At 49.1% G+C, this 1,077,651-nt stretch overlaps 14 protein-coding genes, 4 long non-coding RNA genes and 3 other non-coding genes across 94 annotated transcripts; 12 read left to right on the forward strand and 9 right to left on the reverse strand.

The window, feature by feature from the left end:
• Positions 1-19,387: 19,387 nt before the first annotated feature.
• On the reverse strand, positions 19,388-75,954 carry CTNNBIP1 (catenin beta interacting protein 1). Of its 5 annotated transcripts, XM_084958473.1 has the most exons (6): positions 75,751-75,939; positions 46,591-46,802; positions 43,045-43,208; positions 42,302-42,420; positions 41,434-41,524; positions 19,388-21,801 (listed from the first exon to the last, which is right to left on the reverse strand). In XM_084958473.1, the coding sequence occupies exons 4-6, from the start codon at positions 42,395-42,397 to the stop codon at positions 21,743-21,745; spliced, it is 246 nt and encodes an 81-aa protein (XP_084814599.1). In that variant the 5' UTR covers positions 42,398-42,420; positions 43,045-43,208; positions 46,591-46,802; positions 75,751-75,939; the 3' UTR covers positions 19,388-21,742.
• Positions 75,955-95,919: 19,965 nt separating this feature from the next.
• On the reverse strand, positions 95,920-106,415 carry LZIC (leucine zipper and CTNNBIP1 domain containing). The gene is made up of 8 exons (XM_084962737.1): positions 106,378-106,415; positions 105,608-105,765; positions 102,729-102,837; positions 101,450-101,585; positions 101,026-101,124; positions 98,847-98,942; positions 98,599-98,680; positions 95,920-97,253 (listed from the first exon to the last, which is right to left on the reverse strand). The coding sequence occupies exons 3-8, from the start codon at positions 102,827-102,829 to the stop codon at positions 97,195-97,197; spliced, it is 573 nt and encodes a 190-aa protein (XP_084818863.1). The 5' UTR covers positions 102,830-102,837; positions 105,608-105,765; positions 106,378-106,415; the 3' UTR covers positions 95,920-97,194.
• Positions 106,416-106,506: 91 nt separating this feature from the next.
• On the forward strand, positions 106,507-146,907 carry NMNAT1 (nicotinamide nucleotide adenylyltransferase 1). Of its 12 annotated transcripts, none has more exons than XR_014807020.1 (9): positions 106,507-106,536; positions 107,325-107,452; positions 132,654-132,824; positions 134,733-134,916; positions 138,342-138,487; positions 139,577-139,981; positions 140,217-141,239; positions 143,712-143,966; positions 146,768-146,907. XR_014807020.1 is itself a non-coding variant. In XM_084962736.1 (9 exons), the coding sequence occupies exons 5-8, from the start codon at positions 132,710-132,712 to the stop codon at positions 139,975-139,977; spliced, it is 846 nt and encodes a 281-aa protein (XP_084818862.1). In that variant the 5' UTR covers positions 106,507-106,773; positions 106,864-107,056; positions 107,325-107,452; positions 127,423-127,551; positions 132,654-132,709; the 3' UTR covers positions 139,978-139,981; positions 140,217-141,920. The 12 variants fall into 12 exon arrangements, 9 of the variants coding, with proteins under 9 accessions (XP_084818862.1, XP_084818860.1, XP_084818856.1 ...); XM_084962736.1 differs by lacking the exons at positions 143,712-143,966; positions 146,768-146,907 and adding exons at positions 106,864-107,056; positions 127,423-127,551 and having other exon boundaries at positions 106,507-106,773; positions 140,217-141,920; XR_014807019.1 differs by lacking the exon at positions 146,768-146,907 and having other exon boundaries at positions 139,577-139,993; positions 143,712-145,152.
• Positions 146,908-147,697: 790 nt separating this feature from the next.
• On the forward strand, positions 147,698-160,982 carry RBP7 (retinol binding protein 7). 2 transcript variants are annotated; one of them, NM_001145222.2, is given in 4 exon segments: positions 147,698-147,825; positions 156,042-156,220; positions 157,285-157,386; positions 160,663-160,810. In NM_001145222.2, coding segments are annotated over 4 exon segments (405 nt in total). In that variant the 5' UTR covers positions 147,698-147,752; the 3' UTR covers positions 160,714-160,810.
• Positions 160,983-180,232: 19,250 nt separating this feature from the next.
• On the forward strand, positions 180,233-295,552 carry UBE4B (ubiquitination factor E4B). Of its 8 annotated transcripts, XM_021095311.2 has the most exons (30): positions 180,233-180,967; positions 216,819-217,005; positions 219,128-219,223; positions 231,203-231,338; positions 236,914-237,001; positions 238,189-238,333; positions 240,858-241,086; positions 241,550-241,945; positions 242,779-242,928; positions 250,510-250,651; positions 251,667-251,767; positions 252,734-252,848; positions 256,471-256,554; positions 259,533-259,589; positions 261,172-261,288; positions 261,387-261,485; positions 262,326-262,439; positions 263,769-263,967; positions 265,631-265,769; positions 266,771-266,870; positions 268,093-268,220; positions 269,485-269,583; positions 270,575-270,810; positions 277,010-277,136; positions 279,740-279,884; positions 283,409-283,543; positions 286,797-286,988; positions 292,949-293,123; positions 293,703-293,849; positions 294,171-295,552. In XM_021095311.2, the coding sequence occupies exons 3-30, from the start codon at positions 219,187-219,189 to the stop codon at positions 294,230-294,232; spliced, it is 3,894 nt and encodes a 1,297-aa protein (XP_020950970.1). In that variant the 5' UTR covers positions 180,233-180,967; positions 216,819-217,005; positions 219,128-219,186; the 3' UTR covers positions 294,233-295,552. The 8 variants fall into 8 exon arrangements, 7 of the variants coding, with proteins under 7 accessions (XP_020950970.1, XP_020950969.1, XP_084818889.1 ...); XM_021095310.2 differs by lacking the exon at positions 219,128-219,223; XM_084962763.1 differs by lacking the exon at positions 219,128-219,223 and having other exon boundaries at positions 242,830-242,928.
• LOC146402553 (uncharacterized) lies at positions 185,838-192,566 on the reverse strand. Its single transcript, XR_014807047.1, has 2 exons — positions 187,745-192,566; positions 185,838-187,698 (listed from the first exon to the last, which is right to left on the reverse strand). It is a non-coding gene; the product is annotated as an uncharacterized LOC146402553 (long non-coding RNA).
• Positions 295,553-328,281: 32,729 nt separating the features above from the next.
• KIF1B (kinesin family member 1B) lies at positions 328,282-496,304 on the forward strand. 28 transcript variants are annotated; one of them, XM_021095313.2, is made up of 49 exons: positions 328,282-328,620; positions 344,189-344,358; positions 368,397-368,473; positions 369,215-369,394; positions 372,630-372,695; positions 378,076-378,254; positions 378,821-378,932; positions 382,764-382,841; positions 383,828-383,893; positions 384,601-384,618; positions 390,053-390,128; positions 394,132-394,210; positions 395,511-395,653; positions 396,591-396,632; positions 400,119-400,330; positions 410,978-411,057; positions 412,666-412,741; positions 416,980-417,059; positions 417,577-417,683; positions 418,472-418,555; positions 419,300-419,480; positions 419,604-419,676; positions 441,943-442,036; positions 443,486-443,634; positions 444,980-445,158; positions 446,578-446,715; positions 447,918-448,166; positions 455,863-455,981; positions 457,354-457,439; positions 457,948-458,077; positions 458,252-458,414; positions 461,181-461,271; positions 463,401-463,519; positions 464,218-464,273; positions 467,141-467,249; positions 469,151-469,217; positions 470,395-470,479; positions 473,179-473,284; positions 480,719-480,833; positions 482,016-482,149; positions 482,931-482,992; positions 485,284-485,429; positions 485,609-485,848; positions 487,484-487,555; positions 488,544-488,665; positions 490,602-490,751; positions 491,074-491,266; positions 491,470-491,588; positions 492,072-496,304. In XM_021095313.2, the coding sequence occupies exons 2-49, from the start codon at positions 344,253-344,255 to the stop codon at positions 492,112-492,114; spliced, it is 5,451 nt and encodes a 1,816-aa protein (XP_020950972.1). In that variant the 5' UTR covers positions 328,282-328,620; positions 344,189-344,252; the 3' UTR covers positions 492,115-496,304. The 28 variants fall into 28 exon arrangements, 27 of the variants coding, with proteins under 27 accessions (XP_020950972.1, XP_020950976.1, XP_020950980.1 ...); XM_021095317.2 differs by having other exon boundaries at positions 400,197-400,330; XM_021095321.2 differs by lacking the exon at positions 447,918-448,166.
• On the forward strand, positions 445,387-445,489 carry LOC146402554 (U6 spliceosomal RNA). The gene has a single exon (XR_014808795.1). It is a non-coding gene; the product is annotated as a U6 spliceosomal RNA (small nuclear RNA).
• A 2,072-nt stretch (positions 496,305-498,376) lies between the features above and the next one.
• LOC146402555 (uncharacterized) lies at positions 498,377-505,295 on the forward strand. The gene is made up of 3 exons (XR_014807048.1): positions 498,377-498,507; positions 504,329-504,425; positions 505,158-505,295. It is a non-coding gene; the product is annotated as an uncharacterized LOC146402555 (long non-coding RNA).
• Positions 505,296-508,647: 3,352 nt separating this feature from the next.
• PGD (phosphogluconate dehydrogenase) lies at positions 508,648-525,541 on the forward strand. The gene is given in 13 exon segments (NM_001444732.1): positions 508,648-508,725; positions 509,340-509,415; positions 510,081-510,260; positions 513,382-513,447; positions 514,296-514,414; positions 515,982-516,051; positions 518,676-518,810; positions 520,259-520,448; positions 523,773-523,903; positions 524,083-524,216; positions 524,560-524,659; positions 524,782-524,904; positions 524,994-525,541. Coding segments are annotated over 13 exon segments (1,452 nt in total). The 5' UTR covers positions 508,648-508,717; the 3' UTR covers positions 525,114-525,541.
• Positions 525,542-534,502: 8,961 nt separating this feature from the next.
• Positions 534,503-544,072, forward strand: CENPS (centromere protein S). 2 transcript variants are annotated; one of them, NM_001204935.2, is given in 5 exon segments: positions 534,503-534,641; positions 536,927-537,050; positions 538,223-538,256; positions 541,585-541,651; positions 543,641-544,072. In NM_001204935.2, coding segments are annotated over 5 exon segments (420 nt in total). In that variant the 5' UTR covers positions 534,503-534,587; the 3' UTR covers positions 543,782-544,072.
• A 4,908-nt stretch (positions 544,073-548,980) lies between these two features.
• On the forward strand, positions 548,981-550,331 carry CORT (cortistatin). The gene is given in 2 exon segments (NM_001204936.1): positions 548,981-549,088; positions 550,113-550,331. Coding segments are annotated over 2 exon segments (327 nt in total).
• A 7,545-nt stretch (positions 550,332-557,876) lies between these two features.
• DFFA (DNA fragmentation factor subunit alpha) lies at positions 557,877-568,561 on the reverse strand. 3 transcript variants are annotated; one of them, XM_003127563.5, is made up of 6 exons: positions 568,397-568,561; positions 566,219-566,380; positions 564,539-564,681; positions 560,025-560,214; positions 559,673-559,821; positions 557,877-558,778 (listed from the first exon to the last, which is right to left on the reverse strand). In XM_003127563.5, exons 1-6 carry the CDS (start codon positions 568,530-568,532, stop codon positions 558,566-558,568), a joined length of 993 nt encoding a protein of 330 aa, XP_003127611.1. In that variant the 5' UTR covers positions 568,533-568,561; the 3' UTR covers positions 557,877-558,565. The 3 variants fall into 3 exon arrangements, with proteins under 3 accessions (XP_003127611.1, XP_084818901.1, XP_084818900.1); XM_084962775.1 differs by having other exon boundaries at positions 564,539-565,253; XM_084962774.1 differs by lacking the exon at positions 559,673-559,821.
• Positions 558,182-558,252, forward strand: LOC146402556 (small nucleolar RNA SNORD77). Its single transcript, XR_014808668.1, has one exon. It is a non-coding gene; the product is annotated as a small nucleolar RNA SNORD77 (small nucleolar RNA).
• Positions 568,562-570,263: 1,702 nt separating the features above from the next.
• PEX14 (peroxisomal biogenesis factor 14) lies at positions 570,264-704,657 on the forward strand. 6 transcript variants are annotated; one of them, XM_003127561.4, is made up of 9 exons: positions 570,264-570,320; positions 588,268-588,315; positions 623,394-623,478; positions 677,822-677,950; positions 693,402-693,487; positions 697,144-697,246; positions 698,428-698,525; positions 701,613-701,704; positions 703,513-704,657. In XM_003127561.4, exons 1-9 carry the CDS (start codon positions 570,285-570,287, stop codon positions 703,958-703,960), a joined length of 1,125 nt encoding a protein of 374 aa, XP_003127609.1. In that variant the 5' UTR covers positions 570,264-570,284; the 3' UTR covers positions 703,961-704,657. The 6 variants fall into 6 exon arrangements, with proteins under 6 accessions (XP_003127609.1, XP_084818896.1, XP_084818897.1 ...); XM_084962770.1 differs by lacking the exon at positions 623,394-623,478 and adding an exon at positions 698,075-698,122; XM_084962771.1 differs by lacking the exon at positions 693,402-693,487.
• Positions 672,912-678,044, reverse strand: LOC146402557 (uncharacterized). The gene is made up of 3 exons (XR_014807049.1): positions 677,795-678,044; positions 676,964-677,117; positions 672,912-676,329 (listed from the first exon to the last, which is right to left on the reverse strand). It is a non-coding gene; the product is annotated as an uncharacterized LOC146402557 (long non-coding RNA).
• Positions 704,658-712,406: 7,749 nt separating the features above from the next.
• Positions 712,407-861,854, reverse strand: CASZ1 (castor zinc finger 1). 5 transcript variants are annotated; one of them, XM_084962742.1, is made up of 22 exons: positions 861,824-861,854; positions 828,515-828,670; positions 778,471-778,522; positions 765,956-765,994; positions 737,092-737,580; positions 733,326-734,160; positions 731,734-731,802; positions 730,215-730,305; positions 729,378-729,542; positions 728,296-728,468; positions 727,182-728,044; positions 724,693-724,828; positions 724,371-724,434; positions 722,961-723,115; positions 722,697-722,819; positions 721,419-721,757; positions 719,736-719,934; positions 718,811-718,982; positions 716,648-716,799; positions 716,328-716,469; positions 715,439-715,738; positions 712,407-713,655 (listed from the first exon to the last, which is right to left on the reverse strand). In XM_084962742.1, the coding sequence occupies exons 4-22, from the start codon at positions 765,969-765,971 to the stop codon at positions 712,553-712,555; spliced, it is 5,586 nt and encodes a 1,861-aa protein (XP_084818868.1). In that variant the 5' UTR covers positions 765,972-765,994; positions 778,471-778,522; positions 828,515-828,670; positions 861,824-861,854; the 3' UTR covers positions 712,407-712,552. The 5 variants fall into 5 exon arrangements, with proteins under 5 accessions (XP_084818868.1, XP_084818867.1, XP_084818866.1 ...); XM_084962741.1 differs by lacking the exons at positions 778,471-778,522; positions 828,515-828,670; positions 861,824-861,854 and adding an exon at positions 766,472-766,625; XM_084962740.1 differs by lacking the exons at positions 765,956-765,994; positions 778,471-778,522; positions 828,515-828,670; positions 861,824-861,854 and adding an exon at positions 746,274-746,494.
• A 34,229-nt stretch (positions 861,855-896,083) lies between these two features.
• On the reverse strand, positions 896,084-896,172 carry MIR9861 (microRNA mir-9861). Its single transcript, NR_128557.1, has one exon. It is a non-coding gene; the product is annotated as a microRNA mir-9861 (primary transcript).
• Positions 896,173-999,499: 103,327 nt separating this feature from the next.
• Positions 999,500-1,007,345, reverse strand: LOC110261095 (uncharacterized). 3 transcript variants are annotated; one of them, XR_014805100.1, is made up of 3 exons: positions 1,007,195-1,007,345; positions 1,001,054-1,001,266; positions 999,500-1,000,581 (listed from the first exon to the last, which is right to left on the reverse strand). It is a non-coding gene; the product is annotated as an uncharacterized LOC110261095 (long non-coding RNA). The 3 variants fall into 3 exon arrangements; XR_014805101.1 differs by having other exon boundaries at positions 1,001,047-1,001,266; XR_002344889.2 differs by having other exon boundaries at positions 1,000,923-1,001,266.
• A 39,087-nt stretch (positions 1,007,346-1,046,432) lies between these two features.
• Positions 1,046,433-1,060,260, forward strand: TARDBP (TAR DNA binding protein). 10 transcript variants are annotated; one of them, XR_014807054.1, is made up of 9 exons: positions 1,046,433-1,046,522; positions 1,047,514-1,047,765; positions 1,050,415-1,050,578; positions 1,050,800-1,050,940; positions 1,052,658-1,052,828; positions 1,053,209-1,054,418; positions 1,055,154-1,055,439; positions 1,056,212-1,056,309; positions 1,059,860-1,060,260. XR_014807054.1 is itself a non-coding variant. In XM_021095332.2 (6 exons), exons 2-6 carry the CDS (start codon positions 1,047,528-1,047,530, stop codon positions 1,053,737-1,053,739), a joined length of 1,245 nt encoding a protein of 414 aa, XP_020950991.1. In that variant the 5' UTR covers positions 1,046,433-1,046,522; positions 1,047,514-1,047,527; the 3' UTR covers positions 1,053,740-1,056,594. The 10 variants fall into 10 exon arrangements, 1 of the variants encoding a protein (XP_020950991.1); XR_002344896.2 differs by having other exon boundaries at positions 1,059,911-1,060,260; XR_014807053.1 differs by having other exon boundaries at positions 1,055,154-1,056,309; positions 1,059,911-1,060,260.
• Positions 1,057,190-1,075,582, reverse strand: MASP2 (MBL associated serine protease 2; the record flags this gene model as incomplete). Its single annotated transcript, NM_001163648.1, is given in 10 exon segments — positions 1,057,190-1,058,711; positions 1,059,908-1,059,982; positions 1,060,482-1,060,613; positions 1,063,459-1,063,537; positions 1,065,770-1,065,888; positions 1,071,032-1,071,179; positions 1,071,258-1,071,454; positions 1,073,699-1,073,830; positions 1,075,036-1,075,213; positions 1,075,353-1,075,582. Coding segments are annotated over 10 exon segments (2,054 nt in total), but the record flags the coding sequence as incomplete, so codon positions are not given.
• Between the last annotated feature and the right edge of the window lie 2,069 nt (positions 1,075,583-1,077,651).

Consider the following 1,077,651-nt stretch of genomic DNA (forward strand, 5'->3'; position numbering starts at 1 on the left):
CCCCTTCTCCCCTTCCCACCCCCGCCCCCAAGGAGTGCAGACCCCGACGGACCGTGCAGCCCAGAGCCCCTGAGTGCCAACACCCTGTGCCACTTCAGACGAGTCACGTCGCCTCCCAGAACCTCGGTGTCCTCTTCTACCACGTAGAGGTGATGAGAGGGAGCTTGCGGGGTTGTGAAAGGTGTTTAGGGAGACGCGGTCAGCGCTTTGTAAACAGTCAAGGGCTGCGCAGCACGTGCTGCAGTGGTTCTGGCCCAGGGAGGGGGCTTGCTTGTCCCCACCAGTGTCCTGAATTTGTAACTCAAGATCCCAGCATTTACTGAAGAAATCTATTCGTGGCTTTTTAAAGGCGGGTGGGTGCAGGTGCCCTTTCTAGATCTTACTGTGATGCTAACGCAGAAATCCAAACGATTGGAGAAGGATCCCTTCAGGGCTCTTGGGTCTCTGCTTTTCCTCCTGTCCAGCCCCACCCCCGCCCCGCCCCGCCCCGCCCCGCCCCGCCAACCCCTAGGGCCACCTTATGCCAGAGAACAGTTAGGGATGGTCTCCTAGGCACCAGGCACTGTGCGGGTGAGCCGACCTCACTAGCTCCATTGTGCAGACAAGAAAACTAAGGCCAAATGACGTCCCCAATTCAGCCTTCAAGGACCAGGATGGCATTAGGGAGACACCCATGGCAAAAGTTAAACAACAATAAAGTGTGAATTATTCAGGACTCGGCTGGAAGAGCTATCAAAGGTGATTCACTGCACAATGATTGTCCTTCTGATGTTTACTGAGAGGGCCCTGCTGGCTGGTGGGAATTGTGGAGACCAGCTTGGGGTGGGGTGAAGGGGGGTGGGCAGCCTCTGAGGCTGGGAGGAAAATGAGTCACTCTGTGGGGAGCAGAGGACTTATTTAGAAGAGTAGTGGGTGAGAAGCCCAAAAAGGTAGGTTGAGGACATTGTGAGATGCCTGAAATGTCAGGATGAGGGATTTGGACCTAATCCCGCAGGCCACAAGAGGACCTTGAGCAGCAGTGAACAGAGGCACAACGTGACCTTGGAGAGGGTTTCGAAGCAATCAGTGATGAATATGCTTTTCCCTGTCCTTTGTTCCTCAAAGACATTCTCCACCAAAGCCCGAAAGTTTCACCTCCAGTCCCCCTGCCCATCCCTCCCCTTGGTCCAAGAGGTCTAGAAGCCTTTGGGTGGACCCCTCCCAAGGCACCTGCCTGGCCCTTGCCATCTCCAGGCCACACACACCCTCCCTCCTTCCAGGCAGCACTGCAGAGTCATCCTCTCCAGGCACTGCTGTTGCTTCCGGCCCTCCCAGGTTCCCAATGGCTCCCTGCTGCCACCTCGTCTGGTCTAGACAGCCCTGCTAGGCTTCCCACCCTTCATGCCTGGGCACCACCCAGCTGACCTCAGAGCCCATTATCTCACCACTCTCTGAGCTCAAGTTCATTCCTTCCCATGGTCCAGCATCCCATGGTCCAGCATCCCCAGCCTCTGCCCTGAGCCTCAGGTCCTACCAGTGCATTTCTGGGGATGCCTCCTCCAGGAAGTCCTCCAGATTATCAGGTCCTCTCTCCCCAAACATACACGCTCTTAACTCAACCATCCAGCCTTCATAATCTGCTACTTGGTGCTGTCGATTGACTACTCCATGCATGTCCTTTTCTCTTCCACACTATTCTAGTGGAAAGGACCCAGATGGTACAGACAGACAGCACTGGATGGGAATTCTGGCTCCTGCTATTACAAATAACCTTGGACAAGTTACAGAACCTTCTGACTCTCTTTCCTCACCTGTGAAATGGATAATGACACCTATTTCCTAGCGTTGTGAGAATTCAATGAGATGATGCAATTGAAGTGCCTGCTCATGTACAGTAGATCTAAATGTACGATCGCTTCTCCTTTCCCTCAGGAGGCTTCTGAGCTCCTAGTGGGTGCTGCTGAATGCACAGTAGGGACTCAATACACACTCGGTGATGAACTAAATGAATTGCTGTATTAGTTGTTTCTTTTTTTTTTTTTTTTCATTATGGAGATCACATCTCAATAACATACCCTGTAGGTTTCCAGGAACTTTGGAGATTTATAAAAACACAAAATCAGAAAGGTATAATCTCAGAACTGTTGTTTTGAAGGAACAGGCTGATGCCAAGAGGAAAAATGTAATGTATTCATTTCTGTGAGAAACACAAACAAAAGCTCTTTGGTGTCTGGGAGTTTCCCGTCGTGGCGCAGTGGTTAACGAATCCGACTAGGAACCATGAGGTTGCGGGTTCGATCCCTGGCCTTACTCAGTGGGTTAAGGATCCAGCATTGCTGTGAGCTGTGGTGTAGGTTGCAGACGTGGCTTGGATCCCATGTTGCTGTGGCTCTGGCGTAGGCTTGGCAGCTACAGCTCTGATTAGACCCCTAGCCTGGGAACCTCCATATGCCGCGGGAGCAGCACTAGAAAAGGCAAAAAGACCAAAAAAAAAAAAAGCCTCCTAGGCCCTATTGATGACTTTTCAAAGGTCTCCACGTGATGGATTAGATCATCCTCAAAATGACCCTGAAATGGGGATCGAGCCGGACTTTGGCTCTGGGTGGCAGAGAAGGCTCCTAGCCTGAGCCTAACCAACTGCTGACTGAGAGGCATCTTCCAGAGCTCCCCTTGCACGGGAAAGGGGGTGGAGGGGAGAGGCTCCACCCAGGCCCATCCCTAGGGGGCCGCTGAGAGAATAAAGAGGTGGCTTTATCAGCCACGCAAGGAAGATTTCAACTTTTTGAACTTTTTTTGGCCATGCCCATGGCATGCAGAAGTTCTCGGGCCAGGGATTGAACCTGAGCCACAGCAATGACAACACCAGATCCTTAACCACTGGGCCACCAGGGGATTCCAGTACTGCATCTTTTGAAATGACTTTAGCTAATAACAGCAGCCTCTGTACTAAGCTCTTTACCTGAAAGTGACATAGCATTTATACCTCCAGTAACCGTTTCCGGAAGGTACTTTATGGTTCCAGGTGAGAAAAATGTAAAATTTGCTCAAGAACTCATTGCTAGGAAGGACACCTGAGATTCAATTTCACATCTGAACCCACACAATTGCCTTTGCCCCATGTGAAATTACACCCCAGCTACCAAACAAAAAAAAAAAAAATGCCCTGCACAGGATCCCACAGCTTGGAGCCACCTGCTCCACCACATCAGACCCTGAGGCTATATGAAGCCATGGGAGGCAGTCCACAACCAGGCTGGGGTTTCTCAATGATTGTTCCTTCCCAGATCAAGAGTTGCTATGAGGATGCTCTTTGCCTGGGAACCGATCCCTTGGTTGGTGAGCAAGCTATCGCTGTTCACACAGTGTGTGCTGCTGGGCCAGTGTTTGCAGACCCCAGCTGGAGGCAGGTAAGCCATGGTTGTGGCTGCTCTCCTCATGATGTGTTGGGGGGCAAACCCACTTCAGGGCTGTGGGGCAGAAGGTTGTGACACTCTTGGAGCCACTGATAACAAATTCCAAAAAGTACTAAAACCACAGTCCCCAGCACCACCGCCAGAGTCCCCTGGAGCCCCTGGGGTCTGGCCCCATCTCTGCCTTCTCTGGCCAGGTCACTCCATTGCTATTAAAATGGATGCTTGGAGTTCCCATCGTGGCTCAGCAGTTAACAAACCCGACTAGCATCCATGAGGACACCGGTTCAATCCTTGGCCTCACTCAGTAGGTTAAGGATCTGGCGTTGCCATGAGCTGTGGTGTAGGTTGCAGATGAGGGTCCGATCCCGCATTGCTGTGGCTGTGGTGTAGGCTGGCAGCTGCAGCTCCGATTGGTCCCCTGGCCTGGGAATCTCCATATGCCACGGGTGCGGCCCTAAAAAGACAAAAAGAGAGAAAAAAAAGAAGGGATGCTTAATGAGGGGTGGGATGATGTGTGCTTGCAGCAAAAACTCTGGTTCGACAGACCTGAGTGAAACCCATATCTATCCACTTCCTTCCCTTTTATAACTTTTTTAAAAAACTGTGATTGAAGTATAGTTGATTCACAACGCTGTGTTAATTTCTGCTGTGCGGCAAAGTGACTCAGTTGTACATGTATATATATTCTTTCTCAGACTCTTCCATTATGGTTTATTACACACAGGATATTGAATATAGTCCCGTGTGCTGTACAGTAGGACCTTGTTGTTTATCCATTTCTATATATAATAGTTGGCATCTGCGGATCCCAAACGCCCAGTCCTTCCCTCCCTCATCCTCCTCCCCCTTGGCAACCAAAAGTCTGTTCTCTGTGTCTGAGTTTGTTTCTGTTTCGTAGATATGTTCATTCGTGTCCTATTTTAGATTTCACATATAAGTGATATCATATGGTATTTGTCTTTCTCTGACTGACATACTTTGCTTAGTAGGAGAATCTCTAGGTCCGTCCATGTTGCTACAAATGGCATTTCATTCTTATCAGGGCTACGTAGTATTCCACTGCATATGTTTACCACATTTTTTTTTTTTTTTTTTGGCCACGCGCTTGGCATGCGGAAGTTCCCAGGCCAGGGACTGGACCTGCACTGTCATGGCAACCTGCGCCACAGCTGCAGCAACCCCAGACCCTTAACCTGTTGCACCACATGGGAACTTCTAGGGTCTGAACAATATTAGGCTACATTAATGATACTGACACAGCAGCAACTTGAGCCACAGCAGTGACAATGCTAGATCTTGAACCCACTGAGCCACGAGGGAACTCCTAAAGCACATCTTCTTTATCCATTCACCTGTTGATGGACAGTTAAGTTGTTCTCATGTCTTGACTATTGTAAATAGTGCTGCAATGAACATAGGGGTGCATGTGCATCTTTTCAAATTACAGTTGCGTTTTGGTGTATGCCCAGGAGTGCTTCCCTTTTGTAAAATTTCCATGTAATCTTTTTTTTTTTTTTTTGGCCGCACTTGCAGCAGGCTAGGGGTCACATCAGAGCTGCCGCTGCCAACCTATGCCACAGCCACAGCCATGCCAGGTCCTTAACCCACTGAATGAGCCCAGGAATCAAACCTGCATCCTCGTGAATACTAGTTGGTTTTGTAACCCGCTAAGCCACAAGAGGAACTCCATTTTTTTTTTCAGTAGTGCCACACCTGTGGCATATGGAAGTTCCCAGGCTGCAGCAGCCAGCTTACACCGCAGCCACAGCAACACAGGATCTGAGCCACATCATGGCAATGCTTGATCCCTAACCCACTGAGCGAGGCCAGGAATTGAACCCCTATCCTCATGGATACTAGTCAGGTTCATAACCCACTGAGTCACAACAGGAACTCCTTCCATTTAATCTTGTTGTATGGTAATATTAAATATTTACATGGGTCCAAAGGCAAGTCTAGAAAGCAAGATGCTCATGGAAGTCTAGTTCCATTCCTATCTCTTCCTTTCTGTCCTTTCTGCTCCTTTAAGATTGCCATTTGTCTGGAATCCCTCCGTGGCTCAGCGAGTTAAGGATCCAGTGTTGTCTCTGCAGCAGCTCAGGTCACTGCTGTGGTGCAGTTTTGATCCCTGGCCCAGGGAATGTCCACATACTATGGACGTGGCCAAAAAAAAAACCCACAAAAGTTTAGTTCAATCTAAGACCCATCGCAGATGCTCAGTTAGTGGAAAGTGCTCCCAGGAAGAGGGTAATGCTGGCGACGGTGATGATACACATGAATGCACTCGAGATGGCCAAGGAGTCGAAGGTGGTTACAATAACGACCGAAGGCAGCCCTCTAGACCTCACCTTTGTTTAGCCTACGTCCTTTCTCAAGGACATCTGACGCATTTGGGACTTGCAACAACCTCCCTCTTTTTTTTTTTTTCTTTTTAGGGCAGGTGTGGCCATACGGAAGTGCCCAGGCTAGGGGTCGAATTGGAGCTGTAGCCAACGGCCTACACCACAGCCACAGAAACACAGGATCCAAGCTGCCTCTGCAACCTACACCACAGCTCACGGCAACGCCAGATCCTAACCCACTGAGTGAACCCAGGGATCAAACCCACGACCTCATGGTCCCTAGTTGGGTTTGTTTCTGCTACACCACAACAGGAACTCCCCCTTCATAGGTTTTTTTGGGGGCGGGGACAGGAGGGTTCACGCCCTCGGCATACAGAAGTTCCTGGGTTAGGGATCAAATCCAAGCCAAAGCTGTGACCTGTGCCACAGCTGCATCGATGTTGGATGCTTAACCTACCATGCCACAGCTTCCTTGACCCTGAAGCTCCCCAGGCCAACAAACACCAATAAAAATCAAGAGCCAGATTTCAGAATTTCTCACTTGCTCAAGCCTCCAGCTCATTTAATTGCTTTCAGGGCTACATTTTTTCTTCCTTCCTCATCTGTGTAGCAGGGATTAATCACCCCCCAGAGATCAAGAACTAACAAGCCCAACTTACATAGTGAGTGTTTGCAGAGCAGGAAGCCTTTCTGTGCATTGTCTGATTTCACGGCCAGCAGCAGTCACAGGCGTTGAGCACAGCGATTGTCCCCTTTTGACAGAAGATGATGCTGGGGATGAGAGAGGTTCAGTGACTTGCCCAAGGTCGCAAAGCTCAGTGGTAGAGTCAGGATTTGAACTTAGATCTGTCTGGCCTGCAGCTGAAGCTCTGACCCACCACATTACTATCGCCTAGAAATGGCTCCGATGGTTAATTCTGCCAGGAAAAGTCGGAGGGGTATTAAGATGGGAGAACAGGGAGTTCCCGCCGTGGCTCAGAGGAAACGAACCCAACTAGTATCCATGAGGATGCAGGGTTGATCCCTGGACGCCCTCAGTGGGTTAAGGATGTGGTGGTGTTGTGAACTGATCCTGCGTTGCCATGGCTGTGGCATAGGCTGGCGGCTGCAGCTCCGATTTAACCCCTTTTGATTTAACCCCTAGCCTGGGAACTTCCATGTGCCACAGGTGCAGCCCTAAAAGACACACACACACAGACACACACACACACAGACACACACACACACAGACACACACACACACACACACACACACGATGGGAGAACGGCTTGGCTCATCTCCGTCCTGTCTGATACCTCTTCCAGCTCTTGGAGCGCCTGGGAGATGATCAGGATTGGTCCTGGGTCAGGGCTTAGGCGTCTTTAGGGCCTGGAGCATCTCAGCAAGCCTTACGGCAACAGGCCTGGCACTGCCCCTTTCCCAGCCAGCAGGCAGGAAGAACACTTACCTAGGAAGGGAGTTGTGCTCCTGTCCCTTCGTAGACTCCCAAGGGCCTCTTGTTCCACTTCCTCCAGAGCCCCAAGGAGAAGCAGGAAGCCCTTTCTCCTCTCCCCGCTGCAGCCCCATTGAAGCCGCAGCGCTGGGCTTCCATCATTCAAGGGCCTTGATGCACATGAGGAGGCTGCCAGACAGAGGAAGACAGTCTCTTGCCACCAGCCCGTGGACCAACCGCAGAGAGGACCCAAGAATTCTCAGCGAGCCCTGCCGGCTGGCTTAGCAGGAGCCAGACAGGAGGCCCTGGGAAGGGCAGGCAGGCCAACTTCAGGAAGGCACTGGATTAGAAGGGCCTCCCTCCCCCTCTGCCCAGGCCCTGGGAGGCAGGGCACCCTAGTGGCGTGGAGGGGAGGGAAGGGGACCCAGCTGAGGAGTCTGCTTTTTTGTTTTGGGTTTGTTTTTTTTTTCCTTCTTCTTCTTAGGGCCTCACCCTCAGCTTATGGAGGTTCCTAGGCTAGGGATTGAATCAGAGCTGCAGCTGCCGACCTCTGCCACAGCCACAGCAATGCCAGATCCGAGCCGTGTCTGTGTTCTACACCATAGCTCATGGCAGCACCGGATCTTTAACCCACTGAGCAAGACCAGGGATCAAACCGGCATCCTCATGGCTACCAGTCGGGTTTGTTACTGCTGAGCAACAATGGAACTCCATGGGGTCTGTTAATCCCACTCCCACCCCTGGGGACCCCCCTTCTGCACAGGCCCAGCTAGGAGCCCTGACAGGTGGGCCAGGGAAGACCACCTGAACCACAGGCTCCGTCCACCCCTGTGTGTCTGAGGAAAGACCTGGGAGCTGGAGGAGGAAGGAGGAGGCAGATGAGGTTGCTGAGGATGGATGGGGAGCCCCAGTCACACAGTGGGGGTGGGGAGGCTCTGGCTGGCACCAGCCGGGCAGGGGCTGAAGCTCAAGCCAGGTGCCTCCAGGCCTGAGTAGGGCGCCCTGCAGCTAGAGGAGGCAAGCATGGGTGGCAGGCCCCAGACCGCTGTCCCCAGGGCCGTGGACACACAGGGCAGTCAGGCCTGCATACTGAGAGGGCAGAAGAAGCTTTTATGTGCTCTTCTGAGGGGGCTGCGATCTGCCCTGGACTTGACCTCCACCACCTGGAAGAGGTGAGGTCCCAGCACTTTCTAAATCCCAACCAGTCCTGCCCTGGGCCCCAAATAGTTGCCACCTGCGCATGAATCATACACACGCCCCAGTCACCAGAAGCCCTGCCGCCCTAAGGGGCGGGATCTACCAAGGCCCCAGTGTCAGGACTTGTGGAAAGGTCTGGATTCCTCACTCCTTCAATGCCTCCTCTTACCCACAGCTCCAAAGACCAGCCTGGGGGCCCGGCTCCAGATAGGTTCCCGCCAGCACCCCCCATCCCCGAGGCTCCCCCACAGCTCCCCTCTGAGTGGGGTGAGGGGGAAACGGATGTTAATTTGCTTGTCTTTGCTAATTTGAAAAGGAGCATAAACAGTGGAGCTCAGTTGCACAGCCCTGCCGAGGGTGTAGTTTAGGTCCAATTATATGCTATTAGTGCATTTGCTCTTTGTTCCTATGGCACATTAATTGTAGATCTGGTACTGTGGCAATTAACACAATCACGGCCTCGCTCTCTCTTCCAAGAGGCCATGGTCCACATGCTGTTGGCCAAGGACTTGGGCTGGAGAGTCCCACTCGGGAGAATGCCCACTGTTAGGGGTTGAATGTGTCTCCCCAAAACGTGTATGTTGAAATCGTAACCCCCAGGACCTCAGAATGAGACCTTGCGTGGAGATGGAGTCGCGACAGAAGTAATCAAGTTAAAATGAGGTCATGGGCTTGGCCCTGATCCAGTATGTCTGCTGTCCTCATAAAAAGGGGAAATTTAGGAGTTCTTGTCGTGGCTCAGTGGTTAACAAATCCGACTAGGAAAACGATGAGGTCACGGGTTCGATCCCTGGCCTCGCTCAGTGGGTCAAGGATCTGGCGTGGCGTGAGCTGTGGTGTAGGTTGCAGAGGCAGCTCGGATCCCATGTTGCTGTGGCTGTGGCGTAGGCCGGTGGCTACAGCTCCAATTAGACCCCTAGCCTGGGAACCTCCATATGCCATGGGAGCGGCCCTAGAAAAGGCAAAAAGACAAAAAATAAAGGGGGGGGGGATTTAGCCACAGAGCAGGAAAAGGATGCGGAAGAGACCCGGGAGAAGACGGCTGCCTCCAAGCAAAGGAAAGAGACCTGGGACGAATTTCTCCTTCACCGTCCTCAGAAGGAACAACCCTGCCAGAACCTTGACTTTGGACTTCTAGCCTCCAGAACTGTGAGAAAGTGAATTTCTGGTAATTCACTTATGGTGTTTGTTAAGGCAGCCCAAGCAAACCCATAGACCCCCTCCCTCTGGTCCCAGGCAGAGTTTCCTTGGATGGACAAGGAAGGCCTGGGGAGGGGACACCAGTGACTGCTCATCACTGTGGCCTCTGTTCTTCCGGCCCTGGGCCTTTGTTCTCCACAGCACTGCTGCTGGAACTCCTCCTTCCCTCTGCACCCACCTCTAATTAGTCATCTGGCTGGCCAATCCTGGATGTGTCACTTCCTTTCCCTTTGTCACCCCCTAATCTTGATGACAGGGGGTTACTTACCTTGCAAGGTGAGCAGGGTATGTATTATTTCCTGGGTTAAACCAGGAAATGGTAGGGTATCTGCATAGTGTTTTCAGGCTCACAAGCTACTTAGGAGAGTATCCACACTTAAAAGAACCCTCTGGGGGTTTCCATTCCACACTTAGGACAACCCAGTGGGGGTTGGTATTGTCACTCATTTTACAGGTGGGGGAAACTGAGGCTTGGAGAAGTCACACACCACCCACAAGCAGTAGGGCTCAGAACTTAAGAGCTCTAGGTTCAGGTAGACAAGGGAAAAGATAAATGAAAAGATAAAATGAAATGCATGTTTTTATTGCAGGCCTTCTCAGAAACTTAGTCTACTGTGACCCTCCAAAAGAATGCCTATAGCATGCAGCATTTTCCAGCCTTCTCTTACTTTTGTGGGACAACTGCCATTCTAGGCAGGGCTGCATGACAGCATAGTGCTTCCCTAGGATGGCAAAACCAGGTGCCCATGGGGAAGAAGAAAACTCCGCCTTCAAGGGGCAGCTCCCCTTCCCACCCCCGTGATGGGTGAGCTGAGTACCCAGGGTTGATGTCACCATGGGATTTCTTACCTCCTGGGGTTCAGCCAACACCAGAGCCCAGTGGTGGACAGCTTGTCCCCAATCACATAGCATCATTCCCCTTAGGCTTCTCTGATACTTGCGGCCCTGGTGGTGATGACACTCTCAATAGCCTGTTCCACCCCAGTCATAGGAAGGGGGTGTGGCTAAGGCTCCAGCCACTGTGATTGGTCCAGGAGGTGGCATAATACCCAAGCAGGGCCAATCAGAGATGTCCCAGGGAATGTTTGGGGCACTGAGGCAGCTGTAAGAGGACAAGGTCAGTCTGAAAATAATGAGACCCAAAGACAAGATCCAGTGGAAACAAGCAGAGGCGGATCTAGGAGAAGAGGGTCCTCTCAGAAGCACTGAGCCTCCAGTTCCGGTCCTTGAGGCCCTCGTTCCTGCAGCCACTGCCTTCATCCTGGGTGCTGCCCCAAGAGCCTCCCCAGTGACAGGAGCCAGTTGGAGATGGGGTTTGGCTGCCTGCAGGTCAGAAGGTCCTGACCATGGCAAGTCCTGAGCCCCTTGCATAGCCTGGAATCGCTTTACCAAGCAAGATGGGTCCAACAGGCCCATGTGTGGGGGGTGCCACACAGGTGCCATGGCCCAGCCCCTCCCCCAAACATGCCCCAAGGCTTCAGCCAGAGAAACAGACAATACCCTCTACTCCATAGACCCTAGGTTTCCTTGTTTTTAGTGCAGAAACAGGGTCACTGTACCCATGGGTCACAGAGGGCTCAGCAGAGCAGTCATTTCAAGGTCAAGGTTATTCATCCATTTAACAAAACTTTACTGAGAGCCTACAATATATCAGGTCCTGGGGACACGGCAGTGCAGAGGCCATAAGTCGTTCCTGTTCCTATGAGTTTACCTTCTCATGGGAGGAATGAGAGATAAACAAGCAAAGATATGCATAAGTAAGATTATTTCGGATGAAAAAAATAAACAGAACAATGGAGTAGAGCATGTCAGAGAGTGGAAAGCAAAATAGGGTGGTCGTTGGAGGCCCTCTGAGGGGGTCCTATAGCCTGAAAGTTTGGGCCTGCCCCCTCCCCCAAAGTTCAGGTGCTGCGATCCTAACACCCAATGCGATGGTGGAGGTGATCAGGTCAGGAGGATGGAGACTCGTGAATGGGGTTAGAGCTCCTGAAAAAGAGACCCTGCAGTGCTCTCCCCCCCCCCCCCGTCCACCTCATGGGCACAGTGAGAAGCTGGCCGTCTTCATCCCAGAAAGGGCCCCTCCCCCCAGAACCTGACCATGCTGGCACCCTGATCTTGGACATCCAGCCTCCAGAACTTTGAGAAATAAATAGCTGTTGTTTATAAGCCACCCGGTCTGTGGTATTTTGTTATAGCAGCCTGAACAGACTAAGACAGGGGGTGACATTTGAGCTGACATCTGAAAACTGAGGATTCAACCGTGTGGAAGAGAACTGCAGGCAGAAGGAAGAGCTTGCACCCGAGCCCTCGGTGGGGGCAGGCTCAGGGTGTCTGAGGGATGAAAGGAGGGCAGGGGAGGGTGGCAGAAGTTAGTGGGAGCCGGGTCCCCAGGGCCTTGGGCTGCCTAGGAAAGGGAGGGGGGATGTGATCCTGTGTGCAAAGGGTAGCCGCTGCCTGGCAGGGTCCAGAATGGAAATGTGGGCAGCTTTATGTGTGTTTTCTCAGGTCCCAGAAAAGCAGGTGGGGCACCCAGACATAAGCCTTCAGGGAAGCTCTTGGGCAGAGAGCAGAACGGAACATTCCTTGATACAGCAAAAGTCAGGATGCCACACGGCTTCAAAGGCTTGAGATCACAGGTGCAACACACACACACACACACACACACACACACACACACACACACACACACACACACACACACACACACACAGCCCCTGGTGGTGGTCCTGGGTTCTCTCTGCAATCCCCCCCACTCCCCCGCGCCCCCAGCCTCTCTCTTCTGCCCAATGACCTTTAAGAGATTAACCTTGGAAGCGGCGCTCTCCACCCACAAGCTCAAGCTCCTCCTCCCAATGTCTCAGAGGAGGGATGGGGTTCAAGGACCCATCATCTCCCCCAGGACAAATGCCTGGGCCCTGAGTGGGATCCTGCTGCCTGGAGAAGGGGTGGCCAGAGCAGGCCCCAGCTAGTGCTGGCAGCTGCCCAGCCAGCAGTGGCGGCAGGAATCTGCCAGGCTGGGCAGGTCACGGTGCGCCCGTGGCTCTCCTGCAACTGCCAGGCTTGCCCTGATGCATCCCCCCAAACGTTTCCTCCTCCGGAAGCACTTCCCTGGGCTCCTCCGCTGCCCTCTCTGGGTCTAGCTGCTGGAGAGGAGCCAGGGACCAGCGGCCCCTGTGGACCCTCAGGCTTCTGCCACCATCCTGGCCCCCATGACCCAAGGAAGACATCCCTACGGGCAGGTGCAGGGGCCGGAGCTCCCAGCGTCCCTCCTGACCCCTGGGCTCCCGGCCACAGGCCTGAGTCCGCCAGCTCCGGATCCGGCTCCTCCATCAGGGCTTTTGCGCTCCCCCAGGACACTGCACTGTGGCCTGCTTCCAAATCGGTCTGTCCCAGCGGCCCCGGCCACCGCAGGGCGGGGCTGGGTCTCTGTCGTATTACCTTCCAGCTCGTGCACCGTGGCTTCTCAGCCCCTGTTTCCTGACAGGGGCCCAACTGGGGCAGCTAGGCTGGGTTAACTCTTCAGAAGTCTGAAGACATCCTGGGGGCGAGCCCACGACTCAGGGCTCCCCATTGGAAGGGCCACCTGAGCTGGGAGGACCTGTGAGGGCCACCAAAGAAGGTTCTGGATAGAAACTGGGTGGGCCAGAGTCCAGGCTGCTTCTCCCAGGGTCTGGCCTCCCTGCAGCCCCCGCAGTTTCAGATGGGGTGTTGGGAGGGGGTGATTTAACTAGAAAAAAGCCCTCAGAGCACCTTGCTCTGAGATGCTGGACTGTCCCCAGGACGAATTCCCAAAGGGGCAAGCGGCAGGAGCAGTCTGGCAGAGAAGGGGGCAGCCAGGCCCTGCCAGCCACCCGAGGCCTCCCCTGGGCTTGAGTCTGGGGGACAGTGGTTTGCACAACAGGCCTGGCGGGGAGTGGCCAACCCAGGCCGGGGAGGCCCGGTGGAGGCTGTGTGGGGCTTTGGGGGGGGGGGAGGGGGCCCTGGGAGGGTCTAGGCAACGATCGGAGGGTAAGTCTGGCCCCCCTGGGACCTGGCTGGCCTCCCCCTCATGAGGGCCCCTTCCCCACTCACGGCCTGGCTCCCTCCCACCCCAGGCCTGTGCTTCCGGCTCCGGCTCCCCTAGGGTGGTCTGTGCTTTGCTTTTGAACAAGGACACAGGAGGATGTGCAGCTGATGGTAAACAAAAGGCTATTTTTACCCCCTCATTGTTTCTCCTCTCCACGTCCAAGCTCCCTGCGCGGGTGCACCTCGGCCCCCCTCCTCGCACTCGCTGCCAGGTGCCAGCAGCTTGGCCACCGTGTCTCCCGCGGGGCAAGCGCCTCGGAACAGGCCAGGCCGAGGGCTGAGGACAGGCACGGCTGTTGCTGGGCTGCAAATGGTGGCTGTGAGGCTGGGGAAAGTGCACTGAGGGCGCCAGAGCCAGGCCTGGGAGGCCCATCGCCTGGATGGGCATCTCGGCTGAGTCTCCCCCTCAGACCCATGGCCTGCTTAGCAGAGGCCCCAGAGCAGAGGCAGCAGCCCGACTCCCACCTGGAGCGGGGTGGTCAAAGGTTGGAGGCAGACCCCCCTCAGCCCCAGGGTTTGAGATGATGGTGCGTGGAGACAAAGAAAAAAAACAAAAAAGAATTCCCCTTGAGGCTCAGTGGTAACAGGCCACTAGCATCCTTGAGGTTCAATCCCCGGCCCCGCCCAGTGGGCTAAGGATCCGCGTTGCTGTGAGCCGCAGTGTAGGTGGCAGATGGGCTCGACTGGGATCTGGTGTGGCTGTGGCTCTGGCACAGGCCAGCAGTTACAGCTCCGATTGGACCCCCAGCCTGGGAATTTCCATATGCGGCAGGTGTGGCCCTAAAAAACAAACAAAAAAATGCAGACCAGACCTTTAGCCAGTTTTACTGTTTTGAAATCCTCTCTGGCCAACCAGACCCCAGGCAGGCTGCTCCCTGGGACGCCCCACCCTGGGCACGTCACTGCTGGTGTCACACACTGCATGCAGACCGCAGCCACCAGGCAGGTGCCTTCACTCTCCCCATGTTCCAGATTAGGAAACAGAGGCTTGGAAACCTTGGGATGTGCCTGCGTCACACAACTCGTGACTGGTGGAGTCTGGTTTGGAACCCGGATCTGTGCAGCTCCTCAGGCCAGAGTCCAGGAGGGCCTCCCCTGCCAGTTGCCACCCTGGAGGCCTAGACAGGGGCTTTGTTCCACTCCATGGCTCTGGGGGATGGACAGACCCTCAGGCCCTGGGGGGCTGGGATCTGTGACGAGGGAGGGAGCAGGAGGGGGAGGGAGGGAGGGAGGGGGCTGGGCGCTTAGAGCTGGCAGCTCGATCCTCCGCCTCCTCCTCCTGTTTGCTCAGAGGCAGAACGGCTGCAGCGGGAAGGAGCCTCTGGCTGTGATGGGTTTTTTTTAACCACTTGATCATGATCAAGGCTTTAATTTTATCCCCTTCCCTGGCTGGCTCTGATTCTATTTGGAGTTGAAGCACCAGCTCGTGAGCTGGGGGTCCTTGGAACACTGGCGGAGCTCCCCTCACTCCCGGGCTCTGTGAGGCCCCTCCTTGTCTGTCCAGCCATGGCAAGGTCCATCTGGGGGACCCCCTCAGCTCTGCAGGTACCAGAAGGCCAAGGGACGCCGCTCTAATGATCGCTCTTCTCCGAGCAAAGCTGCTTAGCAGAGAGGGAGGCCCGGGGTGGGGGGAGCAGGAGGCAGCTCTGGCCCCAACGAGGGAGCCTCTCGGCTCTTTCATCCTCATCAAAAGAGCGTTTAACAATCACCTGATTGGACTCGAAGCTTGTTCCCCCCACGCACACCAGGAGCTGCAGCCCCAGCCATGCTCGGCATGATTTAGAAGCAGGGAGGATAGTGGGGGGTGGGGGGGGCAGTTTCATGGTGACCATATGTGCTGACCACCCCCTGTGGGCAGGTCACTCAGCTAAGCTTGTCATAGGCCTTATCTCATTAATTCTTAGCAACAGCCTTATAGGATAGATGCTCTTTCCACACCCCCCCCTGTTTTTCCAATGGTGGATAATTTGCCCCAAGCCATACAGCTGCCAAGTGGCAGATCCAGATTCCAACCCCACCAAGCAGCCTCCAGAGGTCTTGTTCTGAACCGAGATGTCTCCCCAGCCCCCCAAATACACGAAGACATAAAGGTTTATACGGTGGGAGTAAACAGCATAACGAGGTCGGGAGAGAACGATGTCTGTCCAGGGCTTTGCTGGGTTCAAAGCATTTCCGTGCAGAGTTTGTCAAAGGTACAAGGCTTTCTATTACTAGTATTTGTCTTTTTAGGGCAGCACCCATCGAAGTTCCCAGGCTAGGGGTCGAATCGGAGCTGTAGCTGCCGGCCTACACCCCAGCCACAGCAATGCCAGATCCGAGCCGTGTCGGTGATCTACACCATAGCTCATAGCAACACCGGATTCTTAACCCAGTGATCCAGGCCAGGGATGGAACCCGTGTCCTCATGGCTACTAGTGGGGTTCATTGCCACTGAGCCATGACAGGAACTGCAAGTATTTCTATTATTATTCCCATTTTATAGATGAGAACGTTCAGGTTGAGACCTGCCCACTTATACAGAGGTCACAGTTGGGGAGGCAGAGTTCCAAACCTGGTCGCCTGTCCCCAAACTCGAGAGCTCTTTCTCTCGCTGACCTCACTTGGGCTCAGGTGTGCTTCAAGGTTGGACCGCCAGATGCTGGCTGGGGGCCATGAGGAGGAAGAGGTAGGGCAAAGTGGAAGAGGAACTTATTCTAGAAAAACCTGCTTAGCCTGGAGAATGGCCAGGTCCGCAGGAGGAGGCAGCAGAGTGAGTGAAAGGCGAGGCGCAGGAGTCAGGATGCTGCTGGGGCACCAGCTTCCCGTGCAGGCTAGGAGGACAGCAGCTTCCTTCTGGGGACAGGGCTGGACCGAGGACCCAGCAACAGGCTACCCTGCCTGACAAATCTGTGTTAACAACTGGCTGTAGTCAGACACAAAGTCTTGGGGAACAGAGGCAAACACCAGGCTGGCCCTGAGGCCCCAGAGCTGGCCTGGGAGAAGGTACAGGGTGACCCAGTCGGGCAAGGTTGACTGACTCTCCATCCCCACCAACCCCTCCCGCCAAAGCCAGAGATAGAGGCTCTATGCATGCATCTGGGGTCAGACAACCTGGGTCCAATGTTTGGCTGTACCACGCTGACCTTCGACAAACCATGCAACCCCCACTTCCTCATCTGTAAAATGGGAATAATAACACAGCTCACATGTGACTGAAGACAGCGAAGATGACATGCGAGGCACCAGCACACACGTAGCACCCAATACACGTTCAGTGTTACTAAGACTGGGACATGGTGACGCCTGCAGAAAACCCACCTCCTTCCACTGCCAAGGCCAAGGGCCCAGAGGCGGAACTCTCGGAGGCTCTGGGGCTGTGCAGGGGCTGGGGTGGGGGCTCCCACAGGTGTGCCCTTAGGGAGGCCACCTGCTGCACCCTCTCCTTCCCTGGGGACCCAGAAAGAAGGCCAGGCAGGGCGGGGCTCCACGGCGCCCCACTTTCCTGGCTCTAGGAGATCACCCCCGAGGGGCAGTTCCAAGGAAGGAAAGGCGCTGGCTGATTTTCCAAAGGCATTTTACTGCCCTTGTCCTTCGAGGAGGCCTCTCTTTCAGTCGGGAGCAGCTGCCACGGTGCCTCAGGCCCCCGGATCTTCTGAACAGCAATCGTTACCCCAGAAGAGTAAGTTGTTTGGTTGGATGAGAAATGTTTTCTTTTTTCTTTCTTTCTCACTTTTTTTTTTTTTTTTTTTTTTTTGTATTTCTAGGGCCACACCCACGGCACATGGAGGTTCTCAGGCCAGGAGTCGAATCGGAGCTACAGCCGCCAGCCTACACCACAGCCATAGCAACTCGGGATCCAAGCCGAGTCTGCAACCTACACCACAGCTCACGGCAACGCCGGATCCTTAACCCACTGAGCGAGGCCAGGGATCGAACCTGTGTCCTCATGGATGCTAGTCAGATTCGTTTCCACTGAGCCACCACAGGAACTCTGAGAAGTGTTTTCTAAACATGGCCTCATGTTAGTCAGGGCCTAGTTCATTCTCCAGGAAAGGAGTGAACATCCATGAGAGAGAGGGAGGGAGAGGGGGAGGGGAGAGGGCAGGTGGATGATGGTGCCGTCCCCGGGGACTCACAGAGCTCCCTCTCCGGAACTGCCACCACTAAGCCAGGTGTCACAGTGGGATTGTTTTTCCTGCTTACAAGGGCCCTGTTCAAAGGCTGGAGGCAGCCTGGCTTCTCACAGGTGTTATTCACCTGCGCTGCCGCCGGCCAGGGAGGGAGCCAGGGACACAAACCTCCATTCAGTCTCAGCCACCCTACCCCCAGGCCTGGGAAATGTCAAGGAAAGGCAGGGTGCCCAGCCTCCCTCCTCAGCCCATCCCGGGCTCCCCCAGGCTCAGCCCAGCCCCCAGCTGTCCCAATCCTGCTGTTGGGGTCTTTAGTGGCCCTGTGCCCCTTTACCCAGAAGATGGCCTGCTGTGGGGGCTGAGGGACCCTGAAAGACCTGGTCCTGCCCTCAGTGTTTCCCCTCACCTGCTGAAGTGCCCGACTCATCCTCCTCCTGGACACTAATTCCCATTAGACTTGGGGCTCCGGGGCAGGCTCTCTGCTGGGGGCTGGGCAGGTGGGACCCGGGCCAGCCAACCCCTCCCTCTGCACAACGCCCAGCTTAGAAGAGCCGACTAAGTCCAAGGTTAACAAACCGACTGCCACTGGGAACACAGGCTGGGGGCGGGGAGATTCTATACATAATTTCCTTAACTTGAGCCCCTTGATACGTGTCTCTATGTCATCTGGATAACCTGTTGTTTTTTTGTGGGGTTTTATTTTTTATTTTTTTTTTACTTTTTGCCTTTCTTTTCCTTCCTGGAAAAGGAAGCTACAGAGAAGGGCAGGCCGACGTAAGGCTGAGCATAAATTACCTGAAGGGAGAATGGGCTATTGCATGAGGTGGTGAGACCCCAGTCCTGGAGGGTATTCAAGCAAAGGCTGCACAAGCCCTTTCAGAGATGTTTCAGAGGGGACTCACGCATCTGGCTCCTCCATGGACTGCTAGACAACCTCCAGCACCTCTTCCAGCCCTAGGATTTAATGATGCCAGTGGTGCCATCAGGCCCCAGATTCTACAAACCTCATAGCACTTGGCACTCAGTGAAACATCTTTGAAAAGGAAAGAGAAGCAATGAGTTCATGGAAGCAGGAAAAAAAAAAAAAAAAAAAAAAAAAAAAGAAGGCCTAAAATAGGACAGGGAAGGGTAGAAATGGAAAATTCTAGAAAACGCTTCCAAAGCAAAAATTCCTAAAGCAGAAGTGATTTCAGCTTCCAGACTTGAATATACAGCTGAATGCCAATAAATCTTGTTTCTGGGAGGATGGAAGGGAAGGATACTCTGGACCACTGGCCTCACACATCATGCTGGAGTACGTAGGACAGACGGGGCACTCAATATGTGCTCAGGAGTTTGGCGAGGCAGGGGTGGGGGGTGGAAAGTCATATCTGACCATTACTGACCTCAGCCCGATCTAGGATGGTACCTGGAACCTCAGGTCAGAAGGGGGGCTCAGCCTTCCTGCACATGTCAGCTCCGGTGGGTCGATCTGAGACATTCTTCCAGGCCCAAAGTTCCACTCCAGATCACAGACAATTCAACCAGCAAACACGTTGCTTTTGCCCCTTCTTGGGGAGGGGGGGGGCCCAGCGGCAGAGACCAGGTGATGTCAGGCAATCAGTGAACACACCCAACGCTGCATGAGAAGAAATTCAGCTCACGCGCCAAACTATTAAAAATCTTTATTGTTAATTTTTTTTCCTCCAACAGATATATTTTTAGTTGAAATATGAAGCCACAGCAACATTTTTACTTTTCTCCTTCAGAAGATGAGACAGATCAGGGCCATCACAGTTACAAGAGGAAGGCCCATGACCTTGACAAGGACAGGCTGGGGCAGGGATAGACTGCAGGCTAGGACATGGGCCCTTTATAGGACCTACAGGTACCAGGAGAGGGGGCAGCTGGCAACACCAGTACGGCCGCCTGACAACAGATGTTACAGCCTGGTGGGGGGCGGGGGGGAGACTGAAAAACTCACCTTTCCCCAGGGGCTCTGCTGGAGTTGCAGGCCGCTGAGCTAGAAGTGAGTGTGTGTGTGTGCCCGCACTGCCCCTCCTAGAGGAAGATGCTCTCAGGCCCCTGCTCAGTCCTCATCCCCTGGGGATCAATGGCCTTTTCATGTTAACACTTAGCTACCCAGCACCAGGGGCCCGGGGGTTCAGGAGGACCTGGGTGTCTAGGTTGTGACACTCAGCTCTTTTTGGGGCAGGGCTCGGGGAAGCTCAGAGCACAGGTTGAATGGCCCACTGGCCACAGGTTCTCCAGGGCTCAGGCCCAGGACACGCTGGCATTCAGCTACCATGCTCTACGACAGCCCCAAGCACTGAGAAGGGACAGATTTGGCTCTGAGAGGCTTCCCCTGGCTGTGGGTACCAGGGCAAGAAGGAGGCCTTGGCCCTCCGCCCCCTGAGGGGCAGGCTGGAAGCATCCTCTGCCCGGGCCTGCATCTTCCTCCCACTCAGCACTCAGATCCCAGTCCATGAGGGCTGCAGGGAGCAGAGGAGGCCGCCTCTGGGGGAAGGAGGAGGGCAGGTGGGGAGACCCCGGGTTCCGGAAGCCCGTTAAAGACCACTGCTCTGCAATGCGCCTCCGTGGGCCAGGGCCGAGGGCCATCCTGGTGGGACTTGCCCAGTGAAGGCCCTGCCAGAGGTCCCAGTGGGCACCTCACAGGTACACAACGACAGTGTCCCTTCCAGGTGGCCATGGAGAGAGACCCTTCCGAAGGCAGGGCAATGAAGGGCCCGGGCCTCGGATGGCAGAGCTCCGAGTGCTGGTCAAGCCCACGGCCCCAGCGGCAGTCACCTCCGGAAGAGGCTGGGGGAGGTGGAGGTGCATTTGGAGCCAAAGGCCTCCTGGACGTTGTGAGCCAAGCTGGGGCGGCTGGGTGGATTCTGGGCTCCCAAGCAGAGACCTCTGCTACATTTTGGGGTCTCAGAGCTGGGAGCAGCCCCTCACCCTTATAGGAGGAGCTCCCAGATGAGGCCTCAGGAATTAGGATATGGATGGAATGGCAGAAAGGACAGGGCTGCCCAGACCGCGCTCTCTGCTCGGCAAGGGCGGGCTGGAGAGGTCCGGTCGGGCAGCGTGTGAGCGATTCCATTCTCACCAAGGGAAGCTGGCGGGCTGCTAACCCATGGAAGCGATGCACATAAATCCTGGCTAATGGTCACCTCTAAGCTCTGGGCTGCTCCTTCAGGACCACACAAACCTCCTTGGGGACCCTGCTTTCCAGCTGTGGACCCTGCTTGGGGGTCCTCGGGGTCCCCTTGCTGGCAGAGCCAGGTATGGTCATCAAGCTGGCAGAGAGGGGTCCGCCCATGGCAATGGGAGCCATAGGTCAGCCAATGGGACACCAAACACACAGACATGGAAAGCCAATCAAATGCAAACACAAAACGCAGGGAAAGCAGCTGCAAGCTTTTTGTGTAATAAATATTGCAAAGCGCACTTGGTTTCTTTCTTTCTTTTTTTCAAGTCAAATGTAACAACCAACGTCCCAAACCCTGTTTTCAGCATTCAAAAGAGAGAAGCTGGTGCGATCCGCAGAACACCTGCAGCCAATCAAAGAAAAAAAAAAAAAAAAACAAAACAAAACCCTTTCCCATTAGCCAGCCAATCAAAATCCTCTTCCAGTTTAAGCAGCCAATCGGACCTCTTCACATTCCTAAAAAGTGACCTAAATAAAGCACCAGAGCTCGGCAAGCTTCCTGGGAAGCCATACACCGAGGCGCAATTTTTGTTTAAAAAATAAAGAGTCAGAAATAAAAATAAAAAGGTTTCTGTTGGTCAAGATTTAAAAAATAAAAACATTTCTTCCCGCAGCCAATCTGAGTCCGTCCCTTTAAGCCAATCATAACTGCACCACTGGTGTCCCCCTCGATGACCCCGAGTGGCAGGACAGGAAGGGGTGGGGTGGGGGACAGGGGCTAGAGAAGGTGACCCTCCGCCACTCAGCTGGTGAGGTCCACACAGATCTCCTGGGCCTTGCCAGCTTCCAGGGTGTTCCAAGGGGTTCGCAGCTACTGCCTCCGGTCCTCCGTCTCCGACCTGGAAAACGCCATCACCACATCCTCTGCACCTGCAGACCAGGGTAAAGAAGTGCTGCTGGAAGGGCCCTGGCACCGGGCTGTGATCGGTCAGTGCGGTGTCACCCACCCTAGCGCCGGGGCTTTCAGAGAACAAAGCGCTTCTGGGGGGAGTTCCTGTCGTGGCTCAGCCGGCTAAGAATCTTCGGATGTGGGTTTGATCCCTGGCCTCGATGGGTGGGTTAAGGATCCAGCATTGCCACGAGCTGTGGTGAAGGTCACAGATGAGGCTTGGATCTGGGTGAGGCTGGGATCTGGTGTTGCTGTGGCTGGGGTGTGGGCTGCAGCTCCGAATCAACTCCCAGCCTGAGAAACTCCACATGCCACAGGTGCAGCCTTAAAAAGACAAAAAAAAAAAAAAAAAAAAAAAAAAGGTGCTTCTGGGGAAGCCCACCTCCCCTACTGCTCGGCCAGGGTATGGCCGCAACCCTGCTGGAGGGGTGAGGCTCAGGGGCCTGCTCAAGGCTACACAGCGAAGAGGTGAGCATGACAGAATGCAGGCTGCTGTGATGGAACAGGGCTCTGCTCATGTCCCTTGTTCCAAAGTCACCAAAGCTGGGGGTCCTCAGAACCTTCCTCTTTCTAACATCCCTTTGAAGGATCTTGCGTGTTATAATTTTGGGGGTGGCACACTCGAGGTGTATGGAAGTTTCCAGGCTAGGGGTCTAATTGGAGCTGCAGCTGCCAGCCTACACCACAGCCACAGCAACATAGGATCCGAACCATGTCTGCAACCTACACCACAGCTCACGGCAACAGCAGACTCTTAACTCACTGAGCGGGGCCAGGGATCGAACCTGTGTCCTCATGGATACTAGTTGGCTTCAGTACCACTCAGCCATAACAGGAGCTTGTTTTTTTTTTGTTTGTTTGTTTTTTGGCCCATTGTGTGCAGTGGCTTGATGTGAGACCTCTGTTCCCAGACCAGGGATTGCACCTGGGCTGCAGCAGTGAAAGCATCTAGTCCTAACCACTAGACCACCAGGGAACTCCCTTGCTCGTTATGATTTTTCTTTTTGGCATGTGGAAGCGGCATATGGTAGTTCCTGGGACAGGGATCGAACCCACGCCAAAGCAGTGACACCACCAGATCCTTTAACCACTAGGGCACTGGGGAGCTCCACGTTACCCCGTTATGCTTTTTAATAGCCATTCCTCTTTGCCCAAATCCAGCATCTGCTCAAAGGAGCATGGCCAGGCTTGTTTCCAGTCTGTGCCTGGCCCGGCTTCTGTAGATAACGGCCATAATCTTTTTATTGTCATTTTTAATGGTGGATTGGAGGATTCTAGTCCAGGCACTCATGAAATCACTTCCTTTGTCTTGTTTTCTGTAAGACTGGCTCCAACAGGCAGCCAGGAAAGGCAGGAAAGAGCCTGCAGTGCTGACCTGCTCCCCCACCCGAAGCTGCTGGGGAAGAAGGACTGAGCAGGGCAGGTGAGGGGACCGGCAGGTCCCACCCAGACTCAGGGACCTGGGCCCTGCCACTGCTTGCCCTTCTGCTAAAGCACGATCCTGGATGGAGCCCTAACTAACGCCCGCGGCCTTTCAGAGGTAATTCTTTTCTGCTGTGCTGGAGGAATTCTCCCCAGGGGGCTTGGGGGGGAGGTTGGGACAGCAGACACAGGAAAGGCCACTGCGGGGTGGGTGGTGGGTGGGTGGGGCTGGCACGTGACATGGAGTCGGGGAGGGGGACAGGATTCCCCCCCACACTCCACATGGCCATTTCCATCCACCCCATAGGCAGTCACCCCTTCCCACTGCCAGCCTCCTGCCAACCTCCTTCCTAACTGCCCTGCCACGCGGAGGAGTGGAGGAGGTGCCCAGCTGTGGGTGCTGCAGAAGGAGGGCCTGACCAGAGTGCCAAGGTGCTGCCAAAGGGAGTTACCCAGCCAAGGGCGCCCCACCTGCCTGGATGCGGTTCTGCTGTTCCCAGCACGACCTCTATTCCTGCAAAGGGGAACACGCTTTTAGAAAGCTCAAATCGTGAGTTCTTGGGACGGGGCTCCTTCACTTGGGAAGCCCTACACATCCTTCCCTGGTCTTCTCGGGAACATTCTGTTCTCGCCTCAGTCCTCGGACCACGCAATATCCCTGCAGGCAGAATTTTCCTAGCAACCACGGAATCCAAGATTACATCATACCCTGCATGGCAGCTGAGCTAGTTACCTAACAGATGCTGGCTTTTCCTGAGTGCCGCCTCTCCAGTTCGCTGATCAGGAGGGGGCTGGAGGGAGACGTGAGAGGGGACTTGTCAGCAAGAGAGGCAACGAGCAGTTGCAGCCTACTCACGTCCTGCCTTGCCTGTCTCGTGGGCTTTCTCGCAGGGACCTTGGGCCTCTGTACTGAGCTGCAGGCACCAAAATAGCACTGGCTGCCCCAGGAGGGAACAGGGAGTCTGCAGAGGGAATGGCCACTGGCTCCCTGGAGGAGCCCAGACACAGGGGCTGCCAGGTGTGTGTACCTGGCCTACACTCTGAGAGGTGGAGGAAGAAGTGACCTCCTCAAGGTCATGCAGGGACGCCAATAACTGTCCAACAAGACACCTGAGGCAGCGTCACATTGGCCAGCCGGTCGCCCGATCCCTGGCTGGGGAGGCAGGAAGGCCGGGAGTCTGCGACTCGCATTTACAGAGCCTCCCACTCTGCTGCTGGAGCCAGGTGCGGGAAGGGCCCACAGAGCTGCTGCTCATCCACCCTCTGCTCTGTTTTCCAGGCCTCACCATCAGGGATCTGCTTTCCTTTAGGGCCTGAGAGTGGGCAGGCTCTTCCAGAGCATTCTCTGACCTGTCCTTATCACTGGTCGCCATTCAACAGGGGCCTGATCATGAGCCCGCAGGCCTTGAGTTGAGGATGCGGCCCTTCCCTTTCCTCTTCTCTGTGGAATTTGGACTAGGTACCTAATACGGAGGGCGAGCCGCTCCATTAGTCATTATGATTCAAGCTCCTGGAGTTCCCATTGTGGCACAGTGGAAACAAATCCGACTAGGAACCATGAGGTTGCCAGTTCGATCCCCGGCCTCGCTCAGTGGGGTAAGGATCTGGCGTTGCCATGAGCTGTGGTGTAGGATGCAGATGTGGCTTGGATCTGGCGTTGCTGTGGCTGTGGCGTAGGCAGCTGGAGCTCCAATTAGACCCCTAGCCTGGGAACCTCCAAATGCCTCCACTGCAGCCCTAAAAAGCTAAAAAATTCAAGCTCTTAGAGCTTTGGAGCCAGGATGGATCCCCGAGGTTGACCCTCATGGTCCCTTCTTCTCCTCTAAAGGCCAGTATGTGGTGGCTCCTTTGGATGGTCTCACCATCCTGGAAACGTGGGCTCACAATAGGGAGATGTTACAGAGAAGCCGCAGGCCCAGCTCACTGTCCCCAGGCTGTCAGCCGGGTTGACTCCCCCATTTTACAGAAGAGGCCGGCCCACCCCATGGGTACCTCTGTGGACACTGTCTGGACCTGGCTCAGTTCCTCCGTTCCCCTCAGATGGGGCTGAGCACAGGAGGGGAGGGGCTGTGTCGCCTGTTCCGCGCTTTCTGACCCATTGAAAGAGGAAGAAAGCCGAAACCTCACAAGAAAAGAAAAGTACAGACCAGGATCTCTTATGGATACAGATATTCATAACACGTATGATATGCAAAAATACACACAAAACACGAGCAGGCTGAACACAGCAACTTATAAAAAGGATGACAGGACCAAAAAGCACCTGACCAAATGATACATATCCCAGGAATGCAAGGTTGGTTTACATTCCAATAATCAATTAATGTAACATATCCTATCAGTAGAAAAAAAGGACAAAAACATACCATCATCTGAAGAGACACAGAACAGATGTCTGACAAAATTCAATATCCTTTCATGATAAAAACACCCAATGCACTAAAATAATAAAAAGGATAAAAGGGAACTTCCTTGGTCTCATAAAGGGCATTTACTAAAAACTCACAGCTATTATCAGACTTCAGGATGAAAGATTGAAAAGTTCCCTCCCTTCAAGATCAGGAAGAGAAAAACAGGGTCTACTCTCACCATTTCTGTTCAATATTGTGTTGAAGGTTCTATCCAGGGCAATTTGGTAAGAAAAAGAAATAAAAGCCATCCAAATTGGAAAGAAAGACGTCAAATTCTATTCATCGATGACATGGGTCTTAGAGAAAATCCTAAGGAATCCACTAAAAAACTATTAGAACTAATAAATAAGTTAAAGTTGCAGGGTATAAGTTCACTAGACAAAAATCCTTTGTATTTCTATACACTAGAAATGAATAACTTGGAAAAGAAATTAGGAATACTTTCATTGGTGTTCCCGTCGTGGCTCAGTGGTTAACAAATCCGACTAGGAACCATGAGGTTGCGGGTTTGATCCCTGGCCGTGCTCAGTGGGTTAAGGATCCGGTGTTGCCATGAGCTGTGGCGTAAGTCACAGACTCGGCTCTGATCCTGTGTTGCTCTGGCTGTGGTGTAAGCCGGCATCTACAGCTCCAATTCGACCCCTAGCCTGGGAACCTCCATATGCCGCAGGAGCGGCCCAAGAAATGGCAAAAAGACAAAAAAAAAAAAAAAAAAAAAAAAAGCCTTCATTTACAACGACATCAAAAATAATAGTACTTAGGAACAAATATAACAACGTTCAAAATTTGTACTCGGGAAAGTGCAAGACATCAGTGTTCAAAACATCACTGAACGAAATTCAACACAATTTCTACCAAAATCCCAGCTGCCTTTCTTGCAGAAATCGATAAACTGCTTCTAAAATGCACATGGAAAGGACCCAGAATAGCCAAAATCATCTTGAGAAAAAAGAACAAAGTTGGACTCATACTTGTGAATTTCAAAACTTACTACAAAGCTACAGTCGACACATTTGGGTGGAATAAGGCGTCGAGCAATGGACGAGAATTGAGAATCCGGAAATAAGCCCTCCCATCAATTAAGCTTTGACAAAGGTGCTGAGGGTCCGTCCAGTGGGAAGAACGGTACCAAGGGTGCTGGGAAAACGAAACAGTCACATGTGAAGGATGAGGTTGACCTTCGCCGCCACCACGTGCAAAAATTAACTCGAAAGGGAGCAATGACCTAAATATAAGAGCTGACATGATAAAACTCCTGTAAGAAAAAAAGAACTCTTCTTAGAAGAAAACACAGGAGTAAATCTTCATAGTCTTGGGTTAGGAAATGGTTTCTTAGATATGACACCCGAAGCACAAGCAAAAAAAAAAGAAAAGAATAGATAACTTGGGCTTTATCGAAGTTAAAAATACGACCAGCGAAGTGAAAAGACAACCCATAAAATGAGAGAAAATAGCTGCAAATGATCTATCTGGTAAGGGACTTGTACCTAGGATACATAAACAAGACAACGCAATAATAAAATGTCAAGCAATCCAATCTTTTAAACCGGCAAAGGGAATTCCTGCCATGGAGCAGTGGGTTAAGAATCTGATGCAGTGGCTCAGGTCGCTGTGGAGGTGTGAGTTCAATCCCTGGCTTGGTGCAGTGGGTTCAAAGGATCCCACCTCGCCACAGGTGCAGCATAGGTCGAAGTTGTGGCCTGTATTCAACCCCTGGCCTGGGAACTTCCATATGCCGTGGGTGTGCCCACAAAATAAAAATAAAATAAAACAGGCAAAGAACTTGAGTAGATATTTCTCCAGGGAAGATATATGAATGGTCAAAAAGCACATGAAGAGACACTCATCTGCATTAGTCATCATGGAAATGCAAGTCAAAACCACAATGAGATACCACTTCACACCCACAAGACAGCTGGAATCAAAAAGACAGACATCAGGGTTATAGCAAGGACGTGGAGAGAGCAGGACTCTCAGACCCTGCTGGCGGGATGGCAAACGGGGCAGCCTCTCAGCCCGCTCCACCTGCTGCCTTTCCCCATCTGAGCCAGAGGCACCTCTGCCCCTTATCGCTCAGGTCAAAATCACTGGGATCTTCTGAGTGCCCCCTCACACACATGCCACATACAGCATAGCAAATCCTGCCGACTCTACTTTTATTTTTTTTTTTTGCTTTTTAGGGCCGCACCTGTGGCATATGGAGATTTCCAGGCTAGGGGTCGAATTGGAGCTACAGCTGCTGGCCCACACCACAGCCACAGCAACACAGGATTGGAGCGACCTACACCACAGCTCATGACAACACAGGATCCTTAAGCCACTGAGCGAGGCCAGGGATCGAACCCGCAACCTCATGGTTCCTGGTCAGATTAGTTTCTGCTATATCACAACAGGAATTCCCCAACTCTACTTTTAAAATGTGTCCTGAGGAATTCCTACTGAGGTGTGATGGGATCGATTGTATCTCTGGAGCACAGGGACGCAGATTTAAACCCTGGCCTGCCACAGTGGGGTTAAAGGACCTGGTGTTGCCGCAGCTGCAGCGTAGGTTGACACTGTGGCTCAGATCTGACCCTTGGCCTGAGGAACTCCATGTGGCAAGGGGCAGCCAAAAAAAGAAAAAAAAATAATTAATAAATAAAAGTAAAAACTGTCCCTGTTTAAAAAATAAAATGTATCCTGATATGATACCACTTTTCCTACCAGAACCTTCGTCCAGGCCACCACTACCCCTCACTAGCCTCCTGTACCCCATTTTCTGGATCTCTCCACTCTGGCCCCTAACGCTCCATTCTCCACACAGCAGTCAGAAGGATGTTCTTAAGAACATAAGTCAGGGAGTTCCCATTGTGGCTCAGTGGTAACGAACCCAGCTAGGATCCATGAAGACGCAGGTTCAATCCTTGGCCTCGCTCAGTGGGTTAAGGAATCCATGTTGCCGTGGCTGTGGTGTAGGCCAGCAGGTGCAGCTCTGATCTGACCCCTAGCCTGGGAACTTCCACATGCTGCACGTGCAGCCCTTAAAAGCAAAAAAAAAAAGAAGTCAGATCCTACCATTCCTTTGCTCAAAACTCCAAAGGCAGTTTATTATTTCTCATCATACTCAAAGTAAACTCCAAACTCCACACTGTGCCTGCAAGACCCAAACATGATCTAGTCTCTGGCTGCCTCTCCACCTCCTTTTCTGTGCCTCCTCCCACCTCTCACTCTGCCTCAGCCGCAGAGGCCTCCTGGCTGGCTTTCAGGCAAAGGGACTTGCACCTCAGGACCTTTGCACCTGCTATTTCCTTTGTCTCAATGTTTTCCCCAAGGCCAGCTCACAGCTCTCACACATCATGACAGTCTCTGTGCAAAATCACATCCCCAGGCCCTTCCTGACCACACACACGCAGCTTCTAAAATAGTGATCCAGGGAGTTCCCTGGTGGCCTAGTCGTTAAAGATGGCATTGTCACTGCTGTGGCTTGGGTTCGATCCCTGGCCTGGAAATTTGCATATCCATGGGCATGCCCCCCAAAGAAAAAAAAAAGTGATTCAGGATGAACTGTTATAGGGGAGGAATCTGAAGCTCCAAGAAACAAAGTAACTTGGTGAATCAGAGGCAGAGGGAGGACCCAACACAGACTCCGAGGACCACACTGCACCACTCGCTTTGCTTTTTCCTGTTAGAAGCAGGAAATATTGGTCCTGCCCCCATCACCCTGAGCACTGAGGCTGCTCAGATCTGTTGGCAGAGACCGCACCAAGCCATCCACCCCCATTAGAAAGGAGCCAAGACCTGGGATTTATAAAACAGCACAGCAACCCTGGGATGCCATGGAGAAAATTCAGCATGAAACCCAGAGGGCTGACCTGGGAGGAGCACAGCCCTGGCCCCTGCCTTCGCCCACTGCTCTGCCAGGTGCCCCCCCAGTCCCGTGGCTCACCTGCTACAGACAGCAGGGCCAAGGCACTGCTGAGGGCACAGCTCTCAACTAGGGCAGGGCACCCAGCGGGTCATTTCACACCCCATGCCAGCTCTGCCACTTTAACGGAGTCTGGTCAAATGACTGGGCAGAGAAAAATGACAAACATTCAGGAGCTTAGAAAAGGGAACTGGCCCCTAGCCGGGGGCGGGAGATAGACAATGGGGTTGCTAGTCTGTTTGCAAGCTCAGGATGAATTCACACCAGCAGAATCAAAAGCCCAGCACAGGCTCCACACACCAGCAGCACCCTCGGCCCACGTCCTGGCTCACAGAGGGCATCGGCCTGTTGCCATCAGGAAGCCCGCTCACCAAAGGGTGCTGGGTGATTTGGAAAAAGGTCCCAGAAATGAAAAAGAACAGGGAAGAGGAACAGGGAGATGGCTGCAGGCCTGAGGCCAATGGGTGGAAGAAGGGTACACACGGCCTGTTTCTCAGATCTGGCCCCTTACCCTTTTCCAGGAAAGGCACAGACCCTGGAGCTCCACGGAGCTGGGCCCGCTTCCAGGGCGGACACGGCCGGCTCCAGACACCCGCCTCCCTCCCTCACCCGCCATCTCCCTGTTCCTCTTCCCTGTTCTTTTTCATTTCTGGGACCTTTTTCCAAATCACCCAGCACCCTTTGGTGAGCGGGCTTCCTGATGGCCAGGAGGGGCCAGGCCCCCTCGCCTGGGATGTGTGGACCCTGAGGCTCCTGCATCCATGCCAGCAAAGGGCCTGGCAGCGGGGAACAAGCCAGAGCTCTTCCAGCGCCTGCAAGGTCCAGCTTGGAGGAGCCGGCGCTCAAAGGTGGCGGGAGAGAACACAGCCCTGGGGGTCAGCCCTCCCCAAGAAACTGACACCAGGTCCAAATAGCTGGGCCGCTTCCAAAGGCTGCCAGCCCCACGGCCCCTCAGTTCAGGACCCAGCCCTGGACTGATGTCACCAGAGAAAAGGCGGGACCTCGGGCACCAGCATCAGCCACGGTGGAGACACCCCATCACCCGATTCAGAGTCACGGGCTCCTCCAAGGTCAACCCCCCTCCCCCCAGCCTCTGAAACCCTTGCGCCCCTCGCTGGCCAGAGCTCCCCAGGATCACTCCGTGTGGGCTCAGGGATCACATGACCTCCTGACCTCCTGACCTCCTTCCTAAAGAGGGCAAATGACGGGGGCCTGAAAAACTTAGAAATTCACTCCTGCTACCCGGAGTCTCCGAATTCCTGCTGGAGGTTAACGTTAGGAGTGACCTTTGGCAGAAGTTCTCCAAAACCGTCCAGGGAATTCGACCTGCCAGGTCCCCGTGGACGCTCCATGCACACGGCCGACCAGCGGGAGAGGAGACACAGCCACATGCTCCAGAGCATCCAAGTGGCTCCATTCCGGGTCTGCCCCTTCCCGACCATGAGATTTTTGGATTTGGTTCTTCCTCCTCGCCCCAAGGACTCATTATTGTGCTGCCCATAAGAACTCACTCCTGCTACCTGGCTCCCCAGCTCCCTGAAACCACACGGCTCCGGTATCAGCTCTGGGGAGATGAGCCAGGAGGCAAGGCTCCCAGGTAAACAGGTCCCAGACACTCCTCCAAGGGCAGCAGTTTCCACGGGGAAGAGCTTCAGCACCCGCCTGGACCAGGCCTCCCCCTGGACACACCCAGGCCCGCTGGGTGGCATGCGCTATTTTTTGCAGCTGCAGCCTAGAAGCCTGAGGTTCTGTACACCTCAGCTCTGATGCCCAAAGTTCCCGGAGGATGGCTTGTGCCCAGAGACAGCACGACACTGGTTGCCATGGGGACAGCATCTCGGATCCACCAAGGTCTCAGCAGCCAAAATAGGCTCCAGGCTTGGTGGCGCTGACAGGGCTCCAGGCTGACAACCACATCGCCAGGCACTGGCTGCCAGAAGGTGGAGCACATGGCCTGAGGTGCGGAGGCAGCTCCCAATAGAGGCCCTGGGCCTTCCGACAGACCAGCCAGGGCCTCCCCAGGCTTGGGCTCCTTTGGTGGACTCTGGTACCTGGGCCTGGGTCTGACCCTGCCTACCTGGGCCTCCATTTCCTCGTCAGCAGAACACACCAACCCCGCCCATGGGACTGCCCAGGAGCATCAAGCATCACACCTGCGCTGCTCCATCCCACCCTCCCCGGGTCACCTCACCCCTGACACCCACTGAGGCAACATGCACATCCTACCCCCGGGGGGGGGGGGTTTCCCAGGTGAGGTACCCGTTATCCTCACTCAGGTTTCCTGCCTCCACCCCCCTCCTGGACCACAGAGCTCGCCTGAGCAGAGAAGGGACGGAATCCGGGGACAGGTGGGTCCCTCCAGGGGTCTTTGCCTAGTCCTGGCATAGTCGCAAATTCTGGTGGGTGTCACAACCACCCTGGGGGCTCATTTCTTTCTTTCTTCCTTTCTTTTCTTTTCTTTTTATGGCTGCAACTGCAGCATATAGAACCTATGGGGTTATGGGGCTAGGGGCTACATTGGAGCTGCAGCTGAGGCCTATGCCACAGCCACAGCGACATGGGATCTGAGCCGCGTCTATGACCTACACTGCAGCTCATGGCAATGCCAGATCCTTAACCCAATGAGCAGGACCAGGGATTGAAGCTGCATTCTCATGAAAACTAGTTGGATTCTTAACCGACTGAGCCACAGCGGGAACTCCTCCAGGGACTTCTTTCAAATGCAGGTTCCCAGGCTCTCCCGGCAGCCTCTCTAATCATCAGGGGTGGGATGGATGATGTGCCCAGGTGCCTGCATTTTGGCACGTGCTCTCTGTGATTTAGGTGTGGTCTGTGGCCTGCACTCCAAGAACTCGATGATACACATGGTCCCCACCCCTGAGCTGCTGTCCCTTCTCAGCCAGCATTCTGAAAGCAGCATCATTCCTGCCCCTGAGTCCTCACCGCCCATTTAATCCCTGGCCCCCAGCTATCTGCCTCCAGCCAGGATCCACAGACACCGACAGGGAAAAGTCACCACTGACTTTATTATTATTATTATTTGTCTTTTTTAGGGCCACACCCATGGCACATGGAAGTTCCTAGGCTAGGGGCTGAATCGGCCTACCCCACAGCCATGGCAACGCAGCATCGAAGCTGCATCTGTGACCTACACCACAGCTCACACCAACTCCAGATCCTTAACCCACTGAGCGAGGCCAGGGATAGAACCTGCGTCCTCATGGATACTAGTTGGGTTTGTTACCACTGAGCCACGACGCACCTAAAGTTCTTTACGTGTCTGTTCCCGTGTCCGTCCTGCTGGGCCAGCAGCTCGAGGTTGGGGGCTGTCAGATCAACGGCCTGGTGTGAGCAGGACTGTGCCATCGCTGGCCTGAGCGGCCCCTGATGCTCTTCTCTGGGAGAGTGGTCTGCCTCTGCCGGGGTGTTGGGAGGTGGGCGCAGAGGTGCGCAAGGGCTTGGAGGCCCCTGCTCTCAGCTCAACAGGACAGGACCCATCACGCCAAGGCGGGTGAAGGCAGCCAGGCGCAGGCCAGAACCAGATGCTGTAAGGAGCAGCCAGCTCTGCTCTTCAGCCCCACCCTCACCTTTTCTTGGGGTTGTTTTTTGTTTGCTTGTTTGTTTCTTTTTTGGCCATGCCCTAGGGATGCGGAGGTTCCCAGGCTAGGGACTAAAACTACACCACAGCACTGAACCGAACTACAGCCGCGACAACACCAGGTCCTTAACCCACTGAACCACTGGGGGAGCTCCTGGATGCTTTTTTCTTTTTCTGTGATGCAGGTTCTCACATACCAAGTCCTTCTGGTTGAGTTTTCAGTTGGATTCAACGTATATGAGATTTTTTTTGGTCCAATGTTACTATCACTAGGTTCCAGGGAATTCTCATGGAAGTGTTGATTAACGTTAAAAATGATTAGCTTCCCATCCCACCGGGTGAATTCTCCCGGGGCCTGACTGTAATTTCAGTCCAGAGCTGGTGATCACCTGGCACCTCTGAGAGAAGCCTCGGAGCCGCACGTGGGCAGAGGGGCTCTCGGAACCCCTGGCAGCCGGTCCCCACACAGAGGGAGCCTCGGAGGTCTCCAAAGGACCCGACAGACCCCTGCTCTGTGCCACAGCTGGACCATGGCCAAATGCGAGACGGCGCGCACAGCAGAGCCCAGCCCAGCGGGGCTCCTGACATGATGTGGACAGATCCGCAGGCAGTTCTAGAACGAGAAGAGGAAGCCGGGCCGACCCGGGTGGGCACAGAGGGTGGCATGGAGGCAGTGAAAGGGCAGGGGCCAGAGGCATGGGCGAGCATTCCAGGAAGAAGGCCAGCTCGTGCCAGCACCCCGACCCACAGGCCGCTGAGAGGGTCAAGCAGGGTGATGAGCAGAGGGGGGAGCCTGCTGGGTCTCTGGAAGTGCCTGCAACGAGTGGCCTTCCCCTTGGCCGCTGGCTCCATGCTGGGTTGCCCAAGACCACAGCTATTTTAACAAGGTCTGTGGTGCAACCCTGAGACCAAATGACCTATTTTAGGCTCTCTGGCAGCAGCAGAGCCTGAGCAGGCAGCCTTGGCTTCCGAGGGGGAAAGCCGGCAGAGCCCTGGGACCGCCCAGCTGGCTCAGGCCGGGGACCTTCCCTGGAAAGTCTCGCCAAGCAAGAGTGTGATCAGAGGCTGGAACAGGCCTGAGGAGCCCCCGTGCCAGCACCGCCGCTCCAGGGCCAAGAAGCGGGGAAGAGAAAGGACGAGGGCTTCCTTAATGAAATGGGCCACGTCTAGACGGGGTCCCTTGCGCCCCGGGATGGCTGGCCCAGGGTCTATACCAGTCACAGCATGAGGGTGGCATTTCCACGGGAGACCGGCCACACAGAGGCCTTTGCCAAGGGCACTGGGGACCTGGAACTGGCCCTTGCAGGGCGTCTGTCCTCTGTGCGGAGCTGGGGCAGGGAGAGACCGGAGCTCAAAGGCGACTAGCACGTTCAAAGGCGCCTGGAGGTGAAGACCCAGAATAACAAGGCAGCAGAAAACCCTTCCAGTGTTTCGTGCCCTCCTGGCACGCTGTGCCGATTGCCTATGTGACGCCTGCTCCTCAGCTAGAACGCTGTTCTGCTTAGAAACGCACATGGCCCGTAAGCCTCTCCTGGACGTTCTCTGCTGGCCACACCCTGGACCTGCATGACCTGTTCCATGGCCTTGAACCTGTCACTGCCCGGGCCAGTTTTCTACTCTTGAAAGTGGGCCTGGGACAGCTCCTGCCTGATTCCCTGGGCTAATGTTATGTGCCACTTGACATGGAACCTGGAAGAAACTCAGTCAATGTTTGCTGTTATAATTAACAGCAAACATGAGAAACCAATGTCCAACAGTAAAAAGCGGATAAAAAAAAAAAAAATGAGGGCACACTGGAGTTCTCTTGTGGCACAGAGGGCTGGGGACTTGGCATTGGCACTGCAGCGGCTCAGGCCCAGATTCAATCTCTGCCCTCATATGTCACAGGAGCAGCCATAGCATTTTTTTTTTAAAGGATATTAAAATGTTACACTGTATGGTCTCAACTTTATAATAGAAATACGTAAGTATTCAAGGGCTGCTGGGAAATTAACAGAAGATAGGAGTTTCTGTCGTGGCTCATTGGTTAACGAAACTGACTACCATCCATGAGGATGCAGGTTTGATCCCTGGCCTCGCTCAGTGGCTTAAGGATCCGGCATTGCCACGAGCTGTGTGAGGTGTAGGTTGCAGACGCAGCTCAGATCCCGTGTTGCTGTGACTGTGGTGTAGGCCAGTGGCTACAGCTCCGATTGGACCCCTAGCCTGGGAACCTTCATATACTGTGGGTGTGGTCCTAAAAAGACAAAAAAAAAAAAAAAGAAAAAAAGAAAGAAAGAAAAGCAATTAACACAAGGTAACAGTTACTCCAACTATGAGATAGGAATCTCTAAGCTCTTCTGCTGTTTCTAATCTTTCCCAATGACTTTCTTCTTCTTCTTCTTTTTTTTTCTTTTTCTTGTTTTTTGGCTGCATCCACAGCATATGGAATTCCTGGGCCAGGGATTGAATCTGAGCCTCGGCTGAGGCCTGCACCACAGCTGCAGCAACACTGGATCCTTTAACCCACTGCGCCACAGCAGGAACAGCTAATCCTCCCCAGCGACTTTCCACAATGACTATGCATCCTTTTGTAGCCAGGAAAAATGATCGATATATGTCATGGACAGAAGAGCACTGAGGACAAGAAAGGGATGAGCTCAGCATTCTGTTCAGCCTGCTCTCCTCCCTGGAGCCTACAGCTGGGCCTTCTCAGCGAGGCGACCTTTCCAGAGAAGTATTGACTTCCTCTGGTTCAAAGTCAGTCCTGCCAGGCTGTCAGGTCGGCTTGGCCACCCTGGGGACCAGGAGACAGCACTCAGAGAACTGGCTCCACGTTCCTGCCTTTCCGGAGGACTGTGGGCTCCGAGACCCAGAGCCCCGTCCATTCATTTACCCAAGGCCACGGCAGGGCGGGGGGCCCAGCCCCACAAATACAGAGAGGGAAGCCACAGTCTTAAGCTCAAGGAGCTCAGGGTGGGTCAGGAGATGGGCCAGGAGATGGTGTGAGGAGTAGCACAGCCGAGGCACACGCGTGTGGAAGAGATCACAGGAGGGTCTGGCCATGCCTGTGGGAGGGGTGTGTGTGTGGGGGGGGGGCAGTCAGGGCTGGGCAGCCGAGAGGCAAATGCAGGGGCAGACAGGCATGGTCACACACCGCCTGCAATAGGAGCTGAAAGCCACTCACTGTGGCTATTTATGGAGCATGAGGTCACAGTGTGGGGGAAGGCAGGGGGTCCTGCTCTTCATTCTAAGGGGGCTGGATTATTATTATTTTTTTTTTTGCTTTTTTGCTTTTTAGGGCCGCCCCGGTTCCCAGGTTAGGGGCTGAATCAGAACTACAGCTGCCGGCCTCCACCACAGCCACAGCAACACCAGATCCAAGCTGAGTCTGTGACCTACACCACAGCTCACAGCCACACCGGATCCTTAACTCACTGAGCAAGGCCAGAGATAGAACCTGCAGTCTTATGGTTCCTAGTCGAATTCATTTCCTTCATTTCCACTGCGCCATGATGGGAACTCTCAGAGGAGGCTGGGTTTTATCCTTAAGACAGTAGGGAGCCACTGAAAGATTTTTTTGTCCTTTTTTTTTTTTTAGGGCCGCACTTGCAGCATATGTTAGTTCCCAAGCTAGGAGTTGAATCAGAGCTACATACAACTGCCAGCCCATGTGACATCCACAGAAACACAAGATCTGAGCTGTGTCTGTGCCCTGCACCACAGCTCACAGCAATGCCAGATCCTTAACCCACTGAGTGAGGCCAGGGATCAAATCCGCATCCTCATGGATCCTAGTCTGGTTCGTTACCGCTGAGCCATGATGGGAACTCCCTGAAAGATCTTAAGTTGGGAAGAAGCCCATGGTACAGTCTTGGAAAGCCACTCTGGCTATAGGCAGAAAGTGCACTGGGGGTGTCGGAGGAGAAATTGAGACGCCAGGAAGGAGCCGCTCACGGTGAAGAATTAACGTGGGCTCAGACCAAAATGGGGGTTCAAACCAGGACGGCGAAGACAAGGCAGATGTGAGGAGCATCTAGGCAGGAGAATCAAGGGCCTTGGTAACCTCCGAGATGCCTGGGGAAGAGTCTGCGATGGTCCCCGGACACTGGGTCCGAGGGGGGTGCTTCCTCAGGACAGAGAATACAGGCAGAAGCACAGATCCAGGGCTGGTAGAGGTCATGACCCTGGATCTGTTGAGTGTGGGGGTGTGGCAGAGCGGGCACTTCGAGGTCTGGAGTCAGGGGAGGGGTCGGGCGGAGGGTGTGTGTCTGGAAGACATGCCCAGAGCTCTGCGGGCGTCCCGGGCACGTGTGTGATCCCAGGAGGAGCACGTGAGGCCAACAGGACAGGACAGAGTATGGGGACACCAGCATGAGAGGAAGGGGGTGCTCCTGGGGGTGAGCAAGAGAGGCAGAAAGTGGGGGAGGCACGGAGGGGGGAGGTGGAGAGGGAGGAAGACAAAGCCAGGAAAGGAAGGCTTCTAGAAGGAGGCTCTCGAGGGTGGTCTCGGAGCAGCAGAGGCCAGGCGGGTCCGTCCACAGTTCGGGGGGCACTGGCCCCTCTGCTGGGAGCATCCAGTGAGTCCCTAAGGTGCAGGCCTGTGCCCCAGGGGTTCCAGCACCTGCATGGACCCAGCAGATACTGAAGACATGGCCATGTGGGAAGAATGGGATGGGAGGAGGCCAGGAGGCCTGGGCGTGAGGCAGGACCACAGTGGGCGAGAGCTGTCCAGCCTGTTCTCTTGCCCAGGCCTGGGGAGGGCAAGCAGTGCTTCTGGTATTGGACCCTCCCAGCCCCAGAGGGGAAGCGTGTGCAGGTCTAAGATGATGGGCAAGGACCCCAGGACGGATGCCACACACTGATCCATTGGTGGGGCAGCCTCAGGCCCCTTTCTGAGGGCAGCTAGACCAGCCTAGGTAGGGGTTGCTGGCCTATAGGAGGTGAGCGCAGGCATTTGCTGAGGGACAGTGCCACCTAGTGGCAGGAGGCACTCACACCAGGCTTCTGCTGGACCTTCTAGCCCATCACTTGACCTCTCCTAGGTCTTTCTGGGCCTTTCAAGCTGGGGTCAAGCGCACTGGAAGCAATGATCCAGGGCTTTAGCCAGCTGGGCAGCACTGGAGCCCCTGATGACACCACACCCTGTGGCATCAGCTGAGGTCGGCTCTGCCAACAGAGAAGGTGGGTGGACTAGAATTTTAGCTGAGAGCCATGTGGCCCCACAGCGTGGGCAGAAACGTGGGCTCCTGCTCTCAGGCTCGAACCTCCACAGTGGGAGAGGCCAGACTGACTGCTGTTTCACTGGCACAAAGAAAATACAGTATTCCCGGGAAGCTTGTCCAGGCACCGCCCCCTCCCCCTCTGACTGCTCCAGGGGAATTCTCCCTCAGGCCTTTCTGCAGCCCTTGTCCTCCTGCGTGGTTCCGGCAGAAGGGACCCTGGGGCCAGGGCAGACTGAAGGGCACCCCAGCAGCAGAGACCACCCCCCCAGAGAGCCCTCCTCAGGTCCAGGTTCAGTTCCAGGAACCTGCTCCCCTAGGGGAGAGGTACCTGGCCAGCCTGGCTGTCTGGATGCCCCACGCCCATGAGGGCCCGATTCCAGGGCCCAGAAACCACACCCACACATCCATGACTCGCTGCTGACTGCTCAGCAGTTTCGAGCCAGGTGAAGTCACTGTGACAGCCTTAACTCGATTGAGCTCATTTTTATTTTCAATTGTTGGTTTAGATAAACAAGATAGAGTTCTCTTAAAAATATTTATAAAAATTTCCCCTTATGGAGTTCCCGGCGTGGCTCAGTGGTTAACGAATCCAACTAGGGAACCGTGAGGTTGCAGGTTCGATCCCTGGCCTTGCTTAGTGGGTTAAGGATCTGGTGTTGCCGTGAGCGGTGGTGTAGGTTGCAGACGTGGCTCGGATCCCACGTTGCTGTGGCTCTGGGGTAGGCTGGTGGCTACAGCTCCCATTAGACCCCTAACCTGGGAACCTCCATATGCCGCAGGAGCGGCCCTAGAAAAGGCAAAAAGACCCCCCCCCAAAATCTCCTCTTATTATAAAAGAAATGTGTGTGCAATGTTTAAAAATTGGTTTTTACAAAAAGGTGTGATTTGGAGTTCTCTTGTGGCACAGCGGGTTAGGGATCTGGCGTTTTCACTGCAGTGGTTTGGGTTGCTGCTGTGGCACAGGTTCGGTCCCTGGCTGGGGAATGTCCACAAGCCCCAGGTGTGGCCAAAAAAAAAAAAAAAAAAAAGTGTGACTTGGGTGGCTTGGAAAGTAAAAGTCCCGTATACAGTTCTACTCTCTATGGAAATTTCCTATAGGAATTCCCATCATGGCTCCGTGGTTAATGAACCCGATTAGTATCCATGAGGATGCAGGTTCAATCCCTGGCTTCGCTCAGTGAGTTAAGGATCTGGTGTTGCCTTGAACTGTGGATCCTGCATTGCTGTGGGCTGTGGCATAGGCTGGCCGCTGTAGCTCTGATTGGACCCCTAGCCTGGGAACCTTCATATGCTGCAGGTGCAGCCCGAAGAAGACAAAAAAAAAATGAAGAAAAAATTTCCTATGGACAACCTGGTACACATTCTTTGGGGATTTTTGGTTCTATACACGTACATGCACGAATTTGTGTGTGAGGGGGCGTATGCGGTGACGTCTTCTATACCAGCATATAGTTCTATGGTTTATTTGGATTTTTTCCATTAAGAGCATACTACTAGGGACCTTCTTTTCAGTTTTTTAAAAATTTTTACTTATTTATATATTTATTTATTGGCCATGCCCAGGGTATGTGGAAGTTTCCAGGCCAGGGACTGAACCCACACCACAGCAGTGACCCAAGCCAAAGCAGTAACCCACTAAGCCACCGGGGAACTCCTACTAGAGGCATTCTTACCACCTCAAGTTCAGGTTAACTCAGTGACCCTAGACCAGGATGGGAGGAAAGGTGATGCCCCAGGGACGCCAAGGCCGGAGGATTTCAGGCGGCTGTGGTTCAGGAGCAGGGGAGAGGCACCCATGCTAAAACCCAGGTCAGCCCTGGAAGAGAGAAGACTTCTCCCAGAAGAAACATCCCAGGAGGCGGGCCAACTCCATACTCCTGTCTCCTGCCCGGTGGGAGCTGACAGTGCAGTTGGGGCAGAACAGGCCGTGGCAGGAGTGTGGCCCAGGCAGGCGCTGTCCCCGAGAGCTGCGGGAGCCACCGGAACACCCTGTACATTTCTGCTGAGTTGGGTGCACAGGCCGGGTCACACCCAGCGTCAGAGCTCGGGACCCGGGCCCTGTGCCAGGGCCGAGCCCTGAGATATCCAGGAGACTAAAAGCAGCTTCAAGAAAAGCAGCCCCTGTGCCAGATCTGCTCTCCTCCTCAGCACACACACCCACCTGCACGCTGCTCCTGAGAGCCCGCTCCCACCGGACAGCCCACTTGGCTGCACCATTCAAAGGCCAATAATTCCAACCAAGTGTGATAAGAACCCAAGGAAAGGACGAGATGAAGCTGGTGGTCAGGATCCCGGGCTATAGCGTCAGGCTCAGCCTTCCAAAAGCGGAGAGCCCATTACGTGCCCTGTGGCTCCAGGACAGACAGTGACAAACCCAGTTCTGGAGTCAGGCTGTAGCTTTGCATCCTGGGCCCTCTAACAATTGGCGGCATGAACTGGCTGCCGAGACTTACTGCTTCTTACCCGTTTTCTCCCCTGCTCGGTAGAAGCGATAGAGCTGGGAGCGCTCTATGGTTAAAGGAAACGACGTGTGTCAAGCCCAAGCCTGCTACATGATGAATCCTCAGTGTTACCCACCACCAGCTACGGCTGGCTGAGGGCGCTCAAAAAAGAAAGAACTTCTGCAGGTGCACACAGACCTCCAGGGCTACTGGGGACACCTCCCTGGGTGCAGCCAGGAATACAACAGCCACCGTGTAGCCTGCACTCAGGCCGGACCCCAGCACACAAGGGCGGTTTCCTTGCTCCTGAACTGGGCACCGGGCAGGCCGGGGTCCCGCCAAAGGCTAAAGCAATGCAAGAACCAGAGTCCCTGTAACCGCCACCATTATCCGACTGGGGCCTGGGCTCCCACCTGGGGTTAGGAGAAGGGACCAGCCTGGAGGCTCCAGAGGTTTCCTGGGCTCCACATCTCAATGCTGCCGTTGCCGGGGTGGGGGCTCAGCTCTGCCTTGTCTGCCCCAAATCTCTCCCTCGTGGGTCACCCAGGCAGAAGGGCTCGAGCTATGACCTGAAGGACCCACAGCTTGCTATCCCCGAGAAGCGTGGGGCTGGCGCTGTGGCCCTCGACTCACCCTGGTCGATGGAGTGCTGGGGCAGCTGGCTGAGCTGGCTGTTCACTACCCCCGCGTAGGTGCGCAGGAACTCCTCCTCGCTGGCCGTCAGCTGCAAGGGCGAGAGCCGGGTGAGGGGCTCCAGGCAGCCACTCCCTGAAGGCACCTGCCCGGCCAGGCTTGATCCCCGAGGGCGCCTCCTCCTTTGCTCCTTGGGCCTCTGTTCTTTTTTGGCCACCCCATGGCATCCCAGGCCAAGAGTCAGATCTGAGCTGCAGTCTCGACCTACACTGCAGCTGCAGCGCCAGACCCTGGACCCACTGTGCTGGGCTGGGGATTGAACCTGTATCCTGGAGCTGCAGAGATGCTGCCAATCCTGTTGTGCCACATCGGGAACTCCAGGCCTCTGTTCCTGAGATGTGGCCTTTCAGTTCCAGGGCGAGCACCCCTCCTCCCACCCCTGAAACTTGCTTCCCAGGGCCACGAGGGCCTGCCACCGGGATCAGCTCTGAGACGGGATTCCGAGGCAGACCCTCCCTCTCCTTGTGAGAAGGGTCCCCACACACCTGCTGCCCCCTTGGTGCCTGTCCTGCCCTTGAACACCCCTGGGAGAGAAGATTCTCAGGGCTGAGAGGGAGGGAGGAAGGTGGGGGCTTTAGAACGCACGCCCACCTGGGCCAGACCTGGCACGGGGCTGGGAAGACGGCCCCAGCGGTGCCTGCAGACCTGGACATGCTCATCTCTGGGCCGGGAGACTGAATGAGCCTCAAAGCCAAACCAGAGGTCCCGGCACACCCCTCCCCGGAACCACGGCTGCTGCGGAAGGGGGCCTCAGCCCCTCTGCCCTGCCCGCCTGGGTGCCCACTGTTCCCACCCCGCAGGCACTCACATTGGAGCCCATCTTCCTCAGCATGAGCAGCACTCGGACCTTCTGCTGAATGTACATCTCCTCCGGACTCTTCCCGGGGGCCCCCTCGCGGTTCATCCCCTGGCCAGCTCTGGGGACTCCTGTGGAGGGAGGAGAATCATGGGGGGGGGGCAGTGTGAGGACGAGACCCAGCCCCCCACAGGCAGGAGTCATCAGGCAGCCCACGATGCTGCGGGGGCTGGTTTCCGAGAGCCCAGAAAGGGTGGCGGGTTGCTGGTTCCTCCTGAGCCCCCACTGGCCCCAGACAGCAGGATTGAGCAGCTACCCCTGGAGCAGGCGCAGCCCTGGTGGCCAGGCCCCTTCTGTGCCTACGATGTCGGGCCGGGGGCCGGGGTGACCCGGACTTCTGGCCAGCTCCACCTTCCAGCCACCCCCTCAGCAAGGCTCCTGCCACGAGCCCAGGAGAGGTGGTACAGAAAGCCCAAAGCGTCCCTGGCTTTCAAAGCGAGTAGCTCCTACAAGGAGCAAAGGGACGTGATCGGAGGCCGCCAGCCTGGGCCTGTAGCGGGAGAGACCTTGGGATCAGTACCCAGCCCCCAAACACCAAGACAGCTCCCTCTGCAGAAGTCCCTGCCGAGTTCAAGAGGCCAACTCCTGGGCTGGGCTCCAAGGAGTCCCTCGATGGGGACAGCGAGCCCGGGCCATGGGCGCAGACACCCGCCCAGGCTCGCCACCGCCCCCACCGCCCCCAGAGGTCCACCCACCTGTCACAGGGTGGCTCCTGCAGGCAGCAGCCGTGTCCAGGTGCTGCAGGGACCCGACCTGCAGAAAGGTCCCGGGAGAGCAGTCCCAGGGTTTCCTCCCTCCAGGAGGAGCCGGTGGGGAGGAAGCCGGGCGTGGAGGGGTTAGGGTTACACACTTGTAACTCCTGGATGAGTCAGAAATAACACAGCAGCTGGTGGGGGTGGAGCCTCCGCAGCCTGGGTGCCAAGGAGCTGCGCTTGGAGGAGCAAGGGAGCCGGGCTTGCGGGCCAAGGACACTCCTCACACCGTCCATCCCTCGGGGGCTGGCCAGCCCTGGACCAGCAGGCTCTCCCGGGCAAAGGGCCGACTCAGAAATACACCAGAGCCCCGGGCAGCAGCTTCCCGGGCAGCAGGAGCTGACGGGGCCCTGGCCCCCAAAGCCCACACTATAGGGCGAAAGGCTCACAGAGCAGCTGTGTGGGGCTGTCTCCTTATAGGGCTTTCCTTTCCGCCACCAACGCCAGGCTCCCTCTTGGTCTGCTCTCCTGCCACTTCCCCGGCTCAGAAGGGGGCCTCATTAACAACTGCTAACTGGGAAGGAGGGCAGAGCCGCCTCCAGAACAACCTCTGATGAGAGGCAGCCAGCCACCCCCCAGGGCCAGGTGCATGGCGGGCTCAGCCACAGCCCCAGCTTCTGAGCACAGCTGAGCGGGAGGCTGGCTTCTGCGCTCTCACTTCTCCTGCTGACCCCTTCCCACCTCTTCCTCTCCACCACCCCAACGAGTAGCCAGAAGAGATGACATCTCTCCCAATGCAGCCCATCCCAGCACGGTTCCCTCCCCTCTGCCTTGCTGCCCCAGAACCTGCTGGGAAGCTCCTCCCCCAGCAGCCTCTGCCCTGGGTGGCCCCGAATCTGGAATAGCCTTCCCTTCCCTGACTGCCTGACTGGAGTGGCTTCTGCGCCCCTGCCCAGGGCTCCCCCACCCCCTGGGCATGCAGCCGCCCCTCTGGGCTGGCTGAATGGAGAGTCCAGGCCCTGTGGCGTCTAGGATTCCCTCACAATAGCCACATCTCTTAGGGTCCAATGCAAACCCCTAATCCAGTTGCCATAGCCAAATTTAGCTTTTCCGAAGACTCTCATTTCTGAGTGATTTGTGTGCCTTGGGCTGTCATGTTCTCAAAGGACATCTGAAGCCTCCATGAAGCCCTCAAACTGGGAGTTAGGGCTTCCAAGGGTAAAATCTGTCCTGCGTCCAAGGACCAGCTCTCTCCTTGTGGAAGACAAGGGACTGGCCACTAGGTGTCGCCACAAACACACAAGAACCAGAGCTCCAGTGCTGCCCCCCACCCCCCCCCAGCCCCCCAGCCTTTCTGGTTCAAGCCTTCACTGTGATCCTGTCGCAAACCACACCCCAGTCCCAGGTCCCAGAGCAAGTTCTCGTCCCCCACTTAGGGGCCAGCCCTACCCAGGCAAGGATCATGTCTGGTTTTGCTGTGCATCGCGGGACCTGGGATCTTGGCCTCAGAGGACAGAGCCCCTTCCTCTCTGCCCTTTCCGGATCAGCCAAGCTTCCTCCAACAGAGACATGGGGGCTCAGGACCAGGAGGAGAGAGAGTGTGCGTGTGCGTGTGTGCACGAGTGTGCGTGTACATGTGTGAATCATTTTACACAGGGTCTGTTCACAGAATTTCACCCTTCCCACTAATCCTGCCCTCGGCGCCCCGTACAGATCAGTGCTGTTCCAGTGACACATGCCCCCACCCTCCACACTCCAGTCCTGCTGGACGAGGCTCTGGTCGTGCCTGGTCCACGTAATTCTGTCCTAAGCAGAACCTGCATCCAGGGTGCCGATGTGAAGCAAACAGCTGAAGAGAATCAATCATAAGCGACCCAAACAAGGCAGACTTTTCAGTGGCGGGGATTCTGTGAGTATATTACAGTGTGTTTGGGTTTGGTGTCTAACCGAGCAAACATGCTATTAAGTTGTCATCACAATTTTGACCCACATCGGATTAACTTCACTGGAGAATCCTTATTCTCCCCTGTAGGGATCAGGAATGGTCTCCATTAAAATGTCATTCATTTAGACACGCTAATTACCCATTCGGTCCTCAGCCCTAAGAGCCAACGTAATGATGCTTCTCCATTATGCTCTCCCAGCGACCCCAGAAACACCCCACCGCCTTGGCTGGTGGCGCTTCCATTCTAAACCCTAAGAAAACCCCTCCGTGTCAGCTGCCCACGTCAGAGACAGACCTGCTCCCTCTCTGAAGACAAAACGTTCTGGAAGCAAACCAGGGAACGGCATAAAAGAGCCAAAATATGGAAAATGGGAAGAAACAGGCAACTATCAACTCTCCTGGCAACGGCAAGGCTTGTGGCCACGCGGATGTTATGCCACAGACCTCCACGTGTGATATGAACAGGGCGCATGAGTCCAGAAAATGACATGTGACTGGGACAAACGCAGTGCTGAGACGCTGCGGGACATATGTTCGCTGCGGGCACAGAGACATCCACGCGCCGCCATCCACACACCCTTATGAGGCCGCAGCTCTGTTGAAGGAAGATTGGCCGGTAAAGGACAAAGAGGAGGGGGTTCCCAACCACTGGGAGGGATCCATCCGAAGTGACAAATGTGGCCCGTGGCCTGCGAAGTCACACTGCAGTCTCTGGGAGGCATCCAGGTCGTCCCTGAGAGACCACGCTCCTGCCCAGAGGTAGAGGGACCTGATCTGCAGGCACATGAGCTCCAGCCTGGAAGCAGCTGATCTCACGTGGAAGGATGGGGAGCTGGGGCAGAGGGACCCGGGAGCAGGATGTGCTGCTGTCACACCCGTTCTGATCCACAGCTTTGAAAGCCAGCCTCCCTTCACAGGCACCAGGGGCCCCAAATGCAAACACAGCCACCCGCACTCATCTTTATTTATAAACTTGAAGCTAGCCTGTGGAAAACCCACATTTATGCAAATTGGAATATAAGTTTATAGCCATGGTGGTCTAGCACCTGCCTGGAAAAGGCTGAGTAACCTCTGCTGGGCCGGGCAGCAGGCGGCCTTTGGACACACAAGCCACCTGTCCCAAGGGTCCCAGCACTTGCCTTCTGTTTTGTCCATTAAAAAAACAAACAAACAGATGGTGATATATATATTTAACTGCTCATGTTTTTAAATGTGCATTTACCCTGGTGCAGTGTTTAGGCTGCATGGAAATACAATGCCGTATAACTGTGTGATTCACAGAGTTTATATAAAACATATACACATATATTTTTTGTCTTTTTAAAGCCATGCCCTTGGCCTATGGAATTTCCCAGGCTAGGGGTCAAATAGGAGCTGCCGCTACCGGCCTACACCACAGCCACAGCAACGCTGGATCCTTAACCCACTGAGAGAGGCCAGGGATCGAACTGACATCCTCATGGGTCCTAGTCAGGTTCACTACCACTGAGCCACAACGGGAACTCCATAAAATATTAATTCAGCCTGCACACATCTTAGCCCAAAAGACCTCAGCAGTAGCACAACGTTCTCCCTAAAGACCCAGCTAAAGCAATGAGGCTTACCAGGGACAGTGGAGAAAGGACAGGAGGTGAGCTAACTTCACGGTCAGCCCTTGAGCGGGTACCCGAGGCCCCCTCCTGATGCAGTTCTGTGGCCGCGCTCCGGATGCCCGAACCCTGGGGTCCTTACCTGCTTCTGGAAATCACCTTCAGGCAAACAGGCGCTCAACTGTGACGGGAGGGTTGTGGCCGGGGAGGAATAGAAGGGTGCAGCCCTGTGGAAACACAGAACATGGGTCATGGGAGGAGGCGGGAGGAGCACACGCCCAGCGCTGAGGGATGCGGGCCGGCTGGCGGGAAGCTCCCGGCGACAGGCTCTGTGCGGTCCAGAAATACCTGTGTGTCTGGCCGGCCCAGGAACTTGCACCAACACCTCGGGGATAAGGTGCTGACTGCAGCTATGCTCGCCTTCATTTCCAGCCAAAGCAGGTCACCATACACCCTCCTCCCCTCGGGTGAGTCACCAAGGGCGATGGAGAGCTGTGCCGGGAGACGTCCAGGACCAGAGTGAGTCACGGCCGGGCTGCTGATGGGCACGTCCTGTACCCACACGAGAAGGCCCCCCGCCCACCAAGCATCACGACGAGCCAGGCGCGGGCACCTGGGCGCTCCAGCCACTTTGTGCAGATGTGGGAACATCTGTGGTTGCAGACGGAAGCACACGCACACCTGCCAACTGCAGGTGATTTACAACCTACGAGCCTGGCCACGTGTCTGCGGGCCCCACATGCACCTCTTGCAGGCATCAGGGAACAGTCTCGTCTTCTGTCTCCCACACATAGCCTCATTTTGGACCCTCTGCAGGGTAACCGGGAGAGGCGGGCTGCTGACGCTGGGCAGAGGCATAGGGAGAACAGGTGGCGGCCCGGCCACCCCTCCACGGCGGCACGGGGACCGCGGAGCATCTGGTTTAGACGTGCACCTCTGGCTCTCAGCCCCGCAGTGAGGACAGACGCCTTGGGATAAATGGGAAACTTACTGTGAGGGACCAAGAGGCCCCTCGGTCCTCAGCAATTTCTGCCAAGGAAGCTACTCACTCACCCGAGGGGCCCAGAAAGTGAGATTTCTTTTTTTCTCTCGGTCTTTTTAGGACCATAAAAAGCATATGGAAGAAGTCCCTGGCCTAGGGGTTGAATCAGAGCTATAGCTGCTAGCCTACACCACAGCCACAGAAACACCAGATCCAAGCGGCGTCTGCAACCTACACCACAGCTCATGGCAACGCTGGATCCTTAACCCATTGAGCGGGGCCAGAGATCAAACCTGCATCCTCATGGATACTAGTCGGATTCGTGTCTGCTGAGCCAGGACGGGAACTCCCAGACAGTGAGATTTCAAAAGGCCCCCCTCCAGGCAAATGCTGCTCCAGCCCCTGGGTCTCTGGTCTGCCTGGCCCTTCAACCTGCGACGGCCCTGGGATGGAGAAGCGGTCACCACCACTGCCATCCCCTCCACCCGCAGAGTACCCTATGGGAAAGACATTTATAGCAATTAATTGCTCTTTTATTCCTCTAGACATCAAAGCGCCGAAATACCAAGGATCCCTGGGGAACTTTGCACCCAAGTCCCCACATTCCTTCAAAAAGAGATGAAAAGAGACAAGCTTCTCCACTTCTGAGGGCTTTCATTTCTCCAATGATCACAACAGCCAATTAGCCTCCTACCATCTACAGGGCTCGGACGTCCAAGAAGCAGAGAGAACCTTGGACTCAGGACTTGAAGGAGAGGACACCTGAGGGACATGGTGGCCACTGATGGGGCCGTCCTGAGACTCACACCAGCTCTTCCATTTGCACCTTATGATCGGGTCAGTGTTCCCAGTTTTTGTTTGTTTGTGTGTTTGGGCCGTGACCACAGCATGCAGAAGTTCCAGGACAGGGGATCCAACCCGAGCCACGGCAATAACCAGAGCCGTAACAGTGACAATGCTGAGTCCTTAACCTGCTAGGCGACCAGGGAACTCTTGTCTTAAAGTTTTTAATTTTTCGTTTTCTTTTAATGGCTATACCTGCGGCCTATGGAAGTTCCTGGGCACAGGGTCAAATCGGAGCTGCGGCTGGGGTCTGTGTCACAGCCACAACAACACTGGATCTGAGCCACATCTGTAACCTACGCCGCAGCTAATGGCATTGCCAGATCCTTAACCCACTAAGCGAGGCCAGGGTTCAAACCGCCATCCTCACAGGGACAACATCAGGTCTTTGGCCTGCTGAGCCACAATGGGAACCCCAGTTCTTAATAACTTTTGAACAAGGGGCCCTGCAGGGGCCCCCACAAACTATCTAGCTGGTCCAGAATGAGGGAAAGGATGCCAACGGATCTCAAACTGCCAAGGGCCCAGTAACCTTAAGCAGAGGTGACATGGCCTCCAGAAGGATCTACTAAAATAAAACCTTCCGAGGTGTCCAGAGCCCTGTACCAGGCTCAGGGAGCAGGAGATACAACAGTGGGGCATGACACTGAGCCTGCCTTCCAGGAGGTAACTGAATGGCTGAGGAAAGCACACTGCACAAGGCAAATGGAAAACAAGACAATAATTCATAACAACGACCCAGAAAGATATGCCAGGTTAAGACACAAACACTTCCAAGGGTGCCAAGCACATGAAACATGCTGTGCCCAGCACCTCCCCCTGAGCAGCTCAGAGGCAGGAGAAAAAGACCCAGAGCCTCCACCCAGTACAGTAAGTGGCAGAGTAAGCGGATGTGCAAAGCTCTGTGGCAACACAGAAGAAGAGGGACCAGCTCACAGCAGAAGCCACTGGAGCTGGGTTTTGAAGGATGAATAGGAGTTTGCTAGTAGGGAAGGGGGGGAGGGCACTGCAGGCACAGGGAACAGACATTCTCTGAACAAACAGTTACTGAGCATGTGTTTAGTATATGCTAGGCCCTGGGCTGGGCATTGAGGATACACAGTGAGCGTGTGATGGTCCGTGACGAGGGCTCCCAGTGAGCAGGGGAGACAAGACACAAATCAAGTCATAACCCGGTAAATGTGGCCTCAGACACTGCGATAAAAAACAATGGGCTGGGGGGGCCCTGATGACACACAGCTGGGAATCTGACCTTGCCCAGGGGCAGGAGGTGACTTCTGAGCCATTACCTGAGGGTGAGGAGGAGCTGGGCTGGGGCCACACCCATAAAAATCCTGAAGCAGGAAGAGACCGGGCCTTTGGGAAAACTGGAGGAAGAAGGCGGGCGAGGGGCTCAAGGTGCCGGACCACGTGGGTCTCCAAGCGGGGTGAGGAGAGGTTCAAGCAGGGGGAGTTGAGAAAAATCTGAGCTTTCCGAGACCCCTGCGGGCGGACCTGCTGGGCCGGGGGAGCCGGGCTCGGGCTGGGAGGGTGGGAGAAGGGATGGTGAGGGCGTGAGGGCTTGGGACACTTTGGCAGGTGGAACTTCGGGATGGGAGCAGTGTCACAGCCCGGGCTGCCGGCGAAGGCCCTGAGGACAGGCAGAACAGCCAGGATGGGACCCCACGGGCCACGGAGACGCCCATGGCTGGAAACAGAGCAGGTTCGTCCTTCAGATGAAATCGACACCACTGTGAATATCCAACATGTGCTTGGAGTCAGAAGGCGGTGAGGGACCAGATCCGAGAAATACCTGGGGCACTTCCAGGAGATGCTGTGCCAGAGGGGGCGGTGGGGCAAGGGAGCCACTTTGGGAAAAAGGAGCCATGGTAAATCACTGACAGCCTGGCAATGCCACTTACCAGCTGTGTGGACTTGAGGAATGTGTTCACTCATTCAATCAACAAACATATTGAGGACTCACTGGCTACTGGGATATGTGGTGCAAAAAGAGTCAAAAGTTCCTACATGCATTATAGGGAGAGATAAAACAAAATCCACAAAAAGTAATCCATGGGCAGATAACCCAGCGGGAGGAAGGGGACAGGCGCTATGCACATACCCAAGAGGGGTGAGCAGACAGCAGTGTGGCGTGCTCAGGTGAGGGGAGAGCAGGGGAAGCTCAGGGGAGCTCAGGGGAGATGGACAGGGGCCCTGGACATAGCGGGAGGGAACTGAGTGAGGGGAGGGGATCACCAGGCTGGGGAGGCCTCTGAGAGGCTGGAGTTGCAAGGTGACCTGGTCTGACCTGGTTTTTAGCAGGGCCACCCCCACTCGGAAACAAGAAGAGGCTGGGGGGCCAAGGAGAGCGGAAGCGGGGAGAGCAGTGAGGAAGCCAGGCAGAGGGCTCCACCTGCCAAGAGCACTTTCCCCTTGGTTGTGACAACCAGGAATGTCTCCAGGTGCTCCCTGGGGGACAAAATCCCCTCCAGGTGAGAACACGGCTTTGAAGAACCAGCTGACACACGTTCTGGCTTGCTGTTGGCCGGGCACTGTTCGAGTATATGAACCATTCAGTCTTTGCAACAAACACGCCTATAAGGTTTTACAAACGGGAATGCAGAGCCCCGGAGTCTGTGCTCATCCAGCTACTCTGTCCTAGTCTTTCTGGGCAGGATGAGAGCCCAGACCATTCGGGCTCTTACTCCTGGGCTACACTGCTCTCAAGTAAACAAGAAAAGTGGATAGAAAGGCGCTCGGAGCCTGGGAGAGGGAGGCAGCCCTGGGCCTGATCTGCAGGCTTGGCTGTAGGTCCCACTCAGGGAGGCACCTTAGGTCCAGCAGCCACACCAAAACTAGGGCACCAGAGAGACTTCCACAAGCTCCGTGCTCAGTAATTAAACTGCAGCCTCCCAGAATCTAGGGCCTCGTGAGCCACCGCCTTAATTAAAAAATTCAGCCTCCTCAGCCCAGAGCCAGGCCCAGCATTCTCGAACCACACTCCATCAGCAGGAGCAAAACAGGTGGGATGGCAGCTCTGCAAGTCAGGGGGTCTGCAGGACGCGGCCCCGAGCTTAAGTGATGAGCCTGGATGAGACATTTGTCTCAGGGTCGCCAACCCAAATTCCACCCTGTGCCAAAGCTCCCTTCCTGCTCGGTGAAGCCAGGAGAAGGTGCAGAACAACAGCGATAATTATTGTGGTTGCTGGAGCAGACCTCAGGGCCAGGCCTGATATCAGGCAAGTTGAGCAGGCGGAGTCCTCAGGACAAGCCTGCAAGGTGGGAATTATTCCCATTTTATAGATGAGATGACCTAAGGCTCGGAGAAGGTAAGTGACCTGCTCAAGGCCACGGAGCTAAGACGCGACAAGCCTGGTTTTGAAAATCCATGCTTTCCCTCCATCCTGTCTGCGTCTTCGAGTTCAGAAGCTGCGGAAAGCATTAGCCATTTGAGCTGAACTTAAAATGAAGAGCCACTTTACAGGGAAAAGTCAAGCCCGGGCCCCAACCTGCTGCCAATCAGAAAATGAAGCAAGGCAGTATGAGAACTAAATACGGTGAATGGCTCCTGCTGGGATTCAGGGAAGAGAGGGGGCAGGGAGTCATAAAGGCCGTTATTGGGCAACGGGAGAAAATTTAATAGGAGTATATATTAGACATTAGTATTATAGCAAGGTCATATGTGTTGAGTGTGATGAATATATTGTGGTTACGTTGGAAAACATCCCGGTTCTTGGGAGTTCCCTTCGTGGCTCAGCAGTTAACAAACTTGACTAGGATCCATGAGGATGCGGGTTTGATCCCTGGCCTTGCTCAGTGGGCTAAGGATCTGGTGTTGCCGTGAGCTGTGGTGTAGGTTGCGGACAGCTCAGATCCCGTGCTGCTGCAGCTGAGGTGTAGGCCGGCAGTTGTAGCCCCAATTCGATCCCTAGCCTAGGAACTCCCATATGCCTCGGGTGCAGCCCTAAAAAAAAAGAAAAAATATCCTGGTTCTTAAGTGATCCGGGCTGAAGTATATAAAGATGAAATGTCTCAATGCTTGCAACTTACTCTCAAATGGTTCTGTAAAAAAGGTATGTGCAAGTGTGTGAGTGTGTGTCTATGTGTGTGAGAGTGTCTGTGTGTATGTGTCTATATGTGAGTGTATATATGTGTGTGAGTGTGTCTGTGTATGCGTGAGTGTATGTGTATGTTGTGAGTGTGTCTATGTGTGTGAATGTGTATCTGTGTGTGTCTGTGTGAGTGTATCTATGTGTGAGTGTGCCTGTGTGTGTGTGTCCATGCATGAGTGTCTGTGTGTGTGTCTATGTGAGTGTCTATGTGTGTGTTTCTATGTGAGTGTATGTATATGTGTGAGTGTCTGTGTGCATCTATGTATAAGTGTGTCTGTGTATGGGAGTGTGTCTATGTGTGTGTTATATGTTGTGTGTCTATGTGTAAGTGTGTCTATGTATGTGAGCATGTCTATGTGTGAATTCGTCTAATGTGTGTGTGTATATGTTGTGTGTCTGTCTGTGAGTGTGTCTACGTGTGAGTGAATGTGTCTATGTCTGCATGTTTACACGTGTGTGTTCGTGCGTGTTTATATGTGAGCGTGTACATGTTGGTGTACGTGTAAGTGTGTGGGTGTGCGTGTGTGAGCGTGTGTCTGAATGCATGCACAGAGACAAAGATGCAGGAGCAAACACAGCGAGTGTCCTGGGTGAATCCAGGGAAAGGGCGTGGAGCTGGTCACTGCACTCCGGTGACTTTTCTGTTGATGCGAGATCAAAATGAAAAGTCAAGAAAACACGGGAGTTCCCGCTGTGGTGCAGTAGGTTAAGAATCCGACTACAGCAGCTCAGGTCACTGGGGAGGCACTGGGTTGACCCTGGCCAGGGAACTTCCATGTGATGTGGGTGTGGATAGAAAAAAAAAAGTCAGCACAACATTAAAAAGCCCAGGGAAGTAGGGGGTGCAGCACAAGAGGCTCCAGTTGTTCTGGAGGCCCCAGGGCAGCCCTCATCTGGAGGGAACAGATGTGAAGCCCAGGCACCAACGGGCCCCCCTACCCGGCCTCAGGCCTGCCGCACACGAGAGATTCTGGAACTCACCCTCCAAACACTTCCTACCTCAGAGCTGCCCCCTGCCCAGCCAATTTCTCCTGCAGGGGTGAGCTGCTCTGAGGAAGGCCCTTCCGGGACAGGACGCTTCTTGAAAGGTTAAGTCATTCAACACAGCCCAACGGTGTCCCATATCCGGAGCGTGGCCGCCCTGCCCAGTCATCCAGGCGACAGCGGGAAAGGCATCAGAAATCCACAGGGGAAGGGGGCTTCAGGGCCACGCCCCCCCTTTCCTTTCTGTGACCTGACTCCCCCTGACAGAGATGAGCAGCATAGTTACACAGGCGGTTGTAGAAGTCCCAGTCGGGGACCACAGATAGAGAGGGACCCCTAGGGGACTTCGGGAGACCACTGTAAGTTAATGAGCGCTCAACAAAGCCACCCGAACTTCATGGAACGAGTAGGCTTTGCTTAATGATGAAACCACACAAAAAAAGCAGGATACAGGCCTCAGGTCTTTAAGAGAAAGATAAAACGAGGGCTGCATTCAAGTTCAGCCAGACAAGGATCCTTGGGACCCAGGACAGGAATTTAAGGGAAAGAGGACCTTCCACACTGGGGGACCCTGATTAAAGCTGAGATGAGTCAACATATTTAGCAGATGTCACCGCCCTTCTGCTGATTTGAATGAGCACAGGACAGACCTAGTTTGACCTCATAGAGTCAAATACTCTCTTACCCGATACAAAGGGGGAGCTAGTGATGTGAGCGTGACATTGAGTCGAAGAACAAGGAAGAAGTGGGCCTCTCCCCCTCCCCACTTCCTGGCTGATAAAACTGCAGCCCACCTGATCCTGGGGCAGCGCCTCCTCACCCGCCCGCCTGCCCGCATCTCTCTCAAGCGTCCTATCCTAATAAATCTATTTATTACCCATCACTTAGTCTTTCGCTGAATTCCTTCTGCAATGAGACACAAAACCTGAGCCTCCGTAAGTCCAGACACCAGGTGCGTGATCTGGGTTTAGGCTCAGTTCCAGTCCCGGTACATGGGTTCAGGTCCCCATCTGGGTTTAGGCTGGGTTCGCATCACACATGTATCGGTTTTACCTTCACAGACCGGGCAGGCTACTTTTTTTTTTTTTTTTTCTCCTTTTTAGGGCCGCACCTGAGGCCTGTGGCAATTCCCAGGCTAGAGGTCAAATAGGAGCTATAGCCGCCGGCCTACACCACAGCCACAACCACGCCAGATCTGCGACCTACGCCACAGCTCATGGCAATGCCAGATCCTTAACCCACTGAGTGAGGCCAGGGAATCGAACTGGCATCCTTATGGATGCGAGTTGGGTTTGTTACTGCTGAGCCACGGCGGGAACTCTCCCTGCAGGCCACTCTTGAAGAGGGCTCCCCGACAGGCACAAACCAGCCAGGAGCCTGGACGTGCACGCTGGGCTGGCAGACCCCGGTCATCCACTACACTCCCTGCTTTGGCGCTGGTTCTCCGTGGGGGGCCTTCAGCAAATGTCTAGAAAAAGGAGGATTTCCAATGGTCTACGGATGGACAGATGCTGGGCAGGGGCCACGGATGCTGCTAAACAACCTACGAAGCACAGAATGGGCACCCCAGCAGTGACAATGCCGGACCCTAACCTGCTGAGCCACCAGGGAACTCTAATCGTTAGCTGTCTGAAGCCTGTTTTTGCACACGCACCCACATCTCCAGCACTCCCAGCACTGCCCTGACACCTGGTGTCTGCGTCTCTGTTCCCACCTCCAAACTGGAAACTCTCTGAAGGCAGGCTGCACGGGGATTTTCCAGCCTTCATAGGCCCCAGGCAGCCTTACTCTCAGAGACATGTTAAAATGGACCCACTCTTTTTTTTTTTTTTTTTTGTCTTTTTGCCATTTCTTGGGCCGCTGCCGCGGCATATGGAGGTTCCCAGGCTAGGGGTCGAATTGGAGCTGTAGCCACCGGCCTACGCCAGAGCCACAGCAACGCGGGATCCAAGCCGCGTCTGCAACCTACACCACAGCTCACGGCAACGCTGGATCATTAACCCACTGAGCAAGGGCAGGGACCGAACCCGCAACCTCATGGTTCCTAGTCGGATTCGTTAACCACTGCGCCACGATGGGAACTCCAAAACGGACCCACTCTTCTCATTAAGTAGAATTCTCGGAGTTCCTGTCATGGCTCAGTGGTTAAGAAATCTGACTAGCATCCATGAGGATGTAGGTTCAAGCCCTGGCTTTGCTCCTTGGGTTAAGGATCCAGCATTGCCCTGAGCTGTGGTGTAGGTCACAGACGAGGCTCAGATCTGGCGCTGCTGTGGCTGTGGTGTAGGCTGGCAGCTAGAGCTCTGATTTGACCCCTAGCTTGGGAACCTCCATATACTGCAGGTGTGGCCCTAAAAAGCAAATAAATAAATAAATAGAATTCTTGTAAGACTCTGAAGAGGAGAGGGAGCTGATGCTTTTTTTTTTCAGGTCTCCAATATTTTTGTGGACACTTGAAAAGCCTGGAGACCGCAGGCTCTGTGCTGCGGATCCTGGCTGCTGCCAGTTACGTCTGGGGCTGCACGTGAGGTGCAGCAAATGAACAGATTTCTGACTCACTTGGGAGCCCCAGCCTCAGAACCCCAGAGAATCTATGCCATCTAGGAACAGAAGCTGCCTACATGTACAGTTTATGTAATATTGATGCAACTGGCCTGGTAAAAGGCATCTGTTTAAAACTTCTGGTTTGGGGGGGGGAGAACTGGTGGTTTCGGATGGAAATATTCTAAAATTAGGTTGTGATGATGGTAGTACAACTATAAGTATGATAAAATTCAGAGTTCCCAATGTGGCTCAGCAGTAAGGAACCTGACTAGCACCCATGAAGACGTGGGTCTCGCTTAGGGGGTTAAGGACCCGCAGTTGCTGTGGCTGTGGTGGAGGCCAGCAGCTGTGGCTCAGATTCGACCCCTAGCCTGGGAACTTCCATATGCCATGGGTGGGGCCCTAAAAAGACAAAAAATAAAAAAAATAAAATAAAATTCATTGAAAGGGGGAAAAAAAAAATTTCCTGTTAAAAAAATAACAAAAGTTTGTCTGGTGATTTGGGCCTGAATGGTAGAAAAAGTTACCCAGATCTCACTGTCTCTCTTCAAGTCCTGAATCAGGTAAACCACCTTTCGCAGCTAAGCAGCAGTACCTGGCAGGCCTGCTCAGAGCTGTTGTGTTTCAGCCAGAACAACACAAACAGGAAGGACCGGGAGCTGAGCTGGAGGAAGTTTCCCGGCTGCACCAGGACACTTGGCGTCCCCGCCAAGTCGTCAGACTCTGCCGTTCTGACCCAGGGACACGCAGGTGGGGGTTTTATTCCTGCACAGCAGCGGGACAAGGACAGAAGGAAAGAGGGACATCTTCTGACCTAATTTCAAGAGGCTCTTTCTTCCTTCTCAGAGAACAGCTGGAGCCCTGGGACCCGGCCAGGCCAGAGCCTGAGACCTCAAGTCAGGAACCAGCTCGCCTACAAAATCCGGCTCCGGATCTTCCTCTGATTCAGTCTGACCTTCGGCCTCCGGCAGGTTCCCAGCGGGCGGGGAATGTGGACTGCGAGTCCTGGCCTCTGAGTAGAAGTCAGGGCTTGAACCCTCAGCTCTCAGCCCTCTGCCACTCCTGGCCAGGAGCTCTCAGGCCTGACCCCCTTCACCTTGGCCTGAGCACCTGGCAGAGTTGAAAGCCCACCTGCACAAGCTGGTGGCAGAAGGACCTTCTCTCCTGTGACCCAGACCAACATCTGAGATGCCCCCAGGGGGCTGATAGCCCCCACCCCACCCCCACGCCCATAGGGAACATTAAATTTGTGTTGCTGGTCAGTCTTCTCAGGGATCCAGCTGAAGTCAGCTTTGGGCTGGAAGGACCACTTCCAAGCCTGACAATCCCAGGGAAGGAAGGAGCCTGGCCAGGTTTCACAGACCTTGGGTCACCTCCAGAGAAAGACGCCAGAATGGACATTTTAATCCACAGACACTCCATCAACCCCACTGCCCATAGCTATGTCCCCATTTAATTTTTTTTTTTTGGCCACACCCTCGGCATGTGGAAATTCGCAGGCCAGGGATCGAACCCGACCCACAGCAGTGACAATGCCAGACCCTTAACCCACTGAGCCACCAGGGAACTCTATGATTTAAAAAAAATTTTTTTTAAGGGTCACCATTTAAAATGTTAATTACAGGAGTTCCCATCGTGGCGCAGTGGTTAATGAATCCGACTAGGAACCATGAGGTTGCGGGTTCGATCCCTGGCCTTGCTCAGTGGGTTAAGGATCTGGCGTTGCCGTGAGCTGTGGTGTAGGTTGCAGACGCAGCTCGGATCCAGCGTTACTGTGGCTCTGGCATAGGCTGGTGTCTACAGCTCCGATTCAACCCCTAGCCTGGGAACCTCCATATGCCGCGAGAGCAGCCCAAGATAATGGCAAAAAAAAAGACAAAAAAAAAAAAAGTTAATTAATTACATTGGGAAATTTTTTAAAAAATTTAAGAGGGGAAACACTGACACAGCGCTATTTATTTATCAGGAGCTGCATAAGACTCCTTCACTCGGGGCCACATGGGCTTGTTCACACCACCCTCCTGCGGGAGGGGACCAGCCTTGCTCTCAGCGGCAGGCCCATGCCAGCCCAGCCTTCCCAGTGCCTGACTTGCTCAAGGACCTCCGCCCTCTCCGGCTCTTCTGCCTTTGGCCTCCTCTCCCTCCATCCCTCCCCCCACTGAAGGCTCCTATAATTGGTTCAAATAAGTAAGCTTCCTGGACCAGGTTCACGGCATCCCTTGAGAATGCGGCCAGGAAGGCCTCCAGCTTCCTGTTGTGAGAATTAGGTCATTAAACGAATTGGGTTGCTTGGAGGGTGAGGGCTCAGTCCCCGAATCGTGCCTCCGGAGCCAGCTTCCTCCGAGCTGCCCGGTTCTGGGGATGGCTGTCCTGGGGACCCAGCTGAGAGGCTCCAGGCCTGACCTTCTGGGTGCAACTTCTTCCCATAAACTCTTTTTTTTTTTTTCCTTTTCTTTTTAGGGTCATACCTGCAGCATATGGAAGTTCCCAGGCTAGGGGCCAAATCGGAGCTACAGCTGCCAACCTACACCACAGCCACAGCAAAGCAGGATCTGAGCCACATCTTCGACCTACACCACAGCTCATGGCAACACCAGATCCTTAACCCACTGAGCAAGGTCAGGGACTGAATCCACATCCTCATGGATGCTAGTCGGGTTCTTAACTCCCTGAGCCACAACAGGAACTCTCCTATAAACTCTTAAGAGGATGTGTTTTAGGGTTCCTCTTTTTCATAGGCTTTCAGCATACAGGTATGTGCTAATTTGCATAAAAAATCTAGCTATGTTTGTTTACCCTGAAAACACAGCCAAAGTACTGCAATAAGTTGCAGGCATTCATTACACGGGCCCATCACATAGGCCACACTGTCTGTGTTTGGAGAGCTGCCTCTGCTCTATTACACAGGCTGTGACCCCTCTCCTTTCCCTCCAGCTACCTTAGAAGAAAAAATAACCCGAGGAGGAGGAAACCTCCCGAGAGGCCGCTGAAGCCTCAGTGGCCTTCCTCCCTAAATGTTTAACAAGCTGATAATCAAAATAAAAAACATTTTAAACAAAGGCTAGTCCTGGAGCTCCCTGGTGGCCTAGGGGTTAAGAACACGGTGTTATCACTGCTGTGGGTGAAGGTTTGATCCCTGGCCCAGGAACTTCTGTAAGCTGCAGGGGCAGCCAAAAAACATTTTTTTAAACAAAGGGAACTCCAGAACCTATATGCGTTTATTCCATTAACTCCCTGGGGAAGGAGCATGAAGATGAGAATTTCTGATGGGTCACAAGGCTCCAGTCCGGAGGCAAAAGATGCTGGAGGCGGGGCAGGGGGGACGATCAGGGGAAACCTGCAGGCTCTGAGGAGGTGGGAAAACTCCATGCCCCACATGGCAGGAAGCCACCCATAGTCACCTGCTCAGGGCCAGGGTCACCTGAGTGGACAGGAGAGTGGACAGAAATGGACTGGAGACCTTTGCGGTCCTTGTGAAGAAAGAAGCTGCCCCCGTTCCCGAGGGGTTATAGGCACAAGCACCCAGACCAGTGTAGGGGAGGAAAACGTCTCCCTTCTTCGCTTCCAGGGTCTTTGGCTGGTCTAATAATTCAACTGACATAAGACACTAACAGGAGAAAAACCAACTTCATACGGTCAGGAGTTCCGAAGATAGGAGGCTGGAAGACGTGACCAAAGCAGGCAGCTTTTGTACGTTTTAGACAAAGGAACAATATATTTGTGAAGAACTGACAAGACAAAGGATTTGGGGCTCAGGGCCGTAAAGCAGCGAGGCAGTAACAAGGGTTTTTGTTGTGTTTTGTTTTGCTACTTTTTAGGGCTGCACCCGTGGCATATGGAAGTTTCCAGGCTAGGGGTTGAATCGCAGCTACAGTTACCAGCCACAGCCACAGCAACAGAGGATCTGAGCCGCATCTGCAGCCTACACCACAGCTCATGGCAATGCTGGATCCATAACCTACTGAGGAAGGCTAGAGATTGAACCCACATCCTCATGGATACTAACTGTATTCGTTTCTATGATGGGAATGCCAAGGTTAGATTATACAGCCTTTCCAGCCTTGGGTGCCCTGTCTCTGATGACAAGGATGCTTTCTAACCTGCTGGTACAGGGAAGGTACCTTTCCCAAGGGAGATTTCTTTCTTGCTTTCAGGGGACAGAGGAGGATCAGAGTGTCCCTCTCACACTGGCTATTTCTCAAGTCACTTTAATTCAACATAATCAATATGCCAAAGTCGTAGATTTGGGGACAGCATACTCCGCTCCCCCTCACGAGGCACGCCCAGATAAACCCGTTCAGAAGCCAGAGCCCCATCATCCACATGTAATCACATCCTCCCTTCCCAGAGCCACGAAACCATTAGTCACCAAGTCACAGAGAGGGAACAGGAGCTCCCAGCAAAGCTGGCCTGGAGCACTCCCCTGGCAAAGGGACTCATGGTTTCCCAGGCCAGCTACTCACCCAGGACTGTCACAGTTCATCCAGTGAAACCCAGCCGTCTTTTACAAGCCCATATCCACAGGCTGCACGCAGAACCCGAGCTCTTGCAAAAACTCTCAGCCGAGAGGAAAAAGTTTCAATTGAGATTCCCTGAGAAAGTGCTTAAACCACACACTAGTTTGGGAGTGTTCCTGAGGATTAAGACTTTACATCTCAGAGCGTTAAACTGCCTTGAAAATGTACCTGGAGCACACAGCACCATGTTAAAACAAAAAGCAACAAAAAATACAGGCACCGATGCACACCAGTTCTTACCTGCTTCTAGAAAAGTCATACACGTCTGTCCTGGAAGTCATAAAACTTCCAAGTCCAAAAAAGAATAATGCCACATGGATGGACCTAGAAATGATCATGCTAAGTGAGGTCAGACAAGTATCGCATGACGTCACCAACATGTGGAATCTAATAACAGAGGATCCCAAAGAACTTACTCGCAAAACGGAAACAGACTCAAATTTCGAAACCAAGCTTGGTTACCAAAGGGGAAATGTCGGGGGGAGGAATAAATAGGGGGTCGGGATGAACACATACACACGACTATACATAAAACAGACAAGGAAGAGAGTTCCCGTCATGGCGCAGTGGTTAATGAATCCGACTAGGAACCAAGAGGTTGTGGGTTCGATCCCTGGCCTTGCTCAGTGGGTTGAGGATCCGGTGTTGCCGTAAGCTGTGGTGTAGGTTGCAGAGGAGGCTCGGATCCCATGTTGCTGTGGCTCTGGCATAGGCCGGTGGCTACAGCTCCGATTCGACCCCTAGCCTGGGAACCTCCATATGCTGCGGTTGTAGCCCTAAAAAGACAAAAAGAAAAGAAAAAGAAAGAAAAGGAATAGATATACGTATACGCAGAACTGATTCACTTCGCTGTACACCTGGAACCAACCCAGCCTTGTCAGTCAACTATACGCCAATAAAGTTTAAAAAATAAAGTTGTTGTATACACATTCTTAAGGGAAAAAAAAAAAAAAAAAAAAAAAAAAACCTCACCCAAAACAGAAGTTCCTACGAGAAAGGGAAACGCAGGACTCTGCATATGCTGTCAGAGAAGGGGAAGGAAAGCAGAAATTCAAGACAATAACCCATAAGTAGGCAAAGCCAAGGGGACGGCAATGCAAATAAATTCCAGATGGAACAAAGTTATTGCTGCTTTTTTTCTCCTCACCTTTTTATTTTGAAAAATTTCAAAGCCACAGAAAAACTGAACAAATAGTGCAAGGAACATCCCTGTACCCTGGCTCTTGTGTTCCAACTGTCACCATTTTGCCACATTTGTCTCATGCTTCCCCGCACTGTGAGCAGAGGGAGGTATGTGTGCTTCTCTCCCTGAGCTGTTTGGAAGCAGAGCTGCAGATATCGGATGCTTCGCTCTCATCACGGATCTCCTAAGGTCACGCTCGTGTGTTATCACAGTACTACCTTCACCCCCAAAGAATTTTCTATTGGCCTAGCAGCGCTCTCTCATGTAAGGCCCATCTCCAACTTTCCCCACCCATGCCCCTCACTTTGCCCTGTACCAGTGTTTTATTGCAAGCGCCCAGGGCCTGCAGAAGTTCCCAGGCCCCAGCAGTGACAATGCAGGATCCTTAACCCACTAGGCCACCAGGGAACTCCATAGCCTGTACCGGTTTTAATCCAAGATCCAACGAAGGGTCTAACTTCATTTGGTTCCCACACTCTTTCCTCCCCTTTAGCCTGGAACGTTCACCAGCATTTCTTTGTCTCTCGCTACATTAGCATTGTTTTTAGAGTCTAGGACTATTGCCTATGTGTCCTGTTTTCCTTAGAACTGCAGAAAGGGCAGGAAGTTCCTGCTGTGGCTCGGCAGTAATGAGCCCAACTAGTATCTATGAGGAGACATGGGCTCAAACCCTGGTCTCGCTCATTGGGTTAAGGATCAGGCATTGTGGCTGTGGTGTATAGACTGGCAGCTGGAGCTCTGATTCAACTCCTAGCCTGGGAACTTCCATATGCCACAGGTGCAGCCCTAAAAAAAACAAAACAAACAAAAACAAACAAAAAAAAGAGAACTGGAGTAAGGGTAAACATTTGGGCAAGAAACTACCACAGGTGACACCGTCCACATCCCACTGGAGGCGCCCAATGCCAGCCTTCCCTGCTTCTGGTAATGCCGGACTTTGGAACCACTCGGTTATGTATGGAGCCAAGTTTCAAATGAACAAAATAGAGAGTAAGTTTATTAAACGAAAATGGGGGGAGTGGATAATAATACAAAACAAAACCTGGAAATTAGAAATCAAAAGATTTAAAAATCTGATTACATAAAAATCAAAATCCTCAGGGAGTTCCCATTGTGGTACAGTGGGTTAAGGCCCTGACTGTAGAGGCTCAGGTGGCCACAGAGGCACAGGTTTGATCCCCGGCAGTGGCTTAAAGGGTCCAGCATTGCCGCTGTTGCAGTGTAGTTTGCATTGCTGCTTTGCACTGGAAAAATAATACAATCAAAAGAACAATTACAAATTGTGGAAATAGTCATAGGACATAGTCATGGTCATAAGACAAGCTTCCTTAATATATAAAGAACACCTTATAGCTCAATAAAAGACTGCCAACCCAAGAAAGAAATGGGCAAACACCTAACAGATTGCCCTTAAAGATATGAGATGATGCTGTATTTCCTCATAAGGAAATGCAAATTAAAATTATAATGATATACCACTTCTCACCTATCAGATTAGCAACAAATCAAAAAGTTGGACAACCCCTGCCATGATATGGAGGAAATAGGCATTCTTGTACAATTTTTTTTTTTTTGGTCTCTTTGCCATTTCTTGGGCCAATCCTTCGGCACATGGAGGTTCCCAGGTTGGGGTCGAATCAGAGCTGTAGCCGCCGGCCTACACCACAGCCACAGTCACGCGGGATCCGAGCTGCATCTGCAACCTACACCACAGCTCACGGTAACACCAGATTCTTAACCCACTGAGCAAGGCCAGGGATTGAACCCAAAACCGCATGGTCCCAAGTCAGATTTGTTAACCACTGAGCCACGACAGGAACTCCTCTTGTACAATTTTTAATGGGCATATAAAAAGTTACTATCTCGAATGGATTAAGAAGATGTGGTGCATATACACAATGGAATACTACGCAGCCATAAAAAGAACAAAATAATGCCATTTGCAGCAGCACAGATGAAACTAGAGATTCTTATACTAAGTGAAATCAAAAAGAGAAAGACAAATACCATATGATATCACGTAAATGTGGAATCTAATATATGGCACAAATGAACCTATCTACAGAAAAGAAACAAACTCGTGGACTTGGAGAACAGACGTGTGGTTGCCAAGGGGGATGGGGAGGGGAGTGGGATGGCCAGGGAGTTTGGGGTCAATAGATGCAAACTATTGCATTTGGGGTGGATAAACAATGAGGTCCTGCTGTACAGAACAGGGAACTATATCTAATCACTTGTGATGGAACATGGTGGAAGATAATGAGAAAAAGAATATATATATGTATGTATATATGTGTGAATATATTATATATATATATATATATATATATATAAACTGAGTCGCTTTTCCGTAGAGCAGAAACTGACAGAATATTGTAAATCAACTATAATTTAAAAAAAAATTTTAAATAAAAATAAAAATGATTTACTAAAAAAAAAGTTACCATCTCCATGGAAGGCAATTTGGCACAACTAAAAATTTAAAGAGATGTCCCCTTTGCTCTAGCAATTTATTTATTTATTTAGTCTTTTTTTTTTTTTTTTTTGCTATTTCTTGGGCCGCTCCCGAGGCATATGGAGGTTCCCAGGCTAGGGGTCCAATCGGAGCTGTAGCCACCAGCCTACACCAGAGCCACAGCAACGCGGGATCCGAGCCACGTCTGCAACCTACACCGCAGCTCACGGCAATGCCGGATCGTTAACCCACTGAGCAAGGGCAGGGACCGAACCCGCAACCTCATGGTTCCTAGTCGGATTCGTTAACCACTGCGCCATGACGGGAACTCCTGCTCTAGCAATTTAAACTGTAGGAATTTATCCTATAGATATACTTACACAAATGCCCAAAGATATATGTAGAATATTTCTCGTTAATAGTAATAAAAGACAGAAAATTTAAATGCTCAGCAACAGGGGACTGGTTTAAAAAAAAAAATTAAATATAACCAATCAAAAGCATGCTTCGGAGGAGCTCCTGTCATGGTGCAGCAGGAACGAATCTGACGAGGAACCATGAGGTTGTGGGTTTGATCCCTGGCCTCGCTCAGGGGGTTAAGGATCTGGCATTGCCTTGAGCTGTGGGGTAGGTCGCAGACGTGGCTCAGATCCCACGTTGCTGTGGCTGTGGCGTTGGCCAGTGGCTACAGCTCCGTTTGGACCCCCAGCCTGGGAACCTCCATATGCCTCGGGTGCAGCCCTAAAAAGAGAAAAGGCGCGCGCGCACACACACACACACACAGCATGCCACAGAACCATTAAATGAACGATGTAGTTCTAAACGACCTTAGACAGTAACTTGACCTCTCCGCGCCTCGGTTTACTCATCTGCAACCTGTGGACAAAACCAATACTTAGTTCGTGGGTCGGGGTGAGGGGTAACTGCGTTAACAGAAGCAAAGCACTTTTAACGATACCCAGCACACAGGAAGTGCTCAAGAAGATGATGGTGGTGGTGGAATGGAATGAAGTTCCCAGGCCAGAAATGAAACCCACGCCTCGGCAGCGACCTGAGCCACAGCAGTGACAATACCAGATCCTTCACCCCCTGAGCCAGCAGGGAACTCACAAACGGAATTTTTTTTTTTTTTTTTTTTTTTAAGGAAGTGAAATGGGGCCAGAGGAAGAGAATGAAAGGAAGATTTTCCTCTGGGTGGTCCAGCCAGTCCAGTGCCATGCCAAGCTCTGCCACCATTGCTCACAGGCCTACGAGAGCTCTTCTCTTCCTGGGAGACAGGAGGTGAGGGTGGACAGACAGCACCTTGAGAAGATGTGAACTGATGGGCATAGGCCACCTCACAGGTGGTGGCAGCAGCAGCGTCCCCCAGAGGAGGGAAGACTCTGCACTGTGCTGGCCATCTCTGTTCCACTATGACCCATAAAATAAGCTCCACAGGCTGTCGGTCAGGAAAGCAGAGCCAGGGCCCTGGAGGGATATACCCAGACCAGCTCACCAGCCTGTAAGTCCCACCATGTTCTAAAAATCACCAGCACCCCGTCTTCCTGCAATGCCAGAGATCGGCCGTGGAGCAGGTGGTCAGGAATGGCCCTCACCCAGGACTGCGATCACAGCCCAGGGGACCTGACCATGGCGGTTTCTCTACCACCCCTTCTGCTCTGTCCTTCACCCCCCAAGCCCCCGCAGGTGCCAGAGACAGAGCCTGCACCACAGCAGCAACCGGGGCCACAGCAGTGACAATGTCAGATTCTTAACCCACTGAGCCACCAGGGAACTCTAACTGCTCCATCCTTTGTTAGTAAAACGGGATCATCCAGGGGCTCAGAGGATCACCTCACCATTTGAAATCTCCAAATCATCTTTTATTTTAATTGATTAATTTATTTATTTTGCTTTTTGCTTTAAAGGGCTGCACCTGCGGCACATGGAAGTTCCCAGGCTAGGGCTCGAATTGGAGCTACAGCTGCCAGCCTACACCACAGCCACCAATTAGGGATCTGAGCCTCGACTGTGACCAACACCACAGCTTACGGCAATGCCAGATCCTTGACCCACTGAGGGAGGCCAGGGATTGAACCCGTCTCCTCATGGATACTAGTCGGATTCATTTCTGCTGTGCTGTGCCACAACAGGAACGCCTCCGAATCATCTTTGCAGCACTCACAGCGTCATGTATTTAAAACACTGTCTATGGAGTTCCCATCGTGGCGCAGTGGTTAACGAATCCGACTAGGAACCATGAGGTTGCGGGTTCGATCCCTGGCCTTGCTCAGTGGGTTAAGGATCCGGCGTTGCCGTGAGCTGTGGTGTAGGTTGCAGACGTGGCTCGGATCCCGTGTTGCCGTGGCTCTGGCGTAGGCCGGTGGCTACGGCTCCGATTAGATCCCTAGCCTGGGAACATCCATATGCCGTGGGAGCGGCCTAAGAAATAGCAAAAAGACAAAAAACAAACAAACAAACAAAAAAAAACACTGTCTAGGAGATCCCCTGGTGGCTCAGCGGAAATGAATCCGACTTGTACCATGAGGTTGCAGGTTCGATCCCTGGCCTCGCTCAGCAGGTTAAGGATCCAGCGTTGCCGTGAGCTGTGGTGTAGGTCGCAGACGCATCTCAGATCCTGCGTTGCTGTGGCTCTGGTGTAGGCTGGCAGCTGCAGCTCCGATTCGACCTCCAGCCTGAGAACCTCCATATGCTGTGAGTGCGACCCTAAATGAAAGTCATTCAAAGGCCCTCTACCTGGAGAGAATGGAAGAAACTTAGAGGGTTCAGAGCACATCTTAGATCCCATCCCTGAGGCAGCAGAACATCCTGTGAGAAGGAGGGTCAGGAAGGACCTCTTGGAAGCCAGGGCTGCCTGGGGCAGGAGGCTCTGAGGCCTCTGGGCAGGGAGGTCCAAGCTAACCCCTGTCCTTGGAAAATGGGCCTCTGCTTTGCAGGTGATTCAGCAGGAAGAACAAGGGCGGGGCCCACGCTGCGAAAGGTGTCTGACCCTGAAGGCAGCCCCGCCTGCGGAAGCCGGGACGCAGAGGGCAAGGCGCTAACTTCATCTGTGGGGAGGCCTGATCCTCAGTTCAGGGACACGGCCCTGCAGGATTCCAGCAGCAGGAAGCGTGTGGGCTGGATGCTCAGGAGATACTCAGGCCTGAAAAAACCTTCGTCGGAATTGGTCTCCAAAAGCCTCCCACCCGCAACCCACGTGGGAGCCAGCTGGAAGTGGGTCACGTTCTCCCAGCGGAACCGGCGTCACCCTGGGCCCCCACCGCACTTGAGGAAGGCCAGGGGCACCGAGTGACCTGGTCTTCTCGCCTGGCTGGCCATCTCCTCCTGATAGAGGCTGGGTGATTCTGAGGCCCTCCAGACCGAAGGGCCAGTGAGGAGCCCCAGGAAGGCAAGGGCTGCTGAAAGTGGCATTGCCCTGGAGCACAGCACCGTCCTGTCACTTGACAAGGGCAGGCGCTGCTGCCAGGCCTGTGCCCATTCCAGCCCAGCCCCGTCTGGAGGGAAAACGGAAGAGGGCTGTGTGCTTTTGCGGGAACTGCTGGGCCTCCCCGATAGTGATTTTTTTTTTTTTTTTCCCAAATGTCTGGCTGCCCCACAGCACATGGAGCTCCCAGGCCAGGAATTACATCTGAGGTACAGTCTCGACCCAAGTGCATCTGTGGCAATGCCAGGTCCTTAACCCACTGTGCCTGGCCGGGGATCAAAGCCCCATCCCAGCACTCCCAAGACGCTGCCAATCCAGTTGTGCCACAGCGGGAGCTCCCTGGCGGTATTCTTTGAAGGGATCTGGAGGCCTGGAGCTGGCAGATCTGGGGAAGAAAGAACATCCCTCCTCTCCAGGCTGCATATACTGACCCCAAATGGGGCTTAGAGTCACAGGTGTCCCTGGCATCATGCCAGAAAGCATGGACACAGCACAGCCCTCCTGCCACCAGAGGCCTGCTTTCCAAAGCTGGGAGAGGGAACCTGCCAGGCAGGGAGATAATTCTGGAGAGACAAGGTCTGAGGGTCATTTCATACGAAAGGCACCAGACTGATGGCACAGCTTCAAAAAACTTTGGGGGAGTTCCCATCATGGCTCAGAGGAAAAGAATCTGCCTGGTATCCATGAGGACGCAAGTTCGATCCCCAGCCTTGCTCAGTGGGTTAAGGATCTGGTGTTGCCGTGAGCTGTGGTGTAGTTCCCCAACACGGCTTGGATCCCACGTTGCTGTGGCCAGCGGCTAAAGCTCCGATCTGACCCTTAGCCTGGGAACCTCCATATGCTGCAGGTGCAGACCCAAACAAAAAACAACTTTGGAAAGAGCTCGCCGCCATGACCATTCCTCCCAGACTTGAACTCAAGTGACAAAGGAACAAGGCTTTAAGTGGAACTGTAGTTTGGACTAACCACGACTGCCAAGGTGCTAACTGCTTCTGCAGGTGCCCACACCGAGTGCGGCTGCTGTTAAGGGGATACACAAGGGCTCTAGTCTACTAATTCTTGCCTTGCTCTTCTGAGACACCAAACACAGCCGCCACCTTAACGCCCACCCAGGGCAGGTACCCCAGGGGCCAATGTGTGCATCTGGAAATTATATCCTGACTCTCCCCCAAGAGTTCAAAACACTCTCCAACATGTTCTTTCTGTATTCACACCACTCCAACCGGATGATAAGCCTCTTGGCCCTAGACTGTAAGTTTGGTATGGGGAAGAACTTTTTTTGGCTGTGCCTAAGGCATGCAGACATTCCTGGACCAGGGATCCAACCTACACCATAGTAGTACCCTGAGCTGCTGCGGTGGCAATGCTGGATCCTTAACCCACGGAGCCACCAGGGAACTCCTGAGGAAGAACTATGTTTACCCTGCTTACCACAGTATTCCCAGTACCTACCATGGGGCCCAGATGGTAATAAACACTCAGTAAATATTTATTAACTGGATCGAGGAACCATTAGAAGGAAGGACGAAGAGAAGAGAGCCATCACTTCTTAGTATCTCTCTGTTCCTGGTTTATGTTGCAAAGACATCACAGCCAGGATCGGACACCAAGCCCCACGACCCCTCCTCTGCCCTGCTCTCAGTGGTCCTCCAACCTGTTATTTTTTTCCCCTCCAACCTGTTATGATGCCGTTTACATGCCTGCTCACAGAAGCTTCTAGAGCACAACAGCAACATGAAAAATGGAGAAACGTTAATGACCCTCAAGCCTCAAGGATGCTCAGAAGGAGGAAAATGATGTTTGGGGCCAGCTATGCCCCCCACGGAAGGACACCTTTCCCTCTGGGGACTGTGTCTTCCCCTTGAACAAGGCTTTGTAGCGCATCAGGGAATAATAGGTCTGTAATAACTGAGGATAACGGCAGTGGGGGTTTGGTGCCCTTTTATAAACCAAGTTCAAAAGCACTTTGGCTCAAACATCGCAATGCCCCTGGGAGCCACGAAGCCCAAGTATCATTACCCCCATTTCCAATTGGGGAAAGTAAGGCAAAGGGGAGTTGATTCGCCTGCCCAAGGTCAGATGAGACGGGGAAAAGGTACAGAATTCAAAATCTCTGCAGCAGCCAGTGAGCCAGCTCTGGCCAGCCACCATCACAATGTCATGCACGCTGGGCTTGAGGGAGATGTTTTTTCCTTTGCTACTGTTTCTCCTAAAAAAGCAGCATCTACTAAGGTGCCCAGAGCTGGCACACAGGAGCCACACTGCCTGGGTTTGAATCTTATCTCTGTTCCCAACCAGCCTGACCTCAAACAAGTTCCTGAACCATCCCAGGCCTCTGCTTCTGAATATGGAAAACAGTAAGAATGCTACTTATCTCAGAAACTACCAGGACGATTAAGTGAGAAAATGTACATGAAATGTCATTCTCAGTCATTTTCTCATTTTCCAAATGAGTACATTAGCACTCTCGTAATTAAAAAAAAAAAAAAAAAAAAAAAAAAAAAAAAAAAAACAGCTACACGAAAAAAAGGTTGCACCCACTCCGGGTTTAGTTTTTACAAGGCTACAGATGGGAAGTTCCCTAGTGGCCTAGCAATTAAGGATCTGGCCTTGTCACTGCTGTGGCTTGGGTTCCATCCCTGGCCCTGGAAGTGCTGTGTGCCGCAGGTACAGCCAAAAAAAAAAAAAAGGCTACAGATGATGTATGACTCACAGGCATTTCAAATTCTGCCACTGACATGCGCCAGGACCCCGAGAGTGACCTGAAAGACAAAAATCCTATTTGATTCACACTGACTGGCCTTGGCCTCTCAAGGTCAGCAGAGCAGGTGGCATCATGGGCACTGACAGACAAGGGAATGCTGAGTGAGAAGCTGAAAGGCTGGCCAACTTTGCCTAGTCTCAAGGGGCTGACTGTGGATTCCTGGTGAGCTGAACTCCTGCGTCTGAAACGCTCGGGGCTCTGCTGAGCTTCCCAACTCTGCTCAGCCCAGACTGAGACAGCCAGCGCTTTCTAGGTACCACTGGGCCTAGATCAAGTGATGTACAGGAGTGCAGATCAAATAATCAGACAGGAGGTGTTCAGAGGTGACCATGTGGCCCAGGTAATACTCAGCAGGGGGCTGGGAGAGAATCGGGGATGGGGGTGGGGGCCAGCTGCCCGGTCAATCTTGATACCCCTCCAACAAAGACCCCGAGACATACACCTGGGGTGGGGGGGTGGGGTGCTGGTCCTTGATGCACATAAGAAGAATAGCAAAATCCCAAGGTTATGCCAGGGTCACTCCCATGATAGGAAGATTTACTTTATGCAGAGAGAAGCAGAGCACACAGGTGACACCACTGTACAGGGCAAGATGCTAAGGGCTGGCAATGCTCCTTTATTCCATTCAAGACACACTGGCCCATGACCTACACACTTGGGGGGGGCGGGGGTGTGGGGGCGGGGGGGGGGGCTTGATGGAACCCGCAGGACACAGACACACACACCTGGACCTCTGTTAACCTAGCCAATTGTTTCCACACCTGCTGGGTACCTAGGCCAGAGATAGGGTAAACGCAACCCTGCTGGCCTCCAAAAGCCTTCCCAGGACACAGGGAGCCCTCTCACTGCTCTTTCTCCTAGGATGGCCCCCTCCCCCAGGAAAAGTTCCCAGGCAGTGACTTCCCACTGTTGAGAATTAAACCCAAACTCCTCACTGTGGCCCCAGATCCAGCTCTTGCCAACGCCTCACCCACCATGCTCCAGCCCTAAAGGGCTTGTTGCCCCCGCTGTCCTCTCTGCCCAGCATCCCAGTCTCCATTCCAACCCCCTTGCTCGGTGCTCGCTAAAGGTCTGCCCCGGACCCTCCTCCCAGGCGCTCTCCATCTCACTGCCCCACTTACTCTCGCCACCTCTTCTCACCATCAGATGTCGTTTCGCTCACTTGCGTATCTGTTCACTGTCTGCCTCTCCCACTAGAATATAAACCTCATTAGATCACGCGTCTGGATGATCTTGTTCTCAGCTATATCCCAGCACCCACGACAGTGCCTGGCACAGAGTAGGTCCTCAATAAGCCATTCAATTTAACAAATATTTATTGAGTGCCTACAAAGGTTAGCTGTAGACCAAAAAGATAAAATTTTTAAAAAGACATCTGTGCTCTAAAAGAGCTTAAATTCTAATGGGAGGGAAGATGCAGATAAATAAATCAGCGTGAAAAAATAGCTACAACTTCAACCAAGCCCGCAGCAAGGGGCTCAGTGCTGTTCCAAGCATCTAATGGCTATTACTTAATTTAATCCTCCCAACAACTCCAATGATGTAAGTATTAATATTTTATAGATGGGGAAACAGGCAGAGAGAGGTTAAGTTACTTGCTGAAGGTCACGCAGCTCATGAGGGCAGAACCATCTATGCAAACCCAGACAGTCTTGGTAGGAAGTCCATGCTCTGATTAAGAGCTACAGTTCAAGAGTTCCCTGGTAGCTCAGTGGGTTAGGGATCTGGCACTGTCATTGCTGGAGCTTTCACTACTGCTGTGGCGCAGGTTTGATCCCTGGCCCAGGAACCTCCACATGCCTTGGGCACTGCCAAAAAAAAAAAAAAAAAAAAAAGCTACACTTCATATTTTTTGAGTGCCAAATAACTACTTGGTCAGCACCCGCAGAAGCTATTCCTCGCAGGCAGGGCCAGAGAGAGAACGGGCCAGAGAGAGAACAGATCCATGAAGGAAAGGCTGCCCCATTCTGCGAGCCCAGTGACACGGGACTGCTGGGCTGACCCCTGTGTTGTGTGCTGGATGAGGACGAATCTGATGAAAAGACATGATTGGGCCAGGGTTCCTGGGCCCTAGTTTTAGCTGGGGTGAGACACCCAAGCAGGTCAACTGCTATCTTGATAAATCTGCTTTTTGTGCAGGATGCAAGGGGTGGGAAGCTGCATCTGATAGAGGCCTGGCCTCAGGAAGCTCAGGGTCACGCAGATGCACAAAGCTGAGGGGGAGGTGGAAAGTGACGGACGCCATAAGAAAATGTACAAGCTCCCACGGGATTTCAAAAGAATGACTCAGTCTCTAGCAACCACACGTGCCCAACCGTGAGAGGGGGCTGACGCACCTCACCCCGAGGTCCTCCAGGGCCGACGTGTCCTGACAGCACAGATTTGGAGAGGCACAGGGATGGTTTTATTCTGATTAACGGCTCAAGTCCATGACCACAGAGCTGTTCTCCCACTCACCATGAGAACCGTCCCAATTTCTTTTTTTTTTTTTTTTCTTTTTAGGGCCACACCTGTGGCATACGGACGTTCCCAGGCCAGGGATGGAAGTGGAGCTACAGCTGCGGGCCTGCGCCACAGCCGCAGCCATGTGGGATTCCAGCCACGTCTACAACCTTCACCACAACTTGCAGCAATGCTGGATCCTGAACCCACGGAGGGAGGCCAAGGATGAAACTTGCATCCTCGTGGGTACTAGTCACTTTCTTAACCCGGTGAGCCATAACAGGAACTCCTGTCCCAACATCTCTGGGCAACATATTCACAGCAGAAGCAGGGCAATGATGTTCTCATTTCAGTAATGGGGCCGGAGGTGGGAATGAAGGCCAGTGTGTTCTGCCCTCCTCCACCTCTAACTGGTTTTGAAGCCCACAAACCCTCTTCCCTGGAGGAGGGGATGACTTTTCCAGGAGCACCTTGTGAGAACGTGGCGCCAGCTCCCCATACACCCTGTTCACATCAGTGTCCCCAGGGTCCGGCACAGTACCTAGCTCACAGCAAGTGCTGGGTAGGGTGTGCTCAGCTAAACCCGAGGGTGGTCAGGTCTAGAATTCTCCGCTGGATAGGACATCCAGATGTCAGTTGGTGCTCACTGATGTCTTGCTTTCCAGCTCTCAGACTCCCCCCGGGGGAGCAGACGGGTTCCATGTCTTCACTTCCGCGGCTACAAGCCTGGGCCAAGCCACCACCATGTCTTGCCCGGCAGTTGCAAGAGTCTGCCCTCCAACTAGGAACCCTGGTTCTGCCCCTGCTCCTCATGCACCCATCTCCACACCGCAGCCAGAGGTGATCTGTGCAAACTGAGAGCTTACCACCTCTCTGCTGGTTTTAACTGCACTCAGAAAACCTGACCTGGCTCTTCCCATCTTCATAGCACTGACTACTATGAGAAGTATTTTGTCTGATTATTTGTTTACTCCCTTCTCTTTATTTTTTGTTTGGTTTGGTTTGGGGGGTTTTGGCCCCACCCAAGGCATGTTCCTGGGCCAGGGATCGAACCTGCGCCACAGCAGTGACCACACTGGATGCCCAACTGCTAGGCCACCAGGGACCTCCCTCCTCTTTAGAATGTCAGCTGCAGGAGGGCTGGGCCTGTGTCTTCACCGGCCCCAGTGCTACGAAGCTGCCTGCCTCGCCTCGGAGTAAGCACTCATTATTGAATGGGTGAGTCTCTGCGACTTGTATTTACAAGGACCACTCACTCCACCAGGAAACCATGAATGACACGTTGGCATTTAACAGCTGGTGCCTTTATTTATAATTCAAAGTCCTGCTTTATTTATTTATTTTTATTTATTTTTGCCGTAGCTACAGCAGCTTGATGTGGCATCTTAGTTCCCAGAGCAGGGATGGAGCCCAGGCCACAGCAGTGAAAGCACCAAGTCCTAACCCCTAGACCACCAGGGAACTCCACAAGGTCCTGCTTTAAATCAGAGGAACCTGATATCTCTAGACACTTTAACAGCTCAAGAGATATCTCTAGACACTTTAACAGCTCAAGAGATCAGTAATCACTTACGAGTCTAAAGCCAGGAGTTCCCGTCGTGGCGCAGTGGTTAACGAATCCGACTAGGAACCAAGAGGTTGTGGGTTCGGTCCCTGCCCTTGCTCAGTGGGTTAATGGTCCGGCATTGCTGTGAGCTGTGGTGTGGGTTGCAGATGCAGCTCGGATCCCGCGTTGCTGTGGCCCTGGCATAGGCCGGTGGCTACAGCTCCGATTGGACTCCTAGCCTGGGAACCTCCATATGTCGTGGCAGTGGCCCAAGAAATAGCAAAAAAGACAAAAAAAAAAAAAAAAAAAAAAAAAAAAGAGTCTAAAGCCAGGAACTAGAGCCCAGGAGTCACAGCAGGGAACGAAGAGCCAAGACACTAGGGAGCAAACGCTGACCTGTCTCCAGGTCCTTTACCCATACATCCTGTGCCTCTATTTACCCAGCAGTCGGCCGGGCACACTTCCCTGGGTTTGATGAGTGACAGGAGACAAAACAATTAACAGTGAGAGCACACTTAGACCCTCGGACAGGAGGTGCTGCAAGCCACACATCTCACTGTTCACAAAACTCTTGATTTGCTGCCAACACAGGCCTCCTGGGCCTTCCCAGGGGCTACCCTGAAAGCAGGTACTGCTCAGACAAGTTCAGCACGCAAGGGAGAGGAAGGCATGTGGGGCCCCACAGAGGTGGGGCATCCAGACCTATGTGTCCAGGTTCAAGGAAGAAGAAGGTGGCTGGGGTGGGGGTGATGAAAAGGAGGCTAGAAGTGCAATTTGGGGCTCTGGGTGGGTAGTTTTGCAGGCTCTCATATACACGCCGGCCATACCGGTGAGACATGTGCCGAGATGCGTACCTTCCAGGAACACCCACTAGGAGAGGTGGGATGGAGACGGCAGTTCAATCCCAGACCAGAGAGAGGAAGGGCGGCCCAATGGCCAGACCTTGGCAGCACTTAGTTTGGGGAAATATGGGGGCCTCTATACGGAGGGTCAGGATGCTGCGAGCGGGGCGCAGGTGAGGGGGAAGAGACAAGAGGGTAGGGGACCCGGAGTGCTGTTAGACATGACAACCGCGCCGATGCAGTGGGGTGAGCAACAGAGTGGATGGCTCGGACACCTGTGGAGGCGACCCCCGAGCGGGGGTGAGGACGGCTGGATGGCGTTCTGCCCCAGGGTCGGGGGTAGGGACGGCGATCTGGAGGAGGAAGCGGCGTCCAGGCAGGGCAGGAGGCCAGGCCCAGACCAGGGCGCAGTACCGGGGGCCCGACCAGTGGGTCAGAGCAGGGTTGGGGGCGCCCTCCGCGGCCCCTCCCCGGGAGACAAAGGGCCGGCAGCTCCCCCCGAGCCCCGGCGCGGCGCGGGCCCGGGTGCTCCGGGTGCGAGCGGGCCTCGGAGCTTACCTGGGCCGCCCGACCCGGCAGGGCGGGCGGGGGCTGCGGGTCCGAGAGCGGCGCGCGGCGGCCTGTTCCTGGGCGCTCACAGCCCGAGCAGCCGCGGCGGCAGCGGCAGAGCAGCAGCAGCACCAGCAGCACAGCAGCAGCAGCAGCAGCAGCAGCAGCAGCAGCAGCGGGAGCGGCCGCCTCAGCCTCCGCCTCCCGCTCCGTGAGTCACCGCGGCGGGGAGGGAGGGAGGCGCCAGGCGGCCGAGGGAGGGACCGGCGGAGGGGGCGGCATCTGGCTCCGCGCGGGCGGCGGAGGCGCGGCCACAGCAACGCCCGGGAGGTGGAGGGCGGCGGGGGGCCGGACCCAGGGGCGTGGCTAGATGTGGGCGTGCCCTGTGCGCTCGTTGGTTAAATCGGCTAGCAGGGCGGAGCTTCCATCTGAGGGGCGGATGCTGCTGGCCGCTTGGGCACCCTCATTGGGCTCCTCGGGAGGGGCGGGCCGGTGCCTCTGGGGTGGAGCCACGAGATGAGAGGGTGGAACCCGGTCGCGGGTAGTGGCCGAGGGGCTCTCAGAGCAAAGGGCCAGAGCAGGTCGAGGGTTGGCGGGGCAGGAGGGGCGGTGGCTCTGAGGAGGAGGCGGCCTGGGGGCGGAGCCCCAGCTAAGGATGGAGCTGGCGCTGCGGTAAAACTCTGCCTGTCCCTAGCTGCTCCAGAAGCACAGTGATCCCGTAAAAATAATGGCCTCTCCCACACACGAGTCTGTGTTTAAAAATGGGAGCGGCTAGACGGGACGAAATCCTTGGGGACACCGGTTTACCCAGGACCGCCGAAAAATCTGAAATGGACGAGGTTGCAAAACATTTAGAAGCGTGGTCTTCCTGCGTCGTGGAGCTGGGAATATTGACGCTACCTTTGAAGCAGGCCCACTCTCCAACCGGGGGGGGGGGGGGGCCGGGCACGGGACGCGGGGAGGTGCTGTCTGACCTGGAATCCACCGAGCCCAGAGAGCCCAGGGATGGGCCTCTGTGGGTTCGTTAAACTTAGAATATCGTGTGTATGGTAGCGAGTGCATTTTTCTGGGGAGAAGGGGGTCCTTGATTAAAATGTTTGTTTCTGTAGAAAGTCTGACTTTATCTAATCTGGTCCTGGAGAAAGTAAATGAGAAGCCGCCCCTTTTTAGGCAAAATGCAAATTATTCTGAACACCCACTTTCCCTTTTAAAGGGACGCGTATCTTTAAGTGTAGCCTCACTTTCGACATTTAACTTAAGGATTGCATAGGGTGACAATATCCACAGTTTAGAGGCCTTACTGCCCGATTTTCCCCAGCCTTTTCACTCTTTTTCTGTTCATCCTCTTCCACTCTTCGGACTTTCCTTCCCCTCCCCTATGCAATGAGAATAAGAGATACTTTTTTTTTTTTTTTTTTTTTTTACTGTATTTATATTCTCTAACGTCCATGTTGTTATTATTATTATTTTTTTTTTTAAGGACCGCACTCGGGGCATATGGAAGTTCCCAGACTAGGGGTCCAATCTGAGCTACAGCTGCTGACCTATACCACAGCCTTAGCAGCACATGATCAGAGTCAAGTCTGCAACCTATAGTGACAGCTCATGGCAATGCAGGATCCTTAACCCACTGAGCGAGGCCTGGCATCAAACACGCTTTGTCATGGCTGCTAGTCAGGTTCCTTACTGCTGAGCAGCAGTGTAACTCCCACTCACATTTTTTATTTAATCGAAATCATATTTTTAACCCAAAACATCCAAAATATTATCATCTTAGCCATGTAAGCAGTGTAAAAATTACATTCTTTTCATCCAGTCTGGAAATATGTATACTTCACACTTATTGTACATCTCAATTCAGACCAGCCATCTTTCACTTGCTCAAGAGCCACATGTGGCTGTGTTATTGGATAAAGAAGCTCTAGTCCCTTGACCAAATTACATTTTAATCCAGCCTCATCTCACACTTAATAGGTCCCTACATTGCCTTTTCTCTGTCACCATGCCACCCAATTACTTGCACCAGAAACTTAAAGGTATCTTGGGAGTTCCCGTTGTGGCTCAGCAGAAATGAATCTGACGTGTATCCATGAAGAGGCAGGTTCGATCCCTGGCCTCGCTCAGTGGGTAAAGGATCCAGAGTTGCTGTGAATTGTGGTGTAGGTCACAGATGAGACTCAGATCTGGCATTGCTGTGGCTGTGGTGTAGGCCAGCGGCTGTAGCTCTGATTCAACTCCTAGCCTGGGAACCTCCATATGCCACAGTACAGCCCTAAAAAGACAAAACAAACCAAAAAACAAACAAAAACTTAAGGGTATCTTTGACACCACTCTCTCTGTTATCCCTTCAGTCCAGTCCATGTTTTTTTCCACTCCCAGACCAAATCTTGACTCTCCTGACATCTTACCATCTCCACTTCTCCACTCCTAATTTTAACCCATCATCAGCTCTCACCTTGGCTCCAGCAATAACTAACTTGCAAGTGTGTTTTCATTCAGGCTCTCCCTAAAACCCTCAATCCTTTGCCCACACAGCAACTAAAGGGGTCTTAAAAATGTCCTGATCTTCTCACATCTCTGCTGTTCAGTGAGATTCCTGATGCGGTTCGGAATATTTAGCGTGGCAACAAGGCCTTGCATGATCTGCCTCCAGCTCCATCTTGAAGAGCCTTTGCCGACTGGGCTTTGGCCCTTCTTCTCCCTAGTCCTTGATCGTGGGGTACTTCTTTGTGCTTTGGTCCGTCTCAGTGTACAGTTCCCTTTGCCTCAGTGGCTCTTAAGCGCTTCTCTCTCCTTCACCTGACTGAATATTTGGTCTTCTTCAAGGAGGTTTTTCTTTTCTTTTTATTGAGGGATAGTTGATTTACCATATTCTATTAGTTTCTGATGCACAGCAAGGTGATTCGGCTGACATGTAATATCCATTCTTGCTCATATTCTTTTCTTTTTTTTTTTTTTTTTTTGTCTTTTTGCTATTTCTTGGGCCGCTCCCGTGGCATATGGAGGTTCCCAGGCTAGGGGGTCCAATCAAAGCTGTAGCCACAGGCCTACGCCAGAGCCACAGCAACGCGGGATCCGAGCCGTGTCTGCGACCTACACCACAGCTCACAGCAACGCCGGATCGTTAACCCACCGAGCAAGGGCAGGGACCGAACCCGCAACCTCATGGTTCCTAGTCGGATTCGTTAACCACTGCGCCACGACAGGAACTCCTCATATTCTTTTCCATTATGGTTTATTACAAGATGTTGACTACAGCTCCCTGTGCTGTACAGTAGAACCTTGTTGTTTATCTATGTTCTATACAGTTGTTTGTATCTGCTAATCCCAAACTCAAGGAGACTTTCATTGGCCTCTGCTTGGCCGGGCCTCATCCCAATATGGGCCTAAACTCCAAGAGGTCAAGGAGGTCACTGTGTACCACTCTTGCCTAGCACAGTCGTAGCTGGCATGTGTAAATGCTCAACAAATACCATTGCATAAGTAAATAAATGTGTAAATACTGTGCCCAGGCCTTCCCCTCCCATTGATAGCCACTCCTAGTTCCCCATCTTCACCAGCAACTCCAATGCTTACCAACCCTCTTCTCACTCTTCACTCAATAAATTTATGATTCTATATTTTATCCTCTCAGCTTTAGGGAGGGCCTCTCTGTGCTCCCAGATTTATATGTATCTTTAAATAGTTGCTTTCTGGAAGAGGAAAAAAAAATTTCTATCCTCTATACCAAAGGAATAACTCTAACAGTAAAATTTTCAGGCCAAGTGTGAAACAACAGTGGAGCCACAGCAGGCTGCAGGAAAGGAGAGCTATTTTGAGGTAGTTATGGCAACAGTGGTCCTTAAATTTTACCCCATAAGAGAGCCTCCTGGAGTTCCCATTGTGGCTCAGCAGGTTAAGAATCTGACTAGTATCCATGAGGATGCAGGTTCCATACTCGGCCTCATTCAGTGGGTTAAAGGTTCCAGTGTTGCTGTGGCTGTGGTGTAGGCCAGCAGCTGTAGTTCTGATTCAACCCTTAGCCTGGGAACCTCCATATGCCACAGGTGTGGCTGTTAAAAAAAAAAAAAAAAAAAGAGAGAGAGAGAGAGAGAGAGAGAAAGAGCCTCCTGGTACAAGTTGAGCAAGTACAAGGTGAGAATTGGAGAGGCAAAAAAAGACTTTGTGCCAAATAAAGAAGAGGTGGTTTTTTTTTTGGTAGTAAAGAAAAAATAAGAACCAATGCTTTTGTGTTTTGAAAAACAAACTTTAAAATTAATAATTTCCAATAATATAAAAAGTTAAAAAAAAATGCCTTTTGCATTGGTCCCTATTGTCTGTCATCCTATTTAATGGGATACGACTCTAACTCTCTGAGGATAGACGGTGATGGGGAGGTGAAATCCACATCAGACAATGTGGGCCACGGTCAAGGGCCATTCTCCTGTTTCACCTCGGCAAATAGCTTGTCACCTAACTTTACTTTGGAAATAATAAGGAATTATTAAACGCGATGAGGAAAGCATTTTGTAGATTAGTGAATATACACATTTTGTGTCATGAGTAGGGTATGTGCAGCTGTGAGCATCTGGCTTGCTGCCAACCTGTCCCCAGAGTGTTGGTGCCGGCATCATCGGATACGTACTCGCTCCCTACATCGCAGACTCTTGCTTGTATTGGGCTTGGGGACAATTTAAAGAAATAATTATTTATTTCTATGGCTGAGTGTTTTGACAGACCAACCTGTCTTATGAGTGCATTTTAGCTATGCAGCCTCAAACCTTCTAATCACCTAGGAAAAACAAGCCAACATAAGGCTTCACTTTGGACCCAGATATTCAGCCTCTTAGCCTTTAGGCACAGGAGTCTGTTTATCATCTTTTTTTTTTTTTTCCCTTCTGGTTATTGTCCAATTAAATATAAAAAATTACCATCCCTAAAAGCAAAGAGCTTCTACTCTCTGGGAGTAAATGATAAAAGAGCTGTCTTCCCCAACACCCCAGCGCAAATCAGTGCATTTCACATCTGTAGATGTTGCAGTGTTATCAGTGTAGTCAGGTGACTGAAAAGACCACTCCCAACAAGCGATTCCTTCCCCATCCTACGAGGGATGGCAGCCCACTAGTTCACTGCTGCTAACAAGTTGTGGGCCTTTTTATTCTTCAACGTTTGGGAGTTCCCGTTGTGGCTCAGCGGAAATGAATCTGACTAGGATCCACGAGGATGCAGGTTCCATCCCCTGGCCTTGCTCACTGGGTGAAGGATCTGGCATTGCTGCAAGCTGTGGTGTCAGTCGCAGATGAGGCTCGGATCTGGTGTTGCTGTGGCTGTGGCATAAGCTGGCTGCAGCTACAGCTCGGATTCAACCCCTAGCCTGGGAACCTCCATATGCTGTGGGTGAGGCCCTAAAAAGACTGAATAAATAAGTAAATAAATGGTTGCAGCTTTGCTCCTGCCCTTTACGGTTCCAAGCGTAGAAATGTTCGAACCTACTTGAGCGTCTAAACTCTCCTGTTCCACATTCATATGTTTACCTACAGGGTTTCTTAAATCCTTTGCAATTTGTAAGACTGAGGTCAGGCTTTGCAGTGAGGTGACAGATGCTTAGGTTTTGCCTTCTGGCCCAGCAGAGACGGGCTGATATAAACGAACTTCGTGGCTTTGTTTTCTTCACACACAGCTCCCCTCACTTTCTTCATTACTGTTCTTCCGGGAAATTACTTCCCATCAGCAGTATTTGTCCCCAGCTGACAAATCAGATGGGGCTCTTTTTTTCATAGTTAATAAACGCTAAAGGCTGAGGGCAGCAAATCTACACCCTGGTGCCAGCTAATGAGGAGCCTCACATGAAAGCTTATGCTACGGGGACAGGCATAGAGAGTGCAAGTGTCCTGGGATCCAAGATTATCCACTCTTCCCCCACACACTGCCTAACAGATAGTAAGGATTATTAATTATTTAAGCAAGAATATGAGAGCCAACACAGGCGGCAAAAGGGGAAAAAAAGGAAGCTGCACTCTAGGATCCTCTGTTGAAATCATTTTAATTAGCACAGGCTACGAGCCAAGGGAAATAGAGCAAGATATTGAATAGCTAAAGAATTTTTTAAATCCCCTACATTTTTTCTCTTCTTTGGCCACCCCACAGCATATGGAGCTCCCGGGCCAGGGATCAGATCCCAGCCGCAGCCTCAACCTGAGCCAAAACTGTTGCCGTACTGGATCCTTAACCCACTGTGCCGGGCTAGGGATCGAACCCATGTCCCAGCTCTCCCAAGATGCTGCCCATCCCGTTGTACCATAGCCAGAGCATGGTATCCTGACTGACTATTTTTTTCTGTTAAAAAAAAGAAAGAAAAAAGAATGGAGTTCCCGTTGTGGCTCAGCAGTAATGAACCCGACTCATATCCAAGAGGATGTGGGTTCCATCCCTTCCTTGCTCAGTGGATTAAGGAACTGGCATTGCTGTGAGCTGCGGTGGTCACAGACACAGCTCAAATCCCACATTGCTGTGGCTGTGGCAAAGGCCAATAGCTGCAGCTCCGATTAGACCCCTGGCCCCTAGCCTGGAAACTTCCATATACTGTAGGTATGGCCCTAAAAAGCCAAAAAAAACAAAAAAAAACCCAACTTGGATTATACCTGTATAAATTGCTGAAATATGAAAACTAAATGGCTTCCCCAGACTGCCCTCTGTGATGATATGTGGGGGTCAGGAGTGACATCAGGGGGCTCAGTCAGGTCTTCATAGGTTCCTGGGAATCTGGAGGCTCTACGTCTCAAGGTTCCCCTCCAGACGCATCTTTTTTTTTTTTTTTTTTTTGGCCATGCCCTCAGCATGCAGAAGTTCTGGAGTCCGGGATCAAAACCACGCTACAGCAGTAACCAAAGCCACAGCCATAACAACCCTGGAACCTTAACCTGCTGAGCCACCAGGGAACCCCCAGATGTATCTTTCCTGCTTGTACACACTAAAGACACTGAAAGTCTAAAGCTGAAGCTCCGTCCACCTTGATTTTCCTTTCTTTGTTCTTTGTACTGAAAACTTCATGAGATTTTTCACTGCAAATTTCAAACGTGGTGTCATTTCTGGTAGGTTTTTTTTCTTTGTATATATCATGGTACCTAGAATGGTTCCTTCCTATTACATAAGCTGTGACACTATTTTAAAAAGAGCCCAAAAAGGCACCATTTGATCTTATTTTTAAATTCTTGGACAATCTCTACTTGTTTGAAACTCAGTAGTTCCACAGCGCAAGCTTTCCAAATTGTCAATTCCCTGGCAGCTAAGGACATGTCCTCTTATACTTTTCATTTCTAATTCAGTAACATTTAGAGATCTAACTCCTATTATTACTATAACTAACCTGGCTCTGTGACTAACTAAAGATTGCATTTTCTTTGCAGGTGTCATTTTCTGACTTGTTCCAATATTCACACTACCTTACACTAAGTTCTTGAAGGACCTTTCATTTGAGCTGATTCAGAAATTCGTCATTGTCACATGTGAGATATTATGTATTCTCCTGAGCTTTTTTTTTTTTTTCCTTTTTAGGGCTGCACCCATGGCATATGGAGGTTCCCAGGGTAGGGGTCGAGTTGGAGCTGTAGCTGCCAGCCTACACCACAGCCACAGCCACAGCCACAGCCACACCAGATCTGAGCCACATCCGCAACTGACACCCCAGCTTGCAGCAATGCTAGATCCTTAACCTACTGAGCGAGGCCAGGGATTGAACCCGTATCCTCATGGACACTGTATCTATCAGGTTCTAAACCCACGGAGCCACAACTAGAACTCCCTAGTGTCCTGACTTTTATTCAAGCATAGTGACTTCAGTCAATCATTTGTTCAAGGACTATGTATTGAGTACTTGCCAGGTGCATGTCACCGTGCTGGTCTGGGCAGGGGTTAAAGCAGCAAATCAGACACTTGGTCCTTGCCCTCATGATGGGTGAGATATACACCAATGACTTACCCAACGGAATAATTTATTGCAATTATACATAAGTACTAAAAGCTGAAATACAATGGGCTCTGAGACCATATAACTGGGAACCCAACCTTGCATTAGAGTTACAGAGAGTTTCCTTGGGGAAAGTAATATTTAGCCTTACGCTTGAGGTATAAGGAGGAGTTAACTAGTCAAAGAGATGGGAGAAGAAGTTAGCACATAGTGGGAAGAAAGAGAGCCTGGTGAGATCAAGGAACTGGGAGAGAGAAGGCTGTGGGGCCAGAGTGCCGAGTGATGGCGAAGGAGGCCAGGCCCCATCACACAGGACTCGACGGTTCACAGTCAACATTCAGTATTTTTCCCAAAGTGATGAGAACTTTTAAGAGGTTTAAATAAAGATGTGACATGGCTGGACTTGTATTTAAATAGATGGCTATGGCTTTTGCAAGGAAAATGGACTGAAATGGAATAAGAAGGGCATATTAGTAAGTGCCACATAAAAAAACCACCTCAAAACTCAGTGGCTTGGTGTTCCCATCATGGCTCAGCAGTAACAAACCCAGCTAGGATCCATGAGGACTCGGGTTCGATCCCTGGCCTTGCTCAGTGGGTTAAGGATCTGGCATTGCCATAAGCTGTGGTGTGAGTCGCAGACATGGCTCGGATCTGGAGTTGCTGTGGCTCTGGTGAAGGTTGGCCGATGTAGCTCCGATTGGACCCCTAGCCTGGAAACTTCCATGTGAGTCCATAAAAAACGATAACAACAACAAACTCAGAGGTTTAATAAGCATTTGTTTTTTGTAGTTGTTCAGAGGTCTGCACACTGCCTGGTGTGGGTTCAGGCCGGGGATTGGCTGTGACTCTGCTGGGTTAGGCTGGGATCAACAGGGTTTAGCTACAGATTGGGATTAAGTCTCTTCCTATGTCTCCTCATTCTCCTTGGACCTGAGGCCACACAGGGCATGTGCCTCTTATGATGGGTGGCAGACGAGCAGAAGCACTAAGCCTAAGTACGGAAGCACACTGAAGATCTCTCCAGAAGCTATATCCACACACACCCCAACTGCCAAATTCAGTCTAAAAACAATTTTTTTTTTTTTTTTTTTTGGCTAGGCCCAGAACAGTGGGATAGGGAAGTACATTCTATCTCAGGGGAGGAATGTATGAGTAAATACTTGATGAGTAATAATACTCCAGTATAGCAAAGCAGCTGTGATCAAGGGATTTTCCATGTCGATGGAACATAAACCAAAGTTAGAGGCTATGGCTTTCCTCATCCTGATTCGCCTTGCCTTAGCCTGCAAACAATTGCTTTAATTTTCCCAAAGCCTTTAGAATATTTGATCATTTACAGAATGGTTTAGGGTCTTTGATCCCCATTTTTTCAGTGAGTCTATGGATGCAGCGTAGATATGATTTGCACGTGGTTGGAAGACCATGCTGTAACAATAAATGACCTAACGAGGTTTCAGAAACAAATTGATCCCTTTTGGCGCTCACTGCTATGATGAGATGAGCTTCTTCCTGTCAGAGCTGGCTCTAACTTGCCCAGGAATTCTGATTCTTTTGCCAGTTGTGCCAAGGCTACTAATTTTACAATGGGTTTCAAACGGAAAGGCAACGGGTATAGTAGGTACTCAATTTACGATGAACGAGTCTGCCACAGTACTATGTATGCTCATCAGTTTTTAGATATCACTTATTATTTGGGGATAGGTGGGATATTTTTTAACATTTTTTTCTTTCTTAAAAATTATTTATTATTCAAGGGGAAAATAAATCTGTCCCTCCTGCCAAAGTCCTGATTTATCTCACATTCTTGGGCTCAGTTTTAACTGGGATTCATTCTTTTCTTCCATTCTTGCAGCTTGGCATGCATTCACAGCGATAGTTTTGGGTCTTTAATAAGAAGCTAGTCTTGCTGTGGACATCAATATTTGGGGTGGGGTGTGAGGTTGAGGGGAGAGTTTATGTAACTTGGAAGCAGCCCCGGGGAGTGAAAGTGAACTATTTTTAGTTGAATTCAAGTGGAGGCAATTCACTTAAACAATTTAAAGGCTTTAGCAATATCTTAGATTGACTTTAATGAGTAGTTAGACTGAAATAGCTACAGGCTCCAGGGGGCAGACCAAACCCATGGAGAATCTCTCCTGGGAGATAAAAATGCGTTGGTATAGGCTGCATCATGAAAGAGTGTCAGCTTCTTCCATGCCCCTAGCACAGTGCTCAGCATGGAGCATTTCTGCTCATCTTACTAACTGGTGGCTAAGTACAGACAGAATAGAAAGGGACACTTATTTTTCTAATAAGTAGAAAACCTATCTTAGGAAAGAGTAGAAGATGTGCTCACAGAAAAAAGGAGGCAGGCAGTCCTCAAGCAAGCATACAAGTGACACTTGGGACTTTTTAAAATAACTTTGAACAGACAATTTACATTTAATTTCCTTTTGAAGAAGACATACAGAAAGAACATACTAAAGGGGCTGCAGTGTCTGGAAAAGATAAAGGGACTAGTTTTAATTTGTCTTCCATTTCTGGTGTCAATGGCACCCTGCTGAGACCCACTAAAATATTAATACATGAATTCCAAAAAACCCAATAACATTCTTTCACCAGGATGTCTTGGGTCATATATAAGATCTATTCAGCACAAATTGTCCTTAAAGGAAATTTAACAAAAAAAAATAATTTATCTCAAACTCAGGAAAAGACAGGAATAACAGAATTGTAGGCTTTTCCTTAGATTAGATACTCCTAATTTTTTTTTTTTTTTTTTGGTCTTCTTTCAGGGGGTGGGGTGCTGCACCTGTAGCATATGAAATTTCCCTGGCCAGGGGTCAAATTGGAACTGTGGCTGCTGGCTTACGCCACAGCCACAGCCACGCCAGATCCAAGCTGCATCTGTGAACTACACCGCAGCTCACGGCAATGCTGGATCCCTTAACCCACTGGTCAAGGCCAGGGATCAAACCCACATCCTCATGGATACTAGTTGGGTTGTTAACCCACTGAGCCACAATAGGAACTCCTACTCCTAGATAATTTTATGATCTTAGTTTCCCATTTCTTCAAATATCTAGATATGAACACAAGATTCCTTTAATCAAACCAGACACAATGCCTCCATCTTATTTAGTATTCTTTAAATGTATATTTTAAGGTTTTAAATATTTTATTTTAATGAAAGTGATATTATTTGTATACAGTTCCTTATACTATAGATTTAAATCAATTTAAACATTTAATAACCATTGTTCACAAAGTATCTACATGAATATTTAGAAGGTGACTTGATAAATTGGGATAAAAACTAAGTATAAAAAGAATGGGAAAAAAAAAAAAGACCAAAAAAAAAAAAAAAATAGGAGTTCCCGTCGTGGCGCAGTGGTTAACGAATCCGACTAGGAACCATGAGGTTGCAGGTTCGGTCCCTGCCCTTGCTCAGTGGGTTAACGATCCAGCGTTGCCCTGAGCTGTGGTGTAGGTTGCAGACGCAGCTCGGATCCTGCGTTGCTGTGGCTCTGGCGTAGGCCGGCGGCTCCAGCTCCGATTGGACCCCTAGCCTGGGAACCTCCATGTGCCGCGGAAGCGGCCCAAAGAAATAGCAAAAAAAAAAAAAAAAAAGACAAAAAAATAAAATAAAATAAATAAATAAATAAAAAAAAGAATGGGGAGAGTTCCCCTAGCGGCGCAGCGGAAACGAATCCAACTAGGAACCATGAGGTTGGGGGTTCGATCCCTGGCCTTGCTCAGTGGGTTAAGGAACCGGCATTGCTATGAGCTGTGGTGTAGGTCTTAGACACAGTTCTGATCCCCTGTTGCTGTGACTGTGGCGTAGGCCGGCGGCTACAGTTCCGATTTGACCTCTAGCCTGGGAAACTTCATGTGCCGCGGGTGTGGCCATAAAAGACCAAAAAAAAAAAAAAAAAAAGATCCTGACACAGCATCTAGGAGGATGTGGGTTTGATCCCTGGCCTCGTTCAGTGGGTTAAGGATCCGGCATTGCTGCAAGCTGCAATGTGGGTTGCAGGTATAGCTTGGATCCTGCATTGCTGTGGCTGTGGCATGGGCTGGCTGGTACAGCTCTGATTTGACTCCAAGCCTAGGAACTTCCATATGCCACAGGTGCAGCTGTAAAAAGAAAAAAAAAAAAGTGTTAGAGGACTTCCCAGGTGGTGCACTGCATTAAGGACTTGGCGTTGTCACTGCTATGGCTCAGGTGTGATTCCTGGGCCCTGGAACTTCCTTCCTTGTGCTTCAGGCATGGCCTCCCAAAAAAGAAAGAATGGTAGAATCAGGACTTGAAATGGAGTGACAGAGTCCAGGGGACCCACCACCCCACAATATGGCACTTGGCACTCTGGATATTCTAAGCTGAAGGAATTTGAGAAATGACATGTGTGGCAAGGACTTTAATGACATGTATGGCAAGCAGGTCACAAAACCCTTATGTGAGAGGTGCCCTCGCCAACTCCTGGAGGAAAGGAGCATCGTTACCCCTGAAGACAAGAGACAAAGGAGTCAGAACAAACACATCTGGCTTAGTTTCCCTCAGTTTATTACATTGAGCTCTCACCTTTGCTCTATCGCATTTTCCCGAGTTTCCACTTTTCATTAAACCTAGCAGAAAAGCACTCAGGTTTAATGGTTTCTCTGAGTCCTCATTTCCTTATGAAGGCTCCCATGTCACATAAAACTTACAGTAAATAAATCTGTATGCTTTTCTCTTGTTAATCTGCCTTTTGTAGTAGGAGTCTTAATCAAGAATATAAAAGGTAGGGGAAGTGGAGTTCCCGTCGTGACTCAGTGGTTAATGAATCCAACTAGGAACCATGAGGTTGCGGGTTCAATCCCTGGCCTTGCTCAGGGGGTTAAGGATCCGGCGTTGCTGTGATCTGTGGCGTAGGTCGAAGACATGGCTTGGATCCCACGTTGCTGTGGCTGTGGTGTAGGCCGGCAGCTACAGCTCTGATTAGACCCCTAGCCTCCATATGCCACAGAAGTGGCCCAAGAAATGGCAAAATGACCAAAAAAAAAAAAAAAAAAAAGGTAGGGGGAGGAAATTTCTCCTCCCCTACGGGACTATTCCAACTTCCCCTCCATTTAATATTTTCCAAAGCAACTTAATAACGTGAAGACAGATGATCTTTGAACATGAGTCAACATATACCCAGATTTCTTTCACTGAATACTTATTGTGGTAGGTTGGAGCCACGGGTGTGGAACATTGGACACCAAGGGCAGACTGTCAAATTATACATGGAGCTTCAACCATGCAGAGGACGGCCACCTCTAACTCCTGTGCTGTTCAAGGGTCGAGTGTATTTTAGGGAGGTACGCATTTTACAATTCTGATTATTTTTTTCTTTTTTGTCTTTTTAGGGCTGCACCTGTGGCATATGGAAGTTCCCAGGCTAGGGGTCGAAACAGAGCTGCAGCTGCCAGCCTATGCCACAGCTACAGCAACTCGGGATCTGAGCCGCATCTGCAACCTATACCTCAGCTCACGGCAATGCCAGGTCCTTAACCCACTGACCGAGGCCAGGGATCGAACCTATGTCTTCATGGATACTAGTTGGGTACATTACTGCTGAGCCATGACGGGAACTCCTAAAACTGATTTTTATTTTTTTTTTAGGGCCACACCTGGTGGCACATAGTGGTTCCCAAGCTAGGGGTTGAATTGGAGCTGCAGCTGCCAGCCTACACCACAGCCATAGCAACACCAGATCCAAGCTGCATCTGCGACCAATGCTACAGCTCACAGCAACACTGGATCCTCAACCCACTGAGTGAGGCAGGGATCGAACCTGCGTCCTTATGGTTACTAGTCAGATCGGTTTCCACTGAGCCACGATGGGAACTCCCAAGACTGATTTTATTTATTTATTTATTTATTTATTTATTTATTCTTTGTAGGGCTGCATCGGGAGCGTATGGAGGTTCCCAGGCTAAGGGTCTAATCAGAGCTGCAGCTGCTGGCCTACACCACAGCCACAGCAACTTGGGATCCCAGCCACATCTGCGGCCTACACCACAGCTCATGGCAATACCAGATCCTTAACCCACTGAGAGAGGCCAGGGATCAAACCCACGACCTCATGATTCCTAGTCGGATTCGTTTCTGCTACATCATGATGGGAACTCCCCAAGACTAGTTTTTTTTTTTTTTTTTTTGGTCTTTTTAGGGCTGTACCCACAACATATAGAGGTTCCCAGGCTAGGGGTCAAATCAGAGCTACAGCTGTTGGCCTACACCAGAGCCACAGTGACACAGGATCCAAGCCACATCTGCAGCCCACACTACACCACAGCTCACCACAATGCCAGATCCTTAACCCACTGATTGAAGCCAGGAATTGAACCTGAAACCTCAGGGTTCCTAGTCGCATTCGCTTCCTCTGTGCCACAATAGGAACTCCCTAAAACACAATTTTATCACTGTAAAATAAACTTGGTGATGCAGCCAGATATCTAAACATCTATTAATCATATAAACACTTAAAAGTCTCTTTTTTTTTTTTAAAAGGTCTCTATCCAGAAGTTCCCATTGTGGCTCTGTGGAAACAATCTGACTGGTATGCATGAGGATGCAGGTTCAATCCCTGGCCTTGCTCAGTGGGTTGAGGATCTGGCATTGCCATGAACTGTGGTGTAGGTTGCAGATGTGGCTCGGATCCTGTATTGCTGTGGCTCCGATTCGACCCCTAGCCTGGGAACTTCCACATGCATGGGTGCAGTCCCCTCCCCCCAAAAAAAGACTATCCAATATCCATTTTAGAAAAGCTAACAAAAAGAGCCAAATCATGTGTCTGGTATGTATCAGCACTCAATAAAAGTGTCTGATGAAAGAATAAGACATCATAATCAGAAGAGGTCGTAGATACAAACTTTCCGAACTTTTTCAAACCAAAAGCGCCCAGGGCTCACAATCTGTCCAGTGCCTGGATTGAAACAAAACTAACTGGGCACAATCAGCCTCCCACTCTGGCAAGAACATCACTGTGGGAGGTCATGAGGCCCCGTGGGAGCAGTCAGGCTCTCCAGTGAGAGGCACACACATGAGTGAGCACAACCTCCCTGCCCTCATTTCTCCTCCCAGCTCACGAGTTAAAGGCAGAACCCCCATTTTCTTTTCTGAGAATGGAAGGGAGACTGAGTATGGGTACAGGTGCTCCTTTATATGGAGTCTTGGTCGTGGCATTTTCCTGCAGAGGAACAAACCACTCATACTTCTGGAATTCAGGATGAAAAACAAATGCCACAACACTGAGGCTAAGCGACTGAGATTTTGCCTGTTTGCTCCAAAATTTCAAATGCTCCTTTCTTGAATAAAGTATGTAAATAAATGAGTATAAGCCCAGTGCTTTATAAACCAAATCTAAAGTACAATTTACCAAGACCTCATATATACTTGATGTAATTTTTTTGTTTTTGGTGTAGGGCCGCACATGTGGCATATGGAAGTTCTCAGGCTAGGGGTTGAATTGGAGCTGCAGCCACCAGCCTATGGCACAGCCACAGCAACGTGGGATCCGAGCCACATCTGTGACCTACACCACAGCTCACAGCAATGCCAGATCCTTAACCCCCTGAGCGAGGCCAGAGATCGAACCTGCATCCTCATGGTTCCTAGTTGGGTTCATTACCACTGAGCCATGATGGAAACTCCTTGATGTAAAATTTGAGATGCTAACACAGGAAAAAAAAAATGTTTAAAGATGAAGTAATAAAAAGTACCACATTGTCTAAGATCATGTTCGACCATAGGATTAAGGCAATCAGTTATAATTTAATCCAGGCCAAATATTTGTTTTTACCTAAATTACCTCTCTTTGAGTATATCATCAAGGATCACTACCTTGGGAGTTCCCGTCATGGCTCAGTGGTTAACAAATCCGACTAGGAACCATGAGGTTGCAGGTTTGATCCCTGGCCTTGCTCAGTGGGTTAAGGATCTGGCATTGCTGTGAGCTATGGTGTGGGTCACAGATGCGGCTCGGATCCCGCATTGCTGTGGTTCTGGCGTAGGCCGATGGCTACAGCTCTGATTCGACCCCTAGCCTGGGAACCTTCACATGCCACAGGAGCGGCCCTAGAAAAGGCAAAAAGACAAAAAAAAAAAAAAAAAAAAAAAAAAAAGGGATCACTATCTCACTTTTCAACTTGGCCTAGTTTATGAATATTAGGAGAATAAGGCTGGGCCTAAAGGAACCAAGGTTTCACACGAGGCCTCCTCACCCGTCCCACCCCCCCCAATCAGTGTACTCCTCTTATAGGAAAGAAAAGCCCCACGTGTATATATGACAACTTAGCAGTAAGAAAAAGATAGTTCATGACCAACTAGTATATTTTAGAATGAACAGACATAATTAAAATAACTTAAACTCTTGAGCCACGTATTGAAACTATGACTGAAACACAAAATCAAAGATTTTTTTGTGGGAAGGCCTCAGAAGTTCACAGTCACAGATGCCAGAAGGTGGGGGCAGACCTGAGACTGATGCATCATCTTAGAAAGAACTCTTACTAGCATAATCCTGTTTTCTAACTCAGAAAATTGGTGGCTCTCTTGATCTCCATTAAAGAAAATATTTTTCTACTTATTTTTAATTGTAGTTCATTGTCCGAGGCTGTAAGCAATGGGATCTTAAAGGAAACCCACCAAGCACACTACCAGCTGACAGACTCAAACCTCTCAACTTTCCTGGTCCTCCGCTTGGAAAAGCATGGGCTTGGCCATTGTGAACTCTCAAAAACACTGCTGACCCCTTGTGTTACAGCATATGCTCTGAGTGTGAGGATGGGAGGGCTTTCAAAAAGAGACTGAGGATGTGAGAAGGCCATATTCTAGGGAAGTATCTAGTAGAGCCATATTTCTAACCTGCTTTTTGCAACTTAATGAAAATATTAAATACTAGTTTCCTCAGTTGCTAAATCTTTGTAATTCCAGGGCCACAGAGACTGGAAGCAATTACAGCTTGGGGGTCTGTGGGAAGGCTGACAGTTTTAATTTACATATTAATGCTGGAAACCATTTTGAGAGGCAAAAAAGAGGGTTCTTTGGTCTTAGTATGAATAAGAAAAAAAAATGGACAGGAAAGTGGTTGAAAAACTTTGGGCAAAACAGGGTTTACTTTTCCTGTAATAATTTCAAACTATCCATCATTCGCTGTAATAAGATACTATTCCAACGGCGGATTTGCACAGTCTTTTATTTTGCCTAAGATGACCATTCCTTGGCTGAGTATCTTCAGAAAAGGCCTAAGAACCAAAGTTAACAATCCATCTGTTCCAACTCTAACTCATTCCTGGGAACAGCCGGTGCTTGATTTCTTCCTCTACCACCCACCTAGAATACCTAACCACTCACAGGAAAAAAGCAAAATACTGAAACATATAAGTTGCCTTAAATTGTTAGACTTCATTAAGCAGACAGGTGGGACACTTGAGCATTGGGATTTTCTTCAGCTGCAACCCCAGCGCTTTGAAAAAGGCAGGAAATTCTTTTTTTTTTTTTGTCTTTTGTCTTTTGTCTTTTTGTTGTTGTTGTTGTTGCTATTTCTTGGGCCGCTCCTGCGGCATATGGAGGTTCCCAGGCTAGGGGTTGAATCGGAGCTGTAGCCACCGGCCTACGCCAGAGGCACAGCAACGCATGATCCGAGCCGCGTCTGCGACCTACACCACAGCTCACGGCAACGCCGGATCGTTAACCCACTGAGCAAGGGCAGGGACCGAACCCGCAACCTCATGGTTCCTAGTCGGATTCGTTAACCACTGCGCCACGACGGGAACTCCAGGAAATTCTTTTCATTAAAATATTAGCTTGACCCAAGGATGTCAAAAAGTTAGCTGCCTTAGCATTTGTTCCTGCAGTCTGAGACCTCCCAAGAGGTCTAAAGAACCAGAAGGTTAAATATAGCAAAATATGAACGGAAACGTAGTTTAAGTCACTTAACAATTTATTTGTATAGATGTTTTCAGTTATTCACTTTCACATTAATCTTTCTGAATTAAATACCAAATTTGTGGGGGTGGGGGAAGACATCGTGTGGCCTTTGAAAGAACTGTTGAAAAATGGTGGATGAGCTCTGATGCAAAACCTCTTCCTACATTAAGGAAGAAAGGGAGATGCACAGGCGTCCTACCTAATAGGTAGCTCTTATTATCCCCATTGAACAGAAGAGGAAAATGAGGCTCAAAAGCTCAAACAACCTGCCAAAGGTCACATGATTGACAGTGTCCTGCGAGGCCCTGCAAACTTGGCCGCTTTGAATGGAACGTGAATTTTTTCATTTTTTAAAGTTTTATTGAAGTACAGTTGCTTTACAAGGAAGATTAATTAATTACTTTTTTTGCTTTTCAGGGCCACACCTGCAGCACATGGAAGTTCCCAGGCTAGGGGTCGAATTGGAGCTGCAGCTGCTGGCTTACACCACAGCTCACAGCAATGCTGGATGTTTAACCCACCATTTTATTTTTATTTATTTATTTTTTGCTTTTTAGGGTCACACCCGTGGCATATGGAGGTCCCCAGGCTAGGGGTCAAATCGGAGCTGTAGCCGCTGGCCTACAACACAGCTACAGCAACGCAGGATCCAAGCAGCATCTTTGACCTACACCGCAGCTCATGGCAATGCCGGATCCTTAGCCCACTGAGCGAGGCCAGGGATCAAACCCGCATCCTCATGGATACTAGTTGAGTTCGTAATCCGCTGAGCTGAGCCAAGATGCGAACTCTAGGAGGATTAATTTTATTATTTATTTATTTATTTATTTATTTTTGTCTTTTTGCCATTTCTTGGGCCGCTTCCTGCGGCATATGGAGGTTCCCAGGCTAGGGGTCGAATCGGAGCTATAGCCACTGGCCTACACCAGAGCCACGGCAACGCCGGATCGTTAACCCACTGAGCAAGGGCAGGGACCGAACCCGCAACCTCATGGTTCCTAGTCGGATTTGTTAACCGCTGCGCCATGACGGGAACTCCTAGGAGGATTAATTTTAAATTGAGTACTAGTCGTTACTCACAAAATGAATACATTAATGTGATTAATCACAAAATATTTCACTGAGGTTGGCTTTAGAAAATTTAAGGGAAACCAAAATTGACTACAGATTTATCTAGGCTCTTTTCAAATACACAAAATATTCCTAATTTTTCCTGTCCTGATACTACTGGAAAGGAAAAGGGAATCTTGGAATGGATTTAAAAAAAAACCCAGCAATTCCATTTCTAGGTATAGGTATACACTCCAGGAAATGAAAACAGGTATTTAAACAAATACTTATGCACAAATGTTCATAATAGCAGCACTATTCACAATAGCCAAAAAGTGAGAAAAGCCTAAATGCTCATCAAGAGATAAATGGATAAACACAATGTGGTACCCACGAAAGGCAATGTTTTCAGCCATTAAAACGAATGAAGTACTATACATGCTACAGTGTGGATTAACCTCACAAATATTATGCTAAGTGAAATGAGACAGACACAAAAGGTCATAAACTATATGATTCCATTTACAGCAAATGCCCAGGATAGCTAAGTCAATACAGAAAGAAAGTAGATTCGTGGTTGCTGGAGGGCTGGGAGGAGAAAGAATGGCTGCTTAATAAATACGGGGTGTCCTTTGGCTGTGATGAAAATGTCTTGGAACTAGATAATGGTGATCATTGCACGGCAAGGTGAAGGTACTGAAGGGCACACTTTAAAAGGGTGAATGTGGGAGTTCCCGTCGTGGGGCAGCGGAAACGAATCCGACTGGGAACCATGAGGTTGCAGGTTTGATCCCTGGCCTTGCTCAGTGGGTGAAGGATCCGGTGTTGCCGTGAGCCATGGTGTAAGTTGCAGATTCGGCTTTGGATCTGGCGTTGCTGTGGTTGTGGTATAGGCTGGCGGCTACAGCTCTGATTAGACCCCTAGCCTGGGAACCTCCATATGCCGTGGGTGAGGCCCTAAAAAGACAAAAAAAAAAAAAAAAAAAAAAAAAAGGTGAATTTTACGAGTTCCCTTGTGGTGCATTAAGTTAAGGATGTGGTGTCACTGCGGTGGCTTGGGCTGCAGCTGTGATAGGGGTTCAATCCCTAGTAGGGAACTTCCCCATGCCGTGGGCACAGCCAAAAAAAAAAAGAAAAAGGTGAATTTTGTATCATGTGAATTTCACTTTGATTTTTAAAAACACACAGAATAATGCAATAATGATGATTTGACCACAAAGCCCTAGCTGAATAACAGGCAATTTGCTTTTTCTTAGTTTGTCACAATTTAATGAGCTTTCGACCATCACAAACCAATGTATAAAAAAATTACCTGTTACAAGTTCCGAATAAGGCATTGATGTAGCTGAGGTCCCCTAATCTGTCCAGTTTGCAGAGCACCTAGTAGATTTTACAGTATATAAGAAGCTTTAAAAATGTTTTTAATTTGTATAAAACGCAAAGAAAAGGAATACTGAGAAAAACATGAACGAATACAAAGTGGCCAAAGTCTAGGAGGTAAGCCAACATACACGCACACAGGGAAATCTATATATTTGAACATGCAAAGAGCCGTAAACACTCAGGAGAGAAACTAGCTTTTCTTTACAACTTTCTCTGGGTTTTTCAGAAAACTGAAGTGAAAATAGTAGTTAACAGTCACCACCCTCTGGTTTTTAGCAAAGAGGTCACATACACGGGGGCCTCGGCTGCCATTTCCAATTGCTCCCCTGGTGAAACAACGCAGGAGGCTGAGTTACTTCAGGGGACTCTCAACAGGGCTCCCATTGTTCCAAGCTCAAAACTCGAGATACAATGGGCACCATTCATACAGAGGCTGGGGAATGGTCCCTCGGTGACAACTTTCTGTTGGGACACGGACATTTCGGAAACACGGACTTGCACAAATATGTGTTAATTATGTTTTAAAAGCAGTACAAGATAAAGACCTAAAACTCAGCGGACACTAAACTGAGAGGACAGCCGGGTCTTATCCCCGGCTCTGTCTCTAATGTGACTCAAAACAAGTCCCTGGCTCTTTCTGAGCCTCACTTTCCTCATTTGTAAAATGACAACGATTTCTAAGATCACTTAGAACTCTAAGATGCTACAAACGCCTACGAGGTCTGCAGATGTTGCCACACTACTTACTCCAAGGAGTGGGGATAAATCACCAGCAGAAAAGCATGGCCGGGTCACATCTTCTCATTTACCACCAGCGCTTCAAACAAGGAACCCTAACAAAAAGCAGGCAGGGCAAGTGTCCCGTCTTCTCTCTCTTGAACAGACAAACCATAACGAACACGGTCCAATGAGTCCATCTCATCTCAACAGGTCGAGGATCACTGAGGCAGGTAACTCTGCACAAAGCACGATGATGAAGGGCAGGAACAGAAGCTACAAGTATTTTTTCTGACGCCTTTGTTTAGGTGATTAATACATTTCATGAATCTCTTGACTTCTTTGCAATGACTCAAAATCCCCAGAAGAAAAATGCATTTACAACGAGAACAAGATCAACGTCCCCAGCTTTCACACCATGTCATTTTTTTGTTTTTTCAACCTCAAAACTTGCCAAAGCAAGAACTTTGTCTCCAGAGCCTAAGGAGAGAGACACATAATAAACAAAAATGTCATTCCAAATGCATTTACAGTTCCGGGTAAAGAGAGGACAATCTATCACATAGACGTTAAAACAGAAAATAAAACGAGCTTCCATTATCAGTGCACTTTCCTTAACCTTGCCCCTGCCATCCCAATTTCCTTCCCTGCATGAACAATTCAGCCACACAGGGTGATTTACTGATTACAAACACTTACTCCACTAGGTGTGAAAGAGAACACGTAAAGTTTTAGTGTACTTTTTTTTCGTCTTTTTTCTCTTTTTTTGTCTTTTTTCTTTTTAGGGCCATACCTGCTGCACATGGAGGTTCCCAGGCTAGGGGTCCAATCGGAGCAGCAGCCACTGGCCTACACCATAACCACGGAAATGCCCGATCCGAGCTGCGTCTGCGACCTACACCACAGCTCTTGGCAACACCGGATCCTTAACCCACTGAGAGAGGCCAGGGACCAAATCCACCACCTCATTGTTCCCAGCTGAATCTGTTTTTGCTGCGCCATGATGGGAACTCCTTTTTTTTTTTTTTTTTTTTTTTGTCTTTTTAGGGCTGCACTCGAGGAATATGGAGATTCCCAGGCTAGAGGTCTAATCAGAGCTGTAGCTGCTAACCTATGCCAAAGCCACAGCAAAGCCATATCCACGCCGCATCTTTGACCTACACCACAGCTCATGGCAACACCGGATCCTTAACCCACTGTTCAAGCCCAGGGATCGAACCCACTACCTCAAGGTTCCTAGCTGGATTTGGGCCACAACAGGGACTTCACAATTTGATCATTTTTTTTTTTGTCTTTTTTTTGTCTTTTTGTTGTTGTTGTTGTTGTTGTTGTTGTTGTTGCTATTTCTTGGGCCGCTCCCGCGGCATATGGAGGTTCCCAGGCTAGGGGTTGAATTGGAGGTGTAGCCACCGGCCTACGCCAGAGCCACAGCAACGCGGGATCCGAGCCGCGTCTGCAACCTACACCACAGATCACGGCAACGCCGGATCCTTAACCCACTGAGCAAGGGCAGGGACCGAACCCGCAACCTCATGGTTCCTAGTCGGATTCGTTAACCACTGCGCCATGACGAGAACTCCAATTTGATCATTTTTAATTAAAAAGTATTGGGAAATAAACCTATTAAAAGAGGTTTATAAAGAAAACAATTCTTGCTGTACAGTGGGAAAATAAAAAAATAAATAAATTAAAAAAAAATAAAGAAAACAATTCTTGACTTCACTCCTAAACTTAAGGAAGAGGCCATCCTTTCCTGTCACCTGTGCCACCTGTCACTCTGGAGCAGTAATTCAGGTCTGGCCTTCAGAACTACGAGGGTACTCACCAAGGTCTGTAGAGACCTTCTCAAACTGGCTGAGTATAGCACCTGCGTTTGCTGCCAAGAAGGCCTCATCGTCTGCAGTCAGCTAGACAAACAGAACAAAGCCCGGCGGTCAAAGGTTAACAAACGGTTCTATCGACCACTGTTAAGAATGTCTTGAGACCACAAACTAGAGCACAGATCAAGAAGTTTTATACCAAATACTTCACACTTTTTCTTTGTACCTAATACATTAAATGAAATACAGGTACCTTCTCTCCGAGTTTCCTGAGAGCTGTTAGTATCTCCACTTTCTGTTGCGTATACAGGTCTCTTTCCAGCTTCCCAACCATGAGATCTCTATCCATCTATAATAGATGAATGAAAAGCATATGGAATTTAAATGAAAAACATTCCTTGCATAAAATCCAGCTTTTCAGGTCTACTTCTTTGGAAAAAAAAAAAAAAAAAAAGAAGGTTCTCTAGCTGATTATTACAAAGAATTATGGAAACAATTCAAGGCATAGAGTTCCTGCTGTGGCTCAGCGGAAATGAACCCAGCTAGTATCCTTGAGGATGTGGGTTTGATCCCTGGCCTCAATCAGTGGGTTAAGGATCACAGTGTTGCTGTGAGCTATAGTGGAGGTCACAGACACAGCTCCGTTCTGGCATTGCTGTGGCTGTGGTGTAGACTGATAGCTACAGCTCCGATTCACCCTTAGCCTGGGAACCTCCATATGCTGCGGGTATGGCCCTAAAAAGAAAGAAGAAGAAAAAAAAGAAGAAATAAAAAAAGAACAATTTGGAGTTCCGTTCCTGGCTCAGCGGAAAGGTATCTGACTAGCATCCATGAGGACGCAGGTTCGATCCCTGGCCTCACTCAGTGGGTTAAGGATCCAGGGTTGCTGAGAGCTGCAGTGTAGGTCGAAGATGTGGCTCAGACCTGGCATTGCTATGGCTGCGGCGTAGGCCAGCAGCTACAGCTCTGATTCCACCCCTCACCTGGCTGGGATCCTCCGTATACCACTGGTTGGCTCTAAAAAGACAAAAAAAAAAAAAAGGAACAATTCAGGGCAAACATGAGGGAAATGCTACTACAAAGTTCTAATAAATCTTGATGCTGATCAAACCACTGTCTTAGTTATAAATTCTACCGAGAAATTAGTAGGTCAAGACCGTCCTTTAAATAGGAACTAGCCTCTAAGAACTCTATTTCATTAAACTGAAGTGTGGTCTATAGGCTTGAATAAATGGTAGCAGATATTCTGGAACTCTGATTAAATGTCACCTCTACCACCAGAAACACTGATGGTGTGTCCTATGCCTTAATACTATTCCATGAGCTTTACACATATTACTCTGTTAAAACCTCATAACCACCATAAGAAGCAGGGACTATCACTACTGCCTTTTTATAGATATGTAAAAAGGCACAAAGAGGCTGAAGAAAATAACTCTCCCCATGTCACATATATATCCATAATACAGCAGTGGTACAAATCCAGCCAGTTTGACCCAAGTCCATGCTCTTAACCGCTGTGCTACTAAGTTATGAGTGGCTGCCAACAACTTACTAATGTCTTAATTATATTCATGTCTATACACAGACTTTCTGAAATACCAGGTTTATGAAGATGTTTGAAATTCTTTGATGGGAAAGCCCACACATGCATATAAAGCATTGCTGCTAGTGACAACTAGATGGGATTTCAATTCAGGGCTCCATTAGAAAAGAGTAAAACCTTAAATGCAGCATCCTAGCGGAAGGGGGACTAGCATGGGTCCAGCTATATGCTGTTTAAACCACTACATTTACTACCACCAATAACTGTTCAAAGAACTAATTCTGTCAGAAAACTGTGGGTTGTGGCTCTAAAATCGACTGACCAATTTTTTTTTTTAATAGACTATTTTTGAAGCAGTTTTAGGTTCAAGGTAAATTGAGTGAAAGGGATGGAGATTTCCCATATGCCCTCTGCCCCAACTTGTGCATAGTCTCCCCATTATAAATATCATTTATTCCAGTGGATGAACCTGCACTGACACATCATCATCACCCAAAGCCCATGCTTTACATTAAGGTTCACTCTTCGGATTTTTTTTTCTTTTTTTTGTCTTTTTAGGGCCACACCCATGGCATATGTAGGTTCCCAGGCTAGGGGCCGAATTGGAGCTGCAGCTGCTGGCCTATACCACAGCCAGATCTGAGCTACATCCATGACCTACACTGCAGCTTGCAGCAACACTGGATCCTTAACCCACTGAGCGAGGCCAGGGACTGAACCCGCATCCTCCTATATATTAGTCAGGTTCTTTACTGCTGAGCCACAATGAGAACTCTTGTGCATTTTCAACTGATCAATTTTTAAACTTCAGAATAACATAATGAGAAAATTCTCGGGCTGAGAAAATAAATACACACAGTGATTGGATCAATTTAAAGAACTTTACCTCTGCTAACCTTGTCCGAAGCTGACCTGGTTGTTTCTTTGCAAACAATCTGATGACCTCTGGAGTTTTAAAGGCCTGGCTGATAGCTGCCTGGATAGCCTAGAAATCAAAAAAGGTGAAAACTAACAGAAATATTCCAACAAGTTAGATATTAGAATATATGACTGATGGGTCTTGAATTGTTAATACATCTTCTTTGTTCATCAAACACCGTTACAACTTTAGTTTCCATGTGCTACTTCTATGCTTGTCACTGGAGCCAAATACATAACTAGATGAAGATACGAAAGCAGATGATGTTTTATCCGTAAGCAGACATTCCTCTAGAAGTTAAACCCCCAAAAGGGTACACTTTCTGTCCTAAATACACTTACGGGGTGGCGGGGGGGGGGCTGTGTCACTGATTTAAGTACATTATTCTTACCAGCTGCATTCCACTTAGTTCATCTACCAAAGTCATATTTCCAGACATAATTTTCTTCAGTGAATCATTAAATTCACTTAGTTGCTCCAAAGTTTCCTTTTTGGTTTCTTCGTATTCATCTGTATCAAGTTCTTCTCTGAAGTACAATGAACATAATATAGAAAAATAAAGAGTTCCAAGTGACAAAAAGGCAATCTTAGTATGTGTACACTAATACTAGATACACACACACACACACACACACATGCTGGGGAAAAAAGACTGAAAGGAAATATCAAAATACTCTTTTTTGAATTTTGTTAATTTATAGTTGTAAAACGATCATCACAACCCTATTTTAAGGAAATATCAAAATACTAATGATGGATGTGTTTTGATATCAGTTTGAGTGTTTTCTTGAAATGTGGTTACTTTAACAATTAAATTTTTTTTAACCAAAATAAGGTATTTAACAAACCACATAATAACTTCCTTTTAAGTAGTTCTGAAACAATGGTATAACCTTGGGCAAGATATTTAAAATAGCCAAGTCTCAGTTTTTTAATCTATAAGCTGCATATAATGATAGCACCCACCTTATAGGGTTGCCACGAGCATTAAATTAAATAGGGAATGTACGTGGCGTGTAATAGGTACTTAAAAAATAGCTGTTATTATTATCATCATTATCATTAATGGTAGGTAAAGCGTTATACACCATGAAATACAACAGCAATTCAGTACTTGCCATCTGAGTAAGACGCTATTTTTATTCACCAAACAAGCCATTTATTAAACATTTACTATAAAAACAGCTAACATTTATCCAGTGCCTCCTTTGGCCAAGCATTGTGTTGGTCCCTTTGTCTGTAATATTTACAACAATCTTTCAAGGTTATTAAAAAGGCAAAAGCAGTCTCAGTTCTCTGAGCAGTTAAGGCTGAAAACGCATAGCAGAAGTTCAAGCAGTACCTTCTCAGCTTGAGGCCAGGCAGGGCCACTTCTAACACTGAAGACCAGGTAGGTGTTGTTATTTCCACTTCACATTTGAGGAAATGGAAACTTAAGGTGGTTAAGCATTTTGCCCAAGTCCAACCTTACTTTGTAATTAATCTGAAGGCTTTCATATTCTAGCCTTTATACCTCCAAAGCCTGCACTGAATTTAGTTCTCCAGTAGACAAAGCATGTGAACACTACAGAGGAGCCAAAATCACACATGGGCCTGCACACATGGAGCTTATAACCTAGATGTAGAAAAAAGCCATTTTACAGCACAGCAGCATACAATTATACCATTACCTGCATTCCTCCAGGTCTTGTAACTGCTGCATTAGTCTATCCAACTGCTCTTCTAAATTCTGCTTTAATTTGCTTGTCTCTGTCTTTCCTCTGGAAGCCATTTTAAGCTCTATATAGAACAATAAACCCACATATAGTATATATTGGTTTTTATTTATTTTTTGCTTTTTAGGGCTGCACACACTGCATATGGAGGTTCCCAAGCTAGGGGTCGAATTTGTGCTGTAGCTGCTGGCCCATACCACAACCACAGCAATGCCAGATCCAAGCTGTGTCTGCAACCTACATCACAGCTCATGGCAACTTCAGATCCTTAACCACTGAGAGAGGCCAGGGATTGAACTTGCATCCTCATGGATGATAGTCAGATTTGTTTCCACTGTGCCACGATGGGAACTCCCTATTGGTTATTTAAAATGACCCAATATAGCAGTGCAAGTTAAAGTAGGCTATACTCTTTCTGAGCTATAGGTGTGGGGAGGATAATTGCACAAATAAAATCTCAATTTAGATATGAAAGTTCTCATCTAGTGAAAACACCCTAAAAGAATGCCTGTCAGGTTTCTTAAACTTGATAAATTAATTAGAAGTCTTTACTATTGGTCTATCTTAAACATATTTGACAGATGGGAGCTCCCTTATGATTCAGCAGGTTAAGGATCCAGCATTGCTGCAGCTGTGGTGCAAGCTGCAGCTGAGGCATGGGTTTCTACCCTGGCTCAGGAACTTCCACATGTCTCAGGCACAGGCCAAAAAAAAAAAAAAAAAAAAAAAACCCAAAACATCAAGAGATCAAAATACAGGTTTAAAAGGAAATAGGTTGGGTGTGACTTAAGATGCATTTTTATTCCCTTTTTTCTTTGGTCTTTTCTGGGCTGTACCCAAAGTATGTGGAAATTCCCAGGCTAGGGGTCAAATCAGAGCAGTAGTTGCCGGCCTAAGCCAGAGACACAGCAATAACAGATCTGATCCGTGTCTGCAACCTATACCACAGCTCAGGGCAACGCCGGATCCTTAACCCACTGAGCTGGGCCAGGGATTGAACTTGCATCCTCATGGATGCTAGTCTGATTTGTTACTGCTGAGCCACAACGGGAACTCCTCTTTTTCATTAATAAGTACACATACTCCAGGACTCAGAATACTTAGTATTACCTTGTTGACCCTTCCTTTTTGCTTTTTAGGGCCATACTTGAGGCATATGGAAGTTTCCAGGCTAGGGGTCAAATTGGAGCTACAGCTGTGACCTACAGCACAATGCTAGATCCCCAACCCACTGAGCAATGCCAGGGATCAAACCCACATCCTCATGGATACTGGTTGGATTCATTTCCGCTGCACCACAATGGGAACTCCTCTTGTTGGCCTTTACATCCATTTACCTACTGACTTGTGGTCATGAACAACCTTTTTTTTTTTTTTTTTGGCTTTTTTAGGGCCACAACCATGCATTTGGAAGTTTCCAAGCTGGGGTCAAACTGGAACTGCAGCTCTGGGCCTAAATCACAGCCACAGCCACACTAGATCCGAGCTACATCATGGAAACATACACTGAAGCTCAGGGGAACGCCGGATGCTTAACCCACTGAGTGAGGCCAGGGATAGAACCTTCATCCTCATGGATCCTTCATCACATTCATTACCACTGAACTACAATGGGAACTCCCATGAACCTTTTTTTTTTTTTTTTTCTGCTTTTTAGGGCCACATCCTCCGCATATGGAGGTTCCCAGGCTAGGGGTTGAATCAGAGCTGTAGCTGCCGGCCTACACCACAGTCTCAGCAATGCCAGGCCACATCCTCCGCATATGGAGGTTCCAGGCCACATCCTCCGCATATGGAGGTTCCCAGGCTAGGGGTTGAATCAGAGCTGTAGCTGCCAGCCTATACCACAGTCTCAGCAATGCCAGATCCAAGCTGCATCTGCAGCCTACACCACAGCTCATGGCAATGCCAGATCCTTAACCTACTGAGCAAGGCTGCATATTGCTTGCTTCTTCCACTGCATCCTACATCTTTTTTTTTTTTTTTTTTTTGTCTTTTTGTTTTTTCCAGGGCTGCACCTGTGGCATATGGAGGTTCCCAGGCTAGGGGTCTAACGGGAGCAGTAGCTGCTGGCCTACACCACGGGAGCAGCAATGTGGGATCTGAACCGCACCTGTGACCTACACCACAGCCCACGGCAATGCTGGATCCCCAGCCCACCGAGCAAGGCCAGGGATTGAACCTGAAACCTAATGGTTCCTAGTCAGATTCGTTAACCACTGAGCCACAGTGGGAACTCCTGCATCCTACATCTTATTCTCTATTTAGCACTATGTCTGCCTTGAATTATATGTGATTCATTATAGCTTATTGTTTGTCTGTTTTCCTCTCCAGACTGTAAAATGAGAGCAGAAAATGAGTCTCATTCCTTTCTTAGCCTAATCAGCATTTAGTTCAGACTAGGTATTTGATATGTATAAAGGTACAACATATTTTAAGATTAACCTTGTCTAAACGAACTTCAGGGAAGAAAGAGACACTTTGGTTTTGTATTGGGGGTTTTTTGGTCGCACCCACACCAGAAGGAAGTTCCAGGGGCCAGGGATGGAACCCGCTGCCACAGCAGTGACCTGAGCCACAGCAGTGATAATGCCAGATCCTTAACTCACTGAGCGACTAGGGAACTCCTTAAAAAAAAAAAAAAAAAAAAAACAACAACAACAAAACCCTTTTAAGAATCTTAACCTAGTGCTACATTAGTTGAGATTCGTCCTATAAAGATTAACTCGCGGGCACCACCTAGTATTCAACAAAGGTGGTGCACCTTTTACGCAAACAGCCAAATTACTCCCCCAAACTGTACTCTGGAGTGGAAGGTACTCATTCACGCTCACCTTTCTCTTAGCACTCCGAACTCTGCTTAGTGCTGACTGGTCTCAAACTGCATAAAACCGCCAGTTCTTGTAGTTTCAAGTGTTATAAACTTGAGGAACGCGAAACTGTTCATCAGGGCAAGAAGTTCAAAGTTCAAACCACCTGAGGGTGGAGCTGGCTGGAAAAGGGAACAATTGACAAGCAGTTTTATTCACTATATATAAACGTGGCCTAAAGCAGTTCGGAAAACTTCCACTTGGGCGGCCTGCGACTGCACCCTCTCTTTCCGGCTCCTAGGGAGACATCGTAGGAGCAGGGGGCAGGTGTGGAGGAGAGGGTGAAATCCGCTTTCCTTCTGACTGTGCGGGCAGTCTTTGAGGCTTTTCCTGGTGAGACCGAGTGCGTTACTGAGGAAAACGCCGCACCCTAAACTGCCTTGAGGGAAGCTGTCAAACCCAGAAGCACGAAAAAGATAAAGGTGGAGCGCACACGTTTTCCTGGCTGGAAGTGAGCGGCTTCTGAACCTCGACCTTCCGGACGGGGTCAGGCAGCAGCTCCGGCCACCGCCCCAAATTCCATCTCCCACCAGGGAACCTGAAGCTCCCGCACTTGGGACTGGCGGCGGCCGGGTCGACTAGGCCTGGTTGCTCCCAGGCGTCGCCGGGATCCCGGCGCCCCCAAAGCTCTTCGGTCTTCCCAGACCAGAACCCGAACCACCCCCTCGGGGTCCCCTCTCCGCCTCCGCCCACCACGCCTGGTCCGAGAGTTCACAGCCAGGGGCCCCGCCTACCTGAGGGTCCGGGCCCCGCGGACGCGTGCAGGTGAAGCACTTCCGCCAAACGCACGCACTTCCGACCGCCTGGAGCCAATGAGGGCGCGGCTACGAGTGTTACCGTCACTGGTATCCGGGTTGCGGACTGTCTCCCGGAGGACTCGGGCCAGTAGCGTGGTAAGCCCCTACCCGGAGACCCTGACAAACCGGGCTCTGGGGGAGTCAGCCAAGGACTCCTTTTTAAAATCGCAAGTGCAAGGGAGTCCAAGATGGTGGGGTTTTTGAGGGTCAAATGCAGCCGTCCCCGAAGCAAGGTCTCAATCAAGTTTGAGGCTGGGAGTCTTGTCCCTTCCTTTAGAATTTTCTCTGTAGAACCAAAAATCTCGGTAAAGTTGCCTCTGGCCTTTGGAACAGGTGAATTCACCCTGGGGGAAAAACTCCTTCTTGGGCAGAAGTGAGGGGGGCGAGGCACTTCCCCTTTTTCCCGCAAATCCTTTTTTCCAGGTCTGTGAAAGACTGGATTACGAAGCAGTTTGACACCAATTCGTCTTGGAAAGGAGACTGCGAGCCGTTGGGCAACATTCTAAAAGTTACTCAGAAGTTAGGTGGAAATTGTTTTCACATGTTCCCAGCCCAGCTCCTTGAAGTCATTAGTCCACAAGACAACCTCAGGGTTTACAGCGAAATTGTTAAACAGGTGTTGTCTTTAAAGTTAATTCTAGGAATTCCCTGGTGGCTCAGTGGGTTAAAGATCTGGCATAGTCACTGCTGTGGCAGGGGTTGATTCCTGGCCCAGGAACTTCCACAGGCCCAGGAGCCTGGCCAGAAATAAAAATAAAGTTAATTTTAACTCAGCCACCCAGGACACACTTCCTAGATCACCACAGAACTCCACCAGAATGAATTATTTGTCATTTCTGTCCAATCATAGAAATTCTTATTTATCACCATAAATTGTTTTTCAGAGTTACAATTTGGTTGTGAAATCGCAGTTCTAAGTCCAACACAGAAGAGAAGTTGACACACAAGTTGGAATGGTTCCAATGGCCTACTGTGCAAAACTATTCAGATTCATAGAATTTCCTTTGTAAAAGTAAGTGGCTGTTACGTATTTTTTTGTTATTGTTAACAAGTGGTAAATATATTGTGTATCAAGCAAGCCTCTTAAGTTTAGATAATTTTTATCGAAGTATAGTTGATTTACAATGTGTTAATTTCTGCTGGACAGCAAGGTCATTCCGTTTTATATGTACATAATGTATGTATGCATTGTTTTTTATATTCTTTTCCATTCTGGTTTGTTTCAGATATTGAGTATAGTTCCCTGTGCTATGCAGTAGGACTTTGCTGTTTATCCGTTCTGTGTAATAATAGTTTGCATCTGCTAACCCCAGACTCCCAGTCCGTTCCTCTCCCATTCCCCTCCCTGTTGGCAACCGCAAGTCTGTTCTCTAAGTCTGTTTCTAATTCGTAGATAGGTTCATTTGTGTCGTATGTTAGATTCCACGTGTAAGTGGTATATGGTATGTGTCTTTTCTTTCTGATTTCACTTCGTATGATAATCTCTAGTTCCATCCATGTTGCTGCAGATGACATTATTTTGTTCTTTTTTATAGCTAAGTAGCATTCCAGTGTGTGCATATGTGTATATATATATATATACATATATGCACAATGGATTTACATACAAAGTATATAATGTATATACAGTGGAGTATATAAATATGCAGTGATAATGTGACTATGTGTGGAAATGTTTTTGTAGAATATCAAAATCTCAATGACAAATAGGGTCAGTGCCACATACAACAAAGCTGGAAAATATCCTTCTTTCACCATTTGAAGTACTTGCTGAATAAACATTTTCTCACTGGGTTCTTCCCCTAATTTTTATGGTGATAATACAGAGTTCTACTTAGGCATTTGTGTTGGTTTTAGAGGGTGCGTGCAATCTTAGAAGCTGTGGAGGAAAGGCCTCACTGTACAAGCATCGTGCTTACCTGCTCTTCATTCTTGGTAACTTAATCTGATTCCGCAGTTCAGATTCCGAGAGTATTCTTACATACCTTTGGGTTCTTGTTTAAAGCTAATGGATAGTGAAAAAGCATTCCTAGTGCATAGGCAAGAGAAATTGGTTTTGGTTCAAGTTCTCAAACAAAGATAGAATCTAAGCCTAAAAAGAGGATGGGGAGGGAAGAGAAGAAATTGGGAAAAGAGGAATGAATGTTAGGTAGGTAGACACAGAGAGAGCGTTGGGGAAAGTAACCTCAGAACTGGGAGTCATAGGTGGAAAATCAGATCACTACTGCTGGGTAGCTGGAGGAATTTAGAAAACTTTAACTTGGACTTGGGTAGGAGTCCAGAGGGAACAAATTGCCCCAGCTAGATAGGGAAAATACAGGGGCAGATGAAACTGGAGTAGCTGACTAGAAGTATCAGGAGCCAAAGGCTCTCTGCACCTGTGGACCTCTTGTAAATGTCTATAGTAGGTAACTTGTACTGTTGTAAGTCTTTTGTGATGGTTAATCGTATGAGCTTTTTGGAGTTCCCGTCTTGGCCCAGTGGGTTAGGAATCCAACTGGAAAGAATCCAGTATTGCTGCAGCTCGGATCACTCAGATTCAATCCCTGGCCCAGGAACTTCCATATGGCACGGGTGTGGCAATAAAGAGAAGAAAAAAAGAGCATGAGCTTTTAGGAATTCCTTTGTGGCGCAGTGGGTTAAGGATCCAGCATTGTCACTGAAGCAGCTCTGGTCTCTACTGTGGTGCAAGTTAGTTCGATCCCTGACCTGGGAACTTCTACCTGCCTTGGACATAGCAAAAACAAAAAAACAAATTGAAAAACATGAGTTTATTTATTTATTTTTAGGGCCGTACCCTCGGCATATGGAGGTTCCCAGGCTAGGCGTCCAGTTGGAGCTGTAGCTGCCGGCCTACGCAACAGCCACAGCAGTGCTGGATCCGAGTTGTGTCTGTGACCTACAGCACAGCTCATGGCAACGCTGGATCCTTAACCCACTGAGCCAGGCCAGAGGTCGAAACCACATCCTCATGGATCCTAGTCGGGTTTGTTAACTGCCGAGCCACGACAGGCACTCCAAAAAAACCATGAGTTTAGAGTCAGGCGTGTTACATGAGCTGTGAAGTCTCAAGCAAGTTAATCAACCTCTTTTAGCTTCAGTTTCCTCATCTGTTAAAAAAAAAAAGATATATTAATAGTACCTGCTTCATTGGCGTGTGGTAAGGATCACATGAGTGCTTAGTATATTGCTTGGCAAACAGGAAGAACTCAGTCAGTGTTACTGTTGCTAAAGTTATCATCACCATTATGGTTAAATCAGCACAATCAGATATTTATAAATAACAGGACCATCCAAAGAGAATGAGTGAGTATATTGCCATTCAGTGAGGAACACACACACACACACACACACACACACACACACACACACACACACACACACACACACACACACACACACACACACACACACACACACACACACACGATTCCATAGCAGGAGCCCTGAAGCTTTCTGCTCTTCTGCTGTCAACTTCCCAGCCTCAGGTGACCACCGATCTGCCTTCTGTTAGTTAGTTAATTAGTTAGTTAGTTAGTTATTTTGTCTTTTTAGGGCTGTACCCACGGCATATGGAGGTTCCCAGGCTAGGGGTCGAATCAGAGTTGTAGCCGCCAGCCTACGCCACAGCCACAGCAACGCCAGATCCTAGCCGTGTCTGCAAACTACACCACTGCTCACGGCAACACCGGATCCTTAACCCACTGAGCGAGGCCAGGGATCAAACCCGCAACCTCATGGTTCCTCGTCAGATTCGTTTCGGCTGGGCCATGATGGGAACTCCTCTGCCTTCTGTTATTATAGATTAAACTGTCTGTTCTAGAATTTCACATAACTGAAATCGTACAGTGTGTACTTTTTTGTATTGACTTTTTTCACTCAAAATAGTGTTTCTGAAACTCATCCATGTTGTTTAGATCAGTAGTTTGTTCCTTTTTATTGCTCAGTAGTGCCCCATTATATGAGTATACCAACTTCATTCATTCATTTGTTATTCATTCACCTCTTGATTAACCTTTGAGCTGTTTCCAGTTTTTGGCAAGTAGATATGAAGCCAAACTGTACAGTTCTTTGTGTGGACATATGTTTTCATGTCTCCACATTATTATTATTATTTTTTTAACTTTATTTTTAGGGCCACACCTGTGGCATATGGAGGTTCCCAGGCTAGGGATCGAATCGGAGCTGTAGTCGCTGGCCTGTGCCACAGCCACAGCAACGTGGGATCTAAGCCATGTCTGACCTACACCACAGCTCATTAGCCCACTGAGTGAGGCCAGGGATTGAACCTTCGTCATCATGGTTGCTAGTCAGGTTCGTTAACTGCTGAGCTACGATGGGAACTCCCCTCTCCTCATTATTATTTTTTTTTAATTAATTAATTAATTTTTTTGTCTTTGCTATTTCTTTGGGCCGCTCCCATGGCATATGGAGGTTCCCAGGCTAGGGGTCAAATCGGAGCTGTAGCCTCCGGCCTATGCCAGAGCCACAGCAACGCGGGATCCGAGCCGCGTCTGCAACCTACACCACAGCTCACAGCAACGCCGGATCCTTAACCCACTGAGCAAGGGCAGGGACCGAACCCGCAACCTCATGGTTCCTAGTCGGATTCGTTAACCACTGCGCCACAACGGGAACTCCTCTCCTCATTATTTTTAAGCTGTCCTCTTAATTGGTATCTAAAATCCTTTTTTTATGGCCTCCTTAAGGAGCTTTCTCCATCAGTTATTTGCTTTCCTGCAGGTTTTGTGACTTCCTAATAGTGCTTTTCCTGCAACCTCCCAACATTTTAATTCTGTTCTTCAAAAGAAATAGAATTAGGTTAAAAAGCAAAAACAAAAAACTGAAGTTCCCATCGTGGCTAAGTGGAAACAAATCTGACTAGGAACCATGAGGTTGTGGGTTCGATCCCTGTCCTCACTCAGTGGGTTAAGGATCCAGCGTTGCCATGAGCTGTAGGGTAGGTCGAAGATTCGACTTGGATCTGGTATTGCTGTGGCTGTGGTGTAGGCCAGTGGCTACAGCTCCTATTTGACCCCTAACCTGGGAACCTCCATATGCTGCAGGTGCGACCCTAAAAAGGAAAAAGGAAAAAAAAAAAAAAACCAAAAAGCAACTTTTGGAGTTGTCATTATGGCTCAGCGGATTATGAACCCAACTGGTATCCATGAGGATGTGGGTTTGATCCCTGGCCTTGCGCGGTGGGTTAAGGATCCAGCGTTGCTATAAGCTGTGGTGTAGGTCACAGTTGGGGCTCGGATCCTGCATTGCTGTGGCTGCAGCTCCAATTTGACTCCTAGCCTGGGAACTTCCATATGCTTCGAGTGTGGCCCTAAAAAAAACAAAAAAACACCTTTCAACCACAATAGCCCATTGAAGGTAGTCTTTAGTGTCTCTGGGTTTTTCTTCCAGGTTCTAGTCTATTTCCCTTGCCTGCTGGATATCTGACCTGGATGTTACGTGTATGCCTCAAATCCAGCATCCATGAAACAGTAGTCCATCTGTGTCTTCCTTCCACACCTCCCAACCTGTGCTTCCTCCAGGACTCTCTTTGTTGACTTGTGGCACACCATCTATCCTGTCACTTACATCAGATGTCTCCTCCCTTGGAGCTCCCCGTTGGCCTAGTGGTTAAGATCCAGCATTGTCACTGCTGTGGCTCAGGTTCGATTCTAGCCCAGGAATTTTTGCATACAGTGGGCACAGCCAAAAAAATAGATAAATACATAAAGAAAAACAAAAAAGTGAGAGAAAGAATTGTCTTCCCTTCGCCTCTTTCCCTCCTCCATTCAGTCAACAGATCTGCTTGTAAACCTCGACACTGTCACTCCTGTCATTACCCTTCATCATCTCTCTCCTGGACCAGTGAGATGCTCCAAAGCAGTGCTTTGCAGACTTTAAGATGCATACACATCACCCAGGGATCTTGTTAAGATGCAAGTTTTGATTCCATAGACTTGGGGTAGGGCCTGTGCTTCATTTCTGGCCAAGTGATGCCCATGCTGCTGGTCCTTTCTGTGTCATTCACTTTTTCAGAAATGTCACCCAGTCTCACACCTTTAACTACCATCTCTGTGTAGATGACCCCAAATCTAGTAGATCTCTAGCCTGGACCTTTCTTTTGAACTTGGTTCTGTTTGCCGTTGCCTACATGACAACACTAAGAGACATCCCAAATTTAACTTCCTTGTAAACTCAACTACTGATCTTCCCTAAATCTCCTGCATGGCCACCTTCTTTTCTTTTTCTTTCTTTCTTTCTTTTCTTTCTTTTCTTTTTTTTTTGGCCACACCCACAGCATGCAGAAGTGTGGAAGTTCCCCAGCCAGGATCAAACCTGCATCACAGCAGTGACAACACTGGATCCTTAACACACTGAGTCACCAGGGAACTCCCCTCTTTCTTTTCTTAATTAAAGATAACTAGTCTTTTAGATGATCAGGCCCACAACTTTTGGAATCATGCTTGACCTCTCTTTTTCCTCACAGCCACATTCCATCCATCAGCAGATCCCACTGGCCCAACCTTTATAATGCATCTAGAATCCAATGACTTCTCATCACTTCCACTGCTACCACCCTGGTTCAAGTCAGCATCAGCTCTCACCTGGGTTACAGGAGTAGCTTTCTATCTGGCTTCCTTGCTTCCTTGCTATTTCCCCCTACATTCTGTTCTCAACTTCAGCAGCCAGAGAGATCCTTTGAAGATAGAAATTAGGTCATGCTACCCCTTCCCTCCATTATTAACTCGGGCTCAGCCCTTCTGATCTCTTAGGAGATTCTGGAACCCGACAGGCATGCTCTGCCTCAGGGCTTTTGCGTTGTTCACCTTTGCTTAGAACACTGCTCCTTCAGATGTCTGCCTGCCTCCCTCATCTGCATTAATTCTTTGCTCAAATGGAACACAGCAAGGCCTTTCCTGATCACCCTGTTTAAAGTGCCAACACTTCCTATCCTCTTGCCTTGCTTTCTTTTACTCATGGCCCCATTATTTAATATGACACACATATTATGTATTTTGATTATTGTTTGTCTCCCAACCCTAGAATGTAAGCTTTATGTGGATAGGGAATTTTTTGACTGTTTTATGTACTGGTTTATTCCCAGCATCTCCAGCTAGTAATTGCTCAAGAAATATTTGCTTAACCATGATGAACAAATGAGAATTATTTCTAAAGTGCAATAGTACATTCCTCCCTAAACTCCCTAAAACATCCCCATTCCCTATAGGATAAAATCCAGACTCCCTAATATTGCGCCTGAAGGTGGGAACACCCTGAAACAGTCTTCTAATCATTCTATATTAACTTTTAAAAAAAATTCTAATAACATGGGAAAAGAAAAAGAAAACTTCTTTATGGAATTTTTAGACCTTTCCCTAGTGAAATGTTTAACTATGACTTGTGACTAATTAGGAATTCCAGGGACTTCCCTGGTGGTGCAGCAGATTAAGGATTCGGCATTGTCACTGCTGTGGCTTGGACTGCAACTGTGGCGTGGGTTTGGTCCCTGGCCCAGGAACTTCCACATGTCATAGGTGAAGCCAAAAATAAAATTTTAGAAATTCTGTTTTTACTACATATCTTTTTGTTTGTTCGTTTGTTTTTAAGCTTTATTGAAGTATAGTTGATTTACAGTGTTGTAATGATTTGTGCTGTGCAACAAAGTGATTCTGTTATACATGTATACATATCCATTACATATCTTTATTTTATTTATTTATTTTTTATGGCTGCACTCATGGCATATGGAAGTTCCCAGGCAAGAGACTGAATCTGAGCCACAGCTGTGTCAACACTGGATCCTTTAAATCACTGCACTGGACCAGGAATCAGACTCTTGCCTCCATAGCCCCCTGAGCCACTGCAATAGGATCCTCAACTCACTGCACCACAGCAGAAACTCCTACATATCTTTATTTTTAATATGAGTAGAACATATATGCAGCAGACTTAGGGTATACTGTATATAGCCAAGCTTTCAGATTAAGACGAGCACTTAGAAATTCAATACTCAATTCAGTTAGTAATTAGAAGTTTTTCACTTCTAGAGTTTAGCAACTGTGGAGAAAGTAGTGTGAAGATTAATTTTAAATTTTTAAAAATTTTAGTTGTCGTTGTTTTTGTTATGCCTACAATATCTGGAAGTTCCCGGGCCAGGGATCAAACCTGTGCCACAGCAGTAACCAGAGCCACAACAGCGACAATGCCAGATCCTTAACTGCCGAGCCACCTTGGAACTCTTTAAAATTTTAATGCAAAGTAATGGGTGGCAAATTTCAAGTGTCTTTTTTCTTATGGTAAAGTTGATGTGTGTAATGCTTAGTGTTTTTGATTTTCCCAGACTTCCCTGCATCCTCCTAGGAGGTTGCTCATAGGTACACACAGCTGACATTTTGCTTCTGTCTTCAGACATTTATCCTTCTGACGGTCCTAGATTAAGAACCCACAAATCAAAGCATCCCCCACAAAATAGTTGCTTAACAAAAGCTTTCCCCTCTGAGCAAACATGGGCTGTAACAGGGAATTTTGTCAGTCTGTGAGAGAGTATTGCTGACTGTGGCCATCTAAATTGTGAGGAGACTTGGAGTTCTGGTTGTGGCTCAGCAGGCGAAGAACCTGACTCGTATTCATGAGGATGCAGGTTTGACCCCTGATCTCGCTCAGTAGGTTAGGGATCCGGCGTGTGGTGTAGATTGCAGATGTGGCTTGGATCCCACATTGCTGTGGCTGTGGTGTAGCCCGATAGCTGCAGCTCTGATTTGACCCTTAGCCTGGGAACTTCCATGTGCTGCTGGTGCAGCCCTAAAGATAAATAGTAAGTAAATGATGAGGGAGCTAAAGAAATAGCAGTTTTGGAATTTGATAATTTTCACTTGAATCAGAAAGGGTATAATTTACATCTCATAAGATATTGGTAGCATCGACGTTCCCATTGTAGCGCAGCGGAAACGAATCCAACTAGTAACCATGAGTTTGCGGGTTTGATCCCCGGCCTTGCTCAGTGGGTTAAGGATCCAGCGTTGCCATGAGCTGTGGTGTAGGTCATGACTTGGATCTGGTGTTGCTGTGGCTGTGGCATAGGCTGGCAGCTGTAGCTCCAATTAGATCCCTATCCTGGGAACCTCCATAGGCCTCAGGGGTGGCCCTAAAAAGCCAAAAAAAAAAAAAAAAGATATTGGTAGGATTAAATAAATGTTTTTTAATGAAATTAACTCTGGTGAAACCAGATTTGGTTTTGGAGGAAATGATAAAACTATAAACACGAGTGAAAATTCAGTTTTATGGGTAATGGATTAAAGTGCTTGTTAAATTATGCTGTTATGCCTATCAATTGAGACACATAATTTCATTTTCTGGAGTTATGTTAAGAATGTTACATAATTTCAAAACGTCAAAGTATCAAGCAGCCTTGGTCTTAAGAAACAGCTTCTTGGATTTAGAAAGAGTCAGTTAAAAAATTCCAGCTTGTTAAAAGTAGTTGGATTCTGGATGAATTTTGAAAGTGAAGCCATTAGGATATCCTCGTGAGGTATAGGGGAAGAAAAGAAATGCATTAAGGATTATTTGAGGTACTTTTTTTTCTTCTTCTTCTTCTTTTTAGGGCCACCCCTGCAGCATATGGAAGTTCCCAGGCTAGGGTTCTAATCAGCGCTGTAACTGTGGGCCTTCACCACAGCCACAACCACGCCAGAGCTGAGCCACACCTGCCACCTACACCATAGCTCATGGCAACGCTGGATCCTTAACCCACTGAGCAAAGCCAGGGATGGAACCCCCAACCTCATGGTTCCTAGTTGGATTTGTTTCTGCTGTGTCATGACAGGAACTCCCTATTTGAGGTACTTGGCTTTAGCAACTGGAAGGACGGAGTTGTCATCAGCTGAGATCTTCAGATAGATGAGGTTTAGGGCTGAGAAGTAGGATACAAAGTTTAGGAAAAAAAAGAAACTTCTGATAGAAATCCGATCTTGAGACTAGTTGGCATTTACCTGACATGTTAATATTTGGTTAATGAGGTTTAGAGAATGTAAAAGGCTGTGTTATTTTTAAATAGTTTCTGTTAGTCATAGTAATGGAATTACTTCAGGGGATTTCGCTGTTAACAACATGTGAGTTACTCGGGTTTCTAATTCCTAAGTCGTAGAGCTCAGTCTGGGATGTGGAAGGTGTTCAGAAGATGTCGGTGTGGTGGATGCAGAGTGTGTTTGTTAGGTAACGTCCTCCGCTGCAGGTACCACCTGGACAGAGAAGCAGATGGAAACAGCCATTCCCACTTGGGAAGCCCTGTGCCTGTCATGGATGTGTCGGGAGATGTCTGTTGAACTTGTCTAGAGAAGATGTCTATCCTCCTGCCAAGGGATACTGTTCTTTAACTCAAGAAATGGAGTTGTGGGCGTTCCCCTCATGGCTCAGCGGTTAAAGAACCTGAGTGGTATCCATGAGGACGTGGGTTCGATCCCTGACCTCACTCTGTGGGTTAAGCATCTGGTGTTGTCACTGCTGTGGCGCAGGTTTGACTCTGACCCGGGAACTTTCCCCCGCCGTAGGCATGAGCAAAAAAGAAAGAGTGAAAGAGAGAAAGGAAAGGAAGGAAGAAGGAAAGGAAAGAAATGGAGTCATCGGTTGCTCTTGCCGCCCTCGCCGTCTAGGGAGTGTGTGTCTCCCTGAGTAAATCTGCTTTTTCTCTTAAAAAAAAGAAATGGTATTGTCTCTGCTTCCTAAAAACGTTGCGAGTATCTGTAACTAGCTCCTACGTAAAATCCCTCAGAGTCTGTGATACACACAGAGAAAGTCAGAAGACAAAGCATCGTGGCGGGTCAGTTGGCTATTTTCCCTAGACAGCAGTTGACTGTCATGCAAAAAAATTGGTGTAACCCAGATGGGAGAAATGGTGATGATTTTTACTCTGAAGTTTCCCACTGCACTTCTAAAGAAGTGAAAAATTGACCTTGCTCAAATACACACTCTGGGTCACTGTGTGCTTTTGAAACTAGACCTTTTTTCATTACTAAGGCTTATAATTTTTTCTTCCTTCTCAGTACTTATTTTTATAGCAGCCATCTAGCCAATGCTGCTACTAACTTCCTTGAAAGAGAAAGGGAGGTTTGGAAAGTCAAGAGAGGTTCCTGAAGTGTGTAATAGGAGATCTTTATTGGGGATGAATTTGGTTGTGATGTCAAACCAGCGATTTTGGTTGAACTATTCCCTCTTATCCGCTGTCAGTGCTCATTCATACTTAACGGCTTTCTTCCCAGCGACCGGGTTTGCTGTGCTTCCTGTCATCGTAGCTCTGATGTCCAGCTGACCACTTCATCTAGGAGTAGCAGGTTGGAGATGGTCACGTGCTTGCTGGGGTGCTCAGGTGACAGGGCTGCTGGGAAAGGCTCAACCGGCCAGAGACGTAGATCTGAGGCAGAAGATCAGTAGGGCTCATGTGCCAGCTTCAGACTGTTGCTTTAGCATCTGGCCTTGGACAGGTCAACCTGGCCAGCCAAGTCAGCCCCAGGCTTGAGAAAAGCACTGTAGGGTAAAGAATGGGATCTAGGAGTTCCCTGTCGTGGTGCAGTGATTAATGAATCCGACTAAGAACCATGAGGTTGCAGGTTCCATCCCTTTCCTTGCTCAGTGGGTTAAGGATCCGGTGTTGCCGTGAGCTGTGGCATAGGTTGCAGACGAGGCTCACATCCCGCGTGGCTGTGGCTCTGGCGTAGGCTGGCAGCCACAGCTCCAATTCAGCCCCTAGCCTGGGAACCTCCATATGCCGCGGGAGCAGCCCAAGAAATGGCAAAAAGACAAAAACAAACAAACAAAAAGAAAAGAAAAGAATGGGATCTAACCTTAGAAATCTATACATAGAACTTCCATATGACCCCGCAATCCCACTCTTGGGCATCTATCCGGACAAAACTCTACTTAAAAGAGACACATGCACCTGCATGTTCATTGCAGCACTATTCACAATAGCCAGGACATGGAAACAACCCAAATGTCCATCAGCAGATGATTGGATTAGGAAGATGTGGTATATATACACAATGGAATACTACTCAGCCATGAAAAAGAATGACATAATGCCATTTGCAGCAACATGGATGGAACTAGAGAATCTCATACTGATTGAAATGAGCCAGAAAGACAAAGACAAATATCATATGACATCACTTATAACTGGAATCTAATATCCAGCACAAATGAACATCTCCTCAGAAAAGAAAATCATGGACTTGGAGAAAAGACTTGTGGCTGCCTGATGGGAGGGGGAGGGAGTGGGAGGGATCGGGAGTTTGGGCTTATCAGACACAATTTAGAATAGATTTACAAGGAGATCCTGCTGAGTAGCATTGAGAACTTTGTCTAGATACTCATGTTGCAACAGAACAAAGGGTGGGGGAAAAAAATGTAATTGTATACATGTAAGGATAACTTGATCCCCTTGCTGTACAGTGGGAAAAAAAAAAAAAAAAGAATGGGATCTAATTACATGGAGTGGAAATGTGAGAAGAATGGCTTTTTATATCCCATTCTAACCCTTTCAGCTTTTCCTTTACTCTTCAAACTCTATAGCTTCTTGGAGCTCCTGATTTACGAGGCACCAGGGCTTCCCCTTGCAACCCTAGCTGAGCATATACTACTACCCTTGACGGACTGGTGAGCCTTTGACGGGCATAGGTTCCTTGGCACGTGTTTTTGGTTACCTGTGGAAACCAAGCTGCTCACTGCCAGCAGCACAGACAAGTAGTAAAGTTCTGGAGTCGTTTTTTCCTGTATTTGGGAGGGAAAAAAGCACTGTGAGGAATACGAGTCTTTTCATTGGAATACATTTTTAGAATGTTCTTGCCAAAAGGATTTAAACAAAGGCACCAACTTAGCAAGAGATGGAAGGCCTGCTGCTCAGCTGCCCAATCCAGTGTTTCCCCTGTTGATAAGTTTCTTAACTTTTTTTTTTTTTTAATTCTAATAATGTGGAATTCACCCCACAACAAGAAAAATCTCTCATGGAATTTTTTTTTTTGTCTTTTCCAAGGCCATACCCGAGGCATATGGACGTTCCCAGGCTAGGGGTCTAATCAGAGCTGTAGCCTCCAGCCTACGCCAGAGCCACAGCAACACGGGATCTGAGTCAAGTCTGCAACCTATACTACAGTGCACGGCAATGCTGGATCCTTAACCCACTGAGCGAGGCCAGGGATCGAACCTGCAACCTCATGGTTCCTAGTCAGATTTGTTAACCACTGAGCCATGATAGGAACTCCTCTCATGGATTTTTAAATTTTCCCTGGTGAAATGTTTTAACTGTCACGTGTGTCTAATTAGGGATTCTATCTTTTATCTCTAATTTTAGTGTAAGTAGGAAAGAAATATCAAAGACTAATGGTGCACTGTATTTAGCCAAGCTTTCAGATCAAGATGAGCCTTTAGAAGTTTAGAGTTTAAGCGTTCCTGTCATGGCTCAGCAGAAATGAGCCTGACTAGCATCCATGAGAACGCAGGTTCAGTCCCTGGCCTTGCTCAGCAGGTTAATGGTTCGGCGTTGCCATGGTCTGTGGTTTAGGTTGCTGATGTGGCTTGGGTCTGGCGTGGCTGTGGCTGTGGCTGGCAGAGGCTCTGATTTGATCCCTAGCCTGGGAACTTCCATATGCCATGGGTGTGGCCCTAGAAGGACCAAAAAAAAAAAAAAAAAGTGTGTATGCGTTGGGTCATTTTGATGTACAGCAGAAATTGACAGAACATTATAGATCAACTGTAATTTTTTAAAAAATCTAAAAAAGCCCATACACAGTCGGTTGCCAAAAATGTTAGCACTATGGTTAACACTCCTTCGCAAAAGGATCCCACACCGAATACAGAAAACATCCTCCTTAGTGCCTTTGGGACCAGTTCCATCTGAGTAAGCAGCACAGTGAAACCTAGAAGGACAGATGGAAGGACAGCATCAGTTTGCTGGGTTGAATCATCTCAGAGATGTTTTCGCGAATGCAAACCTAAATAGGTGTTTCCTCGAGTTCCTCCCATGAAACAAACAGGCTCATCATCTAGCCAGGCTGAGGTCTTCCTGCGCCAGAGGTGATGTTCTTCCTATTGGCAATAATCTTTCTTTTTTGGGGGGTGGCAGCACCACCTGCAGCATATGGAGGTTCCTAGGCTAAGGGTCGAATCGGAGCTCCAGCCTCCAGCCACAGCCACCGCAACGCTGGATCCTTAACCCACTGAACAAGGCCAAGGATCGAACCTACATCCTCATGGATACCCGTTGGGTTTGTTACCGCTGAGCCACAACAGGAACTATGGCAATACTGTTTCTTGAATAAAGATCCCCCGTTATCTCCTTGAACCCTGGCAGCAGAACTGTGAGGCAGGTGTTTTTATCCCCACTGAGAACTGGGGAGAGGGAGCTGAGGGAGCCCCTGCTGTTGTGGTGAACGTTGGAACCAGCCCCCCTCTCTCTCCAGAGCCCGTGCTCTTCTCCGCAGCACATGTTGCCTCTTGGGACTTAGCGAGGCTCCTTCTCAAACCACGCCTAAGACACCCAGGCACTGTTTTCATTTCCTGCAAATGTAGACATGTCTTTATTTACACCATACCTCACTCTTCTAAGTACATACGAAGGAAAATATAATGAAAATATTTTAGTTAAGGTGTTCCTAAAACTTCACGTTTCAGAGTCCAACTCTTCTATGTCATTTTTTGACCTCAATTAGTTGAGGCTCCTATTTTTATACCCATATCATCTTCTCAGAAACTGTTTATTGAATGGGTGGCTAAATCTGGTATTTTTTTAGTTGATTTTTTAAAATTAAAGTATAGTAGGGAGTTCCCATCGTGGCTCAGTGTTTGACGAATCCGACTAGGAACCATGAGGTTGCAAGTTCGATCCCTGGCCTTACTCAGTGAGTTAAGGATCCCACGCTGCCGTGAGCTGTGGTGTAGGTCGCAGACCTGGCTCAGGTCCAGCGCTGCTGTGGCTCTGGCGTAAAACTGGCAGCTACAGCTCTGATTCGACCCCCAACCTGGGATCCTCCATATGCCACGGGTGCAGCCCCGGAAAAGACAAATAAATAAATAAATAAATAAATAAAGGATAGTTGATTTATAGTGCTGTGCCAGTTTCTGCTGAACAGCAGAGTGACCTAGTCGCACAAGTATATCATTCCCTTTCTCATGTTATCTTCCATCATGGTCTGTCCCAAGAGACTGGATAGAGTTCCCTGTGCTGTGCAGCAGGACCTCACTGCTTACCCATATGCTCAATGTCAGCGTTTGCATCTACTAAACCTGAACTCCCTGTCCACCCCACTCCCTGTCAGCTGTGGTGTAGGTCGGAGATGCAACTTGGATCCTGTGTAGCTGTGACTGCGGCATAGGCTGGCGGCTACAGCTCTGATTTGACCCCTAGCCTGGGAACCTCCATATGACACGGGTGCAGCTCTTAAAAAAAAAAAAAAAAAAAAAAAAAAAAGATACTGGAATTCCAGTGATAAGAGTGGGTTAAGGATCCTGCATTGTCACTGCAACAGCACAGGTCGCTGCTGTGGCTTGGGTTCAGTCCCTGGCCTGGGAACTTCCACATGCCTCAGGCACAGATGAAAAAAAAAAATCCTGGAGTTTCCGTTGTGGTGCAGTGGCAATGAATCTGACTAGGAACCATGAGGTTGCGGGTTCGATCCCTGTCCTCGCTCAGTGGCTTCAGGATCTGGCATTGCCATGAGCTGTGGTGTAGGTCACAGACGCAGCTCCTATCTCGTGTTGCTGTGGCTGTGGTGTAGGCTGGCAGCTACAGCTCCGATTTGACCCCTAGCCTGGGAACTTCCATATGCCACGGGTGTGGGCCCTAAAAAAGCAAAAAAAAAAAAAAAAAAGATCCTGAGGAGTAGGAGGTCCTGTCTCACTTGTGTTTGTTCTAGCAGCTGTGTCTGGCAAACAGTAAACATTGAAGTGCTTGACAGAATGACTGCACACTTACCAATTGCGAAGAAAGTAAAGATGATATTACCAACCAGGTTGGTAAGAAGAGGTTGACTGCAGTATTGAGAAGATCTGGGCCTAAAAACCAATACACCGGGTCATACATTAATTTATTACTTATTAGAGGAAACAAACCCATGCTGTAAGTGTAGCACCAGAAGCCTACACTTGAGGGTTCATTTGGCTCTAGGCAACTCCTTTATCTTGAAAACCTTGATTCCTTTACCATGGCTACAAATTAATACTGGCATTAATAATACTATTGCGTTCTTAATATTCTTAATATTAAAGGTCTTTAATGTGAAGAGTTCTTAGTAGTTTTTCTTTGGCCACGCCCATGTGTGAATTCCAATGCCAGATCCTTAACATGCTGTATCACAAGAGAACTTGTTCTTAATACTCTTTTTTTTTTTTTTTTTTTTTTTTTTTTTTTTTGCTTTTTGCTTCTTAGGGCCATATCTGCAGTATATGGAAGTTCCCAGGCTAGGGGTCAAATCAGAGGTACAGCTGCTAGCCTACACACAGCCTCAGCAATGCAGAATCCAAGTCGTGTCTGCAACCTACACCACAGCTCATGGCAATGCTGGATCCTTAACCCACCGAGTGAGGCCAGAGATCAAACTTGCATCCTCACGCTTACTAGTTGGATTCGTTTCCACTGCACCACAACAGGAACTCCCACGTTCTGATATTCTTAAATGATGGACATTTTAAAAAATTTATGTTAATTTGATATTTTGGTGAAAAAAAAAATTTTATGGAACGTCTAACCTTCTGGAGTAAGGAAGTATGCCACACAGCCTCTTAGAGTTGACGCTGGCCAGTTTGAATCAGGCTGATTACAAAGTGTCACCATTTCCGTTCCTTCCCCATCACTCAAGTGGATTCTCAGTTTTCAGATTTTTTTTAGAATTTTCACGTTTTGAGAACTACCTTTTATTTTGAAAGTATCAAAGTTACATTTGCTTCATTTGCCCATTGCAAAGGGTATTAACTGTCTTTCCCGGCCAAGACTCATTTCTGACATAGAATCTAAAATACCAGATCAGGAGTTCCCGTCGTGGCGCAGTGGTTAACGAATCCGACTAGGAACCGTGAGGTTGCGGGTTCGGTCCCTGCCCCTGCTCAGTGGGTTAAGGATCCGGCGTTGCCGTGAGCTGTGGTGTAGGTTGCAGATGCGGCTCGGATCCCGCGTTGCTGTGGCTCTGGCGTAGGCCAGTGGCTACAGCTCCGATTTGACCCCTAGCCTGGGAACCTCCATATGCCGCGGGAGCGGCCCAAAGAAATAGCAAAAAGACAAAAAATAAATAAATAAAATAAAATACCAGATCAAGCCATAATCTGGTCATGTGTGCCTTTTCTGCCCTCAGCCTTGCAGACATTAGCTGATGCCAGGCTGTTGGGACTGGTCTCTAGGGAATTTATAAATTGCGCCATTGGTGCCTTCATTGTCTCCCATTTAACGATTTCTTCTACTGGAAGAAACAACCGCTGGTGAAGACGTACACTCAGTCTGCCCAAATCCCAGCTATCCTCTTGCCGTACTGAGATTTCTGGCTTTCACAGTGGTGGAGCAGGTGACTACCATTGATAAGAGGGGCAAAACAATGGGGCAGGCTGCAATTAAACACATCACAGGAATGGCAGAGAGCACCGGACCCATCTCCGCAGGTAAGCAGGCATGCCAGGCCGCCAGGTGAGAGCACTCACCACTCACCTTAGCAGAACGTAGAACTGGAGCATCAGAATGGTGATCCCAGACAGGAACACAGTCACTTGGCTGCATGGGACAGAGTGAGTTTCATTTTATATTGCTTTTTCAGTGATAAAATGGCTTTAAGAAACCAAATTCAAGATTTCCCTGGGGGCTCAGTGGGTAAGGATCCCGTGGTTGTCACTGCTGTGGCTCTGGTTGCTGCCATGGTGTAGGTTTCATCCCCGGCCGGGAACTTCCATGTGCCGTGGGTGAGGCCAAAAAAGGAAAGAAGGAAACCAAATTCAGGTTCTGTTTCATGATAATGATACATCAAACCACAGAAATAAAGGTTTAAACGTGGCAAAGAGGAATTGAGATCCACTGCATTAGAGCAAAATTATGTCTCATAGTACCTCACTGAAATAATAGTTACCATTTCTTGAGCTCCCCATATGTAGCAGGCACTGTTGATGTTGGTCCCTGAGGAACCCTGAGGACCTTGACTTCTTTACCATGGCTGTAGATTAATGCCGTAAGACAACCCACAAGTAACAGTAAGTTATTCATGTCCGTAAATAGCAGACGAATGTGCCACACATTGTTTCACTTTCTCACTGAATATGCACCCAGTCCCGTGAGGTGGGACTGTGGTTTCCCATTTTATGAATCGGGAAGCGGGGGTTCTGAAAGGTTAAATGTCCGAGGATAAACACCTGGAAGTAGAAAGTGGTAGAGCTACAGTCTGAACCAGATCTGAGGGCTCACCACGCCCCTGTGTTCTGCTGGCTCTGCCTCAGCCAGAGGGTTCCTGCTGAGTAAGTAATAAGCCGAGAATTAGCCTACCTGCCACAACTTACACAGCTAGAGGAAGGCTGCCGTTATCACTCAGACGTTTTTGAAATTCTTTTGCAATTACACGTACATGGTTTCCAGGCATACAGGATAATCTTCCTCCTTAACTAACAGTTCCTTTCACTGTAAACTGTTACTCACCTTCATTATTTGTTTCATCAATTGGATTTAGCACAGAGTGATTCTAGGGTATTCATAGAAATCAAATCACCCCTCCAAAGACAAAGATTTATCCCCAGGGAAGGTACTCAGAAAAACAAGCAATTTCAGGAGTTCCTTTCGTGACTCAGTGGGTAACAAACCCGACTAGGATCCATAAGGATGTGGGTTCGATCCCTGGCCTCACTCAGTGGGTTAAGAACCGGGCATTGCCATGAGCTGTGGTATAGGTCACAGATAGGGCTCAGATTCCGTGTTGTGGCTGTGGCTGTGGTGTAGGCCAGTGGCTACAGCTCTGATTCAACCCCTGGCCTGGGAACCTTCATATGCTGCAGGTGCGGCCCTAAAAAAAGGCAACTTCAAGATATACCCCCAGACTATTTAAAGCAATGACAAATTGTTAGAACAGAGTTAAATATTTAAGGTTACTATTTTTAAAGGAATAGCATCCATTTAGAGGTTAAATCTGAGGGGTTGTAAAGTCAGTCACGTTAACAGTTGGCCAGCATATTTAATTATGTTGAGCATTCTGAAGTGTGACAAGAAAACCCTTACTTTTTTTTCCTAACTTAATGTTTGTGGGTTTTTTTCTTTTCTTTTCTTTTCTTTTTTTTTTTTTTTTTTTTTTTTTTTTTTTGCTTTTCAGGGCCATACCTGCGGCATATGGAGGTTCTCAGGCTAGGGGTTGAATCGGAGCTACAACTGCCGACCTGTGTCACAGCCCCAGCAATGCAGGATTCAAGCCACATCTGTGACATCAGCTCATGGCAATGCCAGATCCTTAACTCACCGAGTGAGGCCAGGGACTGAACCCACAACCTGATGGTTCCTAGTCGGATTCATTTCTGCTGTGCCATGATGGGAACTCCAAAACTTCAGTGATTTTAAAATGGGAAGTAAATTTTACTTCAAGACAGCCTCAGGAAGAAATGAACGTTTTGGTCCCAGGGGGCTGCGGGGGGACACTTACAGCCGGAGCTGATGCGATCTTGGCAGCCAGCAGTGCAGGCGATATGCCGAGTGAGCCAGACAGAAGTGAATCATGCTGAGCCTGATCCTGGAGCACCTGGCGCGAGGCAAGGAGGACCCGCAACGGTCGTGTTAGCGCCGAGGCCTTGGCCTGCCCAGGCCCCCTTCCTACACAGGAAGCCTGCAGGGGCACAGAGCAAGTACTCTCCCCCAAGAGGGACAGATCCTTGTTCTTTCAAAGCCACTCCAGGCTATGATAGGAGCTCATGGTAACTTAATTCTTCTAGGGCTTTCAGGGTCTAAAGTTGGCTGTGTTAACATTGAGTCAATAGAACGGAGCTGGATACCCGAGACAGGTCATGAATGTGGAAAGCGAGAAAGCTTCCTTTAAGCTAAGCGATCAGCTTCCTCCAGCCCCTTCCTCAGCCCTTCCCCGGGGAAACCTGAGCTTATCCCCAAGGTCAGGGAAGGGCTTCAGGCTCTTTGTTCCATCTTTCTGCACAGCTTCCTTGGGGACCTGTACCTCCCCCTTGCAGCCTTACCGTTTTCTTCCAGCTCACAGTTTAATCTCCCTTGGGGAAGGGTACCAGGAACTTGAGATGGGTGGGGCTGGAACAGACTCGAGACTCCAGCTGAACCCAGCCCCTCCACCAAAGTTCAGTAGCCCCAGATATCCTGATTTCCCAGGGGGCCTAGGGTACATCACCCCGTAATAACCACAGGTACTTTGCATGGGCGTTAGGGGATGGCAAACGCAACATCCCACTGTACCCTGGCCCCACTGGGAATCCTGGTATCCCCTTGGGATGATCTTTGAAAGGTAGGACACTTAAGTCATTCTCACCCATGAACTCTTTTTTTTTTTGTTGTTGTTGTTGTTGTTGTCTTTTGTCTTTTTGTTGTTGTTGCTATTTCTTGGGCCGCTCCCGCGGCATATGGAGGTTCCCAGGCTAGGGGTTGAATCGGAGCTGTAGCCACCGGCCTACGCCAGAGCCACAACAACGCGGGATCCGAGCCGCGTCTGCAACCTACACCACAGCTCACGGCAACACCGGATCGTTAACCCACTGAGCAAGGGCAGGGACCGAACCCACCGCCTCATGGTTCCTAGTTGGATTCATTAACCACTGCGCCACGACAGGAACTCCCCATGAACTCGTTTTTAAAAAACAAGTGGAACCTTGGGGAACATTATTGACCCTTCTCTTCCGTGTTAACGGTTACCAGTGACCTTGTGACCCCTGCCACTGAAGTAGGCCTCAAATATTTACTGAGTAACTGTCTCCTGATTTCTAGTCCGACTGACTTATACATAAATCAAAGCTCTCTTTACTTTGCAACAGGCCCTCCTGTCTTGTTTTGCCCCTTCCAGTCCATCCAGCAGCATCACCGTCATCACCATTCCTTTGAGCCCTGTGCCAGGCAATGGGATACACTCTTTGCTGTATCCTGTCATTGCCTCCGTTTCAGAGGTGAGGAAACTTAAGACACAGAGTTAAGTGACCAGGTCAAGGTCGTACAACCATATAAGAGCTTTTAAACACTCATGTGACCTTTTTCTTTTTTGAACATTGTTTCTCTAGAACCCTCTTGTCCCTCAGTTGCTCAGAAACCTTCAAAGTTGCCTTCTGTTTAAGGGATTAAAGCTCACATTCCTCAGCTCCTCACCCGGGAGGACCTGTTTCCAGTCTACCCAGCTCCAGCCAATCTCCCCTTTGTCTTGTTGGTGAGAGCCTAGAGGTCAGGACACCTAATGTTGCAAGAAGGGGACCCTTTCCAGGCCCTGAGCATGAGCACTTGTAAAACACTTGGAGAGGAGACACACATGCTGACAAAGCAAAAGACTTTATCGGGAGGGGCGCCAGGGCAGAGAGCAGCAGGGCGAGGGAACCCAGGCGAGCTGCTCCGCCCCACGGCTCGTGGCCTCTGGTCTTATGGGAATGGGGCCAGATTGTTTCTGGCCCATCAGTCATCTTGCCTGGCCCATAGTTGGTCTGGTTCAGGGTCTTTCCTGGAGGGGCACACCCCTCTCAGCCCAGACAGACTCCAACACCAAGGATTCGGGGGGGGGGGTCACCTCCTCCTCCTGTTGGCCCCTCCCACGTCCTCCCAGTTAGTCTTCAGGGCAGCCCCACGTTCCTTTTCAGGGTCTCCTGCTGTGGGACAGCTCAGGCAAGCAGCTGTTAGACTGCCTGGCCAAGGTGGGCGGTTTCCATCAACGCTCCCTAACACTAATTCTAAGCCCTGGTTCTGCTGTTCACTAACTTTGTCCATGAGAGAGTAAAATTTGAGCAAAAGTAGGTTCATCAACCTAGCAGGTTGGGTCTGAGCACCATTGGGTTATAGATTAATGGCCTGACACAGGTCTTTCGAGTGTTGGCAAGTCTTAGGAGTACTCAGTGAGGTGTTTTATAACTAATTTCCAGTTCATTCTCATTATTTCTTCTTTGGAATATTTGTAATAGTGAAAAATTAGATAAACCTAAATGACCAATGATCGATGATTAACTAGAAAAACTAAATATCTAACAGTAGCTTATTACTTGGAACAGACTAAGTGCCTTTGGCCATTTTTTTTCCTTTTATGGTGAGAATTAAATGATAATGTGTATTCAAGTGTGTAAGTTGGAAGGTGTACAAATGTTAGTTGTTTATTACCACTCATTACATTTCTACATTAATTGTAAAAATATTTCAGTCTCTACAAGTAATTGTGCAAAAGTTCCCCGAATGCTTTGAGCAGTTTGGCATCATTGGAATTATGTTTGTTTTGTTTTATTGGCTACCCCTGCGGCATGTGGAAATTCTTGGGCCAGGGATCATACTTGTGCCACAGCAGCGACTCAAGCCACTGTGGTGACAACACCGTATGTCCTTAACCCACTATGCCACAAGGGAACTCCTTGAATTATAAGTACTCCCAGTTATTAATTTGGATATATAAGAATACTTTTAAAAACTTAACAATAGCAAAAGTATTTTATTTATTGATAGTTAATGGAGGGTTCTTATTAAAGAAATAATTAGGACTGAGTGATCTGAGTTGGAGATAGAAAGGTTCACCGAGTCCCAGCACAAGGAATGAAAAAGACCCCCACCGGGAGTTCGCATTGCTGCACAGTGGAAATGGATCCGACTGTCATCCATGAGGATGCAGGTTCAATCCCTGGTCTCACTTAGTGGGTCAGGGATCCCGCCTTGCCATGAGCTGTGGTATAGGCCACAGACACAGCTCGGATCCCCAAATTGCTGTGGCTGTGGTATAGGCTGGCAGCTGTAGCTCAGATTTGACCCCTGGCCTGAGAACTTCGAGATGCCAAGGGTGCAGCCCTAAAAAGGAAAACAGCAACAACAAAAACCACACTGTGATACATTGTTACGGCATTTCAGAGCCATAGGGATGAAGAGATTCTGTGCTTTAAATCTTCCAAAAAGAAAAAGCAGGCTAGGGAGTTCCCTAGGGCCTAGCAGTTAAGGATCTAGTGTTGTCACTGCTGTGGCTCAGGGCACTGCTGTGGCATGTGTTCAGTCCTTGGCCAGGGAACTTGTGCATGCTGCAGATGTGGCCAAAAAAAAAAAAAAAAAGAAGAAGAAAGCAGATTACATGAAAACAAGAATCAGAACGGCATTAGACTGAACAGCAGGATTAGATGCTAGAAAACAATGAAGAATACATTCATAATTTTAAAAGAAAATAATTCCAGCCTAGAATTCTCTCAGTTAAGGAAGAACAAATTTATTTTCTGTGTGCCCTTTTTTATGAAGCTACTAGAAAAATGAGGAAGTAGAACAAGAGAGACAGTGACATGGTTCTAAGAAAGAGGGGATCAGGAGAGAGATGAAAAAGATTTCAGAATGACAGATGCCCAAAGGATTAGAGATTTTTAGTCCAGGTAGAGAAAAAGATTTCCAGAAGAAAAAGCCTCCAGGAAAAAAAATAGATTCAATAGAGTAATAATGGTAATAACCATTTGAAATAGTGATAACCATTTGAAATTGATTTTTCGAAGATCAAGAAGAGTTGAATTATAGCAGCACGATATGCAGCATTAATATCAGCTCTATTCATAGTGGGTTCATCACTTGCCTTAAGCCGTTTTACGTGGAATACGTGTTTTCTGCCTCATTTAATCCTCATAGTAATCATGAGGTAGGTGCTATTATTTTTCTCTGTTTTAAGATTGAGAAAAACCAGAACTAAAGGAAGGTTAGGCTGGGGTTAAATTGCCCAAGGTCATCTAGCCCCTGTTAGTACCGGAGCTGTGATCTGAACACGGACAGCCTGATTTCAGAGCAGAGGTTTGTAACTGCTGTGCTCTACAGGCCAGAGGTTGGAGGATGCTTTTTTGTGGACTCTGACCAGTCCCAGGGGAAAAGCCTGAGCTACTAACAGCCAGATTACCGTACGTACGGAAGCCCTACCTGTCCACTTTGAACTTTCTGTCAGCTCTTTGAAGGAAATTGAAAGTATATCATTAATATTGGTAGAGAAATGAGAGGCTAATGCATTGGTGAAACAGCAGAATGCCATAAAAAAAGGCACGTTCAGAGGACAGAGGTCTTAAAAATTGGTTATGAGAGCAGAATTGCAAAGCTCGGTGGGTTAGAGGATGAATTTTTTTTTTTTTAATTGTCTTTTTAGGTCTGCACCCACCGCATATGGAGATTCCCAGGCTAAGGGTCGAATAGAAGCTGTAGCTGCCGGCCACAGCCACAGCCACAGCAACGCGGGATCCGAGCCATGTCTGCGACCTGCACCCCAGTTCACGGCAATGTCGGATCCTTACCCACTGAGCGCGGCCAAGGATACTAGTCAGGTTCGTTAACTGCTGAGCCACACAGGAACTTCTAGAGGATGAATTTGAGCCTATTTAGAAATTAGAGCATGAAGACAAGAGGTGGGAAATAGAAGAGAAAGTGCACGAAAATTAGAAGACTGGTCCTGGTGCTTCTGAATCACAGGCATTTCCAAAGCGAACAGAGAAGATGGAAGGTAGAAGATTGTCTGTGAAATACTTCAAGGACCTTTTACAGAACTGAAGGTTACGAGTTCTGAGGCTGAAAGGGCCTGCTCAGGGCCCAGCACAGGGAGTGGAAATAGAGCCACACTGGAGGACATCACTGCACAATTTCAGAGTCCTGGGGACAAAGAGAAGATCTCATCAGCTTCAAGGGAGAAAAAATACAGGCCACCTTAAGAGGATTCCAGAATTACTGGAAATGAGTTTGGGTTTCTCACTATGAGCACTGCAGTCTAGAAGCAGTGCTTTCAAAACCCTAAGAGAAGGAATTCCCGTTGTCGCTCAGCAGTTACGAACCTGACTAGTATCCATGAGGATGCAGGTTCGATCCCTGGCTCTGCTCAGTGGGTCAGTGGGTTAAGGACCTAGCGTTGCTACACCTGTGGTTTGGGTCTCAACTGCAGCTCAGATCTGAGGATTAGCTTTCATACACCGTCGCTATTCTCTCCAACATCCCAGATACGTAGCCGGAGGGTAGTGCGGGTGTATGAGCTAATCTTCATAGATCATAACATTGAATAAATTAAGAAATAGCATTATAAGCACATAGGACAGAATTATGGTCGAGTCGACCAGCAGAAATAGCTGTGAAAGTTTAAAAGGGGTCGCCTCTTAGGGATTTGAATGGATGGATTGGTGATGAGGTATGATCAGTCACTGTTGGTTCCCCTGTGGGCCTTTGGTCACACTTTGATTTCTAAATCTATATATGTGAATGCATTTAATAAAAATTTATAGTAATTTTTTTTTCTTTTTTTTCGCCATACCCGTGGCATGTGGAAATTCCAGGACGAGGAATCGAACCTGTGCCGCAGCAGTGACAATGCCGGATCCTTCACCCAACGAGCGACCGGGAACTCCTAAAATTTTTTAATTAATTGCCTTGCATTACTTCATTAGGGTTATGGAAAAATTAAATGGAATAATTGATGTGAAAAGTCTGTAAACTGTTAGTACTCAGTTGAAAGTGATAATATGATCATGCTGACTAAGAGGCAAAATACTACTTTTTGGGGAGTTCCTTTTGGCAGATGACAGTGTCACTGTATCTGTTAGCCAGGGCCACAACAGCGCATTCACAAAACGATGAACATTCACTTTTGCTTTCGAGTCTAGGCTGTGGGTTTGCTGATCTCATCCAGGCTCAACCGACCTCACCTGGACTTGCTCGCTCATCTGCGCAGGTTGTCTGGTTTGGCCAGTCTAGGTTGGCTTCAGCCACGTAGCTGACACCAGCTCCCTCTTGCTCGTCCTGTCATCCTCCAGCAGGCTGGCCTGGGCTTGTTTTCCTGGCAGGGGCAGGAGTCCAAAAGAGAGCCTCGAAGGCCTGGGCTCGGAACTGGCGCATTTTCCCGCCTGCCATGTTGTTGTGGCCAAAGCAAGTCACAGAGTGTGGGAAGGAGACTCCAATCCTTTATGGTGAGAGCTGCAACTTCACATTGAAAAGGAAGGGAAGAGCAGCGGGCCAGCTTTTTTTCCATCTAATTTGGAATGAGACCATGGAAGGACATCAAAAGACCTGTAACTGAGCATGCTTTCTTTTTCCTTTGCAGACACTAAGAGAGGGGTCGGAGGTTTCCATTTAGATCAGCAACTTCAAATTCTCAGCATGGAAAACTCAGAGAGGACGGAAGTGGTTCTCCTTGCTTGTGGCTCCTTTAATCCTATCACTAATATGCACCTCCGGCTGTTTGAGCTGGCCAAGGACTACCTGAATGGAACAGGTAGGAAGAGTAACCAAAAGCAATGGTGGGGTTCAGGATACATGGCCCCTGGGCATATTGGATTTTGTTTGTGTGTTTCATTTTTGGCCACCTCACAGCATATGCAGCTCCCGGGCCAAGGGTCAGATCCAGGCCACAGTCGAGACCCAAGCCACAGCCTCAGTGCTAGGCCGGGGATCCAACCACATCCCAGTGCTCCCAAAACCCTTCGGATCCTGTTCTGCCACAGCAGGAGCTCCACATATGGGATATTTTAAGCTGAAGGTTTTTGATAAAACAGCAGAAGCAGGATGGTCACTGTGACTCCTCCTCTCTGCACCCACCTTCCCTGAAGTGGGTCGTGAAACATGCCTGTGAGAGGCACCCTCCTGAAGCCCAAGGAAAAGGAGCATCCTTCTCCCTGAAGATGAAGGGCTGCCCAGTGCCCAGGCCTTGCCGAATTCCCCTGAGTTTGCTGTGCTTGCTTCATACCCTGTCATGTTTCCCCACGACTGTCACTGGTCATCCAAGCCAGCACAAAAATATTTAGGTCTGACTGTTTCTTGGGGTCATTTCTTTATGAAGGCTCCTGTGTCACAGAAATTTTGTTTGTTTTGTTACAGAAATCTTATATTGAGTAAATATGCATGCTTTTCTCCTATTTATTTGTCTTTGTCAGTTTCACACCCAGCCAGGGCCCCTAAGAGGGTGGAGGGAAACTTTTTCTCCCTGACACAAACACAGATCTGTTTTGTTTCGTTCCATAAAGGATCATGCTGTATGCCAATACGTAGGTGGAGGGGTGCTCAGATGCAGTAATAAGCAGGGACCTAAAGCAAAAAATGAATATATTTTGCCCATCGCATTTGACACAAGTTTTAAAACTTGATAATGTCAGCTATCAGACGTTGAGGAAGGAGTGGGCTCTTGTATATACACATGGATCAAGGCTTATTACAAGGCAGTGTGCTGATATCAAGCACAATGTAAACTGCGGAGGAGCGGAGAGTCGGTGTTTGGCGGGTATTGAGATGTCATTGGGGGACGTCGAGAGTTCCGGGGGTGGGAGGTGGTAACGGTGGTCAGCGTATCGTACCACAGACTGGTTGCTGTGGTAAATTTTATGGAGTTCCCTGGTGGCCTAGCAGTTGAGGATCAGATGTTGTCACCATGCGGCACAGGTCACTACCGTGGTACGGGTTCAATCCCTGGCCTGGGAACTTATGTCTGCCGCAGGTGCAGCCAAAATAAATAAATAAATCTAAATTTTATGTTATGTATATGTTGCCACAATTAAAAACAAATAGACCAGAGTTCCCGTTGTGGCGCAGCAGAAACAAATCCGACCAGGAGCCATGAGGTTTCGGGTTCGATCCCTGGCCTTGCTCACTGGGTTAAGGATCTAGCATTGCTGTGGCTGTGGCGTGGGCTGGTGGCTACAGCTCCAATTGGACCCCTAGCCTGGGAATCTCCATATGCCACGAGCACGACCCTGAAAATCGCAAAACAAACAAACGAACCTGGAAGTTCCCATTGTGGCTCAGTGGGTTAAATACCCAACATAGTGTCCATGAGGCCCGGGAACATCCATTTGCTGCGAAAAAAATTTGGGGTGAAAAACAAATAAGTAAATGAATCCGAATCCCTTTTAAAAAAGGAGGGGGTGGGAGTTCCCACTGTGGCACAGTGGAAATGAATCTGACTAGTAACCATGAGGTTGTGGGTTCGATCCCTGGCCTTGCTCAGTGGGTTAAGGATCTGGTGTTGCCGTGAGCTGGGAACCTCCATATGCTACTGGTACGGCCCTAAAAAGAAACAAACAAACAAAAAACAGGGGTATCTGTGATGATAAAACCATACTGATGGTAATATTTCCTGTGCATAAAACCTAATTGTTATACCTCATATCAAATCCAATTCTTTACCCAGGAAAATATAAAGTTATCAGAGGCATAATTTCGCCCGTCGGGGATGCATATAAGAAGAAAGGACTCGTCTCTGCCCATCACCGAGTTATCATGGCCAAACTCGCCACCAAGAACTCAAAATGGGTGGAAGTTGATACATGGGAAAGTCTTCAGGAGGACTGGGTGGAGACTGCCAAGGTGCTGAGGTATTGATGCTCAAGCTTTGTCGGTTCTGAGGAAAGGGGTTGGGGGCTTTGGTGGTTTTCACCACATCTCAGTCCTTCCTGTGTCCGTGAGGACACACGTCTGCAAGACTTTTTGGGGAAGGCTTAGGCCGTGCCCTCCCTATGGGAGGCTATGACATCACTGCAACACAGAGATGGGGCGTGGGGGTTGCTTAGCCCTTAGGTCTTTCACTGTGTTTTGAGATGTTTGCCTGCTTGGTAACTGTGTGGGTCCCTGTTCAAGAGTAGAGAAAGCATGTCTGGCCCGCCTCTGCCCCAAGGGAGAAAGGCGAGTTTGTACCCATGTTATTGTTGATCTTAAGTATAAACGATAAACAGATCATTTAAGGAAGAGAAGCCTTAACCATGAGGTTGTGGGTTCGATCCCTGGCCTCACTCTGTGGGTTAAGGATCCACTGTTGGCGTTGATGATAGAGAGACCTGGGATTGTGTGCTGCTTCCATGACAGCCTATGGGGTGGTCACAAATCTGCTGTGCTCAGAACTCTCTGAAGCAGTTCCGGGTTAAGGACTCAGAAACCAGAATGGGAGTTCCTGTCGTGGTGCAGTGGTTAACAAATCTGACTAGGAACCATGAGGTTGAGGGTTCAATCCCTGGCCTTGCTCAGTGGGTTAAGGATCCGGCGTTGCTGTGAGCTGTGGTGTAAGTTGCAGACGCGGCTCGGATCCTGTGTTGCTGTGGCTCTGGCATAGGCTGGTGGCTACAGCTCTGATTCGACCCCTAGCCTGGGAACCTCCATATGCCACGGTAAGCGGCCCTAGAAAAGGCAAAAAGACAAAAAAAAAAAAGTAAAAAAAAAGAAACCAGAATGGGTAACATTTAATTGTTACTTAATGTTGTCTTGAGTATAAAACACCAGGACCTTCCAAAAAAGACCTTTCTCTCTAATGTCTAAGAGTTCTTAACCTTCTGGTTCTAGCCGTATCCATCAGGGTTCAGATAGGAAGCAGAAACCATTATGAGTATTCTAAGCAGAAAGGGATTTTCGGTGCTCATCCGAAAATGTTGAAAGGGCTGGAAGAGTGGAAGTAGTGGTTTGTGTCAAGGTCACGTCTCCTTGGCCACAGCGGGAGTGAAGAAAACTGTTCCTGCTTTTGCTTCCACTGATGCTGTTACACTGTCCCAGTCTTCCTGTGTTGGTGCCTGGACAATGGAGTAGAGTCTGGCCGCCAGGCTTACACAGAAGGGACGACTTGTCAGGTCCCCAGCCTTCCTTCCGGCTCTCACAAGTCAATCTCATCAGCAGAATCTCAGTGACCCCAGGAACCTGCCTCTGAGGACCTCTGGGAAATGTGTTCAGGGTAGGATTGAACACAGCCAGCAGCCAACACCTAGCACGGCGACTCGGGAGAAGACAGTGTCCTCTGTTTGTCGCCCAGAAGTTCTCCCATCAGAGACCAGACTCCAGGGTCCCCCACCTTGCCCCGCCTTCTCTGGCTCCATAGCAGCCTTACTGTCCATTATGTGTTCAACTCAGCGATTCAAGAGAGGGTGTGGCTCATCAGGTTAAGGATCTGGCATTGTCACTGCTGTAGCTCAGGTCACTGCAGTGGTGCAGGTTCAAATTCCCAGCCCAGGAACTTCACATGCCTCGGGATTTGGCCAAAAAAAAGGGGGGGGGGCAAGGGATTATAAGCACTAAGGACCCAGAGTTGGCGTCTACAGGTGTGGCTCATGTTCCGTGGGGACCTGCATAGTTGTAAAGCCATGGACATCTTGCTGCCCGCCCAGAGGACACTGTACAAACCCTGCCTGTGGTCCCTGTGGTCTCTTCCTTTTAGGCTTTGGGCACTTGTCACCCTCTAGGACCTAATCCTTGGCATTGGGGTCTTCATTACTAGGCCAGGCCACACTCTTTAGTGGTCAAGGGAATGGGCGCTGGAACCAGACTGATGTGGTTCACATCCTGGTTTGGCCACTTACAAGCTAAATGACCTTGGGCGGATTGGTCAGTGTCCTCCTCTCTCAATAGGGATGGCAATTCTGATGTAATGCTGGCAGTAGTATAGTTGCTTCATAGTAACCAAAACATTCACTCAGCCACTTTGTTACTGAATGCCTCCTGTGTCCCAGAGACTCTGCCAGGAGCTGGAGTTGCCAACTCTAAGCCTTCACTTCCTCTCCATTGTGGGGATGATAATAATATGACTACGGCATGTCGACAATATTTAATTAAATCATCCATGCAGAGGGTTTAGTGTAGTGGTTAACACACAATAAATAATCAAGGTTGGGAGTTCCCGACGTGGCGCAGCATAAACGAATCCAACTAGGAACCAAGAGGTTGAGGGTTTGATCCCTGGCCTCGCCCAGTGGGTTAAGGATCTGGCATTTCCGTGAGCTGCTGTGTAGGTCGCAGACATGGCTTGAATCTGGTGTTGTTGTGGCTATGGTGTAGGCTGGCAGCTGTAGCTCTGATTAGACCCCTAGCCTGGGAACCTCCATATGCCGCAGGTACAGCCCTAGAAAAGACAAAAAAGAAAAAAATTTCAAGGTTGGTGTTTTCTTGTGGTGCAGCGGGTTTAGGATCTGACGTTGTCATAGCATTGGCTCAGTGGCATGGTTCTATCCCTTCCCAGGAACTTCCACCTGCCTTGGGTGCAGCCAAAAAAAAAAAAAAAAAATCGTGTTAACTCTTGTTATTTTGACACAGGCACATACAGCTTAGAATAAGAATAGCTACCATTTGCTGTGCTCCCAGGATTTTCTTTGCTTTCCATTCTTTTTTTTTTTTTTTTTTGGCCATGCCTGCAACACATGGAAATTCCCAGGCTGGGAATCGAATTCAAGCCATAGCGGTGGCCCAAGCTGCTGCAGTGACAATGCTGGATCCTTAACCCACTGCATCGCAAGGGAACTCCAACCTCGCTTTCCATTCCTGGCAGCCATAGCCAGCGCCCAGGGCTGCAGTGTACTGGCTAGCACCCATCCTGACTCAGCAGTACTGAGTACAGGAAGACATCATTCTGACTCGACAGGCATTGTGTGGACCTGTGGTTAAATGTGTTTAATTCAGAGTTCCTGTTGTAGCTCAGTGGTAACGAACCCAGCTAGTATCCATGGGGATGCAGGTTCGATCCTTGGCCTTGCTCAGTGGGTTAAGGATCCAGCATTGCCCTGAGCTGTGGTGTAGGTCACAGATGTGCTCAGATCCCACGTGGCTGTGGCTGTGGTGTAGGCCAGCAGCTATCGCTCAGATTCAACCCCTAGCCTGGGAACTTCCACGCCAGGAGTGCGGCCCCCTGCCCCCCAAAAAAGGTGGGGGGGTTAATTTATCTCCCAACCTTTAACATTGTATGAGAGGCTCTTAGGTGTCTCCAGAGGGATGACATCTCAGTGGAGCACTGGGAGAAAGAGAAACGTTCTATTCCTTTGTTATTTTATAGGCACCATCAAGAGAAGCTAGAGGCCAGTAGCTGTGATCACCAGCAGGATTCACCTGTACTGAACAGGCCAGGACGGAAGAGGAAGTGGACTGAACAAAGACAAGATTTTAGTCAGAAGAAATCCGAAGAGCAAACAAAAACAAAAGGTCTGTGTATTTTACCAGGACCTACCAACGAGAGCTGATAAGACTCTAGGGCTGGAGTTCCCCTTGTGGCTCAGTGGGTTATGAACCCAACTAGTATCCATGAGGATGTGGGTTTGATCCCTGGCCTCCCTAAGGATCTGGTGTTGCTGTGGCTGTGGTGTAGGCTGGCAGCTGCAGCCCCGATTGGACCCCTAGTCTGGGGACTTCTATATGCTGCAGGTATGGCCCTAAAAAGACTCTGGGGCTGAGCAAACCCACTTTGTTTTTTCTTTTCATATTGAGTGGGGGGCTGCCTGGAACATGCCCCCTCTTAGTTTCATGATGAGAGGAAGGGAGAGTCGGAGGCACCCTGGCTTGATGTGGGATCTCAATTCCAAGATCAGAGAGAGAACTCAGGCTGCAGCGGGGAAAGCACTGACTCCTAACCATAGACCATCAGGGAACTCCTCTGGCTCACTTCTGAGAATCTAAATCTGATAAAAACTATGAACCCGATAGCCAGAAAAACACATACACATTCATTTTGATGCAAGGAGTTATTAAAAAGGCAAAGCCTGGGTGTTCCCGCTGTGGCTCAGTGGATTAAAGACTTGACATTGTCTCATGAAGATGCAAGTTTGATCCCCACCCTCGCTCAGTGAGTTAAGGATCTGGCATTACCACAAGCTGCGGCTCACAGGTGCAACTTGGATCCAGTGCTGCAATGTGTAGGGTGTAGGCCACAAATGTAGCTCCAATTCAGCCCCTAGCTTGGGGGCCCCTGTGTGCCACAGGTTCAGCCCTAAAAAGAAAAAAAGCGAGAGAGAAAAAAGTTTTTTTAGGGCCGCATCTGCAGCATATGAAAGTTCCTAGGCTAGGGGTCGAGTTGGAGCTACAGCTACAGGCTTATAGGATCCAAGCCACGTCTGAGACCTACACCACCCAGCTCACGGCTGGGTCCTTAACCCACTGAGTGAGGTCAGGGATCAAACCCACATCGTCATGGATACTAGCCAGGTTCTTAACCCACTGAGCCACAATGGGAACTCTGAGAAAAAAAATTTTAATGAAAAGGCAGGGCCCCATGCTCTGTTTTCCTCTTCGTCCCAGGTGCGCCAAAGGTGAAGTTGCTGTGTGGAGCAGATCTGTTGGAGTCCTTCGGGGTCCCCAATCTGTGGAAGAGCGAGGACATCACCAAAATCGTGGGAGACTATGGGCTCATATGTATCACCCGGGCTGGAAATGACACTCAGAAGTTCATCTATGAATCCGACGTGCTGTGGAAACACCAGAACAACATCCACCTGGTGAACGAATGGATCACCAACGACATCTCATCCACGAAGATCCGGCGAGCCCTCCGCAGGGGCCAGAGCATCCGCTACTTGGTCCCGGATCTTGTCCAGGAGTACATTGAAGAGCACGGTCTCTACAGCTCCGAGAGCGAAGAGAGGAATGCTGGCATCATCCTGGCTCCTTTGCAGAGGAACACCGCGGGCACTGACGCATGAGCAGGTCTCCAGCAGGGTAGTTTGGACTTGCCTTTTGGGAATGGAAGCAATCCGGGTGTTAGCAACTGGGAGAAGGAATTGGATCCTCTAATAAAGTAAAGCTTCAGAGTAGTTTGTTACTAAATTAAAATCAGGTTTATCTTTTCATCAGAAGTTGCCAAGATGACTGTTTTCATTGTTTTATTTGTCTGTTTATTTGTTTAGAATATAAAAATCCCCCCTTTTTTTTCCTTTTTCAGCCACACCGGTATGGACGTTCCTAGGACAGGGATTGAATTCAAGCTGAAGCTTCGGGAACTCCCAGATCCCTTCATCTTTAAAACAAGAGATTAGCAGCACTAAAATCCGAAGAGAATCAAACTAACTGCAAAAAGAATTCAAAAAGGACATTCTAGGAGTTCCCTTGTGGCACAGTGGGTTAAAAATCTGGCATTGTCCTTGCCTTGGCTCAGGTAGCGTCTGCAGTACGGGCCATCCCTGGCCCCAGGAACTTCCATTTGCTGTGGGCGTAGCCAGAAAGAAACAAACCAAAAAGGACCTCCTGGCTTGACCACATAGCGAAGTCAAGTGCGAAAAGCGTCCATTTAAGATCCTACCTTTAGTTATGAAAGGAACGAGCATTTTATGCATACCTATTGCCAGGCCAAAGAATTCTTAAAATAGCTTGTAAAATGCCTAGCCGACCCATCGTCTCCAGCTGTGTGCAGTGCAGGCTGCGAATGGCCTGGCAGAAACTTTACACCAACGGTTCCTGGTGTCTGGCACACCTCAGAAGGTCAGCGAAGCTTGGCTGAGGCACACTGGCCTGCAGCCCCAGCTTTGGAGGGAGGGGAGGGTCCAGGCCCTGAATGTTTAGAAAGGTGCCCAGGTGTTTCAGAGCCCACGAGAGGTAGAGGGCCTTCTGCATGTTGTGCACATTCTCTTAGCACAGCCCCGACATGGCTCACGTGCCAGTCCTGCCCTCCACCATCTTCCTGTATCTTCAGGAACAGCTTCAGAGGGGACCTTGTGCTCCCCGAAACAGGCGGCAGAGAATGAGACCTCATTCAGGGCTTGTATGAAATGTGAATGCTTTTAGCCTTTCCTGAGAACTTGAATTGAAAGCTGAATGGACTTGAGCAATGCCACCCTGGGTCAGCCCGGGAGCTCCTTTAGCCCAAGATTTGGGGCCCTGATGAGTGGCTTGTGGTCGAGAAAGCTCCATGATGTCAATCCAAACTCTCAAGCTTCTGAAGAGTCCTGCTGTTTCTCTTCCAGCTGCTGTGAGTCTGCCGTTGGTGAATTTCATCAGAACTGTTTGCTTTTTCTCTTCTTGTCCTTTTGCATGAACTTTAACCAAAATAGACCACTCAGATAATAACCCAAAGCATCGCTTTATGTGAAAAGCACAAACTTATTCTATGGTTTGCTACTGATTAAAACGTTGTGGAAGTTTTACCAATTAGTAAAGCAAGATGACCAGAAGGAGCCTTTTCTAGAATAGTTTTATGGTTCCCAAGCATCATTTTGAGATTGAAACAGGGCTAAAGTTACATTTCTTTTTTTTTTTTTTTTTTCTTGCGGCATATGGACGTTCCCAGGCTAGGGGTCAAATCAGAGCTACAGCTGCTGGCCTACACCACAGCTCACAGCAATGCCAGATCCTTAACCCACTGAGCGAGGCCAGGGATCGAACCCATATCCTCATGGACACTTGTCAGGCTCATTACTGCCGAGCCACAATGGGAACTTCCTAAAGTTTAATTTCTAAAGAAAATTAAATAATTACCTTTACATACCTACACCTAATACTTCACATTTCTAACTATACCCTTCTAGATGAAGGATTTCTACCTCTGCAGAAGGGAAAAAAAAAAAAAAAAAACACTTACACCAGTGCAATCAGATAGTTAGATCTGAAACCACAGTTTTAAAAAGTGTTAAATAAAGTTGACAAATGTAAATTCTACAGCTCCTGACTTACTCTTCCTCAAGCCAATGGGCCCCCTTCTCGGAGACAGGGAGGCGCCAAGCCTGGTACCCAGTGTTCTCAGTCGCTTATCTGCTGAACGAGTTGTAACCTCAGATCATAGAGATGAGGTTTGTCCTTCTGCTTCTCAGCTGTTGGAGTTTAGGAGTTGGAGCCGTACTGAAAAATAACAATCTAGAAGCAGGTGAGGCTATCACATTTTTTTTTTTTCTTTTTTGGTCCCCCCTCGGCCTATGGAGTTCCCCGGCCAGGGCTCAGATCCCCGAGCCACAGTTGGCGGCTTTCACCACAGCTGTGGCAAAGCCAGATCCTTTATTTAAGCCACTGTGCCAAGCAGGGGATTGAACCTGTGTCTGACACTGCAGAGACACTGCCAATCCCATTGCATCACAGCGGGAACTCCGAGGTTATCAAAATTTAACTTTGATTTCTTCTGGAAAAGTACAGTAGGTTTATCCGAGGTGTACGTGAGCTTCAGGAAGTTTCCAGTGCTAGAAACTTGTTATACTGTGATGACTTGCTGCCTAGATGTGCCTATTCCCTGCTCAGCTGTGAATATACTGACCTCAGGACCCACTGGGCAAGGCATGTGGCGACCCTCCCAGGAGACCTGGTGGCAATGAAACGACCCTGTTGTGCTATTTATGGATCAACAACACTTGGCTTTTGGTCCCAGAGCCACAGATGCTGCTAATGCCGCCGCGTAATAGCATAGTTCAGGGATTTCCTGGAGGATGGAACTTCCTCTCTGGATAATAGAAATTAGGACAATGAATTTCACAAGGGAGTGAATATCAGTAATTGTTGTATCTTCCGTCGAGGAAGAACACAAAAATGCCATTGTTTATTCCCTACCATGCCTTTTCCACACTTGGCTCTTGGAATGTGAATTTAGAGTTTCAGAAATGTGTCCTGTTTGATGCTAGTGTTCTTTTTAATGTGTTGCACTCCTTTACCCCTTACATTGTTTGTGTAATTTAAAGCTGCAAATGAACTTTCAGGAGTTAGTTCCCGCTGCAGTGCAATGAGTTAATGATCCAGCTTGTCTCTGTGGCATCGCTGGTTTGATCCCCAGCCTGGTGCAGTGGGTTAAGAAATATTCACCCCAGGGAGTTCCCTGGTGGTCTAGTGGTTAGGATTTGGCGTTTTTCCCACTGCAGCCTGGCTTCGATCCCTAATCTGGTTTATGAGCCCCAGCTCACTCTTAACCAGCCAGGTGCCCATGCTGGTACCATAGCACCGCCCTGCAGCACTCTTGCCTCTGAGACAGAGCGGAAGAAGCATCTGCCTGGGAGGCAGGTGTCTAGCCCCAGGCATGTCAGTCAGGTCAGCTGACTGGGGGCTTATGTCTCCTCGTCTCTTTCTGTAAAAGAAAGTGACGATCTCTGAGGCCCTTTCTGGCCCTGAAATGCTGTGGACCTGATGGAGAGTTGCCACTCATACTGGCTTCTCACCACTGAGCTGCCATCGGTCCCTTCCCTTCTGCATGACCGGGAAGCAGTGTCTCCCTCATTATGGGAGACAGCAGAGGAAGCACCCGCGTCACAGGCAGCCTCTGTGTTCAGGCCGCTCGAATTTGGGGGTGGGGTTGCTGCCTTTGGAGCATTGACAGGGAACTCTCCAGAGCCCCTCCCAAGGGCTTCCTAAAGATGAGTGCACTCAGGTCCCACAGGAGAGGAAACCAGGACAGAGGGTGCTCCAGGTGGAGCTTCTTAGACTACAAATTATTTGTCACTTAGCTGGATTTTTTTTTTTTTCTTTTTAGGGCTGAACCCATGTCCCATAGAGGTTCCCAGGCTAGGGGTCAAATCGGAGCTTCAGCTGCCAGCCTACGCCAGAGCCACAGCAACGCCAGATCCAAGCCAGAGTCTGTGACCTACACCACATCTTACGGAAACGCCAGATCCTTAACCCACCGGGCAAGGCCAGGAATTGAACCTGAGTCCTCATGGATGCTAGTCAGATTCATTAACCACTGAGCCATGATGGGAACTCCATCCACAAAATTATTGATAAAAGTGTAATGAACCCCTATGTATCCAGGTCTCACCCCTGCAACTAGGTCAAGCTCCCTAATGGCATTGCTTCCTTTCATTAGGGAGGAGAGGTATGGGTGGGGTGAAGTTTACCCTAATGTCCACGCCACTCGTTGCTGGACCAGAGTCAGACCTTCATGTGCCAGGAGAGTGCTTCCACTACAGGTGCACCCGTCATTCCCATCCATGACTTTTAGGAGAAGCAGGGCTTTTAGGACCTTATTTTGGTCCTGATTTTATGATTTTCTTTACCAGTGTCAGGTAGAAGGGGACAAAAAGGGCCCAGATGGGGCCAAATAACTTTCTCTCGTCTTTCCAGAGATAACTTTGGTCCTAGTCTAGAAGAAAGACCTCGGAACTGTAGAGGAGAAAATTACTCCTTCTCCCACGGGCAAGTTCAGTCTCTGTCCACTTCAACTGAAATGCAGCTCTATTCCTAATAGATGACCCTTGCTCCAACTGGCCAAAAGCCATACCAACCAGTACAATAGCTAAAATTATTATTAGTTACTTCTGTGACTTTCATTTTCAGGCCAACATCTGGGACAGTAAGATTTTAAGGATAGGAAGGAAATATAATTTCTCCATGTCCTGTTCCCTTAGTCATCTGGAGTTCAAACAGATTTCCAGGCTCCAGAAACCTGGGCAGAGGTCAAATTTAGGGCCCTTTAAATGGGAATGTATGTCTAATCACAGGATTTGATATCCCCCTGTCATATTCCACCAAAGAAATCAATGCTTCCTAGTTAAGAGAATCAATAGCCTCATTCTGGGCAAGGCAGTGCCACTATGGTTTCTCCATTAAAATGGCATTTCTCCTTTGGAAAGGTCAGAGCCATTCATTCAACCAACACTTATTAAGCACTTTCCAGGCACTGTGCTAGGCCCTGGGGCTGCTACAGAGGTGAATGGGATGAATGTGGTCTCTCCCCTTGAAATGTTAATTAAAAAGGTGGTAAGCAAAGCAAAAAAGGTAATTATGATAATTATGAAGGAGGTAAGCAGAGATGTGATGCAGTGTAAATGTTTATCAGAAGCCTGTTCTGGGGAGTGTTCCCATGGTGCAGTAGGCCAAGGATCAGCGACTTGGGTCACTGCTGTGGTAAGGATTTGATCCCTGGCTTGGGGACTTCCACATGCCTTGGGTATGGCAGAAAGAAAGGAAGGAAAGAAGGAAGGAAGAAAGAAAGGAAAGAAGGAAGGAAAAAAGAAAAAGGAAGGAAGGAAAGAAGGAAGAGGAAAGAAAGAAAAAAAGGAAGGAAAGAAAGGGAAAGAAAGGAAGAAAGAAGTTTCCATTGTGGTGTAGAGGAAATGAATCCAACGAGTAACCATGAGGTTGCAGGTTTGATCCCTGACCTTGCTCAGTGGGTTAAAGATCTGGCATTGCCGTGAGCTGTGGTGTAGATCGCAGACATGGCTTGGATCCTGCACTGCTGTAGCTGTGGTGTAGGCCGGCAGCTGTAGCTCTGATTCGACCCCTAGCCTGGGAACCTCCGTATGCAGCAGGTGCAGCCCTAAAAAAAGCAAAAAGAAAAGAAAGCTAGAAAGAAGGTGTGCTGTTCTGAAAAGGTGACTCAAGTTTTTGAAAGAGACCCAAATATTTCTCTGTCCAATTTCTCAACTAATGGAAAAATAAGAGAAACAAGCAGAGCACCAAAATAGCACATTTATTACTAATAAAATCCAGGCTAGAAGTTGTAGCTATAGGTGTGAGGGTCAAAAAGGGACTGGTAACTGCGACAGATGGTGTTTTCCAAGACGGCTATTATGAAATCTCCCATCTCACATGTGACATCAGGAGACGAAGTCCCTGTTCCCTCTTTTTGCATCTGGGTGGACTTTTGACTCTGGTGGAAGTGGATGTGGATAAGCAGAGAAGGGAGAAACCCACAGTGTCTACTGGGTTTGGGGCTTGAACAACCAGGTGGCTAGTGGTACAATGGATGGAGATGAGGAAATCTGAGGAATAACTTTGTTTTATGCCATCTTGATATGTTACATTTGGATGCACTAAGACATCCGAGTGGAGACATCAGGTAGGCAGTGAGCTCAGGGCTCAGGACTCAGGCTGCCTGAGTTTGCTAGTTTGCTTGTTTTGCTTTTTAGGGCCACACGCATGGCATACGGAGGTTCCCAGGCTAAGGGTCGGATCAGAGCTGCAGATGCTGGCCTACACCACAGCCACAGCAACATCAGATCCAAGCTGCGTCTGTGACCTACACCATAGCTCACGGCAAGGCCAGATCCTTAACCCACTGAGTGAAGCCAGGGGACAAACCCGCAACCTCATGTTTCCTAGTCGGGTTCGTTAACCGCTGAGCTACAAAGGGAACTTCAGGCTGGCTGAGTTTGAATCCAGACTCTTCCGCCAACTGTGTGATCTTGGGCAAGTTGCTTAACCTCTCTTCATCTCGGGCTTTGCCTCTGTCAAACGGAGATGGTAAAGGAACTACTGGAGAGGTAGCATTTTGTGATTAATGGTCATACACAGAGTAATCGCTCAATAAATGCTAGCTGTTAATATATTTGAGTCTGGAGCCAAACTCAGAAATGGCCAGAAAAGTCTTGGAGCCAGCCTGGCTAATGTTATACGTTAGCCCACACCCCTGACCACCCACTCTTTTGCCTTTCTCTACTGTCAAGGTTAAGGCTAGAGGCTAGATTCCCCCCGGCTCCCTCATGGTTAGATGGAGCGTATGACACAGTTTTGGCCAATGAGTGTAAACAGAAATGGGACGGAAAGATAGTGGCAGGTGGTGCCGTACACCGTCCTTCTCACCTCCAGTGTGGAAACCCGGCAGCCAGCCCCTGACAGAGAGGTCACTGGCAGGAATGGAAGGCCAGGAGAAGGCAGAGATGCCACCCTCGTCATAAGGAGTTGCCAAATCAGGTCCAGCAACCGCTTATCTCAGGACTGCTTGATAGGTAAGGAGAAGAGGAAAATAAGCCCCTATTTATTGTGACCACTAGAGTTGGATTTATTTATTTATTTGTTTTTTCTAGGGCTGCACCTGTGGCATATGGAGGTTTCCAGGCTAGGGGTCTAATTGCAGCTGTAGCCAGCGGCCTACACCACAGCCACAGCAACAAGGCATCCCAGCCGCGTCTGCAACCCACACCCCAACTCATGGCAACGCCAGATCCTTAACCCACTGAGCGAGGCCAGGGATCGAACCCATTACCTCATGGTTCCTAGTCAGATTCGTTAACCACTGAGCCACGATGGGAACTCCTAGAGTTGGATTTTTTAAATGTATTTATGTATGTATTTATTTCTATATGGCCTGCCCCTATGCAGCATGCAGAAGTTCCCGGCCAGAATCAAACCTGCATCACTGTGCTCACGGGAGTCACAGCAATGACAAACCCGGATTCTTAACCAGCTGAGCCACCAAGGAACATGTAGAGTTGGATTTATTGGCCTATTATTTTGCAGCTGACACCGTAATGAAGGCCATGCCTTTGAAAGCGATCCCTTGGTCACTAACACGTAGGCAGAGAAAATGTGCGCTCTGGGGAATGTCCCCTTCGGAGTTCAAGCAGAGGTGGGGGAGCCCGGAGGAAGAAGGAGGTGTTTCCAGGGGAGGGGCGCAGAGGGCCAGGAGCGCGAGGCGAAGGAGGCTGGGCGAGGAGGGGCTTTCTAGGAGCTCCTGGGCCCCGGGATCCCCGCTAAGCTCCTGCGCGCGCGGTCCCCTCGCGGCCCCGCCCCGGCCCAGCACTTGCCACCAAGTCCCCGCCGCCCACGCGCCGGTGCAGCCGCCAGCCCCGCCATGCCCGCCGACCTCAGCGGCACCTGGAACCTGGTCAGCAGCGACAACTTCGAGGGCTACATGCTGGCCCTAGGTAGGGCGGGAGGGGCCGTGCAGGGACCTCGGGCTCCCATCGCGTCGCGGTGTCAGGGCGGCGGCGGCGGGCGGTGCTGCGTCTCCGTCTCCTCGTCTCCCCCTCGCCCCGTCCATCGGTCCCCCGAGTCGGCCTGCCGGTCTGCCCGTGCTCCCGACCCCCAGCCCCCGTCCGTCCGTCTATCGTCTGCCGGTCGCTCTCCCGGGCAGTTTACCAGTCCTCTAGTCCATCCGCCTGTTCCCCCATCCTCCGCTCTCCCCCACCCTCCTGCCTGGCCATCTCCGGGTCCCTCCTGCCCTGTCTGCCATCCGCCCTCCCTGTCCTTCCTTCTCCCCGTCTGCCGGTCTCTCTGCCTGTCCTGCCGTCTGTCCGCCAGTGTCCCCGTCTGTCTCTACCCCGCGGCCGAGGTTCATTCTCCACCGCGGACACGGTAGGGGTCCGCCAGGGTGAGGGGGTCCCCCCCTCACCGGCCCGAAGACCTTTCCCGGAGACCCTCGCCCGGCAACCACTTTATCGCGGGGCTCTGGGCGACTGGCTGTGGGTTTCCGAGTCCAGTGGCCGCCCCAGGGAGGTGCCGCCCCAGGGAGGTCCCGCCCGGCAGCATCAGCATCGCCTGGAGCTGGGCCATCCTGAGTCAGGTCTCCAGGTGACTCTGTGCCCGCTAGAGTTCAGAAGCCACCTAGGACATCTTGAGCTTTCTGGTTTCCTCTTCCCTCGAGCGCTTGACGGGGATAAGAAACTCAGATGCTTTAGAGGCCATTACCCCTGCCTCCTCCAGGGGCCAATTCAGCCTGGAGGGCCGTGGGTCCGCGCCTGGAGGGGTCGCTTCCACCTCCCCCTGCCCAGCAGGGCTCCCCCCAGGTGAGGAAGGAGGGAGAGGCGGAGGGTCTCCAGGGTGTGTTGGGGGGCGGGGTGGTGGGCAACGGAGGCTCTGACCAATGCCCCTGATTCCCAGAGGGTACTTCTTGCGGTGCTGCCCTCAATCTAATTCTTCTGACTTGGTGGTTCTGAGCACCTACTCTGTGCCGAGCGCTTTTGCCTAAACGTCACCCATCAGGTGCACTTCTGACAGCTGGGCCAGACCTGCTGTTCCTCTTTGGGCACAGGCAAATCTGCTCTGAATTCTTCCCTTGGTACCTGAAGTCATACCTGCACAAGGTGTTTCTGGGTGGGTTAATAATAAGTGCTGAAGTTATATTTTCTAGCGGGGGTGGTGGGACCACCTAGACCTGTGCCCATTCTGGCATGTGCCCCTCAATACCAGGTGTATCTGGTATTTGATAGCAGACAGGACTCAAGCACAGAAAAGAGAGCATTTGATCCAGATGTGTGGAGAGCTTCCTTTAGCTGAGACTAAAAGGGGCTCCTCTAGCTTCTTCTTTCTTGCCAGATAATAGCATTGAGAGATGCTTTCCATTTTTCTTTAAGAAAACTTTACTTGGCTTGACACTTTTAATTTCCCTGGTATTTTTATCATCGTTAATATTTCTAAACCTGTACTTTATGGAACACTAAATCCATGCAAATATCCCTGTGCTTAATTAAGCTTGAAAAATGCTGGTGGAATACATTCCAAGCTTTCTTTACTGCAGGACTTCTCAGAGCCTTTAATATACCAAGGTGCCCTGTGAATTTTCAAAGGATTGGAAAGAGAAGTTAACACTGAATTTCCTAAAATATAACTTCAACACTCATTAACCCACCCAGAAACACCTTGTGCAGGTGTGACTGCAGGTACCAAGGGAAGAATTCATAGCAGATTTGCCTGTGCCCAAAGAGAAATAGCAAAGCTCTAGTTTATTCCCAACATCAAATCCATCAAGAAATTGTCCAAAAGATAAATTGGAGCTAAACTGACTTTTGTTAATAACATAACAATTTTGAAAGTGCAGCTTTAATCCAGGAGAATATTTTCCAGAATTTGACAACCTTTTCAATGCCCTTTGGTTTAAGCTCCATTTATCTTTTTCGAAACTGTCTGATACTGTTCCTTTGGATGGTATTTAATAGCAAGCGGTCTGTAATGCAGCGTGGTCTCTTTATGTGATGTTTAGATACAAGACTGATATCAGCGGTCACCCCAGAGTTCTGAAAGTAGGATGATTGGATTCTGTGGCTTTCTCAGATGTCAAAGATCTTTAAACAGTGTCTTGCCAAGTTGCTTCATCCGCCTGTCTGTGAGCCACTTATGAACTCATCATAAGAGTTCTCTTGCGCTGCAGCAGGAAGAGGATCTGGCATTGTCACTGGTGTGGTGCAGGCTTAATCCCTGGCCCAGGAACTTCCACAAGCTGCAGGTGCAGCCCCCCCCCCAAAAAAAAGCCAGCAATCTGGGGAGAAGGCGGACTCATGTCCCAAAAGCAACTCCAAAGTTTCTCCTCAGCCATGAAAGTTTTTACAAGGAAAAAAGGGAAACAGTATCAGTTAATCATGTGGGTAGAAGGTCAGATTCTTCATCATGTCTCCATTTTCTGCAGACCTGCTGACTTCTCCTGATCTTCCGCTGGATGCTATTCCTTTGCCCACGTGGTCTGCCTATACATTTGCCAAGGTGGCAGCTGGGGGTAGAGGTCTAGTCATTTTTTAACTACTTAATTCTTCATTCCGACGTCTTTTAATTTAGGGATAGGGTCAACAGCTTAGGCAAGGTATTGCATGCATGTAATAGAGCAAGTGAAGAGTGCGGTTAAATGTTACCCAGTGATCTCGCTTTGATAATTAAGGTTTAAGGGGAACAGAAAGAGGCAAACAGGAAAGGGGCAAAAGAGCTGCTTACAGGACTGGACTCTGTTTTGTTGCTGAACTATTGTTTCTTCCCTTAGGATCATTGATTACTAAGACCTGTTCAAGGGCAGGCATCATGGCCAGGCTGAGGTCACCAAAGGGCTTAGGACAAAAATGGCTTCTCTTATGTCAAGAAAGCCATGCCTGGTTCTCTTTCTCTGGGGACCCCCCAACTTATCCACTTACATTAGCATTTTCTACAATAGCTGAAATCAGCCTCAAACCTATTGCCAGTTGCCAACAAGCTGGGAAGAAAATGATTTGCACCCATTGCTGTTATGTGGCAAACGCTCTCTTCTGCCTTCTGTGGGTAAGGAACATAGACTCCAGGGTCAGTGCATTTTTCTCTGGGCACGATAGGGGCTCAGGTCCAGATGAGTGCAGTCTTGTTACTCACAGACCAGCAGCATTTCCTTAGAATGCAGACCCCTGGGCCTCATTCCAGATCCCAGATCTATGGAGTCCCATTCTGCATTCAACCAGATTCTTAGATGATTCTGAAGCTGAATAGAGCCCCACAGGGTCCTGGGTACCATCCTTTCTGCATCCCTCCCTGCCGCCCCCTCCCTTTTTTTGCCATGTTTGAGGCATGCAGAAGTTCCAAAGCCAGGGATCAAACTCATGCCACAGCAATGACAACACTAGATCTTTTTTTCTTTTTTCTTTTTGTCTCTTTAGGGCCGCACCTGCAGCATATAGAAGTTCCCAGGCTAGGGGTCAAATCAGAGCTGCAGCTGCCAGCCTATACCACAGCCACAGCAACATAGGGATCTGAGCCTTGTCTGCGACCTACACCACAGCTCACAGCAACGCCAGATCCTTAACCCACTGAGCGAGGCCAGGGATCCAACCTGAATCTTCATGGTTGCTAGTCAGATTCGTTTCTGCTGAGCCACGCAATGGGAACTCCCAATGCTGAACCTTAACCTGCTGCACCACCAGGAAACTCTGATATCCCTCCTTTCTTGTTTGTAGGAAATAGGCCACATTCACCCTCCTTGACCTTCCCAGAGTTTCAAAGAGCAGATTTCAATTGCTTATCAGGGAAGGGAGGGAATGAAGAAACAAAGGAGCATCAGGAAACTGAAGTGCAGGAGTTCATATTTGGTTTTTCATATTGGGAGAAACAATAGTATATCATGCATGTAGATGGGAATTATTGGTTAAGAGGGAAAATTTTGAATATATAGGGAAAAGTAGATTCTGTATACTATTTTCTTTTTTTTTTTTTTAAGGGCTGTACTTGAGGCATATGGAAGTTCCCAGGCTAGGGGTCAAATAGAAGCTGCAACTGCCAGCCTACACCAAAGCCACAGCAACGTGGGATCCAAGCTACGTCTGTGCCTATACCACAGCTCATGGCAACGCCAGATTCCTAACCCACTGAGCAAGGCCAGGGATCGAACCCGAATCCTCATGGGTCTCAGCTGGGATTGTTAACTGCTGAGCCACCAAGGGAACTCTGATTCTCCCTTTAAAACTGTTCATGGTCCAGCAGACTCGAGTTAATTTTTGGACACCTGTCCACCATCTCCCCGGGGGTTGCCGGCCTCCTGAATAAAACAACCTTGGCTTTTTTTTTTTTTTTTTTCTTTTTGTCTTTTCTAGGGCTGCACCTGAGGCATATGGAGGTTCCCAGGCTAGGGGTCTAATTGGAGCTGTAGCTGCCAGCCTATGCTAGAGCCACAGCAAGGCGGGATCCAAGCTGTGTCTGTGACCTACACCACGGCTCATGGCAATGCCAGATCCTTAACCCACTGAGCAAGGCCAGGGATCGAACCCGCAACCTCATGGTTCCTAGTCGGACTCGTTAACCACTGTGCCACAACAGGAACTCCAACTTTGTTATTCTTACCATCACTTAGCTCTCGAATACTGGCTTTCGAGCAGTGTCGACCTGCCACGGGCACAGACTCCTAGGCTGGCTTGCCAAAATTGTTACTGAACGCACAGTGAGGCCTTATAAACTGAAACATCAGAGTTTGGAACAGAGAAAAGTTTATTGCAGTGCCAAGTGACTTGTGCTCAAAAACCCCTAACTTGCTGATGATTTGGGGGGAGAAGTTCTTAAAAGGCAACATTTGGGGTGAGGACGGCAGGGTGTTTGACTTTCTTCAGATTGGCTGGTGGGAGGGAAACAGAGCAGGGCTCCCAGCATCTTGTGTTCGGCTTAAAGTTACCCTTGGGGGGGCCTTGGTTCCTCCGGAAGAACTCAAAGATAATGCTCTGTCTATTCCTTTTTTATTTTTAGGACCGCACCCACAGCATATGGACGTTCCCAGGCCAGCGACTGAATCTGAGCCACAGCTGCAACCTACACAGCAGCCGCAATGCCAGATCCTTTAACCCACTGTGCCAGGCCGGGGATGGAACTGCGCCTCCAAAGTGACCTGAGCCGCTGTAGTCCAATTCTTAATCCACTGCACCACAGGGGGAACTCCTTCCCTCTTGTTTCTTGATTGTTCCTCTTTTGTTTCTTCAGTCCCTCCTTTCCCTGATAAGCAACCAGAATCTGCTCTTTGGAACCCAGGGAAAGTCCAAGAGGCCATGAAGCCTATTTCCTGCCAACAAGAAACAGGGGTCAGGAGTTCCTGCTATGGCGCAGTGGGGATTGGCGGTGTCTCTGGAGCACTGGGACACAGGCTCCATCCCTAGCCCAGCACAGTGGGTTAAGGATCTGGCGTAGGTCGCAACAGCGGCTCAGATCTGATCCCTGGCCCGGGAACTGCGTATGCCACAGAGTAGCCAAAAAATAAAAAAATAAAAATAAACAAAACAGGGGATGCAGAAAGGATTTGTGCCAGGCTGGGCCCCATGGGGCACTACTCCATTTCAGCATGCCCTGCAGCATCTCTTTTGAGGGGGAATCACTCCTTTGTGACTCAAGCTGATCTTGCGGCTGCCCAGCATGGATCTGATTGATAACTGCTCTTTTCTAGCTTCTGCCAAACTGCACGGAGAAGAAAGGTACCTCATCCTCTGGGCACTGAAGAACTTTGCTTGTGTTCTCAAGTCGGGAGGAGCTAGCCTGGGGGGTGGGAGTTCTTGGTAGACCACTTAGAGGCCAAGGAAGACCCCCCAGGTGTGAAGCTCTAGGTGGGGAGGAAGCCTCTGCTGATGCCTGCAGGGCTTGACCATCTGGTCCAGGACGCTTTAATCTCATTATGAACTTCAGAAAGTAGGGATGTTACCAACTTGTCCAAGGTCACCACGTAAGCTGGGATTTAAAGCCTGTGTCTCTTGGGTCCAAAACCCACATTGCCTCAAGATTAGAAGTGGCTTTGGGATGAAGGGTTAATGTGAACAGTTTTATTTTATTTTTTTGTCCCTTTAGGACAGAACCAGCAGCATGTGGAGGTTCCCAGGCTAGGGATCCAGTCGGAGCTGTAGCTGCCAGCCTACATTACAACTCACGGCAACACCAGATCCTTAACCTACTGAGCAAGGCCGGGGATCAAATCCACATCCTCAAGGATACTGGTCGGGTTTGTTAACCACTGATCCAGGACAGAAACTCCCAGTTGAAGATTAGAAAAGTATGTTTGTGTTGGCCTCTTTGAAATCCTGCCCTAAAATATATATTTTCAAACACAACACTTGTAAGTAACAGTGTGTGCATTATTCAGATCTTTTATTTATTTATTTATTGTCTTTCCCACACCGGAGGCATATGGAGGTTCCCAGGCTAGGGGTCCAATTGGAGCTGTAGCTGCCGACTTATGCCACAGCCATGGCAGTGCCAGATCCGAGCCGCATCTGCGACCTACACAGGTCACAGCAACGCCAGATCCTTGACCCACTCTTGACCCACTGAGCGAGGCCAGGGATCGAACCCGCAACCTCATGGTTCCTAGTCGGATTCATTTCCGCTGCGCCATGATGGGAACTCCCAGATCTTCTTTTCCTCTTGCTGGAATGTCTTATTTCCTACTTAAAAAGCTGATGGTATGGGAGTTCTCTTGCGGGTTAAGGATCCGGCGTTGTCACTGCAGACATGTTATGTGGCACCAGTTTCATCCCTGGCCTGGGAACGTCTGCGTGCTGTGGGCACAGCCAGAAAAACAAAAACAAAAACAAAAGACACCAGCCTTGCAACCAGAAATCTGTTAAGTGACAATCATACTATGTGGTAGTATAAATTGTAAATTTACTAGCAACAAATTATCACAGATTGTAAAGGCATAACTGACATAAAGTAATAATCTAAAGTTTGGTTTCTTGTTTGTTTTTTGGTTTTGTTCCACATCCAGAATTGAGTGTAAAAAAAGTCAGTGAAAACCTTTTTTTTTGTTGTTTTTTGGGGGTTTTTTTTTGTCTTTTTAGGGCCACACCCATGGCATATGGAGGCTCCCAGGCTAGGGGTCAAATTGGAGCTACAGCTGCCAGCCTACGCCATGGCCACAGCAATTCAGGATCGGAGCCATGTCTGCAACTTACAGCACAGCTCATGGCAATGCCGCATCCTTAACCCACTGAGCTAGGTCAGGGATTGAACCTGAGTCCTCATGGATCCTAGTAGGGTTCATTAACCACTGAGCCATGACGGGAACTCCAGTGATAACTATTTTAAACTTGACTTGGCCCTATTAATAACAGAATAAATATTTTAAGGGTTTAGCCTCAGGGCTTAAATATTGCTGAAAACAAGACTGGATCATTTGCATCTCACGCTAAAAACTTGAGTTGTATGTTAAAAAACTTTTTCTTGGAGTTCCTGTTGTGGCTCAATGGGTTAAGGACCCTGCATTGTCTCTGTGAGAATGCGGGTTCAAAGCCTGGCTGATCCTAGGCCATGATTTAATGGGTTAAGGATCTGGTGTTGCTGGGAGCTATGGCATAAGTGGCAGATGTGGCTCAGATCTGGTGTTGCTGTGACTGTGGTGTAGGCTGGCAGCTGCAGCTCTGATTCGACTCCTAGCCTGGGAACCTCCATATGCCTCAGCTACAGCCCTAAAAAACAAACAAACAAACAAAAAAAACCATTATTTTGTTGTTTTTCTTTTTTGTTAATGGTTTTTTTTTTTGTCATTGTTCAGAAACTGTTTAAATGCTGCCTTCATTTGAAGTGTAACTGCATAAAGGAGAAAGAGGAAGCATTGTTGATACTGAAGCTGATTTGGGACTTGAGTCCCGTCCCCTTGTCTTCCTTGTCCTCTTGTCAACCTTTGAGGGGAGGAGGGGGCTTCCCAGAAGTGCTTCTGCCGTGCCTGGCTTCAAGTCCATTACCTAAGGCACAGCCAGCTAAATGAATCTTCCCTGAAAGCCATTCAAGCTTTTTAATCAGGCTCTGGACCGCAGTTTGCCAGGATAGGTGTCGGTGTAGGTCCAATTTTGGCTGGAAATGACACTGAGGTGGTAAGAGAAACACTAGCCATCAAAAGCAGTGATTTTGAGGGCAGCCACCAAATTCTTTCTAAAAAATTATTTTTAAGGTATTGACTTTGCCACTCGTAAGATAGCCAAGCTGCTGAAGCCACAGAAAGTGATTGAGCAAAATGGGGATTCTTTTACCATCCACACCAACAGCAACCTAAGGAACTACCTCGTTAAATTTAAAGTTGGAGAAGAATTCGATGAGGATAACAAAGGCCTGGATAACAGAAAATGCAAGGTAAAAAGTCTGGAAAGATTCTTTTTTGTCTTTAAACCTTATTTTTTAAATTGATGTCTAATTGACTCACATCATTGTTAGTTTCAGGTGTATAGCACAGTGATTTTTTGTTTTATTTTGTTTTGTTTTTTGTCTTTTTAGGACCACACCTGTGACATATGGAGGTTCCCAGGCTAGGGGTCTAATTGGAGCTGTAGCTGCTGGCCTACACCACTGCCACAGCAACGCCAGATGTTAGCCATGTCTGCGACCCACCCCACAGCTCACGGCAACGCCACATCCTTAACCCACTGAGCAAGGCCAGGGATTGAACCTGCAACCTCATGGACAGGAACTCCCACACAGTGATGTTTTATATATATATATATATATATATTCTTTTTCAGAGTCTTTTTTCCCCTCATAGGTTACTACAAAATATTGAGTATAGTTCCCTGTGCTGCACAGAGACAAAAATTAAAGCAGACTTTGAGGCTTTCAGGAGCCCCCATTGTGGCTCAGCAGTAACGAACCCAGCTAGCATCCATGAGGACGCTGGTTTGATCCCTGACTTCACTCAATGGGTTAAAGATCTGGCGTTGTTGTGAGCTGTGGTGTAGGTTGCAGAGGTGACTGAGATCCCACCTTGCTGTGGCTGTGGCGCAGGTCATTGGCTGCTGCTCCAAGTCTACCCCTAGCCTCGCAACTTCCATATGGCACCGGTGCAGCCCTAAAAAGACGAATAATAATGACAATAACAACACAGGTGTTTAGTTTTTGCAAGGTTAACCTGGCACTCTCCCTGGTAATACCAGAGGATGCTAAGAGTTCCCACTGTGCTGTGACGGGATCAGCTGCTTCTTGGGACTGCTGGGACGCAGGTTTGATCCCTGGCCCAGCACAGTGGGTGAAGGACCTGGCATTACTGCAGCTGTGGCTTAGGTCAAACCTGCAGCTTGGATCTGATCCCTGGCCTGGGAACTCCATATGGCACAGGGCGGCCAAAAAGAAAACAAACAAAAAAAACCAAAAAACCTGAGGATGCTGCCAGAGCAAATCAATATTTTCTCCCCTCGTTCTCACAGAGCTTGGTCACCTGGGACAATGACAGACTCACCTGTGTGCAGAAGGGGGAAAAGAAGAACAGAGGCTGGACCCACTGGATTGAAGGGGATGAACTCCACCTGGTACTTGCCCCATTTTGTCCTTTTTTGTATGAGATTACTAAAGAAAATGTTAACCAGGAGACGGTGACCAGCAAGCCTACCATCCCAACACTTTTTTTTGGGGGGGTGGGGGGCTGCACCGAGGCATATGGAAGTTCCCAGGCTAGGGGTCAAGTCGGAGCAATGCAGGATCCAAGCAGCATCTTCGACATACATCATAGCTCATGGCAATGCTGGATCCTTAACCCATAGATTGAGGCCAGGGATGGAACCTACAACCTCACGGTTACTAGTCAGATTGCTTCTGCTGTGCCACGTTGGGAACTCCCAGACTTTTCATTAATAGAAAAATATATTCCAGGAGTTCCCATTGTGGCTCAGTGGGTTAAGAACCCAGTGTAGGTTTGGGTGAGGATGTGGGTTTGACTCCTGGCCTCAGTCAGTGGGTTAAGGATCTGGCGTTGCTGAAAGCTGCAGTGGAGGAAGATGTGGCTTGGATCACGTGTTCCCATGGCTGTAGTGTAGACTGGCAGCTGCAGCTCCGATTTGACCCCTAGCCTGGGAATTTCCATATGCTACAGGTATGGCCTTAAAAAAACCAAAAAACACACAAAAAAAACCCCACAATATATATATATTTTCGAAGTTTCTAAATAATTTTCCTGTTGAATACATCATGTGTTTGTTGAATACGTATATAATAAAGGAGCCAACCAGCTGCGTAATATTCCATAAGGTCATGGACTCTCCTTTTAGCAAAACACTTTCTTTCATTTTTTTTTTTGTCTTTTTGCTATTTCTTGGGCCGCTCCCGCGGCATATGGAGATTCCCAGGCTAGGGGTCTAATCGGAGCCGTAGCCACCAGCCTATACCAGAGCCACAGCAACGCGTGATCGGAACCGCATCTGCAACCTGCACCACAGCTCACTGCAACGCCAGATCGTCAACCCACTGAGCAAGGGCAGGGACTGAATCCGCAACCTCATGGTTCCTAGTCGGATTCGTTAACCACTGCACCACGATGGGAACTCCGTAAAACACTTTCTTAGTCTCAGTGTCCAGGAATATTGTTTCAGGATACCCTCTGCTATTTTTTTTTTTCTTTTCTTTTTCCCATCTTGACCATACCCTTGGCTGGCATATGGAAGTTCTCAGGGTCAGGGCCAGGGATGGAATTCAAGCTGGAGTTGCAACCTAGGCCACAGCTGCAGTATGCCAGATCCTTAACCCACTGCACCAGGATAGGGATCGAATCTGAGCCACCACAGAGATAGGCCAGCTCATTAACCCACTGCCACAGCGGGAGCTCTGGCTATTTCTTAAATTCACAAAAATAGAGCTTTTTGCATGCATGGATTTATGCCCTTAGGAAGGATTCACAGACGAAATCAGTGTTGTCAGTGCTGAGACTTCACTGCCTCTTCTTACTTTGTTGCCTTACTCACTTCCAAAAGCATGTGTCAGCATATGCCTCCAGCACTTCCAACCTACACAAGTTCCAGCTCAATCAACCTCATCGATAATTTCCTTTTTTTTTTTTTTTTTTGAGTTCCCTTCATGGCTCAGCAGTTAAGGAACCCAACTAGGATCCATGAGGATGTGGGTTTGACCCCTGGCCTCAATCAGTGGCATTGCCCTGAGCTGTGACATAGGTCACAGATGAGGCTCCGATCTCCCGTGGCTGTGGCTATGGTGTATGCCAGCAGCTGTAGCTCTGATTTGACCCCTAGCCTGGGAACTTCCATATGCCGCAAAGCAAAAATATGCTGAAAGAAAAAAAAAAAATTGAATTCATCCTTCCTCAGCATATCCTAAAATTCAGACGATAGAAGGACCTTTGCTTTTTGTTATTGTATTTATTTATTATTTACGTATTTATTATTATTATTATTATTTTTTTTTTTTTTTGCCTGCACCTGTATCATGTGGAAGTTCCTGGGCCAGGGATGGAACCAGAGCTACAGCAGGTGACTTAGTCCTTAACTACTAGGCCGCAAGGGAACTCCAGAAGAACCTTTGCTCTAAGGATGCACTTGGAATGATTCTTACATGACATGGCACAATAAAACATTTGGTCTTTGTAAACCCCCGAAATCTCTAGAATAATAAGAGTGCCTTCTGGGAGTTCCCACTGTGGTGCAAAGGGATAGGTGGTGTCTCTGGAGCACTGGGACATAGGTTCAATCCCTGGCCTAAAGACTTAAGGGTTAAAGAATCTGTCTTTGCCACAGCTGCCGTGTAGGTTGAAACCACGGCTCAGATCTGATCCCTGGCCTGGGAACTCCATATATGCCACGGGATGGCCGAAAAAGAAGTGTCTTCTGTATGCTAATAAGATGACTGGTGGCTGGGGCCCCTAGATAGATTCAGGATGGGGGCTGTCCCCAAGAAAGATCAAGACATGATTGGGAAATAGGGGAGACTCCGTTGTGGCGCAGTGGAAATGAATCCAACTAGGAACCATGAGGTTGCAGGTTCGATCCCTGGTCTCGCTCAGTGGCTTTGCGTTGCCGCGAGCTGTGGTGTAGGTTGAAGACACAGCTCAGGTCTGGTGTGGCTGTGGCGTAGGCCATCAGCTACAGCTCTGATTGAACCCCAGCCTGGGACCCTCCACATGCCGCAGGTGCGGCCCTAAAAGGACAAAAGACAAAAATAAAAAAAAAAAAGAAAGAAAATTGGAACTTTCAGCCCAGTCCCTGACCTGTGAGAGGAGAGGGGCTGGAGATTGAGCTAATCACCAGTGGCCAGTGATTTAAGCAATCATGCCTATGTAATGAAACCTCCATAAAAACCCCTACATAAGGGGGTTCCGAGAGCTTCCTGGCTCATGAAAATATTGAAGTTCTGGGAGGGTAGCCCCCGTGGAGGGTCCTGGAAGCTCTGCTCCCCCACCCCATACCTTCTCCTATGCATCTCTGCTGTTTGGCTGTTCCCATTGTATCCTTTATGATAAACCTACACCTGTGAGTACAGACTGTTTCTGTGAGCCATTCTAGCCGATTATTGAACCCAAAGAGGGGATTGTGGGAACCCCCAATTTACAGTGGGTGGGTCAGAAGCATAGGTGGTGTGGGACTTGCGATGGGTGTCTGGAGACACTAAGCCTTTAGCCTGGGGAAAGTCTGCTTTAGCTTTGGGTCCTTAGTGTCAGAACTGAATTAAATTCTTGGCCATCCAGCTTGGCATCGGAGAGTTGGGGACCTGGGCTTCCAGTGTCAGAAGAGTTGTGAGTAATAATGATAATAAACCACATGCCAACTGGTCTTCTTTCTTCTTTCCTTCCTCCCTGTCTCTAGGAGATGTTCTGTGAAGGCCAAGTGTGCAAACAGACATTCCAGAGAGCTTGATCTGTAGCCAACCACAGGGTCCACGTGTGGCTACAGTTTAATTTGGAGTTATATTCCAAATGAACAGATGCGGATTCGTCCTGGTTTGCTGATGGGGCTTTGTGGTCAGAGAGATGTCACACAGGCTGCACTGGAAGCCATTTGAATTGTGAGAAAGCTTAGCTTCAATAAACCTGTCCAGGGAGTTCCCGGGTGGCCTAGTGGTTAGGATTTGGCACTTTCAGTGCTGTGGCCCAGGTTCGAATAAATAAATAAACAAATCAGTCCAATGAGTGACTTTTTCTTTCTAAATTTAGTGTATCGTCTCCTTATTTTCAGAAATATTTGAAAGCTTTCTAGGTGTATCACTGACACACCAAGGGGCAAGTTGCAATTCCTGCCTTCAAGGTCTGGTGAGGAAAATGGATGAAGCACGTGGTCTGAACCACGGTGAGAAGAATAGGCATCTACGTGAGCTCAGGAGAGACAAGCCTTACATCTGGGGATGGGCAGGTGATCTTTATTTTTATATGTATTGATTTATTTTTCTTTTTAGGGCCGCAGGTGTGACATATGAAGTTTCCAGGCTGGAGGTCGAATAGGAGCTGCAGCTGCCAGCCACAGCCACAGTAATGCCAGATCCAAACTGCATCTGTGACCGACACCACAGCTCATGGCAACGCTGGATCCTTAACCCACTGAGCGAGGCCAGGGGTCGAACCTGTGTCCTCATGGATACTAGTCAGGTTCATTACCACTGAGCCACAACTGGAATTCCTGGAGGTGATCTTTAAGCTGAGACCTGAAGCACAGGTAAGCAGGAAGCATCCCGAAGCATTTGAGACAAAATGATAGGAGCAAGTTGGAGGGATCTTTGAGGAACTGAAAAGATTGCTTTAGTTGCAGCAGTCGGTGGGCTGGGTGGGGTCGGTGCGGAGACACGGCAGGGCAAACTGGCATGACAGTCAGGGGCCCTGCCAGGAAGAAAAGACTAGTGCACAACTTCTTACGGTGCTTATTTTGGCCCTAGTTACAAAGGGCTCAGAAACTAGCCTCCAGGACGGGGGATTTTGTTTCGGTCAAGAGAGGTCCACCAGGGAGGGCTGCGCGGATTTTTCGGATCCGCTCTTGGAGCGGGGGCTGCCCCGCCCCAGGAGGGAGGGGCCGATGTCCGGGTCCACGCAGAGCGCCCAGCACGCTTCGCAGGAGCCTGACGTGTGGGAGGGGATCTGCGCTGAGGCTGCTCATTCCCCTCCGTGGCTGCTGGTCCTCGTGTGCCCGGCTCCTCGAGGAACTGGCCCTCTGGGGGAGCAGCAGTGAAACAGATGAAATAGAGGAATAGAGGGGATTCCTGCCGACGCGAGCTCCGCCAGCCTGGGAAGCAGAGGAAGGCTTCTGGAGGGACCGGAGTTTTCTAGGGAATGGTGTGCGCTGCAGAGCCCGCGCCGTCCGAGATGCCCAAGCACGGGGAAGGGGCCGGAGAACCAGGGAGGAGAGGAACCCCGCCCCACCCCGGGGATGAGCAGTTGCGGGGGGTAGGGGCTTGACCGCTTAAGAGGGGGGACAGCCCGGGATGCTGCAGACGCTGCCGAGCAGCAGGGGAACCCCCTGCGCCCCCTTCTGGACGAGCCTCACATCCTTTTTTCCCCCAACCTCTGGGGAAGGAGGGGGCCCTTGATGTCTTGTCTTTTCCTTGTTTTTTTCTTTCTTCTTTCCTTCTCTTTCTTTCCTTTTCTTTTTTTTTTTTTTTAAGGGCTGCACCGAAGGCATATGGAGGTTCCCAAGCTAGGGATTGAATCAGAGCTGCAGTCGCGGGTCTACACCGCAGCCACAGCAACACCAGATCCAAGCCGCGTCTTCTACTTACACCACAGCTCAGGGCAACTCAGGATCCTTAACCCACTGAGCGAGGCCAGGGATCGAACCCTCATCTTCATGGATGCTAGTCGGGTTTGTTAACCGCTGAGCCATGATGGGAACTCCATCTCCCTTTTTGTTTTTAATGGGTTTAAAAAATTATGGTATACTATACATAACATAAAATTACCATTTTAACTATTTTCCGGTTCAGTAGCATTGAGTACAGTCATATTTTTTTTGTGTGCAGCTGCCACCACCGTCCATCTCCAGAACTTTTTCATCTTCCCAGATTGAAACTCTGTCCCAATTAAACAGCTCCCCATTCCTCCTCCCGCCAGCCTGTGGCAACCTCCATCCTACTTTCTGTTTCTGTGAAGAATTTGATGACGCATATGTGCGGGATCATATATTTGTCCTTTTGTGTCAGGCAAATTTTATGCAGCATGAATCAAGGTTCATTCATGCTGTAGCCTGTGATAAAAGTCCTTCCTTTTGGGAGTTCCCTCTGTGGCTCAGTGGTTAACGAATCCGACTAGGATCTATGAGGATGCAGGTTCGATCCCTGGCCTCGCTCAGCGAGTTAAGGATCCAGTGTTGCCATGAGCTGTGGTGTAGGTCACAGAGGAGACTTGGATCCTGAGTTGCTGTGGCTGTGGTATAGGTTGGCAGCTATAGCTCTGATTCAACCCCTAGCCTGGGAATTTCCGTGTGCGGTGGGTGTGGCCCTAAAAAGCAAAAAAAAAAAAAAAAGAGAGAGAGAAGTTCCTTCCCTTTAAAGGCTGAATAATATTCCATTGCATTATGCGGATAGACCACACTTTCTGTATCCATTCATCTCTCAATGGACATTTGGGTTGTGTCCACCTTTTGGCAGTTGTGAATAATGCTGCTGTGAACACAGGTGTACAAATATTTGTTCGAGTCCCTGCTTTCTACTCTTTCCAGTACATACAGAAATGGAATTTCTGAGTCATATGGTAATTCTATGTTTACCTTTTTCTTTTCTTTTTTTTTTTTTTTAGGGCCTCACCACAGCATATGGAAGTTCCCAGGCTGGGGTCAAATGAGAGCTGTAGCTGCCAACCTATGCCACAGCCACAGCAACGCAGGATCCAAGCCGAATCTGTGATCTACACCACAGCTCATGGCAACGCCAGATCTTTAACCCACTGAGCAAGGCCAGGGGTCGAACCTGTGTCCTCATGGATGCCAGTCAGATTTGTTTCCACTGAGCCACAACAGGAACTTCTGCGTTTAGCTTTTTGAGGAACTACCAAGTGTGAACCACAACAGCTTTGGCATTTGACATTCTCACCAAAGGTGCACAAGAGTTCCAATTTCTCCGCACTGTTACCAACACCTGTTTTCTGTTTTGTTTTGTTTTGTTTTGATACTAACCATGCTAATGGGTACATTTAAAACATTGTGGTAGAGTTCCTGTTGTGGCTCAGTGGGTTAAGAACCAGACTAGTATCCATGAGGATTCGGGTTTGATCCCTGGCCTTGCTCAGTGGGTAATGAATTCGGTATTGCCTCAAGCTGCAGCTTAGGTCACAGATGTGGCTCAGATCTGGCATTGCTGTGGCTGTGGTGTAGGCCGGCAGCTACACTTCCAATTCAACCTCTAGCCAGGGAACTTATATATGCTGGGAGTGCAGCCCTAAAAAGACCAAAAAACAACAAAAAAAAACCCAAAACCAAAAAAAAAACCAAAACAAAACAACATTGTGGGAGTTCCCATCATGGCTCAGTGGTAACAAATCTGACTAGTATCCATGAGGACTCGGGTTCGATCTCTGGCCTTGCTCAGTGGGCTAAGGATCCGGCGTTGCCATGAGCTGTGTAGGTTGCAGACATGGCTCAGATTTGGTGTTGCTGTGGCTGTGGTATAGCCCAGAGGATTCAACCCCTAGCCTGGGAATCTCCATATGCAGCAGGTGCAGCCATAAAAGAAAAGGAAAAAAAGTGAATGTCTCAGCTCAGGACATATGTCTTCAGTAGTGAAGATTAAATCTTAGTGGGGAAGGGTACAGAGAGAGATGGAAAAAAATGCTAGTTTACTGAAAGGGAAATTGAAAAAAAAAAGTGATAATAAGAATAAAACATTTATGGAGTTCCTGTTGTGGCTCAGTGGTTAACAAATCCGACTAGGAACCATGAGGTTACGGGTTTAGTCCTTGCCTTGCTCAGGGGGTTAAGGATCTGGCGTTGCCATGAGCTGTGGTATAGGTCGCAGACCTGGCTCAGATCTTGTGTTGCTGTGGCTGTGGCGTAGGCCGGCGGTTACAGCTCTGATTAGACCCCTAGCCTGGGAACCTCCATATGCTACAGGAGCGGCCCTAGAAAAGGCAAAAAAAAAAAAAGAGCAAAACATTATAATATTTACTATGGATCTAGCCATGTTCTAAGTACTTTGCATAGATCACGTCATTATCACAATATCACAACATTTGAAACAGGTACTATTCTTATTGCCATTTTATTTTACTTACTCATTTAAAACATTTTTATGGCCACACCCACGGCATATGGAAGTTGCCGGGCCAAGGGTCAAATCAAGGCTGCAACTGAGGCCACAGCCATAGCAACAATGGATCCGAGCCACATCTGTGACCTATGCTGCAGCTTGCCAGATCCTTAACCCCTGAGTGAGGTCAGGGATTGAACTCACATCTTCACAGAGACAACTGTAGGGTCTTTAACCTGCCGAGCCACAATGGGAACTCCCTTATTGCCATTTTATAGATGAGGCGACATAGACAAAAATTGTCTTATATTAAGTACCTTGCCCAAGGTCACAGAGTTTGTAAAATAGGGGAGTCAGAATTCGAAACTGGGGAGTCTGGCTCCAGGGTCTGTACTAGTAAACCCTAGACTCTGCTGCAAATCAGACTTAATGTGGGCCACATAGTGCATCATTTTTTTTTTTTTTTCCACTTCTTGGGCCACTCCCTCGGCACATGGAGGTTCCCAGGCAAGGGGTCGAATCAGAGCTGTGGCCACCGGCCTATGCCAGAGCCACAGCAACGCGGGATCCGAGCCAGGTCTGCAACCTACACCACAGCTCACGGCAACATTGGATCCTTAACCCACTGAGCAAGGTCAGGGATCGAACCCACCACCTCATGGTTCCTAGTCGGATTCGTTAACCACTGTGCCACAACGGGAACTCCCATAGTGCATCATTTCAGCTTGGCTCAAACTTGCTGCTTTCTAAAACATTGCTCCTTTGGAGTTCCCATTGTGGCTCAGCAGTCATGAAGGCCAGCTAATATCCATGACTCGGGTTCAACCCCTGGTCTTGCTCAGTGGGTTAAGGATCTGGCATTGCCGTGAGCTGTGGTATAGGTCAAAGACGTGCCTTGGATCCTGCCTGGCTGTGGTGTAGGCCGGCAGCTGCAGCTCCCATTGGACCCCTGGCCTGGGAACTTCTGCTGCAGATGTGGCGCTTAAAAGAAACAAGTCAAATGTTGCGCCTTTGTTCCTTTGCTCCCCATGCATGTTTCTGCCCTTACTTCTGCTATCTTGGCCACTACAGCATGAGGAGACTATTTCCATGAAGAAAACATTCAATTACTCATTTCCTTTTTTTCTTTTTTGTCTTTTTAGGGCCGCACCGTGGCATGTGGTAGTTGCCAGGCTAGGGGTTGAATGGGCGCTGCAGCTGCCGGCCTACACCACAGCCACAGCAAAGCTGGATCCTTAACCCACTGAGCAAGGCCAGGGATCGAACCTGCATCCTCATGGATACTAGTCAGGTTCGTTAACCACTGAGCCACGACAGGAATTCCCAATTACTCATTTCTTCATCCCTTCGATACACACTGTGTGCTTACTATGCCCTTGTATGTGCTGTCTGTTTAGAATCCAGGGACATTTAAGTTGCTATTCAGTTAAACTCTGCATATGCCAAGCCTCCATACAAACAGCAGTTTTGTCCCCAATTCCAAGGCACTTGTCCCAAATTCAGATATGTTGGCTTCTAAGTATAGAAGCAAGGTGAGGAAAGAACTTGAGAAAAAGGAAGCCGGAAACACAACTCTCCACCTTTGGAGTTACCTTCTTTCTCAATGCACACCTGGCAGCTTCACTGTGTCATCTCCCAGGATTAGGTGTGACCTAATTAGTTCATAGATTGGGTCGTAAATTAGGTCATAGATCAGGTCAAGATGTGCCAACCAGCTAGGGTCAAATCAATAACTTGATTAAGGCCACTATTATATGTCAATTATACCTCAATAAATCTGAAAACTATCTGTTTATTTTGGCCAGGGACTGAACCTATGCCACAGCATTGACCCGAACCCCAACAGTGACAATACCAGACCCTTAACCTACTGTGCCACCAGGTAACTACTTTTTTTTTTTTTTTGAAATTAAAACAAACAAACAAGCTCAGTGTTTCTGTGTTGATAAAGAAGCTTCACAAATTTTGACTCTGTCGGGGTTCTCAAGCTCTGTTTCTAAGAAGCACTGAGCAAAGGCGTTCATGTTGTGGCTCAGCAGAAACGAATCCGATTAGTATCCATGAAGACACAGGTTTGATCCCTGACTTTGCCCATTGGGTTAAGAGTCTGGAGTTGCTGTGAGCTGTAGTGTAGGTGGCAGACTTGGCTCGGATCTGGTGTTGCTGTGGCTGTGGTGTAGGCCAGCAGTGACAGTTCTGATTCCACCCCTAGCCTGGGAACCTCCATATGCCTTGGGTTCAGCCCTAAAAAGCAAAAAAAAAAAAAAAAAAAAAAAGAGGCACTGAGCAAAGATCTTTCCATGAAATCACTACCAGATATTGCATTGGTCCTTCACACAAACCAGCTGGAAAGGGTCATCCTTACAAAGGAATACTTCTGTTATCTACACATTCTGGATGCACTTAAAGAAAAAGAAAAAAAGAAGGAAGAATGAGAGCATGGGGAGGAAGAGAACTATCATTGCAATTTGGCTTGTACTAAAAATGTGATTTCTTAGACTACAATTCCTGTTAGTGTTTTGTTTTGTTTTGTTTTTTCTTTTTTGGCCTGTGGAGCCTCCAGGCCAGGGATCAGATCCAAGCCACAGTCGTAACCAATGCCGCAGCTGCAGCAACACCAGATCCTTGACTCGATTTGCCGGGCTGGGGATTGAACCTGAGTCCCAGTGTTCCCAAGATGCCACTGGTCATGTTGTGCCACAGCAACAGCTCCTTTCTTAATTTTAATAGCTTTATTAAATAGCTAATTTTCAATAGTTTGATTGAATTACCGTAAAATTCACCTTTTTTTTTTTTTTCTTTTTCTAGGGCCGGTGCGGCATATGGAGGTTCCCGGGCTAGGGGTCTAATCACAGCTATAGCTGCCAGCCTACACCACAGCCACTGCAACATGGGATCCAAGCTGCCTCTGCAACCTACACCACAGCTCACCACAACACCAGATCCTTAACTCACTGAGTGAGGCCAGGGATCGAACCCGCAACCTCATGGTTCCTAGTCGGATTCATTAACCACTGAACCACAACGGGAACTCCAAAATTCACCTATTACATACCATAAAGTTCACCTATTGTAACTGTAGAGTTTGATAATTTTTAGTACATTTATAGTTGTATAACCATCCTTAAAATCCAGTTTCAGAGCACATCCATCATTCCAGAAAGTTCCCTCCACCCTGTTGGCTGACTATTGCTATTTTGTAACCTCTTTGGCATCTCAGGCAGTGAACTCAGTAGATATTTATTTATTTAGGCTGTGCCTGTGGCATGTGTAAGTTCCCAGGCCAGGGATCAAACTCACCCCATAGCAGTAGCCACAGCCACAGCAGTGACAATGCTGGATCCTTAACCTGATGAGCCACCAGGGAACTCATCTGTAGATATACATATAATAAACACTTTTTATATTCATTTTTGTTTCTGCCCAGGGCAAGAAACTCTACCTTATTTCCCAAGATCTTTTGTTAGGATACAATTTTCCCTAACTGTCCCCATTTCCTTTCTTTTGAAAGGTCTCGGGTTCCCCACAGATAGGTTTGCTTTTGATACAAACAATGCTTTTATTAGTGTTTAATTATATCTTCTGGGTGCAATATTTTGGGCCTTTTGTAGAAGAGTCTTCTTTTTTTTTTTTTTTTGTCTTTTGTCTTTCTTTTTGTTGTTGTTGTTGTTGTTGCTATTTCTTGGGCCGCTCCTGCGGCATATGGAGGTTCCCAGGCTAGGGGTTGAATCGGAGCTGTAGCCACCGGCCTACACCAGAGCCACAGCAACGCGGGATCCGAGCCGCGCCTGCAACCTACACCACAGCTCACGGCAACATCGGATCGTTAACCCACTGAGCAAGGGCAGGGACCGAACCCGCGACCTCATGGTTCCTAGTCGGATTCATTAACCACTGCGCCACGACGGGAACTCCTGTAGAAGAGTCTTCTAATCAGTAAGTGTAAGCAAACATTGGCTTAGGGTGAAAATACCAGGTATATTCCTAACCTATTTCCCTCCATGAAAATATTTTCTGCGAATACAAAAATCACCAGCTAGAAGTTTACTGGTGGCCTAGGGTCAAAGGATTTGGCATTGTCGTTGCTGTGGCTCAAGTTCAATCCCTGGCCCGGGAACTTCCACATGCCTAGGACACAGCCAAATAAAAAATAAATAAAATAAAATATCACCAGCCATAAAAATGACAGGATAATTCTTTTTCTTTTTTTTGCTAGGGGTCGAATCAGAGCTACAGCTGCCAGCCTATGCCACGGCTCTTGGCAACGTTAGGTCTTTAACCCACTAAGTGAGGAGAGGGATTGAACCTGTGTCCTCATGGATACCAGTCTGGTTTGGTTCCACTGTGCCACAATGGGAACTCCCATAAATCTTTTTTTTTTTCTTTTTCTTTTAATGGGGAGTTGTAGATTTACCTCCTGGCTTTGAAAAGGGCTTATCTCAGCCCTGAGAATGATAGACCTGACAGATTATGGCACTGGCAGCCCTGGATCAGTGTCAGTGCCAAGGGACTGTGCCCTGTGCTCATTATTCTTGGAGCTCTTGTAGAGTGAACACTGCAGCTGCCTCCCTCATATCCATTTTATCCTTTTCTCATTTTTTTTCCCTTTTCAGTGGCCCCTGTGGCATGTGGAAATGCCCTGGCCACAGATTGAAGCCAAGCTGCAGCCGCGACCTATGCTGCAGTTGCAGCAATGCCAGATCTTTTTAACCCACTGCACAGGGCCAAAGAGCAATCTGACACCTGTAAAGGGACAAGCCTGCTCATTAACCCTCTGCAGCGGGAACTCCCTACTCTTTTCCAATTTTTTTTCTTTGTCTTTTTAGGGCCGTACCCACAGCATATGGAGGTTCCCAAGCTAGGGGTCCAATCGGAGCTGCAGCTGCCGGCTGATGCCAGAGCCACAGCAACGTGGGATCTGAGCAGAGTTTGTGACCGACACCACAGTTCACAGCAACGTGCTGCATCCTTAACCCATTGCTTGAGGCCAGGGCTCGAACCCACATCCTCATGGATACTAGTTGGGTTCGTTATTGCTGAGCCATGATGGGAACCTTTTCTTAAGATTCCACATGTATGTGATATCATGTGATATTTATCTTTGTCTGGCTTGCTTAGTATGACCATCTCTAGGTCCATTCATGTTGCTGCAAATGGCATTATTTCATTCTTTTTATGGCTGAGTCATATTCCATTGTGTATATATACATATATACCATATCTTTTTTTTTTTTTTTTGATCAAATCAGAGCTATAGCTGCTGACCTATACCACAGCCACAGCAACTCGAGATCTGAGCTGAGTCTGTGACCTACACCACAGCTCACGGCAACACCGGATCCTTAATCCACTGAGCGAGGCCAGGGATTGAACTTGTGTCCTCATGGATGCTAGTCAGATTCATGTCCGCTGAGCCACGACAGGAACTCCTCCACCACATCTTCTTTATCTACTCTTCTGTCGATGGACATTTAAGTTCTTTCCATGTCTTGGCTGTTGTAAATAGTGATGGGATGAACATTGGGGTGCATGTATCTTTTTGAAGTATAGATTTTTCTGGATAGTTGCCTGGGAGAGTTGTGTTTGTATTTTCTCTCTCCTTGGCTATAAGTAGCTTATGGGTAGGAGAATAATAGCATGTCTCCCCCACCCCCCCCCACCAACTTTTTAGGGCCGTACCTGTGGCACTTAAAAGTTCCAGGGCTAGGGATTGAATTGGAACCATAGCTGCAGGCCTACGCCACAGCCACAGCAACGCCAGATCAAGCCACATCCTCAAACCACGCCCTAGTTTGTGGCAATGTGGGATCCTGAACCCACTGAGTTAGGCCAGGGATCAAGTCCACATATCACCATGGGTACTAGTCAGGTTCTTAACCTGCTGAGCCACAATGGGAACCCCAGATTTTTTGTTTGTTTGTTTGTTTGTATGTTTTTGGCTGTCCTGTGGCACATGGAGTTCCCAGGCCAGGGATCAGATCCCAGCTGCAGTTTTGACCTGTGCTGCAGCTGTGACACTGCTGGATCCTTAACCCACTGTGCCAGGCCAGGGATCGAACTTGCATACTGGCTCTCCAGAGAAACTGCTGATCCCATTATGCCACAAGGAGAACTCCCCTAGCACATCTTACTCATCAGCTCATCTTTACATCTTGGATAGCACTTTGCCCATCACAGGCTTTCAATAAGTGCTTACCAAATGCATGAACAAATGACAGCCTTAGCAGCACTGGTTTTCTTTCCTGGTTTTGGCAACCACATCTGCTGACTGTGTCAAACAACCCCAGACATTAGGCATAACCATGTAATCCTGTGAAAATAAAATCCTACTCTAAACAAGAGGAATTCTGAGTCCTAAGCCCAAGAGTCGAATAGACAAATTTCAAACAGTTAACTTTTAGAGTCATTACGTCAATCACTGACATTACCTGTGATTAGAGCTGGAAATGACATCTCATGCTCAATAGGGCCTCATAATGCAGTAGGCATTCTTTGGCAGGTCTGCTGTATCACTGTAGGCAAGAAGAAACTTAAAAATGTAAAAAACTGCTATATCAAATCAACAGCAGTAGCAAACAAGATCTAGCTTTTAGAAGGTTTTTTTGTTTGTTTGTTTTGCTTTCTAGGGCCACATATGTGGCACATGGAAATTCCCAGGCTGGGGGTTGAATCGGAGTCATAGCTGCCAGCCTAGACCACAGTCACAGCAATGCAGGATCTGAGCTGCGTCTACGACCTACACCCCAGCTCACTGGGAATGCCAGATCCTTAACCCACTGAGTGAGGCCAGGGATTGAACCTGCAACCTCATGGATACTAATCAGATTCATTACTGATGAGCCACAACAGGAACTCCTTTAGAGGCTTTATGTAAGGAAAAATTGCTATTATTTTCCTTTCAAGAGGAAATAACCCTTTTCCAATTTAAAAGATAAGAATATACTTCTTGGGAGTTCCTGTCGTGGCTCAGTGGTAACAAACCCAACTAGCATCCATGAGGACGAGGGTTCAATCCCTGGCCTCATTCAGTGGGTTAAGGATCTGGCATTACTGTGAGCTGCAGTGTAGGTCACAGGCTCAGCTCGGATCTGGCACTGCTGTGATTGCGGCGTAGGCCGGCAGTTACAGCTCCATTTCATCCCCTATCTGGGAACCTCCACATGCAGTGGGCGTGGCCCTAAAGAAAAAAAAGCATATACTTCTTTGGGAGTTCCCTGGTGGTCTAGTGGTTAGGATTCAGCACTTTGACCACTGCAATTCTGGGTTCAATTTCTAGTCTGGGAACCAAGATCTCATATTAAGCCACTGCACAACATGGCCAAACAAACAAACAAACAAACAAAAACAACCCAAAAAATTTCTTAGAGAGTAAAGGATTCAAAGAAGACATCAGTAGTATAAAGAATCATTGTGGCTCAGTGGTAACACACCTGACTAGTATCCATGAGGACTCAGGTTCAACCCTTGGCCTTGATAAGTGTGGTTAAGGATCCAGCATTGCGTTGCTGTGAGCCATGGTGTGAACCAAAGACTCGGCTTGGATCTGAGGTTGCTGTGGCTGTGGTGTAGGCTGGCAGCTTCGGCTCTGATTTTTTTTTTTTTTTGTCTTTTGTCTTTTTAGGGCCACATGTGCAGCATATGGAAGTTTCCAGGCTAGGGGTCGGATCGGAGCTACAGCTGCCAGCCTACACCACAGCCACAGCAATGCCGGATCCTTAACCCACTGAGTGAGGCCAGGGATTGAACCCGAAACCTCATGGTTCCTAGTCAAATTTGTTTCCACTGTGCCACGACGGGAACTCCGCTTCGGCTCTGATTTGACTCTTAGCATAGGAACTTCCATATGCCTCAGGTACAGCCCTTTAAAAAAAAAAAAAAAGTATGCAGAATCTGCTTTTCCCTAAATATTCAAAAATTTCCCCCTTAACCAATAATTCCCATCAACATACAAAATATACTATTATTTCTCCCAATATGAAAAATCAAACGCTCTACCCACTTCTCCCTCCAGTTACTGTCCCTTCCCTGCTCTCTTTTGTCACAAAATGTCTGGAGAGAGTTATCTGTCATTGCATTTTTTTCTTATACACACCCTGATCATGTTCCTGTCCCATTAATCCACCAAAACTGCCTTGAAGGTGACTAAAGAGGTGCTGATTGCGAAATTCAATGGACAATCCCTGTGTCCCTTGACTCTCTGTGTCTGACGGTGCGCTTACGTCATCTATCAGCAGCATGAGAAACAGGAGATCATCATCTCTTTCTTTAAATATTTCGTCCACTCGACTTAACAGATACCACCATCTCCTGGTTTTCTTCCAACTCCAGGCCATTCACTGTCCACTTCTGTCACTGATCCCTTTCCCACTCATGGCTTCTTTTTTTGCCCCCCACCCCCCACCCCGCACCCATGACGTGAAATTCTCAGGCCAGGCATTGAACTCACACCCCAGTAGCAACCTGAGCCCCTGTAGTGACAATGCTGGATCCTTAACCTGCTTCACCACAAGGGATCTCTGCATCTCATGACTTTATTTTTTTCTTTTTCAGGGCCACACCCACGACATATGAAAGTTCCCAGGCTAGGGGTTGAATCAGAGCCACAGCTGCCAGCCTATGCCATAGGCATAGCAACCCCAGATTCCAGCCATGTCTGGGACCTACACTGCAGCTCATGGTAATATCGGATTCTTAACCCACTGAGTGAGGCTAGGGATTGAATCCACGTCGTCATGGATACTAGTCAGGTTCCTTACCACTGAGCCACAATGGGAACTCCGAATCTCATGGCTTAAAATGTCATCAATGCACCAAAGATGTTCAACTGAGGTTTTAAGTCTCGACCTCTCTTCTAAACTCCAGCGCTAGGAGTTCCTGTCGTGGTGCAGTGGAAACGCATCCGACTAGGAACCATGAGGCTGCAGGTTCGATCCCTCAGTGGGTTAATGATCTGGCGTTGCTGTGGCTGTGGCATAGGCCGGCTGCTATAGCTCCGATTCGACCCCTAGCCTGGGAACAACCTCCATATGCTGCAGGTGCAGCCAAAAAAAGACAAAAAGACAAAAAAAAAAAAAAAAAAAAAAAAGAGCAAACCCAGGAGAATGTGTCCTCATGAATGGCAACACAGAGTAGAGAGTTTCAAAAGTACTCACTGTACTGAATGTTTCTGGGAAGGCCGACAAATACTGGACACAGAAATGGAACTGGTTTTGGAGTCCCCATTGTGGCTCAGCGGTAACGAACCTGACTAGTATCCACGAGGACTCAGGTTCAATCCCTGGCCTCTCTCAGTGGGTTAAGGATCTGGCCTTGCTATGTTCCTGTTGTGGCTCAGTGGGTTAAGAACCTGACTAATATCCATGAGGTTGTGGGTTTTATCCCTGGCATTGCTCAGCTGGTTAAGTCTCAGCGATGCATCAGCTGTGGCACAGGTTGTAAATGGGGCTCAGATCTGATCCCTGGCCTGAGAAATCCACATGCTGTGGGGCAGCCAAAAAAAATAAAAAAAGTGAATTCTATGTTAAAAAATCCAAATTTCATAAAACATAAAAGATGAAAGCTAGATAGGACACGGAATTTATCATGGGTGAACAAATACTCTGGTATAATTTTCAAAATACCACTACTCAGCAAACAAACAACCAATCTTAACTTTTTTTTTTTTTTAAATCTTTTGGCCTTTTCTAGGGCTGCTCCTGCAGCATATGGAGGTTCCCAGGCTAGGGGTCCAGTCGGAGCTATAGCCACTGGCCTACGCCAGACCCACAGCAACATGGGATCCGAGCTGCGTCTTCGACCTACACCACAGTTCACGGTAACGCTGGATCCTTAACCCACTGAGCAAGGCCAGGGATCGAACCCACAACCTCATGATTCCTAGTTGGATTCGTTAACCACTGCGCCACGATGGGAACTCCCAATCTTACATTTCTTGCATACCTATTTTGTGCTATATATTGTGTCCTTGTGATACACAGACAGAGATATTTGTGTGATAGGGAAGAATTCAAGGGAGGCAAGATTCTTAACCATTTTCCCATTTGACTTGGGGAGGCCATTTAATATTAACATTTTCACTGTCCTGAACCACAAAATGGGAAGGATATTTCTTATAATATTTGAATATTCTTTTTTTTTTTTTTTTTTTTTGGCTTTTTAGGGCCACATCGACAGCATATGAAAGTTCCCAGGCTAGGGGTCGAATCGGAGCTACAGCTGCCAGCCTACACCACAGCCTCAGCAACACAGGATCTGAGCTGTGTCTGTGACCTACACCGCAGCTCACAGCAATGCCAGATCCTTACCCCACTGAGTGAGGCCAGGGATGGAACCTACATCCTCATGGACACTAGTTGAATTCCTTTCCTACTGAACCAAGGTGGAAACTCCTATTTGAATATTCTTATGGAGGGGATTTTTGTGTGTCTCCCCTGGAGGTCATATGTTGAAACACCCTCCCTAACTGATGGTATTTCATCCGGGAGGTAATTAGGATTAGATGAGGTAATAAGGGTGGGGACACTTGCGAATGAGATTAGTGCCATTATAAGAGTTTATAGAGAGCATGCTTGTCCTCTCTGTTCACAGTCATATGAGAATACAAGAAATGGTAGTGTGCACTCTGAAGAGGGCGTTCACCATGCTGGCAACCTGAGCTCAGACTTTTTTTTTTTTTTTTTTTTTTTGCTTTTGAGGGCATATGGAGGTTCCCAGGCTAGGGATCCAATCAGAGCTACAGCTGCCGGCCACAACCACAGCCACAGCCTCTCAGGATCTGAGCCATGTCTGTGACCTACATCACAGCTCACGGCAACACCAGATCCTTACCCCACTGAGGGAGGCCAGGGATTGAACCTGAAACCTCATGGTTCCTAGTCAGATTCGTTTCTGCTGTGCCATGACGGGAATGCCTGATCTCGGACTTTGAGTCTCCAGAACTGAGAAATTTCTATTGTTTATCAATCACTCCGTCTATGGTGTTCTATTATTGCAGCCCAAACTGACTCAAGACAAATAATAAGTGATTTACTATGCCTTGTGAAAGTGAATGTATTACATCAAAAGCACAAGTGACAAAAGACAAAAAATGGATAAACTGGACCATATTAAAATAAAGAATTTTGCGCTGCAAATGATACTATGAAGAAAGTGAAATACAACCCACAGAATGGGATATTTGTAAATTAAATATTTGATAAGGGGCTAGTATAAGAGCATATAAAGGATTCTTACAACTCAATAATAAAAAGACTCATAAAACTAAATATAGAACTACCATATGACCCAGCAATTCCACTCTTGGTCATATATTCAGACAAAACTTTCCTTGAAAAAGACACATGCACCTCTGTGTTTACTGCAGCACTATTCAAAAGAGCCAAGACATGGAAACAACCTAAATGTCCATTGACAGATGACTGGATTAAGAAGATATGGTATATATACACAATGGAATACTACTCAGCCATAAAAAAGAACAAAATAATGCCATTTGCAGCAACATGCATGAAACTAGAGACTCTCATACTAAGTGAGGTAAGTCAGAAAAAGACAAATCCCATATGATATCACATATCTGGAATCTAATATATAGCACAAATAAACCTTTCCACAGAAAAGAAACTCATGGACTTGGAGAATAGACTTGTGGTTGTCAAGGGGAAGGGTGAGGGAGTGGGGTGGCCTGGGAATCTGGGGTTAATAGGTGCAAACTATTGCATTTAGAATGGATAAGCAATGAGATCCTGCTGTTTAGCACTGGGAACTATATCTAGTCAGTTGTGCTGGAGCATGATGGAACATAATGTGAGAAAAAGGAATGTCTACATGTATGTGTGACTGGGTCACCTTGCTGTACAGTATAAAATTGACAGAACACTATAAACCAGCTGTAATGGAAAAAAAATCATTTAAAAAAACTAAAGGAATTCCTGTCATGGCACAGTGGAAACAAATCTGACTAGGAGCCATGAGGTTGCAGGTTTGATCCCAGCCTTGCTCAGTGGGTTAAGGGTCTGGCATCGCCGTGAGCTGTGGTGTAGGTCGCAGAAGCAGCTCGGATCCCTAGTTGCTGTGGCTCTGGCGTAGGCCAGCAGCCATAGCTCTGATTAGACCCCTAGCCTGGGAACCTCCATATGCCCGTGGGCGTGGCCCTAAAAGGACAAAAGACCAAAATAAACAAACAATAAAAAGACAACCCCATTAAAAAAATGACCAAAGGATCTGAATAGATTTTTGTCCAAAGAGGGTATATAAATGGCTAATGAGCACATGGAAAGATGCTGAACATCGTTAGCTCTCAGAGAAACAAAACTACAAACCTAAAATGAGATATCACTTCACATCTACGCGACCGTGGCTATGTTAAAAAAAAACACTAACAAGTGCTGGTAAGGACTCTGGAGAAACTGGAGCCCTCATACTTTGCTGGTGGAATGTACAATTGTGAAGCTGCTTTGGGAAAGAGTGCCAGTTACTTGAAAAGTGAAACATATAACCCAGAAATTCTCCTCCTAGGTATGTACCCAAAAGAAATTAAAACACGTGTCCACACAGAAAGTTACACAGTAATGTTTACAGCAGCATTCTTCCTAATAGTCAAACGACAGAAACCACCAAAATGTCTCTGCACAACGCATGGTATGTCCATACAATGGAATATTACTTGGCATTAGAGAAACGATGTACTGATATTTTACTATAATGTGGATAAATCTTGAACACATAAGCTGAGTCAAAGCAGCTAGAGACAAAAAAAAAAAAAAAAAAAATCACATAGGGGAGGATTCCAGTGACGTGACATGTCCAGAGTAGGTAAATCCATAGAAACAGGAAGAAGATCAGGGGTTGCCCCCAGGGAGAGGAGGGGAGGAAGGGGAGTGACTGTTAATAGGCTTAGGCTTTCATTGTGGGGTAAGAAATGTTCTTGAATTTAGTGGTGATGGTTGAATAACTGTGAATATCTTAAGACCATTGTACACTTTAAACGTGTAAATTGTATGGTACGTGAATAATACAGCAATGATCACATTTTTTTTTTGTCTTTTTTTTTTTTTTTTTTTTTGTCTTTTGTTGTTGTTGCTATTTCTTGGGCCACTCCTGCGGCATATGGAGGTTCCCAGGCTAGGGGTTGATTCGGAGCTGTAGCCACCGGCCTACGCCAGAGCCACAGCAACGCGCCAGAGCCACAGCAACGCGGGATCCCAGCCGCGTCTGCAACCTACACCACAGCTCACGGCAACGCCGGATGGTTAACCCACTGAGCAAGGGCAGGGACCGAACCCGCAACCTCATGGTTCCTAGTTGGATTCGTTAACCACTGCGCCACGACGGGAACTCCTGATCACATTTTTAAAAAGAAGTAAATGTATTAACATCAGTGTTACCAGGAGTCTAAAGTCTGGCTCACACAGGAGTTCCCTTTGTGGCTCAGTGGTTAACGAATCCAACTAGGAACCATGAGGTTGTGGTTCGATCCCTGGCCTCGGTCAGTGGGTTAAGGATCTGGCATTGCCATGAGCTGACACGGCTCAGATCTGGCATTGCTATGGCTCTGGCATAGGCCATCAATCTACAGCTCCGATTCGACCCCTAGCCTGGGAACCTCTAAATGTTGCAGGAGCAGCCCTAGAAAAGGCAAAACGACAAAAAAAAAAAAAAAAAAAAAAAAAAAAAAGTCTGGCTTACACAGAATTCCCTTCCTGGAGAGCGGAAAGCCAGCAGTGCTTTAATTTTACTTACAAATCCCTTACATATCTAGCTGTCATGTTACTATTTGAAGTAAGGAGAAAAAAATTGTGACTTTTAATTCTGGAATGCAATCTTTACGATTATGGGTAAGTCAATGAGCCCATTCAGTATGTTCTTCTTCATATGTGGCAAAATCTGGAATTTCATGATATTGTTATGTTGATCGCTCTATTTAGATCTGTATGTTTTAAACGTGATTGCGTTCTTCAGAGAACAGATTGGTGGCTGCCAGAGAGGGGTAGTGGGTGGGCAAAAGGTACAAGCTTCCATTTGTCAGTCCTGGGGATGTAATCTACAGCACCGGGACCACAGTTAACAATACTGTATTGTACATTCGAAGGTTGCTAATAGAATAATTCTTGGTGATGTCGAATTTTTTTTATCTTCTTTTTTTTTTTCTTTAAGGCCCCATCCGTGGCATATGGAGGGTCCCAGGCCAGGGGTCAGACCGGAGCTGTAGCCTTCGGCCTACACCACAGCCAGAGCAAGGCAGGATCCGAGGTATGTCTCTAACCTACGCCACAGCTCAGGGCATCGCGCTCGGATCCTTAATTCACTGAGTGAGACCGGGGATCGAACTTGTGTCCTCATGGATACTAGTCAGATTCAGTTCCACTAGGCCATGACGGGGAACTCCCAAATTTTGCCAGCATTTTGGGACGCACTTGAAAAAAAAAATCAGAAACTATCTCTGATAGGACAATAATAAGTTGCCCCTGTGGCACAACAGGATCTGCGGTGTCTGGAGAGCACTGGGACGCAGGTTCGATCCCTAACCTGCACCTCAACCATGGGTGAGCTCTGACCCTGGCCCAGGAACTCCACATGCCAGCGGGGCGGTCGAAAAAATAAAATATAAAGAAACAAAAGGACAATTATGAAAGAAAGTTCTACTTGGGTCAGAGTTTTCTTCTAAATGGGCTTTGTTTGTGGAGGTAGAAGAGTGTACGTAGAAAGGTTTTTCAGAATGTGAGCGGTCTGGCAGAGTACGCTCCTCCGAGAAAGGAGGCGTTTTCTGTTTTATTTCATTTCGCCTGCATCGTGGAGGGAAGTGGCCTTTTTGAGTCGCTAGAAAGGAGCGTCTGGGAACAACGGAGGCGCTGTAGGACCTAGTCGCGGGCGGGCGTCCCCTCCTGGCCACCCCTCCCGGCGTGGGTGCGTGTGCTCGCTCCCCGCGGCCGCCAGCCCGCGCGGTCCTCCAGGGGACCTACCAGGGCCCTGCCGGCCTCGCCCGCCGCCCGCGCCGTCGCCATGGCAGCGCGCCGCCCCGCCCCCCGCGCTCCGCCCGCCCCCAGCCCGCGGCCCCGCTCGCCCCTCCCCCGCCCCGCGCGGCGGCGGGGAAGAGGGTGGGGCGGGGGCGGGAGGAGATGCAGGCGAGAGGAAATCGGCGGCGCGCCGCCCGCGGCCCATTGGCTGCCTCGTCTTGGGGCCAGAAGCCCCGCCTCCCTAGCGGGATCACGTGATCCCTTTCAAAGATGGCCGCCCTGTTGTTTTGATGAATAATACTTGGTGGGGCGAGGGGGTAAGAGTAGGGGTGGAGGGGTAGGAGGTTTTACTCTTCTAGCCCGAGCATCGCGAGTCCAGTCCACCCCTCCCCCCTGCCCGGGCTCTGGCGTGGAGGCGGGGCGTGGCCGGCCTGCTTTGGGAGGGGAGGAGCTTCCCTCGTCAGTGCTGGGCTCTGCCTGGGCGGCTCTGGGGTCGCCTTACCTCGGGGCACCCACTCTGCAGTTGAACTGTTCCCGCCAGGGGCAAAGGGTGGGTAGGAGAGCAAGATCTGCGGTGGGAAGATCCGCTGCCGCGCCACCACCCCGAAGACACAGCAGGCTTCGAGCGCGAGGCGAGCTGGAGACCGAGCTCGCTAGTCTGGGTAACCTGGGAAGCAGAGGGTAATAAGTGGCGCCTTAAGATAACCCTGTAGCAGCAGCAGTGGCAGTCAGAGGAGGCTGCTCGGGGATAAGCAGCTGTAGGAGTCTCTGGGGCGATTGGAGTGACTGACGCCAAGGCATTTCAGTGCCTCTCGTGTTCTTATTTTTTAACCTCTGACTATGCAATTCTGAAACCTCCCCCATTCGGGGGACCAGACAGCCCGAAAGACACCTTCCACTCTCCTCCCGCCCTGGTCTCAAAGAACAGAAGGATCTCTCCGTAACGCCTTTCACCATTAAGAGGAAAGCGATGGAGGAGCTGAGCGCTGATGAGGTGAGGAGGTTGGGGGACACATTGGGAGATGAGTTGGCCAACTCTCTGGCGTTTCGGATAGGGAGGAGATTGCGCCAGTGGTGCCTGGCCTTTGGGCAGGAATGGAGATGACATTTTCCAAGAATAAAATGAGTCCCTGAGAGGATCTCTGGTTGTATTCGCTTGTATTCCTTTGCCTTCTTTTTTCATCCTGAACTCCTTTTGCTTGTTTTCGAGTCTTTTAGGGTCTAAAGAAGGGGAGAGCATATTGAGCCTTTCATTCCTCTCTCAGGGTGTTCAAGCAGGAAAGGCTAGATTTACATCAAGTTGTGCGTGTGTCTGTGCGCGCTCGCGCTGGCCCTGGCCCTCGCGCGCGCGCGCGCGCGCGCCGTACTGCAGAGATTTAAAGAATAATTTTGGATGGAATCAATGCATGGGTGTATGTTTTTGAAAGATTTGAAATCCCGAGTTTTTATGGCCATTTCATCGTAGAAGTTAATTAAACATTACATTTGTGTTTGGGGGTGACCTACAGATTTCTTTGATGTTGAACGCAATACATTTCTTCTCAATAGCTTAGTCAATTACAGTTAAATTCTAGCATTTTAACAGACCGCTGACTTCTGGCTTACTTCTCTTTCATTCTGCTTTCTTCTAGTTTTTGTCCCTTTCAAACTTGTGTTTTGCTGTTGCAGACACCAAACAGGAAGCACATGACTTTGTGGACCCCCTCATTATTATTTCAGAAAGGAGTCTTTGCATCCCCTTCTTGATGTGTTCAAGATAAGTTAATAATAATCATTAAAAACAGTGGCATTTAGGCTACAAGGAATTTCCTGTGCCTCTGTTGACTTTTCCCTTCATTTTTACACATTGGGATCTTGCCTTTCAGGACCCTGCTGGCCTTACTCTCTTCAGCCTACCATTTCTTCCTCTGGTTCATGTACAATTTCCCTACAGTATCATGAAGGTAGTCATCCATTAGGTTGGTTGTGCTATAAAACTTCCATGCTTCAGTTTTAGCTACAGAGTAATTGATGTGTTTACCTGGGAACAAATTCTCCAGGGATGAGTCAGGCAAGTGGTGGGTTAGGGGTCACATAGGAAGGGTAGCAAATCATTTTTTTGGTTTTGATACCTGGTTGTGTTTGGAAAGTCAGGATCGCCCGTTTGGTGTTACTGACTTTGTTTTCTAAATACATCAAAAATGTAATCTTAAACTAGGAAATATCGTACGGTTTCTTTCATTCAGTGAGGACCTATCAGGAGATTCCCCTTAGAGGCACTTTGTTTTATGTGGTGCTTTTAAAAAGTTCTTTTATGTAGTACTTTTAAAAACTACACCTCCATTTTTCCTTTAATATTAATCCTAACAGTTCTTGTCTCTTCAGGCAAAGAGTTTTTTAGTAGTCCATTATGTGCAGAGATAACTTTTTTTTGTTTATGTTCTCTAAATTGTTTCTGGTTTAGAAATTTTTTCACACGAGTTTTCACCAAGAAATTATTTTCAAACCATTAAAGCATACAGACCAGTTAAAGATGCGTGTAATCTGAACTGCCTGTTTCCTTTACCCAGTCCATGAGGAAGGTCTTGACTCTTTTTTGGACCATATATGGAACATATGTAATCATTGTGGCGGAGACAGACATTTTTCAAGGTCAACAGAATAGTAAAATAAATGTGAAGAATTAATTTCACTAATATAAGATCAATATAAAATTATATTCCACAAATTAGTCTGAACACAAAGAGACAGTTCAATAACTGGTGATTTTACTCTCAGCAGAATCTACAACTCATCTTTTTAGGGAAAGTTTTCCTTAAGCTTTTTTTTTTTTTTTAAATCCATTTTCTTAATTCTGGGATAAGATGAGTAGTTCTCCACAGATATTTCCAAAACTTTTTTGGCTTTCGTACTGTTCCTCTTTTGGTGGAAATGTGGCACAGATGTGGTAGGTGGTTCCACTTTTGGTGGAAATGTGGCACAGATGTGGTAGGTGGTATTCATATGCGGTTAGAACAATAATCCATTTATATTATTAAAAATTCAGACATACCTTTCAAGGTGAAAACAGTCAAGACAGTGACTTTCAGTCTAAATTAGGAAATTAGATAAGGCAGAGCTTCAGATTTTAGCAAAATGGAAATGTACGAGAATAGAGCCTATGAAAAGAAGAGGCCCCTATAACCAGGCTTGTCGCTTTAGAAGATTTAACGTAATGGGTACTTTTTGGTCCCTCTCACCGATCACCTTGAATTCTTAAACTTTTCTTCTCTTGTGCTTTTTGAGAATTTCTTTCACTTCACTGTTGTTTACATAGCACATCACAGGGGTTCCTTTGCTCCGAGACTAAGTTTATTCTCTCCCGAAACCTGTGTTCCAAGGCATCATTATTTATGTAACATTCACAACCCTGCTCTTGTGTTATTTTTTATATGCCAAAATGATGTGTGGGCTGGGCAGGTATTTCAAACTGATTTTCCACTTCGGTGGTAAGGTGTTTGCATTAAAATGATCTTTTTTCTCTTCTCTCTTTTTTTCTTTTCTTTTTTCTTTTTTTCCCAAAGTCTTTGTGACCTAGTTCATCTTTAAGACAGCTGGCTGGGATTCAGGGTGTGGTCAAGGTTTTAGAAGAATGTTGTCTTCTTTCCTAAAGGCAGAATATGTGACCTTGGACTTCTTATTAGTGTTCTTTCAATGGAAAGAGGCCGATATTTCTTCACAGCACTCGAAGCCTGCTCTGTGCCAGGCACTTTACAGTGTTATCTCATTTGATAGGACAGGGCAGTCTAGGAAGTCCTTAAATTTTCCTTGTTTTATAGGTGAATCAGCTGAGATTTCGGTTAAGTAACTTATTCACAGTGACCTGGCTTAAAAGGGGCAGAATTGGAATTCACACCCAGGGTTTCTGACCTAAAAGCTCTTTTTAGTGCATTTTACTGCTTAACAACTGGCAATAAACTCACCACAGCTTCTGTATAAATATCCTACTAACACGCTTAATCTGCATAGTTATTTTGTAGAAGTGCTGTTTTTCATGAATGTATTCATGGTGTGATTATAGTCTTTGGTACTGACTCTCATCCATCCCTCCAAAATCATTCACTCAACAATCATTTTTATTTTTTTAATTTTTAAATTTTGTTTATTTTTAATTTTTATTTATTTATTTATTTTTGGTCTCTTGTCCTTTTTAGGGCTGCACCCGAGGCATATGGAGGTTCTCAGCTCAGGGGTCTAGTCGAAGCTGTAGCCACCCGCCTGCTCCAGAGCCACGGCAATGCCAGATCTGAGCCGTGTCTGTGACCTACACCACAGCTCAGGGCAACGTCAGATCCTTAACCCCCTGAGTGAGGCCAGGGATCGAACCCGAGACCTCATGGTTCCTAGTCGGATTTGTTTCCACTGTGCCACAACAGGAACTCCTTGTTTATTTTTTATTACTATTTTTTTTTTAGGTCTGTACCGCGGCATAGGCAAGTTCCCGGGCTAGGGGTCAAATCAGAGTTACAGCTGCTGGCCTGTGCCACAACCACAGCCACGCCAGATCCAAGCCACATCTGCAACCTGTACCTCAGCTCATGGCAGTGCTGGATCCTTAAGCTCCTGAGCAAGGCCAGGGATGGAACCCAAGTCCTCATGGATCCTAGTTGGGTTTGTTATCCCTGAGCCATGACAGGAACTCCCAACAAACATTTTTTAAAAAGATGCTGTGTGTGGAGTTTCTTGATAGCTCAGTGGGTTAAGGATCAGGCATTGTCATTACTGTGGCTTGGGTTGCTGCTGTGGCACAGGTTCCATGCCTGGCCTGGGAAAAAGCAAGATGCTGTGTATCCCCAGCAGTGTGTTAGGTTCGGAGAAACACCGTCTTTTTTCCTAAGGAAATTAATTAACTGGAGTTGGGGGAGGGTAGAGATGGAGGTGGCTGGGAGTCCAGCGCTTCCAGTACTGGGTGCTAAGAGCATTGTGGCCGTGTGCACAAGACAGCAAGAGAAACAAGAAGGGACCCTGGTGGGGTAGTGTCTTACTGAAGACTTTCCAGAAAAAGTGATGCTTATGCTAAGCAGTACTTGTCAGGTGAGGGGCTCTTGGGAACTAGGGAGCTCAGGAAACCTCGAGAAATAGCGAGGCTGGAGACAGGATTTGCCTGGGCGGGGGGCTACAGGTAGGCAGTCATCAGATCTCAGAGGGTTTTCAGAAATGCTTAGGAGCTTGAACTTCCTCACTAAAACTGAGAAGACTGAGGGATTAGGCATCAGAAAGATGACCGGCAGGGGTGTAGGAAGACGGTGGATTGGAAGAAGGTGGCTGCAGGCCAGCAGGTTAGGGGGATGCTGTTGCTGTCGAGGAGCCAGGCGGTGGTGACTGCACTAAGGCGCTGGCCGTGGGAGTGTAGGAGGGCAGACACCAGAAATATTGAGGATTTAAATCTAAGTTAACCCACTGCACATGATCAGTTTAATGTGAGGGAGGTGGAGGCAAGGGAGGAGGAGAGAAAAAGCTGCCTCCTTGATTCCTAGTTTGGGAGAAGGATGGATTGGAGGAGAGGAAGGGAATTCCAGAAAGGAGCTGATTTTGGAGAAAGCAGATGAGTTTGGGCCACTGAAAGATGTGCCAACATAGAGATGCCCCGGCCTTTTATTCTAACATCTTTTCTGACCTTGTCTTCCTTTGCATCAGGCCTCAAGACCCAAGCTCACCACCCTCATAGATTGTTGCTACTGCTCACTTGATTGATTGATTGATTGATTGCCCACAAGGAAGTTCCTGGGCCAGGGGTCAGACCTGCGCCACAGCAGTGATAATGCTGGATCCTTAACCTGCTAGGCCATCAGGGAACTTCCAGGCTACCACTCAATTTATTTTTCAGCTTTTTAGGGCTACACCATGGCACATGGAGGTTCCCGGGCTAGGGGTTGAATCGGACCTACAGCTGCTGGCCTGTGCCACAGCCTCAGCAGTGCCACATCAGAGCCATGTTTTCGACCTACACCACAGCTCAGGGCAACATCAAATCCTTAACCTTCTGAGCAGGGCCAGGGATTGAACCGGCAACCTCATGGTTCCTAGTCAGATTCGTTTCTGCTGCACCACAACGGGAACTCCCTGCCACTCAATTTATAATCAGAATCCTTCTTCCTCGAGCATGGTAGGAAAGTTGGACATTGCCTCCCAGGCCCCTTCTCCACTCCTTTTTGTTTATTTTAGCCGAGAGAGAGAAGGGTAATGATATTAGCTGGTATTTGTGAAGCTCTCAATATGTGCTAAGGAAGCACTTCAATTTGCTTAGCAAGGTTGGTATCAATATCCGACCTTTTCTTTACAGATAAGAAAATGGGGGCTAATAGAAAGTAGGTAGCTTGCCAAAAGGTGCACAAGTAGGAAGTGGTAGGACCTGGAATTGAATCCAGAGTTTAATTTCAGAGTTCTTAATTCCTTTACTATAGATTATTCCAGACTGAGCAAGGTGTAATGGTTACGGCGTTTCTGTTGTCCTTTTTGAGACGCGGACTAGGTGTTGCTGGGGGGGCTCATCAGATAGCCCTGTGCTCTTTCAGGGGAGGAGGATAGACTTCGGACAAGGGGCCCTTGGGTCTTCAGGCCTTTGCTCAGTGCAGAGTCTTTTCCCACAAAGTGCTTGTGGTGTGTCTAGGTAGATACAGCTTCCTATCGCAGCTCCTTCTGTGATAGTTACTGTTTATTTGCTGTCGCTGGAGCCTTGCTTGCATGAGCTCCATTCTCGTAGGAGAAAACATGATAAATACGTAAACCTGAGATATCATGTAGTGATAAGTACCACGAAGAAAAATACCAACATGGGCTATAAAGGGATAGAGAGCCATGAAGGTGCAAGGAGTATGTATAATTTTTTTCTTTTTTGGTCTTTATAGGGCTGCACCGGTGACATATGGAGGTTCCCAGGCTAGGGGTCTGATCAGAGCTGCAGCTGCTGGCCTACACCACAGCCACAGCAATGTGGGATCCGAGCTGAGTCTGCAGCCTACACCAGAGCTCATGGCAGTGCCAGATCATTAACCCACTGAGTGAGGCCAGGGATCGAACCCACGTTCTCACGGATACTAGTTAGGTTCTTAACCTGCTGAGCCACAATGGGAGCTCTTGGAAAGGAATTTAAAGGATGCCAGGAGCCATCTGGGGGGCAGAGTGTTCCCAGGAATAGGGAATCACAGGGACCAGGGGCAGATCCCAGAGCTTCTCTAGGAACAGCAAAGAGGCCAGATGGTTGGAGTCTGGTGAGCAGGGGCACAGTGGCAGGAGATGGAGTCATTCATTTACTCAGCAAGAATTCACTGAGTCCTCATAACTGGGTTTCAGTCAGTTCTGAGATGCCTGCCCTTTTTTCCTTCACTTTTTTCCCCGCCTTGGCTGAGCCTGTGCCATGTGGAAGTTCTGGGCTAGGGATTGAACTGGAGCCACAGCAGTGACAATGCCAGGTCCTTAGCCCACTGAGCCACCAGGTAACTCCTTTTTGCTTCACATTTTAACATCTTTGAAATTGAGATGCTTCTTGGTATAATCATAGTTGGCCAGATGACGGATGTGACACTATTGTCATTTCCTGTTTATGTGCAAACCTGTTTATACCTGTTCATATTGTCGTATCTTTGGTTGAGTTCTTTTTTCTTTCTTCTTTTCTTTCTCCTTTCTTCTTTCTTCTTTTTTTAGGGCCACACCAGTGGCATGTGCAGGTTCCCAGGCTAGGGTTAAATTGGAGCTACAGGTGCTGGCCTACACCACAGCCACAGCAACACAAGATCCAAGCTGCGTCTGTGACCTACACCACAGCCACAGCAACACAAGATCCAAGCTGCGTCTGTGACCTACACAACAGCTCACAGCAACTCTGGATCCTTAACCCACTGAGTGAGGCCAGGGATCGAGCCTTTGTCCTCGTGGTTGCTAGTTGGATTCATTTCTGCTGCGCCACGACAGGAACTCCCAGTTGAGTTTTGTGCATGTTAAATTTAGTTGTTTTGGGGTTTTTTTTTTTTTTGGCCCACTTTGAGCCAGGTATTGAACCCCAGCCACAGCAGTGACAGTGGTGAATTCTTAACTGTGAGGCCACAAAGGAACTCCTTGGTTGCCATTTCGTTTTATTATTATTTATTTATTTTGGTGGTGCCTGTGGCATGTGGAAATTCCCAGGCCAGGGACCAAACCTGTGACACAGCAGTGACCCAAGCTGCTGTAGTAACAACATCCTTAACCCAATCCTGGCTGTAGCACAAGAGAACTCCAGTTGCCATTTTAAATGCTTTCCAGAAACTATGCTTGGATCAGCAGTGAATCAAATGTTACTTTGTACGAAGAGGGGAATGGAAGCAGCAGTGGGGGCTCAAGTTGATATTCCTAAGAAAATGTTTGCTGAAGGAATGACCACAGTTTCATTTTTCATTGTAAAGCAACCAAGTGCATTGGGCAGCTGGAGAAAGGAAGACAGCCACGGTCTGTAAAGCTGTGTCACGTTTTGAAATTGAACTTTCAGTTAGAAGGATTGCCTTTTATACCCAGGCAATGCAATTGAAGGTCAGAGACACTCCACATCCTCAGGAAGAAATTTCAAAGCAATGAGAAGCTGGTAGAATTGATTCCTACTCTGTCCTGGTCTGTTGTTGTTAAGGAGTTTGGTTGGGGTTTAAATGAGCAGTCTTTCTTTTTCCCCTTGGTGTGCAAAAACTAATGGTGTAGCGTATACACCAAGTCAAATCCAAGTCAGTGGCGCCTTGTATCTGACAACATGTGATGCGCGCCCAGCACTGTTCTAGACCCTGAGGATATACTGATGAATAAGGCAGAAATACCTGCCTTCAGGGGGGCTTACATTCTGACTTATGTTTTAAAAGAGTCGTTGTGAGGGAGCTCCTTGATGGTGCAGCAGGTTAAGGACCCAGAGTTGTCAGTGCCGTGGCTCGGGTTGCTGCTCTGGCATGAGTTGGATCCCTGGACCGGGAAATTCTGCATGTTGCAGGTGAGGCCAAAAGGGAAAAATGAATGAATAAGTAGATAAATAAAAGGATCATTGTGGCTTCTGTAAAGAGGATAGATGAAGGGGGAGAGAGAAAGGTTAGGAGGCCAGTACAGGATCCCAGGACCCAGGTTAGTGGTAGAGAAGGTGAGACAAGGCCAGGCGTTTCGTCAGCAGAGCCAGTAAGAATTGGGTGGTGGGATGGACATAGGGTGTGAAAGATTGGAGTCACGAATGGCCATCTGAGTTGGGATGTCATCGAGCGGACTCTTGTAGCAGAGCGCCATGCAATACCAGTTAGATGTTTATTTCTCTCTAAAGAGAAGGCAGGTAGGAGGCTGGGGCTGCTGTGGCTGCTCTGTGCTCATCAGGGGCTCAGGCACCTTCTGTCCCATCGTGTATCAACTCTTCTAACACAAGGCTTCCATCTTTTGGTCCATGTATGTCTCTTATAGCCCGGGGGGGAGGGGGGACGGACGGAGTCATGCTCTCCTCTTTCTTTTTTCTTTAAAACAGAAGTTCCTGGGCCAGGGATTGAATCCAAGCTGCAGCTGCGACCTATGCTGGATCCTTAACCTGCTGAGCCACAGTGGGAACTCCCAGGCTCCTTTTTAATGGTACAGTTTGGAAATTGCACAGGTCACTTCTGCTCCTTTCACGTGGCCACAGCTCCTTGCTGGGAAGCTAAGAACTGCGGTTCTTACTGAGTAGCTGTTTGCTAAGCTGCAGGTTCTCTCATGTTTGAAGAGGAGAACAAGTCAAGGAAGGCCTTTCTTTCCTTTTTTTTTTTTTTTGTCTTTTTGCTATTTCTTGGGCCACTCCCGCGGCATATGGAAGTTTCCAGGCTAGGGGTCCAATCGGAGCTGTAGTCTCCAGCCTATGCCAGAGCCACAGCAACTCGGGATCCGAGCCACGTCTGCGACCTACACCACAGCTCACGGCAACACCGGATCGTTAACCCACTGAGCAAGGCCAGGGATCAGAACCCGCAACCTCATGGTTCCTAGTCGGATTTGTTAACCACTGTGCCACGACGGGAACTCCAAGGAAGGCCTTTCTGTCTGGAGTTCCCTAGTGGCCTAGCCATTAACATTTAGGCATTGTCACTACTGTGGCTTGGGTTCAGTCCCTGTTCTGGGAACTTCTGCACACAAATAAGGCCTTTCTGTCTGAACCCTTCTGAAATCTAAAACACACTCTGTGCCTTCCTAAGGAGTCCCCTTCAGAGTCCAGAATCTCTGGGTGACATACTATCCAGGAACCTTTAGATTAAAATCAAGTTAGGGGTTCCCTGGGTGGCTCAATGGGTTAAGATCTGATGTTGTCATTGCTGAGGCTCGGGTCACTGCTGTGGCACAGGTTCCATCCCTAGCTTGGGAACTTCCACATGCCACAGTAAAATAAAATAATCTGCTCCCTCCCGCCCCCCACCCCCCCAGCCAGGGGCAGTGGTGGAGGAAGATAGAATCATGCAAATGAAAACTCATTTGGCGAAGGGAACAACGGGGAGTACAGCTCCCTCCTGGTCTGTGGCCACTGCCCGCTCCCTGCAGGCCTCGGCCCTGGGGGCTCCCTGCCTTGGCAGTGGTGGGAGTTCGTGCCACTGTCTGTTTAGCAGCCTTTGGCTGCTTTCTTGGAGGACCTCCCCTTGTCCCTTGCCCTCTGTGGGAGTTTTTTAGTGTCTCTTTTCTTTTGGGGCCAGGTCATTGGAGAATAATCTGCTTCCTAGGGCCAAATGGTGTCTCCAGCTTGTTTCCTTGAGGAGCCTGAAGGCGTTGGCTTTTTCAGCGGCTCTTGGTTCCCAAATGACCAGACTCTGAGTATCCTTAGACTAGACTGTGCACGTGCCTCAGGCTGACCTGTCTTCCCTTTTATCTTCGCATGCAGGTCGGCAAGCTGTAGCTTGAGTCTGTCTCATTCTTGTGGAACTTCTTGCTGCAAGTGGCAAGAAGCCAGGAAGCACCCAAATTCTGAATTGTTCTACCAGTTACCCTAGAATTACAGGCAGTGTAGGCATGCAGGCTATTTTTCTAAGGTGTCACAGATTTTCTCAAACAGTTTACTGTGGCCCAACAAGAGTCACCGGCCCTCCATCCTGCAATATTTCTGCCCATGCTGACCCCTAAGTCATTGCCACATATTTGTATTCTATTTGGGTGGATCACTTCCAGGTTCCAAAATCTCTGTATAGTTAGGATATTGGTTTGGCTGCTGCAGCAAAGACACCCAAAATCATAATGGCTTAAGAAAGACAGACGCTTACTTTTCTTTTAAGTAAAAATCTGGGCAGGTGGTTGAGAGCTGGTTTAGTAATCCTGTGATTGCCGGGGAGCCAGATGCATGCTGTTGAGTGCTCTGTCATCCTCAGTGTGGGCTGTCGAGCTTGTGGTCCAGGATGGCTGCTGCAGTGCCTGCGCTCAGCATCTGCATTCCATTCCTCAGGGAGGGCATGTTCCTGTTGGTCAAGGGCCTGATCAAGGGCTGTCACGCACCATTGTTTACATCTCTTTGGTCGGCACTTGATCACATGGCCACAATCAAATGCAGGGGTAGCTGAAGGCATATTGGGAGGCAATTAGCTGTCTCCTCCACCGAGATACCAAGCATTTTAGCCTAGGCAGCTTGAAAAATGGCGTTGTTACATGCCGAGGTGGAGAAAATGGAGAGAGAAGGTGAGAGGGAGAAATGTGTATCTGTCTTGATCCCATTCTGATTATATTGCTTAGTATGAGCCCGCTTAGAGATGTTAAGTAGGTTGGGCATGAATTGGACTTCCAGGTCGGGAAGGAGCTTGGGGTTGAGGAGACCAATCCGGAAATTGTCAGTATATTTGAAAATCACAAGAACGGACAGGTGACTTAGGGAGTGATCCTAAAGAAGAGAGGAGTTTTCACTGTGACCAAGCGGTTAATGATCCATCTTATCTCTGTGGAGGCGTGGTTTGATCCCTGGCCCGGCACAGTGGGTTAAGGATCCGGTGTTGCTGCAGTTGTGGCATAGGTTGCAGCTGAGGCTCGGATTCCATCCCAGGCCTGGGAACCCCTATATGCTGTGTGTGCAGCCGAAAAAAAAGAGAATAGAGTTCAGAGGACTGAGCCTTGAGTCCCTCCAGCTTTCAGAGATGGGGAGATAGAGAGGGCCCAGAAAAGAGCTGACAGGGGACAGCCACTGAGGCGGAAGGAGAGGCAGGTGCGCATGATGCCCTTGCGTCCAGGAGAAGTGTTTCACCATGGAGGGGAGTGTTCAACTCTGTTGAATGTCAGTCATGTCAATTAAAGGAGACTTGAACTTGATGATGGGATTTGGCCATGTGGAGGTCATTACTGACCCCGGCAAGACCAGTTTCCTTGATGACTGGAATTGGTTCAGGACAGAATGGGAGGAGACGACACAGGCTCGGGACGGAGGCGTCGGCTCCAGGGATGGACTGTGGAGCCTCCCATAGACTGGAAGCCACGGGTTTAGGAAGCAGGAAGCAGAGTTCCCCTGTGGCTCAGCGGGTTAAGGATCTGGGTTTGTCACTGCTGAGGCTTAGGTCGCTGCTGTGGCTCGGGTTAGATCCCTGGTGGCTTGGGAACTTCCACATGCCTTGGGTGCAGCCAAAAAAAAAAAAAAGAAAAAGAAAAAGAAATGGGTAGAACAATATTTGGTGACTATATCCTTTTAAATTTCATCTTTTACCATTATGGTTACTAATTCCTTTATTCATTCAGTAAATATTTATTCACTGTGTTCCTTTCCTTCCCCAAGATAGGAAATAAAGGTGTGGAGGTAGGTTTGTGGATCGTTCCTAGTTGGGTGTTTTGGGCCTGAAGAGCTGCATCTATAAATTTTGAACCATATTACAGTTAATTTTTACTTTTAATTTGTTTTAACTTTATTTTATTTATTTATTTTTGGCCGTACCTATGGCATGCAGAAATTCTCAGGCCAGGGATCAGTCCCACACCAGAGCAGTGACAATGCTGGATCCTTAACCCACTGAGCCACCAGGGAACTCCTACAGTTAATTTTTAAACCATTTAAGAGAGAATGGCAGGAGTTCCCGTTGTGGCTCAGCGGGTTACAAACCCAACTAATACCCATGAGGATGCAGGTTCGATCCCTGGCCTTGCTCATTGGGTTAAGAATCCAGTGTTGCCATGAGCTGTGGTGTAGGTCACTTATGTTGCTCGGATCTGGCTTTGCTGTGGCTGTGGTATAGGCTGGCAGCTGCAGCTCTGATTTGACTCCTAACCTGGGAACTTCCATATGCTGTGGGTGTGGCCCTAAAAAGCCAAAAAAAAAAAAGGAGTGGCAAATAGGCATCTCATAAAATATTTCTTGTTTAGTCTCAACAAATATATGTGTAATGTTTACTCTCTGTTAGGCGTTGAGGGGTACACGTGGAAATAATGCCTCAAATATGAGTAAGGTCTGGTCTTTACCTTCCATGAGTTCGCATTGCAGTGGGGAGACAGGCGCATAGCCAGACAGAGTTCCGGGGCTAAAATAGATATTTAGGTTGATGGAGCTGTTAATTCTGACTGGGGAAATCTGGGAAGGGCTCTGGGAGGGTTTGAGTTCGTCCTTAAAGATGATCAGCATTTTTGACATTTAGAAAAATCTGTGGCGAGGATATATGTTTCAGTTATTTCTCACTCTGGGCAAACGCTCATACATTCAGTCTTTTGAAATTGACTGTAAAAATACTAGAACCATTGAAGAAAAATTAGAGGTGGTGAAAAAAATGTCTGATATTGGTGGGTATGTATCTGAAAAGTTTTGTGATGCAGTTGTCAGACAGCCAGCTGGGTAATCCCAAACACCCCTAAACCATGAAGAGTCAGCAGAAGCCGAAGGAGAAGGAGTTGAGAAAGAGGAAGAACAGGAGTTCCCGTCGTGGCGCAGTGGTTAATGAATCCGACTAGGAACCATGAGGTTGCAGGTTTGGTCCCTGCCCTTGCTCAGTGGGTTAAAGATCCGGTTCGGATCCCACGTTGCTGTGGCTCTGGCGAAGGCCGGTGGCTACAGCTCCGATTCAACCCCTGGCCTGGGAACCTCCATATGCCGCGGGATCGGCCCAAGAAATAGCAACAACAACAACAACAAAAAGACAAAAAAAAAAAAAAAAAAAAAGAAATAGGAAGAACAGAAAAGGTGTTTCATTACAATTATTACTCCTGGTGTTCCTGTTGTGACTCACTGGGTTAAAAACCTGACATGGTATCTGTGAGGATGCAGGTTTAATTCCTGGTGTTGCTGCAAGCTGCTGTGTGGTTCTCAGATGCACCTTGGATCCATTGTTCCTGTGGCTGTGGCATAGGCTGGCAGCTGCAGCTCAGATTCAGCTGCTAGTCTGGCAACTTCTGTATGCTGCAGGTGCAGCCCTATAAAGACAAAGAAAATTGGAGTCCCCTTTGTGGCTCAGTGGTTAACAAACCTGAGTAGGCTCCATGAGGATGTGGGTTCGGTCCCTGGCCTCCCTCAGTGGGTCAGGGATCCAGCCATTGCCGTGAGCTGTGGTGTAGGTCATAGTTGAGGCTCGGATCCCAAGTTGCTCTGGCTGTGGTGTAGGCTGGTAGCTGTAGTTCCCGATTTGACCCTTAGCCTGTGAACTTCCATGAACTTTTTTCCTAAAAAGGGAAAAAGGAAAATCACTTCTCCTATCCAGTTATTAACCCCTCTATCTTGGAATTGTTGGAATTGTATGTTGAATCTCCTACTGTAACTGGAAGCTCCTGACTCGTGTTTTGTTCACTGTTTTTTTATCCATCTCTTAGCACCTTGGCGCAGAAGTGACTCACAATAAATGTTTTTGGAGTCCAGATATTGAATACATGGTGTCTTTCCTGACTCCTAGTTCTTATGTTGCAATCGCTTCATTTGTGTATTTTTTGCTGTTGCTACATTACATGGCCTTAATTAGGTTAAGATAGGCATTTGGAAGGAACTCCAGTGTCAGGGTTGTAATTCAAAGTCAGACCCACCTGGGTTTTAGGTGGACCAGCCAGTTGGATGACTTGGGGCAAAGTACTTTCTGAGCCTGTTCCCTTCCTTGCCGATGGGTCTGCATACCTGTCTGCGTGTCAGTTGCAGTGATCTATAAAGTGCCAGTGCAGGGCTCTGGCGGGGTTTGTAGATTCCTGGTGGGACATCTTAGCTCTCCTTTCCAGAGTAAGGCTGAATTGTACATAATTAGAATTTTAGTTGGTGCTCCTATGACCTCTGATGAGCCCTTTGCATGTAATAATACCAAGAGCGTAAATGAAGGTCTCTTAATGGGTAAGGTAGCAAATGGGCTGAGGCTTGTGTGAAAGATTGCGTTGGGATCCTCTTCCCCCAACCCCTTATTTATTTATTTATTTATTTATTTATTTATTTGGCTGTGTCCACAGCATGCTGTAGTTCCCAGGCTAGGGATCGAACCTGAACTACTGCTGTAACCAGAGCCATGACAGTGACAATGCTGGATCCTTAACCCACTGAGCCACCAGAGAACTCTGTCTCCCAACCCCTTAAACTTCCAGACCTCTCTTCTCACCCAGGGGGCATCTTTTGTATGAAGCCACCCCATTATCACCTTTCAGCCTTCCTCCTCCCTTTTTCTAAGATCCAGAGTTATCGGGTGGCTTGAATGTATACTAAGAAGGTGAAGGAGGAAGGAGTGAGGGGGTTTGAATGGAAGTCAGGTGCACAGACCGGAGACCTGAGGGGTCGCAGGAGAAACACACTGTGTATCAGGACCAAAACCCAAAACCACAAGGTGACTCATGCTGCTCAAATCGGATGATTCGATTTGTCTTTGGAAAGGGCTGTCCCCTCCCACCGGGCTGGGGAAGGGGCATCTGAATGGGATGTGGCTGTGTGGACTGCTTGCCAGCTGCCATCTGTATCCTTAGCATCATTTGAAGATGGTCGTCAGGCCAAGCAAAGAGGTATCTTTGGGTTCTGGCACTGGGAATGTCCAGCTTGGACCTAATTAGCTTTCTAATTAATCATGATGAAATGTGTCCAGTGTACATAGTTTCTTTGTTCCCTGGCAGCCGTTTGGTATAGATGCTCTATGTATGTGTAACAGTGTCATGGCAACAGTTAAATTTTCTGCCTGGATGAGGCAGCGCTTTGCTCTTATAGGTCTTTTTGGGAGCTGATCACCTAGGATTTCTAAACAAATCCTCATTGAGCACCTGTCACTGGCCGGGCACTCTTCTAGGATTGTGTCGGGTCAGGGTCTTTGGTCAGACATCTCTCTATACTTGTCACCAGAGCTGGCTCCATGACATGTGACCTGCAGTCAGAAGTGCCCCACACTTGGTTGAAAGCTCTGCTGTTGCTGTCTGTTTTTTTTTGTTTGTTTGTTTGTTTGTTTGTTTTGCCTTTTAGGGCCTCACCCACAGCATATGGAGGTTCCCAGGCTAGGGGTCGGATTGGAGCTGTAGCCGCCGGCCTCCGCCAGAGCCACAGCAACACGGGGCCTGAGCCGCGTCTGCAACCTACACCACAGCTCACGGCAACGCTGGATCCTTAACCCACTGATGGAGGCCTGGGATCAAACCCGCGTCCTCGTGAATGCTAGTTGTTAACCACTGAGCCACGATGGGAACGCCCTTGAAATTTTTTATTTTATTTTATTTTATTTTATTTTATTTTATTTTATTTTATTTTATTTTATTTTATTTTATTTTATTTTATTTTTGTCTTTTTGCCATTTCTTGGGCCGCTCCCACAGCATATGGAGGTTCCCAGGCTAGGGGTCTAATTGGAGCCGTAGCTGCCAGCCTATGCCAGAGCCACAGCAACACAGGATCCGAGCCGCGTCTGCGACCTATGCCACAGCTCATGGCAACACCAGATCGTCAACCCACTGAGCAAGGGCAGGAATTGAACCCGCAACCTCATGGTTCCTAGTTGGATTTGTTAACCACTGCACCACAACGGGAACTCAAGCCCTTGAAATTTTTAATGCATTTGAGCAAGAGGCCCTGCAAAATATTTCCATTTGGTACCAGGCCCCCACAACTTCTGCAGCTGGTCCCGCTTTGTCACTGACTCTCTCTCTATGGGTGGGTATATGTCTGAGGAGAGTTTGGCTGGATCCCAAGTTTATAGAAAACCACATGAAAGCTCGCTAAAGAGAGATGTTAGTGCCATGACATTAATAGAATTTCTTGAAATTTTTAACAAGTTTCTGCTTCTACGCAGTATTGAGTATTTGGATAACTCATTTAACTTCATCAAATAGATTAACTTTTTTTAAAAACCAAGATTTTTGACATAGAGGCATTTACTTCCATATTATCTTTTTCATGTTGTATATCTTACTCCTTCAATCTCAATAACTTATTTTGTATTTTATCAAATATTTTAGTTATATTTTTATGGTATGAACACTTGTTTTCATGAATTTATGAATTGTATTTAAAACTGTAACTTTTTTTTTTTTTTAATCTTTTTACATCTTTTTAGGGCCACGCCAGTGGCATCTGGAGGTTCCCAGGCTAGGGGTTGAATTGGAGCCGTAGCTGCCAGCCTATGCCAGAGCCACAGCCGCAGCAATGCGGGATCCAAGCTGCCTCTGTTACCTGCACCACAGCTCACAGCAATGCCGGATCCTTAACCTACTGAGCTAAGCCAGGGCTCGATCCCTTGTCCTCATGGATGCTAGTGAGGTTGTTTCTGCTGAGCTGGGACAGGAGCTCTCTTAGTAGAACTTTTTATGTGTGATTTGATTTACTCATAAAATTGTCATCTTTAGGGTATTGAGCGGTATGAACATCTAGGAAAAAACCAAGCAAGATTTTTTTGAGGCAAGATGAAGGAAAAATTTAAAGTGCTAAAAACCAAAGACGAGGGTGTTCCCGTTGTAATTCAGCGGCATGAACCTGACTAGTATCCATGAGGACACGGGTTTGATCCCTGGCCTAGCTCCGGGGTTGCCAGGAGCTGCGGTGTAGGTCCCAGATGTGGCTTATTGGATCCGGTGTTGTTGTGGCTATGGCTGTGGCGTAGACCTCAGCTATAGCTCTGATTCAACCCCTAGCTTGGGAACTTCCATATGCCAAGGGTGTGGCCCTAAAACAAACAAACAAACAAAACAATGAAATCCTTTTTCTTTTCTAATTACAGCTCTTTGAGAGGAGTTTACACTTTTGGTTTCAGCAATAATTGTTTTGTGGGCTACTTAAAAAGTGTTAACACTCAAATCTAGGCAGAGAAAAAAACTGTAGCCTCTTTGAGCTTAGAACGTTGGTTATACAGAGTAGATGTTTATAGAGTGTTGTTTTCGGCATTTTTGTTTTAGATGCCACCATACGCGTATACATGTTTCTCTTTGGTGACTGTTCCTTAGCCTTTCTCTTCTATGTTAATCTTGCAGTTATGATAAATACAGACCAGGCATCAGTCCCATGGAATTTCATCAAAAAGTACCCCAGTTTTTTGGGGGGAGATGGGTTGGTCATCTGCAAGGTTTTCTTTCTTTCTTTTTTTTTTTTTTTTTCTACTTTCTTTTTCCTCTTTGGCTATGGGATGCAGCAGATTGATGTGGAATCTCAGTTCCCAGGCCAGGATTGAACCTGGGCTGCCGCAGTAAAAGTGCCAAATCCTAACCACTAGACCACCAGGGAACTCTCTGCAAGGGCTTTTGTTGGTTTGTTCCTTTTGCCGTTGTACACATGTCCTCAAATAGTTTTGTGTTTTCTGGTCTAGGGAAATGTGCATAAAACCAGTCTTTTGCCTTGAGATGTTATAATTAGGATGGCTTGTGGGTGGGAGACTTTGAGTGAATGCCGAGTAGAAAAAATGCTTGTGAAAGTGTCCCATCGGGCACCTCTTCATCTTTTTTGACGTTCGAGTGGACAGATAGCAGAGCAATCCCCCCTTACTGGAACCGATGCCTATGCGAAAACATTGCCGTTTCTGCCTTTAAAAAGGGCTGAGCTGCATCTGAGATGATGCATGACCTGTAGGAGGACTTATACAGTACAGATGCATGTTAGGAGGGAGACCTTTATTCATGCCAAGGATTGGATGCACAGGAAGTGACCGGAAGTCCGTATCTGCTCCCTCCGAAAGAGCCCACTCTCTCTAACCCTGTTGTATGGACTTGCTAGAACATTGGCTTTGGAGTATTCGGAGGTGCTGTGCATGTGGACTTTTGGTAGCAATTAGAGAAAAGGAGCCCTGCCCTAGAAGAATTTACACTTTTGTTTCAGCAATAATTATTTGGCGAGTCAGTTAAAAAACTCTCTCCATATAGGTAGATGGGGCTTCAAAAATTTCTGTAAAATGTTTAATATTGTTGGTTTCATTTTTAAGTGACCAGAATCTGGTTCTGTGGAATAGCATCAAGCAGTAGCTGCCCCTTGGTCTCTAAGTTGACCTTGTCTGTTTCACCAGGTGGGATCAAAGATGAGAATGGGACCACAGCATTCTCTATGACTTGGGATGTTTTTGGTGAGGACATAGAATTGCAGCTGCAGGAATATTTTTTTTAAAAAATCAGATTCAATTAAAATGATCCTACCTTCAGGATGTTTCTCTGCTGTAGAACGTTAAGATCTTGATTCTAGTGGTGAATTCCTGCAAATTTCAAAATCAACTAGCAGATCTGATGTCTTTTTTTTTTTTAGGGCTGCACCCTCGGCATATGGAGGTTCCCAGGCTAGGGGTCCAATCAGAGCTGCAACTGCCGGCCTACACCACAGCCACAGCAACACAGGACCCAAGCCACATCTGCAACCTACACCATGGCTCATGGCAATGCTGGATCTTTAACCCACTGAGCGAGGCCAGGGATCGAACCCACAACCTCATGGTTCCTAGTCGGATTCGTTTCTGCTTCGCCACGACAGGAACTCCACCGATCTGGTGCTTTTAACAGGCCTCATGTAAGCTGCATTATTTATTTACGTTGTTTGGGTAAAACAGAGCCTTCAGCCAAAGGAGAACAGGGTTTGAGCCTAAAAGGAAGATGGATAGAGTAAGAGGATGGCTAACGTTTAAAAAAAAAAATAATAATGACCCTTGACTGTGTGTCAGGTGGGCACTTCACTTGTTAAGCAAATATTTACTGAGTGCTCTCTGCCATGGGCACTGTTAGAGTAGCTGGCACGATGGCCGTGTGTATAGTAGGACTAGTCCCTGCTCTTTGTGTTGTGCTGGGGGAGGCAGACCTAAGGCCTTTGAGACGGTACCCGGTCAGGTTAAGTATGTTACTTTCCCATTATTTGTGATGACTGTCTTGCAAGGTAAGTGATAGTTATCCCATCCACATGGAGAAACGAAGACCCAGAGAGAAATGGGTAAAGCTGGCATTTTGACCCGGCGTTGGCCGCATGAGAGCTGAGGGAGAGGACTGCAGAGGTAGGCCCTGGCTTAGCAGTGCCCTCACTCACGACCCCTGGTCCCTTGTTTCACTTTCAAGTAGGATGCTTTTTTGGAAAAAAATTGCTCTAATAGCAAGTGTCGACAAAGAGTCTAGAGTACACCTTTGTTATTATAAGCTATTTATTATTTTAATTTGAAATAATAATATTTTCAGTGTAACAGGGTGACTTGAGAAAGTGGTTTTGATAGTTTGGCAGGCTATGCCTTTGGTTCTTAGTCCTTGGCAGCTGGCAGAACTGGGTATGAGTTCGGCATACCCTGTGTTCTCCATGCTGTTATTGATCAGATGCAGGCAGTATTGATGTTAATTTTTGTTGCACTTTATTTAAAATTTTTTTAAATTTATTTTTATCATTATTATTATTTTTGACCTCACCTGTGGCATATGGCCAATCTTCCCTGGCCAGAGATTGAATCTGAGCCATGTCTGTGGTTTACGGCATAGGTGTGGCAACGCTGGATCCTTAACCCACTGCACCAGGCTGGGGATCAGACCCACACCGCCACAGGGACAATGCTGGATACTTAACCTGCCGCGCCACAGCGGGAACTCCCTTGTTGCACTTTTTTTTTTTTTTTTTTTAATAAATCTTGTGATGAAAAAACATGCAATCACTGCCTGGCGTTGGAGAATTCCTAAGAGTCAAACCTTTTTTTCTCCCTGAGAAAAAAAACAGTTTACTCTAAGATAACTTGCCTTGTCTGCATTCCTTTCGCGGGGAAGGGAAGAGAAGCCCTGCAGGCAACTGAGAGGATGTAGTGAAGAAAGGTGCTAGAGTAGGGAGCCTCCTGCACACAGGCCTGACTGCCACACAGGCAGAGAGTGGCCAGGAAATGGTTTGGTCGTGTCCAAACCAGAACTCTTCTGGGGTTGAAAGGGGCTCTGTTAGAACTAGGAGCACGCGGAGTACGTGGCCGGGGCTGGGGTGGATGGTCCCCCTGCTGTGTGTGACACCTTTGGGCTGGGGGGGAGCGTCTGGGTAAAAGCACTGAAGCTTTGAGGTTTTCATTTGGGAGTCAGTTCTGAACATGACCACAAAATCTTTTGGAAGAGAAACGTGATGGGGAAAGCGGCTTCTTATTCTTTTTAGGGCCACACCTGCGGCATATGGAGGTTCCCAGGCTAGGGGTCGAATCAGAGCTGCAGCTGTTGGCCTGCACCACAGCCACAGCAATGTGGGATCTGAGCTTCGTCTGCGACCACAGCTCACGGCAATGCCAGATCCTCAACCCACTGAACAAGGTCAGGGACCGAACCCGCAACCTCGTGGTTCCTAGTCAGATTCCCTTCCGCTGCGCCACAGCAGGAACTCCGAAAGCCAGCTCTTGAAACTTGGCGTAAACAGTTTTTTGAGTTGGGTGGGTAATCTGGGAAGTGACGCAGAGTGTGATTAGCAAACAGATGGCAGAGGTGACTGCTGTTCTCTCATCTCTTCCACTTGTGCTCTGTGTGTCCTGTGGCAGTTTTCAGCTGCTTGGAGGGCTTGGTCCTCTCATTGTAGTGTGGGGATCTGGGTTCATCAATCTGTCAAATTCCCATTAGACTAACAGCGAAGACTTATCAAACAACTCAGAACTGCCCCAACACCGTGTTTCTCACCAAAGCTCCCCAGCTTTGCTGGTGCTCCTGTGTCCCTTTGCCTGCTGAGTCCTGCCTGTCCTGAGGAAGAAACTCCTGAGGCAGCATCGCAGCACGAGAATTTGTATGTTGCTCGATTTTCAGAGTTACTCTCTGGGATGATTCAGAGATGACATTACTGTAGTTAGTGAAAGTGAACTTGAGTTCTGAAAACCTAACAGTGAAAAAAGGCTGGCTGATGCTCTGCACAGACCAGTGACCATGTCTCCGGGGAACTGAGTATTTATAAACTTGCACACGATGAGTGCTAGAACAGCTTATCCAGCTTAGGCAAACCGGGGGATTGATTTGAAGGATATAGGATTCTCCTTCTGAACCCAGGGACAGAAAGGTAGCTGAGTCACAGGAAGGGACGAGAACCCAGAATCCGGATGCCACCAGGGCTTCCTCTGGCTTGGGTTTCTGCTTCGTTAGTCTCTCCAGTACACACTGTGCAGTACTTTGCCCCTCTCTCGCTTCCTCCTACTTGTGGGCCACCCTTCACACCTCCTGTGTGCAGCAGGACACAGCTAGCGAAGACCCAAGCCGGGCTTGTAGGTCTCATTCTTCTCCCAACATTTTATTCTGAAAATATTCAAATCTGGGAGCTCCCTGGTGGTCTAGCAGTTAAGGATCCAGTGTTGTCACTGCTGTGGCATGGGTCCATTCCCTGGCCAAGGAACTTCTGCATGCTGCAGCCAAAAAAAAAAAAAAAAAAAAAAAGGAAAATGCTCAAATCTGCTGAAAGGTTGATGGAGTCACCTGGATTCATCATTTGTTGGCGTTGCTTTTTTCTGTATTCACAGTGTGTGTACATATAAACATACATACATACTTACATGTTGGGTTTTCTTTTTCGTTTTTGTCTTTTTAGGGCCACATCCATGGTATATGGAGGTTCCCAGGCAAGGGGTTGAATCAGAGCTGCAGCTGCCGGCCTACACCACAGCCACAGCCGCACCAGATCTGAGCCATGTCTGTGACCCACACCACAGCTCACGACAAGGCTGTAACCTTTTTTTTTTTTTTGGGGGGGGGGGTCTTTTTGCCTTTTCTAGGGCCACTCCTGTGGCATATGGAGGTTTCCAGGCTAGGGGTGTCGAATCGGAGCTGTAGTCACCGGCCTATGCCAGAGCCACAGCAATGCGGGATTTGAGCCGCATCAGAGACCCACACCACAGCTCACAGCAACGCCGGATCCTTAACCCACTGATTCACTGATTGAGGCCAGGGATCGAACCTGAGTCCTCATAGATCCTAGTTGGGTTCGTTACCACTGAGCCACACCAGGAGCTCCACATACACATTGGTTATGACTAAACTATTTGATGTATGGGAACCATAAAGTGGGGATGGGACACTGGAGCTGGTAAAGGAAGCCTTGCTGAGAGGGTCACACATGTCACTGGGCGGTCGGCTTGGAGAGCAGGGTGTCGAGGAGAAAGAGTCAGCGAGCAGTACAGTAAGTGACCCCTGTTTGTGCTGGAGAAAGAGCCTCTACTGCCCAGACCATGCTGTGCTCCAAACAGCCACCGCTGCTTCCGGGCAGGAGGTTATGTTCTCAGCCCCTGTGGCTGCAGGTGTGGCCGAGTGACTTGCTCTGGTCAGTGCGGTGTGAGCAGAAACAGCTGGTCCCGCCCTCTCCCTTGGCCCCGATGTGGCAAGTCCCTGCAGAGGCTACTTTGTCATCCTGGGTCTTTGGAGTGAGGTTGTTTTGAGCAGAGCCGCACTTTCATCGGAATGTTTTCAGCTTTTACAGAAATAGTAGGAAAAAATGATAGTTTCATGCTCTATTTTTTTCTTTTTTTAGAAGTAGAATTAATATGACAGGACCCTTGTGAGAGGTGCGAGTGGGCAGCGCAGAAGCTCTGTGGACAGTTTCATTCTCTTCGCTAAAAATTATAGAAAGGAAGAGTTGCCACTGTGGTGCAGTGGGGTTGGTGGTGTCTGTGTAGCTCCAGGACTCAGGCTCGATCGCCAGTCTGGCACAGAAGATTAAGGATCCAGTGTTGCCGCAGCTGTGGCTAGGATCTGATCCCATCCCTGGCCCAGGAACCCCATATGCCTCAGGGCAGCCAAGAAAATGAAAAGAGAAGATAAGAAAAAAATGGAAATTTATTGTGTAACATTGCCATTTTCACTTACATATAATTTGTACTAGTATCTTTTGTAAGTATACCCAAATAGAACCACAGTGTGTACCCTTTAGCACCTGCTTTTTCAACTCGACTTTTAAAAAAATATTGTGGGAGTTCCCGTCAAGGTGCAGCAGAAATGAATCCGACTAGGAACCATGAGGTTGTGGGTTTGATCCCTGGCCTTGCTCAGTGAGTTAAGGATCTGGCGTTGCCATGAGCTGTGGTGTAGGTCGCAGACGTGGCTTGGATCCAGCATTACTGTGGCTGTGGTGTAGGCCAGCAGCAACAGCTCTGATTAGACCTCTATCCTGGACAACTCCATATGCCGCAGGTGTGGCCCTAAAAAAAACAAAAGACAAATATAAAGTATATAAATATATATAAAATATATATAACATAAAAATATACCTTCTTTTAGGAGCAGGAGATAGAAGTGACTAGAAAACACCTTGTTTCCTTTTATTTATTTTTATTTATTTATTTATTTATTTTGTCTTTTGTCTTTTTGCTATTTCTTTGGGCCGCTCCTGCGGCATATGGAGGTTCCCAGGCTAGGGGTCTAATCAGAGCTACAGCTGCCGGCCTACGCCACAGCCACAGCAATGTAGGACCTAAGCCACATTAGCAACTACACCACAGCTCACGGCAAGGCCAGATCCTTAACCCACTGAGCAAGACCAGGGATTGAACCTGCAACCTCATGGTTCCTAGTCGGATTCATTTCTGCTGCACCATGATGGGAACTCTGGAAATATTCTTTATTTCAAAATACACATTCATCAAAGAGGAAGTTTACTAATATTCTGATGTTAGACTATAAACATAGTATCTGAAATACCAACAGCCTATATACATGAATTCATTTATTCATAATAATGGACAAGCACTGTGTCATCAGGGGAGTAAGGCTGCCTCCATCCACAGGTCACTGCAACTTCAGAACGGATTTTCTTCTGTAAAGATCAAGGGAGCACGGGTAAGATTGGGTCCTCCAGAGCTAGACTATCTTCTCTTTTGCTTTCCAGCTGTGTGACCTTGAGCAAGTCACTTAACCTCTCTGAGTTCAGTTTTCTCATCTGTAAAATGGGAAAATAAAGGTACCGCCCTCTTTGGATTATTAACCAAAGTTGTGTATCTGAAGCCCGTAGAACCAGCATCTGGCACTTGATAAGCATTTGGTAATTGTTAATCCTATTAGTGTTAATTATTTTTTGTCTCAGAGTCTGCAGCAGCCTTTTGAAGCAATCGTCAGTGACTAACCTAGAAACTTTATTCTCTGAGCGCTGTATTCACTTCCTCTTTGCAAGAGGAGATGGCGGAGTTGTTTTGAGAAGTAAGGAGACATTTTTACCTGTGTTCCGTTGAAATCTTCGAAGGAGAATTTAAGTCACGATTTCCTATAATCTTAAGATTTAGGGGAAAAGTGCTTTTTTTTTTTTCAAATTTTTGGCCTCATATATATATAAGCTGACAGTGGTAGATTGAGTTTATTTTATTTCGGGCCACAGGGTGAGGCTTGACTTGGGATCTCAGTTTCCAGGCCAGGAGTTGAAGCCAGCCACAGCAAAGGGGTCAAATCGCAGCTACTAGACCGCCAGGGAACTCCCTAGACTGAGTTTAATATAGTCTTTAAGGATTTAAGTGACAAGACTCTTGGCGCTTTTAAGTGAAAATTAATTTAAAATTGTGACTTTTGGAAAGGAAACTCTGTGGACTTTAGACCCCAGAGCTCTGGTGTTTAGATTCCAACGTATTTTTTTTTTTTTTTTAAGATATATTGTTGGGCTTCGATATGGGCATATTGTGAAACTGTCACAGCATTTTGGTAAGTTTTAGATATGACCATCTATTAAAAAAGAAAATAAATCCTACAAAAATAAAAGAGATTTCTCTAGAAGGACACCAGCCCAAAGAGTAAATATTTGCAAGTGTTTCTCTTTATGTTGGAATTTAATATTTTTGAGTAGAAAAGTAAGATGCTTTTATAGAATGACTAGTAAATTTAAAGCAATGCTTTTTGAAGTTCCCGTCCTGGTGCAGCGGAAACAAATCTGACCAGGGACCATGGTTGAGGGTTCAATCCCTGGCCTCGCTCAGTGGTTTAAGGATCCAGTGTTGCTGTGAGCTCTGGTGTAGGTCGCAGACTCGGCTCAGATTTGGCGTTGCTGTGGCTGGCAGCTATAGCTCCGATTTGGTCCCTAGCCTGGGAACCTCCATATGCCAAGGGTGTGGCCCTAAGAAACAAAACAAAGCCAATGCTCTTTGGATTTATTTCGCCCCCCACACACATACAAACTGCTAAAAATAGGAGGGACAGTTCGGCCCATCCTGTGTTAGCTTTTGCCTTATGTCACCACAGCAGCCCTTGCTGTTTTGGACAGAAGCTGTTTGGAATCTACTTTTAGTTAATCAGAAACATGAGGGTAGGAAGCACTGCATCAGGATAGAACAGTTCCACGGAAACCCCTATTTTAACGTCATTTGTGAAATAAGAACTGAAACAGGAAAGACAAGAAAAACTCTAGGAATGAAATTTCATGATCAGTATGTTTGGGTTTGAGTTGTGGTTTAGGACATAAGCTGAGGAATTGGGAGTTCCCTTTTTATGCTTTTGATGTTTTCTCTCTATGACATCTGAGGAAACAGAGTTCTTTTAAAAAGACTTGGGAGTTCCCTTGTGACACAGTGGGTTAAGGATCTGTCATTGTCACTGCTGTGGCACAGGTTTGACCCCTGCCCAGTAATTTCCACATGTCAGGGGTGTGGCCAAAAATTGTTTATTTAAAAAATCGTTGGGAGTTCCCGTCGGGGTTCAGTGGTTAACGAATCTGACTAGGAACCATGAGGTCGTGGGTTCAATTCCTGGCCTTGCTCAGTGGGTCAAGGATCCAGCGTTGCTGTGAGCTGTGGTGTAAGTCGCAGACGCAGCTCGGATCCCGTGTTGCTGTGGCTGTGGTGTAGGCCAGCGCCTACAGCTCCGATTGGACCCCTAGCTTGGGAACCTCCATATGCCGCGGGAGTGACCCTAGAAAAGGCAAAAAGACCAATAAATAAATAAATAAATAAATAAATAAAACATTGTTTAGGAGTTCTCGTTGTGGCTCAGTGGTTAACAAGTCCGACTAGGAACCATGAGGTTGTGGGTTTGATCCCTGGCCTTGCTCAGTGGGTTAAGGATCTGGCGTTGCCGAGAACTGTGGGGTAGGTCGGTAGGTTGCAGATGCGGCTCGGATCCCGCGTTGCAGTGGTTCTGGTGTAGGCTGGCAGCTACAGCTCCGATTAAGTCCCTGGTCTGGGAACCTCCATATGCCGAGGGAGCGGCCCTAGAAATGGCAAAAAGACAAAAAAAAAAAAAAAATTGTTTGAAGAAAAAAGACTTTTGCTTAACTTAAAGGATATTATACCAGTCTTATGTGCTGAGTGTATAAAGTAGAGGGAGCAAAGAGAAAAAAAGTGTAATAATATTTTGGTGTGTTGCGGTTATTTTTAGTTTGTGTCTCATATGTTCTGCTTGTGATAAAAGTGAGGTCATATCTCTTAATAGTCAAATTAATTAGGCCTTCATACCTGCGATTGCTCGAAGCCATTCTCTTGGGCGACTCCAGTGCAGATATTCCCAGGTTTCTCAAGGTTGCTAAACCAGTTTAAAGCCACCACCATGGAAGTTCCCATCGTGGCTCAAGGGAAACAAATCCGACTAGGAACCATGAGGTTTCCGGTTTGATCCCTGGCCTTGCTAAGTGGGGTAAGGATCCAGCATGGCTGTGAGCTTTAGCATATGTCGCAGATGTGGCTTGTATCCTGCGTTGCTGTGGCTGTGGTGTAGGCCGGCAGCTGTAGCTCCGATTGGACCCCTAGCCTGGGAACTTCCATATGCTGCAGGTGCAGCTGTAAAAAGCAAAAAAAAAAAAAAAAAAAAAAAAAATCAGAGCCACCACCATGGTAGAATGTGGTCAGTCCACCAAAAGGCCTTGTCTTCTGCTGAGAGTTGCTGTGGCTGCTTAGAGCAGCGCCCCGTTTAAGGCGTCCCTTCCCAGGAAGTCTTTAAGATGGGGGGAGGGGGTGTCAGACCAGGTTCTGCTCATCACCTCCGGCTCAGGTCCTGTGTAGGCCTGCCCTGTCCCTTACTGCACTCCTCCAGCTCTGTTAGTAGGCCACAGTAGAGCGCACAAAGTCTCTATTCTTTTTTTTTAAACCTGTGTTTGTGGAGAGGTTTGGGAGGGGGGTGGGAAACGCCAGCACAGTGGAAATCTTTCTTCTTGGAAAACTTCCTTCAAGCACGTATTGCAGTGAGTCAGGACATTTATTCTGGGTTTGTATCACTGAGGAGAATATCTGAATTTAACATCTCAGGCTGAACTTGGCACCCAGCTTTAAAGTGGCTTCGTGTTTTTTTCCAAGAGCAGTGTGTGTGCTTTCTCAAAGGTCATAATATTATTCCATGAACAGTAAATTTTATGTGTAGTGCATTTTCTAGTATTTTTCACTTATTTGGCAAATAATTAAAGAGCACCTACTCTGTGCCAGGCGTTCTTCCAGGCATCGTGAGACATGAGAGGAAAAAAACTGAGAAAAGCCCTTGCCTAAAGCTCTTAGAGGAGTTCTCATTTTGGCACAGCAGGAACAAACCCGATTAGTATCCACGAGGACACAAGTTCAATCAATCCCTGGCCTCGCTCAGTGGGTTAAGGATCTGGCGTTGCCTTGAGCTATGGTATAGGGCGAAGACGAGGCTCGGATCTGGTGTTGCTCTGGCTGTGGTGTAGGCCGGCGGCTGCAGCTCCTATTTTTTGACCCCTAGCCTGGGAAACCGCCAGTATGCTGTGATATGGCCCTAAACAAACAAACAAACAAACACATCGCGTAGCGTAGGGGGATAGTGGGCATGCGGTACCCAAAGAAATACCACACATGTTGGTAGGTCAGGGAAGAGCCATAGAGATAAAATGACATCGGGAACAGGACAGAGTGGTTTTCGCACACCTCTCTGAGGAAGGTACTGTTTAACCCCATGTGAAGATGGAAATGCAGGGAACTTTCCGGAGCCACCGAGGTTAAATTTCAGGTTCAGGTCAAGCGTGGGCTCTTAAAGTTCAGCTGCCTCTGACGTAGCAAAACTTGTAGCAAATCCCCAGATGCTGGTTTCCATGAAAATTTAAAGTCTCTTCACCAGGTGTTCTGTTGTATTGGGGTGTATACACAAACACATGTAAACATTGGAATACTGCCTTAATTTCAGTATCAGTTAAGTACAGCGTTTATATCAGGTATTGTAATTTACACCAAATTTTAGAAATTGTAGAGTCCTCATAAAGAATGGAGCATTTCCAGCGGGTCTTGAAGGATTCAATAGGGTTTATTTTTTAAAATTCTATCTGAAAGATGAAAAAGAATGTTCATAACTTAAAGTTATGAAGACTAATAGGCGTAACTCACTACCCATAGTTGTAAGTATACAACCCAGTGAATTTTCTAAGTGGAGACACCTGTGAAACTAGCGTTTTTTTTTTCTTTTTAAAGCATTACTGGCACCCCAAAAGCTCACTCCCACGTCGTCTCCCCTGTACCCCCAGACCTCCCATCAATAGTAACCACTATCCGACTAATGCTGTAGTTTACTCTTTTTGTTTTTGAAACTTTAAGTGGAGTCATGCAATCTTTGCTTTTTCACATCTGGCTTTTTTTGGTCAGCATTGTTGGTGAAAGTCATCCAGGTGGTTGCAGAGAGCACAGGTTCGTTCATTTGGTTGCTCCGTTTACTCCAGGGCAGGAATGGAACACCAGTCGCGACCTTCACCTGTGGTTGTTAAAGCATTTTTATGGAGGCTCTTGCACTTAACTGTAACAACTCCCTAGCAAAGCAATTAGGGGCTGCGTTGATTAGCTCTGTTTTCTAGCTGAGGAAGTGAGTTAAGTGTGCTGTGGCATGGGTTCAGTCTGGGAGCTTCTGTGTGTGGTGGGCGCAGCCAGGGAAAATAAAAGAAAATATCTATATAAAAGAAAAGAGAAAAAAGTTGTGCGACCCATCACAACCATTACAGCCAGTGCGTGGGGCACCAGCATGCGGGCTTCCTGATGGATCCTGGGTTCATTTCACTCCGCTAGACCACATTTCTTCCTGTGTCTTAAAGGCAGCCCCCCCCCCCCCGCCCCCCGATAGTAGAGTCTGTCCATGTGCACGCTCACTCCTCTTCACCGGGGTGGGCAGTGGACCTTTGTGGTCGTCACTCATTTGCACATTCCCTCCGTGCCCTGTTCCTCTCCCTCTTACTTGCTCAGCTGCCTGCCCACACTGCACCTGCGAAGCTCTCTGTGGCTGAAGACAGATATTCCACTGTATTGACTGATCTCATTGGGTTTGTTTTGAATTCATGATCCCCTGCCTCACGAGCTTGCTTAGTGGTGCCCAGCCAGTCTTATTTCCTTAGTACGTTCTTTCCCTTTTTTTTTTTTTTTTTGCTCTTTTAGGCTCGCAGCTGTGGCATATGGATGTTCCCAGGCCAGAGGTCGAATCAGAGCTGAAGCTGCCAGCCTACACCACAGCAACGCAGAATCCGAGCCGCATCTGCGACCTACACCACAGCTCACAGCAATGCCAGATCCTTAACCCACTGAGCGAGGCCAGGCATTGAACCTGTGTCCTTTTTTTTTTTTTTTAATGGCCATACCTGTGGTATATGGAAGTCCCCCGGCTAGGGGTCAAATCATGCCAGCCTACATCACAGCAACGCAGGGTCTAAGCCTTGTCTTCGACCTACACCACAGCTCACGGCAACGCCAGATCCTTAACCCACTGAGCGAGGCCAGGGATCGAACCCACAACCTCCTGGTTCCTGGTCGGATTCGTTTGCGTTGGGCCATGACGGGAACTCCGTCCTTTGTACTTTGGTTCTCTCTCTTCTAGACGACTGCTTTATATCTGCTCTTCTCTCTTGAAAGCCCTGCCTCCGCTTCCGCACTCCTCTCGGATCTTTCATCCTGTCTCCCCTTGCACTGAGAGGATGCAGGCTGTCGTGGGCGAGTAGGGTCTTCGAACACAAACAGGCAGAAGCCTCTCTCCACCCTACTTTCCCTCCCTTGTGTCCCTCCCCTGCCCCGGGTTAGCTACTCTCCTTTTCATAGTAAAATTCTCAGAAGTCTCTGCTTCCTGTCTCCGCTTCTTTCCTTCCCATCCTTTCTTGGACCCACTCCAGTCACGTTTTCACCTGCCACGTTTGATCGATCCACACAGCCCTTGACCAGGTCCTCAACCACACCTCGGGGCCAGAGCAGCCATCCCTCTTCCTTGAAGTGCTGATTGGTTTCTAGGAAGCCAGTCTCGAGAGCTCGCCCTGGAGGCCTCTCGCCACCACTTCCTCAGTCTCCTTTATTGGTCTGAGCTCCTGTCCCCAACCTCGCTGGGTGCCGTGTTGCCGGGCTTCATCCCAGGGGTCTGATCTCGTCGGCTGTGCCTGCTCTGCCTCGTGGCTTCCTGTGCCCTCCAGAAGCCGGCAGCTCTCACACTGTCGTCCTCACCAGCCCGCTGTCCCACGCCACCTGCGTATTTAGTAATCCTGTGTCTCCAAGAATGTTTTCTCTCTGCTCACCTCCTTCTTACTGTCTTCACCTCTGACACCCATCCGATAAACTGCTTGGGCCCAGGGCTTTGGCATCCTCCTTGCCCCTTCTGGGTTTATCCTGCCCGTCACCCAGATTTCAAATAGGTTCATATTTTTTCCAGAAATGGTGTGTGCGCTCTTTAATAATACTCTGTGAACAGTGCGTACCTCGCCGCTTCTCCCATCCTTCCGTGTGTATAATAATCTGTCAGCACATCCTGTGAGCTTGAACTCTCTTCTCAAAATGTAGCCCAAACTGACCACTGGCCACCCCCCAGCCTCGTCCTGGTTACCCCCCACCTTCCTGTAGGTGGTGGCAGTAGCATCCGGAGTCGTCTCGCTGCCTCCTTTCTTTCTCCTCTACCGTTGATTCTCCACAGCAGCCAAAATAATGATTTACAGTGTAGGTCAAATCCGGTTACTGTTCTGATCCAAACCCCTTGGTGGTTTCCCAGTCCTTTGACAGTGGCCCTCAAAGCCCCTTGTTATCTCTGACCTCGCTCCTGCCGTTTCCCCCTTGCGCGCTCTGCTCCGGCCACACTGTCCTCACTGACCTTGAGCCGGCAGGCCGGTCCCGCCCCACTCCCCTGAGACCCGAGGAGCTTGCTGTCTTTTTTGCCTCAGGAGTTTTCAGATGCCCCCTTGACCAGAGGGCTTTTCAACCCACCTCAAGTAAACACGGCAGTGCCCTCTCCCCCGCGTGCCCTCCCTCCCCTCCCCTACTTTATTGTCCTTGCTCCCGGCCCCCTGGCGTCACGTTTGTTCACGTGGCCTCATCCTCTCGGCCACTGTGAGGATCGGAGCCCCAGGAGCGCAGGCCGTGTGTCCTTAACGGTGGCCCTTGATGACTGCTGCTGATGAATGAAGAGGAGTCCCTATCAGAAGTCAGACCTGCCGCCTGGGCTCCAAATGTTCTGTTAAACTTGCTCATCGTGGCCTCAGCGCTCCCTCAGCTCTGTCTGTGAACTGCACCCTCGTTCTGTAGGTACTGGGCAGTTATGTGGCAAGTGCTGAGCCCGATGCTGGGGATACCAGGTTAGGGGCTTCTGTTCCGCTAGGGAAACAGTGTGAAGACAGCGAGTCAGTAGATCAGCTATTTATAGACTGTGATGCACGCTGCAAGGCTGTGGCTGGAGCTCTCATGTCAAGCACGTGGGCTATGCAGGGCCCTGTAGATCCGACGGTCAAGGGAGTCCTTCAGGAAGTGATATTCCAGCTGAGAATGGAAGGATGAGCAAGAACCAGCCGTGCCAAGAATGAGGGCAAGGGCTCCAAGGCCAAAGGAATGGTAAGAGACCAGAGGCAAGACAGAGCTAAGACGTTCTAGGAACTGTCAGAGGGCTGGAGTGGCTGCTGCCTGGCGTGGGACCCCTCGACCCGGGAGAGGCGGGCGTGGCTCTGTACAACCTGGCAAGGGTTCCGTTTTTTTCCCAGGTGTAGTAGGTAGCCACTGATGGGTTTATGGAAGCCCGGGACAGTGATTTATGTTTTTAGAGAATTACTGTGATTGCTGTTTTGAGAACGGGTCGTAGAGGGAGCTGTGATGATGCTGTATTTATTTATTTGAGTTTATTGAAGTATCGTTGATGGGAGTTCTTCTGTGCCTCAGCAGGTTAAGAATCCGGTGTCACTGTAGTGGCTCAGGTCCGTGCTGTGTCACATGTTTGATCCTTGGTCTAGAAACTTCCACATGCCATGGGCACAGCCAAAAAAAAAGTATAGTTGATTTACAGCGTTGTGTTAATTTCTGCTGTACGGCCACGTGACTCGTGTGTGAGTTGTGTGTGTATTCTTTTTCATGTTCTTTTCCGTTGCGGTTTGTCACAGGACATGGAATGCAGTCCCCTGTGCTGTACGGTAGGACCTTGTTGTTTGTCCACTGTGTATCTCATAGTTTACCTCTGCTAACCCTTAACCCACTGAGCGAGGCCGGGGATTGAACCCAGGTCCTCATGGTTCCTAGTTGGGTTTGTTAACTGCTGAGCCATGAAGGGAACTCCCAGGACCATTTTATTTATACATTTATCTATTGATAGACCTTTTGGCTCTTGGAAATAATGCTCCTGTGAACATGGGTAAAAAAAATAGCTGTTCGCGTCCCCGCTTTGAGTTCTTTTGGGTATAATGTACTTAGGAGTCGAATGACCGGATCATGTGATAATCTATTTTTAGTTTTTTGAGGAACTGCCACTCCGTTTTCCATAGTGGCTACACCATTTGACATTCCCACTACCAGTCTGCAGTTTCTCCACACCCTTGCTAAAAGGTGTAATTTGGGAGGATTTTCTTTTTCTTCAATGGTAGCCATCTTTGTGGGTGTGAGGTGTTACCTCATTGTGGTTTTGATGTGCATTTCAGAAATCTAAAGCTTTGAAAATGTTTAAAGAAAGGCATAGGGGCCCCTGCCCTCACTGGGCCCGCGTGGACCCAGGGAGATCCACTTGGAAGCTTTTGCGGAGGTCCTGGTGAGAGGATGGTGGCCCAGGAGGGTGGGGGCAGAGGAGTTGGGAAGGTGGCTGCGGGTGGAAGGAACAGGGCTTGGTGGTGAATTGCCTGTGTTTGAGGAGACGAAGCAGGAAAGCTGTGACACAGAGCCCGGGTCCCTGCCCTGCTCATGGGGCTGGGGACCCACTGGGCGTGGGAGCTTCCAGTCCGCCTCACCCACTCTCCACCCACCCCAGCGAAGTGTAGTTGAGAGAACTGCTTCGGTAGCTTCTCTGAGGGAGTTTTCATCCCAGGACCAATCTCCTGGGAGGGTTGGCGACGGCGGTCACTTGTCCCTTCCCTGTTGGGGTGGCTCAGCGAGCCCCGCGCCCCTGTGCAGACCAGGCCCTGAGCTGGACTTCAGGGAGTCGAAGGCGAGGGAGGGAGACGCAGCGTGGGGCCGTGGTTCTCAAAGGTGTGGGTCCCAGGCCTCCGTTGCACACGCAGCAAACGCTGTGACTCCCGGAGAGCTTTGGTTTTTAGGTGGGTGCCGTCCGTTGATAGTTACCGTGATAGGAACGCTGGGAAGCTTAGGAAGATAGTTATTCTTTAAAAAATAATAAAAGCCATTGTATGTTAATATTGACGTGTTTTTAATGAAAACAACTACATTTTCCAGCACAAACAAATTTAGGGAGTGACATGGTTCTCGCTTTTGTAAATCTTCTCAGTGTCTAACGTAATAGAAGACAGCTGGATTCTCGTAGTAACTTCTGTATTTAATTTGCTGCAATACCGCTTATCACGGAGCCTCAGAAAAACTCCACTGAACATCTGTGAGAGAATGAGCAGGACGAAGGCAGATGTCCTTGTGTTGTTATAAACATAGTTTGGGCCTCACAGCCCCTCTGAGGGGGTCTTGGAAACCCTCAGATATGCCTGGACGGTGGTTTATGGTAAGAGCACAGACACCAGAGCCAGGCTGCCTGAGTTCACCTTCCAGCTCTGCCACTTACCCGGTAGGCGAGATACGAGCATCTGTGCCTCAGTTAGTGCATATGTAAAACGGATGTCGTGTAAGTGCCTGCCTCGATGGGTGATGATGAGGATCAACTAAGGTAGACAATAGTGTTAAGCGCTCAGAACGGTGCTGGGCAAAGTGCTAGAAGAAGCGCTTCGTCGACATCTATTTATCTTGGGGGCCGTGCCATGGCACGTGGAAGTTCCGGGGCCAGAGATCAAACCTGAACCACAGCAGCAACCTGAGCCTCTGCAGTGGCAACACCGGGTCCTTCACCCAACGACCCACCAGAGAATTCCTGCATCCTGTTAAATAAATTCGGAGTTCCTACTGTGTTGCAACGGGATTGGCAGCGTCTCTGCAGCACCAGAACGCAGGTTCCGTCCCCAGCCTGGCACAGGGGCTTAAAGGATCCAGCATTACCACAGCTGCTGCGTAGGTCACAGTGGTGGCTTGGATTTAATCCTCGGCCCAGGAATTCCATATGTTGCAGGTTGGCCAAAAAAGAGAATGAGTGAATGAATGAATGAATGGTTAAGACCTAATTCTTTCCTTCAAGGAATTTAATCTGGTTAAGGAGATGGATGAACAACCAAACAACTTCAGGATTTTGTATAAATTCATTGGTAGATGTATTTATAACAGGGGCAGCAGAAGGGCCTCTGAACTTTGGGGTAAAGAATCAGGATGTTCTTGTCTGAACAACAGAAGGAGCTGATTTCCAACAATGGTGGAATGACAGACAGATTCTTAGTTCAGACAAGGTCCAGCCCAGTTAGCATCTTCCTCTGCCTTATTCATCATGGAAAGAGTGTTCGCAGCTTCCCATGAGTTGGTTTGCTTCTTTGATGCCTACTTAATAGCCAAAGGCCTTATGCTTGTTGTTACCCCACTGCCTGGGTGGACAGGTGCTCAGTGAGAGTTTATTGCCTGCCAGTCAATTAGTCACTATCAAAACGCGGGGAAAGCATTTCTGAGGTCCCCTGGGATTTTGTGATCACTTGACAACTCTGGGATGTAATTATAAAGAAGTTACAGATTATATTTTTATTGAAATTAAGAAAAACCTATTAATTTTGTTCTTGAAAGTGACCGTAACATTTTGTGTCTTGGTATACTTTTATTTTCTCTAATTGTTTTAGTGATTTATCTTGAATATTTATTTTCAGTCCCACCTGGGTAAAAGGACCAAGTTTATGTAGATTTAGTACAATAACAACATTCTTTAGCGTGTTTAAAAAGTGTAGCATGCTGATTGTAGATTCACAGTGTCATTCAAGAAGTTTTGATAAGCAGAGGTGGTAAAGTGATTAAGATGCAGTTTTTAAAAAGTGAGGTGGTAACTTATAAAAACACTGGTCCATACAAGTTCCCCTGGTGGCACAGCTGATTAAGGATCCAGCGTTGTCACTACAGTGACTTGGGTCACTGCTGTGGCCTGGGTTTGGTCCCTGGCCCCAGAACTTCTGCATGCTGTGGGTGTGCCCCCCCCCACAAAATACTGGCACACAGAATTAGTACTTGGCACGAATGAGTACTTTTACCCTGGTGATCTAGTGGTTGGGATTCGGTGCTCTTGAATGCCTGCTTTTTCCCCAGGCCCATTAGTTGTGAAGCCCTCGAGTGGTTATTGATCATGTGGTTATTTGTGGGTGGACTTGTGGGTGGACTTGTGTTTCTGCTGTTGAATGCCCTTTGCCCCCTCCTCTTGTAGATCCGCCGGAGGCGCCTTGCACGACTCGCTGGTGGACAGACCTCCCAGCCCACCACCCCGCTCACCTCGCCCCAGAGGGAGAACCCTCCTGGGCCTCCTATAGCAGCATCCGCCCCAGGCCCCTCCCAGAGCCTCGGTCTCAACGTGCACAGCATGACCCCAGCTACCTCCCCCATAGGTGCATCAGGTAAGCCTTACCTTTGGACCTGGGACACAGTTCCAGTGCCAGTCCCCCCTCTTGATTAACCTTGTAGATGTGACCTTTCCACAACAGGATAAAATGAACAACAGCTTTCAAAAATCCTGCAAGCAGTAGTTTAAAGATTTAAGATCGTGGCTTTCTCTCATGGCACAGCAGGTTAAAGATCTGGCATTGTTGGCTCTCGGCAATCCCTGGCCTGGGAACTTGCACATGCTGTGGTGTGGCCAAAAAAAAAAAAGCCTAAGATCATTGTAGTATGTTTTGTTAATGTCTATTCATTTCAGTAGTGATCTGTTAAAACTAACTTCTCCTTTCTATAACGTCCATCCTTTTTTTTTCAAACAGGATCGGGTCTTATCTCTGATGGCAAGGAGATGGAGACCAGATTTGGTTCTGCTGATTTTATGCGTTTGGTTGATGCTCCTCTTTTAAGGGAAACTAATCTGAAAATGCAGGATTGAAATTACCATCAGAATAAGAAGCCTCTGATGACAGATTTCCTTGTCTTCACTCTGTTTCTATGGAACAAACGCTTTCTCTGAATTTTCATGGTGTAAAAAGTTCACCTGATGTTGTGTTTGCTCATTATCTCCTTTACCTGTTGTTTAACTCTTGTAAAGGTTTATCTCCTTATAATTAATGAGCTTGTGGTTGATATCCAGGACTGTGTGTGTCGGAAACACTGATGCTGACTCGAACAGTGTTTTTGAAAATAGCTGTCTTTTCTCGTAGTGAACGTTTGTATCCAACATAATCATTACCATTCTAATTATTACAATAATTAAGATTCTAATCAGGAAAACGCCGGTGCTAAGCGCCCCGCGTGGACCGTCACGTTATCTAATAATGAAACACATGATTGTCAGTTCCGAAGTCACCTAGCACACTCTCCCTCGGTCCCCTCCAAGGCATCTCTCTTCTTGATCCAGGATAACTTGTCGATGTAAAGTATTTGCAGAGTTTCTGTGACCGTAACTCTCATTAGGCATCACTGCGGGCTCCTCTCCAAGTAAATATAAATGCTTCAGCATAAATGTGTTGATGATAAAAGTGAGCGAGGTTCAGGCATCAGCCAGTCGTAAACAACGCCTGTGCCTGGAGTTCTTCCCGGTACCCCTGCTTGGAGAGGCGGCGGAGAGGGGAGGGCTCAGGATTCCAGTTGCGTTTCCTCCTTTCCTTGGAAACTGCTGCCAGCCATGCTGCTGGTCTCGCTGTGACCAGACCCCACCTGCTATGCTGGAAATTGTCCCGGGAAGAGCTTGTGGGACAGGAGGAGACTAAAATCTCACTGTAAATGCAGAGCTTGGGCAGGAGAAGCTGGAACTCTCTGCCTGCTGCTGGCAAGCTCCTCACTACTCGGAGCCACAGCACATTGTCTGGGGCCACCAGGAGCATCTCAGCATCCCCCACCCCACTTAGGTCAGCCACCAAGTCTCCTATGTCCTCGTCCCTCATCTCCGGCGGCGTTACATGGCTTGTACACCCACCTTCCCGCCTCCCCCTCAACCTTCCCCCTCCCCCGCCCCCGTTCTGAAATCCTCGTGCTCCGGCAAAATCCTGCTCTGGGAATCTGTGCTTTTCCTCTGTTGCTTTCTCATTTCTTCTTCTAGATCATGCTTCCTCCACCCTAAAACCACCTCGGTTTGAACCTGGTGTCCTCCGACCGTGTCCCCCTCCCTCCCTTGTTGTGGCGGTCCTCTGACCTGCTCAGCGACCTGCTCAGCCACAGCACGCGCTCGTCCACCATCTCCCCCCAGCACCATTTCTGTCCTAATTCGTGATGATTTCCATAGCCACGTCAGGGACCCTCTAGTGCTCTGACCTCCCCATGTCCTGACCTCCTCTTTCTAACCTCAGCCGGCAGCTTTCTGGCTCACCCCTCTGGGCCCAAATCCTGCGGGTTCCCTGAGGGCTGCCAGCCACTGGCCCATCACCTGTTCGCTTTCCTCGCTTTTCCTTCCCCTCGCGCCCTCGCCTCCCTCCTCGCCCTGTCGAAATTCCAGAATCGGTCCCTGTCGCCCCTCTCTCTTGCCTCACCCTCACCGAGTCTTGCTCCCTTGGTTAAACTGTGACCCTCGTTTTAAATCCCATTCCCCGCCTGTTCTAGGTCTCTTGCTGTGGAATAAGGCTAGAGAAAAACCATCCTAGCTGTCTCATTTCAGACTCATGATCACAAACTCAAGTGGACCCTTCCTGCCGGCAGGTAATGGTACCATGTTTCCCGGTTGGCTCTCCCTCCGTCTGTGTCTGTCTGTCTCATGCCATCTCCTCCAGCCTGTGACACTCGTTCTCCCCGTGCGCTCTCAGCTGGGGGCCTGCCTTTCCACGTCATGGAGGGAACAGATACAGGTAGAAGTCCACTCACCTCCCAAGGCTCCTGTCCTGCGTCCACCTGCCTCCCTGTGTGTGTGGCACTGCCCCTCCTGAAGTCTGTTCCCTGGGTCCCGTCTCCTGTCCCCGACCCAGAGCCATCGCTCCGGCCCTTCCCGTTTCTCTCCAGCTTCATCTGGTTCTCCTCCGTCTCAGGTGGAACTCTTTTCTTTTTTGGAACAGCCATCGAATCTGCTGTCCTTCTCCCATCCCAGGAGTAAATAGAAAGGAACCCTCTCGATCCCGTTTCCCCTGCCGGCTCCCGCCCCACATCTCTGCACCCCTTCTGGTGTCAGTCTCCTCCTTCTGGCCTTGGACCCTCTGCCGAGTTGAACCCTGTCAGGGGAGGCCTCCCTTGGGCGGCTCTGAGTCACCGTCTGATCTGACCCGTCAGCCCCGTTGGCCGTGGCTCCGGCCTTCTTCTCGAAGCACTTTCTCCTGTGGCTCCAGCGCAGCACGCTCTGGTTTCCGCCCCGGCTGCATCTGTTCCTTCCTAGTTCTTTGGATGAGTCTTTTTCATTTCCCTGGCTTCTCAATGTCGGGGTCCCAGAGCTCAGTATTTAACCTCTTGTCCTCTCCGTCTGTGTTTATTCTCTGATTGGTTTTATCCGGCTTCCTGGGTTTCATTACCGTCTCTAATCCGACGATTGCTAAGTTTGTCTCCAGCTCAGGTCTCTTCCTTGAACACCAGGCTCACACACCGTGTATGACACAACTGACAGCTGAGCTCCTCGTATTTCCTTACATCGTATCTTTTCCCAGGACCCATCTCAGTACATGATAACTTTTTTTTCTGCTTACTTCGTCTTTGTACCTCATTTTCTAGATTGGGGGTCAGTAAACTCTTTCTATAAAGGGCCAGCTAATAAGTATTTTTGGCTCTGCAGTCTGTACCGGGTCTGTGATAAAAATTCTTTTCTGCCCCTGTGTCACGAAAGCAGCCATAAACAACATGTGAGCTGTGTTCTGGTAAAACTTTATTTACTTATTTACAAGAGTAGGTAAATGTGGCCTGTGGACTGTAGCTGGCTGACCCTTCCTTGAGGTCCACCAGCCAGATTCTCACTCCTTCTCATCTCACCACCTCTGCTGCTGCGGCCCGGGCCTGGGGCGCTGGCATGTCAGGCCTGGATTACTGGGGTGGGCTCCACCCTCGTCTCTTCACGCCTGCCCTTCTTTTCCTCAGCCTGTTCTCAGCGTAGAGCCAGCCTGGCTCCCTCTGAAGCATGAGTCCAGCCTTGTCTAACAGCAGCGATATTTCATCCAGCAAGGCAGCAGCGGTCACAAACTAACAGAACACTTGGACAGCTCTGAATGGTTAGTTCTTGGAGCTCCCCAGGGGCCTCGTGCTGAAGGATCTGGTGGTGTCACCGCTGTGGCACAGGTTTGATCCCTGGCCTGGGAACTCCCGCATGCCGTGGGTGTGGCCTAAAAAAAGGGAAAAAAAATCGGTGTTTCGGTCTTGGCAGTGCAGCGCTATGCTGTTCCGTTGTGACTGTGTTTCTCGTGGAGTCATCGTTCTTCAAACCACAGAGAGGTCGATATTATTAGCCGGGCTCTTGGCAGGTGGGCTAAATAGATTTTCATGAATTTTATTAAATAAGTAGGTTTAAACGAAACGAAAGACAGGTCACATCATTTGCTGTTGGCTCCCTGCGTCACTCAGCACAGAGGCCTGTCTTGACCTGGGACTGCCCGTGACTTGGCCCTGCCCTCCTCTCGCGGCTTTTCTTCCTCCCTCTGCTCCAGCCGTACTGGCTTCCCTGTTATTTCTGGAACATTCCAGGCATGATACCTGTTGGGAGCCTTTATATTTGTTGTTTCTTGGCCCGGAATGCTTGTACCCTAAAATCCACATGGCTTTTTCATTCAACTCTTGAGATGTTTGTCTTTTCTCAATAAGACCTTCTTTGGGCACTTTGTCTAAAGGGCAGCTCTGTCAGAGGCAGCTAACTCTCCTTCCAGCTCTTAGCCTTAGCTGACGTAGGCTGTATATTACTGTGTTTCCTGCGTTCTCTGCTTCCTCTGCTAGAGTGTAAGTGCCACGGGGCAGGGACTGTGTCTGTTTTGTTCCTTGACAGTGCCTGGCACGTGGTAGGCACCACATAAAAGGCCCGTTGAATTAATAAATGAATCATAAGAGCAAATGACCAGAACAGTGGAGGCATGTATCGTTTAAACAAAAGAAATCTCAGGAGGAGGTGATAGCTTTCCATTAAAAAGGTGCAAAAAGTTGTCATGAGGCAGGTGATGGCTTGTGCCTGCTCCCTGTGGTCCTAGACGCTAAACAGAGGCCCAGTGAGAAGATTTACGATCTACTGAATTTCAGTGAATGGGGCTTCTGTTCAAGAATGAAGTCTTTCTAACAGAGACAGACACTGGTTGGGCTGCCACGGGTAAGGAGCTGCTTATCCGGGGGTCGCCCATCACCAACCCTGCAGCCTTCTGGTTGAGGTGCTCAGTTGCCAGGAACTAAAGCAAGGGTGGGGACACTGCAGTGAGCCTCCAAGCTGCTTCTCTCACCTCGTCCCAGCTTCTTGCAGTGCCATCTGCCTCTGTATTACTTTCCCAGGGCTACTGTACAAAGGATCATTCTGCTTTTTGTTTTTTGTTTTTTAGCTTTTTAGGGCTGAATCCTCAGCATATGGAAGCTCCCAGGCTAGGGGTCCAAGTGGAGCTACACCACAGCCACAGCAACGCCAGATCTGAGCCACGTCTGTGAACTACAACACAGCTCATGGCAACACCGGATCCGTAACCCACTGAGCGAGGCCGGGGATCGAACCTGCGACCTCATGGTTCCTAGTTGGATTCATTTCCGCTTTGCCACAACAGGAACTCCGAAGCTTCCCTCTTTTTATAAGGATACCAGTTACTGGATTTGGGACCACCCTAATCCAGGATGACCTCGTCTTAATTTGATTAAATCTGCAAGGATCCTACTCCCCAGGAGGAATCTCATTTATGTAGGACAGGAACTCCTGCATGTCTTAAAACTTTATAAATATGGCTAATATTTTTCCTACAGGTGATTGCCGTTTTTGCAGTCATCCTTATCACGTTGCTTTTGCCTTTCCGTTCAGCCAGCGTTTACTTAGGGCTGCTGCAGGTCAGACGCAGTGCTGGGTCATGGAGGCACAAAGGGGAGTGAGGCTCTTTCTCTCCTGGAAAAGCTTGTAGTCCAGCAGCAGAGAAAGTGTTCTTTTGCTTCCTTTTAAAAGTCTGTGCTTATTAAACTCCTGGGACCACAGACTGGCTTTTCTTCGTTCTTTCCCTCATCTTTAGATCATTTCGTGATGGCTCAGTCCTGAGAAATTCTTGCCCTTCTTGGATGGTTTTTGTTTTACGGTCTTGTTTTGGACTCTTGCTTATCTTCCCTCTCTTCCTTTTGATGTCTGCCCGTTGGACATCTTGAACGTATCCAGTAAAGCCTTACCCTTCCTGTAAGGCTGTCTCGACCTCTCCGAAGATGGGGTCATTCTTGCTCAAGAGCGCCCCGGTGAATCCTTTATCAGCCAGTTTCATCTGGACAGAATTATTAGGTCTCTAGTGCAACACGTTCTCTCGCCGCCTTTTCTGCCTCTAGAACTGGCTTCTTCACTGCTGTCATTCCATTTCCTTTGGCAATCTAGGGACGCCTTTGAGTGGCTTCTCAAATATTTTTAAACGCCTAGCATTAAAACATAAAGCATTACAAAGGAAACCAATTATATTAAAATATAGTTATCAAAATATTTTGAAAGCTTGTGGTAGAGTAGTTTATGTGCTTTTTTATTAAACACTTTGAAAGATCTAGCAGCTAGCCAAATAGCTACTGTGATTTTAACCCCCTGAGTTCTGTGGTAAAGAACCTCTCTTGGAGTTCCCGATGTGGCTCAGTGGGTTTAACACCCAACTTGGTAGGGAGTTGCTGTTGTGGCAAAATGGAAACATTCCAACTAGTATACATGAGGGTGCGGGTTCGATCCCTGGCCTCGCTCAGTGGGTTCAGGATTCGGCATTGCCGTGAGCTGTGGTGTAGGTCACAAACTTGGCTTGGATCCTGCCTTGCTGTGGCTGTGGCATAGGCCGGCAGCTGCAGCTCCGATTCTACCCCTAGCCTTGGAATTTCCATACGATGCAGCCCTAAAAAGCCAAAAAAAAAAAAAAAAAGGGGGGGGGGGGACCCAACACGAGGGTGTGAGCTCCATCCCTGGCCTTGCTCAGTGGGTTAAGGATCTGGCATTGCCATGAGCTGCAGTGTAGGTTACAGGAGTGACTTAGAATTGCTGTGGCTATGATGTAGGCTGTATCTATCTGTAGCTCCGATTTGACCCTTAGCCTGGGAACTTCCATATGCCACAGGTTAGGCTGTAAAAAGAGAAAGAAAACAAAAAAAGGGAACTTATGCTCTGGAAGCAGAAATGAACAGCACAGTCTGTTTGGAACAAGTTAGGAGCCAAGTGACATATTTGGCTTCTGGGCTAGTTCTGGGGTCTGGGTTCAAAGCACAGATTCCTGGAGTTCCTGTCGTGGCTCAGCGGTTAACGAACCCAACTCACATCCATGAGGACACGGGTTTGATCCCTGGCCTCGCTCAGTGGGTTAAGGATCCGGCGTTGCCGTGAACTGTGGTGTAGGTCTCAGACACAGCTCAGATCCTGCTTTGCTGTGGCTCCAGCACAGGCCGGCGGCTGTAGCTCCTATTGGACCCCTACCTAGTCTGGGAACTTCCATATGCCCATATCCTTTGGGTGTGGCCCTAAAAAAAAAAGAAAGAACAGTTGCCCAGATAGTATAGCCAATTACCTTATATCCTGTACCCATTTTCCCCTAATGTTAACATCTGGTACATTTATCAAAACAATCCTTGGGGCAGTACCGCTGACCAAACTAAACAGGTCTCCCTAATCTCCTTTGGTCTGTGACAGTTTTTCAGTTTTTTTCTGTGCTTTTCGTGATCTTAACAGTTTTGATGAGTACTTTGTGGCATGTCCCTTAACCTGGCTTTATCCGGTGTTTTTCTCGTAGTTAGACTGGGGTTTTGGGTTTCAGGGCAAGACTGTCACACAGGTGGCCTGCCCTTCACAGAATATTCCTGGTCATGGTAACTCTTACCCTGTGGTCGAGCCGGTGTTCACTGGGTCTCTCCACTGTAAAGTTAGGATGTTTCCCTTTTCCAGGCTCACTTCTTTGGAATTGAGTTCCAAGTCCAGCCCACTCAAGCAGTGGGAATTCAGCTATACCTCCTGGAGGGACCAGTAAGCACATATATTTTGAATTCTTTTATGAGGGGCATTCATCCAGTTTTTTTTCCTTAATCCTTTCTGACGTCAGTATGAACTCATGTATATTTATTTTATACTTTGAGTTATAATCCATATTACTGTATCATTTATTTATACAGTTTTTTTTAAGTATAGGAATTCTCTTGTGGCTCAGTAGGTTAAGGATCCAGCATTGTCACCAGAGTGGCTCGGGTCACTGCTGTGACTCGGGCTCAATCCCTGGCCTATAACTTCCACATGCAATAGGCATGGCCAAAAAAAAAACCCCAAAATAAATGAATAAAAATTTAAAGAGTACATGGAGTTCCCGCTGTGGCACAGCAGAAACGAATCCAACTAGTCTTCATGAGGATTCAGGATCAATCCCTGGCCTTGCTCAGTGGGTTAAGGATCTGGCATTGCCATGAGCGGTGGTGTAGTTCACAGATGCAGCTTGGATCCTGCATTGTTGTGGCTGTGGTGTAGGCCAGCGGCCACAGCTCCAGTTCTACTCCTAGCTTTTGAACCTCCATATGCCTCGGGTGCAGCCCTAAAAGGCAAAATAAATAAATGAATGAATGAATGAACGAATAAATAAAACAAACCAACTGTCATGACCACCGGTGGGAGCTCTTTCAGGTCGACCCCTCTGTTGACATATGCCCATCCTTTCACTTTTTCCAGCACTGTCTTTCCGGCACTTGTAAAATGCTCCAGGGTCATCTTGTATTTTCTCAGCTCCAATCATACAATCAGCTATTTCTCCTATGAGCTGTCATGGTCTTTTGATGCCAGTATATGATTCTTTGCATGAATCACCCTTTTGGTACTAAAGAAAGGAATATTTTAGCTCATAAATATGAAGACCAGAGCAATTTTAAAATTTGAGTTTTATTGGGTTTTTTTTGTCCCAATGTTTTATTTGATTTTTATTTTATTTATTTTTGGCCACACCCATCACATGCGGAGTTTGCTGGGCCAGAGATCAAACCCGCACCACAGCTATAAACAGAGCCACAGTAGTAACACTGCCGATCCTTAACCCACTAGATGGCAGGGAACTCCCAATATTTTAGATAGTACTGTTTTTCTTACAGGTTTGAAATTTCTCTTGTTTATTCACAACAACAAACAGTTTCAGCAGGAAACTAGTTGCTGACCAAGTATGTCATTCTGCTTTATTGAGTAGAATGTATTCATATAATTAGTGATGGGAGGAGTTTGTATTGGCCAGATAAAATGTATGTGTACTTTGTATTTTTCATGAATGTTAACCCTTTAGCTAAGCTTATTGTCAAGGTCTATGTAAAACACTTTAAAATTTTGATTGGTGGGAGAATCAATGATTCCTTTTATAGCACTTATGTCTTTTACTTATTTGTTTATTTATTAATTTTCCTGCTCCTGTGGCATGTGTAAGCGCTCAGGCCAGGGTTCAAACCTTAGCTACAGTTTTGGCTTGCACTACAGCTGCAGCAGCTATGGTGGATCCTTAACTCTGTGCGCCACAAGGGAACTTCCACTAATACATTTTCTTTTTGTGGAGTTCCCATTGTGGCACAGCGGAAACGAATCTGACTAGTATCCATGAGGTTGCAGGTTCGATCCCTGGCCTTGCTCAGTGGGTTTAGGATCCAGTGTTGCCGTGAGCTGCGATGAAGGTCACAGACGCGGCTCGGATCTGCCATTGCTGTGGCTGTGGTGTAGGCCGGTAGCTGTAGCTCCAGTTCGACCCCTAGCCTGGAAACCTCCATGTGCCGTGGAGGTGGCCCTAAAAAGCAAAATAAATAAGGTTTTCATTTTTGTAATTTTAGAATGTGTAAAACATTTAGCTTTGGTCTGAAATAGCTGTGATTGAAGAACCATTCAGCATTTTGGGGTAGAGGAAATCGCAGCATTTTCTTTGTAGTCAAAAGACGTGTGTTTTAATCTTTGTTCTGTTTATAACTTGCTGAAGGACCTAGGGAAGTTCTTGACTTCATAGATCTCAATATTATTTATCTGCAAAAGAAGAAGACTGAGTGAGATTTAAAGGCACCTTGCCCCCCAGCTTTACTGAGAATTTGAGGCCCATGTTGGCAGTCATTTGGTTTAGTTTATACCCAAAAGTGAGTATCATTCAGGAAATACTACGGTGTTAGGAGGAAGATCTTACAGAAATAAAATCCTTCTCATTTACTTTTTGTAAAAAGATATTCATAATTTACCTTTAACAAACATTAGAGATAAAAGTTTAGAAAACTGCTATCTTGAAAGTTTATAATTCATATTTTATTAAGCACACATGGTTTTCTCCATTCTTTGTTACATACACCCTCTTATTTTTATTTATTGTTTTCATTTTATTTAATGTAATTTTTGTTTTGTTTTGTTTTGTTTTTTTCCTTTTTAGGGCCTCACCTGCAGTATATAGAAGTTCCCAGGCTAGGGGTCAAATCAGAGCCATAGCCACACCAGATCTGAGCCACATCTGTGACGTACACCTCAGCTCACGTCAATGCCAGATCCTTAACCCACTGAGCGAGGCCAGGGATGGAACCCGCAACCTCATGGTTCCTAGTCAGATTCATTTCCACTGGGCCATGACGGGAACTCCTAAAAATTTTTTGAAGTACAGTTGATTTACAATGTTGTGTTGCTTTCTGCTGTACAGCAAAGTGACCCAGTCATACACACACACACACACACACACACACACACACGCATTCTTTTTCTCATATTATCTTCCATCATGTTTCATCACAAGAGATTGGATGTAGTTCCCTTTGTTGTACAGTAGGATGAAGATTTGTTTTTAAATGGATTTGTAGAGATTTACTCATCTTTAAAAAAGGATCAGAGCCCTCACTCATGTCTATGTTTTAATCCTTTAATCTCTAGCAGTCTTCGCTGGCCCCCCGGGGCTGATGGCCAACCTGGTGTCAAAGGCAATGCTGGTCCCCCTGGCCCATGGGTACCAGCGGTGCTCCTGGACCCAAAGGTGCTCATAGAAGTGCTGGTCCTCCTGGTGCTCCTGGTTTCACCACACGCTGTTTAATCTCTGAGGTGGCTGGGAAAATGACGTTAACCAGAGAGGCATTGGCTTACAGCCCTCCCAACGGAAAAGGGACAGCTAGCAGGTGTTTCACTCCATCCCTAGGCAGACCTTCGCCCTGTCTCAGCAGGAAGTAGTTCCTGAACGGTCCTCGCCCAGTGTCCCCTTTAAGCACGAAGGAGTAAAACACCTGGAGGGGGAATGATAGGGGTGGAGGAGGCACAGGTAGTTTTAGAAGTCCCAAGAGAGGACCACGGATAACGAGGGACACTTAGGGGACATTGGGAGATCACTTTAAGTTAATAAATTGCTCACAGGGAGTTCCCGTCGTGGCGCAGTGGTTAACAAATCCGACTAGGAACCATGAGGTTGCGGGTTCGGTCCCTGCCCTTGCTCAGTGGGTTAACGATCCGGCGTTGCCGTGAGCTGTGGTGTAGGTTGCAGACGCGGCTCGGATCCCGCGTTGCTGTGGCTCTGGCGTAGGCCGGTGGCTACAGCTCCAATTGGACCCCTACCTAGCCTGGGAACCTCCATATGCCACGGGAGCGGCCCAAGAAATAGCAAAAGGACAAAAAAAAAAATAAAATAAAAAGTAAATAAATAAATAAATAGCTCACAAAAGCCATCAGAACAAGGCAGGCTTGCCTCACTGGTGCAAGTGCGAGAATTACCTGCGGTTGTTGGGCGGGGGGGGGGGGGTGGGTGGGATGAGGCCTGCATTCGGATTCAGACCAAGGGCAGGAGTTTGAGGACCGCCCTTCTGCCGACTTACCGGAGACTAAGGAGGAGCTGTTACTCGCAGAAAGGAAGAGGCGGGCTTTTCTGACCCCCACGCCCCTTGGAGGATCAAACTGTAGCCCACCGGATCCTGGGGCAGAGCTTCCTTGCCTGCTCGCTCACATCTCTCACAAGTGTCCTATCCTAATAAGTCTATTTCTTGCCTATCAAAAAAAATTTTTTAATCTCTAGCTTTATGGAGATGAAGACAATCCATCGATCAATCTGTATTCCTTGAAACTGGTCTCCCTGACGGTGATTTCTCAAGTCAGGAGTGGGAGAGGGTGAAGGTAACGAAAGACTCCCCTGTGATGTGTGGAACAAAGTGATACTTTGTGCTGTTGTTTTGATTGGAGTTTACTTAATTTATATTGACTCGAAATGAAGTCAAAGTGACCATCAGTCTTTTAAACTCTAAGAAAGCTGTAGGGTCCCTTCCAGGTTCTAAATGGTCACACCATCTATATGGAGATTGAGGAACTCTGGTAACACAGTAAATTCTGGGGAGACCCGCCCCACTTCATCCGTGTGAAGATCCTATGGAGGATTTAGGGAAAAAACACTGTATTTTGTTTTTTGTCTACCCTTGCGGCATGCAGAAGTTCCCAGGCCAGGGGCCGAACCTGAGCCACAGCAGCAACAATGCCAGATCCTTAACCACTAGGCCACCAGGGAACTCCAGGAAAAAAATAATTCAGGTGATATCCTTGATGTCTTATAAGAATATTGCAGATATAGTATATTGTACTGTATGCTGTCTTCTGGCACTCTATTACTATAGAATTATTATACATGTAGTATTCTATAGAGCATAGTACACTATGCTCTAAGTATAGTTATTTTTGTTTATTATAATTGATTTACAATGTTCTGTCAATTTTTGCTGTACAGCAAAATGAGCTGGTTATACATATATATGTGTGCGTGTGTGTGTGTGTGTGTGTGTATACATATACAATACGCATTGTTTTTCTCACATTATCCTCCTCATATGCCATCACAGGTAACTATATATAGCGTCCTGTGCTCTGCAGCAGGATCTCATTGCTTATCCACTCCAAATGAAGTATGGTTTTTTAAACAGCTTTATTGTAGCTATCAGTAGAACTGATTTTTATAAGGTAGAGATTTAAAGCTGCCTAATTGATACCCCTTATTATTTTATTAAAAAAACAGTCAGATCTTTCAGTGTAATAGCTAAAATACTGTTCTCCTAAAGACAATGTTGATGCTGTTATTTATTCCTTCAATAAATACTTACCGAGAACTTATTTTGAATTACCCTTGAATTAGTGGCTGGAAGTTTTACTGTCCTCTACAGGCTTGTTTCAGAATTTCAGAATTGTGACTTCGGCTTTCAGTGTAACCTTCTGATATCAGCTGCTTTTGGTATTTTACTTGAATCTACTTATGAGTACTGAAAAAACTGAGTTTTTCTTGGCCTTCTTGAGTCCTGCGAAAGTTTTAATAAACGTGTACATGTTAAAACCTGCCGTCAGGAAGGCGTAAATGTTTTTCGTGGTCTTCAGTGAAGAGGGACCTGAAAGGGGGCAGCGCTGGGAGGGCTCAAGTTCCAGCCACGAGGGACTCGTTTCAGCCATAAGTGATAATGCAGGTGTTTTGTTGAAACATGTGAGTCCTTTTCCTTTCAGCAGCATATATATATATATATATATATATATATATATATATATATATATATTTAGGTTCTTTAAAATGCCTGGATAGCCCTTTGTGTGTGTGAAGGAAGATATAAAGTAATTTTTAAAATTCGGTGAGAACCAAGGTTTGGAAGATAGTGCTATGCGCCTGGCTGTGGTTCACTGCACTGTAAGCGCTGTCACAACAAAGATGATATCAAGGGGTTTCTTTGGCCCTTTTTTAGGACCATACCTGTGACATATGAAAGCTACCGGGCTAGGGGCTCATTCAGGGCTACAGCTGCTGGCCTACGCCACAGCCACAGCAACACGGGATCCGAGCTGCGTCTGCGACCTACACCACAGCTCACGGCAACGCCAGATCCCTAACCCACCGAGCAAAGCCAGGGATTAAATCCGCATCCTCATGGATACTAGTTGGGTTTGTTATGGCTGAGCCACAGTGGGAACTCCCAAAGATTTTTTTTTTTCTTGATCTTTTTCAGGTTTTTTATTTTCCCCAAACGATCACAAGATAAGATGTTCACTCAATAAATGGATTGATCTGTATTTAAGGACATGGTTTAGACGGATCTATTTGCACGTGTTCAACATTTTATTATGAAGCTACAGCAAAGTAGGAATTTTGTAGGAAACACTTATACACCCATCCCCTAAAGTCTGCCATTAACATTTTACTATACTTCTTTATCACGCCTCTCTCCATCTCCGTGTCTCTCTGCCCATTCATTAATGTATCTTATTTTTGATACATCTCAAAAACCATCCCAAAGATTTCCAGACTGTCATGGAAACCAACTTGGACTCAGGGACCACAGTTTGAATTCGTGCACGAGAAGGAGACGAGGCAGTTTCAGGTGTCAGGTGTCTCTCTGTTCCCGACTCACATGATGTACGTTGATAAATGATGACCTCTTGCTAACGTTCCAGTGATTTTAATGTGACTTCGGCTTTCAGTGTAACCTTCTGATAGGACTGCCTCAGCTGCCAGCTGTCACGATGGTGTGAATGCCGGTTGTGTGTGTCGACTGTGGCCATTGCCAGCAGCGTCCGTGTGACCTCGCGTGAGACTCACTCCGTGTCTCTTTGGTTAGGCGTAGCCCATCGAAGCCAGAGCAGTGAAGGAGTCAGTTCTCTCAGCAGCTCGCCCTCCAATAGCCTCGAAACGCAATCTCAGTCTCTCTCACGTTCCCAGAGCATGGATATCGATGGTGTCTCTTGTGAGAAAAGGTAAAGTAAGCCACTTTTCTAGTAAGCTGCTTTGCTGATTTGATGGAAGGGGCAAGTTCCGTCCCCTTTAGCATCTAGTCCAATAGTCTCGAATGTCAGTCCTTTGCAAATGAGAGCTCACTTGATTAAAACGGAAAGGTCTTTGTGTTATTCTGAAATGTTCTTTGTACCTTTTTATGTTTTCGGTGTGGGAATGTCTTTTATGAAATAATGGTACGGGTGATTAAAAAAATGGTCTTTAAAAATGTCTGTATGAAGTTGCCACGTATATGTCCGCCCCTAAAAAATTTCCTCAATGATCACTGATGGGTGAAATTTTAAAAGTTTGGAAAGGCATACAGGCAGCAAGCCAGATAATTCAGGCTGATTGGGGTGTCCCAGAGCAGGGCGTGCCTGTGTAGCAGGTGTGCCTTGAGAACTTCTGTGTGCCTCGGGTATGGCTAAAAAGGAGGGAAGAAGAGCAGGGGTGAAATAAAGACATCTATAGATTTAAAAAAACAAATAATGACCTTCCCGTTGTGGCTCAGTGGAAACGAATCCAACTGGTATCCATGAGGATTCGGGTTCGATCCCTGGTCTCGCTCAGGGGGTTAAGGATCCAGCGTTGCCGTGAGCTGTGGTGTAGGTTCGCAGATGTGGCTTGGATCCCGTGTTGGTATGGTGTAGGCTTGGCAACTGCAGCCCCGATTTGACCCCTAGCCTGGGAACCTCCGTATGTCATGGGAGGCAGCCCTGAAAAGCACAAACAAACGAACAAAAGCTCCCTGATGGTCTGCCACCCGAAGATCCCAACTTTTAACAGATGCAGTTTGAGAAGAAGGAAAATGATCTCAAGACTCATGTCTGAGATGCAGGGAGGACAGATGAGTCAAGAAAATAAGTATGTGGTAAATCTAAGCACTGATGATAGAAGGCAGTAAGAGCAGTGTGTAAGCTCCCAAAGGGGAGAGAAGTCGGTGATCAGGGCGCTCTCACACGCTGAACTGCAGCAGCAAGTAGGCCGGATGGGAGGTGCTGAGAGCGAGCTCTCAGGTCCCTTGAGTCCTTGGGAGCGGGGAGAAGACACTGGCCAACTTTAGCTTTTGAGTTAAGACTACTTGGTAAGGGACTTCCCTGGTGGCTCAGCAAGTTAAGGAGCCAGCATGGTTGATGCTGTGGTGCAGGTTCTATCCCCGGCCCCGGAACTTGCAAACACTGAGGGCACAGACAAAAAAATAATAATAAATAAAATTAAATAAAAAAATGTAAAAATGTTTGATAAAACTTCTAGGGTTACCACTGAAAGACCAGCAGGAGTGTATTTTCAAACCATTAAAGGGAAAAAAATACACTTTTTTTTTTTTTTTTTTTTTGTCTTTTTAGGGCCACACCCGCAGCATATGGCGATTCCCAGGCTAGGGGTCAAATTGGAGCTGTAGCTGCCGGCCTACACCACAGCCACAGCAATGCAGGATCCGACCCACCTCTGCACCCTACACCACACACAGCTCACGGCAAGGCCGGATCCTTAACCCACTGAACAAGGCCAGGGATCGAACCTGTGTCCTCATGGTTACTAGTCAGATTCTGCTGAGCCAGGATGGGAACTCCAGGAAAAAAATAAAGAATGAAGTTGGGGAGGTGATGGGATTGAAGTCAATTCAAAGAAAGGGAAGAAAGAAACACAAACTTTAACAAAGGGACAAATAGTACAAAATAAGATGGTTACAAGAAATGATAATATGTCCATAATCACAGTAAATCACGGGGAGAAGGCATAGGTTGGATTAAAAACAAAACAGAACCCAATGTATTCCTGATTATAGAAGGCATACCTGAAACATTAGGTTAGAGAGAGATTGAAAAAAAAGAAAAGGGAGTTTCCATCGTGACATGGCAGAAATGAATCTGACTAGGAACCATGAGGTTTCGGGTTCGATCCCTGGCCTCACTCAGTGGGTTAAGGATCCAGTGTTGCTGAGCTGTGGTGTAGGTAGCAGTCAAGGCTCAGATCTGGCGTTGCTGTGGCTGTGGTGTAGGCCGGCAGCTACAGCTCTGATTTGACCCCTAGTCTGGGAACCTCCATATGCTGTGGATCTAGCCCTAAAGAGACAAAAAATAAAATAAAAAAAATTTAAAACCCAATCAAAATTTGGGTATTTTAGAAACAGCATGCCTCAAATAATAGGTCAAAGAATTCATGATCGGAATTTGGAAGTATCTAGAACTAAACAATAACATGTATTTCATATCATCACGTGTGTGTTGGCACTTAAGTGGTCCTTAGAGAATATAGTGTTATATAGAATATATTAAAAGTGAAAAAAGTACAAATGGAATGTAAAGAGTTATTGGAAATAAAACCCCTTTTCTTAGAATACCTTTCACCTCATGTGTACGTGGCTACCTTCGCATTTCTGCCCAGATAGCATTTCAGAGAGGGTCTCACCCCATTCAAAAGAGAGAGCCTTGCCCTCTCAATTGCCTTTTTTCTGCTCTTTTTTCCTTCTTTTTCCATAGCATTTATCATTATACCGTATACTTTGCTTATGTATTATGTTTTTTTTTTTCCTTTTTAGGGCCACACCTGCAGCATATGGAGGTTCCCAAGTTAGGGGTCCAAACAGCTATAGCTGCGGGGCCTACACCACAGCCACAGCAACGCCAGATCCGAGCCGCATTTGCAACCTACACCCAGCTCATGGCAATGCCAGATCCTTAACCCCCTGGCAAGGCCAGGGATCGAACCTACAACCTCATGGTTCCTAGTCGGATTTGTTTCCTCTGTGCCCCAGAAACAAATGTTTTTGTGTTATGTTTATGGTTTATTATCTTTCTTCCTCTAACTGGAACAGAAGTTTCACAACTCAGATTTTTTTTCTTTTTTTTTTTTTTTTTGGTCTCTCTTGTTTGGTGGCTTCTCAGACACCTGGAGTGATGCCTGCAGAGAACAGGCACTCAGTAGTACTTGTTAATGAAAAAGAGGATTCTGTGAAAAATATAAATATGCAGAATGCAAATGCATTTGAAAATTTGGGTGAAAATCAGATTCCTAGAAAAACATAATTCTTCCAAAATTTACTCAAGAAGAGAGAACCTGAATAATCAAAAAAAAATGCAAAATAGGAGTTTCCGTCGTGGCTCAGTGGTTAATGAGTCTGACCAGGAACCACTAGGTTGCTGGTTCAATCCCTGGCCTCGCTCAGTGGGTCGAGGATTGGGCGTTGCCGTGAGCTGTGGTGTAGGTTGCAGACGCGGCTCAGATCTAGCATTGCTGTGGCTCTGGTGTAGGCCAGTAGCAACAGCTCCAATTAGACCCCTAGCCTGGGAACCTGCATATGTCGTGGGTGCGGCCCTATAAAGACAGAGAGACAAAACAGATAAACAAAAAAGTAAAATAAATGGAACCAGTATTTTGAAATTTTCCAAAGGAAGCACTTTACTCATGATTTTATTGTTAATTCCACCATTCCATCTTTACACACATTTTTCCAGATAATTTTTAAACTTACCAACTCAATTTTTGTATACAATATGACCTTGATATACGAAAGCAGACAATAATGTAAACGAAGAAAATTAAGGACACAGTCATCACACCTGTCAACATATTTGCAAAAACCTTAAGATATTGACAGATCAAATACTGCAGCACATGAAAAGCAGACCAAACATCAGTGGGTGCCAGGATAGGGCTTCCCATGGGCCAGCACAATAGTGATTCAAAGTGTCGTTAAGGGAGGACCTTTGGGCCGCTAGTAATGTCCTTTCTTAATCCTGGTACTGATCACATTACTGTGTTTCCACTGTGACACTTTATTTAGCCAAACCCATATCATCTATGCACATTTCCGTATGTTTCCATTAAAAGTTTAGTTAAAAAAATAATGTAACTTGACCATGTTGGGTTTATCTTAGGAACACAGGGATGCATTAACATAAAAAAACCTAGAAATAGTATTCTCCACCTTATCTATTAAAAATAGAAAAGCCATATGATCCTGGCGGCTGCCAAACTTTGGTAAAATTCAATGTCGATTCATGATAACAACCTGAGCAAGCAGGAGACAGAAAGGTGCATCCTCAAACCGACAGTAGGGCAGAGACAGAGCGCCCCAAATATTGCATATGCTCCCCTGCATTTCCAGTGTCCTTTGCAGTTAGATTGGGGCCACGTAACTAGTTCTGTCCAGTAGCCCTGTGAGTGGAAGTGACATGTGGCACTTGTAGGTGAAGGCCGTCGAGCCGATGTTCCTCCTCCATCCCTCTCTTCTCTCGCTCCAGTGACCTTGGAGGCTGTGTATTGCAGATGGCATAGATTAAAGATGGAGTAAGGATGCTTCACGCTCATCAGACTTGGCGTAAGCGAGAAATAAACCCTCATAGTGTTAAGCCTCTGAGATCGCAGGCTGTATGTGTTTCCGCAGCATATAGCCTCTTATTCTGACTGATAGAGGACACCTGCCAAAAAAACTGCAGCCCCTCTCGTACTCAGTGGTGAGAAATTAGAAACGTTCTCTTGAAAATCGGGAGTAAGAACACAGTTGACCGCTGTTTCTGCTTCTATTCAACGTGGGATCCTGCCCAGTGCAGGGAAACAAGTTAGGGTTGGAGTGGAAGAAACAGAGCAGTTATTATTTGGAGACGAAGTGGTTATCTACCTAGTAAGCCCCGTATGTACACAAACAAGGTACTTGTCAGAGGCCTGTATCGGAAATCAGTTCCAGGACTATGTACTAGCAACAAAAAATTCAAAAACTTAATTCTTACAAAGGTGCCTTTCAGACTTTTATTTAAAGATACATGGTACCTAGGGATGCATTTAGCAAATGAGGTAGACGATTTACAGCAAAAAATTATAAAAGTTCACTATAACTTCTTAATTACTTGGAGAGAGGTGCGTGGTCCATGGATGGGTCAAGACTGTAATGATGTCATTTCTCCCCGATTTGATCTCCGAGTCAGTAAAATTCTAGTCACAATCCCAGCAGGATTTTTAAGGAACTTGTCAAGCTGATTCTTAAGTGAGTCAGGGGTGGGATGGGGGAAATGACCCACAAATGGGCACCATTCTTCTGAGCTAGAGGAACAAGGTAGCGGCATTGACCTAGCAGATCCCAAGGCTTATTGTCAAGTTTTCCTAAGTATGATAAGAGGGTATTGGCACCGGGCCAGGCAGGTTATCTAATGGGACAGAAATTAGTATCCAGAGAGACCCGGACATATGTGACAATAGGACATATGACATAGGTGATTTTATATTGGTGGAAAAAGGCTGATCTTTTCAATACATGGTGCTGGAAGAATTGCTTATTTAATGTGGGGGAAATAATACATGTACTCAACCAGAGTTTGTAATCAGGCTCTGACTGATCATATCTCATTTAAAAAATAGTATGCATAGCCACATCTCCTAATTTTTGTTTTTGCAAGTGAGCCTTAGAACACAACGGGGGAAAAAAATTTTCAACGAGTGTGGTAGAATTTTGCTTTTCCTGATTTTGATCGAGATTTTAAAACTCTTGCTCAGCCAGCAGCTGTGGCATGGGGTGGATATGGAAAAGGTCAAAGATTGATGTTTCTTTTATAATTAAAGCCTGTCCCAGGTGGATGTGGATTCAGGAATTGAAAACATGGAGGTGGATGAAAATGATCGAAGAGAAAAGAGGAGCCTCAGCGATAAGGTTGGTAAGAGATGAAGCCCTTGCTTCCGTCTGTCGCTACAGGTAATGTACGTGAGCACTGCCCCATGTCCTTCGTCTCTGAGCCTGTTCAGAAAGGGCTGGCTCACACCAGCAGGTCCTATTGAGGTGATGGGGTGTTTTTTCTTTTGAGGGAAAGCCTTGATTGCCCTTATTAAGGAAAGGATAACGCAGTCCTTACTTTTTTTTTTTTTTTCATTTTTTAAAGTGTTATTAAAGTATAGTTGATTTATCATATGTTAATTTCTGCTGTGCAACAGAGTGATTCCATTATACATGTACATACGTCCATTCACTTTAAGATTCTTTTCCCATAAAGGTTAGCACAGGATATTGAGTAGCAGGACCTCTCTCAACTCAGTCCTTTTATCTGGTAAAAGTCCTTCAGTTCTCATTCTTTCAGGTCCATGTTTTATCAGTAAATGATAGTACTTAATTTAGAGCTAACTGAGTTTTTTCTGTGGGTCTTTGATTGCTTAAGTAAGTAGGTCACCACATCTTTGGCAGTGTTCTGAGGTTAATTAATGACCGGGGATTGAAGCAAGGAGAGGTGGGGTCCTGCAGCAAGTAGAAGCCCTTTGAAAACAAGAGGTTTTTATATTTTGTTGCCATCTGAACTTTAGTTCCCTATATTAAGAAAAAGGGTTTTATGTGTGTGTCGAACTGGTACAGGGAGAGTAATTGCATCACTGTGTATTCAGTAGGTTGTTAGCGTTCAGCAGCATATGTGCCTCCTGGTGGTGCCGTGCTTTATTTTGTATAGTCTCTGAATGTTTATGCGGTTCTTTCATTCGTGGTATTGTATCTGTGAAGGAAAAGCAGTGAGGAACACTACAGTCTGGAAAATTTTCTTGAAAAAAAGTGCTTGTATATCTAGACTGCCAGCCTGGTCTTCTAGCGTTCAGAAACGTAAACCCGTGAAGTATATGCACATCCTTTACCACGTGTCTACCGTGGCACCTCCTGATAGTGACCCTGCAGCTCTGTACACCCGCCCAGTAGAAGGGAAAGAAGTGACTGTTCACCCCAAATGAATGAGTGAATAGTTTTATGGATTTCTAAAATATCCGCATTAGTAAATGAATTAAACCAGAATTAGGTATTTCTGTGAAAGTCTACTCAGACCTCCCACTACGTGGAATTAACCCCCAAATCTTCTTCTTCACAAGGAGCCTTCATCGGGTTCTGAAGTATCTGAAGAACAGGCCTTACAGCTGGTCTGTAAGATCTTGCGTGTCTCCTGGAAGGACCGGGACAGAGATGTCATCTTCCTTTCCTCTCTTTCGGCACAGTTTAAGCAGAACCCAAAAGAAGGTAGGCGGCAGGCCCAGCTCACTGATTTCAGAGTTCCTAATGGAAAGCCAGAGTGGGAACTCCTTTGTCTTTCTCCTCTGTCCACATTTATTCTATCTTGCTTTGGGGGTTTTTTGTTGTTGTTGTTGTGCTTTGTTTGGTTTGGGTTTCTGTTTTTTTTTTTTGGCCACCCTCTTAGCATCTGGAAGTTTCTGGGCCAGGAATCAAACCTGAGCCATAGCAGTGACAACGTTGGATCCTTAAGCACTAGGCCACCAGGGAACTAATTTTTTGTTTTTTTCACAGCTGCACCTGCAGCATATAGAAGTTCCCAGGCTAGGGGTCCAATCAGAGCTGCTGATGCCAGCCTGCACCACAGCCACAGCAACGCAGGATTAGAGCCATGTCTGCAACCTCTGCCACACCTCACGGCAATGCCAGATCCTTAACCCACTGAGTGAAGCCAGGGATCAAACCTGCATCCTCATGGATCCTAGTCGGATTCTTAACCTGTTGAGCCACAATGGAAACTCCTACAGGATTCAGTTTTAAGAAGCTACACCAAACCATACTTGTAACAAAGTAATAAAACTCTTAGCAGGAGGCCAGCATTATGGAACCCTCACTTTTCTCTCCAGCAGATGTGGTAGAATACAGCAGAGGTAGGAGGGGTGCCCCCCGGGGTGTTCTCTTGCCTATCAATAGGGTCTAACCTCCCTGATGGCAGCAGTTTTTCTCTGGGTTGCTCATGGACATATTCCCCTCCTGCCCCCCCCACCTTAACAATCCCCCAGTAGATGTATTTTATTTATTTTATTTTATTTTGTCTTTTTAGGGCCGCACCTGAGGCGTATGGAGGTTCCCAGGCTAGTGGTCCAATTGAAGCTGTAGCTGCCAGCCTACACCACAGCCACAGCAATGTGGGATCCAAGCCGTATCTGTGACCTACACCACAGTTCGTGGCAATGCTGGATCCTTACCCACTGAGCAAGGCCAGAGATTCGAACCTGCATCCTCATGGACGCTAGTCAGATTTGTTAACCGCTGAGCCACAACGGGAACTTTGTAAATCTTAAGATTCTCAAATCTATCTGGTACATATATACGTGGTAATTTTTTTTTTTTTTTTTTTTTTTAAAGGCACCTGTGGCATATGGAGGTTCCCAGGCTAGGGGTCTAATTGGAGCTATAGCTGCCGGCCTCTGCTACAGCCATAGCAACGCCAGATCTGAGCCACGTCTGCAGCCTACACCACAGCTCATGGCAACGCTAGATCCTTAACCCACTGAGCGAGGGGACTTAACCTCATGGTTCGAAGTCAGATTTGTTTCTGCTCTGCCACAACGGGAACTCCAAGTGGTAATTTTTTTTTTTTGGCTATGCCTATGGCATGTGGAAGTTCCAGGCCAGGAATCAAAATGCCACATGTAAGTGATAATTTTTTAAAAAACAAACCAGGTGAGATAGTTACATGGGTTAGACATTTTATTTATTTAATAATAGTTAAAATCTATCTCAGAATTCCCTGGTGGCTCAGCAGGTTAAAGATCTGGTGTTGTCACTGCTATGGCATGGGAGCTGCGGCACGGTTTCCATCCCTGGCCCAGGAACTTCTGCTGCATGCCACTGGTGCAGCCAAGAAAAAATATATATATTTTGTAGGTCGAAGCTGTGGCTCAACCACAGATCTGTGGCTCAGGAACTCCATATGCTACAGGGCAGCCAAAAAAGGAAAAAAAAAAAAAAAAGAGAAAAAGTATATAGATACACAGACATACACACACACATAAAGACCTATAGTAAAATACGTGGGAGCTACAAAGAATAAGAAGGAAGCTAGAAAACAGAATCTGCTCCAGTAAGTCAGGTGGTGACTAAATAGTAGACCCTTCGTAAAATACTCTGAACTTTGCACTCAGTAGTTGTACTGTATATATTTAAAATATATATATATATATGTATATGTGAAGAAACACTAGCCCAGTTGCATTTTATTGTGAAAAACTATTGTCTGTGGTTGATAGTACAGTTAATATCTATCCGCAGTGACTCATCAACAACTGGGCTGCATTTTTTTTTGAATAAGCTTTCTACTTTGCAATAATTTTAGATTTACAGAAAAGTCCTAAAGATAGTGCAGGGAGTTCCTTTATATGCTTCACTCGGTTTCCCCTCATGTTACCATCTTACACATAACCATAGTGTATTTGTCAGAACTAAGATATTTTGGGGGTGGGTAGGGGAGCAACACCCACAACATGGGTAAGTTCCCAGGCCAGGGATCAAACCCATGCCACAGAGGTGACAACGCCAGATCCTTAATCCACTGAGCCACATGGGAACTCCCAGACCTAAGATATAATAATTAACTCAACTCCGGACCTTATTGGGATTTCACTAGGTTTTCTACCAGCATCTTTCTCCGGTTCCAGAATCCCATCCAAGATATCGTCCTGAACTTCCCTGGTCCACATTGGCTTATTTAAGGCCCGTGTGTACTCGGAGAACCATGTGTAACCTCTCGCTCGTTCTGTGTTTCCAACAGTGTTCTCAGATTTTAAGGACCTGATTGGCCAGATTTTAATGGAAGTACTAATGATGTCCACTCAGACGAGAGATGAGAACCCGTTTGCCAGTCTGACAGCCACATCCCAGCCAATCGCAGCGGCAGCTCGGTCACCAGACAGAAATCTCCTGCTCAATGCCGGCTCCAATCCAGGAACGAGCCCCATGTTCTGCAGCGCGGGCTCCTTCGGCGCCAGCTCCTTGTCAAGGTCCGTGTGGCTCGCGCACACCCGAGTGGTGGGAAAATAGCCGTGGAGCATGTGACAGCCAGGAATGTTCATTCCGGGCCCGAGTCCTAGAGACCGTGGCGTGTGTGGTCTTTTCGGGGATGGGTCGACTCTTTGCAGGAGGTGTTGTCTTTTCTAGATTGGTCTCTTTCGCTTTCCTTGGTTAGGCTGTTGGTAAATCAAATTTAGAGATAAATGGCTGTACATAGAATATTATTCCCAGGAAAGAAAGCTCTCTCATATTTTACGTGTAGGTTCTAGATCCGCCCTGCAGTTAGAGCACAGTTATTTAGACAGGTAACTAGAAGATTTGTTTACCTGAATGCTTAGGGATAAGAGGTATAATTATACTATCCTTTAAAAACACAGTATATTCTATTTTAGTTATTTTTCTCAAGTTTTTCTCCGATTTTCTCTTCTTTCCTCCCTCTCTCAACTCATGTAGCCTCTATGAAACTAGTCCAGCCCCCCGCACGAGTTTCTGGAGCTCTGGGCCCATGACGAGTCCGCCTTTGGCCTCCCCTTCCCGGGCAGCCAGCCAGGCAGCCCCAGGTCCTCATGGCGCGGGTGCCGGGGCTCCGGCAGGAAGCCAGTCCCCGTCTCCGCGGTATCGTCCCTACACGGTCACCCACCCCTGGGGGTCTTCTCCCTCTCCTGCCCCGCGCGCCTCGAGCCTCTGCCTTCTGTCCGGCTCCCCAGGCCTCCCCACCCTGGCTAGTAGCCCTCAAGCAGTGCCCGCCGGCTCCTCCGGACCGAGATCCTCCAGTGCGGGGCCGCCTTTGCTGTCCGCCTCCCCCGGTGCTGTGAGCAGACGGCCCGCCTCCTTCAGGAGCTCCCCTAGGTATCTATGCAGCAGGAGAGCCGGGTGTGTGTGTGCACTGCAGGGAAAGGAGGTTAACACGGTTTGGAAGAACTGTCGTGTGACACTGACCTCAGTTCTGTGTGTTTTCTGCTGTGTGTCTAACTTAGTGTGGGAGGCTTGCGCCCCCAGTCCGTGCTCCTGCCAGGCTTTGATAACATCAGGAAGTATGAGTTGTGCTTTTTGGGGGGGAGGGGGCTGTGCCCACAGCATGTGGAAGTTCTGGGCCAGGGATCGAACTCTCACCCCCAGCAGTGACCCCAGCAAGGTCCTTAACCCCTAGGCCACTGGGGAGCTTCTTGGGTTGCTCCATTCTGCACCCCTTCCCTTCATTCCCTCACTCTTCCTGCTTCCTGTGCAAAATAAAAGAAGTAACTTAGTTGTGAAATCTAGGTCACACGTCACTCCTCGTAACACATGCGTCTCAGAGACCGTGGCAGTTTGTGTTTGAGAGTTTGGGGCTCACAGGCCCACGTTTCTGTTTTTGTATTCTTGCCCATCATAGTTGAAATACAGTCAGACCAAGGGCTTGTGGGACCAAATCCCTCACCTCTGGTCACTGGGGCTGGGCCAGTGCTTATGCCTCCACACTTTGTTTTCAGCCCCTTAGAAAGAAGCAGCACGGGAATTCCATTACTCCACCCCCTCCCCCGCCACGTTCCTGTGCGTGTATGTCGTGGAGGTGAATTCGTTTTCTGCATGTCCGTAGGCAAAGCTTTCGCATAAGGTTTAATGAATAGGCCAGCGATTGCAAAGCTTTCCTTCTCTTATTCTGCCTTTGTTCCCTGATGACCTTTTTCCTTTTGTTACGGTAGTATGTACGACACCCCTTTCTCCTTCCTCTTCCTCGCACTTTCTGGGGACAGTAGTGACGAAGATGGAGAAGAAGATGGTGATGGTGCCGATGGTGCTGATGAAGGTGGTGGTGGTGGTGATGAGTTTTCTTGTGTCCCGTTTGGGTCCAGGTATCAGAGGAGTGGAGTCTTACCCTGCATGTGCGTAGGTGCTTAGGAACTAACTTTCATAAGCCCTCATTAGATGTGTGCCTTGCATCCAAACAGGATAGGGTCCAACGAGGTGGCCTGGACCGCTGAGATGTGCCAAACGTGCATGTGTCTAAAACCTCAGGACCTTTTCATGGGGTGAGGTGGTGCACAGGAAAATTTTCGTCGTTGTTTGTTGCCTGGCAAGTTTGGAGGAAAACGTACATCAGATCATTTGTCAAAAACACGAACAACCGTTGAAAGGGCCCTATTAAGTTCGTTCACCGTCAGATCTAAAATGAGAGACCCTTCCTTTATCTGTTGCAGGAGAGTTCTTGCACACTGCCAGATATGGGCAATAGGTAACTCTGGGAGGCATGTTTTCTTATGTTTGGTGGCATGGATGGCTCCTGTTTAGGAATGGCAGAGGGGCTGGGATGTGTGTGTGTGTGTGTATTCTCAAATGTCTGTCTGTCCATCCCTCTCTGGCTCAGTCTGGACAGTCCATCAAAGAGCACATGGGGTCACTCATACTGTCTGGTGTAACTGTGTTTCTATTTTCACTTTTTTTTCTTTTTAGGGCCGCACCTGTGGCCCATGGAAGTTCCCAGGCTCGGTGTCAAATTGGAGCTGTGGCTGCTGGCCTGCACCACAGCCACAGCAGCATAGGCTCTGAGCCTCGTTGGTGACCACAGCTCGTGGCAACACTGGATCCTTAACCCACTGAGCGAGGCCAGGGATCAAACCTGAATCCTCATGGATACTAGTCGGGTTCATTACCACTGAGCCACAGTGGGAACTCCATCTGCTTTTACTTCTGATATTAAGTTTTGCTAGTCACCTCCTTGGCCTTGGTGAAGCCACACACTTTTTGTCTGGACAGCATGTGAAATAGCAGCAGAGGCCAAGACATAGTTCATGATGTTGCTGAAAGTTCACCCCTGAAAACAGAGTTAAAAAGACAGCTTGGGATTTCTAGGTGACTTTGAGCAAGAAAATATAATAGCACCTTCTTGCTAACCCTCTGACTCATTGTCTTAAAATTTCGCTCTTAAATCAAAGTTTCTTCTGGACCAGTTGGTGTTTGTGCCCAGCGCTATTCAAAAATAACTCCAGGCTATAAATAGACAGCAGTAGGAGTTAGGTACCCTTCATTAAATTTGACAGTGTTCTGAAGAATCATTAGAGAGTACATAAAGCCAGAGGGGAATGTGGGTGCAAGGGTGACTGTTGACTCCGTAAGGTTGATATTTGTATTAGGTTGAAAGTTGTATCACTCTTTCTCAGGTGAATTTCCCAAAGGTTGAAGTGTTTTTTCATGTAGATAAAATCCTGTTCCATGATCATAGAAATGGAGCAGGCATTCGTGTTAGCAGTCGACTTCTATGTATATGATAAAAGTCCTCTGTCGTCTGTTTTACTGTAAATTATCTGTAGGATAAATGCTCTTTCTCCCAGGCCTGTTTAATTCCAATGTTCTCTGACAAAGATATCAGATGGCCTGCTGCTTATTTTTTTTTTTTTTTTTTTTTTTGGCCATGGCCTGTGGTGGCTTGATTTTGTTTTTGTTTTTGTTTTTTGTCTTTTTGCCATTTTCTTGGGCCACTCCTGCAGCATATGGAGGTTCCCAGGCTAGGGGTTGAATCAGAGCTGTAGCTGCCAGCCTACGCCAGAGCCCCAGCAGCTCGGGACCCGAGTCGTGTCGTGTCTGCGACCTACACCACAGCTCACGGCAATGCTGGATCCTTAACCCTCTGAGCAAGGCCAGGCATCAAACCCACAACCTCATGGTTCCTAGTCGGATTTGTTAACCACTGAGCCACAACGGGAACTCCTATGGTGGCTTGATGTTGAATCTCAGTTCCCAGACTAGGGATTGAGTCCCGGCCGCAGCAGTGAACGTGCTGAATCCTAACCACTAGACCACCAGGGAGCTCTCCCCCCACCTTTTTTTGCGTGCTTCTCTTACTAACTCCTTTCTAGACTTCTAACATTCCAGCCTTGCCTCAGATCTAGGTTCCATACCTACAAGGAGAAACAAAACTTACTGATTATGTACTCATAACTGCAAATACTGAGGATCACGTGCTAGGCCTGCTGTCTGATTTCAGCACACATTCTCCGCACCCCCCATCCTCACAGCCCCACCCCTCGTAACTGCCGGGGAGGGGGGTCAGAGGGGGGTTTGGCTCGTGACTAGAACAAGGCAGAGCCCAGAGCTCCCCTGCCTCCCACCACACCGTGCTGCCTCTGCCTTCTCCATTTCTGTCCAGTAGGATTTTGCTGCTGTCATTTGTCACCGGTGATTTCACTGCCCAGAGTCCATGCCTCTACTCTGGTCCTTAGCAAGAAAGTGCCAGCGTTTTAGTCCTTCTTTACAAAATTCCATTCCAGTCAATCGACAGGACCTTTGTGGGCTGTTGAAATGAAACCTGATCTTTCCAGAGTTTAGAAATGATCAATTCTGAGTAGAGGTCAAAAAGAATCTCAAAGGTTAGGGATACACGCAGACCGCGGATGAAGCAAATAGAGAGGAACCTGAGAATGCACGTAGCGGCGACCAGGAAGGAGTCGCAAAAAACATCCTTCTTAATTTGAGTGATCAACAAATGAGTTCTTTCTTTTCCCCTTTCTAATTGATCGTCTCAGGGTTTTATTCACGTTGAAGGAAGGCATTTTAACACCCATTTCTTGTCTGGTAAGATGCGTATCATAGAAGAAGCAAGCAGCAGGGCTTGTCTCAGCCTCTCCTTCTCCTGGCCCAGTGCAGTTGCTGGGGTTGTACATCTTCTGGGCAGTAGCTGGGACACACTCTTCTTATGTCATTTATAGTGGTGATGACAAGGACTAATTTAGGAAAGGTAAAAATATTCTTTCCATAGTGTTTTATAGTCCCCTATGACGAAAAGCTGTATGAATTATAAGGCACTGCTTTCTGTAGGGATGAAAATGAGTGAAGTGAGAGTTATCTTGTAATAAAGATAACAAAGGAATTATTCTGAGGAACCTTTTTCTGGTTGATGACTGGAAAGAAGTTTTTCTGGGATTCCCGCCTTGGTTCGGTGGGTTAAGAATCCAGCCGCTGGAATTCCTGTCGTGGCTCAGCCGTTAACGAATCCCAGTAGTATCCATGAAGGACGCAGGTTCGATTCCTGGCCTCACTCAGTGGGTTAAGGATCCGGGTGCTGCCATAAAATTAAAAAAGAAAGAAATTTTTTTCTTTTGTTTATTGGGTTGTGGGGTTTTTTTCATTTGTGATCTTTTTTGGGGGGTGCAGGGTACATACCCATGGCATGCGGAAGTTCCCAGGCCAAGGATCTGTGACAACGCCAGATCCTAAATTCCGTTGCACTGCAAGGGAGCTTCCTAGATGTTTCAGTGAAGGAGATCACATCTGGAAAGTCATGAGCCTGTGTGACTTGTGAGAGGGAACTAGCAATCAGTGAGGCGCGTTGCCATCTACTCTTATTTCTGCTGGTCATCGCTCATTAGGGAGGAAACAGTGGAAAAAGTGGAAAAGAAACCTTTCCGCCTGTCTATCCCCAGACCCACCAGTGATTACCCTTTTCCCACAGAGTAAGACCCAAAGCCCTCACCCCGGCCCCAAAGTCCCTGCATCTCATCTGTATACACACACACACACACACACACTCACTCTGTCACACACTCACTTCCCGCCCCTCTGTGTTACCCATACTCAGCTTTGCTTTTTCTTCAGAGCACTTCTGTTTTGTTTTATTGTCTCCCCTCTGTGATATAGTTGCTGTATGAACACGGCCTTGTTCTTTTCACTTCGCTGCGCCGCCCCCAGAACCTTCAGCAGTGCCTGGAGTCCAGAAAGCCCACTGGGGACATTTATTTGTTCAGGGAATTTGCATTGCTTAGCCCTGCCCAGTGTGCCTTGGCCTTGCACTGAGAAACTACACCATTCCAATGTCTGCACCTAAAATAATAAGAAAATAGGAGGGTTATTATTCCCATTGTAGAAGAAAAGAAACTGCAATGAAATCCTTTTGAGAAACAGGTTTTCTTGATGCATTTAAAATGGAACTCATTTTTCACAGATCTCATGCATGTATAAATCCCCAGCGATATTTTCATGGTATTTTCAGAAGGATTCAGCTCTGTTTCCATTATGTGAAGTAATTACATTATTCAGTTGGAGTGTTGCTGTAGTTATCAGAAGATGGCTCACATAGTCTCCCACAGGGAGGTATCATTTTTTAGAAACTATTTAAAAGGACTGAAATGTGACATATTTCCAGGGTCATATTCCAAATGTCATAGTTGTAAAGGCATCATGGATTTTGTAACAGCATCTTAAGGAAAAAAATGAAATACTGTTTTAAAACATTTAAAAATGTCTATTGAGGAGTTCCCGTCGTGGTGCAGTGGTTAACGAATCCGACTAGGAACCATGAGGTTGCGGGTTCGGTCCCTGCCCTTGCTCAGTGGGTTAACGATCCGGCGTTGCCGTGAGCTGTGGTGTAGGCCACAGATGCGGCTCGGATCCCACGTTGCTGTGGCTCTGGCGTAGGCCGGTGGCTACAGCTCCGATTCGACCCCTAGCCTGGGAACCTCCATATGCTGCGGGAGCGGCCCAAAGAAGTAGCAAAAAGACAAAAAATAAATAAATAAAAAATAAAAAAATAAAAAATAAAAATGTCTATTGATAGGAGTTCCTGTCATGGCGCAATGGTTAACGAATCCGACTAGGAACCATGAGGTTGCGGGTTCGATCCCTGGCCTTGCTCAGTGGGTTAAGGATCTGGTGTTGCCGTGAGCTGTGGTGTAGGTCACAGACACGGCTCGGATCTGGCGTTGCTGTGGCTCTGGCGTAGGCCGGCAGCTGTAGCTCCCATTAGACCCCTAGCCAGGGAACCTCCATATGCCGAGGAAGCGGCCCTAGATAAAGCAAAAAGACCAAAAAAAAAAAAAAAAAAGTCTATTGATAGCATAGAGGTGATGTATATAAACCACACACCCCTTCCCCCTCGGTGTCACATTCAAAAATTGAGTTCAAGAGTTCCTGTCGTGGCTCAGTGGTTAACGAATCCAACTAGGGACCATGAGGTTGCACGTTCAATCCCTGGCCTTGCTCAGTGGGTTAAGGATCCGGCGTTGCTGTGAGCTATCGTGTAGGTAGCAGATGCAGCTCGGATCCCACGTTGCTATGGCTATGGTGTAGGCTGGTGGCTATGGCTCCAATTGGACCCCTAGCCTGGGAACCTCCATGTGCCTCAGGTGCAGCCCTAGAAAAGACAAAACAAAACAAAACAAAAAAAAGAACTCTAGAGGTCCTTTTTTTTTTTTTTTTTTTTTTTTTTTTCTCATCTTTTTGCTATTTCTTGGGCCGCTCCCTCGGCATATGGAGGTTCCCAGGCTAGGGGTCGAATCGGAACTGTAGCTGCCAGCCTACGCCGGAGCCACAGCAACTCGGGATCCGAGCCGCATCTGCAACCTACACCACAGCTCAGGGCAACACCGATTGTTAACCCACTGAGCAAGGGCAGGGACCGAACCCGCAACCTCATGGTTCCTAGTTGGATTCGTTAACCACTGCGCCATGACGGGAACTCCTAGAGGTCCTTTTTTGATCACTGACACTGATGCACAGCGTTGGTGAGACTGGCTGCTTTTTGTCCTTGTGTTCCCAATCTGCTTCATCACCCTTAGGACCGATCTTACTTTTTTTTGGGAATCTATTAACGAATACTGGGATTTAGTCTACATTTTCCATTCCAGTTAAACTTTTGTCTTTTTTTTCCTTCTTCTTTCTCATCTCTTGGAAGTCCCTTGGAAGTGCCCTTTGGCGCCTTACAGCTCATCACCAGCATACATCCACCTCTTTAAATTTTGAACATTCTCTAGTGTATTCTCAGTGTCTTTCATTGCCCAGCCTGGCATTCTTTACACACATTGTCACTTTCCACATCTTTGCGCAATGTTTGTAAAGGTATTTCTGTTGACTTTGAGGTGTTCCACTCTAAGTCGAAACGGAATGGGGCATGTTGGCTAAGAATGAAACCCACCTTCAGTGGATCAGTGGCCACCCTCCAAGCACCCCGACTCCCCACAATTACTCCCACGCTGCTGAGGGTGCCTCGTCAGACTGGCTCCTTGCAGCTGGTGAGGGCTGGTTGATATCGAATACAATTTCTGTTTCAGAAATATAAAAATGGGAGAAGGGAGTTCCCATTGTGGTGCAGTGCAAACAAATCCGACTAGTATCCGTGAGGACGTGGGTTCAGTCCCTGGCCTTGATCCGTGGGTCAGGGAGGGTCAGGGAACTAGCGTTGCTGTGGCCATGGCGTAGGCCTCCAGCTGCAACTCCAATTCGATCCCTAGCCTGGGAACCTTCCATGTGCCACAGGTATGGCCATTAAAAAAAAAAAGGAAAATTCTAAGGCCAGTTCAGTGTACATTCCAAAGCCACTTCTGCACCCCACATATCTGTGCATGACATGCCACAGACATCTCAGTTCCTTGACTTTCCAGCCTCCGTCTGCCCCAGGCTGAAGGAGAGAAAGGTCTCGCTCAAGCTCCTGATTTTCTTCCCATTTGTCATCCTTCACATGTAATTTTTTTTTTGGAGGGGGGGGCCAAGTTTATGTTTTTTTCATTCCTCTTCATTTCAAAGATCCTGGCCTCTTCCTATGCCATGGTTAATCTTTTTCTATCTTTTATGTAAAGTGAGTCAATTCGTGAGTTAAACATCAGATTTGGTACAGGACCTCTTCTTGATGGTTGATCTAAACTTTAATTTCTTCCACACTAACCCTTGCGGTAAGGTTTGGCTTTGGTCTCAGAGAGTAGTTTTCACTAATAATAACAGAGCTCGTGTTGTTTCCTGCTTATCTCTTACAAAGCCTCGCCACATGACCTCGTCTTACCCTCACTGCAGATAAGATGAAATTCTGGGTTCAGGTAACAAGTAAGTGATAGGGCTGGGAATGGAACACGAGTCGGGATGCTTCTGAGGGCAACGATTTTGTCTGGTTTTTACTGTACTACTTCGTCCTGTGCGGCAAACATTTTGGAACATTTGTGTTGATAATACTTTCATGTCTCCTAACTGGACAGTTTTTTAAGCTCTGGACCTTTTGTCAAAGGCAGGGGAAGGTCTTTGAGATCTATACGAGACGTTAGGAAGCGGGGCAGTTTTTTCGTCCCTTATACTTTACTCCCAAAGGAGCTGATTATAGCCCTAGTGCAGGCAGGTATTCACCTCCAAGCCTGCCTGAGTACAGCTGGCCAGCATGTTTGAGTTTCCTTCAAATGCTTGGCATTCAGTGGCCGTTCTTAGCCTTCCTGGTTGTAAGGTGCTCTTCCAAGGAGAGAAGATGTTGGGTGACCTTCTTCTTGGGTCGTTTACTAAAGCTTCTTACTGTTGGACTGGGAGCAGGTGAAACAAGCAGTCAGTTCCAGGCTTGGCTGCATGGGTGTCTGTGCTTTGTTTTGGGTGCGGGGACCCTCACGGGCTTTCTGCTGCAGAAACGTGAGCTCTGCCCAACCTAGTTTATTGAGAAGAGCTCAACATCGTCACTTTTCTTTTCTCCAAAGTTTGGGAGCCTCTGGTGGGGCAAGCACTTGGGATTCCTACAGTGACCATTTCACCATCGAGACGTGCAAGGAGACAGATATGTTGAACTACCTCATCGAGTGTTTTGACCGCGTTGGAATAGAGGAAAAAAAAGCACCAAAGGTAAAATGAAACAGATGCATTTCTAAAGAACCACAAAAAAAACCATTTATTTATTTATTTGATAAGTAATTGTTTTTTAACTCCATAAGGACATTTGTTCATTAACTTAACCAGTAAAGTGGTTATTGAGGATTTCTGATGAGCCATGTGCTTTACTAGAAGCTCGGGGGTATATCAGCGAACAAAACAGATGAAGATCCCAGCCCTCATGGAACTCACATCCTAGTGGAGGGAAGTGACAGGGCCAAGTGCCATTGCCACAGGGCCACTCACATTGGCCCTGAGCGTTTATCATAGTCTGTCATAATCACAGTAACCAACGTTGATGGAGTACCTGTAGACTAAACACGGTGCTAGGTCCACATTGGCTCAAATTCTCATAGTCGTTCATTAGTCCAGTGTGATCTGGTGTGATGTAAGTATTTTTTTTCCCATTATATTAATAAGCAAATGAACCTCAGAGAGATTAAGTTACCTACTATAATGTAGGTCTTTCCTAAAAACCAAGTCCGCAAACAACCTTCAAAAAGCAGGGGATGCCTGTAATTGTCCAGAATCACATAAAATTGCAAGGCTGGGTTTAAATCAGGAAGCTGCATATTTTCTGGGATTTCATGCTGTGTTTCTTCGTGATTATCTCATCTCATTCCTGGTTCATTTTCTTGATCTGGTTTTCCCTTAGAAACTATTCCGATTGCTCCCTGTTAGTTTTGTATTTGTGAAGGGCCTCTTAGGGTTTATTGCCCTGAGTCTTAGCAAAAGCAAAGACAGTGGGCATATCTCTGAAATCCCCAAGTGGTCACTTCAAGCTTCTGCTTCATTCTTTCTAACTGTAGATTTTAGCGGAGGCTGTATGCTTGGATGATAGAGTTATTCTAGTTTTTTTATTATCAATAAAGGAAGAGAAAAGGATGCCATTTCCCAGAGCTCTATCTCTTCTGACTCTTGTCAGTTTTCAACTCTGTGGGATTATTTTCTTTGTCTTTGTAGTCCTAACTTCCATCTTTCTTTTCAGATGTGCAGCCAGCCAGCAGTCAGCCAGCTTCTGAGCAACATCCGTTCCCAATGCATTTCCCATACTGCATTAGTACTGCAAGGTTCCCTCACACAACCAAGGTATGAAAAACCAACACCTGCTTGCTGTTAGCAGGGAGGGGACCCTCTCCATCAGTGGACACAGGCTGCCCACCCTCTTTGCACCGCATTGCATAACGAACTCGCTTCCTCACCTTTGAATTGAGGGGCTGGTCGGTGAAGGTGGTCTCTGAAGCTCCTTTCTTTCTCTGAAATGCTATGAAAATAAAATACCCGCTGTGTGCTTTATTGAGGTAGGCTGTTGTTGAAATAGGTTGACATCAGGGCAAGAAATTAGGAACGTCATTTAAAAGCAGCCGCTTGAAATCAGTGGAGATACTTGACAAGCTGTGCTGACCATCACTTTCCATGCATCACATAATTTCTGTTACTCGGTAATACAGAATAGCAGGAGAGTAGGTTACGAAGGCATCACCCAGCGTACTGCCCCCCTGAAGCTTTCAAGTTGAAGCAAAGCATATTTCTGTATTTCATTTCTGCTCTGATAAATATCTGAAGGAAAAATGACTAAGTTATAATATTCATTCTGGATGATTTTATATTCTTTTCTGTTCTGTAACCACTTGTAAAACTTGTCAGAAGAAAAAAGAAAAGGATGCACCTGCACTAAAATTTTAAAATTTCCTTGTTTAATGAGTTTTTTAAAAGCCCTCATCCCCTGCTAATCACCCCCCCTTGAATGAGACATAAATAAATGAGACATAGAATACTTCAGCTTTTCTAATGCTTTATTTTTAAAGGGCTGGATAGAGAAAAAGATGGATTTTTTGAAACTTTCTATAGTTGCCCATTAAAAAGCCTAAAAAGTGATTGTCTTAACAACAAGAAGGGTGATCTTTTGCCTAAAACTGTTGACTATCGTGTCGACTGGGAGATTTGAAGCTCGACCTATGAGTGTCACCTGCTGCTGACACGATGTTCTGTATGTTCTGGTTTCCACGGGGATGAGTGGATTCATCACAGCCCTTGACTTTCGTGGGTCTGCAGGTCCATGCAGCAGCCGTCCTTCCTGGTACCCTACATGCTGTGTAGGAACCTCCCATATGGCTTCATTCAAGAACTGGTGAGAACCACTCACCAGGATGAAGAAGTGTTCAAGCAGGTAAGGTTTTGTGAGTTTGCTACTGAGCCTCTACAAGGCAGATTTCTAAAGCCACCATCTATCACAAACTTTGGGGAGTTCCCTGGTGGCTCAGTGGGTTATGGATCCAGTGTTGTTACTGCTGTGGCTCAGGTTCGATCCCTGCTCCAGGAACTTCCATATGCTGTGGGCACAGCAGCCCCCCCCCCCAAAAAAAAAGAAAAGGAAAACTGAATTTGACATCATGTGTTATTTGCTCAGAGAGATACCTGCAGTTCCAGCCTTAAGGAAATCAGGTTGACAGCTGCATTGTTCAAATCATGTGTCCATTTCACCTCATCAGTCAAGCATCAAGTGTTTTAACGTGTGCTAAGTGCTTTGGAAGATTAGAAATACAAGGCCCTGTCTCTGATTTCAAGAAGCTGTTGACCAAGAGACAACGTAAGACAGATGTATGTAGGCCTGATAAGGAGTGTGGAAAATTAGTTCTCTGAGTTTACAAAAAGGGGATTAATAAATCAAAGACCCAAGTTAGCTCATAGCTCAGCAGCAGTCTGCACATCATGCAGAAGCGTTGTCTTCTTAGCTCTAGCCTGGGAGTGTCTCCTGTCTTAGCTGCTACTTCGTTCATTAAATATTCATACATTTTTGATAGCCCAGTGTGTCAAGTCAAGTGCAGATGCAGCTATGCAACATTTGAAGATAAAGCTTAATAATAGTAAAAATAACTAATAAACATAGTCCTGAGGGTTCTTCCAAGGTGAGACTTTGGCATTAATTTTGATTACTGTTTCGTGGCCCATGTTGTAAAGTAAGCACGACGCCACAGCAGCTCTCACGCAGCTGTTTCCCGTGATGAAAGGGTTTTTATGACGTTTTCTTACGACTTGCCGTATGACGCTTTTCTTTTTCTGCTTCTAGAAAGCATTAACAGAGGCAGTGGCTATAAATAATATGATCCCTTTTAATCTGTTTTTATACTTGATATTATTTGTAACTATTCATATTAAGGCCTTTGAATTCTCAGGAAGTATGTTTTCAAGATACTAGTAAAAGAAGAATGCAGGAGTAAAAACCCCAGTTAGTTTCTTCGTGTATCCCGTATAAACCACTCATATTAGATAATGGTCTTATTGACTTAGAGGAGTACTCCAGGTATTATAGTGAGCTTTGCTTCTCTAGAAAGTTAAGTGAGCACTGATGAAAATAAATAACTGTCTCGGAAGTTTTAAGCGATACACTCTATTATATGTGTAGTATGCATAACTTAGAATATTTCTATTCAGAAAGACCTCACGTAAGGATGGGTAGCTTTAACTGTATAAAAGCCCAGTGATGAGCTGAGAGAGAGGTGTGTCATGCCTATATTATTCATAAACTAATATAATAGAGACTATGAAATGACCTCTTTGTTTTAAATTGAGATGAAATTCACATAATATAGAATTAACCATTTTAAAGTATCCGGTTCAGTGGTATTTCGTACATTCACCATGTTGGGTAACCCCCACAGTCCTGTGTATTGTTAATCACAGAATCCAGGTGCCTTCTCTGCCTTGCCTTCTTGAGCTGTCCTTGTCTTTTTTTACGTATCACTACATGTTTTTCCGAGAGAGAAACGATGTGTACAGTAGAGTTGCTGAACTGAAAAACAGGGTTTTACCCTTTTGTCTGAAGTGTGGCCAATGTGAATTATTGCATCTTTTGATTGAAATTTCAGTCTCCCTTTACTGTTTGAAATGTTCACAGATAAACAGAAATAAATAGCAGCTAGAATTTAGGCTTGGCTTTGAACACGTGGAGCATCTTTTGTCAGTGCTGGGAGGCATTTATTTGAAAACAAAAGTATTGAGATCCCGTTGTGGCTCATTGGGTTAAGGACCCGAACTTGTCTCTATAAGGATGCAGCTTGGATCCCTGGCCTCGCTCAGTGGGTTAAGGATGCACCGTTGCCATGGGCTGTGGTGTAGGTTGCAGCCGTGGCTCGGATCCCGCATGGCTGTGGCTGTGGCGCAGGCTGGCCGGCAGCTGCAGCTCCAACTGGACCCCTAGCCCGGGAACTTGCATGTGCTGCAGGTGCGGCCATAACAAGAAAAAAGAAAACAAAATTATTTAAAATATGTAAGTCACACAAATAATGTTTGATGTTTGAAAAGTATTATGCTTAGTAATACTTTGTCTGCTTAATTATAACTTAAGCCCTGCTTAGAAAAGAGGATAACTCTAATAGAAAGAATAAAGAAATTTAACTTAATAGCATTCCTGAAAAAAAGAAATGTTTAGAGGTTTTTCTAGATGATCGGTTGTGAAATTTAGTTTTGATGATTCTGGAACTACTGTTTGTTTTTTTCCTTGACTGCAGTTTTGGCGTGGCCACCCCCACTCCTAAGCATCACCTCTCTCCATTTTTAGCCAGCTTACGAAAGCACATTACTTCCACCCTGATTGTCTGAGTTGCGAGATCTAGAATGATCTCCTCCAGAGCTGGGTAGACAAGACATGTGATGCAGGACATTCCTCCTTTTTAAAATTGTTGTCGAAGCACGGTGGATATATGATATCGTGCTAGTTTCTGCTGTACATCACTGTGATTCAATTACACGTGTGTCCACATTCCTCATATCCTTTTCCATTATGGTTCATCACAGGGCATTCAGTAGGGTTCCCCGGGCTTATCCGTCCTGTACATAATAGTTTAAACAGGGCACCTCTTTTGATGCTGTGCAGTGGCAAAGGTACTCCATACAATGGGGCGAAACGACCAAGAAAGAGCCTTTTTCAGGTTTTCTGGTGGCTTTTATAGAACACTCCCTTTCTCAGCTTGTTGGCATTCAGACCGTCAGCTATTGTTTACAACATCTTCAGCTTGATGTTATTGGTCTTGAATCCCAACCAACTCTGTAAATGTGTTGCTCGGTGAGTGCGCTGTGCAGTTTAAAGATGAGCTGTGCTGAGCCAACTTTGCAGGGTGTTTCTGTGCCCTGATATTAACGGCAGACTTGTAAACGTAAATTTGAGTGCCCCTATAGCCAGTTATTGTATTAATCACACCATCTGTGGAGGTAAAGGCATTCAAACAACGTTTTCTCTTTCCATTTCAACATTTCGCAGCTATCTCCTTGTTTTATGTCATTCACGTTAAGGTCATAATAACAATAATATCCATTACTGGTTTTTGTTTTCTTGGAGGTGTGGGGTTGGCACCAGAAAATGTCTTCAGCTGTTAATGGAGTTGAGGAAGAATGGGGATATTGAGTCTGATTTCCTTACAGATTGTAGATGCTTGGTAATCAGACATATTGGTTGCTGAGAGGTGCGGAATTGGGAATAGCACAAGGAGCCCTGGAGAGGCTCCAGATCTGTGAGTTTCTGTTGGATCCCGGGGAGTCCTGTCAGCGTTAGAGTTCACCAAGCCCTGTGAACTTCCGGAGAACTTCTGGAGGATTCAGCTGCATTGCCTCACCGTTAGCCTTCTGAAGGGGCAGAGCAACCCTGGGGCTGGACTCTGGGCTCCGTTGTAGGCACAACAGCTTCTCCTTGAGGAAGGAGTGGAAATGCTTGCAGATGCCGCACTTTATTTGACATGCCTCCCGTTCTGAAATTTCCTGAAACTTATATTTCTGATTTTTTTTTTTTCTTGCAGATCTTTATCCCCATTTTACAAGGCCTGGCTCTTGCCGCCAAAGAGTGCTCCCTCGATAGCGACTACTTTAAATACCCCCTCATGGTAAAACTTTGTTCTTTTTCTTGTAACCCATTCAGTAGATGTTTTTCTAACAGACGGTTTGAACATCCACGTTTCTTTCAGGTCCATGATCAGCCTTGTTTTCATATTTAGAGCAAGAATCACCGTGCTGGCCGGGCCCGGTGTTCAGTGCGCAGTGAGACACATCAGCGAAGACAGTTAGCAGCCCGGGGCTTCCTCCACCATCCGGGTCCTGGACAGGAGTCAGTGATGCAGGCACTGAGATGCCCTTTGCCTTACTCTGCAGCTTATGAAAGTGATAATTATTGGTGATAGCCTCCTGATTCTCCTAGCAACAAGCATATCATATTTGGGATGAAATTTTGCGATTTAAAAAAAAAAAACAAAACAAAACTATTGGCGTTCCTGCATTGGCTCAGCGGTAACAAGCCCAACTAGTATCCATGAGGACTCGGGTTCGATCCCTGGCCGTGCTCAGTGGGTTAAGGATCCGGCCTTGCCGTGAGCTGTGGTGTAGGTTGCAGGCGCAGCTCTGATCTGCTGTGGCTGTGGCCTAGGCCAGCACCTGCAGCTCCAATTGGACCCCTAGCCTGGGAACCCTCACATGCTGTAGGTGCTGCCCTAAAAACAAAAAACAAATGAAACTATTACAAATGCAAATAAAAAGGCAGGGGTATGGTAAGAAGAGGAATGCAGTTTTATCTTAACATAGTGACTTTCTTCAGAAAATCACAGAGCGGCTGTCTTGTGCCTCTTCCCAGTTTCCTGAGACTCACACTTCAGCCTTTACTCAGGAAACGCAAGTCTCCTTAGCAACTTCCTGCACATAGAGCCAGCGGAAACTGTGGGCAGAATTTGCTTCTTTAAACTTTTGGGAGATATGGAGTTCCCATCATGGCACAGCGGAAACAAATCCGACTAGGAACCATGAGGTTGTGGGTTCCATCCCTGGCCTTGCTCAGTGGGTTAAGGATCTGGCACTGCTGTGAGCTGTGGTGTAGGTCACAGACACAGCTCAGAGCCCACGTTGCTGTGGCTGTGGCACAGGCTGGCAGCCACAGCTCTGATTTGACTCCTAGCCTGAGAACTTCCATATGCCACATGTGTGGCCCTAAAAAGCAAAATAAATAAATAAAATTCTGGGAGACCTATGAAGGGGACAGTATCAAAACATGAACTCAGTTTTAACTGTGTCTGAATACACCCATGAGTCAATGGGGGAGGCCTTGGTGAAATTGATACGTTTTGCTGCCCTTGTTTCTTTTACCCTTTGTACCACCTCAACTTAATGGTACCATTAACTCACTGCCTTCTGAGGGCCTCCATGCAGGGCGGTGGCGGGGGGGGAGCTCATGAGAAGGTGCCTTTCTGCAAGGCACTGATAAACTGCTGCAAGAATCAAGACCACGGTGCCACAATCAGATCATTACACCAGGATGGATACCAACACAGACGTGTATTTATCCATTTCAGAAAAATCAAAAGCCAGCTAAAAGGCTAAAGGTTAAAGACAGTGCTGAGAAACTAGAAGGTGAAGCGGGAAGTCTTATTTTTAAAAATAGGTTGGGATGGATGTATATCAGGGCTTTTCCCAGGGCAAGTGTTATTTAGAACTAATGAAGTTCTGTTCGTCCTTCTGCATTGTTCTGTCTGCGCATAAAAGGCAGTGGAATAATCTGATGGTTTGAGTTCAGCGATGAAATCTTTCCATGCGCATTAATTATCTCTGTATCGTATAAATATTCCCTCATGGAATCGTTGGTGTTTCTCCTGTGGTTGGAGTCAGCTTGATGTTTCAGTAAGGAGCTTTTAGTGTCACATATCAACAAAATGTTCCTCTCGTCAGAAGACAAAGAGCTGCCTTGTCATAGACAATGGTTTTTGCACCACTGTTGATGCTTGTGCTGCAGCGAGAGTGCACTGAGGGAAAGGACAATAGAAATTTGAGGCAGGAAGAGGAACACCACTGGAGCTAAAATCAGAGCTGTGATTTAAATTTAAATTTGGAGTTGTAGCTACATCAGAGGATCCCAACTCTCCTGTACCTCGGGATCCCCTGGGGATCTTTAATAAATACCTATAGGGGCTCTGAGATGTCAGGATTTCTTTCTTTGGGGGTGTGGGGAGGGCGTGGCCTGGCCTTGGGCTTCTCCTAGGCTTCCCAGGTGTTCCCAGTGTGCAGCCAGGTTTGGGATCCCCAGCACCAGAGGGGAGCTTCAGTCCCAGTGGTTCTCTGAGGCTCAGCAGCTTTTCACAGGTGTGTCAGTGTCTAACAGCATTGACTCAAAAGCTTCCTTCAGCTGGTTGAGCCACTTTTCATAGCTCTTACTGAATCACAGAGAACATGAAATTCGCTGCTAAAATAATGTTTGATTGCATTACCCCGTCCGTGTTGAACTGTGTTTATGTGCCTAAAACTGTTTTTCCTGATCCTCTAATGTGAGAACTGCTTTTTTCCTGATCCTCCAGTGGAGCTCCAGGGAAAATGTGGGAGTTCTCAAAAAAGCCAGGGTTTATACTTTTAAATATATTCTGCATTTGGTAGCTTATGAAATTTTAATTATAGGTAGTGTTGCTTAATACCGGCCAAACTAGCCATCTAAAGTTTATGAAGCGTGTCTGTTTGATATAGAAGAATGTTCATTGAAGAAAGTCAATCATTGTAAAAGTGCACACACTCATTTACCGCTGTGTGAATATGCGCAAAAAACATGCCTAGAAAGCCGTTAACCAAAATACCAGCAGCGGTAATCTCTGAGGGTAAAGGTTAGGTGATTTTCTGTGATTTTTTAGTTTCATTTCCTATTTCTGTTCCATCTGAAGTTTTTTACAGCGCGCATGTGTTGGTTTACTCATCAGAAAAGCAGTGAAGCCATTCGCGTCTTGCTGGGGATGGATACATGTTTAGAGCAGCGGGAAAGCCATGTCTTGATGCTCTGAGTGGCGGTCAGGTTAGGATGCAGCACACTGACCCCGTCTCTTTCTGGTCTCGTCTGTAGGCTTTAGGTGAGCTCTGTGAAACCAAGTTTGGAAAGACACACCCTGTGTGCAACTTGGTAAGTGACGTCCTGATGGGTTTGCACGTTTTCCATGAACTCAAAGTGCAGAAGGTGTTCCTTAAGTAACGTTCTCTCAGAAGTACCTCTGGGAGGACATCGAGATACAGGTGTCATCCATGTGAGGGGCTCTCATTGTATGTTGTTGTCACATATGTTGTTTCCTGGGATGACGTTATTATTCACGTTCTTCTGGGACTCTGGACAGGTGGCCAGCCCAAGGGGGACTGGAGACAGTGTCTCTGATGGGCTCGGCTCTAGAGAGAAAGAGAAGGACAGAGAATGAGAGCCGGGTACAGCCCAGGCCCTGACTGGGGCACCTCCCCCAGCTCACTCTCCCCACCACCCCAGCCATGGGGAGGGCCAGCTGCCTATATAGCCTTTCTGGAAGGCGGAGCCTCAAACACATGCAGACCCTTTGAGCCAGGCACCTCACCTCTAGGAATGAGCCCAAGGAGATAGGGGGGCTTGTGGGCAGAGACTGAGTGATAAGAAATGGAAATGACTGAAGTGTCCACCTGGGGGGGATTGATTGCATATGTATGCACGTCCAAAGCAGAGAATGCTATGCAGCCTGCATTAAGAATTAAGGCAGACTTATATGCACTGATGAGGACAGGTGTCATGATGTTCTGTATGAGTAGGGAGAAAAAGCAGCTCATAAAATAATGTATATAGCGTGATAGTGTTTTTGTACTGTGCGGCTAGAATAACAGGTCCTCCACGCAACATTTCCTTGAGTCCTTTGGTGGCACAGGGATAGTTCATTTGAATTCTGTCAAAGTGTGTCTGAAAACTAAACATTAAAAGGCTCTCTTGTGGAATTCCCTGGTGACACAGCGGGTTTAGGATCTGACATTGTCCCTGCCGCGGTGCGGGTTTGATCCCTGGCCCAGGAACTTGTGCATGCCACAGCACTGCCAATAAAACAAGGGTATCTTGGAGTTCCCGTTGTGGCGCAGTGGAAATGAATCCGACTAGGAACCATGAGGTTGCAGGTTCGATCCCTGGCCTCACTCAGTGGGTTAAGGATCTGGTGTTGCTGTGAGCTTGGTGTAGGTCGCAGACATGGCTCGGATCTGGCGTTGCTATGGCTCTACAGCTCCAATCAGACCCATACCCTGGGAACCTCCATATGCCGCTGGTGCAGCTCTCAAAGGACAAAAAAAAGAAATGAGGAAAAAAATGGGAGTTTCCACTGAAGCTTAGTGGGTTAAGAACCCAACACATATCCATGAGGATATGAGCTCGATCCCTGGCCCTGCTCAGTGGCTTAAGGATCCAGCATTGCCATGAGCTGTGGTGTAGGTCGCAGGCGCAGCTCAGATCCCACGTTGCTGTGGCTGTGTTGTAGGCTCCAGGTGTAGCTCTGATTCTACCCCTAGCCTGGGAATTTCCATATGCCACACAGATGCGGCCCTAAAAAGATTCAAAAGAAAGAAAGAAAGAAATGGACAGGGATCCTAATATGTTTAGATCCCTCCTGCTTTGCATGTCAACTGTCAGCCATTGTGCTGGCCACTGAGGGCTCTTCTCATCTTTACCTCGCTTGCTGATTTGCCTCTTGTGTCTTTTTGCCCAGGTTGCTTCCCTCCCCCTGTGGTTGCCTAAATCCTTGAGCCCTGGCTCTGGGCGGGAGCTGCAGAGACTCTCCTATTTGGGGGCTTTCTTTAGCTTCTCCGTCTTTGCCGAAGATGACGTAAGTACAGAGGCCCTTTTCGCCTGGTTGCTCTTAGGTTCAGATTCCTTCCCCAGTGTGCCTTCTGTGTTGATTGAATTTTTGATTTCTCTTTCTAGGCTAAAGTGGTTGAAAAATATTTCTCAGGGCCTGCCATTACCCTGGAAAACACGCGTGTGGTGAGCCAGTCGCTGCAGCATTACTTGGAGCTGGGAAGGGTAGGTGTTGAGAAAACGGATGCAAGGGATGGATCTGTCTGCAGTTCGGAAAGTTAAAAGCAGCCCAGGCTAATTAGAGGGCAGTGAGGGTCATTTGGTCCTATCCTGACAATATTGTTGAAACTAAGACTATTTACCTCCTCATGCTAATTATCTTGACGCAGTTGAATATGGACTTCTCTTCTTATAGGCAGGTTCTTCTAAAGTGAGTGGACGTGGGAAGGGAGAGGAAGGGGGAAGGAGTTTAGCTTTTCTTGAAGCAAAAAGGAACCATTTCTTTTTATTGTTTCAACTGTTTATTTAAAAAAAATTTTTTTTTTTAATTGGAGTTCCCATTGTAGCTCAGTGGAAACGAACCTGGCTAGTGTCCACGAGGACACGGGTTCAGTCCATGGCCTCGCTCAGTGGGTTAAGGATCTGGCATGACCGTGAGCTGCCGTGTATGTAGGTTGCAGTTGTGGTTGTGGCTGTGGCATAGCTGTAGCTCCGATGATTTGACCCCAGCCTGGGAACTTCCATGTGCTGCACCTGCGGCCCTAAAAATAAATAAATAAATAAATAAATAAATGTTTAAAATTAAAGTCTAGTTGATTCACAGTGTTGTGCCAGTTTCAGCTGTACAGCAAAGTAACTCAGTCATACAGGCACACACTTTGTTTTTTTATATTCTTTTCCATCATGGTCTGTCCCAGGAGACTGGACGGTCTAGGACCTTGCAGTTTCTCCATTCTGAGTGTAATAGTTTGCATCTGCTAACCCCAAACTCCCAGTCCATCCCAAAAGAAATAATATTTTAAACACAGTTTCACATTTTTTCTTCCCTTACAAAATCAATTTCAGCAAGAGCTTTTCAAGATTCTGCATAGTATTTTGTTAAATGGTGAAACCCGCGAGGCTGCTCTTGGTTACATGGCGGCTGTCGTCAACGCCAATATGAAGAAAGCACAGATGCAGGTAGGATTCCTACAGACTGCTTTTAGTTATTCGTTCAGTGTTCTCATCTGACTCCTGTTTATTCAGTCCCTGCCAGGCATCGTTCTAGGAAAGAGATACAGTCAAGCCTCCTCCTGCTTTTGTGGCGCTTATGTTCTATAGGGCAGATGAGTAGAGAGGTAAATATATTATTGCAGTCATAGACTCTCTGAAGCCAATAAGGGAAAGGAGAGGGCCGGAGAGTAACCGCGAAGGCCCCAGAGGGACGGCAAGGGGCTGCCCAAGGAAGAGACTTTGCATCAGAGTCCTGACTTGATAGGAAGGAGCCAGCCACGGCAAGCCTGAGGAAAAAGCTTTCCAGATCCATGTAAGGCACGGAGGTGGGGCTAAACTGGCTTTGGGACAAGCCCCACGTGCAGGCTTCTCTGGCTGGAGCTATGACCGTGAACAGCAAAGAAACTGGCGTGTCACGGGCGGGACAGAAGCTCCATCAGGTTGGCCCGAGGTGGTCAGAAGGGTAGCCGGGCATCACTGCAGAGTTTTCAGGAAGGAAATCACCGAATCTGCCGTTCAGAGGATGGGCCGAAATGGGAAGGGGTGCGGGAATCCACCCAAGGGGACCAGTTACAAGGTTCCTGATGAGGGAGGCGGCAGGCTTGGACCACTTTGCCAGAGTGAAAAAGCTAACAGGGCACCCCACCCACGAGGTAACGAGGGATGTGACAGTGCTGCTCAGGAGAAACCTCACCAAAGACGGTGGACCTGGGATTAGGCTGCCTAGGTTTCCAGCCGTGGTCCCACTGTTCACCAGTGGTGGGGGCTTAGCCCCTTGCTTCTCTGTGCCTCCATCTCCTCGTTGCTAAGTCGGGGTGATGCTGGTACCCAGCTGTGGCCTGGCCGTATAGGAAGCTGCTGGAACAGGGCCCACGTCGTAGTGAACTCAGCCCACATTAATGTCTTCACTGTTGTTGGTATATTCTCACGGCATACTGTCGGCTGGAGAAGCTGTTGGAAAACAGCTGAAACTAGTTGTTCTGATGCTTTTCAGGGGAAATAGAGAGACAGGAATCAACGTGTTTCTCCTTCTGTTTTTTGAGGATCTTAGGCCCATCCCTTGAATTCCCTGAGCCTTAGTTTCCTCTGTATAATGTGCCTAACAGTATCCCTGCCCTCTCAGGGCTCTTGCGAAGATAGAGGGAGGGAAATGCTTCGCCCGCGGCTAGCACCCAACACATCTCACCTGCTAATAGAGTGGTGGCAGTGACTGACTTCAGCGTGCTGTCCTTTCTTGTAAAGTTGTACCAAAATGTCTTGTCAAATCATAATTTTAACAACTTTTATGTTTCACAGACAGATGATAGACTGGTATCTACAGATGGATTTATGCTGAATTTCCTTTGGGTGCTGCAGCAGCTAAGTACCAAGATCAAGCTAGAGACAGTCGACCCCACTTATATATTCCACCCAAGGTGTCGGATTACTCTTCCCAACGATGAGACGAGAGTAAATGCGACGATGGAGGATGTGAATGACTGGCTGACTGAACTTTGTGAGTGATGTGGGGTTTTTGCTGGGTTTGTGTGTGTGTGTCTTTTTAGGGCCATACCTGAGGCATACGGAAATTCCCAGGTTAGGGGTGAAATCGGAGCTACAGCTGCCAGCCCACATCACAGCAATGCCAGATCCAAGCTGCATCTGCAACCTACAGCACAGCTCACAGCAATGCCAGATCCTTAACCCACTGAGCAAGTAGCAAGTACCTGTATCGAACCTGTGTCCTCGTGGATACTGGTCAGATTCTTTACTGCTGAGCCACAGTGGGAACTCCCAAATGACATTTTATTAGAACATTAAACTGCTGCCTTTCTATTTTATTTTAATTTTTAAATTTTAGGGGGGCCACACCCATGGCATATGGAAGTTCCCTGACTAGGGATCAAACTCTATCCGCAGTAGTGACAATACTGCACTCGTAACCCACTGTACCACCAGGGTACTCCATTTTTAATTTAAAAAGAAGTACAGGCAGACGTCCTACATCAGAAGGATCCAGCTGGACTCAGAGCATCACCCACAGTTTGGAGTTGGCACCAGCTGCAGTATCCCTGTCCAGCACCCCCAGGCCCCCTGCCCCCTTGCTCTTGTTCTCTGTCATCAGCACCAGTGTTCCCTGACTCCTCTCCGCCTCAAGCTGCCACGTCAGACTCAGGTTTCTTTAATCACGAAGAGCCCCTGCAAGGGGTGTGGTGGTGGAGGGCGTGTGTCTAAGGACATGATTGCTTGTCTTGCTCAGGAAGTCAGCATTACTTCCAGTTACAAGTCATAACATTTTTACGGCTAGATTTTACTTCCCAGTGCACAAAGCTGTTTCTGAGTCATGGTACATTTTAAACAAAACATACGCAGCAACATAACCTAAAGATTTTATTGTGGCTGGATCCTTAACCCACTGAGCAAGGCCAGGGATCTAACCCACATCCTCATGGTTACTAGTCAGGTTCGTTACCACTGAGCCAAATGGGAACTCCCCTCTCAGCAATATTTCTTTTTTCTTTTTTCTTTTTTTTTTTCTTTTTGTCAGCAATATTTCTAATAGAGAAAATTAGGAACAACAAATAACATCCAACAGCAGGAAAGTGGCTATGGAACCTCTATCTTATTTACAGAACCTAATACCATTTTTGAGGTTTAACAATGATGTTTGAATAATAGAAATTTTTCTGTAAACTATATTGGGAAGACGCATCACACAAGATTGATGGTTACATCTATGTAAACATTTAATTAAGCAGAATACCTGGTCATTAAATGGAGCGCATAGGAATTTTGTTTTTCTTTTGTCTTTTGTGTGTGTGTGTCTTTTTAGGACCACACCCACAGCATATGGAGGTTCCCAGGCTGGGGGTCTAATTGAAGCTGTAGCTGCTGGCCTACACCACAGCTCATGGCAATGCCAGATCCTTAACCCACTGAGGGATGCCAGGGATCGAACCCACAACCTCATGGTTCCTAGTCAGATTCGTTTCCACTGTGCCAGGACGGGAACTCCGGAATTTTGTTTTTCTTAATAACATTACGTAAATCTAGTTTTTTTTCTAAAGTGTCATGTAACTTCTTGAAAATTCAAGTGTAATTTTGTCTTCTTAATTGCGCTTTTTCTCTGATTTTGTCATGTAATAGATGTTCGTTAGGGGTTTTGTTCTTTTTCCTAGATGGAGATCAGCCTCCATATTCTGAGCCGAAATTCCCTACAGAATGCTTCTTTCTCACCCTGCACGCCCACCACCTCTCTATTCTGCCGAGCTGCCGTCGCTATATCCGCAGACTCCGGGCCATCCGGGAGCTCAATAGGTACGTGCAGGATGCTGTGTTCTGCGATTTCCTGAGTCTGTGCTTGTTCTCACAAGCAAGCAGTTCACTGTGACCGGTAGATTCAAATGGAGCTGGGTAGGGGGGAGGCTTGTATGTTACACCATCTGCCTCTGCTGCCACATCCATGTTCCTTGGTTGGTCAGAGTTCTTCACGTGTGGAAGTGGCCCACACTTTGCTCTCCTGGAGTTCTCAGTCCTTGGCATGGGCTTCTCATAAACTTCCCATTAACTTTTGCCACGGTGCACCACATTATCAGGAGGCACTGTTTTTTTTTTGTTTGTTTGTTTGTTTTGGGTTTTTTGGTATTTCTGCCTTTCCTAGGGCCGCTCCTGTGGCACATGGAGGTTCCCAGGCTAGGAGTCGAATCAGAGCTGTAGCCACCGGCCTATGCCAGAGCCACAGCAACACGGGGTCCGAGCCACGTCTGTGACCTACACCACAGCCCATGGCAACGCCGGATCATTAACCCACTGAGCAAGGCCAGGGATCAAACCCGCAACCTCATGGTTCCTAGTCAGATTCGTTAACCACTGAGCCATGACGGGAACTCCCAGGAGGCACTTTTTTTTTAAGCAAATATTTTATTGAGGCATAATTCACATCCCATACAATTTACCACTTAAAGGGTACAATTCAGTGACTTTTTTTTGGAAATGATTTCTATTTTTTCCATTATAGTTGGTTTACAGTGTTCTGTCAATTTTCTACTGTACAGCAAAGTGACAGTCACACATACATATATACATTCTTTTTCTCACAAAAATCTAAGAGACCATCCAGTTTAAGGTAGCATTATGTCCGGAAGCCATAGGAAAGGAAACAGGTGCCAGTTTAACCATAACTTCCCATTGGTTTGTGGGATGCCACCATGGAGGGGGAGGAAAATGTGTGTCTGAGAGTCAATGAAATGGTGAAAATAAATAAAATGAATGATGGATCGTGTGTCTTTTTTCATTTGACGGCTCGCATCTAATTTCAGAACTGTGGAAGATTTGAAAAATAATGAAAGCCAGTGGAAAGATTCCCCACTGGCAACTAGACACCGTGAAATGCTGAAGCGCTGCAAGACTCAGCTTAAGGTGTGTATAGTGAATTGAGATCATTACAGACCAGCCTCATAATAGTAATTTGCCCACCAAAATATTGCACCTTGAGTGAGCAGATTAATGTCCTTATTTTTCCTTCATTATTGTTCCCCCCTCAAAGATAACACGGTACATTTAAAAAAATGTCGACGCTTTCTATGTCTCTATATAATATTTAAATCTCAGAACAGAAAATGCACATGCTGTGCCAATGACACTATGAATTGTCGCTGGATTTTATCATCCTCAGTCGAGTGTCACCTCCCCTTCCTTGCAGTGTGCGAGGGCCTCCCCATCTGCTAACCCCGGACCCCGCATCCCCAAACACGCCCACTCTGCTGTGTCCTGCCACGCGTTTCCATGATGTTTGGCAGAGCGGAAGTGGGGTGCTAGAAACATCGCTTTCCTTTGCTCCTCGTTCCTTATGTGATTGAGAATGATCCTTCACAGAGAACCTAACTGCAGATGGGAAGATGTCTGCTTATGAGACAGAGCTAAAAACGCACACTAACCAGAGTTGTCAGATGCTAACAAATGCCTGCATCTTTCTTATGTTTATGTTCAAAATTTTAAAGCCAAATGGTAGCTGGTCATGTTTTCTGTTGAGTAGGATGATAGGTGGAAATTTTAGAGACTTAGACTTCCACTCTGAATCCCAGCGTTCAGTTCTATTTACTAATAAATAGAGCTCTTTGAGATGCAGATGCAACCAGGGGCTCTTTTCTGGGGACCGTGGACCCCTTCAGCACTCCAGTGATACGTTTCAGGAAGTTTACAGACTGTTCGCATGCGTCTGTCGGTGTGTGCACACGCGCGTGTTTAAGCTCGCAGCCATCGTCTGAGAGGGGTGTTACACTTGGGCACAGGCATTTTGCCCAAGGGCAGCTCTTTCGTGCTGACGTTTAGATGCCCATGCATCCCGTTCCTGCCCAGTCACCATCCCTTGCCTTCCCAAGGGCCACCCCATCAAGGGATTTCACTATGTCAGCACGAAGTGGGTGCTGGGCTCTGTGCCCCCTGGTTCGCAGGGCACCCCTGTTCTCTTTGTTAGAACAGAGAAACCTCTTAAGACACGACCGGCGTCTTATCACCACTGAGCGATGAAGCGCTCAAAGCCTAGATTTCCCACCTCCTGGCCGCTCCCCTGCTGCCCCATCACACTGCAGGTTCGGAGCCACCACCTAACCTCTGGGCGGGGATGCCCCTGCCTCCACAGAAACTGGTACGATGCAAGGCCTGTGCCGACGCTGGCTTACTTGACGAGAGCTTCCTGAGAAGATGTCTGAATTTTTACGGGCTTCTCATTCAGCTGCTGCTCCGCATCCTGGACCCCGCCTACCCCGAGTGAGTGTGGCTCCCTCCTTCCCGCTGTCTCCAGCCCAGCCGTCCCGGCCGTGTTGTCTGTATTGTTCTTCGAAGCCAGTACCTAGAACCAAACATTATCAAGAGTCCCTTACTAGATTGTACTTCTGTAGACTGTGGAAGTGGGAAGTGGGAATGATAATAACTATTTCTCTTGTAATTAGTGACAGTAATAAGGACCATCCACACCTCATGTGTTAGTTTGTTTGTTTTTTGTCTTTTTGCCATTTCTGGGGCTGCTCCCGAGCATGTGGAGGTTCCCAGGCTAGGGGTCGAATCGGAGCTGTAGCCATCGGCCTACACCACAGCCAGAGCCACACAGGATCTGAGCCACGTCTGTGACTTACACCACAGCTCACGGCAACACTGGGTCTTTAACCCACTGAGCAAGGCCAGGGATCGGACCCGCAACCTTATGGTTCCTGGTCGGATTCATTAACCACTGTGCCATGGTAGGAACTCCCTAATGTATTAGTTTGGACAATGCTTTTTCAAAATTGTCTATAAAGTCTTTTTTTTTTTTTTGCTTTTTTGGCTACGCCTGCGGCACTCGAACGTTCCCAGGCCTGGGACTGCTAAACCCACACTACAGCAGCAACTTAAGCAGTTGCAGTGACAACAGAGCCGGCCCCTTTAACACCGCGCCGCAAGGGGACCCCAGGCTATAAAAGCTTTGATTGATAGAAAAAGGAAGTCTGTACATTGGAAGCTAAAAGCTGGTGTTAACGGGATATTAGGTCCCTCTAAGCACTGGGTCTAGGCAGATCCCTGGACAGTTGAGAGAATGCACTGTGAACGGTGTTGATGTCTTTATCATCCCCTGGACAGCGCCTCCAGGCAGCCGTTTTTATTTTATTTATGATTATTTTATGGTTATGGTAAAGTTTTGGATCACTGATGTTGGTGACGTTGACCCAAGCCCTCTGCTAGAACACCTGTACGGCCCCGTGTCTCAAACAGATTGAGTTGCGTAGAATGACCAAACAGGAACCTTTTAGTTTCTTCGTATTTTATTTATCACATTAACCTTAACAGGAAATCAAGAAAAGAAAGCATACTTCACCCACCACCCCCCCCGCATATCCCCATCTTCATTATCCCCTGTTTATTTCTGCTTGTTGGTTTCTTTGCCTGTATACTCACCTTTGTTCCAGAGGAAACACTGGATTGTAATGATAGTATAATATCCTTTGTCGTTTGATGTGTTGTTTCATTTTGTAACCTGTGCTTTTCTTCTCTTCGACAGTGTAACACTGCCTTTAAATTCCGATGTCCCCAAGGTATTTGCAGCATTGCCTGAGTTTTATGTAGAAGATGTTGCTGAATTTTTATTTTTTATTGTACAGTAAGTCCCGTTCATTTATTACATGGTTCTAATATGTTTTTCTATTTCTCACATACATTGTATCGTGAGCCATATTGAGAACCTCCATTTTATGCCAGTGTTTTAACTGAACGCTGCCTGGAGACTGAAAAAGTAAATTCAGCTATGGCACCACGCCAGTTCCAATAATATCTCAAAACAGAAGCGGATTAACAATGCTGGTAATAACGTACTCTGTGAAGACTGCGTTGAATTTTTAATAATTGAGCATGTGTTTCTGAGAAACGGAGAAAGTTTATAAATACCCGAGTGAACGTACAAAAGCCAAAAATAGCCACATCTCTATTTTGTACCAAGAGATTTCTCAGTTGTAAAATTTGAGGAAGCTCACAGAAGAAACGGGTTGAGTTTCTAACCAGTAGTTTGAGATTTTTAAAAATGAAAAACAGTTCCCTCAAAACATGTTTTTATGTCTTTTCAGTCGTGAACATCTTTTGTGAAATTCACAGCTTATGATTTAATCATAGCTTTGGTTTATTTTCTAAAACATAATCAGTTAATAGATCATGCAATGGCCAGTAGATACAGTGGGGTTTATTCATTTATTTATTTATTTATTTTATTTTATTTTTTTGAGGGCCGCACCCACGGCATATGGAGGTTCCCAGGCTAGAGGTCCAATCAGAGCTGTAGCTGCCTGTCTACGCCACAGCCACAGCCACACCAGATCCAAGCCGTGTCTGTGACCTACACCACAGCTCAGGGCAACGTCGGATCCTTACCCCACTGAGCGAGGCCGGGGATCGAACCTGTGACCTCATGGAGGCTAGTCAGATTCATTTCCACTGAGCCATGACAGGGGCTCCTGCAGTGGGTTTTAAATGTATCTCATCGTCGCGTAAATCGTCACTCTCACCTCAGCCCGTGGAAGGGAATTCCGCACCCTGGCTCCTGGCGGCCCCCTTTGTCACCTGCCTTGCGCCTCACCCCGGCTCTTCCCACCTGTCCTCAGATACTCTCCCCAGGTGCTCTACGAGCCCTGCACTCAGGACATTGTGATGTTCCTCGTCGTGATGCTGTGCAACCAGAACTACATCCGGAACCCGTATCTCGTGGCCAAACTCGTGGAAGTCATGTTTATGACCAACCCGGCTGTTCAGCCCCGAACCCAGAAGTTTTTTGAAATGATTGAGAACCATCCTCTCTCCACCAAGTTGTTGGTCCCCTCACTGATGAAGTTCTACACAGGTGGGTTCCTGCTCGCTGCAGGTGGGCGAGGTCCTCTAATGCCGGTGGATGGCGTCACTCTAAACCTGTTGCCCGATGTCCTGACCCCCACTTAGGAGTCTAACCTACTGATCCACTGCCAGTGGCGCATACACTGTTGGTCTTTTTCCTTTGAGTTGTGGGAATACTGCACTGACTGCTTATATACTACTCCCTCATGATCCATGGGAAGTCAGATGGGGAACCCTGAGATAAGTTTTTAACCTGAGATTTCCTGGTTCATTTTCACTTTTAACTTCCAGCATTAGCTTTGTAATACTGTCCTATAACCTAGAGTTTCAAAGCTGCTCTAACCACAGAATTTGGCCCATTCTGTTAAGAATGCTTATTCCTGAAACCCGGGCCTTGTGGAAACATGAAAATAGTCATGGAAAATCGTCTCCCAGCTGGTATCATGCATGTTATACAGACATAATGTTGCTGTTTCCCATGGGATCAGAACTAGGAGACCCTGAGGCTGAGTCATTGTGCCAACTCCCCTCCTTTCATTTGTCCTATAAGCAATAAATAGTATTACTTATTTGTAAGGGGGAAAAAGAGCCTTTTGCCCCCCCCAACCTGATGGAATCAGGATCTCTGAGAGTCTTCCCTTGTTCACTAATTCCACATATTTGTCAAATGCCTGCTATTTGCCAGACATTGTTCTAGGTGCCGGGTGACACTGTGAACAAGACTGAACACGAGACACTCTGGAAAGAGGTCCCCCTCTTCTAGTCGAGTCGTATTCCCAATTTTCATTTTTAATTTGGCTTTTGAACTGCGTATCTGTTTTCATAAAGCCAACGACCTATGAGACCTGTTCACCTGTCCTCTGCCAAAGGCACAAGGTTGTACCAGTGGAATATTTTTCCTCTGTCCAGTTTGTCTATTTCTCAGGAAGTGTGTCACCTGTCTTCTCTTCCGTCTAACCTAGCACCTTCTGGGCACGCAGGGTCTTTGGCATTTAGCTAGTGGAATGAGCTCGCCAGGCTCTTGGAAGAAACACTGGCCTCCCGAGCACAGTCCCCTGCTGTTCACAGCTGCTGCTGTGAACATACTCAACCTGGGCAGCAGCAGTGAACACTGCTGGGTAAAAAGGCCCTGCGTGGCTCTCCATCCTCCTCTTACCTCCTTGCCCTGGTGGGAGGGGACCACAGGCCACTCAGGTGTAAGTGGTAGATCACCCATGTACGGGACAGGACCTTGTGTGGTGCCATGTACCTGTCAGGCTTAGCTGAATGGGAGGCAGTTCTGTAGTTCTTAAAATAACAGTGAGGTACCTCTTTCCACTCACCTATCAGATTTATCTTTAAGATGGGAATACCTAGTGCTGATGGTTCCAGGGAAATAAAGTAACCTTCAAAAGCCTATTTCACCTCCTCCGTGGTTAGTATGCAGAGTTAGAGCTATCAGACTCTGAGAATGGAAGCTGGTGAAGCCTTTCTGGAAAGCCCACCCAGAAACCTTAAATATGTTTATCTCTTGCATACCAGTCAAGGTCCAGTCAGGAAAACAGAAACATACCAGTTATTTTATTTTATTTTTTTGTCTTTTTGCCATTTCTTGGGCCACTCGCCACGGCATGTGGAGATTCCCGGGCCAGGGGTTGAATCGGAGCTGTAACCGCCGGCCTACGCCAGAGCCACAGCAATGCAGGATCCAAGCCGCATCTGCGACCTACACCACAGCTCACGGCAATGCCAGATCCTTAACCCACCGAGCAAGGCAGGGATCAAACCCGCAACCTCATGGTTCCTCGTCGGATTCGTTAACCACTGCGCCACGACAGGAACTCCCAGAAACATACCAGTTATTTAAAAAGAGAGTTTTGGGGGGCGTTTTGTTTGTTTGTTTTTCTTTTTAGGGTCGCACCCGAGGCACATGGACGCTCCCAGACTAGGGGTCGAATCACAGCTATAGCTGCTGGCCTACACCACAGAAAGGTGGGATCCAAGCTGCGTCTGCAACCTGCAGCACAGCTCACGGCAATGCCGGATCCCTAGCTCATCCTCATGGATTCTAGCCACATTTGTTCCTGCAGCACCACAGCGGGTGAAAAGGCAATTAAGGAACATTGGGTAACCCAGATGGTCGGTGCAGGAAGCAGCCTTCATCTGTCCCAAGGGCTCGGGGAACCAAAGGAAAAAGCTGGGGTTACTGGAATCTGGTAGCGCAAATGAGGGTTCGGACAGAACTTGGACCCAGGCCTGAGGGAGGACACTTGTGCTGCTGGTGTCTCTCGGGGCGACCAAGGTTGCGGGTCCTGCGAGTGTGGAACGAGGCTGGAAGCTGGAGCCAACTGCTCCTTCGGTTTTCCTGTTCCCCTGCAGCGCCCCCTGTCGGCAGTCCCAGCAGAGGCCCGCCGGCAAAGGGACGCCCAAGAGTGGGTCCCAGCCCCACACACAGAGCGGAGTGTAAGGGGTGGATTGGGACTGACGGCCAGCAACTAAGTAACCAGCACACACTCTTACATGTAAACGTCATTTCCAGGACTCTGTCCTGTGGAAATAATTATAACTGTGTGTAAATGTTTATAACAGCGTTCACTGTGTTTGCATTTAGCATGTGGTGGAGTGACGATATTTTAAAAGCCCTAAATTCATGCCAGTTGTGGATCATTTAAGTGAATTATAGTTTATCCATTCAGTGGATCTGTATGAGCCATGAGAAACAGTTCAGCGTTTCAGCGGTTAAGTAATAGAAAGTGGAGAAAATGCCATGTAATGAAATAGCACGTAACGTGTGACCACAGTTTGGTACAGACACACGTGAGTGTGTAAAACTATGGGAGAACATACACCGAAATATTAACAGCGAGTTGGTTATTTTTGAGTTGGTAGAATTGTGGGTGGTTTTTTCTTTTCTAAAAATGATCTGGGAGTTCTGATCGTGGTGCAGGGGAAACAAATCCTATGAGGAACCATGAGGGGGGCCAGCTCGATCCCTGGCCTTGCTCAGTGGGTTAAGGATCCGGCATCGTCGTGAGCTGTGGTATATTTAGGTCGCAGACGCAGCTCAGATCTGGCGCTGGTGTGGCTCTGGTGCAGGCCAGCAGCAACAGTTCCAATTCGACCCCTAGCCTGGGAACTTCCATCTGCTGCGGGTGCGGCCCTAAAAAGACAAAAGACAAAAAAAAAAAAAAAAAAAAAAAAAAAGATCGCAACATCTTCCTTGTACAGTAAACATGTATGGTTAGTGTTAAGCACAGAAAATTCAGTTAAGTGCATTCTGAGGAATTCCCTGGTGGCCTGGTGGTGAAGGGATCCAGCGTTGTTGCCATTGTGACATGGGTTTAATCCCTGGCCTGAAAACTTCCTCATGCTGTGGACCTGGCAAAGAAAGAAAAAAAAAAGCAAAGCATTTTGAACTCAGTGCCCGGGGCCTATCACTGTGCTTCAGAATAAAGGACGGGGCTGGGCCTCTTGCCTGTGAGACCAGTGCTGGGCCTGGGGGGCGCTGCCAGGAAGATACCAGGAGCTTGTGGGTGAGGGTGTTTCTCCTCTCCCGCCCCCCTCTTGCCACGAAGCCGTGTGCCCTCTGGCCCTGCACCACCTCTCCCCACAAATGATACCCTGCTAATAATAGCCACTGCGTATTGAATATTTACTAATCCTCCACTTAATCCTCACAGCAGTCCTCAAGAGGGGCGCTATAAATATCTCCTTGGTACAAATGAGGAAACTGCAGCTTAGAAAGGTCAAGAAGCTTGCTGAAGGTCGGCAGCCAGCAGCTGGGCTTTGGCACAGGTGCTCCTGACTGCTGCGCTGTCCCTCCTGTGTCATTGCGGGCTGGCGCCAGCAGAGCCCTGCAGTAGGCATCCCAGACACTGCCCCACGTGTCTGTCAAGTCCATGCTAAGTCCTGCTGACCTAGGTCTGCTGACCTAGGTCCTGGCTCCCGAGCGGGTCGTACTCTCAGACATGACCCAGAGGTTGCTCTCTGTGACAGGCTCCTCCTTGACACCCCAGAGAGAGTATTCTAGTTTGGACAATGCTTCGGGTCAAATTGTTGCTCCAAAAATAACACTGAGTTTCAAAATACGAGTATTTTATTTGTACCACAGCGGTGAGTGCTGTAAGGGCCAGCTCTCAAAACTTGGCCTCTCGGAACCTGGAAGAACACTGATAACCAAGACTTACTTCCAGACTGTTCCCTTCCCCAAGCTGACCCGAGTCAGCAAGCCAGCATAGCTTCGATCACTAATTCAGCAAATACGGACGGAGCACCTCCGGGGTGTCCGCGCTGGTGCCCCTGCAGGGCCGTGGTTCGGCCGTCAGACTCCCTGCTGTCGTCGGTTGAGGCCTCCTAGCTGGGAGGCAGACACTGAACTGGTGAATAAGATAGTTCCAGACAGTGAGTCTGGGAGGGGGCACCGTGTGCGTTTCAGAAGCCTGGCCAGGGAAGTCTCTGAGGAGCTGGCCTTGGAGAAAGGCCTGAAGCCGAGACCATAGGAAGGAACCATAAGATCCTGGCCCCAGAGCAGCAGGCAGCGAGGACAGCGAGTTTAAAGGCCCTGCGGTCCGCATGGCTTATCAGGCCTTGTGCCAGAGAAGCAAAGAGCAAGCGACCAGCGGGAATCTAGTTCACGGCCGGCCCCTTAGAACTCAGTCTTGGGGGTCAGGACTTGGGCAATTTTGAGGGAACTTGAAGAACGGATTTTTTATTTTATGTAGTGTTGGGATGCGTCATAGCGGTCATTACTCGGCCTCTGCCTCGTTCAGGATCCAGGACAGGTTTTATGCGCAGTTGAGAGCACGGACGAGGCTCCGTGTCAGCCCCCGTGCCTCCTGCAGACTCTGCTAAGCCAGCTCCACGCGTGTATACAGCTGGTAAAGTGACGCGCAGCTCAGCGTAGAGAAAGGTTGGCCTAATGGATAGACGTAAGTGCTTTCGCCTCTTCGTACCATAAGTCTTAGCTCATTCCTTTTATCTTTAAATAACGATTTTCTTTTTCGCCCCAAAAAAGCGTTCGTTGGGAAATATAGAAAAATACCAAGAAGAAAAGAAAAATCATTGATAATCTCTGCACTCAGAGAGACTCTCTGTTGACATTTTGCTCCGTGTCTTTCCAGTCAACTTGTAAATCACCTGTGTATATGTGTGCGTTGTATTTTTTTTTTTTTTTTGTCTTTTTGCCTTTTCTTGGGCCACTCCCGTGGCATATGGAGGTTCCCAGGCTAGGGGTCTAATCAGAGCTGTAGCCGCTGGCCTACGCCAGAGCCACAGCAACGCAGGATCCGAGCCGCGTCTACTCCACAGCTCATGGCAACGCCGGATCGTTAACCCACCGAGCAAGGCCAGGGATGGAACCCGCAACCTCATGGTTCCTAGTTGGATTCGTTAACCACTGCACCATGACGGGAATTCCTATGTGTGCGTATTTTTAAAAAAATTTTTAAAAACATGGTTAGACCCAAACTATATGTTTTGTTTGCTAGCCTGTGGTTTTCACTTAACATATCACACATTTTTTGTGTGTTCTCTGTTGGGTATTTGGATGATTTATATTTTTCTTCAACATAAATAGTACTTTAATGAGTATCCCTGGGACGCGTGTTTTCTGGAGTTGGTAGTTCCGAGGGATGGGCTTATTGATGGCTTGTGATGCCTTTTGTCAGGTTGCCTTACAGGGGTTGCCTCGTTGTTGATTCCTGCCGGCATTTCCAGTGTGCCGGATCCCCCGGTCCTACACTCGGTGGTGTCATTGTTATGACGTCTGCAACATCGACAGATGAAAGGATGGCACCGTACTTTAGTTGACCCTTTTATCTCTGCCCGTGTCTTCCTGCCTTTACCTGACAGTTTCCCCGCTTCTTGTGAATCCAGGCATCTCTCATGCCTCCGCTGTTTGTCTTTTGGATAACCACGTGTGGTCCTTGTCCCGTTTCCCTAGATACCTGGGTACTGGTACTTGGTAAATGAGTGACAGATACATGGAGATTTACTGTCCTTTTCTCTACTTGGGTATGTGTTTGAAAAAGCCAGTTATACAAAAGTAGCTAAAATAATAGTCATGCTTAATGGGTATGTGGTCCCTAATAAACTTTAACCCACTTTTTTCCCTGCCCAGAGACACTCACCTTTGATTTTGCAGATTTGTCTCTTTCATGCAGTAACACCGTCGCGCAGTTACTGCTCTTAGAAAGATCCGAAAAGTACAGTCTCTTGTCCTTCTTCCTCAGATGTGGAGCATACGGGAGCCACCAGCGAGTTCTATGACAAGTTCACCATTCGCTATCATATTAGCACCATTTTTAAAAGCCTTTGGCAAAACCTAGCTCATCATGGCACCTTTATGGACGAGTTCAAGTGAGTATTGGGCCCCTGTGTCCCAGCTTGCTCTCTTGCAAGTCGCAGGTAGAGTGGCTGCTGAAAAGTTTGCACAGCTGGGTTCTTGTTGAGTGTTTGCTCTGTCCGGGCCTCCCTTTAAGTTTCCCACACGGTGCTGCTAGACGTGAACAGCGTTATCGCAATCTCTGTGCTTGCCAGATCCTGCTGAACTTTATATTTATCAAGGTAGGTTGGGCACGGTATATACATAAAGAAAGAATCTAGGAGTTCCCATTGTGGTGCAGCGGGAAACGCATCTGACTAGTATCCATGAGGACACGGGTTCCATCCCTGGCCTCACTCAGTGGCTTAAGGGCCTGGCGTTCCCAAGAGCTGTGGTGTAGGTGGCAAACGAGGCTCACATCCTGCTTTGCTGTGGCCGCGGCTGGCAGCTGTGGCCGAGGCTGGCAGCTGTATCTCCGATTCCACCACTAGCCTGGGAACTGACATATGCCAAGGGTGCAGCCCCCATCCCCCCCAAAAAGGATAGAATCTGTAGGAGTTCTCCTGTGGCTCAGTGGGTTAAGGATCCAGTGTTGTCACTGCAGTACTGCAGTGGCATGGATTTGATCCCTGGCCCAAGAACTTCCACATGGCCCAAAAAGCCAGAATCTGTAAATATTCTGAGATGCTATGTTGTGTTTTTTAGTGTTTCTTGATTACGGTATTGTATAAATTTGCAGAATGACTGAAATCCTATCTTATAAGTGCTCTTGAATATGACAGCAAGCTTTGGAGTTAGAAATGTAAGGAGGACTTCAGATTCAGAAGCAGTTAGGGGAAAGCTGTCGTTTGAAGTGACAGTCTTTGTAGTGAGGCCCTAGACCTTGATCAAGGGCTTTTCAGTACCAACCGGAAATTTCAGTGACTATTTAAACCTGGGCATTAGTAGTTCCATCCAAGTTACTTTATTTTTTTTTGTCTTTTATTTTTAGGGCCACACTCTCGGCATATGGAGATTCCCAGGCTACAGGTCTCATCGGAGCTCCAGCTGCCGGCCTACACCACAGCCACAGCAACGCCAGGTCTGAGCCACATCTGTGACCTACACCACAGCTCACGGCAATGCCAGATCCTTAATCCACTGAGCAAGGCCAGGGATCAAACCCACAACCTCATGGTTCCTAGTCGGATTCATTTCCCCTGCACCATGACAGGTAGTCCCCATCTGTTACTTTAAAGAGAAGAGTGCTTAAGAAAGAAAGGTAAACCAACAAGGACCCGCTGTATGACATAAGGAACTCTTCAATATTCTGCGATAACCTATATGGGGAAAGAATCTGGAAAAGAATAGATAACATGTATATGTATAACTGAATCACTTTGCTCTACCCCCGAAACTAACACAGCATTGTCCATCCACTAAAATCCAACGAAAGTTGAAAAGAAAAGGCAGATGAAAAATGTAGAACTCTTGAAGAAAGAGTTCTTTCTGAAGACACCTTATCCCATCTACGTAGATCTCTCGCAGCCTGGATTCAGTCTTTGACCAAGCCTAGTTGTCACTTGTTAACTGAGTTACTAGTCAGCAGTGTACGTATTAACCAGTGGCATAGCCATTTGCTAGATAGCTTTCTGCAAAGTAAACTCTTTAATTCTTTGTTTCCACGAACTGCTCTTGTCCTCAGAATTACATTCCGACAAAAGCTCGGCTTGAGTTGAGGACACCCAACAGACCCACAGCTCGATCTGCATGGTGCTGATGAGGAATCCTCATCCTGAACTTTCCATGTGCCTGAAGTCCAGGCCTCCTCCGTGTCCAGAGGACAAGGCCTGTGCTCACTGCCCCTTCTCTTCCCCAGGCCAGGGCTCACTGCCCTCGGATGACCCAGTAGCAGATCCTGAAAGCAGCTTCTCTTTTCTCTAATAATCTGGCAGGTCCAGAGTAACAGGTGGGCCATTGCATCTCAGCTCACCAGCAGTTCCCTTAGAGACTAGGATATGCAGGACAGTCCTCGAGATTGGAAGATTCTGTTTCTATAAATTATGTTAATATCCTGCTTTATCAGTATTACAGCTTCCAATTTTTCCTCAGTGTGTCTTTCTTTACAATAAGGGATAATAACCGTATCGGTAGTTCTCTTATCTCTGGTCTCTGGGTGTTTGTGCTTCCCTTTTATCTTGGCGAGTTAAAGCAGGTTTTCTTTTCTGTTCTGGAAGAATGTTTTCTCTACTTAAAATCATGGAGGGAGCAAGCCAAGGGCGTGCTGGTAAACCCACTCTAGAGAAAAAAAAAAAATCAGCATTTGCTGGTTTTCCAGGGTATAAATACTTCCCACTGTTGCCAGATTTAAGCTGCCAAGGGAGTCTGCTCACAAAATTCTAGAATGTGAGCAGTTGGCTCTCCTGAGCCGTGCAGGGTGGCTCCAGCACAGTGTAAGCTGGACCGTGCCTACAGTGAATAGAATAACCCCGAATCTAAGGAGAGACGCGAGGGTCGCAGTGCTTGATGGCGCCAAGGCAGGCGGTCCTGAAGGGCCAGGCGGGAGGCGCTTGGGGTGGCAGCCCTTCGGCTCTGGGATCTGCCGCCGCATTGGCCTCGGGGAAATGTGTGACCACGTACCGTGTAATTGCCTTTTTAGTTCTGGGAAGCAGTTCGTCCGCTATATAAACATGCTGATAAATGACACGACGTTTTTGCTGGATGAAAGTCTGGAGTCTCTGAAGCGGATCCACGAAGTGCAAGAGGAGATGAAGAACAAAGAACAATGGGACCAGCTGCCCCGGGTGAGGACATGGCCCGGGGCGGGGACGGCTTCGTGGGGCTGCACCTGTGGGTCTGTAGCTCCGACGGACCTGTCAGTGCCCGAGACCCCCCACCTGTGGGCTTCCCTGAAGTTAGAGGGCAGGTTTGGGGCAGGAGGAGCCTTACACACTTGACTTGAAGCTGAGAGGCGGGTTGAGACGTCTTTGAGAATCTGTCCTGAAAACGTGCCCTGCCTTTTTAATTTTAAAGGGCTGTTTTAGTGAAGAGCTTTTTTTGTTTGAGTATGTTGGTTAAGATTTAGGAAGGTAGCTAAGAGATACGTATCTACAATTCTGTCTGCTAGACAAGAATTTGATTTGTTCTGTGATCTTCTTTAGACAACTGTGTGAATAACTCAGGAGGACGCTGATGGCGTTTTTTTTTTTCCTTTCAGTCGAACATGGCTTTCATATTCAGTTATTAATAGAAAGGAGGCCTGCTGTGCCAGGTTCCATGAGAAATTCAGTCTGGGCCAGGGACAGCGTACCGCCCTCTCCTGAGCTTATTGCAGCCGCGTAGATGGTTCCGCGGTTGGTTTCTAGGCCTCTGAGAGCCCCTGGCCAGTTCTGCTCCTGGTTTTGTTAGAATCAGAGCTGCTTTTGTGTGCACCCCTGACACGGCTTCGCTGCTGCGCCTCCAGCACCCTCTCCTCCCGCAGCTTTCCGTTTGCCCTGAGGCTCCACACCGCCCCAGGGTCGCTATCAGGCATCCTTCCAAGCTTACCCCTTGTCTCAGGCTGTCGGCTCCAGTCTGGACCAGTCCCCAGGCTCTGCAGAATGTGCTGGAAAAATAGATAAGCTCTGGTTGAAAGAGCCCCAGCTATGGGGTCCAGCGGCCCCGACTTTGAGAACTGGCACTGCCACACATGCAAAGTTCCTTCATCGCTGTTTGCTCACCCACAACTCAGAGATAACCCCTGCCTTGGGGGAAAGCCATGAGGAGAGATGGTGAATGGCACGGAGGTAGTTGAGGACTGGGCCGGGAAGGTTTCGGGATGTGGGGCTACTATTTCATCGGCCTTGAGACAGTCCTGTCTGGGACACTCTGCTCTCCACTCTCACATATTAAAATCTTACCCACGTTTTGCGTAAGGTCCTGTCCAAACATCTCCCACGGTTGACCTTCCCCCATCGGTGTGGCCGCAAGGTCTGGCCTTTCTCTCCACTGCTGTGACACCCACTCAGTGTCGTGACATTGATGTTGGACCAGCTCAGATTGTCAATGTTGGGGGCCAGGGTCCGAGTCTGTAGCGCGTTCCCTCGCCCAGAGTCCGTGCTCATGAGAGCATTTGTTTATGAGGAGACTGAGCAGATGCCATTGATTTTTCTGTGCTAATGGATTCAAAGGGCAGAACTAAGCCCTAACGGATGCTGTTTCAGAAATCAGCTCTACCTGACTTTGAAGCAGTCCCTGGCTGCTGCCTCCCACCCCCTGCCTGCTCCTCCCGGGCGCTCAGCCCCCAGCATCTCTCCTCGTCCCACACTTGCTCCCTAGGTCGTTTGTTTCTCAGTGACCGTGCTGTTTGGAGTTTTGATATAAGAATAATTCTGTATTACAAGAGACGGTCCTGGGCACTGCAGGACCCTCAGCATCTCTGGCTCAGGCCCATTTAATGCCAGTGAGGTTTTCTTGCTACCCCCAAGTCCTCAGGCAGCCGGAGATGCTCGCACATGGGGGCCTGATGCCCCCAGTGGAAAATCATTGCCAGCTGGTCTCGCTTCTGCCAAAGCCTTAACTATCCACGTGCTCAAGTCTCAGGATCCCACCCCATGTGCCTCCCCAGCTCAGCCCTCTCCCAATTCCAGATGAATGTAACCAGCTGTTGACCTGCCTCTGCCGGGCGGTCTGATGGGATCTCAGACTGAACCTGTCCGGCCCGGGAGCCTTGATGCTGTCCTCCACGTTTCCTCTCCGAGTCTGCCTGTCTCAGAAGAAGACAGCTGCATTCTGCCCCTTGCGCTGGCTCCACGCTGTGTGGGGTCTTCCCGTGATTCCTCCCTCTCAGCAAGTGCCCCTAGGCTCTATCCTAAGATATCGACCGCCTCTTACCTGGATCACGGCAGTAGCCCCCTCTTTGCTTCCTCAGCCTCCACCCTTGCTCCTGACCATTCTAGAAGGATAGTGTTAAAAAACCCCTCGTCCAGCAGCACCACTCTGCTCAGACCCGTGCAGGCTCCGAGTTCTCACTCGAGTCAGAGAGTGACCTGGAGGGCGGCACGGCAGGCCCCGGCCTCCCCGCACTCCCTGCCCAGCCTTGCTCTTCCACTGGCCTGCAGGGCTTCGCCCCCTGCTGTTCCCTCTCCCTGCAGCACCTCCCCCGCCCCAAGTTTTTGCTGACATGCTTCCTTCCCTGCCTCGGTGTCCACCCCGCTCCTCCGAGAGGCCTTCCCTGACAGCCTCTCCACTTAGCGCCTGACCCCAGCACTCCCCGCCCCCAGCTTGTTCCTTCCTCGCCCTCATCAGGCTGTCTTGTCTCTGTCTGGGTGGATGTGTGTTTATTGATCGCCTCCCTAGCTGGTCTCTAAGCTCTGTGAGGTAGGGAACCTTCTCAGTCATGCTCTGGGCTCCATCTCCAGGACCTAAGGGAGGCCTGGCCCATGGAAGGAGCCGGATCAGCTTTATGGATGAATAAACTGACACCCAGACACACACGGAGGTGGTTCTCATCCTGCATCTTCCATCTTCCCTGGTTCAGTCTTTTGTTCCCGACTGAAGGGTGGTAGGCAGGTTGCCAGCACTGGTGCAGGCTCCCCCACCCCCCACCCCCCGGGCACCCACCCGGGGGGCACTGGCAGAACGCCCGCTCTTCCAGCACTTTCCCTCCCCCGCGTGAAGTAAACTGGCGTCTGAGCAGAGGTGAGAAGTGAGGCCCTTGCTCATACTCCTGTGATTTATCATCTCAGAGCCTGCAGGGCGCCGCCTTATGTTCCCCCTGAGTCCGATTCACCGTCTGATCCTGTGTCTCAGCCTTGGGCAGAGCTGAGGGAGGAAGATGGTGCCCGAGGCGCGGGTTGACCACCTAACTGGTGTGGAAAGACAAAACCTCACCTTCTGCGGGCACCGGGTGTTGCGGCAGCACCTGTAGACCTCAGGGTGATTGCGTGACACGTGACGTGTTTTAAAACGATGGTGACTCTGTGCACGGTGTCGTTCAGGACGACAAGTATGCCCTGTGTTGGCACCAGGCACAACGTAACATGCACTGTATTTCATCCCGCGTAGAAGTCGATGGCAGTGTCCCATCATTGGAGACTTACAAGTCTCCTGTAAGTTCAATCCTGTGCCAAGGTCACCTTATCCAAACCTAAGCCATCTGATGCCAGAAGGCCTAAGCCTTGGTCACCGGGAACGTGGGCCGACTCCGTGTCCTCTCGCTCCCTAAGTGTGCTGGCTGTGTTGTATGCCCTTTCCCAGTGAGGCGCTGACTGTGTTTTTCCTTCACACTTGGCTTGGGTGAGCTGCTGACTGGTACTGAGACATGTCTGGCGTCTGTTCCCTTTCCCAGGATCAGCAGCAGGCCCGCCAGTCCCAGCTTGCTCAGGATGAGCGCGTCTCGCGCTCCTATCTCGCCCTGGCGACGGAAACGGTGGACATGTTCCATATCCTCACCAAGCAGGTCCAGAAGCCGTTCCTCAGACCCGTGAGTAGGGGTTTGTTTTGCCCATTGGATTCCGCATTCAGATCCTATCACTCGGAACCAAATATAGTTGTTGAAATCCTAGGTGTTTCAGCATCACAGTCACTGATGAATTTCTGTTACTGATTTTGTTCCCAGTTCTCATTGATTCACACAACACTCTGTTGATAGAGCAAAGCCTGCAAAAGGTCACTTCCAAGATAACTTCATGCACGTTCTGCTGAGACAGCACATTAATATTGAAACTGTAACATATTTTTATCATTCCTAACTCCTGTGTTTTATTTATAGGGAAAGTATAAGGTAATATCGATTGGAAATTAGAGTATGCTGAGTAGAAATAATTGATCGAGCATAAGATCTTTGATTCTCTCCAGGGTAGCTTTTTTTTTTTTTTTTTTTGGTCTTTTTGCCGTTTCTTGGGCCGCTCCTGTGGCATATGGAGGTTCCCAGGCTAGGGGTCGAATCAGAGCTGTAGCTGCCAGCCTACGCCAGAGCCATAGCAACGCGGGATCCAAGCTGCATCTGCAACCTACACCACAGCTCACGGCAACGCTGGATCATTAACCCACTGAGCAAGGGCAGGGACCGAACCTGCAACCTCATGGTTCCTAGTCAGATTCATTAACCACTGCGCCACGACAGGAACTCTCCAGGGTAGCTTATACAGAACCTTTGGCTTCTTGAGTATAACAGCACTACCCTGGATCCTAATTAGGGTTTCTGATAGATCAGCGGTAGTCAGGTATTTGGCCTCGACTTGATGAAACCTGGATTCTGTTTCTGAAATGGAAACTGACTAGCGTAAATGAAGATCTCTGCTCTGCTTCAACACCCGCCCCCCAAAACACACACCCAGTTTAGAAGCCTGATGGTGTGGCCAGGACAAGGGTAGGGAGGAGGGCAAGAAGGGGCCTGAGATTTGGTTGATAATTGCCTATGTAGAGACAGGTTTACAGTGGAATATAATTTTACTACACACTTGCTCCAATTTCCCTGCTTATTCTTACCTCCAACGTTGTCACCACACCCTGGCCTATGTGCAGCTCAAGAAATGAGTCCCATTCTCTGTCCCTTTGCCATTTCATGTCTCCTCACTGATGGATTTCAGGGCCAGAGCAGCAAAACACAAAACAAAACAGTGCTTCACTGAAAGCAGAAGGACTCTGCAGCTGGAGTTCCCTGGTGGCTGAGCAGGTTATAAAGATCCAGCATTGTCACTGCTGTGGCTTGGGTCGCTGCCGTGGCGAGGGTTCAGTCCCTGGCCTGGGAACTCCCACATGCCGCAGCCGTGGCTAAAAAAAAAAAGCAAAAAACACCGCAACTGATTTAGAGATGGCATTTCAAACACTTGCTTCCCTTAAAGGTTCACCAGAGGAATTTTTTGACACTCTCTGTAAAGGCCAGACAGTAGGTCAGGGAACAGTTGAGGCGCTGTGGGCCCCACAGTCTCTGCTGCAGCTGCTAATTTTGCCGTTGCTGTGTTCTACTAAGACTCCATGAAGTGAGGCATCAGGCCGGATTTGTTTTGCAGCTAGTCATTTGCCAATCCCTGCCCCAAGTTGCATTTTATTTCATGTTCAGCTACTCCCGGGGCAGTGCTCTTTGGTTTTTTAGTTTTAGGAAACTATAAAAACTATTCAAGACTGAATTCTCATAAAGCCTATTTTTAGTTCTAAATTCTTCGTTTGTTTTTTTTTTCAAGGAGATTATTGAAAGCTAAGTCTCATATTTTCATATCGATTAATTTTTCTGGGGTTCCCTGGTGGCTTAACAGTTAGGATTCAGGGTTATCACTCTGGGCTCAAGTTTGATCCCGGGCCCAGGAACTTCTGCATGCCTTGGGCGTAGCCAAAAAAATGAATCTTTTTCCAGACCTACTCCCTGATCTGAGTCCTCGGGACACCTTGTGCATAGTCTTCAGCCCCCAGGCTTGGCCTGTGTCCACTCTGATCCCGCCTTTTCCTTTGCTGCACGGTTTTACCCCCTTTGCCAGTTAACACAAAACTCTCCCACTGCAAAAAAAAAAAAAAAAGAAGAAGAAGAAAGAACGACGACTAATTTTTTTTTCTCAAACCTGAGCCACAGCGACAACACTGATCCTTAAGCTGCTATGTCACCAGGGAACTAAATTCTGTCTTATTCTTGTGACTCTTTCATTTCACAGTTTTCTAACAATTAAACATCAGAATATTAATTGCAAAAGCAGGGTCTTGAAAAGCTGAGTTTGAGTTGAATTTGTATAAATCCAATCATTAAATTTCACGAAGACCTTGTTACTTAAAGAGGAGCTGTCATACATCCCATGAAATGGCCAGTGTTACTCTAATATTCTCTAATCTAAGCCAGATTTTCCTATTTCAGGTTTTGCTTAGAGCTGTGTCGGTACACCTGTAGTAGGTGCTATGGCATCTTGTTGGGTTTTGCTATATTCTTGCATAATTTTCTAGGTGTGTCATTTGTTTTGTCTCACTAGCTAGATTTAAGACTATTCAAGACATAAATTTTATTCTCTACCTCTTTTGTGTTTCTCCATTCTTTGTGGATGATAAATAAGAATGGTGCATATTGCCCGAACTGTCAGGGACTTTTGAAATTTATAGAACAATAGTGCATCAAATGATGGCTAATGCTCAAAAACTTTTGTGACTTGTGTTCTTTTTTTGCTTTTTGGGTCACACCCGTGGCATATGGAGGTTCCCAGGCCTAGGGGTCTAATCAGAGCTATTGCTGCCGGCCTACGCCACAGCCACAGCAATGCCAAATCCAAGCTGCGTCCACAATCTATACCACAGCTCACAGTGATGCCGGATCCTCAACCGACTGAGTGAGGCCAGGGATGGAACCCGCAACCTCATGGTTCCTAGTCGGATTCATTGCTGCTGCGCCACGACGGGAACTCCATACCTTGTATTCTAATGATGTGATTATGAATAATTTCCCTCTTCGACTTGTTTCTCAACAAATGCGAAGTGATCCTTATGTTTATAATGAAACACATGAATTTAAAGCAAAGGCTGCCTGTTGGCATTTGTTAACATTCCATCAGCCTGCAGCAGTCGAGGACGTATTAGAAATGAGAGAGTAAAAAGAATGTGGAAGGGAATGTCCTTCTTCAGCTTTCGGTGCAACGCACATGAGGGAGTCTCTGAAGCTCCATCCTGCCCACTCCTTTTCCTCCACTGATATGGGAGTTTGGGGTCCTTCTCGTGTGTCTCAATGGCATGAATTGTCCTCTTCCCTTGTGATTTTATAGGAACTTGGACCCCGATTGGCTGCGATGCTGAACTTCAATCTTCAACAACTCTGTGGCCCTAAGTGCCGTGACCTGAAAGTTGAAAACCCTGAGAAATACGGCTTTGAACCAAAGAAGCTGTTGGACCAACTGACAGATATTTACTTGCAGCTGGACTGTGCCCGGTTCGCTAAGGCCATTGCCGATGACCAGGTCAGTCCAGGGAGCTTGCTGCTCAGTGGGAATTGGGGTCCAGGCTCTGCCACTGGGCAACCTGAGTTTGCTTCTCTGTGGATTTCCTGGCAGACCCTATGCAATCGCACAGCCATCTGTTCCTGGGTTTTCACACTTGAAATCAAGGAAGGTGACACTTTTTGAAATGTGGTTTGAGGACTTCCCTGGTGGCCTGGTGGGTTAAGGGTCCAGTGTTGTCACTGCTGTGGCTCGGATTGATCCCTGGCCTGGGAACCAAGGCATGCCGTGGGTGATTTGAGAAGTTTTCAGTGTGTAAATAGAAATAACAGCCTGGTGGCAAGGAGAGCTTGTCTGGCATAAATGAAGATGAATTGGGTGTTGTCCTTGGGCTTAAGGAGACCATTTTGGCTCTTAGATCCAGCTCCGGGGGAGTTCTTCACCCATTTACATTCCTGGAGAGAGCCCGGTTTTCTCAGAGAAGCCAAATCTTCTTTCCATGGCTTCAGTGCTGCCGTGTTTTCTGCGGGTCCAGGAATCAAACCTTGGATGTTATCTGTACTTGCTTCTTCATTTAGTCCTTGCGTGCCCTGTGATCCTATCCATTTTGTGGTTTTCATTTCCACAACTACCCACTTAGTCCAAGCTACTCGGACCCAGCCTCGACTTTATATTTTCCAGTGTCTCATAAAGGGCTTCCCCTCCCTCCACATTCCTCTGTCCTGCATCATCTTCAGCATCCTAACAGCTCGTGTTTAATTAACTGCATATCAAGTTTTAATCACTTGCCATGTTTTCACCCACAGTCCCCACAAAATCCCATGATTTGAGTTCGGTTAGACTCCTCACTTCACAATGCATGAGGCACGCAGAGGTTAAACAGCTCACAGAGTTAGCGTGGGGAAGAGGCAGGATTCCTGTCTGGACAGTCTGGCCCTGAGCCCTTATTCTCACTCTCTGTTTTTCAGGCTGCGCTGTGGTGCATGGGCGCCCGGGCCAGGGATCAGATCTGAGCCACAGTTTAGGCAAGGCCAGATCCTTACCCCACTGTGCTGGGCCGGGGATGCAACTCCAGAGACAGGAGTTGCGCCACAACAGGCTCCAACATAACTCCAAGTTTTGTTTTATTTTATTTTTAAAATGTTACTGGCATGTCGTTGGCGTATAGGGCTGTATTCGTTTCAAGTGTGCCGTGCAGTGAGGCCGTTGCACGTATCCATACATCCATTCTTTTTCCCCATATAGGTTATTATAAATACTGAGTAGATTCCCCTGTGTGGTACAGTAGGTTCTTGTTAATTATCTATTTTATACAGTAGGATGTGTGTGTTACCATGTTCTCAGCTTCTCTCCTCTCCACCTCAAATGCCCCCAGAGTTCCGTGTTCACTTCAGTATCTCCACCGTCTTCATTCACACTGTTTATCCAAATATTACTCATATCTCAGGTTAACCATCAGTAGACATTCCAGAAAGTTCTTTACTTATAACTCATCCAAAGCTCAAAGTTGTGTGTACTTTATTTTTTTCAGTAAAAGCTTATTGACACATAATTTGCATTCGGAGGTAGCCTTGGCTGTAAGCAAGAGATGTAGCCTTGACACATTGCCCGCAGTGGAAAAAAAACACGTCTAAAGCAAGTTTTTCCATAAAAAGTAGTGGTGAGGAGTTCCCATTGGGGCTCAATAGGTTAGGAACCCAACATAGTGTCCACAAGGATGTGAGTTTGATCCCTGGCCTCACTCAGTGGATTATGCATCCGGTGTTGCCACAAGCTGTGGTGTAGGTCACCAATGCATATGTGGCTCAGCTCCAGTGTTGCTGTGCTGTAGGCCGCAGCTGCAGCTCCAATTCGACCCATAGCCCAGGAATGTCCATATGCCGCAGGTGCAGCCATAAAAAGAAAAAAAAAAGTCATGGTAAAAGAGCAGGTTAGGTGTTTGCAGTTATTTTGAGGAGATGCTAAGATGTCTTTCTCGCCTACGACTGTGTAATACTGCACATATTGAGAAATGGGAGATGGGTGGTCGTCTTAGGAGGGGCAGGGTCTGGTCACTTGCCTGGAGTTGCAGGCCCAGCCCAGCCATAGGTCAGGTGTGAAAATTCCCCAGGGAGTCCTCCATTTGACTGTCAGAGACTTGGAGGAGTCGCTTAGCGCCCCCGCTTCTCCTGGTGGGTCTTGCTGTGGCTGCCACGTCAGACACAGTTAACATAGCATGAGGTTTGCAGCCTGAGTGAGCGCAGCACCCCAAGTGGGTGACAAAAGAGTGCCTCCAGTGCTCCTAGCTGCCTTTTTCCTTGGTGACCAACAAAACATCCACATTGCCTGTGCTCAGCACTGTGACACCTGGGTCTTCTCGAATGGCTCAAGAGCCCTGTCCTTCCAGACTCTTGAAGCAGACACACAAGTACCAGAGACACAGTGGAGGGAGAAACACTTTTGAAGTGATTTTTTTGCTTCCTTTTACAGCGTGGTTGTCTTGATTGCTGTACATTTTCCATTTATATGGGCTGTAAGCTGCTGGGAGGCTGCTGGGGGCAGAAGGAAGGGTGGGAGACTAGAAAGCGCCAGAGGAGCGGTAGTAGAATTTCACTGTCACGGAGTTCCCATTGTGAATCTGCAGTAACAAACCCGACTGGGATCCATGAGGACATGGGTTTGATCCCTGGACTCGCTCAGGGGGTTAAGGATCCGGCGTTGCCATGAGCTGTGGTGTAGGTCTCAGACGTGGCTCAGATCCCTAATTGTTGTGGCTGTGGTGTAGGCTGGCAGCTGCAGCTCCAGTTCGACTCCTGGCCTGGGAACGTGCATATGCTGCAGGTGCAGCCCTAAAACAAGCAAAAAAGGATTTCACTGTCTCCTTTGGGAGCAGTGCACTTGGTCAGCTTTGATCTGGTGTGTGTGGGTTTCCTGGGAAGACAGAGGAGGAAGAAGCTGAGAGCCTTCTCTTCCTGGGCACCGAGAGTGAGCCGAAGACTGGTACCCAGTACCTGGGGGGACAACAGAGGCCCCGGCACGGAGAGCCCTGAGCTTTACACTGAGGAGGGAGCCCCCCATCGGAGAAGGGCTGGAACAGAATAGTTGTCCCTGGGGCTGAGGTCCCAGGAGGGAGGTCTTAGCGTGACCTAGTGACCCAGTTGATGGCCAAGTCTGTGCTTTCACAGAGAGGGCAGGCTCCAGCTCTGCTGATGGACGGCAGACCTGATGTGTGTGGAGCACTAAAAAACAATAATAATCTGAGTTCCCTTGTGCATTGGGTTAAGTATCTGGTTTTGTCACGGTAGTGGCTCAGGTTGCTGCTGTGACTCAGGTTTGATCCCTGGCCCAGGAACTTCCATCTGCCACAGGCACAGCCAAAAATAAATAAATACATAGCCCAACGGAAACTACTTCTCCCATGCAGTCTTCCTTTATTTTTTTAGTTGAGGTGAATTCACATAGCACAAAATTGACCACGTTGACTGAATGCCATTCGGTGGCATCTCGTCCATTCACAGTGCTGTACGATCATTGCCTCTGGTTCCAAAACATTGTATTATCACCCCTGAAAGGGAATCCCGCCCCCGTTCAGCTGTCACTGTCCTGCCCCCTCACCCCAGCCCCGGCAACCACGGAGCTGCTTTCCGTCTTTATTTGACCTATTCTTACCTTTATCTGTTTGCCTCTTCCGGGTATTTCATATCAATGGAATCGTACAATGTAGATAACCTTTTGTGTCTGGCTTCGTTCCGTAGCATGTTTTCGAGGTGCATCCGTGTTACAACACGTATCGGTACCTAATTCCTTCTTATGGCTGGATATTTCACTCCATGGATAGACCATGAGATGTTTCTTCATCCACTGATGGACATCTGGAGTGTTTCCAGCCTTTGGCTGTTGTGAACAGTACCCTGTAAACGGTCACGTGAAAGCGTTTGTTTGAATACCCGTTTTCAGTTCTTCAGGATGTACTTGGAGTAGAGTTTCTGAGTCAGATGGTAATTCCGTGTTTAACATTCCCCCCAGCACTGTATGAGGGTTCTCATTTCCCCACATGCTCGCCAACACGTCCGATTTTCTGTTCTTTTTTTCAATTTTTAAATAGCCACACCAGTGGGAGTGAAGTGGTATTTCACTGTAGTTTTGATTTGCGTTTCCCTGATGACAAATGTGTGCTTATTGGCCCTTTGTGTATCTTTTTTGAAGAAATGTCTATTCAAGTCCTTCATGCCTTTTTAAAAATTGGATTCTTTCTCTTTTGTCTGAGTTCTTTGTATTCTGGATGCTAGACTTTTATCAGACATAAGATTTGCTGGTATTTTTTTGTTTAATTTTGTAACCATTCTGTACGATCTTTAGGTCAAGAACAATATCTTTGCTTCCTTTCTGACCCCATGTACACGAAACTTGAAGCAGCAGCCCAGGAATCTATTTGGGTGATTCCCTGATGCCACTGCTCTTTGAAACTGAAGGCCATGTCCCCTTATCATAAGTACCTTCGATTTCTGAAAGCGCTCCCTCCACTGCTCTGTCTTAGAGGTTGACTTAACAGTAGGCACAAGTCAGTTGGTTAAAAACTTAATCATCTTTTGAAAAATAGAGTGGGTGATGTTTTCAAGAAAAGCCAGTGGGCTAAGGACGATCACTTGTGACCAAGAGAAGTTCAAGGGGAATCATCTCAGAGGGTGACTGGCTCCACCCACCCCAAGCTTTCAGTAATTCCTTGTGCATTTTTGCCCTTCCAACATCCTCCTGTCATCTTCCGGCCAGTGGTCCCCGCGCCTCTTCCCAAAGGGACAGGGACTGCGGCTTACCTGGCTCATAATAAGTAGACACCAAAGAAAGCATTTTGTTGAGCTAATGTAGTACTTTAGTTGCAGACAACTGTAACCAAGGCTCTGGACATTTCAGATTATTTTCAAGAGTCATTGCCGGGCCCAGGCGCCCTGCTGGCACTTTGTCCTTTCCTCTCTTCCCCCTGAGTTGCATGGATGGAATAAGGGGCACAGGTGTGTGGAGAGAAGGGGGGAGCAGGTGAGCTTATTTAGTAACCAAAGTTATAAAGGGACAGAAGAAAGGCAGGATTTTCAATCCCGTGTCCTAAGAGAACCGTGAGAGAGGAAATCAGCCCGTGGGTGTTGGTGTGACTCCTCGATTAGAGATAACAGGTCACACAGAGTGTGGTCCTCTCATGAGTTGAGGTTTAATCATTCCCCTCATCTGTTTGCATCATTGTCATTAAATCGCCATATGGCAGGGTTTCTGCCCTAAATGCACAATGCAATACACTTTGATATTTTGAAATGGCAGTGGTTTCTATGAGATAGGCACCGGTGGGGTAGGTGTTCCTACCCCATTTTACACTCCAGGAAACCAGGGCTCAGGAGGGTTAGAGATTTGCCTGAGACCACCCCGCAGGTGGATGGTAAAGCCAGAATTAAAGTCCCAGTTCTTAAGAGAAATGCATGTTTGCTGCGTAATTCAAAAATTAAAAATGTCCCTCATTTGCCTCAGTCCTGAAGCCCTTCCCAGAGGGAATAACATTGTACAGATTGGTGTGTCTTTTCCCACTCTTCACAGATTTATAACAGTGTCAAAAATTATATATATACATGTAGGTGTCCCCATTGTGGCTCAACAGTAACAATTCCACTATTATCCATGAGAATACGGGTATGATCCCTGGCCCCACTCAGTGGGTTATGGATCCGATGTTGCCGTGAGCTGTGGTATAGGTCACAGACATGGCTCGGATCTGGTGTTGCTATGGCTGTGGTGCAGGCCGGCAGCTGTAGCTCCAGTGTGACCCCTAGCCTGGGAACGTCCACGTGCCGCAGATGTGACCCTGACAGCAACAACAACAACAACAGTTACACGTGTGTATATGTATAATGCTTTCAGGGCCTTTTTAGAAAACAGATCATACTTTGGGTGTTTTCGGCAGCTTAGTTTTTTCCATTTAAAATACATTTACATCTCACATTGTCTTTCCTCTTTTGCAGAGATCCTACAGCAAAGAATTGTTCGAAGAAGTTATTTCAAAGATGCGGAAGGCAGGGATCAAATCCACGATAGCGATAGAGAAGTTTAAACTTCTGGCCGAGAAGGTAGAAGAGATAGTGGCCAAGAACGCACGCGCAGAGATCGACTACAGTGACGCCCCAGATGAGTTCAGAGGTGAGTGGGCCCACTTTTTTCAGGCTGAATTCTTTGTTTTTAGTTAACTTAAAACATGTAACATTAGAAGTTGTCTTTTGAAACACTTGGTCTGAAATTGAAATTACATTTGCCTACTTTTAGTTCATACTATCAATTACAGGGGGAAAAAGGCTTTAGCCCAATTTCAAACTAGATAATAACCCTGAAGATTCTAAGGTCAGCCCTGCCTTTACAGGTAGGGATTTGTGTTTTTAAAGAATTCTCGAAGAGGAAGGATTGATGCTAGCCTGCCATTTTCACTGCACAGCCAGGCAGGGGCAGGGAGGGCCTGCCACTGTGTCTGCCCCACTGTCTTTTTTTGACTATTCTTTCCTCCCAGCAATAACTGACAAAAGGGTACTTTCCCCTCTACAAAAGGCAAAGTATAGGCCTCTATCTAATGCTGATTTCCTTCTAAACTTGGGGGCCCGGTAGGGCCGTTTGGTTACGATTCCCATGGTTATATTTTTCACTGATAGGAGGGGCTTTGTTTTATTTTATTTTTCAGTTTTAGGCTCTATTACTGGAATTAGAGTTTGCTTTGTTTTGTCTCTTTAGACCCTCTGATGGACACCCTAATGACCGACCCTGTGCGGCTGCCTTCTGGCACTATCATGGACCGATCCATCATTTTGCGGCACTTGCTGAACTCCCCCACAGACCCCTTCAACCGACAGACACTGACAGAGAGCATGCTGGAACCAGGTAGAGGAGGGCATAGCTCAAACTGCAGTGTCTACACCAGGCAATGGAGCCAAAATCACATATCGGGGGTGATCAAAAGGGGGAAATGTGTCAAATCCAGACACTGCATAGTTTATGACATGTAATGGAAAAGACACAAAACATTCTTTGTTCTTTTTCACTAAGAATTCTAGTCCTTACTTTTCATGTCCTATTTCTTCTTCAATCTTCAGCTCAATGAGGGAATGAATGGCCTTTTCTTTACATTTATACAGAACTGCATCATCTCTCAGGAAGAGCCCTCTCATCTGGGGCATTAATCCTTTCCTTTTCTTTTCTCAGTGCCAGAACTGAAAGAACAGATTCACGCCTGGATGAGAGAGAAACAGAACAGTGATCATTAAACCATCCCCTTTGCCCACCCTCTGCTAGAAACAGCCAAGACCGGCAGGGCAGCAGAAGCAGCATCGGTGCTGCAAATGCTGTTCAAATGTTGGAGGCCACAAGTGGTCAAATACATCAAGAGCCCACCCAGAGTGACCAAACAGTGGAGACCCGAGAGGACATGAATGAGAAGAGGAGCCCAATTCCTGTACATATATTTAAGTGAAAAACGTGGTCAAAAGCTTGAGGGACACAATTTATGATTGCTTGTGTAATAGAGCACGTCCTTCGTATGTCACAGTTTGGGGCTTTTGCAACGGAAGTATCTTAGTGATCGATGACAAATGGGTCTGGGCAGCATCCCCTTCATTTTTTTTTTTTTTCCCTAAATCCAGTATCCGTTGATTTTGATTGTGATTAGAAAACTTGGACATTTTGCTGCTAAAGAATCTCCCCCCCGCCGGCCCCCCGCCCCCTTCCTGGTCCTACTTGCACTGCTGTGGATTTTTTTAAGAGAAGCAAAAACAAAAATAAATTCCTTTCCCTGGCCCTCCAAACATATATTCTGTGAGATAACTGTGCCTGCAACAAAGTGTTAATCCTGGGATCGTATTTTTATATCATATTCACATATTTGTTTTTTTAATTGGTGTTAGATGACATGATTAATAAAAAAGGCAAGATATTTTCAGAATTTGAATTTCAGTTATTTTTTTTTCTTTTGCAATGTCCCTTAAAATTTTTTTATTCTAAACAAAATGAAGAGAATCCTGTTGCTCTGGTCCTTGTAATAAGCCCACTCTTAGGAATCTAAGGAACAGCTGCAGCAAGGGAAGGGTTTAAGTACATCAGCATTTCATGACTTACAGTTTCGGGGGGGTGGGTTTTTTGTTTTGTTTTGTTTTGTTTTGTTTGTTAATGCTATGTGACAGTTTGAAACCTTTACAGTTATCCTATGAGGGTGAATAAATTCCTCAACTCTTGAGTCTGTGAGTTTGAGGCAGGGGTCATTCGTATGCTGTGTCCTTTGGGGCGTGGCCTTACCAAAGCAAAAACAGGGTGCAAGAAATGTGGAAGCACGTCTGCTTGTAAAGACACACAGACACCCACGCACACGCACATCAACACAAGACTTTTTGTATTACTGCTCCCTACTTAACATACTTGAATTCTTGAATTCCCTTTGGGGTAAAAAAGGATTTGAAACCATGAAGTGTTTTGAAGAGAATAAGTCAACAAAAATATACTTTCCTTTTCTTTTCCTTTTTTCCCCCCCTCCACAGACAATGTCCTCTGTTCAATTCCTAACGCAAACTACAATAAATGGTGATACACATTCAGAAGGAATCTTCTTTGAGTCTCTTCTTTTTGTGGCAAGCCGGGGAGTGGGCGAAGAGCAGGAGCCAAATGCATTTGCATGCAGTACTTTATCTTTTCTGGAGCCACTTAGGAGTGGCTCTTTTTAACACGCACCTTTCCTATTTGTGTCAGTCTTGATGCTCTGTTTGGTTCTCATGTCACCATTTGCTTGTTGGAGGGGGTTGAGCTTTGTCCTGTTCAGTCTCTGCTTCTCAAGTTGTTACCCTATCACAAATATCTTTTCCCTGACCTTTAACATTTTTACTCAAGTTCACCTCGTCTCGTTAACACTCTCTTAGGCACCACAGTTGACGGAACCTTACCTACCAGCTCTGGTAATACCAGCGAGCGCTTGTACGGCGTTTGCCGTGTGCCGGGCTATGCAGAGACTTTTGCAGGTATGGTTTCATTCTCTAAAAAGTCAATACTACCATCTTTGGGTTTTTTTCAACAGGTCAGGGTGTGGGATGTGACAACGTCAGGTAACTTGCCCAAGGTCATCTGGCCAGCTGTTGGAAGAGCAGGTGTCTAAACTCCAGAGTCCATGCCCTTGGCTGCTATTTCCCTTGAACACATTTGGACTAAATCACCCCCCCCCCAAATATAATGTATTCCTGTTGACCAAAATGTTAGACAATATACATAAAAGAAAACCCAAATCACCTGTAATCCCAGATAATTGCTGTTAATTTACTCTTTACCAGGTTGATACACATTTATGCATGTACAATTCTCATGTTTATTTGCTTCTGTGCCTGATTTTGCTCATCTGTCTCATGAATGTGTGTTGTTGGTCTCCTCTCCATCCACAGTATAAACTCTTCAGAGGAGCAGGTTCTGTCATTATTTACATGCCCTATTCATTCCCCATGAATATAATAGGATGCTGCTTTATCCCTTTAGATGTAGTCATTGGGGGGTTTTTTTTTTTTTTTGGTTTTGGTTTTGGGGTTTTTTTGCCTTGTAGGACCGTACCCGCGGCATATGGAGATTCCCAGGCTAGGGGTTGAATCGGAGCTGCAGCTGCTGGCCTACACCACAGCCACAGCAACACTAAATCCAAGCCACATCTTCAACCTACACCATAGCTCATGGCAATGCCAGAGCCTTAAGCCACTGAGCGAGGCCAGGTATGGAACCCACAACCTCATGGTTCCTAGTCAGATTTGTTTCCACTGCAGCCACGACAGGAACTCCTGTAGTCATTGTTTTGAAAATTCAGAATTCTTTTTGCCGGTTAGGGCATGTCGCCTGCCTCTACTCCCTCTAGGGGGGATATGTTTGGGATTTCTATTGATTGATTGATTGATTGATTGATTGCCTTTTTGGGGCCGCACTTGTGCCATATAGAAGTTCCCAGGCTAGGGATCAAATTGTAGCTACGGCTGCTGGTCTACACCACAGCTACAACAACCCCAGATCCGAGTCCCATCTGAGACTTATACCACAGCTCATGGCAACACCAGATCCTTAACCCACTGAGTGAGTCCAGGGATGGAAGCCACATCCTCGTAGATACTAGTTGAGTTCATAGCCACTGAGCCGTGACAGGAACTCCTATGGATTTCTGTTTTTAGAGGCTAAGGTTTGTTGTTTTAGAGAAACTTATATTTGCTTTCATTCGGTTAACTGTGGATCCTAAAATAAATTCCAAAATATTTTAAAATCAGGTCTTGGATACAAGGAAGATGGTCATATAGGGAGGAGGGTTTGAGGATCAGATCAGCAGAAGAGAAATGGTCCTGAAGAGAATGGTGTTAAAATAGCTTCTCATCTGTGACTCACTCTTCTGTGCTTTTTTTTTTTTTTTGGCTTTTTAGGGCTGCACCCACAGCATATGGAAGTTCCCAGGCCAGGGGTCAAATCAGAGCTGCAGCTGCTGGGCTATACCACAGCCATGGCACCTCGGGATCAAGCTGCATCTGTGACCTACACCACAGCTCACAGCAATGCCAGATCCATAATGCACTGAGCAAGGCCAGGGATTGAACCTGGGTTCTCATGGATACTGATCAGGTTCATTACCACTGAGCCACAATGGGAACTCTTCTGTGAGTTTTCAAAGGAGTTGATAGACTCTCTTTTGAGAAAATAGCTGAGCACATCATTTTGTTCACATTCCGTAACCACAGTGTTTTGATGGAGTGCTGAGGGGATGTTAATAGGCCCTATCTGACTAGGTAAGTTTTTGTTTTTGTTTTTTGTCTCTTTGGGTCCACACCATCGGCATATGGAGGTTCCCAGGCTAGGGGTCTAATCAGAGCTGCAGCCCCCAGCCTACACCACAGGCACAGCAACGTGGGATCCAAGACACGTCTGCAACCTACACCACAGATCCCGGCAATGCCAGATCCTTAACTCACTGAGCAAGGCTAGGGATCGAACCTGTGTCCTCACGGATACTAGTCAGGTTCGTAACCCCCTGAACCACAGCAGGATCTCCCTAGGTACGTTTTTGATTGAAGGGAACATCCAGGGTATGAACTTGTTGTTTGACTCAGCTGGTCTGGGGCTGAAGGAGGCCACCCTCGGCTGAGGAATAAAGTGCATTTCATGAGCATGTCCTGTGTACCAGCCACTCTTTCATGTATTCATTCCTTTAATCCTCAACAGCTGTGGGACGGGGATAGGACACTGGCATGTGAATCCAGGCCATCTGGGCTTCAGGGCCCGAGGCCTTCACCACCCCTGCTGCCTGGCAGTGCAGTGGCCCCTCAGTATCTGCAGGGGGTTGGTTCCAGGACCCCCGCAGCTACCAGAATCTGCAGATGCTCAAGTCCCTTATACAAAATGGCGTGGCATTTGCATACAACCTTCCCATGTATTTTATTTTATGTTTATGAGAGTTGCAGGTTTCAGGTTCTCTCTTGTTTCTTTGGGGTTTTTTTTGTTTTTTTGCCACACAGGCAGTATGTGGGAATTCCTGGGCCAGGGATTGAATCTACACCACACAGCAGCAACCAGAGCCACAGCAGTGAGAACGCAGGAACCTCAACCTGCTAGGCCATCAGAGAACTCCCATCCCCATGTATTTTAAAGCATCTCTAGATTACAGTACCTAATATGATATAGATGTGATTACAGTGTAAATAGTTGATGGCATGCCCCAGATTCAAGTCTTGATTTTTGGTTTTTAATATTTTCAAGTCACAGTTGATTGAATATGGATGTGGGATCATGTGTACAGAGGGACAACTGGATGCCATTGGTCCACGTTCACAATGGCCAAGGAGCTCTGGAGAAGCAGCAGAATCTTCCAGAAAGGGTTTTGACCTTGGGGGTCAGCTCTAGACTCAACTCTCATTTTATTTTATTTTATTCTTTTTTTTTTTGACCACACCAAGTCATGCGGAAGTTCCCGGGCCAGGGATCAAACCCATGCCACAGCAGCTACCTGACCCAACAGCAGTGACAACATTGGATCCTTAACCTGCTGAGCCACAGAGGAACTCCCTCAACCCTCATTTTATTTTGCATTGCTTTTTTCTATTTTGGCGGCCCCATGGCATGGGGAGTTCCAAGCCAACCTTGCAACTTATGCCACACTCCCCTAAGAGCCTTAAGTCTTTACTCAAAATTCAACTTTGTGGGAGTTCCCGTCGTGGCTCAGCGGTTAACGAATCTGACTAGGAACCATGAGGTTGTGGGTTCAGTTCCTGGCCTTGCTCAGTGGGTTAAGGATCCAGTGTTGCTATGAGCTGTGGTGTAGGTTGCAGACGCGGCTCGGATCATGCGTTGCTGTGGCTGTGGTGTAGGCCTGTGGCTACAGCTCCAATTAGACCCCTAGCTTGGGAACCTCCATATGCCGCAGGTGTGGCCCTAGAAAAGGCAAAAAGACAAAAAAAAAGAGTCACCTTTATGACTCCTTCTTTGTTGACCCTTTTTACTCCTTTTTTTTTTTTTTTTTTTTTTTTTTGGCTGGGTGTGCAGCAGCTTGATATGGGATCTCAGTTCCCAGACCAGGGATTGAACCAGGGCTGCAGTGGTGAACGCACTGAATCCTAACCCCTAGAGCACCAAGGAACAACCCCCCTTTTCATTTTTATCTATTTATTTTTTTATTTTATTTTGCTTTTGGGGGCCACACCTTTGGCATATGGAAGTTCCCAGGCTAGGGGTTGAATCAGAGCTGCAGCTGCTGGCCACAGCCACAGCAACGCAGGATCTGAGCCTCGTCTGTGACCTACACCACAGCTCACAGCAACACCAGATCCTTAACCCACTGAGCAAGGGCAGGGATTGAACCTGTGTCTTCATGGATGCTAGTCAGGCTCATTAACTACTGAGCCTCAAAGGGAACTCCCCTCCCCACCCTTTTAAAAATTGCAACTAATTCAACCACCTTTGCTGTCCTTTGCTAGTCCCTTTCTTTGGATTTTCTCCTTAGCATTTATCATTAACATACTGTATCTATTATTTTCTTGACTTCTGTCTGATTCTCCCACTAGAATGTACGCTCCATGAGAGCAGAGGTTTTAATCTGTTCTGTCTCCCCAGTACCTAGAAGAGTGCTTAGTACAGAGTAAATGCTCCATATATGTGTTGAATGAATGATCTGTTTATATATTTGTCATTCCAGTTGCATCGGTTATCTATTGCTGCATAACAAAATACCCCCAAATTTAGTGGCTTGATACGATAACAGTGATTTCTCCTCCCACGATTCTAAAAATCCCAAGAGCAAGCATGTGCAAAGACCAGACAGAAGCTGTGTTGCCTTTTATAACCTAGATTTGAAAGTAGCACAGTGGCACTTCTGCCTTAGTCAAAAGCCCACCGGGATTTAATGGGAAAAACTTACCCCGTGAAGGAAAGACGTTAACATCCTACTGTTAGAAGAGATATTATTCCGGGCATTTTGCAAAGTAAGATCTGCCGTAGTCCCCCTCTGGCCATAATTTACATGCTTCCTACATGTAAAATACATTCATCCCTTCCGCTAGGATTCCCAAATTTCATACCATTAGGGCATCAGTGTCCTGCCATTCAAATCAAGCCTAGATATAGATGAGCCTCCTCAGGTCTGATTCTTTGGGTACCATTGAATGCCATTCCTCTGAACCTAAAGATATGGGAACCAAAGATACATATTGTCTCTCTGCACACAGAGTATATAAAGAATGGGACAGGCGTAGAAAAACCATTAGAGATGCTCCTGTTCAAACAGTGGGGGACTGGGAACACACAGGGGTCACCGGTCCATGGCAATTCTGAAATCCAGTTAGGCGTATGTTGCCAGTTCCTTGTTCAGGGATCAATCCTACAGCCTGTGAATTGTTCACCAAGGCTCTCAGTTCCCCCTTCTGGACGCTTGTTTTTTGCCTCTGAATCTTTTCTTCCTTTTCCTTAAGAAAACGGAATTGCAACTAAATACCCATTCTGGTATCCTTTCTGTTTCGTAAAAAGAGATTGGGTTCCAAAGTCTTTCTTCATGTGCTTTTTCTGGCCCTTTTCGTTTAAGCTGGAAGTACTTTCCTCCAAACAATTCTCTTAAAATGTGGTGAATGTTCGATGAATCATCTTGGGGTTTACTCTAATAGATAAAATCTGGAATCATAAATATCTTCATGATAAATTCACTTCTTAATTATTTGGCTGTGCCCACAGCATACAAAATTCCTGAGCTATGGATCGAAACTGCACCACAGCAGTGATCCAAGCCACAGCAGTGACAACACTGGATCCTTAACCCCCTGAGCCAGTAGGAAATTCCAGTCTTCCTAAGATCTTAACAAACGGTTTTGCAGATGAGTTCTTGACCTCGTCTTTAGATATTCACCTGACAATGATCTGTGTTCGACTTTGTCCAGAAGCCATCCTTCCACAGGCAGTGAGAAGAAGCCAAGTGACACTGTCATTATTCCTTCCTGGAAATCTCTTTCCCGAGGCCATGGAGTCCACCAGGAACACGTGCCCTCTTCCTTATCACCGCAGATGAGAGAGTTGCCGGAATTTCCACCTCTGCGGAACAAGCCTTCCCTTCTCTCCATCTTCCAATAATGTTTACTCGCTTTCCTTTAAAGTCTCTTAGGGAGTTCCCACCATGGCTCAGCAGAAACAAATCTGACTAGCATCCATGAGGACGCAGGTTCAATTCCTGGCCTTTCTCAGTGAGTTAAGGATCCGGCGTTGCCATGAGCTGTGGTGTAGGTCAAAGATGTGGCTCGGATCTGGCATTGCTGTGGCTGTGGCGTAGGCTGGCAGCTGCAGCTCCGATTCGACCCCTAGCCTGGGAACCTCCATGTGCTGTGGGTGCAGCCCTAAAAACAAATATTAATAATGATAATAAAGCCTCTTAAATGCCCTGTAGGCCTCACTAATAGTCTCCTTAATGTCCTCTGCCTGCCATTCAGTCCCAAGGCCAATGCCACATGGTTTAGGCTTTGTAACAATTATGCCCACTTCCAGGACCTAACTCTTGCTGCTAAATAGATTTAATGGTTTAAAATAGTAGTTGTTACTTTATTATTTTTAAAATATCTGTACTATATTTTATTTTTTACTTTATTTTTTATCTTATGATTTTGATTTTTTCCATTATAGTTGATTTACAGTGTTCTGTCCATTCTACTAGACAACAAAGTGACCCAGTCCTCTCTATTTATATATATGTGCTTTTTCTCACATTATCCTCCAGTCATCTATTGTGGTTCTGGGGCAGGCTGAGCTCAGCAAGGCAGTTCTCACTCAGGGACTCTCAGGCCATTGCAATCCTGGTGGCTAAGGCTGGAATCATCTTTAAAGGCTTCCTCATTCACATCCACTGTTAGTTGAGACCCCCTGGGACTCTTGGCTGGGACACCTACACACGGACTCTCTGGGGCTTTTGGCTTCACATACCAGGTCCTAAGAGCTAGCATCCCAAGAGGATCAGGCAGAATTTGGTCTTTTACAGCCTAGCACTTTCAGAAGTCATATACTGTCACTTCTGCTGCAGTCACAGGCCTGCCCAGCTTGAGGGAAGGGAACACAGAACCCGCCTCTCAATGGGGAAAATGTCAATGTCACATTTTAAGAATAGTGTGTGGATGGAGAGTTCCCGTCATGGCACAGCGGAAACGAATTCCACTAGGAACCATGAGGTTGAGGGTTTGATCCCTGGCCTTGCTCAGTGGGTTAAGGATCTGGAGTTGCTATGAGTTGTGGTGTAGGTTGCAGATGCGGCTCAGATCTGACATTACTGTGGCTGTGGTGTAGGCCAGCAGCTACAGCTCCGATTGAACCCCTAGCCTGGAAACCTCCATACGCCACAGGTGCGGCCCTCAAAAGACAAAAAAAAAGAAGCGCATGTGGACAGGAGATGTCAGTAGCCATCTTAGAAATTACAATCATCCACACAAATTTCTGTCTTCTGTAAAGTGACGCTCCTATGTGTTTTCCTGCCCCCTTTTCTTTCTGGCTGTAGGCATTTTATTTATTTATTTTTATTTTTATTTATTTATTTTTTCTAGGGCTGCACCGCAGCATATGGAGTGAATACGGATTGAAAGGGGATGCACACGAGTAAAAATGCAGAAATGAGGCGGCCAAGCGGAGGGCTCTTGCAGCAATTCAGGAAAGAGTGATGGAAGCTTAGACCAGGGTGGTGGCAGCAGAGGTGTGAAGTGGGGAGATTCTAGAAAGAGTTTGGAGGTAGAGTCAAAAGGATCTGTCAATTGCCTGGATGTGAGAATGAGAGAAGAAAGGGGATGAAATTTGGCCCTAAATATTTGGCTTGAACAGCTTGAGAGATGGAGTTGCCATTTACTTACAAGGGGAAGCCTAAATAAAGGAAGAGTAATTTGGGGTTAGGAAAATTCAGTTGCTTCATTTTGTTCATTTAATTTTATTGTATTTTTTTGGCCATGTCCATGGCTTGTAGAAATTACCAGGCCAGGGATTGAACCTGCATCACAGCAGTGACCAAAGCCACAGTGGTGACAACACTGGATCCTTAATCCACTAGGCCACCAGGGAACTCTGGTTTTGTTCATTTTATTTTATTTTGTTTTGCTTTTTTAAGGCCACACCCCTGGCATTTGGAGGTTCCCAGGCTAGGGGTCTAATCGGAGCTGTAGCCACCAGCCTACACCACAGCCACAGCAACACCAGATCCAAGCCACGTCTGCGACCTACACCACAGCTCATGGCAACACCGGATCCTTAACCCCCTGAGCGAGGCCAGGGATGGAACCCACAGCCTCATGGTTCCTAGTCGGATTCGTTAACCACTGAGCCACGACGGGAGCTCCTAAATTGGGAATCATTTCTGTACTTTACAAATGCTAAATTGTATGTGAGCTTAGCCAATATCCTTAATTTTGTTTTTATTTGTCCACTATAAAGATTAAAATTTTTCTCTGTAATGGTTTTGTGCATAAATTAGGTTTTTCCTAATTACTTTAGTGTTTACATAGACTTATAATGGAAAAAATTCTTTTTTATTGTATTTTCTAGTTGGATATTATTGGTGTGAAGATGTGCTTTTGTTGAACTTTATTTTTTATCCAGCAATCTTCTTATTTCTATTTATTGTGGGATTCCGATGAGATTTCCTACATAGATAAATATATCATTTGCAAATAAAAGACAGTTTTGCCTCTTCCTTTCCAATTTTTATACCACTTGTTTTTCTTATTCCACTGGCAAGGGCTTTCAGTACTGTGTTAAACAAAACGTCATACTAGGCATCTTTGCTTTGTTCCAGAGCTAAATGGGAATATATATAAAGATTTTTTAAGGCACGTGATTTTTTTTTTTTTTTTGTCTGTTTTTGGCCCCAAGGCATGTGGAATTCATGGGCCAGGGATCAGATCCCTATCATAGTTGCAAGCTATGCCCCAAGTACGGCCATGTTGGATCCTTTAACCCACTGTGCCGGGCTAAGTATTGAACCTGCATCCTGGGGCTGCAGAGATGCCACTGATCCCGTTGCACCACAGTGGGAACTCTGGCATGTGATTTTTTTTTTTTAAGGTAGGTTTTGGGGAGATTAATCTGTATCAAGTGGTGCTATTTCCTTGTATTTTTTTTATTTTAAGGAAATTTCTATCTTAAGTGGATACTGAAAATTACCAAGGGCTTTTGTTTTTGTTTTGTTTTTTTTTCCAACTCATGTGCTTAGATTTTTTGTTTTTGTTTTTGTTTTCTTTTTTGGCCACACTCATGACATTCAGAAGTTCCCAGGCCAAGGATGGAACCCTCACCACGCAGCAACCTGAGCCACTGCAGTAAGAATTCGGGACTCTTCACCTGCTGAACCACAAGAGAACTCCATCACCCGTAGACTATTATTGCTGAGACTTACACTCTTTTTAAGTATTTTTATCTTATACCATTCTTGCATGCCTAGTTTCAGCTAATTAATATTTCATTTAGGGTTTTTGCTCTCATTAGCAAAGATGAAGTGAATGCAGCTTTCCTCTTCTATATTTCATTCTCATTCAGTTTTGGAAGTAATGAGTGTACTAGTTTCAAAAACTTAGTTGAGGATATTGTATTTATTGAGTAGTTCAAAGGTATTTACTGAGAATCATTATATGACAGCTACAGTTCCAGATACTGCAAAACAAAAACCTTGTCATCATGGAATTTATGTTCTAGTGAGAGGAAACAGACAATAAACAAGTTAAATAAGTAAAACACACCGTATGATAGATGGTGGTAAACGCAGAGAAGAAAGATAAACTAAGGAAGAGTGAGCTGAGTGGGTCTCAGTTTTGTGTAGGCTGGATAGGCAGGACCCCCGAGAAGACAACATTGGATCTTTCCGCTTTCTTGGTTTTCTGGAACAAACTTAGATGACAGGGATCCTGTATACTTTGAAAGATTGAACCTTCTTAAAATATTTATTTTACCTTCCTCAAATAATTATTTTGGAAACTTCCTAAAGTAATCTTTTTTTGTTGTTGGCTAGTTAGGGCCATAGGGAAATCTAAAGAACCTATCAGTTTATTTTCTTTTATTTTGGGGGCCATGCCTGCAACATGCATAAGTTCCCGGGCCAGGGATAAAATCCAAGCCACAGCTAGCAGTGACACAAGCCACGAGCGACCACGCTGGATCTTAACCCACCGCACCCCAAGGGTACGCCTGCGTTCTTTTTCCTTAACCTTTGCTTTCCCTCTCTTTCTGTTCTTTGGGTTTACTTTTGTTCTTTTTCTAGCCGCTTGAGTTGAACACATGTATTTTCTGTCTTATTTTCTGATAAATGGATTTAAATATAAATTTCCTTATAGTGCTTTTTTTTTTAATTGAAGTATAGTTGATTTACAGTATCGGGTTAGTTGCAAGGGTATAGCACAGCAATTCCATTTATATTTTTTCTTCTTCAGATTCTTTTCCCTTGTAGGTATTATAAAACACCGAGTAGAGTTCCCTGTGCTATACATGTACGCATTACATTCTGTGGGTCAGCAGTACCGTTTGTTTTATCTGTATTCCACCAATTTGGACGTGCAGTGTTTACACTGTTATTCATCTTTCTTTTATGATCCCTTTTGTGATTTTATTTATTTATTTATTTTTTGGTCTTTTTGTCTTTTCGTTAACCACTCAGCCATGGAGGGAACTCCCCTTTTATGATTTTATTTACAAGTAGTATTTTTAAAATTTGTAGACACACATCTGTAGTTACATTTAAATCAATTTAAAATTTATTTCTTAGAATTCCCATTGTGGCTCAACGGAAATGAACCCAACTAGTATCCATGAGGAGGCAGGTTCGATCCCTGGCCTCGCTCTATGGGTTAAGGATCTGGTGTTGCCGTGAGCTGTGGTGTAGGTCACAGAGGTGGCTCAGATCTGGCGTGACTGTGGTGTAGGCCGGCAGCTATAGCTCTGATTTGACTCCTAGCCTAGGATCTTCCATATGCTGCAGGTGCAGCCCTAAAAAGCAAAAGAAGAAAAAAGGAAAGAAGGAAGGAAAGAAAGAGGGAGAAGAAAGAAAGAAGGGGAGTTCCCGTCGTGGCGCAGTGGTTAACGAATCCGACTAGGAACCATGAGGTTGCGGGTTCGGTCCCTGCCCTTGCTCAGTGGGTTAACGATCCGGCATTGCGTGAGCTGTGGTGTAGGTTGCAGACGCGGCTCGGATCCCACATTGCTGTGGCTCTGGCATAGGCCAGCAACTACAGCTCCAATTCGACCCCTAGCCTGGGAACCTCCATATGCCGTGAGAGCGGCCCAAAGAAATAGCAAAAAGACAAAAAAAAAAAGAAGGGAAAGAAAGAGAAAAAATTTATTTCTCATTTTATTGCATTGTGCCCTGAGAACAATTTTCAGAATGATGTCGATTCTTGGGAATCTATCAAGGCTCCCCTGGGCCCTTGTATATGGCTAAGTTTTAGAACTATTCCATCTACTTCAGTGTGTATTCTCTGTTTATCAGCTGTGAAATTCTGTATGTATTTGTTAACTATGCTTATTAATTGTGTTATTTAAATTTTCTCTATTTTTGGAGTTCCTGTCGTGGCTGAGCGGTTAACAAATCTGACTACCTTCCATGAGGACACAGGTTCGATCCCTGGCCTAGCTCAGTGGGTTGAGAACCCGGCATTGCCATGAGCCATAGTGTAGGTCCCAGACGCAGCTCAGATCTGGTGTTGCTATGGCTATGGTGTAGGCCACAGGCTACAGCTCTGATTTGACTCCAAGCGAGTGGGGCCCTAAAAAGACAAAAGACAAAAAAAAAAAAAAAAAATCCTCTGTTCCAATTGTTGACCTATTTCTCTCTATGGTTTTATTAGTAATTGATTTATATCTTTTTTTCTTTTATTTATTTATTTTTTTTAATTTTGGGGGGTTTATATCTTTTGAGCTTATAAGGAGATATACTCATTAGAATTTCTTTTTTTTAAGATTTTAATTTTTGTCTTAGTTGATTTACAATGTTCTGTCAATTTCTGCTGTACAGCAAAGTGACCCAGTTTTATACATATATATATATAAACATTCTTTTTCTCCCATTATCCTCCATCCTGTTCCATCACAAGTGACTGGATATAGTTCCCTGTGCTATACAGCAGGATCTCATTGCTGATCCACCCCAAAGGCAATAGTTTGCTGGAATTTCTTGATTATCTTTCCTTTTACCACCTTTTTGTCTTCTAAAGTTTTTCCTATTAATTTCTATCTTATCTAATATTAAAATGGGTACTATCATTTTTATGTTTCATAAGTTTGCCTAGTATGTCTTTCTTTTTCCAAGTTTTTCTCCCTGCCTTTTTATTATGAAATAGTATCCTATTCAATAACATGCACAAAACATACGTATAAAACTTAATGAATTACTATAAAATTTATGCTTGTGTAAGTATCACTCGGGCAAAGAAACAACATTTCCGAGGTCCCAGAAGCCTACTCAGTGCGAGTGACAACACTCCCAACCCACAGGGAAGCGTTACCCTGATTGCTAGGATAATCACTTCCTTACTTTTCTTTATGGTTTTGTCACCTAGGTATACATCCCTAAATTCTACAGTTGAATTTTACCTGTTTTGAAATTTTATATTAATATATTTACTATATTTAAATCTGACTTTTTTTGGGGGGCTGGACCCACAGCCCAAGGAACTTCCCAGGCCAGGGATTGAACCTGCACCAAAGCAATGACAATGTCAAATCCTTAGTTTCGAAGCCACCAGGGAACTCCAAATTTGACTTTGGGGATTTTTTTCTCAGTGAATTTTTTTCTCACCTCACAGCAACGTTGGATCCTTGACCCACCAATCGAGGCCAGGGATCGAACACACATCCTCGTGGATACTAGTTGGGTTTGTTTCCAGTGCCCCACAATGGGAACTCCTTCAATTTGCTAAAATTGAAGAATTTTTACATCTGTCTAGATCTAATATTCGTATTGGTTCATAGTTTTTTCTTGTAATATCATTTTCTAGTTTTAGAAACTTCCTCACTTATTTTTTCTCTGCATTTGAGATGCCAATTTTGAAAGTCATCATGTTGCATAATTCAGTGACTCAGCATATGACCTATGATGCCAGATGCCATTTCTCCCTTTCTCTCTCCAAACAGATATATGTCTATATGCGTGTGTGTATATATATACGTGTGTGTGTGTGTGTGTGTGTGTGTGTGCGTGTATGTTTCCCCTCTTAGGCCTTTCTCGAAGGCGTCCAGTGGAGTTTCTCAATCTGACCTGCTAACTCACTGATTCCTTCTTTGCATGCATTTTCCTGTTGAACCCTGTATCTCTAATTAGTTTTTTCCAATACCTGCTTATTCCATTCCTTGTTACCAATAGCCTATCTCTTTGAAGATATTTATGATGCTTATTTGAAATTTTTCTTTCGTCTAGTCCTTTGATTCTGCTTCCTCTGATCTGAGTTGTCCAGTTTATGGTCTCTGATTTATTTTATAGCTGTTTTGCTCCTTTGATGTGTAGTTATTTTCTCATGACCTCATGTTCCTCTGGGCACTGTAAGTACCTGGGTGGTAATGATAACGTGCAGTGAGCAGGACTAAAGCTCAGGTGCAAGTTTGTGCTGTGCTGGTGTGTGCACATGTGTGTGCCTGTGCGTGTGAGTGTGTGTGCACAAGTTTGTGCTGTCCTGATGTGTGTGCATGTGCATGTGTATGTTGGGGGGTGCCTCTCAGAGGGCACAGTTGGTGGCATTATGTTATAGGTCTTGTGAGTCCCCATTTGTCATCCCAACAGGTCACAGTGCCCTTCAAGAAACCTCCTTGTACCTCTCCCCCAGCACTGCTCTTTTCCAAGAGCCTTTTACCGTGGCTCTAATCACCTGGTCCTTAAGGAATGGACGAGAAGGAAACAGTGGGGTCAGGCTGCCTTCACCTCCTATTCCAGAGCCCAGTGACCTTGTGTCCATTCACAGATTTCTCAGTTTTCATATAGTTTCTCAGTCTCTGCTTCACTCTCTATTCTGGCCTCTCCATGGCTGGGTGCAGGGTGCAGTTACAGCCTCAACTAATTCAGCCAAGCACCCTTATGGTAGATATGACACTTGTCCCTTGGTATCTTTGGGGGATTGGTTCCAGGACCCCCTTGGATACCAAAATCCTGAGATGCTCAAGTCCCTTATATAAAATGATGCAGAACAGCTGGTCCTCCATATCCATGGGTTCCACATCTGCAGATACAGAGGGCCAATGGGATTATCTGATTCATTCTACAGATGCAGAAACTGACATCCAGAGGGGTTATGTTACTTGCCTGCAACCACACAGCTGCTAGCTGCAAACACCGAGAACTCATCTATCTCTCGCTGCCCACAAAGGCTATAAGGTGGTCTTTGGAGTATTTTGTCTCAAAAAACAAAGGAGTTCCTGTTGTGGCTCAGCAATAACAAAACTGACTAGCAACCATGAGATTGCAGGTTCGATCCCTGGCCTTGCTTAGTGGGTTAAGGATCTGGCGTTACCGTGAACTGTGGTGTAGATCGCAGATGTGGCTCAGATCCTGCATTGAGGTGGCTTAGCTTTCATTCGACCCCTGTCCTGGGAACCTCCATATGCCACAGGCAAAAAAAGCAAAAATAAAATAAAGTAAAGAAATGTGGAGTTCTCTTGCCACATAGTGGTTAAGGATCCACCGTTGTCACTGTAGTGGTTCGAGTCACTGCTGTAGCAAAAACTTCTGCTTGCTGTGGTATGGCCAAAAACCAAGGGAAAACAAACAAACAAATCAAGAAAGAATTAAGAAACATGGAGTTCCCATCGTGGCACAGTAGAAACGAAACTGACTAGGAACCAGGAGGTTGTAGGTTCAATCCCTGGCCTCGCTCAGTGGGTTAAGGATCAGTGTTGCTGTGAGTTGTGGTTTAGGTCACAGATGCGGCTTGGATCCTGCGTTACTGTGGCTGTGGTGTAGGCTGGCAGCTTTAGACCTGATTTGACCCCTAGCCTGGGAACCTCTATATGCCACGGGTGTGGCCCTAAAAAGCAGAAAGAAAGAAAGAAGGGAAGGAAGGAAGGAAGGAAGGAAGGAAGGAAGGAAGGAAGACAGGCAGGCAAGAGTTTTGCTTCACTCCTTTCCAAACCCTGTGGGATCCTCGGATGAATAAAGAAACACTGGTGTGCTGATTTCCAGGAGACCGTCTCCTATAAATCTTCCATCCTTTTGTATCGTGTATCACTTTTTATGGTGGTTTAAATTATTTATGCTCTTTTGTTGAAAGCTAAGCACATTGGATAAACTGCCACTAAGTGAAAGATAGAAAGTGGACAGGCGGACTGGAATGTGATTAAAAAAATAAAAACAGGAGTTCCCCCTGTGGTGCAACAAGATTCGTGATATCTCTGCCGCTATGGGACGCAGGTTTGATCCCCGGCCCCACACAGTGGGTTAAGGATCCGGCATTGCCGAAGCTGCTGGCATAGGGGCATAGGTCACAACTGCAGCTCAGATCTGATCCTTGGCCCAGGAACTCCATATGCTGTGGGGCAGCCATAAAAGAAAAATAAACAAACAAATAAATAAAATTTTAAAAGAACCCCAAACACGGTATTTACAAAGCTAGAGTAATCAAGGCAGTGTGGTACTGGTACAAAAACAGACCTGTGGACCAATGGAACAGAATAGAGAGCCCAGAAATAAACCCAGACACCTACAGTCAATTAATCTTCAACAAAGGAGGCAAGAATATAAAACGGGAAAAAGAATCTCTTCAGCAAGTGGTGCCAGGAAAACTGGACAGCTGCACGTAAATCAGTAAAACTAGAACACACCCTCACACCATGCAGAGAAATAAACTCAAAATGGATTAAAGACTTAAACATAAGACAAGACACCATAAAACTCCTAGAAGAGAACATAAGCAGAACATTCTCTGACATCAACCGTACAAATGTTTTCTTAGGTCAGTCTCCCAAGGCAACAGAAATAAAAACAAAAATAAACCAATGGGACCTAATCAAACTTAGAAGCTTTTGCACAGCAAAGGAAACTGTAAAAAAATCAAAGACAAACTCCGGAATGGGAGAAAATTGTTGCAAAGGATACAACTGACAAGGGCTTCATCTCCAAAATGAAACAACTCATACAACTCAATGACCAAAAACAAACACAAACAACCCAATCATCCAATCAAAAAATGGGCAGAATACCTAAACAGACATTTCTCCAAAGAAGACATGTGGATGGCTAGCGGGTACATGAAAAAAAATTCAACGTCACTGATTATTAGAGAAATGCAAATCAAAACTACAATGAGACACTACCTCACATTGGTCAGAATGGTAATTATTAATAAGTCTACAAATAACACATGCTGGAGAGGGTGTGGAGAAAGAGAACCCTCCTACATTCTTGGTGGGAATGTAAATTGGTACAACTGCTGGAGAGTACAGTATGGAGGTTCCTCAGAAAATATAGAACTACCATGTGATCCAGCAATCTCACTCCTGGGCACATATCTGGACAAAACTATAATTCAAAAATACACATGCACCTGTATGTTCATAGCAGCACTATTCACAATAGCCAAGACATAGAAACAACCTAAATGTCTGTCCACAGATGAATGGATTAAGAAGATGTGGTACACAGACACAATGGAAGACTACTCAGTCATAAAAAAGAACAAAATCATGCCATTTGCAGCAATGTGGATGTAGCTAGAGATTCTCATACTAAGTGACATAAGTCAGAAAGGGAAAGACAAACACCGTATGATAACACTTATATGTGGAATCTAAAACATGGCAGAGGAGTTCCCCTCTGGGCACAGTGGAAACGAATCCAACTCGCATCCATGAGGTTGCGGGTTCGATCCCTGGCCTTGCTCAGTGGGTTGAGGACCTGGCGTTGCCGTGAGCTGTGGTGTAGGTCGCAGACGCAGCTCAGATCTGGCGTTGCTGTGGCTCTGGTGTAGGCCAGCAGGCTACAGCTCCGATTGGACTCCTAGCTTGGGAACTTCCATCAGCTGAGGGTGCAGCCCTAAAAAGATAAAAGACAAAAAAAAAATAGATAGATAGATAGATAGGTAAAATAAAATATGGTACAAATGAATCTATCTACAGAACAGAAGCAGACTCACAGACATGGAGAACAGACATGGAGAACTAGGAGGAGGGGGAGGGAGTGGGATGGACGGGGAGTTTGGGGTTCCTAAATGCAAACTATTACATTTAGAACAGGTAAGCTATGAGGTCCTGCTGTACAGCACCAGGTACTCTATCTAATCACTTGTAATAGAACATGATGGAAGATAATATGAGAAAAAGAACGTGTATATATGTGTATGATTGGGTCACTTTGCTGTACAGCAGAAATGGACAGAACGTTGTAAATCAACTAACTTTAACATGAAATTAAAAAAAAAAAAACCCAAAACGTGGTATCTCCAGTGTTGTGACACTTTGAAGCTCTTTTGGTGCAAGGTGTGTGTGTTTGTGTGTGTGCAAGAGAAAGAGAGACAGAGACAGACAGACAGAGAAGGCTGTTGTCAGAGCTTGTCTGGTCACCAGGCCTCTCTGCTCACTTCACTTGTCAGTTGATAGCCTTTGTTGATGATTTTTGTAGCTTTCGGTGTCCTTGTAAAAAGAGCATGTTACCTGTCAACATTTCATGGATGGGAAGAAATTGCTGATGTAATGGCTTTAAAAAAAGCTTGGAACTCGTATCAAGAAAAGCACATTATGGGAGTTCCCATTGTGGTTCAGTGGTTAACGAACCCGACTAGTATCCATGAGGATACGGGTTCAATCCCTGGCCTCTCTCGGCTAAGGATCCGGCATTGCTGTGAGCTGTGGTGTAGGTCACAGACGTGGCTGGGATTCCGCGTTGCTGTGGCTGTGGTGTGGGCTGGCAGTTGCAGCTCCAATTCCACCCCTAGTCTGAGAACCTCCATATGCCACGGATGCGGCCCTAAAAACCCAAAAGACGAAAAAAGAAAAAATAAACAAAGAAAGCACATTATGAATAAATAGAGTTAATTTTTAGCTCTAAATAGAGTCAGCTCTTTATATAAATATTGTAGAGCAAAATGCTTAGCTTCTTCCTCAGAGACGCCTTGCCTTAAAGGCTATGCTTCATCATCCTTGCAAATCACACTGAGGCTGTCACCAGTGCGAAAAGCCTTTTCTGTTCTGGCTGATTTCTTTAGAGTGACTGAGAGATACTATGGCAGCCAAGGAGACCTCATCCTCCGGTCTCTCCATAGGGACTGCTCTGTGCCCATCAATCTGGGTTGAGACCATTTAACTGAGAGCATCTCCAACCGTTCTGCTGTTACGATCACTCATCTCAAAACTTTGTGAATATCCATTTAAATGGCAAAAAAAAGAGGGGAGGGAAGGTAGGATGAATAAATTCGGTGGATGGAGGGACATGCCCTTTGGATAACAAGAGGCTCAGAGTATAAACTACACGGTTTATCTGGAACAAGGAAGAATGTCCGCTCTCACCAATTTTATTCAACATAGTGTCACAAGTCCTAGCCACAGCAATCAGACAAACAAAGGCAATAAAAGGTATCCAAAGTGGAAGAGAAGAAGTAAAATTGTCACTCTATGCAGATGACGTGATACTATATATGGAAAACCCTAAGGACGCCACACAAAAACTACTTGAGCTGGTCAACGAATTCTGCAAAGTAGCAGGATGCAAGAATAACCTTCAGAAAACGGTTGCATTTCGCTACAGTAACAATGAAATAATAAACCAGATGGTTTCATGAACATTAAAAGATGAAGGTCCCATTCCTACAGAAAAAGAGGTGGGCTCCTTTATAGACTGGCATTAAATTCGAACCTCAAATCCCCTTCACTGCTTTGCCCGGGAACTCTAACAGTCAGAAAGGTAGCAAATGAGGGGAATACAAATCTAGTTCTTAATCCTTAATCATTTTCCTTTTGAGAAAATTGAAGTCAGAGTCCCAAATGAAGGAGAAAAAAATGGAAACAAACCTTTTAAAGAGATAAGCAGCTTCTGTTTCTCTGATTGCCACGAGTCGACTAAGAGGCTGAAATTGCTGCCAAGTAACCTCTTTAGCTATAAACTAAATATATCATCGTTTCTCTCTGCAAATTGTATCGTCTCGTTGAAGTGCACACGTTCTTGGCTGTGATGCAGGTATGACCTTATATCCATGTAAAATGTGTGGGAGAATGAACTTTGAAAGGATGCTTCTAAAGCTGAGATGTTTGCAGGAGAGAAAATGGATTTGGTTGAATCACCAGAAGGCCACCCTGCTTTTGATGGCGTTCCAGTTTTTCCTCCCTTCCTCCGTCCTTCCTTCCTACACCCCAGCATGTGGAAGCTGCCAAGCCAGGGATCGAACCTGCACCACAGCAGCCACCCGAGCTGCTGCAGTGACAATGCCAGATCCCGCTGCACCACAAGGGAACTTCCTCTTCTTCCTCTTTTGATGGCTAATCTTTAGTCAATGTCTGTCTGTTTTCTGTATTAGAAGGAGCTGACGGTGCCATGCAGAAGGGCGTGAGGTTTAGAACCAGATGTTCATGGACTTGAATCTGGCCTCTACCACTGCTTATTAACTGTGACCATGAGTAAATTACTTAATCTCCATGTGCGTTTTCTGTGGCCACCGTAACAAATTACCACAACCTGGGTGACTTAGAACAACAGAATTTTATTATCTCACATTTCTGGAGGCCAGATGTCTAATACCTGTAGCATTGGGTTGAAAAATTAAAGTATTGGCCAGGCCCTGCTCCTTCTGGGGGCCCTGGGAAGAACTGGTTCCTGGTCTCTTCTGTCTTTGGGGGGCTGCTCCCTTGTCTTCTGGCTGCCTCACCCCAGTCTCTGCCTCCCAGGTCATACCGCCTTCCCAATTATTGCATGTGTAGTCAAATGGCCCTCTGTGTCCCTCTTCTAAGGATACACAGGATTGCATTTAGGGCCCACTATGATAATCCAGGATAACCTCCCCATCTTTTTTTTTTTTTTTTTTTTTTTTGTCTTTTTGCCTTTTTCTAGGGCTGCTCCCACAGCATATGGAGGTTCCCAGGCTAGGGGTCTAATCGGAGCCATGGCCACTGGCCTATGCCAGAGCCACAGCAATATGGGATCCAAGCCGCGTCTGTAACCTACACCACAGCTCACGGCAACGCTGGATCCTTAACCCACTGAGCAAGGCCAGGGATCAAACCCGCAGCCTCATGGTTTTGTTAACCACTGTGCCACGAAGGGAACTCCACCTCCCCATCTTAAAATCCTGAATTTACATCCACAAAGACCCTGTTTTCATGTAAAGTAATACAGTTTCCGGGGATTGGGACCTGGAATGGTTTGGGAAGCCATCCTCCAGTCTCTACAATCTCTCTGAGTTTCCTTATATATGAATTTGCAACAAGAAGAGTACTTTTTTCTTTTTTTTTAAATAGCGATGTTCCTGGGCTAGGGGTTGAAACAGAGCTGAGACTGCGGTCTACGCCACTGTGACAGCAACACAGGATCCAAGTCACATCTGCAACCTATACTGCAGCTTTTGAAAACGCCAGATCCTTAACCTACTGAGCCAGGCCAGGGATAGAACCTGCATCCTCACAGAGACAACATTGGGCCCCTAACTTGCTGAGCCACATTGGGAACTCCTAAGAGCACCTATTTTACAGACTGTTGTGAAGATCAAAGGAAATAATAATAATTATTTGGCTTTTTAAAAGGGCCACACCCGCAGTGTAATGAAATTCCCAGGCTAGGAGTCAAATAAGAGCTACAGTCACCAGCCTATGCCACAGCCACAGCAACATGGGATCCGAGCGGCATCTGGGACCTACAGCACAGTTCACAGCAACGCTGGATCCTTAACCCACTGGGATAAAACCCGCATCCTCATGGATACTAGTTGGATTTGTTTCCATTGTGCCACAGTAGGAACTCACTTTTTTTCTTTTTTTTTATTAATTTTTTTATTGGAGTGTAGTTGATTTATAATTTTGTTTTAGTTTCAGATGTATAGCAAAGTGAATCAGTTTTATATGTTTCAGATTCTTTTCCCATAGAGGTTATTATAGACTATTGAGTAGAGTTCCCTGTCCTGTACAGTAGGTCCTTGTTAGTTATCTATTTATTTTATATATAATAATGTAAATACTTTCATCCCAAACTCCTAATTTATCTCTCGCCTCCACGTTTCCCATTGGTAATCATAAATTGATCAAATGAAATAACCTTTTCTTTTTTGGCCACACCCATGGCATATGGATGTTCCCAGGCTAAGGGTCAGTTTGGAGCCAGGGCTGCAACCTATGCCATAGCTGCAGTAATGCTGGATCCTTAACCCACTGCACCACAGCGGGAACCCCCAAATGAGATAATTACTGTGGATTGCTTAACATAGTTCTTGGTTTAGGGTAAATGTTCAATAAACACCAACTACTATTACCACTATCAGCATCATTATCATCCTCTATTTAAATTCTTCATCTTGCTTGAGAGGAAGAAAAAAATCCAGTAAGTACAGAAGGCCAAGATGTTAGAACCCGGAGTTCTCTTGTGGCTCATTGGGTTAAGGATCCAGTTTTGTCACTGCAGTGGCTCGGGTCACTGCTGTGGCACAGGTTCAGTCCCTGTCCCAGGAACTTCCACATGTTGTGAGTGCAGCCAAAAAAAAGATTAGAACTTGAATATTCTTCAGAACTCATCTACCGTAATTGCCTTAATGCTCAAAAACTGAGGTCTAGAGCTATTGGCTTGCTCATGATCCCACAGCTGGGGTGAAGGAGATGTAATTCATGACAACATCATACAGACTCTGCAATCTGAGAAACAAGGGACAGGAGGACTCAGGTCACTTAGAGAGAGGGAGAGAGAGGAAAGATTCCATGAGCTCATTTTTGAATTCCTGGGCTCATGGATTTTTGGAATCAACATGGCAGCAACCAGACACTGTGCATTTGATTCTCACCCTGAGAGGAGCATCATCAAGTATTATCTTTACTCCCATTTCAGAGATGAGGACACCGAGGGTTATGTGCTCAGAATTAGAATGGAAACAGTTCGCTGGTCAAGACTGGGGGCTCTCAACCCCTCTCTCCTTCCTCTTTGCAGTGAGTGAAGCTCCTTTATTTTTTATTTTTGTATTTTGTTAATTCCTCAGTGAATTTTATTACATTTATAGGTGTGCAATAATCATCACAACCAATTTTTACAGCGTTTCCTTCCCGAACCCTCAGTGCATCCCCCACCCCTCAACCTGTCTCATTTGGATACCGTAAGTTTTTCAGTCTGTGAGTCTGTGTCTGTTCTGCAAAGAAGTTCATTGTGTCCTTTTTTAGATTCCACATGTCAGTGATAGCATTTAATGTTGGTGTCTCATTGTCTGACTGATTACACTTAGCATGATAATTTGTAGGTCCATCCATGTTGCTGCAAATGCCGTTATTTATTTCCTTTTAATGGCTGAGTAATGTTCCATTGTGTAGATGTACCGCATCTTCTTTATCCACTCTTCTGTTGTTGGACATTTAGGTTGTTTCCATGTCTTGGCTCTTGTATATCATGCTGCAATGAACGTTGGAGTACATGCGTCTTTTCATGTGATGGTTTTCTCCAGATAGATGCACAGGAGTGGGTGCAATGAATGAATTTCTGAACGTGAATTATACATTCACGTCAAGCAGTTGCGCTCTCAGCAGGAGTAACGAAGTGCGCCCCGTGAGGCAGTCTCAGAAAGCTGGAGCTTTGGGGCGAGAGCTGTGTCTTCAAGCTCTACTCCTTGGACTGAGGATTTGGGAATGATGGAAATGATGGGGTCATCTGACATCTCATGACCCAAGTGAGCCCTGGTCACTGAGGCATTGTGCCCCAGCTCTCCACTGGAGAGTGTCCCCATTCTCGTGTCCCAGAGGTCCCTCCTGGCAGCTGGACTCTTTCTGGAGCCGCAGGAAGCCCATGTCAGGTGCCACCTTCTTCCCATGTGTTCCGGGGCCATCTGTCACTGGCACAGCGATTGCCAGCAACGACAATTTGGTCTCTTTAATCATGGCTTTAAGACCAAAGTTAATTGATACAAGGTTGTTCCTAGTTAGTGAAAATGCTTGTTACAGAAAAATGATGTGTAAACTACAATTCAGAAGAGGGGAATCTATGCAGAGGATTCTTCTCCGGTTGAAATGATGGATCCCCAGTCATGATCCAGGAAAAAGCCAGACGCACTGATTACAGCTGACTGATTTTGCAAAGAGCTGACAGTTGATTAAAACCTAATCTTGCACTAACCATTGGGAACTTAGAAATCACACCAAATTAAGATGCCCAATTCTTTTAGTCTTTAGGAAAAAAGTATCATTGTTTGGAAAGTTCTTGTGTGTCAGAGCAGGTTAAGGATCCCCATGGCTACAGCTTGGCTCAGGTGTGGCCAAGAAAATATTTATATATATTGCTGTTTGGTTCTTGATTCATTACTTCTGCATGGATTTTTGTGGTATTTACTATGTGGTCCTCAGAGCCATGGCGATTGCGGCAGCCCTGGCTTGCATTGTTTTGTATGTATCACTTGATAAACTGATATTCATTTTATATGTAAATGAATTGAGTATTGAAGGAAAAGGGAAAAAATGACACCAATTGATTTTGCTCCTGCCTTTAAGGACTCTAGAAAATGGGGTCTGGGAGTTCCCGTCGTGGCGCAGTGGTTAACGAATCCGACTAGGAACCATGAGGTTGCGGGTTCGGTCCCTGCCCTTGTTCAGTGGGTTAACGATCTGGCGTTGCCGTGAGCTGTGGTGTAGGTTGCAGACACGGCTCAGATCCTGCGTTGCTGTGGCCCTGGCGTAGGCCGGTGGCTACAGCTCCAATTGGACCCCTAGCCTGGGAACCTCCATATGCCACAGGAGTGGCCCAAGAAATAGCAAAAAGACAAAAAAAAAAAAAAAGAAAATGGGGTCTGGGCACAGGTTTTTTCTTTTCAGGGCTGTCTAGAAAACTAGAAACTTATTTTCAACCACGCCACTTTTGCTCTACTTGACATGTTTGTGAAACTCTTTCTAGACTTGTGTTTATATCCTGCGGCATGATTTTGACAATTCTACATAATAACAGAATTCAGTTTTCATGATCACTTTGGTTTCTGGAAATAGCAACAAGTTATTTGGATCCAAATATCGTCAGAGAGCTACGTTTTTTGAGATCTTACATACGCTTTTTAAAGTTTTTAAATTTTAACCTTTGATGTAATAAGCATGGCTTCTTCTAGCATTGCCAGCCCCAGTTCCAATTTTTTTTTCCAATCTTATTAGTGAAAAATTCAAGCAGTCGGAGTCCCCATCATGGCTCAGTGGTTAACGAACCTGACTAGCATCCATGAGGACTCAGGTTCCACCCCTGGCCTCGTTCAGCCGGTTAAGGATCTGGCGTTGCTGCGAGTTGTGGTGTAGGTCGCAGACGTGGCTCAGATCCCACGTTGCTGTGGCGTCGGCCGGTGGCTACAGCTCCAACTCGACCCCTAGCCTGGGAACCTCCATATGTCGCCAGTGTGGCCCTAAAAGACGAAAAGCCAAAAAAAAAAAAAAAAATCAACAAGTCGAGCTTGTTAGAATTAGTGGTGAAACGGGAGAAAAGAAACATTAAATGCAGGCTTGAGGAACTTTACAATGAGTTAGATGTTCAAATTTTATAACACCTATTATTGGTTGATTTTCTTTTCCTTCCTTCTGGATTCTAGGCAGTTGAAGCCATCAGAAAAAAAAAAAAAATCAGTCCTCAGCAAACTAGACATCCTGCTGTGCTCATCAGTTTCTGATGGACTAACCAGTTCTAAGATAACTTCCAGTTCTGGTTCTCTGACTCCAAATAACCTCAGCATAGTGGTGTCACCGTATATTAATACTAATGAGTTAAACCAAATGGCATTCCATTGAAGTATTCACTAAAAAAATCCCAGAGCAATTATTGACTTATCTTGAGCTCCATATTGCTATTTAATACAGTATTCAATACAATCTGTAGATATATACTTATTTCACACAGATTTAACTGGGTAATATTTACAAGGACTTTGTTATTTAAAAAATATAGTTCCTGGAGTTCCCATCGTGGTGCGTTGGAAACGAACCCAACTAGGAACCATGAGGTTGCAGGTTCAATCCCTGGCCTCGCTCAGTGGGTTAAGGATCTGGTGTTGCTGTGGCTGTGGTGTCGGCTGGTGGCTACATCTCGGATTGGACCCCTAGCCCAAGAACCTCCATATGCCACAGGTGTGGCCCTAAAAAGCAAAAAAAAAAAAAAAAAGTTTTTTTCTACTTCAACATGGTAAACTCCAAGGTCTACAAATGTAAGGTTTTTTTTTTGTTTTTTTTTTTGCTTTTTAGGGCCACACCTGTGGCATATGGAGGTTTCTGGGCTAGGGGTCCAATCTGAGCTGTAGCCGCCAGCCGACACCACAGCCACAGCAACTCGGGATCTGAGCCTAGTTTGTGACCCACACCACAGCTTAGGGCAAAGCCTGATCCTTAACCCACTGAGCGAGGCCAGGGATGGAACCCGAAACCTCATGGTTCCTAGTCGGATTTGTTTCCGCTGTGCCACGACGGGAACTCCAGCAGTTCCTATTTTTAAATGTGCCACATGACCCAAGACTTAAGTACATGTGTTACCTGATCTTGGTAAAATAACTGGAAAATAATTCTCTTTATGGCATGGATAGTTCTGCAGAAGACTGCCGTCTTAATTCTTTCGAAAATGAAAATGGACTTTTCCTACATTTTTGTCAGTGCAAGTGGTGGCATGTGGCAGTTTTGAGTGAATACGATTCTGAGTCAGGAAGCCCAACTGTCTGGCCAAGAGATGGTGGCCTTTCCACATTGCAGGATGTGAGACCAGTGCATCTTAAAACCCCGTCAGAGAGAGGATTATGGCTTATGTTCGCCTGCCCACTCAGTCCCTCATGCTCCGGTCAGCTGCCATCAGTCAGTCCCTCTGCTCCAGCTGCTGACCCAGCCTGCAGAGGATTACTGGTGGCACCACAGCTGGGATGCCTTCAGACAAATAGCACTTTTCACTGATGAAATATTTTGTAATGGTAGTAAAGGCTGCAGACTCTCATGGTACCCACCCATGTCACCACCCAACGCTGTCAACATTTCCAACCTCCCGTCATTTTTTTTCCCAAGAAATGAAGTATTGCAGATAGAGTTGTATCCTGTGTGTTGCTTCCTGATTTTTTTGTTTTGTTTTGTTTTTAGCTGCCCCTGTGGCATGTGGAAGTTCCTGGGCTAGGGGCTGAATTGGAGCTGCAGTTGCAGGCCTACACCGCAACAGATCCTTAACCCACTGATCGAGGCCAGGGAACAAACCCGCAACCTCGTGGATACTATGTAAGGTTCTTAACCCGATGAGCCATAATGGGAACTCCCTGATTTCTGATTCTTTTCTCTCTCCTGGAATAACCTGTCATTTGGTGAACTATCATTTCCATGCATGTTTTTGACTATATGTGAATATAGTCCCAAAAGTAGTGTGTTCTTCTGCATATTTCCAAACCTTGTGTATAAATGATTTCTACTTTTTTAAAATTTTTGTTTTTGTTTTGTTTTTTTCGCTCGGCTTTATATTTTTGAGATTTAGCCATTGGGCTGGCTATTTGCTTATTGTTTCTCAGCCCTGTACTTACATTTCTTCCTTTTTTTATGTGTGTGTGTGGCCATGCCCATAGCATGTGGAAGTTCCAGGGCCAGGGAATGCACCTGTGCCATAGCAGCCATCTCAGCTGCTGCCATAACAATGCTGGATCCTTAACCTGCTGTACCACAAAGGAACTCCTGGACCCAACCTTCTATAGTCTATTTCTCAAGATCCATTGCTAGTTGGTTTCCCTTTGGGTTCTGCCAAAAGAGGTTTTGTGGTTTTTTTTGGTTTTTTGTTTTTGTCTTTTTGCCATTTCTTGGGCCCCTCCTGCGGCATATGGAGGTTCCCAGGCTAGGGGTCGAATCGGAGCTGTAGCCGCTGGCCTACACCACAGCCACAGCAACACCAGATCTGAGCCGCATCTGTAACCTACACCACAGCTCATGGCGACACCGGATCCTTAACCCACTGAGCAAGGCCAGGGATCAGATCCGCAACTTCATGGTTCCTAGTCAGATTCATTAACCACTGAGCCACAACGGGAACTCCCCAAGAGAGGTACTGAGATGAGAAGTCAAAGTTTTTCTTTCATCTTTGTCTTTCCTTTTTCCTGAACCAGCAGCCTCTCCTCTTCACCCTCAGCTCCAGTCCTGGCCCCTCCTGGGGTTTCCTATCTTTGGTAACACCCCCCTCCTCAGTTTTTCCTCCCACTGCTGTGGATGAAGCACCTTCCTGGAGTTTCTAGTCTCTGCGTTACCACCCCTTCTACTTTTTTCCTCTTTGAGCCTGGGTGCATCCGAATAACCAGTTCCTCTATTCGATCTCCTATGTTTGTAATTACTATCACAATTTCTGTTTCCAGATGGGGCCCTGACTGCTGTAGGCGTGTTGTTAAATATAGCTCTGGATCACTCATTTTTATTGCCACGTGGTATTCCATTATATGACCACCACATCATGATTTTTTTTTTTTGCCATACCCTTGGCATGTGGAAGTTCCAGGGCCAGGGATCGAACCAGCGCTACAGCAGCGGCCTGAGCCACAGCAGTGACAACTCCAGATCCTAGATGCGCTGAGCCACCAGGGAACTCCGACATCACAATTTATTCGTCCATTCTGTTGATGGACATTTCCATTTTTCCCTGTTACAAACAATATTGCAATCAACATTCTCGTACCTGTTTCCTTATCTACCTACGCAAGAGTTTCTCTAGGGTATATACTGGAAGAAAAATTGCTGGGCTAGAGGGCTATGCTCAACTTCCGTTTGCCTAGTTTTTTGTTTGTTTTTTGCTTGTAGGGCATATAGAAGTAGGAAATATGAAATATTTTTATGACCTTGAGATAAAAAGAGAAAATAAGTACTAACCATGAAAGACTGATGAATTTGACTACAATTAAAAAAACAAAAAACAAAAAACAGAGTTCCTGTTGTGGCACAACAGAAATAAATCCAACTAGGAACCATGAGGTTGTCGGTTCAATCCCTGGCCTCGCTTAGTGGGTTAAGGATCCGGCATTGCTGCGAGCTGTGGTGTAGATCGCAGACGTGGCTCGGATCCCACATTGCTGTGGCTGTGGTGTAGGCCGGCAGCTGTAGCTCCGATTCATCCCCTAGCCTGGGAACCTCCGCATGCCGCTGCTGCGGCCCTGAAAAGCAAAAAAAATAATAAAATAAAATAAAATAAAATTTAAAAAACACTTTTACATAATCAAAGATATCATAAAACAAAACCAAAAAAACAAACCATAGATAGGAAAAATATATTCGCAACACATATCACCGAGGACGTGTTCAGAATATCTAAAGAAATCCAATCAATTTACAATAATACAAATCAGCATGAAAATATAAACAAACTATCAGGAAAAAATGTGCAAAAGAATACGAGTAGAAAATTCATAGACACCTTACTCACTGGAAATGAGCTACCATAACCACATCCATGTTAACTGCCAGAAATGATAAGTTTAACGATACCAAGTGATGCCAGGGAGTGAACTGGTACAACTTTGTTGACAACTAGGTAAATGGGGAGTTCTCCTTGTGGCTCGGTGGTAACAACCCCGACTAGTAACTAATAAGGATCATATTTTTTATCGTATGTTAAGCAATTATTCCATATCATTTATTATCACTTATAGCTTATCATTTCTCCAGGGATTTGTAGTGCCAAGACTGTCATATGTTATATTCCCATATACATGTGGTCTGTTCTGGACTCTATTCTGTTCCGTTTCTGTATTTGTGTATTCTTGTGCCAATGCAACAGAATTCTAATTAGTACGATGTTATAGAAAATCTTGCTAACTTATGGGCAAATTCCCACATCTCGTTCTTCAAAATTGCTGTGGATATTCTTAGATTTGTTCTAGCATATGACAATTTTTTTAAATGGACATGGAATAGATTTACCATTTGAATTTTACCATCACCTTGTCAAGTTCCTTGAAAAATCCTGTCGAAATAGTCATCAAAATGACATGGAATTTAGTGATTGGGAAGAACTGCCATTTTCATAATATTTTCTTCCTGCCCCCAAATAAAGAATACCTCTCCATCTATTTAGGTCTTGTTTAATGTGTTTCATCAACACGGCTGTATAACTTTTCCCCGTAAGGGTCTTGCTCATCTTTTGTCAACTTATCCTTAAATAATTAATAGTTTCATTGCTATTTTTAATGAGATCTCTTTAAATCACGTTTTCTAGTTGGCTATTCTAACAAAAAGGAATTCTTTGGATTTTTGCACATTGATCTTGTATCCAGAAACCTTACGAGTTGTGGTAGCCTGGCTGCGTACATCCCATTAATACATATTTTGATGTTTTCCCCTGTATTCTAGGGATAACTCTGGGCCATGGTTGAATTCAATTTCCTAGTACTTTACAATTTTTGAGAGGTGTCTTTGTACAAAATCTGTAATCTGATGGAGTTCCCATCATGGCTCAGTGGTTAACGTATCCATGAGGTTATGGGTTCGATCCCTGGCTTCACTCAGTGGGTTAAGGATCTGGCGTTGCCGTGAGCTGTGGTGTAGGTCGCAGCCTTGGCTTGGATTTTGTGTTGCTGTGGCTCTGGTGTAGGCCTGCGGCTACAGCTCTGATTAGACTCCTAGCCTGGGAACCTCCATATGCCATGAGTGTGGCCCTAGAAAAATACAAAAAGACCAAAAAACAAAAACAAAAACAAAAACAAAAAAACAACTGTAATCTGAGAAACTGAAGGGCTCTGCAGAGTGACTTCATCTGTCAGAGGGGTGAATGGCTTAGGTAGAGCCGGCTAGTTTAGTCTTGAAACCAAGACCAGCCTTATTGGCCTCTATTGACCCTTCTCTGTGTGCTTTTGCTTAATTTGTCTAGGGTTGATTACAGCCACATTCCCTTCACTGTTTTATTTATTTATTTTTTATTGAAGTCAGTTGATTTAAAAGATTGGTTTTGTTTGTTTTTTGTCGTTCTTTCTTTTTAGGGCCACACCCTCGGCATGTGGAGGTTCTCAGGCTAGGGGTCCAATCGGAGCTACAGCTGCTGGCCTACTCTAGAGCCACAGCAACGCCAGATCTGAGCTGTGTCTTCGACCTACACCACAGCTCGTGGCAACACTGGATCCTTAACCCACTGAGCAAGGCCAGGGATCGAACCCGCAACCTCATGGTTCCTAGTCAGATTCATTAACCACTGAGCCATGAAGGGAACTCCTAAAAGGTTGTGTTAATTTCTGCTGCACAGCAAAGTGATTCAGTTATACATATACATACACACACATATATATATATATTCCTTTTTAAGAAAATATTCTTTTCCATTAGTTTATCATAGAATATTGGATACAGTTCCCTGTGCTATACAGGAGGACCCTGTGTTTACTTATTCTATGTATAATAGCTTATATTTGCTAACCCCAACCTCCTCCATCCCTCTCCCAACCCCCTCCCCTGTGGCAACCACAAGTCTGATCTCTTTGTCCCTTCTTTCACTGTTTTAGATTCTTTTTAATTTGAGCTCTACTGCGAGCTCAAATAATATTAACTACCATCCAGGTTTTTGTAACTCTCCATGGTGCTTATCAGAGTACTTAATGCAAAGGGATCTTTTTTTAAGGAAAAAGTTGGTGTCCACTGATGAATCGATGAGCTTCTGTTTATTAACATATTATAATTACATTTTTTTCCCCACACCAGTGGTATATGGAAGTTTCCGGGCCAGGGAATGAACCCCAGCCACAGCAGTGACAATATGGAATCCTTAACCACTAGGTCACCAGGGAACTACACTGTAATTCATTTTTGTCTTGTCCTTCAGGAAACTAGGAGCTGAGCTTTGTGCATAGTGGGGGCACCTTGCCTTGACTCTGTTTTGGTTTTTGTGTTTTTTTTTTTGTCTTTTTACCCTTTCTAGGGCCACTTCTGAGGCATATGGAGGTTCCCAGCCTAGGGGTCCAATTGGAGCTGCAGCCTCCGGCCTACACCAGAGCCACAGCAACACGGGATCCAAGCCGCATCTGCAACCTACACCACAGCTCACGGCAACGCCGGATCCTTAACCCACTGAGCAAGGGCAGGGATCGAACCCGCAACCTCATGGTTCCTAGTCGGCTTCGTTAACCACTGCGCCACGACGGGAACTCCCAACTCTGTTTTTTAATATTACTTTTCTTTCTATGCATTCCCCTTATTCATACAGTCCCCCATATAGCCTTTTATTACTTAAAAATTATTATTAACTTTACTCCTACTTTAATGCTATACAGTTTTATTGCTTGTATGCTTCATTGTAAGCTATGTCAAATCCATCTATGAATAGGTGAAGTTCTTAAATTCTAAATAAGGAGTTCCCAGTGTGGCAAACCGGAAACAAATCTGACTAGGAACCACAAGGTTTCAGGTTTGATCCCTGGCCTCGCTCAGTGAGTTAAGGATCCGGTGTTGCTGTGAACTGTGGTGTAGGTTGCAGACTCAGCTCCTGATCGGCAGTTGCTTTGACTGTGGCATAGGTCGGCAGCTGTAGCTCCGATCCACCCCTAGCCTGGGAACCTCCATATGCCCTGGATGCGGCCCTAAAAAAGCAAAACAAACCAACACCACCAATAAAAAACCCCCCAAAATTCTAAACGAAACGAGAAATATTCAATAGACGTCGACTGGATGGAAAGTATAAGGACTTAAGCAGGAGTGGAAATTTTCCAAAATCATTAGTGTAAAAAATTAACTTTGATGCTTTAGCGTTTGTACTTATAAACAAGGCTTTTAACATCCAATACTGTATTGAATTCAGGAGGAAAAAATTAAATTTTACTTTCAATTTCTGCTAGTAAATCAAAAAGCATTTCGCCTTATAAACAGTGGTGCTTGGCATGAAAATTGCACAAATTACTGTTGAATTAATATTTTGTTAAGTACTGAATTGGACCTCTCATGAACAGTTGTGGGCTTTTCTTTTGAGCAGAATCTAAATCTGATTTTAAAAAATTGCTACCAGGGTGCTTCTGTTCTTTGGGTTTCTGAATTCCAAAAACCCTCCTTCAAGGGCATCTCCCAGAAGGGAGCTCGGTTGGTTAATTCCGGGGCGATACAAAGCATTTTGTTCCTTTACTCACGGCGCTTACTCGGTCTCCCAAGGAGACAAGTTGAATGCCCACTAAGTCATGCTTTTCCATTACTCATTCTGCCTTTTTTCCCAAGGTGGCGTGTGGGAGGTGTTTGCGGGCTGGATAAGAATAGGCCGGGGAGCTTTCTGCGGGATAATACACTCATCCCTTTGCGTGTTTCACTGCGCAGTGTTCCACGGCTTCAACGGGTGAGATGTTTTCCAAATGGACAATGACTCCAGACTCGGCCGCCTCCCACATTCATCTCTGCTCCCCCGCAGGCGTCTGGCCCCCACAGTCCCGCTCCGCCTCCCTTAGCCTTGCTTTGTCCCCTTACAAGGCGGATCATCGGGTTAGCAGGGCGCGGCTCCCGCCGACTGACGCCCTTCGGGGGTCACCTGGGAGGGGACTGTGGGCGCCGCCTTTGCCCACCCCGCATCCTCGCACCCCCGCACCCGCTCCTGCTTCCGAGCCACTAGGGGGCGTCCTGCGGTCTCCGCCTCTCCCACCGCCTCGCATCTCCGGCTCTCCCTGCGATTGGTCGACGCCCACGTCAGTCGCAGGCGCCGGGGCGGGCCGAGGTGACGCGCGGCGGCCGGGCTCGGGGCGGTGTCCCGCGCCGGCGACTGCGGGCGGAGCTTCGCGAGGACAGACGCGGGGCAGTCGGACGGCGGCGGACCAGGGAGGCGCCAGCGCGAGTCAGAGCCTCTCTCCGCCCGCCGCCGCCGCCGCCGTCGCCACCGCCACCGCCGGCCCGTCTTCGTGTCCCGGTCTCTGCGCTCCCGCCTTCCGGCCGCCGCGGCCCTCGATGCGGGGCTGGTCCGTTGCGTGATGGGGTTGCCGAGCGGCGCCCTGCTGCTCGCGGCGGCCGCTGCTCGCGCTGAGGAGCGTCGGTGCCGGGCTGCCCAAGCCCCCGCGCGCCGCGGCGCCTGCTGACCCGGCCCGTCTGCCCGTCGGTCCGCAGCGCGGCTGAGGTAAGGCGGGCGGCGGTTGACGCTGCGCAGCCGGCCTGAGGAGGGGACCGCCCGGGGGGGAGGGGCGGCCGGGCGGGGGGCGGGTGGGGTCCGAGCGGGGGAAGCTCCGGGCCGGAGCGGCCGGTAGTGAGGGCGCTGCCCCAGCGGGGCGCCGGGCGGGGCGGGGCGGGGCGGGGGAGCCTCGCCCTCGGGGATAGAGGGCCGTCCGGGGCCGGCGGCGAGCCCCGGGCTTGGGGCCAGCGGCCTGCTGGGTCCCCCGCAGTGCCCCGCACTAGCCCTCAGCTCCCCCTGAGCCGCGAGGCTCCGGCGGTGCGGAGCGGTCGGGCAGCTGAGCCGCCGCGGGCCGTGCGTTCCCTGGGCCCTCTGCGCACATTGCGGCTCTGCTTGGCTTTGAAGCCCCCCCTGCCTGATTTCCCCCATCCCCGCTTCCCCGTTATGATCGGCATCGGGGCTTCGGCTAGGAATGTGGTTGCGCCCTTTTGCCAGATGAAGGCGGGAGCGGGCGTCGCGTGGGAGGGGGGAGCCGATGGCGCGGGGACCAGAGAGCTGCGCGATGGAAAGGGAGGGGGCTCGCTGGATGCTGGATGCTGGCCAGCGGCGGGCAGGCCGGGGTGGTCTCGGCGTTCGGCGGCCCGGGATTACTCCGGCAGCCATATTGGGAGGATGATCTGACAAATCCTTTAGGAGCCAAGTCCGGTTGCTGGAAGGCACCGAGTGACAGCCCTGGCAGCTTTCAGGGTGACTGGCCGCACCAGAGCCAAGTTGTGGGGGTTGGGAGGCTGCTCCAGCAAGCTAGTCATTGTTCATGCAACACAAAACATCCCAGGCCCTAAAACCCGAATGGTACTCCCAAAACACTTCAACTCCTCGATCAGTTGCTAATTGAACTTCCAAGGTAAAGTGCCTTTAAGATTCCATTCTTGTTGGGGATGAAATGCCGTGTTTTCGTTCATCGTCTGTAGCCAGTGCTATGGGTGCAGAGGGCCGAGGATGCCAAATACAGAGGCAGGTCTCAGGATCGCTAAGGCCAGTTTACCAGAATGGAGGCCTTGAATTAGTATATTGCATCGGATGGATAGATTTTTCAGAGTAGCTCAGCATGCAGAGATGAAGTAAACGGGAATATTCGGATGATGAGAGTGGCCTGCAGCAGTATTTCTGAGGACGCAGGTTGTCATCTTTGTGGCATCTCGAGGTAGCTGAAATTAGATTGTCAACAGATCTCTTGCTCACGTATCTTTTACTGTTCTAGGCAGCTGTTCTGCTGATACTGAACATGTTGCTTTGTGTCTCAGATGGATCTCTTTGAGCCCCCATGAAAGTATAGTGATTGGATTTGAATAGCTCTTAAGAGGTGATATCATGGTGGATATTTTATTTAAAGGCTGGCATTATGTCAGCTTAGCATAGTCATAATAAAATCTTAGTTTGTGTTCTCTAAAAAGCAAGGTGATGCTTTCTAATTAACTTGGTATGACTCTTGGATTATGAGGCAAGTGAAACTGGTAATGTACCATTTAAGAATGGAATATGAAGGTGGCACACGTGTTTGCGTTGTGAGAAAGATCTGGATATGATCAATAATTGAATTCAGTGGGAGCCTATAAATCTGTCTTTTCCTACATCCTAGACATGGACAGGCCCTAGCGGGTGGCATGCCCACCTTCTTTGCGCCCTTTGCTTTCATTCAAACTCCATTTCTTAATGGATAAATTCCCATAACTTAAGTTGAACTACTTAAACATTTTCAGAGAAGGGTTTCTAAGAAAAGTCTTAACACTTTATTTTTTATTTTTATCATTAAGCTTTTCTTTTAAAACTTGGTTGAATCAAAAATGGTTTCAAGGGAGTTCCTGTAAGGACTCAGTGGTTAACGAATCTGACTAGGAACCATGAGGTTTCAGGTTCCATCCCTGGCTTCGCTCAGTGGGTTAAGGATCCGGCGTTGCCATGGGCTGTGGTGTAGGTCGCAGACGCGGCTCGGATCTGGCATTGCTGTGGCTCTGGCGTAGGCTGGCGGCTACAGCTCCGATTGGACCCCTAGCCTGGGAACCTCCATATGCCGTGGGTGCAGCCCTAGAAAAAACAAGAAAAGACCAAAAAAAAAAAAATGGTTTCAAAATAAACTAGTGTTTTTTGCATTATATTAATGTGAGAGAAATACAGAATGTCTTTTAAATTCCATGTTCTAATTAAGGAATATTTCTAAGACTTAAAATTTTAGCATTATTAGTGAAAAGAGATGTGAAGAATTGTGGTTAAATATAATTTCAGCATTTGGTAAAATCAGACCTGATTGTGAGTCTGATTTAGAGGCAAAATTTTGTGAGTCTGTAGCTCTGCTCTGATGAATGTTTTTCCAGAGTTTATCCAATTAAGTACAGTTTCTAAGCAGACTTTCCTTTTCAAGACCAGATAAGAATACAGTTTTCCTTTTTTCTCTCTTTCCTCTTTCCCACTCTGAATTTGTGGAGGGAATAAACTGCCAAGAGGAGTGCCAACAGAGTTTCTCCAAGGCCAAAGCTTTCTAGCCCATTTCCCGCTTGGATCTCGTCTGGGTACAAAGTAAAAGACAACAAAGGGCCCCTGCCTTGTTTGTAAAGCCCTTCCCAGACTACTAATCACAGCAGGTCTTTTCCAGGAAAAAGCATATCCATTTGGTCTTGTAAACGGATATAATTTCACAAGGCTCTGAAGTGAAAGGTGTAAGCGTATCTACTTCATGTAGTTCTTTTTCAAAGATGGCCTTGTTGGAACAGGTACTGGTAAATTTCCAGAGTTCACAAAACAGTGTGGATAAATACACATTTAGAACTTTTTTCATGCAGCTCATCAGTAGAAGAAACAGATGAGACTATGATGGGAAAAAAACTGCAAAGAATGCTTTGGACTTCTAACTTGGACTTTGGTTAATGGCCCAGTAATTCGTTTGTGCTCACTTTTACGACATTCATTACCACTTAATTGAGAGTGCCCGAGAAGATTTAGTTCTTTGCTCTCAAGGAACTTAAACTTTACCTTATGTCTGTAGTTATGGTAAGATAGGGTTAACTCCAACTCTTTTCTGTTTTAGTGCAATTTAGTTAGTGTATTGCTGCCCAGGCCATGGTGGTTTCCATGATTTTTTGGAAATCTTGACCATTTTAGTCAGGCTTGCCCACTGCCTCATGCTTGGCGTAAACCTTACCTATGGCCTCATAGGAAAGAAAAGGCGGGAACTCCCCGCACTTCCCCTTCCTCTGCTTAGAACATCTCTGTCTCTTTCTTATCCTCTTTCCTCTGGTCTCAGGGGAAAGGTTACTCTCCCTGACTTCGGCTGACCCCTGGGCTTGTGTGTGAAATATCGCTTACTGCCTTCTAATCTTTGGGGACTTGCTGTGTCAGCCCCACAGTTCCTTGGACACAGCAGCACACTCTTTCTTCCACTTGGAACCCTCTTCCCCTGAAATCTGCTTGGCTGATTCCTTCACTTGCTTCAGGTCTTTGCTTGAACCTCACTACCATAACAGGCCTACACTGACCTCATGGATGTCCCTGCATGGCACCCCCTCCCTGCCGAGCTCCTGATCCCCCTGACTTGGCTGACTTTTCTTCTCTCATAACGCCTTTTATCACTTTACATTCAGTATAACTTATTTATTATTTTAATGTCCCCTCTCCCCCACCAGAATATAAAATCCTCCATGACAAGCATGTTCATCTGTTTTGTTCACTGATTTATCCTGGACTCCTGGAACTGCCTGTCAGCATTGTAGGTGTCAAATAAATAGCTGTTGAATAAATGATAGAAACATACAAATTTTTATATTAAAGGGGGGGGAGTGGAGAGGAGAAAAATTCCTCCTTCATTCCTCTTCCTTCTTAGCTGCCTCTCTTGCCCTCACAGCCAGGTTCTGGAAGCCGTGAGGAGAGCTGCATTTCCAGTTCCTTGCCTCCTCGTTGTTCCCCGGGCCACCACAGACTAGCGTCAGTGACCCCTCCTTTACCGACACAGCTCATGCTCTTGTTTCCAGCCCTTTATTAGGGACACTAGGGGACTAGCATCACGCCTGTGCAGTACGGAAAGTCTTGCTCACTCCACTCCCTCCTTTGTCTGCTCGCTTTGGTGTTGCTGGCTTCAGTCTCCTGGGCCTCCTGCTTTTCTAGCCACTCACATGCCTATCATTCATACAACACAAATTTTTGTTTAACTTTTAAAGACTTTATTTGTTTTTAAGAATTGGAATTTTTTTGTTTTTAATTTTTCAAGTTTTTTTTTAAGGCTGCACCCATGGGGTGTGGGCGTTCACAGGCTAGGGGTCAGAGGAACTAGAATTTTGACTATAACATTTTCAATATTAAAATAAGTAACAGATTCGTCTATTAGAGCAAAGTTTTATTTAGTTATAATTTATATCACTGCTTCTGAAAAGGATCTGAGCAGCTTATCGCAATTCTAAATATACAGTGAAGTTGTTAAAACATGGAGAAGAAACAAAAATCTTTGTGATAGGAAAAAGTAAATATGCAAACTATAGTAATTTGTACATGTATATATTTGTATAATGTGGTTTTTGTAATTTAGTTTTGAAACTTTTGAAATTCAAGGTGAAAAGGGAAAGAGAAATTATACGGTTTTCATCCTGGTAAAAGAAAGCTAATGATTTGTCAAGAGAAACTTTTTTCCAGGTAATAAAGTCTAAAGAAATTCTAAGAGGGAATTCTCTTGTGGTTCAGTGAGTTAAGGATCCACTTAAGGATCCACACTGGCTTAGGTTTGATCCCTGGCCCTGGAACTTCCACATGCTTTGGCTGGGGCCTGAATAAATAAATAAAAAGATTCTATGAGAACAGTGTTATAGACATCCTGATACAAGGATGTATAGCAGGTGTTTTCAGCAGGTCTTTAAGTAAAAGGAAAAATGTTCTTCAGAGACCTACTTAGGAAAAGTAATCCATGTGTTCTCACACTGAGAATACAACATTGAAATATAACTAAAGTCTTTTCTGTGAAGGATATGATTAATGTGGTTCAGGTATGTCTTTATATCAAAATAAGTCTGAGTATTCCAGAAGAAAATTCATTATTTAAAACCCTGGCGAGGAGTTCTGTTGTGGCTTAGCAGGTTAAGAACCCAACATCCTGTCTTTGAGGATGGAAGTTCAATCCCTGGCCTTGCTCAGTGGGTTAAGGATCTGGTGTTGCCAAAAGCTACTAGGCTTGGATCCTGAGTTGCTGTGTCTGTGGCATAAGGCCAGCAGCTGCAGCTCCCATTTGACCCCTAGCCCAGGAACTTCCATATGCTGCAGGTGCGGTCATAAAAAAAAAAAATAACAAAAAAACCCTAGTGAGAACCTGGAATACTTGTATGTTGTCATCTCAATGAAAACATACCTATTAAACTTTGGGTGCTGGTTTATCATGTGACACAATTGACACATTATTGACACATGGAAAAGTCTGACCTGCATTCTTGCCCAGCTAGTGAGCTACCTCCCAGACAGGTAGCTGCAAAGGTGTGGTCACTCAGATTTCAGAAAGAAAGAACTTTGACTCATATCAAATTTGAATTAACCTCTGATTGAAACTCTATTTCTGCATCATAGCCAAACCGAGTTCATTTAACCTGGACACTTCCAGGAGTAGCTGTTGTCATCCATTTTGACAGAAGAACTTCAGTGGAAAATTGGGTTTTGAATGGCAGAGTTCCTGGTGATTCTGCTAAAATAAAATTATATGATGTAGCTTTAGATACTAGAGGGCATTGGCCTACTAGATAGAGTTTAATATTAACCATCCAAAGAGTGAAATAAGAAAATAAAATGGAAAAAAAAACACCTACTTTCATTTAGAATAGTTTATTTTAAGCCATGGGCCACTGAAGCTGTTGTTTCTTTCTTTTCTTTTTTTTTTTTTTTTAAGGACGCACCTGCACCATGTGGAAGTTCCTGGGTTAGGGGTCGAGTGGGAGCTGCAGCTGCTGGCTGTACCACAGCCACAGCAACTTAGGATCTGAGCTGTGTTTGCAGGCTACACCACAGCTTGCATCAAGACCAGATCCCTAACCCACTGAGTGAGGCCAAGGATTTAGCCCTCATCCTCATGAGTACTAGTTGGGTTCTTAGCTCACAAAACCACAACAGAAACTCCTGAAGCTGTTGTTTCTTGATGCACCTCTTGGTTTATGAGAATAAAATCATGTCACCAGTGAAAGGAAGGTCCTTTATTTCTTAAAGTGACAGGAGGGCATGTGTCTAATAAAAAGTGTTTCAGGTTATTTTTGATAGTGGTTAAAAGAAAACAGATGGGGAGCCTGACTGAGCTGGTTTAATCTCATTTGAGATTGAAAATCTGATCTGTCAGGAAACTTCCTATGCAGTAGATTCTTGGGTTAGAATGCAGAAAGAAACTTTTCTAACATCTGATCCATACTTAGTTTTCACACTTTGGCTTATGGCTGATTTTTATCCATGGAGTCAAAGACCAAGAGTAGACACTTATACACACAGAATTCATATACAACCCAAAATAAAATTTTACATTTTGGGGGCCATTTTGTCAGTATGGCCATGGTTGGTGACACAGAGTATTGGATCCTAAAGCCTGCTTGATCCTCGTGGAAAGCATTAGATTAAGAGATGCAAAACTTATAATAGGGAAATTTTCACAGCCTCTCAAAATAGGTGGATTAGCTACATATATTTATTTTGGGGTTTCCATGAATTCATTATTATAATTCATCCTTTAAAGTGTAATTCAATAGAAGACATTATTGCTCTCTTTTTTTTTTTGGTCTTTTTGCCATTTCTTGGGCTGCTCCTGTGGCATATGGAGGTTCCCAGGCTAGGGGGCGAATCAGGGCTGTAGCTGCCGGCCTACTCTACAGCCACAGCAACTTGGGGATCCAAGCCGCATCTGCAACCTACACCACAGATCACGGCAACGCCGGATCCTTTACCCACTGAGCAAGGCCAGGGCTCGAACTTGCAACCTCATGGTTCCTAGTCGGATTCGTTAACCACTGAACCACAATAGGAACTCCATAGAAGACATTATCTTTTAAATAGAATGTTTGTTGATACTATGAATTTGCAGGGATGTAGCAAATTGTGTGAATGTTGTATTTAAAAGATTGCATTTCTTGGTTAAATTCCATTTTCAGGTGTGACAGATGTGCTGAGTAAAGTATCAGTGTATGAGAATTGTACTCACTGCAAGACAGGGCAGAATGAAGTTAAGTAGAAAATGAGGAATAACATTTTTAGGGAGCAAAGAGAAAGAAGGTGTGATGTTTAGCTTAGAGAGGGAGATGTTGACGAACTTAATGCTTGCTTCCTGCTTCATGGTGGTACTTAACCATGTCCTCAAAAGGTAGGGACTTGTAATGGGCTAGAAGGGAGATGGAGCTTCCAGGAATCACAGGTTTGGTGTAGTAAAAGGTGCTTGGTGGAGCGGGCTTAAAATTGGGCAGTGAAAAGTGAGACCGGGAGAGGGAGATTGGATTGTGGAGGCACATGAGTTTTTAGGTTGTGTTCTGAGGCCATGGAAAACAAAGGTTTTTAAGGAGAGGGGATAACATGAATTGACCTCTGTTTTAGGAATATAGTCCTGGCTGTTTTCTATAAAAAGGAATATTGTAAAAATAAACCAACCAAATAACTAAGATTATTTCATTCTTGTTTATTCACTTTGCTGAAAGGTCAGTTTGAGTATAGTCTTCTCCTTAGACTCCTAATAAATAATCCAGAGTACCTCTGATGACAAGTGAGAATGGCAAGATCAAAGTTAAACAGGGGAAAATTTAGAAAAATTCAAATGAATTAGATCTTAATGTTTTATTATCCCTTTACTGTTAGCGACCTTCTGGAATTTTTGCTCCATTCCACTTACTAATGCTTCTAATCATATGTCATAAAGAAGGAAAACTGATCAGAGGAACAGTCTAGAACCGAGGCTGTGTAAGTGATTTAGGGTATGCGTGGTTGCCTCTCCTACCTGCCTTTCTTTGGCTCTTTAAAACTTGGAAAATGTATTTTAATTTTTGTTGTTTTCCTATAGCAGCTGCTGCTTCTTTTTTTTTTTTCTGTCTTTTTTTTTTGTCTTTTTAGGGCCGTACCTGCGGCATATGGAGGTTCCCAGGCTAGGGGTCTAATCGGATCTGTAGCTGCTGGCCTACATCATAGCCATAGCAATGCCAGATCCAAGCCGCATCTGCGACCTACACCACAGCTCAGGGCAACACCGGATCCCTAACCCACGGAGCCAGGGGCGGAACCCACAACCTCATGGTTCCTAGTGGGATTCGTTTCCTCTGCGCCACAATGGGAACTTCTCCCATAGCTTCTTTCTTTCTTTCTTTTTTTTTTTTTTGTCTTTTTTTGCTATTTCTTGGGCCGCTCCCGTGGCATACGGAGGTTCCCAGGCTAGGGGTCAAATCGGAGCTGTAGCCACTGGCCTACGCCAGAGCCACAGCAACGCGGGATCCGAGCCGCGTCTGTGACCTACACCACAGCTCATGGCAACGCCGGATCGTTAACCCACTGAGCAAGGGCAGGGACCGAACCCGCAACCTCATGGTTCTTAGTCGGATTCGTTAACCACTGCGCCACGACGGGAACTCCCCCAAGTATATATATTTAGGTTCAGGTTGTTTGGGGAAAATGATTTTAAAATGTACTCATCACTTCCAAAGAAGAATGACTGTTAGCTTTTTTATTTAGGAAGGAATTTGAAATTTTATCCTTTTTCTTTTTGATCAGTTAATCTTTCTCTATTTTGGAACAGCTTATGTTTTTTATTAATACTATTCCAACATCGTCTGTTGATACACAGTAAATTCAACCAAAATATTTTGACTATGATATTTAAGACCATGTGATGTAGAGAATTAGAAATATGACTAAAATTTTGTTCTTGTCCTCAAGGAACTTAAAATTTACAGTAGAGATAAGAAAAGCAAATAACTTCTCCTGCCCTAGGTAAGGTGAGAAGTATTAAATGGAGAAGTATTTGCATTTGGTTTGCGGGGTGGGAAGAATCTATGAAGGCTTTAGAAATAGGTAGCGTATGAGAAGGTCCTAGAAGAAAAATGGGATTTTGAGAAGGAAGGGTATAATGGGTTGAAGGAACTTTGGAGCAAATGTGCAGAGACAGAAAAACATGAGATGTTTTCAGGAAACCCTCTGGTGGGTGGTTGTTAAGGAATGTGGATGGAAGGCAGTGTTTTGTGGGCTTGTAAAAATGGGTGGTTTATGTTACAGAACACATTGAATGCCAATGTGGGGAGTGCAGTCCTTGCTTGGTAGATTGTAGCGGAAGTTGGAGGATTTTTAAGTGGACAGTGATATGAAGAGACCTGTGCTTCAGGAGGATGAAAATGGCAGTATTGTATAGTACGGTTGGAATAGGTGAAAGAAAAAGTGGTTAAGATGGTTAACAGTCTCAGCGAGATATATTGAAGGCATAAAAGGTATGGTATAGTGGTGGTAGAACTGGAAAGAGAGATTTTAAAGGTTGAAGCCATGTAATTTTGGCAGTTGATTAGATGAATAGAGGAAGCAAGGTTTTTGGCCACTGTGGGAACAGGAGACTGGTGAGAACATTAAAAGAAATAGAAAAGAGGCAGAAGAGCCGGGGAAGGTGGAGAGAGAGTTTGGCTTTGAGTGTGTTGGGTTGAATGAAATGCCGGGAGGGCAGCTCGGTAGAGGAGTCAGCTATTGAGAAGTGTGTGTGGGGGGGGGACATCAAATATTCGATTTGTTAGTATTTTGGTTTCCAGTATATATATTTTTTTAATTGACAAAGGGCTTTATTTTTATTTATTTATTTATTTTGTCTTTTTGCTATTTCTTGGGCCGCTCCCTCGGCATATGGAGATTCCCAGCCTAGGGGTCTAATCGGAGCTGTAGCCACTAGCCTACACCAGAGCCACAGCAACGCATGATCCGAGCAGCGTCTGCAACCTGCATCAATGCCGGATCGTCAAGCCACTTAGCAAGGGCAGGGACCGAACCCGAAATCTCATGGTTCCTAGTCGGATTCATTAACCACTGCACCACGACGGGAACTCCGGTTTCCAGTATTTTATATCTAAAACTCAGCAAGGAGGTTTCAGCTTTTGTTGTCGGTTTGTAAGTTACTTAGCAGCATTTAGTAACACTTTGTAGGCCCTGGCTAGAACACAGCAGAAGAAAGTGGCTTTTTTTTTCCTCTTAATTTATATATCTACAATATTTAGTAACTGTCAACATTGAAATCTCTTTTATCACCCCTCCCCCAGTCATACTGTTTAATTGAAGAAACTGGGTGACCCAACCTATAGATTTTTTCCGTAATCTGGGTTTGGATGATTGTATCTTCTAGGTATCATTTAAGTTGTTTCTTTGCTCCCTAGATGTCCTGTAGATGGAGGCTTGATTCTGTTGAGGTTTTTTTAAGGAGGTGGGCTAAGAATATTTACTGATGTTGCATTTCCTGTTGTAGCACCTCAGGAGGCGTAGGCCACCTAGGTGTCCCACTTTGAGCGACGTTAAGATCGATGATCATTTGGTTCAGATGTTGTCAGCCTTAGGGCCGCTTTTGTGGAACACGGAAGTTCCTAGACTAGGGATCAAATCAGAGCTGCAGCTGCTGGCATTTGCCACAGCCACAGCAACGTGGGACCTGAGCCATGACTGCGACCTACACCACAGGTTGTGGCAACCCAGATCCTTAACCCACTGAGTGAGGTCAGGGGTTGAACCTGCATCCTCATGGAGGCTAGTCGGTTTCATAACCTGCTGAGCCACAAAAGGGCACCTGTTTAAGGCTTTTTTAGTAGTGATGATGCAGAGAACCTTTATATTAGTAGGGTTGGAATTCTGTCATTTTTTCTGCATTTATTAGCTGGCATTTTTTCTGTAAAGAACTTTCCCTCATTGACTATTTGGCTGTCGTGGATTATAGTACAGGATATATAGACTGGGTGTATGCAACATTCCTTTGTTTTATTTGCCAGTTTTCAGAATAATGAAGTTTTTGAAAGTATCGTTATGGAGTTCCCACTGTGGTGCAGTGGGTTAAGAATATGACTGCAGTGGCTTGGGTGGCTGTGGTTCGATCCCCAGCCTGGTGCAGTGGGCTAAAAAGGTCCAGCATTGACAAAGCTTTAGCATAGGTCACAGCTCTGGCTTGGATTTGGTCCCTGGCCCGGGAACTTCCAAATGCCATGGGTGCAGCCATAAAATTTAAAAAAAAAAGAAAGAAAAGAAAAAAGTATCTTTTGAACCCATGGATTTATATATTTAACGTTTTTCAATCCATTTGCAGTATGTTTGTATGTATGTATGTATATTTTTGCTCCAGTGGGAGCGCTTGTAAGTTGGCACCTGGATCCTTTTGCCATGATTCCCTTTATTTTTGATTTCTTGCTTGTTGTTATGCTAAAATGTCCCAGGATTCCTGAAATTTCTTACCCAGACTTGGAATTAGCTATTTTTTCAAGGAACTCAGGTTCAAAGAGATTTTTTGAAGGAATAGGATTTTTCACTTTGGGAGGCTGTTAAAAAACAGAACGAGATAGAATGCAGTCATGTAAAATGATGGCAGTGTTCTCACAATGTGTTTGGGACTGTCAGAGCAGTAGGAAATGCCAGTGATTCCTAGAATGTTTGGGTAGTCATTTGGAAGAGGTAAGACTGGAGCTGGGCCATCAAGTAGAGGAGAAAATGAAGATCCATAGGCTCATTGTAGGGGAGAGATTGTTAGGAGGTGTGAAACCATGTGTGTGGGATCGTAAAGGAGCTTGACAAGAGAGTACCTTGACTGACTGATCTTTAAGCACTGGGGAGTAAGAGAAAGTTCTTGGGTTTGAAAGTGAAATGGGAAGTCATACTTTAGAAAGCTTAGTATTGCAGTAGAGTTAAACAGTTGCAGAAAGTGGGGTTCTCAGCTGGAGATTTACAACGTAATCTTCAGGAAAAAAAAAAAAAGGCAACTTATATCTGGGGCCTGTCTCAAAACTAGGAGCGTCTAGGCTCATTTGCTCTTCAGAAGACCCCTGTGTTATTGTTTTATGCATGCCCTTCCCACCTCCTTTAAGGACTATTGGTTGGATTAAAAATAAAGGCTCAAAGATTAGTTCCACTCTTGTATGGATGCTAGGCATGAGGTGATAATGACATGGATTAGGATCAGGGCACTGGAATGAGAGGAAGGAAGGGATAGAAAAATGGAAGTTTGTGTTTTAAAAGTTTTCATATGGTATTTCATTAATAATGTTAACACTAATAAAATAATTCGAAGAGAAGGAAACAAAGATGAGTCTAAGATTTATGATATGGGGCCAGATAGAAATGGGAAGATTGGCAGAGATAGCTAGTTTGGGGACACATTGAGTGTTGAGATGATGGCTGTATATTAAAGTGAACTCTAGGGAGTTGAAATGTGTTCTGTGTCTTGCTTTTTGTGAGTGCTTCGTTTACTCTTTTGGCACAATCCTGTAACAAGTGGCTGTAGATCATGCTGCATTGGTTGGAAGGGTTAATAATACTAAGCTTTCATTTGATAAATGTGATCACAGTAAATATTTGATGTATTAAAACCCATTTGTTTAATGTAAAATGTGAAACAGACTGGAAGAAACATTGCAGCCAGATAAAAGCATTATTGTGGATAAATATTTTATGGAGACCTAAGTAGATATTTCTCCAAAGGAGACAGACATCCTGGTGGCCAGTAGGCACATGAAAAAATACTCAGTATCACTAATTATTAGAGAAATGCAAATCAAAACTATAACGTGGTACCACCTCACACCAGTCAGAATGGCCATCATTAATAAATCTATAAATAACAAATACTAGAAAGGGTATGGAGAATAGGAACCCATCTACACTGTTGGTGGGCATGTAAATTAGTACAACCACTATGGAAAACAGTATGGAGATTCCTCAGGAAACTAAATAAAGAACTAAGATATGATCCAGCAATCTCACTCCTGGGCATATATCTGGGCAAAACTGTAATTCAAAAAGAAAAAAAAAAAAGATACATGCACCCTACCTGTATGTTCATAGCAGCACTATTCACAATAGCCAAGACATGGAAATATCCTAAATGTACATCCGCAGATGAATGGATTAAGAAGATGTAGGAGTTCCCATCGTGGCGCAGTGGTTAACGAATCCGACTAGGAACCATGAGGTTGCGGGTTCGGTCCCTGCACTTGCTCAGTGGGTTAACGATCCGGCGTTGCCGTGAGCTGTGGTATAGGTTGCAGACGCGGCTCGGATCCCGCGTTGCTGTGGCTCTGGCGTAGGCCGGTGGCTACAGCTCCGATTAGACCCCTAGCCTGGGAACCTCCATATGCCGCGGGAGCGGCCCAAGAAATAGCAACAACAGCAGCAACAACAACAAAAGACAAAAAAAAAAAAAAAAAAAAAAAAAAAGAAGATGTGGCACATAAACACAATGGAATACTATTCAGCCATAAAAAGAATGAAATGATGCCATTTGCAGCAACATAGATATAACTAGAGATTATCATACTAAGTGAAGTCAGAAAGAGAAAGACAAATATCATATGATATCATTCATATGTGGAATCTAAAATATGGCACAAATGATCTAGTCACTTATGGAGCATGATAATGTGAGAAAAAAGAGTGTATACATATGTGTGACTGGGTCACCTTGCTGTACAGTAGAAAATTGACACAACACTGTGAACCAGCTGTAATGGAAAAAATAAAAATCATTATAAAATTTAAAAATAAAATAAAATAAAAAATAATCCATGGTAAAAAAAAATAGCTGTAATGGAAATAAAAATGATTAAAAAAATAAAAAGTAAAATAAAATATGGCACAAATGAAACTATCTACAGAACAGGGATGTAAACAGACTCACAGACATAGAGAACAGACTTGTGGTTCCAAGGGGGAGGAGGGAGGAGGGAGTGGGATGGACTAGGAGTTTTAGGTTAGTAGATGTGAACTATTACATTCAAATAGATAAATAGTGAGGTTCTACTATATAGCCCAGGGAACTATATCCAGTCTTTTGGGATGGGCCATGATGGAAGATAATATAAGAATTTATATATATGTACGATTGGGTCACTTTGCCGTGCAGAAGAAATTAGCACAGAACTGAAACTCAACTATAATAAACATTTTTTTAAAAAATTAAAAAAAATACTTTAATCATTTGAAATACAAAAGAAGTCAGTAAACCAGGTAAAGAACTTGAACCAGATAATTCTGGTTGAACAACTGGGAAATATAATTCATTAATTCATTCCTTCAGCAAGATGTAGTGAGCTCTTTCATCAGACGCTGTTTTAAGTGCTAGCAAACAAGGTCTCTGGGGGTGTGTGAGAGACAGACAATAGACGTGTTCCAAAAAACAAGACTTCCAAATAATGTTAAGAAAGTAAGATAGGGTATTTATTTTTGCCTTTTCCTGTGGAAAACATAGTTGTACAGCTGGAGGTTAGCATTCCTAACCTTTACTTAATTATGTGGAAAAAAGTTGGTCAGATTTTAAGTTCTGTTGGAGTTCCCTGGTAATTGGACCCATAAGTAATTTTCTTTCTTAGTTTTTTCTTTTGTTCAGTTCTTCTCACAGATGTTTTATATAGTGGATAGAGTACAGATTGAGATCTGTTGTTTTTTGTGGAAATTACTTACGTGGGTTCTTTTCACAGAATAGTGTTCGTTTTGCTCTGTTAGGAGGGAAACTGTTGCTCTAAAAAAATGTTCACATTTTTTCCTGTGGTTTTATTCAGTAGTGAAATGTAGTGATTTGATTCTGCCATGAGTCAGAGGATAGAACTTGGGTCTCTTGGAACTCTACTTACTGTACAGGATAGTCACGAGGGTCAGATGAGGTACATATGAAAGGATTCGTGTTAAGTTAAAGGAATCCCAGGGTAGCTAGAAGTTAAAGAAGCTAGCTAGAGCTTTTGTCCTTTGCTGTTTAAATATACATTGTGTAATTGGATGTTTCAAGCTGAAATTAAAATATAAAAATTCAGTACATTTCTTTATAAAGACAAGTAATAAGTTGTTTTACAGATAGGAAGTTACTTGTACAAAGAATCCTCTTTTTTTTTTTTTTTTTTGCTTTTTAGTGCCTCAGCTGAGGCATATGGAGGTTCCCAGGCTAGAGGTCCAATTGAAGCTACAGCTGCCAGCCACAGCCACAGCCTCAACTACTCAGGATTGGAGCTGCGTCTGCCATCTGCACCACAGCTCACAGCAATGCCAGATCCTTAACCCACTGAGCAAGGCCAGGGATCGAATCTGCCACCTCCTGGTTCCTAGTTGGATTAGTTTCCCCTGCACCTCGACGGGAACTCCTACATTTTTTATTACTAAGTTTTGGGGACTTTTTAGTTATAGTAAAGAGATAATAGAACAGGAAAACAAATTGCAGTCTTCAGTTTTCTACCTGATAATTTACTTTTGAGAATGTAAGATTAATAGGGAAGAAGAGGTTTTAAGAAATGAAAATATAGTACTAGTATATAATAGCTCTTATGCTCAAGTTAGCCCATGCTTTCTTTAATTCTGACTATCTTGTAAGAAATCTTTTTCTTTTTTAAAGGAAATTTGGACATAACTTCGTAAGAAGATTTGAATCTTTATTCCTGAACTGCAAGACCATCAGCATGTCGGGAGCCTCAGTGAAGGTGGCGGTCCGTGTGCGGCCCTTCAATTCTCGAGAGACCAGCAAAGAGTCCAAGTGCATCATTCAGATGCAAGGCAACTCAACCAGTGAGTTCATGTTGTTATCTATCAACTCTATCTTATTTTCCTATTCTTTCCCCTTTTCCTCCTTGCTGTGATCAGAATAAATGAACATTTGGGCATCAAGACTTGGAACTTTGCTATTCTGAATGATCCATTGACTGCTTTCCCCCTGTGATATTAGCAGTAGCATATTTAAATATGGACCCTTTATTTTGTTTTTTACAGTTGAGGAGTCCCTGGAGAACTGGGCTAATTTAGCTAGTGTTATTAAGTTGAAATCTTAACAATAGTAAAGGTGTAAGCAGTGATTTTTGGTAAATGATGATGTGAAATATACCTGTTAAGTCTCCAAGATTACTTTTCTTTGTTGATTTAAACAGCACTTGAGGAGTTCCCATGGTGGATCAGCAGTACCGAACCCAGCTAGTATCCATGAGGATGTGGGTTTGATCCCTGGCCTTGCTCAGTCGGTTAAGAATCTGGCATTGCCCTGAGCTATGGTGTAGGTTGCAGAGGCTGCTTGGATCCTGAGTTGCTGTGGCTGTGGTGTAGGCCGGCAACTACAGCTCTAGATTTGACCCCTAGCCTGGGAGCTTCCGTATGCTACAGGTGCGGCCCTAAAAAAATGATAGATACATAAATAAATAGCACTTGAACCAAGATGGTCTTAACACTTCTTTGAGTTTTAAGTGCTTAGAGTTGAACAACAGATTGAGCTCTAACAGATAGTAAACTTGTGAATTATTACTAAAATTACCAGTCATTTCTTCTTAGCTTGTTTCCCTATGTAATTGCTTAGGTGAAAAATGGCTGAAGCAGAGTTTTTTGGTATTTGGATTAATTACTTGATACGGATCTGTAGGCCAATTATTACGTACAATATTGGTAGGTTCTACTATCTTGAAACCTATAACTTTGTGAGAAAGCAAAATTATTGTTCTTTTCAGACACAAGTTAATGCTGAATTGTTGGGAAAACTGTTTTGATCTTATCTGTTTGTAAAGGAATCTCCCAGTGGGAAATAAAACTATGCATATTTAAGGTGTACAGTATGTATGGTGCTTTGATATGTTTATACCTTGTGAAATGATTAGCACAGTCTAATTAACATATTCATCACATCTCATAGTTACCTTTTATTTTGTGGTCAGAACACATGAGAGCTACTGTCTCAGCAGAGTTTACATATACCATGTGCAGTCATCAAGCTGCACGTTAGTGTCCAAAACTTTATGTTCAAGTTTATAATCCTTTGATCAATATCTCCTTTTTTCCTCCAACCCCCAGCCTCTTAAAACCACTATTCTCTGTTACTGTGAGTTTGAGTTTGCCTTTGTTTTAAATATACATTTCTTATATAAAACTTTGAACTTTCTTTTGCTTATACACTTTTCTAAACTTGCTACATAGGACTTGCAACATTCTGTTTTTTCAAAAAAGATTCAAAAGTAAAAGTCTATAAACTGCTGTACCGTTGTTTGTATTTTACATTTCTTTTGTCAGTTGTGCCAGTGATTCTATGAATTATGTATTCTATGAATAATTGTAAAGGAAAAAGAGATACAAAATTCAGTATTGAATTGTACACTTTTTTATGATTGAACTCAGGACCGTGCTAGCTTCCTCTGTATGGTTCCAGTTTTAGTATAGGTGCTACTGAGGTGCACACACTGAATCCCGATTATTGAGCCTATGATTCCTTTTTGAAAAATACATTTATTTATAACAGAGGATGGAGGCATTTTTGGCTGTTGGTGTTGCCTCTAAATATGCTGGTGTATATCACAATTTCTTTTTTTTTTTTTGACTGCATCTGCAGCATGTGGAAGTTCCCTGGACCAGGGTTTGAACCTTCACCACAGCAGCAACCCGAGCCGAGCCACAGCAGTGACGACACCTGATCCTTAACCCACTGCACCACAATAGAACTCCTAAAGGGTGGAAAATCCTGGATCGGAAGCCAGAATTGATTCCAAAAATAACTACTTTTCTCTGATATGTTTTGCATATTAAACTCTCCAGCCCCCAGTGTCATGGAGTTGGATATTCATCCATGATCGGAGTCTATTGCTACTTTTCTTATAGGGTTGGAAATCTTAACTAAAAACATTTAAGTAGAATGTGAGTATTAAAAGGCCATATGCATGAAATGCAAGTCAGTTTATCATATAATAAAAGAAATGGGAATTTTTATTAGTGCAAGTAATAATACTAATGCTTTTTTTTTTTTCCTCCTGCTTTTTAGGGCTGCACCTGAAGCATATGGAGGTTCCCAGGCTAGGGGTCGAAATGGAGTTAGAGCTGCTGGCCTGTGCCATAGCCACAGCAACATGGGATCCAAGCTGTGTCTTCAACCTACACCACAGCTCACAGCAACTTCAGATCCTTAACCCACTGATCGGGGCCTGAGATCGAACCCACATCCTCATAGATACTAGTCGGGTTCTTAACCCACTGTGCCACAACAGGAACTCCTAATGTTTTTTTCTTGAGAAATCATTTTGGAATGCCCACATCTTAAATGGGTTATACGTTTAGATTCTTTGTCAAGGTCAAATATCATTACCTTAATTTCTCCCAGTTTTGATTTGTGTTTGTGAATAGGTAAGACTTTCACAAGGTATAAAATTCAAAAGGTACAAAGATTGTATATGTTACAAATCTTCTTCTCACTCCATCACATGGTCAACCAGCTCCTCTCCCCAGAAGTAACTTGTGTTAGATTTCCTTCCAGAGATCATTTAAGCAGCAGTATCTTTTTCTAAGGTACATTTCCCCTTTAATTAGTGATAAGGTATAATGGTAGCTTATTTTTCACTGCATTGTGTATTTTAAACACTTGACCAAAACTATTCATTTTTATATCTTGGCAAGAGTTGTGGTTTTTTTTTTTTTTTGAGATTTCAGCATGAAAGACTATCTATATAAGTTTAATAGGACTTTATTTATTAGCACATATCTACTATGTTGTGTAATGGTATGCTAAGTACTAAATGGATATAAAAAAAGGTAATATATTGACTATCCAGTAGAATAAAACTGTTAGAATGTATAACAAAATTAGAAGATTTTCTCTCGTTCTGGATAGTTAAGTGAAATGGATCTGAGTCTGCTTGATTTTCTGACTTTTTTTCACTAAGATTATTGATGGCTAATAGAAAAGGTGTTAGACCTCATTATGTCTAAGATATGTGGCTTTCTTTTTGATCTTATTATTTTGATTGTACAGAAAATAATGTCAGTTTAGTGGGAAAAATAAAATTATCCAAATATAATATCACTCTGGATGAAGGATTACAAATGTTTTCACTTATAGTAGATAGCAAACTGAAGAAGAAAGTAAGATTCCTAGTTGATCATCTTCTGAGGATAGAGCCATACATTTTGGAGTCTGTGAGGATATAAGTTCTATTTACTCTTTCTTGTTTGTTTCCAGCAAAAATCTGTCCAAAATTAATGAAAATATGTATATGTCTTTTTTTTGGCCTTGCCTGTGGCATGTGAAAGTTTCCAGGCCAGGGATCGAACCCTTGCCATAGCAGCAACCCTAGCTGTTTCAGTGACAGCGCTGCAGTGACAATGCCAGAACCATAACCTACTGTGCAATAAGAGAACTCCAAAATTATGCATATGTCTTTTGATGAAGTATTAAAGAAGAAACGCCTTGTTTTTATTACAAAGTAATTAATATGGTCAGAATAGGTCTGGGGGTATTGTACTGGTCCCCTGAAAACCAGTCTGTGGATCATCTTAAGCATGGTGCTGAACTTTCAATGGTCTTTCCATCATATTATTGTCCAGAACCTGTCTAGACCACAGGGTGAGTGGCTCTGTTCTGCCTTGCACTTCCTTTCCTTTTCTCCTTTGAGAGTCAGCTGTGATGAGCATGGAGTTGCACGCACTGTAGGTCTCTCCCCATAAAGAGTTGTTGAAGTTTGTGGTGGGAGAGACAAGGTATACCAAAATATAAAGTGATCCAACTGATAATTGCCGTAAAAAAGGGTTTTTAAAAAGTACAGATGTGAGTTTTACAAAGGGCACATGTTAAATTCATAGATGATAGGGCATTTCAGCTGAGCCTTGAGGAGTAAGATTTATATGAAACATTCAGTATGTTTGGGGAAAATTTGAGAATTGTAGCTTATCAGGATTTACTAGTGTTATATCCGGATACTGATACTCGTCATCCCCATCTGGCTCTAACACATTGCCTCTTTGCATTTAAACGTTCAGCAGGAGAAATTTGTGACTTTTAAAATAATACTAGTCTGGAGTGCCCTTCGTGGCTCAGTGGTTAATGAACCTGACTAGGAACCATGAGGATGTGGGTTCGATCCTTTGCCTCACCTGGTTAAGGATCCAGCGTTGTTGTGAGCTGTGGTACACCACAGACGCAGCTCAGATCCTGAGTTGGTGTGGCTGTGGCCCGCAGCTGTAGCTCCGATTCAACCCCTAACCTGGGAATTTCCACATGCCAAGGGTGTGGCTCTAAAAAAAACCAAAAACTAGTCTCCTGAAACAGAAATCCTCATTAGATGAATGAGCCTTAGAAAAAATAGTGTTCGTTTTCTAGCTGAATACTTACTTTGTCATGGTTCAGAAGGTTAATTTTGCTTCCTTTGAAAGATGTTTATTCTTGGAAAGCTAATTAGCTAATCCTATCAGAGACTTCTTCCTCTAGAATTTTTTGTGTTTTCAATCTTCTATTTCTATTTACAATTTTATATGGCAGTTTCTTAGTAATTTGACTAATATGTTAGTCAAGTAACTTTCAAGTGAGAGATTTTTAAGTGAGCCAATTTGTTGTGTTTAGAAAGTAGTGATGGCTTGTTTTGTTGTTGTTTTTTAAATGAGCTTAAGTTTGGGAGAGATAAATAATTTTAGACCTAGAGTTGTTGAAAAAATGAAATGAATTTGCTATAGCCACATGTGTTAGCTGCATTAAAAGACTGCTCTGCTGGCAAGCTGGCCTGGACTGCTGCTCATGGGGATTATAGCTGATTGCAGATGGAATGCAATGGAATGTTCCTGCCATAAGGTCTCTTAGGAAAAAATAGAAAGTGGTGAAGAGTACTTTAGGGAGTGTGCCAGATTTGAAAACCGAGTAGTGGCAGTTTTTATTCAAGTACTTTCTGGTCTCAGAAGAAGTATTTTCCATGGCACAGATAAATGTTACTGCCTTGACATTTTGGAGACCAGAGTGCATACAAATAGATTTGTTTAATAATATCCCATTATATACCCTAGATTTGTTTAATAATATCCCATTATATTCCAAGTTTCTCCCGTTTTGGAAACATTTTTTATTGTCTAATTACTTTAAAAAAGGAAAATGGGGCAAAATGAATGCTCTGACTTCTCACATTTATGGTTAGGGTACTTGTAAATCTGGAGGCTTTGAAACTTCGTAAATTTCCCTGTGGAAAAACAGGAGATAGTTAAAGTTGGTTTTCACTCCTTCAGTGATCTTTGCTTTGTCTTTAACCACAGAAATCTGTCTGTAACCTCCTGGTAAGTCTCCTTCATATTTTTATTGATCTTCCTTAGGCCAGGATCTTTTTTTTTTTTTTTTTTCCTCTAGGCCCAAGTATTAAGTGGGATAAAAGAAACACTGTGTGTTTGTTTTTTCCTGTTAATTGCTTACATGGCTTCGCACGTGTGCATTTCTAAACCAAATGCTGCACGTCACAACTGGTCCTGAGAATGACTTCATGTCCATTAATGAAAATTTGGGATGGGGAAATAATAGCGGAGGTTTGGAAAGGAAGACTTTTGAAAGGAATTCGTATACATCTGTATGGTTTTTTAGCATGGATTAACATAACTATGTGAAAATAAAGGTAAATGCATATAAATTATCTTCATGAACATTGCGGATAATAAAGAAGAGGGAAAGAGAAGTTCCCTCTACTCTTCTTTACCATAGCCTGCTGGTGCACGTTGATGGATTTTTGTTGTTGTTCCAATTAGGTTAAATGGTTAGCAACTGTAATTTTGTATTCTGGTCTTTTCTTGTTAGTTTTTAGTTTTCTTATCTTCTAAGAATTACCCAGAGAATTCCTTTCCCTGGGGTCTGTGCTTAGACTTCTGAGTATCTATCAAGGTGGGAACATTTTAAAATTATATGCAAAATGTGTTATGCATTTTTTAGGGAGGGGGTAATCACTTTCAATACATTCTTAAAAATTTATATATGTACATTTTATTGAAGTATAGTTGATTTACAGTGTAGTGTTTCTGGTGCACAGCAAAGTGATTCAGTTGTGTACATATATATACACACAAACATAAAATGTTCTTTTTCATGTATTTATATATTTTTAATGGCTGCACCCACAGCATATGGACATCTTGGGCTAGAGGTTGAGTTGGAGCTGTAGCTGCTGGCCTATGCCACAGCTGGATCCAATACCAGATCCAAGTTGCATCTGTGACCTACACCAAAGCTCTTGGCAATGCCAGATCCTTTTAACCCACTGAGTGAGACCAGAGATCGAACCCACCTCCTCATGGATGCTAGTTGGGTTCCTAACCCGTTGCACCACAACGGGAACTCCCGTTTTCACATTCTTTATCCATTCATCTGTCAGTGGACTTTTAGGTTGCTTCCTGTCTTGGTTTCAGTACTTTTTTTTTTTTTTCTGGTTGCACCTTGCAGCATGTGGAAGTTCCTGGGCCAGGGATTGAATCCATGCCATAGCAGCGACCTTAGCCACTACAGTGACAACACTGGATCCTTAACTCTCTTTGCCACAAGAGAACTCCCTTCAGTACATTTTTAAAAAGACCTCTGTTCCCAAAAAGGGTTAAGAAGACTAGCCTAGTATCAAACCTTCTTTTCCAGGATAATCCAGGACGGGATTAAGTCAGACTAAGGTGTGAACTCCAATGTAACATCCAAAGTGCTTCATGGTGCCCCTAGAGAAATAGGGTGAGGCCAGCTCTTGAGCTGGTTCCCATTTCACTCAGAAAAAAAGCTGAAGTCTGTGCCGTGACCTCCCTTCTCCTTTTGCAAACCTATAGCCTCCTTGGTCTTTGACCTAGTAGTATATTAGGTAAATTCTCCCAGTCTAAAGTATTCTTCAGGAATACAATTTTTGTGGCTCTATTGTATTTATGAATCTTACATTATGTAGCTCATCCTCTGTTACCAGACGCTTGAGCCTTAGGTTTCTCATTTATTAAATGGAAATGTTGCCAGTGCCACTCAGCCTGCTCCAGAGGTTGTTGTGAGGATCAATTGAATCAGGTACACTACATAGGACGGTATTTGAAAATTATTTGTTAAATTGTTTTTTGTGGTTAGTCTTGGCACCTGAATTGTTATTTTAAATGGGAATATAAATTTAAATGCAGGAACAGTCCAACCTGTCACTCAGTTGGAGGAGGCTTTGGTATTCTGTATTTGGAACTGCTTTTTATTACGGTGTATAATTTAAACTTCTTCAGTTACTTTAATAAGTTGTTTTCACATCTAGATTCCAAAACAGCAAAGAGAGAATACTGAAAAAAACCTTGTAGGAAACCTATTGCTTTGCATCTTATTGTTCTAGTCTTGATTTTGCCTTTATTAAATCCAAACTGTACATCATGCAGCCTTTGTATGTACATTTTTTGCTTTTTTCAAAGAGGAAGGCAACCATGCCCAATTTTTTTTTTTTCAATGCCTTCTTTGCAATTCTCAAAAGATGTTTTGGAGTTCATCTTTGAGTCTGTGCCAACAGCAGAATGCTAATTGCTTTTGGTAGTTGCCCAGTGAAGTGTGAAGTGCTGCAATGGCAGCTAGCAAAGTGCATTTAGTGGTGTGCAGTTAGTGGGACTGCCAAGGGGACTCCAAGTACCGGTCATATAGTAGGCAAAGTTGGTATTCATAGATTTAATTTTAGGTAATGTATTGACAATGTGCTTATTTTATGAAAAAACATTTCTAGTGGTCTATAAAAGTCTTGCTTTGTACCTATAGGCGGTAAGAGTAAGATGTATGAAATTAGGTTTTTGAGAGCATCTGTGGGAAATAGATTTTTGTAATTTAGCAAGCATAAATTTAGCAAGCATAGGCTAGGAGGTTATCTTATCTTAGAGATAAGTAATCAAAGCAGTGATAAGACCATTATGAAGGCATTAGGAGAGATGTCTAAATAATTGAGAGTCAGGGCCAGGCTTGGTAGGGAATGTCTGGGAGGCCTCTTTTGGGCAGAACAGAAAATTGTATAGCCGAAATTAGCAGAAACCATGTAAATGAGGAAATGATTTAACTACATTTACTGTTTCTCTGTGACATTGTTCTGGTCTGATACCAGAGTCCCTTTTGTTACTGTGAATAAAATTGAGAAGGCAAAATGGGTAAAAGGAAAAACAGAAGCAGCTTTTATTCCTTAACTTGCCTTTTATGGGAGGGGGAGGGAACCACCATGATTAGTAATTAACAGTAATAAACATTTAAGCTGTGCCAGCAACAATTAGGCGTTTAGAGACTTTAATGTATTTTATTCTCACAAGAATCCTGTGGCAGATACTCTTATTTTCCCCATTCCACAGATGAGGGCATAGGTGCTGGCTGGCTAACTTGCCTGGGGTCATACAACTAGGACTGAGAGAACTAGAAAATGAAGGGGTGCCATCTGGCTCAGGGCCCTCACTTTTTTTTAAAATTATAGTTGATTTACAATGTTGTCTTAGTTTCTGGTGTATAGCAAAGTGATTCAGTTATATGTGTGTGTGTGTGTGTATATTTTTTCAAGTTTATACTTGATAATCTCAAACTCCTAATTTCTCCCTCTCCCACCCCCTTTTCCCTTTGGTAACCATAAATTTGTTTTCTATGTCTGGAAGTGTTTCTGTTTTTTAAATAAGTTCATTTGCATCATATTTTTGATTCCACATAGAAGTGATATCATATGGTATTTGTCTTTCTCTTTCTGAGTTCAGATAGAATGGTAATCTCTAGATCCATCCGTGTGGCCTAGCAGTATTCCATTGTGTGTACTCTCCACATCTTCTTTATCCATTCATCTGTTGAAGGACATTTGGGTTGCTTCCATACCTTGGCTATTATAAATAGTGCTGCTGTGAACATCAGGGTACATGGCGGTTTTTTTTTTGGTCTTTTTTAGGGCCGCACCATGGCCTGTGGAAATTCCCAGGCTATGGTTGAATCGGAGCTGCAGCAGCCGGCCACAGCCACAACCACAGCCACTGCAACACCAGATCCAAGTGCAGCTCACGGCAGCGCTAGACCCTTAACTCACCGAGCGAAGCCAGGGATCGAACCTGTGTCCTCATAGGTACTAGTCCGTTTTGTTTTGTTTCCACTGAGCCACAATGGGAACTCCCCATATGTCTTTTTGAATTAGAGTTTTCTTCATGTATATGCCCAGGAGTGGGATTGCTGGATCACATGACAACTCTATTTTTAGGTTTCTGAGGAACCTCCATACTGTTTCTATAGTGGCTGCACCAATTTACCTTCCCAGCAACAATGTAAGAGGGTTCCTTTTCTCTACATCTTCTTCAGCACTTATTATTTGTAGACTTTTTTTTTTCCTTTTTAGGGCCACACCTGTGGCATGTGGAAGTTCCCAGGGTAGGGGTCAAATTGGAGCTACAGCCACAGCCACAGTCACGCCAAATCCAAGCTGCATCCTTGACCTTTGTTGCAGTTTGCAGCAATGTTGGATCCTTAATCAACTGAGTGAGGCCAGGGATCGAACCCGAATCCTCATGGATACCTGTCAGGTTCTTAACCCACTGAGCCACAGCGGAAACTCCTATAGGCTTTTTAATGATGGCCATTCTGACTGTGTGAAGTGATACATCATTGTAATTGTGATTTGCGTTTCTTTAATAATTTTTGATGTTGAGCATCTTTTCATGTACCTATTGGATAACAGTATGTCTTCTTTGGAGAGATGTCTGTTTAGGTCTTTTGCTCATTTTTTGATTTGGTTGTTTGTTTTTTTGTTACTGAGTTTATGAGCTGTTTGTATTTGGAAATTAATAGACCAACCTTTGTTGGTCGCATCATTTGCAACTGTTTTCTCCCATATTCTGTAGGCTGTCCTTTTGTTTATGGTTTCCACTACTGTGCAAAAGCTTATATGTTTGATTAGGTCCCATTTGTTTATTTTTGCTTTTATTTCTATTGCCTTGGGAGACTGATCTAAGAAAACATTGCTATGATTTATGTCTGTGAATGTTTTGCCTATGTTCTCTTCTAGCAGTTTTAGGGTGCCATGTCTTTAAGCCATTTTGAGTTTATTTTTGTATATGGTGTGAGGATGTGTTCTGACTTCATTGATTTACATGTGGCTGTCCAGCTTTCCCAACAGCACTTGCTGAAGAGACTGTCTTTTCTCCGTTGGATATTCTTGCCTTCTCAGTCAAAGATTAACTGACTGTAGGTGTATGGGTTTATTTCTGGACTCTACTCTGTTCCATTGATCCATATGTCTGGTTTTGTCAGTCATCACTCTTTTTTAAAATTTTATTTTATTGAAGTAAGTTAGTGTTAATTTTTGCTCTACAGTGAAATGTACAGTGTATGTATACGTACGTATACATTCTTTTTCATATTTTTCCATTTATGGTTTGTCACAAGGCATTGAATATAGTTGCCTATGCTATATATTTGGATCTTTTGTTTATCCATACTATATATAATGGTTTTTCTCTGCTAATCCCAAACTCCCAATTCATCCCTTCTTCACCCTCCACCCCTTCAGCAACTACAAGTCTATTTCTGTGTCTATGAATCTGTTTTTGTTTCATAGGTAAGTTCATTTGTGTCATATTTTAAATTCCACATATAAGTGATATATGCTATTTGTCTTTCTCTTTCTGACTGACTTCACTTAGCATGATAATCTCTAGTTACGTCCACGTTGCTGCAAATGTCATTATTTCGTTCTTTTTTATGGCTGAGTAGTATCCCACTGTATATATGTACCACATCTTCTTTATTTTTCATAGCAGCACTTCACGATAGCCAAAACATGGAAGTGACCTAAATGCCCCTCAGCAGATAAATGAGTTAAGGGTGAGAACTTAATGTTTTATTACAGCTAGTTTTTTTTTCCTTTTTTTGGCCACTCCATGGCATATGGAATTCCCGGGCCAGATCTGAGCCACAGTTCTAACCTACACTGCAACTGTGGCAGTGCCGGCTCCTTTAACCTGCTGTGCCCAGTGGGGATCAAACCTGCATCCTGGTGCTGCTGATCCCCTTGAGCCATAGCGGGAACTCCAGCTAGCATATTTATTGTATATCTGGTTGATGACATTGTGACACTACAGAGTTGGTAGTTTTTTCCCTTCTTTTTTCTGTTTTCTGTTTACTACTCTGGTGTTGAGTATATAGTTGACCCTTGAACATTGATGTGGGGTTGGAGATGCTGAGTCTCTGCACAGTTGAAAATCTGCATATAATCTGTAATCGACCCTTTTTTTGCCTTTTTTTCTAGGGCTACACCTGAGTCGTATTGAAGTTCCCAGGTTAGGGATGTAATCGGAGCTGCAGCTGCCGGCCTACGCCAAAGCCACAGCAACATGGGATCCAAGCCACGTCTGCAGCCTACACCATAGCTCATGGCAATGCTGGGTCCCTGACCCATTGATCAAGGCCAGGGATCAAACCTGCATCCTCATGGGTACTAGTTAGATTCGTTTCTGCTGCAACACAATGGGAACTCCTTGACCCTTTTTTTTTCCCCCTCGACCTTTTACTATTGAAAAAAATTTGCACACAAGTAGACCCATGCAGTTCAAACCCAAGGGTCATCTGTATAGTGAAAACATATAATACATTTATCCTGTTTTTATAGGATTTGGAATCTAAATTTGTTATTTTAAGTTTGCTCTTTTAAGAAACTTGGGGAGTTCCCTGGTGGCAGAGCTGGGTAAGGATCTGGCATTGTCACTGCCGTGGTTGGGTGCTCCCTGGCCCCGGAACTTCTGCATGCCATAGGCGTGGCCAAAAAAATGAGAAACTTTATGATTATAGGTCTTTTACCCAAATCTATTTTATAGCAGCATGCTTTTTATCATTTTAATATACTTTCAGAAATATTATTCTGAGTAGGGCAGGGGGCTGCTTTGGGGTTTTTTTATGGTTTTGAAATATAAATGGTATGCAAACTACTTTGATCATGTGCCATTTTTCTTAAATTTGGGTACTTAGAATGCTCTTGGAAGAGGGAGTTTTTGCTGAAGATATCACTGGGTTTTTTTAACAGGTTCAAAACATGCCATGTTTGAACAGTTAATATAAAGTTACATTGTTGCCACAATGATATGTTAATTGTAGTTGCAAGACAAAATCTTTAATAGTTTGCCAACAACAGTATAATTGCTACATAGTGACTTTGAGATATTAGATAAACAAATTTATTCTGGAGAATAAAAGAGCTTTTAAGTACAAATCTTGTTTTGACTGCCTCGTTTTCTAGGGCTTAGTAATTAAAACATTATTTCTGCATCTTGATGCTGAAGTACAAAATTGGAAAAAAGGCATGGAAAAAAAGGGGGTAAAGTTTGGGGACTTAGCGGACTTTGTGAGACTAATTTTGACTTAAAGGGCCTCCAAGAAAGAGAAGATAGTCTAGTGGTTCATCAGTAAACTAAGCCTATGGAGCATTTTATGATAATCATTTTAAAGGCATTTCCATTTATCTTGTAAAAGGGTCTTCAAGCCTTAACATGAAAGATGTCCTATTCTTCTCTCTTCTCCAGTTCTCCTAAAGTAAGGAATGCCACCTATAGCATGAAGAATGAAAAGTTTGAAGAGAAAAAGGGGAAAGGTGTAAAATGCGTAGGGAGAGGATAAACACAAGGTCTTCTCCCTGTGGGCTTGGGGAAAGTTACTGTCAGAACTTCTGTTCTGAGGCTGCCTTTATGATTTATGAAGGTATACTTAAGAAGACAGCTTTAGGGAGTTCCCGTTGTGGCTCAGTGGTAATGATCCCAACTAGTATGCATGAGGACACGGGTTCAGTCCCTGGCCTCGCCCAGTGGGTCTTTAAGGATCTGGTGTTGCCGTGACCTGTGGTGTAGGTTACAGATGTGGCTCGGATCTGGCGTTGCTGTGGCTATGGTGTAGGCCAGCAGCTGTAGCTCCAATTTCACCCCTAGCCTGGGAACCTCCATATGCCACTTCTGTTGTGGCCCTAAAAAGCAGAGAAAAACAAGGAGGGAAGGAAGAGGGAGGGAGGGAGGAAGGAAGGAAGGAAACAGCGAAACAGCCTTGGAACCAGATGAGGTCTGGATGGTGATGAGAATCAAGGCCCAGAGGTGAGGATGAGCAGAGAGGGTTATGGGGAAGGCCGGAAATAATGGTCTAAGGAGTGCAGAAGGGGGTTATGATAGTAGCGTACATGGCTTGGCTTCATCGTCTCTTGGCTCTTGGGACCCCATGGTCTCTTGATTGCTTTCCCTCCTCACAGGCCGTTCTCTGTTCTTCCCTTACCTCCTGTGTTAAAAGTGCACCAGGACTTTGTCGCTTCCCTTCTATCTCGTCTCTGTCTCCAGTGATTTCATCTAGGCTCAAGGCTTTAGATGTCATTGAGCTGGCAGTGACTGCCAAATTCATTTTTCCAGTTTGGACCTATTTGTCGAATTCTAGACTCGTCTACCCAGTTGCTGATTTAACTCTGCTTAAAGGCCTAAGAAATGTTTCAAACTCCGAGTGTCTTCAACAGAACTCTCTTCCCTTCCCTGCCCAGCTAAAGTGGCTCTTCCTTCATTCTTACCCATTCTTTTCACTCTTGCCTCCTCTCTTTTCCTTACAGGCTACCTATAAGTCATCAGCGAATCAGTCCTGTTGTCTCTGCTTTCACAATCTATCCAAATCCAGTTAGTTTTTACCATTTTTTACTCTAGTCTGAGTCAATACTCCAGTTGCTTCCTGTCTTTCTGTTTCTGCTTTTGTCCTATGCAGTAGCCAGACTCATATTTTAGAAATGTAAGTCAGATTATATCACCCCTGTGCTTCAAGTCCTTTACTGGCTTCCTATCTCTTTTAGAGTATAACTAAAAATCCTCACCTTTGCTATAGGATTCCACATAATTTGGCCTCTGGCGAAGTTATGATTCCACTTGTAATTTACTGTTTACTCCTCTGGCTGCAGCGGTGGTCTTGCAGTTCCCTAAATGTCATTCAGGTTCCCGCTCAAACATCACCTTTTCAGATGTAGCAGCCTGCCTACTCTTACCTCTTACCTGAAATAGTTGCTGTCACCTCTACTGTCACTTTATATCTCCTGACTTTTCTTCTTCACCAGGTTATACTATCTCTGTTAGTCAATTATCTGACTTCCTCCCCCTGCCCCCCACTTTTTTTTGGCCACATTCACAGCATGTGGAAGTCACCAGGTCAGGAATCGAACCCTCACTGCACTTGTGGCCTGTACCACAGCTGTAGCCCTGCCAGGTCCTTAACCTCCTGCGCCGCAAGGGAACTTCCAGCTGACCTCTTGTCTAGAATATAAAATTCTTCAAGGCAGGGAATGGTTTTTCAGTAGATACTTTCAGGCCTGGGGCATGGTAGACACATATTTGTTAAATGAAAGAATATTTTGGGAGTTCTTGCTATGGCACAGTGAGTTAAGAATCTGACTGCAGTGGTTTGGTTCTCTGTGGAGGCACGAGTTTGATTCCCAGCCCAGAGCAGTGGGTTGAAGGATGGAGGATTGAATATTTGTGCTAGGCCCTGAGCTAAAATTCTGGACATGGATTAGTCATTAATCTTTTCAACAATTCTGTAAAGTTATACACTGTTATTATTGTACCCATTTTACAGATATGAAAGTTGAGGCTTTTCAAATTGTTATGTGCCCAAGTTACAGATATTTAATAATGTCTTCCAGAAATATTATCTCTGTCAATTCAGGTTTGTTTGGTGTTTGCTTTTGGCTGCACCTGTGGCATATGGAAGTTCCCACGGCAGGGACTGAATCCAAATGTGACCTATGCCACAGCCAGAATACTGGATCCTTAACCCACTGCATCACAGCAGGAGCTCCTCAGTCAACTTCTTGAATATTGGGTCATATTTTAAGACAAAATTCAGTTTTAGATCAAGAAACAGTGCTTTTCACATAGCCACAAACTAGAAGTCATGGATTTCTGATGCCAGATTCAATTCTTACAAGAATCACTATGTAAATGACAGGCCGATGTTTCTAGATGTTTGACGGTGGTGGTTGTGTTCTGTTTAATTGGTCTCCAAACTTTCCTCCAATCCAGTCTCCACACTATAGCCTGTCACTGTAATCAAGTCACCTCAGTGGCTTCTCATTGCTCAGGGTTCACCAGTTTCTTGGGGCCTGTCCGTGACCCTGAGACTTTTGTGCTTTCCTGCCCTTTGCTGCTTACTGCACTTGAACCATACCTGCCATACTAGTACCTGGGTTCCACATGCTTGTTCTTCTTAAAAAAAATCATATATATATATATGGTGTGTGTGTATTAATTGAAGTGTAGTTAATTTACAATGTTGTCTTAGTTTCAGGTGTACAGCAGAGTAATTCAGTTATACACACATATACACACACATTCTTTTTCAGATTCTCTTATATATGACGCAATAGTTCTGTGTGCTATACAGTGGGTCCTGTTGGTTTTCCATTTTATATGTAGTAGTATGTAAATGTTAATCCCACCTCCTCATTTATCCTTCCCCCACCCCTTTCTCCTTTGGTAATCAAAAGTTTGTTTTCTGTGTCTGTGGGCCTATTTCTATTTCGTAAATAAGTTCATTTGTATCTTTTTTAGATTCCCCATATAAGTGATATCATATGATATTTGTCTTTGGCTTACTGCACTTAATATAATCATCTCTAGGTCCATGTATCTTGCTGCAAATGATGTTATTTTGTTCTTTTTTATAGCTAAATAGTATTCTATTCATGTACTTCTTTTTGCCCCAGTGTTTCCTAATCAAGTCACTGACCTGGGTTGTATATTGCCTGGGGGTTCAGAGCTCTGAAGCCAGATGGTCCAAATTTCAATCCAGTCTCTGGCCTTGGGCAAGTTCAGTCGTCTCTGTGTCTCAGATGTTCCACATGTAAAAATGGGGTGATAATAACAAGGTTATTGTGTGGATTAAATGAGTGTGTACATGTACTGCATTAGCACAGTGTTTGGAATTGTGCTAAATGGTGAGCATTTGCTAAGTGTTAGCTGTTACTACCACTCCACTTTCCTTAGCTATCTCCTATTTATCCTTCAGCTCAGCTTTCTTTTTCATCAAATCAGAGTTTACAGACTAAAAGATTGATATATGTTTCCTTTTGTATGCTCCCATTTATATGTTTTTATAGGACCCTGTGCTTATCTAGCATGGATTTTATCATAATTTGAAAGCATGTATTTATTTTGTGTGATTTAATGTCTGTCTCCTTAATTGTCTCTAAGCTTTAAAATAGATTCTTGCTTGCTATTTTATTCTCAGCAACAGTGCCTGATACGTAGTTTGCGCTTAATAAGTGTGCTCATTACGCATGATCAGTGAATGAAAGATCTGTTTAACTTTTCCTTTCTAAAGTAGGATGTTGGGAGTTCCCGTCGTGGCACAGTGGAAAGGAATCAGACTAGGAACCATGAGGTTGAGGGTTCGATCCCTGGCCTCGCTCAGTGGGCTAAGGATCTGGCGTTGCCATGAGCTGTGGTGCAGGTCTCAGATGCAGCTTGGATCTGGTGTTGCTATGGCTGTGGCATAGGCCGGCAGCTACAGCTCTGATTCGACCCCTAGCCTGGGAAACTCCATATGCCACAGGTGCGACCCTCAAAAGACGAAAAAAAAAGAATGTTGGGATCTTTTGTGATAACCCTTCCTTTTGGGAAGGAGTCATGTTAGGGTGGAAACTAGCATTATTTCAGATGTGGGAGTGAATTGACTACAAGTACATGTGGCAAAGAGGCAGAGACTACTGGAAGACAGGCAGAAGGGTCAGGGGAATGGACTTACCTGGATGGATGCTGTTGTAACAGTGTTTTTGTTGAAGGTGTTTGAGTGATGCTCCATCCTGGATGTAACAGCCAGTGTCTGTCAAATCCCTGCTCTGTGCTGGGCCTTGAGCACCTCACCCTTCTAATTGAATGTATATTTGAGGGAATCTACTTGGAAAGATGAATGCTGAGAATGTTAGTGTTTATTTACATCTTTTGGTATTGATCATATGTCAGTGCCTCTTAGGTATGTGTTTTGTGTGTGAGGTTGAGAATTAGTTTCACATTTGCACAAAAATCCTAATACAAGGCAAGCTTGTCTTATCTGGCAACTGAAGAAATTTTTGTAGCAATAGATTTTAACAGTAAGATACCTCTCCCTGCCCTGAGATTTGGAATTTCCTGTGAAATACAAACTGTAAGAGATAATTGTAAAGACCTGGGGAAGAAGAGCAATTTCCAGTACCTGTTCCACTCTTCTGCCTCTAATATACTTTCCCTTATCTTGTAGACCTCCATCAGCACGTCTTCCTCTGCCTGTACTGTTGAACACCTGGTCATCTTTCCTCCTGTTTTCTGTTTACCCGTTATGACTCTTTCCTAAAAGTTGTATTTCTGTTCTCTAGATTGGCATTTAGAGGCCTCCTTTCCCGGAGATTAATGATTATTGCCAGGAGTGAGTAAGTTGGCTGCTCAGGGAGAAAAGTCTCAAGAAGCAAGTAGTGTTAAGTTACTTTCCAGTTCACAAAAAAGCATCACCTACTCATGAAGTAGCACTGCGAGTGATAGAGGAAGAGGAGGCATGGTTTCCAGCCACAAAGAAGTGACAGGCTACAAGGAAGGATAAAACTAACATATTCATTGTTCTTTGGGTATATAGTGAGTATCTGCCATGTGTCACACACTGTCCTGGGAGCTCAAGGATATAACAGTGAATGAAACAGAAGTTCTGGTCTCATGGAACTTACATCATAGTGAGTCATATAATAAGTCATGAGAGCAATGAAGAAAAATAAGACAATCTTCAATGAAGATTGAAGTGAATGATGATTTAAATAGGATGGTCATAAAAGGGCCATCTGATAAGATGATGTTCGAAATTAGGGAGTGAGCTAGTCAGATACCTGAAAAAGCATTCCTAGTGGGGCAGGAAGAACAAAGGTCCTGAAATGAGACTGTCTTTAGTAAGGCGGCCAGTGGGACTGGAGTAAGGGGTGAATCTTGGAGAGGAGGTCACCGAGGGAGTGGAGGTGTGTTCAGTGTATGATTGGAAACCATGAGAAGGGTCACTGGAGCATGACGTGGAGGTGATTTGGTTAGGTCTGAGAAGGATCATTACCTGCAGTGTAGAGATGAGACATTTCAGGGGCCCAGGGGAGAAGTGGGGAGCCCAGTTCGGAGGTATTACAGCCACCCAGGTGAGAGGGATGGTGGCTTGGACCAGGGTGGTAATGAGGCTGGTGGTGAAAAGTCATGGGATTCTGGATTCATTTTGAAAGTAGAGCTGACAACATAGATCAGACGTGGAAGATAAGAGAAGAAAGTCAATAGTGACTACACAATCGTCTGTGGAAAATTACTAGTAGAGGTGGGTCCAGATCCAAGTACACCATTGTATCCTGAGAAATCTGGATAGAGGAAGTCTCAGGTGCAGGAGGAATCTTGAAAAATGGCATGAAATGGTGATTTTTATAGAAGATAAAGTAATATGAAGTATACAGCACTTAAAGTAGAGTTATGTTCTGACTCTAGTTCTCAAAAATATACCTGAGTTCATTCCATGAAGAAAAAGTGTTGATTTGTCTTAGATGAAGCCTGTTTACTGATGACACGTGACTCTGGGAGACTTAACTACATTTGTAATAGCTTTTACTTTGGTGAAGGTATGGTTTATATCTTTTTTTTTTTTTTTTTTTTTTGCCTTTTCTAGGGCCGCTCCTGCGGCATATGGAGGTTCCCAGGCTAGGGGTCTAATTGGAGCTGTAGCCGCCGGCCCATGCCAGAGCCACAGCAACTCAGGATCCAAGCCACATCTGCAGCCTACACCACAGCTCACCACAGCTCATGGCAACGCCGGATCCTTAACCCACTGAGCAAGGCCAGGGATTGAACCCACCGCCTCATGGTTCCTAGTCGAATTCGTTAACCACTGCGCCATGACGGGAATTCCCATACGATTTATATCTTGAACATATTCTGTAATTCCTATAATTCCATCCATATGTGCATGCTTTCTGAGAGACAATTAGAAGTCCTGCACAATGTATTTTAGCTCTGTTGACTTTTTTTTGGCCGTGCCTCCATCTTTGGAAGTTCCTGGGCCAGGGATCAAACTCACGCCACAGCAGAGACCCAAGCTTCTGCAGTGACAATCCTGGCTCCCCAAACAGTGCCACCAGAGAACTCCTAGCTCAGTTGACGTTGAATCACTGTGTTAAATATTGCCAATCTTTCAGTGATAGAATTCTGTCTGTATTCTTATTGTGAAAGTTGATAAAAATTTACTGGTATTTTATGTGTATATTGTATAGTTATATGGGTTTTTTTTTTGTTTTTTTGTTTTTTTGTCTTTTTGCCATTTCTTGGGCCGTTCCCGCGGCATATGGAGGTTCCCAGGCTAGGGGTCTAATCGGAGCTGTAGCTGCCAGCCTACACCAGAGCCACAGCAACGTGGGATCCGAGCCGCATCTGCGACCTACACCACAGTTCATGGCAACGCCAGATCGTCAACCCACTGAGCAAGGGCAGGGATCGAACCCGCAACCTCATGGTTCCTAGTCGGATTCATTAACCACTGCGCCACGACGGAAACTCCTAATTTTTTTTTTTTTAATGTTCCTGAAAACAGTACAGGATTTAGTGAAATTAAAATTACACATGAGAGAGTTCCCGTTGTGGCTCATTGGGCTGCAAACCCCACTAGTATCCGTGAAGGATGTAGGTTCGATCCCTGGCCTTGCTCAATGGGTTAAGGATCCCTGTGGTGTAGTCACAGACATGGCTTGGATCCCGCGTTGCTGTGGCTGTGGCATAGGCCAGCAGCTGCAGCTCCAATTGGACCCTTAGCCTGGAACTTCCATATGCTGCAGGTGTGGCCCTAAAAAGCAAAAAAATTGTACATGAGCTATGGAAGACATTCATTTGAGTGCTGGTTTGGTGTAGGGCAGTGTAGAGCATCCATAAGACACGGTCCACATCCTGAAAGGGTTTTTAATGTGGAGCACCTGAGATTCTATTGGCATGTCTAAAGGACTCCAATGTGGTACTAACATTCATGCCAATAAATTGTACTCTTATATTATGCTTTAGCCTATTTTATCAGTTAGTGAACTTTTTTTGCTTTGGTTTAAAAACCATGAAATATTGTTACCATACCCGCCAAACATGAATAGAATTTAAAACAAAATAAAATACTTGTTTTTGAAAATTAACATTTATATGTACTTAATCATTTAATTCTGCGAACTTGGTATTATCTCAGTTTTAGAGAAGATGCAGAGGTGTAACAAACAATACCCAAGGTCACAAAAAAATCTAAATATGCTTCTTAATTGTTCTTGCTGATGCTGGTCCTTTGGTTCCAAATCCTATATCCTTTCTATTGCATGTACACTCTCCCCCCTCCTCTCTTTTATTAATGGTTGGAAACATCCTGTTTCTTAGTTGGGTTAAAGGAAGTGAGTTAGATCTCAGTTGTTATTTAGAAAGAAAAATCCTTTGGCACATTTGAGAATGTTAATTCATTGTCGTTGGAAATAATAGTGGAGTTCATGGGCTTCTAATGAGCTCAAGTGCTGAGCTCAACAATTTTTTTTTCCTTTGCAGAGTTCTGGAATTTTAATTTTTTTTTTTTTTACTAGGAAGTATTTCATATATTCAAGATAATGCAATGTATATATAAATATTAACAGTAATATAAAACAGGAGTTCCCTCTGTCGAGCAATGGGATTGGGGGCATCTTGAGAGGGCTGGGATGTAAGTTCGATCCCTGGCCTGGCACAGTGGATTAAAGGATCCGATGTTGCCACAACTGTGGCTTAGGTTGAACTGTGATGTGATCCCTGGTTCAGGGTGCCAAAAAAAAGAAAGAAAGAAAGAAAGAAAATATATATATATAAAACAAATGATCCTGTAACTATTACCCATCCTAACATAGAAATTACCCATAGATTCTGAGTCTTTGTACTTTCCCCCAAGGCAAGTAATAAGAATATTGAATTTTGCATTTTTCCAAGGTGTCTTAAAGAAATATCTTTCATTTAGGAATTAAAATCTTTTAAATAGTGTGGATAAATTTCATCTTGTTTGACATAGCATATAAAATAGCTTTTAAAAATTATATTCTGATTTACTTATATTAAAATAGAAAGGAGGGAGTTCCCATCGTGGCGCAGTGGTTAATGAACCCGACTAGGAACCATGAGGTTGCGGGTTCAATCCCTGGCCTTGCTCAGTGGGTTAACGATCCGGCGATGCCGTGAGCTGTGGTGTAGATTGCAGACGCGGTTCGGATCCCGCGTTGCTGTGGCTCTGGCGTAGGCTGGTGGCTATAGCTCCAATTAGACCCCTAGCCTGGGAACCTCCATATGCCATGAAAGCAGCCCAAGAAAATGGCAAAAAGACAAAAAAAAAAAAAAAAAAAAAAAAAAGAAAGGATTTTGTTGTCTGGAGGCAGTTATTTGGTGTAGTAATATGCAAAAGTACAAATATAATGTTGTAAACATGAAACTTGTGTTACAAATCTGTGTTACTTCAATAAAAAATAAATTTCAAAAACTCAAATTTGAAGGAAAAACAAAGGATGTATCTTTCTTTTTTTTTTAATTTTTTTTTTTTTAATTTTCCCACTGTACAGCAAGGGGGTCAGGTTATCCTTACATGTATACATTACAATTACATTTTTTCCCCCACCCTTTCTTCTGTTGCAACGTGAGTATCTAGACAAAGTTCTCAATGCTATTCAGCAGGAGGATGTATCTTTCTGATCTTTCTTTGTGTACCTAACAATACACAGCAAATGTGCCAGAAGAAAGTTTGTTAAATGAATTCATACATCCAGGTGCTGAATGAAATAAATAATAGCAGGAAGGAAAAAATAGATAAAAATTAAAGGCAGCTTGGTTTTGAAGCTGGAAGTTAGGAAAATTTATTAGTTTCAGAAGTCTCAACAATCTGGGATAGAAGAGTACATTAAGGAAGTGGAAAAGGATTTCATGTGAATCTAGGAAATTACTCACTGGTGTAGTTTTTCTTTACCAGGTAAAAGAGAACAGAAGGGTAGGATCTAAAAACTAGCTCTTTCTTAAGTCGTCTTGGCGGAATCGGTGTTGGCAGTGAGTAGTTAAAAGAACGAATGAGGTATGGCTTAAAAGTTTGATGACAGCATATTTCCTAGAGGTTAGAAAGTGTTTATTTTAACCCTGTTTTTGAGTGGTGAAGACTACTTTAGGGGTCATATTATACATCTTGTTATTGTCCTTATTGCTGAGCCACTGAAACCTGGAATCTGGCTCACAAAGTATGATATCAGTTTCCTTTTCTTGGTGGAGTTGGTGTGTGTGGTCTTTCATCTTTTAGGAACTATATAATTCTAATAATTCCTAGTTTCAGATGGGTAAGGAGAGTTCTAAACAATGCCTGCGGTACAGTTTCGGGGGTTCATAAACATGTGCCTACACATAGAAGTGCCTTCTTGTGTCTGCCTTGGTGATCACCGCATATAGGGAGTATTTACATGGTGGGTGACTGGGCTCAGAAGCCAGCCTCTCCCAGTTCACATCCTGAATTGCCACTAGCTAGCTCCACAGCCTTGGGTAAGTTTCTTAACCTCTTTGTGATGGTTTCTTTGTAAAATGGGGACAGTGAAACATCTGCCATTGAGTGGTTGGGAGGATTAAATGGGTTAATGCTCGGAAAGTACTTAGAGCTCAGAGTAAGTGCTCCATGAATGCTGACTGTTCTTTAAATCTCCATAGGTAGCGCCTTTTGTTTAGAAGCCTACTTCTTTCTTTGCTTAGGTTACCATTTGTGTGGGGGGAGATGTTCTTTCTGGAACTATGTCTTCTTGTCACATGATTATGTGCAGTGTGCGCCTTATTAATACTCTGTCAGCATTTGAGGTTGGAACATAAGTGTGGCCATACCCTGTGGAATCCAGCCAGAGAGAACTAAGCACCGTAGCAACTGTTGCTATTTGTGTCCTGAGCAGCAGCTGCCCGGGACAGATTTATTTTTTAATCCTGATCTCACTGATAGCCTGGGACGTGGTCTTGGCCTTAGAGAAGTGGATTGGTTGAGATGCATGGTCTTTGAGAAGATTTCATGACCACATGTTTTAAAGATCCTATTCCATGTGAAATATGAAGTGCTAAAGCTTCATGTGGGTGAGGGAGGAAGGGAAGCCAGGCCCCAGCTTTCAGTCAGTCCCTGAAGTATGTGACTGGATTAATCACACCACAGATCACTTCTAATATGGGCGACGAGACTTCGTACTTTTCAGTCAAAAGCAATTTTACTGTTTATGAGCTTCTGCAGATGATTTAGAGGTCTGTGATTCTAGTGTGTACACACATCCATGTATGTACACATGTGTGTATATATATATATATGTAATAACTTATCTATTAGTTATTATCAGCTGTGGACTTCAGAAATAAAAATAAAACTTTCCAATGAAGCATTCTTAAGTAGGTAAAAGGAGTTTGTTTCACATAGTGTTTGGATAAATTGAATAATTTTCTGATTTTTATTTCTGGTGTCTTGAAATATTTCTGGCCTTATGAAGTATCTTGAAATAGTAACATGGCCCATTTCTAAATTTGGTCTGCTAACTTACCTAAGATTCAGTCTCAAAGTATTTCCTGAGCACCTACTATGTACCAGGCTCTGTTGTAAATCCTGACAACATCTAGTGAATGTTGTTGGTCTCATTCTTTTCAAGTTCAATATATAGGTCCTACCTATTAAAAATGTGATTGTTCTGGGGTTTTGGTTGCCCTGTTCAGATTCAGTGGTACAAAATTACTGATTTGGATGTTTTGAGCTTCCAACATAACATCATGTTGAATTAAAGAACATTTAACTGAGTGACTTATGAAATCAAAACATTTTCATCCTTTAGGTATTATTAACCCAAAGAACCCAAAGGAAGCTCCAAAGTCCTTCAGCTTTGACTACTCCTACTGGTCTCACACCTCGGTGAGTGTTCTCACAGAACTGTGTAGTAGAACAGTGTGGGGTTTAAACATTTTGAAAGAGTCTGCGGGTCCACAAGGAAGGCGAAGATCACCAACATCTAGGGAAATGAAGAGTAGGACCCTTCACAGTATACCCTCACCCCAAAGGACCCCAAAATCTTGCTGGCTTCTAGGGATTGTTCCTAGAGTTTGCTTCTGCATCTCTTTGTTATGCTTTTTGTTTTTGTTCTTTTTTTCCCCCTGTTTTGTGTTAGGAGATGTTTTAAACTATTGCAAAGCCTGATTGCCAAGGGAAAGGCCTGTGAAAGGGATTGGAAAACATTCATCACTGAAGACTGTGTTTATTGCGAAAAATAGCCACACCTCGTAGAGCAAATTCAAAGAAATATTTTTATTGGTGGACTTGATCTTTGATCTTCCAGTCCTGTTTTCCACTTAGGAAAATTTTCTTGGAGCTCCCTATGAGTATAAGAGTGATACTTTCAAGGCCATAGAAATGTAATGAAACTACATTAATCACATCAGATAATTTCATGTAGATATTTTTATGTATAGATGACCTGGATGTCTCTAATAGTGCATGTGTGTGTGTGTGTGTGTTTAATGAGAAAAATATATGTGGGGGGACTTAAATATTTAGTTGATTCTTCTGATTCTAAACACTTTTATTATAGAAGTTTTGAATAAGCATAGGAAGGAGTATGAATAAAACACCACTTCTTTTTCCTCTTGATCTTTATAGCCGGAAGATCCCTGTTTTGCGTCTCAAAATCGGGTCTACAATGACATTGGAAAGGAGATGCTGTTACATGCCTTCGAGGGATATAATGTCTGTATTTTTGCCTATGGGCAGACTGGCGCTGGAAAGTCTTATACAATGATGGGTAAACAAGAAGAAAGCCAGGCTGGCATCATTCCACAGGTAAAAACAAAAAAGAAAACAATGAAAAACATTTGTTCTTACGCTTAGTCCTCGGTTTCTTTCTCAGTTTTTTTTATTTAGCAAACATTTATTCAGGGACTACTGTATGTGAGGCACAAAGATAAAGTACCTATTCCTTTCACATAAAGATAAAGTACCTGTTCCTTTCCGTCAGAGGAGCTATCAGTGTGGTAGACAAGATTGATATGTACTCATGTTTGTCTTTAAAGGTGGGAAAATTGACCTTCTGTAACAGTTCTGCTATATATCCAATGTCATGTTATTTTACCTTCTGAACAATGTTACCAGCATCTTTAAAAAATGAGAGTATGTACCAGTCTCTGTTCTGTATCCTGGGGACACCTAGGGATGTTGTTGATCTGATTTTTTTTCCCACAAGTTCATATATAGATCACCTTTTAACAATGTGATTATTTTGGTTTTTTTTTTTTTTTTTTTTTTTTGGTCTTTTTGCTATTTCTTGGGCTACTCCCACAGCATATGGAGGTTCCCAGGCTAGGGGTCCAATCGGAGCTGTAGCCCCCGGCCTACGCCAGAGCCACAGCAACATGGGATCCGAGCCGCGTCTGCAACCTACACCACAGCTCATGGCAACGCCATATCGTCAACCCACTGAGCAAGGGCAGGGATCGAACCCGCAACCTCATGGTTCCTAGTCGGATTTGTTAACCACTGAGCCACGATGGGAACTCCTATTTTTGTTTTTTGAATGCCTTTCCTTTTATCTTATTAAGTGAACACTACCACTTTAAGCTTGAACAACCTGAGTTTTTGTTTTGTTTTGTTTTGTTTTGTTTTGTTTTTTTTAGGGCCTCCCTTGTGGCATATGGAAATGTCCGGGCTAGGAATTGAATTGGAGCTGCAGCTGCCGGCCTACACCACAGCCACAGCAACAGGGATTTGAGCCACAGCAGCTCACGGCAACACTGGATCCTTAACCCACTGAGTGAGGCCAGGGATCAAACCCACCATCCTCATGGATGCTAGTCAGGTTCTTTACCACTGAACCATGATGGGAACTCCCAACCTGAGATTTTTTTTAAAAGAGCGGTTAGTCTTTGTTTTGTTTGAGAATGGAGAAGAGTTGTGACTTAGTCACCTTTAGAAAGAGTGCCCTTTTTTTTTTTTTTTGCTTTTTAGGGCTGCATCCTCAGCATATGAAGGTTCCCAGGGTAGGGTTTGAATCGGAGCTACAGCTGCTGGCCTACACCACAGCCACAGCAATGCAGGATCTGAGCTGTAGTTGAGCTACACCATAACTCACAGCAGTGCCAGATCCTTAACCCATTGGGTGATGCCAGGGATCGAACCCGCATCCTCATGGATCCTAGTCAGGTTCATTACCCACTGAGTCATGAGGGGAACTCCTCGAAGGAGTGTCTTTTGCCAATAATAGGAACACAGTTTGCTTTTATTAATGGATATTTGGGATTAATTTTAAAGTGTTCTTTTACTTTAGGCCTGATGTGTGGCCATCGTTATATTCTGAAAATAAAATACCTAAGGTGGTAGTAGCTGCTATTTCAAATGGATTATTGGCTTATAATTTTTAATTCAGCTGTATAATTAAAATGCTTAATTATTAATAAGGATTAGGATATTTTCAGAAAAAAATTAAATGTACTAGCATATTTTTTTTCCTCTAAAAAGTACATGTCTGTATCAAGACATATTTGGAAGAGCTCCCACTGTGGCACAGCAGGATCAGTGGTGTCTTGGGAGCCACTGGGGCACAGGTTCAATCTCTGACCTGGCACAGTGGATTGGCGATACAGTGTTGCTGCAGCTACATCTTAGGTTGCCACTCTGGCTCTGATCTGTTTCCTGGCCAGGGAGCTCCATATGCCACGGGGTGGCCAAAAATGACCAAAAAAAAAAAAAAAAGATTTGGAAATTGTCCTTTGTTGTAGTAATGGTAATAATTGTAATACTAATAAAAGAAAATATTATGTAATGCTCACCATGTGCCAGGACAGGTCTACATGCTTTACAAATATTAGCTCATCTGTTCTTCCTCATGTGCCCCTGAGAGGTAGGTGCTCTTCTAACTCTCATTTATACATGATGGGACTGAGGCACAGAGAGATCTTGTCACTTGCCCGAGTGAGTGGAAGAGCCGGAATCCAAAAGTAGGCAAGGTAGTTCTGGAGTCTTTGCTTTTACTGCTGTGTAGTCATTTCTTTGGCAGTAAAATAGCTGTTTATAGATTATAGCAAGTAGTAGTATTCATTTTATCCCATTAACCCCACTTAGTCTCTCCTTCTCTTTGCTTTAATTTGTTTGCTATTGTAAGTCTTGTATAGTTACATACCTCTTTTCTGGTAGGATTTTGGGATATTATATTTTAATGCCAACGTATGAATTTTTTAAAAGACTGGGATTATTTAGAAACTGCCACTTAAAATACATTCTAAATTCTATTTAGACTTCTAGAGAATCATGAAATATAGTTCATTTTTCGAATGCATGTTCATTGCGTTAATACTAGACATAGAGCAAATGAAAATTCAGTGGGTTTTTTATTATTCTTATTAAAACAGCCCATATTTTAAAATAAACTCAAAGGATAGGGAGAGTGGAATTTTATAATTTTCCTGATTCAGAAAAATTAATGTTACTGTGTAATAGAGTGGAATTTTACTGTGTAATAGGGTTGGAATTTTAAGACAAAGGTAAAGGGAAAATTTTTATAGAATCAAAATTATTCTTGAAAGTGCCTTCATTTACTTCCTTAAATGCTGTGTTATCTCTCTATACATGTGTGTATGTATTTATTTATAATGTCTATACTAACTGACAGCATGTAATAAAACATATGTATGAGTAATAAATGTACAAGGTATGGTTTAATAGTAGTTTTACTCCTACAGTTAGTCTTACTCCTCTAGTACTGATACTAGAGTCACAGCTAATTCTGTAATAGTATGAAGAGTTGAAATTAGTGACATAAGTAATTCTTCCTCTTCCCCTAAATGTGGTTTCTTTCTAAGGAAACATTATTGAGATGATATTGGTGAGGGAGAGTTGAGATTAGATGAGAAGAATGTATTTAAAACTTTGTTTTATTTCATTCAAAGTATTTCCCTTTGATGTCGATAACATTAATACTTAAAGAAAGAGAAAAGGGATCTCATGAATTCCTTTAGCACTCGTGGGTACCTTAGTACTGCTCTGGTTTATGCTCTTCATGCCTCTTTCTGTCTGTTTTCTACAGTTGTGTGAAGAACTATTTGAGAAAATCAATGACAACTGTAATGAAGAAATGTCTTATTCTGTAGAGGTAAGTATAATTGTGGGTTAAGAACAGAGTCCTCTTTACTCCATTCCCAAATGCTATTTTCATTTTGTTCTTGCTGCATGTGAAAGTTCTTGGGCCAGGGATTGAACTTACATCATAACAGCAACCTGAACCACACTGACAGTGCCAGGTCTTTAACCTGCTGAACCACCAGGGAACTCCTCAAATACTAGTTTTAAATGGTTCCAAGTTATGACTGAGCTATAGATCACTACTAGTTCCCCAATTCTGTACTTTTTGGCTAGTTCTAAGTTTTGGCGCTCATGAATAATGTTGCAATTAAGTCCTTATTCATAAGTCTATGGATTTATTTTCTGTTATTTCCTTTGTATGTATTTTGGTTGTCAGAAAATACATTTGAATTGCCAAATGGCCTTTTAGAAAGAAACACTGACAAGTGCAGTGGGTTAAGGAGCTATTGTGGCTTGGTTTGCTGCTGTAGCACAGGTTTTGTTTTTTGGGTTTTTTGGGGGTTTTTGTCTTTTTAGGGCTGCACCCACGGGATATGGAGGTTCCCAGGCTAGGGGTCCAATCAGAGCTACAGCAGCTGGCCTACACCACAGCCATGGGAACATGGGATCTGATCCTTGCCTGCAACCTACACCACAGCTCACAGCAATGCCAGATCCTTAACCCACTGAATGAGGCCAGGGATTGAACCCGCAACGTCATGGATCCTAGTCAGATTCCTTTCTGCTGCGCCACAACAGGAACTTCCTATAGCACAGGTTTAATCCCTGGCCCAAGAACTTCTGCATGTCATTGCATGAAAGAAAGGCTGTACCAATTTTCAATTCCATCAGGAGGGTGTAAGCCTTTGTTGACTTTTTTTTTTTTTGCTTTTTAGGGCTGCACTTGGAGACATAATGGAAGTTCACAGGCTAGGGGTCGAATCAGAGCTGCATCTGCCAGCCTACACCACAGCCACAGCAACATAAGATCCAAGCCATCGATGTATTCTGCCGTTCATGGCAACGCTGGATCCTCAACCCACTGAGCAAGGCCAGGGATCAAACCTATGTCTTCATGGATATTAGTCGGGTTCCTTACTGCTGAGCCACAACGGGAACTCCTATCAACCTTTAGCTTGTTTTTTAATTTTTGCAAATTCAGTAAGGGAAAATTCCTCACTCTTATTTAAATTAGAATTTCTTTGATTATTAGCATGGTTAAACAGCTTGTTAATTATACATATGCTTATTTATATTTGGGGATTGTAATGTTTTTCTTACAGATTTGTGTGAACACTTCCCCCTTTAATATTATTAATAATGATTTTTGACAGGCATAGGTTTTTAAAATATTACATAGTTAAATCTCTTCTCCCCTTTCTGGTTGTTTCTAATCTTGGAAAGTTATTCTCTATTCTAGTACATATACCCTAGCTCTTTTGAGAAGAGTTCTCTGGAATTATATGTGTTCATTTCATAAACATTTCCTATTTTCTGTACAAATGCTTTATGAAGCTTTTGTTTTATATTTCCCCATTTTTGGTATTCAGTTTCATAGTAACAAATTATTAAGCATTCTGTTAATAATAACCTGTTGTTTAGAGAAATTAGTCGATTTTTTAAGCGAATTCTAGATTTAAAAAAATGTATATTTTGTGGTTTTCTATAGGACTTAAATGATTGCTAGTTGACCCGTTTAGCTGCTTTTTTTTCTTTATGTCATAATGGGTTCTATAAATTTTAAAGATTTCTGCCTTGTGACTGTCATGCACCAAAAGGAGAATGTGCTGCTCAAAAAATATTTTGTTAAAATGAATTCTCTAAATAGCCTGTTTCATCCTGTAACTATTTTTTTTTTCCCCATCAGGGAAATCCTTAACTGTTCTTCTCTGAATATTAAATGTATAGCAGATGAAACTCAGTATATCTTTATTAATCATTCATATTAAAATATCACTTTTTTTTTAATCATCTTTTCTAGGGTTGCACCTGTGGCCTATGGCGGTTCCCAGGCTAGGGGTCTAATAGGAGCTGTAGCTGCAGGTCTTTGCCAGAGCCACAGCAATGCAGGATCCAAGCCACATCTGCAACCTACATCCTTAAGCCACTGAGCAAGGGCAGGGACCGAACCCGCAACCTCATGGTTCCTAGTCGGATTCGTTAACCACTGAGCCACGACAGGAACTCCTATCACACATTTTAAATAAATTTAAAGGATAGGGAGAGTGACAATGTGATTGAAGTTTTTGAACTTGTAAGTAATAAAAGAAGATGCCATTTTCTTTCCTATTGGATTTTACAGGTTTATTTGGAGTGCAGGGTGGAACCTAGCTGATACTTTGTTGTTCCTACATTTATGGGCCCTCTGTCTTCTCTCGGGGATTTATTCCATGCCAGTCATACTGGCTTTTTTTTTTTTTTTTTCCTGTTTCTTGAACACACCAGGAACATTCCTACCTCAGGGCCTTTACGTTTTACTTTTCCTTTGGCCCGACATTTTCTTTCCGTAAATATCTTTGTGACTAAGTTTTCACCTCTAAGTCTTTTACTGAAATCATACCCTCTCATGAGACCTGCCATGACCACTTTGTTTAATTCTGATTCTGCAGCTTGACCGTTTCCCCAGCTCTCCTGATCTCTCTTTCCCTGTTCTTCCCCTCCCCATAGTACTTATCATTTCTAACCTACTTATAATACTTTAATTATTTTTATGTTTGCTGTTTATTTTCGGTATCCTTTGTTAGAATCATAAGCTTCTCTAGGGCAGGGATCTTTATATACTGATGTATGCCACGTGCCTAGAAATTGGCTTGGAAGATAATGGTGCTCAGTGAATTGAATTTGACAGATGAGGTCTCTGATGATGATTGGTTCTGAAATACTGATGGCTCCAGATGAATTTGCCTGTTAGAGAATAAGTAACAGAGCATATCAACCTTTACTCAGGTTATTTGGGTTCCCCTAGTGTCATACCTGTGTGAAAAGGGACAGCAAGTTTCCCAAGAAGATATAATATCTTCCTGGAATTCAGGATTGTATGTGTAAGTTTTAAGTACATGAGAATGATTAAAGGTACCGTTTCAGATTCTCATGTAGGATGACCTGCTTTTTAAGAAAGAATGGGAGTTCCTATTGTGCCTCAGAGGGCTGAGGACCCAGTACTGTCTCTCTGAGGATGCAGGTTTGATCCCTGGCCTTGCTCAGTGAGTTGAGGATCTGGTGTTGCCACAAACTGCGGCATAGCTCGCAGATGGGGCTCAGATCTGGTGTTGCCATGGCTGTGGTGTAGGCCTCAGCTGCAGCTCCAGTTTGACCCCTGGCTGGGGAATTTCCATATGCCACAGGTACAGCCATAAAAAGAAAAAAAATTTTTTAAAGAAAAGAAAGAATGTTGTCCTTTTGTTTTAGTCTCATAATGGATCAATTACTTTACTTTTTGAGGGTTCTCAGTATTTTAAAAACTGATTTTAAAATACAGTATAAATATAGTCACATCAAAGACTGAGTGGGGGAAAAAAAGGCAGTAGAAATGGAGATACGGTTCTATTTCAGATACTTCAAAAATGTTTCTATAGAAATTTAAAGTGGAAAAATGCTGAAGTTATATTGTATGCTTGAATATCTTGGTGACAGAGAAGTGTTTTATTCCTAGGGGAGCATTGTAGTGAGGCTTACTTTGGTGAATTTTTCCCACTTCAGAGCTTTGGTTGCCTAGAAGTCCTTCAAAGTCAGACTCTTGTGTGAAGCACATTTGACTGATGTTGGGAAAACTGCATGTTGTTTGTTGCTTTCCCATGAGGAAGAAATATTGCTCTGACCAGGGTAATATCGGCAAGACTGGGGTATGGCCTTCCTGTGGGCAGACCTCTCTTGGAACCCTTTTGGTTTTTTGGTGAGCATGGGATTGGAAAGGAGTTGATTAGACAAATGTTCATTTGCTTCAGAAGGAGAAATTACAACCTAACACCTCCATGTCCATGATAGGAATGGTCCTGCTGATGGGACAAGTGCCTGAGGTTTCCCCTTTCCCCATGAGACTTGGATAGGTCCTGCCACCAAGTCAGCTCCCATGCAGCCCAACCCTTCCCCTCCTGATAGATATATTTTTGGTCTCAGCAGGGCCAAAGTGTGAGAGTTGCTGGTCTCTTGTCTTTCCTGCTTTGGAATATTGATGCTGTTGCTTGCTTTTAACACTAATAGAAATCTTTGGGTTTTTTTTTTTTTTTGTCTTTTTTGGGCCACACCCACAGCCAATGGAGGTTCACAGGCTAGGGATCCAATCAGAGCTGTAGCTGCTGGCCTATGCCAGAGCCATGGCAACGCTGGATCTGAGCCACGTCTATGATCTACACCACAGCTCACGGCAACACCAGATCCTTAACCTACTGAGTGAGGCCAGGGATCAAACCCGAGTCCTTGTGGATGCTTATCGGGTTCGCTAACTGCTGAGCCACAACGGCAACGCCAACTAATAGAAATCTTGTTTCCAAGCTTTTGGAGTAATCTTTTTTTTTTTTTGCTATTTTTTGGGCCACTCCCGCGGCATATGGAGGTTCCCAGGCTAGGGGTCCAATCGGAGCCGTAGCCACCAGCCTACGCCAGAGCCACAGCAACGCGAGATCTGAGCCATGTCTGCAGCCTACACCACAGCTCACGGCAATGCCAGATCGTTAACCCACCGAGCAAGGGCAGGGACCGAACCTGCAACCTCATGGTTCCTAGTCAGATTCTTTAACCACTGCGCCACGACGGGAACTCCCTTTTGGAGTAATCTTACTTGCAATCCCTAATTATGGACAACAGCATTCATTAAAAAAAAAAAAAACAAAACAAACAACTAATAACCGATAAGTGGCTACTAAAAATATCTTTCTGCCTAAGTAGCAACTATGGTATGCTGAGAGAGCCTGTTTGTCCCCTTGTCCTTCTTGAGAAAGTCAGAAGGCTGGTTCTGACCTACCCAGGGTATCTGTGCTACTGGTAATAGAATGGAAGGGTCTGAAACTACCGCCTTTCACCTTGTAAAGGTTGCTGATCTCTACTTGCCTTTTTTTTTTTCTTTTTAAGGCTGCACCTATGGCCTATGGAATTTCGCAGGCCAGTCGTCAAATTGGAGCTGTAGCTGCGGGTCTGTACCACAGCCACAGTTAACACCAGATTCGAGCCGCATCTGCAAACCAGGCTGGAGCTGGTGGCAACACTGGATCCTTAACCCACCAAGCAAGGCCAGGGATCAATCCTGCATCCTCACAGACACTATTTCGGATTCTTAACCTGCTGAACCACAACAAGAACTCCTAATTGTAGAGCTTTTAATAAAAAAAATTAAAAGATGAAAAGATTTCAAAATCTTTTTAATGTTTAAGATTTCTTTTTCTAAGTCCTAAATTACTTTAAAAATATGTTCCTAGGTGAGCTACATGGAAATTTACTGTGAAAGAGTACGAGACTTGCTAAATCCCAAAAACAAGGGCAACTTGCGTGTGCGTGAACATCCACTTCTTGGCCCATATGTGGAGGATCTGTCAAAGTTGGCAGTCACTTCCTACACAGACATTGCTGACCTCATGGATGCTGGGAACAAAGCCAGGTATGGTGGGAAACAGAGGAATGGCTGAAATCTTTGGTACATTTTGAGGCCCTTTGCTCCTGCTTAAGGATTTGAGACCACATTTATAGCTATGAAAGTTAACTGTGGAGTCCTGACCCTTTGGCTATGCTGGAGAAGCAGGGGCTTTAGCATATTTGGTATTCTTCTCATCCAAACATTGAATTGCTGAAACATTTTAGAAGTTTGGTTAAGTTTTACTACTAGGTTTTGATCAAGTTGTGCTGAAATGTTGGTTATCCCATGCCTGTGGTAGTAACTGATTCTGGAATAAATGAACACCTAATGAAAAATAAAAATTAAATGCCTCAGTGATTACTAAAGGTATAGCTGGAGTAGGAAAAATGATTCTGATGGGGTGCCTTTGGAGTTGGAGGGTAAAACAAATAAGGTATATTGAGAGCATTTTTGTGAAAGTGACAATCTTTTCATCTGAATAAGTTTAAAGCTGTCGCTTATGATTGTTATGCTTATGATTTGGAGGCTACTGTCCTTTTAATGTTCATCTAAGAACTCCATTGTCACATGGTCACCTTTGTTTTTTTTAGGACAGTGGCAGCCACCAACATGAATGAAACAAGCAGCCGTTCCCATGCTGTGTTTACCATTGTTTTTACCCAGAAGAAACTTGATAATGAGACCAACCTTTCCACTGAGAAGGTAGGAAAATTTCAGTGTCTGGGCTGGAGTTGTGTGGAACGAGGATCTTCAAAAGTCTCTTTTGCTACCTTTTGCATTTTGTGGAAGGGAAGAATGTTGCCCTTTTACTTTATGGAAAGTATTTTATACTTTCTGCTTGTTGTTTTTTGGGTTTTTTTGTTTGTTTGTTTTTGCTTTTTAGGGCCGAACCTGAGGCATATGGAGGCTCCCAGGATAGGGGTCTAATTGGAACTGCAGCTGCCGGCCTACACCACAGCCACAGCCACAGCCACACCAGATCCGTGCTGCACCTGCGACCTATACCACAGCTCACTGCAACGCCTGATCCTTAACCCACTGAGCAAGGCCAGGGATCGAACCCACAACTTCATGGTTCCTAGTCGGGTTGTCTCTGCTGTGCCATGATGGGAACTCCTCTGCTTGTTTTTATTCCACTCTAAACCAGTTTTGAATCTGGGTTCTTAAGTGAAATTGCAAGACAGAAAATAGGGTTAAGGAGTTCCCTGGTAGCTAGTGAGTAAAGGATCCATTGTTGTCATTGCTGTGGCTCTGGTTCTAGCTATAGCATGAGTTCCATCCCTGGCCCCAAAAGTTCCACATGCCATGGGCGAACCTAAAAAGAAGAAAAGAAAGTAGGGTTAAGAAAAAGCAATACAAGACTTTTTTGAGTCTCAAATACTCTGTGCAAGAGAGTTAAGCACAGAGAAAATCCTTTTCTTCTTGACTGGAACCTCTTAATTATTTCATTAATTTCTCTGCTATGTATGTTTTACTTTTTTGAGCTCTGATAATGTTAATGTGGAATTAAACTGAGCAAGCAAGTGGACAAGATGTTTTATTCTTGGGGGAAAAAAACTGCACAGCATTTCTGATGTTCTTCAAATACCTGGGTTTGTTAATTTTTCCTTTTCTACAGTGGTTGGCTAAATATATTAGACTTTGGAGTTCCCCTTGTGGTGCAGTGGGAACGAATCCAACTAGGAATCATGAGGTTGAGGGTTCAGTCCCTGGCCTCGCTCAGTGGGTTGAGGATCCGGCGTTGCCATGAGCTGTGGTATAGGTCACAGACGAGGCTCAGATCCTGTGTTGCTGTGGCTGTGGCATAGGCCAACAGCTGTAGCTCCAATTAGATCCCTAGCCTGGGAACCTCCATATGCCTTGAGTGCAGTCCTAAAAACCAAAAAAAAAAAAAAAAGTGTGTGTGTGTGTGTGTGTGTGTGTGTGTGTAGTAGACTTTGAAATTGAACCACTTGCTTTAGATCTTGGCTCTGCCATTTTTCAACTAATATTGGGCAAGTTACTTAAACTTGTGTGCCTCAGTTTCTCTAACCTCATATAACTGGTAAAGAGGAACAAGTATTAATATAAGTTAAGTAGATATATTAGTGCCTGACATAGAATAAATTTATGTTACTACTATTAATAATAAGTTTATATTGATTTCTATTCTGTCTGTATTCCTGAGTAGCAGCAGCTAGATTTCTAAATCTGAAGTTAGATTTATTGTGTTGGCTATTACAAAGATCTTTAGGGCTGCACTCATGGTGTCTGGATGTTCCCAGGCTAGGTGTCAAATTGGAGCTGTAGCCCCTGGCCTACGCCACAGCCACAGCAACACAGGATCTGAGCTGCATCTGCATCCTACCCCATAGCTCACGGCAACGTCAGATCCTTAACTCACTGAGCGAGGCCAGGGATCAAACCTGCATCCTCATGGATCCTAGTCAGGTTCATTAACCACTGAGCTATGAAGGGAACTCCCGCCTTTTCCATCTTAACTAAAAATAAGCAGTTATCACGCATGGTGACCATAATTTTTGCCACCTGAAGTGCAAGAGAAAAACTAGCATGTATTTCTTCTCCCTTCACAATTTCATGAGTAGAAAATTCGTTGTTACCGTAGACATTAGCAACCTTAGAATACGATTTTTTTTCTTCCCTTAAGTCAAAAGCTTTCATCTTTTCACTTAAAGGAAATAATTTATCTAAGGTGTCTCTGGCATATCTGAATTACCAGCATTACTGTTCTAGTACTTTGGGGCCATTATTAAGTAAAATAATGTGATACCACAGCAGTTTACCTGGTAACTGAGATGGCTACCAAGTGACTAATGCATGGGATAGGCTGGACACAGGGATGATCACGTTCTGGGCATGACGGGACCGGGCGGGGTGAGATTTCATCATGCTACTAGAATGACGCACTTTAAACTTACGAATTATTTCTTGAATTTTCTCTCTATTGTTTTCTGACTGTGGTTGACCGTAGGTAGCAGAAGCTGTGGAAAGTGAAACTGTGGCTAAGGGAGGACTGCTGTGTACTTGTAAAACCAATACCACGATTCGGATAATGTGAATTTCCATTACTCCCAAAGTTGCTTTATGCCCTTTTGTACTCTCCTGTACCCTCAGGCAGTCCCCGGTTTGCTTTCTGTCACTATAGATCAGTTTAGACTTTCCAGGATTTTGTTTAAATAGAATCGTGTAGTGTATACTATTTTCTGCCTGGCTTCTTTCACTTAGCATAATGATTTTGAGATTCATCTATGTTGTGTGTATCATTAGTTCATTCATTTTTATTGCTGATTAGTATTCATTGTGTAGATATGTCACAGTTCACACATTAATTCATCTGTTGATACGCATTTAAATTGTTCCCAGTTTCTGATCGTCACAAATGAAGATGCCATGAACATTTGTGTACAGGTCTTTGTGTGGATACTTGTGTTTGGTTTTGCTGGTAAATACCTAGGAGTAGGATGGTTTAGTCTTAAAGTAGGTGTAGGTTTAGCTTCTTAAGGATTAGTAGTGTATGAGAGTTCTAGTTGCTAGAAGCTTCATTTTTTTTCTTTCTTTATAAGGCCACATCTGTGGCACATGGAAGTTCCTACACTAGGGGTCAAATCAGATCTGTAGCTGCTGGCCTGCACCACAGTCATAGCAGTGGGGATCCAAGCTGTCTGTGAACTATACCACAGCTCACTGTGACACCTGATCCTTAACCCACTAAGTGAGGCCAGGGATCAAACCTACATCCTCATGGATACTAGTTGAGTTCTTAAACCACTGAGCCACAAAAGAACTAGAAGCTTCATTTTTAACATGTCATTTAATAGGTTAATGAGTTTTATGTCTTTTTATGACATTTTAAAATATGTTTATCTTTAAATTAATTATCTATTTTATTAATTATATTTATTTTTTTTGCCACACTTGTGGCATGTGCAAGTTCTCAGGCCAGGGGTCAGACCTGTGCCAAAGCAGCAACCCAGGCTGCTGCAGTGACAATCCTAGATCCTTAACCCACTATACCACAAGGGAGCTCCTAAAATAACTTGGTTTTTTGTTTTTGGTTTTGTTTTTTTGTTTTTTTTGCCTTTTTTAGGGCCGCTCCCGAGGCATATGGAGGTTCCCAGTCAGAGAGTCTAATAGCAGCTGTAGCTGCTGGCCTACGCCAGAGCCGTAACAACGCCAGATCCGAGCCCCATCTACAACCTATACCACAGCTCATGGCATCGTTGGATCTTTAACCCACTGAGCAAGGTCAGGGATAGAACCCTCAACCTCATGGTTCTTAGTCGGATTCACTAACCACTGAGCCATGACAGGAATTCCTAAAATAACTTCTTTTAAAGCAAGATAATTGCTGTAAACTTTTTTTGCTTGCTCTTTAAATTGACTACAGTCTGTCTTCTTAAGCCACATACAAGGGGCTTAATTAATATTTTTAGTGTTCTCAATGCCTTAATCTTTGAATTTCTTGCCTCTAAGTATTTTCTACTTTTACCTTGCTTATTTGTTAATTTCCCCAATGTTACTGCTCTTTACCAGGTCAGTAAAATCAGCTTGGTGGATCTTGCTGGAAGTGAACGGGCTGATTCAACTGGCGCCAAAGGGACTCGATTAAAGGTATTTATTTTACCAAATAAATAGCCTAGTCAGTAAATGTTCTATAACACAGGTCAGCAGACTATGGCCTATTGGCCAAATCCGATCCACTGCCCATTTTTGTAAATACAACTTACTGGGACACAGCTGCCTCTGTTTGTGCATTGTCTGTGGCCATGTTCATGCTATAGTGATAGAGTTAAGAAGTTATAGCAGGGACCACATGACCCACAAAACCTTTCACCAAAAAGTTGTGCTAACTTCTGATCTGTAACTTCAATGAAAAGATATGTGATAATAGTTAAGGAGGACTTCTGCTCAAGGTGAAAATAGAATTGTATTTTGAGAAACAGTCAGAATTTGGTTAGATATAAGTTCAGGGACAGTAATGGGAAAAGGATACACAAGATCCAGATGTGGGAAAGAACTTGGACTTCTCTAGAGACATGCTTAACTGGAGGAGAAACTTCATGTCAGTGAGTTGTGGGGGAAAGGCTGCATCTGTAAGTTTTTGGAGGACAGACATCTTGATGATACTTTAGGACTGTGAGTTAGGCAGGTGGTCCTGGTATGTCAAGAAGTGGAGAGAAGGAAAGATTGAGAGTTACGGAGTTCCCATCGTGGCTCAGCGGAAATGAATCTGACTAGCATCCATGAGTACACAGGTTTGATCTGGGGCCTTGATTAGTGAGTTAAGGATCTGGCATTGCCATGAGCTGTGGTATGGGTCACAGATGCAGCTCGGATCTGATGTTGCTGTTGTGTAGGCCAGAGGCTGTAGCTCCATTTGGACCCCTAGCCTGGGAACCTCCGTATGCCATGGGTGTGGCCCTAAAAAGCAAAAAAAAGAAATACATAAATAGAATTAAAGGAGGTTTTTAGTGTTTGTGATTATAAAAAAACAAATAATGCTAGCATATGGCTAATTGTATTTTATGTAGTATATGTGATGTGATAATAGTAGAAATTCTTTGTCGTAATCCTTTTATGTTTGGTATTGATTTCAGGAAGGAGCAAATATTAATAAGTCCCTTACGACTCTGGGTAAAGTCATTTCAGCCCTGGCAGAGGTGGTAAGTATTATTCTTCAGTGTAAGGGAAAAATTTGTCAGTTCAGAAAATGTACTAGATGATATTTTATGATTGTTTAATGAAGGCTCTCCTTTTCTGGTCCTTTTATATAATCTTGCTTGTGCCCTTTTAGAGGTTTCCAGATAAGATACTAGGTATATCACACTTTGTACTGAAAGTAAAAGTGATTAAGGAAAATAAAAGTAAATGTAGGCCTGTAAAAGCTAGAATTAGAACTAGGTCTTTGCAGAAACCTGAAGTTTTGACCATTTGAGCCTTATTTTGTATCTCTCATAAAAACCAAGGATATTTATTGCATATTCTTTTTTATGTGATTTTTTTTCTACATAGGATACTGTACCTTTTAGAATATTTTGTACAGTTTGCCTTGGTGAATGCAGTTGATTTTGTGGGTCAATAATATATTTTTTAAATAGTTTTATTTTTTTTTATACCTTAGCAATGGGACACTAAAGCTGAAACCATTTTTATATAAGGGGCTTCATTACTTAGGTTAGAAGCTAAGGGACTACTGTTGTCTGTTCTAATTTAATTTATTCCTGCTTTGAATCCCTACAAAGAATTGAATGTTTTCTTGCTTGTCTCTAAGAAGTCATATTTAATTTATGACTTAAAATTTAAACAAAATATTTTCTATTTGGAGGCTTATCCTGTGTTTTCATTCTCTTAAATGCTTTCACATCTGTAGGATAACTGCACCAGCAAGGTATGGTGAAGTTTGGCAGAAATGAAGTAGCTATAGAATCAATTGTAATGATTTTAAATCCTCAGCTGGATGTATGGAGGCATAAGTAGGAATGGAACCTTCCAAAAACTTCCTGCTATTTGTTTTCTAGCTCTGGAATTTAGAATTGCTTTTTAGGGTGACCTATGAATCGTGAGACTGCACACCAGAGTGATTTAAGGAACATGGTGTGTGCTTTGGAGAATGAATAAGGGAGCAAGAAACAAACTTGAGGAAGCTTGCACATTGTGTTATCATATGCTGCTTCTCCTAGTGATCTGTAGGATTGCTGCTTGAAGAAGTCTCCTGTGAACCTCTTGAAGAGCAGTAAAAGATACTTCTTTTCTTTTTTTTTTTTTTTCAGGGCTGCACCCACAGCATTTGGAGGTTCCCAGGCTAGGGGTTAAATTGGGGCTACAGCTGCCCACCCACACTACAGCCACAGCAGTTATCAGATCCAAGCCATGTCTGTGACCTACACCACAGCTCACGGCAACACTGGATCCTTAACCCACTGAGTGAGGCCAGGGATTGAACCCACAAGCTCATGGTTCATAGTCGGATTCGTTTTTGCTGCGCCATGACTGGAATTCCTAAAAGATATTTCTTAAGGGTACCATTCTAAAACATAGCTGGTTTCTTCAAATTATTGGTATATTTTTCTTAAACCTCTTGTATTATCTTGTTTCCCCCCATGAAGTCATGGATTATTTAAATCATCGAAAATTTTTTTCTACTCTTTGGTTATACATAAAGTACAGGCTCTGAAATTAAGTTAAGCTGCATCTAGAAAACATTATTTGCTTCCTTATTAATCCAGAGACAATAGATTTTTCTTTTATACTTCTAAAGAGAGATTCCAGAATGTATGGTGTTCCCATTGTGCATAGGAGGTTAAGAACCTGACTGATATCCATGACGATGTGGGTTCGATCCCTGGCCTTGCTCATTGGGTTAAGGATCTGGTGTTGCCATGAGTTGTGGTATAGGTTGCAGACACAGTTTGGATCCTGTATTGCTGTGGCTGTGGCTTAGGCTGACAGCTGCAGCTCTGATTTGACCCCTTGCCTAGGAACTTCCATATGCCACGGGTGTGGCCCTAAAAAGCAAAAAAAAGTATTACTGCTCTTTTGTATAAATAATAGAGCACTTAATAGATTGTTCTGAATCACAAGAGTAACATTGGCGATAGAGGTAGTATCTGCATTGAAAAAAAATTTTTTTAGGGCCACACCCGCAGCATATGGAAGTTCCCAGGTTAGGGGTCCGATTGGAGCTGTAACTTCTGGCCTACACCACAGCCACAGCAATGTAGGATCCGAGCCTTGTCTGTGACCTACACTGCAGCTCACGGCAACGCCGTATCTAACCCACTGAGCAAGGCCAGGGATTGATCCCAGGTCCTAATGGATACTAGTTGGAGTCATTTCCACTGCCCCACAATGGGAACTCCGGAATTTTTTTTTTTCTTTTTTTCTTTTTTTTTTTTTGTCTTTTTTGTCCTTTTAGGGCCACTCCCGAGGCATATGGAGCTTCCCAGGATAGGGGTCTAATCGGAGTTGTTGCTGCTGGCCTACACCAGAGCCACAGCAACTCCAGATCCAAGCTGTGTCAGCAACCTGCACCACAGCTCACGGTAACACTGGATCATTAACCCACCGAGTGAGGCCAGGGATCAAACCTGCAACCTCATGGTTCCTAGTCGGATTCATTTCTGCTGCACCACGACGAGAACTCATGAAATGTTTTTAAATATATGAATTTGTTAAATAAAATAGAAGTTCCTGTCGTGGCTCAGCAGTTGACAAACCTGACTAGTATCCATGAGGACACAGGTTTGATCTCTGGCCTCACTCAGTGGGTTTAGGATCCGGTGTTGCTGTGGCTGTGCTATAGGCCAGCAGCTGTAGCTCCAATTGAACCCCTAGCCTGGGAACTTCCATATGCCACAAGTGCAGCCCTAAAAATAAAATAAATAAATAAAATAAAAAGTAATGTAAAGCAAAACGAATCATAGAATAAAAAAATGGATGTTGGGAGTTCCCGTTGTGGCGCAGTGGTTAACGAATCCGACTAGGAACCATGAGGTTGCGGGTTCGGTCCCTGCCCTTGCTCAGTGGGTTAGCGATCCGGCGTTGCCGTGAGCTGTGGTGTAGGTTGCAGACGCGGCTCGGATCCCGCGTTGCTGTGGCTCTGGTATAGGCCGGTGGCTACAGCTCCGATTCGACCCCTAGCCTGGGAACCTCCATATGCTGCGGGAGCGGCCCAAGAAATAGCAACAACAACAACAACAACAAAAAATATGGATGTTCTGTACTTCTACAGAAACATTAATAAAACATAGTGCTCTTTTTGTTATTGTTGTTCTGTTCACTGGAAGAAGCCACCTTAGATTAAAACATCTCTTCTATTTGACATTTTATAAGTATGGACATTCTTCAAATATCTAATCTTGATCCAAGAACTATGAAGATTTAAAATTTAGTGATAATTCTAATTTACCCTGTCCATCTGCTCATCTATTAATATCCATATCAACCATAAGAAAAGTATACAAAGTATTTATGTATTTCCCACATTACTCTGTGCAACAAAATTTTGCAAATGATTTCTTTTTTTTTGTCCGCCCCTCAGCATATAGAGTTCCTGGGCCAGGGACTAGATCTAAGCCGCAGTTGTGACCTACTCCACAGCTTGCAGCAACGTTGGATCCTTAACCCACTGTGCTGGGCCAGGGATCGACTTCGTTTCCTAGTGCTGCAGAGATGCTGCCGATCCCCTTGCACCACAGTGGGAACTGCTGCAAATGATTATTATTATTATTATTATTTTTTGTCTTTTTGCAATTTCTTGGGTCGCTGCTGCCGCATATGGAGATTCCCAGGCTAGGGGTCCAGTCGGAGCTGTAGCCACCGGCCTACACCAGAGCCACAGCAACATGGGATCCAAGCTGCATCTGCGACCTACCCCACAGCTCACGGCAACACCAGACCCTTAACCCACTGAGCAAGGGCAGGGACCGAACCCGCAACCTCATGGTTCGTAGTCAGATTTGTTAACCACTGCACCACGACGGGAACTCCCACAAATGATTTTTTTAATAATCATTCTTATAAAACCCTGTTTAAAACTTTGTGTCATAAACTATAACAGATCAGAAATAAATTTTAGTTTTTATGTAATAAGCATGAATTTTTGATGACTTAAGATGTATTGTTATTTCCACTTGTAGAAATAGGATTATTACTATCTATTAATAATGTTTCTTTTTAGAGAGGTTAATAATCTAAGTAAAGCTTCTTAGGTAACTATTGAAACACATATTTTAAAAAAATGTGAATATGAGGACAGTTGAGATTATTCGTATGAAAGCAAATATAGAAGAAATGGCTAAAATTTTGGAGTATTTTCAAATGAAAGAGATTGAAGTTCTGTTTATGCTTCTTCATTTAGTTACTCCTTAATTGAGCCTAATTGACAGAACTGAAAATAGCAAATTTTATAAATTGACACTGCTTATTTTTACAGTACTGTTGGAGGTCACTCTAACTGGCACACTTTAAACCTTGCAGTGTTTTGAGTGCTAATCATAGACACAGCTGCGTGTTTAGGTACATCGGGGAACTGGAAAAGGATAAGCTGCGGTTTCTGGCCTCAGGAATTTTATGGTGGCATGAAAGTCCCACTCAGCTGTGAATGATGAGAGGGTTAATTGTGGCTAGAAGTCTATGTAATTAAAAATAGAACCTGTTGTGGGAAATGACTTTCTAATTGGTGGAACGTGGTCTGTGGGTGGAGTGGGATGAGATGTAGGGAACATTTTTGATGGGATGGAATTCAAGTGCCAATTAGCCTATTTCCTTTCCTCTTTAACAAACCAGAGGTCAGCTCCTTAGTACTCTTTTCTGAATACCTATGCTTTAGCAAGAAGTAAATCATCCTTCGTTTAACTTAATCATAGATATTATCAAAAATGGATTACAAAACTGCCTATTACTGAGAAGATGTTTATCACTGAACCCTGGCTTTGCCCTTAGTAGCTTCTTAAATTATCATGACACAGTAGTCAGCAGATATTGGAGTAGCTATTTACATTAAGTCTTTGTATTGTTTCTCACTTTCAGAGGATATAATTTTCTCCATTTCAGTACTGGTTTTGCTTTGGTGCTTTTTGCTTTATCCTGTGATAATGAAAGGGCCACAGAGGGAGTAGTAGGAATAAACTCTTGATAAATATAGAAAATTTACCTTGCAGTCTTTATGAAATTCCCGATTAGCAGATTATATCACTTTCTTAGACCTTTTCACTTTGAGTCCTAATTCTAATGATTGGATTCATTTTGGACATAATTTCCTTTTAAAGAAACTAAATGTGTATTACTATTAAAGAGTTACTAGATATGCAGTAAGCCACTTGATGACTTGGCGGTTGGCCAAGTAAATTCATCAACTCAATAAATTACTCCTACATATCCAGTCTGGAGTGCACAGGATTTACTTTGCCCTTCTGTAAAAGTAAAAATTATTGTTTGAGGATTGGGTATTAGATGATATTAAGGAATTGTTTGTTTGTTTGTTTTTAGGGCCGCATCTGTGGCATATGGAGGTTCCCAGGCTAGGGGTCTAATCAGAGCTGTGGCCCAACCCACTGAGCAAGGCCAGGGATTGAACCTCTAACCTCATGGTTCCTAGTTAGATTCGCTTCCACTGCACCTCGACCGGAACTCCAGGAATGATTGTTAAGTTTTAAGTCTGAGAATGATCTTATAGTTAGGTTTTTTTTAAAAAACAAAACACAATAGTGTCCTTCTCTGTTAGAGATATGTTCCTGAAGTGTTTATAGGTGAAATGTTGGATTTGCCCCACATAAGCTATAAAAGACAGAATATTGGATAATAGTATTGTGTTAAATTTTCTGGGTTTGATTATTGAACTGTGACTGTGTAAGATAATGTCCCTATCTGCTGAAGTGTTCAGGGATAAAAGGGGATGGAGTTTGTAGTTTCCTCCAAAAGGGTTCAGGGAAAAAGTGTAGTAAAGTGTTTGAGGGATCATTGAGACATTGTACAATATTGATACAGGTGGAGCTGCATGATGGATTCGTGGTAGCTTGTTATACTACTCTCTAAACTGCTGTATATGTTGTAAATTTTTTGAAATAAAGTATAAAAGTAAAGAGTAAACAGTATAAAAAAGTAAAAGTAAACAAAATAAAATATAAAAGTAAATAAAATATAAAAGTAAACATCGTAGGTATTGTGAAGAACTGAAGCTGCTGAGTGTTAAATTTCAACAGTGATGAGGTCTTACTGTAATTTAATTTACTTGGGGATTTTAGAGTGGCTTGCCTTTCATGTGAATTATTCTTCTCTAACAACAATAAGGGAGGCTCAGACCATTTCTTTCTGTTTAACAGAGTAAGAAGAAGAAGAAAACTGATTTTATTCCCTACAGAGATTCTGTACTTACTTGGCTCCTTCGAGAAAATCTAGGTAAGTTCATCACTCGGGTGTAATCATCATTTTAAAGCTGTGTACTGATTATCTTCTGTGGTTAATTGTCCTGTATGTCTATTTTCGAGAGGAATAATCTCTAGATGTCCATGTTACTAACTTGAGTGCTCTTTCCCTTTTTTCATTTTTATTCTTTATTTAAGCTGGTTGGCTTTGCTCACCTTTATTTTATTTTTGTTTTTTTCTACCAGCTTTGTTGGGATATAGTTGACATGCAGCACTGTGTAAATTTAAGGTGTATAGCATAATGATTTGACTTACATACACCATGACATTATTATCACAAGTTTAGTAAATAGTCATCCTCTCATATAGATAAAAAAAATTAAAGAGAAGGAAAACATTTTTTTCTTATGACGAGAACTCTTGGGATTTTTTCTCTTAACAACTTTCATAGATAACATACTGCAGTGCTAAATAATTATATTCTGTTGTGTATTACATGCCTAGTACTTATAACTGGACGTTTGTACCTTTGGACCACCTTTATCTAATCTCCCCTCTGCCCCACCCCCCCATCTCTGATAACCACAAATCTGATCTATTTTGCTATGAATTTTTTTGTTTATGAAGTATAGTTGACCTACAATACTGTGTTAGTTCCTCTTAAACAACATGGTGACTTGGTATTTCTGTACATTTCAAACTGATCACCATGATAAGTCTAATCACAGTATATTACCATACAAAGATATTATGTCATTATTGACTGTATTTCCCACACTGTATGTAACAATTTATATCTATGGGTTTATATTCCCTGCAGTGTGCAACAGCTTGATGTGAGATCTCAGTTCCCAGACCAGGGATTAAATCTGGGCTGCAGCAGTGAAAGCACCAATCCTAGCCACTAGGCCACCAGGGAACTCCCTATATGGATTATTTTAAGTTACTAATCTCTTAAATTCAAATGCATTTTTAACAACCTAACTTTTTTATTCTCCCCATTCATGTTTAATATTTTTGATGTCATATTTTACATTTTTTGTTTTGTGTTATCTCAACTATTTATTGAGAATATAGGTGATATTTCTACTTTTGTCTGTTAATCTTCCTACTTTATACATGGTTGATTTACTACCTTTACTGTATATATATAGACTTTACCAATGAGATTTTTCCTTTTGTAGTTTTCATGTTTTTAGTTGTGGCCTTTTCTTTTTTAGTTAAAGTCCCATTAACATTTATTTTAAAGCTGGTTTAGTGATGCTGAACTCTTTTAGCCTTTGCTTATCTGTAAATCTCCATCAAATCTGAATGAAAGCCTTGCCAGGTAGAGTATTCTTGGCTATAGGCCTCTTCCTTTCATCATTTAAAATATATCGTGCCACTTCTTTCTGGAGAGTTTCTGCTGAAATGTCAGCTATCTGATAGCCTTCTGGGAGTTCCCTTGTAGTAACTTGTTGCTTTGCTGTTCCGTTGCTGCTTTTAATATTCTTTCTTTTTTCTTTTTTTTTTTTCCTTAAAGTGCTGCAGTTGCAGCATATGGAAGTTCCCAGGCTAGGGGCTGAATCAGAGGTGCAGCTGCCAGCCTGGCCACAGCCACAGCAATGCCAGATCCAAGTCGCATCAGCAGCTTGCACCACAGCTCATGGCAATGTTAGATCCTTAACCCACTGAGTGAGGCCAGGGATCGAACCCACATCCTCATGGATACTAGTTGGGTTCATTACTACTGAGCCACAATGGGAAATCCAAACATTCTTTATTTAAAGTATCTTTGCCATTTTATTTATTTTTTATTTTTATTTATTTGGTTTTTAGTGCGGCACCCATGGCGTTTGGAGGTTCCCAGGCTAGGGGTTGAATTGGAGCTACAGCTGCCCACCTATGCTACAGCCCCAGCAACATCAGATCCGAGCCACAGCTGTGACCTACATCACAGCTCATTGCAATGCTGGATCCTTAGCCTACTGATCGAGGCCAAGGATCGAACCCGCATTCTTATGGATCCTGGTTGGGTTTGTTAACCATTGAGCCACAAAGGGAACTCCTATTTTTGCCATTTTAATTACGGTGTGTCTTGGTGTTGTCTTCTTTGGGTTGATCCTGTTTTAGACTCTCTCTGATGCCTCCATTTCTGTTTCCTTTCCCAGGTTCGGGAAGTTTCCATCTATTATATCTTCAAATACGTTCTCTCCCTCTTCTCCTTGTGCATCCCCTAGAATTCTCATATTAGTACACTTGATGTTGTACCAGAGGTCTCTTAAACTGTCCTCATTTCTTTTTATTCTTTTTTCTTTTCAGCTTTAGTAATTTCCACTACTCCATCTTTTAGCTCGATGGTCTTATTCCTCAGTATTATCCAATATACTCTTGATTCCTTCTAGTGTATTTTTCATTTCAGTTATTGTACTCTTTATCTCTTTTTGGTTCTTTATATTTTCTAACTCTTGTGAAAAACTTATAAATACTTACTCTGTTCTGGGGTTCTTAAGGCAGCAGATCCACTGGTGGGCAGAGCCTATTCCAGCACTAATAAGCTAGAGGGAGGACCCCAGAATGGAACTTGCCTGCACCAGTGTCCCCCAAGAACAAGCTCCCCCAAGTGGCTGCTGCCAGTGTTTGTGTCCCCAGGGTGTTCTGCCTCTCCAGGAGACTTTACAAGATGAGCATGTGTGTCTGACCCAGGCTTATTTCAGATTACTGCTTCTGCCGTGGATCTCAGAGTATGTGAGGTTTTATGTGCACCCTCAAAGAGTGGAATCTCTATCGTCCACAGCCCTCTGACTGTCCCAAAGTTAAGCCCCACTGGGCTTCAAAGCCAATTTTTCTGGGAGCTTGTCCTAGTGCAGGAGCCTGATGTGGGGCTCAGACCCTTAGCTCTTTCATGAGAACTTCTGCAATTGTAATTATTCTCCTTTGTGGGTTGCCCACCCAGGGATGTTGGTCGTGACTGTGCAGCCTCTCCACCACTCCTACCTATCTCATTGTGATTCTTTATGGATGTAGTTGTAGAAGATCTTTTCTGCTAGTACTCCAGTTTTTCTTAATCAATAGTTCTGTAATAACTGTAATTTTAGTGTTCCTGTGTGAAGAGGTGAGCTCAGGGTCTTCCCATTCTGTCTGGGCTACCTCCCTAGACTTCCTCACCTTTAAATCAGTTTGCTCCCATATCTCGTTGAGTTCAGGACATGAACTGTAGGGTGGTTGTTTATCTGACCACACACCAGCTTCAAACTGTTACTCCATCTTCCTTTTTGAAAAGAAATGTTTCTTTGAGGTGCACATAATTAAATGTTACCAACCGATGCTCCTTTTTGCTGATGTTTTCGGACCTTCAGGTCAGGGCCTTTATTCACTCTTCATTAAGTCCCTTTCCTTCCTTCTTTTTTTTTTTTTTTTTTTTGTCTTTTTGTCTTTTGTTGTTGTTGTTGTTGTTGTTGCTATTTCTTGGGCCGCTCCCGCGGCATATGGAGGTTCCCAGGCTAGGGGTCGAATCGGAGCTGTAGCCACCAGCCCACGCCAGAGCCACAGCAACGCGGGATCCGAGCCGCGTCTGCAACCTACACCACAGCTCACGGCAACGCCGGATCTCTAACCCACTGAGCAAGGGCAGGGACCGAACCCACAACCTCATGGTTCCTAGTCGGATTCGTTAACCACTGCGCCACGACGGGAACTCCCCTTTCCTTCCTTCTTGATGAGGAGGAGAGAGTGATTAGTTGTGTCACACATTACTGATAGAAGGAAGTGGCTGAGAATGACCTGTTGGACTGTCATGTGTCACCATTGATTTTCACGTCACTAGGGGTGTCTTTGGTGGAGTGCTTGAGATTCCAGGAGCGGGAAGAGGGAAACTGGACACAGTACATCCAGACACTGAGATTTAGGTATAACAGTACCTGGCATGGGATCATTAAAAAATATCTATTGATTAAATCTTGGAATCTGAGATTGTGCTATCTGATTTGACACATTCAATGAAATTCTTCTTTCTAAAATGAGTATGATTTGAGATAATCACCATTCATCTTTTTAGGTGGTAATTCTCGGACCGCAATGGTTGCTGCCCTGAGCCCAGCAGATATCAACTATGATGAAACTTTGAGCACTCTCAGGTACTCCAGTGTGATGTCAGTAGCTAAAAAGAACACAGTGCCACTATTAGTCATTGTGCCATGGATTTTCTTATGCTGTGCAGGTGGTCGCTTGAGTGAATAATCATCTGTTCCTCTCTCTCATAACAGAGAAAACATAGGAGAAAAGTTATTTTTATTATAATAGAAATCACTTGTTTATAGTTTTCAGTTTCGTTGAGAAAGCCAGGAACTTTTTCATAGGAAAGATAATTAAATCTGCTCAAGTGAGACTTTGGGGTAGCTTTTAGATAATAGTAAAAATTGCTGGAATTCCCTCGTGGCTCAGCATGTTAAGAATCAGGCATTGTCACTGCTATGGCTTGGGTAGCAGCTGTGGTGTGGGTTTGATCCCTGGCCCAGGAATTTCTACATGCCATGGGCACAGCCAAAAAAAAAAAATTCTTAACAATACTCATTTCTATTAAAGCATCCCTTTCTTGTGTTTGTCATTATAGAAATGTTCCACATCATAAAAAATAATACAGTTATGGGAGTTCCCATGTGGCTCAGGAGTGATGAACTCGACTAGTATCCATGAGGACATGGGTTCAATCCTCAGCTTTGCTCAGTGGGTTAAGGACCCTGTGTTGCTGTGAGCTGTGGTGTAGGTTGCAGACATGGCTCGAATCTGGCATTGCTGTGGCTGTGGCTGTGGTGTAGGCCAGCAGCTTCAGCTCCAGCTTGACCCCTAGCCTGGGAACTTCCGCATGCCAAAGGTGTGCCCCAAAAAGACAAAAAAAAAAAAAGTAATAGAAATAAAAGTAATACAGTTATGAGTACATGTGATATTTTAAAAATTACTAACAAAATGTTCACTATAGGACAGTTTTATATGTGAATAGGTTGTATTGCTTAGCTCACAGCAATGCCGGATCCTTTAACCCACTGAACAAGGCCAGGGATCAAACCTGTGTCCTCTTGGATACTAGTTGGATTCATTTCTGTTGTGCCACAGTGGGAACTAGGTTGTATTACTTTAATCTGGAACTTTCAACTCTTCTCCCATTAAAGAGATTTTTGATATAGTGGAAGGAGCACTGTATGGTCTGATGAATTAGTTTTGAGTCCTCTCTCTGATATTTATTTCCTTTGTGATCTTGAGTAAATCATTTATTGGAGTCTTCATTTTTATAAAGTACTGTAAAGCTGCTACAAATGTATTATTAAAGCTCACAAAAATGTGTAAATACTCAAGTTTGATTTAGAAATAATGGTATGTTACTTATGAGAAATAGAGCATTTGAGGAATGGCAAAATCGTGTTTTCTTTTTGGATCTAGATATGCAGATCGTGCAAAACAAATTAAATGCAATGCTGTTATCAATGAGGACCCCAACGCCAAACTGGTTCGTGAATTAAAGGAGGAGGTGACACGGCTGAAGGACCTTCTTCGTGCTCAGGGCCTGGGAGATATTATTGATAGTAAGTAAATTAAGGATCAACACAAAATCTATTCCTTTCCTCTCCAGGGTTCTTAAACTTCAGTTTAAGGAAGTTGATGAAGCTAGGTGGTAGAGAAAGAGTTTTCTTTTCTCCCTTAACTTCTTAAAAAGCCCATTGAAAACGATATCAGAATTCCTTTATGTAATGTTCTATGTACCAGGTTATCCATTTGAACTCTTCAAATTAGTTTTTAAAAATAATATATCACTACTTGCATTTTTATTAGATTTCTATTTTTGATCAGCAATGAAGTTTATTTAGAATGTTGTTTGGAATAATTCTCAGTGAGAAAAATATCTCAGTAAAAATATTACTTGAAATTTTTGTTTCTGAGTTGTGAATGTCTCTGGATTAATGTAGTGGCTGTATATGTGTCAGAAACTCCCCATTCCAGTCTCTTTTAAGGTAGGATTTACCTTCGAGTGGTCACCCTCCTACAGAATGATTGAATGCCCCTGAATTGCTCCTTACTTAAGAAGGGGAAAAGAATCTATTCCATTCAAGTTCAAGAATTAGACTTCCAGAGAGTCTTACAATGTTGTCTTAAAATGGATCTTTTGTAACCTCAGTGTTCTGTCTGCATAATGTCTAATCAGAAGTTCTCTTGAATTAACTAGATTATTCAGGTAGAATAGTATATGGGCTTATTTAATAAAGCATGCTTTTATTTTTTGAGTGTAAGATTAATGTATTATTTGGAATTCTGAAGAGATTTTCAAGGCCTCTTTTCATATAGTTCTTACTGATTAGCTCCTGATTTTACATGAATACGTACGATTTGTAGAATGATAATATATTATTCTTAGTGTTAACGTTTTCACCTTCCCAAATGCCAAATACCGCTCTGCTCCCTTTCGCTGTGTCACTGCTGACCCTGAACTTTGACCCTTGTATTTTCCCTCTTGCTTACCTTCAGTTGATCCATTGATCGATGATTACTCTGGAAGTGGAGGCAAATGTGTGTATTTCATGTATTGGTTATTTCCAGTACTCTGACTTGCTAATCTGCCTTTGCTGGATCAGCCTTAAAATGAGCTTTGCATGCCAGCAATCCTAACGGGGAAATCCCAGACAGAGCACACTGTAGGTTCAGAAGTGATCCTATTTTTGCCCTTTTCCATTAGCAAAGCAGTCTTTTGCTGAACTTCAGTTTGTGGCTTGAGTAAAGTTCAGAGGCTTAAAAACCTTTTGCTGTTTTTAATCTTTAGCTTTTCCTCTTAAATGTGATTAAATTGAATCCAAAGTCATAGATGATGAAGATAGTGATGCAGTAGCTCACAGTTACTGAGTGTTTATAATGTAGCAGGACCTATTCTAAGTATCTTGAAAACAGTATTTCATTTAATCCTGTCAGTGACTCTGATAAAGTTCCATTTTGCCCATTTTACCAATGAGGACACTGCTGCCTGGAGTAGTTATTAGTTTGCCGCTGAGTAAGATCCCATGGTTTGTATGTGATTAGACTGGGTAGGGTTAACTCAGAGCCCTAGTTTTTAATCATTATTACACTTTTTTGGCCTCCTGATCCTTCAGGGTCTGATTATTTAATTGAAAAATGCTTTTAAATTACCTATACAATTACGAGCTTTAATGTATATATAATTGAAAACAGTCACTTCTAGGAGTTCCCATCCTGGCTCAGTGATTAGCGAATCCAACTAGGAACCATGAGGTTGTGGGTTCGATACCCGGCCTTGCTCAGTGGGTTAAGGATCTGGCGTTGTCATGAGCTGTGGTGTAGGTTGCAGACGCAGCTCAGATCCTGCGTTGCTGTGGCTGTAGTGTAGGCCAGCGGCTATAGCTCCGATTTGACCCCTAGCCTGGGAATCTCCATATGCCGCAGGAGCGGCCCTAGAAAAGGCAAAAAAAAAAAAAAAAAAAGACAAAAAAAAAAGAAAGAAAAAGAAAACAAGCGCTTCTAGTTGGCCAAATCTCCGTGATTGAGTAGATTACAAATTAAATTAAAAAAAACTTGGGTGTCTAAAATGTGTGCTTGAGGAGTTCCCGTTGTGATATAGTGGAAACAAACCTGACCTAGTAACCATGAGGACGCAGGTTCGATCCCTGACCTTGCTAGGTGAGTTAAGGATCTGGCATTGCCATGAGCTGTGGTGTAGGTTGCAGACGCAGCTCAGATCCCAAGTTGCTGTGGCTGTGGTGTAGGCCAATGGCTACAGCTCCAGTTCGACCCCTAGCCTGGGAACTTCCATATGCCGTGACTGCGGCCCTAAAATGCAATAAAATAAAATAAAATAAAATGTGTGCTTGAAATGAGGCTATTTTATAAAGGATTACGTGCCATTACTCTCTCCATATCTATCATCATGTTGGTGAGAAAGTAATTTTTTACCCTTTTAAGATAATTCATCAAGGGATTACTATCTTAGGGTAATTTAAGAATCCTGATTTTGAAGGGGTTAAGTTTTAGATTTTTATTGATTCATTCATTCATTTCTATAGTAGGGCATGTATAACAGGCTTGGCAGACAGTGAGCAAATACCTGGGAGAAACCAAATATAGCCCTGGTGCTGTGGTGAGGCTGGGCCTTGAAGATGCTATAACGTCCTCATTACAGAGTGACTCTTGGACTGGAATGGCTCTGTCTGAGATTTCCAAAGCCAACTGATACTGGTGTGGGAACGATACCTCTTGTTCTTGCTTTTGTGCTCAAGGTGGTGCTGCTGCCAGCTTGCTGCCTCACTCTTCTCTGAGCAGTTGTGGCATCTTCCTGAAAAGCTATGCATGACTAAGTTTTAATTCTGTGTCGTGCAGAAAAGCAGCCCTGACTACTTCTGTTTCGACCACTGCTCTTAATTCCTTTAGGGCTTGCATGTGTCAGTTGGACCTTTTAAACTCCATCCGTCCTCTTCTTTCCCACCTTGCTGCCATCACTTGATGGCTAATTTTTTGCTCCAGTTCTATCCCCCTTTTACAACTTGCCTGTTTTCCTATGTTCTATATTTGCAGATGGTGGTTTTCAAACTGTCTTGAAGCAACCACTGGTTTTAAGAGGCTTCAAGAACTCGATTTGATTAAGTTGAGATGGATAGACCCAGAGAGAGCTAACAGTAATTTTTCTGACTCTTTGTATTGATCCATATTATATCCTTTAAGGAAAATGTGGTTAGTTTTGCTATGAATTTTAAGCAGTGTAGATTTTCTTACATTTAAAAATGGGCTAATTTGAAAATAGGAATGCACCAGTACCTATGGATTTCCTCTGATGCCTATTTGGGAAGAATGACTAATGGAGGAAAGCACCAACAGCAAATTAATGAATTTCTTGTTTGTGGCTCTTTTTACCAAAACTAAGTTTAAAAGCAAAATCTACGGCTTTATTAGTAAATGAGAGTATGCCCCTAAAAACTTGTATTCCGTACTAGGAACTAGGCTTCCCGGTGACTCATGGTCATACTCTTAGGCAGAGTAAGAGCCGTACTTATTATAATCAGGCTTAATTTTTGTTGTTCATTTTGATGAATGTAAGCTACACCCAATTCAATATAATTTCCTTATTGTTCTTCCATGTCGAGGTAATCAGTTTTGAGTTCTTAACCAGGACTTATACAAAACTCCTGTGAGTTCTACAATTATCTCTCCTTTTTTTTTAGAAGGCGTATTTTCAAAATCCTTTTTAGGAGTTCCCATCATGGCTCAGCAGAAACGAATCTGACTAGTATCCATGAGGATACAGGTTCAATTCCTGGCCTCACTTGGTAGGTTAAGGATCCAGCGTGGCCGTGAGCTGTGGTGTTAAGTTGCAGACATGGCTGGGATCCTGAGTTTCTGTGGCTGTGGTGTAGGCCAATGGCTATCGCTGTGATTCGACCCCCTAGCCTGGGAACCTCCATATGGTGCAAGTGCAGCCCTTAAAAAAAAAAAAAAAAAAAAAAATCCTTTTAACACACAGAGAATGCTACTATGTGCTGAAATTTTTGTTTTAATGTAATATTTTCTTTGGAATTTGTCCTGAATGCCGTAAAGTACTGGGTAGGCTGATGTGCACTGATATTGATGAATACATGATCATCTTTTTCCCCCTACTATTACAGACTGCTGGGATTTACTAGTGTAATCCTAAACCTTATAGATTTGGAGCCGTAGAAGAAATAGACGGAATGTAGCACAGCTGTTTGTGCCTGAGCATTACCCTTTCTTTGAAGCTCTGGTTGCTCCTGCCCGATACAGTGTTAACCCGCACTGGAACTTTTCAGTTTCTAAATTCAGAAGTGGTTCTTCTCCTCTACAAGACCAGTATTAAAGACAGACACGTTTTAGAACTGCCATCTAGAACAATCATACCTTGTCTTTGTATCATAACTTGTCTTTGTCTTGGCGCTTTGATGCTGTCCTTTCTTACACTGGTGTTCCTTCCTGTCTTTTTTCTTCTGCTCCTTTCCCTCTTTTCTACTTTTTCTTCCTTCCCTTCTTTCTATCTCCCAGATCTGAAAGATTTTCAGAACAATAAGCATAGGTACTTGCTAGCCTCTGAGAATCAACGTCCTGGCAATTTTTCCACAGCATCCATGGGGTCCCTTACTTCATCTCCATCTTCCTGCTCACTCAATAGTCAGGTGGGCTTAACATCTGTGACTAGTATTCAGGAGAGGATCATGTCTACACCTGGAGGAGAGGAAGCCATCGAACGTCTAAAGGTAAGTAGTAACTCAGAATCAATCAAAGTTATTCTGTATAGTTCCACGAGGCAGAGTTAGGACTAAAAATCACTGAGATACTGGTTCAGCGTATGGAAGTACTTTCTAACTCTCTGAGGTGCCCTGAAAATGAAATTGCTGCTTTGTAAGATAATTTCTCTTCATCAGAATGCTTGAATCTGACATGGCCGGGCAGAGATGGGAGGGAGAGCCGAGTGGGCAGGTTGTAGGTTGGCCAGGCAAAGTAACTGATAAGTAGATTTGTCCATTAATTCTGAGGCAGTTTACAAGTCACAGTGCAATCTTTAATTAGAAATTTCATTGGAAGCTGAGTAATTAAACATTTGGTTTCTTTTGAAGGTAGAATTCTATATAGAGCCATGTTTCTGTTAGTAAAGCTGTATAATCAAAAGAAAGTTTGAACATTTGAATAGGTAGACCGGATTTATTCAGAGACGCGTGAAGTAATATTTTCTGGAAGTTCATAGAAAGCCCTGTGAGCACTTCTGTGGAAGGGCTGACCCCCTCCCCCGAGGTGCTGGTGCATCCGGGGTCGTGGATCTTCCTGCTGGTGCTGTGTTCCTGAGTCCCGTGTGTGCAGGTCACCTGCATGGCAGACCGCTCGGCTTTCCCAGCCTGTTGTTGCCTCTGTGGTACTTTCTTGTCTCCTCCCATGAGCGTGAACGTTAGGAGCAGCAAATGTTCTGACTCATAGGTTCTTCCTTCCCCCTTGGTGACTACAGTGAGAGCAGACAGTCGTCACCTATGGGGCCATCCATCAAATCACTGTGACAGCAATACAAATGCCTTTTCTTTCCCTGCTTGTCACCTCCAGGATGATAGTTTGATCTGTACCTTGTGGCCTTTGAATTCAAGAGTACCAAGGTAGGAAAAACAAGGAGGGCTTTGCTCAGGTTGTTGCCGTGGTGCGGGTTTGCTCCCTGGCCTGGGAACTTCCGCGTGCTGCAGACATGGCCAAAAGCTGAAATAAAACAAAGCAAGGAAGGCAAAGAAACTTTTCTTTTCTTTTCTTTTCTTTGGTCTTAGGGCCATACCCACAGCATGTGGAAATTCCCCAGCTAGTGGTCTAATCAGAGCTGTGACTGCCAGTCTACACCACAGCCACAGCAGCACTGGATCTGAGCCAAATCTGCCACCTGCACCACAGCTCACAGCCAACTCTGGATCCCCAACCCACTGTGCAAGGCCAGGGATCGAACCTGCATCCTCATGGATACCAGTCGGGTTGGCTAACTGCTGAGCCACGACGGGAACTCTGGCAAAGAAACTTTAAGGAACTGGGAAGTTGCAGTCCTGCCGCCCGTATGCATTCACTCAGTATGGGATTCACCACCACAATTGCTCTTTTAGGGACTTCTGAGAACAGTGACACACTTTGACTGATGGACCAGTGAAAAGGTTTGCTGAGTCCTTTCACTAAAAGGGAATTAAGCCTGATAATTGCAGATGGTAGACACTTTCATTTTGGTTTGCAGTTGAGGCTGAAAGAGATTTTACGTGAAGAATGGGTTTTGCTTCTTAATCAGCCTGCTTTTTTTGTCATGGATTTTACTCACTTCTAACATGAAGTGCTCTGGAACAAAAGTAATGATCTTGTTTCTTCCTTCAGAACATGTTAGTGGAAAGCGGGTGAAAATTCTCTCTTTTTTTTCCTATCTTCTTTGCTTTGTAGGGCTGCCCCCACAGCATATGGAGGTTCCCAGGCTAAGGGTCCAATCTGAGCTACAGCTGCTGCCCTACGCCACAGCAACGCCGGATCTGAGTCACGCCTGCAGCCTACACCACAGCTCACGGCAATGCAGGATCCTTAACCCACTGAGTGAGGCCAGGGATCAAACCCTCAACCTCATGGTTCCTAGTCGAATTTGTTTCCCCTGTGCCATAATGGGAATTCCTGAAAGTGGGTGAAATTCTGAAGTGCTTGACAAAGGGAGAGGGAGAGAGAAATCTTTTTATTAAATGTTGCAAAGAAAAAGATAATTTCTGCTATTGTAAAATTGACTTTGAAATTGTATTGGATATTAGTGAAGCCCTATGCAAGAAGGCTCTTTATTTCTGTATTTTATCATGATAGACGTCAGTGACAAAGTTGCCATGCTCGGTTCTTCTATTCAAGCCGTTGGGGACATGCAGAGGTTCTGTGGAAAGGAAAAGTGAAATAATTTTCTATTTGATGTAAAAATGTTATTTTTCTTTGGGGATTTTGGGTTTTTTTTTTTTTTTTTTTTTTTTTTTTGTCTTTTGTCTTTTTGTTGTTGTTGTTGTTGCTACTTCTTGGGCCGCTCCCGCGGCACATGGAGGTTCCCAGGCTAGGGGTTGAATCGGAGCTGCAGCCACCGGCCTACACCAGAGGCACAGCAACGCGGGATCCGAGCCGCGTCTGCAACCTCCACCACAGCTCACGGCAACGCCGGATCGTCAACCCACTGAGCAAGGGCAGGGACCGAACCCGAGACCTCATGGTTCCCAGTCGGATTCGCTAACCACTGCGCCACGACGGGAACTCCTGGTTTTTTTTTTTTTTTTTTTTTTTTTGTTGTTGTTGTTTTTTTTGTCTTTTTGTCTTTTTGTGTTTTTCTTGAGCCACTCCCACGGCATATGGAGGTTCCCAGGCTAGGGGTCGCATCAGAGCCGTAGCTGCCAGCCTACGCCAGAGCCACAGCAACTCGAGATCTGAGCCGCGTCTGCAACCTACACCACAGCTCATGGCAACGCCGGATCCTTTAACCCACTGAGCAAGGGCAGGTTTAGAACCTGCAACCTCATGGTTCCTAGTCGGATTCGTTAACCACTGCGCCACAACGGGAACTCCCTCTTTGGGGATTTTGAATCTTACTATTTGAATCTTACCTTAGTATATGAATGAGATTTAACATAACATATGTCTTTAACACATATCTTGATGTAGGAAAAAAATTCTTTCCAACTGCCAGGTAGAACCAACTGAAAATAATGCTGGATATTAGGAGTCAAGATGTCAAGCAGACTCTTTAAGCATTAGGTTGCCCGGTATCTTCCACATCATTCCTAGGGAATAGCACTGCCATTGAATTTCCAGGAACCCTCCCCACAACCTCCCTACTTCCCACCCAAAACAAAACAAAACTTTATTACTTTTATCAAAAATTAAATTTGTTTTAATTCTCCTTTAAGCCAATATTAAAGACATCTTCCATTTTCCCTACCTGTACAAAATAGCTTCTTTATGCTTTTGCATTCAGTCTTGAGTTTTTAATGCAGCATGGTAGTTTACTGAAGCCTAAGCACCTTAGGTCTGCTTCTGTTTTGTGAATGGGGAGAATTCCATTCCAGCAGGCCTACGTTTTAAGACTGTGGGCAGATAACATCTTGTGCTCACAGGGCAAGGCAGCAGTTATGCGATAGAAATGCTTGAGAATTTCTCATCTGGGGACTCTTTCATTGCTGAGGGTGAAGGAGTGGCATTCCTGACATGACACTGGAGGAGAAAAATACTGTAGTGGAAAACAGTAACAGAGGAGGCGAATTCATCTTCCTACCGTTTTATGTCCCGTTGCCTCTCTTTATTTTTGACTTCTAAAAAATGGATAAGTTGGTAGTGTTTTATACAGGGCATTGCTATCGCTTCATTCATTGAGCAGTCTGTTTCCATATGGAAAAGACCCATGTTACCCTCTCATAAATATTTGAGCCCTCCACAAACCTCTGGCAAAAGAGAATGAGGTGTAATTGTTTTTAGTTTTTAGTCGAAATTCAAGCTGTGTGGAAATGTATCCTTGATTTGGATTCCTACTTAATAAGGTTTTAAATATGTAGCTATAGCTACTGTGTGGTGCCTCTGATGTTTATTATTCTAGCATCAAAGTCAGTACTGTGAGTGCCATTGCTTTGGCTTAGACTATAAATATCCACAAATACCCATTATAGAAGCGTGCAAGGGTAAATTCGATGCTAGGCAGCCTGAGGGCATCACGCTTGAAACTCACTTAGGAAGCACACTCTGTTCAGTATAGTAAAAACCTATCAATGTTCCATGTAGTAAGTGCTTTTAACTTTTAACACGTCATAATTAAAAATAAATAAACAAATTTTTAAAAATCACTGTTTAAATTGTTTGATTTTGTTTTGTTTTTGTCTTTTTGCCTTTTTTCTAGGGCCGCTTCCGCAGCATATGGAGGTTCCCAGACTAGGGGGTCTAATCGGAGCTGTAGCCACCGGCCTACGCCACAGCCACAGCAACACGGGATCCGAGCTGTGTCTGCAACCTACACCACAGCTCACAGCAACACCAGATCCTTAACCCACTGAGCAAGCCAGGGACCGAACCCTCAACCTCATGGTTCCTAGTCAGATTCGTTAACCACTGAGCTACGACGGGAACTCCTAAGTTGTATTTTTTTTTTTTTTTTGGGAGAAACATTTCTGACTTGTTTTGTGGACTTCTCTGCCACTTTAACTGAATCATGTTGAAGGAATTACATCATGTTTAGCAATGTGAACATAATTACAGCCAATGCTGTACAGATAGCTGGGCATACATGATGTGAGATCAAAGGTGAAAGACGCCTCAGCCCAGCATTCTTTGGAACTTAAAAAAAATGTTTTCTGATGTCATTCTGTTTTTTCAGTTATTTTAATGTACAGCACCTGCGGGAAGGAAGGACCCCTTAAAGAGTGTCTCCTTGACCAATCATTTCTAAAGCATGAATCCCAGTTTCAGTTTAATCTTCAGTTAGGCTTCTAGAATGAGTTATGGGTAGCACTGGGCGCCATGTGCCAGGCCTGCCTGCAGAGTGCGTTGATGACTCAGACTGAAAGCTATCTTCTTGTTGGCATCTCTGTTTTATTTACACTAAGTTTGTTATTCAGGCTTGAGGGAAGAATATTCCGCATTCTTCCTTAACTTACGGTGAGCTGTTTTGTAGAATATTTTCTTTAGGGCCTGTAGATTATGCCTTCGTTGGAGCAGAGAACACCAAGAGTCAAGAAACCCAGCTCTAGACCCAGCTCAGGGAAAAGTGTGACCTCAGGGTCATCAATTTCTCTGGTCCTCGGTCTCTACATTTCTAGAATGTTTCTGGAGTAAAATGGCTTTTTGCAGCACCAACATTTTGCTTAAATGACACTACCAATACCGTTTTCTCTAACCTTTTTTCAAAGTTTTAAAAAATAACTTTCTAGGAGTTCCCGTCGTGGCGCAGTGGTTAACGAATCCGACTAGGAACCATGAGGTTGCGGGTTCGGTCCCTGCCCTTGCTCAGTGGGTTAACGATCCGGTGTTGCCGTGAGCTGTGGTGTAGGTTGCAGACGCGGCTCGGATCCCGCATTGCTGTGGCTCTGGCGTAGGCCGGTGGCTACAGCTCCGATTAGACCCCTAGCCTGGGAACCTCCATATGCCGCGGGAGCGGCCCAAGAAATAGCAACAATAACAACAACAACAAAAAAGACAAAAGACAAAAAAAAAAAAAAAAAAAAAACTTTCTAGACAGCATAGAAGTTGGAACTTGAAGCTATAATGAAAAATGAAAGTAATACCTTACTCAGCTCACTCACCAACTCTCCCTCCAAGGGGATCATACTCTGATTTACCCTCCAGGTGGTAAATAAACTTAGATGCATTAGAGTCGGCAGCCAAATGGTAAGAGGATTCCTAGACAGTGACTTTGCTTCCTTGCGTGAGTTTACAGTTGCCCCCAAGTAGAATAGTTTTTTGTTTTGTTTTGTTTTTTGCTTTTTTTTTAGGGCTGCACCCGCAGCATATGGAGGTTCCCAGGCTAGGGGTCGAATTGGAACTACAGCTGCCAGTCACAGCCACACAGGATCCAAGCCTAGTCTGTGACCTACACCACAGCTCACGGCAACAGCAGATCCCTAATCCACTGAGTGAGGCCAGGGATCAGACCTACAACCTCATGATTCCTAGTCGGATATGTTTCTGCTGTTCTATGATGGGAACTCCTGGAATAGTTTTGATACAGCCAGATAAGCCTCTGAGCTGACATATTCTTTTTCTAAACATAACCAACCAGGAGAAAAGGATATTTTAACTAACTTATTGGTCAATTTGTATTTTATATCCCATAGCAGTGCCTTGGGGACCACAGTATATGTAATAAGCCCTAGTCTAGGTGCTGTGGTTTGGGCATCCTGTTATCCTGTTCCTTTGTTTTTGAAGTTGTCACTTTGAGAGTGTAAAGATTTCTGCCCAGTTGTCTTTATTAACCCATAATATCTTAAAGGTCGTGGTGCCAGCTTGTCTTGTACTTGCCCTTTTACAGCCATTTGCAGAAGCATTTAATGCTACCCTATCAGAGTTGTTGTTGAATAACTTCTGTGGGGCGTAGTGGGTGGGCTCTCGACCTTGAGGTACCAGGTACACTTCCTTTCCTGGCTGTCTCACGCCTTGCTGGAAGTGTATGGGGTTTTGTTGGTTGCTGGCCCTCTAGCATGGCTTGCTGGTCCCTCACTTAGCTGTGGAGTGGCATACGCACTGCGTATTATTTCTTCCTAGTAGGGGACGATGTAGAGATGCCACTCAGGTAGCTGCTTAGGTAGCCCGTGTCTGTGCTAGGGGAGTGGCTGTCTGCCTTCAGATGAGATTAATACTATACCTTTCTGTATTGGTTGTTGAATTGTGTTCAGAGGGTGATGGTTTAATGACAGCCAATCTAGGTGGTTTTGGACTTCCACTGCAGACTTATTCCAGCTTCTCCCACTTTGTAACTGAGTACCCCCTCTCTGGTCCCCTTTATATCCACTTTACTGATGCCCAGGCCTTTCCTCACTTTCCCCAGTTTTGCTCTTTGCCTAGCTTAGCCAGTGGTGGTGGGGGTAGTGGTAGTTCTTTATCATCATCATCGTCATGCTCTCGTGTTGGTTTCTTCTGACCCCTGTACTCCTTTGCTTTTGCAGCCCTGCTGCCTTGAGTCTTTACTCTTGGCTTTTTAACATGGTCCCAAGTCTCATTCCAGAAAACCAAATGCCAGATGCCTTAAAATTTATTGTATTATAAATTCACAATTTCCCTCTCTCTTTCTCTCTTTCTTTCTCTCTCTTCCTTCCTTTCTTTCCCTTTCTTTCTCTCTTTCTCTTTCTTTCTCTGTTTCTTTGTTTCTTTCTCTTGCTCTCTTTCCTTCTTACTGTCTTTCTTTCTCTTTCTTTTTCTTGTTTCCTGAGGTGGGCTTCTTTCCTCTCTTTCTTTCTTGCTCTCTTTCTCTCTTTCTTTCTCACTTTCTTGCTCTCTTTCTCCCTTTCTCTCTCTCTTTCTTTCTTCCTTTCCTTTCCTTTCCTTTTCCTTTTCCTTTCCTTTTCCTTTCCTTTCCTCCCCTCCCCTCCCCTCACTTGCCACACTCGCAGCATATGGAGGTTCCCAGACTAGGGGTCAAATCGGACCTGTAGCTGCCGGCCTACATCACAGCCACAGCATTGCAGGATCTGAGCTGTGTCTGTGACCTGCACCACAGCTCATGGCAATGCCAGATCCTTAACCACTGAGCAAGGCCAGGGAATGAACCCGCAACCTCATGGTTCCTAGTCGGATTCGTTTCTACTGTTCCACAGCGGGAACTCCCACAATTTCTTTCTATGTACATAGTTATGTTTCGGGATCCCAGAGGCTCCATAGAGTAGCCTGTTAAATGAATTATACAGTGACATGTCTTTTAAACTTTTCATCCTGAATCACTACCACTGCTTTCATCTCATCACTGTCATCATCATCTGACTCTTGATTTCTTTTCTGTGACTAGCATTTTCTCCTGCTATTTGCATATGCTCATCTGCCTTTTTGGGACCCCCCATTTCCATTTTCACCTGATCAGTTCCTGCTTGTACTTCATTCACGGTATGAGTATCACTCAGCTGACTCATCCATCTGCCACCAGATCTGTGAATACTTCACTTCTAGCATTTAGCACACTATTCTGTTGTGTTTTCCTACCATTCCCATTCAGAATCCTTGAACATGCTGCTCTCGCTACGCTGTTCCTGGAAAATGCCAGGCATGTCCTACCTATTCCCTCGCATACCTATATGGCCATTCCTGCTCTTCTTTTGCTTCTGCTCACATAGAACCTTGTCGTTGAGCCCTGTTCAGAAAACCACTCTAGATTGCCCCCTCCTCTGCCCCTCCTTCCTCCTCTCTTTTTTCCTTCCTTTAATTTTCTACAAAGCGCTTATTACTGTCTGACTTACTATATATTTGACTTACTGAATAAAATCGATTGATTATCTCAGTTTCTTTCATAGAACATAAGTCTCATGAAGAGCAGCAATTTCATTCCCTGTCATATCTCTGGTTGCCTAGAACAGGGCTTGGCATGTGATGGGGATATGTATAATCATTGAATGACTACGTGAGCAGTTCCATGAACATAAGGGTGCATGTATCTTTTTGCTTTATAGTTTTCTCCAGATACGTGTCCAGGAGTGGGATCGCTGGATCATACGGCCACGTTAGTGTTTTGAAGAACTTCTGTTGTTTTCCCGTAGTGGCTGCACCAGTTTATATGCCCACCAACAGCGTGGGAGTGTTCCGTTTTCGCCACACCTTTCCAGCATTTATTGTTTGTATTATACAGCATTTGCATTATTTGACGATGGCCATTCTGACTGGTGTGAGGTGATACCTCATTGCAGTTTTGATTTTCATTTCTCTAATAATGAGTCATGTTTTAGTTCTTGCGTTTCTGGCATATAATAACATTCAACAAGAGACTGAAAAATTTTCACTCTGGTGGCTGCATGCCTTCAGATGAGATTAATACTACAACTTTCTGTATTGGTTGTCGGGTTGTGTTCAGAGGGACATTGTGTCAGAGGGGAGGAAACACATCTTTTCTTCTAGGTTCTTGGCTGGGGCCCCTATAACAAAAGGCAGATTAACAAGAGAAAAACATACAAATTTATTTACTGCAAGTTTTTCATGACATGGGAGATTTCATAAGGAAATGAAGACCCAAAGGAGTGTTAAACATGAACATTTTTATGCTGGGTTGGTGAAGAGTGAAAGGTCATGGGAAAATGTAACAGGTCATGGGAAAGTGGGACGAGCTGAGAGTGCAGGTACACCGTGAAGATATTGCAAGTTCAGTGCCGGACCAGCACAACAAGGTTAATATCGCAGTAAAGTGAGTCACAGATTTTTGTGGTTTCCAGTGCATATCAGAGTGAGGTTTACACTATACTACTAAGTGTGCAATAGCATTATGTCTCAAAAAACAATGCACACATTTTAATTTTTAAAAATTTGCTGAAAAATGCTATCATCTGAGCTTTCAGTGAGTTAACATTAAAAATCACTGATCAGGGAGTTCCCGTTATGGCTCGGTGGTGACAAACCTGACCAGTATCCATTAGAATGTGGGTTCGATCCCTGACCTCGCTCAGTGGGTTAACAATCCAGCATTGCTGTGAGCTGTGGTGTAGGTTGCAACCGCGGCTTGGATCCAGCATGGCTGTGGCTATGGCGTAGGCCAGCAGTTGTAGATTCTATTCAACCCCTAACCTGTGAACCTCCATATACTGCAAGCACAGCCCTGAAAAGCAAAAGCAAAAGCAAAAAAAAAAAAAAAAAGGAGTTCCCACCATGGCTCAGCAGTTAACAAACCCGACTAGGGACCATGAGGTTGTAGGTTTGATCCCTGGCCTCACTCAGTAGGTTAAGCATCCGGTGTTGCCATGAGCTGTGGTGTAGGTCGAAGACACGGCTCTGATCCCGCATTGCTGTGACTCTGGCATAGGCCAGAGGCTGTAGCTCCGATTAGACCCCTAGTCTGGGAACCTCCATATGCTGCGGGTGCGGCCCTAAAAAGCAAAAAAAAAAAAAAAAAAAAAAAAAGTCACTGATCACATATCACCATAACAAATATAATGATAATGAAAAGTTTTGAAATACTGCAAGAATTACCAAAATGTGTCACAGACATGAAGTGAGCAAATGCTGTTGGAAAAATAGTACCAACAGACTTGCCCAATGCAGGGTTGTCACCAACTTTCAATTTGTAAAAAATGCAATATCTGCTAAGTAAAATAAAGCACAATAAAACAAGGTCTGCCTATAGGAAACTGGGGAAGCTTATCAAGACCTGCCTGTTCAGATTCTTCTTGGGGTGCCTCATCTTTAGAAATAATGCTCGTTTTCTCCGGGTGCAGGAAGGTTGTACCCCATGAGGGTCTTATGGCTTCGTTCAGGAGGAGATCAGAGAGTACTTCCTACTTGTACCAGTTCTTAAAGCACTGCAGCTTAAAATATTTAAATCGTGAAGACAACCACATTTTGAGGGAGCGTGTTCCAAATCCTGTCAGTGTTGCGGTAAAATTACAGAGAAACAATAAACAGTGAATACCTTTGAGGGCTTCATCTTCGGTAGAAGTGGCTGTCGGTAATAGTGCCGTGCAGTTTGGAATGTTACCTTTCCTCCTACACATACACACTCACGCTATTAAGGTATTTTTATTAGGACTTAAGAGAATTAATACACTTGGGACTGATTTCTTTACATATTAAAAAAGGGGGAAAAATCTCATCATATTAGATTCTGCCTCATATCCTCAAAGGGCATCATCTGCGTCTTGCTGTCGTTCCTAGGCATGGTGTGTTAAATTATAAGACTCTTTGCCACTTTAACTGTGGACTTCCTTCCTTAGGAATCAGAGAAGATTATTGCTGAGTTGAATGAAACCTGGGAAGAGAAGCTGCGTAAAACAGAGGCCATCAGAATGGAGAGGTCAGGAAGTGAAACTCTGAGAATGTTTATACATTGTCTGTCGAGTTTGGATTGCTTTTCTATAAGAAAAGATAAAATAGAAGTTAAAAACAAAGAACCTTCTATCCCCAAACACAAAACAAACGAATGAAACTTGGCTGGAACATACAGCCAAATGTATATTCTGAAGTGAATTCACATATTTTGTGTTCTCTAGGGAAGTTGTGTTTCAGTTAGTGTGCTGCATGTTGCTTGGGATCTATACAAAAATGAAAGATATTGAGGGATAGGGTTTTTCATTTGCAAAAAGACTACCTTTGATAAAGACCCAAATGAAAAAGGCTCTCTTGATTATTATCTTTCAGAGTTATGTTTTCTAGAACCTCTTTTTTTTTTTTTTTTGTCTTTTTAGGGCTGCACTGGCAGCATATGGAGGTTTCCAGGCTAGGGATCGAATTGGAGCTGTAGCCGCTGGCCTACAACACAGCTCACGGCAACGCTGGATCCTTACCGCACTGAGCGAGACCAGGGATCAAACCCACGTCCTCAAGGATGCTAGTTGGATTCATTAACCACTGAGCTGCAACAGGAACTCTGATTATAGAGATTTTAAGCTAAAATTGTTGAATAAGTGTGATTGTGGGTATGGGAAAATGACATTTGAGAAAATCACATTTATAAATAATCCCCCCTGTATCGAAGTTACTTTCTGATTGCTTTCTTGGATTTTTAAGAAATGGTGGAGTTCCCGTCGTGGCGCAGTGGTTAACGAATCCGACTAGGAACCATGAGGTTGCGGGTTCGGTCCCTGCCCTTGCTCAGTGGGTTAACGATCCGGCGTTGCCGTGAGCTGTGGTGTAGGTCGCAGACGCGGCTCGGATCCCGCGTTGCTGTGGCTCTGGCGTAGGCCGGTGGCTACAGCTCCGATTCAACCCCTAGCCTGGGAACCTCCATATGCCGCGGGAGCGGCCCAAGAAATAGCAACAACAGCAACAACAACAACAACAGACAAAAAGACAAAAAAGACCAAAAAAAAAAAAAAAAAAAAAAAAAAAAAGAAATGGTTCTTTGCCAACTAGGAATCATGAGGTTGCAGGTTCGATCCCTGGCCTCACTCAGTGGGTCAAGGATCTGGTGTTGCCATGAGCTGTGGTGTAGTTGCAGATGCAGCTCAGATCTGGCGTTGCTGTGGAGTGTTGTAGGCCAAAGGCTACAGCTCCGATTAGACCCCTAGCCTGGGAATCTCCATATGCCGTGGATACAGCTCTAAAAAAAGACAGAAAAAAAAAAAAAGAAATGGTTCTTTGAATTGTATGAAGTGCCTTACGGGAATATTTTTTCTTCTTTATGTATTTATAATCATATTATTTATAAATTATTGTCTACCTCAAAAGTCAGATGTGAGTTTTTATTTGAGTGAATAAAGCTTTACCTAAGATAGGAACATTATTTTTTTCTATTAAAAATGATTTCTCATGAATGATGGGATAGGCAGATTTCTTTCATATTTGTATTAGTGACTTTGACCGTGGTTGATTTGGCTTTGCATGTTTTATTTTCCAGCTACTGTTAGATTGATTTACTTGACGTTTTGGTATTTTGTTCTGATATGCCTGTTGTTTTTTCTAGAGAGGCCTTGTTGGCTGAGATGGGAGTTGCCATTCGAGAAGATGGAGGAACCCTGGGGGTTTTCTCACCCAAAAAGGTGGGAAATAGTGTTGTGAAACTTAACCAAACAGAAACACTTTCTGTTTGTCTTAGTCCCTGAGGGACTTCACATCTTTCACGGCTGGCTCCTCTTCTTCCTTTTCTTTAAAATCTTGAGACGTGGCTGAATTTCAGATATTTCTGATTTCACCTTATGATATAAGGCCAGGCTGTTTCTAAAATACTTTTAGAAATGTTTACTGTTTATAAAATAAAATCCAAGGCAGTAAACCGTAACTTTTGGTCATGATTCATTATGTTTACTCATCTTCATTGTTGCTTTCTCTTAAATTCCAAGCCTTGGAATACCTTGTTTCAGTTTGGCTACTCTTTCTGTATAGATTTCCCCACAGATGCCAGCAACCCTGAATCGTAACTCTTTGGAAGCAATTTCAGCTGTTCAGGTTTGTGTAGAAAAATACCACTTCAGTTTGCTTCTGCAGTTTTTGTGATAGACAGCCGCTGTACTCAGTAAAGCAATTCCGGTCCTTATCCTTCTAGCCTCCTCTGCTCCCTTCTCAGTTTGATTTTTTTTTTAATGACTCTAGTAATTACTGTCCTCCTTATATAATCATAGCTGCGAAGTAGTAGTTACCTTTTAACTAATTAGAATAGCAAGGTCTTTCTTTTTTTTCCCCCTAAGTTGCTTCTTAGTTATTGTTAGACACTAGAAAACTATGAAAAGATTATTTTGTTTGCTTATTTATATGACAATAATAAAACATACATTAATAAACAAGTGTATACTGAATACTAGTAATAAATGGTCCTTCGTTTCAAATGACTTCAAATTGGCTATTAGAGACTTAAACATCTTTGTGCAAAGGCCTGATAATGGTCTCTAGGTTAGCATAGAGTGAGTAGGAGGTTTTCATTTGGTACTTTTGTTTTATGTGATATGAAATATTCCTGTGGTTTTTGTTAGAATTCTTTTGGTGAGATTTTTCTTTTGTATAAATTGTGATGTGTTACTTTCAACAAAGATTGATTTAAAGATATTTTAGATATGTATTGTAGACCTGGAACAATAATAACATTTTATCTGTTTATATTGGCAAAGGTCATTGAGTTTCACAGTTGAAGAATTTTTCTTTCAGTAAGACATTATTTATTCCAATATATTATTTATTATTGTAGAAATTTTATCAGCTATTGCCTTGATAGAATTTAGATTGTGCCTTTACATATATCTAAAAGTACTTTATAAGTTGTTACAGAAGTTAAAAGCTATTGTAAAATCTTTCAGTGTTAAGAACTGTGGGGAAGGGAGTTCCCGTCGTGGCGCAGTGGTTAGCAAACCCGACTAGGAACCATGAGGTTACGGGTTCAATCCCTGGCCTTGCTCAGTGGGTTAACGATCCGGTGTTGCCGTGAGCTGTGGTGTAGGTTGCAGACGCAGCTCAGGTCCTGCGTTGCTGTGGCTCGCGTAGGCCGGCGGCTACAGCTCTGATTCGACCCCTAGCCTGGAAACCTCCATATGCCGTGAGAGCGGCCCAAGAAAATGACAAAAAAACAAACAAAAAAAAGAACTGTGGGGAAAAATTTTACAACAACTTGTAAAATTTGGGCATTTAACACACATCTTAAAAAACTTGAGAGGTCTTGTTGTGACTCAGCAGTAATGAGCCAGACTAGTATCCATGAGGATGCGGGTTCTATCTGCTCAGGGAGTTAAGGATCCAGTGTCGCATACAACGGCTTAGAGCTGGTGTTGCTGTGGCTCTGGTGTAGGCCAGCAGCCACAGCTCCAATTAGACCCCTATCATGGAAACTTCCATATGCCACAGGTGCAGGCCTAAAAAAGGAAAAAAACAAAAACAATTAAAACTTGAATAAGTGTTGTGTTATAAACAGCATAAAATTTCAAACTGAGATCTGTTTCCAAAGCTTTTTCTCACTTTACTCATCTTGCTTTGACTTGCTAGACTTCTTCAGGAAAAGAGGAGGTGCACTACTGACCACATCCAAATTCAGTTTTAGAACCTGTTTCTGATGTTTCTTGATCGTGGTAATCATTGCACAATGCGTACATATATCAAATCGACACATTGTACACCTTTATTTATTTATTTATTTATTTTTTGTCTTTTTGCCTTTTCTAGGGCCGCTCCCGCGGCATATGGAGGTTCCCAGGCTAGGGGTCTAATCCGAGCTGTAGCCTCCAGCCTACACCACAACCGTAGCAACACGGGATCTGAGCCGCGTCTGTGACCTACACCACAGCTTACGGCAACACCGGATCCTTAACGCACTGAGCAAGGCCAGGGATCGAACCAGCAACCTCATGGTTCCTAGTCAGATTCGTTAACCACTGCACCACGACAGGAACTCCTGTACACCTTTAAAAATCACATTGTACAGCCTAAATATATACAGATTTTGTCATTTATATCTCAACAAAACTAGGGGAAAACACTGTTAAGGCAAGAGGGAAAAAAAAAGAAAGAATCTGTTCCTGAGGTAGCCTTTATCTTAGGCCAGTGTCATGTTGGGTTTTAAAGAATACTGCCTACTGAGGGCTTTGACTTTCTCAAACCAGCAAAGCTCTTAACTTACAGAGACAAAGGTTAGCTGTGGAGATGTAGAGTTTTTCCTCATTTCTTTTTAATTATCTTTTGCAGTCCCCTTTCTTAACTCTCTCATCTGACTGTTCTCTCATTCTTCCACATTTGCTGGCACTATCTTGAGTAGATTTTGACCCCAAGACCATGTGACTTATTTTTGGATTCCAGTGGGGTATTTTCGCCAAAGAAGGTTGGTTTTTAAAAAATTTTAGAAATATTAGAGTTAGATGAAGAAAATTTTTGCAGGATGTATTATTGAATGTTAGTAATTTTAATTTCTTCTCCAAGATAAAGACTAAAAACAACTGGGAACATGAAGAACCGATAAAAATTATAGAGGGGAATTACAGAGGATGTGGGAACATTTTTACAAAGTAAATGACAAATTAAATATTTCCTGAGGTTGTAGGAACTCTACCCTTTTGAGTTCTTTTTTTTTTTTTTTTTTTTTGTCTTTTTGCCTTTTTGCCTTTTCTAGGTCCGCTCCTGTGGCATGTGGAGGTTCCCAGGCTAGGGGTCTAATCGGAGCTGTAGCCACTGGCCTATGCCACAGCCACAGCAACGCAGGATCTGAGCCGAGTCTGCAGCCTACACCACAGCTCACAGCAACGCCTGGTCCCCAGCCCACTGAGCAAGGCCAGGGATCGAACCTGCAACCTCATGGTTCCTAGTCGGATTTGTTAACCACTGCGCCACAACGGGAACTCCCCTTCTGAGTTCTTAACTGAAACCTCTGTAATAAAAGAGAGACTGATGTGAGAAAAACAAAGAGGTTCATTAACATGTATACCTTAGGTATACATGGGAGATACCAGGGGGAAAAATGGCTAACTCCCTAAGATGGCCTAGAATTCTGCCTTAAATACCATCTTAATAGGTAAAGGGATAGAGAGGTAGTCCGCAAGGGAGAGTCACTGACTTTTAGGACAATTGGGGGTAGGGGGAGGGATGGTAGTTTGGGACAGAGTTTGTCTGGGTGTGGTGTCAACTTCTAGTTTTTTCTCCTGGTTAGTAAAACTTCTGGGAGGGGATTTATGACAACTGAGTTCTTTTTGAACAGTCTGTCTTTAGGCAGATAAGGGAAGTTCAGAGAAAGCTTCACCCTCCCTGTGCTGTTTTTCTTGTGCCCAACAGCTCAAAATAATATGTCCTGTGGCCTTTTTTGGTTGATTTGGCCACAGCGTGTAGCACCTGATATGGGATCTCAGTAACCAGACCAGGCATTGAACTCGAGCTGCATTGGTGAAAGTGCAGAGTCCTGATCACTAGACCTCCAGGGAACTTCTCAAATTGACATTTCTAGGAGTGGCAAATTCTTCAGCCCTTCAAGATTTTTGACCAAGTGTTTATAAAAATTATGGTTGCTCCATTCAGAGAATCAGCCTGCCCTAATTTTTCTTTTATGTTCTCCATGCTTTGTCCTTGTCAAGAATTGGATCTTGCTCTTTATCCCAGAATTTATGTTTTTAAATAGAATGCATTAGTGCAGTTTGGGGAGGCCCGAAAAGAGAGCTTTCCGTTTATTGTGGAATTGCAGCTAGGAATGAAGGAAGTTCCTCTTCCAGGCACTCTGGGTAATCCAGGAAGCCATCAGCCTCCTGTACGTCCCTGTCCTTCTCACAGCCTCCTCAGTGGTGCTTGCTCCTAATTGATTGTCTGTGACCTTTTTCAGACCCCACATCTCGTTAACCTCAATGAGGACCCGCTAATGTCCGAATGCCTGCTTTATTACATCAAAGATGGAATTACTAGGTACGTTTGTTTCTCCTTTTGGTCACGATTTTGAACACGATGTTTTTCTAGATTATTGAAAAACCAAAGGGAAGTTGTTTGTTGAAAAATTTCTTATAACAGTTTCCTGTTTTTCCCATTTGAAGTAGTTACAAATTATCCTCTCTATGCTTTTCTCAAATTATTTAGTTGTTTTAACCGCCAAACCACTGAACATGTGTCTTTTTTTCCTCACTGTCTCTAAGTAAAATTTTTCCTTCTAGCATCACATGTGAATTCATTAAGGAGATTAGTTCACCCTTATCTTTTTGTGATGCTGTGTGAGTTATTTGGTGTATCATTGCCCATTGTTTCTTATTCTAATGTAGGGGTGTTGATCATATACGAACATAGAATTGGCAGTTCAAAGCCTCTGATTAAAGAAAGGCAATACCTTTTTTGTACGTACCAGAGAATGTTCTTCAGGAGAAAGAGGCTCATTGTTTGTAGTGCTTTTTGTGTCTGAATTTCCCTGGGAAACACTTTGCCTTGTGTTCAGGGTTGGCCAAGCAGATGCTGAGCGGCGCCAGGACATCGTGCTGAGCGGGGCTCACATTAAAGAAGAGCATTGTATCTTCCGGAGCGAGAGAAACAACAGTGGGGATGGTGAGAGTTCTCAGCTTCGCTTTTCCAACAACTCTTCATTCTATATTCTGAGAAATCCCCAAGACTTGGTATTCCCTGTCTCTTTCAGTAATACTTTCTTGTACACTCTAATATTTGAAAATGGAAGAAACCTGGGCTGCTTATAAATGCAGGAATGGACGTAGCTACTTTACATGAAAAAGCCCAGACAAAAGGAGCCCTTTTGTTACTGCCAAGAATTGAGCAGGACTAGGCAGTTAGGCTTGGTCTTGAATTTTAATTATTTAATAGACAAGTGAGGGAACAAATATCCTGGGTAGTGGGAGATTTGAAGGACCTTTAGTCTTAAGCCAGTAGAATTTATTTTTATCTAAAGGGAAGAAAAAGTCTGTCTTGATTTTTGCCCAGATTATTAACACAACAATAACAGTCTAATAGTATTTTTGTGTATATAATTTATTCTTCCCTAATCAGAATATTAGCTTTTGATATTAAGTTTCTGGTTATTACCTATATTTCATACTTAAGATTTTGGAAGCCTTTCATTTTTATGCACTGAATTGTCAGGTATCACTGAAACTAACATTTTCTGTCTTCCTCTGAGGTTTGTCCAGTTTATTTAGATGTCTCCATCCAAGCCACAGTGCTGGTTCTAGTACCCTTCAATGAACTGTTACGTAGCTGCTAAGCCACTTGGTTGTTGCAGGAATTTGTTCTAGTTGTCTTGAGTACACTTAGTCATCTGATCTGCTTTCCATTATTTCCTTCCAGTGGGTTGTGGTGCTAACATTAGTTTGTGTTCCTCTTAGTTATCGTGACCCTGGAGCCCTGTGAACGTTCAGAAACCTATGTCAATGGCAAGAGGGTGGCGCAGCCTGTTCAGCTCCGCTCAGGTGAGACTGGGAGAGGCATGAAGTCTTCAGTTGCTTGTGGGAGCAACTCTTTAATTTCTAACTCTTTGTTAAAAGGTTGAGGTGGTGGTCAACATTAGGATTTATGGGAGTTCCCATCACAGCTAGTAGTTAATGAATCCGACTAGAAACCATGAGGTTGCGGGTTCGATCCCTGGCCTTGCTCAGTGGGTTAAGGATCCGGCGTTGCCGTGAGCTGTGGTGTAGGTTGCAGACGCAGCTCAGGTCCTGCGTTGCTGTGGCTCTGGCGTAGGCCGACGGCTACAGCTCCAATTTGACCCCTAGCCTGGGAACCTCCATATGCCATGGGAGCAGCCCAAGAAATGGCAAAAAAAAAAAAAAAATTATGATTTATGTTCTTGTAAAACTCCAAAAGTTTTTTTTTGCATTGTGGAGAGTAAAGTTATTAACTTAGATACTATACATTTGTAAAAATATTTCTTGGTATCTCCCATTGCGGCTTAGTAGGTTAAGGACCTGACTTTGTGTCTATGAGGATGCAGGTTTGATCTCTGGCCTCACTCAGTAGTTTAAGGATCTGGCATTGCCACAAGCTGCAGTGTGGGTCACAGAGGCAGCTGGGATTTCGTGTTGCCATGGTTGTGGTGTAGGCTGCAGGTGCAGCTACACTTTGACCCCTAACCCAGGAACTTCCATATGCTGCAGTTACGGCTATAAAAAGGAAAAAAGAAAAGATTTCTTAACCTCGTTTCTCTTTTATGCCAGGAAACCGCATCATCATGGGTAAAAACCATGTGTTTCGTTTTAACCACCCGGAGCAAGCACGGGCCGAACGGGAGAAGACACCTTCTGCTGAGACCCCCTCTGAGCCTGTGGACTGGACGTTTGCCCAGAGAGAGCTTCTGGAAAAACAAGGAATTGATATGAAACAGGAGATGGAAAAAAGGTAACATACACATGTGATGTGGCCCACATGACTCTCCCTTCTTTTAAACATGGTAGAATTCAAGAAACCGGTCATGGATGTCACAATTTGTTCTTCCCTCTCTGACTTTTCTTTTCCTTCTAGATTACAGGAAATGGAGATCCTATACAAAAAGGAGAAAGAGGAAGCAGATCTTCTCCTGGAGCAACAGAGACTGGTAGGAGCCCACCCCAAATCCTCAGTTAGGAGAGGGCACTTGCTCTCGTATCATACCTTCCCTGTCCCACAGATGAGCACTTGCCCTCAATGCTTATCCAGCTCTCATTGATACCGTGCACTGTTCTCTCATTTCCTTAACAGAAAAGGAACTTACACCTCCTGGGAGTCTTAGCCTGAAAAACTGTCCTTAAAGTTACTCTTTTTGTGCCTCTTACGTCCTAAAGCAAATCTTGTATCAAAACCAAGTGCTTTTGGAGGAAATAGTGGGAGCTTTTCCAATAGCCTTTGCCTATGGATAGTGGCTTTTGAGTATATGGGAGTGGCAGTTCTTTTAATAGTAATTTCTCTCAGTATTGAATTTGGTGGGTGTTTGCCTTGGTTTTGTTTCTGATCACCTGATAGTACTAATTCTCTGCTCTTGGGCTGACCTGGGAATTGTTCTTGTGCTGGGCAGACTTTTTTTTTTTTTTTTTTAAGTTAAACTGTGTCTAAAAGTGTTGCTGCACAGTTGCATGTGTTAATCCTTTTCTGTTCCCCTGCATGGAGTCTGAATTCTCAGTAAGGGTCTCCGTGGCATATGGGGTGTCAGTGGAAGTAAGGACTGTACAACTGAGATAGGGAAAAGGGGAAGCCTGGTTTCTGCGGGTTGAGAAAGTGTTTGGGTTAGCAGCTGAAAAGCCAGTTTAAGACTGCAGCTTATAAGCTGATGCCTGTAGTATTTTATGATATTAATTGATTTTATAGATTTTGTAAAAATTGAATCTTATGAATAAATAAATTTATCCATTAGCTATATTTTCATTTTTAAAGCCATTCAGTTTTTGTTAACCAAGCCCTGGTTAACAGAATCTTCTTGGCATTCATTTGATATGTAAGAAAAAGGTATAATAGGAATTCCCTCACGGCGCAGCAGATTAAGGATCTGGCATAGTCACTGTAGTGGCTTGGGTCACTGCTGTGGCGCAGGTTTAATCCCTGGCCTGGGAAGTTCCGCATGGTCATGGCCAAAAAAAAAGAAAAAGGCACAACAGTCTTGGGGTACAGTGGATTCAGATTAGGAATTTCTCTCTTTTTTTTTTTTTTAAGATTCATGAGGAATTCCCACTGTGATTCAGCAGTAACGAACCCAACTAGTATCCATGATTATTGGAGTTCAGTCCCTGGCCTTGCTCAGTGGATTAAGGATCTGGTGTTGCTGTGGCTGTGGCGTAGGCTGGCAGCTACAGCTCTGATGCGACCCCTAGCCTTGGAACCTCCATGTGCCGCAGGTGTGGCCCTAAAAAGTCAAAATAAAAAAGATTCATGGACTTCTTTTAAGATAAGGGGGTATTAGGCAGAAAGTTGGGGTACTGGTTTCTTTCCTTAGCATAAAATACAGAATGCAGAATACCGAGTATAAACCGCAGCATGTAAACTACAGCCTTATGGCTGTGCTCGGCTTTGGAGATGAGAGACTATTGCTCAGTGGCCAGAAAAGCCAAGGACTTGTGCAAAAGCAGCCTCTTCCAGAGCAGCTCAGTTCTCAGGCTTGGCAGTAGGTTAAACCAGTTAGTTTGTTATCTTGGAAATTATAGTAAAGCCCAAAAAAGAATAGATGGCAAGAATAAATCGAATTTTGGGGCAAGATAATAGCAGTGTTATATAGATGGAGCCTCTTTAGGAGGCCTAGTTGGCATTTAGTTTGTAATGAAAACAGAAAGGTTTAGCTACAGTGTGATTAGAGGCTTGAAAACTTTGTGACACATGAAGGAGCCTTTTATCTTCATAATGTGCTATAATCTAATAACATGCCTCTCATGGTCTGTGAGAGATCAAACGAGGACAGGTATAATTAAGCTGTATTTATTATTAACAATAGTGCCTTGTATTTTTGTGTAGTGAATTATAATTTACAAGGAGCTTTAACATCTATCAATTTTTTGATTCCCCAAATGACCTTCTTTGGTGGTGTCTATGTAATTAAAATGGCAAATACTACCTCTAGTTTATAGTTGAGGAAACCAAGTCTAAAAAATGCTGTCTCGCCCACTCTGAAATTCCTATTAAGACATGGGGCTGATGCTTAAACCTAAACTTGGGTCTTCTGACTTGCTTCAGTGTTCTGTCCAGTAGAACAGTGCCTCTCAACCACTTGGAAGTCTTGTTAAGATGCTGATGCTGAAGTTACCATTGTTGCTTAGTGGTTAATGAACCCGTCTAGTATCCATGAGGAATCAGGTTCAATCCCTGGCCTCACTCAGTGGGTTAAGGATCTGGTGTTGCCATAAGCTGTGGTGTAGATCGAAGACACAGCTCAGATCCCATGTTGCTGTGGCTGTGGTGTAGGCCAGCAGCTATAGCTCCAATTTGACCCCTAACCTGGGAACTTCCATACTCCATGGGTGCGGCCCTAAAAAGACCAGTTAAAAAAAAAAATGCTGGTGCTGATCAGTATGTCTGGGGTGGGACCTGAGATTCTGCAGTTTGTAACAGGATCCCAGGTGATGCCAAAACTCCCGGACCAACCTTTGAGTAACTAGGTGTAAAAGAATAATGATGCTTGATGCTCTCTGCATCCAAGAGTTGATGATCATTCTGTGCTCTGAAGTAAAAACAGTGACCACTGAATAAAGAGAAACTAAATGTCTCTAGGACGTATTTAGTTTCCAGGGAACATACTTAGTCTGCGAGTGATCAGGTTCTGATCGTCATTTGCTCTGTGTATCTCAAAGCAATCTAGAACTTCAAGAGCAGCTCCTTAAAGCAGGGAGATTGCTTTCCTGCCGTTAAGTCCAGCTGTCTGTCCCACTTCGATTTCTTGTCCTCCAGAGTTGATTTCTAACTCTTTAGCCTGAAGAATATCTAGCAGTAACAATACTGAACAAAGATGTATTTTTGGAGTTTCCCATGGTGGCGCACTGGTAACAAACCCAACAAACCTCATGGGTACTCCCATGAGGACACGGGTTCGATCCCTGGCCTTGTTCAGTGGGTTATAGATCTGGCATTGTCATGAGCTGTGGTGTGGGTCGCAGGTACAGCTCGGATACTGAGTCACTGTGGCTGTGGTGTAGGCCGGCAGCTACAGTTCTGGTTCAGCCTCTAGCTCAGGAACTTCCATATGCTGCAGGTACAGCCATAAAAAAAAACAGAAAAAAGAAAAGTATTTTTATGACCCTATATTGGTCAACCCACAGATATGTTTTGAATGCACACTATGGATAAACTTTGAGAGGATGCAATGGAATAATTATTAAGTAAATATTTGATATTTACTATATGTGATCATTTTTGCACAGTGACAACCTTAAAAGTAGAATTCAGGCTCATGAGTTTTCTATTATGATACTTCCCTAAATGCGTCACATGGTTACATTGCTAAACATTCTCTTATAGTTAGTGCTGCATAGTCTGTCCTGTGCTTGCTTTTTTACACATGTTTTGGAGAACTTCTCTCTTTTATTTGCATAATCTTCCTGTCCAGTCTCTTCAGGAGGCCCACTTTGTATTTGGTGTATAATGAAAACAGCGATCATTTAGTGTCATGTGATTTTGCCAGATCTGAGTAGTTTTCCAACCCTATAACAAATGAATCTAAATATCTTAAAGTATTCCCCCCATCTCCTTTTTTGGACATGAGATAAGATTTGCATCTCGGCACACAAGCTTTGCATACAGTTTTCAGTGTCATGATCAGTACGTGAAAGGATATGCTGGGGCTATAAGAAGGACATATTCTACAGAGTCAGTATAACAGTATTTTAAAAAGAAAAAAGCTATGACCACTTGATTTTGAGTTCTTTTGGATTTATGTAAACTCATTTATGTTTTATTTCAGAGTTTAAAGGCATAATATATGTCTCTTAAGTATGATATTAAAGCAATGATTAGAATATTTTCTGCATTAAATAGTATTCATTTCATCATTAAGCAGATTTTAAAGGAAAAGAAAAGAAGCCAGGGAAAAAAACCCTATAGTTAATTATGTAGGAAGAAACGAAAATTTGTGTTCTGTAAAACCCAGTTTATACATATTTGCAAGAAAACCTTTTTAGAAGTCAGACATACTTTTTCTCTAATGTTTATTAATATCATGTTTTATCACTTTAGATTTTATCATTTATGATTTTTTAAACTAAAAAATGACAAGGAGGACTTCCCTGGTGGCTCATTGGGTTAAGGATCTAGCATTGTCACTGCTGTGGCATGGATTGGGATCTCTGGCCTGGGAACCTCCACATGCCACAGGTGTGGCCAGAAAGGAAAAATAGTATAGAGTCTGTAAATTTAGCTTTATCTGCTTTTGTTGTTGTTACTAAATTTTCATGTAGTAGGGGTTATAAATGGTTTAGAAGCCATTTATAGACCAGTAGAAATAATACAGAATCAGTAGTAATATCTCCAAATTCAGGGGCCAAATTATCGTTATTATTGTTAGAGGTTATTTTTTCTAGGATGCAAGATACTATTTTTTTTTTTAACCCTTCCCTGGAAATAATTTTGGTAATCATAGCCAAGTAAAAGAGATAATTAAATAAGAATATTTTCATTTACTAGACTATCTTGAACACTTCTTATGAGTAGTTTATTTTCCCAGGAACTTCTATTTCCTGAATAGAAATTCTTCCCTAATCCTACCTGTCATAGGGGGTCTAAATCTAACACCGCTTTAATTTAGACCCATGTTATCAAGATTTGATTGTGTTAAAGAACAATTGGTTATTATCCAAATAGCCATTGAAGTTACTTATTTGTGAGGTCAGGCTCTGCTGTTTTTGGGCTTAAGTAAAATTTTTGGAAAGAGAAGTTATGGTACAGAGATAGCTGGAGAGACAAGGAGTTAGAGATAACATTTTAAATTGGATCTGTTTTACATAAGCAGAGTGTGATCTTTGTGTTTTATGTATTGATAGTAATCATTGTCAACTTAAAGTAATAATCCTCAGATATGTCCTCAAATAGCTAGAAATATCACGGATTTTTATATAACACATTTCTAAGTTGTATTTATTAAAATATTTGGGGCGAGTTCCCATTATGGCTCAGTGGTAACAAACCCGACTAGTATCCATGAGGATGTGGGTTCGATCCCTAGGCCCACTCAGTGGGTTAAGGATCCCTCGTTGCCATGAGTTGCAGTGTAGGTCGCAGACACAGCTTGGATCTGGTGTTGCTGTGGCTGTGGTGTAGGCTGGCAACCGTAGCTGCGATTCGACCCGTAGCCTAGGAATTGCCAATATGCCATGACTTCGGCCCTAAAAAGCAATATATATATTGTTAATGTCTTAATTTACCTTCTGGAGATTTGTTTCCTAGAATTTTGGATGAGGTATTTGTTGGGTTAAATGTGTGGAAAACAAAATAGCAGAATCACTATAAAGATTCTTTTTGATGCTTCCTTTGTTCTCTGGATAGCAAGTTTTAATTGTACGAATGAAATTGATCAATTTGGCATGAAACAAGTAAATAGCAAATTCAATATATGCTCATGGAAAGAATAGTTTCAAAGCCCTCTTCAACGAAAAAACAAAACAATTTGGTTGATAGGACCCTCACTCTCATGTTCTGCTAATAGGGAGTCTTAGCGTTTTTAACGTAATCCCTCTTTGACTGCTTCTTTTTCTACTTTCTCATCTTCTAACTTTTTTCTAGGGCTGCTCTTTTTAGTAAACCTAAAAAAAACGTGGCATTCTACAGCATTACTAACCTCTGTTAATCCGCCTGCTCGTCACATCTTGTATGGCATCTGTGCTCACTCATGGGGGAGAGAGTTTCTGGAAGAAGCAACAGCAATAACCAAGGCAAATGTTGGGAAGTGGCTGCATGGGTGTTAGCATGTATGGGGCATAGGTGTTACCCATTTTCTTGAGATAGTGGAGTTGTTGTTTCATACCTTTTGTTATTACTTCATGTGACCTTACAGTTTCTCACTGTTTCAATCCTAAGAGCAGATTTCATCACTTAAGCCAGAAAGTGGGAATTTGGATTAATGTTATTTTTTTTGAAAGGCCAATCTTTATATTAATAATAATCTATATAAGCATATGTCTTAATAGATGTGCACGTCATTTAGGGGGTTTTATTTTTTTGGGGGGTTTTTTGTTTTTTTAAGTTTTGTTTTTTTTTTTTAAATTTGGTTAGGGCTTTTTCGCTTGCTTTTTCTTCAGTTTGATTTTCCTTTTTTACATTTTAATTTTGGTTATTTTGGGGCCATTTTTTTGATTTTGTTTTTCCAAAGGACGCGGATTCTGATAGCGGGGACGATTCTGACAAGAGGTCCTGTGAAGAGAGCTGGAAACTGATTACTTCTCTGAGAGAAAAGCTACCTCCCAGCAAGTTGCAAACCATTGTTAAAAAATGTGGCCTCCCTAGCAGTGGGAAGAAACGAGAACCAATTAAAATGTATCAGATCCCCCAAAGAAGGCGCCTGAGTAAAGATTCCAAGTGGGTCACCATCTCAGATCTTAAGATTCAGGCCGTAAAAGAGATATGCTATGAGGTCGCTCTCAATGACTTCAGGCACAGTCGGCAGGAGATTGAAGCCTTGGCCATTGTGAAGATGAAAGAGCTTTGTGCCATGTACGGGAAGAAAGATCCCAATGAGCGGGACTCCTGGAGGGCAGTGGCCAGGGATGTCTGGGACACTGTTGGTGTAGGGGATGAGAAGATTGAAGACATGATGGCCAGTAATAAAGGTGGCACTGATGTAGATGACCTCAAGGTTCATATCGACAAGCTGGAGGATATTTTGCAAGAAGTCAAAAAGCAAAATAACATGAAAGACGAGGAGATAAAAGTCTTAAGAAATAAAATGCTCAAAATGGAGAAAGTCTTACCACTGATTGGGTCTCAGGAACAGAAGGCCCAGGGAAACCACAAAGCAAAGGAACCTGTTGGTGCTGGTGCCAGTAGCAAGTCTGAGAATGATGCAAGTAAAAGAGACAGTGGAGAACTTGGCAAAGAAGAGCGTGTTTCCCAGCTGATGAATGGGGATCCAGCGTTTCGACGTGGACGTCTGCGTTGGATGAGACAGGAACAAATTCGGTTCAAGAACCTGCAGCAGCAGGAGATAACAAAGCAGCTTCGTCGGCAGAACGTACCTCATAGATTCATCCCTCCTGAGAACCGGAAGCCTCGGTTCCCCTTTAAGAGCAACCCTAAACACAGAAACTCTTGGAGTCCCGGAACACATATCATCATAACAGAAGATGAGGTTATAGAGCTTAGAATTCCAAAAGATGAAGATGGAAGGAAAGGAAATAAAGATGAGAGCCAAGAAAAGGGGAGTAGAGCAGCTTCTAAGGATCCCCCACCACCGTGGGGCTCTCAGGGCACCCGAAATCAAGACCACATTCAAGTTAGCAAGCAGCATATTAATAACCCACAACAACCACCTCAGTTACGCTGGAGAAGCAATTCTCTCAATAATGGCCAACCGAAAAGTACGCGCTGCCAGGCGTCTGCTTCCTCAGAATCACTAACCTCCCACAGTGTTCACCCCACTCCTGACCTGCAGACTTTACAGGCAAAACGCCACATTCATCAGCATCGTCAGTCTTACTGTAATTATAACACTGGAGGTCAGGTAGAGGGTGGTGCAGCCAGTCCCTGTCAGAAGCAGACTGACAAACCCAACCAATGTAGTCAGTTCGTGACCCCTCCAAGAATGAGGCGACAGTTCTCAGCACCCAATCTCAAAACTGGTCGAGAAACCACAGTATAAATTACTGGACAAACTTGAATCTTGGTGGAGGAAACAGGAGATGGTAGCTCGTGATTTGGGTTGGTTTTAGCCTTGAGTTTCTAGTATTTACGTTATGATTTTAATGTTGCGTTCCTAGAAATACTAACTGATTTTAATATTGTTAAAACTTAAAACACTGGTAAACGTTTCAACACCTCCCTTTTATTTGTATACCATAAGTGGGCAGTTTCTGGAATTTTGGACGAAACACTGAGACCTCCCTTATTTTTCTGAAACTTCCCTCCTTTCTTGGTGCCTAGATAATATACTTACTTACCCAGACTGGTCTTGTTTTGGTGTAAGTTATGTTTTTATAATGCCTGTAATTTGATTTGATATCCAGAAAGACCTGCCTCTTGGTTTATGCAGAGATTCAGAAGGGGAATTTGATATGTAGAAATAAATGTCTATTATTTCCCCATGAATGTAAGACATTAGTTGAGAAATAACAACATGCAACTCTTAGGATTTCTTATCCATGTCTATTTCTTTCTTTAAATATAATCGGAATTTTCGTAAGCCAGAACTAAACGTCTTTGGACCTATTTTATAGTACACAGCTTCACATCTTCCGTGGAACTTGCATATCCTTTTACTCTTCTATATTTTACATAGAACTGATTCATTCAGGAGGGTTTTTTTTTTTTTAATGCATCAGTATATGTGTGAATTTTGTCATAATACTAAAATCTTTAAATTGGCACCAGTCTAGGTTTCTGTTCGTGGTTTGCATTTTGAAGTTTAACATATCATTTCTCACACAAACATTCAGAGAGTCACTGAACTATTCACCAAAATCATGCCAACAGAAATACCAGCAAAATACTTCTATGATGCTTTGAGCAGTATATCTAAGTTTATAGGGAGAGTTACTTGGTGGAGAGAGGGAAAAGGTGGGACACGGGGAGACGGCTACAGCATTTGGCTGTGTGCTGCTTATTTTCAGTAGATGAAGTAATGAAATGAGTAAACTTTGGTCTGGCTTAGAATAAAGGAAATGCTGGATAACATTCTATTCTTTGGTCAACAGTAGTAATGCTCACAGATACTCAAGCAAGGAAAGAAAAGTCCTGATGAACATTTACTGTATCAATACCTCATTTTACTGTGTTGTGGTCTTGATTTGCCTCACTGGACAATCCGCTAAAAAAAGATGCATTTCAATGGAAAGAAAAAAATAGTTTTCTACATCCTTCCTTATTGCTTGAACTTGTCAGAAACTCTTTTAAGAGGCGGTGTGAAGAGCCAGAGATGTCTGTGAGATTGCCTGACATACATTTTTGAAGATTCCTAAGTCACACTAAGACATCCATCAAACACGTCTTCCAGATGGTGTGAAAAATTACAGCCAAAATACAGTTAACATTCAAGGAAGCCTTAAAGATTATGATTATATGTTGGTTTTTTTCTTTGTGTGTGGGCACTATGCTTTATTAGAACTATTTTTAATCATAGATGTTTTCTTTGCTTCTAAGAGAATGCTTCCATAATGCGCAGAAAGTTGCTTCCAGTTAACTTCGGGGGCTGTTTTTGCTTTCATAGCTAGTGTAGTCCTCATCGTCAGCTGAGGTTTTATGGCAGATTAGACATGGGTGATGTCTGGAATGGATTGCCAGAATGATGTTTGTATTGAGTTGACTTATTTGAGATGACAATTTCCTATACCATGTAGTTTGAATACGCTGGGTAGGCTACTTCAGATCAGTCACTTCAATGCATCTTGTGTAAACTCTGTTTGTCCTTTATTCTTTAGTCGTGTTAATTCTTTTCTTACAAAAAATTCATTTATTCTGATACTACTACTACTACTAGTAATAATTCAGTTTTCACCTCTGCAGCAGAAGAGGGCTCTCATTTCCCCACCTTGACATAACGTGGGCTAGGCCTATCTAGTTTCATTTTTATGGTGGCCTTTTACCTGCATTATGGGCAGATACCTCCCTTTCACAATGAACAATGGGAGTGAGTTTCTGCTGGTGATCAGGAGATGCTGTAGAATGAAAAGGAATACAGCATTTTCGTTCATAGATGTGGGCCGTGGTAAGCACTGTACCCACACTTATATTCCAAAGAATTAGTTTGTGTTTGTGCTTCATCTGCTAATCCAGGCACCCTCAGACTGCTGAAATGTTTAGTTATCTAAAATAGCCCTTAGGTTCAGGTGACCAGAAAGAAATGAACCAAGGTTTGATTGATTGCCATACATGTCCCCTCATGCATTTCAGAGCGGATGCTTGTCTTAGAAAATAACTGTATGAATGAAATTACTTCATTGATTCTCATTAAAGAAATAACGAGGAGTTCCCGTCATGGCACGGTAGAAACGAATCCGACTAGGAACCATGAGGTTGTGCGTTTGATCCCTGGCCTCGCTCAGTGGGTTAAGGATCTGGCGTTGCCGTGAGCTGTGGTGTAGATCAAGGACTCAGCTCAGATCTGTCATTGCTGTGGCTCAGGCATAGGCCGGTGGCAACAGCTCCAATTAGATCCCTAGCCTGAGAACCTCCATGTGCTTCGTGTGTGGCCCCAAAAGCTCAAAAGAAATAACGAGTACCATGCTTTCATGGTTGGTATAGCCTATATTGCTTTACTTTTTTAATTTGACAGTATCTGCCCCTAAGCTTAAATACTACAAGATCAAAGGAAAACGGTCACCTTTAAGCCATTATTGTATTATTGAAGTATTTCTGGCTATTATCATGGTGAAATTTTAAGTTTGTGCTATTGAAATTATATAATGATCTCACAGTAATGGAGTGGAGTCCTAATTAATTGGTACAGTTTTACAAACCGAAGCATCCACCATGGTATACCTTAGAGAGTTAAAGACAGTCTGTTTATCTAATAAGTCTAAACCAAAGGGCTTTTCCTTTGTTTTTGCTTCTGATTCTTTCTGACGCTTCAGATTGTTTCTCTTTTCACTGGTAATGCAATGAATGGGAAATTTTTATTCCATTGAAGTGACTTGAAGTGACCTCTTGTGCTTTAGGTGCAAGTTGATGCTGGGGAAAAAAAAAAGACTAAATAGGATAGAACAAAACACAGTTTGCCACACCAATGTCTGCAGTAAAGGCTCTCAGACCCCAGGAATTTAGTCGGTTTCCTCTGGTCAACTGCTAAACCTCTGCGCCTTACCGGTCCTTTGTAGACTTGCCTTAATGACTCATACGGAAGGCTGGGAGCAGGGGAAGCCGCTGTGTCCTGGCATACCGTAATGAAGATGGCTTTTTAGGCACAGTGCACAGCAAGCATTTGTTCTGTGCTGTTAGAGCCAGACTCTGTATTATGAACAGTTTTCATAATTGTCCACTTTATGTCATCTTCCTGAGATTGAAACATCTTTTCTAGATAATTAGTTTGAACCACTCTAGGTTGTGAAGTGTATTGGTTTCCTCCCATCATTACTGTAAAAAGAAGTTGTGAATCTTCTTGTTAATGAACTATGGATTTCTCCACCAGTTTCTTTTTTTAAAAAATGCTTGAAGATTGTCTTTCAGTGTAAGATCTACCTTTTCATAAAGGGAGAGATAGTTTGTAATGTTAAAAAATAAAGTCCTCATTCATTAAAAATGAAATTTTCTTTTAAGAGTGTGATTTCTCTCTGATGTGGGAGGAGGGGAAAGTGGAACAGAGTGATGCTAATTAAACCTGGTCATGAATTTTATTTATTGCTTTTTTTATCTGAAGATTGTTACAAACCAAATTTTCTTTGAAAAAATTTCTACGTGAACTTGACTTGTGTGGAGCGTTTGCTTTTTGTTATTTACCCTTTTCTATTTATCAGAATTCTATCTTAAATGACGTCTTTAACCTCTATTTTATGCTGCACTTTACTTAAATAAAAACTCTTCTAGTGTAAGATAAATGGGTTTATCGAATATCCCTTTCTGATTTGAGTTTACCTTAAGGTGTAGTTTCTTTTTTTTTTTTTTTAATTATTTCGATCTGAAGTTTTCTTTAAATGAAATGATACACTTCCCTTTGAATGAATAGAAATGAGATTTCTGAAAAGCTTTGAGTAACTCCATTGAGCTTTTCTTTTTTCCTTTAATGCCTTTCCCCACCTGGAGTATTGGTGATAAGCTAGGGTGAGACAGGACAAAGCAGAAGATTTTTCTGGAGTGGACCATCAGTCATACTGAACATTTGGACATGACATTTTTTATGATGAAAAACAACATAATCGTACATAATGAAATAGAATACAAAATCTACATGAGTGTTTTTTTTTCCCACTGTGAGTTTTTAATAGAAAATTTGGAACTTGAGGTTGGTTTGGGTTGGTTTGCTTCATATCCTTTCTCTTCAGGTACTTTGTTTTTCTCTGACATTGGAGAAACTGGTGGAAAAGTTGCCAAGACCTGACCATTTCTAGAACAACATAGATGATAAAAGAAAAAAAAAAAAACATAGACGATAGCAGTGCCCTCTAATAATGTGCAGTGATAGTTGTGTGCATAGAGTGAGAGTGGACAGAGTGGGAAAAGGGTTTGAAAGAGGAGGGCTTAAGCCAAGAGCAGAGTCCCAAAGTACACCTGCCGATTGATCCAAGTGAAGGATGCTGGAGGGGAGCGGGGGTCCAGTCCAGGTTGCCACGAGTAACTTGGGGGTGGTCAGAACACCAGCTGTGTGTCGGGGAGCACTAAGAGATGAGGGGACCATGGGGACAAGGGCCAGATCATGGCATGCTGAGGAGTGAAGGTTTTATCTTGAGTGTGATGGAAAGCTACCATATTATTATACAAGGAGATTGTGTTATTAGATTCACCTCTTAGAAACGGCCAAAGTTTGGGTTGGAGGATGGATTAGAAGGAGGCAAATTCAGAGCCCAGTGCTCCGCTTGAGAAATTGCTATGAGAAGTAAGTGAGAAACGATGCTTCCCAAACTGAGACAGGGAGAAAAGAGAGAGGGAATAACTCTGATAGATTATTTGGGGGTAGAATCAACGGATCAGTTTGTATGTAAGCCATGTGTATATAACCCACAGGCAACGAAGGTTCTTGTTTGGATCATGTTTGGAAAGTAAGGGAAATGAGACCAGGACAGGACTGAAGGATGGGGAGAAAATAGGAGCTGTGCAGGTCTCAGAACAGGTGCTGTGGGACCCTTGGAAGCATAGGTCTGAGACCATGTCCACACAGTGCTGCTGGTGGTGAGTAAATTAAGGTGTTGACAAGAACTGGGAGATGGACATCTCCCTTCCGGCTATTGCTTGCTAATTATAATCTGCCATTAAAAGAGGAAGGCAGTATTAGCAGAAGGAGCCAAGCCTCTAATGTCAAAAACAGCCTAACCAGAAAACCCAGAATTGTGACATTGATTTTACCTCTGATGCCACCTCCTCAGAAATGCCCTGGTGGTGACTGCCTCATCTCTCACCTGGAGTACCACCATAGCCTCCTAACCTCTCTCTTCACGTCTGTTCTTGACCCCTGTGCTCCATTGTCTACATACCAGCCAGCATCATCTTTTGAAAGCAAAAATCAGATAGCGTTAGTGCCTCCAGTGGGTTTCCATTGCACTTTAAAATTCGAACCTCTTATCGTAGCCTCCAAGGCTTTTTCCAAGTTTTGGCTTCTTCCTGGCCTCTGACGTCATCGCTTCGCATTCTCTCACTGCAAGCTTTGGAGTTTTGTACTTTGGACTTTTTTCCTTTGAACTTGCCAAGTTTGTTCCCTTCCCTAGGCTTTTGCATTTCCTCAAGACTGGAATCCTTTTTCCTTATGCTTATCTCCTCTTCCAGATCGGGGGCTCACACGCCCCTTTGCCTGCCCCAGGACACTCTCCCTGTCTAACAGTGATAATCTGTGCTTATTTGGTCCTTCCATGAGAAGGTCAAGTCATCTAGAATTCTTAGTTTCTTCACTGTTCATCTGTACACATCACCCAGAAGAGTGGTTCTCTACCCGTATATGCCTCCGAATCGCCTAAGGGGCTGAGAACATGGAGTGCTGGGCCCACCCCCATGGTTTCTGATTCGGGAGGTCTGTGGTGGGGGTCTTTCTGATAAGTTCCCCAGTGGGGCTGATGCTGCTGGATCAGCATCTACCTTTGAGAACCACTGTCTAGAACAGGGATTGGCAAACTTTTTCTGTAAAGTGCCAGATGGTAAATATTTCAGGCTTCATGGGCCTCAGTCCTCTGTCAAAACTACTCAGCTCTGGGAGTTCACTGATGGCCTGGCATTGTCACTGCTGTGGCTCGGGTTGCTACTGTGGCTCCGGTTCAACCCCTGGCCCAGGAACTTCTGCATGCTGTGGGTGTGGCTAAAAAAAGAAAAAGAAACTACTCAGCTCCACTGTTGTAGCAGAAAAGCAGCCATAGACAGTATGCAAAGGGATGCACATGGCTGGGTTTCGACAGAACTACTGGATTTAATAAGACAGGCTTTTGGCTAGATTTGTCCTGCAGATTTGCCAACCTCTGTTCTAAAAGGTGGTCACTTTCGAGAACTGTTAGCTGGAAGATCAGTACATGACTGTGTGTCTGATCTAGGAGACAGATAAGTGCCAGATGCTGGAGATTGAGCGGTGAGTGACAGTTCCCAGAGTTGTGGAAGAGACAGTCATTAGACAGCCCCACCACTGGTTACCCAGCACACCGGTGACAGATGCTGTGAGGGAAAAACATAGGGGCTCTGAAAGTTTGCAGCCAGGAGCCTTGGAATGAAAGGTGGACTTCATCCCCCAGGTGCCCTCATGCATTTCTGCGGCCTTACCTTCCATGTTCACACAGATGAAGGGGAAGTCAACACCTTGTGTGGCTCTGAACTGCATGGCTGCACTTACACATGACTTTTTTTTTTTTTTTTTGTCTTTTGTTGTTGTTGTTGTTGTTGTTGTTGTTGCTATTTCTTGGGCCGCTCCCGTGGCATATGGAGGTTCCCAGGCTAGGGGTGGAATTGGAGCTGCAGCCACCAGCCTACGCCAGAGCCACAGCAACTCGGGATCCGAGCCGCGTCTGCAACCTACACCACAGCTCACGACAACGCCGGATCATTAACCCACTGAGCAAGGGCAGGGACCGAACCCGCAACCTCATGGTTCCTAGTCGGATTCGTTAACCACTGCGCCACGACGGGAACTCTGCACATGACTTTTTTTTTTTTAAATGAACACGCCTGGCAGCACTACACAATCCGAGCTTGGTTGACTCTGTGGATGTGTAACCTCCCACACCGAGGGCCAACTGTAAAGTTAACATGCAGGTTTTTGACTGCATGGAGGGTCGGTGCCTTTAACCCCTGTGGTGTTCAAGGGTTAGCTGTACTTGGACCAAGAAGCATTTTATTAGCTCACTGAATCCTCACAGTACCCCTCTTCTGTGAAGAAGGTACTCTTAATCCCGTTTTACAGATGTTCCCATCGCTACGCAGCTGCTGAGGATCCACGTCCAGTCTGTCTGCAGACCACTGCCTGCCTCTGGCTCTGCTGACTCTCAGATGTACTCTCACCAGCCTGGGCCTCTAGACGCAGACACAAAACTCTGACCTGGCATCCAGATAGCTAACCAGCATCTCACACATAAACTGTCTAAACCAGGAGTTCCCGCTGTGGTATGGTGGGTTAAGAATCCCACTGCAGTGGCTCTGGTCTCTGTGGAGGTGCAGGTTCTATCCCAGGCCCAGTGTACAGTGGGTTCAAGGATCTGGTGTTGCAGCACAGCTCAGATTCAGTCCTTGACCTGGGAACTTCCATATGCCACAGATGGGGCCATAAACAATAAGTAAATAAACTATACCAGAATAACTAGCTCAGGTCAAAAATCCAAGAGTGATCCCCAGTTTCCCTTTTTCTCATACCCCAAGATCATGTCTTTAGGTCATGTTTCTTCTGCCTGTAAACATATCCCAGCGCCTCTCTCTTTTCATCACCTTTGTTGCTGATACCCTGGACCAGGCCACTGTCATCTCCCTCGAAACTGCTGCGACAGCTTCATGACTGCTGGCCTTGCTTCCAAGCCCCCAGGCTACTCTCCATGGAAAGTGGTGTTTTAAAAACATATACAGAGGGAGTTCCCATCGTGGCACAGTGTTTAATGAATCTGACTAGGAACTATGAGGTTGCGGGTTCAATCCCTGGCCTTGCTCAGTGGGTTAGGGATCTGGCGTGGCCGTGAGCTGTGGTGTAGGTCGCAGATGTGGCTTGGATCCCGTGTTGCTATGGCTGTGGCGTAGGCCAGGGCTACAGGTCCGATTAGACCCCTAGCCTAGGAACCTCCATGTGCCATAGGAGCGGCCCTGGAAAAGGCAAAAAAAAAAAAAATTAATAAATAAAAAAATAAAATAAAAACATATACAGAGCCCAGAGTACTTGCCAGCTCTAAACTTCCCAATGGCTGCCCTTGGAGTAAAATTCACAGTCCTTCCCATGGACTATAAAGCCATCAATAAACCAGTTCCTATCTGACTCCTTCTAAACTTCATCTCCAACCTGTCTCCCTCCTCTGGTCTGCCCACACAGGTTTCCTTGCTTTTCTTTAAACACACCAAGCTCCTTTCCATCCCAGAACCTGTGCACCTGCTGTGAGCTGTATTTGCCTGGAACAAACAACCTCCACCAAAGATCTCTGCATGCTTGCTTAGATCTCTGATTAAATGTTATCTCTACAGAGAGACCTTCCCTGACCCTCTCATCTAAAAGTCTTCCTCCGCTCCTCTCTCTCAGCCCTGATCACTACCTTTCTTGATCTTTCTTCATAGTACCTCTCTCTGCTGAAATCGTAGTGTGTACTGTGTCTTTCTCCTGTTTTATCATGGCTCCCTCACCAGTGAGACTTTGGTTTTATAGACCATTGTATTCCTAGCATCTGGCACATAGTAGGAATGAATGAAAAAGTTTCTCATTTAATGAATGGATGGATAGTGGTTTAAAAAAAAAAAAAAAAAGCATGCCCTTGTGTCTAATTGCCTGAGTGCAAATCTTATTTCTACCAGTGGTTATTTCTGATCTTTGGAAAGGTATATGCTTTTTTTTTTTTTTTTCCTTTTTGAACATGAGGATAACAGTAGTAGCATTTTCACAGTTCATATTCATAGCACAAAGTAAGCTTAAAACACAAGGATGGTCAGGTGGGAGAGAACATTCTAGAAGCGGAAACAGCCAATGCAGTGCCTTTATAAATATGGAGTGCTATATATTAAATTAGTTGGGACTTTTTATAAACACAAAAGGTCAATGTTTTTTAATGTGTTTCCCATAATTATCCCAGTTTTCACCATGAAATCAACAGAACAGTAGTATCTGAATCTCTTTATCCATTTGTTGTAGGAAAATCCAGGGCTTAGCATTTTTCTGGTAACATACAAAGTGTCCTTGTTGGAAGCTCATATGCAGCCTGGTTTGGGGAAGAGGAGGCCAGTCCAACAATTGGTGTTGATATTTGGATATTTGGACTACCAACTGCTAATAGAAATTTTCCCTGATAAGAATGTGGTTTAAATTTTAGGTGTATAGCATTATGGGACACCTTTTTATGTCAACTTTACTGCTGCTAAAACACAACCACAGTCTTTACGGAAAGTCGCCTTCATACCGTAACTGTCAGAAACTAAGGATTATAGTTTTCATTGGTATTTTGACCAGCTTTATAAGCCTGTTCTTGAGGAAATCCTCAAAAAAAGAAAAAAAAAGAAAAAAAAAAAGCCAGTCACAAAAAGACCACAACTGTATGATTCCATTTTAAAGAGCTGTGTAGAGTAGTCAGAAGCATAGACAGAAGGTAGAAAGGTGATTGCAGGGAGATTTGGCAAGAGCTGGGGTTAGGGGAGCTACTGTTTGGTGGACAAAGCATTTCAGTTTTACAGAGTGAGTTCTGAAGAATGGAGAGTGGTGGGGCACAGCGTTGTGAATGTTTTTCATACCACTGAACTTCAAAATGGTTAAGATATTCAGCAGAAATTGACAGACATTGTAAATCAATGATAATAAAATGTTAATTTTAAAAATAAAATAAAATCCAAAAAAGCTCTGAAAAAAAATGGTTAAGATGGTACATTTTATGTTGTAACTATATTACTAGAATTAAAAATTGGGGAAACAAATGAAAAAAAGAATTCTCAAGATAAAATATTAACCTTTTTTGCACCTATGCTTTTTAGATGAGCCAACACTTACTCTTTTTGCTGAAAGAATCCTATGTAATACATAGGTTTTTTTAGAGGACCCCCCCCAAAAAAACTATTTTTTTTTTTTTAGAGCCGTACCTGTGGCATATGGAAGTTCCCAGGCTAGGGGTTGAATCGGAGCTGCAGCTGTCAGCCTACACTACAGCCACAGCAATGTGGTATCCAAGCCGAGGCTGCGACCTACACCACAGCTCATGGCAACGCCAGATCCCTGACCCACTGATCAAGGCCAGGGATTGAGTCCTCATCCTCATGGTTATGCGTCAGGTTTGTTACTGCTGAGCCACAGCAGGAACTCACCCCAACCTCTCATTTTGGAAAAAATACTACCATTAGCCTTTGTATACCCATGTTTATATATTTTTTTCTGAGGCATTTGAAAGTAAGTTTATATCCTGTCAGTTTATCCCTAAAGATGTGTATCTCCTAAAATTAAAGATATCTCTTAATACCATCACCCCATCCAAAAACTTAATACTGATTCAATATCATGTAATATGCAGTCCAATTTCAAATTTCTCTAATTGTCTAAAATATGTAAATGTTAGCAATGTATGTGTGTCTGTTTTAATCCAAGATCCAGTCAAGGTTTATTTATTGCATTTGGTTCTGATGTTTCCTTTATCTTTGGTTACGCTGGTGTTTTTGAAGAGTCTAGGCCATATTCTAACGTGTCTGATTATTTCCTCAAGATTAAAGTTAGGGAGTTCCCCCTGTGGTGCAAAGGGATCATCGGCATCTCTGTAGCACCAAGGACATAGGTTCGATTCCTGGCCTGGCACAGTGAGTTAAAGAATCCGTTTGTTGCTGTAACTGCAGCATAGGTCTCAACTCGGATCTGATTCCTGGCCTGAGAACTCCATGTGCCATGAGGAGGCCAAAATGAAAAATTAATTATTTTTTGTTAAAAATGCTATAAAGGGGAGTTCTCGTCGTGGCGCAGTGGTTAACGAATCCGACTAAGAACCATGAGGTTGCGGGTTCGGTCCCTGCCCTTGCTCAGTGGGTTAACGATCCGGCGTTGCCGCGAGCTGTGGTGTAGGTTGCAGACGCGGCTCGGATCCCGAGTTGCTGTGGCTCTGGCGTAGGCCGGTGGCTACAGCTCCGATTGGACCCCTAGCCTGGGAACCTCCATATGCCGCGGGAGCGGCCCAAGAAATAGCAACAATAACAATAACAACAAAAAGACAAAAGACAAAAAAAAAAAAAGAAAAAAAAATGCTATAAAGGGAGTTCCCTTTGTGGCTCAGTGGAAACAAACCCCACTAGTATCCGTGAGGATGTGGGTTCGATCCCTGGCCTCACTCAGTGGGTTCAGGATCCCGTGTTACCAAGAACTACGTATAAGTTGCAGACTCGACTCATCTGCTGTGGCTGTGGCTATGGCTGTGTCTCCATTTCAGCCCTAGCCTGGGAACTTCCACATGCTGCTGGTGTGGCCCTGTATCCTGTACTCCCCTTTCTTTACATCGGTGGATATAAAGTGTCGATTTGTCCTAGTAGCAGTAAGGTTAACCTTTAATAAGTTTCTTTAAGGTGACGTTTCCCAACTGGTTCTCCTGTTAGTAAGCACTTGAGATTGTGTGAATATTCTGTTTTTCATCCACCTTTCACTCAATTATTTTAGCTTTTATTAACGATCCTTACCTGATTGGGTTACTACAGTTCTGGCGCTGCAATGTAGTTATTTTCTAACTGTCATTCCCTCTGCATTTATTCACTGCCTTTTTTGTTTTGTTTGTTTGTTTGCTTTGGTGAAGAAGAGCTTCCCTGTTTTCTCGCCTTCTTTCAGTATCACTGGACTCATAGATTCTTTTTTACTCAGTGTTCTATGTGTTCTTCTCCTGTTATTATTATTTGTTGGCCAGTGGAGTCTTTGTCCTTTTGAAATGGTCCCCTCAGTTATTGAATACTCTGTGCTTTCTGGCACATGATATTCTGGGGTCACCTTGTATTTTCCTTGCTCCAAATCTGGAATTTTCCCAGGGAGCCCTGGTTCCTTTTGGTAGAAAATGGCATTTAGAAACCAAGATTGGGAGCTGGGTATACTTAGAAAAATAGATTTTAAAACACTGCCTATCATTTTGACAGTGTGTTACTATTTAAGAGGACCTCCACGTGTATTTTTTAAACAGTTCGTCATTTGCTCCTTCCTGCAGTCCTGTTTGGTAAGCATTTCAGATACCAAAATCTTCATTCTAAACATGACAAAAATGAGGTGTGGAAAGGATTAATGTTTTCAGAATTGTACCACTAGTTAGGGCAGGTGTCAGGAGCAAAATCTGTGTCTTTTACCTGCTAGCTTTTTATTTTTTTATTTTTAATTTTTTAATTTTTTATTTTTTTCTTTTTCTTTTTCTTTTTTCCCCACTGTATGTAGTCTCCTAAAAACTGTGTTTAGGTATCTTTAAAAAGCTGTTTCACTAGTCACAGCCAGTTCCATTAAGAAAGCTTACTTTGTGAGATGAAATGATAAATGACTGGAGCCTGGAGAATATTGCATCCTTCTTATTGCTGTCGGGAGCGCTTTTTGTAATGGTTTGCTAGTTTTCAGTGGTCCTCTGTAATGCATGGAATATTCAATTTGTGACTTGGAGAGCTCTGTTTGAAAACAGCATATGGCCATACCTAAACTCTCCGTCTCCTGACAGCCTCCCAGAGAAACAGGAAACCCAATAATATATTTTGAAATGCTATCCTTATGCTGTGATTTGGTATTTTATTATGTGAAACTCTCTTTTCTTGGAGTTCCCCTTGTGGCTCATCAGTAATGAACCCCATTAGTATTCATGAGGATGCAGTTTCCATCCCTAGCTCTGCTCAGTGGGTTGAGGATCTAGTGTTGCCATGAGCTGTAGGTCGGCTGCAGCTCTGATTGGACCCCTGCCTGGGAACTTCCATGTGCCGTGGGCTCAGCCCTAAAAGAAAGAAAGTTTCTTTTCTTAACTTATTTTATTTTCAAAAAATGCAAGGTTTTTTTCATTGACACCTCAAGGAAACTTTTTTGGATATTTTTTTTCCCTTAATCTCTCCCTACCTGGAAATTTTAGTACCTCGAATATACAGTATACTGGTTTACATATTGTTTGTATATTTGTGCTTTATATATAAAAAGAATGTTTTATTTTTTTTTATCCCCCAGGGACTTTTTTTTGTTGTTGTTGTTCTCCTAGAAGTGATATCACCTTCATTGAGACTGCATGGAGTAGATGGAAAAGGAAGGATAAATATGATTTATATTATAATAATACATTTTGTATTATAATAGTGTATATATATGTATATATTTTTCTCTTTTATGGCCTCACCCGTGGCATATGGAAGTTCCTAGGCTAGGGGTCAAATTGGACCTGTAGTTGCTGGCCTACACCACAGCCACACGAGATCCAAGCCACATCTGCAACCTACACCGCAGCTGTCCACAACACCACATACCTAACCCACTGAGCGAGGCCGGGGATCAAACCCGCATCCTCATGGACACTAGTCAGGTTTGTTACTGCTGAGCCACCACAGGAACTCCCATATATTAGCATATTTTAAAATAAAGTTTCTTTATTGAATGACTAAATGCAATATATAAGTTATTTCAATTCTAAGAGCACTTTATTACCTGAAGGCTAACTTCATCCTCCACTTGTAAAGATAGTAATATTTCATCCATAGGGAGCTTCAGAGTCATGAGTCTTAATTGTTCTTCCATCGAAATAGATAATTAGAATTGTTGGCGATAATGGTGAATTTAACCTTTTCCAGTGTTGCTTTTCTCTGAAATTCTTGGATGTGTAAAGATACTATTTAATGTATGTTAACATTTCAGGGATACATGTGGTTTTTTTCCCCTTCAAAATTCCCTCTGTACCACAATCCCAAATAACTCCTGAGTCTCGGAATAGAAAGAGACTAGGGAGTTCCCGTTGTGGCTCAGCAATAACTCACCCTGCTAATCCTTAAGGATTCGGGATCTATCACTGGCCTCGATCAGTGGGTTAAGGATCCAGCATTGCCGTAGGCTGTGTTGTGTAGGCCACAGACAAGACTCGGATCTGGCATTCCTGTGACTGTGGCATAGGCTGGCAGCTGTAGCTTTTGATTCGACCCCTAGCCTGAGAACTTCATATGCTGCAGGTGTGGCCCTAAAAAAAAGAAAAAGAAAAAAAGAGAGACTGCATTTAAATTCCTTAGAACACAAAGATTTTTTAAAGTATTTACCCATTACAGACTTTCTTGCCTGCTTTTTGGTTTTTTTCGAAGCATGTCTCTGTACGTCTTTCTTTTTGTTGTTGTTTCCTGCCTCTATCTGCTGTTTTCTTTGTGTTTCGCTTTCTCTCCTTTGCCCAATATTCCTTTCATTTGTTTTCCTTCCCTCTTTCTTGTCTCTCTCCTACATGTTATCTCCTTTCTTTTCGTTCAGGACTATGAGAGTAAATTGCAGGCCTTGCAGAAGCAGGTGGAAACTCGATCCTTGGCTGCAGAAACAACTGAAGAGGAAGAAGAGGAAGAAGAAGGTGAAACCTAGAGACTGAAACTTTCCTCTGTATATATTTTAGATCTGTATTGTCAAATGAATCTTTTTTACCTTGTGACCAAAGCTGGATTTGATCATACTTGATCAGTCCTACCATTTATGAACACTTTACTGAGCCAGTTTAAAGATAATTTAAAAGATGCTCAGTGCTGAGAGTCCAGGCTGTTTTCTGTGAGGTGGGGTGGGGCTAGTAGTGTCCTTTAGAACACAAGCTTTCTGAGCACTATCTTCATAGAAATTTCTTGGGCAATTTGTATAAATTGTCTCATATTACGATACCTATGAAGTTCATTTTTTTTTCCTCTGTACAGCATGGGGACCAAGTTATACATACATGTATACATACTTTTTCCTCCCATTGTTGTGTTGAGATGTGAAGTTCATTTTTATGTTGCAAATAAATAACAGGGCTTAATCTTTGTTAAGATACTCTGTTTTAGAGCTCCCTGGTGGCTCAGCAGGTTAAGGATCAGGCATTGTCACTGCTGTGGCTCTGGTTACCACTGTGGTACAGGTTCGATCCCTGGCCCCAGGAATGTCTGCCTGCTGTGGGTGTAACAAAAAAAAAAATATATATATATATATATATATGTATGTATTTCGCTTTATTTGCTGGTTTATGGTTTATGTCAGGGATTTCTCAGTGAGGGCTTTGAAATATATCAGTGTACATTAAACTATTTCTGGCAGATTGCAAATCACACTGCTTGGTTATGGAGACCTGTCTGAAGTTTTACAGAATTTCTTAGTTGAATTAGGACTTTAGGGAGTTCCTGTCAGGCACAGTGGTTAACGAATCTGACCAGGAACCGTGAGGTTGTGGGTTCAATCCCTGATCTTGTTCAGTGGGTTAAGGATCCGGCATTGCCATGAGCTGTGGTGAAGATTGCAGACATGGCTCGGATCTGCCGTTGCTGTGGCTCTGGCGTAGGCCAACAACTACAGCTCCGATTAGACCCCTAGCCTGGGAACCTCCATGTGCGAAGGGTGCGGCCCTAGAAAAGACAAAAAGAGGAAAAAAAAAAAGAATTAGGGCTTTAATTGTTAGTTATTTCCTTACCATGAAGTACGAACGTTCAGTATGCATTATTTCTCCACGTAACCTGTTAGTAATCTCAAGCCTTCAAATTAACTTTGAAGGAACTCTTCTTAGTTTATATAGTAAATTCTTTATTTTTAAACATCTAAGTGAAATATGACCTTCTTTTCCCTGTACTAGAAAGAAAAATAGATATATCTGGAGTTGTACAACATACCAAGATTTTTTTTAATTATTATAAGCCACATATTAGAGATGTATCTTGAAAAAAAATGGAGAACAACTGGAAATCCCCTTAACTTGGTAGAAGAGGTGAGGTAGAGGAAGGATGTAATCTCTGCAGAGCCATGAGGTCATCATTAAATAAATACCCTTTGTTTGCTGTTTCAGTTCCTTGGACACAACATGAATTTGAGCTGGCCCAGTGGGCCTTCCGGAAATGGAAGTCTCACCAGTTTACCTCGTTAAGGGACTTACTCTGGGGCAATGCTGTTTACCTGAAGGAGGCCAATGCCATCAGTGTGGAGTTGAAGAAGAAGGTATGGAGGGTGTGGGAACGTGGACCCTCGGAGCCAGAGCTGGGCCTGAGGGGCTTCCTGGTCCTCACCTTGAGCTAACCCTTCCCTTGGATGAATTCAGCAGCTTTTTGCTATGAAGTAGGTTTATATGTGCCTCCATTTAATATATGTGCCTGGAACAGAGTAGGTACTAATTAAACATGTGTTAAATGAAGTTTTTAAAATAACCTGTTTTCTGTTTACTTTACAAATGAGGAGGCTGTACTCCTGACAAGAGCTAGAGAAATGTATTAGTAGAAAAAGACTTCTGTCGAGTTCCTAAAACTCTCCATTTTCTTCTAGTTTCTACCATTAAGTTTGCACCTCTGAGTCCTGTGTGCCCTCTCCTCTTCCAGGGTCTAAGAGGCAGTTTTGCTTAATGGACAAGCACATACACTCTGCACCTAGACAGCCAGGTTCCAGTCCCAGTTCTCAGAGTCGTTTGACCCTAATAGCCCGTGCCTCCATCCCCTCATCTCCAAAGTGGGCTTGGCAGCAGGCCTGCCACCCCGGGCTTTTGTGGCGAATGAGAGGGTAGATGTGCGTGAAGTGGTGCCCAGCCTCGGTGATGACTTCCCCAGATTCGTTCTTTTGTATGTCGCCCTGCTTCCCAGTCTCCTGACTGCTATAGTCACGGAGGGCCGGGGGGAGGGCGATACGCAGTGTAGGTGAGAGCACAGGCCGCCTGGCTTTGGGAAAATCATTACCTTCTCCCGGGGCTGTAATGTCGTTCTGTAAAATGGGGGTAAGATGTCTTCTTCATTCACATCCTTGTCTCATTTCATAGTTAGTTATTAACTCTTCCCCTCTTCAAATAGGCTAAATGCTGGCAGGGCCTATGTCTTTCTCTTACAGCTGGGCCTAGCCTTTCATTAATAGTTGGTAAAAACATGGGGTGGTATCAAGAGATAAATGACATGACGAACGCAAAGCGCTTACCTAGTAGATGCGTCTAGGAGTAATAGTTGTAATCCTCTGAATGGAAAATGGAAAATTTTAGCATGTCTCCAGCCTCTCTCATTAGTCTCTCACTAGGATGCACTCCTGGGCCCACCTTTTGGTCTCTGTGAAAGTCTTTGTTCAGTCATCCAAAATATATTTGTCGAGATTTTAGTTTGTGCAGAAACACTGGGCCAGGCTAGGAAAATAGAACCTGTAAATAGCTTAATGATGCATATGTCCAGTGGCCATTTCTTTCAGTCTATCACAAGGTGTTGAGCACAGACTCCTGTGTGACCTCTTTCCCATTGGGCATGATCGTTTTGCCGAAAGCTTGCTTGTTAAAGACACAAATGCCATTTGTCAATGGTTTCTTCTTTCCATTTAGGTGCAGTTTCAGTTTGTTCTGCTGACTGATACCTTGTACTCCCCTTTGCCTCCTGAATTACTTCCCACTGAGATGGAAAAAACTCATGAAGACAGACCTTTCCCTCGTACAGTGGTGGCCGTAGAAGTCCAGGATCTGAAGAATGGAGCAACACATTATTGGTCTTTGGAGAAACTTAAGTATGAAAACATTATACACAAAGCCAGTTGTTGTATTTAGGAATTGGTAGTGGTTGCTCAGGTGGGCTTTCTCGCTGTGATATCACTGCTGCTTCCTTTTCTGTGCTTCTGAATATTGTTGCTGGCCCGTGATACATACTGTCCTTGTGTCTTCTTCCAGTGAATGAAGCCCACTCAGAAACACCTTTGTCATTTGTCAACATGATTTGAATTTACCCTCCTTCATTCTTGCTTTGGCAGCATGTATATTGAAATTGGAAAGATGCAGAGAAGATTAGCACGGCTCCTGTGCAAGGATGACATGCAAATTTGTGGAGAAAAAAATTTAATTAATTAATTAATCCTCCATAGACCCTCTTACCTTTTTTTTTTGCTTTTTTTTTTTTTTTTGCTTTTTTTAGGGCCATACCATAACATATTGAAGTTTCCAGGCTAGGGGTCAAATCAGAGCTGCAGCTGCCCGCCTACGCCTACGCCACAGCAACTCAGGATCCGAGTCAGATCTGCAACCTACTCAGCAGTTTGCGGCCAGATCCTTAACCCACTGAGCAAGGCCAGGGATCGAACACACATCCTCCCAGAGACAACATGGGGTCCCCAGTCCACTGAGCCACAACAGGAACTCCTATTCTTTACGTTTGGTGGCTTGTCTCTAGACTCAGACACTTTAGATACTGAGTGTTTTGGTTTTTGCACTTTGGCCTTCTTTTAGGGGTCTTGCAGAAGTTCCCAGGCCAGGGATCCACCCTGTACCACAGCAGTGACAATGCTGAATCCTTAACCACCAGGCCACCAGAGAACGCCTTTCATTCTTTCTTAATATCAGTAAGTGGTGGGAGCAGCTTTTTCAAAATCTTTCGTGGAAGATACTTCCAAAATTAAATTTTTAAAAAAATTTGTTTTATTGAAGTATAATTGATTTACAAAGTTGTGTTCATTTCTCCTATACAGCAAATTAATTCAGTAATACATAAATATTATTTTTCATATTCTCTTCTGTAATGGTTTATTACATAATAGAACCATTGAATATAGTTCCCTGTGCTATACAATAGGAACTTGTTTATCCATTCTATATATAATTGTTTGCACCTGCTAATCCCAAACTCCCAGTCAATCCCTCCTAACCTGACCTCCCCCTTGGCAACCACGAGTCTGTTCTCCATGTCTGTGAGTCTTTTTCTTTTTGTAGATAAGTTCATTTGTGTCCTGTTTTAGATTCCACGTATAAATGATATCACATGGTATTTGTCTTTCCCTTTCTGGCTTATTTCACTTAGTATGAGAGTTTCTATTTGCATCCATCTTGCTGGCATGGCATTACTTCATTCTCTTTATAAATGAGTAGTATTCCACCAGCATGGAATTTTGATGTGACCTTGTGGTGTCAACCCAGTACACTTTATGTTTACTGTACAGGCAAAGGCTGGATTTGATGCGAGAAATGTATGACAGGGCAGGGGAGATGGCCTCCAGCGCCCAAGAGGAAGGTGAAACCACCATGACTGGCAGTGATCCATTTTATGATCGGTTCCATTGGTTCAAGCTCGTAGGAAGGTATGTGATGATTTTATTGATATCTTCTTTTTAAGTAATGAATGGTTTTATTGTAATTGTTTAGTACCTCAGCAGATATCACGGAAAGTTAAAAGAAAAAGAGTATTTAAAAGCCCCATTTATAGTCTTATCTGCTCATACACAGCCACTGTGTAATTTGGTACATTTCCCTTCAGTTTTACCCAACATGCACATTTTTTTAAGTCTCAGACTTTCAATCAAAGTAACTGACAGTCTTCCCTGCCTCTCAGCTCATTTACGTGATGTCTTACAGTCGACCAAGATAGATTTAAAAGAAAAAGGAAGTCAGTGTCTGTATCCTGCATAGTTTAAAATCACCATGTGACATAGAGCTTATCAGACTGAAACATCTCTATGGCCTGATATGTCCTTGCTTTATTTTTCAAAGCAGTTCATCTCACTTAAGTCTTTGCCAAGAGTGAATTAACTGCACTGCTTGGTAGTCCACCAGAGCCTCTTTTGTGTAAACTTTACTTTCAACATTTAATGAAAACAAGTAGTGCCTCTGTGAGTTCATATTGAGTTAAGTTTTTAAAGGGTTAGAATTTTAAAAGCAGGGAAATGCAAGTTCTGACCTTAATGAATCAAAATTTGAATTGTATTTTAATTGTAAAAACTTTCTGGCAGCTTTAAAGGAACTGGGTTAAAAGGAGGAGCTGAAGTCTTAGCATTTTGTAGAAATGAAGTTAAGTCTTTTCCACTCTACTCTGATAATAGAGTGTTTTTAAAGAGATGAATTGGCCAAATACCTGTTACCCAAGCAAGTCTTGTTCCTACTTTGCCATATACATTCCATCCATTTTGTTTTCTGCTCCGAGATGGCATGGGAATTGGGATAAAGATTTAAATCTTATTATTTCACCCAATATTGAGTGGCTCCTTTGAGACCTGCCTGCTGATCTTTTGTGTGAACTGGAGAAAATACATGTTTTACTGCACATTATTTACGTGGGATATTCTACTTATGTATTTCCTCTGCTTTTCTTCTTCTAAGGATCAGTCCTTGTTCCCTTTCACCTGAACGAGATGATTTATGCTTGTTTTATCCTTTTGCTTTTTCACTTGCTTATATTGTTTTGATTCCCCAGTGGGTTCTGTCCTGTTGGCACCTATAGCTTCCTGTTTAACCAACTATTCCTCTCTCCTTGGCTGTGTCAATCGGCGTCTTACCTGGTGTCTAGCTCCCCCATTTTCCACGGCTGTGTGAATGAGCGCCTTGCCGACCGCACACCCTCCCCCACTTTTTCCACGGCCGATTCCGACATCACTGAGCTGGCTGACGAGCAGCAAGATGAGATGGAGGATTTTGATGATGAGGCATTCGTGGATGACACCGGCTCTGACGCAGGGACGGAGGAGGGATCAGATCTCTTCAGTGACGGGCATGACCCGTTTTACGACCGATCCCCATGGTTCATTTTAGTGGGAAGGTTGGTGAGGTTAAAGCGAGAAAGGCAAAAAGGGACCAGCTCTTGCTCTATAGAGGCTCCTTGTGAAATTGTGGACAATTTCGCCTTAGCCACTTCAAGTCATGACGCGCTCATCTGGCTCAAGGGCCCTGAGCAGCACTTGTGAGGTGTTGGCCCTCTCGGTACAGCATACAGCAGGGTGTGAAGACACTCCACGGAGGATCCCTTATCTTAAACTACCCAGTCATTTTTTCTGAAGGAGGAAACCCCAGAGGAGAAAGTAATTAAAGCTAAGAGTCACCTGTCACGGAGCTGAAGAATGTTGCTGTGGTCTGATGTTTCCTCTGTGCAGCAATAGGAGGGAAGCAGGATAGGGGGATAACATGAGACAGAGAGCAGAGCAGGTCCAAGGTTAGACAGAAGGATTCGTGGCATCAGCAGGAATCAAGAAGACATAAGCGGAATCAGAAGTAGTATTAGGTTCATTTCTTGCTTAGTCTCTGGGTCCAAAAAATAATCAGGAATGTGAAGGGTCCTCTTTGTCCAACTAAACTGGATGCTTTTCTTTGGCCGGTTTCATGGATCTTTGGCTTCCGCAAAGATTTTACCTATAAGCATTATAATGATGAATCTAATAAAATTATCTGCTGAAACCATCCACAATGGCTATTTGTCCAGTGCTCCATGAAACTGCTTTGTGTAAAGTTTAGTTGACCAAACTGAGGCATTGTCTCTGGCCCCATCTGTCAGTGATGCAGAGCTCTCATGCACATGTTCCTAATACTGGGGTCTTTGTCTACATCCAGTCTTCATGCTGAAGTAATTTTAAATTACAGATTCAACAGTGCAGCACTCACTGAATTAACAAAAAGTATGTCTGTGTTTTAAGGTATTAAATTTAATTTCAGTGGTGCATTAAAACCGCACGTTGTTGAACCCTTTAAAAATAAGAGCAGTTACATCAGGGTGACTGACGTTAAAGGGTAAGCACGAGTTAACTAAGACTCAAAGTGCAGCAAGTCTCTGGACTCAGCAGAGACAAAAGCCTCTAAAACTTAGCTCATAGTGTGGTGTTGGTTACCTGGTGAGAACCAAAATAAATAAAGAAGAAGATGAGCATTTGCATGGAGAGGGAGAAAAGAACAGCTTTTTGATAGGACTGTGCGTTGTGGTAGTAGACAGTCTCAGGGTTTGACAATGGTAAAGGCACATTCATCCAGTTTTTTCATGAATAAACATAAAGGTATTATACAACCATGAATATTATCTAGTATATTGCCAGGAATAAATGCTTAGGATTTCAGAGAAGCTGATTTATATTAAAATCGAAGAAGGTGGTTCTCTGTACAGACGGTGGGACCATAGTCCTTTTCCTTATTTTATGGCAGCGTGTCCTGCAGCCATTTCCACCCTCCAAGAGGGTTAGAAGTTGAAAGCAAGTTTCTGTCCTTAAACTGTTTCATTCTCATGCCAGTTGTGCAGCTTCTAACGCTCTTACTTTTGTTCCACACTATCACACACGAGGAATAGGTAGCTTCGTCCTGCGTGTGTGATGGGAAGAGCACTGACCCGACTTAGGACCAGCAGCTTAAACCGTGGCCTGCTGGGTTATCAGTCTAAAATGAAGAGTTAGGTTGGGGAAAGGAAAAAAAAAAAAAAAAAAGAGCCTAGAGATCTCATCTCTCAGATTCTGTCATCCCCAAAATGAATATCCGGGTTCAGAGGCATTTGTGTTTTTAGTCAGTTGTATGAGAAACTTAAGTCAGAATCGCACTTAATTTGGAAATTGACCAACTTAAGATACATGTATTATTTTCTCTTATTTTAATTGTATCAGATTTCAGTGTAGATATAAGGCAATCAAGTCTATTTTGATTTTCAGATATTTGTGGAGCTGTGGTTCAGGAATTGACCCTTCCTTTTCTTTGGGTCCCAGGATCTTAAACTGACTTTTCTCTGCAAGAAAAGTATTAGGGGAGGAGGTGAAATCCTAGCCATCAGTAGAGGGAGGGATCGCTCTTTATTTTCACCCTTGACTGCATTTCTTATCTACAAACAATTTATAATAAAGTCACATCACCCAGTTATGTACTGGTCATTCTCTGTGTAAGAGGAATAACTTGTATTGACACATGATTGCAAATATAATTCACTTACAAAATTGTCCATTTTTTTGTGAAATTCCATTTGTAGATTTTGATTCATGGCCTTGTCTGCCTCTGGTGATTTTTTTTTTATATGACAATTAAAAGAGCTTGTCCCTTTAGCTGTTCTCTTATGGCATGCTGGGATGTTATAAATCATCCATCATAATTTGGGATGAAATGTACAGTATTTAAGCTAGTCTTCTGGGTTAAAAGTGTCCTGGTTATTCTGTGACCTATGTACCTGAACTGACATTTTCTGTAACTACACTCATCATCCTGCTGATTTTTATTATCCTTATGTTGACAGAATTTGTTTCCCTTTCTATGTAACTTCACAGAACTTTATGCTAATATATCCTCTACATCTTCCCCTCTCTCATCCCTGTTCTCCTTCAGTCTGCTAGGTCAAGGTACAAGAACTCTCAAGGATGAAGAGTGATTATCAAAATTCCAGTTTAATGAACTTCAGAAGGGAACATTGTCACAGCCCAAAGCATTGATTTGGGGCTAAAGTCTGTGTTCTGATAGTAGGACAGGGAGCTTCTAGTGACTGTGCATTGTGTAGTCACAGTGCTGGTGCCCACACCACCGCCATTGAATTATAGAAGGAGGTTTACAGGAATACTTGCTGTTCTTCCACTTTTGGAGTAGCCATTGCCATAGACAGAAAGGAAAAAACTCATCTTCAGCTTGTGTGCAAACGTTTTGTTTTAATTAAAAACAGGGCTTCTTTTTTTTGAATAGCTATTTTTAAGTGTAAGAATAAATTTACAATTTAAATATAATTAGAAATCTAAACATGTTCTATATAGTTAATATCCACCATGAGTATGGCTTTGAAAAATCAACGTAATATAAGGTTGAATGGCTTTGCTTCTCTACCTCTGGTTTAACCCATTTTTTTCCTGGAAAATCTTCCACTTAAATTAGAGGACAAATCATTTCCCATTCACTTATGTACCTAGATGTTCAGTCACTCACCAGATATTTATTGAGTGTATTTATTCAATAAATGTGCCAGGCCCACTACAGACAATGGGAAGCAAAACCAGATATGGTTCCTACCCTCATGGGTTTGCAGTCTGGTAGGTGAGACAAAAAAGTCACTATTTTATTTTATTTTTATTTTTATTTTTTTTTTGCTATTTTTTAGGGCCCCACCCATGGCACATGGAAGTTCCCAGGCTAGAGGTCGAATCAGAGCTGTAGCTGCCAGCCTATACCACAGCCACAGCAACACAGGATCCAAGTCGCATCTGCACCCTACACCACAGCTCACAGCAACGCTGTATCCTTAACCCACTGAGCAAGGCCAGGGATCGAACCTGCATCCTCATGGATCCTAGTCGGGTTCATTAACCACTGAGCCACAAAGGAAACTCCAACAGTCGCATAAGTAAATGTAAATCATAGCAGTGATGGAATTGTGTGTTAGTGAGATCATGAAACACTGGGGGGGGGAACCTGTCATGAGAGAGTGGTGTTTGAAATAAGAGCTGAGGGCATGAAAGCAAAGGCATGAGGTGGGTAGTAGAGTTCAGGGAGGACAGCAGATGGGACGAGCACGTGCGGTGGCTCTTTAAGGTCCTTGGCATTGAAAGTGGGCACATCTGGCTGAAATGCCAATAAGAAATGAAGTGGTCGTGTGTGCTGCTGACTTTGGAAGTGAAAGTATCCATTTGGTTCCTCATGCCAAATTCATAGTCTTTAAACTCTCTCGCAGTATTTGATGTTTGAGAGTCCTGTTTGTAATCCTTTGTAGGCTTTTCATTTTTAAATTTTTGTACAGCATAGCTTTACCCTCTTTTTTGGCATTGCTCTCCCCCACCTTTGGAGCAGACTGAAAGGGAAGTAGACATCACTTGATCTAATTCAGTGTTCACTTGCAATTATTCCTTATCATGCTTTCATTCGTTTTTCATTTAAGCTTCTAAAGTTTTATTAACATTTGTTTTTCTGTGGTGTATTTTGTTTGTTTTGAGAATTGTTTTCATTCCTTTGAGTTGAAATCCCAAGAATCCACTCCATCTTCCTTTTCTTTGTTTTAAAGTAGATTCAGAGCAGGAAAGGTGCAGACATGCATACAGGCATACCTCGGAGATATTGCTCATTTGTTTCCAGACCACCATTAATAAAAGCAGATATCACCTGAAAGCCAGTCACACACTTTTTTTGTTTGCCAGTGCATGTAAAAGTTACGTTTACATTACATTATGGTGTATTAACTGTGCAGAGTATTATGTCTAAAAAAAACAATGTACAGAATTTTAAAATACTTTATTCTAGAAGAAATGTTAGCCATCATCTGAGCCTTTTCCTGGTAGATAGTGCTATTTCATAGCATTTTACCCACAATAGAACTTTCACAGCTGGAGTCAGCCCTCTTAAATCCTGCCACTGCTTTATCCACTACATTTATGTAATATTCTAAATGTTCCATTGTCATTTCAACAGTTTGCCAGTATCTTCACTGGGAGTAGATTCTGTCTCAAGAAACCACTTTCTTATTAGCCCATCCATAAGAAGCAACTCTTCACCATTAAAGTTTTATAAGAAGATTACAGCAATTCAGTTAACATCTTTAGGCTCCACTTCTAAGTCTTGTTCTCTTGTATGGCATCTAGAATGGTGAATCCTTTCCAGATCTGTCAGAGGGGTCACTATCTATGGCAGCTGTAGCCTTACAAAATGTATTTCCTCAATAATAAGACTTGAAAGTCAGAATTACTCCTTGACCCATGGGCTGCAGAATGAGTGTTGTGTTACCAGGCATGAAAACATTAATCTCCATTTTTTTTATTATGGTATATTTGATTTTAAAAAGAAACAAGCCCAGAACATTAATCTCCATCAGAGCTCTTGTTGACCAGCAGCAATATTTTGGAAGGCTTTTTTTTTTTTTTTTTTCTCCTGAGCAGTAGGTCTCAACAGTGGGCTTAAAGTAATTCCGTAAACCATGTTGTAAATAGATGTGGGGCCCTTTAGGCTTTGTTGTTTCACTGATAGAGCTGAGGCAGGCAGAATATATTTGTCTCATTCTTAAAGGCCCTAGGATTTTCAGAATGGTAAATGAGCATTGGCTTCAAGTCACCAGTTACATTAGCCCCTAAAAAGAGAGTCAGCCTGTCCTTTGTAGCTATAGGCATTGGCTTCTCTCTGGCTATGCATGTCTTGGGTGGCATCTTCCAACAGAAGGCTGTTTTGTTTTCCTTGAAAATCCGTTGTTTGGTGTAGCCACCTTCATCCATTATCTTAGCTGGGTCTTCTGGGTGCCTGGGTGCAACTCCTTTATCAGCACTTACTGTTTCCCCTTGCACTTTGATGTTATGGAGATGACTTCTTTCCTTAAACCTCATGGACTCAACCTCTGACAGCTCCACGCTTGTCCCCTCTAGTTTCCTCACCTCTCTTGGGCTTCCTAGAGTTGGCCAGAGTTAGGACCTTGCTCTGGATTAGGCTTTGGCTTAAGGAAATTTGATGGCTGGTTTGATCTTCTGTCCAGACCGCTAAAACTTTCTCTACATCAGCAGCAAGGCTTTTATGCTTTCTTATATCATTTGTGTGTTCACTGGAGCAGCGCTTTTTATTTCCGTCAAGAACTTTTCCTTTGCATTCACAACTTGGCTGACTATTTGGCACAAGAGGCCCAGCTTTTGGCCTGGCTCAGCTTTCAGCATGCCTTCCTCACTAAGCTTCATCATTTCTAGCTTTTGATTTCAGGTGAGAGACATAAGACTCTTCCTTTCATTTAAGCACTTAGGGGCTATTGTAGGGTTATTGACTGTCCTGATTTCAATATTGTTGTGTCTCAGGGAATAGGGAGGCCCAAGGAGAGGGAGCGGAATGGGAATGGCCTATTGGTGGAGCAGTCAGAACACGAAACATTTATCAATTAAGTTCACCGCCTTGTATGGGTGTGGTTTGTGGCACCTCACAGCAGTTACAACAGTAACATCAAGATCACAGATCACCATAAAAATATAAAAATAATGAAAAAGTTTGAATTATGAAAATTATCAAAATGTGACATAGAGACATAAAGTAAGCAAATGTTGGGGAAATGGCTCCCTACTAGAGATAAGGCTTCCACAAACTTCAACATGTTACAAATGCAGTGTCTGCAAAATGTGGGAAAGTAGATCACAATGAGACGAGGTCTGCCTGCCTGTATGTGTCGCGTTTAGTTATGTTTGGTTTCTTGATGCAAATGTTTACTCTTTGTCTTGTCTTGTGTTCAGAGATCAGCATATACCAAGTTGGAAGACAGGAGTAACAGTAGGAACTAGATTTTATTTCCCATCCACTAATTGGAATGAATACCCAAGCTTTGTGATCATTAGTTTAAAAAAAAAAATAGCTTATACAATAATGAAAGAAGAAAAAGAGAAATGTGATACAACTTTGCCAGTTCATTTGAAGTAGAACATATTAGGTCTTACTTTGTGTATATGCATTTCTGAATTAGGTCTAGGAGCAAAAGCAACCCTTTAAGGATCAGCTGTCTCCTTCTCCCTTAGCGTTTACCTTGATGCCCATCCAGAGTCTCCTGTAAGATCACTGACAAAGAAACTTCTGGCTCCATAGCCTTTCTACCCTTATGTGTCTGTCACCTTGCCAGAAGATTGTAGCTGTTTCTTAGGGTAAAAATAAAGACCCCCAATGTTGTGACTTGAAATCTGTTTTAGAGTTATTGTATTTCAGTCACATTTCTCTTTGTCACCTGATTTGTTTTATCTATTGGGAAAAGTGAAACAAAACCTTTATAATTAGTCCATTGAAAAATTAAACTCTTGGAGTTCTTATCGTGGCACAGAGGTTAATGAACCCAGCTAGTATCCATGAGGACATGGGTTCGGTCCCTGGCCTCATTCAGTGGGTTGAGGATCCAGCGTTGCTGTGAGCTATGGTGTAGGTCGCAGACGTGGCTCAGATCCTGGGTTGCTGTGGCTGTGGCGTAGGCCGGCAGCTGTAGGTGCAATTCAACCCCTAGCCTGGGAACTTCCATATGTTGTGGGTGCAGCCCTTAAAAAAAAAAAAAAAAAAAAAAAAGACTAAATAAATAAATAAATAAAATAAAACTCTTCAGGGAGTTTTTAATGGTCTAGTGGTTAGGAGCAAGATCTTTCACTGCTATGGCCCAGGTTCAATCCCTGGTCTGGGAACTGAGATCCCGCATCAAGTAGCTTACAGGCTGCAGTCTAAACAAATAAATAAACTCTTAAATGGGCTCCCTTTTCACCATCCTTAGCAGTATTCTTAAAGGAGTATATTGAAAGTCTACTTCCAATTGTTACTCTTCTACCTACCATGGTCATTTTTATAGGGAGTAATTTGGTGTAAGTTGGTCTTTTCAACTGCTTTGCTAAGCATTTGCATTTGCTTTTATATTATCTGTGCTGAAGAAGCTTCTGGAGGAAGTCTGAGAGTACAGACCTGAGAGGCAACTTTAGGACAGGGAGGGCCCAGAAGCCAGCTCACAGTTTCATGGAGATGTTCTTGGTAAATCTGAAAGCCACCTTCTCTGTCTGTGGGATGCTCACAGATGCGTGTCTCCTGGTTTCTCTCTCTAGGGCATTTGTGTACCTGAGCAACCTGCTGTACCCCGTGCCCCTGATTCACAGGGTGGCCATTGTCAGTGAGAAGGGCGAAGTGCGGGGATTTCTCCGTGTGGCTGTACAGGCCATTGCAGGTAGGTGACCCTCTTCGGAAATGAAAGCTGCAGATTCTTTGCCTAGAGATGAAGCAGGCCAATTCTGTGTGGGCCCTGTTTCAGTTACATGCTTCAAACTGCATTTGTCTGTCTTGAAGAAAGACTTTATTGCTTCCTTTCTAGCTGTTGTTCCCAAGTATCGTAAATGGATTGTTTGGTTCAGGCTACTGCTATTTTGGAATAATGGGGTAAAGAGGTTTCTTTTAACATGAAGAACACCTCTTGGATTAACTTTATAAAAGTCATTTGCATTTTAAATAATGTATCTTAGTTGTTTCTTGAGTAACAGGATTTTCAGACCTTTTCTTGCCTAATTTTCTGCTGGACATTTCTGTCCTTTCGCTGCTATTTTGTGATGTGTGGATCAAGGTGTTGATACTTTACACATTTCCACAATCCAGTCTACACTCTGAAGAAAGAATGCGAACATTCCCTGTAACTTTTCTAAATGCTATGCTATATTTAGTGACCTTTCAGCTTTTCCCCTGGAAATGTAGACGTAGTCACCAAAGTTGAGTTTAGAGAGTCCAGTCTAATATTTTCAAATATTTATTGAGCATTATTAAATATAATCTTTTTTTTTTTTTTTGTCTTTTTGTCTTTTTGTTGTTGTTGTTGTTGTTGTTGCTATTTCTTGGGCCGCTCCCGCGGCATATGGAGGTTCCCAGGCTAGGGGTTGAATCGGAGCTGTAGCCACCGGCCTACACCAGAGCCACAGCAACGCGGGATCCGAGCCGCATCTGCGACCTACACCACAATTCATGGCAACGCCAGATCGTCAACCCACTGAGCAAGGGCAGGGATCGAACCCGCAACCTCATGGTTCCTAGTCGGCTTCGTTAACCACTGCGCCACAACGGGAACTCCCTATTAAATATAATCTTGACAAGTTAAAGGGGTCAGTCTTTCTAAGTATGGCATTTGGACAATAACAAGAATAAAAACTGGAGTTCCCGTTGTGGCTCAGCAGAAACGAATCTAACATCCATAAGGATGTGGGTTCAATCCCTGGCCCTGCTCAGTGGGTTAAGGATCCTGCGTTGCTGTGACTGTTGTGTAGGCCAGCAGCTGTAGCTCCGACTCAACCCCATTAACTAGTCTCATTTGAGCTAAAGAGATGGTAAGTTTACCTGAGTAGAGTTTGGAGTAGCCTATTTGATTTGGCTACTTTGGTCTCCTTTCTTCTCATGCAGAAGACTTGTCCTTTAGTGTCTCTTCCTGTATTAAAGTTGGGAAACCTAAGGCTCCAACACTTTCCTATTTATTTTGTAACCCAGTAAGAGTCATTCCCCCTCTGTTCTGTATATTGTCTCATTCCATTCTTGCTTTTTTTTTTTTTTTTTCTACTTAGCGGATGAAGAAGCTCCTGATTATGGCTCTGGAATTCGACAGTCAGGAACAGCTAAAATATCTTTTGATAACGAGTACTTTAATCAGGTGAGAAACCTTCCAGGAAGAGGAAAACCGTATGGGAGGAGAGAGACGTAGACAGGTTTATAAGGAGGATGTTCAGCACTGGAGTGATTTTACCCAGAACTGAGAAGTCTAGGTTGTTTATAGACTGTGGGGCCTGCCTGGCAATTACAGAGGCAGGCGCAAAGGCCCAGCATCTGTATCGTATTCAACTGCCTTTTCTGAGGCAGCTCATAGTCCACATATTTTTTCAAGTCTCTATTTAATGGGCAAATTAACATAAGAAAACAGGAGGAATTCCCATGGTGGCTCAGCAGGTTATGAACCTGACATAGTATCTGTGAGGTTTTGGGTTCAGTCCCTGGCCTCACTCAGTGGGTTAAGGATCCAGCATTGCTGTGAGCTGCAGTGTAGATTGCAGATGTGGCTTGCCACAGGTATGGTCCTAAAAAGCAAAAAAAGAAAAGGTAAACTGGGGAAGACTATGTTGACGTACTCCTTTGTCATCTCCTTATCCCTGCCTTCTTTTCAGAGTGACTCTTCTTCGGTTGTAATGACTCGCTCTGGTCTATCCTTGGAGGAGCTGAGGATTGTGGAAGGACAGGGTCAGAGTTCTGAGATCATCACTCCTCCGGAAGAAATCAATCCCATGAGTGACTTGGGTGTGTCATCAGTTTACTGTGATTGGCAGTGTTTTCAAAGACGGGGAAAATGCTGACCATTGTCAAGGGAGGTCGTTGCTTTCATTGACTAGGAACGGAAAGATACTCTCTCCTCTTTGAAAGTTCTTTTGTGCTTTACTTAACCCATGTGTGTGTTCGTTTGACTCTCTTTAGATTTGAAATCAGGCACTTTGCTGGATGGTAAAATGGTCATGGAAGGATTTTCTGAAGAGATTGGCAACCACCTAAAACTGGGCAATGCCTTCACTTTCCGTGTAACAGTGCTACAGGCCAGTGGCATCCTCCCAGAGTATGCAGACATCTTCTGTCAGTTCAAGTAAGCCGTCCCTTGGCTCTGCCTCCCCGGCTGTCACCCCTTGTGCGCTTCAGAGTGCTTTTCCATTTGTGAGATAGAACCCTATCGAAAGATAAGCGACTACCAGTTGCTGCAGTGAAATGCCCTCTTCACTCAAGATGAGAGTAAAAACTGGAAACCTGCAGTGGAATAAATGAGTCCATTGTGGGGAAGGCTGTCCTGCTAGGAGGTTCTGTTGTGGACTTCCTCCTCTGCCAGGAGTATAGGATCTGATCCAGATAAGCCCATTATTAGTTTTTTAAATGCTCCTCATGCTGAAATGTCTTAGTAATGAACAAATCTGAAAGGCGTGAATTATCCAACCATCAGTTATGTCTATATAATACTTGGGAGAGGGTAAATCTAAGTCATTTAAAGAACAGCAAAATTCTGCAGCAACTGAAAAAAAGCTATTAACTGTATAGAGAAGATGTGATGGGTTTCATTTCTCATCTGCTTCTAAGCATTTTCTATCCTATAACCCTCTGGAATTCTTTGTTCTAGGTACTTTCCTACCAAGACCTCCAAAAACATTTTTTGGAAAATCTTAAGTTTTAATACCTCCAAACATCAATGTATCTTTTCAGTACTTGGAAAGGACCGCAGTACAAGAGAAGGGAGTCTAAGCCACCACATTCCAAGCCTACAGTTTGCCACTAGTGCCCCCAAAAGGCTGCTGTAGATTTCTGGATTCCTTTCCCTTCAGTATATGCCTTCGCCTTCCTAGGGGTCCTAATGCAGTTGATAAAGCATTAATTTTTATATAGATTTTAGGCAAGTCCTGAATTAAATATGATTATTACATAGTAAGCCACTAATATCATTTGCTTTAACTCATGATTGATGAAATATTATCCATCCAGTGTAAATTTTTCCCCATCTGTAACTGATGTATTTCATAGGAAAGACCTACCTGATTAACTGATATCTGAAATGGGAACAGTGATATGTTGACTTTTGTCCTAAAACCTCCTAAAGAGAGAGCAGTATCTCCACCTGTCATTAGCTCTGGGAGAAAGAGCATGTTGATTCATGTTGAAAGAAGACTCAGATTGTTCTGGGTTTTTTATAAACGTATCTGGCCTGCATCAGGAAAGCACAGCCATCGAGAATGTGAATGATCTCGTGTGTCACCAGTGTGGAAACCAGGATATGTGCCCCTATTCCAGGCAGAGCCGTGGGGGAATGTAGGTCAGCGAGCAGTTGATGCTCACAGGACCGACCTCCGGCAGATACACTGTATGCTCTGGAGAGGAGGAAATTGAAAGGGAAAAGGAATAAGAAGTAAGAGAAGGAGAAGGAGAGAGGTAAGGAGCAAATGAGAAGGAAGAAAATAGACAAGCAAACCCATAGTATGGCTGCTCCAGTGCCGCAGCCCCTTAGCACACTGGTGACTTACAGCTGACTCTTAAACAACTAGGAGTTAGGGCACTGACCCTCTGCACAGTAGCAACTCCGAGCACGTCTCCCAGGTTCCTCCATACGCAGTTCCTCATCTAAGGAGTCAACCAGCTGCAGATCGCGCAGTGCTCTAGTATTTACCATTGAAAAAAATCCTCATGTGGAAGTTCCCATTGTGGCTCAGCAGGTCACAAACCGGACTAGTATCCATGAGGTTGCGGTTCAATCCCTGGCCTGGCTCAGTGGATTAAGGATCCCGCATTGCCACAAGCTGTGGTATAGGTCACAGATGTGGCTCAGATCTTGCATGGTGTGGTGTTGGCTGGTAGCTGTAGCTCCAGTTTGACCCCTAGCCTGGGAACCTCCATATGCTGCTGGTGGGGGCCCTAAAAAGAAAAAGAAAAAAAATAGAGGGAGAGAGGGAAGAAGGAAGGAGAAAAGAAAAAGTAAAGTCCTCATGTAAGTGGATACACACTCTTCAAAGCTGTTTGTCCAAAGGTCAGCTGTAATTTGCAAGCCCAGGAGTTCATCATCCTGGCCTCTCTCTCTCTCTTATTGAGTACTCTCTTTTTTCCCTTCTTTCTTGTGGGAGTGTGGGATGTCCCTCTGGTGGGTATTTCTTTCTGTTGGTAAACTTTGACCTGAGTATTCTGTAACTCCCCACTTCTTTCTATTTCAGACTAATATTAGGATGGGAGAGAGAACAATAAAATTTCACTATTTGTGGAAAATAAATAAATGTAGCCCACTGACTCAATGAATATTTCAGGAGTAATTTCTATATTTCAAGCCCTATAGGAGACAGTCACTATCTTTTGAAGGCAGGCGTATAAATACATTATTACGAACAGTGATATCATTGCTATTTTGAAGAAAAATAGGTCCCTCATGCTGTGGGAACACAAAACTGTTTGGATGAGTCAGGGAAGGCTTCCTGGAAGAGGTGACTTTTGAGTCTGTTCTTAGCTGGTCTTAAACTCCCAGGCAGGCTTGCCATCCACAGAGATTAGAACTGCCTTACAGAAGCCTGACTCTTTCAGATCTCTTCCGTACAAAATGGTTTCACAATTTTTATTCTCAGTAAAAAACTTCTACAAAGGAACAGGAGTTCACTGAATTCATTCTTCATCCATTCACCTAACTAAGCGATAGAGTCTATTGATTTTTCAGTCATTTTTAAAATAAAATCTAAAATGCTGAGTGATATGGAAAATGGTCTCTACAAGGATAAATGACTTGGCTCAGTTAGAGACTCGCTGTAAGGAAGGTGCTTCTTCCCACAAGACCCAAGTCCATTCTGATGAAACCATTCAATGCAAAATCATTTGGGTTTTTGTTTCTGTTAAGCTTTCTGCATCGCCACGATGAAGCGTTCTCCACCGAACCCCTCAAAAACAACGGCAGAGGGAGTCCTCTCGGCTTTTACCACGTGCAGAATGTAAGTGACCTGGATGTTTTTGCCGCATGTAGTGTGTGTTTGTGGTACTTTGAAGCAGCTGCTGTGAGGCAGTCGTGTGTGGGCTCCCCTTGGCCTTCTCAGCCAAAGAAGGATGATAGTTTGGGCTGCCATGGAGGGGAGCTCGGTGAGGAGAGCAGACAACGAGGGAGCAGCCAGCATCCTCTGAGTTACAGGGGGGGCCCTGTGAGTGGTGTGGGGCCTGGTCTGCCAGTAAATTCTTTTGTCAGTTTGAGTGTAGTGAGTTGTTTTTAGTGTTTACTTCCTAGAAAAATAAGCATGTTTAATGAGTCTTGTTAAAACGAACATGCTGTTCTCTAAACCATAACATACATAGCATTGTTCAGTTGCAAATAATGTACAAACTATGAAATACCTTTAGTAGCTAAATTAAGATTCTGGGTCTGTTTTCCTTGCCGCAGATACCGTTGTTAATTCTTTAATGCCCTCACAACTCTCTCACGTGGAGTAAGAAAACAGGCCTCCTGTCTCTTCTAGAAAGGTTTACTCCATCTCTATTCAAAAGGCGTCATCCTCATCACAGTGACTGATGTCCACAGAGAGCTGATTGTGCTGTAGTCATTGTTATAGGTGCTTTTTTGTGTCCTAATTCCTTTAATCCTCACTTTTATGCCATTTGCTATCATAATCCCCATGTTAAGTTGGGGTAACTGAGGCACAGAGCAGTTAAAATCACTGACCAAGGTGCCAAAGCCAGAAGAAGCGGAGATGGGGTTTGAACCCAGGGAAGTATGGCCCAACATCCAGGAGCTTCACTGCTACAGGAGGCAGTCTCATTCTCTTACTAACCATAATCCACTCTCTAAAATTCGAGAAAAAGGGACAACTCCAGAAATGGAAAAAGCAAACACAAAACACACTCTTTTCTTTTTTATGTTTAAATGTATAAGCATGTACGTGTATGATAAATATTGATTAGCTACTGTGCACAAGGGCTTGTGCCTGATGCCACTAGGAATACACAGGTGAGTCACAGGGGATTTTGCTTCCGAAGGGCTTAGAGTTATGATAGGGGAAATGGAAAATGCATAAACATACAACAAATAAACAATAGTAGTACAAGGTATAGAGACATTAGAAAGGTATTCATTAGAGGCAGTGGAAGTAGAGAGAAGGGAAAGTTATTTCCATCAATGGAAAGGAACTTTAAGTTACTTTTCTTTGTTGCAGAGTGGACGGTTGGGTGGAGAAAGGAGGTAGGAGAACTTCCTGAAGGATATAGTGTAAATAAGAAAAGGTTTATGCTGTAGCACAGTGAGATCAGTGGTGTCTCTCAATTCCTGGCCCGACACAGTGGGTTAAAGGGTCCAGCATTGCCACACCTGCAGTGTAGGTTGCCACCACGGCTCAGATCTGATCCCTGGCCTGGGAACTATGTATGCCACATGATCAACAGTCACATTTTTCTTTCTTTCTTTCTTTTTTTCTTTTTTATAGGGCCACACCCGTGGCATATGAAGTTCCCAGGCCAGGGGTCTAATCAGAGCTACAGCTACTGACCTCCGCCACGTCCACAACAATGCCAGATCCGAGCCGCATCTGACCTCTGTGGCCGCTCACAGCAATGCCAAATGCTTAACCCACTGAGTGGGGCCACCCGAATATTCATGGATGCTAGTGAGGTTCGTTACTGCTGAGCCACAAGGGGAACTCCCAGTCATGTTTTTCTGAGTGTTCCTACTGTTTGAGCTGGGTCTTGAAGTACAGGGATGCCAGAGGTCTGGAGATATGTATGGGAAGGTGTCCTGGGCAGGGCTGCCCCCTGGGCCAGCCCTCAGGCCCAGCAGAGGAGCGAGCAGGCCAGGGGGCAGCAGGTGTGTCTGGTTGAGTCCACACATAAGCAGGCGAAGGGCAGTTAAGGGGCCAGAGGTCCGGTGGGGCAGGTGATGAAGGGTCTTGAATGCTTGGTAAAGTTACTATAGGATGAAAACTGGAGCAGAGCCTTTGTCTTCTGGTGTGAGAAGCCTGTGCAGTAAAACACGCAGCACATACTGGGTACTCAAAAGTGCTAAAGTGGTATTTGCAACAAAAATGTGTATTTTTCTATAATAAATCTTTCCCTAATGTAGCCTGGCTTTATTCCTTATTAGATTGCAGTGGAGGTTACAGAATCATTTGTGGAATATATCAAAACCAAGCCTATCGTGTTTGAAGTCTTTGGACATTATCAGCAGCACCCACTTCACCTGCAGGGACAAGAGCTTAACAGGTTTGGACCAAATGAACAAAGATTTTTTGTTGGTATTATTTCCGGTGTTGTTGTAAGTTGGCAGAAAGGAAGGACTCTTTTGAGGGATTAGAATAGCTAAATAACAGTTTTCCGTAGTACCCTAGGTCTCCTTTTTAGAAACATTACCATCTTTTTTCTAAGCCACTAGTCAGAAATTGTTGGCAAGCAAATTGAATTTGGCGACCTTGAATACCATCTTTTTGTAGGAAGAATATCCTATTCTATCCTGAATAGGATAGAAAGTTGAGGATATGGGGTTATAACCTGCAGACTGTGTATAATTGTTCCTAACTACCCAAAACCTGATGAATCATGAAGTCCCTGAGAAGCATGTGTCTCTAAGTGGAGACAACAGAGTTGGTGAGGAGAGCAATGTGGCAGCTTCGGGATGATGGCACAGTGTCAGTGTTAATGGAACTTTTTTCTTATTTATTAGCTATGACTCACAAGGGGACGACTTTTTTTTTCTCTTCTTACGGCCGCACCTGTGGCAACAAGGGGACATTTATTAGAATGAATGTCTTAGCCTCAGTTTTACTGTATGGGGTTATGTCTGCTATCTGATAATGTTCCAGATTGAAACTACAAGTGATCTGTTTCTAAAGGGCATTTAAACCTGCCATTAATCTCAGCACAGGACGCTTTTTCGTCTTGAGAACCTTTGTCTTCCTTTGCAGTCCACCCCAGCCGTCTCGACGATTCTTCCCTCCGCCCATGCCGCTGTCCAAGCCAGGTGAGTGCTAGCATGTTCTTTTTATGATGTCCATCTACTCAGTGGCATCTCAGATTAGAAACCATAATCAAATTCCTACTCCACTTCTACGTGTCCCTGCTCGTTCCTGGATCTAGCAGGAACTAGAATTCTTAGTTCCTGATGTAAAATAGTTCAGAACAGGGAATTCACTTATGGTGCAGTGGGTTAAGGCTCCTGCATAGTCACTGCAGAGGCTCGGGTCACTCTGGTATGTGTTTGATCCTTGGCCTGGCACCTTCCACATGCTGTGGGTACAGCCCCCTGCCCCCGCCCCCCAAAAAAAGAAGAAAGATCCCTGCCAATACTTTGGTCTTACTGCGAATTTTGACAAGCTCCCTGTTTTTTTGTTTTGTTTTGTTTTGTTTGTCTTTTTTTGCCATTTCTTGGGCCGCTCCCGCAGCATATGGAAGTTCCCAGGCTAGGGGTCTAATTGGAGCTGAAGCCGCTGGCCTACACCAGGGCCACAGCAATGCTGGATCCGAGCCATGTCTGCAACCTACACCACAGCTCACGGCAACGCTGGATCATTAACCCACTGAGCAAGGCCAGGGATCGAACCTGCAACCTCGTGGTTCCTAGTCAGATTCGTTAACCACTGGGCCACGACGGGAACTCCATGCTCCCTGTTTTTAAATCTCTGCTCTGTGGGTAACTCCCTGTAACTATCGGGTGACTGGGCATTTCTTTGCATATTGCATTTATTCTTCATGTTCATGTATCTTGTTTTGATGTTTCTTTGTTTATTTTCACCCTTTTTCCTCATTGCCCACTTGCCACATGCCCACCCTGCCCCGTGCTCATTCTCCACCTCTGTGCTCTTCCCTCCCTCCTGCCTTCAGACCATGAGAGAAAGATTGAACTGATTCGATTTCTCGTATCTGACTATGTGAATGTGCGTGTGTTGGACACGTTTTCTGAGCATGCCACTGTGCTCGCGTCCTCCGCCATTGCCACCTTCCAGGATGGGGCTGACCCATCGCCGCCTTTTCTCTTTCTGCCAGTTCCCAGCTGCCAGATGGAGAGGGTACCTAAACGAGATGGTTAGTAGCTAAATTAGCTCTGCCTTAGCTGTAGCGCCGTCCTCAGGGGCTTGTGCTCAAGCTTGGCTCTCTAGGAAGCGCAGGCATTTCTGTTGGCTACTTGACCTGAATGTAGAGTTCGGCACATTGTCAAGGTAATGTCACACTTCCTTCAGAGACGTTTTTAGGAATCACCTTCTCCACTTAGGCCCCTTTCCCATCACTAGGTAGGGCGGGGGGTGTTGGCTCCTTATGTTTGTTTGGATTTTTTGCAATGGCATTTTTGAAGATTTTTTACTAGTAAATGGCTTTTTAAAAATGCTTCTGGTTTTGGAGGTCCTGCTGTGGCACAACAGGATCCGTGGCATCTTGGGAGGGCTAGGATGCAAGTTTGGTCCCCGGCCCAGCACAGTGGGTTCAGGATCCAGCATTGCTGCAGCTGTGGCATAGGTCTCGACTTCAGCTAGGATCTGATCCCTGGCCCAGGAACTGCATATGTCTTGGGGCAGCCAAAAAAAAAATGCTTCTGGTTCTGCTTTCTGACCCTCTGATGCCCACCAGAACCAGTAACGCCCTATTATTTTCTTGACTAGCATCATCACCAGCTCACCTGGTGCATTTAGCTAGGGGCATGACGCTGATAGTCCAGGAGTCTGAATAGTGCTGTGTGAGTCATAAAGCCCCTTAGATGCATTGTGTTAGGGGAGCCTCACAATAAGCTTTTTGTTGTTGTTCATTTGTTTGTTTTTTAATTTTTTATTATAATTGATTTACAATGTTCTGTCAATTTCTGCTGTACAGCAAAATGATTCAGTCATATGCATTCTTTTTCTCACATTATCCTACATCATGTTCCATCGCAAGTGACTAGATATATAGTTCCCCCACAATAGCTTTTTGAGTCAGCAGGCTAAATATTAGGATCTCCATCATACAGATGAGGAGACAGACTTTCAGAGGTTAACTCAATCAGTTTCATAGTGAGTGGAGGGTTGAGCAATAATTAGACCCCAAGTCCCTGCACTCTCACTCCCCTGCTCCCAGATTCGGAGCAGAAAACACTCTATTCTCAGGATTTCAGAATTTCTGTATAGTGTTTCCAAATGCCCACCATGTCGAATCTGAAATTCTTGGAAATATAACTGGGGTTTTGGCTAATGTATTTATTTCATCAGTACCGATAATATGGAATTTACATCTGAAGAAAATGGGTAACACGACATCATTTACAGAATCCTGTGTTTACGAATTAGACTGGTGGTTCCCAAACTTGACCACACATTGGAATCACCTGGGGGCCTTCACACTTCTCAGAGGACTAAGTCCCACCCCTGGAACTGAATTGGCCTGCAGTGTGGCCTAGGCTCTGCCATCTGTAAGGTCCCCAGGCGACCCCTGTGCGCAGGGCAGTTCAGGAACCACAGGCTTGGAGGACAGGTCTTTCTCCCCCACACTGGCTGCGATGAGGCTCTCCCCATGTGGTCTCTTGTGCATCATTACTGAGCTCTGCCTGCTGCAAATGTGAGAGACTAAGGGAGGGTTTTTAACGGTTTCGTGAGCACATTTTCTCTACATAGAACCCATTTTCTCATCATTGGATAGTTTTTTGAGAGGGAGAAAGACACTGGCTCTCTGTTTTCCTTGCTCGCTGAAGTTAGAGGTGCTAATGTTGTTGACAGTGAAGTTACTCAGGGTCTTCTGCCCTGAAATCTGCCCCCATTACCCCTACTCTTGCTGCCTTTCCCTAGTGTGTCCTTGTAGTGAAGCTTATACCTTTGCTGGGTACACTTGGACCAAATTTTAACATTTTCAAAAAACTTTTAAAAGTTCCAGCCACCAAGTTGAATACCATGAGCAAAACCAGCCTCGGCCAGAGCATGAGCAAGTATGATCTTCTGGTTTGGTTTGAGATCAGTGAACTGGAGCCTACAGGAGAGTAAGTCCAACTTTCTCAACTTTTAAATACAGAGGTTTTTCGAAATTAGAAAGTGTAATTTTGGGTCCCTCTGGTCTTCAGGTTCACGAATCATTGTCACATTCCAGTTTTGATTTGAACTTGAGAGTCCTTATATTATTGTTTGAATCACATGTTTGTCAGACAGCTGACTATCTGGTGTAATAATTTATCTTCTTCTTAGCAACATCAGGATCCTGGAGACTGGAACTTTGTTATAAGGGAAGACGACCTACACAGTGGGTTTTATCAGCAGCAAAACAAAGGGAGTCAGAAGCATATTGCACATAATAGGGCCAAAGACTTATGTTAATGTCTCAGTGAGGGGTTAGGGAACAGCATGTTGCCATAGGCCAGAGTTTCTCAACCTCTGCACTAATTGGGCCTGATGATTCTCTGTTGTTGGGAGTTTTCCTTGTATTGTAGGATCTTTAGCTGCATCTCTGGCCTCTAACTTAAGATGTCAGTAGCACCTCTTTGCTGTGACAGCCACAGATGTCTGCAGACATTGCCAGATGTCCCCTCAGGGGCAAAATCATCCCCACTTAAGGACCATCAGCTCAGATCAAAATGGTCAACATCAGCTTACTCTCTCAGTATGAGTCATTAGACTAAGTGGCAAATGTCATTACTGTTTATAGTTGTCTCTAAAATGTTGTGTTTTTTGGGGTTTTTGTTTTTGTTTTTGTTTTGGCTTTTTGCCTTTTCTTGGGCCGCTCCCGCAGCATATGAAGGTTCCCAGGCCAGGGGTCTAATCAGAGCTGTAGCCACCGGCCTACACCACAGCCACAGCAACGCAGGATCCAAGCCGCATCTTCGACCTACATCACAGCTCAGGCAACGCCGGATCCTTAACCCACTGAGCAAGGCCAGAGATCAAACCCGAAACCTCATGGTTCCTGGTCAGATTCGTTAACCACTGCGCCACGATGGGAATTCCCTAAAATGTTTTTTTTAAAAAACTGAGGTATAGTTGATTTATAGTGTGTTAATTTCTGCTGTACATATACACTGTCTCTATACACACATTCTTTTTATATTCTTAACTATTATGGTTTAATCAAAGTATACTAAATAGAGTTCCGTGTGCTGTATAATAGGACCTTGTTGTTTATCCATTCTGTATATAATTTTTTGCATCCCCTAACCCCAAACTCCCGATCCATCCCTCCTCCATCCCCCTAAAATGCTTTTGAATACCCCAAACAAGGGAGATCCCTCTCCTGAAGCAGGCAAAGAGCTGTATCAGTTAATGTAAAAGGTAGGGGATAAATGTTACCTTAATGATCCTCTGTTTATGATGCTGAGTCCACCGTCATGATCCCCTCCATGAAACATTTATTGGGTTCCTGCTGTGAAGTGAGTATGAGAGTTGGCTCTATTGGTCTCTAGTCATCAGTAGTGACATTGCTTTAAGGAACTAGACTTTTCCACAGAGATCTGTAATGTGATTATAACTTGCATTATGAGGGAGAAGTAGTTACAGTAATGGTTTCTACTGAGTTAATTGCTTTCTGGTTCTTAAAAAATGATCTAGAATCTGAAATTATCTCTTTCTTACCTCCTGACACTTCTCATTGCGGTAATACACGATTTATGGAATATCAGTTAGACAAGGAGCAGGGATGGAGCCAAAAGATGTTACTGCCCTTTGGACACTTCAGTCTAGTTGAGATGATGAGACAGATATATGGAAAGGTTTGCTAAATGTGAGTGACTGTCTAATTAGAAGCCCAAATGGTCAGAAAGACAGGGGATCCAAGTTTTGAAAAACAAAGACAAAGAAGGCAAGAGCGACCAGGGAGGACCTTGCACACGAAGTCATACTTAGTTAGCAAAAGCATTCTTTCTGACTTCTTTCCTTTGCATTTCTGTTTTTATAGGTATATCCCAGCTGTGGTTGACCATACAGCAGGCTTGCCCTGCCAGGGGACATTTTTGCTTCACCAGGTACTAATGAAGGAGCAAGAGAGGGTTTAAAGGGGAACACCAAAAAAAAGAATAAGAAACAACTCTCTGAGTCTCTGCTTTTATCTCCATTTCAAGGGGATTTGGAGGTTGGGGGGACATTGCCCTGTCTTTTTTTTTCCCCCTCCTTAATGTTTCTCAAATCTTAGCTTATATATGCCTTTGCTTTTATGTATAAATGTATTTTAAAAGAGCTATTTTGAAAGAGTTTGTTTTATTCGATTACTATAAGTTATGCAACTCCCATGTTATTTTATGCAATTCTAACTTCATGATGTTTGCAAAATACTTTCACAGCCAGAACTTCGTAGTGGAGATAGAGGGTGTAGGTTTCAGTGGACTAAAAATCTGACCATGCAATGTAGGGCCCCCCCCCCTTGGCAAATCAGAAGTAGACTCAGTCAGTGCTCAGAAGTGCTTATGGGGGAGTTCCCGTTGTGGTTCAGTGGTTAACGAATCCAACTAGGAACCATGAGGTTTCGGGTTCGATCCCTGGCCTTGCTCAGTGGGTTAAGGATCCGGCATTGCCGTGAGCTGTGGTGTAGGTTGCAGACGCAGCTCGGATCCTGCGTTGCTGTGGCTCTGGTGTAGGCCGGTGGCTACAGCTCCGATCAGACCCCAGCCTGGGAACCTCCATATGCCGCAGGAGCAGCCCTAGAAAAGGCAAAAAGACCAAAAAAAAAAAAAAAAAGAAGAAGAAGAAGAAGTGCTTATGACCCCCAGGTGGACATACTCTGGGACATAACAATCTGGGCATCTGTTCTTTTTTTTTTTTTTTTTTTTTTTTGTCTTTTTGGGGCCAAACTCACAGCATATGGAGGTTCCAAGGTTAGGGGTCAAATCAGAGCTGAAGCTGCTGGCCCACACCACAGCCACAGCAACACTGGATCCTTAACCCACTGAATGAGGCCAGGGATCAAACCTGCAACCTCATGGATGCTAGTCAGATTCGTTTCTGCTAAGCCACAACAGGAACTCCTGGGCATCTGTTCTTGAAGCCATATCAGAGCCTGGCTCTTCCTTAGTCCCTGACCCATGTCCCTTGTCAAGAATAACAGTGTGGCCAGCATTTCCCCCGTCTCTCCATGCCCTTCCTTCCTGTCCACCCCACACTACACAACCCAGAAAGAACAAACAAGGACTCTGCTCCGTTTCCTAGGGCATCCAGCGAAGGATCACGGTGACCCTTATCCATGAGAAGGGAAGTGAACTCCACTGGAAAGATGTTCGCGAGCTGGTGGTAGGTGAGTACGTTTCCCCAGCTGAGAATGGAGCCCGGCTTTCTCGGAGAAGTGATCACTCCCTGGTTGGTGCACAGGGAGTGCGTGGAAGACGGCACTGGAGAACGTGACTGCAGAGTAGAGGGGCCTTGAGTCTCATTTCCCAGTGCCTGTTCTTTTTCCCGATACTGTGGGGGTGGTTCTGTGCAGAGCTGAGCGGGGCCAGGAGAAGAGCCTCTGCTCCTGGGAGCTTGTGGTCTGGGTGAAGAGGTAGCGTGTGTGTGTGTCCGCAGTACCAAAGGAGAATAGCTGCAAAAGACCTGTGTTAAGAGACAGCAACAACAACGACCTAGGAGGACTGGTTGAGCTTTGTAGGAGAGGATCTGAGTAGATTTGGGAGAAAACAGAGGGTTTGTTTTTCAGAAGCATTTGAAGTTAGAGCCAGGAATGTCTAACATGCAAATGGCTAGAAACCTATGGCTGGAGTGGAGAAATTAAACTAAGGCACAGTGTTGGAGTTCCCATTGTGGCTTAGCGGTAATGAACCTGACTAGGATCCATGAGGACGCAGGTTCGATCCCTGGCCCTGCTCAGTGGGTTAAGGATCCAGAATTGCCATGAGCTGCGGTGTAGGTCACAGATGCTGCTCAGATCAGGCGTTGCTGTGGCTGTGGTGTAGGCCGGCAGCTGTAGCTCTGATTTGACCCCTAGCCTGGGAACCTCCAAATGCCACGGTGGGGCCCTCAAAAGACCAAAAAAAAAAAAAAGAAAGAAAAAAAAAAAAAAAAAAACTAAGGCATAGCGAGAGGAAAAGACTGGCCAAGCAGCATAAGCTTTGGGAACCGTAGGCTAAAGCAGGGAGGAGGTCTGAACCTATTTTAGCCATGGACCCTTTGGCAGTGGTTCACTTCAGCCGCAGAATGATGTTTTTGAATAAAGTACTTAGGATTGTAAAGGGAACTGATAATATTGAAATACATTTGGAAAAATAAGAAATATGTGACAAACTCTTTATTGATGTGTTAAATAAGCAGCAGGTCTAATTTCTGTCATTTCAAAATGGTAATGAATGTCAAGGTATTTTACATGAGTGTGATCTGGAAACATCTGTGATTTCTGCTGGGGGCAGAGTCACGGTTATTGCGGATTCTCCTGTGATTTGTGCCCTCTCCTCATAATTGAAGGAAAAGCCAGATTTCAGTTAGGGGTTCCCGAAAATAAACTTGTAATCTTTTTTCCCATCTAATTAAGATCTCCTGGAATCTTTTTTTTTTTTTTTTCTTTTTCGGACCATATCCTTGGCATGTGGAAGTTCCCTGGCTAGGGGTCGAATTAGAGCTACAGCTGCCAGCCTCTGCCACAGCCACAGCAACACCAAATCTGAGCCACTCTTTGACCTACACCACAGTTCATGACAAGGCCGGATCCTTAACCCATTGAGGAAAGGCCAGGGATCAAACTTGCATCCTCATGGATACTAGTGGGGTTTGTTACCTCCAAGCCACAGCGGGAACTCCATCTTTTTTGTTTGTTTGTTTGTTTGTTTTTTTAATGCCTACACCTGTGGCACATGGATATTCCTGGGCCAGGGATTGAATCTGAGCCACAGCTGCCATCTACACCACAACTGTAGCAACACTGGATCTTGTAACCCATTTTGCCAGGCTGGAGATCAGACCCATGCCTCTGCAGCAACCTGAACTGCTACAGTCCAATTCTTAATTCATTGCACTCCAGCAAGGACTCCCAGACATCCTCAGTTCTATCCGTGAACCCTTGAGTGCCTATGAACCAGACAGAGAACCCCTGGAAGGAAAATTTAACTCTGTCCTGTCTGGGGCAGTGGCTTCCAAGATTTTCAAAATTGAATTTTAGACAAAACAGAAGAGATGCTTTCTGACCAGAAAGGGAGGGGTAGGGTGCAGAGGAAGTAGTCACTAAGGATTCTCTACAACCCTATGATTTATTATTTAACAAGCATGCAGTGTAGCAGGTGCTTCTCTGAATACTCCATAAATATTAGATTAATATAACAGACATACATGATCTTAATGATCTTATAAGGGAAGAATTGTTATTCCCACTTGACAGATGAGGCTCAGAGAGGTTGAACATACGCCTGGCCCACACCGACAGTGTTGGAGCTGAGATTTGAACCCAGAACAGTCCAGCTTCATTCCCTGGTGTTAACTTGAAAACAGAATTATAAGACTTTTTGAACAAGAAAGTGGTATAATGAAGGCAGTGGCTTCAGAAGTTTACATGAGCTGAGTGTAGGGTGGACCGGAAAGAGGGAGCTGGGAGTTAAGTGGCCGTTGCAGTGTTTCCAGTTGGAAGGGGAGGACCTTCCTGAGCAGGGCAGTGATATTGGAAATCAAAGTTGAGGTAAGGAGTTCCCAGTGAGGCCCAGTGGGTTAAGGATCCAGTGTTGTCTCTGTGGCGGTGTGCGTTTGATCCCCAGCCTGGGAATTTCCACATGCCACGGGTGCAGCCAAATAAGAGAAAAAAAAAGTTGAGATGAATATGAGAAGCTCTTTGAACAACCAATAAGCTTTCACAGTTGACTGAATGTGGGGTGCAAAGGAGAGACAGACTCCGGAGAACAGAAGGCCGAGCATTCTCCAGCTGGCCAGATGTCCTTCTGGCACCTGAAATTATGCAAAGGTTGAGAGGATTACTGGTGGGCCTTTAAATGTACCCATGCTCTGCTTTCTTTCTTCTAGGCCGGATTAGGAGTAAGCCTGAGGTGGACGAAGCCGCAGTTGATGCCATCCTCTCCCTAAATATCATCTCTGCCAAGTACCTGAAGTCTTCCCACAACTCTAGCAGGTGCGGCACTGGGGAAGGGCCGAGTCAGCCGTAGAGGCAGTGTACCATAGTGATAGAGAAAAAGCAGGAAAAGAACACTCAGCATGTTACCTAAAGGCTTAAAAGCAGAAATTAATTGTGTCTCAGATGAAATGTTTTCCTGGGAAGTGGTTGCTCCGGAGAAAGACCTGTCAGTCTCGGGTGTCATGGAGACATGCTCTCCAAAGTAGAGTGAACCCCCTGTGTTCATCCTGTTGCTGCCAGTGTCAGCTCAAGGCGTCTCAGCACTTTTCATTTTCATTTCTGCATGAAGGCAGTAAGTTATTATAAACTCTCCTGACCAGGATTGGCTGCTATAAATAATGAATTGCACTTTTAAGTTTAATTTCCCTTAATATTCCGTCTTATAATCAAGTGATGACAAAATGCAAGAAGTACGTAGCTGGTCTGCTTTCCTGTGTCTGACAGGAAACTAAATCTGCTGAGGTGTTTTTACCTTCCTGGGAAAGGAGTCCCATCATCCTGCACAGAGTCTCCATTTTTTTTTTTTTTTTTACGTATTGAGGGCTGGGCAGTGGGAGTGTCTGTGTGCTCCAATGTGTGCGCAGAACACAGGCTTCGTATTACAGGATTTCTCTGTGGTCTCTCTGCTCCTGAAAAACTTGCTCACATAGGTTGGCAAGAAGGAGAGAAAAAATAAGACAGTAAGCAGAAGCAGAATTACAAGTTTGGGCTGGGGAGTTGCTTTGTGGCTCAGTGGGTTAAGGATCCAAAAAAAAAAAAAAAAAAATAGAGGGAGTTCACATCGTGGCTCAGTGGTTAACAAGCTCGACTAGTAACCATGAGATTGTGGGTTCGATCCCTGGCCTCACTCAGTGGATTAAGGATCCAGCGTTGCTATGAGCTGTGGTATAGGTCACAGACGAGGCTTAGATCTGGCATTGCTGTGGCTGTGGTATAGACCAGCAGCTGCAGCTCAGATTGGACCCCTAGCCGGGGAACCTCCATATGCCAAGGGTACGGCCCTGAGAAGACAAAAGACAAAAAAGAAAAAGTGTGGGCCAGAATGAATTTCTTTACATTGTTTCCTTGTGTTATAGTTTTGTAGAGGAATGAGGAAAAAAACAAATGTCTTTTTGCTGTTTGTATGTAAGAGGAGCTGACAGGACTGTGTATGGTCGAGAGGAGAGAAGGGTGTGTATGTATGTGGGGTGGGGGGGAGTGCAGAGATAAAGAAGGGTGCTTTGATACCCCCGTGGCTTCTTCCTGAGCAAAATCTTGGACAGTTTCATTTCTCTGAAGTTAGCATTAACCCTGCATTCTCTCTTCTACCAGACTCTTACAGCAATTGTTCAGCTGGCATTCAACACAGTTTCTTTGCAGCTCTGAGAAATAGATCTTAAATCTCCCTGTGGTGCTTAGCAAAATGCACAGGGAAAGATGCTGTTTGTTTGAAGTGCTGGTTATGCTGAACTTTCCTACTTAGAGTAATCTTCATAAGTCCTTTGATTCCTGCCTGGCAGTAGGTCAGACGGTATAAAAGATGAATTTGGCTTTGTCAGTCAAGAATAAAAAGCTACACACTTTGAACACTTGCTTTAATTTTTTTTTTTTTTTTTTTTTTTTTTGTCTTTTTAGGGCTGCGCCTGTGGCATATGGAGGTTCCCAGGTTAGGGGTCGAATGGGAGCTGCAGTTTCCGGCCTATACCACAGCCACAGCAACACCAGATCCAAGCCGTGTCTGTAACCTACCCCACAGCTCATGGCAACGCTGGATCCTTAACCCACAGATTGAAGCCAGGGATTGAACCTGCGTCCTCATGGATACTGGTCATGTTCATTTCTGCTGAGCCACGATGGGAACTCCCTTAATTTTTTTTTTTTAACGTTTCTAGGCCGAGGATTGAACCTGTACCAAAGCAGTGACCTGAGCCACTGCTGTGGCAGCAGCAGATCTCCAACCTGCTGCACCACAGGGGAACTCCCTAACAGCTGTTTTCCCTAACAACTCAACATTATCAAATTTTTTTAGGAGTTCCCGTCATGGCTCAGTGGAAACAAATCTGACTAGCATCCATGAGGACGCATGTTCGATCCCTGGCCTCGATCAGTAGGTTAAGGATCCGGTGTTGCCATGAGCTGTGGCATAGGTCACAGATGCAGCTCACATCCTGAGTTGCTGTGGCTGTAGGGTAGGTTGGCAGCTATAGCTCCAATTCGACCTCCAGCCTGGAAACCTCCACATGCCGCGGGTGTGGCCTTAAAAAAAGACCAAAAAAAAAAAAAATCTTTTAAATGTTCAACTTAGGGAGTTCTCGTCATGGCCCAGTGGTTAACAAATCTGACTAGGAACCATGAGGTTGCGGGTTCGGTCCCTGGCCTTGCTCAGTGGGTTAAGGATCGGGTGTTGCTGTGAGCTATGGTATAGGTCACAGACGCAGCTCAGATCCTGCGTTGCTGTGGCTGTGGCGTAGGCTGGCGGCTACAGCTCCAATTAGACTCCTAGCCTAGGAACCTCCATATGCCAAGGGAAGCAGCCCTAGAAAAGGCAAAAAGACAAAAAATAAATAAATAAATAAATAAATGTTCAACTTTGTTTTCACACTAGGTTTTCACAGTTACTCTTGTTTCACACTAAACAAAAATTCTTTTTGCTCTCATGTTTCATTGATTTATCTAATATTTAGTTGAATTAGGAGTTCCCATCATGGCGCAGTGGTTAACGAATCCGACTAGGAACCATGAGGTTGCGGGTTCGGTCCCTGCCCTTGCTCAGTGGGTTAACGATCCGGCGTTGCCGTGAGCTGTGGTGTAGGTCGAAGATGCGGCTTGGATCCTGCGTTGCTGTGGCTGTGGTGTAGGCCGGTGGCTACAGCTCCGATTCAACCCCTAGCCTGGGAACCTCCATAGCTGCAGGAGCGGCCCAAGAAATAGCAACAACAACAACAACAAAAAAAAAAAAAAAAAAAAGAGAGCTTTTGTTCTTTTTGCTTAAGGTTTAATGTTTAAAGTTGAACTTAGAGAACACACGCAGTATGTGAGTATTCAAGGGCTCTTCTGATGTGCGATAGTGGAGTGCACGTGACAAGGGCCATTCCTCGTGCTTGTCTTCCCAGTCCTGCATCTCTGTTACCTAATACACTTGATTTTCCCTTAACTCCACAGCAGCTTCCTGCCACTTCCAGTCCCAAGTCACCTCCTCAAAGGATGTTAACAGAGCTAGTCCTCACATCCCCTTCTGTGCCCAGCGTTTTCCTGAGCAGAACATCTCAGGAGAGGGACCCCTGTCATTGTGAGCCCTCTCTCAACCCGCCCCTGGAGTCCTCTGTTAATTGTCTGTCCATTTCAGTTTACTTTGCCTATCAGCACATTTGTTTTATATATGTTTGTTTTTTCTTCTCCCCTCTTTTTCTCTCTCTCTCTGTTTTCCTTTTTCTTTTGCTACACTAACCAAAAGCTTTTTCTGTGTTTTTGCAGGCTCTTTCTTGATAAGGATCTTCCTAGGTATTTTCTGTTTGCTTTTTTGTGCGTAAAGATTCTAGTTTACCAGAATGCTTTATGTCTTATGTTGCTTCGATGGCTGTTTTGATTCCGTAGTTTTCCCCTATGCAAACCTGTGCCTGCCTAGGATAGAGCAAGACCTTATTCTGCAACCTCGTGCCCTGGGTTTTTCTGATATGTGTATAGTTTCACATATAGGAGCTCAAGTAATTTGTAGCGTTCTTAATTATTTTCTTATTCCATTTAGCCAACTTGCCCATTTTATTCTTACACCCCTTCAGGTCTTCCTCTTCATTGCAAAGTAGAATGTTACTCCCCTCATTACATATAGAATCTCAGAACAATTTGCATAATTGTTCAGTTTTTTCTTTGTCTTGTCCTGTGCAGTAGTAGAGACCAATTTAGTTATTTGGATAGCTGAGTCTGTGAGAAATGTTCTATTTATTTTTCAACATTTCTCTTTCTCCTGTTAGGCCTGTTTGTCTCGTCTATTTATTTTCTTCTTTTGGAATAGAAAAATTCCTGGTTCAGTAGTGAAGGAAATTTTCCCTCCTTTCTCTTTGTCTGATTTAGGGAAGAAAATTGAAGACTACATGACAGTATAGCCTAATGTAGCTGAAATGTGCTTTAAAGACACAGACACACACACACAGACACACACACACATACACACCCTGCCATGGTCCAGAACACCTTGAGAAAATCCATTTGGCATTATTTCCTGACCACCTTGGAGCCATACAGGACAACCTGTCTCAGGATTCAGCCGTGTTTCTAACTCTGAATTCTCTTGCTAGCTGGATTGAGTTGACATTGCTCACCAGTCTTATTGTATTTCTTACAACCACCTCTCAAGAACTGCAGCCCTTGGTGGCTGTTTCAAAAGGATGTGCTACGGTAATTCCCAGGCACCAAACAAAACAGCAAAAACAACAACAAACCCCCACTCCCACCCCCCACAGCACATCCCAGTGCTACAAGATTTTAGTGAAGTCAATTTTCTTTGGTTTTGTTTGTTTGTTTGTTTTGTCTTTTTAGGGCTGCACCCAAGGTATGTGGAAGTTCCCAGGCTAGGGGTCGAATTGGAGCTGTAGTCACCGGCCTACACCACAGCCACAGCAATGCCAGATCCAAGCTGCATCTGCTACCTACACCACAGCTGCCTGGATCCTTAACCCACTGAGCTAGGCCAGGGATCGAACCTGCGTCCTCATAGATCACAGTCAGATTTGTTTCCACTGAGCCACGACGGGAACTCCCTGAAGTCAGTTTTTTTATGTTAGCCAAGTTTCTACCAGTGAAATTTCCTCTTTAGGTTAAGTGAAAACCAGAAAGCAGAAATGTGAAGGAGCTTTCTTTCACAAATTTAAAGCATTTGTCTCATTGAAAGGGAAGCATGAAACCTAAATACTGGCCCTGAGAGGTGCTTAAATTCTGCTTTGGAACGTAATGGATCATGGAATAGAGGCAGCGGTGATAAGGATCTCTGTCAGGTGTCTCCAAAGTCACACATGCCCTCATGCTAAGAAGGGCTTCATTTCCCTTCAGCACGAGTGTATCCAGACCTCACAGGGCAGCAGTTCACTCCCAGTCCACGTGCCTCAGCAAACACTGAGACGCAGTAAGAGAGCGGTCTCAGGGGCAGAACCCCCAGGCGGCTTCTGCTGAAGTAGTGGATTTCACTACCCGATATTGGAATTTGTCTTAAACCAAATTAAAATGAAAATTGGAACTAGGGCCTCATGGATGCAGAGAGTTTTCTCTGATGAACCCAGGAAGTGGGGGAAAGATATTCTGCCTTCCTTATGTGTGGTTGCTCTGTGGGTCCCTTGGGTGCTTTGTCCATCTTTGTCTTGTTAGTTCTGTGTCTATTCCTTTGGTGTCTTTGTAGAGAATTTTCTTGACCCACACTCAGTGCCTCAAAAGCTAGATATTTGAGAGCGTATCACATACAGCTGACCCTTGAACAACACAGGTTTGAACCGTGCTGGTCCACCTGCATGTGCATTTTTTTCAGTAGGAAGTACCACAGCACTCTATGATCTGCGGTTGGTTGAATCTGTGGGTAAGGAATCTCAGATACTGAGGGCTGACTGTAAGTTGTATATCTATGTTTGACTGTGTGGAGTGTCGGCCCCCCAACTCCTTGTTGTTTGAGAGTCAACTGTACTTCAGAAAGACTTGGATCTCAGGGCAGGTACAAAAGGATGTAATCAGGCTTCAAACTCCAGCACCCAAAGGATGAGATGTGGTTAAGAAATTCATTTAGAAGAATTGTTTTCTCTCTGTTTCTGGAGAAAGAAGCTTGGAGATGTGTTTCCAGAGAAGACATGCCAGCTATTTGTCATGGGATACCCAGAAAAGGTAGCAGCAGTGGCGTTCCCGTTGTGGCTCAGCAGGTTTAGGACCTGATAGTAACGCTATGAGGATGTGGGTTCGATCCCTGGCCTCGCTCAGTGGGTTAAGGATCTGGCATTGCCGCAGGCTACAGCATAGGTCACAGATGTGGCTCGGATCTATTGCTGCTGTAGCTGTGGCATAGGCCGGCAGCTATAGCTCTGATTTGACCCCTAGCCTGGTAACTGCCATATGCCGCAGGTGCGGCCCTGAAAAGAAAAGAAAAGAAAGAAAAAGAAGAAAGGAAAAAAAAAAAGATAGCAGCAGTGAGGTTACCATTTGGGAAGGAATGCAGAGGAGTGTATCAGGCAGGGAGCAGGGTATGCCGAAGCCGTATCACACGTGCAGAGGCTGCTGGAGAGGGGAAACCCACTCTGCAGGGCCTCGTGACGTGTCTTCCCGGGCGGGTCTCACCCGGGCTGAGGAGGGAGGGCTGAGGGTAGAGTTGGGGGCTGATCTGTGACACTGCATTTGAACTCACAATGGTGCTTCAGCTGAGACGTGCTGAACTGGAAGGTTTAATGTTAATTAGGGCCTACAATGTTTTACTAGTTGGAGAGAAAAGAGATACTAAAACAACTCAGTTTTAGTATTTATTAAATAATAAAGCTTATAAAGCTTCTAGTTAGTTATTTGAAAACTGATAAATAATAATTGGCTGACTCTGGTATTAAAAGTCATTGTCTTTTACTGAAATGTCAGCTACAAATAACCTCTTCATTCTTTTATTTTTTTTATTTTATTTTATTTTTTTTTTTTTTGTCTTTTGTCTTTTTTGTTGTTGTTGTTGTTGCTATTTCTTGGGCCGCTCCCACGGCATATGGAGGTTCCCAGGCTAGGGGTTGAATTGGAGCTGTAGCCACCGGCCTACGCCAGAGCCACAGCAACGCGGGATCCTAGCCGCGTCTGCAACCTACACCACAGCTCACGGCAACGCCGGATCGTTAACCCACTGAGCAAGGGCAGGGACCGAACCCGCAACCTCATGGTTCCTAGTCGGATTCGTTAACCACTGCGCCACGACGGGAACTCCCATTCTTTTATTTTAAATAAGACTCTCTATGCGGTTTCTTTCATGAATCTTCCAGATGTGTCTGTGACATTTCTGAAGCTCAGCAGAACGGGATTGAGATGCGCAGGCTGCAGCCCACAAATGACTGACTCTTTGCTTCCTGCCCTCCTCACTGACTGACACAGGAGCTTGCTTAGTCTGTCTTCTTTTAGTCTCTGTCCACATTCACGTATCCCTTTCATCTTTATCCACTTGATTGATCTCACTATTCTGTGTTTATAGGCAGTAGGAAAACAGACTTGTCCAAAATTTATATTATATGCGTATATAACAAGAGCTTAAGTATTCCTTGATGATGGTCAGGGCAAGAGGAGGGGGCCCACCTTTCCCTCCCAGGAGCTGAAGGTTCTGCTCTGCTGGTAGAGCTCAGTACATTGGAAGCGTTGGTTGGTGTAGGATTCTGCAGTATTCCTGACAGTGACAGGACCTGGACCAAGATGACATCAGCTGCTTTTGGGTGACTCCCTCTGCCTTTTTGACCTTAGGACCTTCTATCGTTTCGAGGCCGTGTGGGATAGCTCCCTCCACAACTCCCTCCTTCTGAACCGGGTGACACCCTATGGGGAAAAGATCTACATGACCTTGTCAGCCTACCTGGAGGTGAGAAGACCCAGAACCTGAGTGGCCATGAACGGCCAGCCCTGAACAGTGGGCACATTACACCAGGAAGTGGGGAGGAAAGATGTGACTGATTTTTGTCTTCCTTGCTCCCTCTATATCGTTAAGCTACTTATTTTAGTATACTTTGCTTACTCTTCTGATTATATTAGATTCTGTTCTCATCTCTAGTTAATCAAAAAGCCACATAGGAGTTCCCATCGTGGAGCAGTGGTTAACGAATCCGACTAGGAACCATGAGGTTGCGGGTTCGGTCCCTGCCCTTGCTCAGTGGGTTAAGGATCCAGTGTTGCCATGAGCTGTGGTGTAGGTCGCAGACGTGGCTCGGATCCCGAGTTGCTGTGGCTCCGGCGTAGGCCGGTGGCTACAGCTCCAATTAGACCCCTAGCCTGGGAACCTCCGTATGCCGCGGGAGCAGCCCAAGAAAATGGCAAAAAGACAAAAAAAAAAAAAAAAAAAAAGCCACATAACTTATATTGTAGCTTCAGCTTTACTAGCCTAATATCTATTCTTCAAAGAATGTATGATTTTAAGAAAACTACCTCTTGGGGTTCCCATGTGGCACAGTGGGTTAAGGATCTGGTCTTGTCCCTGCAGTGGTTCAGGTCACTGCTGTGGCATGGGTTCGATCCCTGGCCTGGGAGCTTCTGCATGCCACAGGCTTGGCAAAAAAAACCCACCTGTTGTTTTTGTAGTTGTGGACCAGGGCTAGTAGTGGTGAGCAGCACAGACTCTGGAGAAGTAGCCTCTCTGAGCTCGAGTTCCTGTACTGCCACTTACTGCTCTCATGTCCTTGGACAAGTGACTTCATCTCTCTGTGCCTCAGTTTCCCCATCTCCTAAACAGGGGTGACAGTAAATAACATTTACCTCAAAAGCTGTTGAGAGGCTGTAGACAAGGATTTAGAACAGTGCTTGGCATGTTAGCCATTATCACAGGAAAAACTTTGAACATTTTTTGAGAAAAATAAATGCATCTGCAAGGAATACCACCTGACCTTAAAGATGCTGTGTATTGGTTTGCTGTTGAAATAATTGGTAGAGCTGAAGTCTTCCACCCCAACATGTGGGACCAGCTTTCTAAATATGATAGCGCCCCGTCTGTGATCACAGGTCACAGGTGCTCAGTGTGCGTTTAACCCGCGCCCGCCCTGTCTGCTTTCAGCTGGATCACTGCATCCAGCCCGCCGTCATCACCAAGGATGTGTGCATGGTCTTCTACTCCCGGGACGCCAAGATCTCACCGCCTCGCTCCCTGCGCAGCCTCTTCGGCAGCGGCTATTCAAAGTCACCAGACTCGTGAGTTTTTGAGACAAGTTTAGCTTCTGGTTGGATTGCCCTGCACAGAATCAGCTAGTCTTCTGGGTATCTGTAGCTGCTGTTCTCAGGGTTCGTTCACAACCTGTAAGCTGTTTTGGTAACTGATGCCTAGAGTGCAGTGACTTAAATGCTGGCATCTCATCGTGTGCTGACAGATAGATGAGGTAGTGCAGAAAGGAACATGACATGTCAACACTTCTCAAACAGTTCGGCAGGGACTGAGTGTTCTTTTAAATGTCATTCTTATTTCTAAGTTTACCATTGGGATTTTCTTTTTTTTAAGATTTATGTTTAAGATCTGTAAACATACGTTGAAAACAACACCCTGAATACCTGTGCATCAAGAACCAGCTTAAAAATCAGGTGTAACTGAGAGAGTTAGTACCTTGCTCATCACACTTCTCAGAAGTTGATGTTTATCATTTCATTCTAGTCAGACTTTTACCTCCCTCATCTCTTCCTTCTTCTGGTAAAAAAGGGTAAATGTTTAATTTTTACATTTGTATTATAAATTATCTAGTTTATGATTCCGTTTTATTTATCCATTGAAATAAGAATGTTCAAAAGTTTTTCCTCCTAGAAAAAAATATACAGAAGTTCTGAATAGGAAAGGAAGAGTAACTGATGAGAAGTGTCTGTAATTGTATTTGAGGGTGGGTTGTAGTCCCAGCAGAGGAGACAGTGCTTTAAGTCGAGAGAATTGAGATTTTTCGTGTTTTTGTGCTATAATTAAGCAGTTTATTTGTTTTAATTCAAACAGCAATCGAGTCACTGGAATTTATGAACTCAGTTTATGCAAAATGGCAGACACAGGTAGTCCAGGTAAGCTCTAGATCGGGGGTGGTAGTGATCTCTGCATAATTAGAGCATATTATATCAAAAACCTACCCAACCCATGAAGGATAGATAAACATTTTTTAGAAACCAGTTTTATTTTACAAGCCACTTTGGTGGCATGGTAGGAGTTAGCTTTTTCTGAGTTACAGCACTCTTTGGTTTCTGACATGCAATGCAGTTGTAAAAACTAGATGAAACAGAATGTTACTGGGCTCTGGATACTTTAGAACATCCGAGTGTGTCAGAATGAATTTGGCTTGGAAAACTTCAGAACCATCTCCCTCCCCACCTTAGCCCCAAAGATAACTTGACAGTATAACTTTACAGGTGCTATCAAACTAGAATTTGAACTTCCTATGCTCTAGAAGGACAAATTATTACCTTGAACTTGTTCTGTGTCCTCATGTCTCCCTGGACTGCTGTTTTTCCTCCAGCCTGATGGCCTTAAGTAGCAACGTACATTTCTGTGTTGGTAAAGTGGAACATGGACAAAAATCAGGGTTTTTAAAAAACATTTAATGTAAATTTGAGAGAAAGTATTGGAATCAAGGCCCAAGGTAAGATTGAGATTAGAAAAGAAGACTTTGGAGCTCCCGTCGTGGCTCAGTGGTTAACGAACCCGACTAGGAACCATGAGGTTGCGGGTTCGATCCCTGGCCTCACTCAGCGGGTTAAGGATCCAGTGTTGCCATGAGCTGTGGTGTAGGTTGCAGACTCGGCTCCAATCCTGAGTTGCTGTGGCTGTGGCATAGGCCGGCAGCTATAGCTCCTATTTGACCCCTAGCCTGGGAACCTCCATATGCCGAGGGTGCGGCCCTAAAAAGACAAAAGACAAAAAAAAAAAAAAAAAAAAAAAGAAGACTTTGAGTATAAATCCAGGTCCCAATAGAAGCTAATTATACTGTCTAGATAGTTCCTTCAGGAGTTTTGTTTGTTTGTTTGTTTTTGTCTTTTTGCTATTTCTTTGGGCCGCTCCGCGGCATATGGAGGTTCCCAGGCTAGGGGTCTAATTGGAGCTGTAGCCACCGGCCTACGCCAGAGCCACAGCAACTCGGGATCCGAGCCACGTCTGCAACCTACACCACAGCTCATGGCAACGCTGGATCCTTAACCCACTGAGCAAGGGCAGGGACCGAACCCGCAACCTCATGGTTCCTAGTCGGATTCGTTAACCACTGCGCCACGACGGGAACTCCCAGGAGTTTTTTAATTAACAGAAATTCATGTCTTTTAAATGTGAAACCAGTATAACATTTTTGTTTTATTTATTTATTTATTTTAGGGCTGCACCTGTGGCATATGGAAGTTTCCAGGCTAGGGGTCAAATTGGAACTGGAGCTACAGCTGCCGGCCTATGCCACAGCCATAGCAACGCAGGATCTGAGCCAAGTCTTGACCTACAACACAGCTAACGGCAACGCTGGCTCTTTAACCCACTGAGCCACAATGGGAACTCCCCGTATAATTTTTTTGTGTGTGTCTTTTTAGGGCCACACTCACAGCATATGGAGGTTCCCGGGCTAGAGGTCAAATAAGAGCTGGAGCTACAGCTGCTGGCCTATGCCACAGCCACAGCAACACTGGATCCCAGCCGTGTCTGCAATCTACACCATACCTCATGGCAGCGCCAGATCCTTAACCCACTGAGTGAGGCCAGGGATCAAACCTGCATCCTCATGGATTCTAGTCAGGTTTGTTAACCACTGACCCCTGGTAGGAACTCCTCATATAATATTTTTAAAAATTAATGATAAATAATGGTAACTGAACCAGTGTGTCATCTGCCATCTTAACTGAGGCACCAGATATGAGGCGTGTGTGAGTGTGTGATCCTTGCCCACTTTTCCTTATGAGTGTGTTTTTGTATATTTGAAACAGTAGTGTATAGACTGTTTAATCTTTCTAGCATTTTCTCAAGTTCCATTACCAGCTTAATAATTATCAAAGAGTATAAAACTCAGTTTTAAAAGAAGTTCAGGGAGAGAGTTCCCTGGTAGCCTAGTGGTTAAGTGTCTGGCATTGTCACTGCTACAGATTGCTGTTGTGGCACGAGTTTGATCCTGGCCCAGGAACATCCACATGATGTGGGTGGGGCCAAAAAAGAAGTTCAGAGAGTTGCTTTAGGGCAGAAGGGATAGATGTTTATTAGTAATCAAAATCCCATGTATCTTGAGACTAAACCCAATTTGCCATGTATATGAACTATTAATTTACGCTGAGCTAAAATTGGACTTGAGTTTTTCTCTGAAAAAAAAAAAAGAGTTTTTTCCTCTTAGGCATGCAGAGGAGGAGAAGGAAAATCTTGGATACGTCTGTGGCATATGTGCGGGGAGAAGAGAACCTAGCAGGCTGGCGGCCCCGTGGAGACAGCCTCATCCTTGAGCACCAGTGGGAGCTAGAGAAGCTGGAGCTCCTGCACGAGGTACCCAGGGCAGGGGGTGCTCACGTGAAGTCTCTGCCAGGATTCCCAAAGCATCAGTCTTGCTGTCTGTGATCCTGGCTTTTCAGTTTTCCATCATGGTAGAGGCATCACATTTTGCTAATTAATTAAGATCTTGATGCGCTTTATGTTTGCTGAGGCAGCTGTGTCGATCTTCCTAGGTGGAGAAAACCCGCCACTTCCTGCTACTCCGTGAAAGACTTGGTGACAGCATCCCCAAATCCCTGAGCGACTCGTTGTCCCCCAGCCTGAGCAGTGGGACCCTCAGCACTTCCACCAGCATCTCCTCTCAGATCTCAACCACCACCTTTGAAAGTGCCATCACACCCAGCGAGAGCAGTGGCTACGATTCAGCAGACATTGAAAGCCTGGTGGACCGAGAGAAGGAGCTGGCCACCAAGGTATGAGTCCTTCCTCTGCCTCTGCTGACACCCCCTCCCTGGAGGCTCTGGGCGCTAGTGTTTCTGTTCTGTCATTTGCATCTTCATCTTTCTTTGAGGGCCTCTGTTTCAAGGCCTGTGCTAACGCTGTGAATATAGAAATAAATAAGACAGTTTCTACTCTTAATAAGTTTACAGGTGAGTGGGTGACGAGCTTATAATAGAGGTGTGATCTCAAATGTCGTGAGGGCCAGAGGAGAGGCCTCTCCCCAGGGGGTGCTTGTAAACTGGCCTTGGAAGGATGCGCCACGGGAGAGCCAAGATCGGTGTTAAGGAGTCCATGCAGGAGAGGGGGTTGGAATCGCTCAGAGTATCCGCAGGTATTTGTGTTTTAGAGAGATTCCTCTGGCAGCAATAAAGAGGATGGGTTTAGGGTGAAGAGACAGGAGAGAGTCAGAAATAATCCTTTGTTTCAGTAATCCAGATGAGAAATGATAGTCTGTTAACTGTCGCGGGGTGGGGTGAAGAGGGCACGACCGAGACATTCAGAAGGCAGGGTCGGCACTCCTTGTTGCCTGGATGCAGCAGGGCGGGGCAGAGGGGATGCTGACGATGACCTCTAGGCACATGTGTCTGGGCAACTAACTGGCTAACAATAGAATATAGAAATAAGTGGAATTTTACGTGTGTTTAGTTTCATTAATAGAGTGTCTTCTAGTTGATTTTGGACATATGTCCATCCAGAAATCCAGAAATCTTCATGCCTTTTAGTACCAGAGCAGACCAAGGATGAGAGAGATGCTGTTGCATTCTTAAGCACTTCTAAGCTATGCTGTTTGCAGTAGTTCACTTTTGTAGTTTTTTGTTTGTTTGTTTTGTTTAGTTTCGTTTTTTTCTCTTTTTGCCTTTTCTAGGGCCTCTCCCACTGCATATGGAGGTTCCCAGGCTAGGGGTCTGATCGGACCTGTAGCTGCCAGCCTATGCCATAGCCACAGCAATGCGGGATCCGAGCCACATCTGTGACTTACACCACAGCTCACGGCAATGCTGGATACTTAATCCACTGAGCAAGGCCAGGGATCGAACCCGAAACCTCCTGGTTCCTAGTCTGGTTCGTTAACCACTGAGCCACAACGGGAACTCCTTTTTTTTCTTTCTAGGGCTGTGCCCATGGCATATGGAAGCTCTCAGGCTAGGGGAACTCCTTTTTTTTTCTTTCTAGGGCTGTGCCCGTGGCATATGGAAGCTCCCAGGCTAGGGGTCTAATCGGAGCTGTAGCCATCGACCTACGCCAGAGCACATCAGTGTGGGATTTGAACCTTGTCTATGACCTACAGCTCACGGCAATGCCGGATCCTTAACCCACTGAGCGAGGCCAGGGATCCAACCTGCAGCCTCATGATTCCTAGTCAATTCATTTTTGCTGCGCTGCAACGGGAACGCCTACTTTTGTCGTCTTGAGAATGACTTTATCCATTCAGTTTATCGTCTTTATTAGGCGTGTACCAGGCTTCCCTTGCTCTCCCTTAGTTAATCCTAGAGCTACTTGAGTAGCACCTGAGCTCCATTGTGGATCTTCAGCATGTTATTTCCTTTCCTGCTTTAATCCAGGGCTTTGTTTAACCATTAAAACACTCTTCCCTTTGTTTTCCCTAGTGCCTGCAGCTTCTCACCCACACTTTCAACCGAGAATTTAGCCAGGTGCACGGCAGCATCAGTGACTGTAAGGTGAGCAGCTCACATTTCTTGTCCTCAAGCTGCGCTGCTTCTAGGTGGCTGGAGATGGGCATTGTTATGTTTGAGAATGTATGACATACCTGCTCTTGTATTTATTTAACTTTTCAGTCAGATCACTGACTTCTGAAGATAAGAGTGTTTTTCTGTGAGAGAAATTACCAGATGGGAAACATTTTGGCTTTTCCCTGAATCCCTTGGAGAAGAATATTCTGTAGGGGGTGATGTATTATTATTATATGGCAGAACACAAGAAGTCTGAGGTTCTTGGTGGCATGAAATTTTGTTTCCTTCGACAGTGAGGTGAACCCTGTAAAGAACTTCCATGTCATTCCCTCTGCTCTGTTCTTCCTGACCTTTTTCCTGCTCCCTAGACCCTCCAAGCTTTCTGCCTTGAGGCTGTGTACACTGGCTGCTCCTTGGCCCAAAATAATCTTCTGGATATTCCCATGACTGACTTCCTTATCTGTTTCATTTTTTGCTCAAATTTTGCCTCTTTGGAGCAAACTTCCTTAACCACCCTGTGTACAGCCAGCAGCTCTCTGAAACGTTTTCGCCTCCTTCCCTGCTTTGTTTTTCGCTGCAGCACTGCTCCTTGCCTGGCACTTCTCACAGTGTTTGCGGTACGCCTCTTCACTTAGAACTGGAGCTCCAGGAGGGCAGGGCCTCTGCCATATTCTTAAAACAGTGCCTGTTGTTCTAAGTGCTCAGGACATATACATAGGGTCATTTAATTCAGCAGGAGACAGTAGCCATATAAAATATAAGTGTATTTTATAAACATAAAAAGCATCTTGCCTCTTTTGTAAATGTCTTGATTCCCACTGTGACACTTAGGCTGCAGAATATTTGTAAGCGTTGTTTTCTTGAATGCCCTAAAACAGAAGATGTGTAAATGTGAGGTCACTGGCTGTCACAGTGTCTTCCTGTGGGGGCAGCCTTGTTCATCTGAACCTCACTTGTTGTGTTCTGTTTATTCTAGTTATCCGACATCTCTCCAATCAGACGGGAATCCTCCGTGTCCAGTTTCAGCAGTGCTACTCTCACTCCCTCCTCCACCTGCCCGTCTCTCGTGGACACTAGGGCCAACTCTTCGGATCAGAAGTAAGTCCCCAGCCTTCACTGAGAGAAGCTAATGCAAGAACCCAGGGAAGTGCCACCTTGCCACGAGCTCCGTGATTCTCAGCTGAGGGCAGCACCGTCCCCCTGGGCAGCACGGGAAACATGGAGCTTCTTCTGGGTTTCACAGCGGCTGTGAGATGCTGCTGACATCTCTTAACATCATACCTTCCTAACTTTATGCATCAAATTATTGGCTCCTCTTCTTCATTTCTGTGCTTGCTTTGCTCTTCCATTCACACCCCTGATCCTCTCCCCAGTTATATCAGGCAGAAGAAGCCCCATCCTGGCGAAAATATTTTTTTTTTTTTTTGTCTTTGTTGTTGTTGTTGTTGTTGTTGTTGTTGTTGTTGCTGTTGTTGTTGCTGTTTCCTGGGCCGCTCCCGCGGCATATGGAGGTTCCCAGGCTAGGGGTCTAATCGGAGCTGTAGCCACCAGCCTACACCAGAGCCACAGCAACGCGGGATCCGAGCCGCGTCTGCAACCTATACCACAGCTCACGGCAACGCCGGATCGTTAACCCACTGAGCAAGGGCAGGGACCGAACCCGCAACCTCATGGTTCCTAGTCAGATTCGTTAACCACTGCGCCACAACAGGAACTCCATATTTTGAAATTACTTTGGAAAAAGTGTTTTAATGACACAAGGAAGTACATAGATAAGAACAATAGAGACAAGTCTAGATTCCATGAATTCATCATTATAATCCCTGTTCTGCAATGCACCATCCATCTCCTCTGTCCTGTCTCCATCCATTATGCTCGCCTGTCAGAAGCCACCTGGTTATCACCCAGCTGTCTGTCTTCCTGTACCAAAACTGACACAGTGGGCTGGGGAAAATAACACAGCCAGGTAATTTAATTAAATCAGGGATGCTGTCAACTGCAAGACATTATTTTTATATGCTACTAAGAAAGAAAAAGCACCGTCAACTAAAATGTAACATGCCATCAATTATAAGATGCATCCCAATTCAAGAAACGGTAAAGTATGAGAAAAGGGGGCTTTTTATTTTTATTTATTTTTTAGTGTTTTCCTCATTCCTGCTACTTTTATTAATTGGAATTCTTTTTTTTTTTGGCTGCCCTGTGGCATATGAAGTTCCAAGGCCAGGGATCAGATATGAGCCACAACTGTGACCTAGGCCACAGCTATACAACGCTGGATCCTTAACCCACTGTGCCGGGCTAGGGATCAAACCTGCATCCCAGCACTCCCAAGATGCCACCGATCCTGTTGCACTACAGCAGGAACTCCAGAAATAGGCTTTTGAAAATCAGTGAAATACAAATAATTAGGCTAAGCCGCTCTCCAAAGATAACAGTACAGAGCATGTTTCTCACACAGCAGTTTGAGGCTGGTCCGAGCAGTGGTGCCACTCTGCTCCACACCGTCACTTAGGAACCTGGGTTTTTCCCATTTGTTCACTTGCTCTGCTAGTCCCTCAGTCAGTGGCCCTCAGACTTCCATGGGAGGCTCGTTAAAGCCCAGACGCCTGAACTCCATCCAGAGTTTCCAGTTCCATAGATCTGGGTTAGAATCTGAGTATTTGAAGTTCTAACACGTTTTCAGGTGAAATTGAAGCTACCCATCGGAGCCTACACTCTGAGAACCACTGCCCTAGGTAAATAGAAACATACAAGGGAGTGAAGTTCTTATTCCAGACAGCTCTGTTAGTGGGCTTCAGAATGGGAAGAGAAACTGAGTGACTCAGTGTTCCTCCGTGATCAGTGCCCTCTGTAGCTGCTGAAGGATGACACCAGTTGAATTTGGCATTACCCTTTTGATGCCAGCTTTATCTTAGCTAAGCTCTCTGAACGGATGCTGCCAAGGTTCCTGGCTTCTCCAGGTGAGGTGGTTGTGCGGTGATCTCACTGAAGCTCTTGTTACCCCTTTCTTCCTAACCTCTCTTTTTTCAAGGACCCCAGAAGCCAATTCCCGGGCCTCAAGTCCCTGCCCAGAATTTGAACAGTTTCAGATTATTCCACCTGTGGAAACGCCCTATTTAGCCCGAGCAGGAAAAAATGAATTTCTCAATCTTGTTCCAGATATTGAAGAAATTAGACCAGGGTAAGTACCTTATTGACTAGGGATGACAGGTATGAAGAGACAAATGAGCAAGAACTTAATTGCAGCTCTGCTGCAGATCTGCATGGAAGTCTGATGCCGGTGGAATCCGAGGTGAAAGAGCTGGGTTGGGTTCCTGCCCCGGGAGTGTCATCACCCCTGGCACAGCTTGCAGTGGTGATGCTGTGTGCTCTTGCACTGCTTTCTTCAACAGAGGGATTCTAGGCCAGATCGATCATTTGGCCTGGGAACATTTGGATGGTCCCCAGCTAATGTTCACTTTATTTTTGTGGGAAACTAATCTCTCTTGTACTGTCCTTTTTAGCTCCGTGGTCTCTAAGAAAGGATATCTGCACTTCAAGGAACCACTCTCCAGCAACTGGGCTAAACATTTTGTCGTGGTCCGTCGCCCCTATGTCTTCATCTATAACAGTGACAAAGACCCAGTGGAGCGGGGCATCATCAACCTGTCCACAGCGCAGGTGGAGTACAGCGAGGACCAGCAGGCCATGGTGAAGGTCAGTGCCGCCCCTCTTGCTTCTCTCTGCCATGCACAGCCTTCCCTTGAGAGTTCTGAGCTCTGTCGTGTGGTGCAGAATCTCTCTTTTGTGTCTGGTCTCTGAGCCTTCAGTGTGAAGTGCTGTGTTCCCTCTGTGACGGCGGGGGGTCCCCACTGTTCAGCAGCCACAGCAACTTTCTCATCTTCCTGTGTCTCTTTCAGACACCCAACACCTTTGCTGTCTGCACAAAGCACCGCGGGGTCCTTTTGCAGGCTCTCAATGACAAAGACATGAATGACTGGTTATATGCCTTTAACCCACTCCTTGCTGGCACAATACGGTAAGAAGTTGTTCCTGTTTCCTCCTCCCCTTGGTTCTTAGTTCCCAGGACATCAGCATAAAAGGCGAAGGAGTCTTATTCCAGACAGTTTCAGGCAGAGGAGGGACAGGAGTGCGCATGTGGTTATAAGGTGGCCATGAGACCGCAGCTTCTCCTAAGGGGTCATCTGGTGTTCCGAACGGTCCCATTTGCACCCATTGCATCTCCTGCTTGGACTTTTTGTTCTGAAGGCGTCTGCAGCCGGGGCCCATGGGGTGGTCTATGGGAACCTTCATGATCTCCCAGGATCCAGCTGTATGGTCCAGCCTTGGGTCCTGGGAGGGCCTGTGGGCCCGGGTTCCCACGTGAGGAGAACCCCAGGCTGGCCTGTTTGTTCAGGGGCCCAGAGACCTGGGCCTGCGGGGCAGGATGGGACGGACGACATCTGGATCCAGTTCTCCAGTCCTGCTGTCTCTGATTCTCCAATCGCTTTGTCGCCCACAGGTCAAAACTCTCCCGCAGATGCCCAAGCCAACCCAAGTACTGAGTGACTGCCGAGCACCCTCGCTCGCCTTCGAGAGATAAAGAAAGTGTTTTCTCTCATTTCTTTCTGTGATTCTTAACAGTTACACTTGTGTGTGACCCTGCGGCTGAGCGGCTTGTCTCTCCTCGTCCAGCCCTCTGTCCAGCGCTCCCGTCCCCACCCCATCGCTCTGTACTCTTTTCCTTTCTCCCGTGCTGAGAATCTTGTTAGAAGCATGTGGCCTAACAAAAGGGGGAAAAAAAAACACGAAAAAACAAAACCCAGCGGGGATCCAGTGACTCTCCACATTATTTCGTGGCGTATTTTGGCTTCCTTTTGTGTGCCTGGTCCCCATTATGACCACCTCTTCTATCGGTACTGCTGTCTATGGATATCTCTGTTTTTCAAGGCAAAATAATACTTTTTTCTTTTCTCTATTTGTGATGTTTGTCTTGGGTGGTTTAGAGACTAAAGGAGGAGACATCTGCTCTTTTTAGAACCTGAGAGGAAAAAACTTACCTTTGTTCCTGCTGTCTCTTTTTGCCATTGCTAATCCCTGCATTTTCTATCCAGGGAAACGGTTGTCATGAGCTTAGAAATGGGACAGGTATAATTCGCTGAAATTGGGGCTTATATAGAACGTAGTTATGTAATTTTCGTTTAGCAGGTTTGGGACAGTGGCTGCTGTTGACCTTGTGAGAAGAGAAGAGCCGGTGATATTGCCGGCAGATTTGAAAGGACCGTGGGCCTGGGCGGCGGGCCGTGCCAGCGGGTGGTCCGTAGGATGCTTGCCCTTCCTCCGGCAGGGCTCCCCTGAGCCTTTGGTCTCCACTGGGAGGAACCTCTTCTCTGTTGCTCAGTTCTGTTCTTGGCATCAGCGACGACAGGGGTACAGTTGTAATTAGTGCCGGGATGTCCTACACAAACATCCCACAGGGAGGGGGTGTTTCACGTCCTGGTGATGAGCGTGATGGTCCTTGTCATCAGGATAATGATGATAATGCTGGGGAGTGACCTTGGGAGGATTGTAGCACCCTTTGATCAAAGAAAAATAGCTCTTAAGTATAAACCTGGAGTCTCCCTCTGAATCCAGTGGTCATTTTCAGTGATGCTTGTCTTCCCTATGCTCGTAAATAAGCAAACATGGCAGGCTTTCTTTCTGGATCCCAGGACCGTAACGGACTTCCTTCCACCACTAAAAGCAGAAGGACACCTGGGGCAGAGAAGAGGGTCCACCTGAACCCGGGCCCCACGTGTAGTTCTCCGCATCTGCCTGGCCTCCACGCCTTGGTTGTCTCCACCAAGTGTGGAAATACAGCCGGAGGAGAAAGGAAGACGCTCACAACCCATAGTCACCTTCTCTGACCACAGGGTCACCTGCCCGCAGAGGCCATGATGGAAGATGCCGCTTTTCTCAGCTGCAGGAAGTTGTGCAGGAATGGCCCAGGAAGAAGGCGTCCACTTCCTCCAGTCATTTTGCTCCTGACTCGGGGGTGTTCTTTGCCCTCCTTCACCCCCTCGCGCACACCTCTGTTGGACCGTCCCTCGGGCATCCAGGAAAGTTTCTGCTCACTCCACTTTGTGGGGACTGAGGGTCCTCGGCCTCGAGGTTGCTAACTCTCTGGCAGCGAGGGGAAGGGCTCTGCAGAATGGTTGCTGAGCAGGCTCGTCCTCACCCAGACCCTGCTTCTGGCTTCCTGGCTGGGCTCACCTGGCTCCGTTCATCAGCGAGGAGGAAGAGTGAGTCTCGGAGAGCCTCACAAAGACAGACTGGAAATCAGAGGTTGTGACCGGATCTGAAAAATGATCAATAACAACTCTATAGTCGATTTTTTTTAACCTTCTTTCTCTCCTTAAAACATAGGTCACTAGCTCTAATGTTGTTGGTTTTCTAAGTGGTAGATGAGACTTTGATGTAGTTAGAGGTTTCCTGTCTAATGGACATGGCATATGCCCTCCTGGTGTCTACTCAGATCCAGGATCTGTGTCTAGAGACAGCTTCCTGGGCCAAAATTAAATCTCATGTCAGGGAGATGAAGGTTACTTTTAGAATTAAACCACGGATGCTGCTGCTGTTGCAAAGTCTGGTAGGAGGCTCCGTGTCTGTGACAAAAGGGTGGGGGGGAGCTGACAGAGAGTAAAATCATGTAATACACTGAAAGGACTTTTTTCTTCTAACTTAAACAGACCTGGCTTGGAAAGTCTTTGCTTTGGAGGTGTCAGGTACGAGAACAGGCCGACTGGATGTCTGTAACATCTCCGGGAGAGGACCCTGCAAGGAAGCAGGGCCTCTGCGGGGCTCACAGCACAGGCAGCCCCATGGGGCCCCTTTCTCAAAGGGCCCGTTTTCAGGTTGGAGCTGGGACAGTTTCAAGATTGATGTTCCCTTTTCAGACTCCGAAGCTCTCAGAGGAAATTTATGACAGGAATAATTGATGAGGTTTTTGCTGAAGCCATAGTGGCAGGAAAGTTGAAAGAACTCAAACCTTTAAGGAAAGCACCTTTTGAGGGATTGTTTGTTTTCTTTTTTTTCCCCCTAAAGCACTCCTTTAAACAAAAAGAAAACTAAAAATAAAGCAAGAAGGAACATTGTTACATAAATGAAGGAGAAAGGAGTGCTAGTTAAAAGTACCCCCCCACCCCCGCTGTCCTCCTCTTTCCTGCCAAAGCAGAACATGGCCTCACGACTGCCACCGACCAGTGCTCATGCCCTCCTGTCTCTGCGCCAGCCTGGGGGTCAGCCAGCTCTCAGGCTAGGCTCTGCAGGGCCGGTCAGCCCGTGCACACAGCCACAGGCGCAGGTAAGGGCTGCCTCTGGCAGCTGGGCAGGCACTTGAATTCCAGTGCATTTTTATAAGGTGATGTAGGTGAGGGAAATGATTTTTCCCAAGAAACCACTACTTTTTCTTCCCTTCAGGCCTGCCTAGAACTTACACAACAATTCATATTTTCAGTGGGGTTTTCCAGCTCTTCTCAGATAAGGAATCAATTAAATCATTGATTAATTGGGGAAGATCTGTTGGTACCTAAAATAAAATGATTTCTCCTGGCACATGTATCAAAGCAAAGACTTTGTCGCCTGCTGCTTCTTATCTAATTTACAAGGATATTTAATTTTGTAAGGTATTTGTATATTTATGCAGCTGTAATTAATTGCACATTGAACTGGAAAAGCAAGGGTGACCTAGCGTGTGGCCCCTGTTGGTACTCGGCCTTCCCTCGTCCGGGCTCCACTCCGGTTCTCCTGGACAGTATCAGGGCTTGTTCGTTTCTCGTTTGACTCGGTCCTCCATTTTTCCTTTTGATTCCCTTTTTAAAATGTGATTGTTAACCTGCTCTTTAAAGAGACTAATTTTGCTGCTGCTCTCAGAAGGTTTGCTGAATGTATTTTAACCAGGACTCTAACTTGATGCACCGCCATGTCCCCCCAGCCAGTGATGATTCGCCCAGACCCTGACTGCGCAGCGGGAATGTATAGATTTGTGCTTCCTTACTAAGTGCAAGTGTCAGCTGAGAGATTATCTGCTGCTGTTGTTCAAAAGGCCATTTATGAAACTTGTATTGGAGCCCCATAAAATCTTAGGAAAGCCTCTAATCATTTGAAGGAAGAAATTAGAGTTGATTCAAATTTCATGTTAAAAACTCACAGCCAGACTGGCCTGTGTTCAGGTGGAAAGCTGGAGCTGAGGTTGGTCTCTTGCCAAACCCTAGCTGTCATGTGTTTTTTTCATGTCTTCGAGTTCGTTGTTTTCATGCAGCATATACCCTGGCATCATTCACCTGAGGAGTCCATCTGCCTTCTCACGAGTCGTCCTAGACCTTGTGGCTCTAAAGTATTTGTCCGTTGAGATTTCGAGTCTCTCGTCACCACCCTCGTGCACTACAACAAAACCATGAAGCATAAGTGGCCTTTTTGAACCAAGACTTTGCAAACTGATCTCTCCCCAGTGACGGAGTTGAGCACATTTAGCAACGATGTACATTATTAATTTCAGGTTTTCATTTTCATGTTTTATTATGTAAATACTCTCTGATGTTTGGAGCTTGAGTATACAGTATGTAAATATAGTTCTCGTATTTGTACTAATTCTGGTTCTTTTGCTGTATAGCCTTAGATGTGCAATGCGGACATTATCTACCTGTGTGTGGTAACCTTGCATCGCGGAACTCTTAGTGAACGAGCTAAACATAATAAAGGTACAGCCAGTGCATCAGAGCGCTCTTGACGTGCATTTATTCTTGCATACTCCTTTTCTGGGGCAAATGTCACGATGCTATGACCTACACGTTCCTTTCTGATAATTCAAAACCACAGTTACTATATAACTAATGTGCTGCTGTTTCTTTGTAAGTACTCTCCTCCCAAGTCTGGAACGGGCTATTTCAGCTGGGAGATCTGTCTTTTTTCCTCCAGAGGCCGCTCTTTATGTCCCTACCAATGATTCTGTAGTGTGGTGGTAGGTGGGTGGAGGAGGGGTTGCAACCTCATTGTGTCAGTTTAACAGGTTCCTGTGGCGAGCAGAGGAGGAGCAGGGACACTGCGCTGGGTATTTGGGGAGAAATGGAAGCAGGGAGGGAGAAGCAACAAAAAGCAGCGATTGGGTCAACACCTGCCCAGCACCTCCTTCTCCCAGTGTGTGTTTGGATGCTGACAGTTGAGCAGCAGACGGAACCAGCCAGTTGCCCATGTGGGCCTCCCGTTCCAGGGAGGGAAGATCTTCGTTCCGCAAATTCATCATGTCACAGCAAAATAAAACTGAGTAAAAGAGGAGAAGGCATGGGAAGAAAGCGTCTCTTTAGATTGTGTGGTCAGGGAAGGCCTCTTTGGGGAGGTGACATTTGTGTGGACTCCTGAGTGAAGAACGGGTAAGCCGTGCAAATCCCTGGGCGTAGCGGTCTCCGGGCAGAGAAAGTAAGTACCTAAGGCAGCATTGTCCTCGGCAGGCCCCCAGATAGCAAGGAGGCCGCTGTGGAGCAAGAAAGCAGCCAGGGAGCAGGTGGACTTCAGGGCTTAGGGAACTCATTTCATTAGAGTGAAATAGGAACCAAGGGGGGATTTTGAGAAGATAAGTCCCGTGATCTCATTTGTGTTTTTAAAAGACCATTCTGACTGCAGGGTGGAAAACAGCCTGTGAGTGTGTGGGTGAGGACAAGCAGAAGAAGGGAGGCAAAATAGGAGATTGTTGTTCCCGGTGTTGCAGGCAAAGGATAGCGGCTTGGCCTGAGGTAAGGGCAGTCAAGCTGGGGAGAGATGATCAGATTCAGGACACTTTTTCTTTTCTTTTCTTTTTAGGGCCACTCCCACGGCATATGGAGGTTCCCAGGCTAGGGGTCCAATCAGAGCTGTAGTCGCCGGCCTACACCACAGCCACAGCCATTCCAGATCCAAGCCGCATCTGCAACCTACACCACAGCTCACAGCAACGCTGGATCCTCAACCCACTAAGTGAGGCCAGGGATCGAACTTGCAACCTCACGGTCCCTACTCAGATTCGTTTCCGCTACACCAGGACGGGAACTCCAACACTTTTTTTTTTTTTTTAACGGGTAATTGATTTACAATATTGTGCCAATTTCTGCTGAAGAGCAAAGTGACCCAGACATACAAATGTACACCTTCTTTTTCTCACCTCGTCCCCCATCATGGTTTCTCCCAAGAGACTGGACATAGTTTCCTCTGCCACACACTTAGGACCCCATTGCCCATTCATTTTGAAGGTAATAATTTGCATCGACCAACCCCCAACTCCCAGTCCATCCGCTCCCCCTCCCCCTCCCACATGTCTGTTCCCCACATCTGTGAATCTGTTTCTGTTCTGTAAATAGGTTCATTTGTGCCATATTTTAGATTCCACATGTAAGTGACAGCATATGATATTTGTCTTTATCTTTGACTCACTTCACTTAGTATGAGAATCTCTAGTTGTATCCACGTTGCTGCAAATAGCATTACTTCGTTCTTTTTATGGCTGAGTAATAGTCCATTCTGTAGATGCACCACATCTTTTTCATAGATTCAGGGCATGTTTGTTGGAACTAACAGTTTGCTGAGGGACTGCATGTAAAGAAAAAGAAAAGGTAGGAGTTCCTGTTGTGGCTCAGTGGGTTAAGAACTCAACTAGTATCTAGGAGGACACGGGTTCAATCCCTGGCCCCACTCAGTGGGTTAAGGATCCAGGGTTGCTGTGGCTGTGATGTAGGCCGGTGGCTTCAGCTCCGATTTGACCCCTAGCCTGGGAATTTCCCTATGCTGCAGGTGCAGCCTGAAAAAAAAAAAGAGGGAAAGGTAACTCTGAGGCTATGTGCCAGCGCCAAAAGGACACTTGTGGTTCCCTCAGAGGAAGAAGACGGGGAGAGCAGGCACAGGAGCTCCTGACCGAAGAGCCCGGTTTTGGCCACGTTCCCTGAGAGACCGAGGTAGGGGATGCACTCGCTGGGTTCAGGGGCAAAGACTGGGACTAGAGGCCCACTGGGGAGCTGTCTCAGGAAGGGAACAATGAAGGCGAGAGGTGAGGAGAGCGGGGAGGGAGCGGCCAGTGAGAACCAAGGGCTGTGGGCCTGGGCAGTCAGGAGACAGGACGGCCCGCAGAGACCGGGAGAGGGGCCTGAACACAGGGTGGCCTTTGCAGACTTCAGGAGGTGTTTGGGGACAAGGAAGTGATGGCCAAGTCCATGCAGCTGACCGGTTAAAATAAGAACTGAGCTGCAACCACAGGCTTTGGCAACAGAGAGGCCTGGGGAGCTTGCAGGAGCCAGCGCGCGCCCTCACTGAGAATACGGCAGGCGGGAGATCCAGGTTTCACTTGCAAGACTTTGAAGGCTGTGGCTCCGTCTGCAGATGAGCAGAATTCCTGAGAGCAAACCTCAGAATCGGAGCATCAGGAGCAGTGCTTCTTGAAGTTTAATGTGCAGCCAACTCCCCTGCAGATCTTACTAGGTGCAAATATGGCTGAGGAGGCCTGGAATGGAGCCGGAGACCCCGCATTTCTTTTGCTTTTTAGGGCCACACCCGTGGCATGTGAAGGGTTCCCAGGCTAGGGGTCCAATTGGTGCTATAGCTGCCGGCCTACACCACAGCTGACTGCAATGCAGGATCTGAGCCGCATCTGCGACCGACACCACAGCTCGCGGCAACACCGGATCCTTAACCTGCTGAGCAAGGCCAGGAATCGAACCCACCACGTCCTCATGGATCCTAGTCGGGTACCTTACCCCTGAGCCACAACAAGAACTCCAGAGAGAGCATTCCTGAGTGGTGGTGCTGAAGAAAGCCTAACCAGAGCAGGTGCCAGGGCAAGTGGGAGGAGAAGAAGTTGAAAGAATAGTACAGGGAGTTCTGTCAAATTTCTAGGGGAGGAGGAGGAGGCCCATGGGGTCAGGGCAAGGTTTTTATGTTTGTTTTTGCCACACCCTTGGCATGTGGAAGTCCCTGGGCCAGGGATCGAACTCACGCTGCCACCTCAACCTTCGCCACAGCTTCGGCAACACCAGATCCTTAACCCGCTGCACCACAGGGGACCTTCCCCAAGGGTTTTATTTTAGAGGAAGCAGAGAGCCCAGCATGTGTGTCTATGGATGAGCAGGAATGAACCAGAAGAGAAAAGCCGATGACGGGATGAGACCAGTACAGAGAGGTGGCTGGAGAGCTGCCTTTGGTGGCTGGTGGGGGTGGACCCGGCACAAGAAGGGAGGTGGATCCCGGGTCCCAGGAGCAGTTCATCTGCAAACTAGGAGGCCGTGCAGAGCTTGTGGGCAGCCCCCCAGACCATGCCCAGGCCCTCCTGGGACTGGGCAGTCAACTCTAGGCCCTGTCTTCCTGAGTTCTACTGGACTTTTCCTTTAAACCGCCCTAGGGTTTGCAAAGTGGACTGTCCCCTACACGTAAGCCTCATCTGAGTCGCACAGTCACCACGGCTCTCACAAAGCCGATGCTATGGAGCATCCGGAGGTCCCGTGGAACTGGACCCCTTTATTTAATGCATTACTTTTACACCTGCCTACTGGTCATTCCACTTTTCATCAGGTGCGATTTTTCTATTCTCCCTTAGAAACTTCTGGTCTCTGCACAGTCCTAAATCTTCAGTGTTTCTGAACACCTCACAGGCTCACACTCTGGCTTTAGAGCACATATCCTCTGGGATTTTTCAAAAGTGCTCGTTCTTTCTCCCTCGCGTGGGCCATTAGCCGTTTGCGTTCAGCTGCAGGAATTATACAGCAAGTGAGCGGCTGAGCTGGGATTTTCAAAACTGCCCCAACTCGTACTTTCCTTACACATCCGCTTATGTAAGTCAAACAAAGCATTTGACCTTGGGAGGTTTGCAGAGAAGGGTTGTTTTTGTAGAATTCCTGCCCAGGCTTTGATCTGGGATTTGGGGAATTAGGGCAAGGCAAAAAGTGGTTAAGGTAACTACTAAAGGGAGTTGATTTAAGCATTATGAGCCAAACATTTGAGGATTTTCTAAAAACTAAATGTCAGCATGAAGCCCTGGCCCCAGCCAGCCCTGGCTGTACCCTGCTCTTCTCTGAGGGACCTACCTTTGTTCCAGTCCTGCTCTCCTTAAGCCTATTTGCTGTAGTTTTCCAACCCTGCTGGGAAGCAGTGGTTTTTGCTAGTTGTTAGCAGCTTAACAAAGCAGTGGGAAGGCTGTGTAGATGTATCATTAGTAATAGAAGAAAAAATTATTAATAGTTTGATGAGATAAACATGTTTGCCTAAAATGATGCTATGCAGTAGTAACTCGGGTGTGTCCAGATGTTTAGTCACATTGACTCAGCATAATTTCTCCCTTGCCAAATCTCAGACTAGAGCAATCAATTCGTTCCTGCAACAGAATCTGATAGTAGGCTTTCCTTGTAAGGAAGGCTTGCAGAAAAAGGAAATAGTTGCAAAAAAGTTGCTAGTTATGAAAAAGGACCAAGGCTGTCTTGAGGAAAGCAATTGTGTGTGTAAAGTTCTACCTGTAAAATCTTTACAAGTGCTGCTTGTTCTCCACAAGTCATTGAAAGTTAATTTCAATTTAGCTTTCCACTTAAAGTCAACCAGACATCTCTGACCTACAGATACACCTGGTTTCTGACTTTGCATGATGATGGCCCGCTAATCTGATGGGGAAAGGGTGCTGGGATCGGCCCTAGTAGACTTGAATTAAAGTTCAGTTCTGCTACTAATTAGCTGAGAAAGTCAGCTTCCCTGAGCTGAGATCCTTGTTTCACATAAGATAATACCAACCATGGTGGAAGTGCCCATTGTGGATCAGCAGTATCCAAGAGGATGAGGGTTCAGTCCCTGGCCTCACTCAATGGGTTAAGGATTCGGCGTTGCTGAGAGCTGTGGTTTAGGTCGCAGATGCGGCTCGGATCCCGAGTTGCTGTGGCTGTGGCGTAGGCCAGTGGCTGTAGGTCCAATTTGACCCCTAGCCTGGGAACTTCCATAAGCCATGGGTGCAGCCCTAAAAAGAAAGAAAGAAAGAGAGAGAGAGAGAGAGAGAGAAAGAAAGAAAAAAAGAAAGAAAAAGAGAAAGGAAAAAACTTAAAATGGTATCTTAAATTGTACAGCACTTGAAGTTTGCAAGGAACTTTCCTAGACATTAGCTTATTTTGATACGGGGAAGGAAGCAGGACACACAGGAGGTGTCCTTGCCGTCTTGGAGCGTGCAGACTGTGTCCCTGGAGGACGCCAGCAGTGTGGGCAGGCTCCCGACTGTTTGCCCTTTTTTTTTTTTCCCCCTTGTCTTTTCTGTCCTTTTAGGGCCGCACCCACAGCATATGGAGGTTCCCAGGCTAGGAGCCAAATCAGAGCTGCAGCTGCTGGCCTACACCACAGCCACAGCAACGCCAGATCTGAGCCGCGTCTGCTGCTACACCACAGCTCACAACAACACCGGATCCTTAACCCACTGAGCGAGGCCAGGGATCAAACCTGCAACCTCATGGTTCCTAGTCGGATTCATTTCTGCTGCACCCTAACAGGAAATCCTAAGTATTATTTTCCATCATGGTCTATCCCAGGAGATTGGATATAGTTCCCTGTGCTATACAGCAGGACCTTGTTTAATCTTAATTTAAAAAAAAAAAAAAAAAAAAGGAAATTTGGAGTTCCCAGCGTGGCTCAGCAGTAACGAATCTGACTAGCATCCATGAGGACACACGCACGCTTGATACCTGGCCTCAGTGGGTTAAGGATCCGACATTGCCGTGAGCTATGGTGTAGGTCACAAACACAGCTCAGATCTGGCATTGCTGTGGCTGTGTCGTAGGCCAGTGGCTACAGTTCCAATTTGACTCCTAGCCTGGGAACCTCCATATGTCACGGATGCAGCCCTAAAATTAAAAAAAAAAAAAAAAAGGACAAAAAAATCTAAGATTGTTCAGGGGTTCCCTGGTGGTCTAGTGGTTAGGATTCAGTGCTTTCATTGCTGCAGCCCAGGTTCAATCCCTGGCCCGGGAACTGAGATTCCACATCGAGCCACTGCATGCCACGTTTGAACTAGTAATTATTACATGTGCTATTGCGTTTCCGATACAGATTTTAAAAAATACATGACAGTAGTAGAAAAAAGGAAGAGCAACAAGATGGAGCTATAGGAGTTCCCATCATGGCTTAGCAGATAGCAAACACGACTAGAACATAGGTTCGATCCCTGGCCTCACTCAGTGGGTTAAGGATCTGGCATTGCCGTGAGCTGTGGTGTAGACCACAAATGCAGCTCAGATCCCACATTGTTGTGGCTGTGGTGTAGGCCAGCAGTTGTAGCTCCAATTTGACCCCTAGCCTGGGAACCTCCATGCCACTAGTGCAGCCCTAAAAAGCAAAAAGAAAAAAAAAGAGGCAATTGCTATTAGAACAACTATGCAAGAAGACAGGTGTAAACAAGGACCATCCTAGACTCACTGGCTTGAATGGCGCCCCTCTTCTAAAACTGTCATTCAGTAGCAGGAGTTCTCGGCCATTGGTTATGTGTAAGGCCTAGGAAGGTGACAGCAATATACTTAGTAACAAGATAGACAAAGACCTTGTCCCCCGGGACTGATGGGACAATGAAGGAGATGGAAAGGAGATCAGGCAGTCACAAGCACCGTGTCTTGAGCCTGGGAGCCAGGTCTGCAAGGCAGTAGGAGGCAACAAGATCAAGAGCAGGCAAAATAGCAACGGGGGCCTTGTTCTGGGATCAGAAAGTAATTCGGTGTCTGGAACATAGCCTAGGGGAAGAGGACAGAGGTAGGTAAGCCCTGTCTCACACTGTTGTGTGCTGTGAAAAAAAGACTGCAGTGGAGTTCCTGTTGCGGCTCAGTGGGTTAAGGACCCCACATTGTCTCTGTGAGGATGTGGGTTCGATCCCCGGCCTCGCTCAGTGTGTTAAGGATCCCGGTATTGCCGCAAGCTGCAGTGTAAGTCACAGATGTGGCTCAGATCCAGTGTTGCTGTGGCTGAGGTGTAGGCCTCAGCTGCAGCTCCAATTCAAACCCCAGCCTGGGAATTTCCATAAGCTGCAAGTGTGATGGTAAAAAAAAAAAAAAAAAAAAAAAAAAAAAGGCCGTAGTGCTTGTATTTAAAAGTAAAGTAACACCTGGGCTGGAGATCTAGCAGAGAAAGGGCCATTTCATCATCCAGCTAAGTTAGTCACATTGGTTAGCCCTCTGGACCGAGCTCAGACTGAGCCCATGTTCCCAGACATTGTGTTGAGATGCTCTAGGGAGAAAGAAGCATTTTTCATAGCATATGCTGTTAACTTAAAGGGGTGTAGAATAAAGGTAATAACTATGGGGAAGGGGGGGAGTTCCCTGGTGGCACAGTGGGTCAGGGACCTGGCATTGTCACTGTAGCCCCTAGGGATGCTGCCGTGGCTCAGGTTTAATCCCTGACCTGGGAACTTCCCCAAGCTGTGGGTGCAGCCAAAAATTTAAAAAAAAGAGAAGACTCCTGGATGATGTGTTTGGATCAGGACGATAGATAGTGTGAGATGCATGGGCGTGTCACTGTCAGGTGGGAATTTTTTCTTCAACAGACAATTCAAGTAATGGACCATTTTCTGACCTCCTGACCTTGAGCTATAGGAACGCTTTTAGGAGCTTTGCAAGAAGCTGAAAAGGTGTTTTCCCCAGAATTACAAAGAAGCTGGGAGAAATTTTTTGATTCAGTCCTATTTTCCAGGTCTCTCCGTTCTAAGTCCTTTTCATAGAAAAGGTAGATGAATACTAACTACCAGACACAAGTCCTGTTTGTTTTGTTTAACGCTAGAGCTGCCTGTGAGATGTTACACATGAGGAAGCTCTGAGGTTTGATGACTTGCCCCAATTGCACAACCAGGAAAAAAAAGGAACCAGAGCCAACAAAGGTCAGTGTGATACCAAAACCCATTGCTTTCCCTCTCCAGCAAGTAGCTTCCAAGAAAGACATTCCAGATCTTTTGAGAAGACATTTGCTCCAACTTCTGGGACCATGTGCTATCTGACCACTGAGGCTGTCTCCCAATCCCAGGTTTTATTGAGGGGGCCTTGGGGAGTGTCCAGTCCATCCTGCAGGGTAGTCCTAGTGTCTGTCTCTACGTGACTCAGCAAGTCTCAGCTCTCGGAGCCCATCTCCTCATCCCTAAAATGGGAGTCAGGGAGTTCCCTGGTGGCTCAGTGGGTTAAGGATCCAGGATTGTCACTGCAGTGGCTCTGATAACTGCTGTGGCGTGGGTTCCATCTCTGGTCCGGGATCTTTGGCATGCTGTGGGCATGGCCAAATAAAATAAAAAGTGAGTTGGGCCAGAACGGGGCTTTTGGTTTTGTTTTTGGTTTTTTTTCCTTTTTTGACTGCCCCGCAGCATATGGAGTTGCTGGGCCAGAGATCAGATCAAAGCTGCAGTTACAACTGAAGCCAAAGCGGCAGCAATGACAGATCCTTAAACCACTGTGCCAGGCTGGGGATTGACCCTGCACCCAGGGCTCCCAAGACACGATGGGCCCGTTGTACCACAAAGGGAATTCCAGGACCCCTTTCCACTCTTAAAAATTATTGAGAACCCAAAGGGCTTTTGTTTATGTGAGTTATGCCTATTTATCATTTTATTTCATTTGCCCAGGGATCAAAACTGCACCTGAGGAGGAATCAGAGCCAGAGAAGTGGCCCCTTAAGCAGAGGATCCTTAACTGGCTGCATCACCAAAGAACTCAGATTAATATTCATCATTTTAAAAATTAAAACTGGGAGTTCCTGTCGTGGCTCAGTGGTAACGAACCCATGAGGGTTCGATCCCTGGCCTCACTCAGTAGGTTAAGGATCCGGCGTTGCTGTGAGCTGTGGTGTAAGTGGCAGATGAAGCTTGGATCTGGTGCTCCTGTGATTGGTGTAGGCTGGCAGTAGTAGCTCCGATTCAACCCATAGTCTGGGAACTTCCATATGCCACAGATGCCGCCCTAAAAAAGACCAAAAAATTTTAAAAATAAAATGAGAATTAAAATTAAACCTGGGAATTTCTGTTGTGGGTCAGTGGAAAAGAATCCTACTAGTGTCCATGAAGATTCAGGTTCGATCCCTGGGCTTGCTCAGTGGCTTGGGGATTCAGTGTTGTGGTGAGCTGTGGTATAGATCGCAGACACGGCTTGGATCCTGAGATGCTGTGGCTGTGGTGTAGGCCAGTGGCTACAGCTCTTATTCAGCCCCTAGCCTGGGAATCTCTATATGCCATGGGTGTGGCCCTAAAAAGACAAATAATAAATAAATAAATAAAACGGAGAAACTTCCAAATAACAATTTCCCGAAATGAAAGGAAATACAGTGAGAGGAGTGGTAGGTATTGTTTGTGGATCTCTCTAATGTCCTGCTTCTACAGCTTAAGAGGCCCCGGATTCTTACATCTGCCTCTAAATTTCACCTGTTCTGTGTCACCTGTGATGTAGCCTCTGGAAACAACCCACTGTACACTTAAAAAAGAATGAGAAGAAGGCAGCAAATCATGTCTTACTGGACCATGGACATAGCTCTGTCCCCACTTGCCCTTGAGGTGTCTGAGGGGCTTCCAGAGTCCTGACTACCCTTTGAGAGTTGTTTTCACCAGCACTCAATCATCCGGGGGTCCTGGTAAAATGCACATCTCCTGGCCTGTCTCAGACCTGTGGTATCAGAAATCACATTTAACACGCCTCCCTGCACACTGGCTTGTGAGACATTGGGTTGGGAGAACTCCAAGGTTCCTGCCGGCCTGGTTCATCCAAAGCTACTGAGTCACCTGTTTTAGGCCCAGGTCTCGGTGCAGGGCTAGCGTGGCTGTGGCCATGGCCATCAGCTCGCACTCTCTTGTCTGCCTGGCTTATGGGTTCACGTCTCCTATTCACGTCTTTACCCTTCAGGGAAGCACCGAGGGCGGCCAGGGCACCTTGATTATAGCTTTAAATAAATGTCAGTCTTGCTTACAACTTTAATTTTTGCAACCAGTAGAAGCGAGAAGAAATGACTGCCCTCAAGAGGAAATTCTGTGCTCAGCTTGGCCCCAACCTGGACATCTATACAGTGAGTCAACCATGGTCCATTAACATGTACCAGGCAATGGGAGAGTGAAAAAGAAGAGAAACATTGTACCTCCAGGGGTGAAGGTCCAGCTGGTGCAAAACAGGCAAATACGGAAGTAACTCAAGGAAAAGATCAAATTGATAAAAAGGAGTTCCCGTCGTGGCGCAGTGGTTAACGAATCCGACTAGGAACCATGAGGTTGCGGGTTCGGTCCCTGCCCTTGCTCAGTGGGTTAACGATCCGGCGTTGCCGTGAGCTGTGGTGCAGGTCGAAGACGCGGCTCGGATCCCGCGTTGCTGTGGCTCTGGCGTAGGCCGGTGGCTACAGCTCCAATTCAACCCCTAGCCTGGGAACCTCCATATGCCGCGGGAGCGGCCCAAGAAATAGCAACAACAACAGACAAAAAGACAAAAGACAAAAAAAAAAAAAAATTGATAAAAAGAATGTCTCTAGTGGAGAAACCATAATATAGAAAAAATACAAGATAAAGTGGACTATGGTATCATTTTTAACTTTCAGCGTAAGATGCCACTATTGCATTTAAAAAAAAATAGTTACTGTGATTTAATTAACATACAACTTTCATTAGGAAAAAACCACTAGGAGGACGCTACTGGCTCAGCAGATTAAGGATCTGGCATTGTCACTGCTGTGGCTCTGGTTACAGCTGGGACAGGAGTTCCATCCTTAGCCTGTCAACTTCCACATGCCTGGGGGGGGGGGGCGCGAAACCAGCTATTGTGGGACATTGCTAACATGGAAGTTATAACAGTATCTGTTAAAACCTACATTACAAAGTAACCTGTGCAACTGGTGTGATGGAAATAGCCTTGGCCTTGAAATAGGCACAAGAGGCCGCTAACTAGCTGCTAACTAGCTGTGTGATACTAGTAATTAAACATCTGTTGAACATTTACTAAGGGCAAGGCTCTGTTCGGTGAATCATTCACAGAAATCAAAAACCCTTAAAAAGTGCTGGAGGAGCTGGGCGAGTCCACAAGGATCTGCGCTGGAGGCGGCAGGGTCCCCTGCGGAGGATCAAGATGCCTTGTGCACCCAGGACTCCTGCCGGTGGGAGATATATTTAATGTCCTAGACCGATCTTTCACCATCGCGTCGCTTCTAGTTCCTTAGCTGGGAAGGGGTTCAGTGACACGACCTCCAAGCCCGGCCCCATCCCACCCCAGCAAGTACATTCCCAGCCTGCCCTCTCTGCGCCAGTTTCTTCATCTGCAAAAAGGGGCTACACGTCTCCCACTCAAGGTCGTGGTGAGGAGCAACATTTCCTGGCACCCATCACACGTGTCCACAGACAAGAATACACCCCCCGGCCCTGCCCAGAGGTCCAGAGATTTCAAGCTTAAACTCAGGTGTGCACTGGAGTTCCCTGTCGTGGCTCAGTGGTTAATGAATCTGACTAGGAACCATGAGGTGTGGGTTCAATCCCTGGCCTCGCTCAGTGGGTTGAGGATCCTGTGTTGCCATCAGCTGTGGTGTAGGGCGCAGACTCGCTTGGATCTCGCATTGCTGTGGCTCTGGCTAGGCCAGCGGCTACAGCTCCGATTAGGACCCCCCCTAGCCTGGGAACCGCCATATGCCACTGGTGCGGTCCTAAAAGGACAAAGGACAAAAAAAAAAAAAAAAAACCAAAAACCAAAAAAACACCTCAGGTGTGCACCACAGCAATGGGAATGGACACTTGGACCACAGGCGTTCAAGGCCCTCTGTCCTGGAAAGCGCTGCGGGACGTGAGCCATCATCACCCTACCGCACCTTGCAGCGGAGCAGAATCCGGGCCCCGCTTGTCCTCTGCCCCCGCCCTCCGCCAGTCCCGGCGCGGGTGACCAGCGCCACGCCCCCGCGAGCGCCGGAGCGATGTCATCGATGTGCTCGGCGCTCTCCTGAGCCAGCCCTAGGAGTGGGCAAGCCCATTTTCCTCAGGTGGTCTAACAGGCGCTGGAGCGGACCAATGGCTGAGCTCCATAGCTCCACCCCTCCCTTCTGACTGGCCGGCGCTGGGAAGCCTCGGCCGCGGCCAGGGGAAGCGAGCCGGGACGGGGTTCAGTCCCGGTTGTCCGCGCCGTGCGTTTCCTGCCTTCCGCTCTGCTCGCTCCAGCCCGCTCTGCCGCCGCCATGGCCCAGTGAGTGACCACCTGCGGGCGGCCGGGAAACTTTCCGAGGCCCGAGCTGCCCCCGACGTCGCCTCGGTGCCGGGGGTCGCCGGAGCCCGGCCTCGTGGCGCCCGGAGCCCTGGACCTCCATGGTCTCAGCCCCCTCGGGCCCAGGCTCCGGAACCGCTGGACCCCGAGGGAGCCCGCGACCTCGCTTTTCCTCGGACCCAGCTCCTCTGCCCCCCGCGGTGGCGCCGGCGGATCCGGTTCCTAGGAAGCGCAGGAGGGAGGGGAGGGGACGGGCGTGGCCGAGGGGAGCCAGGGCCCGGGGACGGCGGGCGGGACGCCTGGAACGGGGTCGTTACCAGCTCGGCCGGAGCACAGAAGAGGTTACCCCGAGACCACCCTTCTGCGTGCATGTTTGCTAGGTCTTGAGAACTCGCGAATCCGTGAAGTAGCAGAGTGGGTGGCCCGTCTGTAGTTTCCAGGAAGGCTGCAAGCCTGGGTTCTGAAGTGCAAAAGGAGGGAGGGGGATGGAGGAGCGTTAAGGCGGGTTATTCAACAAAGAGCAAAAGCTCCAAAATGCTGGGTCCTTGAGGTGTAATGAACCAAGTGCAGCTCACGCAGTTTCCTTTGGCTTTCAGGGCTGATATTGCACTGATTGGACTGGCCGTCATGGGCCAGAACTTAATTCTGAACATGAACGACCACGGCTTTGTGGTAAGTCAGGGGGGACACACACTCTTAGGGGTTCTTGCTGCTTTGGCCTGAATGCTGGTGATCGTTCTGGTTTCAAAGATCCCATATAACCTGTAAGATAGTTCTCTTTATATATACTCTGTGGCTGCTTATCACATTTTTGCAAGAGAGAGAGAAGCAACACTTTACTTCTGGGATTTGGAGGGCCAGCCCCACGACTGTCTCAAGAAGAAGAGTCCTGCTCAGTGAGCCTGTGGGTTCTGAAAGGTTTGCAGCCTTGAGTAAGCCCGTCTGGAGCCTAAGGAGGCGAAACCCTGCTGGATGTGGATAGCTCTAACTTTATTGCCTAATGGCATCTGGAGGCAAGTTCGGTGTGAATACTAAACTAGTTTAGATACAAGGATCACCAGAAACAAAAGATAACAGTCTGGAACCTTCTGTTCCTAGATTTGAGTCCTAACCAAATAATGAGACTAGCTAGCCCCATGTATCTCTGGCAGTTGACCTTTGCCTTTTCATCCTGTTAAAATTAGCTTTATGGTGATCAGTCACCACTGGGTGGGGAAAAGATAAAACAGGGTCTGGCCTCCAAACCTTGGGCTGCACAGAAATCCTGCTGTTACTCAGCCTACGGTGTGAAGGTCTCGTGTGTCCTAGGTCTCCTGATCAGGCCTTTGCCCTTCCAGGTCTGTGCTTTTAATCGGACAGTCTCCAAAGTGGATGATTTCTTGGCCAATGAGGCAAAGGGAACCAGGGTGGTTGGTGCTCGCTCCTTGGAGGAGATGGTCTCCATGCTGAAGAAGCCGCGGCGGATCATCCTACTGGTGAAGGCTGGTCAGGCTGTGGATGATTTCATTGAAAAACTGGTGAGGCCCGCGCCCTCCCAGCTGCGGCCCTGTGGGCAGCACTTCTCTCGTTCCCTTCCTTTAGCTGTTTCGTTTCTTTTTGCTTAAGAGATCTTTTTCCCCTTTCAGTTTCTGGATCTGATCCGTTCAAAACTGTTGCTTAAACGTCTCAGCGTTTGTTAACCTGATTGGCACCAGTTAAGTCACAACATATCCTCGGGTGGTAATAACTCCTTCTGTATAAAATTCTGACAACACGACACCAAGAGACATTTCAGTAAGAATTCACCGTCGGCGTTCCCATCGTGGCGCAGTGGTTAACGAATCTGACTAGGAACCATGAGGTTGCAGGTTCAATCCCTGGCCTCGCTCAGTAGGTTAAGGATCTGGTATTGCTGTGAGCTGTGGTGTAGGTCGCAGACACAGCTCGAAACCTCCATATGCCACGGGAAGCGGCCCTAGAAAAGGAAAAAAAAAAAAGTTTATCGTCAACCGGGATGGAGACAGTAGTTGTCTCGGTGACATTCAGAAAACCTTAGTTCAGATTATGTAAGATGAATGTTGAGTGCTATTCACCGATAAACCTGCCTGTCCACATTTAGAAATAGATTTCATTTTTCTCAGTATTCCTATAAGGTAGCAGTTCTCAAATTGTTAAATAATTTAAGTGATGGAAGGTCCTCTTAAGGAATGCCGGCAAGTAGATCTCTCTTGGGAAGGAAAACCGGGCACGTGGGCCGTGCTGCGGCAGGTGCTGACAACTCCGTGCCGTCCTGGTCCCCGATCATCAGTGGAGAGGGCCCTTGTGTCACACGGTGCTGCTCTTGGTTCTTGGACACCTTGTCGTCTGACCTCTCGTTGAGGCTTTCGGCCGCCCCAGGCCTAGGGGATAGCGGACCCTTTGTTCTGTGGGCACCTCCAGTCTGCAGTCTCCCTGACTTGTCCTTCCGGGAGGACTGAGGGCCACTCCCACTCTGCCTTCTCCCAGGGAGTGCCCAGCAGCTCCTGGTCCAAGGAGCCAGGGGAGGGATGACCCTACTGACCAGGAGGATCTCCCTTGCCGGCTGCAGTAAATGGAGAGAGACATCATTGCTGGTGCTGTGCAGCCTGGGGTGCTGCTCCCTCAGGAAAAGAAGTACACATGGGTTAAGGGGAACCAGTGGAAATAATTTATTTAGATACTTAAAAAGAGTTCTACAGCCTCAACTCTGAAAAACCCAAGGAGGATGTGTTTTGTTTTGAGATGCGCTGTGATGGTAAACGGAGGATGGGCCTGCCTTTTCTAAGGAGCGTGAACAGTGGGGCTCTTTCTCCAGGGAGAGGCGTTTGTAACCAGTATATATGTTCTCATAAAAATTGTCCTAGGGGAGTTCCCGACGTGGCTCAGCGGTTAACGAACCCGGCTAGGAACCATGAGGACTCAGGTTCAATCCCCAGCCTTGCTCAGTGGGTTAAGGATCCGGTGTTGCCATGAGCTGTGGGGTAGGTCACAGACGTGGCTTGGATCCTGCGTGGCTGTGGCTGTGGTATAGACCGGTGGCTACAGCTCCCGATTCGACCCCCAGCCTGGGAACCCCCACCTGCTGCGGTTGTGGCCCTAAAAAGACAAAAAAAGGAAAAAACATCCTAGAAAGGAAGAACATGGTGGTAAAGGACACAGCAGACCTTGTGTGTGGTGAGGTGTCCAGCTGCCCGAGATCAGCTGCAGATGGAATGGACTGGAAGATGATAGCGCTCAGCACGGGAGAACGGGAGGGAGTGTTAATGGGAGCCCTGTGGGGGAGGTGGAATTCCAGAGTCGGCCGATTAGTCCTGCCATGGGAGATGCTTTTGTTCAAGGCCTGGCCTCTTCCTGCCATTCTAGATAAATGAGCAAATCATTTATTCATACGTCACACCCCTTGATATCTACGGCCCCCTTCACTGTTCTAGGCAGATTTTATAGGCTTTTTATTAATTTTATTTTTTTTGGTCTTTTTGTCTTTTTAGGGCCACACCCACAGCACATGGAGGTTCCCAGGCTAGGGGTCCAATTGGAATGCAGCTGCGGGCAGACACCACAGCCACAGCAACATCAGATCCGAGCCACATCTGTGACCTGTACACCACAGCTCAGGGCAGTGCCAGATCCTTAACCCACTGAGCAAGGCCAGGGATCAATCCTACGTCCTTGTGGATGCTATTTGGGTTCGCTAACCGCTGAGCCATGATGGGAACTCCTAGGCTTTTTTAGAACTAATCCTTTATGGGAATTTAAATCAGGCAGGTGGTACGTTTTGGAAATACAAAATTTTCCAAGTAGGTTTTGTTTGTTCAAAAATCATTATTTCAGAGTTCTGACTGGGTTTCCTAAGCTTTTAAACAGGGTCTAGCCCCAGATAAGATTGTTTTCTTTTCTTTTTTAGGGCCACACCAGCAGCATATGGAAATTCCCAGGCTAGGGGTTTAACCGGAGCTATAGCTACCAGCCTACACCATAGCCACAGCAACGCCAGATCCAAGCCACATCTTGGACCTACACCACAGCTCACCTGATCCTTAATCCACTGAGGATCCTGTTTGTGGGGAGTGGGTTCATTCTCCACAGGGAGAATTCCGAGGAGATTGTCGAAGATTAAATTACTTGTTACACACACACACACACACACACACACTTTCAGGCTGGGATTTTTTTTTTTTTTTTTTTTTTTTTTTTTTGGCCATAGTATACAGTGGCTTGATGTGGGATCTCAGTTCCTAACCCAGGGATTGAACCTGGGCTGCAGTGGTGAAAGGGCTGAACCCTGACCACTAGACTCTCAGGGTATTTCCCTCAGACCAGGTTTATTTGGGATAACTTCTTTTTGTTTTTGGCCACATCTGCGGCATATGGACGTTTCTAGGCCAGGGACTGAATCCGAGCCTCAGCTGTGACCTAGACTGTGCTGCAGCAGTGCAGGATTCTTAACCCACTGCATGGGGCCTGGGATGGAACCCGAGCCTCAGGAGCAACCCTCGCCACCGCAGAAACAATGCCAGATCCAGATCCTTACCCTGCTGTGCCACAGTGGGAACGCCACCAGTTGTTGTTTTAGTTGGTCAGCATATGTTGAGTTTTGTCTTCCATTTCATGGTCCACCCTAACGCTGGTATCTGGTTACAGGTCCCGTTGTTGGACACTGGTGACATCATCATCGACGGAGGGAACTCTGAATACAGGGATACCACCGTGAGTGTGCCTCCGTCCTTGTTCTGCCAGCTTCTGAGGACGAGCTAGGAAAAAGTCATTGCCCACATGACCGAAGAGTAGCCGTGTTGCTGTGGGTCTGGTGTAGGCCGGTAGCTACAGCTCTTGGGGATTGGCCATCAAGACATACTTGAACCTCAGGAGAACGACCGCTGCTTGGGTAGCAAGCTGGGTGTTTACCCCTAACCCTCCCTCCCTCTCCCTGATCAGTGAGCCCTCAGCGTGCAGCTCGGCTGAGAACCGCCGCTCTGATGGGCTCGTGGGCTGGGAGAAGTCCCCGTACCATCCAGGCGCCCCGTGGCCATAAGTCGTGCTTGCATTTAACCAACTCTTCACTGAGTCTTACTGTACAGTCTTTTCCAGTGAGATGAGATTGTATGTTTGCCTTTGTATTCCCCTTTGGGGACAGGGTAGCTGTCTTAAACTTGCGTGGATTTTTAACTCCTGAACTGAGGGGCTTAAATTTCTTGAGTGACAATGTTATTCCTGGGTCCTTGGGTCATTTAGGTCGAATGTGGACTCTCCACACCTATCCTTTTTTTTTTTTCTTTTTTTTTTAAGGGCCGCACCTGTGGCATATGGAGGTTCCCAGGCTAGGGGTCAAATTGGAGCTGCAGCTGCCAGCCTGCACCACAGCCACAGCAACGCAGGATCCTTAACCCACTGAGCGAGGCCAGGGATCGAACCTGCATTCTCATGGATTCTGGTCGGGTTGGTTACTGCTGAGCCACAGCTCGGACCCCTCTCCACATCCGTCTCATATCTCCTCTCATTGGATGGGAGAACCTTTCTTTGGTGGAGGCATCATGACATCCTTGTTTTCTCCGTAGAGACGGTGTCGAGACCTCAAGGCCAAGGGCATCCTGTTTGTGGGGAGCGGAGTTAGCGGGGGAGAGGAGGGGGCCCGGTACGGCCCGTCGCTCATGCCGGGAGGGAACAGAGAAGCGTGGTGAGTACCAGCGCCCTCCCCGGGTCCGCTCGAGGGAGCTCGAGCCTTGAGAACAGGGCGCTGGGAGCGGTTCTGCCACCCCGTCTGCTCTGCGCCGTCTGGGGGCTGCAAGTGGTCCTCTTATCTGCACATCCTGTTGCTCTGACATACTGCATGTACGTGGTTCTCTTTTGCCTTTTTTCTTCTGTCGCTTCCTCAGTCCTGACAACGAGCGTTCCAGATAGGCCTAAAGCTTTCAGAGACCCCAGAAGGCAGCTCAGATGATGTCCTGGGCACTGCCTGGACTCGGGGCAGGTCTGCCTCCTTAAATACATGGTGGAGTTACAGCAAAATCAGACGGGGCCTCTTCTGTCCCCAGGGATGAGGTGGAAGATTTCTGAGGAGGGGAACCGCTCGTTTCGTGGAAGAGGGAGGGGAGGGGAGAGGCTTCGCTGATGACGCGGGGGGGCGTGTAAGACCCGGGGCTGCGGCTGGTGAGCAGGAGGGAGGAGTCACACGAAAGCTGCGAGGAATGACAGTACCTGACATAGACTGAGGGAGACAGTGCTGCCGATGCTGCAGAGAGAGAAAGCCAGGAAGAGGACGCTAGAGAGATGGAGCAGGAGGGAAAGCTCTAGAGAAGGAAGGATGCTTTTGAGGGAGCCATGGAAAGGTAATGTGCTTTTCTGCTGAGTTTGATTTCCAGATATTCTAGAATTATGGTAGAAGTTAAAGTTAGGAGTGATCAAACTTAACCCCCAAAGGTGAAGGGTTTATTGGGAAGATTATTCTTTAAATGACCTCCCTAATGATTAAGTCTGGGGATTCTCTTCAGTATGTTAAAATCTAGAAGTAACAGCCTTCCAGCTTCTGAGAGCTTAAAAATATTTGTCTTGGGATATCACCCAATGGGCTATTAGAAATGCAGACAGAAAGTTCTAGATGTAGCTGTCTTAGCCCTTGGCCTCCACCCCCTGACCCCAGTTCCTGAGGGTTACCTTTTGCAGTCCTGTCAGATTTTGTGTCTTTACCAAAACCTTTGGTGAAAAGAAGTTAACGAAAGGTTTACTGTTAACAGTGAGGACAGTGGTAGGAAGAGGCCTCAGGATTTGATACATGGGGGGGGACAGGAGGAATGAAGAACAGCTGCTGCCCTTCCTCGGCGCTGCCAGGGCGAGGGTGGCATCCCCGGCCTGGGAGCGTTGCATGCTCGGCGCCAGAAAAATACAGTGGCGCTCTAGGAAATACCGCATGTTCTACTGGTCCAGAGTCTTGCTGCCCTTGACACACATCCAAACTTAGGAAAAGAGAGTCTCTGCGAGAACTTTCTGGAGTCTCGGCTTTTGAGAGTGCAGTAGTTTCCTCTGGGGCTTTGCTGACCCCTCTGCCCAGCCTTGTCTCCTGTCTCACGTCTGATAGTCCGCAGCCTCTGACTGTTTCCCTTGAGGACTTAAGCCTGTTCCTTACCTTTTGGGGGCACTTCCACCTCCCATGAGAAAGGAAAACACTGGGGGGGGGGGCCTTGAGCATTTAATGGTAATCTCAGCCCCTCATCTCAGCAGCTAAACCACACAGTTCCTTCCCGCAGGCCCCACCTCAAGGAAATCTTCCAAAGCATCGCTGCGAAAGTGGGAACCGGAGAGCCCTGCTGTGACTGGGTACGTTCTGTCCCCCCCCCCCAGTTGGCACCACGGGCACAGACGTGACCAAGTGTGGACGTGGGATCACCGAGGTCCCAGCCGTTTACTTTGTGATGTAAGCGTCTTAATCTTTAAGTTGCTAGCACAGCTGATGCTAAAATGGCTCAGCTGTACCTGTCCTTGTAGCTTTTTTTTTTTTTTTTTTTTTTTTTTTAGGGCTGTACCTGCAGCACATGGAGGTTCCTAGACTAGGGGTCGAATCAGAGCTGCAGCTGCCTGCCTACACCACAGCCACAGCAACTCAGGATGCAAGCCGCATCTGTGATCTACACCACGCCAGATCCTCAACGCACTGAGCAAGGCCATGGATCAAACCCAAGTCCCCTCGGATTCTAGAGAGATGTGTTAACTGCTGAGCCATGACGGGAACTCTGTGTCCTTGCATCTCAATTGAATGTTCATAATTGGAGGTTGACGTTAAAAAACAGCCCTTCTTAATTCATCTACAATATAGATTCTTTGAAAAAGCAACAGGAAGGATGAGGTGAAGTAAGATTATTTGGCCACGTTGCTTCGTGGCTAAGGAATGTCTAGATGGAGCGGGCTTGCTCGGCGGTGTCAGCGTCCTGTGCTACAACAGGAGCTGCAGCTCTTCGCCCTCAGGGAAGGTGAAGGAGGCCTCGGCGAATTCTCCCTCTTCCTGTGTCGTGTGTTGCTAGTAAGATAAATGGTATCGCCTGGTACAGCCTCCGTCCATCCTATGGATGAAACAACACTAGGCTGGGGAGAACTAGTTACCATTCTGGCTCTCTGTTGACCAGCGGTGTGACACAGGGAAGTCACTTTCTTTTTTTCTCTTTTCTTTGGGCAGCACTTGATGTGGGATCTTAGTTCCCAGACCAGGGATTGAACCCCAGGCTGCAATGGTGAAAGCACCAAATCCTAACCATTAGACCACCAGGGAACTCTCACAAGTCTCTCTCTCATATGGGCTTCAGTTTTCTTACCTGTCAAATAAGGAAGTTGGACTGGATCTCCAGGGTATCTCTAGCGCCTGATCCCCTTTTATTCTGTGTGCCATTTTTATGATGGTAGTTTTGTTTTCTATCAGATAAAAGGTAGAGATGAAAAAAGGACTCAGGTGCACAGGAAATGAGTGGCCGACAGTGCCCGGTAACTAAACTGCTCCTTACCTTTAACCGGTAGTCCCCGAGTTCAGTCAGAACCTGCCGAGTGTAGAGACACTGGTGCTGGGATTTAGAGGACTGAGTGGTTTTCTCATTAGTATGAAGGGTTGGACAGGAGCTTTCATTCCTTGACAATAGATTATTGCAGTTAAAAAACAAACAGTGACAGTAATTTCTTTCTTAGGACACACTCATGAAAAAGAAAGGCAGTACTTTGCCTGTATATCTTTTTTTTTTTTTTATGGCTGCACTCATGGCACATGGCAGTTCCCAGGCCAAGGACTGAATCCAAGGTACAGCTGTGGCAACGCTGAATCCTTTAACCCACTGCTCTGGGCAGGGGATTGGACCTGTGCCTCTGCAGCAACCCTGGCCACTGCTCGGGATTCTTAACCCACTGTGCTGCAGTGGGAACTTCTTGCCTATGTATTTTGAGCAACACCAGTTGACTCCCTAGCCCAGGCCTACCCTTCGGTTATTGAAAAACACCAGTCTAGGCACCGCTTTGTTCACCTCTGAAGTTACAGAAAGGACGGGGTGAAGCAAGATGTTACATGCCCAAGTGGCAGAATCAGAAGGGGTAGGTCAGCACTGGGCACACAGTGGAGGACGTCTCTGGGTTCAGGGTGAGCAGGGCAGCTGGAGAGGTGTCGCCCAGGCCAGCTGAGCACCCAGTCCACGGACAGGCGTGTCCCCATCGTGGAGACGGATGCCCAGGACCACAGAACCTGGTGCTTCATCATGTTTTGTGCTGACTCCTCACCCTCCAGCCAGTTTTCCCATAATTTGGCTTCCCAGGTAGCTTGTCCATAGGAACAGAATGTATTGATGAGACCAACACTTATAACCACCAAGATATAGTTCAGTTTCTCATCATACATTCACACACTGGTCTATTCTGGTTTCTACATCTTGCTACGTTATTACAAATCATCATCTGTCAGCAAAGGGACCTGGACTAGATGCAGTTCCAGGCTGAGGAGACTGAGGTCATGTTACCCCCCAGTGGCCATTAGCAACAACTATAATATGTTTCTATGTGTTTTTATAAAGTACAAGTGATTGAATTGGCCAGCTTATTTTCACCTGCCATTGCTAGAAAAATGGTAACTTTAGGAAAAAGACTTTTACTTGTGGGTGAGGGCTGAGGAATTACCTTTAAGGACAAGGAGAAAGATGGGAAATGTAGGGTAAAGAGTGAAGGGTACCTGCAGTGAATTTGGGGCTTTTGGAAAATCATTAGAGAAATGCACCTGGAGTCAGTGTGAAACAGCGTGGACTGAACTGAAGCTTATGTTGAGTTGTTATATGGTGATGCTTCTTTTGAAAATACCATAAGTATTTCTCTGTATGTGTTACGTTTTGTGTGGGGAGAGAGCCTGGCCAGAGAATTGGATGTGGGCTGGGGTGTTTCCGGGCTCTCTGATGACCTCGCGGCGCCTGTGGCTCTAACAGGTGGGAGACGAGGGCGCAGGACACTTTGTGAAGATGGTGCACAATGGGATAGAGTACGGGGACATGCAGCTCATCTGCGAGGCCTACCACCTGATGAAGGACGTCCTGGGCATGGAGCAGCACGAGATGGCCAAGGTGAGTCCCGGGCCCGGGCCGCCACGCTGCTCAGGTGAGAAGGTGGCAGTCCACCCTTTCTCATGCTTTCTCCCTTGGTCCTTCTGGTGGCCTGGACGGACTCAGCCTCACTGGAGGGAGGCTCTCAGTTATAGGACAGTAAAATCTGATGGCCAGTCCCTGAGCCAGAATTCCCAGACTCCTGCTGGGCCTCATCACTGCCACCCTGGGACCCTGACGGTGTCAGGCCTGTGTCGCTTAACTACACCATTTCTGTTGACCTCCTGCTGTCTCTGTGGGCGGTGGTGCAGCAGAAGCTTGCTTTTCTGAGCGGGGCGGGCAGGCCGTGTGACAGCAAGTCAGAAAGGTCAGGCCAGGCTGGGAAACGAGCCTTTCCCCCAATGTTTTATCACGAAAATGTTCAAACATACAACCGAGTGGAAAGAATTTGACAGTGAACACTTGCATGCCTACGACCTAGATCCTGCCATTAACACTTCTCCAGACTTGCTTTATCAAGTATCTGTCCACCCTTCTATCAGTTTTATCTTTTTGAAAAATACATTGTGGAGTTCCCACTCACTTATGTTGGGGATGGAATCATGGGAAAAACAAGCCCTGCCTTCGTGGGAAGACAGACCATGATAAATACATAAAACTAGTTTGTGATTACTGTGTTATTTTTTTAGGGGCGACACCCATGACACAGGGAGGTTCCCAGGCTAGGGGTTTAACGGGAGCTGCAGCTGCCCTCCTACAGCACAGCCACAGCAACGCGGGATCTGAGCCACATCTGTGACTTACACCACAGCTCATGGCGGTGCCGGATGCTTTAACCCCCTGAATGAAGCCAGGCATCCTCATGGATACTAGTTGGGTACTTAACCTACTGAGCCACAATGGAAACTCCCGTGATTACTATTTTTGTCTTTTTAGGGCTGCACCCGCAGCATATGGAGGTTCCCAGGCTAGGAGTCAAATCAGAGCTGCAGCTGCCAGCCCACACCACAGCCACAGCAATGCCAGATCTGAGCCGTGTCTGCAACCTACACCACAGCTTACGGCAATGCTGGATCCTTAACCCACTGAGGGAGGCCAGGGATCGAACCTGCGTCCTCCTGGATGCTAGTCAGATTCATTTCCGCTGAGCCAGGATGGGAACTCCATGGTTACTACATACAGTAAGGTACACGGGTGTGAGAGGCAGATCTAGTCTGGGTGATGGAGGAAGGTGACCCAGGTGAGGGGTGGACGCATCTGGCTCTGAGACAGCCCAGGGCTGCTCATCAGAAAATCAGCATGAATGGGCTGAAAGCAGACACTGCTGAGGGGAGAGTGTTCGCGCTGGGGAGATGCGTGTCAGCCCGCTGTGAGCCCGGGTCCTCATTCCCACAGGAGGGAGGCATCGGCCACGGAGGCCTCGGCAGAGCCTCACCTCTCATGCTGTTTGGCCCCCGTCCTGCACACAGGCCTTTGAGGAGTGGAACAAGACCGAGCTGGACTCCTTCCTGATTGAGATCACGGCCAACATCCTCAAGTTCCAGGATGCCGACGGCAAGCACCTGCTGCCCAAGATCAGGGACAGCGCGGGACAGAAGGGCACCGGGAAGTGGACGGCCATCTCGGCCCTGGAGTACGGCGTCCCCGTCACCCTCATTGGTAACACGCTGCTTCACTCTGAACCCTTTCGTCTCCCTGTTTTGACCCTGACGTCCTTCTGGAATATCGCCGTAGACTGGCAGCCAAGTCACGGTTGTCCAGAGAATCTGTTCAGCCCTAGTCGGCTTTCTGAGCCCCTTCTGCTCTTGCAGCTGAATGAACTTAGCGTGAGAGGCTGAAGCTGCTTTTGAAGCCCTTCTTGGAAGTCCTCCTGTCGTATGAGCTCTGAGATAAATCCAAAAGTTACTGTCTTAACCAGTTTGACTTTTGGATAGGGTTTTTTGGGGGGGAAGCCACGCCCACGGTACATGGAAGTTCACAGGCCATGGGTTGAACCCGCACCACAGCAGTGACTAGAGCTGCTGCAATAACAATGCCAGTCCTTAACCCATTGCCACAGGGGAACTCTGTGGGATAGGTTTTTGTTTCTTGTCTTTTTATGGCCGCACCTGTGGCATATGGAGGTTCCCAGGCTAGGGGTCGAATTGGAGCTGTAGCCAACTGGCCTCCACCACAGCCACAGCAATGCCAGATCCGAGCACAATCTGCAACCTACACCACAGCTCAAGGCAACACCAGATCCTTAACCCACTGATCAAGGCCAGGGATGGAACCTGCATCCTCATGGATGCTAGTCAGATTCATTTCTGCTGAACCACGACAGGAACTCCATGTGTGGGATAGTTTTAACATTAGTGATTTAATTAAGTCAGTGACGTAAAATAGAATTTAATAGGGAAGGTAACTGTAATGGGCTTTTTCATATGAAAGTTCACAGAATTTTTAAAGCTTTGGTACTCAACATTTATTTTGCAGTATTTTTTCTCAGGTATTTGGGAAGTAAAATATTACCTGTGCATTGCAAGTCCTTTAATATTCTCTTCCTAAGCTCCTTCCCCTTCTTTAGAAGAAAAGTACCCTGAAGTTGCTGTATATCTTTCCATCCATGTTTTTCATCCTGTCTTAATGAGCTAAGCACCAAACTCAAAGAAATGTAGAGATAAGGAAATAATACAAAGCTGAAATAAACAAAGGCCATAAAGGCATTAACAAAACTACACATTGGTTCTTCAAGAATAAAACAGAAGTTCCTATTGTATCTCAGAGGGTTAAGAACCTGACTAGTATCCATGAGGACGTGGGTTCGATCCCTGGCCTTGCTCAGTGAGTCAAGGATCCAGTGTTGCCATGAGTTGTGGTGTAGGTTGCAGACGTGGCTCAGATCTGGCATTGCTGTGGTGCAGGCCATTAGCTACAGCTCTGATTCAACCCCTAGCCTGGGAACCTCCATATGCTGCATGTGTGGCCCAAAAAAAGAAAAAAGAAAAAATAGAGGAGTTCCCTTGTGGGTTAAGGATCTGGCGTTGTGACTGCAGTGACGGGTCACTGCTGTGGTGTGGGTATGGTCCTTGGCCTGGGAACTTCCATATGCTGTGGGCATAGCCAAAACGCAAAACCAGAACCCTTCAATTCTGGCAAGATTGAAAAAGAAGGCAGGCTCATCTTGGTCCCGGCGGAAGGGTCCCCCCGCAGTCTCATGACAAGCTCTCCTGCTGCTCCCTGTCCCTCCCTAGCGGGCTCCTTCCTTGGGTTTCTGCACTGATGAAGCCTCACTGTCTGCAGCGAGCTGCAGGGCTGAGGGCACAGCGAGGAGGGAAGTAGTTGCTTCGTCCAGCTCTGCCGAGAAGGAAGTTGGTGCTTTTTAGCTGCTCCAAGTACTGCCTTGGGTGGAGGGGACAGTAACTCGAGCAGCTTATTCATGACTGACTCAAACGTAAGAGCATCACACCCTCAAAAAGATTCCTGCTCTCTTGATTTAGAGACTTTGTACCCTCCCTCCCAGCTGATGGCAGGCGGCTGCCTCCCTGGCCGGGCGCCTTCCTGTTTGCCAAGCTGATGGGGAAGTAAGTCTCCAGCTAATCTTAGGTAACACTGAGGTTTCGCCACCCTTGCCTCCTGTGCCTTTTGTCCTGGTGAGCTTCCGCCCAAGAGTGCCAAGTCATCGTGTGTGTGCAGCACAGGAGCCCCAGAGCGCGGGACGAGGACAGCAGGATGCCCCTTTGCAAGCCGAGGCCAGAATCCGTTCCTCAAAATAAAGGCCTCCATTACGTCCCAGAGATCTCACCTCATTGGGGGGAAAAGTGGTTATTCTAATTATATAAGTTGTCAATTAGGCAAGTTCTTAGAAGTGATCACTTTTAAGATTCTAAATTTCTTAATAGTAAAATACTGTGTTGAAATGTTTTCTGTTCAAATGAAGTAAAACTGGAACTGTAGTGGTCATCATGGACACACCGAAGCTGTAAACGGTAATAATTAGAAAGTGGGGTTCTTTGAAGGGTGACGTCTGTGTTACTTGTCCGTGTACTAGTTGTTTCAAAGTGATGGCTGTTCGTGTGTCAAAAGAAAATAGTGTTTGGTGAGCATCTAAAATTTTAAGTCTTCCCAGTTGAATTTTTTACTGGTAGACCAACACTAATACTATATATAATTTAAAAAAATTTTTTATGGCTTTTTTAGGGCCACACCCGAGGCATATGGAGGTTCCCAGGCTAGGAGTTGAATCAGAGCTATAGCTGCCACCTTACACCATAGCCACACAGGATCCAAACCTCGTCTGTGACCTACACCACAGCTCACAGCAATGCTGGATCCTTAACCAAGCAGGGCTCTGACCTGCATCTTCACGGATCCTAGTTGGGGTCGTTCACTGCTGAGCCACGATGGGGACTCCAAGTAATTCTAAATAACAGTGGTTTTCCCATTTCCTTTTTTCCCCTTAAAACTGTCCTCTGAATTTCATGGTGATCTTGGTGATTAAATACCTGTGTTCTTGGAGTTCCTGTCGTGGTGCAGTTGGTTAACGAATCCACTAGGAACCATGAGGTTGCGGGTTCGGTCCCTGCCCTTGCTCAGTGGGTTAACAATCGGTGTTGCCGTGAGCTGTGGTGTAGGTTGCAGATGCGACTCGGATCCCGCGTTGCTGTGGCTCTGGTGTAGGCTGGTGGCTACAGCTCCGATTCGACCCCTAGCCTGGGAGCCTCCATGTGCTGCAGGAGCAGCCCAAGAAATGGCAAAAAGACAAAAAAAAAAAAACCTGTGTTCACATTGGAAGACTGACTTGAGTTTCAGTTTTCAAATTAACTGTTTGGAGCTTTTTATAAAAGCTCTTTCTGATCCAGGTTAACTTCTGTGGCCTAAGGTTGAGACGTGGGCTCTTTGTAAACTGGGAATCTTGCTCTGTTCCTGTTTTCCCTCGTGCCCTGGCTCGTGTGTGCTGCCCCTCGGGTCCCGTGGACTTTGGTGACACATCTCCCCCCACAGGAGAAGCAGTCTTTGCTCGATGCTTATCATCCCTGAAGGACGAGAGGGTTCAAGCGAGCAAAAAGCTCAAAGGGCCTCAAAAGATCCAGTTTTCAGGAGACAAGAAATCCTTCCTGGAGGACATTCGAAAGGTGGGCTCAGTCCCGCAGTGGCAGTGGGGCTGGGGCTGCTGTGGGGAGCGGCCTGGGGCTGGAGGGGGCGGTGGTCTGGCCTCGGCCTTGCATCCAGCGTGCGGCCTCTTCTGCGGTGTGGTCCTGGATGCGCACTGCAGGGGTTACCGCGCGCGCTGCAGCCTGTGTGTCCTCCCCAGGCCCTCTACGCCTCCAAGATCATCTCCTACACTCAGGGCTTCATGCTGCTGAGACAGGCAGCCGCGGAATTTGGCTGGAGCCTCAACTACGGAGGCATCGCCCTGATGTGGCGGGGGGGCTGCATCATCAGGAGGTGAGGGGGTCCTCGGGAGCGGTTTCCCTGGACCTGGCACAGGGCGTCCTCTCGCGGGCTCCCTGGTGACCAGGCTGCTGTTTCCCTTTCTTCCTGGACGGCAGCTATTCTAACCCGTGTGTGCACACCACCCCTTTTAAAGTAGCTGTGAGCACTGTCAGGCGCTGCCCTCACCCCTGGGGACCATGGCTTGCGTGTGTGTGTGGCACGTGCAGTGAGCTTCGGGGGTGGGATGGGGACTTCGGACGGCGCCAGGGTAGCTGCCGGCCTCCAGCTCGCCCCCCTGCTTCCCGCCAGGCGTGAGGCCAGTGAGGATTGATTTCCTCCCTCTCGATTCTTTCAGTGTGTTCCTGGGCAAGATAAAAGACGCGTTTGACCGCAACCCCGGGCTGCAGAACCTGCTCCTGGATGACTTCTTTAAGTCGGCAGTGGAGGACTGCCAGGTGCGTGCTGCGCGCTCGCTGGCCTTTGCCGTGGGGGCACCTGCTTTTTCACTTACGTGTGAAAACCTGTCCCCTTTCCCGAGTGCTAAGCACTAGCCTGCGGCTTTGCCTCCCTTGCTCAGGACTCCTGGCGGCGGGCAGTCAGCACCGGCGTCCAGACAGGCATCCCCATGCCCTGCTTCACCACTGCCCTCTCCTTCTACGACGGGTACAGACACGAGATGCTGCCGGCCAACCTGATCCAGGTGAGCTCTGGCTGCGGGTGGTGACCATGAACAGGGGTGGCCCAGGCTCGGGGCCGCATGTCCCCTAACCTACCTCGTGGGTTTTCTAGGCGCAGCGGGATTACTTCGGGGCTCACACCTATGAACTCTTGGCCAAGCCTGGACACTTCGTCCACACTAACTGGACAGGCCACGGTGGCAGCGTGTCCTCCTCTTCGTACAACGCCTAACCGGAGTCCATCGCCCCCGCCCCGCCACAGCCCAGGACATTCCATCTTCACCGCACTGTCCACACGGCCCCTGCCCTGCCTTCTGCGCACATCTTTTAAAACAGTGTCAGAAGAGACTCCTCTGCAACATCAACCCAAGTTTACTTGCAAAGCAGTTCCAGGAGAACCAGCACGCCTCTGCGGGCCGAGCAGGATCCCAGTGTGTGTGGGACAGTTCTCGCCAGCTCCGGAAGGCAGCGTCCCCGCGTCCCCGGGGGATTAGGGAGGCAGGGGGAGTCTGCCCTGACAGAGGCAGCGGCTCTCACCACATGGGTAGGAAAGGTTTTTATGGAATTTGATCAAACTGGAACCTTTGTATCATGCAGCTGAATTCCCTTTCCCTTTACTTAATAAAAGTAAAAAAAAAAAAAAAAAAGGAAAATCATATTGAAAATGCTTTTTTCCAGATTCTTAGCTGTTCTCACCTCACCCACACCAACCATGGCCTCACTGGCAGAAAGATGTGGAGCCAGTTTCGTTATATTTGAATGAGTTTATTTCCTTCTGGCCTTGTTAAATATTTCCCTCTTTGTTTTCTTTAAAAAAAAAGAAAGACCCCAACCATGACACCGGAAACGCGGAAGCTGGGTAATAAACTCGGGCGGGAAGGATGAGATGGTCACACGTGAGGGGATTGGCTTATGACTTAACAGCTGTATGACTTTGGGCAAATTATTTAGTATCCGTGGCCTCAGTTTTCTCGTGTGTAAAGTGGGGGTAATAATCTCGCCTGCCTCCTTCAGGCTGTTGTGAGGAATGATCTAGTGAAAACAGGCCAACATGCCACGTGACAAGCGCCTGTATAAATGGTAATTATTATCATCACCACTTCAGGGAATGCCTGTGCCTGAAGCAGCGGTATTTCTGAGGGTTGGAAACCAGATGTCGCCCCTCGGCACTCCCCAGGGAATGCACTTCGCAAGGCAGCCCTCAGAAAGTTCCTAGTGGGGCGCCTCTGTTGCTCAAGTTTATGCAGTTAAGACAAACATCTTCAGAGGACACACCACTGCCATAACCCCTCCCTCATCTGCCTGGTGGGGAGGTAGATTCTGATTCGGCAGGTCTGGGGTGGGGCACACTCTGCGTCTCTAGCAAGCTCCCAGGCGTGGCCATTCTGGCACAGAAAGGGCAAAATAAACAGATGCTACTTTTATTGTTAAAAGAACAGGAGTTCCCATTGTGGCTCAGTGGAGACGAATCTGACTGGCATCCATGAGGTTGCAGGTTTGATCCCTGGCCTCACTCAGTGGGTTAAGGATCCAGCAATGCTGTGAGCTATGGTGTAGGTCACAGACGAGGCTCAGATCTGGTGTAGGTGTAGGCTAGTGGCTACAGCTCTGATTTGGGAACCTCCATATGCTGCAGGCACAGCGATAAAAAGACAAAGTAAAAAAAAGGATAGACCAGTCCTTGGCCTAGGTCCTTGACAGGGAGACGTTTTTTTACTATCTATGATTTCATGGCTTTTGAATATTATACCCTGTAACTTATTTGAAAAATCTATCAATAAAAAACTCCGTTAGCGCTAGCAAAGGCAGCCTAGGCTACTGGTTAGGAGCCTGGGCCCAAAACTTGGCTCCACCACTACTTCGCTGTCATGCTACATGTTAACCTCTGCCTGGGGACTTGCTTATCTGGAGAAGCGGGTGCTGCGAATACCAACGTCACACAGCTGTTCTGCGGGCTGAGTTCGTGTCGGCCACGGGGCATACTGTTTAAGGTTTACTATTTATTACCTACCTCCTGCTGAAGAGTAGTGGAACAATTCTAAAAGGGGACAGAGGTGGCCACGCTGGGGTTCTGCCCCCAGCCAAGTCAGTCCTGTCCAGCCAAACTGCCGTAGGGGCCATCTAGGGTTTTCCAGCAAAGGGCCTTCCTTGGCAGAAGTTGCAGGCCTGTTGTGACATCAGCCACAGCTTCTTTCTGCTTTAGTGGGGACAGAGACATGCATTAGACAGGATTTCTCAGCAGAGGCATTGGGAGGGGATTTGCAGGTGCTACACTTCTCTGACGCAGATGTGCAGCCATCTTCCTAGGAGGGTAGGAGACCTCGGGGATGTAAACACCTGACTAGCACGTATGTCGGCAGACGCGGTCGCCGTCTAGTGACAGACATGCTGTTCCACTTACTACTGCTTGGTGTGTGACAAACCACCCCAAACTCAGTGGTGTAACATTAACCACCATTTTTATTATTCTCCTCATTCTGAGGGTCAGGAATTTGGAAGGGTTTGGGGTACAGCTTGTCTGTCCCACAATGTCTGAGGCCTCAGCTAGGAAGACTGACGCTGGGGGGGGCGGGGGGGATTCCATGGCCAGGGTCATCTTCATTTGTCAGGTGGTTGATGCTGGGGCTACTGGCTGGGACCCCAGCGGGCGCCATCAGCTGGAAAGGTGCACGGCACCTTCACCTCGTGGCCTCAGCCACAGCAACACAGGATCCAAGCCGCATCTGCAACCTACACCACAGCTCATGGCAACACTGGATCCTTGACCCACTGAGGGAGGCCAGGGATGGAACTCGAGTCCTCACAGATACCAGTCAGGTTCATTTCTACTGCGCCACAACGGGAACTCCAGGCACTGTTTTAAATTTACTCATTTACTACAACCGCCTCTGAAGCAGGTGCCATGATTATCCCCAATTTACCTTGGATGATGTAAGATTTACAAAGATGCAAACTTGTCTGAGGTCACGAGGCTCCTGCAGAACTGAAATTCAAGCCCCACAATCTGGTGCCAGAATCCACGCACTTAATCTTTAGCCTATCTTACCGCTCAATGTGTACAATTCATTTATTCACTGGCAGATTTATTGTATACCTACTATGTGCCAGGCACTGTGCTGGGAACCGTTGGTTTGGTGGTGAGACAATTTGAAAGTCTTGACTTCATGGGCTCCTAGAAAACATACAACAGCTGATGGAGACTGGCTTCTGAGTTGGCATTTTACAGTGCAATTTCAGGGAAAATAAATGCTAAACAGTAATGGTGTCCTATTTAATCCAGCTGAAAAGGCCTCAGGAAACCTGTGGTCTCCTTATTTATGGTGAGGGCAGTGGGACAAGAGTGGACGAGAGCCTGGACTCAGAAGCCAAGCTGCTGGTATAAATCTGGGTTCTACCACTTCCTAGCAGTTTAACCTCAGACTAAGTTCTTCCACCCCTGTGACCCTCTTCCCTTAAATATAAAACGTGGTAAAAGGGGAAACGTGCCTACCTCTTTGGGCAGCTGAGATGTAAAAGGGCCCCTGGAACAAGGCAGGGAGGGGCTCAGGGTTAACTGCTCACCAGTGGCTGGAAGGTGCACGTGCGGCTCAATGCCGACACCTAGTGGCCAGTTTACATGCTTGCTCTTCACTGGGCTAAAAAGAGCAGCAACATCCAACAGTTGATCCCTGAACAAGAGGTGGGAAGGGCTGCCCACTCCGCGCTCTGCCCCGCGGTGGAAAATCCATGTATTACTTATAGTTGGCCCTCCAAGCCTGTGGTTCTGCACCTGGAGGTTCAACCCACCTCGGATATTACAGTACTGCAGCGTTTACTGTGGAAAAAACCCTACTGCAGTTCAAACCCGTGATGTTCAAGGGTCAGCTGTATGCGCATTTTTCTGTAATGTAATACCTCAGCCCTGGGCCCTTCCCTTCAGGCTCTAAAGTGCCTGAGTATTCTGCAATAATATTCCTTCGCCCTGGAATAATGTTCCTTTGCCCCAGGAAGCAGCTGCTTTAAAAGGAGATACGGAGTTCCTATCGTGGCGCAGTGGTTAATGAATCCGACTAGGAACCATGAGGTTGCGGGTTCGGTCCCTGGCCTTGCTCAGTGGGTTAATGATCCGGCTTTGCCGTGAGCTGTGGTGTAGGTGGCAGACGCGGCTCGGAGCCCGCGTTGCTGTGGCTCTGGCGTAGGCCGGTGGCTACAGCTCCGATTAGACCCCTAGCCTGGGAACCTCCATATGCTGCAGGAGCGGCCCAAGAAATAGCAAAAAGACAATAAATAAATAAATAAAAGGAGATACCACGCAAGGTATGAGGCATAGAAAGTGCCTGGGAAATAACTGTTTCCTGAGCACCTAAGTAAGATTACCACTGCTCCGTGAGGCTGCGGCTATGATCCCCACGTTATAAACGAAGGAACTGAGGTTTGCAGAGGTTCCAACTTGCTCAGGGTCACAAAGCTTGTGAGATGGGCTGGGCTCTGAACCCAAGGCCTTGCCCGAGGTCTGGAGTCTGTTAGGAAATGCAGAATACAGAACAGAACTGTGTAAAAGGAAAAACCTGAGTGCCTTTATCTGCCTTCTCTTCAACCCACTGCTCAGAGGTTAAGTGTATTTGTCAGGTATCCTCCCAGCTTTTTCTATGCCTTTCAAATATCCTGCATCTCCATGTAGATGCATAAGCTCTTTTTTTAAAAAGCAAAAGTAAGATTATTCTGGGAGTTCCCATTGTAGCTCAGCGGTAACGAACCTGACTAGTATTCAAGAGGACGTGAGTTCGATCCCTGGCCTCGCTCAGAGGGTTAAGGATCCAGCGTTGCTGTGAGCTGTGGTGTAGGTTGCAGATGCAGCTCTGTTAGACCCCTAGCCTGGGACTTTCCGTGTCTGTACTAGTCTGCAAATTGTTTTCTCTCACTTAACGTCCTGGAGGGCTCCACTCTACAGACTGGCCATTTAAATGCAGTAGAGCTTAAGTGTTTCCAAGAACCCTTCTAGATTATTCTGAAGAATAAAATCCTTAGGTTATACAAATTAACCAACCCCTCATAACTGTGTACGTTGAGTCTCTGACTCCTCGGCCCCCACCACGTAGGATTCAGTTGAGAAGCAGGGCAACTGCGGGTGAGGAGTCAAATCCTGGCGTGATTACCTGCCATCTCTCACTCTTTCCCTCCACCCCTGCCTTTCTCCAGAGGCAGTAAGGGAGGCTGCCTGGATAGCCTCCCAGGTGAGCACAAGTCAACATCAACTCTGAGTATCCTTCTTTTCTTTGGTAGTTTCACCTTCGTCGAGAAAACCAGATGATGCAATGAGAAGCTACTGCAAAAGAGGAAAAACTGGGATGTGTTTTGGGGCTTTCAACAGAGCTAAAAATAAAACACAGCACTAAAACATAAGTATGAGGAGATTCAAAAATGCTATTTTCCCCCTGATGACCGCAATGAGGCTTTAGAAAATATACAGATTTCCCCCTTTCTGAAAGTTGGAATTCCACTTGGCTTTTATGAAAGCCTTACCTTAGTACCTGTTTTTGCTAACTGAAAGAAATCCAAAGGGAATTTTCATTTTTATGAGAAAAAAAAGCTGTTACCATATGAACGAAGGTCTTTGTAGAAGCTAAACAGCTTAGTGAGAGCTTTCAAAAGTGAGGGGAACCTGTTACCTAAGTCAGATTTCTTTCAAAAAACTTGGAGGGGAGTTCCCGTCGTGGCGCAGTGGTTAACGAATCCGACTAGGAACCATGAGGTTGCGGGTTCGATCCCTGCCCTTGCTCAGTGGGTTAACGATCCGGGGTTGCCGTGAGCTGTGGTGTAGGTTGCAGATGCGGCTCGGATCCCACGTTGCTGTGGCTCTGGTGTAGGCCGGTGGCTACAGCTCTGATTTGACCCCTAGCCTGGGAACCTCCGTATGCCGCGGAATCGGCCCAAGAAATAACAAATAGACAAAAAAAAACAAAAAACAAAAAACAAAAAACAAAAACTTGGAGGCTCTTGCAATTGCTGATGATCTGAGAGCCCAGCCTGCCCATTATTACAGAGCCTCTGCTTTGTCAGCATCATTGAGATGCTGCTGAAAGTCAGATCTTCAACAAATGTTCAGTGAACACGTACCGTAGGCCAGGCACTGAACCTCTCACCTGAACGCAGTTAAGCCAGGAGGGCGCCCGAATCTTTAACAGCTGATTATAATACAGCGCATGGAGTTCCTATCGTGGCGCAGTGGTTAACGAATCCGACTAGGAACCATGATGTTGTGGGTTTGGGTCCCTGGCCTTGCTCAGTGGGTTACGGATCCCGTGTTGCTGTGGCTCTGGCATAGTCCAGCGGCTCCAGATCCGACTGGACCCCTAGCCTGGGAACCTCCATATGCGGCAGGAGCGGCCCTAGAAAAGGCAAAAAGACAAAAAAAAAAAAAAAAAAAAAAAAAATACAGCGCAGTCTTTCAAACTTGACTTAGTAAGTGTTTACTATATGCCAGGCCAGGGGTGTGCCAGGGCTGGTTCCTACAAGCGAGAGTTGACTTCTAAATCTTCAGGAATCCTGAACACCTGAGACAGACACAGCCATTATTAAGAATTAAGTTACATTTAAGCTTAAATAAATAATATTAAAAACAAAGGCAGTAATTCCTGTCATGGCTCAGTGGTTAAAGAACCTGACTAGTACCCATGAGGACTCGGGTTCAATCCCTGGCCTCACTCAGTGGGTTAAGGAGCCGGTCTTGCAGTGAGCTGTGGGGTAGGTCGCAGATGAGGCTCGGATCTGGGGTTGTGGTGTAGGCTAGTGGCTGTAGCTCTGATTCAACCCCTAGCCTGGGAACCTCCAAATGCTGCAAGTGCGGCCCTAAAAAGACAAAAAAATAAAAACAAAGGCAGTAAAAGCTCGAATGTCATTACTTAATTATGTCACTGTGATGCACATTTTTCTATTGTCTGGGTTCCTGACATCATGTTCATCTACGGCGTCTGCTCTGGGTGGGCAGTGTCTCGTCTAAGAACGAAGTCGTGCCCCACGGGGTTAAGAGAAGCTGGCGCTTTACCAGAAACCCTTGTGTGTCTCACAGCACAGCGGGTGAGGGACAGCTCGAGAGAAACCCCTCTGCTTCGCAACCTGCCTTTAACGATTAAGCCTGCTTTCCTTGTTTTCTCCCTTTCTCTACCTGCATCCCCTCCAAGCCTCGTGTAGCCTAGGTAATGTGTCACCAGATTTCTTAACCACCCGGTGATAATGCTTCTGATGTCTGGGTCACTATGGTAACAGGGGCTTAAGTTGTTCCCCAGAACTTTGGAGTTTGCTTCTGCCCAGTTCAGACCAGCTAACACCAGTTGGGACCACCGACCCTAAAACTGGGCCTTGGAAGAACCTCCCCTTTCTCCTACCTCCAGCCACCTTTCCCCGCCCTGAGACCACCCCGCTTCTTTATCCCATAAATATCTCAAGCCTTTTGACTTCCAACTTCTCAGGAGGCAGACCTGACATTTGTTCTCCAGTCTCCTTACAAACCCTTTCTCTGCTGCAAACTCCAGCGTGACAGCCTTCGGCCTGTTGCGGGGGCTGGGCCCATAAAGCCGAGTTGTAACAAATGCTGTGTTCAGTCTCCCCCTATCGGTGGCTTGAAATTGGCAATGGCGGAAGGATATACACCTACGAAATTTATAAATCAGGGTTTAAGTCCTTTTTGACTGTTTACTTAAGGAAGCAGGGGCAGGAGAATTAATAATGCAGGTTAAACTTGAAGGTATACTGGGTTTGCAGCCTTTACGTGATAAATAGTGTGACCGAGCCAGTGCCCTGCCGGCTCCCAGGTACACGAGCCTCTGTGTCCTCTCTTGTTTTTAGGGGATAAGCCTCAGCTTCCAAGACCTTCTTTGAGTTCCAAAGACCAGGGAAGGGAGGGGATGCAGATACCTGGGAGGAGCAGTCAAGAGAGAATAGTGCAGCTTTGGGGCAGGGACCGGGTTCCTTCTCTCTTTTTTTTTTGTCTTTTTAGGGCCACACTCACGGCATATGGAGGTTCCCAGGCTGGGGGCTGAACTGAAACTGTAGCCACCAGCCTAGGTCACAGCCACAGCCATGCCAGATCCCAGCCGAGTCTGCGACCTACACCACAGCTCACAGCAACGCTGGATCCTTAATCCACTGAGCAAGGCCAGGGGTGGAACCACCGTCCTCACAGATACTAGTCAGAGCCACAACGGGAACTCCGGCCCTGGTTCCCTCTTAAGGAACATTCATAACAATATCTTTGAGCCTTTCTGCAGAACTAAAACCCTCAACAAATGGAAGAACTACTTGATGAAGCATCTTCATTCTGGGAAGGAGGACTGGCAGGGCCAGTCCTGGGGGCCACTAAACACCTGCTTTGAAAGACAGTGCAAACTTGCCTCTACCCTGATCCTTATCTGGGGCCCTATTTTCCACTCCCCAAACTATAAAACCACCTCTTAACTCCTTCCAAGAGGGCACAGTCTTGAAGGCATTAGGCTGCTGTGGCCTCCTTTGCCAGGCAAAGCAATAAAATAAAGCTCTCTCTCTTGTCCTGTTTTTTTTTTTTTTTTTTTTTTTTTTTTTAGGGCTGCACCAGAGGCATATGGAGGTTCCCAGGTTAGGGGTCAAATTGGAGCTACAGCTGCCGGCCTACAGGATCCGAGCCTCATCTGTGACCTACCCCACAGCTCACTGCAAGACCGGATCCTTAACCCAATGAGTGAGGCCAGGGATCGAACCCGAGTCCCCATGGATACTAGTCAGGTTCTTTAACCACTGAGCCATGATGGGAACTCCAAGCTCTCTTTTTCTTCTTCACCCAAAACTCTTTCTCCACGTTTCTATTTGGCAATGGGAAACAGAGGCTGTTTTGGCAACAACAGCACAAGAGTCCAGGAAATACTCTTCCAGTACTTAATACTCTTCCAGTACTTAAACACTATTATTTGATTCAGCAGAGAAGTCCTTTACACGTCATCAAGTTATGAGTGAAGCTCCAAGAGTGAAGCTGAAAAGGAGGGAAATAACTGAATAAAGTCTGAAGGCAGTAAAGATCCAACGTTGAATGCCGTGAGTGCGGCCCTCAAAAGACCAAAAAAAAAAAAAAAAAAAAAAAAAAAAAAAAAAAAAAAAAATCCAACGTTGAGTTTCAGAATTTCACTATTTCATTTTACTTAATTCTGAACATAAAGGAAAATCGGCTAACATTCGGGTCAGAACTATACTCCTCTGTCAACGGCACTGGGGTGAGCCACGGAGTCGCTGAGGGGGCTAGAAATCAAGCATTTATCCATAGACCGATTTTGCAGCACTAAGCTTAGCGACAGAATTATTAAAGCCCACCCTAGATTTTGCAGGGCAAACCGAGGTTACCGCCGCCTGGAATTTCCAATAACGAACTGCAGCATCGTTATTCCCCCGCCCCGCCCCTCCCCTCGTACACACACACACCTTCTTTCTAAGAGTCGGTGCAGACCGTGAACTCGTGCAGACCGTGAACTCGGCACCGAGCGGCGTCCGGGCCCCGGGGAGCTGGCGGGGGCGGGAGCAGACGGGCCGCGAGGCGCCTTTCCCAGAGCCGCCGCCAGGGCGCGCGCGCGAGGCGCCCGGCAGCTTCGCGCTTTGGCCCCCCGCGCGGCCCGTCGCCTGGCGCCGCGGCGGGAAAATCGGACCGTGCCTTCACGGCCGCCGCCTTTTCCTGTTCTCGCGCGCCTGCCAGGGTCGGCCCGCTGTGATGATGGAAGAAGAGGAAGGGGCCGAGGAGCAGCAGCGATTCTCTTACCGACAGGTACAGGCGAACGTGGTCCCGGCCGGTCTGGGGGAGGATGGCGTCGAAACATGGGGGAGTAAAAGGCCCTTAGCACGGCCTCACCTTGGCGCGGGCGTCCGGGGAGCGGGGGGCGCGCTCCCGTGGACTCTGCGCGACGTGGGCGCCTGGCGCTGCGCATGCGCTGGCTCGGCAGCCGCGGGGGCTGCTGGGAGGCGGTTTCCATGGTATCGCGGCTCTGAGCGTCGGGGCTGCGGGGCGAGCGGAGGAAGGTTCCCGGGAAGTGCCAGCCGCGCTCCCTGGGTCCCCCTTCTCCGACAGGGCTGTGCGGGGCGCCCGGCACGCAGCACGAGCTCTGAAACGATGGCTCTTGTGACTGGTTCGCTCTCCATCTTGCAATTGAAGAGACGGCCTCAGAGGCTCTTGCAAACCCAGGCCGTCGGGCTCCAGAGCCTATCGGATGTGGGTTCGAATGTCGACCTTGCGGGGGAGGTGGTGTTGACTCTGACCAGTTTTCCTAGATGGAAAGTCGGAGTGATAATAGGACCACCTCTCAGGGTAGTTGCGGGTATTCGGTCCTTTAATTCTCACCGGGAATAAATACCATGTGGCACCGTCGTAAGAACAGCGCTGTAAAGAGGTGAAAACCAAGAGCCAGAGTGGCAAACCTCAGGGAGGATTAACCTGAGAGATGCGGGAATGAGCTCAGTTACGTAGGGGTGCCCTTCGTATTTCAGAAAGAAAATTTCGGAAGCTGTTTACCCGCCCATTCCTTTTACTTTGAAGTTCAAGCCTTCAGAAAAAGTTGCAAGAATAATACAATCAACACCCATAGGCCATTCACCTCCGTTCACCCGTTGTCAAGATTTTGCTGCATTTGCTCCCTTGTCCCCCTTTATTATTTTTATTTTTTTAAATCTCTTTAGGGCCGCACCAGCAGCATGTGGAGGTTCCCAGGCTAGGGGTTGAATTGGAGATGTAGCCGCCGGCCTACACCACAGCCACAGCAACGCGGGATCCAAGCCACATCTGCGACCTACAACCACAGCTCGTGGCAACGACGGATCCTTAACCCACTGAGCAAGGCTAGAGATCGAACCTGCATCCTCATGGATGCTAGTCGGATTCCTTAACCGCTGAGCCACGACCAGAACTCCCCTTGTCTCCTTTTTCTGAAGTTATGTGAGAATTAAATACTCTTAACACTTCACCTTTAATCGTAATACTTGAGCGTTCATTGCCCCCAAACAAGGGTTTACTCTGAATCATCTCTGATCACACTCAGGAAGTTTGATTTTGATAAAATCCTGTTATCTAGTGGCAGTCCATATTCAGTTTTACCCACTTGTCCCCAAAGTGATTTTTTTTTTCCTTTTAGGGTCTTATATCCCTCCCAGGTGGTGGTCTCTTTGTCTCCTCCTACCATAGCTCTCCACTTACCTACTCTTGTGACTTCTGAGACTCAGGAAGGTAGATCCCTGGCTTATCTGCCCGGCCCCTCCTCCACACTCCCATGTTCACAGTTCCTCCTCATCTTTCCTCCACCGTGAACATGTGCTGGTAGAGTCGATGCTGTTCACCTGTCAGCTCTGTCTCCAGCGCAGGTGGAACACGCAGGGCTCAGCAAGTTTGTTGACTGGAGACCGAGCCCTTGGCTTAGCTTGTTTTTTTTTTTTTGCTTCTTCTCTTCATGGGAAAGAGGGATGTTTTGCAGCACCTCCAGTGTTGTTGGGGAGCAGTGAGGGCCTGCTGAGGTGGGCTAGCAAACCAGCAAATCAAAGGAGAGTCAGATGTGCCCTCATAAGCCCTTCCCTGTGTTGTCCTGGCCGTTCTTCCTTTGCCGCATGCAGGACTGGGGCTGGCAAGGACTTGAAGCACAGGGACCAGAGGGATCCTTTTGAATTTGCTTGATTAACCCCAGTTGGGGGCGGAGAGGGGCCAGAATCCCCGTCTGTTTTTCCATCGTGTGCCCCAGACACGCAGCACACGTCTTCACCCCGTAGGCGCTTTGCACATCCACATGGAATTTCTGAGTGAAGTCACCCGGACGCCTCCCCAGGACCAGTCTGCCTTTTCTCCCGCTGACCTGCCGTCGTCATTCCTTTACCCGACCGAAATCATAACCATTAACTAGGAAGCACCCCAGAGGCCCCAGTCATTCACTAGCACACTTGAAAAGTTACGCAGCCAGTGTGGAAAGTGCTGAAGGAATCAGAGAGCGGACCCTCTCGTCGGTCTTCGTCTTTTAGGATGGGAAAAGCTCCGATTTGCAGACGTACCCATGAAATGTTTTGGTTTTGCTTCAGAGGCTGAAGGCAGCAGTTCACTACACCGTTGGCTGTCTTTGCGAGGAAGTGGCGTCGGACAAAGACATGCCATTCAGCAAACAAACCATTGCGGCGATTTCGGAGGCGACCTTTCGACAGTGCGGTATGCAGCCTTCCTGTAGATGTGTAGACGCCCCCAGGGGTTGGGGGGGATTCGGGGGGCTGCCCTGGCAGGTCTTCCCCACAGAGCGTGATCATCGCACACCGTTCTTGACATGTTTCTTTTTAAGGGCTGTAAAATTCAGATAGTTTATGGAAAGAACTATTTTTTTTTTCTATTTCACTAACACAGGGGCATCAGCACCTGTATTTTAGTGTGTTTTAAACTGCCCGGAACATTAGACAGTAAATTTTTTTATTTCATTGCTGTGTAAACTTTTTTATATCACCCACAGTTTATTTGACAGCTCAGCTTGCAGCGTGGGTATTTGCTTGGCTTCAGAGATGATGAACGTCCTCACAGGCCCTAACTCGTATCAAAATTGAAATTTAAGGGGTGGTTTCTAGGAAGGAGAGGTGTAGCCACAATTACTAGAGGCTTGTAGGGAAGGGCGGAGGGTGCCAGCGAAGACGGGGTCGGCAGGAATGCAACGGCTGCTGACCCCCACCCAGTGATGGAGCTGCATGATAGGCTTCCTCTCACATCTCCCATCCTTTAAAAGGATGTGTTGAGAGTGCCCTTTGTGGTGAAACAGGATTGGCAGCTCTGGAGCACCGGGCAGCAGGTTAGATCCCTGGCCCTGCATAATGAGTTAAGGATCTGGCAGCTGTGGCGTAGGTCGCAACTGCAGCTCAAATCTGATCCCTGGCCCTGGGAACTCCAAGTGCTGTGGGGCGGGCAAAAAAGGAAAAAGAACAAAAAAAGAAGGTTCCCGTTGTGTCACAGTGGAAACAAATCCAACTAGCATCTGTGAGGATGCAAGTTCAATCCCTGGCCTCACTCAATGGGTTAAGGATCCAGCATTGCCGTGAGCTGTGGTGTAGGTGTAGGTCTCAGACTCGGCTCGGATCTGGCGTGGCAGTGGCTGTGGCTGTGGTGTAAGCCAGCAGCTGTACTCTGATTTGAATACCCCCAGCCGGCAGCTGTACCCCTAGCCTGGGGACCTCCATATGCCGTGGGTAAGGCCCTAAAAAGACCAAAAAAAAAAAAAAAAAAAAAAAAAAAGGATGTGTTGTGTTTGTCACTGTGCTTCCTGCAGACATTGAGATTCACTTGTCCCTCAGAAATGAGATCGACGCAGGCGAGCTCAAGCACATCTTTTTTTTCTCTTTCAGAAAATTTTGCCAAAGACCTTGAAATGTTTGCCAGGTAGGTACAGAGCTTGATCCTCAGGCACTGTGTTTGTTGACACGCTCTTGGCGCCCTCCATCTGCTGGTGAATTTCAGGAGTGCCTTTGCTTTTTCTTTTCCCCCTGCGTTTTGTGGAGGCGCAGTCTCTAATCATGATTCTGCAAGACTGTAACATCTGCTTTAATCACATCCATTCAGACTTGATTTGGCATTTTTTGAAGTTTTCCACATATTTTCTTGTTAACAGAACTGGAGTTATTCAGTTCCAGCTGAAAAAGGTATGCATCGCTTTTGTCTGCAGGACTCTGAATGCGAGTGATGTGTGTGCTTTTAAGACTGTTTCTGCAGGTGATACGCCCTCTGGCCCCGTGTCCGGGCGGAAGCTCACAGATGCAGGGATAATTCAGCCGCTTCCCCCGCAGGCTTGCATTTGCTGGGCTCGTCAGTCACGAGTGAGACACACACTCCGTGAAAAGTGGGGGGCTTTGCTTTCAGTGGGTAAAGCTTTAGCTTTTACAGCTGATTTATGCTCCTCTCTTCAATTAGCACCGCAGGTAATTGAAAACAGTTGCCGTGATTGCTTTTACGCAGCAGTTTGGATGACGAGGCCCTGAAAGGGCCAAAGCGGTCTACTTGGCTCCCACTTCGGGTTGGGCGCCAGCCTCTCCCACACCCCATCCTTTTCACCTTGCTGCTTTAGCTCTTTGTTTCTCGGTTGAAGAGTTTGGATGAATTAAAGCAGTAGGGTCTCAGAAGACAGGCTGTAAATCTTTCCTCTTCCTGTGTACATGAGCCCCTGAAAACCGCTTAGCGTCTCCAACTTGGTCCAAAGGGGTAAGGGTAATATATGGGGTACTGAAGGCTCTTGTGTCCTATCATCGTTAATTCAGGTGGTGGCCCCTTCCCTGCACCCCAGGAGCCCCCCCACCCCCCGTCTCCCGTGAAATACATCACTACCTTTAGTTGCTATTTCTTTCTTTTCTTTCTTTTTTATTTGAAAATATACCTATGACTCCGTTATATTACAAAGGAAGACACAAAAACGTAAATAAGTAGACAAATGGTTATTGGATTTGAACACAGAGTTTATTAACATAGATTCTGGGTTTTTCCACCTCAGCACTGTTGACACAGGTAGTTCCTTGTGCTGCTGGGAACCGTCCTGTGTGTTGTAGGGTGTCCGGTGGCACCCCCGGGTCTCTACCTGCTAGGTGCCAGTAGCACCAGCGTTCCTCACACTACCTCCTAAGATCCCCAAGTGAACACAAGCATAGATTTTCTTTGAAGACTCATCCTTTGTCTTAATTTTACATTTGTTTTCAAAGTATTCCAGTTTGCTCTCATATAAAAAAAAAATCCTGTATTAAAATTGATGTTCCCCGGGAGTTCCCATCGTGGCGCAGTGGTTAACAAATCCGACTAGGAACCATGAGGTTGCGGGTTCGATCCCTGGCCTTGCTCAGTGGGTTAGGATCCAGCGTTGCCGTGAGCTGTGGTGTAGGTTGCAGACACGGCTTGGATCCCGAGTGGCTGTGGCTGTGGTGTAGGCTGGCGGCTACAGCTCCGATTAGACCCCTATCCTGGGAACCTCCATATGCCGTGGGAGCAGCCCAAGAAATGCCAAAAAGACAAAACAAAACAAAAAATTGATGTTCCCCAAAGGTCAACTTTACCTTGTGACTTTGAGTTTTCCCTGTCACACAATCTCTGCTCCTAGAACCATGATTATCTTGGTTTGAGAAGTCTGAAATACATACTGTTTCAGGTTAAGTGGTCTGTAGAGGCCAGGAACCTAACCAGTTTCTATGAAAAAAATGCATTTAAATTGTAAATACACGACTCACCTATAAACTTTGGAAAATCACCTCTGAATTTAAGTTGTGAATTTCCTTTACTTAGCTTTGAAATCTCTAGACCCCTAGTATTGTTAGCATGTTAAAGATGAAACGTTTTGGGAGTTGCTGGTGGTCTAGTGGTTAAGGATCTGGACTTGTCACTACTGTGGCTTGGGTTGCCGCTGTTGTGTGGGTTTGATCCCTGTCCTGGGAACTTCCTTATGCCATGGGTGAGGCTGATAAAAAAAGCATACAAAGATTCCTACTTTGAAAGTTCCTACTTATTTTGGGAAAAAGTGAGAAATGGTAAGAAAGGGTGTAATTAAAGTACTGATTATTGAATAGAGCTTATTATCTCAAGTTACCTCTTAAAGCAGAGGTAAGAGGACTGGAACAAGAATTTGAGTCCATGTTGTGTGCAAGAAGCTGACTCTAGGGAGTTCTCATTGTGGCTCAGCAGATTAAGAACTCCGTGCTAGGAGTTCCTGTTCTGGTGCAACAGAAACGAATACAACTAAGAACCATGAGATTGCCAGTTTGATCAATGGCCTCGTTCAGTGGGTTAAGGATCCACCATTGCCATGAGCTGTGGTGTAGGGTGCAGACACAGGTTGGATCCCACGTCGCTGTGGCTGTGGCATAGGCTGGCGGCTCTAGCTCCGATTGGACCCCTAGCCTGGGAACTTCCATATGCCGTGGGTGCGTCCCTAAAAAGCAAAACAAAACAAAACAGCAAAAACCTCCACACTTTCTCTCTGAGGACGTGGGTTCGATCCCTGGCCTCACTCAGTGGGTTAAGGATCTAGTGTTGCCCTGGCTATGTCATAGGCCTCAGCTGCAGCTCCAATTGGACCCCGGCCTGAGAACTTCCATATGCCTCAGATGTGGCCCTAAAAAGAAAAAAAAAAGAAAAAAAAGACTCAAGTTTAAAGGATGTTCTTTGTTCTAACTGGGCTGTCACCAAGGGTTTGCATCATCATCTCCTTGTTGGGAAAAGGGGTATTAAATACCTGCATGAGCTTTTTCCTGTACTGTAGCTTTGGAGCAGAGCTTTAGGATGTTGGTGTCAGTGAAGCCAGGCTTCGTGGAGGTTCTCTTTGTTCTTCTCTTCAAGCGGAGACGGTCTTTTTATTGTGAGTCTGTGCCGTTTTCTCTTTTCCCTGAAGGAGCTGCACTGACTTCTTCTCACTTTTCGTGTGGTGGTCGCTGTGACCAAGCAGGTTGTTTGGGAAGGTTTAACGCCTGTCACCCCTTTCCAGGCTCGTTCCCAGGCATCCTTGACCCTCAGGTGGACGTGGACAGATGGGCTTCTGCTTCCTCCCAGTCTCTTTATTTCACTGGCCTCTTGGCTCATCACTTCACTCATTTTCGTGTCACTTTTGCTTAATGACCTTAACCTGAAAAGATGGGTTTCTTTTGGTGTGAAGAAGTCTGGCCGTGAACTTCGGTGTTTCATCAAAACTTTAAATGATACCAAACATTTTGGTGAATCGTTTCTGCCCTCTCCACAGACACGCAAAAAGGAGCACAATTAACACTGAAGACGTGAAGCTCTTAGCCAGGAGGAGTAATTCACTGGTGAGAGATGAATCCCTTTGCTCGCCCCCCTCTCCCATCAGAACACATTATTCCCAATTAATCACTCGCAGCCCCGAAGTGATCCTCCAGGGCACCTTGCATTAAAAACGAGAGACGCTCGAACCGTTCAGACCTGCCTGTGACTTATAGTCTTTCTTTCATTATGATGGATCTTGCTAAGCCAATTTGAAATTTTCTAATCAGCACTCTCTGGATTTCTTAACTTGCCTTTTTTTGGTAATATCTCAAAACTTTGGTCCCATGTTACAGCGTGATATCAGAGACGGGTCGTAGGCTGGAGAGTGTGGGATGGCCCACAGTTCTGATGGGCCAGTGGGACAGGAGGAGTATCTACAGCTGGGATGGGCAGGAACTTGAGTACATTTTCTGTCTTTTCAAGGAAGTCTGGAAGTCCTCTGGACCAAGCCCTCGTTTTACAGGTGATGCCGTGACTGTCCCAGGCTAGCAGTTTTGGCTGATGGCAGATCCAGGGACCCTGTGAGGCTTCCTGACTTAGTCTGAGATCCTCCCTTTAAAATACGTTTCTCCCCAGAATGTGAGCTCCACGAGGGGAGGGTATCTTGTCTCTTTCCTCTCTGCTGTGCCTGGGAGAGAGCCTGGCCCACGGTGGCTGACCAGTAAGCAGTGGTGGAAAGAGCGGATTGTGTAACACTTGACACTTCATGGGGGGCTGTCAGAGATAATATTTTACGTATATCACTGAAAGCTCACGACCACCCTTTGAGGGTTTTTAGTAACATGGCTAATTAGCCCTATTTTACAGGCGACGCTGCTGATGTTAAGTAACTTCCCAGAGTTAAATACAAAGTCTTCTGGTCGGCAGCTGGATCTTAACCTCTGAAGCCTGGACATTTCCCCTGGGCTCTTTTCCGCCTCTGCTTTCCCGATACCTTTTCTGCAGCGTTTAAGTCAAGGTTAAGGATGATGCGATTCCTAAATAAAACTGCTCAGCTGGCCTGGTGGTGCTGTGGTATCAGTGGAAAAGATGTTTCTCGCTCATAAATTCTCTGTCACAGCTGTTACTTGGTCACCTTCAGGGAGCAATTCCCATCTTTTTTTTTTTTTTTCCTTTTTGGCTGCACCCATGATGTATGGAAGTTCCCAGGTCAGGGATGGAACCCGCACTGTGTGTCGTGCTCCACAGCTGCAGTAGTGCCAGATCCTTAGCCCAGGGCGCCGCATGGGAACTCGCGGCAGTTTCTCTCTTCTGTCAAGGACTGGTCAGTGCACGTCCCCTTAGGATGTTCATTGGGAAGTTATCTGCCTAGTGCATGTTCGCTTACTTCAGAACGTCTTTATTTCAGCCTCTTTTTTTCCATCAGACAGAAGCTTATTACTGACGAGTTGCAGCTAAATTTGTGCATTTGGCTAAACCCTCCCTGAGGGCAGGGACTGCGTCTTATTTCCCTTGTCTTGGGCACACAGTAGTTGCTCAGTAGTTTTAGCTGGATGAGTGTCGGGGCATCTTGACTATATTTGTGCCTTGTAGACTGTTTCTGCGATCAGCATGCCTTCTGTAAGCGCCCAGATTTTTGTTTTTGTTGTTGTTGGTTTTTTTGCTTTTTTTAATTGTCTTTTTAGGGCTCGCCAGCGGCATATGGAGGTTCCCAGGCTAAGGGTTGAATTGGAGCTGTAGCTGCTGGCCTACACCACTGCCATAGCAACACCTGATCCTTAACCCACCGAACGAGTCCAGGGATCAAACTTGCAACCTCATGGATGCTGGTCAGGTTCGTTCAGCTGAGTCACCACAGGAACTCCTGTAAGCTCCTTTGTTTTAATTCTTGAGATGACTCAGGGAACCCCTCCCGGTTTGATAGGCTATGTGAGTGACAGTGAGTCGAAGCTGTGTTTAACTCTAAGGGACTGAAACACAGGCGAGAGTGGTCGGGAAAGAACATACAGTCACCCTCTGGGTCATACACGGCTTTATAACCAGATGAAAATACAAATAAAATTTTTTTATAGCTAAAATACATCACAGAGATAAATGAAAACCTCGCTCAGTTTAACCTGGAACGCAAAGCAAAGAAGAAAAAGAAGTCAGAGGATGAAAACAAAGATGCAGTGGAGCCAGGAGAGGCTGGTGTAGTGGAAATTGAGAATTAACCTCTCACCATTTGGAAAAAACAGACTTCAGGTAGAACCACAGAAAACACAGATTGCCAACGAAGGTAATTTTGAACGGGAAAGTGAGGATCAAAACAAAAAACAAAAACGACCAGGAGGCTTTTTGTACTGTATTCTCCGAGACATTGACTGCAAAAGCTTTTTTAAAAGAGAACTAGAAACTTATGCAAAATACTTCCATGTTTTACTGAAGCATGTGAAAAAGCGTGTGTTTGGTATGTACTGGAAATTGTATCTGTTGCAATTAATAAACTTGTGTTAGCAATTAAATATGGCTGAATTTTTTTTTTTTCTTTCTTTCTTTTTTTGTCTTCTTGCCATTTTCTTGGGCTGCTCCCGCAGCATATGGAGGTTCCCAGGCTAGGGGTCGAATCGGAGCTGTAGCCGCTGGCCTACGCCAGAGCCACAGCAACTCAGGATCTGAGCCGAATCTGCAGCCCACACCACAGCTCACGGCAACGCCAGGGAGCAAGGCCAGGGACTGAACCCACAACCTCATGGTTCCTAGTCAGATTTGTTATCCACTAAGCCATGACGGGAACTCCGGTTGAATTTTTTTCAAGCAGAAAAATAGTTATTTCTTTATTCTTTTATATAATCTCTCAAGCTGACAATCCCTGAAGGATGAACAAAGGTATATTTATTAGTTCTTTTTTTTTTTCTTTTTTTTTTTTTAGTGGCCACACCTGTGGCATATGGAAGTTCCCAGGCCAGGGATTGAATCCAAGCTTCAGCTGCGCCACGCGCCACAGCCACAGCAACTCCGGATCCTTTAACCCTCTGCACGGAACCAGGTATCAAACCTGTGCTTCTGCAGCAACTGGTGCCACTGCAGGCGGATTCTTAACCCACTGCACCACAGTGGAAATGCCTTCATTTTGTCCCTTTGATTACCAATACTGTTTTTTAAACCCGTGTCCCTTGTCATCACAAGGTAAAAGGTGGATATTTGGAAATGGTCCTTTTTACTTTTTAAAGGCAATTTCTCCAGAAACACAGTTTATGTGACTTTTCTTTGGCTATTTTATAATTATACAGTGTTGCTACTGGGCTTTTTACATAAGAGGAAAGCCTGGACGGCTTCTCCAAAGCGCCTGAGTGTGTGTCCTCGGTTTAGTTGGTGAGAGATGCTTCGAGGAGCCCCAGTTCTGCTGTCTTCTCCTTGGGCTTCTTTGAGGTCCGGGGCATGCCTTTCCACTGTTGGAGCTACAGGGTGAAGAACAGGCACTGGCATTTACAGAGCCCTTTCTGTGTGCCCAGGGCTGCTCTGGACACTCCGTGTTGTACCTCCCAGGATCTTCACAACTTTTTCAGGGTTTATCTGTTTTACTGCTGAGCATGCTGAAGCTTAAAGAGGTTAACTGAGTACCCAGGATCTACTGACCAGTGGAGATGGCAGTCACATTTGGAGAGTTGACTCTAGAGGGGGTGAGAGAGAAAAGGACGTGCATTTGGGATAGAATTTATACCATCTACGCCCAGATACGACCAGAAAAACATACTTTGAGAGTCAGACTCAAAAGGAGGTGCTGCTGTGCTGTGGTCATAGGAAAGCATTGACTTTAAACTTCCCGGTTTCAGGTTCTGCAAAGCACTCATCATTTGATCTCAGATAATAATTGGAATATCTGTGTGTCACATCAGCAAAAGAAAAGGGAGAATCATAAAGCTTTCCATCCTTATGGTACATTCCAGCCTAGCATCAGTTATGTTAGCCGTTTCGTTTTCAGATGAGCTCTTTTTATTTTTTTGGCCCTGCCTGGGGCATGCAGAAGTTCCAGGGCCAGGGATCAAACCTGTGCCGCAGCAGTGACAGCGCCAGTTAACACTGTGCTACTAGGGAACTCCCCAGGTGAGCTCCCTTTAAACGCCTCATCAAGGAGAGTTTAGAGACTAGATACAATGGACTTTCCAAAATCTAGATTTGATCCTAGTTTCATAACTCTAATAGCTGCGTGGCTTTCTGAAAGTTTGTGTTCTTATCAGTGAAATAGGGTGAAAAAATACCTCCCAGCAGGAGCTCCTGTGGTGCAGCAGAATCATTGGCGTCTTGGGAACCCTATGATTCAGGTTTGATCCCCAGCCTGGCGCATTGCTGCAGCTGCGACTTAGGTCTCAACTGTGGCTTAGAGCTGATCCCTGGCCCAGGAGCTCCATATGCTGCAGAGCAGCAAAAAATGGAAAAAAGAAAAAAAAAAGAAAATAGCCCACAGCAATGTTGTATGTGAATAAGAGGAAACAAGTAGAACTATCCTAATGCATCTTTTTACAGATTTCTGTCGCTCCAGACACTTGGAATCCCTGGGACTCAATGTGGTGAACCTGTGTGCACTGTGGGTTCCTTCCCTGGGTGGAGGGTGGGCACCTCCTGGGTGGTATGGGTACTTTGACATGAGGTTTTCTAGCCAGATGAGAAAGTTAGGAGTTCCTGTTGTGGCTCAGCAGTAACGAACCCAACTAGCATCCATGAGGACAAGGGTTTGATCCCTGGTCCTGCTCAGTGAGCTAAGGATCCAGGGTTTCCGTGAGCTGCCGTGTAGGTCGCAGCTACAGCTGGGGTCCCGTGTCACTGTGGCTGTGGAATAGGCCGGCAGCTGCAGCTCTGATTCAACCCCTAGCCAGGGAACTTCTGTATGCCACAGGTGCAGGCCTAAAAAGCAAAACAAAACAAAACAAAACAAAAAGTTGACTTATGTTCATGTATCTTTCAGTTTGGCATATTTTTGTATGACCTGTTTAAATTTAGACAGGTGGCCTTAGATCACATTTTTCTGGGGATAATAACACAGGGGTGGTCAGACTTTGTAAGGAATGGCTGAGTCCACCCCCTGATTTCTCAAGAGGTGCCACTTGGCCACTGCATGTTCTGATGTATCCTGTCCCTTAGCTCGGCCAAAACAGCTCTGTCTGGTTGATGGCGTGGCTCCCTTGTACTTCTGTGTAGTACATGCCAGGTGCTCAGTGCTTAATGGGTCCATTAAGTACAGTCTGCAAAATATACTGAAGATAGAAGACGCTGGCTAAGCTGCCATGACTTTCTCACCTGTGGTGCAGTGGGTTAAGGATCCAGTACTGCCCCAACTGTGACCTAGGTCACAGCTGCAGCTCAGATTTGATCCCTGGCATGGGAACTTATATATGCCATGGGTGTGGCCAAAAAATTTTTTTAAAAAGAGTATCTAAACATTTTTAATACCATTTGTGGGAGCTAGGCAAAACAGTGTCTTGGTACCAGCTGAAGGACTAAGCTACATGCAGTGTATGAGCCACGGCTCCTCAGGCCATGCCGATTTTACCTAGAATCTTAAACCTGCAATGAAATGAAATTTCAGATTGCAATTTCCCTTGTTAAGGCTGTGAGCCAGGGCTCAGGAAAACGGGTTCACTTCTGTACAGTGAGCTGTTAGTTCTTCAGGTGCTTTACTTCCATTTATTGTTTCTGTTTTTGCTATTTAGGGCTGTACCTTCGGCATATGGAGGTTCCCAGGCTAGCAGTCAGTTGGAGCTGCAGTTGCGGGCCTGCAAAACAGCTCACAGGCAACGCTGGATCCTTAACCCACTGAACAAGATCAGGGATCGAACCTGCATCCTCATGCATGCTAGGCAGATTCTAACCTGCTGCACCACAGGGGAGCTCCCGCTTTACTTCCATTTAGAACCTTGCCTTGAATCTTGGTCATCTTAGTAGGTTTGTGGTGGATGTTTTAGGTTTTCCTAGCTGTCTCAGCTGAAGAGGGTCTGCTTGTGTTTGTGTGATTCTGAGCCTGGGACCTGACAGGAAAAGCCAGGAGGTGGCACCGAGGGCTTTGCGTTCTGGACTTCTCATCAGTGGGGCTGTCGTCAGGAGCAGAGTAAACCCTGAGCTGGCCACATGCAGTGTTTTCAGTAAGCAGGACATTTTGCACCTAACACACACAAAAAAATAGTATTTACTCTTATTCCGCATGACACACTCTAATTTCTATTTCGTTCCAAAAAAGTGCTAGGTAATGACCTACCAGTGAGTGGCCAGCAGCAGTCTGAAAAGCACTGACTACTCCAGTGTCAGCATCACCCGGGAGCTCATTAGAACTCTCTGCCCCTCCTTACCTACCCCATCAGCATCTGCATTTTAGGAGATCCTGTCGTGGCTCAGTGGTAATGAATGGGACTGGTATCCATGGGGATACGGGTTCAGTCCTTAGCCTGGCTCAGGGGGTTAAGGATCTGGCATTGACGTGAGCTGTGGTGTAGGTTACAGATGCTGCTTGGATCCTGCATTGCTGTGGCTGTGGCTGCTGCTGGTGTCTGCGGCTCCAATTGAACCCCTAGCGGAACATCTATATGCTGTGAGCATGGCCCTAAAAAGAAAAAAGAAAAAAAAGAATCTGCATTTTAGTTAGTCTTAATAAGGTGATCTGGGTACTGTCGCATTTGGGGAGGCCTGGGCTCGAGGACATGGCCTCTGGCCCATTGGGTGGGGAGCTGTGCTGGGAATTAATCACTGGGTCACCCTGGCCTGCATTTTGGTGAGATCAGTGGATGCCCTGCGTGGCTCCCTGAGCTTCAGTGTTCCCTTGTTTCTTCTGCCTGAGCAGATCAGTGTGGGCAAAACTGGATTTGGGGGAGTCCCCTTGTGGTCTAGGGGTAAGGACTAGGCATTTTCACTGCTTCGGCCCAGGTTCGATCTCTGGTCTGGGAACGGATCTCACATCCAGCTGCTGCACGCCCCGCCAAAAAAAATTTTTTTTTTAAATTTTTTAAATAAAAAACGGCACATTTTAAGCTACTTACCCAAGGCTGATTTTGTATTATGTTAAATCACTCGGGTTTGTTCTCATGCCAAAGGCTTAATTATGAGGAGGGAGAATGTCTTCAGAGGCACGTGCACATGCATCCAAAGAAGGAGCAAATGCACGCTAAACAGGAAAAGATCTGAGGCTTTAATGAAGGGTTAACTCAATCCAAAGGCACTTTTGTGGGAGCCGATTGCTCAGGCTTCTACGTGAGGGCTTTAGACAGGCAGAGATACAAAAAAAAACAGCTGCAGGTTGAGCTTCAAATGCTACCACCACCCCCCGGTCCCCCCCCCACCGCAGTCTCCAAGAAGAGACCCAAGTCCACAGACCTCTGATTTGGGGGCTGTCAAACAGGATGAGCAGCTGCAGAGCTGGAGGGCAGTGCCAGTCAGCCCGCAGGATGCTGCCGCCTCTCTGCCTGCTGCTCCTGCTGCTGCTACCACCCTTGGGGGCCACCACTGCCCTCCCCCTGGAGGGCGGCCTCACCAGCCACGACAGAGACAGTGGGGTGAGTAGTCTGACGCGGCCGCATGCTGACCCACTGTCGGGGTGTCTTTTTCCCTGTGGGTTCCCCATGGCAGAGGGTGCATGCAGGACAGATGGCAGGGCGGGACTTCGTAGTGTGCCCGGCAGTGCCCTGTGCTGTGCTGACCCTACAGACCCCTGATGCTCCTTTACCTTCAGCTATTAGGAAGTTTGTTAGAAGGCTCTGAAACTCAAGGGGAGTTCCTTCAAGCCAGCCATCTCCACCTGCTGGTCTTCGAAACATTATGTGATTATACCAGTCTGTCGCAGCCATCACGGAGCTGCCACTGTGGTTATGAGTCACCCATACTTCTAGAATCTAAATTTATATACGCAGCCCTTGTTCTCTCCTGGCTCAGATTAACTGACATCATTACATTTGCCAGTGTGAGAATTTGTAACTTCATGTAGTGATTGATTTTTCTCCCTTTTTTTCCATTTTGAAAAAGTTCCAAGAAAGAGTACATAAAGTTGACCATTAAAAATAGATTTTTCTCTGAAATTATCAGATGAGTTCCAGACAAGTCATTTATCATCAGATTACTCCTGGAAGCTTTCTGAGGAGTTTGAGAGGCCAGAATATAGTGTCTCTATCTGATCTGTCTGAAAAAGCAATTTGTGGACAGCCAGGAGTAAACCAGAGATGGGAAATCCAAGCTAAATTAGCCTGATCCACCTAGGGGTGGCTGCTTAGTTGCCAGTCACTTGTCAGGAAAGATACATTTCCTGACCTCATCTAATTAAGAACCTCCACAAAGATCAGGGGCAAAACAAGCAGGTTTTTTTTCCGTGATTGAAAATTTTCAACTTTTCCTTTTACCTAATTAGAGCAGTTTTGTTACGGTGTTCTCTTAACTTTCTCATCCTTTAAATGGAAATGTGATTTATTATCTTGAACCGTCTCTCTCTCTCTCTTTTTTTTTTTAAGGAAAGAATTATGTATCTTAATGCTAGCTGAACCAGATGGTTGATTTTTCTTTCCTTTGTCCTCTGCTTCTTTCTAAAAGCATATGCAGGAAGTGGCAGAAATAAAGAAAAACAGCCTGTTGACTTTCCTGGCATGGTGGCATGAATGGATGTCCCAGGCCAGGGAGGTGCCCTTCGTGGGAGGGGAGACCAGGGAAATGCCCAAGAAGCAGGAAGGGCTGCCCCGCCAACAGGCCTCGCGTGGAGATAGAACGCCCTGTGGGAATTTCTTCTGGAAGACCTTCTCGTCCTGCAAGTAAAACTCCACTCGTGGTCTCTGGCGCAAAGTGTCATGATGGATCTGAATAAAAGGCATTAAGCAGCTCTGATCTTTCTTTTTTACACAGTTGTCTTTTCTTTCCCATGTAATTTGAAAAGTTTTTATTTTAACTCCAAAAACACCCAATACTGAGTGTCTTGAGTAATTTGGAAACCAGAGTGAGTATTTTTGATAAAGATTTTTGGGGCTTTTTGCTGTTATTGTCATTACAGCCACTGGGCTTTCCTTCCACCTTCATTATGTGCTTGGAAGCTGTGCTGGCCCGTGTCTTTTTTTGCTTTGATTTAAAATAGCTAAAGGCTACATATTTAAGTGTTCAGAATAACATTTCAGTTTATTTTGATATAAATTGTCTAAACAATATTTCCCTTACATTAAAAGCATTTTTTTTTTTTTTGGCCACACCTGCAGCATGTGGATGTTCCCAGGCCGGGGGTCAAATCTGCACCACAGCAGTGACCCGAGCCCCTGCAGTGACCATGCTGAATCCTTAACCCACTCTGCCACAAGGGAACTCCCTAAAAGCAAATTTTTAACATTGTACTCCAAGAGCAAAATGACTATTCTTCATGTTTTAGCTACAATCAATTTTAAAACTGTAGATGTATAGACGATATATGTTGTCTGTTAAACACACATCATGTTGACATGCTTATAAAAGTTACATTTGAACCTGCTGTTATAAAACAGCCATACCAGGAGCTCCCTCTGTGGCACAGAGGGTTAAGGATCCAGCATTGTCTCTGTGTGGCTTGGATTGCTGCTGAGGCACGGGTTCAATCCTCAGCCCAGCGTGGTGGGTTAAGGATCTGGTGTTGCTGCATCTGTGGTATATATAGGTCACAGTTGTGGTTCAGATTCCTATGGCCTAGGAACGTCCATATGCCACGGGTGCAGCAAAAACAACATACCCATGCTAAGCGAAACTCGTAAATTAATTTGTTACGATTCTTTTTATGGATGGGAGCTTCAGGTTTATTTCAAAGCAAACATAGTGAGTAGTGCTGCTATCCCGCCTGCAGCCTGATTGCCTCAACTTTAAAAAACATCTTTTTTTTATTTAAAATTATTTTTATCTTTTGCTTTTCAGAGCCGCACTCTATGGAAGTTCCCAGGTGAGGGGTTGAATCGGAGCTGCATCTGCGACCTACACCACAGCTTGCAGTGATGTCGGATCCTTAATCCGATAAGCAAGGCTAGGGATCAAACCTGCATCCTTGTGGATACCAGCCTGGTTCGTAACCCAATGAGCCACAATAGGAACTCACTGATTGCCTCAACTTCTAAACAAGTATCTCCAGAGTCACAGGGTCAGACTTTGTTAGGAGACAGATGCATATGTATTTGATATGTATTCTGTGTGTAATTGTGATATTTCCCCATTCCTCAGTAAGCGCCCACAGAAGTGATAGTGAATGATGGTTAAATGAGAAGCAGATTCTTTTCTCTGGAATATAATATGGAACATTGTTGATCCCCAGGTGGACCAGGGTTTGGGGCTGCTCAGAGGGAGTTAGAGCAAACAAGCGCTTAGGTTCAAACCCTTATTGAATTTGATTCTCCTCTCTGGCTCCCACATCCTTCCTTGACTACACATAGTGTTCGTGGCTCTTGGATCATAGACTCTGAACTCCAGTGTGAGGTTTTCTGATGCTCGACTTTTTTTTTTTTTTTTTTTTTTTTTTGTCTTTTTGCCATTTCTAGGGCCGCTCCCTCGGCATATGGAGGTTCCCAGGCTAGGGGTTTAATCGGAGTTGTAGCCGCCGGCCCACGCCAGAGCTACAGCCACACAGGATCCGAGCCGTGTCTGCGACCCACACCACAGCTCACGCCAATGTCAGATCCTGAACCCACTGAGCGAGGCCAGGGATGGAACCCGTGTCTTCATGGATGCTAGTCAGGTTCGCTAACCGCTGAGCCATGATGGGAACTCCTGATGCTCAACTTTTAAAGCTTGGAGATTCATACCTGGAGTTACGGAAAGTTTCTGAGAGTCAGGCCCAATAGCAGGAAAAGTGGCAAAGGCTGGCTGGAAGGCACTGTGGTAGGATTTTCTTCCCTGGACACCAGGGGAGCAGACCCCTGGAGTCTGACTGCTGACTGTTCCGTTCCGTGTCCCGCAGAGCTGAGCTCCCCGTCATAATTTCTAGCGGAGTAAAGGACAGCATGGTGGAAGAAGAGCCTTAATAGCATCCGCATTTCCAAACACAGCCACTGTCGGAGACCAGGAAGACCAGTAATTGGGTCAGCACTCTGGTGGATGATGCCAGCCTGAAAGGCCAGAGAACGTAAGGTTCTTCCAGAAGGAAAGCATGCTCCTTGTTTTTTCAGTTTCAGTTGGGGTCACAGGCACACAGGTCTTAAAATTGGGGACTTTAGGAACTGTGCTATCCGAAGGATAAAGAGGCTATGCTAATGACACTGCCAGGAGATCCATCAGGTTTAAGTCTACCGTAGTTCTGGGCCCTTAATAAAATGTGAACTGGCATTGACTGCATGTTAGACTAGATTAGTATGCTCAAGATTAATAAATTAGGTAAAATGGGTAAATTAGTGTAATTTCCTACCATCAGATTTTTGGCAGGCTCTTCTGTGTCATTCAGTACAGTCAACTGTGTGTATCAAGGACATCAAGTCCTGGACAGCGTCTAATTCATTCTCTTGCATTTATTCCCAGTATTTGTCACTAGAATAGATCCTTAACTGCAAGAAAGAATTAATTGAGTGTGACTTAAGCATTCAATAGAAATCCTTTCAAGCTATAGCTCCAATTCCACCCCTAGCCTGGGAACTTCTAACTTCCTGAAAAAGCAACATAACACACACACACACACACACACACACACACACACACACACACACACACACACACGGAAACAAAAGAACAATTCCTTTCATAGTATTCCTATTTCAGGGATGACATTAAATCATTTCAGTGGAAACTCATGGGAGAGCCGTAAACAACTTAATAGCACCTGCCCAAGGGATAACCCACCTGTTGGTAAAAGCAGCTGCTTCAAGAGTGGTATGGATTCGATTTTGAATAAATCGGAAGAGGAAATGTCATTTAGCTGTTAAAAGAAGGACATTTTGTTTCTAAACTAGGAAGGAAGAGGCAAAGGGCAGCCGGGCAACCCACTGTTTCTCACTTCTTATAATCCTAATAAAATTTAACATTAATTTGGAGTTCCTGTTGTGGCTAAGTGGGTTAAGAACCCAACTAGTATCCATGAGGATTTGGGTTTGATCCCTGGCCTCCCTCAGTGGGTTAAGGATCTGGTGTTGCCACAGGCTGTGTATGGCATAGGTTGCAGATGCAGCTTGGATCCAGTGTTGCTGTGGCTGTGGTGTAGGCTGGCAGCTGCAGCTCTGGTTCTATCGCTAGGGAACTTCCATATGCTACAGGTACAGCCCAAAAAAAAAAAAAAACAAAAACAAAACAAAAACAAAAACAAAAACAAAAAACCCACTAGTTTATCCTTTCTATTTATAATTAAATAGTTAAGTGAAGAGTTCTGGGTTCTGGGTGGCTCAGTGGGTTAAGAAACCAATGTTGTCTCTGTGAGGATGTGGGTTTGATCCCAGGTGGCTCAGTGGGTTAAAGATCTGGTGTTGCTGTCACTGTGGCAAGTCACAGAGGCAGCTTGGATCTGGTGTCGCCATGGTTGTGGCATAGGCCTCAACTGCAGCTCCTATTCCATCCCTGGCCTGGGACCTTCCATATGCCACAGGTTCAGCTGTTAAAAAAAAAAAACAACCCAATTTATCCTTTCTATTTATAATTAAATAGTTAAGTGATACAAAATACACATATTAGTTTTATTAAAATAATTGTTAGCTGGAGAAAAAGCTAGGATTTTCTTGGTGATAGTTCTTGTAACATGGTAAAGGAAATACTATAGAAAATCCGGTAGCTATGCAGCAACCTGTTGGTTCACATGCTTGTAATTGCGGAAGTGTTGTCCTAGTTTGAGAAAACAGCCAACTTTAAGGATCTGTGATTTGGAAATTCCGTGTAGTTCCTTGGAAGAGTGCATCTGTTCCTGTCACTAGAGGCTTCTCAAAATAAGAAGCAGGACACCCTCCCCCCAGCCCCCCCCCAGCTGTGTAGCAGATGTGGGCATGGGTATCTGCAGTATGTCCTTTCCAAGCTCCTTAAAAACCTCCAGTAATATAGGACACAGCCAAAATAATTTAAGGCAAAACCCTATGAATACAATAAAGAAAGAATCCTGAAGGCAAGAGAAAAAAAAAAAAAAGGAAAAAAAGGGAGTAGATGATTAGGAAATTAAAAAATCTGGTTAGCAAAGGCACATTAATAATTCTTGTAATTAATGTATTTTTTTAAACAGACGACTATTATTTTATTGCTTTCTCTCTGGAAAATGAAAAATCCATTAGTGTTTTTCCTTTTGCTTTTACCCAGAAATTAAAGGTTGGTAAGTGGTAATTAGCACAGCTCCTGTCAAAGCCAATTGCCTAATGGGGACCGACACTTGATTTGACTTGAAAGCATGGAACATGGCTAATGTGGAGTTCATCAGTCCAGCCGCTTTCTTTGACATGCTCCTGCCCGAAGACCAGGCGTGCCCTGTGCCCCCTCTCTCTCCCTCTCCTATTTTTAGGCATATCACTGTGCTCCTCCGTTTCTCTTCTAGAAGACCTGGAGGTGCAGAAGGTAAGTGGTACCTGGGGCAAAATAACAAGGCTCTCCCTCCACGTTCGGGCTGGAGTTTGCAGTGTCTTTGCTCCCACCCTCCTCTCTCTGGTCCAGGGAGATGAAAGGGAACCACGCCCTCCACTGCCTCTGCGCTCTGGGTGTTATGCTCTTCTTCATACTTATTCATTTAATGTGTTCAACCTCGGGGCCTGAGGAAAACCTTACATTGTTGGAAACTACCGTTCCATAAGGTTAGACTCAATGTGCATTTGTCTCACGCCCAACTGGCAGTACTTTTTCCATTCTCCTCTGCAGCTGAGAGGCATGGTGGGTTTGTTTCAAGTACAGAAGGGCAACATCAACACCCAGGCCAGTCAAGTAAAGCCCTACTGTGTATTTGAGAGAAATAATTCAACGTATTTCTTTTTCTTGGCTGCACCTATGGCACGTGGACGTTCCCAGGATTGAACCTGAGCCACAACAGCAAGCAGGGCCACAGCACTGACAATGCTGGATCCTTAACCCACTGAGCCACTGGGAAATATAGAGAAAACATTTTTCATTCAATTGGGCAAAGATGGAGATGCCAGTATGGTTAGAGAACAGGACGCTCTCCTATTCAGTATTCATGAGACTGCCTCACTCCTCTTACACCATCGGCACAATGACTACAGCTACAAATTTTGGCAAGCAGGAGTTCCTGTCATGGCTCAGTGGAAGTGAATCTGACTAGCATCCATGAGGACGAAGGTTTGATCCCTGGCCTTGCTCAGCGGGTTAAGTAAGGATCCAGCGTTGCTGTGAGCTGTGGTGTAGGTTGCAGACAGGGCTCAGATCTGGCGTAGCTATGGCTGTGGTGTAGGCCAGTGGCTATAGCTCCGATTTGACCCCTAGCCTGGGAACCTCCATATGCCGAGGGTGCAGCCCTAAAAAGACAAAAAGGAAAAAAAAATTTCGGCAATCATGTTGTAGAATATTAGTCCTTTTTGAGATGGAGTTGATACCAACTTGTGACACTGGTAGTAACAAAACCAGTGATCAGAGTGCGTGGACCTAAGAGAAGAAACAAGTAGGAGGAAAGGACACTGGAATGAGTATCGGAAGACCGGCCTTTGAATCCTGCCCTCCAGGGAGCCTTGGGATGTGAGGTACGTCACCGACCCTCCCTGAGAACAACTTGGCTCTTGTATGAAAGGAGAAGTGACAAGTCACGCCCCCCCCCACCTAGCTCACCGAGTTCTGCGAGGCTCCAGTGTGGTAGATACTAGCACAGGGCGGAGTGCAAACTGCTATAAAAACGTTCAACCATCATTACTGCCCCTCCAGGGGCACTTGGAAAATCTGTGGGGCTGCTTTTGGTTGCCCCAATATTGGTGGCTGCGCCTGGCACTGAGTGGGTGGTGGGGCAGGAAGAGGGGTGCTCGTCTTCCTGCCGGGCACGGCATGGCTCTGCACCGTGAAGGAGCACCCCGTATCCCACGCGAGTGTTTCTCCTCTGTACACGGCTATTACACGTCACGCTGGTGTCCACACGGATGAAAACCTGTCCCATATTAGCCCCAAACCTAACTCTGTTTTATAGATACATACAGGGCGTTTTTCCTAGTTGTAATGTTCTCTGGATTCTTCAAGAATGCAGCTACCAGGAATTCTTGTCATAGCTCAGTGGTAAAGAAGCCAACTAGGATCCATGAGGATGCAGGTTCGATCCCGGGCCTCGCTCAGTGGTTAAGGAGCCGGTGTTGCCCTGAGCTGTGGTGTAGGTCGCAAATTTGGCTTGGATCCCAAGTTGCTGTGGCTGTGGTGTAGGCTGGCAGCTACAGCTCCATGTGACCCCTAGTCTGGGAACTTCCACATGCTGTGGGTATGGCCGTAAAAAGACAGAAAAAAAAAAAAAAAAAAAGAATGCAGCTACCTTGTAAATCAAGAAGAGATGTGTTATTTTGCCTAGAACTTAATTGTTTCAGGAAATCCCATCACAAAGGGCAATGCTGCTTCTCAGGTTGACAATTACCACATACCACACCTGGCTGCCTGTCAAATTCACAGTCATTCAGCGTGTAAATACAAGCATCTCAAAGTTTTCTTGTGCCTTCTTCTGTATGGTCATCTCTACATAGTGACATACTGGGATACATACCATTTTACTGGAAATTATCCTTTTTTTCTCCTGAAATATTACATATGGGGGGATTATGTTGATGAGCGTATGCATGTAGGTAGGTTATCAGCTCTGGCTTTCAGTTAAGGATAATTAGGAAGACACATAAAATATGCTATTAAAAAAGAAATGTTGGGGCTAATAAGTGAGAGCCAATGGTGTAAGGCATTAGGAAGAGTATGCTGAGTAGATCTGAGCCCTCCTTGGGGAAGGTCATGACAGAAGGAAGTAGTTCTTTTTGTTCTGTTTGTTTTCTGCACTGCTCCTTTGCTTTAGGTCTTATTATTATGTTCCTTTACTTAATAACTAGCTTAACAGCATTCTATTTTCCTAAAAATGCCTAAAAAAAGTCAAATAAGGAGTTCCCGCTGTGGTGCAATGGGTTAATGATCCAGTCTGTCTCTGTGGGGCCGCTGGTTCAATCCCCAGCCTGGTGCTGTGGGCTAAGGATCTGGCGTCGCTGCAGCTATGCTGCAGGTCACGGCTCTGCCTTGGATTCGATTCCTGGTCTGGGAACTTCCATACGCTGCAGGTGTGGCCAAAAAAGAAAAAAAAAGTCAAGTAAGTCAACAGCTCATTATCTTTTTTCCTGCAAGAGATGCTGTATTATAGATTACAGGACTTGAAGAACAAGTTTGTACAGAAACAGGAGGAGCATAAACCAGAAGTCTCTGTTTTGTACCCAGAGAGACCTGGAGCCATAGCACATGGAGATGGATTTAATGACCTTTTTATACCCCCTGCTGATAAAATATATTAGAAAACTGCAAAGTTTCACAGTGGTAACATTAATTTCATGATACTGAATTAGATATTAGAAATGGTGAATGAGACGCTGGATATCCCTGTGGTCTGCAAATTTAATATGTGCCTTAAAACAAAGGAAAAATTTCATTAACTTGAGAAACAATTTTGTAGCCATACTCAACCCTCTGTTATGTCGCCTTCTCTACCATGATTTGTGTTTAAAATTCACGGTTCTACCTTTGGAACAAGAATAGTGGGTCTACTACTATGATGGCTGCGTAGCTCAACAGAATGAACCATGAAAGAGGTATATACCATTTGTTGGATGTAGAATTAAAAAAAAAAGAATAGTGAGTCTGAAATATGACAATTTCCTGACACTGCCCTTCACGGCTACTTTTAAACAGAGCACGTAAGACCATGCCACGGGGAGGTGGGCTATCACTGGTGCCTCTGTGGTTCAAGACAGACCTCCTGGGTGGAGATCTGGAATAGCTTTTCTGAAGAGGGCGTGCAGCCAGCTTCCCAGCCGGTCCAGAACATTCTCAAAGGCAGGGGGCAGAGGAGGATGTAAGCAGCTACGATAATTAGGCTGAAGGTGTTTACTGACAACAAAACCCCAAGTTTTCTTTGGTGTCTTTGCTGGCTACGTGAGGTCTCGTTTGGCTCGTTTGGGGTTCTGCGCTTCTCCGGGCAGTGAGTTCTTTCTTGCTGAGAGGCTCCTCAGAGAATGCAAGCTCTGGATCTGCTGGAGGCGCAGGCTGAGCTCCTGACCACAGGTCTGTTGAACCGTTTCCGTCTTCCTTATGTCCCAGTTCAAAGCAACAGCCAGTGCTTTAGGGTCCTCCTTGGCAACCAGCTGTGGCAAGAATAAGAACCATTGAGAACCAGCAGCTCTGCCGCTCCCGTCATTTTCTTTAGGGGAGTGAGAATCGGCAAATAGCAGCTAACGTCATGTCTTTGTGCTGAAATGCCAGCTTTCCTTTGTGTTAAACAGTCACAGACCCTCTCTCACCACATGACACCCAACAGGAAAGGATCTCTAGAGAGCAGTTTAGGTGGGGCAACTATAAAGTCCTCCACTCAGAGAAGATTTAGCCAAGCTCAAGTTAATATAGCTTCCTTCCCTTCTAGCTACACTGGGGAAGTACTTGGGGACAGGGACAAGGAGGAAGAGTAAGAAGGAGCACCCACTCATCTAGTTCCCTGATCAGAGAGCCTGCACAGGATGGTCCCTGGAGTGTGCCTTTCCCACGATATTTCATGTGCCTCCATGACCTGGGGCTCTTTTTAGGGCTGTACCTGCAGCATATGGAAGTTCCCAGGATAGGGGTCTAATTGGAGCTGTTGCTGCTGGCCTATGCCACAGCCATGCCAGGTCCTTTACCCACTGAGCAAAGCCAGGGATCGAACCCGAGTCCTCATGGTTACTAGTCAGGTTGTTATGGCTGAACCACAACGGGAACGCCCCTGTGGGTCTTCTTCAAGCACTGACAGAGCCATCTCGGAAGCCCAAGTCCTGCGACTCCTCCCCGTGGGGTTCAGACATTTCATTCTCTGCTTTGGAACAGAGAATAACATTGGATGATCTGAGGGAGACAGTACTCATTTTAAGATTTACATTAAATAAGATGTTTGCGAATGCTTTGCATATAACAGGCAAATTGGCAGCGATGAGTCAGGGTCTGCAGAGGTGAAAGAACCCAATACAAGCCTCTCCCTGCACAGGTCAAGGTCCCTGGTGCTCGCCCACCTCCAGGTCCTGATTAGACAAACTCAGCTCTGGGGCGGGCTTCTCCTTCAGCGCGATAAGGACCTGTCTCGAGAGCGCAATTGCGGAGGCGCTCTCTCTGATGCCCGAGTCAACTGCATCCCTCTCATCACCGTAGCTGGCTCTGGACTCTGCAAAGCAGATGTGGGACGGGGATAAGTACACCACGTGCACATACAGCTTCGCCAACGACCAGCCAGACCATTGAGTTGGGCAGACAGAAGCCTGTCATTTCAGACGCCAGCAGTCGTGGCTTCCCTGTTTTTGACCACAAGCCTTCAAGGAAAGGCTCTTCTGAGTTCTCAGGATAACCCACCCAGCCAAAGAATCCTACCTTGCTGCTTCGACAAGACGCAGCCCTCCTTCTCCAAAGCCTGGAGGTAAAGCTCCAAGAGCTGCTTGGACTGACGGGCTTCCTCTCTCTGGTCAAGCACCTCCTGGAGCATGTTCTGGAGCCCCTGAACCGCGACGCAGCTTTGGCACAGCTCCACAGCCAGCTCCGAACATGGAACATCGATGAGCATCTGACGAACGAATAGGGACTTAAGAAATGGAAAATACTTTCTAATATTGACGTTATATCCCTTGAATACATCAATGTCAGAGACTCATTTCATCCAGTCCCCCAGGTTACCTAACATGGCTGCCTGAGAGTCAGGAGGGAGGCATGTCATTTTTTCAGTTTCCCTCTAGTAAAAAAAACAAGGAAAATGATGCCTCAGTGCCTTATTGAAAACAGAGTCCTGATACTAAAAATTCACTGTAGGAGTTCCCGTCGTGGGGCAGCAGAAATGAATCCAACTAGGAACCATGAGGTTGTGGGTTTGATCCCTGGCCTCGCTCAGTGGGTTAAGGATCCAGTGTTGCCATAAGCTGTGGTGTAGGTTGCAGATGCAGCTTGGATCCAGCATTGCTGTGGCTGTGGTGTAGGCCGGTAGCTGTAGCTCTGATTGGATGCCTAGCCTGGGAACCTCCATATGCTGCAGGTGCAGCCCTAAAAAGCGAAAAAACAAAACAAAACTCACTGTACATTGAACAGACTACAAAGGAGGAGGTATATGATAACCTGTACAATGAATCAACATGAGGGTGTTTTAAGCAAAGGTTTTTCTAATGATTCTAACCTTAAACATTATTATTATATGTGTTTGTACCCCTACCCCCCTTATTTTGGCCACCCAGCAACATTCGGAGTTCTGGGCCAGGGAACAGATATGAGCCGCAGGTAAGGCTATGCTGGATCCTTAACCCGCTGTGCTGGGTCAGGGATCAAACCTGCATACCGGTGCTCCAGAGATGCTGCAGTCCCTCTGTGCCACACTGGGAACTGACATGTTTGAACTTTGAAATACTATTTTTATTTTATTTTATTTTATTTTTTGGTTGCACCTGTGGCATGTAGAACTTCTGGGGCCAGGGATGGAACCTGTACCAAAGGAGCGGCCCAAGCTGCTGCAGTAACACTGCCAGTTCCTTAATCCACCGTGCCACAAGGAAACTCCTCAAAGACTATTCTATTTTATTTTATTTATTTATTTACTTATTTTTTGTCTGTGTTTTCTTGAGCCGCTCCCTTGGCATAAGGGGGTTCCCAGGTTAGGGATCAAATTGGAGCTGTAGCCACCGGCCACAGCCATAGCAACTCGGGATCCGAGCCGTGTCTGCAACCTACACTACAGCTCACGGCAACACCGGATCCTTAACCCACTGAGCAAGGGCAGGGATCGAACCTGAAACCTCATGGTTCCTAGTCGGATTCATTCGCCACGGTGGGAACTCCCTCAAAGACTATTTTAAAAATATAAACTGGACTCAGCTTTCTTTTTTTCTTCCTTTTTTGGCTGTCCCAGTGGCATATGGAGTTCCCAGGTTGCAGCTGTGGCCTATGCTGCAGCTGTGACAACACTAGATCCTTTAACCCACTGCACCAGGCCAGGGATCAAACTTGCGCCCCGGTACTGCAGAGACACCCCTGATCCCATTGTGTCGCAGCAGGAACTCCTACACTCAGCTTTTAAATAACATGTTCAGGAGTTCCCGTCGTGGCGCAGTGGTTAATGAATCCGACTAGGAACCATGAGGTTGCGGGTTCGGTCCCTGCCCTTGCTCAGTGGGTTAACGATCCGGCGTTGCCGTGAGCTGTGGTGTAGGTTGCAGACGCGGCTCGGATCCTGTGTTGCTGTGGCTCTGGCATAGGCCGGTGGCTACAGCTCCGATTCAACCCCTAGCCTGGGAACCTCCATATGCCGCGGGAGCGGCCTAAGAAATAGCAACAACAACAACAAAAAGACAAAAGACCAAAAAAAAAAAAAAAAAAAAAAAAAAAAAAACATGTTCAGGGAGTTCCCGTCGTGGCTCAGTGGGTAACGAATCCGACTAGGAACCATGGGGTTGCAGGTTTGATCCCTGACCTCGCTCTGTGGGTTAAGGATCTGGCATTGCCATGAGCTCTGGTGTAGGTCACAGATGTGGCTCGGATCTGACGTTGCTGTGGCTGTGTGTAGGCTAGCGGCTGCAGCTCTGATTGGACCCCTAACCTGGAAACCACCATATGCCACAGGTGTGGCCCTAGAAAAGCCATAAAGACAAAATAAGTAAGTAAATAAATAAATAACATGTTCAGTCTGTGAAATAAGGGAGACCTCACTTATCCTAGCCTAAATCTTAGGAAGGCTCACTCTTTTGGCATATACAGCGCTAGCTTAAAAAGTCTTCATAAGAGCAAGATCAAATTGCTGAAATTCTTGGAGGATATATCTAACTTCAGCCAAAGGTTAGAATCACGAGGAGCTTAATAAAAGCTTGCATTTCTCGAGCACTTACTCGAGTACCAGTGAGAAAACAGATGTAAAACTTGAGGATGGAAAGTGACAAGGAGGGCTGCTCTAGATTGGAAAAGGCCACTTTGAGGAGGCGACTGTACGTTTTCTTTAACTTTCATATTGCGCTTTTTTTTTTTTTTTTTTTTTTTTTTTGTCTTTTTAGGGCCATACCTGTGGCATATGGAGGTTCCCAGGCTAGGGGTCAAACTGCAGCTATAGCCACCGGCCTACACCACAGCCACAACAATGCCAGATCCGAGTCTCGTCTGCGACCTACACCACAGCTCACGGCAACACGAGATCTTTAATCCACTGAGCGAGGCCAGGGATTGAACCTGTGTCCTCACGGTTGCTAGTCAGATTCGCTTCTGCTGAGCCATGAAGGGAACTCCAATTGCACCAATTTTTGAACAAGCAATTTTAACACACATTCATAAGGTTCAAAATTCAGGAGGTACAAACTGCATGAGGTAAGTACTAGTCCTACCGCCATTGTACAGATGAGGAGGGAGCGGCCGGTCGTAGTTCTGCTCCTCGGGACCCTATGTGATTGACCCTGATGCCCTTCCCTTCCCTCCCATCTGCCCTCGCTCTCGCCTTTACCTGCTGCACAGCCAGCCTCTGCAAGCTCCCGTCCTAAGCTTCCCCGTGCAGCCCAATGCCAGGCTAGGCTCACCCATGTTCCAGCGTCCCTATCTTAGTAATAAGGGCTATTGGGCTCCTTGCTCTAAAGGTGTCACAATACGTGAATCTGGGATGAGAAGAGGTCTCAGGACCCCTGTTTCTGTTTCTTAAAGAAAGAAAAAAAATCAAGCTTGCTCCTGCCTCCCCTCTGCCTGGAATGCTCTGACCCCAACCCTTCCATCCATAGCAGGCCTCCTCTCGCCCTTCAGTGTCCTTCAATGTCACCTCATGGCACCAGCCAATGTTTCTCAATTACTTTTTTTTTTTTGCTTTTTAGGGCCACAGCATATGGAGGTTCCCAGGCTAGGGGTTGAACTGAAGCTACAGCTGCCAGCCTACACCACAGCCACGATAACACTGGATCCTTAACCCACTGATTGAGGCCAGGGATCCAACCCGAAACCTCATGGTTTCTAGTCGGATTCGTTTCTGCTGTGCCACAATGGGAACTCAATTAAACGTCTATGAATTTATTTTATGTACAAGCATGTGTGCAAAATGTAGCATGTACTGTTCCTTTCTATGGCTGAATAATAATAGATTGCACTGTTTGACTCTCCCACAGTTTATTTATCTATCAGCTGTGGGACATTTAAGTAGTTTTCACTTTTTGGTTACCTGTCTATACCTCATACCTCTATGGCTCTTGGATTTTGAACCATGTGAATGTGTTAGTATTATTTATTCAAAATATACAGGTTTAAAAAATAACCCAAAGGCCACCTCCTTCCAGGGGCCTTCCCTCACCTCTCAATCCAGAGCAGCCCTGTCACTCTGGGCTCAGTGCCCTGTCTGATATGCTCCTTGTTTTGTCTGCCTCCTTCCACCAGAATGTGAGCTCCATCAGAGCAGGGACTATGTCTGGTTTGTTCATCACTCTACCCTTGTGCACAGAACCAAGCCAGGCGGAGGGCAGAGGATCAATAAATACTTTTAAAAATTAACGCACACTGCGAGTTCCCCTTGTGGCCCAGTGGAAATGAAACCGACTAGTGTCCATGAGGTTTGATCCCTGGCTCACTCAGTGGGCGGGGGAGCCAGTGTTGCCCTGAGCTGTGGTGTAGGTCACAGACACAGCTCGGATCTGGTGTTGCTGTGGCGGTAGCCTGTGGTGTAGGCTCGAGGCTGTAGCTCTGATTCAACCCTTAGCCTGGGAACCTCCATATGCCACCAGTGCAACCCAAAAAGCAAAAACAAAACAAAACAAAAAACCCCCCAAACCCAAAACGAAACAAAACAATTAAGAAATAATGGAATTATTATGGCAAGATGTATGGAACCCAAGGGGCTGGGGGCCGCTGAGGACAGGTGTCTGTGATGGCAGGCCGCCCGGGAGGCTTACTTGGAGGTCCTCCTCCGACAGGAGGATGATGCTGGACAGGTCTTCTTTCAGCTGCCTGGCCACGTTTTTCCACTTCGACCCAGGCCCGCTGTCTGTTTCATCTCTATCAGAGGACTCCTGGGCAATCCAAGCTGTGCCTCCATCTGATACAGGGAGAAAATGCCAGTCCGAGTGGGGCTAACCTGAAGGCTGTTTTCACTTCCTGCCCCAACGCAGACCCTGAGGCTGTCTGCCCAGCCTCTGACCGACCGTTCAGCACTGCTTCACCAGTGGAGGAAGTACTTCTTCTCAGGGGTTCATGGGAAAGCTCATCTCCCTCTAGGCCTTAATTTTTCCCTCTTGTTCCATCTTTACTTTATTTCTCTGGGGAACTGCTCTGTATTCTTTTATGGACAGAAGCCACTTACAGACGATGTATGGCTGTATACCAGGATACCACCACACTTTGCCTTGGGGTAGGTTTTGTGTCGCTGGGTGTGCTGTTTCTTATACACAAATATTCATCCTCACCAGCACTTCTGCGCTTGGAGATGGATCTTATCCTTGACCGGAGGAGCTGTAGCCACTGTTTCCTATCCTTAGGGCCCAAGGACAAAGGTGGCTTGGAGAGCCATTGCTGAAGGGTGATGTCCTCACTTTAGTGGCCTGGGGACTTTCCTCAAGGCACTTCTTCAGCTATTTGATCCTTGCTCATCAATATTAGTTCCCTTTGTACCTTTAGATGATGATGGTGAGAGAAAACGTTTATTGAGACCTTACTGTCTGCCAGGTAAGATCCAGATGCTTTCTGTCAGTGGCTCTCAACTGAGAGTGATGTTGCCCCCCACCCCAAGACATTTGATAACGTCTGGAGGCATTTCTGGTTGTCACAGTTGGGGTGAGGAGATGCTCCTGGTATCTAGTAGGTAAAGGCGGGCGATGCTGCGCAACACCCAACAGTGCACAGGACACCACCCCCACAACAAAGAATTAATTTTCTGTCCCAAATGTCAATGGTATTGTGAGAAAACCTGGTTTGATATGTATTATGTTCTAGTATCCTTACAACCACCCTAGGAGACAGATGCTATTAATTATTGTTTCCATAAGGGGCTGAGGAGTTAAGACAATCTGCTCAAGGTCATCAGGCTAGTAAACGGCAGAGCCAGGACTCAGACCAGACAGTCTGACCCCCTCTGGGGCACTGATCTCTCTGCCTTGCTTCATTTGAGTGCTTGCCTGTGAGTTGTTTGAGAACTGAGCCCGTCTCATTCATCTTCACCCCCCAGAAGACTCAGCACCACTTCCAGCATACAGAAGGTGCTCAGTAAATGCTGGCTGTGTCAGTGCTTCAACAGCTGGCCAAACAGCAACCAGGTACCCATGCAACACGAAGAATTACGATGGATGGTGTATTTTCTATATGGCCAGTATTTTTCTTTTCTTTTCTTTTCTTTTTTCTTTTTGCCTTTTTTAGGGCCACACTCACGGCATAGGGAGGTTCCCAGGCTGCCGGCCTGCACCAGAGCCACAGCAATGCGGGATCCGAGCCACATCTGTGACCTACACCACAGCTCATGGCAACGCTGGATCCTTAATCCACAAAGCAAGGCCAGGGATCGAACCCGCCACCTCATGGTTCCTAGTTGGATTTGTTAACCACTGAGTCATGACGGGAACTCCCTGGCCAGCATTTCTTACCTGAATTGTTGTACGCCCACTTCTCATTACCAGCCAACGCCACGAACTTCGTGTTGGCAGGAAGACACAGGAAGTAATCTTCATCATCCACTATGGTTCCATCCTCTGCCAGGACCAGGGTGACGGGTGCCAGGGACTTATCAATGGCCAGAATGTCACAGGCTGAGAGGAATAAAATATTCGGCAATTGAAAACTATCCACAGGGAAATTATATCTGTCCTTGCACTCTCAATATGTATGCCCCCAGAGCCTAGAAAAATTCCTGGCAGGTAATAATAACTCTAACGACAACCACTACTACTAATACAACACTTACCACCTGCTTGGTACTGTTCTAAGTGCTTTTCATGTACAGCATTTCATCTCCTAACAATCCTATAAGGTACATACTATGGTTATTCCCATTTAACAGATGTTAAACCCAAGGCTCGGAGAGGTTAAGTAACTTGCCCAAGGTCACAGAGCAAAGTGGAAGAGCTGAGGATTAAACCTACACAGTCTGGCTCTTGAAAATATTTTTTTCCTCCACCTCCTCTACACTCACATTAGGAGGCACTGGAGTCAACAAACAACAAACCAAAATCTGATTTGATTCCTTGAGAACAAGCAGTCTTTCATTCATTTCCTCACTGGCCTACTTAAATTCTCCTATGTGTCAAATGCCAAAGAGAAAAAGAAAAAAGAAATTTTTTTTTTTTTGGTGTGTGTGTTTTAAGGCCACACCTGCAGCATATGGAGATTCCCAGGCTAGAGGTCGAACTGGAGCTACAGCTGCTGGCCTGTACCACAGCCACAGCAACTCAGGATCGGACCCACATCTGCAACCTAGACCACAAGTCACAGCAATGTTGGTTGGATCCCCGGTCCACTGAGCAAGGCCAGGGATCGAACCCACATCCTCATGGATCCTAGTTGGGTTTGTTACCACTGAGCCATGATGGGAACTCCAAGAAAATTTTAAAAAAGGGGAAAATACCTTATATTCTCTGCAGTATCTTCCTTTGCAGACTTACTAATCTATAGGAAAGAATAAGAGAAGCAGAGGCAGAAGTGTAGTAGCTTTTCATCTTTATGGGCAAGAAGAGGCTTTGTCCAGGGCAGGGCAGGTCTGTACCATCCCAATAAGGGATGTCAATGCCTAAAAGGTTAATGGGACTAGGGTATCCAGAGAAGGAGCCAAGAGACTACAAAAGTCACTGGGCAATGTTCTACCCCAAAGCAAACTGAACAGCAGGCCTTGTGTAAGCTGAGCTCCAAAAACACAAATGCTTACTTACACAAGCCTCTGTGCCAAGTGTATCCAGTCACTGCACAGAAGGGGCACAAAATTTAAGTACCCTCATGCCAAGAAAAAATATGCAAACACTTAAATGGCAAAAGCCATGTCACTAAAGCATTTACAGTGCTTTGGCTGTTCCGGGGTCTCTGAAAGACTTCTGTCTGCTATCTCCTGGGGCTTGGTGACTCTGGGAGGAAGCACTGACACACGTGTCAACTACCTGACTGGGGAGGACTCACACCTTTAGCCTATGGAATTTATTTGAGTAAACAATTTATTGCTACAGGGTAATAACTTGCATGTCATTTGAATATGCCATCTCCTTGAGAGTCCCAAGAATCCTGTGAAGCAGGGCTGTAAATATACCCACTTTGCCAAAGAGAAAACTGGGGATGGAGGGATGGTCACACATAAGTTCAGGCAGCTAGTAATAGTACACGGCTCAGAATTTGTGAACTCGATCGCTCACAACAAAAGTTCCTTGTCTGGACTTCCCCAATGGTCGGTAGCAGCACAAGTACCTGCCAGAGCTGACGCTGGAAACCCGCCCCCACCCCGACCCTGGCTTAGATGGGGCCTCGTACCATCTTAGGGAATCCAGGGATACACCTGCTCTGAGGCAACTGTCAGAGCACTCCTTTCTTCACGGACCAAACCTGAGTCCGTCTTAATTTGCATACTGCTTCCATCTCCTTTTCCACCATGTGAATCTCACACAAAATAAAGTGCTATAAACGCTTTGAAACTAAGTCGCTATAGCCACGTACCTCATCTCTGTCCCTAGGCCCCACTCAAACTACAAAAAACCCCAAGTCGCTTCTTCTGACCTCGCCTGGCCCCGCCGGTCATCCTCACCCCGCCCGGCCCCCTCATGCCCTCGCCCAGGGCCCGTGCCAACCCTTGTTCCTCAGCTCCTCCAGGGAGGAGGCTGCCACGCCATACTGTTCCCGGCTTTGATTGCGGCTCAGCAGACACTGTTTTAGAGCCCGGATCTCCCCAGGCTCTGGAGCCCTGGGGCCGCCGGCCACTTCCATCCTCTTCAGGGTGGGACCTGACACCCGCCAGGAAGTAGGGGAGGCTGGGCGCCGGAGTCCTTCCCCACCCCCCCACGCTCCCGGGGCATGCCGGGAGATGTAGTTCTCTCTAGGAAATCACGCATAGGACCAAGGCACGCTAGGAGATGTCGTTCCAGTTGCAGCTAATCAAGCTCGGCCCCGCGGGCTTGCCGGGAGCTGTAGTTTCTGGGTTCGTTACTTAGCGCAAGTCAGTCCCGGAGGTATTTATTTTTTTTCTACCTTATGTTTAGGAGTTGAGTTCGGGCGTTCAAAATGAGGCCAATAGGGATTTACTTTACATTATGAAGGACACACACGCATACGCCCTTTAATTGTTAGAGCACTCCTTTCTGCAAATATAGATGCGTGCTATTTTTGCTTACATAAAACAGTGACAATCTTTCTATTGTGTTAATTTGTTTTCCCCTTACAACCTGAAAAGATCTATTAAATGTCCCAACCTTCATGCTGATCTGAAGGAAGTCAGTTACAAAAAGTGACGATGAGTGTAGTTTTCAGTCTTGCTGAAAACATAACAGAGATGCCTAAGAAATTTGCACATTTTCACTCATTCGATTCCCTGCTTCAACTGTGTAAATTGGTTTGGGACTTCGAAACGAAATGCTTAAATAACTAGATTAAAAATTAAGGTCTCAAATAAATCAGAGAGAAGAGGGGAAATGCAAACCACGTCATTGTTTGAAATTTGTCCAGATGCTGTTTGACAGCATAGTTTGTCCTTGTTCTAATACTGCTATTTACAGAGAGGCCTGTGTTTTTCTCCCCTGAAAAACTAACATTTAAGGTTAAAATAATAAAAAAAAAATTATAAAAAATTCCCTTTCTTAAAAGGCGGTAATTTTATATAAACAAGGAATAATTATCAACTCATAGTTTTTCAGGGTCCATCTCTTTAATATTTTGTTTATTAAAGGAAATCAGATATTATCTCACAAGAAAAAGACATTTAAAACAGCCTCCGGTACGAGGAATTGTTAACTGAGGCAACGCTTTTGAATCATTGATCAAAACACAACTGCAATGTGAACTGATTAATAATTCTAATGCATGCCACGCTTTCGTGTAATTTCACAATTAGCTTCAAATTTAACAACTCAACCGCTATAAAGTAATAACGGTTAGTAGAAGCCCCTTGTCTCCAAAAAGCCCCCTCTTCGGAGTTCTCCTAATAGACCTGCACACCGTTATCAGACTCCTATCTCCGATGTTGCAAGTGTGTGTGTGTGTGTGTGTGTGTGTGTGTGTGTGTGTGTGTGTGTGTGTGTTTGGCCTGGACTTGATAGCAGGGTCTGAGTCTTGGATCTTATTTCTAGCGTCTAGCAAAGTGTCTGGCAAATAACAGATACCCAGTAAATGGTACTGAACTGAACTATCAATTAATTTCCAATTTTCTTCACATTCGTTCAGTTATTAAATACTTAGTGCGTCCTTCCATGTATCCATGACACTGTGGGGATGGACAGAGATTTAACTGAATAAGAATAATACACGTATAAGAATGCAAAAAGGACAGACTTCAGTCTTCCTGGAAGGCAGAGACCTAATGGAAATTGTGCGCGGTGACCCAGACACCGGAGTACCCCTCACCTCCCCGGAGTGGCCCCCATCGACAGCTCAGTTCCGGCTACTTTAGTCTGGGCGCGAGAGCGAGAGCGAAGGCTCTTGGGAGGAGCCTCGCCCAGCGGCGATAGATTAGTCAGGCCTCAAAAGATGGCGTCCTCGGAGCAGGCAGAGCAACCGAGCCAGGTAAGGGGAGTGGGATTGCCCCACCGTGATAGGGACCCCGGCTGGAGGGGGCGCTCGGCGGATGGCTGGGAGTCGGGTGGGGACCCTGAGCCTCCGAAGCCAGGGACCCCGACTTCTTGCCCCCTTCTGGGCCCCGCCCCTCCCCAGGTCCTCATCGCTTGGCCCCTCCCCTGGTGACCCCTCTTTGACCACATTCCAGAGGCAGAGCTGGGGGGGGGGGGTGCCCACGGGCCCCCACTTTCCACCTGCAGGTCTCTCAGGTCACACTTGAGCTTGGCCGGAAAAACGGCGGGACCCTTGAAAGGCCCCCTGGCTTTGAGCTGCGAGGGTCTCTGCTTGAGGAGAGGGGTGAGAGGCTGGATCGGGTCTTTCCCTCCCGGGCAGGGCCTGTCTCCATCAGGGTTCTCACTGCCCCGTAGCCTCAGCCTCCTGAGTGGCCCCGCTGCCAGCCCCTTCGTCTTTAGTCACCTTTGCGCTTCCCCTGCCAACTTGGAGGGTTGGAAATATACTTAGACCCTCTCCGTGCGTTGGTAGGAAGGGGACTCGTTGTAAACAACAGACGCCACCGCTAACGATCCGTCCTTGCTTCCCAGAGCTTGGTTTTCTCGGCCATGGGCTCTAGTTTTTCAGCCACAGATTAAGCCAAATCCCACTCCAGTCAGAGGACCCTCTGCATCAGGAAACGTTTGACTAAAGGCCTCTGAAGGCGTTTGTAGTACAAAGGTGGGCTGGGCTGAGGTGAGGTGGATGAGGGTAAGCGGGTACCTTGCAATTAATGAGTGTGTGTGCACACATACCCAGGACAAGTTAGGATTGTTATGTCGTTTAATGCTCATTACAACCTTTATGAAGAACAGGCTGTTAACCACAATTTTGCAGGGTTTGTAACATGCCCCAAGTCATGTGTCTGATTAAGCCTGGATTTGAAGCTGGATGTGTGCAACTTCACTACATGGAGCCCTACATGTTTAAGTTTAGCTAGGATCAGACAGAGGAGGAAGAAAATGGTGTCAACCTGGACCTCATCACTGTTCTCTCACCTCCTTGAAACACCTGTGGACTTCTCAGCAGCCTATTGTTATTTCACTGCCTTCCTTGGCAGAAGACTAGCACTAGTGTTTCTTACTGTGTTGTTCTTCATGACACGTCTCATTCAGGAATTGCACTTAGAGGAGTTGGGTTTCCCCAGACTGGTTCCAGGTAGCCATGCACATGATTCAGAGAGATGTCTGCATTGTAAAACAGGGCAGATAGCTAGGGCTGAGTCTGGTCTTCTAGAATGGGAAGGATCAAGGTGGCGGAGGAGTAGGCCATGCTCTCACCTTCTCCTGCAAACACATCAAAAAACCCCTATAACTACAGGGAGTTGCCTTCATGGCTCAGTGGTTAAGGAACCCGACTAGGATCCATGAGGATACGGGTTTGATCCCTGGCCTCAGTGGGTTAAGGATCCAGCATTGCCTAGAGCTGTGGTGTAGGTCACAGATGCGGCTTGGATCCCCTGTTGCTGTGGCTATGCCGTAGGCTGGCAGCTGCAGCTCCAACTTGACCTGGAGCCCGGGAACTGCCATATGGCGCAGGTGCGTCCCTAAAAAGCAAACAGAACAAAACAAAAAAACCCACACAACTACAATGTAGATCGATTCGCACAGAATATCTACTGAACGCTGGCAGAACTTAAGCCTCTAAAAAGGGCAAGAAACGCTCCACATAAGTGGGTAGAACAAAAGAAAAAAAAAGAAAAATTCTGGAGTGTGGGGAGAGACCTGAGAGGAGGGGCTCTCCTTTCTTGCCTTAACCCACTTGGCTTGCCCAAATGCTGAGGCTCCTTGGAATCAGAAATGTTATACATTAGGAATGGCACAGGCTGGGATTGAAAGGTGCTAGTACATTAATTTGCCAGTGCTGTGAAGGTTACTAAAATTTTTTGTCACTTGGAACCTTTGTATTTTCTTTGGTTCTGGAAATTACCCTCTCTGTACACATAGAAGGAATCTAAGGTCCTAAAGGTGTTTGGCCAGCACTTGTTTGATTTTCAGCTCTGCTTCTCTTTTGCCCTCCTTTCCAAATCTGGTAGAGATGGGATTGCATCAGAATATGCTGGCAGCCTGGGGAAAAACTTGAATATTTCATGCCAAATTCTGTCACTATCTAACAGTAAGCTTCCAACACACTTGTTTTAAGTAAACCAACTCTCTTGAGCAGTTGCTTCTCATGTCATTTTCAAGTCCTGATGAACTGGTTTCCCATTTCTCCAGTAAAACAGAGTGGAACCAAAAGAACTCTGGATTTTTCCCCCAAACTTAGTTTATGTGGGAGAAGAATGCGTCACACCTGTGGGACTGAGCCAGTATTCTGCCTCTCTTAGAAAATTTGTTGGCCTCGAGGCATCCGTCTCTCATTTCGAAAGATTAAGGATAAATAACTGACACTTTCTTCTTTGAAAGGCATTGTTGAGCAGTGGTTAAAAGTATGGACTCTGGAAGTTCCCTTGTGGCTCAGCAGGTTAAGATCTGGTACTGTCACTGCTGTGGCTCTGGTTACAGCTGTGGCTCGGATTCCATCCCTAGCCTGGGAACTTCCACATGCCACAAGTGCAGGCCGCCCCCCCCCCCCAAAAAAAGTATGGACTCTGAAGCCATCCCACTGGCCTAGAATCCTAGTACCATCACTTACCAGCTGAGTGATCTTGGACAAGTTACTTCTCTAGCCTTATTTTCCCCATCTGTCAAATAGGAGTAATAGTTCCCATCTCATAGCATTGTTCTGAGGATTAAATGAATTATTTTAGAACCGTGCCTGCCATGGTGTGTTATCGATTATTCCATTCAATAAACTCACAACCCATCTAAGCCTTTCCTCAGTCCCTATTATGACATCTTTTGAGGTATAATTTTTCATATGTTGATCACCAGTCTACTAAAGTTGGTCTTTTATTTGCTCTGAAGTAATTTCCTCGAAATTTAAAGGAACACCTTGAATGGTGGTGTTTATCCTAGCTGTCCTTTGTGACTTTTAGATATAAGTGATAAAATTGCTTTCTCATAATGGTATATAGTCTTTTTAGTCTGTCTTCAAAACAGTCTGTTGGAGTTACATTTATTGCTTCATATTCTTGTTGTGTTTGCCCCGTGTTGTTCTATTTTGCATGGCTCATCTCTTGTCAAAGTCCCTTCTAGTCTGTACATGTTACGGCCCATAGCAACAGGAAGTGTTATCCCTATTTCTGTATTTCTGTCTTTAGTGAAGGGCAGAGGCATGGTTCAATATTGAGAATTATTACAGAATGTAGGTTTTTTCTGTCTTTCTGTCTTTTTAAGTCTGCATCCACAGCATATGGAGGTTCCCAGGCTACAGGTCAAATCGGAGTTGTAGCTGCCGGCCTGCGCCACAGCCACAGCAACGCTGGATCCTTAACCCACGGAGCCAGGCCAGGGATCAAACCCGAAACCTCATGGTTCCTAGTTGGATTTGCTTCCACTGCGCCACGACAGGAACTCCCAGAACATAGACTTTGAAGCTGTACAGGTTCATTGGATATAGTAAATTTTGGACCGAGAAAACACAGAAGCAGGGAAGGGAGAAGAGTACAGCAAAGAGAATATGGGGTGGAAGAGCATGGCCCTGTATTCTGACAAGATTTTGTTTTTGTTTTTTTTTTTTTTTGTCTTTTGTCTTTTTGCTATTTCTTGGGCCGCTCCCGCAGCATATGGAGGTTCCCAGGCTAGGGGTTGAATCGGAGCTGTAGCCACCGGCCTACACCAGAGCCACAGCAACGCGGGATCCGAGCCGCGTCTGCGACCTACATCTCAGCTCACGGCAACGCCGGATTGTTAACCCACTGAGCAAGGGCAGGGACCGAACCCGCAACCTCATGGTTCCTAGTCGGATTTGTTAACCACTGCGCCACGACGGGAACTCCTCTGACAAGATTTTGAACTCCAGCTCTTCCTCACTGTTGGACTTGTAACTCCACCTCTGTGAGCCTCAGTTTTCTTTGTAAAATAGGAGTCATCGTGGTTGCCCTAGAGGGCGACCTGAAAACACAGGTGTTAAGAGCTGGTGCTGCATATTAAGTGCTCAGAGTGGTTAGTTGATCCCTCTCCAAGTCTGTGTGTGCAGTTTGGGAAAATTTCTGAACTCTTGAGTTAAGAGTAGTTCAAACAAGGTAGTTTGCCCCTCATTCTGTTTTGAAAAGTTTCTAACCAGTAGAAATATTGAAAGAATAATGCAGATAACTCCTGTAAGATACCCATAAAAACTTCATCAAGATACACTTTACATATTGCTAAATTTGCTTTATCTCAGTCTCTTTCTATTTTTTGTTTTGTTTTGAAGGATTTTATATATAGATATATAAAGGATATATATCTATATATAGTCAAGAGATGGGCCATATGAAATGGCCCATGTGGAGTAAACAGAACAAGACTATGAAGCAATAGCCCAGTGTGACCACTTGCCTCCTCAAAGGCACCTGGACATCGCAGTCTTACATACTGCAACCACACACGTGTAATTTACATGTCTTCTGTCACCTTTACTGTGCTGTTGACCAGAAGCAAGTCACAGTTCCCACCCACACTCAAGGGGACAACACAGGGGCACAAATACCAGGAGGTGTGGATCATGGGAGTCACCTTAAGAGTTTCTTGCCCACATGATTGGTTCTGGTTTGGGGCTACTATAAATATTCATGTGTGTTTGTGAAGACATATGTTCATTTTTCTTGATCAACACCTCCGAGTGTAATTTCTGGGTCACAAGTGTATTTTTAGCTCTATAATAAATTGTTTTGCAAAGTTGTGTTTTTCATTCTTCCAGCAGTGTATGAGGCACATTCCAGTTGCCCCACATCCAGAGCAACACTTGGCATTGTCTGTTTCTTTTCTTTCTTTCTTTTTTTTTGGCATTGTCTGTTTCAATTTTAGCCATTCTAGTGAGTTTGTAGTGGTTTTAATTTGCATTTCAGTAATGGCAGATACCATTAAGCATCTCTCATGTGCTTATTGGTAAAGGCTGAGGTTTATTTTTTTTCCTCCATACAGGATATTGGTTGTTCCACCATCATTTGTTGAACAGATTACGCTTCCTCCATTGAAGTATCTTGCCATTTTTGTCAAAAATTAAAAATTATTGAGCGTTCCCATTGTGGCTCTGCAAGTTAAGGACCTGACATTGTCTCTGTGAAGGATGTGGGTTCCATCCCTGGCCTGGCTCATTGAGTTAAGGATCTGGCATTGTCCATAAGCTGTGGGGTAGGCCGCAGCTGCATCTCCAACTTGACTCCTGGCCTGGGAGCTTCCATATGCCATAGGTGGGGCCGTAACAACAACAACAACAACAAAATTGATTATAATGGGTCAGATTCTGGACTTTCTTCTCTTCCATTGATCTATATATTTCTCCTAATGCAAATGAAACACAATTGACTTTTAACAACATAGGTTTGAACTGCATGGGCCCACGTATAATCGATTTAAAAAAAAAAAGTAAGTGCCTACTGCAGTACTACACAATTTGTCATTGGTTGAATCCATAGACGTGGAGGGCTAACTGTAAAGTTATATGTGGATTTCTGACTGCATGGAAGGTCGGCGTCCTTAATCCCTGTGTTGTTCAAGGGTCCACTGTGCTGTGTTGATGGCTGTAGCTTTGTAGTAAATCTTGAAATCAGGTAGTGTAAAGTATTCTGACTTTATTGTTTTTCAAAATCGTTTTAGCTTTGGTCCATTGCGTTTCTGTTTAAATTTTAGAATCAGTTTATCACAAGAGCTTGCTGGGATTTTTCCTGGGATTATGTGGGAACTGTAGATCAATTGACATCTTAACAATATTGATCTTCTAATTCCTTAACATGATATATATTTTCATTTAGGTCTTCGATTTTTCTCAGTAGTGTTTTATAATTTTGACTGTGTAGGTCATTTACGCATTCCGTTAAATGTCTCTAAATATTTCATGTTTTTGCATGCTATTGTAGCTGTGGATTTTATGTTTAAATTTCATTTTTAATTTTTCAGTGCCAGTATACAGAAATAAAATGGGTTTGTATGTTGGCCTTGTATCTGCAACCTTGTTAAGCTCTTTTATAATTCTCATGGTTTTTTGGAAGATTGCTTGTTATTTCTCTGTAGATGATCATGTCATCTGCAAATAACGACAGCTTTACCTCTTGCTTTCCAGTTTATATGCCCCCTTTGTTTTACTTACTTTCTTGCACTGTATAGGACTTCTAGTACAGTGTTAAAAGAAATATTGAGAGTACACATTCTTGCCTGATTCCAGACCTTAGGGGAAATATTTGCATTCAGTCTTTTACATTTAAATATGATGTTGGCTGTAGGTTTTTTGAAAGTCCCTTTTATCTGGTGGAGGGGATTCAACTTTAACTCGCTGAGTCTTTTTTTTTTTTTAATCATACGTGTTTTGAACGTCGTCAGATGCTCTTTTTGCTCTGTTGATTTTATTTTCCTTCTTTATTCTGTTAATATGATTTATATTGATTGATTTTTCACATGTTAAGCTAATCTTGCATTTGTTGGATAAATTTTGCTTGGTCACGATTGTATACCCTTTTTATATAATGCTGGATTTGATTTGGCAATATTTTGTTAAGGATTTTTCTATTTATGTTTACAAGGGATCTTGACTTATAGTTTGTGTGTGTGTGAAATCTATGTCTAGTTTTATTATCAAGATAATACTGGTCTCTCGGAAAAAGTTGGGAACTTTTAACTTTTTTTCTACTTTGTGAAATACTTTGTATGAGAATTTTTTTTTTTTCCTTTTTAGGGCTGCACCCACAGCATATGGAAGTTCCCAGGCTAGAGGATGAGTGAGAACCGAAGCTGCAGGCCACAGCCACAGCAACGTGGGATCCAAGCCACGTCTGTGACTTATACCACAGCTCATGGCGGCAACACTGGATCCTTAACTCACTGAGCAAGGCCAGGGATCAAACCTTCATCCTCATGGATACTAGTTTGGTTTGTTACTGCTGAGCCGCAGTAGGAACTTCCCGAGACTGGCGTTTTTTTTTTTTTTTTTTTGTCTTTTTTTGCTATTTCTTCGGCCGCTCCCGCGGCATATGGAGGTTCCCAGGCTAGGGGTGGAATCGGAGCTGTAGCCGCCGGCCTACGCCAGAGCCACAGCAACGCAGGATCCGAGCCGCATCTGCAGCCTACACAGCTCACGGCAACGCCAGATCGTTAACCCACTGAGCAAGGGCAGGGACCGAACCCTCAACCTCATGGTTCCTAGTCGGATTCGTTAACCACTGCACCACGATGGGAACTCCATGGTGTTTTTTTTTTTAATTGTTCAATAGAAATCACCAGTTTAGCCACCTGGGCCTGGAGTTTTCTTTTTAAATTTTAGTTATAAACTTGTTTTTTAAAAAAATTAAGTATTTTAAAATTATGTTTTAATTTATTTGATTATAGATTTAAAGGTTTAAAGCTTTTCTGGGTTTTTTTTTCCGTCCTTTTTGGGCCATGTTTGTGGCATGTGGAAGTTTTTGGGTCAGGGATGGAACCTGTGCCACAGCAGTGACAATGCTGGATCCTTAACCTGCTAGGCCACTAGGGTATTCCTTTTCTGTTTTTTTCTAAGGTCAACTTTGGCATATTGTGTCTCAAGGAATTTGCTATTATTTCAGTTGTCAGATGTATTGTTTTTAAAGTTTTTCTTAATATTTCCTTATTATTTGTTTTATTAAAAAAAATTCAGAAGTTCCTGGGCCAGGGATGGAACCTGTGCCGTAGCCGTAACCAGAGCCATAGCAGTGACAACACTGGATCCTTGACCCCTTGAGCCACCATGGAACTCCTTCCTTTATCTTTCAAATGTCTATAGAATATTCAGTGATTTCCTCTTTTTCATTCCTAGTGTTGGATATTAGTGTCTTCTCTCTCTCTCTCTCTCTTTTTTTTTTTTTTTTTTTTTAGGGCCACACCTGTGGCATATGGAGGTTCCCAGGCTAGGGGTCCAATCAGAGCTACTGGCTGCTGGCCTACACCACAGCCACAGGAATGTGGCATCTGAGCCATGTCTGCAACCTACACCGTAGCTCACGGCAACACCAGATCCTTAACTCACTGATCGAAGCTAGGGATCAAACCTGCAACCTCATGGTTCCTAGTCAGATTTGTTTCTGCTGTGCCACAAGGGGAACTCCTTTTTTTTTTAAATTTTCTGTTTAGGTACAGGTTTATAAATCTTAATAATCTTCAGTAAACCAGTTTTTATTGATTTTCCTCTGTTGTTTGTAAGTTTTAAGTTTTATTTCTTTTTACTTTGAGTTTCATTTGCTCTGATGTTTCTAGCTTTTCTAAAGTCACTAAAATTCTTCTAAGCACTGCTATAGTTGCAGTGCTGAAATTTAGATGTATTGTCTTTTCATTTTCATTCAGTTCATAATATTTTCTTATTTCCCCTGGTATTTCTTCTTTGACCCCTAGATTGTATAGAAGTCTGTTTAATTTCCAAACACTTGAAATTTTTCCAGATTTTTTTTCCTGTAATTTCTAGTTTAATCCTGTTGTTATCAGAGAACATATTCTATATGATTTCAAGTCTTATAAATTTGTTTTATGGTCTATGTTGATGAGTTTTCCTTATGAACTAGAAAATATAGTTTACCCTTGAACAATAGAGGTTTGAACTGTGCGGGTCTAGTGACAAGTTTTTTGTTTTTTTTTTTTTTTCTCAATAAATTCGTGCCTCAGTACTCTGCTGTTTGCAGTTGGTTGACTGCAGTATTTGGATGGGGAGCCTTGGATATGGAAGCCTCGACTGTAAAGTTATGCAGACTTTTGACTGTGGGGTTACTTCCCTACACCCCCTTGTTCAAGGGTCCGCTCTAATGCATATTCTGCTGCTGTTGAGTGAAGTGTTTAGATCTTCTATGTCCTTACTGACCTTTTAAATTTTATCTATTTTTTATTTTAATTTTTTTTCAAAAAGCCTTTTTTTGTTTGTTTGTTTTTGTATTTTTAGGGCCACACCTGCAGCATATGGAGGTTCCCAGGCTAGGGGTCTAATCGGAGCTGTAACTGCCAGCTTATACCACAGCCACAGCAATGCAGGATCTGAGCCGCATCTGCAACCTACACCACAGCTCACGGCAACGCCGGATCCTTAACCCACTGAGCAAGGCCAGGGATCGAACCTGCGTCCTCGTGGATGCTTGTCAGATTCGTTTCCACTGAGCCAGGATGGGAACTCTGACTTATTGACTCTTTTATTAAGAAGAGAGGGTTACTAAAGTCCCCTCCTATACCTGCTGATTTGTCTTTTTATCCTGAATTTTGTCTGATTTACTTCATGTGTTTTGAAACTCCTATTGCGTGCATACTTATGTGGGATTGTCACGTCTTCTTGGTTGGCGCCTTCATTTTGGAAACGTCCCTGTTTATCATCGGTAATATCTGTTCGTTTGAAGTTGTCCAAGATTCATGTTGCCACTGCAGCTTTCTTAGGGTTAATGTTTGCACGGTACATCATTTGACATCCTTTGGCTTTTTAGCTATGTGTGTCTTTTTGTTGAAAGTGGGTTTCTCATAGATGGTATACAGCTCCGTCTTGCACTTTCTCTCCGCCCTGTCTGACTGTCTTTGCCTTTTAATTGGAGTGTTTCATTTATACTCAAGGTAAGCATAAATATGGTTGAGTTTCTGCCATCTTGCAGTTTTTTTCATCTGTTCTTCTTTGTTCCCTCTTTCGTGTCTTTTGGATTATTTTTTCAGGATTTCATTTTATCTTTACTATTGATTTAATTGTACCTCAACTCTTTTTTTTCCCCCACTTAATAGTGATTGCTCTAAGGTTTACAGTATGTTACTTTAAGTTATCACAGCATACTTTTGGAAGATCCCTTTGTGGCTCAGCGGTAACTGGTCCACCATGAGGCCGCAGGTTGAATCCCTGGCCTCGCTCAGTGGGTTAAGTATCTGGCGTTGCCATAAGCTGTGGTGTAGGTTGCAGACACAGCTTGGAACTCATGTTGCTGTGGCTGTGGTTGTAGGCTGGCAGTTGTAGCTCCGTTTTTGTTTGTTTGTTTGTTTTTGTTTTTGGTCTCTTTTTGCCTTATCTGGAGCCATTCCTGTGGCATATGGAGGTTCCCAGGCTAGGGATTGAATTGGAGCTGCAGCTCACAGCAACGCCGGATCCTTAACCCACTGAGCGAGGCCAGGCAACCTCAGTGATGCCTGTCAGATTCTTTTCCACTGAGCTATGATGGGAACTCCCTAAGTTATCTTTTAAAAATAAAAATATATTGAAAATATCTTTTAGGAGTTCTTGTTGTGGTGCAGTGGGTTAAGAATATGACTGTAGCAGCTGGGGTTGTGGAGATGTGGGTTTGATCCCCAGCCCGATGCAGTGGGTTAAAGGATCCGGTGTTGCCACAGCTGCAGTGTACTCACAGTCCCTATCATTGCACCACCCCCGCCATAGGCATTTTAAAGATACTGTTCCATTGTATTTTTTTGGCTTGTGCAGTTTCTAATCAGACATCTGAAACCATTCTTAATCTTGACTAATAGCTGTAGGTAATGTTTCTCTTTTTTTCTGGCTGCTTGGATTTTTCCTTTTTCATGAATTTTTAGAATTTGATTATGATGTGCCTTAGTATGCTTTGTGTTTATTCTGCTTGGGGTTTTTTTGAACTTCTTGAATCTGTAAGTTTGTAGTTTTCATCAAACTTGGAAAAATTTCAGCCACTGTTTCCTTACATATTTTTCTTTTTTTGATCTTTTCTCCCCACTCTGTTCTTCATTCTGGTCAGTTTGTTGCTATGTTTTCAAGTGCACACGCACTTTCTTTTTTTTTTTCCCTGCAGTATCTAACCTCCTGTCATTTCCATTCAGTGAAATTTTAATTTAAGATACATGTTTTTTCTTTTCCAGAAGTCCTGCTTTATTTATTTGTTTATTTGCTTGCTTGTTTTTTAGCAAGCACCCTTGGTATGTAGAAGTTCCCAGGCTAGGGGTCAAATCGGAGCTACACCACAGTTCAGGCAATGTTGGATCCTTAACCCATTGAGTGGGACCAAGGATTAAACCCTCATGGGTACTACTAGTCAGATTCATTACACAATGGGAACTCCTCTGCTTTCTTTTTATACCTTATATTTCTCTCCTTACTATGATTATGTAAATTCTTTTTTTATTTATTGAGGTATATTTGACATACAACATTATATTAATTTCAGGTATATAACAAAATGATTTGACATTTGAATTTTAGGGTTTTTTTTTTTTTTTTTTTTTTTTTCCTTTTTGGGGCCTCACCCTCAGCACGTGTAAGTTCCCAGTCTAGGGGTCAAATCAGAACTACAGCTGCTGGCCTACACCACAGCCACAGCAACATGGGATCCGAGCCTCATCTTTGACCTACAAGACAACTCATGGCAGCCTCGGATCCCTGACCCACGGAGTGAGGCCAGGGATTAAAGCCACATTCTCATGGATTCCAGTCGGATTTGTTTCTGCTGCTCCACAACAGGAACTCCCTGACATTTGTATTTTTGGAACTGACTTAAATTCTTTTTTTTTTTTTTTTTTTTTTCTTTTCTTTTTACAACCACACCTGCAGCATATGGAAGTTCCTGGGCTAGGGGTTGAGTTGGAGCTGCAGCTGCAGGCCTATGCTACAGCCAAAGCCACACCAGATCTGAGTCGCATCTGTGACCTATGCTGCAGTTTATGGCAACACCAGATCCTTAACCCACTGAGCAAGGCCAGGGTTTGAACCTGCGTCCTCATGGAGATTAATCAGGTTCTTAACCTGCTGAGCAGCAATGGAAATTCTGAGTTAAATTCTTGAATAAAATTGTAACACCTCTCTTCGTATTCTTTTTTTTTAAATTGAAATATAGCTGGTGTTTCTGTGAGCTGCAGTGTAGGTTGCAGACATGGCTTGGATCTGGTGTTGTTGTGGTTGTGCTGTAGGCTGACAGCTGCTGTGGCTGTAGTGTAGGTCGACCTGGGGCCTCTATGTGCCCCAGGTGAGGCCCTAAGAAGTAAATAAATAAAAGAGATAAAAAACTGTAGGTTGAACCAAATGAAAAAAATTTTTTTTCTTATTGTAGGTCATAGTTTCTTGCTTTTTATTTTATTTTTAATTTTTTTTTTTTTTTTTTTACCTTTGTCTTTTAGGGACATACCTGTGGCATATAGAGGTTCCCAGGCTAGGAATGGAATTGGAGCTGTAGCCGCCGGCCTACACCACAGCCACAGCCACGCCAGATCTGAGCCTCATCTGCAACCTACACCACAGCTCACGGCAATGCCAGATCCTTAACCCACTGAGCGAGGCCAAGGATCGAACCCGCATCCTTATAGATACTAGTCAGATTTGTTTCTGCTGAGCCACGACAGGAACTCCTCAGTTTCCTACTTTTTGACGTATGTTGAGATTTTTGATTAGATGCTGGATGCTATGAATTACACACTGTTGCGGGTCTGGATTTTGTGGTCTTAAAGCGTGCTGAGTTTTGTTCGGGTGGGTAGTTATATTACTTTTGTTTCATTTTCATTTTTTCAAGTCCTGATATAGAGTCACTCTTACCCAAGAGGTAATCTAACTGACCACCCCCCCCTGCCAGATGTGGCCCTTCCAGGTCTCTGCTCAGTGGCCTGAGTGAGCAGTGAGGACACTCTGCTCTAACGATCGGGGCTCCTGAGACCTGTGAGGGTTCTGGGAGCCGTTCGGCTTGCAGCTTCTACCTCCCTCTTTTTCAGTCTTGCGGAGTTTGGTTTTATGCGTGTACACATTTCAGTATCCAGCAGAGACTTAAGGGCACCTCTGTGCAGATCTCTGGAGCTCTCTTTCTGTATAGCTCCCTCCTTTCTGGAACTCTCTCCTGCAGCTCACTCAACCTGCCTGAACTGCAGTCTCTGTTTGCTCCACGCCATGGGACTGCTGTGTTCTGCCGCCTGTCTCCCCAGTCCCTCCCTGTCCCCTCCTTGGTCTGAAATGTTCAGGAACTGGCAGAAGCCAGCGTGATCCCAGGGCTAATGTCATTTATGTTCTGTCAGGAATTAACAGTCCTGTACTGCTTGCTGGTCTGGTATCAGCAAACAGTGGTGGCATTTATTTTGTTTAGTTTTCTAGTTGTTTACAGTGGGAGGGTAAATCTGGTCCCTATTACCCCATCTTGGAGCAGAGTCTATTGCTTGATGTTGAAGAAGTCCTGTGTGAGTTCACTGATAAGGTCCGAGTGACCTCAGTCAGCACCGTGCATTGAAACACACGGTGGGGAAATGCTTGCTTCTCCCTTAGCAGCCCTGAGATTGGGTTTGGTGGTCTGGCTTTGGGGTGCTGAGCCTCCAGAAGGCTCTGGGGAACCAAGGTTTGAGGAATTTGGAGAGTGTTGCTGTTTAAATTCCTTGGTGGGGATATATGTGCTGCTTGAATGCTTTAAATATCCCCAGGAGGATACGTCAGGGGCCAGCGTCAGTGGTGGGTCCCCAAAGAGGAGACTGTTGGGATGAGAAGGAAGCTTTCTTTATAAAATTTTTAGCGTTTAATTTTTTCTTTTTTGGCTACCCTGTGGCACATGGAGTTCCTGGGCTAGGGATCATAGGCATTTGTGACCTATGCTGAAGCTGTGGCAGTGTTGGATCCTTTAACTCATTGTGCTGGACCAGGAATCGAACCTGTGTCCTCGTACTGCAGAGACACCGTGGGATGCTGTGGGAACTCCTAATATTTAATTTAATTTAATTTTTTTTTTTTTTTAGGGCCACACCTGTGGCATATGGAAATTCCCAGGCTAGGGGTCAAATCGGAGCTGTAGCTGCTGGCCTACACCACAACCACAACAATGCAAGATCTGAGCCGCATCTACAACCTATACCATAGCTCAGGGCCCCGCTGGATCCTTAACCCACTGAGTGAGGCCAGGGATCAAACCTGCATCCTCATGGATACTAGTGGGGTTTGTTAGCGCTGAGCCACAATGGGAACTCCCGTATTTAATTTTTAAAAGCAGAATATATTTACATTGCTCATAATTTTAAAAGGTGCAAAAGGGTGAGTGATGAAAGAAACTCAGTTGGTATGGTATATTGTTTAAACGTTTTCCTCTGGCAAATATTAGCTATTTAGGGGATGAACTAATTTTAAGGGAAGTTCCTTGGAGATAATGATTCATAGTGATTAGTGGTATCTCAGGAAGAAAGTGTTGGCTTAAGTCAGAAAGAGGCTTCCTAAATGTTAAAGCTGTTTGCGTGCGTTTGTTTTGCCTAGTCTATTAATAACCTACACTATTATTTATGGGGTGGCAGTAAGGTAGTTGCTTAATAAAATGTGGTCTAAAAAAAAAAAACCTCTCAATTATTTTGATTAAATAAAAGGGCTCAGGGAGTTCCCGATGAGGCGCAGCGGAAATGAATCTGACTAGTAACCATGAGGTTGTGGGTTCGATCCCTGGCCTCGCTCAGTGGGTTAAGGATCCGGTGTTGCCGTGAGCTGCGGTGTAGGCTCAGATCTGGTGTTTCTGTGGCTCTGGTATAGACCGACAGCTATAGCTCTGATTCGATCCCTAGCCTGGCAGCCTCCGTATGCTGTGGGTGTGGCCCTGAAAAGCCAAAAAAAAAAAAAAGGCTCACATCCTTTCAGTACCATTATTAGCTGAGTCATCACAGGCAAGTCCTTTAACCTCCCCTGCCTCAGTTTCCATGTCAGCAGTAATTTCATACATTTGTTAGGAGAATTGAATGAAGAAGGCACTAAATAAATGTTAACACTTTGTATTTACCAAATATGAAGCTCTCGGGAAGATAATGAATTTTGATATATAATCCATCACACCATGGTCTGCTCTGTTGCCCACTGATTCACTCAGCAAGATTCTGTAGAAGGCCCAGCCTGTGCCTGATACTGTCCTGGGCCCCAGGGACACGGTGATCTGCAAACACAGCCAGTTTCTGCCTGTGCAGAGTTTATCGTCTGCGGAGGGACGAAGACATCAGTTGGCTATCACCCGGTCCCTGGAGAGTCACTGGTAGATGATTGATAGATGGTGTGGGTGTATACTAGGGAGGTTTGACTGTGTCAGGCTGTCAGGGAAGGGATGCTTCCTCAGGGAAGTGGCCTAGCTGAAATGTGAGGGATGAGTTAACTTGTCAGTGGGAAGGGAAGAAATAGCTGGTGCAGAGGCCCCTTGGCAGAGGAAGCAAAGGGCAGTGTGTCTGCTGTGTGTCGAGCTGGGGAATGTGGTGCCACACAGACCTGATCTGTGGTCAGGGGAGGCCTGACCAAGGCCACACCAAGAAGTTTTTTCTTAGCAGAGTTGTGTTGTTTACTGGGATGGGTGGTGCATGAGATCAGGTTATTTTGAAGTGGTAGTCTGTTTGCAGTATGGAAAATGAGTTAGAGCCAACATGGATGTGTGTGAACTGATTAGAAGGCTCTTGCAAATAGTCTTTAGTAAACTATAATGGGGAGTACCCTGTCGTGGCTTAGCAGAAACGAATCTGACTAGTATCCACGAGGACGCTGGTTCGATCCCTGGCCTTGCTCAGTGGGTCACAGACGCAGCTTGGATCTGGCGTTGCTGTGGCTGTGGCATAGGCTGGCGGCTACAGCTGATTCGACCCCTACCCTGGGAACCTCCATATACTGCGGGGGTCTAAAAAGACAAAAAATAAAAATAAAAAAATAAACTATAATGGAAAAGAATATGAAAAATAATATATATACGTATAACTGAGTCACTTTTTTTGCTTTTTTTTTTTTTTTCAGGGCTGTATATGTGGCATTTGGAAGCTGCAGCTGCTAGCCTACACCATAGCCATTCCACGTCTGTGACCTATACCACAGCTCATGGCAACGCTGGCTCCTTAATCCATTGAGTGAGGCCAGGGATTGAATCTGAAACCTTATGGATACTAACTAGTCGAGGTCATTACTGTTGAGCCACAAAGGGAACTCCATACAATGCTTTTTCACTTATTTAAAGAGCCGCAGGTGCGGCATATGGAAGTTCCCAGGCTAGGGGTCGAATCAGAGCTGCAGCCACCTGTCTGCGCCACAGCCACAACAATGCCAGATCCGAGCCACGTCTGCGAACTACACCACAGCTCAGGGCAACACCAGATCTTTTAACCCACTGAATGAGGCCAGGGATCGAACTTGTGTCTTCATGGGTACTACTTGGTTCATAACTGCTGAGCCATGATGGGAACTCCCTAGTTTGGTGGAAGGTTGTGCCATTCACCCAGACAGGGAGCAGTGGAAGGGGACATGTGTGGCAGAGGGAGAGGATTCTGAATCTGCTATGGGATTTGTTAAGTCCAAGAGGAGGCAGGCAGTTGGATGTAGACCTCGGAGGGGTCTGGGCTAGAGATCTAAATGCTTGAGCCCTGAGTTCCCTGGTGGTTCATCACGTTAAGGACCCAGCATTGTCAGAGTTCCCTTGGTGGCGCAGTGGTTACTAATCCAACTAGGAACCATGAGGTTGCAGGTTTGATCCCTGGCCTTGCTCAGTGGGTTTAGGATCCGGTGTTGCCGTGAGCTGTGGTGTAGGTCACAGATGTGACTCAGGTCCCACGTTGCTGTGGCTGTGGTGTAGCTCCAATTGGACCCCTAGCCTGGGAACCTCCATATGCCGCGGGTGAGACCCTAAAAAAACAAAACAAAAAAAAACCTCAAAAGGACCCAGCATTGTCACTTCTGTGGCTCTGATGCCTGGAGCTTTGGGAGGGAGTGACAGTGGAGGAGGGGGGAAGGAGAGCGTGCTCAGGTTCCCTGGGACTTTCTGGTTAGTTTCCACAGGTTCTAGTTAGTTTCATGGCTTACTTCTTGTCCTGGGATGAGAAGGGGCCCCCAAGATAGGACTTGTGGATGAGGAAATGGGGTCCTCCTTCCAGCAGAGTCCTTGCCAACTGTGCCATGTGCCAGCTGCATGGTAGCAACTGGGCATGAGGAAATCTTGGGGGGACCCTCTGTGGACTAGACTCTTTCTTCTCCCACTTCTGTCCTTTTTTCCTAGGAGGCTTGGCGCGTGCCATCTGAACTAGCAGGGAGGAGTTTGGAGGCTGGAGGCTGGCTCCGGAGGCCCACAGATTAGCTGCATTTGTCTGGATATTATCTGTAGATAATTGGAAATTGGCTTGAACATCAGTAACAGTAAACTAATCACAACTCTCTCAAGCTGCTTGTTTTATTCTTTTGGAGATTTGTAAATTTCCTCCGCGTCTGTCTGTCTCTGTCTCTCTTTCTCCTTTTCTCTGACTTTTGGCCAGGTCAGCCACGGGTTGAAGGTGAATGTTTAAATGTGAGGGTGAGGCGAGAGAGCGAAAGAAGGAAACAGACCAGGGCCAGGCAAGCGGGCCTCAGGCTGCCTGCGCGCTGGTTGGTCTCTTTATCTGTCAGCTTGTCACTAGCTTATTCACAGAAAGGATTTAAGCCTGGCTTTCTTTACTACCAGGGATTGGTGTCCTCAGTGACAGGCGAGCCATGGGAACCAGTGTCCTGGCTCCAAACTGATGCCCAGATGAAAAAGCTAAGTAGGGCCCCTGTTGCTGGGTCTGGTTCTCCATCTCTGCTTTTCCCAGTCAGCGTGATGGGGAGATGGCAGAAGGGAGGTTTTGTTTTCATTTAGAGCCTTTCCTTTTGCTATTTCCCTGGATTTTGTACTGGTCCCCAGCCCCTGCTGCTCAGCTGCTGACCTCGGGCGCTCCTAAGCCAAATGCAGCCTTCTCAAGGTCCTGTGACCAGTGAACCCAGAAACAGTCTCTTCATGTTCACTGCTAAATTCAGACTCTTTGGGTTACCCCTTACAGGCAGCTCCCTACAGAACCCCTGCAGTATGAAAAACTGGTGAGAAATAGGAGAAATAGTTTTGGGTGTGTTGCTTAGAATGGAACAGCTTTGGTTTTTTGGTGTCCATTGGGTGGCACTGTGATCTTACTTTTGTTTCTGATTTTCTTTGCAGCCAAACTCTACTCCAGGAAGTGAAAATGTGGTACCTCGAGAGCCACTGGTAAGTACCCACGATATATGGTATCATTTTCTAATAATGGAAATACTGTGTAAGTTTAAAGAAACCTTACGATCCTATAGTTTTGCAGCGGTAGTGCCCCTTTAAAAGTAGGTGCTGGGTGGAGACCAAGCCCATCTGTGACCTCTGACTTCTGACTCCTTTTCGCAGGGAATAGTGAGATTTCCCCTTAGTAAAACCTGGTCTTTTCTGGAACTAAAAGCCTCTGTGCTAGGTGGTGATGCCCTGCTTTGTTTGCTTTTTATCAGTGGTAATTAGTGGGGTGCCTGAAACCTTTGGAGGCTGAGCTGGAGTGGGGTTGCTGGGCCTGACCAAGTTGCTGCTTGATTGTCTGAAATAGCCATGCTGCTCCACGGGGTGAGGCCACTTCAGGCGGCCTTTGGAGAACAGATAAAGGAGAGACTTCCGTATTTAGGTTTGTGGTCCTCATTACCAACATCACCTGCTTATGCTATTGATGGGGAAGAGGCCTGCTAGGTACTGGAGCTGGTTTTCCTCGCAAAGTGCTTTTGCTCTGATGGTCTGAGCCAGAGCGCCTGCCTGCCCTGTTTTCATTCTATTTTGCATTTCAGGGCCTGCTGCACATCCTCTTGGCTGGGTATTAAGCCTGATCCTGTGGCTAACGAACCTGACTAGAGTCTATGAGGATGCGGATTCGATCCCTGGCCTCGCTCCGGGGGTTAAGGAGCCGTTGTTGCCATGAGCTGTGATGTAGGTCACAGACGTGGCTCGGATCTGGCATGGCTGTGGCGGTGGCCGGCAGATGCAGCTCCAATTCCTAGCCTGGGAACTTCCATATGCTGCAGGTGCAGCCCTAAAAAGTGGGGGTGGTGGGGGAGGAGACTTGTACTGTACAAACCAGCTACATCTTATGGAGGGGCCAACTTTAGGTTCAACTTCTCAGAGCTAGTTTTTTCTTTGAATGGTGATCAAAAACTTAGGGATGTACGGCCAGGCCTTTGTTTGAGGGCAGCACCTGTAGTTTTCACCTGTTTTCCTTCCTGCTCCTCTGGCAGCTGTGGGAAGAGGCGACCTGAGGCCCTCCACTGGCAGGAACAAGTCCGCATTCTAGTCTGTACTGAGGCTTTCCAAGGCAGAAGGGGAGCTGGGTTTGATGAGCTGGAGGAGGGCCAGGCTGACTCGAGCCCTGCCAGGACTATTTGAGGGGAGCACGGTTGTCCAGTCTGTCACCTGCTGTCACCAAATACGACTCACCCCCCGCCCCCCAGCTTTGTTTCTCTCCTTGGGTTTTGCCTGGGTTCTTCCTCCAGGTCTCGGCGGTGTGAAAGCCAGAGGAGGCTTCGCTTTGGCAGCCCCGTGGATAGAGAGCTTGTGTTCTTGGGGCTGCCTCCAAGCCCCTCAGGCCAACACTGTGGTCAGCTTTGGACTAAAGTTCGGAATGGACACTCTCGTCATCTCCACTCCCTTTCTTCCTCGGTCTCTCTTAAAATTTTTATCTGCTCCTTTAACTCTTGTTCATCGAAAGAGTGGCCGGACCATGTTCTGGGCACGACTGAATAAATCTTGGGGGTTCTTTCTAGCAGTGAGCCCTGAGCAGCTGGCAGCCTCACTCATTTCTGGGTGTTTGGAGGCCTGCAGCCCCTTTGCTCTGCTAATGTTTCTGTAAATGGCCCTTTTCCTGCTGTACTTTGCATCTGCTTGTTGGTTGGTTGTATTTTTTATTTCTTTCTTTTCTGGGAGGCCCTGAGCAGTCTTCAAACCCTAGTAGCCTGTGATGGTCCAGAGTTCAGACTCATTCTCTCCAGGCCAACTCTACAATTACCTTATATTTAATTAATATTTTTTCCCCTCTTTACGTACTTGCTGCATAATTGCTCAGAGGAAAGAAAACACATAGCAGCAATTTATATATATATAAAAAAAACAATAATTAAAAAAAACCCCCCGAAATAAACTCCCATCTCATTTGGGCTGATCCTATGAGTTGGGTAATTAGGGCCCTATTAAAAGGTAGACCCTTCCTCCTTCCCCTCTTTTTTTTTATTAATTTTTTTATATTAAACTCCCACAGTCTCTCAGTCATGCCCTTATTGCTTTTGGCCAACCATTTGCAGCAGCCTGATTAAATGAGGGCACCAGCCGAGTTGTATGGTCTTATGTGAGCTACTTCTGCCTCTTGGGAGTGGCTGTGGGAGGGTGCCAGGCAGAGGAGTCCCACGAGGGCTAGCGACAGCTTCTGCAGCAGGTTGGGGGCAGGGGACTTGCTGCTGTGAGCCCTAGCGACAGCTTTTGCAGCAGGTTGGGGGCAGGGGACTTGCTGCTATGAGCCGGCAGCAGGCTGGAGAGCATCATGGGGTGCTGGAGAAGCCCTACGGCACTCAGCCCTCCCCAGGGGAGGTTTCTCAGGCCATGTGTGTTAGCTCTCTCCTGGGTGCTCAGGAGGAACAGACAATTGAAGAATAAAGCTAAGGAGTTCCCTTGTGGCTCAAGAGGTTAAGGATCTGGCACTGGCACTGCAGCGGCTTGAGTTGCTGCTGTGGTGTAGGTTCAGTCCCGGGCCTGGGATCTTCCACATGCTGCAGGTGCAGCCAAAAAAAAAAAAAAAATATTAATAATAATAATAAAGCTAAGCTGTCTGCCCAAGTAATTTATATATCTTATTTGGGGAAGAAAATGCATTTGTTACACATGAAACAATTAGCAAATGGCACCAGGCTGTATATAATTTTAGCAAACAGTACAAAATTGTATATAATTTGGTACAGAATTGCCTGGCTGGGAGTCTAAGAGAGCCCTCATTATTCAGAGAAGGAAGAGAGGGGAGACTTAGGGGTGGTTTTTGTGAAACTTGAAGCCAGGTCCAGGGGGAATGGGACATTCTAATGTTGAGGGAAACGTCATGGTCAGTTAATTTTGTTTTTTTTTTTTAACCAAGTGGAGTGCGTATTTTCTACAAAATTCTCTTAATGGAAGATACCCTGTTCTTTACACTAAAAAGGCTAAACATGGGATGCTGAAGGCAAATAGTCTTGTTCTTTGTCTTCAGAACTAGATGATCACTTTGGGATAATTTTTCCCTTTATTAAAAAAGTGAGGTTTACAACAAAAGAGGCTCTGTTGAGTAGTCTCTATCGTGCAAGTGACATTGTTAGGTGGATGTATTCGGGTGTGTGCCTTATTGCTTTGCTCTGTCTGCTAGAAAAGGAGGGCCTGGTTTTTGTTTGTTTTTTTGTTTTTTTGCTTTAAGAGCCCCACCCTCGGCATATGGAAGTTCCCAGGCTAGGGGTCGAATCGGAGCTATAGCTGCCAGCCTGCACCACAGCCACAGCAACTCAGGATCCAGGCTGCATTTGTGACCTACACCACAGCTCATAGCAACGCCGGATCTCTGACCCACTGAGCCAGGCCAGGGATCGAATCCGCATCCTCATGGATACTAGTCAGATTTGTTCCCGCTGCACCACGACGGGAACTCCTCGGGCCTGATTTTTATATCTGTCCTCTCTGGACCATAAAAGCTGGCTAATGATTTTGAGTTGATAAGTATAGTCATAGAGTCTCTAATTGATGCATTTGTGTTGCTAGCCATCCTGTCTTGATTCCAGCCAAATAGTGACACTGCACGTTACCTTCTCTTGCCCCTTCAATCCTCTTCACCTCCCAATAAAACCAACCCAGCAACTCTGGCCATAGTAGTGTAATGTCATGATGTCCTCAGGCTAGAGATTGGTGAATAGACTTTTTCTTTTCTTTCTTTCTTTCATTTTTTAACCAAACAAACAATAATCACTTTAGTAAAACAATCATAGTGGAAAATTTCCCCTGAAACACACACACACACACACACACCCCTGAGGCCCTACACTCCCTAACCCCCAACTTTTCCTCCAAAAACAACATCAGCAGAATGTGCAGGTCCTTAGTGTCTGATTTGTAGTGACATCTTGGAAAAGAAAAGGGAAAGATAAATTAAAAATGTTGGAAGTGGAGTTCCCGTTGTGGCTCAGCAGAAATAAATCTGACTAGCATCTGTGAGGACGCAGGTTCGATCCCTGGCCTCACTCAGTGGGTTAAAGATCCAGCGTTGCCTTGAGCCGTGGTGTAGGTCGCAGACATGGCTCAGATCTGGCGTGGTTATGGTGTAGGCCGGTGGCTACAGCTCAGATTTGACCCCTAGCCTGGGAACCTCCATGTGCCGAGGGTGTGGCCCTAAAAAGACCAAAAAAAAAAAAGAAAAAAAAAGGTGGAAGTAACATTTGTACTGCAGCAGCAGTGCAGCAGGAGTCAACTCCAGTGGCAGTGGCACCACCCTGACTGGTCTTGATAAATTGTGTACACTCTCAGTTGCAATTCTCTGATTATTGATGACAAAACTCCTTGCTAGAGATAAAATGGCCGATTGCTTTTTCTTTAAAACTTTGTTCACTGAGCTCTGCCTCCCATGGCAGGGAATTTTGACACAGCTCCCCAGTAAGACTGCTTCTCCCAGCCCTGTTCAAAACCGCCTGTGGATTTTCTGCAGACCTGAGTTTTCTCATCACCTGTGTGGGGCCATGTCCACCCATCACAGAGGTTAGTGCCTGCACTGACGTGGCAGGACCAAGTCTTGCCTCTCGATAGGTCCTTAAGATGGGTGGACAATTGTCTGTGTGCAGGAGTTCTGATTCTTCAAGATGGGGTGGACACTTCTCTGCGTGCAGGAGTTCTGATCTTGCGGGTTAAGTAACCTTCTGAGAGTTTAGGGTCTTTGAAGCAACGACATATACGGTTTTGTTTACGTGTCTGCTCCCTCATTTCAGCCCACAGCGGTCCTCAGTATTCGGCAATGAAGTTTCTCACCTACTTCCTACAACACTGAGGGATTTGGGCCAGACTAGAATTTCGGCTTTTTGCTCTTTGACCCCAGCTTCTTTCTAATGGATGAATCTTGCACCATCTCTTCCTCTAACCTGTGGGCATCTGTTCTTGTTTTTTCGCTTTTTGTTTCTATCCTTTTCCCTTCATTCCTCTATCCAAATAATCCCAAATGACAATAACATACCTTTATAAAGGATGATGGTCATAGTACTTTATCCCTTCCCGGGGATTAATATTTTTAGTATGCCAAATTCTTTTTTTTTTTTAATAATTGGAAATTTGTTTCTTTTCACCATCTTCACCCATTCCCCCTCCCCTCCCCTGAGTTTCTTTTTCTTTTTTTTTTTTTTTTTTTTTTTTTTAAATTTTAAGAGGCCACATCCCTGAGGTTTCTCCTTGAGGCTAAGACAGGACCTTGCCCAGGGTTCTACATCATGTGTTTGCCCTCAGCCCTTCTGGGGCAGCTCATCCACTTACACCTACGACACCTAAGGTTTCCATTCTGTTTTTGTTTTTGTTTTTGTTTTTTTTTTTTGGCTTTTTTAGGGCCACACCCGTACCATATGGAGGTTCACAGGCTAGGGGTGATATTGGAGCAACAGCTGCTGCCTACACCACAGCCACAGCAATGCCAGATCCGAGCCGCTTCTGCAGCCTACACCACAGCTCATGGCAACGCTGGCTCCTTAACCCACTGAGTGAGGCCAGGGATTGAACCCGCAACCTCATGGTTTCTGGTCAGATTCGTTTCTGCTGTGCCACCGTGGGAACTCCTCCTTTCTGCTTTTCAAGTCATTTAACCAGAGGTTGGTAATCAAAAGGCCATTACTATCTTGATGAATTCAGGGACCTAGTCTGTGAGCTGCTCTGTAAGAAGAGCTGTGGCTGGTTGCTTGTCTGCGAAAGACCTCTTGCAGGTACTTCTGGCACAGCCTCCCCTGAATTTGTATTTTTTGTGGTTCAGGTACTTGGGTGTACTTGTTGGCAGGCTCACTGTGGGTTGGCAGTTCTCATGCTTTTTCCCACCAAAACCTTTCTGGAGGATGACATTCATATGCTCAATGCATGTCTTTGTGTTTACTCATGCACATATGTTTATGTACGTGCGTATATAGAACAGGTAACCCACAGGCATTTATTTTATAAAATTCAAAGTACTTTTTGGGAAAATAAAATTGGCTTTTTGTTTTGTTTTGGCTGCCTAGCAGCATATGGAGTTCCTGGGGCCAGGCATCAGATCTGAGCTGCAGTTGTGACCTACACTGCAGCTGTGGCAACACTGGATCCTTAATTCACTGTGCCGGGCTGGGAATTCAACTTGTGTCCCAAGACTCCGCCAATCTTATTGTACCGCAGCAGGAACTCCAAAGTTGGTTTTCATATTGAATTCATGGGAGTGTCCATTGTGGTGCAGTGGAAACAAATCTGAGCAGGAACCATGAGGTTGCGGGTTGGATCCCTGGCTTCGCTCAGTGGGTTAAGGATCTGGTATTGCTGTGAGCTGTGGTGTAGGTCGAAGACACGGCTCGGATCTGGTGTTGCTGTGGCTCTGGTGTAGGCCGGTGGCTACCACTCTGATTGGACCCCTAGCCTGGGAACCTCCATATCCCGTGGGTGTGGTCCTAAAAAAGACAAAAAAAATATTGAATTTATGAAAGTGTTTTATAGGCATAGGGGTAATAAAACTATTACTCCTTAAAGATTTCAGGAAAATAAAATAAATACAGCAAATCTAAAGTATTGAGCATTGCTATTTAGAGAGTCTGCAGGGTTAATTTCTGTGGGCACAGCTGAGTTAGGTTTGCCGAAGGGAGCTGTAATTTCCACCTGTGTTGCCCACTCAGAGTCAGTCTGGAGGCAGGTGACTGGGGATGACACAGGGATAATCCTAAATCTATTTATTTATTGTAAAAAGTGAACCTTCTGCAGATTTTGGTACTTACGCTGTTATCAGCAACACATGACAGGAGGCACCCCTCACAGCTGCTACTGAGAAACCGGGACCCATCAGGTGTAAACACCCAGAGGTGGGTCTCAGCGTGCACCTCTGACGGATGTTGTCGTGTGCCCCAACTCTGGGCTCCTCAGATAGCAGAAAACGTGGGCTTCCCTCTGAGCAGCCGAGGAAGAGGCTGCTCTTCTAACACTGACACCCCTTGTTGGGAGGGTGCCTGAGATGCCCGCCTGCCCTGCCGCTCCGGGAAGGAAGCGGGTGAGAACTAAATGCTGAAATGGATGAACTTGAGAAACGTCTCGTTCCGTCTCTGGGTGGCTTTGCTATAATCTGTAGGCTACTTACCGATTTTGAAATTGCTGCCTCTTCCTCCTCTGTCCTTCCTATTACAGACTGAGAAGGTTTATTGAGTAGACGAGGCGGTGCCCTTTAAGTTCTTTTCCTCTTTCAGGTAAATGAAGAGGTGGTTTTTTCAGTTTTAAGGTATCCTTTTACAAATAATTATTAGACGAATCGAAACTCTTAGGGGTAATAATTAGGGAAATGGAATTTGAAATCGTTATTCAGCTTTGTTTATACTTGGGGTTCCTGGCTTTCATGATAATACTCTATATATGCTGTGGTTCCTGTAATCAGAGGCCCTGACTGTTGGATAACTGAACCGTGTCCTCATTCTGGAGACATGGGAACTGAGGGGCTGAGCGCTCAGCTACCTTTTTTCAGGGCCACAGTGATGGAGGGAATTCAGTTTTTAATCTTGTCCGCAGCCTCATTCTCTGAGAGGAAGCGGTTTTGTCCCCCCCACCCCTTCTCTCAGGAGACGGGATGCACAGAGCTCTCATTTGGGCAGAGTGAAAATATTTTTCTTTTGTTAAAAATCCGTCATTATCAGAGTTGCCTCATAGCGCAGTGGGTAAAGGATCCGGTGTCGTCACTCCTGTGGCTCTGGTTACAGCTGTGGCTCTGGTTTGATCCCTGGCCCATGAACTTCCACATGCCACAGGCGAGGCCGAAAAAATAAATCAGTCATTATCCTATTTGAAAGAATTTCCACTCCAAAGCTGCTTTTCAGGTGTGCCCTAAAAGACGGCTCATCCATGTGGCAAACCCACGGTCCCCAGTTTGCAAACCACCAAGTGTCGTGCGTAGGACATTTCCCAGGATAACTTCAGTTTAAAGTATTTTAGCCCATTGTCAAGCCACGCAGACCAGTTTGGGTTTGAAAAATACGGTCTTGTAGTTGATCCCACTTCTGGCCGTGAGAAGCCGAGGGAAGATGAAGTGGTGCTTTGGGGAAGGACGCACTTGCCGCCCTCCCGCCTCCCCTCCCAGCGGCGCTCCTTTCTTTTATGGTTTGTAGTTATAGCCAAGATTTATGCCTGTTGCTCCACAAATCTTCTCGCTGCCATTGTGAGTTCGTCTGCACGGTCTGGAGATGGGCCGACACGGAGGGATTCTCTCGGTGGGTCTTCACAGGACTGCTGCCTGACACCCGGTCAGAGAGCAGCGCACTCCTGCCCCCGTGGATGTGGAGGGGGTGTCTGGATAATTGTCCCCGTTGGGAAGAAGATGTGCCACCACCTTTGTGACCTCTTGCCTTTGGGGACCCTGGCAGCCCCGCTCTCCTGCTTGTGCTCATAGGGTCTTTGGGGCGTCACCTTGGGCTGGCATCAGGAGGCCTTTCTCGGTGTGTCTGCCACCATCCACTTGGGCCACAGGAGGGGCATCTCTAGGGGCAGGGCTGCCTTTTCCAGCTTGAAGGGAGGAGCTGCTAACAGAATCGGGCATGCAGGTTGATCATATGTATAAATGGTTTAGTTTTTCCAGTTTGCTGAAAATGGGTTTTAATGGAGAAGGGGAAAAGTAAACAACATTTATCAAACGTCTTTTTTTTCCCTTTCCTCATCCTTTCCGTTTGCTGTATCGTTTTGTCTTGTGTGTACCTTTGACTCATTGCAATCCTCTTGTGAAATGAAGTGGTGGCACCAGTAAACACATATTTTAAAAAGAGTGTCAAGAGCTTGCACGAGGCATCTCCCTGCAGCAGCTGGCCCGCTGTCGTGGCACAGGGGGAAGCTCCTTGCCAGGCCCGGGTGCTCCGAATGGCAGCTCCTGGCCCGTCACATCCACGCCCACAGCCCTTCTGCAGACCAAGAGAGAATCAGCTTGTCTTGGACGTGTGTGCCAATTGATCTGTTAGTGCATTAGGTAGTTTCCTTAAATACGCTGTAATCAGATGAAATAGAATGTGAACAGAGGGCACACATAGAGTGTGTTTTGTAACCGTAAATGTGAAAAGAGGTTCTGTGGAAACTGAATGCTTTGGTAAGTGCGACCTGCTCAAAAGATTGCTGTCTTTTTAGGTGTGAGTGGGGAAGACCATAAAAATCCAGAACTAGACTAGACTTCGGTTTGCTTTGCAAATGTCTTAAGATCTTGCTTCGCTTTAGAAGTTGTGAAGGGTGTGTTGTGGGTGAAGTTGATGCAAGAAAGATGGCTGGGAGCATCAGCCTGTAGGCCTACACTCAAAGAAAAGGTCTCGGCTCCACATCAAAAGATTAGCAAGTGACTGTACGTTTGTTTATAGGTTTTTCGTTCGTATAAAATGTTTAAGGCATGTAGATAGACCATTTCTAATGATCCCCTGCTTTAACTGATTTTTTGGTTAACTGACTAATTACTAGCTCTGATCACATAGGCCAGGAGGACTTCTGCTGTATGATATGCTGGCCTCTGTGCTGGTCTCTTTGCTATCTTGTTTCATCCTAACCAACCCCCGAGAATCACACCTCCTCCATCTCCAGTGAGGGAACAAGCTCAGGGCAGTTGGGTTCCCACAGCTCATCAGTAGCAGGCCTGGGATTGAAACCCCAGGTCCACGCTGCTGAGCCCTTCTCTCTGTTAGGCCTGAGCAGGGGGGAGAGCCGGTGGGCGTAGTGGGCCCACCTCGCAGGGCACAGGCGTGTGGGTGAGAGGCTTGGCTTGTTCAGGCGCTGCCTGGTGAGCCTTGCTTCCGCTGAAGCTGCTGCCTTCACTCGCTGTCTGTGGTTGGAGTCTTTTGTATGCATCTTAGCTGTTGAAAAGGCACCTATTAATTTATCACAGGTGATGTGGGCCTCCTCGTGCTTGGAGGAGGCGTCTGCACCCATGTACCTCACTAATGACAGGTTACGGGATCGAGGCGACATAATAGGATCTTTTCATCTCTTGTCTGTAGAGCAAGGTGCAATGTCCCTGGTAGTGTCTAGGGGGCAGTAGCTGCTTGTGCGTCCACCTGCTGCCAGAGGGAAGGTTCCACAACTGGGCCATTTGCTTTTTTTCTCCACTGAAGTAAAGATATTACGGCATTCAGGCTCTTCCTCCCTGCTTTCTCTGCTTCTCTCAGGTGAATCCTTTTTCCATCTCCCCCTCAACATCCACAAAGCCTTCCCTGTCAGAGTAAAGGCAGCAAAGGCCACTTGCTTTGAAGAAAAGAGAATAGCAGTGTCTTTAAGAGAGTAAAGTGTTTTGTACGTCTTGCCTGTTGCCGTTGGTAAGCCACTCTAATACCGTCTGGATGTTTTGAAACTTTCCCTCGGACACAGGTCTTTATTGTGTTGGGAACACCGCTGTCACGTGGTTATCTCTTCTTCCTGTCAGCGTGTCCCTTAACTCCACCCCCACTCCCACCCTGGCCAAAAGCCAGGTTGACAGAGGTTTCTCTTCAGTTCTCAAGGAGGCATGTCATAAGCACACAAAGGAGGAAACTGTGGGTTTGCCAGTCTTTTTATTTTATTTCATTTTTGTTTTTCTAGGGCCGAACCCGCAGCACGTGGACGTTCCCAGGCTAGGGGTTGAATCGGAGCTGCAGCTGCTGGCCTACACCACAGCCACAGCAACGTGGGATCCGAGCCACACCTTGACCTACACTGCAGCTCACAGCGATGCCGGATCCCTAACCCACTGAGTGGGGCCACGGATCAAACCCTCGTCCTCATGGATACTAGTCAGGTTCGTTACCGCCAAGCCACAAGGGCAACTCTGCCAATCTTTTTCAGACTTTGGGGCCCAGGACTGATGTGTGGCCGGATTATGCTTTGTGGACATGAACGACCAGCGCCCCCGTCCCAGAAACCCTGACTCTCAGGTCTTCTTCCTGTCATATGGCTGAAGCAAGCGCCAGCAAGGAGAAGGGTTGGTTGCAGGCAGAACCGAATGGTTGCAGGACAAACCGAGAAGCCAGCCAGCCCTGACAGTTCAGCCGTGTGAGGTTTATTTAGGATTAGCTGGGAGTCCCCAGGCTGACTCTGCTGTGGGAGGAGCTGGTGACCAGTGCTCTCGGGCTCTGCCTTCGTACAGGCTCTCATCCCAGGACCCCGGTGCACTGGCAAGGGTGGGAGCTTCCGTTCCAGCTCTGAGCATGGCTTTCCTTGGAGACAAAGGCACGCCTCTTAACCTCACCTCTCCAGCTTGCTCTCTGTTGTCTCTCTGAAAAATGGCAGTTAATAGAACCGGCTAATGAACAGAAGAAATAACTAGAAATAGTGGCACATCATTTAACAGCGAAGTGGTTTATAACTTCTGTTTATCAAATGATGATTGTTATCATTATTGTTATTTCTATTGGATTTTTGAGGAATTTAGCCAGGCCTCCAGAGCCCCATTTATAAGACACTTTATTTCTTCCTTTGTAATGTCTAGAAATCACTTTATTCCAGTGAAATCTAGACCTGTAGCCCCACCCCCAACCCCTCCCAGCTCCTTTTCTCTCTGCTTCTTTTCTGTTCAGCTCCCATGACCTCAGTGGGCTCCATCAGGTGGGGTATCCCCTGCTGACCAGTCTGGCGGAGCTCGTACCGGCTGTAGGAACGCTGCAGTGTTTGTTTTTGCAGTTCCTGGATTTGGTTTAATGTACAATTGATTTTTTTAATGTATTTAATCATTTTTTTCTTACCTCATAAGGATTAACCTGCACAAACCTCATTTTATCCTAAGTGTGGCTTTGGGAGGAAGGGAGAAGAAAATTGAGTTTCTCTAGCTTATTTTATTCTTTCACTTTTTATTTTCTGAATGGCTTTTCCTGCCGAAGCAGCTCTGTAAAATACAATGTATTTTAGTGGCCATTACTTACTCACTACTAACTGGTCTCTCCTGCTTCCCTTTGTCTGTGAACTAAATACAGGGGCCTAGTGATAATTGGTAGCTCCATCACCGACTCACCAATTATAGATCAACAGGGAAAGCAGCCCAGTGATGGTTTGTGGTTGGCACCGGCTGCCCTCCTCACACACTCGTGTTATCATTCTGCATCTGCCCCCGCATTGGGCTTGACTCGATCAGTCCTTCTCTAATTCTGTGCCTCAGTGTCCCTAGTTGCATCACTGGGATCCCCGATTTCCAGATTTCAACCTCATTCCATCCCTAAGTGTGGTTTTCATGACCCTGTTGTCCCTTCTTAGTTCCTGCCTTTTTGTCATGTCTGTAACATATTAACATGGAGAGGTTTTGTTTCTGCTTTTCTTTGTGGTTCCCTGGTGCCTAGAATGGTTAGCGGCAGGCCACAGATGAATTATTCTCTTGAAACGAATGGTTTTCTCTACAGTTTTGTCTGCCGAGTCCAGGTGGGTGCCCAGGGTAGCCCCCCTCTGCTTTTATCTGATCTGTATTCCAGCTTATCCACTTTGCCCTGGTACGGGATGGGGAAAAGTTGCTTCTCCCGTGAGACCGCCAGGCTCTTGTGTAAGACTGGCAAAGGTCTCCTATGATGTATGGCCGTATTTCCAAGCAGAATACATTTTCTCTGTGTTTGTTTCCTGGGTGTTGGGCACCTAGGCCCCTTGCTAACCCCTGTGTGGGGTGGGCACACACCCTCACCTCTCAGCTCCCAGCAGGAAGCAGGCCCTCAACGCATTTGTGGAGTGTGCACGCGTGCGCGCGGTTGCTTACGTAGGTGGTGATGATGAGCCGAGGGGCCGGAGTGCACAGGTGCTGCCTGCTGGGGACGTAGGTTGCAGCCTTCCCGCTGGCTCGCACATACGCAGATGTTTAGTGTGCCGTTGCCACGTAGGCAACATAAAGCGGGCATTTTATGAAAGGGAACATCAGAGGAAACATTACAGCTGAGACCTTGATAGCCTTTCCATTATTATGGTTTAAATCTTGACCATCTTTATTCGCAGTGACACTGGGACCGGCAAGGACAGCACGCATCCCCACCTCCCCGTTCTCTCTCTCTGCATCCTGTTCTGTAGCTGTGCTGGGCATCGTGAAGGGTGCAGGCGGCAGAGCTGCTTTGTAGTTTGTCTAGAAACAGCCCCTTTTGACTCAGAAGTTGGAAACCAGATGACTCACCGTTGTATTTGTTTTATTGCAACTGTCATTTCATAAAATGCCCTGAAACCTTTAAACTCTAAATGCCAAAGTGAGGTTTTCGTCTTTCTTTTTCATTGCATTGCCTCTTCGGTTATCTCTGATTTTCCCCTTTCATGTCTCTCTTTTCTCCTTCCCTTTCATCCTTGTTGTCTCTTTCATTCTTTCTCTTTCTGTCTCTCTCTTCTGTGCCTCCGCCCCTCCTTTGATGGCTGTCGTGGTATCTGTTGTTAAAGTAGCCTCTGCTAACATCACGATGGGTTGGTTCTCTCAAGGTTTACTGCTGTCCGATCAAGAGTCTACACCTTCCAGTTTTTGTGTGTGGTTTAGAAATGGAAACATCCACAAACATCAGAGTTTATAAAGTACCAGGGGCTTCAGCTCTAGAAGCTAAGTGCCATGTCCAGTGGTAACAGTGACTCACTTTTTTGTGAGACTGCATTTTGCAAAATTGTGGGTCTTGCCCACATATCCATTCCTCCCTTGGATGGTTAGCTACCACGATCACAGTGTGACAAAGGGCTAGGATTTCCTAGGATGGCCCCCGCAGGACCTGCCAGTGCTGGTGACCCTGATGATCAGAGTGTTGATTGTGGGAGAGGGCCTTGATGTTCATTCGTTCTCTCTTTCTCTCTCTCTCTCTTTCTTTCTTTCTGTCTTTCTCTCTCTCTCTCTCTCTCTTTCTTTCTTTCTCTTTCTCTCTTTCTCTCTTTTTGGTCTTTTTGTCTTTTGAGGGCCACACCCACAGTATGTAGAGGTTCCCAGACTAGGGGTTGAATTGGAGCTGCAGCTGCCGCCCTATACGGGATCCAAGCCGTGTCTGTGGCCTACACCACAGCTCACGGGAACGCCGGATCCTTAACCCCCTGAGCGAGGCCAGGGACCAAACCCTCGTCCTTATGGTTATTAGTTGGGTTCGTTAACCACTGAGCCACATGGGGAGGAACCCCGAGAGGGCCTTGATCTTATTTAACCCTATTCTCTCCTGAGGTGGAACTGCGATTCCTGAAGTAAAGAGCACTACTCCTTCTTATGGCTTAGGTGGGGCGTTGGGATCTAAGCTTTTAAGGGCTTGAGCTCTCAAAGCAGGACTTGTCGGATCTTCATGCAGTTTCTGACATCGTGGCACTTGACGGAGTCACCTGATTGATGACATGAGCATCACAGGGTGTTAAACACCTGGCCAGGGAAACAGGAACCCTCTGTGGATTTACCCAAAGGATGGCTGACAGATTGTGGAATTTTAATGAAGATGGGGTGGCTCCCTGATGTTCATCTGCTTTGGAGCATAACTGAATCCCTGTATTGACTTCAGGAGAGTTTGTGGGAAACCTGTGCTGGTGTCAGTGGTTATATTCCACATTTATCACATTCATAAATCTTACTGAACTAATTTTAGAAGTAGCTAGTTATAATGAAAAAGAACAATAACTTCAAATGCACAGGAGCCTCTCAGTCAAATGTTCCGTGTTTTCTTTTTCTTCTTTTTTTAAAGGCCTTTGGTCTATTTTGGCCTTCAGAGTGGGCCATCCTCTGAATTCTGTTGTAGTAAAACTTTCCCCCCCATCTGTTCCAAGGAAGGATAAGGATAAGGGAAAATATGGTATCATTACAATATTTAATAGATGGATGGCTGTGAGTTTTTTAAAAAATTTTATTTTTTTTTGGCTGTGTCCGTGGCATGTGGAAGTTCCCAGGTCAGAGATCGAACCCACGCTGCAGTATCTACCCATGCCTCTGCGGTGACATCGCTGGATCCTTAACCTGCTGTGCGCCACAAGGGAACTCCCTGATGGCTTTGAGTTTTAAACTTGAGTTGTGTATATCTGCTGGGCAGCATTCAACCTGGAATGGTATGTTTTCACCCACTTGGCTCTGTGTCTGTTTCTCACACCGCCACTGTCCCTGCTGCTGGAAAACAGAAAACCACAGGCTGTTAACTTAATACTCTTCCCTGCTGGGACTAGGGAGGGAGCAAGACGGGGGCACAGGGGGGGTTTCGAGTCAGGAAACCGTCACTCTCCCCTGGAGAGAGATGTTCCCTCGTTCCAGCTGACACTTTGAACAAGGATTCTAGAGTCTCTGACCATTTTAATTAAACCTCAGTGAGGGGTGCCCTGTGGCCTGCTCATGACCTGGGTGTTTCCTCCCTGGGACCAGGAGCAGCCTGCCAGATGTCCCTCTGAGGCTGCCTCCAGATTCCCTACCTATGAATGCCTTCTCTCTTCCCGGGTAGGGCCTTTTTGAGGAGCAGAAGGATCATTTCGTGCTTATGGCCTGTTCATTCCTTGGCTTCTCTGCTGAGCTATCCAGCAGGGGTGCCAATTCTTCCATTTAGCTGACTATTATATAGCCCTTAAAAGGGAAGGGTTTATTTTAGCTGGCTGCTATATTGATTGCTATAGGGACGTTTCTATTTTCACTGGCTGCTATATTGACTGGGAAAGGGAAAGGGGCTGTATTGCCGGGAGCTGTCATATTGACTGTTACAGAAAAGATCTGTATTTAAGCAGTACCAGTGCCCTGGGATCTCCCAGGCAGGATATTAATGCTAATTCATCCGCTCACCCCCTGCCGTGAGTGTTATTTGTTTAAATCTGTAGATTCCCACAGCGCGTTTATATCCTCACTAGAGTGAGCTCCGCTCCCTGTAATTATTTAACATTATATGCTGATATAAATTGTAACAGTTAAAGAATGGTAATGAGTAGCCAAAAAAGAAAAAGAAACAGGAAAACATAGAAAAAAGAAAGGGAGGACGTGTATCAAAAGCCCGTATAGTATATACGTATTATCTTGGTAAGTCTGTATTTGTGTGTGTTTGTATGTTTGTTTGACATTAGAAATGGGAGTCAGATTCTCAAACCGAAGTGAGCAGCATCCCTTCCCGCGCTCCAGGTCGAGGCATACAGTGTTGCTGAGTCCACGTATGGTGCACCTGTGTGTGTGTCTGTGCACACGTGCGCGTGTATGCATTCACGTCACCCGTCGGAAGGAGACTGTGCTCTACTGTGCAGTGCGTGTGATTCCGTGCCGTCTGTGTGTGTGTTCCCTACGTGGCAAGCCGTCCCTCCACTAATAGTTCAGCTTCTTGCCGAGCAGCCGATATCTGATTTTCATTCGAGCTTCCATGTTGGCCTAGGAACTCCGGGCCCGAGACCCATCTGTGGGGAGAGCCACGGGGAACGCTCAGTTGGGACTGAATGAATAGGCCATTGGGTGTCACTGTCGCTCTATTGTCTGTAGTTGAGAGAGGGAGGTCATGCTGGAGAAACTGGATTTCAAAAGAAAAGTTGTTTCTCTGTCCAAATCGAGGTGGTGTTTTTTGGAGATGTTTGTCTGCATTTTGAGATTCCCCCCTTAAAGGCAGTTATCTTGTTGGCTGGTTTTGCCACCCTACGCTTGCCATTTTGATCGTTCTTGAAAATCGCGTGCCGACTGCGAGCTGCGTTTGGAATCCCCTGGAGCACAGCAAGAAGAGGACTTCCTTGAGCAGAAAAGTTCCACCCTAAAAAAAAAAAAGAAGAAGAAAAAGAGGCAGCTCAGCGGTACTCAGGAAACCCATTTAGTGGGAGAGAGAGTCTGGGCAAAAAGTTTTTTTTTTAAAAAAAGAGGAGGATGAGAAATCTTGTTCATCCTAAATTTGGCGAGCACCTGAGCTCCCTGGCTGCCCGGCCTGGCCTCGAGGTGGGAAGAGCTGAGCGCCGTTCGCAGAGGAGCAGGCGCGCTCCTCCAGCTGGCTGCTCCCCCCTTGTGGAGCCGTGCCAGGCCTCACCACAATTCATACTGTGTCAGTTTAATAAATGCACTACTTAAATTATGAAATTACAAAAGAAAAAAGAGAATGCACTTATTCAGACTCTTAATACATTAAAAATAAGGCATTAAAACTCTGACTTTTTTTTTTCTTCCAGAATCAATAATGAACAGGAAGGGTTGTAGACATTAACAGTCATGGACATTCAAACTCTTATACATAAATTATCTTAGAAAAATGCACATAAGACTTGAATAATGTAAATACATTAATGCATTTAATAATTTAAACATTAAAGCGCAAGCAGGAATTTGAGGCAGAGGCTGTTCCGAGGTAAGGGATTGGTCCTAGAACGAGTGTGCCCTAGGATCGATGGGTGATTTCCCCTTGAGACACCCTGGAAAGAGAGTGCCTCACCGGCTGCTGTGAGCTCCCGTGCCAAGACTCCCTGGACATTCCTGAACTCAGCTACCTCCCAGCGCCTTATTTTTGCATATCCCGACCTTCGTCCTCAATTCCACGGTCTCTCTAGTCCTATGCTTCTAATTGTTTGTTAGAAAATTAAATGCTTCCACTTCAGAGAACAATGAACTTTGAGAATGTCTTGGTTGGAAAACCAAGCCAAATTAAAAAAATCCTTCCCCCAGCTCTGGCTGCTTGTGATTCGGAAACATGGAAGTGGCGGCTCCTTGTAGTCGACCGCTGGTACGCTCAGCCCGGAACACCACTGCGGCACCATGGGCAGTGGATCCAAGCTGCGATAGGCTGACGGATTTGGAGACGGATCTGTGGGGAGGCGGTGATGGAGTACTGTGAGCCTCTGGGTGTCGGGCATCAAGACAGCAGGTGGCCACGCCAGGCAGCAAAATGGGCCCATGGAGGTAGGCTCAGCCGCCAGTGATCCTGCCTCGCTTTAATTTGAGGGTTTAACCGTTGAATGGACTGATATCACTGTTTTTCTCCCCCTTTCTTCCAAAATCGTATTCACAACAGCAGAAAGTCACTGTAAGTTAAAGCCCCCCTTTTCTGGCAGAACATGGAACTCCCGAATTCAGTTTTTGACATCTACACTTTAAAGCGCCCTGGGAAGAACTAAGAAGCTAGGACAGCGTGCCTCACCTTGTCATTTATTAACCCCAGCACTGTTCTCCAGTGGTTCCTTAGCCTCGTTTTAAAGCCCAAATCACAGATGAGAAACTGGGAAAACCTCAGGCAGTGGGTGACTGGGGACGTCGTCTGGGAACTTGTTCTCTACCTGCAGAAGAGACAGACACATGTGTTTATCTGGTCGATAAAGAAAGTGTTGCCCTGCTGGGTTTGCTGTAGGCCTGAGGGACCCTTGAGAAATGGTTATCAGATGGTAGTGACTGGACCAAACCTGTTTTTATTATTGCCAAATCTGTTGGAGTCTTTTATCGAATCTCAGATCTCCTACCTGAAACTTTACCTGGGGTCGTCTTGATTTGACCCAGGCCTTGTCTGTTCCAGCATCTGTGGCTTTGTTTGCAACCGTTTCCAGTCTTTGTTGCAGCCAAAGGCAGCCTGCTTTCCAGCGCACGAAGTCATAAGCCAGCTTTTAACCACTTTAGGAGAGCGGCTGTAGGCTGTCCTGGCACGCGCAGCAGCTACAAATGGTATCAGGCTGTGCTGCCCAGAGCCGCCAGAAGGAAAACCAGTTCTTTCAAAACTAGTCATCAGGTATCGGTTTAGAAAGGAGTAGTATCAAGAATCAGTGAGGACCACCAGGAACAGATCTCGCGGTCAGTTTGTCGTCCTTGGGCCATGCACAGATTCTTCTCTTGACCTTGGGAACAGTATCCTCAACGTCACGACCCCTCTCACCCTGTTTTGCTTTGAAGATCCACGGCTTGCCTTACAGTTTTACTCCAGCTTGGGGATGACCGTCACTCCTAGGCCTGTTGTGTTCACTTCTTTCCCAGAGTTTTCAGGGCCCATCTGTTACTTGTCCGGCCTGGAGCAGCGGCTGTCTGCCCTGCCTGTACCCTCTGCATTTCATCCCAGCAGAGAGAGGGACGCGAGTAAAATCAGGGGGTGCATGCAGACTGGGGGGAATCTGATTCTCTTTGGATTTTGCTGTCACACCCAGGAAAGCTTCCTTCTCTTCCCTTAAGTTCCAAGAAATGTTTTATGGCCTAAACCGCATAATAGGCTTGTGCCTGGTTGGGATGTGGCGGGGAGAAGGGGGGGCACCTTCACGCTCCTGTTGAGGTGCAGAGTGCTGGTTGCCATCAGGCCCAGAGAGCAGATAGCACTGATCAGAGGTCAGCTCACCCCTGTGATATATCCCTTATGCAGATTTCCTTTGAAGAGAGAGGAGTCAGGTTCATTAATTAAAGGAGCCTGGCTCGAGCGCCCTGTAATTATAGGTGCTAGAAATCTGAATTTTAAGAGGTCTCTGCAGCTGCATTTTGAAAAATGTAGGGAGGCACTGAGAAATACAGGCTGTGGGCAAGAATGTGGCGGAACCAGATTTGGGAGGTTCGGGTTTTGGCAGAATTCCCCTTCAAATTCATATTTATTTTTCCTACCTTTTTTTTTTTTTTTTTTAAGGAGAAGCTGAAATCTGATTTTTTTTTTTTTTAATGAGGGTTATAGCCTGTGACAGGCTGGTATTGTCAGCGTGGAGGACAGAAAGGAGTGGCTGTAAACTGACAGATGCTTAGTTTTTAAGTCAGGAAGGAATGTCTTTGGACCCTAGGGATGCAGGGTTTGAAAAAAAAAATTTTTTTTTCTTTCTTGAAATGAGTGAGGGGAACAGGGAACAGACAGTTAATTTGAATGTAATCTAGGGAGATGAGTCCTGGGCACAGGTGGGACTCCAGAACCTTTGTACCTGCTTCTCTTCCCCATAACAGTGTCACCTCCTCTGTCATAAATCACTTTTTGATACAAAGCCAGAGATACAAACAGAAAATTTTAGCCCTTGGTGGGAAGTCCTGACCTGTCCCTTTTCTTTCTCATTTCCTCAGTGATTGGTAGCTTGACCTTTTGCTTTGGGTGCATCCTCTCTCTCCCTCTTCTTTTTTTATTTTTCTATTTGATTTATGCTTCTTGTTAAACACCTTCATTTTGGTCTGTGAAATGAACCATGGCTCATTTGGGATGTGGGGAGAGTTAAGAAGAGTGGGGTCCCCTCCTTGCCTGCCCCAGGAAGGGTCGAGAGCGAGGGCTCGCCAAAGACACCGCGCGCCTGGACACAGGGCTGCAAGCAGACCTGGAGCCTCCGACAGCCCCTCCCCCGATTGGCTTTGTCTCCTTGGCCGTAAGGCTGGTGTCCCCCCCCCCCCCGTTTCTCAGCCTGGTGCCTCCGCCCCTCCTCTGGGGTTTGCAAGGGGCTGGGAAAAAAATGTTTATCCTATGTATATATATATTTTAAAGATTACTCCTCTGTACTCCGTCCTCTTTTCTTACAGTTTGTATGTTGGGAAATCATCTTGTGAACCCATAAACTGTGGAGTAGAACACAAGTCTCAAGGACTGTCATTGGGTGCGTTTATAATATGCAGATTGCAGTTCCAATTAGATTGAAACCTCTATTTAGCAGAGTGGTTTTGTGAAATAAATAACTTGTGAAGAAGGCCTCCTATATATAATAAATACATATTTTTCCTTCCCTTGCCGGCACGGAGCTTCCTGCCTCCCAGACACTTGCCTTGAAATGCTGATTCAGAAGCAGGCGGCATCTTTGGGCTCTTTACACAAGACCTGCTTCTCCTTTGCTTTCCTGGCACAGGGATTTCATCCTTGATTTACAGTGCTCGGCTTGTCAGCGCCGGCGAAGGGGAGCTGGTGTGAAGGTCATCATGTCCCTTTTGTCCTCTCGGCGACAGTGAGGGGGGTGTTTCTCCCTGTGTGCCTGTGGAGGTAGTGGTGGGGTTCGGGTGCTCCCCCCACCTCCCCGTCCCTGCGAGTCGGTCAAGGCTCTGGCGTCTCTCTTGTCCACTCTCTGCCCTACCTGTCGTTCCACAGGGGGGTGAACAATGTTGAAAGCCTGATGGAGAATTTCAGGAAGAGCAGTGCACCGCCCAGTAGAGAGCTTCCTCTCAGCACCCGCCTGTTCACGATCCTCCCCTTCTCAGCCCAGCCGTGACCAACTGACAGATAATTAGCAGATCGGGCCCTCCTATTAGGCGAGTCCCAAGCTCTTGCTTTATGTAGGCCCTTTAGCAGCTCTGTGCGTATGGGTGGGGGTGCTCTAAGTGGTCCTAGCCGAGAGGGCAGTGAGTGCGGAGGGGAAAGCAAACAGAATGCTCTTTGGAAGAGAGAGTGCTTAAAAGGGGGAGAAGGGCAGGGAGGTGCCCAGCTTGAAAGCACCTGGTGAAAATACTTGGACTTGCAGGGTCGCGGGCCTGTCTCAGGGAGCCGTGAGCTGGCTTCTAATAGGATGCCTGATTACAAAGAACATGTTGAAGGCCACTTAGTCCCAGGTCAGGCTGTGCATTAAGCGCGCTAATCCTCTGCCGTAGCCCTGGACGGGAATTGCGAAATTGGAGGTACGCGGTGTATTGTGTTTCTGCGTTGGCATTCAGTATCTCTGGACAGATGCTGCTCGGTGTGGCTTTTTCTCAGCTACCCACCTTTTCTTCCTCCAGTGGAAAGAAAAAGTCATCATGAGACTTTTCTACCTACCAGTGACTTTGGGAACTACTCTAGTGCTTATTTCATGTTGTCACTTTTCTCCTCTTCATGACTCGGAATAGTGACAAGGAGCTAAATATAGCAGCATGTAGGGGCTACACATAGGCTTGGGTCCTTGGGCCTGGCATGTCGGAACAGAAATACCTAATTGCATCAGAACCACTCTAAGTTCATGTATGTGGAGCCCATCAAGCTGAAAGCATCCAGACAGCATCTGCTGTTATCAAATCACTCATGAGTCCAGCTAATTAAAATAGAGCTTCATTTTTCTGAACCATTGTTTGGCAGGAATTCGAAACGGGTCTAACCCAATTTCTGCGTGTTTATGAGCCTTTATTATATCAGAGGTACTTTTCTGTAAATGTACAGGGCAGCGTTAAATGAATTGATCCACGCAGTATCACTGTAGACGCACAGTGGACTTGCTAATGATTTCCCTTCCAGCTTTCTGGTTTCCAGACATACTCTTTAAAGCTTTATGTTCTCTCTATCCTCTGCTCTTTGTCCTCGGCTGTTTTTTTTTTTTTTTCCAGTTAACTTAAAATTTTTTCACCTTTTTTCTTTGAAAACAGGATACACTTTTTATTTGTTCCCTAGTGAAGTTTTCTTTTCCATTTCTCTTTGTTTTTTTCTTTTTTTCTTCCTCTCTTCCTGTTTTTGCTCTTCTTCTAGGGGGTGGGATTTGCCTTTTGTTTCTTGCTGCTTTCCAGTCCCTTCTTGCCTTCTGTCTTTCTCTCTTCTTACCGCTCCTCCCGTTTGCGTTTTCTTCCCTGCCGCTCCCCTTCCTCTTTCTCCTTTCTCTCTTCTTTCCACATCTTTTGGTTTTCCCAAATGAAAGGTTCTTGAGCCTTTGTTCCCATGTGCAAGGGTAAAGGGATCTGGTCTTGGGAGATGATGTCAGCCAGCCTGTCTTGCGTCTCTAGATTTGCTTGCATACTTTAAGTTTTTAAAAGATTTTTCAAACCACATCTGCTCTACTTTATAGTTTAATACTCCTACTTTGAAGATCAAAAGTACTGTAGAAATGCTCACTAATTATTCCTTGTAATACTTTGGGGAGTCCCTAAAGCAGTGTTAGTTCCATTTTACAGATGGGGAAGCAGAAATAGGAGAGGTACCTAACTCTCTGAGAGTCAGTGAGGAAGTAAATGACTGAGTTAGAATGGAGCCCAGGTCATCTCTGGCTTTGATTCCTGATTCCTCCCATCTGGGAGTTTACTTTTCTCCCCGTGGTGATCATGTATCTTTAAGATGAGACTGAGGGACTGCTATCCCCTCTCCTCCTCTCTTCGTGTCCTTGTAGCCTTCAGAAGTTTCCTTTGTAGTCTTCAGAAGCTGTTAAATGAATTTCTAGGTAATTCCTGGGAAAGAAGGAGGCCAAACCACTTACGGGCTGGTAAAACCCCCGTCCATTATAGACTCAAAGCAGAGCGCTCACTTTCTGTTTCCAGCAGCTTCCAGTAAGTGGGCCCACGTCACACACGAGCTGGCCCCGGTGATCATAGCATCGTAGGAAGCGCTGCCATATTTGATTGAATTTAGCCATTCTGGAATGACGTGCGTATGAAGTTGGCTCTTGCATTACTGTGGCCTTTATTATTGCTAATGCATTCTGACATTACAGGTGTGGCCTTGGCTCTCCCAGAAGGGGCAAGGCTGCTCTTACCAAGCTTCAGAGCAGAATTCATGAAGCCGTTGTGCAGTGAAACGGGCGTTCACATTTAGTTAATAAGCAGAATAGGGGAAATGCTTTTATAGAAAAGATAGCCAAGTGACAGAGGCCTGTCCGCATTTCTCACCCAGCATTGTTTCAAAAAGTGGATTAGTTAGTATTATTCGCTTACAGAAAACTAGAGTCAATGGATAGAAGGTTCATGAAAGTAGATTTCAACTCACTTTAAAGAAGGACTTCTGGAAATGAGTTGACACTCGTAAGAGCGAGAGTTCTCCATTCATCATAAGCATTCAAGTGGAAGTCCACTGATCCTTTGTCAAGGGGTCTTGTTTTATTTTGCCTGCATGCATGGCATGTGGAAGTTCCCGGGCCAGGGTTCGAACCCGTGCCACAGTGGTGATCTAGGCCCCTCAGCGACAATGCCAGATCCTTAACCTGCTGTGCCACAGGAGAACTCCTGTCGAGGTTTTTGCAGAAGGGAGTCCTAGATCACGCATGGGACTGATGGCTTGCCTCGACTTAGACTGTAACTGCAAAAGCAGCATCTTTGCTTGTTGTTGGTTTTTTAAGTGCCTGGTGTGCTGTGTGGACCCGGTGAATGCTTAGTAACTATTCATTATTTAATCTTTGGCTTCCTGTTTCTTAATCTAACTTGAATAAAAACTGTTTTTGTTCAGTTCAGGAAAACCTCCATCTCTGCCACCCTCCTGGAATGAGTCATTCTGGATAGCCACTTTTTCTAGATGGCCCTCAAGATCCATATGAAAACAAAACAAAACACTTTAAAACATTGGCTAGGAATTACATAAAATGGGTTATATGCTGTCTTGCTTTATCAGGCAGAGTATCTAAAATATAATTTAATCCTGATGACTCGGTATCATCATTTTAGATGTAAATGTTTGTATTGTGTCGTAAGTGTAGCTGTGTTTTCAAAACCTGTTGGAATACAGAGGTATGTGGTATCTTTGCCCTTCCTCTGAGTGATTCCACCTGTGCCCAGGGACCTCGCACTGATACACTTTTTGAGTTTTTTGTCTGCTTTTCATAGACGATTCTCTCCTGATATTTGTTGCCAGGCTTTTTCCACTATCTGGTCTTTGTTCTGTGAGTATCTCTTGCTAGCTGGCTCGTTTCTCCTTTCTCATTTGCAGTTTTTCATCTTCTGTGATTTGGACACCAGATAACTGAGCTTGTATATGAAATAAATAGTAAGTAGTGTGAATAAAACGTTGCTATGTGTAACGTATATGGAATCTGTCATTTCTTTTTTGGCAACAGCAGTTTTCTTCTTCTCTTTCTCCTTCCTCCTCCTTGATGGTTTTCTCCTTTTTTTTTTTTTTTTTTGGAACTGGATGAAATTGGAGAGCTGAGCTCCGGAATGGTTGGGTCTTGTCTTTGACCCTCCCTTGACCCTCACCCGTGTCCCTGGCCTAGGTATCACAGGCTGCCTGACGGAATCAGCTGAGAATTATTAAATGGTGCCACTTGGAGGGTCCAGAAGGCCATCTAGTGAAGTCCTTATTTTGCAGAAATGAAGGGATCTGAGGCACGGTGCGGGGTGGGAGGTGGCGTTTGGGGACACTTTAGCACCAGGGTTGAAGCTTTGTGCAGGTTTCTTGCGACTCCGCTTTCCACCCTGCCTCTCTGCCTGCTAACTTTGAGCACAGTGTGTGTGAATGAGGAATTAGAGGGTTTGTGGAAGATAAAATTGTGGAGGAAAAGTCTCTGCTTGCTGTTGGTTTAAAGTACATAAACCAAAAAAAGGCTTCTGTTTGTTGCAGTGTTTGGTCTTGTTTGCACTCAAGGCTGTTAGCGATATTGTAGGAGAAGCTTTAATCCTTTCATTCAAATTTACAAGAAATGCTGTTTCCTTTTAGTTTAAAAAAAAAAAGAAAAGAAAAGTCCAAGAGAGCATTTGATTTGAGGAACCAAAAGTCTAGAAAATGTATCCGGGAGTCCTCGTCAATTTGGGGCATAATGAAATATAAAAAATACTCAATAAAAGCTCCTTTATTACTTTAACTGTTTAAATGTGGAGTTTTTAGCCATCAGGTTAATGTTTTGGTATCATTTTTTTATTTGATTGTGAGCACTTTTCCAGGTAGCTCTGCCACTCGAGCGCTAATCAGATTCCCCCAGATGAATGGTGCTAGCTGCAGCCTGACATCACCGCATTTTTGCTTCGACATTATTTTATTTGGTTTTCCTGTAAAAGTTAATAACTCTGTGTCCATGCGTTTAACCAGGGAAGAAGAGGGAGAGAAAGGACCATGAACAGAAAACAACGAGCAGTGTCTCAGGAAGCTTTGGCCAAACTGAGGAGACGTAGAGATTTTTGTGATGTCACAATATTTCACCCTGGCCTAGGTATTTCATGAGTAGGGTGTGGAAAATCAAGATTGCAGAGCAAAATGGTGCCTCACAATTATTCAGATAACAAAAAGGGAACCTCTGTCTGTTTCCCAGACGGAACTGGAAGGAATTAGAAATGAGTTGCCATTGATTGAGAAGAAGGTGGGGAGGGATTGATTGCTTAATGGTGAGCGCTGTTTAAAGTTTGTGTTAATTGTCAATGAATTACATGCTCCGTTTTGGTGACCAGGGTTGGTAAGAACATCAGCTGCAGGCAGAAAGCGCTTCCTTTTCACCTTCCCGTCGGAGGTAGGACCTCGAGGGAGAGCCTCATGACCAAGATGGCTCTGGTGTCTAATAGGCCTGTGTTAAACCACTCGTGTTAAGAGTGTGCTTGTTTGTGGGAGGCTGTGGCTGTTGATACTAGGAATGTTTATGGTGTTTCGTGAAAGGTCACTGAATGGTTCAAACCCATGACCATGACCAGTTAATTCTTTCTGTGTTCTGTGGGTGACTTTGCCGAGCTAAACATTTCAAAATTGGGAGGCGTCTGGACCGATACACCTCTTGATCTAGAATCTCTTCCGAATTTACGTCTTGCTGCTAAAGACAGTCTGTGGATACAGATCTTGTACAGTGGGTGGACGAATCGGTTCCACAGTCCTTATCTCGGTGCCTCTGAAAGATGTGTAAAAAGTGATGACTCATGCATCATCGGAGTCAGAGGCAAGGCTTGTCTTGCTTCTCTGTGCCACGCTCGTGTGGATGAGTTACTCCCCACATCGTCTAGAGAGGCGTGGCCTGTGTTAGATACCCCTTTCTTAGAAAACCGAACCTGGTCATCAGCTTATTTCACATGGCTGGGAGGTACACCTGAGGTCTGTCGCCTCATTTACTTCCAGAGCTGGGCACCCTGGTCTTCCTGCCTTGGTGGATGGCCTGTCCTCTGCACCCCAGAAGCCAGGGGGCTTGGGGAAGGGGGCCACTTTCCCCTCAGAGGAGCTGATTTCATTTGAGCCTTTGAATAGAAACAGTTTCTAGTCATCTTACTGTAAATTTGTTGATTTTGGAGGCTGCCAGTTTTCTCTATTATGAATCATACTCTTCTATTTTCCTCCTTAGGCCACAGAAGAATCTAAAATAATAGCAGGAACCAGGACTTGGTGGTCTTCTCTCCGTAGCCTGTTTTAACTGTTCGCTTTTATCCTGCTTTCCAGGGAATCTAAAGATGGTTTAGAAGCTGCCCACATGTGTCATTTCCAATTCTTTTCTTGCTCGCTTTTGGATTTGAACTGTTTCTGGGTTGTGACGACTTCTTTTTTGGTATTCAAATCTATTTTTTAACATTTAGTCTTTCTCCAGTTTTCCTGTAGGATGTCTGGTAGGAGTGCCGCTTAGCAGCTCCTTAGGGTTTTAATTTTTTGCTATGTATGGGGTGAGGGTAGATGGAATTCCTTGGAGTCCAGGAGCCCATCTTGCTGCCGTCAGAGCAGAAGGTGCTCAGCCGCCATGAAGGGACCCTGCCCTGCACCATCTGTGGTCATCTGGCCAGCCTCTCACCCTCAGGGTGACGTGAGGGTGTCCCTGTCCACAGCACAACCCTTCTTCTTTCCCTCCCTCCCCCTCCCACATCTCGACAGTGCAGGGCTGGCGAGCTTTCCCAACCTCCATCTGGCCCGACTTCAAAAGAAGTGGGAACTGAAGCTTCGCCTGCGGAGCATATGAAGGTGCTAGAGTTTGGGAGAAGTAACCTTCAGAAAGCATCAGATTCAGCCCGTGGTGGAGAGAAGGGGACTCGGGGATGGAGGCAGTGGTCTCATTAGGAAGGTCCCGGGTACCGTCTGCTACATATTTTTAGTGTCGGAGTCACCGGCCACCGTCACTGAGTGAGCTCACAGTTCTCCTGGGGAGCATCTTGGACACTGAGTCATTACATTCCTTTGGAGTGATTCAACTCAACAGCCTGACACCTTCATTAATTTTACAGCACGGAAGCCTGGGTGCTCTCTGCTTCCCCTTTAACAGTGCCCGGGAATTAGAAGAATATGGAAAATATAAAAGCAAGGGAAACTGGGAGAAGGAGCAGTCAGAAGACACCATGTGAAGAAATGGAACTCCTCGCCTTTTCTTGGGATCTCCTGGGACCGAGCGCCCAACTCTCGCCACATGTTGCTGGCACACGCAAACCTTTCTCTTTCTGTTCCTGGCACGCCGGCCAGCCCCCCGACTTGCAGCCAGCTCGCTTGCCTTCTCCGCTGAGGTCACTGCTACCGTGATCCGTGTATAATGGCATTTTCCTCCTCTTTTCAGTATGGAGGCTATTACGGTTTCTTCTCTAAACAGGACTTCAAACAATTTGCTGCCAGTTGGATTTCAAAGCCAAGGAAAAGGCAAATGTCATCCTTTTTTTTCCCTCTCCTCTTTGGGTAACTGCTTTGTTGGTTGCATCAAAAATTAGAGGGGCTGCTATCTAAATTCAGGTGGGGACAGGCATTTAAATTTGCTTTTCTGTCTGCCTAGAGGAGAAAGGCCTTTTCCTTCGCAACCTTTCCTAAAAAGGAGCTTTGATCTTCTCAACCCAGAAACAAGGGTTTTTATTTCCTCCACGGCATCCTGTGTGTGTGCACTGCAGCGCTTTCTGTGCCCGAGTTCCGGCTGCCCTCTGCATCAGCAGCTCCCTTTGGGCTGCAGTTGGCACCCAGAGTACTCTCCCAAGGCACCCTGATGTCCCTAAGATCACTGTCACTTGACATTAAATAGTGCTTGTTGGCTTTAGATGCTTTTTATTTCTAGAAGAACTAGTTTAATACAATAGCGAACCAATGACATTCTGACAAGCAGTTCATGCAATATTTTTAACTGGGGCCAAGAAGAAAATTTTAAATGCAGAGATATTTCACTTGGAAGGGTACTTTTTATGCCCGTGACGTCACCACTTTTCGTAAAGGCTTTGACTGCATGCATCCATATGTTTTAAGAGAGACTGGGGTCAATAATGCTTGCGTGGGAATTCCCTAAACCCAGATCGACACAACAGACCTTCACAAACACTATATTCTGTCATGTCAACTCCACCAGAGATATGTTGTTTCTGTGATGTGAAAAACAAAAGGACGGAGGAGAGCACAACAAAGGAAACTAGGGCCGGGCCCACAGCGTAATTAGTGTGGGGTTGTAACCCAAATCAACAAGGGGAAGGACACAAGGACAAAACCCAGGAAATTCCAAGTTGAAAGAGAGGCTCTTTCCTTTAACTCCTGGAGACCCAGGGCGCTTGCTAGCTCACTGCTCACCCAGGTGCAGGAGGCTGGCTCCAGTACAAGTCACTGTCTTTATTTTTGAACTTCCTGGCTTTTGTTGACTTTCCCGTCTATTCCCCCCTTGAGGTAAATGAAACGTACCTTTGTACGCGTACACGTGTGTCAATGGTAGATAAACGGGCAAGGAGTACCTCTTGATTTTGTAACCCTCAGAGAAATTCTGGGGGGGGTATCCCTGTCACTGTCATCTGTTCATTTTTAATGAGCAATTTTAAAAAATTGAAAATAAAAGAGGCAAATGAATAGGTGTTGAACCAGCCCGTGATATGTAAATGCCAACTAGTAATTACCCAAAACCTCAATTTTCATTCGGTTTCATCTTGCAAAACATTTCATTTTCCCTGGGTGAAAACACTTCACGGGGGCTCGAGAGTCAGCGGAGCGGCCGCCTGCGGCCTGCGCGGCCACCGGCCCCGGCTAGGGGGCACTTTGGCTCCGCGCTGCGGCCGCCTCCCGGGCAGCGCGTCCAGCTCAAGGTTATTCCCCTCTTGCCATTCCAGTGGTTTCGCTCGGAGCGGTGGTGGCGCCCCTCCCCCCCCAGTCTGGTTTTGGGGAGCCTTATTTGCCTCCTTGTCCTTGCAGAGGATCGTATTGAATGTTGGCTCCCCGAGGCTTCCTCTGCATATTAACTTGCCCCTCTCACCTGCTTGCTAGACCCTCGGCTCCTCTGAGTTGCATTTCACACTCCGAGAGCAGCTTTCTGCCAGACTCCTTCTCTCCCTTGGAGATTTCAGACGCAGCAGTCTCTGTGCTCTCTTTAGTGCTGCCTTTAGTGCTGCTCTTTTTTTGGGGGGGGGCCTTTTCATTTTGGTGGCTGGGGGTGGCTCTCCTCAACTGGAGCCCACCTACACATTTGCTCTCCCGCCACACTTAGGATGATTCTGACATTTCTTTTGCACGCTCATCGATTTTTCTCTCACTCTGGTTTAGGATCTGACACCCTTTGAGGGGTATTTGTGCAGCATCTTGGAATGTGGCTTGTGGTTGCCCTCCCCAGCCTGTCCCCTAGTTAGAAAGAGAGCATGTAGGAGTGAGAAAGAATGGAGAGCCTGGCTCGGACCATCAGCCGCAGATTAGAGAGGATTCTAGATGCAGAAAACCAGAATTATGTTGTCCTAGGACCCTGGATCCGAGAGTGCTTTGCCTGGAATCTCAAGGAACACGGCCTCTTTAGTGAGATATATAGCTTCATAATTAGCCCGTTGCATTTTTTCGCGAGTGCTAGCATCAGCGTTCTACGATGTGTGTCTCTGATTAACAGCTGCTTTGCAACTATTTCCTTGTGGCATCCATGACCGTATTTGTCAAGGAACTCCTGGCAGAGGACTGATTTCTTGCTAAAACACGGCGTTTCTGTTTGAAGAGGGTTCTCTCTCTCTCAGTACGGCTTGGCTTTTATAGTCCGTCCTTGTTAAAACTCTGGTTGGCTTTGGTCTAAGGCTTGTGAACAGGATTCTGGGTATCTATCTACTTTAGAGTACAAGCGGAGGAACCTTTCACAGGCAATTTAATCTTGTGAGCCGAGCACGTGTGGCGCTGCAGCTCCAGAATGGGGTTTCGGGCCTGCATGTCGGTCACTTTCTTTTGCCCTCTCATTGTGATCTCTCTGGGTGACAAAAGGACTTGGCTTTGGTTGTTGGTGTCATTAATTTTTGAATATTTTTAATATTTTAAAATGGCTAATGAATGCTCACATTTTAGGAGAGAGATGTGTATGTCGCACACAGGAGTGCCGGAATTGGTGACATTCCAAATAAGTGTCACTGAAGACAATGCATCAGGTTTACGTGTCAGGTGCAAAGTGCTAAGGCTCCCTCCAACCCCAGGTTGGTTATTAAGCCAGCCCTGTTCTCCCGTCCCCCTTGTGCAGAAGATACAGTGTGTGTTCTGAAGACGACGGCGTGCGGGTTTCTTGGAGGAGAGTGGAAAGCACCTAGGAAGCACCTCTCAGTGAGGAGTGTCAGGGAGCTCTGTCCTCCTCACTGGGCATTGCTTACCCTACACAACGCCTTAAACAGCACGCAGTGCACCACGCATAGTCCCCGAGTGTGCTGTAGTCCACTGATTTATACAGTTACAAATCCTGGTCCCTCAAACACACATCTCTTTCAATTGGCCAGTCATCTCGGATCCAGCCTGAAGTCCCTTCTTTTTCCCTGGGTTGCTGGCAGTCACTCCAGCGTAACCACCGCCAAGACGAGAATTTGCTCCTCTTTGTACCTTGGTTTTACCTCTGGCTTGAAGTGATGAACGGTGAACATTAGCAAAATGTCCCTAGAAATGTGAAGTTGATGGTGACAGGGTTATCTTTTGCTTTGGCTCTGGGGTGGGTGGGCGGTGTGGGGGGAAGCCGGCCATGGGGCCATGGGGATGGGGGTGGTGGGGAACTTTGCTTCCGTTTTCTTCTGAGTTTGTCATCTTGATTTTTATGATGTCAGCTACTGGTGATTCACGGTGCTCTCTTTAAGAACGCTTTGAATACAAGAGAAGGGAGAGGAAAGCGGATTCCATATTTATCACGGACTCAGCACCAAGTGGCTTCAACAACGGCATCAGATGCTTTGCACCAGAATTTTCCCCGGCTTGCTGCACGCCCACAACATGTGCAATAAAGTTCCTGTCTCCGTTTTACATCTTTGACATTGAGGCGGAAGATTTGGCCTGAATTTATGTAATTTAGTTGGGCACCAATATAACCCATGAATAGTCACATTCATCTCCTAATTAGAAAATCAAACGATAATACAGGACGGGCTGCAGGCGCCCCATCATTTCATCCAACAAAAGCATGTTGTGTGTGTTGGCCCTCTGCAGAGGAAAGAGTCAGCTGAATTGCTTCATGAAGTTAATGAAAAGTGCCCAACAATAGTTGAATGAAAGATGCAAGCCAAGTGCGCTGTCAGTTATCTAGTGTCTTCGGATCTCCGCATTGTGGGGAAAGGTCTTGGGAAATCTTTTACCATCCGCGGGTGACTCATAGGGCTTATCACTTTCTAGGTTGGATGGGCCCTTTCCCCACCTTTCGAAGTGCCAGGTCCTTAGGCGGAGGGAGGAGAAGAGTAACGAGTAGCCGAAGAAACAGTTAGTGACGGAGGGAGGCTTTCAGATGTTCACACTCCCATGGAGCTGCTTATCTGGGCATCTTTCTTATAAGGCACATTATGTTGAGGCCGTTAGTTGGATGCTCTATATTTTTGCATCTGGCGTAGTGATATCGGCGCTGTTAAATATGAGACTTGCCTGTCGCCTGCATTTTCAGACACAGATCAAGAGGAACATAAACAAGCCCCAACTATGCTTTATGTGGGTGTTTGGCGGTATTATTTTATATGGCTTGAAATTAGTGAGTGGAAACTTTAAAAGAAATTGTTCATATTTTTGCAAGTTTTAAGTGTGCCGGGACTTTGTCAAATTCCCGTTAAAATAAATATGTCAATTTCACCTCTCTTCCGAATTCATTTATCTTGCTTTTTTAAAAGGTGTTTTCTACTTTACCTGATGTTTAAATTGGATTCGCTCGTTTATGCTGTTCTTTGCTATATCCCCCACGTTTTTCTTAAATGAATTACTAATGACAGAGCACTCCATCATTCCCTCTCTACAGCCACTTTAAGGAAAGCATGGTGATCTAAACCTTTTAACCTATTAAAGATGATTTTTCCCAATTGAATCAGACCCACCACAGGTGTAATAACTAATCATTTAAACTACACCTGCTATTATGTATTTTTAAGCCATTATGCGTGTTGGATAGATGATAATTCATGTTTATTGCATTGTCCGATGGATCCGTTTTGCCTACACTAGGCTGATTAATGTATTTAAAGAAATAAGAGATGCAATTTTTAAAAAAAATTGATGGAATGCGCCAAGCACTGCATTGAGTGCACCATTAAACCCATCAGAACTTTGCTCTCTGACCAGAAATGCATATACCAAGGACTGTATTACAAAAGCAAGGTGAAACCTGTGCATTTTAGTGGTAGGGTTCTGTTTTCTTTCTCGGTCATGGAAAATTTTGGAAGGATGAAGGAGAGGTTTATGCTTAACTACCGGCGAATGACAGGCGCTGTGCTGTGAGCATCTACGCCTTCAGACCTGCTTGTCCACAGCTCCTCTGACACCTGGTACACAGGGCATGGCGCGCGGAGCCTGCCGCACGAAAAGAATGCTCTCACTGTCTTGTGTGTTTCTGAAGGTGCATTTTTTCTCCAGGTGAAGAACAGTCATCCCCGAGCCATCTGAGCCTTGACCCCATGGGGCTTGGGATGGTGTCACTGTCCACCTCTTCCAGGGCTGGGCCTCTCCTCTCGTTTTCCTCTCCTTCGCCACCTCCCCTTCCCACGTCTCCCCTTTCTCTTTGGCCTTCCCTTCTGTTCCGTCTCCTCTGCTTGTCCGCCGCCACCGCCACCACCACCTTCTCTCCTCCCGTGCCCTCCTGGCCCCATTCCCTTCCCTTTTTCTCTCTTCTTTCTTTCCCTTCTCCCATCTCTTCATTAGAACACATCTGTTTTGTGGGTGTTTGTCAGATTCTTCTTGATGTGGGGGCTGCCTGAGATGATGTGGGTTGAGGGGCTCCGGGGGTGAATATCCAGTTTGAGGTTCTAGAATCTTGAGCATTGATTTTTCTCCAGTCCGGTACTGGTTGGTCAGCACTGCAGTTCATGATGGTGTTCTTTGCAGGGTTGGACAGATTCTAACCAGTCTCAAGGCACACTCACGTGTCTTATCACTGCCAGGCCCATAGCCGGAGGCCTGGGTTACCTAAGTTGGTCCTTGAGGGAGAGTATCTGAGGCAAGCCTCCCGTGGAGGGGTCGCGGGGAAGATGTGTAAGGGGATCGCCCTGACTTTTTTCTTTCTGATATAGCCTCATATCTTTCGTTACCCAAGAAGTCTGTCTGGTCTCAAGATTAAATTCGTAAAATATTGGAAGAGAATATCTGTAACATGTATTCCATTCGTAGTCCCAGTTCTTTCTGATTGAATCTCTGTTCAACTGCTAGCCTTAGTTTGAAGGATCTTAGAAAACTTCCTTATATTGGCCCCTTAGAAATTTTTTCTTTCAGCAGCAACTCGTGAGTGAACTGCAGGGCCTGTTGGCTTTACCTGTACCTTGAAACGGGATTATTCACTTGGTTTTGATGAGATGAGTAGAGCCAGTCATTTCCAACGGCCCCTTTCCTATGGGGCCGGGTGGCATTTCCCACCCGGCGGCCTCGTGTCGGGTGGAGGGCAGACAGGCGGTTGCACACGCAAGCTTCGTGTGTTCAGTGACGTGAAGGTTAATGCCGTCACCAGTTTCCCATCCATCCTCTACTTGGCCCATTCGCAGAGATGAAGATTTCATTGAATAATATCATCTCCCAGAGGTCAGCAGCTAATCTGTCATTCTGTCAGCTTTTAGCCATGAAACCCCAAAGTTTGTCCTTCGAAGGCTCTTCAGAATTCAGCTCCGTTGCCTGAGAGGGGCCAGCACGAGTGGCTCTGTGTGTTGTGTCTCAGACGGCCCTTCCCCACCGGGCCGTGCTCAGGGCTCTGCCAGGCTCTGCAGAGGCAGCACCATCTCTTCCCTTCAGATGTAAGCAGTATCGTTGGGGAGGCAGGGTGACCCTTAGGAAACAGTATAATTACGTCTTCAACTATATGGTAGGACACACTATAAGTACTGAAGAATTTAAAAGGATTGGGAGATCAGAGGTGGCTTGTGACTTAGGGAAGGCGCCGAGGATTGAGAACATTCTACAGAAGGGCTGGGCTGCTGCTTCTGCTGTGTATGCGTTTACTCGGAGGCAGGAAAGGGAGGCCTTCTAGAAAAGGGCGTAGCATGGGCACAAGCGTAGTGTCGTGGATGCGCATGGCCAGAGAGGGCTACCTGCCGAGGAGTGAGAAGAGTCAGCTCCAACGGGGAGAACAGGAAAAGATTATTGCAGGTCTTAAGAGCTAGGCTGAGGGGATTAGATTTGATAGAATCAGATGCAGGAAGCTAGTGGGAGGTGGGGAGCCCACAGTCTTTTATCTGAGCAGATTTTAAGTGTGAGAAATAACTGGTTATAAATGTGACCACAGTATTATGCTTATTTCTGTGGACCTGGGATCTGCTTGTAGGATTTTTTAATCTTGAAATGCAGACTCTTGCACTTTACTTTTCTTCTTTGTTTTATCTGCCTTCCCAGATTGCCACAGCAGTGAAGTTTCTACAGAATTCTCGGGTCCGCCAGAGCCCACTTGCAGCCAGGAGAGCATTCCTTAAGAAGAAAGGTACAGGTTCCCCGTGGCCGTGGAGAGTGGCCTGCAGAAAGGGGCGGGGGACAGGGCAGGTGGAAGCCACAATATTGGTGAACGACCTCCTGTAGCTGCCCCCCTGGGGTTGGGGTGGGGTAAGGGAGGCCCCAGGGGACTGCTGCCTCTCTCTGTACAGTAGGGCGGAGAGTTGAGAGGATTCAGGTAGTTGAGCACCAGCTGTGAGGCCGACGACTTGGCCCAGGACAGCCTGGCATGGGCAGTGTTCAGCAGCGGCGGCAGCAGCAGCAGCAGCAGCAGCAGCAGCAGCAGCAGCAGCAGCAGCAGCAGCAGCCGCCGCCGCCGCCGCCGCCGCCGCCGCCACCACCCGTTGAATGAGACTCTGGAGGACTTCTGCTTTCTGGTCTGTTCTTCTGATGATGACCCTGGCTGCAGAATGACTGACTTTAGGTTAGGAGGTCAGCCTCGTCAGGAAGAATGAGGAAGAAAGAGATGAAGGACGAGGGAAATGAGATGACTAAACAAGGTCAGCTTAAGGTCAAGCGTGGGGTCACTCTGATTTACGGATTGAAGGGGCAAATTACTGGTTTTATGGTATTTCTGTAAGCAGGGATTAAATAGATCTTGACAAATTCAATATTGTCTGAAGCAGACAGAATATATTTTGGTTTTATTGAAATTTAGGGTACATTTCTTTTTTTGTGAAATACATAAACCCCCCCAAACAAACCAAAAAAGAAATCTGACTTTTCTCCTTTGAACATTCAATTTTCTGGAAAGCTAGGACGTTGTTTAAAGCCTTTTAAATACCGTAAGGGAGGAAAGTGAGTGTCCTCCCCCCCGCCCCTGCCCCTGCCCCCCAACAGAACTCTTTCTCACAGAGGCTGGAATGTCAGCCTCAAAATTCTGGGGTTTGGGGTTTACGTCATTAGTGGCTGAAAAGGAAGATGGCATGGTGTCGGGGTATCTCCTAGGTCTGCCCCATGGTACCCCAGTGAAGTGATGCTGCAGGGCCAGGTCCCAGGTGGCACTCGTGGGGCTTGGGCAGCATCAGCCCAAGCCTTTCACTCACAGGCAGCTGTTTAGAGGAACCTCAAGGCCGGTCCCTGTGGCTGAGTTGGTAAGGGCGCTGGGCGCTTCCTGGCAGCATCACGCTGGCTCCGCATCAGCAGGAGATTATTAAAATTTGGAGTGCGTCGGCCGCCCCTCCACTCCTCAGCCATCATGCCGTAAAAGAGTTTTTCCTTGAAATATGTGTACCTATGGGGAGTAATTAATCATAAAAGCTTGGGGATTTCAGCTCTCTCATCAAAGCATTGAAGCTGGGGAAAGCTGAGCCTAAAAGCCGTGCTGATTACCCGGGGTAACCTGAGACAAAATCTATGGTTGCCGAGAGATCCTTCGCCCCAGTATATTGTGCAATATTATAACTGCCTGATCTTCTCTTCCACTGGCAATGACCAGTTATTCCTCATTTTCTCTCAAACGCAGCTGGGTTAGAATTTCATTTGCAGAAGGTATTTAGAGCAATTTAGAGACAAATGTCTCTGGTGTTTGCTCGGCACTTCCCTACTGCAGGCTTTGCTGAGCAGTTTGAGTATCAGGAGCTCCATCTAATCTGTTTAATTTTAATAAATCCCTGACTGGGAGAGGGAGAGAAAGAGAAAAAAAAAAAAAAAGAGAGAGAGAAACTCTGGGCCAAATAATACTTTTGAGTTAGTTGGCTAATCATTACTGTAGAGAGGAAACTGTTTGGTATAATTATTATTTGTTGCTCCTTTAAAAAATAACAACAATCAATTAATTCAACTGAGAGTGTTTACCCTGTGCTGAGAACAGAACAGGCAAAAGCCCTGCCCTCTCAGAGCTTAAATTCTACCGGGGAAAGGAAGACAAGTCAACAAATGAAAAAAAACAGAACATGTGGTTTGTCAGATGGCCGGGCGCCATGGAGGAGAAGCGGCTGGGCTGTGGGCTGGAGGGGCCGGTGCTGTGTCCGACCGGGTTGCACTCCTGCACGAGGTGCATAGAGGGTGTCCCTCAGGGAGGATGACATGTGAACGAGGACCCGAAGGAGATGAGTGCTTGTTAGCGAGCAGAATTCCTCCTCGACCCCCAGCGTGGCTTAGAGTTTTTAGAATTTTAGGCAGCAGCAAACTTGAGAGGCACCCTGCCTGTTTCTTCCTCTAAAGAGAACCACAGGCGTTTAGCCCGCACTTACACCCGGGATCACTGGACTTAATCACCCACCTCCATTATCCTCTAAAATGCTGCTTCAGTCAGTAATTATCTATTTCCGAGTTGAATCCCAATAGGGTAAGTTCTGGCAGGACCTTTTCTGGGCAAAGAATTCCAAGGTTTGATGGGCGTCTGGGGAAGAAGAGCCCTCTGTGGATTTAAACTTCATTTTTTAAATTTCCGGCTGTTCCTAGGGTCAGGCGTACGCGATCAGTGTAGCTTGGCACCATCTCTGCTGGGTGGGCGGGGGCCCTGGGGGGAGCAGCTTTTGTAAAGGAGCTTGCAGCTGCCCTGTCCCCAGCAGCGAGTGGGAAGGAAAAGAAGCTGGTTCACTGGTCTTTGGGGCTGGGGAACGTGTCTTGAGGGGAGGGACCAAGGTCCTGGCATCCTCCGGCATGTCTCCCCACAGGACTCATTGCAATGGTGGGTTGGAGTGCTGGCTTTGGGCGAGCTCACAGCTACTGTAGTCTTGGCTTTTCCTAGCAAATGTCACTTCAGGGAATTGCAGTGGAGCATTGCCTTGAATTATAATCTTGACTTTTTTTTTTTTTTTTTAATAAACATCTCTTTCCTGAAAAGGCAGAGCTAATTTTGTTTTTCTTTTAATATTATTTAATATTTAATATAGAAATTGAGGTCCCTGTAGTGCATGTCAGTTCAGTGGAAAATGAGGGTGACTTTAGGCACATCCGTGGTGTTTGTTTTATCGTGAAGCCACAGCCCAGAGCAGGGGCTTCATCCCATCCCTGCACCTGACAGGTTAAATGTGTGCTCTCTGATTTCAGGGGCCGGGGTGGGGAGAGGGAGTGAAAGCTCTTCTACAGATGGAAGAGCATTGGTTTGCAAAGGTCTTTGGTGTTTGTGTTTTTTGTTTTCGTTTCTTTGAGATCTCTTTTGGATGCTTTAAAGTCGGAATATGGAGTCATTAATGAGAAACATGAAGTTATTAGAATCATTTATCATTTTCTTTGAAGCTTGTACTGCCAGTTTGTGTAATTTACAACATTTCTTTCTTTTATCGGGAATTTTTTGGATGAAAGAGAAAAGCAGCTGTTCACCTTCAGAGTATTAGAATAAATGTTTTTGTTTTCCTTCCAACCGCTTGATTCTGCAGATGACATCAGCTGGAGAGCCAGCCACACATGAAGATAATTGGACTGTGTGTGGGGTTTAAGCCCTCATAGAACTGGTCTATATATAGAAGCAGTTCTTGCCAGGCAGGCATCCTATCTGGGGCTTTAAGCAGGCTGCAATCCAGGAGGTTAGAGTAACTTGAAAACAGCAGTAGAATCAGTCCAGAAAGTTAGAAGTTTGGACATTGTTGCCAGTAGGCTTATGCAGATCTGACACCCTGTCCAACCACAAAATGCAGGAGGCAGTCTGCCTCCAAACACGTTTGGCAGTCTGAGTATACGGCGGGTAAAAGCGATGCTTGCTTGTGGCGGGTGCCGGGATAGATGAGGTAGGGGAAGGAAGCATTGCCCATCAGCTTCCCCTCTGACATCTGTTGCAGAACAGGATTCTAGAAGGAGGATGAGCATCATCCGCTTTTCTCTGTGATTCTGCATGGCGGGGCCTGGGTAGTGCTGGCCAACCCTTGGGCTTACAGTGTCCTTGTCACGCGTGTAAGTCAAGGGCTGTCCTCTTCCTGATCTAACGGACAGATCAGGGGTCAGGGATCGTGCAGGTAAGTGAAACAAGAAGAACACACCGCCATGCTCTCTGGTTCTCAGAGGTGAAACCAGATCTGATCTTTCTTCTGTTCCTGGAAGCGGAACCCCCAGGAGCAAAACTGCCTCCTTGCTGGAAATGAACTTGAGGAAGAAACCTGACGGTCTCAACCTTGGTTGTGGGGTAGAGGTGAAGGGCTTCTCTCGCTGGAGTATTTTAAGGGGGAGTGACTTCTTACACAGATTTCAATTTAACTCTCTTTTATTACTTTTCTTTTTTATCATTTACGTCCATTTCATGAGGTAGTTTGCATGTCCTTGAATGGAATCTCGTTACCATGAAAGCTTTTTTAGCATTGATTTCATAACAGTCTTAATTTAATAGCTCCATCATTACTGAGTAGCTCTGGGAGTGGGGCCCTGGCTTTCCAGGTCACTGACCTTTTAATTACAAACCTTGTTCTGATGGCCAGGTTATCGACTGGACAGCTCCCAGCCTGTGCCCCCAGGATGAAAACGAAAATAACTGTTTCCTCCCCATCTCCAGGAAAAAAAAAAAAATTGTAACCTCATGTGTTTCTAAAATTAATTTTCTCCTTCAGCTTTGCTTTATAATTAATTCTTTAATGTGTCTTAGGAAAGCCAGAGTATTTTTATAACGCTGTTTTTTCGAGCTCGGGTCCAGCAGATCGCTTGGTGGGGGCGGGGAAGCGGGCCGAAGGTCTTGCCAGCTATCACCCTGTGCTTGATTGTGGCCCATTTCCTCATCCTCAGAAACTCCTGCGGCTGAGCTGGAAAGAACAGTATCGGCTCTGTGTGGGGCTCTCTGGCCCTTCTGAGTCTTTGTTAGAGAGGCATGCTTATGGCATCACGATTTAGATTCATTCCTGTATTTGCTGGAGTAATCGAGCCTCATGTATCACAGAGATTTGAAAGAGACTTCCTGTTCTGAGAAAAGACCAGGATTGGATGAGTTTTCGTACTGTCTTACCTCTCTGTTAACCTTGGGTGACTGGGGCCCTCCACGCTGGGTTCTGTTCGGTTAGGAACTTGGGTTGATCCAGGTTCTCGCTTACTGATGGTGAAGAGGGAGAGAGAAAGGAGAGGACGGCGGCCAGTAAGTAGGGTGACCATCGGTTTTGGTTTGCCCAGGACTGTTCCAATTTTTGTTTTAGTTTTTTTCCTTTGGCCATGCCCACAGCATGCGGAAGGTCCCAGGCCAGGGATCGAACCCTAGCCATAGCGGTGACAACGCAGGATCCTTAACTGCGAGGCCACCCAGGAATTCCAGGACTGTCCCAGCTTTGTTACTGGGATTCCCACATCCCGGGCGGCCTCCCGGGCCTGGGCAAACAGGTCACCAAGCCTTCCTTGGGGGTGAGAGCTACTGTGAGACAACACGGAAGCTGGGGGAGAAGTCCACTCATAGTCGGTCCCCGTGAGGTCAGCTCACCGTCGAGTGGCATCTTCCTGCTCTTGCTCTGGCCCTGCCCCTGTGTGGCTCCAGCGCGGAGAACCTCTGGGCCGGGAGGCTGTGCCCCGCAGGTGAGCGAGCGCTGCCGGAGCAGACAGGGCGTGTGTGGCAGCCACGCTTGTTCCTGAGGATGATTGAGCATCTCCATCCATCTGTTGTGAGCGGACCAGCTTCCTTCCCTGCCAGTCTTGCATCTGCATATCCGTCACCTGCTGTTCTGGACCAGCCTATTCATCACCCTGACGGGTGTTCCCCCCATCAATTTTCCTGCTCCTCTCGTTATCCAAACTTGTCTTGAACTCCACAGATTTTGCTCAGCATCCAGAATGAGAAGTAAGGCAGTTAGACCAGCTGAACGCTGTGGTTTCTCCATCTGGGGGGTGGGGAGAGCTGGTAACACTTGCTCCCCCCAGACGGCTGAGTTAAGTAGGTTTCTACATTTCACCCTGCAATGGGGGGTCAGCGGCACAGAGGAACTTGGGGGAAAAACAGCCCTTCTTCATTTACTGAGTTGTTTTGAGGTTTTCTCTGAAAATGAAGAATGACTCTTCTTACATGCCTGCAGCAATGCTACAAAGAAAAGCAAAGTGATGCTGTCATGTACAGTAGTAGTATTTTTTTAAGTTTTTCGTCTTTTCTTTTTTGAAAAGGTAAGATATTTACATGGTTTCAAAAATGCAGACAGTAAAGAAGGCTAGACAGTGAAGACTGTTTCCTGTCATCTCTAGCCCCCCCAACCCCCCGCATCCTCTTTCCCCAGAACGCTGCTATTAAAGGTTTTTATGTAGCATTCCAAAGATGATCTAGCCATATGACAGCACGTTAATATTTATTAACAAACACTTTTTAAATACAATTGCAGCATATTTCTTGCTTTATCTTACACTTGCAATAGTGTCTTGCCACTTTAATGCATATAGATTTGCCTCACTTTTTGATGGCTGCATAGTATTCCAGTGTCATAATCTTTTTTTTTTTTTTTTTGCATCAGTCCCAAATTAGTGGATATTTAGGTTGACATTTAAGTCTTTTGCTGTTTCCAACCATGCCTCAGTGAATGTTCTCGTGTGTGTGCTGGTGAACATGTGTTAATTTGACACTGAGCTAAATAAAGTCAAAGCATTTTCTATGTGGTAAGTAGGCTGTGCTCTGTTTTTCTTAAAAATTTCAGGAGATCACGTCCCTCCTCCCCTCAAAAGAATACAGAACCATTTTATAATATAAACATGACTCTAGGTAGGAAGAAATTTATAAGTGAAAAAAGACATTTAATAAATTATTATTAATGGAGTTCCTGTCGTGGCTCAGTGGTTAATGAACCCAACTAGGAACCATGAGGTTGTGGGTTCGATCCCTGGCCTTGCTCAGTGGGTTAAGGATCTGGCGTTGCCATGAGCTGTGGTGTAGGTCACAGACGCGGCTCGGATCCCGCGTTGCTGTGGCTGTGGTGTAGGCCGGCAGCTACAGCTCCAATTAGACCCCTAGCCTGGGAACCTCCATATGCCGCTGGTGCGGCCCTAGAAAAGACACCAAAAAAAAAAAAAAAAAAAAAAAAAAAGCCAAAAAAACCCCAAAACAAATTGTTATTAACATTTAGCACAGATTTGGATTCTGAGGGGATGTTCTGGCCATTGGTTACATAAAAAAATGCTTTTTTTTCCCTAAAACAATCCCTTTTTACCCATTTTTTGAAGGGGTGGGACGCATAAGTTTAAATTTTGATTCAAAATAAATATTTGCATAAATAGACAGCTTTGGAAACTGGAAAGTTAGTATCTGTTTTCCGATGAAGTACAGCCCTTCAGCATCTGTAGGGGGTTGGTTCCAGGACCCCAAGGATATCAGAACCCACGGATACTCAGGTTCCTCATGTGAAATGGTATTTGCATATAACCGACACGATCCTCTTGGACACTTTAAATCATCTCTAGGTTACTTATAAAACCCAATAAAACGTAAATGATGTGTAAGTAGTTGCTTGTGCTTGGCAAATTCAAGTTTTGCTTTTTGGAACTTGCCGGAATTTTTTTCCCCTGAATACTTTTGATCCATGGTTGGTTGAATTTGTGGCTGTGAGACCCATGGATATGGAAGGCTGGCTATATACACTCGTCCCTGATTCCAAATGGGATTGGTTCCAGGACCCGCCAAGGACACCAAAATCTGTGGAAGCTCAAGTCCCATATTCCGCCCTCTGCATCCGAGTTCCCCATCTGTGGACTCAGCCCACCTCGGATCGTGTAGTACTATTTGATGTGCAGTACATGTTTTTTTGAAAAAAATGTGCACGTACGTGGACCTGCACAGTTTAAACCTGTGTTGTGCAGGTGTCCGCTGTATGGCTTACTTTTCTTTTGTTGTTATTGGATGTATTATGAGTCCTGGGCCATTGGTTATGGGGTCAGCCTTTATTTAGTACCTGTTGTGTGCAGAGTATTAATGCCTTAGGCACTTCATGAAAGGAAGATGAAGTACTTGTTTTACAGAACAGGAGGCTCATTAGAAGGAGCTGGGACTAGATGCTGAGGGCTTATCCACCGTGTCCAGGGATATCCGGGAAATAGAGCAAGGCCTTGGACGTCAGCACAATTTGACGAGGGCGCAGTGGAATATAAAGCCCAGTGGGCCCGTGAGCCCCTCAAGGGTGGTGACCGTGTCTCACTCTTCCTGGCATCCTCAGCATTGGTGGAGTGGCCTCACTCAGGCTGGTCAACGAGGGGTTAAAGGGCTGGATGACGAGAGTTAGACACTTACTGGGGAGTTTCAAGTGGATGTCAGTATTTCTTCAGCCTGCAGTTTATTCATTTATTCAGCCCTGTATACGTGTAGGTAGTTTGAGAATCACTAATGACCCATATGTTTTTACCAATACTCCAGTGTTTACAGAAGCAGTGTTCATATGCAGTTCTTTTGTCTTTAGTCTTATGGAATCCAGTGGCAACACTCTTTTTTCAAGGTTACTTAGGTCAGCAGAGCTCAGTTTTGACACTGAGGGAGGCAGTCGGTGTAAATGGTCAGAGAGGTGCGGGAAGGGCACCTTTAGTGGAGGCTCGTGCAGAGACGTGGGTGCAGTTAGCTGGCTCTGCCCACGGGGTCTTCGAGGAAGAGAACTGGGGTTGGTTGAGATGGGCAGGGAGGGAGGAGCTGGCGCTTGAACTCCGTTGTTTTTTTTGTCTTTTGTCTTTTTATAGCCACACCTGCAGCATATGTAAGTTCTCAGACTAGGGGTCGAATCAGAGCTGTAGCTGCTGGCCTCCACCACAGCCACAGCAACGCAGGATCTGAGCTGAGTCTGCAGCCTACACCACAGCTCACAGCAATGCTGGATCCTTCACCCACTGAGTGAGGCCAGGGACTGAACCTGCAACCTCATGGTTCCTAGTTGGATTCGTTTCCTTTGCGCCACGACGGAACTCCTGGACTCAGTATTCTAAATAACAATTTGCAGCACTTTTCCTCTCTTTTTCTTTTCTTTTCTTTTTTTTTTTTTTTTTAAGGTTGTACATGCAGCATATAGAATTTCCTGGGCCCGAGGTTGAATTGGAGCTGCAGCTCGGGCCTGTGCCCCAGCCATAGCAACATGGGCTCCAAGCCACATCTGTCACCTGTGCTGCAGCTGGCAGCAATGCTGGATCCTTAACCCACTGAGTGAGCCCAGGGATCGAACCTGCATCCTCACAGAGACAACATTGGGTCCTTAACCCACTGAGCTGCAGTGGGAACTCCTTGACAGCACTTTTTCTTTTTAACTTTTATTTTATTTTATTTTTGGCCACATCCATGGTAGATGGAAGTTCCCAGGCCAGGGATCGAACCTGTGACAAGGCAATGCAGTGACAACGCCAGATCCTTAACCTGCTGTGCCACAAAGGAACTTCCAACAGCACTTTTTGAACCAGTTGAAACTCCATGAAACTGTATTTGAGGCCATTACTCTGGGCTCTGCATTTAAACTGAGTTGGCTGGCGGTCGTAAGACCAGAAGAAGGTCCTGCCAGGTCCATTGTTAGCTGTGGAGGATGTGGGCATGGAAGATAGCAGTAGAAATGGAAATAGAAATGACTGCACATTTATGTAGAGAACGTTATGGCTTACAAAACACATAGATTAGTTAATCTCACTATAATCCTCTATGTAAGAGGCACGTTAATAGATACTCGTTGAATGGATGAGTACATGATTTAATGACTCTCCCATTTTACAGATGAGGAAACTGAGGCTCAGAAAGGTCAAGCAGTGCAAATTAGTGGCAGAAATAGAACTAGGACTATGTCTTCTGACTAGAGTTCTTTGGACTGTACCTCTGGAAAGGAAGGACAGACCGCAGACCTTTAGAAACAAGCAGTAAGCCCTGTTCAAGAGTAGACTGGATGTGTGAGGTGAGGGAGACAGGACCAGAGATGCTCCTCAGGGTTGTTTTATTGTGTTAAGCAGCTTTATTGAGGTATAACTGACATGCGTGGGACTATACATATTTGATTTGTACAATTTCAGACTTTTGACCTGTGTACACATACCTGCGAGACCATGGTTGTAATCAAGGTAATGAACACACTGATCCTCCTCCAGGTGTTTCTCATGCTATTTCCTAATTCCTTCCTCCTGCCCCCCTTCCCCCAACATGTCCTGTTTCCCAGGCATGCATGGTCATGCTTTCTTTCACTATAGATTTGTTTGCATTTTCTAGGGTTTTATGTAAATGGAATCATATAGTGTGATCCCTTTTCTGGTCTTTTTTTTTTTTTTTTTTCTTTTTAAATTCAGCACGACTATTTTGAGATGCATCCATGTTGTTACATGTAGTAGTGGTTCATTCCTTTTTCTTGCTGCATAGTATTCCATTGTTTTGATATACTATGGTTTATCCATTCATCTGCTGATGGACATTGGAGTTGTTTCCAGTTTTTAGCTATTAAAAATAGAAGCTGGCTATTAATAAATCTTTGTAGGGACCTATAATTCATTTTCCCTTGGGCCGGTCCTGAAGGGTAGAATGTTTGGATCATGTGATTGGTGTATGTTTAACTCTGAAATTTCCAAGTTTTTTTCAAAAGTGGTTATACCAGAGTTCCTGTCGTGGCTCAGCAGTTAATGAATTTGACTAGCATCCATGAGGATGTAGGTTCGGTCCCTGGCCTTGCTCAGTGGGTCAAGGGTCCGGTGTTGCCCTGAGCTGTATGGAAGTTGCAGATGCGGCTTGGATCTGGCGTTGCTGTGGCTGTGGTGTAGGCCAGCAGCTATAGCTCTGATTCAACCCCTAGGCTGGGTACCACCTCCATATGACTCTGGTGCAGCCCTGGGAAGCAAAAAAAAAAAAAAAAAAAGAAAAAAAGAAAAAGAAAAGGTGGTTATACCATTTTATATTCTCACCAGTGATTGTACTAGGGTTTTGAGCCTGAAGAAGGGGAAGCAGCAGGTGTTATATTTGTAATTTGCTTCCAGTAGCAACACTGCATGGCTTTGGAAGTCTTCTCAAGAGTGACTAAGTAATAGGTCAGGTTTCAGATACTTCAGCTTGGGAGTAATCGGGCATAGACAGCCTGGGTTCAAATCCCAGCTTCACTGCTTTCTGGCTGAGCGGCCCTGATAAAATACTTAACCTTACTGCGCTGTGGTTTCTTTATCTGTAAAATGGGGTTAATGATGGCCTTTACTGCAAAAGGGTGCAGGTCTTTGGCCTCCTTTCCACTTTCTGAAGCACTTGGGAGTGCTCCTAATTCCCATCCAGAGCTCCAATGGCCAAGGAGTCTGGGAAGTGTTGCTTCTAGCATCACAGCCTCTCTGATACCAAAGTCCTGCTAGGAAGACATGGGAATGGATGCTGAGTGCCATCAAAGGAATCCATAGAAGAAAAGGGCTCATAAATGCAACACAAGTGCCCCAAACCAGGATACAAGCACATTTATATCACAGGCCTCTTTCTTTACTGAAGGCTTAACTTGGTATTTAGACAATAGCCAGCAAAATGAGGGAAGAGTTCCTTTTGCTCCAAACCATGCTGGTAAAAAGGAGTCAGCCAGAAGGGTGTGCGTGTTTTCAGTCTGGAAGCGGGTGGCAGTGGTTTATTTGTAAATCTAAAGTGTTTCATTCAACACAGAGCAAACTGTATGTGTATATGAGGGAAGGATACTTTTTTAGTCAACTGTTTTGGTTGCTTTTGAGAAGAGCCGGGCCTTTGGTTATTAAGAAGAGCAGTAGTGATGTATCTTCAGTTTGTCCAGGAGATAAATATTGATGTGTTCTACATCACTACTGGCTTTCTGCGATGGTTTTGAGAATACTCGTCCCTCCTTTCTGGCCTCACTTGAGGATGGGAGTTGTTCTAATGAGATTTGTCTGCTTAAGGGCGGGCAAGGGAGTTTTCACCAGAGGGACCATCTGGTATGTGGGTCTGTTGGGGCTGTTGGAAAATGTTGGAAGTAGACACTTTGGAAACTTAACATAAGGTACAATTTAAGGCCATCTACTGAAAAATACTTTATGTTGAGTGGACTAGAATTAAATTTTTAAATAACTTTGGGAGTTCCCATTGTGGCTCAGTGGTAATGAACCTGACTAGTATCCATGAGGATGCGGGTTCGATCCCTGGCCTCGCTCAGTGGGTTAAGGATCTGGTGTTGCCGTGAGTCATGGTGTAGGTCACAGACATGGCTCGGACCCCACGTTGCTGTGGGTGTGGCATAGGCCATTAGCTGCAGCTCCGATTTGACCCTTAGCCTGGGAACTTCCATATGCCGTGGGTGCAGCCCTAAAAAAAAAAAAAGTAAAAATAAATAACTTTGGAGAGTATTCCTTCATTCACTAATCCATTGTTATTAACATTTCTGAGCCTGTGCCTTATAAAAATAAATTTATCTGCTGCTGCTCTGTGTGTATGTTAAAGCGTATCTGATTCATGGAGCCTAAGTTAGTGTACTTTTATTTTAAATATGCTTTTCATTATAGGCTTGCTGGGTTGGTCGATCGATGGCTTTATATTCTTTCCATTTTTGAAGTAGAAGTAACTCACTAAAGGCCCTCAGTCAGTGGAGTGATGAAGCTCGCGCTCTCTCTTTCTCTCCACATGCACACAAACGCACGCACATGCGTGCGTAAGCTTATATTTAAATCGTGCTAAGAACAGAATAACTACTGATTCTTCCCTTCCGACTCTAAACAGACGTGTGTTTGGTTTCTAAAACATTCTGATAGGAGCTGGTCTCCTCCGATCTCACTCAGCTCTTACCTCTTTCATCAGACAGAAGACTTGGGAATGCTCTAGTCTCTTACTGTTAATTATTCTTTTTCGTTTTAAAGCCCTTTAAAGTAATCTTTCTGTAATTAGATTGTTGAGTAGACTGTCTTTAGTAATATGGTGGTCTTTAAATTTTGTGTAGATTTTCAGTTTGTTAAATGATTGCAAAGGCTTTCATTCATAAAGTTGAAGTTTACCTTATCATGGCATTTCAGGGGAAAAAAATCAGGACCCTCTGTGATAAATTAAATATCACAACCACATAAATGTCATCTTTTCAATGAAACCTACAGTGCATAGGAATGGGACTCTCTTCTACTCTGTTTTTGGCTTCAAGCTGGATCTGTACGCTTAACCAACAAGAAAAATATTTTACCACCAACAGTGGTGAACCTGTGAAGCTGAAGAACAAAGCCGTACCCTCTCCTGCTTTGTGAGTCACAAACAGAATTGTCAATTAAATTGTTCTAATTGCAAAATTTGGGGTCTTGGCCAAAAGAACACAGGTTGAGTTTGAAGAAGAGGCAGTTAAAAAAATCAGTTTAACTTTCAAACGGAGCTAATTTGTACAGAATGTAATTGGAAGAGAATAAATATGGAGCTTCATGATCTCTTTTGAGACCATTTCTGGTATTTACTTACTTTTTTTTTTTTTTTTTAAATCAAAGACTGTCCTTTAGGCAGTTCTGAAAAGAGGAGACTAAGTACCAAAACAGAAATAACGGAAAATAGCACTCTTTTTTGGAAGACCTTAATACCTTATTTTGAAAGATTTTTACCATTCATTGATTCATCCGTCTAGGTATTTATTGAGTGCGTGTTTTTTTACTGTGCTGGTCCTGGGACTGAGACTATGAGGGTAAATAAAACAGCTTTCTGGGGTGGAGACAGACTCCCACAGAGAAGTGAAATGGGCAGAACTGTTCCATGTCCTCTGGGTGCTGGGATAGAGAATATAGGGAGGGCAGAGGAAGGTTCGCTTCAGCAGAGTTGCTGAAACCAGAATGTGAAGAGCAAGAGCATCGGCAGAGGGACCCTCAGCCCACAGACCCTGAGGCAGGAAAGGGGTTTGATTTGATCCAGGAACCCCTGGTGGGATTGCAGTTGTGAGTGAAAAAGAAGAGTGACATCTTATTAGCTTCCATCTGGAGATGCCATTGGGAAAAAAGGTCCTATTGGCGTTTCATGTCCCCCAGTCTAGAATCTTTCATATCACCAGTTACGAAATTCAGCTCTATTCACTAAGCATCCCTAGTCTGCTGGGTGCCATGCTAAGTGCAGTGGCGGCACAAGTGGTCCAGGCCCTCAGAGAACGTGGTGAGGAGATAGTAAAACTACTCAGTAATGCAGTTACTGAAATTTATAAACAAGCCCGAGATGATCTGATACAGACTGTTTAATAACCACTAGCACATGTATTGTGCCTTGCATTGTAAAAGCATTCTCACCTGCCTTTGCTCAGTGACTCTTCACAGTAACCCCAGCCATTTCCTCAAAAAAAAAAAAAAAAAAAAAAAAAAAAAAAAAAAAAGTGCACTTAAGTGGCGAGTCTTACGGGAGTCCACCAAATTTGAGGAAGGGGTCTCTGTCATCACTGAGTCTGGATTTCATTTTTCTTTTTTTCATGGCTGCACCTACAGCACGTGGAAGTTCCCAGGCCAGGGATTGAGTCCGAACTGTAGCTGTGACCTATGGAACACCGGATCCTTTAACCCACTGTGCCGGGGCAGGGATTGAACCTGTGCCTCTGCAGCACCCTAAGCCTCGGTTGAATTCTTAACCGACTGTGCCACGTGGGAACTCCGAGTCATTGAATTTCAAGTGCATCGTCTGCTTGTGTGGACCAGGGCAGTCTCCCTGAAGAATCACAGTGTTAGAAATGAAATTATTTATTTTATCCATACCTTTTCATATGCATTTCTATTATCAGGAATAGATGATGCATTTAATTTTATTTCCTCCCGGACATTTTCTTGCTGCCTTCCATGAGGGCTTTAACCCAGAGAGTCGATTCTCGTGTTCCAGAAGAGGAAGGCTTGGATTTGCAGATGGCGGCTCCGTCGGTGGATGCTGTTGACTTTGTTGTTCTGTACGAAGGCTTTTATCAGGACAGCAAAGGGTAAATGGGGCGATCTCTGCTCCGGTGGAGAGGTCGAATGGTTACATTACACAGTCTTCTGGAGCATCTTGCAGCAAATACATGGGTTATATTAAAAATTGCAATCATATCATTTTTTATAGTAAATTGCTGACCTTATGCAGTGGAATCAGCTTTATTGAATTTCGCCAAAAATGCGTTTATAATTCTGCCATACACACATGATATTCATGTCCTTGCTGTCCATGTGGAAATGTCCCTTTTTATGATGTTAAACAAATTAAATCGACTTTCTCCTGAGCTGCTGTGCCTCACCTTTAAGATCCACTCTCAGGAGTCGAACCGCCCTCAGCTCGGATGTGAGCACGGAGAACACTGGAGTCGGTACGTTAGGAAGCCTTGCCCCAGCGGCACAGCTGTGGCCTTGCGATGATTTCCAGGTGGTTCCAGGGCAGTTAATGTACATTGTGTATGCTGAATGCTAACAAGGCCTTACCGTAATTACTTTCTTCATTTTGAGGACAGGGTGGGTATTTGAAAGGATTTCATGGTGAACCAAGAATACACAGGTACAGTGGGTTCTCAGCTATTCGCTTGTGAATATTTATTGCAAAAATTTCATCTTAAGCCAGTTTTCCTTTAATTCTCTGTAGCTGTGCTCCCTTTCTAGCCAGCGTGGGATCAGGGATGCAAACTCATTTTAAGGTTAGTGTAACAGAAGCACAGTCAGGAAGTTATAATGCCTATTTAAATGAAACATGAGTTTTTAAGCTGTCTGCTTTTTGGAATCATTTGCTGTGAGTGTATTTCTCCTTTCCATACATCTGTTGTCTACATATCTGTATACATGCTAGTTCCCAGACAGTTTCGCATACAGAGGCAGTACGATAGAGTGGAAAAATCATCCATCCACTAACCATTTATTAAATGTGTGTTTTCTTCATATCCCACCATTTGTGCTAAGCAGTGAAAATACAAAAATAAGATCTTAAATTAGTGATCTAGTGTGTTCCACGGTATGCAGACAGGCAGAGGCTGTGTTATAAAATATTATAGGTGCTAGAATAGGTATGCATAGAGAAGAGGGAGTGGTCAGTTTCGTGGTGGGTGAGGAGGACGAGTGGGGAAGGGTTGGAAAACTGAGGTTGCCCTTCCAGGAGTCTGGCAAGAGGATTAGTTGTCTTTAGGGTTTGGGGAGTGGAGGTGACTTTAATCCATGCTGGGATGGGATGGGAACGCAGTCTGCAAAGTGAGAAGTGATTCCAAGAGTCGGGAAACAGGCTGGTTGGTACATTGGAGGGGTAGGCGACGGTCAGAACGTGTTAACATAAGGGTTTGGATTGTTTTCCCCCCAGGGGCATTTGTGTGTGTGTGTCTTTTTAGGGCCACACCTAAGGCATATGGAAGTTCCCAGGCTAGGGGTCCAATTGGAGCTACAGCTGCCAGCCTGCACCACGGCCACGGCAACGTGGGACCTGATCCTCGCCTGCGACCTATACTCACAGCTCGCAGTCCTTCCACTGAGTGAGGCCAGGGATCAAACTCCCACCCTCATGCATACCAGTTGGGTTCATTGCCGCTGAGCCACAGCAGGAACTCCAAGGGTGTGGATTTTATTGCGTGGACAGTGCAGAAACCATCACAGAGTTTTATGCGGAGTAGTAATGGGTTCTATTTGTGTTTCAGAGACCTCGCTCCTGAGGTGGGGTGGGTGGTTGGGAGTTCATTACAGGAATTCAGGTGAGAAGGGCATTTGTAGGCATGGAAAGGATGATGAATTGGGGAGAGTGAAGATGTAGACTCTGCAAGAGTTGGTGGCTAAATGGATTCAAGGTGTGAAGAGAGGAGGCATCGGAGCTCACTGGCGAGGTTTTGGCCCAGGGAGCTGGCCGTGAGGAGAGCAAGTCAAGGAGGAGGAAGAGTGCTAGAGCTGGAGTCAGACAGCCGAGGGAGAGAGGCCTGGAAGGGAAGCCCTGGAGCCCGGAATGTGGCCGGTGATTCTGCAGTTGGAGCACCACAGACAGGCGGTATCACTGTCGTCATCAAGATGTGCAGCGTAGGTCCCCTGGCTTTCAGAGTTGCATCCACAGGGTGACTGTTAGGCTTACTCTCTTCACATAGACATGGTTAAGTGGTTTCACTGAAATCTGAGGCTCTCTAAAGCAAGAGAAGCTGGCATCTGGGAAGCAAGTGTTATTTTATCTGGAAATGGCTTCTGAGTGAGAAGCCTGTCACTGCTTCCTGGTGAAACCCACCTCTGCTGCCAAGGAGAGGGTCCTCCTGAATCGGACCATGATTATCGTGGGCGCTGCCCCACCTGGCACTGAGAACTCGTCCTCCAGAAAGCTCCTCTCTCTCCGCCTTCTGCTCCTTATTTGCTTGTTCCTGAGCTTGTCCGTTTCTATCATGTTTGTATGTGTTTCCACTGATCTTTTCGTCCATGACAGGCGGCTTTGCTGACATGGCCTCCAGGGGTTCCAGGGCCTCCCTGCTCACTGTGTGACACAGTGGTTACAGTGACCTGACCCTGCAGGTGCCTTGGTTTTCTGGTAGCAGATGGCTTTCTCGGTACCTTAACTCTTACAAATCGATGAGTCAGAGGGGTGAAAAGGTGTGGAGCTAAAGGCAGAGAGCCAGCGGTCAGAAGCCCCAGCGAGAGTGAGGGTGAAGAAGACTCGGTTAGTAAACGGATCAACTTCCCGGGGGACCCCAGAGCACGGCTGGTGACCTTGGTTGCCGGGAAGAGGGATGAAAAGGGCATTTCACATCCTCAGGGTCGCCCTCTGGTCCAGCCCTCCCCAGGGCTCTCAGGCATTGTAGCTGGAGTCGCCTTCCTTTCAAAGGGCTGCAGCCTCAGACTGCCCATGCACCTCTCCGTCTGGTGCCGTGCCTGAGGTCCAAGTTGACGTGTGTCTGCCCTGAAACGTGATTGGAGGTTTTAAAAGCGTGTAGGTGGTGTGCTTGTAGTAAAGTGTATCCCAAAGCTGACTACTTCTCTGTAGCCGCCTTGCTCAGTTGGCTTTTGTCCAGTCTTTCCATGGAAAATTGCCTCCTTGCTTGATTTGGGGCCGCTTTAAAGCTTCTGCTTGACATCTCTGGAGCTCAGCCCTGCTGTCTCCTCATTAAAACCACCTGCAGGACGGACCCCTTCCCCCAACTTAACACCAGCCGGACCTCATCTCTCATTGACCATTTCTGTCTGAGACAGTCACTGTAATAGTTCACTTGGGTGGCTTTCACCTCTTCCTTCTGCTTTTTTTTTTTTAAACTTTAAACGTTAAATTAAAAAAAAAACTAATGAGTGGTTTGGCCCTTCGGTATTGTTACCCATTCACCTCTGGTAGACTCTTCAATACATTATCTAAAGTGCCTTTCTCCTTCCCTTTGTACATGGTGAGGAGAAGGATGGGGAAAAGTACAGGGAAAAACATGTTAAAACATGATTTTCAGTGTAAAACAAGAGAAGGAAAAATCAGTGTTTAAGGACACCCAAAAAAAGCACCCTCATTATGGAAATTAAACGACAGCATTTAACCTATCAGAATGTTCTGCATGCGTGAGACAAGCCAGGGAGCTGTGCGTTTGAAATTAGAGCTCTAATCCGCAGGGAAGAGAATAGTTAAATAATTTGTTTTCGAGGTGCGAGAGCCGAGCGGGGAAGGCGTGGGTGCGTGTGCGCGTGCTCCGGCGGCGGGGCGCGGGCGTGTTTACCGGGAATGCCCTGGAGGTCGGTACTTATCAGCACCTGCGGGCTGTCAAGAAGCACACGAGCCGCCGATGCCCGTTCGTTAGGGTTTCAGCAGAGTCCCGGCCTCACCTGCGGCCGGGCGTTGCATCAGAACGGGAGAACTTGCTTCATGCTGGCCCTCTGGGGAGAACAGGAATAGATTTGAGAGACAGGATGAGACAGCCGGAGAAAGAGACACAGGAATCAGGGGAAGGAAGAAACCGGGGTAACTCTGAGGAATGTGCGTGACACAGACTCTCCAGGACAAAGCCTTCAGCCTTGTTGGGCTGGCACTCACGGAGGGCGGACATCCCCCAGGGCACAGGGCAAAAGGGGGCCTGGTTTAGAGGCAGCCTTCTCCACTCAGGCACCTTCTGCCCGCGCTGACTGCGGTTGGCCGCGTCCCTCCTGGGCCGTGAGGCAGCGGGGGAGTTATGTGAACGATAGAGATTAGTGATGTGTCCTGTCTGCCCCCTTTAGTGGCATTGCCTTTGTCTTTCTGTACCCCGGCTGGAGTTTGTGGCTTTGTTCACGCCCTGCCCCTCTGGAAGGCGTTTCTCCCTAGATATTCCCAGGGCTCGGCAGCTGCAGTCAGAATTCCACAGGATAGGCTGACACATGGCAGAGGGGAGCCAGGCCATCTGTCCCTGCACCCCTCATTAGGGGATGTGCTGTGCTCTTCTGTGGCTTGGGGTGGGAGCGCTGATACACATGTGGTCCTTTCAGGCTCCCAGTCCCTGTGGTCTCTGTGAGAGCAGGAGGGTTTCTATTATACTAATAAGGAGCCCTGGGGACGCCGGGTACAGTGTGATAAGCGTCCCCTTGGAGGGCCAGAGGCAGTCGGTGTGCGCTGACCTCATCCTGGGGGAGTGCTGATGAAACCCAGACCTGGTGTCGGGGGTGGGAGGAGGAGGTTGCCAGTGTTTCTGCTGTTTCATTATTACCTCCTTGCTTGTCTTTGGGGCATTTCATCAAAACTTCTCTAGTTTTGCTTAAGAACTTTAAAGAGCTGATGAGCATGATGGAAAATTTTCTGTAATAGTACAGCAACACACTTCACAAATACCAGCTAATTAATCCTCAGAACACCCTCGGGACAGTGGAGGGGATCATGGTGGCACTGGTGTTTTTTTTAATCCCCATTTTGTAGACTGAGAGACTGAGGCACCTGTGGGAGACTGTGACTTAGACCAGAAGGAAGGCAGCAGTCTGGAAGCTGAGGTTGGAGCTCCCTGCCTTTGGGCTTCTGTTGGCACTGTTGGGTCCTTGCTGTCTTGTCATTGAGGAAATCACCCTGGGTTTTGCCTTCCTGAGCTTTTTGTCTTTAACACTTGGTGCTGTGCCTTGGACAAAACTTCACGTCCATACGTATAGATACTCTGTCATCAGTGTTGACTGCTGCCTGGTATTCTGCTGAGAATATGTGCCACCATTTATTTTAACCCATCCCCTTAGTGAACATCTAGGTTATTTTCATTTTTCACCATTATTAAAAAAAACCCTCTTCTCTAATATCTTTGAGACATAGGTATTTTCTTACTTTTTCTGATGACCTTTTTTGGGTAAAAACCCTCGAGCTGGAACCTGGGTTCAGAAAATGGGCTTGTTTTGGCTCTTCTGTGCTTTGCTGAACTGGCCTCCCCGAAGGCTGTGCCAGCTTCGGGTCTTAGCACCTCCGGTCCGTGCGTGGGGGCACGAGTTCCTTCTCCATGCTGTTCAGTCAGCCTTCTTTTAGGATTTCTTCAGTTGAGCATAGGAATTCCCTGACCTCAAGAGCATGGAAACGTTTGGCTGTTTTTTTTTCTTTTATGGTTTGAGTTTTCTTTTATGGGATTTGTTCTGTTTCTTAGGAGAGCAGCAAGGGATATAACTTAATTTTTTTCCCAGTGACCAATCCGATCGTTCTAGCATTTATTAGACAGTTTATTTCTTCCCGCACCCATGTCACCTGTCCCCTTTGCCATGTACTAAATTCTTAAATATGCTGGTGAAGGACATTCTGTTCCTGTTCTTTGATATGCTTTTTGTTTGTTATGCTAATACTGCAGTGTCTTCATTACTATAGATTTGCTACACATTTTATCTGTTGGTGTTAAGTTGTACTCTTTCTTCATTGTTCTTTTTTAGAATATTCCTGGCTTTTCTGGCCCTCATATACTTATAAAAATTTTTTTTAAATTACTCAGTGAATTTTATTACATTTATAATTGTATGATGGTCATCACAACCCAATTTTATAACATAGACTTTTAAACTCATTTTAGAATCCCTTTATCACATCTCCTCTTCTCTTTCTTGATCCCTCCCTACCCCTACCTGTGGCCAATGGAAAATAAAATCCTTTAGGAATTTTGATTATAATTCAACATAGAAATGGAAAGAATTAGTATCTTTGCCACATGGTCGTCTTTCCATCCCTGAATGTGGTGTATCTTTAAAGTAAAAATATGTTCTTCATTGATGAAGTTTTACATAGTTCTTGTAGTTTCTGCACATTGCTTTAATTCTAAGTAATTATTTATTTATTGTTGCCACAGGACCTTTATTTTATTATCTCTTCTAACTGATCTTTGCTAATACTTAGGAGAGCTATTGATGTCTATGTTTTTACAAATTACCTATTGTATTCTCTTTTTTGGGGGGAGGGGTCTTTTTAGGGCCGCCCCTGTGGCATATGGAAGTTCCCAGGCTAGGGGTTGAATTGGGGCTGTAGCTGACAGCCTACTCCACAGCCACAGCAACGCCAGATCTGAGCCCCATCTGCAACCTACACCACAGCTCACAGCAACTCTGGATCCTTAGCCCACTGAGCGAGGCCAGGGATTGAACCTGCATCCTCATGAATATTAGTTGGGTTTGTTACCACTGAGCCACAATGGAAACTCCTTATTGTGTCCTTTTTTTGGGGGGGGGCGGGTGCCTGCACCTTCGGCATGTGGAAGTTCCCGGGCCAGGGACTGAATCTGAGCCACAGTTGTGACCTGTGGCTGTGGCAATGCTGGAACCTTCACCCACTGTGCTGGGCTGTTGATTGAACCTGCATCTCAATGACCCAAGCTGCTGCAGAGACAGTGCTGGGTCCTTAACTCGCTGTACCACAATGGAAACTCCAGTCCTGATTGTTCTTAGTCATATCTCTTAGGTCTTCTCAGGAGCGTATCATGTGAAAATAGTAATATTTCCCTGTTCCAGTGTTACATGACTTTATAATTATTTGGGCTGGGTCTTCCAGAACAGTGGTAATTGAATGCAAGTGCTGAAGGAGTAAAGTGGCTATGGTCTCAGTACTTACTTCTCTTCAAAGTGCTAATTTAGAAATGACGGGCATAGACTAAAAGACAAATAAACATAATGATCCCTAGAGTTTTCAAAGCTCTTATTCTCCAAGGGACTCATTTTTTACCTATTTTCAGTTGTTAGACATGCTCATAGTGGTTTTATATCAGAGGAGAAAGTCACCATTCTTTTTTCAGGCAGAAAAGCTAAAAGACAGTGGACATGATTTCCAAGATTGCTTGGCCAGTAGCTCAGTGAGTAGAGCTGAGCGTCATTGCTCCTTGTGTGCAGCAAAGCCTCCCTACCCACCAGGGGTTCGTCATCAGATGTGTCATAATAGCCAGCACCACTGCAGCCCTTCCTACAAGCTGTGTAAAATTGGAGTAGAAAAGGACACATTTTTGCCTGAAAGAGCACATAAAAGATGAACACTGAGACATCAGGGTCACTATTCTTTGGAAATGGAGGCCTCTCCTGTCTCAAGGCTGAGAATACTGGTGGCAGCCTCTGTGTCCTCAGGACAGATTATGGTAAGGGATGGAGCAGTGGGGTGCTGCCAGGTGGCACTGCTGTTTCCAGTCTCCAGTCTGCTCCCCTCTGGATGTTGCCACCAGATCATAAGATACGAGCTCTGCTTTTATTTTTTTTCATTTAAAAAAATTGGGCTGGGGCACACCAGTAGCGTGTGGAAATTCCTGGGCTAGGGATTGAGCCTGCACCACAGCACTGGCCCAGCCACACCAATGGCGATGCTGGATCCTTAACCCGCTGAGCTATGAGAGAACTTCCCAAGCTCTGCGCGTTCTCTCTTTCCTGCCCTGAAACTTTGGTAGTTCTTTGTTTCTTACAGGATAAAGTCGTCTGCTTACACTCTTCCATCCTGACTTTTTTTCTCCATTTTATTTTGAACAATTTCAAATTTACAGAAAAATGGCATGGTACAATGAGCACCCAGATACCTTTTATCTGCTTTTTTAGTCCCTTACTGTCTTACACACACACACACACACACACACACACTCTCTCTCTCTCTCTCTCTCTCTCTCTCTCTCTCTCTCTCTCTCTCTCTCTCTCTCTCACTCTCTCACTGTATCTCTTTTTTGACCGTTGCAGATATCATGACACTGCAACCCTAAATACTTCAGTGTATGTCTTTGAAGACAGGACATTCTCCCACATAATCACATCACGTTATCACACCCGAGAAAATGAACACTGATTCCATCCACTTGTCTGATAAAATATATTCTGTATTTAAAATTTCCCAGTTGTCCCCGCATTTCTTAGGTAGCCTGTAATCGAGGGACAGTCAGGGCTCAAGCAGGACATTTCATTGCTATGTCTCTTTATCTAGAACTGTCCTCTTGCCTTTTCTTACTTTACTTACTGACTTTTTTGAGGAGATCGGGTCGGTTGTTTTATAGAATGCCATACTCTTGATTTGTTCCATTGTTTCCTCTTGATAAGATTACACCATTTTTGGTGAGAATACTTGATGAGTAATGTGTACTATTGCATCACATCAGAAGGTGAGACATGTCAGATTCTTCTTGTTGATGAGTTGATGATCTTTCCCCTGTAAAGGTACAGGCCCCCTTTGTAAGTAACAGGTCATCTAAGAAGTGTTTTTTGAGGTCATGTTGTGTTGTTACTTCACAACCTTTCATTCAGTGGTTTTAGCATCTGCTGGAGATCCTTGCTTGAATCAACTATTTCTTTGGGATTTCAAAAATTGTTATTTTTCTAATTTTATGATTTCTTAAGCATTTATTATCTAGGATTCTTTAAAGAAGAGCTTTCTCATCCTCCCACTTCCCTCCTGCTCTTCCTTTCTTTTGAGTATCACTTTATACTCTTTATTTCAGAAGATTAGAATGCATTGTTGTCATACTTCTTTTTTTTTTTTTTTTTTTTTTTGTCTTTTTAAGGCCACACCTGCAGCATATGGAGATTGCCAAGCTAGGGGTCCAATTGGAGCTGTAGCCACTGGCCTACGCAACAGCCACAGCAGTGCGGGATCCAGGCTATGTCTGCGACCTACACCACAGCTCATGGCAACGCCGGATCCTTAACCCACTGAGCAAGGGCAGGGATTGAACCCGCAACCTCATGGTTCCTAGTCAGATTCGTTAACCATTGAGCCATGAGAGGAACTCCTTTTTTTCCAAAATCAACCTTCACCCACTATTTTTAGGATTCATTAATGATTCTTAATTATTATGAAGGTTGCTGTATCCTCATTCAGTCATTCTGAGACTTGCTGAACGGTGATTTTCTTTCTTTTTTTTTGTAGGGCTGCACCCGAGGCATATGCAAGTTCCCAGGCTAGGGGTTGAATCGGAGCTACAGCTCCTGGCCTACACCATAGCCACAGCACCACGGGATCTGAGCCATGTCTGCGACCTGCACCACAACTTGTGGCAACACCAGATCCCTGACTCACTGGGCAATGCCAAGGGTTGAGTCTGCATCCTCATGAATGCTAGTTGGATTCGTTTCCTCTGTGCCACAATAGGAACTCCCTGAATAGCGATTTTCTAATCCTTTCACTTTTGAAATATATTCTTGTTGGTATACCAGAATTCTAGATTGGCAGTTATTTTCTCTCAGCACTTTAGAGATGTTTCATTTTTTCTGGCTTCCATTGTCATCTGTCAGTCTTACTCTTGCTCCTTTCAAGTTAATATGTCTTTTTTTCCTCTGGCTGCGTTAGAAGTGTTTTTCCTCTCAATTTTGTTTAAGCAGTTTTACTATGATTCTCCTAAGGTTTTCTCTGTAGTTATCCTGTGTGAGTTTTTATTTTATTTAATTGAAGTATCGTTGATTTACAGTGTTGTTTTTAATTTCTGCTGTCCAGCAAAGTGGTTCTGTTACACTTTTTCATGTAATTCCTTTTCATATTCTTTCCCACTATGGTTTATCACAGGATATTGAATATAGTTCCCTGTGCTATACAGAAGGACCTTGTTTATCCATCCTATAGGTAGTAGTTTGCATCTGCTAATCTCGAACTCCCAATCTGTCCCTCCCCCACCCCCTTTTCTTTGGCAACTGCAAGTCTGTTCTCTGTGAGTCTGTTTTGTAGATGGGTCCATTTGGGTCTTATTTTTATTTTATTTATTTATTTTTGTGGGTGCATCCTCAGCATATGGAAATTCCTGGGCCAGGGCATGAATCTGAGCCACAGCTGCAACCTACACTGCAGCGGTGGCAACACTGGATCCTTTAACCCACTGCACCAGGCTGGAGATTGAACCTGTGCTTCCATAGCAACCTAAGCCGCTGTAGTTGGACTCTTAACCCAGGGTGCCACAGCAGGAACTCCATTGTGTTGTATTTTATCTTTTTTTTTTTTTTTTTTTGTCTTTTGTTGTTGTTGTTGTTGTTGTTATTGTTGCTATTTCTTGGGCCGCTCCCGCGGCATATGGAGGTTCCCAGGCTAGGGGTCTAATCGGAGCTGTAGCCACCGGCCTACACCAGAGCCACAGCAACGCGGGATCCAAGCCGCGTCTGCAACCTACACCACAGCTCACGGCAACGCCGGATCATTAACCCACTGAGCAAGGGCAGGGATCGAACCCGCAACCTCATGGTTCCTAGTCGGATTCGTTAACCACTGCGCCACGACGGGAACTCCTATTGTGTTGTATTTTAAATTTTACCTAAATGTGATATCATACGGTGTTTGTCTTTCTTTTTCTGACTTCTCTTAGTAAGAAAATCTCTAGGTCCATCTATGTTGTTGCAAATGGCATTATTTCATCTTTTTTATAGCTGACTAGTATTCCATTGTGTGTACACACACACACACACACTACATTTTCTTTTTTAATTAATTTATTATTACCACATCTTCTTTATTCGCTCATCTGTTGATGACATTTAAGATTGTTTCCATGTCTTGACTGCTGTAAATAGAACATGGGGGTGCGTGTATCTTTTCAAGTTATAGTTTTGTCTGGATATATGCTCAGGAGTGGGATTACTGGGTCATATGGCAACTCTAGTTTTAGTTTTTTGAGGAACCTCATACTCTTTTCCGTAATGGCTACAACAGTATACATTTCCACCGACAGTACAGGAGGGTTCCCTTTTCTCCACACCCCCTCTAGCATTTAGTTGTAGACTTTTCAGTGATGGCCATTCTGACCAGTGTGAGGTGGTACCTCATTGTAGTTCTGATTTGCATTTCTCTAATAATTTTGCTCAAGTTTTATAGAGCCTTTGAATGAGTAGCTTGATTGCCTTTTGTTTTATTCACTTATTGACCATTATGTCTTTAAATAACTGCTTCTGTCATTGCCCCTTTTCACTTCTTTCTTGAACTCCAGTTTTAATTATGTTAGCACATTTCCCATATTCTGTATGTCTTTCCTTTCTAGATACTGACCTGTATTCTAGTTTACTAATCCTTTCTTCTGCTATGTCCTTTTGGATGTTAAACTTACCTATTGAGTTCTTAATTTCAGGTAGTGCATTTTACAGTGATGCCGTTTCCATCAATTCCTTTGGCTCTACTCTGGTTGGTTTGTCTCTTTGTGTACCACAGTCATACTATCTCATGTTTCATTATCTTATTAGAGTTAATCTTCCTTCATGGTGTTTTCAGTTATTCAGAATTATCTTGGCTATTCTTGTTTATTACTTTCTATATAGTTTTCAATATTGGCTTACCAGTTAAAAAGAAAAATGAAGACTGTTGGTGTTTTAAAAATTAGAATCACATTACCTTTATAGATTTATTGAGGGCAGATGACATCTTTATAATGTTGACACTTCCTATAGAAAAAAAGTAATCCTTTCCAATTATTCAAGTTTTCTTTAGTATCTCTCAGCATCTTTATACAAATCTTGCCCATTTATTTTGAAATTTATGTCTTGACATTTTGTCTTTTGCTGTCACTGTGAATGCTGTTCTTTCATCATGTCTTTCATCTGGTTTTTAAATTTGAAGGGATTTTTATATACTGATTTTGAATGTAGACACCTAGCTAAATACTTACATTGCTTATAAAAGTTTCTTTTTTTCTTTATTCAGTTAATTCATATTAGTTTGCCAGGTACTATTTGGAAATAATATTTTTACCTCATCTTTTCCAGCACTTCTTTCTTTTCCGTTTTGTCCCATGGAATCAGCTAATACCTCCAGAAAGGTGATAAATAACACACTCTGTGAGCATCCTAGTCCTGTTCTTTGCTCTAAGTTAAATGCTTTTATGTCTCGTTAAACATGGTATCAGCTTTGGAGAGTGACACTAACCCACATATGTATAAGTATTCACCCCTTCTCGTCCTTCTTTCTCTGCCCTCCCCGACCCCTTTCGCTTCCCCAAACCTAATGTTTTTTTTGTTTGTTTGTACCATTTGAGGGGTGGAACAGATTGCTTAGTATTCTGTAAGTCCTCATCACTTATTAATTAATTTACAGATTTTCCGCTAGAGCTGTAACATTTCCCTCAGTACTATCAAAGATATCAGGTAACCTATTTTTTTTCCCCCCTTGGTGCCATTTGCCCTCTGCTCTAGCCTGAACTTTTGGAATTCCTTTATGGCACAGCTGGTTAAGGATCTGGTGTTGTCACTGCAGCAGCTCAGGTCGCTGCTGTGGTATGGGTTCGATCCCTGGCCTGGGAACTTCCATGTGCTGTGGGTGTGGGGAAAAAAAAAGTCCTTCTTGTCTGAACTTTTGCTTTCTAGATGTGCTGTATAGCTGCCATCCTTTTCCATTGTCCTGGCTTGTCCTTTTTCTTTCCCCTGTGATTGATTTCCTGTTTTCTGGCTCCTTTGTGTTGTTCTTTCTTGGATCACCTCATTGCATTGGTGGAACAAATCCTTCAGGCTTCTTAAGATGATGTGCATAGGGGGAGGTGGGTAAGCTTTTTTAGATCTAGCATCTCTGAAAATGTCCTTAGTTTACTTACATATTTCATTTTTTAGGTCGGCTGGGTTTAGAATTCTAGATTGGAAATAATATTTCTTCAGAATTTGGAAATTTATTGTCTTTTAACCTTTCAGTGTTGCTGCTGAGAAGTCTGATGCCATTCTGATTCCTGATCCTTTCTGTGTGAAATGTTAATTTCCCTCTGAGAGCTTTACCTATCATCTTTCTTCTTCTTCTTTTATTTTTATTTTTTTGGCTGTCTTTTCTAGGGCTGCACCCGCAGCATATGGAAGTTCTTAGTCTAGGGGTCTAATCAGATCTGTAGCCACTGGCCGACGCCAGAGCCATAGCAACTTGGGATCCGAGCCTCGTCTGTGACCTACACCACAGCCTCATGGCGACGCCGGATCCTTAACCCACTGAGCGAGGCCAGGGATTGAACCCGAAATCTCATGGTTCCTAGTTGGAGTCGTTAACCACTGAGCCATGATGGGAACTCCACTCCTCATCTTTATTCTACATATTCTGATATTTCACAATGTTGTGCATCAGGGAGTCCCCCCCGCCCTCCCGCTTCCATTCACTGTATTGGGCACTTGGTGGGCCCTTTCTGTCTTTTTTTTTTCCCCTGCTATTTCTTGGGCCGCTCCCGCGGCATATGGAGGTTCCCCGGCTAGGGGTCGAATCGGAGCTATAGCTGCCGGCCTACGCCAGAGTCATAGCCACGCAGGATCTGAGCCTCGTCTGCAACCTACACCACAGCTCACGGCAACGCTGGATCGTTAACCCACTGAGCAAGGGCAGGGACCGAACCCGCAACCTCATGGTTCCTAGTCGGATTCGTTAACCACTGCGCCACAACGGGAACTCCGGAGGGCCCTTTCATTTGAAAATTTGTATCCTTCAGCTTCGTAATATTTAAAAAATAATTTCTTCTCTTTTGTGGTCTGTGTTCTGTTTTGTAAAACTCCTGTTAGTTGTTTATTAGGTGTCCTGGGTTGACCCTCAAATATTTTGAAAAACTTTTTTTTCTTCCTATTTTCCATCTTCTTCTTCTTCTTCTTTTTTTTTGCTATACTTCATAGACAGTCCCTTCTCGTATTTTATCTTGTAAAAATTTTATCTTCCTTTATTTCTCTTGAAAGTTTTTTTCTGCTCAGATCTTTAATTTACAATAAATAATGATTTCTTTTTCTCAGAGTATCCCCCCCCCTTTTTTCTGACATTTTGTTCTTATTTTTTTGGATGTAGCATCTTTTTTCCCTCTGAAAATATTATTATTTTCTTCTGTTCCCTAAGTAATTTCTGTTTCCTCTAAGTTCTTTTCATTGTGTTTTTGGAGCTCTGATTTTCATTTCAGGGTTTCCTTCAAATTTCTTGTGTTCCTTGGCTGTCTGTTATTTAAGAGAGAGGCCTTAAAACACTGATTGGAAAGTCTCTGGGCATGAATCCTTTTTAGCATATTAATGCAGGTTGAGTTAAAATCACAATCAGCTATGTGTTCAAGGTGCCATGTCCAACTGGAAGTCTCCTTTAAAAGGAGTCTCCCAGGAGTTCCAGTTGTGGCGCAGTGGTTAACGAATCCGACTAGGAACCATGAGGTTGAGGGTTCGATCACTGCGCTTGCTCGGTGGGTTAACGATCCGGTATTGCCGTGAGCTGTGGTGTAGATTGCAGACACGGCTCGGATCCCACGTTGCTGTGGCTCTGGCGTAGGCTGGCAGCTACAGCTCTGATTAGACCCTTAGCCAGGGAACCTTCATATGCCGCGGGAGCGGCCCAAGAAATGGCAAAAAAAAAGACAAAAAATAAAATAAATAAATAAATAAAAGGAGTCTCCTAGTAAATCTGTAAAGTTTCTAGGAAATTACAGCAGAAATTAAAAGGAAATTTCAAGAGCAATTTTGACTATACAAAAACTTCACTGTATATATATCTATATCTATATCTAAAACTTCAGAATCTCCAGCTAAGATTTGATTCCATTTTATGTCCAAAATACTAATAGTAATTGCTTCTGGATGGTGGGAATGTAGGTGATTTTTCTCATCTGGTTTGTTGCAACTTTTCTCTATTAAAATAGTTGTTTTCAGTTTTTGAATATTGTTTTCATTGTCAGAAAAATACCAAAAGGAGTAAATTTTATCTGTGCTCCTTTTCTCAACCACCATCAATCTCTAGGATATTTAGAAAAATTGAAATAGAATGTGGAATTTTCAGTTAATTTAGTGCAATCAGGTGTCTAGATACTAGGCCTAAGTTAGAGAGATTTTACTCAGCTGTTTCCTTAGATCAATAATTTTCTGAAATTACAAACTGACAAGACTGAGTTTATTAAATTTCTCACTGAATTCCATGAAGACAAGACTGCTGTCTTTCTTGTTCACTGATTTATCTCCAAGTCCAGCACAATGTCTGACTTAGTAGGCTCTCTAAAGTTATATGTTGATGAATAAATAAATTAACATAATGTGCCACTTCTCCGAAAAGTGGTACTGGAGTAATCAGATACTTGAGCAAAAAAAAAAAAAATCAACTTTGACCCTTACCTCACAACATATATAAACAAGAAAGGTAAATCTATAAAGTTTCTAGGAAATTACAGCAGAATGTCCTCATGACCTTGGGGTAAGCAAATATTTCTTAATTAGGCCATAAAACTCCCTACAGTAAAAGGGGGAAAAAAAGGCTATATCAAAACAAGAAACTTCTATTCATGGAAAGATAACAGTAAGAAAGTGAAAGGACACACTATATAGTGGAAGAAGATATTCATAACATATATCTGACTGAGGTCTCACATCTAGAATAAATAAAACTATCCTACAGATCAGTAAGAAAAAGCCAAATAACCTAATTTTTTAAAGTTTGCAAAGGACTTGAACAGATATTTTAATAAAGAGTATTTGTGAATAGTTAATGATCATATAAAAAGATGCCTAACATCATTACTCATCAGGGGTAATGTAATTTAAAACCATGGCAAGTCACTGTGTCACTGTTATGTACCCACCAGAACGGCTAAAATGAAAAAGATTGAGAATACCAAGTGTTGCCATGAATGTGGAGCAGCTGTAACCCTCATACGTTGCTGGTGAGAATGCAGCCACCTGAACAAACTATGAGAAACTTGCCACTAAAGTTAAGTATATGTTCAATTACCAGATAGAGACTCAAAGGCAATGAATATATATATCTATGAAAAACACTTTCAAGAATGTATGTGGTAGTTTTATTTAAAATAGCCAAAAAAGGAGTTCCCGTCCTGGCGCAGTTGTTAACGAATCTGACTAGGAACCATGAGGTTGCAGGTTCAATCCCTGGCCTTGCTCAGTGGGTTAAGGATCCGGCGTTGCCATGAGCTGTGGTGTAGGTTGCAGATGCGGCTCGGATCTCGTGTTGCTGTGGCTGTGGCGTAGGCCGGCAGTTACAGCTCTGATTGGACCCCTAGCCTGGGATCCTCCATATGCCATGGGAAGCAGCCCTAGAAAAGACAAAAAGACAAAAAATAAAATAGCCAAAAAAAAAAAAAAAAAAGCCAAAATCTGGGGGGGAGTGCCCATCAACAAAAGAATAGGTGACTTGTGGTATTGACACACAGTGGCATATTACATAGAAAGAAAAAGATAAATTACTAGCCTGTGCAGCTACATGGATGATACTTAAATAATTCTGTTAAGCCAGATAGAAAAAAACACATACATTTATATGAATTTCGAGAACAAGTAAAACTAATATTGATGACCAGAGTCATAGTGGTTACCTTGAGGAGGGTATAGGTGGGAAGGGCGGCTTTAGGGAGTGCTGGGAAATGTCCTGGATCTCAGTTTGAGTGGTGGTTACACAGTTATTCACATGTAAAATTTCTTCAAACTAGGAGTTCCCATTGTGGCTCAGTGGTTAGTGAACCTGACTAGTATCTATGAGGATATGGGTTCGATCCCTGGCCTCGCTCAATGGGTTAAGGATCCGGCATTGCCGTGAGCTGAGGTGTAGGTTGCAGATGCGGCTTAGATCCCATGTTGCTGTGGCTGCGGTGTAAGTGGGCAGCTGCAGCTCTGATTCACCCCCTGGCCAGGTGTGGCCCTAGAAAAAAGCAAAAAAAAAAAAAAAAAAAAAAAAATCTTTAAACTGAATACTTAAGATTCTGTTATCTCAGTTTAAAAAAATTAGGGCTCATCACTGTTAGATTAGAGGAAAATAGGATTTAGAACTCTTTTTTTTTTTTTTTGCTTTTTAGAGCCGCACCCTCAGCATATGGAGGTTCCCAGGCTAGGGGTCGATTCAGAGCTGTAGCTGCCAGCCTACACCACAGCCACAGCAACACAGGATCCGAGCCATGTCTGTGACCTACACCACAGCTCAAAGCAATGCCGAATCCTTCACCCATTGAGCGAGGCCGGGGATTGAACCTGCAACCTCATGGTTCCTAGTCGGATTGGTTTCCACTACACCACGACGGGAACTCCAAGATTTAGAACTTTTAAGCCACATTCAGAGAGAAGAAAAAATAATCAGATCAGCAGAAGTCAGGAAAGGAAAATCTAACTATAAAACTGGAGGCAACAAACACAATAAATATTTATAGGATTTAAGGAAAACAAATCTCTTATTAAAAGATAGATCCCAGACTCAGTAAGACCTGAGGAAAAAACAAAGGCCAGTTTTACGCTGTTTGTAAGACACATGCCTAAGACAGAACAACGTAGGAAAGTTGAAAACATGGGATGAGCAAAATGAATTGAGCAAATGCAAATCAAAGGGAACAGAATTGGCAGTATTAGGCAGATTAGAATTTCCAGGTTAGACAATATTAAGAATAAAGGGCCAGTTTATGCCGTTACAGAGTTCACTCCACCCAGAAGACATAAATAATCATGAAACTTTATGCACTTATAAACCTTCTATCAAAGTATATAACGCAAAATCTATTAGGAGTATAAGAAGAATTTAAAGCCACATAGTTGAAGATGTTAACATACTTCAGAATTTAATAAAAGGCAAAAAGTAAAATGAAATAATTGGATGACAGTAAACATTTGATATATTCATATATAAAATTTTGAACATAAAACAGAATATTCAACTTTTCAGTACCAATGATACATTCCCTTCTGGTGCAGTGGAAATGAGTCCATGAGGATGCGGGTTTGATCCCTGACCTTGCTCAGTGGGTTGGGGATGTGGCATTATCGTGAGCTGTGGGTATGGGTCGCAGATGCAGTTTGGATCCTGTGTTGCTATGAATGTGGTGTAGGCTGGCAGCTGTAGCTCTGATTTGACCCCTGGCCTGGGAACTTCCATATGCTGCGGATGTGGCCCTAAAAAGCAAAAAAAAAAAAAAAAAAAAAAAAAAAAGTTATGTAAATTGGCAACAAAGAAAAATCTCAGTAAATTCAGAAGTTTCTGTTGTGGCTCAGCAGGTTAAGAACCTGACTAGTATCCATGAATGAGGATGCAGGTTTGATCCCTGGCCTTGCTCAGTGGGTTAAGGATCTGGTGTTGCCGTGAGCTATGGTTTAGGTCGCAGACGTGGCCCAGATCTAACGTTGCTGTGGCTGTGGTGTAGGCTGACAGCTGCAGCTACAATTTGACCCCTAGCCCGGGAACTTCTAAATACCATGGGTGTAAAAAGAAAAGAAAAGTCAAAAAGGCAGAAATCATAACTCCCCTTCCCTGATCATAAAGCAGTAAAACTAAAATTTACAGTAAGAAGCCCTGCAAGAAAAATTTGATCGCTTAGAAAATTTAAAACACTCTTCTACAGAATTCTTTTCCTCTGCTTTGTTTGGATTTTTCTTTTTTCTTCTAGCTTTATTTTCTTTTTTCTTTCTAGCTTTATTTTCTTTCATATTTTTTATGTGTAGGAATTGGGGGGGGGGAATGGTGAATACATTGTCTGATATTCCCTCAAAATAGGTCCCTGAAATGAAATGTTGGATCAGAGGATACGATCTTTTTAAGACTCTGGATAAATAGCAATAGTTTTCCAAATAGTCATACCAATTCCTTTAACCGTACCAATTCTGGGAGTACCTGTCTCAGTATACTACATGTGTCTGGTCTCTAATAAACAACAAAACAGTGGTTCCCATTGTGACTCAGTGGATTAAGAACCCAACTAGTATCCATGAGGATGCAGGTTTGATCCCTGGCCTCGCTTAGTGGGTTAAGGGTCCGGCATTGCTGCAAGCTGTGGCATAGTTGCAGATGAGGCTCGGATCTGGCATTGCCATGGCTATGGTATAGGCTGGCAGCTGCAGCTTGGATTGGACCCCTAGCCTGGGAATTTCCATATGCCATTGGTGCAGCCTTAAAAAGACAAAGAACAAATGAAACCCCAGAACAGCAAGACCACTTTCTCAAATTGTTTTAGTTTGTATTTATTTGATTAATAACAATTGGACCTTTAAAATATATTCTCAGGAATGTTTATTCAATCCTTTATTTTCTACTGGCCTCTTAGTGTTCTACGTATTGATTTTTAACCACTTTTTATAAAGTATATTCTTTGTCATGTTTGTAAACATTTCCCCCATTGTTCCTTGCCTCAGTTTTTTAACACATAAAAGTGATTATTGGGGAGTTCCCATCATGGCTCAGTGGTTAACTAATCCCACTAGGAACCATGAGGTTGCAGGTTCGATCCCTGGCCTCGCTCAGTGGGTTAAGGATCCGGCATTGCCGTGAGCTGTGGTGTAGGTCGCAGACGTGGCTCAGATCCTGTGTTGCTGTGGCTCTGGCACAGGCTGGCAGCTGTAGCTCCGACTCAACCCCTAGCCTGGGAACCTTCATATGCCGCAGGAGCGGCCCAAGAAATGGCAAAAAGACAAAAAAAAAAAGTGATTATTGGGAGTTCCCATTGTGGCTCAACGGTAAAATGAACCCGACTAGTATCCATGAGGACATGGATTCGATCTCTGGCCCTGCTCAGTGGGTTAGGGTTCTGGCATTGACATGAGTTGCGGTGTTGGTTGCGGGCATGGCTTGGATCCAGCATTGCTGTGGCCGTGGCCACAAGCTGTAGTAGCTCCAATTTAACCTTCTAGCCTGGGAAACTTCATGTGACACGGATGCAGCCCTAAAAAAAAAAGTGATTATTTTCACATAACCAAATTTATCAATCTTTTGCTATTTTCTTATTACTTTCGTGAAAGAGATTCCTTCCCCATAATTACTAAATAGTAATGATTATAGTAACAGCAGCAACAGCTAACATTTGTTGATGGCTGATTTTGTGTCAGACAATGAGCTACCTTTTATTTAATCACAAAAACCCTATGAAATAGGTATTTATTATTATTATTATCTTGCGTTTGAGAAGGAAACTAGGTTCTTTCTCAAGAGATTTAGTAATTTACCCACAAATACCAAACCACTGTTACGTTAAACATTTACCCAGCTTCATTTTAGTTTCTATAGTTTGTATTTTTATATTGAACTCTTTAACACTGAAATTAATGAAGTGAAACTCCTTTTAAATATCACTCTTTCCCCAAAACTGTCCTTCAAATGAATAATTTTCCCCATTTTTTGGTTATGCTTCCTTTATTATTTATTAAAGTTCAGTATATAACAAGGTCTGTTTTAGGGATATCTATAATGTTTTTATTGACCTATGTGCTCTTACACTATTTGCTACAGTGTTTTAATTGCTGTGTCTTTGTCATCAATTTTAATATGTACAAGAGCAAGTACACTTCCTCATTCTTCTCTTTCAAAATTATTTTGAATTAAGAGTTCTGGCTTTCAATATTGACTGAATAGCTTGTGTCAATAATTATTCCACCAAAAAAGAGTTCTCATTGTGACTCAGCAGTAATGAACCCGACTAGGATCCATGAGGATGTGGGTTTGATCCCTGGCCTCACCCAGGATCTGGTGTTGCCTTGAGCTGTGGTGTAGGTCATAGACACAGCTAGGATCTGGCATTGCTGTAGTTCTGGTGTAGGCCAGTGGCTGCAGCTCCAACTCAGCCCTTAGCCTGGGGACCTTTATATGCCTCAGGTAAGGCCCTAAAAAGCAAAATAATAATATTAATAATAATATTCCCATCAAATATAAATTCTGGGCAAAGTACACTTTCTCATTCTTCTCTTTCAAAATTATTTTGAGTTAAGAGTTCTGGCTTTCAGTGTTGACTGAATAGCTTGTATCCATAATATTCCCACCAATAACAAATATAAATTCTGGGCAAAGTGTTTTATTTTATTTTATCTTTGTCTTTTTGCTATTTCTTGGGCCGCTCCCACGGCATATGGAGGTTCCCAGGCTAGGGGTCTAATGGGAGCTGTAGCCACCAGCCTATGCCAGAGCCACAGCAACGCAGGATCTGAGCTGCCTCTGCAACCTACACCACAGCTCACGGCAATGCCGGATCGTTAACCCACTGAGCAAGGGCAGGGATCGAACCCACAACCTCATGGTTCCTAGTCGGATTCGTTAACCACTGCGCCACGACGGGAACTCCCTGGGCAAAGTATTTTAAAACACTGTTTGAAGGCACAGGGGAACAGTCAGAAGCAAGCAGAAATTGGAGTGGATTTGATTCTTGCCAGAAGGAGCCACTCTGGTGAGAGCCCAGATAGAAAACTGACACCATATTAGTTTGAGGAATTGGGGGATGCATATTAAGGATGTTAGTGAAGCTGGAACTTGAGGATGGAAATTCAGGAAGGAGAGAACCTTAGAACAGGTAACCCAAAACTTTGCACATAAACACCTGTCAAGATGTAAGCTAACTCCTGAATTGCCGAGGCACAGGGCAAGTACCACAGATTACAGCAGAGATTTCAGCAGCTACCTATTTAGGAGAGGCAGAATTTAGAGTTTGATCTTATCAAGTTAGAGAGATACTGGTAAACACCTTGGACTTTCCTTTGAAACCCCAGAAGGACCACCCCTTAGAAGCAAACACTGCATCGTAGGACTGTGGTATTCTCTCTAAGATTAAGCACAAAAGAAATATATAAGGCATAAAGCTGAGTCTGCCCCAGATCACAATTTTATTAATTTATTAATAAAAATAATAATTTAATTGTTTACTATAATATAACTCAGTGCTTTAGAAGGAGAAAACAGAATTCAGAGCCTCTACAGCCTGTCATTGAAAATGTCTAGTATACGGGAGTTCCCGTCGTGGCGCAGTGGTTAACGAATCCGACTAGGAACCATGAGGTTGTGGGTTCGATCCCTGCCCTTGCTCAGTGGATTAAGGATCTGGCGTTGCCATGAGCTGTGGTGTAGGTCACAGACGCGGCTCGGATCCCATGTTGCTGTGGCTCTGGCGTAGGCCAGTGGCTACAGCTCCGATTAGACCCCTAGCCTGGGAACCTCCATATGCCGCGGGAGCGGCCCAAAGAAATAGCAAAAAGACAAAAAAAAAAAAAAAAAAAAAAAAAGAAAAAAAGAAAAAAGAAAATGTCTAGTATACAATAAAAAAATTACTAGACATGTGAAGATGAAGAAACAGGAATCTGTGACCTTTAAAAAGTGAAAAGTCAATGAAAGTACACTCACGGGCCCCTTTCAAAAACTTTAAAATTTTAAAGTACGAAACATTATAAGAATATACATGAAAAAAATGGTTGAAAGGCTGAAGAGGTGGGGAATTGCTATAGAGATATGGAAGTTGTAAATCGAATGAAGTGGAATCTTCAGCTGAAGAACATCAGATCTGCCACTGAACTTCCACTGGATGGGATTAATAGCAGGTTGGACACAAGAGAAGAACAGATCAGTAATCTTGAATACAGACTGATAGAAATCATCCAAACTAAAGTGCAGAGAGGGGAAAACAATTGAAAAAATAGAACCAGTGCCTCAGTGACCTATGACACAACATCAATTACATGGGTAATTGTGGTCCTGTAAGTTGAGAATGAGGCAGAAAAAAATATTTTAAAGAAACGACTGAAATTTTTCCAGTTTTGATTAAAACATACCCCCATACAGAGCAACTCAGGAAGCATGGCCAACCTCAATCAGGATAAATACAAAGAAAATTACATCTAGGTGTATCATAGGGAAACTGATGAATACTAAAGGTAAAGAAAAAGGGAACAGTGAGCAAAAGGATGGCTGACTTATAGTCAGAATCCATGTAGCCCAAGAGACAATGGAATAATGTCCTCAAAATGCTGAAAGAAGAAACCGTCAACCTAGAGTCCTATATACAATGAAAATAGCCATCAAACATGAAGAAGCAATATGTTTTGAGAGAAAAGTTGAGGGAAGCTGTTGTCAGAATACATGCATTGTAATAAATAATCAGTGGAAGTCCTTCACACTAAGGAGAAAATAACACCAGGTGAAAATCTGGATCCTTAGAAGGGATAAAGAGCAGGGGGAGTATTTAATATGATGGTAAATATAAAACACTGTTTTAATCTTTGTTCTTCAATTCTATAAAAGTTGTCTAAAGCAATAAGAAGATACTGCTGGCTTTGTAACATACGCATGTCTGTGTGATGAACATTAAGACAATAGCACAAAGACAAGGGGATGTAAATGAAATTGTTGATTCTTAATGAAATATATTAATGCATACAGTATGGCACATGTAGTATGTATCATGTTCCAATGGTATAATATATACATATATGTAAAGTGGTATAACTAATTCCAAGTAGACTCTGATAAGTTAAGAGTGCATACTGTAATCCCTAGAGCAACCAGTTAAAAAAAAAAAAAAAAAACACAAAGAAGTATATCTAAACATCTAGTAGAGGAGACAGAATGAACTCCTAAATATTCCTTATTATTCTCTCTTGTGCAATCTTATGTGGTTATGCAAGATAAGCTTTCAGAACTCTTGAGAAATTTTAAAATAATTGGGATTTTTATTTCAAATTAATTTGAGAAGACTTTCCCCTTTATTTCAGTATTCTTTTATTTCTCTTTGGAAGGTTTTCTTTATATAGATCTAACATACTTTAAGATTATTCGTAGTTCTTGTTGCTACTGTGAAAGGAATTTCTTTTCATTTTATTTTTTAATTACTTGTTGCTAGTGCATAGGAGTGCTACTGAGTTTTAAAAAATATGTACCCAGCCATCTCATTAAACTTTCTTATGGTTAAATTGATTTTTCTAGGTATACAATCATATTGTCTTCAATCGATTATTTTGTGACCTTCTTTCTAGTTCTTAGACATTTAAATTTTATGTCTTGCCTTATTGCATGGGATAGAACTTCAAAAATAATGTTAAATGTTAATGATAAAAGTGGTAATGAGTTTTATGATAAATAACTTTTCTAAAAGAAAGAAAAAAAATATTATCACCAAGTGTTACAAGTACATCTTAGAGTTATTAAAAATCTGCAGTCCATTAAACACCAGTAAGCTTTATTCATGTTTATTCACACACTGAACAGATATTCAGTGAATGCCTACATCACGTCAGTGTTTTAGGTTTTTAGGGAAACAGCAATGAATAAGATAGACAGTAAAGTTGAGACACATTAGAAAACCATACAAGACCAAAGAAAGGTTGCAAAGCCATCTGTATCTGTGTTTGACAACCAGAGGAATGTTATAGAGATGTTGCGATCTCTGTAGAAAAGTGCTTCTGGCTGGGGTGATCAGAGGAAGCTCTGGTGGTGGAAGAGTTAACCTAGAACAACTGACAACATCCCAGAAGCACTGGGAAAAGGTACTGAAATGGGGGGGGGCACCTCACGGGCTGAAGAACAAACAAGTTTGCTTTAGTACAGGGTGAATATACGGAAACAGATTGTACCCTTATCTCTGGGGCTCCTTGAAGGTTCTAAAGAGATGCTTCAAGGGCAAATAAGAGATCAAGAAGGTAGGACTCTGGAAGTTCCCGTTGTGGTGCAGCGGAAATGAATCTGACTAGTATCCGTGAGGATGTGGGTTCAGTCCCTGGCCTCAGTGGGTTTAGGATCCGGCGTTGCCGTGAGCTGTGGTGTAGGTTGCACACGCAGCTCAAATCCTGCATTGCTGTGGCTGTGATGTAGGCTGGCAGCTAGAGCTCCAATTTGGGAACCCTTCAAGTGCTGCAAGTGCGGCCCTAAAAAGCAAAAAAAAAAGAAGGTAGGACTCTGGGTTTTTCCCATGCTCCATCTGGCTCTCCCCAAAATGAGCAGCATTACTTATATGTGTTTGGCATCTTGGATTTTTATTTATTTATTTTTCTTCTACATCTGCCAGGTGCCAGTAGAACTCAAGCACTCTTCTAGGGACTAGGAATATAGCAGGGCATAAAATAGCCCCTAGTCCCTGCATGGCTCGAGCTTACATTCTAACGTCAGTGAAGAAGGGAGACAGCAGTAAGTAGAATAAAAGGTGAACATAATGTAAGTGGAGCAAGAGCAATAGAGAGTTCTTGGAAGTTTGCAGTTTTAAATGGAATGCTCTGGAAAGGTCGTACTAAGGTGATATTTGAGCAAAAACTTAAAATGAGGAAGCAAGCCATGCAGGTTTCTGGGCAGAAAGAGTTCTGGGAAAAGGGAACCACTTGTGCAAAAGCCTAAAGAAGGAGCATGTCCGGCAGATTCTAGGAACAGAAACGAGGTCAGTGTGTAGGCAGGATGGGTCACGGTGAGCGGTAAGGTCACGGTGTTGACAGGAAGCGAGTTTGTATAGAGGTATTGATCCACATGAGGACTTGGGTTTTACTTTTAGTAAAATGGGAAACCATCAGAGGGTTTTAACCAAAGAGTGATATAATCTGACTTAAGCTTTAATAGATCACCCTGGCTGCCTGTATTAAGAATGGACAGTTGGAGAGCCAGAGTCAGAGCTGGGAGAAGTCCTCAGATCCTTGGATATTACTTGAAAGTAAATCCAACAGAAAATCCTGATTTGTTGGATCTGGAGTCTGAAAGAGAAGCAGAAATTAAGGATCACTCCAAGGTTTTAGGCCTTGTGACTGGGAGCCTGGAGTTACCATTAACCAGGAATGCAGCATTTTGGTAGAGCAAGATTAGGAACTCAGTGTTGGACATACTAACCTTGAGGTCGCTACTAGACATCCAGGTGGAGGAGCCAGGTGGACACAAGGATTAGTGTGAATTGAGTTTGGAGGAGAGGTCTGAGCTGCAGACATAAATTTGATGGGAGTTCCCTGATGGCGCAGCAGGTTAAGAATCCAGCTTTGTCACCTGTGGCTTGGGTCACTGCCATGGCACAGGTTTGAACCTTGGCCCGGGAAGTTATGCATGCCAAGGGTGTGTGCCCCCCACCACCCCAAAAAAAGGAAAAAAAATTTTGACAATGTCAACTTCTTAATTTTTGATGATTGTACTGTGCTTATGTACTAAGCATGAACAACCCCCTCCTCCCCAAATTAGGCAATGAATATTGAAATATTTAGGGGAAAGGGGGCATCATATCTGTGACTTAGTCTCAAACAGTTCAGGGGAAATAATTATATATAGATAGATGGATAGAAAATAATAGCACAAAGATGATAAATTTAACATTTGAAGAATCTGGTTGAAAGATAGAGTTCTTTCTACATTTTTACCCCTTTTCTGTAAGTCTGAAATTACTTCGCAGTAGAACACGTTCTTTTTTCTTTCTGTCTTTTGTTTTTTTAGGGCTGCACCTGTGGCATGTGGAGGTTCCCAGGCTAAGGGTCAAATCGGAGCTGAAGTCACTGGCCTACACTATAGCTCAGGACAACGCCGGATCCTTAACCCACTGAGCGAGGCCAGGGATGGAACCCTCGTCCTCATGGATGCTAGTCGGGTTCGTTAACTGCTGAGCCACGACAGGAACTCCCACAGTAGAACACTTTTTAAAAGTGAAAGAGAGAGTGCAGAGGAAACGAATCTGACTAGTATCCACGGGGATACGGGTTTGATCCCTGGCCTTGCTCAGTGGGTTGGCGATCCGGCGTTGCTGTGAGCTGTGGTGTTTGTAGGTTGCAGACATGGCTTGGATCCCATGTTGCTATGGCTGTCGGGTAGACCGGCAGCTGTAGCTCCTATCCTGGGAACTTCCATATGCCACTGGTATGGCCCTAAAAAGCAAAAAAAAAAAAAAAAAAAAAAAAAAAAAGAAGAAGCAGCAGCAGTTTGTTAAGATGGGGTTAAAAAAAACCCAACAAAACTAAGCCCCATTCAGTGCTGCTTACATTAAACACACCTGTAATGAAAAGACAAGGGATTAAAGTGATGGAAAAAGATACCGTGCAAACATTAACCAAAAGAAATCTGGTACTAATATCAGACTTGATAGACTTAAATTGGAGTGAGAAGTAAATTCCAGAACAGTACAGTCAGTCACCAGGAGGATTTAACATTTCTAAGTTTGTGCATACCTAGTAACATAGTTTCAATACACTCAAAGCAAAAGTGGACAGAACTGAAAGGAGAACTAGACAAAATTATCATTTCATAATGGAAGGTTTTAAAACATCATCCTCAATACTTGGTAGTACAGACAGAGCAGTCGAGATTCTACCAACACACTTAATAAACTTCCCATATGTATATTTCTATATTCCATGTTATATGCAGTATATAACTTAGCGGAAATAACCTCTAAGAAGGGCAGTTCGTGAATATCTATCAAAATTAAAATTGCACATTTCTGAGTCTACTTCCAGAAGTCTATATAATTAATTAATGTTTCTATATAACCACACAATTAGTTGTATATAGATATTATATATTTGTATACAGCTATATAATTAGTTATATATAAATGTCATATATGCCTACATATGTGTAAAAGACACTAAGCTCAATGAAGACAGTAAGTATACAAAAAGATGTTCAACCTCATTAGTCAACAAATGCAAAGAAACACAAATTAAAATCAGGATGAGATAACACTTTACACTCACCAGAGTTGAAAAAACCGAGAGCTTTGATGGTGTATGTGCTCTTGGTGTGTGAGTCGGTGTAGCCACGTTGGAAGCTGTTGGCAGTACCCATTGAAACTGACAACACTACGACCCAGCAGTTCCCCTCTAAAATGTATGTATAAGGATCTCAATGGCAGCCTTAATTATAGTGTGTTCAAACCTGGAAACAAATAGACGAACTGTGGTTCACTCTCATGCTATGTAAGAATACTCTATCGTAGTGCAACAGCGTGGGTGACTCTCTCAAGCCTAACGCTGAGTGAAAGGAACCCTTTGTAAAAGAATTTTCCTGCATTATTCCATTTATATAGAACGTTCAAAACTAAGCGAACTTAATCTGGGGTATTAGGTGCAACTGGGAAGGAACAGGAGGGACACACCTGAAGCTGTTCTAGTTTTGATCTGAGTGATTGTTACATGGGTGTTTTTCTGTGTGAAAATTCATTAACCTTTGCATGCTTTTCTGTATGTATATAGAACACCAAAAGGTGTTTACTTAGGAAGTTCCCTTGTGGCACAGCTGGTTAAAGATCCAACATTGCTGCAGCTGTGGTGCAGACCGCACCTATAGGGCGCAGGTTTGATCCCTGGCCCAGGAACTTCCACATGTTGCAGATGCAGCCAAAAAAAAAAAAAAAAAAAAAAAAAGAAAGGAAGAAATGTTTACTTAAAACTACAATGGAAAAAAAAAACCCAGAAAACTACGAGATCTTTTTTACCTTTCAGAATGACAGAGAGAAAAAGCTTGATAAAATCACGTAGGCAGAGTTGCGGGAAATAGACATGCACACACTGATGGGATATAAGTGGAAATAACCTCTAAGAAGGGTAGTTTGTCAATATCTATCAAAATAAAATTGCACATTTCTGAGTCTACTTCCAGGGACAAACTTGCATATGTACTAATGGCACATACGAGGCTTAGTACTGGGGCTTTGTTTGTAACAGTAAAAGTTCAGTGAGAGCCATGCGGAATTACGATCATCCATGTGATGGAATCCCTTATAGCTGTTAAGTAGAGTAAGAAGGGCTCTGTAGGATACAGTAAGTAAAAATAGCAAGGAGTCGAGTAGTATTTATACCATGTTATTACTTGTATTAGAAATGTGTATGTATACACACACCCATGTATGAATTGTATAAAATACATGAATATATGGGAGTTCTCGTCATGGCTTAGTAGTTAACGAACCCGACTAGTATCCATGAGGACGCATGTTCGATCCCTGGCCTTGCTCAGGGGGTTGGGGATCCCGCGTTGCCGTGATCTCTGGTGTAGGTCACAGACACAGCTCGGATCCCTTGTTGCTGTGGCTGTGGTGTAGGACAGCCTGGGGTTGAACTGGAGCTGTAGCCATACATATATTCATATATACATGAATATTTGAAATCAGTTTCATATGCATAGAGTACCTTTAGAAGGTGTGTGAAAAACTGGTGGCAGTGGTGGCCTCTGGAAGATAGAACTAGGTGACCTGTAGCAGGCATGGGAGGGAGACCTGATTTTTTGCGGTATACCTTCTGATATCTCTAGAATACAGAGTTGTACTATGGGGATATATCTATTAAACGTTAGTGTTTAAAGTCATTGTTCAGAATTCCTTGGAAAGAGAGGATGCAGGAGACTAGTGTATTACCTTCCAGTAAGTCCAACAAAGCCACGTTTTCCTTCACAGTGAAACAGATCCTTGGTTTAACACCACATGACACGGTTGGCTTTGCAGAAGGGTGCCAAGATGTATGGGGGAAAATACCCTGCAGCAGGGTGCTCAGCCTGCCAGGGTGTGGGAACGAGCTGATGAGCAGACAGTAAATTCAGACCTCCTGTGTCACGCTCACTCGGAGACAAAACACTCGTTGAGTGAAAGGGTGGGCCCCCCTCTACTGTTTATAGTGTAATTTTTCCTTCTCTCTTTCCTTCTGAATGTGTATAAGTTGAATTCAGATTAAGTTAAAAGTGAGGCAACTCTGCTTCCTTTGTGCTTTTTAAAAATGTAATTGAGATCATGCTATGACTATAACATCTGCTTTTTATGTCTTAATGTATCAAAAGCATTTTCTCATGCCATCAAAAATTGTTCATATGACTGTGAACATTTGAATAATGTTACATTGCTCAAGTATTTCATAATTTGCCTAATCATTCCTCTTTGGACATTTACGTTGTTTAAAATTTTATGTTTAAATATGGTGATGAGCCATCTTTGTATGTTAGTCTTACACTATGTTATTTTATTGTTTCTGAGAAGTAAAATTGTCATCAAAGGGTATGGAATATTTTTAAATACTCTTGAGAGTGCTGAATTGTCTTCCAGAAATTGTCCGTTTGCAAGTGTTCTTGTGCAAAAAAAGTCAGAATAGGGAAAAAGTCAATCTTAGTAACTTCACCGGCACATTTGAATGCTGTGCTCGAAGCCAGGGATGTCATTGTCCCTTTCAACCTGAACAGAGGCCTGAACTGTTTCCCCTCGTGCCCGGTGGAGTCACGAGGAAAACAGCCTGTGTTCTGAAGCCTGACTTTGAGATGCAGCTCACTGTCTGTGTGCCTCGCTTCCTCATGTGTGAAATAGGGACAGTAAAGTACCGCTCACCTGTGGCCGCCTGGGCTCTGAGCTACATGGGCCCACAAGGTGCCACAAACACAGGGATGTGGAGCCCTGGAGCTGGGCACCTCCACGGCCCTGCACAGGGCAGTCTTGGGGTCCAAAGAGTGAAAATGTAAAAGCTCCTAAAATGCTTTGACTCTTGGGTTTAGTCGATTTTGGCTATTATGCTGAGTGGAGAGTGGAAATAATGATTTTTAAGTTTTCTCCATGCTTTTCTTTGTTTCCATGTTTTCTCTAGTAGTTGTGCTATTTTAACCAATAGATATGTATCTGTATATATTATCATGTATGTATATATTACAGGGTTACATGTATTATGTGGTAGATAGAAGATAGACAAAATACTTATCCAATATTTAAGAAATTGCGGGGAAGAGGGAGGCTGCCATTTAACAGGTGGGGAAGATGAGGTCTTTTCTCTCGCATGGCCTAGCAGAATAAGCACTCAAATATTTACAGACATGGTTGAGTACTTAATATTTATCTCCACACTAATAATGTTGACAGTAGCAACCAATACCACGTTCATTTGAGCTACACAAATAGGTGGTGACAAAATAACGCATTGACCTATTAGAACATAACATGTTTTAATGTGTTAATATCAGATTACTCTGAAGACTTCAAAAAAAATCCTCATGGCTGCACGATCATGTAAAACTTACAGAAGTAAGTTGAAGGCCAAAGACTAAACCTTCTGACCATATATTTAAGATTGAAGATATAAAAGAAAACCTCACATGAACGCTGAACTTTTGTAGGATTCAGCGAAGCGACGGAGTGTGCCTCGGTGCGTGGGACTGTTGTGAGAGGGTTTTCTTTAAGGAACAAACCTCTCCACCTTGGTTTGTGTCCTACAGTAGGGGTTTCCCAAGTCAGGCCGTTGCAAGTACCATATGAAACAGCGTATGGCCATCCCTACCATCCCAAAGCCAATGTTTGTTTTGTTGCAGTGATGGAAATATTTCCATTGGGTGAAGCAAATATTTAGAGCTGAAAGAAACATTTGGGCAGCCAGGATGTGTCAAAATAGAACAGATGCCTGCCTTTTAAAAACACAATTAAAGGAGTTTCCATCGTGGTGCAGCGGAAACGAAGCTGACTAGGAACCATGAGGTTGCGGGTTCGATCCCTGACCTTGCTCAGTGGGTTAAGGATCCGGCGTTGCCGTGAGCTGTGGTGTAGGTTGCACATGCAGCTCGGCTCTGATGTGGCTGCGGTGCAGGCCGGCAGCTGTAGCTCCAATTCGACTCCTAGCCTAGGAACCTCCATATGCTGTAGGTTCCACCCTAAAAAGCAAAAAGCAAAACGAAACACCCCCACACACACACTCACACAATTAAAAAAAGAGAAAGCTACCTTGTACTTGGCTGTTGGGGGTACAGCCACAATGGGTTAAGCAAGAAATTTGATATTGCGGATATCATTCTAACCCCAGCTCCTGGGCGTATCTCTGTCCCTTTTCCTGTCTTGGTTTTTCTCTCCCAGAAAATGGGGATAACCTTTCTCAGTGATTTTGTTAACAACTAAGGGTCCCCCCCCCCCCACATATTTTCATTGTTCTTAAAAATTAATTTATTCTTTTGATCAGAAATATAGCCACCTGGAACAGAGTCTGTAAGGATATGCAGTGAAAACAGCCTGCCTTCCGTCTCTGTCCCCAGCTGATGGTGTCTTGTCCGTCTGTGACCAGCATGACCTGTTTCATGTCTGCCTTTATTTTATGCATGTGCACACAACTAAACAGCTGTGTTTGTATGTGTGTGTACAGATACACGACTGTTTGAAGACCCAGAGTCCTGTGTACCCTTCACCTAGATCTCTCCGTGTCCGATTATACACTGTTTGTTTTTCTTTATTTTCAAGGTGGTTGGTTCTAAAAGTTTGCTTATTTAAAATGTGCTGAGTGTGTCGGGCGGCAGAGTGGGGAGCAGGCATGTCAGGCCCCCGTGCCGGAAAAGGAGCCTGTGCTGGCTGAAAGTCCGCTTCTGCCACTGGGGCTCACTCTGGCTGTGAGGAAGCCTCTGTCCCTCCCCAGGGTCTTTTTTCTTGATCCGTGAAACAGAAGAAAAGAAAAAGAAGAAGAGACAGACTAGATGAGCTCCACCTTTTCTCCCAGATCTGGATTGCTTTGGTTGTCAAAGGTTTTCTTTTCTTTTCTTTTCTTTCTTTCAAAACAAACGTCACTGCCTCTTCTAAAAGGATCGAGATTCAGGTCTAGTTGATGGTGTTTATTAACTTGGCTTTTCCACATAAGCGCAAACACCGGTGTGGCTTCCCTGGCCTTTGGCATTCAAGTAGCAGCGATTCCTGATTATCGTGCTCCCCAGTCTTTTAGCCCCAGTTCCTTTCCCGGGCCTTGTTCACTGTGCTGTGGGAAGGGCTGACGTCCCAGCCTGTTGCCAAGGACCTACTTGCAGGGTTAGACACGGCTATCTGGACAGCCGGCAGCAATATTTGTTGTGGTTTGGAATTGATGATCAAATGTGGGAAGTGACTCCTCTTTTTGTTTTTAATTTAGCAGAGAGGGATTAAAAGGAGAAAAGGCAACCCTTTCAGACTATAGATCTAAAAATAGACACCATAGATGCTGATTGGAAACCCTCCCAGTCTTTCATGTGAGAGATCTCAATTTGTGTTACACGGAGGGGCAGCTCACTTCTGTCTTGTTCACCAGTTATACTACTCCCCAGAGGAGCTCAATAAATTTTATAGGGAAGTTTCCTCCTTATGCGGAAGGAGCTAAAGCTCAGCGACTGGTGTGGCTGAAATAATTTAGGGCTCTGAGGGAGCCCGTCTGCCGTGTAGAGTAAGGTGTCGGAAGTAGATGTGCAAGAACTTTTGGTCTTGGTTGATTTGACTGTGTCATCGATAGCACCTGGCACTAGCGCCTGTGACCCTAGCCTGTCAGATGTGGAATTAAGCCGCTCCCTGAAACTCGCATGTAGTTCACTGCTAAATTGGTCCTTCTGCATGCTTCACTGGTGGTGGCTGCCGAGCTTGCCTGCTGACCTGCTGTCGGTTTCATCACTAACCCCTTGAAACCTCCGAACTTGGACTTGGCTGAGTTTTTACATCTCTCTTCTGCCCCTCCGAGCGGCACAGAGATCCTCTCCCTGACATTAAGAAGGCAGAGCCGCCTTCTCTGATAGTGGACCACGCCTGCCGGCTTCCTTAGGCTCTGAGCTAGCGGTGCGGTGCATTTCGCGCTGGCTTTTTACTCAGTGATTTATACTCGGAGACGTGGCTGGGTGATATCCAGTGTCCTTTTGTCTTTGTGTTTATTTTTCTTGCACATTTAATGTATTTAAAGGATATATTGTCTTTATGGTTCACTGGGATAAGGAGGGGACTGGTGCAAGTTTTAATGAGTGGTCCCCGGCTCTCTGTGTTGAGATGAGAATTATATTCTTGGTTAGATATCTCTCTCTCTTTCCTAAGGTAGCAGGAGGCAGTGTTTTGCTGCTTTTTGAAATAGCATTTCTGCCTAATGATTTTTAGGATACTGAGAGGACATTCAATTTCAGGGCACCATCAGCAACTTTTTCTCCTGTTGTTTGAACTTTGCTCATTTAAGGAGAAGGGAGAGTGTGGCGTCTTGTTCTTGAATTTACATATCAGTATCAAGGTGGTGGGAACCAGCCCCAGCATCGGATCAGTTTTTATAAAAACTCTTTCGGTCAGGGTCATAATATTTGGAAGTAGTTTTCTCAGAAACTGTTTTTGCTACTTGGGAATAGTTAATCAGCAGAGAAGAAAGCGTTTGGCGTATTTGCTTAATATTTTAACCAAGTGAATTAGACAGGTTGGGGGGCTGGGGGAGGGGGTAAGAAAGTGGGTGGGGGAGGCCCCATAAACAAGGTGATATATAATATTTTTTTTGTTCTCCTTTTTAAATAAATACCGATCAGCTTTATGTTCAGAGACAATAGGAGCCGTTGGCTTAAATTTGCAGTTTACTGTATTTATGGCTGTAATATCAAGGTGCTGCCGTCGTAATTTCATGCCCCAATGAGAAGAGCAAGGTCGAAGCAAATGCTTCCATCGGCATCTGCTAACACACTAACTCATAAACAAGGCCCGGCTGGATCAGGTGGCACGGAATAATACAGGCTAATGAAATACAGCACAGCTTTCCATTACTGTTAGTTTTTACAGTGTCGTCATTACGTGTAATTTATGTTTAAAAAATTCAATTTTATACAAGGCACTGGGAAATAGGGGTCTACAGGTCATCCAACGACTTTTAGAGGCTCTGAGAGTCCTTATTGTACTCCACTGTTCCAACGAAATATTAATAAAATAAAATAAAAATACTTTTTTCCCTTTCTCCCTCCCCTAACCTTTTCTGAGAGAGTTGATTTTTCTTTTAATTTGGGGAGTATTTTTAGCCAGCTGTCTTCTCTGCCTCATCTCCCGCCAGCGTGTGCATGGGTAGATAACTAGTTGTGTTCCAAGAGAGGTGACCCCTGCCCCGTCTCCCTGCGTCCCAGATGAATCTCCTAAGTCCTGTAAATAGAGGGACTGTGATGGGGGAGGAAGATGGCTTGAGTGGCCAGCCCACAACTGCTGCCCGTTGTCCCGGGCCTTCTGGCCCGCTTCCCTAATCCCCATCAGACTCCGCATTTTTGTTATAAACCTCGGACTGGGCTGGAAGGTGCTGTCAGGCGTTCATCACCTTTCTTATTTCCAAACCATTCCTAACCTTGCTGTCCCAGTGGTGGTTTGACCTGCAGGATGCAGAGAACACTGCTGTCTGCTGTCATCTGTCTTTCTGCTTGGGCTGCCTAGAGCCGGGCCCCGTGGCTGTGCCCAGCGGTCAGTGGGGATGAGGGACAGCATTGAACTTCCTGATTCTGAGAAGCCCGTGCACAGTCTGTCCTACAGAAAGGTCGGCCCTTCCCAGTGCCTGGTTTTGTTTGAGCTGGGAAAGAACCCAGTGGCTCTGGGAGCCAGTAGGCTACAGCTCACGGAGTAAACTGGTTTCATTTTGTTTGCATTTTAATAGAAATCCATAGAAAAAGAAAACAATTTTGTTTCTCTGCTAAGGGCGAAAAACAAGCAGGTGAGGCAGCCCCAGGGCTGTTCACGTCAGCTGCAGTAACATGGGCTTTATTGATCAATAGAATGTAGCTCACGTGTTCTGTTCTTTTAAAAGAATCCCACCCTGGAGAACGTGTTGGGAACAAGTCTTTGGCCCAGCATCTATGCAGAGGCAGTCTCCTGGCAAAGGGAGCTGTTTGGGGGAGGAGATTCCGGAGAACCGAGGGAACTAGAGGTCGGCCGGTTTTACGGATCAGGCAGCCCTGGTGTTCACGGTGAACCGGTGCTCTCTCCCTCTCAGAGGCAGGCGTCCTGCTCCGCCTGCTCACCTTGGACAAGTCCCCTCGTCCCTTGCTCCCCCTCTTGACTAAAGCTGGGGGGCGGGGGATGGAATACCTAACTGAGCAGGACTTTTTGAGATTTGCTCTCTGTCAATAATGTAGTTGGATTGTCAGCGTCACAGACCGGGAGAGGGGCTGGTAGCTCCTGGAATCGCCAAGTCGCGGAGGTGAAGTCACAGAAAGCATCTAAATGCAAAGTGCCAGTGATATCAGATCGTGCGGTTTGACAGTCCAACTAAAAGAAAATTTGGGGCGTTATTAAAATTGGCTGATTCTTCCAAAGGCAGCAGCTACAGGGCGACTTGGGGCAGGGAGGAGAGGGAGGAGGTTTGCCTGACAGGCCGGGGACACCCTTTCCTCCCGCCTCTGCCTCTGCGCAGTCCTTGCTCGGTCCCTCTGTGGTTAGATTATTCCTTGCAGATAGCAATCAACTGGAAGGAAGTGTGTGTGTCTAATTTGCATGAGATTATTTAAAACAAAAAAAAAAAAGGTCTGCATTAGTCAGGGTGATGGTAAACAACGCAAAGAGATGCCTTTTATAATATAGCCTGCGCCTCAGCTTTCAGAGCCAAATATAATTCACCTACAATTGGCAGTTTCCTTTATTATTCCTTTTAACCTTTTGGATTCTGCAAGGTCTCAGTCTAAGCTCGCCACTCTTTACCTCCGTGGGGGTGGGCGGGAAGCCGGATGTCTTCTGTGTGGGCCCCAGGGCAGCACCCTGGCCCTAAAGGCAGGGTCCCCTGAGTGCTGGGAACTGGTGACGGGGTAGGTGACGGTTGTCTTCTGACCCCACCTCAGTCTCTGTGAGTCCTGGTGAGTCGCTTGCTTCTTGTGGCATTGATCTTCGCTAAGCTGGGGACCCTCCAGAGGAGAAGGCCGCTGAGAGAGGCGAAGGCACCCGTCTGTGAGAGACCTTGGGGTTCATTTGATGAGAGTATTAGAAGGAGACGAGGTGCCATTCAAAAAGTCTTCAAGTGTCAAATAGGACCCCAGTCATGAAGTTCCTGGGTTGGTTTGGCGTAGCCCCCAGACAACGTCTTACCTGAGGGTGGGGTGCTGGTGGTGGGGGTGGAGGAAGACAAGTTAATCCTAATTTTTTTTTTTTAACACGACGCAGACTTAAGACGTCGTTTTGGACTCTACCACTTGATGTGTTGTAACTCTGTGTTAGCATGGGAGGTCGCCCGTGGCGCCGTCTTCTCTCGCTGCTGATTATGACTGGTTAAAAGAGCGGGTTTCTGTGCTAGCATGGGAAGTCACCAGGCTGGAGATGGAGAGCCTGGGGCTTCATCTGGCATCACCATGCTTTTACTCCTATGTTTGAGGCATATTTTTCACCCTCCTTGGACCTCAGTGTGTGTGTGTGTGTGTGTGTGTGTGTTTATCTGTTAAGTAAGGGTAATGGCTGGGATAATGGCCCAGCCCTGAAATTATATTATTCGATGAGATCGTTAAAATGCTTGTTTTTTAAAAAAGAAGAAAAATGATTCATTTTCTGTAACTAAATCAGCATCCCGACTCTTGGAGAACTAGGGATATCAGAATTCCAGCCAATGTAAATTTAGAGCATCAAATGATAAGGTCTCTGTAAAGCAAGAGCTTGGAAGGAAGTGCTGATGCCCTTTAAACCGCGGCCTCGCTAGTGGGCTCGGCTGCAATAATGCAAGGAACATGTTTTATTAGGAAAATAGGCTTCGTAAAAGCTCAGGGCCAGAGGGCAGAACAACACCCAGGGAGTCCTGTCCCTTTAACCAGTGCCAGCTCTCAGGGCCACAGCACAGCCTGTAACTTACGGTATATTTCCCCAGCGTTAAACATTATCGTACTTGTTTATATTTGAAAGAGCCAAAAGGGAAAATGAGAATGCAACTGAATGCTCCTTTTGGGAAAATTATCCTCATTTGCAGCCAGCGGCTGACAAGGCACACGAACCACCAGGTTTATAGAATTCCGTAGTGTACCAGTGACCATCAGCTTGTGCTGAGGTCGCCCGTGCCACTGTCTTCTCTAGTGGCTGATTATGACTGGTTAAAACAGTGGGTTTCCTACTAGAACTCCGAGAGGGGTCCCCCTTCCTACTTAGAAGTGACTGGCGGTCCGTGCCCAGGCTGGAGCCCGAGAGCTGCTCGCCCAGGGCAGCGTGTTCTCTGGTTTTGCCCGGCTCGTCTGTGTGCTGCCGCTGTTCCTGGGAGGTGGGGTCGCAGCAAAGCAGGCCTTGGGCAGCAAGCTGGAGCTTAGAGGGGAAGACCATCCCTGGTACTCAAACTTGGCTTCTGCGTTTGAGGTGCCAGGTGCCAGAAAATGATCCTCTTTGCACCCCGCCAGCCCTTCGTCTGTCCCGGTGTCGTGGTCGGTCTGTCGAGAGGATGGTGCACTCCCCCATGGCCAGCCCAGCAGCACTCAGAGCTCACGAGGGGCCTTGCCCGTCCCTGGCTGGCTCCCCTGCATGCAGGGGGGGAAGGGGGAAAGAGAGGCCGTGTTAATTGGGGATAGACCCCCCACTGCTCAGTGCGGAGCTGAGAAGGAAGGCCCGGGCGTTTGGAATACTTAGGGCCTCTCCCTTGGCTGCCTGGGTAGGGCGTGAGAAGTTGGAGGGACGGCTGCAGCGGGCTCGCGCGCCGGGATGGTGCAGGGCAGAGCTGTGCTTTAGCGCATTAATGTGCTCGTCTATTATCCCCCTGGCACGGAGCGCGAGGCACCAGGCTTTGGAAGATGCTGATCCTCAGAACCTCCTGTACTTCATCTACCCCCAGGGGCAGATAGGCCGTGCCTTGGGCCTCTAATGGAGAGCTGCCGACCAGATGTGGAAACGCTCTCGGCTCCAGTTTAAAAGCTCTGCGCTGCGGCTGGACTGCATGTTGGGATTCCCAGAACAGCGCAGGCCAGCCAGAGTGCTCTTTTGCAGACCAGCAGTGACCTCCCACTCTCAGCAGCTAGAGCACTTTTGAGCACACGTCCTCGTCCCGAGCTGCCCTGTGGAAACATCTTTCTCACACCCGTGTGCCACTCTCTGTTCCGATTGGTCAGTGCCCTCACCCTCTTCCCGCAGAGCTGGCGTCCCCAGTCCGCCTCACACCTGTTGAAGTAGTCCAGCCGTGCAACCCCCGGAAATGTGGTCTTCACATTCGGTGTTTCACCTGCTCCATATTCCTCCACAGGCATACCCTCTCCGCGTGCCACAGCCACTGCAGGTGGCGCCCTGCCGTTTCCTGCGGTCCCCAGCCAGCGCACTGTGGTGTAGAGTGTCGGGAGGATTTTTTTTAAAAAGGGAAAAAGAAAAACTAGCCAAAGGCAATATAGGCAGCCTATGATAGGCTAGAGTAATAATCATCTGAAAGTTTGGGTCTGGCCTTGTTTTGATCTGTTTTCTTGTTTTATTTTCTTCTTCACATTCTATATCCCATTCATACTAATCACAGTCAGTCCTGATTTTTCTTTTTATTTCTGCATTTGTCATAAAATAAAGCAAATTATTCCCGTCTTCAGAAACGATCTAGACTAATTAGTCGTCTCACCCAATAATTAGTTTTTTGTTTCCCTGTCTGTTTTCATGCATTATTGTTAGTTTTTTCCCCTCTTTTTTTAACACCATTACAGATTAAAATGAGCCACATTTGCAGTTGATGTTATCTGTTTTCGGGGGAAGAATGGAGAATTGCAGTACGGAGCGACTTCAAAAGCAGCAATAAACTCAAGGATAAATTAAGGAAATTGAATGAGCCACATTTGGAAGCAGTGTTGAGGCTAATATTCTGTCGCTTAAGGTTAAATTGCAGCTGAGAGAGGTTCTGGAGAATCCGAAATCGGGGAAGCAACTTAACCAGGATGCTAGGCATTCTGTGACTCTAAGGTCTTTTCTCAAATGAAGATTTTGTTGCAGCCACAGACAGTGGCAAAAGGTACTCACCTGCAGTTATGTCCTCTTCTCCCCCAGGGCTGACAGATGAAGAGATTGATGTGGCTTTCCAGCAGTCAGGCTCGGCTGCCGATGAGCCTGCGTCCTTGGGCCCAGCCACACAGGTGGTTCCTGTCCAGCCCCCTCACCTCATTCCGCAGCCATACAGTAAGTCACCTGCTCAAACTCCTGCTTTAACCTTGACTAGGATTCAGGATTCTGGCCCAGGAGCAGTGCTTCCCGTCTCCCCGACTCGGCAAGCTGGGAGAAACTGGGAGTAGGAGATGGCGCTTGGGTTTTTCCAAAAGAATGTGACACACCCGAATCCTCTTCCAGGCCAACTTTTAAGTATGCAACAAAGGTGTAAGAAGCGGCACAGGACCAGAATAAATGAATTTATTGTATGGTTTCAGGTATTTTGGTGTCAAGCAAGGATCTGGAAAAGTGTTTATCGGTTCTGTTTCCATTTTCTTATATCCGTGCTTTTTGCATGTTCCTGTTTCACTAATAAGAACATAAACATCTGATTCATGGCTGCATTCTTATTTGGTCCTTGAAATAACTTACCTCCTAATTTTATCTTCTAGAGTTAACATTAGTAGGTGCAGACTGGCCTTCCCCTCCCCACTCCCCTTTTCTTCCTTCCTTCCTTCCGTGTCCTGGCTATACTGTGTACATTTACGTAGTGGCAGTCTGCTGGTGAATTTCAGATTGCATGAGAAGGTCCTTTCTGAATGAAGCTTTTAATTATTACCTGAGAATGTGATCCATGAGAGGTTTTTTTTGTTGTTTTTACATGAAAGCTACTTTGGGAATAAAGGTTCTTTAAACTAGTAATAACCATATGCTTCCACAATATAAGCAGAACCCCGTCTTTAAGTCACTTATGAAAAATCCAGAAAGGTTAAAATTGATTCCAAAGCAGTAGAGTCCATGGAAGATTGCTGTTTTGTGTGTTTAACATAACATTTCAGCCTTGGGGAGTTACTGTTGTGGCTCAGTGGTAATGAACCCGACTAGTATTCATGAGGGACGCGGGTTTGAGCCCTGGCCTTGCTCAGTGGGTTAAAGATCTGGCGTTGCCGAGAGCTGTGGTATAGGTCGCAGACGTAGCTCGGATCTGGTGTGGCCATGGCTGTGGTGCAAGCTGGCAGCTGTAACTCCAGTTCGACCCCTAGCCTGGGAACTTCCACATGCTGTAGGTGCGGCCCTAAAAAGCAGAAAAACAAACAAGCAAAAGATTTCAGGCTTGGATCTGATGTCTTTCAAAATGTCTTATCTATAATTATCTTCATTTTAATTGTCTATCTCAGAAGTTTTATTTTTTTCAAAACATGATTTAAAAGGTGTTATATGTCAGATTTTAAAAGGCGCAATTTAAAATGCCAGACTTGTTTTGACCCCGACCACGGGGTCTGGCATTACCTTCTGGCCCCGGCTTCGACGTCTTTCCCACAGCTGGGGAGTTGCAGTTAGCTGTGTAGATAGCGCAAGGGCCGTGCAGTGGGTTAGAATCCGCTTTGCGTGTCACGGATCTCATTGAGACACAGCCTTCCCTTTGCTCTCTGGTTGAGGCGGAATGGGCGAGGCCAGGTAGCACGACTCTAGCTGCTCTCATCTGCAGTCGCCTTGTCTAGCAAACCGTCAGGGTTGTGTGGCCTCTGAGCGGAGGGGCGGTGCTGAGTGCTGGGCCTCGCAGGGGAGCTGTCGAGTCAGTGGCAGCTCTGCGTCAGGCCGGGACTCTTTTCTTTCTGTCTAAAGTTCTTCCCGACCCGTCATCCTGTGGCTTTGCGTCCCTCAGCTTACTCTCCATGTCGCTTTTAAACTAAAGGCTGAGTCTTCACACTTTTTCTTCAGTCGTGTCCCTGGGCCCCGCTGTTTGATGGAATTTGTCGAGGACAGGCAGTGGCAGCTGGGGTGCAGAGTTTTCTAAGAAGCACATCTGTTCTCTTCCAGCTGTTTCCTTCATGGCTTAATACCAAACAGGTCTCTTGGCTACTTGGAACCTTCTTGCTCAGTACAAATTGTTCTGGCGAGTCACAGAGTTGGCCTCAAACATGCGTGTGCCTGCTGTCGGTGGGCACAAAGGGTTAAGCTGCAGAAGAATGGGGCTGGGCGGGGCGATTCAGTCATTTAAATCATTCTCCTGCCCAGAGCTCTCTGAGAAAAAGCACTACATGGTTAGGTATTTAGGTAGGAGTATTTTTAAGAGTCTCCCAGCCCTAAAAATAAAATTCATCTTCTTAGAGACAGACTCCTTCCTGCTTTGACGCTGGTGTAAAAACAATGGTAATGGTAATTTTAAATACCTGGAGTTTTTAGTTGTCACTGTCAAGCCTCATTCTTCTTGTACCGTTACCCTGCGCGCTCAGCTCCGGGTGACTCTACCTCTTCACTTCTGTACTTTTGCCAAGAGGTGTCAAAACTGCTCAAAAAAAAAAAAAAGGCTTGATTTTGATTAATATAGAGAAACAAGACTTTGCCTGACTGATAATAAAACTGATAAATGACATTTGAATTACTTGTAGCGGTAATTTATTACATAAAATATCTTTTATTTGACATGCGATTAGTTGCTGGAAGCATCACTCAATCTGACTAGTTTAAACATGCTCTAAAATGAACCCCAGTAAAAACCAGGGCTGTCTGCTGCTGGCGTTATGAAATATACTAATCCTGGAGTGAGGAAAAAAATCTGACTTTAAATATTTAAATGATTAATTGGGTTTATATATTTTTTTTACCTTTCTAACCCCCTTAATTACAAGCAAACTCAGGGGAGTTTCTGAACTAGGTGTGCAGTCTGCATGCTTATCACTGAGGCATTGTCTGCGTCCTGGGAGGGATTTATGGCCTCCATTCAAGTGTGTTCCTGCCGACTTTACATCTGGAGCTCGGTCGCCCTTTCCTTCCCTCTTCTTGGCTTTTTAAGGACATTCCATCTCTGAGCTCAGGCCTAGAAAAATGGGATTTTCTGGGCTCAGCCCCAAATGCTCAGGACTCCAGGAAGGGTGGCTTTTCCAAGACCACCCCTGGGAGCCCAGCGCTCGCGGATTGTCACCTTGGGACTTGCCCACCCTCCTTGCTTGAGGGCAGGTGCCCCGCTCGGTGCGGCTTTTGATAGCTCTGCTTTGGTGAGTGTGGTTGACCTTGAGATGTTAGTAGATATGCCAGTATCAGCAGAGAACATGGAGACCTACCAGAGTGGTTCCAGTCCACGTCATTAGTGTTTATTAAGCACCTGCTGTATACACAGTACCGTATCATGAGAAATTCAGAAAAAGATGATCTTTAAGAATATTACAGGCTCTCGGGAGCAGTAAGATAGACTCTTAAGAAAAGAGTAATAATATAAGACTTGGTGATTTAATGCCAAAATTAATTATACAGACAAGAAACTCCACAGGAATACAGAAAAGAGAAAAATTAATGTGGGCTCGAGAAGTCAGAGAGGCTTTGTGAAAGTGGTAGGAGGTTGACACCAACGGGAAGCTTGGTGTCAGCCGGTATGAGAATAAACCAGTATTGTCAGGGCTTAAAAGAAAGTTGGGTAGCACGCGGGAAAAGCCAGGCTGGGATGCGAGAGGGAATCTGACATGCTGTTTCTCGTTGTGGTTTCTCTTTGTGTGACTTTGAGTCAGGAATCGGTGTGTGTGTGTGTGTGTGTGTGTGTGTGTGTGTGCGTGTGCGTGTGCGTGTGCGCGCGCGCGCATGCAGAGCCTAATGCAGTCCTGAACATAAAGTCCTGATAAATGCTTGATTGATTGATTCATTGTAAGCTGATTTTTCTTTTTTCCTCCCGGAGAAACAAGAAGCAAGGTAACTTTGAGATATAAGCAGGGCCAGTGTGATTTTTGTATGATAATAGTTTTTCTTAGGTTGAAATGTTTTTTCCTCCACAGTCTTTGAGAAACAGTTTAGGCTTTTCCAGAGGCAGACCTATAGCTTCAGTTGTCTCTTCTTTTTTATGTATGTATGTATGTATTAGTTTGTCTTTTTAGGGCCACACCCATGGCATATGGAGGTTGCCAGGCTAGGGGTCCAATTGGCACTGTAGCCGCCGGCCTACACCACAGCCATAGCAACGCTGGATCCTTAGCCCGCTGAGCGAGGCCAGGGATCGAACCCACCTCCTCATGAGTGCTAGTCGGGTTCACTAACAGCTGAGCCACGACGGGAATTCCACGAGTTGCCTCTTCTTAAAATAGGATGTAACTGCCTGAGGTTGGTGGAAGCCTTTGACATTTCATTAGACATCCTGAGAGAGGAAGGGTGTTCTTTCTCAGTTTGTTTCTTTTATGGCCGTGTTTAGTCACATGAACTTACCCTTGATTTTCTTAGGACACCAAGCACGTGTTTATCAACGAATGCCTGCTGTGTGCCAGGCACTGTGTTAGACTCCGGGCATGAGCCCATTAAGCCTGGCTGGTGGCTCTCCCCAGCTGCTCCTGTGCAGTAGGAAAGGCAGTTATGGGAAGGCTGCCCTGGAGAGGATGGTGGCCCAGACAAGGTGAAGGGACACTTCAGAGCACAGGAGGTGCCCCACTGGACCTGGGGCATGACTGGTTCAGTGACCAGACAGGATGGACCAGAGCATCTAAGCCAAAGCAAAGCCACCTGGACATGAAACCCTGTGATGTCCAGAGCGGCTACAGCATGGGATCAGTGTGTCAGAAGAGGTGACCCGAGAGGAAGGTTGGCAGCTAGGCTCCCCGAGGGAGGACAGTCAAAATTGACATGGATTATTTTACCTTGAAATGCATCGTCTCATTATTCTGAGGTTGCATTACCTGTGAGACTGTATTGTTCTTAAACCGGTATTAGAATGATTGGTGCCCTCCGAGCATGGCTGCGTGGGGGGCTAGAGGATGCCCTGGGAGAGTGCTGGGCGAGGCAGATGTCCGGAGGCTCTGCCTGTAACTCCCTTTCAGACGCCTCCATTCTGATGGGATGGAGGTCCCCCTGCCTTGATCAGGCCCTGCTCCCCACCACGCTACACTTAAATGTTTGCTCACTTCCTATTAAGTTGTGAGTTCTTGGGCTCAGAGGCTTTTTTTTTTTTTTTAAATCTATGACCTGAGGCCCTGACTTAGCAGGTATTCTAGAAGCATTTGTTGAAAGAAGCAGCGGTGGTGGACACGCGCTGGAGAACTGAAAAGCTGCCCAGCAGTACCTGTCAGCGTGGGGCCTGCTGCCCAGGCAGCCGGTCAGCGAGGCCTTCTGTGTGCGCTGTGCCGAGCAGGCTGCAGACGTAGGACAGGCCTTGCCTTCAGGAAGCCGCTGTTGAATGTGGAGCAAAGCCTTGTGCCTGGGGCAGGGTAGCCGTCCTGTATGGTGTGAATAGCGAGAGCTTTAGGGATTTAAGAACAAAGGAAGACCCCAGAGTGCAGGTCCCAGGCCAGACCTCGTGGAGGAGGCTGTGGAAGGCACCAGAAGCTGGCAGGGAGGGGGGTGAGTGGCCCTGGAAGTGACTGAATGAAGGCGCATGTGGCCAACGTCTCTGTTTCCATCAAGAAATAAAAGGGAGGAGTTCCTAGCTGTGGCTCAGTAGGTAAAGAATCCGACCAGGATCCATGAGGACGAGGGTTCGATCCCTGGCCTCGCTCAGTGGGTTCAGGATCTGGTGTTGTCGTGAGCTGTGGTGTAGGTTTGCACACGTGGTTTGGATCCCGTGTTCCTGTGGCTGTGGTGTAGGCCAGCAGCTACAGCTCTGATTCGACCCCTAGCCTGGGAACCTTCCTATGCTGTAGGTGTGGCCCTAAAAAAAGAAAAAAAAAAAAGAAAACACAACAAAAAAGTAAGCCAATTGATTAAAAAAATAAGAAATTACAAAAATACCGTTTCTCCTTCTTTCTTCTGTTTCTCTGTCAGGTTAGCACACAAATCTCACATTTTGCTACTTAAAAGTTATTGGTTTGTATATGAGGGAAACATTTCTCTAAATTTGAGGAAATTGTATTTTTCTTCTTTCGTCCCTGCGGCTGGTTTAGAATAGCAGCTCTTCAGGGGCCAGCACCTGTCTGTTTTGTTTGCTTTGTGTTATGCCCTGTGTGGGGCCTCGTGGTTGCGAACAAGTGGGTCTTGAAGAGGGCGGATCTTAGTAAAGTGGGTGGAGAAATCCTTTCCTTAGATTTCTTTCTTTCTTTGGCTGCGCCCACAGCATACAGAATTGACCAGAGATGGGACAGTGCCCATCCCACAGCAGGGACAATGCCAGATCCCTCACCCACTGAGCCGCCAGGGAACTTAGATTTCTTAAACCACTGAAAGAGTCTTTGGTGGTAGCTAGGATTGTGGCCATGCTGACACTGCAGCCTGTATTAGTTGTATAAGATTCTGTAACAACAACCCCCAAATAAGAGTGGTTTAGGGCATTCCCGTTGTGTGTCAGTGGGTTAAGGACCTGATGTCTCTGTGAGGATGCGGGTTCAAACCCCAGCCTTGCTCAGCGGGTTAAAGATCTGGCATTGCTGCAAGCTGCGCCATAGGTCGCAAATGTGGCTCAGATCTGGTGTTGCCATGGCTGTGGCATAGGCCTCAGCTGCAGCACTGATTTGACCCTGGCCTGGGAATTTCCATATGCTGCAGGTATGGCTGTTAAAAAAAAAAAAAAAAAAGAGTGGTTTAAACAAAACAAAAGACTTTCTGTTAGGTAAACATAGGCATTCCAGGCTGCCAGGCTGGCTCTGTGGTCATCAGGGGAACCCTGCATCCCTCACATGTGGCCAGTATTCATCCTGTGCTCCCATGTGACCCCTACAGTTTCAGCTGTCCCCTCTGCCATCCAACAGGCAAGAAAGAGGGGAAGGAAGGAAGGAAGAGGACAAGTCACCTTCTAAGGACACCTCCTGGAAATCGCCTATGTCACTCCCGCCTTCTCCCCCTTGGCTGGAACTCAACCTTACAGCCACGCCTGTCTACAAGGAGGCTGAGAGGTGCAGTCCCTGTTCTGGTCTGGCATGTTCCCAGCTTCATAGCCCATAGGAAGTTTGAATTGGAATTAACACTAAATTCAGGATAGGGTTACTCCTCAGTAGAGAGAAGCACACTGCTCGCCTCCGTGTGGAGAAAATTTTAACTGGTAGAGCAGGTGGATTTAGAATTGCTAATTTTGTTACCATCATGTTTCATAATTTATCTAAATGTTATATTCTTTCGCATGCATCACATAATACAGAAAACATTTAAGAATTTGAATTGGGGTTCCCCTTGTGGCACAGCGGGTTAAGGAATTGGCATTATCACTGCAGCAGCTCAGGCCACTGCTGTGACACGGGTTCGATCCCAGGCCCTGATCTCATGTGCTCTAGGCATGGCTGGAAAGAAAAAAAAGAAAGAAATTCTGAACAGACTTTTAAAAATAATCAGTTTTATTGAGGTACATTTTACATAAAAGGCAGCCACTTTTGTTATCCAGCTTGAGTCTTGACAAGTATACACTCCCAGCTCGCCATCATCACATTTCAGGTACCCCAGAAGATGCCTGGTAACGTGCTCCCACCTAGTGCCACCTCGCCCCGACTCTGGGGCAACTTCTGGGCTGCCTTCTATTCTACCCATTAGATTGATCTTTCCTAGAGTACTGAATGGAGGGAATCATGCAGTGGCTTCTCTGTCTGGTTTCTTTCACTCAGCACCATGTTTTTGAGATACGTCCAAGTTCTGATGCCCGTCAGAAATTGTTCTGTTTTTTATCCCTGAGCCATGTTCCCTGGTAAGGGTGCACCAGGGTTTGTTGGCCAGTGGATGGTCTTCAGGCTGTGGGCTATTTCTAGTTTTGAGCCTTTACAAATAAACCTCTTGTGAACAGTTGTGTACAAGTCTTTGTATGTTTTTATTTCTCTTTGGTAAATGCCTAGGAGTGGAATTGCTAGATCATATGTTTAAGTTTCACTTTTTAGGAACCTGCCAAACTGTTTTTCAGAGTGGTTGTACCATTTTACACTCCTTTCAGCGATATGTGAGCGTTCTAGTTGCCACAGAGCTTCACTGACAGTTGGTATTCTCCGTCTTTTTAATTTTAGCAACTCTAGCGTGCGTGGCGTGGGATCTCCTGGTCGTTAGTGTTTACATTTCTGTGAAGACTCACAATGTTGAGCATCTTTTTATGGGCTTATTGCCCATTTGCATATCTTCTTTTGTAACATGTCTATTCCAGTCTTTGCCCATTTTAAATTGTCTTCTTAAGTTGGAAGAGTTTTTACATATTCTAGATTCAGATTCTTTGTCACTTATATGCATGGTTAGTATTTCCTCCCAGTCTGTGGCTAGCCTTTTCTTTATGTTGCTTTTTGAAAAACAAAAGATTGAAAACTTGATGACATCCAGTTATTTTTTATTGTTATTTTTTTCTTAACAATTCCTGGTTTTTGTGTCCTTTCTGTGTCATCTTTGCTTACCCCAAGGTTGGAAAGATTTTCACTGTTGTTTTCTTCTTAAAGTTTTATGGTGTTAGCTTTCATGTTGAGATCTGTGATTCACTCTGTTAATTTTTGTGTCTGGTATAATGTGAAGGTCAAGATTCTTTTTTCCCTAATGGACATCCACCACCACCACCAGCAGCTGTTTAAAGATTATCCTGTCCCCACTGAGTTATGTGTTCCTTTATCGAAAAGCAGTTGTTTACATATGCCTGAGTCTATTTCTAGCCTTTTTAAAAATTTTTTAAGCTATCGGAGTATGTTCTACATATTATAAAATTTAACCCATGTTGGAGTTCCCGTCGTGGTTCAGTGGTTAATGAATCCGACTAGGAACCATGAGGTTGTGGGTTCCATCCCTGGCCTTGCTCAGTGGGTTAAGGATCTGGCGTTGCCGTGAGCTGTGGTGTAGGTTACAGACACGGCTCAGACGCGGCTCCCGTGTTGCTGTGGCTGTGGCGTAGGCTGGCAGCTACAGTTCTGATTAGACCCCTAGCCTGGGAACTTCCATGTGCCATGGGAGCAGCTCTAGAAAAGGCAGCAGCTCTAGAAAAGGCAAAAAGACAAAAACAAAACAAAAAAAACAAAACCATATCATGTGTACCAGGCAGTGCTTTTTAGTAACTTTACTGAGCAATGCACTCACTTTTAGAGCACCTCCACCCCCCAGATAAGATCCTTTGTGCCCATTCACTGTCCATCTCCTCCAACCCCAGTCAACCGCTAACCTGCTTTCTACCACTACAGATCTACCTTCGCTGGGCATTTCAGGTCAGCGGAGTCATACAGTGTGTGGTCTCTTCTTCCTGCCTTCTTTCACTTATCTTTGAGGTTCTTCCATGTTGTAGCAGTACTTTTTATTGCTGAATAATATTCCATTGTGTGGATGGTACCACATTTTGTCTATCAGTTTACCAGTTGGTGAATATTTAGGCTGTTTGCAGTGTTGGCTGCAGGCCTTGTGCTGCTGAGAGTGTGTGTGGCCAAGCCTTGTGTGGATGTACCTTCTCATTACTCCTGGGTAGCCCTCTAGGAGTGGGATTGTTAGGTCACATGCCTGTTTTATGTTCCTGGATTCCTAACCTTTTTTTTTTCTTGCTAATCAGCTTGTTTGGAAGTATTATTTATGCACAGGATAATCCACTTTAAGTGTACAGTTTGATGAGTTATACATACTGTAACTCAACTCATGTAACCAACACTGTAGTCAAAATACAGAAAATTACCATCACCCCCAAAATTTCTTTGTGCCCTTAACATCCGTCCTCTCCCCCACTCTGGTTCCGGTCAACCAGTAGTCCCTTCTCTGTCACTAATGTTCTGCCTTTTAGAAAATGTCATGTAAGTGGAATCATTCAGCATATAGTCTTTTGTGTGGATTCTTTACCTTAACATAATGCTTTTGAGATTGGGATGTGTATCGGCTAGTAAATATTTTAGACTTTGTGAGCCACGTGTTTCTGTCGCATATTCCCCCCGCCCCCAACACCAATCCTTTAAAAATACGGAAGTCATCCAGGGCTCACAGCTGAATAAAAGCAGGATGAGGTGGGACTTGGCCAACTGAGCAGAGTTTGCTGATTCCTATGACTCCGTTATAGGGTTACTCCACAATTTGTTTATCCACTGACCATTGATGGTTGCTTGGGTTGTTTCCAGTTTGGGACTATTATGAATAAAGCTCCCATGAACATTCATGTACAACAAGTCTTTGTGTGCACAGATACTTCCTCTCTTAGGTAAACACCCAGGAGTGGAATGCCTGAGTCAGATGTTAGGTGTACATTTAACTTTGTAAGAGGTCGCAAAACTATTTTCCAAAATGGTTGTGCCGTCTTACATTCCCGTCCGCGATGCGTGGTAATATCCGTTGCTCCACATCCTTGTCAACATTCGTTATTCTCAGTTTTTAAGTTTAGCCATTCTAATGTGAAAGTAGTAGTATCTCATGGTACTTTTAATTTTTATTTCTCTCATAACTACTGATAGCAAGCATATTTTCCTGTGCTTATTGGTTGCTCATGTATCTTTTGTGAAGTGTCTCTTCCAACCTACTGCCCAATCTTTTTAATATTTTTTTTATTATTTTATTAAAAAAATTAAAAAAAAATCTTTTTAGAGCTACACCTGCAGCATATGGACGGTCCCAGGCTAGGGGTTGAATTGGAGCTGCGGCTGCCGGCTTACACCACAGCCACAGCAACATGGGATCCGAATGGTGACGGAAACCTACACTGTAGCTCATGGCGATCCTTAACCCACCGAGTCCAGGAATCGAACCCGCATCCCCATGGATACTAGTCAGATTTGTTTCTGCTGAGTCATGACGGGAACACCTCAATCTTTTTTTTTAAATCACCTTGTTTGATTGAATGGTAAAAACTCTCCATGCACGTTCCTGTGGTGGCTCAGCGGTAATGAGCCTGACTAGTCTTCATGAGGATGCAGGTTCCATCGCTGGCCTCACTCAGTGGGTTAAGGATCTGGTGTTGTCCTGAGCTGTGGTGTAGGTGGCAGATGTGGCTCGAATCCCACATGGCTGTGGTGTAGGCCAGCAGCTACAGCTCCAATTTGACCTCTAGTCTGGGGACTTCCATATGCCTCTGGTGTGGGCCTAAAAAAACAAAAAAAAGCTCTTCATTAGTCTGGTTACAGGTCCTTTATCAGATATATATTTCGCAGATATTTTTTCTCAGCCTATGTAGACATTTTCTTCTTGGTAATCCCCTTTGAAAAGCAAAAGTTCAAAAAAAAATTTTTTTTTCGGCCACCCCTGTGGCATATGGAAGTTCCTGGGCTAGGGACCGAACCTGCAGCATGGTTGCACAATGCTGGATCTTCAACCCACTTTGCCACAGGGAACTTCCAAAAGTTTAAAATTTTGATGATGTCCATTTTATCTTTTTTTTTTTTTTTCCTTTTATGGTTCATACTTTTTGTATCTTAAGAGGTTTCTGCCTACTCCAAGGTTGTAAGGATTTTCTTCTGTGGTTTCTGTTTTCTTACAGAATCTTATAGTCTTTCCTTCTTTGCTATGATCAATTTTAATTCTTACGTAAGTTGTAAGGTAAGGGTCAAGGTTCATAAACCCCCCCCCCCGCCACCCCATGACTATCCAGTTGTCGCCAAGATTCCTTTTCCCATAGAACTACCTCGGCCTCTTTGTCAGAAATCAGTTGACCACACAAGCCTGGGTCTATTTCTGGACTCTTCTGAATTCTTACGGTTTAATTAGAGCTCATATCCTTTAATCTATGAGCGAGGCTATGGATATGCTTCTCAGTGTCCTTCCTGCCCAAAGATGACTCGCAGCCCTGAGAAGTGGCAAAGACCACTTTGCATGGGATGTGCGCGTGAAGACAGGCTCGCGTTGTCGGATGTGATGGCTCCTGGGTTGCTCTGGTGCCTTTGCCTTCCAGGCTGCCCGGGTACTTCTGTTCAGGGCAGAATGCTTAGTGTCTAGGTGATGTGCTCTGGCTCGGCTGCATCTTTCTGGCCACTGCCAGCCCTCCACAGCTGTGTGCTTCAGCACCCTGGCCCAACCCCATGCTATGGCCACCCCTCCACAGCTTAGCCTGTGGTAGGTACCCCTTAGCTGGGCACCAGTCTCTCTCTGTGCATGTAGCCTGGCCATCCTGTGCTGTGACAAGCACTGATCTGGCAGCCTGGCTTTGTTCCAGGACCTCACTGTGGATGAGCCTGTCCTGCCAGTTCATTTTCAGGCTGGCTTTGCGAGCAGAGCTGATGGGATGATTTGAGAAGCTAGATCCATCGCTGTGTGGAGTCACGGCTCCAGCCTTGATGAGTCTGGAGGGGACACAGTTGGGCTTGCCCCCTGCCAGCCACTGCCTTGCCCTGGGCTCAGGCTGCTGGTCTCCCCAGGGGCTTGCTAGTTTCCCCCTGCTGTCAGCCAGCACATGGCTGGATACAGATCGTCTCAGCAAGGTGATTTCATGACAGCTTTCAGCTCTGGACTGTTGATGAATCCTTCCTGGGTGGTGGGATTTCTGTGCCGTCCATGAATCCTCCCCTTGGTGGTTTCGGGCTCACTGTGGCTGTGTCGAGTGTGGGCTTCCTGGCCCCACACGTGCATTCTTTCTTACCTGATGCTGTTCGTTCTCGCCTCTGGGTTAGGAGCTCTTGGTAGGTTGAGCTGTAGCGAACAGAACTGGTTTAGTGGTGTTTAGTGAATGGCCAGGGAGCTGTGGGATTGCAGCTCTCCCGCCCCTGACACGGCCGCCTACGCCGTGGATTCACCTGAAACCCAAGCTTTGGGGCAGGCAGACTCGTGCACATGGCAGAGTTCGTGCTAGTCGGCGGAGTCCTCCAGGGGGAAGGAAGGCGGTGATTCCTGAAGAGCCCCATCCTCTTCTAGCTCCTGCCACCTGAGACACAATGGCCGTGCCAGAGGAGAAACACCGCCACACTCGGCCGTCTCTTCATGCTCCGCAGAGGCCGGCGTCAAGGTGCTGGTCACTTGCTGGGCTTGTTGGCAAGTTGGCGAGTTGTGCCTGTTGGCCAAGTACTGTAGACAGTTTGAATCTGAGTGACAATGAAAAAATCACTGTCCCTAAGCTCTTTAAATCTAGCAAAGCTCTGCCACCTTCAGTCAAATGGCCTGTGCTTGATAAGAAGAGAAAAACGTCTCTGGGAACACCTGGGTGGTGGTTAGAACCGGATCTGACGTCGGGCTTCTGGCCTGCTTGCCCCCCGCCCTGCCATCTACACGTGGGTGTCTGCTTCAGCCTGGGGCCTCTGGAGCTTTGAAAAGCTCATTCATTCCATTTCCCTTACATGTGAGCTAGAGCACAGGAGCGACTGGCCCCATTTTTTGCCCTTGACTGTATTTTCTGGACATCCGGGAGCATAGTGACAGAGGCTGGGGCTCCCAGGTGCTCTGGGTGCTCTGCACTGGGCTTAGAAAAAATCGGCCCCAGGGTGGGCAGCAGGAGGCCGCAGGTGGTCCTTGTCTGGGGGTTCAAGCCAGTTTGGGGTCACACGGAGTACTTTCTCGGTAGCCCTAATCTGTCCTCTTTGAAAGGTGGGCAGTGGTTAAGAGTTATCTCCACCTTAGTTTTCTCTCCTTTTTCATTTTGCCACAAGACAGAATTGTATCACACATCTCCAAAACGAGTAAAATGGCATTTCAGCTTCTTGCCTTTATAGACTCTCTGAACTTTAGGAAAGATCATTCTGGTCCCTTTTCATTAATAATGAAAACCAGGGGGCAATAAAATGTTCTTAATGCAGGCATGGCAGAGACGAGCGGTGCGGGGGTAAAGGTGTGGCCGGCGGGGAGCCACAGGTGTTTCTTGGTGCCGGAGGAGGTTGAGCTCCCAGAGAGGTGGGAGCAGCCGTAGGAGGGGTCCTGCTTCTTGGACCCCTGACCTGCCAGCATCTGCTCAGCCTCAGCCCTGGTACCCAGAATGAGAGGCTGCATTTCTCAAGGCCTGCATGGTGTGTTTGCAGGAAAGAAGGACGCAGCAAACTTTGGGTTCTGGTCCAGTTTTCAGCCTGGTTGCAACTGTTTTCTTGTAAGATATTTAGTGGGTATATGAGAAGTCACTGGTGAATAGGACTTTCTGGACATGTGCCCATTTTGAATGCTCGCGCTGGGGATTTTGGCAGCACAGATGGATGTGTGGCTGTTCTGGGTGTGGATTAAAGTCCCGCTGAACAGTGACTCTTGAAAAGTGACAAGGTTACTTACTCTGTCTTTGCTTTTTCCTCCTAAAAATGAGCTTTCACTGGATGTTAGCATCAAGAATCAAGGCACTCAGAGTAGAGCAGGCTGAGACAAGAGAGGTGCCTGCTTGGGAGTCAGAGCCTCCTGGCTTCCCAGGGTCACAGTGTGAAGGTCCATGTACCTCTGTGGCCTCAGAGCTTTCCATTTCACGAGCAGCAGTTGCTTATCTGTGTAGATTCATATTGGATGAGGGTGTTCACTGCAGGTCAAAGCACCAGAGTTCCCTCCTGGAGACACATGTAGACGTGAACCCTGGAGGGGAGCAGGGAAGCCCTGGCTTGTGATGACAAAAACCCAAGCGCCCATAGAAAAATAGAGCAATATATATATTTTTAAAAATCTTTTTAGGGGTGGACCTGCAGCTTGTGGATGTTCCTGGGATGGGGGTCGAATCGGAGCTGTAGCTACTGGCCTACGCCACAGCCACAGCAATGCAGGATCTGAGCCGCGTCTGCAACCTACACCACAGCTCACAGCCATGCCGGATCCTTAACCCACTGAGCAAGGCCAAGGATCGAGCCTGCGTCCTCAGGGATGCTAATGTCAGATTCATTTCCGCTGAGCCACCAGGGGAACTCCTAGACTGATGAATTTATGTGAACATGAAAACACTGTGTGCCACAGAACACCATAAGCAGCGTCAAAAGAAAAATATACTGGGGAAGATTTTTATAACTCCTGTCACAGACAGAGGGCTAATTTCCTTGCTGTATGAGAAGTTTGCATAAGCTGATGAGGGGAATTGATAGAGGAATCAAGGAGGAACGTAGGGAGCGTCCTGTATAGCAGGAAGGGACTGCAGATGAAGAGATGCTCAGTCCCCACCCCTTAGAAGATACATGCAAATTAAAGTCAGAGTGATTAAAGTCCCCTTTTGCTGGAGCCCAGGTCAGCCCCTGCCTGCACGCTGACTCGTCGGCTGCCGGGAGCACCGTGCAGGTCACTGCATCCCCACACTCACGTTGTCCTGCTTGGTGTTCTCCAGCCCTCTCTGGAGTCACCTTGTCTGGGCATTTGTCGGCTGTCTCCTCTCCACCAGGCTCCACATGAGAGAACAGGGCAGGGTCTCAGCACCATGGTCCGCTGTGCCTATGACACTGCCCTGTGCACTGTGGGCTTCGTGAGGGAGGATAAATGGGTGATGAGCAGCTTCTGAGGTGGACCTGGGTTCGTGCACACCTGGCTGGGCCTGTGTCAGCCTCTCTGAGCCCTTTCTTCCTCGAGCACGGAGCCTGTGCCCCAGGTCTTCCAACCGCCTCACCCCCTCACCCCGGGTCTCAGCTCCCCCAGAAGCCACCACATGGCCTGGTGCAACCAGGCGGATGGTTCCAGGAGCCCAGGAGGAGCTGATCCTTGTCCTGAGGCTGAGATGAGGAGACTGAGGACATGTGCTGTCCGGCCCCGGTGAGGACGCGGAGCCTCCTCTGATGACCACCTTCTCCCCCAACTTTAGGCCCCGCGGGCTCCCGGTGGAGAGATTACAGCGCCTTGGCCATCATCATGGCAGGGATTGCCTTCGGCTTTCACCAGCTCTACAAGGTAAGGCGCCTTCCCTGCAGCCCCTTGGTGCACAGCGCTGCCCTCCCTGGTCCAAGAGGCAGGGGGCGCTGGCGAGCGGCTTTCTGGAGGGGCCTGGTTCGGTGCTGATCCTGCACCTGCGCGGCAGGTCCAGACCCGCCTGGCCTGCGGGCCTCTCATCAGAGAGGTGCAGAGGGTGACCGAAGCCAGTCGATGGAGCCAGGTCCGGTACCTGGAGCCGAGCCCGCATGGCCTGAGCAGGCTGTAGCTTTCTGAGAGGCAGAATGGCGCGGTAGTGAGGCCCTCGATGCTGGAGCCCAGCTGCCTGTGTTGCATCCTGGCTCTGCCACTTAGTAGCTGTGTGACCACAGGCTTGGTAGCCTCATCTGTAAAGTGAGGACAGCCGTACCTACTGCACGAGGCTGTTGTGAAGCTGATGGGTCAGTGCCCCTTGGAAAGGTACTCTGCCGAGCACATCGGCAGTGCTCTGTGCCTTCTTGTTCTACCCAAGGATTTAAAACCAGCCTTGAGACTCTCAGAATAGTATAGTTACATATATTGCGTTGGCACCCATATAAATCTAGGATTTTTCATAGTCAGCCCTCAGGATCCTAGAGCTCATTGCTTACAACAGAGCTGCAGGTGTGAAGTGAACATCCGCTTCCTTGAGCCAGATACTAAACAGATACTGGTTGCCAGAGACCAATGCTGATTTGAAGCAAGTCTTTCTTAGAAGATGAAGAGCCAGGGTAGGTCCCCAGAGACAAAAGGTAAAATAGTGGCCAGGAAACTTGCTCTCCACTGGTCCTGGAGAGAGAAGCCCCCTTCCTTTGATGCTACCTGCAACTCCATCCCTGGTTTGGAGAGTCTTAAAAAAGAATCTGGGAGTTCCCATTGTTGGCTCAGTGGTGACAAACCCAACTAGTATCCATGAGGATGTGGGTTTGATCCCCGGCCTTGCTCAGTGGGTTAAGGATCCAGTGTTGCCATGAGCTGTGGTGCAGGTCGTAGATGTGGCTTGGATCCTGTGTTGCTGTGGCTGTGGCATAGGCTGGCAGCTGCAGCTCCAATTCGACCCCTAGCCTGGGAACTGCCACGAGTGCGGCCCTAAAAAAAAAAGAGGAATCTATATGAATTTCCAGACTCACTCACATTGTGACTTTTCACGGATGAAACATGTTTCAACATTGCACTCTGGGATTCTTCATTTTTGACTTAAGTGCAAAAGTTAATGACAGAGTTGTAGCAGAATACAATCTTTTCGGTGTAACATCTATTTTTGAAGTTGGAAATTTCCATGTCAGAAATCAGAAGCAAGATGTTCTGGATCCTGGGACTTCTCCCTCTGACGCGACACCTCCTCTTACCTTGTGTGCTAACAGCCTGTTTCCAGTCCCTGAGTGCACAGTCACCAAGAAGAAAATGCTAAGACAGGACTCTCAAATTAATGTCCCAGCTCTACTGAGCAGTACCTGGTAGTCACATGGCTGCTCTCAGACAGCCTTGAGATCCCATGAACAGAAAGCGCAGCTCCCCTTGGAGCAAGGCTCAGATAGCATCAGTTATTTCCATGAAGCTCTGATCTTTATTCTGTGCTTTAAAAAAGAAGAGACATTGAGAGATCAGTCACAGCGGTGACAAGAGAATTTTAAAAATGTATGTTAAATTAAAAAACAAAAAGGAGGGAGTTCCCATTGTGGCTCAGTGGGTTACCAAACTGACTAGTATCCATGAGGGCGCGGGTTCCATCCCTGACCTTGCTCAGTGGGTTAAGGATCCAGCATCGCTGTGAACTGTGGTGTAGGTCGCAGATGCGGCTTGGATCCCGTGTTCCTGTGGCTGTGGTGTAGGCCAGCAGCTACAGCTCCGATTCAGCCCCTCGCCTGGGAACCTCCATATGCCGCAGGTGTGGCCCTGAAAAGCACACCCACAAAAAAACAAAAACAGAACACCAAAAAGGAGAGGTGAGCTGTCGTCTTGTTTTTATAAGTGTGTGAAGATTCAGGCTAGGGTGGTGTATGTGTTCCTTTCCTTGGTGTTTTTGATCTTAGAAATGAAATTTTTAGTTCATGACGCATAAAAGAATTTCATGACTTTTATGCTCAGAAAACTTTTGACCTATAATGGAAGGCTGCATGTGATGCATTTCGGCTCAGTTGTGGGTAGTACCTCACACGGTGGTTGAAAACACTTTGCAAAAAAAGAAAATGCTCCTGTCCGAGAGCTGAGCAGGGATCCTCACTTCGAAGCTGCTCTGCAGTGAGCTCTCCCACAGGCCCCGGGAGGGGCCTCCCTTCCCTTCCCCAGGACCGGAGCCTCAATGGAGAAGTTGCCGCCTTTCCCTGCCGGGGACCCGAGTGGAGTGAAAACTGAGTCTCCATTGCTCACACCTGCCAGTTTCCACCCCTGCTAGGCCTGCGCTGTGCCAGCCTGTCACCACCCCAGGAAAGCTGGCGACTGGTCGCACGCTCCTAAGATGGGAGGACGCCAAGTCCTGAGCCTTCGGAGCTCAGACCACGTGTTCTTTCACCCGCCTCCCCCAGCGGGCACCCTGCCACTCCGTCCACCCCGTCACACCTCCAGGCAGGCAGCCAGTCACCAGCCGTGCCCTATCGGCCTTCCTCTAGGATGTTCTGAGACCCGCACCCTCCCCTTGTCTGGGTTCCCCACATTCTGGGCCCCGTGTTTGGTGGCCCTGCCGCACATCAGGTTCCCTTTATCCCCACAGTCAGTTTCTCCCGGTTCTGCCCCTTTGTCCCCCTTCTGACCCGTGTCTCAGTTCTGGGAGGATCTGGCTGTACTGAACTCTTATCTAAGGAAACTTGTTGCAAGGATTCAAGGCTTTTAGAAACCCTCCTTGGTTAGCCTTGGGATACCTGTGTAGCCCTCCTCGAAAAGACCAGAAGTCCCACAAAGCTGCTGTGGATTTTCATCTTGTTTCTTGAGTAATTTTTGGTTTGGTTTTACCCTTGTTTAATTTTGTTTCTGAATTCTCACAGTGGAGAATTCATTCCCGTGGTTCAAAGTGTTAAGGGTTCAGGAAAGTGTTCAGTGAACTTTCCTCCCACCCACTCCTCCCTGGAAGCTACTAGTGGCAAACTCTCTACGTTTTCATCACACAACTTTGTTTTTTTGTTTTTTGCCTTTTCTAGGGCTGCTCCCACGGCATATGGAGGTTCCCAGGTTAGGAGTCTAATCAGAGCTGTAGCCGCCAGCCTACACCGCAGTTCACAGCAACGCCGGATCCTTAACCCACTGAGCGAGGCAGGGATCAAACCCGCAAACCTCATGGCTCCTAGTCAGATGCGTTAACCACTGAGCCACGATGGGAACTCCTCATCATACAACTTTTAAAGAAGAATTTTGAATATTTTTGGTCACAGAAATATTACATACAGCACCATTTAAAAAGCTAAATAAAACCAAAAAGTTCTGCCTCACAACAGGTCAAATTGGTTGTGTCCCTGTTCCCTGATTCTGGTCCTAATGCAGACGGGACTTGGACGTGGCTCTCATTGCAGCCTCATACCTCTGGGGTGTCTTGTTCACATGCGGTCCTGGCCTAGGGTTTCCAGGACCAAGGGATGTCGGAGAAAGGTGGTCACAGATTGGAGAGATTGTTGCAGAGTAACCCCAAGTACGTGCCCATTTCCTCACGCCCACCCTGCTTCCTGCAGAAATACCTGCTCCCCCTCATCATGGGCGGCCGGGAGGACAGGAAGCAACTGGAGAGGATGGAGGCGAGCCTCTCGGAGCTGAGTGGCAGCGTGGCCCAGACAGGTAAAGATTAATGACTCCATCAAGTCACCCCTCAGAGCCTTCCCCGCGCAGCCCCTTCTCTGCCCCCTCCCCTCTCCCCTCCGTCTCCACTTTATGTGGTGACTTCATTTATCTGCTCTGAGAATCTGTTCACATTTGCAAATGAAGCCGCCGTCATTTCGGTTTAATTTGAAATTGCTTGTTTACTGTCGGCGCGGCCTCAATTAATTATGTTTTTACGGAAAGGCTCCCAACCTCAGAATATTAATAAGGGGAATAAAATGACAGCCTTTCTAAGGGCTGTAAAGTTCATTTTTAATTTCTGCTTCTATGAGGTTTTCAGGGGGGTTTTCAGCAATTTTCCCCCTTCCCTCTCAGAATCCAACACAGGGTCAAGAGAGGCTGTAATTACTGCGGCTCCGGGGACCCTGGCCACCTCCTCTGTCATCGACTCCACGGGGCTGGCGTTCATTACCCAGTGCCCCAATGATGGCCCAGATTAGCTGGGACCTGTCGCGCCAGAGCTGGTTCTCTTCTTTATAAACTTGTTTCCTGGATGGAGGCTCTGAATCTAAAACCTCAGGCACACGGAGAGCCACCTGTCCCAGGCCGGAGTCTGTCCCTGGGCCATGTTGGTGAAGCCCTTGGAAACCCAACCGAGTACCTGCCCTGCTGGCCTTTCTCCTCAGAGGCTGGCAGTGGGCCCCACAGCCTGGACTTGTCGCAGGACACCAGGGAGCTCTGGCAGCCTTCGGGGTTGGGTGGGGAGGGCAGGAAGGTAGGCAGGAGACAGGATTTGCTGTTTTTTAACCACTCCTGGACTCTGTGGGCCTGCGATGTCTTTCCCAGGACTGGAGACGTCCCATGAATTCCACCAGGACATGCGAGGCCCGAGAGGTGAGGGCTGCAGACAGTCCGAAGCTGGGAGAGCCACGCAGATCATAAGCGTATAATTAGAGGGGAGAGGTTTTGGACGGATATACTGTTGACCACGGACAACTACACAATGGCAAGATAAAGTAGAAACACTAGGGGTCAGAGACAGAGCAGGTAGATTACCCAGAGTGCAGATGAATTATAGGGATGGCGGGGCTGGGGGAATGTCTGCAGATAAATTAGACGCAGCAGCTTATGGGTATGTGGACAGAAGGAAGAAGCCGTGTGTGCCCTTTAACAGAGATGCGACTGCTCTTTTCTCCCAGTGACTCAGTTACAGATGACGTTAGCCTCGGTCCAGGAGCTGCTAGTTCAGCAGCAGCAGAAAGTCCAGGAGCTCGCCCACGAACTGGCCACAGCCAAGGTACTTGTCCTGGACCCCCGGTCCCCCCTGGCCTGGGTCTGCCCTAACGGCTCTTCACTCTTGTCCCTTGGGCCCAGTTCACTTGGTCCCATGGGGTCTTATTTTGTCTCTTCTGACGCCAGTTACTCTGCCCTTGTAGAGAAAGGAGGCAGTCACCATGCGGGTGATGTGGTGTTCGGTGACAAAGGCTGGCCTTTCTCTCTCCGTGTCACCTCCCATCAGGAGGAGGAAAAGCCACTCTCTGTCTCTTACCCTCCAGAGCCAGCACAGGCCCCAGCTCTGGTGGCAGCTGGTGTAGATGTGGGCTGGTCCCCACCCGCAGGTTAAGTCAGAGATCCCAGCGTTGCCAAGAGTGATTCTGGGGAACTGGGTGGGAGAAGTACGCCCAGGTCCTGGGCTCAACGGCTGCCTTGGGCAGGTTCTCTAACCCAGGTTTGGGGGTCTGGTAACCCCTAAAGTAGTATAGACCTACCCGGGATTGACCAGGGAGGTTCCTGGGCCTCGATTCCTGCATTTGGCGCCGTCTTGGCAACGTCAGATGCTAGCATCAGACCACCTGAGTTAGAGTTCTGCCGTGTGCTAGCCACAGGCAAGTTGCTTAACCTCTCTGAACCCTAGTTTCCTCATCTGTGAAATGGAGCTGCAGCAAATGGCACTTCCCTCATTGTCTGTACGCACTGAAAACAGTACCTGGCTCCAGTCAGCTCCCAGCATTGCGGGCTTCTGGACTGGGTTCTGTGCGTGTGTGACAGGCTTGTTCTTGAAAGAGACTGGGCCCAGGCGAGGCGGTGCAGTGGCTCCGGAGTATCCACTGTCCTCCCCTCTCCATCCCTGGCTCCCATGTTGCTTTCTGGCTGCTTCCACGCAACCCATGCTGTAAAGAATCACACTCCGAGTGGCTTTCCCCGAGGAAGGCACCCTAGTGTCCTGTGAGGAGGGTCCCCGAGAATTCTGCTGCACCCACACTTCTCCACAGATGCCTGTGGTTGCCAGTGGCCACCACCAAGCCATGGAGAACGCTCCTCCCAGGCAGGCAGCCCATAGAGCAGCCAAGAAGGGTGGGTTCCCTGCTCCCTTCCGTTATCTTTTGGAGCCACGGCCTGATGATGGCCAGAAGCCATTCCGGAAATTGGAAGACTTTTTCAGACCTTAAGCTTTAAGACCACCTGTTGCGTTTTATGACAGGAGGGGAGCCCAGGCCAGAGGTGTTGTTGAGAGCCGCCTCTGGGCGTTTCTCGGGCTTGTTTTTCTGATTGCCCCCCCCCTCCCCGCCCTGCCCCAGCCCCTTCCACTCTCCTGTCCTGAAGCTGTGCTCCCTGGTTTGGTATCCAAACCCAGATGTGTGTGAAGACTTCAGTTACCCCATAAACCAAGACTCAGAACTGTGTTTTCTCAGCTGTAATGTAAGTTTTTATATCTGGCTTCCAAACTCCTACTGCAGCACTGTAAAAAATTAAAAAGAAGAGCGTTAAGTAATTAAAAAACCTACATAAAACTGAAGGCTGGGAGTTTTCTACAACTGTTTTTTAAAGAGACTGGCTAAAAAGCCCCAGATGTCAGATTTTATTTCTAAATCCTGGCATCTGGCACCATATGCGTTTGGAAATTTGAGTCCTTTGTAGGCCGGTGAGTGGAAATTGCTCCCTTGTTAATGGGCTGCTGTAGCTTCCAAGGTCTTGGAGAGGCCGGCACTGTGGCTCCTGGATCCTTGCTGTCTGGTGGTCTGCAGCAGGGGCCCGAGGGGACGTGTGGGAGGGCGGTGGGGGTCTTGCGCTCGCTCCCAGTCTGCCCGGGTTTCCTTTCTGAGACCTGCAGCCCCCTCAGAGGAGCTTCTCCTTGCAAAGATGTGCCCAGCCAGGCTGCTTGCTGGGCGGGGACCTGCAGCAGCGCCCCCCGCCCCCCACGTCCAAGGCTGACAGGACTGTGCAGTGCCCTCCATCCTGCCAGCCTGGGCTCCCCTCATTCTCCTGAACTCATGGCCTGGGTTTTCTGGCGGGGGTGGTGGCATCAGGGCGTGGGCTTTGTGGATGTGGCCTCTGGCCTGGATGATGCAGGCCCATGTGCCTGCGGCCGTCATACCGGGAAGTGGCCCATAAACACTTCACAGGCAGCTTGGCCACTGGCAGCTCCCATTTGGGGGACCACTGTTGTGGCTCTCCCTCCTCCATCCAGCCCAACAAGATTTGCCAGAGAAAAGGGCGGTTCTCTGAAGCTGACATGGAGCAGTGTGTCACAGTCAAAGGGGAAGGCAGGCAAGAAGGATGGGTGTGTCCGAGGTTATCGAGGCCCTTTGCCTGTGCGCCCTCCTCCGGGAAGGGCTTGAAGCTCCAGGGGTCTTCTTTCTCTCTGCGGAGCCTTCAGGCCCATCCTTGCGCACGGCTGTGGGGAAGGGGCACTCTGGGTGATTCCAGGCCTGCTTGAGGTTAGAGCTGGGAGATGGGCCAGACAGGTGCCCAGGTGTCTCCCTCAACCCTCCAAGGTGGCTCCTGTGGATGGAGGTGGCTGCCTCACTTGCCTGGGTTCGCCCCTATGTGTGCGGCAGCTCTGCAGGGAGGGCGGGGGGGTGTAGAGGTGGAATTTGTTTTTTTTAGTTTTGTTTTAATGGAACAGCCCAGGCACACGTGGAAATGGGGGCTGCAGAATGCGCCCACAAGCTCTGGTCACACCGTGCAGCCACTGCCTCCTCTGGGCCCGCACCCCTACCCCCGGGGCGGAGTTGAAGCATATTCCAGACAGCTTATCATTTCATACTGCAGACGCTTCAGTTTGTATCTCTAAAAGATAAGAGCTCTTTTGTTGTTGTTGAATTTTACATAACCAGGATATCATTATTACACCTAAATACATGTCATGATTCCTTAATATCATCAGCTATCCAAATAGAGTTGTGCCAGTGTTTGTTTTAAGGGAATCGTCATTTAAACAGAGACCCAGGCAGGCAGACCCTTGGCTGAGCTGCAGCAGAACCTTCCTGAAGGGGGGGCCCAGGCTGGCCCTGGGGTGCTCCTGCTTCCCCAGCAGTCTGAGCTTCGGGGGTGGGCAGGAGGTGCCACTCTGACCCTCGTTCCTGTGTTATGTGACCTGCAGGCCACCACGTCCACCAACTGGATGCTGGAGTCCCAGAACGTCAATGAGCTCAAGTCGGAAATTAACTCCTTGAAAGGGCTTCTTTTAAATCGGTAGGAACTGAAACTGCTCTTGGCCTGGGCGGGGGAGGTGTTGGAGCTTTGGGTTTGGGGCACATCTCCCTTGGGGGCCTGAGTGTCCAGCCCCGCGAGTCGGGCACTGAGTGTGGGCATCCGATGCGCCTCAGCCTTCCCTCTGTGGCCCCTCCCTCCCTGCCCTAGAGGTGACAGTCTAAGTGCTCACAAGAGTTTTGAAATATAAACAGTTCCTTGGCCCCGTCAAGACCTGTTCAAGGACAGCTGGAGCCAGAAGCAGGACCTTGAGCCAAGGAGACAGGGCCCCTCGTGACGGGGCCGTATCCTCCTCTGTCCTGAACCCTGGATGGACCTCCCAGTGACATCTTGTTCACAGACAGTGCCCCCCAGAGGGCCAGGCCAGGGGTCTTTGTACCTGCTCCGTATGAAGGGCCCTACGAGTCGAGGCAGAAGCAAGGCCTGCCTGCCCACCCCTGGCTCCCGTGGTCTTGCTCTGCTGTCCCTCTGCAGGGACAAGCACCTTTTGCAGCCCTGAATGGAGGGTGATCAATTGTTCTGGGCTTTCCCAGGCCTGTCTGATTTTAAAACTGAAATTCCCCTTGTCCTGGGCCCCCAGGACAGTTGGCTGCCCTGCCTGCAGAGGCCCTGGTTGAGTGGGGGCTGTGTGAGGCTGTAGCGCCTCACTCCAGGACAAGGATGGGGACCTGGTGGGGTCCTGTGGCCCCACCCAGAGGACCCAGTTCTCCAAGCCACCTACTTCCAGGCTCTCTGGGGAGAAGAGTGTGGCCTAACAGAGCCATGGCTGAGCTTGGCGCATCGAAGAGTTGTCCCTAAGGGACATCCTCTCTGCCCCAAACCAGGAGACAAGCCTTTGAGGCCAGAGGGACAGAGAGCAGGTTGTTGGGTTACTTTGGAACCAAGGAAACTGCAAATTGAGTTTCTCATTAGCGCCCATGACATAGGTTGAACACCCCGGAGGCCCTGGCTGTGTGTGCTCCGTGGGGGTGGGGGCGGGGGCGGGGGTGTCTGGAGTAGACGGGCTCTTCCAGGACCAGAGCTGGTGGGGTGGGTGGTGGGCAGCCCAGGAGGCAGCGGGCCTTTGTCCTCTTGGCTCAGGCAGGCTGGTCCCTCCTGTCCTACAGCTTGATTCCCATGCCATTGCCAAATGGACCTGACTCTCAGGTCTGGGCTGGCTGCTGACCCAGGGCTCAGGGCAGGCATGCAGGAGTGGGAGAGCTAACTGACTCTTCTGACAAGTGTTGAGCTCAGAGGTTTTCTAGAAAAATGCCAGGTCATTGGTATTATCCCCCTGGTTCTGATGTCTCTGACCCTGAGGCTGGTGCCCAGACAACAGGCAAGTGAGAGCCCAGGCCCAGATGTCTTGGGTTCCTGGGCGTCTGGCTCCCTGCCTTTGCCCCCTGCCTCTCCCAGGGCTGGTGGCTGGGATGGTGTAAGGACGGGAGGGAACAGGCCCAGGGTGTGGCAGGACCCCAGGGCTGACTGTCCAGCAGCTGCCAGGAAGAGCAGGCCTGGCCCCGGGCAGGGAGGCCCCAGGAGGGAACAACCTGAGTGGGACAGGGTGCTCTGTGGGCAGCCCAGGGGCCTCTGCCTTCTGTCTCAGCTGCTCCAACCTCCAACGGGCCAAGAAGCCTTGTTTTTTAGGGGGCGGGTTGTGGGGAGTGGGCGGCAGAGCTCCTTCCTGTCCCACACTCTGTGGCCCTGGGGTTGCTGGTCACCTTTGGGAGGTGTGCACTTGGGGTAGGGGGGTGAGGGGGGACGCGGCTCTGCAAAGGGTGAACCCTGTTGTCTTCTCCCTCCTCTGCCAGGAGGCAGTTCCCACCCTCCCCGTCGGCCCCGAAGATCCCCTCCTGGCAGATCCCGGTCAAGTCGCCATCCCCCTCCAGCCCCGCGGCCGTGAACCATCACAGCAGCAGTGACATCTCGCCTGTCAGCAATGAGTCCACGTCGTCCTCTCCCGTGAAGGAGGGCCACAGCCCCGAGGGCTCCACGGCCACCTACCACTTGCTGGGCCCCCAGGAGGAGGGCGAGGGGGTGGTGGATGTCAAGGGCCAGGTGAGGATGGAGGTGCAGGGCGAGGAGGAGAAGAGGGAGGAAGAGGAGGATGAGGAGGACGAGGACGTGAGCCGCGTGGACGAGGAGGACTGCCTGGGGGTGCAGAGGGAGGACCGCAGGGGCGGGGACGGGCAGATCAACGAGCAGGTGGAGAAGCTGCGGCGGCCTGAGGGCGCCAGCAACGAGAGCGAGCGGGACTAGGTGTCCAGGGCGCCGGCCGGGTGTGGGATGGGGCCTTGAGCTGGGCGGGGCCTGGGGCGGGGCCTGGGGCGGGGCGGGGCCTGGCCTTTCTGACAGCCTAACCCACCGTGGCCTGGGCCCTCACCTTCTCAGCTCTGAACTCTCTGGGCAACTCTCTGGGCGTAGGCCCCCCCAGCCCCTCCTGGGCAGGTGTCCTGTCCCCAGGGGCTCTGCTGAGCGTCTGCCAGCCCAACACCGTGCATGACAAGAGGTAGTTTTATTACCTGACTCCTGACCCTCCGTGGAGGAGGAGCCGGTACCTGCGTCCGCGTCCCTCCCTCTGCCCCGGTCTCCTTCACTGCTTCTCACCAGTGGCCAAGGGCGCCACGCTGTTTCCAAACTGCTGGCCGAGGGCCACCCAAGGCCCCCGGCCCAGCGCGGACCATGCCGCCCTTGTGCGCCTGTGCAGCCCCGGCCCCGCAGTGCTCGGTCGTCCGCCCGCACGTGACAGCACACCGCACCTCTGACCGCTGGCTTGCTCAGCTTCCACCGGGGCGAGATGTGCTTCCACCCCGGTGTGGGAGCCAGGCGTCAGGGCCTTCCTGTCTGCCCCCCCCCGCCCCCCAAACACGTGTTCTTTTGTGTGATCAGGTGTAGGTTTCAGAATATAAGATACGACTGTATATAATTGTAATAAATACGAGTTGCCACTATTTAATTCCTGCCTGTGGCTCCCTGTCTGCTCTCGGCCCTCTGGGGCCACCCGGGGCGGGATGCGGGGGTGGGGCCCGGCAGTCCTGCTGAGGGCCTGATGGGGGGCAGCCCCTGTCTCCCTTGTCTGGCCCCTCCCCCAAGGCAGGAGTCCCTGCTCACCCACAGCTGGAGGGTTTTGTCCTTGGTCCCGAGCATCTGCGGAAGGGCGACGATCTGATCCAGGCGAAGGGACCTCACGTTGCTGTATACAGACCTGGTGTGGAGTGTGATGAGCTCTCCTTCCTTAAATGGATGCATGTGCTCCCAGGAGCGTGTGTCTCGTTCCCTCTTCCTCCCCCGTCTTCTCTCTGCTCCTCTCTCACCCTCCCTGTCTCCCTTTAACCTTCACACAGCATTTAGCTAAACCCGGAAAAACAGCGTGCAATGGAGCATTCTGCTCCCTTGAGCCCCAAGGGCTGTGGCCGGGGCCGTGTGTGGGGTCAGGGGCCTGGTCACGTCCGGTGCCTTGTGTAGACACAGGCTTTGGAAACAAAGTGCAGGGACAGCGGCCGCCGCCGAGGTGGAGCTGCAGCGCGGTATGTACCCTCCAGGGAGGCCCACGGCCTCCTGCCCACGAGGCAGGCCTCCCGCCTGCCTGGCCTGGGAGGGTGGAAGCCACCAACGGCTGAGGGTGAGACTGGGCGCCGGGGCGGTTTTGTCTCAGAAAACAGGTCGCCTCCTGTCCAGGCCCTTTCTCAGGTTCCTGCAGCAAACTCCCTCCTGACTCTCAGGCCAGGGGCCCTTGGTAGGTGTCAGGTCATGGCATCCGGCCCCTCCCTGACCCTCTGGGTGTCCAGCTCTTCAGCCTGGCTTCTCAGGTTTTGTCTTTGATGCTCAGGTGATGTCCCGGCTCTCTGCTTTCCCGCCACATGCTCCGTAGGGACAAGCAGAGCCCACGTTGAGTCACCTTCGTTTCCTTGCCTTCCTGAAGAAGCAGCCAGGATTCTCAGACCCCAGGGGCGACCAGCCTAGTCTGGACGAGGGGCCCGTGTCTGGCAGCCAGTCAGGCAGACCTGGGGTGGATGAGCAGAGGGCTGACAGCTCGGTCGGAAGCACCCTTGGCCTCGGGGAGCGGAAACCCTGGGTCCTGGGTGGGCTGTCACACTCTCCCGTTTGCTTGGTGACCATTTCTCATGGTCTCTGACTTTGCAGAGGTCCCTCTTGCCATAGGAGCAGACAGGAGGCCAGAGGGCCAATAGCCTGGGACAGAGATGCAGCCAGGACTGCTGGGGAGGGGGCACTGGGGCTGCACGGGGCGCCTTTGCCCCAACGTGGGGGGGTCAGTAGTTTCTTAGGTTCTGAACTCCCTGTGAGAGAAAGAGACGGATCCCCGGGCCCCGAGGCCTTTTGCCCCGCGGGTCCTGAGCACCGATCTCAGCTTTTGAGGACAGAGAGTCTGGCGGGATTTCAGGGAAAAAAAACCCCTCCCCAAAACAGCGTGAGTGCTGCCTAATAAAGGCAGCTGCTGGACGGAGGGAAAACAGCCCTTTGAAAAAAAAAAGCCTTTCATTAGAAAAATAATGCATTTCATCCAAATAAGGTAAAAATATTTGGAATGGGGCAGAAGTGAGCAGCAGGCAGCGCCTGTCAGGCCCTTTCTGGAAAGGAGAAGATTATTAAACTCAATTACAAAGTATTTTTGTAAAGTGTCTTTTAAGAAAGAACTCGCCCCAGTGCTGGGAGGCTACAGGACAGCCCTCTGGCCCCTGAGGTCTCCCCAGCTGGCCCGGTGACTCTTGGCTCTTGGCTCTTGGCTGTGCCCTGGGCAGCCCCAGCCCCCTGCTCTTTGCGACGCCCCCAGAGGGGAGCTGGCGAGGCAGCTGTCCCGTCTGCCCGGTGCCCTCCTCCCGTGTCCCGGGACTCCCTGGCGGGGAAGGGAGCCTGAGTCTATAAGCGTTCTCTTGTTTTCATATTGAAAAATGCCATCGCTGCCTGAGGCCGCAGGAGGCACAGACGCCCCTTCCCCCGCCGGACTCGGTTCATAGGTGCGGTTCATAGACTCTCCCTCCCCTTTAATGAAAGCGGGAAGGCCCTCCCCGTGTTGCGTGGCTTGCTTGTCTCCCTGAGAGGGAATTGGGCCTCCGTGGGGGCTCACGCCCGGTGGGAGGAGGGGTTCTCTAGAAGGCTCCCTTCCTGCACCCCCCACCCCCCCCCGGCAGCCAGCCCTGGACCCAGGTTCTGCCCCGGAGCCCGAGGAGGAGGAAGGACAGGCAGCAGACCTGCCTGTCCACCGATCCTCAGGAGTTTACTTCATCCTTAGTTTTTCTTAGTCTATTTGCTTAAAGTTGCTTGTGCCAAGGCAGCGGCGAGGAGGATCCGAGTCTCCAGACAAAGGCAGTGAGCCCGGCAGGCAGCGGGGCGGCTCCGGCCTCAAGGGGCGCACGCCCTGGGGCCAGACCCAGCCCTGGCCGAGCCCCTGCCCTGACCCCCTGTGGCCCCCGCTGCTGCTTCGCCCTCACAGCTCTTTCCCGCCCTGCGACCAGGCAGCTCCCGGTGCGGTGTGGCCACGTGACGGCCACGTGACCGCGGGCCGCTCGGAGCAGGGGGAGCTTTAAATCTCCAGCGGCTCGGGCGCGCGTCCCCCCGAGTGGTGAGCAGACCTTAAGAGTTTACTTTCATCAGGCGCTTTAAAGCTCATGTTGTTCCAGAAGAGATGCGGTTTTATCATCGTTTCACAGGGAGAACGCCTGGAGCCTTTTCTTGTCTGACAAGTCCTGGGAGGACCGGCCTCAGTGACGAGGCCCCACTTCTCAGTGCACCCGCGAAACTCGAGTGCCGGGCCCTCGGCGGCCTGGCCGGCAGCTCCGGAGGGTGTTTCCGGGACAGGAGTTCCAGGATGCCCCGTGGATGCTAAATCCGGGAGCAGCAGCCGGGTCCCCGGGAGGCTCAGGGCAGGGCTGAGGGGCTGCGACGTCAGGACAGGCCCTTCAGTGGGGAAAAGCCTTTGATTTTCGCAGGCCGCAGTGTCTCTCTCCCCCAAGTGGTGTGGGGTGTGGGGCTCCAAAGAAGAGAAGCATTTGGGTCTGGCCATCCGTGCCTGCGTGGGCTGTGGGTCCTGGGAGGTGCTTCCTATCTGGCCTCCCAGAGGGTGGCGTGGTCCCCCCAGGGAGGGTGGCACAGGCCTGGCCCCTGTTCATTCCTGGCAAGGTCCTGGGGACTCCCGCCAGTTTGAGGGGACCTCTGCCCGCCCTGCTTCCTGGAGGCCTGCCTGGGGGCAGCAGCACCTCCACTATCCGGTGCCCTGGCCCTGGGCCAAGGCCACCTGTGGGACCAGGGCCACCTCTCACAAATGCGAATGGAACAATAGTCCCCTTTGCCCGGGTTGACTGGCCATGCTGCCCGGGGAGGCGTGGCCCCGTTGCTGCGTCTCCAGGCGGGGTGGGGCGGCCTGCCTGTGGAGAAAGCCCAGGCCCAACTCCCGTGGGTGACTCAGCTGCTGGTAGCACCCAAGCTGGGCCAGGTCTGTGGGAGGCGGGCAGGCCACTGAGCTCAGCGTGAGCCTGTGCAGCTGGTTCTGGCTCTTTCCAAGAGGTTACAAAACTCTTGAATTTGCCCCAGTTTGGGTGTAGAAGCATCGCACCACCACAGCTAATTAAATCCCAGAATGAAAACATGTTTTACTGCAATTCCTACTGAGTCCAGCGAGCCATGGGGAGCATGGTGGGGCCTGGGCCCATTCCCCAGCCCTGGGGTGGGGCTGCCCCAGCTGCGGGCCCCTCCCTCCTAGGGGCGGGGGACACGGGGCAGTGGGCTGGCCTGGGTGCAGCTTCTTCAGATCACAGGCCTTTGTCTCCCCAAGACCCAATGCCCCCTTCCCTGGGCCCTGTCTTGTTCCCGTGGTTGGGCCGGGCCCCCTATCTCTGCCACATAGAAGTCTGCTGAGGTCCATCGGGGCCCAGGAGACCTGGGGGCAGCTGAGGAGGGGGCGTCTACTCTGAGTCCCTGCCCTGGCTCCCCCGGGCCCCAAGCGTCCCTGAGAGGCAGCTGGAGCTGGAGCCCCTGTGGGTCCTGCCCCCGCTGCAGACCCACCACCCGCCCGGCTGAGGTCCGGGCCTGGCTCCTTGCCTCCCCTCAAGCCCCGAGGGAGGGCTGCTCGGCCCACCAGGGCCTGTGAAGCTCCAATAATGGTTTTAATTTGTTGAACTTGTGTTTTATCCCATAAATTAGTCACTGTTTTATTTAACAGAATCGAGATATCCACAAACAATAGGCAAGTTCCAACGTGAACATTTTAATAAGACAGAAAAAAGTATATATTTTCTTGTCTGTTACAAACATATTTATGTAAATAGCCTGTGGGCTGCGTTCCAGGAGGAAAGAAGAAAGGGAAGGGCCCTTGGTGCCGGGTTGGGCTGGAAACGAGGCTTCTGTGGAGGAAATGACAGTGAGCAGGGCCCCGGGAGCCGGGCAGCCCCCGTGCCCACTCCCTCTGCGGCCCAGGTGGCACCCGGGGGACGCGCTGGCTGGACCTCACTTTCCCAGGCCCTCGGTCCCTCCCCAGGAAAGGGGTGAGCTCGCTGCAGGGGTGTGACATCCAGCAAGGGCCTCCTTGAGGCGGAAGGCCCTGCACTCGTCACGTCTCCTCCCGGGGGCCCTGGGATGCCTGGCTGCCTGGCTCAGGGCAAGGCTGGCAAGATGGCACAGTTGACGAGGTTTAATGAGAAGTGGGTCACCACCTCAAAGTGTCAAGCGTGAGGCGAGGCCCGCGCTCTGGGCGGGGCCTGGCAGGAGCGCTCGTGCCCAGCTTCTGAGGGCGCCCCAGCCACTGTGCCACCAGGGCCGGCGGCTCAGGCCTGGGGCTGGTGACTGTAGACCCAGGAATTGGCCCCCTTTGGCGCTGCCCCCGCGTGCTCCAGGCAGGAGCCGAGCCAGCATCCGGATCGGATCCGGGTACGCGCCGTTCCCAGCCCGGGCAGGTCCCTGCAGGAAGGAGGAAGGAGCCGAGGGAGGAGGCAGAGGGATGACCCTGCCAAGTGCCTGCCCGGTAGCCCTGGCCGCGTGGGGAGGGGGCTGGCCAGGTTGCAGGCCTGGGAGCCTCTGGAGTCCTGTCCGGGCCCAGGGCTTCTAGGCCGTCCACCGCGGCCACGGCGGCTCCTGAGTCTCCGAGGGGACTTCAGGTGGGTTTGGGGAGGGAGGGAGGCCAGGCAGGGCTCAAGCCCCCCACTCTCTGTCTCCAGCAACCTGGGAGAGCTTGGTCCCATCCCAGGGGCAGAGCTGGTCTGCCCCCTTCCCTGCCAGGGTTGAAGGGTGACCGACGTCCCCCCCACCAACTTGGCCCACGGAGCTCGGCCATGCTGGCTGTGCCGCCCTCCACAGCTGGGCCACCCCTGGCCGCTAGGGGCTGAGTTTAAAAATAAAAGCTAACTTGATAGATGTTTTTTCCAGTTTTTATTGAGTGAAAATGTCAAACCTTGCATCAGTCATGCAAAAAAAAAAAAAAATCAAATAAATAAAACACATATATTAAATTTCTAATAGCACTAAATTCAAGTGGAAAAATATTCAGTTCTTAATAACCAGGTGCCGAGGAGACCAGATTCAAGTAATCAGAGCACACGCTGTTCAGTTCGGTTTTCACGTTTTGCATTTTCGTCTCAAAACCTCTCTATATATCTCTATATATCTATATATGTATATACATATAGATATATACACACATATGTGCATACATATTATTTTATATTTATATATATACACATACATAGTTATAAAACATTAAAAAGAGCATTGGTGGATCAAGCATTGTTTTCCCCACGGAAAGAAAATAAAACAAAAATTACACGTTAAAATTCAAAATGAGCTAGCAATGGCTTATAGTCCTAGTGTGCAATATGAAGGTTACAAAAGGCTAGACTTCGCACTGTCGGCATCTTCTTTTTTTCTTTTTTCTTTTTTTTGTTTTGATTTTGCTACATTGAAAAAAAATTTTTTTTTTTTTCTCCTTTACGAAACTCCTTCCACAGACTCCCCGGTTCTGTGGTCGGGCACAAAGTCTGGGCGAATGCTCAGCAGCAGCACGTGGTGCCCACAGAATTCAGGAGGCTCTGGTAGGGGCTGTTCTAGAAAACCATGTGTTTCCTTTTGAATCAGGTACACTCTGTCTGACCACTCCTCCCTCCCGGCTCCCTCTCCAGTTCAGATGGTCCTGGCTTTCTGGCTGTGGGCAGCCAAGAGGAAAAAAAGAAAAAAAAAAAGAAAAAAAAAAAGGAAAAAGAAAAAGCCACTGCCCCTTCCCCCTATCCCCAGCTGGGTCTGGCCTGGAGACCTATGGGGAGGAGGCTCTGAGTGACAGTCTGTCCCTCAGGCTAGGCCTTGAGTGCTCCCTGTGGCCACATCACACAGGGTCCACCCTGAGACAGGACTGGTGGCCCAGAGTGGAGAGAACGGGAACAGGAGGGGCCTTGGGCAGTCCCCCTCGGTCCCTGTCGCGCTTGGAGCCACTGGCCAGGTGTGTGTGTACCTGCCAGTGGGGTCACGTCCCCCGCTCTGGGCTCAGGGACCTCATTGCTGGGAGGGGCAGTGGGTGTGTGTATGTGGTGGGGGGGTATTTTGCAAAGAGAACCAAATCCAGGTGGGTTGCATCAGCAAAGAAGTATCCCAAACAAAATAAAACAAACGGGGGTGGGGGGGAAGCCCTATAAAGCCACACGCATAACCAAGAGAAAAACTCAAATGTTAAATTAACTACAAACTTGTATCAACAATAATAGTCCTTTTTTCTTGTCTCTACAAAATTCAAGTTAAAAGTTGGAATCACACAGCTCCCATCAGTGCTAGTGTAAAGACGGACAGCCTCAACCTGGTAAGGCCTCTAAACTAAACCTAAACAAAATCCCACGTGAGCAATTGCACTCAGGTCTCCAACCTCAGGGCTGGTCCGGAGGCGGGTCTGGGCTCTAGCCGCCCGCCTGCTTTTTTCTTTTGTTCTGTGTAGAATAATAACCTTTACAGGAAAAATACTGTACAACTTTCTCGCTTTTTTTTTTCCTATGTTGAATATTAAAGCCCCAAACAGTCGCATCCTTCCTGTTCTCACCACCTGTGTGGCTGAGACCCCCTGCGGGCCCAGCGCCCCAGCACCAGCTGCTCTTCCCTCTGTGAACGAGCACAGCGCGGGCCGGGAGGCCCCAGCCCTCGGAGCAGATGCCCGGGCCGGGCCCCGCCGCGACGGCCGAGCAACCCGGGGCTGCCAGCGCTGCCATCGCCAGGAGGCTCCCTCCGCGGTCCCTGTAGTGTCACCCGTGCTCACGCCTTCCGCCCCGCCCACCCCCAGGGCCAGGAGGGAGGGAGGGTCTTAGCTGCACGAACGGGAGGCCCTGCCAGGTGCTGCCGGTGCCGGCGACCCCGCGCCCGGCCCAGCCCTGAGCAATGAGAAATCCCACCGGCGCGGGCGTGGGGCGCGGGGTCCGGCGCGGGGAGGGCGCTCGGGGCAGCCGCCCGGGCTCGGCGCCTGCCTCGCCCTCCGGGACCCCCGCTCCTCGTTCCCGCCCCGGACAAGAGCACCTTCTGTTTCCCTGAAGAAGATCCCCGAACTGCGGCCGGAGGACGGTCACCAGCAGCCTCTGTCCTTCCGGCCGCTGGGCTGCCACGCGGGCGGGCGGGCGCGGGGCGGCCCCGGAGCACCAGAGGGAGGCCCCCGCCTCTGTCCTGAGACGGACTCGGGGTCCGGAAGCACCGGCGGGGGCCCCGAGCCCGGAGCGCCTCCCGACGCCGGAACCGCGGCGCACACCTAGCTCTGTACAAGGGAAGCCTGACATATAAATACCGTTTCTTACAAAATGCACAGCAAGAGGACAATAAGGAGGCGAGACCCCGCGGGCGCCGGGCGCCGCCGGCCCCCCTCGCGCCACCGCCCGGCCGCTACGGGGAGGCGGCGGCGGGCGCGGGCCCGGGGGGCGCGGGGGCGCCGAGGGCCGCCAGCTCCGGGCTCCGCGGCGCCGCCGCGGCCTCGGGCAGCGACTCCTCCGAGTCGGTGCGCAGGTCCTCGTCGTCGTCCTCATCCTCGTCGTCGTCCTCGTCGTCGTCCTCGTCGTCGTCGTCCTCGTCGTCGTCCGCCTCCTCCTCGTGCAGCTCCAGCTCCTCCTCGTCGTCCTCCTGCGACGACTCGCCGGCCGCGGGGCCGGGCGCGGGCGCGGCGGGGCCGGCGCGGGGCCCGGGAGCGTCGGGCGGGCCGGGGTCGCCAGCGGCAGCGGCGGCCGCGGGCAGAAAGAGCAGGGCGGCGGCGGCAGCGGCGGGCTCGGCGCCGGGCGGGGGCGCGCCGTCCAGGCAGGCGGCCGGGCCGGGAGCGGAGCCCTCGGCGCCGGGGGAGGCGGCGGGCGGCTCGCCGCGCTCCTGCTTCTCGTGCTTGCGCTTGTGCGAGTCCATTTGCGACATGCCCACGACCGTGTGGCGGCAGCCGGGGTAGGTGCAGTGGAAGTGCGAGCACTTGAGCTTGTACTTGCAGTCGGGCACGGCGCAGTCGGCGCTCGAGCTGAACTGGCAGAAGCCCGCGGCGCTGATCACGTCCTGCTTGCCGTGGTGCTTGCGGTGCGCCGTGACCTTGGTGCTGTCGGTGCAGCGGAAGCGGCAGCGCAGGCAGTGGAAGTGCGTGCTGGTGCCCGAGAAGGGGCAGTCGGCGAAGTGGCAGCTGAGCGAGGCCTTGAAGCGCTTGAAGTCGTCCAGCACCAGGTTGTCCACGCGGTCGTGGTGCTGCGCGTGCTTGTACATGTGCGTGCGCCCGCAGAACTTGTAGCCGCAGTTCTCCCGCGTGCAGTGGTAGTGGGTGACCTTGAGCGAGAACTGGCAGGCCGCGTCCTTGCAGTCCTCGTAGAGGTCGAAGCGCCGGAAGCCCTCCAGCATCATGCCCTCGTCCAGCATCTTGCGCGAGGAGGCCGTCTTGCGCCGCTTGCCAAACGGTGACATGTCCTCGATGATCCAGAAGCGCTTTTTGGCCCCGGAGGCTGTCGGCATGGAGATGGTGTTCCCTGGAGAGGAGGGCTTGGTCAGTGCCCTCGTGGGCCCCATTCGTGATCAACTCTGGGCCTGTCCCATGACCCCCACCACCCCACCCCAGGTGGCCAGGGAGCCCCACGCTTCCCCCTTCGTCATCCTGCATCTGCAGGTGGGTGGCAGAGCAAGCAGCTCTGGGGGACAGGGTGGCTGCTTCCTGGCCAGTTAGGGTGGGAAGTGAGGACACGTCCTGGTGCTAATTGAAGCTGAAGGGGGAATCTAGGTCGTCAGAGTGTAATTACCCAAGTTGGACAGGGGCCAGGACGCCATCACACGCTGGCCTCTAATGTGGGACAGGCCGGCTCCTTCTAACCAGTTTCCCTGGCTGCCCTCGGGTCTGCGCCTGGGACCGGGCTACTCCCAACAGGGATCCCGGGTGCCCTGGGGCTGTTGGCAGCTGCAGCTCCCATCCCGAGGAGCACCTTCGTGGTACCAGAAGGTGCTCTAGGGTCTGGGGCTTTTCTGTCCACGCCCCCCCCACCAACCCTCTGTGGGCTGGGAGAGGGCAGCTTCTGCTGAGGGGACAGGACTGGAGCAGGGGCTTGGCCGGTGGCTGGATGCCCATCTGTACCCTCCCTCTTGGTCCCATCTGCTTCCCTGGCTCAGGATGTCCCACAGTCAGGGCCGCCCTATCACAGTGTGGTTGTGGTCCCATTACCCTCTTTCTGGGGGCTGGCGTGAGGGGAGTACAGGCAGCTGGGGAAGGGGTGGCTGTCTAGGCACTCCCTGCTCCACACCCCGACCTCGCCCCCCTGCAGAGTGCAGGGTGGGCACCCTCCAGGCTCCCCCCACCCGCGCACTGACCTGCCCAGCCCTCCTTCAACCTGCCTAGAACGGCCAGCACCAGGCACGGACGTGCTGCTCTGTCCATCTCAGCAGCAGACCCAATCCCCCGCCCCCACCCCCAGCTCAGCAGGCGGAGAAAACCATAACGGCTGTGGGCTGGGGAACCCTGGTGGGGGTGGGGGTGGGGGGCCGGGGGGCTGGGGCCTGGGGATCCAGGTGGGTGAGGACTGTCTGCTTTGGGTCTGAGGTCACAGGGCTCTGTCTGGTTCTGCCTGCGACAGAACATGGGCCAAAATCCACGAGGGGGAACCCTCTGCTTCGCTCTCTGCCACCCCCCTGGGCTGGCCCAGTGCCTGGCACTCGGGCAGCACGTGCAGTAAGAATGAACAGAGGAAGAGGCAGAGCCAGCTGATGACTACCCCAAAGGGCTGGGGGGGGCGGGCAGCTACAGGGTGGGGCCAGGAGGCCCCTCTGCCATTGAGCCCTGCTGGGGCCTGGGCCTCTTCCTGCTTGGCTCCAGGGTTGGGGGTTCAGGCTGGTGTCAGGACCCTCCAAACCTGGGCAGGCCCCAGACACCAGCAGCTTTCCCAAGAACCTGTCTGCCCATCCCTCGTGCTGGGCCCCAGGTGAACTCCCCAAAGCAGAAGGGACAGGCTCTGCCTTGCCGCAGGGGCGTGTGTGTGTGTGGGGGGAAGCACATGGCCATCTTGGGGCTCAGGCCAGTTGCTGAGATGGGGTGAACCCCAGGGAGCGCTGGTGGCGATGTTCTGGCCTGTCCCGGGCTGAGCAGGAGCTGAGAGGAGCTGTCCTCGGGACAAGGGGACAGGCGCTCTGGTCTTGGGGGTGCTGGAGGCAGATGGGGTGGCCCTGTCATTGGCCCAGCAGGCCACAGAAAAGGGTCAGGTCCTGGACTGTGGCCTTAAGGATCAGCTGGGGTGACAGACACTGGTAAAGAGGGCATGAGTGAGTTACCTGCGGCGTCCTGAACTAGGGGGACGTCACTTTTTACTGGAGTTGGAGTGGCAGTGATGGGCGGGAAGCTGGGCGGGCTGCTGATGGGGTGGGCCAGGCCCCGGGTGGCTCCGAGAGTGGCACTGAGCAGAGAGTATGAGAGACAGGGTGGAGAAAGGAGGCGTGGGAGGGAGGGCAGGGGGGACCGGAGCGCGGCTGGCGAGAAGGATGGGGTCAGCGGGGGCGGCGGAGCCACACGGGCAGCCTCGTCACCAGCGGCAGCAGGAGGAGGAAGAGGAGGAGGAGGAGGAGCCGGGCAGCCTGGAGAGGGTGGAGAAAAGCAGAAAAAAAAAAAAAAAAAAAAAAAGAAAGAAAGAAAACCAAAACAAAAGAGAAACCAAAATGAGAAACCCAATGGCAGAAGCAAGTATGATATGAAAACATGTGGACAGATGAGGAGCCGACAGATGCCACAGGGAAGACGGGAGGAGGTGGCCGAGGAGAGAGGACTGGACGGGGAGGCAGTGCAGGGAGAGGCTACGGCGGGCTAGGGAGGACCCCACGCTGGGGCCCAGGGGCTGCACTGGGGACAATGGCAGAGGGGGCAGAAGAGGGCCAGGGCTGGACGAGGCCCGCCTGCCCCTCTGGCCGGGGGCTGTGCTGCTTTTTCTGTAGCTCTCAGCTGCAGCCTGCGTCCTCTCCTGGAAACTCACGCTGAGGGCAGAGCGCTGGGGCGGCGGGCAGACCGGCAGCAGACACCCTCAACGGCCCAGGTCCCACAGACCAGCCACACATCGGTCTGTCCTCCGCCGAGGCTGCCTGACCATGACCCGCCTGTCCTAAGCTGGGCCCAGCGCTGCTGGGCCTCAGGAGGCGAGGCCTGTCCTGGGCTTCCCGGCCGCCTGCTCACCTGCCGCGGTGCTCTCGTTGCCCACGGGGGTGCTGGAGCAGCTGCGGTCCATGGTGGAGGACTCGGAGGACATGGCGCCCGGGCTGCAGCCGGTGTAATCCATGTACTCGTCCGTCTCCGTGTCCATCAGGCTCGGGGGGCCCTGAAAGGAAGTGGGGGGCCCTGAGGAAGCTGGGCTGGGGGCTCCGCTGCCCCGCAGGCGCGGGCAGCCGGTCGCTCTGGGCGGCCTGGCCCACCATGGGGAAGCAAGAACAGGAGCGGCTGATGCCCTCTGGCCACCCCGGGAAGGGGAGGGGACAGCCTGGCAGCGCCCGGCTCACCTGGGAGGAGGGCACGCGATCGAAGTTCTTCCCCAGCATCCTCCGCATGTGCTTCCGGGCGTGGGAGGTCATCTGGTGCTTGAGGAGGAAGGAGAACTGGCAGCCCTCGCGGATGCAGTGGAAGTGGCTGTTCACCTGGTTGTACTTGCAGCCTGTGGACACAGCCCCCCCGGCCGTGAGCCTCCGCTGCCGGCCAGTGCTCATGGTACCCTCTGGGTGTCGGGCACTGTTCCAGGCATGGGGACATGTGGCCAACAAGGCGGATGGTGTCTGGGGAAAGGCCACTTCCCCTATGGCGGCGCTCCTATGAGGAGGGCTTGTACCCCACCCCTGGAAAGTCCTAGGCCACCTGGCTGTCCAAAGCCTGGGCCTCCCCTCCAGCCGAGCAGGGATGCACATGACAGTGGCGGGCTGGCTCCATCCCCTGCCCGGCCCACTGAGAGGACCATGGGCTCCAGGGTGAGGGGACCACCAAGGACCTGTGCGCTAGATCAGCCACCTCCCAACAAGCCACCTGTCCCCACAGCTCCTCTGGGGAGCCAGGTGCTGCTGGCTTCCAGGCCTTGTTGAGATGGTGGTGGGCCGGCTGGCCCTCTGTCCCCCACCCCCAACCTCTGCTCTGCTCCGGGCTGGGAACAAACAGAAGCGGCCTCACTGAAACGGTATCAGCAAGGGGCAGGTGAAGACCTGCCCGTTGCCATGGCGCCTGAGCCGGGCCCAGTGTTTCCTATCATCCCCCAGCTTTGTTTGGCCCCCGTTACCACTAAAAACACCCAAAGTTGAGTAAATAACAACTGCAGAGCACCCTGACAGCTGTAAACTGAGCCCAGGAACAGCGCGGGCCACCCAGTGTTGATGTCTGTTGCCCTGATGACGGCCCTCTCTCAGGCCCTGAATCCGTGTTGAGTTCATACTTGGAGGAGAGCTTTGTTTTTTTTCCGGCAGGTGGCTTTACGGAGTCCCCCGGGCAAAGGCCGGTCTGCTGCAGGCGGCGGCCCCACCGCTACACCCCCTGGGACCACCTGAGTCACGACTGGCCTTGCGGGCAGCCCAGGCGTCTGCACCCCGTCTACCTGGCTCCCATCCACCCCCGTTTCCGGGGGAGCCCCCCCTCTCCCCCAGGGCAGATTCCTGCTCCGCACCTGCAGGCCCTGAACACACGGCTCCATCCTAAGGCAGGAGGCTGGGCTCTGCCCTCTGTCTGCTGGTCTGGGGCCTCCTCCCCACGAGCCCCAGGGCAATGGGCCCAGGAAGCTCCTCCTCCTCAGGGAGACCTTGTTCCTGGGCTGGGGGGCAGCTTCCCTGCCGAGGGCTCAGCTCTCAGCAGCAGAGTTAACTCCAAGGCACCTGCGGCCCAGCTCAGGGCCACTTATGGCCTCCTCTTGCGTGCCCCACGGCCACCTCCTTCCAGGTCAGCCCAGGTCACAGATGCTCTGGGTTGAGCCCACAATGTATCTGCTGTCCCAACAGATCCCCAGCACCAAGCACAGGGCCAGCCACAGTGGACGCTCAAAAAAGATCTGAGCTGCCAGCTCCACCCCCACCACCGCCCCCCGCAATGGGACAGAGCCTGGCACATGGCTGCCCCTCAAAAAATGTCTGCCGAATGAATGAATGAACAAACGAACAAGCCGTGGTCCATTGTGGATAAAACCCTGGTCCTTAAAGCCATGGAAAGACATCCCAGGGCAGAGAACCTCAGGAGCTCCTAAGACGTACCTGCAAGGCCCTCTTGAAAAGGAAAGGACGAAGAACCCAGCCTAGGCCTGGACGCCGGAAACGAGGCTCCAGGCATCTTCCCTGGGGAGTGGCGTGTTCCGAGTCACCCTCACCCCTTCTCCTAGGCTCTTGGGGGTTTTACTGTTTTCCCAGTTTGACGATGCCTGGCCTGCGATATCTGCGACATCTCTTAAAAAACATGGAGCCTGCTGGCTGTGGTGTAGGCCGGCAGCTGTAGCTCCAATTCAGCCCCTAGCCTGGGAACCTCCATATGCCCCGGGTGCGGCCCTAAAAAGCCAAACAAACACACAAAAACAGAACATGGAGCCTGATGTACAGGGGACAAGAAGTAGGTCCCAGCGAGGTGGCCCAGGCCCCCAGGGGCCAGGAACACAGTCCTGCCCTCTGCTGTCACCCCCCCCCCCCCGCCCCGGCCTTCGGTACCTAGCCTGCCGCACTCCTCACGCTTGGTGAAGTACTTGAATCCGTTGGCTGCCCGCCGCTCGGCTTTCTCATGCTTCTTTATGTGCCACGGCAGCTTGGTGGTGATGTTGGTCACAAAGTAGCAGCCGCTCCGGAGACAGTGGTAGTGCCCGCGCATCCGGAACTCGCAGTGCTGCAAGGAGGGACAGGAGGCTCAGGACCAGGCAGGCCGATGTCCATAAGCTCGCTCTGGGCTGTGGCAGGCCCTTCGCACACGTGTGTTCTGCGGTACTCAGAACCAGAAACACACCTGTGTTAAGACCTGCCACGTGTTAAAAAACAGTATGTCCCTTTCTGCCGCTTGATTCAAACATCCTGCCTGGTATCACTGCCATCCCTCTCTAAGCCCACGCCCAGAGCAGACATCACTAATTTATCTGAGCACTCTTCTCTCGAGGCCCGGCCCTAGGCAGACATCATTAATCTATCCTAGCACTCTTCTCTGTGCTCCCGGGTCTAGGCTCAGACTCCTTCTCCTCGCTCTGTCAGGAAGGCCCTGCAGGTCTCAGGGGTAGGCCTTTATAGTGAATCGGATCGACAGGTCAAGCTCTTCATCTGTCCAATGGGCCTATTTTAAAATTCTAGGCCTCTGAGGAAAGGCAGCCCAGCTGTTCCAAGACGGGCAGAATGATGCCAAGTGCACAGTGGCTGCCCAGCACTTATATAGCCGTCACCCAGGGTTGGGATGAAATGACAGACCTCACCAACTGAGCATCAATCTGAACCCCTGCCCAGGGGGTCTCCAGGGACCCGCGGACAGACGGTGTCCTTTCCAGAGTCTGGAGGAGGCCAGTTAAAAAAGGGCGTGAGAAATGGAGACTCTGCCAGGAAGAGCAGGTCCTGGGCCCCGGCCCCGCCCCCGGCCCCACCCGCCCGCCTCGCTGACCTGGTTGGGACAGAGGCACTGCAGGGAGTAGTAAGCAAACTGGTCTCGCACGTTCACCAGGTTGTTGTTGGGGTTGATGTGGTCCAGGCAGTGGGACTCGGCCTTGCCAGAGGTTTTGCAGACGTACTTGCAGTTCCCAAAGAGACAGTGGAAGTGGAACTTGTTGGCATACTTGCAGTCCGTTGCGAGGCAAGGATCGCTGGAATGAAACCATGGCCCAGAAGGTCATTGGCATTCCCAGTGCCCTCCCTGCTGGTGTCCTGACATTTGCTCGGGTTGAGGTGTCATGCCCCGGCCCCCCATGATGCAATCAAGAGGATGGCCCCGGGCTGTCCTCCTGCTCAAGAGGACGATGCAGCCAGAGGAGACTACAGATCCCAGCAGGCACTCTGGCCTGCTTTTTGAAGCTCTGAGGGTGCCTAAGGGATTGTATGCAGGCTGCCCAGAGCACTGCACGCTGGGACACGTAGTTTCCACGGCCACACCTCGGGATTATAGATAAGGATGGCTGCAATCATTTCTTGGATGTGAAAATGAGGGATGGTGCTGCCAGCCCTGGCGGGACGCCAGCGAAAGCTTGGCTGACGTGGCACGGGCACTGCCTCGGCCATGGCTGACTGACAGGGTGCAGATGGGTGGGCAGCCCTACCAGGAAGCTTTGCTACCACGGGCCTTGGCCAGTGGGGACGTGTGCCTGGCGTCAGGTCCTGCTGCGGCTCAGAGCTGCTGGGGCTTCCAGGGCCAGCTCTAGGCTGCCACCCACTCAGAGAACCTCACAAGCCAGCTGAGCGGTGGGCAAAGTCCCATGGCTGGCCTACCTCTGAGCCGCAGCCCCCGCCCCAGAGCCCTGCCTCCCAGGCTGCGGGCATGTGCTCCAGCCTTCTGCCCTGACTGGCAACACGGCCGCCCCCCACATCAGACTTGGGGTGGGAACTCCCACCAAGGCCAGGATGCCAAGAGGGCTGCCACTCTGGGGAGGTAAACAGAAGAAGGGAAGCTGGGGAAGGGACAGGGAGGAGCCGGGTCGCCTTCCATGCCGTGGGCCCAGCCCCAGGTGCTCAGAGAGGGAGAACAGCTGCCACTCAGGCGGTGTGTGTTCACATTCAATTTATTACTTTTATTGAGAACAGGAAGCCGCACACATAATGATACAGAGTCACCGTTCTCGCCGCAAGGAGCCACCACCATCCAGTAAGGAAGGTCCCTTCCACCCCTGAGAGCTCAGATCATCTTGTAGGTGGGTGGGGGCCAGGGGGAAGGGGCTAGCCCCCTCCCCCCACCACCCAAGACCCCGCTTGCCCTGCAGAGACTCAGCCATGGGCACGAGCCACAGAGACCAACAGGGAGGCCCGGAGGGAGATACAGCCCACCTAGCTGGGCGAGGACCGCCACTCCCAGCCCAACCGGGCTGGTCCTCGCAGCGTTACGACTGGCCTCTGAAACAGTGGCCACTACCTCCACCACCTCCCCCCACCCTGGCCACCTGTTCTGGGAACAGGCAGTGAGGTCTGAGCAGCAGCACCTTTGGCTAGAAGGGCATCGCCCGGTGACTGGGTCCCAGAGAGGCTGGGGACAGCCAAGGCTACTGCGGGGTGAGGCCAGGGCCCCCTTGGCTGCCCTCGCTAGCGCCTACTCCCGAGACACACGGGGGACACAGGACTCCCGGCTCATCGAGGGACTCACTTCTCCTGGAACTGGAGGAATCCGGGTTTGACCTGGGGCTTGGCGTTCTCTAGAGAAGTCGTTGCCAAGGGTGAAGTGGGCAGGTGAGGCACTGACGCTGGAATCTGAGGCATCTGGGGTATGGTGGAAGCCAGCTGCTTCCAGGCGAGCAGGGTGGGGGTGGAGGGCACGGCGGCTGGGTTGGGAGCGGGCCCCTCCAGAGAGGAAACGGTGGCCGCGGTGACGGGAGGTGCTGGAGGGGACACGGGGGCCAAGGAGGGTTTGGTCTCAGCCGATGAGGCCGGGAAGGAAGCCTCTGCATTGCCCTTCACTGCTCCTCCCTCTGTCCGGAAATGGAAGCTGCGGGAGGCAAGAGAGGGGAGTTGCAGGTGGGGAGTGGAGAGGGCCCTGGGCAGACCAACCTTTACCTGGCATACCTGCCTGCGGGCGTGTGACCCCATCATGAACCTAGGGGCCCCATGTCCCCACCGCATCTCCAGCGCCAGACGCCAGAGGTCTCCCACCAGGATGGAAGGACTGAGAGCAAACTGGGACCTCCTCTGACCTTGAACTCAGGCTTCTGGTGCTGCCCTAGCTACACCTTCCAACGCCTGACCCTTCCGAGGTGCTGTCCCTACTCGAGAAGGGGTCGGGACAGCAGGTCCTGGCTTACAATGCCCATCCTTCCAGAACCTGCTCCGAAATTTAAAGGTGGGTCCAAGTCTGCTCTTCTGCAGACTGGCCGCTGCGGCCGCCTAGGCGGTGGGAAGAGCCCGACCCAGGGCTTTGAGAGCAGCAAAGAGCTGTCTTAAATGTTTACAAGTTGTGGGTTCAGTTACAGCAGGCGGCTGGACTGGTTGCTTTTCGGCTCAATGAATCTTACAAATTAATTTCATCATCCTTAGGTCAAAACGAGTCTATAAGTGCAGCACTGTGGCTTGGAAAGGCCTTTGCCGAGAGCCCCTGGGGTGGGGTCAGAGCTGGGTGTCTCCGGCTGGCTCTGTGGGAAGCACCTGTGGGAGGGCTGATGGCTGCACTGGGCCGGGCGCAGAAGCCGCTGTTGCCCATAGTGGGGCCTGGGTGGGCTCAGAGGACCGGGCTTGGGGGCTGAGCTGGCGGAAGGATGGAGAGGCCTGCCTTTGTCCCAGGCAGCACCTCGGTCTCTGAGGTCTGGTGGCAATGGCACAGGGTCCTGCTTGGAAGGTGGCTAGAGGCCTGTGCTGCCCCCGGCCCCCCCCAGCCCAGGGCCGGGCTGGGACGAATGGGGCTAGTTTCCAGGGCCCCAGGACCCCCACTCACTTGGCGTGCTTGATGGCCCCGTCCAGGGTGCTGAAGAGCGCGCCGCACTCCTCCACCACGCAGTGGAAGTGGGCCTTGTGAAGGAAGTCGCACTGGACGTCACACAGGTCCTTGGTGCCAAACCTGGCAGAGGAGCCGGCTGCTTAGAGGAGACCCCGGGGCTCCGGCGAGGCTGGGGTGGGTGGCGGGGCTGGACCCTGGCTCCCGGGACCAGCAGGGGGGGTGGCCCTTCCCTCCCCCTTGCTCACCTCGCAAGCCCCTCACCTGCGAAGGTACACCTTCCAGGGCTCCGACAGCTTCTCCTGAACCAGCGCCTTCACGGCCTTGCCCAGGAAGGGGGAGGATTCCCCACCGGGGCTCCCCTCCACTTCCGTCTTAATGTTCAACAGGCCACCGAGGTTGGGGTTGCCCTGAGACATCTGTGAGGAGGACAGGCTTGTGCTTCAGGCTGGGGACCTCGGGACACTGACCCAGCCGCCCCGGGAGCAGTGGCAGCTCTGGGCCGGCCAAGAGCATCGTGGTGCCAGCAGCCGCCTGGGGGGGGGGGCGCTGGGAAGGAGGCCTGAGGCCACGCGGCTCTGGCTCCAGCGGAGCCCACTCTGAATGGTCGCTGCCACGGGCAGCCTGCAGCGCTGCCCGGGGTCCCCACGGAGCTGCGGGGGCTCCTCCACACAAACCCTGTGCCGCCAGAAGCCATCACTCAATCTGAGGCTGAGACTCGGGGTGCACACACCAGCCCAGCTGCCCCCCCCACTCTGCGACTCCCTGGTTATTCTCCTGCCAGGTTTTCAAAAGAAGTGCAGCAGGAGGAGGAGGGATGGGGGGAAGCCCCACTAACTCCCTGGGATGGAGGGAAGGCGCACAAAGGCAGAGCAGAGAGGGAGGGAGGCTCGTGGAGTGAGAGGGACACAGGCTGATGCTGAGAGGAGGGGGTGGGGGAGTCCGCACAACGGCTGGACCCACTCGGGGCGTGGGGCTCCGGGGACCCAGGAACGGAAAAGGGGAGCAAGACAGCAAGCAGGGGAGGGAGGGAAGGTGGACGGCACGGGCCCCGGGGCTGAGGGCCTGGCTGGACTCCCCACCCCGTGAGGTCCCACCCAGGCCCGGCTCCCTCCTCAACAGTCACTTGTGTACCGTCACCAAATTAATCTTGCTGCAGTCAAATTTATCATGTGAAGGGGGAAAATATATTTGAGATGATGTATAATTTACAAAGACCCTGCATTATTTAAAATAAATATTCTGGAGCGACCTCGGCGGAAGGCGTCCGAGACCATTACTCAACCCGAAAAGTGCGTGTGGATGCTCTGCTCACACTTTAGTCCCCCCCCCTTAACTTTTCAAACAAACAAAAAAATATATAAAATAAATAAAATTAATAACTAAGAGCGAAAGAAGTTAGAGGGCTCTGGAAAAGCTTTCGGAGCCCTCCATCTGAAGGGAAAAAAAGGGTGTCAGAGGCTGGAATATATTTCTTCAGCCAGTTCATTAAATTAATTTGTAAGCAGTGGCTCTGAAATTATATCCGATGAAAAATGGCCTCAAAATTTAAATGGTACAAACTCATCTTATTAGAGGCAAAACATTAAAAAACAAACACATCCCCCCCACCCCCAGCACAGCTTTAATTTCTAGGGGTGGGGGAATGGGAGGCGTGTGATGGATGGTTCTTACCTTATTCATAAGCGAGGATAAAAGAGATGAATTTGCCGGGACTGCGTGGCCATTTGATTCATTACTGGAACACACAAACCAAGGGGCTTTAGCTCAGACGTCCACAGTCCATACGTGGGACTGAGCCCAGAGACTCACCCCTCCCAGCCGGTCCCCCCCTACCCTGGGCGCTCTGGCTCCACCTGCTCCATCTGCCTGGACAGGAGGATGACCCCTTGTCAGCAGGGGCGGGGGCGGCGGCTGGTGGGGCCTGGCTCAGAGGGGGCTGTCCCCAGAGCCTCCTGCAGGGGCACAGAGCTGGGCGGCCTGGGCCCCGCCTCACCTGGGCTCCTTCAGAGTCAGGTCTAAACTGCGGTCCTGGGAGGCCTCGTGGGGACCTGGGGCGCCAGCACTCTCACCGGGCTCCTGCTTCACCTGGGCTGGGGGGAACCTGGCCGGGGTGGCCTGCTGCCCGTTTCCTGCCGGGGAGGGGAGGGACGATGGCGTGAGAGGGGCAGAGGGCTCCCTCTGGGCACACACTGGAAGCCCCCCCACCTCACCCCGAGGGAGGGCAGCAGGCAGGGTGGGCTGAGGTCCCTGGGGAGCCCTGGCTGCTGGTCAGCAGTTCTTCCCACTGACATGATCGCTGGTGACGCTTCCCCCTGTGTGGCAATTCTTCAAGTGATAATTATTGCAAAATTATGTCAAAGTTGTCCTGGCTCAGGGCCTCCTGGAGGAGAAGGGCGGGAGGCTGGGGAGGGGGCTGGGACGGGGGTGGGGGCCTTCATTTTCTCCACCGACTGTCAGAGTCAATTTGTGGGGCTGCCGCTTAGGCTTTTATTAAAGACTCTGTTAATGCTGAGGGAAAGTGGCAGATCTAGACTGGGAGCGGCGCCCCCTCCGCAGGTCCCGTCCCCGCTGTTGCCGGGGCGACGGCCCTGCCTTGCACTGAGCATGCCCAGGAGGGGCTTCTGCTGTGTCCGGGCTATGGAAGCTGACAGCCAATCAGGGCGGTTCAAACTATGTGACCTCGCCCGTCAAGCTGTCCGGGGCTGGGATGCGCGGCCCGTCCCCGCCGGGCCGGGCTGGGCCGGGGAGGATGGGGGCGCTGAGGGGGGCGGTGTGCCTGGGGGGCAAAGGGCTGGAGCCGGGTGGGCAGAGGAGTCGGACGGCCAAGCAGAACAGGGCAAAAGAAGGGGCTGACAAGAACGTGTCCACCGAGCCTTTCCCCATAATCCCCAAGTGATTGAAATATTAATCTGCCCCAAGGCGCTGCAGCTGACAGAGAGCTGCTGCACAGACAGCAAGTGGCATTTTATTAAAAAATAAAGGAAAACGGCCCCTCCCCTTCACTTGACCTTTCTTTTCGGGGAAGGAGCTTTCTCCAAAGAAAAGAAAGTACTCGACAGTCTGGCCACTGAGCCCAAGGTGGCCCTGGAGGGGGCCCCGCCCCAGCCGACAGGCACCTGGCCGGGGGGCGTGGCCCTGGGCATCCCGCCTGTCCCTCCCACACTCGGAGTGGAAGGTGTCACGCCAAGCTGCCAGCTGATAGGAGCGTCCTGGTGGGAACAGGATAGTTTTCAGTCCACACTCCAGGAGCTCCTAAAGGCCCTCGCCCAAGGTCCCCAGGGAAGCAGGGCCCAGGGTCTCTCAGGGTCGCGGGGGGCGGGGGGAGGCCTGGATGGGCTTCAGGACCGCTCCGTCTCGGTGGCTGCAAGAGAGTCTCACAGAGGAGCAGGACCCACGGCTCAGGAGCCAGACTGCTGAGGTCCAAGTTGAGACTCGGCCACCTCCCCGGGGATGTCCCTGGGGACAGAAGGTCACCCCCACTGTTCCAGCAGCCCCACAGGACTCTGTCTTCTTCCCTGTCATGTCCCCAGCGCCAGCGTGATGCCTGCTCTCCAGCAAGCTGCCCCTGGCAAGCACCAGCGGTTGATAAATGAACGAACGAACGAATGGAGGAACCAAGGGAGCTCAAGCCCCACATGCGAGCCGAACCCTTCTTAAGGATCAGACCAACACTAATTAGGCGGACGGTGGAAAACAGATGAAGAGTGAAGTAAACAGAAAGGCAAAAAAGCAAAAACAAAAACAACAACAAAAAAACCCCAAACAAACAAAAAAACAAAACTAGAGAAAAAAGAAAAAATTTAAAAAGCAAAAAACTTGAGAGAAAGGAGACCCACTCCCCATGATAAGCCAGAGGTGCCCCTCCCACATGGATGCGGCTCAAGTTCAAGAAAGGCCAACTGAAATCCAGTTCCAATTGCAAGCACTCAACAGCTGCGTACTGGTGGCTACCACCCTGGACAGCACAGAACAGAAGGTTTCCGCTGTCACAGAACGTGTAGCCGGACAGCGTGAGACGGACAGCCTGGGACGGACAGCCTTGGCCTGGAGGGGCTGTCCAGGTACCAATCCCCTGAGCATCCCTGTAGTGCTCCCGGGCTGGACGCGCACCTGTCCCCTCCTGGTCACCTGGAGGAGGCCCCAGGGAAGGTCATGGCTCTGGGATGGTTCCCACGAGGGGCTGGATGTGGGACTCGGCCGGGTGGAAGACCAGGGTGGGGTAGCTAGCAGTGGCCTGGGCACCCCGTGAGGTCGGGATTTTGCCATTTCACAGATGAAAAAACAAGGAGCAAGAGCTGCCTGGGGTGGGTGGGCCACAAAGAGGGAGCCCCAGTAGGAAATAAAGAAGAGGCGGAGACCAGGCCAATAGGGGGCTGGGAGTAAAGACACTGCCAAACACCTGCTGCTCTGCCCTGCACGAGGCCAGGGAGCTCCTGGGGTTGGAAAGTGCTTGCTTCCCGGGCAAGGGCCCAGCCTGCTCACCTGGGTCAAAGGTGGCAGAGGGTTTGAGGGCGGCCGCAGCCAACCGGGCCATCATGGGCGAGATGAGGCCCTTGCTCGCAGAGATCCTCTCCATGATGGAGGCGGGGGGCACCGGGACAGAGGTGGCCGCCACTGCCGCCGCCGCCGCTGGGGCCGAGTCGCCAGCTCCCGAGGCAGCCAGGGCAGGCGTGTCGGGGGTCACCGAGGCTACTGTTCCAGACGACATGGTACCCATGAGGCCGGGGGCCCCCACAGGCAGGGAGGCGCTGCCTCGGCCCGGAAGGATGGGGAAGTAGGATGCGGAGGTGGGCAGCCCCGAGTTGGAGAGGGCCAGCGCGAGGGGGATGGAGCCAGGCAGGCCCTGGGCCAGGAGCCCCGAGATCTTGCTGTTGGGAGGCTTGGTGGCGCCGGGCACTGCCTCGGAGGTGGCTGTGGCGGCGGCCAGGGAGGCGGAGGACTGCTGGCTGGTGGGGGAGGCGCTCAGGCTGGAGTTCTTGCTGCTCAAGGCAGAGAAGTCGACCAGGTCGTCGTTGCTGGACTCCTCGTGCTCCGTGTCCTTGGCGCCCAGCAGCGAGGGCGGCAGCCCCAGCACACCTGAGCCAGAGGCGCGGATGTGCCGGCGCTCATGCTTGCGCTTGTGCGAGGTCATCTGGCTGGTGGAGGTGAAGGTGAAGCCGCAGCCGGCGCGGATGCAGTGGAAGTGGTTGGTGGCCTTGCTGTACACGCAGCCCTCGTACTTGCACTCCTCGTACTTGTAGAACTTCTTGAAGCCATCCTTGGCGTAGGCGTCGTCCTTGATGTGGTAGCTTTTGTGCTTCTCGATGTCACACTTGTTCTTGAAGGTGAATGTGCAGCCGGGGCGCCTGGATGGGACATCGGGAGCCTGGCATGGGCCTCGTGGGGCCAGCAGGAGGCCCTGCCCGGCTCCCGCGGTGGCCCTGCGAAGGATGGCCTCCCCAGGAAGACCAGGCTGGACACGAATGCCTCGCTCCGTGCAGCCCTCCGCTCCTGCTCCCACTCGCCCTGGGAGCTGGGGCCCTGAGCCCCCCCAGGGCCCGGATCCCTGCCTTCCGTCCCTCCCGAGCCGGGAAGCCCCCGGCTGCCTCCCACTCACCGGCAGTGGAAGTGCGTGGTCTTCTGCCCATAGAACTGGCAGTCGGTCGTGCCGCAGTCCTCGGTGGCTCGGAAGCGCTGGAAACCATCGTTGATGAGCTGGGTGTTCTTCTTATGGAAGTTCTCGTGGGTCATCACGTCCGACGTGCTCGTATACACCTTGTTACAGCCCACCTGCAGGGGCCAGAAGGGAAGTCAGGGAGGCCAGGCAGAGCGGCTGTCCTGCTGGGTGCCGCTGGGGCCTCAGGCCACTGACCCTGCTTGGGGGAGCTTCGGCACCTGCAAACATCCAACTGGTGGGACCAAAGAAGTTAATTCAGGAGGTGCCCTCAGGCCTCCAGGGCCTGGTCTGTGCTGGGGGTCGGGCTGTCTTCAGAGACCCCCGGCCGTCTCCCCACAGAGGCGTGGGAGCTCCGTCCTTCAGCATGGACCCACTCTGCGGCTCTACCGCCAGAGCCCCCTGGGGCAAGCAGGGCTGGACCCTAGGGCCTGGCGGTCACCTTTAGCCCAGGGACTTGTTTGGCGGATAGTTCCTGGCACAGGGCCCTCCCTACCCCACCCGAGCTGGGCCAGGGCAGGCAACGTTGCCATATTGAGTAAAAACCAGTGGAATCTGAGCACTCTTGAGGGCTGGGCCGTGCCAGTGTCTGCCTCATCTCAGAGCCGGGAGAGCGAGCCCCCCTCTCCCCCCGGGCCAGGTTGTTTCACGGAGGCCATAACAACCCCCTGACAAATGCCGGGGCGGGTGGCGGCGGCGGGGGGGGGGGAGGCGTGGGGGCTGCTATTTGCAACCTAAAGTCGCTCCCCCCTGGACCTGACACCTTGAAAAAGCCCAGACTCTGCGTGGCATTAAAACAAAGAATTAAACAAAAACCCTCCTCAGGAACCATCTGCAATGCTACTCTTGGTGTTAAAGCCTGAAAAACGTCCGTCTGTATAAACAGCCCGCTGAATTCCACCCGCACCAAGTATGGCCATGGGGAAGGCCCCACCCTGGCCCACCCGACCCTGCCCAAGCCTGAGCCCCTGGGACTCGCTCCGCTGGCCCGGAGACGGGGGAGGGGCCTTGTGGGGCTGGGGCACCTGCATGCAGTGGTAGTGGGTGCTCTTCCCGTTGAGGTGGCAGCCGTGGTAGTAGACGCTGCAGTCGTCCAGCGGGCTGAAGCGCATGAAGCCGTGCTGCAGGGAGTTGTCGCGCTTCTTGTGCATGTTGTAATGACGGATCACATCCTGCTTGCTCGTGAACCTCTGCCGGGAGAGGGCCAGGCGGTCTCCTTATAGCTAACCCTGCTTGGGGTCACGGCCGCCAGGCTGCCCCGGGGCCAGCACACCAGACTTTGGAGGGAACAATGCCAAGGGTTCCAGAAGCACAGACTCTTCCCTGACCTCCCCCGGTCTCCTTAGAGTCCCGCCCAGGAGCAGAAAGGATGAACTGGGCCAGGCCTTTCAGGTAGGGGCTGGGACAGGGGACAACTCACTTCATCTAGTGCCACCCACGGAGCTCTGCCAGGCTGGGCTCCCTGGAGGGACAGAGCGTGGGGGCTGTGCAGACAACTGGCACTTTCCTCTCACTCGCCAGCTCTGCACTTGCCAGAGGATGGCTTTGAATGCAGGGGACAATCTGGCTGAACCCCAACATTGTCATCTATAACATGGGGCGCTGGGGAGAATCACGAGGAACCCAGGCCGCGTGGCACAGCCCCCGTGCCCGGCGGACTCAGTGGATGGGAGCTCAGGTCGTCATTCCCAGGACACAGATGGTCTAGATGCTATCAGGTGCCTGGGAACGTGGACGGGCTGATAGCTTTTCTGGGCTCTTCGGCGACCCATGTTAAGTTCGAGTGGCCTGAATAGGAAGCGAGCAATACCGCCCTGTTTCCCAGAGGCTCCAGGTACAGGGCCAGCACCCGTGGGACGTACCTGGTAGTTGCACTCGGGGTCGAGGCAGTGGTAGTGCTCGCGGTACTGGTAGGCGCAGTGGATGTGGCCGCAGTGCTGGCTGCCTGAGAACCTGCGGAGAAGAGGGAGTGGGCTCAGGCTCTCTGGAGGCCAGCTCCGGGGTCCTCAGCCTGAGCAGCTGAGAAGGTCTGTGCTCATGCTCCAGAAAAGTGCTGCTGGGGTTCAGGGGGCTCCGGGCTGTGGGTAGAGGTGCTGGGGGGCAGAGGGAGTCTGCTGGGGTGAAGCGGTAGAGGCTGAAAAGGTGAGGGAATCCTAGACCCACTGAGCTGCAGACCCAGCCTTATCTGCCCTGGGAGAACGTGCCAGTGGTGCACAGAGCCCACTACCAGGTGGGGAGGAGGAAGCTGGGCCACCCTCGAAATCAGGGCAGAGTCAGGGGATGAGACCTGGGATGGGACAGGAGGAGACGGCGAAGGCAGGAGCCCCTGCGGTGGCCCAGGTGCCTTTTCTGCAGGTGCTGCCTGCCCACCTGTGACCCCGTGCTGGGCCAGGTGCCGGGGACCCAGTTGGGCCAGCCCAGGGCTCTGCGGCTGAGATGTGTTAAAGGGCTCCCTCCGTCCTGGGCTTTCCTGACTCTTGAAACAGTCCAGAGTTATGCATTTTTAAAGCACAGCATCTGTCTGGCTTCCTGTGGCAGGGAAGCCAACTCCACAGCCAGGAGCCCCAAGCTGCCTGGCCACTGCCTGCTGCCCAGAACACCCTGTGCTGCTGGGGTGCGGTCCTCACAGCCCAGATGATGGCCACCTGGGGAGACCACGGGGTGACAACGGTGGACGAGGCAGTGGGTGGTGGCGGGAGCCTGAGGGAAACCCCCCTTGCAAGGGCAGAACCCCTGGCAAATACACATGTAAGCGGAAGCTGCCAAAAGGGCCATCTGCTGAGGCACTAATAATAATGATAATAATAATAATGAAGAGAGCAAAGCAAAGCTGAGAAGATGGGGAGGGCCGGGGAGGCGGACACAGAGAGGGACGGGGCACGGCCCTGCCATGCGCTGCCCCACCAGGCACTGGTCGCGGGACCTGGGGAGTCTGATGAGCGAAGGCTCTTCATCTGCCAATCCCACTGCCATAAGCTGGAAAGGGACAGGTCTGGAGGTCAAGGCCTCGCCCAGGGGAGCACACTGAGGCCAGAGCAGAGAGGACAGCTGCCCACACCCCTCTGCAGCCCTGATGGTTCCATGGTGGCTCGTACCCCACTTGTGGCCAGGCCATGCCATCGGGCCCTTTTGGGTACCCCAGCCCTGCCTGGGGCACAGCTGCTTAAGGGCATGTGGCCTGGACCCCATCAAGGGGTGGGGGGGCCTCTGAGCTGGGACGGAGAGCAGGCCCTTGGGGGAATTTGGGAGCAGGAGTGCGGGGGGTGGGAGGCAGCTGGCACCCAGGTACTAGTGATCAGATGGACGCAGGGGCCCCCAGTGCCCAGGCGTTCTCACCCCCACCCACCTTCTCTCCATGGCGGTCTCCTCCCCAGGGCCTACCTGGCAATATATTTCTGGTAAATGTTTACATCTTCGGTGACAGCTGGTTTATCTGTGGGCAATCCGTTCCTGGCGAGAGACACACAGGGCACAGCCGATTAGCGGACGGGGTGGCCTCAAGCCCCAGGAGGGTCTGGGGGCAAGCTCCCTGCCCTGGGGCCCTGGTCCTCCTCTCTGAGATGGGAGGGAGGGCAGGACCTTGGGGGAGTCTGGGAGTGCTCTGGGCACTTAGGGTAGGACTGGAAAAGTCTTCCAGCAGAAGACTGGCACAGCCTCAATGAGCCCACCTGTGGCAAGGGCAGGGCATCATAAGGGGGCAGGGCCAGAGGGCCCCACGTCGTCGGGCACAGGAAGCCTGGGAAGCTGGGGCTTGGCACCCCCCCTTGCGCACAGGGAGTAGGGATGCTGCTGGGAGAGGGAACCAGGTAGCACTGGGGAGACCCCAGGGGGAAGGGGAAAAGCAGTGCAAAGCAACCATGGCTGGGGGGTGGGGGAAGCCTCCCCCCTGCACGGGCAGCCCCCCAACTCCGCTCCCGGTTTCTGGTCCTGCCCTCAGGAGGGAGAACTGTGGGGGAAGGGTCTCACTCAGCCCCCACATGGATCCATCTATCACTTTACCACTGCCCAGGGCTCCACACCGGGTGTGCCCACCCCTCCCCAGCCTCCTCCCTTCTCTTGAGGCCCTTCTCATGGCCCAGGCTCTGAACCCCGAAGCCATGGCCACCAGCTCGGACCCCAGAGCCCCCAACCCAGAGTGCGGCTTTCCCAGCCAACCCTAAGCCTGCAGCTGGCCTCTGTGGTGGGACAGAGACAGGCTGTTGTGTGCGCTGGGGTACAGTTCCCCATGGTTGGTGTGTCAACAGGTGAGCCTGGGCACAGAGGTACAGGTTCCAGACCACCACGATAAAGGGAAGATCATAATAAAGCGAATTGCACGTGCTTTGGGTTTCCCAGAGCATAGAAAAGTGGTGTGTACACCACACTGCAGTCTACCAAGTGGGCAAGAGGTCTGAGAAAGTGATTCACATGCCTTAATTCAAAACCACTTTATTGCTGGAGTTCCCTGGTGGCTCAGGGGGTTAAGGACCTGGCATTGTCACTGCTGTGGCTCGGGTTCAGTCTCTGGCCAGGGAACTTCCGAATGTTGTGGGTGTAGCTAAGAAAAAACAACAACTTGATTGCTAAAAAATGCTAACCGTCACCTGACAGTTGCAGGGTGGCCACAAACCTTTAATTTATAAAAATAAGCGGTATCTTGCGAAGTGCAAGAAAACAAGGTGCGCCTGTGCCCAGTGGGAGGCCGTCGTGTGTGCCAAAGATGTGCAGCATGCGGTGTTGTGACCTGGGTAAGCGGTTATGTTGGCAGAGGGGAGTGAGTGTGTGTGTGTGTGTGTGTAAGCATGTGTGTGAGAATCTGGGTGCGCAGTGGATGTGTGTAAGCATGTGTGTGAGAATCTGGGTGCGCAGTGGATGTGTGTAAGGTGTGAGTGTGCCCCAGGCTTGAGCTTCAGAGGCAGGAAGGGGGCCTCTGGCCACTCCAGCCCCGGGCTCGGCTGGCAGTGGCGGGGGGGTGGGGGTGGGGGGTGCCTTACTTGACGGTGGAGACGGTTCCCGTGGTGATGGAGTCTGTTTTGGAGAAGGTTGACTTCAGGTACTCAGGACTGTTGAAAGGCAGGGAGGCAGGCGGCTCGGGACCCGGTCCGGGGGCGCTGGGAGCGGTGGGCACGCTGGCAAGGGGTGCAGGAGCCAGGCTGGGGGTGGGCAGACCCTTGGCGGGGCCGGGCTTCTGAATGGCCCGGACGTCGTACTTGGAGGGCCGGCCCACCTTGCCCGTCTTGAAGGCGATGGCCCCGCCCATGTCGGGGCTGCCCTCCCCGGGTTTGAAGAGGTGCAGGTACTTGACGTTCTCCAGGTCATACTTGGACGGCTTCTTGTAGGCACTCCCGTTCTGGGGCCGCAGGGTCTCGCCAGTCTTCAGCTTCTGGATGAAGAAGTCGTACTTGGAGGCTCGGGCCACCAGGCCCTGCATGGGGACACTGCTGTGGGAGGGCAGGGGCAGGATGGTGGCCTTGGTCTCCAGGTGCGTGGTGCTGCTGGGCAGCCGCAGGCCCGGCAGCGGGCCCACCCCCTCCTTGCCGGCCCGGGCCTCAGCCACGGCACCGTGGGCCGGCCAGGACAGCTGCTCGCCGGCCTTGAGCTTGCGAATGTACTCCTCGTACTTGGAGAAGCGCGCCCGCTTGCTGAGGGCGTCCTCGGAGGCAGGCAGCACGGAGGAGGTGGCGGCCTCGGGGGCGGAGCCCGCGTGCAGCTTCTCGAAGCTGATCTTCCTGGCCAGCTCATCCCTCGTGTTCTGGTCGTCGTAGCCAAACATGCCCAGGAACTCGGTCATGGTGGAGGCCGCGTAGTCCCGCAGCGAGGAGGCCTCTCCTAGGGCAGGGAGGAGAGGGGCCGTCACCTCTGGGAGGGAGCAGGGTGGCCTAGGGATAGGGCAACGCCCACCCCCCACGGAGGGAGGGGGCTGGCCCGGGGAGGGGGCAGAGCGGGACATGATCTATGGACATTTGGCTCACTTGTTAGGTTTTACGACTCTTAAATTAATTTGTTTAAAAAAAAAGTAATTAATACTGGGGTAAAATAAAACGAGTTCATCAATGCCAGGAAAATCAATTTCCTAAATGTTCTGGCCGATGGCTTTTCAGTACATTAAACAAAGTTTCATAAATGTCTCCGCTCTCTCGCCTTGGCCTAATATGAAAGAGAAGTCATTTTACTGGAAGTAAGGCCAGATCCCAACCTGCCTCTCGGGGCGGGGGTGAGAATGGGGGCTGGGGACAGGTAGGGCTCGGGGCCGGTGGCTGGGCAGTCAGGAGGGACCCCAGGGGCTGAGGGAACCCCTGGGGATGGGGTCGGGGTGGGGCTGGCTGAGTCTGCCCCCCCATAAATGGACACAGAGGCCCCTGATCCCTGGAAGGAGGAAGGGCTGCCCCAAGCCTCCCCAGGAATTCTTGGTCCCTCCTGGCACCCCACACTGCTGATGGTCCCCGGGGCAGAGGCCCTGCCGCATTCACTAGGGGTGAACCCCCACTCCGGCCCCATCCCACCCCGGCTGAGACTTAGAACGTGGAGAATCCTTCAAACCTCTCCTGCTGTCATCCTCTGGTCCCTCTTGTTCCCGCACAAGGATGGGCCACCCCAAGGACGGTCAGGGCCAGAGAGGCATCGGCTGAGTGTAGCCCATCTACGGCCCCACCGTGTCCACACCCAGAATCCCCTGCATGCGCTCAAGCTCGCATCCCTAGCGACCTTCCCAGCTCCACAGACACACACCCTTGCACGCAAATCACCCTAAACTCCACACCTGGCTCCCCAAGATGAGTCTCAGGATGGCGGGGGCTGCAACACCCCCTTCTGCCCTGGCTGTTCCCTGGAAACAACCCCCTTCCCCCCAGAACCTTCTGCCACAGGAAGCCTGCAATTCCCAGCAAGCACACGCCTTCCTGCACAGACCCCTGCTCTGTGCTCAGCAGTGAGTACACACAGGGGCTGAGACCCACCTGAGCCCCACCCATGTCTGAGCCTGCACGCAGGGCAGCAGGACCCCAGGCCTGGCCAGGAGAAGGCAGGGCAGCAGCAGGGGCAGAAGGGCCACGACCCAGCAGGGCAGCAGAGGAGGGGTCTCCTCCCGTCCCCCGCCCCCACCCCCGCCTGGAGGTGGTCTGAGAGCAGGGCTGGGCTCCAGCACAGGAGAACACCTAGCAGCTCCCAGAAGGAGGTGCAGGGAGGGGTCCTGTGGGGACTGGGACGGCCGTCAGGTGAGGGGAGGATGGCCATGGACAGCCCCTGGCACCCAAGGTGGGCAGAGTGACTCAAGAACCCGACAGACAGCTGTTTCTCTGGGCGAGGTGGTCAGGGGGCCGCCGACCTGACCTCAAGCTACTTGGGATTGGGGACCCAGCCTGGGAGGAGTGGGCTCCGGCTGCTAGATTCAGTGGCTCGGGGACCAGGGAAAGGGGCTAAAAATAGCTGAAGGCAGCTGAGCCCTCGCTATATATGGCAGAGAAACAGAAGGCTTTGAAGGGCAGGCGGCTTAGAGCAGGGAGGGGGCCAGGCGGGGGTCCCGGGGGCAGCCCGGAGGCCTGCCTTCCCGAGCCCACGGTGGGCAGCGAGGGCTCCGCTGGCTCCCTCCTGTGCCCGGGGCTTCTCAGGTGCTCCAGTGTCACCCTGCTGTCCCATGGGCCTCAAATCCGAGGGGGCGAGGCCTGGAGCCATGAGCTACTGGCAGTTCCAGCCCTGCCTCCGCAGACCTTCCCCCCCCCCACCCGACCCCTCAGGAGGGGCGGGGGCACTGAGGGGACAGCGGCCCTTATCCCCGTCCCTCCCGTCTCCTCGGGCCCCACGCAATCACCTTGCGTCTGGGAACGGCAAGGGCTTTTCCTATCAGAGGAAACTGAAGGTCACACTTTTCCTCATTGATCTTGCAATGTTTGTTAATTACTCTGTCACTGATGTGGCGAAGGATAATTAAACAGCTCTGTTTATATCTTATATGCATAATTATGTGGCTGCGCAGGGCTCCCCGTGCAGGGAGGAGATGTGCCCCTCGCTGCAGGGGAAGGGGCTAGGGGAGCGGGCAGGGGAGGCTCAGGCCGCCAGGCACAGGCTGGGAAGGAGGCTAGGGAGCTAAGAAAAGACCCCAGACTCAGAGTTCCAGTCCTAGTGGTGACCCCCCTTCCACCCTGGACCCTAGGCCCTCCCTCCTCAGAGCAGAAGAATCTCAGGGTGCCGCGGTGTCTAAGGACAAACCGACACACCAGAAAAGCCAGGCCTTAGCCATCTCCTGGGAAAGAAATCGGCCAGGCGACTGTGTCCAGGGCAGGTGCGCACAGCGGGATAGGCTGGCGGGGCATCACGCCCACATGCACTTCCGGGTACCGCGTCCCCCCCACCCCGTGGCCCCTTCCCTCTGCAGGTGCACATGAACGGGCATCTACCTACAGGCCGTCTGCCTATCCATCCATCCATCCGTCCACCTGTCCACCCGTCCATCCTCCATCCACTGCTTCCTGAAGACCCACTGTGTGTTTGGCAGTCCGTCCCAGCCCTGCTCACACACCTGGGAAGCTACCTTCTCAGGTCCGTCCCGTCTCACTCCGCCGCCGCCCCCCAGCCCCGGCCCAACGCATCTCCCCCATTCCAGTCATGACCTTGGCTCCAGGCGAGCCCTCCGCAGGAGTCCTCCCGGAGTCAGAATGAGGAGTCACACTATTTGCAGCACGAGTGAGGGAAGCAGGCATGCTCTGTGCACACCCCACTCCTTCCCTGCCAGGCCTCCCTCCTCGTGGGTCTTCAGACACCCACCTGAAGCCTGCTTGGCAGTGGGGCCACTGTCATCCTTGGAGGCTGCCCCGTCCGAGTCCTTCTCCTCCACGACGGTGCCGTCCTTGGCGGGCTCTTCACCATGGTCTTCCTCGTCGCTGCAGCCCTGGGGCTGCACCATGTAGACGCCCTCGGGGGGCAGCTCCAGGCCCTCCCGGGCGATCCGCCCCAGCATGGGCACGGGCACTGGCTCCTCGCTGTACTCCCCGTTGACCCACTTCTCGATCACCGCCCGCCTCTTGTCTTCTTCGCTGCGGGGGGCGCGCGCCACCCCCGCCTCGGGGCCACTTCGCTCTTTGTCCCGGGGCCGCAGCGGGCTGCCCTCGGCGCGGGAGCCGGCCTCGGCCCCCTTCTCCACCACCACCTGGCGGCTCAGCTTGGCGCAGATGGCGTTGAGCTTCAGGCCGCCTTTGCGTTTGGCCGCCATCGCGGGCTTGCCTGCAGGCGGGTCGGAGCACCGGGTGCCTTCAGCTGCAGGGACAAAGGACAGAGGTCAGCAGCGCCCACGGGCTGGCACGGCCAACCACCTCAACAGTCGGGGAGGAGGCCCTGCCCCTGGGTCCCCCAAACCAGAGCTCTCCCCAATCTCGGGTCCATCGCACTGTGCCAAGACGGCCAGGCACGCGTTTGTCCCCTCACTGAACCCTGAGCTGCATCCCCAGAGCCTGGCGCGTTCTAGGTGGTTCTGGAAACATTTTGTAAGTGAACCAACAAATGAATGAACGAATGCCTCTTCAAACACGAGAGGCCTTCTTCCGAGCACCTGGCTCCTGGAAGCATCTCCTGTGTCTGTCGGCCCTGGAGACCTCCCCTGAGAGCAGGCCAGCCATGTCCCAGACAAGAGGCCACGTGCCCTTTGATGCATGAGGACGCAGGGGCACGTGGGCTAATGAGCTGTGGGACAAAGCTGGCAAGTGACAGCAGTCTGACTCCACTTGAGAACTGCTGCCCCACCCCGTGGCCTGCCGGAGCGGGGAGACAGAGCCGCGGGCCAGGTAGCAGCCACGCTGACCTCTTGCCTCCTGTCTCAGCAGCACCCGGCTGGCACCCTTCCCCACCTGGGCATCTCACCCCCAGCAACCTCTCTACCCAGCCTGGTCCCTGGGCCCCGCCCAACTCTAACCTCTGATCTTCAGAAAGCCCTGGAATCTGCTGCACCCCCACCGAAGGCCTCTGTTTGCCCTCGTGAGGGGCCTTCTGGCCCCTTCGACCCTCTTTGGGCTCCTCTGGCCATTTGCTATGGGCTCCCCTTCTCCCCAGGCCTCACACAGGGCTGTCCCAGGGCCAAGCTCCTCACGGCCCTCCGGGGGCCACGCATCTCCGCCGTGGACCTCCCTCTGCCCTCTTCGCCTCGGCCAGCTCCTGCAGGCCCGGGAGGCCTGGCTGGTCCAGGACGCCCACGCTCCAGCCCCCGAGAAGTTGCAGCTCAACAGGCTGGGATTCCTTAAACTCCCAATGGAAAGCCCAGAAGCTGCAGTCACGGAGCTTCGTCCCTGAACATGCAAACAGCTCCCCTCGTGGCTGCTGAGCGGGCCGCCCAGGGTCCTGTTGGCACCTGGAAAGACCACCCACCACACAGCCTGGGACCTGCCACAAAGGCCAACAGAAGCGGACACCTGCACCTGTTTATCTGTCTATCTGTCCATCCATCCGTCTGTCTTCCCATCCATTTAGTGAACTCTTACTGTGAGCCAGATCCTGCGGTGGCGCCAGGAGCAGGGCGGTGGCCACGGCAGGCGCAGTCTTGGCTCACACTCCCTCTGTGGATGGGGAGCCTCATTGAAGCCTCTCGGGGACAGGGCTCCCTCGGGCATCCCTCAGCAGTGGGGTGGGCATGGCCGGGTCCCCACACAGGTCAAAAGTTTAAGTGAGGGCAGGGGCTCTGCTCCCAAGTCCATGGTCAGAAGAGGCTTCACTATAATGGATGGAGACCCTAAAAACCCACACGCCTGGAAGCCACAGAGAGGCTTCTTCAGAGAGCCGGGGCCACACCTATGCCAGGACCGCAGACTTAAGCAGACCTGACTTGTACACACAGACGGCTGGCCCTTGATACCAACAATGGCCAGTGGCCCCAGATCCTTGCCTTGAAGCTGCCGGGGCGGACGGCCTTGCTTGGTCCAGGGGAGCCCAGTGAGCCCAGCCCAGCCCCAAGGAGGATCTGCTTGGTTCACTTCTGTCCTCCTAGTCCTGTGGCGCTGTGGCGCTGGCTCTGCCCAGCCTCACCGTCACCCTAGCCTGGTGCCCACTCTACCCACGTTTGTCCACGTCCCAGGTCTGTGCTGCCCACACTCAAGTCCCCAAGCCTCGTCCCGGGTTCCTTCTCACAGCTCAGGATGGGGCCCCTCGCCAGGCGATGCGACCCCAGGTTTCCTCCAGCAGGCCTAGGGAGCAGGCCTCACCTGGCACCCTCGTCCCCTGCCCTGGTGGAGAAGGGAAAGCTGGGAGTGGGGGAGCCTGCTCTATTTTTACCGGGAGGTAAGCAGCCAAGTGTGTATGGCAGACGGCAAATGAATCTATAAATATTTATCCCAAGGAAGAGGGAAGCAGAAGCTCCCAGGGCTGCACTTGCTGCTGGTGACACCCCCTCCCCGGGCCCCCACCCATCCTGGAGCCTCCTGGCACTTGGGTCCACCCGGCTCAGCCCACCCTCTCCTGATCTCGGCTGCGTGCCTGGCTCAGTCCCTCACGGGCCCCCACCAGCTGCGGTGCAGCTGTGCACCCAGTGCCCACCCCCCACCCGCAGGCCCCTTTGCTCCGCCCACACCCCCTACACCTGCCCTCCAGCTGCTGCTCTGCCCCAGCCCACCTGCCTTCCAGATGTTGCCCTCCCTCTGACTCTCCTGCCGCTCCCAGGGGTGGAGGTGGAGAAGGCGTGTGGGCCTGGGGTGCAGGGGACGAGGCAAAGGCACGCCTTACTCCTAAGTGCAAACGCGGGTGCGCCTGGGGCTGTGAGGAGGGGGCTGTGGAGGAGCTGAGGTTCAAGTTGCCCACCCGCCCGCCTTCCGGCCTACCCCCTCCATCAGGGCCCTGGGGCCTGCAGACGAGCCCCCTCGTGGTCTGACCTCAGGCTCCTGTCCACGTAAACATTCTCTTGACTTTCCTCCCTAAAATATAAACGCCGCGGCCAGGCCTCAATGGGAGGAAGCCATCCGTCCCCGGCCCTGTCACTGCCCCTTTCATCTCCTTCCCGCCACCAGGCTGCCCGCTGCTCTATTTACACTGGACACTTCCTCTGGGAACAATACTGCCCAGGAGGCAGGCTTGGGCCGCAGGGTGGGAAGGGGACTCCCATACTGCTTACCCGGGGAGGGGGGGACACAGCTGTGGTGGCCCCTGCAGGTCTGGGGAGAGGAGCAGGTGGGTATCCCAGGGGCTCCCCCGTCTCCAGCCTCTGGCCCCGGTAGACAGGCTGGAACGAGCCCTGGGAGGTGACCCAGCACCCCAGTACGGGCTGGCCTCTGGGGTCAGACGGTTGTGAGTTCATGGCCTGGCTCTGCCCCTGTGAGCTCTGGGACCTGGGCCCTGGGCAAGCTTTCTCCCCATGAAGGGGCTGCGGGATTGTAAGGTCAGACGGTGCTTGTCTGCGCCAAGCAAGGGCCTGACCTGCAAGGACCTGGGAAAAGGCAGGTGGGACCAGGAGGGGACAAACAAGCACGTGTGATGCCATAGCTGGGCATGAGACCCCTAGACCGGGAAGCCACACCTGACCCAGAAGAGGCGCCAGGACAGGAGAGGCCAGGGGCACCGGGGCCCCTCGCCGCCTGCCAGGGTCTGAGCCTCCCCTCCCCCGGCTGCAAACCCAACAAACCCCCAGCAGAGCGGGTCCTGCTCAGGAGAAAGGGAGGGACTGGACTGTCCCTGCACCTGTTGGGCGCCAGGTCCCCATGCCCCATGAGGATCCCGTGAGGCAGGTACTGGCATCATCCCATTTGACAGAGGAGAAAACTGATCCTGGAGCTGCGAAGACACTCCAGAGCCCAACTCATGAAGGCCGGGGCTCAGCAAGGCGCAGCGTCGCCAGGAAGGCTCCGGGTGGGCTCGAGGACCCCGGCCCTGCTGGCAGGGCCCACCTCCTCCTCACCCCCCACTCCTGGTTCCCATAACACGGAGCCCCCTAAAGTGTTAACTGTGATGGGTAAAATGGTGCAGCAGATTGCTACAATAAATAATTTACTGATATTTATAAATATGCAAATCAGCCAGCTTCAGAAATCGAATGAAGGGAGGGCCTCGGGAGAAGCGCCCGTTATGGCAGGAATCTCATCACTCCCTCCAAAGGCTGGGGAAGGCCAGGCTCCTGCCAGCTCCGGGGGAGCACGGGGGCTCCTGCAGCTGCACCTGGGCCCCTCATCCCTGACCCCTGGGGACAAAGGGAGTGTCAGGGACAGCTCCACCCCCTCGCCCAGTTAGGGCCAGGCCCTCCCCTGCCTTGGGCAGCCCGGGCTCAGGGGGACCGGAGGCTCCAGTGCCTGCCACCCATGGCCAGGTCCTGGAGTCGCCTGTCCTGTCTTGGGGGTGGGGGTTAGTCCCCGAGGGCTGGGCAGGCCTGGCAGCCCCCCCCCCCCACCGGTGAGTAATGCGTTTCGGAGCCGGGCGGCCTGTCAGCTACCAGGCTCCGGGTGCTTTATGGGCTCTGCCTGGTGGCTCCGAACTCCCTGGTAGGAAATAAAGTTCTCCCCGCGCGTCCCTTCTAAACATTTCACTCAGTGGAAACGGTGTTTAAGAAAAATGAGGACATATTTCTTCCTAAGGATGCAGTGTCCCCTTTGGGCGGCCTAATGCCCGCTGTATATCAAGAACTGGTGAGGCAGGGGCCAGGCACCCGTCCCCTCGGGCGGGGGTGGTGGTCCAGGGCCCACCCGCCTGCTGCCAGGCGGCTCGGAGGCCGTGGGCACCCCTGGGCCACGCTGGTGGCTGCCCTGGCCCACGCTGCCGAGGGCAATACGGCAGCTGGCACCCTCTGCACGCCTCCCCTGTGCTGGGGACAGTGCTGAGCAACTCAGAGCATCACGTCAGTGATGCCCCAGTATCCCCACATGGCCACCATCCTGTCCCTTTTTCCAGACGACAGAGCAGAGCCTGGCGAGGCGGTCACTGTCACGGTCACCCTGAGTCCGAGCCAGAGCCAGATCCCCAATGGGCTTGGAGGTCTCACCGTCTGAGACCCCGCACTGGCCCCCCATAGCCTCCCAGCTAGGACGGTGGCAGCAGTGTCTGAGCCTCCCCTTCCCCTGCCCCCCAAGAACTTGAACTTGACAGGCCATAAGCCCCAGTGCCGGAGCGCTGTGCCTACATTCATTCAACAAACACTCAGAGATGCTTCCACAGGCCAGGCCCTGGGCTGAATTCTGAGGATGTGACACGAGCAAGTGGACTGTCCTGGTTCCTGCCATCATGGACTGTTCAACTCAGACCACCGGGCAGACGTTCAAGTCACTGCATGTGCGCTCACTGTGGTGAAAAGTCTCGGTGCCACAGGAGTGGCGAGTCTGGGAAGCAGGGGAAGGTCCCCAGAGACACCTGCTCCTGGCCCTGCTTCCCCATGAGCTCCCTCAGGCCTCCCCCATCCCTCCTCCCTCCCCCCACCCCACAGCCCATCTCCAGCCAAGACCTGTCCCCTGGAGGATGTCCCTCCCGCTGGGGCCCAATCCCACCTCTTGCTCGGAAGAGGAAGAGAAGGGCCTCCGAGCTTTGGCGGGTGGGAGGAGAGGCCACTGCTCCCCAGGGCTCTCAGCCAGGTCCCCTGAGCCCCAACAGCCCCAAGTTGGGAAGTGGGGGGGGCCCGGCCACTAGGCTCTACTTGCCCCCCTTTGTTTATTTATTTATTATGATTTTTTAGTCCAGTTAAAAGGTTTACTATCCAGATGTGTCTAAGTGGCCTCACTTAGCGTAAGTAACTCTATAAATCAGGGGAACTGTTAGCATCCACGGCGCAGGCTGGCTATCAATCTCCCCCAGGTCACAGCCAAACAGGAAGGGGAGAAAAAAAAGAGTTACCACCCAGGGGAGATTTAAAACACACACAGACACACACACGGCGCACACACAGAGCGTGTGGGCACACACACACACACACACACACACACACACTTGGGCATCTCTGTATTGGTACAGTCATATTCACACGTGCACACGCAGAGTGGCCCGGAACCTGGCAGGGCTGCGCGCAGCCATGGTAATAACGCATAGACACGGCTCCTGCAGCTCAAAGGGGACACGGTCTGAGGGAGGGGAGCCTCTGGGGGGCCCCCAAGGCCGGGCTCTCAGTGCCTGAGCTGCGCTGCCCAGGTGAGCGGCTCCGAAGGGCTGCAGAGCTCCCCCCAGCCCCCTCCCCTTCTGCGCCACCCCCCCACCCGTGCCAACCCCCGCAGGACCGAGCTTTCCCCCTTTGTGTGCCTGAGGCAGGGAGGGGAAGCCCTAGTTACAGGGGACGGGGAGGCGGCCAGCTGCAGACCACTGGCAGATCCTCGGCCACCTGCCCAAGGCTGGGCACGCTCCAGACACGGCACAGGACCCGAGAAGGGCAGCGCCACCCAAAGGACGGACCGGCCGCTGTGCAGAGTCCTGGAAGGTGCCCAGGGGAGGTAGCCGCCAGGCCTCAGGAATGCGTCACCTTCTCCCTGAGCAGGTGGGGCTGGACGGACACAGAGCTGGGACGCAGGCTCCCACCCTGTCCCCAGAGAGGCCCCAGACCTAGGAGGCCCCGCTGGGAACGGGGGCAGGGGAGGGGGGGCCCTCCCGGGCATCCCTCGGCCTCTCCTGGCCTCCTGGGTGGGTCCCCAAGGCCAGGCCAGGCAGGAGGTGGGGGGGGGCCGGCGCAGGCCCACCTCCTCTGCCACCTCGCCCACAGGCCTCCCCGGCTCACCCGCCCGCCTGCCCGCTGCATCTCCCCATGAACTCTATCTCTCTTTCCTCTCTGAAAACAACTGAGCTGTAAATACTGTTTAACCTTCTCCCCCCCTCCCCCCGCCCCCTCCCCTCCGCACTATAAAAACACAAATATGCCATAACTCAGCCGGCCCGGCCGCCCAGCCTCCAACATGCCCTGCGCCCGGGCCTCTCAGGAAGGTCATTACAAACGACTTTCCGATTCACTGCTCCTGAAATAATTTTGTGTATTAAAACCTGAATCTGCACTTTCTGGGGCCGAAAGCCTCGCTTAATTATGGCGGGTGTCCTTGGGACGGACAGTGATCCTTCACTCGCCAGCCCGCGCTCAGCCCTCCGCCCGCCCGCCCGCCCCCTCCCCGGGCCCAATCTGTTTTCAAAGTGTGTCTGTCCTTTATTAAATTGTTTTCTTTTCCACATTATCAGTTGCCATGGAGACCTCATCTCTCGGATTATTTGAATTTCATTATATCTATTGATTTGGGAGCATTTCATCTTTTTTATTGTTTTTCTGTCAATTTTCAAAACGAATAACCATCTAATTTGCGTCAGTGCTGATTATGTTTGTCCCTCAATAGAGGTCGGCAGCTGCGCTGGGGAAACAAATCAATGAAAAACCATCATAAAACTCCCCACTCCAGTCTCCGGGATGTGTGGGTGACATTCCACGCCTGCGAGAGACACACTCATCAGCTCCAAGTTGGGCGACGGTGGCGGCAGCCCCGCTCCACGTCCGCCTCCTCCGGCCTTAATATTTAATTCCGTGATGTGGGGCATTCTTAGCGGTGTTTTTATTAGTGCGTGTGCATGCGAGTGTTTGGTGGTGGGCTGGCTGTTGCGTTAATTTGCGGGTGAGGCAGGGAAGCCCCGGAGGAGGGCAGGGCGGGCAGTGCTGGGGGTGCGGTGGGAAGTGGAGAACCGCCCCCACCAGGGGGCGGGCGCGGGGTTGGGGGGATACCCTGAGGAGGGGACAGGGCCGGGACCCGGAGGACCACACCGAGGGGCTGGGAAAGGGGGGACGCAGAAGGGGGCCCGAGCGAAGGGGAGGAAAAGGGGGAATTCACATTGCTTACTTTGTTGGTTTTTTTTAAATAATTTATGCAATTTTAAGCATTTATGTATAAATTTTTTAATAAGCCACCCTGGAGCAGGATGGCCATTAACAACCCAACGTCCTTCTGTCCAATGGGCTGGCGGAGAGGATCAATTTCTGAGAGTACTTTCCCTTTTTTATGACATGATAAAATGCTTTTAAAGCAACTTACACAAATATGGAAATTTTTTTTTCTTTTTTCCCTCCCGTCCCCTCTGCCTTCCCCTAACAGCCTTCTCATCCACCGGGGAGGGGGTGCGTGCACACACACTCGTGCTCCCGCGCGCTCTCCTGCAGGGGTGGGGGTGGGGGGGGCGGCCGGGAGAGGGCCCCAGTTCTAACTGGAACTGGCCGCCTGTCCTTCTAACAAGGGCATAAACTTTCATTACCCATGCACGCAGTCAAAGACAATTTAGGGAAACGCGCTGCTCGGAAAAGGAAAACCTCAGCGATTCGCGGCCCACGCCGCCGCCGCCGCCATCTGGGGGCTGCTGCCACTTCCAGTCTGTGGGAGAGCCGGACCCTGAACCTCGGGCCTTGGCCCGCAAGGGGGATGGGAGGGGCCCTCGGGGGAGGCAGCCGCAGGGGGAGAGGAGGGACCAGACAGAGCCCCAGGAGCGGGGCTGACCGCAGCCGGGCAAGCACAGGGCGATGGGCCACGCAGTGCTGTTGCGGAGAGAAGCTCAGCTCTGCGGATGGGTGGACAGACAGAGGGACCAGATGAAGATGAAGTAGGAAACCGGGCCCAGATGGCCTGGGGTCCCTGCAGGAGACTGAAGGCTCTAGAAGTGGGCCGGGGGCAGGAGTGCCTCTGGGGGTAAAGGCTCAGTGGCACCGGCCACCATCACCTGGACTCGAGCCCCTGACTCCGCGATGGAGCCATGCCTTGGGAGGCAGAGGGCACGTGGCCTGTGTGTAGACCTGGGGACAATCTTTATTTCCGTGTCCTCTTCACCCCGCAGGCCCCCTTCCTGGGCGGGGGAAAAGGAGGAGGGGCCGAGGGGGATGGTCCTGGTCCCCAGTGAGGGCGCCACCCATCTTCAGCCCTCTGTGACCCACCTGGGCACCGGGACTTTGGTAGCTTCTAAATTGGACGAACTGACGTTAGAAACGTGGCCCCTCTTAAAAGCCTGCCGCTTTAAACAAGCTAAGTTTCTGTCCTGGACATCAGCATCCTCACCTGAGATGCAGGCTCGTGGAAGCGGTGACACGGGGTGACAAGTCTGGCACACAGCCGTGTGTCCTGGTGCCTGCCGCCGTCCTGGGTGGTGACTGCGGACAGGGTCCCCACCTCGGGAGCGGGAAGGGCAGGTGCAGTCAGAGCAGAGTCCAGCCATGCCCAGCCCTGCCTTTGCCCAGGGATCCGGGAACCCTCCGAGTCCTCCTGCTCCCCCGGCCCCCTAAAGCCCAACTTCCTCCTTGGGCTCTCCTACTCTGGAGCCCCTGGGCCTCCTTCATGAGGCATCATTCCCTCTGGGGGAGCCTGACCACGGGCAGCCCAGGAGGGGCCCCATGGTGTCCTAGACCCTCAGCAGAAACAGCAAGGGAGCAGCCCTGGTGTGGCCCGGCCACCCCCAGCCCTCAGTGGGGACACAAGCAGAGCCGGGCTGTGCCCACCCTCCTCCTCTTTGGTGCTCAGTGCCCCCCCCAACTGTCATTAAAATAACAAGTTTCTGTTACAATCTAAACATTCCCACATCGCATAAAGGGTTATATTACACCCGAGTCACTCCCGGGCCCGTGTTTGCACAGAAAAGCTCACGGCAGGTCCCCCCTCCTGACGAAGTGACTTATTAAAGTTTAAACAGTAATTAACAGAACAATAAAAATAAAGGGATGTTTGGGGAGTCATAGCGCACACAGGGTTTTTGGCAGTGCCAGCAGTTTTTCAGTGCCCTGCGCTGGCAGCAAAACGCGACTGGGAAGCAGGGGGACGGAGGCCGGGGCCAGGTTGGGCCAGAGAGACGCCAGGCCTAAAGGGTGAGAAAGCAAGGGCAGACCGGAGGGAGGAGAGGAGCGGTCAGGAGGCCCTTGTGGGGTCTGGGCAGGGCCACCAGTCCCACTGAGATCTGGAGAAGCAGAGGGGGCACAGTGGGAGCAGGAGAGGACACTGGCAGGAAATCCGCCGAGCCAGCTGGCGGAGGCTTTGTGATGCCAGAGCCCTGCTTGGCTCCAGGTGCTTTCTGGGAGCCCAGCGTCCTGGTCACATGCAGCCACTCCAGCAGGGACCTGACCAGGGGAGGTGTCCAGTACTCTGGTACATGGGCATCGCCAGACCCTGCAGTTAATGATTCCTGGGGCTGGACCTGGGCCATGCTGCGCGTAGGGACCTCTCCATGCTCTTAGGGCGGGGGTGATGCAGTGTGACACCCCTGAGAATTCTCCTGAAGCCAACAGCCCCCACCAAGCATAAGAAAGGACCCGGGGAAAAGGCTTCCTCTCCACCCTCTGGTGGGGACAGACCAGTTCCTCAAGGGAGGAAGCTCGTAGCTCACTAGGCCAAGGTGGAGTCTTAACTGGTGGAGCCCTCATTTGCAAAGGAGCCTAAGGCCAGGGCACCCCACAGCGAGCAGGCCAGGCCAGGTATCCTCCGCTTCTCCTGTTCTTTATTTTTTTATTTTTTCATTTTTGTCTTTTTAGGGCTGTACCTGCGGCATATGGAAGTTCCCAGGCAAGGGGCTGAATCAGAGCTGTAGCTGCTGGTGGATGCTACAGCCAAAGCAACTTGGGATCCAAGCCGCGTCTGTGGCCTACCCCACAGCTCAAGGCAAAGCTGGATCCTTAACCCACTGAGCAGGACCAGGGATCAAACACATGTCCTCATATTACTAGTCAGATTCGTTACCACTGAGCCACAAGGGGAACTTCCCCCACCCCTGTTCTCCCTGCATAACTTCTACTTAGAGGCTCAGATCCCTGGCTGGGTGTGGGAAACAGAGAAAGAGGGAGGAGCCTCGGGGAGAGGAGGGGCTTCACCTGGACAAGGTCAGCAAGCCCAGCACTTTTCCCTCAAAGCCTTGGGAGCGGGGGAAGAAGGGACAGCAGGAGCCCTTAGTGGCCACAGGCATGCGTGTTATCTCATGCCAGCCAGGTGATGCGCTGGCCCCAGGCTTACCAGTTCCCCAAGCTGCCCTCTCACTCCTTCCTTCTCCCAGAGCCCCTGGGCCCCGGCTGTGGCAGGCTATGCCAGAGGGGTACCCTCCTGGGGCCGTCCTCTGACCTTAAACCCCAGCGCCCCTGGCCAGTCTTGCTGCCCTCACTGCCCGCTGCCCACGCCTGTCCTTCCTCTCCAAAGACAGCCTCTGGAGATCAGTGTTCTCGCCTTCCGCGGAGCACTAGTCGCGAGTGGTTTTCCAGGCGAGCATCCTCCACTCAGTTTCTCCCCACCAGGGCAGTGCAAAGGGTCCTACGTGGGGACAGCAACCGGACCACGACCACGCTCTCCTGACTGCTCTTGGCCTTCTCCACCTCCCTCAGGCCTCGGTGCGCCACCCTGCCCGGGATCCTAGCTCTGCCGCACCCTCCCTCCACCTTGGGGCCTGCCATCGGCAGCCTGGACCAGCCCAGGCCCAGGCTCCTGGCTGCAGGGGCTGAGCTGCGCAGCTGCATGCCACTCATGGAGTGAGACACTAGGCTGAGGCCAGGGGCTCTCTCTACCTCGTGTCTCCCGGGACCTGGTTCCTGGGCGGCTGGTGGGCACAAAGGACCGGAACTCGCTCTGGCTGGGCCTCCAGGGTGCCTGGCCATGCTACCGCCTCTCACCAAGGCCCTTGCAGGTAGGGGAGTGCACGAGGCCCCAAGGATCTCAGTGCTGCCTAGGCTTGGGGCACAGAGAATGTTGCCCCAAAGACGTGGAGAAGAGCCAGTGGCTTTCCTTTCCCGCCCTCCCAGGCAGAGTTCTTTGGGGCTCCCGTCCCTGACTTGCAGTGGAGCAGAGGGTCACACTGAGAGAGCTTGAGAAGGGGGGCAGGCAAGGCTCCCCAAGCCCCCAGCGGCTCAACTCAGGAGCCAGGCTGGAGGGGCGGGAGCTCAACCCCCCCTCAATGCTGGAGGAGGCTGACACTGCACTCAGCGCCACAGCTTGGAGGAGGGGCAGGGAAGGTGTGCTGGGGGTTAGGGGGAGGACTGGCAGGAGGTGGGGCCCCCGGAAGGACAGGTGGGGACAGAGGCCTTCGGACAGGCTCGCTCTAAGGTGGGCAAACTGGGAGCAGGCTGCGCTTCCTAAGCTGCTCTGTTTCTAGAAGCCCCCACCTTCTCCCATGCCCCCTGGGGCCTGGCAAGGAGCTCTGGGGCCAGAAAAGGTGGCGACTCTCAGGGCAGAGGCTGGCCTAGATTTGCACAGAACTTTAGAATTGGAAGGCGTCTGAGGCCCGAGAGGCAGAGAGACCTGTGGCAAAGCCCGGATCACCTTCTTGGCAGGACCAAACAAACCCAGAGACCCAGTTCCTGGTCTGGGCCCTCTGGCGATCAGCAGATCAAACTGTTCTACGCTCGTGTTTTAAGGGAGGATCTTCTGTAGCCCTTGGAGACTAGAGCCCATCAGCCCCAAATACCATAAGGGTTTCCTAAGCCCCACACTGGCCTGCCTGGCGAAGGACCTCCAGTGGCTCAGAACCAGCACCCCTAGAGTTCAGGGTCTGGAACTCAGGCTCGACTCCCAGGAAAGCACCAGAGGCACACGGCTCTACAACCAGGCTTATCCACTGGAAACGGGTAGGATTTGGGCAGGTGACCGTGTGGCACAGGGATTTGAGCTCAAGGGTCGGGGGGAGGAGCTTCCTCCTTCAGGGGCTGAACCTCCCACCCCCACCCCGACACCTGTGAGCTGTGTTTATTATGAAAGGGAAACAGGGTGAGTGTCATTCTGGAAGGAGGGGAGGGGGCTGGGAGAAAGGGCCCTGGCAGGGGAGCCCAGCCTTAAAGCAGTCCCTGGAGAGAAGTCGGCGGGGGGCGGTGGGGGGGATGGCAGCAGGTGGCACAGGGGTGGTCTGGATGACACTGTCACCCCACCCTCCCTACAGCCCATCTCCACAATCCCCTTGCCAATGAGGCCAATGACGAGGACATGAGGGGACTAATTTAGGAGTATTTTTAAAACTGCGGCCCTGGTGGAGGGGTTTAGCAGTTGTCAGCCATCTGGAGTAAGGAATTACCGTCACCTCTCTGATCCTATCGTCCCTAAACCCAAAGCTGGTTACAGCTCAAGGGGGAGGCAGCAGGTGGGTGGGGGTTGGGGCCGGTGCCAGGGAGGTGCCCGCAGGCCGGGAAGCACCTTCTGTGCCCTCAGAGGGGGCCGGGGGCTGGGGGAGGGGGCCGGACAGCCCCGTGTCCTCTGCGCCCACTCGGGCTCCCCCACCCGCTCACGCGCGCTCGCTCCCTGGGCCATGCCGGCTTGCGCAGGGGCCGTCAGGTAAATTAGATCTGAAAGCTGACAATTTCTGACCATATTTCCTTGATTATTTCAAACAAATGCACAGCAGCCGCTGTAAGGAGATTAAAGTGACATAAACGTCCCGAGTGGGAGGGGGGAGGGCAGAGGATTCAGGTCACCCCCATCCGTCCCCCGCCTGACAGACGCTATATCGCTATCCAATCCAATAAAAAATCCCCCCCTTTTGCTTTAATTAATTTTACAGCTAGCTTGCTTAATTACTTTCAATCAAAATCCTCCTGCCATCGCAAAATTAGAGATGGTTGAGCTCCATTAGCCTAAATTCTTCATTTCCATATAGAAAAGAGGCTGTCTGCACAGCCAGCCTGGGCCCCTGGCAGGACAGACGCCCGTCTGCCCGCCCGCTGCCAGCCAGCCAGCCCGCTCCTGGCTTCTGCTCCATGGCCATCTCGGGCCCAGGCATCCCCCCTCACCTCCTCCGTCCCTCTCCTTGGGTCTAGGAGGGTACACCTTCCCCGGCCCCCAACTCCTCCCCTGACCCATGCCAGGGCTGCACCACTAGGCTGGGCTGCGGGTCAGCTGTTCCCTCGAAAGGATGGCCCATCCTGGGATCTTGTTTCCCTGCTGAGGGGCCCCTGCTGCTCCCAAACCAGGGTAGACAGGCAGACGGGTCTCCTGGGCCCTCTGCCTCCTCCCTCCTCACGAAGCAGAGCTCCCAGTGGGGCAGGACCACTTCTGGCCTTGGGACTTCACCCTGGCCGGAAAAGACCCCTGAAACCAACGGCACCCAGGGTCACCTCTCCGCTGTTTCCTGGCTGGAGTCCTCGCCTACCCTCAGAGCGACTCCAGGACCGGCTGTCTGGAGCAGCCCCCCCAGACCCTGGCGCTCTTGGGGGGCCCTCGTGCGGGCCCCTGTTCACCCTCCTGTATCCCCATTCCCAGCCTGCAACAGCTGCTCTGCTCCTCCAGCCCTGGCCTGGGTCGGGTGGGTGGCGGGTCTGGGTGCTGTCCACATCCTGTGCCTGCACTGGCTCCCTTCTCCCCCCCTCCGCCTGCCTCCTCCTCACAGCCCCCAACCTCAACTCCGGAAGCTCCACTTCAGGATTTCCACGCTACAGCCCTGAGTGTCGCCACGGGTCGGCCTAACCTGGGCTCCAGCTGATTAAGGATCTGCAACAGGATGTGGGGATTACAGGAAAACCTGGCTCCGGATCTACAGGGGCAGAGGGCCAAGTCCTCGCTCTGGGACTCCCCTCACCTCCCCTTTCGGCCTGCCCCGCCCTCTGAGCTGCCAAGGGCCCTTTCTGGACTGTGGAAATTGGATGACGAGGGCTAGCATGTGGGACCCAGGCCAAACCTGGCAGAAAGGCAGGCCCGGGATGGGGTGGCGAAGGGGAGTTATGGCTGAATCCAGCCCTGGACCCTTTATGGGGACAGGAAGCCAAATAGGTCCTCCTTCTCAGGGAACCCGGATGCAGGCAGGGTGTCCCGGGCCTGACGGCTGGAAGCATCCTAAAGGATTGGTGAGGTTCCTCCCGTGAGCAGGCTTTAGGGCTGCCCCACGGCAAAGGCTGAAGGACCCTGGCGTGGGGAGAGGTAGCTGAACCTGGGCCTCAGGAGCCAGTCTTCCTGGACACCAGGGACTCAGGGTTGGTCTGCAGGCTCCTGGGGGGACTTGGACTCATGGTTAAACTCAAGTCCTCCTCTTCCTGGGTCGGTTGAGTTTCTCCAACATCTCCCAAGTACCTACGGGCACGGTCTCCGCTGGCCCTAGGGACCCAGGGAGAATGGTTTCAGGTACTGGGGAGCCGAGGTTTTAATGGGGAAGACACACCAGCACCAAAGCAGCCTCCACACCACTGAGGGTGCAGAGGTGAGGCCAACTATGAGTCCTAGGAGGGCTCCCTGGTGTACATAAAGTGGCAGGGGCGGGGGTGGGGTGTGACTCCCCTGGGCTCCTGCTCCTCCAGCCACCCCACCCTCTGGGCAAGTCTGCATCCTCTCTCCTGCCCCCTCTTCAGTGAGTCATTGGCAGAGGGGACCAGGAGAGGCAGGAGCAGCCCCAGTCGTTGATGGCACTTGACTTCCTGGTCGCTGTCCCTCCCCCTGGGGCAGAGCTGAGCCAAACCCCGACTCTGCCCCTGACGCACGCCTGGCACAGACAGGTCGAGTTGGTAGAAGGGTGGTTGGAAGAGCAGGTTCCGGGTCAGTTGCCCAGAGCTCGAAGGGGCACAGCCACAGCAGGGTGAGTGAGCTCCCCATCCATCTCCAGCTGCCAGCCAGCCCCCGTGGAGCAGGGGGAACCTGCCGCTCACCCCCACTTCCTCCTTCAACTTGGGCCTGGCTACCCCTGCTCCTGGGCATCCATCCCTCAGGGGTCCTGGCTGAAATTTCACTTCTTCCGGGAAGCCTCCCAAACTGCAGGGCCCCCTTCCTCTGTCCTCTTGTCGCACCCTGCTCCTTTAGACAGCCCTTCTGTAATAACTGTGCTAACAACCCTCTGTCTTGCTCGACTGCGAGATCTAGCAGTGGGACAGGACCACCCTTCAAGCCCAGCGCCTGACCCGATAAATCTTTACTGACAGAGAACGAAGTTCACTAGTGGAAGAGCTGGGCTCGGGGGTGTGGCCTGACTTCTGTACCAAGCCCTGTGGCTCCAGGGCCTTTCCTACCTAGGAGGGTGGGGACTCCTTGGGCGGGACTGAGGCTGAAACCCCTTCTCTTGGGTCTGTGGCCCTCTTGAGCCTCGGGCTCACCTCCAAATGCCCTTCACAGGGCTCTGCCTGGAGAACAAAAGAGGCCCCAGTTGTTCCCACATTTCTCTGGGAGAGGAACAACTGTTGCCGGCCAGGCCCTTGCTGAATAAATCCAGCAACTGTTTGTAGTACAGTGTGATTCTCTCGCTCTACTCTTGTCACTGTCCCAAAAAGGAGAAAAGGAAATCGAAAAAAAAGATGGAGGAAAATCCCATCCCAAGCCCCGCGATCTCCCTACACCCACTATCAAGTCTGTCTGAAAATGTGATTAACACACAGAGGGCACGGGGACGGCCACCTGCCGTGGCGGACAACTGGGACAGCCGCAGCAAAGGGCGAGGCTGTGAGATCAGGACCCAAAAAAAGGAGGTGAGGGAGTGAAGGATGGGGGGGGGGACACCCAGGGCAACAGGAGAGATCAAAGCAAAGGGACAGACTCTGGAGGGCAGCGGAACGCCCGGCCCCGCTGCCGCCACTGCCGCCGCCCAGTGCCCTGCGGGTGAGGGAAGGGGAGAGGCTCCTGGAGGCCAGGTCCGACAGGAGGCGGGAGGCTGACGTGGGGGCAGTGGGGATGACGGGGCGGGGAGGCGCAGGAGGGAAAGAGAAGTTGACTGGAGAAGAGGGAGAGAGGTCTATTAAAAACCTCTCAGTGCATAACACAAAATGTCAGGCTTTATAGCTTCATTCTTGGCATTGCCGGGACTGAGAACCCTGCACAGAAATGTCACCGCTTGTCATGTTTAATCACCTGCTGTTTGTTAACACCTTCCCTGCAAGGAGCCTGTCTCAATCTGCCCCTGGGCCCCCCAGGGACCCGGAAGCAGAAAGCATCCCCACCTCCTTCCTGGCCCTGCCTCTGGGTCTCGAGGGAGGAGCTCCACTCACCATCCAGCTGAAGGCTGCCCAGAGCCCCGAAGTGACCCTTCCTTCCAGGCGGCCGGGGGAGGGGCCCGTGTGGTCCTGGCCAGGGGCTAGGACCTTCGGCTGGGGATGCTGCTTATTGAGGGACCGGAGCCAGCGTGCTCCCAGGCTGGCTACCTTCCTGCTTCCCCTTGTGCCTGCCGTTCTGCCCAAGCCACTCCTGTCCCCCCACCCTGGGTGTAAGACCAGATCAAAGAGGGCCCACTCAGATCCCTACAGCCTGGGACTCACCAATCTGTCCGCCTGAATAGCAACTGCCACATAACATCTAGCATTCAAAGCCACCATCCTTCCAGTTTCAATCCAGGAATCACACCATCTGTGGCTCTGGCTTGGCGCTCTCTCGGAACATGCTTTGCTAGGTTGTTTAGACGAGGCATTCTCAGTCTTTCGGCCCCGTGATTCCTTCCTTGGGGGTGGGAGGGTGGAAGAGGCCACACAGGCAGCACCAGGCGTCCTGAAAACACCTGGCTGCTCCCTATCCCTGAAAGCAGTGTGGGCTTAACACCAGGCAAGGGGCTGGGTCCTCTCAGATCACACCTACGGGAGCTCAACGCAGCCCCTGGGCTCAAACCCCATGCAGGGGTGGCTGTCTGCCAAGCCGCAAGTTGCTCCCGCCCAGTTCCCAAGGGAGACCTGTTACTTCTAGAAGCAATGAAGGCCAGTGATGAGCTGAGTTTCAAGGGTCTCCCATGTCCCCGTCTTCCTCTCCAGCAAAATCCATGCTTACATAGAAGCACACGCGACAAGTCTACATCCACGCCCCTATCTCCTGGAAGGATGCCCGTTCAGAGACCTCCTTCCTAAAGAACTCTCGTCCCGTCTGTTCATCCCCATTTCAACAGAAACAAGTCAGAAGGTGTTTCAACTCCCCTTCGATCCGTCCCTGCAAACAGAGGGGAACATCCTTGCTCAGGAGATGGGCAATAATGAATGCTTTTAGAGGACGCTTCCTCCGAAAGGCTCAAAATGCATCTGCATCAACAATTGCACTGGATCTTGCAGGGGAGGCCTGGGGATGGGTCCCCGTGTTACAGGTGGGGTACAGGTGGGGCCCAGGGATGCTGGGGATGTGGGCCAGGCAGCGCCGTCCATATCCGGAACCCAGCGTGTCCTCCACTCCATGCTGCCATTGGAAAGGTCCCCAGGGATGCCCTCTTCCCTGTGAGAAGGAAGCCCCCACTCTGGGTCTATCTCCCTGCGTTTGGAAACAGGTCAATAATGTCTCTGGGTCTCCTGTTTCCCCACTTGTGAGAAAAGACAGCCTCCTGTGTCTTCAGGAGGGAAGTGACAAGGAGAGATGAGAGCAGGGTGTATGTCCAGAATCTCCCGGAAAAGGCACGGACTACACTCACAGGGTTTGGTCGTCATGATTCTGCACGTTGCACCCTGTTCTCTACAAGGGGGAGAGGGCTCAGTGTTGGGGGGGAGCAGGGGCGCTGCAGCTGCAGGACCTTTCCTGTGCCCGGCAGAGACTCAGGCAGTGCCCTGTCCCGCCTGGGGAGGCATGTGTACAGACCCGCTTGGACCCACGCACCCCTGGCTGGACGCAGCAGATGGAGACAGGTGGGTTTCCAGTAGAACCAGTAACCCCTTTGGACGGAGACTATTCTAGTTCAGGGGCTTGGGCTGTCCAGGACCCCGAGGGAGGGGCTGAATCCATCAGCCCATCCTCTTGCTCCCAGCGCTGAGGGGCTTCACGGGGCATGGGTCTTTTTGATCCTGGGCAAACCAGGCTGGTGGTCCCAACGTGGCTGACTACATGGTGTGACAGCTGGAAACCGCTCCCGAAACCCCTCCCTCTCGGGTGACAAGAGAAGCTCCATCTTCCTGAGTGAACTGATGACACGGGGCTTCTTGTGCCCTGCAAGGTCACATCTCCACCTCGGGGATTTGAAAAGCTGGGCCCTGGGAGTCCCCGTCGTGGCGCAGTGGTTAACGAATCTGACTAGGAACCATGAGGTTGTGGGTTCGATCCCTGGCCTTGCTCAGTGGGTTGAGGATTTGGCGTTGCCGTGAGCTGTGGTGTGGGTTGCAGATGTGGCTCCGATCCCGCATTGCTGTGGCTGTGGCATAGGCCGGTGGCTACGGCTCCAATTAGACCCCTAGCCTAGGAACCTCCATATGCTGTGGGAATGGCCCTAGAAAAGGCAAAAAGACAAAAATAAATAAATAAATAAAAATGACAAACTGGGCCCCGTCACAGAGGAACCCTGAGCACACACACGGAACGCGTGCCCCCAACTCAGCAGGCCACGGTGGAGCCCCGGTGGAGCCAGGAAGCAGGGCCTGGCCTGAGGTTCGGGGTGCCCCCTGGCCTTGAACTGTCTTGTCCAAACCACTTGTACTTAGCAGATGAGCATGGCCTCCGGGCCAGGCCCCTGGTATAATCCTTTCATTAATTTACTATTCGATGGGAAATTACTCCTTCCCCAGGAATATAAGTTTTCATCTTATTTTAAGTTCGATTCTTAAAGCAATTACCCAGGCATCTGGCAATGACTTCACCGCTGTGGCCGGGCCCTGCGGGGGAGAAGGGCAGCCCTGAAGCTGCACAGACCCCCGGCTCCCAGCCCCGGAGGGGAGTTTGGAGAGACCTGGGGGCCCCCAAACAAAGGTCCTGGGTCCTGGGAGGGAAGTGGGGGGCACACCGTTATCTCTGATATTTGCTGCTTGTGGAAATACGCCTCCCCAGCACCACCTGCCCCGTGAACCTACTGGTGACAGTTGTTGAAAAGCCTCAGCAGCTGGTGCCGCGGGAGCATTTTCTATTTTTAATTGTTTGATCGGAATATTAACTCATCTAGGCCCGTTCCCAAGACAGAGCTCCCAGCCGGAGGGGTCTCCCCCGTCCCCAGATCTGCCTTGCTTCCTCTCCAGTCAGAAATCAACTTTGAAATTAATAACTGGAAACACAGACCTCTGTGAGTTTACAAAAGATGAGAGTCATCAGGGAGAAATAGCAAGAGGTCCTCCCTGGCCAGGGGGGCCCCGAGTGGATCTCGGAGCCACCGACGGGCGGCTCCAGGCGGGGGAGGGGATGCGAGCACCCACGGGCGCCATGGCTCTTCCCCGACCCAGCTTTTCCTGGCCAGCCCCTCCCTCCCCGCTCAGGTCAGCCCCACTGACCCAGTCTGCTCCCTTGTCAACCTCAAGGGCGGGGCTGCTGGGGAGGCTCCCCCGGGGAGGGCACGTGGCTCCGGGCTCCGAGGGGCTGGGCCAGAGGCTGCCTTGGCTCTCAGCCTCTGGTTCCGAGGGGGGGGGGGGCAGGTTCTGCCAGCAGGTCCTCCGTGGGAGCAACACCAAGGGCTCCAGGCCCAGCCCCGACGGGACGGTCACCCGGCTCAGCCCTAGCCAAGCGCCACTCGGGCTCGAGAGGGACCATGCTGCCGGGGACCAACCCAAGCCCTGTGGCCCCCTACCCAGCACGGGGCCACCCGGCGTCCTCGGCCTCGGCGCCCTTGGCTCCCCTGTCACGCTCTCGCCTCTCAAGGTCGCAGGGCTGTCCACACCAGGAATATTTACTCACCAGACTGGCCCTGTTAGCAGCACTCACCACAAATATGCTTTCTGATAAAGTTGGCAGTAAAAAAAGTTCGAGGGCTGGAAACAATGTCAGAAACCATCCCCCGCCCCCGCCAAGCACGGGTGAGGTGAGGCCCGCGAGCAGGTCCCACGCCAAGAGTCCTGGGGGAGGCGGCGGCCGCGCTCACTCTCACTTTTCTCCTTCCTGTTTCACCTCCCAACATACAGCCTGTTGCCAGGGGACCAAGGGCTGGGGATGGTTCTAAGCCAGGGCCGGGTCCTGGCCCCCAAAGGGCGCAGCCCAGAGGCCGGGGGATGGGGAGCTCCCCGGGGGCCTCTGAAGGAGGAGGCCGGGCGGCCTCTTACCTCCGATTCTCCCTGGCCCGTCTCACCTCGCTGAGCCCCCTTCCCACCCGCCCGCCCTCCCTCTGTGCACATGGGCTTTAATGTTTTTATTACCTGTTTGACTCGCTGCCTTATTGCTTCTCCCCTTAATGGGGCCGTAACCGTGGAAACGAGGAATAAACGGCCACCAGAAAATGAGATGATTAAACAGGTCACCCTGGCAAAACAAACTCAGCCAAGGAACCTCTGGGGGCGGGGAGGGGAGGCTCCTCCTCCCCCTCCCCATGGCCAGAAGGCTTGGACCAGACCTGGGACCAATGTCCCTTCCTCTGGCACTGGGGCAGATACAGAGGGGCGCCCCCTGCTGGGCGGTGTGGAACCCTGCCAATCTCCCTTGACCTGCCCCCCAAGGCTCCCCTCTCTCCCAGGCAGTCCTTCCAGCTGGCCTTGGGCCTTGAGCTCTGAGCTAACAGGGTGGCCAGGAGGAAAGCACTGGTCTAGAGGGACAAGGACGATCACCGCCAGGGAAAAGATGCATTCCCCGGTGACACAAAGTTCTAGACTTCTCTGCCTCCTGGCTTCCTGGATGTCTCTTGCTTTCTCACTGCGCTCGAGTCCCCTGCCCCATCGACTGCATCTCTTGGTCTCAGGCAGCATATCCCCCTCCGGGCCCCTTCGTTCTCGGAGAAAGCCCTATAAGAAGAGGCCAGTGTAGGCCAAAGCTCAACTCAGCACGGTTTCCTCTGGGAATCCCTGGTCTGTGGAGCCAAAAATAATGTGTCTGTTCCTCCCCTGGGCCAACCTGCTTCCGCAAAGCCTCAGACCAGCAAGCAACAAGACAGGGCCCTCTTCACTTTTTGAAGGGGTCTCAACAGCCACGGGCTGGTGCCACCACGCCAGCCAAGACTGTGGGGCCAGAAGAGCCCCGGGGAGGTGGCCTGTGGGGCGCTCTCAGAACAGACCCCCTGAGCCGGCCCAGGAGCGGCCCAAACATCATGCAGAGGTCTGAGGCCCTGGCAACGTGGGGTGGGCTTCAGTACACGCTGCCCCTTCTTTTTCTTTTTCTTAGTTTTAGGGCCACACCTGTGGCATATGGAAGCTCCCAGGCTAGGGGTCGAAACTGAGCTGCAGCTGCTGGCCTACGCCACAGCCACGGCAACACCAGATCCGAGCCCATCTGTGACCTATGCCACAGCTCAGGGCAACATCAGATCCTTAACCCACTGAGCAAGGCCAGGGATCGAACCTGTGTCCTCATGGATACTAGTTAGGCCCGTTTCCGCTGAGGCCTTCTTTCTGGCCTCAGTCCCTGTACTGCAGCCATCCAGCTAGAGGGGTCCTGGGGCCGGGAACAGACTCAGAGAGGATGGACCTGCTGCAGTAAGGTCTGAGGACATGGAGACGGGCAAGGAGAAGAAGAGGAGTGTCCCGGACCACCCGGTGGCTACTGCCCTCCTGTCCCCTCCGGGGCAGCCGACCGCGGGTGCCAAGTCTGACTTCACACCAAGACCCTCCCAGCCCCAAACCACAGTCATGGTTAGGAGCTACCGTGGGGCCTCCCGCCAACCATTCATTCACCACCTAGCTTCCTCCTTATGCCTCCTCACCCCCTTCATGTCATCCCTAACGCTGGCCCCACTCCTTCCTGTAAACCAGGCTGTAGAAAGCTCTCAAGGAGCGAAAGCCCAGGTCCCAAGGGCATCCGCCAAATGCTTCCCGCCTGCCTCCTGCTGCCCCCACAAGAAGCCGGGAGGCACTTGGCGAAGAGGCACAACAATCAATCAGTTCTACCAGCACTAACAGTGGGAGGTGCTGGACCAGCCCTGGACCACGCACCGGGAGGAGAGGCGAATGCAGAGCTAACTCCGATGGTCGCCCCTGCGGACACCAGGAGCGGCGGAAAGCAGGGCCTCTCCAGGCAGGGTACTGAAGGCTGAGTGCCGCCCCGACACACCAGATCGTGGGCATAACCAGGCCTCAGAGCTGCGGGCCCCCAGCCAACCTCTGATCTCTATCCCTTTCCAGGGCCAACGGGGTGTGAGGCTGCCAAGGGGGAGGGGCAAGAAGGTAGGCAGGAGGGCCTGGCTTTAGGGAGCTGGGTGGCCTGGGCCAAAAGGGGCAGAAAGCTGTGGTTGCACAGTGGGAAGCAAGAGCTCTGCTTTTCCAGGGGGAAGGGAGGTGGGGGAATAGGAGTACGAGGCGAGAGAGAGAGAAAGAGAGAGAGACACACACACTCGAGGGTGGCGGAAGTCTAGAAGGTATGCGTGATGCAGGAAACACGTCAGCCCATCTCCATCTGTCCCCGATACCTCCCATCCTTTATCAAGTTCAAAGGCCACTCTTTCACAAAGCTCCCTGGGCTCTAGGCCTTAGCAATCCTCTGCCTGGAATGACAGATAAACACACCTGTCTCCCGCTGCCAGGCGGACCCCGGAAACCTGGGAAGGACCAGGTGGCCCTGGTTTCCGCAGCTCCTGCAATGAGTGCTCCCCAAGGCTCCCTGACCTGTGGCCCTCACGACCTGTGTGGCCTTCCTTCTCCTCCAGGGGAGATGGCCCCATGGACCTGGGGTATAAGGGCGCTCTGCTGTGCTCAGGCAGCCAGAGGGGGTGAATGCTGGACCACCAAGCTGCCACCTTTCCCAGTCAATCCCAGGGAAGCCGTCTCTGCTCCTCTGCACACGGGGGCCAGCAGCCCTCCTCCTCCTCCTTCCCAGCTCCTTCCTTCTGCTGTACCCTGGCCCAGCTACCCCGGAACAGCTGCTGCTTGCCTCGGGGACCCACAGGCTGTAATTACTACAGGGCCACTTCCTTCCCCCCTGGAGATGAGGAGGAAGAGAAGGAAAAGGAGGAGCAGAGGAGGTGTGGCAGCAGCCAGGGGAGACAGGGTTTATTTTTATTTTTTTGCTTTTTAGGGCTGTACCTGAGGCATAGGGAGGTTCCCAGGCTAGGGGTCGACTCGGAGCTGTGGCCACCAGCCTACGCCACAGCCATAGCCACACCAGATCCGAGCTGCATCTGAAACCTACAACATAGCTCACAGCAATGCCAGATCCTGAACCCACTGAGCGAGGCCAGGGATCGAACCTGCGTCCTCAAGGATACTAGTGCCGCTGAGCCACAGTGGGAACTCCCAGACAAGGTTTAAAAACCAGCTCAGGGAGGACAGCGTAAAGGACAAGGCTTGGGGTCTAGGGTGGGGGAGCGGGGGTGGGGAAGAAATGGCCGGACTATTCTAAGAAAGAGGGGCCGGTCAGCGGAGGAGGCTGATGGAGGGGCCGGGCGCGTCACTAACCTGGCAGGGTCCGGGAAGAGGAGGAGTCTGGGCCCCACCCCATCCCCTGCCCAGGGACCTGAGCCAGGGGCAGCAGCTTTAATGAGGAGATGCTGCTGCCGTGACTCAGCCTTCCAAAGGTGCCTCTGTTTTTTATTTTTCCATCATAAAAACCCAAGCTGCAACTCAGCCAGATTCCCTGGCCGTGGGGGATGGAGGAACACCAGCCGTGACGGCGAGGCCCCCGGAGAGGTCTAACTGGCCCCAGTGCCCCTCTTAGACCAGAGGGTCTAAGAGCCCATTCCCCTGGCTGGTCCCCAAGGCAAACGGGCTGGGGATGGGGTCCCTCTGGGGAGCCTTCAGACCTGCCCTCACTGCCTCTGCCTCCTGTCGGGAGAGAATGGCTAACACCAGGCCTTTTATCCAGAGTTTTGCTCTGACACCTTATAACTCAGGCCGGAGCTGGTTCAAGGGGCCACTTAATCCAGAGCTGCCTGCCTCAAATGCTTTCTTCCAAAGAAAAGGTCCCGAACCTGAGCTTCTTGCATCGGCCACTCGACCCCTCTCCCAGGATCCCCCCAGCGAACCCTCTGGGTGAAATCAGGTTGGACTCAGAGAACTAGGGATCTTAAAGGTCATCGGATGCCCAAGTCCCTCCAAACGTCACAGCCAGCCTCTGTCTGAATGGTACCAGGAAACGTGCTCCTTCCGAGACAGCCCATTCTGTCCTTGGCTCTGACTGCTCCTTCCTGCCAAGATGGCACCGCAGCGCCTGCCCCCGGCAGCAGACTGGCAAAACCGGTGCTCAGCCTGACTGCAGGGCCTGGCCCCACTTCGACGGGTCGAGTGGGTGTATCTGGCCAAGTAAAGGCTTGAGGAAGGAAAATCGAGGACAACCTGCTCTGCCCCAAACCTGCCACGCAACCTCTTCCTCCAGAAACAGCCGGGGAACCTTCCTGGGCCCCAGCAGGCACCGGGTCTGCAGTGTAACCGGAGCCAGCAAGGTTCCTAGAAGCCGCCACTCCTGGCAAGGCCCTGGCCTTGAACCAGGGGCTCGCAGAAGTCCTGAGAGTCTGGAGGGGGTGCTGACGCTCAGAGCAGCAGGGGCTGGGCTGGGGAAGCCAAATTCTTTGCGCTCAGGGGTCAGATTCTGCCTGGAAGGTCCGCAGCCTTTCTTCTCCTTCCTTGAGACTGCGTGCCCTCGAAGCACGTGGTCACTGCCACATCCCACTTCAAGAACCAGGCTCCCGAGCCAACCTGTCTCAGTGTCCTTGACCCCACGTTTCCGGCCTTGTCCAAGCAGAGGGCGGGACCAGGATACAATGCGTCCGCATGCAGTGCAAGGGGGCCAGGCATGGAGCCCCAGCAGAGCTTATCCCAGGGGAAAAGAAGCAGGCCTGGGTCAGTGAGTAGCCCTGATTCCTCCCACAGACCCACCTCGACGACACAGCTGCAGCCTCAGTGCCGAGTGGGCAGTGCTGCCCCTCAAGACTGCCCTGTGCTCTCTGATCACTCCTTTGAACTTGCTCTGTTGCCTATTTGGCCCTTTACCTGGCAAAGCCTACCCTGGATCCTCCGAGGGACAGCTCTGGCGCTGGACAGCCCCTCCCCTTCTTCTGGGGAGAGTGGAGCAATTTACAACCAGATCCCCAAGAATCAAGGGCAAGCTGCTTCCCAGAGCTCTACTGCTGCTTCAAGGCCATTTTCCGCCCTGGCCTCCAGTTTTTCCCAGGGCCTAGGAATCAGCCTAGCGGGGCCACATCCTGGGGAGCTTCCCAACTGCAGCCTGGATGTACCTGTGTCTGAAAGCTTCCTCCCTTCTCCCCTCCCCCTCCCGGCTCCCTCCCCCAGGGAAATCACTCTAAAAGGGCCTAATGGAACTATGTCCTCTCTTCCTCTCTCTCCTCCCTCCCTCTCTTTCTTTCTCTTTCCTTTTTTTTTTTTTTATTAGCATTTGTGGAATTTATTCCCAAACTCTCCTAATCTTCCGTACACAACCATTTGATTTGCATAACCCAACCCCCTCTCATAAAAACTGGCTGCTAGTTTAATTAAAAAATGTAAATTTGCTGTCATCTCGGGGCCTGGTGAATTAGGACGACATCGGCATTTTTTATTGCTAAAGACGTCCAGATTGATCCAGCCCTTGGCTGAACTATGGTGGAAGAAAAGGGGTCCACATGGCCCCTGAGGGGTGTGAGGTCCTGCTGTCCCCTCCTGAGAGGCCCTGGTTCTCCCATCACTGAATGCTCCAGGACCCAGACCTGTCCAGGGCTGGAGGTGATGTGAACCCCCAGTCCAGTGCTTACTGAGTCCATGGTGCCAGCAACCCTTTGGGGCTTGGGTCTCCAGCCTGGTTCTGTGCCAGAGAGGCCCTTGGCAGAAGCTGCCCCTGGTGCCCCCCACAGAAGAGGGCCCCGTACCACACCAGCAAGGAGCCCTGGCCAGAAGGTCCCTGTCCCTGGCTGCATCCAGAAGGACATTCCAGAGGCTGAGAAAAGATGAGCAGGGAGTTGGCTCAGAGACAGACTCAGAGAGGACCTCAGAGTGTTCTCACCTGCTTCCCTTTTTTAGTGAAGAGGGGAAAAAGCGCTTTTCTTCTGAAGTTCTGAGATTAAGTGAAACTTCCAAGTTCAAAGAAAAGGTTGAGACGGTATCACCAGATGACTCCTCCAGGAAACAGTCAGAACGCTGACACCCTGGACCTCCCCTCACAGAGTGGCCAGAGTCCAGGCCTGGGTCCTCCTGGGAGGGCCCTGCTCCAGCCACGGGAGGGACCAGCTGACCTCAGGGGCCCTTGTAACTTCTAGGAAAAGTTTCCAGAGCCTGTCCCTAGAGTGCTGGGAGAAACACGTGCCGGGAGAGATGCTACAAGAAGTTCTGCCACCTGCAGGCCCCAGAGGCCCTCTCTCCAGGTGGGGATCACCCTACAGAAGGGCTTTGGAGTCGAGCCCCCCCAGCAGGCTGGCAGAGGGCAGGAGGATGGACGCCAGCTCCAAGTGGCATCTGGGTTACAAAGAGGAAGGTAAGGACGGCCTGACTTCCAGCTGCGTAATCCTGGGTCCCACCGGCTTGCCCACAAGCGGAGGCCCGCCTGTCCCAGGTAGGGGGTGGTGTGTTGTTACCATGGGCCCATCTAGAAGGCCTGCTTCTTAGCTGGGATGGGTGGGGGCCCCATTTCTGAAGAAAGGGGGTGGGGCCTGAGAGGGAGTGATGAGACACCTGACTAGAGGTGGGGGCGGGCGGCTTCTCTGTGCCAGCGAAGGGCAGGGAGGGGCAGGGTGGCAGCCGTGGCCTTAAGACACCTTAACCACTTTGCCCAGCAGGGGGTGTAGCACCCTTCCCGGGCACAGAGGTCCTGAGGACCTCCACATCAAAGGTGCCAAGATCACACCTGGCGGGATGTAGTCTTAAAGATCCTTCCTCCACAAACACACCCTCCTCCTTCCCAAGGCCAACCGCCACGTCCCATCACCCATCCTGAGCCCTGGAGCGCTGCCTCCTATCCGCTCTGCCCAACTCCCCTTCGACTTTGGAAGGCCAAATGGCAGCTCATGGGTCCCCAGAGGCAATGCCATGAACTTGGGCCATCGTAAACCACGACTCTAGCAGCAGTGCATACCTCCTTTTATAAATGAAACGGAAGAGGTTCAGAGATCAAGCTCAATGGAATTATCAACTTGTTTATCACTGACTCCTTCTAAAAAAACATTTAGGACAAAGACAGTGCATTTGTCAGCCTAGGACCTGAAGGTCCTGGTCAAAATTCCACTTTAATACTGAGGCTACTGGAAAGCCTGAGGAATTTAAAAGCAAACCCCACTCTGGATTCAGACTGGAACCTCAGATGGGAAGAGAAGAAAAATGTTGAACAAAATCAGATTAAAACCAATACAACACCCAAATCTCAGGATAAACTCTGCTCCAGGCCAGACCTATGCTATCTGGAACCCTAACCTAGGCGTCATGCTAGGCCCCCCAAAACCCAGACCCAAGGGCTAAGAGGGATGGGAGAGAGTCCAGGGCCCCTCACTTTGAACTGATAACAGCCGCCTCATCCCACGGATTCTCAGGTGAAAAATACTCATTAGCCATAATAAGCAGCTTGATCATCCGACACAGCCTTGTCCCAAATAAATTAAATTCCTTTACCTTGAGACAGTCGCCCCGAAACCAGACTAACCACCTTTCCCAACAGGACGCTGCTTTCAAAAACTCAACCACCCCCCACTAAAAAAATAAAAACACACACCCCACAGCCAGACACATAGAGATCTTTTGCTGGGGAAAAGAAAAACACAGAAAAAACACGGAGCCATTCAAAAAACACGGAGAACAAAAACCCCCACAAAAAACCCCTAGATCCTCTCTCTGGGTGCCCCCCAGCTCCCTCTCTCCCCCCGGTTCTTTCACAATGACAAGCATCAAATTAGTCACAGTCACTAAGCAAGTAACAAATAATAACAATAATATCATCGGAAGCCTCGCAATCCAGAAACCAGGGCGAGAAGCGCAGCCGGCACCAGACCCTCTCCAGGCCGGCCCCCACCCCCTGCTCAGCTGCTACCTCATTGGGCTAAAAATAATAACTTCCGTAAAAGAACCGAAAGAAAAGCGAAAGAGCCTCCCCCGGTTCCCACCGGCCGGTACCTGTACCAAGATCCATTCTCCTCTCTTTGGTCCCAAACTCTTCGAGGAACGCCAAAAAAAGAGGGGGAAAGAAAAGAAATCGGTTTAGTCTCTCGCAGTGCCCCCCACTCCCCACGCCAGCCTCCCCCCTCCGCTCTCCGCACCCTCCCCCCACCCCCATCGAGGGGCGGTCAAGTCCCGGGACTGGGACTGGGGCCGGGGCAGAAATGAGACTGGGGACCGGGGAGGGACAGCGAAAGTTTCTCCCTCCCTCCCCTCTCGCTCTCGCGCTCCGGCATTGCACACTCAAAGCAGCTCCTCTCTGCTCTCGAGTTTATTAAACTAAAAGAGAAACTATTTATAGACGCAGCCCGGGTCTGGGGGCCCTGCCGGCCCGCCGGGCCGAGGGGCGCCCCCGCCCGCGCCCGGCCCGGCTCCCGCCGCCCCCGCCCCGCCCCGCCGCGCCGCGCCCCCCGCCCGGGTAGGGGGGCCCGCGGCGGCGCCCCCTGCCCTCCCCCGCCCCACTCCGGTACTCACCATAGTCGGAGAGTCGAAAGCCGAATTCACTTAAATAATCAACTTTCATAATACTTAATTAATGCCTAATTGCAACTGATTACTCCCCGAATAACAAGTTGTTTTAAAGCCCTGATGTCATTGCTCCTGACGGTAACACTCAGGGTAACAGTTTGGCAGGAGGGAGCAGGCGGGCGGGAGCGGCCGGGGGCGCTGCCAGGCGCCGAGGTGATTGGCAGGGCGGCCGCGGCACCGCCTCCTCCGGGCCGGGCCCGCGCCGCCCCGGCAGGTGAAAGAGCAGTGCTCGGCCCGCCCGCGCGCGCGCCCGCCCGCCGGGATGCTGGAGTGAATGGGCTCGCGCTCGCCCGCCCCGCGCCCTCGCGCGCGCCTCCGTCCGTCCCCCCCCCCCGCGCGCCCCGCGCTCTCGCCCTCGCGCGCGCGCGCGCGGATCGGCCTCAGCGCACCGGCTCGAGCGGCGGGTCCTATTGGCTCAGCGATTGCCCAAACCTTAGACTTAGGGAGGAGGGAGGCGGGGACTCGGCGCCCGAGGACGGGAGGGAGCGGGGAGGCGGGCGGGGGCGCGGCGGTCCGAGAGATGCCCGCGGCCGGCGCTCGCGCTCCCGCGCCAACTCTGGCCGGACGCCGGCGGGTGCGCGCTCGCACGCTCCCCACTGCGCTCCGGCCCCGCGAGCGCGACTCGACGGCGGCCGCGCGTGAACTCACTCCGCGGCGCCGGGCGGCTGAGGGTTCGCGGCGCGCGCGCGCGCGCGCGCGGCGGAGCAAACTTTTCCGCGCGGGCGGGGTAGGTGTGAGCGCCGCGGGGTCGCGCCCACCGAACCACGCACCCTCGTGTGCCCCACTTTCGCGCTCTCCTCGGATTCTGGTGCCGGGACACCTGGGGTTTTATTTCTTCCCCATCCCTGAACCTCCTCCTGTTGCAGTTGGTGGTGGTGGTTTTTAGTTCTGAGAAGAGGCTGGGGCGATGGGCCTGGATGTGCTGGGGAACGCGATCTTCGGCCGGTTGGGTTCAGAAGTGCGGGGACTCCCTACCTAGAGCTTCTTAGGGTTGGTTTTGCCTTTAAATGGGCCCTGGCACTCTCCTCCCCCCAATGTCGACCACCCACCTTGGGTCCCCTCCTCATCACTGCCCTTGGGACCTTCTCCTCCTGCCCTGCAGTTCAGCCTCCAGCCCTGCGGCTGGGATGCAAATTGGGGGGGGGCGCGGGGGCGCCCAGCACCTCCTTGCCCTCTCACCCCGTCTTGGGGTCCTCCGAGGGCCCCCACCACGAATCTGCATCTGTACTGTCACTTGGGATTCCAACCCACCCTCTTGCCCCCGCCACACCCCACGCAGGGCCCTGGCACAGGGGGCACAGACACCCCTCAACCAAGGAGCCCTGGCCTGCTTACTGCCTGCCCCTCTGACATCGCGGCCCTCACTTCCTGTCTGCCACTTCATTGCGGGACCTGGGAGATTTTTCCTCTCTTCGCCCTCCTTTCCCCAGAGAGAAAGCACGTTGGTGGGTCTTTCTTTCCCTAGTGTCCCTGCTGTGGCCAGACACACTGAGATTCCTTAGTCTTAGTCACCTAAGTGACCCACTGGTGGGAGGCCAGGAAGGGGGCAGACAGGCCATCAAGAAGGTGGACAGTTCTGCGAGTGAAGTACCTGGCTCTCGTGGTCCCTAGCTCTCCCTCTGCCCCTTCCGAACCCACCCTGCGGCCTTCCTTCCCCCCTCCTGTTTCAGCGGAGGCCACACTGCCTTCGATGAGGGGAGGGGACCAGAACCCAGACTTTCTTTTCTCCGGTCTTTGGACAGCATTTGGCAAAATGGCGCTGGACTATTTTTGCAATATTTCTATTTTGCAAAGGGAGGGGCCCAAGGAGGTCTGGGGGCAAAGAAGTCAGGGAGTTAACAATAGACTCTTTCTCCCACTTTCCCCTCATTTTTCCTTTTCTCTTTTATTTTTTTTGGGGGGCTGCACCCAAGGCATATGGAGGTTCCCAGGCTAGGGGTGGAACCAGAGCTGTAGCTGCTGGCCTACACCACAGCCACAGCAGTGCGGGATCTCAGCTGAATCTAGGACCTACACCACAGCGGACGGCAACGCCGGATCCTTAACCCCCTGAGTGAGGCCAGGGATGGAACCTGCATCCTCATGGATATTAGTTGGGTTTGTTAACAGCTGAGCCACCATGGGAACTCCTCCCCTTATTTTTCTTCTTCTCTCTCTCTCTTTTAATTGCACTTTGGTTTCAAATGGCCTGGCAGGGAGGTTAGTATCCCTCCCCTATTTGACTCCCCCCCCCGCCCCGCCACCCCATGCCTTCTTGGCAACCCCCATTCCTGGTTGTCACACAGCCCTCCACCCTTTGGGGCCTGCCCCATCCTTCTGTAGGAAGAGCTGCTGGAGAGGCCTGGGAATGCTGAGTGTCCCCCTAGCCCTAAAACCCTGATTAAGGGAGTGGAGCTCCTTGAACAGACTAAGCCACATGCTACCCAGAGGATGGTACGACTGCTGGCACCAGGCAGCCAGGAAGTGAGGACCAGGAGCTTCTACTTCCCACATGGGATCTCAGAGGGCACCTCGGCAACCAGGACGTGCCACTGGGTGCTCCCACCCATGACTCCCCAAAGCGAGGGTACAAGTTGGGGTTGTAACAACAGGCAGTCAAACCCAAATTCCCCTCCTGAGTGTCTGCTTCCCCATCTGGGCAACTGGGATGTAGAAAGAAGCCTGGAGACACAGGGGTGAAAGGGTGACTTCTGGGTGCATGTTAAGTGTGCACGTACGGGGAGCTCCCTGCGGATGGGACCCACGCGGCCCGCTGGCTGCCTTGCATGTCCTTCTAGGCTTCCGCTGATGGCGGGAAGGGTATGGGAGGTCACGCTTTCCACTGACCCACGCGGCGTCAGTGGGACTGGCTGCACGATAACTTTGGGGCCTCCAGTGACAAAGGCTGGAGGGGAATGGCTGAAAGGATAGAACCAAGAGAGCTGGAAGGAAGGCCGGGCGGGCAGGGCCAGCTAGAGGGGCCCGCCAAGCACTAGGGGGAGGTGTGAGGTGCCCGGAGAGCCTTGGCTCTGCCAAGATCATGGCCACCGACAGCCACCCCCGGCTGAAGAGGCTCTGCCTGAGGGAGGGGCCTTCCTGGAGGAGAAAGGGCCCCGAGAGGCACAGAAAAGAGGCCCTCTTGGGTGTTCAGATTTGAGATTTGAGAGGCCTGAGCCATTGAGATCGTGCAGGTGAGTCAGAGGCCACGGAATGAAGGGGTCCCCCATTTCTCTTTCTCTTGGGGGGCGGGTGTGCTCATGTGATGGGGAGAGGCCCAGAATGCAGGCATCTCTGAGCCTACGGCCCTTTTGCCTTAGGAACCCTGATGTGGTGACGGCCTTTGGGCCCTGAGGCCAGGCCACGGTTTCTGTGCTCAGGGCCCGGCAGATAAAAAGCCCAACGGCACAGTCCCCACGAAGCCCAGAGTCCCAGCTCCTCCTCGCACCTCACCTCATGGGAAAACGTGGAGCCCCGCACAGCAACACCCACCTGCCAGGCCCCTCACGGGGGTCCAGGGAAACACGTGGGCTCTCCCCAAGCAGGCTGCCCTCGCTGCTGGCTCCCAGGGCCCTGGCATCCCCAGGTTGCCCACTCCTTCTCTCTCCCTCCTGAGCCCGGGGCCTTCTCACTCACCAGCCTGTTTACGCATCAGGTATCTCCTGCTTTATCTGCTCTCATTTTGAATTTGTAACTTTCACATAAACTTGAACAAAGCTCCTTTTGTTCCCGCACCCCACCCCAGGATCCCAATAAACTGGTTCCCTTTGAGGCGACTGGGCCAGGGCACAGCCGCCTTGGCCAGACGACGGTGTGTGTGTGTGAGCAAGCATGTTCGCACCTGCGAGGCCGTCCGTGTGTTTGTGTGTGAGCCGACGGCGGGGAGGCTGTCGGGGAGAGCCCTGGGCGGGCGACGTGTGGATGGGAAGGGTGCTGGGGACAGTGGCCGGAGCCCAGACGCCAGGGCAGGGGGATGAGAGGTCACGGGGCCCTGATGGCTGGGTGTCGAGGCAGGGAGTAAGCAGGGACGCAGGGGAGACAAAGGGGCAGAGAGACGCAGCCAGGCGGGTGGCGGGGGAGCGAGGGGCTGAGGCCAGGCCCAAGCGAAGTGTAAGGCAGATACAAGGACTTGCATTATGGCGGGAGAGGGGCTGGCAGGGCCGCACGCTCGGCCCTGTAATCCTGTTAGCCAGCAATCTCCATTCCGAAAGAGCTTCATTTCTTTGTGAATATTTGTAAACTAGCTATCTAATGGAAAATTATAGGAAAATTATAGTGAAATTCATGACGGAGAAATCCGATTATCCCTAATTCAATTATGCCATCTTAGCCCACACAGCACATTTCCCATTTTTTTCCCATAAATACCGATGCCAGGGGTCCCGGTAATCAAATAAAATTGAAAATCATCTTCCCATTAAATTCAATTAGCCGCAATTTCTAAAGCCTATCAGAGATTTTAATTACTAAATTATAAAATTCTCCAATGCTAAATTGAAACCAAAAAAATTGCACATCCTTATATTTCAGAGAAAAAAAAAAAAGGGCCAGCAAAATCCTTGGAAAATGCCCTCTTCTCTGTGCCCAGCTCCAAAGCAGGTTCTCCCCCACTGGAGGGACCGCACCCTACTGCCCACTTGCCCGGTAGGGGACGAAGCCAGGGGGCAGAGGAGAGGGCCCTGTCAGGGAGGGCTGAGGCGTGTTCACTCAGCAGTGGGGCAAAGCACACCTCCGACCCCAAGCAGCCAGGGCTGGGCTGGCCGCTAGATGGTCTGCCTTCCTCACTGGCTGTCCCGGCTCCTGACAGGCCCTCAACCCTGTCCCCCACCAAGAGTGATGTCTCTAATTGCCACCTTTTTGGCTCGTGGACATGGCTCGGGCCCAGGTCACAGCTTGGCCTTGGGGCTCTGCACGGTTCTAGGGCAGCAGACCAGAGGCAGCCAGTTTCTGACACGGGCGCCAGCCGGGCCCCCAGGTGGCCTGGAGTGGGACAGAGGTGGAAGTAGCATGGAGGCCGGCGTCGAGGGTGGCCAGATGTCATGGGAGGGTTCCGTGGCCCTGAGCCTTCTCCAGCGCATTCCCAGGAGCCATGGGTCCTGGCAGTGGAGCAGCCTCCTGGGAGAAGGGCTGGCGATGGATATGGCCCAAATCTGGCCTCTCCCTGCACTTCCAGCTCATTCCCTGCCCCTACCCTGTTCTGGGAAGCTGGCTGCCTGACCTGGCCAGAAGGAATACCCTTGCCCTGCGGGAGTGCTCACTCTCTCACCCCCATCTCCTTTTAGGGAAGTGCTGGCCATAACCCCAACAGTAGCCCCTCCTCCTCCCCCCCCCCAACTCCCCCACAGGCCACTTACCCTGTTCTAAAGGCTGCTCTAGGAGTCAGAAGAGCCCCGGGGAGGTGGCATCGGTGGTAGCATAAAGTGACCCTAGATCTGAAACCCACGGTGGGTGGCTGGGTGGGCAGCTGCCAGGCGGGCGGGCGGGCGGTTTCAGGACAGCCAGTAGCAGAGCTGCCGACAGCCCAGCACCCAGGGAGCAGGGAGCAGGTTTAATTTGCCAGGCAGTCAGGAGTGCCAGCAGGGGAGGCACCCGCAAACAAAACAAAAACAAAAAAGTTAATTATCTTTGGCTTTTTCTTAATAAATATCCAAACTGGCCCGGCCGGATCCTCCGCTTTAGAGGGAGAGAGAAGGAGGAAAAAAACCCCAAACCAAATCCAACAAACTTATTCTCCACCTTTCCTTTTGTCTCTCATCCCTTGTATTTATCTCTTATCAGGGCAGGAACAGTTTCACCTTAATTCCCAAATTTTGCAAGTGCAAGAGTGTGGCCACAATAGGTTGTGGGTTTGTTTATTGTTTTTAAGTTTTGAGGAGGGACAGTGGCGTGTGAGGAGGCAGATGGGAAGAAAAAAGGCGAGAAGAAACTGGACAGAAGCAAAGGAGAGAGTGAGAAAAAGTCAGAAGGAAAGCGAGAGAAGGAAAGACAGAAAAAGCGTGATGCTGGGAGCCTGGCTAGTTGCACTGGCCCTGGGGGCACCGCCCAGCCTGTGGCCCCAACCTGGGCAGGGACCTGTTCTGGAATGTTGTGTTGGCATTTTATTTCGGTTACAATTATCAGCTACAGGAGCTAATGGGGATTTTTCATTTTAAAGCTCCAAACCACCCAGGTCTCATTGGCCGACTGGGCTCCCCTCCTGCTGCTCGTACCTGCTCCCACCTTCCCTTCCAGGAGCTTGGCTGCGGAAGGGGTAGGGGTTGGGGGGTGGTTGGCCGGCCTTCTGAGGGGGTGTGAGACTGTTCCGTGAGGAATCCCAAGTGTACCTGAGGAGAGAGACACGTGTTGCCAGCCGGGCCGGCGTGTTTGAACGCTACTCACACATGCCTGAGCGCATATGCTGTGGGAAACATCTGGCAGGGCATGCAGAGTGGTGGTGGGGGCGGCCAGGACACCGGGCAGTCCCTCACGCAGCACGGGCACTGGCGTCCCACTCCCCAGGTTCAAATCCCAGCTCCATCTCTCATCAGCTGTGCAACCAGAATCAAGTCACTGACCCTCTCTGAGCCTCCATTTTCTCCGCACCAAAGTGAATAATAATTAGGGACTGCCTGGGGCCGAGGGTCGGGAGGACAGAGAGTGAATGCTGATGAGCGCGGGCTTTTCTTCTGGGGCGATGGAAAGAGTCTAAAATTAGATAGTGGTGATGGTGGCACAACCTTGTGAATACACTAAAAACCACTGACCTGTACAGTTGGCATGTGAATTATATCTCAATAAAGTGGTTATAAAAAAGTGGGGACAAAAAAGGGGAATGATAATGGCACTTCCTGCATCGAGCTGTCCTAAGGGCATCCCCAGCACATAGCCTGGCACAGAGGACGAGCTCAAGGAGGATTAGCGATTAGTAATCCGGACCGGGGAAGACGGGCTGGCATCCTGGGGCCTGGGCTGGCAGCCATGAGCGTAGACTGCTGGGACTGACAACTGTCTACCTGGGTCCCTGGGGCCGGGCTAGCAGGCTGTCAAGCAGCTGAGCTGCCCCCCAGCCCCCCAAACTCAATGCTTGGTTGGGGCTCCTATTGCTCCCTGGCAGGAATGGGAGGGTGCGCGGCCCTCCTCCTGCCTCCCTGCCCGGGTCCCTGGAGAGGAGGCTGCCCACCGTGGCAGGCCGACTCCGCGCTCGCTCTCCCCGTCTCGCGGAGCGCTCATATTTTCCATGTGCAGCAGACCGTGAATTCACCTTCATACTAGTTACGGGGTTATTTAGCGTCTCCTGACACTGACAATCACCAAACTTTAATTCGCTGCCTGGCTTCTCCCTGCTGCGCCCTCTGCCCACCCCCCAAATCCCTGGGAGAGGAGGGGAAGAACCCAGGTCCGGCCTGCTCTTGCCAAAGCCTGCCCTTCGGAGTGATGGAGTGATGGGAGGAGGCGGAGTGGTCAGAAGGAGACACTGATGGGCAGAGGGCAGGGGAGCGAGCAGGGCGGGAGAGAGGAGGTACCACCAGGGCTGCGGAGAGCTTCCATCCTGCTCCTCTGGCCTGACATTAATGTATTCAACCCAACGTCCAGCCTGTCGTGAATGAAGACTGAGCTGACGGGGCTGTGGGTCTGGGGGCGGGCAGCCCCGGCCAGGACCCACGGGGCTGGGACTCACCAAGATCCCAGGACCAGGCAGATGGCAAGGGCTGGCTCCTTTGCCTGATGCTGGACAAGCAGGTGCCCATCTGGGAACCCACCAGAGGGAGCCCCTTCTTACCAAACTGAGAAGCCAGCTCTTGTTTTCTCTGGCCTCCCCCCGTGCCCGCCTCCCGCCCCGTAGAGGCTTCTCTTTGGCTCAGGGCCCTGTGGCCTGTATCACATCTCTTCCTTTGATGAAGGCAGGTGGGTCTGCTCAGAGCTACTGATAAACATGGGATGGGAAACGGAGACTGAGACGTCACCCATCAAGGACCCAAACCGCACCCTCCTGGGACCAGGGCAGGAGACGGGGTCCAGACTGGCTGTCCAAGTGCCTCTCTCTCCACCCACTGGGAAAGGCCGCTGCTGCCTCGGGAGCCCACGGCCGGCCCCAGCAGGGCTGCTCCTCCCTGGCCGTTAGCAGAGCCCCTTCTTTCTGTCTCCCTCAGGCTTCCACATCATTCCAGGAGCGGGCCCAGCTTCCAGAAGGTCCAAAGAGGCCTCGGGTTAAGGACCATCTGGTGGAATCAGGGGACTCTCTTACCCCCCAACTCCCTAGGCCAAACTGGCCCCATCAGCCACTTATTAGAGAGCTCCAGGGAAGAGCAGGGAAGACTCACAAGACAGGACCTTGACTGGGGGGCTTGGCAAAGCAGAGGCAGGGCCGGGTGGCAGAGCCAGGAGGGGAGAGGCAGGGAGAGCCACCCATCGGTGGGTCCAAGCCCTGTCTGCTTCCTCCCAGCTCCTTCCACTGCCCCACCCTGCTGGCAGGGGAAGTGGCCGCGGTGGCCTGGGCAAGAGAGATGTCAACGGGAGCGACGGCAGAGATGGGAGAAGGGGCTTGTTGACTGCAAACTGTCCATTATGGCTCAGATTATAAGCATATTGCGCAGGGCTCTCTGCACGATGCCGAGGAAATCCAATACGCTGAAAGGTTAATGCAATCAATTAGGGTGACAAGGAAGTAAAGTAAAGCCTTCGGAGTAGATGAAAAGGAGAGAGAGGGAGAAAGAGAGCGCGCCATGGAGGTGGGGGGTGGCAGGAGGCTGGCGGGAAGGGAGGAGGAAGAGACGCTGGCAGGATGCAGAGAGAAGGCGAGGTGGGAAAGCTGATACACCAGAGGCTAGGAACCCACACAGAGGGGGCAGCAGGAGAGGGCAGCGAGTGAGCTGTGCGGACTCGGCTCTGTCTCAGGCCTCCGACTGCTGCACAGCTTAGATCCCCCACCACCACCACCCTCCCTGCCAGCTTTCCTCTAGGGCTGGGAGCCTGACTCCCAAATTGGCACACAAGACCAGTCAGGCGTCAGAGCAGCCTCAGTCCTGGCACCCTAGACGAAGTGAGTGCCCAGGGCCTTCTCAGCCTGGTTCCCACCTTCCCCCAGAATGGGCCCAAGTTCGGACCCAGGCTTTCCCCATGGCCTGCTTCGCCCTCAGCAGCCCCTGGGATCACAAGCCTTCCCAGCTTCCCCTGCTGCATTCGAGTTCCTCCTTGCAACTACCCTACAAACAGAGAGAATAGGGGTCAGGACTCCCTTTTCCAGATGGAGAAACGGGTGCTCGGAGCTTAGGCAACTGCCCGGGGCCCAGGGCCCTGCAGCAGACGTGGAGGACCCAAGGCTGAGCCGAGAGCTCCAGTGAGCCCAAGGACCCCCAGCCCACCCCCTGTGCAGCATTTAGAACCTTCACTCAGAGGTCCCGGGGCAGGGGTGGGGAACTCCATGGGACCTGCCTGCAGTGGCTGCTGCCTCTTATGTGTACAGTGGAGACTCAGGCTCCGGCAGGTGCCAAGGGAGGAAGGCAGGAGGGAGCACAGGTGCCAGGCCCTGGCCTAGACGCCTTCAGCTCCATTCACTTGCTTGATTGTCCCCATAACCCCGCAAAAGAGATATTCTGCTCATCTTGCAGAAGAGGAAACTGTGGCTCTGAGACCTTGCTAAAAGTGACAGGATGGAGACTGGCCGGGAGCAAGCACGCTAAGGAAACAGAGCTGAGGAGAGGACATGCTGGGACTTCTGGACAGGTGGAGCTGAGCAGAAGGTGAGGCCCTACAGAGAGCAGGGTGAGAAAGGGCGGGCTCAAGAGGACCAGGACTGCAAGCAGCCCCCCACCCCCACCAACTTAGGGTCGGGGCTCCCTGACAACTGCCTGGGCCCCTCAGAGCAGGATGATGGTAGCACAACCCTGGGAACATACTTAATGCCAGGGAACCACACACCTAAAAAACAGTTACAATGGTAATTATTTGCATGATATATATATTTTACCGCTTTAAAAAAAAGAGAGAGAGAGAGAGCAGAGGGCAGGAGCCAGAACCTCCAGAGCAAGCGACAGTTAACTTTTTCTTTCCTTTTTTTTTTTTTTTTTTTTTTTCTTTCTAGGGCCACACCTACAACATATGGAAGTTCCCACACTAGGGGTCAAATCAGAGCTACATCTGCCAGCCTACACCACAGCCACAGCAGCCTAGGATGCAAGCCGCATCTGTGACCTATACCACAGCTCATGGCAACGTGGGATCCTTAATCCACTGAGCGAGGCCAGGGATCGAACCCACATCCTCATGGACACCAGTCGGATTTGCTTCTGCTGCGCCACAACGGGAACTCCTAACCTTTTCTATAATAGGCCCGACTGTAAATATTCCAGGCTTTTCAGGCCAGATATTCTCTATTGTAGCTACTCAGCGCTGCCACTGCAAAGTGAAATCGGCCACAACTGAGAAGCAAATGAGTGGGCATGGCTGCGTTCTAATAAAACTTTATTTACAAAAACAGGCAGGGGCCAAATGTGGCCCTCTGGCCATGCTTTGCCAAGCCTTGCTCCAGAGAATGGAAGCACCTGGGGCTGGCTGTTAGGACAGAAGCGGCCAACCTGCACCCTGCTAAGAAGTGGAAGCAAGGGCTGGCTGGGCAGAGGCCTCCGGGGGAGGTCAGGGTCTCATCGGCAGCAGGGTGGGGGAAAAGAAAAGAGGCCCAGCAGAGGCTGGTCCATCCCAGCTGCCCGCATCCCAAGGGGCCCTTCTCTGTGCTTCCGACTCTCATGGAGGATACGAGGGGCAGAGACTCGCAGCGCTCAACCTCCTGGCATCGCGATGCCAGGCCAGGGGTGCTGGGCTGTGGCTAAGAGAGGATGGGAGCGCGGCAGCGGCGGGGTCGGGCCAGGCTTGGATGCCAGGGGCGAGAAAGGCGAGGAGAGGGGCCCGGGGAGCAGCGCTGTAACCAGGGTGGTGCTGGCGGCAAAGGGAGGAATCCAAGGGCCCCAGCGAGAGCGCAGGGCGCGGGCCGGGCCTGCCCTACACCGGCCGCCTCTGATCACGTTTTCAGGGCCACTGCCCGCCGGCACAGACAATGCTGGGGGAGCCTTTGATGTCCAAAAGGGATGCCGCGGTGGGAGCCGCGTGAATCTCCTCCCTCTCCCCCGTCCTCCGGGGGGAGGGGGCCGGCAGGACAAAACCCCGGAGCCGGTCACAGCCGGGCCCCCGAAACCCGTGAGACAAAGGGAAAACAAACAGGTTTGGAGCCAGGCGCACGGTGCCGTGTCTGTCCCCCGCCCTGCGGAGTGCGATGATGGATGGCTGCAGCCAGCCAGCTCGCCCGCCGGGCAGGCCCCGCTATTTACATAACACTGGCGTTCCACCGGTCACCTCTGACACGGCGCTGCCTGGGGCCGAGGCCCGATGGCCCCAGGTTCCCTGAGCCACCCGAGCTACCCCAGGACTGGGATGGCCTGTGAAGGCCCGGCCTGGGCAGGGGCGCCCTGCGCTCGGGGAGGGAAGGACAGCAGCTCAGGGCCGGGGGCCTCCTCCCTGCCAGCCGCTTGTGGAGGAAGGAGGGGGCCACAGGGGGTCAGCAGCACCCCAGGACAGAGGGAGGACTGGACTTCTAGAACTCTCAAGTCCACGAGGTTCCCCAAGCACGAGCTCCCAGGGAGAGCTGGCAGCAGCCACAGCCACAGGGCTGTGGAGAGCCAGGCAGGGCGCTGCAGGGTGGCCGAGGCCTGGCACACAAATGTCCCTTGGTCCCACACTGCCCTGAACACATTCCAGGCCCAAAGTCCAAGATCCATGGATCCCCCAGCCCGTTTCCAGCCTAAGAACCTATCAGAGACGCTTCACCCTGGCTCATCTTTTCCTGCCACGTTCAGGCTCCAAGTCCCTGTCCCCATCTTCTTGACACACCCTGGTGCTTGCCTGGCACGATGGGACCCAGCCCACGGTGACGTGTACCAGGCGCACAGTCACGGGGGGGGGGTCAGGGATCGGGGGTGAGGGAGGGGCTGAGGCCTTACCTTGTCGCCGGTCCTGGAGGCTCCTCTCTGGCAGTATGGGTGTCACTTCATCCTGGAGAGGGACAGAGAAGAGCCTCTTAGCCTTTCACAGCAGGATGCCTACAACTACACAGCCCATGCCCTCCATGCTGCTGTGTGCTCGAGGGCTCCCTGCCACCTCCAGGCCCAGGGGCTGAGGCTCCCAGGCCAGCCAAGGGTGTCAAAAATTCAGACACGCGAGTGGGCACTCATTTTGGTCCATTTAGGCTTATGCTGCCCCAAATCCAAAAAAATTCAGCAAGTGGTAAGGGCTGATCACGGTGGAAATAGGGTCCTCAGGACACCCCAAACCAAAGAGAAAAATAGATGTGGGGATAGGGATGCCCGTGTGGGGGCGGGGAGCCCCCGTGGAGCCGCAGCGACCAAGCAGCGGGGCCTGGGGACAATGGCAGATTTCGGCAGCACCCAGCCCTTCCTTCTCCTCCCCTGGCCCACGAAAACAAACAAGACAGATGCCAAGCTGTTCACTACAGCAGATGGGTGACAGAGGAGCAAGGGTGGGCCAGGGGCCAGGGCACCAGGAAGCCTCAACGCCCAGGAATAAGCTACAGACGACCACTTCCGCCCTGGGGTCCTGCCGACCAGCCACGACCCACTCCGGGGGCCCGCGGAGGGAGGGGGGCACATGGTCTGAGGAGGTAGTGTAGAGGGTCTTTAGCCAACACACAGCTCAGCCTAGCTTGCCAGGCCCAGGCCAGGGCACGAGCTTAGGGAGCCAGGTTCAAGTGGAACAGACCCCTCGCGTGGACAGAAAACCCAAGGAGCCCTCTGCCTGCTCACCAGGCCCACCTGCCCTCGCCCGAGCCAGGCCCCACCACCCCCACCCCCGCCGGCCTTCAGAACTCTATACCCATGCTGGGGAAAGGTTTTCTGTTTATTCGGTTTTTTTTTCCCTCCCCACCCCCCTCACATTTGTGGCTTATCAATGATGCAAGAGGAATAACACCCATTTCCTTAGGCTGTGTAATCCCCAAATCAGATTGGGGGGATTGCAAGAGGTGAGGTGACCTTGTACCGGGCTCCGGGAATGCCACCCAGACCCGCCGCCCGCCCTCCCGTTCCCAGGGACACGTTTAGACAGATAATGCTAATTGTACTTGACATGTCCTCCTAAGGAGGGCTGGGTCCTCTGCCAGCTTTCGCTGCCTTGGCTGAGCGGCCTGGGTGGAGGGTACCCACCGGGGCAGAGCCCACCCTGCTGGACGCAGGGCTCTGAGAGGCATCGGGCAGCTGGGGGGGACTGCTCCGTGGGCCTCTGATGCCTACCTGATCCAGAGGGTGAGAACCTGGGGCTCTGCAGAGAGCTGGGCAGCCAGCGATAGGGGGCGGTAGAGAGGAAGGGGGCGCCTTGATGAGACGGGAGACAGGGCAGAGGTCGGGACAGCGGAGAAAAGAAGTCAGGGAAGAGCAAGAGCGCTGGATGATGAGGAGGCCACGCGGGGCTGGACAGGGGGGCGAGGGATGGAGACCGCGGGCCTCCGCTGAGAGGCGCCGGGCAGGCTTGGCTGTCAGAGCTGGCATCCCAGCCAGCCAGCCCAGGGACCCAGCGGGGCAGCATCGCCGGCCGGTCCAGCCCACACTTGCCTGCCTGAGATCTCTCAAGGCGCCCTGGCCAGCCTCCCTTGAACCCCCAAAGCCCCCCAACTCCACAACTCCAGTATCTCCCTTCCACCACCTTTCCCCCCCCGCCCATCCTCCCTGGCAACTGTGCATTTATTAATTCATGAGGCACTAATTAGTTCTTTGTTTAATTTTGTGTTAAACAGACTGACCGGAATGATAACGACTTGCAGTGCGGTGTTGCCATCCCCAACCACCCCTGTTTTCCGACAACAAGGGAGCGCGGGAGACCGGAGCGCTGAACCCAAATCCCTCAGCAGTTGCACTTCATTAAGTCAAAATGTGACAAGAAGCTTAGAGAGCAACTTGCAGATCTGATCACACAGAACAATCAGGGAGGAAACTTTCCAGGAGTGGGCTGGGGGTGGAAGAGGGGTGGGGAGGGGCAGCGATGCCAACTGCATGGGGACCAGGACGCAGATGGGGGTCCTGTCCCTCCCCTGCCTCTGGAGTGGGCGGCCTGGCTGCCGGAAGCAGGGAGGCTGTCTCTGGGTGGGATCTGGGACACTTGGGTGGACTCTGGAACCCCCCTCCCCAGCGGGGGTCCCGAGAAGTTCAACTTTATCTCTCTTTGCTGGCCCGGGCATCTTCTGTCTCTCTTCCTCTCACTGCTTCTGATGCTTGGTTCTGGCCTGTCTGAGCGAGTGACTGGGCACACCCAGCGCCTGGCAGAGCATCAGAAAGCTGCTGCAGTGAAGGACGGATTCTGCAAAGCCAGGAGGAGAGGTAGGGAGCATGAAAACATACACAGAGGAGACCAGAAGCCCCAGTATTTAGGACGGCTGACATTAAGGGCATCCCTACTCTCTGCCAGCAATCCGCCCGCCCATCCGCGCATTCGTCCAATGTGCTTTATCCTAAGGACTCTGCCCAGAAGACGGAGGACCAAGAGGTTGAGTTCTATGCAGAGGCACCTGGAAAATCAGAACGACAACCAGGCCTGTTGGCTTCCAGGCTCCAGTGGCTGTAGGCAGGCAGCTGGGCTAGCAGGCCTTGCTAGCTGCTCCCTCCTGTCCACGTGAAAAAGCAAGATCTTGGCCCAGACATGTCAAGCTGCCGACCCCATAGGTCCAGGCTCCAGGGAGACTGAGCCGGACCCTGCCCTCCTCCTACCGTGACCCAAAGCTCAGAAGAGGTGGACAATGTCTTGTATGAAAGAGAACCCGGAAAGGGGTGTGAGGACGAGAATAAGAACAAAAGCACATGGGGAACGTCGGTGGACAAACGTGCGCCTGATTGTGTGAAGATGCTGCTGCCTTCTTCCCATTGGCCACTGCGCCAGCCCAGGTGGGGCCTGGCCCCCGCTGAGCGCCGGCCTGACCCACCCACAGGCCAGGCAGAGGTGCCGTTGGAGTCTCTCACCTGAGCCTGGCGGCCCTGGGCTGGCTTCTGCTCATTTGCTGTCAGGCTGCCTAAGCAAACCAATTAAACCTAATCATTAATTATAAAAGAGAGCAAGAAGAGTAAAGAGAGGGGAGAGGGTGAAACAGCGAGGCTTGGGAAGGAGCGGCCGGAAAGCAGGATGGAGGTCGAAGCCGAGGGCCTAGAGGGAGCTCGAAGGCGGCCTGGGAGCTGGCAGGGACCAGAAGCCCCAGAGATGATGGAACAGAAGGAGGGCGGAAAGGAGCCCGAGCTGGTGGTGGTGACAGGGTTGCCATGGGCAAGGGGGGGGAGCAGGAGAGGGAAGGATGAAGAAGCTGCTGCCACCCGCGTACCAGGACCGAGGAGGCCTCACCCGCCTGCATCCCCTCTGGCTGGAGCCACCGACCATCCGGGGCTTGGCTTCTGAGCATCTCTCAGCCCCAGCTCCCTGGCTTCATATTTATGAGGGTCAGCTCCCTGTCCCCAGCGCCCCTACCTGCTCCCCAACCCTCCCAGGCCACGGAGGAGGCTCAGGGCAGCTGTCGGGCGCCCATTTCTCCCCCCCTTCCCCCCCCCCCGCCCAGTGCTGGCTCCTGCCCCTCTCCCCCCACCTCCCCCGCGATGGCCGGGCCCTTTCACAGGCCGTGTCAGCCGGCAGCTTGGAAAGGGGGCAGCACAGACAACAAGGGGCGATGTCATGGAAACCAGCACTTTCCCCGAGAAATATTCTGTTTGGCCTCCTTCCTGCATTGAGGAGCTGTCAGGAGCCTGAGTGAGAGCCACACTACCCCGGGACCAGGCGTGACAAAACCTATTTTCTGCCTCAAATTTGATTGATTAAAAAACTTTTTAGGAAAACCATGTTAAAAGAGTGAAAAGAGAGAGAGACTGGGGGCGGGGGGGGGGGGAGATGGAGAGAGAGAGAAGGAGAGAGAGAGAAAGGAGAGGGAAAGAAAGAAAGAGAAAGAGAAAGAACGAAGCCGGGAGCAGGGCCACAGGCAGGGGCCGGGCAGTGGCCCGGCGATGACGCGGGGGCAGACGTGTCAGCGGGGCGGCCGCCACATAACCAGGCAAAACAGAAAGGTCAAAGGAAGCCCGAGACTTTTACACAGTGCTTAGTGGGACAATGAGGGGCCCCGGGGCCCCGCACCATCCAGCAGGTGCCAGATCTGGACGAGGCGGCAGCCAGGGCGGTTGCCTGTCCCGTTTGGGGAAAGGAGCCCAACACCCTAGGCTGGGGCAGGTGGGGGTCAGCGCCAGCCTCTGGATTGGCTCGGGGGGCAGGGGGGTTTTCCAACACGGTCTGGGCTGGAATTTGGCCAGAATCCTGAAAAACCTGTACAGGGTCAGGAGGAAGCATCTAGCAGGTAGGGAGCAAGAAAGGGATTCTCCCACCTTGTTCTCCAAAGTCCCAGCTCAGGGAGGACCTGCCTCCTGCAGTCTCCAGCCAGCTGACCGGCCCATCCTGCAGGGACCAAGCCTTCGCTGGTCCAGCACCTCTGCCTTGCCCTCTCTGTCTCACACCTCCCCGGCCCAGGCCCTAGTTCCTGGGCTGGGTGCTTCTCTCTGCAGTGCTCCAGCCTGCGGTGCCCTCTCTTTTCCCATCTCAGAAACTGAGACAGGCCCCACCAGGGGCTTGGATGGTGATGGGAGGCCTCTCTCAGTGTTGGAGGAGAAAGGCCGCCTGCCCAGCCCTCCTGAGACCCTGCAAGTGAGAAGAAGCCTCTCCATTTCCCAGAGGCCCTGCCTGACCACTGGAGGTGGAGGTGGCTCAGATCTTACTGGTGGGACCCATCCTCTCCCCAGGAAGACAGGTCCAGGGGGGTGGCTGGGTGTGCTCGCCTCCACCTAAGGGCCTGGAAGGTCAAGCAGAGGAGGACACCTCTCTGGGGTGTTGGGTGGGGTGCTCAGCAGCACCCAACGTGGCCTTTGCCTGTTCAGGGCTCACCGAGGATGAGGCAGGGCCTCCTTGGACAGACGGCACATTCCACAGATGCACAGAAAGACAACACCTGCTCTGGGCCTTGCCTGGCCCGCATCCAGGCGATCGGCTTAGACCTCTCCTTAGCCCTGCTCCCCAGCGATTGCCAGGTATTCACTGAGCATGTACTGTGCTGGGTCCGAGAGAAAGAGCAGTCAGTGAGACTCTGGTCCAAATCCCGCCTCTGCCACTTAGCACCATCGTGTCTGCTGGGGCAGCTGCCTAACCTCTCTTGGCCTCAGCTTCTTGGCACTTCCTTCAGTTACTATTTCTTGAGCACCTACTATATGCCGGGCACTGTCCACAACCTGGAGAGCACTCCAACCAAAGACAGTCCACCTGGTGCTACCGCAACTGTGGCGGTTGTGAAGACCTGCTGAAATAACGTGCAGCACCGTGGTCTGGTACTTAGTAAATGTTTGACAAATATGACCTGTTATTAGCTGTCAGGGGCCCTGCCTTTAAGAAGCCAGGGAGAGGGCCAGCAAATCCCGCCACTCCTGGGGATATACCCCAAAGAACGGACAGCAGGAACGCAAACAAAAAGGTGTACGTGAATGTTCATAGCAGCTCCATTCACAAGAGCCAAAAGGGGAACACAACCCAGACGTCCATCAATAGATGAATGGATAACCAACACACCGTGGCCCACACCATGGAATATTATTCAGCCATGAACAGGGACGGGTTCTCACAACACGCTGCCATAGGGAAGAACCTTGAAAACCTCATCCTAAGTGAAAGAAGGCAGACACAAAGACATATGACATGATTTCCTGCATGTGAAATACTCAGAATAGGCAAATCCACAGAGATAGAACACAGATGAGCGGTTGTCGGCTGCAGGGGGAAGGGGAAACAGGGAGTGGCTTCTAATGGGTATAGAGTTTCTGCTTGGGATGATGAAAAAGTTCTTGGAGTTCCCGTCATGGCACAGCGGAAACAAATCTGACTAGGAACCATGAGGTTGCGGGTTTGATCCCTGGCCTTACTCAGTGGGTTAAGGATCTGGCGTTGCTGTGAGCTGTGATATAGGCCGGAAGCTATAGCTCGGATTGGACCCTTAGCCTGGGAACCTCTGTAGGCCGCAGGGGTGGACCTAAAAATCTAAAAAAAAAAAAAAAAGTTCTGGAACTAGATATTGGTGATGGTTACACAACACTGTGAATGTAGTTAATGCCACTGACGTGAATAGTTTAAAAAGGGTTACGGTGGGAGTTCCCGTTGTGGCTCAGTGGTTAACAAATCTAACTAGGAACCATGAGGTTGCGGGTTCGATCCCTGGCCTTGCTCAGTGGGTTAAGGATCCGGCATTGCCCTGAGCTGTGATATAGGTTGCAGATGTGGCTCGGATCCCACGTTGCTGTGGCTGTGGTGTAGGCCGGTAGCTGCGGCTTGGATTGGACCCCTAGCCTGGGAACCTCCATATGCCGTGGGTGCGGCCCCAGAAAAGACCAAAAAAAAAAACAAAAACAAAAACAAAAACGATAAAAATGGTTACAGTGGTGAACTTCACGTTCTGTGCCTTTTACTGCAATAAAGTCAAATAATAATGCTGTAGGGGAGGAGGAGAAGGGGCTGCATCAGGGAGAGGAGGCTCCTTCCCCGCAGCAGCTGGGCACGGGTGCGAGATGAGCCGGGGGGGGGGGGTGGTGGAAGGGGAATCATCCTAATTTCAGGCAGGTGCTCTCCCCCTCCCGTCCCCAGGAACTGTGTGCACCACTGCCCGAGGTGTCCAAGGGCCTTGCAGAATGCGCTCTGTGACGGCTGGAGGAAAAGACTATACCAGAAGGCTAGGGTGGCTCTGGGGACAAGGCCTTGCCTTAGGACACGTCACTTGGAGCCTACGACGGTCTCCACAGGGCTGCCATCCTCCCCGCCGGTGTCCTCGCATGAGTGGCTCCCACGTGCAAGGCCCATGCCATCCTCTCTGCAAGGCTCCCCAGATAACTTCTGCTGCTGCCCAGCGTCTTGGAGCTGCCCTCTGGGTGGAAAAAGGGGGTCTCGGGCAAAGACTTCCCCATCCTCAGGGCTCCAGGGCTCCCCAAGGATGGGGAGCCCCACCTTGCAGGGAAAGACCAGGAGACCCAGGGGGCCAGGGCCTGGGGACAGTCCCCCGAGCCCTCAGCCCGCCCCCCTGACTGCTCCCGAAAGCGTGTGCACACAGAAACCCCTGCCTTGGCCCGGGAAACTGTCAGGAGATCAACAAACAAAAGCTGCTTCTTGACAGGGAGTCATTTATATTTTAGCTTCGTTCCATTATCCTAACGAATCCTTCATCAGCAGATGCAATATTAACAGCAGAAAATCAGCTCATTACATCCGGGGGGATTTCATCAAGACGGCAATCATGTATGCAGCTCCCCAAGCCTTCAAGAGGCCAGTGTGGCTGTTATTTATTTATTTTGTTACTTATTTATTTAATTTTTGGGGTTCTTTCCACATAATTGCACCGCATCTCAGATCTTTAATAAATAATTCGTAGGTCCTGAACTGCAGACAGCTTTGCTCTCTGCCATGAGAGGCTGCATTAGCCAAAATATTTACCAATATTTGAAAGTCATTAGAATCAGGAGGGAAGTGGGGAGGGGGTATATACGCTGTTCTTCTAGAAACAGCCTGCTCTGGGGCTACGGTGCTGGGCCCTCACTCCGGTCCCCCAAACCCGTCTCTGGAGGTATGGGGAAGAATCTGGACGAGATGCTCCTGTGAGGCAGGCCCACGTTGCTTTCCTGGGCTCACTGAGCAGGGCAGGGGTTCCTGGGAGCTCCTAGGACGCGGCCAGTTAGGGATGCCTGCAGGCTTCTCCTTCGTGGCTGCAGGGGGCCGGCTGCTGGAAAGGACCCCCTTGGTGCAGGGGCAGAAATCTTCCACAGGCCTGAGCTGCAGCGCTCTGATGGGCTGGCACTCTTGGGGTGCGCCCAGTGTCGGGGTGCTCGGCGAGGGAAATCTTCACGGTGCCCCCAGCTCTGCTGCGGCTGAGCGTGCACTCTGATCCACTCCTTTCACCTTGCCAAAGTCAGGGTTCCCATTCCCAAGGAAAGGCAAGGTTACTGGGCCCAGACGGCAGACCTGTCCCATTCTACAGATGTGGAAACTGAGGTTCAACCAAACTGAAGCTTTCTTCCCAAGGCAGCACAGCCAGGAAAAGGCAGAGAACCAGGATTTCGACTCAGAAGTGGCTCGGTGGGGCCTCCCTTCCATCCACTAGGCGGGCGCTTTCCAACAGCACAGCCTGGCCCCCCAGACTCCTGGCTCTGACCCACAGGCTGGAGTGGCCACTGGGGCCGACGGGCACCCCCTGCCAGCGCCACTGGGCTGGCCATGCTTTCACAGGTTTTTCCCAGCGGGGGCTGGATTTCTGCCCAGCCAGGAATGTGCTCCCAGGATGTCAATTCTAATCTCCCCGGCGCTCCGACAGAATTAAGCTCCAGTTTGTCCGACCACATCCCAAAGTTTCAGAAATCCAGAGCAGACTCTCTAATCAGGCTGCAGGACAAAGGTCTGGCCTGACCCTGTCACTTCCACTTACTCCTCCTGTCTGTCTCCGGCCGAGGCCTTTCTGCAGCTTCCTCCACCCTCTGCCCTTCCCTGGCCGGCTAGGCCCCCACCTCCCCTCCAGGCTGCCCTGTTTCTCCGCCCAGCACTTCCCCCTCCAAGCAGCTGAGTTAATCCTGTTGCTCCACTATCTAAAGCCGAGGAATTCCTCTGCGACTGACCTGCTGCTCTTGCCCAGCCCGCTGGCCTCACCTGGGCCGGGGGCTGGGGGCTGGATGGGGGGCACGGCCTCTAGGGAGCGCACAGCTCCAGGGAGGGTGCTCCGCGAGCGGTTATCCTCAGACTCTGCTGACCTTGCCTTTGGTCATTCTGACTCCGGGCTCCCCTAACTGCCCCTGAAGCAACCTTTGGCCTTGCCCAGCCTCCATCCTGTTTGAAGGGCCAGCTGGCGGGCTCTGGAAAGGCTGGGCTTCTCGGCCATGTCTGGGGACACTCATGTTGACAGAGACCGTCCCCCCCACTTCCTCAACCAGCCCTGCGAGGCACCAAGAGGAACAGGGGGTGGAGGACAGAAGAAGCAGCCTTGAACTCGGGACGGGCAGGGCCTGCGGTGGGAGCCCTGAGCCCAGCTCTGCCAGACCGCGGAGCCCGGGAGCTGGCCAGCTGGCCAGGGAGAAGCATCCTCATATAACCAGAGGACAGCCCCCAGGGGGCTGGGGTAGCAGAAGTATCTCCCTCTCCACCACTCACTACAACCAACACCCGCTTCCCGTCTACACGGCTCTTGGGTGGACCCAGCGCGCTACTGCCTGCCTCGGTTTCCAGAGGAAATCACATACAAGCCGCCGAAGAGGCACAACCTCACGGGACAGAGAGGGGCGTGGGTGGGGACCACGAGCATACACCTGGTTTGCTCGCATCAAGATTTACAGGGAACAGTGTGGACGGCCAAGGGGAAGAGCAAAGGCTGCTGCCACGAGCCTGTGTGCCCACCAGATGGGTGGCTCAGGGGATGGGGTGCCCCCAGAGAAAGCAGGGCAGGAAGGCACATACAGGGTGCAGAGAGAAGGCTCCGGGAGGGAAACAGAAGTGGCAACGTCATTCTGCTCATTTGTTGACCCTCCAGAGGCACAAGAAATCTGGAGTGGCCCACGTGCGGGATGGGGGCCCTCCCTCCCCCCGGAGCCGCCCAACTGGCAGGGAGCACAGAAAGCCCTGGAATGTCGCAGGTAGGCAGGGCCATGCCCCAGCGCCTCGGCTTCCTCTGTGACCTGGGTGGAGCCCTCACCCGGGGCTTGGAGTCCCGTCCCACACAGGCTGTCTCACGCCCTCCCCTGCCGGCTTCCTTGGCCACGGCCACAGCCACGGCGTGCAGAGTGGGGATCCCCTTTCTCAGAGGGGCCACCAGGGCCAGCTCCTGACTCCCCGACAGTCCCTTGGGCATCTCTCCTGCCCGAGGAGGATCCCCTAGAGACTTGGGGGATCTGGACTGATGGAGGGACAGGAGTAGGATTTAAAAGTGGCTGAGGAGGAGGGCCCGTCCCTGTGACCAGCACTTTCTCTGCAAGATTGAAAATAATTATTGTGTTTATAACTTAATAACAGAAAAATCTACCAAGGCCGCCGGTGGAGAAGGGAAGAACGCCTGCCTGGCAGCCCTTCCAAGTTCTGCTGCACCCACCCCATGCCCACCCCGACCCGCCACGATCCCCCCCAAAACTCCCAACACTGCTTTTCTGCCTGTCCTTCTGCCTCGTCTTTCCTCTCTGGCTGTGCTGGGGGTTGGTGAGATGTTGGGTTTTTTTTCTTTTTTGCAATTTATCAGCAGATTGTGTGGAGCTGAGTGGTGTGAGCCTCACCCTGCTAAATAAAGCTTTGGTATTTCTGATAAAGCCATCAAATTCCTTATCACACTGACACAAAGTGCATTTAAAGAGACAGACACCCTGTCCCTTCCCTTCCCACCAGCCCCTCCCCCGCCCCTCTACTTAGTTCAGATTTCCAGCTGCTCAGGCTCTTCTGGATCAGACACCACAGACGGCTTCTGAGGAGGGGGGTAGGGAGCCCCGGGGCGGGCCGCTCTCTCCAGCTCCCACCCAGCCGGCTCAGAGCCGCCGGCACCCTGACCAGGGACTCGGGTCCAGAGGGTGTGGCATGTACTTCCTGTCCCAACGCTGGAGCCAGAGGGAGCAATCAAGAGTCACGCCCTGCAACTGGGGGATGCCCGCGCAAACAGAACCGTCCTGCATCGGGCGACGCCCGGCAGCTGGAGGAGACTCCCGGGAGGCTGCTCAGCCGCCCCGGATGCAGCTGGTGGCCTCAGCCACCGCGATACCAAAGCAGGGGGCAAGGTCGGGGCCGAGAGGGGGCCACTGATGCCCACGCAACACTGAGCCGACCAACGCTCCCATCAGGCTCGACCACGGGTCCGGCAAAGCCCTGACTCCTCCCACGGCCCCGTGAGGTGGGCGGAACGATCACCCCATTCGACAGATGAAGAAATCGAGGTCGGCCCAAGGCCACGGGGCTAGTGGCAGGCCCGGCTGCGGCTGCAGCCCAGGCTGGCCAACAGCCCTGCTGAGTGAAGGACACTCTGCCCCTCTCCAATGTGCTCACAAGGGGAGCTCACACCCACCTCCCCCACTTACGATCCCACAAAGACAGGCCTTCCTGTGTCCCGGTGCCCCCGCCCGCCCCCCCAGGCCCAGCTCGTCAGCCCAGGCCCTGTGCCCACACACAGCCTGTTGGTTGAGGAATCAAATTTATTATTTTTAATTATTTTGATTTATCAAAGCAGCAGCTACAATCATATTAAACCAACTTGGCTTCTTGGCATTTAACAGATACAGCTGCCGCAGGACTCCCCCAGACTCCATAAAACACCCGGCCTGTCCATTTGCTCCCCGAGGAGGGCACCTGAGGCCCCTTCTGCAAGGACCCCAAATCCGGGGGGCCACTAGGTCTCCCCGCCTGCCTGCCGGAAGCACATGCAGCCAGAGGGCCAGAGAACAGGAAGGAGCAAGCCGGGGCCCAGCTGCTAGGTGCTTCGGGAAACATCACCTGCGTCCCTCGCCCAGGAGACCCTACCAGAATCAGGACCCACTGGCGGGGTGACACACCCCCTCTGCTGGCATTCGCGGGGGTCCCCGTCCATCCTAGGCCTGCAACTGGGCTCTCAGTTGAGTCGGAGGACGCCTCAGACCCTGCCCACAGGAGGAATGGCTGCCCCCCCTTGTGTAAGGTGAGAAACTGAGGTGCAGAGAAGGGAGCAGATCCGCCCCAGGTGCACAGCTCAGAAAAACAGCCAGGCAGGAATCCAAACTGATTCACTTTGAATGAAGAGCTCTCATTCTTTCCATCATACCTCACCGCCTTCCCCGAGATCCGGGAGCAGTGTTCTTGCCCAAGTGCTGTGGCTACTGGAAGACATGATGGAAGAGAAAGGACCCTGAAGTTCAAGGCGATGCCCTTGTGGGGCGGCAGCACCGAACCAACAGGTTTCCAAGGGATGCCCAGGCCCATGGCCGGGCATGAGGAGGGAGGGGCCTGCCTGAAGGGCGCGGGATGGGGGGCGGGGCACAGGTGAGCAGATGCACAGCTCGGCCAGAGGGGCCGGGCCACGCTGCAGGGTCCAGCCCGATCCCTAGGCCTCCAGGAGCCTATCACACGATGAGGCAGGAACCGGCAGGGTGCGAGAGTCGGGGACTTGGCCACTTCAGAGTTCAAGGCACCAAGAGCATGGGTGATTCTGCAGGCCTAGAAGGGCACCTCCAGGGTTCAAAGGCCCAGAGAACATGCTGGAGTCAGCTCCCCGCCCCTCAGGAAAGGGCAACTCTTGTGAACACAGGTGGGGCTTCTTGGTGGGGCGAGAGGAGGCAGCGGGGCAGAGTCTCAACACACGTCCTCTGATTTCACACACAAGAATGACAGTTGGCTGCCATCAGAGCAGGGGCCAGGGGAGGTCCCTGGTGGCCTAGCAGTTGGGGATCTGGTGTTGTCATGGCTCAGCTTGGGTCACTACTGTGGGCAGGTTCAACCCCGGGCTCAGGAACCTTCACATGATGCAGCAAAAACAAATAAACAAAAAACCCCCCAAAAACAAAAAAAACAAAACAAAAAAAAAGCCCTCCCCAAACCCAGAAGCCAGATTCCTGCTGGTCCTCACTGCCTGCAGAGCCCACAGTCTGGTATAAAGAACTTGGCTCTCTGGCTGCAACCCGGCTGGGCACTGACGGGCATGTGATCTGGCCTCTCTGAGGTTGAGTTTCCTTATCTATCTAATGTGCCCAGTGACCCATCTCAGAGGGTCGTGGTGAGGGCTCAGGGACACAACGCCTGCAAAGCTCTCAGCAAAGTGTCTACACATTTTCTCTGTGCAAAAAGCAGTGGCAGTCGTCGTCGTCATCGCCATCGTCACCTAAACACCCCACTCACCAGGGCACAGCACCAGGGAGCTGGGGAAGGCAGAGGGACCGGGGAAGCGCAGAAATATCAAGAAGAGGACTTGCCCGGCACGCTGGCTAAAGCAGCCGATGAGGACCGAGCGTTTAAGACGCGAGAGGAAACCAGGATGACCGGAGGAGCAGTAACATCCGCCCATCAAAACTACACGTTCGCTCAGCTCTCCGTGGGGCTCATGTCCTAATATGGGCCCCAGTGGCTTTCTGGGTTATTTCGAGTGTGTGTGATAACGACTCCAGGCTTTGCTTCTGCTGCCCCCAGAAAACTTTCCATCTGGGGACAGGATGACAGCTGGCAAAGAATGAGAAGGGCACAGGGAAGTCCAAGGTCAGACACTGTGCAGAAAGTGGACACAGATGGGTGCCCCGATGGGAAAGGAAGAGCAGGAGGCTGGAGGAGTGGGCGGACCCCGGGGTCAAGGTGAGGGACGAGGGACAGAGAGCTGGGGAAGAAGCCCAGGTGGGCCCTGGACCACTCCCCGGAGGACAGCGGTGGGGGCTGCCGCCAACCTCCTTACCCACATTGCCCGTGGGGACCCCTTTGGCACAAAGTGGGTCAACCGTGTGACACCTGGGGGCCCCTGGCTCCAGGATTTAGTTACATATAAATGATCTTCGGCCCAAGCTTGGCCCATCGACTGCGGGCTGCACGGGGTTAACTCCAGACAGAGGGGCTGCCTGGCTTAGCTTTCACTCTACCTCAATTTCTACTGCTCCCATCACCTACCTCCCCCACCCCCTGATCTTAGGAAAAAAAACCCATCAAAATAACTATTTTATGTCTCCAAATATGCAGATCATTTTCTTTAATGAAAGATGCTTGACGTCTCCGATCCAATTAATATGCAAATGCAGGAGAGGATTTATTTGTGACATTCTGTCTGGGTGAGAGAAAACAAAAAAGGCCTGTTAACCAAAACACTAATTGCTGTGACTGATTGTCACATATCATCATTTTCATAGGATCTCCTCCATTCCCAGCTCTCAGGGAGCCTGAAACCAGGACTCATCCACAAGGCATCAAGGAGAAACAGGGCGACCAGCTACCTGTAGGCGTGGCCCCTCCCACCAGAACTGTGTCAGGGGCCAATGAGGGTGGAGGCTCCAGCTGGCTCTGGTCCCACGGGGTGGGTCCCTGTCCTTCTACAGAAGTTGCCGGTCCATGTCCCTTCCTGCAACTTAGGTGCTGATGTGCAGACTAGAAGAGGGAGGCCTGACCGCCACTAGATCTGCTGGGCCAGGGGAGGCCTCAGCCTGAACACTTTCCTGCCTTGCTCCAGGCCGACTGCTTTGTTTGCCACCTGCTCCTACCTGCTAGGAGGTGGAGGCCGGCCAGTGTCCCCAGGGAAGGAGAAAAAGCCTCGTAGGGCCCTGCCAGTGACCACCCCCCAGTCTCTTTCCTTGTTTCTCTTGCTGTATGTTTGACCTTGAGGTCTTCTCAGCACCTGTTGAGAGAAGCTGCCTGGGGGAACTTAGGGTGGTGTGGCATCCTCTCCTTAAGATGACATGGAGCATCCATGGACATGTTTGAAGATGACCAGGGACCTGCTGCAGCCGGGCAGACACCTGTATGTCACCCCTACTTCGCCAGACCTCACTGAGGTTGGTGGGTCAGTTGGCACAGCCTCATGTCCCCGGAGCAGCTCAGACCCTCAGTAGGACCACGGGGCCTCCTTTAGGGAGCGCGGGGAGGGGCGTGAGTATTGACAGCATCCCTGGTCCCCAAGGCCAGGTGAGACGGGAAACGCCGTGTTTTGGTCATGATAGCAAGTAAAGGACAAGACGGTTCTGGCTGCCACACGGTTCTGAATTCCAGGCCAAGGGGCAGAAGAAGATTTGCTAACGCAGCCTTCTTTCCCACACAGGGGCCGGCAAACAGGGGAGACTGGAGGACACAGACTCGGGGTGCCGGCAGCTGGGGAAGCTGGCTTCTTGCGTTGACCTTTCAAGCACAGACATTCTGAGCAACTCAAAGACGGCTTCTCCACCTTCCTGTCTCCCCCACAGAACTCCCCAGAGTTTCCAAAGGCTTTGAAAACGAGGGGGCTGGGGAGCCAGGGTGGCAAGGCCAGGGAGCCCTGAGTGTGCCTGAGCCCCCATTTGTGGGTCTGGGCCCATCAGTGAGGGCTCTGCATCTTTCAGGACAAGTCGCTGAAGGTCAGCGAAGCAACAGCGACCCAGTGGACACCAATGCTCGTTTGCCCTGGGGTCAGAAGTGGCAGCCAGCAGGGCCTCGGTGGTGGTGGGAAGGTGGCCATGTCCCATTGACTCCCCTCTCAGATGTCCTGCCCTGGCCCCGCTGCCTCCCCCTGGCAGCTCCGCCATGGCCTCCAGGAAGGGCTGGCGCCAGGGCAGCTCGGGGCAGACACTCTCCCCCCAAGGGGCCTGCCCCCGCACCCCAGGAACAGGCTCAACAGGATGCCATGCGGGGGAGCTTGGAAGCCTTCCGGGAAGAGGGCAGCCCTGGCACTAGGCCCGCCGGGAAGGAGGTGAGCTGGGTCTGCCACTCTGGCTGCCGCTCACCTGACTCGCGCCCACGGCGGCTGAGCACCAATGGGGTGTGCGTGGGTGTAGACAGCAGGCGAGCATCATGGCGCCAGGAGCCAAAGGGGGAAGGGTGGGTGGCTGGGGAGTGGCAGCAGGTTGGCTGGTCAGCTGACCGGCGCGCTGGCTGTAAGCGCGAGGGGTGCAGGTCCCATGCTGGGGATGGGGAAGAGGAGCCCTTGTGGCCTAGAAGCACCCACTTTCCCCGGCCTTGCCCGCCAACGCTAGCCCATGAGTCGGGGACAAGGCTCCATCCTGCTTAACTCTGTCCACCTGCAGGTGCTCACGGGCACACGCTACGGGCACTGGTGTTCGGGAGAAGTATGGTCTCCCTGTGCCTTGATTTTGAGGCCCTTTAAAACCAACCCATCTGTGCATTAAACCTCCCATAAAACAAAGGAATACGTGGCTGAGGCTCGGAGCATCTATTAAAGCCAGATCCCTACACCCTCCTCCCATCCGCCTCCCCTCCCGCTGGTACCCAGCCCGGGAGCAGCACGTGGCCACCGGGGCGATGGATGGCGTGATGAGCTAGGTCTGCTTGGGTGAAAGCAGCTTCCCAGCACTGGGCAGAGAGGCCCTGTGCTTTGCAGGTGCCCCTGTCATGACTCAGAGGGAAGGTCCAGACCCCAGGGCCCCCCCTGAGTCTCCCTTGGCCCTGTCTTCCCCGTGGCGTGGCTCCTCCAGGACCCGCTGCCTCCCTGTCCCATCGATACATTTCCACCTGCTTTCCTCCTGCATCCCGGCTGCTGTCACAGTCGGCTCTGCTCTGGCCATCTCAGCTGGCACGGCCTCAGCTTCACGAACACCCCGACCCCAAAGCCCTCCTTCCCCCGGACCCTGGGGTTCTTCTTAAGTCCCGACCACGTCAGGGACCGGGTCCACCCCACAGTCACACCAACCTAGCCTCTGCCCGAGGCTCAGTTCACTCCAGTTCTGGGTGGACACACATCTAGCATCTGTTTCCCAAATCCAGGACCCGGACGCGCTTTCTCGGTGGGGTTTTCTGTGGGGAGGTGGAAGAGGTCCCCCCATCCTTGCAGAAAGGGGGGTGTGAGGTGAACACCATGCCGGCTTTAAAAATACCCCGGGTTAGAGCAGAGGCCACGTGGTCAGAACCGGACTATAAATAAGCCACACATCGTTTCCCAGCGCCATGGCCCCCTCCCCAGCACCCAGAACCTTTCTGAAGAAATCAAAGTGAACACGACTGTTACCAAGTCACTACTAAAATATTTACCAGCCTGGCGAAGTGCCGAAGGTGCTTGGCACCGAGTGTTTGCTTATTTACAAGGCTGTTTTAAAGGGCAGAAAGCAAAATAAGGTAACCTGAGCTATGAAACCAAGGGGGCCAGGTGGTACCTACCAGCTGTCAGCTGTCCCAGGCACGCAGGGAGCTGGAAGCACACTGGTGGAGATGCCCCCCACCCCCAAATGGCTCGGAAAAGCGAACAGACCAGCCTTGGAGCTCCCGAATAACCCAACCAGCCCGGGCGGGGGCTTGGCGGCGGGGGGAGCAGAGGGAGCGCCAGAAATGAGAGGTGCTTCTGTCCCAGCCCACACCACGAGGCCGGCACAGGCCCCCAGGCTGCCCTGACTTGGGATCCTCACTCCGGGGGCACCCCAGGCACACTGCCCTTTCCAGGGGTGGGGGCCTCCAAGGGGCGGAGAGGGCGGGCAGAGGGGAAACCAGGCAGTGTCCCCCCCCCAACCCTGGAGGAGGACCTTGGGGAGACACGCTGGGCCCGAGGAGGAGACCGCACTTAAGCGTCTTCTTCCTCTTCTTCCTCTTTCTTTGAAGTTCTCTGGTGGTTTGAATTTAATTTTGATTTTCTCAACTTTAGCAGATTGAAGTTGAAATAACCTACAAATTACTTAATGTGCTGTAAATCTGGGGGAATTCAGGAGTAATGGGGACCACATGTCGGCGGGAAGAAGCCCACAGAAGGCTGAGGGGACGTGGCCATCACAGACCTGCAGGGGGCCCTCCCAGGCAGGGACCCTGACACCCAGGCCGCCCTGGCAGGAGGGGGCTTGGGCTCCCCTTGGGGTCGGGGGTAGGATTCCCCAACTGGCCCGCAAGCCCTAGATGGACACAGCGAGAACGTGTTAAGACAGTGGACGGACCAAGTCGCCGCCAGGGGCGGCCTGGTGACCGTGGACAGGGGGCAGCCAAGTAGGCTGCGTGCCAGGCGCCTGCCAGGCCCCTGGGCTGCGCCAATGCCGCCGTGCTGGCCCTGCTCCCCTCTGGCCTCGCGCTGCGTGTGTGTGGCTGTCAGCTGGGCTCCCCCCCCTCTCCCCCTCCCGCCCTCCCTCTTCAGCAGGTTTCTCTCAAGTACTAAAGCCATATGGTTCCAGTTAAGCTCCATATTTTTCCTTGTCGATTGAAGAGACACACTTTCCTCTTTGCCAGACAGTTTGCAGATTGCTCTGTTGGCTCAATTTCTTATTGGATTTCTCAAAAAACCTGACATTTTAAATTAATTTACAGCCACAACAAAAAGAGTTCAGAATTTTAATGGTGTTGTAAGTAATTTTTAGGTAATCCACTCCAGATTTTGATATTAACCTTTGAAACTGGAGTTCATTCAGCTACTAAGTCACCATCCCCAGTCAGATCCCAGACCTGGGGGAGGCCAGGATGGGCAGGAGCCAGAAACGGGTTCTGGGGACCCTGTTCTGCCAGGAAACCCCAGAGGGGCAGTGCCCAGGGAACCCTGGATCAGGGAGTGCCAGTGCCAGTGTGGAGGGGGTGGCCGGGGGCCTGGAAGATGGCAGGGCAGGTGCTGAAGAGTAAGTGTGGGGGCAGGGGGGCCTGCTGAACATTCGAGAAGAACAACCCCCCTGCGCCTCCGGCCAGACTCAGCAGGGGGGCAGCCACCCCAGGTCCCTCAGGAGCAAGAGGAGGGCTCAGGGCATGCCCGAGGCGCCACCTCAGTGCACCAGGAAATAACAGTGGGAACAGTAACGATAACAAGGATGACAGCTAACATTTGCCGAGCACTCCCGTGTGTCAGGCAACGTATTAAGTGCTTTCCACACACAAGATCTCACTGATGCCTCGAAACCACGGGGTAGCTCCGACCACCATCCCGACTAATCATTTTCCTTCCTGTTTTTGGCCACACCGGCGGCATACAGAAGTTCCCGGGGCCAGGGATCGAACCCGTGCCACAGGAGCGACCCGAGCTGCTGCCGTGACAACGCTGGATCCTTAACGCCCCGAGCCACGAGAGAGCCCCATAGGAATGCTTCACGTTTATCGAGCGCTTTAAAGGGCAACAGAAACCCTGTAGGAAAGTTATACGATTCACATCCCCGAGTTTCTCGGGAGGAAGTGAGGCCGGGAGAGGTGAAGTCAGGTCTCCCCACGGGCTGCTGTTTACCAAGAGCCAGAGCTGCTGGGACCCCATCTTCTCCTTTCCCTCTCCCCACACTGTTTCTCCTTTCACAAAATGCTACAACATATTCATTGCCCTCTGAGAGCTTCTGGCTGGAGCTGGAGGGCGACAGGGAGGGGGTGTGTCCCCCAGGCCAGCCAGGCTGGGGGCTGCCGGGGACGCCACCACTTCCTGGGGCTGCCTCGGGCCCGGCTGGAGGCCGCACGCCAATCCGGACAGAGGAAACTCCAGGCATGGGAAGCGGAGGCCTCGCCAACGTCTTTACTAGGCTCTGGCACTGCGCAGCCCCTGCCTGGGTACCGTGCCAGCTTACTACAGCAGCAGTGTTAGCATTCCTTTCCTGCAGGAGCTTCCCTGGGCACCCAGGAAAGGAGATGCAAAGATGGGGCCCCAGCCAAGGCCCTCCCAGTCCCTGGAGGGTCCTCACGCCAGCAGCGATCCAGGGCCCAGAAGGGAGACCAGAGAGAGGCTGGACGGGGGCTGCCCGGCCCCGGGGGCGTCTTCCTTGGCCCTCTCCTGTCTTGGTTTGGGAAAATGGTTTGTGGGTGACCAAACCCACTGGGATGTCACGTAAATAGCACCGCATGGAACGGCAGGCCAGTTTCCCCACCATCAAAGCTGGGACAAAGGAGGGCTGCGAGGAGGACAGGGGCCGCCAGAAAAGCTTTCCCTTGGCTTTGGAAGTGAACAGAGCCCCTGCCCACATGCGTGAGAAGGACCAACGGCTAAGCGAGGGCAGAGAGGGCACCTGCGAGAGCCAAGGTCAGGTCCGAAACCTGTTAGGGAGAGTGGAGTGGGAGGAGCCCAGGCAGACGGAGAAGTGGGAAGGCGACGGGAGAGCTGGGCAGAGGTGGGAAGGGGCCAGCCCCAGCTCCAGGCCTGGCAAAGCTGGGGGACTGGGGGGACAGGGCAGAGCAGTGGCTGCAAGACCACAAGCTCCTGTCTTTCAAGCAGAGCCTATAGCCCTTGGCACAGGAAGTGGCTGGGGAAACGCCTGCTCTGGCCGGTCAGCCGCCCATCTATCCAGTCACAGCTATTTGCTGTTTGCTATGCCCGGTGCCAGCTTCAGGCAAGGTCTAGGAAGTCCAGAAAATAAGCCAGCCTCCCAGGAACTCACAGACTTAAGAATCTTATCCCCAGGACCTGGGCGTGCAGCCTGGCCCAACAGTGCCCAGGACGGCAAGAACCCAGGTTCTGCCTCTAGGGTCCCCTGCCTCACTCCCCTCAGGGCTCCAATCGGATCCCCAGGCTCCCAGGGGCTGGGAACTGTGATGGGAACGCTGTCCTCTCAACACTTCCGTGGAGAAAAGGAGTCTGAGCTCTCAGGGTCTTTTTCTTCCTTCCTTCCTTCCTTCCTTCCTTCCTTTCTTTCTTTTTTCGCTTTTCAGGGCTGCACCAGCAGCATATGGAAGTTCCCAGGCTAGGGGTCAAATCAGAACTGCAGCTGCCAGCCTACACCACAGCCATAGCAACGTGGGATCCAAGCATCATCTTCAACCTACACCACACCTCCTGGCAACGCCAGATCCTTAACCCACTGAGCGAGGCCAGAGATGGAACCTTGTATCCTCATGGATACTAGTCAGATTTGTAACCCGCTAGGCCACAGGAGAATTCCCTGAGCTCTCAATTTCAGGTGCCGAAGCTCTAAGAAATGAGGGCTGACAGAGAAACTGGCCTTCGCCTCCTTCCTGATCTGAGCTCTCAGGAGGGCCAGGCAACAGCTGCCAGGCTGCCCGCTGCCATGCCCAGACTGTGCCCGTGCCCAGACCATGCAGACCTCGGAACCTGTGGAGTCCCTGGCTAGCGGCCAGACAGCATGTCTGAGTGCCTGAGGGTGGGGGGCACTCAGGCCTTCCGTGCCCCCGGCACCACGCCAACACGTGGAAGGTTGAACTCACCCCCGGCGGGATGCCACGTGCCCAGGGAGTGGGCATCTGTTGGCACGGCAATGAAGAACAAGGGGTCCCACCATCACCTACCATGCGGGGCTTCCCCTGACACGTCACGGGGGTAGGTCCGCTTCTGCCCCACGTGGCATGGAACATGGGGGCCCTCAAATGTCCCCCTGGCGCCATGCCCATCACATACCGTGGGCCATCCCCACTGGCACCAGGCCGCACATGGAAGGACTCAGACTCTGCTGGACTCCAGCCAGGCTCTGGATGGCTCTTCCTGCTGGCTTGAGGCCATCAACTGGGCATCTCTGGGTTTGGGCCCGTGGTACCATCTATTCGCTGTAACAGCCCACAGGACGGCCCTCCCTCCCACTCTGCCCACGGACAACCACACTCCATCATCTTATGGACCACGGGAAAGTGCCAGAAGCCTGTGTAAAATGAGCTGCAACGTGCAAACTATGTGTAAAAATGAAAATGAACATCCGTCCCCTCCGGTCACTGGGACGAGCCCATCCAACTGATTAAATTTTCATTTGTGTTCCAACGGATGGAGCAAACCCCAGAAACTTTCTGAATGGCTTCCCTCCCAGTTGTCTACCAGCCTCTCACTCTCTTCCCAAGTCTTTCTTTCCTGGCTTTTTTTTTTTTTTTTTTTTTTTTTATTTTTTATTTCCCCCTCTTGGTCAGGTTAAAGCGCTCCTGAGGGGTGATTGACGGGGGTTGCCATGGAGACCCTGGCTTGAAAAAAAGCCTCGTTAGTTGCCAACTCTGTGTGTTGTTGTTTTACAACTGTGACCGACCGTCACATGAGAGGGGGGACAGCTGGGGGCCGGGCAGCACAAAGGGGAATGGCTTTTTAATGGAGTGCCTGGCCGCTGCTTGAAGACTCAATAAAGAGTTGCTGGTGAGTCCCCTCGCTGGGCCCGGCCCGGCACACGGGGGCCGGAGGCCCTTTGTTCCTCAGGAGCTGGGATGGGAAAGTTGGGAAACCGGCCGCTGCGAGGGGAAAACAAGAGGCCTTCCCCCACCGCTCACCGGACAGCTATTTTCTTGCCCTCTCAGGGTGCCCGGATCGAGGGGACAAAACCCAGTGTCTTGGACAGGCTGCCATGCTGGGGGAGGTGGCGGGGAGGCAGCTGGGGGAAGCGGAGTGGGGAAGCAGAGGGAGGCCTGCCTCTGACTCCTGCCCCCCCCGCCCCCCCCAGCCCTCGGTGGCTCGAAGGCAGGTGGCCGATGGGAAACTGGGCCATGCAGGGCGGGGGCGTCCAGAGCCCAGGCTCAGGACAGGCCTGAGCCCGGGTGGAGCCAGAGGCTGTGGGAGTTTTCCTGGGGAGGGCAGGCCCCGCAGGAGAGACCCACACCCTGGCCCAGGAGGATGCTGGCAACCACAGCCACCGCCTGCAGGGTGGCTCCTGCCCCTCCCCCGGGCTGCCCACCAGGACCCCCTGCCGTCTCACCCCACGGCAGCCCCAGCCAGCCAGGCTCTGTCCACGGACGGAGGCCAGTGGACCCCGCAGGTCGTACTGACTCCGGCCAAGAGTTTAGCCCTTTCCCAGGACAGAAACCAAGCACCAGAGGGAACCGCTTTTCTGATCAGAGAGAGAGACCGGGGCAGAGGTTCTCTAAGTGTGGTCTGCAGGCCTCTGGCTCCCTGAGACCCTTCTGTAATACGGCGAGGATGCCACGGCCTTTTTCACGGTGGTGACACAAGCCTCAACGGTGCTAAAGCAAAGGTGGGTAAAACGGCTGGCACCCCAGCACAGATCACAGCCTGGCCCTGGCAGATGTGCTTCAGCACCAAGCACTCTCAGTTAAGAAGAAAAAAAAAAAAGCCATATCATTTAGGAATGTCCTTGATGAAGCTATAAAATCTGTTAATTTTTATGAAATCTTGACCCCTGAGTATGTGTCTTTTTAATATTCCGAGGGATGAAAGGGGAAGTATACTAACTTCTGCGGCATCCCACAGCCTGATGCTTGTCTTGAGGAAACTTACTTGCGTGGCTGGGCTGCAAACTGAACTGGCCGCTCTTTTCACAGAGAACCCCCTCTTTTTTTTTTTTTTTTTTTTTTTTTTGTCTTTTTAGGGCCGCACCCTCAGCATACGGAGGTTCCCAGACTAGGGGTCCAATCGGAGCTGTAGCCGCCAGCCGACACCACAGCCACGGCCAGATCTGAGCCACATCTGCGACCTACACCATAGCTCACGGCAACGCTGGGTCCTTAACCCACGAGTGAGGCCAGGGATCGAACCTGCAACCTCATGGTTCCTAGTTGGATTCGTTTCTGCTGTGCCATCTTTACTTGAAAGAGAAACTGACAGATAAACTCTGATTTTTCCGATTTGAGTATTTGACAGACATTTTCTCAAATGTGAACAAAGTAAGACTTTGAAGGGGGGAAAAAAACCCGACAATATTTATCACCCATGGTAACATCTGAGCTTTCCGGTGAGAATTCGACTTTTGGAAGAATGTTTGTCACTGTTAACTTTGACAGTGTCCTAAAACTTAACAACGTTTCTGGTGAGACTGGTAACGATACCAGTAAACGTAATTTGTTTTTGTTTTTTTTTTAAAGATCGTGTCGTGAAATGTGTCAACATTTGGCAGAGCTGCATGCCTCAGTGAACCAGCATTTTCTAAATGACCCCTGCGTGAGGTTACAAAATCACGCATCGGGGGAATGAGTCACGCAAAGTGCAAGACAGACCAGTGGGTTTTCACGTAAGGGTACCCCAAGTGCACTGATGTGGTTTCAGACGCTACGCTGGCGCTGACCTTTGAGAAACAACCGCGTGGCGAGTTCTGGCCTCGTATCAAAGCCGACGATTCACAATTATCTTTGAAGCTATTAAAACAGTCCTCTCTTATCCAACTACACATCTGTGGGAAGCTGGACTCTCTTTCCTTTTTCTCTTATGGCCAAACCCATGGCAAATGGAAGTTCCCAGGCCAGGAATCAAACGCAAGCCAGAGCTATGACCTATGCTGGGGCTGCAGCAATGCCAGATCCTTCGACCTACTGAGCTGGGCTGGGGATCGAATCGGCACCTTCACAGAGAGAAGGCGGATCATTAGGCCACTGGGCCACGGAGGAAACACCTGGATTTTCTTCAACGTAAACAATAGATCAGCAAGGACTGAATGCAGAAGCACATCTGAAGGTCCAGCTGCCTTTGGTTAAACCAGACATTAAAGACACCTGCAAAAATATAAAGCAGGAGTTCCCGTCGTGACTCAGTGGTTAATGAATCCGACTAGGAACCATGAGGTTGTGGGTTCGATCCCTGGCCTTGCTCAGTGGATTAAGGATCCAGTGTTGTCGCGAGCTGTGGTGTAGGTCACAGATGCGGCTCGGATCCCGCGTTGCTGTGGCTCTGACGTAGGCCGGCAGCTACAGCTCTGATTCGACCCCTAGCCTGGGGACCTCCATATGCCGTGGGAACAGCCCAAGAAATGGCAAAAAGAGAGAAAAAAAAATATATATATATATACATATAAAGCAGTGCCATTCTTCTCACTAAAATTTTGTTTTGGAAAAAATACAGATATTCTCTTCAAAATGTGCTCTTTTTTTTTTTTTTTTTTTTTTTTTAAGGGCCACACCTGCAGCATATGGAAGTTCCCAGGCTAGGGGTTGAATTGGAGCTACAGCTGCCAGCCTACAGCACAGCCACAGCTATGGAGATCTGAGCCACATCTGCGACCTACACCACAGCTCGCGGCCACGCCAGATCCTTAACGCACTGAGCGAGGCCAGGGATCGACCTGTATCCTTATGGATGCTAGTTGGGTTCGTTTCCACTGAGCCACAGCAGGCACTCCCTAAAAATATGTTTTTTTTTTTTAAATAATGATTTCTATTTTTTCCATTATAGCTGGTATACAGTATTCTGTCTAAAAGTATGTTCTTAATGTTAACATGTAATATGGATTTATCATGGTTATCTTTAAATGATTTCATAAATACATTGAGAAATTTCTAATATGGAAAATACCAGTTGCTAGAAAACCCACACAAGCCGAAGCTCTTGGGACCCTCAATGCTTTCGAGGGTAAGGAGGCGCTGGACCCATAGTTTGAGAGCCACTGGCTTGGGGCAGCGGGAGCAGAGAGAAAAGAGGGCAGAGATTATGCCCCGTCGGGCTCCGGGGATTGGGGCTGGGCAGGGCTATGTCTCTGCCCTTGCAGGTGGCCGTGGCCTTGGCCTTGGCCTGGGTGAGGGCTGCTTGAACCACACTGCCAGGGCGTTTGAGGAGAATTACACATCTTCTGGCAAGAGATACACGTGGGGCAGGATGGTGACCACGAAGGCAAAGGCTGAGGCGGACTGAGACGGTGCCGCCAAGTACTGAAAGAACCACCCAGAAGCCCTGGGCGAGCCGAGGGAGAGCGAGAGGAAGCGGCCACTTCTGCCCTTGGCTTGAGCAGGGTCCAGCCCCATGGGGTGACAGCCCAGGAAGTAATGGGGCCTGAGTCCCGCTATCCCATCAGAAGCTGAAGAGGAGCTGGTGTGGGGGGGTGCCCAAGAATTTAGAGCTGAACAGGGATTCTTGTCACCAGTGTGCAATTCACAGGACGCTCTGGGCCCCTTCCCAGGGATGTGTTAATTACCTCCCCCCACTGGTCCCGGCGGGCAACCAGGCTGGGAACGAGCAAAGGCCAGCTCCAGCTCACGCTGCTCCGTTCTGCCTGCGAAAACCCCTGTCCTCAGCCCCACGCTTGGCTCTAGGGCAGAGATGTGGAATTTTCCAGGAAAACTTCAAAATCAGCACTGAGAGGGGAAGACATTTGAAAAGTGATGCTGAAGAGGAGAAAGAAAAGAAAGGGCAGGCTGGGCTTGGCCAGGGCTGCCCGGGACCCGAGGGCTGAGGAGGTGAAAACCGAGGCTGTGTGTTTTCATCTCACACGGAGTCCCCAGAACAGCACTCAAACGTGACCCAGGCCCCAGGGCATCCCGTCCTCCTGGGATTTGAAGCTCGGGGACCCAGAGGTCCTGCAGCTTCTGCTGTGAGCCACATCTAAGAGGGCCTCTCTGGATGTCCAGCCAGCCAAATGTCTGTGTCACGTCCCTAATATCCCACACCCGGAGTGGAGAATCAGGGCGCAGTGCCCTGCCTGCACGCTTGGCACAGGTACCACGTTACATGTTAGGGGGCCATCAGGGATGATGGCAGAAAGCCCTCCGCCCTCGCAAGTCTCTGTTCTCAGAGACGTAACCGGGCAACTACAACTCGGTGGGACCGGCACTCAGACGGTGAGGCTGTGGGGACACAGACAGAGAACCCTAACTCAGGCTCAGGCAATCTGGGAAGACTTTTGGGAGGAGGTGGCATCGAGAGGACCCAGTCAAGGAGACAGTACAATGTAGGCAGTAGGAGCTTGGCTCCAAGGCAGACTTGGGTTTGAATCCTACCTCCTAGTTCTGTGATCCTGAGCCTTGCCGTCCCCCGCCCAAACCCCCACCAAAATCAGAGATGTTATTAGTTACCTGCCTCATAGGACTGCTGAGGGGTTAAGCATAATTATGCAGGTAAAAAATCATGATGCGGGGCTTGGCACATCCTAACCACTCAATAAATGATACCTGTTGTATTTATAACCGTGCAAAGCTCTATTCTCACCCCTGACAGGTCCACCCAGGTCAGACCCCCAGACTATTCCACACCAGGTGGAGCTGCCAGCCCAGAGCAGGAGCATGGATGGAACCCTGGCCCTGTCAGCCTCAGCCCGGGCCCTCTCCTCATACGGGGCACACGTGGGGGGAGGGGGGAGGGGCAGCCCCAGAGCCTAGACAGGGTGATGACGGGCAGAGGGGGCACTGCCCACCTCTCCTGAGCCTGCGGAGTGCTGAGCACGACGCAGAGCTGATCTTGAGGAGTATTTTCCAGCACAGAAACTCCAAGTCACCTGCCTGGAATGAAGCAGGGGAAAAAAAAAAAAAAAAAAAAAAATCCCACGGCCATGCCCTCCCCTGGAAAAAAAAAAATTCTAGGAAACAAAATACAACGACATCTTTTTATTTTGTTTTTTTCGGTAATTATACTAAAGATGAAAAACTCATAATAAACATCTCCCAGTCCCCACCTGCTAACAGTAATTATAATAGACTCAACAATAAATGGTAAAGCAGGGCAGAGCTGCGTCTCGGGAATTCTCTAGGGCATGTGGATTAGCTCGGAAAGCCTGAATGATTAAAATACACTAATTAAAATTTTGTGTTCCTTGGTAACTCGTCTGCCTGGGCCCCTGGTGTTGGCAAAATGGGAATTAACGTGACAAAAGCAACACAGAGGGTTTTTGTTTTAAATAAAGAAAAAAAGAGAGCGAGAGAGAGGGAGAAGGGGAGACCTATATAAACAAGTTAGACACCAGGAGAAAAAAAAAAAAAAAAGACGAGGCGGTTTCTCTCTCTCTCTCTTTTTTTTCTACTAACGAAAGCACGATGTCTGGGACAGGGAAGCGTAAGAGAGAGGGTCCAGGCCTTGGAGGGGAGTCACGGGGGGACACAGGGAGCACGTGTCCAGGGGGTCAATGCTTCAAAATAATTACTGGAGAGAAGGGGGTGGGAGGAAGAGACGTAGGGCCAGCCGGTGCCCACCCAGTCCGGCTTTCCAACGGCATTCCTCCAGGGCAGGTCACATAGCCCCAACTCCCAGCCCCACGGCCAACGGGACCCTGGGAGGACGCAAGGGAGCTTCTACCCCACTGCAGTTGCACAAAAGAAATTGAACACTTTTGAGTTGCCCTTAGCAACCTAATTGCATCAGTACATTGCACACAGGAGCCAAAGTAACTGAATTTTGATGAAAAGACGGCGGTAATTTACGGCATCACAAAATTAGTTGTCATGGCGACGGGTTAATTACATCTCAAATTAACAATGCAAGTGTGGTGAAATTAAATATAAATCATATTTTCTGCATAAATTATAGGGGTTGATTAGACCGGGGCTCTGGGAGAGGGAAAGGTTGAGCCGCCACGGGCCCCAAGCTGCATTCTGAGCTGACGAGAGAGGCGCCTGCAAGCGCGGGCGCGGATGGGGAGCTCTTGGAGGGGACGGGGGACCGGTGGAGTCAGGCGCCAGGGCTGCGGGGCTGCCTCCCTCTGCTCCCGCTGCCACTCGCAGGCTCAGCTGGCTCCACGCAGCGCCAGGGCTGTCCCCAAAGTTTGCTTCTGTTTGGATCAAACTTTGGATGGGGGAGGGGTGGGCAGGCAAGAAGGAGGGACCGGCTGGTGCCTCTCAGCTGAGCGCCAGGGACAGAAGCTCTGCCTTTGCCCATCCCTAAAGGCTCTCCCGGGTCCTGTGCCCTGAGCCCTCGGAGAACCCGCTGCAGATGGCCAGCTTCACCTGGCTTTCTTCAGTTAAATGGGGTCAAATGGTTTCTGAGTCACAGGCACCTGCCTACCAGGGGACAGGCTCTGCGCCACCAATGGGCAAACACGGTCAGGGCTGCACCAAGTGGGCAGGCTGTGTTGTAGGTGTATCCAGGGGCAGCAGCCTCTGACCGCGGGCAGCGGCAGGCACCTCCAGCTGAAGAATGTGCTTTATTGACCCCACTCCCTCCTACCCAGCGGCAAGGCAGTGACTCTGCCTTCCTTGAATGGGGAAGAACAGCGGGGTCAAGGGCAGAAGAGCCCCCCTGGAGTACTGCATGGGAGTCCTCTGGGGTTCCACCTAGCAACACACTGCCCAAGTCATGGGGACACTAAAGGGGCCGAGGCTAGAAAGTGGGCAGTGCCCCCGAGGCCCATGCCCTGGCCCCTCCTACTTGTTGCAGCACTGGCAGCGCTTCTCGGTCCTGACACCAAGCACTACTGGACCAAGTTCAGCTTGGTCAGGCCAGGCGGCCTCAGCAGAACGCTGGTCGATAGGTGCTTTAGAAGCATGCATCTCGCTCTTGTTCCTGGCCCCCGTTTCTCGCGTTCTGGAGAACAAGGGGGAGAACTCTGTGCGCACAGACCAGGGCCCCACGTGCAACCTGGACTCAGGTATGGCCAGGCAGTACACCAGCAGTTCCAACCTTGAGCAGGCAATGACTCACTGGGGAGGCTCCCGATACCTGCGGAGTCCTCAGGCCCCTGCTTCAGAGGTTCTGATTCTGGATCTGAAGTGACCCACCATCAATGTTTTTAACTGGCTCCACCAGGGAATCTGATGTAGCCGGTCCCCGGTCCACACTTCCGAAGCACCAGCAACACTGCCATTAGTCCCATTTTGCAGATGAGGAAACTGAGTCCCAGGGAGGTTAAGTCACTGCTGAAGACAGGGCAGAGCTGAGATTCAAAGTCACCTCTGAGTTCGTGCAATGCCCCTTCAAGACTGTGTCAGGCACCCTGCCAGGCCACGTGGGAAAGAGGGACCCATGAACCACAAGTTGTCCTGGAGAGGTACACGGCCCAGTGGAGATACAGCGGGTCAGGCAAAGAGCACGGCCCAATATGGCCAATCCAGCACTAGGGGTAGGGACACTGGAGCACGGCAGCAAAGGTGGAGACTAAGGGACAGCAGGGACCAAGACGCACCATCAGCTGGCTGAGGGCGGGAGGCACGTCCTCAGGGTCCCTAGGCTACCCTTCACCTGGCTCAGGTGGGAGGAATTTCCTGAAAGGCTTCTGCAGAGAGCTGGGGCAAAGGAAGGAAGAGAAGGCCCTTGGCGGTCCCCCCGACCACGGATGTGCATGTGCAGCTCATGAATATTTTAGTGGCCATTTATTTATCCCTGCACCATCCAGCTGCTGGGGCCACAGACCCAAGGTGGATAAATATAGCCACGGGGCGATCAATGAAGCATCCGCTCTCCCCCAGCCACATCCATTAGGCCCCTTGTTCCCACAACCTGCTGGCTGGGCACCTTGTCCTGCTCAATTGGTTTCCGATTTTCATTAGCGGTGGAGGCACCGCCCTGCTCCAGGCCTGGGTGTCCCCCTTACCCTTCTAGGCCCGCCCTTCTTGGGCTGGGCATGGAGCCGCAGGCTGCCGTCAGCCTGGAGGGGCCTTTCGGAGTGCCCAGCCCACGGGGGGCGGGGAGGCCGGGAGATACAGAGCTCAGACTTCCCCTCCCTGACTGGTACCCGAGCAACGCAGAGGGTGGCGGGGTTTCCCAGGACTCTGCCACCCACACCAGGGCCAGCTGGCAAAGGCAACACAGTTACAGAAAGCTGGGGCTCTGCTTCCCTCACCCTGAAATTTCCCCGAGGGCCTCCACACTTGGAGGAAGGGTGTCCCAGCAGGAGTTTCAATGGCTGTAGCATGGGGGGTCCCGAGGCTGCCATAGGGGGACCCCTGGCTCCATCAGCCCATACTGTCACCCTGAGCTGGAAGTTACATACAGACCACCCTGGCCTCCTGACCTCCAGGGCCTGGCTGGGCTCCAATCTTCTTGCTAAAGGAACAAGAGGGGGCTGCTATACTCTTGTAGGGCCTCAGATCAGACTGGAAAGGGTTGGCCAATTTCTGGCCCTGCTCTGGAGCCAGGCTGAAGTCATCTCAAGCAGGCTGGACAGGGTGCCACCTCGGGCACCGTGTCCAGCCAGGCAGGGACCCCAGGGGCAGTCTCAGACCTGGCTGGGGTCCCTGAGCCCTGTTCTCTCATTCAACAAGTAGTTCCTAAAGCCCACGAGGTGCCAGACACTGTCCTTGGGGTCCAGCTGTGACCAGAGCTGAATCCCTGCCTTCATGGGGTTCAGCCTTGACCGGGATGGGGGTGAAATGGGGACAAATAATTAAGGAAACAGCTAATGTGTTCTCGAGGACCATAAAACAAGGGACAGTGATAGACAGTGTCAGAGGACACAGGTGGGGCTACTTTCGCTCCCTGAGGAGGGGACATGTGAACCAGAGATAAAATGAATGATAAAAGGAACCAGGGTGACCGACCGGGGCCTTCTGGTTGAGGAAGGTGAGAAGGGGGGTGTGGAAGGTTTAGTCCCAAGGAGCTGACCAGGGGAAGATGCCAGAAAGAGCACCCCATACATCCCTTCTTTCAGTGCCAGGTGGCCGAAGGCTCAGGCCAGCGGCCGGCAGGCTTAGAGAGCATCAGCATGGCCTGGGGAGGGGAAGGAGAGGGGACAGGACAATGGCTGGCAGAGGACCAAGGGCGTGAGGCCACCTGCCTCCTGGCTGTGAACACAGGCCCCTCCTCCAGAGCCACTGCAGGGACAGCAAGGAGCCCGGGCAGGCCTGCCTGGGGTCCTGCCTGCACTTGGAGCTGCAGGGCCATGGGGTGACCAAGCACCAGCAGGTGGGGTGAAGGCCTTGGGGTGTCTTCAGCCCCTTGACTCTGCCCTGAGCCAGCTCCAGAGACACAGGCCCCTGACTCTCCTGTCCACGTCCACTCACAGCGAGGACACAAAGGGTGGGGTAGGAAGGGAGAGGGGAAGCTCAGGCACAAATCCCAGAGGGAGATGAAGAGGGAGGCAGGCCTGTGCCTTTAAAAGAATTTTCATTTAAAGGCTCTTCTCTCTTCCACCATTTCAGTGATCTATATGCAAATATGCTAATGCATGCAAATTAAGACACCACTTTTAGTCCCAATTTAATAGAAAGCATTAAAATACCATTTTTTTTTCCAAAAAACTCCATATGCATGAAGGAAGGATTTTTTTTTTTTTTTTTTTTACTTTTCGCTAAAGTCACATTCCGGCAGCAATTTTATGCTGTCAAAATGCTCTAAACAAGGGGAGATTTGACTGGCTTCTCTGAGAGCCAGTCATAGGAAGCTTGGGTTCTGCTTCTTATTGAGTTTTTCTTTCTTTTTTTTTTTAATGGGGGGGCGGTGGGAGAAAAGAAAAACAGAAAGAAGCAACACAAAACAGGACCCCCAAGAGTCTTTGGAAGGGCGCTTCTATTTTCAGGCCAGGGACCAATGCGTTCCGTGCAAGGTGTCCTGTTAAATCCAAGCCCCTCAAGATGCGTGCAGGCGATCTGGCTGTGGGTGCCGTGGTCACTCCTGCTCGCCGGAGCGAGTGCAGATAAAGCCTGCGGTGCCACTCTGTGGGTGCCACTTGGCGGGAACATCCTTCCAGGGGCCCCGACCACTTGGGAGGACTCTGCCCCAGGAGGGCAGGAGGGTGCCGGGTGGGGGTGGGGTGGGGGCTTGACCGGCGTGGCCTCCACGCAGCAGCCCCAGCTGCACATTGAGGGCTATTTCCACCCCAGTCGCTGCTCTGTAATTAACCTCAGTGCTCCCACTTGGGCTAAAAGACCCTCCGCAGAGAGCCCCCCACCCCCGCGGGGCCCATCTCCCCTTCTCCCAGCCTTCTTGGCCACTTCGTCCTCCCACAGAATCTTCAGGAGCCTTGATTCAAATCTTGGCCCCTGAACTACATTGCCCCCCCCCTTCCTCAGGGCCCTCTCTTTGGGGTTCCGGTCCCCGATGAAACCTCCACACTCCAGCTGTGCCTTCTGCTAACGCCCTCACTGTTCCCAGCTGAGCCAGCAGGGCCTGACCTCTGGGAAGCTGCGAGGTGCTCTGATCCCAGCCAGGCCCCTCCCGAAAGGGTGACAGCCTCTCACGGGGAGAAAGGAGCAAAAGCAACCCTGCCACGTGGGTGTCGCCTTCGTGGGCAGGGCTCAGCCCGGGGTCACAGCGAGTCCCCGATTTACAGTCAGGGTGCACGCCGACCGTCACCAACGTAGGTGGACGGGCCTAGGAGCTTGTCACCTGCTGGTTCACTTACTCTTCTCGGCGACCCTAGAGATGAGAATTACCAACGCCACGTTACAAAGACAGAGAAGCGAGGCCCAGAGGTGAGGCCACTTGCCCCACATCTCACAGAAACCATCGCCCGCCGAGGGGCAGAGTGAGTGAGGCCTGTGTCTCATCTACACTCCCAGGACTGGCTGGAGGTCAAGGGGCTGTGCGTCCCGCCCCAGCTCAGCCCAGTCCCAGTGCAGAACCCCAGCTGCCCCTCTTGGGGCCTCAGCTCCCCATCCGTAGAATGGGAGAGGGAGGGCACGGCCATCTATGGCTCCTTCTGGCTCCATCTGTTCACAACAGATGGGAGAGAAATCAGGGTGGGGGTCTCCCCAAGCTGGGCAGGGAGGCAGACTGGCTCCCCAGGGCCACCCCACACTGTGCTGGAGGCCCTGACGGCAACGGCCAGGAGGTCAGGAAAGGGGGGGCGCCGAGGAAGAGAAGCTGAAAATTGGGGGTAGCAGGTGCCTAATGAAATCAGAAAAGTACTTAGGTTGGGCTTTAAGGAATGAGGGCAGAAGCCCCATTCCAGGGAACTGTTCAGAGAAACAAAAAAAGAGCAAAGAAAAGAGAGAAGACCTGCGGGGGCTGGTCCCAAGGCTGGGTGTGGATGGAGGGTGTGCACGAGGCGTGCAGGCGCCCGGGGAACCGGAGGGGGCTTCGCGGCGCCCACATTGCTCCAGCAAGAATGCCAGGCGGGAGCAGAGAGCAGAGCTGGGCTGGCATGACGGGGCCCGTCTAGCAGAGCCCACGGTGGAAAAAAGAGATTTAGATATTTATGGGAAATACACTTGTTGGTGCCAACCGCCTGGCTTTATTGTCAGGGAAAAAACAAACGCAACCACCGAAACTCGTCCTCAACTGAGAATCCACATGGAGGCAAATGATCTCCCCATCAAACCAGTTTTATTGGATATAAATATCTAATTATTCGTACCAGGCCTTGGAATGCCAGACATTTTGCAGCTTTTATAACATGTGTGGGAGTCTTTATAAACGACATATATATACACATACACACACATATATAGTTATATATTAACAAACCTGATTTGAATTTCCTCTGAATTATTTTTTGCTTCGTGGGTCGTTTTTTTGGCTTTTTTTTTTTAAACAAACCCAGAAAAGAAAAAAAAAAAAAGCTGGATTATCTTCCGTGTTGCTCACGCCCCTCTTTCTGCGGGGGCATTTTATGAGACCCGACCCAGAAAGTTCCTGGGAAAGGGACCCCTGTACCACTTTTCATGTCCCCCTGCCCGCCCCCCGCCCCCCGTGGCCACGCAGCAGTTTGGAAGCACACACGTGCTCACAGCACTTTACAACCACAGCACCCACGGCTCCAAGTCAAGGCCTCACATGTGACCCAAACCTGAGGTCCCGAGCAGGCCCACAGAAGTGCCGACGTTCTGAGCAGGAAGCACACGACGGCAAGCCCTGTGCCAGCCTTCCACACACATGCGTGACGACAAAGAGCTGGGCAGAGGGGGCCGGAAGGGGCGGGGGGAGTCGTCTTACGGGGAATAATGTGGATCAGCCTGTCATCTGGAGACGCATCTTCATCTAGAATTAATGCACTAAAGTTCTTTTGTTTTGCCTCTAAATGGTTTTAAAGAGACAGTGGACTCGCGGCCCGGACACGGAGGCTTGGTGTGCAGCTGGTCCCGCCTCTGGGACGGGAACAGACTGGCGATGTGAGCGGGGTGCGGGGGGGATCCCATCTTGGCCCCTGCCCCAACCTCCTGCCATGGTGCTTTCTCCCCCACCTTGTCTCGGTGGAAAGAAGGTTAAAAGGCTCTGGCTTTCACGGCTCCGGACCCAAAGGCCACGTTAGACAGAGTGAAGAAGGCGAAAGCCCTTGGCTGGGCAGGACGAGGGGGGGGGGCTCCTCTGAGCTAGGTGCCAGCCCCCAGAGGAAGGGCTAAGGCAGTGCAGTGAGGACTGCAGAGGCCGGTGTTCCCCAAGCAGGAGCCCCTGCGCTGCTGTGGCTGAGGACAGAGGGGTGGGGGCCGGGGGTAGGAGTTTGGACAGGAGCCAGAAAACCCAGGGGGACCCTGGGGGAAATCAAGGTCAGGGGAAGCTGTCCCTTTGACGCCAAGGGCGAAAGGAACCATTCTAGTTAAAGTGGCATTTGGGGAGACTCTTGCCAGGGGCAGGCGGCCCACACGGACACTTGAAGGATGCCAACCGCATCGCTGAACACCCCGCACTCAGACCTATGGATGCAAGGGAGAGAAGGAGCTCCAGATTAGGAGGGCCCTGGGCCTCTGCCGAGAACCTTCTCCGAAGGCCCACACCTCCTCTGCTCAGAGACCCGCACTCAGGGGGATGGGCTGGGGGCCGGGGGAGCCGAGAACAAACAGCAGCAACAGGAACAGAGTTGAGCCATTTCAATTATTCATATGCCAGATGGATTCTTTTCCTGCCTTTTTCTTCCCTATAAAAATAAGGAGGGAGGGAGTAGGTCTTACGACAATCTCCAAAATGGGGGGAGGAAAGGGAAAGGGGAGAAGAACCAGAAATCAGCCCCCCCCATTCAAACCCACCTCCTGCCCTGGAGCCTCCCCCCGCTCCCCATCTCCTGACGGGAGGGCGGGAGGGACAGAATATGCCCTCTGTCGGGCAGGGACCAGAGGTGTCATTTAGTTTCTCTATGAGCAGAGAGCAAGAAGCAAGGAAAATTGTTGAAGGGAGGGAGGGAGAGAGAGAGGCAAGCACGGAGCACAGGGTGGGGGGGCGGCAGGCAGAAGAGGGTTCCGACCTTCTGTGAAGGATATAAAAAATCCAGCCGCCTCAGGGGACACCCAACTATCTAGCATATTGCTGTTAAAATGTCTGCAAAATTTAATACACTTGGCATGCCATCTAATCAGTCCTTGGAAACTCGGGCACTCTCTCCTATGATCAAACCGCCTCAGAACTTCCGCCTATGGGATTCCCACCCCCATCCTGTCCCCTCAATTTAGACAGAGTTGTCATCCCCCCCCCACCCCGCCCCATAAAAACAGCTGCTGTGGCTTTTAGGACCCATTTCATCCTGAAGTTCACCCAAGGTCCAGAATCAGGAAGGTTTCATGAGAAGCAAGTGGAAAGGGGGGGCGGGGTGCTATCACTGGGATTTTGGTACCCAGGAGAGACAAAGGGTGCTGGGAAGGCATGTGCTGACAAGGTACGTGGTCCCAAGCTGGGCAGCAGAGGCTGCTCCTTCCAGGGCAGCCAGCGAGAGCCTGACAGCTCTCACTTAAATAGCTGCTCGGCACACAGAGGGCTCTGTCCTCACCAGAACGCAGGCAGACACCAGTATACACCTGCCCAACAATGCACTCCATCAATCCAGCCAGGATTGGGAAAATTCTGTGAACCCCGCAAGATTCCGTGGCCACACCAAGGCCCCAACTACCAGCTAGGAAGTTTCCAGATTTGCCCCAAGGATGCCTGACCTTCTACCCCAAAGGCAGCAATCAGGGCCCTGCCTGACCGGGATACCTTGGCAGGTCACCACCTGGTTCAGCTTGGCAAAGAGACCTTGTACGGCACCTGAATGGGGCTGTGAGGATCGGTCCCCCCAAATCTTCATCCTCTGCCCCAGAAGGGAGTTCTCGCCCAACCCTCTTTGTCCTCTCTTTGACTGATGCACCTTAAATAGGCCTGGGGGACCCTAGGAGGCTCAAGGGATCTTGGAAAACCCATGCCGTGCCAAGCTAAGTGCTTGCTCATAAGGTAGGGCAGGGTAGGGGGCTGGGCAGAACAGGCCAGAATGGGGACAAGCCAGAGGGCTCCATCTGCAGCAGAATGACGCAGTGGCCGGGGACACAGAGCCCAGCTGGCCCTGATGTAACCCCTCACCATGCAGGTGAGCGCAGAGGCAAACAGGTGAAGGCCATTCCAGGGGGCGTGGGCAGGTCCAGCCTTCTGGGCGGGCAAGGGCCCCACAGCCCGAAGGACATGTGCCCAGGTCAACGTCCTGCAGCTGCCCTCATAAAATTCTTAATAATTGAAGATTGAGGGGGCCCTGCATTTTCATTTCGCACCGGGCCCCACAAATTATGAAGCAGGTCCTGGGTGTGGGTTTCGGAGGATCAGAGGACCCGGGTTTGATTTCCAAGGTTTTGTCCCCTACAAACCAAGTGATATCAGAAAAGCCACTAATTATCTCTGGCTACAGGGAGCCTCATCTTTAAAGTGGGGTGATCACACGGCTCTCAGGGTGGCCAGGCCGACCGGGAGGGGTAAAGCGGGAAGAGCTGGGGGAACACGATTAACTAACTGTCCTACTGAAATAGGCGCTGCGCCGCAGGCAGGAGAGAGCAAGGCCTGTTTCTGTTGGTGGCGGTGTCCCCAGTCCAGGGATGACCGACTCTGCTGTGGCAAGAGGTCTCCTTCCAGAGCAGCAGGGCAGGGAAGCCTCGGGCGGGCCCAGCCCAGCTGGCCCCATTCACAGGTGAAGACGCTGGGATGACCTGCCTGTTGTCACCGAGTGGCCTCCAGGCCGGGTGACACTGAGGACATACTGTTCCTGCTGTCCAGGCTTGGCCTTGGCCTCAGGACACTTGAGATGGGGACAGTGAGAAGAGGGAGTAGGAGGCAGGATTTGGAAAAGGGAGAAAGGAAAGTCCTTTCTACACATCTTCACACACACACACACACACACACACACACACACACACACACACACACACACACACACACACACACACACGGCAAAATTAAAGCTGAGAACTTGGCTAGGAAGACAAATCCTACCCCTGTTCTATCGAAACTTATTTTAGGGCAGGAGGTAATTGCCAAGGACCCAAATAAAAAGCCAACCACAGGCTGTAAATGGCTCCAAGTCTTTAATTAGACCCCCAGAAAAAATAGTGGTGAAAAGAAAATGAATGTAGGCGAGGGTTCCTGGAGGAAGGAATATGCACGCAGCCCCCTCCCAGGTCCAGTGGCTTCAGAGGAAGGCTCCCCTTGCCTGTGGCAGGCACCAGCGTGCCCCTGGACAGGCAGGCCGGAGCCAGGACAGCAGTGCATGCCCCGAGCCCTGGTCCTGGGTCCCTTCCCCTCTCCCGGTGGCGGCGGCGGCGGTGGCAGTGGTGGCGGTTGCAATGGGGACGGAGCGCGGGGCCAGGGGAAGGTGAGCTGGAGTCAGGGAGCAGGGAAAGGAGAAAGCTTTGGATCTGGGGTGGGCTTTGAGCCACACAAAGACCTGCCCGTCAAGCCACAAGGCCCAGTTCCTTGGCCACTGCCCGGTCTGCCCACTGGGCACGTCTCCCGCTCCCTGGGACTGTCCTCCAGCCTTGACCCCAGCGCCCTCCCCTCGGCCCTCATGGAGTTGGGTGGCTCTGAGATCCTGTGCGCAAAGCAGGCTTCTCCCCACAAGGACTCTCCCCCACCCCAACCAGGGGTGCGTTCTCAGAGATCCTCTGGGTGATAAGCGACAAGAGACGGAAGCCCCCAGCTGCTGTGCCAGCCTAACAAGGCAAGAAAGCACAGAGACCCTTCACTCCAGGAGCCATTGGCCACTCCATGACCCCCTCCCAAGCCTGCGCCCTGCCTCTGGCCTTGGCCTAAGGGTGGGGCTGGGAAGAAGAGCCGCGTTGGGGAAGGTGCGGGCCTGCAGAGGCTGGTTGTCCCTTAACAACCAGGTGGGCTGATCAAATCCCACGGTGGGGGAGCTGGCTAAGGGCCAAGACCAGCGGCACCCAGAAGCAACAGCCTCCGCTGATGTTACGACGACAACACGGCCAGGTCCCAGCGGCAGAAGGGAGGCGTTCTACCCAGACTCCAGGGAAGAGCCCAGGAGGATAGAACACGGCCCAGCCGGCGTGAAGGAGGGAGCAGAAGCTGCCTTCCCGGTCCCTGCCTCTGCAGGTGGCAGGATGGCGAGGCGTGCTCACGACCAAGGCCCAGTCCACTACGAGAGGGCACATTCGAGTGGAGGAGGGGAGACCCTGCCTCGTCGCAGTTGGCATCGGGGCAGCCACGCTGCAGACACCCCTCCTGCTCCCCACGGCCGCCTGGAACCAGGGGCGTCACACCCATACTTGGCTCCCCTTCCGAGACGGGCTCGAGCGGAGAGTGGGGCACGCTGTGCTCCCCTCGCCCGGGCTCTCCTCTGCTCCTGCCCCGCCTGAGCCAAGCACTGGAAGACGCGTTCCAGAAGCCCCCGGAGTGGGCCAGCCTCCCAGCCAGAAGGGGCAGGCCATGCCCTGCCACACACACTGTATTCTTTACCTGGTTTCTCTCCTGTTTCTCAAATAGAACTTTAGCGACGGAGATCAGGAGGGGGTCTGACAGCAATAAGGGTGGCAGCGGCCCCTCATGCAGCATCTCAGGGCCCCAGGCCCTGTCCCAGGCACTTGAGACAATATCCTTGCAAAGAAGGTGCTTTGTGCCCCTTTCACAGAGCCGGATACCGAGGCTAAACATGGTGACGTGACCACCACACCTGTACAAGACGGTGGGCCTGATGGCAACTCAGGGTGGCCTGGTTCCAAAGTCTGTCTCGCTCCATCGTCACTTTCTCTCTGTTAATTTTCCTGTCTGACCACTAGATCCAGGTAGGGGCAGGCCTGGCTGACCTTTCCCCCACTTTTGCTCCCGTCCCAGGTTCTTTGGTCCCTGGTGTAACCCATGCCAAGTGTAACGCAGGCAACACGCCTGACCCCATGCCCAGCCACCCATCATGCCATGCTGGGCTGGCCGGGGCCTGCACGGCCCAGGACAAGCTCGAAGGCCTTCCCAGAAGGAGAAGCAGGTGTGACTCCGACCTCCCCGACAGCCCCAGCATCACCTCCCTGCTGGCTCCCCTCCCGATTGCTGTGCCCTGCGCGGTGGCCAGGCTTCCATCCACCAGGCTGAGAAGTGGAATTTCTCCTGGAAGAGGAGCCCTATGGTCACTGCTCCCCACCTTCCTCCCCAGCCTGGCACGGAGTTGGGAGGAGCAGCCCAGGCCCCTGGCAGAGGCAGCAGGCGTCCTGCTAATTAATTAGCTCTCCATCTTCCCCAAGTGCTCCACCAGACGCAACCAGATGGTCCCGGCGACGCGCCCTCTGCTGCCACCCTCCCCTCGGAAACATTTTCACCTAGGCTCCCCTTCCCCCTCTCCCTTCCATGTTGCCAATTCCTGAGAGAGCCCCTGCCCCCACTTCTGCCAGGCTTGGGTCCAGGCAGCCCCTAATGGGCAGGGAAGACAAGGGGATCCCTGCGCATCTGGGGCCGCTCAGGTTTGCAGGACTGAGAGATCGAAGAGGGGCCTACGTGCAGACAGGCTCCAGTTTCTCCTCTTGCCTTCAGACAATTTGGCCAAGGAGCTGTGGGTGGGTGTGAGGGGACCCAGGGCTGAGTCTGCCCCATTTCCTGGAAGTGTTTAGAGACAGCCCTACATCCAAGAAACTCCAAATAAACTTAAACTAACTTAAAACCCTCAACAAACACACTCTGGCTGATACAGCTCAAGAGGCATGACATAGAAGCTGCTCCAACCAGAAGCAGAAGTCCACTGAGGCCTCTGCAGGACCACAGACACCCCACTGGCCCCTCTGGGTCCTAGGTGCATGGCAGTGCCCTCTAAGCGGCCAGCCTGTGCAGGCCCACTCACCCAGGCAGGGGTATCGAGTCCCGGAGCTCGAAGGGCAGCAAGGCTGGAGGCCCCTCTGCTGCAGGGCCTGCTTTGGGGGAAGACCGCATGGGGACGGGGGCCCAGCACCGTGGCAGCCTGTGCCCCGGTGCCAGCAGCTGTGTGATGCGGGCTTTCACTGGTGAACCTACTTCGTGTTTCTGGGTATTGGTTTTCCCACTTCTTCCCACTTAAAAAATGAGCCCAGAGTCTGGGACACTGGCCCCAGAGCACGAGGTGCATATCAAAGGAATGACTTCAGGGAGCCCAGGCCTTTGCATCTTCCCAGAGGCAGAAAAGCGCTAAATTCCTGAACTTGAGATGTCTCATTTTCTGTTATTAGCAGTAATCTTTTATTCCTACCACCTGCCCTTTGGTGCAAAACTCCTATAGATCCTAGCTCCCCCCTCGCTTCCCCAGAGCAGTTTTCTCAGGGCTACTTGAGATGCTGCCTCCGGGGCTTAAGTCCTCAGTTTTGTCCACCAAATAAAACATCACTCTCAAGCAAATAAATAAATACATAAAATTTTAAATAATGAGCCCCAGGAGCTCCCTGGTGGCGCAGTGGGTTAAGGACCTGCCGTTGTCACTGCCGTGGTGGTATGGGCTCAATCCCTGGCTCTGGCACTTCCACATGCCTCAGGTACAGCCAAAAAAAACCAATTAAAAAATGAGTCTGAGCTAAACGATCCCTGGGGTCGCTGGGATCTGGTGCGTGTGGCGTGCTTAGCAGGAGGGCTCCCAGGCTGTGCTCAAGTCATGTTTGCTGGGATCGTGGCTATCGGCGTTGTCATCATTTTCATAAGTGTCACCCTTTTGGCTTCCAAATAGTCTGTGAGCCTCCTTTCAGATAGAACTACAAAGTAATGGAAGGATCTGAGCTTACAGCCCAGAAAAGCCACATTTCCTGAATTTTTTATGCCCAGAATCAAAACTAGTGAGGACAGGGTAGTGATGATTTGATCTGATGCCCCAAGGGATGTGGCCAGATTTCGTGAGCCAGAGCGACCCAGAAGTGGCCGGCCTGGGACGCAAGAGGCACCGACTGCCAAGGTGCCAGGAGAACGCAGAGCTGTGATTGGCTCTTTAGGGCCCATTGGGGGCGGGGGGGGATGATCTTTGGGGGGAAGCACATAGATCTGGGGCAGCAAGGGTTAACGCAGGGCTGGGCGAGGCCAGGCAACACGGAGCACTCCCTGTTTATTAATAAGCTATTTATCACCAGCCTTGCTTTTAATGCCATTTGGGCTTAATGTCGTTAATGAAATATAAATACCCACGCTAACGATGTCGGTCAGAGGCAGCACGGGCAGCAGACGGCTCGCGAAACAGGGCCAAACCGCTGGGCACGCTGGGGAAGAGTCTGAGAGCTTGGGAAGCGGAAGAGGTTCCCCCCGGCTCGGCACCCTCAGCCCCCTTCTGCTCCCACCACAAGACTCCCCAGCTGGCTGTGCCGGGAAAAGCGGGGAGGAGGCAGCCTGGGCTGGGGAGAAGAGGCCTCCCCGCATAGGATGCTGTTAACTCCTAGAGAACAGAACGGGAGCAAGAGCTCCCACCTCGGGGGCAGTGCCCGCCTGGCATCGGGCCCCTTGGCTGCAGGAGGCTGGACTCCCACCAGCTGGCAGCAGGCCCCCTTGGCCGCCTGGAGTTCTCTGACCCCTGGGAATGGAGCCCGGGTGAGAGGGGTCATGAGAGGGAGCAGGGCGGACCCCATCACCGTTTCTAATAAAGACCAACCATCCCCACCCTGGAGTGACATCCCGGGCCACCTGGCCCCACTGGATGGCACACCCTCCCTGAGAAGCTAGCAAGGGGCTCCTCGGCAGCCTTCGGGGTGGGCTCAGGGAGGTGGTCGATGGGTATTTCTGGTCAGTGCCCAGGGGACTTGCAACATGAGGGGGCCCTGCCTGGCAAGCAGGCCTCGTGCCTGACCTGCGTGTCCGCCTCCCAGCCGGTGATGTTCCTGCGGTCGCCTGGGTGAGGTGACCACCTGCTGAGTCTGCTCTGAGCCCATCCGTCCGGCCTCTCGCTGGGCTCAGGGCAGATGCCCATAGCGGGGGACCACCTCAACCCAGGCGACCCCAACAACTTCAGGCCTTGCCCTCAGGGGCGGCCCCAGGCTCTTCCCAGACAGCAGCCTCACCTGCGGAAGCAGCCCCAGGACCCGCTCCCCGGCCCAGGGGCCCCGGTGCCTTTGGAGGAAACTTGGACTCCATTCATCCAAGGGCCACTGGGGTCCAAACACAGGTTGGAGGTTCCGGCACGGAGCTGACCTTTGCTCTATCCTCCTCTCCCAGTGCCCGGCAGTGGAGGTCACGGTGCCCCAGCCCTACCCTGCTTGCCAACTCCCCAAGCAGCCCCCCAAGGGTGCTGCCCCTGGCCCTGCATGCTCAAGGCTGCCTGAGAAAATGCAAGTCAACCAGCAAAATTTGCATTTTAGATAAACAGCAAATACTTTTTTAGTCATTGTCCAAAAGACTGCATGCAACATACTTGTAAAAAAAATTATTTGCTGTTTATCCAAAATTCAAATCTCACTGTATTTTTATTTGCTAAATCTGGCAATGCTATCCCACTCCTTAGTAACACCTGGCAGGTGGGCACGGTTGCTGGCGGGTGAGCAGGACTGCAAGGGGCAGCGAGGGACACCGAGGTCCCTGATGTCTTGGGACAAGGGTCTCCTTTCAAGAGGCTCTGTTCGCAACTGTCCCCTGCCTGCCCTCTCCCCTAAATGGTCACTGTCGCACTGCCCAGCGCCACAGCTCCCCTGCGGGGGGTCCCCTCTCCCCACACCCCCCAAAGTCACCTCCATGTCCCCAAGGAGTCCAGGGCTCATTTGCTGGGGCTTGGTGGAGCTCAGCTCAGCGGCTAATCCCTTGGGTGGCGCCTGTCAGATTATTAATTAGCTAAAGCGGATCGGTCCTGGAGCAACGTGCACTTGGACTTCAGATAAAGCAGGCCAGGGAAGCCGGGCGGGGGGCGGCTTAAAGTGACAAGACCCCGATTCGGAACTGCTCCCGAGCTGGGGCAGGGGCTGGGCAGGGCGCCTGCTCCAAGGAGTGCCCCAGAGGGCGTGCACGCAGACCCACCTGGGGTCTGGGTGCAAAGGGGCCCGTGGGGAGAGGAGCCGGTGACGGCGGGTCTTGCTTTTTAATAAAGAGCTTGTGCCTAAGCAGATCATGCCACTCAGAACTCCTCAAAAAGCTTCTTATTTCACTGGGGGCAAAAGCCCGAGTTCTCGCACTGGCTCCAAGGTTTGCAGGACCTGGGCCCCCACCCCCCGCCCGACCCCCTTGACCTCTCGTGGCATCTCCCCAAGTGCAGCCACACCTGCTGTCGTCCACTACGCCGGGGGCTCTGACCACTCGCCCGGAGCTCACGCTTGCTGTTCCCCAACAGCAACGCTCTTCTCCCAGATCTGAATTAGGGTGGCTCGTTCCCCCACTTCCTTCTGTCCTTACCCAAACGTCACCATCTCAATGACACCTTCCCCAGACACCACACCTAAAAGGACAAGACATCACCCACCTCCCCCGCCACACATGCTTCCTTGTTCTCTTCTCCAAACTTGCTTCAGTTTTCTCCTGGACACACGTCGCCATCCAACATCTACTTTATTTATCTACTTAATGATGGATTTATTGAAATTTTAGAGCCGCACCCACAGCATATGGAGGTTCCCGGGCTAGGGGTCAAATTGGAGCTGCAGCTGTCGGCCTACACCACAGCCACAGCCACATCAGATCCGAGCTGTGTCTGCAACCTACACTGCAGCTGACGGCAACAAGGGATCCTTAACCCACGGAGCGAGGCCAGGGATCAAACCCACATCCTCATGGATCCTAGTTGGGTTCGTTACCACTGAGCCACAACGGGAACTCCCTCTACTTTATGTCTTGATTTCACTTATCATCTGCCTCCCTCCACTAAGATGAGAATTTCACAAGGACAGGAATTCTTGCCTTGTTTGTTTGTTCGCTGCCGCAGTTTGTAGGGTTATCGAGCATCGGTCATGTGTGATGAATGAATGAAAATGAAAAAATGAATGATCAGAGGTTAGAGGTCAGGATCTGGACCACCACCTCTTCTGTCTCTGAGTCTCGGGTGGCTGAGCCCTAGCCACCCTGGTGGGCACCCCAGACCCCCGTCTCCCCCCCACAACCCTATTCAATCCCACCCTTCCCCAGGTCTGCATTACACTGGGTGTCACTTGTACCTGGTCCTAGCATTCTCCCTAAGATGCATTTCCAGATTCTGGGACTCGCAAGGGGTGTCCTAGGGGACCCGTCCCCATGCCACCCCGACCCTCGGCTACCAGCTGGAGTTGTTACTCTCTCTGCTGGAGGAACAGCGAGGGGTGGGACGACGGGAGGAGTGGGGACACCAGGACTCCCAGCTGCTGCCCGGGCCCAGCTCCGCTGCCAGCAGACTCCTGGGCTTGGATTGTTTTGACTTGAGTCGGTGAAGCTGAAATACTGAGTCACAACGGCCCTAAACTTCATTACCAACTCTCAACACAGATTACTAAGGGAAAAAAGTGGCTTTTAATTGCTTTTCCCGATTAGCATTTCTGGAGAAGAAACTAGTAATTAATTACACCTTCTCTCCTCTCAACCTTCCTGGCCACAGGGGTCCCAACCCCAGGCTACCATAAGAAAGCTCAAGATCAGAAAAGGCTCCTGCTCCCGAAGGGCCAAGACACTAAGCCCAAATGGGTGGTGAGCAGAAGGCGGGAACATCCTGGGAACTGATTTGATGGAGAACATGAAGCTGATGGGGGGGGGGCATCCAGGTGGGCGGACATCCAAGTGTCCCCAAGCGGCTGCCTTAGTATGGTGTCCTCTGGGAGGAAGGACTTTTACCTGGACCAAGTGGATTCGAGCATCAAGAGGCCAGGGAAGCTGGGAGAAGACAGAACCCCAGGGGGAGCCTAAAGATCTGGAAGGGAAGGCAATGCATTCACGGCCACCAGGACTCCCTTCCGCCAGCGTGTTCTCCCTGCAGAGGCTCCAAGGTCACAGGATGGAGGCAGGACAAAAGTGTTCCTCCTCTCGTCCCCAAGACCTTAACCCTGCCAAAGCCACGGGCTACCACATCCTCTAGTGCGACCGCATCAGCCTGGGGAGCTCCAGGGAGGGCAGGTGCTGCCAGCCTTTCCCAAGCCCTCTCCCCCTTGGGTCTGGGCCTGGCAGAACCCAGGGGCTTAGGACCCTGCTAGGAAGGGGGTGGCACAGGGGAGAACGGGGGAAGGAGGCCCAAGGCAGGGACGTCAGCAACATCAGACAGAATCCTCACGCAGATTAGAAGTCAGAAAGATCCATAACTCTCCCCAAACCATCTCTCCATCACGTCTCTGCTCAGCCCAAAGGGCCTGCGACCTTGGAGTTCACTCATCCATAGCATTGCCTGTGGGTGGGGGACAGCAGAGGATGGGGCCCCTGCACCCCTCAGCCAGCACCTCCCTCTCCTGATCCTGCAACCGTGTCCCCACCCAGCCATGTGTGCAGGAGCGGCCAGCCCCACATCAGATCAAAGCCCTGGAGGACAGAGTTAGAACTGTCCAGTCCAGTTACGACTGAAGGCCATGGATCTAGTGCAGGCCGTGGAGGCAGAAGGCAGAGGAACCTCCCACACATGCGCAGACACACAGGCCTGCCCACCCAGACGCCCCCCCCCCCCCCCGCCCCGGCTCAGCCCAGCGTTTTGATGCCGGCAGACACACCCAGGAAGACGGACTGACACCCCCTCGGAGCCAGAGGCACCAGCTGCACGCCTGGGACATCCCTCATCACCCCCCGCAAGATGTCGTCGCCAGCCTGCCCTTCTGCTCCCTCCTGTCACTCCCCCTGGAGGTCAGGCCTCCAGAGCTTTCCGAGGGCTGAGCCGGCCCATATGGCTGGGAATATGTTGCCAGCATGGGCAAGTACTCACTGGGGCCCCTGCAGCCAGCTGTGACAGTGTCACGCTCGCTCCAGCCTGGCCCCTGGTTGCTGTCTGGGCTGTGCCGTGCCCACTCAGGGGGGTTGGGATGGCTTGGCTATTACAGCACCGCTGCTGGAGCTGCCTGCCCCATCCCGGCCCAAGCAGATGATACCAGGACCCTGGAAAAAGGGACAATGGCCTAGGTCAAGTCTGGTGAGGTACCTATGGCAATTCACACTGTGGACTGTGGAAAGATGGTGGGATCCCTGCCAGTGAGCTGGGGCTGGCAGGTAAGCTGCCTCATGGAAATGAGGGTGTCTTTTTTTTTTCCCTCTGCTTTTTAGGGATGCACCTGTGGCATATGGAGGTTCCCAGGCTAGGGGTCGAATCAGCTACAGCTGCCGGCCTACACCACGCCACAGCCACGCAGGACCCGAGCCACGTCTGCAACCTACACCATAGCTCAAGGCAACACCGGATCCTTAACCCACTGAGCAAAGCCAGGAATCGAACCCACAAGCTCATGGTTCCTAGTTGGATTCGTTTCCACTGCACCACAACGGGAACTCCAGAAATGAGGGTGTCTTAAACAAAGCCATTTTTCAGCCCTCAAAGCCCATCAACTGAGGTCCTGTGCACACGGGGGAAGCTGTACAGAAGCTCAGCCCTTGAGAACGGAGATCACATTTAAAGCCACACCGAGAGGAACCTTATGAGCTTCTAGGCCCAATCTCAGACCCGGCACAGAACCGGTGCAGCAAAGACACAAAACAGGCTTTGGTGCAGACTCTTAGGTCCAAAAGGACCATGAGCTGGGAAGTCCCTGCTGAAATCGGTGCCTGATACAAGCAGATCTCGGGCCTTCACTACACAGTGTGACTGAGAGGCACCTAATGCACTCCAGCAAACTGTCTTACTAACCAGCACAGTGCCCAGGATGATGTTTCTTCCCTAATCTATAAGATGTTAACCTCTGAAAGCCATGGGTTGTCCTTGGCACTGTCAGGAAGGGGCATGAGACAGGGTAGATGCAGGGCCACATCAGCGGGCCTGGAACACAGAAGTCACCCTGGGGTCTTGTCTCTGCAAGTCCAGCTCACTCTCCCTTTAAACACACACAGACTCTGCCCCCTTTCCTCCATTTCCCCCTTTCGTCTCAGCCACAGCCTCTCACTCTAGCGGCTGCAGCAGCCTCCCCTCTAGCCTCCTGGTTTCTGCCCTTGCCTCTCCCGATCCATTCTCCCCATGACAGCCCCAGCCATCTATTTAAAACAAAAATCTGATCACTTCATCTCCCTGCTTAAAACCCTCCAGCAGCTTCCTGTCACCCAAAGAAGAAAGCTCAACTCCCCAGGCACACCAAGCCCTACAGACCCTGGCCCTCTCATCCACTTTCCAGCACTGGGGCCTCTCTCTGTCCACCAAACACAATGAGATTCTCAAGCTCAGCTCCTCTAGGCCAGTTTTCTCTTGCTGAAATAGTCCACTGCTCTTCAGATGGCTGTCTGCTTCCTGTCCCTGCATCTCAGTTGTCACCTCCTCAAAGGAGCCTCCTCTGACTGCACAGTCACTTCCCACCGCCTCATCCTATTTCCATTCCACACTAATGGTTTATCCCTGTTGTTTTTCATGGGTTTGTTTATTGTCCGCTTACCCAACCAGAACTCCACGAGAACCAGGCTGTCTTGTCACCCTAACCCTAGTGATTGGAAGATACCAGGCCTGTCAGAACTGTTGAATAAACATAACCAGATCTTCTGCAGTGTAGCCAGAAATAGGGAGCATCTGAGCCAGACAGGATCAGGCCTGCAGACCAGGCCAAAGCCCACACTTGCCCCCAAGCCCACACTCTGGTGTGGCGAGGCAGAACACCTCTGAGACCACAGGTCGCCCCTGCCACAGAGGACCCCAGCCTGTGGCTAAAGGTGGTACCTGGAAAGGGCAGGGTGGGCGAGGAGGGGCTTGGCCATGACATTACCACTCAGAGCTCTCCGAGTTCCCTAGCTTCATTATCAAGCCCGAGACGGCCAATGCCAGGATGTGGGAGCCCCAGAGGACTCGTAGGGCCTGTACCCTACGCCGGGTGCAAATCTCAGCTGGCACGGCCCCTGGGAGTCAACAGTGAGTGGAAACTTCAGAAAGGGAAAAACTAATGGGCATGTTTTGCCGAGGGAATAAAAAAACAAAAGACCTGCCACTGAGAACAGAACCAGCCAACATTTCCCCCCTCGAAAGGGGCTCCCCAGGCACTCTGGCAACCTGCTCACACACGGGGTCCAGGATTCCAGGGAGACCATCCAGAGGCTTGAAGACACATGGCCTTGCCACCCTAAGACCTGTGATCGTCGAGGACACAGAGTTCGGCAAGAAGAGCCCACGAAGGAACAGAGATGTACAGGTGCTAGTGCCAACCCAGTCAGGTGGCTGCCCAGCCAACAGTCAGCACAGCCCCATCGCCATCAGGGACAACGGTGGCACATCTTCAATGTGGAGGGACCAATCCCTGGATGGTGATCGCATTCCGGGCACCAGGAAGAAGGGTCTGAGCCACGTGGTTGCTCCATCACCACAACCAAAGGCCACATTTACATCTGATTTGCAAATCTCTAGGCCTTACCCAGGGCTTCTGCTAGTTCCTGAGGTGGCATGGCCCCACATGGCCAGGACTGCAGCTTTGGGGACTACTCAGACCCAGTGGGCACTAAGTCACCCATCTTGGCAAGTGCTTCCTCTCTGCAAGTTCGAAGTCCAGAGCTGCAGCGCTTGGCCACTGAAGGGAGGGGCAGGACACGCCTGCCCTTGGTGCCCATGGTGAAGGAGAACACAGGTGGATGAGCTGGGGCTGCCAACTCTAGTCTGTTCCTCTCTCTCTCTCTCTGTCTCTCTCTCTCTCTCTCTCACACACACACACACACACACGGGAGGAGCAGCCCCCAGCCCTGCCCTTCCAGCCACGTTTCTAGGCCCTGAGCCTCAGCCCCATCGTCCTCCAACGTTACCAACACCCAGTCCCACTGGGCTGGTTCCCTCTGGATCTTTTTTTTTTTTTTTTTTTTTTTTTTTGTCTTTTTGCTATTTCTTTGGGCCGCTCCCACGGCATATGGAGGTTCCCAGGCTAGGGGTCCAATCGGAGCTGTAGCCACCGGCCTACGCCAGAGCCACAGCAACGCGGGATCCGAGCCGCGCCTGCAACCTACACCACAGCTCACAGCAACGCCAGATCATTAACCCACTGAGCAAGGGCAGGGACCGAACCCGCAACCTCATGGTTCCTAGTCGGATTCGTTAACCACTGCGCAACGACGGGAACTCCTGGATCTTTAAGAGAAGACCAACTAATGATCAGAAAGGAATAAGCCATCTGCTGTGTCAACCCTCCACCTCAAGAACTGCCACATTTGACACCTGCAGGTAAACATCTGACAGTGCCCCATGTACTCCCATCCTTGGCATAGGTACCTGCCTTAAGCAAGGGGCTACTTCCAAGCCTAGGTCTTCTCTAAGGAGGGTCCTGCCTGGGCTGAAGGACCCCCGAGAGAGCCCCAAGAGTCACACAAGAACCCAGAGCAGAGCAGCAGCTGCCAGACACGCAGACAGGCCAGACCTACCGTTCCCAGATACAACATTGAGAAATGACCCGACACGTAGCTCCAGGGCACAGGCCTCCCCTGGAGTACCTGCATGGTGCTGGCACCATTCAGTGTCCTACAGGGGTCATGCCGGGAGGACTCTCCAAGGTCAGTCCTTCCACCCTCTTTATTTTATGAGGAGGGAAACGGAGGCCCAGAGGGGAGAAAGCGGCAAGCTGACAGCAGAGCCAAGGCCAGCATGCGGATGTCCAGTTCCCAGGCCCCAGCTCTTCTCTCGACCCTGCTTAGTCTCACTGTCACTTAGGGCTGCTAAGCTGTCACCACTGAGAAAGGGCTACACAGTCTCCCCACCCCCCCAGAAGGACTCCTCGAACTGGCCACCCAAATTTCCCAGCGACATCTCAGGAATCGGGAGCAGCTACCTTTGCATCCCAAGAAGCCGGGATCCGAAGTCCATTCCAACACACACCACGGGAGCTGCAGGACCACCTTCTTACAGGCGGGGTCAATGCCGTGACAGCAGCAAAGGCAGGTGGGGCGGAGAGGATCTTTGCTTTCACTCAGTGAGGTCTGTCTGCCTACAAAAAGGAGAAGAAAAAACAGATTATTAGGCTACAACAGAGACCCACAAAGCTACTCAGAGAGGACAGCGGAAGAGGGTGAGGTTCGGATACCTTGCATGGCAACCAGCCAGTGAGGCAAGCGATTCTGGGACCTTGCCTGGCAAGGCAGATGCATCGCTGCGGTGTGTGCCAGGCCTGACCCGAAAACCATGCACCCTTTGCACAATTATTAGCCAATTGCGATGCAGGTGTTGCATCTAATCAAAGAATCAAACAGGAAGAAACAAAAAAGGGGCCAAGTGGGTGCCACCCCAGGTAACAACGGAGTGATCACCACCTCGACTCGGCACCTGGGGTGAAAGGTGAGCCCGATGTGAACCAAACTGACGCTGGAAACCACATTAGACCCACGCAGCTGAACCAACTCCTGGCCTCCCCAACCTCCCGCTCCCCCCAGACTTTCCCTCGGCCAGCTCCCAGCTGCTCCCGTGACCCCCTGGTGGCCTTATGGGAGTCTCTAAAAACAGAATCAACAGGTGTCTCTGGAGCTACCAGGATGGTGCCTTTGGTGTCTGCTCTTTCCCCCTCCCCGGTCTGGTCCGGTGCCCTTAACGTCTCATTATTAAAAAAAAAAAAAAAAAAAGAGGGTGCACACCCACACCCCAAAAGGGGGCTGCTGAGATTCCTTTGTGATAGGTGTTGGGCCAAAAAAACGTGGCCAAAGAAAGTTGGTGCCCTGCTACCGGCAACCTTTGTGTCAATTTAAGCAAATATTGTGGTGTTTCCATGGTGATTCCTGTTTTGAATATCCACGACACTCACTTTTTAAAGGGCTTTTCCTGTTTGCATTTCAACTTCAAACCTGTAAATATTTTCAGCCTTTTCAGAGAATTTAGCCCCTGTGCGTGCAAACACAAACACACTGCCGCCAACCTCGGGACACAAGCTCCCAGACCTAGAGTGCCAGCCTGGGGTGGGGGGGCAGGAGCCTCGAGAGGGCTGTCCGTCTGCTCTCACACCCATCCTGCATACGGGGCTGGCATCAGGGAGGGTGGTGGCTCAAATACTGGTCCTTTCCATCCCCCTCTGCCGGAGGTGGTGGGGTGGGGGGTGGCCGCATCCACAGTGCCTGGCCCGTGTATTCCTGCAGCCTGTGAGTAGGCTCGACACTGACTCCACAGTGTGGCATGGTGTGGGCAGCTGCCTGGCAGGTTCTCCCAGTTGGCCCAGCCCTCGGATCCCCTGGGGCCTCCCTGGAGCGCACAAACCCCTCCTCTCCTGCCTCCCAAGGTTGGGCGATGAGTGGAAGGGGGGAGCTGGTGCTCTGAAGGCAAGAACCTCCAGCATCAGCGTCGCCCCTGCCTCCACTCTGGGCAATGCCACCGAGACCAGCTCCCCGGAGTCAGCACCGAGGCGGGCCAGGGACAGTGGTCCTGGCCTTGGCTCAACCCCACTCCCACCCCACCCTTCAGCACTATACAGGGTTAACAGCGGGTTTCCTGGTTTCCATGGATTCCCGCCAGGCCCCTAATGTGAGTTTCGTGTGATTTGGGGGAAGTGGATTTCCTTTGTTTTCCAGTTTGGGAATATTTTTTTCTTTAAAAAAGAGGAAAAAACACTTTAATGGGAACTTCAGGGCCACTGGGAGACTCACTCCTCTGGGCTCTGACACTCCCCTGACTGTTGGTCCAGAATCCCCCAAAGCCGGGGCAGTCCGCCCACCCACCCAACACCTCTGGGCTGGAGGAAGGGGTGCCTTGGATGGCCTACAGCTACCCCCTCCCCAGAACCCGCTTCTGCCGGGGGGGGGGCCGCTCTATTCTGACACTCCATCACAACGACCCCTGCCCCACCTGAAAGCCAGCTGCTTACACGGGGGCGCTGACTCGCCCCACTTCAAGGAACACGTTTGCGCCCAGAAAAGGGCAAGAGAAACAGAGGGTGAGGCTCCTCCTGATTCTTGGCGAGGAGCTGGAAGGGCCAGAGTCTGACCACACACGCCGTGAACATGAATGACACCAGGGTCTTATGTCCTGGATCAGAAAGGGGTTCCGGTTACAGGAGAAGAGGGTGCCCCAGGCCCTGGGAGTCGGGGAGCGGCCCTTGTCTGGCCTCCACCAGCTGAGGGAGGGGCCTTCCCAGGGCAGGAGGGCCTTGTTAGCTTTGGCAGCAAGAGCAGCTGAAGACGGGTGTGGCCGAGCCCCCCTCCCCCTCCTCCTCCATCCTTTCCATCCCCACCAGCTTCCAGCCCGGCCAGGGAGTGGCTCTGCTCCGGGACTGTCCCCAACCAAGTGGCCTGACCCATTTCCCAAACCAGGGCACAGGCCCCGGGGCCTGCCACGGACAGGGCCCTCCCACAGCACAGGCCCCGGGGCCAGGGCAGGGGCAGGAATCTGGTCCGTAGGTGCAGAGCCCAAAGGATGGTGCCCTCTGGCCAGCAGCTTCGAGGTGAGGGGTGAGAAACCACAGGCAAGGACAGAAAGAACACTGGGCCAAGAACGAGAAGACACGGCTCTGAGGGATGGTTCTGCGGCTTAACTCACTGTGGGCACCTGGACAAGCCGTGTCGTCTCCCCGGGGCCCCGTCTCTTGCGGGTCCCGTGGAGATAATGCCTTCTTCCGTCCTACCTAGCAGACAAGTGCGGGAGCAACGCGGGGCGTGAAAAGCGTTAAGAATGCTCCAGAAACACTTCTGACCACCAGCACCCTCGTCCTCCAAGTCTCCCGGAGGTGACCTTCCAGAACGCCCTTCCAGGCCCCGCGGCCCCGCTGCGGCTCCCGCGGCCTGCACTGTGGCATTTAAATCCACCCGGGACCAAAGCCATTTGTTCGCAGCTCTGTCTCCACCACTGGATCTTTAACGCCTCGGGGGCAGAGACCAGGTCTTAATTCTCTTTGCGTCGCCAGCGTTTAGCACAACAGCTGGCCCATGGTGGGCTGCCTAAGTGTGTGTGAACGTGAACGAGTCCCCGATTTCATGTCAGAATCAGCGTCATCCTGCTCCTCCGACAGGAACCCGCATGGGCTGGTTCCCTGCTCCGTTCTGCTTCGCGTCCCTAAACCCCGGCCCGCGTCCCCACGGCCCCATCACCACCATGAATTCATGACGTTCAGGTTCACGGAGACGCTGGGTCACCTGACGCTCCTCTAACTGATGCCGGTTGAGAACTGACTGAGCACCTTCTACGTGCCAGGGAACATGCCGGAAGTGAGGGGCCCACCATCTGCCCACAGGGGAGAGGTGAGAAGTCATGATATGAATTAACTGGAGGCCGTCTGTTCGCCAAGCACCACGCCGGATGCTCCATGTGGATGATCTCGTCGCATCCTGACAACACCAGCGAGGAAGGGTTATGATCCCTGTGGCTAGCTTAGCGAGGGCAGGCACAGAGATACCAAGAGATCTGCCTAAGGTCACACAGCTCGCGGGTGCCGGAGCCAGGCCTGAACGCAGGCTGAGGGGCTCCAAGGCCCAACTGACATGAACGTTCCCCTTCGTCCCCACTGTGATCTCAGCACCCACCCACACCTAATGCTCCTTCCCCTCCTGAGCCTCGGTTCTCCAATCCCCCAGGGCCACCCGACAGCACTCAGAGATCATGACCAGAGGAAAGGCAAGGGCCAGACTTAGGCGCTTCATCCTGGGGAGGGAGGTGGGTGAGGCCTATGGTGACACACCTGGTGAGCAGAAGGAACCCCTGGATCTACCTGGTAAACGGGGTCCCAGCTGTGGGCACGACCTCCTGGAGAAGGAAGGGGCCGAGCCACCCAACACTACCTACCTGTCCCGTGAAGGGAGGAGGACAAGACGGCCCCCTAGGAGAGGGCCACTATAAGTCAGGAGGGCCTATGGGGACAGGACAACTTCTATTTCTTCTCTCTGGACAAAGGGTGCATTGAGGGGCTTTACCCCCAGGCCGGGTAGGGGGTAACGGAGATTTCCATTGCCTCCCCCGCATCGGGACCTCCCACTGCAATGATACCTGCCTCAGAGACTCCAGATTGAGACGCAGGACCCCAGGAGCCCCTGCTTTTCACTGGGCGAATGTGCGATGGGAGGGAGGGGACCCCCATTGTCTCCCCAAAGGCGAGAAGGCACTGGGAGGTGGCGGGAAACAATCTGTATCCGAGAGGATAAAGCAGTGGACGATCAGGCCGGGGCGGGGAGAGGACAGCGCCCTAACGAGCAGATTTCATAAACCACCTGGAGTGAAAACAAAAACACAGACGTGCCCATTGCCCAACTTCAGGGCTGTATGGAAAAGGGAAAAAAAAAAAAAAAAAAAAAAGACAATAAAAAAATCCACATCTTAATACAAAAAATCCTACACGATGTGTTGTGGCACGAAAGTGTTTTTCTCTGCATTTTTCATCCGTGACCTCACACAGCCTACCACGGGTACGCCCAGCGCAGCAGGTATTTGATGGCACACAAACAGGGCAAACACATACACCATTAACCCAAACAAGGGCAGCAAACATTCAGATTGGTCCAAGCCAGCATCTCCTGGCTTCAGGTGGCCCCTGGTAAGGGCCGGGTCAGCTCTGAGAAGGGGCCTCTTCGAATTCCTGAAGGAATCAGCGGGGCCGGAACACGGCTAACGAGGAAAGAGACGGCGGAGTTCCCAGTTCTCAGAACTCCAGGAACCGAGCTCCCGGCCAGCGGGTCGGGCGGCTTTCTGCACTCCCGGTGCTGGGCCCGCCGGCGGGACAGGGGCCCTAGAGGGCACCCAGGCCCCAGAGGCCCCTCCTGCGTGTCACTCACCCCACAGTCACTATCTGTCTCCTTTTCACTCCACCCCACCCCCTTTTAATTGCTGGATGAGTTTATAGAGCTGTGTGCCAACAACAATCAACTCTGGGGAACAGAGTTATACAAAAAAGGGCGGGTCGCCAGAGGGAGACGGATATCCATGGAAACCACCACCTTTTCACAGTGGCCCAGGTGAAGCCGGGATGTGTGTGTGTGTGTGTGTGTGTGTGTGTGTGTGTGCACACGCGCACATGCACGGGACCACACACTCCACCCCAGGACAGGGCTCTGGAAAATGCTGAAAATGATCTGAGGGGGCCACATGCAGTGTGTGGGGTCAGCCTCGTGGAGACCACCGCGAGGGCAGGGCTGCTGAAACGTGTGTGTGCACACACACGAGCCACGTCACCAGATCACTGGGACAGCAGGCCCTCGTGGTTTAGTGTCTACGCTTTGGAGCCAGACTGCCGGCTATGAGCTGCCATTTGCAAGCTGTGTGACCCTCGTGCAAATTACTTTAACCTCTGTGCCTCGGTCTCCCCATCCGTAACATGGAGATAATCGTACCTCCTACGTATGGTTATAAGGAGTAAATAATGCATCATGTGCAGCATGCTGAGAAAAATAGCAGGCACACAGGGCGTGCCCTAAGCACTTATTAATAAATAAAATCAATCGAAAGGGCTCAATGAAGAGAAGGGGGGAAAAGTCTCCAGCCTCTGCCCCAGAAGAGGAGGAAATTAATAACAGTTCATGTTTGGGACCTTAATACGTGAATATACATGTAATCATCACAAGAATCCATTGGCTCGCAAAGGAACGAAGACTCAGAGAGGGATGTGACCCACCCAGCGTCACACACCAGGAAGTGATTCGAACCCAGGCCTGTCTGTCACCTACGCATCCTGGCAAGGAGACAGAGAGGGAAGCAGGTGAGGAGGAAGCCAGGGAGGGAGGGATGAGCTTCCAGGAGGTTTTCTTTCCAAACTGGACTCAGATGTTCCATGAAACCCAGCTACTTCTCCCCCAAGCTTTTAAAGGAAAATAGAAATCTTGCAAGCCAGTGACCACGGATGGAAGGAAAAAGAAGCAGGGAAAAGCTGAGATGGCCAACAATCCCAGGGTCCACCTTCCCCAAGAGGTCTCATCCCAGTCCTGACCCCAGCAGGCAAAAGATGCTCTCCAGAGCCAGGTGGCCCCTGGAGGGAAAAGAGCAGAGTCGAGGGCCCACCTCCCATCAGGAAAGGCCCACCGCCTGGGCAAGATCCTACTTCTGGTCAGAATCCTGTGAAGGACCCAAGTGTCAGCCTTCCAAGAACCCAGGCAGATTCTTGGAGGGGATGGCCCACGGGCGAAGGGAGCCCAGGCCTCCTCTGTCATAAGGCCAGGCCCAGGGAGGCACAGGAGGCCTGGAGGCTGAGGGCTGGCGTCAGGGGCTGCCCGCCCCGAGTGCTCTGGTTCTCACCCTGCTCGGAGACGGAGGACACATGGGCTTGGTGGCTCAGCCCCTTTTGCCATCGACCACCAAAACTCATTCAGATATTTCCTCTCTCACTTGCTTTTTAAAAAAAATTTAATGTTCTCTATAATTCATCCGTCCCAGAAGATAATCGATAGAGCCCGTAATGAAAATCTGAGCCATATTTTATGACCCGCCGCGAGCAGAAAGGGCCACATCAGCAGGTCCAGTCTTGGCTCTCCCGATCTGTCTTGCCCACTGCCCCGGGGGGTCACTTACCCAGCTGGCCCTGCCCACAGCCCCCCACCCAGAGCCCTGCCCTTGGCCACCGAGGAGGGCGTGGACTGCCCAGAGGGAGAAGAGGCTCAGGCCACCACCCTGGCATCACCCCGCCACCCCGCCAGGCACAGGATGGCCACCCACCACTGCAGGGTCCTTCCAGGGCTGCTCCCTCCCCTCCCTGCCCCCCAGGACCCCCACCCTGGAATCTCACCGTGGTCTTTAGTCAGGGCCCTTCTGGAAGCCTGAAGATTCTCACTAGGACCTGAAGGCCTGCTCAGGCCTCAGGGAACCAGGCTCCCACCACGGCATTCACTCCCCACCAAGAAAGGCCACTTGCTCCTTAGGGGCTTCCCAGGGTGGGACGGGGGCTCCGAGGAACACCCTGGGACCCTTGGGTCAGTGGAGGGCCGATCATGATTGCTCATTATTACTACTTGCGGAGCTCATCCTTCCTCTCCCTGGTGTCCACTCTGTGAGGTAAACGGTGTGGATGAGCCAGTGTGAGGGGACGTGTGGGGCTGAGGGGGACAGTCCCCGCCTGCTTTGCCAGGGGCCATCTGGGGGAAGCAGGGCCCCGCCCCTTGTCCCGGTACCCACCACTGGGAGCCAATCAGCAGATGAGTCCCTGCTCATCCCAGAATTCCTTGCTTCCTAGCACCAATCCGAGAGCACCACAGCCACCGGGCCAGGAAGGGCCACCCCAGAGGGTCCAATCAGAGCCCAGAGGATGCTCCAACACCCTAGGAGCTAAGACTCAAACTAGTAAGACTCAAACGGGGACTCCTATGCAGCCACTAACAGACATTTACAGAAAGCAGGAAACAAGTAACAAAACGCATAGGCCTCTCTGGTTTAGAATGCTGCCCAGCAGAACCTTCGGTGCTGTCCGGTACAGCAGCCACTGGCCACGTGTGGCTATTGAGCACTCAAAATGTGGCGGTGTGACTGCAGGGCTGAATTTTTTTTTGCCTTATTATTATTATTTTTTAGGGCCGCACCCACAGCATATGCAAGTTCTCAGGCTAGGGGTCAAATTGGAGCTGCAGCTGCCGGCCTACACCACAGCCACAGCAAGGCCAGATCGGAGCCTCATCTGCAACGTAGGCTGCAGCTTGCAGCAGCACTGGATCCTTAACCCATGGAACGAGGTCAGGGATTGAACCTACATGGATACCAGTTGGGTTCTTCATCCACTGAGCCACCATGGGAACTCCCAGCACTGAATTTTTAATTGTATTTCATTTTAGTTTAATCTATGTTTAAATAGCCACATGTGCCTAGAGGCTACTGTATTGGACAGCACAGGTTTAGAGAGAGAATTTCATCGATATAAAAAAAAATTCTTAATAAAAAATGTAAAAGCCTATTATCTCAAGGCTGTAGAATAATCATTATTAACCACAATAACAGAAAGAGTTAATGTTTATGTACACCGTGTGCCGGGCTCAGTGCTCTGTAGTTTAGATGGATCAATGCACTGAGTCCTCACCACCCTCCGAAACACTTAGAATCATTAATTCACACTTTAAAGATGAGGAAAGTGATGTTCAGTGCTGTTAAGTAACTTACCCAAAGTCACAGTGCTGGACGGCAAGAGCCAGGTCTCTCTGTTCCCCCAACCCGTGGTTTTAACTATACTACATATTTTTAAATTATTTTCTCCCAAGTTTTTTGTGTCTTCCAATGAGCCATGAGCCTGAGTTATAATCAGGGAGTCCATGCCTTTTTTAAAAAGACCTAAAAAAAGAGGCAAATCCTTTTTTTTCCCAGGAAGGAAGTTTGTGGAGAGGTTCCTGGGGCCTCTGGCCAACTGGGCCTCTAGTTTGGGGATGGAGAAAGGAGACGGCAGCGTGGTCACAGGTCCCGTCGGTCCTTATGCTCCTACTCCTGTCCACATGCCCGGCCCTCAGAAGGCCCCAGGTGCCCGGTGATGCTGGGCCTAGGATCCTACAGCAGCCAGGCTGCCAGTGGGATCCGGTTTCCTCCCGGCCCCACCCTGGAGTCAGTTCCTGACAGGTCTCTCAGCAGGTTTTGCAATCATCACAGGTCTGCATCTTAAGGAAGGGAGCAGGCCACTGGGCTGTCTTCAGAAGACAACGCACACTATTCTCTTTTGTTTTCTTTCTAGGGGCGCACCTGCAGTCTATGGAAGTTACTGGGCTAAGGGTTAAATCAGAGCTGCTGCTACCCGCCTACACTACAGTCACAGCAATGCAGGATCTGAGCCACATCTGCGACCTCGGATCTTTAACCCACTGATCGAGGCCAGGGATTGAACCCGAATCCTCATGGATACTAGTCAGGTTCGTAACACGCTGAGCCCCAGTGGGAACGCTGAACGCACACCATTCGTAACAACGGACCACCCTTTCCCACTGCCTTCTAGAAGCGCCAGCCCAAGCCTGGGACACAGAGTGGGCCCTCTGTGGGCGTAGAGAGGCTTGTGTTTCCCTAGGGGGCAGGGGCGGGGGCAGTAACTGCCCCCATTCACCTCTTGGGACCGCATCTAGGTTCAGAACAAGGAGGGTGAAGAAAGTCCCTTTGAAAAGTCCATGACAAAAGAAAAAGGCCCAGCAAACTCTGAGCCTGGCTAGAAATGGAATCAGGAAGGATTCCCTGTGGTTTTTGCCTTTTTTTTTTTTCCAAAGCACCAACCTGAAGGGTGGGAAATGGGGGGCAACTACCCCACTGGATCTGGTTTCCATTTCAGCTCCCCTCACCCCAGATGCAGACTGTTCTGGTTTCAGGGTAGGGAAGAAACATGTCCTTACTTAGAAGGTTTATTCTTATATTATTTTATTATTATTATTATTATGGATTTTGGGATCCATTGTCTATAGTTCTCCGTCATTTCCAATCCACCTTAAGTTCCCCTTGGATTTATACATTTATTTTTTGGGTTGGTTTCAGGTGCTTCTAGTTTATCAAACAATCAGCCCTGTGAGGTACGCTGGGTGTTTCCAGAAATTACATCACAAAAAATCATGCAATTAAAGTGGAAGGGAAAAAAAAACATAGCTGTTGCTTAATTTTGTATTTTAATTAGCGACTTATTGTAGACGTAGACTTTTAAAATGGAGGCGCCTAAGCAAAGCCGGTAAACAAGTTTTTCTAATGAATTCATTTCAACGCTTCCCTCCTCCTCCTCCTCCTGGCAAATGTCACCGTCCAGATTTTCTTTGCCCCCTCTCTTTTCTACTCTACTTCTTAAGCCCTGCCCAACACATATGAGAAGGGGAATACTCCGAAATAAAATCGGGACCCCCAGCCCCCAGGACTCTTAAGGAGCCCAGCTTGCTTGCGTGACCACGGAGGAAGCCTTGGCTGTGTCCCTTGCTCTGTCCCCAGGCCTGCTTCACTGCTGCCAACCCCTTCTCTGCGGGGTCCCTGAGATCCCTCTGCTCCTGTCAGGGCCCTAAGCTCAGGAAGGGAGAGAGCAGAAAGCCCAGGGCAGCGCTGAGTGCCAAGGCGACAGGACGAGGGTGGCGTCGCAGGACACCTGGAGCCAAGCAGGAACAAGGGGAAGAGACCTGGACAGAGATGGAGGCCTGGACACCTCTGGTTGCCTGGAGGAAGGAGGAAAGGGGGGCACGGGAGAGAAAAGGAGGAGGGAGCACAGAGCCAGCGAAAAAGAAGCTGAAACCAGAAGGGTCTGCCCAGGTCCCGTGGCAGCTCAGGAAAGGACACCTCCATCAGTCCCAGGCACCCCCTGAAGGGTCGATCCAGCCTCCCCACCACCACCACCCCCAGCCACCCTTGGGGTAGTCCTGCTCCACCCCCCACAGGAAGTTCCCAGCTCGGGGGCTAGGGGACGGGGAGGTCAGCTAAGGTGCCCCATTTAGCCTGGCTTCTGGGAGAGAAGGCTGAGGATGGGGACCGAGTTCCCTGCTCCCAGGAAGGGCAGACAAGGCCCAGGTGTCCCGAGAAGGGACGCCCCGCCCCCCATCCCGGAAGCTGCTTCTGCCCAGCCTCAAGAGGGACGTCCACCGGGCACCTCACTGTCCCTGCTCACTGGGGAGCATCAGAGCCCTCCTGTCACCCCAGAGGCTGGGCCGGCTTAGTGAAGGCAGGTGTCCACCCACAGCAGCGGACAGGAGCAGGCCTCCCGAGTGCTCCAAAACCAACACAGAGACACTCCTGTGTCTTACAGACTCTCCTGGGGCGGGGCCAGGGTACTCGGCGCCGTGAGCAAAACCTCACCCTGGCCATTTTTTTTCCCCAATTTTTAGTTTTTCAGCCATTTCGATTTTGAGCAGGAGGCACTGTAACGGTGGGTTCAGGAAGAGCTGTCATTTACCTGCTCCTGCCTCTTGACCACACGGCTGGGGGAGGGGGGCACTCCAGAAGGCTCTAGAACACCTGGTGGCAGAATCCCCGTCCCCACCCTCCCCTCTCAGAGTCCCAAAGAAAGGAAGGAGGAGAGGAAGGAAGTGCCATCGAGGAAGGGGCTGGACCTCCATGTCATCACCGGTGGGAACCCAGACCCAACCTCACGACAGATCCTGCTCAGTTCAGCTTCAATCGGAAAGGAAGGCTCCCATCAAACATGGGCTGGGCAGGGATGTGGGCACTGAGATTAGGGATTTGGAAAACCATCTGAGGAACCTGGCCCTGGGAAGACAGCAACAGGATTTAATACCTTATCCCGGCTGTCTGGTAAACACCCTGAACCATCCCCACACTCCGTTAGGCAGCCTCGGATCCTCAGGTGTGCCGGCGACGGGCAGGTAGAGACAGACGTGGGCAGAGACAGGAAAGGGGGGAGTGAAGGCCTGGGGGGAGGGGGAGGGAGGCGCTGGCCTGGGAGGATAGGATGGGTGGCAGCCAAGCCAGACAGTCAATGAAACAGCTGACAGGTGCAGGGGAGGGAGGCAGGGAGACGAGAAAGGTGAGCCGGGGGTTCAGGATACTTGGGGATGCCACCGCCACTCCCCAGGGGCCTGAGTGGGATGAGGGGAAGGGGCAGAGGCTTGTGGGCCAAAGACCTGGGCGTGCTGGCCTCCCTGTCTCCCAATTAAAGGAGAAATTGGGGAGGTGCTATGGACCAGGGTCCCCCCAGCCTGGGGCGGGGGGGAAGGTAGACAATGCAGCAGGTGAGGGGGGAGCTTCCAGGGCTTATTGGTCACCTATGGGCGCATCTGCTGGTAGCCTTTAGCTTTGCTCTCTCCCCAACACAGACACATACACCTCATGCCGAAAAGAAGGTCAAATCAATCCAAATGGGCCTTCCGGAGTCCCTGTCGGGGCGCAGTGGTTAATGAACCCACTAGGAACCATGAGGTTGCGGGTTCGATCCCTGGCCTTGCTCAGTGGGTTAAGGGTCCGGTGTTGCCGTGAGCTGTGGGGTAGGTCGCAGATGCGGCTTGGACCCCGAGTTGCTGTGGCTGTGGTGTTGGCCCGTGGCTATAGCTCTGATTGGACCCCTAGCCTGGGAACCTCCATATGCTGTGGGTGCGGCCCTAAAAAGATAACAAAAAAAAAAAGGACCTTCCTTCTACCCTGGGCATGACAACAGGTGATGAGAAGAAGCAGGAAGGGTGGGGAGCAGCCCTGATGGGACTTGACTCTCCAGAGATGGCTCGGGGAAAGCTAAGAACAGGCCAGAAGAAGAGAGGTGCCCAGGCTGCTCCTTAGGGGCCTGGGGAGAAGCACCTTAGCTGGGATCCCAGCCCACAGGTCAAGCCTAAGAGGCACTCCTGGTGCCACCTCCACCCCCAGGGCCCAAGCAGGCCGCATCAATAATCCTCTTTTCCCATGTCCGTCTGCTTCCTGATGTAATTACAGTTTGGGATGGAAATCCACCCAAAACGCAGCGCCCCCCCGCCCCCCGCCCTCCTGCCCGATGCAGTCTTCCAGCTCTCGGAGAATCAGAAACCATTTCAAAAGCGAAAAGACACACCACCCTTAAAAGATTTCATCTCTGGCTTCTTTCAGTAACACCCTCGATGCTGCCCTGGCCACCTCCGCCAGCCCGGGTCCTCCTTCTCTGGCCCCTCAGATCCACGGGGCCTCCTGAGCTCTCAGCAGTGGGAAGAAAGAGGTTTCTAGCCTGTTTACGGATCTGGGCTTGGAGTCCCTGGCCTTCTGAACATTCTCTAAACCCCATGACCCTAAGAAATCCCATCCACAGCTCCCTGATCCGAAAGGAAGACAAGATCCCCCACCGTAGAACTTTCCTGCTCCGACCCGTAACCACATGGAGCACTGGCCTTGCTCCTGGAGGCCAGCCCAGCCTCGGCTGTGTCCCACCCCCAGGTCCACCCAGGCCCTTCTGCTCCAAACGTGACCCTGGAGGCGCTGGAGGAGCCACGAGGGGAGACTGGGAGCTTGTGCCCCCCGTCCCCTGCCCCCAAGCCAAGTCCTCTCCAGCCGGAGAGCAGAGTGTTCACGCCCAGAGCTCACAGGTCTGGGGTCAAGGTTACTCGCCAGTGTCTTTTACTGCCATTTCTGCCCCAGTTGCTCAACTCTGGCCTTGCCGGTTTCAATAGTGTGAATCTTTGCATTCACACACACACACACACACACACACACACACCCGACTACCAAACAGGGAGCGAGAACACACTGAGAAAAAACCCAGAAGACCTGGGGTGTGTGGACACCAGCGTCACCGGCTCCCCATTTCCCTGCACCAGGCAGGCAGCCAGAAAACCCTGGGCGGTACACACGGCAGACCCCGCCAGACATTAGAACACTTGTTCGGGTCCCTACCCTTTGGAAGCTGGCCCCCCAGTGCAGCGCTCCAGGCCATTGCTGCTGATAATTTTTCAGAGATACACAAACCGGTTTGGATAAAACAAGAACCAACCTGAATTCTTTACCCAAAACTCAAAATGAAACTCTCCCGTCACCCCTGCCCTTCCTTTCTCCACCTTCCTGTGACATTGTCCAGGTCTCTTTCGGCTCAGGGTCTTCCTTCTACTCTCCACTTGCTCCCCTAAACCCACAGCCCCTTTAGAAGCCAGGCTGTGTGGACTGGCCATCTGGTCTACCCCTCCTTTTGCGGCACAGCAGAGATGAGTTGCTTAGTTCCCCTGAAGGGTTCGCCAGGTTAATTGAGGCTCGATGTCAAGCCAGGAAAGAGGCCAAAGGGCAGAGAGGAAAGACGCAGCCCTGAGGTCTGAGGCCACGTGCGTCTCCCTGAAGGCTCAGTGTGTGTGCAACACGCCTGCCTACAGCCGGAATCACTCATGCCTGCCCCACCCTCACCCACCGCCCTGTCCCACCCAGTCAGGCCCCCGTGTGCCCCCCAACCTCTCCGTGGGACCCTCTCTGCTTTATGCCCTAAGCCAGTCTGGAACCTCTGCCGGGGGCTCCACCTCCCAAGTCCCCATCAGTGGGGTCTGCTCCGTCCCTGTAGCTAATTTACACCCGTCAGGGTTTAAAATAGCAGAGGCATAAATGAAAAGTCCAATTTCTTCAAATTTGCATTGTAAAACCATCCTTCAACTTCCTTGAAATAAATTTTACTATTTTATTAGTGCAAACAAAATGGTAATAAAACACTAATACAGCGCCTTGTATCCAGGGGAAGAGCTAAAATTAACATAGAGCGAGCAGTGTTTGCTATTACATTCAATTACCTTTTTACTTGAGATTTACATTCTCATCCCCTTAATCTCCATAGTAGTGGCTTCAAAATCATTCCTCCCAGGCTCTGCCCTTCCGGAGCCCCCGCGGCTGGAAGCCAGGCCTCCCGCCCAGATGGCGCTCACCCCGGGGCATGGCGCCTGCCCCTTTCACCACAGCTGCCTCTTGTCATAGGGTACCTCTCCTCTTCCCTGCTCTTCATCTTCTCACATCTCAGCCTCTCCGTACTCAGCAGGTTCTAACCAAAGGGCCCCAACACGAGGCCCACTCGGATGTGCAGTTATCAATAAGCAGGTGCACGGGGCATGGGCCAGGGGCATGGCTCGATGAGCCTGTAAAGGCTCTCCCTGGCACAAGAAAGGGGCAGGGAGCTGGCTCATGGGAGCCCTGGGGAAACTGGCATCTCTGGTTTGACGGGTTGTGGGAGACGGTTTGTTGCACAGCACAGCTGGGGACGCCGGATTGTGGGGCAGGAAGCGCAGGAGTCCGGAAGTGGGAAGGGACGAGGAAGTGCTGGATCCAGCCTCGTACCCCATCCACAGACAGCAAAGCAGAGGTCCTGAGAAGTGGCTGCTTGAGGGGGGATGGAGGTGGGGCTGGAACCCCCTCATCTTGTCTCACCATCCAACACTTTCCTCCACAAAACAGTCCCTAAAACCAGGAGGCCATGGCCCCAATCACAGCCACATAGCATCTGACCCTCCCCGAGGGGCCCTTTGTTTCCTAGAAGCAGCTTAAAGTAGAATTCCTTGTCTGGGACTGGTCAGGCTTGCCCTGAGCCATTGGGGGAGGTGACCATGTTTCCAAGTGGCAAAAAAGACTCCGCACCCTGGTTCCAAATCTGTGACTGATGGGCTGTGTGATCTTAGACAAGGCACCTCCCCTCTCTGGGCCTCAGTTTCGTCATCTAAAACAGGCACAGTGAGTTCTATGCCACCTTCTTGGGAAACAGTCACAGTGACCAGAAGATCAAGAAGTCACATCAGGAGTTCCCATCGTGGCTCAGCAGTTAACGAATCTGACCGGCATCCATGAGGACGCGGGTTCTATCCCTGGCCTTGGTCAGTGGGTTAAGGATCTGGCGTTGCCATGTGCTGTGGTGTAGGTTGCAGATGAGGCTTGGATCCTTCATGGCTGTGGCTGTGGCGGAGGCTGGCAGCTACAGCTCCTATTTGACCCCTAGCTGGGAAACTCCATATGCCGCAGGTGCGGTCCCAAAAACCAAAAACCAAAAAAAAAAAAAAAAAGGCATATTAAAGCCCGGGTAGCCTCAGAAGTTTGACAGCAAATCTGTTTCTGAGATGGCCTTGGCAAGGGCAGAGAGGCTGCAGTACTCATCAGGGCTTCAGACCGAGGCATCCGAGTTCCAGGCCAGGCCACCTCAGACCCCTGGGACCTTGCCTTGAACCCACAAGCCTCCTTCTCTTCCTGGTCACTCTGCTGCCAAAGACCCTGGATTATTCTACAAAATCCTTCAAGCTAATTTTGAACAAAGAGGTGCCAATCAGGCCAGGGTCCAGACCGCCTGACAGGTTCACCAGGAGAGCTGGTTTGGGGCAGGGGGACAAGGTGACACAGGAAGAAAAAACAGATGTTGGCCCCCATACAGTGTACTTGGCCTGGCTATAACAACCAGGGGACAAGGGATAAAGACTAAAGGGGACACACATGCACACACAACAGACACACACAACCAACCATTTAATCACTCGCACAATCATTCAATCCCTCACACACACAACCACACAATCTCACAATCTAGCCACACACAATCACTCACTTAAGCTCACACAACCATTCACACACACTCACACACAGCCACATATAATCACTCACACACAATTTCACACACATACCATATAACCACACACACAATCATCTGCAGATACAATCACAACCAGACACACAAATACACACACCCACAGTCACACATGCACACACACACACAAAACCACATACCATGACTCCCCATCCCCAGCTCTCTCCTCCCAAGACCTTTCTTGTTTTTTGTGGGGTTTTTTGTCTTTTTTTTTTTTTTTTTTTTTTTTGCCTTTTCTAGGACCACACCCGCGGCATATGGAGGTTCCCAGGCTAGGGGTCTAATTGGAGCTGTAGCTGCTGGCCTACGCCAGAGCTACAGCAATGCGGGATCCAAGCCGCGTCTCTAACCTATATCACAGCTCACGGCAATGGTGGATCCTTAACCCATTGAGCGAGGCCAGGGATCAAACCCACAGCCTCGTGGTTCCTAGTTGGATTTGTTAGCCACTGAGCCATGACCGGAACTCCAAGATCTTTCTTCTTAAATCATGTCCCTAAAAGGTCAGCCAACAGTCACAGGAGGAGCATTCTGGTTCCAAACTGGTACAGGGCAAACTTCACCCTGATTCACATGAAATTCTGAGTCCCACCAGCACAGAGCTGCTTCTGGAACACCAGGAGGTAGGAAGCATCTTTAAACCCAATTGGAAGTGAGGGCAAAAGCTATTGACTAGAAGAGCCAAGCGAGATGTTCATGTTCGCTAGAGCCCAATGTGGCTGTCCTTGCTCCAGCCCTTTCAGTCCGAGTCCCTCCACTCCCACCCCCATCAAGTTCTGGCCCAGAGATGAGTATCACAAAGTAGCTTTCATGTCCCACTAAACTTTAAGGCAAAACCTCCTGCAAGAAGCAACCCCCCTCCCAAAACCGTGAGGCGTTTGATTTGGTTCAAACTGGTCCTCTGCATTTTTCCTCCTCTTTTTTTTCTGCCCACTGGGAAAACAAAAGAAAGTTTGTTGTTGAGGCTCGAACGTTTCTTGGGCCTTGTCCGAGTTCTACCTTGTTTTTCCTTTCCTTTCTGTCTGGCCCCCACCCCCACCTTGCCTTCCCTGCCTCCCCACCTTGAATAAATAAAGCACCCGAAGCTGGCACAGGCTGGTAAGGAAAGTACAAACTATCTCATAATTTTATAATTTTTTTAAACACACTGGCCTAGGGTTTTGGGCAAAGGACAAAAGCTATTGTTGAACAGCATAACACGAAGGTCTGAGTCACCGATACGCCTCGGCTTCTGGAGCTCTCATAGGTTTCTGTGGCTGGCACAGCCGTGAGCTCAGCACCCTGCGGGGGCCGTGGGTGCAGGCGCCCTCTCGCCGGGCGCGGCCCCGCCCCCTCCCCCTCCCCAGGGCTCCCTACTGGGCCGACACCTTGGCTTTGTTGGTTTTTAATCATAGGGGGGAATTTAAAGAAAACGTTGTGAAATAAAGAACAAATCACCGTCATCATATCGCCCTAACGCTATAATCTTCCTCTCGGCAGATCACCTTGCCAGCTTTGTCCACACGCATTCGCGATTTTTCTACCGCGTCTATCATGGTGCCCACACCACCCGGCCTTCGGCGTGTTGTTCTGTTTCTTCCCTCACATGATAAACATTTTTCCATGTTTCGAAATCGTCGGCACGATTATTACTTTGCACAGGTGACAGTATTTCTTCCACGGTGTTACTCCCGGGCTGACCGTAGGAAACGCGAAGGGGAAAAGGGGCCGCGGCAGACCTTTGCTTGAATTGAATCATTTATCCACATGCTTCTAACCCAAGCGGGGGCTTTGCCGGAGGAATCCGGATCTCCTTGACCGTGGGGGCCCGGACTTGGAGTGTGTGCCTGGAAGGAGCGGGGGAAGCGCCCCCGAAGCCCTGCCCATCTCGTGCAGGGACACCAAGGCCCCTGCCCCCGTGTCCAGGGAGACGCTGGGTCCAGCGGCGGCCTTCGTGCCCACACTGACCTTCACCCCCACAGAGTGCACTTCCTCCTTATAAAGCACCCTGGCAGCAGAAGGCCCGTGACAACACTCTGCTCTCCCTTTTTATATCTGAATATCTCAAAGCACTTAGCAGGGACTTTCATTTTCTCATTACCCCAAGGAGAGGAGGTCATTCGGGAAAATGGGACAAATATTCCCATTTGTCAAAAGCAAGAAGGAAGTGAGTTAAAAGGAAAATTCTACCACTTAACTGAGCAACACCAACCGAGGAGGGAATGCACGGGTCTTGCTCGCCGCCCCGTTCACCCAGCTTGCTTTCTGCAACACGACTTCAGGAACCTCATCGCCGAAACGATGGCTCAGGGCCAAAACCCGGTTTCCATGTTGCCGAGAATCCATCCCTCCCTCCCCAATGGCCCCTGCGGGAGACCCGCCCCCCCCCCTCCTGGGCCTCAACCCCAACCATATTCTCTTATGAGCACGATTATGTTAAAATACATATTACATACACGTACGCAGTCACCAAAGGAAAAAAACACGGGAAGGAAATACACAAAATACTAAACGAGGTGGTGGTACGATAGTTTAATGATGGGTGGGTTTTTTTTTCCTTTAATGTATTTCCAAAAACTGTTTAAAATATGGTTGTATTTTCCCCGTGTGGGAAGACAAGCATGCGTGTCAGAGTCACATCCACCTACATTCGAAATCTGGTTCTCCTTTAACCAGCTGGGTGAACTCAGGTCCATTCCTTAACCTCTCTGAGCCTTCCTTCCCGGCTGGTACAACGGGAACGGGACCACCACCTGCCTTGTGTCCCTCAGTCCCCCAGAAAGTCACGGCACAGCATGGGACACATGGTTGGATCCTGGTAAATATCTATTTCCTCCTTCTTTTAATAAGATTAAAAAAGGTAAAGCCAACTCAACTTGCTGGCCGACCCTTGGGGACGAAAGTGGGGTGCTTCAGCTGTCACCTCTCCAATCCCCCCATCCTTCATCCTTTCCCCCATCTCCCATTGCCCCCAACCCGCAGGCCCCCCCACCCCGCCCCAGCCCCGGCACACAGACCTGAGGATGCTGGTCCTGCAGTCTTGTGACTCACCTGGAGGGTGAGGAGGTGGGGCTCTGGGCCGAGAGAACCAGCCCCTGGCCGACCCCCTCCACCAGGACGGGCCCAGGCGAGCCCCTCTGGGAGCAAACAGGCCTCGTGCAAGGACCCGGAGGACACACAGGGCAATCCCCAGGTTTGCACCTTGCTGGCAGCCGCCCTTCAGGAACAGGTGCCAGGCTGCAAAGGCCACCTGCTCCCGGGGGAGGGCAAGGGCCACGGTCCCGACTCAGAGGAGAGGCCAAGGAGAAGCAAGATGGCGCCAGTGCCTGGGAGGCGGCTCCTCCCCTGGGCCAGGCCGGCCAGGCCATCCCAGGGGCTGCCACCTCGGGGGGCCAAGAGTCCAGCCCTGGGCATGGCAAGTCTCCTCCCCTGCTCCCTCTGGGGCTCCGAACTGGGCCAACATGTTTGCTTTGCTGGTTTGGCAAGTACGCTTCAGCAAAATTCCGGAGGCCGTGGCCTCCAGGCTGGGGCTCCAGCCCAGCCTCGGGTGTCCTGGAGCCCAAACACGGGGACAGGCCAGAGCCCTCCACCTTCCTGACGACAGACGGGGAGGTTGGAGCAGTAACCGTAATAGGAGCAATAATAGCTCCCCTTTGTTACCATGTGCCAGGCCTGGTGCCAAGGGCTGGGCCAGTATTATGTCACTGAACCCTTACAGCGACCCTGTACGATGGACACCGGCATTATTTTACACATGAGGACCCTGGGGTTCCCAGGCTGGGGAGGTGTCGGAAGTCACAGCACTGGCAAATGCGGGACTAGAGATCTGAACCCGTGTACTTGACCCGTCTTCCCTGGCGCCCTGCATGTGGGCCACTCTCCCAGCATAGCTGCAAAGGCAACCACCCCCTCCCAGGCCTTTTCCAGAAAGGGGCCCCCGAGAGGCATCCCCAGCCATGGGGGACACCCCCCAAAAGGAGTGGGATGAAATTCTGCCAGAATGAGTGCTTCTCCTTGGCTCCTGCTCCCTGCCCCCAGAAAAGGAAAGACGGCTCCCCTCTGCCGAGAGAGGAGGGTCAGGCTAAAGAGATGCCATTTTACAAATGTGGGGTGACCGGAGGCGCGTCTGTAAGGTGGCAGTATTTCCCTCCCTGGTTCTCTTGGGAGTGTTTCAGTGGGGTGGTCTAGGGACATGGGACCACTAGCAAGGGCCAGGTACCAGTAAACATGTGTTGGCTGATTTCCTGGTGTGGACCTGGTGGAGAGGGGAACATAAGGGGGGACAGAGCCCACGGCACAGACGAGCCCTCAAAACGGCCTCCCTTGCACACCAAGAAGGCTGCCAGCTCAAAATGGTGCATCTTTTAGCTTTTCAAGTCAAAATACATCTTTAGTGGGAGGCCGGCCGTGGGGAGGGCACCTGACAAGATCCCCCCAGCATGGGCCGCCAGCTCCCCAGCTGCCAGCAGCAGGTCCCATGGAAGCGGGCGGAGCCCAGGAGGGCGGGGGGCCGGGTGGGCCACCCGGGGCCGACCGTCTCCAATCGTGCTGAGCACAGCACATCGCTTCATTCAGGAGCCCAGAGGAAAATGTACAGCTGGGTCTAGAGTTGATTCAGCCCTTAACTCATTCGGGATCGCTGGCGGAGCCACAGAGGCGACTGGGGGTGGAGGGTGGGGGGCCGCTTACAGCAACCTGGGGGTGGGGGGTGGGCCATCCCTAGGGGAGGGGGCAGGAGGCTGGGGCAGAACCCCTGCTCATGCTGTAGATACACATCCCAGGACACCCTAATTCTTTTCAACCCTCCTCTCCGTCCCCAGCAAGCACTGGGAGTCCAGGGAGCCAGGCGTGCGGGTGTGTTAGGTGGGGGTGGGGGGGGAGCCTGTTTTCTCCCCACTGCCAAATTCTCATTGACTGTCAGCTCCTATCCATTCGAAACTCACCGACTCAATTGCCTTTTCACGGGGAAAGGAGCCTGCACAATGCAGGGGACTTTTCAGCTCCACATTAGCACACAGGGCACTGGGCAATGTCCAGGAATAAACACACACGTCCCTCCCAGAGGCCGCCGACCCCACCCCCACCCCACCCCCAAACAACCCAGGCAGCCCTGCCAGGACCACATCTGTTCTCTCCCCTATTTTAATACTTAGGGGTGTTTTTTTAAATGTTATTTGGCCAATGGAGGTGGGTGTGTGGGGGGGTGTGTATGTGTGTACATGCATGCACACACATGGGCACACTTACAGGGGCCCTAATTCACACGTACAAAGGCCTGCAAGAGTTAATGTTGGGGCAGATCCAATGCTTTTCTTTTTTTTTGCCTGAAAAAAGGAGGGATGGGAGAGATGAAAAGAAGGGGTCCAAATTAGGGCCCCAGGAGACAGGAATGCAGGGGGCTCAAGGTATGGAGTAGGGAGAAATCTGCATTTGGTCGGGGAGGGTCCCTAAGATACCGGCAGCCACGAAAAAGCTCTTCGATAATCATTATGAAAATAATATCAACATTATCATTCCAATGATTATAATAACGGTGGTCCTCATTTTTCCAAGTGCCTGCTCAGAGCCAGCGCTCTACTAAGCGCGGACACTCATCGGCTCAGTTAAAAGATGCAAGGATCCAACGAGGCAGGGACCGTTCCCTGTCAGCCCAGTTCCACAGGCCCAGAGAGTGACGACCCCTGCCCAAGGTCACAAAGACAGTCGTGGGAGAGGGGTCTGGCCCCTGTGCTGCTGAACTCTAACCCCACTGCACCCCGAGGAGGCACGCAGGGAGGGGCCTTGGCTCCGCACAGGGAGGGGCCTTGACATGGGGGTACGACCCTGCTGCCCACACCCCAATTCCATCGCTGTCTTTTGGGGGCCGCACCCCTTCAGCGTAGCGTGCCTCTGGCCAACAGAACCTTATGCGATGGCCATGTTCTCGTGCCAGGGAGCACCTGAAATGTGGCAACGTCATCGAAAAGCTCAGTTTTTAACTGAATCCAAACTGCCGCCTGGGCTAGTGGCCGCTGTATGGGACAGTACAGATCCAGAACCCCTCCAGTTACACCTGTTCCTCCCAGTCCGAGAGCAGTTTTGGAAGTGAACCACAAAAAAAAAAAAAAAAAAGCGAAACCAGAAACATGACCCACCAGGAAAGCCCCCAGCTCAGCCACGAAGCCTTTGCCCCAACTCTGTCCTGGCCTTTAGAAATCACTGGTCTGCCTCCAGCTTATCCATCTCCCTCCCGTCCTCCCTCCCCTCCCGTTCTCCCTCCTTCTCATCCCTTCCTTCCTTCCTTCTCTCCCTCTTTTCCTTCCTTCCTTCCTTCCTCTGCTTCCTCCCTCCTTCCCTCCCTCCCGCCCCTTCTTTCTTTCTTAGAAAAAAGCATCAGTTTAATTAGATAAATCCTCCGAGCACGTGGCCTGGAGTTCGTCATGGAAATTAACCTGCTCCCAGATCTCAGATAGTGAAACAAGAACCGGGGTGTTTTGGCCGAGCACAGTGAAATGGGAGAGGCCGATGGAGTTTCATACACCTCATCTTCCATAAGTGCCCCTCGCCCCCCAGGGCTCCCCGCATCACAGCCCGCATGCCCTTGCTTGCTTGGGTCACGGCCGCCAGGCCTTCTCTAATTCTGCTTCAGGCCCTTCCCTCCTCACTTCTGCCTGCCCAGGGGCTGGGGGCGGGCGGGGGGTAGTAACCGCCCCCCGATGGTGGGCCTGGGGGGCACCAGGGTCACCCAGAGGGTGGGGGGAAACCCTGGCCCCATCCACCTTGCAGTCCTGCTAGGCCCTCCTGCACCCCTCCTGCACCGCAGTTAGCTCCCGGTCACCCAGGGACCCACCTGGCTCGAGGGTGACCTGCTGATTGGCCCATCCTCATCCCAGCTCGCTGGGCTGAGCATGGTCCATGAACGAAAGCATGCCATCCACCCCCAGCATGTGGTGGCGACAACCACTGCCCTTTCGCTGCATTCTCACAAGGTAGGAACTCCAACTCCCATTTCACAGATGTGGAAACAAAGAATTCGAGGAACTCATTTGCCCGGCTGAGAGAAACACAATTCACATGGGGCTCAGCCTGACTGCAGCAGCCGCTCTGCCCTTCACCATGGCAGAGCCTCTGAGCGGGCGCAGGCCCCCAGAGGACTGCTAGCACTCAGCACCTCATTGGGTCCTTGCACCCCAAGGCAGCGCCCAGCCCACCCTCTCCAAACACCACGAACGGCCAGTCTGGACACAACAGGGAAGAGAGAGCAACGGCCCCTGCCCTGTTTGGGGTCCTTCTCTAAAAGTGGGCACAGTCTTACATCTCAGGCCTTTCTGATTTGTCACCAAAAATACCAACAGGACCCCAAGGCAGCCCAGAGAGGTCAAACACAAAATTCAGAATTTCCCACCAACACCAGGGCGGCCCACACCTACTGAGGTCCCAGCCCCCCAGGCACAATGGGAGCAAGGTGTCCCCACCCTCCCACCACGGCAGGCAGTGCCCGGTGGACAGCAAATAATCCATACTCACACCCCCACGTGGGTTTGGAAGACGCAGGCCCGTCCCAAACACTTTACTCACCTTAGCTTAGCTAATCCTGTTACCCCCATTTTACAGAGGAGAAAACTGAGGCACGAGCTAGTTAGGTAACTGATGAAAGGGCACGTCTCTGATCTCCACCTAACTGGCTACCATAGCCACGGCTCCTCAATGAATCCAAGGCTCAAAACAGCCAAGCACATGGCACTTCCTGAGCGGGCTCCCCCCCAACCGCCTGAAAAGCAACACCCACCTCCAACTCAGCCCCAAGCGCCCAGTGATCAGGACCAAACCACAGCCTGGTTCAAAAATGCCACCCCAGCACCACACAATATCCAGGCTCGCGGCTTTCTGAAATGGGATTCAGAGGAGTTCCCTTTGAGACGAATATCATATTATACAAAACTGGCTCCTCTGACATCCGGCACCCTGCACCTGACAACAGGACCATGATAAATTCTTCATTACACTTAATTATTTCAAAGGACTTTCCCGGCGACAGGCCCAGCCGACCCGCAGGGCAACTGTGCGAGGGCAACCATGTCAGAGGCCGTGTGATAAGAGAGGAAACTGAGGCTCAGCGGGGTCAAATGACTTGTCCAAGGCCACACCGGGATTCACTGCAGAATCAGAACTGGACTAGGGTCTCCTGACACCTACCATGAGCCCTCGGCGGAGCTCCGGCCCATCTAAGCCTTCCCCGTCCCCTCATCCCAGACCAGGGATGCTGGGGCTTGGCCCACGGTCCCCCTGATGGATCAGATTTCCCTGAAACTCCCAAAGGAGCCTCTGGGACTAGTGGGCCCGGAAATGGCCCTCACATAGCGAGCTGCACAGCTGAGCTCCCCGGGGGCGAGGGGGGCGGGCAGAGCTGGAGACGCTGGCACAGCCCCCGTGGGTACTCTGCCAGCAATTAGTGCTGGGGAAGGGTGCCAGCCTGGCAGAGCTAATTCCCCCACCCCGTCTTCTCATTTACACACACACACACACACACACACACACGCTTACCCACCCCGAGACCAGCAGCATGAGAGGCAGCGCAGCTTCCTTTCGGTAAATCTCGTCAGCAAGGCACACACAGGGCAGGCAATTTGGTCATTATTGCTTTTAAACATCAGAAAAGCAGAATCCACCCGCCATTAACCCGTCCCGCTCTCCCTCAGGGCTTCACACCGGCTCAGTCACCAGCCTTCATCTCGAACTCCCACGCACCCCCTTTTGCATGCTCCCCAGAAGTTGCTTTCCAAAAGAAACAGAGGTAAGGAGGAAAAAAAAAAAAAAAAAAAAAAAAAAACCCAGAAAACCTGACTACAGTAAGTCAAACCCGAATTGTGTCTCCCTGCCCACCCCTGTCCCTAGAGAAAACAATTCACGGTTCTGACCCTTGGCTAGGACCCTTCCTCAAACACCCCAGGAAGCCTGGACAATGCCAGCCGGAGGAGGGGGAGGCTGCCTTTGGCCCGGAGAAGGGCATCTACCTGAGCAGGTGTGGTTCTTCGGATGGGAACCCGAGTGTTGGCCCCGATCCGCCTGCGGAGGCCCCATGTCACAGTTTGACATGGCTCTGCTCTCCCAGGACTGAGGCTGGCAGGGGTGGGGGTGGCGGCGGGAACCGCTTTGGCCTCTTCCCTGCCCGCCTCCCCGCTCCAGTCCTGGAGAACTGGAAGGAAGCTCATCAGAGCAAGGGACCCTGGAGCGTCCTTGGTTGGGTTTATAAGGTCTGTGAAACCCCTCAAAGTATAAGCGGTATTTATGCTTATGAGGTTTTTTTTATTAAGAGGATTCTCAAAGGGGGCACATGAACTCAAAAGAGGAAGAGGCAGAGATCGCTGCCCCCCCCTTCCCAAGTGGGCTCAGCAGTGCCTGACACTCAAGTGGCAGGGAACGCAGGGCTGGGCTCCAACCGGCCCTCCTCTAAGTGGCCCTGACCGGCTGCCTCCCCCCACGGGACCTGCCCCCTGGCCTTCTCCTCGCCTTGCCTGGAAGCTGGTCACTGGGAGCCCTGAGCCCGGGAGCTGAGCCACGTCCCTGGGCGGGAGCCCACTCGTCCTCCTGCCGGTCGTCCAAGGCTGCCCGCGGACCCGGCAGACGACAGGCACAGCGGAGCCCACCAGCGGGGAGGAGAGAGGAAGCCGGCGGCTGCTCGGTGGCTCATCTTGGAAAACCTCGCAGATCCTCTAAGCCACCTAGTGTCCGGAGCCGAGCTCTGGCTGCTGCTCTGTCCCTCTGCTTCCCAGAGCGGACAGTGCAAGGGAGCTGGACCGAGCAGGACAAGACCCCAGGGCCTCCTCCAGGAACCTGAGGCCAGGGGACAGGGGCTGAGCTGGCCAGGGAGACAGTGCCCAGGAGGGAGCAAAGGCCCTGGGGCCCCTGCCCCCCACCCCAACCCCGAAGAGATGTTCCCATCAGCCCTGCTCCTCGTCCCAGCCAATCACCCTCTCCTGGAGAGCCCCAGCGTCACCTCAGACAGCCATCTCATCTGGGCTCCCCTGGGTCTCTGCCACCCCAGCCTCCAGGCCTCCTGCAGAACCCCCCAAACCCTGGGCCTGCCATTCCCCTAGGGCCGTTAGACCCCCCTCCCACCCCCTCCCCTGCTCTCTCTTTTCTCTGTGTCCTCAAGACTCCTCTCACCTTGAGAAGTGTTAGGATTACCCAGCATTTACACTCAATGCTCTCCTTTATTCCTTAAGACTTATTAAGAATGATAATGAGTTCCGAAGGAGCCACACGTGTCTCTCTCTCTCTCCTCCATCCTTCCCTCTCTCTCTCTCTCTCTCCCCCCACCCCCCTCCTTTGCTCTTTCTCTACGTGTCTTTTCCACCAAAGACACACAGGACAAATTCAGACCAAAAGGAAAAAAAAAAAATTCCCACAATATGGAACAAGGGCACTTCAGGGTTTATATTCAACAAATCTCTCTCTTCTTTCCTCTCTCTAGTTGTTCCCCATTATTCAGATTGGAAAAAAACAAAAACAAAAACACCTCCCCCATTCCTTCCCACCATCCAGGGCACCCCTCGCTCTGCTGGACTTTAGGCAGGGGAACAGGAGAAAGGCCCGGCTTGCCTGCACACCCTCGTTAACGTGCAGCTCTTAAACGGTTGATTAATTTTTGCAGAATTTATGACAGCCTTTAACCCCCCGCCCCCCCGACTGTGGGCTCAGAACCACAGCAACTTAACTTGGTGAACTTAAGGGGGCAGAGATGCGGTCCCCCCCCCCCCCACAGGGGTCTCCCATAGCCAGAACGACAGGCAGCCTGGCGACAGGAGGAAGACGCACGGATGCCAAGGGCCAGCTGGAGACAGACCTGCTCGCGGGGCGGCGTGGTACCCACAGGGGAGCTCACCAGGCAGCCAGAAGCCTTGGCTAACTTTTGGCCATTTGGGACTTTTAAATTCCAGAATAAGGACGTCAGCAGAAAGGGGGCAGAGGGGAAACAAGCGATCCCGGGAACGGAGAAAGATGCCCACGTTCATGCCCACAGAGCCACCCCGCGCATCCCGGCAGAGGGACCGGCCTTATCGGTCTGCCGGGCTGCCCTTCAGAGAAGGGGAAGAACAGATCCTAATGAAATTACGGTTTTTAAAATGTCTATAAATTAAATCTCATTCTCTCTCTCTCTGTGAATCTCCCCCTGAGCTCCCTCCTCTACAAGGCTTGTTTGCCTCTCCTCCGTTCCCTCTGCTCGTGTCTGTTTTTCTGATATAGACATCAAGAGGTTACGGGCTCAATTACAACTCCGCTGGAGTCTCAGCATCAGACTTGCCTGGCCTTCTCTTCTCCTCTTTAGAAACCAGATACCAAATAAATCTCTCTTCTGCTTTATATTTTTATTTTTAATGCCAAAAGCCTAAAGAGCCATTCAGTTGACTCACCGCCTTTTTTAACTTAATTCAGATGGGGGAAATAGCCTTTGTAATCGTGTCCAAGTATAAATATAATGTAAATGCTTTTCTCTTTATCTCCTTCCCCTTTCTTAAGGATACGCACAAAACCTTGGCTATACGGGAGCTTTCAAAAAGAGGGGTGACAGCGTATACATGTGCCTAATTAATGTATGTCTGTTTCAGGGGCTGCTGGAGAACATCAGTTAGTATATGGACACCCAGTGTATTTCTAAAGTTACCGGCTGACATCATAAGGCTGCTTATTAGCAGAAGGTCCCTTCAAAAAGGGTGGAACCTAAATGGTGATTAAAAAAAAACAAAACAAAAAAAACACTGCTTCCACTCTCCCCAATACTGTCACTAGGTACGGAAGGGAAATACATAAACGTGCTGTTTCTATCACTTTATGTCCTCAAAAGCTGCCCCCCGAACCCCCCAAAAAGTTTAAAAATCCAAGTCATAGTCTATTATCATAGCTGTGGATTCCTGAGAAACAGAAAGCAGCTTCGAGTGGGAGGTCTCAGGGTGAAAACAAAAACACCCCCACACACACCCCCACCCCCAGCTATAATTTTGGAAATATGAACCAGAAGGGATTCCAAAAGGTTCTTTTCCAGGAAAAAGCACTTGAGACAAAGGCTGGAGAAAGCTGAAGTTCAAGGTGAATCGTCAAGAAAAACTTTGTCTTTCCAATTAACCAGACTGGGGTGGGGGGGGGAGCATATTACCACCAACTCATTAATTCTTTCCTGTAAACAATTTAATTACATTCTCCTAAAACCAGGAGAAATAGTCATTTTGGAGTGCCTCCCCACCACCACAAAAGCAAATTCCTTCAGGTTACTCCCCCCCATGCCAACACTTCCCCTGCTGTACAACCTTCCAATGGATTTCCAACCCAGGCATGGACTGCGCTGCTCTCGGCTACAAGAATGACAGCCTCATATGTCTGAAAGCTGACACTTTAGCTCTTAAAAGAAATGGGGGAAAATAAGCTGTTGACTTCTTGGTTAAAGTATTTTCTTGTTCTAACTCATGTTCTTATGTCACTGGGCTAAAAAAGAGAGAGAGAGAGAGAGGGGAGAGAGAGAGAGAGAGAGAGATATGACTTTCCTTGAATGATCTGTTTAACCTAAGCCAGAGGAAAAAAAAGAAAGTCATTAATTACTTATGTGAGCTATTGCTTCAGAAAGACAATAAACCTGCCCGGTCGCCATGGATATGACATATTTGCTCTGAAAACAACACAATAATTAGCAAAGGGGAAAGATACAAGGAGAATATGCAAACTCCTGAGTTTAAAGCCACAGTGCTCTTTTCTCCCCGTAAGCCTATTCTGTTTGCAATCCAAATCAAACAAATTTTTAAAATATAGCAAAGAGAGAAATAACAGGAATGGCTCCTCTCTCTTCTGAGCTAAGAAGTAACAACCACTCCACCCTCTTCCAAAATAAAATAATATAAAGGAGAACCAGGATGGCAGATGGGGGGAAAAAAAAAAGTCAAGTATTGCCTCTGTTTTATTTCCTATAGCAGGGGTGGAGTCTGAGGTTTGTTTTTTCTTTCTTTCTTTCTTTTTTTTTTTTTTAAAGTGTGCTCTTATTTAGCATTAAACCTTCTGGCCAGATATAAATTTATTTATAAAAGCCAAATGCCCTGTGTGTGGCTTAGCCCTCCCCAAAGTAAGTGGAAATATGAAGGGGTGGAGGTGGGGGGGCTCTGGTTGAAAAAGCAAAACAGTATACTCAGAAAGCATCCACTCCCCCCACCTCCAAGAAAATGGAACCTGGGCCTTACTTTAATATTAAAAATGCATTAAATGGTTTTACCTACAACTTAGTCCCAGAGGATCATTAGAAAATGCAATCGCTTTGTATCATATCTGTCAGCGTGATAAATATCTGAGTTCAGAGTGGGTTTGCAATTTTTCAGAGTGTCACAAACCAAGATAATTTCTTCTGCCTTACTTTCTTAATTCACTGCACTCCCCCCAAAGTCACACATCTACAGAAAAATACCTGAGAAGAGGAAAAAGGAGAAAATGTTGATATGCTCTCACACACCAGACAGAGGTTACTGATATTCTCCTAAAAAAGTAGAGAAATGAAGACTTTAAAATTTTTGGGTGAGGGTTTTTTCTTTTTCTTTTTTTTAAACTTAAAGCACTCTGTTAAGTTTGAGTAAAAACTCCTTTTCCCCTTCCCAGAGGCTAATTTTCCAAAAACAGATGGTCAGGATCTAAAAGAGAAGCAAATATACCTCAACCCCCACAGGCAGAAAAATCTAACTTTGAACTTCTTTTTAAATTTAAAAGAGGGGGGGCAAGATAAACTATTAATAAGTATGAAAAATTAGCTGAGCTACAAGTTTTGTTTTTCTTGTTCAAAAAATTCTTTAAACACAAGGGGAGCAGATATACAGGAGAGGTTCCCATTTGACTGACTTCCTATTTTTTTAACAATAGTATTTTTTTTTTTTTAGATTGGACTCTTTGATCTTGAAAGAATTTTGCTCTTATATGATGGGGGAAAGGGGGTGGTGGTGAAATGATCTGTTTTAAATGATGATGCAACTTAGGGATCAAAGCCTTGGCTTTCTTCTAGCCATAATAAGCTGTACTTGCCACAAAGCCTGAGTCTCCGGGCTCCTCTCCTTCGTAGGAAGGAAATAAAATGCACCGAGACTCAGAGGAAGACGCAAAGTGTCTGCAAGGTGCAAAGTCTAAAAAACAAATCCAAAAAAAAAAGGCAGGGGAAAAAAGGAGGGAGGCACTGCCCCTTTAAACGTTTTAGTGCATATGGAGTTTGATTTCTGAAAGAGATCAGTTTAACATCTCCATAGAAACCAGCAACAGATTATCATCAACAGAATAAATAACTAGTCTAATAAATTAAACAGGAGGCATAAGATCGCTGGAAACCTGATTACTGAAGTTCAACAATATTCCCCATAAACTCTCGTTAACCGCCTCTAAGGTGGCTAACAAGATGGGGGGGGGGAGTTGTCAATCTCTCCAATTCGCCAGATTCCGGGGAGAGACACGGTGGCCGCCGCCGGGAAATGAAAAGTTCCCACCCTGCCCGGGAGAGGGTCTCAGAGCTCGAGGGAGGTGGAAACCAAAAGGCCGAAGTTTGGGAAGTGGGAAAGTGGCTGGGCGTCAGCGGAGGCAGTGCGAGTCGCCAGAGATGGCGCGGGAAGCGACGCCCGCCCGGGACGCACCGCCTCGCCGCCACCAGGGCGCAAACCCGGAGCTGTGCGCTCGGGCGCCGAACGGCCCAGCGCCCCCTCTGGGCACGTGGAGCGCAGCCCGGGCGCAGCCTCGGGGGACCAACTACCCCCCTCACCACGCCCGGCGCAGCTGCTCCTGCTCAGCCCGGACAGCTCCCTTCAGGACGGCGACGTGTGTGTGTGAGTGTGTGTGTGTGTGTGTGTGTGTGTGCGCGCGCGCGCGCGGGTGTACGTATGTGTGTGTGTGTGCGCGCGCGCGCCTTGGGGTGGGCGGGGGGGGGCACCGATTTATCCAGCGGTCTGTTTTACAGTCCCCTCGCGCGCTCTCGTCGCGCGCCCCTACCAGCTTAGAGGCACCCTAAATTTACCAACTTTGCCAGGAGACTACCCTGGCCTTTCCCCCCCTCACCGCCCCCATCTCTTGGAGTGTACAGGGTGTTGGAGGGACAACCGCACGCTCCAAGTGTCGTGGCCCCAGACTCCACCGGGGCAGCGATGCATTACCCCCTGGGTCGCCTCTTGATCCAGCCGGGTTTGGGGGAGCTTCAGGCTCGTTGGAGGGGTGGTTTTGCTGCTTTGCTGGTGGACAGATCCATACACACCGCACACACGTCCGTCCGCACCCTCCCGAGCGTGACTCGAAGGAGGTCCTCGCCGCACCCAGGGTCCGCTTCCCAAGCTGAAGCTGGGTCAGGAGGAACTTGTGTGGAAGGGTGAAGCGGCCCCCTGCCTCCCTCGACACTCCATTTCTCCCCCAACTCCGGACCCGGGTCGGAGATGACTTGGGAGAATCTGCGCCCACCCGCTAGAGAAAAATCTATTATTATTATCTTAATCTACGCCCCCAAAGTGTCCCTCCTGCCGTGATTGACGGCGCATACACCTGTTCCCCTCGCGGAGGAGCTTCCAACGCTGGGGACAGACATACGCCCAAAAGCTCCGCAGCGTCCCCGAGCCCGCCCGCCGCCCTCGCCCGGCCGGCCCCCGCCCGCCGCCCCAGCGCGCCCCTGCCTGTACCTTGCCTCCCCAGCGGCCGCCCCCTCCCCTCCCAAGCCCGGCTCCCCCAGCCCGCCTGCTCCCGGCCGCGCTGGCTTCGGAAAGAGAGAAAGAACAGAAAGCAAAACTTCCTGGCGGCCGACGGCCATCAGCTGCACATTCTGCAAATGCCACCGAGTAAAAATAAACCGGCCGCCGCTCCGCCCGGCCGGCTCACCCCGGGCGCACGACTCGGCCCCCTGCCCTGGGAGCTCCCTGACTGTCCGTACGGCCCGATCCCCCATTACCGCGCGCCCCCTGGAGCCCCGCTCCCCGACACTCCTTCGCCAGCCACCACGCGCTCCTTTGCCCTGAAGCTCGACCCCAAGTGACCGGGCGGCCGGGCCCTCTCCCCTTGGTGCCCCCCTGTGCTCCCGCAAGCTATCATTCTCTCTGTCCTCCGCCTGGTGCCTATTTCAGTCGTGCGTCCCTGGATTCAGGGTTCCTCTTCCCCAACTGCTGAGCCCCGAGGTTACCCTCAGCCCACCCTGGGGCCACAGACCCCGCCAGACCCTCGCCCACCGTGGCCGAGCCGCTGCGAGTGCACTGCTCCACCCGCCCCCCGGCCCGCCGGCCCGGCGTCCCACGTCCCCGGGCGCAACTTCTCTCCCAGCGCACACAACAACCGCCGCAACTCCCCCGAACTTTTCCCCGGACCCAGGCCGGCTCCGGCCGACAGTCACACGGCCCTGAGCCGGTGCCCCGGAACCGGCTCCCTGTGCCCAGCACTGCCAGCCCTGCACCCGGGGGAGGCTGGGGTGGGGGTGGGGGGTAGTGAGGAGCGCCACTTGCCGCGCCCGGAGCAGCGCACTTGAGACAAACTTCCCAGGCACGGATGAAAAAGGGGGCGCCGCTCCCCCTAGCCAAGCAACCTCTCGCCTCCGTTTTCCCACCAGGAGGCACCCCTTGGCATCCCGCGCCTAAGTGAACACTGCCTACCTCTGCCGGTGGCACCTACACCCTGGTACTGGGGCACAAGGGTCGGCTGGAGGGGTTCCCCACCCACCCCTTCCCTTGAGCAAAGTCTTGCAAAGTCACCCCAGGCGCCCCTCACCCCTGCCTCCTTCTCGGCCCCGGAGAGCGCACAAACCCCTGCAGCAGCGAGGGGGGGGAGAGCGTAGGGGGAAGGAGTGATTACTGGGTATTGGAGAGCACCTGCCCCCCCACCACCACCCGGGAGCCCGCGGCGCGGGGGGCGCCCCCACCCTGTTTGCAAAGTCCTGCACTCGCGCCCGGCACCTCCCCCTCTTCTTCCCTACCCCGCCGCCCCCTCAGTTGGAGTCAGTGACCCCCAGGAGCAGCAGCCCTCCCCTCCCCCGGAGCCGCGCGCTGGGCATTCCCTGGTCGCGGCAGGCGACGCGCCGCCCCGCGCCCGGGTGCCAACCCTCCGTGCCCCCTGCCTCCCGCACGGCCGGAGTTGGGTGGCAGCCGCCGAGCGCAGGCTGGCTGGCTGGCTGGCTGGCTCGCTCGCTCGCTCGCCCGCTCCCGGCTGCAAGAGGCAGCCCGGGAGGTGGGGGGCTGCACCCGGGCAGGGGGCGAGGCGGGGAGGCACCCCGGGAGGCCCGCAGAACAGAGGGGCGTGGGGGAGCCGCGGCGGAGGGAGCGCCGAGTCTCTTACCTGCACTTGGGGCGGCTTTGGGTGACTTTCCAAGTCCGGTGGAAAAATGTGTGTGTGTTTGGGATGGAGCGCCGCGGGCGCGCATGCGCTGCCCAAAGTTGCCTGATCCCGGATTTTTCGCTCCCAGTCTCCGCTCTCGCCCGCTGTGATTATGGAATTCTCCGCGGCCGAGCGGGCGTGTGGGTGGCATGTAAAACCCGGGCCGGATCGCGGGGCCGGGCTCCGCTCCACCCTCACACCCCCAGACCTTCCCCTGCAGGTTTCTTTCCCACCCACCGCCCGGGCTGAGCTTGACTGGCGCGCGCGAGTGAGACGCGACCTGCGGAGCAGCATCTGAGCTTGCGGCACCTTTCTGCGGCCGGTGAAGCTTTCTCTACCCCTGACTGAGTGGACCTGAGGGGGGGGGGGGACAAGAGAAGAGGGACAGGAGTGGTTACTGTTCACCTGTTCTCAGCCCCGCGAGCCAGTTTGCTTCCCACTTTTCCAGGGAAGAATTAGCTCTTTTCTGCAAGTTGGAGTGTTGAACCCCAAAGAACGTGATGTTCTCACTGTTTGATAGCCGCTCTGCACTTATTCTTTGCAAGGGAGTTTCCATTCAGTCCATTGTGCAAGAAATAAATCCTTAAGTGAGCAAGACAGGCTCTGAAGAATGAACCTGGGGCCGGGGGGGGGGGGGAAGCGGAGCAGGTGATGAACATTAAAACAAGTGAATAATATGATTTCAGGGAGTAAAAGGATCATGAAGAAATAAAACGAGACAATAGGATAAGAGTATCTGGGGAGAGCTTCTTTCCTATGCCCACGTGAGAGTGAAGGCCTCTCTGAGAGAGAACCTTCATACCCCATTGGAGAAACCCCCCCTGTGCTCCCTTTGCCCCCTTTGCCCACCTTGCCCCCTTCCCAGGTGGCTTGAGGTGGCCACCCCAGGCTGAGCCAGCAGCAGTAGCTCCTGTCCTGCCTTTTGCAGCTAGGCGATCCCTATCCCAGGACTGAGCGAGTCAAGGTACCTGTGTTCCCTTCTGAATAAGAACAGGATGGAATTAGACTTGAAAGGAAGGCTCCGGAACACTCCCACGGTGAGATGGGAGAAATTGACCACCATAGTAAACAAATAACTGAATGATTCCTTGAATAGGTGAATAAACATTCAAAGTATGACCAGCAGCTTTAAGAAGGGTCCAACAGAAGGCATGAAACTATGCCACAGGCTGGAAAACACTGTTGCAGGCTGGTAGACTCGGAGATCTAATCAGCAAGGTTTCTGCAAAACCTCTCGGGACGAGCGAAGGGTGATGACCTAGAAGCGGGGAGGTGGGTAGGCCTTCTAACTTTTGACTCTGGGCTCATTCCACTGGGTCGTAGTTGGGGGGGTGGGGTAGGGTGGGGGGGCAATGTAAAGACAGACATGCTTAACAGCTTGGGTTTGGGGGGGGTCACCAGCACTCACCAGCCACATAACCTCTGTGCCTCAGTTGCCTCAACAGTAAATGGGGATAATAATAGCACTATTGCCTGGGTGTGTTGTGAGGCTAAAATGAGTTAATGCAGGGAAAGTGCCTGGGCCAAGACAGTGATCGATAAATGCCAGTAATTGTCATTGCTCCTTGGGACATCCAGTGCTCCCTCTGCTTCTCAGTTCTTCCTGTCCTCTCCCCATTCCTTCTCCTCTTCTGCCTTTTTTTTTTTTTTCCTCCAGCAATGGTCCTTCACTCATTCATGCACTCAGCAGGCATTTGCGGAGCCCCAGTGAAGAGCACATCCTCCTCCAGGGCTGGGGAGACGAAAAAGAACTCACAGGGCTTGTCTCCAAGGAGCTGGCTGGGGAGTTTGCTGGCCTCTCCCCTACCCCCGCTTCCTGCTATAAGGCTCGACCCGCACACCCCAACGGCCACAATTCACCCACCAAAATGTACTAAAACATTAATTCTTCCCTCCACTTTGTTTTTCTCAGATGCTTCTCAATTGTCCCATTTCCCCAAAGGAGTCTTTCTACCTCCTCTGAAGGAGCCACTTCGGGGGTGGGGGAAGCTGGAAAGAGTGACAAGCTGGAGGAGGGGGGAGGACTTTGGGGTGGAGTGAAAAGGCAAGACTCCTCTTCTTTTCCCAACCACCAACCCCCAACTCAGAAAAAAAAAAAAAAAAATTAAGCAAAGCAAAGGATCCATAGGTAGCCCTGGTCCCCAGAGCCTGCAGTGTCTTATTCCCCACCCCCAGCTCCCTTTGCAGGGACTGAAATCAGATGCTCTTTGCCTCGTTTGCTTCATTTTAGCATTTCCTGAGCTTTCCCTAAAATAAGCTATAAACTCTTTCCCATGGTCAGCAAGATTGAGCCTCACCTCCCTCCTCCCTCCCCTTGGTCACTCTGCCTCCGACACACCAGCCTCTTCAGTCACCAAGCCTGTCCCTACCTCAGGGCCTTTGCACTTGTCCCCTCTGCCCAGAAGGCCCTTCTTTCGATGCTTCCTTGCATCATGCAGGCCTCTGCTCACATATCACCTCCTCAGGGAGGCCTTCTCCCCAGAGCAGCTCCCCAGCCTTTCTAGCTCTACCTTATGTGAGTGTCTACAACGACTTTGCTTATTCATGTGTGTCCGTTTTTGCTGTCCAGCTGCCCTCACTAGAACAGGAGCTCCTTGGAGGCAAAGACTGTTCTGTGTCGCCTCGTGACCTCAGCACCTCAGTCTGGCACCTAGCAGGCCCTCCCTTTCTGGGGGTCAGGCACTGAATCAAGAGAAGCCTCCATGGTCCCTGCCCTGGAGGGACAGATGCAGTGGGACAATGACCAGAAAGCATCGAAGACAAAGTTTGGGGAAGGAGGAGGAGCTGGTATGAGCTGGGGTGCACCCTGGCCTCCGACAGTAGGGAAGTAGATGTGGCTCTGGTGGGGGACCTTTGCCTCAACAGAGGAGGCTGCACAGGCAGGAGGGGATGGAAGGTCAACCAAGGACCCCATGGAGGTCATCTAGCCAGCCCCCTGCCCCCCACCCCGCAACTGGCGGAGCTGCTCCGGGAGGGAGAACCTCTCTCCTTTCTAAGTCTCCAGGGAGACCCTCCCTCTAGACCGTGAGCTTCCTGATGGCAGGGTCTGCGCCTTTGTCATGGAGGCTGAGGTGCCAAGCACAGTGCCTGGCACCCAGGAGGCTCTCAATGATTGATTGTTGAACAAATAAACTGAAGTCGGCCTCAGTTTGTGTAATTGGGAAAGCCTTAAAAGCAATCACAGCTCAGCTTCCTGGTCACAGTTTTTTGGTTTCTGGGCCTCTGCAGTGATGGAAAGCCACGACTAAGAGTACGTCAATAGCTGTTATTTACCCAGTGGTTGTGATGTGCCACACTAAGCACTTGTACGTCGTATCTTATTAGAGCCTCACAACAGCTGTACGAGGTGGTAACTATGATGAATATACCCATTACATGGATGAGGAAAGCAAGGCACAGAGAACAACTTTCCCAAGACTGAGCCGGGCTGTCAGACTCCAGAGCCGCTGCTTTTTACCCCCAGGACCAGCTGCAGAGATGGGACAGTGGTGACAAAAGCCTCACTCCCTGACGTACCCCAGGGCAACAAGCCCTTTTGACCTTTCCTCCCCTATGAAGAGATGACCCTTGAATGTGGGCGCACTGGGAGAGGCGGAGTGAGGCCAGAAAACAAATCTGGTCTTTAACCATAAGTCTCATTTCATTCAATCTAATAAAAAACAAAAGGCGGGAGTTCCCAATGTGGCGCAGGGGAAACAGATCCAACTAGGAACCCTGAGGTTGCGGGTTCGATTGCTGGCCTCGCTCAGTGGGTCGAGGATCCGGCGTTGCCGTGAGCTGTGGTGTAGGCTGGCAGCTGCAGCTCTGCTTTAACCCCTAGCCTGGGAACCTCCATATGCCAAGGGTGCGGCCCTAAAAATCGAAAGAAAAAAAAAAAAGGACAAAAGGAACCAAAGATATCGTAGGACCCAGCACTAGGTTTTGTACATGGGAAGCACTCAGTATGTGTTGGCAAAGAATCACGATTTTCAAACTTAAAAATTACAGACTTGATGCTTTTATCCCTTTTTCCTAAGCTTTCCTTGGTTTGAGGTTCTCCCCGGGGCGAGGTCTGTGTTTTGGGTTCCCTGGGCCTCCTGTGAGTCTAGCATCACAGTAGGTGCTCAATAGACACTTAGTGACTGAAGAATTAAACAAGTGCCTGAGATAAGTGATTATGGTGATTACTGGGCAAGTTGTAATTAAAAAAAAAAAAAAGCCAGTGCATTTTTTAAATTTACGAATGTCTCTCTCAGGAACTGGCAAGGGAGAATGGGAGAGGGGCTTTTCCCCCTCTCCCATTCTAAGTTGATGAACTTGACAATGCTAAGCTTGGTTCCTAAATCCCATCCAAGTTGATGAACTTGACAAACCTTTCCGCCCATCCCCCACCTCCCAGTAGCCTCGTTCTTTTTTTCAAGGTACGTGATTATTTGTTTCCGACAATCTGTGTATATACGACGTGTTTATTGTCAAAAATTCAAAAAATACAGATAAACAGGAAGAAAAAAATGAAATCGTCTGTCATCCCACCACCTCCGAATCATCACTGTTGATGTTTTGGTTTATATCCTGCCCTTCTAGGATTTTTGTTTGTTTTTGTTTTTTTGGCTTTGTTTTGTCTTATAACGTCGGCACACTGAGCATCCTTTTTTTGTTTTGTTTTTTTGACGCCTTCCGTGTATACATAGTGTGAACATTTTCTCGTGTCATTAAATATTCTCCTACAACGTGAGGTTTTGTGATGCGTGGTAGAGTTTGATCACAACTTACTTCACTGGTTCCCCACTGTTGGAAATTTTGGACGTCGAACTCATTACCAATTTGTTTCATTATTATAAATAACGCTAATGAATATCCTTGTCTATAAATAATCATGCACATTCCTTCAAGTGGAATTGTTGAGTCAAGGAGCATACAGGCGTTTCAGAGCCTGGACTCTCTTGCCAAAGTGCCCCCTCCCGGGAAGGCTGGATGAACCTGCCCTCCCACCAGCAGCCTGGGAATAAGCCCTGTCTCTCCATTTGCTCTCCAGCCTTTGGTAGTCTGGATCTTTAAAAAAAACCTGTTAATTTAATGGGTGAAAGAGTCTGTGATTCTAGTAATGAATCCTTATTAGAGCCATGCTGGCCACAAGCAGGGGCTGTTTCAAGGTTCAAGTGGCCTTGTTCAGACCCACAGCCTCAGGCCGAGATGAGAAGGGCAGATGCCTAGGAGCCGGGAGCTGGTGTGGAGAGCACAGCCCTGTCACAGGTTCGGGGGGCTTCTAGAATTTCTACCTGAACCCAGGCTTCCTGGGCATCTGCTCAACTCTTGGGGGCAGAGGGGTGGGGTCTGTCTCTGCCTTTCAGCCTCAAAAGAGTTGGGCTCCAGCTTCCTCCTAGCTCTCCACCCACACCTTCCAGAAACCTCTCTCTTGACAGAGAAGCCTTAGGGATTTCTATGCCATAAATACTACCTGTTTTCCCAGCTTAGGATCCACACCTTGTACAGCTTTCAGTCTTCCTGCCTGAGCTCTCAGCTCCCAGTCAAGGGACAGGCTCTTGTGCTCTCTGGGTCAAGCTTGTCTTTTTTCTAGTTTGTTCTAGTGAATGTACTTTTTTTTTTTTTTTTTTTTTTTTTTTTGGTATTTATGTTTACCTCTACCTAGTAACAAGAAGAATTGCAGGTGACTAATTTTTTCCTTTTAAGAAATATGTCCTAACCCCAGAGTCTCTGATTTCTCTGGTCTCTTACAGCTTTAAGGTCCTCCGAACCATCGCACTATTTTTTAATAGCTTTATATTTCCGGGAGGGGGGAAAGGGGTTACTTCCATTCAGGACTAACAGTGCACGCAAGGCAAAGAACTGCACATAAGATATAACACAGAAAATTTAAAAACACCCACAGTCGGAGAGTCATGTTATCTGGATGTGAATGGCACTGAAAAAATTAAAGGAATGGATTAAGGTGAAACTCACCAACTATGTCTTTTCAAGCTGCCCCCAGCCGTCCACCCGGGAGATTTGAGGATGTGTGTGGTTGGGAGTGTCTTTCAGGCCAGGTGATGAGGTATGTTTCTGATTTTGTCTGTATAGGAGTCTGTGCGTGCGTGTGTGTGTGTGTGTGTGTGTGTGTGTGGTGCACGTCCATGCATCTGTGGGACACATATCCCTTTAAAGGAGAGTTAGGGTCTATGCAGGGCTGGCTGCACTCTGTTTGCCTTCGGGAAGATAATGCTTGTGCTGTCAGCAGATACCTGAATGCAGAAAGGTATAGCCTGGTGAGGGGGCAGGGCGGACTGCTCACATCACCTCTTTAAAGGAAAGATCCATGGGCAACAGCATCCCCCTCCTGTGCCCACCAGGGATGGGCAGGCCTGGCACCAGGACCCTCCTGAACAAGGGAAACCAGGGGATGGAGAAGTTGAGGGATCACCTGATCTCAGAGCCAAAGCCATGCTCCCGGGGCCTGGTGGAGCCTGGCATATACCACGTGGGCCCGGATCTCAGCCCTCGCCCCTTCCTCCTTCCTCCCGCTTCTCCCAGATCTGAAATCAGCACAGACCTCTGAGGGCAGAAGCAAAATGGACTAGTCATGCCTATGCATCTCTGTCTGAGGACGCACTCCCGCCCGAGGTTGGCATGGCCAGGCCATGGGGAGGAGGAAGCCGCTGTGAGACTCCGGAAGTGGCCATGCTTGCTTCTGACTGGCACCTGTGCAGGTGCTGGCCACCGCCCATGGCACTGTGTCTCACGGAGGGCGGGGCCGGCCAGGGAGGCAGGAAAGAGCTGTTTTGCTGATGAGGTGCCCTCGTGTCACACGGACAGGAGTGCCAGGTAGCTGAACGTGGGTGGGGGAGGGCTGCCCTGCTGTGCCAGCCTGGCCCGGATGTGAGCAACGGCCCTGCCTACCTTGCCAGCCTCACCTCTCCACGCTCCCTCAGTCACACACAGGCACGCCCTCTGTCCCAGCCACTCGGAGCTGCTTAGAGCTCCGAATGCAGCCTGCTGGGTCTCCCCTCCAGGCTTCATCCAGGCTGTTTCTTCTGCTTCCAAGGCCTTTCCTCCCCTTCTTTATTAGCCCTCCACCCACTCACCTCTTAAAGCCAAAGCAAAGTATCACTTCCTCCAGGGGGCCTTCCCTGAGGTCCACCTGCCCCCGCATGTGTTAGATGCTTGTACCTGGACCCCCACAGCCCCCTTGTTTCCTCTATCACAGAACTAATCACATTGCAATTATAATTACCTTCTCTTAGTAGACTGGGTGTGTGTGATTTTTAAATCTCTGTTTAGATAATCGGTATATTGGAGCCTGGATTTCAAATTGGGTCCCCTGGGTTCCAGTCCCAGGTCTGGTACTTCCTAGCCGTATGACCTTGGGCAAGTTCCTGACCTCCCTTGGCCTCAATGTCTCTGTCTCTAAAATGGCAAGAAACTCAGTATCTGCGTCACAGCATCGTCAGAAGAATTAATTGAGACCATTCAGGCAAGGCGCTCAGCCCGGATTCACACACAACAACTGTTGTTATTATTATTCCTGGCATTGAGCAGCGTGCTTAGGAAATGTCAGGTGAACAAGCAGCACCTCTGGGTTTAATGTTCACGTGTGTGTGTGTGGAGGTCTGGTGTATCCCAAGGGCACGGGGCGGGGGCGGGGGGAGAACCAGCCTGTACGGGGAGGCGGGTCCTGTATATATATGTGTGTGTCCACTCCCAGGGTAATGGGCTGGTTATTTATGGTCATGGCTTAAGGAAAAAAAAAAAAGACAAACCAGTGTTCAGTAATGACAAAGTAATTACCTTTTTATTATTTTTTCAATAGGATTCAGAGGGAGTGTGGGCCTTGGCCATGGCCAGAACATCCAGCCTAGCTTCGAGAATATCCTGAGGCTTTAAGCTACCCCCATGCCAACTGCCCCACCAGGGAAATAGCTGGAGAGGGCCGAGTAGCACTCCTAACGGGGAAGGGGTCAGGGACAGAGGCAGAGGGATGTCCCCGACTACAAAACAGAAGCTGCAGAGGTAGGGTCCATCCGAGGTCTGGCTGAGTTGTCCACATTGAAGGTGCCAGACCCAGAGCCTGGACGTGTCACAGAGAACATTTCAGAGTGGGACATTGAGGCCCGGAGAGAGGAAGTCACTCACCCTGACCACACAGCAAGTTAGTGGTAGAGGGGGTGCAGGGTCTGGTCCCCTGATCCCAGGCCAACTCTCTTTACCACCATACGACTCACTTGAAAACGAGCCTACCTGACCCCAGAGCTTTGCCTCAGATAGCTGCCTGAAAGGGTTGTGACTCGCAGGAAGCTGATTTTTTTTCCCCTAGGGTCCTTGAGGAGATTCTTGGAGACATAATTTCAAGGCATCAGGACTTCGGAGGTTAACTAAGCTACACTACAATTAGCATTATCTATCTAATAATAGCTATTGGCCAGTGAGGGAACCAAATCAGCATTAGCCTCTTAATTGTTCATTCATTCATCTACCCAATCGCATATGCCTCCAAACTTCTATCCATCCATCCACTCATCCACCCACTCATCCACCCACTCATCCATCCATCCATCCAACCATCCATCCATCCATCCATCCATCCATCCATCCATCCATCTATCCACCATCCATCCATTCACTCATCCACCCATCCATACACTCATCCATCTACTCATCCATCCATCCAACCATCCACTTATCTGCCCATCCACTCATCCATCTACCCATCCATCCATCCATCCATCCATCCACTCATCCACCCATCCACCCATCAATACACTCATCCATCCATCCATCCATGCATCCATCCATGCATCCATCTATTCATCCATCCATCCATCCACTCATCCACCCATCCATACACTCATCCATCTACTCATCCATCCACCCATCCAACCATCCACTCATCCATTCACATATGCAACGAACATCTGGATGAGTGTCCCCCATGTGCTAGGCACCTTTCTAGAATCTGAGGGTCTGAGAATGCTAAAATGCACAAAACAAAATACTGGGAAGAGCCCATGGAGAAAATTTCATGGCATAGGAGACTTCTCAAAAACACCTAGAGATAAGTGCAGGTAGATGAGGGACCACCTGACAGGGAGTCAAGCTCCCGGAGTTCCAGATCTAGTGCGGTCACTAGCTTGCTGGGGGATCTTGGATATTTCCCTTCTGGTCTCTCTTTGCTATAGTTTGGTCCTCTATGAATTGAAAGGGTTGGACTAGCTCAGAGGACAGATGGACACTGTACAGAGAAGGTTCACTGGATGGGTAGGTTTTTGAGTGGGAGGTTGGAGGGCAGAGAATAGGAGTTCCCTTGATTTATAGTGAGAGGATGCTGACCAGAAGATTCTGGAAGAATAAGGACAGGACGAAGGATGGAGACTCTGTCCCAGGTCCACCCCACCGTGTGGATCTTCAAACCATTGATCTTACCTGCTGTGGGTCCCAGACCTGGGTTTCTGATTCCAGGTAACTGACAAGCTCCCTGTCCCTTCGTCCTCCCTTCCCCACCTCTGAGCTCCTGCCTCCCGCAGCTGTGATAACCCACACGTAGCACTCTGCCCTCTGGAATTTATTTTAAGGTCTTAGCTTGTTTATTTATTTTATTTAGAGATTTCTCGGTGCTTTGTGGGGAGGAAAATTCGAATGGGGTGATTATGAAATACTATTTCACCTCGCCGTTCATTCACAACAAACAAAGAGAAATGATTGGTGATTAAAAATGCATTCTCTCTGCTTGTTTTCTTTTGTTTTACCATTATGGAAATATTATAAATACTGAATACTAATCTGGACCTGCAGACCTTCCAGAAACCGAGGCTCCTGCTTTTTCTCGGGGCACCCTCCTGCCATCTCCTCGGGCCCCAAACTAGGGCTCAAACCCTCCCCAGGGGGTCCTGGGTCAGACGGCCCCCCCACACTCAGTCCCCGCTGGACAGAGATAAACGTCTCCCCACTTCCTTGTCTGGGTTCCCTGCCTCAGCAGATCCAGTTGAGGAGAGCCGCCCTGTGAATACGGAGAGGGCTTAATTAGCCTAAAAGTCACCATCACGGAGTTTAACTCCCAGAGCAGGGCTGCCCGAGCCTCCCTGCTCTCCTGCTTCCAGGCTGTGTGACCTTGGGCACACGGCTTTGCTTCTCTGAGCTTCCGTTTCTTGCTCCGTAAGATGGGGCTGAAAATGGTACCCGCCTGATAGGGCTGCTTTGAGGATTAAATGGGATCTTATCCCAGGGCCTGGCGAACAGAAGCGCTCCATCAATGCCGGCTCCTCTAACGCTTCATTCTCCCTCTCCCTCTCTCCTTCTCAGTGTCTCCCTCTGGAAGGCAAGAGAGCCAAGCGGATGGTTTTCTAAGTCCCCCCCAGCTCTAGTGCGGGAGGCTTCCACCTGCAGGACGGGGTGTCCGGGGGGACCATCCTCACCCACCTTAACGCTCTTGGAGACCTTGGCTTCTTCCCGGGAACACGGCCTGTGCCTGCTCCCGGCCTCCGGATCACAGCCTGCTTTCCATGGGGCTCTTTTTGAGCCATAAACCCGGCACGTCCCCATGTATTTCAATCGCAAACAAATAAACAGGAGTCAAAGGGCCCGATCCTGTTCCAAAGTGTTAGGCCAAGTCCAGATAAACAGCGGGTTCCGTGGCGTCTGCGTCCCTTTTATCTTCCACTTTATTTAACCAAATTAACTGCTCTCCCCGTCCCTGCGTGTGAGTGTCTCTCTCTGTCATATAAAATACAATCACGCTTGCTTGCTACATGTTTCAGATACTTTATCATTAACATCAATTCCAGCCAAATTAGGAGTTTCTCCCAACATAATTGCCCTTCCCATTATCCAGCACTTTATTTTTTCAAAGCACTTTCCGACCATTAATTAGTTAACCCTTAGGACGCCCCAGAGCCGGCGGCGTTCAATGTCACCCTCCCTGTCCCCCAGCTGGGGAGGGAGAGGTGGGGGGGGAGGGGTCAGGTGGTTGGCTGGAAGTCACCCTGGATGTGGTTGCTGGGGGGCTATGGTGGCACCTTGGGGATCCTCCCTCCAGCTTCGGACCCTCTGTCTGGGCCGGGTCCAGGCCTAGGCTGGTGGAGGTGGGGTGGTCCCCAACACTGTTAACCCCCCTCATTCTTGATTCTCTCTGTGGCTCTCCAAAGGTAGGAAGAAGCAGAATCAAAGATCAGGCTGGGTGGTGGCCCCTTCTCTGCTGTAGGGAATCAGGACAGAGGGAAGGAAACAGGACACCCATCAGACAAAGGGACCAGCAGGTGCCATGCCTGTGGCCCAAACCGTTTACTTGTTCCTGCTACCAGCAAGCACCCACTGAGCGCCTAGAAGGTACCCGAGTAACAGGCTTGCCTCTAGAACATCTAGTAAGCGAAGCGCGCTCGGCACGCGGTCGTGCTCTGTGCTTACAACCAAAGCGGGGGAGACTCCAGGGTTTATCTACCAGCTGGGGCCCAGCTCCCTCCATAATTCCTCTAATACCCTTCCCTGGTTGGGTGAGAGCCACCATCTGGGTCGGTCCCAAGCTAGGTGGGCATCTCGAAACTTTAGAGCAGACGTCCTAGATGCTGGGGGAGCCGTCTGGGAAGAAATATTGTGATTTACATCTTTGGACGAGAATTCTGGCTTGTCAAGATCAACTCTGCTCGCAGATGCTGGGGACACACTGTCGAACCACCAATATTTTACATTTACGGCCTCCCCCTACTCCTAACTTCTCTAATGATTTTTTTTTTTTTTCTTCTTAAAATACATGAGCTGGCTCCCACAAGGACATTGCCAGGAACCTTCAGAGAGGCGTTCCAAGCTGTCGTGAACGTGGACCCCAGGGAGTTTCACAAGCTCTTCTATTTCAGCCACTTTCTTTCCTTCCAGTTGCCATGGGGCTGAGGCCACGCATGCTCAGGCAGCCTTGCAGGGAGGACACAGCTACCACACAGCCACCAGCCCCAGAACTGTCCCCTGCCCGCTCCCTGTGTGTCCCATGCCACCTCTAGACCATGCGGAGCTTTCGCCACCCAAGGAATAGGCTCGCCTGGGAAAGGAGAGCTCACGCTACTGTTTACGCTTTGCAGTCAGGCACCCTGGGGTGTCTGCCACTTCCTAGCAGTTTGACCTTGAGCAAGGTGACCTTTCTAGGCCTCAGCTTTTCGATTATCAAGTGGAACTGTCGGGGAGATCAACTGAGATCACACAGGTGAGGGTCCGAGGTCCCGGCTCAGAGTGGGTGCTCATGGATGCGAGCTGTCTTTGTGGTCAAGGAGAGGACGGTCGGCTTTAGTGTGACTTTCATTCTTCCAACCTCCTGCCTTTCAGTGTCTCCATCTAATTCCTTTCAGGCTCTGGGTCTGAATATATAAGCAAGGCGATCTGAATTGACAACACCCTGGCTCTCAAGCTCTTCCTTGTGCAGAGGAGAAGAGACAGAGCAGGAGGGTGAGCTGGCCCCCAGCCCTGCCATTCCAGATGTGTTCCCTTTCCCCTGGGCCTCAGGCTTCAAGTCTGGCTCCACTGCCAGTCACCTGAAGCACTGACAGGGCGCGACAGCGTCTGGTCCACATCCGGAGTTGGATCCCCAGGTCCCTTCCAAGGACCAGGCATGCAGCGGCCACTCTACAGGGACAGGTGAATACTCCAATTGTCCATGGAACTGCTCTCTTCCTGCTGGGCGGGGTTCCCCCCTCCCCAGCTCTTTTAAACATCCAGAGCTCTATCCTCAATAATAGGTAATCACTCAAGACAGACAAAAGCCACAGGGAACTCTTTCCTTGCTGCCCTTTGCCTTATCACTTTGCTAAAAGGAAGAGCCTCCCCGCTCTCCCCTAACCAATAATTTTCCTGCAGTCATGCATGCATTCGTTCATGTAGTCACTCAACAAACATTTAGTGAGTGTTAAGCTGCTGACCTGGGTTTGAATCCTGGCTTTACTACTTACTAGCTGGGAGAACTTAGGCAAGGGACTTCATCCAGCTGACCCTGGTGTTCCTTACCTATGGGGGGGAGGGTGGCGGTAAGAGTGCCCAGCCCATGGGTCTATTAGGGGGAATTAATGAGACTTAAGGAAAACCCAGCACTGGGCACAGTGAGGGGCATATCGTAGGTCCTGCATAAATGGTGTGTTTTTATTAAGGGCAAAAACTCCGTGTTAGGACCAGAGGGGATGCAGCTGAATCTGAGTCTCTGCCTATAAAGGTTTCTGTTGGGGAAAAAGTTTTCATAGAACCATTAGCCCATTGGGGCTCGTAAATAGCACAATCCCGGAAATTTTCTGACATGCTGTCAGTTCGCGGAGCGTTCGGCTGGAGCTACTGTCTCCTGCAGGATTGTTGTCCTCGTTCCACGCAGTAAAGTTGAAACTCAGGGAGGTTGTGTGTCTTTCTTCTGGCCACAGAGCAGGGCCGTGCGGCCAGTCTAAGAACCTGAATCTCTAGTACCTTCCTCTGCCATTCTCGGGCTCTGCCTGGTACCCCACCCCTTCCTCTCCACCCCTTGAGGATAACTTTTACTTAGACAGGTGCAGCCTGGGGTCTGGGATGCCCCATGCAGGCCCATCATTGGAGTGGGGGGGGTGTCACAGTAGGGACCCCACCCATGTCACTTCTGTGATAGCAACAGTGGCAACTGCCCATCTCTGGGGCCCGGCATTTCCAGGTGATACTGAGGGCATATGAACAGGCCCCCAAAAGTGTTAGGAAGGGAAGGGTCAGACCTGGTCTTACCAGCCTTGTGGTTCCCCCTACAAGGACCCGCTGAGACCCTCGCCCAGTGTCCCTGAGTCCTGGCCCTGACTAGGGGGACCCCTCCCTTTGAGTACAACCCAGGCAGCCGAGGGGTGGAGCCACCTTTCCAGACCATGAGCCACAGAGGGAGGGTCATTCTGTCGGCCTCTGTGGCCCCCAGCCCAGTCCTGCTGGGGCTCCTCCTCCTCCCACGAACAGCCAGAGGTTAGTGGGGCTCAGCCTTGGACTGTCTGCATCTCATTTAAGCCTCAGAGACCATCTGTCATCACCCTCGTGCCGTGGATGGTCAGATGAAGGCTTCGAGAGGTGGCACGACTTGGCTCTGTTCCCCCCGCACCCCGGCAGGTACGTCGTAGACACTTGATAAATGTTTGTGGGATAAAGAAAAACATGACCAAGAGAGTGAATAAACGAAAGAAAATAGCTCCTATTAATCCGGGGACCTAGCACGTGCTAGCTGTGTTCTTCAGCATTTTTACCAGTTAGCTCGTTTCATCTGTGCAGCTGTCCTTTGGGGAGGTAGCAACTTCATCACCTTTATACATGCAAACCAAGACCCAAGGAGATTCAGTCTCTCCCTCAAGGGCACACACGAAGCAGCCTGGGAGGGGGCTGGAAGCGGAACTCAAGCGGACCGGCTGCAGGACCTGCGTTGGTTTCTGCTCTGAGGCGTGATGGATAAGAGCACGGGGAAGGGGTGGAGGGGGGTCTGGGGTCCAGGAGCTCTGCCCGAGGGTGTCTTTCTGCCTCCGCATCACTAGTGTTCTCAGCCAGCATCCAGAGCAGGGCAAGTGTTCCTTCTAAGTCCTGACCGCCCTCCCCGGCACATTCCCGTCGTTACCTACACAGGGAATTAAGACTCAAATCCTCGTTTGACACGATGCAGGAGGATGCTAAGTACTTAAGCGCTAATTAATTAGTGAGCTGTACCCGCCGCCACCAGCCGCTGGAGGAAACCTCAAGCAGACCCCCAGAGCGCCAGCGCCCTCCCTGCCACAGAGGCCGAGGCGCCCGCCAAGCTGGTGGACAGAGAGGGGAGGGGGCGGCATGGGCAGCCCCGGGCCCAGCCTCTGGTGATCTGACCCCTGCCTTCCAGTCCTCAGACACCTGCAGGGGCTGGCGTGCTGGGACCCCACCTCAGCTGGGGCTCTGGACGAGCAAGCCTGTGTATGTTGGACTCCACGATGGGCTCTCCAGGTTCCAGGCAAGGCCGGGTTCCAGAGGCTGCATTGACCTCCCACACTGGGGGCAGTTTCTGGGGCCCTTGAAACAAGAAAGAAGCATCTTATTCCCCTGGAGCAGCTGGACTGTGTTTTTCAGGGTCTGGGCCAAGGGGCAGCTGGGCCCCCTGATACTTATGGGTAGGGTACCCTTAAGCCAGCTTCTCTGAGGGAGCACCAGCTTGGTCTGGCCTCTGTCCACCTCTCTCTCTCTCTCTCTCTCTTTTTTTTTTTTTTTTTTTTTTTGTCTCTTTAGGCCCACACCCTTGGCATTTGGAAGTTCCCAGGCTAGGGGTCCAATCAGAGCTATAGCTCCCAGCCTATACCACAGCCACAGCAACGTGGGATCCAAGCTGCTTCTGCAACCTACAGCACAGCTCATGGCAACACCAGATCCTTAACCCACTGAGCGAGGCCAGAGGGCTCGAACCCACGTCCTCATGGATACTAGCCAGGTTTGTTACCACTGAGCCACAATGGGAACTCCTCTTTTTTTTTTAATGGCTGCACCCATGGCATATGGAAGATCCCTGGACCGGGAGTCGAATCCAAGCCGTAGCTGTGACTACGCCACAGGTAGGGCAACAATGGATCCCCAACCCGCTGTGCCAGGCCTGGGATGGAACCCACAGCTCCGCAGAGACCCGAGCCGCGGCAGTCGGATTCTTAACCCACTCTCCTTTCTGCTCTCTCTTGACCTTGGCCTTGCCATCTGTGGCTGACCAGGGTCAATCGCCCCCATGGGGCAGATGGTAACCGAAGGCTCGGGCTTTGGAATCAGACTGGGTGTGACTTCCTGCTCTGCCACGTCCTGGCTGCGGGACGCAAGTCAGCATCTGAGCCTCCGTTGTCTCAGCTGTACAGTGGGACTCATGGTTCTCCACGGGTCTGTTTGGGGGATTAAGTGAGGTGATACAGCTAAAGCACTCTGCATGGGATGCCTGGCATACAGTAGTCACTCAATAAATGGTGGCGGTAGGAATGGAAGGTGTTACATCATTATCACCATCATCATCCTCTGAGGAGGCTTCTCTCTTGACTCTCAATTCTTTGAGCTCTATAGGGTAACCAGTCACCCCGGGTCACTGGAGACTGTCCCAGTGTTAGCACCGGAAGTTCCCTGTCTCGAGAAACCCCAGATTCCTGGGCAAACTTGTACCTGTGCCCCAAAGAGGATGGAGGGGGAGGGGAGACCTGGCATTAGGCTGGGCAGAACTGCTCTCCCTCCATGGATGCCTTCTCTCAAGTCAGGCCTCCCTCGGCCCCCAGACCCTGAGGGCTCCTCTTCAGAGGTGGCTAGACTCCGGAAGGGCTGCTGGCACCTGGAGCCCTGGGAAGAACCTGTGGGCGGCAGGGCCCTGGGGCTGCAGCCCTGATAATACCTGCAGCCTGCGTCAGCTCTGGGGCCCGCCTCCTGCAATATTTGCTTAACAATCAGCCCAGAAACAGCATTGTTCAGGACAAAAATGAAAAACATTGGGCCAGGATTTGTTTTTCCTCTGCCATCCAAATTTCTCTGGGCCCTAGGGAGGGAGGCTGGTATCTCTCAGCACTGCCCCCTCCAGGGCCAGCACAGGCAAGAGCTGGGACCCCTGACTTCTGCCCACTTCTATCCCCAGAAACTTGGGGGCGGGTCCTTAGGTTTTGCAGGTGCTCCAACGGGGAAACTTCAGACTGGGAGTGGAACGAGGCCGGAGAATATTTTGTCAGGTGAAAATAGCTCTCACCTTCTTACATGGTTTGTTTTTTTTTTTTTTTTTTTTTTGGTCTTTGTGTGTGTGTGTGTGTTTAGGGCCGCACCCATGGCATATGGAGGTTCCCAGGCTAGGGGTCGAATTGGAGCTGCAGCTGCTGGCCTACACCACAGCCACAGCCACGCCAGATCTGAGCCTCGTCTGTAACCTACACCACAGCTCATGACAACACTGCATCCTTAACCCGCTAAGCAAGGCCAGGAATTGAATCTGCATCCTCATGGATACTAGTCGAATTTGTTATCACTGAGCCACAACAGGAACTCCTCACCTTATGTGCTTTCATCGAAGCCTCGCAACTATCCTGGGGGGAGGTCTCATGCCCACTTTACAGGTGAGGAGGTCGAGGCCCGGGGCACTCACTTGAACCAACATCCAAGCTGAAGTCAATCAGAGAAGGTGAGAAAGAGAATTTCATTTTGGCATCTCAGGGGAGACAGATTCTTTCCAGAAATCCTTCTTTTCAAATGTGTGTTTGTTCATTAAACACCTTTCTCAAGGGCTGAGGAAGTGGGCTGGAGAAAGGAGGTCGGGGGCTCTGCCCCTCTCTCCGGAACTCTTGGGACCTCAGAGAGTGCGGCTGCCTTTTGGGTGGGTACCTGCTTTCCTTCAACCCCATCCAGGAGGAGACGGAGCCCTGAGAGGACCTGCCCCCTGCCCAGCCCCAACAAGGGCACCCTACGGGAGAGGCTCCTTCCCCACCATGTGCAGAAGGTGGAGGAAAGGATGCAGGCCTGGCTCACCTGCCAAGGTTGGCAGCTTGGCATGCAAATTGGCATGGAATGGAGGCTGAATGTGCATGGGGAGGGGTGCAGGGTGACCCACAGAGGCCAGGCAGGGCCCGGCCGATGCACCCAGAGCCCTCTCTGTGTTCCAGACACTTTAAACATCCTATGTTCTCACGGCAGTGCTTGAGGTCCGCCCAGCCTCATCCACAGGTTCTGGGAAAGAAACTGAGGCTCAGAGAAGCAGATTCACTGGCTCAGGGTCACTCCATGTCACGCTTAAACTCATTCCCGCCTCTCAACTTGGCATAACCCGGGAGGGCCCTCCAGCGCTAAGAGGTGGTTCTGGGGTCAGGCCTCTGGGCTTTAAATCCTCACTCGCTCACTCTTAGCTGTCACATCAGTCACATCACTGATCTGTGCCTCTGTTTCTCCATCTGTAGAATGGGGCAATGATGCAGCCTCCTCCCAGGGTTATCTTGAGGGCTCAGTGAAACGGTGCTGGGCACACGGGAGGTGCTTGACACGGTGGCCATTGCTGTCACCCCCTGTAGTTGAAGCAATAACATATTGCTTTACGACTCAGGCAGCCTCTTTGAAAGCAGCAAGGCTCAAAGGTGTCCCCACCAGGGCTGGGGGCTCTGTGGGCTCAGGATCCCGAATCTTCTCCATTCTGGTCCCCCAGCTTCTTCCCACTCCGGCTCCCTGGAAAAATTCTTTTCATCCTCAGCACCCAGTTCTGGACCATTCTAACTGTCCTGGTCATGGAGTTCCTGTCGTGGCTCAGTGGAAATGAATCTGACTAGCATCCATGAAGACGCAGGTTCGATCCCTGGCCTTGCTCAGTGGGTTAAGGATCCAGTGTTGGCATGAGCTGTGGTGTAGGTCGCAGACGAGGCTTGGATCTGGAGTTGCTGTGGCTGTGGTGTAGATCAGCAGCTTTAGCTCTGATTTGACCCCTTAGCCTGGGAACCTCCATATGCCATGGGTATGGCCCTAAAAAGATTTTTTTAAAAAAATGTCCTGGTTTTGGCAGGGCCACTTGAGACTGTCTGCCTGTGACCTGAGTGGGTGCCTCCTGGGGGGATCCCTGCCCTTGCAGGTGCCCCCACCCCGGTTCCCTGCTGCGTGGTGGGGAGGCGGTCCCCTGGCTGGAGACCTGGGCCCTGGATTCTTAGCCAGCTTGTTCTCAGACTCAGGCGAGGCTCTCCCCAGCCCTGGGCATCGGTGCTCAGACAAGACTAGATGAGCCTCGTGGTCCCCAGAGGCTAAGATGTGGGAATCCCACACTCTCTGAGCCGAGGAAGGAGGAAAAGCAAATCCAGCTTCCCTCAGGCTCCCCTCGAATTCTGAAAGCACCTCCTCAAAGGGGGCTGGCCCCTACCTGGTCCTGCCCACCTGCTGTCCATGCAGCAGTGGGTTTGAGCCATCAATCCCACCACCCCCGCCCCCCGGCCCCATCAAAGCCCATTGGCGGTCCAGACTCCTTTATGTAACTCACAAGTTCCCACCCCCTGCCACCCCCTCCTCTCTCCTCTTTGGTGCCCCCTGCCCCAATCTGCCAGCCTTCTGCTTTCCCTCATGGTCTTGGCCCTGGCCTTGGCATGTGCCATGGCATTTTCAGGAATACTCTTCCTGCCTGATCCCTCTATTGTCCGGTCCCAAGTGACAGCATGAGCCTGGGCACCTGCCATAGTCTTGGTCACATGCCCCTCCTGTAAGCTCCAGAAACCCTTGCTTTTCTTGACTGTAAGACTACCTGGTCCCTGCCTGCAAGGAGCTTAGGCGTCCAGGGGAGGAAATGAAACACGCCCACAGGTACAGACTCATTCATTCATTCAGTTCATTCTTCACCCAACAAGTATTTGTTGAGCACCTACTATGGGCCGCTGCTGGGGCTGAGCCTGGGAGCCTGTACCCCTGGGGACGAGAGACCTGGGGGCCTGGGGGCCTGGGGGCACAGGGCGGGGGATTACGCTATTTAGAGATAGTGCTCCAGGAGCGGATGATGTGCTCTCTGTCCACAGGCCGGCGTGCACCCACGAGGCCGGGACAGTGTGTCGATACATTTTTCTCTCCCTCCACTCTGTGTACAGCCCAGGGTGTGGCACAGTAGGGGCTCAATCAGTGCGGGTTGATGAGACCTGAAGGATGGTGCATGTTCTACTTTAGGACTTTCTGAGTTCCCGGCAGGAAAGGGCGATTCCTGTGAACTGCAGCAGTCAGCGAGGACTTCCTGGAGGAGGCATCAGGAGCAGGGCCTTGAAGACCGTGGAGGCTCAAAAGTTGGCAGGGATGAAGGCCGATACTTTCCAGGCCTGGTGGAGGCTAGGAGAGAGGTGAGAGGACAGGGGGTTTGGAGCTGAAACAGGGAAGGATTAGACGGGGCGTCCAGACTCTGAGGGTGAAGGGTCTGTCTGTGAATATTATTTCGGAAAGATCCAGGCTGCCACCATCGTGCCTGGGACCCCCTAAGTCCTGCCCTGGCTGAAGTTGATGGGGAGCCCCAGTTCTTGTGTGCAGGGAAACCGATTCCTGTCGTCAAAGATGTGGGTGCCCTGCCCCCAGCCCCAGAACAAGGGGAGTGCCCCAGGCAGGGCTTGCCCAGGCCTGGCACTCAGGCTGTGCCCTCCGCCCTGGGACGTCCCGTACCAAGGAGGACTTATTAAAGGGACAAAGGTCCTTGTGGGGTGCAGGCACCCCGGCTCAGGCCTGGCAGCGGGCCCAGGCTTGGGCTGCAGCAGGAATGCCTCCTTTCAGCCCTGCCACCCAGACCTCGTGGCAGAAGGAGAAGGAACACGCTCTTATCCTTTCTCCCTTGGAGCAGGACCACCCCATTGTGTGAGGACAGGGTGCTGCTTGGCAGGTGCTCCCCGCCTGGCAGGGCGCAGATGGGGGGCAGGAGGTGGGCACTTGATAGCATGGACCCTGGAGACTTGAGTTCAAATCTTGACTCAGCCCCTAACTTGCTGTGTGAGCTTGGGCAAGTGTCTTGACCTCTCTGAGCCTCAGTTTGCTCGCCACTGAGTAAAATGGGGTTAAGCATAACATCTGCTATTCATGATTCCTTGAGAAAATGGCTGAAAACACTGCCACAGAACCTATCCCAAAGTAGGTGCTGGATGAAGGTAGCTGTTGAGGCTATGTTTTGGAGAGAGGGATGGACAGATGGACACAGCAGGTTGCTCTCGGGCCCTTTCTGCAGGTCCTGGCAGAAAGGAAGCAGCTCTGAGATTCTTGGGGAGATGGGAGGCTGCCTCCTTGCTCCAGAAGTTCCCTAGGGAGCCAGCCAGGGGTGGAAGTGATCCAAGTGCCCTGAAGACGCCCCATGGGGTGGGGTGGGGGCTGCCGAGAGGTCTCCTCAGACCAGCACAAGACGCAGCTCCCGTATCACTGAATCAGGGCGTGGGGCAATCAGCTGTTAGAAAGTGGACCCAGGTTTTATTATTGCTGAATGTTATCATCCTTGATAAGAACCCGATTAAAAGGAGGGAGGGGGAGGCAGAGGCGGAGGTGAGGGGGTGGGGTGGGGGGGCAAAGGGCAGCGTGGGTCTGGCTGCGCCAAGCCCCTTCCCGGGGGGGAGGCAGGGGATGCGGAGACGAGCATCTGCCTGGTGGAGGGAGAGGCAGGAACTCTGTGAGCTGAGGGCTCCTGCCCAGGGACAGGGTCCCCCATCTGGTCCCCTCTGCTGCCCACTGTCACCAGGGGCGGCCTGAGGAAGGGAACGAAGCGAGGGACACATCTGGGTGTGAATCCTGCTATGCCACTTCCAAGCCGGGTGACCTTGGGCCAACCGCGGCGGCCCTGCCAGCCCCGCTTTCCCCATTTGTGACGTCAATTGTGGTGCCTCCTCCAAGACGCAGGGTGAGGATGAAATGAGACAGAGGAGGCTGAGTGTCTGCCACACAGAAACAGTCCCCCCCGCTCCTCCTAACGAGTCCTTTGAAATGACAACTGTTTGGCCTGCCTTTCTTTATTTCTTTTTATTTCTTTTTTTTTCTTTTTACAGCTGTACTCATATCTTATAGAAGTTCCCAGGCTAGGGGTGAAATCAGAGCTGCAGGTGCCGCCCTATGCCACAGGCATAGCCACGTGGGATCCAAGCCGCGTCTGCAACCTACACCACAGCTCATGGCAACGCTGGATCCTTAACCCACTGAGGGAGGTCAGGGATCGAACCTGCAACCTCATGATTCCTAGTCGGATTTGTTTCTGCTGCGCCACGACGGGAACTCCTATGTCAGGTGCTTAACCCGCTGAGCTACAACGGGATCTTGGCTGCTCTTTCCCCTGGTTCCTTCCCTGTCCCTCCTGCCATCAGAGGGGCCTGGCTGCTGGGCCTGCCGACCCTCTGCCCCATCTTCCCCAAAGCATCCTGAGCCATCACCACCCTGGGAGGCAGGCAAGGCCCAAGAGGCCCATTTTGCCGATGAGGAATTCAAGCCGCGAGTGGGATAGAGGCCTGCCAGGGACCAGAGGTGGAATTGGGGAGTCTCTGTCCAGGGCACTTCCACCTTCTTGGCCAGCATCCCTGGCCCTGTGACACCTGGCAGGATGGGGGCCCGGCCTAGAAGGGCCCCAGACTGCTGGGGTGTCAGGCTGGCATGGCTGCGGGGCCTCCAGCCCCCAGAGGTATCTCTGCCCAGGGGCCAGGGCTCCCCAGGACGGGCCCCACAGGCATTCCTTGCCATCAGGGAAGGCTATAAAAAGCAACAGTTTTCAGCCCCAGAGTGTGACCTGTGCGACTTCACAGAATCCAGAGAAAAACAGAGATAACCTTGGGACCGCCTGACCTTCAGGAGGGGCAGGGGTAGGAAGGGGGCACCCCAGACTCTAGCTTGGCCTGGGTTTGAGACAGGGCGGGGCAGTGGGCATTGTGTAAAATGCACAATAGAGCTTCCTGGTGGTAGTTAGAATTACTGTCATTATTAATTATTCATTCATGTTTAAATTATTACTGTTAGGCCTACTGGGTGTTCAGGCCTGGCCGTGGACTGGCCCTGCCCATCAACCTCTGGCTTGTCCCAATTCCAGAAGAGGTTGTTCTTTTTATTAACCCATTTACCAGACCAGGGAACTGAGGCTCAGAAAGGACCAATACCATGTACAAGGTCACAGCCAGAAAGGAAAAGCACGGAGCTGAACAGCCCTCCCTCGCTGCGTCCCACACCAGCCCCATTCGGCTCGAATACTCTGCCTCTTTGCTCAAGCTCTTCACACGTGCTGTCCCCTCTGGCCCGCAGCTGGGCCTTTCTCTCTCCACTTCCTCAGCCCTCAGGTTGCAGCTGGAATGTCACTTCCTCAGGCAGCCTCCCCAGAAGACCTCGCTTATTCATTCAGTCCACACATTTGGAGTTCCCGCCACGGCACAGTGGGCTAAGAACCTGACTGCAGGGGCTCCAGTCAGTGCGGAGGCGTGGGTTTGATCCTCAGCCTGGCACAATGGGTTAAAGGATCCGGTATGGCCACAGTCACAGCTGTGACTCAGATTCAATCCCTGGCCTGGGAACGTTCATATGCCGCAGGTGCAGCCAAAAACTTAAACGAATAGAAGTGCCCATCGTGGCTCAGGGGAAATGAATCTGACTAGCATCCATGAGAACGCAGGTTCAATCTCTGGCCTTGCTCAGTGGGTTAAGGATCTGGTGTGGCCGTGAGCTGTGGTGTAGGTCGCAGACGCGGCTCGGATCTGGTATGGCTATGGCTGTGGTGTAGACCGGCGGCTACAGATCCGAATGGACCCCTAGCCTGGGAACCTACATATGCCACAGGTGCGGCCCTAAAAAGACAAAAACAAACATACAAACAAACACATGCTTATTGAGCACCTACTCTGTGCCAAGTACTGTTCTGGGAGGGGGTGCTGGAGACACAGCAGTGAACAGAAGTGACACAGTTCTCTGTCCTCCGGTGGCTGGTGTCCTGAGTGGGTGAGTGAACCCTGAGCGCCTCCCACTGGGGCAGACTCTGCTCTGTGCCTGGGGGCGATAAAGCCACAGGACAAACCTGAAGCATTATCTCCATATGTCTTTCTTAAATTTGGCCCGGGTCGGGGAGAGTTGTCTTTTATTGAAGGAACACAGATCCATTATGGGCAACACATCCCACTTATGTAAACTTTCATGTGTTTTTGGCCATGTCTGCGGCATGCAGACGCTCCCTGGGCCCGAGATCGACTCCTCACCACAGCTGTAACCAGAACCACAGCAGTGACAATGCCAGATCCTTAACCTGCTGAGCCACAAGGGAACTCCTGTGTAAACTTTTTTTTTTGTCCTTTTAGGGCCGTGCCTGCAACATACATAGCCTGAATTTCTCAGGCTAGGGCCACAGCTACGGTAATGCCAGATCAGTGCCGCATCTGGGACCTACAGCCACAGCTTGTGGTAATAGCTGATCCTTAACCCACTGATCAAGGCAGGGATTGAACCCATGTCCTCATGGATACTAATCAGGTTCTCAACAGTGGGAACTCCTCCTATGTAAACTTCTAAAGAGAAACACAAGACTGACGGAGACTCCCAGGATTCCCTCCCAGGCCACCCTGGCTAAGGGCTGCCCTCAGCAGCACTTTGGAAAGGTTTGAGACCTTGTGACCCAGCCATGGAGTGGTCCCGGCTTGAGAAAGCCAGATGCTCAAGGGACAGCGGCCAAGTTCCTCCAGTCAAGCCCAGAGCTGGGAAGGCCAGAAGGGTCTGGAAGCCAGGAGCAGCCCAGGTACAAGGCAGACTCTGATCCGGGGCCTGCTGTGAGAAACCCTGCACCAATCTGGGAGTTCATTTCCTTGTGGGTAAAAGGATGGACTTGTGTTAGAGCTTCTCTAGGGTCACGGCAGGCCCAGGACAGGTGGCAGACTCTAAGGCCAGACCGCGCTGACCAGCCTCATGCCGCCCCCCCCCCATCTTCCCACGGTGGCCCCTCTGCCACTTCCCCAGCCCCACCCTCAGCATCCACCTTCATGGTACCTCTGGCCCAACACCCAGAAGAAGGCGAAGACCCTGCCCCGCCCCAGCCTGGGCTTGGAGGGAAGAAAAAGGAGAGGCAGGAGGAAGGTCACATTTCTTACTTGGCCCGCTGCCTGGTTTTCATTAGGCCCGCTGCCTAATTTTCCTGGGCGGCACTTGCTGTCTTGGCCAGTCTCCCCTCTTTCTTAACCATTTCGGAGGAAGGCGCTGTCACACCCCATCCCACTGGCTGCTGGTATCAAGGCCTGGAGTTCTTCCTGCTATGTCACCTGGGGGCCTCCTGCTGCCCTGTCAGCCTACACCCCCTTTTCCTGGGGTCCCCAGGGACAGAGCACAGCCGCTCAGAGGTACCTAGACTTGAGGGATGGTAACACTAACGATGACTATTAGCATTTATGGAGCACTTACTGTATTCCAGGCCCTGTGAACTCATTAACTTCTCCCCACAACCTTATGATGTAGGGACTATTACCATCAGCCCCATTTTTGAGAGGAAGGAATTGTGACTCAGAGATGGTAGGTGGTGGAGCGGGGACCCAAAACCAATGCCACTAATCACCATCCCATGGGGACTGGAAGAGCCTATGAACGCCCTTCTCCTGGTTAAATGCACCCCCCCCCCAATACCCTTGTCTTCTAACCTTTTCTCTTGTCTATTCCAGAATGGTGGTTTTTTTTTCCTCAAGGGTAAGGAGCCAAAGCCCCAAACACGATGCCCTGGGATAGTGAGGTCTGAAGGATCCAACCCACCTTAAAAATGAAGGGGAGTATCTGTTGTGGCTCAGTGGTAATGAACCCGACTAATATCCATGAGGACATGGGTTCAATCCTTGGCCTCGCTCAGTGGGTTAAAGATCCGGCATTGCCGTGAGCTGTGGTATAGGTCGCAGATGCAGCTTGGATTCTGCGTTTCTGTGGCTGTGGTGTAGGCCGGCAGCTATAGCTCTGGATTAAACTCACCCCCCGAACCGATGGAGTTCCCGTCGAGGCTCAGTGGAAACCAATCTGACTAGCATCCATGGTTCTACCCCTAGCTTGGGAATTTCCATGTGCTGCAGGTGTGGCTCTAAAAAGATGGACAAACGCGTTCCCGTCGAGGCGCAGTGGTTAACGAATCCGACTAGGAACCATGAGGTTTCGGGTTCGGTCCCTGCCCTTGCTCAGTGGGTTAATGATCCGGCGTTGCTGTGAGCTGTGGTGTGGGTTGCAGACTCGGCTCGGATCCCACGTTGCTGTGGCTCTGGCGTAGGCTGGCAGCTCAGCTCAGATTAGACCCCTAGCCTGGGAACCTCCATAAGTTGAAGGAGCGGCCCAAGGAATGGCAAAAAAGACAATAAATAAATAAATTAATTAAATTAAATTTAAAAAGATGGAAAAAAAAGATGCGGGAGGCGAGGCTGCCTGGGCAGGACTTCTGGGCCCCAAAGCTGGCTTCTGGGAACCTCAAGAGCCAGGCCTCTTTCTGGGATCACTATCAGGGGATGATGGGACCAAGGAGAAGCCGAGGCATCTGGGAAGGGGAGAGGAGAGTCTGGGTCTGGGAACCCAAGCCCCACCCCCACCTGGGATATACCAGGCAAGAGAGCTGATGCTGAAAGCGAATCCACCCCCATCCCGGACTGAATTCCCCTGTGGGCAGAAACTCTCGGGGGTGGGAGGGGGGTGGAGGGGGAAGACTACTAGGAAGTCTGAATGATGCCCTAGCTGGATGGGGGAGGCAGGGGCCCTTTCCAGCCTGAAGAGGGAGGGAGCGTGCTGCCAGTGCCAATCCCACCCCACCCACTCCAGGAAGAAGTAACCAACTTTCCCCCAGACCCGGAGCTCAGCTGGTCCCAGTGGGCTGCCCAGCTCCTTGAGGCAAAGCCTGCAATAAAAATCCTGCAGTGGTGACTGCAGTGATCAGAGTCAGAGAGAGAGAAGCGGGGGAAAAAAACCTCTCTAGTGCCTGACATTCTTTTTAGGATGCCCATAAAAGATAATGTGACCTGTAAAAACTGCAAGCTGCTTCCCAGCCTGTGGCGCCCGGCCCCATGCCCCCCTCCCACCCCCAGCTCCCCTCTGCTGCCCTTGAGCCCAGGGTACTACCCCGGCTGCTCTCAGAGTATCGGGGACCCCCTGGCTGAGGAAGACAGCTGGCCTCAAACCATCTGCCAGGTGGGTGAAGATGCGAAAGCCCCTTGCTTCCCCGCCTCCTCCGCACCCCCCGCCCATTCCCGGGCTCTCGGGTCAGCCAGGCTGCTGCTGCCAGGCCAGGGGGCGGAAATGTGCTGGGGCAGGTCCCAGGTCTCCTCTCTCAGGTGAGTCACCCCCGTGGGAGTGTGGTGATGAGTCTGAATCCCAGCTCTTTGTTTTCAGCTCCTGGGAATTCATACATGGGGGTAGACACCCTGTGCCCGGGTCTGTGGCCGAGTAACATGGAGGGAGGGGTGGGTGTCGAGAGGCCCAGGTTGGAGTTCCAACCTCACTGCCGACTGGCTGCTTGAAACCTTGCAATGTCTGAGCTGCTTTGGGCCTCAGTTTCTCTACCTTTAAAATGGGGATACATCAGGAGTTCCCATCGTGACGCAGCGGAAACGAATCTGACTAGGAACCATGAGGTTGCGGGTTCGATCCCTGGCCTTGCTCAGTGGGTTAAAGATCTGGTGTTGCCGTGAACTGTGGTGTAAGTCACAGGCATGGCTCAGATCTAGCATTGCTGTGCCTGTGGTGTAGACCAGCAGCTATAATAGCTCCGATTTAACCCCTAGCCTGGGACCCACCATATGCCACGGGTGCAGCCCTAAAAAGCAAAGGGGGGGGGGGCATGAATTAGGTATGAGGGCAATTTTTTCATTTTTTCGAGGCAGTAATAAAGCGAAAAAGCATGTCACAGCCCTGGGAGGATGACAACAATTGTCATTTACGGAGTGCCTGCTATGTGCCCGGTCCAGAGTAAGACGTTTATAATTAATCTTCTCATCGGCCTTGGGAAGCAGGTGAGATTATTATCCTTTTTCTTTTTCAAGGAGGAAACTGAGGCTCAGAGAGGTTAAGTAGCTCACCCGAGGCCATGTGACGTACACACCCGACCAGCAGGATCCCCGGCCACCCACCCACAGTGGGGCGTTAAGGACCTCACTGAAATGCCAGGTGCAGCCATCACCGTGCTGGCGGGACCCTCCCCTGCCCTCCAGGTGGGGGCCAGTTCCCAGCCTTAAACGAGGTGGTCCTCTCCCCGGCTTCCTCCCCAGAGGACCCGCCCCTGCCTTGGGTCCTGGTGGAAATCCCAGCACCCTCCCAGGATGGGCAGGGCTCAACTCTGTGTCCCCAAACCCAGAGCTCCACGTGTCACAGCCTGGGCGCCTTCCAGACCTGCTCTGCTTGGGAAGGCCCCGCCGGCTGTGTCTCCCGATTTCCCAGACTCTACATCTTTGCCCCAGTCTGGGGAGCGGTCACCTCCTTGGGGTCTCAAGGCCTCCTGAGGACAGTGCCTGAGATCACCCTTCCTTCGAGTTCTGCTCCTCAGCCTGTTTCCTAGATTCAGCTGCCTTTTTTTTTTTTTAGCTTTTTAGGGCCGCACCTGTAGCATAGGGAGGTTCCCAGGCAAGGGGTCGAATCGGAGCTGCAGCTGCCGGCCTACAGCACAGCCGCAGCCACCTGGGATCCAAGCTTCATCTGCAACCTACACCACAGCTTGCAGCAAAGCCAGATCCTTAACCCACTGAGTGAGGCCAGGGATCGAACCCACATCCTCCCGGTTACTAGTTGGGTTCTTGACTGGCTGAGCCGCAATGGGGACTCCTGAGTGATGTCTGAATGTGCGAAAGCATGAGTGAGTGAATGGACCTCAACTCTCACCCTAATCGTGACCGCTGGGCAGCGTTACCCCCTGTACCAGGAGAGGAAATAGAGGCTCAGAGAGGGACCGCAACATGTTTGAGGTCACCCAGCAAGTTGCGGGCAGAGGTGACCCCTAACCCAGGACCCTGCCCCCACCACACCCGCCAGCCCGCCCCTGGCCTTTCCCGCTCGCCACCTTCCTCCTGACATCGTCCCAACCACACTCTGGGCCCAGCTCAACCTCCTGTCTCTGAGGGAGGCGGCGGGCACAGTGTCTTTAAGCTGCCCTTTGAGGGACGAGCCGAGGAGGGGGCTGGGGAGGGGGCCTCCACCCAGCAGGCAGGGCAAGGAGTCCAAGCCCGTCTGTCTGAGATGGGGTCAGCGCAGGGGGTCTTTTTCTGCGAGCACTTACGGCACAATTGATGGGAGAAGCGCTCATCAAACGAGGGACAAATCATAGAGTTCGGGAGATGGAAATTAGGCACGGACAAACGATCCAGGTGCAGGGGAGATTTATGGGGGAGGCTGTATTCTAGCTAATGATTTCTGCTAATGATTCTCCGAAGTGTACAGTGGCACAGAGCCCGCGCTCCATGGGGTGACATGAACCCTGCGGGCCGGATGAAGGACGTTCCTGGGGAGATGGCGATGGCAAGGGGATGATGGAGAAGGATGGAGGGGGGCCCCCCCAATCCCTGCCCACCCCCCCGCGGAGTGGCTGGAGGAGATGGGGTTCTGGGGGTGCGAGGAGGCCTTGCTGGGATTTATCGCTCGACCCGGCTCTTTGGCCCTTTCTCCACTCGCCCTGAAAGTGCCTCCCCGCCTGGCAGCTCCGAGTGTTGGCGGGGTCTGCCCACTGCTGACACACACATTTTCAGAGCCCACCACCATCTTTCATTCCACCAGCCCCCCTCCCAGATGCCGGTTTCTGGCTGCAAATGGTCCCTCCCTGCCCCCTTCCTCCTTCTCTCCTCCCCCGCCCTCCCCTCTGTCAGTCTCTCCTCCAAAACGCCGCCGGCCCCCACGCCACAGCCCTGCTCCTCCACTCTCAAGTCCCAGCTTCCCGAGGACGCCACTTCCGAGGCCCCCAGCCAGGGACTGCCCCGGCCTCTGGCCCTGGAGCACGCAGCACCCTCTCTTCTCCTCCATCGCCTGGTTCGGGGATGCAGACCCTCTCCGCCGGGACTGTCCCTCCCAAACCGACCTCCTGTGGACCAAGTCCAGCCTCCTGGTTCTGTGGTGGAGGGCCCTTGGGCAATGGGAACGGGTCCCCCTGCTTCTCAATCCATGACCAGAAAAATGGGCGCTGTAGTTAATTCGCAGGGATCAAATGGCCAGGGAATTACATTTGCTTTTTCGACTCTTTATGTATTCTCTGATTTCTCCGTGTGTGTGTGTGTGTGTGTGTGTGTGTGTGTATGTGTGTGATTTTGTAAATGTGAAGAATACAAGTGAGGCGATTGGTGGGAGGGAGGATGAAGGAATTCGGACCTCAGTGTCCATCCAACACCTCTGCTCAGGCTACCCCTGCCTCCCCTGGACCAATGCCCTCTTCTCTGTCAAGTCCCACTTCATGCCCAAGCCCAGGACATTAGCATATCACACCCACAAGCTCACAAATTCCTCACAGCAGCCCTGCCACGTGCGTTCATTATTTCCTCCATTTTTCAGATTGGAAGATTGAGGTTCACAGATGTAAAGAGCTTATTCCAGTCCTCAGGGTGCGGATATGGCAAAGGGATGCTTGAACCCGGGCCCTTTGAATTCACACCCCTGTTCCTTTCACTGCATCAAACCCTGCCCATCGCCTGAGCCAGCTCATGTCCTTGTGAGCGGAGACCCTCCTCAGTGGATGGAGCAGAATGGGGGAGACAGAGGCTGAGACGTCCCAGCAGAGGGACCAGGAGAGAAGAACGAAGGATCAGCCTCCGTCTCACCAGAGAGGACCAAACATGACAACTTCAGTGTCCAGTGTGGAGGAACTGGTTAATTGAGGCCCGGAGTAAGGAAGCAGGGAACGTAGCTTTCAGCTGACCTGGAGAGATACTCAAAAGACACTAGACATGAACGAGGCCATTTTCAAAACAGTCTGAGGCAGGGCATCCTGCTTTCCCTGGTGGACAAAGATCCCTGTGCGGCTCTATGCACAGAAACAGCTGCCTTTCCCCCAGCGTCAGCAATAGGGAGGGACAGTTTGGGGGCTTCGCTTCCATATTGTCTGAGCCTTACAGAACAAACAGATATGACTTCGGTCATCAGAAGGGAAAAGAAACCAGCAGAGCTGTTTTCATTTGGATAAAAAACCATCCAGAGGCGATGCCCAGCCTGAGACCTTGTTGTCAGAACACTGGCTTCCGGCCGCCTTGTCATTTGTCCTCAGAGCATCACTTCTCATACGTGTCGAGGGAGGGGGTGTCACCTTGGAAGCCACTCTCCCTCTCACCCCTCAAGGCCCCTACCCCCACCCTTTCCTGGCCTACCCGCCACCCCCTCTTGATGTGATCAAAGTGAAAATGAGATCTGAAACTTCAGCCTGGAAAAGCAGCGAAGCACTGATGCCAGGATAAGAAGGATCACCGCTCACCAGCTGGGAGCACCCCACCCCCACCCCTGGCGCTGCCCCTTCCCTCTCATCACCTCCTACCTGCATTCTAAGCCCTGTCTGGGGACAAGGCCCCAGTGTCCCGCACCCCAGCCACTGCCAGAGCAGACTGAAGGCCCCACTAGAGACACTCCTACACCCCCCCTTGCTTCTTTGGACTCAGGCAGCATCTCTAGACGGCTCCTCCGATAGCCTTAGCAGTTCCTGGAAGGGCGACCTGAGAAACTGGCTGGATGAAGTGATCGGATCAGCCACTGGGAGAACAGAGCCCTGATGGACCAGGATGGGGACAAGTCAGTTTAATGGGAACCAGGTGGGGACCCCTGGGACTCTGAGAGGAGAGAGGACCACTAGAGAGTTAGAAGAGAGGCGATAAAGACAAACGCACAAAGCATCATGGGAAGTTCATGAGCTCTGGCACCAGCCTGAGCCATTTCTAGCTTTGTGAACTTGGGCAAGCCACCCAGCTTCTCCTTTCATCAATTTCTTTTTCATCATCTCTAAAATGGGGGTCACAGGAATAACATTGCCTGGCAAATAGAGGGATTAGATATAACAGATGCAAAGCAGTTCATAATTGGTAAGCGTCAATGGCAGCTATTACTATTGTCATTGAACTTGGAGAAGAGGAAACCGTGGGCCTAGGAGGACCACAGACCTTGTCTGGCATAGAAGATGTGGGGTTGAGTAGTCACAGTGTCAGTCTGGCCCACCCAGTGACTAGACGAGAACAGGAAGGGGAAGGGGAGGCCCTGGAGAGATGGCAGAGATAAACCTATGTCACGATCTTGCCCCATCTGGGTCACCAGCTGCACCCCAGGAGGAATGATTCAGCTGGTGAGAAGTCCCCACCCAGAGACTGGTCCCACAGGCTGTGGCCCAGGCCCACGGGCACAGCAGGCACGCGCTGGGAAGTCCCATGGAGAAATACCCAGAGTCACCCATCTGCTCAATGGCTTAGGCACCCCCTGGCCTCTTTACAATGCAGCCCGTCTTTACAATGAGGACCCAGAGCCAACTGACTCCCCTGAGGCAGAGGAGGCCCAAAGAGATCAAGGCATTTGCTGGGGCCACATAGCAAGTCCCAGGAGGTTCACCTCATCCAAACCCAGAGAGGTCAAGTCACTAGGCCAAGGTCACACAGCTCAGACATGACAGAGCGAGGAAGCCTAAAGCTGGCCCATGACAGCAAGCTGTCCCGAGTCTGGCTGGAGATCGGGCTGCTGTGAGCCTCAAACCTTTTTTTTTTATTTTTTGTTTTTTATTTATTTATTTATTTTTGTCTTTTCTAGGGCTGCACCCATGGCATATGGAGGTTTCCAGGCTAGGGGTCTAATTGAAGTTGCAGCCACCAGCCTACACCACAGCCACAGCAATGTCAGATCTGAGCCACGTCTATGACCTACACCACAGTTCACGGCAGTGCCAGATCCTTAACCCACTGAGCGAGGCCAGGGATGGAACGCGCAACCTCATGGTTCCTAGTCAGATGCACTAACCACTGAACCACAATGGGAACTCCTGAAACCTTTTAATCCTAGAGCCCCAGAACTGTGGAAGGCTCAGGAGGCAGGGTTCTGCGGGGCTAGGTGATGGGGAGGGGGAGCTTTCCGAAGGCTCTGAGGACTAGATTTGTGGGACATTTTCACAATCCTTAGGGACTCACCCATTCCCTGAACCTCCCCAAGCACCTCTCCTTCCCCTGGGAACCCCTCACCTACACCCCTATTTAAAGCCTTCTGGCCTCCTCTGAGCAGACTCCCTGCCCACTGCGAAGCCCCGTGCCATCTGGCCCTCCCCCCGGGGCCCTGGAATCAGCATGCCTGACCCTGGGGGGCTGGGCAATGTCCCCAGTCTGTTTTTCCTGTTCTCTTCAGAGTGTGTGTGCATGTGTGTATTCCCTTGTTTGTTACTTCCTGGCATTTATCGTGTGTGTGTGTGTGTGTGTGTGTGTGCGTGTGCGCACTCGTGCCTTGTCCCCCAGCTAGGCGCCAAGCTCCCCAAGCTGGTAACTGCTTCATCAGTGCCTCCCTCTCACCTGGACTGGGCGCTGCCCACGATGGAGGATTCCCGCAGGTCCGAAGGAAATCTGACTCACTAACCCGATGCCCAAGGGGGATCATTACTTTACGGAAAGTCTTTGCTTTAGAAAAGGATGCCCAGCAGGGTCCCTCAAACAGCCAGCTGTCCTGGTTCCAGAAAAATGGATTTGTTCTCAGAGATCCAACCTGCCAGCCCTGCTCTGAGCCCCATGAGCCGGGTCTGCCGGAGGCCTGAGGAGCCCACCTACCTGTCTACTCTGGCCCCCTCTTTGGCGTGGCATTCAAGGCCTTTCCCCATCCAGCGCCAACCTGCCTTTCATAATAGAAACAAAAGCTATGGTTAAAAAACGAACACAAACAAAACCATTGGTGATGTGGTGACTGACATTCACCCAGTGCCTACTGCTTGGGGACACCTGAGAGCGCTGTCACTTCATTCATTCCTCGATGACTCCTTGACTCCGAGATGGAGTGTCAGTTGTCATCCTCACTGTAAGAGGGCACCACGGAAAATCTGGAATGTCCCAGAGGGAGCTGGGGTTTGAGCCCAAGTTAGCAAGTGCCCCAGGGCCCAGCCCTCACTCATGGGCAGCCCTGTCCCACTTGTGACCACCAGCCTCCAAGCACAAAATTCTCTTGCCCGAAAGTTCTCCTTGTTGTCTGTCCTTGGGTCCACTTCCTACCTACCTTTTCAGACTTGGCTTCAATGTCACCTCCTCAACCCCCGTCGTGCAGAATTTGTTCTGGTGGCCCTGACTTCAGACCTCTGTGTGGCACCAATGACATGGCCTTAGGATTGAGGATACCCGTCACTCTTGCTGAACCAGAAGTCCAGTCACTCAGGATGTTTTAGAATCATTCACCGACAGATGTTTAATGAACACATATTGGGTGCCAGGACTCGTGGCCAACAAGAGAGCTTGCAGAGCACAGATACTAGACTGGGAGAGACAGTGTATGGGCTGATGGATGCGTGGACAAGATAAGTTCACATGAGGATAACCCTAAGAAGATGCAAACGAGGTGATATTCTAGAGAGAATATTCTAGAAAGCAGCCGAGAAGGGGTGCCTCTGGTCTTCACCAAAGTGAGTCCTTCTCTTAGCTCGACCTGGCTCTAAGGACCAGTGGCATCTGTCACTCACTCATTTATTCTTCATTTACTCACTCATTCAATCACTCACTCGCTGACCACAGACCACACTGGGTTCTGTCTTCTGACACCCCGAGGTCCCTGGGGAGGTGAAAACGCTCTGAATCTTCCTGAAAGCAGGGAGATCAAGGCTGGGGGGCGGGGACCAGGTGGGGGCTACATGTAGGGAACATTCCCACTCCCTCTGATCAGTCATGCTTCCTAATTCAATAAGGTGAGAAGGAGCATAATTTGATCATATTTGTTTTGCATCACTGCAAAGACGGAAAATGAAGGGCTGCAGAACCGCACCAATTTACTTCATCCGACCTTGATTAAAAGAAAATTAATTGTCGCATCTCTCAGGATATCACAGGCGGCAGCCAATGGCTCTCCAGGATGCCACAAAGAGAGGGAAAGAGCGAGGATGCTGCCTGCCCTTTCTTCTAACCGCTTCCAGCCCGCCGGCAGCAGAGACGGCTGAGCTAGGGAAGCCTCTGGCTGCACGGGAGGCAGCAGGCAGATGGGCTTGGGGTGGGATGGTGGGGCCGGGGCTGAGCCCTTCCTGGTCTTTCCCACCCATTCTGGGTTCCGTTCCCCTCACCCCCTGCCCATGGCCCAGAGAAGATCCTGTGGGCTGGACCCCCATCCCAGAGCCCCCCCATGGGCTCCCCAAAGCCCTCGGGGGCTCCCCTCCCACCCCAGGGCTGGCAGATGCCTTGTGGAGGAGCCCCCAGGGAAGCTGCCCCCCCAAAGAGCCAGGCCGCCAGAGCATCCCCCACCCCCACCCCAGGCTGCCCGGCCCAGCGCTGAGAGGGAAGGGAGGAAGGAGGGGGCTTGGCGCTGCCCGGGTGAGCCAGGGTGGGGGGGTGTCAGTGGGGAGAGCATCTCATGAAAAGTTAATGCCCCCTTGCAGGTTGTTGATTTTTGTTTGTTTTTCTCTTTTTGCCAGAAGAGAAGCCTCTTTCATTAGCCCAGACTGTCATTACCCAGCATTAAATTTTCATAGGGCGGGCGGGAGGCCGGGCAAGGGGAGGCAGGCAGGGGGGGCGGGCTGGGGGCTCCCTGGGCTGGGCCTGCTGGGGACTGGGACCAGCTCCCCCGGGTTCCCATCTGCACACTGCTAGCTCTTAGTAATAATAACTGCTCTTCTCTGTCCCCCACAGTGTGTTAAGCATGGCCCATGGACGGCAGCCTGTGATCTTCCTAACGCTCCTATGCGGTGGCCTCTGATTACCCCCATTCTACAGATGAGAGAAACTGAGGCTCAGAGGACTTGAGTCTCTTGCCCATTACAGACAGTGAGCAGTGGCATATTTGACCCCCTAGAATGTGCCTTCACTGGAGCCAAGAGGCAAAGAGGACTGGAAAGGTGGGGGGGGGGGGGCTGGGAACAGGGTGGAGACTCAGGGTGCTGTTGGGGTTGCTCTACCCTGGGGGGAGCCGGTAGGAGCCTGGCCCCCAGCCCCATCCTGGGAGGCGGGTGGGCGGCTCCTCTTCGCCAGGCGAGGGTCCGTGCGGGCAGGGCCTGCGCCCCGCCAGGCAGGTGTCAGGGCCTTCACAATGGTGCACCTGGCTTGGGCACCAGGCCTGCCCATTCAGCCCGGAACAATCACTGCTCCACAGCCGCCGGCCCAGCGGCCTCCAGGGGCGGGAGGACAGGAGGGCAGCAGATGGGCCTCGGGTGTCAGATTTCCAGCCTAGGGTGGAGAGGGGGGTGGGTGCAGGCAGCCCTGGAGGGGGAGGGGAGGGATCAGGCTCCTCCCTGCCTCTGGTCCCCGAAGGAGGGTGGGAGGGACAGGGTAGGGGGCGATGGGGACTGTCAGCCCACCACCACTGCCACCTAGAGCAGAGTGGAGGGGAGACAGGCCTAGGCTGGCAGTGAGCCTGTGAGCTTCTCATAGGTCTGGGGACCACTGAGAAGGCTGTACTCTGGCTCTACCACCCACTGGAGCAGCTCAGAACCTCTCCGGGCCTCAGTTGCCTCATCTATAAAATGGGTGTCCACTCACTAACTATACACAGTGCTTGCTATGTGCTGAGCACTGCTCTGGACACCAGAAAAGCAGGCGTGAACAAAGCAGATGCGAATCCCTGCACCTCAAAGCTCCCATCTTAGTGTAAGAGACAGATAACGATCAAGGTAAAATAATTAAATACAGTAATAACTTACATGGGAAGAAATATACACATATTTTTTTTGCTCTTTAGGGCTACACTTGGCAGGTGAGAATTCTACCACTGGACAACCAATGCCTGAGGCTACACTTGGAGCATATGGAACTTCCCCAGGCTAGGGGTCGAATCAGAGCTACAGCTGCCGGCCTACACCACAGCCACAGCAACATGAGATCCTTAACTCACTGCAGGAGGCTAGGGATTGAACCCACATCCTCATGGATACTAGTCCGGCTCATTACTGTTGAGCCACAAGGGGAATTCCAAGAGTGGATTTATTTATATGTATAACTCACAGCGCTGTACACCTGAAACTAATACAACATTGCAAGTCCACTATACTCCAATAGAATTTGTTTTAAAGAATTCAATTCTTTGTGGGATAAGGAGGGAAAAAGAGGAGGTGTGGTGAGAGGGTTATACCTTGAGATGAGAGGGCAATCCCCAAAGGAGGAGTGGGGCCAGCCAGGCTGATGTGGGGGAAAAGCATGCTAGGCAGAGGGAACAGCAAGTGGAGGATGAGTACCTGCCCTGCACAACAGACGCGCAGAACAGACTTGTGGTTGCCAAGGGGGAGGGGGAGGGAGGGGGAGGGACGGGGAATCCGGGGTTCATAGATGCAAACTATCGCCTTTGGAATGGAGCTGCACGGAGATCCTGCTGTGAGGCACTGGGAACTCTGTCTAGTCACTTGTGATGGAGCGTGAGGGAGGATAATGGGAGAAAAAGGATGTGTGTATGTGTGTGTGACCGGGTCACTTTGCTGTACAGTAGCAAACTGACAGAGCGCTGTGAACCAGCTATAATGGAAAAAATAAAAGTCATTAAAATAACCCCTCCCCCCAAAAAGGAAGTCAATTATGGAAGGGATAGCCTGTCTTCTGCCATATAAGTAGATATTTACTGACAGTTCAACATGGAAAAATCTAGAAACATAGCTTTTAGTTCTCAATGAAAAAAATCTTGTGTTTGCCTTTACTATGTTTCAGTAAAAGTAATACCTTTTTTTTTTTTTGTCTTTTGTCTTTTTTAGGGCTACACCCGCGGCATATGGAGGTTCCCAGGCTGGGGGTTGAATTGGAGCTACAGCTGCCAGCCTACACCACAGCCACAGCAATGCAGGATCTGAGCCGCGTCTTTGACCTACACCACAGCTCAGGGCAACACCGGATCCTTAACCCACCGAGCAAGGCCAGGGATCAAACCCACAACCTCATGGTTCCTAGTTGGGTTCAGTTTCCGCTGCGCCACAACAGGAACTCCACACTACAAATTAAAAAAAAAAAAAAAAAAAAGAAACAGACTCACAGACAGCAGACTTGCAGCTGCCAAGCAAGAGCGGGGCGGGAACAGTTGGATTGAGAGTTTGGGGTTGGTAGATGAAAATTATTAAATGTAGAATGGATAGACAAAAGATCCTACTGTACAGCACACTGGATTATATCCACACTCTTAGAATAAACCACAATAGAAAGGGATATTAAAAAAAAAAAAAGCAAAAAAACCCAAAGTTCCCTTGTGGTACAGTGGGCTAAGGACCTGGTGTCCACTGCAGCAGCAGCGGTCAGTGCTGTGGTGAGGGTTCAACTCCTGGCCTGGGAAGTTCCCATCGTGGTACAGCAGAAACGAATACGACGAGGAACCACGAGGATGCTGGTTTGATCCCTGGCCTCGCTCAGTGGGTCAGCAATCCAGCACTGCCGTGAGCTGTGATGTAGGTTATAGACACAGCTCGGATCTGGCGTTGCTGTGGCTGTGGTGTAGGCTGGCAGCTGTATCTCTAATTCGACCCCTCGCCGAGGAACCTCCATATGCCGCAGGTGCGGCCCTAAAAAGAAAAAAAGAAAAATCCCCGGGAACTTTCATATGCTGTGAGTGCAACCAAAAAAACATAAAAAGTATGTATATATGTGTATAGCTTCGGTGCCAATTTGTCCACCTTGTAGCCTCTGAGCTTCTGAAAGCCAGTGTCATTGTCCGCATTTTGCACATGAGAACGCTGAGGCTTGAGAAGGGAGGGGAATAATTCGGGCCCCGTGCTCCGGGTCCGAGGTGAGATGTGGCGCTGCCAGGATACCGTTTGAGCTACAGGCCTTCCATCAGGTTGATACCAGACAGGCGGCGAATAGGACGGAGAAGTCAGGGAAGCAGCAAATGTCCCACAGCCAGTGCGTGCCCCGCCCATCTTTGCAGGGTCTGGGGGTGAGTTTAACGCCCCTGTCTTTTGGGAGACCTTCCTCCTCACTCTGAACTTGTCTTTGAGGCACCCAGGGCCCGTGGCGGTAAAGACAGGAGATGCTGAGAAGGGAAAGGGGGCTAGTGCAAAGCCCTCATGTGACAGAAGAGGAATCCTAGGCCCAGAGAAGGCCTACGGAAGAGCCTCGGCCCACCCCTGACCTCAGTGATTACATCTGTACAAGGGGCTGGGGCCGTAATGGATACCAATCACTGCAGAGGTGGAAGCCCTATCCTCCATCCAAGGCCAGGAAAGAGAGGCCCGAGCAACGAAGGGGCAAGACTCTCCCATAGGGACCATTGGCACTCACAAGAGGGCCCTGGGGCCGAGGAAGCACTCGCAGCATGTAGGATGCTCGCAGCATGTAGGATGCTCGCAGCTGTGCACTGAGGGGGATGCAGATGGGAATCAAGGAGAGGCTGGAAAGGGGGCCCTGCTCCTGCCTGACCTCCACGATGACTGCCTTGCTTCCTTGGGTGACTCTTGGCAGCCAGGTCTCCTTGGACAGGTGTCAAGAAGCCTGTGGGACTCATCCCTGGACCAGGAGGGGAACTGCAGGCCGACTGGGGGGACAGCCTGCTGGAGGTGGAGCCCTGGAGTCCCAGAGACCTGGGCTCAAGCCTCGGCCCTGCCCCTCACTGTCGTGTGACCCCTGACACCATACGGCCTCCCCGTGCCTCAGTTTCCTCCTCGATAAAATGGGATCTGGCTCATGGGGTTGGAAGGGCTTCAGTGAGACTGCATGCCAGGCCCTCCCTGCAGCCTGGATGCAGGGTCAGAGCTGGTGGCGGGCACTGTCCTGAGTGCTCCATGAGCCAGGAAGGAGCACCTTCAGGAGGGGTCGTGGGGAAGCCACTGAGGCAGAAGAGTTTTAGGACTCAGCAAGGCTACACGGCTAATAAGCGGACCAGTCAGGCTAGCCAGAGGTCCCTCTGGCTCCTGGGCTCTCTCTGGTGCGCAATGGTGGCGGGGAAGCCCCAGGAGAAGTCAGGGGAGGGGCTCCCAGGCCCCCCCAAGGCCCAGCTGGCTCCCCAAGGACACCCCCGCTGGGGGCTCAGGCAACCGTGCATCCTTACTCCTAGCAGCAGCTCCTCCCAGCAGCAGATGAGGGCTGAGGGCACCCCACTCCCCCTTCCAGCCACCCCGAGCGGGCCGGGTTCTTTCCCTCCCATCCCCCGCTTGCTCATTCTGGGAACAAAGGCGACACACGGGCACCCACCTCCTGGCGGTGCTGATTATCTAATTCTCAACCCCTCAATTACCGCTTCCTGAAGGAGGCATTAGCCTGGGAGTGCCTGCCTCCTGCCTGTCCTGGGGCGCTTGGGGGCATCCATTCAGGGAAACCTGTAGGGGGCCAAGCTGGGCCCCATCTTGCCTTCAGGAAGTGGGCCCTCCAGTGGGGCACTTGGCCAGCCCCACAGCCCCACCCACCTGCTTCTCCCAGGATCCTGGACTCTTGGCCTGGATGGGACCCAGGTCCACAGACTCTCCCAAGGTCAAGGATAAGTATGTGCAGGCATATATGTGGGCCTAGAGTATTACACTTATACATGTAATACTCTTATGTGTGACCAAGTGTGCTATGGTATAAGAGCTTAACAATGTACAAATACAGGAGTTCCCATAGTGGCGCAGTGGTTGACGAATCCGACTAGGAACCATGAGGTTGCGGGTTCGATCCCTGCCCTTGCTCAGTGGGTTAACAATCCGGTGTTGCCGTGAGCTGTGGTGTAGGTTGCAGACGCGGCTCGGATCCCGCGTTGCTGTGGCTCTGGCGTAGGCCGGTGGCTACAGCTCTGATTGGACCCCTAGCCTGGGAACCTCCATATGCCGCGGGAGCGGCCCAAAGAAATAGCAAAAAGACAAAAAAAAAAATAATAATAATAATAATGTGGGAGCTCCTGTCGTGGCTCAGAGGTAACTAACCCGACTAGCATCCATGAGGATGCAGGTTCGATCCCTGGCCTTGCTCAGTGCGTTAAGGATCCAGCATTGCTGTGAGCTGTGGTGGAGGTCGCAGACACAGTCTGGATCCCTCATTGCTGTGGCTGCAGCGTAGGCCAGTGGCTACAGCTCCAATTTGACCCTTAGCCTGGGAACCTCCATATGCTGCGGGAGTAGCAACAGAAAAAAGAGAAAAAGAGAGAGAGAGTTGAATGCGTATGCGTATATATGACGATGCACTTTTACACAAGTGAGAAATTACAAAGATGTGTACAATGAATCTGAGCACATATGCGAATCAGTAGCACAAATGATTGCCTTAATGAGTGTGTAGGTGTGTATAGATGTACATACATTAGTGTGTATTTGTGCACGGCTATGTTTGTGTTGAGCTAAAAACAAGTGTGAGAGGGTGTGACTGCGTGTGGACAATGCCACCTGAGGCTTGGGCAGGAGAAGGGGGAACCTACCACTCCCAAGCAAGGGGTGTAGCTGGGCCCCAGAGGGAGGAGGAAGGAGGATGGCCCCCGGGCCAGCAGGCAGGGACCTCAGACCTCCAGCCAGAGGCCTGTTTCCTGCTGCAACTGGAGCCCCCATCCTTCTTGCCAAAGGGAAGGAAGTGCTCACCTAGGGCAGGTGGAGCTGGTGGCAGATGCAAAAAGACTCAGTGCTAATTTGCATCTTTCATTTGCATACATTTCCATAGGGCTTACTGATTGGTTATTTGAAAGCCCCCCCATCCCTCTCAACCCTCTCTGCTTACAATGACCTCGCCTGGAACGAAATCAAGGTTGAACTGTGCTTGATCAAGGGCTGAGGCTGACTAACCCTGGGGGCCTGGCCTGGGTGGGCCTGGGTGCTCCCTGAAAACCTGCCCCTTAGGGACTGCTCAGAGCACAGAGCCAATAACTTCCTCAGGTGTTGCCTGACGCCATGAAGGTGCTCACGGGCTATTCTATCAGTGAAGAAGCAAAGCAGGTGCTAGCTACCTGGGCTTCTCAAATCTTCAGGAGGGGTCTAGGGGTGGGGTCCCCCAGGCCTCTGAGAGGGAGTCTGGTCCCCTGGGCCAGGGGGCCAACACTGAGGGTGGATGTCAAGGAAACTGAGGGTTGCTGGTCAGAATTCCACCTCGGGATCTGCCCCCCTCCACCCTCCCTCTCCTGCTCCCAGCCCTCCCTGGGAAGATGGAATCTGGAGGCCGGACTGCTACCTCAGAACCAGACGCCTGGTCAAGCATGTTCAGAAACATTCCTGTATCCCCAGGCCTCGGAGCCGCCCAGCAGCCCACCGTGCAGACAGCGAGGTGCTCAGCGTGTTCTCAGAGATGGGAAGAGAACTGACATCCCCAGCAGAGGGCTGAGAGAGGGGGAGAGTGTGTGTGCGTGCAAGAGTGTGCCCAGTCATGTGCACACTCACTACTGTGGCTGTGCATGACACAGTTTCTGAACAAGGGAGAAGACGGTGTCCTGGGCATGGAACATGCATGGGTCCCTGTGCCCAACTGTGAGTTTGTGTATTGTGTGCATGTGCTCAATGGCCCGTGCTTTCAGTGTGAAAGGCCTACGTGCCCCCTTTCCATTTGTCTTCTCGCCTAAACCCTCACGCCCCCCTGCAGGGAACACTACGGCCTGACAGGGATAGGGCCTTCGAATTCGCCTTTTCTCAGAAACACGTCATGGCTTCATCCCTGGCTGCGCGCACACAGATGTGAGCACATGTTACACATGTGTATGTATATGAACATCCATGCACGTTGGCTGTAAACCCGCTCCTGTTGACACCCACAGCTACTGCATCTGTGTCTGGCACACGCTTTCCACACAGACTCTTTGCCCGTGTGCTCATACGTGGCTTCTGCGGGCTTGTGCGCAGGCGTGATGTGCGAACCCAGCACCACACTGGCAGATCCCCTGGCGCGGGTGTGCCGAGGGTCCCGTGGGGACACGTGTGCCCAGGGCTGTGCGAGCCCATGGGGTCTGCGTGACCATGTGTAGTAGGTGTGTAGACAGGATGGCATGTGTTTGCATATCGGGAGTTGGGGATGTTTAGTAATTAAATTCCTTTTCATCCTTCTGCACCTGTCTCCTGAAAGCGAAGAGAACAGACGTCAAACGGGACAAGGACTGGATTGAATACAGCCAATTCTGAAATATTTATTAGTTTGCGACTCCACTCAATGGAGGAGAAGGAATGCCAGCTAATCCACGCGGCGGTGCTCACAGCAGGGACATTTTTCAACAGAGACTTCTTATATTTCAACAACAGCCCACTCTGTCCAAAAATGGGAGTTTTCACCTGGGCCCAAGCGGGGTTCTCCAGAACTCTGCTTGAGGACCTACAGGGCAGAGATCAAACCTGAGCTTCTGCTCCTGGGTTCTCCCATCCCCTCCCAGAGCCCCTCCTCAGGCAACATACCAGAGTAACCATTAAGGGGCCCTTATTCTATTCCAGGCACTGCGTGTAGGGCTTTTTAATACTTTCTCTCATCTAACCTTCTCAAAAATTGGAGGAGATACGGAGTCAAACTTATGGGTGCCAAGGGGGAAACTGGAGGGGAGGAATAAACTGGGAGTTTGGGACTGACATGTACCCAACCCTAAACAGAGAATAGATAACCAACAAGGACCTACTGTACAGCACAGGGAACTCTGCTCAATATTCTGTAATAATCTGGATGGGAAAAGAACCTGAAAAAGAGTGGCTATGTGTGCATGTGTGGCTGAATCACTTTGCTGTCCCCCTGAAACCAACACAATGTTGTAAATCAACTATACTCCAGTGAAATTTAAAGAAAAATTGAATAAGGGCAAAGGATTACCCACTTCATATGCTAAGGACCTAGGAAATTCAGGAACATTTAACAAATTAGGAAGCTGAGGCTTCAGAGTAACAAATAACTTGCCCCAAAACATCAGCTATTTAGTGGTGGAGCCAGGATTTGAACTTGGGGAATCAGGACCCCAAGCTCAGACTCTCGATGGCTACATGTGACACCATCTAAGTGAACTATTGAGGTCTTTCTTACTATATGCACTGTGCCAGCAGAGTTTTTTTGTTTTGTTTTGTTTTGTTTTTGTTTTTGTTTTTGTTTTTGTGTGTCTTTTTGCTATTTCTTGGGCCACTCCCACGGCATATGGAGGTTCCCAGGCTAGGGGTCCAATCAGAGCTGTAGCCACCAGCCTACACCAGAGCCACAGCAACGCGGGATCCGAGCCGCGTCTGTAACCTACACCACAGCTCACGGCAACGCCGAATCGTTAACCCACTGAGCAAGCGCAGGGAACGAACCCACAACCTCATGGTTCCTAGTCGGATTCGTCAACCACTGTGCCACGATGGGAACTCCTGTGCCAGCAGAGTTTTAAGGCTGCCTCTAAAATCAATGAGAAAGAGTGGGAAGATCCAATTGTGATGTCTGCCATCATGACAGGAGGAGATGGCTGTGTATTTGTCATCCCTGTCCTCACCCCCCACCCCCCAACCCGTGCTCATCACCAAGTCTTCCCTTCTTATAAATGGCAACACAATTCTAACCGCCCAGGCCAGGCTTCCTCTACTTCCCTCTCTCTACCCCATATCCAACCCTTTGGCAAATCCTAGTGTCTCTAGGAGTTCCCATTGTGGCTCAGAGGTAACATACCCAACTAGTAATCATGAGGACGTGGGTTCAATCCCTGGCCTCACTCAGTGGGTTAAGGATCCGCTGTTGCCCTGAGCTGTGGTGTAGGTCACAGATGTAGCTGGATCCAGCGCTGCTGTGACTGTGGCGTAGGCCTGTGGCTACAGCTCTGATTTGACCTCTAGTCTGGGAACTTCCATATGCTGTGGCTGTGGCCCTAAAAAGACAAGAAAAAAAAAAAAGAAAAAAAAAATCCTAGTGTCTCTAATTGCAAAACATACGCACACTTTGGCCACTTCTCACCATCCCCATGGATGCTTCCCGGTCTGAATCACCATCGCTTCTCTTTGGATTATTGCAATGGCCTCCGAAACAGTCTCCCCCACTTCTATTCTCCCCCCACAGAGCTGTTCTTCTCCCTGGGATCTCCTTCCCCAGGTATCCATGCAGCTCATTCCCTCACCACATTTGGGTGTCACATCATTTGAACCAAGCTATGACAGCCAGCATACTTCCTGCCTTTGGGTCTGGCACTTCCTTTCCTCTCAACCTGGCTTATTATTCTCCATAGTTTTATTTGACATTTTATGTGTTTGTCTGTTTCATTCATTTCAAAAATGACAAATATTTGCAGAATAATATGTGTGCCAAGTGCTTTTCTTTCATTACTGGATCTCAGTGAGGTGACCTGTGATGTTCCTAGGCGTGGTTTTCTTCAGGTTTTTCCTGTCTGGGACTCATGAAGCTTCTTGGATTTATGGGTTTATAGTTTTCATCAAATTTGGGGAAAATACAGCCATTATTTCTTCAAACTTCTTTCTATCCCCACATCACCTTCTAGAACCCAATTGTACGTATGTTAGACCTCTTGATGTTAGGTTTCCCCTGTTGGTCCATATTTTCCCTCTCTATAGGTCTTTTTTTTGGGGGGGGGGCCTGCACCTGCAGCATATTGAAGTTCCCGGGCTAGGGGTCGAATCAGAGCTACAACTGCTGGCCTACACCCCAGCCACAGCAATGCAGGACCCAAGCCACGTCAGCGACCCACACCACAGCTCATGCTGGATCCTGAACCCACTGATTGTGGCCAGGAAAGGAATCGAATCATCATGGATACTAGCTGGGTCCATTTCCACTGTGCCACAACGGGAACTCCCTATATGTCATTTTAGATAGTTTCTATTTGTGTGACTTTAAGTCACTGATATCTCCTTCAGCAGTGTCTGAACTGTCATTAATCCCATCTAGTGTATTTTTCACTTCCGATATTGCATTTTTAACCTCTAGAAGTTGAATTTGAGTACTTCTCATACTTTTTATTTCTCTCCTTGTGTACATGCTCTCCACTACCTTCTTAAACATGAAGAGTGTATTAATAATCATTGTTCTCTTTGTCTGCCAATTGCACCATCTGGAACATTCCTGGATCTATCTCTGTTCATTGATTTTTTTCCTCCTGTTTATGGGTCATATTTTTCTCCTTCTTTTGTTGCCTAGAAATTTTTATTAGATGTTGGATGTTCTAAAAACAAACTTTAAATTCTGGAATAACTTTTTTTTTCTTTTTACAGCCATACCTGCAGCATATGGGGGTTCCCAGGGTAGGGGTTGAATCGGAGTTGTAGCTGCCAGCCTACACCACAGCACAGCAATGCCAGATCCTTAACCCACTGAGCGAGGCCAGGGATCGAACTTGCATCTTTAAGAACACTCCGTTGGGTTCTTAACCAGATAAGTCACAACAGAAACTCCATGGCATAATTTTGCATTTTTTACCCAAAAAGTTGCAAAGATGATACAGAGAGATCCTTATACACCTCATGCTCAGTTTCCCCCATCGTCAGTATCTTTCCTTATCACAGTATATTTGCCAAAACTAAGAAACTGACATTGGCATATTATTATTAACTAAATTCCAGACTGCATTTTGGTTTCACCGGTTTTTCCATCAAAATCCTCTTTCTATTCCAGCATCTAACCCAAAATATCACGTTGAATTTAATTGCCACATCTCCCCCATATTCTCTAATTGGCGATAATATCTTAGGCTCATTTTCATGCCCCTGAGGGTGTTGAGGAGTACTTGTCAGGTATCCTATAGAATACTTGTTTTTTTTTGGGGGGGGGGTCTTTTTAGGGCTGCACCTTTGGCATATGGAAGTTCTCAGGCTAGGGGTCGAATGGGAGCTGTTAGCTTCCAGCCTACCTCACCACCACAGCAACGCCAGATCTGAGCTGCACCTGAGGCCTGCACCACAGCTCATGGAAACTCGAGATCCTCAACCCAGTGAGCGAGGCCAGGGACCAAACCCGCATCCTTATGGATACTAGTCGGGTTCGTTACTGAGGAGCCACTGTGGGAACTCCAAATACCTGGGTTTGTCTGTTGTTTTTCTCATAATTATATTGGAGTTTGGGGTCTGGGGAAAGAGCAGCACCCAAGTGAAGTGCTGTTCTCGTCACATCCCAGTAAGAGGTGAGTGATACCCACACCATGTTACGCTTCATCCCTTGTTTAAGGTGTGTTTGCCAGAATTCTTCTCCGTAAGGTTATTATTTTTTCCTTTCCCTGTTCTATCCTCTGAAAGCAAGTCTCGAAGTCTAGCCCACACGCAAGAGGATGGGAACGAAGCTTTACCTCCTGTTGGAAGAACAGCTACATCGATGACTGGGAATTCTTCTGTAAGAAAGATTTGCTTGTTCTTCTTCTTTCTTTATTTATCCGGTCATGGGTTTATATCAGAAGGGACTCATGTCTATTTATTTTATACTTTGAGTTGCAGTCCAATGCTATTTTATTGTCCAAACTGCTTCAGCTTTGGCCATCAGGAGCTCTTTTAGGTGGGTTCCTGTGTCCCTTTGATGTGCTCCATACTTGTGTTTTCGGAGCTCTCCCTTCCTTCTGGAACTAAGGATGATCTGGCTCATCTTGCATTTTCCCTACGCTGGTCCTAGATTCCCATTTCTTTTTTAAAATTGGAGAAGGGTATTAAAATCCAACGTCTGGGAGTTCTCATGGTGGTGCAGTGGAGACAAATCTGACTAGTATCCAAGAGGTTGCAGGTTTGATCCCTGGCCTTGCTCCATGGTTTGGGGATCTGGCATTGCCATGAGCGGTGGTGTAGGTCACAGATGCAGCTTGGATCCCGAGTTGCTGTGGCTGTGGTGTAAGCCGCAGCTGTAGCTCTGATTGGACCCCTAGCCTGGGAACCTCCGTATGCCATAGGTGCGGCCCTAAAAAGCAAAACAAAAAACAAAAAAACAAAAGAAAAACCAAGGTCAGGCTGGGCATGCTTGCTGCTACCAGCACATCACGGCTTCTAGGCCCTCTCAGCAGACATAAGCCATGTGTACACACATATCTGGAATTGGTTCTGCATCTATCCATCTGCATCTACATCATACTAAACACGACTTCACACTGACGCCTCCAACTCCAATCCACTGAGTTCATTCTAACTTCCTCCTCTCTCTGTAACCCCCTTCTCTAACCACAGGAAAACTGGCTCTCTCACTCCATCGTCCATGTGTTTATGTGTTCAACATTTAAATTTGTACTCGGTTGGAGTCCCTGTTGTGGCTCAGCGGTTTAAAAACTCAACATAGTGTCCATGAGGATGCAGGTTGGATTCCTGGCCTCCATCAGTGGGTTAAGGATCCAGCATTGTCATGAGCTGTGGTGTAGGTTGCCCATGTGGCTCAGATCTGGTGTTGCCGTGGCCGTGGTGTTGACTGGCAGCTGCAGTTCTGATTCCTCCCCTAGACCAGGAACTTCTACATGCTGCAAGTGCAGCTATAAAAAAAAGAAAGAAAAAACAGACAAAATAAAATAAAATTGGATACCATCGAGGACTAGATTTGGTCATATTTCTTTAAATATTGTTGACATAGATCTGAGATACAGCTAGGTTACACAGAAGTAGCTTGATACCATCAAGGAAGTCTTGCTTTAAGTTCTGTTAGCCTTAGTTTAGAGTAGCATAAGTCTAGGCTCACTTGGCCCCTCTAATTAGGCTCTGCTGGCGCAGTTCAGGGAGGCCACTAGGCTCCACGTGCCTTCCTGAAGCTCTGGCCTGGTACCCGTCTCCAAATGGTAAGCTGAGGGCGAGGGTGTGGACTCATCTGTGTTTTCCTAGCCTGAGGCTCACGGTCGTCCTGTGCTGCCCGTCACCCAATGTAGAAAACCATTGCTTCATAGATTTTTGTCCAGTTTTCTAGGAAATAGAGGCTCAATCTTGTCCTGTTGCTCCATCATGTCCAGCAGCAGAAATCCAACACCGTTGCAGATGCCAGGAACACACGCGTGAGTAGATAGACTGAAAACTCCTGCCCTGGCAGCTCAAATTCTGATGCAGGGGCTCAGCAAATTTCTAGAAAAGACCAGATAGAAAATATTTGGGCTTCATGGGCCAAGAGGCCAAAATCGAGTCACAACCACATCTCTGAAACCTGCAATAAGCTGGGTGCCAAGCAGTGGGCTGCAAGGAGAATGCCACTTCCGGTCTCTGTGACCGCTGCTCAGTGGTGCCATTGCAGCGTGAAAGCAGGGTAGAGGCACGTAAATGAATGAGCACGGCCGTGTTCCAATAAAACTTTATTCGTGCTGTTGAAATCTGAGTTTTATATCATTGTCGCATGTCACAAAACACTAGTCTCCCTTTAATTTTTCTACACCATTTAGGAATGTAAAAACCATCTATAAACAGCCACGGGCCCAACGCGATGGGCTCTAGTTGCGGCCAACCCCTGATCTAGGAGGAGAGACAGAAAATAATCAAGGTAAATAAACGAAGAATACGGGATTTTAGATAAGTGCCAAGGAGGAAAACAACAACGAAGTCAAGAAAGGGAGGCAGGCAAAGCCTTAGATAAAGAGTCTGTCCAGGTACGGCTCCCTGAGAAGGTGACTTTTGCAGCAAAACCTAAAGAAAGAGTGAGGATGAGCTACCTGCTGTTTACAGTAAGCGAGGGGTTTATTTGCTGTTGGTCTGGCGTCTGCCGCCTGACCAGGCTGAGCTCCTGGAGCGCGGAGACTACGCCTGGCTCTCAGCCTGCTTGGTTAAAGAAATACGTGAATGCAAGTGTGTGTGAGAATCCCTAGGCAGGTGCCATCTGCAGAGCTAGGTTTGAATTCCAGCCCAGGCACCTTCTGCAGTGGAACCCGGGGGGCACCCCTCCGCCCTGCTGAGCCTCAGTTTCCTCTTCTGGGAACTGGAGGGCATCCCACCAGGGGGTTATGGGATTCATATAAGGTGACATATCGAGTGTGCCCGGCTGGTCCTGAGGCTGAGGTACAGGCTGGCATTTTGTTGAAAAGACACAGAAATGCTGCCCTGGAGCAGCCCCTGAGTTGGGTCTGAGAAGCCAGGGATCTGGGCTCCTCATCCCATGCTCATCACCTCTGTCCCAAGAGGCCTTGGACTCCCTGTAGCCGAGCCCAGAGCACAGGGTGTCCCCGTGTGCCACAGATATATGGGCAGAGGAAGGAGGACTGTGCCAGGAGTCCAGAGCCCCGAGTTCCAGTCCCGGCTGCCTCCCTGTCTCCCTTAACGCCCTGGGCAGGTCACAGCCTTTGACGGGACGGTGATCCCGAAGAGAAGGAAAACAAATAAGCTGGGCCCTGCTGCTGTCCCAGCTGACTGCCTGGAGCGTTTCCAGGCTGCAGCACAGGGAAGGAAAATACTCATTGGCAGTGGACCCAGGATTCAAAACCGAGCCTCAGTCTCAACCAGCATGCCCATCCGCTCCCCACCCGCCCACCGCCGTGCCCAGCAGGCTTTGACCCCGTGCATGGCTCTCTGGACAGCAACGGGAGCCATAAGACCCAAGTTCAAGTCTTACCCTTGTCACTTCCAGGCCACATGACTTCAGCTGGTCCTTACAGGAGGCAGATGCTGCCTACAGTGGGCGGGGCTCTTCCTCGGCTCTTGTCCTTCAGGTCATGTCACTTCTCAGAAAGCCCACCCCTGGCCACACCCCCATGGGAGTCCCAGGGTGCTGTCACCGTCTCCTGTCCTACTGCCCTCATGGGGCTGATCCCTGCCCAGTTGCCCTTTCTTTGCTGCCTCACGTCTTCCCACCAGACAGAAACCTCCATGAAGGCAGCTCTATGCCTGTCCCATCTGTCACCCTGTCTGCAGCACCCAGGACAGCGCCTGGCAGGGGACACGTGCTCAGAAGATGCTCGCTCCATGGACAAAGCCAAAGAACCCTTAGTGATCATTCAGTCAAGGAACATGCCTTCCTCCTGTTGCATAGATGGAGGGGAGGGGCTGAGGACCACAAAGGGGAGGAGCTTGCCAACCAACCATCCCTTGGGAAGTTTGAACCCTGGACTAGTCTGCCTGCCTTACACTCCTGCTCCCCAAGCCTCAGTTTCCACATCAGGACAATGGGTTTGGAAGGGCTGAGAGCCAGAGCACAGCCACTGGCTCCAGGGAGCTGAGGCTGGGAGGTGGCGCGGGTGGCCTCTTCAAAGCCACGGGGCGGGAGACCTGCCAGAGGAGGGTGTCTGAGCCTCAGAAGATGCGATGTGCCAGGATAAAGCGCTCAGCACAGCGCTGCTGCCAGGGGAGGGATGGCTATTGTTATTTCCCTGTCTACCTTCAGGGTCTTTCTAAGACTGGGATGTGACAATGCGGGCAAGAGCACTTTGTCCTTTGTGAACCTACAGCACTGGGACAAAGGTGAGGGGCTCTCTTATTGTTCTTACCAATAATAATGATAGTATGAACTTGTTTTTTCCTTTTTTCCCCCTTTTCGGCCGCCCCGGAACTCGGCCTATGGAGTTCCCAGGCCGAGGATCCGAACCGAGGCACAGTTGCCAGATCCTTTAATCCACTGGGCTGGGCTGGGATCGAGCCTGTGTCCTGGCGCTGCAGTTGCGCCACAGCAGGAACTCCATGAACTTGTTTTTTTGTGGACTTCCTTCCACATAAATAGGAGGGTATAAATCCATCCACACACTGGGAAACAACCTCCAGAGATGGGAAGGCAGGGAGGACTGTGGTCTCCCAGGGCCTGGAGAGGCGAGGGGACTTGTCCCCTCTAAGGCTCATGGCCAGTGGTCGAGCTAGACCCACCCAGCCACCCATGCGGCCCGGGAGCCCTCCCTCCCATGCTCGCCAGGTCTCCTGACCAAAATCCAGCCCAAGCCCCTCAGAGCTGGGCTGATTCTTCCGAGGCTGGTCCCTCTGGAGTCCCCAGTCCCCGGGGGGAGGCCAGGTCGAGGGCAGACGTGGCTGGTTGGGGTCTGATGCTGTGAAATTCACGGCGCGCAGTCAGCCATTGCCCCCCGCCCCTTGGGACAGACAGTTGCACATTCGAAGGGGCTGAACCCCCAGGAGCTGCACGGCTGTTACATTCCCAGCCCCAAATCCTCCCTCCGCAAGCCCTAGGCTGGCAGCTGAGCCAGGCCCGCCCACGTTCCCCCTTCTGAGGCCCAGCGGTGCCCATGTGAGAATTGAGTGGGGGTGCCAGCCCTGGGAAGCCCAGGAGGCATTAGAGGGGCCTCGGGTCAGCTTGTGACCAAGGGCAATAAATCCAGCCTTTGCTGAGCACCCTCTGAGCCAGGCCCTGTGCTGGGCGCCCAGGCTGGAGGGGAAAGGCAGGTTGCTGCCCCCAGTAAGCTCACAATCCATCTAATTGCAGAGGGAAACCGATGACCAGGCAACATGGGAGATGGCCAAGCATCCAAGGCTGGCCAGAGAAGCTTCTGGAGGAGGCGACCCACTGTGCTGGCCAGAAGGACAAGCGAGCCCAGGTAAAGCAGCTTCCTCAAAGGGAAAGACCTTTTAAACTGGTGCCTCACAAGACCCATGCAAGGAAGATTGTTTTGGTTTTGTGTTTTTTTTTCTTTTTTAGGGCTGCACCTGCAGCATATGGAAGTTGCCAGGCTAGGGTTCAAATCAGAGCTGCAGCCACCAGCCTACCACAGCCACAGCGACTGGGGACCTGAGTGGCATCTGCAACCTACACCACAGCTCATGGCAATGCTGTATACTTAACCCACTGAGTGAAGCCAAGAATCGAACCTGCATCCTCATGGATACCAGTCGGATTCTTAACCTGTTGAGCCACAATGGGAACACCACAAGGAAGTATTATTTAGACCCTTATATAGACTGGGGTCCTAGGTCCCCAAGTTCTTCCATTAGACCCCCTCAGGCCTATGCCCCTGGGTTATGCCCAGGACCCACATTGCTGTGGCTCATGCTATTGTCCACCCTGAGAGGATAGGCCATGAAGGAGTCCCCTAGGGCCCATGGGGGCCCAGGCCCTGCAGGAGTCCCCAAGGTCACCAGGCCCACCCTGGACCCATACCGGGTACTAGGCAAAAGACAGTACCCATGCAAGCCCCCTATCTACATACTGGTATCTGGGTGCTGGGCCCTGAAGTCCCAGCCTGGTCCAGCACTCTGTCCTCCTGGCCCAAGTCTTTTGCCTCTTGCCGTGTCTTTTTTGGGGGGGGTGCGGGGGGGGCATGCCTGCGTCATATGGTGGTTCCCAGGCTAGAGGACCAATCGGAGCTACAGCTGCCAGCCTACACCACAGCCACAGCCACATCAGATCCAAGCTGAATCTGCAACCTACACCACAGCTCACAGCAACGCCAGATCCTTAACCCACTGAGCGAGGCCAGGGATTGAACCCACCCTCAGGGCTCCCAGTCGGATAGGTTTCTGCTGTGCCACGATGGGAACGCCTCTTGTTCTGTTTCCTTTCTTACCTTGATCATCACTCTTTTTTTTTTTTTTTCTTTTTAGGGCCGCATCTGTGGCACATGGAACTTCCCAGGCTAGGAGTCGACTTAGAGCTTCGGCCACACCAATGCCAGATCCGACCCACACCTGTGATCTATACCGCCGTCTGCGGCAATGCTGGACCCTTAACCCACTGAGCGAGGCCAAGGGTCGAACCTACATCCTCATGGACACTACGTCAGGTTCTTAACCTGCCGAGCCACAATGGGAACTCCCTGATCATCACTCTTGACACATAGAACAGAGTTATGAACTTGACAGCCCCTTACAGAGAAGATTAGGAAATACCACCTTCCTGCCTTGGTCTACACGGAGAAAAACCCCCTTGCGGTTTGACTCAGGTATCACCATGACAACCATCCCCTGGACCAGCACCCGTGATCACCATGACGACCATCATGGCCGGCCTCATCCCAGGCTTCTTTGCCCCTGTGACCCTGCCCCGTCAGATTCCTTTGCTTGGAGTGTTTTTCCCCCTGACACCTCCACGGTGATGACTTAACTCAAGAACCAGCCCCCCTCCCCCAGGAAGCATCTCACCCTCAAGTCTGGGTTGGGATCCCCTTCTCTGCTCCCAGGACCCATTCCGCTCCCTTAGGTCAGGCCCTGGGCGGTTCACCAGTCTTATTGCTCTCCCGCCTGCCCTCTAGATGGTGAGCTCCTTGGGGGCAGGGCTGAGTCCTTAGCTTTATATTCCTGGCGCAGAGCCTGGCGCCGAGTGGGAGCTCAAGAAATATTTGTTGAATTCGATGAAGGCTTGTTAAACAAACGTAGGAAATGTTGCAAATCATGAATCAGAGAGCTTTTGGCAGGAAAGAAGAGGGGGGATGTTCTCTCTTCCTCAGGGTGGGGCCAAGGAGGGGAGAAATGGGGGGAGCTGCCTGTGGACTGGGGAGGGCAATGGGGCGACTGTGGTAAAACTTCCCTGGCCGGGAATATACTCGGTCAGCTGGGAAGCCCGCTCAGACCATAGCCTCTGGCCCGGTGTTCAGCAAAGTGGGGTCAGGGGTTCAGCTGCCCACCAGCCTGGCCCTTTCCTTGGGGACCCTCTGCCTGGGGGAGGTGGAGGAAGAGGAGGCAGACCGCCCCCCGCCACAGCCACGCGCCCTGTGGCCTCCACTCGACCCCTTTAAGACAGGCCGGGCGGCCTCCCTTTGCTTGTTGAAACTGTTCAGTTTTCGGACAGGACAGAGGAGGGGGGCGGGGGGGAGGTCACACCTGTTGTGGAACTTGAGAGAAGGCTTATTTATAAATGTTCAGGGCTCGGGATTCTTGCGGAGCTGATGTCCGGAGGGGAAGGTCACCAAAATGCTTGTTTATAAAAGCAACAGCAACTGGGAACTCCATAAACGGGCTAAACGATGAAATTAACAAGCCACCAGAGGCGGGGCACGGCGGGGCACGGCGGGGCCTCTCCTGCTCCGGGCACTGCCGCCGGGCAGAGCCCCAGGCCTGCCTCCAAGCCAGGTCCCTCCCTGGCCCCAGCAGCCCTGCCCGCCCCCCCAAGGCCCGGCCTCCCTCCGTGCCACCCCCACCCCACGCCCGCCCTTGCCCATCCCGACCCAGGGACCCAGCCCACGCGGTAGCTCGTCCAGGGTGCAGCTCTTGCTAAGCCATCTCGGCAAGCGCTGTTCCTTCATCACCCCAAGGTGAGCACCTCTGGGTCCCCAACTTCCCTGAACCCCCAAATTGCTATGCTGGTGCCCAATTGGGGGGGTTGTTAGTTTTTTGTTTTTATTTTTTTTCTTTCTGTGGCCAGAGGCAACCTTCCAGCCTGCCCCTGCCCTACCTAGGGATGGGCCTGGGGCTCACTTGGAAGTGGCAGAGGGCAGGTATTCTGCCCCCCTCCCCGCCCCCGCACCATGGTCACCCACTCCCTGGCCTGTCCAATTCCCAGTTTCAGGAAAGCTGTGTTTTCCTTGGGTGACTGATGGCTGAACAGGTGGCTTCTGGGTTAGAGAGTGTCAAGTGAACAGCGGCCGGGAGAAGTGGCCCTTTTATGGCTCACTTTCGCTGCTCGCCCCGTTCTTGGCCGCTGACAGCTCCCTGGCCACCCCCCGCCCCACGACCCGGGTGAGGTCGTGTGTCAGGCTGCCCACCCATCCTGGCCCTGCAGCCCACCAGCCGGGCCGTCCACACACGGATTCCTCACCGAGGGGGCGTGGGGACAGCTGAGGGGGGGAGTGAAGCCTGCCCTCCTGCACACCCTCACACACTAACACGCACGCACACGCCACACATGTGATCACAGACACTTGCGAACACATAGTCACATGAGAGGACACGAGTTCCCTTGGACGCCAAACGCCTGCCCCTGCCTCTCCATTTTCCCTCAAATTCAGCAAGGGTTGGCCAAATGACTGCGTGCCCAGCCACTCCTGGACCCGACGTGCACAGCAACTCTCAGCCCGCCTTGTACATACACAGGCTCCCTGCGGGCCTCTCCCCCTAGCCTTTGCCTCAGTTTCCCGCCGTGTGTGTCTCTCTCTGTCTCAGAGACTCCTAATCACTCTCCTTCCTCTCTGTGTCTCTGAGTCAGTCTGTTTCTGTTTGCCTTCTTCTTTCTCTGCTCTCTCTCCCTACCTTGTTCTAGATAAATCTGTCCCTTTGGGTCTTTCTCTCCTTCCCTCTCTCCTCTCCCTGTCGCCCCTCCCCCTGTCGCCCCTCTCCTCTCCCTCCCTGGCACATCCCCGACCCTGTCAGCACATCTCCAGCATCCTCATTGTCAGATCTAGTTTCTCCCTCAGCCTCACGACCCAGAATTTCCTTTTTTTTTTTTTTTTTTTTGGTCTTTTTAGGGCCGTGCCCACTGCGTTGGGAAGTTCCCGGGCTAGGGGTCAAATCAGAGCTGAAGCCACTGGCCTACACCACAGCCACAGCAACGCCAGATCTGAGCCCTGTCTGCGACCTTCACCACAGCTCACGGCAATGCCGGATCCTTAACCCACTGAGCGAGGCCAGGGATCGAACCCACAACATCCTGGTTCCTAGTCGGATTCGTTTCTGCTGCACCACAACAGGAACTCCACATCTCAGAATTTCTGAAAGGAGCTACCCTTTAGCCTGGGCCTCCCTGTGGGTCCCATGATGTGGCGTGGGCAGCTCTCTGGGGCCCCTAGTGTTCTCGTGGCCCTGGAGGCAGAGGCCAGCTTGGCTCAGACATCGCTGGGCCTGGACTCGGGGTCCACTGCCAGCCTCTCACCTCTCGGAAGGCTTGGGTGTGAGATCTGGTTGGCAGCCAGCAGACTGTGGCGGTGAGGCCAGGCCTGTGGGAGGGGGCACTGCCAAAACTGCGCTTAAAACACGGGGCCCTGGCTCTCCCTTCAAAGGCTGCAGCCTCCCTAGGGAAGGGAGGCCAGGCCTCTGTTTAGCCCCCGAGGAGCAGCAGCTGAGCCACCTGGGGAAGCTTGACCTTGGGAGCCAGCGAGGGTCCCAGACACTCGTGTGGCCTAGGGCAGGTCGGAGAGCCTGGGAGGGAACACTGGGGTCACCCAGCCTAGAAAGGACCCTCCGCCCACCCTCATGCCTAGAGGCACCCCAGCTCTCCATCAGCCCTTCCCACCAGCTCCTAAACCCATAGGGAAGCAGGAAAAGTCCATTCCAGTGACAGGAGGGGGATGGGCCCTGGGCAGGGCAGGGCTTGTTCCTGAGGCCAAGGACAGAGGGAAGAGGCCCAGGAGGCCAGCCTCTGCCCCAGCTACACCTCCTTTCTTCCCACTCTTTTGTCCTGGCCTTGTTCACTCTGCAAATATTCATTGAACACCTACTATGTGCCAGGCACTGTACCAGGAACCTCGATAAACCCAGTCTCAAGAGAGGGACAGGTGATAAGCAAGAAAACAAATATTTATTTTCCTAGTATTTTTTGAATCAATCATTTTTCTTTTTAAAAAATTTTTATTTATTCATTTTGTATTTTTAGGGCTGCACCCATGGCATATGGAGGTTCCCAGGCTGGAGGTCAAACTGGAGCTACAGCTGCCGGCCTACCACCACAGCCACAGCAACACAGGATCCGGGCCACGTATATGACCTACATCAAAGCCCGTGGCAACGTCGGGCCCTTAACCCACTGAGCCAGGCCAGGGATCGAACCCGCATCCTCATAGAAATAACGTTGAGTTCTTAACCAGCTGAGCCACAACAGGAACTCCAGAAAACAAAGATTTAGTTACATGCTGGAATTAGCTTAGTGAGGGAGCCCAGAGCAGGCTGCCATGGAGATGGTAAGGGAGCCTCCTCGGAGGGCAGGTGGCAGAGGCCTCTCAGAGGAAGTGACTTTTGAGCCTCAAGACACTCCTTCCATCCTGGAATCACCTCCTCTCCAGGAAGGAAGCCAGGATGCCACACTCTACGTTATTGCAGACTGGGGACAGACCCACGGTGGATTAATTGCTATAAAGACTTCGGCAATAAATTCACCTGTGGAGGACCTACGTGGGCCAAGCCCTCCGTAGGTTACCTCTATGTGCTGTCTCTCATACTATGCAGAACAGGCTAGAGGCAGATACTAATAAAATGAGACTGTGAAAAGAGAAAACTGAGGCTCAGAGAGGTTATGTGACTTAATTAATGTCACACAGCCTGTGGGAGGCAGATGCAGGATTTGTGTGACCCCCATGCACCACCCCCGCCCCCCGTCCATTCTCCCAGATCCCCCTTCTCCTTGGAGCCATCTCTGGGAGGGAGCAGGTGGGACAGGAGGAATTCAGAGAAGAGGGTTCTGCTCCCCTTTCCAGGGCATCCATCACCCACCAAGCCCTATAGCCTGGAACCCTAGTCCCTCTCATCTCCGCTATGGACTGCAGGCCCCACAGTCCCCCATAGGCTCCCCGCTGGCTCCTGACTCCAGCCCCCCAACCCCGCCAGGCCCCCCACCCTGCACTCTGGGTAGAATGAGGCCCCGTCCTAATTCTCTAGTTACCATTGTCTTCTCCAGACAACCATTAGCATACGTGCAGTGCAATTACCCTTCAGCGCTCCTGGCCCCAGGCTGACGTGGAGGTCCCATCCCCAGTGATTTGGGGGAAAGGGGGGTTATTACAACTCACAAAACCTTAAATTAAGAATGAATAAGGGAAGCGTCGCATGCCACTTCTGAAAGTCTGCCAGCCCAGGCAGAGGTGGGTGACGGGTGTATTATATGCCGAGCTGATGGAGGGACTGATGGACGTGCGAATGGTGGTGAGGCAGCAGCTCGGCTGGTACCTGCCCATGGCATGGCCCCGTGCCTGCCCAGTGTCTTGCCCGCTGGGTGTGGATAGGCAGACCCCAAATATCCCCTATGGCAGTACGATCAGCAAAAGGCAGAGTGGGACTTGATTTCGATCGCATTGGGTGGTGGGACAGGGCGGTGGGGGGGAGGAGGTGCGGTGATCAGAGGCTTCCTGGGGCTGTTGAAGTAGATGCTGAGAGTCAAAGACAAGTTAGCCAGGTGAAGGGGGGAGGGCAGTGACCCAGGCAGGGAGACTGTCTTGTGCCGAAGTCCTGTGGTGGAGGGACAATGGCATGTGGCAGATAAAATGCCTGAAAGACGGTGGACACCCTGGGGAAGTCGGCAGGGTCCATTCTCCCTTGAGTCTCCTTGGCCAGCATACAATTTTGGATTTGACCTTGGGGAATTAGGAGGGACGCATATGTCACCGTGCTGCTTTACACAGGTGGCTCCAGCTACGATGTGCAGAACAGACTGGAGTTGGCAGGGGGCTTTGGGGACCCTCCAGGAGCCTCAGGCACTGCTCCAAGAGAGAAGGTGGCCGCTCAGACTAGGTGGGTAGGGGCGATGGAGAGAAGCAGACGGCCCTGAGCAGTGTTTGTGAAAGGATGGATCAGTGGCGCTGAGAGAAGAACAGCGGTGGGAGCCCTGGGGGTGGGGCGTGAGGAAGAGAGAAATCCCCTAGAAGGTGCAGCTTGTTCTCATTCCGCTTGTCTCGGGGGCGGGGAGCAATGGTGGGGCCTCAGGCGTGAGGTGGGCAGCACCCGGAGCCGCAGGGCAGGAACCCGTCACCCTGATCTGCGGCTCCCCAGCTGTGTGTCCGTGGGCTTGTCCCCCAAGTGCCACCAGCTTTCATTTCCTGAGAGGGGCCCCTGGCTCTGGTGCCTTCGGAAAGGGGCAAGGCCCAGGGTCCACTCCTGAGAGAGGGGGACCCCAGCCCAGGCTTGAGAGGCTCTGGGGAAGGTCGGATGGGATGTGCCCACCCACCAGCTGGGCAGCCAGGCTTTCTCCATCTCCACTGGAGCTTGGAGTTGAGGGTGGGAGTCCCAAGGCCCCTTCCCTTCCCACACCCTCTCCTGTCCCTCCCCTGGGCCCTGCCCCCTCCCCCTGGCACAGCCCCAGGGTGGCCCTCGTTACACCCCCCTCCCAGGCCGGTAACTCAGCCTGGAGCCAGCAGAAGCAGCGGCTTCAAGGTCAGTGGGGAGGAGCTCGTGGGCAAGGGGAAGATGGGGCTGCGATACCCCCACCACTGCCACGAGGACAGGGGGCAGAGAGAGCCCCCTCTGAAGCGCCATGACCCTGGGCTGCAGGGCAGTGGCGGGGAGCGAAAGCACAGCCCCTTCCCCCAGCCAGGAGCCTGGGCCTCTGCTCGTATATCTGTCCCTGGATAATGTATATCCAGCTTATGGAAAATATTCATAATGCTCCTTACACCAAACTGGCCCCCTTCCATAGTGCGTGATCTAAAATTAAATCCATTTCAAATATACAGTAGATCGAGTCAAGCTAATATAAATGAAACATGATTAATAGGCAGAACGCCGGGCTGTCCTCCTTTGCAGGGACGGGGAGGCAGGGCTGGGGCCACTCTAACTCTCCCTCCCCACAGCCCCCGGGGCTCCTGCGGCTTCCATGGCCCAGTCTTCACCCCAAACTCCCCTCCCCCCCTGCACCTGAAACATGGCCCAACCCTGGAATTTGCCCAAATGGTGCCAGGCTGCTGGAGCAGAGCGGATAAGAGAGTGGACTTTGGTGTCAGGACAGAGCCGAGACCTGGAGCACATGACCTGGTCTCACCAAGGCTCAGTTTTCTCACCTATACAATGGGAAATCAACAACCCCTGCCTTAGAGGGTCGTGAGTGGTCAGAGAGATGAGAACACAGGTGACCAGCCTCCCAATAATGACAGCGAGCATTGCTAGGGTGTCCCCAGAAGTCTGCTGTGTCGGCCCCCGTGGTAGTGGAGATCTGTACCCCCACCGACCCCCCACCGACCCCCCATCGGCAGAACAAGGACCAGCCAGAATTCCTGCCATTGCAGGAATATGCTGGGTGGGTTATTTTTAGTTCCTTGGCAAGTGACTGTTACTGACCAAATGTTCCCACCACTGGGGACAGACTCTGCTAAGAGGGCACTTGTGTGCTGAGCCCAGGGTGGGGAGGGGTGTTCATGGCCGGTCCCCAGGGGCTCCATGTGTGTCCCTGTCGCACACACATTTTGGACCCGGTTTCTGTGGCTGCTGGCGGAGCTGGGGGAGCAGCAGGGCTTGGGTGGAGCAGGGCAGCACACATGCCCGGCCATTCTCTCTTCCCCGGCTGGGCATGTGGGCGCCACACCGAGGACGCTCCTCGGGTGGAACGAGAAGCAATGTCACCCTTGCTCGGCAAGGAGTGTAGCTCTCGGCCTGCTGGCCAGCACGTCACGTCCCTCCCTCCAGGAAAGACCTGACTTCCACGGGCTGCGTGTGTGTGTGTGTGTGTGTGTGTGTGTGTGTGTGTGTGCGCGCGCGCACGTGTGTCACGTGTGTGTCTGGGCATCGCCTTCTGGGTGCTGTCCTGTTCCAGATATGGGTGCCCCTTCCTACTGTCTGGACCCCTCACTCACAGTGCTCCTGGGTGTCTCAGCCCCACACCATAACCCCCATTGCAGGTGATCTTCTGAACTTCCTGTGTCCTTGCCTCACCAGGGGAACCCCACCTTTTGTACAAGCCCCCAAGTCCCGGGTTGTCTTCATCCCTGCAGATACATCCCTACTGCTTGTCGTTTCGTTTTCTCCCCGAGGGGTGGGAAGAAGACAAGCCCCACAGGGAGGGAGGGGATGGCGTTGGCTCTTTCCTTGTCATTGGCCATTTGCTGCCTGCTTCACCAGGCGTGTTTTGAGCATGTTTGCATAAAGTGGATGCAGGCTGCAATTCCGTGATGAATTCTATGAATACTAATCCGCTACTACCCTTGACCTTGGGGTCACCGAAAGATCAAAACCAAACCATTTAATATTTTCCTTTTGCAGATCAATAGAAGCATAAATTCCCCCTCAATGACAAGTATAATTTCAAACAGATCTATAGAAGGCATGCGTGCATTTCCAGCCACAGACACTTGCTGCCTGCCTGGCCTTTTGGGGAGCAGACAAGGAGTTTCTTGCCTTTTCTACCATTGAATTTCTTTTTGCCTTTTTTTTTATGGCTCTGAAATGCTATTTTCAGCAGCTGCTGTCATATAAATATCTCTTGTTTTTCTTCTCCTCTTTCCCTCCTGGTGAAAAGGGCAGGGGACCTATTGAAAATTCCGCTTTATCTCTTTCAGTCGGGTTCAAGTACAGGTCGAATAATCGATCCCTCCTCCTTTTCTTTTTTAAGTTTCCTGTCGTTCTTTTGGCCGGATCAGCAGTGGCGAGCAGCTCTCATTTGCAGATCCTCTCAGGTCTCTGTTGCTGGGTTTGTGTGCGGGTGTACGCGTGCACACGTGCTGTCTGGAATTGGGGACGGGAGGGGGGGATGGGGGGGGGTCACTGAGTGTGTGAGTGGACCTTTGTGCCCACGACCATGGACGCTCCTGCGAGTTCAAACTCTCATCCAGAACTTGAGGAGGGAGGAAATAGAAAATCCTGAAAAAGTTGAAGGCTGGAGCGGGCATTGTTAACCCCTTCAGTTCCCAGGCAGAGCCGGGATGGGACTGGGTGGTCTCCCAGCTGACTTTCCAGGCTGCAGCTTCGCGTGCACCTCGCCAAAAGCCTTTGTATGAACACAGCACTGAGAAGAGGGGGAAGTTGCAAAAAGAAGAAGGGAGGGGGGAACACAACAAAACAAAACTGGAGGCCGAGGGGGAAAAAAGCAAAAGAAAAGAGAAAGAGAATTAAACCATTCATCTACCCAGATTTTCCACTTCACAGAGTAATCAGTTTGGAAGTGATTGAAACAAAGTGGAAGGCACGACTGTCACCCCCGCCCTCCGGTCCACGTTCCTTATTTACAGAAAAAAGGGGGTCTCCCTGCCCCCCCAAAAGGCCCCCATGTCCGCCCCAGTGAGGGACAAGGACCCCAGCCCTCTACTGCAGCTGCCCGATGCCTTGACACCCGGGCGACGGCTGCCCTGAGCTGGAGGTGCAAAGCCAAGATGATTTAATTTATAGAAAGGACAAGGATGTCGTGTAGCAGATTTAATCATCGGAGAGTTTAAAAAAAAATAAGGACCGGGCTAATGTCGTAATTTACATTTCAGGATAATAAAGAGAGAAAGACAGAAAAGGAAGGGCCCGTAGCAGCCTGCGAGAGGCCGAGAGGAGGGGAGGCCGACCAGGGGGCTGAGGGAGCCCAATAGATTTGCCTGAAACACCAATAAATTTTAAAACAAACCCAGAAAGCTAAAGACAGCCCCTGGAAAGTGCTGGGAAAATGGACCATCGATTTTAGGCTTGATCTGCATTTTGTATTTTAATAATGCTCTCTCTGTCTTTCCTTTTCTCTCTCTCCCTCTCTCCCTCTCTCTCTCTTTTGCAAAATATAAAAGCTGATCTGATAAATATTAATTTGAACCATCATAATGTATTTGAAAATTCCAGCTAAAATGTCACCACATGGAACATTAATGTAATATTTCAAGGCCCTGAGAGCAATACTCATATTGATTGCATTTATTTCACTCTAGGGACGAGAGATAATTCTTCAGTGTGGGACACATCTGGGAGCCAAGGAGGCAGGGGCTGAGGGGAGAAATGCGAAATTATATATGGTCATAAAAAATACAAAACAGAAAATCCTCCCCAAAACTCTCCCCTCTCCTGTGCCACCCCACACCCAAACTTGGCTATTTCATGTCTCAGCATGCCATGGGGCATGGGCGGCAGAAGCCCAGGTGCCTTTGGGCAAAAGGCAAAAAGCTTGAGTGTGTGCCTCTGGGGCGGTGGTTGCAGGATGCGGGCCGCCTTGCCCTGGGCCCCAGCACGTGGGCCCTGCCTGCCGGCGGTGGCTGGCGTCGGGGCCCAGCTGGGGATGGACAGACCCGCAGAGGGACGGGCCCAGCTGCCCCCCCACCCCATGCCAGAGCTGCGGGGTGGGAAGTTTGTGAATGCCCAAGAACTGTGGGGACCTGGGAGCTGGGAGAGAGAGAGAGGAGAAGGGGGGAGGGGGAGGAGGGATGGGGAAAGGGGGAGGGGGAGTGGAGGCTGAGAGAAAGGAAAGAAAGAAGAAAGGTAGCAAAACAGAGGAAGAGGAAGGAGGGAAGGAGAGAGAGAGAGACAAGAGCGAGGAGGGAGAGAGGGGAGCAGAGACAGGAGGAAAGGAGAGAAGGAAAGAGAGTGGGGGGGGGGAGCCGTGGGCTGTCTGGAGTCCCAGCTCCTCTCACTGTCATTAAGGATATTGATGTGCTCAGGCGTCAACGAGTCTTTGCACAAGTGAAAGGAAATCCGATGCTGGTGATGACCCCGAGCCCACGCCCTCCGTGCCCCCTGCCCGCCTGGGGCTGAGACATGCAAGGCCTGGGGTGGGAGGGCTGCGGTGGTGAGAGCTCCATCCAGGGCTCCGGGACTCCAAGCGTCCCTAGCCCGGGGTCCTTGCAGGGGTGGGGAAGAGGGCCCCTGGAAACTGCTCCTTTCAACCCCCGATACCCACAGCTCCTCCAGGGCTGGCTGGCTGGTCTCCTGACTCCACCTCTGAGAATACGGGCAGCCCCGGCAGCCCCGACTGGGCTGAGCAGGGTCGCCCCCGACCCCCACGGAGCCCTCAGTCAGAACTAGAGACTCAACTTCCTCCTTGCTTCTTGGGGTTGTGGGGTGGGGGTTGAGCATCCCTAGAAGCCCAGGGGCGGGGTAAGAAGAGGCCCCAGAGGCCCAGGGACCGGCCAAGGTCAGAAACATCCTTGCCATTCTTCAGATCTCTGCACAAAGGTCACCTTCTCACAGAAGCCCTCCCAGGCCACCTAGACAGCCCCCAACACACACTCCCTGTCACGCCAGAGTGTTTGGTTTTAACGAGAGCACTTGTTACTAACTGGAATTATCTTAATTTGCGTTTATGTGCTTTTTCTCTCCCCCTCCCCCAACTTGGCGATTAAATTTCTAAGGACAGGGACCTTGCCTGTCCTGCTCACCATCATATCACCTACACCGGGCACAAAGCAGATGCTCCTGGGCATTAGCGACCTGATGGAAAAAAGGAAGGAAGGGAGGATGGATGGATGGATGGATGGATGGATGGATGGATGGATGGATATGCTAAAAGCTCTGCCCTTACGCTAACCAAGCCCTCCCATCCTGAGCCCCCTTTCAGCCCTGTGACCCCGCGTCGCCCCCACCCCAGACCCCTCCCAGCCCCAGCTCCCGCTGCCGCCCGCCGCCCGCCGCCAAGGCTGCGCACCCCCGCCTCCCCTGAGCCGTCACTCGCGGAGCTGCCACAATATTGTGAAGGCTCCGCGCTCCCGCTCCTCCGCGCAGCCCACAGCCCGCGCGAGGAAAGCGAGGGAGGCGGCGGGCGGGCGGCTCGGCGATGAATAATGCATGACCAAGGCGCCCCCTACCGGCGGCCGTGGGCTCCGCGGGGACAGGGCCCCGCCGCGCCCTGACCTCCCCGGGACCAGGAGGCCGAGGCAGGGCCCACGTCCCCGCCCGCGGCGTCCAGGGAGGAAACCTCCCGCCCCTCCAGGATCCAGCTGCCCAGCCCTTGCCCTCTCCAGGTCTGGAAGCAGCCTCTGCCCTCCCCAAGACCGAGGACCGCGTCTGGGGCCTTTGGGGTGGTGGTGGAGGCTGCAGAGAGGCCGCTGCAGGCCCGTGGCGGCGGGATGGGGCCCCCCACTGCGTGTCAGTCCAGGGCCTCTGCACCAGGCTTTGGGCTGGCCCAGAAGCGCAGCCTGCGGAAAGGAGCAGCTGAAAGGCAGGGGAGAACAGAGAAAACAGCTAACCCCCCTTATAAAATCAGTGCAAATTATTTGGTGACATTTGGGTGTTATCTATAGCTCATGGTAAATATCCAAATATATAATTATCTAATTCAGTTAATGTCATCAAGAAATTTGTTCAAACAGGATCACAAGTGTTTCCAAGTTTCCATAGAATAGAATATGGAGATGCTTTTTTTTTCTTTTTTGTAAGTTTAAATACAGACAGGCCCACTATGTATATGTATGTGTCTGTCATTTTAGAATAAGGGTTAGAGTTCCTGTTGTGGCTCAGCAGGTGAAGAACCTGACGAAGTGGAGTTCCCGTCGTGACTCGGTGGTTTACGAACCCAACTAACATCCATGACAACATGGGTTCCATCCCTGGCCTCGATCAGTGGGTTAAGGATCCGGTGTTGTCCTGAGCTGTGGTGTGTAGGTCGCAGATGTGACTCAGATCCTGCGTTGCTGTAGCGGTGGCATAGGCAGGCTCTGATTCGACCCCTAGCCTGGGAACCTCCATATGCCATGGTGAGGCCATAAAAAGACCAAAAAAATCAAGACAAAACCAAAAGCAAAACCAAAAAACCTTACATAGTGTCCATAAGGATGTGGGTTTGAACCCTGGCCTCACTCAGTGGGTTAAGAATCCAGCATTGCCATGGCTGTGGCATAGGCTGCAGCTCCAATTCCACTCCTCGCCCCGGGGAACTTCCATATGCCATGGGTGTAGCCATAAAAAGAAAAAAAAAAAAAATAGAATAAGTGTCCTGGAAGTGTCTTCCTGGGGGTCTCTTTTGGGGAGGAATGGATCTTCTGGGCTGCCCTCCACCTGGAGACCCCCAGTGGCAGAGAGAATCAGGAGGAGACCCTCACCAGGCCTGGAGTGTCTCCTAAGATGACTGTCATCTCTGGGGTCCCACTGCCATGAATGTCTGTCCCCTAGGCTCACTGTGTCCTAATAGGCAGGTAATGAGAAGGGAGCCAGAAAGTCGCCACTAGGCTTGAGTGGTGGCTTTACTCCCAATCCCCCAAACCCCAGGGGAGCAGGGCCTCACATGGAGAACAAACTATTAACACCCCCTGTGCCCCCAGGCCTTCCCGCTCTCACCTGACCCACTGCCCCGCCTTAAGAAGCCAGAAAAGTGAGCCCTCTGGGAAGTGTCTCCTGCCCAACTGATGAGCATCGGCTGAAAGACGTGTTGGGCTCTCTAATCCCAGCAATGCCCTGGGAACAAAGACTATGAGGCTCATGTTCCAGATGAGGAAACTGGAGCTCAGAGAGGTACCATCATGGGCCCAAGACCACACAGCTCGGGTATAAACTCAGCCTTACACTCTCCAGAGCCTGAGACTGGAGGAGCCCAGAGACCTGGAGCAGGGAGGGGAAACTCCAGCCTCCTGCCCAGACAGTCCTCTTGTGTCCTGGGTCCCAGCCCTAGGAGGTCAGACCTGAGTCCTGAGCTGGACCACAAGCCTTCCCTGTAGAATCTTGGGGCAGCATTTGGTCTGGGTCACTACGAACGGGTTGCAGACTTAACCGCCCCGGGCCACAGCAGGCATCACCCAATATAGGAAATATGCGGTCTCGCAGCTGTTTCCCAAATGGTTTTGGCTTTAAAGAAAACAATTCTTATCACTTGTGATAAAACATGGTGGAGGATAACATGAGAAAAAGAATGTGACTATATGTATGACTGGGTCACTTCGAGGTACAGCAGAAATCAACAGAATATTGTAAATCAACTACACTTTAAAATTTAAAAAAAGAAAAAAGAAAACAACTATTCAAAGCCATGATACCTGACAACCGGTTAGCAACCTTCACCCTGGAATCTTGCTCCTTCAAGTGAAGCCCAGGTTCCAGCCCCCACCTGCCTTTGCTGGGCTCTGTTGCCTCAACCGACACGTCTGACCTCCCTGAGCCTCTGTATCTTCATCTGTAAACTGGGAATAAAAGCAGTGCCCGTATCACGGGGGGGGGGGTATGTGGACCAGGTGGGTGGAGGGGTGCACAGGGCTTTGCAGGGCAACCAGAGCCCTGCAGGAAAATTCTTGTTAGGTCCTTGTCTGGTCATTCTTTTAGTGTGAGTGACCAGGGATCTGGTCCTGCCCCCCTGCCCAGCAGAGCCAGGGCAGGACGAAGCCTGGATTGGAGTCCAGGATGGTGGAGGGGGCTGAGCGGCAGCCCAGCCCAGCGATTCTGTAGGAGTTTCCACAGCCAGGAGGAGCTTTGGACAGGGGTGGGGGAGGCCATTTGAAAGGCATCCCCGTGGAGTTCCTGTTGTGGCTCAGTGGGTTAAGAACCCGTCTAGTATCCATGAGGATGCCGATTCAGTGGGTTAAGGATCCCGTGTTGCCACAGGCTGCAGTGTAGGTCACAGATGCGGCTCAGATCTGGCGTTACTGTGGTGTAGTGTAGGCCAGGGGCTATGACTCCGATTCAGCCCCTAGCTTGGCAACCTCTATATGCCACACATGCAGCCCTAAAAAGAAAAGAAAAGAAAGCAGGAAAAGGATCCCTGGGGATAACAGTGAGAGGGTGGGCGGTAGGACCAGGACAATGTGTCAATGGGCAGAACTGCTGTGGGCAACCAGGGCTGAGGCCACCTGCAGAGGCTAGGGCACAGCCGGGCACTGCCACCAGGTGCGTGTCGTCGGGGGTGGGTGGGTGGGAGTTTATCCACCAACTGCCATCTGTCATTGGTTAAGTGAGAGTCGCAGGGGCCAAGCTTGCTCCTCTGGACAGAGAGGCGTCCTGGGGGTGCTCCAGGTGGAGTAATGGGGACGTCAGGTCAAAGCTGCAGGGGGCCTCTGGGGCAGCCAAAGGACGAGACAGGGCCCAGTGCCCCCCCCCCCCAGTTCCCTCACCTGTGCCGGCCAGGCTTGTCATCAGCAATGCCCACTCTGAGCCCCACCCGGGCTCTGGAGTCAGAGGCGGGCCAGACTCAGCTCCAGCCTTGCCAAAGGGGAGGAAGGAAGCCCCCTTTTCCGTAGAAGGAGAGAGAGGTGCGCCTCCCAGCCTTTTGAGGAGCCCAGAGACTGGGTATTCAGCTTAACCCAGGGCTGAGAAGGCTTCCAGGAGGAAGAGACATTTTTCTAGCAGATCCTTCAGCCAGTGTTCCCTTCTCTGTCCCAGGGCCCAGGGGGACCTCCCCCTTGCCCCCCCAAAGCTCCTTCTGGCGTGGTAACTAATATCCAGTCGCTGGGCTGGGCCGGCCACTCTGCGCCCTCCATCGTCCTGGACTCCAAGACAGCTGTCCTCCAATCCAACCTTTGTCCTGCCCCGGCCCTGCTGCGGGGGTGGGCGGGAAAGCCGTGAGGAGGAAGGGCCATGGGTCCAGGCCAGCAAGAAGTTCCCCAAGCTTCCAGAATGGCTGGAGAGCTCGTTTTAAATCTGGACACAAGTCTCATTCGGACTCCTGACTCAGTATTTGGGCAAGGATTTGAGCTTCTGCCTTTTCAAGCAAGCACCCTAGGGCCTCCTTGTGCGACCAGTGGACTTGGGCTGGGGACCCATCTCCTGTGCTGAGCTAGTGGTCACCTCCTCACACCCCAGGGGAGTGGCCACGGGGGACCTTCTGTGGCTCCAAGCAGCTGGGGCATCCCTCCCACCATAGACTCCACCCCCTGCATCCCTCCCATCCTCCCCTTCCTGGATCTGTGATGCTGAGGAAAGGGGCTGAGGAAGGGATGGCTTCTCCACCTCTGCAAGCTCCTCCCTGCAGAGACCCCCCCACCACACACACATCTCTGTTCCCTGGAGAACACGGGGGAGCGGGGGGCTCCTCTGTGACTGAGTCCGTGACCTCCCATTCATTCATATGCATGGATCAAATTTTGGAAATGCAATTAATTACCTGTTGTTGTGCCTGCTTTAATTATTGTCGTGTTTTCTATGCACTTCGCACAATGTAATAAACAGTTGGGAAAACAAGATGTTCGGGGGGCCAGGGCTGGGAAGACACTGGGCTCGGCCCCCAGCCCTGGGAAGCACTTTCCACCCTGTGTTCATGATCGCATCCATTCATTCTTTCGTGTTTGTGTTCATTCATTCTCCACTCCGTCCGGCATTGATTCATTCCCTCGGTCTCTCTCATTCATTCAGATATTTAGTTACTCATTCATTCATTCACTTACCCAGGGCCTATGTATTATTAGCAGAACCATGTGACAGTCTCCAGGAAAGGTGCCAAGAAGGTCGTGGTAAATACAAGAAGGCCCCTGCCTTTGGAGAGCTGACAATCCGGTGGGGGAGACCGGCAATAAATACATGCAATGAATACAAATAGAGCCAGGATGGTCAGGGAGGACTTCCTGGAGGAGGCACCCTTTCAACTCTCTTCTCCTTTTAGTCCATTTGTGTACTCATCCTTTCGGGCAGAGCAGGCTCTGTTCCTGGAGAGAGGAAGGGATAGAAGGCCCGGTTCTGAGCCAAGACCTAGGGGAAAGACAACTGGCAGCCAAAGTATTACAACACAGTGGGAAACGCGGCGGTGGTGGAGGAGTCGAGTGGGAGCACAGAAGCTGGAGGAAGAGCCAGGAAAGGAAGATTTTCTGTGGGAGAAGGCATGGAGTGGGGTTTCCAGGACTCAAAGAAGGGGAGTGATCGGAGCCTCCAGGGGCCAGGCTCGGGGACTGTGTACAGCTCCTTTGAAGAGATGGATGGCACGTTCCTGTTACAAGTGCCAGGCATGCTATGGTGGCCTGGAGGGGAGAGGAGGAGGAAGCTCCTGGTGACCAGGACCTTCTGGTTCCTAGCCCTGCAGGCTGATTCTTTCTTGGAGCCAGAGGCGACAGGGTAAGCCTGGGTCTTGCTAAAGGAGCAGAAGTTTATCAGCCAGAAAAGGATGCTCTGCCTGAACCCTGCCTGTGCATAGAAGGCCTAGGGGCAGGAGGGGGGCTGGCGTGCCCGGGGAGGGGGAGACGCCTGGCTTCGTGGCAGAAGATGGAGCCTTAGGCCCAGGAGGTAGGGGATGAGGGGCAGCGGTAAGGAGGGGCCTGGGCAAAATCCTGAATGCAGGCAGGAGCCGTGGACGGTCTGCACGCCGGGGACGCACCTGTCAGACCTGGGGATCCACATGTGTTTACAAATGCGTTCACATGCCTGCTGGGGGCTGGAGATACAGCCATAAACGAGACACCGCCTCCAAGGGGCAGAGCTGGTGACTGGCAGGGGGCCAGATCTGGTGGTAAAAGTGCCATCAGGGTGACCATCCCAGGAAACCAAGAGCCCAGAAGAGTGAGTTAGGCTCAAGAGAGAAAAATCAAAAGCCGGTAACACTGAGTATTTATCACGTCCTCCCCGCCTCCCCCGCCAGGTGCCTCCCATCTGTTATCCCATTAATAATAATAATAGTAGGAGCAGCAGCAGCTGTAATAAGTAACACTTATTTTGTGCCAGCTTCTTTCTGTTCCATGTGCTTTTACCCATATTAATTCCTTTAATCTTCACAACACCCCTCGGAGGTGGATATTATTATCATTATCCCCATTTGACAGATAAGGACATGGAGGCTTGGAGGCTGGGGGACGTCGCCAAAGGACAAGTGGCTGAGCCGGGATATGAACTCAGACCCTCCTGCTTCCAGGGTCCACGCTGGCCTCTTCCTGCCCCTCCGCCACTCCATCAAGAAATGCGCTGGGAGCTGGCGGGGGGCTGGTGCGCGGCTGGCACCGGGCACCGGTGATGAGCCGAGGGCCCCGTCCTTCCCCCTCGGGCAGCCTCACGCTGCTGCATTCTCCTGCCCGCCGAGGCTGCTGTTTTATGAACCCAGAACCGCAGCAAGATTCTCCTATTAATTTATTGGTATTGCTAATTAAACATCATATTCGCAAATGTAAATTTCCTAATGGCCTCCTTTCCATTTCTGAAGTTTCCTAAAAGAGCTTTCTTGTTATGGTTGTCAATTGAAACCAATTAAAGCTCACCGGATGGGTGGGCTGTGGCTGGCTCAGGGGTCACCGAGGGGACCTGGGGCCGCCGGACAGGGTCTGGCTGAGGCTGGCTGACCACAGAGGAGGACGGGGATCAAGGCACGTGGGGGAGAGGGAGGCACGGTAGGCCCAGCCCCAAGCTCGTGGGTGTCAGCTGCCCTCCCCCTGGCCTCTCCTAGTCAAGGACCCACTCTCCTATCGCCCCTGATGCAGCTGCTGGCCTGGGCCTGTACCTGTTTGCAAGGCTGCGTCAGGGAGGCCCGGGCTAGGACGAGAGTGAGGAGGGAAGTGGAGGAAAGAGAGAATCTAACAGGCGCATCTGAGCATGAGCGAATGCCCGAGCTTGGAGGGGCCTTAGAGATTCTCCCTGTGCAACTTCTCCTTTGAAAAACGGGGGAACAGAGGCGCCAGGAGGAAGTGACATGCCCCAGGCCACAGGGTCAGAAAGTGAGGAGCTGCGACTTAAACAGAAGTGTCCCTGTAATCCCTTGAGAATTCAATGAACTACGTGTCCTCGGTCCAGAAAAATTTACGCAGGGATTGCATAATTGCCGAGTTCTTTCTCTGTACCATGGCAACCCACCACCCCAGTTTGGTCATTGCTGGTGTTTACAGGCAACGGCTCTTGGATCAGAAGTTACGGCTTTTTTTTTTTCTTTCTTTCTTTTTAGGGCCAGACCCACAGAATATGGAAGTTCCCAGGCTACAGGTTGAACAGGAGCTACAGCTGCAGGCCTGCACCACAGCCACAGCAACACCAGATCCGAGCTGCATCTGCGACCTACACCACAGCTCACGGCAATGCCAGAGCCTTCACCTACTGAGCGAGGCCAGGTATCGAACCTGCATCCTCATGGATCCGAGTCAGATTCGTTTCTGTTGAGCCATGATGGGACCTCCTCCACTGCTTTTGAATTTAATATCTGCACCCAGGATTTATGGAAGTTCCCGGGCCAGGGGTTGAATTGGAGCTGAAGCTGCAACACACTGGCTCCTTTAACCCACTGAGACACGATGGGGACTGAACCTGTGCCTCTACAGCCACCAGAGCTGCTGCAGTTGGATTTTTAACCCACTGCGCCACAGGAGGAACACCTAGAAGTTACGGCTTTTGAATCCCACATCCAGGAAGCCCTCTGCCTCCCTGCACCTCAGTCTCTCCATCTGTACTATGGAGCAGCAGTCTCTCCCGCCCAGGGCTGCAGGGAGGGTTCCTTGACAAAGCGTGTGAGTGCTCGATACCAGGATGTGCCTCCTCATTTCAGAGCCCAGTGGGCAGAGGGCTCTGGCCGGTGCTGGCCTGGGCTGCAAGTGGACCCAGGGAGGCTGCGAGAAGGTGAGGCCACACAAGCCGCAGGCTTGGCCTCGTGCTTGGAATAAAGGTCACTGGCTACTCAGGGCAGGGCTGAGACATCACATACACCATGTCTGTAATTCTCCCTGCTGATGAGCTAGGCGCTGTCTCTGCCTCCTTCACAGATGGGGAAACTGAGGCTGGGGGCGTCCAGGACTTGCCTGGCCTGGGGTTCCCTGCAGGAAGGTCTCTGTGACTCCAGAGTCAGAGTTGGTAACTGCCCTGCCTTGGCTGGGAAGCCGCATGACAGGGAAGGATTCAGCAGGGGACCAGCCACCAAGACTTGGTGTCCCCGTGCTGCAGCTTCTTTGCTGGGAGGCCTCAAGCATGTCCCCTGCGCACTCAGGGCCTCAGGGCCCATCTGAGATGTGTCAGAGGGAGCTGATAGTCTCTGCAGGCCGGTCTGAGACACCAGAGTGCTCTCTGGGTCAGCATCGTTCATTCTACTCCGGCAGCTACAGGTCTAGTGTCGCCTCCGACACAGCCTCCGGAGAGACAGGCAGAAAAAGGCACCTATGGGGGAAACTGAGTCAAAGTGCCACGGTGTTGCAAAAGACCCCCTCCTTGCCTTTGTCCCTGGTACCCGGGCTAAGCTGGGGAGCAGGGCGGGCGGGGCGGGGGAGGCATGAGGGGCGTCTCCCAGCTGCCCCGACGCAGCCCCTTGCCCAGCTCCCCATGGCCTGCGCAGCTTCCGTGTGTCAGGATCTTTAGGAGACCAGTGGGTAATCTGAGTGTTTTGGTTGCTGCTTGGGAATCTCCATTAGGGAAAGTTTTAAAAATACACTCTATTGTTGTTTATTATTAATGGTAATGACACGGGGAGCGAGGCAGTTCATCAGCTCCCTATTGTCCCCGGCTTCTAATGTGCTGGGGGGAGTGGGGGAAGCCACTGCCAAGGGCCCTGCGTGGAGCACAAGCTGAGCTCAGGGCACAGGCCTGGACCCAGGGTGTCCAGACATTCAAAAAAAAATTTTTTTAATTGTGGTAAAATACATGGAACATAAAATATAACATCCTTGAACTTATTTACAAAACAGAAACAGACTCGGAGATTTCAAAAACAAACTTATGGTTACTGAAGGGGAAAGGCAGAAGGAGCAATAAGTGAGGAGTTTGGGATTAATATATACACACTACCTGGATACTATACCTGACTAGTATCCGTTAGGTTGCGGGTTCGATCCCTGGCCTCGCTCAGTGGGTTGCTCAGTGGATCCGATGTTGCCATGAGCTGTGGCGTAGGTCGAAAATGCAGCTTGGATCCGGTGTTGCTGTGGCTATGGGGTAGGCCAGCAGCTGTTGCTCCAATTTGACCCCCAGCCTGGGAACGTCCACGTGCCACACCTGGGGCCCTAAAATACACACACACACACACACACACACACACACACCCTACTATATATAACATAGATAGCCAGCAAGGACCTACTGTATAGCATAAGGAACTTGACTCAATATTGTGTAATAACCTATATGGGAAAAGAATCTTAAAAAGCATGGATATATGCATATGTATAACTGAATCGCTTTGCTGTACACCCAAAACTAACACAACATTGTAAAGGAACTTTATCAAAAAAAAGAAAAAGAAAAGAAAATTTAACATCATAAGCCTTTCAAAGCGTGCAAGTCATGGCATTAAGTTTACAACGTTATGCAGCTGTCTAGGTTCCAGAACTTTCTCATCACCCCACAAAAGAAACTTCTTGCCCACTAAGCAGTCACTCCCCATTTTCCCATCCCCCTAGGAGCCACTAATCTGCTACCCGTCTCTGTGGATTTGCCTTTTCTGGATTTGCCTACTCTGCACACATTAAACTCTAAAACCCCTTTCCGCGCCCCCTCCCCCCCGCCCCCAGCCCCTCGTAACCACTAGTCTACTTCTGTGTCTACGAATTTGTCTCTTCCAGGTACGTCGTGTACATGGAACCAGGTCCGATCTGGCCTTTCACGTCCAGCTTCCTCCACTTGGCAGCCTGTGTTTAAGGTTCATTGGCGTCGTGGCATGTACCGGTCCTTCATTCCATGTTATGGCAGAATAATATTCCACGGGACAGGAAGACCGCATCTTGTTTATCCATCATTCATGGATGGACATCTGGGTTGTTGCCCCCTTTTAGCTACTGTGAATAGTGTCCCGATTTGGAGCATTCTGAGTAGGGTGCACAGACATCCTGATAGCAGATAAAGGTCATCCTTTTATACTGTACATGAGGTTGTCCAGGCTTCAAACCCCCGGCTCAGGGGCCCAGAGACCCTGGTGTTCTCATTAGGTAGGTGGGCTCCAGAGGGCCCAGGCCTGAGCCCCAGGGAAGCTATGTGCAGCTTAAAAGGGTGCAGGTTCCTTGAGCTGAGGATACCCCTTAGACACGTGACCCTGTGGGAGGGTGGGGCTGGATGAGAAGACTCTGCCCACGTGGCAGCACCTCTGGGCATAGATCATGGCACACAGAAGGTCAGAGAGGGACAAGGCCTTGACATTGTCCAGTTCAAGCGCCCCATTGAGGGCTTTTTATTTTTATTTTTTTTTTATTTTTAGGGCCACACCACAGCATATGGAGGTTCCCAGGCTAGGGGTCGAATCGGAGCTATGGTCTCTGCCACAGCCACAGCAACACCAGATCCAAGCTGAATCTGAGACCTACACTGTGGCTTTGCAGGAGTGCTGGATTCTTAACCCACTGAGCAAGGTCAGGGATCAAACCCACATCCGCATGGATACGAATTAGGTTCTTAACCTGCTGAGCCACAGTGGGAACTCCTAGGGCATTTTAAAGATGGGGAGACTGAGGCCAGGGAAGAGAGGAGACCTCTTTCTTGCAACACCTTCATAGCCACTGATGACTGGCACTTCCCAGCCTGAGTTCCCCGAAACCACACACTTGGGAAGAGGCATTCTAATTATTATTATCATTCCCATTTCACCGACAGCAACAGAAAGTAAACCCCTATCTGAAGGGACAGATGTTCCTCAGGTGTCCCCAAAGGAAACTAGAGGTTTTCAAGCTAAACCCACATTAGTGGAGCCAGTGGCAAGTGTCCTGGGGTTGGCACTGAGTCATCCTCTCACAGGCGCTCAGCACCCCTACACCTGCCTGCTAGCATCTCCATCCCTCAGCTCACGTGAAGCTGGACCTCTTGGGAGGTGACACAAAATTTGGCAAGAGCCCATGATGGAAGATAATATAAGAATGGGATTGTATATACATGTATAACTGGGTGACTCTGCTGTACAGCAGAAATTGGCACAGCATTGTAAATCAACTCTACCACAGTAAAAAAAAAAAATTAAGGAATGGCTAGAGCACAGCCTTAAGTGCAAATCTTAGCTCCAGAGTAAACTACTTTATCCCACTGAGCCTCAGTGGTGTACATCTGTAAATGGGGAGTCTTGCCGACACCCACCGCTGAGCGTTGCTTTAAGACTTAAAGGAGTTCGCGCATCCATGATGCTTGCCCGGAGCGTGGCACACATGGAGGGCTCCAGAAATGTAGCCTGAACAAACCTGGTCTCCCCGCAAGCCCCACGTGGGAAGAACTGGACGGATCTTTGGACAGGAGATCAGGGAGCCAGGTGCTCCCCCTGGGAGGCTTAGCCAAGAAGGAATGGTGCTGTGGTCTCCACGGGATAATTGGAGAGGATGTCACCTTAATTCCACCTCCATCAGACCTCTGCCAGAAGACACGACCCTTTCACCTCATCAATATTCAAGAGCTTAACAAAAAAAGCTATAACTAGGGAAGTCAGAAATAATGGAATGCAGTATTGATTATTTTATGGTGCGATTAGGGGTAATTACATCTCTCAAATTTTATTTTAATGTTACTTTCTACTACTTTTAGCCTTTTAAAATTATCCCAAACATCCCCGTTTAATGGAACACGCATGCCTTCAATTTCAATGTGAAATACTTTTTTTCTGCTAAAGTGTGACCTCAATATATTTGAAAACATAAATTACACCATGTATAAACCATAAAAAATGAATGATGAATTTAATTCTGGTGAAGCGTGAGGGATTGAGGAGGCAGGCAGGCAGAGGTGCTGTTTACCCAGTGCGGAGGGCACAGGCGGGGCCAGAGGGGGTGCCCGACCTTCAGGGGCTCAGCCCCCCCCAGAACACAGGCCAGGGAGGGACTCAAAAGCGGCGCCTGCCCCGGTGCCCTCCCTCCTCTCACAGGTGAGCCAGCGGCCACTTCCTCTGCTCATCTTCCCTGGGAATGGGGAAAGCATTGCCAAAGCGCTTGCTTGTGTGGTCTGGCTCGACCTGCCCAGGCTAACTCTGCCCATCCCAGGGGGTGTGGTGTGGTAGCCAATGTGCTGTGGCTCCATTTCAGAGGTTCCATTGCACAGATGAGCAAACCAAGGCTGGAGGAACTCACCTAAAGTAACTTGGGAACAACCTCTGGGGTTCTGGGCACGGGCTAGAAAGCCAGCCCTGCGGACTCTGCCCGCCCAAGGGCTTCCAGCTGTCAGAAGAGCCTGTGGTAACTGCATCCTTATGAACCTCAGGGCAGGGAGCAGAGGGGTTGAGGACACAGGCTTTGGGGCCAGACAGCCCTGGGTTCAAATCCTGTCCCCTTCCCTGTAAAGCCCCTAGCGTGTTATTTCTGTTCCTGCTTTGCCCAAGGTCTATGCTGGGGGTCAGGTGGGGTGTGAACTGAAGGAGGGGGGTTTTCAGAATGGGGTAGGGATTTCCCCTGCACTCTCAGGGCCTCGTGTCCAAACCTTCGTTCTGAGATGTCCTGGTTTCTGAACACACCTCTGCCCCTGTCCCCCAGGGAACCGGCAGCTTATTATTTAGGGACCCTCCCGCCACCCCCAACACAGTGTGAGCCCCTGGAGGGCAGGGGCCGGCTCTCCTTGTTCATCGTTGTAACCTTAGCCCAGCATGTTGTGGGAACTCGAGAAAACCTCGTGAATGAACGGCTTTGGTCAGCGGGGGACCGATTTGTTAATTTCACCAGTCTGTTCTCAGCCCGTTAGTGGCATTGGCCACAGGGCGCCCCTCCTCCCTGGACCCTCTCCTGCCTTGGCTTCCGGTTCCCCCTTTCCCTCGAACCTCCTTGGTTACTCCTTCTGGCCTCCCGTGTCCTCCTCCTCACCCTCTTCACCTTGGGGGGCCATGGCCCATCCTCCAGGCTCTTCTTTCCACGGTCAACTCCAAGGTGACCCCATCGTGCTCAGATTTTAACGACCGTCTAGACCAGGGCTGCCCAATAGAAATAGCACGCAAGGAGTTCCCATTGTGGTTCAGTGGGTTAAGGACCCGACGTTGTCTCCGTGAGGATGTGTGTTCCATCTCTGGCCTGGCTCTGTGGGCTAAGGATCTGGCATTGCCATAAACTTGTAGCATAGGGCCCAGATGCAGTTCAGATCCGGTGTTGCCGTGGCTGTGGCGTAGGCCTGAAGCTGCAGCTCCAATTCTACCCCTGGCTGGGAATCCCCATATGCCACAGGTGCAGCTATAAAAAGAAAAAAAAAAATGTCATGCAAGCTTCCTCAGCCAGTCAACATTTTTTGCTGGCTACATTTTTTAAAAGTTAAAGATAAGGAGTTCCCGTCATGGCACGGTGGTTAACGAATCTGACTAGGAACCATGAGGTTGTGGGTTCCATCCCTGGCCTCGCTCAGTGGGTTAAGGATCTGGCCTTGCCATGAGCTGTGGTGTAGGTCGCAGAGGTGGCTTGGATCTGGCGTTGCTATGGCTCTGTGTAGGCTGGCAGCTACAGCTCTGATTCGACCCCTAGCCTGGGAACCCCCACATGCCGCGGGTGCAGTCCTAAAGAGACAAAAGACAGGGGAAAAAAAATCGCTAATGAGCTATTTTACTTTTTTTTTTTTTTAATCCTAAATCTGTGAAATCCAGTGAGTATTTTACACGAATAGCACATCCCAATCGGACCAGCTGCATCAAGGGCTCAGTAGTCACGGTGGCTGCCGGCTACTGTGTGGGGCAGCAGAGGAGTCTATACTGCCACCGCGTTCTCTCCAGGCCCAGAACTCACTTCTCCGTGGTGGACACTTTCTCCTACTCAGTGTCTTCATTTACAGGCCTGGGAAGCAGCTCAGACTTCAAACATCCACAGCTGAGCTTCTGTGTTTCCTCCCACCTGCTCTACCCAGGCTTCCCACCTCTACGGATGGCAGCACCAGCCTTCCAAGGCCCAGGGGAAAATCCTCAAAGTGACCCTTGACTCTTTTTCCCCACCGACTCACACTCCCCATCTGCTCTATCAACAAATCTGTCTGTTCTGGGAGTTCCCGTCGTGGCGCAGTGGTTAACGAATCCGACTAGGAACCATGAGGTCGCGGGTTCGATCCCTGGCCTTGCTCAGTGGGTTAACGATCCGGCGTTGCCGTGAGCTGTGGTGTAGGTTGCAGACGCGGCTCGGATCCTGAGTTGCTGTGGCTCTGGCGTAGGCCGGTGGCTACAGCTCCGATTCAACCCCTAGCGTGGGAACCTCCATATGCCGCGGGAGCGGCCCAAGAAATAGCAACAACAACAACAACAACAACAAAAAAAAACAAATCTGTCTGTTCTATCTTCAAAATACATCCAGAATATGACCGCTTCCCACTTCCTCCACAGCTGCCACCTGGACCAAGCCACCAGGGCCTTTTACCTGGGTAACTCCAATTGCCTCCTCCCTGGTATTCCCGAGGCCACTCTTGCCCTGGACCCTACAGTCTATGCTCCACCCAGATCCCAGAGTGGTGGAGTAAAAGCATGGGTAAGCTCCTGTTAACCCTCTGCTCATAACCCTTCAATACCTCCCATCTCCTTCAGGATGAAAGTTCAGGTCCATAGAGCTCAAAACACATAAACATGTTCCTGCCTCAGGACCTTTGCACTGTCTGTTCCCTCCACCCAGAGGGCCCTTCTTACAAGTATCCACAAAGCCAATGCTCTTACCACCTTTGAGTTTCTGCTGAGATATCACCTTTTCGTTGAAATCTTTATCTTTCTATTTTAAATCGCCATTTCTCTCCCCATCCTCCACCCCTCCTTTATTTCTCATACATATATCATTTACCTTTTTATGTTATTGACTGAATAAAATCAGTGCCAGAATATTAGCTCTACGAGGCCATAGCTTTTCGTTATTTTGTCTTTTTCGTTCGCTACTCCAACCCAGCCCTGTCCACATGCAAGGTGCCTAGCCTGTGTCAGGCATTTATGAATATTTGATGGAGAAATGAATAAACATTCACTATCAAATGGATAGCCATTTAACCAAGACTATTTCGTGACTTCTAATTATTTGAAATGTCACCTTTATCATAAACTTAACTTTCATATAAACATGGATCTGTTGGGAGTTCCCTGGTGGCTCAGTGGGTTAAGGATCCAGTGTTATCCCTGCAGCAGCTCAGGTTGCTGTTATGGCGGAGGTTCAATCCCTGGCCGGGAAATTTGCCTGCTGTGGGCGCAGCCAAAAAAAAAAGAAGAAGAAGAAGAAGAAGCAATAAAATGTGGTGTGATGCCATTTACATAAAAGATAGTTAAGAAACTTGAAAAATTGGCAAAAGAGTTCTTTGGAGAAAGAAGATACGCTTATGTCCAAAAAGCACATGAAAAAACATACAGCATCATTAGCCATTAGGAAAACGCAAATCAAAATCTAATGAGATAACCACACTAGGAAAGCTATAATCAAACAAAACAAAACAAAACAAAACAGATGATAGGAGTTCCTGCCACGGCACAGTGGGTTAAGAACCCGACTGCAGCAGCTCCATTGCTTTGGAGTGCTGATCTGATCCCTGGTCCAGTGCAGTGGGTTAAAGGATCCTATGTTGCCACAGCTGCAGTGTAGGTCACAGCTGTGGCTCTGATTCAATCTCTGGCCTGGGAACTTCCATATACTGCAGTGTAGTCATAAAACAAAAACAAAAACAAAAACACAGAAGATAACAAGTGTTGGTGAAGATGGGGAGAAACTGGAGCCTTCATTCACCGCTGGTGGGACTGCAACTGGGTGTAGCCACTTTGGAACACAGTCTGGCAGTTCCTCAAAATGTTACACGTGGCTTTAACCATATGGTCCAGAAATTCTCCTTTAGGTGTGTACCCAAGAGAAATGAAGACACGTCTACACAAAAACTTGTACACGAATGGATGGAACAGGATTATTCATTACGATCAAAAAGTAGAGGAGTTCCCGTTGTGGCGCAGTGGTTAACGAACCCGACTAGGATCCATGAGGTTGCGGGTTCGATCCCTGGCCTTGCTCAGTGGGTTAACGATCCGGTGTTGCCGTGAGCTGTGGTGTAGGTTGCAGACGAGGTTCGGATCCAGTGTTGCTGTGGCTCTGGCATAGGCTGGTGGCTACAGCTCCGATTCAACCCCTAGCGTGGGAACCTCCATATGCCGCAAGAGCGGCCCAAGAAAATGGCAAAAAGACAAAAAAAAAAAAAAAGTAGGAACCCAGAGTTCCCGTTGTGGCGCAGTGGTTAACGAATCCGACTAGGAACCATGAGGTTGCGGGTTCGGTCCCTGCCCCTGCTCAGTGGGTTAATGATCCGGCGTTGCCGTGAGCTGTGGTGTAGGTTGCAGACGCGGCTCGGATCCTGAGTTGCTGTGGCTCTGGCGTAGGCCGGTGGCTACAGCTCCGATTCGACCCCTAGCCTGGGAACCTCCATATGCCGCGGGAGCGGCCCAAAGAAATAGCAAAAAAAGACAAAAAAAAAAAAAAAAAAAAAAGTAGAAACCCACATGTCCATCAACTGATGATGAGTGGACAAGTAAAATGCGGTATTTCTGTACAATGGAGTACTATTGGAAAATAGAAAGGAATGAAGCTTTGATGCATGCTACAGCAAGCATGAACCTTGGGGACATTAGACTTCAGCGGAAAAGCTATACACGAGAGACCATCTATTGTTATGGTTCCATTTATATCAAATATCCAGAATAGGCAAATCCATAGAGATAGAAAGATTAGTGTGCCTAGGGCTGGGGAAATGGAGAGGAATGGACAGTGGCTGCTGGTGACTCTAGGGAGTCTTTTAGGGGGATGAAAATATTCCAAAATTGGTGTAGAGATGGTCGCAAAGTCTGAATACATGAATACACCAACAACCATTGAATTGGACACTTTAAATGGGTGGATCACATGGTGTGCAAATTATATCCCAATAAAACTGTTTAAAGAAAAGATAATTCAGATGCTTGCTTTGATGCCTTCTCACCAGTTCATCATAATCACAGGTGTGGACCCTCGCCCGCAATGCAAGTAGCCCCTGTATCGGTCTCCTTTAAAATCATGGTGAACAATCCATGGTGAACAAAATGTCATTTTAAATGAAACAGATTTGTAATCCTGATTTTTCTTTTGCCACAGGCTCCACCATGGCTCAGATCAACAGTTATTGATCTTTGGATATTTTGTTCACCACTGAACTTTTGGTGGTAATTTTGTTTTGTAAAAATACTGCATAAAAGTATTACTTATCTTGGTTTCTAAGAGGATTTTTTTGGCGCTCCTTAAGTTTTGTGCCCCACCCTTGGCCCTGTCCCTGGGTTACAGGAATGGTGCCCCTGGCCTTGGCCCCAAAGGAACCACCTGGGACTCCGAGGCTCCCAGCAGCTAGAAAGGGGAGGCTGGGGGATGGAGGCTGCGATGGCACAGCCTCCGGCGTAGGGTGGGTGACCGGTCCTCCCCAAGAGACCAGACTCCAGAGAGACAGGAGATGCAGGAGGGGAATGGAACCAGAAAAGGAGAGAAAGAGAGACAGAGAGAGAGTCAGAGAGAGAATATGAATGTGGGACGAGCCTGGCGGGCGCGTGGCCGGAGGTCCCACCGCGGGGCACCCCTCCCTGCGTCCAGCCCCAGCGCCAGCCCCAGCCCCAGCCCCAGCCCCAGCCCCAGCCCCAGCCCCAGCGCGGGAGGCCCCGGAACGCCGGTCAGAGGCGCCCTGGGGGAGGGGGCGCTCCCGGCCGCCCGCCGCCTGATGCGTATCGATCGGCGCCCGGGGTCGACGCGGGGGCACCAGCTGCCGGCGGGCGGGGCGACCGCACATTAGCGCAGCCGAGGACCACTCCCCGGAACGCGGCCCGGGCAGCCCATTAGACGCCCCCGGCCGGCCGCGCGACCACCGCGCGGGCGGGGCGAGGCTGGCTCCGCCGAGGCGGCCCCTGCGGCGGGGCGGGCGGAGAGGAGGTGCTGGAACCTCCGTGGCCCCACCTCGCCCCAGGGCCCGCTCCCAACAGCGGGTTTCCTCGGTTTCCAGAACTTCTCGCCAGCCTCTAGGCCTTTGCACGTGCTGTGCCCTCTGCGGGGGGCACGTGCACGACCAGCTCTGCTCGCCCAGCTTAACCTCGCTCCTTCTTTGGCCTTTGCTTGGAGGTGGAATCCTTGGGAAGCCGTCCCTGGGCTGGAGAGCCAGCTGCGCGCCCACCTTTGCACGGGCTTCCTGAACAGAGCCCAGGAAAGCCAGGGGCTGAGAGCTGGGATCAAGGTTTGACCCCCTCAGCTGGTCTGTGTATCTGTGGGAGCAGGGGCATCTCTCTGTGTCGCATTTTGGGGATCCTGGCACCAGCAGCTGAGGGCATCACGTACTCCTGTAATGAAAGAATAAACACAAGAGCTAGTCCGCAAAAACCTGCAGAGCCCACGGGGATCTTTGACAAGGACCTCTGGCCCCTTACTCGTCCTTGGAGGACGGCATTGGGCAGAATTAGGGGCAAGTTCTAGTTCTGCCCCTTAAGGGGGGGCATATCTGTAGGCAAGTTATTCAACCTCTCCGGCCTCCATTTCCCCATCAGCAGCTTTATCAAGGTCTGTATCCTAAGTCCCGCACCAGCAGGAGATGCCCAGAGATCTGTACCCAAGCTGGGGAGGGGACTGAAAAACCCCACCAGAAGGGGCCTCAAAGAGCATGAAACGTTGGAGTTCCTGCCGTGGCACAGCAGAAACAAATCCGACTAGGAACCATGAGGTTGTGGGTTCGATTCCTGGCCTCGCTCAGTGAGCTGTGATGTAGGTCCCGAGTTGGTGTGGCTGTGGTGGAGGCTGGCAGCTGTAGCTCTGATTAGACCCCTAGCCTGGGAACTTCCATATGGGTTTCGGCCCTTAAAAACGCAAAAAAAAAAAAAAAAAAAAAAGAAAAGAAAACGACGGGGTGAGGGGTGTGCAGAAAAAAACAGGCAGTTCTCACATGCTGCTGCTGCTGGGGGTTCGGGGATGGGGAACTTTCTGGCCACTGTGATTTTCCCCATCTTAGGGCTCTTCCTCATCAGTCTCATTTTTCTTCTGAGCATCACTTCTCCCCTTGACCCCACTTCTCTGACAATGACCGCCCTCCTCTCTGCCCTTTACCCAGTAAGACTCCGTGAAAGAGGCACCTAGACCCACGGTTCTCCATTTCTTCTTGTCCTCTCTCTTTTTTTTTTTTTTTCTTTTTCTTTCTTGGCCACCCTGCTACCCTATAGGGCTCCTGGGCCAGGGATCAGATCCAGGTCACAGTCGCCACCTACACCTCTGCTATGGCAACGCCAGATCCTTAACCCCCTATGCCAGACTGGCTGCATCCCAGGGCCGCAGAGATGCGGCACCGATCCCTTTGCACCACAACGGAAGCCCCTTCTTGTCCTCTCTTGAACCCACCCCCAGGCCCCTGCTCTAGTCCAAAACGCCAAAGGTTTCATATCTCAAAGTCCAGCAATGGTCAGTTCTCCGCTCTCGATTTACTGGCCCTGGACCCAGGCGGTCCCTCCATCCCCCTCAGAAGCCCCTCCTCACTCCGATGTTCTCCCCTCTCCCTGGCTGCTCCTTCCTGTCTCCTGTGCAGCATCAGAGGCTCAGTCTTCCGCCTTTTCTCCATGCACCTTCCTCCCTCTGTGATCCCCCACGGCCATGGCTCTTTAAACACTGATACGTGCTGAGAATTCTCAAATTTCTATCTTGAGTTCAGACCTCTCCTCAGAGCTTCAGGCTTGTCCGTACATCTCTGTACTCAGCATCTTCATTTGGGTGATAGGCAAAGTTGCTTCTAGCTCATACAGCCCCTTGCAGTTAGGAGAAGTTAACTTTCTTAAGTAAAAATTTTAAAAAATTAATTAAAAAGTACTTCAGGGAATTCCTACGGTGGCTCAGTGGAAATGAACCCAACTAGTATCCATGAAGATGTGGGTTCCATCCCTGGCCTCGCTCAGGGGGTTAAGGATCCGGCATGGACTCTAGCTGTGGTGTAGGTGGCAGGCACAGCTCAGATCCGGGGCTGCTGTAGCTGTGGTGTAGGCCCTTGTACAGTCTACAACCTGTGCCACCTTACCAGCAGTCCTACTAATAGATGCATATATTATTCAAGATAAGATAAATTATGCTGTGAAGGCAAATAATAAAGAATAAAAACATCAAACACAGTGTCTTAGGACAATAAACATTTGTGGGGTTTTTTTGTGATGGCACATATCCAGGGCAGGCGGGCAGGGGCTCTCCTCTGTGAGTCACTCAGGGTCCCAGGCTGATGGCAGTTCCACCTCAGCACATGCTCTGGAGACAGCCTCAGCGGGAGACAGCAGAGCTGGAAGTGATTAAAGCCCCAGCTCAGAAGTTACACAGGTCACGCCCACCCACGACTCTGGCCAGAGTTCATTGCATGGCTACATCTAACTTCGAGGGGGCAGGAAATGCCAGCCCAGTGGAGAAGAACAGGACACCAGGCTGGTAGTAATGGTGGTCTCAGCACTCTAAACTTACCACGTTCAAACCCAGCTCCTCCCACAAGTTTCCCAGTTGTGCTAAGTGTGTCACCCCTCCCCAGGGTTCAAACTCCAGACTTTGATACCTCTCTCTTTTTCAGATCGCATAACCAAGCGATCTGCAGATCCTGTCAACTCCATTTTCAACATATAGCCAGAAGGGAGTTCCCACTGTGGCTCAGCAGGTTAAGAAACTGACATGGTGTCCATGAGGATGAGGGTTCGATCCCTGGCCTTGCTCAGTGAGGAAAGGATCTGGCATTGCTGTGAGCTGTGGTGTAGGTCACAGACACGGCTTGGATCTGGCATGACTGTGGCTGTGGTGTAGGTCGGCAGCTGCAGTTCTGACTCAGCCCCTCACCTGGGAACCTCCATATGCTGCTGGTGCCACCCTAAAAAGCAAAAAACAAAACAAAACAAAAAACAAAACTCAAGTTCTCAAAGAATATTTAACAGCATGGGAAAATGTTCAGAGCCTAATGCTAAGCAAAAACACAAGATATGATTCTTAAATTGAGTCGTGGATATCTGGCTGTTTGTCTTATTGTTTTTCAAACTGTGCTTATCCTCTTGTATGTATCGTAATTCATAAAAATGCAGAGGGGAAAAGCAGAATGCAAAACGGTATGACTCCAATTTAGATCTAATATCTTTATGCACCTTCCTACATCCCCACACAGTCATTCATAGGGAAAAAAGACGGAAAAGAAAGGGACTGAAACTGGGGTGTCTTTCCGTCTTTTTTTTTTTTTTAGGGCCGCATATGGAGGTTCCCAGACTAGGGGTCGAATTTGCGCTGTAGCCACTGGCCTACACCACAGCCACAGCAATGCTGGATCCTAAACCCACGGAGCAAGACCAGGGGTCGATCCTGCATCTTCATGGATACCAGTCAGATTCATTTTCCCTGAGCCACGACGGGAACTCCCAAAATGTTAACAGTGGTTCCTTCTGGATGATCAGATACTGAAAGATCTAATAATCTTTCTTATTCTTTATTATATTTTCTAGACTTAGAATGAATATGGAAACCCAAGTGCTTTAGTAATTAGGGAAAAGGAGGGGTTTAAATATTCAAGTCACCGTCTTCCAAAACACTAGTCCCACAGCACATTAACAGGTGATCATTGAAACACAGGCTCCGCAGGGTCACGGACGGGTGACATGGTAAATGGAGTGCCCTTTCACCCCTGCAGGACATCTCAGAGCCTTTACTGTAGCGTCCTGATGACTGTCAGTGAGAGGGAGCCCCTTGCTGCACAGTAGCTCCTGGCAAATCCCTGTGTAGGAAGTGGTGGTGGGGGTGATTGGTGCCACCCTTGGCCACTATGGGGACTCATGCTGGTGCCTCCAGGCCCCTCCCGCAGGATCTGGAGCCCAGGCCTGGGTCTGCCTCTCCCCGTTCCTTTGCCAAGACTCTGTCCCCCTGGAATGCCCGGCATCTACACTAACCCCAGCCCTCCCAATCCTCAGGGCCACTCGTCCCCCGGAAGCTTAAGGCTAGAACTCTCCTGAGCGCCAGCAGCACTGACCAAGGTGCCAGACCGGATGGGTGGTATTGATGCCCCTCCCCCGGGGGGGGTCTGATTGTCTTTGGATGAGGGAAGTGATTTGTCCTCCCAGCTGACCTGCAAGGACACTGGAGGCGAAGCTGCCTCTGGAGACTTCCCCCGATCTCACCCAGCACCAGTACCCAGCACAGCGGGAGCATGGCAGACACCCCATCCGGAATCCCACCCCTCCCTGCTGCCCTCGGGTCGCAGAGGCCTCCTCCATCTGCTCATGCTCTGCTAACACCAATTATTCCAGAATCCCATCCCTGGATTCCTCTTCTCATCCTTTCTGAAGACCCTCTGCCCATCCCCTCCTCAAGTCCCACAGGGAGTTCCCACTGTGGCATAGTGGGGTAAGAAGCCCACTGCAGCAGCTTGAGTTGCCGCGGAGGCGCGGGTTGGATCCCCAGCATGGCACAGGGGGTTAAAGGATCCAGAGTTGCCACAGTGGCGGCATAGGTCGCAGCTGCAACTCAGACTCAATCCCTGACTAGGGAACTTTCATGTGCTGGGGATGCGGCCATAAAATTTAAAACCAAAACACCAAGCCCCCTAGGATCCTTGGTCCAGGCAGAAGTCATCCCCTTCTCAGGCCTTGCCAGAAAGAGCTGCTTCCCCGCAAGCACACCCCCGCCAGGCCCGGAGGCGCCGAGACGAATGTGACACACGGAGAGGCACCGGCCTGTTTTTCTGGAGCATCCCGAATCCAGGCAGCTTCCCGGGGTTTGCTGCCCGCTGACTCACCCAGGGTCTGAATCATTTCCCTCCCCTGGGTTTCGGTTTGCCCGTCTCTCCAATAGGGCCGGGGGCCCAGGATCCCGATTCCAACCACTGAGCACCCTGCTGTTTGTGTGCACACACCCAGGCTGGCCTGGAGTGGGGCCCTTATCCCTGTGGTGTCTTTTGGGAGTACACGGATCTGAGGGCACTCCTGCCACAGAGCACACCGGTGAAAAGCGCTCATTTTCATGTGTGTGATGCCTCAAGGACCTGACTCTGTCCCTGTGAACCCTGGTGTGTGTGTGTGTGTGTGTGTGTGTGTGTGTGTGTGTGTGTGACCTTGAAGACCCACGGCTCTCAAATGGCTCGAAGTTCCCACTCCCCAGTGGGCCTCTAGTGAGTTCTACCGACCTGGGTCATAGGGCCAGCGTCCCAGCCAGGCCGGGGTCTGCTGGGGGACGTGGGGCAGAACCTCATCCCCCCGCCCCCCCGCATTCCCTGTCCAAAATTCACACCAAGCGAGGGATAGCTGGGGAGACCGCCCCACCCAACCCACGTTCCCTGGAGTAACCAGGGTCCCTGACAGTTAGCCATGTCCTCTAAGGGGCTGACAAGGAGCCCAAGGTGTCAGAGGTTCCCCCATCTCTCTGGGCCTCCCACCCCTGCCACAGCCCAGGACTCACTGTGGAAGCCCCGTCGGGCCCTCCCTGTCCCCCCAGAGCAGCTGGGGAATACCTCCCGCCCTGCCTACAGGGACCTGGCTTTGACTCACAGCCACAAGCAAATGGAGTAAGGACCCCTGGCGCCCCCGCTCCCCCCTTGTGGCTGCTCTTCCCGCAAAATCAATCATCCTGCCACTGTGTTTGCGGGAAGTGGGGGGGCGGGCAGCAGGAAGCTTGCAGGGCACCTGCTGCCTGGTGGGGTGGCAGCCCAGTGGGGCAGTGAACGGGGTTGGTGGGCACTGGTGGGGTGCCTGCCGCAGCATGCCCAGTGGACCCCAGACCCCAGCTCGAACCCCTTCCCTGCTGGTCAAACCAGTACCTCCCAGGCAGAGGAGTGGATAGGAGGTACTCCAGGGGTGCAGCCAAGGCCCTCCACAGGGAGGCCAGGGTGGAGGGAGGTGGGAGAAGGGTGAGTATAACTGCGTAAGCCATGTTGTGTCTCCCGAGTGGGGAATTGGACCTGATTGATTCATTCATGTGTTCAGGTGCCTTCCCCACGTCCTGGGGATCCGGGAGGCAACCGAGGAGCCCTCTCAGCCCTCTGGGAGCTTGTGGGTTAGGACTCAGGCATCTTCGCTGTGGGCGTGGGGTGGCCCCAGGCATCTCTTCCATGGATTAGCCCCTGCTGCCCAGATTCCACCATTAGAAAGCCATGTCCCCACCCCCGGAGAGGGTGACCACCCTTGCTCCTCTTTTGTTACAGGGAAGGCCCATGGTTGGGAAACAGAGGAGAAGCTGCCAGCTCGACCCGACCGCCCACTCCCACCATTGCTGCTAATAAAGTCCAAGAGACTTGGGGATTGGGAGTTCCCACTGTGGCACAGCGGGTTAAGAACCTGATTAGTATCCATGAGGATGAGGGTTTGATCCCTGGCCTTGCTCAGTGGGTTAACTACCTGCCGTTGCTGGTGTAGGCCAGCAGCTCAGCTCCAATTCAACCCTGAGCCTGGGAACTTCCACATGCCACAGGTGGGGCCCAAAGAAGCAATACATACATACATAAAAATAAGACCGAAATTAACGCCTAACATTTGCACAGGGCTTTAGCAGGTAAAAAAGTGCCCTTTGAGGATGGGCAAGGGAACAGCTCCTATTTTCACACGCATTTTTCAGATGAGGAAACTGAGGGTCGGAGAAGTCCATCTGTTTGCACAAATGAGCAAATGGCCATGTGTTGGGGCTGTTGGAGACACAGGGAGAAGGCTTGTGTGGGCAGATCCTGCGGTGGGAGATCAGGGCATTGAACGGGAGAGGACAGTCTCCAAGGAACTGTTTCTCGGGGGAAGAGCACGGGGCTAGGAGTCCTGCAGCCCAGGTGGAGCCCTGGCTCTGGTACTGGCCCGCTGAGCAAGCCTCATCACCTCCCTGGGCCTCTACTTCCCCCTCTGTAAAATGGAGTTAAGAATTCCTGCCCTACCCTGTGGGATGTGGCAGGGACCAAACCAGTGTTACTGGGTGGGAATGGGCTTTAGAAACAGCAGGGAGCTGTCAGCATGCAGGAGTCATCAGCCCACAGCTGCCTTCCAGTATCTCTGTGCCCAGAGCGAGGCGGCCCAGCTGGACCCTGAGTGGTAGAACCTGAAACGTTGCCCGGCCTGGGTCCCAGAGCCCCACACCTCTGAGCCCCATTGGGTTCACCCATCTCCCTTCTCCAGGCTTCGAGGGCTGAGGTGGGGGCCGTGTGCGGCAGCTCAAGCTCCTCCAGATGCTCCCTCCATGCTCCTCAGATCCAGATTGCATGAGGTGGGGGGGGGGGAGTGTGGGGGGGAGTCCGGGCTGTCAGTGGGAATATTAGCTGGTGTGAACTAATTTGATGGCACTGATAAAGGCTGGGCTGCCCGGGGCCCCGGAGCCCCACCCAGCTCCCCCCCCCACCCCCGCTGATAACATCGAGCGAGGCTGAGCTGTCCCGGCTCTGTTCTCAGTGATGAAATCCCAACTTGGTCGGGCTGGCTAGTGCCGCAGTTACCAAATCGCTGTAATTGAGATTAATTTGGGTGCCTGATTGGGTCAGGCCTCACAGGCACCCATTAATTAGTGGGGGAGGCTCAAAATCCCAACCGCTGGGCTCTGCACCCAGCAGGGGCTGGGGCCGTGGGGTGGGGGGCCGGGGCAGTGCAGAAAGATGCCCATGTGGGTAGGTGGGGTGGAGGGGGGCAGGAAACTGGACACAGCCTCCCATCCCATGCCAGTCCCTAGCCCGCCCCATTCTGACCCCTTCCTCCTCTGCCCCAGGAAGGGAGCGAGCATCGGGCCTTTGACTCAGACCCCAAGGCAGCTCCGAGGGTTAAAGGGCTCATTACAGGGCTGGGGAGGGGGGAGCTCGGGGGCTCAGAGGCTTCTTGGACATCAAACAGCTCTTGCAAAACTTCTAGATGAGTTAAGTGCAAATGAATTCGAAACAGACAATGAAGTTCCCTTTAGAGACACCTGGGCAGAAAAATGAAGGGAAAAGCGCCCCAGGGAGAGCTCATTTGGGGATTTTTTTTTTTCCTCCTGAACCCAAAATACACAGGGAAAAACAAACCCACCCGTCTACACCAGCTCTACACTGGCTGCCAGAGGCAGGCTGGCACGCCCCGACTCAGGGCTGGGCTGGCAGTGAGCTGGGCACACACGTGAGGCCTGGGCACATGCATGTGAGTGGAGAATGGCCACACAAACTTGTGCAGAGCTGGGAGTGTCAGGCACACACCATACACCTGCGGGGGTGGCACAGCCCAGGGGCTGGTGGGCAGCCCTGGGCTCACGGGTGAAGGATGAGGGCAGCTGGAAGGAGGCCAGGTGGGGGTGGGGGATCAGGGTTGTCTGGGGTGAGGGGTGGAGCCCCAGCCACCCCCATCTGTGGGCAGGGCTCCCCCAGTCACATGAGGGCTCCTGGCTCAGGGCGGGGCCCTCCTGATTGCCAGCTGGGTCCCCACCCACCCCTCCCCACTCACCTGCCTTGCTCCAGTTAATTGCCCGGTTTGTTTTATTTTTTTTCCCTGTGAATCTCACTGAGGGACAAAAGCAGGTTCTGAGTCACCAGGAACCAGCCCCCGCTTCCACCCACTCTGGAGCCTTACCCCTCCCCCGACCCCAGGGACCTGAGGACCCTAAGGTGGCAGGGGCCTGGCCCAGAGTGACTGCAGGGAGCCCTGGACTCTGCTGGGGGTCTGTGAGGTGTCCCCACCCCTGACCAGTGCCCCCGAGGCCCAGGGCGTGTGACATCCCCTGGGGCCTCATGGAGCAGCCCCCTCACTGCGGCACATTTGCAATTCATGGCTCCAGCCGAGATTGCATTAGGGCTCGGCTGTCACTCGTGATGAATGTCGCTTGTTTTCCAGAAAAAAACGGGCCCTGGATGCAGAGTGACAGGACCAAGGGAGGCATTGGCCCTTCCCCGGCCTGGCAGGGCATGGCCGGCATCCTCAGCGGCCTGTCAGTGGCCTGGGACCTTGACCCGTCCCCAGGGCTCTTGGGGTGTCTCACACAGCATTTCCAGCTCACCAGGCCCAGGGGGTTCTCCTGGCAGCCTGGCCAGAGGGACTCTGCTTGAGTAGCTCCATTTGACAGATGAGCCAACTGAGGTTTGCCGGAAGGAGGAAGTTGACAGAAGTGTGTTGGCTGGAGGTGAATGGGAAAGTGGTCGGGGGGCCGCAGGCACAGGGGGCTTCCTAAGGAGGAAGGTTGGGGGGACTTTGGGGTGAGGCCAGTTGAAAGGGGAGGAGGAAGAACACCTGTGGGCTCAGCTCTCCCTACTCCATGCTACCTGAAGGGATGAAGGCTGCCCTGGGGATGGGCGCTGGGTCCGCCTACCCTGTACCTGGGCTCCACCCTCTCTCCCCCTCCCCCCGCCCCATCGAGGAGGGCAGACCCCCAGGCCTGAGGCTCTGGGCACTGCCTCTCACTAGACCAACTCTGATGGAGTCAGGGGGAGTTCCTCCCTTCCCATCCCCCCCAACCCCAGGCCCACCACCAGGTCAGGGGCACCAGGGAACTCAGATGCAGGAATTAGTTGACCATCTCAGACAGGGACCACCCCCTTGGCTTCTCAAAGAGCCAGCCTTCCCCAGGGCTTTTGGAGAAGAGAGGACTAGATAGGCCTCCCTGGTGACCTGCTGTAGCTCAAGAGCCCCACATGGCTCCCACCTTCCCAAGGCTTCCCCATTTTATTCTCTGTTTCCCTTGCTCCTGCCCTGACCATCTGGGAGCCCCAGGCTGGCAGGGCAGCAGACAGAAAAATAATGCCATCTGTGAGTGACTTATCAGCCACCCAGCCCCCCAAAAATAAAAGCTCACCTGGAAGCAGCTTTGATCATATGACCTTTCACCTCTGTGATTTCACACAATGTAGCCGGAAGTTGGGGAACCTGGCATGACTAATTCCCCTGTCAGAGATAAAGAAACTGAGGCGGACAGTTCATGGCCAAGGGCAGAGGCTCTGTCTTGGGTTGCGAATGCTGCTTTGTCACTGCATAGGCCTGTCCCTAGAACAGTACCTGGATTACAGTAGGTATTTGCTGAAAGAGTGAATGAATGCATGAGTTATTGGCCTCAGCAAGAGGCTGTGGAAACGGTGGGCTGCTGGAGAGGCTGAGCCCTGGAGACGGCCATTCAGGCCCTTGATACCCCCTCTCCTGATCTCCCTGCTTCCTTGTGCCTTCCGTCTGGGAGTAGGCAACCTGCTGAGACAGCCTTAGGGGTTCCCTGTGGCCAAACCAGCTGGTGGGGGTGGGAGCCTGGCTCTTACCCAATCAGAGGTCAGGGTTTGTTTTTTTTGTTTGTTTGTTTGTTTTGCCGTGCCCGCGGCTTATGGAAGTTCCAAGGCCAGGGATCTAATTTGAGCCACAGCTACAACATACATCACAGCCATGGCAATGCTGGATCCTTAACCCACTGTGCCACATCAAGAACGCCCAGAGGTCAGTTTTCCTGGCATCCAGCCCCACAGCCCCAAACCCACCCAAAGAGACAGGGAGAATGCAGACACGAAGAAAAAAAAAAAATGCGTTCCTGGGGGTCTAGAGCCCAAATCGGACCCCAGATATGCCATCGTACTAGCAGCCACGGTGGCCACGTGCCATGCCAAGTGGGCACTTCCTAAGTGTCATTTCCTCTCCGGGAATATCCACCACCAAGGGAGGTGCTATCTTTCACCCCATTTCCCGGGTGGGTCTCTCTCTCAGAGACAGAGAGGCAGGTGGGACTGGAGCCCAGGTACCTGAAAACATCCTTGGTGATGCCTGTCCCTTCGGGGCTCATGAAGCAGCAGGGTGCTACCCAGTCAAGCTCACATCTGGGCATTTTTGTCCGGTGTAGAAAGCCTCGCCTAGAATAGCAGGTGTCCACTCGCATCGGCTGCCTGTCCCTCTGTTTCAGAGCTGTCCCAGGGACATCACTGTCATCGGGCATCCCTCACTGTCCAACACATGGGTTTTCCTTGGCAGCAAGGCGAGAGGTCCAGCCCTGGCATCCCTTGAGCCACCTCCCTCTCCTGGCTCCCCAGGGACCAGAGAGTTTTCTCAAAATCGAGCTGTGCCAAGTCCCTGCCCCTTTCCCATATGGGCGGATGTTGGTTCCATCTCCCTGAACTGCCAACAGCTGCCTGGCAACTCTGGAGCATGTCAGAGGCCATGGCTCAGGGCCAGTATCTTAGCCACCCTCCAACTGCACCTTCTGGGGGAACATGGAGCCAGGCAAGAGGAGCATTGGCCCTGGAGTGAGCTGGCCCTGGGTTCAAATCCTCCTGTCTTCCCAGCTGTGTGACCTTGGACGAATTCCTTCACTGCTCTGAACTCCAGCTTTCTTGTCTGGAAAATGGGCATGACCCTGCTTGCTTCCTACCGCTCAAAGTGCCAGGCACACAGTGGGTGCCTGCTAAGTGGGGACGATGCGATGATCCATCCTATGGGCTGGGTGTCCCGTTCAGTGGTCTGAGCCAGTGGGCACCCTCCCCAGGTCCCTGGGTCCCCTCCAGTCCTGCCATCAATCAATCAATGCTGCTGTGCCACTTCTATGGCCATCTGTCAGCACCAGCTACTGCCTGCCACCGCCAGGGCACCATGCAAGGCCTCAGATGCCACCCCCCGGGGGGGAGGGGTTCTTGCCACGCCTTGTCCTCCCTGCGAGCACAGACTACTCCACCCCGTCTCCCAGCTCTCAGATGTGGGAACCCCAGCAGCTCCCCCACATCCCCAGGGCACTCCCTTTATCCTCACCCCAGAGCCTTCTGCATCCCCAGGGGCTCCTCACCAAGACTGGGGGCCCAGGGACCCGGCTGGAAGCCCCTCTGCTCCCACAGCACTGCCCCCGCCTCTCCTGCCCCTCCGCTGGCTGGCTCTGACCACATCCGGCCACAGCCCTGCCTCTATTTCATCAGGCCAAGGATTGCTTTTTAAATAAATCTAAAAAACTCCACTTCCTCCTTGGCAAGTTCATTTTAAGTCATTTTATCTCTTTCCCCCCTATATTTTTCCCAAATAATGTGATTAAGTGACTCAGCGCCGGCTGCCTCTGGCAGGCCTGGCCTCTAATTCAGTTTAAGGACGGCCACCTCTGACCCCACTCCACTCTGGCTAAGAGAACACTTAAGCAATAGCCTACCGCTTCCTACTGAGAGAGGCTGGGGGGGTGGGGGCGGCGGGGGAGGGGGCGGTGGCGCGGGGAGGGGGGGGCGAAACAAACTTTCACATAAAATTATGGTATATGGATAATTGAGAAGTTTAAAAACATGAATCTAATTGTACAGTCCCCAGAGAAACCCATATCGAGCCACCCTATAAGAGGCTGGAATCTCCCGATGATGATTTATTGCTAAATCCTAGTATTTTTCAATACATTATAGTTTTTAAATTGTGTTTAAATTGAGTGTAGAGGAGCAGAGGCCATTAGGAGATGCAGAAATGATGATTATATTTAAATATTCATGCACGCAGTACCTTATTATTGAATCTGAACACTAACAAAATCAATATTAAGTGCGGTTTGACATGAATTTATTTATGAATTTCGACTTTCTAAGTACTGTATTTTTTCACTCAAAAATTGTGAGTATAATGTAGTAATGATATCAAAACACAGTGTCAGGGAGCATTAGCTGGGGAGGTTATAAACCTCTGGATTAGGGGCCCCAGATTGCCCTCAAAAGTGCTTAGTACACAAAACCCAATTCCTTTTTTTTTTTTTTTTTTTCCTTCTCTGTTTCTGAATCGTGCAAATCCACATACACTCAGGGAGGGCGGCGGGGCAGAGGGGGGTAGGGAGGGCGGCTCAGCTGGAGTGGCGGCGGGGCTGCAGGCACTCTGCTCATGCAGGCTGGGCTGCAGGGGACCAGGGTCTCTAGGGGCTCCCCCTAACCCCACCCCAGCTCCATGCCCAGGAAGCCCCTCTGGGTCCCGAAGATCTCAAGGGATCCAGTGCTCTGACTCCCTAGAGGGAGACACCAAACGGTGGGGAGGGGGTGCCTGAGGGTCCCTTAATTTCCCAGATTTTTGATTCCGGGCGGGCAGGGTGACAGCTGATGGGGTCTGGCCCAGGAAACCAAGACATAAGGAGCGAGAAAGAGAACCTTTGCAATCCAGATTCTAGGTGGGGCTGCCAGGCTCCCCAGGGCAGGTTCAGGCCACCCCCTCCTGCTTGGCCCAGTCTTGGGCTCAGATGCTGGCAAAGGTGATGAGTGGCCCTGTCCCCACCCTCCCTGGGCCCCCTTTCCTTCTGTTCATCCACAGCTTCTCCTTCGTGTGGCCAGGGACCCTTCCCCTGCCTCCTGCCCCTTTGCCACCCCTGCCCGAGGCCACCTGCTGCTGAAAGGTTGCCCCTCCCAACCCTTCCAGACACCTGCTGTCTGCGTGTTGGCTTAGGCAGCAGCCCCGCCTGGCAGGGCCACAGCCCACAGTGGTCCTGTACGTGTGGAACCACCTTGACCTGTTTCATGCATACACACCGGGACCTCGTATGTATGTACACACACACACACACACACACAAACTACCAGCATGAGAAGGGACCAGTGGCCAGCTGAGGCAAGAGCCCATTTTTCAGAGGGAGAGTGACTCCTGGTTTTGTAGTCTTGGCAAACAAGCCACACACATTCCCCACAGGGAACGAATCAAATACAGGAATATAGTTACTACCCCTGACTTAAGGCCACAGCTCTCAGCCCATTCCACACGGTCACACAATGCCAACTGATGGCCAGTGCCTCAGGGTCTTTGAAATACACGCGTGACCCCTCATCCAGCAACCCACCAACACCTCCTGGCCCAACACGCACCACCTCCTGTCCCCAGGGCAGCCCCCCCTCATAAAGTAACACAGCCCCCTAATACAGTCATATAGCACAGCACCCTAAAAATGTAACAGACTCCCCCCATTAATGTAACACACAATCCACACACCTCAACACTGCACAACTTCTCAGCTCTCCCACACAGAAACAATCTCAGGGGCACACAGGCTAGCACACACCCTGGAGCACACAGTCAGACCACAATCATTACACACAGCCCCACGCAGCTTAACACACGGACACCCTAACACAGATGCATCCCTACTTCCCCGCACCCCACGTCCTCGCCCCCTACACTCCTGTCCCCAAAGCTGGCTGGGGGCCAGGTGATCAGTGCAGTCTGTCCAACGGGGCGGGTGGATGAAACCTGGGGTCGAGGGTCAAAAAGCACTTAGAAGCTCTGATGCAGAATATTCATCAGCCTTTGGGTGGGGGAGGGGAAAGAAGCCCACACCGGGGGAGGGGGAGGGGAAAAACCTCACCCCCCGACCCTAAACTCTTTTCCAGTAAATCGATGTATTTTGCTATAATTTTATTAGGAATATAAAAGGAGCCTTTTCAAAAGTGCTTAGGACGCAAAAAAAAGAGGCGGGCGGTGGAAGCATTAGTCTGTCTGTATTAGCAATCCCATAGTCACATTTTATTGTTACTGTCAGGATGCAAAAGCTGTGCTTAAAACAAAATAATACATAATGTATTACTGAAGCATAAACATCAGCGAGCCGCGAGCGGTCGGCGTTTTTATTTTAAAAAGAAGATGCAAGAAAAAAATATATGGAGGGACAGCGGGTGGGGGAGGGGTGCGGGCAGCCTCTGGGAATCAGAGTTGAGCTGGGATCCCAGCCCCAGAGGACTGGGGAGCCCAGAGCAGAGGTGAACGCGGACCCCCAGGGATGATTCCAACCACAGTGTCACCCCCCTCTTCAGCTCCCCCACCCCAGGAAGAATCTGCCCCCAAAGCAGCCCCGGGCTCGGGGAGCTCCCACCTTCTAGCTGCACCCTGAGCACCTTGCAATCTCTAAAGCTCTGACCCTTTGTCCTTCCCCATCCCTGACCCTTACCGCATCCTGAGGAAGGAGGCTGGGCAGCTACTCCTGCCCCCTTTCTGCAGATAAAGACAATGGGGCTCAGAGAGGGACAGTTATTGACTTTAAATCACACAGCCAAGTGCCCCTTGTCATCCATTGTCCAACATCAACAAATAAGATCTCCCAAAACTCACACCAAATCTTGTCTCTTCCTGTGCTAACATCCTCCAATTCCATCCCACCTAGGAAATAATCTAGCCCTGCAGGGCCCTCCTCTCTCTAGTCTTCCCCCTCTGTCACCTCCTCTCCCACCTTTTCCCCAGTGCTCACTCTGCATCAGGTCCACTGGCCTTCACTCTACTTCTTTTAACCCACTGAGCTCGCTCCTGCCTTAGGGCCTGGGCTCCAGCTGTTCCCTCTGCCCGGAAAGTCTTTTCTGGCCCTTTATATCAAATGCCACCTCCTCTGAGAAGTCCTCCTGGATTACCCAATTTAAACCTGATCCTCTGGAGTTTCTGCGGTAGTTCAGTGGTTGCAAACCCAACTGGTATCCATGAGGATGTGGGTTCAATCCCTGGCCCTGCCCATTGGGTTAAGGATCCAGCGTTGCTGTGAACTGCAGTGTAGGTAGAAGATGAGGCTTGGATCTGGCGTGGCTGTGGCTGTGGTGTAGGGCGGCAGCTACATCTCCAATTGGACCCTTAGCCTGGCAACTTCCATATGCCACAGGTGCAGCCCTAAAAAGATAAAAAACTTTTTTTTAATTAAAAAATAAAAATCATTAAATTAAAAATAAATAAATTAACCTGACCCTCTACCACTTTTTATCTTATCTCTCTGTTCTTTTATTTACTTATTTATTGCCTCTTTCCCCCAATCTACAGCATAAGTCCCAAGAAGGCAGATCATTGGTCTTCTTCACTGCAGTGTCCCCAGCTCCAAGAACATGCACAATCCATGTATCAGGGGAAGGATGGATGGATGACTAGAAGTATGGTTGGATAGATGGAAGAATGGTTGGATGGATGGATGGAAGGATGGATGGATAGATGGATGGATGGATGGATGGATGGATGGATGGAAGGAAGGATGGATGGATGGATGGATGGATGGATGGATGGATGGATGGAAGGAAGGAAGGATGGATGGATGGATGGATGGATGGATGGATGGATGGATGGAAGGAAGGATGGAAGGATGGATGGATGGATGGATGGATGGATGGATGGATGGATGGAAGGAAGGATGTTTGGATGGATGAACAGCACTGCCACTTGGATGTTATCGTGGGCTGAGGCTGGAGCACATCTGAGCCTGTGGCTTATCCTGCTCCAATCCCCAGAGTTCCCAGAGCAGGCTCAGCCTCCCACCTTTGGGGGCTTGACTACCCCCTGGAGCCAGAGCCCCCAGCCTGGGCTGGACCCCCTGCAGCCGCACAGTTGAAAACAGGGCCTCCCGATTTTAGCACCATCTGGACCCAGCACTGCCTCTGACACCTGGGCAGCTCCTCCCCCATGCAGTGCCTGCCCCCCCCCCAATTTCTCCAGCTATTCTTGGCCATGGGGGAACTGGCTCTGCCTCCCGACCCTGGGTTCCCCTCCAGGCCTCTCCCCGTATCTTTCCTTCATCTCCTGTCCCTCAGTTAGACAGCTGCTGGGGGATCAAGTGTGGAACTTTCCAACTGGCTTCCATCCCACTCTCAGGCCCCAGCTTCTCCCCTTCCAAACCTACCCTCAGAGCCTCTGGCCAGTTAGCTCAGGGCTCCATGCTTCACTCAGGCGGCTGCTGACCCTTACAAGAGAGATTTAGGGAAGCAGTAGTTTTGAATGGAACCAGGAAGACAGGGTTGGAGCCCTGGCTCTCCTTTTTATGAGCTATGTGATTTGGATGCATTGCTTTAACCTCTCTGTACCTCAGTTTCCTCATCTGCAAAGTGGGGACAGGAATGGCTTCTCCCTCATTGGGCCTTTGAGAGGCTTGCAGGGGAATGTCAGGTAATGTAGGAAAATCCTTCCGCACAGGGCTTAGGGGCCACCATGCCATTCAAGGGAGGGACCATGGGGGCAGGAGGCCCAGTCAGTGCCGCGGAACAGAGGATGTGGTGACCAGCCCCTCCATCCACCCCTACCCCAGCCCTTCTGGGGTGCTCCCCACTGTCTCAGGGCTCTTGGTGCCACCTAGTGGTGGGTGTGGGCACTGGGGGCCTGGCAGGGGCAGGAAGGGGCTGTGGGGCAGAAAGGATACCATAGAGGCAAGAAGTAGCCAGGAGCAGGTATTCACCTGGTGCCAGCATGCACCCAAGAGGCCAGCCCACCTCAGGCCTGGCAGCCATCCTGGGACAACAGAACAGGGCGGAGCCACCTCCAGGACACCCTGGGCCCAGCTCAGAAGTCCCCAGCCAGCACCCAAAGCCACAGCTTGGAGCGAGGCAGGAAGGAAATGGGAACGCCACCTGCAGCCCTAAGTGGCCCCAGCTCCAGCTGATCACATCCCCTCCCCCTCAGGACCTGGGACAGCAGGACATCCTGTGTGTCAAGGCTGGATGACCCTATCCATTCGCGTACCATCCCTTCCATGCATGAGTCCCTCTTAGTTTCCATGATACCAGGAGTGCAGCAAGAATAAGACAAACGCTTGTTTGAAAGTCAGTGGGGGAGTTCCTGCTGTGCCTCAGCAGGTTAAGAACCCGACTAGTATCCATCAGGACGCGGATTCCATCCCTGGCCTCGCTCAATGGGTTAAGGATCCAGCATTACTGCAAGCTGTGGCGAAGGTCGCAGATGAAGCTCAGATCCCACGTGGCTGTGGCTACGGCACCTGACTCTCCAATCTGACCCCTCGGAGCTATGAACAAGCAAAAAGAAAGAAAGAGAGAGAGAGAGAAAGATAGAAAGGGAGGGAAGGAGGTAGGGAGAGAGGAAGAAAGAAAGAAAAACAAAGAAAGAAAGGAAGGAAGGAAGTTAGTTGGTGGGCTTGTGTAGGGGAGGGGCAGCGAGGGTTGAGGGGGAGGAAGGGGCAGAAAAGCAAAGAGCAGAACTTCACAGTGTATTTAACTGGCATAGATGGTTAAAGTACCAAAGGCCATGAAGCAGGGGGAGGGCAAGCAGGGGAGGGTGTAATGGAGCAGGATTCGAGGGCCCACCGTCACCTGCAGCATCTCCTGATAGCCAAGGCCTTTGGGCTCTGGGCTGCCAAGCTGCCTGCCTCTAATCTAGCTGTGTGGCTTTGGGGAAGTTATTTAACCTCTCTGGGCCTGTTTCCTCATTGCTGAAATGAGGAATAATAAGAGCTACTCTCTTACTACCTGACGGATGGGTTCATCCCCAGGATTGAATGAGGCGCAGAACACAGGGGTGATTTGAGCTTTGATAGTAGCATCAGCTACAAGACCTTCTGCTTCTTCAGACCCCATTACAGCTTCATCATCACACACATGCACGCACACACACACACGTGCACACATGCACACGCAGCCCAGGAACCGCGGGGACCAGATCCATCCATGTAGATGTGCCTCCCAGGTGGTGTCAGGAATCAGGGCTGAGCCCAGACAGGTGTGCAAGGCCCTGAATGTGCAAGGCCATGATGCCCACGGATGCCCAGCCCAGGGAGCCCTCTGTGCAGCATCACATGTGGTGGGTGTGCACACACGGGCCCGTGAACATGACCGTGTGCGTACCCATGTGTCTCCAGGGCTGTGGGTCTGCCTCTGTACATGAGTGCACCTGGGCATGGAGGTCAAGGCTGCAGGGAGTGGGGCTGTGCTCATGGCCAGGGGTGGGGCTGGGGCTGGGGCTGGTGGGCTGTGATTGCCACCAAGTGCAAAGGGAAGTCATTGTGGGGGAGATGTCACTCCCCTGCCCCTCTCAGCCCAGCCTGGCAGGGTTACCCTTGGCCTCTGCCTGTCATGTTCCACCCTGGTGCTCACTCTGGGATCCCCCTGGAGATGCAGGGGCTCAGGCCTGGGGCTGGAGAGTCGGTTCTGGGCCCTGTCTGGCATGGGGGTACAGGAGGCTGCAAGATCTCTAGGGTCAGACAGGGAGTTCTCGTCATGCCTCAGCAAAAACGAATCTGACTCGCATCCACGAGGACACGGGTTCGATCCTAGCGTTGCTCAGTGGGTTAAGGATCAGGCATTACCATGAGCTGTGGTGTAGGTCACAGGCACAGCTCAGATCTGGCATTGCTGCCTCTGTGGTGTAGGCCGGCAGGTACAGCTCCGATTCATTCCCTGGCGTGGAAACTTCCATATGCTGCAGGTGCAGCCCTTACAAAAAGTCTCTGGGGGAGTTCCCCTTGTGATGCAGTGGTTAACGAATCCGACTAGGAACCATAAGGTTGTGGGTTTGATCCCTGGCCTTGCTCAGTGGGTTAAGGATCCGGCGTGGCCGTGAGCTGTGGTGTAGGTTGCAGATGCGGCTCGGATCCTACATTGCTGTGGCTCTGGCGTAGGCCAGCGTCTACAGTTCCCTAGCCTGGGAACCTCCATATACTGCGGGAGCGGCCCCAGAAAAGCCAACAAAAAAAAAATGTCTCTGGGGTCGGACAGACCTGGGTTCTGATGTCCATCCCCCCTTCTTTGTGGCTGTGGACAATTGTGCAACCTCTCTGAGCCTCACTCCCTCCCCCTATAAAATGGTAGGATTTCTGGTGGGAACTAACATCGTGGGAACGGATGACCTTGGCCCGCGGCACTTGGCAGGCTCGCATTCATGGGGCTTCCATTGTATTACTGGCACGTTCGTGGAGCAGGGGGACACCGGGCAGAGCCTGTTGCCTGCACTGTCTCGGTCTCAGATCCTCCCAGCACTTCTCCACAGTGGCTGCCTTAGGGCCAATCCCCTTTCTTCAGATGAGCAAACTGAGGCTTGCTGAAATGGAAGGGTTTGCCTGAGTCCTACAACCAACGAGTGGGAGAAGTGGGATTTGCACGCTTGCAGGCAGACTCCAAACGTGCATTCTTGCTGCACCACAGTCCTGGCCCTGCCTTGGCATGCTCCTGATCCCAGTGGACCTTCCAGTGTGCCCCAGTTCAGCCTCTAGGGCTGGATTTTGCTGAGTGGCCCCAGGCTTCAAACAAAGGCTGTGAAAAGAAACGAAGACAGCTAGGCAGAACTTCCTAGCCCCTCCCCATTCCTCCCCGTCCCGAGACTGGGTCAGTGGTGGAGAAGGCGCCTCATCCCTCTTGGAGGATCCCAGAGCAGATGAGCTGGAGGACTCCCCAACCCCAGTCCTAATGTTCTCATTTCACAGGTGGGAAAACTGAGACCTGAGAGGGAAAAGCCCACGTCGCTGTGCATCCAAGTCAGGCCGAGTGTCCAACAGGGGTCGGTCCAATGAGAGCTCAGGGGATACGGGCAGGAGGTGGGATCCAGATTCCCAGGCTCCCAGGAAAGGCAAGCATTCTCTGTGCCTCCCTGTCCATCAGACAAGTCCTTCCTGGGCACTTCCTCTGTGCCAGACACACTGGTGCTGGTCTGGGCAGAGGCGAGGGGACCTGGGAGGAACAGGAGTTGCAGCCAGTCCACCAAGAGCTCCCAGCCTGGTGGGAAAAACTGATCCCTGAAGCTGGGACCTCAGCCGAGCTCCTGGTGGGAACCCCTGGCCATGACCTCCTACCCAATCTCTCCACGTGGGTGAACTTGGGCTTCCTTACGGCAGGGTGGCCAGGCTCCGAAGACTAGTGTCCCAGGACAACAAGGCAGAAGTGCTCGGAATTTTAACAGTCTAGCCTCGGAAGTGAGAGGCTGTCACTGCCGTCGTGCCCCCCTGGTGGAGGAAATCCCCAAAGTCTGCCCAGACTCAGGGGGAGGGAGACCCCACCTCTGGGAAGAATGTCAAGATGACACCGTAAGAGCCCGTGGCACCAGAGACACTGTGGCAGCGCATTTGGAAAACACAATTGGCTGCGGGGACCACGCACATCTTGAATACTGGGTTAATTGGGCTGACTTCCTCCCTACGGGAAGGGAGGAAAGACACCAGGGAATAGAAGGGAAGAGAGAAAATCTTGGGGCTCCAGTGGCAGCTGGGGGCAGAAGCTGATCTCCTGGGAGGGATGCTGCCCAGGTCCAGCCCTCCTCACCCCAAAAGTGAGGCTGGGGTGCCAAGACCGTTCCACACCTCTGGACGGTTCTGAGGCCTGAGAAGGGTGTCCCCCGGGAGCCCCTTTTCTCTGGGCTGAGGGGCCCTGCCTCCAGCGGCCTTCTCTCAGGTGCTAGACCTTTCCGGGCAGGCACAGGTGAAAGGGAGCAGCAGCAACCCTCAGCCTCCCTCAGAAGGAGAGCAGGATGCCTCCCAGCAGGTGGGAAACCTCACAAAAGGGCCAGCTGTCCCCTCTGTGGTCTAAGACAGACATCAATGTACAGGAAGGCGGGGAAAGAAGGCTTCTTTGAGTTTCCGGTGTGGCACAGCAGGTTAAGTACCTGACGCCGTCTCTCTGAAGATCCAGGTTCGATCCCTAGCCTCGCCCTGTGGGTTAAGGATCCAGTACTGCCACAAGCTGCAGTAGTAGGTCACAGACACGGCTCCGATATGGTGTTGCTGTGGCTTTGGTGTCGGCCAGCTGTTACAGCTCTGATTCGACCTCTAGCCAGGGGACTTCCATCTGCACAGGTGCAGCCATAATAAGAAAAAAAAAAGTTTTTTTTAAAGAAGCTCCTCTCCCAGACCCTGCCAGACTGGGCCTTACATCTCCCCATCCCCATGGGCTGGGACAGGGGTGGCCAGTCAGCTGCAGCATCCTTGCCTTGTGGTCAGACTCACATGTCCAGGTGGCAGTGTCTGCAGCTGGCAGGGTCTCCCTCCCTCCACCAGGCAGCCTCCATTAGCAAGGAGGTAACTGAGGCAGGTCTGGCCTTCCAGCCTTAACACAGTTTAAGTCTCTATTTATCTGCCTGGAAGGCTGTCTTCCCAACTTCACAGTTGAGGGTTGGCACAGCCTGCTTCACCTCTGTGACCCTGCACAGCAACTGTCACATTGCAGGTTCTTAGCATATGTTGAACGGACAAACGAATGAATGAATGAATCCCTTTTTTTTTTTTTTTTCTCTTCTTTTTTGGATGCCTTGGTGGGCCAGGGATCAGATCTGTACTACAGTTTGCAACTTATGCTGCAGCTGCGGCAGCAACAGATCCTTTAACCCACAGTGCCGGGTGGGGATTAAACCTGGGTCCTGGCACTGGAGAGACACTGCAGCTCCTGTTGCACCATAGCGGGAACTCCTGAATGAGTCTTTTCAATGTCTATATTCCCAGGGCATAGCATTATGCTTGGCACATAGGTACCCAGTAGGTGCCCAATAATCTTTTTTTTTTTTTTTTTTTGCATTTTTAGGGCTGCAACCACAGCACATGGAGGTTCCCAGGTTAGGGGTCTAACCAGAGCTACAGCTGCCAGCCACAGCCACAGTGACAGCAACGCCAGATCCAAGCTGTGTCTGCGACCTACAGCACAGCTCACAGCAATGCCAGATCCTTAATCCACTGAGCGAGGCCAGGGATTGAACCTGCAACTTCATGGTTCCTAGTCAAGATTCGTTTCTGCTGCGCCACGTTGGGAACTCCCAATAATCATTTGTTGAGTGAGTTTTATTTTTTCTCTGGACCCGTAATTCCTAACACTTAGTAGGTATCAAGGGTCTATTGAATTGAAACAACAAAGCGAAAGTCCTGAGGGCCTGTCTGGTCCAAAGGGGGCTTCAGGGATGGGCTACTGCTTAGACTGGCCCGTGGGGCCCCAGCCTCAGCATCCCAGGAGGGCTGGGATCTGGGCACACCCCATACTGTCCCCACACCCCAAGATCTTTCTACTCCCACCCTCCCTCAGGTGAAGGTGGGGACTTTCTCTCCCTCAGCCCAGGAACAGACAGGTCAGAGGCAGGAAGGAGAAGTGCGGGAAAGACAGTCAGACAGGCAGACACCGTTGCAATGGACCCTCCCCACAGAGGTGACATCAGGGCTCCCAAAGGCATCTCTGGGGGCTCTCTCCTGACAAAGCAGACCGTCCCTGAGTGCCCCCAATGGAAAGAGCCCCCCTGCAGCCCCTCGCCCACAGGGCCCTGCTTCCCGACCCTCCATGTGCTCGGGAAATCAGGGCTTGGGGCGGGGGGACGACTAAAGGGGAAGATAAAAATCTTCCTGGCAGTTTAAAGAGTTTTGGCATCCTTACGAGGGTGCATGTAATATTTAAATGACTTCCCCTCAGCACGCCCTCATGCCTGCCTTGGCTTCCCCAGGTGAATTTGTAGGCGCTGAAATGGTCTAATTTCCCACACAAGCCATGTCAAATATAATTTGGGTGCAAAGTTGGTAATTATACGTAACATCAGTCTGATGTTAAAAACACTGAAAAATTTAGCAAGAAGAGACTCCTGGAGAGACATAAGTCTGAGGCCCAGCCAGAAAAAGGCAGGCCCGGGCCCCGCAGAAGCCAAAGTCTTTAATTAATGATAGCATGTTTTCAGGGACTCAAAGGACGCAGGTCCCCAACTGTCTGAAAGTCCTTTGTCTACCAATTACCAGCATCGGGGGAGAGGGGGGAAGGGAGGACGTGCCAGGGGGGCACCCAGATCCTGGCAGAGAGTTGCCGAGGTTTGGGCTGCTGCTCCCTCGAGGACAGAGGTCCTGTTGCCAGGTGACCCCGCTCTGCTCCTCAGTCACCAGAGACCTTCCTGGAGGAGCCCAGGGTTGGCAGGAGGAGGGGGGCTTGTCTCCCCTCGGCACTGGGTGAATTTTGGGGAGGGGTGAGTTCTGGCTACTAGCCAAGCAACAGGGCGAGGCTCAGAGGGTCTGGAAACAATGCCTGTGCCCCTTGTGTTTGAGGTGAGCTTTTTTCTTTTTTCTTTTCTTATTATGGCCACTCCTGCGGCACGTGCAAGTTCTTGGGCTAGGGGTCGAACTGGGCCTGCAGCTGTGGGCTACACCACAGTCACAGCAACGCCAGATCCGAGCTGCCTCTGAGACCTACCCGCAACGCTGGATCCTTAACCCACTCATCAAGGCCAGGGATCGAACCCACATCTTCATGGATCTTAGTCAGGTTCTTAACCTGCTGAGCCACAACGGGAACTCCCTTTTCTTTTCAAACAGTTTAATGGACTGTTTCTGTAAGGACGGGGACCACATGTTATTTGCTCACCTCTGCATCCCTGGAGCTGGCACACAGTAGGTGCTCAATAAATATTTGCTGCCTGAATGTGCTGTGGGAAACAAGCTCGAATTACTTCTCCATCTAACCTGTGTAGACCCAGAGGGCACAGGGCCTGAAGGGACAGGGGCGGAACCTGAATTAGGATGGTGACTCCACCCTTACAAGCCCTGTGATCTTGGGACAGGATCCAAAATTCTGCCTCAGTTTTCTCATCTGCAAACTGGGCACAGTAATAGATCTACCTCCTAGGATGACTGTGACTCCTGGATGAGATTCTCGGCACAAAGCACCCTGAACAGTGCCTGGCTAGTAGCTCTTGTTTTGCTAAGAGAGACGGGTGAGGTGTGACTTTGTCGGGCTGCTCTTCAGAAGGGCTTTCCAGAGGGTGTGTGAGGACGAGGCGAGAAGGAAGGGGCAGCCGGCAGGGTCCGGGAACCTGCAATGACAAAGCGGAGATTTCCAGTGGACAGTTCAGAAGAGTTTCTGCTGTTGGGGACATGACAAAAATACCTTCTTCCTTGATTCCCTAAGAAATCTTTAGGGAGTTCCCATTGTGGCTCAGTGGGTTAAGGACCTGACACAGTGTCCCTGAGGATGCAGGTTTGATCCCTGGCCTCGCTCTGTGGGTTAAGGATCCGGCTTGGCCACTAGCTGCAGCATAGATCACAGATGCAGCTCGGATCTGGTGTTGCTGTGGCTGTGGCGTGGGCTGGCAGCTGCAGCTCAGATTCAACTCCTACCCGGGAACATCTATATGCCATGTGTGCGAACCTAAAAAGACTTAAAAAAAAAAAAAGAAATCTTTAATAAAATATCCTCCTCTGACTCCTTGTACAAGTTATGGAGTTGTGTCTGTTTGGGATGTAAGACTTCCAGGCAGTCGGGGAAAAGGCTAGACCCCCATGGGAGTGGCCACCTCCAGAGATGGGTACTATCATTGGGGTTTTTTGGGGGGGGGTCTCTTTTTTTGGAATTCTTCTTCCTCTTCTTCTTCCTCTTCCCCTTCTCCTTCTTCTTCTATTTTTGTCAGCTCCCATGGCATGCAGAAATTCCCGGGCCTGGGCTCGAACTCAAGCCACCAGCAGTGACAACACCAGATCCTTAACAGATAAGCCACCAGGGAACTCCTACGATTTGATATTTTGTTGATGCTAAAGCAAGGTTCAGAGAGGTTATGCGAGGGGCCCACACTCCTTACTGTAGCATGTTGGGTTTGCCTGCCGACTCTCGGCTCGCCCCCGAACATACCAGAAGATTCTGCCAAAAAGTAGCAAAAGCTGCGGCCACCACCGCCACCACCACCGTGAAGCACTTACCGAGAGCTGGACGTCCTGGTTTACCCCGCTTCAATCTAACCACCCTGGGAGGCAGGTACTAACCGAATGCCCATCTTACAGGTTAATTAACTTGCCCCAGGTCACAGGACGTGGCACATGGGATGACATCCAGGCTGACCTTCAAGGAGCCCTTCCCTGGGAAGGGACCACCTCCTCAAAACGCTGCCTTTATCCTGTACCCCTGTCTCAGCTCTCCCTACAACATGGTGCTCAGCCCCACACACTGGCATCATCTGGGGACCTTTAAAACCACCGATGCCCAGATTTCTAGTGGCCTGGATGGTGCCTGGGCAGCAGGAGTTTTCACAAGGCTGGGGCTGTTCTAATGCTGGGAGCCCCTGCTGTTGTCCTGCTTCAGCAAAGTCCTCTTAAGCGTCTCTGTAATGTGCACACACATCAGCAAGGGATCCTGGTAAAATGCCCGTCCTAAGGCAGCAGGTCTCTCTGGGCTGGAGCCTGGGATTCCGCATTTCGAGCAAGCTCCCCGGCGATGCTGAGGCTGCTCCTCCGAGGACCACGCTTTGAGTTTAGAGGCTCCACACCAATGGCTCTCGAGCTTGTCCACCCATCGGAATCATTGGTGGAATCTGAAAAAGTCTGGATGCTGGGTCCCAGCCCAGAGATTCTAGTGTCATTAGAAAGGGAGACTGGCAATTTGGAGGTGTTTTGAAAAAAATACCAATGCCCAGGCCACATCTCAGGCCAATTAAATCAGCATCTCTTGGGGGGGAACCTGGGCATTTTAAAAATTTTTGTATATTTATTTTATATATATATATATATATTCTTTATCTCACGTTATCCCCCATCATGCTCCATCACAAGTGGCTAGATATTGTTCCCTGTGCTGTACAGCTGGATCTCATTGCTTTCCCACTCCAAAGGCAATAGTTGGCATCTACTAACCCCAAATTCCCGGTCCATCCCACTCCCTCTCCCTTGGCAACCACTAGTCTGTTCTCCCAGTCCATGAGTTTGTTTCTTTCCTGCAGGTAGCTTCATTTGTGCCATATATTAGATTCCAGATATGTGATATCATATGGAATTTGTCTTTCTCTTCCTGACTTATTTCACTTAGTATGAGAGTCTCTAATTCCATCCCCGTTGCTGCAAATGGCATTATTTTGTTCTTTTTTATGGCTGAGTAGTATTCCATGGTGTATAAATACTGCATTTTCTTAATCCATTCATCTGTCGATGCACATTTAGGTTGTTTCCATGTTTTGGCTCTTGTGAAGAGTGCTGCTATGAACATAGGAGTGCATGTGTCTTTTTCAATGAAAATTTTGTCCAGATATATGCCCAGGAGTGGGATTGCTGGGTCATATGGTAGTTCGATATTTAGTTTTCTGAGGTACCTCCATACTGTTTTCCACAGTGGTTGTACCAATTTACATTCCCACCAACAGTGAAGGAGGTGGGCATTTTTTTTAAATCTCTCAGGTGATTCTGGAGAACCAGAGCTAGAGCTCTGAGCTCCATCTCACATGGTGCTGTTGCCAAATCGTATCAAACCCAGGCTTTGCTTTCCTTCTTCAAGGCTTCGCATCCATTGGGTCTGGGGTGGAACCAAGGGGTCAGCATTTTTCATCTGTTTTTTTTTTTTTCTTCTTTTTAGGGCCGCACCTGCAGCCTATGGATGTTCCCTGCAAATCGGAGCTCCAGCTGCAGCCTACACCACAGCCACAACAATGCTGGATCTGAACCGCATCTGTGATCTATGCTGCAGCCTGCAGCAACGCCAGATCCTTAACCCACTGCCAGAGGTCAGGGGTGGAACCCACATCCTCACAGAAACAAGGTCGGGCCCTTAACCCACTGGGCTACAGCGGCAACTCCAGAGTCAGCATTCTTAACACACCTCTGGGTCGGCTGAGGCAGGTGGACCCCAGGCCAAAAGTCATAAAGGCTCCTCCATCTTCCTTTCCTCGGTCCCTGCTCAGCTAACCCCTCTGCAGCATCCCACTCTGCCAAAAGGAAGTATTCAGTGGGCTTGGGGGACCCCATTCCTTAGGGCTCCAGGACCCCTTCATGGGGAGATGAGAAAGACAATGAAGGGAGACCAGAGGTGTGGCTGGAGAGGGGCTGGCCCAGGCAACAGCCTTCGTTACACCTTCTGTGCTGACCATCACTCAGAGGGCAGCTTCGCCCCCGGACATCCCAAGAGGAGGGACTCCCGGCTTCTGAGGAAGGCAGGGGCGGGGCAGAGACTGGAAAACCAGACGGAAGGACTCTTGTCTAGCCAGTTCCTCCCCCTGGCTCCCTGTGCCACCCACCTGGGCAAGTCAGAACAACCCCCCTCACCCCATGTTTCTAGTCCTGTGTTTCTAAAATAAAGAGAATAATCTCTCCGCACCTCACCTTGTATGTGTGCGTGTGTGTGTGTTTTATTTTTAGTTTAAAGGAATAACCGCTCAAGGCGCTCCAGAATCAAACAGACCAGAAGCACGCCAAGAGTTTCTTTTGGAGGTATCACTGTTAATAGTCTCTTGTGTGTGTTTCCAGACATTTTCTTTGCAGGTATAAACATACATCTGTATACATGCTTTAAAAACAAAAACAAAAACAAACAGGATCGTACGTGTTGATGCAATTTGGTTTTCACACTTCGCAGTATATCATGGGTACCTTTCCACAGGCGTCCATAAGATCCACCTCGTTCTATTTGAAGGCTGCATACTATTCCACAGTGTGGGTATGCTGGTGTTTATTTAGCCATTTTCCTATTGAGGGACAGTAAGGCTATTTTCAATTTTTTTCCTACAATAGATGCTGGACAGTGATGCCACAGACACCATGATATGCGTGCTTGTGAATACTTCTACAAGTGTGTCCCTGGGACATTCCCGGAAATGACATCGAGGTTCACGCAAATTTCCATCTCTCTCGTCTCACGACAAACTGGAGTTTGCCATATGCATGGATCTTTCTTTGATGAGAAGGGAGAGTTGGTAACAAACAGTAACTCGTTCAGAGTGGACAGGGCGGCTAAGGATTTTGCATCCCAGTAGGATCTCCCTTAGAAACTGAGCCACGACACTGCCCTCATTTCCACCATCGCCAGCGGCACCAATGCTGCCGTCATGTCATGGCTGCCGGCACCACTGTCCCCACCCCCCAGGCCATCAACACTGGTGGCAGCACCATCTCCAGCCACACCATCATTTCCACATCAGCCTTTGTGCTCAGTGCAGGACAACAGCACCCACTCTGATTTAAGTGCAAAAGTATTTTTAACGGGTCTTAGGCAAACCTCTAAATGTAACATCTAAAACTGTAAAACTTCTAGGGTCTGGGATTTTGGGGTTAATTGATGCAAACTATTGCATTTGGAGTGGATCAGCAATGAGATCCGACTGTACAGCCCAAGAAACTATATCTAGTCCCTTGTGATGAATATGATGGAGGATAATGTGAGAAAAAAAATGTGCATATATATATATGTATGTATATATATGGCTGGGTCACTTTGCTGTATAGCAGAAAATGACAGAACATTGTAAATCAGCTATAATAGAGAAAATAAAAATCTTTTTAAAATTTTAAAAATAAATGTAAAATCGTAAAACTATAAAACTCCTAGGAGAAAAATATAAGAAAGAGACCTTCTTTAAGACCCTGGGTTAGGCGAAGATTTCTTAAGACAAAAGTACAGACCATAAAAGAAAAAATGAATAAATTTACCTTCATCAAAATTTAAAATGTTTGCTTTTGAAGACACTGTTAATGATGCTGAAAAGACAAGCCACAAATTGGGAGAAAATATTTGTAAAACGCATATCTCATGAAAGACTGGTAACTAGATATACAAAGAACGCTCAAAATTCAAAAATAACAAAAGAGGCAACCCAATTAAAATATGAGCCAAAGATCTGCATAGACGCTTTACCGAAAAAATGAGATGTGGATGGAAAATAACCACATGAAAACATGCTCAACATCAGTAGTCAGCAGGAAAATCAAAATTAAAATTAAAGTTAAAACCATAATGAGATGCCACCACACACCTAGTGGAATAAAATTTCAAATTTTGAAATTTAAAATTTCAAAAATTGCCAGTGTGAAATGCTAGCAAGGATTCAGAGCAGCTGGTAGGAATGCAAAATGATGCAGCTGCGTGAAAAACTGCTAATCAGCTTCTCGTAAAGTTAAATATATACATTTTACACATGACCCACCAGTCCCATGCCTAGATATTCACCAAGGAGAAATTGAAGTATATGTCTTCGCCAAAAAATAGTATGTGAATGTTTATAGACGTTTAATTCATTACCCAAAATGGGAAACAACCCACATGTCCATCAACAGGTGAATGGATAAACAAATTGTGGTACATCCATTCAACTGAATACTACTCAACAATAAAAAAGAACAGATTACTGGTATACGCAATGATACAGATGACTTTCAAAAGCATTCTGCTAAGTTAAGGAAGCCAGACTCAAAAGGCTACATATTGTATAATTCAATTCATGTAACATTCCAGAAAAGGCAAAACTACAGCAGCAGAAGTCAGATGAATGATTTAAGAGGCTGGGTGTATAGGAGGAGACTGAGCAGTGCCGATACCATGATGTTAATATCTCATACAATATTCCTGCTGGGGCTCAGTGGTAATGAACCCAACTAGTATCCATGAGAACATAGGTTCAATCCCTGGCCATGCTCACTGGGTTAAGGATCTAGCATTGCTGTGGCTGTGGCATAGGCCAGCAGCTGTAACTCTGATGATTAAAAAAAAATCATCTTTAAAAAGATGATAAAAAAAATAATGAATAGATCAAGAGAGGTGGGAGATGGTGTGTGTGTGTGTGTGTGCTCATTATAAATCTTACTGATATAAAAGATGTGTAGCACATACCTTCTTTTATTTGGGTGAAATTCACATTATATGCCATTACCCATTTTAATTGTTTGTTTGTTTATTTATTTATTTTTCTTTTTAGGGCCACACCCGAGGCATATAGAAGTTCCCAGGCTAGGGGTCGAATTGGAGCTGCAGCTGCCGGCCTACACCACAGCTCAGAGCAACACAGGATCCTTAACCCACTAAGCGAGGCCAGGGATTGAACCAGTATCCTCATGGATCCTAGTCAGGTTCGTTAACTGCTGAGCTGTGAAGGGAACTCCTGAATTACCCACTTTATTTATTTATGTATGTATGTATGTATGTATGTATTTTGTCTTTTTAGGGCTGCGCCCATGGCATATGAAGGTTCCCAGGCTAGGGGTCTAATCGGAGCTCTAGCTGCCAGCCTACACCACAGCTCACAGCAATGTGGGATCCTTAACCACTGAGCGAGGCCAGGGATTGAACCTGCAACTTCATGGTTCCTCGTCGGATTTGTTAACCACTGAACCACGATGGGAACTCCATTAGCTTTTTTTTTGGGGGGGCGGAATGACCCACTTTGAAGTGTATAATTCCATGGCATTTGCTACATTCACAGGGTTGTGCAACCACCTCTCTCTAGTTTCAAAACGTTTCGGTCATCCCTGAAGAAAACCTCATACCCGTCACATAATCCCTCTCCGTTTTCCCCTCTCCTCCCCTCCTGACAACCATGCTTTGCTTTCTGTCTCTCTGGCTTTGCCTATCCCGCATATTTCACACAAATGGAACCATACAATACGTGACTTTTTTTGTGAGTTGTTTTTTTTTGTTTTGTTTTGTTTTGTTTGTTTGTTTTTTTCGGTTAGGCCCATGGCGTATGGAAGTTCCTGGGCCAGGGATCGAACCCAAGATACAGCAACAACAAGAATCACAGCAGGGACAACACTGGATCCTTAACCCCACTTGAGCCACCAGGGAATTCCTGGCTTCTTTTATTTAGCATAACCTTTTCAAGCGTCTCCAGTGGTAGCATGTATCAGTATTTCATTCATTTTCACGGTTGAATAATATTCCATTGCATGGATTTACCACAGTTTGTTTATCCATTTATCCATTGATAGATATTTGGGTTGTTTCCAGCATCTGACTCGTGAATAATGTTACTATAAACATCTACGTACAAGTTTCTACGTAAACATGTTTTCCTTCTTTTTTCCTTCCTTCCTTTCTCCCTCCCTCCCTCTCTCTTTCTTTCTTTCTTTCATGGCTGCACATGTAGCACATGGAATTTCCCAGGCCAGGGGTCGAATCCGAGTCACAGCTGCAGCTGTTAACACAAGAGACTTTAACCCGCTGAGTGAGCTGCTGCAGTCAGGTTCTTAACCCACTGTGCCACAGCAGGAACTCCATCCAGCATCATTTGTTAAAGAGACGATTCTTTCCTCATGGAATGGTCTGGGCACCCTGGTAGAAAAATCAATATCTCAGAGATATTTGGGTTTATTTTTGAACTCTTAATTCTGTTCCATTTGTTTATACATCTATCCTAGTATCACTGTTTTGATTATTGTCACTTTGTAGTCGCCTTTTTTTTTCTTTTTTTTTCTTTTTTTTTTTTTGGCGGCAGCATGCAGCAGCTTGATATGGGACCTTAGTTCCCAGACCAGGGACTGAACCCAGGCCGCAGCAGTGGAAGTGCCAAGTACTAATCCCTAGGCCATCAGGGTGCTCCCCGCCGAGTAACTTATCACATCAGGAAGTGTGATCTCTTATCATGGGCTGAACTGCTCCCCGCCCCCCACACACACACCATTTATATGTTGAGATCCTAACCTCCAGTACTTCAGAATACAGCTGAATTTGTAGATAATCTTTTTTTTTTTTTTTTTTTTTTTTTTTGTCGGCACCTGCAGCAAGTGGAAGTTCCCAGGCCAGGGATCAAACCCATGACGCAGTGGTAGCCTGTGCCACCGCTGTGGCAACGCTGGATCCTGAACCCACTGCATGGCAAGGGAACTTAGGGAGATGGAGTCCTTAAAGAGGTAATTAAATCAAAATGAAGTCACTAGGATGGACCCAAATGGAATCTGATTATTGTCCTGAATCAAGGAGACAAAGAAGACACGTGCAGACAGGGAGGGAGAATATGCCATTTACAAGCCAACGAGGGAGGCTGCAGAAGTACCTGAACCTGCCCCACACCTTGCCCTCCAGCCTCCAGCCTCCAAAACTGTCAGAAATACATTTCTGTTGTCTGAACCCCCCATTCTCTGGTACTTCGTTACGGCTGCCCTGGCACACGAATACATTTCACCAACTTGGTTTTTCTTTTTCAAAATTATTTTGGCTATTTGGGGTCCCTTGTAATTCTACATACATTTGAAGATCCGCTTTTCAATTTCACCCAAAAAGGGCCATTGGAGTTTTGATAAGGATGGAATTGAATTTGTACATCCCTTTGGGGAAAACTGCCAGCTTAGACATAGTAAGTCTCTCAGTCTGTGAACATGGGCTGTCTTTCCATTTAATTAAGTCTTTAATTTCTTTCAGCAAAGTTTTGTAGTTTTCAGTGTACTCGTCTTTCACTTCCTCGAGCTTTTTCCCATTAGGTGTTTCAAGCTTTGGATGCTCTTGTAAATGAAATTGTTTTCTTTATTTCCTGTGCAGATAGTTCATTGCTTTTCTAGAAACACAACAGAATTTTAATTTTTTTAACTCAAAAAATAATTTATTTTTATTATTTTTTTAGGGCGCATGTGCAGCATATGGAAGTTCCCAGGCTAGGGGGCGAATCAGAGCTGCAGCTGCAACCTACACCACAGCTCACGGCAACACCAGATCCTTAACCCACTGAGTGAGACCAGGGTTCAAACCCGAGTCCTCGTGGATACTAGTCAGGTTCCTTACTGATGAGCCACAACAGGAACTTTTTTATTGGAATATAGTTGATTTACAATGTTGCATTAGTTTCAAGTGCACAGCAAAAAGTATATCAGTTATACATCCACCCACATCCATTCCTTTTCAGATTCTTTTTCTCTATAGGTGACTCCAGAGTATTGAGTAGTATTGAGGAGATTTCCCTGAAAGTTCAACTGATTTTTGTGTCTTGATCCTGTACCCTGCAACTTTGTTAAATCTATAGCACACAATTTACAAATAATAAAAGTATAAATTTCATATAGCCAGTGGATTCGCAGAGTGCTTTCGTTAATTTTGCCAAACTCATGTATCTGTAACCAACCTGTGGTTGCAACTGACAAACGTGTGTTGCTACAACATGAAAGTGGGTTGAGGGAGTTCCCTTCGTGGCTCAGTGGTTAACGAATCCGACTAGGAACCATGAGGTTGTGGGTTCGATCCTTGGCCTCGCTCAGTGGGTTAAGGATCCGGCGTTGCTGTGAGCTGTAGTGTAGGTCACAGACGTGGCTCGGATCTCGAGTTGCTGTGGCTCTGGCGTAGGCCGGCAGCTACAGCTCCGATTAGACCCCTAGCCTGGGAACCTCCATATGCGGCGGGAGCGGCCCAAGATAATGGCAAAAAGACAAAAAGACAAAAAAAAAAAAAAAGAAAGAAAGAAAGAAAGTGGGTTGATACTTTCCCCTCACATTAAAGAGTGAGGATTGAAGCCATCTATGCTCACACAGCTTAGAGCCTGAAGACTGAAACTCCCTCCCTTGTTACTGTTACTTAAGTCTATGGTAACAAGACCTCATGCCACTCCGGGAAACTCAAGCCCCTGCAATGAAAGGCCCTTCTTACATGATGGAGGATAGTGTGCGAAAGGGTGTATATATATATATATTTATAACTGGGTCACTATGCTGTATATCATAAATTGACAGAACACTGTAAATCAGCTGTAATAAAATTTTAAAAAAAGAAAACATAAATAAAACAATTGACCTGGCCCTAAAAAAAAAAATGCCCTCCTTAAACCAAACTTCCAATTCTCAATAAATTCTGACTTTGCCTCCCCTCGTTGAAACATAAAAAAATCTTCGTCAGTGTAGTGGTCTTAGCACGGTGAGCGGTAAACTCAGCTTTGCCTTATCAACAAGGTGTATCATTGGGGTGACATTTGGGGAGCCACTCTTTGGCAAGAGTAAGACAAAAACAAAACAGCTAAGGTGTATGTCAGAATTTCCTTCGAGAAAGACAAGTGGCGTGTATCACTTATGTGTAGAATCCTAAAAAAAAAAAGATACAGGAATTCCTGCTATGGTGCAACAGGATTGGCGGTGTCTTGGGAGCGCTAGGATTCAGGTTCGATCCCCAGCCCAGCACAGTGGGTTAAGGATCCGGTGCTGCCACAGCTGCAGCTTACATCACAACTGCAGCGCGGATCTGATCTCTGGCCCTGGAACTCCATACGCCGTGGGATGGCCAAAAAATTAAAAAATAAAAATAAATGAAAATTTTTAAATGATGCAAATCAACTTACGAAACAGAAATAGACTATAGACATAGAAAACAAACGTATGGTGGAGTTCCCGTCGTGGCGCAGTGGTTAACAAATCCAACTAGGAACCATGAGGTTGCGGATTCAGTCCCTGGCCTTGCTCAGTGGGCTAAGGATCTGGTGTTGCCGTGAGCTGTGGTGTAGGTTGCAGATGCAGCTTGGATCCCGAGTTGCTGTGGCTCTGGTGTAGGCTGGTGGCCACAGCTCCGATTCGACCCCTAGCCTGGGAACCTGCATATGCCACAGGAGCGGCCCTAGAAAAGATAAAAAGCCAAAAAAAAAAAAAAAAAAGCAAAAACTTACAGTTACCAAAGGAGAAAGAGGGGAGGCATAAAATGGGAATTTGGGATTAACAGATACAGAATGCAGTATATAAAATAGGTAACCAACAAGGATCTACTGTATGAATACTGTATAGTCATACCTAGTAATAACCTAATGTGGAAAAGACTCTGAAAAAGTCTTATACATGTGTATAAGTGAATCACTTTGCTATACACCTGAAACATTGTAAATCAACCCTACCTCCATAAAAATTAAAAAGAAGTAAATAAAATTTAATTCAATTTTTAAAAAGAACATTTTTCATCAATGATAGGAGTGACTGCTGAATCAGATAACAGTGTTTCAATACTGGAAGAATATTTCCTTAATTTTTTGTGCTATTCACAATGTACTGGCTATAGACAGAGCACGCTTTTAATTTTAATCCGCATTTTTTGCATCATCTCCATCCTTATGTTTAGACAGTCAACAAAACAATAAATCAAACTCTAATTCATAGTTACGGGTTTCTCTGGTGCAAACACTCCCACCATGGTCAATTTCAAGCTACCAATATGAGGTGCCTGAACTCTCAGAGTTGGGATGAGCTGTTCACCTGCACGTCATCATGTAATATTGCTACCAAACAGATACAGTAAATGCAATGTCCCAAACATAAATAGTAAAATACAGCAAAATCCCTAGGAACTGGTGAGTTTACGTATTAGCTTTGTTTTTAATACATCTTATTCATTAGCTTGTATAATTTAACATTTAATGAGGGCTAGGTTTAACACTCAGCTTCTAGGAGTTCCTATTGTGGCTCAACGGTAACGAACCCGACTAGTATCCAGGAGGATGTGGTTTGGATCCCTGCCCTCCCTCAGCGGGTTAAGGATGCAGTGTTGCTATGGCTGTGGTGTAGGCTCCAGCTGCAGCTCCAATTTGACCTCTAAAAAGCAGGGGGAAAAAAGCTTCCAAAGTTACTGCAAAATTGACAACTGACTCTCATAAAGAGGAACTAGCCATTTCCAGCACAGCACTGGGATCCACTACAAAGTGGCACTTGGGAACTTTTGAGGGAGACAGAAATATTCTATAGCTTGACTGTCGCTGTGGCTATAAGACTGTTTATGTTTTTTAAGATAGACAGAACTGTGTGTATAAAAGCAGTCTTTTTCCGTCAGTTATACTTCAATAAGCCTGAAAGAAGGGGGCATTTTGGTAACGCATGAACTTCCCAGAGGCACCACGGAATCAGACCTGGAGGCTGGAAATCACACCCAGGACTAGAGGACAGGCTTCCCTTGTCACTGGATATCGGCATGGCGGTTCACACCACCAAGGTGGTCAGGGATGCCCCAGCCAGGCCCCACCGCCACTATCTCTCCTTCCTGCTCAATGCATCCATCCCGAGCCTGCCCAGTGCCTCCTCCCAATGAGAACCCTGCCTGATTCCCAATCAGAATCTGATTGGTGGAGGTGAGATCACATAGCTCCTCTCTAGGTGCAAGGGAGGAGGCTGGAGAGGGAATTTCTTCCTCTTTCTCTTCTTCTTCTTCTTTTTCCATTTAGCCTTTTAGGACCTATGCCACAGCTCACGGCAACGCCAGATCCTTAACCCACTGAGCGAGGCCAGGGATCGAACCCATGTCCTCATGGATACTAGTCAGGTTCGTTACCCCCTCGCCACAACGGGAACTCCTGGAAAGGGAATTTCTGATTTCTACCTTGTGGAAGCAGGACATGTGTGGGAGGTGCCTTGAATCCAGGAGAGTTCACAGGACATGAAGCAGCCTCGGGGACATGAAAACTATCCCCTATCGTGACTACCAGTTACTGTCACCAGCACATGACCAGGGACACCAGCAACAGTGTCATCCCAGGTATTGTCTTCAGTCTGGTCCTGGCCCTTCTGTGTGAAGCCCACCCAGGCTGCTAGAACCCACGTGGAGACAGGGGTCAGACAGGCTCCTTCTTAGAGAAGCTTGCCACCTGCCCCACGGGACAGTGTGTACTCAGAGGCCACAGGAGGAGAGGAGACGTGGGGGGGCTGCAGAAGCCAGAGGAAGAGGTTCTTGGGGGCTGGGAGGGAAAGGAAGGCTTCTTGGAGAAGAGGGCATTTGAGCTGAGACGAGGGTAGCCGAGGAGGAGGGTACTGCATAGGAGGAGCTGTGTGCGCAAAATGTCATGCCAGGGGGCTTGGCTGGTGCAGAAATGTAAACAGGGCTTCTCAAAATTCTTGACCACAGCTTCAGAATGAGAAATCCTTTTACAGTGTAACCCAAACCTATGTATAAATGAAATAAAAATGTCACAAGGCAGTACCTACCCTACCCCACACAGTGCATTTTGATGTTTTCTACTCTAATCTATCCTGTTTCATTATTTCTTTCAAATGCTCATCATCCTTCATTCAACTGACTTCACAACCTATCTGTGGATCACAGCCTATAGTTTGAAAATCACAGGAGTTCCCTGGTGCCTCAGCAGGTTAAGGATCCAGCGTTGTCACTGCTGTGGCACCGATCCCTGCTGTGGCACGGGTTCCATCCCCGGCCCAGAAACTTCTGCATGCCACAGGTGCAGCAAGAAAAAAAAAAGACAAAAGAAAAAGAAAATCACAGATGCAGGCATCATAGGTCTCAGGGAAGAAGCAGAGATGGGGCTGCAGAAGGCCTTGAACACCAGATCACAGAGTTTGGACTTTGCCCTCTAGATTCAGAGTCCAGAGGTCATGTACAGAGCTGTGATTTGAAATGATCAATATCCATCATCCATCAGTCTTTAAAATACACACACATTTGACCCAGCAATTCTACATCTAGGAATGCAGCCTAGAGGAATAGCCACCAAGGAGCTCAGAGAGGCACAAATGAGGGTGTTTGATGTCACACGGCTTCTCATGCAAAAACTGGAAGCAACTGCATGTGGAAAACCACTCAGCCCTTCGAAGGAATGAAGTCAGTCTCTATGGAAGAGAGCGCTCCTGGGCACTTGCAAGGGGAGACAAAACCGAATCACAGAGTCAGTTTTGCATAAAACCCTCTTGTACATGTTTAGGCACCTTTACACGTGTGGATGACTTTTTAAAATATTTACTTATTCATTTAGTTTTGGCCGCATCCACCGCAAGCGGATGTTCCCGGGCCAGGGACAGAACCCAAGCCATCCAATGTGACAACACTGGATCCTTAATATTTACAGAATAGAAACAGATGCACAGACATGGTGACCTAACTTGCGATTGTCAAGGGGGAGAGCGGAGGGCGTGGGACAGACGCGGAGTTTGGGGTTCGTAGATGCAAGCGATGACATTTCGAACGGATAAGCAATGACACCCTGCTGCACAGCACAGGGACCTCTAGCCAATCACTTGTGATAGAACATGATGGAAAATAATATGAGAAAAAGAATGTGTGTATATGGATAACTGGGTTACTTTGCTGTACAGCAGAAATGGACAGAACATTGTAAATCAACTATAACAAAAAAAAATGTTTAAAAAAGAAAAAACAGAATGGATAGGCAATGAGGTCCTACTGGGGATCTCTATCCAATCACTTGTGATAGAACATGATGGAAGATAATATGAGAAAAAGAACATATATATGGGTATAGGCATGACTGGGTCACTTTGCTGAACAGCAGAAATTGACACAACATTGTAAATCAACTATAATTTTTAAAAAAAGAAAGAAAAAAAAGGAAGTTCTGGAAATGGATGGTGATGATGGTTGTAAATCACTGTGAATGTACTTAACGCCACTGGGCTGTACTCTTAAAAATGGTTGCAGTGGGGAGTTCCCGTCGTGGTACAGCGGAAACGAATGTGACTAGGAACCATGAGGCTGCGGGTTTGATCCCTGACCTCGATCAGTAGGCTAAGGATCCAGCGTTGCCATGAGCTGTGGTGTAGGTCACAGACGCAGCTGGAATCTGGCGTGGCTGTGGCTGTGGTATAGGCTGGCAACTGTAGCTCTGATTCGACCCCTCGCCTGGGAACCTCCGTATGCCATGGGTGTGGCCCTGAAAAAAAAAAAAAAAAGGTTAAAATGGTTAATTTTATGTTATATTTTACCACACACAGACACACACACACACACACACACACACACACACACACACAGATTTAGAAGGCCCTACACCAGACCTACAGGGGTTGCCTTGGGAGGGGAGTGAACAGGGCTCGTGCAGGGAAGGGGGTCTTGCACTCTTTACTCTCTTGCACTCAGAAACTCGTTTTTGCACCCTGTGTAAGCTTGGCAATGAGCGCTTATTCTTGAATAACTTGCACGATTTTTTAAAAAAATCAATCAAAGGATTTCCCTGATGGCTTGGCAGTTAAGGATTCAGTATTGTCATTGCTGTAGTACAGGTTCAATCCCTGGTCTGGGAACTTCTGCCTGCCATGGGCGCAGCCAAAAATTAAAAAGTAAAAAATGAAAACCAATTGAAAAAAAGATGTATATAAGTTTATATGTGTTTTTATAGGTATATAAAGTCCAAACGACCCTAAGAGGAGAGAGGGTTAGAGGGCAGACATGAGGGAGGGTTTATGGTGCGGCAAGGCCTGGAAGTGACTGAGGGTATAGCCAAAGGGGTTACCTAATTGTTGGTTTGGCCATACCAACCATTAGGACCAATGCTGAGTGCCGGGGGATGTCTGAGGGGCTCAGTGGAAGAGGCAGTTCCACTGCAGGAAACATCAGGAGCTCTGGAATCCAGAGAGCTTAATCCAACCAGAGAATCAGGGAGGGCTTCCTGGGAGAGGTGGCTGGAGTAGGAGCCTGGACTATGAGTACCAGGGCTGAGCCGTAGCAGCAGGAGATTCAGAAGAAGCATCCTCTGCATCCCAGAGCCCAGACCCCCAAGCATCCCCTGATCTGGAGGTCGAGGGATGTCTGGGCTGGGGGCTGTTGGTCCCACCACCACCACTCACCTGGTTCCTGCCCAGTCCCCTCCCCAGAGACTGGCTGTGGGGCAGTATGGGAGCAGTTAGGCAAATCACCTCCAGGGTGTAGCTCTCATTACTGTTCAGTGACTGGCGGCTGCAGAACCACTCTGGCCTGGGTGGGGGTGGGAACAGATGCCTTGCTCCCTCCTCTCCTCCCCGCCCACCCCCCACCAAGAGCCCCCAACCCTAATCACATCTGGTTTACATCGGCCCCGTTTGGTTCCAATTGTCTCACTTCCTGCTACTGTCTCTGGGCACCCCAACCCCCGCCCCCATCTATGGGGACAACCCCTCCCCTTCCCTCAGCCATCAGCAAGTCCTGCACAGGGGGGTCCCCCACAGCCTGTGGATCTCCCTTATGTCATTGCCCCCACAACGTGCCTCCTGACCATTATTCCAGGCTTCCCTGGCTCGGGTATTCCCTGCCGGCATCCTTCTAGGTCTGGCCCAGGCATCTCGGAACCCCACTATCTCTTTTGCCTGGTCCCCCTCACCTCCTGGGAAGGGGCCTCCTGTGTCAGAGACTGTGCTGGGCTCCTTTGTCCCCTCACCCTGCCTGGCCTGAGAGGTGCTTGGTAAGAGTGAGCCAGAGAAGGCTCATTCACCTGGAGAATGCTTCTCTCCAAGATTGTTCTAAAGCCACTTCCAGGGGCAGCTGGACCTCAGGGACAGAGAGCTGGGGTAGGGCGGGGTGGGGGTACCAGGGACAAAGAGATGATGGGGCAGGAGAAGAGGGAGGATCACTGGTCCTGGGGAGCAGGTGCTCCAAGCACCCACCCAGGTGGAACCCCAGAAGTAATTTGGAGGGAAAGTCAGAGTTCCCTTTGCTTCCACCTCTGGGATCAGCCGGGAGTAGGGCCCTCTCTCCAGTGCAGGACGGTGCCCTGGTCATACATGCTCTGTAGCATTTGTCCCAAATTATCACTAATCCATAACACGCTGCCCTTTCCGTAAGCCAAGCCCTCCAAGTGTGTTAACCCCTTCAGGCCTCTCGGCGGCCCCAGGAAGAGGCGTCCTCACCATCATCATAATCTCCACTTTACGGAAGACAAAGCCGAGGTGCTAAGAGGTTAAGCAACCAGCCCAAGGTCACACAACTGCTAAATAGTGAGGCCAGGATCTGGGCCCGGGAGCCTCTTAATCTCAGAGGCCGGAGTCCCCCAGGGAGCTCCCAGCTGGCCTGGAGGGCCAGGAGCCCCTGGAGGGCAGAACCTGGGGGCAGTGTTCCTCTCTGCCTCCCCTGCAGCCAGCGCTAGACAGTCCCTCTTTCATTCATTCCCTAGAATTTTTACTGAGCACAACCAGGCAGTCACGTGCCAAAATCCCTTGGAATTTCGGGTCCCTCATCTGTAAAATGTATATCATCTGAGCAGAGGGCAAGCAGGTAATTTTAAATCTCCTAGTAGCCCCAAGGAAAGGAGTAAAAAGTAACAGGAGAAATTCATTTTTTTGTCTTTTTTTTTTTTTTTTTCAACTTCAGGGCTGCACCTGCGGCATATGGAAGTTTCCAGGCTGGGGGTTGAATCGGAGCTGCAGCTGCAAGCCTAGGCCAGAGCCACAGCAAGGCCAGATCCGAGCTGCATCTGTGACCTACACCACAGCTCACAGCAACACCGGATCCTTAACCCACTGAGCGAGGCCAGGGATCGAACCTGCGTCCTCATGGATGCTAGTCGAATTCATTTCTGCTGAGCCACAACAGGTACTCCTGAAATAGACTTTAATAGCATGCTTTTGAACTCAGGACTGCTGAAAGACTCTTGTTTCAGCAGGGAATCAACATGAAAGTGATCGACAGGATACCTGCCGTGTTTTTGTCCATACTGGCTCCCAGGAAGTCCCAGGTGTACCCCTTCTGGCCCATCTTCCTTTGGAAGAGCCACATGTCCCATGCTCAGTAGCCACATGTGGCCATCGCACTGGACAGCATGGCTCCAGATTAGAAGGTTCTATAGAGATCAGCGGGCACAACGGCTGCGTAAGCCTCCAGCTCATAGTCTGGCCCACGGTGGGAACAGGTGCGGGGGTCCCAGCCCCTTCCTCCCCTCAGCCTGGCAGAGCCTCGCCTTTCCCTATGTGAGGCCAGGAGTTGAGGCCCCTCTGGGGCGCCCCTGGGACTGAGGCGCTGCTGGCTTTCCGGAAAGGAGCTGGAGGAGGGGGAAAGCAGTCTGGGGCCTCGAGGAGGGAGCTGCCGGCTGGCACGGGGACAGAGTTTGTTTGCACCTCTTTGAAGCTGAGAGATGAAAGCAGGGCCCACATGGCTGCTTTGATTCCCTCCTCCCTGGGCCCTTGCAGCTGTAGCCGAGCCAGCCCCAGCCCCTCACTGCCCCAGGGGGACCAGGGGAGGCCCTAGGCCGAGGGCACTTCTCCCCTGGGTGGCTTGAGGGGTAAGCAGAGGGGCACCCTCCATCCTGGGGATCTACCCTCCCGTAGGCAGGAGTTCCCATCGTGGCTCAGCAATAACCAACCCAACTAGTATCCACAAGGATGTGGGTTCAATTCCTGGCCTCGCTCAGTGGGTTAGGGATCCAGTGTTGGGTGTGGGTCGCAAACTCACCTCAGATCTGGCGCTGTTGTGGCTGTGGCGTAGGCTGGCAGCTACAGCTCCGATTCGACCCCTAGCCCAGGAACTTCCATATGCTGCAAGTACAGCCCTAAAAAGGCAAAAATAATAATAATAATAATAACCCTCCCATAAGCAGACCCAACCAAAAGGGAGAGTGACATCTTCCCTGGAAAAGAAGGAGCAGGTGTGATGTGTGGATGTGGGGAACCTGCACAATGCCCCCTCTGCTAATGCCCCCGAGTCCACCATTGGTGCACCAGCCTTACCGATAAACACAGCGTGGTGGTTGACAGTTGGCTGGATCGCTTTACCTCTCTAAGCCTCTTTTTTTTTTTTGACCCCAGCATGCGGAAGGTCCCAGGCCAGGCATCGAACCCACGCCACAGCAGTGACAACACTGGATCCTTAACCCACTGGCCATCAGGGGACCCCTCTCTAAGCCTCTTTAAATCAACAACCATTTACTGAGGGCCTACTGTGTGCCAGGCACTGTTCTAGGTGCCCTCCTAGCGTGTGACACAGAACCGATGGGAGGAAACGATGCGTGTAAGGTGCTTGGGATGCTGACTGGCACTTGGAACTTGCTCCGTGTACCAACCATCACCATCCGCCTCCTCCTCGAGGAGCTGCATCCGCAGGGTCTCTTAGCCACTCCCAGCGCGGAAGGAAGAGAACCAGCTGATGGAATTGCGCCCCACCCCCACGCCCACCCCCAGGCCAATCTCTGCTTTGGCCTAGGCTCTCCTGCCTCCTCTCTCCTAGGTCCCCTGGGGGCAGCCACTGGTCTGGGGGGAAGCAGGACCGCTGACCTTGCCCGCTGTTGCCTGTGGCCCAAGAATGGCAGCTCAGACAGAGCTAAGCTGGGGGGGGCCTCCGGGCCATAGTGAACACACAACCACATCCGGGACCCTGGGACCCCTCCCCCGCCCAGGCCTGCGGAGCCTGCAGACCCCTCCTCAAGGCCCTGGGGCAGCAGCACCACTTTGGAGAAGCAGGGGTCAGGGCATCTGCTCTATCAGGGTGTGGCTTCGTCCATCCCAGAACCCACACAGTCCTGGCAGCGTGAAACGGGGGTCTTAGACCCTCAGCCGTGCCCACACAGCCTCTGGAGCCTCCCAGCCACCCCACCTCGGAGGAAGAACCACCTTTGTCCTCCTCCTTCTGGCACAGGCTGCTGGCTGCCTGTCCTGGTCACAGTGGTCTTGCAGGCACATTGCTTGTTCACACTGCTCAGTACACAGTGCGAAAGGGGGGGGTGTGTAAGCCCCTCAGGAGCCTGCCCCTCCACACTTGGTCCTCTCCTTCTTGACATCTGGCTTGCCTCTCCTAGGTCAGGGAGGAGAGGTGGTGGAGCCAGGGCTGCAGACAGGAGCAAAGCGGGTAAGACCCAGGCCCACTGGGTTTGCAGGCACGCAGTTGCCAGCCCTTCCCAGATGCATCCGTGACCCTCATATGGGGCTGTCCATATTTCACAGAAGGGGAGATCGAGCCTCTTCCACAGTCACACACTTAGGAGGGAGGGCAGCCCAGAATTGGAGCCGGGTCGGATTGATTCCAAAATTTTCAGGTTTTTTGTCTTTATAGGGCCACACCCGAGGCATATGGAAGTTCCCAGGGCTGGGGGTCAAATCAGAGCTGTAGCTGTGGCCTACACCACAGCCACAGCAACGCAAGATCTGAGCAACATCTACAACCTACACCACAGCTCAGGGCAACACTGGATCCTTAACCCATTGAGCAAGGCCTGGGTTCAAACCTGCATCCTCATGGATACTAGTTGGGTTCATTACCACTGAGCCACGACGGAAACTCCAGTTCCAAAATTTGTGTTCTTTTCACTCAACCACACTGCCGAGGAACTCAGTCCCCTCCTCAGTGAGTTCAGAGCAGCCCAGGTAATTCCTCCAAAGCCTGGAGCTCCACAGCTGAGAAGCCTGCCCTGTAGACAGATATGATGCAGCAGGAGGAATGCTGGCCTGGGAGACGGAGTCCCAGAAGCCCTGGCACCCTCCAGGTAGGTCACCTCACCTTCATCTTCTCTTGCAGGGATTTCCCAAAGCATACAGGGTGGCAGGGTGATTTTAGCTGGTGCATAGCCTTTTCTTCTTCTTTTAGTTGTTATAGATTTGTTTTTTTTTTGTGTTAGACCAGAGAGGGGTAACTAGCCCATCCAACTCACAAGGTCATGGGCATTTTTGCTTAGGCAGTGTCTCAGTACGTGAAAAAGGTGCGTTGACTTAAGGGATGACATTGAAACAAGTAAAAACGCTCATGGTTGGAGGATGCGGCGTAGCAGCTGCCCACGCGTGGACGTACGAGGTGGGACAAAGACCAGCATCCGCTAAGGGGGACACCGGGCGGCTGGGGGTCTGGAAGCAGGGTGCCCTGGCCCCACTGGCTGGGGCGAACCCCATGGAGGCTTGGACAGGAGAGAAGGAAGCAGGCCAAGGGCGGGAAGAGGGAGAGAGGCCCGTGGGGCTCCAGGGCCCACCCGGCCGACCGGGCCGTCTGCATCCAGCGGGGCCTCTGAGCCTGGAGGCCACATTGCCGCCTCCCCTCCCCAGGCCACGCCGTCCACAGCTGCCTGATGTAAGACACACATGTTTTGACTGAAGCTGCTCTCCCCCCACCTCCTGAAAAACGCCAACATTAAAGGGAGCGTAGCTTTGTAAAACTGAAACTGTAAAACGCTTCTGAAACCCGGCCCGGGGGATTAAAGAAACCACATGAAAAGGGATTTGGGACGACCTGGACCCTGACTTCCTGTTCAGAAGTTCGCTCACCATGTGCCTCCCACCCGGCCGGCGGTGTGCAGCGAGGAGGAGGAGGAGACAAGAGGAAGGCCAGGGCCAGCGAGGGCCTCTGGGGGCCTCTGGGAGTCCAGGGCTTCCGAGGGTCCAAGGCCTGACAGCCTCAGCTGTGGCCCTCCCAGGCCTCTGATCTCTAGGGGCTCTGGAGCAGAAGGTGCCCCATGGCCCCTGACCTTGGGGTTCCCCCCACCTTGTAGTAACAGAGGGGTCAGGAGAGCACACGAGACCACAGCCAACCTCCATCCACCTCCCGGCCTCTGCCAGTCTCCTCTGCTGCTCCCAACCAGGTCCTCACTGGCTCTGGATCCTGGAGATGCAGCAGGTGTTTGGACCCCAGCTCAGCCTCCCTTCCAATCAAGGGTAAGAGCTCCCCCACCTTGCTGCCCCCAGCCCAGGTTCTAATCCCAGCTCTGTCCTTCCTCCCTGTGGGATGCCGGAGGTGGCCACGTCCTTCCCCATGTCAGTGAGCAGCATGAGGGCAGAACAAGCAATGCGCGTACAAGGATGCTGTGGTGCAAAGGTGGTGCAAAGGTGGACCTCTTCCCTGCTCTTACAAGACTGTGACTGGACGTCCCCCACTGGTCCCCCTCTTGCTACATGACCTTGGGCAAGTCTGATCCCCTCTCTGGGCTCAGGATCCTCATTCCTGGGGAAAAAAAAAAAGAGAGAGAGAGAACAGGATGGGCTGGGTCAGAGGAGAAGCCTGGTCTCCAGACACACACACACACACACACACACACACACACACACACATGCACACATCATACTCACCTCCATGTGGATACACACTCAGCCCCCTTATGCACACAGACACACATCACAGGCCACTTGGGGGCCACCCCCACCCCCAGCTTCATTATCGACCTCCTTCCCTTATGTAAACTCGCCGTGCCCTCCAGTGTCCCCCGCAATCACTTACCTAATATTAGGATATTAAAAAATATGGCAAGATTTTAAGAGACTTATTAAAATGCAATTAGCAGCGTGTACGACTTAAGCAGGGAGATTATTTTTAAAAATGACTTGATTGTGCGGAATACCACGCACCTTCCCGAGGCCGTAAACCTGCCAATCACGCGCATCCTCAGATCAGGAGATTTCCTTGCTTCCTCTTTGTCCTTCAGGCTTTTCTCCTGCCCCCGGTGACCATGAGGCCTGTGATCCCCCCACCCACAAAAGCCACCCGCCCACATCATTACTCTGAGCCCCTCAAGAGGCCCCTCAGAAGGAAACCAAGGGGTTAATCAGGTCCCAAGCCAAGCCTGGAGAAGTTTCTAGAAACTGGCCAGAGGAGGGCATAGGGATGGAGAAGCCCTCCCCGTGTCCACCCTGTCAAGATTTGGGTCTGGCAGAGTACGAGTGACAAACTGTCCTTTGAAGGGACTGGGGATGGGAGGGCCCAGGAAGGAGGACGAGGTCCCTGCTGCTGACCCCCTCTGAGGGCTAAGCCTCAGAGACACCCCCCCCCCACCTGCCGTGACCCCCACCCAGTGCCCACCCTCTGGGCTGGAACAGTGGGTTATGCTGCCCCCTGCTGCCCACTCTCCACACTGCAGCCCGGCTCCTAGGACCTGGCAGCTGAGCCAAGGAGCTGGCCTGGTCCGGGGTCAGCCCTTCTCCTGCTGCAAGGTCCACGAGAAAGACCAGGACCCTCCAAGCTGCAGCCTAAAGAGAAACGTACATCTGGAAACATGGGGCATATTTTCCGGCCACCCCCTCCGGGGCCACCCCACTTCTGGCTGAAGGAGTTTATCAATTGTGCTTTGCTACTTCCTGGCATTAGGCTCCCGCTGGCACTTTTATTCCAACCATAAAAAGGCTATTTCATTGAGAAATAAAGTCCCATCTCCCTGACGGGTTACTCCGTTCACAGCTTTAACTCAGCCACCAGGCAAAATTTATGTTTCCTGGATGCTTTCTCCTGGGATTGCAACTGGAAATCAGGCAGGGGGATAAAAGGGACAACTTCCTTTCTGACTGATGGACACGAGTTTATCCCTTTGGTCGAAGGATCCCCGGAAAGCCCTGGTGTCCAGGAGGGAGCCTTGGGATGAGGGGCCAGGGTGTGAGCCCAGGTTCTGCCACCTATTAGCTGTGTGGCCTTGGGCGAGGCCGAGGTGCCTCGTCTTTCAAGCGGGAAAAACTGCTCCTCTCTTCCTCAGAGGGATGGTGCTGGATGCAGCGAGCCGGTGGACGTGGAAATTTCTCAGACCCTGTAGAAGTGCTAGCATTGCTGGGATTATGGAGGCAGAGGAATTCTCTGGCTCAGGGGGCTGTGGACCTGGCAGATTTTCCTGGGTGGGCGTCCTCAACTGCCATGTGCATCAGAACCACCCGGGGGACTTGGAAAAGCACAGATTGCTACCCCCACACCCCGAGTTTCTGGATCTGTAGGTCCCAGATGGAGCCCAAGAATCTCCACTTCTGGAATTCCCACTGTGGCTCAGCAGAAACGAATCTGACTAGCATCCATGAGGTCGCAGGTTCAATCCCTGCCCTACGCTTGGTGGGTTAAGGATCCGATGTTGTTGTGAGCTGTGGTGTAGGTCGAAGATGCAGCTCACATCCCGCATGGCTGTGGCTGTGGTGTAGGCTGGCGGCTACAGCTCTGATTGAACCCCTAGCCTGGGAACCTCTCTATGCTATGGGTGCGGCCCTGAAAAGATAAAAAAAAAAAAAAAAAAAAAAAAATCTCCATTTCTTACGAGTTCTTGGGTGATGCTAATGCTGCTGGTCTGGGGGCCCCACTTTGAGAACCACTGATCTGAGGGTTTTGAGATCTAGGATGTGGGATGGCTGTAGCCTGGGCCTTGGGAGAGGAAGGAAGAGAGAAGTTCACCTGTGGAGCAAGGTCAGGGTGGACTGGAGCCAGCTCCATGGAAACAAGCCTTGGTCCACTCATCCCATTTGTTCCCCCCACCCCCTGGCTTGGCCTGATGTCCCAGGCAGCCCCCACCCCCAGAGACCAGCCCCGTGAGCAGCCAAAGTGTCAGGAGGTGGGCCGAGCTGGGGAGGACGGACCCTCGGGGGGTGAGGGTTCTCCCAGAGCTGCATTCAAGACTGACTTAGCATCTTCGTGGGTTGAACCCTGGAGTGGAGGCCGACTGGCCACCTGCTCCTGTCTCCAAACAGCCCCATGCTGAAAGCAGGAGCCCAGAGAAGGGAACGGACTTGCTCAAGGTCACACAGCTTGGGCAGAACACCCAGTAGAAAGCGCTTCCCACCACGCTGCCTCTCTGGTTATGCAGTAATTTGGAAGATTGCTAAATTGATGACTCCAATTCCAGTTTAAGTAATATTCAAATACCCAGTGGAGACTTGCAGCTAAGGCTGAAAGAGTGTATTGCGAGGGAAGAGGTCTGACGTGGGAAGCAACTAAAATCTGGAAATCCAAGACCTTCAATGAGAGGCAAACAAGGAGCCTGGATGTTTCAGGGTGTGAAAACTGGCTTTAGGCTCAAGGAGAAAAACCCAGAAGGGAAACGGGACCTCTGGCCGTTCTGTGTAACAGGAGAGAAGGACTTGCCCCAAGCACAGAATCATGGGGATGGAAATGCTGCTGATTCAAGCTGCTGGGGCGGCGGGGGACCGGGGGGGAGGGGGGGGAAGGCTGATTTCTAACCACCCCCATCCAGGTTGTCCTGGAGTCCCCCCCTGCTCCTGGCAGGACACTGACCGTGAGGGGAAGAGATGCTCTTATCGCTGTCAGCTGTCAGCCATAAACCGACTGCAAGGCCAGGGAGGTCTCAGCAGGGATCCTGGAGGTCCCCGGGGCGAAGGAAACACTCACACACGTGCATGCAGGGCTGTGGATCAGGCCCAGGTGTCAACCAGGCCCTGGCAGACCCGGAGCGCTGGTCACAGATCTGGGGCCGTCCCGTCTTGCAGAACAGGAGACCTCCGGGGAAGCCCGATCACTTTCGAATTAAACACAACTGTCCCGCTTTGGAGCCGCTGCGAAGCAGAGCAAAGGGAAGGGTAAGGAGTAAAGCGGTTTGTTCCAGCTGTGCCGTGCGCTGAGCTGGGACGAGTGCCCAGAACAGTTAATGCCCAGACCGTCTCAGCCTTGCAAATTGCCGCCCGCCTGGGGGGCGAAGAGCCCGTGTCTGCCAGGTAGAGCCTGGCGATTTCATTAACTCCATTCCCTCTGTCTCGGCTCCAAGGGCGTGGGTGGTTAAACATGAGCAGGACTTGGTAAAAGGGTCAGCCTGGTTGGCAGGACTTTCTGGGGCGCGTGCCTCCCTGGTCTACGAGGTCCCAAAGCTGAGGGGCTCTGCAGAGATGGAGAGGGAGAGACGGGGATGAGGACAGGTGCAGGCAGGGTGAGGCGAGACCGACAGCCAGAGGCCGACTCGTGGTGGAAACGCGGCTGGCTGGGGTTGTGGGGTAGGAGATGTGACATGTCTCAGATGTCACTTGGCCCCCTCCTCCAAAGCGTCTGGGTGCAGGGTGGAAATGGCACAAACTCTCGACGCCTTTGGCATCAGAGCTCATTCTAGGGGTCCTCTCTCTAACCTGTCCCCTTGCTGCTGCTGTCCGTCCCTGGAATATCCAGCATCTTCAAGCCAAAACAAAGCTGGGCTCCTGCCTCCCCTTCCAGCCCTGCAAACCCACCCTCCTCTCTACTTCCTCCTGCTAGATGGCCATCCGTCTGTCCCTCCAATCCTCCTCAGAGCCTTTGCACTTGCTGTCCCTCTGCCTGGCTGGCCACCCCAGCGCCTTCCAGAGGTACTCCCCAGAGGGGCCGACCCCACCATCCCACCCAAAGCAGCCCACAACCTGCCCCTGCCCACACAGCATGTCCGGGACATTGGCATTATCTGAAACCATCCAGGCAAATTGTCAGTCTCCCCGCTTCTTCACGTGTGCACATGTGGGGCTTTGATTCACCCGTCCCTTCCAAGCTGGAATGGTGTCTGCACAGAGGCTGTGCTCCCTAAGCCAGCCAGGGGGTCCAGGACATACACCACCGCAAGGCAAGGGATCTGGGGGACCTGCCAGCAGTAAGCCCGTGATATCGGCACTGGGCTCTACCACGTTCCCCACCAGCCTCTGAAGACCTCCTGGCCCCTAAGCCATGGGCTCCTGCGAGCCACAGGCTTAGAGGCATCAAGGCCTTATTTCCCCACCAGTCCAGCCCACCCCCCCACCAGCCGGGCGTCCAGGGGAGCAGCCGGAAGCTCGGTCCTCTTCCTGCTGGCTTCCCCTCTAGGTGTCAGGCTTGCCCTGGCATGGGGGGGTGCCATCTCCCTGAGCAGTGGCCACCTGCAGGGCAACCGCCTGGCAGGGCGGGAGGGGGCTAGTCTTGGAGTCACGGCTCTGATTCAAGAAGGGAAATCATCTGAGCTTTTAAAAAATTAAATGGAGTCAGTAATTTGATTTCAGAGAGAAGCTGAAAACCTCGTAATGGCAGGAGCGGCTCAATTCCGTGGTGAAAAGGAAAAGCCTTAAATGGGGCTATTAAGCTTTTGCCTGGGATGGATCTGCCCGGAGAAGGAGGAAGGGGGGAGGCGGGCAGGGGGAGAAGAGTCATCCTCGAGGTAGAGACCGTTTATCAGCCAAGACAACCCTGATTATTTATTTATTTATTTAGCGGCGTTCCGGGCGTTGCCGAAGGCCTCCTCATCTTGGCTGCATTTCAAATCCCACTTCCAGTGATGGGCCAGCCTGGGGGGCGGGGGTGGGGTTGCCACCCTCTCAGGGAAGCACAGGCCACAGCTGGGCTCCTGGGCCAGGGAGCCTGGGAACACCCGGGTCCCCCCGGGGGTCAACAGGGGTCACCAGAGCTGTCCCAGCCAGCAGGGTACCAGCTGCTGCCATGGGAACCAGAGCAAGGGAGTGGTGAGTCATGAAAACAAAGCAGGAACACGCCCTGTTCCTCCGTGGGGTCCTTTAGAGACCTGGGGTCATGGCCCCCTGGCCTGGGGGAGGGGCTCCTCACACCAAAGGATCTTATGACCTGCTACCCCCACCCCCCACCCCCAGAAAGATGTCTGAATGTGGCTGAAGGCCTTCCATCTTCTCTCGGAATGAGCAAACACCCCCTCTCCCTGGGCCTGGGCGCCTGATTCTTCAGCTTCCCTGACTTGCTTGGACGGCAGCAGGAATGACCTTGAGGCCTGTGTCCAGCTTCTCACTTGCCCCTAAACAGAACCTTTTGGGAGAAACTAGTATCACCGCCTATTTGATGGATTGGGAAACTGATGCACAGAGAGGTTTGTGCCTCGCCCAAGGTCACAGAGCTAATGAGTGGAAGGGCTGGTTGGAGTTCTTGTTGTGGCTCAGTGGTTAATGAACCTGACTAGTATCCATGAGGACACAGGTTTGATCCCTGGCCTCACGCCGAGTGTTAAAGATCTGGTATAGGTTGCAGACGCGGCTCAGATCCTGTGTTGCTGTGACTGTGGCACAGGCCCGCAGTTGCAGCTCCGATTCAACGCCTAGCCTGGGAGCCTCTATATACTGCGGTTGCAGCCCTAAAAAGTAAAAAAAAAAAACAAATTTTAATTAAAAAAAAGAGTGGAAGGACTGGGAGCCTCACATATTTAAGAGCAAAAGGGTAAAGGCCAAGCACAAAAATGGCAGGCCAAGCACCAGAGCTGACCCAGCCAGCAGGGTACCAGCTGCTGCCATGGGAACCAGAGCAAGGGAGTGGTGAGTCACGAAAACAAAGCAGAAACACGCCCTGTTCCTCCATGGGGTCCTTTAGAGACCTGGGGTCATGGCCCCCCTGGCCTGGGGGAGGGGCTTCTCACACCAAAGGATCTTACGCCCACGGGCTGCCCAGCCCACTCCTTTGCACTTGGCATCCCCAGGGGCCCTCCCAGGACTCACCCTGGTGACAGGGTGGGGGTGTCTCTCAGAAGCCCCTCCATGGAGTTCTGAGGCTCAGGAGGCCTGTGCTGTCCAGGCTGGTTGCCAGCATGGCCAGCAGGTAAGGGATCTCTGGGGTCGGCCAGGCTGACTGAGGAAACGCCTGGGTGGGAGCCTGGGCTCCAAGTGTGCTAGACGTGTGTGTAGCCCCTACTCAGCCTGTTCCACTGCCAGCTACCAGCCGGCTTGAGGTCTCAGGCTCTGTAGGACTCCCCCACAGATGAGGCCGAGGGCTTCTTGGAGGTGGAGGCCAGAAGGTTCTCAGGAAGAACTGCCAGGCAGCTGCACTTTGTTTGTGTTTCTCTTTTTTTTTCCTGGCCAGACCTGCGGCACATGGAAGTTCCAGCCTAGGGGCTCAATCAGAGCTGCAGCCACTGACCGACACCACAGCCACAGCAATACCAGATCCAAACCACATCGGTGACCTACACTGCAGCCTGCCGAGATGCTGGATCCTTAACTCACTAGGCGAGGCCAGGGATTGAACCCTCATCCTCATGGATACCAGTCAGGTTTTCAACCCGCTGAGCCACAACGGGAGCTCCAGGCAACAGCACTTTGCTGGCGGCTATTCAGCAGTAGCAAGTGGCCAAGGGGGCCTGCGGGGCCCACCCTCTGCCTCCCCTTGGGCTCAGGTTCTGAGGCCCTCAGACCGGCACTGGGGCCTGGCTCCTGCCAGCACACTTCAGAAGTAGTCACCACTGGGGAAGTGGTGGTGGCACCTGTCCCCAGCGGGAGGGTGAGTCCTGGCCCCTTCAGTTCCTGATTGGTTCTGGGGTTGACGGGTCCAGGTGCCATTCCCACCACCACCACCACTGGTGGCTCCACAGCCTCCTGGGGTGCAGTGGGAACCCCACACCTCTTCAGGGGGGGTGGTCATCAGGGCCTTATAATGGCTGGACCTCCTTGCTGGCAGGTCAGGGCCCCCTGCATGGGCTGGTAGGCAGCCAGCCACACCCCTCATGACAACCCTCCAGCAGGAGGGGACTTCCTAGTGGCTGGGAAGGGCTCTGCTCAGGCCCAGACTCTTAGGGTAACAGAGGGCCCAAGACTGGGAACACTCTGGATGGTTCTGACCCCCAGAGAGGCAGCTGGAAAGGGAACATCTGCTCGGTGGGGCCATGGGGGGCAGGGAGGACAGGACGAGGGGCCCAGGGATAGATTGGCAGCTACCATGGATGCTGAGGCCAGTGGAGCTGAGGCCAGGAAGGTCCAGCTAACTCCATTTTTCCCTGGGGGAGCCTGGGGACAGTGCTGGCCTTCTGCAAAAGAGAAAAATAAACCAGGAGACACCCAGTTTCTCCCACAGCTTTGGCTATTTGCAGCAATGGCCCAAGCCCCTCCTGTAGAGAGAGCACAGTAGAGAGAGAAAAAGCATCAGAAATAAGAAGTCCCCTGCATCTCTGGAGCATTGGGACATAGGTTTGATCCCCGGCCAGGCACAGTGGGTTAAGGATCCAGTGTTGCCACAGCTGTTGGCATAGGGCTCACCTGCAGGTGGGATCTGATCCCTGACCCAGGAACTCTATATGCTGAGGGGCAGCCAAAATGTTAAAAAAAAAAAAGGGGGGGGGGGTCAAACATAAGAGGACGAGGCTCTGGCCTCCCTCACGATGGCAGCTGGGAGAAGGGCCTGTGGCAGCTTCAACCTCAGGCTGTTTCTCCAGCCTGGCTCCTGGGCTCCCGCCACAAGTCCTTTGAGACCTGCCTCGGTTTCCCTGCTGTTTGCATGCACAGCTGCTGTCCCTCCCCACTGCTCCTCTGTGCCCGGTGCCAAGGCCCTGCGGCTGCGAGCCGGGCAGGTCAGACGACGGGACGGGGAAAGAGAGGCTTTAGAGGTCAGGTTTAAGCATCAGGTTTGGAACAGACTTCATTGGCTGAATGTCACAGACCTTCCACCTGGAGTCCTTTTTGAGATTCTGGGCATCAAAACCTACCTTTGAAATTGAATCTCAGAATTTCACGTGTTCTATAACGAGCACCTGGCCCAGACTCTCTTCCCCGGCTTGACGCCCCCGAGCAGTTTCATCTCTGAGCCGGTCCCTAATTTGAGGCCAAATGCAACAGCTCAGCCCCCAGGAGTCACACAGAACCAGACTCTGCCTTGAAGACCCAGTTGACGTCCCGGGCCCGAGCATTCTGTGCTGCATGGGGGAAAGGGCTCCTGTGCTGCGAGATGTTGAACCGCCTCCCTGGCCTCTACCCACCACAGGCCAGCAGCATCTCCCCACGTCGTGACAATCAAAACCATCTCCAGACATAGCTCAATGGCCCCTGGGAAGCAAAACTGCACCCCTAGTTGGGAACTGTCGAGTTAGAGCTTTTGCGAAATCTGGCTCATGGGTCAAATAGAGTCCTTAGACATGTTTGGTTTGGCCTGCAGAGGGTTTTAAATATTTTTTAAATGAACTGACAAAACTTTATAAACAGCTTCTCCTGGAAAGTCAGAAGATTTGACCACTCTCGCCTGCCTCCCTACAAGGCAGGAGTCAGCTCCAGTTAAGTAAGGCTTCTCTCTCTCTCTGGGGTTTTGTTTTGTTTTGTTTTTGTTTTTTGCTTTTTAGGGCCGCACCTGCAGCATATAGAGGTTCCCAGGCTAGGGGTCGAATGGGAGCTGTAGCTGCCGGCCTACCCTCCAGCCACAGCAACACAAAATCTGAGCCGCGTCTGCGACCTACACCACAGCTCACGGCAACACCGGATCCTTAACCCACTGAGCGAGGAGGCCAGGGATCCAACCTGCAGCCTCATGGTTCCTAGTCGGAATCGTTTCCGCTGCTCCACGGTGGGAACTCCAAGGCCATTCTCTTTAACGGGGTCTGGTGGCTGCCAGTTCACTGAAGTCTCCGTCTCTCCCTAGGGGCTCCAAGGCCTTTGTCATCCTTGGGCCACTGGTTTTCTTCACACTCCCTGCCTGACCCCTAGAGGCATTTTCACCAGTAACTTCTGCTTTAAAATGTAAAGCAGCTGTAGCTGAACCACCGTCTTTGTTTCTCTTCTCCAGGCTGGACACTCCATTGCCTTGAATAATTAGGATTTCTCCCCTAGGTTCTAACTACTTTTGGGCGGGGAGAAAGGAGATTAAAAAAATTTATAACCAGAGTTCCCCGGTGGCTCGGCGCGTTAAGGATCCAGCATTGTCATTGCTGTGGCTCTGGTTACTGCTGTGGCGAGGGCTGGATCCCTGGTCCAGGCACGTCCTCATGCGGTGGGTATGGCCAAAATAAATAAATGGATAAATGCTCTTCTCAAAATGTTTTTTATTTTTATTTTTTTCAAAATGTTTTTAAAAAATCTATAACCACTAAGTACTTACCCAATCCCAGTATATTAGCCACAGTATCCCAGAAAAATGCTCTTTGTCTAAAACATTTTTTTCCTAAATTCCTAGTGAGCAGTTTCCTGGTGGACTAGCAGATAAGGAGCTGGCGTCGTCACCACTATGGCTAGTGTTCGTTCCTTGGCCTGGGAACTTCTGCATACCGCGTGCACAACGCCCCCCCCAAAAAATTCCCAGTGAACATTCAACCCAACAAGCATGTCTTAAGTGCTTACCAAAGGCAAGGCAGTATGATAAGGCCCTTGAAGGGTAAAAGGCTGAGCAGGACACAACCTCTGGTCACAAGATGAACCCACTGAGCGAGGCCAGAGATCGAACCTGCAACCTCATGGCTCCTAGTCAGATTTGTTTCCACTGCTTCCGGGAGGAAAAACAGGAGCATATCCAATAGAAACTATAAGACTAGAAAGACCAGGAGTTCCTGCTGTGGTGCAGTAGGTTAAGAACCCAACTGCAGTGGCTTGGGTCCTTGTGAAGGTAGAGGTTCGATCCCGGGCCCGGCATAGTGGGTTAAAGGACCCAGCGTTGCCACAGCTCAGATTCCATCCCTGGCCCTGGGGAATACAGAAAAAAAAGAAGAAGAAGAAGACTAGGAATAGAAAGACCTAGAAGCTACAGGGAAGGTGTGCTGGGAACCAGGGCTCAGAGAGGTGGATTCTGGCTGCTGCTATTAAATTAATAAAAGGAGGAAGAGAACATTCTTTCTCCATGTAAATCTTTCCAGAGAGGCCAAAAAGCCTTTCTAAAATGTTCTATTTTTGTATTTTATGTACCATGTCCCTTATGGAGAAACTCGTCTCTCTTCGAAGCCCAGGACAAAGGTCACCTGCTCCTCGGCGTCTCCGCCAAGCCCGCCTGCCCTCCACTCCAACTCTCTGGGCGTTGCTCCTCTCCCCTTCCAGACTGGCCAGGACTTGAAAGCAGGGACCGAATCTGGTGGCCTCTGGTCCCTCATCCGGGGCCTCCCGCATCGCAGATGCTTAGTGAATATTCGTTGGATAAAATTCTGTCCCTCCCGTTCCAAAATCAATGGCATCGCGGCAGGAAACTGTTAAAATAAAAACAGCCGAAATGTGTAAAAACTTTCAGGAAACATTTCCATTTTTAGCAGACTGTTAGAACTCATCCCCACCCCGCCTTTTAACTTTGTTTCTAATTCTGCATTTGGGGCTAGATGGTAGGCAGTCCCCCTTTTAATCTTTAAATATAGTTCTGAATATAATTACATTTTCATGCAGCACCGAAGCAGCATTCCCTGGTAACGGGGCATTCTCTGCACTATTAACATCTGAGTTAAATCTCCTTGGCGTCTGTCTTCTATTGAGGACAGTTAGGAAGTCTAAGATGAAAGTGATCAACATCATTTGTGAATTATGTGTATTTCCTTACGCTGTATTTCAATGGGTTTTGCTCCTGGTGGTTTTGCAAATACCAGGTTGTCTGGTAGCCGTGCTTTCACCAAAAACCCCTTTCAAGACGCGAATCCCAGCATCCAGGCACGGAGGACACACACCACGTACAGAGGAGGGTCCGTCTTGGGTTAAGCAATAAGTAGCTCTGGAGTTCCCACTGTGGTGCAGTGGGTTAAGGATCCGACTGCAGCAGCTCGGGTCGATGCAGAGGTGCGGGTTCCATCCCTGGCCTAGTGCAGTGGGTTAAAGGTCTGGCGTGGCCGTGGCTATGGCTCCTTGGATTCAGTCACTGGTCCAGGAATTTCCGTATGCTGGTGTGGCCTTAAAAAAAAGGAAAAGAAACAGACATAAGCAGCATTGCGGACAGCTCTCTGCCAAGGAGGCTACTCCGTCCTGCAAGGGACCCGAGGAACTAGAACCCACAGAATTAGCTGGACGATTGAAATGAAAATAGCTCATCTTATGCCAGGAACTGGGCTGAGCTCCTCACACCCATCTCCTCACAACAGGTGCCTCTGTTCCCATTTTGCAGATGAAATAAACTGAGGCTCAACGAGGTAAAGTGACTGCCCGAGGTTCTGCTGCTGGCGAGACAGCTGCTATGCCCTCCCGCCCCAGCACTTTGACTCCAGAGCCATGGCCCTTCTGTTCCTGGGCCAGCATCAGCCAGTGTGCCTGACACCATTGCTCACCGGTTGGGTGTGGGACCTATCAAGCCCAGGAAGAGGAGGGCTTGGCACGGGGGAAAGAAGCACAGAGCACCCACACACCGGAAGAAGCTCTCCATCCACGTCAGCCAAAGGCAGGCTCAGGACTCACCTAGAGAAAGCCTGCATTCCTGGGGCTCCTTGGGCCCCCTGGCATTGCTGGCAGGGCAACGAGGATTTACCTGTACCCTGTGGCTGTCCCCTCATGGGGCCTCCCTGACAAGAGTGCCAGCCTTCCGGGGAGTAAGTGGCAAAGGTCCCTTCAGTTCTACTGTCACGTCTGACTCGGCATGGTGTCGAGGTGAAGGGACCTCCAGAAGGGGCAGGACAGCTAAAGATGCCACCGAGACCCTGACCCCAGCCACCAGGACACCGACCACCACAAAGCTCCTGTTTTTTGGTCACCACGAAGGGACAGGACAGGTGGACTCAGAGGAATCTGAGGCTCGGGCTTTCCTCCAATTGGGAACCTCTTTGACTGGACCCAGTCTCTGCCTTGGGATATGAACAAAGATCTCCAGCACCAGCTGGGATGGTCCTGGGATTAGGACAGGCATGTGACACAGAAAAAGGCATGCTTTGGAGTTACCATTGTGGCACAGCAGTAATGAGCTTGACTATTATCCATGAGGTTGTGGGTTTGATCCCTGGCCTCACTCAGCGGGTTAAGCATCCAGCATTGCCGTGAGCTATGGTGTAGGTCGCAGACATGGCTCTGCTCTGGCACTGCTGTGGCTGTGGTGTAGGCTGGCAGCTAGAGCTCCGATTCAACCCCCAGCCTGGGAACCACCGTATGCCGCAGGTGCGGCTCTGTAAAGACCAAAAAAAAAAGCACGCTTTTCAGGCGCGTGGACGAAGGGTGGTGGCAGGATTTCAGCCAGGGGCCATGCCCATGGCCGGCACAGCACACTTTCCGGATTGGTGACAGGGGATTACTCAGGGTTTGGTATCACTGTCTGGGCTGGAACGTGGCTGCAGTGACGAGGAAGAGAAGGAAAGGCCTTTCCCAGAAACCTGGGGATCCTGCTGTCTGCAAAGGCCCATAAGGAAGCAGATGCTCAGAGCCAAGCTGCCCCTGGGAAACTGCAGAAATGTCCCTGCCAAGACGGTCTTCAGCTCAGTGACCTAGCCTGGTGCCCCTTCCATTACCAAAGCTGCTCTTAAGAAATAATGCTTGTATCAGTTGTTTACACTTTAGCAAGAATTTCGTGGTGTCAGCCCTCTCACGGGGACATTTGAAGCCAGCTCTGCAGTGGCTAAATGAAAACATCTGTCTGTCTCCAAGTAAAAGGATTTCAAGCATCATGAATAAGGAAAGAGATGTCTGGGAGCTTGGTGAGGCCATCTCCTGTGCCCTAAACTCCCCAGAGCCCCATCATGAAATCTGGTCCATGATAAAATTCTATACAAAGGTCAAGTCATCTCGGATCTAGCCGCGCAGGAAGAAGCCTTGGAACCATCTAACTCTGCATACAGAGTTCCTTAGAATTTAAATTCCCTGGAGGAAGGAAGGGGTCTTCAGGTTTCTGGGCTTCTCTCTGTTGCCCCCCAGCCCCAAGCTGAATGAAAGAGTTATACAAGGTCTCAATCAGAGATCTCGTCGGCTGTCAGACCATGGAGCCCTGGAGGACCTGACGATACAGTGCAGACACTCTTTCATCTTTACTCTCAGACCCGCTCACCCCACCCCGAGGCCATCCCAGGACCTCTCGGGAGTTCGAAGACCCTGAGTTTGGGAAAGTGGATGATTCCGCTTTTCATCCTCTGCCCACACCCCACCCCTACTTCACACACACTCACACCTGCCAGGAAGAGCAAGGGTTTCTTTGTCCCAAGCAACTCAGGAATGCACGGCCAAGTTGGGGCTAAGAAGAGGCGAGAGAGGGGGTGGGACCACGGGGATCAGGTGCCCAGAGGACGGGAGAACACAGAAGGGACGAGAGAATGATGAAGCTGGAAAGGATGGACCTGGGTGGCATGGGGCCGGGGTGGCGGGGGTGGGGTCTGCTGGTGCTCCCGGGTCTGACTGAGTGGTCAAGCAGCTGCTAAAGAATAGCCAGAGGGGGAGTTCCCTGGTGGCACAGCAGGTTAAGGACCTGGCATGGTCCCTGCAACACCTTGGGTCGCTACTCTGGCACAGGTTCGATCCCTGGCCCAGGAACTTCTGCAGGCCAATGGCAAGGCCAAAAAGAAAAAGAAAGAAAGAAAAAGAATAGGTATTGAAGCCCCTCAGGGTGCTCACCACCTGCAGAGGCAAAACTATCTTCCCTTGGCCTCCCAAACTGCTCCTTCCAAAAGCAAATTCCCTCCACTGGGCCCCCTCCCACCTTCAGATCAGCCTCGGGACTGAACCCCCAAGCACCACAGAGCCCAGGTCAGGGACTGTTGCTCCAATGCAACCAGGAAATATTATTTAGCCAAGATATTTTTAGCAGGAAGCGAGCTTGGAGCAAATGTCATGTGAGCCATCTTCTCTTGCACGGCAACTTCGGGCTATTTAAAGAGACGGTAATTACGCTCCTGCCACCACGATCAGGACGGGCGGAATGCATGATTGCAGGAGCCCCTCATCTGCCACGCGCGCCACTTGACGCTAATGGAGCCCAATTTTCAAAGTCGCCTGCCTAAATCTGCCCGGGCTGCAGGTGGACCCTGGAATCAGCCCCGGAGCTCTGGCCGACGGCTCTTCCAGGCCTCCCAGCCTGGCGGGGCTGCTGCCCACCACTGACCTCCCGCCTCTGGACAAGCTCTTGCCTTGGGCATTGGACGGTGGGGGGCAGGGGGGGGGATGTCCACACTGATAATCCTCTTGTTGATAATCCCATCAACGGCACTGTTGATAATCCCTCAGAGAGGCAGCCGCCACGGGTCTGGAGACACTGGACACACTTCTAAACAGTCCTGCCAAGGAGACGGGGTCACTGGGGGCATCAAGGAGAAGGAAGACTTAGGGGACACTGAGGAAGGTGACCGGGCCCAGGGAGGATGGGCAGGACCTTGAGGCAGCAGGCCCCTCGGGGAGGAAGGCAAACTGCACGCTTGCTTTCCTTATGCCCCAGGAGAGCAGACCCTGGCAGGAATGCTGGGCACACAGCGGGTACGCTAATGCAGCAGAAAGAACGAACCAGCCCACCATTACCCCTGTAGGCAAGCCAACGGGCCACCCACCCTCCGCCTGGGCATTAGTGGGACACTGACAACCGGGGCCTTGAATAAAGGTGGGTGCATGGAAGGCAGGAGGGGGACAGGGAGGAGCCCCCACCCCTCCCCTAGGCGGTGACAGAGGCGTTCAGGAGGAGACTCAGGGAAGTTAAGCTGGCTGACTTAAAAGGGATGTGAAAACGGAGGAGGGACCCGCTCCCTCCTGGGGCTGCAGAGAACACACCGAGGACCAGCGGAAGGCGAGGGTGGGGACCCGGCTGTGTCATATGGAAACAGGTGGCCTTGCGGAAGGATGAGCTCCCCAGCACAGGGGTCAGCGAAGGGTCTGAGCACCTCACCGGCCTCCCACCCAAACCTACAGAGCGCCCCCCCCTCAGATTTCCCCTCGGACGGCCTCACGGCACCGGGGGTGCCTCCAGCCTCAGAGGGTCCCCGAGCACCAGGCCTGGCAGGACCTTCCAGAAAGTCGCTCCTGCCCCCACCTACCTGAACACGGGCACTTCCCAGGGGTGGGGAGGGGAGGCCTACAGAACAAAGAGGAAGCCACGTCCCCTGGCAAGAGGTAAGCACTGGACGGAGTGTCAACATTTCTGTCTGAGCACAGAAGCGCTGGCAATTACCGCAGCAGGAGGCCGGCGAGAGAGCCCTGTGGACGGGTTGTTTGCTCATTAAGACAAGAAAATCATTTATGTTCTGAGGCTCGAGTGTCCACAGACCCAGGGAAATGTCATTACCTCAGCTGCTGCCCTGGGCCTGGCCAAGGGGGCAGCTGGGGTCTGGGGAGCAGCTGGCGAGGCCGACAGCGGGTACGCATGGCAGGGACGCCGCCCTCAGACCCGCTTCCCTCCCATCCTGTCTTTCTCCCAAGTTCACCCAGCTCTCCCTCGCCCTTTCTTCTTCAGATGCAACAAGCAGCGGGGAGAGAGTGCTTCCAAGGGCCGGCACGCTCAGCAGTGGCACTGAACTTGGGGTGATCACCCACCCCAGGTTCCAAGGGACAGAGCAGGTGGGACTTCGTGCCAAAACAGGAAAAGTCCCAGATAAAGTGGGAGGGCCGGTCACTATACCACCTGTAAGCTGGCAGCCATACAGTGGGGGGCACATTTCTCCCCGTTTCACAGATGAAAGGAAGGTGATGGTGTCAGCGGGGTACCTGTTCTGGAGCTTCGGCTGCAGCCCACACCCCCCACCCAGCTGCTCCCTCAATACTTTCTGCTTGTCCAAACCCCCCTTTGCATCTGCTTTAGACCTTGGCAGAGAGGTGTGGGCACAAGGAGGGAGCCACCGACCAGCAGAGTGTCCCTTGGAGACCAGCCGACCAGCCCCCATCCCCGTACAAGGTGGGGAGGACAGAGGCCAGAGGGGACTGACCTGCCGGGATAGTGACGCCCCTATCCAAGACCGACCCCCAACTCCTCCAGACGGAGGGACAGAGAGGGGCTCCCAGAAGCAGAGAGAAGCGGCAGGGGCTGCCTAGAGACCCCAGCCAGCTCAGCCTTCACACTGCCTCATATTTCCTGCCCCCTGGCCCGGTACCCACTTCTGGCCACCCGCAGACACCCCCCCACCCCTGGAGTGAGCCCCGCTGTTTCCTCGCCGTTGGAGGCTCTGTCTTTACTTTCAAATGAGCTCCCACCTCTTTAGGCAGCTAAGAGGTGCAATGGGGCAGACACCTGACGTTTGGTGAGAGGATGGAGAGAATTCGGCTTTTGCCTTTGCCACCACCAAAGCCGTTCCACTCCTGTCCTTCATGCAAACTGGAGGAAGGCTGGGAAGCACCTGGAGGCTGGACTTTGAGGAGGAAAACAGTTCTGTTTAAAGAAGGAAGGGAAGACGGATCAAGAGCTCAAGAGCTAAGCAAAAACGCACGGTGCCCTTTAAGGCCCCACACGGAGGCTATATTTAGGGCCGAGGACATTCAGCAGGACCTCGGGCAGCCTTCACTGGGAGCCATCGCTAATCACTGCATTGAGTTTACGGGTGCCCCTGGGCACACTTAACCCAGGGCAATGAATAGTTATTGCCCGGCCTCCCGCTCGGGGCCTGTGGGCACACTTAAGCAAGTGCGCGGATCGCTGTGAGCGGGCAAGGCTCGGGTACACCCTTGGGCACCCTGCGCCTTCAGTGGGGAGAGGCGGAATATTAAATATCTATGCGCCCTGTGCCCACAGCTGCATTTAGCCAAGGGCAAGGCCGGTGAAACGGCTTTAATTAAAACTTAATGCAAGTCCAAGGTGCAGGCACGGAAGCCGCGGCTGCAGAAGTCACCAGGAATGAATCAGTCAATTCGATGAGGTTCTCAGGTGGGGGAAGGGGGCAGCGGGCGGGAGAGGGACTAGGGCAGAGGAGACCCGGCCTTTGTCACGCACATGCCACCCACCTCTCTGCGTCTGTTGTTCTGGGTCGTGGGCCACCGCACACGCCCACACCTCGCTTGGTGAAGGATGCTGGAATTCAGGCCTCCGGGCTTCAAAGGCAGGTGGTTGGAGACAAAACTGGTGCTTAGGCCGGGAGTGGATCCTGCGTTTCTCAGTAACTCAGACCAATGTCCCGAGACAAAAGTGACACCGTCCCCCTGGTGGCAGCTCCCAGAATTACAGGCCCAGTGCAGAGGTGAGCCCAAATGTCAAAGGAAGGCTTTGGTGGCAATTCTGGGCCCTGGCCCCGTGACTCTTAGGAGAACCAGCACCAGGCTTGGCATGGCCACTTGTGCCATGAAAAGGACAAGTAGGCAGAGAAAGTCCCACCGTTCTGCCCCTGCTCTTTAAGATTGGAAAGCAAAGGAATCTGAGATGTCTGCCCATCTGCCCGAGAGAGCCTGGCTCAGAGCTGGAGGAGGACGTCCTCTGAGCCATGGTCCAGGGACTCTTCTTGCCAGATACATCTGTTTCAAAATTCAGACCAGGGAGTTCCCTGGCGGCTCAGTTGTTTAAGGAGCCAGCATTGTCACTGCTGTGGCTTGGGTCGCTGCTGTGGCGCAGGTTCAATCCCTGGCCCAGGAACTAACTTCTGCATGCCACAGGCATGGCCAAAAAAAAAAAAAAATCCACTTGAGAACACAACTATAAACCCTTCCTGGGGCAAGACTCTACATCTCACTCAAATCTGTTCCCTTAGCACCAGCCCAGCCCCTGGCACACAGGAGGTACTTAATAAAGGCTTGTTGCATGAATGGTGATTATCATTAGCCGGCTTTTTGTGCCAAACCCCTTCCATTTTTCTTTTCCTCTGTTACCTGGTCTTTAAAATGGAGACATTATAAGAGTTCCCGTTGTGGCCCAGCTAGTATCCACAAGCACAAGTGTTCGATCAGTGGGTTAAGGACCCAGCATTGCCATGAGCTGTAGTGTAGGTCACAGATGTGGCTTGGATCCTGAGCTGCTGTGGCTGTGGTGTAGGCTGGTGGCTACAGCTCTGATTCAACCCCTAGCTTGGGAACTTCCATATGCCACAGGTGCAGCCCTAAAAAGACAGAAAAAAAAAATTAAAATGGAGATATTGTAGGGAGTTCCCTCGGTGGTGCACTAGGTTAAGAATCCAACTGCAGTGTCTCAGGTCGCGGCAGAGGCATGGGTTCGATCCGCAGCCCAGAGCAGTGGGTTAAAGGTTCTGGTATTGCTGCAGCTGTGGCGTAGGTCCCAGCTGCGGATCGGATTCCATCCCTAGCCCGGATACCAAAAAAAAAAAAAAGGTGACATTATATCTGATTGATTGCACCTTTTATGGCTAAAAGTCTGTAATTCTTAGACATGACCCAGGTCGAGAAGAAACTTCCAAACTAGCAACTTTTTTCAACGGAGAGAAAAAGATCATGAGGACACAGTGTGGCGGCTTTGGCCATGACCCCAGTGCCAGTGACATGGGGAGCGGAGAAGTGGCTCAGAAACCTTTAATGTGCCCACTCCTGCTCCATTCCATCTCCTCCCGACTTGCCCAGACAACAGCCCAGCAGGCCCGGGCATCCAGCCAGGGCCCATGAGTGTCTGAAGGATGCCATGCCACTTGGCCCCTCCAGCTGCCACCTGTGGGCCCAGCCACAACTTGAGGCTCCACGGCCTCTGGAGAGAAGCCCAGCCAGGGAGCACCCCCCACCTAGGCCTCCGAGCCCATTAACTGAATGACCTTGGGGGCCACCTGGATGCACTCTTGGCCCAGCCCAGTGTTATCACTGGACACGTCATTATGTGGCAATCCCTCTGCTCCAACCTTTTCACCCCCACCCCCCTTGAAATATTTTGATTCCCACCCTGTAATTTGCTCTCTAGAAGTAGGACAAAATTCATGTGTGCAAATGAAAGAGGAAAACGCACTTAATAGGCTGCAATTATAGGCCAGTGACTATTCACAGCAAATATGATTAACATCAGCCCCCTGGAAGCCCAGCAGGGCTGGAGGAGGAGGGCTGGGAGGGGAGCCGAGGCTGCGGGGACTCAAAACCTGGGTCTCGCTTCCGGGCTCCGGCAGTTAAGCCCCCACCAGGGAAGCCTTCAGGGCTGGGGGACCTTGGTGGACTTCAGGAAGGTTCCCCCCCCCCCACTGGATGGAGCAAGACCTTGTGCCCGAACACCCCTCGACAGGGGTCAGACATCTGTCTACACTTTGTCTCCCTCAATGTTCACAGATGACTCATTCCCATTTTACAGATGAAGCCGTTGAGGTTCAGAGGAGGTAAGTAACTAAGCAAAGGCATGTGGCCCCTCTGGAACTGGGTCCATGATCTGGTCGGGCTCCTTCCAGTGCTCGCCACGGGAAAGGGGCAGCTTCAAAGATGTCAAAACAGTGGGTCCCACAAGGAACGCTGTGGCCAACCTCATTCGGCTACCGTCAAAGAAGCTTCAGGTTGGGGCCTGAGAAGAGCGTGTATGGATGTGGGGCTGGGGGGACATCAAAGCGGGGGGCAATTGCACAAAGAAAGAGAAAAAGAAGAAAGAGGGGCGTTCCTGAAATTTCTTGCCCTATTGTGGACCACAACCCCCTCAGGAGAAACTCTGGGCCAAGCCAAGGAAGAGAGGACAAGAAATGAGGGAACAAGGAATCCGGAGTTCCCGCTGTGATACAGTAGGATCAGCAGTATCTCTGGAGCCCTGGGACGCAGGTTTGGTCCCCAGCCTGGCGCAGCGGGTTAGGGATCCAGCATTGCAGCCGCTGTGGTATAGATCACGACTGCGGTCCAGATCTGATCCCTGCCCCTGGAATTCCATGTGCCGTGGGGCAGCCAAATAAAAAAAAAGAGGAACGGGAAGTGAGAGAGAGAGAAAGAGAACAGGAAAACATGAGGGTCCATGGGACAGCTGATCCCCTGTCAGGGGCCAGGCAGCAGGGTAAAGCAACAGGCATGCCCAGGGAGCTGCACCTCCTGGCCCCCAGGCCATCAGCCGCTGTTTGAATCAGGGCAGCCCCTTGTCCACCAAAAAGCATCGCTCTTCCTCTGATTAGCATGAGGCCACTCCAATCTCAGCTCAGAAACCTGCTCAGAAAGCCTTCCCTGAGGGGAGAAGCCCCTCTTTAAGAAAAAGAAAGTAGGAGTTCCCATCGTGACTCAGGGGAAAACAAATCTGACTGGCATCCATGAGGACACAGGTTCGATTCCTGGCCTCGCTCAGTGGGTTAAGGATCTGGCATTGCTGTGAGCTGTGGTGTAGGTGGCAGACACAGCTTGGTTCTGACGTTGCTGTGGCTGTGGTGGAGGCCAGCAGCTACAGCTCCAATTCAACCCCTAGCCTGAGAACCTGGGAACCTCCATATGCCGCAGGTGTGGTCCTAAAAAAAAGACCCAAAGAAAAAGAAAAAGAATATTAAAATATCCTACTTGAGCATGTAACGGGCCATGCACGTGAGGGGCCCTGAACTTATGCTCCATCAGCCCCAAGGTCAGTCAGCATTTGCTCACCTTGTTAAAAACTAACTGAGGAGTTCCCTGGTGGCCTAGAGGGTTAAGGATCTGGTGTTGGCACTGCAATGGCTTGGGTCACTGCTGTGGCAGAGGTTTGATCCCTGGCCCAAGAACTTCCACATGCCATGGGCATGGCCAAAAAAAAAAATAGACGCTAACTGAGCACCTACTACGTGCTGAACCTTAAGGCAAATACTATAGGGGTGACTCCCTTCCCTAAAGACAACCCAGACCTAGCAGGAGATGCTATATGAACAAATACATTATTAATGGTGGCAAGTGCAGTGGTAGAAGCAGGTACAATGCATAGAGAAGTGACCAACTATTAGGAAGACTGCCTGGAGGAGGCAGCATCTGAGCTGGGTTAACACGCTCAGTCTTCTGAGATCTATGCCCATAAACTCCAAGAGGGGGGCCTGGTCTCACCCCTTAGCTGGGTTTCTATGGAGGAGGGACAGTGTCCCGTTTCTTGACAACTGAGCTCAGTCTTAACTCTTTTTGTCCCCAGAATGGAAGCTTCAAGTGTGATGTTTCCCAAAATCACCTCCTTCTGCACAAAGAGAGCCACCTATCAGGCTCAAAAGACAAAGTTGGAGTTCCCGTCATAGCACAGTGGAAATGAGTCCGACGAGGAACCAGGAGGTTGCGGGTTCACTCCCTGGCCTTGCTCAGTGGGTTAAGGATCCAGCATTGCCGTGAGCTGTGGTGTAGTTTGCAGATGCGGCTCAGATCTGGCGTTGCTGTGGCTCTGGCGTAGGCCGGAAGCTACAGCTCCGATTCAACCCCTAGCCTGGGAACCTCCATATGCCGCGGGCGTGGCCCCAAAAAGACAAAAAACGAAAAAAATAAAACAAGAATACAAAGTTAGCATCAGGATCCTGATGCAGGAAGTAGCCACATTTGGCAAGAGAAGAATCAGCTGTTGGGGGCCCTCCAGGTCCCTGGAATGAGACGAGGACAGAAACGTGGGTGGGGCCTACTGAGGTGACGTCTCGTGGAGGTCAGAAATCTCAGAGTCCCAGATGTCCACTGAAGCCTGCTCTGCCTAGAAGCCCCCTTAACCTGTAATGGATTTTAAAATGGCAGTAATAGAAAACGCCTGGAAAGATAACACAGCAACAGGAAACTCCACCGGTTCTGCCTTCAAAATATGTCTAGAATCCTGCACCTTCTCCCCACTCTGGTCCTGGGTTTCTGCAGCTGCCTCCTCCTTGTCTCCTGGCTTCCTCTCCTGCCCCTGGTTGTCTGCTCTCCACGCAGGAGCCAATGGGATGATATTCAAAACTATGTCACCATGTGCCCCTCCTCTGCCCAAATCTCCCCGTTTTTCACTCTGAGCAGAAGCCATAGTCCTCAAAGACCCCCATGCCTTTCCCCCTCACCTCCCTGACCTTCTCTCCCACTTTCTCACCTCCCTCCCTCTGCTCCCTGCTATTTCTCAGGCATGCTCAGAACACACCTACCCCAGGGCCTTTGCACTGGCAATGCCCTCTGCACAAAACTCCTTCTTTTAGATACTTTCATGGCTTGTTCCCCCACCTCCTTCAAGTCTTTTAAAAAATGTTATCTTTTCAGAATTCCTCCGTGACCTAGCGGTTAAAGGATTCAGTGTTTGTCACTGCCGTGGCTCAGGTTCAATCCCTGGCCTGGGAACTTCTGCATGCCTCGGGGGAGGCCAAAAAAGTCACCTTTTCAGGGAAGCCCACCCCAACCTGCTCTATCCCCTGCTTCCTTTCTCTGTAGCATTTGATACCTTCTAACCTTATTTGTTATACCTAAGGCTCATCTCCCCCCACCCAAATGTCAGCTGCATGGGGCTGGGGGGGGGGGGGTCTGTTTCTTTTTTTCTTTCTTTTTTCTTTTTTGGCTGCCCCCTGCCACATGGAGCTCCTGGGCCAGGGATTGAACCTGAGTCACAGTTGCAACCTACGCTGCCTGAGGCAACCCCAGATCCTTAACTCGCTGTGCCCAGATCAAACCTGCGTCCTGGTGCTGCAGAGGCTCCACCCATCCCAGTGCACCACAGTGGGAACTCCCAGGGAGTCTGTTTTGTTCATCACTGCATCCCTGATGCCTTGAGCAGTCAGGTGTACAGAGGGGTCTCAATACATATCTGTTCAGTGAGTGAAATGCATAGTGAGATTATGGGTAGTTTGGGTTTTGTTTGTTTTTGTCTTTTTAGGGCTGCACCCTTGGCATATGGAGGTTCCCAGGCTAAAGGTCAAATCGGAGCTACAGCTGCCAGCCTACACCACAGCCACAGCAACGTGGGGTCCGAGCCGGGTCTGCGACCTACACCACAGCTCACAGTAACACCGGATCCTTAACCCACTGAACCAGGCCAGGGATCGAACCCTTGTCCTCATGGATTCTAGTCGAGTTTGTTAACCGCTGAGCCATGTCGGGAACTCCCAGATTATGGGTAGTTTGTATCTCCTTTGGGTTTTCTCTAGTTCCCATAATTAGCTCACACTGCTTTTGTCCTGATTTTTTAAAGTCATTTTTTAAAAGCTCACAGTCTCTTTCTCAAGTCCTCGACTCAATCATGTGTTGGATGGGAGATGAGTCCGCTATTTCAAAAGGCAGAAAATGCAGCTCTGGAAACCCTTCTGGGAGCGGCGGCAGGTCGGGGGTGGGGGGACCCTCATGCTTTCCTCTGAGAAGCCCGCAGCTTCCAGCTCTATCTTTAGCAAAGACATCAAGGCCCCCGCCTCTGGCAGAGGGAAGCTCTGAAAGGGAGATCACTGGGGAAATAAAGTGTCTGAGCCTGGATGTGCAAATTGACCTGGATGGGTTTAGTTTTGCATTCACGTTTGCACTTTGTAAATATTTGCCCGGCATCCTGCTGCTCACACCTGCCTGCTGTCCCTTCAAGTTTAAGGAAGGCAGCAGAAAAGCCCCGTCATTTCTCCCTCCCCACCTGTCGCGGCTGGCGCTGCCACCCGCAAGGCAAGGCTCCCGCAAAAGCCACAGGTGTCGCTGACAGCGCCTAAAACGAATGGCCTGTGGCTGGCCGCTGTGACTAATTCTCCGATTATTGACTTTATGATTTTACGCTTAAAACTTCTTTATAATAACACGCAGAAATGTTTAATGGGCTCTATCCAGAGCCATAAAAATTACTTATTGAACAAGCGTTTTAAAACTATTAATCTATTGTTTTCCATTAATAATGGCTCTCCAAAGAACGGGCGACAGCTTAATGTATCCACAGCATTTCTCCTCGAAAAGTGGCCTTTTAATACATAAATGCCGCTCCTGAGGCCTCGCGGGCTGGCCAGCCATCAGGCAGCTGACCCTCCCAGGACAAATTTAGTCTCTACCAGTCCCAGAAGGTGCTTTAAGGATTTCCAGCATGAACAGCGGCCTTGGGTGACTTTGCTAATCTCTGAGAGGGACCAGAAAGCCCCTCTCCTCAATTTCTCTCTGTTGGTGCAAAAGAGCATTCCAAGGGCCTGCTCTGCAGTGTCTGTGATGGGGAGCGCAGAGGGAGGCAGGCCATTTGCACATCTCTACCCTATTCCTTCTGGAAGGTTCCAGGTAACGACCTGGTGGTACCCACCCCCTCCCCACTTCTGTTGGCAAACCCAGGGCTGAAAGTTTTCTGTGATAACTTTCACAGAAAGTTTGCTTTGCTCTTTGGGGGGCACAGTTCCCCCTCCATGCATGAGACGGCTTCCCACTCCAAGCGTGTAAGAGCCACCCCCTTAAAATAAGTCACCCATGGGGAGTTCCCTTCATGGCTCAGTGGTTAACAAACCCAACAAGGCTCCCTGAGGATGAGGGTTTGATCCTTGGCCTCAATCAATACGTTAAGGATCCGGCGTTGCCGTGAGCTCTGGTATAGGTCACAGACTCGGCTCGGGTCCAGCATTGCTGTGGCTGTGGTGTAGGCCAGCAACTGCAGCTCTGATTCAACCCGGAGCCTGGGAACTTCCACATGCCTCGGGTGTGGCCCTAAAAAGCCAAAATAAGTTAATTAATTAAATTAAATAAGTCACCCATGCATTTTTCTGCGTATTGAAATTTTGGAACATATCAGCACCAGAGGGCGCTTCCTTTAGGGTTTTAGGAAGTCTGTTCATGCGACAAATATTTCCTGTGTATCTACTAAGTGCCAGGCTATGTTCTTGGCTCTGGAGACGCAGGAATAAACCAGAAATATGTGGGCCCTGTGCTCCCAGAGCCCTTCTGCCAGGGAATTGCAACCGACCGCAGGTGAATGTCACAGACCATTTTTAAATCATTTAAGCAATGAGTGCTGAGAAACCAACAAGATGAGATTGTGACTGGGTGGGAGGAGACCACTTTGGATAGAGCATCCAAAAGGCTTCTTGGGGAGGTGGCCTTTGAGCAGAGGTTTGAGTGATAGGAAGGAATCAGTTGTGAGAAATGGGGTTGAACCATTCCTGGCAAAGGAAAGGCAGTGCCAAGGCCCTGGGGTGAGGTGTAGACTCAGGTATTTCTTCCTAGGCGAAGATCCTGCCCGGCTAGTGACTGGCCCTTATGTGGCAAGAGCAGGATCTGCTCAGCCTCTGCCTCGAACCCTCCACGTGGCTCCCAAGGAACCCACAGGGCATGTAGTTGGAGAAGCTCTTGACCTTGTCTGTTGAACAAGAAGATGCTTCTGAGAGGGGAGGAAGGACCTCTCCTCCCAGCCCTACTTCAATGGAATGGTTAGGAAAAGGCACACAAGAATCATATTGTCACAACGGAGAAGATGTGTTACTCCATGCAGAGGCTGCAGATCATAGAATGTCAGCAGGGATATTTTAGGGTGGGGCTTCTCAAACTTCAGGGTGCCTACACATCATCTGGAGGTCTTTTAAAAATACAGTTTCGGGGATTTCCTGTTGTGGCGCAGCGGAAACGAATCTGACCAGGAACCATGAGGTTGCAGGTTCGATCCCTGGCCTCGCTCAGTGGGTTAAGGATCCGGTGTTGCTGTGAGCTCTGGTGTGGGTCGCAAACACGGCTCCGATCTGGCATTGCTGTGGCTGTGGCTGTGGTCGGCAGCTGTAGCTCCAATTCGATCCCTAGCCTGGGAACCTCCATATGCCAAGGGTGCAGCCCTAAAAAGAAAAAAAAAGAGAAAAAGAAAAATACAGATTCAGGAGTTCCCTTCCTGGCTCATCGATTAACGAATCCGACTAGGATCCACGAGGATGTGGATTCGATCCCTGGCCTCACTCAGTGGGTTATTGATCCAGCGTTGCCGTGAGCTGTGGTGTAGGTTGCAGACGAGGCTCAGATCCTGTGTTGCTGTGGCTGTGGTGTAGGCTGGCGAGCTACAGCTCCAATTGGACCCCTAGCCTGGGAACTTCCACATGCCCCAGGTGTGGCCCTAAAAAAAAAAATAAATAAAGCAAAAAATAAAATAAAATATGGATTCTAATTCAGTAGGTCCAGGGTAGAGCCTGAGTTTCAGCAATTCTAACAAGCTTCCACATGATGCCAGTGCTGCTGGTCCAGGGACCACAGTTTGAGTGGCAAGGTCCTAGAGGTCATTAACTTTCATGCCGTCTCTTAGGGGGAGCCAGGGAGCCAGGTGAATTAATGGCAACAGTGGGGCCCTGGAGTCAGAGCACCGGGGTTTGAATCCCACCTCTGTTTTGCAAGTGTGTGTGTGTGTGTGTGTGTGTGTGTGTGTGTGTGTGTGTGTGTGTGGCTGTGGTATAGGCCAGCAGCTACAGCTCTGATTCAACCCCTAGCCAGGGAACATCCACAGGCCAGAGGTGAGACCCTAAAAGGACAAGAAAAAAGGGAAGTAGGGGGTGTTCTTGGAGCTTTGCAGCTCAGCTAGGACTGTGGGTAGTGGACACAGCCTGTGCCAGCCAGAGGTGAGAGGCAGGATGCAGTGTCCTGGTGACACCCTCTGCCTCTGCTCCCCACCCCCAATCCACCCAAGGGGGCGGCCAAGAAGGATCTTAAAACATGAGATCATGGAGTTCCTGTCATGGCTCAGTGGTTAATGAATCCAACTAGGAACGATGAGGTTGCGAGTTCGATCCCTGGCCTTGCTCAGAGGGTTAAGGATCCGGCATTGCCGTGAGCTGTGGTGTGGGTTGCAGACGTGGCTTGGATCCTGTGTTGCTGTAGCTGTGACTGTGGCCGGCAGCTACGGCTCTGATTCGACCCCTAGCCTGGGAACCTCCATATGCCACCGGAGAGGCCCAAGAAATGGAAAAAAAGACAAAAAAGCAAAAACAAAAACCCATGAGATCATGTCGGTCCCTTCTTGGAAGCCTTCGACAGCTCCCTACTGCCCTTGAAATTAAATCGGAACACGTCCGCCACCCACATTGCTCTGCCCACCTCTCTGTTTTCTTCCATCACGATACTCCAGCCAGGCTGGTCTTTTCTCCACCTCGGGGCCTCTGCACATACCGTTCCCTCTGCCCGAAACACTGTTCCCCATTCTTCGCATGGCCGGCTCCTCTTCATCCAGCAGGTCTCAGCTTCAAGGTCGCCCTCCCTGCCCCTCCCATCTCTTCTCTACCCTGTCCTTGTGTTTGGTTCCTTCCTGGCCCACATCCCTGTTGCAAATGATGGTATCTAGTGGGTCACAGGATTTCTGCCTATTTCCCCCAGTTGAGTGACGATAAGAGCAGATAAGCTTGTCTTCCATTCTTTCCACTCCAGCGAGAAGGAACTTGGGGAGGGCACACGGCTGTGTCTGTCTTGTTCACGCTCTCTTCCCAAGGCCTTCCAGGGACTAGTGCCTGGCACACAGTAGCTGTTTAGTAAATATGTCTCTTCAGGAAATGGTTCTGGCTGCAGCCTGGCATGCTCGGGAGATGGGGGAGGATGTGTGTAAAGACCTGGTGATTTGTCTACTTTCATTTTCCCCCAAACCCATAACACATAAGCGCCATGAAAAGGCATAAAGTATATCTGACTTATTCACCATGGCACCGCCACTCCCTGCCCAGGGCCTGGCAGCCAGAGACACCTGATAAATAAGTGCTAAGGATGTGTTTTCCTAACAAGTACACGACAGTTTTCCGTAACCACACAGGAAAAACAGTATCAAATGAGAGAGTTGAATCTTGTTGGATAAGATGTAGTTCCCTGAACAGAGCCCTGCCCAGGCCTCCCTGATGGCACAAAGTTGAGAGAGATCTTAAATGAAATACACTCTTGACATGACTTATCTGACAGCTGGAGAAAGGGCAAGATGGGAAAAAACTCGTCTCCTGGGTTAATTTCTCTCAACACAGACACTGAAGCTGCCGGGAAGAACACAGGCCATTGAGGCCCGGAGTTGGACCGTCAGGTTTGAGGCCCCAGAGTTGGACCGTCAGGTTTGAGATCTTGGCTCTAGCTTTGTGACCTGGGCAGGTCATCCAACCTCTCCAAGATGCCATTTCCTCTCCTGCAAAATGGGCACGTATTCAATAAGGGTTCACTTGCCAGTGTTCCTGTTGTGGCTCAGTGGATTCAGGACCTCACATTGTCTCTGTGAGGATGTGGGTTCAATCCCTGACCTTGCTCAGTGGGTTAAGGATCCGGCGTTGCCATGAGCTGTGGTGTAGATTGCAGACACAGCTTGGATCTGGCATTACTGTGGCTGTGGTGTAGGCCAGCCACTGGAGCTCCAATTTGACCTCTAGCCTGGGAACTTCTGTGTGCTGTGGGTGTGGCCCTAAAAAGGAAAGAAAAGAAAGAAATAAAAAGAGATTAACTTACCCCTAGAAAGGTTTGGTTCTTTGCCCCAGCTCTTGGGAGGTAAATTCTAAGCCCGTGGAATATTTCACCTAGTTAGAGTCTTGGCCTACCTGGGGGCTTTGGGCCACACATGAGATCCTCTGTGCTAACTATGTGATATATGGTGGGGGGCCTTGGACCTTGTGACATCAGCTCAACATCTGGAGGGGCTGGAGACCAAGCAGCCACCAGTGGTTGCCTAAAGCAGAATTCCCTGGTGGTATAATGGGTTAAGGATCCAGCAATGTCATTGCTGTGGCATGGGTACAACCCCTGGCCCAGAAATTTATCCATTTGCTACAGGGCGTGGCCAAAAAGAAGAGCAAACAAACAAAAACCCAAACAAACAGATGATGGGCTATGCCTATGCGACTGGCTCCCAGTAAAAGCTCTGAATAGGAGTTCCCGTGGTAGTGTGGTGAAAATGAACCTGACTAGTATCCATGAGGATGCGTTCAATCCCTGGCCTCATTCAGTGGGTTAAGGCTCTGGCGTTGCTGTGAGCTAGGGTGTAGGTCACAGATGCAGCTTGGATCCAGTGTTGCGTGGCTGTGGTGTAGGCCAGCAGATACGGCTCCAATTCAACCCCTAGCCTGGGAACTTCCATATGCTGCAAATGTGGCCCTAAAAAGACAAAATAAGAAAGGAGGGAGGGAAGGAAGGGAGGATGAACCCTGGACACCAAAGGTCAGGTGAGCTTTCCTGGTTGGCGGTCCCCTGTTACCTTGTCACACGTTGTTGCTCAGAGAAGTTAGCTCTGTTCTCGTGACTCCACTGTGAAAGAAAGATGAGACACCCGTCAGAGTCTGTCCTGGATTCTGCTCTATGCACCTGTTCCTTCGGCTGATCTCAGTCTGTGGGCTTTCCCTGCAATGAACCAAAATCATGACTATAACAGCTTAGAGTTCTGAGTCCTTCTAGTTAATGACCAAACCAATTGTCGCCTTGCAGACCCACCCCTGAACTTGAGGTTGGGGTCAAGAGCCAGGTTGGTCTTGAGAACTCCTGAACCAGCACCTCCCTCATTGGGTATAGAGAAGATGAAGTGAGGAGTTTCCATGATAGCTCGTCAGGTTAAGAACCCAACATAGTGTCCGTGAGGATGCAGGTTCGATCCCTGGCCTTGCTCAGTGGGTCAAGGATCTGGTGTTGCCGCAAGCTGCGGTGTAGGTCACAGAGGCAGCTTGGATTTGGCTGTGCAGCGGCTGTGGCCTAAGCTGGCAGCTGTAGCTCCAATTCAGCCCCTAGCTCGGGAACGTCCGTATGCCACAGGCGCGGCCGTGAAAAGAAGAAAGATGAAATGAGGTGATGCCTATACAACCACCCAACAGAGATGTGCTATTTTTCTAGTGTCTAATTGATGTTGTGGCAGAGCCTCTGTGGCTCACCTGCCTGGGATGAAATCCCAGCTCCACCACTCACGGCTGCGGGACTGCAGACCCATCATTGCCTCCCCTGGACCTTGGCTTCCTCATCTAAAAATCATGCTTTCATAAGGATGGGTTGGAGTTCCTATCGTGGCGCAGTAGTGAACGAATCCGACTAGGAACCATGAGGTTGAGGGTTCGATCCCTGGCCTTGCTCAGTGGGTTAAGGATCCAGCGTTGCCATGAGCTGTGGTGTAGGTTGCAGACAGGGCTCGGATCTGGCATTGCTGTGGCTCTGGTGTAGGCCGGTGGCTACAGCTCTGATTCGACCCCTAGCCTGGGAACCTCCATATGCCTCGGGAGCGGCTCAAGAAAAGGCAAAAAAGACCCCAAAAATAAATAAATAAGGATGGGTTAGTGGATACAAATCCCGGAAGGCAGGCCATGCCCATGACACACACTCCATGTGCTGGTTTTTGGTATCAAAACAAGTGCTGAACTCTGAGTTGGAGGATCCAGGCACAACCCCAAGCCTGGCACCAGCCAGCCACGTGACCACCAGCCCTTGGCCTCCCAGAACCCCACTTCCTCACTGGGAGAATGAGAGACTGAAACCCAGGCTTCTGCAGAAGAGGCTTTCTCACTTCCCCAGGGACCCAGTATCACCAGGCGGCTTGTCTGGCTGCTCGGTGGGGAATTGCCCAAAGCCTGACGCAAGCCGGAAAAATGTAATTCATTTACCCGCTGAAACTTCAAGTACAGCACTTCGCCTGTCCTTGTCTGACCTGGAGGGGAGGGTGACTGGGAATATATCACAGGTGAACGCAGACAAGACGGACCAGCCCTGCAGGAGAGGAGGCTCGAGGAAGCACCATGGGGTGGTAGACAGCTGCTACGCACCTCCTTCATTCTGTCCATCACTTTTATTTGGAGGGCCTCCCCCCTGCAGTGACCAGGGCAGGGCGAGACCCATCAAAATTAAAGAAACAAATGAACAGAGTCATCTCAGAAGATGATCCAGCCCTGAAGAAAGTAAAACAAAGCCATGACATACAGAGTTTGGGCTGGGGAAGGTCAGTGTTAAAACATCATTTTCAGGGAGTTTCCATTGTGGCTCAGCAGTTAAGAATCAATGCTGTCGCTTTGAGAATGTGGGTTGGATTCCCAGCTTCATTCAGTGGGTTAAGGATCTGGTGTTGGAGCTCCCTCTGTGGCACAACGGGATCAGCAGTGTCTTGGGAGCACTGGGACCCAAGTTCAATCCTCAGCCCAGCAGAGTAGGTTAGGGATCCCGCATTGGCACAGCTGTGGCTTAGTTCGTGGCTGTGGCTCAGAGCTGATCCCTGGCTTCAGAGCTCCATATGCTGCAGGGCAGCCAAAAAGATTAAAAAAAAAAAAAAGGTATCTGGCATTGTTGCAAGCTAGAGATGAGGGCCTGGTCCAGTGTCTCTGTAGGTGCAGCACAGGTCTGCAGCTGCAGCTTCAATTCTACCCCTGGCCTGGGAACTTCCATATGCCTCAGGAATTGCCTGGTGGCTCACAAGTTAAGGATCCAGCAGTTGTCACTTCTGTGGCACAGGTTTGATCCCTGGCCTTGGGCCGCAGACACGGCTGAAAATTAAAAAGATAATTTTCCAAAAAGTTCACATCATGACTCTCATACTGATAAAAGAAAAAAAAAAAAAAGAGAGAGAACCCCCGTTAAAGGTTTTATCTAACTCATTATTAATGAGGGAACCAGACAGATGTTACAACCAGTTCAAAGGAGAAATCAAAGGACAGACATATTTAAAGATGAAAAATGTTGGAATGAATTTGCGAATAGCCCAAAACTGGCTTCTTCCACAGAAGGTGATGGAAGTTGATTGAACTGCCTTAATGCAATTTATTTGCACGTCCAAAGACAAGGATTACTTGCATTGCCATAGGTGCTCTACGACTTCCAACACCATAAAATAGCTCAGAGACCATAAAAGGCTGGAATCAGCAGGACGGATGTCCTATAAACACTGGAGACAGGCAGTAATCTTTTTTTGTTTATTCCAAATTTCCTACCTCAGGTAAAACACTGTGGAGGAGTTTTGACCTTCGAGCCAGAGGGTGTGTCAAAAAGTCCCTGGGGGAAGATCTGGGGAGGGGAATCCGAGCCAAGGGACCAGTGGGTGCAAAGATCCTAAAGAGGAAGGAGTTCCCTGGTGGCACAGCAGGTTAAGGATCCAGCATTGTCACCGCAGTGGCTCAGGCTGTTTGCTGTGGTTCGGGTTCAATCCCTGGGCCTGGAACTTCCACAAGTGACAGGTGAGGCTGACTCTTAGCCTGGGAACTTCCATAGGTCGTGGGTGCAGCTCTAAAAAATAAATACGTAAAATTAAAATTAAAAGTCTTGTAATACTCACCTGGCAGGGAAGATGATAGGAAAATGGGTTTTGCAAATAGATTTACAAGGAGATCCTGCTGAATAGCATTGAGAACCTTGTCTAGATACTCATGTTGCAACAGAACAAAGGGTGGGGGAAAAAATGTAATTGTAATGTATACATGTAAGGATAACCTGACCCCCTTGCATTACAGTGGGAAAATAAAAAAATTATTAAAAAAAAAAAAAAAGAAAATGGGTTTCGCAGAGCAAGGCTTATCCATTGCACGCTGGATGTGCTGACCTCAAAGTGTGTTGTTTGTGGTAGTCGGGGGTTGGGGGGGGACTGTGTGTGCACTTCCTCCTAAAAAAATAAAAATAAATATGTAAGACTTGTCAGCAAGAGCCTACACTTCCTGGACAGAAGTTTTCCTTAGGGAAGTTCAGAAAACAATCCTGGAACCAGAAGCTGGAAAGACCAAGTTCCACTATGGAGCAGTCGGTTAAGAATCCAGCACTGCCACAGCCGTGGCACAGGTTGTAACTACAGTGCGGGTTCAATCCCTGCACTGGGAACTTCCACATGCCATGGGTGTGGCCAAAAAAAAACAAACAACAAAAAACGGAAGCTGTAAAGAAAGACTGACAGGAGGAGTTCCCGTTGAGGCTCAGTGGTTAGCGAATCCGACTAGGAACCATGAGGTTGAGGGTTCAATCCCTGGCCTCGCTCAGTGGGTTAAGGATCCGGCATTGCCGTGAGCTGTGGTGTAGGTCGCAGACACGGCTCGAATCCCGTGTTGCTGTGGCTCTGGTGTAGGCCGGTGGCTACAGCTCCAATTCGACCCCTAGCCTGGGAACCTCCATATGCCGCGGGAGTGGCCCTAGAAAAGGCAAAAAGACAAAAAAAAAAAAAAGTCTGACAGGAGTTCCCGTTGTGGTGCAGCAGAAACAAATCCCACTAGCATCCACGAGGAGGCGAATTGGATCCCTGGCCTCCCTCGGTGGGTTAGGGATCCAACTGCAGTACCTCCGGTCCCTGCGGAGGCTCTGGTTTGATCCCTGGCCTGGGAATTTCCATATGCCAAGGAGGCAGTCATTTTTTAAAAACGGAATAAATTACTGATAAGAGCCATAGCACGGATACATCTCAGAAACAGTTTGCTAAGGGCAAGAAGCCACACATAGAAGAGCATATATTTTTTAATTGTTTTAGTATGCTTGATCTACCCCATGCCCTCAATTTCTGCTCCATAGCAAAGGGACCCAGTTATACGTACATAGATACATTCTTTTTTTCGCATTATCCTCCGTCATGTTCCATCACAAGTAATTAGATATAGTTCCCTGTGCTATGCAGCAGGAAGAGTGCATATTTTTGATTACAGTGATAGAAGTTCAAAAATAGACAAAACCAGCCCTTGGGTTTGGAAATCCGGTTAGTGGTTACCTTCAGGAAGGAAGATAAGAGCAATGCGTGAATGAGAAGAAGCCCCAGCAGGGCAACAAAAGAGACGATAACAGTCTGTTTCTTGTCCTGGGTGTGTTTCCAGCAGTGCTCGCTTTGGAGCCATGAATGGAGCCATACCTTAGAGCGGAAGGGAAAAACTGAAATCTTTTGAAATAGAGCCCCCAAATTACTAGGTTTCTTTTACAGAAAATCCGGTGTTCAGTGCACTCTTCAGGATTATTTTGAGTCTAGGTAAATTTCACCACATTGAGCTACTTTACAGCTTTACATGCTGTTGAATCCTTTTTTTACATGCTGTGTAAACGATTCTTATCCAGAAAAACGCATATATTGTGTCCGGTGGAGTTGCCATTGGTTACTGACTAACGGATATTGAACCGTGTTGTTTTGTTTTGTTTGTTTGTTTAGGGCCACTTACCCAAGGCATGTGGAAGTTCCCGGACTAGGGGTCGAATCAGAGCTGCAGCTGCGGGCTTACGGCACAGCCACGGCAACTCAGGATCCAAATCGATTCTGCAGACTACACCACAGCTCATGACCATACCTGGTCCTTAACCCACTGAGCAAGGCCAGGGATCAAACCCTTATTCTCAGGGATCCTAGTTGGGTTCATTACCCCTGAGCCACAGCGGGAACTCCTGACCAATTTTGTATCTGCCAAAGAAATTCACTCCAGCATATCTGGAGCATATAGAAATTCACTATATGCATGTCTGCTCTTTGGCTTCTCCTCTGAACAGATGGTAATGTGCTACTGGTTTCCTCGTTAGTGAATTAAAGATGTTCATTTTATATCTGTATGAAAGTCATGATTATACCAATTTTTTACAATTCTCCTTTAACAAGATCTATCTTTCTCTTTTTCTTCTTTTTTTTCTTCTTCTTTTCTTTTCTTTTATTTATTTATTTATTTATTTTTGCTTTTAAAGGCCATGGGTGCAGCACATGGAAGTTTCCAGGCGAGGGGTCAAATCAGAGCTACAGCTGCTGGCCTATACCACAGCCACAGCAATGAGGCTTCTGAGCCCTGTCTGCAACATACACTGCAGCTCACAGCAACACCGGATCCTTGACCCACTGAGTGAGGCCAGGGATCAAACCTGCACCCTCGTGGATACTAGTTGGATTTGTTTCCTCTGCACCACAATGGGAACTCCCCTGTCTGTTTTTCTATATGTGTGTCAGACTTCAATTTTGAAAGTTAAATTTAAGGAGTTCCCCGGTGGCTCAGTGCATTAAGGATCAGGTTTTGTCACTGCTGTGGCTCTCGTTACAGCTATGACAAGAGTTCCATCCCTGGCCTGAGAACTTCCTCATGCTTCAAATGTGACCCAAAAAAAAGTTAAATATAAGAGGACAGGGTAGGAGTTCCCACGTTCCTGTTGTGGCTCAGTGGTTAACAAACCCGACTAGCATCCATGAGAACTCGGGTTTGATCCCCGGCCTTACTTGGTGGATTAAGGATCCGGCATTGCTGTGAGCTGGGGTGTAGGTCACAGACACAGCTCGCATCTGACATTGCTATGGCTGTGACATAGGCCAGCAGCTACAGCTCCAATTTGACCCCTCGCCTGGGACCCTCCATATGCCACAGGTACGGTCCTAAAAAAACAAAAAAAGAAAAAGAAGAAAGGAAAAGAGAGCAGGGTAGGGGGGTTGTGATGCCATCTAAGACAGCTGTCAAGCCCTGGGACAGGACCAGGCTGAATGCCAGGGCCCACAATCTCTCCAGAGGGCACTGGCCAAGAATGTCAGGGCGATGCCCTGGCCGGGACTCTGAGCTGAGCCTGCAGCCTTAGAGCCAGAGGAGCCGGAGGGCGCTGGCTGCCTCATTTCGTTCACCAACATCACCAGCAAGAGCCGGTCCCTGTCCAAGGAGGCAGGCTCCTCCCCACTCGCTGCACCTGCCACCACCATCCTCCGGCTCCTGTGACTGATTCATTCACAAAACAAAAGACTTGGCTGGGGCAACCGGGCTTGAAGGAAGGTCCTCTGAGGGCGAGTAACCCTGAAACTAGAACAGAGAAATAAACCAGGGAAGCAGAGGCGCTGGTCTCACACGTTTAGCAGCATCCTCGCTTCCCTGCCACAGGGGGATGTCCTGCCCCTGCCCTGACATCAGGGAAAGCAGTGGGAAAGTGACCTTTCGAGGGGCTGGGGTGGTAGCAGTGGGGGTGGGCACAGAGGGTAGCGTCGGATGGCCAGCTCTGCTTGGGTACCCACTCCGGCACCCCTCCCTGGGTTTCAGACCCCACTGACGACGGACGCACACTTAGGAGGAAAACGTGGGTGCGGGTTTTGCTCCTCACTTCTGCAACCCGGCTGAGGTAGCCCCTGTACACACCCGTCCTGCCTTGGGGGTGGAGCGACACTGCCATCCCAAAGCTGAGGCCCCTCTTGGGCATTGGTGAGAAGTGGGTGGATCCTGGGGACATCAAGAGGCACGGGGCCCAGGGCTTCTTCTCACGCACCCTCCTCCACTCAGCTTCTCTGTCACCACATGAAACTTGAAACAGAAGCCCTATAGTCAACTGCCACCCACCCACAGGGGTGGGGGTCAGGGGGGGTGGCTACAGCCAGCTACTGTTGACATTCAAGCTGGCCCCAGAGGCCTCTCTTCCCACTCACAGAGCTTTTCAAAGTGCTTCTGAAAAGTGGCTCTCAGCTGGGGAGGGAGGCAGGGTCTGCTGCTAAGCCACATCCTCACTGCGCAGTAGCCTGTGACCAGGGCCCCCTGTCACACGGCAACTCCTTGAGATCAAGCATCTCTTGGTTAACATGAACCCTCTTTCTTTTAAGGGCCCCTCTAAGAAAAACAAGGAATGTTCTGGTTTCGAGACAGAATGACTTGAATTCCAGAGGCCTGAGGAAAGAGAGAGTGACCATGGCTGGACATCCCCTCGAAGGCCAGCTCCTCCCAAAGCCCTCCCAGAACTGGTCAAGCCTCACTCCTTGGGGCCCTCTTCTCACGTCAATGGGAGCTTTGAGAATTGATTTCTGGGAGTTCCCAATGTGGCTCAGCAGGTTATGAACCCGACTAGTATCCACGAGGAGGCAGGTTCAGTCCCTGGGCGCGTTCAATAGGTTGAGGATCCGACGTTGCCATGAGCCGTGGTGTAGGTCTCAGACACGGATGGGATATGGTGTTGCTGTGGCTGTGGTGTAGACAGGCCACTGTAGCTTTGAATTGACCCCAAGCCTGGGAACCTCCATAGGCCACGGGTACAGCCCTGAAAAACAAAGCAAAGCAAAATAAAACAATGGAAGGGGGTGGAGAAGGAACAAGGAGACAGCTGAGAGCACAGGACCACATTCATTCAGGAGACAGGTGGCCCCCGACAGCCCCCCAACACACACATACACACCCAGCCCCTCCTGCCTCTTGGCTGAGGCTTTTCATGGATCTCCCACCTACTTACTTCCTATGCTCCTTGCAAGGCTCACTAAGCTATCCTTCCAGGACCAACATCGCATGCCCTTATCTTCTTCTTTTTTTTTTTTTTTTTTTTTTTTTTTTTGGCTTTTGTCTTTTTAGGGCCGTGCCCACAGCATATAGAAGTTCCCAGGCCAGGGGTCGAATTAGAGCTACATCTGCCAGCCTACGCCACAGCCACAGCAACACAGGATCCAAGCCACGTCTGCAACCTATACCACAGCTCACAGCAATGCCAGATCCTTAATCCAGAGTGAGGCCAGGGATCGAACCTACAACCTCATGGATGCTAGTCAGATTCGTTTCCACTGAGCCACGACGGGAACTCCCCCATGCCCGTATCTTCTTGTTAGATATTTTTAAAGCATGTGATGGTTGGAGTTCCTGTGTGGCTCAACAGGTTAAGGATCCAGCATTGTCACTGCCATGGCTTGGGTCACTGCTGTGGCACAGGTTCTACCACTTGCTTGGGAACTTCAGCATGCCACAGGCGCAGCCAAAAAAAAAAGGAAAAAAAAAGGCATGTGATGGTTTAGTGTCACAAAGCAAGGCTAAAAATAAGATTGAAAAGAAGAACCAAGGCATTCCCCTTGTGGTGCAGCAGAAATGAATCCAACTAGTATCCAGGAGGATGTGGGTTCCATCCCTGGCCTCAGTGAATGAGTCGGGGATCCAGTGTTGCTGTGAGCTATAGCGTAGGTTGCAGACACCGCTCAGATCCCGAGTGGCTGTGGTTGTGGTGTAAGCCAGCATCTGTACTTCAATACGACACCTAGTCTGGGAACTCCCATATGCTGTGGGTGCAGCCCTAAAAAGCAAAATAGAATAGAATAAAATAAATAAAATAACCAGACTGGAAGTTGGGAGAGGCATCCTGGCCCCAGGTCTGAGGCTAATCAGTTTGGGCAAATCGCCTCACTTCCCTGCGCCTTTCCATACCCCCAAATTTCACATCTTGAGGTCCTAATCCCCAGTACCTCATTATTAGGTGACCTTATTGGAGAGAGACGCTTTATGGAGGTAACTAAGTTCAAAGGTGGTCTTACAGGTGGACCCTAATCTAACCCAACTTCTGTCCTTATAAGAGGAGATTAGGACGTGTCCAGACACACATAGAGGAAAAACCACATGAAGACGCAGGGAGAGGACAGCCATTCACTGGCCAAGGAAGAAAAGCAACTCTGCTGATACCTTGATCTCAGGCATTTAACCTCCAGAAGTGTGAGAAAATAAATTTCTGGTGTTGAAGCCCCCCATCCATGGTACTTTGTTACGGCAACCCTAGCAGACTAAAATACCGACAAAAATGAGGGCTTAGGACCCCTAGGCGCCTAACATCCCTTGCGAGGAAAAATGTATGTCTTGATTCTAACTGTTCTTTTGCACCTGTACATATGCCTTTTCCCACCCAAAGACTTGCCATCACTGAAAGTGAAGGAACTTCAAAATCCCAGCAGAGAGCTGCTCACCCAGCAGCTGTTAGCAAATGCTCTCTGAATGGAAAAAAAGGAGCAACAGGGCAGAAGTTAAGGAGTTCCCTTAGTTCTGAGAAATATAGTGGACATTCACTCAACAAATGTTCCTTGAGGGAGTTCCCTGGTGGTCTAGTGGTTAGGATACAGTGCTTTCACTACTACAGCCTGGGTTCAATCGCTGGTCTGGGAACTGAGATCCCATATTAAGCCCCTGCAAAAGAAACAAAAATAAAAACAATTCGTTGGTGGTATAGTGGTGAGCATAGCTGCCTTTCAAATTCAGCCCCAACTACTTTTGGGGGGGGGGGCAAAAAAGTAGTTGGAGGAGGAGCAGGAGGAGAATTAAGAACACCCTTCACTGTATTAGAACCCACCCTAATCCAGTATGACCTCATGTTACATTGATCACATCTCCCAAGACTTTGTCCAAATAAGGTCCTACTCACAATTACCAGGGATTCCAACACACCTATTTGAGGAACACAAGTCAACCCCAAAAGCCACCATCTTGCTTTGCCACGCAGAGCAAGAGAGATTGCAGCAGAATTTAAAGGTCGAGAACCTACCTCTGCGCTCCATTCTTGGAATCCAGTGTATTCTTCATCCTTTGTTGTTTGTTTTTAACAGAGCTGAAAGAAAAATATCCCAGCTACATCAAAATTCAGGGCCCTGGGGGAGTTCCTGCCATGACCCAGTGGGTTAATGATCTGGCTTGTCTCTGTGGAGGCACGAGTTTGATCCCCAGCCAGGAGCAGTGGGTTAAGGGTTTGGCATTGCCGCAGCTGTGGCATAGGTTGCAGCAGTGGCTTAAATTCAATCCCTAGCCTGGAAACTTCCATATGCCATGGGCATGGCCATTAAAAATATTTATACATGGGGAGGGGGGTTCTGGAGATAGCAAGATCATTTTTTTCTTCGATAGGATCTCTCCCCTCACCCAGCCTTTGTATTATGATAATTTTCAAACACAGAAAAGTCATACGTGTACATCAAACCCTCAGTGTCCACCACTGAGATTCCACTTAGATTGTCGATCTATTGGTCCATTAGTTTTGGGTTCTTTCTTTTTTGACTCCGCCCTCTGCCAGTCAACTTTTCCTTAATCCCACATTGCTCTGGATTTACCCGGAGCCACCTGAGAAGACATGGGGTTGGAAGTGGGGACCCAGTGCAGCAGGGGAAGGCTGCTTGTCCTCAGAGTCTGCTGATGCACAGATGGGAGACCCTCACAGATGGGAGACCCTCACGACACCCAGCAGAAGCAAATGAGAGCCGAATGCACAGCTGGGTAAACCTTCACAAGGACTCTCAAGGGTGCCAAGGGGCCTGGAGGCTCTGTCCCTCTTCAGAAGTCCTCGCCCAGGGACTTTCATCTCATTCAAGAGAACCTATGAGGATCAGCCTGAGATCTTGGGGAAAATTTTTTTAGGAGTCCCCTTTGTGGCTCAGCGGTAATGAACCCAACTAGTATCCATAGGGATGTGGGTTTGATCCCTGGCCTTGCTCAATGGGTTAAAGATCTGGTGTTGCCATGAGCTGTGGTGTAGGCTGAAGACACGCCTCGGATCCCATAGTTTCTGTGCCTGTGGCATAGACCAGCAGCTGCAGCTCTGATTTGACCCCTAGCCTAGGAACCTCCGTATGCTGAGGGTATAGGCTTAAAAAGCAAAAAAATTAAAAAAATAAATTGGACTTCCCGTCGTGGTGCAGCAGAAACAAATCCGACTAGGAACCATGAGGTTACGGGTTCGATCCCTGGCCTCCCTCAGCAGGTCAAGGATCAGGTGTTGCCGTGAGATGTGGTGTAGGTCGCAGACGCAGCTCAGATCTGGCCTTGCTGTGGCTGTGGCATGGGCCGGTGGCGGCTACAGCTGGGATTCGACCCCTAGCCTGGGAACCTCCATGTGCCGCGGGTGAGGCCCTAAAAAGACAAAAAGACTAAAATAAAGTAAAAATCGAAAAACAACTTAATTGAAGTATAGCTGATTTACAGTTTCAGGTGTACCGCAGAATGATTCAGTTCAGCTTCTCTTCCTTTATAGGTTATCACAAAATATGGCACATACTTCCCTGTGCTGTACGGTTGCTCTGTTTTTCTGTTTTGTGTATAGTGATACGTATCTGTCAGTCCCAAATTCCCAATTTATCCCTCCCTGCCTTTCCCCTTTGACAACTATACGTTTGTTTTCTCTTTGTTTAAACCTGAAAAAGAGAAGAGGAAGCAGGGATTGAAAAGCAGATTTGTTCTCCATTTGACAACCCAAAGTCCGTTGCTCCCACACACACACCCGCCTGCACACATAGCTACACACTCCTACACACATGCCTATACAAACCCCCTTACATAGTCACTTTTCTCACATACACACACACACACACACACGGCTCTTGTGTAGGACTTTTTGTTGTTGTTGTTATTTTTTTTTTGCTTTTTAGGGTCGCAGGTGTGGCATATGGAAGTACCCAGGCTAGGAGTCGAGCCAGAGCTGTAGCCACCGGCCTACACCACAGCAGCCACAGCAACATGGGATCCGAGCTGCGTCTGAGACCTACACCACAGCTCATGGCAACACCGGATCCCCGACTAACTGAACAAGGCCAAGGACTGAATCCACATCCTCATGGATACTAGTCAGACTGGTTTCCACTTCGCCACAACGGGAACTCCCTGTGTTGGACCTTCTTAAAGAGAGCGGTTACATGGGGAGCTTTTCAGTTGTGCTCAAATTTCATCTCTGGGAGTTCCCGTCATGGCTCAGTGGTTAACAAATCCGACTAGGAACCATGAGGTTGCAGATTCAGTCCCTGGCCTCGCTCAGTGGGTTAAGAATCCGGCATTGCCATGAGCTGTGGTGTAGGTCGAAGACGAGGCTCAGATCTGGTGTTGCTGTGGCTCTGGCATAGGCCTGTGGCTACAGCTCCGATTAGACCCTTAGCCTGGGAACCTCCATATGCCGAGGGTGTGGCCTTAGAAAGACAAATAAATAAATAATTTCATTTCTCCATTTGGGGAAAATCACATTTTCAAAATTGCTTTTACTCAATAGATTGGACGCCTTGGGAACTGGCCGAATCACAGCCCGCGAAAGGTTTCACCAGCGTTTTATTTGTTAATACCCTCCCTCCCTTGCGAATGAGAAATTGCAAAATCCTTTTTAAAAGAAGGGCGCTTCTACCAGCTAAGCTGGTTTTTCAAAAGCAGAAACCACTGCCCACTCACTGGTTTCCTTTGCTACTTAGAGGTCAAAGGTTAATACAATATATAAACTCCAATTGCCAAGCTTCCAAAGCATTTTCAGTTTGGAATCTCATGTCGGTGAGATCTGGCGCCATCATTACAACTTTATAGATGAGAAAACGGACATTTAACCAAATGATTACCAGGATCGTTGGAAAGCTACTTGGTTAGTCAATGACAAAACACACACAGCACCCTGGGAACCAGGAAATGAATGGTCAATGAGTTGTGATAAGGAAACCCAACTTTCTTCTTTGCTCTCTTTGAAGAGATTTAATCCGTCCCAGGAAGGAGCTCCCTTGGCTGCCTGGAACAGAACAGAATGCAAATTTTTTTTTGGTCTTTTTAGGGCCACACCCAGGCCAAATAGAAGTTCCCAGGCTAGGGGTCTAATCGGAGCTGCAGCTGCCAGCCTACACCACAGCCACAGCAACTCGGGATCCAACCCTCGTCTGTGACCTACACCTGAGTTCATGGCAACACTGACCCGCTGAGTGAGGTCAGGGATGGAACCTGCATCCTCATGGATCCTAGTTGGGTTTGTTTCTGCTGAGCCACAAGGGGAACTCCCATCTTGACTATTTTTAAGTTTAGAGTTCAATAGAATTAATGACCTTCACATCGTCATGCAATCATCACTGCCATCCATCTCCAAAAGGCTCTCTGCCTTACAAAACTGAAACTCTGCCCCCATTAAACAGTGAGCCCCAGTCTCCTCTGCCCCAGTCCCTGGCAATCACCGTTCCATTTTCCATCTATAAACTGACTGGTCTAGGGACCTCATACAGGTGGAATTACACAGTACTTCTCCTTTGGGGATTGGCTTATTTCACTTAGCATAACATCTTCAAGGCTCATGCACCTCGTAGCATAGGTCAGAAGTCCCTCCTTTTTTATGGCTGAACATTCCATTTTTTCCAAAAGTGCCATATTTTGTTTGCTCATTCATCTGTCTGTGGACACTTGGGTTGGATATAGTTGTTTCTTTGTAATTCCCATGCCTTTTATTATATGCACTTAAAAACATTATTTTGAAGAGTTCCCTTGTGGCCCAGCGGGTCAAGGATCTGTTGTTCTCACTACAGTGGCTTGGGTCATTGCTGAGGCATGGGTTTGATCCCTGGCCTGGGAACTTCTGTATGCCACAAGTTCGGAAAAAAACAAAAAAAAAATACATTATCTTGAGAAGGGGTCCATAGGCTTCACTGGTCTATGGGACTCATGTGTAATACACAAAATTAAAGAAGCCATGGGATCTCCCACTGTGGTGCAGTGGGTTAAAAATCCAACAGCAGGAGTTCCCGTTGTAGTTCAGTGGTTAGGTGAACTCAACTAGTATCCATGAGGACAAGGGTTGATCCCTGGCTTTGCTCAGTGGGTTAAAGATCTGGCGTTGCCCCAAGCTGTGGTGTAGGTTGCAGATGAGGCTCAGATCCAGCATTGCTGTGGCTGTAGTGTAGGCTGGCAGCTACAGCCCTGATTCGACCCCTAGCCTGGGAACCTCCATATGCCAAGGGTGTGGCCCTAAAAAGACAAAAAAAAAAAAAGAATCCAACTGCAGCAGCTTGGGTTGACCCAGAGGCGCAGATTTGATCCCCAGCCCAGTGCAGTGGGTTAAAGGATCTGGCATTGCCACAGCAGTGGCTTGGATTCAATCCCTGGCCTGGGAACTTCCATATGCCCCAGGGGCGGCCATTTAAAAAACAAACAAAAAAAAGGTAAAGAAGCCCAGTGAGATACACATTTGGAAGTGCGTTCAGAGAAGTTAAGATATTTGCCCAAGGTCACCCATCAGGGAGTCAAGTGCAGCCCAGTCAGAATCTAGAGTGCACCTGCCTGGCATGCCTTCCCTTTCACTGCAAAGGACCAAGACCCTGGTTTCATTGGATGTTTGGCATCTTTCCAGGGGGCCCTCCAGAAGCCTTGTGAAAGGAAGGAAATAGTTTATACCCGAGCAACGAAGCCCAAGGCATGGTCAGCATTTGGATGAGGAAAATTCAGCCCTCTCTCCACCCCTGTTCCTCAGGCAGGACCCTTCATGTCTGGGTCCTCACTCTGCATCTGTCGGACTGCCTCATGAGGACCCAGGGCAACTGAGACACAAGGGGACCCCTCGATGCCTTGTAATGTATGTAAACCCCCAGATCTGGGCCAGTGGCGTGTTACCCCCCACGTCTGAGAGCTCACAACGAGAACACCCTTGTCCTCATCCAGGCTGGAAGAGAACCCCTGCCCGGGGCGTGCATCCTGACAAATCATCACCTGCTTTGGCTCCGGGGTAGACTTCCAAGCCCTGTAATCGCTCTAGTCTTGTCCAGCAAAACCTCCCCCTGAGAAAGCTGAGGCTGGAGATTATTCATGTCAGTATCACCGGAGACCCTCTGGAAAATTCTAAACTCTCTGACATCACCACGTGGTGCTTCTTTTTCCTTTCTCATGAGCACTGATAGGGTTAATAATACCAGCTAATTTTTTTTTTTTTTTTTAGGGCTGCACCCAAGGCATATGGAAATTCCCAGGCTAGGGGTCAAATCGGAGCTACAGCTGCAGGCTTACACAACAGCCATAGCAACAAGGGATCCGAGCCACATTTGCAAACTGCACCGCACCTCATGGCAACGCCAGTGGGTTAACCCACTGAGTGAGGCCAGGGGTCAAACCCGCATCCTCATGGATGCTAGTCAGGATCATTACCACTGAGCCACAGTGGAAACTCCAATAGTAGCTAATTTTGATTGGCAGCATCTTTGTACCACGTAGGTTAATTCTCCAACAATTCTATGCAGCAGAGGCTATTATTGTCCCTATTTTTTTTCTTCTTCCTCTTTTTTTTTTGGCCACCCTCATGGCATTTGGAAGTTCCCCGGCCAGGGATAGAACCCATGCCACAGCAGTGACAATGCCAGGTCCTTAACCTGCTGAGCCACCAGGGAATCCCCTGTTGCCCCCATTTTACAGAAGTGGAAACAGGCCCAGAGTGGTTCGTAAATTGCAAGAAGTCACACAGCTGGTGAGGGGCTTGAACTTTGATCCCAGGTGATCTGCACAAAGCCCATCACGCCCAGATCTGTGAGTCCCCTCTCTAGAACACCGCCTCAAGGGGCCACAAGGGAAGAAGGGATGTAAAAGTGAATTTCTTTGTTAAAACTTTTTTTCTTACCTTGTGTAGAGGAGATGCCAGTTTGATTTCAAGAAGCAAATTAACAGTTAAGAGCCCAGATTCAAAAATATTCAAATCCACTAGATATCAGAGAAGCGCAAATTAAAATGACATTATGAGAGTACATTTTACACTCATCAGAATAGCAAAAATTAGGCAGGTGGAAATGAGAGGGGAGGAGTGTTGGCAAAACCAGGCTGAGAGGCAAGAGAGCAAAGAGGTAAGAGCCCAGGTGCCACAACCAGTCTGGGGGGAATTGTCACAACACTCTGGCATTTCTATGCTGGTCTCCTGATCTGGAGATAGAGGTGGTATTATCCCCGCCATGGAATTGTTGCGAGGATTCCAACAGCCATTGACACCAAGTGCTGGGAACGGGCACCTGCGCCACCAGAGGGCTCCTGAATACAGGCCAGGCCAGTGTGAGCTCCCCGCCAGCAGGGCTTTTCTCTGTTCCTCAGCTGGATCCCCAAGGCCCAGGACAAGAGAGCACTTGGTAAGTGAAGGGCTTAATTAAGATTCATTGAATAGGAGTTCCCATCGTGGCACAGCAGAAATGAATCTGACTAGAAACGATGAGGTTGCGGGTTCGATCCCTGGCCTCGCTCAGTGGGTCAAGGATCCGGCTTTGCCGTGAGATATGGTGTAGGTTGCAGACGCAGCTCGGATCTGGCGTTGGTGTGGCTTTGGGTAGGCCAGCAGCTGCACCTGCGATTTGATCCCTAGCCTGGGAACTTCCATATGCCAAGGGTAAGGCCCTAAAAAGACAAAAAAAAATAAATAAATATAAAGGGAGCCATCATCCAGAGCAGGGCTTGGCAAACCTTCCTGTAAACGGCCAGATACTAAATACTGTAGACTTTTCAGATCCAGGGTCTCTGGTACAGCCTTAGATGATATGCAAATGCACGGGTGTGACTGTTTCAATAAAACTATTTATGGACACTGAAATTTGAATTTCATATAATTTTTATGTGTCCCAAAATATTCTTCGTCCTTTGGTCACCCCCATCCCCACCCCCAGCCACTAAAAAATCTTAGCTTGCAGGGTGTGCAAAAACCACTGGGACCCAGATTTCACCTACGGGCCATAATTTGCCGAGCCCTGTTCTGGGTGTATACTAACAACATGGATGAATTCCAAAAACACAACTAACAAAGCTGGTGATCTTGGGCGGAATAAGAGTTAAAGAGACATGACCATGGGGGTTAACCATGAGGATTAAAGAGAAAACCCTAGTTTTCCAGGGACAGTAATTAATAGCTTGTCCTTCACTCGCAGAAGTCCCCGATCGGATGATTAATTACATGCCAATTTCCCCAGTTAAACCATCACTCTAGTTAAAAACATGTGTTCATTCAGGTATCCCCAACATCTAGAGCAAGGGGCAGCCACTTTTTTTCCCCCATAAAGGGCCAGATAATAAATATTTTAGGCCTCGCACCATGTGACCTGTTAGTGCAGCAAGAACACAGCTGGAGACAACTCAGAAGTGAAGAAACGAGGCTGTGTATCACTAAAACTTACAGGTGGACACTGAAATATTCACGTATCACAAAATATACTTCTTCTTTGTATTTTTCCAACCATTTAAATACGTGCCAACTGAAAAAATGCACAACCTAAAAGTTGAGAATTATGTTTTATTTAGCAGACAAAACAGAGGACTTAAGGAGTTCCCGTCATGGCTCAGGGGTTAATGAATCTGACTAGGAACCATGAGGTTGCGGGTTCGATCCCTGGCCTTGCTCAGTGGGTTAAGGATCCAACGTTGCTGTGAACTGTGGTGTAGGCTGCAGACGTGGCTTGGATCCCCCGTTGCTGTGGCACGGGCGTAGGCCGGCAAATACAGCTGCAATTCAACCCCTAGCCCGGGAAACTCCATAAGCCGAGGGAGCAGCCAGAGAAACTGCAAAAAGACAAAAAAAAAAAAACAAAAAAAAAAACAAAACCTGAGGACTTAAGCTTGGGACACAGGATCTCGGATGGCTCTGAGCTCTGAAGAGGTGAGGGAGGAGCCAGGATATATGGGAGGTTTTGCAACAAAACCAGGTAGTTAGAACATCAAAAGATTTTTTTTTTTTCCCCACAATGGGGCATGCAGAAGTTCCAGAGCCAGGAATTGAACCCACACCACAGCAGTGACAACCGCTGTCTCCTTAACCCTCTGAGCCACCAGGGACCTCCGATTATTGTTAATTAAAGAAAACCAGATATCTCAAGCTAAGAAATTTAGGACTTCTTATGTATAGGAAGATGCAAGTCTGGGCTCACTGAAATCATTCCTTTAGGAGTTCCCATCGTGGCTCAGTGAAAACGAACTGACTAGCATCCGTGAGGACACAGGTTCAATCCCTGGCCTCGCTCAGTGGGTTAAGGATCCGGCATTGCCCTGAGCTGTGGTGTAGGTCACAGACGTGGCTCGGATCTGGCATTGCTGTGGCTGTGGTATAGGCTGGTGGCTGCAGCTCCGATTCGTCCCCTAGCCTGGGAACCTCCAAATGCTCCATATGCCTCAGGTGCAGCCCTAAAAAGACAAAAAAAAAAAAAAAAGAAGAAGAAGAAGAAAAAGAAGAAATCATTCCTTTGCTATGCACCTCAGCTCTCCAGGGCCAACATCCTGTGCTTCCTCCTCCTCAAGGTGCACTGCCAGGGTGGCTGCAGCTGTTCACTGCTTGGTGGCGGGCAGCCTTTTTCTATCCCGAGTTCCCTCAGGGCTCACCATTGTGATGGCCCGATGGTTGCAACATCATTTGTTGACTGATATGGCTGGAAATATTTTTCAATCACATATATAAAGACTTTTTAATTTTTTTAAAAAGTGTAGTCGATTTACAATGTTGTGACAATGTCTTCTGTACAGCAAGGTGACGCAGTCGTATATATATTTCTTGTCTTATATTATCTTCATTATGTTCTATCACAAGAGATTGGATATAGTTCCCTGTGCTGTACTGCAGGACCTCGTTGCTTATCCATTCTAAATGTAATAGTTTGCATTTACGAACCCCAAACTCCCCATCCATCCCTCTCCCTGCCCCTTGGCAACCACAACTCTGTTCTGTATGTCTGTGAATCTGTTTCTTGCTTGCTTGCTTAATTTTTTTCTTTTCTTTTCTTTCTTTTTTCTTTTTTTTTTTTTTTTTTTTTTTTTTTTTTGTCTTTTTAGGGCTACACCTGAGGCATATGGAAGTTCCCAGGCTAGGGGTCTAATCAGAGCTACAGTTCCATGCCTATACCACAGCCACAGCAACTCAGGATCCTTAACCCACTAAGCAAGGCCAGGGATTGAACCTGTGTCCTCACGGATAGTATCAGGATTTGCCAATCACTAAGCCACGACAGGAACTCCAAAAAAAAATTTTTTTTTAATTTTTATTTCCCCGATACATTATTTTTTTCCCACTGTACAGCATGGTGACCCAGTTACACATACATGTATACATTCTTTTTTCTCACATTATCATGCTCCACCATAAGTGACTAGACATAGTTCCCAGTGCTGCACAGTAGGATCCCATTGCTAATCCATTCCAAAGGCAATAGTCTGCATCTATTAACCCCAAGCTTCCAAGGAAAAAAGATTTTTTAAAGATTTTTTTTAAAAAAAGATTTTTTTTTGTCTTTTTGTCTTTTGAGGGCCACACCCGCTGCACATGGAACCCGCATCCTCATAGACACTAGTTGGATTCATTACCACTGAGCCACGACGGGAACTCCCTGGATTCTAGTTTCTAAATGTCTTTTCTGATTACAAGGAACCAGGGCTCCTCAGAGGAATGACTAATTCCAGGGATGTTTCAGAGAGAGCATAAGGCGAGCCTGGAACACCTTGCTGTGCCAAAAAGCAAGAATATCCTCAAAGACTAGTGGGAACACATCAAAAGGACCCAAAGCCAGTTTAAAGGGCTTCCCTAGGCCATAATTAGGATGATTCGATCAGTAAAAACACTAATGATTATAATTATTGCAAAACATTGAATAAATAAAACCCAAGAGTTCATAGTGACTACTAAAAAAAAAAAAAGGAAAAAATTAATTTGTTACCACAGGAGATGACTATCATGGCAGCCTCTTCTGAAAACTGATAAAAAGTTAATCATTTAGGGGGAACTGTAGTTCATCTCCAGTTAATGAAGGAAAGTTCTTCTTCACCAAAGAATGAAGAAAAAATGATACATTTGCACGACTTTGTAAATCAACTATACTATAATTTTAAAATAACAGGAGTTCCCGTCATGGCGCAGTGGTTAACGAATCCGACTAGGAACCATGAGGTTGAGGGTTCGATCTCTGGCCTTGCTCAGTGGGTTAAGGATCTGGTGTTGCCATGAGCTGTAGGTTGCAACACGGCTTGGATCCCGCGTTGCTGTGGCTCTGGCATAAGCCGGCGGCTACAGCTCCGATTAGACCCCTAGCCTGGGAAAGTCCACATGCTGCCGGAGCGGCCCTAGAAAAAAGGCAAAAAAAAATAAAAAAATAAAATAAAATAAAATAACAAATATGACATTTTGCCTTCCTGCAACCCCGTGAAGTAATTGTATCAAGCCAGGATCCTCAGATGCTAAAACCATAAGTAAAATGTTGCAGGGAGGGAGTTCCCGTTGCGGCTCAGTGGGTAAGGAACCCAACCAGTATCCATGAGGATGTATGTTTGCTCCCTGGTCTCGCCCGGTAGCTTAAGGATCCGGAGTTGCCATGAGCTGCAGTGTAGGTCGCAGATGCAGCTTGGATCTGGCATTGATGTGGCTGTGGTGTAGGTTGGCAGCCTCAGTTCTGATTCGACCCCTATCCTGGGAACTTCCATATGCTGCAGGAGTGGCCTTAAAATGTAAAAAGAAAAAAAAAAAAAAAAAGGTTGTAGGAAAACAGGATATTTGCCCTGCGTCCAAATATCATCCAGCGATGACTTGCAAATTGCAAAGAGGGAACAAGACTTTCCGTGGAGGGATGCAGTGGTCCCTTTTAAACAAGAGAGCAAATTCAGCATCACTGAAATGAACAACCAGGCACTGTGTTCCCGATGGATGCAAAGGGACACACGTGGCTTTACCCCCAAAGTGTTCTGGCCATTGTCTAACCTGAATGTGCTCGTGACTTTAGACCTAACTTCTACCATGCAGGAAAAATAGGGAAGAAAGAGCTAAAGAATGCCATGAGGAACCAATTACATGAACCCAGAATGTACAGTTGACCCTCAAACAGCACAAGGGTTAGGGGTGCCAACTCCCCAAAAAGTTTAAAATGAGAATATCTGTATCCATGGTTCCTCTATATTCATGGTTCCCCATCCTCAAATTCAATGAAAAAAGGATTGTGTATAAATGGGATATCTACTATTGAAAAAAAATCCATGTATAACTGGACCCAGGCAGTTCTATGCCATGTTGCTCCAGAGTCAGCTGTAGGTATTCCGTGATTATCTGACCAGATATCTTTATTTATTTTATTTAGCTGTTTATTTATTTTAGGGCTGCGCCCACAGTATATGGAAGTTCCCAAGCTAGGGTTCAAATCAGAGCTACAGCTGCTGGCCTACACCACAACTACAGCAACTCAGGATCCAAGCCCTGTCTACAACCTACACCACAGCTCACGGAACTGCTAGATCCTTAACCCACTGAGCAAGGCCAGGGATCGAACCTGCATCTTCGTGGATACCAGTAAGATTCGTTTCCACTGTGCCACCACAGGAAGTCCCTATTTTCTTTTCTTTTTTCTTTTTTTAAGCCTGCACCTGCAGCATATGGAAATTCCCAGGCTAGGGGTCAAATCGGAGCTGCAGCTGCTGGCCTACACCTCAGCCAAGGCAATGTGGGATCTGAGCCACATCTGCAACCTATGCCACAACTTATGGCCATGCTGGATCTTTAACCCAACTGAGTGAGGCCAGGGATTGAACCAACATCCCCACAGACACTATGGCAGGTTCTTAACCCACAGAATCACAATGGGATCTCTGACCTGATCTCTTTAAAAAGTCAATATCTAGGAATTTCCTGGAGGCTCAGTAGGTTAAGGATCCAGCGTTGTCACTGCTATGACTCAGGGTGAGTCCCTGGCCTGGGAAATTCTGCAGGCTGAAGAAAAATAAAAAACAGGCAGTATCTTGGATGGGGAGATTATTCTAGATCTTAAAAGAGTAAAGGATATAACAACCAAATGTAATGCATGAAACTTAATTGGACCCTGGCTCAATAAAACAGGTATAAAATACATTTGGGGTAACAACTCTGAAAATTTAAATATGGACTGGGTATCTCATGGCATTAGGAAATGACTTCATTTTCTTGGGGGTATAATGGCATTGTGGTTATGCAGGAAATTGTCCTTGTTCTTAGGAGATACAGGTTGAAGTGTCTTCAGATTGCCACTTACTTTGAAATGGTCTAGCAAGAAGTAGAGAAGTAGGGAGTTCCCTTGTGGCACGTTGGGTTAAGGACCCAACGTTGTCACTGCTGGGGCTCGGGTTGCTGCTGTGGCGCAGGTTTGACCCCTGGCCCAAGGACTTCCACATGCTGTGACACATGGCCAAAAACTAACTAAATAAATAAAGTTACTTTTATTTGAATACTTTTATTATCTTGGCATATCTTTCAGTTTTCAGGAATCCTTGATGACTTCATGGAGGTGGCAGAGATGGAGCTGGCAGAGCTAGGACTCCAAGGAAGGTGCTAGGAGGAGCCGAGGCATGCATGCCTACGACTGGGTCAAAAACTGAGGTCTGTTCCCTGACATGCTGGTTCTCTGCTTTTTTGTTTGCTTGTTTTAAGGGCTGCCCTGTGGCATCTGGAAGTTCCCAGGCTAGGGGTCCAGTTGGAGCTACAGTTGCCAACCTACACCACAGCCACAGCAATGCAGGATCTGAGCCAAGTCTGCGACTTACACCACAGCTCATGGCAACGCCAGATCCTTAACCCTCTGATCGAGCCCAGGGATCGAACCCGCAACCTCATGGCTACTAGTCAGATTCATTTCTGCAGTGCCACAACAGGAACTCCCAACACTCCAGTTCTCTGGGACAGTATCCTTTCCTTCCAGCTAAGAGTCCTCATGTTTATGCTGGAGGCCAGCTCCTAAAGAGCTGTTGGAGAGCCCCTCAAACCCTCAGCATCTGCTCAGCACTGGCATTCACTTGCTTTATACCTGTTGGGATTGTTCTCCAATTATTCTGTTGCCACCCCTCCTTGGTTTAGACCGTTCCATCCAGGCCAGGGCTGGCTTCCATTTTTCTTGTCTTTTTCTTTACACTAAGGTTTTAGCCCAGCGCCAGATAAGGCATGAGAGCTCAGTAAACCCTTTCTGATCCATTATCTTCAGGAAGCAGTTCATAAATAAACGCTCAGCAGAGAGGATATGGGTAAGAACAGCTGCTTTGGGGCCCGCTAACAATCTTCGGGCTTAATGTGCAAGGGATGTGAACAAATAAGCAAACCAAGATAATTGATAAAGCACATTTCAAATGAGGAGAACTTTTTCCTTTCCTTTTGAAGTTCTGGGGCCAGGGATCCAACCCGCACCACAGCAGCAGCAGGAGCCACAGCAGTGACGACACCTGATCCTAAACCACTGAGCCATCAGGGAACTACCTAGAACTTGTTTTTTCAGCTGCATCCCTGGCACGTGCAAGTTCCCAGGCCAGGGATCAAATCCGAGCCAGAGCTGCGACCTATGCCACAGCCACAGCAATGCTCGATCCTTAACCCACTGAGAACACCCGGGGATCAAACTGGCACCTCCACAGAGACAAGCGGATCATTAACCCTCTGCCCCACAGCGGGAATTCCAGAACATCTTTAAAAACTGAAGTATACTTGATTTACTATATATATATATATATATATATATATATATATATATATATATATATTTTGGTCTTTTTAGGACTGAACCCAGGGAAAATGGAAATTCCCAGGCTAGGGATCAAATTCTAACTACAGCTGCCAGCCCACACCACAACCACAGCAACGCCAGATCCGAGCCACATCTGTGACCTACACTGCAGCTCACAGCAACACCAGATCCTTAACCCACTGAGCACGCCCAGGGATTGAACCCACAACCTCATGGTTCCTAGTTGGGTTCTTTTTTTTTTTTTTTCCTTTTTAGGGCCACATCTGAGGCACATGGAAGTTCCCAGGCTAGGGGTCCAATTGGAGCTACAGCTGCCGGCCTACACCACAGCCACAGCAATGTCAGAACCAAGCTGTGTCTGCCACCTACACCACAGCTCATGCCAACGCCAGATCCTTAACCCACTGAGCAGGCCCAGGGATTGAACCCACAACCTCAGGGTTCCTAGTTGGATTCATTTCCACCGCACCACAACAGGAACTCCATTAGTTGGGTTCTTAACTCACTGCGCCACAGTGGGAACTCCCTTGCATTCGTTTCAAGGGTAAACAAGCAGAACTTTTGACAGTCAGTACTGTTGAGCTGAAACTCAGAGATGAATTCAGCTAAGAGCAGGAGGACTCCACTGTCTAGCCTCTGCCTGGCCTTATCAAGTCTCTTTTTGAAGGAGATACTTAACTTCTTCAAGATGGTCTTTGCTGGTCTTTCCAATTGACCTGAAAACTACTCGGGGGTGGGGAAGCTCCCCCTGTGATACAACGGGATTGGTGGTGTCTTGGGTGAGGTGGGACGCAGGTTTGGTTCCAGCCCGGCAGCTGGGCTGAGGATCAGGCATCGCCTCAGTTGGGATCTAAGTAGAAACTAGGTCACACCTGCAGTTCAGATGTGATCCTTGGCATGAGAACTCCATATGCCAAGGGACAGCCAAAAAAGAAAAATTAAAAAAAAAAAACTACTGGGGGAAGGGACAGACGTTGTGGTTTTGTCCCTCTGTGAGTTTTCTCCAGTTTCTGCACACACGGCTCTGCCTGCTGGTGGCAAGCATCCCAGGTGCCACCAAGCTGCCTATGCTAAATGCCTCAGCCTTGATGTTGTCACAGAGAGCAGCCCAGGGAGGTGGACAGAGCACAGCTTCAGGGGCTGATGAACCCTGGACAGCAATGCATGGGTGCAGTGACATTCTCGGGCAATTTACAGAGGTTTTGGGCCTTAGTTCCTTCTTTTGCAAAGCGGAGATAGGAAGACTGACTTCTCCCCCGGAATGACTGGGTGGATTGTGATGAGGAGGCCTCTGTGCTTCATCCAGCGTCTGGAAATGTTAGTGGCCATCAGGAACCATCTGTCCAGCTCCATCTCCTGTGTGTAGACCTGCCCCTGGGGGTGGGTAAACGTCAGTCGTTCTGCCTGCCTCTACCCCCTCCTTCCTATCTCCCCAAGTTGGTTCAGGTATAATCTGGTTCATATGAACAACAGCCATCAGAGGCAATCCCGCTGTGGCTCAGCAGGTTAAGAAACTGACTGGTATCCATGAGGATGCAGATTAGATCCCTGGCCTCGCTCAGTGGGTTAAAGATCTGGCATTGCTGCAAGCTGCAGCATAAGTCACAGATGCAGCTCGGATCTGGCCATTGCTGTGGCTGCAGTGTAGGCCGGCAGCTGTAGCTCCAATTCGACCCCTAGCCTAGAAAACTCTATATGCCTTATGTGCAAGCCTAATAAGAAAAAATAATAATTTTTTAAAAAACCCTATCGTTGGAGTTCCCATCGTGGTGCAGTGGAAACAAATACAACTAGGAACCATGAGGTTGCAGGTTCGATTCCTGGCCTCGCTCAGTGGGTTAAGGATCCCGCGTTGCCATGAGCTATGGTGTAGGTTGCAGACACAGCTCGGATCTTGTGTTGCTGTGGCTGTGATGTAGGCCAGCAGCAACAGTTCCGATTACACCCCTAGCCTGGGAACCCCCATATGCTGTGGGTGTGGCCCTAAGAGGACAAAAGACAAAAGACAAAAAAAAAAAAAAAAACCTTATCCTTCCCCCCCAAAAAAAAATGGCATCAGAGATGGATATGCAGGACTTAATATTTATTCCCTGTGAGTCTGTAAGAAGCAGGAGGCACCCACTCCAGAGCCAGACTTCCAGGATTCAAATTCCAGTTCCACTATCTACCAGCCCTGTGAGCCCGGGCAAGGTTACTTAACCTCTGGGCCTCAGTTTCCCCCTCTTTAAAACAGGAATGAGGAGTTCCCATTGTGTTGCAGTGGGATCGGCAGCATCTCTGCAGCACCAGGGTACAAGTTCGACCCCCAGCCTGGCACAGTGGGTTAAAGGATCCAGCGTTGCTGCACCTGCAGCACAGGTCACAACTGCAGCTTGGATATGACCCCTGGCCCATATGCCACAGGGCAGCCAAACAAATTTTTAAAATGAAATAAAATAAAATAGGAATGATAACAATGGCACCTACCTTATGGGGTTATTGTGAGAATTAAATGAGTTAATGCATTAACTATGGAGCACTTTGCTATTACTGCATTTCATTGAATCTGATACCCTGGTACACTGGGAAATTAAGACTGTTGCCAGTTAAACTAGGACATATCATCAGTGGAACTGGAGCTGAAATCACATAACGATTTCAGAAATGTGAAACAAAAAGTTTGTCTTCAAATAGATAAAGTACACTAGGTTACTTTAGCTGGAATATGTTGGCATTAAGGTTAGGGGTCAACTCCCTGGTTCACCATTTACTACCTGCGTGACCTTATTTAGCAAGATATTGATCCTCTCTGTGCCTCGGTTTCCCCTCACCGTATATGCACCTACCACGACCACACGAGACTGTTGGGGTAATTAAATATGTGAGGACTTAGGAACTTCTCAGTACATAGTATGAGCTAATATTGCTATTATTTTGATTTTTTTTGTCTTTTTAGGGCCGCACGCGCGGCATATGGAGGTTCCAGGGCTAGAGGTCACATTGGAGCTGGAGCCACTGACCTACGCTACAGCCACAGCAACGCTGGGTCCTTAACCCACTGAGCGAGGCCAGGGATCGAACCTGCGTCCACATGGATGCTATTCAGATTCGTTTCCGCTGAGCCATTACGGGACCTCCGCTATTATTGCTATTATTTAGAACAAAAGTTATTCTCTCCAGGTGCAGAGGCTCGGGGAAACTGGAGAGGATGTATCTGCCCGGCTTTTTGGATTTGAAAGGTCTTGGCCGCGCCTACCCTCCCCAGTCTCGGGAGGGTCCAGAGGGCCCAGGACACGCCCCCCTTGGTGCCCCGCCCCTCGTGGCCCCGCCTCCCACCCCGCCCCCTGGTCCGGCCCAGCCCTAGCGTTAGTCTCGCGCACTTTTAAAATGCGCGAGCTCCGGCCGAGACCCAGGGCCGGCGGTTGGTCGGGAGAAGCCATCTATTACGCTACGTGGGGGTAGCTAAAAGCCTGCGCAGCCACATTTTTTCCATTATTAGCTCTTCAGGCCCAGATGCTAGCCTTCTTTTTAACCGTGGTATCCGTTTCGTATGCTCAGACCGCGCAGATGGGTTCCTGACTCTCTGGGGAGAGGGCTGTGTGGCTCTGTGCGGCGATCCCCCCCTCTCGACGGGGAGCCGGTGGGAGGGGACGACGGCCAGAGGCGGGGGGAGGCGGCCCTAGCGCCATTTTGTGGGAGCGAAGTGGTCGCTGGGCTGCTCTTGGATTCCTCGCTGTTTCGGTTTCCCTGTCGGGCTTCCTAGCAGCGGCCTAGCAGGTGAGTGGCAGACGCTTCTCACTGGGACGCCCTGTGTGCCTCCGCCCTATAGTGGGTCAGCCTAAGCGGACGCGGCGGCTTCGGCCCCCGTCCCGGGAAGGGAGCCGTGGGGCCGGGCCCGCCTCGATCCTGGCGGAGCGGACTCGCGCGGGAGCGACGTTAGGGGTCTGGCGCAGGGTGGCAGCCGGCGCCGAAGCAGGGGCGCTGGGCCCGCAGAGCCGAGCCGCCGGAGGCAGAGGTTTGGCCTGGCTTCCCGGCCCGGGCCCTGCTTTGTGCCTTCGTGCTTTGCACTCGGGAGGACAACGTCTAGGCCTGATGCTCCGGCGGTCCCACCCCGGGCCACGCTTAAAAACTCCTCCCTCAGCCGTCACGCACGGGCTTCTGGGAGGTGGCGGCCCGTGTCGCCGAGGACCTGTCGCCGCCGTCCTTAGGGCTCAAGTTGGGAGAGCCGTCGGAAGTTCGCACATTTGACAGGGAGGAACTTTTCCCCTGCTCTCTGCCCCTGGCTCGTCGCTCCTGTTCAGTCCTCAAGTTTCGGCTCCTGCATCGCTTTCTCAGGAGACTCTACTTTGACAACGCGTGTCCCTGCCCAGTCTCACCCCAGCCCCCGAGGTTCGTTCTTTCTGTCGGGTAGCATATATCCCGATTGTAATTAGGTAATTACTTGTTTGCTGTTTTTCTCTTGCTTCCTCTCTCCCCTTTGCACCCAGCCTGCCACCTGGGACTGTGGCTTCAGAGTTAATAGTTGTAACCCCCGATGCATAGTAGGCACTTGTCGAATCCTCAGTGATGGAACTAGCAAGGCATTTCACCCCCTTGTTTTCACCTCCCCATTTTGGGGCGATAACCAACAGGTGTAAGAAGCCCAGCACCGAGAGTTTTTCTGCAAGTCGTAGAACAATGACCTGGCAGGGGTATTAATCAGCTGATGGAAAGAGACAGTTACCATGATACACGTGTTGGTCATTCGTCTTTCTCTTTTCCTTTTAAGAAAAACAAGAAAAGATGTCTGAATATATTCGGGTAACCGAAGATGAGAATGACGAGCCCATTGAAATACCATCAGAAGACGATGGGACAGTGTTGCTGTCCACGGTTACAGCCCAGTTTCCAGGGGCGTGTGGGCTGCGCTACAGGAATCCAGTGTCCCAGTGTATGAGAGGTGTCCGCCTGGTAGAAGGAATTCTGCATGCCCCTGATGCTGGCTGGGGCAATCTGGTATATGTTGTCAACTATCCCAAAGGTTTGTTGCCGTTTGGTTTTGCAGTGATTCTGAAGTACAGGTTTAAACTATTTGAACTGAGGTTGCCTGTTGCCAAATTTAAGGAATTATTAAGACTTGCTTTGCAGTTGTTATCAGTCTATTGTTGTAAATAGATTCTTCTGAAGTGCCCCCAGACTTTGGTTTCGTTTTTGTCCTTGCAGGCTTACATCATTCATTCAGCTAATCATTTTTTTTCCCCCTTAAACGAATATCAATTGAAGTAGCCCAGATTTTGAATTAGTGCTGTCTTTCGTTCTCATCTTATTTTCACTGTCTCTTATCAGTGATGTTCAGGTTAAGGATCTTGCCTTGTCACTGAAGCGGCTTGGGCCACTGCTGTGGCGCAGGTTCAATCCCTGGCCCGGGAACTTCCACATGCTCCAGGCACGGCCAAAAAAAAAAAAAAGCAGCAGCAGCATGAAGATATATGACGATTTAGATTTAGAAGTGTGGCATGAAAATAAGTACATTTTAGCAGTAGGAATGTGCTAGTTGATATATATGTGTGTTTTATTATAACTTAGTATTGCAACAAAGTCCTCTTATTTGGTTAGAAATTAAGACCAAGTCAAATTTTTTTTTTAATTTTTTTTTCTTTTTGTCTTTTTGGACTGCACCCAAGGCATATGGAGGTTCCCAGGCTAGGGTTTGATTCAGAGCTGTGGCCACCAGCCTACACCACAGCCACAGCAATGCTAGATCTGTGACCTGCACCACAGCTCAGTGCAAACGCCAGATCCTAAACCCACTGACTGAGGCCAGGGGTCGAATCTGCATCCTCATGGATCCTAGTCAGATTTTTGTTTCCACTGAGCCGTGACGGGAACTCCAGGAAGTTTTTTTGTGTGTGCGTTTTGTCTTTTTAGGGCCATACCGCAGCATGTGGAGGTTCCCAGGCTAGGGGTCCAACCCAAGCTACAGCTGTTGGCCTATGCCATAGCCACAGCAACTCGGGATCCGGGCCTTGTCTGCAACCTACACCACAGCTCATGGCAATGCCGGATTCTTAGCCCACTTAGCAAGGCCAGGGATTGAACCCAAAATCTCATGGTTCCTAGATGGATGCATTTCCACTGCACCACAATGGGAACTCTGAAATTTTTTATATATTAAGAAAAATTTTAATAGCACCAGCTTCAGCGGGGGGTAGAATGTAATTTCTTGATCTGTTGGCTGCAGATTAATATTCACCTAAGTTTAAAATTTAGACAGTGATGTGTCAGTGTAGATTCACTAGCTGAAACAAATGTACCAACCACCCTGGTAGGAAATACTGATAATGGAGTGGGCTATGCGTTGTGTACCAGGGGTATGTGGGAAGTCTATACCTTCCTTAATTTTGCTGTGAACTTAATACTGCTACAAAAGTGTCTTTTTGTCTAAATGTCATCTAGTTCCTCTCTTCCTTTCCAAATTTTGGCCTTTTAAAATAACCTAAGGTTTTTCTTTTTATTACAAAATTAACACAAATTCATTGTTGAAAGTTTAGAAACAAAACAAGGAAAATTCGGAGTTCCCGTCATGGCCCCCTGGTTAACAAATTGGGCTAGGAACGGATCCCTGGCCTTGCTCAGTGGGTTAAGGATCCGGCATTGCCATGAGCTATGGTGTAGGTCGAAGACACGCCTCAGATCCTGAGTTGCCGTGGCTGTGGTGTAGGTTGTCTGCTACAGCTCCTATTAGACCCCTAGCCTGGACCCTCCATATGTCGTGGGTACAGCTCCAGAAAAAGACCAAAAGAAAAAAAAAAAAAAAAAGGAGAATTGAAATCACCCTTAAATCCGCAAGCTAGAGATAAAAGTTGCTAATTTTTTTGGTAGATAGACTTCAAGTTATAGGTATTAAAATAATTAAGCAAGTATATTTAACAGATACACTGTTATTCACCTGTTTTTTCCCTTCCTTAATGTTTTTTGGGGGGTTTTGTTGGTTTTTGCTTTTTAGGGCTACACCTGCAGTGTATGGAAGTTTCCAGGGTAGGGGTCCAATCGGAACTGCAGCTGCTAGCCAACACCATAGCCATAGCAACGCGGGGTCCAAGCTGTGTCTGCCACCTACACCACAGCTCAGGGCAATGCCGGGATTGAACACGCATCCTCATGAATACCAGTCAGGTTCATAACCCACTGAGCCCCTTAATGTATTATTTAAAGCAGGAACTCCCCTTAATGTATTATTTAAAGTCAAGTGAAGTAACTGGTTGGTGGGGGTGGCTGGGAGGCTGTGCCCAAGGCACACGAAAGGTCCTCGGCCAGATAACAGACTCACTTGTGCCACAGCAGCGACCCAAGCCGCTAGAGTAGCAAAGCCAGATCCTAAACCCACTGCACCACAAGAGAACTAAAGTGAAGTAACTTTTGACACACCTTTTGAGAGGGAAGAACATACAGTCGTAGTCTTAAGCTATTATAAAAGCAGAGGAAGGAATCCCTGGACTTGTTCCAGAAGAGCATCTCAGCCACTTACTCAATCCCTTATTGTGTCTTGGAGAGCAAACATCACAGCCTAAAGTTTCCAGTGTCTTGTGCTCTAGAATGTTTTTGCTTTTCGTTTTCTAGGTGAAGGAAGTAATGTGTTTTAAGAAGGGTTAAATGAAAGTTCTAAAAGGTTTCTGCTGGTTTTGTTTAGATAACAAAAGAAAAATGGATGAAACAGATGCCTCATCAGCAGTGAAAGTGAAAAGAGCAGTCCAGAAAACATCTGATTTAATAGTGTTGGGTCTCCCATGGAAGACGACTGAACAGGATCTAAAAGAATATTTTAGCACCTTTGGAGAGGTTCTTATGGTTCAGGTAAACTTTGGTTTCATTTAAGAGTTTTTCATTTTCAGTAAATGAGCACAGAGGATTCTTATTGTTTTAGTGACACTGCTCTTTTTTATGTTCACTAGGGTATTATTAATATTTGTTGTATGTATATATAAGGAGTGATGAAGTTACAGTATTTTTATGCATGTACTCTAGTTTGGTTATGTGTTATGTGTGGTTTTAGTAAATTTAAATGATTTTTCTAGGTCAAGAAAGATATTAAAACTGGTCATTCAAAAGGATTTGGCTTTGTTCGTTTTACGGAATATGAAACCCAGGTTAAAGTAATGTCACAGCGACATATGATAGATGGACGATGGTGTGACTGTAAACTTCCAAATTCTAAGGTACTTTCCTCTTTTTCTCTCTGCTTTGGCCTTTTTTTTCTGACAAACTTCCTTAGAAGACACTGTAAAATAAACCATTACAGTAGGAAAGTGTAGTAGCAGCGTGTGTCCTTAAAATCTTTTGCTTTGGACCTTAATGCATGCTGAATATTTTATATGTTTGCAGTACTTAGTTTTTTGTGGTTTTTTTTCGTCTTTTTGCTATTTCTTGGGCCGCTCCCTCGGCATATGGAGGTTCCCAGGCTAGGGGTCCAATAGGAGCTATAGCCACCGGCCTACGCCAGAGCCACAGCAACGCGGGATCCGAGCCACGTCTGCAACCTACACCACAGCTCACGGCAACTCTGGATCGTTAACCCACTGAGCAAGGGCAGGGAGCGAACCCGCAACCTCATGGTTCCTAGTCGGATTCGTTAACCACTGCGCCACGATGGGAACTCCTGCAGTACTTAGTTTATTACCCCTCCAAACAAAAACCTTGTTTATTCTTCCTTTTTTTTTTTTTTTTGCTTTTTTTTTAGGGCCGCACCCAAGGCACATGAAGTTCCCAGGCTAGAGGTCAAATCAGAGCTACAGCTGCTGGCCTACAATCTACACCACAGCTCACAGCAATGCCAGATCCTTAACCCACTGAGAGAGACCAGGGATCGAACTCACAACCTCATGGTTACTAGTTGGATTCATTAGCACCTGAACTGAGAAGGGAACGCCTCTCTTGTTACATTTTAATGAGTTAACAATTTCTTACATCCTTAACACAGTAAAACATGAAGACCATTAGATGATGGAGGATGATGTGTACAGAAGGATATATATATATATAACTGGTTTTCTATACAACAGAAATTGACAACATTGTAAATCAACTATAATTTTAAAAAGTTTTTTTTTAATGAAGACAATTAGGAGTTCCTGTCGTGACGCAGTGGTTAACGAATCTGACTAGGAACCATGAGGTTGCAGATTCGATCCCTGGCCTTGCTCAGTGGGTTAAGGATTCTGCGTTACTGTGGCTCTGGTGTAGGCCGGTGGCTACAGCTCCGATTAGACCCCTAGCCTGAGAATCTCCATATACCATGGGAGCAGCTCTAAAAAAGGCAAAAAGAAAAAAAGAAAAAACAAAACAAAAAGAAGACAATTAGAATACATTAATCTTGTTGTCAAAGACTAACCTGTCCAAGCAAGCAAGACTGGCTTATTTGGAACATTATCATCTTTGGCAAGACATTCTCAGTCATTGACTTTCCTTAATCCAAATATACTGCATCGGAGTTCCCGTCGTGGTGCAGTGGAAATGAATCCAGCTAGGAACCATGAGGTTGCTGGTTTGATCCCTGGCCTCGCTCAGTGGGTTAAGGATTCGGCGTTGCAGTAGCTGTGGTGTAGGTTGCAGACACGGCTCCTATCCTGCTTTGCTGTGGCTCTGGCGTGGGCAGGCAACAACAGCTCTGATTAGACCCCTAGCCTGGGAACCTCCATACACCTCTGGTGCGGCCCTAAAAAGGACAAATGACAAAAAAAAACTTGCATCAACTTCAAGGTTTAGATTTTATTCTCCACTGAAGTCTTAAAAGTGCTAACGCAAAAAAAAAAAGACTATCTACTTTTTAATGACTCATCTAATATAAAAGCAATAGGTTTTGTAACATTCTCTAACATGATTTTTCGTTGCTCATAAAATGTTTGTGATGGTTTTTCTTCCTTCCACTTTGACCAGCAAAGCCCAGATGAGCCTTTGAGAAGCAGAAAGGTGTTTGTTGGGCGCTGTACAGAGGACATGACTGCTGATGAGCTGCAGCAGTTCTTTTGCCAGTACGGAGAAGTGGTAGATGTCTTCATTCCCAAACCATTCAGGGCTTTTGCCTTTGTTACATTTGCAGATGATCAGGTATTTTTCTCTTCCTAATTTTGTCTCAGCTAATTAGGTAATTTCTGTTGAACCTTTTGCCCTTCCATATCAGCTAAGCTCTCCGACCTTATAAGCTGTGGTGTATCGGGGCCTAGATATTTGTGGTAAACTCCTTAGGTTATTTTTTTAGTATGCAACATTTAAGTGGACGTGTTAAATATCCTTTGAAAATGAACTAAAATCCCTGTTTCTGTTACTAAAGTGAAAGGCTATTTTATGGGTTTAAATGAAATGTGTTCATTGCTTATTTTTCCTCTAGATAGAGGCTTGTAGATAGTGGCCTGAAATCTAAGTTTTATCACTATTTTGATGTATGAGTCAATGGTTTAATCTTTATTTACATCCCTTATTTCTTATAGGTCGCCCAGTCTCTTTGTGGAGAGGACTTGATCATTAAAGGAATCAGCGTACATATATCCAATGCTGAACCTAAACACAATAGCAATAGACAGTTAGAAAGAAGTGGAAGATTTGGTGGTAATCCAGGTGGCTTTGGGAATCAGGGTGGCTTTGGTAACAGTAGAGGGGGTGGAGCTGGTTTGGGGAACAATCAAGGTAGTAACATGGGTGGAGGGATGAACTTTGGTGCTTTCAGCATCAATCCAGCGATGATGGCTGCAGCCCAGGCGGCTCTGCAGAGCAGCTGGGGTATGATGGGCATGTTAGCCAGTCAGCAGAACCAGTCAGGCCCATCGGGTAATAACCAAAGCCAAGGCAACATGCAAAGAGAGCCAAACCAGGCCTTTGGTTCTGGAAATAACTCGTATAGTGGTTCTAATTCAGGGGCAGCGATTGGTTGGGGATCAGCATCAAATGCAGGGTCAGGCAGTGGTTTTAATGGAGGCTTTGGCTCAAGCATGGATTCCAAATCTTCGGGCTGGGGAATGTAGACGTTGGGTTATGGTTGGTTGGTATAGACTGGTGGGAATTCAAATTTTTCTAAACTCATGGTAAGTATATTGTAAAATACATATGTACTAAGAATTTTCAAAATTGGTTTGTTCGGTGTGGAGTATATTCAGCAGTATTTTTGACATTTTTCTTTAGAAAAAGGAAGAGCTAAAGGAATTTTATAAGTTTTGTTACATAAAGGGTTGAAATATTGAGTGTTTGAAAGTGAACTGCTGTTTGCCTGATTGGTAAACCAACACACTACAATTGATATCAAAAGGTTTCTCCTGTAATATTTTATCCCTGGACTTGTCAAGTGAATTCTTTGCATGTTCAAAATGGAAACCATTGATTAGAACTACATTCTTTTCTCCTTGTTTTAATTTGAACCCCACCATATGGATTTTTCCCTTAGGAAAATCTCCTTTTTGGAGATCATGGTGTCACAGTGTTCTTTCGTTTTCGTTTTTGTTTTTTTAACACTTGTCTCCCTTCATATACAAAAGTACAATATGAAGCCTTCATTTAATCTCTGCAGTTCATCTCATTTCAAATGTTTATGGAAGAAGCACTTCATTGAAAGTAGTGCTGTAAATACTCTGCCATAGGAATACTTCTGTCTACATGCTTTCTCATTCAAGAATTCGTCATCACGCTGCACAGGCTGCGTCTTTGACGGTGGGTGTCCCATTTTTATCCGCTACTCTTTATTTCATGGAGTCGTATCAACGCTATGAACGCAAGGCTGTGATAATGGAACCAGAAGGCTGTTTGAACTTTTGAAACCTTGTGTGGGATTGATGGTGGTGCCGAGGCATGAAAGGCTAGTATGAGCGAGAAAAGGAGAGAGCGCGTGCAGAGACTTGGTGGTGCATAATGGATATTTTTTAACTTGGCGAGATGTGTCTCTCAATCCTGTGGCTTTGGTGAGAGAGTGTGCAGAGAGCAATGATAGCAAATAATGTACGAATGTTTTTTACATTCAAAGGACATCCACGTCTGTTGGAAGACTTTTAAGTGAGTTTTGTTCTTAGATAACCCACGTTAGCTGAATGTGTTAAGTGAAACGATACTTGTATTTCCCTGCCCCTTTGTCAACTGCTGTGAATGCTGTATGGTGTGTGTTCTCTTCTGTTACTGATCTGTAAGTGTGGTCACGTGAACTGAAGCTGATGGGTTGACAACATGGACTGAGCTTGTGGTGTGCTTTGCAGGAGTACTTGGAAGCAGAGTTCACCAGTGAGCTCGGGGTGTCTCACAGAAGGGTGGAAGTTCTAATGTCTGTTAGCTACTCATAAGAATGCTGTTTGCTGCAGTTCTGTGTCCTGTGCTTGGATGCTTTTTATAAGAGTTGTCACTGTTGGAAATTCTTAAATAAAACTGATTTAAATAATATGTGTCTTTGTTTTGCAGCCCTGAATGCAAAGAATTCATAGCAGTTAATTCCCCTTTTTTGACCCTTTTGAGATGGAACTTTCATAAAGTTTCTTGGCAATAGTTTATTTTGCTTCAAATAAACTTATTTGAAATATTGTCTCAAGTCAAATGGATTCATCACCTGTCATGCATTGACACCTGATACCCAGACTTAATTGCTATTTGTTCTTGCATTGTCCAAAGTGAAAAGTTTTTGTTTTTGTTTTTGTTTTTTATTTTTAAATCTAGTTTTTAATAAGTCTGGGTGACCGCACCTAAAATGGTAAGCAGTACCCTCCAGCTTTTTCTTAGTGCCTCTGTGCATTTGGGTGATGTTCTATTTACATGGCCTGTATAAATCTCCATTGGGAAATCATGCCTTCTAAAAATATTCTTATATGGAGGAGTGGGCAAAACAATGCTAATTATTTCTAAATGCTTTGTAGCAAAGCCTATCAATTGCAGTGAAGGGAATATCAGAGCCTTTGTAGTTGGGGATTTGAAAAGTGGAATTAATTGCAATAGGGATAAAGTAGAAGAAACCACAAATTATCTTGTGCCTGAAATCCATTAAGAAGCCTGGTAGCTTTAAGAACGAGCAGGGTGGGTTGTCTGTGGAAGTGTTCAATGGAATGGGTTTTGTCTTCCAAAGGTGGGGAAATAGAGTAATGTTGAATAAAATCGCTTACAAAACTCAGATTAGACTCTCACGATGCATTGTTAAGTATGTAAAAGCAATAATATATTAATTCTCCATTGTACTTTTTATGTAACTACTGTGAGAGTTGAGCTCATTTTCTAATGGAAGAATGTTGAACAGTTTTTGTGTTGATAGTTTACCTAATGCCCTTGTCTAATTAGATTATGATAAATAGGTTTTTTGTTTTACAAGTTACGTGCTTTAAATTTTTATAAATGAACTTGTCCTTTAAACTTGTGGTCGCCACATTGTTTAGTCAGTTTCCTCTGTAACAGGATCTTACGTTGTTTTATTTTTTTCTGCATCTAAATTGCATGATTTCCAAACCCTGTACCATCTGAATTTTGCATTTTAGCACTTGCACTATTACTCAGCAGCAGTAACATGGTAACACTTAAATGGTATTCGGGGACCTCCAAAGACTAAACTGACACGCCTTCAAGGAGCCCAGGGGTAAGTTAACTTTGTCAATGGCATGGTTTTAATTCTTTATTTACACTTGTATAAATCTAGTTAACAGTCTTGGAAGGCTTTCAGTGTTGAGTAGCCTTCTATTAACATGTTTATGGTACTACATGGCTATGGGTATTTAATCCCCCCCCCCCAAAAAAAAATTGAAGTTTAGAAGTAAACTATTTGGCAAAGATTTGTTTTTAAAGTCTACTTGGTCATCTAAATGCATTCATTCTAAAAAAAATTTTTTGAACCAGTTGAATAAAAATTTTTGTTGCTACCACAGTTTAGTGTCTGGAGTCTTACTGGAAAAACGCAATTTCTTTTTTTTATGTGACAAGATGCTGGAAAATTACCTTTTAAAAATGAGTCTGAAAAAATTGCACTTTAGCAATTCCCTGGTGGCACAGCTGGTTGAGGATCTGGCATAGTCACTGCTGTGGCTGTGGCACAGTTTCAGTCTCTGGCCCCAGGAACTTCCACGTGCCATGGATGCGGCAAAAAAAAAAAATGCAATTAATATGCACAGGAAGTTAGAACTCAAAATTTTTACATACAATGGTTAATCTGGCTAGAATGAAAAACTTTGTTAAATGTTAGCCATTAAAACTTTTGAGAGAGGAGTGGACAACTAGAATGAGAGGTTTTTAAGGTTAAATCAGAGCTTAAATATTCTTAGGAAAAAACATGTTAAGTACTACTTAGAATTCAGAAGATGTATGTGATAATTAGAATAATTTCTTGTTGAATACTAGCTAAGTCTTTTGATTGTATACGTGAGTTCTATACTCTGCTGTTGTATGCTCTGTGATCTATTAAGTGCGCCCAGCTATTTAATTTAGGTCATGGTAAGAAGGAAAAAAACCACTACAGATTTCTAATACTTTTCATGTTGTATTTCATCTTATGGAAATGCCACATTTGATTGAATTGTCGCCTGAATTTGTACATTAGGTTATTTCCAAGTGCTAGGAACATCCTCACTAAATTTAAAACTTAGCATTGGAATTACCAGTTCAAAGATGATGAATGCTTTTAAGACTTCTGAAATATATTGCCAGGTTGTTCTTCAGAGAAAATTCATGTTGTCTTCAACAGTGTGAAATAGAGCTGTTCCATGTTCTTTTTTGTCTGCTAGTTTGATACGTGAAAAATTACAGTATTGATTTTAACGTAGAAATCAGTCCATACCCAGCCTAGGCTAAAGTATCCAATTTATCTAACCTCAAAAAACCATGATTCAGGATAGTTCCTGAACCAGTACTGCTGTGATATGTAACCTCTCAGAGGTCACTAAATCCAAAAAACAGAATAATAGTTAATATGAACAGGCAGTTTACAGAAAGGCACAAGGACAAAAAGACACTGGACTTTGTAAGTAAATACACATTTAACCAATGAGCTGCTATTGGGTTGGTAAAGGTGAATATCACCTCACTGGTTTAGGTCCCCTTAAATCAAAGAATAAGCGGTGAAAACCCAGCAAGTTGGAGAAGTACCTGAAAGGCAATCTCGCCTATACTTTGGTTTGGTTTTGGAGTGGAATGGCAGCTGTCATGTTAATGTTTTTCAGGTCAGTTTGCTGCTAAGGTCTTTAAAGATGATTTTTTAAAACAAGGGATCATTTGTTGATTGGATTTAAACATTATTAATTATGTTGTTGATCCAAGGAATATAGTTAATGACTTTTGTGTAGACCCCATATTGACCTGCTTCCCCACAATTAGTGGAACTCCAGGACACTATTCCTCCCACAAACCACTTCTGTGTCTCATCATCTAGAAACACTAATGCTCCCCCACTGTCGCCTTTACAGCTGTCCTTGCCCCCACTTTCTAAACCAGCACAGAGCATGTTATCAGTTACCCGCACCCCTGGATCGGACTTCTTTTCAAAGGCAGCAACACATTTCTGGTGGTCAACAATGGGCAGGTCAGCAGACATTAGATTTCTGGCAAGAAAACCCCTTTGGGTTAATCCCCATCCAGATGCAGTCCCAATGTCATTTGTCCTCATGAAGGATTCGGCTTCTTTTCTTGGCAAACAGATAGGCATGACGTTGCTATTGATAACAACTTTGTCCTTCAATTTAATCAGTGCTATGTCGTTATCATACCCAGCATTGTGAGTATAACCTTCATGTATAAAAATGGCCTCAGCCCAGGCCTGTGTATAATGAGGTGACAGTCTCTTCAAGACACCCAACCTAATGTCTAGGGAGGAGGCATCTTCTTTTTGTTTATATACAGCATGAGCAGCTGTTAGGATCCAGTCGTCAGATACAAGTGCACCTGCTGCCATAGTTTCACCAAATAGCAGGACTTGCCAGGGAAAATCCCCAAGCTTTGCTTTTTGTCCTCCGTATATACGACCTTCTGTAGTACGGGTTGATAGTCCACAAACTGGGGGAAGAAGCAGATGTATAGAGCCTTTATAGATGTATAGCGCCTTTTTCTCCAGTTACTACCACTTTGGGGTTGTGTGTATTTACTGTCAGCTAAAAATTGTATCACATGAGTCGTCCACCTATACATACAGGCAAGTGAGGCTGCTTAAAACTGTTTAAAGACCCTATAAAAACATTTGCTATTTCTTAGCTCCTCAGAAAATGAGGTGTGTGAAAATTAACTTTTATAAACTAATTTGTTTTGCTAAAATAATTTGGTCTCACAATTGGGTAAATTATTTTAATAGGGCAAACAGAAACTGTCTGAGCTGATGTGCATAGGAAGTAAAAGGAAATGACTTTTTCATTGCTGCTTTTTCCTGCTTGTAAAATTGGGGGTATTTACCATATATATAGTTCTGGGACGGCAGAAACTAAGGTCATTGTCACAAGATTTGCAATATTACTTTCGCCTTTGAACATTTAAATGTTTTAAAAATTACAGTGTTGCAGTTGTAGCCAGGAACCTTCAGGTTCAGAAATTATTTTCTGTCCAGTTGATTGTTCCAAACACTAGAATTTACTATATATGTTGCTAAGTATACTCATTAATGTTTTCTGTTGTGGCAGAATAAAACTTAGACATGATAAGCTAAGATAGAGTTTAAAAAAAAAAAACTAAGCCAAGTAACACAGGGGTAGGGAATATATTACTGCCTTTCTGATTTTTAATCACTAACTATATTTTTAACAGCCAGTTCTGGTAAAACATTTTTTTAAGTACTATTAAAGGCAAATTGCATTAATGTTTAAAAACTAGAAGTCATTGAAAACAGTTGCTTAGGGAAATAATGAAGTTATTAGCTTTGGGTTTTAATAGCATTTTTATAGAGAAGAAAAGTAACAGAAGAACTCATGTTTATAAGCGTATAAATGGTTCAAGATAATTTTAAAAATCATTTAATTTTTTATGCTTGCCTAGTTGTAGGGTCAAAAGTAATCTCATGACTGATGTAGTCAGCACCTCACAGCCTCTCCATATGGAAAGGGGATAATGAGAACATGTTATTTGGAAATAAGAAGTTGGTCTAAGAGCCAGGTGCCAGCATTAGGTTTCTGCCTACACAGCTAAGCGCCTCTATCTACTTACTGTCTCCCACCCAGTCCTCCTCTCCGTCAGTTACCAACGCCTTGTATAAATGTGTCCATTACCAGGCTCACAGACGGGGAGTGATTTGTCTCCTTTGGACCTCATCCAGAATCCATCAGCCTCACACACATATTTACCTGCAAATCATTGAAAAAGCAAAGATGTTTAACTGCATGTGAGAGGTGGTTGTCATCTGCTTGAAAACCCCCTTGAAAAATGTTGATTCTTGAGCATCCGTGGGAAATAGAGGTGTCTGAATAACCATTTTACATGATTTCCTAAGTAGGAGGTCTCTGCATTACCATGTTTGCTTGCAAAGTGGAAACCTTTTAGATGTGTAACTTGAATATGTATCAAGATCTCAAGTGCTTAATGATAAGGTTTTGACTTGTTAAATTAAACCATTTGGAATATATTGTGTGTTTGTAGTAGTCATTTACTAGATAAGATCTGTTTTCAGGTTTTTGCAAATTGACATTAAAGTCACTTCAGCTATCATGTTTCATTTGGTGGGTGGGAGAAGTGCCTTTTAATCTTTTGTCTAGTCTTAGCCAAAAATGTTGGCTGAGGTTATTTTCAGATCATGAGGGCTTAGGTTCCGAACATCACCCACCCAGCTTTGAGCAGTTTGCTTACCATGGTCTATTCTCATTGTGTAGAACGCATTGCAGCGGTATCTCATCTCAGCTTTGTATGTGGTCACTTCAGGGGCTGTGATGTACTCCACTTGGCCATTCTGGAGATCGTCAGGGGGGCCACAGTCAACAACTAAGAATATGGAAGAGGGAAAAGGCAGTACTTTGAAGACTAACATTACAAAGGAGGAGAGTGGAGTCCCCTTGTGGCTCTGGTTACTCCAGTGCCAGGGGGTTGATCCGTGGCCCTCGGGCCTGGCCAGGAGAGGAAAAAGAAATTCTGGAGATGGGTGGTTGTGCCGCGCGGTGCTGAGGTTTTTTTAACTTGAAGTCATGTCCATTTTTCTTTGTCATGTGGATGTCATTCATTTCATCTCTGAAAATGGAGAGAATCGCCATAGTGTGGCTATTCTTTCTTTTTAGGGCCACACTCACGGCACATGGAGGCTCCCAGGCTAGGGGTCAAATCGAGCTACAGCTGCTCATCTACACCACAGCCACGGCAACACCAGATCAGAGCCACGCCGGATCCTTAACCCACCTTAGTGTGACTTCAGAGCATCTCACAACTCTTCCTAAGTACATGGCACGACTGCGGTGAAGGCTCTAGGCAAGGAGTGGCACGTTCCTTCCCTAAAGGCAGGGCACTTGAAACCACTTGGATGTCTTCAGCACTCTCCCATGTAAACCGTGGCTGTCATTTCCCGACTGCCCACTCGTTCAGCAAAACACATCAACAAGACGAAAGAAAACACAGCTTACACATGCCTGTACAGATCCAGCATTGCCACTCCTGTGGCTCAGTTCACTGCTTTGGTGCAGGTTTGATCCCTGCCCCAGGAACTTAGGTATACTGTGAGCTCAGCCCCAATTTTTTTTTTTTTTTTTTTTTTTTTTTTTTTTTTTTTTTTTTGTCTTTTGTCTTTTTGTCTTTTGTTGTTGTTGCTGCTATTTCTTGGGCCGCTCCCGCGGCATATGGAGGTTCCCAGGCTAGGGGTCTAATCGGAGCTGTAGACTCCGGCCTACGCCAGAGCCACAGCAACGCAGGATCCGAGCCGCATCTGCAACCTACACCACAGCTCACGGCAACGCCGGATCGTTAACCCACTGAGCAAGGGCAGGGACCGAACCCGCAACCTCATGGTTCCTAGTCGGATTCGTTAACCACTGCGCCACGACGTCAGCCCCAAATTTTAAGAAATGAATTAAATGCATTAGAAGACCTGGGAGTCCTGTCCACCCCCCCACCCCCCACCCCCACCTCTGGAGGCACACATGGCGGGTGGAATTTCCCCAGGCCAAGGAATGGAATCTGAGCCGCTGCTGTAGCAACACCAAATCCTTAATCAATTGCATTTCTTTTATATTTTCATTTTTTCTTCTTTTTACGGCTATACCTGTGGCATATTGAAGTTCCTGGGCTGGGGGTTGAATCAGAGCTACAGCTGCCAGCATTCACAGCAACAGCAGATCTACACCACAGCTCATGGCAACGCCAGATCCTTAACCCACTGAGTGAGGCCAGGGATCCTAACCCACATCCTCATGGGTTCTAGTCAGATTCTTAACCCAGTGAGCCACAATAGGAACTCCTGTTTTTTAAAGTGAAAGAATTGGTCGTCTCTTAGGAAATGAAAATTCCCCTAGGAGTTTTGTAGAAACCCTTACACAAAATATGTGGGAAAATATGTACAGTGTTAACTACAGCAGTGTATTTAATAGTAAACTGGAAAGTAGAAATTACACGCAATAAAAGCATAGGTCTTCTGGTGGAATACTATGCACTCATTAAAAAGGATGAACCGCTCTGTTAGTGCTGATGTGGAAAGATGCCCCAACAATATGAAGGGGAAAAGTACACTGCAATCAGATTCAGCATCCCATTTTGGTTAAAAAGTACAAAATAGTGAAATGTTAGTATAAATAGCATAGGAGATAACGTGAAGGAATGGACCCCAGTGTCTTAGAGATTGAGGCTTTCACTATATATTTTTGGAAATTTATATGGTTTTTCCAGTTAACGTATATCTCTTTTTTTTTGTTTGTTTTTGGTTTTGGTTTTTGCCATTTAAGGGCCACAACTGAGGCATGTGGAGGTTCCCAGGCTAGGGGTCTAATCGGAGCTATAGCCACCGGCTTATACCACAGCCACAGCAACTCGGGATCGGAGGCGTGACTTTGACCTACACCACAGCCACAGCAATGCCCGATCCTTAATCCACTAAGCAAGGCCAGGGATCGAACCCGCAACCTCATGGTTCCTAGTCGGATTTGTTTCCACTGTGCCATGATAGGAACTCCATACCTCACAATTTTAAAGATAAAAGCCTTTGAGTCATGGTTCACAGAATGGTAATAAGCGTCATCATCCCGGTTTAATGAACGTGTGTATCTGTATACGTGGGCACATGTGTACATACCACAATCACCCCATCCTACAAACAGCCTAAGACTGCTTCTATGTGTGAGGCAGGTACTGGGAGGGGTAGACACCAAACAACACAAGCACGACCGTGACGACCGTGCTCATCCTCTCATACAGTGGGATTATGAGTGTTACAATGTAACTTTCTCTATTTCCCATCTTGTGCATTTTATCCTTAGAAAAATAGATGTAAACATCATACTTTTTGGAGTTCCCGTCGTGGCGCATTGGAAGCGAATCCAACTAGGAACCATGAGGTTGCTGGTTCGATCCCTGGCCTCGCTCAGTGGGTTAAGGATCCGGTATTGCCGCAAGCTCTGGTGTAGATCTCAGATGTGGCTCAGATCTGGCATTGCTGTGGCTGTGCTGCTAGGGCAGCAGTTGCAGCTCTGATTTGACCCCTAGCCAGGGAACTTCCGTGTGTCGCAGCTGCAGCCTTAAAAAGAAAATAATTAATTAATTAAATCTAAAAAATAAATTTAAAAGACCAGGAGTAGCAATAGAAGCAGTAGGAGCAGACGCGGCTGTGGGCACTGTAGTCATGGGTACTCACTGCTGCACTCTGGCATGGGTTGGTCCCAAGATCCATCTTTCTGACACACTGTAGTGAATGATTTCAGGGGCAAATCACCCTAAAAAGGAATTGAGGAAATACTGTTAACTGTCTACATCATGAACCCACTCCCCAAGGCTCTGCTGCCACAGTAGTTCCTCTTTTAGTGTTTTAGAAGAGGCTTCCAAGGAGTTAATGCACACATGTGGCTGAACACACAGCCCAGCTGCCCTGACACGTGTTTACTTGTTGGTTAGGTCACCTATGTGTATATCTCATTTTTAAAAATGTATTGACACCTGCTGGGTAGCACCAGGAACTCTGTCTAGTCACTTACGATGGAACATGTGATGTGAGAAAAAAGAATGTATACATGTAAGTGTAACTGGGTCACCATGCTGTATAGTAGAAAAATATATATATAAATAAATGATTTTTTAAAAAGCAAAAAAATAAAAAAATAAAATAAAATGTATTGACATCTTAGGAATCAAATGTTGACCTCTGCAGCAATTTATATTTTCTGCTTTCCACTTCAAGAACACAATCAGATTCCTGCTGCTGTTCCACCATCTTTTCTTTACATAAAGTCCCATAGACTTATGGTAAACAGTTTGGGGACGGCCAGCCTGATCAGACATGGAGTGAATGTTATTAGATTTTTTCGAGTCTGTGGTTATTAGCTAGTGGAACATCATTCAAAATACTTCCAGAATTCCCATCATGTTGCAGTGGAAATGAATCCAACTAGGAACCATGAGGTTGTGGGCTCGATTCCTGGTCTCGTTCAGTGGGTTAAGGATTCGGCGTTGCCGGGAGCTGTGGTGTAAGTCATTGACACGGCTTGGATCTGGCCTTGCTGTGGCTGTGACGCAGGCCAGTGGCTACAGCTCTGATTCAACCCCTAGCCTGGGAACCTCCATATGCCGCGGGTGTGGCCCTAAAAAGAAAAATAAAAGAGACTGAATGGGTTTGCAGTCCAAGGACCTGTGGAAAGAGCCACCCAGAAGTCTGCAAGGTGACAAAAGCGTCTCACTTTTTTGTCTTGCCCCCTCCGCAGGACTGGATTGCATAGCTAGCTGTCATTTCAGTGTTATTACTTTTTACCACTGGGATTCAGTGACAATTTTGAAGAACATAAAGAGGACACGTTAATCTCTTACCTGTGCCCCTAAAGCAACACACTAAGCGTTTTTTGAAATTATCCTCCCTCTCCCTTAACAGTGGTCACTATTTATAACTTTGCAGAATATATTATTTCCAAGGGCTATTTATTTATTTTGTGGGCCCAGGAGTCGTTTTATGAAAAGGTCAATCGACCAGGAGGAGGAGTTTGATTTAATGCAAGGTGCTCTCACAGAGCACAGGAAACACCGATGCCAAACTCGTTTCAGCCACTTTCCCAAGGGCTGCTGTAATGGGTGACCAGAGAAGAGCTGATACTCATCTTAAATCACCAGCTTTTCCCCAAAAAAGATTTTTTCAAAAAGCGGAATTCCTGGAGTTCCTTGGTAGTCTAGCAGGTTAAAGATCCGGTGTGACTCCTGTGGCTCAGGTTCGATTCCTGGCTCAGAAACTTCCACACGCTGCAAGTGCAGCCAAAAAAAAAAAAAAAAAAAAAAGGCAGAATTCCTGGAGTTCCCATCATCGCTCAGCGGTTAACCAACCTGACTATCATCCATGAGGACTCGGGTTCAATCCCTGGCCTTGCTCAGTGGCTTAGGGATCCGGCAATGCTGTGAGCTGTGGTGTAGGTCACAGACTCGGCTTGGATCCCACGTTGCTATGGCTGTGATGTAGGCCGGCTGCAGTTCCAACTGGACCCCTAGCTTGGGAACCACCATCCATATGCCGCAGGTGCAGCCCTAAAAAGACAAAAAAAAAAAAATTTAAAAAGTAGAATTCCTAAGAATAAAAAATTCTCTATATGCGGTTGTCATTGTGGCTCAGCGGTAACGAACCCGACTGGGATCCATGATGACGCAGGTTTGATCCATGGCCTGCTCAGTGGGTTAAGGATCTGGTATTGCCACGAACTGTGGTGTATACAGGCAGTTACAGCTGCAATTCAACCCCTGGCCTGGGAACTTCTGTATGCCACAGGTGTGGTCCTAAAAAGACAAAAAATTCTCTACAGCCATCTCTTAGCGAAGGCATCATTTCTTTGAATTCTATTGTTTTAACGTAGGCAAAAACATGCTGACAACTGCTACCTTCCCATTTTCCTTTCACATATTTGCTGATAAAAATATGTATTCATTTAAAACCTGTCGTGATCATGGTGCACTTAGACAGTTCTTTGTTAACTCACTTGCAGGAGTTCATAGCCGGTCTCACAAAAGACGAAGAATCTGTCTTTGAGGATGTACTTGGCTTGCACAGGGGAGATATGGCCATTAGGTGGCGCCACTGGATCAGGGCAAGGCTGAGCTGCAGGAGGAAACCAGGCATGTGGGTTGGGCTGTAGTCCTAATAGCAGGCAAGTCTGAATTTAGTGATTAGAAGTTCTTGATTTAGAAATGAAACAACAACATGTAAAGAGAGCTTGTCACAAGTAGGGTAGAGTTCTTAAGATTTAAAAGTAAAGGCAAGATTAAACTCTCGGTTCGTTATTGCGCAAATTAGGACTTGTTGCCTGGCCTGGGCCTTGGTCAAAGTGATGGAAAGAAAGCCAGGTACTCGGTAAGAGAGCACGGCCACAGCCGAGGGGGTGTGTGCACCACGCCAGGAGCCTCACTCACAGTGCTGTAAACTGGGGGAGTGTAGCCGGGATGTGGGGGGGGGGACGAGGGTTTCAGCCAAGGAAAGCCTGTTTCCGAGTGGGGAAGCCGAGAGTGAGGAGGTTGCTTGCTCACCTTCAAGGGCTGGTGTGAGGACAGAATGTGAACACAGAGGAAAGTGCTTTGCTAAAAGGCACTTTGTTTTTTCTGGCTGTACCCCCCACAGCTGCCACCTAGGCCACCAGCTTGCACAATGCCAGGTCCTTAACCCACTGCTGCCGGGCCAGGGATCAAACCCACACCACCACAGAGACAATGCCAGATCCTTAACCTGCTAAGCCATAGTGGGAACTCCTAAAAGGCACTCGTTTTCTTCTCTCTCTCTCTCTTTTTTTTTTTTCCTGCAGCATATGGAAGCACCCTGGTTAGGGGTTAAATCCTACACCACAACTTGCAGCAAAGCCAGATCCCTAACCCACAGATTGAGGCCAGGGATCAAACCCACATCCTCACCGACACTATGGCGGGTTCTTAACCCACTGAGCCACAACAGGAACTCCTAAAAGGCACTTTCTTAGAGGGGTTTGGGGCTAACCCTCAGCCATCGGAGATCCAGTCCAGACGGGCACTCGGGAAGCCTTGAGCCTCCTCCCTGGTGAGCACGGGGCTCAGGACTGACTTCCACTTTGGCCCCCAAGTCCTGGCCTGTTGTCACCCTGAGGTCATCCATCCCCCAAGGCCACCACTCAGCACACACAGGTCATGTGCTGAGTCCCTAAAAAGACAAAAAATTGCTTCCTCCACAGGATCTGTGTGTCCTGGGCTGACTGCCTGCCCCCAGCAGCCTCAATGTCTCCCCACAAGGAACCCATCTCCAGGGACGCCCCAGGGGGCCCCCGCCAGGCCCTGCTTCCTTCACACACATCTCCAGGCTCTGTCCCCAGGCCCTTCCCGCACACCAGCCTGGCAAGCCTGCCTCCTCCCTCTGGCTCACACGGAAAGGAGCACTTCAGTTTTAGCAGTTTTCTTACTTGGGCCCCAGGAAAACGGAAGCCTTTCAAAATGAACAGGAGGCAAATGAAATGCTCCCAAGGTACTGGCCTCACCCTCTGACCCCGCACTCCCGACTTAATCTTCTCTAATCCAGCTTCCTCATTTTTACTTTATTTTTTGGTCTTTTTAGGGCCACACCCGGGGTACATGGCAGTTCCCAGGCTAGGAGTCGAATCAGAGCTGTAGCTGCCGGCCTCCACCACAGCCACAGCAACGCAGATCTGAGTTGCATCCACAACCTACACCACAGCTCCCGGCAACACCGAATCTTTAACCCACTGATCGAGGCCAGGGACCGAACCCGTGTCCTCATGGATGCCAGCCGGGTTCGTTCCTGCTGCGCCATGACGGGAACTGCTCCGATTTCCTCACTCTTGAAAGTACTCCCAGTGCCTCCTCCACGCACAAGCCGTGCTCCGGCTTTTCCTGCGTGAAGCCCCGAGGACCCACCTTCCTAAGCTGTTCATGGCATGGCTGGGACCTTAAGTCTCAGAAAAGTGATGTAAGAGGTTCTATGTCATGTGTTCAGGAAGGACACAAGCTGGGCAGCTGACCTGGCTCTGGCTCTGAGCCCAGCTCGGGGCCTTGGCTGTTCTGCTGTCTCTAGTCACTGCCTCCCCAGCTCAGTGACTCTGTCCTTCCAAAGATGACCTGAGAGACCCGTTGGCTGAGAGTGCGGAGAGGGACAGACATGGCTAGAGGTCGGTGCCGGGAAGGTGGGGTATGGAGCTTGTGACTAAGGAGGCAGCGCCAGTGGGGAGCCCTAGGCTGAGGGTTACTTGCCAGGGTTTGAGGGTCCGTCGTGAGGAAGAGGCGGAGGCAGCCCAGGAGGGCAGCGAGGAAAGCCCCAGCTCAGACGCCCCGTCCAGGCCTCCAGGTCCGGAGCCAGCGCATCACAGCCTCTACAGCTCCACGCCCAGAAAGGTGGAGCCTCTGGGCTTTGGCACATGCCCTTCCCTTGCGCTTAGGACACCCTTCCACCTTCCTCCAATACCTACTCATCCTTCAAATCCAGTCTCTAGCATTTTCCGTCCCAGGATATGTTCCTTAGCTTGTAGCCCCTGCCTGGGCCGGTCCCCCCTCTGGACTCTGGACTCTCACACGCCTGCTTGGCTGTGCTTGTCACAGGGCTGTGGTCACTTTGCTGTAGCCAGACTGAGGGCAGAGGCATGAAGTATTTGCCACACAGAGCCTGGGGTACGTCCGTAGGATGGAAGGATGGAAGGGTGGGAGGGGAGGGCGGCAGGATATGGCACTCCACTCCAAAATATGCCTCTTTGGCATAAGGATGATACTTGCCCCTCAGTATCTGCGGGGGACTGGTTCCAGGTGCCCCATGAATGCCCGAATCTGCAGATGCTCAAGTCCTTTATATAAAATCGCAGAGTGTCAGTTGTCTGTATCCGGGGAAGTGGGAGGCCAACTGTATTTTGAGCTATTTTGTGAAACAGCAGACGCCAGAGAAACTCTGAAAACAGTGTAAAAATTACCCTAAGGGTAATTTACATTTACATAGGAAATATCTGTTTGTAAGAGCGTCTCCAGCTCCGTACCAGGAGAAGGGTGACTACATCAGAAGAAACCCCTACAAGGAGAAGGCGGGGTCTTCAATCCACACAACAAACCTGACTCTTGTTCACCGCACTTTCCCGGCCACCCCCCACACCTGTCCCCGTTCTCTCTTTGGTCTTTAGCTAAAGATGGCATCGAGGACTGAGATCCAAGCCACCCCTGAGACATCGTCATTTCCCCTTGGGTTACCCCCATGTCCACATGAGACAGACGTGTTCATAAATTTCTGTTTGTTTTTCTGGTAAATCTGTCTTGTTCGCAGCCAAGAATTTGGGAGGGCAGAGGGAAACTTATTTTTTCCTCCTTTACAGATGGAAGGAGGGGTGGGTGGGTGGATGGATGGATGGAGGGGAGGGAGAGAGAAGGAGGGGTGGTTGGTTGGAGGGTGAGGGAGGGGGTGCATGCACAGATGGATGGCATTTGCCATAGGGCACCGCTGCCTCGCCATGAAACCCCGGACAGGACTGGGGTTCCTGGGCATAAGAGCCTTCGCGTCCCCCCGTTCTCGTGTTTAGGAAATAGGCCTCGTTTAACCTCCATGACCTTCCCTGAGTTGCAAAGGGCAGGATCAGACAGTGGCTAATCAGGGAAGGGAGGGATGCAGAGACCAGGGAGGGGCAGTGCAGCCTTGGGGCAGGGTCCTGGTTCCTGGACCTGTACGTTAACAATATCTGGAGAACTAAAACCCCAACAAAGGAAAGATACGAAGCATTCTTCATTCCAGAAAGAAGGACCACCAGAACCAGTGCCTGAGGCCACTAAACATCAACTTTGAAGTTACAAGCTTGCCTCTACCCTGATCCTTATCTGCGACGCTAGTGTGCGCTCCCAACTGTAAAGCCATTTCCTATTCTCTCCAGAAAGAGGGCATAGTCTTTACAGCATCAGCCTGCTGTGGCCTCTTCTGTGTGGTAAAGCAATAAAGCTTTTTCTTCCTCACCCAAAAGTGTCTCCACATTTCTCTTTGCCATCGGTGGACAGAGGCCGAGCAGCAACAACAGGCCACCCCACTCAAACCTGATCTGGGGGTTCCCGTTGTGGCTCATGGGTTAAGAACCTGACTAGTATCCTTGAGGGTGCAGGTTCAGTCCCTGGCCTCACTCAGTGGGTTAAGGATCTGGTGTTGCTGCAAGCAGTGCTGTAGGCTGCAGATGGGCTCGGATCCCACATTGCTGTGGCTGTGGTGTAGTCCAGCAGCTGTAGCTCTGATTTGACCCCTAGCCTGGGAACCTCCATATGCCATGGGAGAAGCGTGGAAAAAAAGAACACAAACCTGGTTTTTTTTCTGATAAGAGTTCAGGACACACTATCTCAAAGTATGGCACCTTTTACAGCAGAAATTGACAGAACATTATAAATCAACTACAATTTTTTTTTTAATTTAAAAAAAAAGGAAAAAGGAAAAAAAAAAAAAAAGCCACCTTGGCCTGTTGACTATTTTAAGCTGAGAGAGTTTAAGGAACTGGCAGAAGCAGGACGGTCACTCCAATGCCCCCTGCCCCCTTCATCCCTGCACTGGTGTCTTCCATGTCCCCAGAGGGAGGCTTATCACCAAAGACAAAGGGATGCCCAGAAGAATCCTAACAAACAGGCCTTGCTGAGTTTCTCTGGCTCCTTCCCCCCCGCTCTGCTCACATTCCTCGGCCGTCCTGACCCCCTGCCCCGGCTCCTCAGCAAGCCCAGCCCCAAAGCACACAGGTCAAGCTGTTTCTCTCTGCGGCTTCCTTTCCTTATGACGGCTTCTGTGCCGCTTAAAACTGACATGACATAAACACACGGTCGGTCGGAGTTCCCATCGTGGCTCAGTGGTTAATGAACCCAACTGGTATCCATGAGGACACAGGTTCGATCCCTGACCTTGCTCGGTGGGTTAAGGATCAGCGTTGCGGGGAGCTGTGGTGTGGGTCATAGATGGGTCTCAGATCTGGTGTTGTGGCTGTGGTGGGGGTCGGCGGCTACGGCTCTGATGGGACCCCTAGCCTGGGAACTGCCGTATGCTGTGGGTGTGGCCCTAAAAAGTCAAACAAACAAAAAACAAAAGTACAATTTTTTTTTTTTTCCCCTGTTAACCCACCTGTCAATTTATCTTTCAGACCCAGCCAGGGACACAGAGTTAAGGAAAACTCTTCCCTCCTGTAACCTCCCAGCCCTGGCCAGGAAGAGTTCCCTCCCTCCTGTGTGGCTTCTGGAAACTTCTACAAGCGCTTCCTGGCAAATCTGGCCCTCACCTGTGCTGCTGTAGCGGATCCTCCAGCCCGTGTGCTCCCCCGACTGATCAGTGACAAAGGTGACAGTCACGGTGCTGCTCTTGGTTTCAATCCTGGGGGGCAGCGTCCTCCCACAGAATGGGCCGTATTTCTCTTTGTCTGTCTGGATCTGAAAGCACAGAGTCGACACCTCAGGACCTGCTGAGCCGGCTGAGCCCCCACCCCCGCCCCGCCCCGGGAGCCGGACCTCGAGGGAGTCATAGGGGCACTGGGTCTCGGGGTGCGACTCCACGTCGAAAGACTCCACGAAGTCCAGGCTCACGCTGAACCCCTCCTCCAGGCGGATGCTGTAGGTGCAGTTGGAGAGTTTGGGGTATGGCTGCGGGTATTCTGGGCTGCTGAGCACCCCAGACCGGGCGGTGAAGACCTGGCCTGAGCACAGGGCTGGGGACGGGGCAGGGACAGGTGGGGTGAGCGGGGCGCAGGCCCACCTGGCAGCCTCATGCGCCAGCCCCAGGGGCACCTCCCAAGACCAGACGGCCCCCCAGTGGCTGAAGGGACGATGTAGGGAGGGGGGTTCTCTGGCTTCCTGACTTCAGCTGAAACAGGCGACACTGGAGGCACCTTCTCCAGGGGCCCCAGTCTCACCAGCCCCAGGGAGGCCGGGGGGCTCCTGCTGAGGCTCCTGGTGGGGGGACTCTGGGCCAGAGCCACAACTCCAGGGCTGAGGGGAGTGACAGGCCAGACGTCAGGATGGGCCCGAGGAAGGAGGCAAGGGACTTTCCAAGTTGCCCAGAGGGGGGACAGCAGGGGCATCTCCTTGGGCTCCCCACCCCCCGCCCCTGATCCAGCAACACCCAAATCCATCCACCGTGGGCCACCGCCCACCCACACCCAGGCCTGGCCAGCACAGTCCCCCAGGCTGCTCTAGGGACGGTCAGGAAGGGCCTCCCCTTGTCCACCTCCCCTGGGTCTCATTCGTGGTAGGGGCCGCCCTCAGTCTCGCAGGTGCCAGAGGGGTCCCTGCACCGCCTTTCTTCTTCCTCGTGGCTGCGCCCCATGGGGCAGGAGCAGGAACCCCGGATGTGGGGGACCGGATGCACGTCGACGAGTCGGTGATCCTCCCCGGACCCTCTGCTCGAGCAGGCCCCCCCAGCCCGGCACACACAGGACCTGAGCTGCCCTCTGAACAGGATGTGGGCCAAGGATGCTCTGAGCTCAGCCCTTGGCAGAGGAAGAGCAAGAGCCCGGCTCCTGCAGTGAACTCTGCCCCTCTCTGGGCCTCAGCACCCCATCTTCAAAATGAGGCTGGGAGAAGGTCCCCCTACAGTGCAACAGGATTGGTGGCATCCTGGGAGCGCTGGGACGCAGTCTTTTGGTTTTTAATTTTTAGGGCCACACTTGCGGCATATGGAAGCTCCCAGGCTAGGGATCGAATTGGAGCTACAGCCTCTAGACTACACCCCAGCCACAGCAACTCGGGATCTGAGCCGCGTCTGTGACATGCACCACAGCTCAGGGCAATGCTGGATCCTTAACCCACTGAGCAAGGCCGGGGATCGAACCCGTGTCCTCATGGATACTAGTCAGTCTCACTACCCCTGAGGCACAACGGGAACTTCCTTTTTGGGGGGCATTTAGGGGCAGGATGCCTGTTCGGTCCTTGGCCCAGCACAGTGGGTTAAGGATCCAGAGTTGCCGCACCCATGGCCTATGTGGCTGCAGTTCGGCTCTGATCCCTGGCCGGGGAGCTCCATAGGCTGGACACAGTGAGAAAAGAAAAAAAAAAAAAAAAAAATGAGGCTGGGGGCGGAGCAAGCCCTTCTGGCAAAGAAGTCTGTGCCATGGAGGGGACCCCCACAGACTAGGGCTCATGAGGCTCAAAGAGGGTAGGAGAGAAGGGGGGCCACAGTGCACCCCACTGCCCCCCCCACTGGCCCCCACCCAGAGACTCGCAGCAGGTGGAGGTGGAGTCGGGTTTATTGTTAGGTCCGTGGGTGGGGGCAGGGGGGCTCAGGTGGCAGCAGTCTCCCTGACACAGCCTGGCGCTGGAGGGGAGGCTAGCGGCTTTGCTCTGGAAGAGAGAACAGACAGGGAGACACGGGAGGGGCCCTGAGCAGGGGGAGGCAGGGCCAGCGCCAAGGGCTGGGGCCACTCACTCCCGGGGCACCAGCTGGCCTCCCACCCAGGCCCTTGGCAGGGACACAGAGGCAGATCCAGGCTGTGAGGCCGAGGGGGTGGGCCTGCTGGGAGCCCAACTGGCAGCTGGGAGCAGACCCTGCCCGCCCCCCGAAAGTTCACAGAGGAAAGCCTGTGAGGGGTGGGGCCAGGCCCCCCCTCCTCCATCCTGGAGCCCCCAGAGAGGGCAAGCCCTGCCTGGCCAGGTACCCCAAGGAGGGCCTAACACACACTCACCAAGCCAAGGAGCTGGAGAGAAGCAGGAGGGAGGAGGAGGGTGAGGAAGTGGGGGACACGGATGGGGGGTGGGCAGTGAGAGGGGACAGAGGGTCCCAGAAGGGGCCACCATCCAGGAGATGTGTCCAGTGGGCTGAGGCCAGCAGTCCCTGCAGTCACTTGGGCAGAGTAGCCATGGCCTTGAGGAGCCAGCTGCGGAGGTGGGGGTGGGGCTGGGCCAGGCACGGGGTCCCTCCACTCCCCCCACCCCTCCCCGGGGCAGCATCGGCTCACCTGAGCAGGTGTGCTTGTTCCTGTGAAGGACATAGCCTGCCCGGCAGGAGCAGTAGAAGCCGCCCAGGTGGTTGTGGCAGTGGTGGTCACAGGCAGGGGCCTCTCCTGGGGGAACCTGGCACTCGTCGATGTCTAGGGAGCGGCAGCCAGGCGGGCAGTGAGCAGGGCAGGTGTGACAGCGCTGGAGCCTGGGCTCAGCTCAGGGCCTCCAGCCTCGTGGCTGACCCCAGAAGGGCCGAGCACCAAAGGCTGAGGGTCACTGCCACCTCCCTGAAAAACTTGGAGGGGGACATAAATACACCCCCCCCTTTTTTTCTTTTGCTTTTTAGGCCACCCCCACAGCATATGGAAGTTCCCAGGCTAGGGGTTCGAATTGGACCCACAGCTGCAGGCTTATAATACAGGCACAGCAACACTGGATCTGAGCCACATCTGCAACCTACACTGGATTCTTACCCCCCTGAGCGAGGCCAGGGATGGATCCCACATCCTCATGGATACCATTCGGGTTCTTAAGCTGCTGAGCCATAACCGGAATGCCTACCACCCTTTTCAAACCAAAGGCGGGATGGAGTTCCCGTTGTGGCACAGCAGAAACAAATCTGACTGGGAACCATGAGGTTTTGGGTTCGATCCCTGGCCTCGCTCAGTGGGTTAAGGATCCTGCATTGCCGTGAGCTGTGGTGTAGGATCTGGCATGGCTGTGGCTGTGTGTTGTAGGCTTGCAGCTGTAGCTCCGACTAGACCCCTAGCCTGGGAACCTCCATATGCTGCGGGTACAGCTCTAAAAAGACAAAAGACAAACAAACAAACAAAAAAAACAACCAAAGGCAGGTTAAGTGTCCTGCTCAAAGTGGCCAGGCTAGTGAAGGGGGGAGGCAGCAAGGAACCCAGTGGGTGGGCCTTGATCCAAGTTTCACTGAACTTGTGCAGCAGCCTCAGAAGGAGCACAGGGAGGTTGAACCACTTGCCCAATGCCACACAGCAAGTCCCTGCAGAAGCCAGAATCTGAAATCAAGTATCAGACTGAAAGCACACAAGCAGAAGCCTGTAGAGCGTCACTTTCCTGTCTGTGAAGGGGCTCCTTGGCCCTTGGGTCACAGGGGCCTGGGAGGATGTCCCTGGCTTGGCACCTGCCACAGAATGGGGCTCAGTCTAGAGCAGAGGGCATGGTTTTCCCTGATTATTTGCGTTGCGGTGATGCTGTCAGACCAGGTGCGGACCCCTGTCCCGCTGGGGTGGCCAGAATCCAGCCACCGGGAGAGGGGGCGACCGGAGGGGGGCCGGCCCGGCCCAAGCCAGAGTTCCCGCCCCCCCGTGGGCTCCTCTGGGCTCACCCTCCGCTGAGTAGAAGGCCTCGAAGCCCGTGAACGGCTTCTCATTGGAGTAGTCGGAGCGGAAGGTGACGTCCAGGCTGGAGCCGTCGGAGTAGAAGCTGTCGTTGCCGGGCGCCCGCTCCGTGTCCGTGCTCTCCTGGCCGCACAGCGTGGCCAGCACCTTGGTCCCGGAGCTCAGCTGCGGGGTCGGGGGTCACGGGCCAGGAAGGCGAGACCCAAGGCTGGCCGGCTCTCCCTCCCTCTGAGGCCAGGCCCGGCCCCCGGGCATCCCCGTCCCCCAGCCCGAGGGTCCAGCCCGCCCGCCCGCCCGCGGGCACCTTGACAAAGTCGTACTCGCAGAGGTAGGAGGGCTCCAGGTGGAAGTGGGTGAAGTAGAGACGCAGGCGGTAGCCGGGGGGTGCCGTCAGGGTCCAGTGCTGCTCCTGGTTGTTGGCATACTTTTCGGGGAAGCCGGGGGATGCCAGGCGCCCGAACACGGGCTTGGGCCACTGTGGGCCCGAGGGTGTGGCTGCCAAGCCCGCCAGCAGGCCCAGGAGGACCAGCAGCCCAGGGCCGCGCAGGGGAGGGCAGTGAGGCCCGTTCGCAGCCCTCACCCCTGCCAGGGAGGCTCTGGGGACTCCCACCTGCCTCATGGTGAGCCGTCTTGTGGCTGCCGCGGGTCTGAAGCCCCAGGGCGCCTCACCTTTGATCTGTTTGCTCATCCCCGCCCCCGCCTCCCTGTCCCAGCTTCTGGGAAGACCCGTGACTCCCGCCAGGCCAGACTTCCAGGCACGGAGGAGAGGACGCTCCAGGAGCCAGAGGCTGAACTGGATGACAGCCAGCCCTGGCAACAAATCCTGCCTCTGTCCCTCACCCCTAACCTCTGTGGTTCCCCGCAGTGCATGACTTCGGAGGTCAGCTGGGGACTCTGTGACAATGACCTCAATGATGACGGCTTCTAGGTGAAGATGGGGGAGTGCAGGCATGTAGCTACCCTTCCCTCCTGAAACCCTACTATGAGATAAAAAGGGAAGTTTTAAAAATGGGAGCCCAGAGTTCCCTTGCGGCGCAGCGGGTTAAGCATCCTGCATTGACACTGCAATGGCCCGAGTTGCTGCTGTGGCATGGGTTTGATCCCTGTCCCAGGAACCTCCACATGCCTCAGGAGACACCAAAATAAATACATAGGAGTTCCCATTGTGGCTCAGTGGGTTAAGAACTTGACATAGTGTCTGTGAGGATGTGGGTTTGATCCCTGGTCTCACTCAGTGGGTTAAGGATCTGGCATTGCCACAAGCTGCGGTGTCAGTCACAGACATGGCTCAGATCCTGCGTTGCTGTGGCTGTGGTGTAGGATGGCAGTTGCAGGTCAGATTTGACCTCTAGCCTGGGAACTTCCATGTGCTGAGGGTGCAGCCTTAGAAAGATAAAAAAAATTTTAAAAAATAAAAATGAAAAATCCCCACGACAATGGACAATGAGGAATTTGAGAGAGCGGGCAGCAACAACATTTTGGAAGCTGGAAAGACAGATGGCCAGGTGGAAGTAACTCCCCCAGGAAGTTGGCAGCGGAATCAGGAATCGGAGGTACCAAGTCCCTCTGGATGCGTGGCAGAATCTTGCCAATCTGTTTCCCATTCCCCAGCCCCAGCAGAAACTTGGAGACTCATTCTCTTTTTTTTTTTTTTTTTTTTTTTCGTCTTTTTGCTATTTCTTTGGGCTGCTCCCACGGCATATGGAGGTTCCCAGGCTAGGGGTCGAATTGGAGCTGTAGCTGCCGGCCTACGCCAGAACCACAGCAACGTGGGATCCAAGCCGCATCTGCAACCTATACCACAGCTCACGGCAACGCCGGATCGTTAACCCACTGAGCAAGGGCAGGGACCAAACCCGAAACCTCATGGTTCCTAGTCAGATTCATTAACCACTGCGCCAAGACGAGAACTCCTGGAGACTCATTCTCAATGGGAGTACAGGAGAGTCCCAGGCTCAGCTGAGCAGACAGACCAGGCTTCCTCCAACTCAACTCCTAGAACCTGGCAGCCTCCCAGCTTCTCCCCTCTCCCCAGGAAATGTGACCCGTCCAGGAAGAAGGACCTCAAGTTGATGACTTTGGTAAGGTTCTATAAGCAAACAGCTCAGCCGCACCACCCACAGTGAGAAAGTCAGCCGATAAGCCCCCCCAGCACGTGCCCAGAGCTTCCAATGACCTTTTCAGCCCCAACCTTAACATAGGAGCAGAATATGCAAGAATTACTGAGAAAGACCAAACAAGGAGTTCCCGTCGTGGCTCAGTGGTTAACGAATCTGACTAGGAACCATGAGGTTTCGGGTTTGGTCCCTGCCCTTGCTCAGTGGGTTAAGGATCCGGCGCTGCCGTGAGCTGTGGTGTAGGTCGCAGACGCGGCTCGGATCCCACGTTGCTGTGGCTGTGGTGTAGGCCAGCAGCTACAGCTCCGATTCCACCCCTGGCCTGGGAACCTCCACATGCCGCGGGAGCAGCCCAAGAAACGGCGGAAAAAAAAAAGACCAAACAAAACTTGACCCACCAAAAAAATGCAGAAAAAATCCGTGAGCAGAAAATGTCTAAAACTAAAAGAAGTGATTGTTAATATCTTCAAAGAAAAAAGGCCAGAA

This window comes from Sus scrofa, chromosome 6 (genome assembly GCF_054392235.1).
Source record: "Sus scrofa isolate SSC_HxYL_T2T_F1_AM1 chromosome 6, Sscrofa_HxYL_maternal_Yorkshire_Landrace_v2.0, whole genome shotgun sequence".
In the NCBI taxonomy this organism is placed as follows: domain Eukaryota; kingdom Metazoa; phylum Chordata; class Mammalia; order Artiodactyla; family Suidae; genus Sus; species Sus scrofa.

Coding starts and splice junctions, on each gene's coding strand:
- CASZ1 (XM_084962740.1), bottom strand. CDS start 746,430: ATGGCTGGACTCTGCTCTGACTGCACCTGCCCTTCCCGCTCCCGAGGT. Junction 730,306..731,733: donor TACCAGAAATATATTGCCAG/GTAGGCCCTGGG, acceptor TCTTCTCCGCAG/GTTCTCAGGCAGCCAGCACT. Junction 718,983..719,735: donor AGTGCCTCTGTCCCAACCAG/GTCAGCGAGGCG, acceptor CCCTCCTTGCAG/CACTGCGAGTTCCGGATGCG.
- TARDBP (XM_021095332.2), top strand. CDS start 1,047,528: ATGTCTGAATATATTCGGGTAACCGAAGATGAGAATGACGAGCCCATT. Junction 1,050,941..1,052,657: donor GTAAACTTCCAAATTCTAAG/GTACTTTCCTCT, acceptor CACTTTGACCAG/CAAAGCCCAGATGAGCCTTT. Junction 1,052,829..1,053,208: donor TTACATTTGCAGATGATCAG/GTATTTTTCTCT, acceptor TATTTCTTATAG/GTCGCCCAGTCTCTTTGTGG.
- NMNAT1 (XM_084962736.1), top strand. CDS start 132,710: ATGGAAAACTCAGAGAGGACGGAAGTGGTTCTCCTTGCTTGTGGCTCC. Junction 134,917..138,341: donor GAGACTGCCAAGGTGCTGAG/GTATTGATGCTC, acceptor GTTATTTTATAG/GCACCATCAAGAGAAGCTAG. Junction 138,488..139,576: donor AGAGCAAACAAAAACAAAAG/GTCTGTGTATTT, acceptor TCTTCGTCCCAG/GTGCGCCAAAGGTGAAGTTG.
- KIF1B (XM_021095313.2), top strand. CDS start 344,253: ATGTCGGGAGCCTCAGTGAAGGTGGCGGTCCGTGTGCGGCCCTTCAAT. Junction 378,933..382,763: donor CCAACCTTTCCACTGAGAAG/GTAGGAAAATTT, acceptor GCTCTTTACCAG/GTCAGTAAAATCAGCTTGGT. Junction 419,481..419,603: donor AAACAGGAGATGGAAAAAAG/GTAACATACACA, acceptor TTTTCCTTCTAG/ATTACAGGAAATGGAGATCC.
- PEX14 (XM_003127561.4), top strand. CDS start 570,285: ATGGCGTCCTCGGAGCAGGCAGAGCAACCGAGCCAG. Junction 623,479..677,821: donor AGCATTCCTTAAGAAGAAAG/GTACAGGTTCCC, acceptor CTTCTCCCCCAG/GGCTGACAGATGAAGAGATT. Junction 693,488..697,143: donor GCTTTCACCAGCTCTACAAG/GTAAGGCGCCTT, acceptor TGCTTCCTGCAG/AAATACCTGCTCCCCCTCAT.
- UBE4B (XM_021095310.2), top strand. CDS start 180,944: ATGGAGGAGCTGAGCGCTGATGAG. Junction 238,334..240,857: donor TAAGCAGAACCCAAAAGAAG/GTAGGCGGCAGG, acceptor TGTTTCCAACAG/TGTTCTCAGATTTTAAGGAC. Junction 286,989..292,948: donor AGGCCATTGCCGATGACCAG/GTCAGTCCAGGG, acceptor CCTCTTTTGCAG/AGATCCTACAGCAAAGAATT.
- LZIC (XM_084962737.1), bottom strand. CDS start 102,829: ATGGCTTCCAGAGGAAAGACAGAGACAAGCAAATTAAAGCAGAATTTA. Junction 101,586..102,728: donor CAAGACCTGGAGGAATGCAG/GTAATGGTATAA, acceptor ATTGTACTTCAG/AGAAGAACTTGATACAGATG. Junction 101,125..101,449: donor AACTAAGTGGAATGCAGCTG/GTAAGAATAATG, acceptor TTTGATTTCTAG/GCTATCCAGGCAGCTATCAG.
- RBP7 (XM_084958131.1), top strand. CDS start 147,753: ATGCCCGCCGACCTCAGCGGCACCTGGAACCTGGTCAGCAGCGACAAC. Junction 147,826..156,041: donor GGGCTACATGCTGGCCCTAG/GTAGGGCGGGAG, acceptor ATTATTTTTAAG/GTATTGACTTTGCCACTCGT. Junction 156,221..160,662: donor TGGATAACAGAAAATGCAAG/GTAAAAAGTCTG, acceptor CCCTGTCTCTAG/GAGATGTTCTGTGAAGGCCA.
- CTNNBIP1 (XM_084958471.1), bottom strand. CDS start 42,397: ATGAACCGCGAGGGGGCCCCCGGGAAGAGTCCGGAGGAGATGTACATT. Junction 41,525..42,301: donor TGAGGAAGATGGGCTCCAAT/GTGAGTGCCTGC, acceptor TCGCCCTTGCAG/CTGACGGCCAGCGAGGAGGA. Junction 21,802..41,433: donor CCAGCACTCCATCGACCAGG/GTGAGTCGAGGG, acceptor CCTGGTCTGCAG/GTGCAGAGGATGTGGTGATG.
- CENPS (XM_005664980.4), top strand. CDS start 534,588: ATGATGGAAGAAGAGGAAGGGGCCGAGGAGCAGCAGCGATTCTCTTAC. Junction 534,642..536,926: donor AGCGATTCTCTTACCGACAG/GTACAGGCGAAC, acceptor GTTTTGCTTCAG/AGGCTGAAGGCAGCAGTTCA. Junction 537,051..538,222: donor GGCGACCTTTCGACAGTGCG/GTATGCAGCCTT, acceptor TTTCTCTTTCAG/AAAATTTTGCCAAAGACCTT.
- DFFA (XM_003127563.5), bottom strand. CDS start 568,532: ATGGAAGTGGCCGGCGGCCCCAGGGCTCCAGAGCCTGGGGAGATCCGG. Junction 560,215..564,538: donor TGTCGGAGGAGGACCTCCAA/GTAAGCCTCCCG, acceptor TTCGTTCGTCAG/ATGCTCATCGATGTTCCATG. Junction 558,779..559,672: donor TGTCTAATCAGGACCTGGAG/GTGGGCGAGCAC, acceptor TTCTTGCCACAG/CTGGTTGCCAAGGAGGACCC.